The following is a 1,153,433-nucleotide window of genomic DNA, read 5'->3' on the forward strand; positions in this document are numbered from 1 at the left end:
TTCATCTACTTTGTCATCAACTTTCTTTATGCTATTAACAAGGAAGTCTTTCGATTGTGCACAGGATTTTACTTGACCCGTTGCAGCACCACTTTGATTCACAAATCTTTGTCACTCTTTCACTTTTCAGTTGGATACCTTACATAGACTCTCGAATGAGCAAGCACGCGGTGCCGGACCACTCTGTCCAAGGTATTGTATCTTGGCTTCAAAGTTCAATCACTCATCTATTGTTCATTTTTCCTCGTGTTGATTATCACATACGCTTCATACACTGTATGCTTCAGCGTTCACTATACAATGTTGCCGCTTGCAACCTTGGCTTCAACACAGACCGGTCTGGTACAAGTTTCCCCAAATCACTGGCTGTGCTGACTTCACTAGCGCTGCTTTGTTGTAGGAGCCAAGCACAGTACCACGGCGGCAAGAGATTCTCCCTGCCTTGCCTATCGACACGGGAGAGCCCCGAGTACCGCCGACACACAATGTAGGATTCTTCAGCCTTGTTTCCTGGTCTTACATTTTCTATTCTTGAAGATTCATGAAAGTAATGGCTCATCGTTGAAAAGATCAAGGGCATTTCCCTCCTTTAAATCCCCTTCTGTTTTGCCATTTTTCGCCTTGTATTGACCTGCCATCTTGGAACTGCTGCTTCCTCGTGTGCTTTGCCTCACTCAGAGTGTGCTCTCGTGCTCCGCCTTTTATACATGTGGGGAAGTGTAATGGAAGTCAGGTGTGTGTAATGATCAGTAATTGCCTGACCCTGCCTGACCATTGTATTGGGACATGTCAGGTATACAACTCAGGTGTTAGTCTGTTTTCTCTCATAGCGAGCTGTTAGTGAAAAAGTGTTTGTGTTGGGAAAAGGATGGGGGGGGGGTTGAGTTCCTAGGCATCCTAGGAAAGGTGATACAGGGAAGGGGATTCTGCGTCTCACTATCCGGTGTCCCACTTCACTCCCCGAAGACCCCTCATCCAGGTGATCCTCACACACTGGTCTACCCCCAGCAACTGGATCCAAATGCGATGTCCATGTCCTGAACACCTGGATGACAGATCCCTGGGGACTAGTGGGTGAAACTCCTTCAGGTTTGTCACACAATCCACAGATTGGAAATCTAATGGCAGGGGTGTATGCTCCTGAAACGTTCCGACTCAGGGACGCCAAAAGCTTCCTTCCATCCCTCAAAAGTGAGTAGGATGCCCAAGCGACGGAACTGTCTCAGGTGTAGAAGGCCACCATTCTGTCATTCTTGAAAATCAGTCCTCTCAAGCCACACAAAAGAGCTAGATTGTCAAAAATAGGGGATAAGGCGCTCAAGCCTATCAGAACCTTCCACAATCTAATCGCTCTCTCCCAGTAAACCAGGGTGTTACATCTGGTTCTCCATCCACTTTTCACCCCTTTCATTCCCCCTTTGTTAGGGAGCGTTCATTTCTATCCAGACGCCTGGCTTCACCTTTTTGGCAACGCTGGAGGTTGCCTAGGAGACGCTTGCTTACACCGACGTCCATTGTACAGGAGTGTTGGGCATGTCATGTGAGGAGCCAGCTGACCGTGGCGTGGATCCATAGGCTCAGCCCCTCGCCACATTTATAAAAGTTTGTTGTTCCTTCACAATGCTGCTTCTAATTGTAGCGTTATCACCATTTTGAAATTTGTCTCGCATTTCAAGACCCGGTTTGCTACTCGACTTGCCTCGTTCTGTTCCCTTGGATTTAATTGCTACAAACGTTGACGACCCGGAAAGTGTACGGACTTCTTTTTCCTAAACGTTTTATAACTTGCCCTGAAGCTACTGATCCCGGTATCCTCCAGCGGGGCTCTTTGTGCATTTCCTTGCACACGCTCTAACCACAGTGCTCGATTGGATTCTGGTTACTTGTAGATGTCCCCCGCAACCATTGCAGTATAATTTGAGTCTGGCTCTTGGTATCCGTGTATCCCGCTACACTGCGTGCTTTGCCTGGCACTATATTACACGCACAAGAACATCCTCACCCGGTAAACCAGACATTTAATTTTGAACTGTACTCTTGAACAGCCATAACAATTCTTCTGCTGCTGAATCTTGCTGCCTGCATTATCATATATATTTACCTGAGACTGTTGTTTACCTATGAAAACACAAATTCAACTTGGATAACATTGGAATAACTCACGTGCATCCCTGAACACTTTCCTGCCCGCTGCACCACCCCGAGCCTAGTAGCGACCCTCATTCCGGCAGGGGAGAATTCCTCTACTAACCTACCTGTTTGTTATTTTTTCTTGCCATTGTTTGATGAGTTTTGACATTCTAAAGCATTCCATATTCATTGTGGGGTAAGTTGTTCTGGTTAGTCAATACTCACTTCGCTATTACTACCAGTGTAGGACTAGAGAGTTAATACTAGTTTCCTTGATTTCCATAGGCTCAAATATCCTATGCCCAAGCTATCCTAAAAACAGGTATATAGCGTATATTTAGGGTTATACTGCCTTTTCTGTCTCTGTATTAACCTGTTGTCTTTTTATTACAGCATTGGTTTGGGGGTGTGGGTGTTCCCCGCTCTTTTGGGTAATCAACACCTCTGTCTGTAGAATTATTCAAACAGCAGAGGGGTGTATTACAAAGAAGAAGTTCCTCAGGTTGAGGAGGCCTGGATCTGGGTAAATCCCTCATGAGATTTTATACCAGCTTTGGCTGAATAGCTGTATTCCTGAGTGGGTCCCTCCTGTCATTCGACTTGAGGTATTCTGAGCAATGCCCTGGCCTGTTCTGCTTGGTGGTGAGTAACACAGGGAGACCATAGTGGACAAAAGGAATGACCCTCACGCACCTCTGTGCACGCCACCATGATGCGGCAAGGCCAACAAGTGGAACTGAATAACTGATTGTTCAACTTCCATCCATAGAACCCTACTGGCCCCAGTGTGCCAAGATATCAGGTGTGAGATGATAGCCGCAATAACATAGTACTGCAAGATTGGGAGAACCGAGCCCCCAACATATTTGTTAGTGTGCATGGTTTGCTTCACAACCTGGGGCCAGATAAACTTCATAATGCTCCCATGTAATGACTGAAGGGAGGAACATGGAACCAACACCGGGAGAGCAAGAGCGTGATACAAAAGCCTAGGAAGAATGTTTTCACTGCCGCAGTGAGGCCAAGCCAGAAGATGTCCCGTCCCATCCAACTCATGCGGTCTGAGCAAAGGTTCTTGAAGAGAGGCTGAAAGTAGACCCGGTTTAGGTCGCCTTGACGTGGTGTCAACTTGAATCCCAGATAATCCAGAGAGCTATCAATCCAATGAAAAGGGAATCACTGCCAAACCTCAGACAGAGTTTGAACAGATTCTGAGCATGTCAGTCCCACAGATTTATCATAATTAATAAGGTAGCCCGAAACTTGTTCAAACAGAGAAAGTGTGGCCATAAGGGCTGGGAGCAAAAAGAGAGAGCAAGACATAGTAAATAAGACCGCATCAGCATAGAGAGTCACCTTGTATTCAGCCACATCTATAGTTACGCCACCAATATTCGGATTGGACCGAACACGGTCGGCCAGAGTCTCCCTGACCAAGGCGAATATCAAAGGAGACAGCCCTGTCGCATGCTCCTAGTGATCGATATGGGTCATGAATAGTTACCATTAAGACAGATCATAGTTTTCAAAGAGTTGTAGCAGGCCATGACCAGCCCCATAAAATTAGGGACACATCCAAATGCATTTAGGGTCCCGAGGATGAACCCCCAGTCCACCCTAACAAATGCCTTATTGGCGCCCAGTGCCAGCATTGATGTCAGGGTCACATTCCGCTGAGCAACCTCCAATACATTAATAACGCATCGAATATTGTCATGTGTACTTCTGCCGACTATAAACCCCATCTGGTCTGGGTGGACAAAAGAGGGGAGTGCTTCCATCAATCTAGAAGCCCATATTTTGGAGTAAATCTTTGCATCCGTATTGCGAGGGGACAGTAGGAGCCGCAATGAGTAGCATCCTTGCCAGGCTTCCGAATGAGTGTCAACGGAGATTCTACCATGGACCTGGACATTGTGCTGGAATCAGGGTGTCATGCCTGCGCCATGGGCGCATACATTGGCGATCAATATGGACAAATTGTTATTCATTTATCTACAGAAAACTCTTGGATCAACCGCTATTCACTATTTGGACTTTATTTCCCATTTGCAAGACTTTGGTGCTTTTTTATTTTTCCCAGAAAACTACACTTACCATAATGCACTTGGCTATAACCATCTATTCCTGGCTATTCCTATTTTTCTTCATCAGAACTACAATCCCCAGAAGCCCTAGGGATTTGCTCTGCTTCCACCAGCTCAGGAACAGAGAGGGAGGTGGCCGATTGTCTGCAGGTGTGCTGAGCCAGGTGCAACCAATTAGCCTACCTCTGTGCTGGGCTGGGCAGTATAAAGGCTGCTGCATGCGAGAGCTCACTCTCTTGCATTGAGAGTCCTTCCGGCACTTTTTTGCTTCGAGCTACAAACTTTGTATGCTGTTTCCTGATTTCACCAGCTCTTTGTTCCAGTGCCCTGGTGGGCTCCTGCCTTGCAGTCTGCTACATCCTGCTGCCTACAGCCCTAGCCTTTTGGGCTCCCTGCCTCAGCCCTGCTCCTCTGGGCGTCCTGCCTTGCAGTCTGCTACTCCCTGCTGCCTACAGCCCTAGCCTTTTGGGATCCCTGCCTCAGCCCTGCTCTTCCAGGCTCCTGCCTTGCAGCTGATCACGCTCTGCTGCCTTCCAGCCTCCGCCCTTGCCCTGCCGGGCTCTCTACATTGCAGCCGATCACGCTCTGCTGCCTTCCAGCCTCCGCCCTTGCCTTGCCGGGCTCTCTACATTGCAGCTGATCACGTTCTGCTGCTTTCCAGCCTCAGCCCTTGTCCTCTGGGCTCCCTGCTCTGCAGCCTGCCTCACTCCGGCTGCCTACAGCCCTTGTCCTCTGGGCTCCCTGCTCTGCAGCCTGCCTCACTCCGGCTGCCTACAGCCCTTGTCCTCTGGGCTCCCTGCCCTGCAGCCTGCCTCACTCCGGCTGCCTACAGCCCTTTTCCTCTGGGCTCCCTGCTCTGCAGCCTGCCTCACTCCGGCTGCCTACAGCCCTTGTCCTCTGGGCTCCCTACTTTGCAGCTTATCACGCTCCGCTGCCTACTACCTACCTTTTTCCGCTGGGTTCTCGGCCTAGCAGCCCTCTACAGTCCTCTGCAACCTTCTACGGTCAGCGGCCCTGCCCCTCAGGGCTCACTCCTTGCTGCTCGGCCCTTCTGGGTTCCTTGCCGTGCAGCTTGCTTTACTCTGCTGCCCTAAGCCCTTTCCCTGTGGGCTCTCTACCTTACAGCCCTGCTCCTGTGGGCTTGCTCATTGCTTTCCTGCTCCTCTGAGCTCTCAACCTTGTTCCTTACTGTCCTCTGCTATCCAATCCTGTTACACGACTTTCCCTTCATTTCCTTCTGCTAGTTTGCTATCAACCTCCTTTTCCTGGATTTGTCTGTAAGTATCTTCTCTTGTACTGTTTGTAGACCCTTTTGTACAGAGCTTGTCTGTTGGTTCCCATCAGTCAACCTCTGCCCCTTCCCTTGTCTCGTTTCTACATTACAGACACTCATAGCTGCTGTTCCAAGCCATGAGCAAACAGCGTGGGCCTCTGTTATAGCAAACTGTGCAGAAGGCTAGAGTATTTCTTAAGGTTCGTGGAATACTCTTTTCCTATATCTGCATACACCCCAAGAGGGAATTCATTCTGTGCCTTTTTCCTTGCTACTCTTGCCTACTCTTCGTTCTCTTTCCTTTCTGCTGTGTGTGTACTTATCTGTCCACTTTATTTTGGCACAACCACCCAAACCCTTTCTGGGTGTCCTGTGCCATTCTTAATAGAGTGCCATCCCTGACACAGGGAAAGAATTAAAAAGGGTCGTCAAGGGGCACCGGAGCCGAGATTTACAAGTTTTATAAAATGCTGGAGTAAAACCATCGCTAATAGCACCATGGTCCATGCCGATAACTTACGACTCCAACATGGCAGAATGGGGAATTACCGCCCATTCCGAGGTTGGCGGGCGGTAATTCCCCATGCAGCCATGGCCCTTCCCCATTCCCATTTTTGCCCCATAGGGCTCAATGGAAATAGGGAAGGCGCTAAGTACGGTGCCGCAAATTGCGGCACCTTACTTAGCACCAAGGTACCTTTGCGGGTTGGTTTTTAACGCCTGCAAAAAGCAGGCGTTAAAGTCTCCAACCCGCAAAGCGACCTCGAAATCAGGCGTTAAGGGTTTAACGGCACCGCCACCTTTTACGGCGCCGTTAAACCCTTAACGCCAGGGTCGTAATGAGGGCCAATGTCAGAGAAGCAGTGCATGGAAGGGGGTAAGTGAACTGGAGCGAGCCAGTGGGCTGCTGGAAGTGCCAGTGCATTGCAGTAGTTGTTAGAGCATAGCAGAGAATGCGAGTGCACTAGGGTGTACTAGGGCCAGTGTGGTGAATCCAGAGTGAGTACTTTCCTATGAGTGTAATTACGGAATCCGTGTTTTGCAGCGAGGGTCAGTCTAGTGCAGTGTGCGCGTCAGAGTCCTGCAAAGAAAGATAAGATGGTGCCAGTGTTGTAACGAGTCCGCCATGGTGAAATGGGGAAATACCGCCCCATTCCAAGATTGGCGGGGCGGTATTTCCCCATTTCACCATGGCTCTTCCCCATTCCCATTTTCGCCCCATAGGGCTCAATGGCACTGGGGAAGGCGCTAAGTATGGTACGGCAAATTGCGGTACCGTAATTAGCACCGGGGTCGCTTTGCGCCACCCTACTTTAACGGCTTGTAAAACCAGCCGTTAAGGTCCGGTCCAGCAAAGGGACCTCGTAATCAGGCGTTAAGGGTTTAACGGCGCCGACACCTTTTACGGCGCCGTTAAACCCTTAACGCCAGGGTCGTAATGAGGCCCATTGTGCTGGAGTAAATGTCAGTGAATTGTTGTGAAGGTTAGCAGTAATTGCCAATACATTGTAGGGAGTGTGAGTGTATTCCTCCAAATGGCAGTGCGCTGTGGCAAGCACGTTGTGGCACTGCAGAAAGTGCTACCACATTCTCTGTTAGCCTATCACACTGATTTGTTTTTATTGCATCGTGTGTCTGGGCGCCGCAGTGATTGTCGGTGTGTTGCTGGGAATGTTGTATTGCTATGAACGTCAGCAGCATTTGCCACTACATTGCAGTGATTACCGGTAAATTGCAGTGAATTTCAGCACTGCTTAAATGCACATTGTAGGGCTGCCAGTGTTTTGAAGTGAGGGGGCTGGTGTAGTACAGGGGTGCTCATGTTCGTCCAGTTCGTAAATTGTACGGAAGGGATCTTTTGTCTGCACTTAGGTGCAAACAGGGCCCCTCTGTGTAATGTTGGTCATTAGCACTACAAAGTGCAAAAGGTAGGTGTAAAAAGCTGGCAAAATCTCCTTTAGGCCACCCCTTTGACCATCGCAGTGCAAAGCGAGTAAATAGGCAGCATTTGTACTGAAATCCTATGGGATCCATAGGAATCCATTGGTGTTACCCCAATATGAAAATACTATGCTGGTGTTGGTGTAAAACCAAGTGGTTTGTGGAGGGGGACAGGGAGGCGGATTATTATTTTCAGGTGTCATTTACATCTTTTATAAAAACGGGGAGTTAAAGTAAAGAGTAAAGGCGTTTTGCCCGTTTTTAAAAGTAGACCATTGAACACAGGGCACCCAAGTGCTAACGTTGGGGGTCCCCTGCGAAAGTAAGCTTTTTGTAGGACGAGTCTGTGGGTCTGATTCTAAGCTTCATGTAAAAGAAGAAACATGTCATTTTGTGTTGGAACATCCCTTTTCTGATTTGTTTAACGTTATGTGCCTATATTTAAATAGATACAGAATATGCAGCAAATTAGATCCATCACGGACACTTTTCTTATTTTACATGGCGCTCACAATCAGGCCCTGATAGCATTTCTGTGAATATTGATGTACTTCCGTGAGTTCATGGTTTCAGAGTAAATGGAAAGTATTATTGTGGATGTTGTTGTAATGTAATGAATGCTGGCAGCGGTTGTCAGTACACTGCAGGGAGCTTTAGTGTTTTACAGTGGCTGCCACTGTACTAAAGCGATTGTACTTTGCAGTGCATCGCAGAGCACAACATTGAGTATCAGTATAGGACAGTGAGGGTCGAGGATGTATTGCAGCGAGTGAGTGACTGCTGTCAGTGCATTCATTTGAGTGTTAGGGTATTGGAAGGAAAGCCAGTATAAAGGACTGCAGCGACTACCAGTGGATTTCAGATAGTGTCAGTGGGGGTCATTACGACCTTGGAGGTACCCATGCCACAATTTGCGCCATGGTTACCCCCTTACCGGGTACCGGGTCCAGGTTCCTCGAATGAGGAATTACTGGGCCATTCCAACCTTGGATGAGCCGGTAATTTCTCATTCAAGGATCCCGGACCCGGTACATCACCATTCCCATTTGCGCCCCCATAGGGCTCAATGGGAATGGGGAGGGAGCTAACAACGGGCCCATTAATAACGGGCCCGTTGTTAGCTCCCTGGTCTGCTACCGGGACCCGCTTTACCAGGCGTCCTTTGCATGTCCCGCAAGAAGACTCGTAATGGGGCGGTAAGGGGTTGACGGCTCCGGCGCCGTTAGCCCCTTACCGCCAAGGTCGTAATGGCTCCCAGTGTCTTGCAGTGGGAGCTAGTGAAATGCAACAGGGGATATCAGTGTATTGCACTAATCGTTAGTGTTTCAGTGACGATCAGTGGGCTGAATGAGTCCAAGAGTGTTTCTGAATCCAGGGCCATTTTAAGCATTTTTGGGGCCCTCGGCACAGACATCTTTGGGGAACCCCTCTACCAAACGGAAGGAATGAAGTGATCACGAATAAGTGGTGACCTCAACCCCTGGTCGCGATCACAAACCATATGATCATATGCTGCCCGCAGCATTCAAAATAAGCAAGTTTAAGACCCTTATCTTCTGCATTCCTGCTCTAATCAGAATGATAAACAAGTAGCATTTGAAGGCCAACATTAGCAGTCTACATAGAGGTTACTTCTGTTCTCATATATACAGGATATTTTTTTATCAATAGCATCCAGGAAGGTGTGCAGCCTGTAGCATTAATGCAGGACTGCATCTAAAAGGTGCATGTAACGCAGAATAGACAGATAACTCACATTACCTGCCTCACAGAATGCAAAAGTGCTCAAGCATGGATAGAGGAGACCAATTGGAAAGAAGGGCAAAGCTACACACACCATAGAATGGTTAGTGGATGCAGATTAGAAGCTACCAGGAAGGTATCCAGACAGACTGAGATTTGAAGTAGGCCTGTGGTGTGCAATATATGGATGCTCACTATTATAGTGGAAGCAACACTCTAGCCAGTGAGACCATGAATGAGGCTTTTTTGAGGAGCATATCCTGAGAAGGAAATCACTCTGAAGGGCTGACAATTCTGAAAGGTTTAGGGACTGGCAATTTTGAGAGACTAGCCAATACAAGATTAAATGAGATGCCCAGGATCACACAATGCTAAAGGGGTGAAGCTGGGATTTTTGCCAACTCTGCAATTTCTGCATTTGAACACTTTCTTTTCCAGTTCTAACCATGAACTAAAATAATCTCATTTTATAAAACAGACTTGGAAAGTACACAAATCACATTACCAAACAGGACCATTTTTAAAAACAAAATATTACAGAAGGGTGTTACGCAAAACAGGAATGATCCTAGCTTCATTCTCTACATCATCAAGGGAAGTATATACGTACCAGCATACCAATCGGTGTGATTTAACAGATGTAATTTGAGTTTGTCTTTTGTATTTTAAAGCTTTAAATACTTCCAAAACACTGGCTTGTGAAATTGTCATATATAAACGTGCAGAAAAACCTTTGACTTTTACAAAAAAGCAAACCGGTTTCCATTTCAAAGGAGCAGACCCTAAAATATGCTTGCCAGAGGCCTGCAACGTCTGGTCCGTACTCTTCTGTCTACCACCCCTTCCACTCAAATGGCCTACATAAGAAGAAAGATCAAGTAAAGGCGGTGGTCGAAGTTGGCAGGAGCTGTTGGAAGCACTGCTCCTTTAATATGTTTAATTAAGATTTACGGTTCCTATACTTTTATATTAAAAAGAAACCATTCCGGTTTAGTTTTAAAATAAAAGTGTAGGAAGAAGTTGAAACTTGCCGTGCAGTGCAGTGAACGTTCCCTTAAATAGCAGGTCCTTTTGTCAGGGGGTTTGTATTGTGCAGGGACTTGGTGATGGGGTTTGTGGGGTGTGGGGACAGGCCAACAGGGAACATAGTTCCATTACTTATTTTCATACACTTCGGCCACTGGTAATGGTCTAAACGATGCCACCAGCATGCGAGAAGGGAAACCTCACAGAAGACAGCACAGCAATGTAAGAGATATTATATGATTTGACCAGGATAACTGTATTGTCTGCTGGCAAAGCCAGGATACAATCATGAACCCTTTGGTTCCGCAGTCTTGAATTTGGATACTTAGTCACCTCTGGACTAACACTTTATGCTCATCATTGGAGGTGCCTGCCTAGGGTTTACAACCCAGATCTGAAAAAAACAATTTCTAGACCTTCCCCGTACAGCTATGTTAGTTTTTATAGCAACCCCTATCTGGTGCAGGTACGTTGCTGATAATATCACCTGTTGTGTTACAAAACCAAGTACGTTTGCAGGCAGGTTGATAAACCTCAGAAATAGTGAAGGGCCAGCCAGCCTTGCTGGAATGTGCTATTCTAATCTTGCATATGAACTCATATCTCCACACTGAGTGCTAAACACACTGGGATAACATCTGAACCATTTGTGTCACTCAATGTATCAATATGCATTTCAACTTTGGCTATTGCACATGGTCAATATAATTCCCACAGGAAGGAAAGAATGCTAAAGGAGTTTTGCTGTAAGGAGCACACAAACTATGTATACCACAGTGAACACAGAAAGCATTACATGATGAATTGATCAAGGCAGAATGTACCTGTCAAAACAGACAGGAAAAAGGTTAAGAGCCTCAGCACCACGCCATAAAATATCCCGAATTGTGGTATTTAAGTCTGGTCAACAATGGAATCTCACTTCTTTAGATCATGCCGCCTTTTAGGCCCCCCCCCTTCAACGTGGGGGCCAGGGCAAGTGCCCTTTTTGCACTCCCATAAAAACGTCTCTGGGCCCGATTCATGGAAACATGCGCAGAAATCCCACAAGGTCTGCGTGCCGAGAAGGACACTGCACGAGCCGGCGCGCAGAATAAAAAATGCGCGCCCTGCATATCATGGAATTGATTGCGCAATGTAACCGTATTCTCAAGTCGTGGCCAGAACGCCCCGGCACGCCCACTCACAAAGCATAAAGAGCCAGATCAGCTACCTTTGCGCGCTCCCCTGGACGCGAATACACGCACCCTTAAAACTGTACGGGGGTTCCCCCGCAAGCAGACCTGCATCTCGGGGTCCCTGCGCAGGGTCCTCAGTACTTTTTCCCGGCACCCCGACAACCTGTGTATGAAAAATCATAACTCGGTCTAAACTCGGTAAATCTGCGTGCAAACCCCCGTAAACCGTTCCTGCACCCCGCTCTACTGCTTACGCGCACCCTAAGTTACATCGGAACCCCAGTTGAGTACACGCACCCGAAATCCGACATGTAACCCCACCTCCATTCTGCAAATCATACGCACAAGTGTACTTAAGCCTGCCTTCGGGTGGCGGATCGTATGAAGTACTTGCATGGCCATTTACCGGCCGAGAGGTTGCGCGATCGAATCCATATGTCTCGTGTTGTGCAATTGTAGGTGTGCGAGGGACTGCCTGCAGGATGTCCCTCGGAAACGCCCACTTTTTCACAAGTTATTCCACATTTTTGGTGTTCTGACCCTTCCCAGCCCTATGCACAAGCCATACCCATGCTCTGTGTGGAGTCTCGCACAAGGCCCTCGACGGCTCGTACAGATGTGCCGAGCCAGCACGAACTCCATGCAAGTCCAGGAAAAGTTCTGCGCATTCGATTCCATGAATCGACTAAAGCGGATTTGCGCGCAGTTGCACGCGCAAGTACCCTATTTTCCGGGCAAATAATTCAATGAATTGGGCCCCCTGTCTGTATCAGTACATTGCAGCGAAGGTCAGTAGATTTCAGGGAGGGCCAGAGTACTGAATAGAGGACCACTGCGGTGAAGACTTGGAGAGCGCGCAGTGGCGGCATTAGCAGGACAGGCTTACAAATCGAACAGGCACTGCCGCACCATGGACTTGCTAACTACTTAGAACTTTGATTACGCATTTTCTGCAAGTAAGTGTGAAACACATTCGCTAACATTTCCCCTTGAAGGAAGTGGGCTGGCGATAGCGCAGAAAATACACAGGCGGGGAAGTGCAGGTCAAACAGGGGAGAGCTCAACGTTTGGAAGAAGGCAGCTGTGGCTTGAGAGCATTGCACACAGAGTGCACGCACTGCAGCATGGCTACCTGGCAGCTCATATGTCATGGACTCCTGGTACTGACCTTGGTTTCGGGTAAGTGCTCAAAGCCTATTAGGGCCGTGTTTCTATGGACAGCAGAGAGGTGGAGGTTGGAGGGTGAGGTTGTGTAACCCATTACAGCGCCAAGAGACCACGCAAAAGGGAAGATGTGTGCCCTATAAATGCCCTGTAAAATGTAATAACGGAACTTGACTTTATGCATTTCTGTTTCGCATGGCCTGGGAGGCAAACAAGGTTATCATAGAAAGCTACTACACTTCAAAAGGGTCATAGGACCACACTTTCCATGACAATTCTTTTGGAATGACTAAGAAAAAAAGTACCATGATTACCTGCATGAAGGCCCTTAAAAAGTCATTCCAATCCTTATTTATATGAACATAAATTAGGGGTTCCGCAGTGACAGAGGTACCACAGGGATTGCCAGCGTTACCATTTGTTAGCATACTCTTCGGTACCCCTGGCACTGCTTGGGCAATCGCTACTCCTAGCGGCAGTGCCCACTGACCCATATGCTTCTTGAGTGTCAAAAGGTGTTTTTTTCAAGCCAGCGTGTTTTGCTTTGTGAAACACATGTTGCCCTACATAACTCATTCTGATTTGACACTCAGTGACTGCATTCCTTATTTTCAAATCGATAAATATGGATCCACAAGACTAAGGAATTTATTCTGGAGTGCCAACTGCATCTATTGGGCTTTTGGCATAATTAATCTGAAATGTCACCACTAAACCACCTAACTTAGCACCTATGAAATGATTAGTTTACAGGAACCTGTGTGCGTGTGTGTGCGAGATGTCTATATTTGAAGTTTGGTTGCATGCAGGGCTCCAGATAAGATTTAGAAGTGGGAGTATTTTACTCCCAATTTTTTAAAGTTGGGAGTAAAATGATTTTTTTAGAGAGTACACCTGTAAGTCCAATTCCCAATAGGAGTATTTTACGAGCGCGTAAAAATATATTTTAAAGGTAAAACGCAAATGTTTTTGTAATAACTATTTCTTTGCATCTAGTTATTCATACACAGTAATAGATACGTATTTGCTTCTTCCGATCAGGCCCTAATAATAGTCGTTTCTTTCTGAGCTGCAACGTGCACTACTAGTCCAAACATATCCATGGAGCTGTGAGGGTCACAGAAGAGGCACAAGGTCTTACGTGTTTGTTTCCCATTTTTCATTGGCAGTATATTTACTTCCTATTTTTAGGGAGTATTTGCCTATTTTTAGCCAGTAAAAGTGGCCGATATGCCCCTTATCTGTCAGGCTGGTTACATGGAACTTTACAAAAGTCATGTGTGATATTTACTTGGGAATGCTCTACACTGAGAGCGTGTTACACTGTCCATCAGTGTCAGGCTCGCCCATCGGCGCACACTTTTCACGCCACACACTGCCTACCAGTACACATCCAACCTATTGAGGAGAGGGAGTGCTGACTTGATGCTCATTCAAGCCGGCCCTTCTCTGCAAGAACTGCCATGAAAGAGACCATTTTTGCAGTTGATTTTCGTAGAAACTAGGTTTGGCATTGCTATTAAGGCCAGTTCGAGCCATCAAGGTTCTCCCCAAACTAATATATGCAGAAATGGTATCCAGCAGGCCCACTCAACAAGTAAAATGCACGTATTCGTTTTATGTCAAAACATCGCACATTTAAATAAAGAGCAACACAATATCGGCGGGAAAAATAGAGATCCAACTGAAAATACATGTTAAATGTGGACCTTGGAATGTTGCCTGCAAACATTTCTGAAAGAGCAGTTATAGTAGCATCATCATCCCATTTCTTAAGAACAAGCTGAACATGAATTGTGGTAAGAAAACATTCAGTTATGATTTTTCCTTTGCACCCATTCATTTGGTGTTTTATAACGCACTACTTGTAATATGCTGGCTAGTTTGCAGCACAAAGGCAGGCAATAGGGTGGTCAGAGAAGATGAGTGTGGCGGAACAGCAACACACAGGGTAGATACATACATAGAGAGAAAAAACAAACAATCACTGCATAAATGCTGAGCAGGGAAACTAATGCCAGGTCATCATCAGCATGTTATTAGCAAATAGACCTGAAGGAATATAAAGCAAGCATTGGCCATGCCAACAGTTTGGGCTTTTGTGTATGCATAGAAAAGGCACTTGCCAGGCACTGCTATAGTGGTATTGATCGAAAAAAGTGTATTTCGGTGGGACATAGCATACCACAAAAACACAACCATTAACATCACAATAGCCATAAAAACAGTAAACAAATAAAATCATCACATACACTTTAAAACAGAATCAGGGACAATCAAGTCTTAATAAAGGTTCTCTTAATGATGAGGCACGCTTTAGAAATGTTAGAACAGCCCACCCCACCTGAACAGAGTCAACCAGTCACAAATAAGGTAGTGTGGGCTTGTAGCGATGCAGGCCACGGCCCTGCACAACGGGTTTTAAGGTGTGTTCCCTGATTATAGAAAAGTTCAGGCAGGACTGGTCTGTTCTCCCTTTGGGCCAGACTGACATCACAGCTCTCAGGTGTATGCAGTTAAAACGGGCCCTTGAAACAGGAAAGCGTTGAGACGGGTGGTCGGCCCAGCTCAGATATTTTTGAAGCCCCAGAGATGTAATCAGTGAGTGTGATCTGTTGGCAGGCTTCTGGCCAGAAGATGCTGCAGCACACCTGCTCTCACAGAGTTTGCAGCCTTGGATGATAACAGAGCTGATGTATAAAAACAACGGCCTTCCCCTGCATCCGCCAGCAGCGTCCTTACATGCCTGAGCCAGGGAATTTTTGAACAAGGGTCTCTGGGCACCAGATATCTAATTAGTTCTTGAGTCAGGGTAGCTCTGGCGTTTCTCCAGATTCTGAGCCAGTGAATTACCGGTAGGGCCACAACCGAGTCTGCCAAGAACCGACAGCCAAGCTCTTGATGGACTGCAAAATTTGGAGCAGACCCCGGTTGCCCCAGAATGGTCTTGAAAAAGTAATTCTCAGCCACCTGGATGAGCTGCAGCCTGCCAAAACCCCACAACTCCATACCATATCTAGCCACAGACATGGGTTTATCATGGTAGACGTTTTGTAGTGTAATTAACTGACCACTGATGGTAGCAGGTGCAAAATGGTGCAAGTACTTGGGAATCTAATAGCAGTGCCTGGAAAATGCCAAATACTTATACACAAGCTAAAATTGTTTGTTACATGTCTTTATACCTAAACAGACCCTCCAGGATTTTGCGGCATGAAATGGCAAATTTTGCAGCACAAACTTTTATTTATAGCAGCAATTTTGCAGCACAATTTGCATTGACTGGCGGGGGCAAGATTGGTAAATTGCAGGAAAGAGGCTGTGTGCAAGGCTACAAGAGAGCCAGGGTGTCAATATATGTATCTTTTGTACCAAATAAGAAGAGTCATGGATGTCTCTGGGTTGGCAGAACAGTGTTTGTTTTGCCTACATTTTTTGGTTTAATGTGCATCCCTATTTAATAGTTATTAATCATTATCAGTTGTAATGCTGAAAATATTCCCCTTCTAAGTTCCCCAATCCCACAAACACCCACACACCTCTCTCACCCAACACACCTCACACGTCTCACCAATTCCCCATCACAACTTGTATTTTTGAACGTCACGCTCAGTCTTAAGTCACAATTTGCACTCTCTAGTCCCTGCCAAACTCCAAATCATACACCCAACTCAAACCGTAAGCTCCCCAATTCCTCTCACAGTATACAGTCCTTCATTCTTGTGTGCTACTTCTGCACCTTTCATCCTTTCTCCTATTCTATCACACTCTTCCCTCATCATTTCTCCCGATCTGCAGCTTACCTCGCCTTTCCAGCCAACCTCTCTTTGCTTTTGGCCCACTACTACCCCTCAGCCCACGTTCCTTCCACTTTCTGTACCTCCACTCTCTCTCCAATTTCTGGGCCACCTCCCCGTTGCATCCACTCTGCTCTCTTGCCCACTGCTTCCCCCTCTGACCCACTGCTCTCCCTCTGATCTCCCTTTACTTTCTTGCCTACCACGCCACAGCTCACCCTCTCACTCCTTTCTCTCACATATTGTGACCATTGTTCAATTTTTGAAGAAAACTGTAGATTTTGGCCTAAAAATATGGGGCATCTAAAAATAGAGCAGAGGTTGTGCTGTTTTTAGATAACCCATTTTTGGAAATGAGCAGGGCACCTTAATCTCGAAGGTTACATGCGCATTTCCAAGGGGCTGAGCTGAAGCGCAAATGAAGCGCTGGCCAGCCACCTTGAATATGTGTGTGTTGGAAGCGCTCTCCCGACAATTGTCTACAGGCTCACTGTGCATTTCACTGTGACTGGCCCTTAAGGGTCCTGCCACTGTAAAATGCAACCCATAAAAACACATATCTATCCCATTTGGGGAACAGAAATGCTAGTGAGACAGCAGATTTTTTATTTATTTTTTTAAAGTATTGCATGAGTCAGTAGGGTCAGTTAAGACCCGGTAAATCAGTGGCACCCCTCGTGTACATATTTAAAGTGGCCGCATAGGGTGGCATACAATTTCTGCACATTTAAAAGTGCATCTTGCTTGTCAATTTGGGATGAGCTTTTAAATGCGCAGAAACGCCCCCTGATTTAAGCAAAGGGGTGAAAAAGGACATCTGAATGGGTGCATACAAGAAGCGTCCATTCAAATGTCCTTTGTGGATCGGACTGCTCCTTTTTTTTGCTCAAGTGATGAGATGTGCTTGCACATTTCATTTCTTGAGTCCAAAAAAAAAGAGTTGAGAAAAAGGCCCCTTGAGTATATATATATATATATTTTTTTTTGTTGCAAAACGCCAATTTTTGTGGGTGTTTTTGCAAAAATGGCTATTTTTGCGCTTTTTTACAAAAAACGCCATTTTTTGCTGCTTTTTGCTGGATCGTAAAATCGCTATAAAATGGAGGGTCTGCCTAAAACCTTTATATTGAATGACCATACATTGAATATTTTATAACGAAAACTTTGATAGTGAATACACTTTTATATTGGAGGGGTCCCCCGTTAAACCCTTTTTTCCATCCCTAAAAACCACACTGACTGTTTCCCAAAAATATTTAATCCTTTACCCCACCGCCAAATGCATTCAACATAAATGTTTTTGTTCTAAAATATTAGATATATGGGCATTCTATATAAAGGATTTGATATAAACACTGTATACCAAAATTATTGTATTTGCCAATGCTTCTTTTCAACAGGACTTCAGTGAACAACACGCATATTGGTTATAAATAGAGTGGCTGAAGCCAGGCATGGTTAAGACATGTTTATTACACCAGTAGCGTGTTTACAGTTCCAATTAAGTCACTAACTCTCGGAAGACTGCTTTGAAAAAACACTGGTAGGCACTTTGAGTGCAAAGTTTGACAGTAAGTCTTAATTAAAGGGAGCTCAAAGAGTTCCCATGAGGATGTGTTTTGGGCGGCAAGGGGCAGGAACCGGGTGAGAATGGCCATAGGGATTAGTATGACTATGGGCAGGTGATGGGTGGGCAAATACCCAAACAACACCTACAAGCTTTGTGTCACTCCTCATATACCATTTCTCCCTGTATGTACTGTAATGCAATAGGTTCGGCTTATAGGTGGTGATAGGCGCTACCTAATGTCCTGAACTAAAAATCATTAGTGATATCGAGAAGCAAGGTATTAGACTGTCAGAAGTTATAGGAGGCCTTTTCACATTTGTCACAGACTTCAAAGCACAACGTTTGAAGTATATCATGCGTGCATATCATGGGAAAAGGTTTAGTCAGTGGGATTATATGATATGGGCATTTTGGGTCGTGACAACGTCCTCAAGCTGCAGCTGGCACACACCACATCTAACAGGCGAGTACTAGATCTCCCTGCCTGGGCCCCAGCATTTGCGTTGCATAGTGAGTTGGGTCTAACAAGGAGGTTAATAGAGTGTTCGGATTGTAGAATGCCGGTTAACAGAACAAGAAGTCCAGGAAGCTGTGCTGTCAGTTACCTCTGTAAACTGGCTTTCTGCCACCCAGATTACCGACATTTTCTTCTCCAGCATCATTGGGCTCCCAATGGTGCCAGATATCAAAGCATTCAATGCAGTTGTATTTGCATTTAAAAGCGCAAGAAAGGTTTGTGCAATGCAACCCTCAGGATCACGGTTGGACTCGGGGTGTCATTTCATAAAAAGGCCCGGAGTAGCGAAGTGACATCACACGACCCTTGACCTCTGATGACATCACAGTAAGTGATGGAACACGACCTTTCACACCTTGACAAAACAGGAAGTGGCATCACAGTTCCTAAGTACACTACAAAAGCCATGGTCACAATATCACTGTAATGTGATATACATTTCATACAAGAAGGGATCGCCATATGTATCGTTGATATCAGTTTGTATAGGCTCATATTACCAAATTAATGTGAATGAAAGCAGACATCCAGGGCCAAACGATAATGATGCGTTATTATATAGCACTTATGCTTTTCATGCTTCAGAGGTTGGCAAAATACATACCATTGGGAAGGTTGAAACTGTGTATTAACGAATTTGGAGTAGTGTAGAGAAAGCAGCGCACTCACAGGGCATCCCGTACTCTGGTCGCTCGTTACCTCACACATGCAAGCAAACATCCTGAACAGCATGCCATGGAGATAGGAAAGAAAGACAAATCACAACAAAGCATTCATTGTGGCACAATGAAACGAAGGGCTACTTTGTGTGCTATGGTCAAACATTTCTATACTGTACACAAGCTTTTAGGCACAAGGATTTTGTCAAGTGACTGATGACACTGAGATGGAATGTATTGTGGTGATCGTAACAGAGACAACGGCAGAAAAAACATGCTATAACTGCAACTTGCGAAAAGTAAAATACATAGTCTGAAACGGATGCCTATTCTACTCTTAATGCTTTTTATTAGTTTGTGACAGCATTGTGAATTTGAGGTGTTTAAGAACAGACTAAATCAGTGACTCACCCCCTGAAGTGTGCCTGAAATAAACCTTTAATGAGTCTAGCAATTATTGTATAGAATTCCAGGATTACAAAATATTGTTTATTCCTATTCTTTATTATTTAGGGTCACCGCTCAAAGTGTTACACTTGTGGAACCCCCTGTTTTTTTAAGAGGCCTCAACAAGAAAGCCAGCCACGCCAGAAACACAGAGCCCCATGGTGCTGGCCAAAGCTCAGGAACTACCATTAAAAAAAAAAGTAACACTTCTTTTTTAGGGGTAGCAAGGGAGACCACAGGGGTAGCAACGGAGACCACAGGCGTCACAGGTGCGACCCCTGACGACCCCCAAATGACTTGGACAGGGGCATACAATTTGCTTGGGCGCCAATGAAAAAGTGGCTACAAGTCACAAATGGCAAGTCAACCCTTTTGTGGCAGACTGTTTGAATAGTACCCAAATCCCAAGTAGGAGGTTTTTGGTCAAATGCATTTCAAATTGCTTACTTTAAAGAATATTTAGTAACGCTGATCAATGCTGCTAGCTGGGCAGTGAAGTAACTCGTTGAACTGGCCCACTTTGGCCAAAATAAAAATGGTGCAATTTGACCCAAAAACTGCTCCATACGAGTATTTTGGGACTGCACTTTGGGCATTGCCCTGTTGCCCTATAGGCCAGTCTGAGCCTGCCTTGGATAGATGGGAATAAACACAGGTGAGTAATTACATAGTTAGAAGATGTCGTATTGATAATCCTTCTTTACACTGAACCCATAACAGTGCTGAAGAACATTACACTTGTAATGGCATCTTATGTTCCCCTCTCATGCCTGTTTTTCACCTGTTTTCTGCCTCGTGCGATATTTCTTTTTATATAATCCTTTTAGTATTAGCTCGTTTTGCTACTGTCTGCTAAAGCTGATGCTGTTCTGACACACCTTGGTTGCTATGTTCACACCTAACAAAAACTGCAATTAAAGAAGTGCATGCACCACACCGGCGCAGGCGCATTTATGGTTAACAACTTTTGTGCAAATTTACCATTTTTCACACATGTACAAATAGGTCTGCGGCTTGGTAGGTGGTGCGTGCAGCCGTATGTTGGAGCATGCTTGCTCCTTGCCAGGAGGCTGGCCAAGGAGCTGTAGACCATGTTTCCGCTGAACTTCTGATTGTATCGATGGCCTTCTTCAGGGCTCGCACATTTTTAATGTATAAGTGTTTTTGCTGGCGGCTGCCTCTTCCAGCCTGGGGCTATGAGCCTTTCGGAATGAGTGCATGTAACGGCCAATAAGTTCCACTTTCAACGAATAATAAAGGGAGTGTTTCAGCATGCCTTGTTCCTCAGGCAACCGTGACTAGACGAAGGCGCTGGCAAAGTTTGATTCATGAAGCCCCTCAAGTTGGCAACACCGTCTTTATTAATTTATTTTGCTGGCCTCCTTTAGTCTTGGATTTGTGGCCTATGCTTCATTAGTATCTTTGGTGCCCCTGTAATTGGTCAGCAGAGAGTAACTATTTTCAAATACTCCGCTGATGATTCGCAAGCTCTTCAGGGGTTTTCAGGCAATATTTCACGTTTTGACGACATACTTCAATTGCATATACGAAAAAACAAGCGATTTTTGCAGGGAAACTGCATGTTTCGGCCAGCATTTCCTTTGCTCTGCAGGTAGCTTATACTTACTGATCCATGGGGTGGGGGCAACAGCAGAGTCATAACCAGACAAAATGGAGCTGACTTCTCTCTCTCTCTCTCTCTCTCTCTCTCTCTCTCTCTCTCTCACACACACACACGCGAAAACAAGTCTTTTTTTTAGCTTATTTGTGAGCTTTCGTTGAATTCCTCCACTTCCTGACTCAGGGATGCAATATATATGTGCAATGAAGTAATAATTCTACATATTTTTGCAGCATCCCTTCCTTATCTATGTCTTAGCTCGCGCACTATCACCACCAGAGTGGTCCCCTGGTGCTCTGGCGTCTTTGAAAGAGGAGGGCAGGTTGGTTAGTGGGAGGAAGCAGGAAAAGTGCAAGAGAGCAGTGATGTGCTGTTGGCGGCCTCAGCCCGGTGGGTCCGTTGGCTGGGCCTGGGGTGTTTGCGGCCGGTAGTCATCATGTACTGTTGTGCAAGGCCATGTGTGTTTTTGTGTGATTTTGCTTTGTTGTTGCGATGTAGTGAAGTTTGTGCGGTTTGTTGTGCTGTAGGTTTTGGTTGTGTTTGGTTTGGAGTTTGAGAGGTGTATGCAGAAAGGGAAATTGTTAGTAGGGTTGGTTAGTTTGCGTCTCTATCCTGAATTGATGCGCTCAGCTTGCGTAGTCTCCCCTGATGCGGTTCTGTCCTGATCTGGGTCCGACTGGCATACAGGTTCCTTACTCCTCTGGCCCCCACCTCTAACATGCTCTCTCATAGCTCCCCTTATCCTCCCTTCATACTCCTATGGCCAGTGCACCTGCCAATGACAACCTCTCAGGTAGTGGGGTGATTGCCAATATGTCGATAATACCACACCACTGTGGTACATTGCAGTAATTAAGGGGTGGGCTAAAGTGTTGGTGGGATTGTTTGGGGTAGCTGAATCAGTCTCCGTGTGTGCCGTTATAACTGCCAGATATAGTGACTTCCCTTAATAGGTCAATAATATCTGCTATGCATTTATTTATTTATTTACTTGGAGTTTTCTAAAGTCATTTAACACATACAGTCGATATTTACAATAAAACAGGGCTCAAGTCGAGGCTGGACAGTCCACCCACATTTTTTTCAGAGGGCACCCTGATATGCTAATTTCTGGTGATGCCACATTCAATTGGTATGTTAATGAGTCCCCCCACTTTTTAGGACTTGACCCCTGACAATAAAAATATGTATTTTTCTCTCCTCCTTTCTCAGCCGCCTTCAGGAGTCATTCTAACAATGAACACCTATCCCTGTCTCTACCTGTTTGTTTTGGTGTTTTGTAGAGCGCCAGCATGCTGCATTCCAGACAATACTGATAAAAGTAAAAGATCAAACAGCTATAGTAAAAAGTATGTGCATCAACGCACTACACGGTCTGTAGAACCACAGACTTTGGACCCATCTGAGGGTCATTAAGAAGGATTTAAGTCCCCCAATTGCCTTACATTGCCCCTTTCTTTTTTTATTGTGCACATTGTTTTTAATTTAAAACCTTACACAAACAGTACATCCTTGATTAAATATAAGAACCATAAAATCCAACCCCAACACTTCTTAATAATTATAGATTAGCGGAGTGGTGTGAGAGTGTGCAGTCGGTGGCAGTCCCTCTCAGACTTTCTACAGTGTCAGTTTCTGGAGCCTTCTCTAGAAATACTGCAGTCAGCAAGCAGAGCGGAGCGGTGTGAGAGTGGGCAGTCTGTGGCAGTCCCTCTCAGTCTTTCTACAGTGTCAATTTCTCGTACCTTCTCTACACATACTGCAGTCAGCAAGTGGAGCGGAGTGGAGTGGTGTGAGTGTGGGCAGTCTGTGGCAGTCTAATGGCGGCTGGGGCGGATGGTGGTGAACCCCTGGTCTCTCGGCTAAACATGCCTCATCCTGAGACGCCTCATCATGATGAGGAGCGGCGTAGATTGCGCAGCTCTCGCACAGACTATACTGAAGCTTCTTCTACATCAAACATAGTACGTTTGCAGCTCCCCAATCTGGCCCTTCATCTTCTCTAAAACGGCCGGGTGGCATGCTGCAAAATCTACCTACTAAACGGGCGCTGGTTTCTAAACCAGACAAACATAAACAAAAATTAAAACAATTGCTGAGTAGCTGGCCACAAGATACACTCGGACTTACCAAGTTCGCAGTTACGGACTCCTTACTGGTCCCGTCGACCATCTGGTCGCAGACATGCCCCGGAGATGTTGTCCAGGAGCCAAATGAGAGCGGGTCCGCTGAGCTGGTGCCGGCGGCCCCTTCCCCGCTCGCCTATGGCATAGAGAGGCCATCCCTCGGAGGGGGGTGGGCCGCCCTTGCTGGTGGACGGCTGGTGGACGGGGGGAGCCGTGGATAATTCAGCAGACGAAGCGACCAGAGCAGCGCAGCAGGCGTCTGAAGCCCAGCAAAGTTCCCTTATCGTAGATCCCACAACACCGGAAGCCCAAGATCAAGTCGACTCCCCTGATGCCGACAGGCAAACCAGTGAGATCGGGAAGGCATCGGATATGAAGACTTTTGCGGCGTTATCTCAACAGCGCCACACGGCGGACCAAATCGTACATACTCAGATCCATGAGCAACCCTTGCCACTACATGCCGCATTGCCTGCATCCACCTTATGCACTGGCATTGACTGCTCGGGACTGGCTCTAAATGACTTTAATTTAGACACTCATGTCTCACGGCCTCGCCAAAGTGTGTTTGGAAGCAGCCCTCAGCCCATGTCAGAACTGGAAAGAGGGAGCCAAGCGAGGTGTACCAACTTGCAACTTGCATGATATTCCTTCTTGCCTTTCTTCTTCAAGGAAAGATCTGCTAATCCATACTAAAAGAGCGTACATAAAAAAGTCTCAGAAGAAGGGCCCCTTGTCAAAACCTTCAACAAGTGTGATCTTAGAGAATTCTCTTAAACATTGCTTCCAAAGACAATCTAAACAGAAGCAAAATGGGCCAAATGAGATTTCGGACGCTGATTTACTGGAGGCACTCCTCGAGCCTCTGGTAGCATCTTCAACCACCTAGTGACCCACCTAATTCTGGTCGGGATTCATCAAGCAATTTAAGAGGGCACATAGGCGACCCTCCAGAGCCCCTACTATCGGTTCAAAAGCCTATGCCCAAGGAGCCGAGGGCCTTGGACCAACCAATGACTCTAAACCCTAAGCCGGCTCAACGAAACCAGACTTCCTCTGCTAATTCACCTACACAAGTTAGAGGTCCCAATAGCCCTTCATCTTTCTCAAGCCCACTATCTGTGTCAAAAGTTCAATCAGAACCCAAGGCAGACTCTTCAACAGACACAGGACCAGCTCATACAAGCCATCCCCGGCTCTTGGATAGGACAGTTTTACTATCTTTAAACCCGGGTCGCCCGGAGATCCTTGATGCACATACCATTAACCCTGCTCCTCCGGACTGCGTTATACAATCGCTTCCTAAAAGGAAGGAGCAGGGCCTTGAAGAGCCTTTGGATACGGCTCCTCCACTTATCCAATCACAGTATAACTTCTCACAACCCCCACAACCTGGATTGCCATCTTCGCCTTTGCGATCCTCTAACAACAGAAGATCGAGTGACGTATCTTACACCAACTGTAAGAGCTTGCCGCTCTTTTGCCTACTTAAGGAGTCCTCCAGCCTCTTTTCCTTTGCAGCTGGGGAGCAGGTGTAAGTGGATCTAGATCACCTGGCCTAAGCCCCGCCCATCTGGTGCCTTCCTGGCTGCCGCTCTTTTTCACCACTCAGCAAGCCTCGCCCACCTGGTGCCTTCCTGCTTGCGGCTCTTTTCCCTACTTAAGGAGTCCTCCAGCCTCTTTTCCTTTACAGCTGGTGAGCAGGTGTAAGTGGATCTAGGTCACCTGGCCTAAGCCCCGGCCACCTGGTGCCTTCCTGCTTGCTGCTCTTTTCCCTACTTAAGGAGTCGTCCAGCCTCTTTTCCTTTGTAGCTGGGGAGCAGACGTAAGTGGATCTAGGTCACCTGGTCTAAGCCCTGTCCATCTGGTGCCTTCCTGGTTGTCGCTCTTTTTCACCACTTAGCAAGCCCCGCCCACCTGGTGCCTTCCTGCTTGCCGCTCCTTTCCCTACTTAAGGAGTCCTCCAGCCTCTTTTCCTTTGCAGCTGGGGAGCAGGTTTAAGTGAATCTAGGTCACCTGGCCTAAGCCGCACCCATCTGGTGCCTTCCTGGTTGCCACTCTTTTTCACCACTTAGTAAGCCCTGCCCACCTGGTGCCTTCCTGCTTGCGGCTCTTTTCCCTACTTAAGGAGTCCTCCAGCCTCTTTTCCTTTACAGCTGGGGAGCAGGTGTAAGTGGATCTAGGTCACCTGGCCTAAGCCCCGGCCACCTGGTGCCTTCCTGCTTGCTGCTCTTTTCCCTACTTAAGGAGTCGTCCAGCCTCTTTTCCTTTGTAGCTGGGGAGCAGGCGTAAGTGGATCTAGGTCACCTGGTCTAAGCCCTGTCCATCTGGTGCCTTCCTGGTTGCCGCTCTTTTTCACCACTTAGCAAGCCCCGCCCACCTGGTGCCTTCCTGCTTGCCGCTCTTTTCCCTACTTAAGGAGTCCTCCAGCCTCTTTTCCTTTGCAGCTGGGGAGCAGGTGTAATTGGATCTAGGTCACCTGGCCTAAGCCGCACCCATCTGGTGCCTTCCTGGTTGCCGCTCTTTTTCACCACTTAGCAAGCCCTGCCCACCTGGTGCCTTCCTGCTTGCTGCTCTTTTCCCTACTTAAGGAGTCCTCCAGCCTCTTTTCCTTTGCAGCTAGGGAGCAGGTGTAAGTGGATCTAGGTCACCTGGCCTAAGCACCACCCACCTTCTTAGCCCTGCCTCTCCCTTCCTGTTCTTAACTCTTCGATCAAGGGTGTCTCTCACCGGGGTGTCCAAAGTGAAAGGCTGTCAAAGAAAAGAGCGATTCTTGTTTGGACCTGTTCGGACAAGGAGGATCCAGGGTCCGACCCCCTGCTTAGACAGCAGGTAAGCATGCACCAACACGTGTTTACACCCTCTGTCCCCACAGGCCATCTCCACCCTCTCTGCCCCCCCCCATGTTGTTCCCTTGTGCCCCCCCTTCCCGCACACAGGAGTCTGTCCTGATACATTCTGGTTTCACTATCACCGTCTTGTGGCCAATGCTGGATTTTACTTTTTTGTTTTTTTGGACTTCATTGATTCGTGGTGCGTCACCCTTTCCCAACTCTCATGCTGTACTTCCTTTGCATCTTGTACTCATGGTGGCCCTGAATCATGCTGTTTCCATCTTTATCTTGTATCCTGGCTTGCAACATTATGTGTTACTACTGACTTCTGCAATTGTATTCGCTCTCCCCTCTTGCTTCTCCTTTTTCCTATCTCCTCCCCTCAACCCTTACTTTCTTCTTCTTTCTTTCTTGATAGCAACCTCGTCTGTCGCTCCCCCATCCCCTTACTGCCCCCCCCCTCCCTCCAGCACTATCTGAAACGTTGTCAGGCCTAGTACGATAGTCACTTGTTTTGTTCCTCCCCTCCCTTTCTGCACCCCTCTCCCTCACCTTTTGTTTTTCTCCAGCTCTACCAGAAATGTTGTCAGGCTTAGTACGGTAGTCTCCTGGCTGTTTCCATTTCCTTCCCACTCTCCACCGCCCTTCCTTATCTATGTCTTAGCTCTTGCACTATCTGAAATGTCGTCAGGCTGAGTACGATAGTTAATTTCACATCCCTACTGTTCATGGCTTGTAAGAATGTCGTTGTATTTTCCCTTGTTCCCTCCCTTGCCTTGAAGTGCTTTGAAACACATTGTGTATAGGCACTATATAAATAAACTATCATATCATATCATATCATAACTCTAAAGATACTCCAACTAAGAAAATCGACATTTTATCTATCATGTCCTCAGTTACTATAGCGTTAGCACCTTTTTGCAAGCTGTACGAAGCGATTAATGACTCTCTTAAAGATCACACTTCTATCTTGGCAATGATGAACTCTAAACTCATCTACTTGGAAGGCTATATCAACGCCTTGGAACGCTGCAATAATAATCCATGCACCTTGCCTCATGTAATCCAACCGAACATCCTTGGAGTCACCGGCAACAATACATCATCCTTAGGTCATCGGACATCTACAGACCTAAGTACGCAAACAGAGCCACAAGACTCAACCGTGTCTGCCAACCCTCATAACCATTGCGGAACAAAGCCCAAAGCTTTCTTACCTCGCCCCTCGGGGCCAGTAAGTTCCTTGGTGAATAAATCTAAACTAGCAAAGCCTACACTCCTGGACAACGATGTGTTGTGGTTGGACGACATGCCTACTAGCAAAGAGAATAAGGTGGCAAGACAGGCAACTGAGAAAAAAATCAATGCTAGCTACCCTCCCTGTTGGCAGTAGTGCTAGTCTTACAATGGCAAGCAACAACCAGGCCACTATTCCCCAGGTGTGCCTAAAACTTGCCTCTATGCTCAAACCAGCCCCACTGGTGCCAAAGAAGGCCCTGACGACATCTCCTGAGATCACACAAAACAAAGGCGCACTTGGTGGTGCGGAAGGTGTGTAGCTGAAGGAACCTCTAATTTCTCAGGAAGCTAATCCCAATAATTTACATTCTCCTAAAACAATGAATGACTTTCTTGGCCATAAGGAGTCGATGGACTTAAGCCAACATCTCGAAACTACCAATGATCGCCAGCTAAGTGCCGCTACACACCTTCTTAGTAGCGTCCCGACGACTCTACAAACTATTACAGTAGATCTTTCCAGTTTTCGCTCTCTGAGTGACCATTTTAAAAACCTCCCAGATACTATCGTGACCCGGCCTAATCCACACAGACAAGAATTGCCACAGCGAGCGCCTGTGTCAGAAGCAACTACTCATCATACAGTGACTAAATACACCTTGAGGGTTCACACGCCTAGAACGATGGAGGACACTGGTCACGTTGCTCCTAGTTCGGATAAACATCACAGGAGACCTCATTATGCCACACATGTGCAAAGGCGATCTTCTAAAAATACACAACAAGAGAAACCTCATCATCACGAGCGCTCCAGGAACAGGGTGAGTCCCACCTTTAAATTGCGCCAATGATCAGGCAACCAAAAATATATAGTCCTGAATAGACGCACGGTGATGAACTTCATGTACAGTATTTCACCTCTAAGATCTATCAAATCTGACGATTTCAGGACAGTTGAACCATCCCATGAGGGCCAAAAAGCATCTTGCTTTCTTTATACAACATCCAATGAGGTGGATGCCGTTTTAGCTAAGGCTGCAGATTCGCTTTAAAAATAAGGATTTGAGCTAACATGTCTAAAAATGAACGAACACGCATTGCCAGACCACACTGATGAGCGGAGTCATGCGCTAGAGCATAGAACGAGACCCTATTCGGAGGACAATTCACGTTCTGGTTCCCAAAAAAGGGGGGCAGATCGCTGACTCACAACTACACAAGTAGCCTCGTCTTCACCAAGGAAAGGCCTCCGACCAAGGTTGCCTTCAGGCTATACACCAGATACAGCGCGTATGCATTTACAAAGGGAAGATTCACTCCATCGGCCAGATGGTCTGGCCAAAAGCCATAAGGATCCGGTGGCGTTAGTGCAGGACTTAACAGTCAGAAGAATGCTGACTCCCTTAAACCAGATTTACAGAATCAAACATGGTCGTTGCTTCCGAAAGCATTGTCATCAAGACTACATAAATAGCCACCATCACGGACCCCTATCCCTCTTTCGATTTATTCTCTCTCCTTAGCTTGCTGGTACACTAGGGGCTTTCTACATCTAACGGCCCCAGGAGAGATCAACCTAGGTGGATATGACATTCTGTGTCTACAGGAGTTGTGGTTGAAAGAAAAACAAACCTAGATGGTTTTGAAATAGCCTTTCCAGCGGCACTGTCAGGAGAAAAAGGCCGTCCATCTTTGGGCTTGATGATTGAAATCCACCTGGGAAGTGGTCTACAGCTTGTAAAAGTCATTTCGGAGTCACAGTTTGTCCTAGCGTTCTACTTTCATGGTTGCACAGAGACATTGGAACAGGATCTTTAGCCTCTACGCCTCTCCTTATCATAAACATCTATTGGAACCCAAAGGGAATCCAAAGAGGCTCACTGTTTGGTTTGGTAACATCTATATTGGACTCTCCTCACTCAGAGCTGAAGTTTTTCGATATAATCATTTGTGGAGACCTCAATATCAATTGCTCCCTGAACAAGCCAGAGTCAGCCAAATTTACAGCCTCCTGGGCCTTTCAACATGGGAAGGAGTGGTCTAAGCTAATGGCATTGAGAAATATATTCAACACGGCCACTCTTCTTGCTCAAAATTGCAAAATACCAACATGGAAGCGCGGCTTGGCAAATTTCACCATTGACTATATCTTCGCCTCACAGTCATTCCTTGCCAACCTGTTAGAAACACATGTTCAACAAAGAGCTCAAAGCGACCATAATTTGCTCTATATTAAATGGGCATCTGCAAAGCCAGCCAACTTTTACTATTTGGATGACGTCGAACCAGTAGGCAAGGGAAACAGTTTACGGGTTCCTCCAAATAACATCCGAGCCATATCAGATTCCTACGCGAACTTGGAAAACCGCTCTGAAGTGGATTATAGACCGATCTTAGAACCATTTAGAATCACCAACTTAGGTTCTAAGCACACCACTCCTGAGGAGACCTGTTACATTCATACTTTTGACGCTCTCCTGTCGGCAAACCGCAACACAGTCCAAAGGGCCAAAAGAACAGCTGCATGTCAAAAAACAGAACTAAATAGAACTGGTGTCCAGTTAAAGGATCGAATGCCAAAGGATCAAATGTCATAGGATCGACTCCAAAGAATCGAATACAAAAGGGTTGACATTTTTTTAAAAAATATATATATTTTTTGGTTTCCGTTTTGGAAAAAAGTGTTTTTTACCACAAAAAAGGGGGTTTGGGTGGGGGACCACCCCCCCCCAAAAAAAATAAAATGAAAAAAAAAAAAATTCGGCCCTTTTGTATTACATCCTTTTGAGTCAATCCTTTTGTCATTCGACCCTTTTTTTTCGATCCTTTAACCTATAACCAATAGAACTCAAGCAAAAGAGGTGGTAAGGAGCTATAAGGCTTGGCTAAGATCATATCCACTTGTCCTCTACCAACAGGGCTCAGAGGCTATGTTAAAGCAAATTTACAATAGCAATTCCAGAGACTTTTGGAAACTGATCAATCCACGGGGCAAAGCGACAGAAACAATCTTGTCGAATGGCATTGCGGAATCTACTTGGACACAATTTCATGCAACATTCTTTAAAACTCCAGAGTCGACCTTACCATCTCCACTGGCCCAATCAACTGCCCCCTGGGTGGATCTTCACGATACAACCGACATACTGTCAACTATAACAAAGTTGAAAAACTTCAGGGTTCCAGGGCCCGACGGCTTGTCTAATGAGAACTTAAAATCTGCTCCAGTGGATTGGGCAAATCTACTGGGCTTAATCTTCAAAAGATGCAGCATTCAAAGGAAGATCCCGCCCTCCTGGACTTCAGCAGTGATTATACCTATCTTTAAAAAAGGACGCAAGGATGATCCTAGGAATTTTCAACCTGTGGCATTATTGGACGTTATTGGGAAGGTCTATGGCAGTTTGCTTTTGAAACAATTCCATCTCTGGGCGAAAAAAGCTCCTTGTGGAGACCCCTTGCAATCAGGGTTCAAAAAGGGAATGGGAACTAGCATTAATATTCTGCTACTCAGTATACTAAAAGCAAAAGTCTGGAAAGGAGATCAGAAAATCTACCTAGCGTTCATAGACCTTACCCAGGCCTTCGACTTAGTCAGCAGATCGAAACTCTGGAAGAAACTAGTCGACTGGAACTGTCCGGCGGAGATCTTGGGACCTTTACAAGCTTTACACACAAATACCAGTGTGCAAGTTCGGCTGAGCTCAAGGGGACTGTTATCGTCTATGATCCCAACCTCTAGAGGAGTCAAACAGGGTTGTCCCCTTGCTCCGGCTCTCTTTCTCGCATACTTTGTTGACTGTAAGGAAGCAAATGCTGAGACAAGATCTTTTCCTCCAGCAATTGGACAAGCGAAAGTCCCACGAATCCTTTACGCAGATGATCTAATACAACTGGATCAAACGCCAATAGGTCTACAACGCCAGCTCGTTTTATTAACCAAGTACACTGCAGACAACGATCTAGAAGTCAACAAGCTTAAAATAAAGATAATGGTTTTTGAAAAAAAGAGCCGAAAAAGAGGCAATCCGATCTGGTTTTTGGAAGGAGAGAAAGTGGAACAGGTTCTGGACTTTAAATACCTTGGGGTCCTGATCGACTCCTCAAAAAAAAGACACAGCAATGCAACTACATTTGCATGCGATGATGAGAAATCTCATTTCGCAAGCTAACATTTTGGACAGGAAATATGGTCGTTTTTCACATATTCCACTACTTAAATTCTATCGGGGGAAAGTGATTCCGACAATCGCATACGGAGCTGACGCTATGCCATCTCTCCCACATTCAATATGGCCTAGACTGAAAAGCCTGTTTTGGCGCTCAGTACTTAACCTTCTGAAATCCACGCCGATAGTGTTAATCAGACGAGAACTGTCATTATCATCTTTGGAGGCAATTGTAACTAGAGCCACCATAATGTTGTATCGGAAAATTAAGGATCCATCTAGTCCAGCGATCTTCGCCCTAGTACTATAAGAGCTGAGCCTAGGCCAGTGCAAAATGCTGGCCATTTGGGAGACCAAATGTAACCTAAATCTAGTGGACTGTGGCAGCTCAATTGAAGAACTAGTTTTAAATCCAACTAAAACAAAAAAACGGCTTAATGAAACAGACTGGATCGCCACTCTGGAGAAAGCCTCCACCTATAAACTGACCCAGCACTTGCCTCCAACGGTCAGAAAACTTAACAAGGTTCAACCATTTCTAAAGAAGCACCCAAATAGGAAAACAAGATCAATCCTTCTTCGAGCTAGACTGAACCTTTTGCCTTCAAATGAGATCCTAAATATAAGAGGAGTCTCTGAGACTAACAGTTGTCGTTTTTGCAACTCACAGTCAACTATAGAAACGCTTCGGCACCTCTTACTATCTTGCCCGGGTACTAGCCACTACAGAACCCCATACTTGTCCCACCATTTGCAGAAAGCTTATTTGGCAGAAGAATTGTGGTTGGAGTGGTTAATAGGGTGCCTCAGACCATCACGGCCGATAGCTGTGGCAGAAATCTTGGACTTAATTTTCAACGATAAACTAATGGAGCTCTTGCCCGAGACCTAGAGCTCAGGAAAAACACATGGGACTGTGATCTAGGGGGCGCAAGACTCTGTAAAACATAAGTCTTTGTGTTTTAAATCTGTGTCCATTTTTACTTCATTCTTGTCCTTCTTCTGCTGTTTCATCTACATTTTTCCATCTTTTTTTTCTTTAAGTGTCAAGATTGCTGGTCTCTTGTAAAAATCACTATGGTGATTAAACCTCGTAAATAAAAAAAAAATACAAAATAAAAAAAAATATATACATTACAATTTCACTAAAATCCTAAAAAATGAAGGGCACTCTCCTAAAACAAATAAACATGAAAATTGGAAACTATTAAAATTCTGTTTACTTTCATGATAACACGAATTATATTAAATGTACTCTCATAACGAAAATGATAATGTGCATTTCTAAGTGCAGTAGATATAGGGCCTCATTACACGGTAGGCGGTAGCCATGGCGCTATTAGCGCCATGGCTACCCCCTACCGCTGTCGGAGTCCGGGTTCCCGGAATAGGGACTTACCGGTCTATTCCGACCTTTGCGGGACCGGTAAGTACCCATTCCGGGAACCATTCCCCATTCCCATTTGAGCCCCCATACGGCTCAATGGGAATGGGGAAGGAGCTAATAATGGTACCGCAATTTGCAGTACCGTTATTAGCTCTGAGGTCCCTCAGCGGGAACCGTCCATAACGCCTGGGCAGACCACACGTTAAGGACGGGACCCGCTGAGGGACCTCGGGCGGTAGGGGATTTCCGGCACCGGTGCCCTTACCGGTGCCGGTAATCCCTTACCGTGTAATGAGGCCCATAGACATCATTAAGCCATGCCATAAGAATTCATAAGGGAGAGTACCAAATTTTTCACAAACCGATCTAAACTAAGGTTACGATGACAAAGCAGGAATTCACAATACAATACTAGGTGGTTTAAGGTTTCAGTATCTTTGCCACAAAGGCGGCATAACAAGCTCTGAAGGTCACTCCTCCCCCAGAGATCTTCAACCTCCTGTGCAGGTAACATATTAATGTGTAATATTGTCCTACACTATTTCCAATTAGGGAATGTTTTAAGGTACAGATCCACTTCCCCTAATTTTCTATGGGTACCTGAAAGCTCAGAAAACCTCTTATAATTCCCCACATCGTCACAGGTGTTGCACATGTCCAATCGCCATAATTGTTTCCTTTATACTTAGCAATATCATGTATGACCACATTAAGATCCAGACCCCTATGGCTCAATTACGCTATACAGTCATTTAGAAAATTATTTATTGTTGCCACACTCCCGATATTAAATATTTAATATAATAAATCTTCATAAGGTCCAAGCCTTTTTTTTACATCTCAAAAGCTTTTTCCATAAAATTCTCACATTCATAGACACAATTCCCAATTCATGCCTTATTACTACCATAGGTGTTGATTTGGGCAAAGATAAAATTGCCCTCCAGAACATACCTTCAATTCCTGTAAAATCAAATGTGGATAACTGATTTCTAAACCAAAAACAATTGAAGGAATAATTTTCCCATCATGAAATTTTAAAACCGGAAGTAGGCAAGATTGGCCAAATCGAGAATTAAAATGCCTCACCTGAAGGAGTAACAAGCGAGCCGTCGCCTTCACGTACTAGATTCATGCAATTGTGTTGGGCTTTGAGTAAATTGTCATCCCTAAATATTTAATCTCTTTCACAATAACCGCTTTATGACCCATAAGCCACCAACAATGTGAGTCAAAGCGTTTGCTAGCTGTAATTTATAACACCTTGGTCTTCTGTAAATAAAAAAAAGGTCATTTGACTTGGTGTATTTTTCAAAAGCTATCAGAAGATGTTGTAGACGCACACTTGTGCAATCAAAAAGGACAATATCGTCCGCAGAAGTCATCCAGAACAGTGAGGTTCCATTTATTTTTGGAGGAACAAAGGAAACTTTCTGCAGGGCCTCTCTTAAATCTGCTAGATACAGATTGAATAGATAGGGAAGCAAAACACTTCCGTCTATATGTGGGAATTGCTCGGGAAAGTTCTCCTGATATATTTAATCTTACCCTCAGCACATTATCTGTGTGGAAAAATATCAGGGAATTTAGTAATCTATTCGGCATGCCCCAATTTAACAATTTCTGCCAAAGAGTACCACAGTTGACTGTGTCAAAGGCATGTGCTAGATCTAGACATGCTAAGAAAAGTTGGAAGAGACTTGGTTTTTAAGATTGTTTTTGAAGATGATCGATCACCAGAACTGCCAGAGGGGTGCCACACCCACATGAAAACCAAAATGGTTTGACTTCAGATCGTGTTGAACAAGGCCCATTGCTTCAATTCCTTTAAAACCAATGATGCAAATATTTTGGAATCCGCCTCAAGAAGTGCTATGGGTTTATAGTTAAAAGGTTCACACCGGTACCCCTTCTTGAATATTGTACAATAATAGCTTCTTTCAAAGAGTGGGGAAATCTTTGTTTAAACAACATAGATTGGAATAAGGAGAATAGTATGTAGGCCCACAAATGGGGCTCTCCCGGATAAACAAAGTTGTACAAACCATTGAGGCCAGGGGCTTGAGATCTACTAACGTTTTTACTCAAGATGTCATTGCCTTACAAGGCCTCTTTCTACCAGTGGGATAACTACATGGCCCTGAGGACATTTAAATGAGGATCAGCTTCATTCTATTAGCTCATACCTGAGTTGACTGCCCCGTGCCTGCTTTCCCAACATCCAGTGATAGCTGATTCATAATGGACATTGGGGCAGAATAATCACAAATTACCTGCAAGGACAGAGGCCCCTTAAGCCCTCATTTGTTAATGATGGAGGGCTTCTGTCCCTGCAGGAAGTAGGGGGGAACAAGGAGCTCAATCCATAGGATGCCATGAGATTATCCATTTAGACGCTTTCCTCGTGTCCTCCTATGGACCGTGTGGAGGCGGGACTTTGCTTAAACAAGGAGGCTCCCTTAAATCGCTAAAGAACCTACGAATTGCATGTAACAAACTTGAGGTCCACTTAGCTGGCCATACGACACATGCGATTATTAGCCCCAAGCAAATTTACTATTCCAAAGGTAACAACGGAAATAAATTCCTGGTCCATAAATTGAAAACCTTAAATACAAGGTTTTGTATTTGGCACTGAGGGTAAAATCCATTACACTGAAGATGCGAAGCCAGGTCTTGTTGAACGATACTTCTCCGAAGTAACGGACTTCGACCCCCTTCTAACCCCAGGCACATAACACATACATCCAGACCATGGATATCACCCAGCTTTCTCCTACAGACCATGAAATGTTAGACAGCTCCATAAGGATAGAAGAAGCTGAGGGCGGAAATTGCCTCTCTAAAAAACCGTGCTGCCTGACCCGATGGGTTTTGCATTTCCTTTTACAAAATGTTTAGGCCACAGCAAATCAAGCCTGTAACTAAACTGTTCAATTCTTTTAGATCGGCTAGGAAAATCACGCAATCAATGAAGGAATCCTCTACTATCTTGATTTTAAAACCTGGTAAGTCCCCACATGAATGCCCCTCGTACAGAACAATTACCCTGTTAAATATCAACGCAAACTGTACTCCAAGGTCTTGGCAAAGGTTATATCCTTACTAGTGAACCCAGATCCGACAGGGCTAATCCAAGAGAGAAGCACACATGATAACATTAGACGCACTCCTAATTTAGTAGAGATCGCCAGAAGGAACAACCTGATCCTGGGGGTCCTTGCCCTGTACGCTGAAAAAGCATTTACAAAGATGACTAGTCCTTTATGTGGGAATTGTGAAGTCCTAGCTAACTACCACACACCAGTGTCTAAAGTACAGGTCAACCAGGGGTGCACCAGCCCATTCACAATCCCTTGTGGCACCAGACAAGGATGCCCGCTATCGCCCCTGTTCTTTGCGCTCATCATTGAGCCATTTTCCCAAAAATAAGGAACAACCTTCAGATCTGTGAGAGAGAAGATGTGGGAGTGCCGTATAAAATCTCCCTTTAAAACGACAATGTCAGGTTGATGCTGACAAATCGCCCAGCCTCACTCTTAGCCACCATGACAGAATTGAAGCTGCATGAAGCAGTTTCAGGATTCTAGATTAACTATCAGAAATCTAATGGTCTCAGGGTTTTTGATTCCCGTGACACAACTAATTTAAAAGCACCATGTCCTCCAAATTGGGCATTTTAATTAATTGAATACCTAGGGGTACGTATTCCCACTTTCCCTCAGGAGGCTTACCGCATTAACTTTCAGAAGCTGTTCAAAGAATTTGCAAAGGACCTGGTGCAATGTGGCAAACAAGAGATTTCCTGGATCGGTCATATAACGGACGTCAAAATGAATTTCTTGCCCAGATTCCTGTACTTCTGCATCGCCCTCACAGTAAAAATCCCAATCCCAGCTCTTTTGTCAATGCAACCCAAGATTCAAAACATTATTTGGGCAGGTAAGATACCCATGATTCCCAGGTTGGTGGTTCTGGGGTACCCCCAACAAGGGGGCTTGGGAGCTGCAGACCTTATGAGATACAGTCTGCACAATTATCCGATGCCTTTGCGTGGAGGAAGCTAACCCAAACTCCTGAATGGGTCCAAATTGAACAAGCCATGTCCGATATGGAGTTCTCTCAGATCCCCTCATAGAAGAGGCGCACTACCCCCATACCACCATTCTTTTGTCATTCATATACAGGTCACTTCTCTATTGGCGAAGCGCACTAAAAAGGGAAGGGTGAAATCAGGCCTGGGATCTTCACCCCCAATTCTGGGTAATCCAGATTTCTCACTGGGATTCATAGGAAATGCCTTTACACACTGGGCTATCAGAGGGTTCACACACTTGTCTCAGATTTACCATGATGGAACCCCCCCTATCATTTATTGACTGCAAGATTAAATGTACCTTACATGAGAGGGAATGATTCAGATGTGTCCAACTCCGTCTTTGGGTTTGCCACCCCACTGTTAGAGACAGCAGCACACATAACCTGATAGGCCTGGACCCCCTGCTGATGGATGGAACTGCACAGGGTAAAATCTCTGCACTCTACACGCGGCAGAGTGCAGGGATAGACTTGTTGTCACTTAAGCCGCAATACATGGCGAGTTGGGAAAGCGATGTAAGCCGCCCGATGTGTCACAGAGAGGGTATATGTCTTGACTTGACGCGTCGTGAAGAATATTTGGGCCTCTGTCCCCAAGTTCCACACAGAGAGAAAGAAAACTACTCCCTATGCGAGCCTTGAGGCCACAGGTGGTTGTTGTTTCGCAGGATCAGACGCCGCCGAGGACCCCAGAGCTGTGGAATGAATTCAGGTATTAGCACAAACAAGCACAGTACTGCCAACAATGTAACTGTTATTGAAAAAGGGCTTACCCAAGGGTGATTGACAGATGCCAGGAACTCTGAGGCTGTGGTGCAGGGAAGCGTCAGCAATCCTTAAAGCCAGGCGCCAGAAACTCAGCGCTGGCTACACACCTGATGATTCTTGGATGTATTTGTAACACTGTGGTACTCGTGCTTAAGGCACTGTAGCAGTTCAAGGAACCTTTTAGACCGTAGAACACTTGACAAAGCAAAGAAGGGTAATCCAAACAATCCATTAAACGTTAGCCAAAAATCCAAAAGTCTGTAAATCCGAGCAGAAACCAAAACCACAAATCCAAGGAGCAAGAATAACCAGTCCGTAATCCGTAGGCTTGAGGTATGTTTCCAAATGAATCCAAAACGTGAATCGAAAACGCCAAACAATGTCGTGGAACAGCTGTGAAGCGGCGAGTGGTTCAAAGTGTGCCGCTTTTATCTCTGCCGACTCCTGATCACGTGAGCGGAGCTCAAGGCACGTGACCGGGAAGTCGGCCCGGAACCAGGAAGTGGTTGCTGCCAACTGCTCCTGCTCCAGCCCGCTCGCAATCTCCATGGTAGTTGCCACTGGAAACGAGGGAACAAATAATATCGCCCTCTGACAGAGCCTTAGAGCTGGTTGACACTTCCCTCGCCCCACAGGTAGCGTGACCATGTGAAGGGCTGACTGTGACTTGGGGAGTCTAGCTGTGTTATGTGTCAGGGAGTCCCCGGGGGTATCAGTATTATGTAAAGCGGTGTGCCTGACCTTCACTCTGCGCATGACAGTATATATACATTGTGTTACAGATGGTACTTGTCCCCCCTGAAGTTACATAAAATGAGGTCTACACTGGATCCTTCCTGCTGGTATTAGTGTGGCCTCTAAGTAAACTATTCCCATATATGGTGGGCCTGTCCCACCATTCAAAAATATCGGGTGGCCATCCTGGCCCTGATCAAAGCAATAACAGATGTGCAGTAACCACTGGACCCACTTATTCTTCTATTCGGGTGCTCTGTGGAAGATACCCAAAATCTGGCTACACTGCAAAACCGTATTGCTCATCTCTTATTAATGGCCAAAAAGCATCATCATGAGGGGATTGATAAGCCCAAATGGCCCTGTGCTTGCATTATGGTGGGCAAAGGTTTGGGACATTCTCGTAGCAGAAAAGGTCACTGCCTGCATGAACGACCACGTGTCTTTCCATCTGAATGTGTGGCTCCCGTTCCTAGAACATTGTCAGAAATATCCATCTCGAACCTATAAACCCAATCTTCTCAAGAACAGCTCATTGTGGTGAACGCACATCATTAGCAACAATGATAGTTGTGTATGTAGTCTCCTTGTCTGGGGGGTGGGGTATGGCCTTCTTCAAGGCGCGAGGGAATATTGTTTTTCCAATCTGCTGTGATTTTGTGCCTGCTATTGCTGATCATCCTTTACTGTCCTGCATCCTACTTTTAAATAAAAGGTTTAAAAAAACAAAAGAAGTGTTGCCTCAAGCAATTCCTTCCATCACATTTTGGTTTTCTCAGTGGGTCTGCCTAAGAGGGAAGGGAATGATTGTGCAAGAGTCCCAAATTCGCTTCTTTATGGAAATCAAGAGAGTCTCACCGATGAGGCTTTGCCAGGTTGAATCATTTTTGGGGCTGCCAGGGTGATATATGGTATAATAGCAGTTCATGCTCGACTCCTTACATTGGGAACGGGACCAAGATTTAGTTGCATATTCTCGGTTATGTTAGGCTGTTTTCACACCACGCCAGATTCTCTTAGGCGTGTCCGAAAAGTGGTGCATATTGCACTTGCTTAGGATTGTCAGGCCATGTTGCCCTCCTGTAATGACACAGACACGATAAATAGAATGGAATGCTGCACAACATGATTCTCTGAGGGATTGAAACATTGGCTAAGATCACTTCCACCTGTCACTGTTTGGCCCTGTTAGTGAGTCTTTCTAAGGGGGATGTGCAGAGATGGGTGCCACACTCTCTGTTACCGGGGATTCAAGGTGCACTTGATTAGGCTTACCACTTCAAGCTGGACTTCCCGTTTGTGGGCGGGTTCAAGCCTGGTTTGCATACGGCTGGTTCCTTTCTTTGATGGAACAGATGAGCTTCTAGAAGAATTCCCAGTGGTTACGCTGTGGTGGCTCAACCAGTTCCATCCTTCACCTTTTGGTTTTCTCTTATGTCCGGCAGCACCTGCTTAAAGACCAGGGACGCATCAAAGGTCATAGGATTAGTGATGTTGCAGCTATGTGGCAAGAACATTTTGGGTGGAGAATAAGCTTATAATCGTGTGAAGAACGCCAAAATGTTAGTTGGATGTGTAGGGAGAAGCGCTTGTGGCCCAAGGAGGGATCAAGGCCGAGGACAAAAGAAAGAAGTTGTATGACTTTGCAGGAGGTGTGCTGTTCCACGGCTGGAAAAAGATAAGAGAAGCAATGAGAGCACTGCAAAGAGACTTTGTGTGTGCTGCATGATGTAGCATCACTCGCAGGTTCAAAAGAGGATTGTCTACAGGCTAAATCTCAGAAAGCCTGATTCATCAAACCCATATTTACATTATTAAAGGGTTTAAATGGAAGAAAGGGAGTGCAGCTGCTCACCAATCTAGACTTTAACTTGGCTGGGGCTGAGTCTGGGAGGTTGTTAAAATTGCACTCACGCTGGAGCCCGGTCAAGGCTCATTGACCCCTTGCAATTAATCTCACACTGCATGTCTTTCTGCAACACCATTTTTCTAGTTCTCCATTTCTCTCACTTTCTTTGTGTGTCGCGCTCTTTCTGTCCTCACTCTCTATTTGTGTCCTTTTCTAGATGTGGCACTCTGCCCACTCACACTTCAGTTATGGTCTCACACCCCCACGAACTCTTTGTAGAGTCTGGCCTTGGGTGCATCCTCTGTTGAAACATGTCCGAATTTCAACCATGAGTGTTATTTCTTCATCCGGAGGTCCTCTCACAGTCTGTTTTTACTCTTCATCAATTCGAGGAGGATTTTCTTCAAATGCACAGCGCCTGCGCAGAGCGCGGTGTGGTGTGCAAACAGTGAGTTTTGTGACGAGGTGACTGCAGGAGTGTTATTTCTTCATCCGGTGGTCTTCTCACAGTCTGCTTTTACTCTTCATCAATTCGAAGAGGATTTTCCTCAAATACACTGCACCTACGCGGAGCGCAGCGCAGCCTGCAAACAGTGTTTTTTGTGTTTGGGGCTGGAGCAATGAGTAAATGAGGCGTGATTTCAACAATATCCCATGAGGTGAGACTCTAAGTTTACCAAACACTCTCTTGTTTACTTAAAACCTACTTGTCTCCAGATTTACAAAGCCACCGAACACTTGTGCATGCCTTTTTGGACCTGTACTCACGGTTGGGAATTCTAACACTTGAGACTGTCTTTGTGGTACTACATATTGGCCTCATCATAGCAGGCCAAGGAGTGTGAGCGCTATAAGTCAGCCCATATTCAACTTTTCCTATTCACGCTGCCTCAAAAACATGCTGTATAGGAGTCTAAGTGCTGAACTTTGCACATTGCCCCTCCTCCTGTTGCATGCATTTTTGTCAAAATATAGTGTGGGCGTGGATTCCTTGCTCATAGCCCTTCCATCTTTCATATACAGATTTCTCAAAACATAGGTGGCTTGGGACTGTGAGCGCTGGCGGTTTCTAATGCTTTTTTTATTTTTCACAGGTGGCTTGGGAGTGTGAGTGTGGGAGCTCAGCTCATAGCCCTATCACCTTTTCTATTTCATCATTCGAGTGAATCTACAGAAAGTTTTATTTCATATTTTAGTCTTCCCTTTCATCAAAATTCATTACTGCACCACGTCTGCTGAGAAAGGAGTACGAATACCATAATGTGTGAACTACGAAGCGGACAAACATTGATGCATCGGAAAGACAAACTTGCCTCTCGCCCATTCTCCAGAGGGGGATCACAACATTTTAACTGCATCACCAAACAGCAAACTTCTACTGGAATCAATACAGACAATTTGATAGCTTTTCCCATTGAGGGGAAAAAGAAGTTAAGTCTGGACATAACTTGCCGCCCTTGCTGACATGTCAGGAAAACTCACAAATCCCAATGGGGAAACTCCCAGATATGGGTGACAATGTGGACTCTGGGGAAGTTAGCTTTGTGGACACTCCTCCAGACTATATAACTAAATCCATGTCGGTACTGACTCCTTTTTTGATTCCCCCCCAGCGTCAGTCCATCCAAGACGTCTCTCCACAGCAACTCCAGGAACCAATTTCGGATGGAATATTCCATCTTCTCAAACCCTACTTATGCATACTTCTCTCTCTTTATGAAGCCCTACAAACAGAAGTTAAAGGCAACTCTGTGGCCTTGGAATCACTATTGTTCAAATTTGATCAAATACAATTGCATATTGCGGCCAAGGTATTTCTTTTCCAAGAGAAATCTTGTCCTTAAACAGCAGAGGTTGAGCAAAAGTCCAATACGGGTAATTTAAGGAGGGGAGATGTGGTCAAGGATGCTAGATTTTCGGATACATGTTCAAACGGGGGAAATCTCGAGTGAATGGTTCAGCTTTGGAAAAAACCTCCTGTGCAATCTCCTAGAGAAAAGATACATGCCATTCAGGCCTTGAGTAAAGAACCTCTTTGCAAGGTAATATCTAACACATCCACAGACTCCAATTCTGGCGAAGAGGTAATTTGCACAACATCAACGCATTCTCCTATCATTATCAACATCAACTCTCACACTGAGGTTTCCCGTTCTTTTGTGCATGTTTCTACTTTTCCCATTATAGCCACCAACATACATGTGGAAAAATCTAATGCAAAAATAAATCGGCAGCGGCGGAAAACCAAGAACATACCAACTAAAAAAAAAAACACTACTCGCTCATCAAGACATTACATTTCCTCTTTTCTCGATCAGCCTGTGGTAAAAGCAGCTTTGCCAAAATCCGATGCTTCCACAATGAAACCAAAATCCACGCACATCAAGATACCTAAAATCATTGCAGCATGTCAGTCCACCAATGGGTTCACCCATGTTGGATCGGAAAAACCTTTTCCTTGAGCAATAGCCTTACTGACAATAGCAACACAATTACTGTATACAGCATAGCTAAAGCCTGTTCCGCTTCATGTTAGCCAACTACGGGGCATGTATCTCAAGTTATGAGCATGGCATTGGGTACAATATCTGTTTGTTCACTACCCACTCTAGAGGTTGGTGACAATAAAACAGTATCTAAAACCAAATCTGAACAAACTTATGTGGTTACTCATTATGAACTTTCTTCCTTAATACGAGGCCAGACTGTCCCTCATTGTTCTTCCCTAGTACGGCTGGGAGCATTGACCAAGCCTGTCACCCTGGTGTGACCTGTGGTTCATCTGAAACTGGGATCAAATCGTGCGCATATCAGAAGACTACTAAAGAGTCCTAGCCATACCACAACGCTTACATTGCTTAAGCAGCCACACATAGCTTCTACTCACAATTCAATGAGTGGGTCATTGGGCACATTCCAGATAGAGAATGGTGTGTCCGTCAATCTAAGTAAGAATCAATCCACTCAAGCTCCATTAGGTCCAGATGCTCTGGGAAGGAGTGAGCCTCTTTTTGATTCAACACAAAGAGAGGACTTACCTAATGTGAAATGCACCTTGGAGGAACATCCGTTTGCAATATTATTTAAAGGTTTATTACCAGAAAATCAGTCGGTAATACTTAGATGAAAAACTGTTTTACAATTACTCGCTGTAATACTGAGTGTCTCTGAAATTACATTGCATGATCTCCAAAGGGTAGACTTCATAAATTGTAGCAGAGCAAGTTCCTCTATTGTTTTTCTCAAACCAATATTTGTGTTTGAACACATAATGAAAGAAAGGGAACAATTTAGAGTATTCCAATTCGATATTTCTCAATATAAACGGTCATGTTAGCACAATTCTCAGTCTTGCGACTTGGCAATGGATTCGATTCCAAGGGCTGAAATAGAATGTCTAAAAGACATGATGCATATCTCTGAGCAGACCGATAATTGGTCATGGTTATAAATAATAATAATTTGGCATTTATATAGCGCTTCTGAGTGCTGCTCATTATTACCCGCGGTGTGTGGTGCTCATTTATCGATCTCAGAAGGATGAAAGGCTGGGATTCGAACCTGCGTTAGCAGGATCTGCACGATGTCAAAGTAAACGCTCTACTCCTGTGCCACTTGACCGGCACTTAAAAGCTTCACAGCAAAAAGGAATTTCTTGTGTTCCTGACAAACCCTCTACTTCAATATTCAACTTAATTTCATGGAACACAAGAGATCATGGCCACTTACTAACCAACGTCGAACTTGGATGGAAATTACAAACCTTTTCAGCGATTGCTCTCCAGAAGACCTGGTTGCTGGAACCACTTGTCACTTTGCCCGGCAAGGAGCACTTGGTCGTCCCTTTGGTGGCCTAATTATAGGTGTTCGTTCTTCCCCATTCATATCAATAACTGGGTCAACTGAGCTGTGTTTTGGAATTTTGGCAACCCATGTTCAGTATGACTACAGGGGATTAATGAATATTCCAATCCTAACTGTCTATTGGCATGACAAAAAGGAGGAATTGGACTCGATACTGAGCCGTCTCACTTGCTCTCTGTTGGATTGGTCCACCAAATTCCTGGGAGGACACATAATATTGGTTGGGGATCTAAAGTCTGATCACATCAACCCAGAATTGCTGGAAGAGGTTGGTGGGAAAGGTGTTTGGACCTCCAATAAAAGGGGAAATGGTAGGCAGCGGTTGACAGTCTTGGTGGCTTGGGCTTAGACATGTTGAATAACTGTTTTTCCTCCCCAGTTGATGTTGCGCCTGCATGGAATGATGGCAAAGATCCTCTATTTTAGACTATATTTTTGTCAATATGTGGATGTATGAACAATGCACACAGTTTATAGTTACATCCACTGATTATAGTGATCATGCCATGCTGGACACTGTGTTTGATATCAAAAGGGAACATGTACTTGAATCCTTGTGGAAACCTTGAGATCTAGTGGTTAATGGGGCAGGTAACAGGTTTATTGGAATGCAAGCCTTGCAGCCAGGATGAATTATCATCTATCACACTTCCTTCGTCTTTCCATAGAAAAAGAGTAGTCCACTACCTTTGTCTCTGACAAATTTGACCCCTTTGTTACTTCATTGATTACAACTTCACGTGCCATAAGTAAAGGTGGAAAAATGAAGAAACCAACAAAATCAGGTAGTAGCAAACAAAATACACACGCCTGCAATGAGGAAGTGGTATTGAGAAGAAGGGATATGAGGAAAAATATAAGACATCTCGGAACTAAATTTGGCCCTTCATTTGGTGAGACTCAATTGCTTTTTAAAAGATTTGCCAGTCCTATAAAAACTGGTCATGAGCAGTATGTAACATTCCTGGCCACCAAGGCATTCAGCAGTCTCTTCACATATTATATTACCAGGCAGAACGGCCCCACGAATTATGCTGCACAATTTTTGGGCAATACCTTGGTCTGGGAGTACCTAAAGGTTAAAATTAACTCTGTCAAAACCTTGGAGAGGACGGGCGCCTGAACTAACATCCATAGACCTTTGCGCAAGTGCCGCCACTGTGGCACTGCTTCCATTGAATCTGCCAAACACTTGTTAGCCCAATGTGCGATGTTGGATACACTCTGACTCTCTGCTCTGATGGCAGCAGGCCTGAAGCCTTCACTCCCTGCTCCAGTAATATGGGAGTTGTATATGGGGGGATAGGGAACCTTGTATTGTGTTTTTACTATTTTCTGGGAAAAAGGTTGTATGCTGGAGAACTCTTTCACTGTCGCCTGTTATTAACTGTTTTATCTGTGATATTGTTGGTCTTTTTGGATGATCATTTTACTGACTGTTTTAATGAACTAATTGTGTTTTTCATTGCGTTAAAAAGCTTTTTTTCGCTGCTGCAACACTTGTATATAAAAAAATAAAATAATAATAATTGGACACAAAATTCACGGGCAACCAGATTTCAGATTGACTCCGAAAGTGATGCTCAACTGCTTAAAAAATAAGGACTCCAGAGCATTCTGGAGATTGGTCAACAACAATAATCTGTCACAATTTGCCATGCAGACTAATGCAGTGACGGGATCAGTATGTGTTGCTCATTTCACAACTGTTTAATCTGTTAGAGATGACCATGAGTCAGGCTTCACGCCAATGGGAGATAACAATTATAACTGCCTGAATCTGGAAGACTCTGGGCCCAACATAGTATATCGGGACATTCTACATCTTAGCTTATCTCATGCCCCGGCTACAAGTGGTCTCTCAAATTTATTTTTTAGGAGTGACCCAACTTTATGGGCTGATGGCTTGTCATGTTTATTTCAAAGCATAGCAAATACTGGTGAGATGCCTTCCTCATGGTCTTCTGCCAGGTTGTCCTATCTACAAAAGAGGTGAGACAACATCTCTCCTGAAATAAAGACCAATTGCTATTCAAGATGCAGAGAGTAAGGTCTTTGCTTTGATATTACTAAATCATCTTGAGGCGTGGATCACTGACTTTTAGGTACTGGGCAAATGGCAGATGGGGTTTAGGCGCTGCTTAGAGACATCCGTAAATGGTCTAATGGTGAACTGCTTACAACACTTAGTGCCTCATCACGATTCTAAGTGATCCGGCCGCAGCTGATTTTGCCGCGCCCGGAATGTTCGCTTGAGAAAGGTGCGAACTACCAAAAGTTTGCACCTTTCTCATACGAACACACTTACATACTACGGGGGCTGCAGGGGTATCCCCTGCAACCCTCGCTCACTATACTGTGGTAGAATTTTTCAGTCGTATTGTACGGTTAGACCTTTTTTTCCGGTCCGATCGTACAAAACCCTTGATCACAAGTTGGGCGTTAGCCCTGAAATGTGGTGGTAATGGTCAGTATTACTGCCGCATTTAAGGGCTGGCCCAATCACGAAATTGGCTTAGTTAACCTCAGCTCTGAGCTGGTGTAAATTCGCCAGAAAAATGCCCATTTTCGGCACAAATACTGCCAGCGGTATTACCGCACAGTAATTGCACCAAAAATTCCCAGGACCCAATGGGGAATTTGGATTAACAGTTAGCGCCCAACCCGTGATCCAGCGGTATTACCACCGGACCAGTGGGTGTTAACACTAATATAGTTGGGTGGTATCCCAGGCGAGATACCGCCCAACTCATGATCAGGACCTTAGCCTGAGGAGGGAGGTATAATTCAATTGTTGTTGCCTCTCTCAATCTTAGCTCTGTGTTTGACGCAGTTAATCACCATAAACTTTGGCTCAAGCTTCAGACTTCGGTTATTCCCCCTTGTCTCCTCAGTCTTATTGTAGGACTTTACACTGACACCAACATGCAAGTTGGCCTTAATCACACTGGTGGTCTTTCTAGAACCATCCCCACTTCTTGTGGGGTTAGGCAGGGGTGCGTTTTGGCCTCCTGCTTATTTAATCTGTATCTAGCCGACACTGATAACTGTTTAAAATCAGCTACATTTGTATCTCCCAACCCGTATCATCTTAGACTGAATCCCTAGCTTATGCTGATGATTTCTTATTATTTTATTTTACCGCAGTTGGCCTCCAACGTCTTATAACCTCTTCTGTTAGTTGCATTGAAGCACATTCCTTTAAGGTCGATCCTGAAAAGGTAAAGGTGATACAGTTCACCAAACGTAAGAACAAGAGCACATATTGTTGGAAGATCCGAGATGCAAAAATTAGTTCCGTAACCTCAATAATCTATCTAGGTTTTGTAATCAATTCAAAGCCATGCGTAGGAAACTTAAAACAATGGTATAAGGGTTGTGTTCATGCTCTTTCTTCCCAATTAATAAGGGTTGAACACAAATATTGTAAATTCTCCCTGAAACCTATGATCGCATTCTATGAGGGCAAAATTGTGCCTAAATTACTCTATGCCATTGAAGTTTATCCAACCAGTGTGATGAATTGCTTGTCAACTGTTGACACACTTATTTGGGAAAAACATTAAGACTCCTGAACGCTCTGCCAATAGATGCCATAAGTTTTGAATTTGGCATTGTTTCATTGCAAGCAATAACTGAATGGAGAGTGTTAACGTTATTCCGGAAGATTTTATGTCCAACTGATGGCTCCTTGCTTGTAGATTTAAACAAAATCCTACAGTTTCAAGGTTGTGAATGATCTGCACTATTTCGGAACGATGTGTTAACTTACATGCCATCAATTGTTCCTTTGAAGATTTGGTGCACAATCCACAGAAGGTAAAAGAATCCTTGTATCGTCATGACTGGATGAAAACAATGGACTCTATGCACTCTTATTCTTCATTGAATCACCTGTGCAGTGATTATAAGAGGGTGGCATCTTAGCACCCTTTCTTAGTATCTATCCGGACACACTAACAAGGGCCATTTTTACAATTCCGATGTAACTTGCTGCTCACTAAACAAATTCTTGCCAAACATGGAAAGTTGTAGTATCTTTCTATTTGAGCTATTATGGAAAGAAATACTGTTCATGTTTTGTAATTATGTTTTAAATAATTTTGGGCTGAGTAATTGAAATGTAATTTTACTATGAATTTCATTTTAGAAGATGAAGTATAGGAATGTAATTAATGATTTGAAGAAATTGTAAAATGATTTGTCGAAAGAATAATGTGTAAAAAGTAAATTTTTCGGACTAAATGCACAATAAATAAAGACATTTAAAAAAACATGGCATCTTATCTTTTGGACAAGTTACATGTCGCTTTTGTAATTAATTAGATTCAAGAGAATCTCTCAGGCATTGGGTAACTGAATGCACACCATTGGTGAGTGCTCGACTGCTCTGGTTCGAGAGATTTTTGCCCACAAGTACCCCTGTTGACATAGAGCGATTTTGCCATTCCTGTTTGGCTGGGAGGACCACCTCAATTATAATTGTTGTAGTCCATACATCTTGGTGCTTTCTTTACGGTTCGCTTCAGTAGGTACCAGTCTGGCTCTTGGCTCTGATATCATGGTGGCATGCAACGTATATCAAGCTCCCCAGAGTATGTACAAGTAAAATACGGTTTTTAAACTCATTTTCTCTCCTACCTATGTTGACATTTTGGCTGAATTTCTCTTATGGTACAATTTGTCCTATGAGCTCTCTAAATAGTTGTATATAAAATGTTTCTATCTAAAGCGCTTTGAATAAAAGCACTGTATAAATGACAAGTTATTATATGCACCAGTTTTCATTTAAAGGACTCTATGGGCACCAGATAATTGTGTATACCCCCCAAGTCCTAATGGGCCTCATTCCGAGTATGGCGGTAAGGGATACCGGTCACCGTTAACGAGACCGGTGCCGGTAATCCCTTACCGCCACATTCCGAGTTCCCTTTGCACCCTCGTCCTTAGCAGGCATTAGGAACGAGGGCGCAAAGGGGCTTTTAATCCGTAAAGTACGGTCACCGTTATTTGCAATTTCCCCATTCCCATTGAGCCCTATGGGGGCTCATTTGGGAATGGGGAAGAGCCCTGGGGAATGGGAAATTACCGCCGTGGTCAACTCGGAATAGGGCGTTAATTTCCCATTCCACCAGGGCGGTGCCGGTACGGGTCCGGCGCCGACCAAGACGCTAATAGCGCCATTGGTTAGCGCCAGACTCGGAATGAGGCCCAAGGAATGGCATTTTGATGTTTGATAATCTCAAATAAAATATACAGAGTTAAGGTTCGGTGTGCACATTTTTCCTCCATGTCTGAGGGAGTGTTGAGACTATGTTAGTAACTATTGTGACTGTTATTCTAATCCCTTAAAATTCTCTTTCTGGTTAACTCTTCTGTAGGATGATTTTTCCGCGGTACGAAGGCCCTCATTGTAATTTCCTTGGGACCCACTCTTGCTTACATTGCTGCAGGCTATTTCCAATGGACAACACCGTTTGACTACCAGCCTTTCAGTGCATTTCATCCTGCCCTTTACAGTTCCTCACTGCAGATTGGCAGTTTTTGCACATTTGTTTGACGGTGCATTTGCTAACCACAGAGCCCACTGTTGGCCTCAAACCATCTGAGTTATACTGTGGTGGTTGTGTCCTCCAGCCTGCGGATTAAAGCTGCAGTCCTGCCGTATGCTTGGCATGATGCTGCCATAAGGTTTCAACTGCAGCGGATGTGTGTGGTGCGTGCATGCGTGCGTGCGGGTCAGTGCGCGCGTCTCAGGCTGTGTGGCATCGCATGCGCTGATGCACGCCGGAATCGCACTTGCTCTGAGCTTGCACTAGCCTCAGCTGCTTCCTTTTGCTCTGGGAGGATTAGAACATTTACCCGAGTGCCAGAGCAATTGTACTTTGCACAAGGAAATACAATTTAGCTTGACCGAAGAAATATCTGACAATTACATATCGTTCTCAAGGTGCTGGGCTGTCAATATGTAATGTATTCAATCCCTCCACTTTTTTACTTTCGACACAGTCAACTCTTGACTAGGCCTCTCACAGCCCTCAGACATGGCAGTGGCGGAATTAATTTTCTGGAACTCGTTGGCGGGAACATTTAAATGTATATCTGGGTATTTAAGCTACCCAATATCCTAGAATTGCCCAGCACATTCGCAAGCCTCTCTTGCCTCCAATTGTGTACTAACTTACTTCTCTACAATTATGCCTTGAGAACACAATCCATTTCTCACAACACTTAGGACATGTCTTTCCTTTTTCACCTTACACCGATGGTCCACCTAATAGGGCTGATACACACCCATGCTACCACAAAACATGCTTCTCCGGTGCTTCACCTTCTCTTTTTCCTTGTAACATTAATTTCCCCATCTCCGCTCATCTTCCCCCAGGTAATTTTTCCTTCCGTACACTCAGGACTGGATACCTCTGACAGAGGCACAATGCGCCGCTGCACCGACAAGCCTAAGTGCTCTGAAACTACTACAGTGATGATTTGGTGCAGTACTAAAGCAAAGTAACATACATTAAAACATTTAAAGGGGAGTCCTGGGTTTTACACCAGAGGCCCCGCACAGGCACTATGGTGTAGTGATGATCACATTGCTTACTCTGATCGTCTGAAGCTTGCCCTTTTCTGGCATTTGGACATGCTGCAAAGTCTCAAAGTGCCGAGAAACAGCAGGAGGTTAGCGTGCAAGTGTAGCCCCAATGTTTTCTGGCCCTAGCCTGGGCTAGGAAGTCCACCTTCCTTACCTCAGACCAGGGACGAGGCACATGGGAGCCAAGCAACTCCATCCCACAGACCGGCTGGACAGGAAGGGTCGCTGCACCACCTGCAATTTAAAAGATATAAAGACAGGAGATAGGCTACTCCCTGAGTCCTTACCTATCTCTTTCAAATCTGACACCAGTGATCCCAACAGGGAACAAAACACAACACTATAAACACTAACCAATGTAAAAAAAAAGTCTTTTCTGTTTCCCTGGCGTATTTTCTGTCTACGGGATCTGCCCCATTAGCCCACCCTGCCTTAGAGGTCAAAAGTAGACCCTCAGGGTGGAACAGATAACAAATAGACCCCTACTATCTGCTTGTCACCACTCAGTGCCAGGAGATGGGCACAGTGGGTGGTCCCAACCCTAGACAGCATTTGGCAGGCCGCCACTTCTTCCCTGCTCACGCCGGGGTACTTATTACCCCTTCTTATTCAGCCCCAAGCCTTACCTAAACCCCTACCCAAATATATATATATGTACAACCCTCAACTTAATGAATAATATACACAGTCATCTTAATAACTATAAATAACGATAATCCTACATGTACACACTTAAATACACAGATTTCAAACAATACTAAACAAACATTTACATTATATTACATGAGGTGGCTGCTGCTGTCAGACACCCCTTTTCAGTACCTGCGATGTTGTCCTTGAGATGGTAGATAGGCTCTGCCCCAGTCACTGTCCTCTCTGTCCTCCAATTTTGGGCACCACCTCACCGTGTGTGGCTTGCATCAAATCACTGTCTCTTCAGGTGGTCCAATCTGTCACTTGGGGCCTCCCAAGGACAGCTGTGCCCCAGGGCAACCAAGAACTTCCTTTGGTGGCCCATGTCCTTAGGGGCCGCCAGTGACACCTGCACACCATTGGTACACCTCTTGTTCTTTGTGGCTGCCCCATGCTCTGAGTGGCTGCCACATTCCCCACCATGCCACTTGGCACACTGGCTGTTCTTCCGGGGGGAGGAGGGGCGTCATTCTCTGTAGTGTCCCATAGTGCACTAAATGTTCTGTCATTCACTGCATCAGCTAAGCATTGTCAACACAGCACAGGAGGCGGGCCACACATTCCTCTTAGCTCTGGCCATTGCTCCGGAGCTCCCCTCTTCACCCAGGCAGCAAGGACACAGTGGTCCAGGAATTTTCATCATGGCCCGGGTATAATCAGGTGGGGCGGACTTCCATTACTGGCTGCATTCTTCTTCACCTCTCAAGCCACATCTGGTGGACCCGGAGGACTTATCTTCTGGGCCCGCCCCGTCATGGGGCACAGCTGCGCCGCTTGTTCCGCGCCTCCCCACACATGGCTCGGTCCGAGCGGCTCTGTTCTTCTCCCCGTGACCGCCCACACTTTGTCCCAGAATCACTGATGTGGGGCCTTCCGGTCTAGCCTCCGGGTAGGCTGACAGCTTGCACGTTCCCATGGGGCCTAGGCTGCTCTGGGCATGCAGCCTTGGCCCATGGCAAGTACTGGGACACACCTGATATATGCGGCCCAGTTTTAAAACGTTGGTAGGCCACGAGGGTGGGCCGCTCAAGGCCAAAACCCCAGGGAGCCACTATCAGTTGCCTCCTCCTTTCTCCTTTCCCCTTTCCCCTTTTCCAACAGTCAGTCCCAATGGTTATCCCTTCCAACATTCCCTCCTCATACCCAGACCACGCAAGGGCAGGGGAGGTTTTGTCCATTGTTCCCTTTTTTTCTATTTCTTCTACATTCTATCGAGCCCCATGGTGGGCTGGATGGAGCAGCCCAGGTCAGTCTGTTCATGAACCAAAAAACACGCAACATTACATACACCCTGGTGTCTGTGTCTTTATTTCTTTAATTCCCTCAGGGCACAAGCATGAAGTCCTACCTAGCTCTGCCCAATTTGGCCAGGGACTACTCAACCATTTTGTAAAACACCAAAACAAACAAATAAATAAAAGCGCATGGCGTGAACAATAGTGTGCTGGCTTTCAACCTCATGCAAACACTCACACAGAGTGTGTGTCATTCTTTCTACTTTTTGGTTGGATCTATGCCAGCATGTGGAACACACATACATATGCACACACAAACGCTTCTTTTGACTGAAAGGGAGCGTCCCCAGCCAGCACGATCCTCCCCGCAATGAGAGACAATGATGGACTCTCCCAGATAGGGAATAAAGCCAAGACAGAGTGCGGGTGAGCTTAATGGGAGTTTATCAATCAGAATAGGGCATGCAAAGAACTCTGCAAAACTCTGAGAGCGCTCTGTCTGACAATCGCAAAGACAGGCGTATATAATTACAAAAAACGTCATCAAAAACCTACATACTATAGGGGGCACAAGTTAAATGGGATTGGGTGGCGATGACTAACTATAGGTGCTGCTGCGAGGTGGTTGGTCGTGGCAGAAGAACGTCACTGGTCAGCCTCGTGGGTAGGGCTGGGCCTGACAAGTTGGCAGAGGTCATCCGGGCGGTGTCGGTGTGGCTCCGTGGCCAGTGTCAGAGATGAATGTCTTTTCCTGACTTCTTTGCCCTAAGCCATGCACACCGCAATCATTCAGTCATTGTGTTATTATCTTTTTTCAGTAAATCTTCCAATAGGTTATTCTACAGGTCAATGCAACACAGGAGGAATGCACCTTGTAAGAGGCCTGATGGTCATCCATCAGGGCATGGTTACCAGCGTCCTGTTGACCGGTATCATAGGTTGAGGGGCTAAACTTCGGGGCATGGGACGGATGGTACAAGTCTCCCTGTCTTGTTAGATGTGTTTATAAATGTGTCTCTGTGTGTTGCCACAGTGTTGGGTGTCCTCATTGCACAGGGCCATAAGTCTAGGGTGATCTGGTGGGTTGTGGGGTTTATGAGGGGGCGCCTGTGGATGGGTGGGTTCAGACCGAGGTTTACTGCTAGGCTGTAAATAGTTAAGGTGACGGCCCATGGCCTTCGGTGCTGCTAAGGGGGGCTGCGCATCTGTGGAGCGGTTCCAGTCTGGTAGGGGGAGGTGGGGCAGCGCGGCGCGGCCCTCTGTTCTCATGCTTTTGGCAGTCTTCGCGGGGTGGGAGGGGAATGGCCTTGCATATTTCTTCAAAGGTATCTTCCTCCCGTGTTGCTGGTCCTTTGGAGGTGCAACCATTTACAATCGTTAAAACACTGTATAATATTTGTATAGATTACTTGAGAATGCACATTTTAACTTTACAGAACGTGTTCCAGTAATATTCAGTCGGAGTGCCTTATTAGTACCCTATATTTCAGTAATCACAACATTTAACTATATGCATAAACATCTTGCAATAAATGAGGTAGCATTACGGTTGGTGCAGCACACAAAGAATGGGCCGCCGCCGTATTGTGACGGTGGCGGTTATGCAAGGGGCATTTGAACAAACACACGTGGTGAGTACATTCTTGCACACCTCTCACAGGTGCCCCCTGCATGGTTACGCTCGTCTTCTTGTGTACTGTAGCAGCATTAGTTCAGGCATGGCGCAGGACCGCGGGGTGTGCGGGTCCCTGATGGCTGGTGTTATGTACACTAACTACACAATTCTACAGGTATCTTTGGCATGCATGGTGTGTATGGGGAGAATACAACAAGTAGTTTCTTTTACATGTATATCTGGTTATTTTTCCTCTTCCACCCGAGACCCGTTCTGCAGACCTTCCCTTCACCCAAACCCTGCCAACCGGGTCATCCTGGGAGCAGTGATGTCCTGCGGACGGTGAAATGTTACAATGTCAGTATATTGTGTTAGCTCATGTCCGCCCTTCTCGTGGGAACATGCTTGCAGCGGATCTGCCAGGGAGCTGCGGCAACAGGGATAGTTGAAATCCTCCGAGGGCGGGGGCCGCGCTACAGTGCGCTGAGCTCTCCTCATCCTTGGTGGGCGAAATTGGTTTCTAGGCCTAACTAATTTCAATACATATGTGGGTAATCGATACGTGTGAGCCATGTCGTCAGCAGGTGGACCCTCCACCACCTGGGCCCGGGTGGTATGAGGGGACGCCCAGTGAGCCAGGGCCCTCACCTGGGGAGGAGACGCGGGTGAGGAGGGTCTTTTGGACCAGTCCTCCCCTACATTTCCCCCCTTTCGTTACTAAAGTAACAAATTCTTCAACTCATTCAGTCTTCTGCACTCTTCTGCGTTCATAACTGCCTCATCCCATGCTGGGGTGCCTTTTATGGGCATCCAGGCTCTGCACACCCCCCTTAAGCTCTCACCCCTCCTGGCGTACTCATCTGGGGTACAGGTCAGGTATATACACCCGCTGTCCCCTTCCAAGTCTACCCATACTTCCTCATACCATTCTAGTATGCGTGGTTCTCTGATGGTGGTGTGCCATAGTTTGTCTATGATGTCCTTATCGTGGTACCTAGGCACTAGTTGATACCTAGGTGCGTCATCATTTCCTGTTTGTACCTGTACTTCTTGTGTGGCTTGCATGGTACCCCTGGTGTTGCCCATTGTCACCATCATCATTGCTCCATTAGGCACTGCGTTAGCACAACATCGAAGACCCACCTGACACAGGCAAAAAATGAAGAGGAGGAACACCACCGCTGGCATCAAAAATTTCATAGTTACTCCAAGCCATGAGGGGACCCAGGAAAAAAGATCATTGAACCATTTACTGTCTTCTGCTCCTCCTTCCATCTTCATTTTTTCTCCTAGGTTATGCACTGCTTCGATCACATGGGACAGGGAGCCGTTTTCCGCATCTTCGGAAGGTACGAAAGTGCAGCAGGCACTTCCGATTTTTCGGCAAACACCACCGTCCATCGCCGTCAACAGGTCCAAGACATACCGGTTCTGCATTGTCATCAGCCGTAAAGCCCTTAGTTCCACCTTGATAACATTAAATCCTTCTTCAGTGTCATTGGCCAGTTGTATCAGTTCCCATCGCGTTATCTGGAGCCATTTTGCGTTTGCTCTTGCTTGGACACTTGAGACGAGTGAAGCAAAGAATGTTTCTGCTGAGCTGAATAATCGGTATCTGTCTGGGATTTGAGCCAACAGTTCGGATGATGCCTTTGATATGTAATTCGATGCTCTTTTGTTACGGGTCAGCACCCCTTCCTGGTTTCCGGAAGACAAGACATACATGTGTTCTTCTGTAGTCGGCTGGGCTGCACTTGGTTGTATGCGTTCCTGTGCCCTTTTGCTTCCATCAATGTGGCTTTCTGGTATTACCATTAGGGCTGAGTGCAGAGTGGCCATTGAGCAGCTGCCACTCCAAGACGGGGGGAGATGCAGGTACGCCTGGTTGCCGCAGACCAGTACATATCCATCAGGGCCGCTGTTCCTTTTCTTAGATCTGGGATAGTGAGGGTCTTGTTGCAGTTCTTATTTGTTCCCATTGCAGTTTTCCCCTCTCCTTTGAAACATAGTTCATAGTCTATTTCGCTTTGGAGTTTGAAGGGTTTTTCGATGGCAGTTACCCAGGTTAGTTTTGAAATGTGTTCCTTCCATACTGGTGTGCACGTTTCTTCTATCCACTGTAGTTTTTCTGGCGCCACACCTCTCAATGCTTCAACTTTACACATCACTTCTTCATCCTTCCATTTGTTGTCTGAAAAAAGTGTCCCTTGTATCACAAAAAATGGTTCCTCCAGGCATACCACCCCTGCGGGTTTGGAGTAGCAGGTTTTTTCGTTCTGTAACATTTTAAAAATAACTTCATGTGCCTGGAAGGTGTTCTTAATTCTGCATAACGTTAGATGAAGGAGACATTGGGCGTTCACCATTGGCAATTCTTTGGGCAATAGTACTTTGGGTGTACCTGAAGCATGGGGAATGAGGGAGCACACATAACAACTTTCATTTGTTGATTGTTTTGCGGTGGTACTCATATCTGCATACCACTTATTTGTCTGGTGGGGGTGTCGTGGGTCTTCCATTTTGTCTAATCCTAACCCATGATACTCATCATATCTCCCCCTCCCGGTGTCCCTTCTCCGTCTGTTGTTCTTATTCCTCATGTACTTCCCAGTTTCTTGGGCGAGGGAAAGAATAGACCCCCCTTTCTCATTCCCGCCCCCCTTGGCCCAATCCTCGTATAATATTTCGTGTGCTGCTAGCATTTTTTTATTTTCGTCTTTTACTTTATCTTGCAGGTTGTTTTTTGAAACGGGGGCTGGTTGACTGGTAGGCGTATTGTACAGCCATGATATAGCAGATGGGTTTCTGTCATTTAAACTGTCAGCATTATACTTTGGCATCCCAGGTGGGGACATCGTGTTGTTTTGCACTTCACCCTGTGGCCCCTTCTTCTCAGATATGACAGTATTGGATGGTGTGGTGTAGTAGCCCCATACGAGTTTAGTACCATCCCATACCAGAAAATCACCTTCCCTTATACTGGCACTTGCAGTTACATTGGTCCCAGTGGTGCTGTTAATCCCTCCCCCCTCGTTCATCTCGATAGAGATGAACGCTACAAACCAATATGTGACCAGACCAAACAGTATCATAAAAAACGTAATAATACACACAGATAATCCGCACTCATACGAATACATACATTTCTCAGTCATAAATTCTCTCATTCTACTAATTCTATCCGTTGCAGGCTGCCTGTTAGATGCCATGGTAGTTCCTGTTTGAGATATAAAAGTGCATTAAGTGCATTTGTGTAAACAATTTGTGTAAACATTGTGGTTGGCACCGTTGGTACCAGAAAACACGTTGACGGGGAAGGGAGGCGGGGAGGGTTGCAGGCGAGGGCTTTGACAGATAAAGGTATCAACATCTCATATTTTGATCTCTTCATTAATTACTTTTAAACAAAGACCCCCCCCTTATTATCATTCCATTATATATTTTTTTTTATATTTTTTTTTTATCTATATATATAAATAAAGAAAAACAAAACAAAAAGAAAACCCACAGGTATATTTTATCAATCACTTTTCCCATTTACGTCCATTGCTGACGCACATACACATAGGGTAAAAAATCATTCATTTCATTCAGTTGCAGTTGTTGCAGTTGTTTGTGCCTACTCATCTACCTCCTCTCGCACATTGCTATATGCTCTTCGCACATCTGTCAAGTGGATCCAGTACCGCAACCCCTTAACTTTTACAGCGGTGGGCGTGCAGAACACTACTTCGTATGGGCCGTGGAATCGTGGAGCATTCCATCGACGCACAAAACTCCTGACATATATTAATTCTCCCGGCATTAGCTGTAGCTGTTGCTCGGGTTCTGTTGCAGACCCTGTTATGCTTTCCTCCTCTCTAGTAATGGGTGGGGAGAGCTGCTTTGATATTGCGCGCGCTGCCCTTGTCAATTTTTTCAAATAGTCTGTGAATTCTTTTCCCAATATCGCTGCACTCCTTTGTGCATCTGAGTGTTCGCGCAGTGGAGAGTGTGCTGTGTGCATTCGTCTCCCAGTCATGATTTCGTGCGGGGACAAATGGTGATCTTTACTTGGTTGATTTCTCAGTTCAAATAGTGCAAGGGGCAGACAGTATATCCAATTTTTCTTTAATGAGAAGCATAGTTTTGACAGCCTGCCCTTCAACAGTCCGTTCATCTTTTCCACAACGCCATTACTTTGGGGATGATAAATCGAACACAATTTATGCTTTATTCCCAATAATGTTGTCACCTCCTTGAATAGTTCATTCACAAAATGTGTGCCGTTGTCCGAGCGTATTACGTCACAAATTCCCCAGCGAGGGAAAACTTCCCTCACTAAAAATGTTGCTGCGCTCTTGGCATCCGGTCGTGCGCACGGGCCTGCTTCCACCCACCTTGAAAATGGGCACACAACCACGATCATGTACCGCGCACCGTTACACCTTTCCCCCATGTCTGCATAATCAATATGCAGCTCTCTGAATGGGCCAATGGGTTTTGGGATAGTTCCTCGCAGTGTGCGTAATGTCATTCCTGAATTGTAAATCTGACATGTTGTGCATTCCATGGCTAATCGAGACACGTGTTCCTGGAGACAGGGTACGTACCATTCTTCTTGTATTTCAGCTGCAATGTGCTGTTTTGTATTGTGCGCAGGGAAGTGTAGTTGCTGGAACGCAATTTCTAGTAGTTTCATTGGCATTACTACCTTTCCTGAGTTATTTTGCCGCCACAATAAGTCTGTTCCCGACTTGCTGCACCCTCGTTTTGTCCACATCAACTTTTCGTCCTCACTAGCCCCGTCCTGCAATTCTAGTATTTGGGATATGGGCATCATATTGTACCCTTCTGGGGGCTCTTCGTTTGTTTTGTGCTGCATCATGTACTCACCTGCTTCATATTTCTGAAAATAGGAAGCCTCCTTGGCGGCAGCGTCCGCTGCCGCGTTCCCCAAAGACACAACGTCTGTGTTGAATGTATGTGCTTGGCACTTAACTATGGCTACTGCAGTAGGATTTTGTAGGGCCTCAATTAATTCTTTCAACAAATCTGCATGCTGTACTGGTGTTCCGTCTGCCCGCCGAAATCCCCTCCGCCCCCACCTTGCTAGACCTCCATGCACTGTTGTTGTCATGTAAGCTGAGTCCGTGTATATGGTTACTGCGCAACCTTTTGCTGCATGCAATGCTTCTATGAGCGCGATCAATTCAGCGGCTTGTGCGGAGTAATGTGATGGGAGGCGGTACTGCACTAGTGTTTCATACTCACCGTCTTCTAATCTTACCACCGCCATCCCAACATGCTTTTCTCCTGTATCTACATCAATTGATGCAGACCCATCCACGAAGTACACTTCCCCCTCGCTCGGAGCGTTCTCACATACCACTGTGTCCCCCTCTCTTTCTCCTGTGTAGGTTGCGCAATCGTGGTCTTGCATGTCTTCTAATGTGCAGGTCTCTGAAATGAATGTCGCGGGGTTTACTGTTTTGCATCGGACCACATGGATGTTGGTACTGGACAATATTATTTCATATGCTGTTGCCCGCTGTGTTGTTAGTGTGCTTTTTGACCTCTCAAGTATTGCGAACAATGAATGTTCCACAAACAGTGTTACTGGGCAACCCATTACTATTGTGGCGCTTTTTTCAATCGCGAATGCGGCTCCAGCGAGCGATTGCTCGCACGCGAAATGGCCTTGCATTAACGCATCCAAAGTGCCACTATAGTAAGCCAAAGGCTTGTGTCCTAAGGATGTCATTTGTGTCAGAACAGCTGTCATTAGTGTTCCCTTGCAGTGTGAAAATAGGTAAACTTCGCGTCCATAATCAGGGTTGGCTAGCACTGGAGCGCTTGAAATTAACTCTTTTAATGACTGAAATGACGTACTTATTTCTCCTGACCATTCGATTTTTTTATTGTCCTGTTGTGCTTCTTTAAGTGCTTGCAGTAGGGGTCTGGTGTATGCTGCATAATCTAATATCCATGCTCGGCAATAGTTGCACATTCCCAAAAATTTCTGCATCTCTTTTACTGTTGTGGGTTCCGCTACTGACCTTATTGCTTCTGCCCTGTCGGGAATTATTCTTTTTCCATCTTTGGATATCAGCTGACCCAGGTATAAGACCTCTGTCAGGCAATATTGTAGTTTCTCCTGATCTACCTTGTACCCCTTATTGGCCAATAGTGTCAGGAGCGTTGTTGAATCCTTCCTACATGCCTCTTCATCTTGTGCACATACTAACAAATCGTCTACGTATTGAATGACTGTACTCGCAACTGATAGGTTTCCCAAGTCTTCATGCAATATGCGGTTGAATATGCTCGGGCTCTCACAGTATCCCTGTGGCAGTCTACAGTGTTCATACCTCTTCCCCCCTAGTGTGAATGCTGTAAGGTATCTACTCTCTTCAGCAAGGGGTATTGAGAAAAAGGCATTTTTCAAATCCACTACTGTGAAATGTGATGCTGTCTTTGGAATGCTGCATAATATGGATGCAGGGTTCGGGACCAAAGGGAACTCTTTCTGAATTACATCGTTTAGGGGGCGTAAGTCCTGTATCATTCTCCAAGACCCTCCTTTTGCTTTTTTAATTGGATAAATGCATGCATGTGTTACATGGGGAGGTCGAGGGCACTATGATTCCTTGTGCTAATAGTGCATTGATGGTCTCTTTTATCCCTTCTTCAGCCTCACGGGACAATGGATACTGTTTGACTCGGGGTAAAATTGCTCCCTGCTTTAGTTTTATCACCACAGGTTGTACTCCATGCAACAGCCCTACATCATGGGGGCCTGTTGTCCACAAATTATTTGGTACGAGCCTCATGTCATCGTCAAAGAATGACGGTGGTGCTCCTACCACTGCCATCAGTTGGACGGGGGTTTCCCTGGCTTGAATCAAAATGTCACAGGGCATCGCTATTTCCATTACTATTTCACCATCCCCTTCTGCATCGGAGAAGAGATCCTCATCTGTTACCTCTCGTAGGGCGATGTTGGCATTTGTACATAGTACTGTGCGCCATTCACATCCTTCCTTATCCATTCCAATCACAGCAATTCTTTTTGCTGACACCTGTACAGCGTTCAGGTCTAACGGTACCACTGTTCCGGGTGCGGTATCAGGGTACACTATGGGGCGGAAGAGGAATTCCGCTGGAATCCTCCAGTTCATTCTTCGTAGCTCTGGAATTATGAGGGCTAATGTCTTTAGTCCTTCAATAAACATTTCTTTATTTTCTGGTATTCCTCGTACTTCCAGTGTGGTCGTGTAGGCTTGCACTACCAGCATCGCCCGCAAGGGGCATATCCCGGGTGTAGAGCACACTATCCCTCTCTCAGTGAACGATATGGTCATATTGAGTTTACTTAGGAGATCCCTCCCTAATAAATTTATGGGTGAATGCTCATAATACAGTAAGGGTGCCTTTACAGTTTTACCCCCCACTGTTACATCCAAAGCTTCTGTGTAAGGAACTTCAATTACAGCCCCAGAGAACCCCTGCGTCTCTAACTTCCTGTTAGATAACGGGAACCGGCCCTCCCTAATACATGATTTTTCCGCTCCCGAATCAACCATGAATATGAATTGCTTGTCTCCTATCTGCGCCCCAACCAATGGTTCCTCTGCGGCATTGTAGGTTGTAGATAGAACTGGACACGCAAGTGTTCTCTGTGGGCTGTCCTATGCGGGATGTCTCATCGTCCCCCCCTGGTTGAAGACACTCCCTGAAACCACTGACATGCTGTTGTAGGGTGCTGGGGCAGGGGCTCCGTTTGCTGTTATTGCGAAAGGGTTGCCTGGCGTATATTCCATATTGTCATTATTTTGTGGGTGGGCCTGTGTTCTGTACTGGGGACCCTGCTGCTGTTCAGTGTTACCTTGTCCTGGGTTTCTCGGCTGTTGCTGTCCCATAGGGAGACCGTATGGGCTCCCCGGATGGGGTTGGCCATACTGTTCTCCTTCTTGGAACCCATTGTTGGGCCTCGATCTGCACTCCCTAGAATAGTGCCCCCATCTTCCGCAGTTCCAGCAACTTCCCTGCGCACCTCTAGGGCCCTGCCATCCATTTCCTCCCATTCCTCCATATCCTGCTCCACCTCCCCTTCGGCCCCTGTACCCACCTCGTCCCCCTCGAGGGGTCCACTCTTGCCACTGCGGACCTCCACCTTGTTCCTGCTCGTTCCACTGCCGCTGTCCTGCTCCTGCCCAATTAGCTGCTACTCTCCCTTGTATTGCTGTCAGCCCCTCCTCTTCCTCATCTCCCTCCCTGCAGTGGGGGAGTGCGGCTACAGCCGCTGCGACCTTCACCAACTTTGTCTGCACTAGTTTTGCTTCATCTGCCAATCTCTTCTGTGCCACTTCCTTCTCCCGTTCCTTTATTCTTTTACAATGGTGTACTATTATGCTTTGAATCTCAGGCCACCCCTTTGCTTCAATACTAGCTATTTTATCAAGCGCCTTTTGCCCTTCTTTGGGGAGCCCTCTTTTTATAATAAAATAGAATAAGGATGTTGATTGGTACCAGGGCGTACCCGTTTCAGCTCTCCACATCTCTTGGACCCGAAAAATGTAATCCATAGCCTCCTCTCCATCATTCATTGTGCACTGCATTACTGACTGTAAGTCTGGCGTGTCCGGGAATGTTTCCCGCAAGGCATCCCACACCCTTGCCCGTACTGTGTTAAAGGAGGCTCTGTCATGGCGGTCGCAGTCTAGTGTTACTCCCGGGAAACCAGCCTTAACCCATACTCTCTCAGCCTGATCCCCCACCGCTGATACGAGCAAGCTCTTCACGTCTCCTATTGCTAGGGGTACCCCGGCAGTGTGCTTCTCAAAGGCGTATATCCACTTGCTTGCCCCTCCTGACAGCGGGGGCAATAACTTTAGTAGATTGGCTTTATCCATCTGAGCCCATGGGATATAGTTGGGTCTCCCTCCTCCCCTATGTATCAATGGGAGCTGCAGCCTTCCTCTTGTTGTTCCAGCTGGACCTGGTTTGACCACTGATGTACCCAGTGATGCCATTTTCCCCACCCTGTTCCTCAATCGCCCCGTCCACTCATCGTCTAATGTTCTCATCGAACATGTCCCTTCCTCTCCTTCGCTTCCCCCTCCCATCGCCATGCTCAACCTGTCACTTTCTTCTAACTCGTCCCTTATGTCACATAGTAATTCCTCCCTAATCCCCCCAACCCTCTCTCCACTATCAACATCTCCTTCTCGTGCCCCTATTTCTATTATTCGTGTCGGTTCTTCCTCAATTCTGAACAGGATCTCGCCCTTTTTCCACCCCTCTTCGGGCTTTCTATTTTCACCCGGCGCTCTAGACGTACGCCCTGCCCTAGTTGCATCTAATGCTGTTCGTTCGCATATGTCTTTTATCCTTGAGAGCTCATCTTTGGCTACCGAAAGTCTTGATTGTAAATCATCTGTAAGCTTCTCTATGTCTACCCTTTGTGTGCCTGCCTGGGCTCGCTCCCTGGTGCTTTCATATGGCGGGGGTGCCGTTGGCCGGTGGGGTGTATCATTTGTGGGGGGAGGTATGTAAGTGGGGTCGCTGTATCCTTCTGCGGGTACAGGCTTGTTTAATATCGGGTACAAACTTATGACCTCTATTGGTGGTACTACACTTGACGCTTCGTTGACATCTTTCTGTATCATCAATGGATTGTCGGTGGTGGACGGGAGGTCAGGATTTAACGCTGGCGCTTTAGGAGGAGGTATCTCCTCAAATAACCTCCAGAAATCTAATACTTCTCTCCTATTCTGCAACTGCTTTCCCTTGTACTTCATGAAAATGCATGTGGCCACCATGTCCAGAACGCTTTTATCAAAAGACCCTCCCTCGGGCCAAATCTGAGGTAACCCCTCCCCCTTTAACTCGGTCACCCATTGGTCATGATATTTCTTAATCCGCTCCGGTTGGCCTGGTAAAATCTTACAAATGTGCGACAAGGGTGTCTCGGCCCCCATCTTATGTGTTTCCCTAACGCTTGTTTCTATCTGTGTGTCTATAATTACAATGTAAACCTCTTACCAATATTGCTTCCGTTTTTTACCTCCTAGTCAAAAATGGGCTTTTCTGTGCTCTATGCCCTCCCTACGCACGGCACAACTGGCTGTGTACAGTAGCTATTCTCTTCTCTTTTTTCGGGGGGGGGCACATACAAGAGCAAAATATCAGTTATTTGTCAACATTTACCCGGAAACCAAAATAGGCACACACTCACTCCCCCTTGTCGTTTTGTCTCTACACAGAACTCTTATCCGGTCACACTTACCCTGACTATTCCATTTCTGTAGCCAGTTTACACACTTACAACATCAACTTGTCATCTGACCCACACGAGGTGCACACACCTCCCAGTAGCATTCCGTTCACAATTCACGCTGCCCTCCCTTTCCTCCCTAGCCGGCTGTCCCTAACCTTTTTATTCCGATATCTGTTGATGCGCATAGGTATATGTATTGGTCTCCTCTTCCCTCTTGTAGTAGGATTCTCCCCCTCTTACTTTCCCCCTAACTCTAAAGAAAAAGAAAAGAAGTAATAGCAGTCTCTAATATATTCTCAGTGCCCCCTTTTGCTTGACACTTTTTCGTAAGTTTCACTTATTTATATATTCCCAGTACTAGTCAAGATAGCACTATGCGGCGCCGCCTTCCACCCCCTTTCGGAGCTAAGTTCCCGTCACGTTTACCTCTTCTTCACCTCTTAATCCTAATGGCCATATGCAAAGAAAAGGCAAGAAAATTTTAGAGTGATCCTTAGTGGATCTGCGTACCCCCTCTTCGTTCCCTGTCCTACACTTCTTTCCCCACTCCCTTTGCAGTCGCTCGCACTCGGTACTCACGTGCCCGTCTTGAACCGATAGACTCCAAAACTGGGTCCGTCCAGGCAGTGTCGCCGTCAGCTCAACAGTCAGCCCCGGCTCCGGCGAGCGGTACTCAAAGGGGATTTTGCAACTGGGATCCCGTACCCCCTCTCTTTTGAGTGCGCACTTCTTATTGTACCGGTCGCCGTTGGCGGCCAGCCTTCCGGAGCCGGCTCACCGTGCGTATCCCTTTTCGACCGGAGATTCTCGTGCCAAAAGGGGACGGTAGCGTTAGATCGGGAAGAAATAATAGAAAAGAATCACGCTTTCGGGGTCACCACTGAAAGGGAGCGTCCCCAGCCAGCACGATCCTCCCCGCAATGAGAGACAATGATGGACTCTCCCAGATAGGGAATAAAGCCAAGACAGAGTGCGGGTGAGCTTAATGGGAGTTTATCAATCAGAATAGGGCATGCAAAGAACTCTGCAAAACTCCGAGAGCGCTCTGTCTGACAATCGCAAAGACAGGCGTATATAATTACAAAAAACGTCATCAAAAACCTACATACTATAGGGGGCACAAGTTAAATGGGATTGGGTGGCGATGACTAACTATAGGTGCTGCTGCGAGGTGGTTGGTCGTGGCAGAAGAACGTCACTGGTCAGCCTCGTGGGTAGGGCTGGGCCTGACAAGTTGGCAGAGGTCATCCGGGCGGTGTCGGTGTGCCTCCGTGGCCAGTTTCAGAGATGAATGTCTTTTCCTGACTTCTTTGCCCTAAGCCATGCACACCGCAATCATTCAGTCATTGTGTTATTATCTTTTTTCAGTAAATCTTCCAATAGGTTATTCTACAGGTCAATGCAACACAGGAGGAATGCACCTTGTAAGAGGCCTGATGGTCATCCATCAGGGCATGGTTACCAGCGTCCTGTTGACCGGTATCATAGGTTAAGGGGCTAAGCTTCGGGGCATGGGACGGATGGTACAAGTCTCCCTGTCTTGTTAGATGTGTTTATAAATGTGTCTCTGTGTGTTGCCACAGTGTTGGCTGTCCTCATTGCACAGGGCCATAAGTCTAGGGTGATCTGGTGGGTTGTGGGGTTTATGAGGGGGCGCCTGTGGATGGGTGGGTTCAGACCGAGGTTTACTGCTAGGCTGTAAATAGTTAAGGTGACGGCCCATGGCCTTCGGTGCTGCTAAGGGGGGCTGCGCATCTGTGGAGCGGTTCCAGTCTGGTAGGGGGAGGTGGGGCAGCGCGGCGCGGCCCTCTGTTCTCATGCTTTTGGCAGTCTTCGCGGGGTGGGAGGGGAATGGCCTTGCATATTTCTTCAAAGGTATCTTCCTCCCGTGTTGCTGGTCCTTTGGAGGTGCAACCATTTACAATCGTTAAAACACTGTATAATATTTGTATAGATTACTTGAGAATGCACATTTTAACTTTACAGAACGTGTTCCAGTAATATTCAGTCGGAGTGCCTTATTAGTACCCTATATTTCAGTAATCACAACATTTAACTATATGCATAAACATCTTGCAATAAATGAGGTAGCATTACGGTTGGTGCAGCACACAAAGAATGGGCCGTCGCCGTATTGTGACGGTGGCGGTTATGCAAGGGGCATTTGAACAAACACACGTGGTGAGTACATTCTTGCACACCTCTCACAGGTGCCCCCTGCATGGTTACGCTCGTCTTCTTGTGTACTGTAGCAGCATTAGTTCAGGCATGGCGCAGGACCGCGGGGTGTGCGGGTCCCTGATGGCTGGTGTTATGTACACTAACTACACAATTCTACAGGTATCTTTGGCATGCATGGTGTGTATGGGGAGAATACAACAAGTAGTTTCTTTTACATGTATATCTGGGTATTTTTCCTCTTCCACCCGAGACCCGTTCTGCAGACCTTCCCTTCACCCAAACCCTGCCAACCGGGTCATCCTGGGAGCAGTGATGTCCTGCGGACGGTGAAATGTTACAATGTCAGTATATTGTGTTAGCTCATGTCCGCCCTTCTCGTGGGAACATGCTTGCAGCGGATCTGCCAGGGAGCTGCGGCAACAGGGATAGTTGAAATCCTCCGAGGGCGGGGGCCGCGCTACAGTGCGCTGAGCTCTCCTCATCCTTGGTGGGCGAAATTGGTTTCTAGGCCTAACTAATTTCAATACATATGTGGGTAATCGATACGTGTGAGCCATGTCGTCAGCAGGTGGACCCTCCACCACCTGGGCCCGGGTGGTATGAGGGGACGCCCAGTGAGCCAGGGCCCTCACCTGGGGAGGAGACGCGGGTGAGGAGGGTCTTTTGGACCGGTCCTCCCCTACATGACCCACCAAATTTAAGATATATCTTTTAATTGTTGATGTTGTTTTTTATGTGAGGGGGAAGTGATCTGTTTGTTGGACAGGGGGAAACACACAGATAAACACACATCTGAACATCACCAAAGTAAGCACACGTTTGGCAAAGAATGCCATAATATGTAAAAGGTATAATGGCCAGGTTATTGTATTTGCAGTAAGACGGAAAAAATGAAACATTCTATACACTGTAAAGAGATAAGAATGGTGTAAATGGCACTTGCCTTGTGTTTTTGTACCTGCCATTAAACTGGACCTCATTACAACCCTGGCGTTCCGGACATAAGGGTGCCGGTAGCACCGGCAGTTTACTGCCAAACTCGCAATGAGGCCCAAGATATTGAGAGGAAATAACAAAATGCATTTTCACTGGGTGAACAAGGTTTTTCTGTGTCGTGTTTATTTTTCTTCACGCACTATGACCATCTCGAGTAGGATGTTCCACGTATTCCTGAGTGTGAGCTACCAACCTAGGTGTGGGTGGGGGCACTGAGATAGTAGCTAAGCTAGGTTAAGTTTAGCATATTTCTGGATTATCTAGGAGCCACTTTCTAAATCTACCTGCCTCTACTCTCCGCCCTCTGCAATTAATCCAGAACAGGACTGCGAGACTTGTCCTTGGCCTCAAGCCCTGGGATCATATCTCTCCAGCTCTGAAATCCCTCCATTGGCTACCAGTGGATGCAAGGATTAAATTAAAAATCCTCTGCATTGTCCACAAGTCCTTCTGGGGCCTGGGTCCAAAATACCTTCAGCTATCTGCCGCAAATACCTCCCCTCAAGCTCTTCGCTCCTCTTCCTCTAACTCCCTCAGGGTCAGTCGTTTTTCAAAGAAACGAGCTGGGGGTAGATCTCTGTCTTCGGCTGGGGCCTCCCTCTGGAACAGCCTTCCTGCCACTCTAAAACTTGAGGAGAACCATCTCCGGTTCCGGAAGCACCTCAAGACCTTCCTCTTTGCTTCTGCCTTCGCTCCCCCTCTCCCCTGCGTATCTGTTCTCTCTTGGCACCATGCACCTGGCCACCCTCTGTCCTCTGGGCCCAGGTACCTGCTCACCCTGCAACCCTCCTGCACTGCCTCCGAGCCCCCCTTGCACTACGGTCTGTATCTGTACCCATACAGCCCCCCCTTTTTCTTCCTGCACTTATCAGACCTACCCTGTCTGCTGCCTTAAACCCAGCACTTGCCACTTGCTGGCTGCACTACCACTGTTTGTTGCCTTTATTATGTTTTTGTTTATGATGATTTATCTGTTTCTCCTCTGCTTTGCACTTTCCACTTCTCCCCCCTTCCATGCACTTTTCTCCTCTCCTTCGCACTTGCGCATTCTCAATGTCACTGGGCCTAGTAAGATCGTTGTTTTGTTTGTTCTCCCCTGTTCCCCTCCCTTGCCTTGTCGTGCTCTGAAACACTGTGTACGAGCGCGATAGAAATAGAAGATCAATATCAATATCAATATCAATAGTCCTCATTACTTTAAAAATTCTCCTGGAACAAGAGGCAAGATGGTCGACAGAACACTACCTGAAAACTAGGTGGGAAAACTAGAAGAAGTGGGCCAGCAGGGTGACCTCAGGCCCGTGCGTTAAAATAGCACAGACTGAGAATTACTGAAAGCAAGGGGGCGGGTATACTCACTTGGACTGAGAAATCAAGAAGCAAGCTTGGCGAAATAACCATGAGACTGTGCGTTTTGAAATAAGAAGACAGCTGGGCACCATAACCCGAAGCTGAGAAGAAGGAGGCCAACTGGGTACTATAAGCTGAGGCTGTTAGTTTTGAAGGTAACGGGCGCTATATCCCAAAGACTCTGTATTGGACCGGGGTACCCTAATAGACCAGTGATCTCTAGTTTGGTTTTATTTACATCCTTTGCGCCTATTTGTAGATCTGGTCTGCTTTGTTTTCAATGCCTCCAATGCACAATAAAGTCATGAATTCAAAAAAGTGGGATGAAAAACTGAATCCCCCTCTCTTCGCCCATGTAACTCGCAACTGGAGACACTTATGTTAAAAAAGCCTTATCTTAAACTTGATTTATCAAATTATCTCTGCCACGAGATAACAAGGTCTGTTATCTGGTTGTATTTGAAAAGAATTTTATTTTACACTTTTACTCACATATATAAAAACGCAACATCAATCTTAATGAAATTAACAAGGGTAAACATCCAATTAGAACACAATGGGGTTGCCGAGTGTCTATGATATTATTATACTGCAGTTCATTATTAGTACAATGTAATTGTGCAAAACAAGTTACTGTTACATCTATGCTGTCAAGTTTTTTTTCCTGCAGGTGTTACAAAGTTATAGACATTATCTCTCAGTCACATCTGAGAGATCATTTCTATAGCTTTGAACTGCAGTATACTAATATCATGGTCACTGGGCAACCCCATTGTGTTCTAATTGGATGTTTTACCCTTGTCAATTTCTTTATTTATTTTATTTATTTATTTATTTTATTTATTTATTTAAGATTGAGGTTGCGTTTTTATATATGTGAGTAAAAGTGTAAAATAAATTATTTTCAAATGCAACCAGATAAGAGACCTTGTTATCTCGTGGCAGAGATAATTTGATAAATTAAGTTTAAGATAAGGCTTTTTTAACATAAGAGTCTCCAGTTGCGAGTTACATGGGCGAAGAGAGGGGTAATCAGTTTTCCATCCCCCTTTTTTGAATTCTTAATTCCTTCCCAATTGAAAACTGATGCCCCAATAACAAAAAAGACGGGAAGTACTCGAATGTAACTGAACAATATGGTCATGGACACATGGTGCAGCCTCACATGCTTTGGCACTACCATTGTATGCAAGAGCAGCCGCAACTCTCCAGCAATGCCATCTAATGCCAGTGAAAACTTCGCATACCTGCCCTCCATTAACCCATTAATGCCACGTAATATGAACTGCAGGATACTGTAAAGTGCTCCATGCCGGCCCTCCTGCTTTCAAGGACTGCAATAGTAACTGTTATTATTATAATGCAATGTAATGGCACTGAATGTGTCACCCTCGGTAAAAGAAGGACGACTGAGTTGGCCTTGCGGAGTTTCGAACTTGTGAAGTGCAGGCTGACCTATGTCAGAGGTAAGTGCTTACCTTGTGCCAGACATCCTTATAACATGCCTTGCAGTCAACTGGATTACGGCGCAGCCTCCCACGTGCAGCAACTACCACCACCTGCTAAGCACAGCCACAATTCGGCATATTGATGTATCAGCAAAAAGGCACATCCAGCGCATAGGAACTCATACATTTCATCAGAAAATGCATAATGTCTGTTGCAGGCTATTGTGAACTGTTTTTACTACAATGAAATGGAGTGGCTTAAACATTGACCCTGAGATGAGCTGGTCCCTAGCACAATAAAGACATGAAAACAAATCATAATGCTATACATGGCGGCCGGATAGCACAGCGAGTAGAGCTCGCGCTGCTGCCTGCTGACGCAGGTTCGAATCCCGGCAGGGCAAAACTCCGTCCTTCTGAAGTCAATAAATAAGCACCACACACCGTGGATAAAAATGAGCAGCACCCAGATACCTGAGGGTTCGTAGTGCTATATAAATGCTAAATTATTATTATTATTACATTTTCCTCACTTATGTAAAAGCAGAAGTAGTGGGACACCAGTGCCATTGCAGGCAGACTGATCAGGTGACAAGGAGGTCTGGCCAGCAGTAAGAGAAGGCCTGCTGCAGTGAACAGACAGGAAGTGCAAGTGTCTCAGCTATTAGTTACTCTTCAGAAGTCTGCAAGCCCTGCATCGATGTGTATTCGGTGATTTGGGTGGAAACTGAACCCAGGGGCGCATGCTTCCGAGGCAATCCATTACTTCTTGAGAGCTATAGCTGCCGTCTGTCCCTTGCACTCCGAGTGGTCGCAAATGCTGTGCCAGGGTTACCAAAGGAGAATCCAGGGGTAGCTTCGGCTATCCTGGCTAACCCCAAATGGTAGCCAGTCATTTTACCAACAACATATCAGAGTGGTAAGTTTCACCGAAAGACAAAATACCGAAAAAAATGCGTAAAATCTTAATTAAATATATATATATATATATGGTAGCACGGTAATGGGTTAACATGAGTGGGGATGGGGTTAGGGTGGGGTAAAAAGGATAGACAAATGAGGGGCTTGGGGGACACCCCCCAAATTAAAATAAAAACAACACGTCAGTATTTTTTCGTCATTTTGACCACTACCCCCCCAAATGACATCCCAGACGGGATGCCTCCCTTTTCCTTGGTGTGTGGGAGGTGTAAGGGAGGCAGACACTGGTTCAAACAGACCCCAATAGGCAGGTCGGTGGGTTTGGCACCCTCTTGCCGCATCCTGAGCAGGTCCAGCTGTCTCAACTCTCTGATGATGCGCCCTGTTCACAGATTGTGGCCTACTTGTCCAGCAGCCAAGCAATCCTCCAGCGTTGCTGCTTATTGAATGTAGAAGAGGAATGCACACCACACCTATATGCTATGGCCCCCTCCCCTTCCTGCCCCACCTACCACGCAGCACCCTTTGAAAATACACCCTTGGCTCAGCCTAATGGACCAACATGCCTGGCCAGGGAAGAGGGATCCCTGGAGCCCTCCCTGCTCCAAAGGCATCCCTTTAAAAGAAATATGGACCTGGTTGAGGCTGAAACATGCAGTAGCTTCCATCTGTGTCGTCGGGAAGAATGCTTTTGTGGTGTGAACAGTTACAATTGCACAGGCTGCATGCCGATCCATCCTTACAGCCGCACACAATACATTTGAGTTGAGTGATTTCTTTTTGCCAAAGCGTGCCATTGGTGGGTGTCATGTTTTATAGAAGAATTCATCTATCTTTCATCTTAAAAATTAAAGGGACAACAATGAATTTAGATTCGCATGAAGGAAGGGCCCTAGATTAAGTCAATACATTCGATTTCAGGAACCTTTGTTTGTTGATCATTCCAGGGAAAATGAGAGGAGAGCGTGAGAAAGCTGTGCAGCAGAGCCATTCCTTACACACAGCCCTCAGCCAGGAAGGCGGCAGGTGACCAACACATGTCATGTTCGGAAGCTGTTCCGTGTAAGGGTGGACTGAGGACCCAAATAAGCCCTGGAAATCATGTTCAAAGTCTCCCCATATTACATATTTTGAGCAAGCCCAACCCTTTTCCTATGAGAATCTTTGGAAACAAAGTAGGTGACCAGACAAAAGAGACCCAGGAGGTAGAGGCCCACCAGGAAATCTACAGAGTTCCCTGTAGGCCAGTCCAGCCCTGGTTCCATGCATTCACAATCACTATGCATCATGTGCAGGAACAGAAAAAAAGTAGGGGTAACAGAATTACTGCCACTTTTACTATGACACCATGCAACGGGTTTGGAGGGGAAGTGAACTAAATACCTTTGGCGCTAGGCACGAGGTATTTCCTGCACTTAACCACCAAATATTGGATACGTTTCCATAGGCAGAGTTACCAGCCAAAATAAAGGCTCCAAATTCCACACCAAATCCTATAATCTCTATGAAAGGAGATTAACACTGTCATTCCACCCTTCGGAATCTGACGGGGACAAGACAGGGTGGCGGAAATGGCAAAGGGGAATACTGCCAAAATTATAATGAATGCCAATGTGTTTTAAAGTTAGACCTTCTCTTTCTTTGCTCTTCAGCCTCAGCCTCTTGTTTGATGCTTACTCCTCTAAACACATCCTTTGCTTTCAGCTGGAGATAAATGTGCCAACCCAGAGGACACCGATGGGACATGGAAAAAGATTGAAGCTACTCTTGGCTCCAGAGTCCTCCTGCCCTGTGCCTTTGGTAAAAGGCATTTCACAAAAGCTACCTCTAATACGTCAGTCGTATGGAAAAAAGACAGTGAATACCTGGTACAGGTGAATGTATTAGCCCCAGAAACACGTTTTTGGGGCAGTTGGGGTAGCCACAGTGAGGTGGGATCCAAGAACGGAAGTTTCTCCTTTGTCCTCAAGGAACTCCGCCGGGAAGATGTTGGAAACTTCAGCTGTGTCCTGTACGAAGGTGTGCAATGTGTGTTGGCAACTCAATGGGTCAGGCTGACACTAGCACCTCCAAGTGGTGAGTAAATAAGGAACTGTATTTACATGATTAGTTCACCAAGGAACTAATGATGATCTGTTAGGGTCATGGTTTTTCTACTTTCCACGTGCCACTGTGCACTGCAGTGAGGAGAGATGTCCCATCTCTTGTGTAGAATTCTCATTTAGTGTTCGAGAAATGTGGGCATTGTTAGTAGCTTGAGTGTCGCTGTAAAGAAATCCTGATAACAGAATTACCACCATTTTTACCACTCCACCAAACTATGGGCTTGAAGTAAAGGTGAAGGAAATGCGTCCAGCACTTGGTTCTAAGTATTTCCTCTAGACAAATGGAGGAATTATCGGCAGTGGTAATTCCTCCAGTACTCAATGGTGTCCTGTGGGACAGCATTCCCTGTCGTGGCCACCAAACTATGAACAATGACTTGAGAAAGGAGCCTTCATATTGGACATTCAGAAAAAACCTAAAGGCCTGGCTGTTCATTTAAAGCACCACGCTCCTAGACTCAATGATCCACCAGCTTCGTCTCTTAGTGCGCTAAAACTATTATACCTGACCTTCCATGTACCCCCCTAACATCTCTCCCAAATATCTCTCCCATCCCCTCTTCTTCTGCTATTCCTTTCTCCTGATCTATCAATGTAACGAGCGCCCAGATACCCAAGGGTTCAGCGTGCTGTCACAAAAGCAAAATAAAGAAATGATGGGATATAGCAAAAACTGTTGACATTTACAAAGGCGGTAACAGTAAACACGTTTTCCAGATGTTTGTAACAAGTACTGGTGTTCAGACTGTGATAGAAATACCCTTAGCTGCTTGAGCTTCTCTACCTTAGTAACCCCTCCCCCATCCCCACCAGGTAGTATGGGTTCGGCTGAAAAGACAATTAATCAGGAAGGGTGAGGGCGGAGGGAGTGGGACTAAACCGTTCCCATCACAGCCAACGATTGAAATAAATAAACACACACAAATAACTCAATATAAGTGAGGGTAAAGTTAGATTTGTTTTAAAAGGAAAATCTAGTAAAGGAAGTGGCACTAGGAACCATCTGAGACTAATAAAGGGGGGAGAGGAAGGCAGCACAGGGCATCAGCAAAGGAAAACTGAAACGTCTTTGATGAAGTGTTATAGTTATTAGAAATTACTTTCTTGATCTTTGCCCTACTACTAGCATAGATTATTTAAGGATCTTTTTTTTTAAAGAGAATTTATAAGAAAAAAAATGCAGTCAAATAAATCCACAGGAAACTGTTTAAATCAACACGAAAAGTAATTTAGCAGGTGAGTCTGTGGCACTGGCCATGTCAAAGGCTTTGGCAGAGGGCCGGTATCACCTGCCAAAAACGACATTCTTGCTCAATTGCTATTCTTGTCGAATTTGAGGGTTTTAAATGTTAAATGATGGCATTGTGTGCTGTGATTGGCTAAACAATTCCCCATCAGCAGCACAGCCAATCTAGAGGGGCTGGGTGTTTCGTAGAGCTGTAGAACATATATAAGCAATGACACCTTCCCTTTACCAGGGCAATGATGTATGCCGCCTCAAAGGATATTTTGAACCCATGGGGGAGTCCAGGACGACTCACAGTATCAGTAAGGAGGTGTACCCTCGACCTGCAACACTTATATGCACAAAAAACCCAACAATTGTAAGCTCAACAGTTTACTTGATAGATTAAACCATGATATATTTTTTCACTTAATATCTAACCATCCAATGTATAGAATTCTCTGAGGATGTTGTACATTGGGGACACACATATGTCTTACCTTGAGACCTAGAGTCCCCTGTCAGCGCTTCCTCTTTAAAAATTGTGGGAAGAAATGAGACACATCAGACCCCAATGGAGTGACTGATGTCCAGGGGAGTTGCTAGGTCTGGAAAAGACCCGGGGCTAAACTGATGTCGGAACTGTTGGGACTGGGGGCTAGCTAGTCTTTTGGCTGTAGCTCCTGAGATTCTATCCGGGGCTACAACCAAAAGATCAGGGGCTATAGCCCCTATAGCTCCCCCTAGCAACGCCCCTGATGATGTCACCGACATGTTATCTTTCTAACACACCAGGTAAACATCTTACAATTACACCTGATTGCCAACCCCAACCCGTGATGCCTGTTAGGGACGGGGTGATTCGTTTCCCCGTCACCGAGGGGATACCTCAGGGCAATTGCGAAGAAGGTGGGTCTGAGAGCCATAATACATGCAAAGACCCAAATCTCTCTGCCTGTGATGGAGACAAAGAGCCCCTAGCTGAACCAATTTGCATAGGTTCTTCAGAAGGACTGACTTCAGCTGGTGCGGAACATGGGGTTGGCAAACTGGGAATAGTTCTCGTCTCCTATATTCTCACTGTGTTGTCCTTCAGGAAGAACAAACCATCCCCTGGGTAGGCCAAACACTGGCCCTAGAACACAATGGTGGGCCACCTATCTAAAAGAGAAAGATGGAGAAATGACCCTATTACTTATTAATAAAAGGAGACAAGTGTCCTTCTAGTAACTCAGGTTGTTCTTATTTCCCAAGTGAAAAATATTGTCTGTACTCCTTGTCAAGAAGAGTTGATCTCTACTCCCAACAAGACGCACAGGAGTGAAAAGAGCTTACAATCTAAAACAGCTTCAAGCACTGAAAGCCACATAATGTGTGCATTCTTTCATCTATATTGAACATTAAGTTACATTCGAGCAGGGGATTTTAAACATTTGTTATTCCACCCTCCCTCGAGTATGTATCACAAGAATATAGTAAAATACAAGTCATTCAGTACTCCCCCTTAAATCAGTTTCAATGTATGATTTTTGAAGTATATTTAAAATAGGTATCCAACACCCAAAGTAAAGAATATCCATGAGTTAGTCGACCGGTTTCAGTGACTCTACCGCAGTTATGTCACCTTCATCAGGACCGAGATGTTGCCATAATCACTTCAGGGAAGTGTATGTAGCATAGATGTGGAGAATCCTTTTAGTGATTGTTTATTCTCCCTGTATAGGGGACAAAAGATATGAAGATAGAACGAAAATTCTTCTCATATACTTGTAGTGATTTGTAATAATTATTATTAAAAGGTCGAGACACAACAATTAGCTCATACAGTAACCCTAGCCTCTATCCAATGAAAATCCTCCCTATGCCGGGACAGGATGATGCACAGTTTCATGGAGGACACTCATTTAGGTAGTATGCGCCCAAGAAAACACCTGAGGTGAGAATAAATATCTAATTAAATATTGGTAAAAATGTTAAACCTCAAGCAATGATCTCATCGGTACTGATGCCTATATATGTACAAATTGAACACAGTATGCCAAATATTGGTTCTAATAACATTGCAAAGAGCCAAACATCCTCGCCTCTTGTTCAGGACACGACTTGTGATGAAGAATTAAAGAGCCTTGTAAAAGTAAAATCTGAGGTATTTGTTGGTTAAGATGTAGGAAAGGAAGTCATGGATACATACCTAGTTCCTAGGTCTTGTGACCTAACTGGGAACCATATGGTTTCGTAAAATAGAACAGTAGTCTTGCAAAGTCTCAAGTTTGGCCTTGGACTCTTTAATATCCTCACCTGCTGAATCCGATGAGGTGTCAAGACTTGATGGTCGTGTAGACGATGATACCTCCGTCCCCAAGTACCACTCGAGCAAACAATAAGTTACTGCCCGAGCGATCCTTGAAGCCACAGGTGGTGAATGTCGTCAGCTGGAACCAGGAATGCCGGAAGATGCCCCCCGACCACTGTAAGGCAAACAAGTGGGTTAGATAATAAACACAAACCCAGACCCGAATACTTAATGACTCTACAAGGGGGCTTACCCTGAGTAGTTGGTCGGAACCCAATGTTGGTGTAGGGAACGTTGTCTGAGGCAGCCGGCAGAGGTTGACGACAGGATGGTAGCCTGGCAGGGCACTTCAGAAGGAGTAGACACCACCTGATGCAGGAAACTTGAAACTATGAGCCACTCAGGTAGAGGAGTCCTGAATAGTACGTGATCCAAAGAACAAAGTCAAAAGCTGTAACAAAGGGGAAATCCAACAACAGTCCGATGGGTAAACCGAGGTCGTGTCCGGAGAAAGCAAGTTCCAGCAAAGGCACCAAAAAGGAAATCCAAACCAATCCGAGAGAGGAGCCAAGGTCGTATCCAGAAGGTAGCAAGTTCCAGGCAAAAGTACAATGAGGGGAAGAACCAAATCAGTATCCAAAATTCAATCCGAGGTTGAGGTAGCAAGGTTAGTCCGTAGTCCGTAGAAACGCCAAACAGGAATCAGCTGTGAAGCACTGAATGGCAGTCAGCGCGTCGCTTTTGAACGCTGAACCGCGATCACGTGACCGTGACGCCGTCACCCGTCACGTGATCGAACGTGCTGAGAAGGCCTCCCCAGGCGTCGGAAACGGAGACATTGCAGGACACCTGTGGCACGTCTCCACGGCAACTGCCAACGCCGAACCGGGAAATGAGGCAGAAGTCGGCGTTGACGTTCCTGGCCAACCCCTTGCCGGCAGGCCTGCAGGTGAGAGCGTGTCCTGACACGTGTGGGGACCTGGTGTGCTTTATGTGCCTGCCGTGTTTTCGTGGTGGTGGGGGTCGGGTTTCGGGGTTTGTCTGAGGGGCGCGTGGATGGGGGCGTGACAGAGCCCCCCCTCAAGGGCCCACGACCCCGTGGGCTGGAAGGGTGTTCCCTGTGGAACTGAGCCACCAATAACGAGCATGAACATCAGAAGATGGAACCCAGGACCGTTCCTCAGGACCATAATCCAGCCAGTCCACCAGATATTGCAATCGCCCCCTAACAACCCGGGAACCCAGTACAGCGCTAACCTCGTATTCCTCTTGGGAAACCACAGAGACAGGACCGGGAGTGGAAACAATGCGTGTGGTATCAGGACAAGGCTTGAGGAGAGATGTATGGAAAACAGGGTGCAGCCTCCATGAAGCAGGGACATTGAGGCGATAGGCCACCGGATTCAGGACCTTGGAGACCCTATATGGGCCGACAAAGCGGGGCAGCAGTTTACGACAACCAGGTATATGTAGATGACGTGTAGACAACCATACCCGATCACCCTGTTTGTATGCTGGGGCATCTTTCCTTCTTTTATTAGCAGCAGTCCTCATCAACACCTGAGCCTCCCGGAGATGGACAAGGGTTTGGCATGTACGGATGCGAGATCTCGGACACAATCGTTTGCCACAGGGGTACCGGTACGTACTGCAGGGGCACTGGTAAGGTCAGAATCAGAAAAGGGCAGGGTACGTGGATGTTGGCCATAGAGCGAGTAAAATGGAGAAAAACCAGTGGACGAATGCAAGGCATTGTTATAAGCAAATTCCGCTAAATGCAGTGAATCAAGCCAGGTATATTGGAATTGCAAAGCCAAACAACGTAAGTACTGTTCCAAGGCCTGGTTTACTCTTTCGGTCTGACCATCGCTCTCTGGATAGTAGGCCGAAGAGAAACGGGCATCTATGCCTAGTAGTTTGGTAAGGGCTACCCAGAAACGTGACGTGAACTTAGACCCCCGGTCTGACACAATGACACATGGCAAACCGAACAGACAAAAAACAGATTTAAAGAACATCCTAGCCAATGAGGGAGCAGTAGGAATGCCTTTGCATGGTACAAAACGGGCCATTTTCATATACGAGTCTCCCACTACCCAAATCGTATCGTAGCCTTGTATACGAGGTAAGTCCATTATTAGATCCATTGACACCGTATGCCAGGGTTTCGGGGGTATGGGTAACGGTTGTAGTAGTCCCAGTGGACAGCCCCTCCGAGTCTTGCATTGTGCGCATGTGGAGCAGGTGTTAACATACCTCTAAACGTCTCGCCGCATCGATGGCCACCAGCACCAGCGTTTTAACAATTCTAGGGTACGTCGCTGACCTGGATGGCCATTGATAAGAGCATTGTGGGACCATTCTAAATCTTGGTTGCGAATGTCACTGGTGGGCAGGAACAGTTTTCCTTGAACAAAAGGTAACCCAGCCTGCATGACGGGATCCCAATCAGTCAATACCTGGGGATGATGTGTAACCCATTGGCGTATAGCCGTTAACATAGGAGGGGGTGGAGTGCAAGCACACACAACATGGCCTTTACCCAAGAGCTTTTCAGGATATGACGGAAGAGGAACCCCCCCAGGTGAACGGGACAGGGCGTCAGCTTTACCATGGATCATCCCAGGTCTATGCTTGACAAGAAAGTCGTAGGCGGCAAAAAATAGGTGCCAACGGACCTGTCTACTATTGACACACTTCAGTGATGCTAGGTCCTGTAGGTTTTTGTGGTCCGTGTAGACTGTAGTTTGGTGTTTTGCCCCCAGAAGATGGTGTCTCCAGACTAGAAACGCGTCTCTGATAGCTAGAAGTTCCTTTTCAGTGACCGTATAGTGTGTTTCGGTCGGTGTGAATTTCCTGGAATGGTAAGCCACCGGGTGTAGTGCCCCGGTGGTGGGACATGTTTGGGACAAGACGGCACCTAACGCAAATGAAGAAGCATCCGCTTCAACGACATATGGGAGCTCCGGATCCGTATGTTGCAGGACTGGAGCTGTGGTGAACGAGGTTTTGAGGGTATCGAAAGCTGCTTGATGTGTAGTGGTCCAATCAAACAATGCTGCGGGACTGGTCAATGCGGTTAAGGGGGCCACAATGGAGGAGAAGTTTGCGATGAATCTTCTGTAAAAATTAGCAAACCCTAAAAAGGATTGCAGTTGCTTCAATGTGACAGGGACCGGCCAATTTGTGATGGCTTGGACTTTGGACCGATTCATTGTTAGCCCCCCAGTTGAGATGTGGAAACCCAAGAACTCGACTTCGGCTGTGTGAAACAGACATTTCTCGGGTTTAGCATATAACAAGTTCTTTCTGAGTCTGGTGAGAACTTCTCTGACGTGAAGGACGTGTTCAGCAAGTGTTTGGGAGAATATCAATATGTCGTCCAGATACACTACGACATAAATGTCCAGAATATCACTGAATATATCATTTACAAATCGTTGAAAGGTGGCTGGGGCATTGCAGAGGCCAAAAGGCATCACCATGTACTCATATAAGCCCTGGTGAGAGCAGAAAGCTGTTTTCCACTCGTCGCCAGCGTGCATACGAACTAGATTGTATGCTCCCCGGAGGTCCAACTTAGTATATATTGACGCATTGGTCAGTTTGTCTAGCAGGGTAGAAATGAGCGGGATGGGGTAGCGGTTTTTTATGGTGATCACATTCAGACGCCTGTAATCAACACAAGGGCGGAGATCTCCCTCCTTTTTCGGGACAAAGAAAATTGGACTGGCCACGGGTGAAGAAGAAGGTCTGAAATGACCTAAGTGTAGAGCGTGGTGAATGTATTCCTTCAAGGCCGTTTCTTCTGATGGTGATAATGAATAAATGCGTCCCTTGGGAAGCGATGCCCCGTCGATCAAATCAATGGGACAATCATATGGTCTGTGAGGGGGCAGCACCTCGGCAGATGCTTTATCAAAAACTGAATGAAAATCATGGTACTCTGAGGGTACTCCCCACATAGTGGCTCCAACCGTATGCGTTATTTCGGTAGGACCACCCTCCACTACAGGGACCAAGTGTAGCCCCCCAAGTGCCCTTGCCGGGTTGTTAATGTTTTCGTCTTCCAATAAACAAAAGTGTTGGCAAACTTCTGATTCAAAGGACACCTGACCCGTACCCCAGTCGATGAGTGGGTTATGTCTTTTCAACCAGGGAAGGCCAAGGATTATTCCGAACTGTGGTGTTGATATCAGGTCGAAGGACAGCTGTTCTTTATGATTGCCCTGGATGATCACGTCCATCTGAGCGGTCTGTTGTTTGATCAGACCGGAAATGAGGGAGGACCCGTCCACAGTCTGGACAGGCTCAGGATGTGTCTTGGTCACCAGTGGAAGGTTCATTGCTTTGGCCAAAGAAATATCAATGAAGCAACCAGTAGCCCCTGAATCAATGACAATATGGACTGTGTGTGAACATTCTCTAGCAGGGTGAAGCACTGGCTGAACGACTACCGGTCTTACTGGGCCGAAGGAAGGAACCCCAGGGTTGTGAACCGAGCTCGTCTTGTCCCCCGTACTCAAGGACGAGCTTTCTGAAAACCCGAAGTCTTATTCTTCGAATGCCGTGGACACTCTTTGACAAAATGACCATTGAGGCCACAATAGAAGCATGCATTGTCGGTTCTCCGACGTTCTCTTTCGGTCTTGGTGATGGGACTTTGTAGACCCCCTATTTGCATGGGTTCACCTGTGCCACTTGGTGAAGAGGGCAATGGTTTTGCTAAAAAAAACAGACTCCGCCCGACGTTCGGACTTCCGAGCGTCTACTTGGAGGGCTAGGTCTACTAGGTCAGAATATGCATCTGGAAGGGAAGGGACGACAGAAAGAGCGTCCTTCATAGTGTTACACAGACCCGTGTAGAACACCACGGCTTTCTTGTTTTCAGGCCATGAAGTCTCGGCTGACAATTGGTTGAACCGTGTGATGTATTCTATTAAGGTCTGTCTACCTTGGGATAATTCCAGTAACTCTAGATCTCGGGACTGGGCTTTATATCTGGTGTCAAATACCTTGGCCAACTCGCTTACCAGGAGATCAAAATCGTAAAGGGCCGGGTGATCGTTCTCAAGAAAGGGGTTAGCCCAAGTAGCAGCAACACCGGCCAGGTGGGAGAGTAGGAAGGCGGCTTTTGTGGTGGAGTCATGGAACACCAATGGTCGACAAAGGAAATGTAGCTTACTCTGATTGATAAATTCTCAGGTGGTGCCAAAGGAAACTGGGTAGGCAATACCACAGAAGCCGGTGGTATGGGAGGTACGGAAGGACCCGGGGTTGGGGGTGCCTGGTCACCAAATTCGGCATCAGCCGGTAACGGGTTGCGGGTGATTTGGATATTGTCTAAGCGATGATGTATCGCAGTGGTAGCAGCCGCTACTTCGGTTCTAAGGGATGCAACAGCTTGCATTAAAGCGGCCACGGGATCCCCGGCAGCGGTTTCCATCGTCTGGACGACCAAAAGGGCTTCACAGTCTGTCAAGACTTGATGGTCGTGTAGACGATGATACCTCCGTCCCCAAGTACCACTCGAGCAAACAATAAGTTACTGCCCGAGCGATCCTTGAAGCCACAGGTGGTGAATGTCGTCAGCTGGAACCAGGAATGCCGGAAGATGCCCCCCCGACCACTGTAAGGCAAACAAGTGGGTTTGATAATAAACACAAACCCAGACCCGAATACTTAATGACTCTACAAGGGGGCTTACCCTGAGTAGTTGGTCAGAACCCAATGTTGGTGTAGGGAATGTTGTCTGAGGCAGCCGGCAGAGGTTGACGACAGGATGGTAGCCTGGCAAGGCACTTGAGAAGGAGTAGACACCACCTGATGCAGGAAACTTGAAACTATGAGCCACTCAGGTAGAGGAGTCCTGAATAGTACGTGATCCAAAGAACAAAGTCAAAAGCAGTAACAAAGGGGAAATCCAACAACAGTCCGATGGGTAAACCGAGGTTGTGTCCGGAGAAAGCAAGTTTCAGCAAAGGTACCAAAAAGGAAATCCAAACCAATCCGAGAGAGGAGCCGAGGTCGTATCCATAAGGTAGCAAGTTCAAGGCAAAAGTACAATGAGGGGAAGAACCAAATCAGTATCCAAAATTCAATCCGAGGTCGAGGTAGCAAGGATAGTCCGTAGTCCGTAGAAACGCCAAACAGGAATCAGCTGTGAAGCACTGAATGGCAGTCAGTGCATCGCTTTTGAACGCTGAACCGCAATCACGTGACCGTGACGCCGTCACCCGTCACGTGATCGAACGTGCTGAGAAGGGCTCCCCAGGCGTCGGAAAAGGAGATATTGCAGGACGCCTGTGGCGCGTCTCCACGGCAACTGCCAACGCCGAAACGGGAAATGAGGCAGAAGTCGGCGTTGACGTTCCTGGCCAACCCTTGCCGGCAGGCCTGCAGGTGAGAGCGTGTCCTGACACGTGTGGGGACCTGGTGTGCTTTATGTGCCTGCTGTGTTTTCGTGGTGGTGGGGGTCGGGTTTTGGGGTTTGTCCGAGGGGAGCGTGGATGGGGGCGTGACATGAGGCTTCTGTCATCTTCTTCATCTTTTTCTTTTTCTCCTTCACAGTCTGTCTGCTGGAGTGGAGATAAGGTTTATCCCCGTTGGAGGCCACCGTGCTTGATTCAATAAACAAACCAACAACGGTGCCACACTGGGGGATAACTCAAACGGGGAAAAGCCTTCAGGCAGAAAAAACCCTGGAGATTGAGATGTATTTTGTCTACATAGATTGCTGGTGTCAACGTAAGTAAATAATGCAGTTTCTTCATGGTAGCAAGTATTATGACCGTAGAGAGTCAAAGAGTGATATGGAAGTAGGTAGCGAGCAAGTAGAATCTCCAGAAGTGAGAAAGCAGGCTGCATGGAAGCCAGGAGAAAGGCAAGAGGGAAGCAAGAACTAGCGTCTTACCCGCAGGAGAGAGGAAGGTTTGCAACGGGAGGCGCTGCCGGTCCAGAGCCATGATAAACAGTGGGCGGCCATTTTGGAATAACGACTGATCCAGAAGCTCCAGTGGTCTCGGGAGGATAACTCAGCGGCAACGTGCTCATATTGTAAACAAGACGACACGGAGCAACACAGGTTCGAACCCTGGGTCCGCGCTTAGAAACCTATTAAGCGCGTTATAAATAACCTATCATATCATATCATACGACATGTTATTCTTCTTAGCCTGGGGTTACTAGGTTTCCAGGGATGTCTACGGTGGTACTGCTGCATCAAAAAAGGGGCATGAATGTTACGTTCTGGTTCCCAAGTTCTTTCTGCTTCTGTGTATCCTTTCCAATGGACAAGATACTGGAGTGTTCCCCGGAAATATCTGGAGTCTATGATGCAGGAAACGTCATACTCTTGAAGATCTGGTTGTTTTACATCCAGTTTCAGTTCCTTCTTTCGTTGGTATTGATCTGGATGATAGGATTTTAGTAAAGAGGAATGAAACACAGGATGCAATCGGCTAAGGCTTGGGCACTTGAAGTCTAAATGCCACAGATTGACCTTTGAGAGAACCTGGAAGGGCCTGATATACGTGGAGTCAGTTTGGACAGTCGAAGCCATCTAGGTAACATAACATGGATCCTCTTTACCAGTCCGGACATTGTCTTCGTCCCCTGTCTGCATAGTATTTGTTTCTCCTCTTGCTTTGTCAGAGGTTGACCAAAGCATCTCTATGGGCCTGGTTAAGTTCTTCTAGCAAGGTGTCCACGGAATGGACTTTAGAAGGTGCAAATGCAGAAGTAGGCATGTGTTTGGGATGAAATCCATAAGTGCAAAAGAGGGGACTCATTTGGATGGTGGTATGGATTGTGTTATTGTATGTGAATTCTTCCATGGGTAATAGATCGTGCCAATTGTCCTGTTCCTTATTGGTGAAGCATCTCAGATATTGTTTCAGGGTGTGGTTCAATTTTTCCGTTTGCCTGTTACTCTGGGGTTGATAAGGAGCTCTAAGGACCCCCAGGAGGTTGCACAGGGTAGACCAGAATACTGAGGTGAATTGAGGTCCTCGATCCGATATCACTGTCTGTGGTAAACCATGTAACCTGAAGATGTTGCAGAGGAATACCGAAGCCCTCTGAGGTGCAGTCGGAGTTCCTGGCAAGGTAGAGAAGTGAGCCATCTTGGTAAAAGAATCTATTGTGACCATAATAGCTGTGTAACCCCTAGTCCTTCTGGAGTGGATTCTTGTTGGAGAAGGCCCATGGGTTGAGCTGTAGAATTCTTACTTTGGGCACAAACGGGACAAGAAAGAACGTAGTTCTGTACATCCTTCCTAATGGAAGGCTACCAAAAGGAACGGGAAGTCAGTTCAAGTGTAGCAGCTACTCCTTTGTGACCCGCTGTCTTGAGATCATGTCACCAGGCCATAACCAACGTCTGCAGATTTGTAGTAGGCATACACAGTCTTTTGTCTAGGAAATAAAAACCCTGTTCTTTTTTTCAAAAGATACAGTGGTTCCAAATACATTAAAAGTATTCTGTCTCTGGAGGTGTCTTTAATATCCTTCAGAAAGGTGTTGACCTCGAACAAACAAACTTCTTGCCAGGCAGTAGAATTTCCTGAGTTTTGGACTGTTCAGGTGCATTCCAGATACTCCTAGAGAGACCGTTTGCTAAAATGTTCTTATTTCACGGTATGTATGTGATGTAAAACTCGAATTGAGAGAAGTAATATGCCCATCCCACGTGTCTGAGTTCTGACAGTTCATCTGTTGAAGTACTCTTAGGTTGCCATGATCCGCCCGGACCTCAAAAGGGTGAGTTGCTCCTTGAAGGAGATGTCGCCACTCAGGACAGGCCTGTCTGAAGGCTAGGAGTTCTTTCTCCAAAACCAAGTGGTTTATTTCACTGGTGGTAAGCGTGCAGGAGTAGTAAACTACTGGATGCTCCTCCATGTCGGTACCAGTTTGTAAAAATACAGCTCCAATGGCACCAGCTGGAGCATCCGTCTCCACTACAAACAGAATGGTTAGATTGAGTTGATGAAGGACGGGAGAGGAACAGAAGTGGGACTTCAATTTTTGGAAGGCTAGGTCTGCCTTATAATCCCATTGGAAGCAAACATCCTTCTTCAGCAAGGCCGTTATATGGTAAGACGGTTGTAGGTCAAATGGTCGAAAACCAAATGGTCGACTGACCATTTGATCAAAGTAAAATGGTCGAAAACAAAAGGTCGAATTTTTTATTTTTATTTTTTTTTATTTTATGGGGGGGTTCCCACCCAACCACCCTTTTTCTTTATTAAAAATATTTTTTAAGCAACCAAAACTAAAAAAATATATATATAAATAAATAAATAAATAAATTCGACCTTTTTTTTCCGACCATTTTGATTCGATCAAATGGTCATTCGATCTTTTATTTTCGACCATTTGACCGGATACCGGGTAAGACAATGTTGGAAAGGTTTTTTAATGAATTTTTCGATAGAAGTTTGCTAATCCAAGGAAGATTTGTATCTCCTTAACTGTTTGAGGCGTGGGCCATTGCATGATGGCTCAGATCTTTTGGGGATCCATCTGGACTCCGTCTTTGGAAATGATAAATTCCAAATAGGGTACGGATGATGTCTCAAAGACACATTTCTCTGGTTTGGCAAGTAGTTTGTGTAGTCGTAGGCGGTGAGGAACTTCGTAACATGCTGAACATGTGCCGAGATGGAGGAAGAGAAACCCAAAATATCGTCCAAGTAGACAATAACCATGCAGAGGAATATGTCGGCAAAAACCTTATCCATGAAACGTTGGAACACTCCAGGAGCATTAACCAGGCCAAATGACATCACTTAATATTCAAAGTGTCCCAAAGGTGTTCTGAAGGTGGTCTTCCATTCATCTCCCTCACGGATACGTAGCAGATGGTAGGCGCCTCGCAAATCCAACTTGGTGAAGATGGTTGCTCCTTGACGGTTCAAGGCTCAAGAATATCCTTGATAAGTGGCATGGGATACTGATCCTTGACAGTGATGGCATTTAGATGTAGATAATCAATACATGGTCTTAGTTCTTTAGTTCCTTTCTTCGGAATGTCGGAGAGGGAGGCCCCAGCCGCAGATCGTGACTCCCTTATGAGACAATTTTTTAGATTGTCCGTGAGATATTCCTGAAGGGCTTCCTTCTCAGGAAGAGACAAGGAAAACATTCTACCAAAAGGAACCGACATATCGGATACTAGGTCTATGGCACAATCTTCCACTAGATGAGGTGGCAATTCCTTCGGTAATTTGTCCTCGAATAAATCCCTAAACGAGTCATACTTGGCTGAAACACAAAGGTTCACTGAGGTAGGCAGATTCAAAGACAACCTCGTCTCAAGAGTAGTCTTCTCTAGAGGTTTGTATTCTTGCTTGCAGTTGGAAAAGCAATATTCCGACTGGAATCGTACGGTCTTAACAGGCCTATCAATCAAGGGATTATGTCTACGCAAACATGGTATACCTAAAATAATGGGAAAATGTGCGGTGCATATCAGATCGATAGTGAGCATCTCTTGATGGTTGAACATATCCATTTGTATGGCTTTGGTGTGCTGTAATATAGGGCCGGATATCAACGGCACACCATCCACACCTTCAATGGGCACCGGTTCTGTCTTATCCACCCTTGGAATGTTTCATTCTGTAGGCAAAGTGAAATCCATGAAGTTACCGGCTGCCCCACAGCCCGCAAAGGCTATATCCTCAATGGCAGCTGTCTTATGTTTATAAAGAAGGACGCTGAAAACCATTAATCTACTTGATCCTGAGCCCTTGTTCTGGTATAACAGGGACCTGATTGCCAACCCCAACCCGTGATCTCTGTTAGGGACGGGGTGATTCGTTTCCCTGTCACCGAGGGGATACCTCAGGGCAATTGCGAAGAAGGTGGGTCTGAGAGCCATAATACATGCAAAGACCCACATTTTTCTGCCTGTGATGGAGACAAAGAGCCCCTAGCTGAACCAATTTGCATAGGTTCTTCAGAAGGACTGACTTCAGCTGGTGCGGAACATGGGGTTGGCAAACTGGGAATAGTTCTCGTCTTCCGTCATTCCATCTTCTTTTCTGTCATCCGGAACTCTACTTGTAAGGAGAGGGAGGCCAAATCCTGGAAAGAGGCAGGTCGAGCCACCCTAGATAACTCGTCCTTTATCTCCTTGTTGAGTCCTCTCTGGAAGATGGTCAATAAGGCAGATTCAGGCCAACCTGCTTCAATGGCCATACGTTGGAATGTAGTAACGTACGACTGTACATCCAAAGATCCTTGATCAACATCTAAGAGGGATTTGTAGGTAGAAAAAAGGACTTCTGGTTGCTCGAATCTCTCTTTGAACATCAAAACAAAGGCAGGGTAACCCATAAGAACTGGATTAGCAATTGTAACCAAGAGAGTTGCCCAGGCCCAGGCCAAAACTAGGTTGGAAACCAGGAATCCTACCTTAGTCTGATCCGAATCATAGGCCCTTGGCCTAAAGGTAAAGTAAACCGAACATGCATCCAAGAATTCGGTGAGTGTGCGTGGGGATCTGTCAAATTATCCCCAAAGGGAAAGGTTAGAGGAGGAAGGTCTCCTCGCAGGTCTTCCCTGGTAGTGATTATCTGTCGTAAAGTAGCGTTTTTGGTCCGCAGGTTTTGCATTTCATGAGTGAGTCCTTGCACCGCAGCTACCAGTTCTTGGTACTGCTGCAAGCTAGCCATTTTATGGCATTGCAATCTCTCAAGTTTGGCCTGGGATTCTTTAATGTCCTCACCTGCTGAATCCGATGAGGCTTCTGTTATCTTCTTTTTTTTCTCGTTCTCCTTGACAGTCTGTCTGCTGGAGTGGAGATAAGGTATATCCCCCCCGTTGGAGGCCACCATGCTTCATTCAATAAACAAACCAAGGACAGTGACACGCTGGGGGATAACCCGAACGGGGAAAAAGCCTTCAGGCAGAATAAATCCAGCGACTGAGATCTATTTCGTCTCTGTAGATTGCCGGTGTCAACGTAAGTAAATAATGCAGTTTCTTTGTGGTAGCAAGTATTATGACCGTAGAGAATCACAGAGTGCTTTGGAAGTAGGCAGCGAGTAAGTAGAATCTCCAGAAGCGAGGAAAGCAGTTTGCATGGAAGCCAGGAGAAAGGCAAGCGAAAGCGGGAGGAAAGCAATGAGGGATGCAAGAGCTAGCGTCTTAAATGGAGAAGAGAGAAAGGGTTGCAAGGCGAGGCGCTGCTGGTCCGTAGTGTGATAAACAGTGGGCGGCCAGCCATGTTGGAATAACGACTAGACTGCTGACAGCGCTTCCTAGCATAACATCGTGGAACAGCTACCCTAGTACCCTTCACCTCCAGATGCTCCAGCGCTGAAGTATGACACAGGGCAAGAGTTGTAGTACTGCAAAGGAAACTTCTATGGAATCTGGTACTATAAAATTGGCCCTCCTAAATGCAAGGTCACTGTCAAACATGCCATTGATATACATGACTATATCATGGACAATGGGATTGATGTAATGTGTATTACATAGACATGGCTAAAGGACTCAAATGGTACTCAAATTGATATTGTAACTCCTGCATGTTATGATTTTTTTTGTAACTATCACCAACAAGGAAATGGGGAGGGCTAGATTTTATAGCAAAAAAGAACTCCAAAAAGAATGTGTTTGAAGCAAATATAGTTTGTGAAAACTGCAAGATTATTCTTATAAAGCTACCCCTAATGAAAATAGAGTGAATTTTGCCATGAATTATCATCCCCCAGAGGAAATGCCATCTTTTAACGAAGAACTTGTCTCCCACCTGACCCCCTTGAATAAACCCAACAGTGCTACTGTAGTATTTGGAGATTGTAAATCGGTGGTATGGAGACACCTCAGATACGGAAGCTTAAAGTTTAGAACATTATCTAAATATCTTATAGATTAAAATCCAAAACAAAGAACCCACACATGTGAAGGGAAACATCTTACATTCAGTGGCCTGACATAACATTGTCATAGAGAGAGTGGGGAAAAAGCCATGTATTTGATGCAACCATTCCATTATATAATGTTCTTTAGTGCTACCGGAGAAGCCGCGACATATAAGTAATGTTCCTAAGAAATTCTCCAGCCAAAATCTGAACAAGATTAATATTGATGACTTAGAAAGCTGTCTTAAATCAATCATGGAGACAACCACTGATCAGGATCTTCCTAGAAGATTAGTAGATGTATATGGGTTACAGCTAAATACACTATTAGACAGAGTGGCCCCAATAAAATCTAAAACGATAATAGATAAGCCATATCATCAGAATTGGTTCACCCCAGCCCTGACGTATCTTAAGACACATAAAAGACATGTTGAACGGGTTTGGGTAAGAAATAAATCTGATGCTAATAAGAGGGTATGTAAGCTACAGGGAAAAATATATAAATCTAACAATTCATTAAACTAAAGAACACTTTTATTACAAACAAATTGAAAAGAATGACACAAAAAAACCTTTTGAGTGTTTTAGAAATCTGCAGAGACCGAAAGTACAATCACACTCGTTTGTTCCAGGAAGAGAGGATTATACTAGAGTTCAACAAGCCTTTTTAGATGAGGTTAATCTTGCCTGTAGCAAGATTATTACTAACCTAAATACAGAAGGGGTTCCCGATCAACTTAGGCCAGATGAGAATAAAGAATTTCAATTTCAATTTAAACCTACCAACATTGTGGAGATGAAAAGAATTCTTCAAAAGATGCACCCCAGTACGTGTCCAGGTAGCGTTCTCCCTTCCAAAATAATCTTAGGAATTATCAAGTTTATTTATCCTTTTCTCACAAGATTTGTAAACGCATCATTTGTCCACAAATCTGTATATGGTGTTATTAAGGAAGTCGTGTTCACCCTATCAGTAAAAAAACCTGGCCTAAATCCCAAAGAGGCATCTAATCTAAGGCTGATCACTAATACCCTATTTTTGTTAAGAATTGTGTATAAAATCGCAGCTACACAACTTCAAGAACATCTTGAAGATGTTGACATTCTCCACTCTAGACAGTCACAATTCCGGAGTAATTATTCAACTGAAATTGCCCTTTTAGACTTACAGACACAAATGTCAAATACTATCAACAAAAGCAAGACATTGATATTACTGGACCTGTCTGCTGCATTTGATTTGTTAGATCATGAATAGCTGTTGAAGACATTGGCACTTACAGGCAATTGTTCTAGAGACACTATTAAATGGATCAACTCTTTTTTTTAGTAATAGAAGGTCAAGGGTTTGTTGGGGGAGGCCTCTTCAGAACCAGCCGAAATATTTTCTGGGGTCCCGCACAGAGAATGCTTATCCACTGCGCTATTTAACATCTATATTACGCCCCTTTGCGACTAATTGGAATACATGGGGATCAAATTAATGAATTATGCAGATGATATCCACCTATTGATGGAACTAATTCGGGACTACGAGAAAGACTCCGGAAGATTGACAGAGATTTACAGAACTAGGACAACAAACTGGCTATGCCTAAATAGTACATAAACAGAACATTTGATCTATGGAACAAGGTAAGCTATGGCGAAACTAGGTCCTGAGTATGCAGCTTTTGAGGTGGAAGATTATCGCATTCTGGTGTCAGACAAAGTAAAAAAACGTTAGGTGTTTTTTTGGAAGGCTCCCTTAGTGCTCAAGCTCATGTGAATTTTGTGGTAAAAATGTCTCTCTACCATCTAAAGGTTCTGAGACAGGTTAAACCCTTGGTAACATGCACAAACTGTGAAACTCTTGTTAGAGCCATCATTATGCAAAGATTAGACTACTGCAATGTCTTGCTTAGTGTTGCTAGCACGGAATGTAAACAGAAACTCCAGGTAATACAAAATAAGGCAATTAGGATTCTCAGGAATGTTGCAAGAAGAGAGCACATAACCAGTAATAGCAAAGATCTACACTGGTTATCAGTAGCCACTGGGACACGCTTCAAAGTGATCTCACTAACCCATAAATGCCTCTACAGGAAAGCCCCACCGTATTTTAATAAAATTTGAAGTTGTATGAACCAAACCTACCTTTATGTTCCAGTTATACACACTGCCTGACCACTCCTCGTGTTAATAGAGAAAGAGGCAATGATCGGTCCTTCCCAGTCTTGGTAGCACAGGCTTGGAATACCTTACCGGTGGACCTACAACAGGAAAAAAAGGTCACTGTTTTTTAAAAAAAAGCTTGACAACTTTTTTATTTGAATAAATAGGGTTGAATTGTAGTATATTTTATGCCTTGCGTTTGACTCTGTTTGTCTGTGTGTGATTGTGCGCCCTGATGCCTGCAGGCTTTTGGCTCATTATAAACAGATAATACATAAATAAACATGTTGGACATGCACTAATGTTGCCTCGGCCTTTTAACACTAGCGGATGCCTTTTCATTATGTTCCCAATTGTATCTATATGGTGATTTGGGAGAGAACATGAATAATGCGAATGTGCTTTAGCGTACAATTCATTACGTTACAGTTGTGTGGTTATGATCTGTAACTGTAACTACTACCACGAGTTTGCAGTGAACGCGACTAGTTGATCTGGTCAAGGTTACCTTACCTCATCCTTGGTATACTGCGCTGCGATTTTCGCATCCAGGGTCTGCCGTTTATGTACTTCCAATAGTAAACCAAACAGTCTCTGGCAACGCTAAGTATGTCGCTAATCACATGAGCGTGATCTGTATCAGTACGCTTGGATTCCCAAGCTTGACATATCAATGGAATCCACCATCATGCAATGGACTCAGTCAGCTACATAGGCCTAGATGCTAGATGAGTAGGTGATTGAATGCCTTCTAGCATACCGCATTGAAGTAAAGCTACAGTCTCTGTCATTAAATATCCTTTTATAGAAAGGGAAATCAGTGTGCGTGCCTATACTGGGCACATTTAAAAAACAACTCCATTGGTCTTGAAGTCTGTATATCCGCCCACTAGTGTCAGTTATATAGTAATACGTATACAAAATCCAAGGTGGCTTTTATTTCTCCGGGGCATTGCCTGCTATCTGGGAGTTATTCAGTGTATATTTTAAGTTTACTGTCCATCTAAGGTAAAAACCCTTCTCTTTTTTGGAATTTCATAGGGACAGCTAATGTATTTGTCTGATCACTGGTTAAAATGCAATCCTTTCTGTGCACTAGCTAAAAGGTTTTATCTAGACATTTTATCCCCACAAACAGTCCTTGAGACTGTACAAATCGAGTATATATGATTCATAATTGCAACTCTTTAATGTTAGGATGTGTGTTGTGAAAAATAGTATGAGCATCAAACCCAGTACACATTATATACTCAGTAATTCAAGCATTCAATCCTTTTATCACAGACACATTTGTTCAATATAAAGATCTGTAGTCATTCTTATGCTACCAAAATGCTCTTTGATTTTATGCAAAGCATCTCGGAACCTCCATTCTTGCTATTTGCCACCTTCTCTTTCCTTCTAGAGGTACTGTGACAGAGTACAATGGGTATGCACTAGGCTGTCCATTTCGGGATGATAGCCTAGCAGAGAATTATGCATATGCTTATGGCTACAATATATAGCAGCAGTGAGCATTAGAAATGTTGTCTCAGAAAACATGCTTCTTACTTGGAAAAGTTCAATCTCAGATTAAGACCAATTACCTGTTTCTTCTGTGAGCACCAATGTAATGATTCATTTTCTGTGATGTCCAATGATTGGATTGTAGTGCTGCTGAACCAGTCTGCCGTTCCTCTGGTCCCTTGAAAGGTTTATCTGAACCCTAACATCCCCTGCAGAGCTTATTCACATCCTCCTCGCTTCTATGTACAGATAATGTACACATAGTGTGATGGTGACATTCCTGCAGGACACACACAATGACAACGTATGTGCCTAAAATAAAAGCCTGGTCCCACCTCAGGGGATCCCTCTGCCATTTCTGCTCTCTTTCTACTTTTAAACATAAAACCACAGGCCCTCCTCAAGTTATCTGTGTTTTTCCTCTGGTGGCGTTGCTGGAGTTGCACAAGCAAGGACACACCTGACAACAATGACTCTTGCTCAAGTTGAGAGAGACAGACATAGGATGAGAGAGGTGTAATTATCCTGGTTCAGCTATTTTATTTGATCATTATTGTTTATGATATATATATATATTTTTTTTTTTTGTTTTTTTTTTTTTTTTCACACACAAGGGAAAAAAAGGAAAAAAAAGGGAAAAAGAACAAAAGGAAGACAAATAGAGAGCCGATGAGAGAGAAAATTGAATACCAATCAATACTGAATCAGAATTATGAGAAACATGACAAGGAATCTCCCCTGAGGAACCGTGGCTAAAGTCATGGGGAAACACGTGTTGGGAGACAATTTGGGAGACAAAGTTTGTTTATTGAAACTTTAAGTGTATGGAGTATCCAGAACCTATACTGAATAAACAAATTGGAATTAACATAACCAAGTGATTGAGTAATTCTTCCCAAGGAGCGCACTAAAGGGTACCAACTTTATTTCTCGGAATTGTTTATGATATATACATGTTTTTTTAAAAACAAAAATGGACAACTTTTTTTGATTTCTCAATACACCCATTGAACTGTTCTATTGTCTGGCATGGTGCAGTCCCCATTTGTGCTGTTGGTCAGTGCAATAACAGTAAAGTTCATCTTCTTGTATAAAAGGAATTGTGTGTTTGAGGCCTGCTTTTTGACCTGTGTTTGTGCACCATGAGCTGAGACCAAACCCTAAGGAAAGTATTTGAATAACATACGACAAGGTTAACGTCTAGATATATAGCACCTTTTGAATATTCTGACTGTCAGTGAGCAAAAACAAGTGTCCTAGATATGTGATTTAATCATCGATGTCATCAATGACATTTGGGATATCATCTTTGATGTCCTGGGTGTTCGTCTTAGCAGTGCCCTATGGTGGCGTGAGCTATGGTTGCTTAGCTTACCAAAACTGGCGGATTTCTGGGGGTGTTCGGTTTTACTTGTAGCTTAACGGTCTTTCATAAAGTTTTTCACTGAATTTCATAGGTTTTTATTAGTGCAACTTAACCATAACGTCCATTCAACATTTATTCTGTGAATTTCATAGGTTTCTATGAGTGAACATATTTCATGTTACATCACTGTACACAAGTTATTAATAATTCCTCTTTCAACATATAGGAAATAACTGTAAACCTCCTTTAAGAAACATATTTTTTGCAACTCATAGTGATGTGTGTCGTTATCAGAAGCGCATTCTGGGGATGCAAGTCATGGTTGAATTGCCTAGGCCATGAGTCTCGACCATTACCCCAGCACCACCAAACCACCCCCGTTATCCACTGCACCTCCCCTGTATCTTAGTTCAATTTCCACTACACATGGGGCATGGGTTTAGGCCATGCCACATTCCCCAATGGGCAAATCAGAGTGACATTTGTCCTTGCCGAAGGCCAGGCCCACTTCCCAGGCAGCAAAGTTATATCACTATTTTTTGCAAAATATGCTTTCAGGTCCTCGCTGATGCTCCTCATGCAAGTTTTCTGCAATAACCTCCAGCACATCGGGCTGCAGCCGCAAGCAGATTTTTTTTTTTCCTCCCATTTAAACCTAGGGCTTTGGCCATGCCACATACCCCAATGACTAAATCAGACTGGGCATTCATCCTTACATTTTGACCCTTTCGAAAAATAAAACACAAGACAGATTTGCAAAAGCATGCTTTCAGGTTCTTGCTGATGCTCCTCATGCAGGTTTGTTGTGATCCAGACCAGAACGTCAGCCTGTAGCTGTATGCAGAATATTTTTTCCCAATCAAGCCTAGAGCTTCGGCCATGCCGCACGCCACAATAAGCAAACCAGAGTACACATTTGTCCCTGCTCAGGACCATGCCCATTTTAATCCCTTTGCCGGCCCCTGGTGGTCATGACCAGTAGCCAGATTGCCCAGGTCATGGCCTTTGGCCAGGACCCGGACAATCTTGCCACTGTCCAGGGACAAGGGCTACACCTCAGTCCCCAAAGGTATATCACTATTTTTTGTACCTACATTATGACACTTTTTAAAAAATAAAAAACTGGGCCTCATTACAAGGTTGCCAGTCCGGAAACAACAGTGCCGGTAAGCTTTTCGGTACCGTTGTTTCCAGACCGGCAAACTACGAGTTCTGCGAGCGGGTGTCATTCCGCCCGCCAGGTCTGAACTAGCGGGCAGAAAGGCACCCGCTCGCAGACCTTAACGGATGCACCGGCACCATTTGTGAATGGTGCCGGTGCATCCGTCCTCCCCATTCCCATAGAGTCCAATGGGACTCGAATGGGAATGGGGAGTAATATTTTCCGGTGCCAGGTAATGGGCAATTACCGTGACCGCCGGGGCCGTAATGCACCGACAAGTCCTCATTGACTGGCGCCGAAAAAAAACGACTGCGATGGCAGTCTGCCGTTTTTACCGCCACGGCTGCCGCCAGACTCATAATGAGGCCCGCTGACACATTTGCAAAACCATGCTTTCTGGTCCTTGCTAATGCGGCAGGCCTAGTAATACATATACGCATGTGCACCGATGTGGATGGCACATTGATCTACAGTGCTGCACCGGTGCGCCTCAGGTATTCAAGTCCTTCTCAGGTGCGCTGTTTGCTTCGCACCTGACTTCATCCCGTCTGGCGATTCCTCGTTGGTGGTGCTAACATGTGTACCTGGCCATGCCCCGTCCCCCGCCCTCCTGAAGAGAAGGCAGAAGAGAAGAAGAGCTAAAGTGTGTCTTTTCTGTTTATATGATGTGTATGGATGCTTGCATGTGTGATTGAATGTAATGCATTATTGGTGTATGTGTAGGTGACTAGTTGAGTGAGTCTTTAGCTGGGCTTGTATATGTATGTTAGCATCCGATTGTGCCTGCATCTGTCTGGGCATGAGTGTGTGTGTATGGTTGGTCCCTGTAAATCCCTTGCAGAGGCTGCTGGCATAGATAGGTTGAGTAAGCAGCTTCATGCATGTGATTAACAGTGACATTACTGGCATAGATACGCTGTGGATGTAGCTTTCTGAATGGTATTTACAGTGATCAGTACTGGCAAAGATATGTTGTGGCGCAGCAACATGATCATTGAATAAAGTGCTCCTGTGTAACGTACCATTGTTGACATGGCATTTACTGGATTTGTTCATGAGTTACCATACTATAATTGTATGGCTTTTTATCTAATTTTTCTCAATAATTGGGCTGCAAAATGCATAATTCCAGCACAATATTTGAAAATATTTTCTCGGGGAATACCATACTCAATTATTTTAGGATACCTCGCTATGCTCACTCGCTCCCGCTAATTTGAAGACATATTTTGGACCCTCCACCTAAAAATATTCACCAGACATGACTGCCTGAGAATCATAACATTCACTGGATATATTTCATGTTTCCGTAGAAAAACAATTATAAGTTACATTTTCAAATTAAACAAGAGTGTGGGAGCCCCTCTACTGAGGACGAACATGGTTCAAATAACCTGCTCAATGAAATTCTTTACAGCAGTCAGGAGGGTCTACAACCAGGTTTTAGCTCACTGCATCCTTCACTGAGGAAAACTACCCATTTGCATATCCGTCTGGTCCCACCCACAAGGGCAGTCCATCACCAAAATGATAGGCAATTCTCCTCTGAACAAAGCCAAAAAATGTATCTGGGGTTGCTGATGGTACTTTTGGTCACCCCTCACAGAGAAAAAAAAAAAAAAATCATATCTGTAGCCCCTGTACTGACCCTGGTCCAAGCAAGGGAGAGAGCCTCTCAGCCCCAACTAGGGACATTCCCCATGGGAACCGCCACCCCCGCCGCCAGGCGCGCTGGGTAGGGAGGGGTATGCTGCACCTCAATTATAGGGATTCCAACATGGACCACTTTTTTCCCTCTAGGATTCCCTTGGCATGAGCACTATCTAAATGGGGACCTGCTACTTCAGCTCACCATTCCATGGAGGGGTCTCAGGGACCTTTTGGGCGAGTCTGACACAACAGACCCCTTACCGAACACTCAGGTACCACCCACATGGAGTGTGAGGCTAGAGGATGGCCTGTGTGGGTGGTGCCATCTGATTAGACGGCCTCAAGCAGGCCACCACCTTATCCCACTACCTTGCATGAAGGTACCTCCCCTCTACCGCTGTTATCTACTTAAGGTGCTTATAAATAACTTATATTCTATCCCTACTTAACTCTTAACCCTACTTAACATTCTTCCTAACACTTACCCCAAACTCTACGCTTCCCCCTTCTTAACATGCTACTTAACACTTAATGAAAACATACATAACACAGTGCATACAAATATATATATATATATATATATATATGTTTATATACAACATTCAACACACATAAAACACTATGTCACAATGGTGTGACGGCTGCAGTCAGTCACTCCCTTCACAGGACCTTAATGGGTCTGATGTTGGTGCTGCTGGCTCTGTGCTGGCTGGTGCAGGGCTGAAGTGTAGGGCTGGTTTCAGGCTTACTGGTTCTGTCTGATCTTGGTGGCAATGATGGCCTGGCCCCTCTTCTTTCTTCGGGGTGGCCCCCCGTTGATCACATAGGGCCACCTGCACTCACACGCAGCCCTTCCTGGGTGGCCCCCTGCACTAGTCGGGGTCCATCCATTGTCACCGCGGCCCTGCAGCCTTTGCCATCTTCGGGGTGGGCTCCGTTGGCTGGGGGCCCACCCACGCTCACCACCACACCTGCTACCCTTTATGATCTTCTGTGTTGGCCCCCGTTGCCTGGGGGCTCACCCATGCTCCACAATGCACCCACAGCATTCTTTAAATTCTTTGGGGTGGGGGGCCTGCAGCCTTCTTGTGCTTCTGGTCCGCCCACTCTGCAAGGTGTTGCGTGACGCAGGGGGCAGGCTGCGATCCTTCTCCCGGGCTGCTCCGCTGGACGACCCAGGGCTTTCATTCACCCAGGCCGCTCAATGAAGTGGTCCAGGACTTCCTTCTCTTAAACACTTGCTGGCCGGTGAGGCGAGCCCAGGACTTGTCTTCATCGTGCTCTTCACCTCCTGGGACAGACCTGGAATATGCAGCCCGGAAGGGCCGTCAGCGGCACAGCTGGGCAGCCCCCCACACGTGGGCTGGACCATTCTTTATTGTCCCAGACAACACCTGGCATGCTGCCTGGGCCATGAATACCACTGGGTAGGGCTGGTCTCACCCCTGGCGAACCGACAGGTGCCACAGCCCTGAGGCTTAGCCCTGGCTTAGACTCTTGGTGGGTGCTCCCCATGCACCTAGCGGTGCCTTTTTAGGAATTAGGCCCTGGGTGACCAACCGGGTAATTCTTTTTCTTTCTCTGCCCCCTTCTCTCCCTCTTCCAAATATCCTTTTCCAACGTTTTTTTTTATTTTTAAATCCTCTTTGGATTCTTTTATCCCCTGCCCAGCCCATTGAGGGGAGTTCTGTTCTATTGTCCTTTTCTTGTTACTTTCTTTTAAACATTCCACTCAGCCCCAAAAACACATACATACAAAGAGATAGAGAAATAAAAAACACACTACTCTAAAAGACTCAGTGGGCTTCATTACGACCCTGGCGGAACGGGTTAAACGGCGCCGTAAAAGGTGACGGTGCCGTTCAACCCGTTCCGCCACATTACGAGGTCCCCTCGCGGGACACGTTAAGCACGCCTGGGAAAACCAGGCATGCTTACCGGGTCCCGCGAGGGGAAGAGGGAGCAAACAACGGGTCATCTCGTTGTGGCCCGTTGTTTGCTCCCTCTCCCATTCCCATTCAGCCCTATGGGGGCTGAAATGGGAATGGGGAAGGACCGTGTCCGGGTCCTTGAGGAGAGTCGGGCCCTGTGGGGCCACAGGCTATGTATCAGTCTGGTCCCAGCCACAACAGCAGTCCAGCACCAAAATGATAGGTCCTGGTTCCCCTTCAGGAGCTTTCTGCTACCCATGCCCCCCATGGCACCAAAAGCTGCCTCTGCCACTGCTCCTGCCCACCAAATGCCCCTGAATGGAATCCATTAAAATATACATTTTCGTGGTTGAGCTTAATGTGTCACTTTGAAAATTCCATTGGAAATTTTGATCATTTGCCATTTCTGAGTCAGTATGGAAACTTTTAGGCCATGTGTTTGTCTTGGAAGGCAAGATGGCAGGAAGCGCAATTCTTTTTGGAGGCTATTACACTGATGAGGTGGTTCTTTGGCCACTGCGGCAACATAGCGAGCGTTCTTCTTTCCTTTCATGTTGATGACTTCATGAACCCAGTTCGGCAATTATTTGAGATTGCTTTGCTTTGACAAAGTCAGAGAAAGAGTTACATATGGTCTTGCTATAAGGCTAGTTGATTACCGCTGTAAAAAAAAACATGGTCTCACTAATCTCATGTTGGCAGCGATGTCCCTGATTTTCTCCATCTACCATGAGTTGTTTTGTTGAATCACTGTGGTAAAACTGTAGTTGTTTTCTGCATCAATTTCTATTTTAAGAACACATGATGTCAGTGATGAAAGATTATCTTGAGTCATGACTTTAGGTTCCTCTTCTAAAGCCAACACCTTGCTGATCAGGCTATCTTAGTTATCTCCAATTTCCCGTCAAATATCAAATAATATTTCAGCTTATCACATTTAGTTCTCCATCCAGGTCCTCTATCTTCCTATCCTCTGTGAAGAATCCAGGATATGTCTCCTGTCTCCCCAAGGGGATGCCGTCTCCTTTGGAACTAGGGAGGGGAGCCCCCTATACTCAACAGTGCCTAGTGGGCAGTGCAAGTTGGATCCCACTGGGGGTGACTCCCCCTTAGGTGACAGGAAATCCCCAGAAAGAGATACAAGTTATCCTCCCTTCCATCCAAACCCTAATACCTCTGTTGGTTATGTTTGAGTTGAAACATATAAACTAAACCTTCCTGTTACAATGGCTGGTTTGGTTTCTGTCCCCAAGTACCAATAGTCTATGCCTGAAAAAAAAGAACAGTGGATAGCCGAGGCCCCTAGGGGTGCACCAGACAAAGAGCCAATCAGAAGTGGCTAAAGGGAGTGTAGCCATTGTGTGCCATTGTGGCTCGAAAGAGCCAGGATCCTTGTGGGAGGTGTGGCAAGACCACACAAGAGTATGGCAGGCGTAGTGTTCGGGGAGGCGGTCGGCTCCACAAAGAAGTCATAGCATCCACCTTGTGATGAGCCGGAAAGGGCCCAGTCCTGAGGGGTGGGGGAGAATGAAAGATCAGCGGGAAGAGAGAGAGAGAGCAAGCCACACCAGACACAGAACCTAGTTGATATGTGGAGTAAGAGGCTCTGCATCAGATGAACTCACTGACCCACCTGAAGAGCACCACCAAGATGTTGAAGGTACGCAGTGGCTCTGGGGAACCGGGTGTAGAGCGGCAAAGCCAGAGCAAGATAAATATTAATGTTGGAGAGAGCCCATGAAGACCCCCAAGGTGGGAAGAGCATAGGACAGTCCCAGAGTGGGAAGAACTTCAAAAAGCCCCAAGGAGGGTTTAGCCCAAAGAGACCCCAAGGTGGTATGAGAACCAGTAAACTGCAGGTAGGGAGAATACCAGGAAATGCCAGGGCGGGTGAGAATCAAGAAGCCCCACGACAGGGAGAACACCAAGAGAGCACAAGGTGGGATGTGAACCAGGAAGCCCCAAGGCGTGAAGAATACCAAGAGACCCAATGGTGGGGAGTGGAAGGAAAACCCCCAGAGTAGAGGACAAGAAGGAGACGAGCCCTAGAGTGGGGATATGTTCCAGAAGTCTCTGAGTGGAAAAAGAGCAAACCCATTTGTGGGGAATTCTCATTGGAGACAAACTAAAATGTGGAAGAGGAAAATACCCTGGCTGCGAAAAGAGCCAGGCGAGAAAGAAAGACTGAAAGATTCACCGGACTAGAAGGGAGTAAGTCCATTTGATAAACCTGAGTTGAGAAAAAAAAGAGACTGCAAAGACACTCAGTGCGTGGTCGAGACTTTGCATCCCAGCAAGAAACCTTTGGTACAGTGATACCAGGGTAGATGTTGGGGGGTCAGAAACCAGCCACTGTTCCTTAGTTGGGGCAATATCCCAAAGAATGTGTTTGTTTGATTTATGTTTTTTTGTGGTGTTATTTATTTTTTGGGTATTTGTAAGGCGCCTATACAACAAATGGTGTTTCAAGGCACCACAAGACAAAAAAGGGTCGGGGGGGGCAGAGAGAAAATACAATAACGGTCCTACTAGGCCTTGTGACATTCGGAGCGCGCAGATGTAGAACAAGAAGTGAGAGGGAGGGGGTAAGTGCCGGCCTGCGCAAAACAAGTGCTAAGGTGGGAGGGAGAGAACTCGGGATAGAATATGATTCTATTCCACCCTATTTTCCACCTTTTCCATCACCAATTCCTTATCTGCCTTCTTTTTGCTTGTAGAGATCTGGCTCTCGAAATGTACACCAGTCCACCATATTCGAAGGATTGCTCTTGATAACAACTCAGGTTTTTTTAATCTTAGAAAACTAAATATGATCTGATACAATAATATCCTGAAAATAACAGCCATTATCCAAGGTTCCACCATCCCGACACTTCCTCTCTGCACCTCCACTTAGCTCCTCTTTGAATTGTGATCTCATTAATGGCGTCCATCTGCAACGCGCTAGCCATTTCTGACCTTATTCAGGAACTTAAACTTGACTTTTTATTTATTACTGGAACCTGGCTAAACGAAGACAATACTACAACTTCTCAAATTATGTTTCCCGATAACATCTCTATTAAGTGGAATAATAGAGAAAGCCGTTGTGGTGGGGGTATTGCTATTATCTTTAAGCTGCCCCTCTCCATGTCTAATTTCGAGCCTCTCAAACTGGAGGATTCTGCACAGTTCTGCTTCTTCTTACATAAACTATCTGACTCAGATAATTACTATTAGAGTAATTTTTGGGTATAGAACTCCTGGTCCCACTAGTAGCTTTCTCTCAAGCCTTGAGGACCATCTCACCTTCCCAATTTCTTCCAATCACAAATTCCTGCTCCTTGGGAATTTAAATATCTGGCTAGATTGTCCTAGCAGCAGAGATCGGTCCAGATTACTGGATATAGTTGGTTGCCACTCGCTGCATGCCTGTGTCACCTCTAGTTCACATTCTGGAGGACACTGCCTTGATGTAATCTTTGCTCGGAATCTTGACTTGCTATGCAACTGTACTTTTCCCCTATCGTGGAGCAAAAACCTTGCTAGGTATTTTATGTTAAAAACCACTCCTTGTCCTAATGTTAGAAGCCCTACCTTTCAAGACACTACATGATCACAAAAAGGCCTCTGAGCCTCAGAAGATTGCCTCTTCTCTTCCTTGATGCTCACTAAAATGGCAAACGGATTCCTTTTTTGATGAAGGCTTAGCCTTCGTTTGCACTATAATCGACAGAATTCCCCTTTCATCCCAATTCCCAATAAAATCCTCTAACCCCTGCTACTGGAACTTAAGATACTTAAACAATCCTATGGGAAAATGGTGCAAAACCAGAGACCCGTCTCATTTAAGGGATGCTCTTTTGAAGGCAAAAAGTGATTTCCAACACACTTGTATGAATTCTACTCTCAACATACCCACCAAACCTTTCGCTACAGTTCGTAATTTCACTAACCACCCCTTCTACTAGGCAGCAATTACTATCTTTTGCTGACCTGGCTAACAAATGTAATACATTTTTCCTCAACAAGATCCACATATTTCATAATGATCCACAAAAGGAAGTCATTTCAGACAGATTACTGATTAACCCGTCACTCACCACCCGGCTTCCTCTTTTGCATTTAAAGAGGTTTTCAATAAGACATCCTCTCACTGGTCTCCAAACTTAAACCCACTTGCTCTCATAATGACACATTGCTGGCACTGGTGGCTCAAGCTAAGGCTTTGGTGCTTGTCAACTGTATTACCACACTTACAAACCTGTCTCTGCAGCAGGGGATCGTCCCGCATAGCCTTAAAGCGCCCCCTACAGACTCTTTCTGAAAAAATACCAACTTAATCCCACTGTTCTTAACTTAGAGGGCCTGCCATGGATGGCAAAAGTCATTGAGACTGTTGTAACTCAGCAATTAGCAAATTTTATAAATTGATTCTCTCCAATCTGGCTTTCGCCCCAGACATAGCACCAAAACCACTTTTAATTAATTAATTTAATAATGTGTTACAGTTTGTATTTAAACTTTTCACATGATTATATAAAATCAGAACAGAAGAAAAAAGGAAAAATAAAATTAAAATGAATAGCATAATTCTAGGAAAAGGAAAAATTAGGAACACATAAAAGTAAATACCATAAATTATCGTGTTTTAAATAAAGAAATAGGAATGTAATGTAATTGGCTAGTGTGGTATTACGCCAAAAATGTATAAAACAATGATCTAGGAAATGGTAAACTGGCAAGTGGTTATTAAAATGAAAGCAAGAGTACAGATGAATCGCTGTGGGCAGTTACTTAGATCTTAAATAGATATGTCCAACAGTATTTCAATCCTGAGCCATATCTCGATATATTATACATTGCCATATGTATTTTTAGGCTGTTAGAGTTCACACAGTAATACCAAAACATAGGTTCCTTGATGGATTCCAGATCGTGAACATGATTACCATAGTGCAAACTGTACACTTTTAGCATGGATTGGCATGCCGACAATAAGTGTTTAGCTGTTTTGATGATTTGAATGTTTTTACACACCCGACAGAATCTATCTCCTGGGGTCAATTGGTTATAACATCCTTTGTTGGAGAGGACCGTGTCACACTCACCTGTGTCTCTGCAGGAGCGATGGATGAGCCTCCTTTGACCCCGAGTTCTCACTTCCCCTGTTTCACCCGACGGAAAACCTGTCAAATACAAGATGTACACTTAGAGCTGAATTCACCTGATTCCCCTGCACCCTTCCCTTCTCTTTCTGTGTGTAGTTTAGTTTAGTTTAGTTTATTCATTTGTATTGCGCACCAGACCCGAGGATATGAGGGCGCAGGAGCAACAAGGTTATTCGAAGCTTAGTTACAGGTTACAATGCATTACGGTGATTACAATGACTACAATAGAAGGCAAGAAGTTTTTACAAATGTGTAGAGTAAACATATTTACATGGTATACATTGGTACAGCGGGCTGGCTGGGTTTAGTGGTCATTCTGTTTTAACCACTGTATATAGTTGCGTCTGAAGTGTGTGTACGTTTGGGGTGTCCTTAGAGAGGGTGGTAGGGAGTTCCAGTGTTGAGCTGCTTTCACCTGGAAGCTGTTGCCATCCATTTTGGAACGTTTGAACCTGGGAACTGTGAGTAGGTTTGCATTGGAGGTTCTGGTAGGTCTATTAGAAGTGAATTTGCTTATTCTATCAACTAAATAGTGGGGAGCGGCGTTGTTGAGGCACTTGTGTGTTAGTGAGGCTACTTTGAGCAGGATGTTATCTTTAGTGTTGAGCCAGTTGTGAGTTCTCCTAATGTTAGAGATGTGTTCTCTCTTGGGGATGCTAAGCGCCGCTCTGAGAGCGTTGTTTTGTAGCGTCTGTATTTTGTTGGTGACCTGCTTACTAGCTCCTACATAAAGGGCATTGCAGTAGTCCAGTTTTGATAACACAAGGGCTCTAGCTAATGTAATGCAGCTCTGGGTGGATAAGAAGGGTCTGGCTGCTCTTATAAGCTTACATGTGTAGACCGTGGAAGATGCCATGGAGCTAACCTGTTTGTGGAAGGAAAGGGAGGAGTCGATGTATATTCCTTAAGTTTTCACGTCTTTGGCTACCTTCATCGGGGTCCCGTCTATAATGAAGCTGGAGTAGTTTTGGTCCAGTTTGGTAGGTTTGAGGTGGAGCCAAGGATGATGAGTTCAGTCTTGTCATCATTCAGGCATAGACTGTGAGAGGCCATCCATGCCTGGATGATGAGGTACACCCTGTTCACCCACCAAGGCCAAATCATGGTTGTAATCTCCCGTCAACGGGATGAGCATCTGTGTATCATCGGCATAATTAGTGTAGGTGATACCCAGACCATCTAGATCATCAAACAGGGGCTTTGTGAACACGTTGTACAGTGTAGGGGAGACGCATGAGCCTTGGGGAACTCCACATGTGATGGGGAAGGGGTTGGTGGCAGCAGAGGTAGAGAAGACACGCATGGATCTGTTGCTAAGGAATGACTTGATCCAGCCGATGGCTTCTTGGGAGAAGTGGGCAGCTGAGTCCAGGCGATTGCATAGGATTTTGTGATCAACTAGATCGAATGCCGCGGAGAGGTCCAGGAGAAGTAATAGAGCAGTTTTCCCATTGTCGCTAAGGGTGTCAATTTGGGCCTTCAGGTCGATAAGGGCCGTTTCTGTCCCGTGTTGGGGCCTGAAGCCTGATGGCCGAATACCTAGGAGATGGTTTATTTCAAGGTATTTTTGGATTTGTAGGTAGGCGGTCTTGTCTAATATCTTGAGGAGAAATGGGACAGTGGTAATGGGTCTATAGTTAGTGGGGATGGAAGGGTCAAGAGAGGGCTTTTTGCGAAGGGGGAGGACCCAGGATTCTTTAATGTTACTGGGGACGGTACCTGAGGAGAAGGAGGCGTTAATGAGTTTGGTGATGAATGGCGAGAAGTCTCTTGCCACATCTTTAATGATTTGTGGGGGGCAAAGGTCGCCCTGACAGTTAGAAGGTTTAAGGCTGAGAGTGATTTTTTCCACTTGAAGAGTGGAGACTTTGGAAAAGCTGAAGCGAGTGGGGTTAGGTCGGGGGTGTTGGGGTGTGGGGACCGAGGCAGTATTAGTGGGGTTGGTTGGTTTAGCTATGGATTCTTTCTTATTTTTAATTTTAGTTTGTAGGCCTGTGACTTTATTGTTTAGGGCATTTGGACACTCGTGCACCATTGTTTGTTCTTCACACAGGTGTCTGGAGTTGGCACCAGTGTTTCCAATTCTTTAATGATCGTAAACAGCTCTTTGGTGCTGGAATTGGATTGTGCAATTCTCTTGTTTGGCAGCTATGATTTCTTTTTTGTAGTTGGACGTTATTTTATTAAGCACTGACTTGTTATGGTCTGTGGGAGACTGTCTCCAGGCTTGTTCCACTGTGCGTTTTTCTAGCCTGAGAGCTTTACGGTGGCTGAAGAACTATTGGTTGAGGTATTTTTTCGGTTGACTTTTTCTTAGTTTTAAAGGTGCAATGGAGTCTAAGGCTGTGCGCATGGTTTTGTTGTAGCCTTCTACTAGGTTGTTGGGGTTGGAAGTGGCAGGGAGTTGGTTAAGCGTTGGGAGGATAAGAGGGATCAATGTTTCCACTGTGATGTTTTTCTTACTTCTCGTGGGGATGGCTGAGGCTAGCACATTATTGGTGATGGAGCTCAAGGCTCTGAGGGTAAAGGAGAGGAGATGTGGTCAGACCAAGGTTTTTTTTTTTTTAATAACATATTTTATTTATTTTATAAACGTAAACATATACATACAAGTTAATAACAAGTCATCGCTCGGGCATACAGGCAATCACTAAGCATAGCTCTTCATGCACATTGCAAGTTTCAGAGTTTTAGGTCCTTCATGAAATGGGTTACTAGGCGTCCAAATTATACATTGTGCAGATGAGTCTTCGCAGGACTCCAAACGTTTATCAAGTCTATTCATGGGTTCGCAGATCCCTACGTGTCTTCCCATTTTTGCCAGATCTTGCGTGCTTTCCCTGTCAAGTCTATTCATGAGTTCGCAGAGCCCTACGTGTCTTCCCATTTTTGCCAGATCTTGCGTGCTTTCCCTGGGCACCCTCTGGTAGTGTATATTCTCATTTCCATTTGCACACAGATATCCACGTCTGTTATCCATTGGTCACATTGAGGGGATAAGGGTGAGCCCCACAATTGGGCCAGATTCCTCTTTATGAGTCCCGTGGTTGTTGCCAGCATGAGTTTCTCATATCGGAGGATGTCTAGGTCGTCATCCATCCCTAGTAATAGCAATTTGGGGTCCATGGGTATTCGTCGGCCGATGACTGCCGATAACCTGTCACAACATTTCTGCCAGAAAATTTGGATTCGTGGGCATTCCCACAAGATGTGAAAAAAGGTCCCCCTCGCCTGTTGGCACCTTAGACAGTTGGGATCAGTTGCTCTCCCCCATTGATGTAAAGCTTCTCTCGGATAGTATACCCTGTGTAGAATTTTGAGTTGGATCAATCTGATTCTAGCCGAGATGGCAATTTCCCTCGGATACATGAGTGCTTTGATCCATTCTTCCGGTTGTATTGGTCCCACATCTCTTTCCCATTTTGCTTTCAGATCTGTAAGTTCCGTTGTGGCGAAAGAGGCTATTGCATTGTACATTGTGGAGGTTATTTTATTATCGATACGATCTACCACGATGTTTCTTTCAATTGGTGTGCAATCTGGAATGTTCGGTGGGTCGATCTCACATGTGATAAGTGCGTGATGTATTTGTCTGTAATGGAAGTGTTCTGTGGGGGGTAGGTTGAATTTGTCCTGCAGGGTCTGGAATGGTATTATTGCTCCATCTTGTATTATGTCTGCTAGCCTTGTTATCCCAGCTGATTCCCAGGTCGCCCATTTTGGGATTTTACTTAGCTCCGGCAGACGTTTGTTACGCCATAGGGGCTGTGCCAGCGTGAGTTTCCCATCCCATCCCAGGTGCTTGTGTGCATCTAGCCATATTTGCGTTCTATGTGCTCTAATCGTGTTGGGGATCATGCGTACCCTACTATTGTAGAGGGTCTCTAATGGGGTGAGCCCGGCACTCATCTGGCTATCCGCTTTAATATGTGGTAGTTCAGGGTTGTTATGCAGGATATCATTTATCACCGGCATCTGGGCTGCCCAATAATATGTTTGTAGGTGGGGCAGTCCTATACCTCCTTCCCATGCGGAACGTTGTAGGGTTTTGAGTGCGATCCGTGGATGCCCTCCACCCCAGAGGAGCTTTCTGAGAGTCTCATCTATTTTTAGGAATTCTATCTTGGGTACATACAGTGGGGCGTTTTGGAGGATGTACACGAATCGTGGCAGAGTGAGCATTTTAAACATTGCCGCCCTTCCTAGCAGGGTGAGGGGTAGGGTCATCCAGTGTTTCACATCATTCGCGAATCTATCTCTGATTGGATGGAGATTTTGGGGAACATATTGCGTGAGGTCCGTCGCAACCTGTACCCCAAGATATCTGAAATGCTCGGTTTCTACTCTATATGGGCAATTGTGTAGAGCTGTCGTATCAGTTCCTTGGATCGGAAAAAGGATGGATTTGTTATAGTTTACCCGTAGACCACTAAATGCTCCGTATCTATTTAGTATTTGGGTGACGATGGGGTATGATACTAGTGGATCACTCATGTAGATCAGTAAATCGTCGGCATAGAGGGAAACCCTATCCTCCCAATCTCGGGCCCACCGGAACCCCTTCCACAACTGTGATTCTCTCAGCATTATTGCCAGGGGCTCGATTGCCAGTGCAAATAGCATTGCCGAAAGGGGACAGCCCTGCCTGGTCCCTTTACCCAGGTTAATACTACGTGATGTCCACCCGTTTACCCTTATCTCAGCTGTCGGTGTGTTGTAGAGCAGCTTGACCCAGCCTATGAATTGCTCACCCAACCCCATTTTACCCATAATGCTCCACAAGGCCTCCCAGTGGACTGAATCGAAGGCTTTTTCGAAATCAATCGCGAGGAGTGCTAGTGCATCCCGCAGCGATGGAGACTTCTCAATGGCGGCATGTAGCCTGTGGATATTCATTCGTGTGGATCTCCGTGGCATAAAGCCACATTGGTCTGGATGGATAAGGGTGTGTATGACTGTCTGGAGCCTGTTAGCCAGTGTCTTGGCCAGTATCTTAGCTTCTATGTTTATAAGTGAGATCGGCCTGTAGGAGCTGCATATGTTTGCTGGTTTGCCTTCCTTATGTATCACCACTATAGTGGCCTTTCTCAGATCCGGGGGCAGAATTCCTTTACCTTTGGCATATAGGAACATTTTATGCATCTGTGGTACTATGTGCTCATTGCCGATCTTTTTCCAAGCTTCCACTGGGAAGCCGTTAGGCCCTGGGGTTTTCCCATTTTGGAGTTGGGATAGGGCTGTCGACAGTTCTTCCTCTGTAATCTCTGTTTCCAAACTCGCTCTTTGCGTATCGCTTAGGTGTGGAATGGTGAGTGTGTCCAGGATGCTGGGATCCAGTGCAGTCGTCGGGGGAGCGTACAATGCCTCATAGTACTCTGCAAAGGTTTCAGCAATGCTTGAGTCGGTATAGGTCTGTTCTGCATTCCTGGTAGTGATACATCTTATCTGGTGTTGACCCTCCTCTCTTTTTTCCAGCCACGCCAGCATTTTGCCGGCCTTGTCTCCAGTCTCGTATAGCCTGGTACGCATTGTCCTGTGTGCCTGTTTCGCACAGGTAAGTGTGACATCATGCAGCTTCTTTTGTGTCGCTTGTAGGGCTCTGTTGTCATCTGATGCGCCTGTGTTTATATATCGCACTTCAGCGTTTCTGACCTCTGTTTCAGCGTCTTCAACCTCCTTCCTGTGCGCTTTTTTGTGTGCAGCAGTCCAGCTCAGTACTACCCCTCTCAGGGTTGCTTTGTACGCCTCCCATATGGTTCCTAGGTCCTCTATCGAGTCCTGGTTTGTTTCGAAATATGAGACAGTGGCTTCCTGCATCTTTTCTACTAACTCTTTGAACCCTAAATAATACGAGTTCAGGCGCCAAGTCAGTGGAGGCCTGGGTCGTTCTGTTTCGAGTAGGATCTTCAGCGGTGAGTGGTCCGAGATCCCCCTGGGCTGGAGTGTTGCCTCCGTTACTTTATGTATGTCTACACCAGGGAGGAAGAAGTAGTCTAGTCTAGACAACGATGCATGCGCGCCTGAATGGAAAGAGTATTGTTTCTCCATCTGGTGCAGATCCCTCCATGCATCCTTCAGTCCCAATGCTGTGGCAAAGATGGCTAATTTCGTCGGTATCATCGGATTTCTCCCCCTGATATGTGTACGATCTAGATTAATGTCCATTACATCATTGAAGTCTCCACCTACAACTAGTATATCCGCGGTGTTGTTGGCTATGATCGGTGTGATGTCGTCGAGTAAGGTATTTGTGAGCGCCGGGGGAGCATAGACCGCCAGTATGGCAATGGTTTGATTCCATAGCGTTCCATTTATGTGGACAAATCTCCCTCCGGTGTCCTGGGTTATGTTGGATATCTCTATAGGGATTCTTTTGTGTATTAATATAAGCACACCTCTCGAGCCCATCGAGAAACCTGCATGTATTGCTGTACGGTATTTGGTTCTTTTGAAAAATTGGCATCTTGTGCCGGCCAAATGTGTCTCAGTAAGCAGTATTAGGTCCGGGTTATTTCGATTCAGGTATTGTGTTACTAGTCTTCTCTTGATACTGCTTCCCAGGCCATTGACATTCCATGTCATGATGTTAAGTTTTTTGGTGTCTGTCCCTTTCGCACTCATTTCTTATCTTGTTCGTATGTCTGTGCCATTGGTAGCAGTTTAGACGAGAGGAGTCCTGCTCTATCGGTGTTTGGACTGCCCTGTTGTCTTCCCATTTCAGCGTGCTTGTCTAAGCCGTGCTTTCCTTGTTGCCAGCATAGAACGTGAACAAATCCCAACTTACCCCCCTCCCTATACTCCTTCCCCAACTGAAGCATCTGTCGCCCACACAACCAAACTTAATCAAACCGTTGAACTTGGGGTATCTCTTGTCACTGTGGCGGTGGAGGTGCCGTAGTGAAGAGTCCGTAACTTGCTTAGGCCGCCGTGGGTTGGTGGTACCACGGCGGGTGATTGCAGGGTCTGTTCTATACCGATTGCAATCGGGGGGGTGGCTTGCGTGATGTGTCTTAACGCAGCCGCCAGCCGTTCTGAGTAGTGTTCTTTCCTGCTCGTGCCTCCGTATGTTTGTCGGTTGTGTTTAGGCGTCGGCATTCTGTGCTATTTCTTCCATCGGTTGCTGTGGCGGCTCATTTGGTGGCCTGTTTGGTCGGGGTCTATTTCTACGGTTTTCCTGTCTTCTCCATGGGCCCCATTCACCTTCTAGGTTGCGTTCTGCCCAGCTCCATGCCTCTCTTGGATCAGTGAAATGCACAGTAGTGCCCTTATGAAAGATTTTTAGCTGGGCTGGGAATAGCAGACCATATTTCACATTCAGCCCTTGTAATCTCTTTTTGAGAGTGTCAAAGGATTGCCTTGCTCTTTGTACCTCTTTGGTGAAGTCGGGGAAGAAGGCTATCCTGGAGCCGTTATAGGTCATGGCTCCATTCGTCCTTGCCATGTGGAGTATCGCGTCGCGATCTCTGTAATTTAGGATCTTGGCTATTATCGCTCGTGGCGGTGCTCCGGGAGTTGGTCTGCCAGTTGGTATCCGGTGTGCCCGTTCAATTGAGAAGAAGTTTGAGAGAGATTTAGGAGCGAATAAATCGGCGAGCCATTGTTCGAGGAACAGCTCCATGCTGGGTCCTTCTTCTTTCTCTGGCAGGCCGAGGATGCGGATATTATTTCTTCTCGATCGGCCCTCTCCCTCTTCCACCCTCTCCTCCAGTAGTTTAATGCGACCTAGTGCTGCATTCATTTGCTGGCCCATGCCTCTCACATTGTCTTCTGCCACTGATATGCGCGCCTCCGCCTCCCCTGTACGAGATGATAATTTCTGCAGGTCATGGCGCAGCAGAGAGACCTCCGTACAGATGCTATCCATTTTGACTTCCATGGCAGATCGAGAATTGGAGATAGCATTCATCACGTCCCTAAGGGATATGTCGGCCTCAGGGTCTGGTGATTCATCGGTTCTATTCTGGGCCGTGGAAGATGTCGGGGCAGGCGTTGTGTATTGTTCCATTGTGTTCTGGGTTCCAGTTCTTCTAAGCCTATCTTTGCCCATGTCCGGTGTGTGGGGGGGTGCTGCTCTTGTGTTTCCCCCCGTTATTCTTGGCAGAGGTCGGGGAAGCGTAGGCGGGCTGGCGGACGGTAAGCCCGGGGTGCCGTTTGCTAAGTTTCGGTGTCTCAGGATCGCGTCTCCCCTCCTCCCCTTCCTCCTTACCGGCTCCGCCGTATACCGCTCACCAGGCTTCGTTCGGCACCGCAGCGGCCGTTGCTGCTGTCGAAGGATCGGAGCGCCCGCTCTGCTTGGTCTGTCGTGCTGGTCCCGCAAAGTCCGTTGTTGTTGCAGGCCCCGGCGAAGCCGGGGGTCATTCCGATAGATGGGCGTCCCAGCAAGGACCGCGGGGAGTGGGGGGGGTCAGCACTGATAGCTTGGGCGGCTGAGTCCCCCAGCGATGGTTGGCGTCGAATCTGCTGGATGGGCCCCTCCCAATTTCAGACGAGTTTCTTTCGATTTCCACGAGAGGCAGCGCCTGTGGGTCTAGATTGTGTCTCTGTCGGCCATTTTGATTTCCGTTTGGCGCCGATTGCTTCTCCTTCTAAATGCCGATATCTCGGGATTGGCGCTTCGGAATCAGCTCCAGTTGCAGATATCGTTCCTACTAGGGTTCCGCCACCCTGTAGGAACCTTTTTTGGGGCTGGATTAGCCCAAATTCGCAGGATATTGCAGGATGTAGCTGGCGGCTTCGGGAGCTCTACGGGCTCACGTCTTCATCGGTCGCCAGTTGGCCACGCCCCCGGTCAGACCAAGGTTGAGGGGAGTTATTAGTGATGGAGGCCACACAGTTATAGTCTGCTACCCAGTCAAGGGTTCTCCCTTTGTTATGGGTGGGGCCAGATACTTTTTGTGTAAAGCCTAGTTCAGACAGTGTGTTGATGATGAGGGTGGCCTGGTGATCTTTGGGGTCTTTAAAGCCTAGGTTGAAGTCTCCTAAAAGTAGGCACTGGGAGGAGTTCTTTAGGTTATTGGTGAGGATGGTGCTGATGTCTTCTCGAAGGATCCTAAGGGTCCAGGAGGTCTATAGAGTAAGTGAATGGATATCGCTTGGGAATTGGCAGTGGGCAGCTTAGCTGTGAGTGATTCACATGATGGGAGGTGGGTAGAGGAGTCAAGTCTAATGTTGAGGTGTGTTTTGGCAATTACAGCCAGGCCACCGCCTCTGGAATTTGTTCTATCCGCTCGGAGGATGGTGTAGTCGTCAGGGATGGCTAGAGAGAGGGCTGGACCTGCGGCTGCGTGAAGCCAGGACTCAGTTATGGCTAAAAAGTCTAAATCTTCTGCTAGGATGAGGTCTGCTAGATCTGTAGCATGGGCTGTTATGGAGCGTGCATTAATGAGGGCATCTTTTATGGGTGGGGCGGTAGTCTTAGTGGGGGTAGAGGTGGTCGCTATGTTGTAGGATTTGTGTTTGGTCGTAATGTTGAGTGGATTGGACTTGCGTCTTTTCACCGTGAGGTTGGCGCAGGTGCTGATGGTAGAGGAGCGGTTGGTCAGTTTGGACTGGATAGAGTCCCTGGCTCGGGGCTCGTATAGTTTAGGTAGTCTGGACCGTAGTTTAGGGTTTCTTTCAGAGATGCTGCATGGTAGAGAGAGTTGGGGCAGCATGGTTATGGTGTACGGTTCTATGGGGGTGTGTGGAGTGGTGCCTATGGTGGTCGATCTAAGGGTAAGACTGGGAGAGCATGAAAAGTTAATAAGGTGGAGAATAGTTCTCAGCAGTATTGAGTAGATACCTGGTAGGAACATTTTGTTAGCAGTGGGTGGTGGGTGTGGGTCAAGAGGAGAGGGCAACCTAGTTGGTGGTTGGGTGTGTGGTGATCAGCCGGAGGGTAGGGGATTGACACATACTGCATGTGTAAGTAAGCTAGAAGCAGAAGTCGGATAGTGTGGTGGTCAGATGGCAGAGCAAGTAGCTACTAGGTACATCTTAGATGGTCGGGGCGAAATTCAGCTAAGGGGCAGCTGGGTATCGGAATACAATAATCCAGTGTAGCAGTTAGGTAGGGGGTCAGCTGTGGCAGCCTGCCTAGATTTGAGAATCACGAAATTAGGCAAAATGCAGTGTGCAGACAGATATTAACAACAGTGGCAGCCTGCCTAGATTTGAAAATCACGAAGTTAGGCAAAATGCAGTGTGCAGACAGATATTAACAACAGTGGCAGACTGCCTAGATTTGAAAATTACGAAATTAGGCAAAATGCAGTGTGCAGACAGATATTAACAACAGTGGCAGCCTGCCTAGATTTGAAAATTACGAAATTAGGCAAAATGCAGTGTGCAGACAGATATTAACAACAGTGGCAGCCTGCCTAGATTTGAAAATCACGAAATTAGGCAAAATGCAATGTGCAGGCAGATAATAACAACTGTGTTGGTAGGGTCACACTGTTGGGGGAGCCTGTATAGACTGGTGGTGGATTGCAGTAGCGCAGAGGCTAGGATTAGCAAATATGAAGCCTGAATGCAGTTTTCTGACGTGTGCTAAGTAGTGATAAGCAGTTAACGGATGGGCAGCGCATTAAGATACACGGAAAATGGGGTCGTATTTAGACCTAGGCCAGGGGGCAGGGAGCATAATATTGTTATAGTCTGGCTAAGGACATCTATGTGGAATAGTTGCAATGACTATGTAGGACGAAAGACAGTTTGAGAAGCAATGGTGATAATGAGGCATAATAGCAGTAAGCAATGGTTGAATAACAAAGGCATCATCCCTTGTGATGTTGTGATGTCCCCTAAGGGCTTACCTTGATTTTTAGTAGGGTGTGCACTCCATCCTGCATTCGCAGGGGCGCGATTCACTTGTAGGGATGATGCCAATGTCTGTTGGCTGAGTTCTGATGCCACACGCTGTTATTTGCCTTCACAGCGAGGCAGAGTGTTCTATGTGCCAGCTTCTTCACTAGCTAGGAAGTCCTTTCCACAAAGTGAACGTTGCGCGGTGGTTGTTGATTGTCTGGAATTGTCCGTATTGTCTTAATTTTGCCAAGGTATTTTTGGGTGAATAGCGCTGCGTGTAGAAGTCAGCCGCTGGTAGGTATGCGCTGCGTCATAGGTTTGAGCGCACCTGGTAATGTCTCTCCTTTCCCTTGCAAGAGTGGATTATGGAGTGCTAGTGCCTCGAGTCTGGGTTCAGCGCTTCTGAAGACTCAGTGGTCTGGTAAGTATGCACAGAAGCTTTGGTAAGTATGCACCGCGTTATTGGGGAGAGCACAGTGAAAAATGTCTCCGCGTTATTGGAGCGAGCGCAATGAATAATGTCTCTTCTTTCTTTTGCAGGACTTTGAGCGCTGACCTGTTTTCCAGCGTAGAGGGAAGATTCAGTGAGTGTGCGCAGCGTTATTGAAGTGCGCATGCTAACGCAGTTCTTCTTTGTGCTTACAGGTGCCGGTGTAGGAATCCCCTCTTGGCCGGAGAAAGCTGCGGTGTGGAGAAAGCACGTGGGTTGATCCGGAGCAGTTAAGCAGAAGCAGGATGATCCGGAGCAGGTAAGCAGAAGCAGGTTGATCTGGAGCACAGCGAGTGTGTTGCTGATGCAGCTCACAGTAAGCAACATGAAGCACTGGAAAAATCGTGGGTGTGCCTTATATAGCCAGCCACACCCGAACACTAGAGAGCACATGAATTGTCATGCACTTCGTGTTTGGCAACAGGAAGTGGTAACCAGGAAGTTACTACAAACACCAGGAAGAAATTAAAGGAAGGTATCTGCTATGGGTTTTTTGTGTGTCTATGCCAGGCCTGCCAAGCCTCCACCCAGCTCACCCCGACTACCTGCCTGGTACCCATGACAGACCGGTAGATTATCTATTCTCAATAGAAGAAGAAAATGTCTGAGTCTACTGGAAGGGCACAGATTCAGATAATTCTGGGTGTTCTTGAATGGATATAACATATAATGTACAAACTGGTATTTTTTGAGTGTGTTCAAGTGCTCATAGTTTTCCAGCCAGTCCCAGGGATCAACCACTTTGGACAAGGCAATTTGCATGGAGTCGCTGATTCCACTCAATCTGGGAATCCAACATTTAGCCTTATAGAAGGATTCCATATTCGCTTTTAAGGGGTAATTACATGACTCCTTGGATGGTTCTTGATAGATGGAGGCCATCATAGAATTCACTAGGTTTTTGCACATCTTGTGATACATCTCAGCCCTTCTTTTCATCACTTCGATTTTAGAGATGCAAGACCTAATTCGAGCCTGATTATGGCCATGGGTATGCATTGTAGGAGGCCCAGTATTCTCCTCCAGAATTTTCCCTCCACCAATTGGAGCCATTTCAAATAAATGGATAGCAACGCTTCTAAGCCATAGACCACCATGGGAGCAAGGACCTGCGTATATAGTTGACAAACACCTCTTATTGTGTAGCCCCAGTTCATGGTTGAGAATCGATGGATCAAGGCTGTTACTTGCGCAGCTTTAGTTGTGGTGATTTAATACAGGAGATCTAATCGCTGGTAGCATCGATTTCTACTCCCAGATATTTATAAATTGGAGTGTATTTTATTTTGTGATCTTGGATGATTAATTTCGGTCGGGCAAGCCTTCCTCCTGAGAATACCATCAGTTGTTTCTTTTTTTTTAACCATTTTATTTATTATTTTAAATAAACATACAAAAACAGAACAACAACCTCATCTCAATTACATTACATCCAGTTGTGTCTTTTCTTGATTGATGATAAGGCCATTAGACTCTGCGTAGCCCCACAATGCGATTGCCGACCTTTGTAACCCACTAAATGTATGATCCATTATAATGAGATCGTCGGCATAGGAAAGTACAGGGCAGTGCGTGGATCCAATTTTAGGGGGGCAGTTATGCGCTGCTGAAACCGCTGCTGGAATATCAGGAGTAAATAGATTATACAGGAATGGAGCCGTTATGCAGTCCTGCTTGACTCCTCTGTTCTGGGCTATTAGGTCAGTCATTGTGCCCTGGGAATCCAATTTAAGTCTGGCAGTGGTATTATGATGTAGAAGCCTCAGGTAGTAGTGGAGTTCCTCAGGGCAGCCCAGTAGTTCCAGTTTCCGCCATAGTAGAAAATGGGGTACTAGGTCAAAGGCGGTTCGGATGTCGATAAACAGGGCATACAGTGGGGGATTGACGTTCTTCTTGGCCCTGGTACGCAGGAGATCTAGGATTGTCAAATTTTGGGTGGTTGTATAGCCTTTTCTAAAACCACTTTGGTTGCCATGTGGGGTGATCTGCTGCATCATGCTGATCAAGCTCATCTCTCCTGAATAGTCGTGATGGACCTGTCCGCCGCCTTCGATACAGTGGACCACTCCATCCTTCTATCCAGACAGTTGGCATTCAGGGAGCTGTACTACAGTGGTTACACAGCTTCTCATTGGGAGAATACAAACTGTTAAATTTGTATCATTAGTTTCCTCCTCATCCTCTATTACTTGCCGTGTCCCCCGGAATTCCCCCCTTTACTTTCTTCTTTTTACTGTCTACCCCTTCAATTAAGGCCCATCGTTCGAAGTTTTAACATCCACATTTATTCCTATGCAGATGACATTCAACTTTATATTAAAGTCTCAGGACACAAGGACACCTTTAGTCAACTTCAGCAGTGCCTTACTCAAATTAAGTCTTGGCCTGGCAGTAACAACCTCCAGCCCAATCCATCAAAAACAGAGCGGATGTATTTGGGCCCCAAGCACCTTCTACAAGATCTAGAATAACAACCACTGAGACCATTGTTGTTTGTCCTTCCGATTACCTTAACAAACACAGTAAAAAATCTTGGGGTCCTTTCGGACTCCGCGATATCACTCTCCGAACAAGTCAACAAAAGTGTTCGGTGTGCCATCCTAAGTGTTCGTCTCCATAGCCGGGTTCTTCCTTACCTCCCACACACTAACTGTGCACCAGTGGTTGGGGCACTGGTTAATTCCAAGTTCCACTCTGTAAATGCCCTTTATGCGGGCCTACCCAAATACATGGCTGCCATTTACAGATTACCCAAAATGCAGTGATTCGTTTAATTTTCAAACTGCCAAAGAGACTCTCCCATCTCCCCTGCTAGGCATAGCCTTCATTGGCTCCCTATAGAATCCCGAAACCTTTTCAAGACTTGTATTTAAGCCCAATGCAGCCAATTGTATCACCCGCTACATTCCCTTCGCTCCTCAAACGCCCATCTACTTATCATACCCAAAAGTTGCTGTTCTACCAGAGGCAACAGACACGTCTCAATGATTGGGGCAAAGATGTGGCGCAACCTTCCTCCTTTTCTCCGCACATTGGATTCTCTAGCCCCCTTCCGAAAACATTTTAAAACTTTTTTGTTTACTTAAATTGAACTCTCCAGCAGGACAATCAGTAAATGAGAAAGTACTATTATTCCACCTGCACCCAGATGCAGTTAACTCTGTCTGGCACATTTCTATGTGATACACAATTACAAATTAATGAAAAAGAATTACCACGTAAAATAATTCTGGACCATTGACTTCATTTATTTAAGACATCCTGAGAAGCACCCTTTTGAAGTCTTTTCTTTTGTAGAGTAGGGCAAATAATCAAAGAATCCTAGTCTTAGGGATAGCTTAGGCTTTGTTGTCATTAAAGAATAAATGAAACCATTCAGACAAAATGCCCGCATGATCGTCTACTGATTCTGGTCTTTCACACCTCTAATGATAAGCATTCTGATAGAGACTGGAACATGTTGCCATGGATTTCCTCAGGTGTTTGCTTTATGTGTCTTAAAGCAGTATTTACTATGGTCTGTTCCCCTACTATTGTGTAGTTGGGAGAGAGGGTGTCAGTTTCTTGAGTTGACATTGAAGTGTGTAAGGTCATCTTTGTAATTGAGTGAAAAATGAGTTCTATTTGATTTTGCTGTGTTGTTTGCATCGTAGAAGATTTCACTGAATTTGTTTTTACGGATGATTTTGCCACAAATATATGCGGGTGGAGGGTACAGCAGCCCGCCCCACCATTAGTCCGCCTACATTATTAACCTAAACCCACCCACCACATATATTTTTGTCAAAATGCGTTCAAAGAAACTCGATAAAATCTGCTGCGACAAACTCTGCCAAGGCAAAACCTCCCATTCCCTGAGAAGTGTGCCATATAGATGCCACTTCTGCTGGCAGCTGTAGTCCGAAGCTCTCTATCGCTTAGAAGACCTTCATGCAGGTTTGTGTTAGAAGAGGGCAGTTAGACCAATATCTGGTCATTCATCCAGTACAGAATTGGTCCTCTGCAGGGAAGGCTCATGTGAATGAATACTTGGTGCTGATGTAGAGAGGGAAAGATCAGAGTCAAAAGTCACCCTTATGTTCTTGGTATTACCCAAATTGTTCGAACACAATTGTTCGAATGCCCGAATTGACCGAATGTCAAGGGTCCTCATGACCTTTGAACAATTGACCACACACACATATATATATATATATATATATATATATGGTTATATATATCTATATATATATATATATATAATGGGGGTTACGAGGGATTTCCCCTGCATATATGTAACAATTGACCTTCACAATTCGGTCAATTGTAATTCGAACAATGTGTATACAACCATATTCTTTGCTTCAGCTACTGGAATTTGGTATGTGGGGCCCTAGCTGGTGGCCAGAAGAAAAGAACTGTCTGAGGGTTAATCAGTCCGAAATTTGTTTCAGTCTGGGTATTATTCAAACTCAAGATTATTGTCTTTCTTCCAATCATGTATATGTGTTAAGCACTCTGTGGCGTGGAGATTGTCAGTGATGGAAGTTACTGTCTAGCTTAAAAATGAATCCCTTATCATCAGCATAGAGTTGGTATGAAGCTGTGGAGGGCTCAATGATGCATGCTAGTGGTACCAAATAGGTATTAAACCGACAACGCAACAACACTGACTCTTTGGCATTAATGTGTGGTTTTGCGCAGAAATGTTCACTTTTGACCTGAAGGGTTCTTCTCTTCAAGAAAGACTATAGCCAATTGAGCAATTTTCCTTCCTGGCCTCCTGGAGCGATGAAGGTACTGAGACATAATGATATGAGCCGCCCTGTCATAAGAAGTTCAGCTGTCCAATAAACTCATGGCGATGGGTTATTCCCATCCAATCGATGGAGGCTTTCCTCTCTTATTTGGAGAATAGGGGACTCAGGGCTTGTAAATAGCCTGACATTAAATTGTTAAGCATGAAATAGGTTGCTCATCCTGTTCAAGTCTTTCAATGTTTTTCTTGGTCTTCATTGTCTCTAACAGTTTCCCAATAAGCGTCACAGTGATGTTAGAAATTACCCTCCACTTAGAAGGAACAAGGAGGGATGCATTTGATTTCCTGAGGATGGGTGAGGTTTTCCGAAAAACTGTCAGGATCCTTGTCCTTAGCCACATAACCGCTTCAGGTATTTCCGTGCAGTGCAATTATTGATAAATGCATCAAGAACCTATATATGTCACATTCTTAGCATTGCGGGCGTAATGCCATGAATGTGACTTGCATGTTTTCAGCAGTTGCTGAATTGAAGATGCGTTACAGATTTCAACTACCATTCATACGAGGATATAGTGCTTTCTTTAATAATGCTTGCAGGGCCTGGATGCCAGCGTTCTCTTGAGGCTTTCAGTGACTTTTCTGTTTATCACTTTGCACTTCTCAAATTACATGTGTTCTTCCTACTTGCGTTTTGAGTCCTATCCAGGAAGGCAGACTTTTTAGTTTTGGCTATAATGTGGCTTGGAAAGCACTGCCCAAAAGCCGACATTATTGTCATGGATTTGAATATAAGAGAAAGATGACTTGTGAGAAGGGACATACATAGCCTGTAGGTGTTGCTTCATTATTTAACCACCCATATACTGCCCCTGGCCATGCTAGTTCCCTGCCATTCCTCACCCAAAACATATCCACCTAGGATCACTTTCAGCTACCTCTATCAAGCAGTAACATCACATGTTGTTATCTGAAGGGCCTGCCATTGGTATTTCAATGCAGTCGCCTCAAAGATAATGGCTTCACTCATTGCATCTGTAAATGCACTACTGGTATAATACATGTGTCTTAGGTGAGTTTCCCTTCAGGTGCATCCTTTCAACTGAAGTCCTGTTAAAAAGAAGCACTGGTAAAGCCAACAGTTTTGGCTTTTCTATAGGCATTTGCTAGCCAATGCTGCCATATGCCCTTGTACGCTGTCAAAGATGCCACAGAAAATACTCCTAATCTTTGAGAAAGTACATGTACTTTTATTTTAGATACTGCACACAGTTCTTTGAGCAATGATTCACTTGTTCAGGACAGAGACACATCAGTAGTTCGGTCAGAGTCAGTTTCGAGAGGGGAATTTGGGGGGTTTGACGCTAGGGCTGTCCCACTTTGTCTGGTCTTCCAACGGAGAACCTCCTCCCTAACCCAGGCATCCGAAACCCTGGTTAGTGCTATTAATTGTTGACCCTTATTGTCGAATTTCTTGCTTATTCTAATGTTTTCCCTGAAAGCAGGCTCACTGGCTTTCTAACTTTCCCTACTCTTGCCACATGTTAGTGCTCTAATTGTGAATGGGGTTGTGCCTGGCACCTGCTACGTCAGATTTACCTGGTTCCATTCACAACCGTTGTTACCTTGCCCTTCTCCTCTACTTTGCTCCTCTCCTCGACTCCTTCCCACGGGCCTTCTCTCCCTGTGATGTTTCACTCCACCTTTTTCCTTCCTCCACCCATTGATGTTACCTCTTATCCTCCTACCACTCTACTACTACCAAGCCTCTTCCTACACTACTGCTCCTCCCACTACTACCACTACTGCCCTCCTCCTACTACTTCCATCGCTAACACTACACTCCTCTACACAAACATCCTCCTTTCATCCAGTACCATTCAATTCCAATTCACTTCTTACAATAATTTCTATTCACCTGCCTCACAAACATGCAATCTCACTGCAGTACCTTTGCACTCACTAAGCCAGTACCTTACCTGTCACCAAATAAATGTCCACACATTCTGCCAATCGTTCCTTCCGCCTGCTGGTCTCTTGGTCCACCACTTACACAGCTGACCATACCTGAAAAACACATAGGGCATCATTACGAGGAGGGCGGTAAGGGGTTAACGGCGCCGGTAAAGGTGCCGGAGCCATTAACCCTTTACCGCCCTATTACGAGGTCTGCTCGCGGGAACCGCTCAGGACGCCTGGTTTTACCAAATGTCCTTAGCGGGTCCCGCGAGTGGCCCAGCATGCTAACAACGGGCCCGTTGTTAGCATGCTCCCCATTCGCATTGAGCCCTATCGGGGCTCAAATAGGAATGTGGATGGACCGGGTCGGGGTTCCCTGAATGGGGAAATACCGGGCCCTCCAAGGTCGGAATGGCCCGGTATTTCTCCATTCAGGGAACGCGGACCCGAGTTTGGAGGCAGCCATGCCCTTATTAAGGGCATGGCTGCCTCCAAACTCGTAAAGAGGCCCATAGTTCTTGTTTCCTGTGTCCTTATAGCCAACTCCTCTGGTGATTGGTTCACTTACCCCAGCCAACCTTTCTGCGCGTTCCTCTCCCTGAAAGTGTTAGAATAAAAAAAAAGCATTAAATAGGGACCTAAGCCCATCCCACTTTCTGCACGCGGGCTCACCACGTAGAAAAGAAAATGGTGGTGCGATAAGGGCAATGTTCAAGTTCGTGTTTCGATATGGGCAATGTTCAAGTTCATGGGCCTCATTATGACTCATGCGGAATGGGTTAAGGGTTCCGCTAATGGATGCAGACCCGTTAACACCATTCCGCACGATTACGAGGTCCCCTCGCGGGACCCGGTAAGGACACCTGGTAATCGGCCCGTTGTTAGCTCCCTCTCCCATTCCCATTGAGCCCTATGGGGGCTCAAATGGGAATGAGGAAGGTCCGGGCCCGGGTTCCCTGAGGGAGGAATTGCTGGGCCCTCCGAACTCAGAATGGCCCGGTAATTCCCCATTCAAGGAACCCGGTAAAGGACCCTGGCATGGCTACTGGCAAAACTCGTAATGAGTCCCTGTGTGTCGGAGTTCCTGTGGTGGCCCGGGTCAGTTGTAACATTCCTTGGTGGTCTAGGGGATTAGCTGATTAGCTTGCGTGTGTGGGTATCCACTGGTGCTTCGGGATGGGCCACACTGTTTCCCTGAACACTTTGTAGGCTTCTCTCTCTCTCTCTCTCTCTCTCTCTCTCTCTTTCTCTCTCTCTCTCTTTCTCTCTCTCTCTCTTTGGGCAGCTCATGTGCTCGTGTCCCTGCTGCACAGCCCTCTTTCTTCTCCATCCTGGCAATATCTGCAGATGAAAGAAAACACTGACGAGCATTTTTTCAACGAGGCATGAGACAAAAGTGTACTGCTGTACAACATGCAGGCACAAGGAAAAGGGTTAGGAACGTGGGTCCTTTTTTCTGCCATCACCCACTTTAGGGCCAGGAAGACTTCTGAAATCCTCCCTTCTCCTCCAATTCCCTGTAAAGAGGGGTTCTTAGCCTCCCTTAACAAGGAGAAGGTACTGGCCTTGTCACAACTCACACGATTGTTCAGCTGTTGCCATTTTATGGCCAGGTATACCATTACGGCAGTGCCTGGCAAACGCTTATCCTATGTCTACACAAATGCATAAACTGTTAGCTTTGCCAGTGATTGTTCTTTGTTAGTTTGAGCTATTTCTCTACCAGGGGGAAGTGAAAGTCCCATAGCTACCTTTTGAGTAACTTCTGTCTGTCGTCTTGATGCTTTCGACAAAAGGATCAGATATTGTATATATTTTCTGCATAGTACTCCTCACTGTAAAGAAAAAACTATTGCTCTGCAGGAGTAAAGGAATAGGCAGTGGTTTCGGAACTCATACTCAGTCGCACAGTTCAACCAGCAGTGATCTCAATCCCACTGCTCACACTCTCAGGGAGTGGCAACGTATATCCACCGCTCATTGGAGTTCAGGCATACTCTTTCTAGTCTAGCGTACATGGTAGCTCCTCTAGAATAGATTATATGATGATGACTGCGCCCATTTCCAGGAATATTAATGAGGCTAAGATACTCCCTCTGACATTTTCGAACCATTCTGCAGTGTTTATCCATCTCTCAGGGCTGACTAGACCCCCAAAACAACTGTGGTGGTGCTTTAGGGTTATAAGGCAATACATAGGTCCATGTCTACATTAGAGATGAAAATCAAAGATCTGGAAACACAACAAGGATCTCACGACTCCCCAGCTGTACGTATTAAGTTAAATGTTAAGAGAGACGAGATGGTTCATTGGAGATCCCATAGCTACAAGGGCGTATGGCGAGGGCGACCCAGCTGGACACTCGCCTGGGCCATTAAACAGGAGTGCCAACTAGACGCTATCCTAGAAATAGAGGATTCTGGGGAACTCTTATATAGGAGATAAACGGTGTCTTCAGCGTCTTCTATGAACGCTTGTACGCCTCACGGGGGAATACTAGGCATGACTCCATTGCCCAATACTTAGACAGAATAGCTATGGATTGGCTGGACCCAACCCAGGGCGAGAGCCTGAATGCCCCCCCCCACCCCAATGACGAGGAAATCCGCAACGCAATCCTCTCCCTTCCCAACAGCAAGGCCCATGGCCTGATCGGGGTAACTGTTGAATTCTAGAAGGCTTATGCGGTTTCCTTGTTGCCGCACCCACGGGATATGCACTAGGTGGCCAGATCCTCGGGCGTCCTCCCTGAGTCCACCAGAACTGCCCTGGTGACAGTACTGCTCAAACCAGATAAAGGCCTTGTATAGGCCACTATCCATAATCAACACGGATTATAAAATCGTAGCTAAAATACTTGCAGACCGACTTCTACCGTACATGCAGTCGCTGGTCTTTTCGGACCAGGCGTGCTTCATCCCAGGGAGGTCCACCCAAAACAATCTGAGGAGGTTGTTTATGCTTATGCACAACGTAAACCCCAGATCCTGATTGTGGTAGCCGCTCTGGTCACGGAGAAGGCTTTCGACTACGTGGATTGGTCGTTTCTGTTTGAGGTCCTCCGCCGTTCAGGAATGGGGCTAACTTCCATGTACACTGCACCAAGAGCGGTGGTGTACACCAACAGAATAACCTCTAACCTTTTTTATCCAACATAGGGAATGCAGCAGGGCTGCCCGCTTTCGCCAATTCTATTTGCCCTAGCTGTGGAACCACTGCTGTGCTGCATACGAGAGGTCTACTCCCACCGGGGCGTCAGAATCCATTTGCATCTCTCTATTATCTCCCTGTATGCGGACGATATAATGCTGTAAGTGAAACACCCTGGGCTGAATCTATGACCGCTGGTGTAGGAAATAAGCAGGTTTGGGGATCTTTCAGGGTTGTGAATAAATTGGGCCAAATCAGAGGTACTTCTACTGAGCCCAGTAGTACGGCAATCTGACATAGGGGAGAGATTCAGATGGTGCACACAGGGCGTACAGTAATTGGGCATGCTTGTGACCCCACCCCCAGGTGACCTATATAGGGAAAATAACATGAAGACGCTCGAGATACTAGGACAGAGTGGGATCATGGACTCTGCTACCCATTTCCCAAGCCGCCCCGGATATCCCTGGCTAAGATGGTGATTCTTCCCAAATTGATATACATATATATATTCAATAACGCGCCCTAATGGCACCCTGTGAGCTTCTGGTCTCGTTTAAAGACCCTGATGGTTCAACTCGCCTAGGCGGGTAAACAAGCTAGGGTGTCCTACGACACACTTGCTCTTCCCTATGAACAGGGCGGGATACAGTATGCAGATTTATATACCTATTTTCTTGCGGCTCAAATATAATATTCTGTCTGGTGGTGGTCCTCCACTGTGGAAATCCCGCACACTCACCTAGAAAGAGCAATAACCTACCCGAACTACTTGAAGGGGCTGCTGTGGGGAAATCTGGAGTAAGCAGTATGATTGGAGATCCAACCAGTAGGAGTCACATGCAGAGCCTGGCACCAGGTGTGCAGGGTGGTGGGGTAGGGTGCCTGCTATTCCCCCAAACTGCCCATATTTCAAATCTGTGGTGTCCCTATAACCCACGAAAAAATATTCCAAACCCATATTGACCGACTGGGGGTGCAAACCCAGGGGGATCTTGTACAGAACGGGGAGTTCATCACATGGGATGCCCTGAAAAGTAGGGGAGAGTGGACAGCGGTGACAATACTGTTGTATTTTTGACTAAGGGAGGTCCTAAAATACAAATGGACAGATTTTCCCTGAGCCTCTGCCCCCTCCCCGATATTGAAATATGTCACCCCCCGCCCCCACTGACAACCAAGAAACTGGTCTCCTCTCTATATAAGCTGATCAGAACACAGAAAGAAAGTAAAGGGAAAAACTATAGAGTTAAGTGGGAACTGGTACTGGAAAGGTCACTAACCGAAGAACAATGGAAGGCCAAACTTGCTACCTGTCCCAGAATAACCGATTCTGATTAATCCATTTTACATGTCTGCATCAGGTATACTACTCTCCTGCCCGACTACACCGGATCTTCCCTGAAAGACCCTCTCTCTGTATAACGTGTGGCACAGACCAGGCTGATTTCTTACACGTTGCTTCGACCAGCCTACATATCAGACCATTCTGGGAAAAGGTGAGAAATGCTATGTCTCAAATGTTGGCAACCCCAAGAAACTATTCCCCAGAGTTCTGGATGCTGGCAATGATTGAGGGTGGCACCCATGCGGAAAGGAACTGCTAGGGATGGCATCAGTTACAGCTAGATCCCTGATTGCCAGGACCTAGGGGAAACCAAGCACCATGTTTTCAGAGATGGCTGAACTCCATGAATCTGTGCGAGAAGAGAGAATCACACTATTCAGCGCTACTGCCGTGCACTAGCAGGCAAAAGGAATACTGGGGGTCCTTCACAGACTACATGGCCGAAAGGTTGCAGAACTCACCCGCCCCGACTGGGAACCCCAAAACCGGGTACCGCCTCTCCCTGTGAGTCTGCAAAAAACTACGAATTGACAGACACACGCTGGTGACAACGGGGCTACGGTCCTGACAATGCCCTACGAACAGCAAGATAAGCTGACAAGGACAAAGTGGAGATGAACTCATTACCGCCGTTAACACTGGTGCCATACATGAGAGACTCAGACTGAATGCCTCAGAGCCAATGGTTCACCTTGGTATGGTTTAAAATACACTGCGCTGTGCTCTGGAATGTTTAGGGGGTAGAGGGTGGAGGGGTTCAACAATCACCCTGTTGGTGGTGGTGTTATTGTTTACTGCTCTGTAAAACCGATAAAGAAAGTAAAAAAAAACAAAAAAATCATGACAGAGTCAGAATTTACCCTGTCATGATTCGTGCCTCCCCCTATGCCTGGTTTAAAAGTCCCAGGGGGGGTAACCCTTCTTTCTGGGCATTTTGAAAGCATCTCCCATTTGTGAATTTGGGATGTGCTTTTAAATGCCCAGACACGCCCCCTGATATACGCAAAGGGGTGGAAAAGCGTATTTGAATGAGAGCATCTAGGATGTGCTCATTCAGATGCCCTTTGAGAATGCGCCTCGTTATTTTTTGGCACAAGTGACAAAATGCGCTAGTGCACCTCATCACTTGCACCAAAAAATGTTTTGAGAATCTGACCTGTTGTGTAGGCTTTTGGTGAAAAGGGCACTCTAGATATTGATAAACAGGGTATGCAGGCAACTAGTCTTTGTGGAAGGTTCAAGAATATGGGCCTTATTATGAGTGAAGGGTGTGACGGGTTTGCCTGTCGGAGCCGCTGTGCCCGACAGGTCTGACCCTGCCAGACACAGTGGTCACGGTAGGCAAAGCCGCCACGGAAGCACCGGCACCGTTAACAAGAGTGCCGGTGTTTCCGTGGTCCCCATTCCCATAGACTCCGATAGGACTCTGTGGGAATGGGGACTTACAATTTACTGGCGCCTGACTTCCCCTGGCCGCCGGAGTTGTAATCCCCAATGTTACCGGGAAGTCAGGCGCTGGTAAATCATTACTGGTTCGGCGGCAACCTGCCGGTAGCACCAGCACAGTTACTGCCGGACCCGTAATGAGGCCCTATGTCTTTTAAGGTAAAGAGCAAGTTCTTAAATATCAGTAGGGTCCATACGACGAGGCCAGAGGTACAGAACCACTGCACATACCTTAATGTCTCCTTCCAGGAGATGGACAGCATCTTCTGGGCACTTCTTGCTTGATTAGTCAAATTCTGATCAAATCAGTTGAGCTTCTTTGATATGATACTGCAATGTGGTGCAATTTAACAAGCACAATGACTTGAGGCTCGGACAAGGTTGGGACAAGTGTTGATATGCAAATCTACATGATTCAAAGGCTCAACAGTGGCCTAGTGTGGCGATTCAACTACAGCAGAGACCTGGCTCGATTGAATTCAACAGAGTACGGTTCAGTAGGTTCAGTCCTCCTTCCAGCCATATCGGGACTGGAAAGTAACAACCCTGACGCTGTCATGATGCCTACTCCCGGGAAGCCAGTTCAGGCCCAGCGTCCTCGAAAGCAGACATCATGTCCCCAGGGAGGGACCCAGCAACCCCTTATAGGGGCTCTTTGGACATTGTCCTGGCGCCTTTGGCGCCAGGCTCATAGAAGGCATCAGTCCTGGCACCATAGGCGCCAGGCTCATTATGGGAGTGCTTGGATGGACTTACCTGATGCAGACCATGCTTCTGGATCCAGACCTCCTTGAGGTCTGAAAGGGACTATTTTACCTATGGGACTATTTTACCACTCGGGCGTGGCTGAGGAAGAATACCTACCTGGAACTACTTTGGGGGCTATTTAAACCACGCCCCGAGACAGCAGCTCACGCTTCGCGTTGTTCTGCATCTAGCAGCTGGACTCTCACCGTGTCTGCTCCTGCATTCTGGCTCCAGCCACGCCCGCCTGGAACACCTGAAAAGGAAGGAAAGGAGAGAAAGGTGAATAATTGAACTTTACCTACCTCCATCCGGAGTCCGGAACCATCACTCCGACGATCCTGAGAAAAGACATTATTTTTAGAAGCGCATCGCATCGCTCGCTGCAGCGCCACGTTCCACTCACCTTCACGAGGCGCCCTCGGGTTCTTCAGCGACCATTGGCACCATCCGTCGCCTTTCAGCGCCTAAGGAGAAAAAGAGACAAAACAAAGGTGAGCGAAGGAACAGATTGAGGAAGGCCTGATTCTTCCACCTTAAGACTTACCTGATTTTTGTTGGGACAATCTTTCCACACCTCGGGTCGGCACTGCTTCTTTGGCACTGCCGTACCCCGGCCCTTAAGGGGAAAAAAGAGACAAAACAAAGGTGAGCGAAGGAACAGATCGAGGAAGGCCTGATTCTTCCACCTTAAGACTTACCTGATTATTATTGGGACAATCTTTCCTCACCTCGGGTCGGCGCCGCTTCTTTGGCACTTCCGTACCCCGGCCCCTAAGTGGAAAAAGACACACGCATTAGTGGGTGAAAGCAAGATAACTAAGGAACCATCCATCAAAAAGACTCACCAGAGTTTACCTTCGGCGAATCCATTCCTCTACGCGGATTCTTCATCCTACATCTGAAATAGAGAAAACGACAATGGACAATTAAGGCTTGAACTTTTGCAACTGAATACTTACGGCCTCATATCGGAAAAGTCAAGCGGAGTTGAATACTCACCAAACCCGAGATCCAGTGAAGTAACTGGAAATCAACGCGCCCCTGCATCGGAAGCAGGATGGAGAGCTCGTCCTTTCAGACTCTAAGGTGAGACTCTACGGGGAATCGCGGAGGGGGTTCGAGGAGTGTGAGAGGGGGAAGGGGGGGAATCCGACACATTATCCAGCAGACAGTTAATCCCCTTTTCCATCTACAGAAGGATTCTTCTACGGGCCAGACAGGCGAGGTTTGGGGGTCCGGTCCAGTCCGTCTTCCGAGTCCTGAGCATCACCTTAGAAGAGGTCATAGCAGTCTAGAACAGGTCGGCGCCTCCGTGGGAATCAGCTGAGCGTTACAGAACGCGAAGCCAACCTACAATTTCCCACCCGGGCGCTATGGAGACTTCCGAGACAGACCAGCTGGCCCAGCTATTCGGGGAATTACGGGCTGAAGTTCATTCCGCTCGCCAGGAGACGAATGCCCTCACGAGAGAGTTAATTGTATCTAAAGAACGAACTGATGATCTTGCCAGACAGATATTACAAGGTCAGGCTGGTCAAACTCCTTTACCAGGTTCTGGGGGTAACTCCGCCCCAGTGGTTTCAAATAACCCTGTGCAAATTAATCTACCTGGAAATATGCCACTGGCCCCACCGGAACGTTTTGCCGGGGACCCCAAAAGGTTTGCCGTATTCATGAATCAATGCCGATTGCACTTCCTCTGCAGACCTGGGGCCTTCCCTAACGACCAAACCAAGGGTGCTTTTGTACTATCATACCTCAGCGGTTGTGCTGCGGATTGGTCAGTTCCACTGGTTACTCAAGATGACCCAATTCTTCGGAACTTTCAAGCCTTCCAGACAAGCATGGAAAGACTTTTTGCTCGGCATTCTCAGGGACAGGCCCTGGACAACGAGCTTCTATCCCTACGACAGGGTAACCAGGACCTCTTAGCCTATATCGCGACCTTCAATAGGTTAATTGTGGAGACTGGATGGCCGGAGGATAAAAGAATCACGTTGTTCCATCGAGGTCTACGTGGAGAACTTAAGGATGTCCTGGCCCAGGTCGTAAATCCACCCCAAGACTGCTATGAATATATAGACTTGGTGGTCCAGTTAGATCACAGGCTTCGAAACAGAAAGGCAGATCGGTCCAAGTTTGAGACCCGGGTTTTGGTCAAAACCCATGTTAACCCCAAGGGTGCCGATGTTACTGAACCTATGCAAATTGGAGGGGTTAAAGGACCTTTAACTCAAAAAGAGCGTGAACGAAGACGGCAAATGCAATTATGCCTTTATTGTGGGGCTTCTGGACACTTTTTACGAGATTGCCCTATAAAACCGTCTAAGAAGGCGGTAGGAGTCGCTGATAAGAACCTGATGGAATCTGAGTCGGGAAACGACCACGCCCGACAAGCTTAGGGGTCTGCTTGCCGAGCTTAAAAACTAACTCTCTGACCTCGCATTTCATCATGCCAATGGTCCTCGTAAATCCGAAGCAGCCTGGGCGGTTACATGCCATTAAGGCATACATCGATAGTGGGGCTATAGGAAACTATGTGGACCGTGAATTGGCTTCCAGTATCAACCTCCCTCTTTGCCCTAAAACCAGTAAGGATGTCATCACCACAGTGGATGGAACCGAAATTGCCTCTGGGCCGGTAACACACTCCACTACTGAAGTGACATTGTTGGGTCAAGACGGACATCGGGAGGCAATTGTGTTTGATGTAATCAAGGCTCCGCAATTTCAAGTAATTCTAGGTATCCCTTGGTTGGAAACACATAATCCTCAAATTGACTGGCGAGCAAAGAGGATAACCTTTCCAGATTGTGCACAAACCTGTTATCCAAGAAATCCAAATATTGGCCTAGCTACAGTAACCCTTGTCATTTTGCAAATACCGCCAGAATACCAAGAATTTCAAGACGTCTTCCAAAAGGAACAGGCCAACACTCTACCGCCTCACAGGTCGTACGATTGCCAGATCGATCTATTGCCCGGTGCACAACCCCCTTGCAGCAGGATCTATGCCCTTACCGAACACGAGAATCTTCATTTACGACAATATCTAGATCAGTACCTAGCCAATGGTTTTATTCGCCCGTCTAAGTCTCCTGCATCCTCGGCTTTATTCATCGTGCCTAAAAAAGAAGGCGACCTCAGAACTTGTATTGACTACCGCGCATTGAACCAGATAACTGTTAAAAACCGATACCCTTTGCCTCTGATCCCTGAACTCCTTGACCAGGTGAAGGATGCCTGCATATACACCAAGTTAGATCTCCGGGGGGCCTACCATCTGGTGCGAATAAAGGAAGGCAATGAATGGAAAACTGCCTTCCGCACCAAATATGGGCTATTCGAGTACCAGGTGATGCCTTTCGGATTGTGCAATGCACCGGCTGCCTTCCAATACTTCATGAACGATGTCTTTCGGGAACTCATCGACGTTTGTGTTGTCGTATATATCGATGACACTCTTGTGTACTCCTCTTCGGAATCTGATCATAGAAAACATGTCAGGGCAGTTCTCGAGAAATTGCGCCAACACAAACTATTTGCTAAACTTGAAAAATGTGTTTTCCATGCCACGGAAGTTGAGTTTCTTGGTTTCATCCTGACACCTAAAGGAGTCCGTATGGACTCACGAAAAGTGGATGCTATCCTCAAATGGCCATCGCCTAGCTCCGTGAAAGGTGTTCAAAGCATGCTTGGCTTTGCCAATTTTTATCGCAGGTTTATCCCGGAATTTTCTCGTGTGGTTCAACCCATCACTGCGCTCTTAAGGAAAAATAAACGTTTTGAATGGTCTGAAGAAGCCGAGCAGGCGTTTCAGGAACTAAAAGCTAAATTTACCTCTGCACCTGTATTGAAGCACCCGCGCCCAGATCTCCCTTATGTCGTCGAAACTGATGCATCCAGCCTAGCCATGGGAGCTGTCCTGTCTGAAAGAGATCCCGAAATTAACCAACTGCATCCCGTTGCATTTTGGTCCAGAAAATTCTCGGCACCCGAGGTTAACTACGCAATCACTGACAAAGAACTGTTAGCCATTAAATCCGCCTTTAAAGCCTGGCGGCATTATCTACTTGGCGCTAGACATACCATCACAGTGATCACCGACCACCGGGACTTACAGTATTTAAAGACCGCCAAGGCTCAGTCATCTCGACAGCTCCGTTGGGCTTCGTTTTTTGCGGAATTCGATTTTGTAATCACCTACCGTCCTGGCTGTAAGAATGGCAAAGCGGACGCTCTATCCCGAATAGGAATGGGAGAAACTGATACTAACTCAGAACCTGTACCGATAATTCCCGAACAGAGAATTTTGGGCATGACTTCTTTACAAACGCTTGAAGACATTCAAGCTAGAGTTAAACAACTCCTGGACCCTCAGACTTACAGGATTGGGTACAAAAGGGATCTGACTTTACTATAAATAATGATTTACCTTATTTCCAAGGGCGCTTATTTCTGCCACACAAGGAATTACAAGAGCTTGTTATTTCTCGTTATCATGATACACTAATAGAGGGGCACCCCGGTATTGCCAAGACGGAAGAAAAGGTGAAACGACAATTCTGGTGGCCTTCTTGGCGAAAAGATGTTAAATCATTTGTGATGTCCTGTGGTGTTTGCGCCCAAAATAAAGGCCAAAAGAAAAGACCAGTCGGTCTCCTTCAACCTTTAGACATTCCGCCAGCACCTTGGCACACCCCGTCATTGGATTTTATTACGGACTTACCTCCTTGTTCAGGATATAACACTATTCTTGTTATTGTGGATTTATTTTCCAAAATGGCCCACTTCATTCCATTGAAAGGTTTACCTTCAGCTTCAGTTCTAGCCAAAGAATTCCTTAAAAATATTGTTCGTTTACATGGATTCCCGTCTGTACTAATCTCAGACCGGGGAAGCCAATTCATTTCCCACTTTTGGCGTAGATGTTGCCAATTGGCACAAATCGATGTAAGATTATCGACTAGTCACCACCCTCAGACCGATGGTCAAACAGAGAGAACGAATCAAACGCTTGAGCAATATTTACGGTGTATGTTGCAGCAATATGAAAGTAACTGGAAAGACATTCTTTGGATAGCCGAATATGCATATAATAATTCGGTACACTCTGGAACTGGGCAAAGTCCTTTTTATACTTTATATGGGCATCACCCTCGAACCTCAGACCTCGACTCGCCTCAAGGCCTCGGAATGCCCGTAGTGGACCATCTGCATTCTACAATTACTCAAGCCTTCAAAGAAGCAACTACACATTTACAACAAGCCAAGAGAAAATACAAGAAGAATGCTGACCTGCATACCAGATTGGGGACCAAGTATGGCTGGCTACCAGGCACTTATCGCTCAAGGGACCTCGAACTTTTAATCCAAAATATCTGGGGCCTTACTCCATAACGGCCATAATCAATCCAGCGGCCGTTAAACTTGATTTACCAGCTAACATGCAAATTCACCCTGTTTTTCATGTGTCACTTTTGAAACCAGTGCAACCTGGAACCAGACTAATCAAACCTCCAGAACCCATTAAAATAGATGGAGAACCTGAATTCGAGGTGAAGAACATTTTAGATTCAAAGATGTTAAGGTCAAAACTTTTCTATCTAATCGATTGGAAGGGATACGGGCCTCAGGAGAGGTTGTGGGAACCCAGTGACCATGTACATGCACCTCGATTAATTAAGAAATTCCACCGGATCTTCCCAAACAAACCAAAACCCCCGGAGGGAACAATCTTGGGAGGGGCCTTGGGGGAGAGTGCTGTCATGATGCCTACTCCCGGGAAGCCAGTTCAGGCCCAGCGTCCCCGAAAGCAGACATCATGTCCCCATGGAGGGACCCAGCAACCCCTTATAGGGGCTCTTTGGACATTGTCCTGGCGCCTTTGGCGCCAGGCTCATAGAAGGCATCAGTCCTGGCACCATAGGCGCCAGGCTCATTATGGGAGTGCTTGGATGGACTTACCTGATGCAGACCATGCTGCCGGATCCAGACCTCCTTGAGGTCTGAAAGGGACTATTTTACCTATGGGACTATTTTACCACTCGGGCGTGGCTGAGGAAGAATACTTACCTGGAACTACTTTGGGGGCTATTTAAACCACGCCCAGACAGCAGCTCACGCTTCGCGTTGTTCTACATCTAGCAGCTGGACGCTCACCGTGTCTGCTCCTGCATCCTGGCTCCAGCCACGCCTGCCAGCAACCTGGAACACCTGAAAAGGAAGGAAAGGAGAGAAAGGTGAATAATTGAACTTTACCTACCTCCATACGGAGTCCGGAACCATCACTCCGACAATCCTGAGAAAAGACATTATTTTTAGAAGCGCATCGCATCGCTCGCTGCAGCACCGCGTTCCACTCACCTTCACGAGGCGCCCTCGGGCTCTTCAGCGACCATTGGCACCATCCATCGCCTTTCAGCGCCTAAGGAGAAAAAGAGACAAAACAAAGGTGAGCGAAGGAACAGATTGAGGAAGGCCTGATTCTTCCATCTTAAGACTTACCTGATTTTTGTTGGGACAATCTTTCCACACCTCGGGTCGGCGCCGCTTCTTTGGCACTGCCGTACCCCGGCCCCTAAGGGGAAAAAAGAGACAAAACAAAGGTGAGCGAAGGAACAGATCGAGGAAGGCCTGATTCTTCCACCTTAAGACATACCTGATTATTGTTGGGACAATCTTTCCTCACCTCGGGTCGGCGCCGCTTCTTTGGCACTTCCGTACCCCGGCCCCTAAGGGGAAAAAGACACACGCATTAGTGGGTGAAAGCAAGATCACTAAGGAACCATCCATCAAAAAGACTCACCAGAGTTTACCTTCGGCGAATCCATTCCTCTACGCGGATTCTTCATCCTACATCTGAAATAGAGAAAAGGACAACGGACAATTAAGGCTTGAACTTTTGCAACTGAATACTTACGGCCTCATATCGGAAAAGTCAAGCGGAGTTGAATACTCACCAAACCCGAGATCCAGTGAAGTAACTGGAAAACAACGCGCCCCTGCATCGGAAGCAGGATGGAGAGCTCGTCCTTTCAGACTCTAAGGTGAGACTCTACGGGGAATCGCGGAGGGGGTTCGAGGAGTGTGAGAGGGGGAAGGGGGGGAATCCGACACATTATCCAGCAGACAGTTAATCCCCTTTTCCATCTACAGAAGGATTCTTCTACGGGCCAGACAGGCGAGGTTTGGGGGTCTGGTCCAGTCCGTCTTCCGAGTCCTGTGCATCACCTTAGAAGAGGTCATAGCAGTCCAGAACAGGTCGGCGCCTCCGTGGGAATCAGGTGAGCGTTACAGACGACTTAGTAAATACTTTCAATGATGCTATGATTAAAGCCCTAGACGCTACTGTCCCACTCAAACTGCGCAAAGCAAAACAGGAAGCCCACCTAAATGCCTGGTTTACGCCCCACCTCAAATATCTAAGACTACAAAAAAGAAAAATCCAATCTATCTGGCGCCACTCACCCACTGAAAGTAACAAAAATACTCTAACTGAATTTGCCAAAGCCTATAAAAAAGAAATAATCAAAATCAAGAAGAACACCTTCAACGATAGGATTGAGAAAGTTAACTCTAATACTAAAGAGCTATTCGCCATCCTCCGCGAATTGGAATCCCCCATTCAACCCACAGACAATGCCCCCAAAAACAAAATCTGGTGTACCAACATCCAAACTGCCCTCTCTAACAAAATGTCCTTGCTCCAAAGCAAAATTGCAAAAAAAAGGCCACACTGTTACCCTCTGACCAACAAATACCCCAACCTCAGGAGAAGAAGTCTACCGCACCCTTCAGATTCAAGACTATCTCCATAATTGACACAGAAAAAATAATATTGTCCCTCAAACCATCCAACTGCAAGGGTGACTCCTGCCCTGCACAAATAATAAAGGACGCAGCTAGGGACTTAGCCCCCTTCATTACCAAGCTCATAAACTCCTCCTTTAAATCCAACACGGTACCTACCAACCTCAAAGAATCATGGGTCCTCCCAGTACTGAAAAAACAAACCTTAGACCCCACTATCCCTACCAACTACAGACCTATCACCACTGTGCCGTTTCTACTTGAGATCTTAGACAGAGCCGCTTACATACAAATCCAGGACTACCTGGAAGCCAACCACCTGCTTGGCTCACGGCAATCTGGCTTCCGCCCACTCCATGGGACGGAAACAGCTCTATTAGACCTCAAGACACAAATTGAGGAACTAAAGGATATTGGAAAAACAGCCCTGCTCCTCTTACTGGACTTGTCGGCAGCGTTTGACTTGGTAGACCATGCAGTCCTATGCAACCACCTCGAATCTGCCGCCAACTTCACTGGAGATGCCATTGCTTGGGTCCAATCCTTCTTAGATAATCGCACTATGCGAGTCTTCTCCACTTCCGACTCGGCTGACCCTATCAAAATAACTTGTGGTGTCCCACAAGGATCTTGTGTCTCCCCCACCATGTATAACATCTTCACCAAGCCTTTGTTTGACAAGTTGGACAGACTGGGTGTCACCTACACGAACTACGCAGATGACACCCAGATCCTCATACCCCTTTCGGGCGACCACGAGACAGACTCAGCCTTGGTGAACAAGATATACACCCTCATTCAGGCATGGATGGCCTCACATGGCCGTTGCCTGAATGACGATAAAACCGAGATACTAATCCTAGGCTTCGAAGTTAATATCCAAAAACTAGGCCCAAACTACACATCCTTCAGCATTGATAACAACCCTATCAAAGTGATGCCTGTGGTTAAAACCCTTGGATTCTATCTGGACTCCTCCCTCACTCTCAAGAAGCAGGTCAACTCCCTCGCCTCCTCTACCACCTACACCTGCAAACTCATTCGCGCAGCCAGACCGTACCTCTCCAGCTCTAGCTGCATCACTCTAGCTAATGCTCTCATCATGTCTAGGTTAGACTACTGTAATGCCCTGTACTCAGGAGCTAACAAATACATCACAGACAAAATTCAAAGACTGCAGAACAATGCCTTGAGAGCAGCACTGAACATCCCCCACAGAGAACACGTCACCAAATTCAGGAAAGAGGTTGATTGGCTAAAAATAACGGACAGAATCTTACTCAAAACAGCTTCCATCACCTCTAAATGTCTGAACAACCTAGCCCCCCCGTATCTTATGGAAAAAATTACGAGGAAAACCTCCACGTGACCCATGAGATCTGCCAACACCTTTAAACTAGAACCTCCCCGGTTTAAGCGATCGACCGCGGGAGGAACTAGCTTCCCAGTCAAAGCTGCTCACTGTTGGAACAAGTTACCTCTCGACCTTAGAACTGAACAACCGTACCCTAAATTTAGACACAAAATAATTAACTGGTTGCGGGCCAATGACACATAACCTGACTAACACCCACCTACAAGTATATGATACCTAGCTTTATAGTTTGACCTATAAACTTAATCATATATTCAGCTACTAGACAGTCTTGCTAGAATGCTTCGTACTCCTTTAAGCTATGTCTTGTACTTGCACACATGTTTATATACTTTACTGTATATAGTTCTTTTTACCTTGTGTTCGGTATACTCATGCCAAATATTGTATTACTGTATATATTTCTTTTTGTCTTGTGTTCGCCATATTTGTGCCAAAAATTGTAACAAGCTTAAGTCTTCATGTACCCAAGGGTTTGGTGCGCATTACCAAATAAACAAACAAACAAACAAACAAACATTTTGAACTTTTAGAAGCTGGGAAACAGGTGGGCGATGTTGAGTCGGCAGGTTCCGAGGTGCTCAAAGTGGTCTGGTCTGAAGCTTCACTTCAGCAGGCAGAGTCCTGAGTACCAGTGGTCCCGCTTCAGTCAGACTTTCTAACTGCAGGTCACTTCAAACATTTCCCCTGGAGAGATTAGAGGAAGGAAGGTCTGTACCCCCCTTGGAAATCCTATTATTCACCCCAATTGCTAAGGAATTTGAACAGTCTTTACCTTAACAAGACAACAGTAAAATCGTGTAAGAAACCCTCAAGAAGATGGTTCCATGAAAATGATTCAAAGAAGATTCAATTAAATGAGGGGGGTGTCGCCCCTAAATAATAATTTTTCCACAGTGGATTAGTCCATTCAAAGCCTTCTATAAGGGACCTATCCTTGTTGCTGTAAAAAGAGTGCTTCCCAAATCAGGTGGCTAGGAACTCGGGCAGCATTTGCCAGTGATAGGCCATGTTTTCCCACCTACCCAAGTGTCTCCCCCCTGGGTGCCACAATTTAGCAATACATTTCTCTTGGTGCCGCTCTAGGAGCTCCCCCACCCTTCCCTGTAGCCATCTACATCCCCCACACCCATAGCATACTTGGCCCTCTAACCCCACCCCAAAGACTTACCTGCTGGTGCGGGTCCTTTTCTCCTGGTCACCATGCTTCGCTCAGGCCTACTTTAGGCTTGGGTGGTGAGCTATCCTGGGGCCGTACACCCCTGAATCTGCGGGTTTTCGCGACAGTAATCTTCAATAGAACATTGGAATGCTGGTAGTTCCGTAGAAGACAATGCAGTGGCAGAGGGCTACTGGCTGTTGTAGGCCTCTGGCCCAACGTTCAGTGCTTTCTCCTTTGTCTGTCCCTGTTTTTAATAGAACTGTCTATCCTCAATATGTAAAATATTCTAATGAAGGCTTATCTTCCAGGTATTAGGCACTGATCCAACTTAAGTCAAGTCAGTTATAAGTCCAACATCTTTATCAATTCCACTAATCAATGATCCATCTAGAATTTTAACCAGTCTGAAAAGAAATACATTTTAGAGTAAATAAATATTCCTCAGAATCCTGATTCATAATCTTGTGTCAATTTATTTGTATACACAATCTATGAACTTTCCTTAAACCCTGAGTTGCTTGTCAATCATGAGTTGCTTGCCAACAAGTGTTTCTCTAAACCAGACTTTTTCAAGGCTGCAATTAATGAAACATTTAATTTGCTAATTCAAAATGATTTGGTGTGAACCCCTGTGAATAATCCATTTTAGAGTTAGTTACCAAGGTCATAGGACAGATTTGTAGCCACAGAACCAGTAAACCTTCGATTAAGTTTACGGAAACAACTCCTAGTTATGTTGATGCCTCCTAGGGGGTGTCCGACTCCAAGCCTCCGGGACCATAAACATGTCGGGTTTTCAGAACATTCCTTATTACTATTAATAAGATAAATTAACATACAACGGGCCTCATTCCCATTCTGAGTCCGGCGGTAACCCTGCCGAAGCTGCCGGCAGGTTGCTGCCGGACTCGGAATAATTTACCAGCGCCTGACCTCCCGGTGCCACCGGTCTTTTCCAAGTCCGGTGGCCGAGAAGTCAGGCGCCGGTAAAATGTTGTTCCCCATTCCCATAGAGGGTCAGACCTGTCAGGCACAGCGGCTCTGGCAGGCAGACCCGTAGTATGCCGGTCTAGAAACAACGTGCCGGTAAGCTTACCGGCACCGTTGTTTCCGGAGCGGCATACTTATAATGAGGCCCAATGATTTCAAATGCAAGCAAATTTAGCTCATGCCTATTAATGAGCCATTTCGTGAACCCAGGACATGTTTGTGGGCCTAAAGCTTGGAGTTGGAGAACCATTGCACACAGTTGGGACTGTAAAGCTGAGCAAATACAACAGGTGGCTAGTGCTGTTCCCCTAGAATTAGAATCCTGATAACAATTATGTTTCCTGTCTGCCTTTCTCCCCATTATGCAAACAAAGACTGATCACCGTTTCTGTCTGTTCACCTTAGGCACCTCCAAGCATTTTGTAGGTCGTGTCCTAGTTGGGGTCTACATTGGCATCCTTCTGCTGATACCTACTGTGGCTGCTGTTGTCTATCACGGAATCCGAGGTAGGAAGCATTTTCAATTGATTGTGGGTGCGTATGGTAATGTGTTTCCTTATTTGACCATCTGAGTGTTGATTCTGTCTGTTCTCAATTTTGTTTGCCTGCCCTCCTGCATGCACCCTTGTCTGTTTGTCAGTTGGTCCTATCATAGGGCCACCTTGACATCTGAACATTCCATTTCCCATGCTTTCATCTATTTGCCCACATGTTAGAATTATCCAGCAGGAGGACTTCAACTTCCCTTTCTTTAGACAATTAGAAGATGGAGCTGGTGGCCATTGTGCTACAGCAGTCTGAATCTACAGCTAGTATAACTGGTCGTTAAAATGCTGTACATTTCTACAAGGGCATCACTTTCAAGCACACCAATACAATCTGTTGTGCAATGTTGAGGTGTGGAATGTTGAGTCTTGGATGGGTATGTTTGCAGGGTTATGGGGAAATTGGGCTGATGCTGTTGTTTGGACCAACATGACGACTGAGCGTTCTTAGGTGTCTTACAGAAAACTTAACTGTGACCCATCTATGGCTCCTACAGTTCATCCAATTCCTCCTCTTCATCACATTAGCATCAAGGAATCCAGGACTGGTTACAGCAACTTGCCTGCCACCAACCGATGCAGCATCCTGGTGATACGGAGGGACTGACTCCTGTTAAGGGCCCGGGCCGGGTGCATAATGAAGAGCCAAAAGAACAAATAGCTGTGGGAAGGACTCTGGGATGTAAACAGCAACAATAGCCGCCCCCACCACGCATCAACTGCCCCAGAAAGTGAAATGCCCATAGGAAGGCCACAACGCCTGGAGGACAATATAACAACACTCTAATATCGCCTGGATACCTTTATACAGTGCATTTGGCACAAAACACTTGTGGCTTGCTATCAGAGGATGTAGACAGACTGGATGCCTCCTAAATTAGCCAAACTGAAGGCAAATCAAACAACACTCAACAGTTATACCAGAACCCTGCAGCAGGGACATGGCATTGTCGCAGGTAAAGGAAGGGGACGCCATGGAAATGCATAATGAAGTGATGCTAGCTATGGCAGACTTAAAAGCCTCACTAGGGACACAAACAGAAGCAGTAAATATAGATGTTGTACTGTTACAACAGGACTTTAGAAACCTAGCTCAGAGCACCACGAGCTTGGAAAGTCAAATGAAAGCGAACACTGCAGTGCTCCAGGAAATGCACACCAATGTTCAGGTACTAGAATAGAAGGACAGCCTATTGGAAAACAGGGTGGAAGACGTGGAAGGTAGGGCCCGCAGAAACAATATCCGCATTGTTGGCCTGCCTGGAGGTGAAGAAGGCACAGACTCCACGACATACATAGAAAACATGTACAAGAAATTGTGCCGGGAAACCTTACACAGGGATTCGCAATCGAGAGAGCCTCCAAGAGCGCCCCCTAGATCGATAATTGTGAAGGTCCTGAACTATAAGGATAGAGAAAAAATCCTATCCTATTCCAGACAGAGTGGTGTACTGCAGAGAGCTTCGACAAACTCGGCGGTCAACCCCGACTCCACCTTCTAGGTGCAGAGGACCCGAGCACAATTCTCCGATGCCAAAGCGAGGCTTAGGACAGATGGCTTGAAATATATGCTGGTCTACCTGGCACCTCTAAAGGCCCTGCACAAAAATTGGGCCTTGTTCTTTGATCTTTGGAGAAGGCACAGGCATGGATGGACAGTGAGAAGATACGCCCCTGCGCGGAGGACGAAGCAGACGATTAAGCGAAGTACAAGTAAATTACTGTATAAATAGAGGACAAGCATAACTGAGGCTCTTCTTACAATGATACCAGTATTGCTTAAGTAGGACCAGAGCGCCATATGGGAACCTCAGGACAAGCAGGTCCTTACTAGGCGGACAGCTCTTCTTAAAAGAGGTCCTCCTTGCTTTTACATTTTCCATATGGTGGGACTCACCACATGTTTAGATCATAACCCTCATGAGAGGAGACTTGACTCACTGCTGCGGCTGCCACGCCTTCCAAGTTCTACTTTTGGGGGTACTTGTTTTTGGGCCCATCCACTGTGCACTAGCCTCAAGTACATATACTGGGGGCGAATGAGAGAAGTGGACACGCTCGAGCATGAGTAACGATGCTGGGCGATTGTTTTTAGTTTGGGGAGTTGGGGAAGTTAAACAGGGTTGTGTTTCGCTTGCACAAGTGACTGTGAGGAACTATGGCAATGTATTCTTGGTTGGATCATTGTCTTGGGAGAGGGGGAGCCATCTGATGGGCCAAAGGCGAATAGCCTCTTCACGCTAGACAAAAGGTCACGGCTAGTGCCATAAATGTACTTACCTAGAATGTGAGGGGTTTAAACAATTATGTAAAGAGAAACAGAGTTTATTCAAACCTGTGAAGATATAAAGTATATATTTTGCTTTGCTGGAAGAAACACACTTAACGGCGGAAAAACAAATACTGCTGGCAAGCAGATGGAGAGGGCGGGCGAGTGTTCGGCTCCCCATACTCTGCCTCTGCCCGAGGGGTCCTGATATGGATAGCGCCCACGGTACCTTTTAATGTCACCCATATTAAAACTGATAATGAGGGCAGGATGGAGCTTGTACAGGGTCTTTTAGAACAAGTAGACACATGTCTTGTCAACACGTATGCTCCCAACCATAATACTCCCACGTTCTTCCACTCATTATACCAACGGTTCAGTCTCTATAGAAAGAGCATCATCATATGGGGGGGTGACTTTAATTGTACACTGAATCCAATTTTGGATAAATCAGACATCAAATTCCTTAAACCAGTCCCACCTGCTAGAGCTTTGCAGACGCTCTTGTCAATATTTGACCGATAGATATCTGGAGGGTGCTCCACCCGGACTCCAGACACTTCTCGCACTTCTCAGCACCACATGCAGTACACACTAGATAGATTATATTTTTGGTGGGCCAGGAATTGCCACATCATATCACACTTGCACAGTACAAAGGAAGGGTCCTATCAGATCATGCGCTGCTTTGTCTGCAGTGGTAGTATGTGTCCCCTAGAGGTCTGATACCTACGTGGAGGCTTAGGAGTGAATCCTTGAACGAATTCCCAGTCCGGGACCACATCAAAGATAGTATAATTGACTATGTTACACATAACACAGGCAGTGTACCCAGTGCAGGAACTTTTTGGGAGGCTCGGAAGGTGGTTATTAGGGGAGCCGCTATCACCAGATCTGGCATTGTTCAAGCAACAATTAATAGAGAACCATCCACTGACAGGAACAGCTAAGGAAATTGGAGCAGACCCAAGCAAGGCAAAGTGACAGGGACAAAAAGGTGGCAGAGCTAAGACAGAAATGTGTGGAATGCTGGGAGCGGCTGGGCAAGCATAATTATTCTAAGTATGTTGAGAGGCAACATAATGCGGGAGATAAACCCAGGTCCTGTGCTGGCATGGCTATATAAAAAAGAAGAAAGGCGGGGCCCTATGCACTCAATACACACTCGGCAGGGTGACTTATGCCATACCCAAGTGGGAATCAATTAGGCCTTCCAGGAATTTTATCAGTCTCTCTATCAGGAGGAGCTCCCAACATCTCGGGCACACATAAAGGAAGTGCTAGAAGAGATAAAACTCCCTAGTCTATGCCAAGAGGTGTATGTCAGCCTTGAAGCACCCATTACCCTAGAAGAAATACATTGTACGATCAGAGCACTGCCGACAGGAAAGATCCCAGGTTCGGGCGACCTGCCTGGCAAGTTTTATAAAGAGTATGTGCTGGTGCTGGCAACGCATTTACTTAATGACTTCACTGACTCTTATGAAGCAGGTGTCCTCCCTCACAGCTTGAGGGAATCTATTATTGTACCCCTTGTCAAGCCCCACAAACCACTGATGGAGTGTAGTTCATATAGGCTGCTGTCAATGCTTAATCAGGACAATAAGATACTGATGATTATATTAGCAAACAGGTTCAAGAGGGTGATCCATACTCTGGTACATTCCGATCAAACGGGCTATGTGCCAGGTAGAAGCATGGATTGGAACTTGCAGCGGCTACACCATGTGACAGACAGCACCGCATTCCTGGGAGACCCTGTGCGCCATAGCCACGTTAGACGCTGTGAAGGCATTTGATTCAGTGCGATGGGACTTGCTTTATGCAATACAGTGCAGGTTTGGCTTCAGGCAGGCATATATAAAATGGATATGGCTGGTTTACACTAGATCTGTCGCAAGAGTTAAAACAGGTAGACACATCTCAGAAGCATGGGAGCTAGAGAAAGGTACCAGACAGGGCTGCCCATTATCCCTACTACTTTACATCATAGCTATGGAACCAATCGCGCAGTACCTAAGAACAGAAGACATGGCAGCAGACATAGAAATTCATGGGGTAAGTCACCCGATATCGATGTACGCCGCTGATATGTTGTTATATATCCAGACCCTAGAAGACAATTTAGAGTTGTTACTGGAAGCCCTGGTGCTATTTGCTAAGTTATCGGGAATCACAATCAGTACAGATAAATCGGCCCTGTTTCCAATAGCAGGACTGAGTAAGAAAAGGGAAAAAGGGCTGCCAGTCCTTGCATTACAGTGGAAAGAGCCAATGTTTAGATATTTAGGGGTCAATGTATACCGCGAGCCGGTGGTAGAACACATTTACAATACGCTGAACCCCCTGGAGGGCATCAAGTGTTCCATGAGGTTCTGGGCTAAGTTACCCCTCTCGTTGATGGGGAGAGCAGCTCTTTTGAAAATGGTGGTCCTGCCTAGGTTACTGCATTTCTTCGTAAGTGTCCCGTTTTACATACCCAAAACCTTTTTCAAGACTCTAGATAGCATCTATAGGTTTGTTTTGTAGCAAAATGGCAGGAATAGGATAGCGCTGTCCTCTCTACATAGACCGTACAAGGAAGGAGGAATTAGGGTCCCACTTCAGGGCAATCACAATTTGTGGTGGACTGGCTTGCAGACGACCCTACTCCGGACACGCAAATGCTTCAACCCGCTGGGGCACACTATTATCTGAAGGATTTGTTATGGAGAAAGAGGCCCTGAGGCGGCCAAAGGTTGCACCTGGTGTCTTTGGAGGTGAGAGTATGGGACAGGGCGCTCATAGTGATAGGGCTCACAGATCTGTTCTCAGTACAGATCCCCTTGATCTCGGTAGTAGCTCCCACTGCACAGGCGAAATTGGAGATATGTGCAAATTGGGAACCACACAGGGTTGCTACTATAGGAGATCTACTGCATGTAACCTCCTTTATACCGTTTCTAGAGTTGGTCGAACACACGGGATTCAATAGCGGATATCTGCTACACTGCACTATCAAGAGTGAGATAATACGCACATGGCCCGCGTACAGTGAAATAATGAAAAAGCATTCAATTCTGGACACCCTGTATGACATTTCGGAGAGAGGACACTCCATTTCTAGGATATATGACTTTCTGCTGACTAGTGGGCCCCCATCTGCCCTGGCGGTAAGAAGCAAATGGGAAGAAGATCTGGGTGCCCCTTTTACAGATACTTGCTGGACGGAGATACTGGGATATCATAAGAGAGTGTCACGGAATGCTAGCTTGCAACTGGTACAGCTGTTAGTAACACACAGGGCATACATGACACACCTGAGAATTTCACGGTTCCCAGGCGCTTTGGCACAAGATTGTTCTAGGTGTAAAGCCACAGATGCTGGCATGTTAGATATGTTCTGGGCATGCCTCGTGGTGGGGAAATACTGACAAGAGGTGGCGGTCTGAATGAACAGTGGGGGGACTGGAGTTGGACATACTCTCCGCTGGGGCATGCTTGCTATGCCGCTTTTCACGTCCCGAACGCACAAAACACATTCATAAGATAAAGGATTTGGCGTATATACTGGCCAAACGCAGAATTACTATGGCATGGAAATTCCCCAGGGGTCCTGATGTGGAAGAATGGTGGCGGGATCTGAAAAAGTGAGCGTCAGCCAAAACAGCGGCTTGGAGGGGGGCGGTGCGGTTGGGCCATGTGCAGGCCACTGAGTAAATCATGGCATGGGATGTCCTGATACAGACTTTGTTTACAACGGTAGCCACGGTAACAGATGAGGTGGATATGCCCCAATAATGGTTAGAAGTCATCCAAACTAAGCAAGACGATGTACACGGATGGTGCACTGATGCTTTAGGCAACACAGGGCGGACGGAATTGTGAGGGAGGAGTTGGGGGACAGTTGCGGGGAGAGCTCACGTTGAGTTATAATGGGACTATTGTAGTCACTGTTTATAGGTGTGTTGAGGAATGTTCCATCTCAAGTATAAGCAAAAACCAACACATGAACCACCAAAAAAACAAAAAAAACAACATATCAAGTTTTAGAACATTGACACTCTATGGCTGCGTATGTTTTTTCCAAACATGAACTAACCCAGTATGAATGAATTTGCTCTTGCGTTCTGTACATTGATTTGTGTTGAAATGTAAAGTACATGATGATCTTTTGATTTTTTGATTAAAATGTGTTTAAATTACTTGGTTTACTGGAGTGAAATAGAGTTATTTACTCCAATAGGATAATGTGGAGATTTGACTGTTAAAAGGTCTTAGTAACACAGGAGCAGGAGGTAGCTGGTGGTTCATGTGTTTGTACTAAAGATGTATCTCTTATACCACCTTCCCCTCGTATTAAAAAATGAATAGGTACGACCTGCTGTTTACATAAGCAAAAACCAATAAAAAACCTGTTTAAAAAAAGAAAGTCTGGGGAAGAGCATGCCGTACACCTATGACCCGAGTTCATGGGGAACCATTCCTCAAAGTATAGTGAGTTTATATCTGTGAATAACTTTAGTCCTACATAGGCTGATAGGACTTGAAAATAGAATTCTGTTTCTAATAATCTGTATTCCTTCACAGTGTTTCTTCTAAAAAGGACATCTAAGCTGCAATTATTTGATTTAGCCAGTTCGTTTTTTTTTCTTCTTCCCTATCTTATTGTTTTGTGTGATGTATTGTGTGTTTATGCGTAAAGTGTTGTATTTTGAATGTTCTGTTTTTTTCCACATAGGATTTGTAAAGTGTTGATAATTTACATTGGCCCTCATTACGACCCAGGCGGTAAGGGGTTTACGCCGGCGTAAACATCGCCGACCCTTACCGCCTGAGTACGAGTTCCCTTTGCGCCATGGTGAGTTTAACGCCTGCTTTTTGCAGGCGTTAAAATCCATGGCGCTAAGGGACCTTGTTGTTAATTACGCCACCGTAATTTACGGTGGCGTAATTAACGCCTTCCCCACTCCCATTATGCCCTATGGGGCAAAAATGGGAATGGGGAAGGGTAAAATGGGGATTGGGGACTTACCGCCCCGCCAAAGTCGGAATGGGGCGGTAAGTCCGCCAACCACCATGGCGGAGTTGGCAACTTAGCGCCATGGACCATGGTGCTAATAGCGCCATGGTCCTCCGCCAAGGTCCTAATGAGGGCCATTGTAATGTTTAGTAGGATTATAGACTTGGATACATGTTATTATAGATGTAGTGACATGGATTTTTTTTTTATTGCAATTGTTCATAGTTGGTTTCTTCTACTGAAACCTAAGTGATGGATATGTTTTTTTAATGAAAATCTAATACATTTTTATTTAAAAAAGAAAAAAAAGAAATTAATTGAGTGATACCACTGTTTTGGGTAATCACTAAATGCTGGACTCATGACACTTATAGAATACACTGGGGTTACTAATGACCATTGGTGATCTTCGATCTATACTAGGGGTGTCCTAGTTCATTACATATGAGGTCCAACCAGACCGAAACAAGTGTCTGGGGATGTTGTTGGTACTCTTGTTCAGAGGAGAATTGCCTAGCATTTCGGTGCTGGACTGCCCCAGGGCAGGACAAAGACTGATATGTGTGGGATATTTCTTCTCTGTGAAAGATAGTGAGCTAAAGACTCTGGGTAAGTCTCTCCTAACCAGGACTAATGTCTGTCGGAGGGAGTCCCAGAACCCCACTTGTTAATTTGCATATATAAGTAACTTTTGGTCTCACCCTAAATTACTAAGGGAATCCAGACGTGGACCCCTTGCTCACTATTCTTAGCGAGGCACAGCTCCTCCCTACTGATGAGGTCCAACCAGACCGAAACACGTGTCTGGGGATGCAGTTGGTACTCTTGTTCAGAGGAGAATTGCCTAGCATTTCGGTGCTGGACTGCCCCAGGACAGGACAAAGACTGATATGTGTGGGATATTTCTTCTCTGTGAAAGATAGTGAGCTAAAGACTCTGGATAAGTCTCTCGTAACCAGGACTAATGTCTGGCAAAGGGACTCTCAGGACCCCACTTGTTAATTTGCTAGTTCATCACATATATCAGGGATACTAATGAATGATCACAGAATTCAACGTTTAAAATCTAATGGAGTGGGGACTGGGTGCCTCTATATGTAACACAGTTTAGTGTGTGAACCTAATGGCATGCTGATCAGGTGTGCTGGTGGTAGGTTTCGTACATTGTATATAAGTGAGAAATTTGGATAATTAAGAAATTAGGCCTTGTGTATGTTTTTGTCTGCAGAAATCAGCTCCTGAAGAAAGGGAGCATTTCCCCGAAATGCGTAGAGCATGAATGGCTTACATTTGAATATGTTAAAGAACACTGAATAACGAATATGGGAAGACTGCAATGGAATTCATAGTATATGATTGTTTGCCTTGAACCATCTTTGTATTGAACTTTTGAATTTTATGCAAGAATAAACTCATTATTTGGCTGAGTTTTCAGCATTAAAGTGTTCAGGGGATGGGGGTGTCCATAGTGTGGACACTCTATATTGCATGACTAACAAAAACTAATCAGGAGTCGATTCCAGTAGCTAATACTGCCAAACGAAATTCACAATAAGTCCCTTGGCATTTTCTGGAAAAGCAAAATCCAATTTGCATTGAAAGTCCTATTTAATGCACTGCTGTTCCAAATCAGGCCTTTTGGACAATCCGAAAAATCAGTTGTGCACTGCCCTTTCTTGAGACTTCAGTAGTCCTTGTTGGAAATGTTTGCTTTTAAATTTTTTAGAGGTTAATAGAGATGTGCATAGGTGCTGTTTAAAATGTACTTAATGGAAATGGTTGTCTTTGTTTTTTGTCTTCCCAGCACGACGTGCAAAGACACCATCCCATCAATCCGAATATCACAATATGGCATACCATTGCCCAAAAGGTAAGCAGTTTCCAGCTCCACAAGACAGAGAAACAATTACATAATAACACTGGTATGATATATGATAGTTTATTCATATCGCGCTCGTACACAGGTGTTTCAGAGCGCGACCAGGCAAAGGGAGGGGAACAGGGGAGAAACAAACACACCAATCTTACTAGGCCCAGTGACATTGAGAATGCGTAAGTGCATGGGGAAGGGAAAAGGGGGAAGTGCATGGATGGGGAGAAATTGGAAAGTGCAGAGCATAGGAGAAAAAATAATAATAAGTAAATAAATAAATAAGATGATAAAACAGTGGTGGTGCAGCCTGTAAGTGGCAAAGTGCTCGATTAGTCAGATAGGGTGCATCTGATAAGTGCAGAAGAAGAGTTGGTGGAGGACTGTATGGGTACAGATACAGGCCCCAGTGCAAGTGGTGGCCCGGAGGCAGTGCAGGAGGGTGGCAGGGTCAGCAGGTACCTGGGCTCGAAGGACAGAGAGTGGCCAGGTGCACAGTGCCAAGAGAGAAAGCAGATCAGCAGGGGAGATGCGGGGCAAAGGCAGAAGCGAAGGTGAAGGTCTCGAGGAGCTTCTGGAACTGTAGATGGTTCTCCTCAAGTTTCAAGGTGGCTGGTAACAGCAGCTGATGAATTTGCTGTGGCATTCTATGTGGATTTGTGGCTACGTTCCTAGAGTTAATCACATTTTATCATCATGAACAAATCACGTCATCTCCCTGTGCCATGACTCACTGCACTTCCGAAATTCCAAGAACCTACAACTGGACAAAACCACAGTACTAGTCCCTGAATGAAAGTGCAAATGCATAATATTGGTTTCTATACAGCAAACCAAATCACTTTCTTTTAACTGGGATATCAATTTACTTCACCAACGCAGTTGCATAATGAGCCACATTCCAGTTGCTCACCAATCCAATGACATCATTGCTGGTGATATGCTGTTAGTTAATGCAACTTAGCTTTACTACCCAAACCAAACAGATGACTTCTCTGTCTTAATAAATCACTTTTACACCTCATGACTTAGCTGATGATATCATACATTTTGAAGAAAAATTCCCAATCCTCTATATATCACCACTCACCTGAGGACTTTTAGTAAATAGGTGTATTACAAGGAACTTGATGCATGGAACCTATAAGACACTTTCTTATTTTTTTTATTTTTGACACCCATTACTTTTGGAATGTATTTAACTAGTTAGCACTGCTACTTATAGTCTTGTGTATCGTTAAAGTTGATAGAGATGGAAATAAAGACTTGTAGTCGAACACAGAATTACGTGACTAACCATATGGCTTAAAACTAAATACACGCCCCCTCCAGCAACCACCCAACTGATGGCACTGCAACTTATTTTTACAGCCAGGGATCGAAAGATAACTCAAAGCCAAGGTTGCAAAGCTCAAAGTTCGTTAAAAAATAACAATGATAAGGGATTCGGGTGAACTGTTTTTTTAGACAGCTTGATTTTGGGATAAACATCCCATAAAAGCATAAACATCAATAAAGGGGACAGCTGTACAGGGTGGCGGAGAGTAGAGAGGCAGACGGCGTCTTGCGAGTTAGGTGGCGCGGGCCACGGAGGGTGACGTGATGGCCTAGGTGTTGTCAATGTTTGTCAAACCAACCTTTCTTCTCATCTTTCTAAGTACCGCTTACACCTTTAGCTATGAACACTTCACGGATATCAGCTGTAAGTTTCATATATGTTTGGACAATCACCACAAAGTTCTCTCCATCATTTAACAGGGTCTGAAGACTAAGTTGGTTCTGCCCCATGGTTTGAACTTGTACATCTGTTTTATCAATTTTCTCCCATCTCAACCGCTTAGTTGATTGACCCCTACATGTAATCTCAGACAAGTGTTGGATATGGATTGCTCTTATTCCTCCCCTATTCCATCTAAGAGTTAGAACAAGGGTGAAATGGTCACAAAAAAGCCTGGATGAATTCAGAATTTCTCAATCTTACCCCACAGATTAGTCGTCACTAAAATATAATTGATAGTAGAACTGCCCCTAGTCCTTCTAAACATCAAGGTCCCTGGCAAACCATCAGGAAATCTACCATTCATTGATCTTATTCCCGTTTTCATAAACCAGTGCCAACATTTTAAGTCTTCTCCACAAGCTCTCGGATCTAGCATTTGGGGGGGGGTAGGAATATCCAACATGGCATCTTCCTCCGGATCAAAAAGTAAAATGCAAATGTTAAACAGCGGCATAGATAAATACTAAATCGTTAAAACATTCATGACCTTATATGTTCGGTCATTTAGGATTAAGAATCTGGAGAATAAACATTTTGACAATTCAATCTATGTTTTTTTAAATGCATCTGCCAAGCCTTCATTAATACAGTGAAAACCACAGCAATAAAAGAAGATTGCTTACACACAGCAATCACATCTTTCAAATATCAAACATAAACCAGCCCCTCCTAATCAGATCCTCCAGGATATTGTGGCAGGAAATATTTTGTGGCAGAAAAAATGCATGTTTTGCAGCACAACATTGCATGTATTGTGGCATTTTGGTGGGGCCTCTTAATCATGCAAAAATGCTGCATTATCTTGCAATTTTTATGCCACACAATATTTCATTGTGCAATATCCTGGAGGGTCTACCTAGTAACATTGTATGTAGAGCACAAAAAGGAGAAAGTGTAGTAAAGATTCAGTAAGTCCGGGACAAAACGGGAAGGTGTTCTTAGTGTCTATTAACTATCCGGTTGTAAATTCAGCAAGTGTGAAAACATTAAAGCAAAACTTAATACAAAATGAAGATATGGTTCAGCAAAAGGAGAGTCTTTATGCACCATATACGCCATAAATTGTTTCTAATGCATTGAGTTAACAATCTATTGTTCCTTTTGGCATAATACCAGAGCTGCCGTTAACATTAACCAACAATTTACTGGAGGTCTCTAAATTTCCACTCGTAAGCTTTTAACATTCTTAAACCATATTAGTGTTTGATCTCCCGAGTGACAGGTAATGCACCAAACAGCCTCACTGTACAGATGAAGCTCCTCTTCTTTATGCAGTTTAACCTACTACAATACTGGCATGATGATCTCATCTACAGCAATATTTATGAGGTGCATGTTGCATTCTTCACAGTACTCGTGGGAGACCAAGGGTCTGTTTAATAAACCTGTTCTTTGTTGATTTTGATAGATTTAGCTGGCCGTAGAGCCATATTTCACTTCTGACAGACAAAAAACAATTAGTGGAGCCTTCTTACCAAAACGGTTAAACTAAGAGTAACTGATAACCAGATTACTCTTCTCCACATGTGGGGCCCAATTCCCAGATCTACTGAACCTGATTTCCAAATAATAGAAGGAATCAACTTATTTAAGACCTTACCATTGAAGAGTAATTTTAATTTGAGGCGGTGTGTCTGTTGGCAGGCTATTACTACAGATTTTCCTTACAAAAATGAGATGCCAGATACTAGAACTGTTTTTTAAAGTCAATAGGCATTTTCAAGATCTGCATCACTTAATTTGGCCAATAGAAGGTGCGCCAGGATTTGAGTTCAAAGTTCTCATAGCCAATTCATTTATATAAAGAAGAAATAATAATGGGTCTAAGACGCATGACTGCCTAAAGTTGACATTGATTGGAAATTATCTAGTCACTCCCCTTTTGTGTCAATATCTGACAGCACCCGTGTTTCAGCTATATACTCCTTTGATTGATGCTAAAAGCTCAGAGGGTACACTCAACTGTAATAGACCATCCCAAAATATATTGCGGTCCACACTATCAAATGATGTTCTAAAAATCGATAAAAGCAGTATTTAAAGTTCAGGATTCCTGTAGGATCTAAAACAGGTTTTATTAGTGTTTTGTGTATGTTCTAAATTGCTGTATATTCTACTTTTTAACCTTTGTATGCCTAATGATTTTATATTGATTAAAGGGTAATAAATGAAAAAAGTGCACTGTGCCTAAGAAATACAAACCTGCATCAAATCAGATAAAAGTGAAGCCCTGGGCAGTTGTCTCCATGTTTTTCCCAAAGCCTGATTGCACATTCGAAAGAACATGGTTTTCTTCTGCCCCATCCTCTAGGTGACCTAAAGGATCTTGCAATATATTGCTGATAGTCCATCAATGAGCTAGGTCTATAGTTCGAGACAAATAGCCCATCCCCTTTCTACAATTTGGTACAATTTCTGCACAGTTCTAGCTAGCAGGGGTGGACCGGAGTTTATTAACCATAGTAAAAAAACTAATATAAAAAGGGCACCTACATCTGGGGTACATTTTTAAATAATTCAATGGGTGAGGGGGAAGTTTAATAACGTGGTGGGAAATCAAAAGAACACCAATAAATCAGGCTTAATTGAGTCCCTCTGTTCTTCAGTCTCTCCCAAAGACAATGCCGACTGGCAGTCAAAGAAGGTCACTCACAGTCTTTTGGCATTTCAGTACCCCAATACTACTTTCTTGGCTCTTGAAGTTGAATGCTTTGCTTTCACAGACATCTTTAAGATGCCCTTCCTCTTTAGTTGTAGATCTGGCACTACCAATCTTGGTGCTGTGGCTTATCTGACCCCAGTCCAAGCGTCAGACTATTGAGGATATTAGCCAAGATCTTGGAGGGCCATGGGGTTGTCAGGTGGAACTGTGCCGATCGTAGACCATTCCTTGTCTCTCCAAGCGCTTGGGTGGGACTCAACCACCTCTTTAGCTTATTGCGGGCACCTTGTGGTCCACACATTCCTTTTTCCTCTATGCCACAACACGTTCTGCTCTTCTCGCTCTCCTCACTATATTTTCCTAGATTCAACTGCTCAACTCTCCGAAACACCACTTCTGGTCCTTCTCCTTAGAACTGAAGATTGATTCTGTATTGAAGAGAAATGTTGCATTGAAATATTATAGAATCCAGTGTTTAATCAGCTTATACTGCACAGTCACCTGTGGAGCATTTTCTGGCTCTTATTTTAAGCCTATGAGTCATTTGAAGAGTGTCCTGACCTTCTAATTGCAGTGGTTTGCAGACATGTTTTTATTTGATGGTATATTTGATGGATTGTTGAGTTTTGTGGTTACAGCCCTAGAGAGACAAGATTCATTGATGTGAGAAGATATTACTTAAAGCTGGTCTCACACAAAATTCACAGAATCCACAGCACCTCTTCCAGGAATACCTTACCGGATAACGTCACCTACGCCATTCTAGGTCTTTCTCCATCAGAAGCACATATGTTTTAGAGACTGTCTTAGTGTGTGTATTTTCCCCTATTATATACACTAAAATCTTGGTGTATATCCTACATACCTTTCATAGACCATACCATATTAGGCACACCAAGCCTGAGCGTATTTGATATTGGGAAAGAGAATACGCACTTACTATTTTCTCTTCTTGTTTTCTCAGATAGTTCCCCCTCTCTCCCGTTTCACTACTCTCCTCCACTGTTTTATTCTGCACACATTTTTAGCTCTTCTACACTTAAGGGAAAACACATTTTACCATGTTGTCTAACCTTCAGACTCTACTGGCATATTTGATAAATCAGAGACTACTATCTGCCCTATAATGGGATTATCCTCAACTCATGGCATCTAATGCTGGGGTATACATAACAATCTAGCAATGCTAGTATGTGGTTCATACGCATATAAACAGAAAGATTCAATGCCCAGCCTCCCTTGTGACCTTCATCTGTTCACTGACCATTCTCCACACTTTATGATGTAGAGACCAGTTTTCTAATTTCATGGCTGCATCTAATATGTAACCACGTGATAATAACCCTTTCTCCAATGAAATACACTTTGTATACTAGCATCATGCTCAAGGTAAATCCTTCACTTTGTGGATAAAATTGGCAGAATTACCACAGTGGAATAGTGCTACCTATTGAAGGGAATCGCTTTTATTAAAACGAATGTTCTGCACCAGTGCAACCGGCATTGCGAGCTGTCCAGGAGCTCTTGCCGGCATCCGCTCACTTCCTGGAGGAGGCGGAGCTGCCATCGGACACATGACCTATCACGTGATTTCCCTCGACCTTAAAGCACTGAGGCTTCCGCTCTAGTGGCGAGTGCTGCCTATTGAAGGGAATCGCTTTTATTAAAACAAACGTTCTGCACCAGTGAAACCGGCATTGCGAGATGTCCAGGGGCTCTTGCCGGCATCCGCTCGCTTCCTGGAGGAGGCAGAGGTGGCATCGGACACGTGACCTATCACAGGATTTCCTTCGACCTTAAAGCACTGAGGATTCCGCCCGAGTGGCGAGTGCTGCCTATTGAAGGGAATCGCTTTTATTAAAACGAACGTTCTGCACCAGTGAAAACGGCATTGTGAGCTGTCCAGGGGCTCTTACCGGCATCCGCTCGCTTCCTGGAGGAGGCGAAGCTGCCATCGGATCACGGAATGTCCCTCGACCTTAAAGCACTGAGGCTTCCGCCCGAGTGGCGAGTGCTGCCTATTGAAGGGAATCGCTTTTATTAAAACGAACGTTCTGCACCAGTGACACCGGCATTGCGAGCTGTCCAGGGGCTATTGCCGGCATCCGCTCGCTTCCTGGAGGAGGCAGAGCTGCCATCGGTTACCTGACCTATCACGGGATTTCCCTCGACCTTAAAGCACTGAGGCTTCCGCCCGAGTGGCGAGTGCTGCCTTTGAAGGGATTCGCTTTTATTAAAACAAACGTTCTGCACCAGTGAAACCGGCATTGCGAGCTGTCCAGGGGCTCTTGCCGGCATCCGCTCGCTTCCTGGAGGAGGCGGAGCTGCCATCGGACACGTGACCTAGCACTTGATTTCCCTCGACCTTAAAGCACTGAGGCTACCACCCTTGCAGCGTTAAACCCGACAGGGGTAAAGGGCACCGACTGTTGTGCGGCTGTTTGGTGCTGTGGTGCCCCACAGCAATAAAGTAACTTTGGAGCTGATCATTCCCTAGTGCATCAACGCTGCCTAAAATTTAAATCACTTCAACTATAAACTATTTCATCTAATTGGTCAATTTATATTCTCTGGATCAGGCCTTGAATGAGACTGCGGAGCTCTCCCCTTATGGAAGACATGGCAGATCAGGACGGTTCATATTTGGGCGGTGGAGGTGAGGGAGGGTTATTAGCAGCCAATACTTCTGCCCTAGTTCCATCTCAGCCAGTCCCGTTGATCACTCATGCCCTCATCCATACAGATAAGCAGCAAATAACGGAGGGAATTGCTCCCTCACTTCTTATCCAAAAAGGATGGAAAAGAGGGCTGCAATACACAATAACGACAAAAAAGATCCAGAGCAGAATTAATGACCATTTCCTTAGAAAAAGGAACAAGAGCGTAAATGACTTAGCTGATTTAACTGACATTACTTGGCAGCTTTCTGATCACAATCAAGAGGATGTCGAAAGAACCCCTCATACAGAATTTCCCCAGGTTAATCTTTTGCCTTCGGACATTATCTTAGTCAACAGTGCAAGATTGCCCATTTCTCAGGAACAACAAGAAGGGCTCATAACTAACCCCTCAGACGGTCCCTCTTCAGCCAATGAAAGTACATTGGCAGCTTTGAGTTTTGTTCTAAACTCCCTGGTCTCAGTGTTTGAACTTCTAAAAACAGAAGTACAAACCGAAGCAGGCCTTTTGTTAGAACTTAAGAATGAAGTTTCTAAAAATGAATCAGCAATGACAGCGCTGAATAACATCATGGACACTATTCTGATTCATTCCGACTCTAAAAGAAACACAAATAGAGGGAGTTAAACAAGGGCTGGACATTGCCCAAATCCACATTCTATTAAAGGAGGAGGCTAAGAGCAATGTCGCAACACAAGAGCTCTTAAAAAATCTCCTGTTGGAAATCCAAAACTCTAAACTCCAGAGCCAGATTTCATGTGAAGAGAGGCCGATCGATTGTTTTGACGACACCCCGTTGTCAAACTCAATCCTAGAGGAATTCAGAAGACTGGCAAATGTAGACATTGAAGAAATAGAAGAGATCTCTGAGAGCCCACTAAAGACAAATGCTGAAAACTCTCATAACTGCTCGATTAGTGAAGTAAACCAGAACTCAGGGGTTTCTCAGAACCCCAGGAGAAAAAAGCGGCAAAAGCAGTAAAAAGGGGCCAGTAAGGATACCACCTCACATACGCAGTTGGAAAAAACTCTGAAAAAATCAAAGAACCAGAAAAACATAGCCTCAAAAAAGACAGGAATAAACCTGTTCCTGAAAAACTTGGCAATGCCAGCTGGAGAGAAATTACCCGAAATCTCTGCTTCTGCACCTCCGGTTATAGAATCCTCTCAGAGCTTAAACCCCACTGAATCTATTGCCAGCAAATGTGCTTCTGGGAAAAAAGGGGAAAAAAAAGCATCTGTAAAATGCAACGAAGGCCCTCTTGGTCCTAAGCTGCAAACTTTAAATACTGGTATGCAAACCGAACCCATCATTTCCCTGATTGCAACCTTAAATAATCAAAATCAAACATTAGGCCAAGCAAACATCAAAATAGCCCCAATATTCTTAAAAAATAAGGTACAAAAAGGAAAAACAGACAACATCAGCCTGGAGTCTCCACAAGAAACTTTAAACATCAAAGTCAAATTGGCTCCAATCTTTTTAAAATCAATGGCAAAACCAGTACTCTCAATACGTACCACTATCCCGCTCTCTCCACCATATACACAAGATGAGACACCACTAAGGCCTACACTTAGTGAAGTGGACTGTCGGAATGGCTCGGGGAAATTCAGAAATCTCAAGCCATTCCCTCAGGGCGGAGAAAGTGAGGAGTTAGATGGAACTCATCACAATACAGTGGCAAGAAAAGTGGAACCTGAAATGGACAGCTTTACAATTCCGAAGGCTTGGTTCAGACTTGAGAGACAAAATACCATAAATCACTCTGTAGATCAGTCCTACTATCAGAATTTAGGAAAAATCATAATCTGTTTCTCTTTGCCTCTGAAGGCATAGAGTACGTGAAATTTCCTATACATTTTATATGGAGATAGGTCTAAACTCAAGAAGAGCTCAACAGGCTCTGTTCAACAAAAAAAAGGAGTTGGAAAAAGCTGGCCTGCTGGTTTTTGAATCAGAAGAGGAAGGCAGGCTGGGAAACTATCCCAGTATAAAACGGATGGGCTCGGAGGATGCAATTAATATTGAGGGAGCTACCGGGACATCAAGAGAGGTATCAAGGAGTATGGCATCAGGGCTCAAGCCAAATGAGAACCTCATAACAAAACTCCCCGAGATTATTTCACAAATCATTCTGAAACTTGGCGAGGATCAAAATAGACTTTAGACAAAACGGCCTAAGATTAGTCTCCTGGAACACGAGAGGGCCTAGCTTCTTGAAAAAAAAAAACTAAAAAAGGACCCATTGGAACACAATGACATTCTGCTATTCCAGGAGACTTGGCTCGTCAACCCTATTGAAATTGAGGGTTTCACAGTTTTAAATCTCGGGGCCTTGCAAAAGCTAAAAGGGAGACTAGCGGGAGGATTACTAATAGCACTCAAAAACTCCAGTATTAAAGAAAGTGCACCTTTGTGCAATAACGGGGCGGGCATAGAAGCCTGCAAAGTAGAGATAGAACTGGATGTCCGTTATGCCACTTTGGTGCTTATCAATATCTACTGGAACCCAGCCAGCATGAACCTTGGAGAGTTCTTAGAAATCCTCTATTCTATACTCACGGAGGTGAAGATCGTCTATGAGGGAGCCCACATTATTCTAGCAGGGGACTTTAACACAGATCAAATCACCCCAGGGAGTGCGAGGAATGGACAACCTAAGTTGAGGACACTGCAGAAGGGCAAACAGTGGCGGGACTTTCTATCATCCTGGGATTTTGAAATGATATATGAGAAAAATGGGGGTGCGGAAAAAATAGGACCAACTTGGCGTCAAGGGTCTCTTCAATCCACCCTAGATTATATTTTTGTTTCTTCGGGCCTAACAGTCCATTGCCCTAGCCTCACCTTAAACTGGGAGGGGGGCAGTGACCACGCATGTTTGGAACTCTTGTTCTCTGAAATACAGAAACCCTGCAATCAATATACCTCCCAGGAACTTGAAGGCCTAAAGGGCAAATTGAAAGTCGTTAAATATAAACACGGAGGGGATAAACTGAATGAACTTCTCGAAGCGGTTCCTTCCACAACGTGGTCAGAGGAATTCCACCCGAAGAAATTTGGGAACTTTGTGTGGTCCATTTGTCATCCAAGTGAGGTAAAGGTAGCAGGTAAACAATCACATTTCCATCATTTTGACGAAGAAACATACAATAAAGAGAACCCTGGGACAAACACTCCGCTACATAAGAAAAAATAGAGCTGAGGACCCCAATGGTTCTATGCAAACACTTAAGAAGGTTAAGCAAACCTACAGGAATTGGTCAAAGAACCATAAACATCAAAAATTGCAGGAATACGGGGAGAGAATGCTCTATCTCCTCAATGCAAACAACTGTAGAAACTTCTGGGCGGCGCTAAACCAACTTGAGACTGGCCATAACAGTTCCCTCTGTAACTTGGTCCCAGAGCACAAATGGGTGGACTATCTGACTAAAAACTTTGAACTAACGGAGTCCAGAGATTTTACCTCGCCCAATACTAGTTGGTCCTTGACATTTAATGAACTAGACATCGAGGATCTCATTGCATCTTCCTCTACGTCGAAGGCAGCTGGTCCCAATGGACTCACCTATCAGGTGTTAAAAAATCAACCAAAATTATGGGCGAAGCTGCTATATCATCTCTTTCAAGAAATCCTTAAGAACAGGGTTTTCCCTCAGTCATAGAAGAACGCACTAGTCATCCCGTTTTTTAAGGGTGGCGATAGGTTGAGCCCAGCAAGCTATCGACCTATCGCCCTCCTGGATATAGATAGTAAACTCTTCATGCGACTCTTGTTGAAAGAACTCATGTTGTGGGTGGACTCCAGGCAGATCCTCTCCCAGCACCAAACAGGCTTTAGAAAAGGACTCTCCACCAGCTTAAACTGACTTTTTTTTAACCTAATTAGCGAAAGATCTAATGAGAAAGAGGGTACTCCGATATATGGGGCCTGGGTTGATCTGTCCAAAGCATTCGACCTAGTGGACAGATCCCTACTTTGGCAGAGGTTCTATAGCTGGGGGATTCCATCTCCCCTTTTGGCTATGCTAATAGAGTTACATAAGAACACTACCATCAGGGTGAGGCTGGACGATCTTGGCAATCTCTCAGAGGTAATACAGGTTCTTAAGGGAGTACGGCAAGGGTGTTTGGGCGCACCTTTATTATTCAACTTATTTTTGTCAGATCTTGGAGATTTTCTTGCATCTGCATCGTTGGTCTGTCCTAGGATTAACGGCAGAAGACTACACTGGCTGGCCTATGCGGACGATCTTGTTCTGTTGGATGGCTCAGCGATTGGGTTGCAGCAACTATTGTCCAAATTAAGTGAATATGCTAAATTAAATGGACTCTTAATCAACCCATTGAAGTCCAAGATCCTCATATTCAAACATCCTAAAAAAAATCTTTCCTCCAGGAACTGGATATTGGATGGTAAAATAATTCCTCGCGTGGCGGAGCTTTCCTATTTGGGCTACGAAATCCTAGCCTCCCCAGCCTTGAACAAGGTGATACCGGTCCTCCTTGAAAAGACTTCCAAGATTATTGCACAGATGAAGAACCTGAATGGAAAATTTTGCAAATTTTCAATACTCCCACTTATCAAATTCTTCATAGGTAAAGCCGCCCCGGTTCTCCTTTATGGCCTCGAAGCAAAGCCTTTGCGTTGGAATTGTTACTGGAATAAAATTGAGGGCCTCTTGTGGAAAACATCCCTACATCTTCCAATGTGTACTCCATCCTTTAGTCTGCGATTCGAATTGGGTTTGACTTCCTTGGGTTGTCGAGCGGACTGGAAACTCCTGTCTCTTTATCGCAATATAATAACAGCAAATGCAACCACCCTCTATTTCGACGCAAATGAACACCTTAAAAAAGCAAAGTCGAAACAACTCTGTGGTTTGGAGGAAAAAGTGGGAGGTATCTTGTTCAGGCTGGACCTTACAACAAAAACGCTCATTCAAAACCTTATGAAAGTCAAAAAACATCTAGAAATGAATGATTGGATCCATACAATTGATGGAGTCAGGCACCTCAACCCTTCAAATCACTCCCTGAAGGTAGATAGAAAGCTTGGTACCATCCCACGCTATCTTCAAAAATGGATAAGAAACAACTTCCTCAGACTCAGACTGAATATAGCACAGACGGGGGAAATTTAGGCCCGAAGAAACCAGGGTGATGAAGCAAAAAAAACTTTGCAGGAACTGTGACTCTCCGAATATACAATCTCTCAAACATCTGTTACTAGAGTGCGAAGGCACCTGGGACACAAGACTGTTGTTGCTGGGGAGATTTGTAACTAGAGAGGAGAGTTTAGCACAGGACTCATTTTGGGATAGACTGATCACTGGTCAAGAAATTATGCTCACAGCTGCAATAGTCCAAGTCTTAGAAAAATTCTCCATACTTGTGAATTATTAACTCATAGGACTTTTAAGTGAGCTTAATAGACGAGTGTGATCTGTCTTCCCTTTCACCCCTGGTGCTCCGGCTCATTTTCTGTATGCCTATCATGTTTTAACTTGGTGTAACTATTTTTCCTGTGTATCAGATAATTTTAGACAATGATCCTGTTTTGTAAAGGTTTTTTCTGTAAAACCAAAAACAAATAACAAAAAAAAAATTAATTAACAAAATCCCCATGGGGTCCTATAGGCTCCAAAAATGTGGATTATTGTTGTCCTTCCACATCTATTAACCCCATGGTAAATCTACTTGCCTGAGCGGCGGTAACGGTAAATGAGTTTGGCAGTACTTCTGCGGATTTACTGCTGAATTACCACCACATTTGTAATGAGGCCCAAATGCATTTGTGATGTGCAATATATGAACAGTTACTGTGGTTATATATGGAGCCACACTACTGTCTATTCAACCATGATTGAGATTTTTTAATAGTGTACACTATGAAAATGATTCACTTTTAGCGTCTCCCTATTTTGGTAGATTAGGTATAGTAAGATAGAATGAGTTGCCCTTGATAACACGCTTTGCTTAAATGGTGAAGTCAGAGTCTAATCCCTGTCTGCGATTTTGTCACTTCACCACATATCTTCTCATCTCTGGTTGGTAGATGTATGCATTAACATTTACCTTTAAAGTACTAATACAATTCTACTGTTTAGAGGCGACTTGAAAAGCACGCAAAGCATCTACGAAACCAAACAGACAAATGCACAAATATGTATAGAAGCACATAAGCAAAGGGAATAATTGTAGATTTTTTGTCTAGTCAGGATGGGAAAATGTATGTGAGCCTTAAAATCTCCCAAGTTTTACAACTGTGCGTCTAAGGCTTAAAGACGGCCCAAAGAACAAGCAGTGTTATATCATTGACAGCCTGTAACCACATTTTTGCAATGAATGTTACTTTGCAAAATTGAAATGTTTATAAAAATAACTTATTGTGTATGCCAACAAGCATACACCATTGAAATCAAGTAAGTGGTTAAAAAGCAGAGTACATTTTGTGAAGACTCAGTATAACTGTGTGGATAAATGTCACATGTTTCAGTAGCGAATTGGAGCTCTGTGAGCTTTCAAATGCAAATGGTTTCAATGCTGCTCTTATCACACTTTACATGGGGGATAACCTACTCCGCTAGCCACCATAAGCAGGCTCGGCCTGACCTATAGAGCAATAGGCCAATGTCCAAACCAAAAACGCAAAATGCTTGTGTGGGCCAATTTTTGTGTCAATGTGTCCCACTTTTTTGGCCAACGTGGGCCAGATTGATGAGTTACTTCACCATGCGGCTAGTAGTTTTGACCATTGTTGCTGAATAAATATTCTTTAAATTGCACAACTTGTATTGCGTTTTATCTAAAAACTCCCCCTTGTGTACTACTCAAACAGTCCGTCGCAAAAGGAATGAATTGCCTTTTGCAACTGTGGGCCACTTTTTAATTGGTGCCAGAGACAATTTTATGAACCAGTCCAACACTGACCACAAGCCACTTCAGTGTTGCAACCTTTGTTTTCAGAAAGGCATTAAGATCAGGCTCGGACAGGCCCATAGTGCAATGCCAAACTAAAAATGCTAGCGTGGGCCCGTTTTTTGGGTCAAAAGCAGCTACCTGTTTCGCCCTTGTGGGCCAGTTTCATAAATTACTTCATCAAGCGTTTAGTAGTTTTGACCAGTGTTACTGAATGAATGTTCTTTAAAATGCACAATTTGCATCACATTTTATCAAAAGCCTTTCCCTTTGGTACTATTAAAGCAGTCTGTCAAAAAGGGAATGATTGGCCATTTGCAAGGATGGGCCACTTTTTCACTGGTGCCCAAGACAATGTTATGCCCATTCTGACTCTAATTAAGATATCAGATATTCCTCCATGGCTGGTGCTGATAGAGAGTCGCCAGGGTTTGCAGGATGTCCGAAGAAAGGAGCAGGAAGCAGCCCCTCCATGGTCTGCTCTTCAGGCCAGCAAAAATAGGTATCCAGCAACAGCTGCTTCCTGCAGGGCCCCATGGCTCAGGTCTCCGTAGGAATGCTGCTCAGCAAGGAAGGTCTCCATAAAGACGTAGGTGTTGCACATGCACGGCCTACACTTACATATTCATTGACTTTCAGCATGCATGTATGCATGTGGTTAGTTGGGCCTGTTGACATTTATAACAAATCCCAGCCATGCTCTGCTGTGAGTGCAATTCCTCTTGACAGACGTTAAAGGGCTCACGATAAAGACTTGTACAAATAAAAGAAATTAATTTCGAACACTCAGAAATAATTAGACATTTTTGAATAGCAGCAGCTCATGACGAGATTTTCATGAGCATAAATGATAGGGGCGCCTCGATGAAGCATCGGGGTTGCATCTGTGATCCCTATTTCCTTTTGTACAATAATTAAGGGTCTACGAATGGTCAGTACTTGACTTGGACTATGATACTATGATGTTAAGAGTGTTCTTTGTGGAGGATTCCCTCTGCTGCAGGTCTTTCTTCAAGCCCTACTGAAAGGGGAGGCATTTCGCTCCAGTGAACATTCCTACATATACTGCTTGCATAGCAATGCGTGCAGAGTGTTAAGAGTGTTCCATGTGGAGGATTCACTTTGCTGCAAGTCTTTCTTCAAGCCCTACGGAAAGGGGAGGCATTTCGCCCCAGTGAACATTCCTACATATACTGCTTGCCAGGGGAGTTGCTAGGTCTGGAAAAGAGCCGGTGCTAAGCTGATGTCGGAACTGTTGGGACTGGGGGCTAGCTAGTCTTTTGGCTGTAGCTCCTGAGATTCTATCAGGGGGTACAACCAAAAGATCAGGGGCTATAGCCCCCTTATCCCCCCCTAGCAACGCCCCTGCTGCTTGCATAGCAATGCGTAGGGAGTGTTAAGAGTGTTCTGTGTGGAGGATTCACTCTGCTGCAAGTCTTTCTTCAAGCCCTTCTGAAAGGGGAGGCGTTTCGCCCCAGTGAACAGTGAACATTCCTACATATACTGCTTACATAGTGGAGCGTGCAGAGTGTTGAGGGTGTTCCGTGTTCCCGGGGCTCCCACGGCTCGAGTGGCTGACTGCTTGATGGAACCATGGAGAGAGCATTACGCAGTAAGTCTTGTGGGGGGTACACTATTTGTTTTCATCCTGTAATGCCCTTAGACTGTGTCACTGTTAATGCTGCACTGCTGCCTCAGACGCCAGGGACTATGACACACAAGGATAGCCTGGGAGAACCTGAGGGGCGATTGTTATGTACGCCTTACGTCCCGCTACACGGTGACGTAAGGCACTGTTAATAAAAGCCCCGCCCCGCTACGCAAAGGCAGTTCCGGGCACATCGCAGCACAGGCCTGTCCATGTCTCTATTCAGCTAGCGCTGCGCATCGGCCCGGGAGGAGAACGTAAAACTGGCGACGAGAGAACGGGATCGCACGACACACGCGACGCCCAGTTAATCAAGCCCTCGGCACTGGCAACATTTTTGGGAAAACAGTGGCCCATCCCCCACCAAGAATTTTTTTTTTCCTACCTCTCCCTTATCCGCCATTATCAACCATCAGGGGCCACCACAAACCAGTTGGCATCCTGAACCACCAACAGCCTGCCACAGGAAGACACAACAGAAGTCTCATGTTTTTTTCTTCACCTGCCACATAACGCTGGAGCCAAGCAAGGCCATCTACTGTCTACTGAGGTGAGGGGGACGCAGTACACGCCTGCCCAGACAGGCCCCAGATCTACATACAATGGCAACAGGCCTATCTACTCCTAGGCCCGGCACGCAGCCACCCTTTCACCATCTACGCCACACACGCGATCGCAGGGAGGGACAACGATGGCGCTCAGCCCTTTTGACCCATACACCGATCCCGCAATGTCGGTGACAAGGTCCTGCGCATATTCAACTCACTTGCAATAGCAGATGGCTCGGACGTCTACCAACTAACCAAAGACGCTCTCACAGCCCATTTCATGCCCCAACTAAACCCTGACTATGAAACATTCATTTTTTGCACCACCATCCAATTAGAAGATGAGACACTTGACGCCTACCACACCAAGCTCAGGAAACTCGCGATCTCATGCGAGTTTGACAACGTTGAAAAAGAAATCTGACGGCAAATCATCAATGGAATACACTCGGAAAAATTACGAAGGATGGTGTTAAGCGAGAAGGGCATCTCCCTAGCCAGGATCCTAGAATCTGGACGACAGAGGGAGCTATCGCATGCCAGAGCGGCACAGCGCATATGGGCACGACCCTGCAGAAACTTCAACCGGCGTTAACAACGGCGACAGTGCCACAAATCACGAACTGCCAACAACTGAGAGACAAGGCCAGCAGCACAAACACCCCTCCCCGGTGGCAGCTGAGAATTCCAGGACCCACTGAATGTGGTTGGGGTGGAGGATCACGCCACGTAAGACGGAATTGCCCAACCTCGAGGCACTACGTGCGGGGAATTTGGCCAGAAAGATCACTATGCAAGGGTCTGCAGATCGTCAGGACCACCCCAACACCCTCAAACAATTCAAGACAAAAGCACTGTGAAGAAAAAGAAACAAGCCAGTGCCAGCCGAGTTGAAGCAACCAACTCGTCGACCGATGAGGAAGGTGACAACGAGGGAGACTCACAAAAGGAAGCAGTAAACTGTCAATGGAAAAAGGGAAAAAAGGTATACTTAGTTTCAGCACTCGACTACAGAGGCACAGCGCCCACGAAAAGACAGAGAAGGCGGAAATGCCAAGTGGCCATTCAAGGCCAAGAAACACAGATGACGATAGAAACTGGGAGTCAGTTAACGTCATGCCAATGACAGTGTTCCGGAAACTACGCCCCCCCACCGGTACTTGAAAAAGACTGACACACTGCTATTCGCCCATGGTTGCGAGACTCCCCTACCCATAATAGGACGATTTCGAACAACACTCAGCAGAGGTGACAAAACACTGCAGTCCAAGATATATGTCGTGAACGCAGACATTGAATGTTTACTGAGCGGAGACGCGGCAGAAGACCTGGGACTCATATGTTTTATCTGTGATGTGACAGATACATCAGACATCACCAGCATCCTTGACAAATACCCGAATCTCCTCAAGGGTATTGGATGCCTAAAAGGGAAACCCATCAAACTACACATTGATGAATCCGTACAACCTTGAGCAGTGCGCCACCGAAGAACACCATTCCACATAAGAAACCGGGTCGAGAAGGAACTGCATGCACTCGAAAAAGCGGGCATCATTGAAGAAGTAACCGGACCAACAGCGGGGGTGTCACCCATGGTCGTGACCAAGAAACCCAAACAACCTGGAAAGGTGAGAATCTGTATTGACATGTGGCTCCCCAATGCAGCAATCAAGCAGGAGTGACACATCACCCCCACCCTTGATGAAATTATAACAGACCTCACCAGATCAAAATTCTTCTCCAAAGTTGACCTCAACGCTGGATACCACCAACTGAAACTTCACCGGGACTCCAGGTACATCACAACATTTTCCACGCACCTAGGCCTACGCAGATACAAATGGCTCCGTTTTGGCATTTCCTCGGCGGCCGAAGTATTTCAGCAGACCATCCAGGAGGTGATACGTGGCATCCCGGGGGTACTCAATGTCAGCGATGACATTCTCATACATGCCAGCGACAAGGAAGAGCACGTACATCGCCTCGACATGCTACTCAGCAGGCTAGAGCGTGCAGGCCTAACAATTCACAAGGACAAGTCGAATTCTTGAAGGAGGAGTTCTCTTTTTTTGGGTATGTGTTCAACAGCACAGGAGTCTCAGTTGACCCTCAAAAAGTGGCGGACATCCGTGCTGCCTCTCCCCTGACCACACCCACAGATAAAGGAAGTTTCTTGGGGGTGGCAACATACTGTGGGAGATTCATCCCCAACCTCGCGACCATGTCCGAGCCACTGAGGGAACTCACAAAGGCCAGCACAAAATGTGTCTGGAGCCCCACCTGCCAGAATGCATTCGAACTAATCAAAGTGTCACTCTCGGCCGACACCACCATGGCATACTACGATCCCACACTGTCGACCAAACTATATGTGGACACCAGCCCTGTTGGCCTGGGAGCAATCTTAATCCAAGTAGCTCACACTGGGGAATCGATGCCAATCGCATATGCCTCCCGCGCCTTGACACCTACGGAGCAATGGTACTCACACATAGAAAAGGAAGCAATCGCAGTACTGTAGGGCTGTCGCCACTTTCACCTGTACCTGTACGGCCGTAAATTCAAGGCCTACACGGACCACAAACCCCTCATCCCCACATTCACAGGCTCTTCATCGCACCCTCCAGCCAGAATAGGGAAGTGGCCGCTACCCCTACAGCGGTATGAATTTGAGTTGGCATACCAACCTGGCAGTGGCAACCCAGCAGATTTCCTGTCCAGCCATCCAAGAGCGGCCACACAAGGGGAGGTACACGTGGCTGAGGAAACCGAGGAACACATCTGCCAAGTCGTTCACACAATGAAACCAAAAGCTATTGGCATCAAAGACATTGTGGAGGCCACGCAAGCTGACCCATGCTGATCTGGTTAAAGACGCTGTCATCTATGGTGAATGGAAATCCTTCCTTCGGAACGTACATAATCACACAGCCGAGGCCAAAGAGTTCCTCGCCGGCATGTTCGCAGTAAGGCAAGACCTGTCGATCACCAAGGAAGGACTCATACTAAGAGGGACTCGAATAGTCATCCCGGCAAGCCTACAGGACACAATCGTAGCGCTGGCGCACGGAGGCCACCAGGGCATAGTAAGGACCAAGGCCAGAATCAGACACCATGTATGGTTCACACACATCGACGAAAAAAATTGGAACAACTCATCACAACATGCCTCCCATGTCAAATCAGAAGCGCACCACCAAATCCTGAGCCAAAACTAGCGGCAGAGCGAGGCTCCTCCAGATGGGACGCCATCAGCACTGACTTCTGCAAGATCCAGGAGGGCACGTACCTGTTAGTGGCCGTTGGTGACCACTCAAGATACCCAGAGGTTGAAATCGTGTCATCCACAGCAGCAGAGATGGTAATACCGGCTCTGGAAAAGATATTCGCCACCCATGGCCTTCCGCGACGCACCCAGAATGACAATTGGCCACCGTTCCAAGGCGAAGAATTCAGAAAATACCTAGCCAACCTCAACATTCACTACCACCACATAACGCTGAGATGGCCACAGGCTAACGGAGATGTGGAGAGGTTCATGCGCACCCTCAATAAAGTGCTACACCTATCGCGAGCCAACTCGAGCCCCTGGAGGGTGGACCTATACAGGTTCCTAAGAAACTACAGGGTGATACCCCACAGCACCACAGGATTATCACCAGCAGACATCATGTATGGCACAATAATCAATTTACCCATTCCACACCACCCAAGCACGGGTGTGGACACATACGACAGTGCACGCACTCAGCAAAGAAGGACCGTGGCGAACGAATGTATGAGCATCAAGAGACACGCTAGGAAGTCCAAACACTGAGTCGGCCATCAGGTAATAATGGTAAGAAACCCGCCCAAGTCGAAGCTGGACACCCAGTATGACTCTGTCCCATGGACCATAATACAAAGACGGGGGACCATGATAACAGCCACAAGGGGACAAAGACAGGTCACCAGGAACGCCTCATGCTTCAAGACGGTACCGTGACAACTGTGGACGGATGGAGAGCAGCAACCTTTGGAAGAGACAGATCCGCTAAGTGAGAATGAACACCACTATCATGAGGGGGAAGCAACCATGGACTGCGGAATGAACGAGCTGCCGAGTGAACCAGAGGAGGCAGGTTCGGTCAACGAAGGTGAGCAACCAAATGAGAGTCAGGGGGCAGCCCCCAGGGGTGGGAGTTATGCTCTAAGAACTGCACCCAAATCTCGAGAAAGACTAAAAGACTATGGGCCTCATTACGAGAATGGAGGTAATGAAAAAAGGAAGGTGGAATGGTAATACCGGCATCGTTAACGGGTCCGGGCCATTACGACCTGACAACCCACCAATACCGCCACCGCCTGTACCGTGCCCCCTCATACCGGCATGCACGCGTACACGCGCCCCTTCGTGGTGTAAATACCAGGATGCCAGTAATAGGTGCACATCACAACCCACGCAGGCATGCAATTACCGGCATCCCGAAGGCGGTAATTAGGGCCTGCACGATGGCGGCCATGCAGGCATCGTGGACCACCCGTAAACAGCAATCTGCAATCAAGCCAACTGCCATAGGTGCACACAATCACCACAGGTGGCGTCAATGGAGCCTGGCCCAGTATAAAAGGAGTACACCCACACACCACACCGATTCCTACACCAAAATGATACCACTAGCTGTTGCAATCATGGGGCTGGAGGACATGCCTATACTGCTACAAATACAGCAACAACAGCAACTACAATAACAACTACAGCAGCAACAACAGGCAGCACAGAGGAGACGCAGGAGGAGAAGGAGGGTGAGACAGGCCCAGCAATTACCACCAGTGCAGCCAGTAGTACCTCGTAGGCAGCCACCAAACCCTCGCATCAGACCCAGTCCATTCAATCTAACCTCTGAGCAGATCCACACCCTGTACCGGTTGGACCGGGACACCAACACCACCATAGTGGACATGATACACAACGACATTGTCAGCCTCATAGAAATACGCACTGCCATCCCCCCGCTACTAAAGGTGGTGTCTGTGCTCCACTTCCTGGCCACAGGCAGGCACTTACCAGCACACAGTGGGGCAGCTGCATGGCATTTCACAACCACTATTTTCACGCATGCTGAACCAAGTACTGGATGCCCTCCTGAAGCATGCTAGCACCCACATAACCCTACCATGGACTGCCCAGGAGATAGCCGACACCAAAGTAGGCTTCCGTGCACTGGTACGCATGCCCAATTGTGTTGGTGCCCTGGACTGCACCAATGTAGAATTGGTAGTCCCCCATGCCGTAGAGGCAGTGTTCCGCAATCACAAGCAATACCACTCCATCAATGTGCAGATGGTATGTGACTCCAGCAAGATCATCACACATTGCTGCGCCCGATATCCCGGATCGACACATGATGCCATGGTGCTGCGTAACTCCACGCTACCCCGTCACATGGAGCGACATGCTGGACGACGTGCCTGGCTGCTTGGTGAGTTGCCTGACTGGCCCATGGCAGTGCATCAGGGTAGTGATGTGTTGGGATGCATACTCCACCTGGGTGGGAATGGGGGGGGTGCATACTCCACCTGGGTGGGAATGGGAGGGATGCATACTCCACCTGGGTGGGAATGGGAGGGATGCATACTCCACCTGGGTGGGAATGGGGGGGGATGCATACTCCACCTGGGTGGGAATGGGGGCAGGATGCATACTCCACCTGGGTGGGAATGGGGGGGGGTGCATACTCCACCTGGGTGGGAATGGACAGTGAGTGGAGAATGCACGTAGAGCTAAACACTACTGACCTGAACCTCCCAACCCCAACATGACACATCACTGGCACACATTGGGCCAATTACGTATATCAATGACAAAACGTAAGACGCACAACCTGGCCACCATGAGTATGTCAAGCAATGCATGACTAAACATGATTGCAACTGTGCCAATGTGGCTAGTGTGACCATGCACAGAGTAGTATACACAGCAAAAATGGGAGGCAAAACATCATCCTGCAACCACAGTACATCCGCATCAGCATGCAAGAATTCACCCTGCATCATCTGTACAACACCATCCAGACTACCACACCATACTGCAGTATAGAATGCATCTAAACAATATTGGTGCATACGTACAGGGACATGTGCATGTCGACAGCAAATAGCTGCGGCCATGACTGTGAATCCTGAAGGTGGCAGCTCAGTGTGACTCACATAGACCTATTTGTATTCGCTTGCAGGTGATGGAGGATATCCCTTGAAGCCGTGGCTACTTACCCCTGTGCAGAACCCGCAGAACAGCCATGAAGAGGAGTACAGTCGGGTACATACCCGTACCCGTGTTGTGATTGATCAGACCTTTGGCCTGTTGAAGGCGCGGTTCCGCTGCCTAAGCAGGTCTGGTGGATCACTCCTTTATACGCCGGAGAAGGTGGCAAAGATCACCATTGCCTGTGTCATGCTGCACAACATGTGCGTCCGGAGAAATGTACCACTGCCACCTGACATTGACATGCATGCACCGGGTAAGGATGATGAAGATGAAGACGGAGGGAAACAGCACCCCTGTCACTACGTGATGCACATGATGGCTGTGCAGTACGCAAATCACTGATTGACGACTACTTCTGCCCCAAGAGACGTTGATAGATATGTGTCAGTGAGACATGCACACAGGGAATATGGGGAGTTGGGCACTGTGCACCGTCATAAATTAAATGGATACACACGAAATGAACAATGTCCAGGCATTGAATGATTTTTAACACAACGGGTGTATTGATATCAACTGCAGAAAGTACACTCCCCCAACCCCCCCGTGAACTCCCAAAACCCCCAATGAACTCCCAAAACCCCCAATGAACTCCCAAAACCCCCCAGTGAACTCCCCCTAATACACCCATACGCCGCCGACACCAACCGACCCACTCCCATATAATTGTCCCACACTATTTCCTGGACTTCTTGATGTCCGGGGGCAGCATTTCTGAGTGCCTGGCCCTCCGTCTTGTTAGACGCACAGGGCTGAAGGTTGCAGAGGAAGTGGGTGCAAAGGAAGCGGGTGTGGTGGATGGTGTGGAAGCCGTGGTGATTTGCACGGCTGGTGCGGGTTGTGGCTGCTGCATGTGCAGCAGGATGGAGGAGAGGACCCACGTGACGGCCCCCAGACTGTCTCGCATCATCTATGCAGAGGCATTGACGACGACTGTGTTCGCCGCTATGGCGGCTGTGGTCACCGCTATGGCCTGGCCAATCTCACGCCTCGGGTCCTCCCCATCTGTGACATATTGTCAGAGAAGGCCCAACATAGAGTCCTGTCTAGCCTCCACCCTCGCTAGCCGTGCCTCAAGGTTGGTGGTGGGAGCAGAAGTGTTCGAGGGTGCTGCGACTGGGCCTTCATTGGCAGTGCTGTCCTCGGGGAGGCTGCTGAGGTCCGAATCGTGCAGCAAAGGATTGGCACTGCTGCAGGTGGGTGAGGGCTGAGTGTGGGGTTGGTGGGTGGACACGGGGCTTGGGGAGTGTGGCTATGGCACATGGGTCAGTCCATCCTGGTCCACGAACTCCTCCACTGCAGTATCTATGTTGCTCAGTGAGGCAACGGTCTCGCCTTCCACTGGGTAGCCAGCTCTGTGTCCACGGTGTCAGCCGTTGTCTTTGGCCGGGATGTGGATGCCCTTGTGGTTGGTTCCTCACTGGCATCTTCTCCATTGGTGCCTGGGGGGGTAGAAGAGTTGCAGGGCATCAGTGATGGTGTTACATGCAAGATGCATCATATGCTGCTGTGGAGTATTTCATTTATCATGCATTCATATCTTACAGGTGTGTCACACAGGGTAGTGTGAAGGGAGCATTTTGTCATTTACTGCATGGCAGGTGGCATGCCGTTGTATTGGGGTTTGTGTGATGTATTACATGGGCATGGTCTGTGTGTGTTGGCTGTGTGTTGGTAATGGGATTGGCACTCGGCATGCATTTCAGTGTGGCAGGGTTTGGGCCTCCATCTGAACAAGGATATGTTTATGTGTGTGTTGGGACATGCATTGCCTTGCTAAGACTCTCTTCGGCATCACTTGTGCTACGTCATGTTTTCCCCTACTGGGATCTGCAGGGTCACTCACCTCCATCTCAGATGTTGCAGCACCCGTCTACATCTCCCCGAAGCCCTCGATCAACTCCATCTGTATAAACGGGCTGCAAGCCTCCTCCCAGCGTGACAGTTTGGCAGGTGAGTGGGGACCCCCGCCTGTGGCCATGGCCTCCCTCCTATTGCTGGTCAGGATATTCCGTACCCTGAGGCAGCGGTCATCCCACCTCTTTTTACAGTCTTTCACTGTCCGTGGGGTGGTGCCGACTGCCGAGACCTTGCGGGCTGCCTCCTCCCAGATCTCCTTTTTGCGCTGATGCACCTCCCTTTTCAGGTTCTGCAGGTTGATCTCCTCTGCATGGGCGGCAAGGGTGTCCGCCAGCATTTTCAGTTCATCGTCTGAAAATCACTTTTTGCGCAGGCGCAGGGTTGTTTTCCTTGTAGCCTTTGACATGGTGAAGGGATTGGCACTGGTCTCTCCTGAACACAACTGGTGGTTTGGGAGGATTGCAATGGATTGTGTTTTTAAAGATGGCTGCCGGCGCATTTCCCGTTCCGACACAATGACGTTACTTCCGTGTCCGGTATTACGAGCCCGGTATTAGCATGATGTTGTTACTGGGTCGGTATTAAGGGGTGCCTCCTAGGCGGATGCGGTATCGGCGGGTCTCGTGATGGCACTATGAGTGGGTTGGAGGGCCTTTAGCGCCAATGGCGGTATGGCCATTACCGGCATGGGGGTTCGTGCGTGCTCGCGCACTCGTAATCACCCGCTATTAGCAGCATCATACGAGCACGGACCCGCTAGTTCCTCCATGCTGGTAATGACCCCGTTTTTACCGCGCTTCTCGTATTGAGGCCCTATGAGTGGTAGAAGCCCAGCCCTGAGTGGCATGAGAACACCCAGTTTGGATTAATGTTTGGCACAGACCATGTTTGTTAATGTTTTGTTGGAAAAGAGGAGAAATGTTATGTATGCCTTACGTCCCGCTACGCGGTGACGTAAGGCGCTGTTAATAAAAGCCCTGCCCCTGCTATGCGTAAGCAGTTCCGTGCACACCGCAGCACAGGCGTGTCCGCATCTCTATTCAGCTGCCGCTGCGCAGCGGGGCCTTAGCCCCCAGGGCCCTGCATTCTCTTCTTCCCGGCGACGCATCGGCCGGGGAGGAGAATGTAACAACGTTCTTATTCAGTGCATAACGCTGAAGTAATTACATACGCACAAGGTCTGGCATCAGTGTCTTTTCCAACAACTAATGACCTGTTGGCCCGCATGTCCGTACCGCCTTTGAGTACGGGTAAAACAAACTCTGACCAGGTACAGCTTGTACTCTTTGACCTCATTTGACCTGGAATTAAGGACAAGTCCCCCATCCTTGATGAATCTTTTCAGCGACTATGGAATGGCATGGAGGTCTCTAACCTCCTGCATGAGGAATGTAATCTTAGAAACCAGGCAATGCCAAAGGCCTCAGGCTTATCCGAAGCTGTCACATCCCAGGAGGGTTTCTTTACTCAGAAATGCACCAATCTCAATCAATTCATGGCAAAAAACATTGAGATGCGAAGACAATCTAACATTCTGCCAAATGTTGATATGTTGGGTCCCACATCTATCTTGGCACTTCATCTCATTTTGGAATCACTGCTCAGATTATTCGACAATATTAAGGATATTGTAACCACGAACGCGGCAAAACTTTCTGCAGTGAAGTCACATATTCTCAAACCAAACAAATTGACCAATAAAGACAGTTATGGCCAACAAGTTGTTATGGACAGTGAAGATAACCTGCCACTTGTTGGAGTGGATGCTTCCCCTGCTGTTAGTACTGTCCGCAATACACAAACACTGACCCCCCCCCCTCTGTTCTGGTTGAGCTAGCATCTAAACTAAGTGTTTACCAGTCCTCTTTGATTCCCCTCTGCCCGTATCAATGATTGATCCGGTGACGATCAAGAGCATTTCAAGAACTGAGGCTCAGGGTTGTCCTATTCAAGAGGGTTATTCCAACAAACCACCTAATAAAAAAACAACAATAAAAAGAGGAAAAAAACTAAAATATGCCAGCTGCCAAGAACCGACATTCCTCTTTAAAATTATTACACCAATTACCTGCCAGTGATAGTATAATTGATTTGGGATCACAGAGCCCCGTGTATAGAGAATTGATTGTCACGGTGGGTTGTTCGGATAAAACAAAGGAAGGTACTGGCATGATCCATGGAGTCCACCACAGTGTAACCAACATGGTGGAGATCGGTATTGACCCTTGTTTTCGAACTGTAATGGGGTCATGCAGTGATCTGATCATACCTACCAGTCTTCCTAATCTCGACACCCAGTCAATCTTGAAATTCTCAAGGGGGCAAGCGAAAATGACATCATTCCTGCAACTCCCAAATAACTTCAATAAGGTGCCGAATACTAGTACTCAAGCAAACAGGCCTCATATGGAGGTTCACTCAGTCACCATGTTGCCATCTAAGGCCCAGATTAGGGTCCATTAAACTGTTCAACAATCGTCCACCTGAATAAAGGGATTGTTATTGAAGAACCTAAATTGAACTGGTTATGCACCAAATAGACCCAGTAAACCTTACTTCAAAAACATTGGGATGAGAGAACATCATTGAACATAACAACCAGATACAGATAAATCGCACCAAGATTCTGGGTATTTTCCAACAGATTCCACTCTTGTGATCTTTACACTCGGACAATATTGATTTCATTTCTCTACCTTTGACAATCAATAATCAAATGGTTTGCCTCTTTCATTCTTAAATTGTGTCCACTATGTTATGGGAACAAAGAAATAATTTGCTTTCCCTAGGGTACAAAATCTTTGTGATCAAATCTAAAGAGGACGCTAAGTCTTTTTGTCCCTACCTCTTCAGGGCAGCAATCCTAATTCAGTTGATACAACGATAGGTTATTCTGCACTTTGTACTGTGATCCCCAAGGAAATCCAACAAGAATGGTCCTGGGTGTAGTTGGCACTGTAGTGGAAACATCCATCATTTACTTCTCCATATGTATGTGTATATATATATATATATATATATATATATATATATATATATATATATATATATATATATATATATTACATGGCCACGGTAGTGGCCATGTAGTTATGGTTAAGTTGCTGTTTCCATAGGAAGAGCACTTTTTGGGCGGTCTATAACTTCGCTCCACCTGGACGAATCCTCACCAAACTTTGCAAAAAAAAGTATATGGGCCACTCAGAATTTTTTTGCAAAGTTTGGTGATGTTTGGTCCAGTGGGGGGAGGAGTTATAGGGGGGTCCCAAAACGTCTTTTTTTCCCATAGACTGAATGGGGGAAAAGCTTTGCGCACGCCTACAGGCCAAACCGCTGGACAGATTTTCACCAAATTTGCGGCAGGGGCTTGGTCCCAAAAGCATGCTTTTGTAGCTTTCGTTAAAACGACTAAAAAGTAGGTCTAAAAAAATTAGTGATATCTATGTCCGCTCTGCGGTCACACTTCCCTGTTCGCTCCGCGGACAAGATACCAATTGGCTAAGGGGGCGGGCGTCATGACCGCGGACACGCGATGTCTCCGCCGATTGGCTGCAGTGAGCCGTGATGTGAGTCAGATTGTTTGGATGCGCCCGACATCTTGGATCTGCCGACAGCGCGGCGGCGACCCGAGGCAAAATGCTGTTTCGGAAACTGTTTTGGTGTGTCAGAGTGCTTGGGGAGGTTCAGAGAGTAAGAGATGGGTGAAATACTGTATTTGTTTAGGCGGCAGGTGTTAATGATGTATTCCATATGCCCGCCTTGTCTGGGATGTTTGTAAGTACTGAAAGTGAGGGGTATCTTAAGGATAGTGCTTCAGTACGTGGTGTGCGCAGGCAACTTGAAACTGCTCTAAGGACACTCGTGGTCTTAGTGAATATTAAAATTGAGGACATGCCGTAGTTACATTTTTTGTTTCTATGGGTGTGCTATTGATTTATACAGCGCCATGGGTGTGATATGCTGCTGTGGTTGTGGCCGGGGCCTAGAGTCTTGGTGCATGGCCGTAGGCCGCAGGTCGTAGGCCGTAGGCCATACTCCCAAGACGCTAGGCCCTGGCCACAACCACAACAGCATATCAAAGCTATAGATACACCAGTAGTATCGCATATTGATCAGGTGGTTGTGGGGAGGGTCTAGAGCCTTGATTGCATGGCCGGAGGCCATGCACCCAAGACCAAAGTTGTAAGCACTGCAGTTATAAGGCACCATGGGTTTTATATAGTGCAGTGGTTGTGGCCAGGACGTAGAGTTTTGGGTGCATGGCTGCAGGCCGTAGGCCATACACCCAAGAGTGTAGAGCCTGCCCACAACCACTGCAGCATATCACATTCATACATCACACCCATACAATCGATTATGTATCTGGTAGGTGTGGGCAGGGCCTAGAGTCCTGGGTGCAAATTGAGTACATGCTACAGTTAAAATGTTTCATTCTATGGGTGTGCTAATGATTTATAAGCCACCATGGGTGTAATATGCTGCGGTGGTTGTGGCCAGGGCCTAGAGTCTTGGGTGCATGACCGTAGGCCATACTCCCAAGACTCTAGGCCCTGGCCACAACCACCGGAGCATATCACAGCAATAGATACACCAGTAGTATTGCATATCGATCAGGTGGTTGTGGGGAGGGCCTAGAGTCTTGGTCCATGGCCGAATGCCATGCACCCAAGACCAAATTTATATGTGGTGAAGTTTTAAGCCACAATGGGTGTGATATGATCCAGTGGTTGTGGGCACGAACTGAAGTTATAAGCACTGAGGTTATAGGTCAGCATGGGTGTGCTGTGGTGCGGTGGTTGTGTGCACGACCTAGTGTCTTAGATGCATGGCCGCAGACCATGCACCCAAGACCAAAGTTATAAGCAGTGAAGTTATAAGCCACCATGGTTTTGATATGCTGCGATGGTTGTGGGTAGGACCTACAGTCTTGGTTGCTTGGCCGCAGGGTGTAGGTGGTAGGTTATACATCGAAGACTCTAGCCCTGCCTACAGCCACTGCACCATATTACTGCCATAGATCAGACGTATAGATTTGAATATGCATGACATGTGCGAAATTATACTTACTGTGTACTTTGTTGAGATTCCAATTATTTGTTACATGACTTTAGTACTTTGCAGAAATATCCTTTTTTAATTTCTGTGATAAAAGAAAAGAGCATGTTAGTGTTTGTATTTTATAAAGACTTTTTACATTGTACAATAGATATTTTAGCTTTTTTTTTACCCTCATATTTACTTCACACACCAGTGTACTGTGCGTTTTTCTCAGTTTCTGTATTTGTTTTTCAAATCCTTGAGTATGGGGGCAAAAAAATCCTTGTTGGATTAAAAAAAACCCTTTCTTTGCTATGTTACAAACTATTTCTTTGTTTCCTTTGAGTGTTTACTTGTTGTTTATGATTAATGTTATGTATGTTGGCTTGTTGCAGATTTTTTCAAACAGTTAGATACCTGTTGGCGTATTCTAACTGTTTATTTTTTGTTACGGATCTGTGCTATACATCTATCTGTGTGCTTGTTATACACTCTTGGGCAGTTAGATACCTGTTGGCATATTCTAACTGCTTATAGTCTTTCACTTGAACTTTTTGTTAATGGTGAAGTACACATTACTTATAAAATTTTGGCTTTAAGAAGATTAAATACGCATTTGTAAGATTAGCTAGCAATCTCGGCTTTAGAGTAATGGTACTATTATTACATTCGAACCATCCACATTTCTTTTTAATATATGCAGTGTAGTGACCTGCATTGGTTGTGGCTCCTGCCTGGTAGATTATAACTATTGTTGTAAAAGTTTTCTTACCAAGTGACACTTGACCGTGTGTGAATCCAGTCAGCTTGCAGTTGTTTCTGGTACCATCTGCATTGTATTATGTAGTTACTATATGTTTGTATCAGTAAGGTGGAGCGATTATCTGAATTGCACATAGTACATAATCTGCCATGGTTTGCATTCTGTAGAAGTTGCTGAAATGGAATGGATTCACAATTAGGTATGGATAGATACACAAACCGCTCATTTGGGATTTGTTCCTGTGTCACATTGTTACAGAGAGTGCATGTATGTTTCCACATGTATGAAATCTGGAAGATTTCATTTATAGGTATGTTTTTGTTTTCCAGTACTTGTAGTAAGTACACTAGAAATTCTTGTGGATATTCTTGTGAGTTTATAGTGAATCTCACCATTCCAGCACAGTAGTCCAATTCTTGTCTTATTCCGTGAACACTATACGGGTTGTCAGGATTGTGTGTTGCGTTTCTATGAAGGACTAACATTTGCAAACACAATTGGTCTGTACTGTGTACGTAAATATTGTTAACAATTGGTGGCAATTGAAATAGAATATTCATTGCTACATTTGCATAGCAACTTACACCAGTTTCATTTGAAAATGTGAATGGACCAGCTAGTTCTGTCTCTGAGTGATTTTTTTCGGAGTTTCTGTTCCTTCTTTGCAGAGGTACCTGATTTTCTTTCCCTAATAGATTCTTCTTTGCTTGTGGTAATTGATGAAGTTTTAGTTTCTTTTGTTTTCTTTGAAGGATTTGTCGTCAGATTCTGTTGCATTTCTGTTTGAATTAGTTTTCTTTTACCACGTTTTCCTTTTTCTGGAACAGGATATGTTTCCAGATGGGGGGGTGTACAGTGAACGCAGTCTATTGTATTCTAAAATGCAAGGAATATCAGCGTTCAGTTTACTTGCATCAAAGTTGATTAGAAATAGACCGTCAAGTGTACGTAAGCGTGATAGTGCTACGTAGCTCATGCCTTCTTTAAAGACTGTGTTTCCTATATTTATCAATGCTTTGTCTAGGGTAAGACCTTGGGATTTATGAATGGTGACTGCATATGCAAGAGTTAGAGAAAATTGTTCTCTATGTACATACATGTCTTTGAAGAGAAGGAATCGAGCAGTAGAGCACCCTATCCTTTTCACTTCTGAAAGTTTGTCAAAGCGAATATTGACAAACTAAATGTTGTTGTCACGTGTATGTTTCAAAACCAACAACTGTACCCAGTGCCCCATTAACTAGCCCATGCTCCACTTCAAGGTTACGTTTAAGCATTACTCTACAAATTAAGGATAATTTTAATATTTTTTCCAACCCAGCTGTTTTGGAGATTGAATTTTCTAAGGTATTTAGTCTTGTTGTGGCTTGCTCACACATGGGTAGTGTCATACCATGTACGTCTAGTTTGTCTGTGGAGCAAATTTCCATTATTGGTTGCATTTCTTTTTTTAACATTGTTTCATTGAATTTGAAACAGCTTGCAAGAGTTGGCATTAAGGCCATACAATTGACATTTTTGTGCGCTAATTGTTCCATAACATCAGTAGCACATGCGTTATGGCCATAAAGTGCATGAATGTGCCGGTTTTTCAATATTGCTTGTGCTTCTTGAGATAGTACACCAACTCTAATACTTTTAAAATGTTGGCGTAAGTGAGATCTGCAGATTGACGCATATATTGTGTTCATTCTCTGTATTGGAAATATTACCAAAGGTTCACATTTCCTATGCTGCCAACCGTTTTAGGGCAGAGTTTGTGTCCTAAGGTTTTAAAAATAGGTTCGCCTTTCACTGGTGTCAATTGTAGAAGATCTCTGAAAACGATAATGTGTTTCCCTGCAAAGAGTTCTTCGTAGTTTGTTTTAAGTACTTCTTGCAATCTGAGGTGAATCAAAGCCAACATTAGGTTGGAGACCATGCTCACTTCATCTATTAGTAGCATTTTCATTTGTCTTAATACTCTGCGGAGCTCCATTGCAGCTTCTGCAGAAAGTTTGTAATACTCTAATTTGTTTTGGTGTTCTACTGGAAGGAGTAGTAATCGGTGTAAAGTGGCACCGCCTATGTTGTAGGCAGCTAAACCTGTGGGGGCAGTTACAACAGCTGACAGTTTGTTGTTTGTCAATTGTTGAAGGAACTTGCTGATGATTTTGATTAAGAATGTTTTTCCTGACCCAGCTTCATCACTGACGTACAGCAGTATAGGTTTGTAATTTTGGCAGGTACATTCTTTATGTTCGTGTTGTACACCATGTGCAATTTCTTTTGTTACTTCTTCAAAAATGGTGCACTGATCTTTGTTAAGTTTTGCTTGTCGTACAGTTAAGACTTCTGTAGCTTCTTCATACTAGCACATGGTGTTTTCCACTTCTGTATTAGCTAATTCTGCCTCATTTGCTATTAGTGGCTGTGCTAGTGGTTCTTGACTTCCTGTTACAGAAGGTTGACTACTGTCGGAAGTGTCCTTATCTAGTTGGGCCTGAAGTTCTTTTTTGTGTTGCTGTTCATTGTGCAACATTGTTTTGTACTGTGTAAAGCTCACATTGGTGATAGTGCTTTCATTTGCTTTGAAAGCATCTTCATAGCAGTCATAGTTATCTAGTATCTCTTCCTCTTTTCTCCATGGGTTAAAAAGTTGTAGCAGGGACATGTAATATAGTTGAGGAGTTTTTAATGACAATTTGATATGATTAATTAAGCTTTGTTTCGTAAGTTTCACTAAGCTGCCTTCACAATCTGTCACTCTATATCTACCTTTGCTTTCATCCGGTTTTATGTTATTTTTGTATGCAAAGTTTTGAGCTATGTGGTATAGACACATGGTTTCCAAAGTGGTACTCCTGTTCAGATAGTATGTGTCCAGTAAATTGTTTTGTTTAAATGTCTTGGCTGTTGGGATCATTTCTGGCAATTGTTTCTATGTCCTCATATGATTTCAGAACTCTTTTTCTAGATTTAGCAGGACCAAGACTTAGCCATACTATGTTTTCTGATTTTCCATACAAAGCAGTACTGGTTAAACGATCTGCCACTTCATAGGCACCACATTCTCTATGAGAGAGCATTTTTGTGTCTAGGCTGTACGATTTCTGAGATAGGGTTTTGTCTGATGATAGGTCATTCCAGAGGTCTTGAAGCTCTGTTTTTTCTGCTTTTGTTAAGTAGGCTGTAACATATCGTGATACTGCAGTGGAATGGTCTGCAATGTACTACATATCTATGTTTGCATTCCATAAGAGGGCAATGATTGCATTGTAATCATTGATATATTTTGATTCTTCTGTTCTTTGTATCTAATATGTGTTCTTAGGTGATTTACCTTTAACACTATGTCGAACTGAAGACATGAAGTTGTTCACTTCACCTGTTTCTGTAACTGGTCTAGGGAAACCAAAGCAGCATTTGGTGTAGTATTTCCCTTTGCTTTTGTATTTGCGATGACACTATTTGCCACATGTATGTCTTTGAAATTGTAAAATCTGTCCATGAAGGTCACTACGTGTCTGTTGTGAAGGGATTGCACAAGTGACATATTTTTGGATGAACTGCAAAACAGTGGCATGACTGTCCTGACCAAAATTAGGTGCACCTTTGATCCATAAAAGCATGTGAATATGTGGTGCTCCTCTGGCTTGGTATTCTTTTCTCCAAAAGAAGTGTTGCACTTCTCCGAGGGGAGGAACAGTTTTATCACAAATAAAGTGTAGCATAGCAATGAAAGGTTGATGGAAATATCTTGACACATTAACAGGATCTAGAGAGCAAGTCCTCCAGGTGTTAGTATATCTATGTTGGTTTTGTTGTTGTTTGATATGCGTAGGAACTCATGTAAATCTTCCCATGCATACTCTGCACAACTTAATGTAACAAACCAAGTGGGTGATCCAAGGTCATACAACGTACATACAACGTACATCTCCGTGCTGTCGGAACCAGTATTCTTTTGTATCACGCATGTTTGCAAACAAATTTGTTATACTTCATTGTAAAACCTCATCTTTTTCTTGCACTTTTTGTATTAATTGTGTAGCTGACATATTTTGAAAGTGGGTTCCAGATTTCAATATGTGTGCATCTCCATAACATAGGGTTGCTAGTTCACTTTGAAAGAGTAGGTGGAATATGTAATAACAGATTTAGACAAAATGTGGATCTTCAGAATACATTTGTAATGAGCGGTATTCTGATGCCGTAATCTGAAGTGGGTCTATCACCGTATCTTCCACCTTTGCCAGTAGGAAATAGCAATGGAAAAGCACGTGCTTCTATACTTTTTTCCCACATGCTCATTGGTGACCCTTTAGTTTGTCGCATTTGGTAAGTTTCTAGTGCGTCATCTATGCTCTCATTAGAATGCAATGGATGAATTTTGTAATGGTCCAAAAGAGTGGATACTGCAGCAGGATCCAGAAGTTCAAATTGACCAGTTTCTGATGTCTCTTGAATTATTTCAGTTGTTTCCCTTAGGCTTTCTTCAATATTTATTTCTTTGTAGAATTCATTATTGTCTTTTAGATATTGCAAGGCTTGTCTAACTTTATGTAAGTCCACCAGTTGTTGCCAATTTTTTTTTGTCGGTACTCCATTTACTAAGACAATTAAAGAATGCTATATTGGACGTTGCACTCCTAGAGTGTGCACATTTTCTGTCAGATCTAATGGCAAATGAACTACTTTGCCTACAAATGCCTTTCACCAATTCAGAGGGAGGTAATGTTGCTGTTTTTGGTTGAAGGCGTATTATTGCTTGAAATGGGTGAACTGTTTGAATTATGATGCTCTCATAAAAATTGAGTTGTTGCAGGGGTTTTGGTAGTGGGAATAATTCCAAATTATTTGTGATAGCACGTGAAGGAGTTTGGTTGTTGTCCAGTTTTGTAGTGCAGTAACTGCACCATATTAGGGGTTCACTTATTTGGTATTTGTTTTCTGCTGAAAGGTAGAGAGCTAATTCAAACCATTTGGAATCTTCTTTGTCTTCTATTTTGTATGTTACGTCTATAGTTTTTGTGTTCCTTTTGTATAACGTTCTGTGGCAACACACACACACATGGTTTGGTACTTCAGCCGATGTACTTTTAGATTTTAGTATTTCTTTTTTGTATGTGTGTAATATAAGGTTGCTATGTGCAGAATTGTTGCTAGTCTGTTCTGAAACTATTGCTTTTTGTAAGTTGCTTTCACTTCCAAAATATTTTCTCTGGATACGGTCGATTTCTTCTTGTAGGTATTTGGGTGTACCATGTAGAAGAGTGTTATTTAAATTGGCGATTTCTAAAGCTGGACTTTTAGCATAGTACAGTTTACACACTCGATTTCTTACACTTGAATGATGTATTGATATTCTTTTGATATCATGGAAGGTGATTTTGCAAATAGGCCCTGAAATGCAGGCTAATGAATGTCCTTGTAGTCCAGTGTATTTGCGCACTGGACAGATATCCATATTTTGCAGCACTTTCATTTTGATTTTGTCTTTACCTTTCACATACTGATTAAGGAACTGACATAAAGATTTGAAAGATTTGTTAGGAATGTTACACGTTGATGTGCACGGCCATTTGTATACTGGACGGTCTGGTTCAGTCGAATGGAGAGGTAATTCTGAATTTTCAGGGGATACTTTTGTAGGCAGTGTTTCTTGTTCCATGATGGTATTATTGATTTTTTCATACCCTCGTCCACTGCTATGGATGGCAATTGTGTTGGTTTGATTTTGTTTGTATGCTTCTTTATTAAAATATGGTTCTGTGGTTGTTGTATGACTCCATTCACCACCACAAATATTTTAAGAAGTTATTTTTGTTGACATTCCATTTATTGAGAAGTTTATTTTGTAGTTTAGTACTTAGTTTTGTTAGTGGTTTCATCCTGTTTAACACTAAAATAAATAACTTCCTTTTGAGAAGGATTGCACTGTCTACGAGAGCTTGTAGGATTACGGTTCTACGGTAGGTTTTAAGGGCTGAGGATGATTTTGCTCCTCTTCTTATTGCATTCTGAAGGACTCTGTGGTGAAACATTTTTGCTAAAATACTTTTTTTACTATGGGTTCTTGTTACTATATCAGGATTCATAGGAGCATTGTTAGCAGTACTGGTAGCCGATTTTTTGCAAAGCGTTTTCTGTTTCGTGCCACATTTTGATAGAGGAGCCAAAGTTTCGGTAGTTGAAGCTTCCTTTGTTTCGCTAAATGACTGTATTAGCTGTTTTGTTCTAACGTTCTCTACAAACTCTGCTAGAGATGGATGCTTACTTTGGACACTATTACTTTATTTTGCTCTATTTCTGTGTTCCTTTCTACAGACTTGCTTTTTGGTAGGCTTTCTTTGGGGTCTGTTGCAAAGAAAAGAAGGCATGGGGCCTCATTACACGGTAGGCGGAGGACCAAGGTGCTATTAGCACCTTGGTCCATGCCGGTAAAATACCGGCACCGCCTTGGTGTAAAGGGGAATTACCACCCTATTCCAAGGTTGGCGGGTCGGTAATTGCCCCTTCCCCCATTGCCCTTCCCCATTCCCATTTTTGCCCCATAGGGCTCTATGGGAATGGGGAAGGCGCTAATTACTGTGCCGCAAATTGCGGTACCGTAATTAGCACCCTGGTCCCTTTGCGGGTTGGTTTTTAACGCCTGCTAAACAGCAGGCGTTAAAGTACCTTCTCGCAAAGGGACCTCGTAGTAAGGCGGTAAGGGTCTACCGGTACCGGTGCCCTTACCGATACTGGTTATCCCTTACCTGCCGTTCGTGTAATGAGGCCCATGGTTTTGTCTGTTGTGCAATGTATGTGTGCTGTGTGCATGCATGCATGAGTTTGATGGGGAAGCTCTTTGTGGTGGTGTGTGAATGTGCACTGGCCAATTACAATGACTTGGGAAGGCTATTTTTCTGTTTGTACATTACTACACTGTGCTTTAGATGAGAGTAGAAAGTGAGTTAGAGGTGAGGAGAAGCATTAATAGTAAACATAATGGTATACAATTAAAACAGCTATTTGTTTTGTAGTACTAACATTCTAAGGCTTCTGTATGTTATTTGTGTTCCAAAAACACAGGGATTTGTGTGCCATCCTGCCTGTTATTTTTTGTTTAATAAATGGGGATTTGTGGGTAGAATGGTTCAGAAATCAATGTTTTTGTTGGTGTGCAAATTACATAAATACCCCCAGAATCTCTTTGAGGAACAGTAAGAATACAAAGGTAGTACAGTACTTACTTTTTTTGCGGAATGAACAGGTTTCTTCGGATATGTTGTTTGCAGTGTAGATGCTGTTGATTTTCAGGAGAGTAGTCTTCACTGCAATTGTAAAAGGAAGAAGTTAGTAACTTTGTGTGTTTAAAGCCGTGATGTTAATGTACACGTTCATTTTGCATCTTTCGTCGGAGTATTCACTTTTGATATCTCAACAAAGTGCATGTGTGCATTTCATTTCACTATGTGCAGCCTTTATATGTTATTTGCAGTATGTTAGTTGAATCTGCTTCGCAAATGAGAACAATTTTCAGGTCATGAAAATCGCTTGGTTTTTTTAAGCTGTGTTGTCCATAGCAGAGAGGTTTGTAAGTGATAGGTCATTATAGTAGATGGGAAAAATTTGACTACTTTCATATTATAAGTACGAATGCGAAAAATTGGGAGAACCTCAGAGGGAGATGTCACCACAGCAATCGGGAACATTTATTTTTCTCATACGATCACATTGGAAGTAGCATTGATTTAGGCGGTAGACAGTAAAAAATTGTGACATTTTCTAATGGAAAATCGAGTTTCGCGCCTATATCGGGAGGGTTGTTACGTATGTATAGGTTATGCGGGAAACAGTAAGAAGTAGTGCGGTTTGTCAATGAAAAATCGGAAGTCTTGCACTTAAAGGGGGAGAGTTGGTATGTATTGGCTATGCAGATTTAGTGGCATTAATTTGTTTAAATGAAATCATAAAGGTTGCACATGTTCTCTGAATAAAATATGCATACCTCTACTTTGTACTCATGCATGTGCATATGCATGGAGCTGTAAGTAGAAATCCGCGACACTTGCACACTAATTTTTGAAGTTGGTGCTTTGCAATGATATGAGACTTGCATTCAGAATGATCAACAGTACATTTGAAGTGCGGAACTCTGATGACGGACTTAGATGTAGAGATCTTGAATGTGATTGGTGGATGGTTGCGTGACTGCTTAGCTGTGTCCAATGAGGGAATGGATTCGCGAGTGATGTGGAAAGGGTAGAAGGACTGGCTAAGAGTTACGTGTCGCACGTAAACCGCGCTTGTCCGCGAGTAGGGCATGACACATACCGGGTTCTACAGTAAAAATCTAGCATGCAAAGGGGACTGTAGGCATCAGCCAATCAGATGTTCACATTGTTCATTTGTGTCGAAAGACGGTGCGTGTAGTGAAGATGGCAGAGGTGGAGACAGTCAGGGTGTTGGTGCTCGGAGATATTTTTGTCCATGGTTTACAGCACTATTCCGAAAGTAGGCATGTGGCACGCAATTTAAATGTCAGAGGAGTGGAGGTGGTGTGGAGCGCTTCGATTGATTGCAATGTTAAGGCAATTCTCCAAGTTTGCAGAGATATGTGTAGGGTGACCAGTCCCCATGTGGTAGTTTTGCACTACGGTGCTTGCCATTTGGGCTACGTGACTTCACCTACTTTGTTGGAAGATTTGGAACAGTTGGTGCAAGCAGTCATTAATATCTTTCCAACTGCGAAAGTATTTTTTTTCTGGCTTACTCCCTAGAGGAAAATGGCATACCAGTTCTGTTTCTTGTCCCGATCAAAGTATTGGGAGGTGTACCATCAATCGTGGCATGCGTGCTTTCATGTTACGCGCTGGTATGTTTTTCTGCAGCCACGAGAACATTGTTTCCAGTAATGCGGCTTATTTTGAAGCAAATGGTGTTTCGATATCTTTTTTGGGAAATGCCATGTTCTTTTGGAATGTAAGGCTTGCTTTGGAGAAGGTTCTGTAATGATTGTAGGAGTAAAGTAAGAAGAAAAGAAATAAAAAAATACAAAATAACAGGTGTCTGTCAGGCATCTGCCCAAAAAACAAAAAATGACTCTTTTCAGAGCCCACCTTAAAGGGGAAAAGGGGAATAGTATTTAAATGTACAGTCGTCACGCTCAGATCCTGTACGTGTCCACGGACATGGTGGTAGTCTGCAAGCAGCACGTATTACCAATGGGGTTTCTGGGGTGGAGAAGCATGCCAATGAGAATGTGCGTAGCTAGGGATTGGTCAGTAAAGTTCAGTGGGTGTGTTCTGAAGAGAACGTCTTTTTCTTGGCAGGAGACCAGACAGCTATGGCTCTGTGTGCTCAAAAACAGATTATCTGGATTTTGGGAGACTCATAGATACATTGGTTGAAGGTGCATGCAGAAAGTTGCGGTATATCTGCAGATCTTGGATTTTCTCATTGGAAGTGCACTGGCATGGAGTGCGTGGAATGAAGTGGCTGGACTTGCTACCTCTCTGTGCTACTTTACAGACAGAGCGTCATCCTGATATAATTATCATTCATTGTGGAGGAAACAGTTTAGGGCATGTCTCTGGAATTTCTTTGCAATTTGCAATGAAGGAAGGACTTGCGAAAGTCATGGACATGTTTCCAAATTGCCAAGTAGTTTTTTCCTGTATTGCACAAAGACAAATGTGGCTGCGTTCTTCTGCATTTGGTCCACAAATGGAGAAGGCGAGGCGCAATGTCAATAAGGCTGTTTGTGCCTTTTTAAGAGATGTTGGCACGTCCTCATTCCACAATGAAAACATTTTGTTTTTCGCAGAGATGGAGTCCATCTCACATATGCTAGCAATCATATTTGTCTTTGAAATGTTCAAAATGTATTGCAACCTTTTTTGGATTCATAGTCACCTATTTGGCAATCTGTTTTTTCAAATGCACAGTGTAACGCTCACCTGATTCCCGTAGAGGCGCCGGTCTTGACTGGGCGTATACCGTATCTTCAAAGGTGATGTGTAACACATGGCTGGCTCTTTGGGCTGGACCTCTGTGCACTGTATGTCTGACTCGAAGGGTAAGATGTCTGCAGATAGAAAATATGGGATTAATGAACTGGGTTATTGAATGTCTCTCTCTTCTTCCCTTTCTCTTCTCCTGTAGAACCCCAAAGGTTAACGCTCTCACCTTAGGTAAGTGAACGCCATGCTCTCCATCTGCCTCGGGGCAGGGTGCTGTAACCAGTTTCTTCACTGGATAAGGGGAGCAGGCCTCTTGACTTCAGAGGACTGCTGTCCGTCGTTTACTGCACGAACGGTAAGTTTCGAGTAATTCTAATGTCTTTAAAAGTCTTTAGTAATGATGTCTCTTGTTTTGCAGGGTTCCGGCGATGGCGGATGACGGGCTGAAGTGAGTTGAAGATGGAGCCCGTGTGATGAATAGAAGCGCCTGGAAGCACGTAAGTAAGCGCTTGTTGCCTGCTTCACGATGCGCTCTAACTGTCTTTTTATTTTGCAGGTACAAGTTCGGAGCGGCTGCAGGGTGCCGGAATACCCACTGGGTTAGATGTGGAAAGGAGTAATGGCACGTGAGTATTAAAGTTCCCCAATGTCTTTAAACGCACCTTGTTTTGTCTTTCAGATGCGGGATGCAGCGCCAAAGAGTTGGTAAGCTTTTGTCTTTCAGATGCCGGAATGCAGTGCGAAGACCTCCGGAGCGCACGAAGAGTAGGTAAGCCTTTGTCTTTCAGATGCCGGAATGCAGTGCGAAGACCTCCGGAGCGCACGAAGAGTAGGTAAGCCTTTGTCTTTCAGATGCCGGAATGCAGCGCGAGGCGTTGGTGACAGCCGATGGACCAGGTAAGTGAAGCGCTGTCACTGAAGACCGTAATGCTAACCTGTTCTTTCTTGTCTTTATAGGTGTTGCTGAAGACTGGATTCAGGATGGTAAGCCTTTTTCCTTAGGCCCAGGATCAGATGCAGAAGACACGATGAGCGTTCTGCTGCAGAGGATGCAGAATAACGCAAAGCAAGATTCATCCATCGGGTGTGGTTTAAATAGCCTCCTGTAGTGCTTAGGTGTCTCCTTCCACAGCCACGCCTAGGTAAGAAAAGAGTTCCTGCTTTCCAGAAGAGTTCCAGTGTTCTAAACCTAGGGAGTGGCTCCTGCCCCACCCAACAGGAAAAGTAGTTCCAAACAGAAGAGGATCAGAGGCTCAACTGGCAGGCAAGTAAGCAGCATGGTCTGCTGCAGGTAAGTCCACCCAAGCATTATGAGCCCAGCGCTTCCAGCGCTGGGACTGGGCATATTTATGAGCCTGGTGCCACTGGCGCCAGGACTGGGTCCAAAAGGTCCCAATTGGGACTGGTTGGCACTCGGAACCTGGGTTATGGATCTGCTTCCAAGGGAGTTGGGAAAACCCTGACCTTTTGGAAGCAGAGATCATGACAGTACCCCCCCTCAAGGCCCCTCCCAAACCGGGCTTCTCCGGGGGTTTTGGCTTGTCAGGAAATGTTCTGTGAAATCTTTTGATTAGGCGAGGAGCGTGGACATATTCAGCAGGTTCCCAGGATCTCTCTTGGGGGCCGTAGCCTTTCCAGTCAATTAGGTAAAATAGTTTAGATTTGGAGATCTTGGAGTCCAGAATGCTTTTGACTTCAAACTCGAGTTCTCCATCAACTAGGATGGGTTTTGGAGATTTAGTTAGTCGGGTTTGAGGTTGCACAGGTTTTAATAGAGAGACGTGGAAGACCGGATGTATCTTCATGTGCGGGGGCAAGTCCAACTTGACCGCTACTGGGTTTACTATGGTAGTGATGGAATAGGGACCAAGGTATCTTGGGTTGAATGTGCGTGGCCCTTTTAGAGGTAGATATTTGGTGGATAACCAGACTTGATCCCCTACTTGATATTGAGGGGCTTCCTTCCGATGTTGATCTGCTCCTTTCTTGTATTGTTCTTTAGCCCTTTGAAGGTGAGAAACAGCTTCCTTAAAGGCTTGGGTGATTGTAGAATGCAGGTAGTCTACTGCTGGTGTTTCAAGATCTTGGAGGGGATCCAACTCCGAGGTTCGAGGGTGACTGCCGTATAAAAGAAAAAACGGGGTTTTCCCAGTTCCCGAATGGACAGAGTTATTGTAGGCATATTCAGCTATCCAAAGGATGTCTTTCCAAGTTTTTTCAGTTTGTTGCAGCATGCAGTGTAAATACTGTTCCAGAGTTTGATTGGTCCTCTCGGTTTGTCCGTCGGTCTGAGGGTGGTGACTGGTCGATAGTCTCACATCAATTTGAGCCGACCGACAGCAACTTCGCCAAAAATGAGAAATAAATTGACTACCTCGATCCGAAATTAGAACCGAAGGAAAACCGTGCAGTCAGACGATGTTTTCGAGAAAATCTCGGGCCAGAGTTGCTGCTGTTGGCAAGCCTTTGAGCGGAATGAAATGCGCCATCTTGGAGAATAAGTCCACGATTACTAGAATCGTATTGTATCCGGAGCATGGAGGTAGATCGGTGATGAAGTCCATAGAAAGCGTATGCCAAGGGCGAGGTGGGATGTCAATAGGGCGTAAGAGGCCTGCTGGTCTTTCCTTTTGACTCTTGTTTTGGGCGCATACTCCACAGGACATTATAAAGTCTCTGATATCTTTTTTCCAAGACGGCCACCAGAAGTAGCGCTTGATCTTTTCTGAGGTCTTGGCCATACCGGGATGTCCTTCCATTAAAGAATCGTGATAACAAGAGATTACCTTTTTCTGTAAATCTGTGCTGGGCAGGTATAATCTTTCTTGGAAATACAATAAGTTGTCCTTAACTGCAAAGTCCTTTCCCTGCAGATGCCAATTCTGTATGTCTGCTGGAGTTACAAGTTGCCTGGCTTTATCCTTAACTTCCTCTATGGATTGTGTGGCGATTACACCCAGAATTCTTTGTTCAGGAATGATTGGTACAGGTTTAGGGTTGATCAAGTGTTCTTCCACTCCCATCCGAGAAAGGGCATCAGCTTTACCGTTTTTTGTACCAGGTCGATAGGTAATTATGAAGTCAAACACGGCAAAGAATAATGCCCAACGGAGTTGTCTAGAGGATTGGGCTTTTGCGGTTTTCAAATATTGCAGGTTTCGGTGATCCGTAATCACAGTAACGGTGTGTCGGGCCCCCTGCAGATAATGCCGCCAAGCCTTAAAGGCAGACTTGATAGCCAGAAGTTCCTTGTCAGTAATCGTGTAATTGTTTTCAGGAGGCGAGAATTTGCGGGACCAAAATGCCACGGGATGCAACTGATTGGTTACCGGGTCCTTTTGTGATAGAACTGCCCCCATGGCAAGGCTTGAAGCATCAGTTTCCACGATGTAGGGGAGTTCGGGGCGAGGGTGTTTTAAGATTGGTGCAGAGATTAATTTAGTCTTCAAATCCTGGAAAGCTTGTTCCGCCTCGGTAGACCATTCAAAACGTTTGTTTTTCTTTAACAAGGCAGTGATGGGCTGGACTATTCGAGAAAATTCGGGGATAAACCTGCGGTAAAAGTTAGCGAAGCCTAACATGCTTTGCACACCTTTTACGGAGGATGGTGATGGCCATTTGAGAACTGCATCGACCTTCTTTAAATCCATACGCACTCCGCTAGGTGATAATATGAATCCCAAGAATTCAACTTCAGTCACGTTGAAAACACATTTTTCCAATTTAGCGAAAAGTTTGTGTTGACGCAATCTTTCGAGGACCATTTTCACGTGTTTCCGATGTTCAGATTCCGATGAAGAATAAACGAGGATGTCGTCAATGTAAACAACAACACACACATCTATGAGCTCTCTGAGGACATCGTTCATAAAATATTGAAAGGCGGCCGGGGCATTGCAAAGTCCGAAGGGCATGACCTGATATTCAAATAGCCCATATTTGGTGCGGAAGGCCGTCTTCCATTCATCGCCCTCTTTTACTCGTACCAAGTGGTAGGCTCCTCTAAGATCCAGCTTTGTATATATGCATGCTTTTCTGACTTGGTCCAGGAGTTCAGGGATCAAAGGTAACGGATATCTATTCTTGACGGTGATCTGGTTCAGGGAGCGATAATCTATACAAGTTCTAAGGTCTCCTTCCTTTTTTGGAACGAAGAACAAAGCTGAAGAAGCAGGGGACTTGGAAGGACGAATAAACCCATTTGCCAGGTATTGATCCAAGTATTGTCGAAGGTGAAGGTTCTCAGGCTCGGTGAGGGCATAAATTCTACTACAAGGAGGAGTAGATCCAGGTATCAGGTCTATCTGGCAGTCATAAGACCTATGAGGAGGTAGAGAGTTAGCCTGATCCTTCCGGAAAACATCTTGGTATTCTAGGTATTCGGGAGGTAACTGGGGAGTCTCTGAAGAAATTGCTGCCAGTGCAACACCAGGTGGAGGGTGACAAGTAGAGACACATTCTGGAAACTGGACCGTTCTTGCTCGCCAATCGATCAGAGGATTGTGTTTCTCTAACCAAGGTATTCCTAGAATAATCTGAAACTGAGGAGCGTTGATCACATCGAACACGATCTTCTCATGGTGTCCATCTTGACTTACTAGCGTCACTTCTTGAGTGGTATGCGTTACTGGTCCGGAGGCTATCTCCGTTCTATCCACCGTAGTAATGACGTCCTTTACAGCCTTGGGACAAAGAGTTAGATTCATCCTCAAAACCATTTCATGATCCACATAATTGCCGATGGCACCGCTGTCGACGTAAGCTTCAATTGCATGTAATCGATCCGGATTATCAGGGCTAATGAGGACCATAGGTATCACGAAATGCGAGGTCACGGAACTGGTTTTCACGCTCGGCAAGAGGACCTCTATTCTTGTCGGGCGAGGTCGTTTCCCTGCTCAGAGTTTGTAACTTTGGTAACTGCAGCTCCTACTGCCTTCTTGGCAGGTTTCACCGGCTAGGTGATAATATGAATCCCAAGAATTCAACTTCAGTCACGTTGAAAACACATTTTTCCAACTTAGCGAAAAGTTTGTGTTGACGCAATCTTTCGAGGACCATTTTCACGTGTTTCCGATGTTCAGATTCCGATGAAGAATAAACGAGGATGTCGTCAATGTAAACAACAACACACACATCTATGAGCTCTCTGAGGACATCGTTCATAAAATATTGAAAGGCGGCCGGGGCATTGCAAAGTCCGAAGGGCATGACCTGATATTCAAATAGCCCATATTTGGTGCGGAAGGCTGTCTTCCATTCATCGCCCTCTTTTACTCGTACCAAGTGGTAGGCTCCTCTAAGATCCAGCTTTGTATATATGCATGCTTTTCTGACTTGGTCCAGGAGTTCAGGGATCAAAGGTAACGGATATCTATTCTTGACGGTGATCTGGTTCAGGGAGCGATAATCTATACAAGTTCTAAGGTCTCCTTCCTTTTTTGGAACGAAGAACAAAGCTGAAGAAGCAGGGGACTTGGAAGGACGAATAAACCCATTTGCCAGGTATTGATCCAGGTATTGTCGAAGGTGAAGGTTCTCAGGCTCGGTGAGGGCATAAATTCTACTACAAGGAGGAGTAGATCCAGGTATCAGGTCTATCTGGCAGTCATAAGACCTATGAGGAGGTAGAGAGTTAGCCTGATCCTTCCGGAAAACATCTTGGTATTCTAGGTATTCGGGAGGTAACTGGGGAGTCTCTGAAGAAATTGCTGCCAGTGCAACACCAGGTGGAGGGTGACAAGTAGAGACACATTCTGGAAACTGGACCGTTCTTGCTCGCCAATCGATCAGAGGATTGTGTTTCTCTAACCAAGGTATTCCTAGAATAATCTGAAACTGAGGAGCGTTGATCACATCGAACACGATCTTCTCATGGTGTCCATCTTGACTTACTAGCGTCACTTCTTGAGTGGTATGCGTTACTGGTCCGGAGGCTATCTCCGTTCCATCCACCGTAGTAATGACGTCCTTTACAGCCTTGGGACAAAGAGTTAGATTCATCCTCAAAACCATTTCATGATCCACATAATTGCCGATGGCACCGCTGTCGATGTAAGCTTCAATTGCATGTAATCGATCCGGATTATCAGGGCTAATGAGGACCATAGGTATCACGAAATGCGAGGTCACGGAACTGGTTTTCACGCTCGGCAAGAGGACCTCTATTCTTGTCGGGCGAGGTCGTTTCCCTGCTCAGAGTTTGTAACTTTGGTAACTGCAGCTCCTACTGCCTTCTTGGCAGGTTTCACCGGACAGTCTCGAAGAAAGTGCCCTGAGTTTCCGCAATAGAGGCATAATTGCAACTGTTTTCTCCTTTCCCGCTCCTTTTGTGTTAGAGGACCTTTCAGGCCCCCTATTTGCATGGGTTCCCCGGAGTCTACTCCTTTGGAAGGAGTCGGCGGTTTGGAAAATACTCGAGCATCAAACTTGGAACGATCGGCCTTCCTGTTCTGCAGTCTGTGATCTATTTGAACGACTAAGTCTATATAGTCCGAACAATCTTGTGGGGGATTCACAACTTGGGCTAACACATCTTTGAGCTCTCCACGTAGACCTCTATAAAACAGCGTAATCCTTTTGTCCTCAGGCCATTGAGTTTCCACTATCAGTCTGTTGAAAGACGCAATATAAGCCAAAAGGTCTTGATTACCTTGTCGCAACGAAAGAAGCTCATTGTCCAAGGCCTGCCCCTGTGAATGTCTTGCGAACAGTTTTTCCATACTGAGCTGAAAATCTTGAAAATCATGGAGGACCGGATCATCTTGATTTACTAGAGGGATCGACCAGTCTGCCGCATTGCCACTAAGGTACGAAAGCACGAAAGCTACTTTAGCTTGATCAGTTGGAAAGGCTGCTGGCCGGCATAAGAAATGCAACCGGCACTGATTGATAAATACTGCAAACCTCTTTGGGTCACCAGAAAATCGTTCGGGCGGAACCAGAGGTACATTCCCAGGTAGGTTGATCTGCACTGGATTCATAGAGGATGTAGAAGGAAGATTTCCCCCAGATGCGGGTAACGGGGTCTGTCCGGCTTGTGACTGTAGCAATTGTCTAGCGAGATCATCTGTTCGCTCCTTGGAAATAATCAGTTCCCTTCTTAGAGCGTTCGTTTCCTGACGGGCTGCATGCACTTCTGCCCTTAGTTCCCCAAGTAACTGGGCTAGCTGGTCGGTATCCGAGGTTTCCATAGCGCCTGGACGGGAGTTTTGCGGTAGGCTTTGCGTTCTGTAACGCTCACCTGATTCCCGTAGAGGCGCCGGTCTTGACTGCGCGTATACCGTATCTTCAAAGGTGATGTGTAACACATGGCTGGCTCTTTGGGCTGGACCTCTGTGCACTGTATGTCTGACTCGAAGGGTAAGATGTCTGCAGATAGAAAATATGGGATTAATGAACTGGGTTATTGAATGTCTCTCTCTTCTTCCCTTTCTCTTCTCCTGTAGAACCCCAAAGGTTAACGCTCTCACCTTAGGTAAGTGAACGCCGTGCTCTCCATCTGCCTCGGGGCAGGGTGCTGTAACCAGTTTCTTCACTGGATAAGGGGAGCAGGCCTCTTGACTTCAGAGGACTGCTGTCCGTCGTTTACTGCACGAACGGTAAGTTTCGAGTAATTCTAATGTCTTTAAAAGTCTTTAGTAATGATGTCTCTTGTTTTGCAGGGTTCCGGCGATGGCGGATGACGGGCTGAAGTGAGTTGAAGATGGAGCCCATGTGATGAATAGAAGCGCCTGGAAGCACGTAAGTAAGCGCTTGTTGCCTGCTTCACGATGCGCTCTAACTGTCTTTTTATTTTGCAGGTACAAGTTCGGAGCGGCTGCAGGGTGCCGGAATACCCACTGGATTAGATGTGGAAAGGAGTAATGGCACGTGAGTATTAAAGTTCCCCAATGTCTTTAAACGCACCTTGTCTTGTCTTTCAGATGCGGGATGCAGCGCCGAAGAGTTGGTAAGCTTTTGTCTTTCAGATGCCGGAATGCAGTGCGAAGACCTCCGGAGCGCACGAAGAGTAGGTAAGCCTTTGTCTTTCAGATGCCGGAATGCAGTGCGAAGACCTCCGGAGCGCACGAAGAGTAGGTAAGCCTTTGTCTTTCAGATGCCGGAATGCAGCGCGAGGCGTTGGTGACAGCCGATGGACCAGGTAAGTGAAGCGCTGTCACTGAAGACCGTAATGCTAACCTGTTCTTTCTTGTCTTTATAGGTGTTGCTGAAGACTGGATTCAGGATGGTAAGCCTTTTTCCTTAGGCCCAGGATCAGATGCAGAAGACACGATGAGCGTTCTGCTGCAGAGGATGCAGAATAACGCAAAGCAAGATTCATCCATCGGGTGTGGTTTAAATAGCCTCCTGTAGTGCTTAGGTGTCTCCTTCCACAGCCACGCCTAGGTAAGAAAAGAGTTCCTGCTTCCCAGAAGAGTTCCAGTGTTCTAAACCTAGGGAGTGGCTCCTGCCCCACCCAACAGGAAAAGTAGTTCCAAACAGAAGAGGATCAGAGGCTCAACTGGCAGGCAAGTAAGCAGCATGGTCTGCTGCAGGTAAGTCCACCCAAGCCTTATGAGCCCGGCGCTTCCAGCGCTGGGACTGGGCATATTTATGAGCCTGGTGCCACTGGCGCCAGGACTGGGTCCAAAAGGTCCCAATTGGGACTGGTTGGCACTCGGAACCTGGGATATGGATCTGCTTCCAAGGGAGTTGGGAAAACCCTGACCTTTTGGAAGCAGAGATCATGACACACAGTTTTTGAAACACACAAAACACCACCAAAAGGCTCTTTTCAAAGCCACCACTTACTCCCAGCGAAAAGTGCATTGGTTTTGCTCTGCTTGCACCCTCCATTTTTGTGCGTCCTATGACTGTCCGCAGACTTTTTGAAAAATGTGTGGGGGCCTACACCAGTCACTTGATAGTTCCATTGTTAAAATGAGAAAGGTGGCTCTGAAAAGAGCCTTTTTTGTAATTTTAGTTGTTTTCCATTTATTTATTTTTAACACATGACACACTAGGAGAGGAGGGTGAAGGAGGGTAAGAAGGGACACCAACCACGTGGATAAGAAACGGCAGGTGGAGAGAGAAAGATGTACAGTGGACTTTACTTAGGTAGGGAGCAGTTCTTTTGGTGCTCCGTGACCGTAGTCTCAAAAGCACTTCGAAGACTCTCCCCCCTGCAGAGTACTGCGTCGCAGTACATACACAATATTGTGACCCTCGCAAGGTAAGGGTCAACAGCATCGCAAATGGCCTGTGAGGCAGCTGGAGGGGTGCGCTCTTCCACAGGAGTGTCTCTTGTGGTGAGAGGATCAGACACAGAGGATGCTGCTGAGGAACTCGCCCTACTACGTTCTTCACATGGTACCACCATGCGAATGTCCGCACTGTGGAACGAGGTTAGGTGTCGCTTCATGGTTGTCGTACCAAAGCTGTACGCCCAAGGTCTCCCGCGACTCAGCACCAACTTGCACTGGTTACACCTGACCTGGTTCGAACATGCTTTTGGTACGCTTCCACAAACGGTAAACAACCGCCACACCCACTACTCCCGGCGAGTGCTTGTAGTGCGGAGTTCCTCCACCTCATTCTCTTCTTCCTCTTCTTCCTCGCTCTCTACATCCTCACACCTATTTCCCTCTGCAGGCCCTTGCAGAGGTGTTGGTGGTGGAGGGTTTGGGGGTGGTGCTGAGGCTAATGAAGCAACAGCAGCCATGGATGCCATTAGGATTGGTCACCTAATCTTCGCTACAGCAGTAAAGGCAGCACAACTCAATCTGCTATAGCAAGAAGTACAATGAAGATGAACCTTTTATAGGGGAGGGCTGGTGCGCCTTGTGACCATATCGAACACTCAAAAGAATTGCAAAAATTCTAAACAATACGTTGAAAGGTAGGGCCATTGTATGGGACATGTGAAATTGTGATTTTATACTGTAAAATAATTTCCCATGTCTGTACAAGTTCTTTTGAAATGTTGCAGAAGCACACAAACTGCGCAAATTAGGCCACACGCTCAGCGTGGGTGCGGTCACATGATGACGTCATGAACACATCCGCGTAGGAAATGGGTGCCCGCTGGACACCAAATGCAGAGTAACGGACGTGCGCATGCGTGCGGGTGTTCTACAGACAGTGTTTGGGTCCTGAAACTAATTCAAAGTGCGACACAAGTGAGACGGACAGTTACAGACAGGCGCGATGTTCATAGTACTTATGGGTGTGGTGCGCATGTGCGTAGATGTTCTGCTGACTGTACGGCTAGGTACAGTGTCCTTAGGACACCTCCATTTTGTTTGACTATGGACATGCCGGCCACTGCGCCTGTTCTACGGACAGTTCCATTTTGGCTGCTGACGGTACTGACAGGTATAGTGTCCTTAGGACACTCCCATTTTGTTCATTTACAGACATCCCGGACACCTGGTGTGTTCCAAGAACATGTTTTATCTTGGTTGTGACCAGTACGGAGAGGTATAATGTCCTTAGGACGCCCCCATTTTGTTCATTTACGGACAACTTGGACACCTGGTGCGTTGTAAGATTAGTTCCATGTTGTTTGCGAATGGTACGGGTAGGTGTATTGCCCTTAGAACATCCATATTATATCGATTACGGGCAGCCCGAACAGGCGCGCTGTCTGCGGACATTGTAACTCTTTTCAAAGAAAATTTTTGGGATCCAAATAATTTCACTACAACTAACATAAAAAAATGTTCAATACACACACATACATCAATCAAGAGAAATAATGGTGAAAGCAGATACTGAAACGAATATAGGGGAATTAGGGTTTAACACAGGCTGCTTCTGAGGCTATGAAGGGATGGATGTTTCGTCAAAACGTTTGTTCCTCTTGAGAGTTTGGGGATTGTTCACTAGGAAATGGAGAAGGGGGACAGGTAAATCTGGGGCAGTGATATCTTATTTTTCCTCTCACATATTCCTCCACAAATTGCCTTAACCTGTTAAAATTCTCATTTAGTATGTCCATTTTTTCTTCTATCCGTTTCATGCTGTCTTGCTCTGTGTCCTTTGGTGGACTCTTCTTTTTTTACCTGGTCTGTTAAAAATAAATATATATATGTTAAATGCCCATAAAATACTGACTATCAATTTGCTTATGCAGAGAAGGTGTACCATTATTATCGCTATCTTCCGACATTTCCCCATGTGGAAAATTGTCCTCCAGCCACTCCAAAGTACTTGTCAAAACAACAGAAATACATAATTTTTTCTGCACCTCACACAGAAAAGTACATACACATATACACATACACATATGAGAGAAATGAAGCACACTTACTATTTTCTTGTAATTTGTCTTCGTTGTACTGTGTGATGTCATCAATGACATTTGTGATGTCATCTCTGATGTCCTGGGTGTTAGTGTTAGCAGTGCACAGTGGTGTGGGCAGTTATGGCTGCTTAGCCTACCATAACTGGCGAATTTCATGGGTTTTTCGGTTTTACTTTGAACCATAATGTCACGTTTAGAAAGTTGTTTTTGGTGAAGTTCACAGGTTTTTAGTAGCGCAACGTAACCATAACGTCCCCTTAACACATTTTTTTTAGTATATATATATATATATATATATATATATATATATATATATATATATATTTCCGAGAAATAAAGTTGGTACCCTTTAGTGCGCTCCTTGGGAAGAATTACTCAATCACTTGGTTATGTTAATTCCAATTTGTTTATTCAGTATAGGTTCTGGATACTCCATACACTTGAAGTTTCATTAAACAAACTTTGTCTCCCAAATTGTCTCCCAACACGTGTTTCCCCATGACTTTAGCCACGGTTCCTCAGGGGAGATTCCTTGTCATGTTTCTCATAATTCTGATTCAGAATTGATTGGTATTCAATTTTCTCTCTCATCGGCTCTCTATTTGTCTTCCTTTTGTTCTTTTTCCCCTTTTTTTCCCTTTTTTTTCCTTTTTTTTCTTTTTTTTCTTTTTTTCTTTTTTTCCCCTTGTGTGTAGATTCTTGTGGATTCAAAGATGTTCCTTTCTCTCGGTACGATTGCCTCTGGGCATAAAAAAAGAAAAAAAGGAAAAAAAAGGGAAAAAAAGGGGAAAAAGAACAAAAGGAAGACAAATAGAGAGCCGATGAGAGAGAAAATTGAATACCAATCAATACTGAATCAGAATTATGAGAAACATGACAAGGAATCTCCCCTGAGGAACCGTGGCTAAAGTCATGGGGAAACACGTGTTGGGAAACAATTTGGGAGACAAAGTTTGTTTAATGAAACTTCAAGTGTATGGAGTATCCAGAACCTATACTGAATAAACAAATTGGAATTAACATAACCAAGTGATTGAGTAATTCTTCCCAAGGAGCGCACTAAAGGGTACCAACTTTATTTCTCGGAATTGTACATATATTGCTGCAGCCACAATACAGGCACCCCTGGTGCAGACTCTTGGCAATCTGAGAAAGGAACCAGAGAGGCACAAAGGCTTCGCTCTAGATAGGAACTCAAGCCGACATTGGCTGCAACATCTGTTTTTTTCAAAAAAAAAAAAAAAAAAAAAAATATATATATATATATATATATATATATATATATATACTAAAAAAAACTTTGTTTAGTATAGGCGCTTGCCGCAATCTATTCACTATACAGCCAGCCTTAAGATTACTTTGTCTGCTTGCGTTTCTTTTGCATCTGTACACATGTAAAATAACTTGATGTCTTCATCTGTTTCTGTGGCATAAGTTTCTTCACCTTGATCCCAAGCTGTCACTTATCCTTGATACTTTCTTGATACCTTACAGAATATCTGCATTCTCTGGCCTCTGCATCTCTTCTAGGCACGTCAGCTCAGCACTGTGTGACATTTACTTGGCGATGGTCGTCACCATTCGTCTTGACCCTTCATTTGCTCTGCTTCTTCAGGAATCTCATTTAAACAACCATCATATTTCCTTGTATGCAAGTATGGTTTCCTCAATGGGAATCTTGCCTCTAGTATTCCTTTTTTGCCTTTGCCGTTTCAAATGCTCCGTGTATGTCACATACTCTGGTATCCAACATACAGGCAATAGGGGCGGAACGGTTGAGGTAGGGGTACTTTGCTCCTCTGCTACACTCCCCCCTCTGGGTGATTAATCGACCACTCTCTTATCATCCAGGCATTTAGGTCTGAAGAAAAGCTTCCTTGGGATCCATATCTTTATGACACCCTTCAGGCATGCTGCTGATTTCACATGCTCATCTTTGTTCCATGTCATAAGACTGCATTGTCCATTTGGACTGCAACAGATCCATCTTCCCACATACTTCTTATGATTCTTTGGATACAGGATCTTCGGTCCCTCAGGTGCATGAATACTGGCCTTCACAAAGTCTCTGATTTCTTCATCCGTCAGATCTTTGGCTTTGCATCCTGGTTCGACATCGATCATGATCTTCATCCCTATGGCTTTCATTGCTGTCTTCTTGCATTGTGAGATTATTAACTTCATTACACAGAATCCAAGCATTAGCATCACTATTACGGCTCCAAAGTACTTGAAAATGTTTGCCATCCATTGTGGAACCCAAGAATAGAGTGATCCAAACCAGCTGTCATCAGCAACATCTTCCACTTTGTCTATCATCGGACCATGAAGCTCCTTCAAAATGTCTATGGCCTCCATCAAGGTTCTATTCTCACCATCATGAGAAGGTAAAAATGTGCACCATGATTCTCCAATTTTTGCACAAACACTTCCATTCATAGCTGTAATCATATCCAAGACATATCTCTTCTGAAGAGTCATCAGTCGTATGGCTCTCATCTCCTCTCTGATTGCATGAACCCCTTTATGGTAGTGTTGATCATTTGTAGCAATTCCCATCTCATAATCTGCAGCCATTTGGTATTTGCGCCAACCTGGATCCTCGGCATGAAAATTGTCGTGGACACTGAGGAGGTCTGGCTGAACAGCTTGTGCTCATATGGAGTAGCATCAAAAGCTTCTATGGACTTTGCTGAAAAATAGTTCTCCCTCTTTATTCTTCTCATCAGCTCCACAGATTGTTTCTTCCTCAGGTGAGCATCTACTTTTGGAAAGCTGTCAAGGTGTAAGTCACTTTTTGGAATCACCAATGCTGGAACATGGACATTTACTATGGAACAAATTCCTCGCCAGTCTGCAGGCAATCTTGTGTAAACTCTGGCTCCATATGCCCAATAGTGATCCATGATCACTGAAGTACCAATGCTCATTCTTGGTGCATCCAAAATTCTATCACAGTTCTGATTCTCTCCAACCTTTCTTGTACCATTGTTTCTGAAGCACAGCTTTGTTTTCACCAACGGTACTATCTGCAAGGGTCCGCCTCTGTCTTCAACCCAGGTTAGTAACTTGGCAATTCTCTTCCCTGGGCTTGCATAGCACCTGTGCATTCAAAACAGTCGATTCAGGATGAGCATACACCATTCATGCTCTGCAGATAACCACTCCTTCTTCCCATCCATCTGGTGATAACATTGATCCCTAGATCTGCATTTGGCCTCCGTTCTTCCATCTATGAATTTATTCTGCAGATTTTCCTGGACTCTCCAGTCTTTTGTTTACCTCCCATCTAATTCCAACTCCTTTCACTCCAGGATTCTCGTATCTGAACACTTGATTCTTTGCATGAGCTCTGTTTCTTTGTCTTTGTGTCTTGAGTGTAGTCCTCTTCGTCTGGATCTGTCCATTCATTTGCCCATTTGAGGTAGGCATCTCGGCCCATGAACTGGCCTCCTGTTTTGCAAAGTGCTATGTGCGAAAGACAATGAGCTGTCAGGAAATCTGTTTCGATAGCTATGAAGATCTTGGATTTTATCATACTGTAAGGCAGTAGTGCACACATAAAGCATTCCTCCATCGAAGTTCCTCTTCCAACTTCCTTCAAATGTTGGTACCATATGTTATTTCCCAGGTGAGCTGTACTGTCCAGGTAATCATTTAGTTCAAAATCATCCCTTTTGGTGCTTCTTTGAAGCCTCACTCTTCTCATGTGACCTTCCATAATCATTTCATGAAGTGTGTTAGCATAATTCCTTCTAACTGGATCAATAATAGGAACACCTATCAGTGCTCCCTTAGTAGGAGAATGTTCAGAGAGTTTCATCCTTTCAACATACCATTTAGGCAAGAAAAAGTCTTGCAACATCTCCATGTGTGATTGTCTTTAAGGAATCATCCTTCGGTCATTTATCACAGGATCAGGTGTAATTGCATGCGTCACTTTCTATCAGCCCCTTTTCCTGCCTGTCTTTCCAAGCCTGTCTCTTTCATCCAAAGAGAGTCTTTAATACATTTCTTGTATGTGAATGATCATTAGTGATACTTATCTCAATTTCAGGCAATTTGTCATTTTTCTTTTGAACAGGAATAACTGCATAGGGTCTTGGCTGCCTAGAAGTTGCCACGATTGTACCTTGCTTCTGCTCAGGAAGATTCACAGGAGTCTTAGCTCCATGTACATCAATGTAGTACGATGTGCATACTGTGAGTGAAAGCAGTATGATTATGAACAAAATACAAGCGTAAATGATACACATAGGATCATTTACAGCATCTACTTTGCGGCCAACATGGACGTCTCTCTATATCTGGCATAATTATGTTACTACTAATACTTCCCATCTTTATTGCCCAAGGAAGGAAAAAGTAACTTTAATACATCAGCATTATGTACTGCTTCTGGAAGCTGCTGTCTTGACTCAGCAACTTATCCTCGATTAGCTGTCTGCTTACTGGATACCAAGAATCAAACTCCTCAATGTTTCCCTGCAACCAGTCTTTAACCAGACAAAGCGTGGCTGCCTCTCCAGCAAGAAGAAAACCGACTTCAGTTAGTCTAGATAAGTTCAACAACATACACCAATTCCTAGTCGATTCATCGAATCTGCCTTAGAGAGATGACATGAGGAATTACTTTCAGCATGAAACAAAATTTCTGTCTGAGCAGCAACCTTTCGATCTGTCCCTCAAAGTTCTCTCAGAATAAGCATTTACTTGCAGTATGACGCCTCTCAAGATTTCATTTAGAGCTGCATTGTTTCTCGGATCCCTTAGGAATGTATGCACATTTGTGTGTCTTCAACAAGATGCAGATATTCTTTAATCAGATGATAGAAAACCACAATGACCAGTCCGTGTGCTTCATCAGCCGATAGGGGCATTTGTCCTTCCCCTGATATACTCTGGTAGCTGCAGAATTTGCTCGATAATTGCTGTGAGCAACCTCCTTACGATGGGACCATTTTTAGCATCTTGCAGAAAAACATTTATGCTAGTAGTTCTCCCCACGATAGCCGGATAACTTTGCAAAATGAAGAGAAAAACTTCAAATATGATCCTTGAAACATTGTGATTGGGAATCACCATGGGCAAATCCAAACAAGAACTAAGTGAAAAATGAATCGGGGTACTGTACCCTCTTCCAATTGTCAAAAATTAACTCCGAATTTGGCATATTTCTCTTCTTATCAAGGCTTCAAACATGCCTCAGTCAAAAGTCAACATACTCCTGTGGCTTTAAGAACAAAAGATCTTCCCTTAACCCTGAAATGACTGGAAAGAGTGTTCGAATCAGCTTCCCTTAACTCTTTCAAAAATTACTAAAAGAGTGTTCCGAAATAAGCCACAGTCTGATGAAATCTTTTCTTTTACTCGACAGCCTCTGTGTCCTTCTTCCTCATCACAGATCTTGTCTGCAATTGCTGAGGTTCTTCCCCAATGCTTGCTACCGAAGAGGGTGGGGGTACAGGGGTTTCTCCAGTGTAAACTTTGATGTCGCCTAAAAAAGTCCAAGCACGTTTGCCTGCACTCTGAAGTCAGACAGTGTGACGTCTGCCACAATGAAAGGGGCGTTAAATCTGGGCTTGTGCCACTTCCTTGTGACATTGCAGATCAGGACTGCATCTCCAGGGCATAAATTAGGAAGAGAAAGTTCTTGAACACCACTTGTTGAAGCATCTCCTTCTGTGTTCTGTACTGCCCCACACCCTTTTAGCCGTAGCTGACCTGAAATGACAGAAATACTTTGAGTCGTACACGTAAGATAATCACATAGCTCCATCCCTAACAGTTCTGCTGTTGGCTGAGCATCAATTCTAACTCTGGATGGAGGCGTGAAGGGTGTCCTTATTCATCTCCCAGTCACTATCTCATGGGGGGTGAGATGGTGGTCCAAACCTGGTTGGTTCCTCAATGCATATAAAGCCAGTGGTAGGCGATGCAACCAATGTTTCTTCAAGGTAAGCTTCAACTTGGCTATCCTTTCTTTAAGCAAGCCATTGAGCCGTTCACAGATCCCATTTCCTTGTGGATGATAGGGCGAAGAAAACTTGTGCTTTATACCAAGCAACAAGCTGATCCGCTAAAATGTATTTTTTTTTAAACTCTTTTTATTTATGGTCAACACAGATTCAACTTATTGCACATTGCATTTCACAGTACACACATTACTCACATTGTTAGATACATATTTCATCAATTACATTTCCATTACATGGAGGTTTCCTCATCCAAGGCCATTTCGCATAAGCATATCCGGAACGGGCCCCATATGTCTTTTGGGCGATTACTTGATGCTACAATCAATGTATATTGTACCTCGCATTCATTTACATAGGTTAGATCACAGAGAAAATGCTCAATTTTAGGTGGTAGAGGGTTTGTCCAACATTTCAATATACATCTTTTAGTTATTGCACAGGAGACATTGAACAATCTCTTGGTGTTTCGGCCTATTTACCAATGTTCCTGAATAGGTATTTTTGCTGAGATCTGTGTTATCTCTTCTAATGTTTCTGCCACCTCTTTCCAAAATGTAGCCACTAGAGGACATTCCCAATAAATGTGATAGGACCCTGTCTGGGCTGTTTTGCATTTAGGGCATTCCCCCGAGTGTCCCGTTGAGAATTTAGCCATCTTGGCTGGGGTATAGTGGAGCCTATTTAGGACCTTGAATTGAATCAGCCGAAGGCCTGCGTTTAATGACACCGATTTTGTAAGCATGCAGTATTTGGTACATTTTTCCTCTGTAATGCTTGTATTCAGGTCCTCCTCCCATTTTGCTTTGACGTTGTTTATTGTAGCAATGTGTGTTTGTACTGATGAGTATAGTTTAGAGATTTCCAGTCCTGTACCTGACGTTGCTGCCTGTATGCACGGGTGTGAGGGTGGTTCATCCGGAAAGAGCGGTCAGCGTGCTTCAAATGCCGATTTCATTCTCTGATACTGAAGTGTTTTAAGTGGTCCCCAACCAACTGCATCACCAAATTCTTCTCTGGTCACAAATTTCCCATCCGGGAACATGTCACGCATTCGAATTTCTTTATTTGGGTCCCAGTGCATCTGTATTGTTTTATCCAACGTGGGCGGTATACCGGGATATTTCCACAGTGGGACATCTGGGTCATATGGTGTTTCTATCTTTAACTTTTTGTATAATGTTATCCATGCGCGAACCGTGGTTCCCACTGGGTCATAGTGCAGGAATCTTTGTATTGAAGGTTGAATATAGTGGAACGGAGGTCTATGGGAGACGCAGAAAATTTCTCAAGCCATATATGGGGTGAGCGGTCTTCCAGGTCATACCAGTGTTTTGCAAATTGCGCTTGCCCCACCAAGTAGTATAATTCGAAATCTGGTGCCGCCACCCCCCCCTGTGCTATAAGGTTCAATCAACTTTTCCCATTTCATTCGAGGTGTCTTCCCGTCCCACACAAACGCCACTGCCATTGCTCTTATTTTTTTTTAAAAAGGTCCTACCCGGCCATATTGGTATGTTTACAAACGGGTAGAGCAATTTGGGGAGAACCACCATCTTGAGAATGGCGACCCGGTCATTCAGGGATATAGGCAGCTTAGCCCATGTTTGGAACTTTATATTGAGCACCTGTATAATTTGTTCATAGTTATCCTTATTTTCTGCGCCCTGATGCCCCTGCGCCTGGTGCGCATTATAAATAAAATAAACAAACAAAATAAACAAATAGTGTCTGCCTATCTCGGGATATCATTATACTTAGGTATGGTATATGTCTGGTCGCCCATTTGAGATTCTCCGTTGTCGTCGGGCATATGGTGCAGCGTCAACAGGAGGATTTCTGATTTTTCATTATCAATTTTGTATCCTGAGTATTCGGCAAATATATGTATGTCTTGCATGAGGGGTGCTAAATTGGTTTCAGGATCCCGGACATAAAATAAAGTATCATCCGCATATAGAGAAATCGACTGGGGTGGGCCTGACATTCGTATCCCCCTATCTCCATGCTTTAGTCTGACCATTATAGCCATGGGTTCAATGGTTAGTGGGAACAATATTGTCGAGAATGGGCAGCCTTGTCTGGTACCCCTGCCCAGCGCAAATAGGTCAGAGATTGTGTTGTTCGTGAGCACTCTCGCACCCGTTTTTGTGTAAAGGAATTTAACATATTTGACAAAGTTGGGGCCCATTACAAACTTACTTTCTGAGTACCTCCAGGAGATACACCCAAGACACAGAGTCAAATGCCTACTCGGCGTCTAGGAATACCACTACTGCCTGTGCTTCTGGGTTTATTTGCACCATTATTGCAAACAGCCTGCGTAAATTCAAAGCTGTGGATCTTGTGGAGATGAATCCATTCTGATCGGGATGGATCAGTGTCGGCATGTTTGGTAATTATCTGTTCGCCAATACCTTGGCGAACACCTTGGCGTCTACATTTATGAGTGACAGTGGCCTATACGATGACATGTCCTGTGGAGGGCGGCAGGGTTTTGGTAAAACTGTTTTTATCGCTTCTCTCATTGAGTCAGGCAGTTCATTTAGTTCCAGTGCCTCCTCCCATACCTTCAACATGATTGGGACTTTAATCTCTCTGCGATTTCTTCCTTAGTAATCGGCTTTTCAAGGGCCATTTTAGCTTCTGACGGGAGTGTTGGGAAGTCCAGGCCATTTAGCTATGTTTGTATTTCTGGTATTGATTTCTTATCATTATTTTAATATAGTTTCTGATAGAACTTCGAGAATTCGTGGTTTATGGCCCGTCCTGCCGTTACCACCTCGCCCTCCCCGTCTTGGATGCTTGTGATTGGGGTATGTTGGCGATCAGCTCTGATGAGGTTGGCCAAGGACCTTCCCGCCTTATTACCTTCCACATACCTACGCGCTCGGGTTTGGGCTGCTATGTACTGTACTTTCCTCATGGCCAGCCTGTCAAAGTCCTTGAGGAGTTTGTTTATCTCCGCTATGGTGTCTGTATTTCGGGTTTCACTATAGGATTTTTCCAGATTCCGGAGTTGTGTCTCCGTCTCGGTTAGCTCGTGTCTCACTGACCTCAGCAGTCCCGTGGTTTTCGAAATCAATGCCCCCCACACCCAGGCCTTAAACGTCTCCCAGAGTGTCGAGTATTTATCTACCGTCCCCACATTGTTATTAAAGAATTCTTCCATTTCTATATGTAGGGATTCAGCCACATTAGGATCTTTAAGTATGTTTGCAGGCATTCTCTATTTCTTTTGTGGATTTGGGGCATTCCTGAACATTCACTCTAGGGATACCGGGTGAATGGTCTGACAGTGTTTGCGGATGTATCTCGCAGTTCTCAAGTGCGCCGAGTACATCCTCAGACAGGAGCCAGTAATCGATCTGCGACTCCGAATCGTGTACACTCGAGTAGTATGTATATTCTTTCGTGCATGGATGGAATGCCCTCCATGCATCTCGCAATGTCAATTGTGGCATGATCTGACCCAGTGCAATGGATGCCTTGGTTTGCGTCCTTCTGACTTTAGAGGATCTATCTAATTCTAAGTCTAGGACCAGATTGAAGTCCCCGCCCCATATGATGCTAGAGGTATCCAGTGTTGCCAGTGCTTCCAATATGTTGAGGTAAAAGTCTGGATCATCTATATTTGGACCGTATGTGTTGACTAGTGCAACTGATTTTTCTGCCATCTCTCCCCATACTATTACATATCTACCCTGGGGGTCGATTCTGGGCCCTTTGGTCTGGAATCCCAGTGACGGGTATAGGAGCGTTATGACTCCTCTAACTTGGGTGGAGTATTCTGTGTGGTATCTCTGCTTGCCCCAAGAGGCAAGTATATTCGCGTTGTTAGGCCCTTGTGTATGCATTTCTTGTAGCATCACTACATGAGGGGAGTGTCTGTTCACATATGGCCCCACTTTTCTGGTCTTTGAAGGATTGTTTAGGCCTCTAACATTCCATGACAGGAGTTTAATCTTCAATCCATTCCCTCTGCTGGCGTTACTCATCTTTGTATCTATTCAGTTTTATGTTCTTGTGAAGGTACCGTTTAGTATGTATAGCGCAATTATCTGCAAGACCATTATTGGGAAAACTTTTGCAACTTTTTAACAGTTCAACGAACAGTCCTCCCCTTCCCCACCCATCCCGCCCGCCACCCCCATTATCTGACCTAACTTGATGATTGTGCCTTACAAACTCTTGGAGATCTCCTGAGGTTGCCATGTTGTCGCCACATGGCTGCGGGCTCCAGGCTCACAGCCCGGCTTTCTTGTTCAAGTGCGGTGCTCCCCGCATATGTCTATTTCGTTCAATTCAATCATTGTGAAGAGTATTTGCGTAGTTCATTCAAGTTTCTGGACCGTGTCAGTCTGCCACAGGGGGGGTCTGCCGTTTTTATCAGGTTTGCGGCCTTCAGGGGGTAGGGCTATGTGAGCCTCCACATAGGCCATGGCTGCTGATGGAGTTTCAAAGAAGTGTGCTCTCCCCCCGTGTTGGATTCTCATTTTAGCTGGAAATATCAATGCATATTGGATCTGTCGTGCTCTTAGCAGCCTCTTCACTGGTTCGTACGATCTCCGGTTGGCCTGAACTCCTGCTGCAAAGTCTGGGTATATGTGGATGTTGTTCTCCTTGTATTGCGGCGTGGCTTGTTCCCTAGCCTTGCTGAGTATCGCATCTCTGTCCCTGTAATTGAGGAGGCGTGCTATGATTGTGCGGGGTGGTGTCCCGGGTTTCGGCATTGGGGCCAGTGTGCAGTGTGCACTTTCCACAAGGAAGTGTTCGGAGAAGGCCTCGGTTCCAAAGAGAGTCTGTAGGAGGGATTCAACTTGTTGTTCCATTGCTCCTTTACCACATTTTTCAGAAACACTGACAATCCTTATGTTGTTTCTCCTAGATTGTGATTCAAGGTCCTCGCACTTTATTTGTATTTTAGTGAAATAATTTTTCAGTTGTGTAATATCTCGATCATGGTTAGCAATGGTGTCTTCGTTGGTGTTGATTCTGCCTTCCGCTTCCGTAATTCTTGAGCTCTCTTTGTCTACCCTTGCTTTAGTGACCCAAAAGTGGAAACTATATCATCTAGCTTGACGTTTATTGCAAGGAATCCATTTTGAACTATGGTGGTCAGTCTGTCGACTCTGTCTTCGCTTTCCGCCTCATTCCGGATGTTGGATGTAGTCGGTGTTCCCGACCCCAGGTCTGCTGTTTGGCTATTGGTGAATGAGTCCATTGGACCTTTCTTCCTGGCACCTGCTCCTTTTGACATCTTTTCGGGTGTTTGTGTACCACTTATACGATTCATCTCAATTTGCGGGTCCAGATTCTGTAGTGAGTTTAGGGTATTTTCCCACCAATCGTGCTTTGAAGTATGGTGTCTGTTTATTGAGTTTCTGGACATTGATTCATAGGGTGAGCGCTCCTCTCATGGCTATTTTGGGATTGTTCAGTGGCCACCCTTAGGTTGTGAGGGGGTGTCTCGCTTCAGAAAGAATTGTGCTGTGCACTTCCTCAGCGTGTCTTGTGTCCGTAGAAGGTTTGTCTCCTCGCAGCCGGCAAGTGTATTATCACCGATCTCCGTAGCAGTCTATCCCTTTATCATCTCCACCTTTGCAGGATCAATTTCTCTGGCTTGTAAGTGTGGGTTTGCCAGCTTTCTGTGCTGCAGTATTATAAAGGTGTTTTCCGTAGTTCAATCAGTTGTTTTGGGCAGTTTAGGTTCTTACTTCCTCTGTCACATCACCTCGTTTGTTCTGTTTTTTCCCAGTTAGTCCAACTCCCAAGTTTGCGCTAGCTTCTTCTGTTTGTGAACGTTTGGGTTGTGCTCTCCCACATAATGCAGTGTTTATTTGCGCTGTGTTCGAATTTCACGTGCCTTGTGCGATCGTGTTGGTTCCCTTGGGGTGGGATCCTTATTGTCGCTGTTTTTTTTCCCACTTGCCTTCTGTACTTGCCAAGAGCATTTAGAGTCGGAGTTAGTGTTTGCTCCTGCCGCTTGTCTACAAGTGGGTTGTGTTCTCCCACATATTATGTTGTTTTATTGCACCGTTTATAGTTTTCACCAGTTTTCAAATATCTTAGCGTTCCCTTCAAGATAAAGTTCACCAACGTGGTTTCCATTAGTCCTTTCACTGTAATTCAGTGTTTATTTGTGCTGCGTATGGTGCAATCGTGTTGGCTCCCCAGGGGTGGGATCCTTGTTGCCGCTGTCTTTTCCACTCGTCTTAAGTACTTTGCCCAGGGGATTCAGGACCGGAGTTAGTGTTTGCTCATGCCGCTTGTTTACGAGTGGGTTGTTCTCTCCCACATACTATAGTGATTGTTCGCACAGTTTCTAGTTTTTACATGCTTTCAAGTATCTGAACTATCCCTTCGAGATAAAGTTCACAAACACTGCTCCAGTTAGCCTTTTTCGCTATACTGCCTGCCCAGTTTGTTGTGTGTCATGTGGCGGTACTCCACCAGGCCGCCGCTGGGCTGCTGCGCAGTGCCACCGATACGTAGCTTCTTCTAAACCCACCACTGCGTGGGCATCTGCTCCGGTGATGTGTTCACTTATTTTGCACTTGCTGCCCAAGCCCGATGCAGCCGAGTTGGTCGGGGCGCGCGGTGCCCCCCGTGCGGTCCGCTGCCTCGTCAGGCCCCAGCCAAAGGAGGGCAGTCAGCCTAGTGCCAGGTGCATACTTACAGTCCCTGCCGCATCGGTGACGTCACCCTGGCTCCTACTGCTGGTCGTAGCACAGCAAGGATCGGTTGGTGCTGTCTCCGGTGTGGCTACGGGCCCTTCCTCAGCCACCCACGTGGCGTAATCAGTCCGGGAAGCACAGGTGCCATCTAGATGTATATCAGGTCTTTTCTCCAGCGCCTCCTCTCTCACCCGACTCCCGTTGTCGCCTCGTCCGTTGCAGGATTAGCACGGCGTGTAATTGCTCTCAGGTGGCCTTCTCTGCATCCGAGGAGTAGTGTCCGGGACTCAGTGACTCGCTACGTTAGGATTCCCATTCTCTATGGTCAGCCAGTTTGAGTGTCAGCGGCGTAGCCCTAATGTCTTATGGTACTGGGACGCGGTGCGCACCTCCTCCTTCTCCCGTCCAGTTTTCTCCCAGCCGTAACTTCACACAGACTTAACCGTTTTGCTCAGGATCTCCTCTGTGTATTGTCAAGGTCTTTAGCTGTGCTTTCTACCCCTTTTTGTGTTTAGTGGGGTGCTCTGAATAAGGATAATTTTGATACAGATGACAGCCGGGTCGGAGCTCTAGATTCAGGCGGCCATTTTCGTTGCCCGCAACAGTACCCCCCTGATCTGCTCAAATGTTTGATTCACAAAATGTGGGCCATTGTCTGATCTCATTACTTCACACACTCCCCATCTAGGAAATACTTCTCGCACTAAGAATTTGGCTGCACATGTAGAATCTGGGTGTGTACACGGACCAGCCTCAATCCATTGTAAAAAAGGGACAAACCACTACAATCATGTATCTATATTCATTACATACCTGCAGCATGTCGACATAGTCGATATGCAAGTGCTGAAAGTGGCCATTGGGTCTCAGAATAACTCCCCTAACTGTGCGCAGTGTAGGCCCAGCCATGAATTTTTGACACACAATGCAGTACACAACATAGAACGCAACATGCTCTAACAAATTTGGTATGAACCAATCCTCTGCAATAGTTGCAGCAAGGTTCTCTCTAGTTGTGTGTGCAGGGTAGTGTAGCTGTTCCAGCGCCACCCTTAATAAGGCTACAGGCATCACCAGTTTACCAGTGCTGTCTTGTCACCACAATGCTTCAGAGGGGTTCAAAGAACACCCTCTTCGCGTCCACAAATCCTTCTCATCTTGAGGTTCTTCCCCCTGGACCGCCATTAATTGTGTCTTTGACAAATCACTATATCTTTCAGACACGTTCATCATCACAACCATTTTCTCATTTACATCAGGCCTATCAAATGTCATTACATTTTCTTAACATGCAGCGAGTTTCGACTCATCGTCTGCTGCTTGGTTTCCGCATGAAATAAAGTCTGCCCTTTTAGTATGTGCTGCGCATTTAACGACTGCAATGGCTACTGGGAGTTTCAGGGCCTTAATAAGCCTGTCCAATAAGGAGGCGTGCTGCACTGGCATGCCATCTGCTCAGAGGCAGCCCCTCCTTTTCCAACGTGCTAACCCTGCGTGCACCGTTGACGTCACATAGGCGGAGTCGCTGTACACTGATACTTCCTGGTCTGCATGATTCTCAAGTGTGACAATCAGCGCCACTAACTCTGCAGCCTGTGCTGAATAATGATACGGTAGTCGAGCACTAATCATCTTCTGAAACTCCCCATTGGCTGTGTGCTTTACTACAGCTGCACCTGTGTATCTCTGCCCATCATTCTGATCGATTCTCGAAGAACCATCAATAAAAACAATTTCTCCTCCTGCTAAAGCATTTTCTTTTATCCTAGGGATTTCATCATAGAACTCTTCATAGTTTGCACAGTCATGCGCATGCTCGTCCTCTGCCAGTGGTTCAGCTACAAACATGGCAGGATTCACTATTCCGCATTGAACAGAAGCCTTTTGAAAAGTCAACGTGCCTTTTGATTTCTCTAAAATGGCAAACAGTGCATGTTCAACAAATAACGTCACAGAGCATTCCATTACTATGCTTGCAGCTATCTCTTTGGCGAATGCGGCGGCTGCCAGCGATTGTTCGCATGGAAAATGACCCCTCATCACTGGGTCTAAAATCCCACTGTAATATGCAACGGATTTGTACCCCAATGGGATTCTCTGTGTAAGGACTCTGTGTAAGGACTGCTGTCATAACAGTGCCATCTGTGCGCAAAAAACAAAAAGAATTCCTCAGCATAATTAGGAATCCCTAAAACTGGAGCTGTGCAAATTGCTTTTTTCAACTCATCAAATCTTTCTTCCATTTCCTCAGTCCACACAATTCTTTCCTGCGTAACCTGTGCGTTGTTTAAAGCCTGAATTAAGGGCCTTATATATGATCTGTAGTCAAAGACCCATGCTCTGACATATTTACATAATCCTAGAAATCTCTGCATGTGCTTTATCGTGTGTGGATTTGTGGTTTTCAAAATAGCCTCAGCTCTCTCAGGAGTAACCTTCTTTCCTTCATGTGAAATCAATTGGCCAATGTACAACACTTCTTGTTGACAATATTGTAACTTCTCTTTGTCAACCTTGTATCCTTTGTCAGCAAGTGTAACCATCAGCTGAACAGAATCACATCTGCACTCTTCCTCTGAAGTGCTGCAAACTAAAATGTTGTCTACGTATTGCAACACAACACTTTCTAAATCAATATTGCTTGAGTCCTGGGGGACTCTATTAAAAATCGAAGGAGACTTTCAGGAATGGTACTCTGTCAAGAGTGGCACAGGACACCCCGGTAGGTTTTGGGTGGCTGTGCTGAAGTGAGGTAGCAGATAAGCACACACAGCAGGAAGTTCAACAAGAAAGAAGAGTAGGAAACTGTAGCTGTGAGCCAAAAGGGGCAAAAGATACAAAGGTACAAACAAACTGGATTCCCTCTTGCGGTGTATGCTGAAATGGGAAAGAGTGTTCCATGAACCTTAGGAAACTCCAGCCTTCTGCACAGATTGCTATAACAGAGGCCCACGCTGTATGCTAATGGCTGGGAACAACAGCAGTGTGTGTCTGTAACACTGAAAACGCGACAAAGGAAGGGCCAGAGGTTGCCTGCCGGAAACCAACGGGCAAACTCTGTACAAAGGTATTACATAAGACACATGAGAAGACAAGAACAGAAATATTCAGCGAAAAGGAAGTCAATGAGCAATCTAGCAGGAGGAAATGAAGGAAAGGCAGTTAGACTGAAGTAGATAACCTAAGGTGCAGTACAGAGGACTCAAGGAAGAGAACAAGGGAGCAGCAGTCAGGAAAACAGAAGGGCTGCAAAGTAGGAAGCAGGTCTGCAGTCAAGAGTGGCACTAGGTGCAGGCAAACAGTAGTGGACTGCGGAGGACTGTAGTAGGCTGCAAGGCAGGGAGTCCAGAAGAACAGGACAGACAGAGATTAGTAATAGGCGACAGACAGAGAGCCCAAAAGAATAGGGCTGCGAGGTAGGGAGCCCAGAGGAGCAGGGCTGTAGGCAGCTAAGTGTAAAACAGGCTGTAAGGCAGAGGAGTGTAGCAAGCCGCAAGGCAGGGAGCCCAGAGGACAAGGGCTGTAGGCAGCGGAGGGAAATAGGCTGCAAGGAAGGAGCCCAGAGGACACGGGCTGTAGGCAGCAGAGAGAGCAGGCTGCAAGGAAGTAGCCCAGAGGTCAAGGGCTGTATGCAGTGAAGAGGTGCAGGCTGCAAGGTAGGGAGCCCAGAAGACAAGGACTGTAGGCAGCCGGAGTGAGGCAGGCTACAGGGCAGGGAGCCCAGAGGACAAGGACTGTAGGCAGCCGGAGTGAAGCAGGCTGCAGGGCAGGGAGCCCAGACGACAAGGACTGTAGGCAGCCGGAGTGAGGCAGGCTGCAAGGCAAGGAGCCCAGAGGAGCAGGGCCGCTGACTGTAGAGGGCTGCAGAGGACTGTAGTAGGCTGCAAGGCAGGAAGCTCAGAGGACAAGGGCTGTAGGTAGAAGGCAGCAGAGCGTGATAGGCTGCAATGCAGGGAGCCCGGAAGGGCACTGGATCAAAAACAGGATAATGCAGCAACAGGAACAGCATACAAAGTAGAGGGTCAAGGCAAACAGGAGCAGGGAGATCTCAAGATGCAAGACACTGTGCTCCTGCAGGCAGCTGCTTATATACAGCCCTGCCCTGTTCTGAGGCAGGCTAATTGACAGCACCTGGAGCAGCACACCTGAAGACAATCTGCCTCCTCCCTCTCTGGTCCTGAGCAGGTGGAAGCAGCATGGGACGCTAGGACTTCTGGGGATTGTGGTCCCAATAACGATGAATGAGTATAGCCAGGAATTGAGGACTGTAGCAAGGTGCATTATGGTAAATGTAGTTAGTTGAATAAAATAAGAAAGAACCAAAGTTGAGCAAATGGAAATTAAAGACCAAGGCGTGAATAGGAGTTGTTCAAAGAGTATTAGGAGGATAAATGAGTACCAAGTAGTCCATGATGGTTGCCAATGCGTGCACCAGCGGCACGGGGATGACAGTATGCCCCTCTCCATGCCCCTCTCCAGGCCCCCTGAAGACTGACCAACAAGAAGAGCACGTCCAAGGCCTGTCACACCGCGAGAGAGTCTTATACCAAAAAGGCATATCATGAAGCACCAAAACTGTTTAATGCTGCAAGGTGAGAGTCTTGAAGGGAGGAGACATTACCAATGTTTCGAACCTTTGAGGTAGAATTCAGAAAAGACAACTTCTTAGGGACCCAAAACCCAACAGTGCGTTAATGAACTGAGGAACTGTGGAGATGTGCTGCAGGCTCCATGGCATATATTGCTTTGAAAGAAGTGGTCTTCCTTAGGACTGGCAACGGTACAGTGCTGAAAGGTGGAACCAGAGATTCAGCTGAATTGGTTGCTCTAGGATGGTCGTCCAAATAGTCAGAAGCAGCAATAGCAAATTCAAGATATGCAGCAGAGACTTCAGGAGTCACCGCGGTAGGTTCTATAGAAGCAGAAATGGCAACATTAAGATTTGTGACAGAGACTTCAGGAGTAACAAATGTTGCAGGAACTCCTTGAGTTGCAGGGAGATCAGGAATGGCAGTAGGAAGTTCAGATGCGGTAACAGCTGGAAGTATAGGTGTCACAGGAGCACCAACGGATAGGGACGCAACTGAGACTGATGGCGTTGTGACTGGTAGTTTAGGTGCTGCCGAGGCACCAACAGGTTCTACCGGAGCTGTAGCCCTAATAGGAGAACTTTTAACTGGCTTTGCAGCAGATACTGTCATTGCAGGCAGAGAGGAAGGGGGTGCTTCAACTGCAGTAGGAGTGATTTGAGATGCGGCATCAGTAGCAGATTCAGGAGTACTAGCAGGAGGAACAGCAGAGATTGGGCTTGCAGATCTTGTAACAAGTAGCATGGTGGATGTAGGACCAGGAAAGGGTAAGCTTTCCGAAGGCTGGCCTGCAAGGTCTTGTGTGCCCAAGTTGATACATGGATCTGGGGTATTGACAGTAGGCAAAGTTGGATTCCAGACAGGTACTGGGTATGGTTCAGGATCTGACTCATGGTCAGGAGTACCAATGTTCATAGAAGCAGAGTACATCTCTGATCTGGTCACTTCAGTATAGGCTGTAAATGGGAGTAAAGGACCGACATCAAGGGCAAGAAAAAAACAATACTTTGACTCAGCGGAATCTCCAGTCAGATGATTACACTTGATTTTTGGTGTAATGGCCGTGTGAGCGATCTGGCCCACTGGAGGAGTCAATTCTTCACTATCTGAACAACAGCCTGAGTTACTGTGGCTAGTAAGTGAATGAGCGGTGTCAAGCTTTAACTGGTTTGTATATGCCAAGTTCAGGTCTTCCATCTGCTCTGTATAAGTCTGTATCCTTTTCTGTGTTACCAGTACAGGCCTTAATCTGTTAAACTCTAAAGACAGAAGGTCGGGTGTTGGACATAGTGTCAGATGGTCTGGTAAATTGTGTCCCTTTGCTAGATTCTTATAATACAGATAGACAAATTCATCATAGAGGTCTTGGGTTTGTCTTTTAAGGCGCAAGAGATGTTCTTGAAACTTGTATGTTCCATTAGCCAGTTCTACAACTTCGGAATCTGGTGTATCAGAAAAGCCAGGTGTTACAATCTGAAGACTGACCTTAGAGTTATTGTGGTTAGTAGTTACAGAGGAAGCATTAGGACAACTGATGGTCAGTATTGGTCTTTTGTACCCAGGACTAGCTGCTCTAACTTCAGGATACTGAATGTCTTGTCCTGTTAAATGAGTGGTATCGGTAGTCTGGGGAGGTTGTGTAGCTTGCCAAGCTGATCTTGAGGATGTCACTTTGGCAATAACGTACTCTGGTTGAGAGTTTGCCAAAATGAGTGCAACATCTTTGGTTGAAGCAGTGGCAAAAGTAATGCCAGAAAGCGCATGAGTGTTTTCCACTGGTTGGGCTAACAAAATCTGCAAGAATTCGTTATCTTGCTGTAGTTCTTCTACAGATAGAGACTGTGGATCATAGTTGCAAATCTCATAGTAGTTATACATAGAAGCATCAGAGAGCCAGTGAGTTTAGTACTGTGCTTGTAAACCTTTGTTTATTAGCACAAGTCTGTCTTTTAAACTAGGGTTTTTGTTTGCTGTCCTTAGGAAAACTAGATTTTTGTAGAGGTTTCTTGAATCGAAAAGAAAGCATCTTTGGTCTGTGTGTGCCTTTCCTGCCAATGGAACAAGAATCTTTTGGGTCTTGCATTCTGTCAGGAATGGCACTCTGTCAAGAGTGGCGCAGGGCACCCCGGTAGGTTTTGGGTGGCTGTGCGGAAGTGAGGTAGCAGATAAGCACACACAGCAGGAAGTTCAACAAGAAAGAAGAGTAGGAAACTGTAGCTGTGAGCCAAAAGGGGCAAAAGATACAAAGGTACAAACAAACTGGATTCCCTCTTGGGGTGTATGCTGAAATGGGAAAGAGTGTTCCACAAACCTTAGGAAACTCCAGCCTTCTGCACAGATTGCTATAACAGAGGCCCACGCTGTATGCTCATGGCTGGGAACAACGGCAGTGGGTGTCTGTAACACTGAAAACGCGACAAGGGAAGGGGCAGAGGTTGCCTGCCGGAAACCAACGGGCAAGCTCTGTACAAAGGGATTACATAAGACACATGAGAAGACAAGAACAGAAATATCCAGCGAAAAGGAAGTCAATGAGCAATCTAGCAGAAGGAAATGAAGGAAAGGCAGTTAGACTGAAGTAGATAACCTAAGGTGGAGTACAGAGGACTCAAGGAAGAGAACAAGGGAGCAGCAGTCAGGAAAACAGAAGGGCTGCAAAGTAGGAAGCAGGTCTGCAGTCAAGAGTGGCACTAGGTGCAGGCAAACTGTAGTGGACTGCGGAGGACGGTAGTAGGCTGCAAGGCAGGGAGTCCAGAAGAACAGGACAGAGAGAGATTAGTAATAGGTGACAGACAGAGAGCCCAAAAGAATAGGGCTGCGAGGTAGGGAGCCCAGAGGAGCACTGCTGTAGGCAGCTAAGTGTAAAACAGGCTGTAAGGCAGAGGAGTGTAGCAAGCTGCAAGGCAGGGAGCCCAGAGGACAAGGGCTGTAGGCAGCGGAGGGAGACAGGCTGCAATGAAGGAGCCCAGAGGACACGGCTGTAGGCAGCAGAGGGAGTAGGTTGCAAGGAAGGAGCACAGAGGTCAAGGGCTGTAGGCAGCGAACAGGTGCAGGCTGCAAGGTAGGGAGCCCAGAGGACAAGGGCTGTAGGCAGCCGGAGTGAGGCAGGCTGCAGGGCAGGGAGCCCAGAGGACAAGGACTGTAGGCAGCCGGAGTGAGGCAGGCTGCAGGGCAGGGAGCCCAGAGGACAAGGACTGTAGGCAGCCGGAGTGAGGCAGGCTGCAGGGCAGGGAGCCCAGAGGACAAGGACTGTAGGCAGCCGGAGTGAGGCAGGCTGCAGGGCAGGGAGCCCAGAGGACAAGGACTGTAGGCAGCCGGAGTGAGGCAGGCTGCAGGGCAGGGAGCCCAGAGGACAAGGACTGTAGGCAGCCGGAGTGAGGCAGGCTGCAAGGCAAGGAGCCCAGAGGAGCAGGGCCGCTGACTGTAGAGGGCTGCAGAGGACTGTTGTAGGCTGCAAGGCAGGAAGCTCAGAGGACAAGGGCTGTAGGTAGAAGGCAGCAGAGCGTGATAGGCTGCAATGCAGGGAGCCCGGAAGGGCACTGGATCAAAATTAGGATAATGCAGCAACAGGAACAGCATACAAAGTAGAGGGTCAAGGCAAACAGGAGCGGGGAGATCTCAAGATGCAAGACACTGTGCTCCTGCAGGCAGCTGCTTATATACAGCTCTGCCCTGTTCTGAGGCAGGCTAATTGACAGCACCAGGAGCAGCACACCTGAAGACAATCTGCCTCCTCCCTCTCTGGTCCTGAGCAGGTGGAAGCAGCACGGGCCGCTAGGACTTCTGGGGATTGTGGTCCCAATAACGATAAATGAGTATAGCCAGGAATTGAGGACTGTAGCAAGGTGCATTATGGTAAATGTAGTTAGTTGAATAAAATAAGAAAGAACCAAAGTTGAGCAAACGGAAATTAAAGACCAAGGCGTGAATAGGAGTTGTTCAAAGAGTATTAGGAGGATAAATGAGTACCAAGTAGTCCATGATGGTTGCCAATGCTTGCGCCAGCGGCGCGGGCATGACAGAGACACACAATACCGCTGAGGTAATCTCATGCTTTTTAACTTAGTCTGTCTGAACGTAAATGACGTCAGATCCTGCAAGTCTTTGTGCAATTGGATTGAGAAAAACGCATTTTTCAAATCAATAACCGTGAAATATCGTGCTTCAACAGGTATATTACATAAGATTGTAGCCGGATTACGGAACTAGAGGGAACATGGCCTCTACAATCTGGTTTATCGAGCATAAATCTTTCATTAGTCTCCATGACCCCCCCTTAGATTTCCTGATAGTGTACACTGCAGTATTACATGGTGACTCTGACGTCACTAAGATACCCTGATCCATCATGGCGGAAATTGTTTTAAAAATACCTTCATCTGCTTCTCGAGACATAGTATACTGTCGTGTTCAAGGTAAAATTGCTCCTGGTTTCAATTGAATCTTTACTTCTACAACCCCCTTCAACAGGCCTATGTCATAGGGGCCTCTGGGTCATAAGGAAACTGGCACTTTGTCTTCATCAAAATACTCAGGACTTTTTTGTGCTAACATCATTTTCTGAGGAACATCTTGTTTGATTGCTCTCACCCTATAATTAATGCTCATGTCAAATATCACTTCGTCATCAGATGGATGATCTCCAAATAGATCGTCATCAGTGACGTCAGTCAGTTTGTAGCCTTCCCCGATGGCAATTACTGCACACCATCGTCTGCCCACATCCTCATTACCATCAAGCAAAGCCATTCAGCTCGCACTATGGCTGCTTGTAGCTCTAAGGAAAAAACTTGTCCCTCTTCTTCACGCATAGGTATTTTTGGTCTAAACAAAAATTCATCAGGCATTCTCATAGTTCTGCCTACTAGGTCTGGTAGACATGTTAACAAAATGCATACTCCATAATGGAAAACCTCTGGTTCTAAAGGTGTTGCCCGCATGGCCATTTGTCCTGCAAATGCCATAATACATTTGCTCACGTTTAAATAATGCATTCCTGGTGTTGAAAACATTATGCCTTCATCAGTAAACAAAATTGTCCTATTCAACTTTGTCATTAAATCTCGACCAAATATATTGACAGGTGTCTGCCTCGAATATTGCAATGTCACCGACATGTCACATTCTCCTATAGAAACTGGTCATTCTTCAGTAAAAGGAACTCTACTTGTAGCTCCTGTAAAACCTTGAGTATTCATGGCATTGCGAGACATCAAAAATGTTCCCTCTCGTTTACATCAGCGTGTTGCAGCCGTGTCTACTAAAAACGAAAAAGATTTATCTCCTATATTGACGTCTACCCTCGGTTCCTCGTGAGGATTCGGCATCACAGATAGTATTGAACACCACTTGGCTCCCATTGAGCATGCATTATTGTGGGTACATCCTCATTCCGTTACCTGTAAAAGGATGCCCTCCATCGACAGTGATATACCCTACTCTAGGAGTCATTACCTGTCCTGTGCTTGTACTCTGCTTAATCTGCATGGGCGAATGCTGCGACTGCCCTTGTGGCGGATTAACCTCTACCTACTGTGTTTGCAAGTCTTGCTGCATTCTCTGCGCTTGCTGCTGCTGCATCGTTTGATTCTGAGAAAACCCATCTCCACTCTACTGTGAATACGCAGGTGGGTCTGAAGTCCCCCCTCTTAAAAATTGCCCGTTTTACACAAGCCCTTGACTTCTAAACATACGAGCAAAGTGCCCTGTCATACTTTGAAACCCACCTTGATTATTCTGGAAGCTTCCCTGATTATTCTGCCAATTCCCTTGATTATTCTGAAAGCCTCTTCCTCGAAATCCTCCCCTTCCTTGCGGAGCAACTCCATTATTGCCCTGATCAAACTGCCTTTGATTATTCACCTGCTGCATATTCGTGGTCTGCTGTGAATTTGATCCGTTTACACTAGTCAACATTGCCCCTTCAATGGCATACTTGGACAACTTTTTCTGTACTAACTTTGCCTTTTCGCTTTTCCTAGCATCATCTTTCTTGCAATTCTTTTCCTGTTAGAATCTGCAATAATGCACAATGGTCAGCTGAATCACCGACCACTGTTTGGCTTTCATACCCACTAACTACTTGAGCTGCTTCTATACAGAGTCTGGCAGACCTTGGCACAATATATGATAGAACACAGGTATAGATTTTCCCCAAGATTTGCGCGTCTCCAAGGCCCACTGCTCTTGGAAATTCTGAATGTAAACAAGTGGATTATCTCTGTCTTGCATCTTTTTTAGTCATTGTAGCTCCCATATCGGACGTGTCCGGTACAGTACTCTAAGCGCTTTCCAGACGGCTGCTCTACAGTTGTTGAACGGTGCTCCATCATGAGCAGCGTTAGCTGTAGTAACACCAGCATATACTGCCCTTGTCCACACGTCATCAGCTCTCTCATCAAGTATGGTGATCAGGGGACACTTAATGTCCCCTATAGCCAATGTATTTCCTCCCGTCATTTTCTCTAACTCATGTATCCATTTCCCAGCACTAGAAACTAAACTCTGGAGTTTACATCTTAAATTATCCTTGTCCATCTGGGGCCACGGTATATACTGTGGTCTGGCCCCCCCTTTCTCTAGCAAGGGAAACTGCGAAGCCCCAAACTCATTCTCATTTCTCATCATTTGTCTGTCCACTGCAGGGACAATATTCCCACATTGCCTTCTTCCTGGTAGCAATCTTAATCTGCTCACATATGGTGGCGACTCCCCCTTACTGCCATGGAGTGGCCCTTTAGGTTGATCTGAAGGCGTCAATGATTTTGACGACCGAAGTATAGGTGCGTCCAAATCTGACCAATGTACTTCCTTATCCACTGAAAAACATCCCTCCGGACCACATACATTTCCTCTCTCTTCCCCACGGAAGGTGTCTCTGTCTTCGTCTGACATTTCCTGTGCCCAAATCGTGCAACTTCTCTCCTCTTAATCTCTGTTCAGAGTCAGTCTATCTAAAGATAACTCCTTCTGCCTCGTACTACATGAGGCTCCCTCTGTGTCATACAACTGTGTAGTCTCGAGTCGATCATATTTTCCCTTCCCCTTTGATTCTTTCTGGGCTTTAATTTCATGATATACTTTATCGATCGCTTCTCCAATGCTCCTAGAGTCAAACGCGTCTTCTAGATTTACTCTAGATGGGCCTGGTAATGACTCGTACTCTGGGAAGAATTCCTCTATGTCCTCCCGTGCTACTTCTGGTTCGGGATCCCTTATCTCCTTTTCCAGAAGATCGAGATCATGGGCTCCCTGCCTTCTTTTTCGTTCTATATCATCATCAAGCTCTCTTCGCTTTCTTGCTTCCTCTCTTACCCCGTCTTCCTCTTTTTTCTTCATATCCCTTCTCTAGTTTTCCCTGCGTATCTCCTCATTCTTTCATCTTTGTAATCTCTTATCCCTTAACTTCTGTTCCTCTTCTTCTATTCTTTTTCTTTCTAACCTTTCCTGCTCATCAAGTGCTCTTTGCCTGTTATCACGTTTTCTTTGTGCTTCTGCTCTCTCTTGTTTTCTCAATTGCTCCTCTTGATATAACTGCTCTCGTCTTTGTCTAGCCTTCCTTTTCACTCCCTCATCTTTCAATCGTTCCTCTCTTTCTTTATCCTTTTTATCTTGCTCATTTTGATCTTCCCTCTGCCTTACATCTTCGATGCCTTTACCATCGAGTTTAAGCAAAATCTGACCACCCATCCATTTCTTCTGTAGAAGTGCTAACTCATCAGCTTTATCTCTTTCTCCCTTGCATCTCTTTATTACTCTTCCTATATCTATTGCTTCCTCGATCACTTCAGTCTTTATTGCATCTCTCTTTGTCCCTCGGCACCTTAGAGATTACATCTCTCTCAGTATTTTTCTCTGGGCCCTCGTCACTGTTTTGCGTAGGCGATCATATGCCGGGTTGCTATACCCTGTCGCTGCCTTAAGCTCCCTCAATGGGTATAACCCATCGTCTTTCTTATTTTTGTCTTCTATTCCAGCGGGGCAGGGGGGAGCAGAGGGCTCCTCACCCCCCTCTTTGCAAACATTAAGTATCCAATCTACAGGAGGCGGCTCATCTCGCTCCTCTTGGAACATCTTCCAAAGCTGTAAGATAGCTAGTCGCTTGTCTAGCTTTTTCCCGTATATGCTGCATGCAAATATGTCATCATATGCTGCAGGACAGCCTTTGACAGTGACCCTCCTTGTGGTCACGGCATAAACATTTTGGGCCTCATTCCGACTCAGGCGTTAAGGGGTTTACGGCGCCCTAAACGGCGCCGACCCTTAACGTCTGATTACAAGGTTCCCTTTGCGCGATGGCTGTTTAACGCCTGCTTTTTGCAGGCGTTAAAAGCCATGCCGCAAAGTGACCTTGGCGATAAGTACGGCACCGTAATTTACGGTGCCGTAATTATCGCCTTTCCCCATTCCCATTATGCCCTATGGGGCAAAAATGGGAATGGGGAAGGGGCCATTGGTGAATGGGGAATTACCGCCCCACTCACCTTGGAATGGGGCGGTAATTCCGCCATCCACCATGGCGGAATTGCAACCTTAGCGGCATGGACCATGGTTGTAATGAGGGCCTTTATCTGCGGTTCCTTTAACCCATTCCGCACTGTACTGTCTAGGCATAGGTGCATGTTTCAGCAATTGCTTGCAGAGGTGCACAAGTGGAGTAATATACTCCATTCTCAACTCGTTTTACTCTTAACCTGTTTGGCACTTGCTTGCTTTAGTCATAGATTTAAAAAGTATGTTTCAGAAAAATAACATAATATGAGCGTGCACCAATCGTCGCAGGCTCCAATCCCTTTAATCACACTTTTTACTTTAATCTTGCTAAAAAAACAACCACCAAGTTCAATTTAAAACAACCAATTCGCTTTTCTACTTATGACATCATCATTTTCATAATCACATAAAACAAACAGACAAACTCGACCAGTCACATATATTCTTCTCAACAGTCTTCTCTAAGATCTGTCTTGCCCTCTAAAATACTCCATACTGAGTGTAAATTAACCTCTTAAATTTGCCTTTAATCGAATCCGTCTTCTACGTCGTCCACTACGGGACTCTGGGTTCAAATTTCTTCTGATACGTTCTTTAAAACGCAGGCCAGAGTGTATTCTCTTATCGTGGCCTCTCTCATGATAACTCTATTGCTTGGCCACACTCAAGTCAATATCTACTCACTATATATATAATACTCTTATTCTCACGTTATGTTTATTCCGCCTCCCTCCGTTACTCACGTTTTTCCCTTCACTCATCACCCATACGTTTTGCCAACACTGTCAATTTTTACTCACCACTCGCATTTTCTGACTCTCTGGATCATATGCCTCTTTTACCGCCTCTTCATCCTTCTGTCCAATCAGCTTCTCGTAGACATGGGAAGGGATTCTGTCTGAAACCAGGGGACCTGTCACACCGCGTTTGCAAGCTTTTTCAAATTACACTAACCACTATCTACGGGGAGTGTCACGTCCTTTCAGGCAAATGGCAAAGGTCGTTCGATATTGCAGGGACTCTAAAGTTTACTTATGTAGATGGCTCTGAACCATTTTCTCCGCTACCAAGTGAACTGGATAACCCAGCCCTTTAAGATGAGTAGCAATTACCCTGGAGATGGACGAGGATGCAGATTTTTATTCATACATCAATAATCAAAACGACTCAGGTAGTTGGCAAAAGGAAGACTGTTTTAATATCAATTATCTAAAACAGGGAGCATAACGAACATCAACAAATTCACTCGATCCTCTTACTCAATGCATTCTAGAAAAAACAGAGAATTTATACACAAAACTCATCATCAGTGACGTTGACCTGCGTCACTACCAACGTCATCCTACGTGGCAAACTACAAAAACCTGCGAGTATATGTGATTGGCTCTGAGTGAACATCTAAGTATACAATCCATACTAGTCTAAAAAAGTGCTACTATGTGATTGGTTACTTAAAATAAGGTCGGGCAACTAAGCCCTCCCTAAAAATGACCACTATGAACGTCACTAAATACACAACATCTCATTGGTTCACACAACTATAGGACCCCTAATTATGCGGTCCCTTACAATTAGTTGGCACTGTAACCTCCGTCAGTACTTTGCCATCTACATCCTTTTTCATGCAGGCTGGCCATCCAGGTGTCATGGCCACTTGCCCAGGATCACAGGAGCTGTACTATCAGGTTGTGGGAACAAGGGGTAGCATGGTCCACGCACGTCCCTTTGGGACGTTTATACACAGGGGGCTCACTTGGGGCTCATGAAGAAACCTAAGCAAGACTCTTTATTATGGGCAGGAGTGCTTTTCAGGAACTTTCCACGTGTGTGCAGTCAGTCCAGGTGTGGCTTTCCATCTTGAGCTGCACGTGCAACTTTCCATCTATAAGCTGCACGTGCAACTTCAAGGAGTGGCAGGGTGTGGCAAGCAGAACAGAACTAGCGGGCATGGCCTTAAGAGCTCAGCTATAAAAGCCAACCCAACCCCAAGGCGCACGCTTTGCGTTAATCTGCATTTGCATGCAGTGTAACGCTCACCGCTGCCTGGGATAAAGCAGCACTTACCTTTGGGAATCCAGTCTCCTGCCCATACGCTTACCTCCTGGAATCAGCATTCACCTGCATTCTTCACCGCTGAGCCTGGTGTCCATTCTTCATCCTCCGGAATGTAGGACTTCAGCTCTGGGCACCGCAGCACGACATCTTCTTCATCCTCCAGCACGCAGGATTTCAGCTCTGGGCACCGCAGCAAGACATCTTCTTCATCCTCCGGCACGCAGGACTTCAGCTCTGGGCACCGCAGCACGACATCTTCTTCATCCACAAAGGCGGACCCTGTAAAAGGACAAAAGGCAAGGTTAGACATTACGAACTTTCAGTTTGAGGTTGCGCTCGCAAAATTCTTTGCGCTTATCCTTAAAAGCTCACTTACCTACTGCCAGACCGCCGCGGGATCCTCCGCTCCTCATCTGGAGCAACCTCGTGCTCTGTAGCTCTGCTGGGCCACAATCACACCTATTTGGCAGAAAGATGGACATTATTACAGAGCTGACAACAGGCTGTGAGAAAGACAATACAAATACTTCAAGACAAAGAGGAAACTGACAGACACTTACCAGAAAGGCATGGAATAGTTGCAGCTGGACTGGACACCACGTGTGAAGAACCGGTGAATGAACTCAGTCCTCATCCTAAAAGCGCCCCTGCCAGAAGTAGCAGGACGCAGAGCTCACCATTAATAATCTACAGGTGAGCCTTAATAGGTCGATGCATGCTCACGGAAACCACGCTTTGGGAAGAAGGGTTGGAGAGGGAATTCACCCACAGGCCAGCAAACTTGCGTCCTCTCATATCCACGCAGGAGCAGTGTTCCAATTAATTGCAGCAGCCCACAGCCTATTTGCAGCGGGAGAAAGCAGACAGGGGGGGGTCTACTGCCAGGGAGGGCTGCAACCGTGCCCCATCATCCCCGCAGAGACCAGGTGAGCGTAACACCAGGTGCTGGTGAGCTCGCTTTAACTATTGCTTCCCACCAATTAGAATATCAATCATACCATCATCACCTCATTGGTCTACTGTCAATTAGGCCTTGATGCTCGGCCTTGAGAGTGTTCTTAGCTCTGAGAAATGCAGGGAGTGAAGGCACGCTCTGCCCTTGTGCAAAGGTGTGACCATCTTGTTCTTCCAACTTCATCCTTCCATGTGACTAGAGACCATGGAATCAAGCTTCCAGTGCTTTTTAATACAATGTTTTAATCGACCTCTGGCGTCTTCCTTGTTTTGTTCATGCCTTCTGAACAGGAGTTCTGTTCTTTCATATGATTTGTATCCAATGTCATTTTACTCCAATTTGATAAGACCTTGCTTTCTTTGGCTCATCCAGCCTTGTCTGCTGATATTCATTTTATAATTCAATTTGTTTTTTAACTGCGACACACTGAAAATTAGGCTTTCTTGGTCCTTCTTGCTAAAGTCCAGAACTGCTATAAGTCCAGAACTGCTATAATGCATAGTGGAAATATCCATCCTTTACTTGTCCATATGTGTATGTGTATATATATATATATATATATATTGGCGCTCGCCGCAATCGATTCACTATAAAGCCAGCCTTAACATGACTTTGTCTGCTTGTGTTTCTTTTGCATCTGTATACGTGTAAAGTAACTTGATGTCTTCATCTGTTTCTGTGGCATAATTTTCTTAACCTTGAGCCCAAGATGTCACTTATCCTTGATACTTTCTTCATACCTTATAGAATATCTGCATTCTCTGGTCTCTGCATCTCTTCTAGGCACGTCAGCTGAGCTCTGTGTGACATTTACTTGGCGTTGGTTAGTGACGTCACCATTGGTCTTGACCATCATATTTCCTTGTATGCAAGTATGGTTTCCTCAATGGGAATCTTGCCTCTAGTATTCCTTTTTGCCTTTGTCATTTCAACCGGTCCATGTATGTCACATACTCGGGTTTCCAACATACAGGCAATAGGGGCGGAATGGTTGAGGTGGGGGTACTTGGCTCCTCCTCTACAAGAGAGAGAGTGTCCAATTGCAAAGGATAGATGGGTTGACTTTTGCACAGACAAGTTCTCCCATCCAGATTTTCATGATCCTACTATGGGCCCGATCACAGCTGGTCTGTGCTTGTGGAATATGGAAGACATCGAATGGGCACTTACTAGACTAAAACCGTCTAGAGCCCCAGGCCTGACTGTATTCCACATTGTGTCCTCAAAGAATCCTCCCAACTTTGGGTACCTTACCTTAAGGCCCTCTTTGACCATATCTCTGTAATCCATACAATTCCTCTATCTTCGACTCAATCCATAGTTATTCCGGTATATAAAAAAGGTGAACCTACATCACCAGAAAACTTAACACCAATTGCACTCATGGACTCTGCTAGTAAGGTTTTCTCTATTCTTCTTCTTAGAGATCTGAATTCGGTTCTTGCTCAGACCCCTATCTTGTCAAAGTTCCAAGTAGGGTTTAGGCAAAGTATGGGTACCACACTTAATGCTATGGTTATGGCGCATCTGTTGCATAATGTGAAAAATCACGGCAGGGGGCCTGTCTATATGGCATCTCTGGACATGTCCGCTGCCGTTGACTGTGCATTGTGAGAATGACTTTGGGCTAAACTGATCAAATTTGGAGTCCCTCCTAAATTAGTTCAGCCCATTGCCTTCCTACACAGAAACACTACAATTAGAATGTATTTAACGAGAGATGGTGCCATCTCTAGACTCATTCCAACTCAAGTGGGTGTCAAATAGGGGTGCACCTTTGCCCCCACTCTTTTCAATCTCTAGCTGAGTGGCACTGGGAGCCTGTGGTGTAGGAACATCTATCCGGTTAGGCTTGGTAATCTTAGATGCCATTAACTTGCATTTGCCGGTGATCTTATTCTCTTTCATCGTACACTGGTTGAACTGCAATGCAAATTGGATATTTTCCTGCAATTTGCGCACAAACACAATCTCAAGGCCAGCGGCTCAAAATCAAAGATCATACTTTTTTCCAAACAAAAGCACCCTAAACGGTGAGGTGGATTTTGGGAGGGGAACTCATTGAACAAGTATCTTCACGTAAATACCTCGTTATAACCTCAACAACTCATCTTCCATTACTAGGTGGCAACACTCTTTGAGGGATAAGATTGCACCTTTAGTCTCTCATATGAAAGGGTTACTCCACAAAGTCTGTAGTTTTTCGTACCTGCCTTCATTATTATATACTGAAAATTGAACCAGTGCTCTTGTATGGCTTGGATCTCTTGCTCCTGGATTTGGGGGACTTTTCTGAAAATGTTACAGGCCCACCTCTGGAAAGAGGTGCTGTCCCTTGCAATGTCTATTCCCATCTCTCACTTCACTTCATGCCAGATACCAATGGAGACAACTGCTTAACTATTCAAAATGTCTCCGTCCAGCAGATAACTCACTTTTTAGAAGAGTTAAACAGTCTTATGAAGGATAAACAGATCCCCTCTATTAATAACTATGTGGGAAGGATGTCAGATCTGATTAATATGATTGGGTCTACTGATGAAGAACTACTAAATCGACCGGGGGAAGAGAAATTAAAACTCTTTGGATACGATTGGTCATGTACTCTTGAATCTATTCAATCTTATTGTTCATACACAGAGTATGCTAAATTTCGGAGCAAAACTGAATGTTTCTCAATATATCTATCTCGATTCCCTTGCCCGAAAATGCGCTCTATTTATATGCGTTTCAAACTTAACCAACTTCCTACTAAGGAACAGACTATACATTGGGGAGGGAATTCTAAATCTCCTGTAATAACGTCAGAATGTCGGTTTTGTTTTGGCTCTGATCCCATTGAAACCCTGAAACATTGGGTAATCGAATGTCCAGCTCTTGCTATGAAGATAGCTAAGTACTTTAAACATTGGGAATGCTCTGACTGTGTAGTCTCGAGGGAATGATTTTGGTCCAGGCTTATGTGGGAGGAAAATGTTTCTTTGATGCTTTCTTTATGTCAATTTTTAACTGATGTCCTGGATCACCTGGACTGTAGGTATACTGTATGAAATTATGAATACTTTATTTATTTGTAATGCGCATCCATAAACCTGTGGGTGTGAGGGCGCAAAGAAAGACAAACAAATAACAAAAGCAGTCCAGGTTAGAGCGGGGGGGGGGCGCAGTCGAGCCGCAAAGAGATAAGAGAAGTGAACTAATTATCGGAACAACCAGGTCTTGAGCTCTTTCTTAAACAAAGTCAAAGAGGCAGAGGCATAGCCTATCAGTAAAGAGGGTAGAGAGTTCCATAATACGGGAGCAGCGCAGGAGAAGGCTCCTCCCTGGACCTTCTTGGTTTTAAATTTTGGTATAAAAAGGTAGTTTTGGTCATGTCATGCCGCAGCGGGTATGGCGTGTGTGGAATCGCTGGCGTTTCTGTCCGCCGTAGCATTTCACTCCTCGTCTTTTCCCCGCACCGCTCTAGTCGTTGCACGCGAGCGTGACCCGGGAGTATAAAGCACTCCACTTCCGGGTCGCATACACGTTGCAACGTTTCCGGGTTCCCTCCTGTGTTGTTGCCGCTCCCGTTACTGGTGATATCCTGCTTTTCTGCTTTTCGTTTTCGCTGTTCCCACACAGCAGTGTTCCACCCTTTTGTTACCCTGCCTTGCGCAGTGACTTGTCCTTGATTTTCCTTACTTTCGCCTTTTTCCCTGTGACTTTGCTTACTTCGTTTCTTTTCCTCCCCTTTTCCTCCCTTCCCGGTTTTCTTCCGCCTCCTTTCTCTATCCCTTATACCTATTTGGAACCTCTGCCTACCAGACCCGTGCCTAACTACCGTACTGCCTGTACCTACCCCTTGTACCTATTTGAAACCTCTGCCTACCAGACCCGTGCCTGCTTACCGGACTGCCTGTGCCTATCCCTTGTACCTATTTGGAACTTCTGCCTACCAGACCCGTGCCTGCTTACCGGACTGCCTGTGCCTATCCCTTGTACCTATTTGGAACCTCTGCCTGCCAGACCCGTGCCTGCTTACCAGATTGTTCTTCCATCAGCGCACTTGCCTTCTTCGATCATCCACCTGAAATACTACTTCTAGGGGTTTTTGTGCCTTCTGGCTTTTTCCCCCTGTGAGGCGCTCTCGGTGGGATAACCCCCGTTGCCCCTATCTTAGTGGCACGGTGGCATCCTATCGAGGGGGTCCTTATCTTCACAAGAAAAAAGAGAAGCCTCCAAGACGTCAGGAAGGGAAAATCAAGAAGAAAGTGGAAGGTGAGGAGTTGGGGGAAGGGGAAGAATCTGCTATTTCATCCAAAGAAGAAGATATAACCGACATTAGTGACAGTTTGCAACGCCTACAAGAAACTGAGATGGCAACCCCCCAGCAAGTACAGGAACTTGTAGCCGCCGTCCACAACCTTAACTTGGAGGTCCAGAACCTTAAGACAGCCAACGCAGCATTGCAGTTAAGAATGACTGAACGGGAGCGGCCCTCTGCAGACCTACCTTCGCTCCCTTTGGTCTCAGGCAAATTTGATGGATCGCCAAAGCGAGTCAAGGAGTTCTTGGATGCCTGCAATCTCCACTTTTCCTTCCGCCCGCAGACGTTCGCATCAGATCATGCCAAGGTCGGATTCATGATCACCCACATGACGGGTAATGCTCTGGCGTGGGCCACCCCTTTGGTAAATCAACCAGATCCTGTGCTGCAGAACTATGAGGATTTTAAGACCCTGCTGCAGCAAACGTTTCTACGGACAGAAAGCTCTTTTCTGGCCTCTGAGGACCTCTAAGACATCCGCCAGGGAAGCACAGACCTTCTCTCCTACATCACTACATTCAAACAGATAGCCGCCGAAGCTGGCTGGCAGGAACAGGCTCAATACGCCATTTTCCGTCGAGGGTTGAGAGAGGATCTCAAGGACGAACTGGCACGTATCGCCCATCCGTCATCCTTTTCGGATCTCATCACGGCCACCCTTCGGATTGATTTCCGGCTCTCGGATCGACGGTCAGAACGAAAGAAGAACAAACTCTACAGTCTCCCTCCCCTAGAAGCCCAGTCGCCTTCTTGTCTACCACCTTCACGCCAAAGCAAAGAGGAACCGATGCAGATTGGTACTGCTCGTGCACCACTCACCCCAGAAGAACGAAAGAGACGAAGGGATGGCAATATCTGAATGTACTGTGGAGCCTCTAGCCATCTGTTACGGGACTGTCCAGACGTCCCTCCGAGGCGTTCGGGAAACGAGCGCCCTCGGTGAGTGTTGGGACGCACTCCCGAGGGGTCATTCCTAGTCCTTACGCAACTCTGTCTGTGTCGTCTTCTGGGATACCGGAGGATTCTAGGTTGATGGTTCTGTCAGTCGCTCTTACTGTGGGCAAGAGCGTGGTCCGAACTCAGGCTTTACTCGACTGTGGTGCAGCCGGCAACTTCATAGATACCTTGTGGACTAAACAAAAGGACATCAATCGTCTGGCCAAACAGGAAGATCAGAAGGTCGAAGGAGTGGATGGTGAGCCTTTGATTTCCGGCCTGATCACCCACACTAGTGATGTGAGCGTCTGGCCTCTGTTACATGAATCCAGTGTATATATTCTTGTTATGAGATACTATTTGTATACTGAACAATTATCATTGTATATTTTTTCTTGCATTTGTTGTATTCGTTTTGTGTAAGGTTTAATCCAAACCAATTCACAATAAAAAAATAAAAAAACTATGATACTACTATAGTGGAGTGACTTCATGTCCTCTGTTTGGGACGCTAGCAGAATTAGAGCAGATGTGCCTTTTTGCAATATCTACCATCCGTATAGCAATCATTTAATTTTAACAAAACCTTTGGAATCACTGAATTCAGATGCTATCAACAAGAAGGAGCAAGTTCTTTGTTAACCAGATACGATCTGAAGTTCATAGACAGTAACCATGAGCAACATTTCCTGCTGCAAGCAACTGGATCCCATGTGAAAGGTGCACCAACCCTTGTCTGTTCCTAGCAGAGTGTCGCCTTGCAGTAATTGCAGAAAGCTGTGCTCTGGGGCATGAGGCAGCTGTTGCTTCAAAAGACAAGATGAGCATGGGGCTGTGCAGCTCTATGTGATCAAACTATAGCATTTGCGGAATAGGACAGCATACCTGAAATCATCAGAGCATACCCTAGCATCATGAAGAGGAGTTCTTGTCACTACACTCTCCAGAGGTTTTGGACTACGGCTCCCACCAGACAAAGCCAGCATGGTCAATGGTGAGGGATCATGGGAGTTGTAGTTCAGAACATCCAGAGAGTCGCAAGTTCATGACCCCTACAATTAAGGCTATGCTATGTGCTTACTGAAATATATGTGCATTAGGTACATGGCTTGCATCCCTGGTGTTGTTAATAGGAAATCAAGTTGGGTATTCCAGAGATGAGACCTGCAAAATACAAAATACATCGTTTTTGCACAAATGTAAAATCTTTAAAAAAGGAAATTGGGTCACTGTATATTAAAAATTGTTTTAGGTCTCAGCCCATGCTAGCTGCAAACTCATATCATCACAGATATTGTACATTAGGTGTACTGAAAGTGCACCTATCCTTCTTAAGGCGAGAAGGCCGTGGTGCAATGCAATGCCTCCTCTCTCTCACAATGGACAACAGAATAGACAGTCACGGTCTGCACTTGCCCCAGCACAGACAAATTTGCAACCAACCCAAGAAAATATCAGTGTTCCAACAATCTCTTATTAAGCTGACTGTATTCTGCATACTGCATAGATCTCACGTATCATAAAGTTCACTCGATTCAGGACACATATAAACAAAATAAAAAATACTGCACAAGCATTCCTCCCTTCAGCCCAACCCCCACCCCATGTCATCTGCTTGAACCTCACGTTCAGCTTTGCCTGCTTGTGGGGAATGCCACAGTTAGAAAGCAACTGTCTCTGTGGCCTGAACAATGGCCCATTTGTGCTTAAAGGTACCCGCAATATTTCAATGTACTCCCGGTACTCTTGGTATTGGCCTACTCTCTAACCATTGAAGCTAGGAACTTCTAAAAGACCCACGCCCTTCCATAGAAGCTCTGCTTTGATTGCCCAGACAAAAGGGACCTCGTGTCAAAGCTCTCTGAAAAGCCACCCACCAGACCTGCAAAGGTGGCACATAAAAACAGGGTGCTCATGATTGAACTGAGTTGGTAATGTACTATTCAACCAGCAAACTCTCTCCCTTTCCTCTTTAACTTACTGCAGTGTATTCTGTGTACTGTATATTCTGTGTTAATTAAGTTCTATTAATGGGATTTACATCATGCACCGTTCCCCATCTTTCTTCCTCTCACTCTCTCTTTCATAGCATACTGCAATGTGTTCTGATATGGGTGATGTTCTACAATATCATAACATAATATTATAATATCATTTTTGTTAAGAGAAGCCATAGGCATGCAGAAGCATACCATCATATGCACCATTCCGCTTAGAGGATTTGCACAGGACATTATTGTTCCGTTATACTGTGTCAAGATCTGAGCTCCACGAAGTTAGGTATACCTCCGTTCCCAAGTACCAGTCAGAGAGATAGGTAATAACTCGCTGACCGATTATTGAGACCACAGGTGGTGGGGACAGGAACAGGGATCCCAGGTGGCTGCAAGAAAGGGATAGGGTTAGACAAGACAAAGCAACCAGTACAGAAACTGTAACACTAGAAGGACTGTTGACTCCTACCTGTGGGAAGACCGATGTGAGTTCTAATACCTAGATGCCCCTCCCTGGGAATTGAAGAGGTGGAAAGATTCAACCAGGGCCCACCTGGGGATTCTTGACTCTGGCGGGCAAAAGTGGAGTACAGGATAGTTATGGCAGATACTGTGGTTCATGAAAGTCCAAAATCCAAACAGTGTCCTAAATCACCAAATCCAAGGGATTAGCAGAAGCAGTCCAATAACCAAGTCCCGAGTTCCAAAAACCGTGAAGAAAACAAGACCAGGATTCCAAATGCAGAAGGATAATCCAAATCAGTCCAAAATCCGAAACTGGGTCCAAAATACAAGGTAGCCGGATCGTAGCTCAGGAGCAGTAATGGGCAACACGCCGTGAGAACAGCTGAGAAGCGTATGCCTAAAAGTGGGTGTTGCTTTTATGTTGTGTTTCCTGGTCACGTGATTGTGTGTAAACTGCCCCCGACTCACATCACGTGACCCGCACGTAAGTGTAGTTTGTAATACTATGCACGTGGTCACGTGAGCGGCCAGGTCGTTGGAAGGTCCACCGGGACCACAAGCGCCATGGCTGCCCCCATCTGTTTCGTTGCCCCAAGTGCTGTGATGTCGGAGCTGCTGTGCAGCACTGAGCCACAGATGACAACAGCGTCCCTGGGCCCCCGCGGTCTGGCGCCGCAACCCCTGAAGGCAACCCGCACCTCTGCCGACGATGGGCCAGGCCACCTATGTAGCATCGCCTCAAGGTAGGTGTGGGCGGGAGTGAAGGTTGTTGCTTTGCATGACATACTTTCTATGGCTCAAGGTTTGATTCGTGACCTCCATATTGCTTTTTTTATTAGAATAAAACTTAAAAAAATAAAATGTAAAAAAACAATAAAATCGAAAAAAATAAAAAACAGTATTGTATGGTAAGGTGTTTTAAATGTGCCAAAGAAAATGGAGAGTGAACTCAGCCCTCACTCAGGTTTTCCCCATCCAAGCAGCGAGATTATTTGCAGCTGATTAATGTGATGTACTAAGCAAGCGTATTGTGGGCCCAATTCATGGTGCAAGGAATAGCAAATAGTGCCAGTAACGCCCCGAACAGGCCCCCACGCGCAGTAAAAAGCAAGTGAAATGTCTAACATGGCGCAAGCCTCTGCGCCTTCCCTGGGCCAGCATACAGCCCCCCACCCCTAGCCAAATCACGCAAAAACACCTCGCAATCCCTGTACGCACCCCTGACAAATTGTGTGAAAACTCTGCGCGATCCCCAGCCGCACCCCAGCGTAACTGCATGAAAACACCTTGCAATCTCCGGCTGCACTCCTGCCAAATTGCATCAATACTCAGCGCAATCCCCGGCCGCACCCCAGCGTAACCGCGTGAAAACACCTCGCAAACCTGGCCGCACGCCTGCCAAATCACGTGAAAACTCTGCTGCATCCCCGGCCGCACCCCAGCGTATTCGCATGAAAACTCTGCGCAATCCCTGGCCGCACCCCAGCATAATTGCGTGAAAACACCTCGCAATCACCGGCCGCACCCCTGCCAAAACGCATGAAAACTCTGCACAATCCCCATCTGCACTCCAGAGAAAACACGTGCCCCCCAACGCAAGGCCTGTCCCACCACCAGACAAATGGCTCCCCAACACCTCGCAATCTGCGGCATTGAGGCTCCTCCAGGCGGGACACTGCATTCCTCGTCACCCTGCAGGCAGCCCCCTCTAGATGGGACACCCCAGCCCTCATCACCCCTCACCCTGCAGGCAGCCCCCCTCACCCTGCAGGCTGCCTCCTCCAGACGGGACACCCCAGCCCCCATCACCCGTCACCCTGTAGGCAGCCCCCTTGGACGGGGCACCCCAGCCCCCATCACCCGTCACCCTGCAGGCAGCCCCCTCCAGATGGGACACCCCAGCCCCCATCACCCGTCACCCTGCAGACAGCCCCCTCCAGGCAGCACACCCCAACCCCCAGCCCCCATCACCCGTCACCCTGCAGGCAGCCCTCTCCAGACAGGACACCCAAGCCCCCATCACCCTGCAGGCAGCCCTCTCCAGACGGGCCAACTCAGCCCCCATCACCCGTCACCCTGCAGGCAGCCCTTTCTAGACGGGCCAACCCTGCCCCCATCACCCGTCACCCTACAGGTAGCCCCCTCCAGACGGGACTCCCCAGCCCCCATCACCCGTCACCCGGCAGGCAGTCCCCTCCAGACGGGACACCCCAGCCCCCATCACCCTGCAGACAGCCCCCTCCAGATGGGACACCCCGGCCCCCATCATCCCTCACCCTGCAGGCAGCCCCCACCAGAGGGGACACCCCAGACCCCATCACCCTGCAGGCAGCCCCCTCCAGACGGGACATCCCAGCCCCCTCACCTGTCACCCTGCAGGCAGCCCCCTCCAGACGGGACACCCCAGCCCCCATCACCCGTCACCCTGTAGGCAGCCCCCTCGGACAGGACACCCCAGCCCCCATCACCCGTCACCCTACAGGCAGCCCCTCTAGACGGGACACCCCATCACCCATCACGCTGCAGGCAGCCCCGTCCAGACGGGTGTCATGATGCCTACCTCCAAGGAGCCAGGTCCGACCCAGCAACCCCAGAGGCAGGCATCATTTCCCCCAGGGGAGTGCCAGCGGGCCCAAGCTGGGGCCCTTTGGACGCAGTCCTGGCGCCTTAGGCGCCAGGCTCATGTTGGACCTCTGTCCTGGCGCCTTAGGCGCCAGGCTCATAAAGCTAGACATGTGTTCAAGTGTTTTAATGTGCACTTACCTGATGCAGACCATGCTGCCACATCCAGGCCCTCTTGAGGCCTGAATGGAACTACTTTACCTGTGGGACTACTTTCCACCCGGGTGTGGTCGGGGAAGGATACATACCTGATCGGAGGAAGGATACACACTTGGAACTTCTTCCAAAGCTATTTAAACCACACCCGATCAGCAACTCACGCTTCGCGTTGTTCTGCTCCTCGCAGCTGGACGCTCAGCGTGTCAGCTCCTGCATCTGGACTTCAGCCACGCCTGTCAGCATCCTGGGTCACCTGCAAAGGGAGACAAGAGACCTTACCAGCTAAATCTGCACCACGGAGACATCACACCGACGATCCTGAAAAGGAAGACATCATTTTTAAAAGCATTTCGTTACGATCGCTGCAGCGCTGCATTTCACTCACCTTTCCTGGGTGCCTCCATCTTCAGCAGCGATCATCCGGATACACAGCCACTTCCCAGAGCCTAGAGAAAAAGACAAGAATAAGAGGTGAGAGAAGGAAGGGAATAAGACTTACCTGTTGGGTCATTCCCATTTCATTTCGGGTCTTGCCGCTTCCAGGCATTTTCAGGACCCCGGCCCCTATGGGGAAAAAAGACAAAGACATTGAATGAGCTTATGCAAAGACAGTTCCCGAGCGCTCATCCAGAACTAACCTGCCATTTACTGGAACTGGAACTGCACGTTTCACTTCGGGTCGGCGCCATATCTCCGGCATTCCGAACCCCGGCCCCTAAGGGGAAAAAAGACATAAGCATTAGCGCTTGCTGCAATAAGACAATGAACATTATTATTAAGCTTGGACTTTTGAACTTGCAACAGAACTTTTACAGAGCCTTACCTGAATAGTCAAGCTTACCTGAACTCCCATCAATCCTCAATCCAGTGAAGTAACTGGGTTTCAACGCGCCCCTGCATCTGAAGCAGGATGGAGAGCTCATCCTTCCTGACCCTAAGGTGAGACTTCACGGGGAATCGTGGAAGGGTATCGTGGAGGGTTGAAAGAGAGTGGGAGGCTTGAGCATAACTCAGTCAGTAGGTAATACTCCCTTTTCACGCACAGGGGAATATTCCTGCGAGCCGGAGAAGCCAGAGTAGAGGGCCCTTCCTGTCCATCTTCAGAGTCCTGCGCTTCACCATTGAAGAAGCATCAGCACTCGAAGCCAGACCTGCGCCTTTGTGGGAATCAGGTGAGCATTACAGAACGCAAAGCCTACCCACAATTTCCCACCCAGGCGCTATGGAGACTTCCGAGATTGACCAGCTGGCCCAGCTTTTGGGGGAATTACGGGCAGAGGTGCACTCAGCCCGCCAGGAGACTAACGCTCTCAAAAGAGAACTGATCTTATCCAAGGAAAGAACAGATGACCTAGCCAAAAGGTTATTACAGGCCCAGGAAGGGCACACTCCTTTACCTAATTCCGGAGACATTTCCACATCAATGGGTTTGAGTAACCCGGTACAAATCAATCTACCTGGACACATGCCTTTGGCCCCGCCTGAACGTTTTGCGGGGGATCCCAAGAAATATGCCATTTTTATGAACCAATGTCGTTTACACTTTCTATGCAGACCCGGAGCCTTCCCTAACGACCAGACCAAGGTAGCCTTTATACTATCTTACCTCAGTGGCAGTGCTGCCGATTGGTCTATTCCATTGGTAAATCAGGATGATCCCATTCTCCAGAATTTTCAGGGCTTCCAGGCCAGCATGGAAAGATTGTTCGCTCGACACTCCCAAGGACAGGCCCTTGATAACGAACTGCTATCCTTACGACAAGGTAATCAGGATCTTCTGTCCTACATTGCCACCTTTAACAGACTGGTTGTGGAAACTGGATGGCCAGAAAGCAAAAGGATCACATTGTTTCATCGAGGCCTGCACGGAGAGCTTAAGGATGTTCTAGCTCAGATAGTAAACCTACCCCAGGTCTGCGCAGACTATATTGACTTGGTGGTTCAACTTGATCACAGACTTCAAAATAGAAAAGCAGATCGGTTCAAGTATGAAAACCGAATACCGATCAAAACCCATGCTAACTCCAAGAGTACCGACGTATCTGAACCTATGCAAATCGGTGGTGTTAAAGGACCATTAACGCAGAAAGAACGAGAGAGAAGGCGGCAAATGCAACTTTGTCTGTATTGCGGGACTTCCGGTCACTTTCTTCGAAATTGTCCAGTTAAACCACTTAAGAAGGTGGTTGGAGCTACTGATAACGAATTAGTGACACCTGATTCGGGAAACAACCTAGCCTGACAAGCGTAGGGGTCCGCTTGCCGAGCTTGAAAACTAACTCTTTGACCTTGTATTTTGTCATGCCAATGGCGCTCGTGGACCCAAAACAGCCTCAGCAGTTGCATGCTATAAAAGCATACATCGACAGTGGAGCTATTGGAAATTACATAGACCGTGAATTGGCTTCCAGGATTAAGCTTCCTCTCCACCCGAAAGTAACCCAAGATGTCATTACTACAGTAGATGGAACCGAAATAGCCTCAGGGCCTGTAACGCATTCCACTGTTGAAGTGACAGTGGTGGGTCAGGATGGACATCGGGAAGCAATCGTGTTTGATGTGATCAAGGCCCCACAATTTCAAGTAATTCTTGGAATTCCTTGGTTAGAATCACATAATCCCAGAATTGACTGGCGAGCAAAGAAGATAAGTTTTCCTGATTGTGAACCAACTTGTTACCCAAGAAATCCAGCTATGGGTCTAGCCTCAGCAACTTCCACCCCTGTACAGCTACCGTCAGAATACCAAGAATTCCAAGACGTTTTTCAGAAAGAACAGGCTAACACGTTACCTCCCCATCGGTCTTATGATTGCCAAATCGATCTGGTACCCAATGCTCAACTACCTTGTAGTAGGATTTATGCTCTTACGGAACCTGAGAACCTGCATTTGCGTCAGTATTTAGATCAGTACCTAGCCAATGGTTTTATTCGCCCGTCCAAGTCTCCTGTCTCTTCAGCTCTGTTCTTCGTGCCGAAAAAAGAAGGCGACCTTAGAACGTGTATAGACTATCGCGCCCTAAATCAAATAACGATTAAGAATCGTTATCCTCTGCCCTTGATCCCTGAGCTTATCGACCAGGTGAAAGACACTTGTGTGTACACCAAGTTAGATCTCCGAGGAGCTTATCACCTGGTGCGCATAAAAGAAGGCGACGAATGGAAGACTGCATTCCGCACCAAATTTGGGCTCTTCGAATATCAGGTGATGCCCTTCGGTTTGTGCAATGCACCTGCCGCCTTTCAGTACTTTATGAATGATGTTCTTCGGGAACTTATCGATGTCTGTTTCATTGTTTACATTGACGACATCCTGGTGTACTCTTCTTCAGAATCTGATCACAGAAAACATGTTAGGGCAGTTCTTGAGAACTGCGCCAGCACAGACTATTTGCAAAACTCGAAAAATGCGTTTTTCATACCACAGAAGTTGAGTTTCTCGGATTCATCCTGACACCTCAAGGAGTCCGAATGGACTCGCGAAAGGTGGACGACATCCTCAAATGGCCATCTCCAAGCTCGGTGAAGGGAGTTCAGAGCATGCTCGGCTTTGCCAATTTCTATCGAAGATTCATCCCGGAATTTTCCCGAACAGTCCAACCCATCACCGCTCTCCTAAAGAAAAACAAACGCTTCGAATGGACTCTTGAGGCCGAACAAGCCTTCCAGGACCTGAAAACCAAATTCACCTCTGCACCTGTATTGAAGCACCCGCACCCAGATCTCCCGTACATAGTGGAAACCAATGCATCCAGTTCGGCCATCGGAGCTGTCCTGTCGCAAAGAGACCCAAAAACTAACCAACTACACCCAGTGGCCTTTTGGTCCAGAAAATGTTCTCCTCCTGAAATCAACTACGCAATTACCGATAAAGAGTTACTGGCCATCAAATCTGCTTTCAAGGCTTGGCGTCACTACCTTCTCGGGGCAAGACACACCATCACCGTAATTACGGACCACAGAAACTTACAGTATTTAAAGACGGCCAAAACTCAATCTTCACGACAACTCTGATGGGCTCTATTCTTTGCGGAATTTGATTTTGTAATTACCTATCGCCCTGGCTGCAAGAATGGAAAAGCGGACGCCTTATCCCGGATTGGCATGGAAGAACCTAATTCGAGCTTAGAACCTGTGCCCATCATACCTGAGCAAAGAATCTTAGGCTTAACTTCATTGCAAACTATTGAGGATATCCAAACGCAAGTAAAACAACTTCTAGACTCTTCAACCTTACTGGAATGGAGTCAAAAGGGTCCTCATTACACCGTTAAGGATGACTTACCCTACTTCCAGGAGCGGTTGTTTCTGCCAAGTAAAGAATTGCAAGAACTTGTTATTGCCCATCATCATGAATCTTTAATGGAAGGACACCCTGGTATCGCTAAAACGGAGGAAAAAATCAAACGCCACTTCTGGTGGCCTTCTTGGAGAAAAGACATAAAGTCTTTTGTACTGTCTTGTGGAATTTGCGCCCAAAACAAGGCTCAAAAGAAAAGACCAGCCGGCCTACTTCAACCCTTGGATATTCCACCGGCACCATGGCACACCCTGTCAATGGACCTTATAACAGACCTGCCTCCTTGTGCTGGTTACAACACAATCCTTGTAATTGTGGACCTATTCTCCAAAATGGCCCACTTTATCCCTTTAAAGGGTTTGCCTTCAGCTTCCACCTTGGCCAAGTATTTCCTGGAGAATATAGTTCGCATACATGGTCTCCCTTCCATATTAGTCTCGGATCGTGGAAGTCAATTTATCTCACATTTTTGGAAGAAGTGTTGCCAACTAGCACAAATAGATGTGCGGTTATCCACCAGCCACCACCCCCAGACCGACGGACAAACCGAGAGAACCAATCAGACTCTCGAGCAATATCTTCGGTGCATGTTACACCAATCCGAGTTAAATTGGAAAGACATCCTTTGGATCGCAGAATATGCATACAACAATTCAGTGCATTCTGGAACCGGACAAACCCCCTTTTATACTTTGTATGGTCACCATCCTCGGACCTCTGACCTAGATCCACCTCTGACCCTGGAAATGCCCGCAGTAAATCATCTGCATTCCACAATAACCCGAGCCTTCAAAGAAGCTGCAACTCATTTACAGCAAGCCAAGAAAAAGTATAAAGAAAAAGCTGATTTGCACCGAAGTAAAACTCCTCCTTACCAAGTAGGAGACCAGGTATGGCTAGCAACTAAACATTTACCCCTCAAGGGTCCGCGAACCTTCAATCCCAGATTCATAGGACCTTATCCCATCAAAGCTATAATCAACCCAGTGGCCTTTAAACTGGATCTACCGCCCAACATGCGTATTCATCCAGTTTTTCATGCATCACTTTTGAAGCCAGTACAACCAGGAACCCTATTGTCCAAGCCTCCAGATCCAGTTCAAATTGAAGGGGAATTAGAATTCGAAGTTAAAGACATTTTAGACTCCAAGGTGGTAAAGTCGAAACTCTTCTATCTTGTTGACTGGAAGGGATATGGACCTCAGGAGAGATCGTGGGAGCCTAGTAACCATGTCCACACACCTCGATTAGTACAAAGGTTTCACCGGAGATTTCCGAACAAGCCCAAACCCCCGGAGGGAAGAACCTTGGGAGGGGCCTTGAGGGGGGTACTGTCATGATGCCTACCTCCAAGAAGCCAGGTCCGACCCAGCAACCCCAGAGGCAGGCATCATTTCCCCCAGGGGAGTGCCAGCGGGCCCAAGCTGGGGCCCTTTGGACGCAGTCCTGGTGCCTTAGGCGCCAGGCTCATGTTGGACCTCTGTCCTGGCACCTTAGGCGCCAGGCTCATAAAGCTAGACATGTGTTCAAGTGTTTTAATGTGCACTTACCTGATGCCTGAATGGCCTCCTGAGGCCTGAATGGAACTACTTTACCTGTGGGACTACTTTCCACCCGGGTGTGGTCGGGGAAGGATACATACCTGATCGGTGGAAGGATACACACTTGGAACTTCTTCCAAAGCTATTTAAACCACACCCGATCAGCAACTCACGCTTCGCGTTGTTCTGCTCCTCGCAGCTGGACGCTCACCGTGTCAGCTCCTGCATCTGCACTTCAGCCACGCCTGTCAGCATCCTGGGTCACCTGCAAAGGGAGACAAGAGACCTTACCAGCTAAATCTGCACCACAGAGACATCACACCGACGATCCTGAAAAGGAAGACATAATTTTTAAAAGCATTTTGTTACGATCGCTGCAGCGCTGCATTTCACTCACCTTTCCTGGGTGCCTCCATCTTCAGCAGCGATCATCCGGATACACAGCCACTTCCCAGAGCCTAGAGAAAAAGACAAGAATAAGAGGTGAGAATAAGACTTACCTGTTGGGTCATTCCCATTTCATTTCGGGTCTTACCGCTTCCAGGCATTTTCCGGACCCCAGCCCCTATGGGGAAAAAAGACAAAGATGTTGAATGAGCGTGTGCAAAGACAGTTCCCGAGCGCTCATCCAGAACTAACCTGCCATTTACTGGAACTGGAACTGCACATTTCACTTCGGGTCGGCGCCATATCTCTGGCATTCCGAACCCCGGCCCCTAAGGGGAAAAAAGACATAAGCATTAGCGCTTGCTGCAATAAGACAATGAACATTATTATTAAGCTTGGACTTTTGAACTTGCAACAGAACTTTTACAGAGCCTTACCTGAATAGTCAAGCTTACCTGAACTCCCATCAATCCTCAATCCAGTGAAGTAACTGGGTTTCAACGCGTCCCTGCATCTGATGCAGGATGGAGAGCTCATCCTTCCTGACCCTAAGGTGAGACTTCACGGGGAATCGTGGAAGGGTATCGTGGAGGGTTGAAAGAGAGTGGGAGGCTTGAGCATAACTCAGTCAGTAGGTAATACTCCCTTTTCACGCACAGGGGAATATTCCTGCGAGCCGGAGAAGCCAGAGTAGAGGGCCCTTCCTGTCCATCTTCAGAGTCCTGCGCTTCACCATTGAAGAAGCATCAGCACTCGAAGCCAGACCTGCGCCTCCGTGGGAATCAGGTGAGTGTTACAACAGGACACCCCAGCCCCCATCACCCGTTACCCTGCAGGCAGCCCCCTCCAGATGGGACACCTCACCCCCCATCACCCGACACCCTGCAGTCAGCCCCATCCAGATGGACATCCCCTGCATGTTGAAGCGTGACACAGTGACACATCATCACTCAATCGATTGCGTGTCGTGCACCTTGACTGACATGTAGTGACACCAGCCAGAATATCCACTGCAACATGTATCCTGCAAGCAAAAATTAATGCATCCACCCGGGCCACATCCATGAGTGTGGCAGCTGGGCAAACAGATTAGCTGTCCTCAAGGATCTCCGAACATACACATGAAACAAGTTAATGTAAAAGTGAGTGCCTGCTGGCCATGTGACAATGTCATGGCATCAATGCCCATGGACACATTGGGCCTCATTACACGGAAGGCGGTAATGGTTAACGGTCACCGTTAATGCTAACGGTGACCGTTAACCATTAACGCCTTACTACGAGGTCCCTTAGCAGGTTGGTGCTTTAACGCCTGCTTTTTGCAGGCGTTAAAAACCAACCCGCTAAGGGACCTTGGTGCTAATTACGGCACCGCAAAATTGCGGTGCCGTAATTAGCACCTTCCCCATTCCCATTATGCCCTATGGGGCAAAAATGGGGATGGGGAAGGGCAGTGGTGGAAGGGGGAATTACCGCCCCGCCAACCTTGGAATGGGGCGGTAATTCCCCTTTCCACCAAGGCGGTGCCGGTATTTTACCGGCATGGACCAAGGTGCTAATAGCACCTTGGTCCTCCGCCTTCCGTGTAATGAGGCCCATTGTTCACCAATGACAGAATCCCAAACGCCCTCAATGTGTGCCACATGAACAAATACTGGCTGTGTTCCCCACAGGCTGAGCTTCATGAAGCCGCTTTTCTTAGAAGAGAATCCCTAATAAACACTTCACGGTATGCCCATGTGTGAAGGAAATGGCAATCAGACAGTGCAGCACGCACCGAGTTAGCTGCTATGGGCAGCCAATGTGTAAATACCATGAAATGGCAGAAGTGTATCCCAGTGCAAGAGGTCGACCAACACCAGAGATGATGATAAGTGTAAAAACACATGCTGCTGAATTGAGAAAGCACCACCTTTGTGTCAGAGAACATCAAGCAAATCATGTGCAAATTTCCTGAACATGCAAAACACCCACAGTCACCCCACCAACCTAACTCACAAAAACAGTCAGGGCAAATACACAGAGGTGCTGCACATGTGAAAGGAAATGACATTTGCCTGTGCACACACAAAATCCCCCTCCACACACCACCCACGGTCCGCCCCATGTGTATACTCACCCTGCAAAGAAACCCAGAACGTAACACATGCAAGTGAGCAAACACACACATGACTATCAATGCTCAGGATCCAGGCTACTAAATGGACTACCAAACAGGCTCGCTGCAAAAATAATTGAACGACAATGAGTGTGAGATATAAACAGTTGTATTTCCAGCATCAATACTGCAAATAAAATATTAAATCATAATATGAAAATATGAAAGAACATAGTGATGTATAACATCAGTCATAACCCATTGGTAAGTGAAAACAGCCGACGCGTGTTTCGACCGAAGTCTTTTTCAGGGCTGTGAGTTTGTGAATAGTGGTTGAGTGCAGGGATAAGTATAGTGACATACGGGTCGATCACACATGGTCATTGGTAATGTAACATGATAGAGAAATTCAATTGTACACATGTGGTTGCCAATGAGATGATTGTCCATTGGATGATGATGCATCAGAAATTAAATGCAATCATGGTATGGCAGTTAAGTTGCCCCAAAATTTGGTGAAAGTGAGTGAAAGTGGGGAGGTGGGTGACATCGTTATATTGGTAACACATTTAACCCGCGTTTTAAAATCATGACAGATAGTTACATTAGTTACATTTGTTAAGAAAACACATGAGCAAAGTACCAAGGAAGAGAAGAGAGAGAATGTTCGTTAGTTCAAAGTTGGAGCCAATAGATTCAAGGCAATGTGTTGAGATGGTTAGATCAGCTTACCAAGTTCGGTAGTAGGATGAGACCGAAGGTTGGTCGGCATGTGGTCTGCCAGGCCGGAAAAGGTGGCTTCCAAGGTCATGCTAGAGGCATCATGGCCATTAGTGGTTGGTGGAGAGCCTGGTGGGCTCCTAAGAACAGTTGGGAGGGAGGCTAGGGCCTGTCAGTTATGTGGTCAGCACAGGTGGGAAGTGGGCAGGGGATAGGTCTTAACAGTCCCTGGTTACAGGGTCCTGGGCATGTCACGTTGTGTCTCACGGTTGGTGCAGTGGGGTGCCCTGGGTGAGGGGCGAGTTGGTTCCCAGAATGGGGGGTCTGCGGTGACCGTGTGGGGTGGTGTCCGGAGGAGCCTGGTAGCTGGTGCATGAGCCGGACCGGTCCAGTCCAAGGGGGGAACCGTTGGGCGGCTGCGTGAGGGCGCATGTGAACTGCGGTAAGGGATGAGGCCTCAATGGCGTGGCGGCTGTGTGCTCCCCGATGAGGGGAGCGGACAGCTAGGGTTTGGTGTTGGAACGGGAGCCCAGTGGCGTGCGGCTACGAAGGTGCCGGGAGGTCAGAGGAGTGGCGGAAATGATAGTTGCACCCGTGGCGTAGGTGCAACCATCTAGGGGTTTAAGCGGTCCCGACTGGGTTGAAGCGCGACCTTAGTATCATGGTCGAGGTGCCGGGTCAGGGGGGGGCCCATGGCAAGTGTGCCCCACTCTTACCTGAAGCCGTATCCAGCTAGGAAGTGCGTGTGTCCTGACGAGCGGATTCTTGTGAGTGCAGGAAAGAGGACTTCCTGGATGGGTGATATATTAAGCGCGATTGGACGAAAGGGAGCGCTCTGATTGGGTACACTAAGAGTGGCCCTGATTGGCTAATATATGTGTCCCGAACCAGAGAACTCCAACCAATTGCCACTTTTCATAATATGAAAAGATGTCGATGTAAAAATCAAAATCCAAAGAATGTCCATGTGTAATAAAATATGTCCTCCCAAAAATCTCACAAATTATTAATAAAACTCAAACACACAAAAAACTATATACAATAAAAAATGGAGGAAAGTCCACAGTCCACTCCAAAAAAAAGAAAAAGAAAAGAAAAAAATAATGGAGTAATGTCTGCAATGCTAGCTTCAAATCATAATGAAAAATGAAAGGAATTTATGATTATCCTGGGGGACGAGAAGAAAGCAAGAAGGACCTCCCAGCGGGTGCCACCACTGATGCGTGAGGACGAGTAGGGAGAGAGCAGAGCGACCATATGTAGAGTCCATAGGTCGGGAGAAGGAACGACAAAGAGGATGTCGGTGAGAGTCTCTATGGCGGATGCACTAACGTAGGGGTCAGCGATAGGAAGGCCTGGGCTGGAAACAAGTGTGTCCTTCTTAAGTTTCTTCCTACCAGACTTAGTGAGTGGTGAAGGATAGGAGATAGAGAAGCAGTTAGATAAGATAGGAGGGATAGAGAGTGCCATTGTGAGGAGGCACATAGTGTGGTACGCTTAACCAGGCTGAGCAGCTGAGGCACAGGGTAGGGAGTTGACAGGGGGGGCGGAAGCACACAAAAGAAGCACACAATAGGAATGGGAAAAGCAGTGGGAGCTAAGGGGGGTAACAAGTGAACAAAAAACTGAACAGTACAGAGGGAAAGGGAGTAAGTTGTATTTTTAGCTAGTAGAACAAAACAAATGCCGGATGTGAGCACCCCTAAATTCGATTTCTCACTAGCAGAACAAAACAAATGCACGATATGAGCACACCTAAATTCGATTTCTAACTAGAAGAACATAACAATGCAGGATGTCATAGACAGTGGAAGTGAGAACTCTGGAAGGTATGAGAAAGTTAGAGTTTAAGACCATGTGGTGCAAGGGAGAAATGCCATCTGTGAAAGACTAGTGAGAATGGCAGGAGTGGCACAAGACCAGAATGCGGCAGGCAAACAGGGCAATGGTCAGCACTCACTTAATTGTAGCGCTCACCTGGTATCCACGGGGACGTCACTCAGCCTGTTCTGACCTCTTACGACCTTCAACCTTTCCCTGGAGTCTACTCGACTGGAGACTGGTCCTGAAACACAGGATTGGTAAAGTTTAACTCCCTATTGTCTCTGTGTGCTTGAACCCCTTCTTCCCCGGGGTCCAACCCTTCCCTTTGATCCACAGCTCACCTTGTATTCTTGGAAAGTGTGCTCTCTGTCCTGCTTTTGATTGATGCGGGCTTGTTGCTGCCTTGTTACTTCACTGGCAAGAGTCCGACAGGTAAGTATAATGAGTCTTTTGAACAGTTCTCTAACTTCATTCCTTTCCTTCCTTAGATGATGGCCGGCGTCCGGGGATGGCGGCATGCTGCTGAGATGAGAAGCGCTGAAGGTGAGTGAGAGCGCGATGCGACCCTTTCATATTTGTATTGAACTGAATTATTATTCTGTGTCTTTTAGGTGCTGTGATGTTTTCAGCGTGGATGCTGGTTATGAAGAAGAAATGCGGTGAGTAAGCGGGGTATGTGGCGCCTCTAGATGTTTCCATGCTAACCGGGAATGTCTTTTCCCTCTTGCAGATGGATGAGAAGTTCTAGAGACAGAGTTCCCCCAGAGCGGCTGGGATTCAGGTAAGCGTTTAAAGCTCGTACAGTCTTTAAAAATAAGCGAAGATTTGCTGAATGCTTACTAATGCCTTTTTTCTGTTCTTTTGCCTTTTCCTTAGGAAGCGGCGTGCCGGGATGGGAATGACACCGCCGAAGATGCCCGCAGAACAGAAGAAGCGATGAATGATGGGCAGAAGTGCCGCAAGGTAAGGCTGTTCCTAACAGTGTTCTTGTTCTTGCAGGAGCAGAGCGCAGAAGAAAGATGCAGGCCTACTGGAGACCGATCCGAACACGGTGAGTGTCACGCTGCAGATGCAGAAAACACAAAGCATGTTTCTCAGCCTGGGCGTGGCTTAAATAGTCTCTGGGTATCCCAGGTGTCCATGGGCTGAACCACACCCAAAAGACTAGACCGCACATGCAGTTCTGGGAACCGAAATATGTGGGGGCATCCATCTTGTCCCCATCAATGCACTACAAGTCAAATCTCCAATGTTATCCTATGGGAGTGAGTGAGTCTGGTGCCACAAGCGCCAAGTCTGACTCCAAGTGGGTCTTTGGAAGGATGGAGAGGCCATTGAGGGCCATGTAGGTGATCGTGGCCTGGCTCCAGCCTGACATCTTGGAGGGCTGGGGACATGAGGGGCAGGAATCATGGCATTAATAGCAGATGAGGGGATCCCATAGCCCAGGGGCGTGTGGATGAGGCACCCAGGCTCATGGCACATATCGTTGATTGTAGAATATTACGGGGCACTCCATCCTCGGCCAGTCATGCACATGCACAGACAGGGCCTTTTAGGTGGGCCTTCGAAGGAGAGGCCGGCTCCTGCCTCCCGGTGGCTATGATTGGCTGATAGGCAAAGAGGCAGCCAATGATATGGGGGGCAGGCTAACAGGACGAGGAGGGCTTGTGCGAGTTGAGCAGTGTATCACATGAACTATGATTGCTGCTCCAAGTGCACTAAGATGTCAGAGCAATCCCCAAAAGTATCCACCCTGCCATAGAGCGTCTGAAAGTCCTAAGTAGATTTCTTAACTGAATGACAGGATGGCACCAAAGAAGGCTATTTTCAGAGCTGCATCCACCTTCTGAATGGTTGGGCTTTGAGGAATCTACATGAATGGTATCCGACGGCTGGCCTATTGCACCATAGGCAATATTTTAGCAAGAATCCTGGGATCACCTCCCACAATCCTTTCATTCTCTGCCTAATATGTTTTCCATGGTCTTTAGGACTGGTGTCATGTACATTGAAAGTATCATACTTTCTGAAACAGTCCTTTCTGTGTCTTTTGTGTATCTTCCACAATGTCAGGTTACTTCAGATTTTCCCAAACATATTCGAAGATGTCAGGGAGCTATCCCTTAATAATGTTGCATCCCTTGGATGGTCTCTCCTTCTTCTCCTCCTCAGTAGGCTTGTCTTGCATTTGAGGTCCTCAGTGAGGTCCTGGGCAGTTGCCTGCTGCACCAGGTCTTCAGGCTTCCTCTAGGTTTGGTAATGGCGAGTGTGGTAGGTCAGACAGAGGTGTTGGACAGAGAGACATTGTTCAACACTGCTTAACTAAGTAAAGAAAAATCGGTTCTAATGCCTACTTATAAGATGAGTTCTCTATGCTATAACACAACAAAAAGGTGCTTTTGGATGACTCACAAACTAAAGTTGGCCTAATGCTACTTTGTTCTATAGAAAAGAAGATAGAAAGATCCTAGGCTATGGCTCAATTAAAGTTTACTACACCCCGGGAAATAGTGGTCGTTGGTTTCTGATAGAATCTTGTGTGTCAAAATCAAAGAATGTAAAAGATGAATGTCTCTCAAAGTTCTGTTGTGCTCAAAACAATGTCCTCATCAAACCATTCAAGTCGAAGAATATCTTTTCTTGGGATGTCCTGGGCTCTCACGGCTGATGTCCTTGGATAGCCACTTGGCTTCCTTGGTCTGGTTCAATGACATTTACCTTCAAGTGGTTTGATGTTTTTCTTAGACCTGGGTGGGCTCTCTGCAGTTGTGGCCTAGTTTATTGTTCGGTTTCGTTTAACCCTTCCTGTGGTATACTTGTTACTGGCCCCTCATGGGCTACCGGCTTCTCTGGCCCTTTTGCTTGTTCGCTTTTGTTCACCCCGTTCTGGGGTATGTTCTCAGTCTGTCCCTCACAAGCTGTGGGCTTCTCTTGCCCCTTAGTTTGTTCTGTTTCTGCTCTGAGCAATGACATCTGTACTCCAGGACGCTGGTACCTCTCGCTTTCAGTGGTGGTGATGCTTCCTGTCACCGAGGCCCCTTTCTGACTCAATGTCTGCATTCGTCAATGCTACAATGTTCTCCACGCTGTCTCTGGTCGCCACCCACCACTGAGTCTGCTTCATAATTGGCTCCTCTTCTGCGCGACTCTGCAAGCCTACATTTATTGCTCTACGGCAGATGTTTTCTCCCTTACTGCATGTTAATCCTTCTTTAAATTCCTCCCTGGAAGGGAAAAAGAAACTTGGTGCTGGCTTCCACAAGAAGGTGATGACAAATACATGTCAGAAACAATGAGGCTTCCACCTTAATGGGGCCCTGCACATAATTGCCCAGCTCACTTCCCAAGCAACCAATAATCATGTCACACTTATGGGAAAGGAAGGTGGGGTGTTATCCTTCTTTGGGCATTCCTTGTCCCTAGAAGGGGGAACCACACTGAGTGGGATCCCGCTTGCCCTGTCCCCTACGGTGGGTTACATAGCGGCCTCACTCCCTAGTGCCAAAGGGGCTTGCTCCCCCTAAGGGAGAAGGGAAGAATCCCCTTGATTCATCACAGGAGGTAGAGTGCATGTCCCACCATCTTGTGGAGGACCTCTCATGGTGCGTATGGTGCTTCAGAGACAGAGAGAGGGTTGAAGAACGGAGCCTCCTCCCCCATTCTGGCATGCATGTGCACTTTCAGTAGTCTTGTCTTCTGTTATGCTGTGACGAGGAACGCAGTGGCAGAAGTTCCCCTATACATCTCTCCATCTTTTAAGTCCCCAGGGCAGGTGAAATGAGGAGATGTTTGCGGGTGGGAGTCCATTGAAATGTATGAGAAGGTAAGGCGATTAGCGGGTGAATTACCTTATTCCATGGGGAGTGTTACCTGCCAAAGGCGTGTGAGTTGGGAGCTATGCGATAGAGTAGCAGGCACGACAGTCCAGCAGTAAACTGGCAACAACAAGTTTCACTTGTTCGCTTCTGTAACTGCTACAATCTCCACAAGTCCCTCCTTTTTTTGGTGAGGTGTTAGGAAAGATTTCTTAATTGTGGGTAATTGTCCTTCCATGTGGAAACCCCTAAACTTTTTGCTGTTGTTTTCACCATGATCTAGACTTTTCCAGAGACGTGCAGCCTTCTGACGCACTCCTCTGGACTTTCGCTCCATTCTTACGGGGTAACTGACATGCCCTTAAAACAGTCAGTACCAGGAAACGTTGTTTTCCGTAGTTCTTTTATCATGGTGCAGCTTTCACGCAACATGGCACAAGAGGGCACTGTAAGCTAAGTTACTGCTCTCTTGGGTCTCTAGTCTTCTACAGGCCATAGACACTCTCTTTGGATTTTTAACGAACGGTGCAAGTGAATCACGGACGGGACTGGTGGCAGCGATCGTTTCTTTGTGTTTTGAGCTCCTTTTGGCTGTTTAAGCGCGTTTCTCACGCTTAGCCCAAAATGGTGGCCTGGCTTCCAAAATGGCCAAACCACGAGGCTCTTTGTCCTGCCCGATGAATGTCTTGCCCCCTTCATCTTCCCCAGGTCGAGCAGACCCGGGGCCTTCCTTATTTGGGCATGTACTTTCCCGCGAAACACAGATGCTTTTGCGGGCTTCTACAGGCCTTGTGTGTGCCTCCAGGATGTGGGCTGGGATGTCTGGTCCCAATACACATCCTGGGTGCCAGAGAGTCCAGTGTGTCGTGAATGCCTGGGACCACCATGGTCCGTGATAGGTCCACGTATGGTGTGAGTGTTTTGTGAGCAGATCTCCCATTGGGTCCCCTCCGTTTTGGCGCAAAGGGAACCGTGGATAAGAGGAGGCTGGAAACAGCACTACCATGTCGATCTTCTGAGTTCTCACAAACAAAGGAATACAGGAGCCAAGTATCCTGTAACTACAAGGCTGAACCCAGGAATCCCTGGTGACCCGCTGAAGGACTGCTCCTCTGCACTGCTGTCGCTTTTTGAAACCCTTTCTACCTCTGATCGAACGAGAAGGCCTGTACTGGTACTTCGACCCTTTGGAATAGTGGGAACAACTATTCTCGGCATCTTCACCATCTCCTGCACGTAAGCCTTCAGAAGTGTCTCTGGGCCATCCAGTGGACTGACCAGCCTACCCAGGAGTCTTGCTCTGTAACCGCCGTCGGGTTGCTGCTGTATTGCGAGTCCTTGCCACTCTCACACGATTCGTACACTTGTCATTCCCAGGTCTGAAGTGAGAAGTGTACATTGGGCTAAAATACACACGGCCCCTCCGTTTCCCTGCTGTTGTAACAAACTGTGCGGGTTTACTGCGTTTGGGACATCCTCAACTCTAACTTCTGCTGCTGCGGAATCTACACGACGCGGAGATGTCCCCTGCTCGTATCCGAACCTGCCAGCACTGAAACTGACGCGGAGAAGCCTGGGTCTGCCTGCATCGGGGACCGGTGGGTAGCATTGCTAGGAACTGGTCGCCCTCCTGCAGTAGCCCGTAGCTTTTCCCCGCTGTGTCAAACAGCACGCCTTTCCGTACTCACCCTCTGCTTCTGCCCAAAGTGGAGGCTGCGCTTGAGTCACGGAGCTCTGTTCATCTTCATTTGTTCACCGAACTGAACTGCCTGATCCCCTCGAGGAGACTCCCCTTTGCCTGTTGGCACCCGCGGGTGCAGGTACTTTTGAGCACAAGGCTCCACTCTTCGTAGGGCTCCTTCTAGTTAGGTGCCTCTGAAGGCGGACTGGGTCTAACTATTATTCGCACTGTCTGTTTTCCTCCCCATCTAGGTGGTCTGCACATTTCGTGCGTCTAACTCGTTAGACTCGTTGGTAATTGTATATATATTGTATTTGATTGTGATGTGTTGATTTACTTGAGTTTTATTGTGATTTCTCGCTACAGTCAATGTTACAAAGGCCTTGTAATAAATGTGTCTATATTTTTAATATAACACCTGCTTGGAGTAATTTGTAAGTGTCCTTGGTTTGTGTGCTCATTGCGGGCTTTCAGTAACCCTCACCCCTCTTGAGACCTAGTCTTGACTGCCGCGATCGCTACCTAGACTGGCCTTCTGAACCTCTGCCCCTCCAGGACAGAGTTCAGAAATCCATCTTAACATGAGGTAACCTGAGGAGAACAAGACCCTGGCTCTACTGCATCGGGAGCCTGCATTAATCCTCCAAAGTACTCGGCCCAGCACAGTACCACGGGGATCCTCTCTGCATACTTACAACTTGCCCTCTGTTTTTCTGCCTTCCGCTACACTGAAAATCTTCAACAATGACATGCGCCCTGCCCTGACATTGTGCAATTTGTGCAGCACCAGTAAAAAAAGAACAGGGACAAAGCCTTGGCACAAAGGTCATGTGACCCGAGGGTAACAATAGGAAAATACTTTGTATGTTTCTGGGACCAGTCATAGAACCTCCAAAGTAAGGAATATGATGGGTTATCCAGGTAAGGCGGTAATGCAAATTGTGCTACATTGCAAACACATGCATTTTAAAAGGCATGCTGCTATTTCCTGTATTGACTAGGCAAGGAGGAAATAACAATGTTTTGTCAAACTATGTAATATGGGTCTGCAACCTGTGGCTCTTCAGATGTTTGTGACTACAACTGCCATGAACACCATTGACAGTACTGGCTAGGAGTGGTGGGAGTCCAAAACATCTGGGGAGGGAAAGGTTACAGACTTCTGATTGGGTAGGTTAATTGTTAAATTACTGTGGGTGCATGGGGGTGGGTATAGTATTGTGATGCAATTGCAGCACTACAACTATAAACCCAGTATGTCTTCTTTCCCCTTTGTCTTCCCAGCACAACACACTGAGATGCTCTTACACAGCCCTGAATATGATCCCACTTACCCATATCACAAACCTTTCCCCACAAGGGCTGTGTAGCCCCTGGTTTTCTGGTCCTGGCACAGGTGAGCACACACTTTAAACATCCCCATGCCGAGAAATGAACCACAATGGAACAACCCCACTATCCCAGACCATCTGGTGGCATGATGTGCTGAGCAACCTGCAATTTAAGATGTAAATACAGGAAATGGACCATAGACCTGGGTTCCGGATAGTAAATAAGGTGCAATACACCGAAGGGAAGGTTTTAGTTCTTGTGTGTGCTTATATTACAATACATAAACTACTTAAACATTCTCCAGACCACGTTTTGCCCCGCTTTGATTACCAAATCACTGTTTTTTTATCTAATTCCTGAGGTAAAGGATACTCAACTAAAACAAACCCCACATCAGATAAAAACATTGAGCAGATTCTCTAAACACTCCTTCCTTCTCTAGCCAATAGTTTTCCCCTTTCTCCCACTACACTATCTGTTTGATTACTTTTAATGACATTGGCAGTGGCAGTATGCCCGTAACTACAGAGGTGTTGGTTGGAGCCCCAGATAGAAGCTAAGGGGCTACAACCAAAAGGCTAGCTCCCCCAATTCCCGACAGTCCTGACATTAGCGTAGCCCGTATCTTTTCCAGACCTAGCAAAACCCCTGCTTAACTGGTTGCATACGTCCTGCCCTTAACTACAGATTTAAATTTCAGTACCTTTAATGTCCTGCACAATAGCCAACAGCTTCACAACTTATTTGCAAAAACGCCCTCTCTGCCACCAGAGGTTGCCACTGGTACACTTAGTTTCCTTCCAGGTCAGTGCATGCTGTAAATGCCCACGCCGATATCCTCTATACCTGCTTGATGGCTGAGTATAAACCTAATGCAGAGTTAGGTAGTCAGGGCTTTGGAAGCTCAACTTTCCACTGATTTAAGAACCAAGGAAACAGGTGAGCATTTGCATCTGGTGCCCCTAAAACCTTGTGATCCCCCTGCGTGGTCCGCTTATGCCTCACGGCCCCCCCGGCACCTTCCTGAACCCTAATTCCACCTCCCCAGCCATCCCCCAGGTCCTGATTGGGTAATAGCCATTGATGTGTTTGTGGGCCTAATCCATTGCACCAAAGCTCCCTGCGCCATTTAGAACCAAGGCAACAGGTGAGCGTTTGCATCTGGTGCCCCTAAAACTTTGTGATCCCCCTGCGTGGTCAACTTATCCCTCGTGGCATCCCCGGCTCCTTCATGAACCCTATTCCCGCCTCCCCCAGGCCCTGATGGGTCTTCTTCACCTTATCCTGAACCCCACCTTAGCAGCCCCCTGCCCAGCCGACCCTGCGGCTAAGGGCCCTGAGGCAAAGGGCGGCTCCAACAGAGACGGCTCCAGATTGTGGCTGCAGGTGTCGGTAGGGGATGCCAGCAGCCAGCCATCAACCAGCAGCAACCATCAAGGTAGGTGTGGCCTGTGTGGGGAGTAGAGCAATCGCTCTACTCCAGAAGCCCTGACACTCTACCTACCCTCAGAAGACAGAAGACCAAGATATCAATACTAACCAGCTTAACAACTTTATAGAATTGTGAATATTAGCTCACTTCACATCTACACAGCATTGTAAATGTTTGCTTGCGTCGCTTCTAGACAGAATTTTGAATGCTCGCCAATGCCACATCTAGACAGGATTGTGAATACTAGTTTGCATCACATCTAAACAGGATTGTAAAAGTTTGCTTGCGTCGCTTTTAGACAGGATTTTGAATGGTAGCCAATGCCGCATCTAGACAGGATTGTGATTACTAGCCTGCATCACATCTAAACAGGATTGTGAATAGTAGCTAGAGTCATATGTTATGATTGGTTATTTATAATGGCCTTAATACCCAGAGGTTTCTAAGCGCAGACCCAGGGATCGAACCTGTGTTGCACCGTGTTGTCTTGCTTGCAAGGCGAACACGTTGCCCCTGAGCTATCCTCCCAAGACTTAGACAGGATTGTGAATAGCAGTCCAAGTCACATCTAGACAGGATTGTGAATATTAGCCATTGCCACATTTGAGCGAATTGTGAATATTAACTTGCGTCACATCTAGACAGCATTGTAAATGTTTGCTTGCGTCAATTCTAGACAGGATTGTGAATGCTAACCAGTGCCACATTTAGATAGAGCTGTGGATATTGGCCTGTGTCTCTTCCAGACAGGATATAAATGCTACCCAGTGAGGCTAAATTCATTTAGATAGAATTTTTAATATTATCTTGCGTCACATCTAGACAGGATTGTGAATATTAGCTCACATCACATGATTATGATAGGTTATTTATAACAAGCTTAGTACCCAGAGGTTTGTAAACGCGGTCTCAGGGATCAAACCTGTGTTGCTCTGCGTCATCTTGCTTCCAAGGCGAGCGTGTTGCCCCTGAGCTATCCTCCCGAGACCAACATCTAGACAGGATTGTGAATATTAGCCATTGCCACATTTTGAGAGAATTGTGAATATTAGCTTGCGTCATATCTAGACAGCATTGTAAATGATTGCTTGCGTCAATTCTAGACAGGAGTGTGAATGCTAACCAGTGCCAAATGTAGATAGAGCTGTGGATATTGGCCTGTGTCTCTTCCAGACAGGATATAAATGTTAGCCAGTGCCACATTTAGATATAATTGTGAATATTAGCTTGCATCACATCTAGACAGGACTGTGAATATTAGCCACTGCAACATCTAGATAGAAATATGGAGATATTCACGCGCCACATCCAGAAAGAACTTGGAAATTAGCATGCAACATCACATCTAGGGTGTCCAGTCAACTGGTCGACTGCAATTTGGTCGACTGCAATTTGGTCGACACCATTTGGTCGAATGCCAAATGGTCGAATTTTTTTTTTTTATATATATATATGTGTTTTGTGGGTTTTCGTGTGGGGAAAAAAAATAAAAAAGAAAAAAAAGGGGGTTGGGGGGGGACCCCCAAAAAAAAAAAAAGAAATGGGTAAAAAAAAAAAAAAAAAAAAAATTCGACCATTTGGCATTCGACCAAATGGTGTCGACCAAATTGTCTGTCGACCAAATGTTTTCGACCATTTGACTGGTAACCCACATCTAGAGAGCAAGGACATTTAACCCACTAACCTAATGCTCAAATCTCTGCATACTTAACTCACACAAAAATCCACACAACCATCTTCTCACTCAGCAAACCGCACGCACTTTGCCACACCGAAACAACAAACAAACAACACATAAATCGCACCAACAGCACACAAGGTCTTGCATCGATCCGATATTCACACCAAAGCTCAGCGCACTGTGAAAACTGAACTGAAGCTGCCAGCAGCACACCACGTTTCTCACTTTCCTATTCCCTCTTCACCCGACTAACCCACCCCGCCTTCTTGTTTGCAGATCCGCCTGAGTGCCAATTCCGTTTGTGACGGTGCGCGGTACAAATACCTTTAACATTGTGGTGGCGCTTCATTCATGTTTCAGGGTGGCAGGGGTTTCCCAAATGGACCAGTCCTCCACTTGGCTCTGCCGAGGACCCGCCCACCGGCGTGGTGCCTGCAACAAACCACACACTCCAGCAGAGAGTCACAGCTGCATAGGAGGCACAGCCAGGCTCCAGTTAGCTGTCCTCCCCGCCTAGCCCTGGGAAGGGTGTGAGCCTTGCAGGCCCCTCAGCGTTGCAGGTGGCCTCCTCCACACACTCTCGGACACTGAGATCATAGAACTTCACTGCCTGGCTCATTTGGCCCTGGGGTGGGCAGACTGCTCCACAGGCCATCATCACCATTCACCCGTGCCTCCGCTGACCACGCAGCCTGGGGCTTGTTTTCTGCCATGCCTGGCTGGACTGGGCCGGGTGGGCCATTGCATGGCAAGGTTTGCCCCAGCGACGCTGCCCCGGGCAGCAGTGTTGCTTCACCTGGGCCATACACCTCACGCAGCCCGGGGCTTAAATCTTCAGCGTCTCATCTGGTCTGGCATCTGGATAACCCGTATGGGCATCAGGTCGAGCCTCAGTTCTGGAGCCACGCTCCATGCCAGCCGACCCCAGGCTGGGACTCTTACTTCACCCAGGCTGCGCCGGCACAGAGCCCAGGACTTTGTAGGATGGTAGGCTGCAACTGACAGATGTAGCCTGGACAGAAAAATCCCAGAGGCTGTAATGCTTGTGTGAAAATGCAAGCCAGTATAACATGGCATCGCGGCGCAGCCATTTTTGAACACTCATCTCCCCTTACAGTAATAAAGTCTGTGGTTCCGCAGGCCTCACAGAATAGGCAAGTAGCAGCGAAAGCAGAACAAGGTCACATAAATATTATTCGAGTGGACTTACTGCGGAGAATAGTTAATGCATTGTCCATTGAAGGACGAATACAGAAAGGGATTTGGAGCACACTGCAGGTGCATGATAAGGGGTCAGGTAATGAATGCAAGAGAGAGGGGCGCTGGGTTTTTCCACTTGTAACTGGATTTTTCCACCCTTTGTCCCTTCGAGCATTGTATGGCCAAAGTTAGTTAGAATCTGGACCCCCCAGGTGATGCAGTCTCGCTGAAAGGGAGGATGCTCCGCTTCAGACCCCGTTAGACGCAGTGATCTCTTTGCCTAACTGCTGAGGGACAAAGCAGTGTCGTAGTGGCCAAGATTAAGTTTTCTTCTGCCTCACGTTTAACAGTGATGTAATTTATATTCAAATTCTTCTATTATATCCCAGTGTTTGTTTGTTTATTTTCATATATATATATAAATATATATATATATATATATATATACACATATATTGTGTGAAGAAAGGGCCTATAACGAGCCATTTGTTTTATGATGTTATATGGTTTATGTGTTTTATTTTTGCTCTTCTGAGTCCAATCACTTGTTTTTGCTAAGGGGTCCGCGGAGACACAAGTGTTAGTGCTTTTCCCATAGGGCCAAAACAGATGCAAAACAGAGGCCAAGGGGGACAGCTCGAGGCCACTGCCTACCCCATGGAGCACAGTAGTTCTTCTCTCTCTTTTTTGCTGCCTCTTTCCCTTTTCTTCCAACTTACACTTTCCAACAGTCCTCTCCTGGCTTGGAATCTTCATTCTAAGTTCAGTCTGGTTGCCCATTCTCCCAAGGCTCTGTGCTCCCCCGAGCCCCCATGGTGGGAAAACATAGTACAGTCAGGTAAGTAAGTTAGTCACCTACTGGCATGGGCGGGTATCACGTACCCCTCGTCGCCAATTGTGAGGTTTTACTCGGGGCCCTCAAATCGAGTAGGTGGAACGTAAAACGCGGGAGCCAGGATTGCACGCAACTTCTCTTTATTGATACAAGGCAGGAACTGCCGAACTCCCCGTAGCCCCCTCCCTAACCCAACGTCACTTCCCCTTACTGAGGAGAATGAGACTGCAACGGCGGTCTGCCCACACAACGATGTGGGCTGCATGCCATGTGATACGACCTGACAGTTATTTTCCTTCCTTCCATTCTCTACCTCCCCTGCGTATATCTTTCAATAAGCCCCTGTCTTAAAGGCCTCATTAGGGCTGGGGTTACATCTGGAATGCATTTCTCAGATCATTTTATAATATCAGCAAGTGTTCCATTTTAAAGACTTTCTTAAATGATGATGGTTGCCTAAAACATTCTTCATTTTACATCAAACATCATTCTTCGATCACCATGGTTCCACAACCTGAGCAAATGTGTAATGAAAACACTCCCCATTAGTTAGGCAAACCATAATGTATGTTTATGTTAGATAATTATTTTCCTCTTTCATAGCGATTTCCCTCACTTCCTGGATGGAACCCTTAGAGGGTTTGTTTAACATCAGGAACAGTGCCACAAAATGCATGGTCATCAGTTGCTTTCTGCTTCCTCCATGACAGGGTGCTGCAAAATGTGCCAATATCTCTGCTCCCATGGGTGCAAGAGGCCTCATGTGAAAGGTGTCACGGAACATGTGGGGTTCTAGAGAAGCCATAGGGCTTTTACATGCCAACCCTGGCATCCCCTAATTGGTATCCATATGTCTGTCAGTATTATGTACATTTCTTTTGTGAACAGGTATTCTGAGTAATTGGCTCTAGGACAGGGCAAGAACATTGACTTGCATTTTGCAGACCTGAATTCCAAATGGCATTCTACTAGTTTCTGTGTTTAGCTGAAAGATGCAAAATAACCTGTGTTTAGTCAAATATGTTTTAATTTACATGATAGATAAAGGATCCTGTCTGCGTATTATAGACCTTGTTCTTATCACAGCGCTAGAACTACATCTCCAGGAACATTATCATTGACTTTTGTCTTTTCCAGCCGAAACCACACAACTGCCACCATATAACCCAGACTGTGACTATCTTAGAAGACCTGCACAACAAGGTATGCATTTACTAATTCTCTTGATTAAGGAATGACATAATAATGCAAGTTATTTGTTGTTGGTAAGCCAGAATGAATTTTTGCTCAACTAGATATTTATTTATTTTTTCTTGTGATATGGTTTTACAATAAACCTTTCACAATGGTCACCATTACAAAACATTATATTGGCATACAATTGAAAAGCAAGTAGGTAAAAAATGTCATAAAAGTAAAAGAAATTCAACCTTTACAAAAGTAAAAGAAATTCGACATTTACACACAAAAAAGAAACAAAGGAGAAAGGTCCAACATCATGTAGCCCAAGCCTCTCTTTTCGACTTATCAACGGAATTGTTTTAATAGTTCTTATCACATTACTTTTTAGGATGGTTTATGAGCCTACAAGCAACCTCAACAAAAATGCTCGATTCATAGAAACATTGGATAATGAACACATTTTTTCAAGTAATGTATCCTTATTTGAATGGTACCTTCTCAATCCCTTAGAAGGTGGCGTCATAATTCCGGCTGACCAATTTGGTTACAAAAACTGCCTGATCTTAGTTTCCAGCGGATTCCTGAATGAATAGTCCTATCTCTCCATTTTGCAATAGGTTTAAGGCAAAATCCTAAAAAAGATCTCGCAAAACATTTGGCAGGGGTACTGTTCCAAATAAGCTGGAAGTGACCCTACTTTTCTTGAAATCATGGATGATTGATTATACATCTTATATTTGGAAAGAGAATCAATTGTAAATACCCAGTCTGCCTTCCACAACGTATCCTTTGCAAAATATCTATTGTTTTTAAATTCATCTAGGGGTACTCCAAGATCACGCTGACTAGCATTGCACTTAGACATTAGTTCATTTAAGTGATCACAAGATTTAACAGACAGACATGTGGACAAAAAATCAAACATGGAGCTCTGAGGACAACACAATCTCTTGTGATTAAGAATAAGCATATTCCAATTCACTCAAGCTTTTAGGGAGGTTAGACATAGCTCAAATTTTGACAAGGGTATCAATATACATTTGGGTAGAGATAATACCCTCCTCCATAGGAATCCTTCCAGATAGGTAACACAGTCCCAATCATTAAGGGGCCAACATTCCGGACCATAGAGCACTGCCAGAATGACCTTTGCCTTGTAAAATCGCACCACTGATGCTAGAGAAAAACAACAGTATTCTACTTTATTCGCTTCAGTTTGGCTGCCAGTAGAACAATCTTCTTTTTGGGAATAGAGCTAATGTCGTGGAATTGGGTTCTGATGTATATCTGGAATCCAAGATAACAAATAATAGCTGTGGTTTGTAATTTAAAACCATCTACATTCCAATTAAACGTATGTATTGTTTTCACAACCCTTGAGATGCAATTCAACTTTGTCTTGCCTCCAATGAGTGTCAGCTTGTGTTCTTTAAGATATGCATTAAGAGCAGAAAGTCCCCTTTGTAAAACTATGGATGTGTGGTCAAATATAAGAATATCATCGAAACAGGCTAAATACTGTATGTTTGATAAGCCAATGATATGATATGATTTGATATTTTATTTATAGCGAGCCTATAAACAAGTGTTTCAAGGCGCGACGAGGCAATGGGGGGACAAGGGAGGACAAGACTACGATCTTACTAAGCCAAGTGACATTGACATCGTGCAAATGCAGGGAGAGGGAAGGGGAAAAGTGGCGGGGGGAGGTGAGGAGGAGATGTGCCTGACATAGGATCAAGACATATGAAAAAAGTGCGGCCAACAGGTGGCGTTGCAGGTGTAAGTGCAGACAACAGGTGTTCGATAAGTGCAAGTAGGGAGGACTGTAGGGATGCACAATACAGCCCCTGAGTGCAGGGTTGCCAGGAGGCAGTGCAAGTGTGCAACTGGGAGGTCAGGGACCTTGGTTCATGATTCAGAAGATAGCCAGGTAACCAGTGCATTTACAGGCATGAGATCAGCAGGGCAGTGGAAGAAGGAAGGCAGAAGCAAAGACCGGAGATGGTTCTGCTCAAGTTTCAGAGAGGCAGGGAGGCTGTTCCAAAGGAAGGCACCGGGCGAAGAGAGAGAGATCTGCCCCAACTCGTTGCTTAGAGAAGTTACTGACCCTCAGGGATTTGGAGGACGAAGAGCTCGAGAAGGAAGATACTTCTGAAGAGAAAGCTGGATGTATTTAGGCCCCAGGCCCCAATACGGGCAGGGCATTATCATCCCATCTAGCATAGCAAAGTCCCCAGCAGCAGTGGCACCATACAAACTCCTGACTCTGTAGTAGGACTTGCTGACGCAGCATCACTCCAAGCGTTGGTGTGTCAACCTAACCACCTGTGTCCCAGCAAGAAAAATCCAGTGAAGCACTTGACCCAGTCACTCAGTACGGATGGGATGATTACAGCATTGAGCTCTCGTACAAGATATACATTAGAGTTTCAAGAGTATTGAGGATAACTGAGATTACCTTTTTGCTCGACCCAGCATACTATTTATAATTTGCACAGGGCCATGAACTACATCCGCGAGTGATCACGTAACAGCAACCCACGCCTAGAATTGGGTTCCATATTCATTACGAACTATCCATCTTGATCTATAGTGTCAGTGATGATTTTCAGTATCTACTGTGGCTTGGATGACATCACTCCAGTTGTAAGAAGAAATGTATTTTTCTTCTTGTCCACCCAGAAAGACTAATGATTGTCTACATGGTGACATCCAAGGTACATCACAATAGTGTACAGAATTTGTCAAGAACTGCTATCACTTGAAGACTTTTTATGTCACCCAACCCTTGATGAATTTCCACATAATTGAAGATTATGGCAGGGATGGAAAGAAACATGTTGGGTTTTTATTTGATTTTAGGAATCACAACCTATTAATAACAGTTACCGACTAGATTTACCTAGTCAGTTAACAATTGTATTTAACTGCGTTTTGCTTTTCTGGAATATTATATTTGATTTTTGACATTAGTTGACTTTGTATATGAATTCTAGTTTTGATTGATTTTTCAATTGCCATTTAATTTGTTTAAATTTGATTTGGGTGATTGTTTGGTATGGATATGCCATGTGAATGATGGGCGTATGAGAGTTTTTTGAGGTATATGCAGGTTCTTTTTTTTGGATTTATTTGCACACTTGTGATATTTTCTTTAGTACACATTTATTGTTTACAATAGAAGTGTATTGATGAATTATTATTGTATTTGCTAGATTACATTTGTATTATGAACTTTTACGATTCCATCAACGGATTCTTTTAAGAAGAAACAGTACATTTATAGGATATGAATTGAATTTGTTCATGTTCTACCATGTTGGTGTACAGTTTCCTGATAAGATATGTGACTATGTGCTTTCAGTAGCTAGTCTGATTACCTTGTTTTTCACCTCACAGAAGCATTACAACTCCGGCCTCTTGTACCCCTATATATATTGGTGCTGACCAGGTACGACTGGAGTTTTGACACACCTGGTGTCCCCGTTCATTTGTTTTTTGTGGCCTTGTGGACCATGCAAAGGGTCTTGAATTTTATCCTTGCAGCCACTGGGAGCCAATGGAGAGATTTCAGTGCTGGAGAGATATGATCCCTGGGCTTAAGGCCAAGGACAAGTCTCGCAGTCCTGTTCTGGATGAGTTGAAGAGGACGGAGAGTAGAGGAGGGTAGATTTAAAAAGAGGCTGTTACAGTAGTCAAGCCTAGAGAGAACCAGAGCTCTAGAGACAGCGAGCTTCCGGGGGAAGGACAGGAAATGAAGAATACCTCTGAGGAAGTGCAGTTGGTAGTTTGACTTCTTAGAGACGTCCGAAATTTGAGGGAAGAAGGAGACGGTGGAATCAAAGAGAACTCTGAGTTTCTTAGCCTCACAGGTGGGAGCAGGGAGAGGGCCAAGAGAGGCTGGCCAGAGAATGGCGGGGAAGGTGGGTGCAGGTGTGCCGATGAGGAGGATCTCTGTCTTACTGGCATTCAGGCAGAGATCATTGACAGCGTACCTCTCCCGGATTGCGGACAGTCAGAGATGAGAGAAGGAGAAGAGGCGGCAGAGGGGAGCCTGAAGGCTAGCTGGGTGTCATCCGCATAGCAGTGAAAGTTGGAGCAGAGAGCAGCAATGCGGTGGGCGAGAGGTGCCAGATATTGGTTGAACAACCAGGGAGAGAGGTTAGACCCGTGGGGAACACCACAGGTGGAGAGAGAGATAGAGGAGAGGAAGGATCCAAGTTGGGCCTGGGAGGGTCAGTCAGAGAGGAAAGAAGTCAACCAGGCCCGCACCTGATCAGAAGTCAACCAGGCCCGCACCTGATCAGCTCTGTGATAACCCAGATTATCACAGAGACGGTTGAGCAGGATGGTATGGTTGACCGTGTCAAAGGCAGAAGAGAGATCCAGTAGGATGAGGACAGAGGGGAGGTTAGAATCAAGGTTGGAGAGCAGGTCTTCACGGATGTTCAGGAGAACAGTTTCCGTGCTTCTGGCTGCTCTGAAGCCAGACTGATGGTCATGAAGACAACCAACTGATTCAGTGTGAAGATTAAGCTGGGAGATGGCTAGCTTTTCCATGAGTTTGTCCACGAAAGGAGTGATAGAGATCGGGCGATAGTTGGCCGGGAGGGAGGGGTCGGCTGAGGGTTTCTTAAGGAGAGGGTGCAAAAGAGAGTGCTTAAGGGGGGAGGGAAAGGTGCCAGGTGCGAAGGAGTGGTTGCAGAAGTCCAAGAAGGCTGGACAGGGATGTCAATGTGGTCCTTGATGGTTTTGGAAAAACAGGGAAGAATCTGCTTAGAAGAGGTTTTAATACCATCAGACTTGTCTAGAAACCTCATCAGGGGAGAAGAGAGGAAAAGCAGAGTTGGGTGGGGGTGGCTGAAACGGGGCCAGAGGAAGAGGAGAGAGTGGAGGGAGAAACAGGAGAAGCAGAGAGGGTGGACAGGATGTCCTGGGTTTTAGAGATGAAGTGAGAAGCCAGGGCCATACAGAGGGCCTGGGAAGGGACAGGAGAGGTAGAGACTGCAGAAGGACTGCCCAATTCCGTGCAGATTTTAAAGAGTTTAGCCGAGTTGTTAGATGCCGCAGAGATACTGGCTTGGATGTGAGCTCTCTTCTTGGTAAGGACAGAGAGTCGGTATTGCATTTGAAGCAGGCGGCAGGCCAGTGTGTCAGAGGATGTACATGATGCCAACCCTTTCCTCTCAGCCACCCTCCACTTGCGTTTATGGCTGATGAGGTCAGAAACGTACCAGGAGTTACATTTGATTTTTGGCTTCATGCGGATCCTCATGACAGGGGCGAGTACATCAAGAGTATCAGAGATTGCGGAGTGGAGAATGGAGAGGGCTATGTCAGAGTGTGTGTCAGCCAGAGGTACAGGAGGGGGATAGAAAGATGTGGTGAAAGCCTTGACTGTCACACACTTCATAGTGACTGAGAAGGTAGGTGGCAGTTTGGGGGTAGGATTGGCCTGGGGGTTAGTGAGAGAGAGAGATGAGAGGAGAAAGTGATCACTCCAGGAGAGATGAGTGGTAAGAGAGTTAGAGAGGGGAGGAGTTGAGTGGTCAAGGCCAGGAGGGAGGAAGAGAAGTCCAATCACTCGGAGAGGAAGGAGGAGATCTAACCAGGTGGCTGGTAGATAGTGGCAACTGTGAGAGAGACGCCAGGAGAGAGAGAAAGCCGACCGATGAGACATTCAAAGAAGGAATAGGCCTGCATAGAATAGGCCTGCATAGGAATGATGGAGGCAGGGATCCACTCTGGAAAGATCAAGGCAACACCGCCACCGGGAAGGTTGGATCAGGGCACAGAGGATCCTGTAGCCATCATGGAGGAGAGTGTCAAAGCTTGTGACAGAGCTCGCCGAGAACCATGTCTTCGTGAGACCAAGGATATCAAGGTCCAGTTCTTCCAGGAGACGGCAGATGTCAGAGGAGTGTTTGACAGCTGAACTAGAGTTTAGAGTGGCGAGATGGAGAAGATTTCCACCCTTGAAAGACTTCCAGGGAGAGGTACAAATTAGAGGTACTCCCTGTGGAAGTGAAGAAGGAGCCGGAGGGAGGGCGGAGGAGGTAGGAGGAGAGGGCAAGGTAGCCAAAGGGGAGGAATAGGCGCCAGAGAGGTGGCAGAGGGTGGAGGCAAGGAAGCAGAAGTAGGGATAGAGGGCACTGCAGGAGCGGAAAGGAAATTTATAAGTCACGGAAAAAGTCTGTCATAGAGGAAGAGGTTGGCCTGAGGGCCTTGGACCAAGACGGTGCCATTAAGGTAAACAGTATTGATGGCCTTAGAGGAGTGGAAGGAAGCCAGAAGGGCCTCCCAGCGGGTGCCACCATTAATGGGAGAAAAGGAGAAAGGAGAGAGCACAGAGACCATATGAACAGTCCATAGGCCTGGCAAAGGAACGACAAAGAGGAAAATCGGTGAGGGTCTGTCTGGAGGAAGCGCTGGTGTAGGTGTCAGCAATAGGGAGGCCAGGGTTGGAGACCAGGATATCCTTTTTTAATTTCTTCCTACCAGACTTAGTGAGAAGGGTGGGATAGTCGATGGTGAAACAGTTGAGTGATGTGGCGGAGGGTGAAGAGGAGAGATGAGGGTGGGTGGGGAATGATAGAATGCGAGGGGGGATTCAAGTTGTGGTCTACCAATGCAGTGCCCAGGTCAGTTGGATAGAAAATAAAGAGGGAGGGAACCAACACACATCCCTGCCTCAATCCACTCTAAGTCATAATTGGGCTAGAGACTTCTCCACATTTTGATAGTGTACCTCGGACACTAGTAGAAGTGTGCAGTATAATAATTATACTGAAAATGGAGGGATCCAATCCCTAAAAAGTCAACTTTACCCAAAGGCGAGACCTGTTCACATAGTCAAAGGCGGTACTCAAGAATACTGGTAGCTCTCGCGTTCAGTGGTGTTGGTGCTTCCTGTCTTAGAAGCCCCTCTCTGGCTCAAGGTCTGCCTTGGTCAATACTACATTGTTCTCCATGCTGTCTCTGGAATCCACCCACCACTGGGCCTGCTTCGCACTTGGCACCTTATCTGCATGGCTCAGTGAGCACGCATGAATCCTTCTACGGCAGATGTTCTCTCCCATACTGCTTGTTAGTCAGTCTTTAAGTTCCGCCCTGGAACGGAAGAAGAAACGTAGTGCTGGCTTCCACAAGAAAGTGACAACGAATACAGGTCAGAAACCGAGCTTTCCTCATTAATGTGTAACAGGCCTTATTTGCCCTGCTCACTTCCCATGCAACCACTCGTATGGAAAAAGGAAGGTGGGGTGTTATCCTTTTTTGGCATTCATTGTACCTAGAGGGCGGTCAACCCCTGTGGGATCCAGCATGCCCTGTCCCCTACGGAAGATTTTGCGTAGCGTGCTCACCTCCCTAGTTCCAAAGGGGCTGCTTCACCCTCGGGGAGAAGGGAAGAATCCCTTGGATTCGTCACACGAAGTAGTGTGTGTCTCACCTCCTTGTGCAGGACCTCTCATGGTGCTTATGGTGCTGCAGGGATAGAGTGCGGGTTGAAGAACAGGAGCCTCCTCCCTCATTCTGACATATGTGTGCACTTTCAGTGGTCCTTTCTTCCATTCTGCTGTGACAAACGCAGTGGCAGAAGACACCAAATACATCTCTCAATCTTTTAAGTCCCCTTGGCGGGTGAAAGAAGAAGATTTTGTTTTTCCAGGTGAGAGCTGTAATGAATCCTGTGGAGTCATCACTAAATCCCAGCCTAAAGTGTCTTCCCATGTGGCCAGGGGAAGGCAGCCGCTATCTGATCCTAACCCTGGGGGTTGTATCAGGGGGAGGATCACATGGGAGGAGACGGCTGTCAAGGGGAAGTGGTGACTCTGCTAGGAGGGACGTAGTATTCATCTTCCTCTGAGGATGACATTCAAATCCTTCCTAAATACATAATGGCATATTATAAATGTACATCCCATACAATTACTCAAATAACCTATTCTGGGAAATTGTCTTGATAGAATAATGTTGGTGCCTCAGGGGTTCAAGAACTAAAAGTGAAAAACTTGAATTGTCCTAATTTCACCCTAAATAGAAATCCTCACTTCAATGAGGAATCACAAACTCTTGTCACAATCTCTCCTGTCTCTAATAATTCTCAGTACCTAAAACAGTCTAAATTAATTAAAGGTAAAACTGAACCAACCAATGTTGCACCATCTCATATGTACTTCATTGACCATAATGCTTATGATACTGGGACGAGGAAGAAGGGCCTAGAGGCAATGAGGATTCAACGTGCTGTTTGTAAAAGGTTCCAGTCTAGTTGTTGTGGACCAAGGCATCTGAGTGGGACATTTAAATCCCAAAAGGAGGCCCTGCTGTAGAGAGGCCAGGAAGAAGATGAAGGCAACGTTGAAAGCCATGCAGGAGTCATAGCTGCTGAAGCAGAAGTCATACGTGGTGCGGAAGCAGCAATGGAAAGAACGCCAGTGGATGCCTTCACGAAGGGTGAAGGTGAAAAGAAGTCCAGAGAATGCACAGCGGGAAGCGGTGTGCCAAGAAGAGGGCCAGCTGTGGAAGAGACGTCCTCCCTGCTCAGCATACTGCGGGTCAGTGAGAAAGAAGTAGCGGAAGATCAATAGAGCTGCTGGAGCTCCCGGGGACCAACGCGCAACTCACTGAAGGTACGCAGAAGCAGGAGAGGGGGCAGACGGGAGACCGAAGACCTGCTGCAACACCTTACCGCGAGACAGAGCCGCAAAAGAAAACTTACCCCAGGGAGCTCTGCATAAGAAAATCATTTAAGTTTGATGTTTTTGAATACCGAACAGTTAATGAAAGAAAGAAGAAACCACAGAAATTTTAATACCAAATAATTAATGAAAGAAAGCTGAATTCACATAATTTTGAGTACCAAACAATTGATAAAAGAAAGCAGAAACTTCATAATTGTAAACACCAAACAATTAAAGAAGCAGAACAAAAGTGTCAAGAACGTATGTTCTCTCTGGAGATTAAAAAAGTGGAAAGCTTACAACCAGCATTGCCAACAGCCAAAAGGCTGTGAGAAAACTACAATAAACCAACAAAGGCATAAATCCCGTTTTAGGAGACACACATTGGGGAAATCGTATATCCCACATTGCCAACAGCCAAGATACTGTATAACCATACAGAGGCGACAAGGGCACAACTATCCCTTTTTAGGCTATCAACTGGGGAAAACTTGTATCCCAAACTGTCAACAGTCAAACAGTTGTCAAGAAGCATTTAAGAGACACTTTAGGAAAATGCCTCTTCTATTTTAAGTCATCATTTTGGGGAAAACTGGAAAACAGATTACCAAGAGTCAAGAAATCCTAAGAAAAGGATGTTCTTGTGCAGCCCTCCTTCCAAGTGAGATTGGTGTGGAAATTCTTGGAATCAATATTGCCATAAAAGTTGAGTAGTAGTAGGAGTTTTCTTCCTGGCAGGCGAGTATACCAGGAAAGGGATTATATTAGTTAGTCCTGGCAGGCGAGTATACTAGGAAACAAGAAGATGGTTTAATGAAATATATCTGTGTTTAAAAGGTGTGGTGGAAAGACCTTTTGTTGAAAGCAAAGGACTATCAACCTTATCATTTGTTTTATAAACTGTGCTATCCTAACAAATGTTGTTTATTTGGAGGTGTGCCAAAAGTGGTTCATTTGAATTGTGTTATTCTAACAAAAGTGATTCCTTTGATTGTTGAACAGTTTGAAAAACAATTGCTTTGGTTTGATTCTGTGTTATGGAAGAAAGACCTTGCAGAGAAGACCCTCAATGCTCACGCCAGAAAAAATACAACTCACTAGGGAAAAAGGCCCATCACACCTCTTGCAAGGAAAACAAGTTTTATTCTCAGAAAAGACAAATACACGCCAGCAAAGGACTGTGCTACCACTGAGCGCTCTGATGACAACTGATGTACATAACATAGGTTACAAATCCACATGGCTGGCTGGTGCTACCCTATACATAGGTGGCCTGCTTCATATGGGATGCCAGGTCATTGGTCCCAGCTTCTTCTGTCCATCTTCTTCCATGTGGGGGTTTTCATTGTACTTCATCCAGCGCCAAGCTCCTAATTGCCAATTACTAACACAATTCAGCACATCTCCTTTCTGTGGCCTAATGAGCACCTGGTACTGCAGACATGGGCACAGAGACTACTTTCAAGGTCACAATAACTCTAAACCCCAGCTGGATCCGAGGCGTTTCAGCACTGTTGTAGTTCTTCCCACCCCAGGCCTATGTTTCTTCCTTTCCCTTCCTGGCACCTCACGGAACAAATCACAGTGGTCCAGGATATTCTGCTGTGATCTTCTTGATAAATTGGCTATCTAACAGTTTTATGGTCAGTGGTCTGGGGCTGACTGATTCAGAGGCACCACCAAGGGGTGGCCAAGGGAGGCCACGTCCACCCTTATAAAAATGCTGCCCCCTACTGTCCCGCCTGCCTCTTAAGAATGCAACTGTGTGTGCCACCCAAGATTTCCAGTGACTTCCTCAAGCCACCCTTATGAAAAATGTCTGGGGGCACCCTGGAATTCTGGGGACAGGGGCATCTGGGCACTATAATTTAGGGTTTCGACCAGTGAAGGTCAGAGGATTGTGCCCACCTTCTCATGTGATAAGCTCTTGCAGGGAGCTCTCCGCCCCCTTATTGCCTTGCAGGGCGCATTCCTTTAGCTGATTGCTAATAAAATGAAACAATGAAAGGTTTATGACTGTTTGCGAGGTTGGTCTTTCTCACCACTTTTTTTTTTATTTATGGTTTAACAAAACCTTTACAAAATGTTTTCTTTATATAAAGCAAAATAAAAATACATATCTTAATTCAATCTATTTCAATTCATATAGTTCTAAAATCACATTATAAAATCAACAATTTAAAAAGAAAAGAAAAGGACATTTATATTCCTTTCCAAGCATCATCTCAAATTTGTCTCAGACCGAAGCTGATATTCTTACACTAGATGGAAGAGATTACCAATACATATAACACAACTGTATTCTAGTCTGCAGTACTTAAACTTCTGTATTCTAATCACATAACACCTTAGACACGGCAATAACGCTCAGCTATTTAAGATTCAAATTCATTAGACAGTGTAAGAATATAAGTATCAGATAACAAAAGGATAGTTCATCATCGATTTCACTTTTGTGTTACAAAATCCATAATTACTGAAGGTCAGGCCTTGAGATAGCAGTTCTCCTCCCCAATGTTAGGGCGATTAAATCTCATCCATGTCCCCCTTTGTTTTACTGATCAAAGCTTCATCAATGATGACCAAGAGTTGGATTAACCTTAACAGAAGCCCTTGGCTAGTCCCCCATATACATGGCTCCCACAAGGACTGTTTCCATGTGGTGGAATCTGTATACAAAAATGAGCCAAATATCACCACCCGCTGTAATGCAAAAAATGGCCAGTTCATTGTCAGATGTTTAAGAGTTTCCAGCTCACTAGGTTAGGTACAGAAATGACATCTGCCAGTTACGATATCAGCCTCTTTGTCACCCCAATATTGGAGTCTTTCATTGGTCATCAGTTGGTTTAGTTTGAAACGTAGGTAGACCTTTCTGGCTACACTGCATGGAAAGATCTCTAGATGACGTGCACATACACCCAATTTCCTGGTAAATTTTGCATACTCGTAAAAGGCCTTGCTCTTACCTATTTTATCCAGCATGAGACACCAATAAAAGGTTTGGAATTTCCTTTTACAGGCTGGTATACCAAGCACTAGTTCATCTTTTGCAATCATAGTACCATCCAAAAGAAATTCCATTTTAGATTTAAATCTCATGATGGAGGGCAAACGCCCCTCTTTTAGTAGCTCAGCCAAATCTACATATAGAGACTGTTTGGGTGGCATCAACATTTTAACATAGCCATTCTTCAAACGCCAATGCCATTTAACCGTCAACGGCAGGATACCTAATTCGTGACAGATCACAATATTGGGGATAGACATCGCTACCCCAAGGACCTTTTTCCACATTATGCCCTGTACACAATCCAGAAACTCCTCTATATCAAATGTGCAGATGTCAAGAGCGTACAAGATGATGGGTTCTACCTTTAATAGGTAGAACTGTATACAAAGCAGCAGTGAGAATTTACTTTAGCGAATGGATATTATCTTCATTTGAGATGTCAGGTGTTTCACTTTTGTGTTAATAACCTCCTTCCACATGGCCGCATAGTAATTGGATGCAAGCTGATATCCCAAGTATCTTACTGATTGCACCTTAGGTATTACAACCTCATTAAGTGACCATGTGAATTTAGATGTTAATTTCTTACCGTCTGTAATAATGAAGCACTTCGCTGGATTGACCTGAAGATTGTTCTTAAGGGCATAACGCTGGAATGATAAAAGTTTCACCTGCAGGCCAAAGGGTGTGTGATCCATGAACAGCAGATCATCTGCAAAACCCAACCAATTTATTGCCAACCGACCCATCTTAACCGGAAATAGTACTGCATCACCCCAGGCTGCCTAGAGGTCAGCTAAGTAAAGATTAAAAAGAATAACGGCCAGGTTACATCCCTGCTTGAGGCCTATTTTAGTTGGTATCGAGTCGGTCATGGCCCTCTCCTTTGTCAACCTAATCCTATAATTTGTATTTTCATGGAGAAGAGCAATCATGGCCACTAAATAACTCGGTATGCCCAAAGCTGTCCTCTTCTCCCATAGGAACGAACGTATGCCCGTATCAAATGCGGATGTAAGATCCAATGCAGCCATATAGGTTGGACCAGTGCATGAAGTTTTGGTTTGTGCATACACATGGGCCACAATGGTTGCATTTAACGGACATCCCTTATATTTGCGAAAACCTATTTGGGATTGTGGTAGCATATCTATATATATTTTTTGCACCATCACCTCATACTCTCCATCCGCTAGGCGGACGACTGCCGCACCAGTATGCCTCAGGCCTGTCCCCTGGTCATTAGTAGCTGACCTGTCAACAAAGAGGTCTCCCCCGCTTAAGCGAACTGTCCTTTGCTTTTGGTATATCTTCTTCCTCTCCTTCAAAAGTTACACAGACATGTTTTGCAAGGTCTTCTTCAGTACATAGCTCTGTCAAGAACATAGCAGGGTTCACTGTCATGCATCGCACTATGTGAACGTTTGGGCTGGACAAAATAACCTTATATGTGGATGCCCGCTGTGTAGTTAGAGTTTATTTGGATCGCTCAAGGATGGCAAATACTGCATGCTCCACGTACATTGTAACAGAACACCCCATGACAATTGTGGTGCTTTTCTCAATGGCAAACGCAGCGGAAGCAAGTGCAGGTCTGCAAGGGAACTGGCACTGCATGACTGAATCTAGCACTCCACCGTAATAGGCCAATGGCTTGTGGCCCATAGTGCTTTTCTGAGTGAGTACCGCAGTCATCATTTGACCATTAGAATGGGAAAACAGATGGACTCTTGAGTTTAATCAGGGGTTGTTAGCACTCGAGTAGTAGAAATGACCCCTTTCAGTTCATTAAAGCTGGTGGGCATGTCTTCTGTCCAGAGAGTTTGTTGTCATTCTTTTGTGCTTCCTTAAGGCCTTGCAACAGTGGCCTGGTATGGGCTGCATAGTCCAGGATCCACGCTCTGCAGTAATTACCCAACCCTAGGAATTTCTGCATTTCCTTGACAGTTTTTGGCTGGGGGGCACTGCGCACTGATGCGCCGTGTTCTGGTATTATTTTCTTCCCGTGGACAGATATCAATTGTCCCAAGTAGAGAACTTCTTTAATGCATTATTGTAACTTTGCTTTGTCTACTTTGTACCCTTTATATGCTAACAGCTGCAGCAGAATGAGTCCTTTCAGTACTGTTGTTCATTGTCACTGCATACTAGCAGATCGTCCACATATCGAATGATACTACTGGATACCAGGATGTTTCCCAAATCAGCATGTAATATTCACTCAAAGATACTAGGGGATTCACAGTGCCCTTGTGGCAGTCTTGTGTGTTCGAACTGCATTCCGCCATGCATAAATGTGGTGAGATATTGAGTCTGGATGCAAAGGTATGGAAAGGAAGGCATTCTTCAAATCCACCAGAGTGAAATGTGTTGTTTGTTTAGGGATGCTGCACATAATGGTCGCTAGGTTAGGAACTACAGGAAATTCTGCCTGTACGATGTCATTCATGGGGCGGAGATCCTGGATCATTCTCCAACATCTGCTTTTCACCTTTTTTATAGGGTATATAATATAGCATTGTTGCATGTTGCGGTGGAGGGTATAATAATCCTTTGGTTTAGGAGTGCGGAAATGGTGTCTTGTATACCCTCCTCTGCCTCTTTGGACAATAGATATTGTTTTGCTCGGAGCAATACTGCACCTGGCTTGAGTATGATTCATAGGGGTGCCACTCCCTGGAAGAGCTATATATCGTGGGAATGGGGTGGGCACAATCTCTCAGGGGCCTGCTCTAGATCTTTCTCAGTGAAAGAGGGCAGAGTGGCAAGTACCATCAAAGAACATTGCACCTTACGATGCTGCACCATGATCTCACAGGGGATGCAAATAGCCAACACTTTCTCCATCATCGACCCGATCCTCAAACAATTCTGCATCTGTTACTTCTTTCAGAGGCACGGTTGGCTCAATACACAATACAGTGCTCCATTCACACCCATTTGAATCAATTTCCACTACAACAATCCTTTTTGCAGACACCACCAACCCTTGCAGATCCAATGATAATATCATCCCTGCCACAAGCTCTGGAGTCACAATGAACCTAAAGATGAGCCAACACGCCTTTCCAATCTGGGATGCTGCATCAAGCAAAACTATGATCCCGTACACAAAAATGTCAGGGTCGACGGTGATGCCACAAACCACCACTTCTCCTCCCATCACATGTATTATCACCAACACCCTCATGGCACACATCCCTCGGGTAGCACATACTATTCCCTGATCTGTGAAGGAAATGGTCATGTTCAATTTGCTAAGTAGGTTGCACCCTAGCCAATTCACTTGGGAGGTTTCTGAATATAATAGGGGTGCACGCACCCCTTTTCCTCTTATCTTGATAGCTACCTCTTCTGTAAACTGAACCGTTTCGACAGCCCCAGCGAATCACTGCATGTGGAAAGTTTCACCCGATAATGGAAAATTTCCTTCACTTGTGCATGATTTAGTAGAACATTTGTCAATCATAAAGATGAACTGTTTATTTCCTATCTCAGACACGCAAGAGTTCTCTGTGGGCTGTCCTAGTCAGGATTTGTATTTTGTATTTGTTTATTATTTGTATCGTGCACCGAACCCTCAGGTAACTGGGCACTGGAAACTTAAATGTAGCAGACATAAATAAACGATGACAGAGTTGAGAAGACCAATGGTTACAGATAGGTTTGATGACAAAATTTCGAGTGAGAACAACAGTTGGGGAGACCCGTGGTTACAGATAGGTCTGGGGACAAAAATTACAAGTGAAAACATGCAAATTTAGTAGATCCTAGGAGGGACAACCTAGGGAGCAAAAGCATAGCGTTGGAGGATGCTGGTTTCATTGGATAGACTTGTCATTAAGCCAGGATTTTACACCAGTTTTGAAGGCAAGGAAAGCTGGTTCTATTCTGTAGGAGAGAGGCAGGGAATTCCAGCATTTGGCTGCTTGGACTGGGAAACTGGCTCCTCCCACAGTTTTTAGGTTGAACCTAGGTACTGAGAGGCAATGGGCATGGGCAGATCTGGTGGTGCGAGAAGGTTGGTATCTGCTGAATTTATCAGACAGATATTTGGGCGCTGTGTTAGACAGGCATTTGTGTGTAATTCCCAAAGTGCGAAGAGTAATTCTATCCCAAACTGACAGCCAGTTGGCTTCCTGTCTGAGACTTGAGATATGGCTGGATCTGGGAAGGTTAAGTGCTGCTCTCAAGCAGTTATTTTGTAAAACCTGAAGCCTATTTAGGTTCTGTTCAGTGGTTCCTAGGAAAAGTGTGTTGCACTAGTCAATCTTTGACAACACTAGGGCTCTGGCTAGCGTTCTGCAACTACTAGTGGAAAGATAAGGTTTACACCTGTACATAAACTTATTGGTATAGGCTGTAGAGGAAGCCACAGAGCTGACTTGTTTATTAGTGACAGAGTTGAGTCAAGATAGACTCTCAAGGTTTTTATTTTCTTGGCGACTTTGATAGTATTGCCATCAATATTAAAGGCTGTGTACCTCTGATCTAATTTATTTAGGCGTGCCTGGGTGCCGACAATAAGGAGCTCTGTCTTTTTCTTTTCATCATTGAGACAGCCTGGATTTCTAGGTAGATTGCATTAATTAATTTGAAATCCTCATTGTAACAGCCAGTGAGCGGGATGAGGACCTGGGTGTCATCTGCGTAGTTGGTATAGATGACACCCAAGTTATCCAAGTGATCGAAGTGGAGCTTTGTGAATATATTGTATAGCCTTGGTGACATGCAAGATCCCTGGAAGACCCCACAGAGTATCAGGATTGGGTTTGCTGAGGCCGAGGGTGACGAAACTCTAGTGGTTCAGTTAGATAAGAAGGATTTGATCCAGTTAGAGGCGTTGGTGGAGAAGGCTGCTGCTGTGGTCAGATGTCCAGTTAGGATTTGATGGTCAACTAAATCAAATGCTGCGGACAAGTCTAACAACAGCAGGATCACTAGGTTGCCTTTGTCCTTCGCCTCATCCATCTGGATTTTCAAGTCCAGAAGTGCTGTCTCAGTTCCATGTCTGTGCCTAAAACCAGATTGTCTAAGGCCTAGTAAGTTGTTTTCCTCCAGGTGCTTCTGGATTTGCAAATATGCAACTCTGTCCAAGATTTTCAAGAGGAACGGTACGGTGGTGATAGGCCTATAGTTCATTGGAATATTAGGATCTAAATTTGTTTTTTTTAGGAGAGGCATGACCCAAGCCTCCTTAAGATTGTTAGGTACATAAGTCTCAAATTAAGATTTTATCAGTGTGGCAATGAACGGTGATAGTTCTTTAGCTCCTTCCTTAATGATGGATGCCAGACAAGTATCGCCTTGACAGCGTGAAGGTTTCAGGCTCTTAATAATGTCTTCCACTTCTTTAGGTGTCACTTGGGAGAAAGCAAAAGGTGGACATTGAGGGAATCTTTGTTCAGGCGCCAGTTTGGTAGGGTGGGTATTTCGAGAGGCTACTCTTTTTGGATTCTATTTTGTTTTGTAATAGCGCTATTTTATCCGCTAGGGCTTGCTGGATTTTAGAGCACCAGGCAGCATCCTTCGTGCAGTCCTCAATGGGAGGAGCTGGAGATTCTGGTTCCTTTAAGATGCTGAAGAGCTCCTTGGAACTTGATTTGGCATTCTGGATTCTGGTGTTGTAAGCTTCTTTTTTTGTGGATAGGATAGCAGATTTGTAGAATGTAGCTGCTGTGGTGAACAAGGCTTTGTTCTGCGTGGTGGGTGATTTTCGCCATGTGGTTTCAGCCATCCTTTTGGTGTTCCTTGGGATTTTTAGTTCAGTCGTGAACCAATTGTTGAGGTGAGCAGTAGGTTTGGCTTTTTTTAGCTTGAGTGGTGCAGAAGTGTTTAAGGTTGATTCTACTGTGTCATTGTACAGGTCAACTAGCTTGTTTGTGTCCAGATTCTTATAATTGGTTGCATCCAGGATATTATTGATGAGCAGCCAGAGACTGGAGATTGTGACGTTTCGACAGTTTTGGGAGAGAGTGGGGGGTGCAAAGGTTGGGCATGGAGTGTTATCCCCTGGATATTGACGTAAATTAAGTGGTGGTCGGACCAGGCAACAGGTTCATTCTGGAGTATTGTTATGGAACAATTGAGGTCTAACACTCAGTCTAGGATTCGGCCCTTGATGTGTGTGGGTTCTGTGACTCTATGTTGGAAGCCAAGTTGGGAGATGGAGTTTTTCCAAGGCTAGGGCGTGCGTATCATTAGGGTCCTGTAAACCTAAGTTAAGGTCTCCCAGAAAGATAATTTGGGAGCCAAATTTAGTTTTAGCAGAGAGGAGGCCTGTGATGTCTTCATCAAAGGAGGAGATCGGGCCTCAAGGGCGGTAAATGAGATGCATAAGAATAGTTTGAGTAGGTGAGAGTGCGACTTTGACTGATAGCAGTTCTGCAGAAGGAAGGCTAGTATGGGAACTGACTCTGAGTCCCAAGTGTGTTTTAGTTATGAAGGCCACTCCCCCTACTTTGCCACAGTTTCTGTCTGCCCTGATAACAGTATATTCCTCTGGGAGGGCAAGTGAGATTGCTAGGCCTGCTGCTTGGTGTTACCAGGTTTCAGTAATGGCTAGGAAGTAGTCCAAACAATTAGCCGAGATAATGTCAGCAATATTGAGGGCATGGGCAACTAGTGAGCGAGCATTGATGAGAGCTCCTTGATGGTAGGCGGCAGAGGGGTGGCTAGAGGTTCTCCCAATTTCGGGTTTAGCGAGGATGATTGTGCCAAGGTTGGGGAGGGTGTCGTAGTGGTAGTGGTGGGGGTCGATGAGTTAGGCGACTCTAAGGTTGATGCTAAGCTTATAGTTGGGAGGCGCTTTTTAGGTTTAGACAATGAGTGATGAGTGAGCATCCTTATGGTCATCTTGTGGTTGGGGAAACGTGAACCTAGTCTCTTGTTTCTGATGTCAAAAGGACAAGGGATAAGAGGGGTCGGAGGAGTGCAAATTGCTGGATCCATTCAATAGGGCTGAGTAAGGGTTTGGCTGTGCCCCTGGTGAGGGTACCAACTGCGGGTCTGAGGTTTTTAACAAGTTGGAGAGGTGGGAGGTAGTTGGTAGGGGTGATGGTATGGAACAAAGGAAGGAAGGAGGCCATTGCAAAGGTAACTCTGTGGAATGAGGCCATGGTGGGGAAAAATCAAGGATGCAATAAAGGCTCGTTCACAGTAGGCAAGTTCACCCAGGATACAGTAGTTCACTTAGGTGATAGTGGCTAAACCAGGCAGTGCAGACACAAAAGATAGTAGCTGGGCAGTGTTTTCCTCAGTTAAAGCAGAGTTAGGTCAGGCCTCATGAGAAGTTGTGAACAGAGGCAGGCAAGGTGGCGTTTGTAATGGTTAGGCCACTAGGTCATCTGGGGCAGGCAAGATACAATTGGCAAACAGTGGTTAGCTAGAGCAGGGACAATATAATTGGCTTAGCTAAAGCAGGCACAATATAAATGGTAAACAGTGGCAAGGTACGATTGGCAGGCAATGGGCCTCTCAGGTAGGCAAGGTGTAATTGTTAAGCAGTAGACCTCACGGCAGGCAAAATTACAATTTTCTATTACAATTTGCACACAGTGACACGGTCGATTGGCAGGAAATGGGCTTCTCAGGCAGGCAAGTTGTAATTGGTAAGCAGTAGACCACACGGCAGGCAAAATTACAATTTGCACACAGTGGCAAGATATGATTGGCGAAGAGTGGGCCACTAGAGCAGATAACATACACTGGTCCAATCGTGGCAGCTAGGATATGTGTTGGTTCCTGGGAATGTGAATGGGTTTCCTCCTAACACACTATGTAAGGCATATATGGTATCACAAGAAGGACGAGGCAAGGCATAACATAAAAAGTATTACATAGCAATTTGCTATGCAATTATGTAGGTTTGCTAATTAAATTGACACTTGTGTAGCAAAGCTAGCTATTTAAATTACTCTGTTCAATGAAAGCACAGCTCATCCTGCATTCCTCCCTTGCCCTCAGGGCTCTTTCCACCCTATTTTTTCTGCTCACTGCAAGTTCCAAGGGGCTAATGGAGAAAGAGTACAGCAGTTATCATCTCCTCTTCTCTTAAAAGCACCAACGACCTGTGTGGGAGTGTTAGGCAAGACAAGTTATTTCTCTTTCAAATAATTGCAAGTAAGTGTCCATTTATGCAGCAAACCTTTACATTTTAAAGTCTCTGTCACTAATGTCTTATTTCAGTGGTACACATGAATGTTGCTTATTTTATTTCTTGGATACAAATAACCTCTGGTGACATCAAAAATATGAGTACAACATTGCTAATCAAATAGGTTTGTTTGCTAATCAAACATATTTTAGCTAGCAAACTCTACTAATCATTTCATTAAAACTAAATGATGCCTTGCGAGGACACAAAAGATACAAATCACCAGTTTTCTTTCATCATAACTTTATACGGCTGTTGGCCATCAAAGTACATCCTTTCACAAAGTGTGCTAAATAAACATAATCACTGTGCAACACAATATACTACAACAATTAGGGGAAAAAAGTACAGCAGTATAGCAAGGCAACCCTCTTGAAAATACCAATAACTCCATAATCCTCCCCACATTGAACACCGGTTGAAGATGTCCCAAAGGTGTGACGTTCGCGCCAGTTAGATGACTATTGGATATTGCAATTCCAGGTGTGCCATCAGGTTCTGGATATGGGTGCGGGCTGATTGAGATCCTGCTCGTGGCCAACCGACCAACCCACCCACTACCTCCTATGACCCCATTGACCACTCTACGATCCCAAAAAGCCAACTTGATGATATCATAGGTCATCTTGCATTTACATGGAATTCTGCTCCATTCCGCCATAGTTTCCCTCGAAATAAAGGCACAACCTCAGATGGTCCTTGGCTCTAGCTTATTTGGTGCCAGTTTGGGTATGCCCTCCTTTGGCAGGGTGCTTTGGCGTACTCCCTCTCTTGCGTGGGCTATATGCTCTATTCACCTCCCTTCTGGAGCCCTTTATGCCCACGGTACTTAGAACCTAATCCACTGGTGAGAAGGTCATTGTCCTGATATTGGGGCACCTACTATTCTCCTTGGACTCAACACTAGATTCACAAGAGGGATTGGTGGTATGTGGTCTCCCGGGAGCCAGATTTTGGCAAACAGGGTTCTCTTCAACAATTACTGGGCACGAGGGAAGCTGTTCGATGGAGCATTCCGGGGGTGGAATCTTAAACCCCTTATTCTCACACCCCTTATCAACAGTTACAGTGGGCAGGGACTCCCCCTCTCGTCCTTCTCCATCCCTCCCCTGAGCCTGGGCCTCTATCAATTCTAGAATCAATGTTCTAATGTCCGCCAGCTCAACAAGCACTTGGTTACACCTACACCCCCTGGCTGTGTAGGCATCTTTAATAAGTGGGTCGATGGACATATCATTGCACTGGTTGATTACATGATTTGGGGGAATAGGGGCTTAAAGATCCAGTGGAGTTAGACAAAGGGAAGAGCTAAACCCAGAGCTCACAGATGACGGGTGCTCTCCTCAAGAGCTGCAATGAGAACTGGAGCAAGGTTTAGCGCTAGTTGCATCATGTATCGCAGTGTCCCCTATTACCAAGGGGGGTGAAACAGGGGTGGGCAGAATGAGGCCAGTAAGAGAACCGGTAATGGATGTGAACCAAACTGGAAGCCATAGCAGGGCTTGAGGACAGAATGGGGCCAGCAACAATGGCAGAGGAGACCACTTCCCTTGCCAGTGGTGACATCTTTGTTACCCCAGAGGGCGTTAGATCACGTTGTAATTGCCAGGTAGACACAGTGGGGACCAGGGTGAGGTCTGAGGGATCGCAGTACAGGGTGGTACCAGCAGAAGTAAGAGGTGTAAAGACGTTCAATCCCACAGGTCCCTTGGCCGTCATTCACAATGTCATTGGCACTGTCCATACACATGGAGTTCCCTTCGATGGAGAACCCACATCCGATGGTGGTAGGGTGTTCCTTATCCTCTGAATGCGATAAGCCCACACTATTGAGGCCCCTCTCAAAGCCTCTTGACTCCTCCTCTCCAGAGAAGGACTGACCTCTTCCTTTTCTACGGTGCTCACCCGCACCGGATCAATGGGCTTGTTAACAAATGTCCCAGTTGCCACCCGATCAGCTTCATCTCTCCCCCCTCCTCTTCGGATGGCCTTGGACCCCTACTGCGCCGAACACCCCCACTGCGCCACACACCTGTTTTGCTTTTTGAACACGTGTAATGACCTCAGAACTACTCACCCTATTACACTGACCAAAGCTTCTTGGACTCAGGAAGGCAATAATACACACCTAAACCAACAATTGGAATATAATTGGCTCTTCACAGGCCCTTTATTCACACAAATTATAAGCATACAAATAACTTTTGTTGGAATAAATGCAATTGGTTATACATAAAAACCCGAACCAGGATAGTTACAAAGGGTCTACATCACCATTAGTGCAGTTGTAGGAGAAAACTTGATTTCAGCCACGACGACACTACCCAGTCACAAGGCAGGTAGGCAGAGCGATCACACGTACTAACGGGGTCTGGAGTGCAGCGTCCTCCCTCTCAGCGAAACTTCATCACCCGGGGTTCCAATTCTCTGTCTCCTCATCAGGATACCTCTCTTCTTATGGTGGACAAATCCCGACCTCTCATAGCTTGCAAACAGCCCCCAGCCGAAAGACAGACAGCAAGCATGGGAGGCAAAGAGCAGAAAAATCCAGACAGTAGTGGAAAAACCCAGCTTGTCTCCAGCGCGTTCGTTCCCAACACCGCTTATCAATGCACCTGCACATCTCTGACTCCCATCTCGGCTCATCCTTGAGCGAACAATACAACAACTATCCTTCATAGTGAGCTCCTCTGTTTCATAATATAATATTGCAACCATTGCAGAATTCATGTCTGCCTCCTAACTGAGCTCACAGAAACTTAGACTTTCTTTGTGGTTTGAAAGTGAATATCCAAAATGGACGCACACTGGTGCCATGTTTTAGCTAATTTTCGCATACGCATTACACTCCACCCTTTGGACAATCAACTGCCATATCCCAATGAAACAAAAGACAGTTTCTGAAATTGACGAAACATTCTCACCAAATTGCGAACACAAGACATACAACAACAAACAAACAAAACAAAAAACACAGCAACAACACAAATAAAAGTATAACGCAATGCCTCCGGAATCCATGAAAACAATCAATCCCACAAGTTCCCGCCCTGATCCTGAGTGACTTGGGAAATTAGGTCCCTCAAACTGCCAATGTGCTTTTCAACAGAACAGGAATGATCATCCAGATCAAAACAGCACATCCCTTCCACGGCATTGCAACCCAAATTGTGTTTTAAAAACAAATGATGAATAGCAGCCCTGTTCTGCAAAATATCTTTCCTAAAATTTCTATTGTCGAACAATAGCTCAGTCAAAGCTTGAGAGGTCTCATTAAGCCCCTTAACTACCACACAGGCCAATCTAATCAAGGATTTATAGCATCCAGCAGCCAAACCCTGAACACCCACTAAGCAAAATGCAAGCACCAAAACCTCAGGTTCAGACAATAAATGCACAATCATGTGACAGGCCAATATGATGAACAGAAAGTGTACAGCGACGAATAGCAGGCTGTAAGGGAAACATCATCAAACTAAGACGTGTCAAAGCACAAGAGCCACCAGAAATGTTAGAAGGAATATAAGAGTAAGTAAACTTACCAGAGGAAAATAGCCAACCAGTTGGAAGTTTGACATGTTGAAAATGACTGGCAGCCAAAACAGTAAAATTACCCAACATATCATTAGACACATCAGTACAAACAGACATAGATCGAGTACATAAACTATTTTAAAAATCAGTGCCACTCCGCTCATCAGTCAAGTCCAATTGCTGACATTTGCCAATGCGCTAAGCATCACAAGTCATGAAGTAACAAACATCAGCAGGAGTAATATCGTAGGTGACAATACAGGTCATATTCCTCCATTTGCGATCAGTGTCCGCACAAAATTTGTACTACTCATACACAGAAAAAGAGCCTCTGATATCCAAATCCTCCACGAGAGAATCATTATGCGGTACTCCGAAAACATGCCGCAACACAGGGGCTGGGGTGGTATGGCCACAAGGCACGTAGAAATTAAGTTTGCAGCATCATGACATTAGCCAAGCAGAAGTGCGAGATGTTCAACACATGATGGGCCAGGAAGACCCATACATTTTCAGGCTGCTCGACAATAGCAGCATAGCCATGCCGCACAAAAGACATAGAAGTCACGGAAGGGGACAAAACATCACGCCCATGTCCACAATGTTTCCTCAAGAAGCCACGATACAACGCAGTTGATCCGGCATCAGGCATCGTGGTAATAGCAAAGCCGTTAGTCGTCATCCACATCATCTAATTCAGTCGCAAGATGGAGATATTTGCCACATCTTCTTGCATGTCCCCGGACCCTCCTGAATGGACGCCACACATATGCACAAGTGCAAACATCACACACAGGGTCTGGAAAATATTGTTTTCACAAAAAATAAGATATCAGTGAAGTACATCACTCACGTAAATAACATTTGTCAGCGGGAACATGACTCCATTTTCTCTTCCGTGGTTCCATTACAAGAACAACTTGGTCCTCCCCTGCTGCAATTACATCTGCCGGAACCGGCGGACCACTAGGTTTCTCAAACCAAACTTTCGCTCCTGTAACCATTCTGTCTGATGAGCCAAAACCTTTATTCCCATGTGTAGTTATCACAGTGGGTGGCTCACCCTTTTTTACCATAGACAGCTTTACAGGTACAATAATGAACTGCACCACCATATCGCCCTTATGGATAGGTAGCATGTCCTCTCCACTACTGATTAGGATCACTTTTATCTCTCCTTGATAGTTGGCATCAACAATCCCCCCAATACCTAGATTCCTCTCAATGCTAATCCAGATCTAGGGGCAATTAATCTCAAATTTTCTGATGGAATTTTACTCCAATTTCTGTGTCAATAACACTGATTCCTCTGGGTTCACGTCTAATCTCCTCCCTTGCATGTAAATCCACCCCTTCAGACTCTGGTGTTACACGATAAGGAGTTGGAGCTCCAGGCGACATTTCCAAGTACATCAATGTTTCAAATGCTATGCTCGGCTTCATTTGTAAGGCTGGCGTTAACATAAGCATCAATGGGGTCTCATCATTGGTGATTGGTCTGTTATTCAACACGTGCAACGCATCCAAAACGCTCACACCACCCTTTCAGATTACCCTCACCAGTTTTCTGCAACTGTTCTTTCAACAAACCATTATTTCTCTCAATAAATCCCAAAGCCTTGGGGTGATAAGGGATGTGATGAATCCCTTTGACGCCCTTTTCCTGACAATAGTCTTGAATCAATTTACCCTTAAAATGTGACCCATTGTCACTCTGAAGTTGTAAAGGTATTCCATAATATACTGCCACTTGATCTAACAATTTGATAGTATTCAAATGCGTGACTCTCTTGCATGGTAGAACCATCAAATATCCTGAATGTGTGTCCACAAACGTGCATGCATACTGACATCCTCTGCTAATTGGCATCGGACCAATATAATCAATCTGCCAAATTTGTCCAGGTAAAGTACCTTATTTCAGTTACCACGAATTACATGTGGAATAGATCTCTGTTTCTGATGCTGACACACTGGACATTGTAAAATTACCGTTTTCACTATTTCTAAAGGAATGCTAATTACTTGGTCTTTGTGCCCACTAGTACCCTTTTCTCCAAGATGCACACTTTTCTGGTGTGCCCATTTAGCAATCCCTTCCAGATCATTTTTCTCAGACCTCACGTCCATAGCTGAAGTTTTGGCATGTTCATCTGCAACAGAATTGAACCAACGTTCTAATGAGTCTGTCATGCAGTGTGCATCTACATGATATACGGTCACTGTTCTGTGCATCAACATGTCTGCGATATCTTGCTACAGTTCTTTTCACCATAATTCTTTTGCATGAATCTTCCATCCATTCTTCTGCCATGTTGGCAGCCAAACAGCAAGCCCATTCGCGCCAGACCACGAGTCAGTGTATACATAACAACATCCAGGCGCTTCTTGCTTCAGTGCCTGGTAAACTGCATACAATTCTGCGAATTGACTACTCTTCCCTTTCCCCGATGTTGTCAATATTTTCTTCATTTTGGGATTATACGCCACTGCCTTCCAGTGTCGCCCTGTCCCTACATATTTAGCTGTACCATCGGTGACCAGGTGTGTTCAGTTTGTTCACTCGTCAAATTCCCATAAGGGACTCCCCATTTTACAGGAGACTCACAGACTTGGGTCCTTTCTGAGGGTTCCAAATCGACCAACAGAATACCAGCCACTTGCTCATCTAATTTCGCAATTCCACCCTTCCTTGTTTTGGCACGATCTTGAATGTACCACTTCTACTTAATGATGCTAGCCTCTTGAGAATGTCCTATTCAATGTGTTTTGGGAGAGCTCAGTACCAATTGCATGATCAGAATTTCCGGTCGGATCAATACATCATGACCCACCGTCATCTGCTCTGTATCCACAAGAGCCCAATAGCATGCCAACAATTGCTTTTCAAAGGGAGTATATCGGTTACCAGCTTCGGGCAACTTACGATTCTAAAATCCCAAAGGAACGCGCCACCTGTCCTGTTTTTGCCACAAACTCCAATTGGCATCATTTTCATGTACCGACACATTCAATTCCACTTCCCCTGCCCTTAAAGCCCATAAATCAAGTACTCTCTGAATCGTATCTTTTGCTAGCTAAAATGCTTTCTCTTGCTCCTCGCCCCACTCAAAATCGGATTTCTTCCGTGTTACTTTGTGGAGAAGTGCTAAAATCTGCCCCAATAGTGGTATATGTTGTCTCCAGAACCCAAACAACCCTATGGATTGTTGGGCTTGTTTCTTATTCACAGGTGTAATAAACTTAAGGATCTTTTGCTTAGCCTTCAGCACCATCTCATGATGCCCATTATGCCAATGAATTCCCAGAAAAATCACAATCTCCGCTGGACCTTGGGTTTTCGTCTCATTAATTTCCTATGCTTCTTTTCTCAAACCGTCAATAATGGTGTCTAGGTGCATCCGTACACTCTGCTTATCCTTTCCCTGTAGCAGAATGTCATCAATTGTAGTGCGAAATCTGTATACCAGGTTTGCACAGGATCTTATCCAATTGTTCCACCACCAGCCGGTGACAAATGGTCAGACTATGCAAGTACCCCATGGGTAAGCGTTGAAATGTATACTGCCTCCCATTCCAGGAAAATGTAAACCGCTACTGACACTCTTCTGCAATCGGCACAGTAAAGAATGCATTTGCCAAATCTATCACCGCATACCAAGTTCCCTCAAACCTTTGCACATTTTCGAGCATCTGGAACTGTGGGTATTACCGGAGGATTGTACTTATTCGACTCATGATAATCGACAGTCATCCTATAGCTTCCGTCTGGCTCCTTAACCGGCCAGACCGGATTGTTCCAAGCTGTGGTTACAGGACATAGCACCCTTGCTTCAACACATCACTTAATGGTGTCTGAAATCTCCTTCTGCCCCCCATGAATACAATATTGTTTCATAGATACCTTTTTGTTGCAAAGGGAACCTGCACGGGTGGCATTTTCAATTTTCCCACAACGACGGGGGTACATGTCAAGGTACTCACTGCAAACTAATACGTTTGACCCCCTAGTCCTAAAGGCAATCCTTCCAGAATATCAAAACCAATAATAGGTATGGGAACAATTAACACTTGGTATTAATTCCTTTTTAAATTACCAATTTTCATGTCAATTCTCGTTTGGACTGCGGGGGTCTCTTTCCCTCCCAGTGCTGTAGCGGTAAAATGGCTGCCATTAAATCTTGAAGGATTTGCATTAATTAATGAGGCTTCTGCCCCGTTATCAATCAACTCTCGCACCTCTTGTGTATTTCCTGATTGCCAGAATAATTTCACATTCACATGAGGTCGTCTGTCTACCTTAATCCGGGCAGACGCTACCGGAGTTGGACCACAATCCTATTCGTATTTCAAATGCATATATTTTGACTCTGTCTCCAACATCAAACTCACAATTTCTCGTAAACCAGCATAGGCCGGCTGATATGGTGAAGGCATCCCCATGGAGCCGTCATCCATCTCCTCTTCAGGCGGCACAGAAGTGGACTTATCCCCACTTTGGTTGTTCACATCCTGCCTCTTCACTTGTTTATACCGCTCTTTCCCTTCAACCCCTCGCTTTTTATACAACTGATACATTTTGCAAGTTTCAATTCCATTAATATCTTCGCGCAGCGCTCCCTCTTTTAGCAGTTCCAAAACCATGTCAAAAACATGTCTTTTCGGGATACACGTGAATCTCTACTATCGAATCTCTTTACAGGGGTCCGTTTATCACTTCGCCCCGCTTTCTCTCTCCTCTGGGCCTTTCTTCCATCTTGTCCCATCTCCCTAGGTCTGCTAACTGTCTGATAGCATCCACCACCTCATCTGTTTACCAGGCACCCCCACCCACAGGGTCATAATGACATTTTTGTGTGCCGGTGGAGCAGTCTCAATGATTTTGTTTTGTGCTCAGATCGATAATGCCACTACCCACATATGTTCTGGATCCTCAATATGGATGGCTTCTTTTATGGCATGCTCCCTAAGTCTTTGAATTGCATCTCTTATCGTGTACCATTTCTTCTCATCGCTAGGCCAGTCTGACATAATCGGATGCTTGCGATTACACCCTTGAGCAGCAAGCTGTAACAAAGACACTTGCAAATCTCCCCTTGAACATCTGGAGGCGGCCCTGCACGTAATACTTCTTGAATATGGGTTTCATGGGACAATGGCAGGAACCTTGGAGAATCGGTCGAATCTACAAGAAGACCAGCTGCACCTCTGTCAAATAATCTGACCATCCATGTTAACAGAGGCTCACCAGCCCTCTGTTTCAATCCATTAATTATTTCCCCAACCTCTTGTTGAGAATAATCCTCCAACGTGTCAAATCCACTAAACCACCTCCAGGATTATTCGGATGTGGCCCGCTCGTCTACATGTGACTGGTTTAGCGGTCACCTCTTTCCTGTCAGACTCTGGTTTGGACGGTACTTCCCTAACTGAACCACTCTCTGAACTAGTGCTGTCGAAAACATCCTCGTCCCATTGGTCGGGGTCCCAATCAACCCCTGCAGAGGAAATCACTGTTTCCACCTTGCGGCTATTAACTCTCCCTCTTCTCTTTCGATATTTGTATCGGGCAACTCCCACAGCAGCTCATTCAGCTACTGCTTGATATGTGTCGGCCTTATCATGATATAATTTCATCTGAAGCTGCTGCATTAACGCAATCTGTTTCTCGGCAGCCAGCTCCTTTTCCAATTTGAAGACACTTGCCTGCAATTCTACATTCTGCTGATGCACCTTTCTGAACACATGCAACACAATCCAACCTTGTCTGCCCAAAGCTGAGCACTCCTTTCCCTTTTCTACAAGTACCTGTTGCAAGCAAGCTGCCACTTCGGTCAGACTCGCCTCTCCTATACCCGTATACCAGGTCTCAATCAAACCTGCACCACATGCCCAAGTCTGTTCCAGTTTATCATACAGACTCTTTGTCCACCTTGGGATCATTACTTCAGGACAATCTCCGTCTGCGGTCCTTCCTTTTTTCCTAAATAGGGAACTCATGGTATCAATTAATGTTTCGCCCCCCAATCAAAAATACTTCACACACACTTGCACACTTCACAAACGTAAAGAAATTGCCTTTCTGTGTCCAAGCTTCAGATTTGTTTGATCTGTGGCATCAATTGCAGCGCAAAGACTCTGCTCACAGCGCCATTAGGTTTTGCTTTTCGGACACGTGTAATGACCTCAGAACTACTCACCCTATTACACGGCCCAAAAGTTCTTGGCCTCAGGAAGGCAATAATATACACCTAAATCAACAATTGCAATACAATTTGCTCTTTACAGGCCCTTTATTCACACAAACTATAAGCATACAAATAACTATTGGAATAAATGCAATTGGTTATACATAAAAACACAAACAAGGATAGTTACAAAGGGTCTGTATCACCGTTAGTGCAGTTGTAGGAGAAAACGTCATCTCAGCCATGACGACACTACCCAGTCCCAAGGCAGGTAGGCGGAAAGATCACACACACTAACGGGGTCTGGAGTGGAGCGTCTTCCCTCTCAATGAGACTTCATCACCCAGGGTTGCAATTCTCTGTCTTTTCATCAGGATACCTCTCTTCTTATGGGGGACAAATCCCTGCCCCTCATAGTTTGCAAACTGCCCCCGGCCGTAGAACAGACAGCAAGCATGGGAGGCAAAGAGCGGAAAAATTCAGACAGAAGTGGAAAAACCCAGCTCGTCTCCTGCGCGCTCGTTGGCAGCACCCCTTATCAATGCACCTGCACATCTCTGACTCCCTTCTCTGCCCGTCCTTGAGCGAACAATACAACAACTATCCTTCATAGTGAGCTCCTCTGTTTCATAATACAATATTGCAATTTTTGCAGAATTCATATCTGCCATCTAACTGAGCTCACAGAAACTTAGACTTTCATTGCAGTTTGGAAATAATGTCCAAAATAACTGTGCAGTGGAGCAATGTTTTAGCTCATTTTCGCACACGCATTACAACACTGTGCCCTTGTCCCACTGCAGACTTTTATTGACTTCAAAGGGTGGTTGACGAATTCCTGTCTTGCCCTAACATTAAAGATGGGAGCACACTCTACCATCTAAATAAAAAGAAAATAGTCCTAGTCTGTCGTTAGTCCAAAAGAATAACAATTAAACTAGAATACCTATTGCCTGTCCTCACTCTAATACTATGCAAGTGAATTAGGGAAATGTAATGCAAACAGAAAATCAGTGGGAAACAAAAGGTTGACAGAATGGCATCAAAATATTCTTGCCTACGTTGTATAACACGTGGGTGGGGTGGAGCACTTCACGTATGGGCACACTCTGCTATGTGAGTACACCTGGGGTAGCTGGCTCGGGCCTCCAGAACCTGCTTGGCATTCACATACTCCATTCAAAGTTCAGGGTTTTGACCTCTCAGGCCTCCCTTTTCCCAAATTCCAGGTCAATCCCCTGCCTATTGCAGCACCAACACAAAAGTTCCAAGCTCTTCGGCACAAACACAAAAGTTCCAAAGGAAAAGGTGTTTGAAGTCTCTATAGACCCCCTCAACTGGGCCCAGACTCTCACTTTCAATCTCTTTCTTTGGTCCCCCTCTTTCAGGCTCAAACCGTTTCACTTTACTTTCTCGGGCTCCCCTTCCCCTAGCTTTATTCTTTAGCATTTGCTATGCCTTATGGTACTTGTAGGCTTTTACTCAGTTCAAATATTTGACAAGATTCAACAGTTCACACAATGTTCTCAGGCTCTCTTCAGCCTTGGCTTTAACAAAAAAATGTCTCTCTTTAAACACAATTTCTGGTTCTCCCTCGTTCGGGCTTGGACCTGTTTCAAACACAATTTCTGGGTCTCCCACGTTCGGGCTCGGACCCCTTACCCAAACGATTTCTGGGTCGCCCTTGTTCGAGCTAGGACCCCTTTCAAGTAGCATTTCAATGCTTTTTTTTTGGTAACGTTGAAACGTTAGATGGAGCTTTCCAGTGCTGTAATTTCAGCACTGGAGAGCTCCATGTAACGTTTCAAAGTTTTTGTGCATATTGGCATTTAAATGCTTTTTTTAACTTTGAAACCTTACATGGAGCTGTCCAGTGCTGTCATTTCAGCACTGGACAGCTCCATGTAACGTTTCAAGGTTTTAGTGTATATTGGAGGGGTTCCCCCTAGCCCCCCAACCCCCATGCCACTCTCCCACCCCCAACCCTAAATCAAGCCCCCACTCTAACCCTAACACAAGTTTCGAAAGGCAAACTTTCACATTTTTTTCAAAGAAATTGATCGAAAGTTTGCCTTTCGAAACTTTTGTATTCGAAAAAACGACTGGACACCGTTTTGAAAGAAGGCAATGGGGAGGAAGTATGGGAGTTGTAGTTTTCCCTAATGATGGAGAGAAACTTCTGTAAGTGTTTGTCAGGGTGAAGGGAGTAGATGTGTGGTTGTAGGTGAATGGGTTTTAGATGATAATGTGCTAATGGTGCACTATCAGGCAGCACCTAGCTACAGATCGTGTGCTTTTTGCATCTTCTAAGTTTGAATCATTTGAAATCCCTCGAGGCAACCCGCCCCAAGATGGCCGCCGCCCCGATCCTACCCTTCGCCTGACCCAGTCCTGCCGTGTGCCTGGCCTCCAGTAGCCTGGATTGGCTATTCCACTGCTTTTTGCTGCCCTCCAATAGCCTGCAGGCTATTCAGCCGGCCTATGAAGTAAGGCTTTGAAGGAAGGCTTCTGCTTTGACCGAGCTGACAGAGCGCAACAGGCGCTAGCCGCCTGCATGCTGCCCAAAAATCAGTCCGTTCTCAGAATATCCAAGGTGAGTCCTCCTTCAGACTGCCAACCCTTCCAGAAAGCTCCCTCGAAACATTGCCACTACCTGTTACCTGCCCGGTCTTTGCTCCTTGCTAGTGCCCTATCTGCGCGCTAAACTAGCATAAACATACTTGCTTACAACTGTTGCACCGTACTATTACTACATGCCCTGTATGTACACACCTATGTTTACAATCCTACTGTCCTGAATAGGTATCGTACATTTGTATAACTACCCTCGCCTGAGTATCTCGATTCCACCTTGCTTTGGCCCGATACCTCGCCAGGAACCCTGGGGCAATTTACCTGCCGAGCACATGTGCCCTGCATATACTGCTCTACCTGTGATATTTATATCTCGTATTATAATTCATACATCCCTCGTGTTGTTGAGCACCCTCATCCAGCTCTGTGCCTGGTTGCTGGTTTAGTACAGTCATACCACTGGCCACACCCTCTGTCCAGGTGATTAGCTAAAAATGTATCCTTTGCATGAATAGTATACCCTTGCTGCTTATATTGTCTTCTAGCCCATGCGCCTACCAACATAGCATTACTGATGTATATTGATGGATAACTCTGACTGGACCTAATCGTCACATTTTAATCTGGACACATAACCTATGTACCTCATTACAGCCCGTTGTACTAATCCACACTGCCTATTTTGCCCTCACTTAGGCCCTAGTGCCCACTCGGCCCTAGGAACTGTACCTTGTTCCCTACACTGCCTAATACTGTGCCACCTAGCTGTGACCTAGCATGCCCAGTGCCGTGCCATCTTGTGACTTAGGAATTGTAAAAATGCTCAATCTAGCAATACTACTTTGCACCATGGCTGTTTCCATGTATGCTAACTCTAGAAGCCAAGAACACTGTACTCACTCTTGGCCTGTACCGTTCTCAGACCTTAGCCTGCCCACCCGTACAAACACTGTTACCACTAGTCAATCCTCTTACAACAGGGCCCTAGAGACAGTATCCTACACCTCCCTACCCTGTGCCACGATAAACAGAAATGATAGACTTCGCGCTAGATTAACTAAGCTATATGAACCACCGAGAAGAACCCTTCCGGCCACTAACCTCAAAACCAACCATAAACTTAGCTTAATACCTAGCCACTTGAAGTTGACACCACCACTGACCACCTCAAATAAGTCAGCCTATCAAATTTACAACGATATGCTCAAGACCTGTTTCAATAATTCTGACAAACTTACCCCAGCCCATAAAGTAACTGAGGCTCCCCCCTTCAAAGGAGCGCTGCTTAATGCTAGATCGATTGTCGCACATGCCACGGACATTGCAGATCTAATCATTGAAGGTAATTTGGATTTCCTTGCAGTCACAGAAACATGGCTCCATGATGCAGCAGGACCTGCACTTATGCTAGCTATCCCCGATGGCTATACGATAGCTAGACAAGACCGAGACAGTACCTGAGGAGGCGGCATTGCCATTATTTTGAAATCATGTCTCGGCCTTAGGCTAGCCCCTACCCAGTTATCACAATCATGTGAAACTCTCTCTGCCAAACTCCAAATAAATAATTCACAAAAACGTACCTTTCACCTAATATATAGACCGCCTGGTCCCCTTGGTACCTTTGAGGAGGATCTGCTTAACATAATCTCGAATAACCTTAAACCCACCTGGCAACTACTCCTATTAGGAGACTTTAACTTAGGTTTTAATGACCAAATGGATAAAAATGGCACAGATATAGCAAATATAATAAACACACTAGGTCTATCCCAAAAAGTTAATAAACCCACCCACCTAAAAGGGAGAATACTAGATTGGATAGCGGACTATAACTGTTCAGTAACTATCTTATCCATCCTGCCACTTTCATGGACAGACCACTTCTTGTTGTCCTTCCACCTAGCTACTACAAGACCCACCCCATTGGCCCAGCCATTAGTGCCACCATGCGCTACTAGAAGCAAAAAAAGCATCACAGTAGAGAAGGTTATCCCCATGATCTTGCCTACCTTGAATGCTCTGCCAGGAAATCTTGATCCTAGCATCCTAGTTCAGGAATTCAACAATATCATGCTCACTACCCTGGACAAAATCGCCCCTGTTAAACTTAGACCCAGTAAACCAACAGCCCACTTAAACAAATGGTTCACACCACAACTTAAAGACCTTTGTATCTTAAAAAGCAAAAGTGAAACCAACTGGAGACTTTGCCCATCTGGTGGGAATAAAGCTAAACTAACCTCACTTTCCTCACAATACAAGAAGGAAATCTGTCGGGCAAAACAAAACTCCTACGATGAGCGCATCGCTAATTCCAACTCTAGTATGAAAGAACTTTTCTCCATACTCAAAGAACTAGAGTCACCAATAGCTATACCCGATGTTTGTACCAAAGACAAATCTTGGTGCAAAGACATCCAACAAGCTCTAGGAAACAAAATTAACACGCTCCAAAACAAAATTCAGCAAAAAAAAGATGTACTGAACCTACAGCATGCGCCCAATACCCTCTTGCCCAGTGCCTCACCACTGGCACATAATACTACTTTGTACTTCTCCAAAATGTCTACCTTGGAAGTATAAAAAATTATCCTGTCACTAAAGCCATCGAACTGCAAAGGCGATATCTGCCCTGCTCAATTAATAAAAGATGCTGCCAGAGAACTATCTCCTTTTATTACCAAATTGATAAATGCCTCCTTTGCCACAGGCACTATCCCTGCCAACCTCAAACAGTCATGGGTGCTCCCCTGCTCAAGAAACAGACTCTTGATCCTCTTATCCCTACTAATTACCGACCTATCACCACGGTCCCATTTCTACTTAAAATATTGGATAAAGCTGCCTATATCCAAATTCAGAAACACCTTGAACTGCACAAACTTTTAGGTAATAGACAATCTGGTTTCCGTCTACAACACGGAACAGAGACAGCATTAATCGACCTCAAGTCCCAAATAGACGAGCAGAGAGACAAAGGTAAGACAGTACTCCGGCTCCTACTCGATCTCTCCACCGCATTTGATCTGGTCAACCATAAGGTCTTATGCCGACACCTTGATTCCGCTGCCCACTTCTCCCCGGGAGCCATCAAATGGATTGAGTCGTTCTTGAGCGAGAGAACCATGAGAGTCTTCTCTCCCTCAGCAGCTGCAGACCCGACACCTATCCTGTGCGGTGTTCCTCAAGGTTCCTGCGCCTCGCCAACCCTTTACAATATCTTCACCAAACCTTTGTTCGATGATCTGGACCATCTGGGTATCACCTACACTAACTATGCAGATGATACTCAGATTCTCCTCCCGCTTTCTGGGGATCATAGTAAGGACACGGGCTTGGTGAACAAAGTCTATCTTATCATTCAAGCATGGATGGCCACTCACGGCCTCTGCTTGAACGACGATAAGACTGAGTTGATACTTTTAGGATCACAGGCCAACATTAAAAAACTTGGCCAAGAATTTTCCTCATTTAATATTGATGGAAACATTATTAAAGTTTCCAAGGAGGTGAAAAACCTTGGATTCTACTTGGATTCTACATTGTCTTTTGACAAACAGGTCAAATCCCTTACCTCCTCCACGGCTTACACCTGTAAGCTACTCAGAGCTGTTAATCCAATGATAGTTGCTTGATTCTAGCCAGAGCCTTAATACTCTCTAGAAATGATTATTGCAATGGCTTATACATTGGATCTAATAAATCCACTATTCAAAAGCTCCAAATACTACAGAATAATGCCCTAAGAGCAGCCTTAGGCATAAATAAAAAACAACATATTTCCTCCCTTGGACGCCACCAAAATTGGTTATCCACGTCTAATAAAATACAATTAAAACGCTCTCTTTGACTCACAAAGCCCTCAACAACGCAGCCCCTAGCTATCTTACAGACAAACTCCATAGAAGAGCTTCCCTTAGACCCACCAGAAGTGGGAATGGTAACTGTCTTACCATACCGAAGTATAAGCTCACCACTATCGGTGGTAATTGCTTCCCTGTAAAGGCAGCTAAATCCTGGAACTCACTGCCACCAGATCTGAGAGCCGACCAACCCTACTTACACTTTAGAAAAAATTTAATAAAACACATCATCGCCACCGACCCCTAGTCCCCCATCTGGCTATGCCTGCTACTGAAGTGACCTACCCACGCTGCTTTAATAGTGTAATAGTGTGTCAATATCTGAAGAACTTGTGCAACATAGTGCAAGCCTGAGCGATACATGGTGGGCTTCACTCTTGCAACCTATATTTCTTGTATATGGCTTACTATTTATAATAGGCCATCAGTAGTCTTATCTCTTATCTGGTATACTGTGTATTGTGCATATTTTGTTTATATTTTGTGTATATTTTGCATATTTTGTAAGCATAGTAGCATCCTAGACATTCTAGACACTGCAGACAAGGCCATTCCCAGCTTTGGCTTTTATCTGGTATATTGTGTATTGTGCATATCTTGGATATATTTGTGTATATTTTGTATATGTTTAAGCATGTAAGCATTGTATTTGGTGTACATTTCGCAACTTTGTAAGCTTCGCATTTTCATACTGCAGCGCCCTTCTACTTACGAGTCTGGTGCGCTTAACAAATGAATAAACAAACAAACAAACAATGTCCCATAGCGACTGTGGCGATGTTGGATAGGGATATATTTCTTCTCCTACGCCTCCCTTTAATGTTAGTACCTGATGGAATTGGGGAGGGTGTAACAGGACAGGATTCATAACAACCTATAAAGGTGGAGGAAGTGTTGGGTAGGGTTTTATCAGAAAGAGGGGAATACTGCGTCGATCTCCCGAGGGCATTCTTCCAACTGTCCCCAAGTATCCCCAGCCCAGGTGATTCTCCCAAACTTGTCCACCCCTAGGGTCTGTTCCAAAGGCGATGGGGATGCCCTGGTCACCTGAATAAAGAATCTGCAGTGCCATAAGTGAGAAAGCCCTCAGTTTTCTCACAACTCACCCCCCCCCCCCTTAAGGGGCCACTGTCCCATTTGGGACCACATTGCTTCCTGGCATAGGAGCGCTGTATGATTGGTTCGGTGGTACAGCGTGGTTTGGGGTGCCGGACAGAGTCAGCAGTTGCGCCTGTGGGGGTCCTGGTGGTAACTGCATGTGTGCCTGGTGTATTTCATATGATATGGACATGGCTATCGGGAGCGCAGGCAGGTGTTGCTGCTATTCTACTGCGCCAGCAGGAGTGTATGGATTATATCACGCTCCCATTCTGCTTCTGCATTCCCTTGTAAAATGACCCCACTTCCCGAATCCCCAACATTGAACTGGTCCTGCTCCCCCTCCCGACCCCATCCCTCCAAATCTGCATCTGCCCCCTTGAAACACCACTCTTCCACGCTGCTGTCCTACTTGATACCACTCAGAATACTGTGGCTGAGGTCTACTGTTCCATGGCCCGTGTCCTCCGACCTGGCCAGAATGCTGCTATTCTCTCATGCATTAGCGCTGCTACCTGCTCTGCGGATTCTGTTTGAGTGATTGTTGTTACCACCCCTTCAACTGCTATTTTTGCCAATTGTTTCCTGTACCAGTTTTGCTTCCTAAACCTGCAACCTTTGGGCCATTTCCTTTTCTCTTTCTTTGATCCGCTAACAGGGCTGTATTATTATAGTTTGCATTTCGGCCCACCTTTTTGCTTCCATGCCCATTATTTATTTCTCCCACAGCTAAAGGGAGGCCAGTGGTTTGTTTTTCAAACGCAAATATCCATTTCCCAGCTCCCGCAGTGAGGGGTGGGAGCACTTTAATCAAGTTGTTCTTATCCATCTGAGCCCAGGGTACATACTGCGCCCTCCTTGGCCTTTATTCAATCATGGCAACTGCATGCCCAGTCCCCGCCTTGTCTTCCGGCTGTTGCTTCCCTTTTTCATAGCCACTGCTAGCCACCCAAATCTGTTCCTCAACTGTGTACCGCACAAGCTCTCCACCATTCGGGTAACTTCGGTGCCTCCTATGCCTCCTCTTCTTCCTCCAATTCATCCATGGTGTCCCAGTTTCCTGCCCACAAGTCTCTGTTTGTATCTCTGTCCAACCTCACTGTCTCATAAGCTACACTCTCCGCTCCTTGCTCGTTACTCTTTCCCTTCTCAATATGCACGTCCTTGATTACAGTGCTGTCCAATCTAAACAAAATATTTCTGGCCCTCCACTCGTCTAGGCCACACCCCAATTTACCCCCTTCTTCCAAGAGGGACCTCAATCTCGCCAACTACGCTTACGCTGCCTGGAAAGCTTCTTCTAGATCCTCCCTTGGCCTCAGCCTGCTGCACAATAAAAATGAAATACACTAAAACAACAAACTAAAATAACAACCACTACATCATCTTATTCCCCCACCTGCAATATATTGGGCACATGAATCCCGGCTATCAAATTATACACACGCCCCTACCTTTCATGTCCTCTTATCACAGTTAAAAATATGGCTCCACCTTCTTCCCTAGCTCGGAAAGGATCCCACTTCTCTGTTTCTCTTCTCATATACTTATAAGAACAATAATAATAAAAAACCACTAAGTGTGTAACGCTCACCTGATTCTCGCAGAGGCGCCGGTCTTGACTGGGCGACTACCGTATCTTCAAAGGTGATGTGTAGCACCCGGTTGGCTCTTTGGGCTGGACCTCTGTGCACTGTATGCCGGACGTGTAGAGTAAGATGTCTGCAGATAGAAAATATGGGGTTAATGAACTGGGGTTATTGGGGTGTCCCTATCTCTTTCCTCTTCTCCTCTCCTGTAGACCCCCAAAGGTTAACGCTCTCACCTTAGGTAAGTGAATGCCGAGCTCTCCATCTGCCTCGGGGCAGGGTGCTGTAACCAGTTTCTTCACTGGATAGGTAGCGCAGGCCTCTTGACTTTAGAGGACTGCTGTCCGTCGTTTACTGCACGAACGGTAAGTTTCGAGTCATTCAAATGTCTTTAAAGTCTTTAGTAATGATGTCTCTTGTTTTGCAGGGTTCCGGCGATGGCGGATGACGGGCTGAAGTGAGTTGAAGATGGAGCCCGTGTGATGAATAGAAGCGCCTGGAAGCACGTAAGTAAGCGCTTGTTGCCTGCTTCACTATGCGCTCTAACTGTCTTTTTATTTTGCAGGTACGAGTTCGGAGCGGCTGCAGGGTGCCGGAATACCCACTGGATTAGATGTGGAAAGGAGTAATGGCACGTGAGTATTAAAGTTCCCCAATGTCTTTAAACGCACCTTGTTTTGTCTTTCAGATGCGGGATGCAGCGCCGAAGGCCTCCGGAGCGTGCGAAGAGTTGGTAAACTTTTGTCTTTCAGATGCCGGAATGCAGTGTGAAGACCTCCGGAGCGCACGAAGAGTAGGTAAGCCTTTGCCTTTCAGATGCCGGAATGCTAACCTGTTCTTTCTTGTCTTTATAGGTGTTGCTGAAGACTGGATTCAGGATGGTTAGCCTTTGCCTTTCAGATGCCGGAATGCTAACCTGTTCTTTCTTGTCTTTATAGGTGTTGCTGAAGACTGGATTCAGGATGGTAAGCCTTTTTCCTTAAGCCCAGGACCGGATGCAGAAGAAACGATGAGCGTTCTGCTGCAGAGGTTGCAGAATAACGCAAAGCAAGATTCATCCACCGGGTGTGGTTTAAATAGCCTCCTGTAGTGCTTAGGTGTCTCCTTCCACAGCCACGCCTAAGTAAGAAAAGAGTTCCTGGTAAGAAAAGAGTTCCTGCCTTCCAGAAGAGTTCCAGTGTTCTGAATCTAGGGAGTGGCTCCAGCCCCACCCAACAGGAAAAGTAGTTCCAAACAGAAGAGGATCAGAGGCTCAACTGGCAGGCAAGTAAGCAGCATGGTCTGCTGAAGGTAAGTCCACCCAAGCATTATGAGCCCGGCGCTTCCAGCGCTGGGACTGGGCATATTTATGAGCCTGATGCCACTGGCGCCAGGACTGGGTCCAAAAGGTCCCAATTGGGACTGGTTGGCACTCGGAACCTGGGTTATGGATCTGCTTCCAAGGGAGTTGGGAAAACCCTGACCTTTTGGAAGCAGAGATCATGACAGTACCCCCCTCAAGGCCCCTCCCAAACCGGGCTTCTCCGGGGGTTTTGGCTTGTCAGGAAATGTTCGGTAAAATCTTTTGATTAGGCGAGGAGCGTGGACATATTCAGCAGGTTCCCAGGATCTCTCTTGGGGGCCGTAGCCTTTCCAGTCAATTAGGTAGAATAGTTTAGATTTGGAGATCTTGGAGTCCAGAATGCTTTTGACTTCAAACTCGAGTTCTCCATCCACTAGGATAGGTTTTGGAGATTTGGTTAGTCGGGTTTGAGGTTGCACGGGTTTTAATAGAGAGACGTGGAAGACCGGATGTATCTTCATGTGCGGGGGCAAGTCCAACTTGACCGCTACTGGGTTTACTATGGTAGTGATGGAATAGGGACCAAGGTATCTTGGGTTGAATGTGCGTGGCCCTTTTAGAGATAGATATTTGGTGGATAACCAGACTTGATCCCCTACTTGATAGTGAGGGGCTTCCTTCCGATGTTGATCTGCTCCTTTCTTGTATTGTTCTTTAGCCCTTTGAAGGTGAGAAACAGCTTCCTTAAAGGCTTGGGTGATTGTAGAATGCAGGTAGTCTACTGCTGGTGTTTCAAGATCTTGGAGGGGATCCAACTCCGAGGTTCGAGGGTGACTGCCGCACAAAAGAAAAAACGGGGTTTTCCCAGTTCCCGAATGGACAGAGTTATTGTAGGCATACTCGGCTATCCAAAGGATATCTTTCCAAGTTTTTTCAGTTTGTTGCAGCATGCAGCGTAAATACTGTTCCAGAGTTTGATTGGTCCTCTCGGTTTGTCCGTCGGTCTGAGGGTGGTGACTGGTCGATAGTCTCACATCAATTTGAGCCGACCGACAGCAACTTCGCCAAAAATGAGAAATAAATTGACTACCTCGATCCGAAATTAGAACCGAAGGAAAACCGTGCAGTCGGACGATGTTTTAGAGAAATTCTCGGGCCAGAGTTGCTGCTGTTGGCAAGCCTTTGAGCGGAATGAAATGCGCCATCTTGGAGAATAAGTCCACGATTACTAGAATCGTATTGTATCCGGAGCATGGAGGTAGATCGGTGATGAAGTCCATAGAAAGCGTATGCCAAGGGCGAGGTGGGATGTCAATAGGGCGTAAGAGGCCTGCTGGTCTTTCCTTTTGACTCTTGTTTTGGGCGCATACTCCACAGGACATTATAAAGTCTCTGATATCTTTTTTCCAAGACGGCCACCAGAAGTAGCGCTTGATCTTTTCTGAGGTCTTGGCTATACCGGGATGACCTTCCATTAAAGAGTCGTGATAACAAGAGATTACTTTTTTCTGTAAATCTGTGCTGGGTAGGTATAATCGTTCTTGGAAATACAATAAGTTGTCCTTTACTGCAAAGTCCTTTCCCTGCAGATGCCAATTCTGTATGTCTGCTGGAGTTACAAGTTGCCTGGCTTTATCCTTAACTTCCTCTATGGATTCTGTGGCGATTACACCCAGAATTCTTTGTTCGGGAATGATTGGTACAGGTTTAGGGTTGACCAAGTGTTCTTCCACTCCCATCCGAGAAAGGGCATCGGCTTTACCGTTCTTTGTACCAGGTCGATAGGTAATTATGAAGTCAAACTCGGCAAAGAATAATGCCCAACGGAGTTGTCTAGAGGATTGGGCTTTTGCGGTCTTCAAATATTGCAGGTTTCGGTGATCCGTAATCACAGTAACGGTGTGTCGGGCCCCCAGCAGATAATGCCGCCAAGCCTTAAAGGCAGACTTGATAGCCAGAAGTTCCTTGTCAGTAATCGTGTAATTGATTTCAGGAGGCGAGAATTTGCGGGACCAAAATGCCACGGGATGCAACTGATTGGTTACCGGGTCCTTTTGTGATAGGACTGCCCCCATGGCAAGGCTTGAAGCATCAGTTTCCACGATGTAGGGGAGTTCGGGGCAAGGGTGTTTTAAGATTGGTGCAGAGATAAATTTAGTCTTCAAATCCTGGAAAGCTTGTTCCGCCTCGGTAGACCATTCAAAACGTTTGTTTTTCTTTAACAAGGCAGTGATGGGCTGGACTATTCGAGAGAATTCGGGGATAAACCTGCGGTAAAAGTTAGCGAAGCCTAACATGCTTTGCACACCTTTTACGGAGGATGGTGATGGCCATTTGAGAACTGCATCGACCTTCTTTGAATCCATACGCACTCCGCCAGGTGATAATATGAATCCCAAGAATTCAACTTCAGTCACGTTGAAAACACATTTTTCCAACTTAGCGAAAAGTTTGTGTTGACGCAATCTTTCGAGGACCATTTTCACGTGTTTCCGATGTTCAGATTCCGATGAAGAATAAACGAGGATGTCGTCAATGTAAACAACAACACATACATCTATGAGCTCTCTGAGGACATCGTTCATAAAATATTGAAAGGCGGCCGGGGCATTGCAAAGTCCGAAGGGCATGACCTGATATTCAAATAGCCCATACTTGGTGCGGAAGGCCGTCTTCCATTCATCGCCCTCTTTTACTCGTACCAAGTGGTAAGCTCCTCTAAGATCCAGCTTTGTATATATGCATGCTTTTCTGACTTGGTCCAGGAGTTCAGGGATCAAAGGTAACGGATATCTATTCTTAATGGTGATCTGGTTCAGGGAGCGATAATCGATACAAGTTCTAAGGTCTCCTTCCTTTTTTGGAACGAAGAACAAAGCTGAAGAAGCAGGGGACTTGGAAGGACGAATAAACCCATTTGCCAGGTATTGATCCAGGTATTGTCGAAGGTGAAGGTTCTCAGGCTCGGTGAGGGCATAAATTCTACTACAAGGAGGAGTAGATCCAGGTATCAGGTCTATCTGGCAGTCATAAGACCTATGAGGAGGTAGAGAGTTAGCCTGATCCTTCCGGAAAACATCTTGGTATTCTAGGTATTCGGGAGGTAACTGGGGAGTCTCTGAAGAAATTGCGGCCAGTGCAACACCAGGTGGAGGGTGACAAGTAGAGACACATTCTGGAAACTGGACCGTTCTTGCTCGCCAATCGATCAGAGGATTGTGTTTCTCTAACCAAGGTATTCCTAGAATAATCTGAAACTGAGGGGCCTTGATCACATCGAACACGATCTTCTCATGGTGTCCATCTTGACTTACTAGCGTCACCTCTTGAGTGGTATGCGTTACTGGCCCGGAGGCTATCTCCGTACCATCCACCGTAGTAATGACGTCCTTTACAGCCTTGGGACAAAGAGTTAGATTCATCCTCAAAACCATTTCATGATCCACATAATTGCCGATGGCACCGCTGTCGACGTAAGCTTCAATTGCATGTAATCGATCCGGATTACCAGGGCTAATGAGGACCATAGGTATCACGAAATGCGAGGTCACGGAACTGGTTTTCACGCTCGGCAAGAGGACCTCTATTCTTGTCGGGCGAGGTCGTTTCCCTGCTCAGAGTTTGTAACTTTGGTAACTGCAGCTCCTACTGCCTTCTTGGCAGGTTTCACCGGACAGTCTCGAAGAAAGTGCCCAGAGTTTCCGCAATATAGGCATAATTGCAACTGTTTCCTCCTTTCCCGCTCCCTTTGTGTTAGAGGACCTTTCAGACCCCCTATTTGCATGGGTTCCCCGGAGTCTACTCCTTTGGAAGGAGTTGGCGGTTTGGAAAATACTCGAGCATCAAACTTGGAACGATCGGCCTTCCTGTTCTGCAGCCTGTGATCTATTTGAACGACCAAGTCTATATAATCCGAACAGTCTTGTGGGGGATTCACTACTTGGGCTAAAACGTCTTTGAGCTCTCCACGTAGACCTCTATAAAACAGCGTAATCCTTTTGTCCTCAGGCCATTGAGTTTCCACTATTAGTCTATTGAAAGATGCAATATAAGCCAAAAGGTCTTGATTACCCTGTCGCAAAGAAAGAAGCTCATTGTCCAAGGCCTGCCCCTGTGAATGTCTTGCGAACAGTTTTTCCATACTAAGCTGAAAGGCTTGAAAATCATGGAGAACCGGATCATCTTGATTAACTAGAGGGATCGACCAGTCTGCCGCATTGCCACTAAGGTACGAAAGTACAAAAGCTACTTTTGCTTGATCAGTTGGAAAGGCTGCTGGCCGGCATAAGAAGTGCGACCGGCACTGATTGATAAATACTGCAAACCTCTTTGGGTCACCAGAAAATCGTTCGGGCGGAGCCAGAGGTACATTCCCAGGTAGGTTGATCTGCACTGGATTCATAGAGGATGTTGAAGGAAGATTTGCCCCTGATGCGGGTAACGGGGTCTGTCCGGCTTGTGACTGTAGCACTTGTCTAGCAAGATTGTCTGTTCTCTCCTTGGAAATAATTAGTTCCCTTCTTAGAGCATTCGTTTCCTGACGAGCTGCATGCACTTCTGCCCTTAGTTCCCCAAGTAACCGGGCTAGGGGGTCAGTATCCGAGGTTTCCATAGCGCCTGGGCGAGAGTTTTGCGGTAGGCTTTGCGTTCTGTAACGCTCACCTGATTCTCGCAGAGGCGCCGGTCTTGACTGGGCGACTACCGTATCTTCAAAGGTGATGTGTAGCACCCGGTTGGCTCTTTGGGCTGGACCTCTGTGCACTGTATGCCTGACGTGTAGAGTAAGATGTCTGCAGATAGAAAATATGGGGTTAATGAACTGGGGTTATTGGGGTGTCCCTATCTCTTTCCTCTTCTCCTCTCCTGTAGACCCCCAAAGGTTAACGCTCTCACCTTAGGTAAGTGAATGCCGAGCTCTCCATCTGCCTCGGGGCAGGGTGCTGTAACCAGTTTCTTCACTGGATAGGTAGCGCAGGCCTCTTGACTTTAGAGGACTGCTGTCCGTCGTTTACTGCACGAACGGTAAGTTTCGAGTCATTCAAATGTCTTTAAAGTCTTTAGTAATGATGTCTCTTGTTTTGCAGGGTTCCGGCGATGGCGGATGACGGGCTGAAGTGAGTTGAAGATGGAGCCCGTGTGATGAATAGAAGCGCCTGGAAGCACGTAAGTAAGCGCTTGTTGCCTGCTTCACTATGCGCTCTAACTGTCTTTTTATTTTGCAGGTACGAGTTCGGAGCGGCTGCAGGGTGCCGGAATACCCACTGAATTAGATGTGGAAAGGAGTAATGGCACGTGAGTATTAAAGTTCCCCAATGTCTTTAAACGCACCTTGTTTTGTCTTTCAGATGCGGGATGCAGCGCCGAAGGCCTCCGGAGCGTGCGAAGAGTTGGTAAACTTTTGTCTTTTAGATGCCGGAATGCAGTGTGAAGACCTCCGGAGCGCACGAAGAGTAGGTAAGCCTTTGCCTTTCAGATGCCGGAATGCTAACCTGTTCTTTCTTGTCTTTATAGGTGTTGCTGAAGACTGGATTCAGGATGGTTAGCCTTTGCCTTTCAGATGCCGGAATGCTAACCTGTTCTTTCTTGTCTTTATAGGTGTTGCTGAAGACTGGATTCAGGATGGTAAGCCTTTTTCCTTAAGCCCAGGACCGGATGCAGAAGAAACGATGAGCGTTCTGCTGCAGAGGTTGCAGAATAACGCAAAGCAAGATTCATCCACCGGGTGTGGTTTAAATAGCCTCCTGTAGTGCTTAGGTGTCTCCTTCCACAGCCACGCCTAAGTAAGAAAAGAGTTCCTGGTAAGAAAAGAGTTCCTGCCTTCCAGAAGAGTTCCAGTGTTCTGAATCTAGGGAGTGGCTCCAGCCCCACCCAACAGGAAAAGTAGTTCCAAACAGAAGAGGATCAGAGGCTCAACTGGCAGGCAAGTAAGCAGCATGGTCTGCTGAAGGTAAGTCCACCCAAGCATTATGAGCCCGGCGCTTCCAGCGCTGGGACTGGGCATATTTATGAGCCTGGTGCCACTGGCGCCAGGACTGGGTCCAAAAGGTCCCAATTGGGACTGGTTGGCACTCGGAACCTGGGTTATGGATCTGCTTCCAAGGGAGTTGGGAAAACCCTGACCTTTTGGAAGCAGAGATCATGACAAAGTGGCCTTCACACAATATTAAATTTGAATATACAGCAATCTACCATACATCCCCACTCATCCTTCTTCACACACACAAACCCACATACGTCGTCCCTATTCCTCCTCTGCTCACTTAGCGTCAACCCGTTCTTGTCGCCTGCAAGAGGTGTACATACATCTGCGTCTTCCTGCGTGTTCACCTGAGCTCCTATGTCACGGGGTCCCAATAACAAGGCTGCAGCTTCTTAGGAGCAGCGCCTCGCTCCAAAGAGCTGACAGGAATTCTGTGAAAACGGCTCCTGTACCCCACTATGGGTTGCACAATTCGGACTGATTACTGCAGGTGGGCGTGGCCCCTCTAGATGTGCGACCTGGAAACCTGTCTTCGTGGAAAATCTGGAATCACGTCGGAGTCACCAAAAACGGCAAGAAGCCCCACAATGCTCACGCCAGAAAATACACACCTCACTAGGGAAAAAGGCCCAGCACACCTCTTCCAAGGAAAACAAGGTTTATTCTCATAGAAGACAAATGAACGCCAGCAAAGGACTCTGCTGCCACGAAGCGCCCTGACAACATCAGCATGGACAATAGTTTATTAAGGTAAAAGTATCACAACTGACGTAAATCACATAGGTTACAAATCCACATAGCTGGTTGGTGCGACCTATACATAGCTGGCCTCCTCCATATGGGATTTCAGGTCATTGGTCCCAGCTTCTTCTGTCCATCTTCTTCCATGTGGGGTTCTCGGTTTTACGTCATCCAGCCTAAAGCTCCTGATTGCCAATTAATAACACAATTCATCACATCTCCTAACTGTGGCCTAATGTGCACCAGGTACTGCAGACAAGGGCGCAGAGGCTACTTTCGAGGTCACAATAACTATAAACCCCTGCTCGATCCCAGATGTGTCAGTGCCATTCCAGATCATCCACCCCAGGCTTAAATTGGTTACTTTCCCTCCCTGGCACCTTGCATTAGAATTCACAGGAGTCTGGGATATTCTGCTGTGATCTTCCTGATAAATTGGCAGTCTAACAATTTTAAGGTCAGTGGTCTGAGGCTGACTGGTACCCTGGAATGCTGGGTTCTTGGGACGGGGGCATCTGGGCACTATAACCTAGGTGTTGGACTGGTGAAGGTCAGAGGCTTGTGTCCTCCTTCTCGTGGGATAACTTGTTGCAGGGAGCTCTCAGCACGGCGTTGCAGGGCACATTCCTTCTGGGATACGAATGCTAATAGTATGAAACAATTAAAGGTTTATGACTGTTTGCGAGTTTGATCTTTCTCACTACTGCGTATGCTGCAACCCAACCATGCATGCATTCACCTATCTCTATGTTCTGAGCCTGGGCATACTGCCTTGGCTTCAACGCAACACTAGGCCTCGTTTTCAAAATGGCAGCTATTTTCTATGATGACGTTTCACTTCCAGCACAATCAATATTTAACAAATAATATCTACCCATAAGGCTGCTTCTATGAACATTCCCCTCCCCCTATAACCTTCCCAGATACCTACAAAACACTCACAGGTCTCAGCCTCATCCGGAACACCTTGGGGTCCTGGGACGATCACCCCCACTTCCCAACAACATTTACGTTTTAAAGAAGGATATTGTGGGAAATATCAGTTGATTTGAATTCTGAGCAGACATTTGTGGAAGAGACATTTGCTGTGTCCCAGGGAAAGACAAATTGGTTGGAACAGACTTTTGTGTTACTTTGAACAGAACTTTGTTCAAACGGAACTGTGCTCAAAGTATTCCTTAATTGATCCAGGGAAGGGAATCCAACTCTGGTCACAAGGAGTGCTTTCAGGAACCTTTAAGTTTGAATTGATCAATTGTTTTTTTGAACTAAAGTTAGACATACTTCCCTTCTATAATTGATATGAGGGTCAGAGAGTTTTTGGACACTAGGTCGGTCATTATTATTTAGTCTTTGTTTGCCAGGTAGGGCCATCATTGTTAGGTTAGGGAAAGATAGGCGTTCACCTCACCCCTTTTAATTTAATAAAAATGGCAACCTTTGAGAAAAGTATACCTTTGTGTCTGTCTCGCATTTCTGACCCCGCACATATGGTGTCAGGATTGGGACTGGATTCAGTTGAAACAAACTGGGGATCCCACGTGAGTATGGTAGATACTAACCCCACCTATGTTAGATCAGAGAAAAATTGGCATGGACATACTCCCTCCCCTGATAGGTCATATGTGCAACCCCCCAAACCTGGCTCTATTACATCCGTAGCTGGGGAAGAGATGACCTCAGACCCTTTTGCCACTAGGGGAGTAAGGAACATTGAGAAAAAATCAATACAACTATTGTTTTTTCTGCATTAATGTAGGCGTGACTTTTCAGATATTGTCTAATCAAGCAATTTCTCTTGTTAGGAAATCTGTAGAGGGTCATTTATATCATCTTTTTTGTCCTCAATATTATGTAGTCCCAGAAAAGGACAAAACGTTAGTCTCACTGCAGTTAAAGGGAGAATACCCTAGTTGAGCATCCGCCTACATTATACCATCTGAAGAAAGGGGATTGAAAATATTTCCCCTTATTTCTTGTGGAAAGGAATACAACTTCATGTTCCTAAACACTTCCCAAGACCCTTGTAAGATTCAGAGGCATCATAGGGTCAGAAAATTAGTATATTTTAAGAAAGCTATATCTTTGTGTCTGTCTCGCATTTCTGACCCCGCAGAGAGCCCATTGAAACATATGAGCAGGTAAGGCACTTGATGGGTGAATTAACTTAATCCATGGAGAGTGACACATGGCAAAGGTATGTGAGTTGAGAGCTAAGATATAGAGTAGCAAGCAGGACAGTCTAACAGCAGACCAGCATCAAAGTTTCACTTGTTTGCTTCTGCAACTGCTACAATCTCCACAAGTCTCTCCTTTCTTTCAGTGAAGTAACACGAGGAGAACAGCAAGGCCCTGGCTCTACTGCATCTGGAGCCCACATTCGTCTTCCAAAGTACAGGTCCCGGCCCAGTACCAGAGGGATCCTCAGCGCATACATGCAACTTGCCCTCAATTTTTCTGCCTTCCACTGCACTGAAAATCTTGAGCAATTAGATGTGCCCTGCCCTGACATTGCGCATTTGTGCAGCACCAGTAAATAAAACAGGGGCAAAGTCTTGGGACAAGGGTCATGTGACCCAGGGGTAACTATAGGAAAATACTTTGTATGTTCTGGGATCAGTCATAGAAACTCCAAAGTCAGGAATATGATGGGTTATCCAGGCAAAGCAGCAATGCTAATTGTGCTACATTGCCAAGACGTGCATTTTAAAAGGTGTGCTGCTATTTCCTGTATTGACTAGGCAAGGAGAAAATAACAAAGTGGTGTCAAACCATGTAATAGGGGTCTGCAACCTGTGGCTCTTCAGATGTTTTGGACTACAACTCCCATTATCACTCACCATTGACTGTACTGGCTAGGACTGATGGGAGTCCAAAGCATCTGGGGATCCAAAGGTTACAGACTTCTGATTGGGTAGGCTCATTGTTAAGTTCCTGTGTGTGCCTGGGGATGGATATAGCAGTGTGATGTAATTGCAGCACTACAACTATAAACCCAGTATGCATTCTTTCCCTTTTGTCTTCCCAGCACAACACGCTGAGATGCTGATACATAGCCCTGCCTATGATCCTGCTTACCTGAATCGCAAACCTTTTCCCACAAAGTCTGTGTAGCCCTTAGTTATCTGATCCTGGCGCCGATGAGCACACACTTTAAACTTCCCCGGGGCGAGCAATGGACCACACTAGAGCCACCCCACTACCCCAGACCAGCTAGTGTGGTGAGGCGCTGAGCAACCTGCAATTTAAGATGTTAACACAGGAGATGGGCCAAAAACCTGGGTTCCGGATAGTAAATAAGGCACAGTACACCGGACGGGAGGTTTTAACTCTTAGTGTGCTTAAATTACAATACGTAAAAATATGTAAACAGTCTCCACGTCCCATTTGCCCCCTTTGATTTCTCAATCACTGCATTTTATATTATCCCTGAGGTAAAGGACACCCAACTAAAACAAACTCCACATCAGATAAACCTTGAACAGATTCTTTAAACACACCTTCCGATGGGCTTCCGTCTCTATCCAATATTTCCCTCTTTCTCCCACTACACTATCTGTGTGATTACCATTAGTGACTTGGCTGTATACGTCCCATCACGCCAGTTAGTATGTTTGTACCGCACAATTTAAATTTCAGTACTTTTAGTGTGTTACACAATAACCAACAGATTCACACCTTAGTTGCAAAAACACCCGCTCCTCCTCTTGGCTCTTCTCAGGGTGGATCCTACACTCCAGCAAGGAGCCACTGCCGCATAGGACGTACAGCCAGCCAGGCTCCAGGTAAGTCTCTCGCTGTCCTCCCCATCACAGATCTTCAGTGCCCGCCTCATCTGGCCCTTGGGTGGAGAAACTGCTTCACAGGCCATCGATGTTGTGTGGTGGTCTAGTGTTTTGCTCTGACGTGAGCGTCATGACTGTGTCATGACGCTCACTTAATAAAAGGGGCTCTGCTGGCGCTGCGAGGGCAGAGCAGCAGAGCCCCAGGAAGTTGCAACTCGTGTCTGTGTCCTTGTGCCTGGGGTGATTGCCACGTGGTCGTGGCCTTGTGTGCAGCGCGGCCCGAGTGCCCTCAGAGCCGCGGCTGCTGGTAACCGGGGGTGAACCCCCCACACTATTAAGACCGCGCCCGGTGATCCGGGCGTCGTAGGGTGTACCCCTACCTTCGATTCGCCGGTTGCCCACCGGCGTATTTGTCTTGTCGGGTGATCCCGACGGCATCTGTGGGCTGCCCCGGGAACCGGAGGCAGCCCACAACATTGGCGACGAGGATTCCGGCCTGGGTGTGCATAGCACATGGGCTTGGCTCCGTGAAGCCTGGAGCTGACTGCAGCGGCATCAAGCCGCGTGCGTGGAGGAGAAGAGGCCGCAGCCATGTGACAGCTGGGCTGCTGGTGCCCCAGGGCCCTCCTGCGGTGCATCGGCACGGGTCGCCTGGTGTCAGCTGGAGTGGCTGACTTTTCGTTTGCGGCGTCGGCCGTGCGGGTCACCCGGCGGGCGGTGGTGACTGCGTGGTCCGACTGGGGGGAGGAGTCTGGTCTGTCCCTGGACAAAGGAGGGGGCGGAGCCAACCCTCTGTCTGGCCCGCGACTACCAGGAGGTCCTTGGTCACCCGAGTCGGAGGGAGAGGAAGAAGAGGGACGCAAGCATCTTTGTTTTTCTTTTCCTCGGCTTGCTTTGAGGAAGTGGATCGCATGGCCGCCGGAGCAGCCCGAAGAGGAGGAGCGGCCTCCAGAGGTCCGTGTCCCGCCGCCCCCAGGCACCAACAGGGAAGAGCAAGAAGGGGCGTGGCCTACTCACGAGCCCTGCAGACAAATGAAGGGGGCAGAGCCAATCCTCCACTTCACCCACGGAGAGGGCGAGAAACATTACCTTACCCGGGTTGCGGTGAGCAGGCCCGGGCCACAGTGACAGAAGGCCTGTCAACACCTGGGCCTGGAAGGAAACAATATGAGTTTTCTTCCAAAAGTGCATCTCGAGGCCGGCAGAACAGCCAGAAAGTGGCCTGGCCTGGACATCGGTAGCCCAGATAAAGAAAGAGGGGTGTCATCTAACCCCGCAGTTGCACCTGACCGGGCCCTAGGGGTTGCAGCTCCACCTGGAGTGCTTGTGCGCCCCTGGGCAGGAGGAACTGGGCGACCCCGTTGAAGTCAACCAGGGGGCGCAAAAGGGCGTGGCCATCAGGGTTAAGAAATTGGGTGCCCAGATTGGTGTATAGTGCAGCGGGGACTCCCCGGTCTACCACCAGCAACGCCCCCCGAGAGGGAAATGACTACCCCTGGAGCGTTTGGGTGCTGCCAAGAGACCTCCCCACAAGGTGGTCAAGCTACCTGAGGCCCAGCAACTGCAGGCACCCCTCAACACCGGTGACTGCGGCTGGCATCCCCAACAATATTCAGCATGTCGGACGACGAGGGGATATGTAGGCGTCAGCTGGCACCAATGCCCCATTTCGATGTCCTGGGTGCGCCTGCAAGTCTGGGGGCCCAGTGGATGGGCTGGGTGGAGAACCTGGAATTGTATTTCGCTGCAATGGAGATCAAAGATGCAGCCAAACGCCCAACACTCCTGTACTCTGCCGGACTGGCCGTTCAGAGGCTGTTCAAGACATTAAGGCCCCAAGATCAGTCGTACGATGCAGCCATCACAGCCCTGAACGAGTATTTCAGGCTAATGGTCAACAGGGACTATGAACGGTTCAGGATGAGGTGTGCGAGGCAAGAGGAAGGGGAAAGCCTCGATGCCTTCCATGGGAAGCTGCGCGGAATTGCACTGTCATGGGGAATTTCGAGGACGACGAGATCCGGGCGCAGATCATCTACAGCTGCAGCTCCACCAAACTGCGCAAGCAGGCTCTGAGGGACCCAGCGCTGACCCTCGATCGAATATTAGAGCTGGGCTGGGCCCAGGAACTGGCAGAGGTGCGGGCCTCGGTCATGGACTCCTCTAGACACCACCTCAAGATGGAGGTCGCCATGCAGCGAGTGAAGGTTGAGGAGATGGCCGCTGTCGGCAGGTGGCCAGGAGGAAGAGTGATGAGGAAGGGAGACTGGCCGAGGAGAGACCCCAATGCCACAATATGCAATCAGTGTGGGCGGGATCTTCCACACCCGCAGGACTGCCCGGCGATAGGACAGATCGGTGGAAGTTGCGGGAAAGGAGACCACTTTGCACGGGTGTGCCTAGCCCCAGCCCCAGCCAGCATTGTGGGGACATCGGGGGGGGGGGAACGTGGAAAAGGGGAGAAGGACCCCCAAGGTGGCAGCGATCCAGGTGGCGGAAGGGACCCGAGAAGTGCCGTATGATATGGGGGAGGAGGAATATGAAGAGAATATATTCTTCTTGTCCTGCAGCGGCGCCGGTGGCCAGTTTGATCCCGGGATCTTCTGAGTTGGAGGAGCCCGTCGTCGGGCCCCGTGGTGTGGGGACTGGAACACACCTGTTTGTTTTGCAGTGTTAAAATGTTTGAGTTTTCAATAGCTCTTAGGTGGTGCGCGGATTGGAATGCACCCAATGTTTGCTGTGATGATGTAGGGGCACAGTTGGTGCGTGGACTAGAAGGCACCAAGTGGAACCCAGTAGAGTGGTTGATGTTTGCGGTGGGTTTTTGATTTTGTTTGTTTATAATAAAGGAGGGATGTTGTGTGGTTGTCTAGTGTTTTGCTCTGACGTGAACGTCATGACTGTGTCATGACGCTCACTTAATAAAAGGGTCTCTGCTGGCGCTGCGAGGGCAGAGCAGCAGAGCCCCAGGAAGTGGCAACTCGTGTCTGTGTCCTTGTGTCTGGGGTGATTGCCACGTGGTTGTGGCCTTGTGTGCAGCGCGGCCCGAGTGCCCCTGGAGCAGCGGCTGCTGGTAACCGGGGTGAACCCCCCACACTATTAAGATCGCGCCTGGTGATCCGGGCGCCGTAGGGTGTACCCCTACCTTCGATTCGCCGGTTGCCCACCGGCGTAGCTGTGTTGTCGGGTGATCCCGACGGCATCTGTGGGCTGCCCCGGGGACCGGAGGCAGCCCACAACAATCATTACGCTTCACCTGGGTCGCGGAAGCCCCATACAGCCTGGGGCTTGTTTTTCCCCACCTGACCGGACTGGCCCGGGGGAGGGGGTCCATTGCCTGCCAGGTTGCGCTGCTTGCCTGGGGTCGCCCCACTGATGCTGCCCTGTTGCTTCACCCGGGCTATACACCTCACGCGGCGCTGGGCTTAAATCTTCAGCGCCTCACCCGGTCTATCCTCTGGATAAGCCATATGGGTATCAGGCAGAGCCGCAGTTCTGGGGCTCCATGTCTGCCGACCCCAAGCTGGGGCTCTTAAGTCACCCGGTCTGCTCCGGCACTGCGCACAGGACTTTGTAGTATGCTGGGCTGCAACTGGCAGATGCAGTCCAGATAGAAAAATCCCAGGGCCCAGCGGGACCGCTCGAGTCGAGGCCACTTCCTCCTTGGAAGCACAGTAGTCCTGCTCTCTCTTTTTTGCTGTCTCTTTCCTTTTTCTCTTTTCTTCCAACGTACACTTTCCAACAGCCCTCTCCTTGCTTGGAATCTTCATTCTAAGTTCAGTCTGGTTGGCGGGGAAGTCTAGCCCATTCTCCTAAGGCTCTGGTCCCCCGCCTCCCACCCCAATGGTGGGGAAACATAGTACAGTCAGGTAAGGAAATTAGTCAAAACCATACACATTTAATATAAATGTTTAAAACCCCTTCGCTGTGTCTGTAGTTAGTTTCTTTTCTACCATTCTCTAGCTCCCACTACATATATCTATCAATAAGCCCCTGTCTTAAGGGCCCCATTTGGGCTGGGGTTACATCTGGTATGCATTTATCAGGTCATTTTATAATATCAGCAAGTGTTCCATTTTAAGGACTTTCTTAAAAGATGATGGTTGCCAAAAACCTTCTCTTCAATGAAGGAATACGTTAATTTTACATCAAACAACATTCTTTGATCGCCATGGTTCCACAGCCTAGGTAAATGTTTAATGAAAACACTCCCCATTAGTTAGGCAAGCCATAATGTATGTTCATGTTACATAATTATTTTCTTCTTTCATAGCGATTTCCCTCTCTTTCCTGGATGGAGCCCTTAAAGGATGAACAGTGCCACAAAATGCATAGGGCCTCATTAGGACCCAGGCGGTAAGGGGTTTACGCCGGCGTAAACCATGCCGCCCCTTACCGCCTGAGTACGAGTTCCCTTAGCGCCATGGTGATTTTAACGCCTGCTTTTGGCAGGCGTTAAAATCCATGGCGCTAAGGGACCTTGTTGTTAATTACGCCACCGTAATTTACGGTGGCGTAATTAACGCCTTCCCCTCTCCCATTATGCCCTATGGGGCCAAAAATGGGAATGGGGAAGGGTAAATGGGGATTGGGGACTTACCGCCCCGCCAAGGTCGGAATGGGGCGGTAAGTCCGCCAACCACCATGGCGGAGTTGGCAGCTTAGCGCCATGGACCATGGTGCTAATAGCGCTATGGTCCTCCGCCAAGGTCCTAATGAGGGCCATAGTCATCAGTCGCTTTCTGCTTCCTCCATGACAGGGTGCTTGTTAGGAAGCATTCTCATCTATGGCCGATTTCCCTAACCTAGTGAGTCCCCCATCAGCTTTGCTGGACTTCTGGAGTTTATTTTTTTTCCACTTGGTAAGAGTGGGAGCTTTTCCCCCACTCTTACATGTGTTTTACTATGTGTTTCTACCTGTTTTTGTGATTGTGGACTCTGAAGTACACCACTTCAGTAGCCCCCTTCTTTTTGTGTGTCACACAGCACCTTCAGTTCCGTGGCACAGGGTTGTCTTTGAGACTTCCCTCGACTCCATTTCTGAGGCGACCACTGTCCCCCAGAAAAGGGTAAAGTTACCATTAACTTTACTTAGTCAATCTACCACAGATCCAGTACACCCCATCTTCCATGGAGTACTGGAAAGGGTTAACTCGTATCCCTTTGTATTGGTACTTCCTAGAGCATTGTTTCGCTCTTTTAACATTTAGACTTGGCTGGTGGCAGTGGTATCTACCCTAACTTTTCTAGCGCGATTATATTAGATAAACGTGGTACTGTTCTTGGCTATTATATTAGCATCGAACATAAACCCGCTTGACCAAATCGTCTTTCTCTTGGCTCCGGTTGGGTCTATTCGCCATTTCTTTTTGTTACAGTCCTTCTTGTGTTTTACTTTGCGCGGCAAACTAGGTTCACCTTCTTTGTTCACTGTCTTTTGGCGGGCTTCTGCCCAGAAGCCCTCCTCAAGGCGCCTGGGTGTCTAGGTGGGCTGAATGTGAGGGAGGGGTGTAGTCACCCCCTGCACAGGGTATCCTAGGAAACCCAAGTCGCACTTTGTCATGATTGGTCAAGGTGGTTGTCCGGGCTGGACAAGCCCCCTGCTGAGTGATCGACAGCCAGGCTGTGTGAATGGGGGATTTTGCGCATAAAAGGAAGGTCTCTTGGGCTAGAAGTCAGAGAGTCACCACTGGAACTACAAGGAACCGACGAGAAGCGGAGAGAACGACGGCTGCTGCCAATTCTCCGTCCCGGTGAAGCCCTGCTGCAGTCCTGAGCTATCGCCCTTCAACAACTCAGAGAAGATCCAGTCCGGAGTCTTCTTCCATTGAGTGTAGTGGGGATAACCAGCTCATCTTCCACAGCTAGAGGATCCTCTTGCTTGGTCGAAATCGCTGCACATAGCTGTAGTGGTCCGTATAGCCATTTGATGAGCTTCTCCTGTTTTTAAGGAGCGCACCTTTAATTCTATGTCGCTGCTGCCGGCCTCATCCCTGTGCGCTGCAGACCCACTTCTGACCTCCCCCTTTACAACAAAGCTCCAGGAATCGTGGGTCTGCGGGAAACCACTAGGAACAACGGCCAGGGCACCAGCTGCACCGTTGGAACAAGGTACTGTGTTCTGCTTGAGGAAACTGGGTGAATCCCTTTTCTTCATTTCCAAGGCTTGCCTTTGACTTCCCTCCTTCTTATAACTTTTGCTTCCGAACATTGACAATATCGAAGTACTTTTGGCTACTTTGAATCTCGAACTATCTGACTGTGTGATCCTCGGCAACAGGCCCCGGTGTCTCTCAACTCTGGCTCCGGCCCTTTGACTTTTGAACTCCTGCCTTTGAGTGTTTCTTGATTCTGCCTCCCTAACCAAAACATTGCCTGTGATTTTGTCCTCCAACTCCCTCTGGGTATCTCAAGTGCTAAGTGTGTTTTTACCCTGGTAGCATTTCATGTCACGGATACGCGTTTAGTTAGTAGACCGAACTGTCAAAAAGTGATCGCAAGTGTATTCACGGTAACATGTTTTGTTCGTAACACCGGTGCATTCAACACAGGGTACTTACCTTGAGACTTACTGTACAAAGTGAATTGGTTAGTTGTAGTACATTTAACATGTGGTTTTTATTTAAGTTGAATAGAAGTGTTGTGTTTATAACGAATGGTTTAAAAATAAATGTACGTATATTTTTTACCTGAAACCATGAGTCAGTGGGCCTCATTACACGGAAGGCGGTAAGGGTTAACGGTCACCGGTAAGGGTACCGGTGACCGTTAACCCTTACTGCCTTACTACGAGGTCCCTTTGCGGGACCCGACCTTAACGGCTGGTTTAGACCAGCCGTTAAAGTTGGGACCCGCAAAGGGACCTTGGTGCTAATTACGGTACCGCAATTTGCGGTACCGTAATTAGCTCCTTCCCCATTCCCATTATGCCCTATGGGGCAAAAATGGGAATGGGGAAGGGCCATGGAGAAAGGGGGAATTACCGCCCCGCCAACCTTGGAATGGGGTGGTAATTCCCCTTTCCTCCATGGTGGTACCGGTATTGTGTCCGGCGGCAACCATGGTGCTAATAGCACCATGGTTTACCGCCTTCCGTGTAATGAGGCCCAGTGTTTGCTTGAGTCACAGTAATTGTGGTCCCTTGGTGTAATCTCTGCTACTGCTCATATACTCTTGAGATAAGCCTGGCTGCTCTGCTACTGCTACCACTATAACTTAGTAGTACAGGCTTGTACCAAAGGTAAAACTTGTATTGCCACCTGTGGTCTTAATCGTGTGTAGTGGTTCCTAAGGGCACTGCACGGGATTCTGCCTAACACTGGTGTACAGCGGTGAGGATTTGGAACTGGAGTGATTACACTTAGAGTGCTGCTATTGCTTGGGTTCAACTAACCACAAGGCTAACACCACAAATTATATTTAACTAAGAAATCATGTCAAATATGGGAAACTGCACTGAAGATAGTCTTTTACTCTATACTGCTGAGGTTCTGAGAACCATGTGTAGGGATTAGAATATCTCTGGTAAAGGAAAGAAATCTGAACTGATTGCAAAGTTAATGGGAAAAAATATGGAGAGTGGGTCAGAAGGACCTACCACTCCAGTAAATGTGGATTTTGATGTTTCTGATTCTGAGAGTGTTAATTGTGAAGAAGTAGATGAGTCCTTGCTAGGAAACCCTGCAACTCCCTTGCCTGGTCAGAAGGCACAACCTATGTCCACACCGACCCCCACAGGTCCTACACTTACTCCTGACTTTATTGCACTTGAGAAAATGAGACTTGAATTAGAAGTGAAACGTATTGATGCACAAACTGCCATGAAACATCAAGAGTTAAGGCTCAGAGAAATGGAGCTGAACCATGAACTAGAAATGAAGAAACTGTCCCTAGAAAATGCTTCTCTCCCCGAGTCTTCTAGTTCTTCCAGCCCTAAGAGACCCTGTATGCCAAAGGAAATGATTGGTATGTATGAGACTAAACTTGATGTTTTTGACTGGTTAGCAATGTTTGAGTGCAATCATGGGATTCAAGGTAACTCAGGGAATCAGTTGATTCCTTGGCTTTTCTCTAGGCTCCCCCCTGTTGCAAGTGATGTTGTAATGGAATTGGGGGAGGAGGATAAACAGGATTATGAGTGTGTGAAACTAGCATTAATAGCTAGGTTTGGGAAGACCCCTTCCCAGTATTTTAAGAGGTTTAGAACCCTCAAAAAGCACAATGGTACTCCTTGGGCTACCTGGGTGTGTGAATGTTTGAAAAACTTAGATGGTTGGGTTAAGGGTTACAAAGTGAACACTTATGAAGGTTTGAGGAATCTTGTAATGTTGGAGTCTATTTTTGATGTCTGCTCTCCTGAGCTTAGACAACACTTGGCCGATTCAAAGGAGATAGATCCTAAGAAGTTAGCTAAGGCTGCTGATTTGTGGGTTACCAACAGGGCCACTCACAAGGATTCTGGGGCTATTCAGAAAAAGGAGTAGAGAAAACAGCCAAAGAAAGACAACAAAGAGAATTCCAATCATTTCAATCCAAAAGAGGGCCCCAAACATAACCAGGGTAAGCCACAAGGTAAACCGAAATCAGGCTAGTGCACCACCTGGTTCCACACCAGATAGAGGCCAGGGCAAACCCCCATTCCAGAGAGCATTTGGAAAATGCTTTGTTTGTGGGCTGCCTGGCCATGTGAAAGGAGATCCCAAGTGTAAGGGTAAACCTTCAGGGATCAACACTGTCTCCGTAGCCTTCTCCCAGGTGGATGAAGTACCTATGACAAGTGGAAACTTTCAGCTACTAGCTGATGGGCCCATGAGAGTCTCAGCCAGTGTTTCTTTAGTATCCTTGGGTCTTTGGGAATGACAGAATTTAGGGGCCTCATTACACGGAAAGTGGTAACCATGGCGCTGTTAGCGCCATGGTTGCCGCCGGTAATTTACCGATTCTGCCATGGCGAATGGCGGAATTACCGCCCCATTCCAAGGTTGGCGGGGCGGTAATTCCCCATTCACCATTTCCCTTCCCCATTCCCATTTGAGCCCCCATAGGGCTCAATGGGAATGGGGAAGGCAGTAATTATGGTACCGCAAATTGCAGTACTGTAATTACCTCCAAGGTCCCTTTGCGGGTGCCATCCTTAACGGCTGGTAAAACCAGCCGTTAAGGTAGGGACCTGCGAAGGGACCTCGTAGTAAGGCGGTAAGGGATTACGGGTACCGGTACCATTACCGGTGCCGGTAATCCCTTACCGCCATCCGTGTAATGAGGCCCTGATGTCTATAACTCAATCCCAGATAATACTAAAGAGTATTATAAAGATAGTGTTCTTGTGAATGGACAGGAAACCCCAGCCCTCAGAGACACTTGAGTCAGCATAACTGTGGTTGATTAATGTTTTTTCAAAGTGGAGGATGTTGCTAAGGCACCCAAACACTTAACCAAGTTAGCTGGAGGTCCTGTGCAAATGGTTCCCCAGTTACCAGCTCTCATCCAGTGTAATGACATGACTGTCAGAATACCTGTAAGTGTGCAGAATAACGTACCTGGGAGGGTCCTGTTGGGTAATGACCTTAAAACTCCTGGAGTTGTGTCCAGCACCCCCAGGCCCCCCAGCAGAAGGAAGCAGGAGCTCACAAGGTCTGCAAGGGAGTGAACTTTAAGACGCTCTCCTGGGGACATGATAGAGGAAGCTATCACCCCAAGTCCACAGGACTTAATTACTGCCATTGCAGGGCAAGAAAAGACAAAGGGGAAACCTAAGTCTGCCAGCAAGAAAACAGCAAGCACTCCTGTGCCCAGAAGGACATCTCAGAGACTGCCCAAAGTCACACCTGTGACTCCCACACCAGCTGAGGCTGAGTGCGAGGTTCAACCTTGTATGGTCAAACTAGATACTGAGGAATCAGATCTAGAAGAGGAACTTACCTTGGTAGGAGATCTTGACCCTGTTGACCATCCTGAGCTGCAGTCTTTACTGGCAGAAGGTGGACCCAACAGGGAGGATTTCAGTAAGGGACAAAGAGAGTGTCCTACCTTGGAAGGTCTTCACCAACAGGCAGCTTCTCAGCTCAATGGGACTGAGCCTGGGAAGTATAGGTTGCACTGGGAAGATGGCCTCTTCTACAGTGAACCAACTGAGTCAACCCCTGGAGACTACAAAAGACTTGTAGTACCTCTAGTGAACCGACTCCAGTTTCTGCAGTTAGCCCATGAGGTACCTTTGGCTGGTCACTTAAGTTTTAAGAAGACCAAAGAAAGGTTATCTCTACATTTCTACTGGCCTAAGATGGGTACAGAAGTAGATAAATTCTGCAGACGCTGCCACACTTGCCAAAGCTCTGGCAAGAGTGGAACCAAGAATGTGGCACCCTTAGTGCCTCTCCCAGTAGTGGAAATTCCTTTTGAGAGGGTCGGGATTGACATTGTTGGTCCTCTTGATCCTCCCACAACTTCAGGCAACAGGTTTATCCTGGTTGTAGTGGACCATGCCACTAGATTTCCTGAAGCCATACCTATGAGGACTGTTACGGCTCCAGCTGTAGCTAAGGCCCTACTTGATATTTTTACCAGAGTAGGTTTTCCTAAGGAGGTGATATCTGACAGGGGATCACATTTTATGTCCCACTACATGGAGACCATTTGGAAAACCTGTGGAGTCACCTACAAGTTCTCAACTGCCTACCACCCCCAAACCAATGGATTGGTAGAGAGGTTTAACAGAACTATGAAGAGCATGATAGGTGCTTTAGATGAACCCCTTAGAAGAAAGTGGGACCTTCTACTGCCATGCCTTCTCTTTGCATATAGAGAAGTCCCTCAGGAGGGAGTAGGATTTAGTCCCTTTGAAGTTCTCTATGGCCATCCAGTCAGAGGTCCATTGGCCCTGATTAAGGAGGGGTTGGATAGTGCTCCTTCCCCCAAGCCAGTCAGAGTGACTGACTATGTGATAGGTCTCCGGAGGAGAATGTCACACACGATGGCAGAGGCAAGTGATAACTTGAGGGCTGATCAAGCTCTGGTCAAACACTGGCATGACCAGAAGGCTAACATGGTTGAGTTTACTGAAGACCAGCTTGTTTTTGTTATGGTTCCCACTGTCACGCTCACCTGATTCCCACGGAGGCGCAGATCTGGCTTCGAGTGCTGATGCTTCTTCAATGGTGAAGCGCAGGACTCTGAAGATGGACAGGAAGGGCCCCTCTACTCTGGCTTTTCTGGCTCGCAGGAATATTCCCCTGTGCGTGAAAAGGGAGTATTACCTACTGACGGAATAATGCTCAAGCCTCCCACTCCCTTCCAACCCTCCACGATACCCTTCCACGATTCCTCGTGAAGTCTCACCTTAGGGTCTGGAAGGATGAGTTCTCCATCCTGCTTCTGATGCAGGGGCGCGTTGAAACCCAGTTACTTCACTGGATTGAGGTTTGATGGGAGTTCAAAATAAGCTTGACTATTCAGGTGAGGCGCTGTAAGAGTTCTGTTGCAAGTTCAAAAGTTCAAGCTTAATAATAATGTTCATTGTCTTATTGCAGCAAGCGCTAATGCTTATGTCTTTTTCCCCTTAGGGGCCGGGGTTCGGAACGCCGGAGATATGGCGCCGACCCGAAGTGAAACGTGCAGTTCCAGTAAATGACAGGTAAGTTCTGGATGAGCGTTCAGGTAATGTCTTTCCTTTCGCTCATTCAATGTCTTTGTCTTTTTTCCCCATAGGGGCCGGGGTCCGGAATGCCAGGAAGCGGCAGGACCCGAAATGAAATGGGAATGACCCAACAGGTAAGTCTTAGAAGGAAACTGAGCTTTTCCTATTTCCCTTCCTTCTCTCACCTTGTTTTCCTGTCTTTCTCTCTAGGCTCTGGGAAGTGGGTGCAGATCCGAATGATCGCTGCTGAAGATGGAGGCGCCCAGGAAAGGTGAGTGAAATGCAGCGCTGCAGCGATCGAAGCGAAATGCTTTTAAAATGATGTCTTCCCTTTCAGGATCGTCGGTGTGATGTCTCTGTGATGCAGCTTTAGCAGGTAAGGTCTTCTTTCTCTGCAATTCTCTCTTATCTCCCTTTGCAGGCGACCCAGGATGCTGACAGGCGTGGCTGAAGTCCAGATGCAGGAGCTGACACGGTGAGCGTCCAGCTGCGAGGAGCAGAACAACGCGAAGCGTGAGTTGCTGATCGGGCGTGGTTTAAATAGCTTTGGAAGAAGTTCCAGGTATGTATCCTTCCACCGATCAGGTATGTATCCTTCCCCGACCACACCCAGCTGGAAAGTAGTCCCACAGGTAAAGTAGTTCCATTCAGGCCTCAAGAGGGCCTGGATGTAGCAGCATGGTCTGCATCAGGTAAGTGCACATTAAAACACTTGAACACATGTCTAGCTTTATAAGCCTGGCGCCTAAGGCGCCAGGACAGGGGTCCAACATGAGCCTGGCGCCTAAGGCGCCAGCACTGTGTACAAAGGGCCCCAGCTTGGGCCCGCTGGCACTTCCCTGGGGGGAATGATGCCTGCCTCTGGGGTTGCTGGGTCGGACCTGGCTCCTTGGAGGTAGGCATCATGACACCCACAAGGCAGAGGGCCTTGCAGGATAAATGGATAGGACCCTTCAAGGTTGTGGGTAAACTTGGAGAGGTGAACTATCTGGTGGACTTAGGCAATCCTAAGGAGGCTACCAAAGTCTTTCACACCAACTGTTTAAAAGTTTATGTCTCCAGACCTGACAAAGGAGCTTTGCTTCTAGCTTCAGCTCAGGAGGAGAAGAGTGAACCTCTACCTGACCTCCTCAGAGGCTTACCTTTAGATGAGCAAGTGGAAGGAGTTAATCTCTCTTCCAGTCTCACATCTGACCAAAAGGATGAGTACAAGTTACTGTTGAATTAGTTTGCCTCCCTGTTCTCACTTTCACCGGGCTTGACCCCTTGGGGCCAGCATGACATACTCAGTGGTGACTGTTTGCTTGTCGAAAGCAGGGGGTACAGAATGTCAGATAATGTCAGATCCCACATAAGGAATGAGGTCAACAAGATGCTTGAACTCGGGGTAATAGAACCCTCTACTAGCCCATGGTCCAGCCCAGTTGTGCTTGTACCAAAGGCAGGATCCAAGGAGTTGAGATTCTGCGTGGACTGTAGAGCTCTAAATGCAGTCACCACGACTGATGCCCATCCTTTACCTAGGACAGATGAGCTGGTGGACAAACTTGGTGCAGCCAAGTACCTCAGCACATTTGACCTAACGACAGGCTATTGGCAAATAGCCCTGAGAGACCATGCCAAGGAGAAAACTGCATTATCCACCCCAGCTGGCCTCTACCAATTCAAGGTAATGCCTTTTGGATTAAAGAATGCACCTGCTACATTTCAGAGGATGGTCAATCAAGTTCTGAATGGGATGCAGGACTTCTGTATGGCATACGTGGATGACATTGCAGTGTTCAGCCCTACTTGGAAAGAACATGTTGAACACTTAGGTTATGTATTGCTGGTTCTTGGACAGGCCCATCTGACCATAAAGGCGAGCAAATGTCAAATTGGTCAGAGTTCAGTGACCTACCTTGGGCATGAGGTAGGAGGAGGTGAAATAAGGCCATTGCCTAGCAAAGTACAAGCTGTACAAAACTGGGCCACCCCTACTACTCAAACCAAAGTGAGAGCCTTCCTAGGTCTCACTGGGTATTATAGGAACTTCATAGAGAACTATGGGACCATAGCTTCTCCCTTGAATGTCATCTCCTCCCCCAAATTTCCTAAAAAGGTCAGGTGGAATGAGGAGTGCAATCAAGCCTTTGAAGGACTAAAGAAAGCCCTTTGTCAAGCTCCAGTCCTAAGAGCTCCTGACTATCACCAACGCTTCATTGTACAAACGGATGCATCTAATGTAGGTATAGGTGCAGTCCTTAGTCAACTGGATGAGAAAGGTAGGGAACACCCTATTTGTTTCATCAGCAGGAAGTTAAAGGATCCTGAAACAAGGTGGGCAACAATAGAAAGAGAATGCTTTGCTATTGTGTGGGAGCTGAAGAGGTTTAGACCATACTTGTATGGATCTACCTTCACTATTCAGACTGACCACCAACTCTTGAGATGGCTGATTCAAATGAAAGGGGAAAACCCAAAGTTACTCAGATGGTCAATTTGCCTACAAGGATTTGATTTTTCCATTGAGAACAGAGCAGGAAGTCACCACCAAAATGCTGATGGTCTCTCTAGGATGTTTGTAACCGACTAGAGGTCCATCAAGGAGTAGATTAAATTCTCCTGTCCCTTAGTCTGGGGGGGGGGGGGGAGTGTTAGGGAGAATTCTCATCTATGGCTGATTTCCCTCACCTAGTGAGTCCCCCAGCAGCTTTGCTGGACTTCTGGAGTTTATTTTTTTCCACTTGGTAAGAGTGAGAACTTTTCCCCTACTCTTACATGTGTTTTACTATGTGTTCCTACCTGTGTTTGTGATTGTGGACTCTGAAGTACACCACTTCAGTAGCCCCCTTCTTTTTGTGTGTCACACAGTGCCGTGACACACACAGCACCTTCAGTGCCGTGACACATCGTTGTCTTTGAGACTTCCCTCGACTCCATTTCTGAGGCGACTACTGTCCCCCAGAAAAGGATAAAGTTACCATTAACTTTACTTAGTCAATCTACCACAGATCCAGTACACCCCATCTTCCATGGAGTACTGGAAAGGGTTAACTCGTATCCCCTTGTATCGGTACCTCCTAGAGCATTGTTTTGCTCTTTTAACATTTTAGACTTGGCTGGTGGCAGTGGTATCTACCCTAACTTTTCTAACGCGATTATATTAGATAAACGTGGTACTGTTCTTGGCTATTATATTAGCCTTGAACATAAACCCGCTTGACCAAATCGTCTTTCTATTGGCTCCGGTTGGGTTTATTCATCATTTTTTAAAGTCCTTCTTGTGTTTGACTTTGCGCGGCAAACTAGGTTCGCCTTCTTTGTTCACTGTCTTTTGGCAGGCTTCTGCTCAGAAACCCTTCTAGGTGGGCTGAATGTGAGGGGAGGGGGGAGTCACCTCCTGTACAGGATATCCTAGGAAACCCAAGTCGCACTTTGTCACGATTGGTCAAAGTGGTTGTCCGGGTTGGACAACCCCCCTGCTGAGTGATGGACAGCTAGGCTGTGTGAATGGGGGTTTTGCGCATAAAAGGCAGGTCTCTTGGGCTAGAAGTCAGAGAGTCGCCACTGGATCTACAAGGAACCGACGAGAAGCGGAGAGAAAGACGGCTGCTGCCACTACCCCGTCCCGGTGAAGCCCTGCTGCAGTCCTGAGCTATCTACCTTCAAGGACTCAGAGAAGATCTGGTGTAGACCAGCCGTTAAAGTTGGGACCCGCAAAGGGACCTTGGTGCTAATTACGGTACCGCAATTTGCGGTACCGTAATTAGCTCCTTGCCCATTCCCATTATGCCCTATGGGGCACAAATGGGAATGGGGAAGGGCCATGGAGAAAGGGGGAATTACCGCCCCGCCAACCTTGGAATGGGGTGGTAATTCCCCTTTCCTCCATGGTGGTACCGGTATGGTACCGGCGGCAACCATGGTGCTAATAGCACTGTGTTCCTTGATTCTGCCTGCCTAACCAAAATATTGCCTGTGATTTTTGCCTCCAACTCCCTCTGAGTATCTCAAGTGCTAAGTGTGTTTTTACCCCGGTAGCATTTCATGTCACGGATACGCGTTTAGTTAGTAAACCGAACTGTCAAAAAGTGATCGCAATTGTATTCACGGTAACGTGTTTTGTTCGTAACACCGGTGCATTCAACACAGGGTACTTACCTTGAGACTTACTGTACAAAGTGAATTGGTTAGTTGTAGTATATTTAACGTGTGGTTTTTATTTAAGTTGAATAAAATTGTTGTGTTTATAAAAAATGGTTTAAAAATAAATGTACTTATATTTTTTACCTGAAACCTTGAGTCAGTGTTTGCTTGAGTCACAGTAATTGTGGTCCCTTGGTGTAATCTCTGCTACTGCTCATATACTCTTGAGATAAGCTTGGCTGCTCCGCTACTGCTACCACTATAACTTAGTAGTACAGGCTTGTACCAAAGGTAAAACTTGTATTGCCACCTGTGGTCTTAATCGTGTGTAGTGGTCCCTACGGGCACTGCATGGGATTCTGCCTAACAGTGCTGCACAAAGGTGCCAATATCTCTGCTCCCATGGGTGTAAGAGGCCTCATGTGAAAGGTGTCATGTAACATGTGGGGTTCGAAATAAGCCATAGGGCTTTTAAATGGCAACCATGGCATTTCTAAATTGATATGCATATGTCAGTAGTATGTAACTTGCTTTTGTGAGCAGGTATTCTGAGTTATTGGCTGTAGGCCAGGGTAAGCACATTGAAAAGACTTGCATTTTGCAGACTTGAAAAATACCCTGAGTTTAGTCAAACATGTTTTTAATGTACATGATAGCTAAAGGATCCTGTCTGCGCATTATAGACCTTGTTCTTATCACAGCACAAGAACTACATCTCCAGGAACATTATCTTTGACTATTGTCTTTTCCAGAGGAAAACACACAACTGCCACCATATAACCCTGCCTATGACTACCTTGGAAGCCCTGCAGCACAAGGTTTGCATTTACTAATTCTCTTGATTAAGGAATGACATTTTAACGCAAGTTATTTGTTGTTGGTAAACCGAAATGAATTTTTGCTCAACTAGTTATTTATTTTTATTTTTTTGTGATATGGTTTTACAATAAAACTTTAACAATGCTTACCATTACAAAAGATTACATTTGCATGCAATTGAAAAGCAATTAGGTAAAACATGACATAAAAGTTTTAAAATATTCAGAGAGAAAGCAGAAAAGTCCAACACCATGAACCCCAAGCCGCTCTTTTTTTTTTAAACAACTTTATTTATTATTAGTATCCGGCGAGGACGCAATCAGAATGAAAGAGCCATTCTGATTGGCCCTCGCCGAGGCGTTACAGCCCCTCAGCCAATGAGGAGGCTCGAAGCAGGGCCATCCCCGCTGCCAGCCTCCCCATGGCTGAGAGGCTACCTTCGCCCCCTGCCGGGGACAGAGGTAAGGCTTTATTTTTTTCCTTCTCTCCCTTCTCCCACCTCCTGCCCTCCCCACCCCACTTACCTTCTATGCCTTGGTCCCCGGAGGGGGATGATGAAAGCCTCCAGCCATGTGAAGACTCGGAGCAGGGCCATTCCCGCTCCGAGCCTCCACACGGCTGGAGACTTCCATCGTCCCCCGCCGGGGACCCAGGTATGTTTTTTTTTTCTTTTTTTTTTCCCTTTCCCCTCCCTACTGCCCTCCCAACCCCACTTACCTTCTTTTTTTTCGGGAGCGGACGCGCTGGAAACGGTTCTGTTTCCAGCGCGTCCGCTCCCGATGGCAGCCATGGAAAGGAAAAACGGACTCTGTTTTCTCTTTCCATGGCGGCCATTTTCTTTGACGTTCTTTTGTTTATCTTCCCGAAACGCCATAGCGTTTCGGGAAAAAAAGAAAGCTTTTAGTGCCCCGGTCACGCAGTTTTTGCGGGCCTGGGTACTAATAGCTATATGCCCCGCGCTGCGGGGCCTTACCGACTCTGGTAATGCTCCGGGGCCTTCGTTAAGGCCCTCGCTTCGCTTTGGGCCTATAACTATGGGCCCCAGGGCCTTACTTGAGTCGGTAATGCCCCCGCCGCTCGGGGCACATTGCTTAAATCAAAGGCATACAAAATCAATGCAATGGTACATTACCCAGTGATGGGTCCTTATTGTCTGGTAGGATATTGTGCGTCACCTGCATTCTTGCTCTTCAGGGTGACATTCGTCTGCAAGCCTTCGAGTGTTTTCTGGTTTACCCCCCCTTCCTTCCCTCCCTCCTCCACCCTCTATACCTTCTATTCATCCAACGTTCAAACACAAACTTTTGGAATGTAGAGATCAAACTGATTAAAGTTTTTCGTAGGCGATTGAGTCTTGGTTGTTACAAAGTAGAGGTTCATATAACGTGCATGTTCCTGAGTAGGAGTGGCTTGAAATAATGGGCTTCTCTGTCCTTCAATAGGTTATGGAAGGGCGACCATATAGTTAGGAACCTTAGGTATTTTCCGGAGTTGAGGGCGCATATCTTCTCCATGGCCATTACATTCCATATCTTGACCCACCACCAGGCTGTCTGTGGTCCTGACTCGTTCTTCCAGTTCTGTGCTAGGGACATTCTCGCTGCCGATAGCAGATGAGTGATTAAGGAGGCTCTGGGCCCTGACATTGCGTATATCCCTTCTATGGGCACTCCCAGCAGTATAGTTTTTGGGGACACTGGCAGTTCCACCCCTTTAATGTCTTTGATGTGGCCTAATATTTCTTTCCAGAACGTATTCGCTTTGGGGCACGTCCACCACATGTGGAATAGGTCGCCTCGCTCCCCGCATTTCCTCCAACAATTGGGTGAATAGGACTTGCTAATTTTGTGTATCCGGCGTGGGGTCAAGTACCACCTGAGGCATAGTTTATATGCCGATTCTTTAATCATGGTGCATCTGGAGGTACCATGTGCTCTTGCCCAGATTTGGTTCCATTCTTGCTCGGTTATGGGTTCGTCTAAGTCTTTGTCCCAGCTCTCTTTATATGAGAGTACGTCTTCCGATTATGCGTTGGAGAGTAATCTGTAAAGTCTGGTCACTCCCTTCGACGTCTGACCCTCCTGTAGGGTCAGTTCCAGGCCTGATGGTGTCCTTGTGCCCGCCTGCTTCACTGTTGGGTGAGTTATCCAATGCCTAACCTATGTGTATCTATATCGTTCTTTTTCTTCTAGGCCAAATTTCTGCTGGCATTCTGTGAAAAGTAGTGGGGTGTCATTATTGTATAAGTTTTGCAGGGTCAGTTTATCGGCTCCTGCCCATCATCCCAGAACTTCTTTTGGAGGCCCGGTGAGAAGTCTGGATTGTGCATTAGTGAAGTGTTGGGGCCTAGCCCTCATGAGATTTCCTTCTTTTTCCGGGCTTTGTCCCAGTTGAGCAGGGACCATTTGGTCGCTTCTAGTAGGGGGCCCCCTTTCTCTCGGTCCCCAGTTTTCAGGTTTATTAAAGCTTTTAGGGAGGTTGACGTGGCTGCTTGCTCAATTTGACACCAGCCTTTGTGATTTTCGGGGTTTGCCCACCGTAACATAGGGGCTAGCTGAGCTGATAGTATATATCCATTCATGTCCGGTACTCCTAGGCTCCGAGAGGTGGTGTGCGCAACATAATGCGTTTCTGGATACTTGGTTTCTTCCCTTGCCAAATGAATTTGAATATCGTGTTTTGCAGCTCTTTGATCTTGGCCGGGGTACTAGTCAATCGGATGGCTCCCACCACGTAGAGGAGTCAGGGGAGGATAGTCATTTTTACCACTGTGATTCGGGCGAACCACAACAGTTTCTGGGTTTCCCATCTGAGCATATCCGCCTGCAAATGTTTCCAAAGGGAGGTTATGTTCATTTTGTATAGTTTGTTTGGATCGCACGTTAGGTGGATCCCCAGATACTCCAGTGAGTCTTTCACCCAGGGCACTGGGAAGTTCTTCTCCAGTTTCTTAATCACTTCCCTTTTCTCCGTGATATTCATTGCCTTGGATTTTGAGAAGTTAATGGCGAACCCGGAGACCTCTCGAAATTCCTGTAGTTGTGACATTGCTCGGGGCATCGTTACTTCTGGGTCTCTCATAAAGAGCATAATGTCATCGGCAAATAGTGCGATTTTATGTGTCGCCTGTCCGAATTTCAGTACCCTGATTTCCGCATCCTGCCTGAACCGTATAGCACATAGCTCCATTGCCATTGTGAATATCAGTGGAGAGAGTGGGCATCCTTGTCATGTACCTCTGCGAACTTTGACATACTCCGTGCTTTGACCATTTATCGTAAAGCTAGTCGACGGGATTTGGTAGTTTACTAGCACCATTTTTGTCCACAGCCGAAGCACTCCAACACCATTTTCAGATAACGCCAATCCATACATTCGAATGCTCATCTTGCATCCAAGGCGGCCACCGCGATCGCTTGTTGTGTTGTTCCCCTTGCATCTATTACATCTATTGCTCTTCTTACATTGTCCTGAGTGTGTCGGCCTGTGATAAAACTGGCTTGATCGTTGTGGATTATGCTCAGGAGGACCTTCATCAGTCTTGTTTCCAAGATTTTTGTGTATATTTTCGCGTCAGTGTTTAGCAATGCGATAGGCCAATAGCTGGAGCACTCGTGGAGGGCTTTCCCTGGTTTTAGAGGAAGTATGGTCGTGGAGCACCCCATGTCTGGTGTCACTCGCCCCTCTTCTCTGATTTTGTTAAAGAGCTTCGTCAGCGGGGCCAAAAGTTGCGTACGAAAAGTTTTATAGTAGCCGTTGCTGAATCCGTCCGGACCGGGAGATTTCCTTGTCGGTAGTGCTGAAATTGCGTCGCTGATCTCCTGTGCTATGATCGGGCTTCCTAGATTTAGCCTTTCTTGTTCCGTGATCTGTGGTAGGGGAGTTGAACGGATATAGGAAAGTTGTTGCTCCCGATCCAGGTTCTCTCCACACAGGAGGTCTTCATGGAATTCCAACATGATTTCCATCTTTTTTTGTTCCGTTGTGTGGGGATTGCCGTGCTTGTCGTGCAGTTGCGTGATGTAGTTTTGGACCTTCCGTTTTCTCAGTTTAGCAGCCAGGAATCTATTTGCCTTGCCCCCGTGTGTGTAATGGGACTGTTTTGCGTTTAATAGTATCAGGCCCACTTGCCCAGCCATGTGGTTCTCGAGCTGGGCTCGGATCTTCCTGAGTTCGCGAAGACACTTCCTTGTTTGCTGGGCCTTATGCTGGGCTTCAGCTTGTTTCACTTCTTTTTCTAGCTGTTGTGTTGCAAGGGCTCTGTTCCTGTAATATGTTGCTGCTTGAGATATAAACTCCCCTCTAATCACCGCCTTCCCTGCATCCCATATTCCCCCCAGCTCACTTCCCCGTTATCATTTTCTTTGAAAAAATTATTGATGGTACTTTCCATATGGGCCCTTAAAGCTATATCTTTCAGGAGGAGTTCATTTAGTTTCCAGAGTGGCTTTTGCTTCCGCGCTCCAGCGCCCCAATCCACCCCACCTTAACTGGGGCGTGGTCCGAACAGTATTACACCCCAATTTCTACCAGCCTTATCTGGGGGATTAGCGTTGCCGATACCAGGATCATATCTATCCTGGAATAGCCTAGGTGAACCGCCAAGTAATGAGTGTACGCTCTGATTCCCTCATGGAAGAATCGCCCGGTCTCTATGACCCCCAACTCTCTAAAGAGGCATCCTAGTGCCTGCCTATTCTTTTGGTCCGCTGCTGTGGGGGGAAGAGTTTTATCTAACGCTGGGTCCATGACGCAATTAAAGTCCCCGCCTATTATCAATTGGCCCTCACGCCAGCTGCCCAGTTGGTTTAGTGGGTCCGAGAGGAATACATCTGTCAACTTCCCTCTCTTGTTGGGGTTGTGTCTCCCGGTTCCCCTCCTCCACCTCCTCACCTAAGTCCTCTTCCTCCGTGCTAAAGGATCTGTGGGATCTGTAGTCCTTTTCTTTTTTGTGGTGTAGCGGGGGTCTCGTACGGGAGGAAGCCACAGTGAGGGCTGCTAGGACGCACCTCTCTGGGGCCCCCTTCCCGGAAGGGACCAATACGGGGAAAAAGCCAATTGTGGCAAAAAACCCCTTTGAAGTGGTGTACTGCAGGCTTGTTTGAAGATGTAGACACAAGCGACAGTGATGGGATACTTCCGGCAAGGAACCGGTAGCACTCGAAATCGTGGAGCAGAGTGCGGAAAGAGAAACCCCCGCAGGCAGTATCAAAACAATAGGTAGAGCACTAAGAAAAAGAAAAAAGAAAGCAGGGAGAGAGAGAGAGAGAGACGGAGGAACTGAAGGGTGCCGTGGACCGAGCTCAGACCACGCCCGGGGGAGGCAGCTCAAAGGCAAGTAGAGCAACGGAGCGGTGAAAGTACCGAAAGGTAAGAAAAGAGACCGGAATAATTCAGGAAGATAACACTGCGAAGCGCAACAACGGCAGCGAAAGCAAAAACACAGCTGACCGAAAGGTTGCAATGCGCATGTGTCAAAAAGGGGTGTGCCTAAATAGTTATACGTGCATGATGTGAAAAGAAACTAGACCGCTGCATGCACGTAGATTAATGCGTGATGGAATCAGGAAGTACGGTGGAGAATCAAACAGGGCCACAGACGCCAGTGTCCAAAGCGTCGCATGACAACATCCTGCTGTTCGTTGGGGGGCATAGATGGCTAGGATTTTGTACACACAGTTCTTTATCGTCCCTTTGACCCTGAGGTATCTTCCCCTGCTGTCCCTATAGAGTTGTCGTTTCTTCAAAACTAGGTCTCGCCCTATCAGGATAGCCACTCCCCTCTTTTTCCCCCCACTAGAAGCATAAAATTGCTGAGGGAAGGCTCAGTGGGCCATCCTCTTCTCATCTTTCGGGAGGAGGTGGGTCTCCTGTAGGATCCCAACTGATGCCTTCATAGCCCTTAACCTTTCCAGTATGACTCTACGCTTTGTCTGAGAGTTCAGCCCCTGTGCATTCAGGGAAATTACGTTAGATTCCGCCATCCTTTATCTGTGAAGGGTTCCCCCCCATGTGGTCCACGCCTGTGTTACCTTAATGTCACCCTCACCTACTTTGTGCTGTTTTATTCTACTCTGATTCTTTCGGCCGCAGTTTGCCCCGCCTTTCGCTTCTCTACTCCCTCTGTCCCCCTCCCTTCTTCCACTCCCCTCCCTCCCCCCACCCGCTCCATCTTTGTGGCCCCTGTGACCGGGATATCCCAGATTCCCCCCTCTGGTAAACTGGGGCTTAGGGTCACTCTATAGGGCATTACTTCCGAGAGGTCACGGAGAACCTTTACTCGGGTTGGGTCCAAGATTTGGTACCTCCCGGCTCCGCCTCTGCAGGCCTGTACATGTGAACGTTTTCTTTTTAGGATGTTGTTGTAGGCTTCTTCAGCAGGAGTCTCGAGAATGTCCTGGGCAATCATCATTGAGCTTCCTGTCGTGGTGAAGTATTTGTTGACCCTTTAAGGTGTGGTTCTCTCCTGGGTCTGCTCCTACGTGTTGTGGACCATTCCCATGGGTTGGCCCCAGTGGGCTGTTTGTTATGAACCTGGCCATTTTCTTCTCGATTTTGGTTCTCCTCCACTCCCAACAGCGCGAGGCCCTCATCACGCGTGCTGATTTTCCTCTGTCTTCCATCCCAACTAAATGTAAGGCCAAACGGGTACGACCAGCCGTAGGGGATTTGTTTGTCACGCAGAATTCTCGTCACTGGGCGCATTAAGCGCCGTTTGTCTAGGGTAGAGAGTGCCAGATCCTGGAACAGCTGGATCAGGCTCCCGTTAATTGTCAGATTGGTGGTAGATCTGGCTGCTTTCGGAATCTTTTCCTTTATGGCATAGGGTGTTAGTGCCACCAGCACATCTCTGGGGTGGGCCCCTGGTTCTGTTCTTTGGGGCCCAACGCGGTGGATCCTGTCAAATCCTATTGTTTCCGGCATGGTGTCTAGTAGCAAGTTGCTGAAGGTCTGTTGCAGTGTGTCACGTAGATCCCCATCTGGGACCGATTCGGATAGGCCCTTAATACTAATGTTGGAGTGACGTGATCTATTTTCAAGGTCCACTGCTTGGAGATCGAGGTTATTCGTGGCTACTGCTAATTGGTCCAGCAGCTGGCTGGCTTGTTTGGAGTCTTCTGATAAGTTGGAGAGGCCACTTTCCATTGTATCCATCTCTCTCCAAACTCATTGATCTCTTTCCGGACTTCTTGTAGTGAGGTTTTTAGGTCATCCCGTAGCTGACCAATTTGGGTCTGGAATGCCTTTGTGGGGATTGGCAGGTTCTAGAACCAGGGGCCGTCCGCTCGCCCTCAGGGATCTGGCAGTTCTTTCCTGCTAGTGGGATTGAAGGGGAGGCGGGGTGTTCACCTGTGTTTAGTTGTTGTCCCCCCCCCCACTTTTATTTTTAGAGTTTACTGCTTTGGTATATTGCCGCTGAGAGGTTGTCCCCTATTCCACCGGGGCTCGACTGGCTCTGAGGGAGTGTCTGCAGAGCTTCTGACCCACTCCTCTTCACCTTCCCAGGGGCAGTTCCAGCTGACAGCCTGGTGTTGGTGCTCCCAACACTGGTTGGGTATTTTGAGAGGAGGTAGGGGTGAGACTCCTACCTTACAGCCCTGGTGTCCGTAGCTGCTGCTCTGTACTCTGCACTGTACTCCACGACTGGGCTAGTGTTCACCGCTTCATCTATAAGGCCCCTCCGTGCCTGCTCCACTCCTTCTCTCATGTTGTTGTGGGGCTGCCCCCGCACCTGCTGTGTAATTTCCCCAATGTGATGTGCCTTCTATCGGTAGACTTCTCCCCTCCGCACGGGGGAGGGGGGTGGAGGGGCAGGGATCGCTTGGTCCGTGCTGGCCGCTCGGGCCATCACCCGCCGGCTCTTGGGCAGCCCCGCTGGGCCCCTCCATTTATCCGGTAGAGGGTCTGCAGGGCCCACAGCCCGTCCTCAACCTCTTCACCCGCTTCTGCGTGGCAGCTTCAGGTCCGCTCAGACAGAGGATTTCCTCTGCTCCTCCTCTGCCTCGATAGTCCACCTGTTTCACGTGCTCCGACTGACTTGTCGTTATGGGGGGGCCCCGCTCCTGTTGTTTTGCCTTCCCGTTGTGGATGGCCCTCTGTTCGCTGTCTTCCTGTACTCCGCCCGAGGGCGGGGGGCAAGGGGGCGAGGATCACCTGGTCCACTTGGGCTGCACGGGTCCTCCTCCGCTGGGTCCTGGGCTCCTCGACTGGGATCTCGGCTTATCCGGCTGAAGGTCCGCCGCCCCGCTGTCAATCTCCAGATTCTCTATCCGCTTCTGCGGGGCCACTTCAGGCTTGCCCCGTCCGAGGGGGTATTCTGCCTCTCTCCTGCCACGGCTGTTCACCTGCCCCCCCGGTAAAGCGGGTTCTTCCTCTGGTCATGCGGGGCTCCCCGGGGCTCCTCGATCTTTGCGGGCACTGCGCCAACCTCCGAGCTGCTGTCACCTCTGGTGTCTTCGTCGATCTGCCCAACTGGGGGGGTGCTCCAGCAGCCCCCGGATCGCCAGAGGGGTTCCGGGGGGGTGGGGGTTATTTTGTGCCTCAAATGTCCGGGGGAGAGTCCCTTGCTCTTCGTTGGGGAGGCCTCCACAGCGGGGCTCTTCACTTGCCAATCCCCCTCTGGGCCTTCCATGTCAGGGCTCCCGCCCGATTTGCACCGTTGGTGGAATACGGTCTTTCGGAGCTCTTCCATTTCTATATTGTGGACACTCGTCGGTCCGCAGCTGTAGTCACTGTAAATTCATTTCCCCACTGCGTTTTCAGCACTTTTTCGCATGCTTTAGACTCCTTTCAAATCTTGCTGATGCGGAGCCCGGAGATGTACGTCTTCACTTGTGGGCGGCCATCTTGGAATCACCCCAAGTCGCTCTTTTTTGACTTATCAACAGAATTTGATATTATCCTACCACGATCAGACAGGACATCCTTAATCATTGTATGAAAGGTTTCCACACAATCACAGTATTAATAAAGTAATAAACCCCATTTACTTGAGGGGAGCACACTACGGATGACAATAGCCAGGCTACTCATAAATCATAATAATGTATAAATTACATCAAGGAAGCACTATGACATGGAGATCTATAGTAGTTGAGCTTGGAGCTCTGCTGTACATGAATTTTGGAAAGTGTTGAATTCTCTGTGCCAAATATCAGCATTGAGAAAGAGCAAGAAGGTTTAAACACATGTTGGCTAGACTCCGGCATAGTGTAACTTGTAACATTCAGGATCAATTCTAATATAATTTAAGGATATCATTTATGTTATTGTCTCCACATTTTAAGTGAATCAGTGAGAACAATTATTGTGGTTAACACATGTGTACTGCATTAAAATGATATGGAAGAAGATTATCAGCTATATCCAACGAAGTGAACTCCTGAAGTTCCTCTTCAATTTTTGTATTTGAATTGGCTATTGATATGGGGTTTAATCAAATGCGGTTACCTCCTGATTTTTAGGAAGACCTTCCTCCAGCCAAGAAGACAATATTTCTACCAAGGCATCCATGAAGTTTTCCGGATCCAATGAAATTGGGTTCCAATAAATGATAATTACTAGCACAGTCATGGGGACAAATAAGAACTTAAGTATTGTGATGATTCTAGGGAGGTGAGGCCACTACCAATTAGTCCGCTACGGGTGGTTTAATGTGGGAGGACTTCATGGGTAGGGTCCTTGGGAACAAGAACGACCATCTTCAATAATAAGACCTCTCCACATTCTCTAGCCCATACTTCCATCCCCACCCTTCTTGTTGAAAGCAGAAACATATACTGTTGTGATGTAACAGAAACAAATAGCCTCGAAAACACCAAGGAAAAACATAGAAAACACAAAGACTGCTCCCAATAAATGTACTAAGACGAGGTGGCCATGAAGAGGAATAGAGATTTACCTGTCATAAGTAAAAAGGGACTTTGACAACCCGCCCTTCAAGAACGGGCTACATTGCATAAAAACTGACAATGGACTAGTAAAGTTGTCAACCCCAGCACAGAGTACGGCTGCAGCGCTTGCTGGGATAAGCAACAGGCGCAGAGAGCGTTCAGCGAGGGAAAGCTAAAATCCGGGTGCAGACCCGAGAAGAAGAGGAACCAAGGATGCAGTTGGCCACGTGAGTCCTCCCAGGGTTCAAGTAGAGCGGACCCGTGCACGACACCAAGCAAAAGAGTGAGGCGGACCAGCAGCTGGCGATGCTGCAGTGCCACAGAAGTGGACTGGGAAAGCGGAGCCAGACGAGAAGACGGACCGCTATCCCTGACAGCCCCGGTGACATACCAAAGCCCGAAAGCAGGTAGAGGGGTGGTAGTAGAAACCCAAAGGGGACGCATGGCAGGAGACAAGAGGCACACAGGCAAACCATACCAGGCTTCATACAAAACATATCACTGGCAAAATCCTGAAGGGTCGAGAGTGCATCCAACCACCTCCTCCTCCTTATACCAGAGGGTCCACTGGTCACAACAGAAGGGTCTGGGATGCTGTCCATCATATCAGTGGGGAAGAGGAGTCACCTGGCCTCCAGGGAAGGGTCTGGGACCCTGTCCACCATAACAGTGGGGACGAGGAGACCACTGGACATACAAGAAGGGCCTGGGACCCCAACAGAAGTAAACCAAAACATAGAGGATGTCTTCCTCATTTTAGTAGCAGATATAAGTCTGCCAGTTACAAGAGAAGTGTCTGGGACCCCGATGTGAATGAGCAAAACTCCCACAGAAACTCATCCTTGTCACGGTGGTCAAGAGGAAATCACTAGAATTCAGAGAAGGGCATGTGGTCCTAACAAGATTTGGGACATTGTTGAAAACAAGTTACGGAGGCAAGTGATTAGTGAACCAGAAGCAGTAAGAAGGAACTGTATCGAGCTATACCAGGAGAAGGGAGTAATTCTCCTGGATTTGTGTTGAACTGTGTCAAAGGTGACCAAGAGAAGGGCGGCATTCTCTTGGTCCTGAATCAAGAGTTGAGCTGGAGACACCAGTGGAAGGGAGTCATTCCGCCTGGCCTTGTTGTAAATTGTGTCAAGCCATACCAGGGTAAGGGAGTCGTTCCCCCTGGTGCTATTGAAAATTGTATAGAGTCACACCAGGAGAAGGAGTCATTCTCCTAGAGCAGTGGTCTTCCAACTTTTTTGGCCTGGGCCCCCCCTGAGCAAAGTTTGGGCAGGCCGGGCCCCCCCAAAAGTGCCAGATGGACGGTATGTAGAAATCGCTATGAACTTTGCGTGCCGTCACCGCACCCTATTCCCAGTACAGACCCTGGGCTCTCTCCACCCTACTCCCACCACCATCCCAGTGCTTCCGCCCATCCTGCTCCCACCACAGTCCCATAACACAAGCATACACACATCCATACACATTTAAATAAAACATAAATCGCCATAAACCTACCTTCTGCGGGGGCTTGCGTGTGGTTGCTAAAATGCCCCGCTCCAGGTTGCTCTGCCCGTATGTGCGAGGAGGCGCAGGAGCACCCCCTCGCACATACATACATGCAGTGCCCCAGTCAGCATTTCCAATGAGCTTGCAAGGCTGGCGAAGCAAAACTCCCCCAGCGTTGCATGGCTCAGTGATCATGTGCGGCTGGGGAACTGAACTGTCAAAGGCAAACAGTCGGCCTCATTACGAGGTGGGCAGTAAGGGATTATCGGCACCGGTAAGGGCACCGGTGCCGGTAATCCCTTACCGCCCTACTACGAGTTCCCTTTGCGGGTCCTTCCTTAACGCCTGGTTTTTGCAGGCATTAAGGACGGGACCCGCAAAGGGATACCGGGGTCAATAACAGTACCGCAATTTGTGGTACCGTTTTGCCGCCTTCCACTTTCCCCCTGAACCCTATGGGGGCTCAAATAGGAATGGCGAATGGCCCTGGTGAATAGGGAATTACCGGTCCCTCCAACCTCGGAATGGACCGGTAATTGCTCCATTCACCAGCCCGGAGTTGGAACGAGTTTGGAGGCAGCCATGCCGCAAATAGCGGCATGGTTAACTCCAAACTCGTTATGAGGCCCAGTGTTTCCCTTTGACAGTTCAGCCAGCCTAGGAGCACTCCCTCAGCTGGAAAAAGCAGCTGAGGGAGTGCTCAGTGTTTCACTGGGCTGGCTCCTCGGCTCCTCCATAATGGGTGAGGGGGCCAGTGGGTGGACGCCCCCTCACCCATTATGGATGAGCCGGCAGGCTTGGACTGGCCTATAGGGCAATAGGGCGATGACCGTACCAAAAATGCAAAATGCTAGTGTAGGCCAGTCAAAATGGGCCACTTTTCTGGACAATGTGGGCCAGTTTGAGGAATTACTTCACTATGCAGCTAGTAGTTTTGACCACTGTTGCTGAATAAATATTCTTTAAATTTCACAATTTGTTTACATTTCAACAAAAAACAACCCCTTGGGTACTATTCAAACAGTCTGTGACTAAAGGCCTGAATATCCATTTGCAACTGCTGGCCATTTTTTCATCGGTGCCCAAGACCGTTTTGTGGTCCAGTCTGACCATGTGAGCTGCCCCCTCCCATTTCCTCCAATCTAAAAAAAAAAAAAAATGTAAAAAAAATGTTTTCTTTTTTTTTACATTTCATACTTGGCTCTGGCGCCCCCTAGGAGGTGGCCGCACCCCCCTGGGGGGGGGGGGGCACGCCCCACAGTTTGAAGACCTCTGTCCTAGAGGGAAAATTGTGTAAAGAATATCTGAATCCTGCAGTACCCGTGGTATGTTGGTTTTGAAGGAACTTTTTTGTTAAACTCCATCCAAGAAACAGGAGAAGGGTGCCATTATCCATAAAGAAGGAACTTCAAGTTAATTACCTTTTTAGTTTTAGTGTGAGGGACAGAAGTTAGGTTTGACCCAGGTCAGTGGAATTTACATAACAGACATTTTGACAGAGACTTTTAGAATTTGTTTTGAGGCAGGGAATCCCTTCTTAGAAGTTAGGGATAGTAAGGATCCTTTTCACTTAAAAAAAAGTCCATAACCACAATCATGCCACCTTTGTCTGAGAGTCCTTCTTCGACACTCTTACAGTACCAACTTCACAGCAAACAATCCCAAGTGAGTATCTGACCATATCTTAGCGCTAGCAACAATTTTATTGTCAACTGCTATCAGAAGGACTCCTATGGGCTTTCCTTTATCGAGACGAGATGCATTTTGCATTAATGTTCTGTAATCATCGAGGCACAGAATGTCATATAACCACACCTCCTCCAATAGTATGATACCATTTGATTTGAAGTCTGGCCCACCTGTTGAGATGGGAAACAACAACTTATGGCTGCGCAAATTCCAGGATAGAATTTTGAGTTGTGATACATTAAAGGTGTTGCACCTGCAATCCCTGGTAATGATCTTCAGTTTGAAGAGCAGATTGCAGCCAAGACCAATCAAATCATTCATTAACTATTTCCACAGAGTCCTCCAGAAAGTGAACTGACCGTTTTTCAACTCTGGATCACAATACATTTGCATGGAACCAAGACAATCGTTTGGGCAATGTGCATTGGATTTTATATTGAAGGAATCATTTAGCTTTTTGCTGGCAATACTGTATAAATCATAACCCAGCAAAAGTAGATTTTGAACTTCTTCCAACATCACAGTGACTACACGTGCTGCTTTAAAGTGAACATAAACAAAATTGCTTCTGGAGTCGTCCGTAAATTCAACTCAATCTATGTCTCTTGATACTAGGTTTCATAGCCTGGGTACTTCATGGAAAAGGGCCAAAGTGGCCGTCCTGTTCAATATCATATTTGTTGATTGCTGAAAGATTGGTTGGAGTCCCAGGGCCAATGATGTCTTAAGGTTCTTCTAGGTACCAGGAGGGGAGATGTTAATAGTGTCCTTGCTTCTGGACCTATGTGTTTGGTTTGAGGACAACATAGAGAATGTCCTGGTCTTTACTGAAGTAATGGATGGTTGGTCCTTCTCATCGCACATCACATTGTCTCCCTCGCAGATCTCTAAAGGATCTTCCGTACAGAAGTCCTTCGCCTGATTCAAGCTACTCTGTCCTTTTGTGAAGTAATCTTTGATGCACTTTTTTTTTGCACATTTAAGTAGATTTGTCAACAGAGCCCTTCTCTCCTCTTTATCGTTGGCAGCGGATCAGGTGAGTGAACATCCTGGATAAAGGAGGGAGCCGGGGTGGGTCATACTCCTCCTTGTTAGGTTCTGCAATGAGCGAGTTTAGACTGCATGAGTCTCAGACATTTCCTCAAGGATTTTCTTCCTGCAGCAGGTCATGATTGTTTGTTTGTTTTTTTTACTTTATGTGTTTGGTTAGAGTTCTCACAATCCTGCACTGCAAGAACCACTATCAAACCTGAGAATGGACTTTCATCCAAGAAAACCTCGAGGGGGTATTTAGCAGTGACAGGTAGCAACTCCATGGCTTCATGCCTACTAGATGCATTGAGATGAGTGCCTGCTATGGCTAGGGCATCACATTGCTCCTTTGGAGAATCAGGGGCAACTCCAGTTTATCTCATTCGGGCAGAGACTTATGGCACATGTGCGCTGGCAAAGTTGTTGTTTACATAAACTTAGTGAAATGTGATGGTTTATGTTGGCTAGCAACTAAGTTGTCAAGTGTCGAACTTGGAACCAATGGACTGGAATTCTAATTCTACCTACCCCACTTCATCGGTTATAGTAGTCCTGGGAAAATCACCTTGTCCCCTTCATCTCCATTCTCCTCCCAAATTGGAACACCCAGCAACAGGCTAACTGCTAGAATGAAATGCTGCTCCCATTCTTTTGGTTCAGAGATCCGTGCACCCTTCTTCAAGTAGCTGTGTAAGCACATCAGGAAAAGGCACAGACTGCTGGTACTTTGAAACAGTGGTCAAGGAGAGTGAAGGACCTGCGTTTAACCCGCTTACCTTTTCAATTAGGGCAATTATGTCCTCTCGTTCTCCTTTCACTCCCTGCACAATGCACAATCTTATCTTTTATGATGTGTAAGGAAGGCATGGTATCAACAGCAAGAGAGACACAAGTGACCACAGTTCAAAGGTGTTTATTGAACTTAAAAAAAGGTTCGAAAAATGCCTATTTAATCCTAAATCTACAAATGGGAGTAAGCTACAACCATCAAATAATATGAACCCAGTGTTAGTAGTGGCTTATCAAAATAAAAGGACCTATACAAATAAGATTATTGCCAATCCTTACCTCTAAATACAAATAGTATGGGAAACAATGTTACGAAAAAGAAAGAAGTGTTCACAAAATGATTTGTCAAGGTGTTCAGGCCTTTGGCCTTCCTTCCCCACGTTTTCGGCACGGGACAAGTGTGTACACTCGAGCTTACCACAGTCTCTGGCTTTTCTAGCACAAGGATACAGTTCAATCATTAGCACCAGAGCCTTCCTTGCCCAAGTCTATTTGCCTTTCAAAGTCTCTTCATTCAGAAGGCCTGATGCGACAAAAAAGTTATTTTCCTCTTTCAGATTTTCAGAAGTACTCCATTTCTTAGGCGATTCACTATTCACCTCGGATTATCCTCAGCCGGGCTCAGATCCTCTCAACACAATGTTCATAAATTATTTATGCATTCAATTTCTATTCTCGTAGGATATTCTTTCTCGGGTGGCTCACGGTTCACCCCAAATCCCTCTCAGTCAGGCTCAGATCTCGGATCCCCCTCAGTCGGGCACAGATGTTCAATTAGTCTCCCTCTGCCGGGCTCGGACTAATTCCAATTTCCAATATAACTTTACACAAACTTGCTTTAACCAAAAGCTTTTAGCTAATCTCCCTCCACCGGGCTCGGACCATCTTCAATTCAACTCATATCAACTATCGAAGACTTTTGAAGACTTTTGAATTTGCACAGGGTTTTACAGGACCCATTGCAGGACCACTTCAAGGTCACAATTCTTTATCACTCTTCATATTTGCCACTTTTCAGCTGGATACCTAACAGAGACTTTCAAATGAGCACCTACATGGTGCCGGACCACTCTGTCTACAGTATTGTATCTTGAATACAAAGTTCAATCACTCATGTGCTGTTTAATTGTGTTCGCTTTGCTTAACACATACGCTTCATACATTGTTCTCTTCAGTTTTCACTACACAATGTTGCCGCTTGCAACCTTGTCTTCAACACAAACCGGTCGGGTATCAGTCTCCACAACTCACCAGCTGTGCTGACTTCACTGGCGTTGCTTTGTTGTAGGAGCCAAGCACAGTACCACGGCAGCAAACAATTCTCCCCGAATTGACTATCGGCGCAGGGGAGCCCTGGGCACCTCTGACACACAATGCAGGATTCTTCTGCCTTGATTTCCTATTCTCGAAGGTTCATGGAAGTAACAGTCTTTTGTTGAAAAGGTCAAGGCCACTTCCCATCTTACAATCCTTTTTGTTTTTTCCATCTTTCGCCTTGTATTAAAATACCATCTTGGAACTGCTGCTTCCTCGTGTGCTTTGCCTTGCTCAGAGTTTGCTTTCATGTTCTGCCTTTTATCTGTATGGGGAAGTGTAATGTAAGTCAGGTGTGTGTAATGGTCAGCAGTAATTTCCTGACCCTGCCTGACCATTGTGTTGGGACATGTCGGGTATATGGCTCAGACGTTAGTTGGCTGTCTCTTATGGTGAGCTTTCCGTGAGGAAATGTTCGTGTTGGGAAAGGGGGGGCTTTGAGTTCCTAAGCATCCCACTTGGTAGGATGGGGTACAGATGCCACATGGAAGAGGACACTGCCTCTCACCATCCGGTGTCCCACTTCCACTTTCCGAAGACCCCTCACGCAGGTAATCCTCCCGCACTGGTCCACCCCCAGAAACCGGACCCAAAAGCAATGGCTGAGTCCTGGCCACTTGGGTGACAGATCCCTGGGGACTAGCTGGTGAGACACCTTCAGGTTTCTCACAGATGCCATTGGGCTAGGGGAAGGATGGGGCCGGTCCCTTGCTGCCTGTCCTCCTAAAACACACTGCAGGGGAACCCAGTAGCCTACCTTCCTCAAATATATTTAACTAGTCTGCCTTATTTCAAAGGGACACTGTCCTCTTCTCTGGTTGGACAAAATGGGCCTAATATTACAAAAAGTGTTAATTGCAACATTACCCCTTACATTTTTCTTAATTAGCTGTGAAATCGCTGTTACGTCTTGCGCTTTGCTAAAAATGTAAATAATGTTTGTCAATTACGTGTGGCAGTCAGCATTCACAATGGATGCCCATGGAATCTGCCAGCTCTTAGCAAGTGCTAAATGGTGACAAATTCCATCGGGATCCATTTGTTTTATGTCTGCAGGAAAATCTCATGCAGGCAAAAACAAAGTGCACTTTGAAGATGGAAGAAAAAAGCATGAGGGAAATTGTAGTTCCATTTAGTGCCTGTACCTCTCCTTCCAAAGGAAGGAAGGAAAATGTCACATAGCAGTAAACCGCTTTATGCCTTGGTTTTACGCCTTGATGTACCACTCTGGGACATGGAAAATGAGGCCCATTCAGATTCTTCAGCTCTTTTCCAACCTTATCCCTTCCAGAAATATCCCCTTCCTCACCGATTCTGTTACACGAGGCTGCCCCTTTAAGGCAGCTTTCCCAAAGGAGAACCTCATTGACGGAAGTGACGTTGGAGAAAGGGAACAGGGGGAGGAAAAGGGAAGTGAATTCAGTATTACGTTGCATGTTAATAAAGGAAGAAGTTAACCTCCACACTGGTGTCCGAGTAGTGATTAGAGCGGCTTTGCCGCTAACATTTGGCGACAAGGATCGTCCTCACCAGCGGTCCTCCTTGCAGTACGGCGGTAATCCCACCGCGCGTCTGCCAACGTGTGTCAGTGATCCCACCGGCCTGCGGTCCTCCTTTCTCCAGCCGCCAGCGTGCCCGGGTGCCAGCGCCCCGCTGCGGTGCCTACGGAACTCCTCCACCAGCTGACATGTGCGATCCCGCCATGTCACAGCTGTCAACACAGTCCATCCTGCCGCACCTACCTCCAGGGGCCCATACACGCGATCCCGCCGGGCCCGCCTGCAACATACTGAGAAAAAAATAATAATATTTTTTTTTCCTTTCCTTTTCTCCACAAAATAAAACTGTGGTGACCCCACCATTAGTGTCTACCACACAGCGGCTCCACATGCCCAGGCCCCCCCCAGCTACTCTTTCACACGCCGGCGAGACCAGTGTGGCAATGCAAGTGCAAACCACTCCATCTTGCACGGAGTGACTGAATCGACACAGGTGGGGGGGCCACAAGAATCAGGTATCACATGCCCACCTGCAAGTTCCGCAGCAAATAATTACAAGTGTTTACCGGGCCTCACTTACAACAGCGAGGTTGAGGGCGCAACGCACCGCCCGAGTGCAATACAACACAGTGCCACGCCAGGCACCAGCCCAGAAGCAATATGAGCACATCGGCTGACCAAGCAGGCCAAAGCTCGCAACCAGTCACAACAGTCACGAGGTCTACAGCAACAGCATGGCGCATGCCTTCTCCTTTCTCCATGAGGCCGCTAGCTGACAAAGGAGCGCGGTGGGTAGAGTGGCTTGAGGATTTCAACAACTTTATAGATGCCGCAGGTGAAGAAACCTCTCCACGACTGCGCAGCATGTTCATTAACACGGCAGGCACCAAAATAAAGATGCTAATCAAAACGATTCCACCAGCAGAACTCACTGACTTTGCAAGTCTAATAACAGCTCTAAACAAACGACTTGTCATTGCCCCCAACAGGGACTATGAAAGATACACCTTTAACCAGTGCACACAGCACAGCGATGAAACAGCGGATGAGTTCATCACAAGGCTCCGAATCAAAGGCGCGCACTGCCAATTGGATGCATTTTTGCTGGAAGAAGCCATCCGCTTAAGAGTAATTGAAGGGTGTGTCTCACCGGCGCTACAAAAACAACTTCTCAAAAAACCTGTCACCATTGAAGAAGTGAGTGAGATGGCCCGGATGCTAGAGAGGGTTGAGAAACAAGCCACCCACATGACAAGCACTGCTGGCAACAAGCAGGATAGAAGCGATATCATAGCAGCAGTCCACACGAGCAACATCAAGGGACATGAAAGAATAAGCAGCCCGAGCAGCACATTGACCCCACGCAGGCAAAGACAATGCTACAGATGTGGGATGTCATTTCCCCATGCAGGGTCATGCCCCGCTCTCTCCCAAAAGTGCGCTAATTGCAGCAGAGAAGGACATTTTCAGTCTGTAAGCAGAGAGGGGAAACCGTTTCCCACACCACGCCTGAGTGCATCTCCACAATTCAGGACATTCCAAAGGCCATTTCCAAATCAGCCTTACCAGTCACGCCCATACCAACAAGGGCCGAGGAGATATGTACGAGTTGTGGGAGAAATATATCCAGAGGATGACAGCCAAGAATATGAGACACAAGAACCAAGTGCACAACTACGCGATAAGTATAATTGCCCACCGCCGCTGTGACAAAGACTCCACTCCGGAGCGCAAGGAAACCCTGATTACAAAGGGGACCACTATGACCTGTCTGCCCAAGATGAGTTTGTAAACAGGAGGCACCCCGAATACAGGTAGACATCTGCAACAAACAGTTCTGTTTTTTGATCGACTCTGGGGCGACAGTAAACATCATGGGTGAGAAAGAATTCCAACTGCTCCAAAGCAAACACGTATTAACCCAACAACTTCCAATATATATCAATGGGGCACAGACGCCCCCCTACACAGTGTAGGATCATTCAGAAGACGACTCACGTTTGGTGACAAGTCTGCCACCACCATCATTCATGTCATCAGGAGCCCCACCAAAGGGCGATGTCTACTGAGTTACAAAACTGCCTCCTGTCTAGACTTAATCAACATACCCGTGCAGGACAGCAACATCATCAGTTCGTCAGCTCCCCAAACCACGAAGCATGGACATGTATACAACATGGACCAGGAATCCCCTGTCACATCTACCATCGTGAAGGAAGACATTTTGAGAGAATTTCCATGACTATGTCAAGGCCTAGACAGAATGAAGGGCCCACCAATCAAATTGCACATTGACCCAGCAATCCACCCGGTCCCACAACACCCGCACATAGTCGGGTTCCACCTACAAGAAGCAGTCTCAAAGGAATTGAACCAACTTCTACGAGATTACATCATTGAACCAGCCACTGGTCCAACGCCATGGTTCTCCCCACTAGTAATCGTCCCAAAAGAAGGTGGCCGTCTACGACTGTGCGTAGACATGAGAGTAGCCAACACCGCAATACAACGAGAACATCACCCAGGGCCATAAATTAAGGACATGATCGTCCAACTGAATAAAGCTGTACTCTTTTCTAAGTTGGATCTAAATCAAGGGTACCACCAGCTTGTACTCCACCCCGACTCACGACGCATCACTACATTTGCATCACATGATGGACTGTTCCATTATAAACGGCTAAACTTTGGGATTTCCTCAGCCACCGAAATTTTTACGAAACCATCCGGAAGATAATACGACCCTTAAAAGGGACCCTAAATTATAGCGATGACATTCTTGTGTTCGGAAGGTCACGGAGGGAACATGCTGAGGCTCTTAGAGCCGCATGCCACGGCAGTACAGGAAGCTGGGCTAACCCTTAACATTGAGAAGTGTCATTTTAGTAAGGCTAAACTCAAGTTCTTTGGCCACATCTTTTCGGCTGACGGGATGACCCCTGATCCTGACAAAGTCTCAATCTTTCATCTTGGCAACCTCAGTTAAGCAACTGATGTCAGATCATTCCTAGGCATGGCTGGATACTGCGCCCGATACATACCACATTTCACAACCATTCATGACCCCCTCAGACACCTGCTACAAAAAGATGTCCCATTTAACTGGACCAGCGAGTGCCAATCTGCTTTTGACACCATCAAACAATCCCTCGCTGAAGCCAGTAAACTTGCATATTTTGACCCTGAATGGCACACTGCAATTGTCATAGATGCCAGCCCGGAGGGCCTGGGGGCCATCCTTGCCCAAACCAGTGGACAGGACACTCATCCGAGACATGTGGTTGCCTATGCCAGTAAGGACTTGGTGCCCCCAGAATCAGCATATTCCCAGGCAGAGAAAGAAAGCCTGGCAGCTGTCTGGGCATGCAAACATTTTCATAATTTCATCATTGGAAAGAAATTCACCTTGATCACAAATCATCAGGCCTTATTATCTCTCTTTGGAAAGCCACGAACAAAGATGCCCCCCAGAATTGAACGGTGGGGAATCTGCTTGCAAGAATACGACTTTGACATCATCCACAGACCGGGAGGTGAGAACAATCCTGCAGATTACCTCTCAAGGAACCCATTTGGCAGTCCAATTCCAAGGCCAGGCGACTCTGAATATATCAACTATGTCACTGCCAACGCACTACCCCCTGCCGTCTCCATTGAAGCCATTGCTGCTGCTTCAGCAAGAGATCCCTCCATGGCCTTAGCCATCAGCCTGACAGAGATAACAAATGGAAAGACTTCCGCAGAGCAGTCCAAAGACACCCGGGCGTGTGCAGAGATGAACTCAAGAGACTTGCCAGAGTACATACTGAACTAGCAGTTCAGGACAAGTCTGTTCTGTTAAGAGGATGCAAACTGATCATTGTCATGACCCTTGCCCCTGGCCCTACCTGGCAAGTCAGCCTTCCAGTTAGGGCCAGGTCAAAGGCCTTAAAACCTCATCCAAGACTCTCTTGGAGTCAGTCCTGGCGCCTTTGGTGCCAGGCTCATAAGCATCATGAAGACCAACATTAAAATGGGACTATTTACTTGGGATTATTTAACTTGGGGGGAGGGTTCAGCCAACATGGAGGCACACACATAGCTCAGTTACAAGGAACTGAGCTATGCGGTCTAGTCATTTGGGTGTGGCAGGCCTGAGACTACTTTACCTCGACTACTTTGGGTGTGGCAGGCCTGGAACTATTTTACCTGGACTAATTTACCTGAGACTATTTAAACCGCACCCAAAAAGCAGAACATGCTTTGCGTTATTCTGCTCTGGGCAGCGTAACGCTCACCGTGTCCAGTTCTTTGATGCCAGCTTACCTGAAACCAAGGACCTGCAGAGAGAGAAAGAACACTACGAAACTTACCTGGAAAAGTATCCTGTCTTCAGTTCCACTCACCTGAAGGTACAAACTCCATCATCCGGCACCGCATGCATCCTGGAATACCATAACCTGGAAAGAGGAAAAAGAAAGACAGCACTAGTAAGCGTTTACTCACGTTTCCTCCTGAATGAAGAAAGCCACACAATTCTTACCTGGTTACTCATCTCCTCGTCAGTATCATTGCTGGAACATTACGGCGCTCGGCGAGGAGCATCGCAACCTGGAAGGAGAGAAAAGACACAGGTTGGCAATATAAAAGGATAAACAGCGCATCGCGCATTACTCACCGGACAGCATCGCGCACACCGCGCTTTCCCCTGCCGGCCCATGCTCGTCTTCAAACTGCATGACAAGACCAAAATACCTTTCCATATCTAAGAGGAAAGAAGCAAGACACTATTATTCGAACTAAGAGGAACATAAGAACTTCATATAAAGACTGTAAAGCAGCAACCCTACAGAGTCGCAGCAGGCCTGGATTCCCACAGGGGGGCTTGCACCAGTGAAGTAAATTGGTCGCTGCTCGCCCCCCCACATCTACGCTCCTCTGCCACGAGGAGCAGAACGGAGAATCCACCTTTTACAATATTAAGGTGAGGAAAGGGCCCAAGGGGGAGGAAGGAATTGAGGCCAAGGGAGGTGGGAAAACATAAAGACAATCTGGTATTGAATCCAGCTCTCCTATATTGCAGATCCATCTTTAAACAGAGGCCTTACCAAGGGACCGGGAGAGGGTTCAAGAGTGCAAATCATCCAACCAGGGCTGGGTGGCGTCCCCGTGGATACCAGGTGAGCGTAACAGTCATTCCCACTACATTGAGTTCGGAGGTCATCAAAACCACCCATGAGGGCCACAGAGGGGCGGAAAACACGAAAAGACAATTAAAGTGCAACGTCTGGTTCCCCTTCATGGACGATATGGTCGACCGGTGGGTCAAGAATTGCACAGTATGCCATTGCACTGCGAAACCAGAACCCTCAGTGCCACTCAGAGTGACCACAATTCCAGACCACCCGTGGAAAAGAGTAGCGGTTGATTTCTACGGCCCACTTGAGTCGGGAGATTACCTACTATTATTCATCAATGAACATTCCAGGTTCCCCCTTGTAAAAAAGTCAAATCTACAGCGTTGGTGCACGTAGCTGCCACGTTCGACGAAGTCATCAGTGAGTGGGGGATACCGGACACGATAAAATCAGACAACGGTCTGCCCTTCAGTGGACATGAATTTGGGGTGTTTGCAAAACATATGGGATTTCGCCACCAAAGAGTCACACCAAGATGTCCCCAAGCCAATGGTATAGTAGAAAGATTCATGGCATCCATCAAAAAGACCATGCAAAGGGCACGCATAGAAGGTGCTGACCCGCATCAAGCACTATGCAGATGTTGAGAGACTATCGAAATACAATTCATGAGGCCACCAACACAACAAAACCCCGGCCGAACTCATGATGAAATACCAAGTCAGAACCAGACTGGTCAACAACCCAGCATCGCGACCCGAGCTAGACCAGGAAATCATCCGAAGAGACGATGAAAGAAAAGAAAAAGCACGGGAACAGCCAGACAAAAGGAGGAGGGCGCAAACCAAGGAGTGCCAAATAGGAGATGAAGTGTGGGTACAACAAGTCGTAACGAAAAAGACAGACTCCCAGTTCTCGCCTGAGCCACTACAGGTCGTTGCTGTAAAAGGGACCATGATAACGGCCGCAAACGGGGAAAAGGAAGTGACCCGAAACAGTTCACAGTTCAAACTTGTCACGAGAGGAGCAGAAGAGAGGCCACCTATGTTGACATCCACGATGAAGAGTGGGTTCCCCTCGGACCACGTGTTCAACGTCAGCCAGACCCCAATGGAGACGCTGACGGCGGCCCACATCAGGAGTCACAAGGACGACCACAGAGGATCATCAAGATACCTCCAAGATTAGTGATGAGAACACGTTAAACAGTTACGTTGAAGATGTTGTAAGGACATTTTGTCCGGGGGTGTTGTTACAGGAGGCTGCCCCTTTAAGGCAGCCTTCCCAAAGGAGAACGTTGTTGACAGAAGTGACGTTGGAGAAAGGGAATAGGGGGAGGAAAAGGGAAGTGAATTCAGTATTACGTTGCATGTTAATAAAGAAAGAAGTTAACCCCCACGCTGGTGTCCGTGTAGTGATTAGAGCGGCCTTGCCCGCTAACAGATTCCTCTGTCATTCTGGATCGCTTTCCTATTCTCTCGTCTCTGTTCAGCCTTATGGAGAGCAAGGCAGCAACAGATAATATTCAGACTCAGCTAAGTTCTCATAAAGTAGCGCGAGCAAAAAACAACTAAATGTATGTGCTTTTTTTACTTGCACTACAAAGGTGACCTGCGTTTCGTATTTCTTGGGGCTGTGCATCAGCGCAAAAAATGTACTGACGCATCCCCATTGCATGCGTTATTGTATGACAGGCTCCTTGGAACCACGCGGGTGCTGGGAGAACATTTCACAGTGAGAGCCCTTAAAATATGGGTCATAGATTGCACAAAAAAAATTAATAGCATTTATATCCCTGTTTGGGGGTTGAAATGCAACTGCGAGTGCAACATTTCGTAACACTGATGTCACAGATGAAAATAAGACATGACATGGTTAGGAATTGTACTCCCATCTGCTTTGCAACTCTCTGTGCCTGTAAGTGCAGGGGAATGTGTAGTATATGCCCTAACTCAGCCGCGAGATGCCACGAGATGCAATGCACGCGGAGCGGTTCCTGGAATACAGGAGACGCGCTCGTGACCGATGCAGCGAGCTGATTTGTATGTCAACATAAGTCACCTGATAGTTGGTGGGGCTCAATATGAGTGCTGCTTCTCCCCTGTAACCGTATAGAGTATAATAATATTAATAAATACGTTGCCCCATAAACTCACCGCACATGTGTGATGATTACACACATACTTCAGAATGTGTTCGTTTTCTGTGCATTTCAGTGCTCATTTTGTTTGTGAATTCAGGATGCGCACTGGCATTTGCCAAAAAGCCTCCATATTTGTGCAAAGGTGGTGAACAAGGTAATTTGAAGGTGCAGAGCTGTGATACTCTGCTGGATCCCACATTTAATGCCTCAAGGGTCCGCATGGCAACGTAGACATCTGTACACAGCCACTGTGCTTCCATCCCTGGGATGGTGGGTGGCCGGTCGTTCAGTGTATTCACTTTCAACACTGCAAAGTTGCCTAGAGCAACCTCAATACGGCAAGCTCATGTGTCAATAAACATATGTGTGGATTCCTAAATGACTGCCAGATTGAGAGCACTGTAACAGGAGCACTCTCACGTCCCGGCGCCCAAACACAACTTGACGAAACTGTAATAAAGCTTTCCCCAGGTGGGATTCACAGCAGGTGGCAGTGGGGAGTCGGAGTGCTAAGAATGACTCACAGGCAGACAGGTTGAGATTAGGTGGGTTTATTGGAGAGTGAGGGACCGCGGCAGCAGTACAGAGATGGACGTCTCTCCTTGTTGATCGCCAACCGCCACAATTGCCTGTCAAGTTCCTGAGCCTTCATGCAGGGGAGCTCTAGAACTACATACAAAACATCCCCCCCCCATAAACAATAAAAATAATGAGAGCCAAGGAAAAGAGTGAGAATTGGGGAAAAGGAAAGGAGAAGGGAGGAACAACACAGTAAGGCAAAACATATAAGGCAAAACAATTCAGTAATAAATATAGTCTTTGCTGAAAAACATTTCAGTAATAAATATAGTCTTTGCTCCGACAAGGAACTACTCTTCTAACTCTTCTGGATGAACCTTTATCACTGTTAGATAGATTAGAAATGTTGTCACTCAAGCCTGAAGTAAGGGGGTTACCACTTGAACCACTCTCCCACCAACTTCCAGGAGCAGTTGGAGCGGTTGACTCAGCATCCTGCTAAGACTGGGTATTTGGTGTGTCCCTTAAAGCGGAGACAAGATTGTCAGTTGACCATTTAGTACCATCCACAAGCCGAACGATTTCTGTCCAACCTCTTTTACCAGCTAGCGTTCACAGCATTTTGACAAACCTTTTAATACTCTTTGTGAGTTCTTGACATGCACCCAATCACCCTCTTGAAATTATGGATTGCAGGTAGCCTTCACTTTGTCATAATATTCCTTACATTTGTGTTGATTTTCTTGAACCCTCTTGGGTATCTCTTCTATGAATGTTTTAGTATGGTTACTTTCCGCCAAAAATTGATTTAGTCTATTGCATGGTGCTCTACCTCTCATCAATACAAACGGTTCGACACCTGTGGAGGAGTGAGTAGTCATCCTGTAAGCATTTGTGTTTCTTTCAATGTTTCTTTCCATGGCAAGGCATTTGCCACAGCTAACTGAATGGTGTTTCTGATTACACCGTTCATACGTTCGACCAGGACATTCTCTATGGGGTGATAAAGTAACGTACACCTGTGGCTGATGCACTTGTCCTTCAAAAACACCTGCATTTCGCCAGAGATAAACTGTACTCCGTTATCTGTCACTATTTTATCTGGATATCCTTCTCTATTGAATATTTCCTCCAGAAATTTGATAACTTTCGCAGTGGTGATGGTGTCCTCCACAACACCCCATTCTACCCACTTGGACGTGTAGTCTACTAGACAAATGATTGAAAATCTTGTAATTTCTTAACGTCATAAATGGGCCGGTGATGTCCATCACTAGTTGTCACCAGATTCTGTCAGGTATTCTTACTGGAATTAATTATGCACTGTGTGGTTTCTTAGACTTGTCACTATTGGCACAAGGTTGACATTTTATCACCAGTTCTTCTGCCTCTGTCAAGACCCGAGGTCCACGTAGATTAGAATACCTCCATCCCCAAGCCCAGTCAGGGAGATAGCAGTAGGTACTCGCTGACCGGTTATTGGGGCCACAGGTGGCAGGAACAGGAAACACGAGGTCCCAGTTAGCTGTAAAGGGAAACAGGCGTATTAAAGCAAAACACTATGACTGAACCCTAACAGCATAAATGACATGGAATATGCATGGATACCTACCAGCTGGGAAGACTGGAGAAGGAAGGAGGGGCAAGTTGGGATCCCCTGTCTGTTCCTCCTACTGGAGTGTCGTGGAGCATCTGATGAGAAGGGCCAGAATTGGTGGTCCTAGGTAGACACTTGCAGAGTTGCCACCTTAGTCCAGGTATGTCCAGAAATGGTGCCTACCTAATGGTAAAGACCCGTGGTGCAACAAAACAATCCAGGGGCTGAGCAAATGGTCAGGAGTCCAGGTATCAAAACGTGAGAAGCGCCAAAGCCAAAAGCAGGGTGAAAAGGCAGTCTGTGAAACTGTTGCCGAGGTATGAGCAGTTCAGGTTTATCAATCCAAGAAAAAATTGCCGTAGTCGGATGGTAAACGAGAGGTAGCCCATAAGCAGAAAATGAGTTCAAAGTCCAAGAAGCAAAAAACCAAGTTGAAACACGAACACACGCTGTAGAACACAGCTGAGAAGCACTGAGCAGCGTGAACAGTGTTCCATTATTTTGCTGACAGCGGGTCAAATGAGCGGAATCCCAGCGTAGTGTGAGTATCACGTGAGCGGGTCATCTGTGTCGGGAACTCTGTTTGCAGAAGGCGTGTATGCAAGCGCCATGGCAACTGCCAGTTGTGCAGCTGATTGCTGTTGGGTGGATGAGTGCCAGGGTATATTCCTGACAGAATTCATGTCAGAACCCCCCTCCAAAGGCCCACGACCCGTGGGCTAGAAGGGTTATCCCTATGAAAACGGGATACTAGGAACGGGGCACGGACCTCACTGGCAGGTTCCCAGGACCTCTCCTCAGGGCCATAACCCACCCAATTCACCAGGTAATACAGACACCCCATGTGAATATGAGAACCAAGGATGCCACTAACCTCATATTTGTCAGAGGACCCCCGCAGGACAGGGTAAGGGGGCAGTACTATCCGCGTACCCGGAGGGCAGGGTGTCAGAAGGGAAGTATGGAACACAGGGTGGACCCACCATGAGATCAGCAGGGAAATGCGATATGTCACAGAGTTGACAACCCTAGTGATTCTATGAGGGCCAAGAAAATGTGGAAGTAATTTACGGCAGCCGGGGATGTGAAGATGCCTGGTGGAGAGCCATACTCTATCCCCAACCCCACAGGCAGGAGGTCGGGCGCGCCATCTGTCTGCAGCTCGGCGCATCGACTCCTGTGATTCTTTAAGATGGATTAGTGTCTGGTTGTGGATGTGTGCCAAGTCCCGGAAACAAGAAGTGGCCGTGGGTTTGTGGGTAGGGGACAGATCGGGGAAGGGCAGGACATAGGGGTGTTGACCAAAGAGGGAGTAGAAAGGCGAGACACCAGTGGAAGAATGAGGGGCGTCGTTCTATACAAACTCAGCTATGTGTAATACCTGATACCATGAGTGTTGGTGTTGCAGAGACAGACAGCGTAGATATTGTTCCAATGTCTGGTTGACGAGTTTGGTTTGCGCGTCCTTCTTGGGGTGGTATGAAGACGAAAATCGAGTATCAATACCAAGAAGCTTAGTAAGAACCTGCCAGATCCGAGGGGTGAACTGGGCGCCTGTCTGACACAAGGACAGAAGGCAACCCAAAGAGGCAGAAAACGTGGCGAAAGAACAGACTGGCCAAGGTGGGTGCTGTGGGTATACCGGTGCAGGGAATGAACCGTGCCATTTTCGTGAACGAATCCAAGACCACCCAGATTGTGTCGAACCCCTTCACCCTGGGCATATCAGTGACAAAGTCCATGGTAATGGTGTGCCAGGGTCTGAGTGGAAGGGGCAAAGGCTGGAGCAAGCCGAGGGGCGCCCTTTACAGTTTTTCACTGGGCACAGATTGACGTAATTGTAGACGTCCTTACGCATAGAGGGCCACCAAAACCAGCGTTGGAGCAGGGCCAGGGTGCATTTTTGTCCTGGGTGTCCGTTGAGGATGGCATCATTGGACCACTCTAGTTCTTGAGTGCATGTGTCTGGTGTAGGCAGATATAACTTGTTCTGTAAGAAAGGTAATCCATTGTGTGTTACCGAATCCCATTCACTTGCTTGCTCAGGGTGATAGGTGGTCCATTGACAAACAGAGGTCAGCAGATCCGTGGGTGGTGTACAAAGGCAGAACACATGTTTAGTATCAAGCACCGATTCAGGGAATATTGGAAGGGAAACACCCGCCTGTATCCGTGACAGGCCATCCGCCTTACCATGTGCGACACCAGGTCGGTGCCGTATAACGAAATCGTAGGTAGAAAAGAATAAATGTCAGCATACTTGGTGGCTGTTAGTGCATTTGAAAGTGGCAAGATATTGTAGGATGCGATGATCAGTGTAGACTGTGACTTGGTGTTTAGCCCCTAGAAGGTGATGTCTCCACACCTGAAAAGCATCCTTCACGGCTAGTAGTTCTTTCTCTGTGACAATGTAATGGTTTTCTGTAGGGGAGAACTTGCGTAAATGGTAGGCCACCGGATGTAGTAGTCCAGTAGCTGGAAAAGTCTGTGAAAGGACTGCTCATAGGGCATAAGATGAGGTATCAGCCTCGATAACAAAGGGGAGCGCCATATTGGGGTGTTGTAATATGGGAGCAGAGGTGAACGCTGTTTTCAAAGCAAGACAGGCCTCCTGTTGTACAGGAGTCCAGACGAACGGAGTGTGTGGACTGTTAGCTTGGTCAGAGGGGCAGGGATAGTGGAGAACCCAGTAATGAACCGCCTGAGAGAAATTGGCAAACCCAAGGAACGACTGGAGAGCCTTGACAGTCGTCGGGACGGGCCAATCGAGGACAGCACAGACTTTCGAGGTGTTCATGGACAGGCCTCCTGGAGTGATATGGAACAAGCACTTTTCTGGTTTTGCATATAGAGCATGAGACCTAAGCCAGGTGATTACTTCTCGGACATGTGCCACGTGTTCCTGGAGGGAGGGGCAAAAGATCAATATGTCGTCTACAAATGTGTTGATAACATTGTGGAAGATGTCATCCATAAACCTTTGGAAGGTTGCGGGTGCGTTGAAAAGTCCAAAAAGGCATGACCGTGTATTCAAACAGGCCAGGCCAGGTGCAAAAGGCGGTCTTTCACTCATCTCCCTTCCTAACACGAATCAGGTTGTAAGCGCCCCTTAGGTCTAACTTCGTGAAAATCGTGGCATGAGCCAACTGATCGCGTAGAGGGCTGATGAGTGCAATGGGATAGCGGTTCTTAATGGTGACGTGGTTGAGTCGTCTGTAGTCTATACAGAGATGGGGGTCACCCTCCCTCTTGGGTACGAAGAAGCTCGGACTGGCAGCAGGAGAATGAGATGGTCGTGTGTGTCCTAACTGGAGGGAGTGATGCAGATAGTCTTTCAGGGCTTGGTCTTTGGAATGGGACAACGAATATATACAACCACAGGGCACAACCGCTTCAGGGACAAGATCAATGGGGCAATCGTAAGGCCGATGCAAGGGATGTTCAGCACAGCCCTTATCGAAAACGTCTGCAAAGTCCTGATACTCCACAGGTATACTAGTGGCAACGACATTCAGAACGTGTCCTGGGGAATCGAGATCCATAGCCTGTGGTTCTTCTAGTGTCAAATGGGCTCCTCTCAATAAATAGATTCAAGGGAAACATGGCCCCGGGACCAGTCGATGGCAGGATTGTGAACCCGCAACCAGGAAATACCTAGAATAAGGCCAAACTGTGGTGCAGTGATTAGATCGAAAGAAATGGTTTCCCTGTGAGTGTCCTAAATGAGCAAGGTCAGGGGTGCGGTTTGTTGTTTAATAGGGCCCTGAGACCAAGGATATGCCATCAACTGCCTGTACTGGTTCGGGGTGTTTTTTGTTCTGCAACGGCAGGTTAAGGGATGCAGCCCGGAAATGTCGACATAGATACCCGTGGCGCCAGAATCTATGACCAGCTGTATTTGATGCCTGACGTTGTCTGTGGGAAATAGCAAGGCGTGAATCAACAAAGGTCTTGTGGAACCCGGTAAAGGGAGCGACACGCAGGGGGTCGTATACAGGCTCATCCGTGCCCACTTTTCTAGGGACAGGCCTTCTGAAAACCTGGTGGCTTGGGTTTGGGGTGCCTTGGGCATTCCTTAACGTAGTGTCCGTTCAAACCACAGAAAAAGCATGCATTGGCCGACCTCCGGCATTCCCTTTCTGTGGCGGTGATTGGACTATGGATACCTCCCATCTACATGGGTTCTCCGGAAGACTCAGAGGCGGGAAGGGCAGGAGAAAATGATAGGGAGGGACTTTTCCCGGTTTCAGTTTCCCGTTCTGATCGGCAAGCGTCTACTTGCACGGCTAGGTCAACCAGGTCGGGGTATTGAGTGGTAACATGGTTACCATGGCCAGGGCATCCTTAATATGGTCACTTAACCCTCTATAGAAGACAACAGCCTTTTTGTTTTTGGGCCAGGCCGTTTCCGCTGATAGTTGATTGAACCGTGTGATGTACTCAATCAGAGTGGTTTTCCCTTGGGTTAGATCGAGTAATTTCAGATCTCGAGTTTGTGCCTTATGACTTGTGCCAAACACTCTAGTCATTTCGGCCACCAATAAATTGAAATCATACAAAACAGGGCTATTACCCTCTAATAGAGGATTGGCCCAGGTAGCCGCTATGCCACTCAGTTGGGACAGGGTGAAAGCTGCCTTTGTGGTGGAGTCTGGGAAAACCTGGGGGCAACACAGAAAGTGCAGTTTGCACTGATTTAGGAATGTTCGGAACTTCCGGGGGTCACCTTGGAACTTTTCAGGGGCAGCCAAAGGGAACGGGGTGGGCATGTAAACGGGGGCTGGTGGTGCTACCCCTCCAGAGGGGCCAGGTTGGGCAGGGAGGTCCCCAAACTCGGCGTCTGCAGGTAGGGCATGACGTACAGTCTGTATAGTATCCAGGTGCTGATGTATGGCCGTCAAGGCGGCCGTCATATCAACGCTCAATACGGTAATGGCCTGGACCAATGCAGCCACTGGGTCCCCAGCGGAGGCATCCATAATCTGGTGGAATGGCTTCTCAGTCTGTCAAGACCCGCGGTCCACGTAGATTAAAATACCTCCGTCCCCAAGCACCAATCAGGGAGATAGTAGTAGGTACTCGCTGACTGGTTATTGGGGCCACAGGTGGCAGAAACAGGAAACACCAGGTCCCAGGTAGCTGTAAAGGGAAACAGGCATATTAAAGCAAAACACTATGGGCCTCATTCCGAGTATGGCGGTAAGGGATAGCGGCCACCGGAGACCGGTGGCGGTGATCCCTTACTGCCATACTCCGAGTTCCCTTTGCGCCCTCGCCCTTAACGCCTGCTTTGAGCAGGTGTTAAAGTCGAGGGCGCAAAGGGGCCTCCAAGCCAATAACGGTGACCGTAATGAACGGTCACCGTTATTTGCATCTTCCCCATTCCCATTGAGCCCTATGGGGGCTCATTTGGGAATGGGGAAGAGCCTTGGTGAATGGGGAATTACCGCCCCGCCAACCTTGGAATGGGGCGGTAATTCCGCCATCCACCAAGGCGCTGCCGGTCCGGGTACGGCGTCAACCAAGGCGTTAATAGCGCCATTGGTTAGCGCCGTACTCGGAATGAGGCCCTATGACTTATCCGCAGCAGCATAAATGACATGGAATATGCACGGACACCTACCAGCTGGGAAGACTGAAGAAGGAAGGAGGTCGTGGAGCAGCTGATAAGAAGGGCCAGAAGTGGTAGCCCTAGGTAGACACTTGCAAAGTTGCCAAGTTAGTTCAGGTATGTCCAGAGTTGGTCCCTACCTTATGGTAAGGACCCATGGTGCAAGCAAAACAATCCAGGGGCTGAGCAAATGGTCAGGAGTCCAGGTATCAAAACATGATAAGCGCCAAAGTCAAAAGCTGAGTGAAAAGGCAGTCCATGAAACTGTTGTTGAGGTATGAGCAGTTCAGTTTTATCAATACAAGAAAAAATCCCCGTAGTCAGAGGGTAAACGAGAGGCAATCTGTTGTACCCCGCTCATACGCACGCACTCAGGCCTACAAATGACGCAGAGCCAAATCTATGGTGAACCAACTTTATTCACTGCCAAACTCCAACTGCCGTCTCCTCCCTCCAGCCCCTCCCTTTCCGTCTTTCCTCCCGCTCTTTCTCCTTGGCTGCCCTTAAAGGGACAGTGTCTTTTTATTCATGTATAACACCTCCCCCGTACTTATCATGACAGTCCAGCTACATCTGTTCGATGAGCCTCACCGGTTTCTTTATTGTCCTAGGGGGTCCCCCGGGTGATTCTCGGCTCTCGCTGCTTGACTCTATTGGGGGTTCCGTTTCCTCTTCCTCATTGAGGCTCTCGTCGAGTATCTCTGGTGGTTCAGGTTCTTCCAGATATAGCTTCTTGAAGAATGAGGAGTTGCGGGTAATGTCCCCTAGTTCTCCGGTTGCCGTGACCATGGGCCCCTTGATGGCTGTGATGATTCTTGGTTCTGGATGGTATCGAGTGTCCGTTTTCTTGCGCTGTGTTTGTCGGACCAGTACTGTTTGTCCAACTTCCAGCTGTTGTTCCTTTGCTCTCCTCCTTGCGTCAGCCCACTGCTTGGCTTTCCTTCGTTTCTCCGCGTCGCGTTCCCTGATGGCTAGGTCTTCTTCCGGTGTATAGTCCTCCCATCGTGGGATACGCGTCCTGGGTTGGTATCTCACCATAAGTTCAGCGGGTGGTTTTGCAGTTGCGTCATGTTGAGTGTTCCGGTAGCTTCGGAGCATGCTGCAGATGGCTTTCGGATGGGGTGTCTGTTCCGCTACTGCCTTTTGTCGGGTCAATTTGATTGTGGCCATAAACCGTTCGACCATCCCATTGGCTTGGGGCCAGAGTGGTGTGATTTTTTGATGGGAGAAGCCTAGGTGCTTTGCAAAGTTTGCGAATTCCCGTCCCTGGAAAGGGGACCCGTTGTCAGTCTTCACGACATTGGGGATGCCCCATTCGCTGAAAAGTTCATCCACTATGGGTGCATTGTCAGTGAAGGATGTCGAGGGTGTTTGCTTAACAAACGGGAATCTTGAGTACTCATCTATTATTACTAATAGATACCCTCCCTCTTCTACGGGTCCATAAAAGTCCATTGCGACCTTTTGCCAGGGTCTTGTTGGGAGCGTGATGAGTTGGAGGGGGTTTGGGTTTGGTCCTTGGGCTGCCAGTTGGCAGGGTCTGCAGTGTTTGAGCATGTCCTCCACTATCATGTCCATATATGGGAACCAGACATAGTTCCTGAGGAACCTTTTTGTGTTGTCGATTCCCCTGTGTCCTTCGTGTGCCAGCGTTGCTAGTGATTTTCTTAGGTCTTTTGGTGCTACTAGCCTCTTTCCTCGTAGTAGCAGCCCTTGGTCAGTTGCTATAAGCTCATCTTTTACTTTGGCTAGCCGGTCCAATTCCTTCTGGTCTACATCTCCTTCTTCAGTTCTGCTTGAGTGGTGTTCTCTCCATTTGTTGGAGCGGGTAAGTGTGATAGCGGCCCTGATCGTTGGGTCGGTTTTGCTCCTTTCCTCGAACGTCGTGGTCGAGATGGTGGGCGGCATGGCATTTGACGATAGGTACAGGACATATTCAGTGGCCTCATGTGCCAAAGTGTCATCTTTGTCTTGTAGGGGGTGTCTGGATAAATAGTCCGCTGGGTTTGCGTCTCCTCCTGGTTTATGGATAATGGTGTAATCGTATTCCTGTAGTCTTATCCCCCATCGCTCTATGCGGGGTGGCATCTTCGTCCTGGGGTTCCCAAAGATAGATAAGAGGGCTTGGTGGTCTGTTACTAGGGTAAATTTCCGACCAATGATGAAGTGATGGTACTTTTCACACGCCCATACCGCGGCCAGGCTTTCTCTCTCTGCTTGAGAGTAGGCTTTTTCCGTGTGTGACAGGGCTCGGCTGGCGTAGGCAACTATCGCATGGTGGCCGTTGTCTGCAGAGTCAGTTTGTGCTAGGATGGCTCCCAGCCCCACCGGGCTCGCATCAACTGTGATGATGGTGTGCCAGTTAGGATCAAAATATGCCAGTTGTTTGTTGTTGGTAAGTCCCTCTTTTATCGCTATGAATGCCTCCTGGCAGGGTGCATCCCATATGAACGGTTGGTTCTTCTTCAGGAGGTTGCGGAGCGGGTCAGTCGTTGTGGCGTAGTTCGGAAGGTATCGCGCACAATATCCTGCCATTCCCAATAGCGAGCGTAATTCTGCTGTGTTCGTCGGCGCTTGAAGCTCAGTGATGGCCTTTATTTTGTCCGGGTCTGCGGATATTCCCTTGTTTGAGAATGTGTGTCCGAAAAATTTGAGACTTGTTCTGTTAATGACGCACTTGCACTCATTCAGTGTTAGCCCTGCATCTTGTAGGATGGAGCAGATGTTTTTGAGAGCCCTATCGTGCTGGTCTTGATCTTTCCCAAATATCAGGATGTCATCACTGTAGTTTAATGCATTCGTCTCTGATGCTATGAGACACCTGATGGTCTCTTGGAATATTTCCGCGGCAGATGAGATGCCGAAATTTAATCTTTTATATCGGAACAGGCCGTCATGTGTCGCAAATGTGGTTATGGGCCGTGATTCTGGATCCAGGACGAGTTGATGGTAGCCCTGGTTGAGGTCGAGTTTTGAGAAGAATCTCGCCTGGTTTAACCTGATTAGCATGTCCTCCAGTCCTGGTCCCGGATGCCTTTCTCTCTGGATGGCAGTATTTGGGATGCGCATGTCTACGCAGATACGAAGACGACCATTGTCCTTGGGGACAATTACTATTGGTGACACCCAGGGTGTTGGCCCCTCTGCTTTCTCTATGATGTCATTCTGGAGGAGAAGTTGTATTTCCTTTGATACCTGCTCCTGGAGGTGGAAACCCACTTTCCGTGGGTGTTGTGGAACTGGCCTGACATTTTTGTCTGTGTGTAGTTTGATGCATGGTCCTTTTAACATTCCTACTCCTTCGAACAGTTTGGGGAAAGTGTTCTTGAGTTCCCTTTTTTCCAATGGTCTGTCTATCATTGCCCTGACGGATTCGCGTGGTAGTGGTAGTCCTTCAATGACCTCCGACTGGTCATAATGTAGGTCAATCAGGGCAAGTGCGTTAGCTGTCCTGTAACTGAGAAGGCAGCGGCCAATAGCTGGGCTTCTTATCACATGTATCGTGGCGGTTGTTGTGATGTCTGTGTGCCGTAGATCGCATTGAAATTTCCCTTTAGATGTCATGGGTTGGGCTGCTCCCCATTGGAAGATGTGTGTCTTAGACTCTTGGATGGGGTATGCCGAGGCTATTTCACGATAAATGTCTTCATTCATGACGTTTACCGTTGCTCCTGTGTCAACGATAAATCTGTTTTGGGCTCTTCCCATTTGAATTGTTACTCTGGGAGCCGCAGTGTCTTCTTCCTCCACACTGAGAAGGCATACATACTCTCGGTCGTAGCCGTCTTGCAGGTATTGAGGTTGTTCATTTCCTCCTGGTGGATAATGTGGTGGGGCATAGGGGTATGGCTCCCTGTCGCGCTCCCGGTTGTCTGGTGCTTCCGCTTTGCGGTTGTCTTCGCGTTCTAGTTCCCGCATGAAGTCATCTTGATAGGCATCATATAGTTCGTGGTCTTTCCTGTCCGGTTCAATCTGAAGTCCCTCCAGGGCTCTCACTGTGTTTGGGCGTTGGTATGATGGCGCGAGAGGTACGTTCCTGTCCACTTGGTGGTGCTGTTCTTTATGCGCGTCCATCACGCGAGGGGCAGGTCGTGGGCGTGTTGATCCCCCTTCTGGTAGTGGCTCCTTGCACATCACTTGGAAGTGGTTCTCCATTCCGCATCTCATGCACCGTTGCCCGATGGCGGGGCACGGTCCTCTGTGTGGATATTCAAATCCACAGCGATAGCATTGGCGGTCACCCTGTGCTCGTTGTGTCGGGTACCTCTGGTTGGTCCTTGGTTGGGGGTTTGGCTGGCGGGCATAGGGATGTATTGCGGCTATAGTTTCTCCCTTTTTTGGATTCTCAATGGCTGCTGCCTGAATGTCCACTCTTTCGTAGACCCTGGCTAGGTCTAGCACTTCTTTTAGAGATAAGGGTTTCTTGAGGAGGTGCTTCCGGAACATCGAGGATACACACCCCTCTATGATGCGTAATCTAATGGCCTCTTCATCATTAAAATTAGCAAAGTCACATTTGGATATTTTCCTTTGGAGACGTATTACAAACTCCCCTATTGATTCGTGAGGTAGCTGGCCACATTGGTTGAAAGTGTATCTTTCATAGTCCCGGTTAGGTGTGATGACCAGCTTTTCGTTAATGGCTTGCAGGAGTCTTGCATACGTGGTGCGATCTTGTGGAGGGATTGTGCGTATGATGTTTTTTATTTCTCTCCCTGCGACATTTGCAAATATGCTCAGTATGTTGGGAGGTTCTTGCGTGCCAATGGCACCTACAAAGTCGTCAAATTCCTCCATCCATTCTTCCCATCTTTGCCCCTGGTCATGGTGTGGGTTTAGCGTGAACGGGGCAGGTCTCCTCATGAGGCTTGCGTGAGAGGAGGGAGCTCCTGGTGGTGGTGGTGCATTAGGGTTTGGCGCGTCTGCAGATGACATGGTGGTGTCGCTTGGTGGTCCTACGTCCACTGGGGTGGTGTGCGTATGTTATCACCTGGTTGTGAGTTTTCTTGATGTGCAGCGTGGAGTGCTGCGTCGCAGGTGCTCAGGGTGCCCTAGTAGGCTGTGCACAATGGCTCTTTTGTTCTGCTGCGGTGTAAGTTCGCGTGTTGGGGGCACGCTGTTCACCTTCTGCTTCTTGTGTGCAGACCGGCGCTCTGGCTTTACTGTTTTCTGATGTGGTAAATGCCCCCTTTAGGTGTGTTTTACTGATGTGTCACGTGGTGGGAGACTCGGGGTTCCTCTTTGCAAATGTCACCTTTAGATGTGGTTACTGATGTGTCACGTGGGTGGGAGACTCGGGGTTCCCCTTTTGCTACCCCTTTCCGACACCTTACTTGAGGGGTGGATGCCGCGAGCCTGCGGGTCTCCTCTTCCGTGACGTGTGGGCCTGCTGCATTCCCTCGTAGTCTCCTTCTTCTTGTGGGCCTCTTCCGGCTCGCGGGCTCTTCTCGTTGTTGGCGTCCGCGGTCCTCTTCTTGCCGAGGGGGGCGCGGGACCTCTTCTGCTGGGCGCTGCGGTCCTGGGCTCACGGGCCCTCCGATCTCCTGGTCGGCTGGGCTGCTGTCGCGGGACCTCCTCTGCTGGGCGCTGCGGTCCTGGGCTCACGGGCCTTCCGATCTCCCGGTCGGCTGGGCTGCTGTCGGCGGGCTTCTGCCGTCGGGCACTTCGGTCTCGGGCGCACGGGCCCTTCGATCACCTGGTCGGCTGGTCAGCTGCTGGTAGGCCTCCGCTGCTGGGCTCTACTCTGCTGGGCTCTTCAGTGTCTTGGGCGCACGGGCCCTCCGATCTTCTGGTCGGCTGGTCTTCACTGCCGGGCTCTCCAGTCTTGGGCGCACGGGCCCCTCCAATCTTCTGGTCGGCTGGTCTGCTGCTGGCAGGCCACCACTGCTGAGCACCACTCTGCTGGGCTCTCCGGTCCTGATACGCTTCAGGGCACACGGGCCCACCGGGTCTGCTGGGCTCACGAGTCCTCCTTACTGCTGGGCACGCAGGCCCTCCTTGAACGCTGCTGGGCGCGCGGGCCCTCCTCACACTGCTGGGCTCACAGGCCCTCCAAACTGCTGCCGGCACGCAAAGGGTCGTATCGGCTTCGTCGCCAGTGTTGTACCCCGCTCATACGCACGCACTCAGGCCTACAAATGACGCGGAGCCAAATCTATGGTGAACCAACTTTATTCACCGCCAAACTCCAACTGCCGTCTCCTCCCTCCAGCCCCTCCCTTTCCGTCTTTCCTCCCGCTCTTTCTCCTTGGCTGCCCTTAAAGGGACAGTGTCTTTTTATTCATGTATAACACAATCCATAAGCAGAAAACGAGGTCAAAGTCCAAGAAGCAAAAAACCAAGTTGAAACACGAACACACGCTACACACCGTAGAACACAGCTGAGAAACCCCGAGCAGCATGAACAGTGTTCCTTTATTTTACCGACACCGTGTCACGGGAGCGGAATCCCCGCCTAGCGTGGGTATCACGTGAGCGGATCGTCTGTGTCGGGAACGCTGTTTGCAGAAGGTGTGTCTGCAAGCGTCATGGCAACTGCCACGGATGAGGCGGCCAGCGCCGCCATGGCAAACAGACTGTGCTGGATGCTACAAGGCGGCGACGTGTCAGTTGTGCAGCTGATTGCTGTTGGGGGGTGAGTGCTTGGGTGTATTCCTGACAGAATTTATAACAGCCTTACTCATCATATCTGGCCACCAGTACTTTTCTCTTAGGCGTCTCTTGGTAAGATTCTTCCTTAAATGGCCTTCATGTCTTCACACCCTGTGATGTAGGATCCACTTTTTGCCACATACAACTTGCAATATGTGCACATATCTGTATACCTCAGGTGAATCCACTTGTAGCCGACAATGCAGATTGGACATTTGCCATAGCCAGCTGCTCTATTATTTGTAGGTCTTAGTTGATTTAAATTTCCACCTAGGGTATTGGTGTACACATCGTACTCTGTCATGGTGTAGGGGGATCCAGTGTCAATAATCATCTCTAAGAGATGGGCGTTTACCACTAAGCGCTCCAATGGCCCTTTCTTTGTGTTGTTGTTGTCAAAACAAATGTGGGCTTCTCCTCTTCATGCACGATGTGAGAAGGCTGCTCGGTCCTCCGATCTCTTCTAGGGTTTTGGCGATTTTTATTTTGCATTTCTTCCACGTGAGTTTCTACAAACTCTCTCATAATGCCCTAATAGGCCACATTTGAAACATTCTACCATGCTGGCAGGGCATTCTTTCACTCATTCAGCATGTCTGAAGCGACCACAACAATAGCATCCCGAATTTGGGCTGCTATTTGCTCTGTCTGTTGGGGTTTGTAGGCCAATTCCCTTTTGCTTTCATGGGATTTGGACCTTTTCTGATCATCGCTACGTTGGAAGTCTCATTTTCTTGGGTTTCTGTCGGCTCCTAGTTGCACTTTCTCTGCAGAAGGATGATGTTCATTCTATTGGATAGTTCTGATGAACTTATTCCCTGGCTCTATCATCCTGGCAATCTCTATCGCTTGTTCGAGAGTGGGATCCTTTGCCTGTCATAAACACTGCTGAGTATCTGGGTCTGCTGCGTGTAGTACTAATTGATCCCTATTTATTCATCTACCACTCTAGTAAATTTGCTAGTTGCTATTAAAGCCCTCAGAGCCGCTATATAATTGTCTATCGATTCTCCTCTGTTTTGTTTTCTCGTGAAGAAATAATAGCGCTCAAGAACAACATTAGTTTTATTGCCAAAATGTCGCTCTAGCTTCGCTAAGGCTAAATCGTATCTCTTGGATGATGAGGCGGCTGCATCACCGGCACCCTCCTGTGGCGTTATGTCTGACAAAGTGAAAAATATGCGTAATCCTTCACTCCCCAAGCAGTTCAAGAGGGAGGCTTCCTTGAGGTCACTATTACATTTTGCCCCACCAAGGGCTCGAGGTGATAGCGGAGCAGGCCCTCTGCTTGTCGCCTAGGCAACCATGCTGCGTCGTCCGTTAAACAAAAACAAAGCGCGCACAGCCACGCACATGCGTAGTAGAATGAGGTCCCGATATCTCCAGCGAAAACCAATTTTCTTCTGCGGACGTTGCCGCCAGGGACGCAGTGGCACACTGTAGCAGGCGTGCTCCTACTGTTGCTCGCATTTCGACGCACCCACCATCAAGGGCTCCATGCACAGCATACCTCTGTGTACATGGAAGGCTGCTGCTTCGGTCCCCAGGAACCACCTCGTCGCCAATGTTAAGAATGACTCACAGACATAAAGGGTGAGATTCTGTGGGTTTATTGGAATGAGGGACTGCGGCAGCAGTGCAGAGATGGACGTCTTTCCTTGTTGATTGCCAACCGCCACAAACGCCTGTCAAGTTCCAGAGCCTACACACAGGGGAGCTCTAGAACCCAGATACACAATACAGAGGCAGCACTCAGCAAGAGTAATTGTCAGTGGCAAGTTTGCTGCTGCAAGCAGAGAGGCTCGTCGACCACCGAGCATCGAAGGCAGGGCGACTGAGTAGAGATTGGGCTGGCCCCTTATGGAGTTCTGAGCGGGCAGTGGAGAAGCTGCTGCAGGGGCGGTTGGCTACGGGCGACAGGCTCTGCGACAATGAGGGAGCGGCTCCTGGAGAGGTGTGTGGGCGGTGATCCGGCAAGCTCATAATTTCACTGCCAGGAGGGGACCCGGAGAGGCCTGCGGCGGCAGGGGGGAGCGGAGCGGCAAGAAATATAGCGCTCAACTGAGACGGCAGGGCAAGTGGAGGCCCGGACCCACCGGCTGCACGGCGAGTGTGTGTGGGCTTAAATCTGTGCTTTTTGTTTTTACTAACGAGTAGTAGCTGAAAAACCAGAGTGGATCGGCTTCCCCCTACTCACCTCCAAACGTGTGCTGTACAGGTTTGAGGGGGCCCAGGAGGTCTGGCTCAAGACATAGACCTGAAGTGGGGCATTAACACCGCCAGGAGTATGCACAACAACTGGAGGACTGGTGAGTCAGGGACCCGCATTGACCCCCAGAGGGCAGAGGGAGAACCTGGAACGAGTCAACTGAGACCCTGAGACAGTGGAGCCCACCAGGCAGGGTCCTACGCTGCTAGAAGTAGCTCTCACCCCAGAGGGACCGGGAGCATGGGGCCATACTGGACTGAGAAGACACTGTGGCGGAGGCCCGCAAGTAAGGAGCGAAAGAGCACTAAGAAGGGAGTCACAGTTGCCCAACATTGCACTGGGAAGGAGGAGGTGAAAGGGGTCCTGCAGTCAAGGCAATCCCTGATGTCGAGCAATAAGAGTAAGGATATGCAGTCCACCCCTAGGTCTGCAAAAAAGAAAAGAATCAAGAAGAAAACCTACAGAGACTCTGTCGTAAAGAAGGGGAGGCGAGTGCAGCCAATGAACAGAGGTCCTAGAGGGAAGGCAAATCTGTGGGTTCCGCCATCCCCAGCGGTGGAGCAGGCTGTAAACAAGGAGGTCTTTCAACAGTTCTTCCAGGTGTTTATTGAAAAAATCACAGAGACACTCCAAACACAGCTGAGCATTATACGGTTGGAAAGTGTCTCAGTCGCTGCAGGAGGTGAAAACTGATATAGCAAACTTGAAAGAAAGGACCAATGCAGGGGAAAACGCCTTACAAGAAATATCTGAGGTTACTCGAAAAATTGACATCTTGGTGGAACAGTTAGTTAGGGTCAAGCAGAACCTAGAAATTCAGAGTCAAGACTTGGTGAACCACTCGAGAAGATCTAACATACGAATAACTGTCAGAGGGAGTGACAGATAAGGACTTTGCAGATCTTTTGGAGCTGGGGAATTGGTCAGAATACATATATCTCACTGGATCAATCAAGTGAGACCCAAGAGGGGGGAACCGGGAACCAGGCCAAGGGGCGTGGTAGTGGCACTGCGGCAGTATGGCCAGAAGAAGTGGATATTAGCAGTAGCTCGTAAGGCAGGCCCCATAAAGATGAATGGGTTGGAGATCTAGTTATACCAGGACTTGGTGCAGTCCACATTGGTTAAAAGAAGAATGAGGGGGCCGGTGACCAGGGCCTTGACATGAGCATCAGTGAAATAAAAATGGACCTTTCCCTTTGGCTTGTTATTCTCCTAAGAAAGGGGGCAACATTGCATCACCACCTGCGAGTAAAAATTGAAGTTCTTGAAAATGGAGGAAGAGGAGGCCTTGCAACAGGAGCGGAGAACAACGAGGGAATCCATCAAGTGTAAGTTAAGGGAATGGACAATGGTTCCAGCAAAGGGCCAAAAGAAAAAGTGGCCCAAAACGACTGGCTGAAAGAGGAAGCGTCCCAGAGGGGATACCTGGGTACCCCGATGGAGGTTACCCGTGACCAGAGATATGAGGAGGGGCTGAAGCATGGGGTGCGGGCACCCGCCCGATTTGGGGAGGAGAGGAGCCAGGAGGGAAGTGGTGGAGGTTATTGGACTTTTGGAATTGTTCTTACAGTCTTAGAGGATCTGCGCAGTTTACCTATGGTTTGTTACTGAGGCTCAATCCGCAGGGCCTGTTGCTCGGAAGATCGGTTGAGCCTGACCGATGGTTGTTGGGGAGGTGGGAGGAGGGAGGGTGGGAAGGAAGAGTGGGGGGAGTTGAGGGGGTGGGAGTTGACAGTTGGCTCATGGGGGGATTCAAACCAGGAGGGACACAGGTAATAGCAACACAGTCATAATAACTACACTCAATGTTCAGGGGCTAAATTCCTTGATTAAAAGGAGAAAGGTGAGCAGTTCCTGGTGAGGGATAGGCCATAAATTGTGGCTTTACATATCCAAAAAAGGGATGAATATAAATTGGGGATAAAGGGTTACTGACATATAATACAGTCAATGCCCAGGGAAAGATGGGAGGAGCTCTTATAACTGTCTGGGAAATGCTGGGCTTGCACATCATTGCTTTCGAGAGAGACACAGACAGCAGGTATATTTTTACAAAATTCAGATAAGAAGGGGGGCTATATAAAGTGACATTGATATATGCGCCTAATAAAGGGCAGGATGGTTTCTTGTGCTCTGTGCTTGTAAAAATTGAAAAGTGCGCCTTGTTAAGTTTAATTCTGGTGGGGGATTTTAATTTAGCATGGAACCCACACACCGACAGGAGCACAAAAATCTTTCACACACAATCGGCCCCATCCGCGAAACTGAGGGAGTGCATGGCACGACTGGCTCTAGTGGACTGTTGGAAGAGGACACGGGGGGAGGGGAAAGGATACACATTCTACTCTCACGTCCATAGGTCCTTCGCAAGGATCAATTACATCTAGTTCTCCAGCACTCTACTGGGGCTAGTAAAGGCGGTGGACTTGGGGGCAATACCATATCAGACCATGCGTCCATTACACTTACTATACACCATGAGTGGTGCGGATCGGGGTTATGAAATTGGACATTTCCCGACCATCTACTTAAGGACAGGGTGATTTGTGAAGAATTGCGGGGCAAAATTGGGGAATTCTTTAAATAAATAGGTCACTGGACACATCAGAGCTCACAGTTTGGGATGCTTTTAAGGCAACAATGAGGGGGGAGTTGATTGCTACAAAGGTACATAGGGATAAACAACTAAACCAGATTCAAACTGTGTTGGAATCTAAACTGCAGAGCATAATGGCCAAAATGGAAACTGATACTGGAACCGTGCTTACAGACAGATGAAGGGCCAATTGGAGGTTCTCCAAACTAGGCGAGAGGAGAAATCGCTGCTTTATCTACGGCAATGGTTTTATATCAAGGCCAACAAGGCAGATCACCTACTAGCGGGGCAGTTGAGGAAGAAAGAGGCGTATAGGACGATCCTTAAAATTAAAACAGGGCAAGGGAGGGGGGAGAACTCTGCCTCAAGTGACATTATGAAGGCCTTTGTGGAATTCTATTCTGCCTTATACTCGGACTCTCCAGTTGCAGAAGATCACTAGTCGTATCTTTCCCAATGTTCACTGCAGAAGATCTCACCAGGTAAAAGGGAGGAGCTGGAGGTGGATATCTTGCCTGAAGCAGTAAGGGCAGCAATCTGCCTGTTAATAAAGGCCCAGGGCCAAACGCTTCCCAGCGTTTTTTTTATAAGGCATTCAAGGAAGTGTTGATCCCAGTGTTGGTGTCTAGGCTGGATAAAATACTGCCCAAATTGATTGACCTGGACCAGTCAGGTTTTATAAGGCACCAGACATTCGATAATATGGAAAGGGTCTGTCACCTAATAGAGAAAGTCAACAAAACCAATACTCCTGCGATGATGTTTGCCTTGAACGCTGAAAAGGAATTTAATTGTGTAGAGTGGTCTTTTCTATTCCGCACAATAGGGCTTAGGGGTTTTGCGTCCAAATGTTTCCGGATGGTCCGGCCCAATTATCCGATGCCCACCCTGCGGTTGGTGATTAATGGTCATTTATCTCAAGCGATAAAGGTTTCCCAGGGCACTAAAAAAGGGTGCCCGCTATCCCTATTTTATGTGCAATTCATTTGGAGCTACTGTTAACACGTCTCAGATCTGGGCAGGACATCAGGGGAATCGCGTTTGGCGGCGAAGAGCATAAAGTGATGGCCTTCGCAGGTGATATGCTCCCCATGATCTCAGATACTGACCCAATGCTCCCGGCGATTTCCAAAGAGCGCAGGGAGATTGGTTCAGTTGTAGGCCTGAAAATGAATACCCACGAATCTGAACTGCTAAACCTGTCCATGAAGAATGTTTATACAGAAGGGGTGTGAGAATTGCTCCGTTACATGTTGGCAGATCAGAGTATCCGATACTTGGGGGTACAAAACACCAAATCCCTAGACTCCCTTGATCACTACATTTACGCTCCTCTACTGGAGAAGGCCAGGCAACTGCTGACCGAGTGGGGGCCTTTGTCTATATCATGGCTGGGGAGGATCAATGTCCTTAAAATGGTGATCCTTCCTAAGTTTTTATATGTTTTCCAAGCCCTTCCAGTATTGGTCCTGCAAACATTCTTTAAGGTACTTCATAAATTGATGGGGTTGTTCAGTTGGAGCAAGAAGAAACAGAGGGTAGCATTCACAACGTTAATGGCACCCTTACACATGGTAGGATTGGGGGTACCTAATTTCCGCCTGTACTATTTAGCAGCCTAAGTGCGAGTGGTCGGGAGTGGTTCACAGGAAACCAAAGTAAGTTATGGCGGAGGATGGATAGAGCTGTAGTGAGTAGGACCTTAGAGGAAGTTCTCTGGTGTCCCAGGCGGACATACCTGGGAATATGTACCTTAGTAAGCACACAGCCCTGGTTGGAGAGGTATGAGACTGCCTGATGCACCAAGTGGAATTGACGACCTTCCCCTCACCACTGACACCACTATTTTGAATTCCCCAATTTAAACCAGGAGAGGAACAATTGGCTTTTACAAGATAGGAGGCGGTGGGGTGTTGAAAAATGAGACATATGGTGGCGGGCCTGGACATTAAAACATTTATACAATGTAAGCAGCAGTTCGAGCTAGGGGAGGGGGAGAGATTTCGGTTCTCGTAGCTAAAACACTGGTTAATGGATCCAACGAACAAGAAGGCTGTGACTAGGGCACTCACTCCTTATGAAGCATACATGAAACAGTGGGAGGCTGTCTTGGAGCAACCAATAGAGGGGGAGCAATGGACCCGGTTGTGGCAGAGTATACTCAAGCTCAAATGGCCACTACAGATCTGGGAAATGTGCATCAAAGCAATGGTGCAGTGGCATCTGACCTCAGAGAAATTACATAGATGCTACCCGGCAATATCCATTGTATGCTGGCGGGGTTGTGGAGAGGTTGGGACCTTGGACCACATTTGGTGTGGGTGCTCTGATATACAGCTATTCTGGGAGAAGGTTAAAGCGGCTATGAGGGAAATCTTTGGGTCTCAGATACATAGGAATCTTGAGGAGGCTATGCTGGGGATGGGGTATGTCCTAGTTATTCTACCGTTGAAAGCACCAAAAAAGACATATGTCATCCTTAGCATTACAGCCCTGCAATTGGTGGCACACAAATGGAAAAAAGCAGGGCCCATAAAGAATATGAATGACTTGCCAAGATTTGAAACTGTATGTCCCTACAATGGGGGACGTATGCGATTCAGTGAGATCAGCACAAATTTAAGGCAGATTAAGACTTGGTTTTACTGTTCCTTCAAAATTACTATCAGGAGAACTTGTGTCCAAAGAGACTACAGGTGTTGTGGCTGGTTTGAAGCAGAAGCATTGCTAGGGTGTGTGAGGGGGGCTGAGGGGTCTATAGCCCCAGGTCTTTAGAAGCTCAGGGGCTACAACCAAAAGGCTAGTTAGCCCGAGTCCAGACAGTCCTGATGTTAGAGTAGCCCCATTCTTTTCCAGACCTAGCAACACCCCTGGTTTGAAGTAGTTACTGGATTGGAAAGGGAGGAGCCACTAAGATGTCCACTTGTTTACATTTGTTCTTGGGGATGGGGTGAGGTGGGGAGGGTTGGGGAGGGGGGAATATGTTCTATTTTTTAAAATGGCAGTAAAATACATTAAAATAATGGCAAAAAAATAATGTATGTACCCTGCGCACCCTGGCACCACAAAATCAGTTTTTGCAATTGCAATGCACAAACTTCATCATCTTCATCCAAGGGACATGTGTTCTCCCATTACCGAGAGGCAAGCATGCTAGGAATCAACCTATTCATGAGGGGGGGGGGGGTGCTGTTGCGCTCGTAGCTGTATGCACGTCTCCGTGTGAGCTCCGTCAGCGGGCTAGGTTACCGGGCCGAAATCCTGCCAGAAGTAATGTCCGGTTTTAGCCTTACTGACCAAAAAGAGGTGTTAAGTGGATGCGCACACCCTGGTAAAAATCGGGGAGATAGCACCTACGAATCCGAAGATACGACCCTCCTTCCAGCTGGGCCTGCGCCGGCCCCTAGTGCGATCGATGACCCGAAGCGGCCGAAAAGGCTACCACCAAGGACAGTCCACCTGAACCTCTCCCGATCCTGCGGCTGCACCAGCAATTGGTGACACAAAAGCGGGGGCAGCGGACACCGCCCCCACCCTGCTGTGCGTGGAGAAAGCAGCAGATCAGAGCTGCTGATCCGTCAAGATCTACTCCACTGTGGCGTGCCGGAAGAGGCTTGCAGGGCTTTCCCTGCAATACGCATACAGCCAATATGTTAGAGGTACAGAGGAACCACAGAATCAGGCGACATTGCACTACTAAGAGGGCTACAGCTGGGTAACAGCCCGGTGCCCTCAGGATTTCACCACCATTACCCTGCATTTGGTGCAGGGGACAGCTGACGGCTGCCATGGTGCAGGCGGGTGAAGAGGCGGTGCAGTCCCTGCCCACGGACCATGGGCACAGACACCACGAGGCATATACACCCGCCCGGGGACACACAGGAAAGTCAAGTATATCACTCCATGCACGGGCAGCGTGGGCTCTCCTGGGCGCTCCGATGCACAACTAAACCTAAGACATCCACACTCTGAGAGTGCCAGCTCACAGTAGCGCTACGCGGATGCCGCGGCTGGAAGGCAGAATGCACCGATGATTGGGAAAGCAGGCATGAAGCAAAGATAACGCAGTGAAGGAACAAACTTACCGATCCCCGCAACCCGACCCATAGCGAGCCCCCAACGGGCAGGCACTGCAACACGAGCCCCCACATGCCCTCTCCAGAGTTCACAATCCCGTAGGCCTCAACCCACGAGTGCAGGACATGGCCCTTCCCCCCCCCCCACGACAGACTACATAGCACGATCACTTCCTACTGCATGAGGACTCCGGCAGTTAGTCTGGGCCACACAAAACTGGCTACTGGGGAAGGTAGGCACACTCAGGCCCGGAGAAGCATAGGAGGGCCAGGACCATGACAGCCATTGCGCCGGTGTGATTTTAGTTGCATTTCAAGGGCAAGTCACAGGAAGAGACTGAGGATTGGTGACCACACTCAGTCCTTCAACGAGAGGGAAGGGTTGGACATGGACATATTTCATGGTTCGTAATTCAGAGGATCTGAATGCAACGATGTGCTAGGGTATGTCGAGGCGTGGACCAAAGAGAAGAGACACAAGGCGCAGAAAATACTTGTGCTGAGCATGCCTGGCTAGTCCTCCTGACCATTATTAAAATGACCACACCCTGAACTGGAACTTGCGGGATAGTGTCCAGATTGGCCGGCCCCAAAGAGCAAGCGCAGCTGGAACTGTGCAAGCGCCCAGTGCCGCACTATAATGCCTAAAGGTGCGTCCTCCAAGAAGAGTGGCACTATGGACAGATTCACCAAACCAGCCACCAAACCGACCAGCATTAACAAGGAAGGGACTGATGGTCCAGAAATTATAGCATCGACACTGCCGCCGGCCCCCATGGATTAACAAAGCGTCTTCACCACTATGCAGCAAGGGTTTGCTTCCATAAACGACTAGCTAGATGGCATCACCATTAATGTCACAACAATCCGAGCCCAGCTGGAAAAAGCGACACAGCGCATCACAGACGCAGAAACGTGGATTGGTACAGCAGAAGACGCAATAGAGGTGCTACAGAACATGGTGACAAGCATGGCAAAAGATCTAGGCACTGTCAAAATGAATTGTGAGGATCTGGAAGCGAGATCAAGTCAAAATAATATACGCATCATAGAGATGCCCGAGGACGCCCTGAAGGGACCCATGGAATTGCCAGTCGCAGAGCTACTGAAAGATCTGCTAGGAGACACAGGCTGGTCTCCTATGTTTCTTGTCGAGCGGGCACACAGATCCTTAGCAGCTAGGCCCAAACTGGGCACCTTCCCCTGGCGGATAATAGAATGGCTCATGAACTACAGAGACAGGGATATGGTTTTAAGGGCAGCAAGGGAGAAACAAGACCTGAAGATGGGTTTCAGTGTGATCTGTATTTTCCCTGATTACACCTAGCAAGTCCAGCAGACGAGGCGTTCGGTCATCGGAGTGAAGAAACTACTGAGACAACGCAAGATACCCTATACAATGCTATACCCGGCCAGGCTGCGCGTGCAGTTCAAGAATAAAACGTACCTCTTCACATTTCCTGAGGAAGCAGCCACTTTTGTAGAAGCTAACATCTCTCTACCCGACAAGCAGCCACCTGAGGAAGAAGAAGATTGAATATAATGTAATGGCCTATAATACCTGTGAGTACATTGAACATGCTGCATAGGTAGGTCATCATTACTGTAAATGACTGCAACAACTGTGGTCACGAGGAGGACTGGTCGAGGCTGCACCGTGCCCTGGAACTGCCCATTGAGCACACAGTAAGTGCAGGAGGTAGGTGCTCACTCAGGTTGATGCAGGGTGTGTGGGTATCAATGTTCCTCGTAATAGTCTGAATTAGCCTACAGGGTGCACCGGGTAAGTGGGATTTTGGGAATTTATTGGCCTGCCGGAACGTTATGAAAAGGAGGCGGCGTATGTATACGTACGAACACTAACTACGCTATGAACTTTCGGCCCACGGCATCTATTTGATATTCACATTTATGTCACGGCACTGTCTGCTCCACACAGAAGTAGAGACTGGGCCCAGGCCTGTGGACACACACTGTGGCTAGCGGGCAGTGCTACATGTATATAGGGATGCCTGGTGAGGACTGAAATGTGCCCTGTATGCTATAGCAACTCATAATGTGTGTTGGTAACGTCATTATGTGGTTTAAGTTAGACTCAGACGGGACAAAGCTCCGATACTGTAACCGGGACCATGGCCGCCAAGGCGGAGGTCGCCCGAATGCGAAGGTACAATTTAGTTAAAGGAGAGAGGGATGGAGAGAGGGTGTGGGAATTGGGGCAAAGCATAGTCGGAGTTTGGGGTACTATGAGGGAGCAGATGAGGGAAGTTGGGGTGAAAAAGTTAGAAAAATGCACAGATTGATTGCAACATGTTATTGCCATGCTGGAAGACTGTACAGGATTGTGAAGGGGGTACAAGAACGTTTGAGAGATGATGGCTGATAGGTGGCTGACTGGGGTCAAGTTGCTCAGCTGGAATGTGAGGGACCTAGGCATACCTGTGAAAATGAGAAAGGTGATGGCGTATGTCAACAGGCAAAGCGTCCAGATATTATTTTTGCAAGAAACACACTTGTTGGACTATCAAGCTCGCAGGTTTACCCCCGGATGGAGAGAACACCGTTTCTACACCTCCTACTCTACACGGGCCCGTGGGGTCATGATTCTGGTTCATAGGTCGCTCCCGGTCACCCATTACGCAACAGAGAGTGACCCCTGCGATAGATATGTGATTGTACATGGGAAGCTAGGCAGTGCTGAAATATTACTGTTTAATAACTATGGCCCCAACATTGATGATTCAGAGTTCTATGTTGTGGCTTTTCGGAAATGTGCCAGGTACCCCACTGCCCAAGCAATATGCAACGGCGACTTTAATGCTGTATTAGACGGAGACCTAGATCGAACATCAACCACACCCAGAACTCTGATGAATGCAGCATGCATGATACACACTCATATTGCAGACCTGGGTTTGAGAGACGCCTGTGGCTTACTACACGGGACTCAAAGGGCCTACACATTTTACTCATCAGTTCATGACATGCATTCCATGATAGACCTTTGATTAATTTCTCAGAGGGTTCTGGGTTGGGTGACAAAGACCAAGATATTACCCAGAATTCTGTCGGATCACTCCCCTGAATCTCTCCTGTTAGATATCCCAGAGGGAACCCCCCAGAGAACACCATCGCAGTTTAAGGCAGCGGCCCTGCTTGACCCCGTGTTTAGAACGAGTTTGTCACAGCATGTCACTGATTTCTTCGAGAACAATGAAGGTTCGGTGGCCCAGCAGGCTGTCCTATGGCAGGCGTTCAAAGTTTATATACGGCGTATCGCTATGTCCACAGAACTTGGGGTACTTCGAGACATTAGATGGGAACTCAAGAGGAGGGAAGAATCATTGGCAAAGCTACAAACGGAATATGCGAGTGGCCCAACAGCACAGATTAGCCTGGATATTAAAACACAGCTAGATGAATACCGAGTGGCAGGGAACTCCACTATTTTGACAGACTCGAAGCCGCACGCAGGTACGGGGAACAGGATAGACCGGGTAGGCTCTTGGCACACATGGTACGTAACAAGAGGGGCAATAAGAACATCCTGTGCGTCACCAGGCGTGACGGGGTGATGGTTACTAAGCTGGAAGAGGTCACCGGGGTGTTCTATGATTTTTATGCTAATATATACTCCCCCCCCCCAAAACCATAGCTACGGACCACGAAATTGATGGATATTTAGTTTAAATACCCACAATGCTGCTATCAGCAGAAGCCCATAATGCACTAGAAACACCAATAACACTGAGCGAGATAAAATAAGCCATTAAGAGCCCACCGGGTGGTAAGGCTCTGGGCTCGGATGGGCTGGGTGCAGAGTTTTACAGGGAATTCATGGATGCACTAGCTCCCCGTCTTTTATTAATGTGGACTGAGGTACTGGATACAACACAGGAGGCAGTCATCACCCTGTTACTGAAGCCTGGAAAACCGCCAGAGGACTTTGGGTCATATGTCCGCTGTCCCTTATTAACAGTGATGCGAAAATATTTGCAAATATATTGGCTTCCCGATTAAACCCACTAATGCAGTACATTGTGCATGAGGACCAATCAGGATTCGTGCAGGGCTTATCAACAGCAACCAACATACAAAGGTGCTACAATATACTAGCAAGGATCTTGCAGGACTCCATAGGAGTCGCAATATCCTTAGATATGCAAAAAGCAATTGATACTGTATACTGGCAATTTTTATTCAGGTTTTTCATAACTATAGGTTTGGCCCGAACTTTAGTCAGTGGGTGCGCATCCTTTATACGCAGTCATACGTGCGGGTGTGTGTGAACTGGAATTAGCAGGGGTACTAGGCAGGGATGCCCGCTCTCCCCATTACTGTTCGCATTGATGATAGAACCACTGGCAGACCCGCTGAGAGCGCAGCACGCCCGGGCCTCGATAACCATAGCTGGGAGAGTGGAGTTGATAACTCTTTATGCAAACGACATCATGCTCTATCTAAGGGAACCCGGGAAACACCTTCAGAGGGTGCTAACGGCAGTTTAAGATTTCTGAGAATATTCAGGTCTGAGACTGAATACTAATAAATCAGATATATTCCCGTTGACAGACAAGACTGGTTAACCCAGCGATCGGTACGGATTGAGGTGGGCACCCCAACAGGTGAAATATTTAGGCGTCGACATAGCACGTACAACTCAATTGGTGCGCTCCCTTAATTATGATAACCTGGCCAATGTACTTTGTGCCAAGATTGAACGCTGGAATCATCTCCCTATTTCACTTATGGGCTGGGTAGCACTAGTGGAGATGTGTCATGATCCATGCCCCTGACCCCCTAAAGCCCGTCACACTGGCCCCAAGGGCCTTAAAACTCCATCAGAAACATACATGGAGTCAGTCCTGGCGCCTTTGGCACCAGGCTCATTATCAGGAATAAAGTAATACCAATTTTGGACCTTAATCCAACATGGAGGCCTATTACACAGCTTAGTTCTTTAGAACAAAGCCATGCGGTGTAGTGTTTTGGGTGTAGCTGGGCCTGCAACTACTTGGCCTGGAACTATTTACCTGGGCTATTTAAACCACACCCAAACAGCAGAACATGCTTTGTGTTATTCTGCACGCCTGTAGCGTAACGCTCACCGTGTCCAGCTCCTGCTCATCTGCTCCTCCGGCGGCCCAATCCTGAAGCCCTAGATCTGGATTCCATTAATAACCTGGAGGGACAAGAACAGCATTAGCGAGCAAGAACACTTACCTGTGAAGTAACCGGCCTTGAATCCACCCTGTGCTTCGCTTACCTCGTCCATCTCCGGAGTTCGCCGCAACCTGCAAAGGTAAAGAAACAAGGACAGCATTAATAACAATTCTTACCTGGGCAAGCAGCGAGTCCTGGCAGCACCGTGCGCTTCTCTTACCTCGCCCATCTCCGGGTTTTACTGCAACCTGCAAGGGAGAAGGAACAAGGTCAGCATTAACAAAGCACTTACCTGGGCAAGCAGCGCTTCGATCGCTCATCACTCCGGAACATCACTGCAACCTGTACAAAGAAGAGAAGAGAACACAGGTTAGCAATTAACACCAATAAACAGCGCAGCGCTTCGCGCATCAATAACTCACTGTGGTCTTCGCCATCGGCGCGGCAACTCTGAGATCGCACCCATCCCTGTGAAAACAAAAGAGACATTGTTAGAGACATAATCCTCATGTCAAGGTCACCAGCAGAAACTTTAAAAATCTGACACTAGAACACATCCAGCCCTGTTTAGTTAATATGCTCCCCCTCCTTTCAGGAGCAGGATAGTTGTGACGCAATGCTTAAAAAATATACTACACACATACAAAAATTAGTTGATGAAAAAGCCCAAATCAAATCTAAGTTAGCCAGGAAAATCAGCAATCAAAAGAAATGGTATAATTCTGACATAGAAACCACGAAAATCGAAAAAAGAGCTCTTGAAAGGAAGTGGCACACAGACAGGACCACCGAAAATAAAGAGAGATGGAAAATATCTAACAAGAAATATAAAGATAAAATAAGATTAGCCAAGGCCAACTATTTCAACAAGGAAATTGAATTAGCAGATAATAAAACCAGCAAACTCTTTGAAATACTTAAAAGGGTAGAGAAACCGCAAAATCTTACCCCGCCTTTGTCACCTTCGAAAGAAGGTTCCGACATAGTGCAAAAGGCGTTTTCTGCCAAAATAGCTAAAGCTAGGCAGAACATTATTAACCCCAGGAATAAACTAAAACAGAACATCAGCTCCACAGTGACTGATAGAAACCAGGGACAGGAGACTTTTACATTCACTCCCATAACTGAAACAGAGTTATTGGAGGTGCTTGGTCATATGAAGCCCACATCCTGTGTGTCATACCACTCACCCGACGGTCTGGCCCTTCCGCTCCCGTCCGATCGGCTCCCTCTTGGCGGATTTATTCTCGCTTCCGCACTTGGGGTTCGGCTCCCCGGGGAATTCCGGGAATCCGGAGTTATGTTCCACTGCGCATGCGCGGTCGCTCGTGTCCTCGCGCCCGCGCATGCGCAGTATATTGGGCACTCGGAGCGACGAGAGCTTGCTTCTCAAGCCTCGTTCTGGGCTCGCCAGCACCTGGGAACGAGGCGGCTTGCGGTCCAAGCCTCTCAGGTGCTGGCGGCCCTATAAGATGAGCCAAGACTAAATTCAATCGCGTCTCAACGCGGTTTTGTTTTTTGACCGTGTCTTCGCTCCGTTCATCTGCCCGTTGGTTCCCTGTTCAGTATTGGGCTCCCTGGCCTTCCTGCTCCTCCTTGTCCTTCTGTCTGTTGCCACTTACCAGTCTGCTCCCCCCTGGTTCCCTTCAGTTCCCCTGGCCATTACCATTACCTGCCAGTACCTTTCAGGTCCCTACCTGTCCTTTTGACCACTATCTACTTGATTCTCTCTGGGTCCTTCTGCGCTCCTGTTTGCCTGCCTGGGAATTCATCAGCCTCCTTGCCGGCCTGGAAATTCAGCATCCGCTTGCCTGCCTGGTAATTCATCCGCCGTGGACAAGATCCACCAGCTACCTGATATATCATCTACTGCTGCGGAAGGACAGACCACTCTCTGCTCCCCCTGCCAGTGCTTGCACTGTCCTGACGTCACGAAAATCAGGGGTGAGCACACCGTGACGTTGGGAGTCGGTTCACCCTCCGCCCAGTTGTTAAGTTTGGGTTGAGGTCTGGACTGGCTACCCGCGTTACACTTGCTTCGGAGAAGAACAGACAGTCTGGCTGCCAACCCAAGACCTTCGGCAAGACAAACAGGTACTCATCGATCTCGTGATATCCACTTTAACACTGTGCGGAAAATGTTATACCACCTAACATTATTCTTCAAAATAAAGAGCAATTTGATCCTATTCTGCTAAGAATCATCAATGCCTCCTTTAAAGAGGGAACAGTTCCTGATGAAATCAAAAAGGTCACCATCACACCCTTAGTGAAGAAAGTTGGGCTGGATCCCAAGGACCCAGGGAACCTACGGCCCATCACCAACTCTAATTTTATACTTAAAATTTTAGACAAAATAGCTACCCAGCAGCTGCAGGACCATGTAGAAACCCATGCATCCCTACACCACCAACAGTCCGGTTTTAGAACGGCACACAGCACGGAGACGGCTATGCTGGATCTCCAGAACCCTATGCAAGGACTCATGGACAAAGGTAAAATTGGGATTCTAATGCTTCTAGATCTTAGTGCGGCATTTAATCTGGTCGATCATGATTTACTGGTTAAAGCCCTGCGAGATATTGTGGGCTGCTCGGATATGGCTCAGAAGTGGTTAGTTTCATTTCTCTCAAACCGCCAAGCTAGAGTTCACTGGGGAGACAATTTTTCAGATCCCACTTTAATACTCTTTGGAGTGCCCCAGGGCGCAAGTCTTTCACCTATGCTCTTTAATCTGTATATGCGTGCACTGTTTGATATTCTGATGGAATCCAGAGTTTTTTTCACCAACTACACAGATGACACGCAGCTAATAATAGAGCTAGAAGGGTCCCACAGTGCAGACAGTGATAAGATAGGAATAATATACAGCAAAATCGATGACTGGATGCAAGCCAACTGGATGTGCTTCAACGATACTAAGACCGAACTCATGATGTTTGGATCCAGCCACCTTCTAGACAAACTGGGGGGAGAGTACAAATCATTTCAGATCAAGGAGGCCATCATAACAGTATCTAGCCAGGTCAAAACCCTGGGTATGATGATGAACTCCTCTGTTAACTCAGAAGCCCTGGCCAATTTCTTGCAAAAGAACACAGCCTACAATCTGCGGCTCATGAGGTCTATCAGACCCTTCTTGAGTGAAAACAACATGGCCGCCCTTGCCAGGGCTGTGGTGTTGTCCAGGCTAGATTATGGCAATGCTCTTCTCATGGGTGCTCGCGCTAAAGACCTGCACATCTGTCAAGTCATTCAAAATGATGCTGTAAAACTAGTAAAGCACCTTATGAGAAGAGACCACATTAATACGGCTAGAAAAGCACTACACTGGCTCGGAGTAGAAGAGAGGATCAAGTTTAAATCCCTCACTCTTGTGCACAAATGGCTCTTCGGGAAAGCACCCAATTATTTGAAGAAGAGCATTGTACCCTACACGCAGAAGAGACAGTTGCGCTCAGCCGGAAAAAATCTGTTTGCAGTACCCAAACATAACCTCAAATCAGCAATGGGCAGATCATTTGTGGGGCAGGCAGCACAGCTGTGGAACTCTCTTCCACTGATCCTGAGACTACAGGAGAACTACTTACAATTTCGAAAACTCCTGAAGACTCACCTCTTTAAGTAATCCCATTCCTTAGTTTTTGCTACTCTGCCTGTTCCCATAAGATCCTCAGATAGTTTGTGTCCTGTTTTGTTAATGCGCCCTGATGCCTGCGGGCTACCGGCGCTATAGAAGTCTACATTACATAGGGAACAGCATAGTGGAGCAAGACGCAGAGAAGACAGAGAAAACGGAGGGAAAGAAAGAGACAGAATAAAGACGGAAAAGACATAACTCACCTGGAAGACAGCAAGCAGAGTCAAAGTCACATCCAGTCTGGACCCGACATACGGGCACACGGACCAGTGAAGCAACTAGGTCCACGGAACGCCTGCACCAACCACGCGCCCCTGCACAGAGAGGCAGGACGGAGAGTTCAACGCACAAAAACCTAAGGCGCTACCCAACGTCTGGCACATAACCAAGCAGAGAGGGGTCCGGGATAGCGCTTAGACCTTCTTCCAGTATCGTGTGGCGCCCCCCGTGGATACTAGGTGAGCGTAACAAGATGATTATACTCCCTAAACTATTTTATCTCTTCAGCAGGACACCACTGTGGCTGGAAAGATCCTTCCTTTTTGAGAATACAAAGGGCATTCTCTGCGTTTGTGTGGAAGGGCCAGGTGCAAGCTAGTTGGAAGCGTCTTACAATGCCATATGAACAGGGTGGGTTGGCGGCTCCTGCTTTAGAAATGTGCTTCCTAGCAGCACAAGCTTATTATGCGGTATACTGGATGGAGGGTGGACCTGGCGCGTCTCATGTGGCACTGAGAAAACAAGGGAAAGAGGCGGCCCTCCTGTTACATGGGTTGGCTGAAGGCAAGTCAAGGAGCGACAACCAAATTGTCCCTGTTCTAGTCACGCAACAAGCATGGGCCAGACTGGTCTGTCACCCCAGGGAGACCATAATGTCTAACCCGGACATGCCTGTCTGGGACGTGCCACACCTGCCCCATCACGGAATGCAGGGCTGGCTGCACACTGGCGGGACAGGGGAATACTTCATTTTAGGGATCTGTTCTACGATGGCCACTTCATAACCTGGGATGATATTAAGACAAGCATTGGTGACACCCCACTATAAAAATTGCAGTATCTTAGACTCCGCTCCGCACTGGCGATACTGTGGGATGGATTCCCTCGAGAACCGTCCTCACACCCGAGTCTGAGGTATGCACTCACTCCCGGCACAACGAAAAAGACAGTCTAAGCGTTATACAAACTGACACAGTCGGCCAGGAAGGTGCAAGTGCCAGATATTAAAGGGGAGTGGGAAAGAGATCTAGGGATCACTCTCACAGAGACGCAATGGATGCAGCTATGCAGGTTAACAAAGTCCAATTCCAGGAACAGGTTAATCCACTTTAAAATATTGAACAGGGTGCACCTCAGCCCAGCCCGCCTTAAGAAAATGTATGTTACGGCTGAAGGAAAGTATCCAAGATGTGGGAACGAGGTTGCGGATATATTGCACATGCTGTGGTGCTGTGGGGCAATCACTGAGTACTGAGCGAATGTGTGTAATGCGTTGGAAGAAATGGTGGACCAACCTAAAAGATGGGAACAAGGGTCATGTCTGCTGGGCTTTGTATGTAAAATGAACCCTGTGCAGCGCAAACTCCTCAATCTAGGTCAGTTGTTGGATAAGCATGCAATACTGATGTAGTGGAAAAGCAGGATACCCCCCTCGATGGAAGACTGGGTGAATGATATGTCCTGGGCGAATTACAAGTATATTCGAGCCTACTGCCCTTAACGAATCGCCCGAAGGACATATGGGGAGGATTTAGGTAATACCTGATTAATAAAAGTGAAGAGGGTGACAGTAAGGATGAAGTATCATAATGCCCGTATAAATGATCACCTGAACATGTAAGCTACAGTAAATCCAGTGCAAGATGTAATTCAATTGTATGGAAGGTAATGTTGTAACTCTGTGCAAAAGTTAATAAAAGTTTTTTTTTTTTAACTCTTCATCAGAAGCTTGGCACAAACAATTATTTTCAAATTCAATGTTTACTCTAGGGCAATAATATTGTGAAAGAGAACCTATCACCACCTTGTATGCTGGATCCACTACCTGCAGCAACTAAATATGTGGGGCACAGCTTTACTGGCATAGAATAACAGATATTACGTTTTGGCATCATCACTTGCTTCTCTGGGAGCCTTAAAGTACAGCCCCATCCATTACTTCCATAAAGATCATTTGGGCCCCAGCACAGACTGTCCACCATGCGCATCAAACTCTGAGAGATGAGATAAATCCATGATTTTTTTAATCATATCTTTGTTTTATTTTATAGATTGAGCAAACAAAACACGAACAGTGAAAACAAAAACAAAACAACAAGCAGGGCAAAAAACATGGCAAAAGGGGTATCAATAAGTCAGTTTATTGACATCACATGTAAAGGTGGTCAAAAGAATAAGCAGAAGGTCACCAGATCCAATGCAGTAAACCTAAACAGTAAAACAGAAACAACAAGCAGGGCAAATGAAAGGGTGAAAAAAGCACCAGTAAGTCCACAGCTTAACTTCAGGTGCAAAGGAAATCAAAATAACTAAAGGGGGGCATACGGCCTAGTGCAATAACATATATGCAGGTAGTGCAGCCTTCTCATGGGGGGTTTTCATTGGAGTACAGGAGCATAGTATGCAGTGGGGCCTTCCAACACTCCAACCTAATCGTGGGTTCAATCATACCCCTTCTCAAGGCTCTGCACCATTCAGGCATCTCAGCAACAGACCATTGCAACTGATCTCTCCACCAAGCCGCATAATATGGGCCAGAGCTATTTTTCCATGACATGACAATTCTATGTTTCGCAAGGACACAAGCCAGGTCCATTGCTTTAATTATATACTTGAATTTATCTAGTTGGGGTAGATGCCAAGCAAGCATTCCGCTAAGGTCCAGTCGTATCTCAGCACCCCGCCTTCTTTGGTAGTGCCAGCTGGATTTGGAGCCAAAACGAACAGACAATAGGGCTCAGCCAAAACATGTGCCCATAATCCGCTGGTACACCCCTGCACCATGGGCCTCCAGGAGATGTCTGTTTATTAAAGGTTGCCACTTTCTTAGGTGTCATATATGTTCTATAAAATACATTCAACTGTATCATACATAATCTTGCATTCCTTGAGACCTTTTTTATGAATAACAACGCTGTTTCCCACTGCCTATCTTCTATCTCACATTCCAAGTCCCTTTCCCATTATCTTTCAGTCTCATCCCTCTAGTAATAGCTCCAACAATCGAAGACTGATAGAGACGCGTCACTGTTACCAAAGTTGGTGAGCCACATATATCCTAGGAAATGCCTCTTCTGGATTTCATATTAATTCACCACATCATTAAAGTCTCTGAAAACGCCATGCTTGAAAACATCCCCCCAGCTAGCGAGACCCAACTCCGAAATAAGGGCAATTTACTTCTGCTTAGCCATAGCATAGCCGCCAGTGGTATGTTTGCTGAGTATTCCAGCCCCACCTTCAATAGCGTCTCTATCCTGCCCCATATTTTCCTCCCTAAATCACAAATATGTGGTGTAACTATCAGACAACCTTCTGCCGTCGGGCTCTGCTGGGCGTGGACGTCTGCTGGATGCCGAGTTTGGCCGATCTGGAGGTCGATTTGGCTGGAGGGACTCTGCACCTTGTCTGTGTTTGGTAGACTCTCGGTCCTGCTTGTTCTGTGCAGGGGCGCTGTTGCAGGGTGCAGGCTTTTGTGGGACCAAGTTGCATCACTGGTATTTAGAGTTTGTTGAGTCGAGCCCAGACCTGCTGTGGCTGAGACTTGCCATACCCTGTCTTGCTGTTTCAGTCCTCCCGTTTGACTGGGACTGTCTTCTGTACCTCCTTGTTTATCCTGCCTTCTCTCTCTCTCATGTCTTCCTTATGTATGTCTTTTGCTTTGTTCTGCTTTCTCTTTCGTGCTTCCTAAATGTCTTTAAGGTTGTATGCCATCTAACTTGTTGTTTTCCCCGGTTGCTCTTTATCTCTGCAGGTGCTAGGATGGATGTTTGAGCTGCCCAGACAACCCGCGAGTGCTGGCTCCAATTGGGTGCAGAACGGCGGTGTGCGGAAGAGCGAGGCGCGGAGCCCAGCTGGGATGACAGGTAGGAAGTGGATGCATGAGGCGCTAGCGCTGATGCTTTCGTTTTTTAACCTGTTGCTTCCTTTTCAGGTTTTGCAGGGTAGCGGCTCCGTGGATCAGTGATGAGTAGCCAGGTCCCAACTCAAGCGTCCGGAGAAGCAGAGCAACGCGAAGCACATTTCTGAGCCGGGGTGTGGCTTAGATAGCCAGCCACACCTGAGTGTCCAACCACACCCAAAACACTAGTCTGCATAGTTCCACACGGGATAGGGTTGTGGTTAGTGCCCTCAATGTTTGATTTTCCAAGGTTCTTGCTCTCAATGCTTGTTGCCATTTACTGATGATGAGCCTTGTGCACAAGGCGCCAGGACAGGGACCATGTGGTCTTCTTCCATTTTTTAAAGGCAGCTACGGCAGCTCTCTGATGTAGTGATCCCACTGTAGCTGGGGGGCAGCATTGCAAGTTCTTGCCATGCCAATTGATCGTGACACTATCCATAGAGACTCTTTCAGGAATACTGGTCGTATTGCACCCTGAATAAGCCAGGAGTCCAACGAGTCTTCATCCCCCAACCATTTTGCCACATGCTGCACCTGTGCCGGCAGACAATACAACTCATACCAGGGCAGCTGGATCCTGCCATCTTCGTGTCAAAGTCGCAATGTGGAAAGAACTATTCTATGGCGTTTCTTGCCCCAAAGAAAACCCTTCACAAGACAATCCAGTGCCCGGAAGAAGGAACGCAGAATCATGTATGCAGCATTAGTGAAGAAATAAAGCAATCGTGGAAGTACCACCATCTTGACCAAGGCAGCCTTTGCCATTAGTGAGTATGGCTACCAATCCAAAAGCGCATGGACACCTCAATCCCTTACATAGCTCGGAGTGTGTTATCAGCATGCATCTGGCCTGCCTGATGCCATATGTTGACCCCCAGGTATCGGAAGGACCGAGTTTTCCATCTGAGTCCCAACTGCGGTAGGTCTCCCAGTCCTATCGCACAAAACCCAGCAAGCGGGAAGATACAAGAATTCTCCCTACTGAAGGTGATACCATTGAGCTTTGCGAAGTTGTCTAATACCTCCAGTATCGTGGGGAGGTTCTCCGCAGGGTTATTTACATATAGGAGGCAATCATCTGCATGGAGTGACACCAAATGACGTTCTTCCATTTTTTAAGGGCAGCTACGGTGGCTCTCTGATGTAGTGATCCCACTGTAGCTCGGGGGCAGCATTGCAAGTTCTTGCCATGCCAATTGATCGTGACACTATCCATAGAGACTCTTTCAGGAATGCTGGTCGTATTGCACCCTGAATAAGCGAGGAGTCCAACGAGTCTTCATCCCCCAGCCATTTTGCCACATGCTGCACCTGTGCCGGCAGATAATACAACTCATACCAGGGCAGCTGGATCCTGCCATCTTCGTGTCGAAGTCGCAATGTGGAAAGCACTATTCTATGGCATTTCTTGCCCCAAAGAAAACCCTTCACAAGACAATCCAGTGCCCGGAAGAAGGAACGCAGAATCATGTATGCAGCATTAGTGAAGAAATAAAGCAATCGTGGAAGTACCACCATCTTGACCAAGGCAGCCTTTGCCATTAGTGAGTGTGGCAACCAATCCAAAAGCGCATGGACACCTCAATCCCCTACATAGCTCGGAGTGTGTTATCAGCATGCATCTGGCCTGCCTGATGCCATATGTTGACCCCCAGGTATCGGAAGGACCGAGTTTCCCATCTGAGTCCCAACTGCGGTAGGTCTCCCAGTCCCATCGCACAAAACCCAGCAAGCGGGAAGATACAAGAATTCTCCCTACTGAAGGTGATACCATTGAGCTTTGCGAAGTTGTCTAATACCTCCAGTATCGTGGGGAGGTTCTCCGCAGGGTTATTTACATATAGGAGGCAATCATCTGCATGGAGTGACACCAAATGACGTTTCCGATCTATCAATATGCCAGCTTCCGGGAACTCAGAGCGTAAATATAACGCCAGTGGTTCTAATGCGAGTACATAAAGCATCGGCGATAGGGGGCAACCCTGCTTTTTGCCTCTTCTGATTTACCAGCCAGCCGATACATATTTACCAGTGTGCACTCTGGCCACAGGCTTATTATAGATCAATTTGATCCACTGGGAGAATCCAGGGCCAAGACAAAAGCCTTCCAAAGCAGCAAGCTTCCACTGCCAATAAACTGAATCAAACGCCTTGATTGGGTCTAATGAGATCACTGCATAGGGGGCATCATGATATTGAGATCTGTCTATACCGTATGGGAATCTGCGCAAATTGGATGACGTGCTCCTACCCGGGACAAGTCCTGCTTGGTCACTGTGAATTATAGATCCTATCACCTGCATGAGCCTCTGGGCGAGCAAAGCAGTCAATATATTCATGTCGTGGTTTAGCATTGACAGTGGTCTGTGCGAGTCACACAAATAATGTAGCTTCTGTGAGAAACCTGAAGGTGTCTTGCCTGTCTAGTCCCTGGGGATCTGTCATCCAGGTTGCCAAGACACGGCCATTGCTATTGGATCCAGTTCCTGGGGGTGGACCAGTGCGGCAGGATCAACTGGATGAGGGGTCCTCTGGGAGTGGAAATGGGACACTGATGGGTGAGACGCGGTACTCCCGTTCTTATAACACTTTTTCCCCATCTTACCCCGTAGAATATTCAGAAGTTCTACCTTCCCCCCTTTTCCAACACAAACACTTTGGGCCTCATTACGAATCAGGCGTTAAGGGGTTAACGGTGCCGTAAACGGCGCCGATCCTTAACGCCTGATTCCGAGGACCCTTAGCGCCATGGTGAGTTTAACGCCTGCTTTTTGCAGGCGTTAAAATCCGTGGAGCTAAGGGACCATGGTGCTAATTACGCCACCGTAAATTACGGTGGCGTAATTAGCGCCTTCCCCACTCCCATTATGCCCTATGGGGCAAAAATGGGAATGGGGAAGGGTAAAGTGGGAAATGGGGATTTACCGCCCCACTCACCTTGGAATGGGGCGGTAAATCCGCCATCCACCATGGTGTAAACGTAGTTTACACCATAGTGGTAAGGGTACGACCCAGGCTCTAACTTACCGCCTGGGTCGTAATGAGGCCCTTTACTACATTGAGACAGACAACGGACCAGCACTAGGGCCGTTTACCTGACATGTCCCAACGCAAGGGTCAGGCAGAGTCAAGCAATTAACTATAACTATGCACACTTGCCGGCCCTTTCCTTTCACCACAGGGATAAAAGGCGAAGCACGAAAGCACACTTCGAGCAACGAACGAGGAAGCAGCGATTCCGGACCGGCAGTTCAAGAGGAGGAGAAAGGCAGAGAGATCTAAAAGGGTGACCACGAGGAAATTGCCCTTGCCCTTTTCAACCTAGACCTGCAAAGCCTCTGTGAAAACAAACGTAAGACTGGGTGTCGCAGCTGGCGAGTGGCGTATCAGATGCCCGAGGTATGTGGAACCCTCCTGCACTAATTGCCAGGGCAGGGAGAAACGGTTCTCATTGTGGTACCGTCCTTGACTCCAGCGACAAAAGGAAACACCAACGAGTTCACCCCAGCCGGTGAGTCGGAAGCAAGTGATAGCAAACTGGACTGTGTTGAGCCCAAGGTTGCAGTAGCAACATTTTATATACAGAAAGAAGATAATAGGCGGAGGTCTTTTGTGAGTGAGGTTGGATCAATACATAGAGTTGTCCTGCGCCATGTGGGTGCTCATTCGAAGGACTCTATATTGCTAACGAAACTACAAAGACTAAGGGGCCTTAAGGGAGGCCGTATGTAGAGTCAAAGTGGTCATACGAGGGTCAAATAAAATCCCTTGTACAGTCGAAAGTCTTTGACACATGGTGAACATCAAGTGAGTTGTGAGAATTGGCTAACGGGAACTGAGTGATGCCTATGAAATAGGGTGACCAATAATACCAGAGAACATCGTGTGATGTGAAGCCTGACTTGGAGCTGAGACCCAGACTTGGGAAAGAGAACCTGAGGGGTCTAGTGAAACTGTGGCAATTGTGAACCCGACTGAGGGATGCCTGTGAATTGAGAGTAACTAGTGAAGAGACATTGTGATGGCAAGTGTGAACCCGGCTGAGGGATGTCACAATGGATAGTTAGTGAAAAGATTGATAAAGGAACCTTTGGTTTGTTTATTGTTTTGATACAGCCGGCCTTCTAAGGCAAGAGACTTTTGCAAGAAAGAGACTTGGTCCCGGAAGGTCCTGGCATAGTTGAAAGGAACTGTAACCTTGTGGCCCAGGAGTGTGCTGCGCTCAAAGGTCCCGTCTTGTCCCGTGCTAAAAACGTGGGGAAGGGAGACAAAGCCATACCATCCTGACTTATCATTTGGTGAACACTTCTTTATTTTCTGGAGAACATTATCCCACACTATTTCGTAACTTAGTTGTAAGGATTGGCAATTGTTTATTTTTAATATAGGCTCTTTTTATTTGACAAGGCGCAACTAGGACTGCTTTATTATTATTTGATGGTCGTAGCTTGCTCCCATCTTAGATTTAGGTTTAGATTAGGGGTTTTTCCAACCCATTTATACAGTTTAATAAACACCTTTGAACTGTGATCACTTGTGTCTGTCTTTACTGTTTCCACCATGAGTTCCTTACACTTCCCAGCCTTCAAGATTGCGACTATCGGTAGGATAGCAGTCCTTAAAATGATAGTCCTGACCAAGCTATTATACCTATTCGTGAACATCCCAATATGGCCTGGAAGACCCTTCTTTAATAAATTTAGGTCAATGGCGACGACCTTTCTTTGGAATGGGAAGACTCCAAGAATAGGGTGGGAAAAACGGACTGAACCATACTCCTCAGGCGGCTTAGCAGAACCTAACTTTGAACTATATTATTATGTTTCCCAGGCCCAATTCTCAAAATATTCCAAAGACGAGGGTCCCCCCATGTAGAGGTAGAGGAGCTCACCACTTCCCCCACGAACATACAGTCCGTAATCTTTGATGCACACTACAGGGACACATGCGACTTCAACCTGGTGAGCTGTACGATTGGTGCATGGAAAGCTATATTTAAAAGACTGGGAGTACAGGCCCCCTATAATCCCGAGGTTTCCCTTTGGAATTACCCTGACATGCCACCAACACATGACGCCAGCCTACGTGAGGCCTGGGATCCCAATGGAGAGATGAGACTGGGAGATATGTTTGTTGATGGGAAGTTTGCGACCCTTCAGCTGATCATGGGGGCGTTTGGCAGGGGCCCACCTAGGACACTGCAATACTATCGTATGAGATCAGCCTTCCAGAAGTGCTGGGCGTCTTTCCCCGATGAACCCCCTACGCACCCCTGCGTGCAGATGATAACGGCTGGCGACCGTTTGGGGGTGTCCAGTCTGTACACTGTAATACAAGCACACTCACCCTCGACTAACCTGATCAAAGATAAATGGGGAAATGATCTCTGAATCCCTATAGACAACAAGACCTGGGACAGGTACTGTTCCCTTACCAAGAGGGTTTCCCTGAACGCTGGACTACGTCTAATACAGTTTAAAATTATAAACAGATTGCACTACACCCCGGCAAAAATAGCCATGTTTGTTCCAGATAGTCCAGGCAAATGTCCCAAATGCAAGGCGGATCAGGTTGGTTCGTTCCACATGTACTGGAGCTGTCTGATGATGGCTGGCTTCTGGAGGGAGGTGGCCGATATCCTTGAAGAAATTACACAAATCCCCCTGACGTTAACCCCACAGAAATATTTATTCAGAGATATAGGCAAGTGCTCCGAAAAAATCAGAAGGCTGTTTAATGTCTCGTGCGCAGTTGCCAAAAAATGTATTCTACAACAATGGAAGAATGCTGCACCACCCACTGTAAAGCAGTTCCTTCGGGAATTGACATATGTAAATGAGGCTGAAGAGCAGTTTGTCCTCACCCGCCCATCGGCGAGCAGACCTAAAGATATTTGGGGGCCCTTCAGAATGTTTTTGTGTGATATGATCTCAGACGAAGATGAAGCTGTGTAAACTTACCACCTCGATGAGATGCATGATATGTGTACCGATCTTCTATTTTGTCATGTTTATTTCTAGCTGTAAGGTAAAGTTGTAACTGTGTTATATATCTTCTGGACCACTAATAAAAAAAAGTGTTAAAAAAAAAAGATTGGGACTATCACAGATTCGGTCATATAAGGGGGCAGGGAACCCAGCTCATATGACTCCTCATGTACTTGTAGCAGTACCGGCAACAAGGCGTCCACATAGGTCGTATAGAATTCAGCTGGTAATCCATCCCCACCCGGCGTTTTGCCAGACTGCAGGGATAGTATACCGCTTTGCAGCTCCATCTCAGAAATGGGTGCACCCAGAACCGCTGCTTGTTCCATTGTAACATTAGGCAGGGTAATATGCGTTAAAGTATATCGGATTTTCACAGCCTTTGTATTGTAGAAAGTTCGATAGAATACACTGAACACATCATTGATAGCCGATTGGGATCTCCAGGTTGCTCCAAAGTCATCTCTGATCTCAGTGATCGCATGCCTGGGCTGTTCACCTTTAGACAGCCATGCCAGCATCCTGCCAGTCTTATCCCCCTCCCTCTCTGGAAATCTCTGGAGTCTGGAAATATACACCCTATGATCAGATTTCCTGAGGCGCTGCCACGCTTTGATACATCTAGTGCGCCTAGGCACCAGGACCTCCTCAAGAGATTCTCCCTCCCCATTCTCCCCTTCCAGCCTCTGTATGTCAGCGTCTAATTATTCCTAAGTCAGAGGCTAAGGTTTTCCTAATGCCGCCTACCTAAGCTATCACTTCACCTTGCACTAGCACCTTAAGGGCCTCATGAGATAAATTAGTGATATGGGGAACTCAAGGCAATGATAAACATCACTCAAAGGCATGCAGTTTAACACTGATTTATTTCAATGGTATGTTATGTTGATTTATAACATTCACTGCTACCATTTGCATGGACTCCAGGTGCTCATATGGCTCTGTAAGAAAGTGAGTGGGGTAGGTTAATGAGGGAAGAGGGATAGGATAGAGGTTGTGCTCTTCTGTTGGTGCTGGTAGGACAAGGAGAATCTGGCATCTGTACATTTTGGCTTTCTGAGTGTGCTTTGATTGCGTGCACTGGTGTTATTGTATCCACAGGGGCAACATCCGGTGTCTGGGTTGTTTCTTATTTGCGGCAGTTTGTTCTTTTGGCAGATGTGTGGCTTGTGTGTTTGTGCCAGAATGGTCATGGTGAGGGTTCAATAATCACCTAAAAATACTTGGGGAATCTTTACAACTAAAAAGAGACGTCTGAATAAAACTGTGCCTGGATGGGTTCAACAAAATGGTGACCCCTTAGTACTCCAGGTGGTCCACTCATGAGAAAGCTTGGGCCATTAAATATCTTAATCAATGGCATTCACACATGACCCATTGTTGGAGGAAACATTTGTATTGAGGCTGCAGTTCCTGGCTGTTGGAGCTCTCTTTTCTCTAACATGTGTGAAGAACTTAAAGGCAGGTGGAGTGGAAACCTTGCTCAAAAACTGCCCTGAAGTCAGTGGGCCTCATTACGAGTTTGGAGGTATCCATGCCGTTTTAGCAGCATGGCTACCCCCAAACCGGGTACAGGTCCCGAAAATAGGGAATTACCGGGCCATGCAGACTTTGGCGGGCCCGGTATTTCCCATTCTTGGGACCGGGACCCGGTACATCCCCATTTGAGCCCCAATAGGGCTCAGTGGGAATGGTTAATAATGGGCCTGTTGTTAGCCTCCTGGTCTGCTCACAGGTGCCGCTAAGGACGTGTGATCTGACCAGACGTCCTTAGCGGCACCTGCAAAGAGACCTTGTAATGAGGCAGTAGAGTGATAACGGCACCGACATCTCTACCGGCGCCGTTATCACTTTACTGCCTTCCTCGTAATGAGGCCCAGTGAGATGAAAAACATAGTGAACTTAGCCACAGTAGGAGGAAATATACTGCTAGCATTATATAACACTGTTTCAGAAAGTCTGTCCAAAAGAATTCTTTCATTACTTTAGCAACTATAAAGGCTTTCTGAATCCAAATTGGCAGACCTGCAGTACTTCCCTGAATTGTGGAGTTGTAGTCAAGAGTGGCATATCTTCCTCATCAAGGCCAATCTTCATCATTTGTCGGATCTCCATCTCCTCTTCTTCTTCAGACGACTCACCTGGAAGAGGATGATTGTATGGAAACATTGCGGTAACCATCTGGAGCGGGTTTCAGGTGATCCACAGAAACTTGCCTGGTACCTCTCTTGGGTGGCATTGAGGGCAGGACAGCGGTTCTGGAACCTGTCACTCTGATAACTTGCACTGCTGGTCTGTAAGACAGGCCAAATAGAGTCTTATCATGGATCTTCTCCAATGCCCAATCTCCTGCTTTGAGAGTGGTCTCTGGACTGGCCTCAGCAGCTTCCACTTGAAGGGATTCCCTCAGCGGCGTTGTCGCCAGCAGTTGCTCTTGCCTAGATAACGGGCTGGGGAGAGTATGCAGATCAGGCATAAACTTCTTTCTCCCAAACAAGAGTTCAAATGGAGTTGCATAGACTGGCATGGTAAATTATTTAAACTTCTGATCACTAGAGGCACATGGTTCACCCAGTTACCCCCCTCCCCCATTGAAAGCATGCATTTAGTCAGACACACTTTTATGGAATGGTTTGACTGTTCGATAATCTTGTTCGTCTCAGGACAGAAAGGATGGGCCTAGTGCAGCTCTGTTCCCCACACCGCTAAGGCCTTTCTCAGGGCTTGCCCTGCGAAAGCTGGACCATTATAAGCATGGAATGTTTGAGTTGCTGTCATGGCCACTACACACTATAGTGCCTGTATGACTGATTTGCAGTCTTTTCTCTTTTGAGGAATCATCCAGGTGAACCTAGTGCAAGAATCCACTCTTACTAGAATATACTTGTACTTATTTATTGCTGGTAGTGGGCTATATGATCCAGATATTGAATCTCAAAAGGCGAGGTTGCCTTTCTTAAAGGACCCTCTTTAGGTTTTTTGCTGTGCTCCACAGTTGTCTTCAGACTTGTCATAGTTCGCTATGTATACTTAAACTTGTTGCCTTAATCATGGCCACCAATACCGGTCAAGGAGTAGGTGTGCAATTGCACTAACCCCAAAATGGGTAGATGCAAGTCCAGCATGTGTGAGCATTTCCCTGTCTGCTCTATTAGGGATTAATCTTTTAATAGGATCCCCTTTTTTCATAGGAATTGTCTACTGTTTTATTATTCTCAATGTCATAAATGTAATTGCTTGGGAAACCTTTCGGCCTAGGTACATTACCTAAACAAGCTTCTTTTATTTCCTCATCCATTGCAGTTGCTGAAGAAGTTATGGCTGCTATCGTTTTTCTCACTGTGTGTATATTTATCTGCCAATGCATTGCCAGTGCTATGAATGTGCACTTTAGTATGTGCTCTTGTGTGCATCACCCGTAGCAAAGGGTAAGTCTGTTTAAGGTCCCAAACTTGTTTCGAGAGTTGCCTGGAAGCAATAGTTTTATGCCTAATGTCTCTGAAGTCATTTTGAATCCATTAATACAAATCATGGTTATAAGCCCGGACAATGTAATCTGAATCTAAGACTACTAGTGTGGGCTTCTCCGAGTCTGCTTGGCGCAATGCAAGCAGCAATCATGCAATTCAGCAGTCTGGGCAGACAAGTCTCCCAGATGCTTTGTTGCAATACAAGTGTGTATAAATGCTTCTTGATGTGTAAAATGTCCTACCGGTGCTGCACAGGCAGCAGCATATTTGGAACGTGTCCCAATAGCTGGTATGGCAGACCCATCACAGTAAATTATTTGGAAATAATCAAACAATGGCATGTCAGGTGAGGTATCTGGCTCTGTATCCATTGTCCAAGTCAATCCACTCATTCTTTGCAATTCTGCCTTATAATGATACTTTACATCTGGAGCATGTTGAGATGCTGCACATTGAATCCATCTGGTATGTAAAGCCTTTGCATTGGGCACGCTAGCTTTTGTGGCAGCCTCAAGTTGAGCTAAAGGTGTATTTATGTGTATAGTTCTTTTTGCCGCCAATGGCTATTCCTTCTGAATGATCATCTGAACTGAAGCCAGAATGTTCTCCTCAGTTGTAAATCTTAATTCAGGTGTGGAATATACATGTGACTGTAATGCAATTGGTTTAGTCTCCCCTGGATTGCAAACTGTGTATGTTAAAGCATTATCTCCCACCAACAGGTTTATCTCTAAGTCTTTGTCTGCATCTCCTTCTTGCAAAGGACCAGTTTGAGTCATTAATGAATTCACATGGTGCAGAATTTGAGTGTGCTCTGGCAACCAACTGGGGTTGCTTTGAAATTCGGGTTTATCAAAGCATACAGTGGTTTCACTAGCTCAGCAAAGTTAGACACATAAGATCTGCCAAAATTCAAAAGCCCTAAAATTGCCTGCAATTGCCTAAGTGTGTTTGGCGGCTGTATGCTTGCACACTTCTCAAGAAAATCTGCTGACAATCCTCTGCCCTCATCTGAAAGAGTGAATCCTCAGACGGTAACCTCACAATGAGCTATTCTTGATTTTTTTAAGTTAATCAGGTACCTTTTTTGCAGCCAATGTGTGAATTACTACGACTACTTGTTGCAAGTGTTCATCGAGAGTCTCATGGGTGATGTAAATATCATCTACATATTACAAACAGTAAGGAATGTCTGCGAGCAAACTCTGTATTCTACTTGAGAATGTGCTGGGTGAATTCTTATACCCCTGCATTATTCTAGTGAATTGGAAATGCGTTCCCTTGGAAGTGAAGGCAGTGTATTTCTGGCTTTCTACACTTAAAGATTGTGAGAAATACCCCTTGCCTAGACCAAGGTTTGTTTTATATTTGCACCTGTGTAAATTGGCTAGAAGTCCAAAACTGTGTTGTTTCCGACTGCCTCTCTCTTACAATGTGCATTCAAAATTCTAAAATCCACAATAAAACGATAAAAAACCATCAGGTTTTAAAACAGGGAGCACCAGACTTTTATGTGGACTTGCTTGCTTTATAATGAACCCCTGGTCCATTAGTTTGTCAACTATGGTTTGCATGTGGGCAACTGCTTGAGGCTTGACTGGATACTGCCTCTGTGGTGGGGCGGTTTCAGTACTGGAATCACATGCGCTGGACATTCCAAATCATGCCCTGCATGATTTCTAAATAGCTGCACTGCTGCCAGCGCTGCCCAGTCTTGTGCACATTTTTGCACTAGTTCCCCACTCACTTCTTTTTGAAAAGGCAGGCGTCACTGCCTCTTCACCTCTTGGTTCCTGTCTCACATACAATGGTGGCCAATCTTGAATTGCTAAAAGTCCTTTATATTGGATATGTCACTGTGGCCAAAAAAGTGCTTCAATCTCTTTTGGGATGTTCGCCTTCCAGCTGAATGGTTACAAAATACACTTAATTATTTGCTAATGTCTGCCCAGTGGGTGTAGTTATTTGTGCATTTCTGTGTGCCTTTGTATGCTCCAACAGTGCCTTGTGGCTGCATTCACATATGGAAATATCAGACCCAGAGTCTAATAGAGCCTCTATCCAATCAGTGTGTCGCTTAGTCTTGGGAATGATTCAATGAGTGTGTGGACTTTGCATTCTGTGAAACTTGGAAGGCTGCCCTGTGTTTTTTCTCAACTTTCACGTATTTTCCCTCAGTTTTAGAACAGTCTGGCGTCCTTGCCTTTGACGAAGGAGATGAACCCTCATCAGTGCCATACTTTTCTGGACTTTCCATGTGTTTTCTGTCTCTGAAATCATAGTCAGTTGGTCTAAAATGGGACTGCCGCCTAGGTTTACCCCAAGATCGTCCACCCCTGTGGGTGCCTTGCCACTGCGGGGCATCCCTATCTCCTGTAGCTTTCCCATTCTTTGGCTCATGCGCTGAGTATTTTTCTTCCTCTATTGGTGAAAGCTGTCTATGTGGTTTACCACTTTTTACCTTGAATCGATCCCTGTCCTTTCCAGGGTTTCCCTTTGTGGCATGTGTCCTTGTCTGGCTCAACATCTTTGTTAGCCTTTTTCTGTGCCTATGCAGGTCTCCTGCACAGGTGATCCCTGCCTAGCGATTGATAAGTGGATGTCACTATGTCCCCAAATGGCTCCCTGTTTTCTTGCTCATTTAATTGGGACAATTTTCTATGAACCTCTAACCTTGTAGGCTCTCCTTTCAATAAGGGTAGAATTATGCTCTCAACCATTTGATACTAGTCGGATGCTATGGACAGGCCTAAGTTCATGGCCGAAGCAGCGCCTTGTGTTCCCATAATGTCTGTCAATATTAATGCTAGTGTTGTGATAGATGGTGTGCCTATCAGCTGTAAATAAAGCCAGCTATGAATTGAGATCCAGCTGTCACAGCTCGCTAAAGGCGGTGTGCTGCCTGAGGGAAGGAACATGGCTAGTGCCCTATGCCTATGCTGTGGTGTAACCTGGAGATAGGCGGCTAGCCGCTGTCCTAGTTTCTCTGAATACCACTTGGGTATGTCCTCATTTCTGGAAGGGCAAGATCCTGATATAATTTTCAATGTATGTAGCTGCACTCCTCCTGCGTCTATTTGTCCTTGTGGTTGCTGAGCAGGTGCTAAGCCTTGCTGAGCAGCATATTGCAATGCAAGGTTACGCATAGTGTCAAAATGTGTAGCTAGTATGATATGATATTTTATTTCTATCGCGCTCGTACACAGTAGTTGATAATCTGTTTGTAAAAAGGGGCTTCTGCGGTTTGGATGAAACCGGGCTAAAAATTCTAGTCACAGGTTGGGTGTGGCTAACGGTCCATGGGCCTCATTACACGGTATGCGGTAACCATGGCGCTATTAGCGCCATGGTTGCCGCCGGTATTTTTCCGTGTCCGCCTTGGTGGATGGCGGAATTACCGCCCTACGCCAAGGTGAGCGGGGCGGTAATTCCCCATTCACCAAGGCACTTCCCCATTCCCATTTTTGCCCCCATAGGGCTCAATGGGAATGGGGAAGGAGCTAATTACGGTACCGAAAAAAAATTGCGGTACCGTAATTAGCACCAAGGTCCCTTTGCGGGCCCGTTCCTTAACGGCGGGTAAAACCAGCCATTGAGGTCAGGTCCCGCAAAGGGACCTCGTAGTAAGGCGGTAAGGGTTTACCGGTAACGGTGCCCTTACCGGTACCGGTAAACCCTTACTGCATTCCGTGTAATGAGGCCCCATGTCTGGCATTTGTCTGCGGATAAACTAAATTACCTCCAAACCAGTGAACATGATTTCTATGTGTCAAAGCCAATTCAGGAAACTGGTATGTGCGATATTGGATGGTGTTTAAATCTCTCCTTATCAGGAGAGGTGCATAAACATTATTTGTCTTGTTAGCTGGGGTTTTTAAGTAAGTAAAGAGTGATTCAGCCGGTAACCCACCAAGCTGGGCTTTCGCTGATGTGAAGTTGGTATTATTGTATTGCGCGCCAAACTCATAGGTATCTGGGTACATTACACAGAAATGCAAGTGTTACAGTTCCATTTGTCGATAAATACAGTTCAAATACAGTATTGCACAGAGATTCAAATGTTACAGTTCAACATAGAGGTAAATACAATCCAGTAAAGTACTTACATATTAAGCCGACAAGGAGACAATGCAAGGCAGAATCAATGCTCGCAGAGCGACACAGGAGGTAAAGTAAAAGAAGAGGTGGTCAAATGTCATTTGAGATTAACCACTTTCTGGTGTTTTTGCTGACAATTTGGAACGTTTGATCCATTCACAAATGAATCGGGAGAGAATTCCAATAATGGGCGGCCTGGACAGGAAAGCTTGTGCCCCCAGCTTCTTTTAGGTTGAATCTGGGCAATGCAATATTGATCTCCTGATGGGCCATCTTCTGTACCCACCTAACCTCTTTTGCTTAAAAAGCTTTTTAGAAACAATATCTGTGCCTGGTTCATTTATCGTGACTGGGGCATGAGGTTATTTTACTATTAGTAATGCTGCGGTCATCTCTAGGATGTGCTATCTGTTGCAGGTGCCACTTGACTTAATTGCCTATGCTTAGGCTTGACCATGAGCCTCTTATCTCCACCTCGTTTGAGGCTGTGAAAATAGACACGTGGTCATTAGTTATTGCATGCCGACATTCATGCTAGGCTGTGTCTCAGCACTAAAAGACAGGCCTGTCTAGGTTTGTGTGTTTACCAACATGATTAACCATATATAGCCAGGAATTGTAAAGTTCTTAGATTCAAAGAGATACCACTCTGACACATTACTCTGAATTATACACTTAACACAGGAGTTATCATGTTAATATATCACACAAGCTAAAGCAAAAGCAAATATAACACAACATCACACCAAAGAACAAGATTGCCATGTGGGCAAAGAGCATGTTTGAATAGGCAAATAATAGAACAGGTAGTAGTTTCAGTTTAACAGCATGTATAATCTTCATGCCTCAAGGAGATATGCTATACTACACTACGCTATACTACACGCCTTTAGTCTCAATGCACCCAGCAAGTCCCAACCCTTCAATCACGTTTAGAGCAGAATTTGCTTCAAATGAAACAGCGCCTTCTGGGGTTTTACGAGTTCTGCTTAGCTGGGCCCGGCTGTCTCCTCCCTGCTCCTGCTCTGCTAAGGACTTAACTGCTCAGGACTCTTCCCCAGTCCTGCTGACCTTGATGGATCTGCGAGTCTGCTTCTTTTCTTCCCCCTCTTTCTGCTCGGGCTTTATATGTAAGAAGGAACATGGTTTTCCTGCCCGTGTTTGTGCATTGTTTCCGCTATCTGGGCGGGTTAAGGCCTACAGCTCAAAGTGTCACTGAGCACCTTCAATATGGTCTCCTATGTACAACTCCATTAAGTGGGTCACCTCTTGGTGAGCTTCGTACTCGTTCATTCACTGCTGTCACTGCATTCTATGGGCCTTGGCTTTAGCGAAGAGCTAGGTATGTCACTTGTTTCTTAGTAGTCTTGCAGACCGCAGAAGTGCATCATGCGTCTGCCTACTTCCTGTCCTTGACCCCTTATCAGATGTACCACTCAATGGTGTGAAGTCGACGCTCGAACACAGGAAGCTAACATTCCTGGTTTTGCTCATCTACTAGAAGAGGAAAGCATTATTTCCAGGACTTTGGTTAAGTTAAAATATTCGTCCAGCAAGCATGTGCACTAGCTTTCTGTCTAAAGCATGTGCTGTAAGTTCGCTGACCATTATATATGATGAACATTTAGCAGCTGTCATTAACATTTGCGAATGTTTCACTGGCTACAGTACACATGGGCTATGAAGAATTGTCTTCAACTTGTTATAAGTCCATAGCCTCCTGGTTGCCCTAGGCTAATAACTTAAAGATCCAAACCTGCTCTTCAAATCCCATTCCTATTCTAAAGTAAGAAAACAGAACTATTCATCTGGGAGGAAGTTTCTTACAGCGGTTACTCAGTCTAGTTTCTGTCTGGACTCTCTGCTTTTGCCTTGCATATCCAGACCTTTCACAGGATTCAGGCATTAGACAACTCTCTCATTTAGGCATGTACCAATGTTATCACAATCCCTTGTGAGGCCAAGTCTATCTCTTCTTTTTCTCGGTTCTCTGTAGCTTTCTTGAAGGCCTTGTATGACCGGGGTTTGGCTGTTGTGGTACTTCTGTTTTTTGGTCTTTTTCAGAGTTTGTCAAGTTCACAACAGATCCTTTTTGTTAGGAAAGGTGTTCTTTTTGATGCTTTCCTCCCATACACTTCTATGGGACACCCTTTCTGTTTGCTTCGTTTTGACTCCTGTCCTGACTTTTTGGAGGGAAGTCAAGCCTTCTGCTAAATGTCATAACCCCCATCCCCTCCAAAAGTCAAAACAGCTTTGAACCAATAATCCCCCTCCCCAAACAAGTAACTACAACATGAAGAACAAATCAGTAGGGAAGAAAGGTAATGAAGAAAGAGAGAGAGAAAAAAATAAAGCCTTTCCAAAAACACCCTTCTCAGACCATCCAGGATAGATTGTATATCAGTTTAATATTCTGCAAACATCAACAGATATACAATTTTAAAATCACATGACCGTAACATTCGGATATGAAATAAAAGAAGTGTTTTGCTTATTTTAGCAGCCAGTCAATCACAGAAAAAACATGCTCAGAAATGTCCCCCAACTTTTTTGAAATAATGAATCCTTCTTTTGCATCAAGGAAACCACTCTTTCAATATTGAAAATGTGATACATTTGCTCTAACCAATTGTTACATTTCAGAATGTTTTTCAATGTCCAGTACCGTAAAATTAGTCTTTTTGCCACAGAGGCCCACCTCAAAGCCAAGTTAATTGATGCTGATCCAAATCCTCTAATAGAGTGGTTTCCTCTAGGATCAGCATCTCAAAATCGTAGTTCAGGTTTTCATTTAACACTCTGTTCATCACTACGGCAATACCGCACCAGAAGTCTTTCATTTTAAGGCACTCGTAGAATAAGTGTACTCTCATACCATGATCAGAACCACATCTCCAAAAGATGTCTGTGTCAGGTAGGCCTTGCTTAAACAGGCAAACTTGTGTCCAGAATACTTGGTTGAGGATCTTTACCTGTCGTGCCCTTTCCCCTATGTTCAGGGACATCCTTTTTATCTTACTGCAAAGAAATATCCATCTTCCTTCAGTCATTTCTTCTTTTAGAGTCGTTGACCAGGAAACTAAGACCTTCATATTCCCTTCCGAGAACCCATTTAAGAAATTAGCCATATAATCACTGTTGCTTATGTTCTTAAGGTTGATCAATAAGTTAGATCTATCTAAAGTAGGCAAGTTCACTGCTCTCTTCAGTCTCCTGTGATCACCATTGAGCCATCAAACAAGTTATATTCAATCTTCAAATCTCAAAAAGTTTTCCATCTCGGCCTATCAAATAAATCTCTAATTCTCTTGATACCAGCAGTGAACCAGCTACACCAGAATAAGACTTTGGTGTCTATCTTAATCATTAGATTCAACCAAATTGCCAAAGTGAAGAAGTGTCAGACCTTCCAGGATTCAATTCTGTTGCTATCTCTTAAGCTCTCCAGATGGATCTTAGGAACTCTGTCAAATCAGAACTGGCTGCCCGATCTCTGTTTATTGTGGAGAGGATACCCCAAGTTTCCAAAGGCCCTGGCCCATTCCCTTCCGCTGTAGCCCACTCATCCTCTTCTCCAAATATGAAATGCCTGATATGTCAGAGTGTGAACGCCTGGTGATATCTCTCATAGTTTGGGATGTTCAAGCCCCCCCTATCAGACTGTAGCTGCAGTGTCCATAGCTTTAGTCTTGGAATCTTCTTATTCCATAGGAAAGCCTGTGATAGGCTGTCCAACCTCTTCCATGTAGATGTCCTCCCTGTGAGGGGAATCATGCTTGGAATATAGGCGATTTTGGGTGTCAGCAACATCTTTATGGTATTGACTTTGCCATCTATTGACAGGTTAAGTGCAACCCAGTGATCAATTTCAGATTTTACTTTTTGTATAATCAAGTCCAGGTAAGTACTCATCGTTTCCTTCAAGTTATTGGTGATTCAGATGCCCAGGTATTTCATCTTTGATGGACACCATCTTAAGCCAAAAGTCTTAACTGGTATATTATTTGTAGAATTTGTACAGGGCAAAACCTCAGATTTGGACCAGTTGATCTTATAGTTTGATATTAGACCAAAATCCACAATTACCTTCATCAGTTCCCTGATCGATGTTGCAGGTTCCTTTACCACCACTAACAGGTCATCAGCATATAGCCAGAGTTTTTGACGAACCCTGTTGTAATTGACTCCCACAATCTTAGCATCAGATCTTATTGCTTCGGACAGAGGTTCCAAAGAGATCACGAAAAGTAAAGGGGATAGAGGACACCCCTGATGTGTCCCACGCTGCAGCTCAAATTTCTCAGATATTTGCCCATTAGTATTAATCTCTGCAGCAGGACCATTGTATATTACCCTGGTCCATTTCAGAAATTCCCATCCAAAATTCATTCTCTCCATCGTGTGCAATATAAAATTCCACTCTACTCTATCAAATGCTTTCTCAGCATCGAGTGACAAGGTCACTGAGTCTAGTTTCAGTTTCTGGTACTCCTCCGGGGTAAGTAGTAACCTTCTCATGTTCGTTCCCGAGGCTCTTCCTTTAATAAAACCAGCTTGGTTCTGATGTACCAACCTCAGTAGGATCTTCTCCAACCTGTTGGCAAAGATCTTAGATAATATTTTATTGTCTGAATTTATTAAGCTGATAGGCCTTTAGCTTCCCGGGTCTAATTCTGTACGATCCGGTTTATGGAAAAGGGATATTGTTGCATGACGAAGCGAGGGCGGTAGAAAACCCCTTGATATACTCTTGATAAACATGTCCTTCATCAGATTTTGAACATCATCTGGCATTGCACGATAGAATTCCGATGGTAATCCATCCTGACATGGGCATTCCGCCAGATTCAGACTCCAAACAGCCTTTTTGACTTCATCTAAAGATATTCCTGAGACCAGGAACTCTTTTTCTGTCTCTGTCATTCGACAGATTTTAAGTGTTTCAAAGAACCTGTCCATAAGCCCCGTGTCACTAGCTGTATTTTTAGATTCGCATAGTATTGCTTGAAAACTTTGTTTATCTCATTTGGATATCTGGTCACACCACTATCAGTTTTGTTTGCACCTATTGTTCTGTCAGAATCTCTTACCCTCACCTGTGAGCTAGAAGTCTCCCACATTTCTCTCCCCCTTCAAAGTACCTACATTTTGATCTGAAGAGATCAAATTCCGCCTTTCCACTGAGAATTTTGCTGAAATCATATTTAAATCTCAATAACTTCCTGGACTTCTCCACATTAGGGGACTTCATTATGTCTTTTTCTAAAGCCTTTATTGAGACTTGAAGCTGTTTCACCCCTCATCAGTTTTTTTCCTCCTTATCCCCGACACTTTCATGGCTACCCCATGCATCATACTCTTAAAAGTCTCCCATACCGTTTCAATCACCACCTCTCCAGTTAAATTAGTCCTAATGTACTCCCCTGCCTCATCAACAAGGATTTTCTTCAAATCATCATCTCTTAAAATTATGGCATTTAACCTCCACATTTGTGCCTTGTTCGATGAGTAGACACGTGTTTCGGCGAATCACTCGCTTCCAGACGCCGACGCTTGTGAAGGAGACCACCTCTTGCGAGGCGGGATTTATCCCATGAACCTCACCATTTAACTTGAAAATTGACCCTTAGCTTTCACCTATTTGCCCTGATTGAAAAAGGCGAGTGATTCGCCGAAACACGTGTCTCATATAGGACAACCTTCTTTGAATACACTTTATAAATTCTAACAACTTTGAGTGTGTACTCATTTTTCATCTTTGTGGCGCTTGATCTTAAGTGGAGTGGGGTTCTTATTGAGCCCCAAATACATTTTTACTTTTTTGCTCTATTTCACAGGCCCTGGTATTCTGAGTCATTTGACCCGATGTAAGAACATTATCAATATGGGAATAGATATCATGGGCAGCCGATTGGAAAGTATACTCCCTTCCCGTGGAATGTTCTAGTCGCCAAACATCTGATAAACTAAAGTCTCTCATCAACAATTGCAATGCCTCTCTGTCTTTTTTCCTGCCGTCCCTAACCATCTGACTGCTTCTATCTAAAAGCGGGTCAACCACCAGATTAAAGTCACCACCAACCACCAAATTCCTTCCACCACTATTCATTCTTAAGGGGAAACTGATCAGTATATAAGACTATCAGTACCGAGAGTACGTTTCTTGTATTTTTACAAATGCACACATCACCTTAAAGTGAAGTGCTGTTAGGATACTTTCTATCCTTATACCATTTGATGTACTGGCTTTTTGGTTACATTTACTATGTGCCTAGTATGGGCTGGTGGCAGCGAATATTTTTCTACTGTGTTTTATACTTTTACTTGTGCATTTTTGAACTTAGTGCAAATGGCTACTAAAGGTGGTGTAAGAAACCTGAAGGTGTCTCACTGCTAGGACACGGCCATCGCTTTTGGATCCAGTTCCTGGGGGTAGACCAGTGCGGGAGGATCACCTGGATGAGGGGTCTTTGGGGAGTCGGACACGGGATGGTGAGACGTGGTATCCCCTTCCCTGTAACACCTTTTCCCCATCCTACCAGGTAGGATACTGGGGAACTAAACCCCTCCCCCCCACCTTTTCCAACACAAACACTTTCTCACAGGCAACTCACTGTGAGAGAAAACGGACTAATATCCGAGCCGTATACCTGAAATGTCCCAACAAAATGGTCAGGCAGAGTCAGGTAATTACTGATCATTACATACACACACCTGATTTCCTTACCCACACGGATAAAAGGTGGAGCACAAAAGCACACTCTCAGCAAGGCAAAGCACATGAGGAAGCAGCAGTTCCAAGATGGCAGTTTAATACGAGGAGAAAGACGGCAAGACCACAGAGGGTTGCAAGGAGGGAAGTGCCCTTGACCTTTTCATAGAAAAACGGTTACTTTCACAAGCCTTCGAGGAAAAGAAAGAAAGATAAGACCTGGAATTAAAGCTGAAGAAATCTGAATTGTGTGTCAGAGGTACCCGGGACCCTCCGGTGTCGATAGCCAAGGCGGGAAGGAGCGCTTGCTGCCGTGGTACTGTCCTTGGCACCTACAACAAAGCAGCGCCAGTAAAGTCAGTGCAGCCGGTGAGTCTGGGAGACTGATAGCAGACCGGTCTGTGTTAGAACCAAGGTTGCAAGCAGCAACATTGTATGGAGAAATCTGAGGAGAACAGTGTGTGAAGAGCATATGACTGATGTAAGGAACTCATGGTGGCAACAGTAAAGACAGACACAAGTGATCACAGTTCAAGGGTGTTTATTAAACTCTATGCAGGTTGGTGGAAAAACGCCTAATCTAAACCTAAATCTAAGATGGGAGCAAGCGTCGACCATCAAATGAAAATAAGTCAGTCCTAGTGGCGTCATTTCAAATAAAAAGGCCCTATACTAAGAAACCTATTGCCAAACCTTACAACTAATACATAAAGGGTGTGGTATCATTTTCACAAAGAAAGGAGAAAGTGTTCACGAATAATATGTCAGGATGCAGTAGCTTGTGTCTCCCTTCCCCACGTTTTGAGCACGGCGTAAGGTAGGATATTGGAGCACAGTACACCCTTGAGCTTCCCCAGCACAAGATGACAGTTCCGCTTGCAGCTGTCAAAGTCGTCGATGACCAAGTCTCGTTTCTCTTGAAAGTCCCTTGCCTTCGAGGGCCTGATGTATTCAACTAATAAAACAAAAGTTCCTTCAACAAACAAATGCAGTTCAGTTTCCAATGTTCTCTGTGTGATGGGTTCACCCCTGCGTCCCCCTCTTGCAGGCGCGGATCCCTCTTTAATTTCAGCCTGCCTCCTCCGGATTCACCATGGCTTTTCCTTCTTTCATAAATCTTATTGGGCCTCATTACGGGTCCGGCGGTAACTGTGCCGGTGATACCGGCAGGTAGCCGCCGGACCCGTAAGGATTTACCAGCACCTAATTTACAGGAAACACCAGGGCATTACAACCCCGGCAGTCCGAAAAGTCAGACGCTGGTAAAATGTTGTTCGCCATTCCCATAGAGTCCCATAGAACTCTATGGGAGTGGGGACCACGGTGCTTCCGTGAAACTCTGCGGGTGGGTGCCGTTCCACCCGGCAAGTCAGAACTGCCGGGCGGGAGTTCAACCGCCCGGCAGACTTGTACTTTGCCAGTCTGGAAACAACGGAGCCGGTAAGCTTACCGGCACTGTTGTTTCCGGACTGGAAACAATGAGGCCCGTGGTCTTTTTAAACAGTTCCTGTGGACATCCCTCGGCCGGGTTCACCTTTGTCAGCACACTGTTTCTTGGGACTTTAGACTTTGACCCTTCATTATCGGCATCCCTCGGTCAGGTTCACTCTTGCCAACTTCACATTCACTTTGCTTTCAATGATTACGGGATTCACTTCCCTTACTTTGTCTACAGTTCTTAGGTCAAAGGCTTTCGACAGTAGGGGGATTTTGCTTGACCTCCTGTATGACTCCTACGGCCTTTTGGTATCTTTTGTTTTACTCAGACAGGGATCGCCCAGAGTCTCTCGAGTTAGCACCCATGTGGTGCCAGTTCCCTCTGCAGCTGTTCTCCCCTTAACACTTTTACAGTTCTTTGAACTTGGTTCAATTTACCACTTTGCGACTTTCATTCACCACAGCTCGGCTCTTATCGGCTCGCCCCTCGGCTCACTGGCTGCGATGAACCGCTTGGCTTTCCTCTTAACTGGAGTCAAGGCCGGTCCCACGGTAACAAGAGTTTCCCTCGCTCCCGCTTATCAGCGTCGACACGCTCTGTTGACATCTCTTGCAGCAAACTTGGGCTATTGTCCTCGGTCTTACGATTCCCTCTGCAGCGGTTTTTCCAGTCTGCAGAGGTTTCTCTGATCTGCGTCGAAAAGGGCGAGGTCGTGTCTCTCCTTGTCAGCCTCTCGATATTTGCTGCCTTTCTCCTCCTCCTGAACTGCCGGGCATGAATAGCTGTCTCATCCTGCGGTCTGCCTTGCTCGTACTGTACTCTCTTGCTCCACCTTTTATCCCTGTGGGGAAGGGAAAAGGCTGCCAGGTGTGTGTGATTCTGATCAATTGCCTGACTTTGCCTGACTCTTGTATTGGGGCATGTGAGGTAAATGGCTGGTTTTAATCCGTTTTATTGCATGTTGTGCGAAAGTGTTCATGTCAGAAAAGGAGGCAGGGGGTCAGTGTTTTTAAATGTCCTACGTGCTAGGATGGGGAAGAGGTGTTGAAGAAAGGGGGATACTGTGTCTCACCCATCAGTGTCCCACTCCCTGAGGATCCCCCATCCAGGTGATCCTCCCTCACTGGTACATCCCCAGGAACTGGATCCAATAGTGATGGCCTTGTCCTGGCCACCTGGATGACAGATACCAGGGACTAGCCAGGGAGACACCTTCAGGTTTCTCACATGAGCGACACAAATATAATTGAACAGCAAAGGAGTGACTGAACTTTTGAAGCCAAGATAGATACTGTACACAGAGTGGTAGAGAGCCACGTGGGTGCTCATTCGAAGGTCTCTGTTAGGTATCCAACTGAGAGGTGCTAAACATAAAAAAGAATTGGGAAATCGAAGTGGTCCTGCTATGGGTCAAGCTCAACCCTGTGCACATTTGAAAGTCTTTGATAGTTAATACGAACTGAAATTGGTCCAAGCCTAGGTAAGGGCGACTAATTGCGTAAGAGGAAGGATCTGAGCCTGGCTGAGGGGGATCCGAGGTTACCCGTGAGTCACCCGAGAAAGAATATTCTCTGAAAATTGGAAAAGGGGATCTGAGCCTGGAAGGGGGGGATCCGAAATAACGATCATTGTATAAAAGGGATCTGAGCCCAGCTGAGGGCGATCCAGGGTGAAGAGTGAATCACCTGAATTGAGTACTTGTAAGAGGAAAGGAACTTTTAGTTTTTTTTGTTACATCAGGCCCTCTGAATCAAGAGGCTTCAATAAGTAAAGACACTTGGGCACAGAAGGCCCTGATGCTGGTAACTGAACTCTATCTTCATGCCGAAGAAGCCAGAGAGTGTGCTATGCTCGAGTGAACCGCCTTGTCCAGTGCTGAAAATGTGGGGAAGGGAGACCAACGGCCTGAACATCATGACTAAACCTTTTTTTGAAGACTTCTTTCTTTTTCATAAATACTACCCCACACTATTTGTTTTAGAGGTAAGGAATGACAATCGTTTTTTTTAGTATAGCCCCTTTTATTTTGACGCAACTCCAAAAGGACTGCATTATTATTATTTTATGGTCATAGATTGCTCCCATCTGTAGATTTTGGATTAGATAGGTGTTTATCACACTCTTGTTGAAGTTCAATAAACACCCATGAACTGTGGTCACTTGTGTCTGTCTTACTGTTGATTACATGCCTTTCTAACAGTGCTAGCACCCTAAGATGGTCGTGCTAGACATGTTTTTACATGTCCTTTGTCCATATTGTTCTTTGGCCTTCTTGTGACAAATCAAACACACCCCTGTCTCCTTTAGCAAACATTTTATAGCAAAGGACCCGACAACATTTCCAGACAATTGTAAATTCCTCTCTGCACTAGACTAGTTTCATGCTATCTAAATTGAGTACCTTCTGGTTCCCCAACCTGGATTTGACTCCAAAACAAAAGCGTAGGAACTCCCAGAAATAGCTCTGCTGTTCCAAGGTTCCATGTCCTGCAACAACCACTGAAGGTTTTCTTTCACCTCCATATTCAACCAGATCCTGTCTCCATACCATTTGCCTTTGAATTAACTATAAGGTTTCAACCTCTGGAGAGCTCTGTAATTTAAGGGGCTCGGGGATCCTGCCTCATACAAGCCAAGAGAAGCGTTGATATTCTTGACTGACCTCCCAGAAGGCAATAATCCATTGTCAAAAAACTCCTTATTTCCCTCTGTATTCTATCTACCTACTCCTGAGACAACTGGAAGGCAAATAATTCCGAATATCTTACCCCAAAAAAAAATCCTCATTCAAGGATAAAAGAACACTTAATTCTGTTCTCTACAAAGACTAAACTGCTCAGAGTTTGAACAGTCAAATACAGATGAATCATACATCTGTCTATCATCTGTGCCATCATCAGAACATCATCCAGATAAATGATCAATCCTTGTTCTCTTACTCTTAAGAAGGCCATCATTGGAAGAAAGTTTGGTAAAGCGTCCTGGCACTGACAACAACCCAAACACAATATAAGAAAACTGCCATTTCTTTCCATGGCAGAAAAAATGAAAAATCATTTGGTGTGGTTCGCAGATTGCATTTTTTTTCCAAACTTTGTTTATTCAGCTTTCAAGTAAATAGCATGAAATCAACAACAAACATCACTCATAACATTCCCCCTTGTTTTTATGACAAGGACCAATATGTATGACAGAGTCCAAAGTCAGTGCCCCAGCAGGGAGTCCATTACATTCTATTTTCAACCAGTTTGAGAGTTGATGTATGGGCCTCACCTACACCCCCCGCCCCGGACGCTCCCACCCGTGCCCCTTTTAGTTCCATTTTCCCCCTGACTGTTCCGTTCGTACTGTCCCCAGAGCCACATTAGTCCCTCCCCCCTCTGCCCTAGGTCCCTCCTGGTGCTCACCCCACATCAAGGAACATCGATGGGTCGATCGCGAGAGCGCTTCTCATGGTTTGAGCCGGGTCGGAGGGGTCATATGTATGTCTCCAGTAATTCTCCGAAGCGGTGGCCTCTGGTGGGGTTGGAGAGCATTTGTCTCTTGTGGGCTGCTCGCTCTAATCGACACATTTTGGAGAGTGACTTGGACCATTCGGCGCCCGTTGGTGGTCGGGCTGATTTCCAGTGCATAATCAGGAGCTTCCTCGCTGAAAACATGATGAGGGAGATCATTCTGCTAGTCAGTGGGTCTTGGTGCCAATCTGTGCCATCGTCTCCCAGCATCAGCGCCAGGGGAGAAAAGGGGATGTCCACACCTCTTATGCTGTTTAGTGTCTGATAGACCTGTTTCCAATATGTGGCTACGCCGGGACATGACCAGAGTATGTGGCCCATGGTCCCAATATCGTGGCAGCCCCTCCAGCACTGGTTATTGGATCAGATTCCCATTCTGTGCATCTTGTCAGGGGTGTAGTACAGATGCTGTATGATTCTGAATTGGGTTTCTCTATTTCTGAGATTGAGGGAGACTTTTGGGACTGCTGCAAAGCTTCTTTGGATGTCGGGTGCACTCACTGGGTTGTCTAAGTCCTCTGTCCAGGCTGCTGCCAAAACGTTTAGTCTGTGGAGGTTGTTAGGGATGGCCATCAAATAGAAGGTGCAAATGCGTGGAAAGGTCCTGGTGTTGTGATCCATTTCTTTCTCACACGGCATGGGTGGTTGTACTCTGGATTCACGTGTGGTATGTTGCAGTATTGACCTTTGGATGGAGCGATAGAGTAGCCAGTCGCCGGGCCCCCAACCCCAGTTTAGGACGGGCCTCCAGGAATCTCACCAGCACTCCCTCCTCTAGGATGTCCATTAGTCAAACATTGGCCCATGTGTCTGCCTGCCGATGATGTGGTGTCTGCACCGCTCCCCAGGACAGAATCGACCTTATACTGGCCCATGCCAGTGGGTACTTGACCTGTGCCCCCTGCGCCTCTCAGAGCCTATGCCATTGTTGGAGAGTTGGTCTTAGTATGGGGTGCGTCTTGATACTGTTCGGGAGCTTGTGCAGTGGGGTCGCCATGATTTCGATAGGGCACAGTGGGGCCATAATGGATGTCTCCATGTTGTGCCAGGTGGTGTCTTCATTTTTATTGAGCCATCGTTTTGTCCATGCTAATTGAGCTGCTTGACAGTGTGCCCTGAGGGAGGGAACCGCCAGTCCCCCCGAGTATTTGTGAGCTTGTAGGATTATGAGTCGGACCTGGGCTTTCTTGCCCCTCCAGATGAACTTACTGATGGCTTTATTTGACTCTTTGAGCATGCGTGTTGTCGGTGCGATTGGTACCATTGTTGCAATGTAAATGAGCTTGGGGAAAGAGTTCATTTTCAGGGCATTTATCTTTCCTGACTGCGAGAGTATTAGTGTATCCCACCTCTCAAGGTCTTTGCGGATGCTATCTAAGACCTGGGGGTAGTTAAGATCTCTGAGTTCCATTATATAGGTGCTTATTCGGATCCCTAGGCATTTCAAAGAATGTGGCTGGAGCGTGAAAGGTGCGATACCTCCGGGGTCCCAGGGTATGTCGCGTCAGAGGAGCAGAACTTCAGTCTTGCTCCAGTTCACTTTGTAACCCACCATTGGGCCTATCTCTTGCAGTAGGGAAGTTGCTGACGTAGAGTAAGAGGTCATCCGTGTATAGTGAGACTTTGGGCCTCATTACACGGACGGCGGTGGACCAAGGTGCTATTAGCACCTTGGTCCATGCCGGTAAAATACTGGCACCGACTTGGTGGAAAGGGGAATTACCACCCTATTCCAAGGTTGGTGGGGCGGTAATTCCCCCTTCCCCCATTGCCCTTCCCCATTCCCATTTTTGCCCCATAGGGCATAATGGGAATGGGGAAGGTGCTAATTACGGCACCGCAAATTGCGGTACCGTAATTAGCTCCCTGGTCCCTTTGCGGGTTGGTTTTTAACGCCTGCAAAAAGCAGGCGTTAAATTCTCCAACCTGCAAAGGGACCTCGTAGTAAGGCGGAAAGGGTTTACCGGTACCAGTAAAATACCGGTACCGGCAACCCTTACCGCCTACCATGTAATGAGGCCCATTGTGTTCTTCGGGTCCCTGATGGATTCCCGCCCATGCCGGGTCTGTGCACATCTTTATTGCGAAAGGTTCAATGGACAGAGCGTATAGGAGTGGCGATAATGGGCAGTCTTGGCACGTGCCCGATTGTAGCGTGAATTCTTCCGATGCCACGCCGTTTGTGATCACTGTTGCTGTAGGTTCAGTGTAGAGGAGTTTGATTAGTTGGATCAATCTGGAGGGAAAGACATATTTCCAAAGAGCTCTGAACATGAACCCCCATTGCACCTTGTTGAATGCTTTCTCAGCATCTACCGCTATTATAATGTCATGGGGATCCCTCTTTCCAGCGATTATGTGTAGTTGCCTGCGGATGTTATCACCGGAATGTCGTCCCTTGATGAAGCCTGTCTGATCTTTGTGAACAAGTAGCGCATGAGATTCTCAATTCTTTTGGCCAGGCACTTTGCCCGAATTTTGGGGTCCGAATTTATTCACGAAATTGGTCTGTAGGACCCACATAGCTCTGGGTCCTTTCCTTTTTTGTGGAATACTATAATATTAGCACCCAGCATAGATTTGGGCAGGCGTTTGCGGGTTAATGCTTCTTCGAAGACCTCGGCCAAGTTCGGGACGATTTCATCTGTTAGGTGTTTCTAGAGGTCAATCGGAATGCCGTCCGGGCCCAATGCCTTCCCCCCAGATAGAGATCGTATAGCTCGAATGATTTCTTCTGGTGCAATAGGTGCATCCAGGGTTGCTGCTTGATCTGCTGTGATACAGGGTAGGGGCACCGATTCTAGAAACGCATGTTTTTGATGGGGTGTGCATGAATCTGTGTCAGTGTATAGTTTGCGATAGAATTTAGCGAACCTGCATTTATATGGTCATCCCCTTCGATAAGCGTGTTGGTGTCATCCCTGATTGCTATGATTAGTTGGGTGGCTTGGCGTTGCTTGAGGGCCAGTGCCATTTTACGTAAGTGTCTGTCACCCTCCAGGTAGTAGCTTTGTGCCCAGCTGGTGTATGCCTTCTGTGCTTTGTCAGTGATGATTTGCTTAATCTCGCTCCTAATTTTCGCTATCTGGGGTCGGGTAGTGAGTCCTGTGTTGCTTTGTGTCTTCCCTCTAGCACTTTGAGCTCTCTCGTCAGAGCGATCTCCCTCTCGCCGTCCCTTTATTTTGTGTGCCCAGCGTGAGATGCACTGCCCCTGATGTAAGATTTAAAGGCGTCCCTGCATCTATGTGGTGTATATTGTGGGGTTAGGTTGTCTGCCCAAAAGCTATCTGTGTCCTCTGACAGGCGTCCCACTAAATCAGGGTATTGTAGCATTCTGAGTTTTAAATGCCAAGAAGGGAGCTTTCGGGGCGTTTCTGGGAGTGTGAGGCGAAGCAAGATCGGGGCATGATCTGAGTGTTACGCTCACCTGGTATCTGCGGGGGCGTTGGGGCACGGTTGCAGCCCTCACAGGGATGTGGGTGGTCTTGGATTCTCCCTCTGTGCCTCTAGCGATGCTGAGAAGGTGCTTCTTAAGGGGCCGCACCTGCGTGGAATATGGAACGTGAGTATGCTAGCTTAGGATGCTTGCTCCCACCTTCCATTCTTCCCGTGGTGTGGATTCCATTGCCCTGCTGCGAGGAGCTCACCTGGTGTATTGGATGTGTGGGCTCTCCGTCCTGCTACTTCGAGCAGGGGCGCTTGGTGGAGGAGAACGGAGTTCCTGCACTGGTCCTGCGTGATAGGAGATGTTGTCTGCAAAGGGCCAAATTATTCACTGGTCCTTGGGTGAGTAGCAATAGTTTAATTTAGTTTTGATATTCTGTATTGTCCTTCTACTGATTAGCTTTCTTGTAGCAATGTTCCTTCTGTTTTATGTTGCTCGCTCTTATTTTAACCCGTTCTTGCTCTCTTTCTTGCAGGGGAGCGATGCAGATCCGTGGAGCGGCTAAGGTCGAGGAGACTGCCGGAGCGGTGAAGAAGAACGGGACTCATAGCCGCTGGCGGATGGTAAGTTGTCTCGCTGGGCAGCACGCATGCTGAAAATGCAGCACGGTCTGCTCAGAAATGTTCTAACCTTGTCTTGTTCTTCTCTTGCAGCGGTCGGAGATGCCAGGAAAAGGATCACTGTGGAGCGATGCCAGAAATGAGTGATGCGGATTCCGAAGGGGAGTAGCGGCTAGAGGACCACAGCGGAAATGAGTCAGGTGCAAGCAGGATCGCCGGACCAAAGGTGAGTATCAGAAGGTTCACGCGGCGGTGAGCGTCTCGTTGCACAGAGTGCAAAGTAATGTGAAGCACGAGCCTCGTGAACAGAACAGCTTATATAGCTGGGCCCCGCCCATCAGCCTGGCCTACTTGCCACACCCAGCCACGCCTAATAGCCTGCACGTGGGGCTGGCCCATGGATAACCGGCCCTAAATGGGAAATAAAATGGTTCCTCTTACTTCTGCAAATGAGCCTATGAGTCCAGCTGGGCCGCCTGTGCATATTTGCCCCTAAAGAGCTTACTTGACCCAATTTAGGGTAGTAACTCATGGCTCCCACTACCTGTGGGTGCGGTACCTGTGTTCTTGGTCCAGTGGTCGTGACACTGAGAGGTTGGTCGGCTGTACTTGGCAGCTCACGACCATATGGATGATGTTAGCGGGCAATAACCAACAGTCCGGACGGGAGTAACTGTTGTGGCGGTGGGAATAGTAGGTGAAGTCGTGATCGTTGGGGTGGGTGTGCTTCCAAACATCTAACAGATGTGGATCGCCCATTAGGGTGTTTAGGGCTAGCCTCTTTTTCACATTTATGTTTCTCATTATTTCTGGACCTCTGCGATCTCTCTCTGGGTCCAGGGTCAGGTTGAAATCGCCCCCTATGATCGTGAGATTGCCTATATGCTTGGCGCATTCTGCGAATGCATCTACGAAAAATGCTGGGGAGTCTGTGGTGGGGCAAATAGGTTCAGTAGTGTGATTGCGTGTTGGGATAATTGACATATCGGGCTGCTGTTTTGCTAACCGTGTGTTGGATCTGCAGCGGGATCCGCTTATGGATCAAGATTGATACCCCACATTTCCTGTGGTGTGGTGAGTGTGCAGCCGCCCCCATCGCCCGTGCTAGTTTCTCTGCTTCTGTCCCATTGAGGTGCTTCTCTTGAAGAAAGACAATGGGCATTACCGGCATCGTTAACGGGTCCGGGCCATTACGAGCCGACAACCTGCCAATACCGTCACCGCCCATACCGTGCCCCTTCTTACCGGCATGCGTGCGTATACGCACCCCTTCGCGGTGCCAATACCGGGATGCCGCTGACAGGAGGACATCACAAGTTACGTGGGCATGCACTTACAGGCATCCCAAAGGTGGTAATTAGGGCCTGCACGATGGCGGCAATACAGGCATCGCGGACCACCCGCAAATAGCAACCTGCAGTGCAGGCAACTGCCACAGGTGCACACAATCCCCACAGGTGGAGTCAATGGAGCCTGTCCCAGTACAAAAGGAGTACACCCACACACCACACCCCTTCCTACAGCAAAATGATACCACTAGCTGTTGCAATCATGGGGCTGGAGGACATGCCTGTACTGCTACAACAACAGCAACAACAGCAACAACAGCAACAACAGCAACAACGACAGCTACAACAACAGGCTGCACAGAGGAGACGCAGGAGGAGAAGCAGGGTGAGCCAGGTCCAGCAAGTTCCACCAGTGCAGCCAGTGGTACCACGTTGGCAGCCACCAATCCCTCACATCAGACCTAGTCCATTCAATCTAGCCCCTGAGCAGATCCACACCCTGTACTGGTTGGACCGGGACACCATCACCACCATAGTGGACATGATACACGACAACATCGGCAGCCTCATAGAAATCCGCACTGCCACCCCCCCGCTACTAAAGGTGGTGTCTGTGCTCTACTTCCTGACCACAGGCACCTACCAGCACACAGTGGGGCAGCTGCATGGCATATCACAACCACTCTTTTCCCGCATGCTGACCCAAGTACTTGATGCCCTCCTGAAACACGCGAGCATCCACATTTCCCTACCACGGATTGGCCAGGAGCTTGCTGATACCAAAGTAGGCTTCCATGCACTGGCAGGCATGCCCTATTGCGTCAGTGCCCTCGACTGAACCCACATAGAATTGGTGGTCCATCATGCAATGGAGGCGATGTACCGCAATCGCAAGCAATACCACTCCATCAATGTGCAGATGGTATGTGACTCCAGCAAGATCATCACACATTGCTGCGCCCGATATCCCGGATCTACACATGATGCCATGGTGCTGCGTAACTCCACGCTACCCCACTACATGGAGCGACATGCTGGATGACGTGCCTGGCTGCTCGGTAAATTGCCTGACTGGGCCATGGCAGTGCATTGGGGTTGTGAGCTGGGGGGGATGCATACTCCACTGGGTGGGATTGGGGGGATGCATACTCCACCTGGGGGGGTTTGGGGGGGTGCATACTCCAGCTGGGTGGGATTGGGCGGTGAGTGGACAATGCACTCAGAGCTAAACACTGTTGTCCTGAACATCCAAACCTGAACATGACACATCAATGCCCTACATAAGACCTATGCCGCACATCAATGACAACATCCAGACGCACAAGCAGGCCACCATGGGTATGTCAAGCGATGCATGACTAATCATGATTACCACTGTGGCAATGCCGCTAGTGTGGTTAGGTACAGAGTAGCATCCACTGCAATAATGGGTGGCAAGACATTGTTCCGCATCGACAGTACATCCGCATCAGCATGCAAGTGAACACTCTGCATCATCTGTACAATGCAATCCACACTAGTAGACCATTGTGCAGTACACAATGCATCAAATGAACCCGTGTGCATACACACAGGGACATGTGCATGTCAACACCAAATAGCTGCAGACATGGCTGTTAATCCTAAAGGTGTCAGCTCAGTTTCACTCACACATAACCTCTTTGTGCTCCCATGCAAGTGATGGAGGCTATCCCTTGAAGCCGTGGCTACTTACCCCTGTGCGGAACCCGCGGAACAGGCACGAAGAGGAGTACAATCGGGTTCATACCCGTACCTGTGTTGTGATTGAGCAGACCTTTGGCCTATTGAAGGCACGGTTCCGCTGCCTAAGCAGGTCTGGTGGAGCACTCCTTTATGGCCCTGAGAAGGTGCCAAAGATCACCATGGTCTGTGTCATGCTGCACAACATGTGCATCCGGAGAAACGTACCACTGCCACCTGACATTGACATGCATGCACCGGGTGAGGATGATGAGGATGATGGAGGAGAAGCAGCACCCCTGGCAGCACGTGATGCACAAGATAGCCGTGCTGTACGCAATCACTGATTGACAATTACTTCTGAACCACAGGGACGTTGATGGTTATGTGTCAGTACTACACTGATCACTGGGACCGTGTGGACATGGACACAGGGTGTGTGGGGAGTTGGGCACTGTGCACTGTAATGAATAGAATGAACACACACAAAATGAACAATGTCCAGGCATTAAATGATTTTTGACACAACGGGTGTATTAAGAAAAATTACAACATAGTGATTCCTCCCTCCACCACTCAGATGCCCTCCCTCCCTCCCCCCGAAACACCCAAACACCCAAACACCCCATACCCCCAAACACCCCATACCCCCAAACAACCCTACCCCCATAAACACCCCTTTAATCCCCTCAACACCACCAACACCACCTCCCCCCTCACCAATTGTCATCTCACACACAATGTGTTTTGACCGTCAATTTCCAGACTTTTTTTGAGTCAGGGGGCAGAATTTCAGTCTGCCTTACATTGTGCCTCGTCATCCGCACAGGGATCGAGGGAGTAGAGCTTGCAGGTGTGGACGATGGGGTGGATGCAGATGGGTTTTGCAATGCCGGTGCCAGTTGTTGGTGCTGCAGGTGTTCGAGCATCCTGTTTAGGACCTGTGTGACGGCACCCAAACTGTCATGTATCATAATGGCACTTGCATTGATGGTCGCAATGGTTCCTGCATTCGCCTCCCAGATCTGACGGTGTGTTTCCTCGCCCTCGGCCACATACTGGCACACCAGCTCGATCATTGAGTCCTGGCGGGCCTCTACCCTTGACAGCTATGCCCCCATGTCAGTGGGGGCAGTTGAGGTTGAGGGTGCTGTGGCTGGGTGGGCCATTGCAGGGCTGGCCTCTGGGGTGCTTGTAAGTTGCGGACTGTGCAGTTGGACCGCTGGGTCCTGCATGGGGCTGGACAGTGTGCCCTGAGTGGTGTACTGGGGGGCGGACGGGGAGATTGGGGTCTGGGGACATTCGACATGTATTGTGCCGTCTAAGTCCTCGTACTCCCCTGCTTGAACATCCACATCACTGAGTGGGGCTGTGGCTGCTGCCTCACCCACTGAACTGGTGGCAGCGGACTGCGTGCCATCAGCCTTGCCTTCAGCTGTTGATGCCAGCACAGTATTTGCAGTCTCGTCTGCTGCTGTTGTCTCCTCAGCAGCCTGTGTGGCCTGTACAGGTGGCCTGGGTTGTACTCTTGGCTGCGGTGCTGCCCCAGAGGGGGAATGCTCAGTGCCCTGTGGTCTGGCCCTGGATGTTGATGGCCTTGGGGCAGGGTCCTGCCCTTCACCTTCTGCATCAGCGCCTGTGGGGGAACAAGAGATGCAGGGCCTCAGTGATGGTGTTACATGCAAGATGCATGAGTTGGTGCTGTACAGTATTTCATTTTGCATGCATTGCATTCTTATAGGTGTGTCACACAGGGTACTTTCAAGGAAGGGTCACATTGGCATAAGCCGTGGCATCTCCATTCGGCACTGATGCGTACCAGGTGGCATGCCATTGTATTGAGGTTTGTGTGATGTATGACAGGCAAATGGTCACTGTGTGTTGGGTGTCTGTTGGGAATGTGATTGGGACGCAGCATGCATTTCATTGTGCCAGGGTTTGGGCCTCCATCTGGACATGGATCTGTATATGTGTGTATGATGGGCCATGCATTGGCTTGGCTCACTTTCGCATCAGTTGTACTATATCATGGTTTGGCCTACTGGGGTTTGCAAGGTCATTCACCTCCATCTCCCGATGTCGGGGCACCCGTCTCCATTTCGCCAAAGCCCTCTATGGACTCCATTTGGATGGTCGTGCTACAGGTCTCTTCCTAGCGCATCAGTTTGACTAGTGAGTGGGCACCCCCACCCTTGGCCATGTCCTCCCTGCTATTGGAGGCCAGGATGTTCCGGACCCGGAGACGTAGGTCGTCCCACGTTTTTTACAGTCTTTGACTGTGCGGGGGGTGGTGCCAACCGCTGACACCTTGCGCACAACTTCCTCCCAGATTTCTTTCTTTCTTAACTGAACTTCCCTTTTGAGGTTGTTTTCAAAAACCTCATCTGCATGGGCTGCAAGGGTATCAGCCAGCATGTTTAGCTCCTCATCGTAGAAGCACTTCTTGCGCAGGCGGGGGGTTGTCTTACGGGTAGCCTTCGACATGCTGGGTGGTATGGCCCTGTTCTCTCCTCTGTATCACTGCTGGCTTGAGAGGATTGCAATGGATTGTGTTTTTAGTGATGGCCGCCGGCACATTTCCCGTTCTGACACAATTACGTTACTTCCGGGTCCGGTATTACGAGCCCGGTATGAGCATGATGTTATCACCGGATCGTTATTAAGGGGTTGCTCCTTGGCGGAGGCGGTATCGGCGGGTCCCGTGATGGCGCTATCGGGGGGGTTGGAGAACCTTTTGCGGCATGGCGGTGCAGCCATTACCGGCATGGGGGTTTGCCTTGTGCTCGCGCACTCGTAATCAGCCGCTATTAGCGGCGTCAAGGGAGCACGGATGCGCTACTACCTCCATGCCGGTAATGATTCCGTTTTTAGCGGGATTCTCGTAATGAGGCCCAATGTCACCCTGCATGTCCCTCATCAGGTTCAGCATACGTCTTTGTTTCATGGGGTGGCCCAGACCCTGAATGTTTAGGGTGACACAAGAGATTTTAGCCATTAGGCCGGTGGGGGGTGTGCTCTTTGGGGCTAGCCCTATGATCGACTGCGTTCTTGGTCACTGTTGGTTGCCATTGGAGTGGATGCAGTACGCTTACTCGACTCGAAGGGGTAAACCTGTAGGGGAGTGTTCCCCGAACAACAAATATGAGTTCTGAGCCATGGTCTCTGTTTAACCTTAAACAAGAACATTGGGTGTGCCAACAGTTTAGCACACACCCAATACTGGGTTGTAATACCCACATATGGACTTGGCATGTGAGAGCTATCGTCTCACTAACGTTACCCATATGTCCTAACTAGCCTGTGCGGGGAGGTGGCATGGGACGCAAGCTCGGTTTGTGCAAGGGCTCGAGGCCTGCTCGTGGTCGCTCCGCCCTCTTCCCAACAGGTTGGTTTGAGGGTTGCTTTGGGGTCAGGCTACTTAATTCCCAGACTGTGGGGTCCTGCCTTGTGCCCGTCATGTGTTGTTGGTGTAGTTCCTATGGTCCGGATTCCAACCTTTATGTCCTCTGCCTGCCCTCTGCCAGCGCCCTTTGGGTCCTTGGCGGTCTGCTTGGGGCGGCATTGCGCGTGACGGCCTGACTTCCTCTGGCACTGATGGGTTGAATTCCGCCATCACTATGTTATGCTGCTGGAGAAATCGCCATGCTACCTCTGGGTCTGTGAACGAGTGCCATTGCCTTTCCAAATGTATGCACCATGTGGCGGGGAATTTTAAATGATGTTTGTGATCCATAGTTTGGAGTGCCTCAAAGATGCAGTTAAAGCTCTTCCTCCGTCTAGAAACCTCAATAGAGTAGTCTTTGAATATCTTAATGTCTGAGCCATTTTTATGCAGCGGGGGTGCCGATCAATAGGCGTTTAGAATGAGGACTTTGTGCTGAAAGTTCAAGAGTCTCATGGTGATGACTCGGGGGCGCTCGTTAGGGGCTGGTTTTGGGATCGGCGCCTGATGAACCCTTTCGATGGCGAGATCTTTGGCATTGGGATGTGGAAATCATTTAGTAGGAGACCGTAAATGTAGCCTTCCAAATCCAGGCCTTCAGCATTTTCTGGAAGCCCGGCCACCCTTAAGTTGTTCCTGCGGGAGCGATTTTCCTGGTCTTCCAGTTTTTACCCCAGCCGCTGTACCTCTTGCATGACCCCATCGCGGTCGGTTTCCACTGTAGTTTGGTTGTCTTCCAGAACGCTTATGCGCTGTTCGTTGTAAGTGGTTCTTTCGGCTTGAGTGGCTAGCTGGCTTTGTACGTCTTGGAGGTCTTTTCTGATCTCTTGGACCATACAGTTTGTTTCTTGAGTCCTTTGGCCGATTAATTTAATTTCGGCCAGAATAGCCTTCAGTTGCGCCTGGACTTCCATGTCTCTTTTGTTGCGCATCAGCGCCTTGGCAGGTTACCTGGTTTATCTTTGTCGGCGTGATCCTTCTGCTCTGCAATATGTGCAGCCTGTTGCGTGCCCTTCTGCACCTTTTCTCCTAAGTGGCCAGTTCATGGGGGTGATCTTGGCGACACCTTCGGGTGTTTGAGGTGCTGCTTGTACGCGCCTGATTTTGGGAGGTTCCCAGGGGGCCTTGTCATGGTTCGTGCTCAAAACCCCCTGGATCTGATGGGCCCAGTCACTGACTCCCATAAGGACTTATCAAGCCCCAAAGGAGTGTCACAGAACCTCCTGGACTCAGTCCTGGTGCCGTTGGCGCCAAGCTCATAAAATGGGTTAAACTGCACGGGACTACTTACTCAGTCTAGTGAGGCTGAGTCTTTCTGCTTACCCAGGGTATGGCTGAGGGACTACTTTACCTGAAAGTCAGGGTGTGGTAAAGGGACTACTTTACCTAGAACTACTTGCAAGGCTATTTAAGCCACACCCTGCAGGCAGAACACGCTTTGCATTATTCTGCACTCCTGCAGCGTAACGCTCACCGTGTCTGTCCTGTCCTCGAACTGCTACAGCCACGGTCATCCAGAATTCCATCCATCGGTACCTGGAAGAAAAAAGACAAGAGAACCGAAGTCAGTACAGCAGCAAAGGCCTTACCTGCAGCATTCCATCCATCGGTTGCTCCTTCAGCCGTTCCCCGGACCATTGCACCTGCTGAAGGGAAGGTATCCGCTCAGGCATCTAATACTCACCCGGGGTCAGCATTATTCCAGAATACCTCAGAGCAGTTCTTCCATTCTTCATTCCGGAGCCGTGCCGCTTCTGCAAAGAAGGAAAAAAAACAGCAGGTTAGTCGCGCACGGAAGGGAAAACAGTTATTCAGCCATTCAGCGCCACACTCTTGCGCTACTACTCGCCTGAAGGAAATCTGCTCAGCATCTTAGGAAGAGTCGATCCTCCATTCAAAAATCCGCTCGAGGACGCGCCTAAAAGAAAAGACAAAACACAGATCAAAAAAAGGACTTGGGGAATAAAGACTTCAAGCACCTATACCAAGCAACCATTGGTATAGAGACTTACCTGTTTGACCCAGCTCTCCAAGACTCGGCAACCGCTCACCGGATCAGTGAATAAACTAGATCCAGGGAAAGACTGTGTTTATTGCGCCCCTGCTAGAGATTGCAGGACGGAGAGCCTACCTTACAAAACTCTACGGTGAGATTAAAGAGGAGTAGGGCATCAGGTGGTTGAGGAGGTGGGTCCATTCCAGCCCCACTCAGTAGCTAATATCTTATTCGGATCTTGCAGACAAACGCCTTGTGGGGGTCATAACAAGGGAGAAGTTGCAGCAAGCTTCATCATCTGCGCAGTGCCACGCCAGTGCAGACATCATTCATGCAGCCACGTGCTACGCCCCCGTGGAGACCAGGTGAGCGTGACAGAACGCAAAGCCTTATACAAAATTCTGTACCTGGGCGTCATGGAAACCTCTGTGACAGATCAGCTAGCCCAGCTTTTGGGGGAACTCAGGGCCGAGGTACATTCAGCTCGGCAGGAAACCAATGCTTTGAGGAGAGAACTGATTGTGGCCAAGGATCGTACTTATAACCTCGCTAGACAACTGCTTCAGTCACAGGCTGGGCAAACACTGTTACCAGGATTGGGGTCAACGGTTCCAACAACACCAAGCAATCCAGTTCAAGTGGTCCTTCCAGGGGCCGTACCTTTGGCACCTCCAGAACGCTTTGCAGGAGACCCAAAAAGGTATGCAGTCTTTATAAATCAGTGCCGGCTACATTTCCTGTGTGGACCAGGAGCCTTTCCAAACGACAAATCTATGGTGGCCTTTGTGCTTTCATACCTCAGTGGCAGTGCGGCGGACTGGTCAGTACCACTAGTCAATCGGGACGATCCCATATTGAGGGACTTCCAGAGGTTCCAGTTGAGCATGGAGAAGCTTTTTGCCCGCCACTCCCAGAGGCAGCCATTGGATAATGAGCTCTTGTCTCTGCGTCAAGGCAATCAAGATCTGTTAACTTACATCGCAACCTTTAATAGGCTGGTAGTGGAAACCGACTGGCCAGACGACAAAAGAACAACGTTGTTTTACCGAGGTTTGAGAGGGGAGTTAAAGGATGGTTTAGCTCAAGTGGTCAACCCTCCCAGATACTGTGCTGAATATATAGACTTGGTGGTTCAGCTTGATCATAGACTACTGAACCGTAAGACAGACCAAGCTAGAATGGACACGCGGGTATTTGTGCGTCCAAAAGAAAATTCATCTAAGACCACCGACTTGGCCGAACCCATGCAGATTGGAGGGGTGCGCGGGCCATTGTCCAAGGCTGAAAGAGATCAGAGAAGACAACAACAATTGTGTTTGTATTGTGGGTCAGCCGGCCATTTCCTCTGAGAGTGCCCCGTAAAACCACCCAAGAAAGCAGTTGGGGTTGCCGGCAAAGCTGAAACAGAGCCAGAGTCGGAAAACTACCCCGCCCAACAAGCATAGAGGTCCGCTTGTTGAGCGAAAAGGACTTCCAGACCTTGCACCTAGCCTTGCCAATGATCCTCATAAGTCACCAACAGCCGTCTCGAATGCATGCAGTCAAAGCATATATCGACAGCGGAGCCATTGGAAATTATATGGATCAAGAATTGGCTACAAGGATGAATCTTCCCCTCTGTGAAAAGGCAACAACAGATTTAGTCACCACTGTCGACGGGACTGAAATCGCTTCGGCCCTGTAATGCACTCAAGGACAGAGATGACACTTCTGTGCCAAGACGGACATCGGGAAGCCATTGTGTTCAATATAATCAAGGCTCCACAATTCCAAATCATTGTCGGGATGCCATGGCTAGAATCACACAATCCTTGCATCGACTGGGGTGCTAAGAGGCTGACCTTCTCAGGTGAATGTGCTCGTACCTGTTATCAAGTAAAAGAACCCTTGATCAAGTAAGTGACAACGATCATGAGTCTGACTAACCCGCTGCCTCCGGTATATCAAGATTATCAGGATGTTTTCCAGAAGGATCAAGCCAACACTCTCCCTCCCCATAGATCGTACAACTGTCAAATCGATCTATTACCTGGCGCACAGATTCCATGCAGTCGAATCTATGCACTCACTGAACCTGAAAATCTGCATTTAAAGAAATATCTAGACCAGTACCAGGCTAACGGTTTTATCCGTCCGTCCAAGTCCCCGGCAGCTTCACCCTTATTCTTCTTGCCTAAGAAGGAAGGAGACCTTAGGACTTGCATCGATTACCGCGCATTGAACCAGGTCACTGTTAAAAACCGTTATCCCTTGCCCCTAATTCCTGAACTTTTGGATCAATTTAAAGACACCCACATTTATACCAAGTTAGATCTCCGTGGGGCATACCACCTGGTACGAATCAAGAAAGGGGACGAATGGGAGACCGCCTTCCGCACCAAATATGGGCTATTCGAATACCAGGTGATGCCCTTTGGCCTTTGTAACGCCCCAGCAGCGTTCCAGTATCTCATGAATGACGTCCTGCAAGAATTGATTGATGTGTGTGTCGTAGTATACATCGACGACATTTTGGTATACTCCCCGTCTGAACAAGAACATGTGAAACACGTCCGTGCTGTTCTCGACAAACTTCGACAACACAGAATATTTGCAAAACTTGAAAAATGCTTCTTCCATGTCACAGAGGTCGAGTTCCTTGGATTTGTCCTAACCCCTCAAGGTGTATGCATGGATTCGCGGAAGACTTCAAGCACCTATACCAAGCAACCATTGGCATAGAGACTTACCTGTTCGACCCAGCTCTCCAAGACTCGGCAACCGCTCACCGGATCAGTGAAGTAACTAGATCCAGGGAAAGACTGTGTTTATTGCGCCCCTGCTACAGATTGCAAGACGGAGAGCCTACCTTACAAAACTTGAAGGTGAGATTAAAGAGGAGTAGGGCATCAGGTGGTCGAGGAGGTGGGTCCATTCCAGCCCCACTCAGTAGCTAATATCTTATTCCGATCTTGCTGTCAAGTTTAAGAACTTCCTCCCCCTCCTCCTCACCTGGCTCCTCAGAGGTATACTCTATTGGGATGGTCTCGGTCTTCTTTCGTTCCTTCCGTGTAGTGGGAGTCTCTTTCTTGGGTGTCCTGATCTTCTTTTCGTGCAAGTAGGTTCTGGCCCCTCCGGAGCCACCTTGGCAGAGAAAGAACCCTAACCGCGGGGAACACCGGGGGGCCAGCCCTAAATCCAGGGAAAAAGCACAAAGGCGGAAAAAACCCTGTAAGTTCAGATGGGTTCAATTGGCTGTAATTCTCTTCCTTGATGACCGGAAGGCAGCTGGCGTAGGTAGAATTCAAGGGAATGTTTGATTGTGGCAATATAAATCCTTAGAGTTAGGACTGGAGTTTGATGAATTACTGGAAATGGAGGCTCCAAAAAATAGAAAGGAGCCAAAGAAAAATCCGATAGAGAAGGTGACAAGGAAGTGGTATAGAGAGAGACAATCAGAGCTTGTAGTAAGTACAGAACTAGAAGCAATAAGATAAGACGACAGGAAGATGCTTACGGAGCGGAAGGCTGCTCAGTAAACGAAAATGAGGTGCTGGGACCTGCTGCAGAAATAGCAAGGGCGTTGTAAAACAAAGTAACCCTTAGCAAAATATAAGGCAAGAAGACAGAAAACCTGGAAGAGTGTCCAAACAAACGTAGGAATAGAACCGGACAGAAAAGGAGGATGCGAGGAAGTAGAAAAGTAGGAAGTAAGAAACAATCACAAGGCAGGAAAGTCAGGAGGCGGCAAGGATAGCAACGGAAGAGGACCAGGGAGAAGCAGGGAAAATAGAGGCTACAAAAGGCAGCGGAAAGTAGACGTTCCAACGAAGGAGGAACAGGAGGGCTGAAAAGGCAAAAGAAGGGAAGAGGCAAGAGAAAATCACGGATGAAGTTTCCTCACGAACCGTAGCGTTGGTAAACAGATACAACGCGTCGGTTGGTGGGAGGAGTCAGCATATAAGGACTCGTCCGCCATCTTGGGTGAGGACTGAAACGCGCGTACGGCGATCAATGCCTCCAGCGTTTCCAGACCCTCCAATCCGAGTTCCTGACAGTATGCCCCCTTCTTCTCGGAGATCCCCCGGGCTTACCCGGATGAAGTCGGTGGAATCGTTCTACTAACTGTGGGGCATGGACATGGCTCACTGGTTCCCAAGTTCGCTCTTCTACTGGATAACCCTTCCAGTGCACCAGATAGTACAGTCGTCCCTTGTGGTATCTGGAATCCACTAGATGAGATACTTCATATTTGTCGGGAATAGGAGACACTTGAGTACGCCCTCTGAATACAGGTCTTTTTAAAGGGTCCTCCCTATGTTCTTTCAGAAGGGAGGCGTGGAAGACTGGGTGCACCCGTTCGGTAGCCTGAGCTTGAGCTTGAATGCCACAGGGTTTATCTGTTGTAAAATTGGAAACGGCCCAAGGAAGCGCGGGGAGAATTTGCCTTTATGAACCCATCTCGGCAGGAACCTGGTGGATAACCAGACCAACTGCCCTATCTTCCATGCAGGATTGCCACTACGTCCCTTGTCTGCCCACTTCTTTTGCGAATGTTGACTTGCTTGATGAGCTTCTTTGGCCAATCTGTGTACCTCCAGTAGGTCCTGTAGAACTCCATCAAGAGCTGGGATCTTGGTAGAAGGAGGACTGAGCCAGGGTAAGTGTTGGGGATGGAACCCATATGTACAATAGAAGGGACTCATCTGGATAGAGGTATGCAGGGCGTTATTATAGGCAAATTCTGTCTGAGGGAGAAAGCGATACCATTCTTCTTGTTGAGGACTGCAGAAGCATCGGAGATATTGTTCTAGGCTGGCGTTTAACCTTTCTGTTTGTCCATTGCTCTGCGGGTGATACCCTGAAGAGAGAGCCTTGTGAATACCCAGAATTTGGCAGAGAGAGGTCCAAAATTTGGATGTGAATTGGGGGCCTCTGTCCGACACGATGGTTCTGGGTAAACCATGTAAACGGACAATGTCCTGGAGAAAGGTTGCTGCCATCTCAGAGGCAGTCGGTATCTGTTTGAATGCTGAAAAATGGGCCAACTTGCTGAATGAGTCTATGGTCACCATGATTAAAATCGGTGGATATGTGCTCCCAGGGACGGTTCGGTAAGGAATGCTGCTGCAACAATCCTAGGGGTCTTCCAGTTCGGTATTTGTTAGAGGCACAGACTGAACAAGTAGAAACGTACTGGTTTACATCCCTTCTTAAGGTTGGCCACCAGAAACCTCTCTGTAGGAGGTCATATGTTTTCCTAATACCTGAGTGCCCGGTTAAGGGCGTATCATGACACCAAGACAATATCTGTTCCTGTAGCTTCTTGGTCGGAATATAGAGTGCACCTTCATAGTACTACAATCCGTCCTTGTCTTGGTTCACCTTAGATGGAAACTCAGTGCACATCTGATACTGTGGTACCAGATCTTGTAGAAAGGAAACTGTAGATGCCAACACAGTAAGGTTTGGGAAAATAAGCTCATGTCCCTTGTAGGAACCAGATTCTTCTCCCAGGCTGCTTGACAAGGCATCGGCCTTATTATTCTCTGTTCCTGGTATGTATGTAATAACAAAATCATACTGTAAAAAGAAATATGCCCATCTGGCATGTCTGGCGTTAGAACATTCCATCTGTTGCAAAACCCGAAGGTTGCGATGATCCGTTCGAATGGTAAATTGATGGTTAGCTCCCTGTAGTAGATGTCTGCACTCTTGACAGGCCAATTTAATCGCCAAAAGCTCCTTCTCGATAACAGAATAGTTGCGTTCGCTACAGGTAAGTGTCTTAGAGTAATATGCTACAGGGTGTTCATATCCATCTTCCTGCTCTTGAAGTAGGACTGCCCCTACTGCTCCTGAAGAGGCGTCCGTCTCCAGAATGTACGGTCTGGTCTGATCTGGTTGGACTAGGATCGGTGCGGTAGAAAAGCATTTCTTTAGAAATTGGAGCGCCCTTTGGGGTTCATCGCCAAAGATGAACTTAACACCCTTCGTCAATAAAGAGGTCAGAGGTAACACCTAGTTGGAGAAGTTGGGGATGAACCTCCGATAAAAATTGGCCAATCCTAAGAAGCTCTGCAGCTCCTTGATGTTAACTGGATTCTTCCACTCAGTGATGGCCCTAACCTTGTTAGCATCCATTTCGATACCTTCCTTGGACAAAATGAATCCCAGGTAGGACACGGAAGTAGATTCAAAAATGCATTTTTCCGGTTTAACCAGCAACTGATGGGATTGAAGACGTCGTAGGACCTGTCTGACCAGTGATCTGTGCTCTGAAAGAGTCTTGGAGAAGATAAGAATATCATCTAGATACACTACCACAGATACAAATAGCATATACGAAAAAAACCTTGTCCATGTATCTTTGGAAGACTGCTGGAGCATTTACTAGGCCAAACGGCATCACTCTATACTCGAAGAGTCCGAAAGGGGTACGGAACGCCGTTTTCCATTCGTCACCCTGTCTTATTCTCAGAAGGTGATAAGCTCCTCTTAAGTCAAGCTTTGTAAAGTATTCCACTCCTTGAACCGCCTCCAGGATATCTCGAATCAAGGGCATGGGGTATCTATCCCGGATGGTGACCTTGTTCAAACCCCTGTAATCAATGCAAGGACATAGTTCTGCCGAGTCTTTCCTAGGAATGAAGAACAAGGAAGCTCCACAAGCAGACTTGGACTCTTGGATGAGTCCGTTCTGTATGTTTGCGTCAAGGTAATCCCTTAATGCCTTCCTCTCCGGTAATGACAGTGGATACATCCTCCCAAAGGGAACCACGCCATCTGGTGTTAGATCAATTTTTTTTTTTTTTTTTTTTGCATTTGTTAAGCGCACTTGCAGCCCATGAGGCATCGAGGCGCTGTTACAGAGGAAACACAGATTAAGATTAGGTTTTTTCTTTGTCTTAGTTACGTATTTATAACGCGCTTAAACACTCGGAGGTTTCTAAGCGCGGACCCGGGGATCGAACCAGTTGTTGCTTTGTGTCGTCTTGCTTCCAAGACGCGCACGCTGCCGCTGTGCTATCCTCCCGGGACAATGCAGCAGTCCTCAGCTCTATGCGGCGGGAGTTGTCGGGGTATCGTATCCAGGAATACCTCTGAGAATTCCTGATAGTGGAGAGGAACAGAAGCAACTGTGATCCGTTCTGGGATTCTGCTTAAAGAAGACTCGGGGTTCTTTGAGACCAAAGGTAATTCAAAACAGTGTGATTTACAGAACTTGGAATCGAAGTGTACCTTGTGGCGGTCCAATCAATGTGAGGGTTGTGCCTCCTTAACCATGGAATACCGATAACCAAAGGAAAATGGGCTGCCCGGATCTGATCGAAGACCAGAAACTCCTCGTGGTGGCTTAACCTCATTCTCAAGGGGATTGTCTCCTTGGTTATCGGCCCAGACGACAAGGGTCTACCATCAACCCCTTCCACTGGGATAGGTGTGGCCTTGGTTCTAGTGGAGACAAGATGTTCCGCTGCCCACTTGGAGTCTATAAAGTTCCCTGCTGCTCCACAGTCAAGCATAGCTAATACTTCAGTGGGACCGGCCTCTGTAAGCCAAAGGTGGACTCGGAACACCATCAAACTGTTATCCTCAGGAGTGTTTACTGCTCTTGTATGGTTGCAAGGGTGTTTGAGACTTCCCCCGAAACGTCCCTTGCTGTAGATCGGGGGTTGAAGTTTCCCTGTCTTCTTGGAGGTACTTCAGGACAATTTCTTAATAAGTGCTTTGAAGAGCCGCAATACATACACAACCCAGAGTCTCTTCTTCTCTTTCTCTCTTCCTGCGTCAAAGGTCCTCGGGTTGTTCCAATCTGCATAGGTTCATCCGGGGGATGAGAAGACCTGGTGGGAGGAATAGAAGAGGGTAGAGGGGTTGGTCAAGAAATGCCTCGGCTTCTTCTGCTTTCAGATCGTCTTTCCTTCAAACGAAACTCTATCTGAAGAGACAATGGGCCTCATTACACGGTAGGCGCTAAAAAATGTGATTTACCGTCATGGCGCCATTAGCGTGTCCGCCATCGTAGGAGACCGCTAATAGCGTCACATCACGAGTCAGCGGACACGCGCATAGGGCCATGACGGTAAATGACCCCACCGCCATGGCGGAAAAGCACCTTACCGGCTCCGACCAAAGTGCTGATAGCACCTCCGCCCTCATGCTGCACGCTATTAGCGGCCACCGCTGTTAGCGGTCACTGCTATTAGCGGTCACTGCTATTAGCGGTCACCGTAAAACACCGGAACCGGAAATAGCGTCATCGCACCGGAACGGGAAAGAGCCCGGCGGCCATCTTTAAAAACACAATCCATTGCCATCCCCTGCACTCAGGACCTGCAGCAACACCACGACTGGCAAAACCACATCCCAGAAGAACAAACAATGCCCAAGGCCCTAAAGAAAGCCGATGCGCGCCAGCGCAAAGAACGCTTCTCAAATGAGGAATTGAAAATGCTGGCAGACACCCTGGCTGCAAATGCAGAGGTAGTGTTCGCTAGCGACATGCGGCGCCCGGCACTCCTGAGAAAAAAGGAAATCTGGGCTGAGGTGGCGCAGAAAGTCAGTGCGGTGGGCTCCACCCCCCGCACCGTAAAGGACGTGCGCAAGCGGTGGGATGATCTGCGCCTCCGTGTACGCAGCATTTTATCGGCCAACAGGAATCTGGCCATGGGCACAGGAGGCGGAGGTGGATCCCCGATGAAGATGCAGGAGTGGGAGGAGACATGTGCCAGCACCATTGGCATAGAATCCATCGAGGGAGTGGGCCGAATGGAGTGTGGTGTGGCAACAACGTCAGACGGAGGTGAGTGACCACGCAAGACACAGCAATGCCAAGCATGAGTCCCTCCCCTAAATGTGAATTGGGAATCAGCTAATGGATGGGGTCATCACACACACATGTACACAACCCTGCATATATGCCCTGCACATCCCCACACAACCACATGCATGCAGCACCTCACACACGTGTCACCCTGACACATGTCCGGATGACCCACCCATCTGGCCAACAACCTGCAGGCCCAAAGTAGATGTCCAAATGCAAAGAACTGCAGCAACAACAACATATGCATGATGCACGTTGACCCATCACTGATGTTATCCCTGTCTTGCTCCCCCACAGGGTCACAATCTGACAGTGAGGAGCTGGACGCTGCAACGCAGGCCCCACCACCCAAAAAGCAGGCCAAGGGAAAGGATGCAGGCACCAGGCCCAGTACATCGAGGGGCACTGGGATATCTGGAGTGGCCCAGCGCACAAAAGCCACCCACGCAACGACCACACCAAGGGTCGAAATGCCATCCGACACTGTGGCAGCACCCCCACCACCCACCCCCACCACTCAGGAGCCAGTGCCAGAAGGCACGCCGTCCGCAGCCAATAGCTCCGTTGGGGAAGCAGCAGCCACGGCACCTATGAGTGATGTGGACGACCCATGTCCGACACCGGAAGGGCAGCGTACACCCAGCCCCCAGCTGTCCCCACTCCACAGCCCATGCAACACATCCAATGGCAACATCCATGAGGTGCATGCCGGAGATGCAATGGATGGGTCATTCAGTCCCGTGGCGAGCTCACCTGATGTCGGCCACATGCAGCAAGCTGCGCCGAGGAGTAACAGGGGCAGGGCCGCAGACGACACCATGAGCCTGATACGCCAGCGCCAGGAGGAGCTCAATGCCCTGGTTGCCCGGCAAGTGAGCGAGGCTGCCTCGACCAGGGAGGAGATCCGGGGGTTGTCAAGGGACATGAAAGCTGCCATGGACAGCAACACGACGCGCCTATGTGAGGAGATGGCCGCTGTGAGGCAGGTCCTAACGCGCATTGCTGAGGCGATGGAGAGCATGCGTCACTCACAGGGAGCAGATCAACCAGCCACGCCCTCGTCTACTAGCTCCGACCAGACAACCATCCTGCGCAGGTCCAGCCGGTCCTTGCGGCGGTCAGACTCACAACCCCCCAATGGTGGTAGTGGAGGAGGGAAGTAGGGCCAGCCTGTCCCTGTTGACACTTGGGAACTAATGCAGCACTGATGTGCACACCATGTTCGGTGGAGTTGTGGGGGAAGGGGGGTGAGGGTGTTTGGGGGAGTTGTGGGGGGAGGGGGGTGAGGGTGTTTGGGGGAGTTGTGGGGGGAGGGGGGTGAGGGTGTTTGGGGGAGTTGTGGGGGGAGGGGGGTGAGGGTGTTTGGGGGAGTTGTGGGGGGAGGGGGGTGAGGGTGTTTTGGGTGGAGGGTACATGCACGTTTGAATGTCATAATGCTCAATACAGACGTAATGGCATGGATAATCACATGACTGGACATTGATAATTGTGTATGTGTGTATTATTGTTGAAGGGTGCACTGTGATTATGTCCTCCATACACCCCGTGCCCTGAGCTGAACACCAATTGCACCCTCCTAATCCATGTGCATCAGAAACAATGGTCTATCATGTGCTGCCGCACAGCACGTCCCTCATGGGCATCGCCACCTGCATGACCTGCAGCCCCCTCTCCTCCATCCTCATCCCCGTCATCATCCTCAGACGGTGGTCGCAGTTCTATGTCAGGGGGCATTGGCACATTCCGTCTGATACACATATTGTGAAGCATGACACATGCCATGGTGATCTTGGCCACCTTCTCATGCCCGTACAGGAGTGCCCCGCCCGACCTGCTGAGGCACCGGAAGCGTTCCTTCAATAGGCCGAATGTCTGCTCGATCACCACGCGGGTACGGGTGTGTGCATGATTGTAGTCCTCTTCGTGCCTGTTCTGTGGGTTCCGCACAGGGGTAAGGAGCCACCTCTTCAGGGGATAACCTGCATCACCTGCATGGGTGCAACAATGGGTATGTGTAAGTGTCTACATAATGTGGAGCGTGCACATGTCACACAAACAAACATTGCATATTCAACGACATCCACTGATCCAAGCACGCATGGCAATCAGGGTAACTGCAATGTGGGAAGGTGAGGTGGTCCTTGCAAGTGGACATGCACCATGCATGCATACAGCAGGGATTGCCATGTCCCGCCAGAGTTTAAGTGATTTGTGTTTCCTGGCCCTGGCAACGTTAGTGCCACACTGCTAGTACACTGCCATTCCTTAGTTGATGTCCCCATGCTGTTTGATGGCAATTCTGTGGTGGGGTACGGGTGTGCCTCACCACAATGGCTACAGGGGATCCATTTGTATGCACTCATGTGCGCGGACCATTTCTGATGTAGTTTAGCGTACATTTCAGTTGTGATTTTGATATGCATGTTGCTGATTTGTGTAATGGGGGAATGGTGTGTTGTGCGGTGTGCATGTTGTTTGGAATGGCCTGTTTGGCGTAATGGATTGATATGTTTGCCGTGGCACTCACTTCCGGCATGTGGTTTTGTCTCTGGTCCATTGTGGGCTGCCTCACTGTACAGTGATGCAAATATGTATGTCCATTCTTCTCATGACACAAGTTCACGCACAGTTGGAGTATGCATCTCCCCCCCCCCATTCACGCCCAGTTGGAGTATGCATCTCCCCCCCCCACTCACAATCCACATCACACTGACATGTGGTCAGCCTGCTACTCACCAAGTAGCCACGAACGTTGTCCAGCATGTCGCTCCATGTATCGTGGTATTGTCGAGTTCCGCAGGACCATTGCATCATGGGTTGAACCGGGATATCGGGCACAGCAATGTGTGATGATCTTATTGGAGTCACATACCATTTGGACGTTGATGGAGTGGTATTGCTTTCTGTTACGGTACACTACCTCATTGGCATGTGGGACCACCAGTTCTACATGGGTACAGTCGATGGCCCCAATGCAACTTGGGATGCCTGCCAGTGTATGGAAGCCTACTTTGGTGTTGGAGATCTCCTGGGCAGTCCGTGGCATGTATATGTGTTGACTTGTGTGCTGCAGGAGGGCATCGAGCACCTGGTTCAGTGTGCGTGAGAATACTGGTTGTGATATGCCATGCATCTGACCTACCGTATGCTGGTAGGTGCCTGTGGCCAAGAAGTGGAGCACTGTTACTACCTTCAGTAGAGGGGGGATGGCAGTACGGATGTCAATGAGACTCACAATGTCGTTGTATATCATGTCTACTATGGTGGTGATGGTATCCCAGTCCAGACGGTACAGGGTGTGTATCTGCTCAGGGGTTAGGTTGACTGGACTGGCTCTGATCCTGGGAATTGGTGGCTGCCTCTGTGGTATCACTAGGTGCACTGGTGGTGCTTGCTGCGCCTGTCTTGCCCTCCTCCTCCTCCTCCTGCGTCTCCTCTGTGCTGCCTGTTGTTGTAGCTGCTGCACAGCAATCATGTCCTCTAGCCCATGTAATGCTGCTAGTATTGCATCCATCTTGGTGTGGGAATGGGTGTGGGGAGGGGTGTGGTGTGCTCTTTTGTGCTGCCAGTCTCCATTGCCTCCACCTGTGCTGATTTTGTCCACCTGTGGCAGGTTGGAACTCTGCTGTGCTCTTTTAACGTGTGGTTCGCGATGCCGGTATTAGCGCCTTGCCGGTAAGGGTTCTTTGGGTCTAGTACATGCCGGTATTGCCATGTACGCATGGCTCGCGATGCCGTGATATTAGCGCTATGCCGCTATTTCCGGTCTGAGGGGCCGCGCGCTCACGGACTTGCCGCTAATAGTGCCACCGTACTTTGCGGTGCCGCTAATAGCGGTATGTCCGGGTCGTGATTGGGGAGGGGATTTACCGATATCGGTAATCCCTTACCGGTAACGGTATGTCCCTACCGCCTACCGTGTAATGAGGCCCAATGTCACCAGGTCCTGAAAAGACGCAGGTCGGGCTACTCGAGCTAGCTCATCCTTTTTTATAAAACATTTTTTTATTTTCATGTATTCATAACATAGACATAATAGGCCAAAGCCAAAAGGGAGGCGTAAAAGAAAGAAAAGAGAAAGGAGAAAGAAGAAAGAAGAAAGAAAAGAGGCAGCTACATCAGATGAGGGCAACATGACCCGTTCAGCAGTAGTAATGTATCTTTACCATTCACATAGGACACATCTGCAGTTAACAGTGTAAGTATTCAAAAGGGCATCTCTCAAGACCTCATGCCTCAAGGCCCTCCCTCCTCCCATGGCGCCCATATTTTAGAGGCTTTGTTGGGACAGCCTCTTGCCTTATAGACCCGTCTTTCAAACATAGCACATGTGTCCATGTCTAGCGCCCATTGCTCCATCGTCGGAGATTCGGGGACTCCCCATTTTTGTGCAATATTCCGCTTTATCAGGGCTGTCGCCGTATGCAATAAGAGTTCTCCCCATTTATTCAGTTCATACTCCCCTGGTGTTCCCAGGATTAAGACCTTCGGGTCAAGTTCTATTGAAGTAGAGAGTATCCGGGTCAGTTCACGACAACAGGCCCCCCAGAAAGTTCGGATGCGGGGACAGGACCACAGAATGTGAAAGAAGGTCCCTTCCTCGTTACCACATCGAAGACAGTTCGGGTTCGTTGCCCTCTTCCACCCAAACAGTGCAGTTCTAGGATAATACACTCTATGTAATATTTTAAGTTGCACTAGCCTGAGTCTCGAGGAGATGGCAATTTCCTTGGGGTGCATTAGTACCCGTATCCAGTCCTCCGGATCAATGTTCCCTACATCTGTTTCCCACTTGGCCTTTAGGCTGATCAATTCAGGAGTCGCAAAGGATGTAATGGCATTATAAAGGATGGATGTGCATTTGGAGGGGATGTATTCAGGTAGAATGTTGCGTTCTATAGGTGAGTACTCCGGTATGCTGTCGTCCAACGGTATGTGGACTCTTAGAGCATGGGACATTTGCATATGGTGGTATCTTTCGGTGTCAGGGAGTCGAAACCTGTGTTGCAGGTCCGCAAACGGGGCAAGATTCTTACCGCTAAGAACATCTCCCACTTTCTGTATCCCAGCTCTCACCCAGCACGGCCAGGGTCCGAGCCTCGCCATTTCCTTCAAATTAGCATTTCTCCATAGGGGTTGCGCCGCTGATATCTTGTTCCCCCATCCCACAAAGTTATGCACTTGCCTCCAAGTGGTAGTGATCTGTGCCCTCATCGTTAGTGGGGAGGATCTAGGGGGGGTGTCATACAGCAGCTGTAGTGGATCAGTGTCGTGCATGGTTGCCACATCGGCCTTAATGTGGGGTAGTTCCTGGTCCCCATGCAGTAGGTCATTGACCACCACCAATTGTGAGGCCCAATAATAGGTCTGGAGGCGGGGCACTCCGATCCCACCCTCCCAGATCGACCTCTGAAGTGTAGCCAGAGCTATGCGCGCTTGTCCACCACCCCACAAGAGCTCCCTAAGGAGAGTCTCCACCCGGCCAAATTCAGCCCCCGAGATCTGCAAAGGGGCGTTCTGAAGGACGTAAGGAAATCGCGGAAGAGCCAGCATTTTAAAGAGAGCGGCTCTACCCATGAGGGTCAGGGGGAGAAGCTTCCAGTGCTGTACATCATTAGAGAATCGATCCAGGATTGGCCTGAGGTTATGCCTGCAGTAGCCAGTTAGGTCCAATGCGATCCAAATCCCAAGGTATCGGAAACCAAGCTGTTCTATTTGATAAGGGCATTCCTGTGGGTCGGGCTGTTCCCCTCCCTTCACTGGGAAGAAAACAGATTTCTTCCAGTTGATTATTAGACCGCTAAATCTCCCATATCGGACAAGGATCTGGGTCACTATGGGGCAAGCTCCGGCAGGGTCTCCCAGGTATAGCAGGAGGTCGTCCGCATATAAAGATATCCGGTCCTCATGTCCCTCTGGCCATCTGAATCCCGTCCAGGATGTGCTCTGACGAAGCCATATAGCTAAAGGTTCTATCGCCAGGGCGAAGAGAAGGGGGGAGAGGGGACACCCCTGCCGTGTACCACGACCCAGTCGAAAGGAGCGAGAGGTCCACCCATTCACCTTGACCTCCGCCCATATGTTTGTATACAGTAATTTCACCCATCCCATGAACTCCTCCCCAAAGCCCATACGTGCCATGATCTCCCAGAGGCCGTCCCATCGGACCGAGTCGAAAGCCTTCTCAAAGTCGATCGCCAGAAGGGCGAGCGGAGTGTCAATGGCGGGAGCCCTCTCTAGCGCTAAATGGAGTCGACGCAGATTCATTCGGGTCGATTTGTGTGGCATGAAGCCACATTGGTCCGGGTGTATTAGGGTATCAGCCACTGATTGTAACCTATTGGCCAGGAGCTTGGCAAGGACCTTAGCCTCACCATTGATTAACGAGATCGGCCTATAGGAGGCACAGTGTTCCTGGGGCTTGCTCGGTTTGGGTATGACCACGATGGTGGCCTTACACAGATCCTGCGGGAGAGCGCCTTGTTCCCGGGCTGACAATAACATTTTATGGAGAGATGACGCTATGTTGACCCCTCCCAGTTTCTGCCATGTCTCCACCGGAAACCCGTTCGGGCCCGGCGTCTTCCCGGTCTGCAGCTGGGCTAGTGCGTCAGCCACCTCGGTCTCTGAGAGATCGGACTCCAGCCTCGCCCTTTGTTGTACTGAGAGAGCCGGGAATGGTATGTCATTTAGGAGGGACGGGTCCAGCCGCAAAGTCGGAGCCCGATAAAGTGTTTCATAAAATTGGGCGAAAGCCTCAGCTATCTCTGCATCCGACCGAAACCTTTCACCCCGAGAATTGACAATCTCACGAACACATCGTTGTCCCTCATCCCTCCTCTCCAACCAGGCCAGCATTCGGCCAGCTTTGTCTCCGTGCTCATAAATTCTGGCTCTGGAGTCCCAATGGGCTTGTTTAGCATTATCTAATAGGAGGTTTCGGAGCCGCTCGGTGGCTCGTTTAAGGGAGAGCTGGGTCTGCGGGGATGGGTCAAGGGTGTGTTTATTCTCACATTGGGCCAGTTCACCCTCCGCCTCTGTTACCTCCCGGAGCCTCTCTCGCCTTTTATTTGCCACCCAGGAGATCAAGGCACCCCGCAAAACGGTCTTATAGGCCTCCCAAATCACTACTGGATCTTGTTCTCCGTTGTCATTAACTTCAAAGTACTCGGTAGAGACTTCAGTAAGGTGGTCAACAAGTTCAGGGGAACCCAGATAATAGGTATTCAGCCTCCATGTCCTAGGGGGGGAAACGCCCCGCGTGCGGATCTCCACTAGCAGAGGCGAGTGGTCTGAGATGCCCCGGGGAAGGAATTCCGCTGCCATTGCCTTATAGAGATCTGTCTGCGGAACAAAGAGATAATCAATTCTGGAGAGGGAACCGTGGGCACCAGAGTGGAAGGAGTATCCCCTGATGTCCGGGTGTAGTTCCCGCCATACATCACCCAGGCCCAAGGCAGAAGCAAAGTTAGAGAGCCTTGTGGGGGTGTCCGGGTTGCGATGTCTAAGATGTGTACGATCAGTAGAATTGCACATGACATCGTTAAAGTCTCCACCCAGAAACAGCTCATCAGGTTGATGTTTACCTATGAGGGCAGTCAATTCGTCCAGTAGCTCCTGCCCCAGTCCGGGCGGGGAGTACACCGAGACGAAGGCGACCCTTACGTTCCCAAGCGTACCAAGGATCATCACATAGCGGCCCCGTGGGTCTTGCTCTAAGCTCTGGAGGGCAAAAGGGACACGTTTATGTATGAGGATGAGAGTGCCCCTGGATCCCATTGTATATCCCGCATGGAAGGCAGCCCTGTAGTTTGTGCGTTGGAAATGCAAACATTTAGAGCCCGCCAAGTGGGTTTCGGATAGTAGGGCCACGTCTGGGGAGTGTCTACTGAGAAGTTGCTTAATCAAGCGCCTCTTAATCGCCGAGCCCATCCCATTTACGTTCCAGGTGAGCACCTTGAGAGACTTGGGACGTTCAGTCGGAGTCAACTGGGGTTGCAAGGGTGCCATCTAAGGACCCACACAAGAGATTGACCAGGTGTATTCCGAGGAGGGCATCCCCGTCAGCTGTGGTGTATCGCAGTATGTGCCGTGAATGTCGAGTGATGTGCTGCCTGAACCATTTGTAGCCTCGTGTTACCATGAATTTCAACTTCAACAAACCTCGGAGCTTGCGATGACGCGTTGCTCCCGGGGTAACAATTAACCCATTGAAACTTTCCTTTCCCGCCCCCACCCCATACTCCTCCCCAACACGAAGTACCTGTCGCCCCAACATCGCTGACCCTCAACAACTGTAAGGTGACAGCCTTACAAACCCTTGTACAAATTAACACTAGAAGAAGTTAACGAATGGGGGGGGGGGCCCCCGTTGCTTTCCCACTTGCAGCGGAAGAAGTGCCCCCGCAGGCCGCATTTTTAATGACCTAGACAACTTATAGCAGTGCTGTGGTATGGTACTCTCCCACACTTTCTCCAACCTCAATTTGGGCGTGCTCCCGCTTTTGGGGGCAGGCCCTTCCGTAAGGAGCAATCATGTTCATTCTCCGGCCTCTGCCGGTTGGTTCGGTGAGGGTGGATGACCCGGGTCCGGAGGATGTGCCGGTGGTGGTCTAGGATTTCTGTCCCTGCTGGGCCGGGGCGCCGACCAGTCCCCTTCTATATGCTGTTCTGCCCAGCGCCAGGCCTCCCTTGGGTCGTTGAAATGGACTGTTGTACCCCTGTGATATATTTTCAGCTGGGCCGGGAAGAGCAGGCCGTACTTGACTCCCATCGCTTGCAGCTGTCGTTTCAGCTTCTCAAAGGATTGCCTCGCCTTCTGGACCTCTCGGGTATAGTCCGGAAAGAAGGCTATCTTGGACCCATTGAATGTGGTCGTGCCTTTGGTTCGTGCGAGGTGTAGCAGCGCGTCTCGGTCTCGGTAGTTCAATAATTTTGCTATCACCGTTCGCGGTGGAGCACCAGGCACCGGTCTGCCAGTGGGTATTCGGTGTGCCCTCTCTACGGAGAAGAATTTGGAAAAGGATCATTGGTCGAACAGGTCCATCAGCCATTGCTCCAAGAAAAGCTCCATACAGGGGCCTTCAGCTTTCTCGGGAATACCGAGAATACGAATGTTATTGCGCCTGGATCTGCCCTCCCCTTCTTCGACTTTGGCTTCCAGAGTTTTAAGTTTGGCGGTGACTCCTTGGAGCTGTTGTTGTACTGCTTGCAACCCGTCCTCCGTGTTGGAGATGCGCTGCTCCGCCTCCCCAGTGCGTGCCGATAGCTTCTGCAGGTCATGTCGGAGGAGGGACACGTCAAGACTGATTCCGTCCATCTTTTGCTCCATCGATGAGCGGGAGTCCGCTATAGCTGCCATGACATCCCTTAGGGAGAGCCCAGATGTAGAGTCCTCTTCAACCGACGGCAGCAGTGGAGTATCAGGAGATTGCGATGGGGGAACCGTATATTGGTCGATTCTGTTTTGCGTGGCCGGTCTTCTAATCTTGTCTTTCCCCATTGTCACTGCCTCAAGGCCGCCCTTTTACACACTGGCGCAGCCCCACAGGACAGTCGCACTGGGTTATAAGCGCTGCCCGCACCTCGGTCGGGGGGAGAGGAAGGGCGCAGAGAGCCGGGTGGCGAATACGTGTTGGTGGATGTGTTGGCTTGACCACCGGCGCTAGGGGGTTGTCGTATCACGCTGGGATGGAGGCCGCGTATCGGCGTATCCCCACCTTCCGTTATTGGATCCTCGGTGCTTGTATTTCCGGGGGGGGCAGAAGAGATCCGAATGGCCCCCTCGGCTGCAGCAGATTCCCCCAGCCGTCTCTCCAGGCGCCTCCCCCCTCAACGCCGACACCCAGTATCTCCTAGGAGAGCAGAGCGTGGGCCTTGCCGGATGGTTCAGCCCGCCGAGCGAGCAAGCGGGCCAGCAGGTCCCAGGGTGTCGTGCCGGCCTCTCAGGATGAGGTCGGGTTCGGGATTCCCAGATTCCCAGCGAGTCTCGCGCAGGGACCCCCCAGCAACAGCGACAGGCACTCACCGGCGGGGCCGCCTCGGCAGTGCACGGGACTCCCTCGCAGCGTTCAGTTGTCCGCGCCTTTCCTCGACCGGGCGGGCGGGCGGCTCCCCTAGCAGCTTTCCTCGGCAGTGGATGGGATTCCCTCGCTGCGTTCCGCTGTCCGCGCCCTACCCGGCCGGGCGGGCGGCTCCCCTCACAGGTTCCCTCGGGGGAGGCTTCTCCTGCGCTTCCAGCTCGCACCGGCAGTCTGGTTCCTCGTCCCCGTCGGCTACGGAGATGCAGAGACGAGCCGCTCCTCACCCAGAGCGCACCCCGGCGGCCATCTTGTTTCCCTCGCAGGGCCGCACCGGTGTTCCCCACATTCGCCGCTGTCCCCGCGGTTCCTGAGCGTTTCGGGCTGGAATTTGCCCCAGATGCGCTCCAGGGTGTCGGGCACCGGGGGGGTTATCTTGGGGGTCTTCCAAGCACTGCAAATGGTCGAATGTAGCAGGATGTTGGGCCGCGGTTACGGGAGCTCACGTCTACTGCATCGCGCAGTTGGCCACGCCCCCGAGCTAGCTCATCCTTAATCTCTTCATGAAGGCCGCGTCGGTAAATGGTTTGCTGGGCGGAATCCGGCCAATCCGCCTTGGCTGCCAGTCTCTGGAAACGGGAGAGATAGGTCTGGACATCAGTGTTTCCTTGTTCGACATATAATATTGCTTCTAAAGAAGAGTAAAATACCTCAGGTCTGTCGAATCGTTCCTTAAACACCTCCGTAAAACGATCATAGTCATCCAATATTGGTTCATTTCTGGTGACATATGGTGTAGCCCATGAAAGTGCATTTCCCATTAGATTGGCTATGATAAACCCAACCTTAGATTGAGCAGTCTCGTAGGCGTGGCTACGAAAGGCAAAATATACCTTGCACGCATCGAGGAATTCCTTCATTCCTCCGGGGTGACCATCATACTTGCCAAAGGATAAAGGCATCGTAGGCAAGTCTCCGCGGTCGTCTCGATGCATTACAACCTGTTGTCGGAGGGCGATATTTTCGGTTCTCATGGCCTGGACCTCCATAGTTAGATTCTGCATGGCTGCCACCAGTTCTTGATACTGTTCCAATGACGCCATGGTGGGTTCTGGGCGTTGTATGCTGTCAAGTTTAAGAACTTCCTCCCCCTCCTCCTCACCTGGCTCCTCAGAGGTTACTCTATTGGGATGGTCTCGGTCTTCTTTCGTTCCTTCCGTGTAGTGGGAGTCTCTTTCTTGGGTGTCCTGATCTTCTTTTCGTGCAAGTAGGGTCTGGCCCCTCCGGAGGCCACCTTGGCAGAGAAAGAACCCTAACCGCGGGGAACCCCGGGGGGTCAGCCCTAAATCCAGGGAAAAAGCACAAAGGCGGAAAAAACCCTGTACGTTCAGATGGGTTCAATTGGCTGTAATTCTCTTCCTTGATGACCGGAAGGCAGCTGGCGTAGGTAGAATTCAAGGGAATGTTTGATTGTGGCAATATAAATCCTTAGAGTTAGGACAGGAGTTTGATGAATTACTGGAAATGGAGGCTCCAAAAAATAGAAAGGAGCCAAAGAAAAATCCGATAGAGAAGGTGACAAGGAAGTGGTATAGAGAGAGACAATCAGAGCTTGTAGTAAGTACAGAACTAGAAGCAATAAGATAAGACGACAGGAAGATGCTTACGGAGCGGAAGACTGCTCAGTAAACGAAAATGAGGTGCCGGGACCGGCTGCAGAAATAGCAAGGGCGTTGTAAAACAAAGTAACCCTTAGCAAAATATAAGGCAAGAAGACAGAAAACCTGGAAGAGTGTCCAAACAAATGTAGGAATAGAACCGGACAGAAAAGGAGGATGCGAGGAAGTAGAAAAGTAGGAAGTAAGAAACAATCACAAGGCAGAAAAGTCAGGAGGCGGCGGGGATAGCAACAGAAGAAACCAGGGAGAAGCAGGGAAAATAGAGGCTACAAAAGGCAGCGGGAAGTAGACGTTCCAACGAAGGAGGAACAGGAGGGCTGAAAAGGCAAAAGAAGGGAAGAGGCAAGAGAAAAATCATGGACGAAGTTTCCTCACGAACCGTAGCGTTGGTAAACAGATACAAAGTGTCGGTTGGTGGGAGGAGTCAGCATATAAGGACTCGTCCGCCATCTTGGGTGAGGACTGAAACGCGCATACGGCGATCAATGCCTCCAGCGTTTCCAGACCCGCAGTCCGAGTTCCTGACACTTGCAGACAAACGCCTCGTGGGGGTGATAACAAGGGAGAAGTCGCAGCAAGCATCATCATCTGCGCAGTGCCACGCCAGTGCAGACATCATTCATGCAGCCACGTGCTATGCCCGCGTGGAGACCAGGTGAGCGTGACAGGCCTCCCCTGGTTGATCCCTGGTCTTTCCCTTTGTGTGCCTTCCTTGATGCTTCGTCTGCCTTTGAATTCTCGCCCTTTCGGATGCATTGTGCTGATTGGCGATCTTGCTTGCCTGATCCTTGTAGATTGTGCCAACCCACTTCTCTGAAAGTGGTCTGTGTATTAGTTGGGAGGAGGCCGGGGGATGCCGACGTGCTGGATCCGTTTTGTCTTTATCTGGTTCCGCCCGTAGGTAGTTAAGGTTATGTCACCCCTTGGTGTTGTGTCCCCCATGGGGTATGAGGGCGACTCTTCAGATGGTGTTAGGGGTCGCACTGCTGGGCCCCATAGGGTGTGGTCCGTCTTTATTTGGGTCTGGTGGTGGCGGCGTGGTCCTCGCTGCCGCCCATGCATCTGTTTGGCTGCCCCAGTCCGGTGCCTGCGGCGGTTGCTGGGGGGTTGCAAGTTGTGAGTCCCCCTGGTGTCGCGACCACTACTTTTCGCCTGTATGCCCTGTCTGTAGTCCGGATGAGGGGCTGAGGCTTGGTCGGTTCTTTCTCGTGGGTTGCTGAAGGGGCTGTGTTCCCTGGTGGTTGGCCGTTGGTACCAGGTGTCAGGGGTTGGGTCCTCCTTGCTTTCTCCTCCTGGGGGCTGCAAGCAAGCAGGGCAGGTCCCCACTGGTGGAGTGCAGTTACTGTTCTTATGCGTTGATATTCTTCCGGCGCTGGGTGCAGGCTCAAGTAGCGGGCGTGTGTGAGCAGCTGTTAGTATAGAGGCTGCTGCTCAGTGCGCTTCCGCTTGTGAGGGCCTTGGGGCTGGGTATTTGGATATGAGCAGGGGCGGGCCGTGTTGGGATCTTCTATTGGTTCCTCCTCCCCCCGTGCTGTGGACTTCCTTTGTGTTGGATGCCGGAGACGGCCTCAGGCTGCTGGGTGGGTGTTGCAGCCTGTGTTTGTCCGCGGTCAGCTTTGGTCCCTGGGGGGACGCGGAGCGTCGGATCAGTCTTTGCAATGCGGTCCTCACGTATGGCATAGGCGGGATCACTAGCCGCTGGCGTGCAGCCAATTACGCTGTCCCTCCACTCCGGGGGCTGTTGCTGTTGCCTGGTCGCTCCGATCTGGGGCAGAGGCGCCTCCGGCTCGGTGTAGCGAGCAGCAACACGGCTATGGCGGGTGTTTCTAATCGCCCGGTGGCAGGGCGAATGCGCTTCAGGTATCGGGCTCTATGGTTGTAGTGTTCGTTGCTTTTTTCCCACTGAGGCCGGACCCAGTGTCGTGGCGGTCTGGAGATCAGCAGCTTATTCCTCCATCACCGCTGCACCAATCAGCTACGGATTTTCTGTGTTTGCGGTCATGCTGTTCTGCGAGACATTTCCCTCTCCATAGTGCAGATATAATCGTTTTTATAGGGCAGAGAGCCGCAGTGTGTGTCTCCACCCGCGGGAGCTCTCTCAAGTTGCTGACATCTTGTTCGGGCTCTCTAGAACCCCCCCCAACCCCTGCAGATTGGATTTGTGAAATAAAGAATCAGTAAGATATTACTGAGCAACCAATCATTTTGCATTAGCATGTCCCTGAGAACATAGATACTCTCCATCTTGAAGTTCCATTAGGAATCCAGGAATGTAACTTCTGCCTTGGATGTATTACTGAATGGATACCTTTTCTTTTTTTTTTCTCCTTAAGAAAATAATAATCACAAAACCTGAAATGGCAAGAGGAACCTCTATTCCACCTTTTTCCTCCAGATTTTCACAGGATTACAAGTGATGGTATGGCGCTGTTAATCCCCATTTTCAGTTCATAGGACTGCATGGGGATTTCAGTGGAATTACTGCCGGCTGTAATTCTGCTGTGGTAATTCCACCGATGTTCAGCTTTTTGCTGAAGGTAAATCTTCTGCAACGCTGCCAAACTCGTAGTACAGTGGTGCAGTAATCTAACGATAACAGAATTACTGCTGCATTAATGCCACTTTAAACGGCACTGCGGTACTTGTAATGTTTTCCTTTCCTCCACCTGCTACCTTTAGATGGGATGAAGGGAACATATACTGACCAGATACCAGCGTTTTGGCTCTCCTTACCATAAGCTCTTCATCAGCCAAGTCTGGATCTGGAGCCCCTTCCTCTCTGAGGATAGAATCCTGTTGCCATTTGGATGCCTCCAAAAGAATCCTTTCTCTCTGTTCATAGGGGCGTTGGAAGCCATGACTCCCCCAATCCTGCCGAAAACACCTTTCCCAAAAACTCTCCACATAGAATTCTGCACCTTATCGACATAAGTGAAGCCACTCCCAACCTGACAGAGATCGGTGACCAAAAAGTAGGCCATAGGATGACATAGCTTTCTTGCATCAATCTACGCAACTTAAGGCTTGTTTTAATGAAGATCCTGTTTTGAAGCTCCCCAATAAAGGCAGAGTTCACATTACCCTAAAAAAGATAATGCTTTTTGCACCCAGCCTACAAGCATGCCAACATCCACAGAGGCCGCTTTATCAGTTGCTTCCTCAGTAATGTTGGATATTGTGGCCAAAGGGCCGTAAATGTCCAGTAATTTTTCCAGATAGGATTTCAACAGTCGATCCAAATGGTTTTTGAGTCGTTGTTTAACTTAGCGAGGAAACTTAGCATATTTTAACCAATGTCCACCCAGCATGACACAAACCTTCCAAGAAATATCAGGGCATAGGCATTCGGACCTCATAACGTTCCTAGTATCTCTGACAAAAAGTGAGGGCAAACACAAGGCTATATAAAATGACGCATGCTCCATTGTGCTGTCAATTCTTTGTACAGGAAGTTCAACAAGAAAGAAGAGTAGGAAACTGTAGCTGTGAGCCAAAAGGGGCAAAAGATACAAAGGTACAAACAAGCTGGATTCCCTCTTGGGGTGTATGCTGAAATGGGAAAGAGTGTTCCACGAACCTTAGGAAACTCCAGCCTTCTGCACAGATTGCTATAACAGAGGCCCACGCTGTATGCTCATGGCTGGGAACAACAGCAGTGGGTGTCTGTAACACTGAAAACGCGACAAGGGAAGGGGCAGAGGTTGCCTGACGGAAACCAACAGGCAAGCTCTGTACAAAGGGATTAAATAAGACACATGAGAAGACAAGAACAGAAATATCCAGCGAAAAGGAAGTCAATGAGCAATCTAGCAGAAGGAAAGGAAGGAAAGGCAGTTAGACTGAAATAGATAACCTAAGGTGGAGTACAGAGGACTCAAGGAAGAGAACAAGGGAGCAGCAGTCAGGAGAACAGAAGGGCTGCAAAGTAGGAAGCAGGTCTGCAGTCAAGAGTGGCACTAGGTGCAGGCAAACTGTAGTGGACTGCGGAGGACTGTAGTAGGCTGCAAGGCAGGGAGTCCAGAAGAACAGGACAGAGAGAGATTAGTAGTAGGCGACAGACAGAGAGCCCAAAAGAATAGGGCCGCGAGGTAGGGAGCCCAGAGGAGCAGGGCTGTAGGCAGCTAAGTGTAAAACAGGCTGTAAGGCAGAGGAGTGTAGCAAGCCGCAAGGCAGGGAGCCCAGAGAACAAGGCTTGTAGGCAGCGGAGGGGAACAGGCTGCAAGGAAGGAGCCCAGAGGACACAGGCTGAAGGCAGCGGAGGGAGCAGGCTGCAAGGAAGGAGACCAGAGGACAAGGGCTGTAGGCAGCGAAGAGGTGCAGGCTGCAAGCTAGGGAGCCCAGGGGACAAGGGCTTGGAGACAGCAGAGGGTTGCAAGCTGCAAGGTAGGGAGCCCAGAGGACAAAGGCTGTAGGCAGCCGAAGTGAGGCAGGCTGCAGGGCAGGGAGCCCAGAGGACAAGGACTGTAGGCAGCTGGAGAGAGGCAGGCTGCAGGGCAGGGAGCCCAGAGGACAAGGACTGTAGGCAGCCGGAGTGAGGCAGGCTGCAGGGCAAGGAGCCCACAAGAGCAGGGCAGCAAGAAGGGAGCCCAGAGGAGCAGGGCCGCTGACTGTAGAGGGCTGCAGAGGACTGTAGTAGGCTGCAAGGCAGGAAGCCCAGAGGACAAGGGCTGTAGGTAGAAGGCAGCGGAGCGTGATCGGCTGCAAGGCAGGGAGCCCGGAAAGGGCACTGGATCAAAACAGGATAATGCAGCAACAGGAACAGCATACAAAGTAGAGGGTCAAGGCAAACAGGAGCGGGGAGATCTCAAGATGCAAGACACTGTGCTCCTGCAGGCAGCTGCTTATATATAGCCCTGCCCTGTTCTGAGGCAGGCTAATTGACAGCACCTGGAGCAGCACACCTGAAGACAATCTGCCTCCTCCCTCTCTGGTCCTGAGCAGGTGGACGCAGCACTGGCCGCTAGGGCTTCTGGGGATTGTGGTCCCAATAACGATGAATGAGAATAGCCAGGAATTGAGGACTGTAGCAAGGTGCATTGTGGTAAATGTAGTTAGTTGAATAAAATAACAAAGAACCAAAGTCGAGCAAATGGAAATTAAAGACCAAGGCGTGAATAGGAGTTGTTCAAAGAGTATTAGGAGGATAAATGAGTACCAAGTAGTCCATGATGTTTGCCAATGTTTGTGCCAGCGGCGCGGGCATGACAATAAGTCTCATCTTCATCTGCATCAAAATAAAGGTCTTCATCAGAAGAAGTATAATGTTCTGAGGTATCATACAGCCCCTTCTTTTTCTTTTCCTTGGTTTGCTCTTCCCCTGAACTCCAAAGGGTCCCTGAGTACCTTTGTAGCTACTGCTCCTAGCAACATACACCTTTTTGCAACTGTGACCACTAGCACTATTAAGCTTAAACATTTTCCTGACCTCAGCCTTTATCTTAGAATTTCTTTTTATTTTCATAGAAATGTTTTACCCTCATTCCTACTGACAGAATGAACCATTGGCAGCAATAGAAAAAATCAGATTCTGAAAACCACCACAAATCTTTTGTATCTGTAAAAGCCACAGCCTTGTACATGAGTACACTCTGCTGTATGATGTTCGTTAGTCATAGCCTCCAAAGCCTTCTGCACAGAATTATCAAAACAGTCTGAAATCAAACTTAGAAATCTTCTCTGGAGATGCATGAAACGTCAAGAGAAAATGATATGTCTAAAATGAGAATGTTCCATAATGAAAGGCTACCTACATCTGTACCACCCAGTTATCAAGACAGCTTCTGCTTAATCGTACTGAAATTGGCAAGATTTGGCTGAAAAACATGCAGCCCATAGGATTCATTTCCAAGAACCCTCAACGAAAATGGAGGCCAAAATCACACGAGAGATCTCAATCTAAAGTCTTGCTTTGATGCCTCAAAAAAGGTATGCCAATCTAAACTATGCATTAGGGAGATGAGGAAACACGTTGCTTAAAAAACAGACATGGTGCTCATGCTCCAAGAATAATGTGAGCTTAGAATCAGCCTCCCCTCTCACCCCTCCTCCCCCGACCCCCAGTGATAAAAGTGGACTGCTGCGTATCAGCTCTTGGACTGCAAAATAGAGAGGAAACAAGCCACATTCACCAACACCAACACAGCGCAGCTCGCAAATTACTAACGTGCCCACTACAATAAGGAACAAAACCCGCAAATTAATGTAAATGAACTCTACGGATCTAATAGTCTACACCACCAAAAACCGGGTAAAGCATACACAATCAAATGCATTTGACATCAACCAATATAAAAATGTGAATAAATGCGAATAAATCTTATAAAGCAGTATGAGAAAACCCAGAGCAACAAGGCAGAGTAGATGTCTGAGGAGAAGCAAAACAGACACTGTATATTGATTATTGGGGTTCATTTGAATGAAGATGCTTTTCCAGCGCTTTCTTTGTTGTTGCTTTGACATGAAGCCTGCCAGCTTGAAGTGTGGAAAATAAAATAATGCAACTAATATAAGACTCTAGTCTTCCCCTAAAAGGGCAGAGAGTATAATGCATTAACGATGTGGAATGCGCACTGTTTGGCAGTCCTTGATAAGCATGATATCAAACTAACAATGCTGATAGAAAATCCAGAATTGGCTAAAAAGAAACTATGGAGCTCAGATTGGCACAGTACTTGTGAACAAAGGCAGAGATCTAGACTTTTGTCTGAGGTACCAGGCGAGGCAAGAACCATAGGGAAATTACAACCCTATTTACTGAAATTCCCTGACCAAAAAGCAAGATCTGTGTACATTCTGTTTAGACTCAATTTAATGAATACTAAAGAATTTGAGTTCTTCAAGAGCAGAAGGACCAGACGGGTTGTCAAACCATATGTTTAAAAATCATCCAGACAATTGGTCTAAGATCTTATTCACAATCTTTAGTGACATATTACGCACCCGTTTGATTCCTACATCATGGAAGTCCTCAATCATAATTCCAATCTTTAAAAAAGGCGACCGATCACTACCTGCAAACTATCGACCGATTGCGTTACTAGATGTCCCAGGGAAAATCTTTACTAAATTGGTACTAGCAGAATTCAATACTTGGACAGGAAATAATAAACTCAGGGATTCCAACCAAACTGGCTTCGTGGCAGGAATGGGAACCAACATCAATCTCATGACCTTGAATGCAATCAAAGCTCAGTGCCAAGAGACAAAGCAACAGTTGTTCTTGGCTTTTATTGATCTAAATGCAGCCTTTGACTCTGTGAGTCGTCCTTTATTATTAAAAAAACTCTTAAGAGACGATTGCCCAGCGACCCTGTACGATATTATACATTCGTTGCACCATGACACGTCCATACGAATACGCATTACACTAGATGGTCTTTTAACAGACAATATATCGACCTATCGTGGTCTAAAACAGGGCTGCTCTTTAGCCTCAGCGGTGTTCAATTATTACATCCACGATGTTAAATTTGCCTTTTCAAAGATCATCTCCGATTCTCCCAGACTGCTGACTCAGGATGTTCAATCGCTTATGTACGCAGACGATCTAGTGCTTATCTCTAGAACTCAGGTGGGGCTACAACGGCTTCTAGATACGTTCTATCAGTACGTACAATCTAATGAACTAGCTGTCAACACGTCTAAAACTCAGATCATTCAATATTCGCCCAGGCGCTCAGGCCCAGTCTCATTTGTGTGGTCTATAGGCTGCACCCCACTCGGCGTAACTCCAAGTTATTGCTACCTAGGCATGATCTTTGAGGGTCAGTTGAAACCCCATGGGCAGCTGGAGTGGATTGAGTCCAAGCTACTTTCATCCATTTCACAAGCCCGTGTCATCATGTATAAATATGGCAAATTTTCCATCCTCCCAGCATGGCATTATTGGACCAAGAAAGTCATTCCCATGCTATTATATGGCTTGGAGACTCTTCCCGCAGATACTGCATTCAAGTTCGAGCAGTGGGAAGCAAAATATTGGCGCACAATTCTTTATTTACCGCAATGCGTCCCTACCTCATGGATGAGATATGAGCTTGGCCTAACCTCTCTAGAAGCCCATTACAACTGGCGTTTATGTTCACTTTTCGGGAAATGCCTGCGGTCGACCACCGCAAATGTATTGCTTAAAACACTTTCTTGTTACATCTTCTCAGCAAAGAAATCTAGTTACATCAAAGACTGGCTAAATCGTGTGTATTTGATAATGGCTAAAGCAGAAGTTACAATTGATCTGTTGTTGTTGAATCCTGATAAAGCCAAATCTAAAATTCATCAAATAGATTGGATCAACACATGTGAATTATGCATAATGTATCGAGACAATGACATTGCACGCTTCCCACCAAAAAAACTTAGAACATTACCACCGTATCTAATACGTTCACCAGCCCTAAAATATAGATCAGGAATAATGCGTTTTCGTTTTAATTTATGGGCAACTTTGGAAGTAAGGGCAAAACGTAGATTGGCAAGCCCAGAACAAAATGTTTGCAGATTCTGTCAAGAATCGCCTAGAGGTGAAACATTAGTTCATCTATGAACAGAATGTGCCCCACTTACCTCCAAAAGACAAATAGCCTTTGCAAGACATTGTCAATATCTCGGAACCATCACACAGGTCGAATGCTGGTCGGTCCTGTTGGTGTCAAATAACATAGCAATCCAGATAGCAACTGTTAATTTTCTCACCAGTCTCAAATTAGATATTTAATAGAAGGGAGCATTTAATTAAATGTTGTATGTGAATTTTCTTCTATTTCTTCCCTTGTTTTACTCATGTCATAATTAATGTAAATAATGCAAATACGTTTTTATTTATTGTGACATGTTTGATGTTTGATGTATGTTAAACTATGTTAAATGCTGTATTTTTATTTGTCTTTTTGAAAGGTTGATTAAATTCAACCAAATCAATAATAAAAAAATTAAAAAAAAGAACGTCTGAGTCAACGCAAACAAAACAACACAGACGTGACCTGCCGGTTCTGCAAAGCATGCAAGGAGACTCTGAAACATCTAACCTTGTTTTGCCCAAGTCTATGAAATTTAATAACTCGAACTCTTGGCCCTATCATCTGGAAACAGTAGACATTTAGTGCTGCGGACTGGTGGCAGCTCATGTTTGATGGACTCAATCGAAAACTAATGTTTGCTTTGGTGATATTTTTTAAAGAACTAAAAAAACGTTTGGACAACACTGAATTGACACCGAAAGTGTTGTAGCTTAAGAACCGCTCCAACGTAACTGTCTTGGGTCCTACTCTAAAGATTTCGCTGATGAGAACTGAGAGGGAAGGCCCCACTGGGGAAGAATGGTTGATGGGACACATGAAGTGACTAGAGTGGAGAGGGTCACCACGTGTTCCTTCTTCATGTGTTTTTTTTTACCCTTTTTTAAGGTTTAAATAAACCGTATAAAAATTAAAAAAATAATAAGATTCTGGAGGGTTCCGCACTGTGACGAAGTGGCCTCGTGGTTATAGTTAGATGGACTTAGCAACCAATACCTGGCATCTCTTGCCCACCGCATCGCTGCTCTCTGCTCCAACTTTCAGTGTTATGCAGATGACACCCAGCTCTCTTTCAGGCTCCCCTCAACCACTTCTACTCCTTCTCTCATTCCAGACTGTCTGTCGCAATTCAGGAGTGGTGTGGCAACAATGATCTCTGCCTTAATGCCACAAAGACAGAGATCCTCCTCATCGGAACACTAGCTCCCTCCTTTCCTCTCTCCTCTCCTTTCCTCTCTCTCGCTGGCTGCCCACTCTGGGCTCTCTTCCTGCTCCTACCTGTGAGGCTAAGAACCTTGGGGTCATCTTCGACTCCACCCTCTCCTTCTCTCCTCGCATCTCTGACGTCTCTAAGAAGTCAAACTATCAGCTGCACCTCCTCAGAGGTATTCTTCCTTTCTCACTTTACCAGAGTGGAGCACTTACTTGATGTCACTGCTGCAGGGCCTAGAGTCAGGCTGGCGCTCTCCTCGATGCCTCTCCGGATTGGGGCACTGTGCTTCCAGTTCACCACCTGTCGGCCCGGGGTCATGGCAGATCTGTCCTTTTGCACCTCTTGGCCCTCACCGTCAGGCCCAGGAACATGCTGAGGGCCCTTTTGCCATCTGACTTGGGGCTCCTCGGTAATTCACCCATTGGGCTAAGGATATGTAGAGGGACATCTTCATCCTATTACATGTGCCAACAGTCACCGCCTCCTGGCCCGGGTGCATAGTAAGAGTGCCTGCATGGAGCGCTATTGTAACACTCTGCTCTGACTTGGAGCCCTTCACCATTCACCGCCTCCGTGGCCAAGGATCACTGGTGGGGCTGCCTGCACTGAGTGGTTGCAGACATCTGGGCTGTCACAATGATGATTTTCTTTGCTCCGACCTGGAGCATATTACTATTCACCGCCACTGGCCTGGGAATTACACAGGGGCCTCTCCCCCTCACCAGTTCGACACTGGAGCACTTTTAATTTTCACCACCGCGGGCCCGGGATCTCACACGGCCACTTTCATTTTTTATTTTGCGGCAGACACCGCAGAGGTGTGCAGGTTGGTTCCCTCCCTGGCCGCACAAGCACCCTCATTGCAGAGGCCGCGGCCAGGGAGGACTGCAGACAGGGCTCCTCTGCCCCCTGTCTTTGGCTGCGCAGGGGCATCTCCCCCTTCCTTCGGTCGCAGCAGCGGCCATTTCACTTCTTTGCGGGGGAAGGGCGCGGGGCCAGCCGGCTTCTCTCTTTGCGGCGGATGCCTCTCGTTACTTCTTTACTGGGGGTGCACACTTCCATAACTCACGGCGGGGTACCGACAGGGACAGCAGGATGGCTCACCCGGGAGGGGGCGTCACTGCTGCAATCATGGCTGCACCTCAGCCGCCTCCTCTTCTTGCTTGCTCCTGATTGGAGCAGTCTCCACTGTCCCTGTGGCCAGGATGACCATGGGGGCCCCGGCATGTCCCCTCCGCAGTGGCAGATGTGCCGGGGCCTCAGGCGCGACACGGCGGCCCTGCACAGCGGATGCCGCAGGGGATCTCCGTCCGCCCCCTCCCATCACCGCGGATGCTACAGGGGGCAGGATGGCTCCCTCCCCGGCCGCAACTCGCCACCAGGCTCCTCCTGGAGAGCAGTGCTGCATGCCCTCTCTGGCGGCGGCCGCCGCCTGTCTTCTTCTTTGCGGCTGGGTGCCGCAGCACACACCTCACCGCAGGATGGCCCGGGCATCCACCATGATGCAGGCGGTGGGGCGTCAGCCACCCCTGGCCTACGGTGGGGTCTGGTGCTCGACTCATCGTCATCCTCTCTCAACACACGCGAGAGATGGATGGGGCCCGTCGACATCTTCTCTCCCCTCTTTTTTTCTGCCAAAAAAGGGTCCTACTTCCTCATCGCCAATGTTGGGGGTTGCCTGCCATGGACATCCGGCAGGCCCCCTTGGTGCTATGGGGCATCAGCACCATCGGGGGTGGGGCACAGCTTGCAAGGCCCCTGACCATGCGGACCTCTGTGTCACGACCCGTGACCCAAAACCCCACTGGCATGGTCACATGCCAGGTAGGGTTAAGACTCAGGGTTCACTTAGGGCCCCAAGGGCCTTGCACTAACCTCATGGACTCTCCTGGAGTCAGTCCTGGCGTCTTTGGCGCCAGGCTCATGTTCAGATTGGGACACAGTCTTGAAGGGACTACTTTTCATTGGAGGCCTGCTGCCAACATGGAGGCACCCACAGAGCCTAGTTCCTAGAACCAGACTGTGCAGTGCAGTGTTTTGGGTGTGGTAGCCCGAACTACTTTACTTGGACTACTTTACTAGAGGGCTATATAAACCACACCCAAGTTACAGAACGTGCTTCGCGTCATACTGCAGCCAGCAGCGTGATGCTCATCGTGTCCAGAGACCAAAATACGGCGATCCTTGAACAGTGGACCTGCAGAGGAGACAAAAGAACATCATTAGCAGTCTCTGCTTACCTGCAGCTTCCAATCCGTCGAGTATCCATCTTCCTGCAGCTTGCAGTCTTTCATCCAGTCGGCAGCATCACCGGGACATCACGCACGCACCAGAATGAAGCACCTGGAGGGCGAGAGAAAGAAGGACAACGTTAAAACAGGTTACTCACGGCATTTACAGCAGTAATCACGAGAACCTCACCTGGCTGGGCATTTCTTGGCCGGCTCCGCTCCAGAAATCTTCACACACCCAGAAAGACCCTCGCGACCTGAGAAGGAATAAAGGACACAGGTTAGCAAAAAAAGACATTACGACGCCATACTTCGCGCTTAACCTACTATTCATCACCCGCTCCTGCGTCCATCATCCGGGTAGGAGCCCGTCCCAAGCTGCGCGTCCACCGAACCTCCGTGCACCTAAGGGGGAATAACTAAGGAAAAGACATTAATAGCAAGAAAGGAAAGCAAGGACATTATAAGATTGCTTTAACCAGACTTACCTCTGTAAAGACACTTGAATGGGTTAGCACCAGTGAAGTTAACTCGGTCGCTCAAACCCGCAGAAAACTACGCGCCCCTGCACAGAAGGCAGGACGGAGGGCACGCCAGTCATCACAACAAGGTGAGGAGTGGGCCATCAGATCGAATCCAGGGAGTGGGGGGAAGAAAATAAAATCTGTTCCTAAGTCCAGTCCTCCTGTGTTTTCAGGCCCGACCTCCACAGAAGGCACCATCCGGAATCGGGAAGGGTCCAGGGTGAATCCGGCAAACAGGGAATAAGGGCGTCCCCGTGGACGCAAGGTAAGTGTAACAGAACGCGAAGCCTCTATAACATTATCCACCTGGGCGCCATGGAGACTTCTGAAATGGACCAACTGCCCCAGTTATTAGGACAATTACGTGCCGAAGTGCATAATCCACCGGCGCAGGCCACCACGTCACCTGCCACTCTAGTATAAATCACCTTACCCGGAGCAATACTGTTAGCACCGCCAGAACGGTTTTCAGGTAACCCAAGAAAGTATGCTGCGTTTATGAATCAATGTCGTCTTCATTTCCTCTGCAGACGGGGCGCATTCCCTAACGATCAGGCACGAGTAGCATTTATTTTGTCTTATCTGAGCGGTAGTGCAGCAGACTGGTCAGTGCCGCTTGTGAGCTATGATGATCCGTTACTACGTGACTTTGGGGGTTTTCAGAGGGAAATGGAAAAACTCTTTGCTCAACACACCCATGAACAAGCTGTAGACAATGAACTCTTGTCACTCCAGCAAGGGAATCAAGACTTACTAACATACATAGCAACCTTTAATAGGTTAGTGGCTGAAACCAGGTGGCCTGAAGACAACAGAACCACATTGTTTCACCAAGGCCTTCGAGGGGAATTAAAGGACGTCTTGGCTCAGGTGGTTGATCCACCTAGGGACTGTAGTGAATTTATCAACCTGGCAACTAGATCAACGACTACAGGATCGGAAAGCAGCTCGGTCCAGATCAGATACACGGGCTGTGTATCTTCGAACCAAGGATGCAACTCCACGCACGTCAGAGAATACCACAGAGCCAATGCAAATCAGAGGCATACGACCACCTTTAACAAAAGCTGAAAGAGACAAGAGAAGGCAACAGCAGTTATGTTTGTACTGTGGACAATCAGGGCACTTCCTAAAAGACTGTCCGATAAAACCCCCCAAGCGAATTGTGGGAGCTACAGAAAAGGATGAGAGTAAGGAGTCGGAAATCTGCCTAGCTCGACAAAAGTAGAGGTCAGTTTGTCGAGTGAGAAGAATGAGCCACCGACCTCACATTTTGCAATACCAGTGATCCTAATCAATCGCCAACAACCATCAAGGATGCATACCGTTGAAGCTTACATAGACAGCGGAGCAGTTGGGAATTACATTGATTGAGATCTGGCCGCACAGATGGGGCTTCCCTTATGTTTTAAGCCGAACACAGAAAAGGTAACCACGGTGGATGGGACAGAAATTGCTTCCGGGCCAGTAACCCAATGTACAGCAAGAATAACCCTGCTGTGCCAAGATGGACACCGGGAAACGATTTCCTTTGATCTCATCAAGGCACCTCAGTTTCATCTTATATTAGGGATGACATGGTTAGTTGCTCATAAACCTCGGATAGATTGGCGTGCAAGAAGATTGACTTTTCCTCGTGATTGCGCTTCCACCTGTTATTTCCAAGAAAACAAATCCAGTTTCTATGTTCCTACGAGTCCTAGAATCGGCATATCTACACTTGGCGCAACTAGCACTCTCCCTGAAGAATACCATGATTTCCAGGATGTGTTCCAGAAGGAACAAGCTAATACACTACCGCCACACAGGTCTTATGACTGTCAGATTGACCTAATACCTGGTGCACAGATCCCTTGTGGAAGAATCTATGCGCTCACAGAACCAGAAAACCAGCATCTAAAATCCTATCTGGACCAGTACTTGGAAAATGGATTCATTCGCCCATCTAAATCACCTGCAGCCAGTCCACTATTCTTCGTACCAAAGAAGGAAGGGGACTTGAGAACCTGTATTGACTATCGCGCATTGAATCAGATCACCCTGAAGAACTGTTACCCCCTACCACTTATTCCCGAGATGCTGGATCAAGTCAAAGATGCCCAGATTTATACTAAGTTAGACCTCAGAGGAGCGTAGCACCTGGTCCGAGTTAAAAAAGGAGATGAATGGAAAACGGCCTTCCGTACCAAATATGGGTTGTTTGAGTACCAGGTAATGCCTTTTGCACTTTGTAATGCCCCGGCGGCATTCCAATACTTTATGAACAACGTCCTAAGGGAATTGATCGATGTTTGCGCCGGATCTACATAGACGACATTCTAGTGTATTCAACCTCGAAACAAGGCCATGTCAAGCATGTCCGTGCTGTCCTTGCCAAACTGCGCCAACATCGACTATATGCAAAACTTGAAAAATGTTTCTTCCATGTAACCGAAGTAGAATTTCTGGGTTTCATTCTTACTCCGAAAGGCATCCGAATGGATGTACACAAGGTGGATGCCATTCTTAAATGGCCTTCGCCGACCTCGTTAAAAGCGGTCCAGAGCATGCTGGGCTTTGCAAACTTCTACCGTCGGTTAATTCCTGACTTCTCTCAGATTGTGCATCCGATCACGTTACTTCTATGAAAAAACAATAAAAATTCATGTGGACTGAAGACGCCGAAAAAAGGCCTTCCAAGAACTTAAGGAAAAGTTCACCTCAGCCCCGATTTTACGACATTCTCATCTGGATCTTCGGTACATCGTGGAAACGGATGCCTCCAGCATGGCTATGGGGGCGGTTCTTTCTCAGAGGGACCCTGAAACTGGCCAATTGCACCCCATGGCCTTCTGGTGGCAAAAATTCACACCCTTGAACTCAATTATGCCATCACTGATAAGGAACTGCTCGCTATAAAATCCACCTTCAATGCATGGCGACATTACCTCTTGGGAGCCAGGTATACAGTCACAGTAATCACAGATCATCGGAACCTACAATATTTGAAAACAGCAAAAGCACAATCCTCACGCCAATTACGATGGGCCATTTTCTTCGCCGAATATGACTATGTGATCACTTATCGACCAGGCGTAAGAAACGGAAAAGCAGACGCACTATCCCGCATGGGCATCGACGAGGTAATATATGCAACCCCAAACTCCTAGGCCTCACCACAACGTGAAATAACACCTAACGAACTACTGGAATGGCATACCAAAGGAAAACAATACACCGTTAAAAATCAACTGCTATATTTTGATGAACGTCTGTATCTATCTAAAACAGAGCTACAGCAACTAATCATTTCGGACTATCACGATTCTCTGATAGAAGGTCATCCCGGAATTGCTAAAACCTTAGCCAAAGTGAAGTGCAATTATTGGTGGCCTACTTGGCGGCGAGATGTCATCCAAATGTTCAATCTTGTGGAGTGTGTGCACAAAACAAGTTACTAAAACAAAAACAAGCTGGTCTCCTGCAGCCATTAGAAATTCCTCCTGCACCATGGCACACACTTTCTCTCGACTTTATTACCGATTTGCCTCCCAGCCAAGGATTCAACACCATTTTAGTAGTAGTAGACTTATTTTCGAAAATGGCACACTTTATCCCTTTCAAAGGACTCCCGATGCATCCCATCTAGCAAAAGTGTTCTTGGAAAACATTATCAAACTGCATGGATTCCCTTCAGTCCTGGTCTCTGATCGAGGCAGCCAATTCGTATCTACCTTCTGGAAAAAATGCTGCTCTATGGCTCAAATCGACATCCGACTATCCACCAGCCATCACCCTCAAACGGATGGTCAAACAGAGAGGACCAACCAGACTCTCGAACAATACCTACGGTGCATGCTGCACCAAGTCAAAGGAACCTGGAATGATCTATTATGGATAGCGGAATATGCTTACAACAATTCATTGCATTCCAGTACTGGTCAAACACCTTTCTACACCCTCTACGGCAGACATCCACGTACTTCTGAACTAGATAGCCCTACCAGTCTAGAAATGCCAGCAGTAAAGACTCTTCATGCAAACATCACTCAGGCCTTTAAAAGGGCAACAGAACAGTTAATCCAAGCCAAAAACAAGCAAAAAAGGTTTGCTGACCAACATCGGAAAAAAGCCCCTGGTTATCAGGTAGGAGACAGGGTTTGGCTAGCTGCAAAATATATACCTCTAAAAGGAACCCAGACTTTTCATCCTCGCTATTTGGGACCTTATTCTGTTCAAGCCATCATAAACCCAGCAGCTGTTAAACTAGCATTGCCAGCCAACATGCAAATTCACCCAGTATTCCACGTTTCACTTCTAAAACCAGTGCAACCCGGTACACGAGTTAAGCCACCACCTGAACCCATTATGGTCGATGGAGAACCCAAATTCATAGTGAAAGAAATCCTGGATTCCAAATATACCAGATTCCAAACTATAATATCTAGTCGATTGGAAGGGTGACGGTCCTCAGGACAGATCTTGGGAACCTAGTGAGAACATTCGTGTACCGCTTTTGATTAGACTATTTCATCAAAACTTTTCAGCCAAACCTGGACCAGGCAGGAGAACCACCTTAGGAGGTACCTTGGGGGGGAATGCTGTCACGACCTGTGACCCAAAACCCCACTGGCATGGTCACATGCCAGGTAGGGTTAAGACTCAGGGTTCACTTAGGGCCCCAAGGGCCTTGCACTATCCTCATGGACTCTCCTGGAGTCAGTCCTGGCGCCTTTGGCGCCAGGCTCATGTTCAGATTGGGACACAGTCTTGAAGGGACTACTTTTCATTGGAGGCCTGCAGACAACATGGAGGCACCCACACAGCCTAGTTCCTAGAACCAGACTGTGCGGTGCAGTGTTTTGGGTGTGGTAGCCCGGACTACTTTACTTGGACTACTTTACTAGAGGGCTATATAAACCACACCCAAGTTACAGAACGTGCTTCGCGTTATTCTGCAGCCAGCAGCGTGACGCTCATCGTGTCCAGAAACCAGAATCCGGCGATCCTTGAACAGCGGACCTGCAGAGGAGACAAAACAACATCATTAGCAGTCTCTGCTTACCTACAGCTTCCAGTCCATCGAGTATCTGTCTTCCTGCAGCTCGCGGTCTTTCATCCAGTCGGCAGCATCACCGGGACATCATGCACGCACCAGAATGAAGCACCTGGAGGGCGAGAGAAAGATGGACAACGTTAAAACGGGTTACTCACGGCATTTATGGCAGTAATCATGAGAACCTCACCTGGCTGGGCATTTCTTGGCCGGCTCCGCTCCGGAAATCTTCACACGCCCAGAAAGACCCTCGCAACCTGAAAAGGAATAAAGAACACAGGTTAGCAACAGAAGACATTACCGCTCCGCACTTTGCGCTTAACCTACCATCCATCACACGCTCCTGCGTCCATCATCTGGGTAGGAGCCCGATCCAAGCTGCGCGTCCACCGAACCTCCGTGCACCTAAGGGGAATAAATAAGGAAAAGACATTAATAGCAAGAAAGGAAAGCAAGGACATTGTAAGATTGCTTTAACCAGACTTACCTCCGTAAAGACACTTGAATGGGTTAGCACCAGTGAAGTTAACTCGGTCGCTCAAACCCGCAGGAAACTACGTGCCCCTGCACAGAAGGCAGGACGGAGGGCATGCCAGTCATCACAACAAGGTGAGGAGTTGGCCATCAGATCGAATCCAGGGAGCGGGGGAAAGAAAACTAAATCTGTTCCTAAGTCCAGTCCTCCTGTGTTTTCAGGCCCGGCCTCCATAGAAAGCACCATCCGGAATCGGGAAGGGTCCAGGGTGAATCCGGCAACCAGGGCATAAGACTGTCCCCGTGGATACCAGGTGAGCGTAACACTCTGCTACTGTCCTGGCACGAGGGTCCCACGGCATCAGGGCCTGCAGGCCTGGGCCACCACGTGTAGGCCTGCAGCCTACATCATGAAATGATACACGGACTCAGAACCTCCTCTTCTGGAGTCTGCAGCCGTTCTGTTTCACGTGCCTGTAGGGGTGCCCTTTATTAACTTGGGTCATGACACAGTCATGGCCCATCTTAAAGGGGTAATACACGTGGGAGGGACACATCCCCTTAAAGGGGCAATACACCTAACACTGCCTACAGAGGATGGCAAACTCAAACCCTAGAGGGGAGGAGCCCTTCAGCAAACAGGCAAGGGAGGGAAAGCAACTGCAACCCATCCACGACGGAGCATATTCCATAAAGAGATCAAAGTTGACAGCTGGCCTATTAGAAGATTTCCTCTAAAAAATTTGAATAGCAAAGCAGCCACGTCAATGAGCATGCTCAGAGAGGTCACATGTATCCTTTTGGCGCCCAGAGAGAAGTTAGTCTGCACCAGCTCTATATGAGGGTCCCTTCCCGGAACAAGAGTGAAAGGGGGTTTTGGAATGCAGAGCTGACAAATTGCAGTATTAAGGAGCTGGGGTGCTGGTGTAGAGGGAGGTGGGAGAGCAACCAGAAGATGGTGAACTAAAGGAGGGTGGACCCAAGAGGAGTGAGATACACCCAAGTGTCTCAGGTACGAGGCTGTTACAAGACATTGATATGGTACCAGAAGAAGATGTAGGGCTATTTGAGGGTGTAGAGGGAGCAGTACAGAAAGAACCTTTGAGACAAAGGAAAGCAATGTAAAGAAAGGAAAGGGCTGATAGGGAGATGATAGAATCCCCAGAGAAGCAGAGCAAGAGGAGAGGGAAGGGAAACATGCTCACCAAAGATAAAATGATGGTGCAGATCTTAAGGTTGCTTAGAATTTTCCATTGTAGATTTCTAGGTACAGAAATAAATACAGACCCAAGGTCCACAAAAAAGCAGAAAGTGGTTGGTCTATAATACCTACCCCATTTTGGAAACAAGCCTGGCAATAAGGAAGCACAAGGCCCAGGTGGAAAGCCTATTTGCACAGGACCTTTGAATACATCTTAACAGTGTCATCTATCAGGGAAATGGGTCAATAGTTGTAGGAGCATTCCCGGTTCCCCTTTTTAAAGATTTCAGCACGAGACCATGTGCAGGGATGGCCGTAGTGTAGACTTATGTTTAAAAAAAAACATTAAGAATAGCACCCATTTTCTCCTCTGCGCCGCGCTTTCCACTTCTCCCCCCTTCCTTGCACTTTTCCTGTTTCCCTTTCCCATGCACTTGTGCCTTCTCAATGTCACTGGGCCTAGTAGGATCGCTGTTTTTGTTCTCCCCTGTTCCCCTCCTTTGCCTTGTCGCGTTCTGAAACACTTGTGCGAGCGCGATTTATAAATAAAATATCATATCATACAATACCCCCTTAAAGAAGTCCACTGGGGGTTTGTTTGGACCCGGGGACCTGCCCCACTTTTGAGAGTCGATCACAGGCCTGACCTGCTCTTCATTGAAAATCATGGTATCATTATGTACATAACAGGTTCACATTTAGTACGCTTTCCCTGGGAAGAACAGCCCTATAGAATGAGCTGAAATTATAGTACCAGCGATCTTCAATGATGTCATGAATAGTTACTCCTTTTATTAGCATATCTTGATTAACTAGCAGCCAAAATTCTTGCTGGTCTTTCTTAGCGGCAGCCACCTCAAAGTTCTTTCAAGCCTGTGCTTGTAGCTCTCTTTATTTATTATGAAGTAATGTGTATGCATATTCCTTCTTTAAAGCAGTTACTCTATCTGGATTATGTTTTTCATTTCTGTGCTAATTTCCTTCCACCTTAGAGACCCCTAATCTCTTTTGCTGGAATTAGGACTTTTTAATTTTAATTCCTGAGTGAGTGGGACCTTTTTCTCACTCCCTCTTGTGTTTTTACCAGGCATCACACATGCTTCAACAGAAATGATGCCTTCCTCCATCCCTAGCGTTATGGTGGCCTTAAGATATACCTCACAATCTCGTGTTCACACTCTGTATGTGAAGGATTTAATAGGGGAACAAAACACTGCCCTTACAGCCGTCTATCTACTGCCCAAGACTAGCAGAGCCCTGGTAGGTGATCGCCCTATATGTTGTTGGACATTTATATTATTAATGGCGTCTTCTTGGGCCATCATTTCTACTGTAGGATTGTCATCATCTTCACCACCACCTCTGGATACTCCCACCTTAGGGGTGAATTCTTGGTCTGGATTGTCACCTGGCTACATATAGCTGGTATCCATGGGCTTGTCTAGATGAAGATATGGACTGGCACATGCAATATGACCTGCCTTACTGCAGGAGTAACACTTTGGGGGAGCTTGCTTGTTGATGGTAAGGATAGGATGTGTCATGGATGGGGGATAACTAGACAACTTGCAAACTGATATAAGGTTCAAGAATCTTAATCACAAAAGCAGAAAGGGATTTGGCTTAACTGAGGTCAGCAACGAGAATTCTACACAAAGGAATAAAATAGGCTTCCGTAGAGTTCTGTGGTTATCAGACCTTACCTCTCCATCATAGGCAATGCCTTCCTGCTGGAAAACAAAGTCTCTCAAACTGTGTGAGATTTGAAGTGACAGTGCACATTTTTCTTGGTTTTCGTAGATATCAGGATGTCTCACGATGCCCACAACATCCGTGCTGTGATGTGTCGCCTTGGCACAGAGCAAGTTGTGAAACTCTGAGATCCTTAGCAAGATCACAGTGGACCCTCGGGTTTTTGATAGTAACCTCTGGTCAGGCTGTTGGAAGCCTTGTTTGTTATCCCACCATGCCAAGAATCTCCCAAGTCGATTAGTTCTGGACCCGCTCTTATGTTATCTTTCTCTCTGGGCACCTCCACCTTTGGGTAACAGTCGTTATTTTCCTCTGTTACCTTCAGCACCATCTCCTGGGTCATTCCTCTCCTTCTTCCTCTCCTCCTCGATGTTTTGCAATGCTTCGTTCTTTTGTTCTATCAGTGGTAGGTGGTACCTAGGTGCTCAGTCATCAGCGTTTGCTGGATATCAGCCTTCCCTCAATTGAAAGACGCCTTGCAGGTAATGTGAGGTGTCGGTAATGCAAGGCGAACAGCTACTTGTAGTTTCCTCACGATCAGACATTTTATTAAAGTAAAAATGTGATAATCAAGACTTGCTTGCCCTACTCTTATCAGTGTGTTCCCTGTCTAGTCTTAAGACTAAGGGAACCACTTCTAACATAGGTAAACTGGCCCTCAAACTAAACAACAAAACATTCAAGATAATCATAAAACATGAAAGAATAAACAATAATTAAACAATATTTGGATGACCTTCACCTGTCCTGGGTAAATCATTTCCCCAGAATTTTCCAAAGTCAACTTCCCAGTTCTTCAAAATGTTCAAAAGAAAGAAAAGTCTTAAACCAGTTCTTGTAATTTCCATGTCAAAACAAAAGTTAATCAAACAAAAATCCACTGGTAAGAATTCTTCAGCTTTCAGTTGAATATATTCCCTTCCAATTTCAGCCAAGAAAATAGCACCAATGGTACTCCTGGATATCTTCTTTCCAAGATTACTTGCCACAGTTCAAAGAATAGGTTAATAACGTCTTCTTCTACAACTCTACAATTGGTTAGGACCTCTGCAGTACATTTGGTGTTATTGTCAGTATGCTTTCTTTGGGTTTTGCTTTCCTCTTGACAACCACTCTTCTACTACTGTTGCATGAGAACAGTCTCCTTTGCTCCACAGTATGACACCACTTCAAACTACTTCAATGTGACATCCACTGGCAGTCTTATACACCACCACAGTTCAGGAACTTCTGCTTCACCTTTATACTTCAGAATTATTAGGCAAATAAAGGCAAGACATTTCAACCTCTACAGGTATGCAAGGCACTCTTCTTTCCTATGCTACAAGAAAAGGGCAACCTCTTTGCCTGTCTGCCTTACCGCCACAAGTATAGCCTGCCTTTGCGCCAAGACTGACATTCTCTCAACTTCAGCAGTCTTCAGCATTATAGATTATTTTCTTAATCTTCTTTACAAGCACCCAGCTCCCTTCCCCAGCTTTGCTCACACCTTCTTGGTGTAACTATCCTTAAGCTGTATTGCCACTACTCCAACTTCAGGTAACAATGCCATACTTGTATCAGTGGACAAAGAACCTTTAACAACCTCGCAGATCAGGTGGATAGATCTAAATAGAACTTTTTTCACTATGGAAAGGGTTTGCCTCTTGGCTTGGGTAATGCGTGTTCTCCTCGTCAGTACAACAACTTCAGGACTACTCGATTTCTATACAGGTCAGTCTTCAAAGGAAAAACAGATTTAGGCACACGCGACCACTCTTTAAGATAGATCTTTAACCTTAAAGGATGCAAGTGATTGTATTCCCATGTAATATCACAGAGATGCTTTCAAACTCCTTTCGGAATACACAATTGGCCACATGCAACCTTCTTTTGATGCTGTATTCACTTGTAACTCTTGTGAAAGTCAACGTTAGGTTTTGCGGAATGTTTTAGCAGGCGTTCCCTTTTGAATTATGATATGATATTATATGATATTTTATTTATATCGTGCTCGTACACAAGTGTTTCAGAGCACGACCAAGCAAAGGGAGGGGAACAAGGGAGAGCAAAAAATAAAAACAACAATCTTACTAGGCGCAGTGACATTAAGAACGCGCAAGTGCATGGAGAAGGGGGAAAGTGCATCGAAGGGGGAGAAGTGGAAAGGGCAGAACAGAGGAGAGAAAAGAATAAAGAATAAGTTAAATAAATCTATAAAAACAGGCAATGAAAAGGTGGTAGTGCAGCCAGCAAGTGGCAAGTGCAGGAGGGATGCAGGGTGAGCAGGTACCTGGGCCCGAAAGACAGAGGGTGTCCAGGTGCAGAGTGCCAAGAGAGAAAACAGGTCAGCAGGAGAGAAGAGGGGCAAAGGCGGAAGCGAAGAGGAAGGTCTTGAAGTGCTTCTGGAACCGAAGATGGTTCTCAAGTTTCAAGGTCCCAATTAGGGACACGCGACCGCTTCAGCAACAGTAAATTGTTCAACAATGAAAATAAGGTGCTTTTATTCGTACACAAACACTATGTTCAGCAACAGTAAATTGTTCAACAATGAAAATAAGGTGCTTTTATTCGTACACAAACACTATGTTCAGCAACAGTAAATTGTTCAACAATGAAAATAAGGTGCTTTTATTCGTACACAAACACTATGGCTTTCACTATTAATGTGTGTGCTACATTTCCATTGTTAGAAATGCTTTTCACAATGATGAACAGTTTATACTTGCTTTTGCACTTACGCAAGTTACTTTATAGCTGGTAACAGTTACTGGCAAGGCTTGCTGAGTGAACCTGAACGCTAAGCTTCACTCACCTACTCCAGGAACACTGCGGTTGCGGGCTGCTTCGCTTTCCTGACTTCAACTTCTACCACTGCTTTGGGCACACTAGGGATCCACACCCTTCTGCAGCATGAGTGTCTCCAGTCTGGCCATGCCGGTTGGGAGTCTCCTTCACTCCTCAGTCGCTCAGCTTGCCGTCTGCTACAGGTCTTGGGCTTCAGCATGGTCACGGCTCTGCAATCACAACCACTCAGGCCACATGGGGAACACTCCACTCCCACAACTTCTTCTGTGCAGCCACCGCAATGCAGGTTTTGAGAACATAGGACCCACTCAGAACTTGCAGGTGAAATCTGCAGTCTCCACATTCTGCCGTCCCTTCTGTGATCACACTTCCTCGTGAATTGCCAGCCTCGTGCTCTGCTACTACTACTGCCAGCCTTCCAACTCCTGCTCCAGTTCCCACCTTCTCTCCTGCTGAAACCTTTTATGCCTCCCAGGTTTGGCAATTGGCTTCAGGTGTGAGACAATGGTTTCAATTGCCTGGCCCTTGCAAAGGCTGTTGGGCCTAATTGCCTGACTACTACATCTGTATGCCTCTTCATCCCTCTTCTGTGTCTGTCCCTAAAGGATTCTGGGGCGTGTTGTTTACTACATCAAAATTTGTTTTTTCTACTTTCCGAGTAATTTGAAGGGTAGATTTAATTTCCTTAGTAATTTTAACAGAGGGGCTGTAGGTTTTAACTTTTCTAGAGGAAAATGGTTCAGAGAAGACATTTCCGCCATTCCTTGTAGTGTACCGTTGGTATTGATGAGGACATTTGATTTTAGGAACCAAAAAGATTATTTCTTTTGGTATAATATGCTCTGGTGTTACGACCTTAGATTTGACCACATTAGATTTAAAAGGAGGTTGAGAGAATAAGCCATGACCTCCTCTGGCACAGTGGTAAGAATCTCCCTGTTAGAGGAAAAATATTGTTTCTCACCCCCAGGAATCTCCTCACTACCCTGGGCACTGTCTACACCCAGATGGTCCTCCCACAATACACCACCCCAAGGGCTGGGATCAGGAAGCGTTTGCCTTCCGATGGTCACCTGGGAGGAGACTGTAGGCAGGGTTTTGGTGAGGGATCCGCAGGATTATTCACAGTATGTAGTTCAAGACTACACCACAGATTACCTCAAAGAGGATGTCAGAGCCCAGCATGGAAATCCCCAAAACAGGGGAAAAAAACTGTGGTACTGAGTAGGGCAATAGGAGGATGTTGAAGGTCAGCACTGCAGTACTTCAGCAAGAGGATCAAGAAATGGAAGGAGCCCGACGTCGAAGAAACTCCGGACAGCAAGAAAAAAAACAGCGAACGGGCAGGAGAAGGCTATGGAACAGAACTGAGAGACAGGTAAGAAAACAGCAAACGCACAGTGGGGAAACAAGCGATACTGGGGCACATTAAGGCCCAATGGTCTGAACAGCGCTCTGATCTAAATGGGTGCATTCCTCGGCACTCAAACCTGCTATGTGATACAAAGAATCCAAAGGATCTGCCCTGATAGATTGGGAAATGAGCCAGCAACGAGAGCCGTAAACAATCTGGCACATAGTCATCATAGGCTGACTGTCCTATGAACATCCCAGAGGGTCCAGCAGCGTGAGAGATGAAGGTGGCCCAGGTGAGTCCTGACAACCTCCTCCTCCGCTATCACTCTTTCTCTGGTCTGCTTCTCCTCCCCCTCTTCTACTTCTAAATTACTCGGCCTACAAGTCTCAATGATTTCTAAAATGGTGACCTGCAAAATACAATCTTATATGCTCTCAGGTAATTCTCCATGCATTGCAAATCCTGACGCAGGTTCCATGGCCTCACCTGTGGCAATTTAAATCATACGCACTGCTGGGCCTGGTGTTCAGGGATTCAACAGCAGAGGGAAGTTCACATCTTTCAACCTAATTATAATCCTGTTCATAATCCTCAGATAATATGGGAAAACCTCAAGGTCGTATATCCAGGTTATCTGTATAACAAAAGCTCCAGGTAGCCTTATATCCATCCATAAGGAGATGGCCTTTGTTGCACTCACCCATAGGCAATTGGAAATCAGATGTTACTCAACTGGGTACTGCTCCAGTACAAGAGTTCCACCAACTGATGGAGAGAGTTGCAGTAGATGTATTTCTTGGCCGGTCATGGCAAGGAAATACAGGTAAGCAGAGAGACCAGGAAAAATCTTATCATTGCTTCTCAAACATGAAAATAGCAATAACCAGTTTATGAGACAATGCCAGGGCTCTATGATTTATAATACAGGCATTAATGATCAATTTACAGAGTCGAGTATTACACATGGCTTTAAAACCTCATATTTAGATGCCCTGCTTTAGCAACAAAAAAAACAGATATTTAGAGGATGTGCCACTGGCAAGGGTAGAGGCAGAACAGAGAGACCGGTTTGACAGAGACATCAGAGGTCAAAGTTAAAGAAGCCATAGCTGATTTTGCCACTGGAAAAGCTTGTTGCTCCAGACTGGATTCTACAAAAATACTTTGAGATTAGCCCCTAGATTGGAAATGCTATATCGCACTTTGCTTGCTGACAGGGCACTACTTAAATCTACGATGGAGGCACATATTGTTGTTCTAACTAAACCAGGTAAGGTTGTAGAGGTTTGCTCATCGTTCAAACCCTCTCTGTTCAACCTAGAAGATATGATCCTCAGTAAGGTCCTCTTTACAAGGCCAACTCCACCTGATGCCAGACCTAGTCCTACCTGATAAATCATCTTTCATTCTGATTCTACAATCTTTATCGAGAGATAACACTGTATGTACACCTTCCTACATTGTCCTTCTCAATGCAGAGAAAGACTTTGATTCATTGGAATGTTCTTTTTTATTCAGTGTGTTGGTAAAAATGGGGCTAGGGGACCAATTTCTGAACCTGGACAAGCTCCATTACACAGACCCCACGACACATCTTTTTGGAATATTGGGACTGATTTGGAGCCTGCACTCTGTACAATATCTTGCGGTGATAATAAATAACATTGTTGATTTGATCTGCATCGATTATGGTACACTAGTGGAGCAGTATTTTACAAAATGGGCTCTGTTACCAACATCTATATGGGCAGGTGAAGATATGCACCGAGCCCAGTTGAGAGATAAGTCTCTTTATTAGAGTTTATTTTATTTTTTATTGTGCTTATTTTTAGAGCCTGCAGAGTACAGTAGAAAACGAGTCTAAATTTTATTTTATGTACCAGATCCCCTATCAGCAACTTTCTTCTTTAGGTTCTGTAATACGATTTGTGGGTTAGTGTGGGGCAAAACTACACAAGTTGTCAAATGGGACATTCTAAAAAAGCTGCTGGGCTACGGTGGGCTTGGAATTCCAGACTTAGAGCTATACAATCTAGCTGGACAGACATGTTTTTTCTCCCACCCACCCTAACACATTGGCTTCAAGAAAGCTCAGAAGCCCCCAGAATCACCAATGAACAGTAGAATTGACCCACATAGTTGCTCGACTGGAGAAGTCGACACTGTTGAAATAGGTGGCTATGGCTGTAAATTCATACTCAACAATCCTGGTCTCCCCAATCTATACAGCTCTCAGTTGTAACAGAATAGTTTTGAGGATTTAACACTGGCATTTTAATCAGGGGTAATGTGGGTAATGGCAACGTTGGCGATAACTAAGTTTGAGGACCTATTTCGAAATGGGACATTTCTGGTACTATCAGACTTTAAGGTTAAGGGGGCGGGGGCATCACCCCTCCTTCCCAATGTACCCCCCCCCCACACCCACAGACACGTTCAGGCATATTTCCCCCAACTTTGTGTTTGAACACTGAAAGTGGGAAACTTCAATCTATCAGAAACATGAACGGATATGCTTGGCCCTTGTCCATCTTCTATACATTGGGCCATATTACCAGTTTGGAGGTAGCCATGGAGCTATTAGCTCCATGGCTGGAGCTATTAGCTCCATGGCTGCCTCCAAACCGGGCTCCATTACCGGGTTCCTGCAATGAGGAATAACCGGGTCATTCCGACATAGGAGGACCCGGTAATTCCTCCTTGCAGGGACCATTCCCAATTTGAGCCCCCATAGGGCTCAATGGGAATGGGGATGGAGGTAACAACTGGCATGATACAAGTGTCCCGTTGTTACCTCTGTCATCCGCAATCACTACCGCGGGTGGCGGCTCCTTCCACGTTGGAGGCTAACCGGCAGGTAGATAGGGTTTTAGTCCCTTTTTTGTGTCTGGTAACAAGTCACGGCCAATCACAGCACTGCCGGGTGCTTATCTGCCCTTCTAGCCCGGCAGTCGCTGCGTTTCAACCCTTTGCTGGTTCTCGCACCAGCGGCTCTGGTTTTTGCGCTCCCAGCGTTTGCCCTCTGCTCGCCTCGGCGTGTGGCGGGTTTTCTCTGCTTGCTTTGCCCTTCTCCTAGGGATAAGTTCCTTCTACTTACCTTACGGCCGTTTAAGTTTCAGCGGTGGCCTTCTTTTCTGCAGCCTCTTCCTTGCCGATCCCTCGGCACTACTTCGCTTTTTCCTTCTAGTCTCGCCGCTTCGGCGGCAGGCGTGTTTTTTCTCTCCTCTTTGCCGCTCTTTTCACTCGCGGCTCTCCAGTTTTCCCTTGTTTTCTCTGTCCGTTGTTTTCTCTCCTGTATTTTCTCTCTTTTCTACCGCGCCTGGTAGGTCCTTGGGCCGGTAGTGGATTCGGCTCCCTTCACCTCTCATTGGGGTCGCCTTGGACTTCTCTCCTGTGTTCGACCCTGTGGACATCGCATCTGCTTCCAGTCCTACTGGATACACGCTTGGATCTTCACCTACCTCATTGCCAGTATCCTAAGGGTTTTTCCCACGTGTGGGTTTTTTCCCTTTATTCCGGCCTGTTCCCGGTAACGGGGCCCCAGGACGGCTGTCTATTCAGTTGTCACTGTGGCTTCTCACCGAGACAGGCAAGTGCTACCTAAAAAAGAACGGGACTACCTGAGTCGGCGGAATCTACAGAACGCAGACGAATCTGAAGACTCAGGTGAGGAGAGTGTGGAGGGACGGGAAGAAGAAGGGGTTCTGCAGCTTACACAGTCACAACCTCCCTCTTCCCTTCGCGGGACCCGGAAAAGACGTCTTGTTTTACCAGACATCTGGTCCGGGTCCCGCAAAGGGAACCTCGTAATCGGCCCTGACGGAATGAAGGGGGCCGGTCCCGTACCGGCCCCCTTCATTCCGTCAGCGCCAGGGCCGTAATGAGGCCCATTATGTTTATACCTCAAAGCAGTTGATAAGCCCGCCAAGTGAGATGGGAAAAGAAACCAGGGCCAAATATCGCTGATGAAAGTTGAACCCTAAACTTAACAACATATTAGGACAGTGTCATTGAGCTATCATCATAAACTCTTGCAATATAAATGTATAGTTCAATTCTATTATATTCTCAGTAAAATAGCACCCTTTGCTCAGGAAGCCCCAGGCGGCCGTCCAAAATTGGGAGGTTAATAAGGCAGGTTTTTTACATGGATCCTAGGAATGTCCCCAAGTTTCAACTTTCCAGGAAGAGGTATGGGCTACCCTGCAGAAAATTATGAAACTCTTGCCACCCAACTCCACGCAGGTGTGTTTATTGGGGTACTTGACTTAATAGATAAATGGGTTACAAGATTTGTGAAAATGGCCTGTCTTATTGTGAATATGGGTAGTTGCAAATGATAGATGAAAGGGCTGATTACTACAGTGAAGAAATGGCTGAAATAACTAATTTGGTGTAATGAAAATTAGGTATTGTGTAGGGACATGAATCCCACAAAATCAAGCCCCAAAGACTGTTGGACTTCCATTTGTATGCATTTGAACACACAACCCACTGCCTCCACACATTTGGATAACCTACCAGAGACAGTGCATGAGAAAGGTAGTTCTTTTGCTGAATCCTGTGTGCAGGTGAAATGAGGTTATTACTAATATTGTTGCTATCCAGGATGCAGCCTATGTATACTGTAATTCTGAACCCAGAATTTCCCGTAATATGAGTTTGTGCTATGGTAAAGGCTTTTCCTAAATTGAATGTGATCGCAATGTGGTACTAATAAACAATGTTCTTGAATAAAAGTATAGTGCCAGTGGGCTAGTAAATTGCTATTAGTATTGTTTTAACCTCTTCAATGTCTAATCCGCTTGTTGATTATATCCTGAATTCTATAGGGCAGTTGAGGAGGAGTTTCATTAGGTAAAAGTTGAATACCCATCAAGTTTTTGTCTGTAGAATTTTGGATCGTAGCTCATATGCTGAGGAACCCTTCTTGATGTCATCATAAGCAGTTGTAACATTCACATTTTAGAACTGCTATGCTACCTGCACATTCATGGTTAGTATACATGTAATGTGTGTTCCGCATCGATCTTGGGTCTACCCAGTAGTCCCTACGATCCTCTTGAAATTTGTAAAAAAATCTTCAGGGTCCAGCACAGCCAAATTATCTTGTATTATAACTGGGGGCATTTGGGTGGTTTGGACAGGGTTGGTGACTGCAGTCTTCAACTCCTACAAAGCCTTATCATGCTCTTTCTCAGCCTAATGTGGTCTCCTACAAGCTGTTTGGAGGACTTATCTGGGCATTCGTGTTCTAGATCAGTCTGAATCAGTGAGGTGGATCCTCTCTGCCTTCCCCCACTGCACCTACCTCCGAAAAATCACTACTTCATGAACCACTGGGAAATCTATGGGCATCTCACAGGTCTCCCAGAGGGCTCTGGCAAAGGATGGCTTTATCCCAGAGATCTTACTTATTTGGGAAGGAGGCTTGCTCTGGGCATTAGACTTCTTTTTCCTACCCCATGACTTAGAGGTTCTCTCATCATCTGTAGAGCTGGATTCCTTGGGTTCTGTTGTCTCCTCCTCTTTGCACGATTCAAAGAAGGACAGTGAGGTAGTTCTATAGGCTTCTCTAATATTAGTTGGTGAAGTGCTAACAACACAGAGATGACATGGTGGATCAACACTGGTGGGATCCATAGAGGGAGTGGTGTGGAGTCACTTACAGATAACTCAAGCAATCCATGGGCAATCCGATTGGGCGTTTTCAGGGTAGTCTGGCCCTCATAGTTGTTCTGATAGGTTTCTCCCTCAGGAAATCGTCTGTGCTGTGGGTCGACATGTCTAGCAAAGGTCCTGTCTATTCTCACTTCTGACACTAGGTGTAATGAGAAGGGAAGACCAGAAGAATTGTACTCGGAGGGAGAGGGTTAACTCAGGTTTACTTTTAGACAATGAAAGGGGATATGGAACAGTAGTTATCAAACATAACTGCCCAACGTGGCAATGAGATATTGAAGGAAAACAATATAGCCTTTCTTACCCCCCAAGATGTCTCCCTCATTTAACCTCCAGGCTAATGTTCAGCACAAACAATCCCTGCAATCAAAAGGACAAGTCTCAATTTCTTTCATGACCCTGTCTTAAGTTAGCCGAATGTTCCTCGTATGAAGAGCTCAACATATGGATTTCCTCACCACAATTTGGCCTTGAAGGTTAGGGTGAGATAAACTCCCACTGGATCTACAGGGCGTATTAAGCAACATAACATAGATTTTCTAGACTACAATGTGTCTGAACAAAGTGCATAACCTATTGGAAGGACCTAGTTGCTTTAGTCCGAATTCCCTGATCTCATTCTAAAATTCCTGGGGCATTCGCAAGTCACGCACTCTGTCAGGGTGGTTTACAGTGCCCCAGCACACTACAATGTGCTTGCCATTGTCTTAATCCACAAGCCCATTGTGGATCTTTGTCTGGATATGTCTCAAGAATAAGTTACTGAACTATCTAATGGTCTTGAACCTGCTACCTGGGCAAGACCTCTGCCATAACCCTCTTGCCCTGTTGGTTTTCTGCAATTTTTCACGGTGGGTATCCATCCTCCCGCACCAGGGTACTTCAGGGTAGGACCTCCTCCCCTCCTTCTTGGGCTCTCAAGATTTAGCAAGATTATTTAGCTTGGGCTAGCGACCCTGCATCTTCCACTAGAATCTGGGTGAGAGCCCCCAGATAGCTTCTCCTTGTATACTTCTCTTAAGTACTGGCCCACGTCAGCCTCTGAGTGTAGGTTCTCAGCAGGCCTCCCAAGCTAACCTGACTCTCTAACCTGGGCTCCGTTAGGCTGTGAGTTATCTAGCACAGTCACCTCCTTCTGTCTCTATTGATATCTAACTGGCCCTCTTGGCCTTGCCAATATTAGCTGTGGCTTACTAATACTTCTTTGCTCCTCTCAGGAGGATAGCTCAGGGGCAACGTGCTCCCCTTGTAAGCAAGATGACACGGAGCAACACAGGTTCGATCGCCGGGTCTGCGCTTAGAAACCTCTGGGTATTAAGCGCGTTATAAATAACCTATCATATCATATCGTATCACTGTCTCACTACTCTCTCTGGGACGCCACTAACACTGATCCAGCTATGAGATTTTTGCCTGCATTTATTGTGGATTTGATGGGTGGGCCTTCTTTCCCATTAGTATCTTGAGATTGGCGCTTGCTAATGGTTTCACCTCCTCCCCATGTGTATGTGCCTTTCTGTCAATCTGAAAGGCTTTGTGTAATTGAATGAGATGGATCAGCTAATATTGCATTTCCTGTGGTTCAAGGTTAGAAAATCCTTGTCTTCGGACCTCCTCTGCGTGAAGAGGAGTCTGGCAAGTGTGGTGTTCTCTACACTGGCACAGCCCTACGATCGGCGAGGGGTTAGGGGGGCTTGGTCCTACCAGATTTGGAGCACTGTTACTGGCTCACTTTTTGGCACACTGGCATGCCACTGACTTTATTCGGCCACATGTGCAGGTGGAGAGGGCGCTGGCTGCCCTCCGTCTGCTACGCTTGGTGATCTTCAGAACCCTGAGAGCTGCGCCGGGCTTCCTGAACATTGTAAGGGTCACCTGCGAGATTTGGAGGAGGCTAGAATGTAGGATGGGTGTTGACACATTGTATTCACCCCTCTTGCCTGCCAGGCATGTGGCTGGTTAGGGGATCACGCAGGAGAGGGCATACCTCAACAGTGTGGAAAAACTGGGTGTCCTCACCTTCGGAGACTTTTTTGTATCAGGTAAATTCCTGTCACTACAGCAGGGGAAGGAAGAGGGAGGGGGAGGGGAGTACCCGATTGGATATATTCATGCATTTCCGATGTGAAATGTCCTGAAAGTGGAGTTCCCATCATTTCCCACACAGCCTCACACCTGGAAACTGCTACATGGGGCAATTCAATAGCAGGGGAGGGTTGCCTGGTCTCGTGGCTTTATAGGAGGCTGGTCTCCCATGGAAGGGGGGAAGTGTCAAGACAGCGGTGGGAGCGAGCCCTCGGTAGGACCATTACGGACGAGGACTGGCTGTATGTGTTGCGCCAGACCCAAAAAGTATCCCTCAACTCCAGGTTCAAGCTTATTAATTTCAATTTCATGCATCAGGTCTATCACACCCCGGTCCGCATGCTTAGGCATTTCCAAGCTACTCCGGATTCATGTGGTAGATGTGGGGCTGGTCCGGCCGGGTTTCTGCATTTGGTCTTGGAGTGTGTAGGGGTGGCTCAGTTTTGGGAGGATGTCATTACCAGGGTCTCTGAGATTATTAGGGAGTGGTTAGAGCCTGATCCTTTGGTATAGTCGTGGGATGCACTGCTCCTTGTGGCGGTTTGCAGGAGGGTGGCAATGTCATGCGCAATGGGGCGCCCGCCTAGTGTTCAAATGTGGCTGTGGGATGTTGCATATTTTCACGATGTGGAGACAGCATTAATTCAGGACTTTATCACTGCATGCCCGCCCGCCGAATGTATGGGTATGATGTCCTTTCGTCGTGGGATGTTTTTTCGAGGGGGGTTTTTACTTCGAAATTTTTTGAAAAAACGGGTGCCGCTAATGGTGGCAGACCCGTTAAACCCATTCCGCAATATTACGAGGTTCCCTCACGGCATCCGAAGTGGACGTGAGGGGACCACGGAGCTAACAACGGGCTGGTCGTAATCGGCCCGTTGTTAGCTCCCACCCCCATTCCCATTGAGCCCTATGGGGGCTCAAATGGGAGTAGGGAAGGTCCAGGCCCGGGTTCCCTGAGGGAGGAATTACTGGGCCCTCCAAACTCGGAATGGCCCGGTAATTCCCCATTCAGGGAACCCGGACACAGTTTTGGAGGCAGCCATGTCCTTATTAAGGGCATGGCTGCCTCCAAATTCGTAATGAGGCCCATAGAATTGTGAACAGGGCTTAAAGCATTCAGGAAATGGTTTCCTCCTTTCCTGAAGTATTAACCTTTTAGCATCAATTTGATTTTCTTTTCGTTTCTTTTTTTAAGACAGCAATGGAAGCTATTGAAATTGTCTGCTGAATTCTCTTCCGGGACTTAGTGGGAGTTAATGTAAACACTTCTCGTGAGGAAATATGAGGGTTCTTCCATTGACTATCTAACAAAAGTTTGGGAGTTCCCATGTAACAGTGGAAGTTGGGCTAAAGTCTATCAATAGAACACCAGGGAATCCCTCCTGGAAAAATGTTATATAATTTTGTTGTGAAATCAGAATATAATGACCATATAAAAGTAATTCCTGCTTAGTATGTGCTGACACAGAATAATCAGTTATAACACAATTTATTTATAAGAAATATAAAAGAAAAAACATGTGCACATAAATTACATATTATACAAAATATACAAAGCCTGGAATATGAAATGAGTCATTCCGGCAGATAAAACTTTCTATTAATTAGAACAATATGTAGAGGAGGAGCCAAATGCCTCTACCAGAAGTCCTGTCCTATATTGCCTACATGTTGGAAGCCGGAAGTTGCAACGTGTACAAGGCCAGTAATGAACCCCTACCCGCGAGGAATCTTTGAGACAAGGTATCCATTGAGAAGACCCTATAAGATGTAGATATGAAGGGATGACAATCTCTTAGGGGATGTCCCTGAAGAAGTGTAAAGATGAATAAAAGAGAGGATGGGTGGCATCACATGAGGTGAAGACGAGGCACCAAGAAGAAATGCCAAACAAGAGAATGTATGGACTTTATAGAAGCTGATGACAAAGTAAAGAATCGAGTAACCTTTAATGTGCGGAATAAAGATTGCACCTTGTGAAAAGCACTAAAGAAAAAGTAAGCCGTTTAATAATTGTACAGACGCAGCAACGCAAGTAGACCAAGTAATCATGAAGGCTGGCTATACGTAGTGAATAGACTGCAGGAGGTACCACCAATATATATATCTGTATAGAATCTGGGTATTCGATGTCGCAACTTTAGTAAGACAGGACCCTTGAAGAGAAGGGCTGGGAGTGTGGCACATTAAGAAAAACAGCTGCAGATTGAGGAAGCATCGAGAAGGCTGTCTTGGCCAGTGTCAAGGGTTGAGGCAGCCAAAAATTGGTTATCTGTCTATGAAGATACAAATAACATGAGAAGCGAGACAAGACCATGTTAAGGTGCGAAGGAAAGACATAATGAGTGCCAAGTTTAAATTCATTTAATAGTATTAAATGCGAAGAAGGAGTTAAAACACAGTCTCCTGTCACATGGGATAAATGGAAATAGAACTTAGGCAAGCTGCACTGAGACGTGAAGATAAGAACGAGCTCACACTCCCTTCTATTCTCAGGCGCAGTGATATTTTGCAAGGCCAAGGTCAAAGAAAATTCAAATGGCAGAAGGCATGAGTGATGATGGATGATGGGCTAATTGGGTGGGGAGGCATGATCAAGTCCACCCACTAGCACCTTGGTTACCAGTTTAGGTGCTGCTAGCGAGTCAAATATTCCAGAAGGGTACAAGCGTGCCAACCAATTATAGAGGGCAACTTAGCAAAGAGCCTTATAGTTTGAGAGTCAATGAGACGTTGTTTATTTGATGACCATGAAGATACCTTGCACTAGGAGTGGGCATAATTGTCCACCTGACTTCAGAAATTCAATCACAATCAAATCCCCTACAGAAAGTATACCTAGATGTTCCCCATAGACCTATAACAATCCCAAGTAAGTTTTCTTAGTTTGCCACGTAGTATGACGTCATGTATGACACGTTTCTGTTATAAAAGAAGTGTTTTTTATGAAATTCACTGAGATTATGCTGTTAGATGTCCATTGCACTCCCTGTTTTAGACAACTGAGATTAAAACAGATTACGTTTGCCAACTTCCTGAGTCTGTTTTATTATGGGTGTGTGAGTTATTCTGCATCCCCGTCCATCTAATGATGCGCTACCTCATTTGAAAGGGCCTAACGGTCTAAATATATGGAGCAAAAACAAATTCAAGAGATAAGTAAAGGTAGGTTGACAGGGATAGTAACCCGGAGTCTACCCTGAAAGTGTGTAGGGTAGTGGAAAAGGGGGAAAAAACAGTAAGTGATAATAGTTGTACCGAGGATAGTTGTTAAAAGTCGAAGGAATGTGCAATTAACACATTTCTTTCATGATACATCATGTTACGATCCATAGATTCCCAATAATCTGTACTTATTACTGAAAATATATGAGTAAGAGAGACAAATGATTGTTCCATTGACTAAATATCTACTGCCCTTTTATATCACCCAAGGGAGGACTGGAGGAGCTGTGCTGGATCCTACAACAACCATCTCCAGGGGTCGCATTGTGGCCCCAGGCCAACAGAATTTCTAGTCCCCCTCTTTAGGCATTGCACCAGTGATATTATCACGTAAAAAATGTTTTATCCGCAGTGCATCAGAACACATAATGGTGCCGGACTTTAACTCAAATCCCTGCTGACACTCTGTCTTCATTTATATGAATCCTTTTTAATTTTGGCTCATTTAGGTGGTGCCCTTGCACCACCTAAATATGAGCCAAACTGCATTCTCTATATCTGTAGAGATAAGGTTTGGCATATTGAAGGCAGGTATTGATCCTGGTTCTTGTTTGACTACTGGGATCTGCATCTCGGTCAGCAGCCATATTAGAATCAGACGTCAGAACATATTAGCGCAGGCTTTTTTACAGTCAAGCGGTGGACATGCGATTTGGAAGACTTTGTCGATAATCATAGTCAACAATTGCCAAATCTTGCTTCCTATTAGCAAACATCAACAGTTGCCAACCATAGTCGATCATCGCTAACAATGGCCATTTCCCCATAACTGTACCCAATTTAAGCTCAATATATGTATTGTGAAGTAACCCTGCACAGCGCTCACATACGATCCCACAGGGGCCTATAACACAGAAATGCACGACACAGAGACTGCTTCCGAGAGCAATCTTATGGCCCGTGACCCCAACCCCTCACCCCCTCTTCCACTGGCTGCTCATTGTGTGCAAAGGAACCATTTGTGCTCTTCCGTGGATAAAGGCAGTTCTTCACCCCTGCACGCATGTGGCCATTTGTCCTAAAGAAACGAAAAATGCTTACACGCCCTACCAATTAACAACCCCCCATCCCTATTAAGAACTAAAACTCCTTCATCATATATTCACCTCCTGTACTTTGACCACGACACAACGCTCCTTCCTTGCTGGAAACTGAAACCCCCCTTCACTCGAACACTGAAACCTGAGGACACCGGAAACCTTCCAGCTCTCTTAACACCTGATTATTAAAGAGGAATTACGTCCATTGCCACAATAGGCGATACCATCCTACTACTTGTAGACCCATCGCCCTTGGCTCACCCACTGTGCTCCTTCCATTAATTTCTGTTATTATACTGCACATATAATTGTTAACTGGCAGCCCCCCAGCACGACCATACCCATTCCATTCAATTCAGGCCCCCCCAACCACTTGTCCTCTGCAAAATGCAGTGCGCTCCTCTCCCTTGAGCTCAAACTCCAACTCCCATAATGCACCTGAACACATGCCCACTCCCTTCTCCACGTACACCCCATGTAATCCTTTCATTGTAATATGTTGATTGTTCTACCCGTTAGGTGACCTGTGGCAAAACCCAATGCTACATTGCATTTGGCTAAAACCACTTTGCGTGTCTTACCGAATCACCTTGTCCTTCAAGTGCTTCTTCCGGTCTAGGAACGAGGCAGGCATACACATTACCCGCAACTATTTGAAACTTGCCCAATCATGCTAAACTCCCCCCCCCACCACAGCTGTATCAAAAGCAAGGGCATGTTCCTCCAAATCCACTTGTCCTATGTGGCAGCCAGCAAGCCTGGGGCAGTTCAGTAGTGGAGTGGCAGCATTTTGCCAGCCCATCCAGGTTGTTTCTTTCGTTGAAAGGCAGAATCAAAATGTATTCAGCTTCAACGGAAGTAAAAACCAGTTCCTGTTGAGAGGTTCAACGAGTAAAACCTAGCTCCGAAACAAACATACATTCTCAAAATGCTTTGAAAATGTCATCATTCTTCCTCTAAACGCAAGGCAGGATCAAAATGTATTGAAAGATTCAGTGGGGGAAAAAACAGCTCCAGAGCAAGACCTAGTGCTCAAAATGCATTCAAAGAGTCATCGGTGAAAAACTAGCCTTTAGACGCATAGGAGGAGAGAGGGACAAACTAGCTCCAAAAAACACATACACGCTCAAAATGCATTGAAAATGTCATCTTTCAAAATCCAGTCTAAAAAATACAAGGGAGTATGCACACGTGTTGAATGGATTAACGGATGGTAAATACAAGCTCCAAAACACTCAGAAAAGCTTAAAATGCATTGAAGATTTCACCAGTGAAAAAGCCTGTAAACAGCAGTACATTTTGATCCTACCGTTTGGGAGAAGAGTTGTTAAATATATCAGGATTCGAAGTAACAAAGCATGGAAACCCAATACAAGATGGGAATCCACCAGAATTCAACAACTCTTTGTTGTCAACAACTCTTTCTCGTGGTCCTGCGTCGTTCTCCTCTCCCTCCCACTCCCCCACTGTTGTTGTGAATGTAATGGATAGAATCCACGTGGCCGGGCCCATGCCTGCTGCGTGCAAACTTCAGAGTTACTTCAGAGTCTGAAGTTTGCACGCATCAGTGCACATGGCACATGCTGCTGTAGAGCAGCACAAACTGGGGGGGGATAATTGCTATTGTATCCCCCACACTTAAGATTGTGGGGGGGATTTGTCGCCCCGTTCATCCCATGTCCTATACCCATGTACACCAACTCCAAATATTGTAAACCATATTGTAAACCACAGCCAACTATGGATGACTGTTGCCAACCATGGTTGACTGTTGCCATGGAGGCCGCCGCCCATGTCTCTGCCTGGGACCTATATTTAGTCATGTGTTTTGTATAGAACAAACATGTTGCCTTTCAGCTACTTAAGAAAATGTTGTATCACTGTCAACACACACAACTATGATATTCATTGCCAAAACCAACAGTTTTGGCTTTGCTAATGGGGTTATACTGTGGTTGCGCTAGCCTACTCCTACAACTAAGACATGAAAAAAGTAAAAACATTAAAAATTAAAAGAAGACTGACCATTTGGCTGGCTGTTCATTATGCCTGCATGTTGTTATATCAGAAACGAATAACATTGCTACCAATGCATTTTGATCAACATGATTTTTTAATGGCACAAAATATAGCAATATGAATCACAGAGTTTCTCTCATTTTCTTTCTTTTTTTTGTTTCCCAGTTGAGCCCATTGAAATAATGGAGAACCCGATATACATATGAAGACTCGCATAAAGACGACTTCGTCCTGGCCTCGCTCACCTACAAAGCAGCCATTATAGAGGCGAAAAAAGAATCCCTTAATAATCGCATTCTGCATGCTGACTCCAACTCCAAGGAACTATTTAAGATTCTAAAAGAGCTCGAAACCCCCGTTATCCCCCCTGACACCTGCATTAAAGACAGCAAATGGTGCGCCAATATTCAGGCAGCGTTACTGAATAAAATCACCATGCTTCAATCTAAAATCACAGCCAAACAAATTAGCCTGAAACTGGACAATCGCCCTCCCACCTCCACAGGGGCCCTCTCCCCTGACGTCCCAAACTGCAAACGATTTGCCTTCTCACCGCTCACCATTGTGGAGGTAGAAAACATTATCCTGAGGATCAAACCCTCCAACTGCCAGGGCGACCCCTGCCCTGCCCCAATTATTATGGAATCCGCCCACGATCTGGCCCCATTTATCACATCCTTCATCAACGCATCCTTTAAAACGGGAATCGTCCCCGACAACCTTAAGGATGCTTGGGTGATCCCCTTGCTTAAAAAACCTATCCTCGACCGTAGCATACCTACCAACTACCGACCCATCACTATGGTCCAGTTCCTGTTAAGAATTGTAGACCGTGCAGCATACCTGCAAATCCAAGAGCACTTGGAAGCCAATAATCTCCTAGGCCTTAGACAATCTGGCTTCCGCCCCAGCACGGAACAGAGACAGCTCTACTAGACTTAAAAACCCAGATCGAAGTGTTAAAGGACAACGGCAAACTTTCCTTGTTACTTCTACTTGACCTCTCTGCGGCCTTCGATTTGGTCAATCACCAAATCCTATGCAAGCATCTTCACTCGGCCGCTCATTTCTCACCATCAGCTATGGCCTGGATCAAATCATTCTTGAGTAATAGATCTATGCAGGTCTTCTCTCAATCTGCAGCTGCAGATCCTTCCCCGATTCACTGCGGCGTCCCCAAGGGCTCTTGTGTGTCGCCAACGCTCTATAACGTTTTTACAAAACCACTCTTTGATGTACTTGACTATCTGGGTGTCTCCTATACGAACTACGCTGACGACACCCAGATACTCATTCCCATCACTTGTGACTTCGTGGCTGACACTAAAGCCATGAATGAGGTCTACCTGGTCATCCAAACCTGGATGGCACAACACCAGTTATGCCTTAACGATGACAAGACTGAGCTCCTCATCTTAGGCACTACGCAACATCTTAGTAAACTTGAGCCATCCTACCGATCATTTATCATCAATGGCAACACCATCCAAGTTTCGAAAGACACCAAAACCCTAGGCATCTATCTTGACGCCACTCTATCACTATCCCTACAAATAAATGCAGTCAGATCTTCCACAGCGTACACCTGCAAACTCATTACAGCTTGCAGGCCATTTCTGACTACCGCCTACACGGTCACTTTGGCCAGAACTCTCATCATGGCCAAAATTGACTATCGGAGCGCCCTCTACCTTGGAACGAGCCAAGAGAACTTGAACAAACTGCAAATTACCCAAAATAACGCATTCAGAGCAGCCCTAAACATCCCACAAAACCACCACATCTCAGAATCCAGATCCAACCTACACTGGCTACCGGTCAAACAGAGAATTTCACTGAAAGTCTTAGGCCTCACCCACAAATGCCTAGCTAACCAAGCCCCACCATACCTCTGTAGCCAGCTATCCCGTCACGCACCTACCCGCCTGCAAAGAACAGCTCAGACCCACTGCCTAACCATTCCTAGGTTCAAACTACAAAAGGCGGGTGGATCTAGCTTCCCTGACCTAGCCTCCAAGCTTTGGAATGCCCTCCCCCTCACCATCCGATCTGAAGAATGCTTTAGCGCCTTCAAATCTAAAACCAAATCCTGGCTCTTCAACCAGCCATGATGCCCGGACCAACCCTGGGAAACGCCTGCCCTAATTTTAGGTCTGTAAATATGTATATTGCTGTTGCCTCGAATACTTTGTACTGTTAATGTGTTGAATATATGTAATTGTATGCTTATGTAACCATGTCTAAAGTTGCGCCCTGATGCCTCCAGGCCTGATGGTGCGCGTTACAAATAAAACAAATACAAAATACAAAATACAAGGAAAGATCTGAAGCTTGATGATTGGATGGATTTGGAGGGCGACGGTCTTGCTTGGAGATGGATAATTGAGCTATCAATTGTTTGTACCATGAATATTAACAGGCAACTTTCCTATAGTTGGAAAATGTAAAAAGCTTTCACTTGCGTGTGGCTTGTATAAGCACTACCTTTTAATTACTGTTTCAAAGAGTCTGTAGTTGAAGTCCACACAACAGGAATAATGTATCAAGATATGAAACCAAAAATGATGATTGTTTCTTTGGTATGGATTCCTGTACAGTGTTTGTGGTGCTCCAACAAAACACACAACGCATGATATAAGATTAAAAAACTCTGATATTATGATCCTCCAAGAGACATGGATTATTGGGAACCTGGTAATTAACAACTTTTGTTCTTATCAATTTTTGGCACAAATAAACATGCAAAAGAGATGTTTTGGCGGTATGGCAATTCTAACCAAGACAAAATATGCATGTCAGTCTATAATTTTAGAACCCTAAATTACTTTTTATTACAGATTCTGAAAACTCACTATGGCTGGGCAAAACGAAATTTGGTTATTTCATGTCTATAATAGTCCCCATAAACACCATATGAATTAGTGTCACTCAGTATTCAATAGATACTTTGTTAATTATGATGGAATCAACTAATGAGTTACTGATCAGTGGTGGAGATTTTAATTTAAGAATTTGTAACAGCCCCACACAAATCTCTTACATGACACAGAAGATCGGATTGCGGGCATTCTTGAGCCAACAATGTCAGACTCGCAATTTTGTTCAGAAGGGCTGCTCTTATGGTCATGGTTGTATGTCTGGGGTGTATGCTCCATTAATAAGCGCGTATCAAATGATAGACCGGGGTAATTCACATTCAGGGCAACACAGGGGCAGTCTTATATCGATAATTTTTTTCGTCTGCTCATGTTTTTGGGATTACTGAGGGATTTTTGCATGGATGAAACTTTCCTCAGTGGCCATAAACCACTTGTGAGAAAGCTTGGCAGTTGTAAAACACTGAATGATATGACTAACACTGTGATAACTGGGACGACACTTTCAAATGTGAAAAGAGTTTTAAGATGTTGGATGGTGGACCAGGCGGTGGTGTAGAAAAATATAGTTTCCGAAAATTACGACTTAATTATTGTACTGTTAGATGGTCCTGAAACATCTAAGAGAGTGTTACTCACCACTCCGAAATAGACCCAAGATGTGGAGGAGTGCCCTTGGAGATGATGGTGGTACAAGAATCGATATTCAGCCTTCCATCCCAGCTCCCCTGAGTACAAGACTCAGGCTTCCTCAAAGAGGGGCTCTTTTCTACAATGTACCTCTCTGCTGTTTCAGTTGGGACAGACAGAGGTGTCAATTGAATAAAAGAGCGGGGAGAAAGCACACCGCCAATACCAATGCTGCAAAGGAATACAAAGATATTAGACAGTGTTGAAATTAACCAAGTAATCAGAACAGTTGTATTCTACGGGAAACTACGTAGGTGTGTATTGGAGTGGAGCTTCCCCGGGGTGGATCTACAAAATATATGAATAAACACAATGAGTGGGATAATCTAAAGAGCCTTCCTAAAGTATCAATCCACCTAAATATCGAACCAATAATAACTAACCTGAATAAGGAGATCTTGAGGAAAGTAGTCCAAGAAACAACGTAAGGAGAAAATAACAAACAGGAATGTTAGTATAGGGAAATAGCCCCGAACGGCACGACGGTCGCACTAGTGCCGGGTTGGTGCAGTTTCAGCAGAGCGTTCATATGCACTTGAAGACAAGTTCACAATATAGTCACTCAATGTCCCAGAATCCAACAAAAGACAAATATCCAAACAGGGTCGTGAAGAGAGATAATAGCAGAGACGGGATTTGTCAACGATAAATATGTACCTGAGCACACACGCATCCAGAGTAATCGTAGAAAGTTCCAAATTGCTGACAACAAGTCCTCTGCGAGGAAGACTTTGTGGTTCCGCGCTGAGAAGCGGCTAACTGGAATGTAGTACCGCAAGAGACAGCAGGAAGCCGAATCCAATAACGTTCCAAGTCAAAAGCAGACGAGCACGACAGGAATAAAGGAGGAGGCAAACCAATCCAGAAGTCAGGCAAGGGTCAAAACCAGGAAAGCAGATAAGGAATTCGTGTGGAGGAGACACGAAGTAGTAACGGACGTAACCGCTGTAGCTTGTAACGCTAATTAGCAGCAACAAGCCCCTTGAAAGACGGTGGTTTTAAAGCCGTATGGGGGCGTGTCTTGCCATACATCTTCCACGTACAGGACGTGTCAGCTGACACAGAGTCCGTCGTAGTTTGTACAGGCGCCATGGCAACCTGTATCTGGTCCACAGAGGAGCTTGAAAAGAAGTTGTATTATGCAGGGAAGACCGCAGGGAAGCCCAAAGTGTAACAGAGCCGTCGTCGTTTTTAATGCCTTATAACTGAGCTTGTCAGAAAAGTTTCCGAGGCAAGCTAAAATTAAAGGGAACTAACTGTTCACCTATTTGGTGGTTCAACAGCGAATGCACTACGCCGTGCTGCTCTCTTTCTTAAAAAATCCTCTAAGCCTGAGAACCCTGAGAACAGCAATAATCGCACCCAGAGCAAATTACAAAAAATAGCTAGCTAATAGGAAAAGGGAACTGGACCAAAATGCCTGGCTGGAGTTTATGAACGCAGCTGGTAGGGAGACTCAAAAAAATGTGGGAATTTGTAACTTTGGGCCCACATTATAAACAAACTTGGACTGGTCTTCAAATGATGGTTCCTAACTAAATCTGGGTTGACCATTTTCGCAATCGTTATGAGGAAATCTCTAATATTGGGGTGCCAGATTTTGTTTTTCCTGTACTTACCCCATTCTTATTAAATAGGTTTGGGGGGCTTTAAGAAAACAAAAGACTAATCGCTGTTTAGGACCAGACGGCAGATTGATCTCTGGGGCCCTGTTTTGTTAATTGCATTTAATGCCATAGCCCTTTCTGGACTTATTCCAAAGAAGTTGGACTCGCAATTATTCAATCGATCTATTAAAAAGGCCCAATTGAGTCCCCAATGTCTTACCGTCCTATTTCACTTTTAGATGCTTTTTTAAAAAATATGTGGGCATGCACTGCTAATTAAAATGGAGTAGTGGGTGGTACAGAATAATGTACTTGCTGCAATACAGTTGGGTTGCCGTGAAGGCTTGGATGTATGTGAACAGTCCTTGAATCTTTACCTGGCAATAGCTAATTTACTGTATATAAAAAATGAACCAATCTATCTGAACTTCATTGAACTGCAACAGCCTTTGATAAAGTTAATCACCATAAATTGTGGCAGTGCTCAGGTCCATGAACTGTCCAGTTGAAATATTGTCCCTATTGGAAGCCATTCACCAGAACATAAATGCATGTGTAAGAAGTGGCATACATGGCCACCGTAGTGACTCTTTTGTGATAAGAATGGCGGTTAGCCTTTACATCAATGGTCTGTATTCAACCCTTGTCTCAATAGGTGCTGATATACCAAAACTGAAGGCCGTAGCAATGCCAATTTTGGCGTATACAGAAGGTACGATGTTGATGGCCCGTACACCTTGCTCACTTCAACGACTGATCAGAGTACACTCAGTTTATGAACCGCTTAGACTTATGTGTCAAGATATTCACCCACATTTCTGACAATGTTTAGTAATAACTGTAGAATTCCATTGGTAACGTATTTTGATTATCTGGGAGTTCAGTTCTCTTCACCCTTTTATGCTACCCGCTACATTATCAAACAATGCAGTCGCTTCAAGCAAGCAATGGGGGGGTTGTCGATTTATGAGTTAAACCTACAGACTTAATAAACAAAGTATATCTGCGGAAGGCAATAGCTGTTGCCAAGTGCAGTATTGAACTATGGGGCTTTGGGAAGGCAGGTGAGATTCAAATATGTGAAAATGGCTTTTTTAAGAAAATTCTTGGCTCACCCCAGTCGTCAGCAAATTATGGGGTCCATTTGGAACTTGGACTCCCTTATATAGATGGCATCCTAACAATCTTACTGGCTCTTTCTTGGAATTGTTTGTGGAGCAGTGAAAAAGCAATGCTTACACAATTTTTTATATACATTAAATAATTATAATTATAAATTATATATTAGGTAATGGTGAACCCCCGGTTTAGTCATTTAAAAATGTGTTTACAAAAACAAATGCACTAAATCACTTTTATGCACCAGACACTTTATCATATGCTATGGCAGAGCATCTAAATAGGAGCATGACTGCCTACATACAGATTAGTAGAGAAGCTATTGAGCTCTTAAAACCGTTAAAAAGGAGCCGTATTGTCATTACTACTGGTGCTCTACAAAAATATCTGCTATTGGCTAGTAACCCAAGCTAGCGTATTCTGGTCACTAGGGCCAGATTTAATCCACATGGACAAACAATGTAATTGACAAATCGTGTACCCTCTGCATAGGACCTAATGAAGATTCATTAAATTTTATATTACTGTGTCCAGTCTATAAAAGTATCAGGAACTGTACGTTAAAACAAATTTTAAGAGAGGTGGGCTTGAGACAATCTTGTCCTGCGTTATTACATTTGCTGTCGGCAGATTTGCCCAAGGTTGGCTGGGCTTTACTATCTTATCTGCAGATGGGACTGTGTAAAAGGAAACAGTTATTGGAGTTAACAGGGGTGCATGTTAATTTTTAAATTAATACTTTAATATAAGTTTTGATATGTGTACAAAATAAGTGAATTGGGCTTTTTTAACATCTATTCCAGCTGTTGACATAAATAATGAAAGTTTTTTAAGATTGTTGTATACATTGTGAAGTTGTATTGTCTTGTATGTAACTTGTTTTTATGGAAATATTTTTACTTTTCCAGAATAAACATTAAAATAAACTTTTCGTTTTCTGTGTGGTGCAAATAACTATAGGTTTTAGGGGTTTCGCTATAAAGAAATAGGTATTTTTGTTCTCTGAAATATCTAAAGAAAAACTATAGGAAAGGTATCCTCTATAATGTGTCAGTTTCCTATTTAGGAGGGACACAGTTCTCCCTCCAGTTCTGTATCTAATCTCCCAGTCCTGTCCCAGAGTTTTAGCATCCCGCATGCTACATGACAATCCCAGAGCTACAGTACCCAGCACACTCCTTGACGCCACAATGCAGTCTCGGGGAGCTAGCGCCCACCACGCTTCGAGGGATAAAGATTCCAGCTCACTCTGCTTGACAGTCTCACCCCATCATGCTCTGCTCACTATGCTTGAATGTCTCTGGGAGAAAGTGGCATTCTCGTCTATGCATGAATGCCTCATATTCAGTACACTGCTCACTGTGCTCTTCAATTGCAGGGCTTTAGCCCTCGTCCAGCACTGCGACCAGCTCAGGAATACAGTGCCCTGCCGCATAAGTACTTGGGGATATAGCAACAATCTCACTCCTGCAGCCAGTGCCAGATATTCTTACCCTTTGTTTGATTTGCCCTCTTGGGTAAGGTTTCGTCCCCATGGGCCTCTTTGTCATTTCTCTCAAGCTTCTCATGCCTCAGTTCTCTGAGGATTCTCTGCTCGTTTGGGCTTCTCTAGCCTGGTTCCCGTCTCCAAAATCCCAAATTTCTCGGTTCAATCTAGGGTACACAAAACTTAGGTTTTTCTGTTTGTTTAGTCCTCTTTCAAAGGTTTCCACCTAGGACCAAGAAGGAGACCAAGACAATATGTCAGTATTACTCTTTGTTCAGGGACTGTTGCAACATTAACAATTTTAACGGGATCTTCCTAAATAAACAAAGGTTAGGGTGATTCCTTTTTCAGCAGGGTTGGGGTCCCTGCCTTCAGAACCCCCACCTAATATCTCTTTCACATATGTGTGTTTTACAGGCATCAGAATAGGGTGCCCAGTTTGTGCAGTCCAAGAGGGATTACCTTACCCCTTATCTCTTTGTGGGTTCTAGGGTCACCCAAACTATTTTCTTGGTATGAACTAGTTGCAGGCTTTCAGTGGTCCAACACACAATGATTAACTCAATTATAGAGTCTTATGAGCAGGCAGGTCAGTGAGATTAGCTAACAGAGAGGGCTAGGAGGGGGTATTTGGGCTTGGCCTAGGATTTCTCTTGATTTCCCCTTTCCCACCTCCCTAAACTTACAGTAATCTTCCTAACTACAGCTGGTACATCCTCGTCGGAACCTGCCTATTCTTGTATTTGTATTTTGTTTATTTGTATTGCGTGCCTTGCCCCAGGGCATCTGGGCGCATGTTTAAGAAAGCAGTTACAATATACAGAAAATAGGTGAAGAATACAATTTACATATATTTACAAAAAGTTAGATCATAGACTATACAGAAAGGACCGAATCTGAGTATACAGTAAAAAAAACAGTCAATGTAGAATGAGCAAGCAGACAGGGGTTAGCAGAAGTAAGGATTACAAAGAGGCGTCTAAGGCATCCAGTTCATGCAGCTAAAGTTTGGTTTTAGCTTTGAAGATATGGATGTGAGGCACGTTTCTGAGAGCATTAGCTAGGGTGTTCCAGAGCTTGGCTGCAAGGACTGGGAAGCTCGTACCACCTGCTGTCTGTAGCTTGAAACTAGGAATTGTCAAAGTGTGAGCCTGAGGCGATCTAAGTGGTCTAGTTGCAGTATGTTGTATAAAGCGCGTGGATAGGTAAGCCGGGGCTGCGTTGTTCTGGGCCTTATGTGTTAGCATAAGTGCTTTGAGGGATATGCAGTGAGTGATGGGTAGCCAGCGCAAGCTGCGTCTGGTGTTAGAGATGTGGGAGCGCCTGGGAATGTTGAGGGCTGCCCTTATGGCGTTGTTCTGCAAGACCTGAAGTTTCTCAATGTTCATTTGAATAGTCCCTAGATAAAGGGCGTTGCAATAACCGACTTTGGACATGATGAGAGTCCTGGCTAGAATCAGACAGTTCTCTGTAGTCAAAAATGGGCGACAAGCAGTGATCAATTTACAGGTATAGGAGGATGCTGAGACAACTGCGTTGGTCTGTCGGTTGAGGGATAGAGTGGAGTCAAGATATATTCCAAATGTTTTTGTGTCGTTGGATACTTTGATATTGTTTCAGTCAATGATGAAGGACTTGCATTTGGGGTCAAGCTTAGTGAGTTTGTATTGGGAGCCAAGAATGACCAGGTCCGTCTTTTCATTATTGAGGCAAAGCCCATGATGCGTCATCCAAGCCTGGATGACAGTGTAGACTGCATTGAGGGCTTTTGCATCTGTTACATAATCGCCAGTGCTAGGGATGAGTATCTGGGTGTCATCCGCATAATTAGTGTAGGAGACACCCAGATAGTCAAGTATATCAAAGAGCGGTTTAGTAAACACGTTATATAGAGTGTGGGAGATACACACGATCCTTGTGGGACTCCGCACGGGACATGGGCTGGTTCAGCTGCGGCAATGTGAGAGAAGACCCTCATCGTTCTGTTAGCCAGAAAAGAGCAGATCCAAGATGCGACTGTATCAGAAAAGTGGGACGCAATTTTGAGGTGATGGCAGAGGATTTGGTGATCAACCAAATCAAAGGCTGCTGAAAGGTCAAGGAGTAGCAGGAGCGCCAGTATGCCCTTGTCTTTCAGTTCCTCCATTTGGGTTTTTAAGTCGATCAAAGCTGTCTCTGTACCGTGACTGGGACGGAAGCCAGATTGTCTAAGTCCAAGTAGATTGTTGGTTTCGAGATAAGCCTGGATTTGGAGATAAGCAGCCCGATCCAGGATTTTGAGAAGGTAAGGCACCGTAGTAATGGGCCTGTAATTAGAAGGGTTACTCGGATCAAGGTTTGGTTTTTTGATTAGAGTGATGACCCAGGCATCCTTAAGGTTGTCAGGTACAGTGCCCGATTTGAAGGAGGCATTGATGAAAGATGTAATAAATGGGGCGAGGTCAAGTGCAGCTTCCTTTATGATTGGTGCAGGGCAGGCGTCACCTTGGCAATTGGAAGGCTTGAGCTTCGTTATGATATTTTCGACATCATTGATAGAGAGGGGTGAGAAGCTGAATGGTTTGAAGGAGTGTTTAGGAGTCGGTATATTGTGGGACGGCGGCTTGCCCGTTGAATCAGAGAGGTGGGGTTTTTTTGTGTTAATTTTTTCTTGGAGCATGGTAATTTTGTCGAGCAATGCTTTTTGAATATTAGAGCACCATTCAGTGTCTGGGGTACATGTATCAAGAGGGGCGACAGGAGACTCCAGTACCTTAAGAATCTTGAAGAATTCCTTGGTATTAGATTGGGCTTGAATGATCCTTTTGTTGTAAACTTCCTTTTTTGCTTCAAGAATGGCTTCTTTGTAGGTGAGGGAAGCTACTATAGGGATGTTTTTATTGACTAGAGAAGGTGAGCTTTTCCAGTGAGCCTCAGCTCTCCTTTTTTCTTTGCGCATATTATGTAAGTGCGGGGTAAACCAGGAATTAAGGTGGAGCCGCGGTTTTTGTTTGCGCAATTTGAGGGGGGCAATGGTGTTGAGGGCTTTTAGCATGGTTCGGTTATAGGTGTCTACTAGCACTGTGGGGTCTGAGCAAGTTGTAGACACAGAGTTTAGAAGACGAAGGATAAGTGGGAGTAGTTTCTCAACTGTAACATCCTTTTTGTTGCGTGTGGCAGTGGGAGGGGCAAGGTTTGGTTTATCTAAGGGTGGACTGGAATTGATGGAGAATGATATTATGTGGTGATCGGACCATGCACAAGGCGACACGCAGGTGACATTGAGCGCACAGTTCATGACAGCGACCCAGTCAAGAGTGCGGCCCTTGATGTGGGTGGGTTCAGTGACATGTTGGGTGAGACCGAAGTCAGCTAGTATTCTTTCTAGGTCAGTGGCTTTGGTGTCATTCATGTCTTGGTAGCCTAGATTGAAGTCGCCCAATATAATGATTTGCGAATTAGGCTTAGTGCTGGTAGCTAAGATTGATGAGATGTCCTCCGCGAATGAAGAGGTAAGGCCCGGAGGCCTGTAGATGAGATGTACTGTGGCTGTGTGATTGGGTGAGATGGGCAATTTGATAGTCAGTAATTCTGCTGATGGCAGCCGCAGACTGTTGGCAGCTCTGAGGTTAAGCAAGCTCTTAAATATGAGGGCTAGGCTGCCCCCCTTGGTTTGATTGGTGTCCCTGTCACCTCTGATGATGGAATAATTGTCAGGAATGGCCAGGGTCAGGGAAGGGCCGGATGCTGCATGCAGCCACATTTCGGTGACTGCGAGAAAGTCGAGGTTTTCAGTGACAATGATATCTGCAATATCTAAAGCATGTGCTGGGACGGAGTGTGCGTTGATGAGTGCACCTTTGAGTTTAGGGGCAATGATGACCTTGTGAGTATGAAGAGGAAGGTCAATTATAGGAGCCGAGTGGGCCTTCGTTTTGTTAGGGTGAGAGTTGGAGGTTTTGTCGAGTGTAGGGTTATTCAAGTGGTAGGACCAGTGATGACATCTGGAGGCTAATCTTTGGTTTCTAGCTGGTAAGGCACATGGTTGACTGGAGTGCTTACGTGAGCTCGAAGAGGCGTGGTGGGGCAGAGGTCGACAGTAGGCAGCGGGGTGTACCTGGGATAGGGAGGAACTCACAACCGTGTTCAATGTGCCTATGTTGTTATTGATAATAGTGGGTTGGTGGAAGAGATGGTGGCGCAAACGTGATCCGAGCCTGGAGTTTCTGATGATAGTGGGGCAAGGTTTGTTAGGGGTAGCTTTGGTGGCGAAATGTAGGAGCAAAGGGCTGGTACTTTAAGATAAGGATTAGGGCTTGTCATGATACTAGTGAAAGGTACTTAGGGAGAGGATGTAGTAATAGATGAGGGCGTAGGCAAGCTATGGAGCTGTGAAGAGAAGGTGGGGAGTGGCAACCAGGTTAGGAACTGAAAGGTGTACAAAAGGTAAGTGACTAGATGTCCCGTGGACAGGGGTGCAAACTTGGGTGCACTAATAAACGAGGATGAATGTGTCATGATCTCTGCTTCCAAAAGGTCAGAGTTTTCCCATCTCCCTTGGAAGCAGATCCATAACCCAGGTTCCGAGTGCCAACCAGTCCCAATTGGGACCTTTTGGACCCAGTCCTGGCGCCAGTGGCACCAGGCTCATAAATATGCCCAGTCCCAGCGCTGGAAGCGCCGGGCTCATAATGCTTGGGTGGACTTACCTGCAGCAGACCATGCTGCTTACTTGCCTGCCAGTTGAGCCTCTGATCCTCTTCTGTTTGGAACTACTTTTCCTGTTGGGTGGGGCAGGAGCCACTCCCTAGATTCAGAACACTGGAACTCTTCTGGAAAGCAGGAACTCTTTTCTTACCTAGGCGTGGCTGTGGAAGGAGACACCTAAGCACTACAGGAGGCTATTTAAACCACACCCGATGGATGAATCTTGCTTTGCGTTATTCTGCATCCTCTGCAGCAGAACGCTCATCGTGTCTTCTGCATCTGATCCTGGGCCTAAGGAAAAAGGCTTACCATCCTGAATCCAGTCTTCAGCAACACCTATAAAGACAAGAAAGAACAGGTTAGCATTACGGTCTTCAGTGACAGCTCTTCACTTACCTGGTCCATCGGCTGTCACCAACGCCTCGCGCTGCATTCCGGCATCTGAAGGACAAAGGCTTACCTACTCTTCGTGCGCTCCGGAGGTCTTCACACTGCATTCCGGCATCTGAAAGACAAAACAAGGTGCGTTTAAAGACATTGGGGAACTTTAATACTCACGTGCCATTACTCCTTTCAGCATCTAACCCAGTGGGTATTCCGGCACCCTGCAGCCGCTCCGAACTTGTACCTGCAAAATAAAAAGACAGTTAGAGCGCATCGTGAAGCAGGCAACAAGCGCTTACTTACGTGCTTCCAGGCGCTTCTATTCATCACACGGGCTCCATCTTCAACTCACTTCAGCCCGTTATCCGCCATCGCTGGAACCCTGCAAAACAAGAAACATCATTACTAAAGACTTTAAAGACATTAGAATTACTCGAAACTTACCGTTCGTGCAGTAAACGACGGACAGCAGTCCTCTGAAGTCAAGAGGCCTGCTCCCCTTATCCAGTGAAGAAACTGGTTACAGCACCCTGCCCCGAGGCAGATGGAGAGCACGGCGTTCACTTACCTAAGGTGAGAGCGTTAACCTTTGGGGTTCTACAGGAGAAGAGAAAGGGAAGAAGAGAGAGACATTCAATAACCCAGTTCCTTAATCCCATATTTTCTTTCTGCAGACATCTTACCCTTCAAGTCAGACATACAGTGCACAGAGGTCCAGCCCAAAGAGCCAGCCGTGTGTTACACATCACCTTTGCAGATACGGTATACGCCCAGTCAAGACCGGCGCCTCTACGGGAATCAGGTGAGCGTTACAGAATGGTGAGAATGAGTATTGGGGGTGCAAAGCATTTTAGCGTAAGGTAAGAGGTTGTATATCTAACCTAGTTGGGCCGGAGAGTGCAGTGCTACGTAAGAAGGCTAGCAAACAAGTACAGGTGCTTGCGTGATGAGGCAGTCAGTAGATACGCTATGAGAATGCCCTACAGTGCCATGCGCTGTAGGAGTCAAGTAATCGTCTGCCAAAACGTCGCAAAGATATCGTTAGGTTTGGCAGGCAGGGCACAAATGCAGCAGGCAGAGTACAATTAAATACTAGTAGGTCACAATACACAAAACACAATGGGTACAGTTGGGTTAGGTTTAGCAAGGCACAAAGCCGATCAGTAATCACGATGACAGGCTAAACAGTAGTAAATTCAGGTTAACTAACCAGGGCATGCGGAGGAAGTTGGCCAACACAATCATGGGGTAGGCAAGCTTGCACACACACAGGAGAAGCTATTGAAGAGGGCACATAGTCATAGGTAATGCTTGCCATTTGCATATGCTGGGAACAAGTGCGAGGCATTGCGTATAGAGGTGGTTGAAGGCACAGATCGGCAAGGCAAGGTAGACAGGCTTAAGTGACAGGCATTATGAATGCAGTAATTATGCAAGTGTCCATGCGCCGGGGTCAGTAATGCTGTTCATGGCAATTTAGTAGAGAATGTCAGTAGCGGCGGTTGTGTGCAGCCCAATGAATGATACCTGGTGTGCCGCAAGGCAGTGTTAGGAGGCTTGATCAGGAAAGAGTCAGCTGTATCAGCGTATGGATGCGGGTGTCAGGAATATCCGCGACGCATGACCGCTGTGACCCGGGGCGAACAGGGGAGGAACAGGGCCTTTTCCCTCGGGCCTTCTCCCGAATGCCAGCTCCCGCCTACCGGTGCCGGGGATTGGGCAAAAGGAAATCAGGTTGCTTAGCGACGGTATGCAGCCTCGTTTTCGGGCCGCGATGCACCCACCATTTTAGGGTCAAGCCGCGTGGTCGAGACAAGATGGTGGATCACCACCGCAGATGAATGCAAGTGCATCGGTGGGGCTCTGGTGGCCAGCTAGGCCAGGATATTGGCCCAGATGGAAGTGAAAGTGGCCTGTTTGGGCAAATGATCAGCTCACCAGTGCTGAGGATTCCGTTGTTGCTGCATCAGGAAGGTCAGGCAGCACAAGTGAATTCAGCGCTTGGTGCTTCTGGAATGGGCTGCTCGTAGGGACAGGGGGGGGCTCCAGCCCTCTCACCCTTTCAGTGAGCAGATACCACAGAATGAGGCTCACTGGGGAGGAACAGGGCCTTTTCCTCGGGCCTTCTCCCGAATGCCGGCTCCCACCTACCGGTGCCGGGGATTGGGCAAAAGAAAATCAGGTTGTTTAGCGACAGTATGCAGCCTCGTTTTCGGGCCGCGATGCGCCCACAATTTTAGGGTCAGGCCGCGTGGTCGAGACAAAAAGGTGGATCAGTGAGCAGATACCACAGAAATTATCAGCTAGGCTTCATTTCTCTCTTTTTCTTCCTGTTCTCTTCATTGCCACCTTATGCTCCTAGTTCAGCTTCCTCTTGTCCTCTTAATGTTACCCTTTTCCGCTCATTGCCAGACTCTGATATTGCCACCTCAACCTTGGACTACTCCTGGGGATTAACTATTTCATTCTAATACCTCCTTTAAATTTTCGCTTCCCTGTCTTTATGTTATCTCCCCCCCTGCCATTTTCCTGATGTATCACCTCGTCTTGTATTCCCTTAATGCTCGCCTCCTCCTCCTCTCTGTCTCCCTCTTTTATTGCCATCTCCGGTATGTTTACCACCTCCTCCTGTCCACTCTCCTCTCTGTTATCACTAAGCATTGAAGGGGAAGCTTCCTTTCCCGTTGTATACATTTGGTTCTGCTTAAGGAGAGCTTCTGGCTCTCTCAGTTGGGTAGGGTGCAGCCAAAGGTTATTCTGCCAGGGCCTCATTAGGGATTTGTGTAGGGATGGATTTGTCTGGGCTGGGTTGCACTGCCATAGATAGGTATAGGTACAGCTCCAGTCCATAGGCTTGCCTGAAATGCAGCACTGCAATTGTGTTCTGCAACAGGACAGGGACCAAGTTAGGGTAAGCAGGGGATCTGCTGTACCTCAGGCCCAACATTCACTTGCTCAGGGTGGTGCCTGGTCCTTTGAGTACCCACTTTGCCAGTCCCCATAACCAGGTAGGGTAGCTTGTCACAGTTCCTAGTCCGTTCAGCTATTTCAGGCTGTTCAACTGTTTCTGCTGGATCCTCACAACTGCCACCACCATTCCTGCTCCCAGATGGATTTCCTTCAGGTTTTTATGTGCCCCCTGCAGTGATCAATCTGAGTGGGAACGGTCAGGAGCGGTGTTGAACTACTTTTATTTTTTTCTGTTTACTATTGCTCTACTTTTTACGACCCTATTCACCATTCTATATAGAGGATTTGTCCATTCATGTCCCTGTGCAATTGTAAAGTTGTAATAGGAGACTTAGTTCCTAGTACCCCAGACCATTGCAATGCCCTGGCTGCAACACCACATGTTGCACTATGCTTCTGCCTACCCTCTTCCCTGCCGAGACCACAGTTCCACTACTTTTTTGGTACGCTTTGTGTTGGTTATTCCCTATGCTAATTGATCTGCCTCACCTGAATATCCAGCATGAAGCTTTAAGACTTTAATGGCTCTTTGGCTATTTAGGGATCATCTGGAAGTCCTGTCCTTGCAACGCTGCTCTGCGTTTGTCTGCGGTCAGGTCGCTGGTCTTCGAGGGGGTTCTCTTGCAGACCTCTAGGCACATGATGGCGAATTAGTGCAATCTCTATGCAGTAAGTGTGAATCAGCTACTGATCTTTTCTCAGTGTTTGGGCGATGTTATCCCTTGATGGGGCTCTTATGGCAGTGAATGATTTGTCCAATTATTTTTATCTGAGTCTTCAGCAGCTCACGTTTCCTTCAACACTGAGTTTCCCATTCTCCTTAGCAGTCAGTGTCAAACTTCTTATCTCCTTTTAAAAGCGGTAGAGCAGGTTGTGGAGATGGCCAGCAGATAGCAAATGGGTCCTATTTTGTCCAGGAAGAGGGCTTCTTCCATGACTATGCATCGATATACTCCCCTGGCCATGGTTGGTTGGACTCTACACTCTAAAAAGATATGGAGAGGTGGGCTACCCTGACTATAGGGAGGTGGACTCTGCTTAGTATGGGGTAGCGGGCTCTCCTGCTTTCTGGAAAAGGGAGTTCCCAGGACTGATGGAGATAGACTCCTCTGACCTAGGGCAGAGGGACTCTGGTGATCCAACCCAGTACCGCCTCCAGGGACCTTATGGCACTGGCCTGAGGGCACATTTAGGCTGCCTTTCATGGAACATAAAGTCCTCCTTATATCTTGGGGCAAGGTCAGGACACAGACTTCTTCAAAAGATACATGGTTAGAATACCTGCAATTGTCGTGGCAAATCTCTGAAAAATTGTTGTCCTTGTTACTTACTGTTAATAGCAGTAAATGTTCCTCATCGCAGTACTACTCTATGAGATAAGCCCTCACTCGGGAGACAGGTGTAACCCCTGTTAGGCACGATTTTATTTTTGCAACTTTCCCTCCATAGTTTCCTTTGTTTGCTCTGTTTCTATCATGTCCTAACTTTTTGTTTTGGGAGGGAAGTAAAGCCTTCAGCTTTACTTCTCTTGCCTTTTGCTCACTTGTTATGGGGAAACTGATCAGTCCTTCAGACTATCAGTACTGGGAAACTTTGTTTCCCTTTTGGAATTCTCGTATTTGTATTTTATTCTTGTATTGTTTAAGACTTTATATTTTTCATATTCGAAAGGACTCTATATTTTTGTGTTTTACCTTTTTAAATATGCACCTGCTAGTAGTAATTTAGGTTGTATATAGTGTCTTCTGTTTGCCCCTTTTATAAAAAAAAGTCTCAAAACCCTGCTGCTGTACCGGAGAAGTATATAAGTGAGCTTTTAAAAACTAAAAAGAACCATACACCAGCATTCCTTTGTCCGCCTTTCCTTTCGTGCGACAATCACTCTAACCTTATGTTTTTACCTTAGGGGTATTTAAAGATCCTACCCTAACTACCTGATCTTCCCTACCCTCACCACCTTCATAGCGAGGTACATTAGGTTGAGCTTGAACCCAGGAGAGCGTGGTTTAGAGACAAGCAAAAGGTAGGTCAAGTTAAAAAGTGAAGGTCTATTGTGTGGCCACCTACATCTGTCTCTCAATACGGTGCGTTAGACGATCACCTCGCTACACTTAGAAGAGATGTGGGTGCCATGAGAAAGCTTAGCAGAAGCCACTATGCAGCTGTAAGCGAGGAGTATGCAGGCTGCATGTTATGCTGCTGGCAATAATCAAGGTCCAGGTGAAGAAGTGTTTACATAAGGAATGAGTTTCTGCACGCTGCAAAATGCGTCTGGTCATATGAAGGGAGCCTTGCTAGCATTGCAGGGACCAGCGCAGGGCAGATCAGTGGGAGAAGTGGCCATGTTATTGGGGCAGCTGGAAGTAATAGATGGTAAGAAATCTACCAGGGCAGTGAGGTCAGGAGAATCAGGAGAAAGAGAATAGGGGAAAACTGTGAAGAGGATCTGTAGACAGATACAGGTAGAGTGGCTGAAGGCAGGGGTTCCGAAAGAAAGAGATAGATGTGAATCCTACCCCTGCTTTGTTGTGTAAATGGAAAGAATTTCAAAAGGGAAAGAGAAAGGCATTCAAGCCTTCAGCTCCCCATGAACCAACTTCAGAGGCAGGCGAGGAAAAAAAGCCTGAAAATAAAATGTACCCTACTTTTCCTGAGCATTGAGTGGCCCCTGAGCCATTTCACTGATGGGGTGGCACGCTCTTCAGGGTACCGCTAATAAAGGGAGCCAGCCCTGGAGACTGGAAACCCTATGTTCCAATAATTATTTACCAGGGGAAAGGCACACTCCATGTTTTAGCGCTGCTGTACACAGGGGCAGAAGTAACATTGCTAAGTGGTAAAACTGACAGACTACCAGGACCCTTGAGTTATCATTAATGGGTATGGAGGTGCAGAGACCCTAGCTGAACCATCCAAAATCAAAATGTCATTTGGGAAAGGTCCTCCGTTTACTGAAACAGTGTTGATTGCCCAGGTACCTGAATACATCATTGGTATGGATTTGCTTTTGGGGCGAACACTTGAAACAGATTGGGAAATGTTGTGTTTGGAATGCAAAATAATCATGTGAAAAAGGTTTCTCGCTTGTTGGTGGAAAGAGATGGGGAAAAAATTGAGACCAGCAACTAGCCCTTTTAATTTGCCGCTATGGAATGTCGGCAAACCTGATGGTTCCTGGAGAGCAGTTGTAGACTTTAGAAGGTTGAATAAGGTGATGTCCCCTCTTGCTGTAGCAGTGCCTGATATTGTGACACTTGTGGAAACATTGAGTCGAGAAGTAGGTGTAAGGTACTCATGGTGGCAACAGTAAAGCCAGAAACAAGTGATCACAGTTCAAGGGTGTTTATTGAACTTTATAATGGGCAAGATAAACGCCTAATCTAAACCTAAATCTAAGATGGGAGCAAGCTACGACCATCAAATAATATTAAGGCAGTCCTAGTGGCGTCTTGTTTTGGCAAGATGCCACTAAAAGGGCCTATACTAAAAAACCTATTGCTAATCCTTACCACTAAGTTACAAAGAGAGTGTGGGATAATGTTCACCAGAAAAGAAATAAGTGTTCACAAAATGATTAGTCAGGATGGCATGGCTGGGTCTCCCTTCCCCACATTTTTCACACGGGACAAGGCAGAACTTCTGCGAACAGCACACTCCTGGGCCTCTCCAGCACGAGGCTCGCAATTCCAGTTCAACTATATCGGAACCTTCAGGGGCCAAGTCTCTTTTCTACAAAGTCTCTTGCCTTAGAAGGCCTGATGGATCAAAAACATCAAATAAACAAAAGTTCCTTCAGTAATCTTGCACATTGGCTGATTGCTCTTCGCCCTTTGAATCTCCCTCTGCCGGGCTCAGATCCTCCTTGCAACTAGGGCCTCCCTCCATCTGGTTCACTACAGCCTTTCAAATGCAGCTTGCAATATTTAAGAGCTTTAATGTTTTTTCAAACAACTTCCTACTGCGGACAGCCCTCGGCTAGGTTTACTCTTGTCACACAATGTTCACGGTGTCTTACTCTTCACCCCAACTCGCAGGCATCCCTCTGTCGGGTTCACATATGCCAATCTCCCAATTCACTTTGCTCTATCGCGATACGGGATTTACTGGTCTTATTTTTTCCCTTGGAAAAGACTTTCGAGTGTACAAGGGATTTGACGTGACCCATGTAGGACCACTCTGACACCTCACACTGCCCTTTCATAGGGCCTTCTGGTACTTGTAGTTTCAAAACAGGTCTCGGTCAGAGTCTTTCAAATGAGGGCCCACGTGCCATTGGACCCCTCTGCACCTGGATCTTAACTGGGCTTTCTTCAAGATTCATAAACACAAGTTCTTTGTTCAAATGTTGCTGCTTGCAACCTTAGGCTCAAACACAGTTCCGTTTCCTATCAGCTCCCTTCGACTCACCGATTGTGTTGAGTCTGCTTGGCTTGGCTTGCTGCTGGAGTCAAGGATGGTACCACGGTAGCCAGCATGCCTCCCCGCCTGCGTTATCAATGCGGGAGGCCCCCATGCACCATTGACATCTGTTTCGCCACACGTCAGCTATGTTTTCCGGTCTTGTAATTCCTTTTTCTGAGGCTTTGCAGGTCTGAGTTGAAAAGGGCAAGGGTAGGTCCCGCTATTGTTGTCCTTCCTGGTCTTGCCGCCTTTCTCCTCCGTTTGAACTGCCGGTTTGGTGTAGCTGTTTCCTTGTGCGTTCGGGCTTGCTCATAGTGTGCTCTCATGTTCCGCCTTTTATCCCTGTGGGGAAGGTCAAGGGCCATAGGTGTGCGTGGGTATTGTCAATTGCCTGACTCTGCCTGACCTCTGTGTTGGGACATGTCAGGTAAATGGCTCTGGTGCTAGTCCGTTGTCTGTTACGGTGTAAGAAAGTGTTTGTGTCAGAAAAAGGGAGGGGGGGAGTTTCTAAGTATCCTACACGGTAGGATGGGGAAAAGGTTTTACAAGGAAGGGGGTGCTGTGTCTCAAACTTCAGTGTCCCACTTCCACTGCCCGAAGACCCCTCATCCAGGTGATGCTCCCCCTCTAGTCCACCCCCAAGAACTGGATCCAATAGCGATGGCCGTGTCCTGGCCAACTGGATGACAGATCTCCTGGGACTAGCGGGTGAGACACCTTCAGGTTTCTCAAATAGGGGAGTGGCATGCAGTAGTAGACCTTGCAAATGCTTTGTTCTCTAATGACATTGATGAAGCAAGTCAGGATCTGTTTGCATTTTCATGGGGCGACAGGCAGTGAACATTCCGAAAATTGCCCCAGGTGTATTTGCATAGTCCCACTCTGACATGGAATTGTTGCTCGTGATTTAGCCATGTTGAAATTGCAGAATGTGTGGATGTCAAACTACATTGATGATTTAATGATCACAGGAGAGTGGGGTATGTCAGAAGAAGGAGGCAGACTAGTTTTTGTCATTTTCAGAAAGTATTTATTTAAACAATAAGGAATAATGGGCCTCGTTATGACTCTGGTGGTAGTCGTGCTGGTAAATACCACATGGCTGCCGCCGAAGTCATGAATTTTACGGGACCCAGCAATGGGGACTTACCGGGGCATTAAAGCCCCGCAGTCCCGGTAATTCCCCATTGCCGGGTGCAGGAAAATATTACTCCCCATTCCCATTTGTGTCCCATTGGACTCAATGGGAATGGGGAGGACCGATGCACTGGCACCATTAATGAATGGTGCCGGTGCATCCGTCGAGGGCTGCAAGCGGGTGCAGTTCCGCCCGCCAGTTCAGACCTGGCGGGCTGAAAGGCACTCACTCGCAGAACTCGTAGTTTGCCTGCCTGGAAACAACAATACCAGCAAGCTTACCGGTACCGTTGATTCTGGACCGTCAAACTTGTAATGAGGCCCAATGTCCATCTATCCCTATTCTAAGTGTTTCCCTGCCTAATTCTTTTATTTTGTTTATTTTTTATAGGCTTTATTTGGTTTCAAATATATTCAAACCTTTAACCACAATTTTCAACAGATACATAAACTTTGCTTAAACATAACAGAGGACAAAAGCCCCTAAATAGCTGGATTCACATTTCTGACTCAATTAGTTTCATTTAATTTTTTTAAAGATTATTAGCAGAAGTTTCACCAAAGCTAAAGATAGCAAGATACGATTTCCTCTCAAGTGTTCTAACCACCAGTCCTCAATTGTTCTCTAATTATTGTTCTTTGTAAAATCTTCCGTGAGGTTCTTTCTCTCATCGTCTATCGCACTGCATCCTAAAACTAGGTGCTTTAACGATTCGACCAAATGTTGATCCTTACACAGTCTGCAATAGTTCAGTATCAAGTTGTTTTTCCTCCTTTTGAGTAGTTCACCTGTCGGGAACAGGTTGAGTCTGAATCTCATCATGTTATCCCTAAAATACCAATTTGGGAATTGTGCAAGGTACTTAGGTAGTGTGTTGAGCTTTCTTGCTTCAGGAAACGGTTTCCCATATGCCATCAGGGATTGTCTCTCATCTTGTGTCGCTATCCAATCTTGGATGTATCATTTTAGTTTGATTTTATCTGGATTTTTTAATGGGGAGTTTTTGTCTTCCCCCAATTCCTCCAGGATAGCCTGACATAATTCTTTCCATTCCGTTAAAGTGACTTCACTGTTTAGTGTTATAGCACTTTAAAGAAAGGCAAAACTGCCTTTATCAGATGCTGCTAAGAATTTGCGGTAAAGTGCCAGTGATTTCCAGACTACAACTGTTTTCATAGCTGTCAAGCCCAGCTCCATTCTCAGCGCTTGCATGGGAGTGCTTTTTGGTGTTCTTAGCACACTTTTCCAGAATAGTCCCTCAATTACGGTCCAGTTTTTCGGCGCGAAAGGAGAATACACATTCGGCCCCATAGGTCAAGATTGGTATGATTTGCGATGTGTAGAACGCAATGAGGGGTCTTAGTGAGTATCCAAAGTATTTTATGAGCAACAGTCTACCTTGACTTGCCAGGTTTCTGGCCTTTGATTTCAGGAGGACTAACCTGGGGGCATCTACTCTACTCGTATTGAGACCTACCCCCAAATATATAAACAATGACACTTGTGGGATATTCTGTTCTCTCAATTGCTAGCAGTTCGATGTTTTCCCTTTACCTCCTACTTGCTCTCCAAAGGTCATAATCCTGCATTTCAGCAGATTAATCTTTAGGCCGTTCTCATCTACATACTTCTGCAGAGCCACCAATTTACATTGAGGTGCTACTGGAGTTTGATGCAGCAGGACCACGTCATCCGCATAGAGTGGATGACTTATTTTTTCCCTCCAATATTTGGTGGGAAGCATCTGATGTTACTGAATTAATCTGCAACGTATCACTTGAATAGGATCTGGTGCTAACGGGCAGCCTTGTTTTAGCCCTTTGTTTGTTCTTATTTTTTTTGAAAGAACGCCAGATCTATCAAGCCTTATCCTGATAGAGGTGTCCGAGTATAGATCTTGTATAATTTTCTGAGCAGCCTCGGGCACCCCCATTTTTCCATTGTAGACCACAATTAAACCCTGTTCACTATATCGAAAGCTTCACTTAAGTCAATAATCACCATGTACACTTTCTTTCCTTTCGATCGCTCCACCTGTGCCTTGATGATGTTTATTAAAAAGATATTTAAAGTAGTTCCTACGCCCTTAATGAAGCCGCTTTGCCATTCGTCTCGGTGATTGGTCTCAATGCTCCATTTACCTAGTGTTCTCAAGGCAAAAGTGGCAAATACCATCCCCACTACATCCAGTAGGGCTATGTGGCGATAGCTACTAGGATTTAATCTCAGCCTCTTTTTGATAATTGGGATGATCACTGTGGTCTTCCAGGATTCTGTAACTTTTTGTTATCAATTGTGTGCTCAAATAGGATTTCTATGATTTTAGCGCATTCAGTGGGGTTTCCTTTAACATGAGGTTTGTCAGCCCATCGGGGCCTGGAGCTCTTGATTTATTAAGTTTGTTTATTACATCTTCAATTGCTTCTGTTGTTATTTTTAGCTGGTTCCATGTGCCTTGGCTATGTCTCTCGACACAGGATTCATGGGTTTCTGGATCAAACATTTTTGAAAAGTGTGAGGTCCAGCAAGCGGCTGTGATAGAATTTGCCACTAGTGCCCTTTGTGGAGCGTCCATGTTGTTAATCATAGCCCAGATTTCGGCAGTATTTTTCAATCTAATGCTGTGTAACATATGCTCTATGTCCTGGCATATAATAGTTTTCTTTTGAAGCTTTTGCCAGTTTCTGTATCTCATTTTTATTTTCTTTATTTTAATAGCTCTTTGTGCTGCCGGGTCGTTCTTTAATAGCCAGATTTGTAGTCTCATAAGCTTCTACTGTTCCCTTGTGGGCAGATCGAAAGTGTGATAGTGGGTGAAACCGGGTTTATTGTTCCACCCGTCTTTGTCTCAAAGACACTTAGATTGAACTACACTGGTCACATTTGTATCTAGGCTTATGTCTACTGCAGACTTTAAGCTGTTCTCAAGTAGAGTTAATGCGGCTGGTCTAATTCTTAATTTGTTATGTCCGTGCATCACCTCCAAATACATAGAGTGTCTCTTAGTTGTTTGTGGTGGATCACAGTTCCACATCATACTTAACAGATTGTGGTCACTCTGCAATTTTACTTCAACTGACATGGTGGCTAAATCATTTAAAATGTTCTGAGACACGCTAATATAGTCTAAAATGAAGTTGCCTTTTTTTCCTCTCCAAGTGGAATCCTCTGGGATATTCTCTCCATTACCGCTTCTCAAGATGTGGAGATTTCTGGATGCAATGGCACTTCTCCATAGTTTTCCTCAAATTTTTGGTTTTGTTGTTTTAATGGGATCTTCGTCCGTGCCATATCCATTGTTGTTCTCACAATGAGCATTCAGAATTAAATATGACAAGAACAAAGTCATGGCAGAAAAAGTCACGGGTCCACAGCGCTTATACTGTGATTAAGAAAATAAACATCAAGGCTGCGGGTATCTGGGCGGTGTGGGTGTACTGCCAATACACATCCACAGGAATAGTTGAAGAAAAACAAAGATGTTCCCAGTCTCACTGCGCCAAGAAATTATAATTAGTTGTTTGTGCAAAGAGAAGCCTTTATTGTTTGTGCGAAGAGAAGCCCGACACGTGTTCCAAGCTGTGTACAGCTTTTCATCAGAGGCTTAGGTTGCAGCAATACGAACTCCACATTTAAAGTAGGACAATGCCAGATACAGTTCTCAAAATGCCTCGCAGTTGCGGAAAGCTCAATGACTGTGTGTTTCAGTCTACTCGTGTTACCATTGCATTGGGAACATCTTTGTTTTTCAGAATTAAATATGGGTCATCCCATTTCATTCTCTGCTCATCCACCCATGCCATAAACCGGTCAGGTAAGTTGTTCATTAGCTTAACTGCCGGGTTCCAATATAAGTTAATAATGGTGGCTGTTTTTGGCTCTTTATTAGGTCCCACTAAGGTCTTGCCTACCACTGCTTGCATAAAGTGGTTCTGATTAGCAGATTCTAGAGTTTCAAAGTCCAAACTGTTGCAATTAGTAAACATGACATTGGTCTTCCTTTTACACCTTTAAATGCCGGGTTCAAATGGACGTTGAAACCTTCAATAATTGGTGGGCTCTTCAACCAGGTCTCCTGAAGGCAGATGATATCATGCTTCCTGATTGATAAGTATTCGTCAAACAGAATATGGGAGAACCCCTGTGTGTTCCAACTAGCTAACAGTAATGCAGAGCTGTTTCTCGACGTTTGAGTCTATGATTGATTTAATTTTGTTGCTAATAACCCAACCAGCCACTTCCAATGCTCATCAGATCCCTTTCCACTCATGTTTACAGGTCACAATCAGTTGTTGGGACTGCTATATCTTTACCTCCTTTTCGTGAGTACTCCTTATTTGGCCTCAGACGAGACTGGTCGGTATTCTTGACATTGATCCCTCTTGTTTGGGTTGATGGTTCTGGCCTGGGTTTATCCCCTTCTCGTAATCTTACCGTGATCTTACCTCCACTTTTTTCAAGTTCCTGATGTTGAATCCCATATGTCTCAAGTGTTGAGCTTTGTCTAGTATTAGATGTTTGATGAGTCGGCTCGACAAATGCAAGATCACCCTATTTGTTTTCTCATCATCCGGAAATTCTACAGTGACCAAATCTTCCGTTGTCAGTAATCTTTGGGCCGGTAGATGATGGAACAATCTGATTACATTCGCCCCGTTAAGGATCAGACCATCCTCTGACACAACTACTCTTTCCAGCATAATTAATAAAGTCTGGTTGTGCTGATCAACCGTGTCACCGTTGTGAGTGTGGTCATTATTGCCCCTCACTAAACTCTCGTCTGGTTCTTTGTTAGGCTTTGTCTGATCTTTACGTCTGATGTTTCTTAATGGTGATATTACATATTCATCATTCTTTGATGAAGTAGTTTCACTTCTCGTTTTTTGACAATTGGCTGGTAACCTGTTGATAGATCGATTATGGGATATCGTGCTACCCATGCTCTTGTTCTCCCATGTTTTCACCCTTAACCCTTTTTTTGGGTCTCATTCTTGCATCTTCTTGGACTGTTGTCTCTGCTATTAATGTCTGGCAATTCAGCCGGGACCTTCACAAATTCCTGTACTACCATCCTTAGCTTCAATGTTGGTGGAGCTTCTGGTTGACCCTTCCCTTCCTCAGTCCAAGTTGATTCTTGAGCATTTTTCAGGGGATTAACCACAATCACCCCTTCTGTTCCCATAAGGGTGGCTGGGAGGTCCTTTTGCTTTTCCTTTAATGCTCTTAGGACAACTGGCCTTTTTGACTACTTCAAGGTCTCTACTTCGTGTGTCTTGTCTTCACTCTCTGATGATGATGGATCACAAGTGGTCTTTTCATCCCTAGCACTGCTTTCCTTGTTTTCAGAATATGAAATTGTATAGGTGGTATATGTTGACAGGTTCATTAAATCAGCGATTTGGCTGTCATCACTTCCCTTATCTTGCGTTTTGTTACCAGCTTGTATCATCATCCCAGCCTTCTCTTGTTCCATGTTCACAGTTTTTGTTTCAATTGTTGTTGTTTTTGTCTGGATTGGTTGTAGGCAATTTGCCTTTGGTAAAGTAATGTTTCTGATTAAATTCTTGCTGCTGTTTGATTTTGTGGTCATCAATTGGGGTTGTTTTTTATTCTTTTTAGTTAGGATTAACTTAGCTACCGTCTCATTGTATTTGCTAACTGTTTTCCTACCCTTTGTTCGTTCAGGTAAGTCAGTTGCCTTGTAACACATACTTCTGTTTGTTTTTTTGGAATATCTCACATATCTTTTTAGAAGGTTCTTTTTGTGTTTGCAACTCAGGGGAATCGGAAAGACCATATCCGGCCTGCTGATCCCCTTCCATTCTCTCTGCAGTATGTGTTTGTGTTTGAGTTAGTCCATCCTTTTTAGCGCATTGCACTGATCTTCCTTCCTTTCCAGCCATCGGAGGAGGTGGGCGTGGGTTAAGAGGGACTTGAGGCTTAGTCAATTCAGGTTGGTCCTCATGCACTTGCCGCCCACCTTCCCCATCATCCTTTCGTTCCTCTGTATTCTCGACGATTATAGTCGACTCTTGTGAATCCATTTGTAGTGCCACTATTCTTGTTGATTTAAGGAGTGATAAGTTGGCTTGCTTTAGTTCACTCACATCAAACGTTCTAGAGAGCCTACAGGCCTCTTTTTCTTTGATCACAGGATCTAGAATAGATTGAAGCAGAAATCTACTTTAGACATGCTAGTGCCTAGGTCGTTTTGAATGCCTGACACAAAGCCTTCCACAAAGATAGTCTTGGCATGTAGCATGGCCAAGACCGTAGTCTGATATTTTAACTGATCACAATCTGCTCGATTAGTTTCATGAATGGTTTCATTATCATCGTCAGGGTGGAAACTACTAGGAAATCTGCATCTTTGGTTTGTTCTCCCAAGCAGTTGTTATTTTGGTTAGCATCTACGGTTCCTTTCGTCTGTGTAGCGTTAGAGATGTTTGCGCTATTGATGTATTTTTATTGGTGTCTTATACCAAGAGCATTTTCTGTTGTATTGGACCCCATGTTTTCGAGGTTTATTGACTGTTGGGCTATGTCAGGTGCTATCTGAACTCTTTGTTTCTGCTGTCTTCCCAATGATGCCTGATTCTCTTGCTGCTTCTCGGTTATCGGATGTTCTGCGGTCGTGTGTTGTGATATTATTGTTTCGTTAGTCGAGCCTTCTCTCACGCACCTTTTCCCTATCTCAGTTTTTTTCCAATTCAACTGTTAGTAAGGTTTCCAGCAAGAGATGATCAGGAACTTTGCTGTCAAAAACCTCATCTGGCTCTAATAATTGCTGGGGCATTGCGGTGTCATTTGGCATCTTCAGTCTTTCTTGTGTCATCATTTGATAAGAGAACGGCTTCCCCATATCGTAGCCATACAGTGTTATGCCCATGGGTTTCCATATATTTGTTTTTGAAAATTGCAATTATTATGGTTACCTCTTCTGCAGCCATTACTGCGTGATTGGTTCCCCCAAGTTCTTGTTTCAGTCACCGGGGCCGTAAATACTGCAAAGTTGATTGGGAAGTATGTCACGCCGTTGTGGCTGTGTTTCCTGTCCCTCCCAAAATGCCACAAGTTAGACAATGGCTTCTGAAGGTTCGCTTTTATTTTGTTTGCTCTTCTTTTAATTATCTCAGCCGATACATCTAGCATTTGTGCCACTTCATCCATCCCACTTCCACATTTTTCTATGCCCTCTTCAGCTCACTGTCTCTGTCTCTGCCGTGTCTTTCCGTTTGTTTGTTGTCCTTAAACTCTGATCCTCCTGCTCCTTGCAGTTCCCTACTGATTAAGAAGCCACCTCCTTCTCTTTCCAAATCCCCACGTCTTTTTTCTTCCATTACTAATGGTGTTTGTCTCTGTGGAAAAATCCTGTGTTCCCATTGGTAAAGTGTTTATAAATGACTGCGTGCGAGTCGCCACATCCACAACTACATCCACAGGTGGAGGGAGCAGATATTTAGACAGCGGCCATTCATCATTTTCGTCAGAAGGCTGGCGGGGACACTTCAAATCCATATTAATTCTTTCAGGTGGGGCTAATATGATCTTAGTTATTTCGAAGTCTGTTTCAATTTCGACTTCGACTTCAATTGCGTCTTCAAGTTCTGCTTCCCGCATGCCCCCTCCGGACATGTCCTGCGCCCCGCTCACCTTAGAACTTGCATCTTGGTCGGCGCAGGTATCTGTTTCTTGCAGTTGCTCACAAGAAACTTCATCCATGTTTCCAGTCCTTGCCTTCTCATTTGCGGAGCCGTTATCCACCATCACAGCTCCGGCTCTGGCTCGCTGGACCAGCTGCTAGATGGTAGGTGGCAGAAACAGCCTTCCGTCCACTTCATCTCCTTTGACTGGACTGCACTACTCTACTGCTCCACTCCGTGGCCCGCTCTGCGGCTGTACATAGTTAATATAATTCACTGCTCCTTCCAAAGTGATGAACACGGTAAAAAGACTGCTCACACACATTGAGTGGACTCCTTGGACTGCACCACTCAATTGCTCCACTCCCCTGCCTAATAAAAACTAACTAGGGTGCTCGTCGTCAGCATCCAAGTCAAAACAAAATGATCCGTCCTCCTAAATGAAACTATTCTTGACCCTTCCACTTAATGGATAACAACACAAAAACCAGGAGAATGACTCCCTTCTCCTGGATAGGCTTTCTCAGCCCTAATATAGGATTTTTAGATAGCTGTGACCTATCTTGCGAATTAATGTCTTCAGTTCCCATAGGGTAGATTCCTTGTCTACCGGTTCCCCTTTTCCTCTTGGGCTATACTTCGTCTTCTCACAGTCTCTGGGTTTTGAACCCTCTTCATAAAGGTTTCATGTCCGTTAAACCTTTCTCTCTCCCATACCTTGGGGGGATGGGACAGGGCTGTCACAAGGTGTGGTGAGGCCCGAGGCAAAACATTTGGTGAGGCCCCCTTATGATTTTTTGTACTGGCCCAGCGGCGGCGCAGCCGCAAACAGGAGACGCGAAAAATCTCCCCTTTTTTGTGTTGAGGAACCCAAATATGGTTCATTATTATGACGCCAAATTAACTACAGCGAAGTTATGTTTCTCTACTGAAGACAAGTTCACTCCAGACTAACATTTTGCCATATGCATAAATGTATATAGGATGGCATGACGACGGGTGGTGCCTGACGCCAGCTTTAGGGAGGACCGCCCTGCCCCTTTGTGCACATTAAAACACACATCATACACAGTTACAGGTAGATGATTTTCAGTGGCGGCTGATTAATTTTTGAACTGGAGAAGCTTATATGTTTTGCACAAATTATGTGGGACTGACAGAGCACAGTGAGGGAGCCCAAACCAAACAAGGGATGCAAATGAAACAGATTAAAATGGTGCATTTTACAGCACTTTCTTTATAAATTAGGGTAAAAAGCCCTAGAGTTTGCAATTGGTTTTGTATAGTAGCATATGGACAAACCCAATAGATGTAAGTCACAAACCGTGCACAGGAGCATTTTCCATTGCATTTCATGCCGCCTTTGCCCACAACATATGCCAGTATGAAAACATGTTCATGCTGGCTGTTCCCATACATGTCCAGGCAGACTGCATCAATATATTTTATTTATTTATTTGTCATTTGTAAAGCACGCCGAACCCAAAGGCATCTGGGCCAGTATTACCACATAAGGACTCACAGCCAGTAAAAAAAACATTGCCACGGAATGTATATCCAGAACCGCTGTACACCTTAAGTGTTATTGCTGGCTAGAGTGGCCAATATTCAATGTAGGCCAATCTAGCCACCTGATAACACTTATGTTTTCTTTACTTAGGCCTGGCTAAAGATGAGTTGGGCCCATTTCATCATGACGGTTGTGGGCCCCCCATTGCTTATAGCAGAAAACAGTCTGAGGTACTCGTTGGGTGCATACATTATAATGGAGACAAAGAAATACAGCCAGGAGTTAATAGCCGCTGCTTATCACAAGATGGCCAGCCATCAGGGAGCTGAAACACGAAATGCCCACTGAAAATCTTTAAATCCCCTTTTGTCAGAAGTTGACTGATGTGGCGGAACCCGTGTTAAAAGGCAACGAGGTGGTAACACTTCTGGATGCCCCAGGGAAGTGACTGCTGAAAGGGCTCCAGCAAACGCAGCTGTAAAGCGTGCATTTCAAAGCACTCATTTTAAACCCCAGAACGAAAGGAGTATAGAAAGGAATAAATTGCTGTGTTACAAAACTGCTGACTGGCAACATGGGGGCATTTGCTGGGGTCCCCCGAAGTCACTTTCAACTGATAGAGCTGAAAGGCCCAGGCGAGCCAGCCAGCTAGCAGGGAGCTGAAACACTAAATGCCCACTATTTAAATCCTCCTTTGTTAGCAAGTGGGTGATGTGGAGGAACTGGTGTCAAAAGGCAGTTAAGGCAAGCATTTCAAAGCACTAATGTCAAGCCCCAGAATGAAAGGAATATTTTTTCATGTTACAAGACTAATGACTGGCAACATGGGGGCATTTGCTGTGGTCCCTCGAGGCCCATTTGAACTGAAAAGTCTGAAAGGCCCTGCCGCTGCATTTTCTTTTGACAGCTGAGTTAGTAGCCTGAACGTAACACAACATGGACTGATTGAAGAACAAAGACGTTTGGTATGCTCATAACACATTTGTGTAAATATTCATGGAGACATTAATCAAGGGTAGCAGTACATGTCCTATGGATAAAAGTAACAATTGCCTCAGGTGCCACAAGGCTTTTGGAGAAAAATGTCCAAGCACAACTAGATATGCTGTTTGTTTCATTTCCACCATAGGAATGCCTAAAAGGGACCCTTCTAGGCTCCGAGTGGTGGTTTTCAGCTGGCATCGGAGCATCTGTGTACGTGGCGGATCCACGCAATTGTACATATTGTGAGAAAAGTGAATCTAACGCTCTTACAGTCAAACTGACATCGAGGTGTTAAACACGAGCAGAATCTAGTACATACCAACCCAATGTATTTAAAAAACAGAAGGCAGCATTGGCCTTAACATAGCTCTCAACTCGCACTCTTTTGCTGGGTGTCACCCTCCTTACAATCAGCTGCCTCACCTGCCAAGCCCCCTATATGCCCATTCACTCCATTGGGCACTTACTCCGCCCAAAAAAAGAAATCTGGTATTTTCACCCGCCTTGGTAAGGTTGAGAGCTATGTACCTACCAGCTGAAAGTTTGGGACAACGAATATGCATTCCTATCTTTGTGTTGCATTCTGGGGCTTATAGTTTCCAAGCTGACAGTGCTGACCACACACACACACGGGTTGCCATTGATTCACCAAATTCAGGGGTGGGGGGACTTTACCTGCTGCTGCAACACATCTTGTCTATAGGCCCTTGCAGGCGCTGCCATGATCATCCAAGGACCATGGACCAGGCCACAATGAGCGCTAGAGTCCAGGCGCTGAAGTAATTTCACTTGACTACTTCATCTCCGGTGTCATTTGCAAATGCAAGGTTTGCCCACTATATCCCCCGTGGGCCATGGCCCGCCCCCCCCCATGCTGTGTGTTGCATGTATTTTTTTTAAATCTTTTTTTTTATCTGCAAATGACACCTCGCAGCTCGCATAACGAAATCTCATCCAGGCGGCCGTGAGGCCCCCCTTAGTGCGAGGCATGAGGAAGTTTGCCCCCCCTGCACCCTCCTCATGATGGCCCTGGGGTGGTAACCCCTCTGTTTGATCAGTTACTCACAACTAGGTTTCCTTCATCAACTTTCTCTTCATCTCTTATTCTTAGTTCCTTTTTGGGCTGCGTATCATATTCCCAATGTATATTCTTGTCTACTTTTCCAGATCTGGTGTCCTTGAAACTAGTAATAACTGATCCTCTGTTCTTTCCACTCTTTTGGTTTCCTTTCAAGTTATTAGGAGTTAGAATATCAACCTTGTTTATGTTAATCCATTGACAGGGACAAGTAGATGGAGTCTTTAAGTGATTCTCACTCCTTCGGGTACTTAGGCCTTCACTGGGACCAGTATGTTGTCTTCTGAGATCATTCTCTCTCTTGTATCTTTATCCATTCTCTGGGACGAGTATACTGTCAGGGTAATTCATAGAATTTCGCAGAAAAGTGTCGCAAGCGGCTGGCGCAGAGTGTCCGCGTGCGATTGTCTGCGCCAGGCACGTGCGCTAAAACCGATTTCCGCACACAGCGTATTCATGGATTTTAGGCTCCCAAACCAGCCGTGGCGCAGAGTATCGCAGCGACCCTGCAGCAGCGCCAGTAACGCCCCCAAGAACGCCCTCGCGCAAGGAAAAGCCATCAAAATCGCTAAATCATCGCAAAGGGCTGCGCTAACCCTGGACCAGTTTACAGGGCTGCCAAACAAGGAACGCAAAGCGGGTAACGTGCATATCAGGGGTACGCGTGAAGTTATACACGCGATTAGCCAGGGTGCCAGGGTACGTGTATTTCAGGGGTGCACGGGAAGTTCAACACGCGATAGTCCAGGGAACGTGTATTACAGGGGTACGCGGGAAGTTCAACACGCGATTGTCCAGGGAACGTGTATTACAGGGGTACGCGGGAAGTTCAACATGCGATTGTCCAGGGAACGTGTATTACAGGGGTACGCGGGAAGTCTTACATGCGATTAGCCAGGGCACGTGTAATACAGGGGTACGCGTGAAGTTATACACGCGATTAGCCAGGGTACGTGTATTACAGGGGTACGTGGGAATTATCACACGCGATTTGGCTGGGTACGTGTATTACAGGGGTACACGGGAAGTTCTACACGCGAATCGGCTGGGTACGTGTATTACAGGGGTGCGCGGGAATTCTCACATGCGATTTGGCCAGGTACGTTTATTACAGGGGTGCACGGGAATTATCAGACGCGATTTGGCTTGGTACGTGTATTACAGGGGTGCGTGGGAAGTTCTACACGCGATTGGCCAGGGTACGTGTATTACAGGGGTACGTGGGAATTATCACACGCGATTTGGCTGGGTACGTGTATTACAGGGGTGCGCGGGAATTCTCACATGCGATTTGGCCAGGTACGTGTATTACAGGGGTGCGCGGGAATGATCACACGCGATTTGGCTTGGTACGTATATTACAGGGGTGCGTGGTAATGATCAGATGCAATTTGGCTTGGTACGTGTATTACAGGGGTGCATGGGAAGTTCTACACGCGATTGGCCAGGGTACGTGTATTACAGGGGTACGTGGGAATTATCACACGCGATTTGGCTGGGTACGTGTATTACAGGGGTACACGGGAAGTTCTACACGCGATTCGGCTGGGTACGTGTATTACAGGGGTGCGCGGGAATTCTCACATGCGATTTGGCCAGGTACGTGTATTACAGGGGTGTGCGGGAATTATCACACGCAATTAGGCTGGGTGGGTCCTCACAGGTGTTCCCTGTACACCCTCCATGGCCCCTGCAGGCAGCCCACAAAACAGGGGACTACCCTGCACACCTGCTCATGTCCCCCTGCACCCCCACCCCCCAGCAGTGCAGGGTCACCCTCCACCAGGCCCCCACTCATGTCTCCCACCACCCCCACCCCCCAGCAGTGCAGGGGCACCCTCCACCAGGCCCCCACTCATGTCTCCCACCACCCCCACCCCCCTGCCACCATGGGCAGCCCCCACCAGGCCCCCACTCATGTCTCCCACCACCCCCACCCCCCAGCAGTGCAGGGTCAACCTCCACCAGGCCCCCACTCATGTCCCCCTGCACCCCCACCCCCCCAGCAGTGCAGGGTCAGCCTCCACCAGGCCCCCACTCATGTCTCCCACCACCCCCACCCCCCAGCAGTGCAGGGTCACCCTCCACCAGGCCCCCACTCATGTCTCCCACCACCCCCACCCCCCAGCAGTGCAGGGGCACCCTCCACCAGGCCCCCACTCATGTCTCCCACCCCCCCACCCCCCTGCCACCATGGGCAGCCCCCACCAGGCCCCCACTCATGTCTCCCACCACCCCCACCCCCCAGCAGTGCAGGGTCACCCTCCACCAGGCCCCCACTCATGTCTCCCACCACCCCCACCCCCCAGCAGTGCAGGGGCACCCTCCACCAGGCACCCACCCATGTCTCCCACCACCCCCACCCCCCAGCAGTGCAGGGGCACCCTCCACCAGGCCCCCACTCATGTCTCCCACCACCCCCACCCCCCTGCCACCATGGGCAGCCCCCACCAGGCCCCCACTCATGTCTCCCACCACCCCCACCCCCCAGCAGTGCAGGGTCAACCTCCACCAGGCCCCCACTCATGTCCCCCTGCACCCCCACCCCCCAGCAGTGCAGGGGCACCCTCCACCAGGCACCCACCCATGTCTCCCACCACCCCCACCCCCCAGCAGTGCAGGGGCACCCTCCACCAGGCCCCCACTCATGTCTCCCACCACCCCCACCCCCCTGCCACCATGGGCAGCCCCCACCAGGCCCCCACTCATGTCTCCCACCACCCCCACCCCCCAGCAGTGCAGGGTCAACCTCCACCAGGCCCCCACTCATGTCCCCCTGCACCCCCACCCCCCAGCAGTGCAGGGGCACCCTCCACCAGGCACCCACCCATGTCTCCCACCACCCCCACCCCCCAGCAGTGCAGGGGCACCCTCCACCAGGCCCCCACTCATGTCTCCCATCACCCCCAGCCCCCTGCCACCATGGGCAGCCCCCACCAGGCCCCCACTCATGTCTCCCACCACCCCCACCCCCCAGCAGTGCAGGGTCAACCTCCACCAGGCCCCCACTCATGTCCCCCTGCACCCCCACCCCCCAGCAGTGCAGGGGCACCCTCCACCAGGCCCCCACTCATGTCTCCCACCACCCCCACCCCCCAGCAGTGCAGGGTCACCCTCCACCAGGCACCCACCCATGTCTCCCACCACCCCCACCCCCCAGCAGTGCAGGGGCACCCTCCACCAGGCCCCCACTCATGTCTCCCACCACCCCCACCCCCCTGCCACCATGGGCAGCCCCCACCAGGCCCCCACTCATGTCTCCCACCACCCCCACCCCCCAGCAGTGCAGGGTCAACCTCCACCAGGCCCCCACTCATGTCCCCCTGTACCCCCACCCCCCAGCAGTGCAGGGTCACCCTCCACCAGGCCCCCACTCATGTCTCCCACCACCCCCACCCCCCAGCAGTGCAGGGGCACCCTCCACCAGGCCCCCACTCATGTCTCCCACCACCCCCACCCCCCTGCCACCATGGGCAGCCCCCACCAGGCCCCCACTCATGTCTCCCACCACCCCACCCCCCAGCAGTGCAGGGTCAACCTCCACCAGGCCCCCACTCATGTCCCCCTGCACCCCCACCCCCCAGCAGTGCAGGGGCACCCTCCACCAGGCCCCCACTCATGTCTCCCACCACCCCCACCCCCCTGCCACCATGGGCAGCCCCCACCAGGCCCCCACTCATGTCTCCCACCACCCCCACCCCCCAGCAGTGCAGGGGCACCCTCCACCAGGCCCCCACTCATGTCTCCCACCACCCCCACCCCCCTGCCACCATGGGCAGCCCCCACCAGGCCCCCACTCATGTCTCCCACCACCCCCACCCCCCAGCAGTGCAGGATCAACCTCCACCAGGCCCCCACTCATGTCCCCCTGCACCCCCACCCCCCAGCAGTGCAGGGTCACCCTCCACCAGGCCCCCACTCATGTCTCCCACCACCCCCACCCCCCAGCAGTGCAGGGTCACCCTCCACCAGGCCCCCACTCATGTCTCCCACCACCCCCACCCCCCAGCAGTGCAGGGGCACCCTCCACCAGGCCCCCACTCATGTCTCCCACCACCCCCACCCCCCTGCCACCATGGGCAGCCCCCACCAGGCCCCCACTCATGTCTCCCACCACCCCCACCCCCCAGCAGTGCAGGGTCGCCCTCCACCAGGCCCCCACTCATGTCTCCTACCACCCCCACCCCCCAGCAGTGCAGGGGCACCCTCCACCAGGCCCCCACTCATGTCTCCCACCACCCCCACCCCCCTGCCACCATGGGCAGCCCCCACCAGGCCCCCACTCATGTCTCCCACCACCCCCACCCCCCAGCAGTGCAGGGTCAACCTCCACCAGGCCCCCACTCATGTCCCCCTGCACCCCACCCCCCAGCAGTGCAGGGTCACCCTCCACCAGGCCCCCACTCATGTCTCCCACCACCCCCACCCCCCAGCAGTGCAGGGGCACCCTCCACCAGGCCCCCACTCATGTCTCCCACCACCCCCACCCCCCTGCCACCATGGGCAGCCCCCACCAGGCCCCCACTCATGTCTCCCACCACCCCCACCCCCCTGCCACCATGTGCAGCCCCCACCAGGTCCTCACAATCCCCAATCATGTGCGTAATGGTCAGCCTCCACAGCCAAAAAGCCCTACCAAGTAACCCATTCACCCACATGGAAATGAAAACACATGTTACACCCCCAATGTTCATGAAGCAAATGAACCCATGTCCGTCACACACATATTTTCAAATTGAATGGGAAAACACACAACATGACATGCATGAAACCAATGAGATGAAACCACACAGTGAACAATGGAAAAAAAAATGTATTGGACAAAAATACGAATGGTAAAGAAAGAAAAATAACTACAATGTAAATGTGAAAAAATAAGCTGCATGTCCGCATAAAAACACAAAAGTAGAAAATCAAATCCAAAAAATTTTGTCCAAAGTGAAATGTAAAAACTCTCCATGCAACAAAGAACTATGTACAAAAATAACAAGGGTCCATCATCACAACTGAACTAAGGAAACCTCCTAAAAAACCTACCTAAATATCAACTATATACAAAAAGTGGAGCAGTGTCCGTCGACTCCAAATCATAAGAAAAAACAAAGGAAACCTAAAACTAAAGAACTATATACAAAGGCGGCGGGCAAGTCCAGCGGCTCACTCCGTGGTGTTCCGGGCCAGGGCATCATCGAACTCCTGTTCGATGTCCCGGAGGCGGTCCAGTTCCATGGCCCGAGGGTCCGCAGGGACGATGCAGTGTCCTCCTCCAACCCCCTGCGGATTGCCTCGAGGCACTCGGCCCGCCTCAGGGCCCTCCGCATGGAGTTCTCCGCCCTGACCATTGTGAGCCGCGCCTCTTCCGCCCGCCGCCGCTCCGCACCTATGGCGTGGCCCAACCGCTGCCACACGGAAGACACTCTCTGTCCTGGGTCCTCCTGCCCTCCGGCCGATGCCTGCCCCTCCGATGTCGAAGGCCCCGAGCCTTCATGGCTCCCACCATGTTGCTGCTGCTGCTCTGCCTCTGCCCGTGCACTGCCTCCTGCTGCCTGCACATCCTCCGCCGGCTGGGGTGCAGTTGTTGATGTGGCCACCCCTGCTGGACGTCCGACTCCTGACTGTGGCAGGGATGCCTCCTCCACCAGCCTGGCCGCACTGTCAGAGGCAGCTCCACAGGGCACCCAGGTGACTGATGGGTGGGAAGATGGCACAGAGGACGACTGGCGCGTAGGGGGTCCAGTTGAGGAGGGGGTCGGAACAAGCCCCATCAGACGGAGGAATCCGGTCTGGGTGACCTGTCCCAGCAGGCTGACGTGGTCAACGAGCCATTCGAGATGACGTGCAGTCTCTCCATGAAAAGACTGCAGGTCACCTCGCATGGCCCGTTGACGCAACGCCACACCAGCCAGGACAGGCTCAACCCGGACCTGGATAGCCACGTCCGCAGGCAGAGGAAGGCCAGTTGACGTCAGCTCATCCCCTGCCTGGAAACAGGTCTGGACGTAGGCATCCCTGCTGGTGCAAGATGATGCAGGGACAGGATCGGGGACAGGATTGCACACAGGCACCTCCGCGGCGGCCTGTGCTGCCTCCTGTCCCTGGTCCTGGACTGCACCACTAGCACCAGTGGGATCCCCACCTCCAGACCCCGTCTCTGGTGCTTGCACGGCCTCCTCCTCCACCAGACCCCCCACCAACCTGGATGACTCCGTGCCATCTTCCCCTGTTGGGCCCTGTGGGGTCCCAGCTGCCCCTTCTGCTGCCGAGGAGTCCAACTCCAACCTCCGCCTCTTGGACCTCCCCCCGGCAGCTGCGGCCTGGGACGCGGCACCAGACTCCTCACTCCCCGACGAGATGACAACACGGGAGGGGAGCCGGGCCTTGCGTCTCCGGCTGGCGGTCGGATCCCCGCCGCTGTGCTCCACAGCACCTTCTCCGCCCTCTTCATCAGTTGACGCTGCAGACAGGGAGAAACAAAACACAGGCATCAGGGCACTGTACAATGGACACATACACACATGACAGTTGCACATGAGTGGCATTGGCAAACCTCAGACATGTCATCACAATCCCCAACACACATGTCATTGCAACTCGCACACATGAGCCATACCACAGCCATATCGCAACTGCCACCACCATCCATACACATACAACAGCATGAGCAGCCAAAGGTGACCCAGACATCACATGCAACACAGGAAGTGCACCACACATGTACACACACCACCACACTTGCATGCATGTGTACACCTCTGCCAAGTGTTGCACTGTTCAGACGGGCATCCATGTCACATCTGCCAATCAGGCTTACACATACCGCAGTCACATGCATCCATGTTGCATCACTGTTGCACCCTTGTCAAATACACACACATGCACATGTACACAGTGCTCATACATGCAGCCCAAAACAACATACATGCGTGACATCACGGACATGTCTACTTACATACACCAACATACAAACATGTGTGCACGCACAACTGCATTTGCCATGCAAGCCTACACACACAAGCACCATCCATGTCTCACACATTACAGCCCTCGCATGTGTCAGCCCCACGGCCATGTACACCCCCACCCATACTCGACCCCATACAAACAGATGTGCAACCTGCACAATACCGAATAATCACCACACACACTGCTCACAATCAGGATGCATGTACACTCACCGCTCGACTCCAGACGGGTCTGCTTCTCCAGGACCTGGACGTGGAGCGCTGGGGATATGCGTTCCAGGACCCCCATCTGTTCTTCCGACAAGTGGCCCCGGCGCCCCTTGGCATCTGCTGCCTTCAAGAGGCGCCGGGCCTTGTTCAGGGTCCTGGACCTGAAGTCCTCCCAGCGCTTCCTGACATGTTGTAAGTCCCGGACTGCCACCCCCTCCGCGTTGATGGCAGTCACGATGTCAGTCCAGATCCGAGTCCGTCCTTCCTTGTCAGCGCGGGAACTTCTGAAGAGGGCATCATACTGCCCCAGGACTTGCTCCACCAGGACACCAACTTCGGTGGCACTGAAGCTGGTGCCCCTCTGCCTCTCTGGCCGGGGGTTGTCAGTGGTCACAGATGGTGTTTGCCCCGACATGACAACCCCAGAGGCAGGAGTGGGTGGGCAACTGGGTCCTGGGGCTGGGCTGTGGAGCGATGGAATTCCAGTCGGGAGTCTTCGGTTCCAGCAGGGGTGGTCACAGCAACAGCACCCCTGGCTGATGTGCAGGCAGCAAATGGCAGTGCACGTGGGCAGCAGGCAGTCAGGCAGCAGCAGATGGTAGGTGGGAGCGTGCTCGGGGCTCTGGGGGGCAGTAGTTCGGCCTTCTGGGCAGGAGCGTGGTCTTCCGTGTGCTTACGCGTGGCCAGCTTGGTACGGAGTGATTTGGCACGTGAAAATCCTGCACGTCAGCGTGAAAATCGAGGAAAGGCCCTTAGCGCGTAAGCGCGTCAGCACGCATACGCGATTCTATTGGACCAAAGGCCCTCAGCGCGTAAGCGCGTCTGTGACGTGACCCGCACGGGTGTTTCCCACACAGCACGTGATGACAGAGCACACGTGGAAAGACTGCACGTCAGAGTCTCATCGCGTGTGATTGGTGGAAATGGCCCTACACGCAGAAGTGACAAAGCGTGTAATTGGTGGAAATGGCCCTACACGCAGAAGTGACAAAGCGTGTAATTGGAGGAAATGTCCCTACACGCAGAAGTGACAAAGCGTGTAATTGGTGGAAATGGCCCTAGCGCGTACACGCCGCGTAAGTGACGCTGGACGTGTGGGCCTGTATAAAAGGTACGCGTAGAACACCACTTCCTTGTACGTGCTTTTCGTGGAGAGCGAGTGGGTGAATTCTGTACTTCTTGTCGTTTCACACGCGATTTACTTCACGGCGTTTCAAGTTCGTATTCCCTGTTACCTCTGACAGTTTTTTCTCTTCTTTTGCTTTTACTGGTTTACCTGGGCCTGTTCCCTCAAACAGTGTTCCCTTCTACTGTTGTCCTGTCTCCTCAGACAGCGTACAAATCTTCTTTTGGCGGGGGTGTTGCCAACCAAACGTGCTCCTTTTACATGCTCGTTTACCAGGCAGACGGTGAGTCACGCACGTATCTAACATCTGTGCTTGCCCCGTGTGTAGCCTACCCCTTCAGAGGTCATTCTAGGCTGCGTGTGACACGCATACGTTCATTCTTGTGTTACTGGGTGCCACAGCGTAGTGCAGGTTTTTCTTTCTGCACACGTGATCTAGGAGGGGTTGCGTGCACGTCATCTCCCTTTTTTGGGGCTCCTGTGCGTAGCGTGACCCGTCATCTTTCCCCAGAGGTTACAATCAGCCTTGCAAGAGCACTAGGGTACAATTACCATCTGGTACCCAACCCCTTTGACCCCCTATTGCCCAGGACAATAGTTTCCAGCCACTCCCATACGCACATTTACATCAGTGCCATGGCTGGGAGGCGAGGATTCCGTAAGGGTGGCAAAGGTGGAAGAGCCACAAGTGGTGGCCGTGGTGGATCCGGTAGGGGACGTGGTCGTTACTTGCAGGGTGAGCCTGTCCCCCCATGTGTGGAGGACCAGTCAAGGGCACCCATAATCCCCTCCCCCCTCCCGTTGAGGCTGATGTGGCTGACACCATCCATGCTCAGCCCTTGTTGGACCAGCCCATTGTGGCACCAGATCTGGCTGACTCCATGGCTGACTTCCAGGTCAGCAGGCCTATGACACGTGCGCTGGTGCACGTTGATGTCACCATGCCACGTGCATCTGGGCCAGCAAGGTCATCTGCTGCACCAAGGAGGCAGGGCGGAGAGGCTGCAGGGGCAGCTGCGGCTCCATCCACCCCAGCCCTCACACACCCAGCCAGGACAGTGTCGGTCCTAGTCCATGCTGCTGACATTCCCCCTGACACCATCACACTAGAGCCAATGCCTGCACCAACTTCCATGCTGAGTGTTCAATCCCACACTCCTGATACAGAGTCCACCAGGGCTCCTGCCCCTAGTGTCCAGAGCGGCGCAGGACACTCAGGATCACCACCACCTTCCAAGCGGAAGAGGAAGAGTGCTCGTCCGGCACTGGCTGATGCCCCAGACACGGCTACACAGTCCGGCCCATCCAGGAAGCCCAGCTTCACGGATGACGAACTGAATGCACTTGTCGAGTATGTGTCCGGACATGACAACGAGATGGTCATTGTTGCAGGATCCAAGACCACACCTGCACAACGCCAGGCACACTGGCAGACCGTTGCGGACATCGTAAGTGCCCTTGAAATCGTGAGGCGCACAGCCAATGATTGCTATAAGCGCTGGAATGACCTAAAACGCAGGGCAAAGAGTAAGCTGGCCTCAAGTCATGCTGCAACTCTAGTGACTGGAGGTGGGTCTCCAGTAGTAGACATGGAACTCACTCCACATGAGTCAGTCGCTGGGACCTACGTCACGGAGGAACAGATCCAAGGCGTGGGAGATCTGGCTGATTACGAGGCATTGTCCGGTGAGTGCACATGCATGTGTGTGTCATCCATGTGCATGGTGTGTGTGTGAGGGCTTCTGTTTGTGTGCCAGGTGAGAGTGTGTGCGCCTGAGTCGTATGGGTCAGCCATGTGCTTCATGCAATCCTTCCTGCGCAGCTGCATTTGGCCATAGCAGTATCCCTTCTGCCAACAGTAGACATCTAGCCCAACTGCACGCCAGTTGCCCTTGAAGTGTCACCTTGCCACAACATATTTGCTTATTTTTCACTGTTCATTCAGTCAGATTGTTTGCATTCCACCACTTTCACTAGGCATGTCGCTGTCCACTAGTCACATGTCTGACATGGGTATGGTAAAGTGGAGTGACTTTGTTACCTGGATATCATTTGTACACACATGTCCCTGTGCAATTGGACCATTTCAGACTGGCAGCTCCAGGTGAAAAATCTGACCTGTTAGAATTAGAAAAGCGATTACATGCGGGAACTGGACTGAATGAATAGGTGCTGCCCTCCTCTCCATCTTCACTCAATAGCAATGGTACATGCCATCTGTGTGATGGCATGTGTGTTTCACCTGGCAATCACAGGCCAATGTGTGATGCCACTGCCAGGCAGCATGCAGAAAATGTGTTCATCTTCCATCTTGGTGTCATCAGTGTGTGCCATTTGCCTGCACTTCATACGCAGTGAGGGTGCATGCATGGGAGGGTTTTAGTCATGTGGGACATGTGTCAATCAAGTACTGGTTCTCTTGCTTCTCAGCCCTCATTGTGTGCCATGGTGCTAATGCCTGTTTCCATTTCTTTGTTTTCATGTCTTTGCAGGGGAAGACGCACCTGATACTGCTGGGGTTGTGGAGATGGTGCAGACCCAGGAGGGGTCCGAGGGCCGACCAACCACCAGTGAGGGACGTGGTGTGGTGGTGGGGGAGAACCCACAAGTGCTGCAGGTCATGCTCTCAAGGGGTGTCTCTGGCTGCACCTCCCCCGAGCTGTACTCAGGTGTTGATTCGGATGAGACCTACGTGCCGTCGCAGGTGAGTGTTCCAGGGAGGGATTCTGTTCTGTCTCACCCACCTGCACCAGGGTCAGAACCCTCCATGGGGATGTCAGTGTTGGCAGCTACGCCTTCGGTGGTTACGGATGCAGGGTCACACTCCGCGACATCTGATCCTGTTCCTGGGCCAGCAGATCAGAGGGGGAATGCAGTCCTGCAGCCTCAGGCAGTGCCGGCACAGCAAGGCGCAGTTCGCCTTGCCCCAGACAGGTGTGGTGCCCGCCGACGTGGTGGCCGTACGCCACCCGGCAATACCGCATGGGAGCAATCCATTTACGGTATGGCAACCCAACAGGCTGCATCATCCGAGATGATGGCTCAGGCCATGGATAGGGTGGCCACTTCCATTGTCCCCCCAGAAAGGCTGATGGAGCGACTAGAGCAGGCAACCGACTCCATCTGCCAGTCACACAGGGAGGACATGTTGGGGTCCAACAGGGACAGGCGGGCGGCACTGGCGACTCTGCAGGAGGCCATCTCCATTGAGTCCCAGGGCCACAGGGAAGCCCTGAGGCAGGAGCTCCTTCACCTCAGGACGACTCTTGTTGAGCTTGAGGCTTCAACACACCAAAGGACAGAACAGCAGCTGGAGCGTCTCACCCGTACGCTCTCAGCTGAGATGCAGGCAACGAGGGCGGAGGTCCGGGCATCCCGTGAGTTGTTGCATGGGGACCTCCGCACACTCATCCTCCAGAACCAGACCTACCACACCCGCATGCTTGCAGCAATGGAGGAGCAGACTAGGGCCTTGCGTGGGCTGCCTCCCATAGTGCAACCACCTCCGGATGCAGCTGCACAGGGTGATAATAGCGACAGCAGTGATACTCCCACAATAGGGTAGCCGTGTGGGCCATGAGCCCATGGAGGTGTTTTATCTTCCCAGGATCCACGCAGGTGGGTTCTGGTGTGCATCCTGTCCTCGGACCTCCTGGGTGGCCTCCCCAACCCCCCCGGGCCCATCAATGGCCATTTTTGATTGTTTCTTATTTTTATTTTTATTTTGATTTCTTTTATTCCCAATTTTTTTGGGACGATTTGTTGGCTTCCGTGGTTCCTGTGGGCATACGCTGCATTGTGGCTGGGCACATGCAGGCTTGTAATGTATTTGGTTCAGATGCTTGGGTTTGAGTCACACACACCCCTCCTGCTTCCCGTTTCCATGGGCTTGCAAAGGGTGTGCCCAAGTGACAGTGAATTACACAGTGACGTTGGACTCCCATGAGCTGTGTGGGCAGTCTGTAGTCAATACTGTGTATACATTCCTAGTGCATATTGCTGTTGTGTTGTACACTGCATGTTGCATTGATGTGTAACTCTTCTTCTGTGTCTACCTCCCAATTTGCAGGTCCCTTCCTCATGTCTACACAAGGACCTCTAGTCTGGAGATGGGGTCCATGTTGGCAGCAGTGCACCTACAACTCTACATGGCGCCAACACTGCACAGTTGGTAGTGGTGGGAGTGCAGGCATTTCCAGGTGGTGAGACTACTAATATGTAACATTTGTGATGTCATGTTAATGGTAGTACGTGCTCAAGTATGTTGTTGGTCCGGCATTGCTGTGAGCATTTCAGGTGTTGCAGGTTTCTAATAGGGACACTGTACATAGTGAGACCGATGTCATGTTGTGGGGATTACTTTGTTTACCTGCAATTAGCATGACATGGCACGGTGTGTCGTGTGGCGGTGCTGGGGTTGGGTTGGCTGACATGGCACTGTCCTCTTGTTGCATTTTGCAAGTGGGTATTCATTTTAGCTGCTTCAATGTGTAACTTCACAAAACTGCATTGGTGGTGTCTGTGTGGGTAGGGATGCACACATTGTGACACTTCCAGGTGAACAATCTCAGGCTGATATGGTATTCACGGTTCATTCTCCAGACATTCAGGATCAGTGTCAGGTTGAGTCATCATTGATTGTCAGATGGAATGTGCCAGGGCAGTGTGCACTCCACAGGGGTGTGATTTCTATGTGAAGTAATTAGCCACTAGCTGTGTACGGGCTGCCTCCCCCCGTGCCCTTTCCCCTCCCATGCGCAGCGGCTGTGCATGTGGTTGGGTATGTGGGGCCACCACCATGTCCACGGCCAGGCCCCGGCGTGTTGCAACGTTGTGCAGGACACATGCTGCCACTATGATCCTGCACACTACTGGGGGAGCGTATAACAGCTTCCCGCCAGAACGGTCAAGGGAGCGAAAGCGTGACTTTAGCACTCCGAATGTGCGCTCCACTATGCCCCTGGTTGTAATGTGGGCTGTGTTATATCTTACCTGGGGTGGCGTGGTGGGGTTCCGAATTGGCGTCATCATGTGGGGGCTGAGAGGGTAGGCACTGTCCCCTGTGGAGGTGGTGATTGGTATCATTGGTGGGGTTGTGACCTTGCTCAGTATCCAACATGCATGCATGTGCAGTGGCATACATACTCACCAAGCAGCCATGTATCGCCATGCCGCCCAGCTTCTAGGTCCCGGCTTAGGGTGGACATTCGGTAAATGAAGCTGTCGTGGGTGGAGCCGGGATAGTTGGCATATACTGAGGTGATGATTCCCTTGGCATTACATGCTACCTGCACGTTGATGGAATGCCAGTGCTTGCGGTTCCTATAGATGTGCTCAGATGCCCTGGGGGGACGTAGAGCCACATGGGTGCAGTCGATGGCACCTAGCACTTTGGGGAATCGTGCCACAGCGTAAAAATCCAGGGCGGCAGCATGCCTTTCTGCAGGTGTTCTGGGCAGGTATATGTGCCTGCGGACTGATGGGCGTGCAGTGATGATGTTCAAGACCTGGTGTAGGCAGCGTGACTGGGTGGCCTGTGACACCCCACCCACTATGGCACTTGTCCGCTGAAATGATCCAGTGGCTAAGAAGTGCAGTACATTGAGGACCTTCTCCAGGGGGCTGAGTGCTTGGGAGCACAGGGTGGGTGATGTGAGGTCATCCTCCCACTCACTCACCAGGTCCAGTATAATGTGTGGTGGAAACCTGTACCTCCCATACACCTGGTCATCAGGCATCCCGAAAAGGCTGGTTCTGGGTGTGAATATTCTGGCTCTGACTATCCTCCTCCTCCTCCTTTGGTAGCCCACTGCCACTGCTGCTAGGAACGGTATGTTCATCCTGGCGTCTGAGCTTGTTATTGTTAAAGTCCGCAAATTTATGCTTTGCGCGTGTTCTAGGCGAGCGTGTGACCCGCGCACCCCTGGAATCCAGTTCCCAGTCCAATAGCGTGTGGAAATTCACACGCACCACGGGATACAGCGTGTGACCGTGCACCCCTGGAATCCAGTTCCCAGTCCAATAGCGTGTGGAAATTCACACGCACCACGGGATACAGCGTGTGACCCGCGCACCCCTGGAATCCAGTTCCCAGTCCAATAGCGTGTGGAAATTCACACGCACCACGGGATACAGGTTCGCTGACGTACTTGCGTGTGTAAGTGCCCGCGCACCCATTAAATACACGTACATAGGCCAATCGCGTGTACGCGCACTTTTGTCCAATTACACGCGATGACACTCTGACGTGCAGTATTTCCACGTGTGCCCCGTCATCACGTGCTGAGTGGGGAACACCCGTGCGGGTCACGTCACAGACGCGCTTACGCGCTGAGGGACTCTGGTCCAATAGAATCGCGTATGTGTGCTGACGCGCTTACGCGCTAAGGGCCTTTCCTCGGATTTCACGCTGACGTGCAGGATTTTCACGTGCCAAATCACTCCGTATCAAGCTGGCCACGCGAAAACACACGGAAGACCACGCTCCTGCCCAGAAGGCCGAGTTACTGCCCCCCAGTGCCCCGAGCAGCCTCCCACGTGCCATCTGCTGCTGCCTGCCTGCCTGCCTGCTGCCACCGTGCCCTGCCATTTGGTGCCTGCACATCAGCCATCTGCAGGGGTCCAGTTGCTGTGTCCACCCCTGCTGGAACTGAAGACTCCCGACTGGGATTACATCGCTCCACAGCCCAGCCCCAGGACCCAGTTGCCCACCCACACCTGCCTCTGGGGTTGCCATGTCGGGCACTTCCACATCTGGCACCAGTGGCAACCCCAGGCCAGAGGGGCAGAGGGGCACCAGCTTCACTGCCACCGAAGTTGGTGTCCTGGTGGAGCATGTCCTGGGGCAGTATGATGCCCTCTTTGGATCGTCCTGCGCCAGCAAGGAAGGACGGCAGAGGATCTGGGCCGACTGTGTGGTTGCCATCAACGCGGAGGGGGTGGCAACCCGCGACGTCCTGAAGATCAAGAAGCGCTGGGAGGACTTGAGGTCCAAGACCCTTGTGAAGGCCCGGCGCCTCGTGGAGGGGGGCCGGGGCCGCATGAGTTCCATCCAGATGAGGGTCCTGGAACGCGTACGCCCAGCGCTCCACGCCCAGATCCTTGAGAGGGAGGCCCGTCTGGAGTTGAGCGGTAAGTGTCCAAGCATTACTGTGTGAGACAGGGCATGTTGCGGTGTGCTGGTTCTATGATACTTGCCTGTATGTGTGCCATAGGCCATGTATGCATGTATGTGTGCAGGGACATCATGGTAATGCATGTGCGACCAGTGATGTGTGACCCACATGGTTGTTGCATGTGTTCAAATGCCGCATGGGGAGCCCTATGCAGATTTTGAACATGAGAGCATGCCAGTCTCTGTACCTGGACATGGGTGGGGGTGAGGGATGGGTGCTGATGCCAGGTACATATATGGTAGCCATGTCTGTGTGCCTGACCTGCGTGTCTGTGACTTGTGCATGCCATGGATGCATGACACATGTGTGTGACAATGCACAGATTCAGTGAAGCAGCCAAATTACCCTTGTATCCGCTGTGTTTGGTGTGTTTGGGGCCAGATGGATGTGACTGAGGTGAAGTGTGTGCATGTGATAGGCATGAGCCATGATGCATGTGAGTTACATATCATTGAATGTTTCAAGAGTCCATTGGACATGCATGGAAATGTCCATGGCATGCACCATGCCTGTTACTGTGTGTGTTTTGCCTGGACTGACCCATGTGTTGTGGAGGGACATGATGGAAGTGTACTTTGACAGTGGTGCTCATCTGCTATTGCTTCCTGTCTAGGGGACCATTGTACAGTGCCCTGATGCTTGTGTTCTTTGTCTCCCTCTACGCAGCGGCTAGTGAAGAAGAGGGCGGAGACGGCGCTGTGGAGCAAGGCGGCGGGGATGCCCCCACGGCTGCAGCGGAAGGGGTGGGTGAGCCCCCACAGGGGCCTGCTACGGTGGGAGACGGTGAGGAGCCATCCAGGTTGGTGGTTTGCACAGAGGAGGAGGAGGCCGCCACTGGGGCACACATGGGGCCTGGTGGGGGCATCCCTGCTGGTGCAAGTGGTGCAGTCCAGGGACAGGGGCAGGAGGCAGCACAGGTCACCGTGGAGGGGCCTGTGCATGTCGCTGTCCCTGACCCTGTGAGTGCACCACCATGCACCAGCAGGGATGCCCCGTCCCAGGCCCGTCCGCAGGTAGAGGGGATGTCCATGTCACCTGACTCCCCTCCACCTGCGGACGTGGGAACCCCTGGCCGTGCGGAGAAGGTCCTGATTGGGGTCGCGATGCGCACGGCTGTGATTCGTGATGCCGTGCGTGCTTCCCGGGAGGAGCACGCACGTCATCACGAAGTGCACCGTGCCGACGTGGCCCAATTGGGATCGGCCATGTTCGGGGGTTTCCTGCATGTGTTGGCCAATGTGGCGGCCCTCTCCTCCTCTGTGCAGGCTATCCACCAGTCGTTCTCCTTGCCGTCTTCCAGCCCAGATGCCACCAGGGCCCCCTGTGGACCTGCCCCAACCAATGCAGCCAGCTCGGTGGGGATCCCATCCCTGCCACAGTTGGGAGTCGGAGGTCCAGCAGGGGTGGACAACACAGCAACTGGACCCCAGCAGATGGAAGATGTGACAGCATCATCAGGCAGGGCACGTGCACGACGGCGTCGGTGGTTTCCATCAGCCTGGATGCCGTCGTGCTGGCAGAGGCAGTGGCGTCGGAGGCAGCAGCGGGCTCGACGTGGGAGGCATCATGGCTCGGGGCCATCAAGATCAGAGGGGCAGGCATCGGCCGGAGGGCAGGGCAACCCTGGGATGGTGGTGTCTTCCGTGTGGGAGCAGTTGGTCCAGCGGATAGGTGCGGAGCGGCAGCGGGCGGAAGAGGAGCGGCTCGCCATGGTCAGGGCGGAGTTCTCCATGCGTCGGGCGTTGAGGCGGGCTGAGTGCCTCGAGGAAGCTCGCAGGGAGTTTGAGCTGAACATGGGGTTATCCCTGCGAGACCTCGGGGCCAGGACACAGTCCCGCCTCCAGGACATCGACATGCAGTTCGATGATGCCCTGGCCAGCAACATCAACAAGTGAGCCGCAGGACTTGCCCGCTGCCTTTGTATATAGTTATATAGTTAGTTAGTGTTAGGTTTCCTTTATTTGTTTTTATTATTTTGGACCGCTCGGACAATGGCCACTTTTTTGTATATATTTTTTTCATTAGGTAGTAGTAGGTTTCCTTTATGGTGTTGGGCTCAGGGACCCTGGTACATTCCTGTATTTAGTTTGTTTTTTGAAGGAACATTTTCTTTTTTTCATTATTGTGTTCACCATGTGGAAATGGTTTTTCATTCTTTTGCTTCTACTTGATATTGCTTTGGTCAACATTTGTTTTTGTATTCCTTTTTCGTTTTTTGATTTTTACTTTGGTTCTCCAACATGGACCATTTATTTTGTTATCCACATAGTTGTATGTTTGATTTGTTTACTTATTTTTAATCTTTAATACATTTTTTATTTTTACTTCCACTTGTGTTATTTTGTCTTTGGTTTCATACATGTCATGATATGGGTTTTGACATTCACTTGCAGCCATTGTGTATGTGTGTGTGATGGACATGTGTTCATTTACATACTTGCCATTAGGGTTGTGTCATGTAATTGCATTCACTATGTGGGTGGATGCAATCCTTGCCTGGGTGTTTGTGCTGGGTATGCTGCCCATTACTGCCATGATTGTGTATCGTCAGGACCTGGGGGCAGGGGGACATGGGTGGGGGCCTGGTGGAGGCTGCCCCTGGTGACTGGGGGGGTGGGGGTGGTGGGAGACATGGGTGGGGGCCTGGTGGAGGGTGCCCCTGCACTGCTGGGGGGTGGGGTGGTGGGAGACATGAGTGGGGGCCTGGTGGAGGGTGCCCCTGGTGACTGGGGGGGTGGGGGTGATAGGGGACATGAGTGGGGGCCTGGTGGAGGGTGCCCCTGCACTGCTGGGGGGTGGGGGTGGTGGGAGACATGAGTGGGGGCCTGGTGGAGGGTGCCCCTGGTGACTGGGGGGGTGGGGGTGGTGGGAGACATGAGTGGGGGCCTGGTGGAGGGTGCCCCTGGTGACTGGGGGGGTGGGGGTGGTGGGAGACATGAGTGGGGGCCTGGTGGAGGGTGCCCCTGGTGACTGGGGGGGTGGGGGTGGTGGGAGACATGAGTGGGGGCCTGGTGGAGGGTGTCCCTGGTGACTGGGGGGGTGGGGGTGATAGGGGACATGAGTGGGGGCCTGGTGGAGGGTGCCCCTGGTGACTGGGGGGGTGGGGGTGGTGGGAGACATGGGTGGGGGCCTGGTGGAGGGCGCCCCTGGTGACTGGGGGGGTGGGGGTGATAGGGGACATGAGTGGGGGCCTGGTGGAGGGTGCCCCTGCACTGCTGCGGGGTGGGGGTGGTGGGAGACATGAGTGGGGGCCTGGTGGAGGGTGCCCCTGGTGGCGGGGGGGTGGGGGTGATAGGGGACATGAGTGGGTGCCTGGTGGAGGCTGCCCCTGCACTGCTGGGGGGTGGGGGTGGTGGGAGACATGAGTGGGGGCCTGGTGGAGGGTGCCCCTGGTGACTGGGGGGTGGGGGTGGTGGGAGACATGAGTGGGGGCCTGGTGGAGGGTGCCCCTGGTGACTGGGGGGGTGGGGGTGGTGGGAGACATGGGTGGGGGCCTGGTGGAGGGTGCCCCTGGTGACTGGGGGGGTGGGGGTGATAGGGGACATGAGTGGGGGCCTGGTGGAGCTGCCCCTGCACTGTTGGGGGGTGGGGGTGGTGGGAGACATGGGTGGGGGCCTGGTGGAGGCTGCCCCTGCACTGCTGGGGGGTGGGGGTGGTGGGAGACATGAGTGGGGGCCTGGTGGAGGCTGCCCCTGGTGACTGGGGGGGTGGGGGTGGTGGGAGACATGAGTGGGGGCCTGGTGGAGGGTGCCCCTGGTGACTGGGGGGGTGGGGGTGGTGGGAGACATGGGTGGGGGCCTGGTGGAGGGTGCCCCTGGTGACTGGGGAGGTGGGGGTGGTGGGAGACATGAGTGGGGGCCTGGTGGAGGGTGCCCCTGGTGACTGGGGGGGTGGGGGTGGTGGGAGACATGGGTGGGGGCCTGGTGGAGGGTGCCCCTGGTGACTGGGGGGGTGGGGGTGATAGGGGACATGAGTGGGTGCCTGGTGGAGGGTGCCCCTGCACTGCTGGGGGGTGGGGGTGGTGGGAGACATGAGTGGGGGCCTGGTGGAGGGTGCCCCTGGTGACTGGGGGGGTGGGGGTGGTGGGAGACATGGGTGGGGGCCTGGTGGAGGGTGCCCCTGGTGACTGGGGGGGTGGGGGTGATAGGGGACATGAGTGGGGGCCTGGTGGAGGGTGCCCCTGGTGACTGGGGGGGTGGGGGTGGTGGGAGACATGGGTGGGGGCCTGGTGGAGGGTGCCCCTGGTGACTGGGGGGGGTGGGGGTGATAGGGGACATGAGTGGGGGCCTGGTGGAGGGTGCCCCTGCCACTGCTGCTAGGAACGGTATGTTCATCCTGGCGTCTGAGCTTGTTATTGTTAAAGTCCGCAAATTTATGCTTTGCGCGTGTTCTAGGCGAGCGTGTGACCCGCGCACCCCTGGAATCCAGTTCCCAGTCCAATAGCGTGTGGAAATTCACACGCACCACGGGATACAGCGTGTGACTGTGCACCCCTGGAATCCAGTTCCCAGTCCAATAGCGTGTGGAAATTCACACGCACCACGGGATACAGCGTGTGACCCGCGCACCCCTGGAATCCAGTTCCCAGTCCAATAGCGTGTGGAAATTCACACGCACCACGGGATACAGGTTCGCAGGCATCGGCCGGAGGGCAGGGCAACCCTGGGATGGTGGTGTCTTCCGTGTGGGAGCAGTTGGTCCAGCGGATAGGTGCGGAGCGGCAGCGGGCGGAAGAGGAGCGGCTCGCCATGGTCAGGGCGGAGTTCTCCATGCGTCGGGCGTTGAGGCGGGCTGAGTGCCTCGAGGAAGCTCGCAGGGAGTTTGAGCTGAACATGGGGTTATCCCTGCGAGACCTCGGGGCCAGGACACAGTCCCGCCTCCAGGACATCGACATGGAGTTCGATGATGCCCTGGCCAGCAACATCAACAAGTGAGCCGCAGGACTTGCCCGCTGCCTTTGTATATAGTTATATAGTTAGTTAGTGTTAGGTTTCCTTTATTTGTTTTTATTATTTTGGACCGCTCGGACAATGGCCACTTTTTTGTATATATTTTTTTCATTGGGTAGTAGTAGGTTTCCTTTATGGTGTTGGGCTCAGGGACCCTGGTACATTCCTGTATTTAGTTTGTTTTTTGAAGGAACATTTTCTTTTTTTCATTATTGTGTTCACCATGTGGAAATGGTTTTTCATTCTTTTGCTTCTACTTGATATTGCTTTGGTCAACATTTGTTTTTGTATTCCTTTTTCGTTTTTTGATTTTTACTTTGGTTCTCCAACATGGACCATTTATTTTGTTATCCACATAGTTGTATGTTTGATTTGTTTACTTATTTTTAATCTTTAATACATTTTTTATTTTTACTTCCACTTGTGTTATTTTGTCTTTGGTTTCATACATGTCATGATATGGGTTTTGACATTCACTTGCAGCCATTGTGTATGTGTGTGTGATGGACATGTGTTCATTTACATACTTGCCATTAGGGTTGTGTCATGTAATTGCATTCACTATGTGGGTGGATGCAATCCTTGCCTGGGTGTTTGTGCTGGGTATGCTGCCCATTACTGCCATGATTGTGTATCGTCAGGACCTGGGGGCAGGGGGACATGGGTGGGGGCCTGGTGGAGGCTGCCCCTGGTGACTGGGGGGGTGGGGGTGGTGGGAGACATGGGTGGGGGCCTGGTGGAGGGTGCCCCTGCACTGCTGGGGGGTGGGGTGGTGGGAGACATGAGTGGGGGCCTGGTGGAGGGTGCCCCTGGTGACTGGGGGGGTGGGGGTGATAGGGGACATGAGTGGGGGCCTGGTGGAGGGTGCCCCTGCACTGCTGGGGGGTGGGGGGGGTGGGAGACATGAGTGGGGGCCTGGTGGAGGGTGCCCCTGGTGACTGGGGGGGTGGGGGTGGTGGGAGACATGAGTGGGGGCCTGGTGGAGGGTGCCCCTGGTGACTGGGGGGGGTGGGGGTGGTGGGAGACATGAGTGGGGGCCTGGTGGAGGGTGCCCCTGGTGACTGGGGGGGTGGGGGTGGTGGGAGACATGAGTGGGGGCCTGGTGGAGGGTGTCCCTGGTGACTGGGGGGGTGGGGGTGATAGGGGACATGAGTGGGGGCCTGGTGGAGGGTGCCCCTGGTGACTGGGGGGGTGGGGGTGGTGGGAGACATGGGTGGGGGCCTGGTGGAGGGTGCCCCTGGTGACTGGGGGGGTGGGGGTGATAGGGGACATGAGTGGGGGCCTGGTGGAGGGTGCCCCTGCACTGCTGCGGGGTGGGGGTGGTGGGAGACATGAGTGGGGGCCTGGTGGAGGGTGCCCCTGGTGGCGGGGGGGTGGGGGTGATAGGGGACATGAGTGGGTGCCTGGTGGAGGCTGCCCCTGCACTGCTGGGGGGTGGGGGTGGTGGGAGACATGAGTGGGGGCCTGGTGGAGGGTGCCCCTGGTGACTGGGGGGTGGGGGTGGTGGGAGACATGAGTGGGGGCCTGGTGGAGGGTGCCCCTGGTGACTGGGGGGGTGGGGGTGGTGGGAGACATGGGTGGGGGCCTGGTGGAGGGTGCCCCTGGTGACTGGGGGGGTGGGGGTGATAGGGGACATGAGTGGGGGCCTGGTGGAGGCTGCCCCTGCACTGCTGGGGGGTGGGGGTGGTGGGAGACATGGGTGGGGGCCTGGTGGAGGCTGCCCCTGCACTGCTGGGGGGTGGGGGTGGTGGGAGACATGAGTGGGGGCCTGGTGGAGGCTGCCCCTGGTGACTGGGGGGGTGGGGGTAGTGGGAGACATGAGTGGGGGCCTGGTGGAGGGTGCCCCTGGTGACTGGGGGGGTGGGGGTGGTGGGAGACATGAGTGGGGGCCTGGTGGAGGGTGCCCCTGGTGACTGGGGAGGTGGGGGTGGTGGGAGACATGAGTGGGGGCCTGGTGGAGGGTGCCCCTGGTGACTGGGGGGGTGGGGGTGGTGGGAGACATGGGTGGGGGCCTGGTGGAGGGTGCCCCTGGTGACTGGGGGGGTGGGGGTGATAGGGGACATGAGTGGGTGCCTGGTGGAGGGTGCCCCTGCACTGCTGGGGGGTGGGGGTGGTGGGAGACATGAGTGGGGGCCTGGTGGAGGGTGCCCCTGGTGACTGGGGGGGTGGGGGTGGTGGGAGACATGGGTGGGGGCCTGGTGGAGGGTGCCCCTGGTGACTGGGGGGGTGGGGGTGATAGGGGACATGAGTGGGGGCCTGGTGGAGGGTGCCCCTGGTGACTGGGGGGGTGGGGGTGGTGGGAGACATGGGTGGGGGCCTGGTGGAGGGTGCCCCTGGTGACTGGGGGGGGTGGGGGTGATAGGGGACATGAGTGGGGGCCTGGTGGAGGGTGCCCCTGCACTGCTGGGGGGTGGGGGTGGTGGGAGACATGAGTGGGGGCCTGGTGGAGGGTGCCCCTGGTGGCGGGGGGGTGGGGGTGATAGGGGACATGAGTGGGTGCCTGGTGGAGGCTGCCCCTGCACTGCTGGGGGGTGGGGGTGGTGGGAGACATGGATGGGGGCCTGGTGGAGGGTGCCCCTGGTGACTGGGGGAGTGGGGGGTGGTGGGAGACATGGGTGGGGGCCTGGTGGAGGGTGCCCCTGGTGACTGGGGGGGTGGGGGTGGTGGGAGACATGAGTGGGGGCCTGGTGGAGGGTGCCCCTGGTGACTGGGGGGGTGGGGGTGGTGGGAGACATGGGTGGGGGCCTGGTGGAGGGTGCCCCTGGTGACTGGGGGGGTGGGGGTGATAGGGGACATGAGTGGGGGCCTGGTGGAGGGTGCCCCTGCACTGCTGGGGGGTGGGGGTGGTGGGAGACATGAGTGGGGGCCTGGTGGAGGGTGCCCCTGGTGGCGGGGGGGTGGGGGTGATAGGGGACATGAGTGGGTGCCTGGTGGAGGCTGCCCCTGCACTGCTGAGGGGGTGGGGGTGGTGGGAGACATGAGTGGGGGCCTGGTGGAGGGTGCCCCTGGTGACTGGGGGGTGGGGGTGGTGGGAGACATGGGTGGGGGCCTGGTGGAGGGTGCCCCTGGTGACTAGGGGGGTGGGGGTGGTGGGAGACATGAGTGGGGGCCTGGTGGAGGGTGCCCCTGGTGACTGGGGGGGGTGGGGGTGGTGGGAGACATGGGTGGGGGCCTGGTGGAGGGTGCCCCTGGTGACTGGGGGGGTGGGGGTGGTGGGAGACATGAGTGGGGGCCTGGTGGAGGCTGCCCCTGGTGACTGGGGGGGTGGGGTGATAGGGGACATGAGTGGGGGCCTGGTGGAGGGTGCCCCTGGATGGTGGGGGGTGGGGGTGGTGGGAGACATGAGCAGGTGTGCAGGGTAGTCCCCTGTTTTGTGGGCTGCCTGCAGGGGCCGTGGAGGGTGTACAGGGAACACCTGTGAGGACCCACCCAGCCTAATCGCATGTGTAACTTCCCACGCACCCCTGTAATACACGTACCAAGCCAAATCGCGGGTGATAATTCCCGCGCACCCCTGAAATACACGCGCCCAGGCTATTCGCGTGTGGAAATTCCCGCGCACCCCTGAAATACACGTACCCTGCTGTAATCGCGTGTGGGACTTCCCGCGCACCCCTGAAATACACGCGCACAGGCTATTCGCGTGTGGAAATTCCCGCGCACCCCTGAAATACACGCGCCCAGGCTATTCGCGTGTGGAACTTCCCGCGCACCCCTGAAATACACGCGCCCAGGCTATTCGCGTGTGGAACTTCCCGCGCACCCCTGAAATACACGCGCCCAGGCTATTCGCGTGTGGAACTTCCCGCGCACCCCTGAAATACACGCGCCCAGGCTATTCGCGTGTGGAAATTCCCGCGCACCCCTGAAATACACGTACCCTGCTGTAATCGCGTGTGGGACTTCCCGCGCACCCCTGAAATACACGCGCCCAGGCTATTCGCGTGTGGAACTTCCCGCGCACCCCTGAAATACACGCGCCCAGGCTATTCGCGTGTGGAACTTCACACGCACCCCTGAAATACACGCGCCCAGTATATTCGCGTGTGGAACTTCCCGCGCACCCCTGAAATACACGTACCCTGATGGAATCGCGTGTGGAACTTCCCGCGCACCCCTGAAATACACCTACCCTGATGGAATCGCGTGTGGAACTTCACGCGCACCCCTGAAATACACGCGCCCAGTATATTCGCGTGTGGAACTTCCCCCGCACCCCTGAAATACACGTACCCTGGCTAATCGCGTGAAAAACTTCACGCGAACCCCTGAAATACACGTAGCCCGCTCCCCCACGCCCGATCGCGTGAAAAACTTCACGCGAACCCCTGTAATACACGTAGCCCGCTCCCCCAGGCCCGATCGCGTGAGAAACTTCACGCGAACCCCTGTAATACACGTAGCCCGCTCCCCCAGGCCCGATCGCGTGAAAACCTTCACACGAACCCCTGTAATACACATAGCCCGCTCCCCCAGGCCCGATCGCGTGAGAAACTTCACGCGAACCCCTGTAATACACGTAGCCCGCTCCCCCAGGCCCGATCGCATGAAGTTGTACCCTGCTGAAATCGCGTCTGAGACTTCCCGCGCACCCCGGTATACACGCACACGTATTTTTTGTCAGCGGGTGTCCGTGTTTGTGGGTACCCCTTTGCACGTCATTTGTCCTGGAGGGCCACAGTATAGGACATTCATCATGGCAGTATATAGGTGCTATTTGTTGGCGCACCTTTTGGCGCACATTTCTTACAGCCGCAGAGACGCTACCGCCTGCTTTCTTGTGGCGGTCGTGTTTGTGCCTGTGCGCTGGTTTGAGCGTGCGCTTTTTTGCCCTATTCTATTCCATGAATACGTGTTGTAGGCGAGCGTGTGGGCGTTCCGCGCACTTGTGCCCTCTACTTCCCCCGTGACGCCCACGTTTTTGCAAGTTGTTCCCCATTCTGAGTGTTACGCCTGTGTTCCGCCTACTTTTGTTGCGTGCGCCGCGCTATGTGCGAATTTCGCTGTGGCCTGTGCGATTTTCGCTGTGACCTGGCGCACGCTGTTAGATGGCCTGTGTGCCAACGTGCGCGGCGCACTTTTTTATCGCACATCCGCTGGTTTTCTCGCGCACGGCCTTCCATGAATCGACGTGCGCTGCTTTTCGTGCGATTTTCGCACTTGCACTGCGATTTTCGCTATTCCACTGCGATTCGCACGTTTTTGCCCACTTGCGCCGCGCTAATTATTCCATGAATCGGCCTCTGTGTCCCTAAATGACTCTCACTCTTCTGGACCTTTGTCCATTCACTGGACTAGTATTCTGAGTCACTGAGCGAATCTCACTCTGTCGAATATTCAAGCCTTCACTGGGACGAGTAGGCTGAGTGCAGTCTTCATTCCTGTGCTCCTGCCCTGGTCTCCTGCCGTCCCTGTTACCATGTCTCACTGGGTTTTCTCCAGGAGTCAGTGTGGCGCTGACTCCTACTTCTTCCACACGGCTCCGTGACTTCGGCATTGCAGCAGTCTCAGCTTTGTTCTCAGACTTCACAGTCCACCTCTCCTGGGTCACACCATTGCTTACCCTTCACGTCTTCACTTGGGGTTCTCTTCCTCTGCCTGCACAGCTCTCTGTTCTCTCTGGACTTCCAGCGCACTCCAGCTGGAGGGTTCCTCTCGACTGACAAACTCCTGGGCTCTCTCAGGTTCTCTTACCTTGCTTTTTCAAAACTCCTGGGGTTCCATCCCTCTGAACATTAGTCCTTACTTCCTTTTAATGATGCATTGCTGGGTGCTCCCCAACAGAGGATCATAATCCTTTCTCTCTCTCACCCGAGCATTCTCCACTGCTCAGTTGTTCTTCCTTGTGACAGTATGGTGTGAGCTGTATTGTTTGCTTATTCTTGGTTTGTAGTGATGAAGTTTTCCGGAGGTCTTGATGTTATCATTGGTCCACAAGACGGGTCTTTAGTGAGTTCCTTGACAGACAGAACGTGAGTCCTTGTCCCTAAGAGGGGAGTCTCTCCCTGTGAGATCCTGCTTACTGCCACCCATATGGGGCATGTTGTGTAGAGGGCTCACCTCCCAAGCCTCACGTGTAGAGGGCTCACCTGCCTAGCCTCACAAGGAAACGCTCCCTCCTGGGGACAAATGATGGGAGGCCGCGATTCATCACAAAGGACAAAAGAGATTGTGGAGCAGGTTCTTGAGAAACAGCTTGCACACATGCAGGACAAGGGCTGGGCTATTAATCCAAAGGAAAAACAGGGACCATCCAAAGAATTGACATTTCTGGGTGGTAAGGACGCATAAGGAGAATTCCCCAAGACTGTGATCAATATGGTACCTCAGCTGGCTCCACCTAGTAACAAAACAAATGCCCAGAAGTGTATAAGGCTAAAGGGGTTCTGGCGCAATCACATCCCCCATTTCAGTCTCATCTTGAAGCCTATTTACAAGGTGACCAGGAAAAAGAGTGAATTTCATTGGGCACTTGAAGAGCAAAAAGCATTTCTGCAAGCAAAAGAGGCTTTGGCGAACTATTTTGTACTTGGGCCCTTACCCCCTGATGATCAATTTGAGCTGGAGGTGATGTTGGATGATGACATGGCAGTGTGGAGTTTGTGGCAGTGTTATGACAGAAAAAGAGCGCCAGAAGGTTCGTGGTCTCAAAAGCTGACTGAATCAATGAAACCAACTTCACTCAACTTGAGAAACAACTCATTGCAGAATACTTGGCTCTGGTGGAGACCGAACGAATCATGGAGTGCAACTTGTCACACTCAGAACTCAGATACACCTCATGAGCTGGGTTTGAGAGGGGGGTGCTGGGGCCAGAGTCAGGCGGGTGCATGAGGCCAAATCATGAAATGGAAGTGGTACATGCAACAGAGCAAATGCAGGTCCAAACGGGGTGTCCTGTCTGCAAGCAAACATGCTGAGAGAAGTGAAGAAACACCCTAGACCAGTGAGGAAGAATCTCCATTTAAACCTGCACAACCATATGACACCTTGCCTGAAACTGAGAGACTGAAAGCTTGGTTAACTGATGGAATAGCCAAGTTTGCCAAAGGGCAAAGGTGGTGGCAGGCTGTCGGGGTTCAGCCTCATCAAAAAGTCTTGTTACTAAGAGAAGGCACCTCTGGCTCCAGTCTGTATGCAGAGCTGCAAGCGGTAGCCGCTGTCATTGAACAAGTTGCAAAAGGCGACGCAGTGTACATCTACACCAAAGCTGGGCTGTATACTGTAATTAATCCGATGGAGCGAACTCCATCATCCTGACGAAACGACGTTACTCATGAAGAAGAAATGTGATATGATAAAAAGTGATTTGCCTTCAAAGTGGAAAATGATTACATTGGCTTTTGGTTTGACATACGAAGAGAGGATCCTTTTTGGTTTACCAAGTAAAGATTGCAGAAGTTGTAATAATTGTCATCAAGATAATAAAACCTTTTTGGAACTGAATTAGTAAACTTAGCCAAGAACAAAAAACATTTTGGAACTGTGCATTCTACTTGGCTAATAAAAGAAACTTCTGAAATTGAATTTTGGTTTAAGACATCCTGTATTGATCTATGGGAAGGGGATCCACCCGGATCACAAGGATCCTTGTTTATAATTGTGTTTATGAATGTATATGTTATCTCGGGAAGCCCACATTGCCAGACATTTCCTGTATGTTTTGTTGTGTGTATATTAGTGTGAGGGACAGATACGTTTGTACATTAGGTAATTTTGAAGGCAAATCACTTTTTATCATATCACATTTCTTCTTCATGAGTAACGTCGTTTCGTCAGGATGGTTTATACAACAGTTCATCAAAACATATTAGTGGAATTGTAACTTCCTTTCCACCACAGCATTCTACCACTTTGCAGTATTCAAATAATCTTCTTCCTTGGTGTACTTGCCTGCCAGGATAAAAACTCCCACCACTACTAGCTGTAGTCTGTGGGGAGGCTTATGCCAATCTTTCCACACTTAAATCCTCAATGGGGAAAGAGAAATCAACAACTGCTTCTTGATTCAATCTCTTGACTTTCAACACAATTGATTCACAACTTCTAACTACTTCTTGATTCAATCTCTTAACTTTAGACACAGTTGGTTCACAACTTTTACATGTAAATTGTACAAAAGGGACAATGCTTCTCATATGGATCTGTTTGCCTTTGGCAATGCAGGTTATACTTCTCTCCCCCATTGATCCTTTTTATATAAGGAGGGCCTTTATCCTGCAATTTCTGATTTCTTTTTATATAACCTATTGACTGTTACAATTTAGGTTATAATGTCCCTTTATTGGAAATCTCTCTAGGCACATGATACCCATTTGATCTTTTATTGTGTCAATTTGGCTTTGGAAATGTGGGTTATAGTTATTATCTTATTCGACATCTTGGAAGATTACATTTGCTTTTTCTAGTTATTGCCCCCTCTTGGGTTTGGCAATGCTGGTTACAATTTTCTCTCATTCAATACCTCCCTTTTGGAAGATTATATTCACTTGGCTTAATTATTGCCTGCTCCTGGCTTGGGCAATACAGGTTATTATATTCTCCTGCTCGCTCATCTTTAAATGTTTGGTATTCAAAAGATACCATTGTGCCTAGCGGTCTACTTTGGAGCATGCTGGGTTTACCTCTAACAGGCCAACTCACCGTTATGTCCTGTTGGCTCGTACAGACTCTCTGCTTCTGCTTCTTCACACGTCAGGCCCTCGCTGATGTTTGACAGCTTTGCGTTGCCTTCAACTGCTCAAGCAGACTGTCACTGGAACACCTGTTGCTCCGTACGCGCTTCAATGAAAACTTCTCACCGGACAAAGATGCAGGACCCAGAGTGCCTCTCTCTCCTTTGGGACCTTTGGCCTCCACACCACTTCCCGCTGTGCATCCTCTGCATCTGCCTTGGTCTCCGACCTTTGCCACTTTCTCTGCATGGCTTCCCGCTAATGTTAATGCGTCGGTCTCAGCCTCTACGTCCTCCTGCTGCAGCTTCTGCTGCTCACACTGCCCCCCTGCACTCTACTAACCTGCACCTGAAGGGCCTTTAAATGTTAAGAGGTCTCGCTCAGGTGTGGGTTTTTACAACAACTAGACCTCTCACTACGGTTTAGCAACTCTGCATTCATCTTCTTCGTCCCAGTATTAAAAGCATTATGGGACAGGAAATCCATAATGTTTTAGTTGTTTTGAGATCATTTAACCTAATGTTTTTCTCTTAGGTTTATCCAAACCTAATATATAATCATAAATATTAAAAGTAGCTACATTATCTCCATGTTCACTATAGACATTATTTTCCTGTACACAACAAGGTACACAACAATGAATCTCGTACTTTGTACCTGTGAGCAGTATGTGTTAATATTGTAGGTGCTTTTAAAAATGTATAACATAGGTTCTCTAATGAGATAGGTGCGCACATGATTTAAAAGGACCTTAGCTTGCAGAAACAGAATGCCCTTGTTTGGATTGACTGCTCACGTGTGTTTGTGAAGAAGGCCAGTGGGTAAAATTAGCCAAACAACAGCTGTATGGGGTAAACTGAGATGTTGGTCTGTCTCTGTCCACTTTTAGCCCATGAGTAAATAACCTGTCGTAAAGCTATTTGTGCTGAAGTGTATAAAGCTGTTTGTTCTTGTCAGACCGAGATAGCATAGGAGACTCAGATGGTCACATGTAAACCATGCTGGGCACCCCTAAAGTGGAATAAACCGGTCTCTCTCAAACTTTGAACAATCTCCTGTGCTGGTGCTTTATTTATTTTAAGTTATTTGTGAACACAGGTAGGCATGCCGAAAAGTAGTTTCCTACAAATTGGCACCCTAGATGGGAGCTCATTGCAGTTAAAATCCAGTTGGACTATTGTGCAACCGTCGTAGAGCAGGCAAAGGTTGGGAGTAGGGCGTGGGGTGCACTGCGGTTATTTGGACACAAGTTTTCCACCAGCTACAGCTTCACTTACCTGCTGACCTCTTCAACATATTGATCTCTGCAACTGAGGATCCCCCGTCAGTGTAAGGAGAGAAGATTTACACTCCTGGTGAAGCACTGGCACAGAAGACTGCAGCAAAAAAGGGGTGAGACCATTTCATGCACAAAGTGTGATGATTTATTGATGCTTTACGGTCTGATGTTATGAAAATATAATGTTGTATTTTCTATGACAACATACTGTTAATGAACCATAGAGAAATAAACTTGAAAATATGTGTTTTCTATAGGGAGCATACTGTTAATGAACCATGGGGAAATACACTTGGTGTACACAAGCTGAAACCATGGTAGGGATGAATCATGAAATAAGCATGTAGATTGCATTGATTCTGGTCGCACTGCACTTGAGTGGGACATTATCAAAGCAGCTTTGTGATCGCAAACAAAAAAAAAGAAGGAAAGAAATGGGATTGCAATGTTGTAAGAGTTGACCGGAATTAGGAAAACATGTATCTGTTCCGCTGGAAGGTACGCCAGAATGGGAATTAATAATCAGGAGAGGCTTGGGGTAGTGTTGTCTTTGCAAACATGGCATGAATACGTTGCCAACAACCCTGATTTACAATTCCCAGTGCATGGGTCTTTGAACTAGAAAAAATAAGATGTTTAAGGGAAATATTAGCCATTAAACGTTTAAACAATGGGAACATTATGCTCGACAAAAATCTGTAAGGGAAGCACAGATTAAAAAACATAAACCACAATCTGAGAAAGAGTATGTGCTCGCATATGATCAGAAAGAGATGAAAAAAGATTGAGATCAGGGAGACCCCAAAGATATAATGAGGATTAAGATGTGTGTATGTAGCCAAGGCTTACCCCTGAGTCCCCACACCCAAATCAAAAGTGACTTAAGAGGATGAGACAGATCCGTTGTAAGAATGTTTAATGGTTAAAAGGGCTGCCCCATGCCCCTATCGGGTACCTAGTGATAAGGTGGTCTCCTTGCCACCTCGTGTCCACAGGATTACAGCTCACGACACGGAAACTGTGGAAAAGGTAGTGTTGCATTGGAACAAAAAAGGGGTAGAAGGAGTAGAACAGGCTAAAGTGTACATGCCCTAGCAACGAGATATGCTTATATTAGCAATAGTACAAAGGCTATGCAAACACATGTGGCTGTTACTTAAAAATGTGAATGAGAACAATGAAATCTATCCCCTGCCAGATGACTATGAGGACATATACCAAGCAATCCAAGAGCTTGATTCAAACTTAATCATAAATGCATAATCCGACGCACCAGGTTCATGTTTCCTGGAATAGGATAGAATTACTGTGTTTTACTAAAGATTATCCAGATATTAGACAAAATCCAGAAGTGGTATACCCAGACAGACCGGTATTTAAAACAGGTCCGCTTACATTGGGAGATATAGATCAGTTGTTTTTATGCATTCTGCCAGCAGATATATGCGCCAATGCAGAATGCAAGATAGTCTAGATCCTCTCTTAAAGTGGGAGGAGCTAATAGAGGCAGCAAATAAAAGGAGGAAGACTGTAGAATAGTCCAAAGAAATAATAGCTCTTCCAGCACTACTGATAACACGTATCCAGCAAGTGTTTCCCCGCAAGCAAATGACTTGGAATAAATTGAGTGCTTGCGGGCAGGAAGAAGGGGAATCAGCAAAAAAATATTTTGCACGAAAGGAAGACGCTTTTACCTCATTTAGTGGAATGGACATGGCTGTGCCAGAGGGACAGAAAGCCTTTTGTTCACATTTTGTAGAGGGATTGTTGCCTCACCTAAAGAATGATATACAAACTTATGAGTCTACATGGCCGACTCAAACTGCTGCCTAGATTTTGACTTTGGCTAAGTATTATGCCTATCGCCATGACAAAGATAAAGGCGAGAAGGAAAAGAAAATGAAGGAATTAAAAACCAGAGCACTAATGCAACAGGCTTTTGCAGAAAAGAGGCAGAGGTAATATGTATCGAAAAAGACGAATGTATAGAGAAATAAGTGGTAGAGCCCCACCAATTAATGGAGCAGGTATGATAGACACTGGGTGTAATTTTTGGAAGGCAGAAGACCATAGGATAAGGGAGTGTCATTTGCGCCGGAAAGGGCGAGGACATTCTTATGAGCAAGGAATGACAAGGGGATTTTGTTTTTTAAGAAGTGAGGCTGGGAACAGTATAGTAACACATTCTGGGACATCCGAAGAAAATAATGAGCAACAGCATAATTATTTTGACTCTAGTCAAGGCCAGTAATATTCAGCTAGGAAGCATTATGAAGGTGACTATAGCATAATAGACTGCACAGCATAGGGCCGGTCCAAAGTCCAATATCTGATCCTGTACACTTCAGTATAGGTCCTATATCTTGCATTGCTCAGCTTGTTGTCACTGATAAATGTGTGTTAACCCTGTTGAAAATGGATTTGCTGAAACCTTTGCAAGCTAACATATATTGTTCGCCTGATGGGGTGACCTAACGTGTAATGCTGAGTCCTTTTCAAAATGTTTTGTCACCATTACTAATGAGTTGCCACCTGAACTTAAGGAAATTGACCCTGTGATATGGGCTACAGGATCCAATGATGTAGGATGTATGGTAGTTGATCCAGTGAAAATAAGAGTTAAGCTCTGTGCCATATTACTGCAGATTCCTCAGTATAAAATACCTAAGGAAGGGTTAGAAGGAATTAAGCCCGTAATACAAGATTTTTTAGGTAAAGGGATTCTAAATGAAATTGTGGCGAGTCCCTACAACAGCCTAATTCTTCATGTGCAAAAACGAATTGATGGGAAGCCTTGTGTTCCAGGACAATGGAGATTAATTATTGATCTCTACGCAAAAAATAAAATTGTAGAACCACAGTATCCAGTGGTACCAGACATGACTTCCCTGTTCACCATGATACCGCCATCAGCCACATATTTCACTGTTATGGGCCTGAGAGAAACCTGAAGGTGTCTCACTTACTAGTCCCCGGGGATATGTCATCCAGGTGGCCAGGACACGACCATCGCTATTGATCCAGTACCTGGGGGAGGACGAGTGGGGGAGGATCACCTGGATGAGAGGTCCTGGGGGAGTGGAAGTGAGACACTGAAGGTTGAGATGTGGTACCCCCTTCCTTATGAGAATCATAAGACCCGGAAGCCCAGCTGGCGTGTTGTGTGACAGGTTTCAACGGTGCATGGGGCCCTCCTGCACTGATAGCCAAAGCAGGAAGCAGGGCTTGCCACTGTGATGCCCTCCTTGACTCCCGAGGCAAGAGAGTCCAATGGGTTTAGCACAGCCGGTGAGTCGGGGAGAGCTGATTGAAAAACCGGATTGTGTTGGACCCAAGGTTGCAAGCAGCAACATCTGAACAAAGAACTTGTGGTTATGAACTTTTAAGAAAACCTGTTAAGGTCCAGGTGCAGAGGGGTCTGTCGCCACATGGGCACTCTTTCGAAAGACTCTGACCGGGACCTGATTTGAAACCACAAGAACCAAGAGCCCTTGGGGAAGGCCGACGTGAAGTGTCAAAGGGGTCATATGAGGGTCAAGCAAAACCCCTCATACAATCAAAAGTCTTTGACACTTTGAGAAGCAAAAGTGAATTGTATATTAACAAGAACTGTGTGTAGCCTGACTAGGGCTGAGACCCGGACTTCGGAAAAGGGAAGAACCTAAGGGATCTAAACAGAAAGCTAAGGGATGGGAACCCCCCCCCCGCTTTCTGAAGAGAACGTTTTATGAACTGTAGCAAGTGTGAACCCAACAGAGGGATGCAGAGAAAAAGCTAGGGGAAAGGAACCCCCGCTTTCTGATAAGATTGTGAACATTGTGAATAAGGTAAATGTGAACCCGATAGAGGGATGCCGGAAGAAAGCTAGGAGAAGGAAACCCCTGCTTTCTGATGAGAATGAGAAATCATGAACAGTGTTACAGAGGCTATATTAACCCGACGGAGGAATGTCAAGGGGAGACTAATGAGAGTGAATCCCGAACTCTGATAAAACAAGTTGAACGGTGTATCTGACAGGAGTGAACCCGGCCGAAAGTTGTCCACAGTGAGAAGTTGTTCAAAAGGACATTAAGACTCTAGAAAATTGCAAGCTACATTTGAAAGGCCGTAGTGAACCCGACAGAAAGAGTTGCACTTTTGGTTGTTTTCGGTCCAGCAGGCCTTCTAAGGCAAGAGACTTTGTAGAAAAGAGACTTGGCCCCTGAAGGTCATGGTATCGTTGAATGGAACTGTAACCTTGTGCTAGCAAGGCCCAGGAGTGGGCTGTGCTCTGAAGTCCTGCCTTGTCCTGCCTTGTCCCGTGCTAAAAACGTGGGGAAGGGTGACCGAGCCATACCATCCGAACTTATCATTATGTGAACACTTCTTTCTTTTCTGGTGAACATTATCCCACACTCTTTTTGTAACATTAGTATAAGCCCTTTTTATTTGACACAACGCCACTAGGACTGCCTTATTATTATTTGATGATCGTAGCTTGCTCCCATCTTAGATTTAGGTTTAGATTAGGCGTTTTCCTCACCCATTTATACAGTTTAATAAACACCCTTGAACTGTGATCACTTGTGTCTGTCTTTACTGTTGCCACCATGAATTCCTTGCAGACCTCATAAATGCTTTCTTTAGCATTCCGATTCATGAAGACAGTCAGTACCTATTTGCCTTTAATGTGGAAGGGCGGTCGTACACCTTCCATAGGCCTGCCAAGGTTACACTGAAAGCCCAACTATTTACAGCAAAGCACTGAAAACACAGCTAGACACGTTCACACCCACTGCAAATACCACACTGCTTCAATATGTTGATAATTTTCTGATAGCTGCAGACACTCAAAAACAATGCCTGGATTGCACTGTGCGGTTATTACAGTTTTTAGTGCCACTAGGAACATAAAGAAAATGCAGTTTTACAAAACTCAGGTCACCTATTTAGGACACCTATTGCCAAAGGGAGAGCGTAGACTACACCCTCAGCGTATATAAGCTATAATGAAAATACCTGTCCCTATCACACAGAAAGATTTCAGAGGTTATTTGGGCATGATTTCATTTTGCAGGCAATGGAATCCCAATTTTTCACCTTTAGCAAAGCCACTGTTAGGACCAACACTGCACAGCACCCCAGTTCCCTTGCCACGAAATGCTGCTCTGCAAGAGTTTTGATGTTTTAAAATCTGCTTTATGTAATTCACCTGCTTTTAGGCATGTCTGATTTATGTTGTTTGTGCATGAAAAGCAAGGCTGTGCGTTATCTATACTAAATCAACAACAAGGGGGGGGGCAGACAGAGTGCATATTTTTCTTCCACATTGGACCCAGGGAAAGAAAAGAAAAACGTCCAAATTGTTTAAGGGGTGTAGCGGCTGAAGCCATTTCTATGAAGCAAGCCAATGCCATAATATTGGGACACCAAGTCACATTGTCTGTGCCACATGTAATTGATATTTTATTGAATAATAAAGCAGCACCTGACAAATCCCACGTTGAGTAGATATGAGCTGACATTATTGGCTCCAAATATTGTCATACAATGTTGAAAACCATTGTTGAGGCTTGTAGGATATCTCAACATTCTGGCCAAGCAGCTAAACGTATTGCCCTTACCAGAGTTTGTGAGTAAAGCTCTGGTCTTGTAGTTAATATTTTACTGACAGACAATACGCGTTTGGAGTAGCTCACAACTTTGGCCGCTTATGGGCTGAGAGGATTTTTATCTTCACATGGGATAAAAATGCAGCATGGTACCATGATTTTTAAAGTATTGTATGCACTGACCCTGTAAAAAACTGTCCGTCATCAAATACAGCGCACGCAATGCCATTGTAAATGACATGGGCAAGGTAATGCTTTTGCTGACCAAATCGCAAAGACAACTGCGCAGTCCTTTTTATCACCTATTTATATCACACACATGAAGCAGTCCGAGAATATCATATTTGTTCATACCCTTGAAACAGTGCAAACTATTTGGACTGAGGCCACTGAGTAAGAGTTTCTGTAATAGAAACAGACTGGGAAATATGTAGGTGGCTATTGGCTAGATATGCAAGATGAGGGAAAATGGAAATGACCACATATGCATTTACATTTTAATGTTGTCCTATGCTTATGGCCCGTCTCATATAGGTGCAGAAGGAATGTGTAAAATTGCTCGCTACAGTGTGGAGTAACACTAAACTAAAGACCAGCCACAATTGCCTTTCATAAACTGTTTAGTACGTGGGAAGAGTCAGGTAACCAGAAATTATTTTGTCAGCCACCTCAGTTTGTTTTAAAGCATTACAGCTAGAGTTAATTAAAGTTGTCTCCCTGTCAAGAAATAATTATGTGTTAGTGATAAGAATGTATGTTTAGCAAATGGGTAGATGTATTTCCCCCGGGGAAGACAGTATTGCATTGAGAATTGTAAAAAATAAAATACTTGTAAAAGAGTATTTACCCTGATGTGGATTTCCTTACACTGTTTGGAGCAACAGGAATGTGCTTTTTTGGGTAGCTGCACCAAAAAGTTGGATTGCTCTGACCCTGGATCTTAGAAGTTGTGAGTCTATTGACATTTTTAAGAAGAAACGTAAAACTCACTTATTTAGGTAGAGTGCTTCTCTGTTAAATAGACACCCATGGGGCTGACTGTCTTTGTCTTTACCATCTGTGTGCGGGACTCAAGTTCCTGGCGCCCTATGCCCCGGGCCCCTTTTGGCTGCACCCAAATAAATGAACTAAAGTAAAATAATATATCTTTTGTTGGGGGCGTGGCTTGGCGCCGATGGCGAGCGGTAGCTGATCTGCCGAGCTCCGGCCGAGACGCCGTTTCCTGATCCTTTTTCTCCGGCCCATGTGAGGCCCCAGCCCTCGCAGAAGAACGTGCTGTTGGGGGAAGCGGTCCTGCATCTGAACCACCATCGGGCCCACCGAATTGGACCTCCTAGACGCCACCGTGGCCCTAAAACGGCTCTCTCCCCCCCCCCGCTCTGATCGAATCCAAGATGGCGCCTCGCATCGCATAGCGGAGCCTCTGAGGGGAACCCCTCCCCCAACGGACTCCCAGGCCTGGTGGGGTGAAGCGGAAGCACGACAAGGAGAACGACCCCCCCCGGGTGCCGCCCAAGACTGGCCTGGCTCGGGTCACTCCACTGATCCAGCCCCACAAGACAAGGTGCGTGAGATCTCGCATCACCTGAGAAAGGGGCCTCCCGCCTACCCCTACTCTTCTGATATCCGCCTCCAGGGGCCGCACACCCAGACACGGGGGCTGGCAAAATACAGCCCACGGCCCAAAGTCCAGCTTAAGAAGAGGGCCTCGTTAGCAACCCCGCAAGCTACCTAACTTTTTGAGGCCCAGGACATCCACAACCATCACCTCAAGATGGCCGCCAAGAACAAGACCAGAGCCGCCACCATGGACTCCTTTGTTTCCACCAAGGTGAAGACCCCCACTCAAGCCCCCTCTGAAGTCACCCAGGCGGGCGAAGGGGTGGCCGCCGATAACCACTCTCAGATACTTGATGCCATAGCTTCACTAAAAACGCATATAGACTCTAAGATCGACGAATTCAAAATAGACATTCAACTACTTCGCCAGGACGCTCGCAACTTAGCTGAGAGGGTCACAACCGTCGAACAGTCAACAGAGGATACATCCACGGCCACCACAGCTATGAAGTCAGAAGTCGCCCTCCTGAGGAGGAAAGTCGCCTTCCTGGAGGAAAGGGCGGAAGAGGCCGAAGGCCGGGCCAGACGGGGCAACATTAGGATCCTGGGTGTCCCGGAGGGGAACGAGGGGGCAAACACCACATCCTTCGTCGAAACCCTTCTGCTGCAAGAAATTGGGGCCGGCAAACTGACCCAGGGATTCTCGGTCGAAAGGGCCCACAGATCCCTCCAGAGGCGCCCTCCCCCTGGATCGCACCCCAGACCTATAATTGCTAAGATACTGAACTTTCAGGACAGAGAAACTATCTTAAGGGGATCCAGGGAGGGTGGCCCCATCGAAAGAGGGGACTCTGAAATCTCCATCTACCCGGACTATACGCAGAAGGTGCAAAGAGAGAGGAATTCATTTGTCCCGATAAAAGCTAGGCTCCGCCAACTGAACCTAAAATACAGACTACTATACCCGTCACGCCTCAGGGTCATCTATAAGGAGAGAGTGGTATTCCTCGATAACCCAGAAGCAGCCAACATGTGGCTAGAGGATAATAACCTGGCCGATGGCAAGGACGACTCACGGACTGAGGCCTAACCCCCTCGGATCCCACAAGCGACCCCCAAGCAACAGTAAGAACCACCACATACGACGCCGGAACACAGAAGGTAATCCAACTTCAGTTTATCATTTGGAAACGGCCTCGCTCGGCTCCGCCGCCAGGCCCTTGCCCCACCCCCAGCGTAGAATTCACTCGGTCCAGGCACCCGCCTGACCCAGCTCGCGCCCGACTCCCGGATGGGCTCCGACGGCTCGAAAGCGCCTGAGCACCGCGACGATGTTGTAGGCGCTGGGTGCACCAGTTTGAGTTTTGTTATTATTTTCACTAGTTGTACAGTCTCATGCTTCTTTCGCCAACCAAGACCGAGATGGGTCCAGGACTTGACCCGGTAGATCGGAAACCAGTGGTATCCCCCTCGCAGCCTACTTACTGCGGATTACAGCAGAGCCGGACTCCGGGGACGGAGTCCCGCATCAGATCCGAAACTCAGACCCGATGGCGGCACAGCTCACCTTGATGACATGGAACGTGAGGGGTATGGGCTCATACCTCAGATGTAATCGTATACAGTCCTACCTTAAAAGGAAGAAAGTCTCGATTGCACTCCTTCAAGAAACCCACCTCACGACAGAGGCCATGTCCAAGATTGCAGACCGATGGGCCGGGACTGTGAGAGGGTCCCCCTACTCCAAATACGCGAGAGGGGTGCTAATATGGATAAGCCCGGATGTGCCCTTCCAGATGGAGGGGTGTGAACAAGACGAAGAAGGGAGATACGTAGTGATTTGGGGTGCAATGGAACAGACCCCGGTCTGCCTGGTCAACTCATACTTCCCACATCACGGGATACCGGCGTACCTCACCACAATGATCACAAAGCTGACTCAGCACCGGGACCGCACCTTTATATGGGGAGGCGACTTCAACTGCGTTGTTGACGCAAGCATGGACAGATCGCTGCCTCCCCCCCACCCGAGCAACCCCACACCCCTGGCCCTGAAGGAAACTCTGGAGCAGCTCAATCTGGTGGATATCTGGAGGGAACACCACCCGGCCGATAGGACTTACTCCCACTACTCAGCTCCACACGGAGTCCATACAAGAATTGACTACCTGTTTATCAACAAGGAGCTTGCCCCACGCGCCGCAGCCACAGAGTACCTGGGGCGAACGATCTCCGACCATTCCCCACTGACCATGCTGTGGCAGCTGAGGGGCCCCAGACCCCCGATCCCTATGTGGAGGATGCCGACTGCGGCACTTGAAGACCCCGAGTTCAGGGAAAACCTGGCCGAAAAATTGGAAGATTACCTGGAAATCAACATGGGGTCGGTATCCTCCTGGAGCACATTATGGGAAGCTATGAAGGTGGTGACCAGAGGAGAAATTATATCGAGAGCCGGCGGAATTCGCAGGCAATTGAAGATAACGCTTGAAGCACAAGAAGCAGAGATCTCCCGACTAGAGTCTACCCATGACAACTCCACAGAGGCCGAGAACAAATTGAAGGATGCCCGGGCAGAATGTCAACAAGCTTGGGAAAGACTGGAGAAATTCGATTTCACCACACACACCATCAGATCCCACAAGGAATCGGACAAACCAGGGAGGTTACTGGCCTGGCTCTGCAAGCAGGAACACCCCAAACACCTCCCAATGGAGATACGGGACGCTGATGGGACATCCCACACGACTCAGCTGGGGATCAATGACGCCTTTCCCAGATTCTACACCAAACTGTATGCCCACGAGGCACAAATTCCTACTGAAGACATTATAGACACACTTGAGGAGATAGAACTCCCCCGTATTTCACCCGAGCAGAGAGATGAACTGGAGATGGAGATCACTCTTGAGGACGTGCAAGGGGCAATCAGGTCCCTCTCTAACAGCAAAGCCCCTGGCAGCGACGGCCTCCCACCTGAGTTTTACAAAACGTACGAGCCCATCCTCACCCCAGTTCTGCACGAGGTCTACCAGGAGGCATACACAAACGGGGTTCTCCCCAACACCATGAAAGAGACCATAATCGTTCCCATGCTCAAGCCACACAAATCACCCACCGACTGTGAGTCCTACCGCCCTCTGGCCATGCTAAACTGTGATGCCAAGATTCTCACATCCATATTAGCCCGCAAACTGGCCAGAGTGGTGGGATCTATCGTCCATGAGGACCAGAACGGATTTGTGCCTGGGCGCAACACCACAGCTAACCTTAGGAGGCTACAACATGTAATGGCCGAAACATACGAGAGAGATGAAGACCTGGCGGTGTTGTCGCTCGACGCTATCAAGGCCTTCGACTCCATATATTGGGAATGGATCAGGGAGGTCTTGAGAAGATTCGGCTTCGGAGGGGGCTTCATCAGGTGGATCGAGGTCCTCTATAATTCCCCAATGGCAAGAGTGAAAACGGGAAGAATGGTATCAGCAGCCTGGGAAATACAAAGGGGAACGAGACAGGGGTGCCCGCTATCGCCCATGCTGTACATACTGGGCCTGGAGCCGATCGCACTATACTTCAGGCAGCAGCTCTTCGACGCTGGCATCATGGTGGGCAATGTACACCACATAATATCTCTATACGTAGACAACGTTCTCCTATACCTAAGAAACCCCGAAGTTAACGCACCGACAACACTGGAGGTGCTAGACAATTACGCGAAGTACTCGGGGATCCGATTCAGCAGAAGCAAGTCCTCTGCATTCCCCCTGGCAGGCCTACGCAACACATCAGAAAGCGATCTCCCAGTGATAGGAATAGGTTGGCAACTGGTCAAGTTCCGGTACCTGGGGATCAACGTGAGCCACACCCCGCTACTCACGCACGAACATAACACTGTGGTCGCCATCACGAGTCTTCGACGCTCTATAAAATTCTGGTCCAAGCTCCCATTGGCCATGGTGGGCAGAGCAGCGATAGTCAAGATGATCGTACTTCCCCGTTTCCTATACTTCTTCGTGAATATTTGCCATTATGTCCGACCGCCCTTCTTCAAGAAACTGGAGGCTATCATCAAGGACTTCCTATGGGGCCCTCACAGGCATAAACTGTCGCTATCCGTTCTTTCCCTGCCACCTAAAGAGGGTGGAATAAAGCTACCGGATCTCCAGCTATACTACCTGGCCGCCCAGTTAAGTCACATAACGAAATGGCTCTCGGACGAACCTTCGGCTGAGACGGAACTACTGAGGCAATCCTCGAACAACGTGATCCCCAAGGAAACCCTATGGCACCCCACACGGCAATCCCCGATGACCTTACAAGTGATTGACCTGGGTAGGAGGATATGGGCCAGGTCCTGCTACATCAGGCGAGTGCAACACCCATACTCTCCGGATAACCCCATCTTAGCAGATACCTGCCGAACGGATGCAGACCTCTCCACAGCAAAGAGGTGGGAAGAAGCCGGCATATACACATGGGATGACATGTTCCAGGAAGGGGAATTCAGGGACTTTGAATCTCTTAAGGCCACCGAAGGAATACCCCCGGGCCAGTTCCTCTGGTACCACCGCCTCAAGCAGACTGCCAAGAAACAATGGAACGGCTGGCCGGAGGAACCCTCCCCTGACCCTCTACTTCAAGAAATGCATGACCTCTCGGATGGCTGGAGACCAGTCTCCAGGCTCTATAGCAGACTATGTGACAAACCCAACCCTAAAGGCGAAGCTCTGAGGGCGAAATGGGAAGCGGACCTCGAGACCCCGATTACGGATAAAGAATGGGAAAGAGTGTTAATATTTCCCAAAAAATTGTCTAGGAATGCTAGATCCGGCCAGATTCAGTTGAACGTCCTGTATAGGACATACATGACCCCACATAGGGTCGCCTCCTTCAACAAGACATCCTCCCCTGCATGCCCATGGTGTGGGAACGATAAAGCGGACATGATCCACATGTTTTGGACTTGCACTAGGGCGATGACACTATGGTCCAAAGCCAAACAGACTTGCATGGACGCCGGAATGACGAGGTACGAATGGACTCCCGGCGAGTGCCTTCTGGGAAAGTACCCCAGACCTAGCAAGTTCAAGCATGCTGTCAGGTTAATGGATATCTCATGCATCCTGGCTAAGAGAACAATTGCAATGGCTTGGAAGACGCCGTCGGGCCCCAGGCACGAATGATGGCTCAAAGAACTCGAGAGATGGACGGTAGCCGAAACCAGGGCCTGGCAAGAAGGAATCACGTCAAGCGGCGAAACTGAGAGCGGCACCTTAGAATCATGGAAGGCCCTCCTCAGAGACATACGCTTCAGTGCCGACCACAAGCCCCCCTGAAATCTCGTAGCATCACACTGGCACTAATCCCCTGCTCCCAGCCCGAAAGGACAGCCCCTGTATGCGACCCCTCCTGCTTCCTGAAACTCTGGGTCGCTGGCCTTGACCCATCCATCCACTGAAAAGTTTGCTACAACATGAAGACTGTTGTTTTTTTGTTTGTTCCTTCCCTCTTCCCTGTTCCCCCTTCACCATTCCCTCCCTTGTTTGAATCACTGCTTAATTTCTCGTTGTATTGCACGTTTTTTTTTTCACCAAAAATCAATAAAATACGTTTAAAAAAAAAATAATATATCTTTTGTTAATGCTGCACCAGAATAAGTGCACTGAGGTTTTGGATTGTCTCCTTACAAAGTAGTTATGGGCCACCTAGCAAATGAATGCGCTGTGTCAATTTTTCAAAATATCTGTTATATCCTCTGTTAATCACCTATTATAAGAGTTAGCTAAACACCTGTCTATTCTCTGCAAATAGGTTGCTGATTGGAGTATTTTTGTAAACACCATTGGAGAGGCCAGGACACGGCATCCCGGCAGATGACTGGATATTTGTCGAGCATTAGGACTGCACCCCAGGTGAAAGTGGGCAATGCAGGCATTGCTCACCACTCAGACGGCAGCACAAATATTGTGGCTGCTAGTTTTGGGTCGCATAAAAGTAAGCATAATTTTCTTTTGATTACCCACACCATTGTCTGCCGTGTTTGGCACTAAAAGCACCCCTTCTCCTGAGACATTAGACAATGCATCATTGACATTCGTCCAAAGACATTGATGGAGCAACAGAGTGAGCGATATAACTTGAGACCCAGGAAACTGCGATTCGACGGCAACTGGACTAAAAACTGAAAAAAGGAATCCCTTGCTGTAAGGAACAGCTACCAGGTGGGCAAACCCACCATCTCTAAAGGACTACCTGAAGTCTGAAGTAATAAGAGACACTCCAAAGGCGATTGAGCTCTGTGAAACATGTCCTGATGGAATTTCTTTTTGGCTTATTTCTTTGCTCCATACACAAGTTTTGCCAAATCACATGTAGGGCTACTTCATCCCAAAGAGGATTCATGCATCTTTATGCTCCTAACAGACAAAAAGAAAAAAAAAGAGCAAAGGGGTTTATGCAGTACTGTCAGGAGTAAATGTTTATGTGTTAGGTAGGTTATTATCACTTGAATGTTATGTAGGGCTATTCTTGATTAGTATAGTAAAAAGTGTCCCCAATGCAACCATGTCACAGAACAAAGGCAATTTCAAAATCCACCACAAATGTTTTTTTATGCAGAATAATGTTATCAAAGAAATGCTGACCATAGATGTAGTAGATTAATGTATTTACTGAGTTAGGTATAATTAGAGATCTATGTTTAAAAAAAAGATTGATTGTGAACAATATGTGTTAATATTGTAGGTGCTTTGAAAAATGTATAACATAGGTTCTCTACCTTGGGGAAGTCTGGGAGAGGAAGCCTTACTGTAACAACATGGCATCAGATATTCAGGCATTAGGGAAACCTGATCCTCAGAAGAGGATGAATACTGCGTCCCTCCTGGGGGAGTCCTCACATTCCGTTGATGGCCTTCTCCTCCCATGTGACCCGTCCACATAATACCACCCCCAGGGTTAGGATCAGGTAGTTGCTACCTTCCCCTAGCCACATGGGAGGAGACTTTAGAATGGGATTCTGTGAGCATTATGCAGGATTCATCACATGGATCTGTTTCATCTTCCCCTTGGCGGGCTTAAGGAAATGATACAGACACCGGCCCAAAGCAACATCAGAGGTAGTTTATAAGCCCAACAAGTTTCATTCCAAAAAGGCATTCTAGGAACTTCATCAATTTTCGAATGATTTGTACATTATACAGGAACTGTTGGAAACAAATTCTGGGACCTATTTAATTTGTGAATTCCCACACTGTATGAATCAGGGGGTTGGTAAGTGCTCCTGTAACACACCAAAGAAGTATTTGTTGAGGTAATACCTCTAGTTGTTAAAGTATTTAGGATTCGAATGAACTGCGTTCTTGAAAATTGTTCTTTGTTCCTTATGTCTCTTCCACCTCAGAATACGCAGGAGTTGGACTTGTCGGTGGAGCAAGTCTGACTCAGGTGGATTCCGAGGTGGAAGAGACACAAATTAATAAAGTACGGGCAGATGGGAGGAGGAGAAAATGTTCCTTCTCATGGTGTACCTGTAAGGGAATAAAGATATCATTAACACTTAAACTCTGCTTAGTGTCCATGTGTTATTGTGTACAGCTCTACCAAAGGGTGATGAGGAGAATCGCACATCTTCCAGCATGCATCTCACAGGCCACCACAGGACCTGAACTTGCCTCCACGCCATACAGAATATGTCAAGAGGACCCATCTTTCCACCGGGTGCTGTGGGACACACTCAGATAGCTCATCTGAAGCTGCTGCTCTCTGGCGTGGAGCCAAACCAGCCACTTTGTTCGTCACCACAGGAATCCCCCATGAACTCACCCTGGTGCCGCTGCTGATCTGACCAATGATCAAAGCGCCGCAACTGAACAGATCTGCACTGGCCCCTCTGCTCACTGTAAGGGTGCGGAAAGAGGAGACTGACACAAAGGTGGCATATTAATTGCTAAAGACTTTTATTTAAAATCAAAATAAAGAGAAAACCTATCTTTGCCCTATATCTATTAGGGGTTTCCCTGCCTCAACTAAAGTGCTAATAGGCTCTGGCAGGATGTCTTTTCAACTAAAAAGAGTCCACCTTCCTCTGTCAAATGTCCCGATCTCTGTCCTTTACACTTATAACTAAACTAAATGTAAGGGTGCACAGGTAAGGCTCGGACACAATGGTGGCATGGTTTTGGTTAAAGACTTTTATTAAATAAAAAAGGGGTGGAAAAGGGCCTCTCTATCCCTAATGCTAAGCCGGTTTCCCTGCCGCAATGGAAACTAGCGAAATTGTCAGGAAGTCCGAAATTAAAGAGTATGTAACTGTTGTGTCCCAAAAACCTACTTCTGTCCCTAACACTAATGATCTAAGATTCTAAGATTCTGTGCAAGCATAGTCTCTTCTCAAAGTAAGAGTGTTCTTGGTGTTTTCAATCAACAGAAAAGTTCCCATTTTCGCTGGTAAAAAAGTGATGCAAAATAATGCTCATTAATGCAGGATTCCAACACTAGGGTTGTGCTAATTTCCCCTAGACCTCTTGTTATCCTAGGTCACTGGATAATCCACAAAGAAACTGCCTCTTGATTTCACAGTTCTTATACCATAACAGCTTGACACACTCTGCTACTAAGTGTAGGATTACTTTTATCATTTCCGGGTCCTTGACTCTTTTGGTCTCAGTCTTTCATATGGGTGTGAGTCCCATTCTTCTAAAAGTGTCTTTGCTCTCTCTCCTGCCAAACCAGTGGGTTCTCATAAATCGCCTCTCTCTTTTCTTTCACTGGGTCCCAGACTCTCTTGGCTTTAAACTTCTTGTTCTCTTGGTTGGGTGCGGGTCCCAGACTCAAAGAAACATGATGTAGCCCCTTGGTTCACTCTCCTGCCGAGTATACAACTCACTTGGGGTCCCAGACCCTCTACTTCTCACTCTCTTGTTTGTGTGTAGATCCCAGACTCGCACAACTTAACTGTATCCCCTTGGTTTACTCTCCTGCCTAGTATATAACTCACTTGAGGTCCCAGACCCTCTACTTTTCGTTTTATTGTTTGGGTGTGGGTCCTAGACTTGCATGGCTTCATTGTATCCCCTTGGTTCACTCTGCTGCCAAGTATACAATTCATTCAGGGTCCCACACCCTCTGTTCCAAGTTCATATTCCTCCCTTTGCTTCCCCGGACCTCCTGCCCCTCCCGGACACCCTGCATACATGTCTCCTTCCTTCATACAGGTTACCACAGTTCCCGGGCAGCTGTATCCCTCTGCGAGGCTCTGGTAGTTTTCAGGCTGCGACTCCACTTGGCTGCGCGTTCCTTCTTTCGCGCCCTACACCGGGCAGCAACCTGAATAGTGCCCTGCTGGCGGACCACGTTCGGGTTCTCCTGTTCCTCCCAACGCAGTTTCCCTTGCGGTTCGAGTGTGACAAATCAACTTCCGGGGCACCACTGGTCCAGGGATGAATATTGGTTTCTAAACCATCAATCAGCCCCACACCTCTATTACACCAGAAGGGATCCGAACAGATTGAAAGCACAAGTCAATTATAAACCTCCTTGTCCAATTTTGGTAACTTGGACGGAACAACAGTCTTATCTCTGAAAGGTCATGGATCGTTGGTTAGATGCAACACAGCAAAAATACAATTATTACCTAATGATAGAAGGTACTGTCCAGTCAAGGTTCTATAAAAATATCTACATTATTATTATCACAACAGACAGTTCTAGCACACTACAAAATACAACCCACCCTGTAAGGGAATGCAGAGCAGAGACAGTTTCAAAGAAGGAAAAGGGATGCACTCTGGATACTGACAGGAGGGTAGTTGGTATAGTAATTAATTGCAATGGTTCAAGGATATTTGGTTTCAACACAAAGGGAGCAATGGTTCGTAAAATGTCACTAGAGGCCTTCGGCGAAGGACCAGGGGGACAGAACCACAATATACCCTGTGCTGTAGAAGTTCTTGGTGCTCGACAGTGTAGAGTCAGCTGCAGACTGCTGACGGCTGCAGACTGCTGACAGCTGCAGACTGGTCTACACAGCGGCTATGGGTCAGGAATCGTTGTCTCAGTGCTGGTCGGCAGTTCTGAGGTACAGGTCAATGCGCCTCAGACGGCTTAAGCTGTGCCATAACAACAGTCAGCGGTGCAGTCGGTGCAGCTTGATGGGCTCGACTGGCTTGAAAATGACCTTTAAAGCAGACGTCGGTAGATGCTTGTTGATGCACTCCTCCCAGCTTGTTCACGTGGCTCGTGTCATCCTTTAAGGCGGGTGGCCCAAAGCTGAGGAGAACATTGCAGGCAGCTGCATTGTCCTTGGTTTGGTTCAGAGAGCTGGCACTTCCCACTTAGGAAGCTTGCTGCAGAGCCTAGGAGGGCATGCTGTGTGCTGGCTGGGTACCGGTTCTGGAGCTGCTGGAGGGTCTTCTGGATATAGGATCTCCCTCTGTTCCCTGGGAGATGTTTAGGGGAGGGATCCTGCTTCCCTCTTGGATGTCATGGCCTTCCTAATCTGGCAGAAGATGTAAGGCAGACTGTACTTTCAGCCAGGGTCCAATGCTGAGTTCTTCTTGTTACTCCTTGCAAAGAATTCAGATGATCTGCCCAAAAGAGGGGCTCAGCCCTCTTTTAAAGCCAAATGGGCTACAGTGATTGGTGTAGGCTAAGCCTACCTTAATGAGCCAATCCTGGGTTGCCACCAACAATCTCCTGTATGCATGAGGTCATAACCAGAGTGCTTTGCAACAAAAAAGGTAAAGGGATGAAAACATGTAATACTAAGTCCCACCCTTCTTCCTGTCTTTTGTGGTTCAAAGGTTCTCTCTGGTCAATGGAGCTCTCTGTGGAACCTGATTAAAGTGGCAGGTGCCTCTTGAAGCTACATACTTGTACCTTCTGAAAGGGGTCCCCCTAGGGGTATGACTACTGTAATACACTCAGTCCCAAATATGACATTTCACTGTCCATTGATACTAAGGGCGGGAGCTGGCTACAGGTTGACACAGTGCATATCAAAGGTTGATGGGGTTTCCTGTCTCCTTTGTTAACCTCTGCAGCCAGGCCCCATGTGGGCCTGTTTGAAGTACACTCAATTCGTATGTTGATTATGTTAATTGCTGCCACCACATGTAGGGCTAAACAAAAGGACAGGGTGGATCCATCGAGCCTTTGTTAGTTAATTAGGCTGGACATGGCAAGAGGAAGGATTGGCCCTCCCCCCTTCGGAGATAACATGGTGTACTCCTGGCTGTTGTATCCCAACTAAATATGGCAGGGGATACTGCACCTGTAGGCTGTGTCCACCCAGAGTACACAGGTCTATGTGTATGTCATGCAATGCGCATAGGAAAATGTTTGCGGATTAGCCCCACACATTTTCCGGAGGTTGATCTACCATCATTCAATTTAATTTAAAATTTCAAAAAGAATTGCAGGTGAGCGCACACCCACCGTGCTTGAAACTCCTGTGTGGTATTGATGTATTGCTCCGGGCCAATCACTGGCATCAAGAAGCTAGACCGCTCGTTCAGCTTCTCACAAGTGATCTCTGGGCTTGTCGCCAAGTACCAGCTTTAAAGTTGTATACCAGATATTTTGTATTTTCTAGCTTTTCAATGTTGTCATGAAAATGAGGTGAACTGGATTGACAGTAAAACATATCAGTTCTATCCAAAAGGGGGAAGGATGTTTTCGAGTTGAAGATGGGGTTGGGTAGTACCACGTTCTCTGGTGATGGTCATCCCCAACCCCATAAGGGAATTCCTTCCTCGTGTGATCCACCCTCGGTGCACCATCCCCAGGGGCACTATTGTACTGTGGAAGCATCGCCCTGGCCCCATGGGAAAGGCCTCCCCCTGGGGAAGAAAGGACGACATCCTCAGATTCATCACATAAAGTTATCCCAATGTTCTTGGTGCAGGAGAATGACTCCCTCCTCCTGGACTGGATGGCATGGTGCTGTTTGCAAGTCCAGGGGAATGACTCCCTGCCCCTGGCTTCAATACTTCAATACAGAGGATTACTGGCTTTGCATCAAACGTTCATTATTTCTTCTCTACAAGGTGAAGGAGTTCCATTCCGCTGGACCACTGGTTTGATCCTCCTTGTAAACTCAATCTCCAGGAGAATGATTCCCTTCTCCTGATGTCCGTCTCTCAGAATGTTCTCCCCACACAAAGCCAGGGGGAATGACTCCCTTACCCTGGACTCTCTTTTCACTTGGTTTCACAATTTCACAATTCCTTGGGAATTCCTCCCTTCCCCAGGCCCTCACTGGCTTTGTTCGCACACTCTTTTGGCTTTACTTTCCCAGTTCACAACACCAGGGGGAATGTCTCAATCACCTGGCCTGTCTTAGGATTTTTATTACAGTTCACAACACCAGCGGGAATGCCTCCCTTCTCCTGGCCTTTCTTAGGCTCTTTATTACAGCTCACAACACCAGAGGGAATGACTCCCCTCCCCTGGTCTTTTCATATACTATGGGTGATGTGGATCCCAGGCCTGTATCACAGTTCCTTTTGTGATTTGTTTTGGCAGACCTGGTTCACTACCCTGCCAGGTACTGCCACAAAGAAGATGACTATTGATGCTCTCCTCAGGGTGTGGGTCCCAGACCCTGCACTCTTCTCTGTATCTTACTCCTGGTTTACTCCCCTGCCAGGTACTATTGTTTAGAGTATTCCTCTGTGTTATATATATTTTTTTTATTGAATTGGTTATTTATAACGCGCTTAATACCGAGAGGTTTCTAAGCGCAGACCGGGGGATCAAACCTGTGTTGCACCATGTCGTCTTGCTTTCAAGGTGAGCATGTTGCCCCTGAGTTATCCACCCGAGAGAACCCTCGGTCCCCAAACCTTAGTTTGAGCTTTCTCGTGTCCCCTTTTCTGACCCCGAAAGCCCATGTACCTTCTGAGCCTCGGTTATTCCTCATTCGGTGGTCTTGGGCACTTCCGGCGTCCTTGTTAGATTCTCTCACTCTCCTACTGCTTCCGCTGCGGCTTTGCAGATTTTTGTTCTGGGCGGGCTGCGCGTCTCTCCACTAATGCGTTGTTGCCTGCTTCCTGCGTTAGGACTCTCATTTCCCCAGCTCTCCAGTCGGCCTGCGCACGGCTGACCAGGTTGGGACACCTTGGTTCCCCTTCTCGTGTACCGGACAGCAACCTCTCATTCTTTCCACACTGGACGTCCTCCAGACTTGCCGTTCCTCTTGGCAGGGTCTGACAAAGAGGTAAGTCCTCCCTCAGTCTTTATTTGGAGTGGGCGATGGTGTCTAGACCGCTCATTCGACCGCTCATTCAGGTTCCAATGGGAATTCGCTATAGCTCTGCACCTCACCCCCGTCACAGAAGCTCTTATTGAAGTCATGGTCCAGTCAACCCTATTCTTCCTCGTCTCAGTGACTGCTGCCTCATCAACCTCGCAGACATCCATGGAAGAGTGTATCATAGAGGTGTGTGGCATGGGACAAAGAGGTGTGAGGGGTTGGGTGGAGGTCTGAAATATAAGGGACATAAGGATGTTTGGGAGGTAATTATGGGTTTGGAATACTGCATTCTCCCTGATCCCCAGAGGCGCAGTCTCTCCCCATGAGATCCTGCCGCTGAGTACCACCCCATGGGGACTATCGGGCAGCAGCCTCACCTTCCTGGCCTCATGGGAAGGGGTTCCTCCTTGGGGAGAGGCGACGACATCTCAGGATTCATCACATACCCTTGCCCTAATGCTGGTGGCTTCCCCATCTGAGTTTTCCTGCCACTGCCAAACTGGGTTGTTATCGGAAACCCTCTTCCGTCCAGAAATCTATGGGAGGATAGGCATTGGCGTTATTAGTTATTAGTATCTCATATTAACTCTCCTAACCCTGGAAAGTCTGTGCCTATTATAGTTTCTTCGGGTAAGCCCGGTATTATGGCTGAATTCATAGTTTCTTTTCTTCACCGTACGTGGATAGTTTCTGGGGCTCTGGGTAGACTTCTTGATCCCCATGAACACACGTAATTCTGTCGGGTCTACACTGTTGAATCTGATTGGTATAAACAAGGTCGGCACTTACCGCAGTCTGTTTACTTCCTGAATCTATTGGGCAGAAACTGGGGTCCCATTAACCCTAATAGATTTGATTTTGAATCATTTATATAGCGTACCTAACAAACCAAATCGTATCTTGGCGCAGATTGAATTTAACACTGAAACGATCAAAGCAAAAACATTTATTACCAGATGAGTTAGATTAACCCCAGGGGAGTGACCAGTCTCCAAAATTAAATTCTCCCTTGTCCAAATTACTTGAACAAATGGGTCTTTAAAACCTTACGAAAAAGACAAAGAGATTTAGTGGCTTGAATTTCCAGTGGCAGGTTGTTCCATAACTTTGGCCCATATACACCAAACCTGCGGTCACCCCTATACACACAATTCGAGGGGGGAATTTGTAGCAACAATTTATCACTTGACTGCAACTGGCATGTTGGTTGGTGCCTGAGAATTGTTTCTGATAAATAAATTGGGGCCATCTTATTTACACATTTAAAAACTAAGCAGAGAACTTTAAAATCAATGTAATCTTTTACCATGAGCCCATGTAAGGATCGACGCAAGCTTGAAATCGGGGAGGATTTCTTTACTCGAAAAATCAATCTAACCGCAGCATTTTGTGCTTTCTGCAGGCGCTGAACTTGTGTGAGTGGGATGCCCGCAAGCAAACCATTACAATAATCGAGATGCGAGTTTACCAAAGCCCCCACCACACTGTATGATCCATGGTCAGAATAAACGGGAGAGCCTGTCTCAATAGACGCAAGGTGCCTCACACTGCCTGCACCTTAGCACTCACCTGAGCTTCGCTCCCCAGATTTACCTGCCAGATGCATCCTAGATGTTTTATTTTAGGAGCAAGTTATACGTCTGAGCCCAGGAAACAAGGTGAACCAGGGCGTCTTCTGCCCTCAAGGAGGTGGTTAGGCCCAAACAATACTACTTCCGTTTTACTGGCATTACAAGGAGCAGTTAGAGGACATCCACCGCTTGACTTCTTCCAAGCATCGTTGGAGCATCTGGAATGTCACCTCTACATTTCCTTTTTTGATGAACACCTGGGTATCATCCGCATAGGAATGAAAATGTACTTTGTGCTTCCTCAGTATGCCCATCAGCGGGTGTAGGTACAAATTAAAAAGAAGGGGAGAGAGTGAGGATTACTGGGGGACTCCACACTCCTGTGGGAGGGAGTTCGAGAGAAACCTACCCATGCAGACCAGTTGCTGCCGGTCTGAAAGGAAGGAGTCAAACCATTTGATGGCTTGGTCAGAGATGTTTTTGATCTCCCTGAGGCTTCCAAGTAGGATACAGTGGTCCACTGTATCGAAAGCCGCATAAAGATCCAACATAACCAGTATGGATAGTTCTCCAACCCAAGTAGATCATCCCACACACCCATCAATGCGGTCTCAGTCCCGAAACCTGGTCGGAACCCAGACTGAAGGGGATCCAATAAGGATTCCCTCTCTACATATTCCTGTAGCTGAGACGTTACAATCCTCTCTAGTATTTTATTTTTCCAAGAGAGGTGTAGCCACGGACATTTTGTGGATCTAAAAGGGAGTCGACAGGCAGAGGTAATTACTAGTTCATTCTGGATTGGTCTCTTCAGAGGTTTTTGGTTCCTCACAATCTTCTCCTCCCATCTAGCATACCTCCATGGGTTCCTCCTTCTGGTTTTTGGGGCAGGTCCTGGCTATATGTCCCAGTGTGCCACAGGAGAAACATATGGGAGTTAGGGTTGTGGCTCCTTTTCTTTCTTCAATGTTAGTGTGGGATGTTTCTCTAGGGGGTATAGATCTTACATCATCCCTCCTCTCAGGTTCTTGAAATATACATTTTAAGGGTATCGCAGTTTTTTTGAAAGGGGGTTTGTACTCTTTTTGAGACAATACATTGCAATAAAATATTGGAACTTTTATTGTAACATCCACCCTCTGCATAGACCTTATTGCTTGGATGCGTCTGCATAGGTCTGCGTGGTCCCAATATCGCTATTCAGTGTGGGTTCAGTGAGTTGGAAACCGCATGTTGTAAAAAGGGTGGTAGTCCATTGACTAGTTGTTCCAAGGCTAGGGCTTCCATCATTTCGGCTAAGGTTTTCTTACCTAGCCATTGTGACAAGGTGTTCTGCACCTGAGCTCTTAATTCGAGTGGTGTTTCATTTGGGCGCAATTTCATTTCCCTACATTTTTATGAATAAAAACGATCAGTTTGACCCACCCTGTGTAATAAACCCTGTTTAATGTAATCAAAAGAATTAGTCCCAACAGGGTTGAGGGTGTGGTAGGAGGCTTGTAACTCTCCACGTAATAAAGGTGCAAGGTAACAGGTTTTGATGTCCTCATTTCAATGAAACTGCTTGGCTAATCTTTCAAAAAACCTTAATAAAATTGAGCTCCTCTGCCTCTTGGTAAGGCTGTTAGATACCATGTGGAAGTATTGGTCTCTGTTGGCCAAACAACATTTTTTTAGACCCTCTTGATGTCTTAGGTCTGCTTCTATTTGGTGATTTACAAGGCGTTGTAACAGGGCCTCTATATGATGGATATTTTCCCTTTGGGTTCTTGTATCAGATGTGTAGGCGATACCCTCTCCTCTTTCGGACTCAGAGTACCTAGAGGTTTCGGTGTTAGTCTCTTCCCAATCCCCCGAGCTTCCTTCGTCTTCACAATCACTCTCTGACCTGTCCAAAGTTTCACTGGGAGACTTGGGGCAATGACAAGGGGGTCACAACTTTTCTTCCGGGATCGGTTCTCCTTCTCCCTCTTGTTGGAAGGGTTCAGACACAGTGGGAGATGTTTAAGGGTGTTTGGGCCTCATTATTATTTTGTGGTATCCTGCCGGTCAATCTGGTGGGATACCACTAAACAGAATTACCGTTACCGGCACTCGGTCTTGTGGGGTACATTTACCCACCCAGCAGAATTCCCCTCCATCACCAATCTGCACTGCAGCAGTTACCAGCAGAATGGCTCTGCTGGCTCTGCTTCCCTTGCATCAAAACTGTGTGTTGCAGCTACACAATGATGGCTGCACTGTCTTGCCAAGCACCTATTGGGCAAGATGGAACAAGGAACACACCAAGAAAGTTTCCCAGTGTGTTTCCTTATGTGCACCAAAGAAAGGAATTGAAAAGCACCGCTGCTTTGCTGCTAGCTTGAAATTTCCCATTGGAAAAGGAAATATTTTGTATTTAAAGTGACTGCGCCTAATGCTGTTTTTCATCTGTTCAACAGTACACAGTTCTGATCCAGTGAGACCCAGCTATGTACAGCCATATTCAGGTTGTGCTCCAGCAAAAGAAAACATTTCTCACTGAATGATAGGCTGTGTCAGGCAAGATCTGTGAAATCACAAAGAACGTTAATCCCAGCCGTACAGAAAAATGTTTTACTTTGCTAAATATCACAGCTGAACTCTTCACAAGAAGCCGTATTTTATTGTGCTTATGTTAGTGCCAGTGGACCTTTGCCTTGAACAGTTGTCTGTGTATGAGAAATTGACTAAGGCTGCAAACAATGTTAGAATCTAGATGTAAGAGAAAACCGCATTTGAAAGTGACAACCCAGCTGAATTAACCCACGTGTAAAATGGTGCTTTTACCAACAAGAAAAATATCTGCTTAAAAGTAAATGGTTGAGTTAAGGCCCTGTCCTTGCCTAGAAATGTAAGGGAGGTTTTGTTTGAAAACATATATAGGATGTTTTATTTCAACAGACTTGCTTCTGATTCAGAAAAAAAAATAAGTAAATAAATAAGTGCATTTACCGTGGAGCCACAGAACAGGTTTTCCTGGCCTGGCTTCAAAGGACACTTGTTTCCGGGAAACAAGACCTGTCTTCCCACAAGGGGACCAGCTGTCAGGCTGAGCCCGTTCCTACCCCTGCTCCTCACCTGTGGCTTCCGTTTCGCTGTCCTTGGAAAATGAAGACTGCTTTCGTAAGGGCTTCGAAGGTTCCTTAATTATCTTCTCCTTGGATTTCCTGTCGTGTAAATAAGGCCTGGCTCCCTCGGAGGCCACCTTGACAGGAAGTGATACCTGTCTCAAGGGGCCCCGAGGAGCCAAACCCCAGTTGACAGGGAAAAAGCCGATCGGCGTCAAAAAACCCTGTAGTTGTCCTTGAAGCTGGTATTTGTACAGATGAAACAAAGAAGAAATGCTGAGATAGGTGGTACTTCAGGTAAGCAGGATAAACTTCTTAGAACTGTAGAAATGAGTGTGACTCAGGGATGAAGTAGACTAGGAAAACCAGGCTGACTTGGTAAACAGGAATACTCCGGCCTGCAGGGAGACTCCGGTACGACGGGAGACTCCGAGTAGCCCAGCACTGCAAGTACCGCGAAGAAGGAGTGGGAGGAGTAAGTCACGCTCCACAATGCTAGGTAGAGAAGGAAGATATCAAGTACGAGGCTGTACTGACCAGAGGTAAAGAAGGAAATAGTATAGGAAGAAAAAGGAAAAGGCAAAGCCCCCACTACCCAGGAAAAGTGGGTATAATGAGCGAATAGGGAGGAAGCAAAGAGCCGCGAGGGAGGCGGAGTAAGGAGCCGCTAGAATGAAAGGCGAGACTGCCGAGGGTAAAGTAAACAGCATGAATCGGGAGCGGCAGTGTGCCAAGAGAGAGAGAAAGTATATTGTAGTTAGAAGGTTTAGAAGGTGGAGGACAAGGTGGAAGTAGAGCGAACCGGGAGGGAAACAGAACTGTAGAAGGCTGATAAACGGGGTTTATCGGAGGAGCGCAAGTATCGGCAGGAATGAACACAGATACAACGCGCCGGGAGGTGGGCGTGGCCTGTATTTATAATGGCGGCGGCCATATTGGTTGAGAACTAGAGCACAACTCAAGGTTCTACGCTGCGTTAAACTTCCGGGAATGCCACAGCTTCCATCTACGGGTCCTGACACCAGCCCCTTGGAAACTATGAATGGACCAAGAGGAGGCTTCTCACACGCTCATCAGACTTTGTGACTGAGCTTGAGCCTGGTAAAATAGATTTCCAGGACACCTAGCTGTGAAATTGCAAGTAACATCTCCCCTCCACTTCAACTGGGGGGCTTCAAAGCCAACCACAAAGCAACCTTGGAAATGATGCCCTTATTTGGGAGACAATGCTGGCCATCTAGCTCAAAAGACTATTTTAATTAATAAACTTTAAGACTGTTATTTCTGCAACTGGGCAACACAGTAATGCGAAAGTTTTACAGTTTAAATGAAATTTGTGTGGCTTTAAATTAAGACGTGGTAGCCTTCACTAGCATGTTGGGGATGGAAATGGCAGAACATTGTATATTCTGAGGAAAGTGTATATGGTGCCACTTTGAAATTCAATACTAACATGACTTATGATAATATATACATATGTATAAAGTTATAAAATTGGAAGTGAAATATTTCCCACCAAAAAGTGTGAAAGATTATTAGAAGGATGAAACAATGTTGTACAAACTTGGGAGTTGGATTGCCATGCTCTGTGTGGAATATGTCATTTGCCTATGTGATTTGCAAAAGTGCCACAACTGTAAAAATGTGCAATTTATGGCATAACTGATTTTTGGCAAAAATGACTGGGGGATGGCTCTGTACCTTATAAAAACACACCCCATGAAACTCAATCCCTACTACAGCCCAATCTGCTTCCATCGAGGAGGCGACATGACATAGGCTGACCTATCCGATTCTTAGGGGTAGGTCTAGCTTAGTTCTGCCCCCCCAGTAAATCCTGTCATGTCACCCGCCTTATAAAAGGGGGAAGCTCACAGAGACAAAAGACACAGGGCCTCATTACACGGACGGCGGTGGACCAAGGTGCCATTAGCAAATACCGGTAAAATACCGGCACCGCCTTGGTGGAAAGGGGAATTACCGCCCTATTCCAAGGTTGGTGGGGCAGTAATTCCCCCGTCCCCCATTGCCCTTCCCCATTCCCATTTTTGCCCCATAGGGCATAATGGGAATGGGGAAGGTGCTAATTACGGCACCGCAAATTGCGGTACCGTAATTAGCTCCCTGGTCCCTTTGCGGGTTGGTTTTTAACGCCTGCAAAAAGCAGGCGTTAAATTCTCCAACCCGCAAAGGGACCTCGTAGTAAGGCGGTAAGGGTTAACGGTCACCGGTACCATTAATGGTGACCGTTAACCCTTACCGCCGTCCGTGTAATGAGGCCAACACTCTTCTGAATATTGCAGCTGCTGCATATCCAGACATTTCATATTCATCCTGCAGATTCCAGATCCACTGCTAGGCCAGAGCATAGCTGACCCTATCCAGGCAGAACCACCCTTCAGAACTAAACCCCATACCAAAATCCTACTAACTCAGGGAAAAAGAGGGAAAAGCTGTGGTATCCTTTTGGAGAGTATCCTGTGACCAGACCAGCTTTTTGCCCCACTACCTGCATGCCGCTGTGCCATGACCAGACAGGCCCAGCTGTTTTCTGCTGGGAGAGCCCTGCTGTGGTGCCATGACCAGATCCTTTGAGTCAAGAAACCCGTTTGGCAGTCCCAAATCCAAAACTCAAGCGCAGATTGTGAGTATCTCCCCATCCCATAACAACACATAGCCTACCCTATCTTGATACCTTGTCTTGGTTTCACCTTCTCATTAATCCCATCCATACCCTGATAACTTGTTTAAGATAGACTGAATCCTCTGTGTATTCTGTTTCTTAATTTCATGTGTTGGCACCATACTTTCCCATCCCTTTAGTCCATTGCATAAGTCCTTAGTCATATTTGGAGTAAATTAATGAATTTCCACATAAAGAGACATGCAGCGTTAAGGGGGTTAAGATGGCCGCTTAACCTGTTTCATGGGCAGCGTTATCTTCTTCATAATCTAGTTACAAAGATATAGTTGTAGTAGCACTTGTCACTTTCCCTTTGAAACCGATTCTCTCTGTCAAACTGCTTTTATTTTTAAAACCGAATTTACTTTACCTTTGAAAATCTCATCAAGTCATTCCTCTAGAGTCACTTTTCCACTTCTATATCCCTGTGATGTGCATCTATCGCCCAGCCTAAAAACCGCTTTCCATTTGTGTATATTTCACCCGTTTTTCCAACCGTTTTTGACATTTAAACCTGTAAAAAGAGGCAACTGCAATTTTCCAACGTGTGATTTGGATGTAATGTGTTCTTACTTTCAAACTGATTTTTGAACTGTATGCCCTTTGTTGATACCTTGCCTGGTAGTTGCTCGTGTTCTTACATCGCTGATACTCTTAGAAATCATATTTACCTCATTCATTCAACCACACATGTAAATTAATTATTTACCAATTCTGAGTGTTATTTATGGAATTGCGAAGGTTTTCAATTTTGCCTCCCATTTCGTGAGGGAAGGTCAGATTGTAATTCTGTTTGCTGCCTGATATCTCTGACTCTTTGCTGCTCCTTCCTATCCACTCAGAATTCGATTAATAGGGGTTTGAGGGAGCATTGCACAGGGAAATCTTAACTCAGGTGCTATCTACCCGAACAGTAAAATTACTCCTATTCATCTGTGTTTTCGATATGTTATAGTAGAAGGTCAACCAAGTGTATTTCATCATTTTACATTGTGATTATCACCCAATTGGTGATTGCTGCCCAATATTAAAATGGTGTGATTTTCTTTGAATTTAAAATAAATAAATATTGTATTCCCACCAACCGGCCTGGTTCATGGTCCATTGTGAACTAGGGTATTTGTAAAAGGGGGTGTGAGATGGGTTGGCAGCTCAATCCGATTCTAGGAAAGAAAAGGTATTTTAATTGAGCGCTACATCCTGGGCTAAGGACAAGAGTCCTGGTCTGGTGTGTGACGCACAATTGAAATCCTTAACAGTCTGCCAGAATAACTGGCAGATTCCGGGGATAGTAAGAATAGGTTAATCCCCATTCCATGGAGTCCATTAGGACTAATTCTGGCCACCCCACCGGCAAAAGAAGTAGTTTGCCGATCCGGAAACGTGCCAGTAAACGTTATTTCCAGCACGTTTATTCCAGACCGACAAACCTGTAAAGAGGCCCTTTGTCTATTGGTTTGTCTGAGTTTCCCCCGGGACCGATTTTTCTGTGTCTTCCCCAGCTTCCAAAAAGTCTAACAGATGGGAGATGTGCTTTTCAGTTGTGGAATCTCGAGAGGTTACTGATGTGGTCTCTCACCCTTCTGGGTCGTCAGACTCTCGCTCGTATCATGCCTCCAGGTATTCAAAGGTGTCTGATTCAACAGAAGAAGAGTAGGTACCCTCTAAGGAAAAAGATTCTGGGTGGGTTTTTGAACCTCTTCTGATCCCTCGTCATTCCCGGATCTATCTGGTAAGTTAAAATATGTTTTATCAGCCAAGGGATCAAAAGGTAAGGTCAAGTTATTTTTGGCCAATACTGAGTTAGGAAATGCTTCCTTTGAGGAAGTGCTCATAACACGGGGTCCCTTAGTCTATGTCAACCAAGTCAGATCCTGAAACCACATGTAAGGGTGCAGAAGGAGGAGACTGACACACAGGTGGCATAGTGATTCCTAAAAACCTTTATTTAAGATCAAAATAAAGAGAAAACCTATCCGTCCCTATATCCATGAGGGTTTTCCCGTCAGGATGTCTTTTCAACAAAAAATAGTCCACCGTCCTGTGTCCCTATTTCTGCACCTTACACTTATAACTAAACTAAAGTTGGACCAATGTTCTTGGTGCAGGAGAATTAACTCCCTCCTCCTGGACCGGAACAATTCTGTTTGCAAGTCTCTCAACAGAGGAAATGCCCCCTCACCCCCCGGCTTCAGTACTTCAGAAAAAGGATTGTTGGCTCTGCATCAAAAGTTAATTATTTCTTCCTTCCAGAGGGAATGACTCCCTTCTCCTGGATCACTTGTTTGATCCTCCTTGTAAACTCAATCACCAGGAGAATGACTCCCTGCGCCAGATGTCCGGCTCTCAGTGTTCTTTCCCCACACAAAGGCAGTGGGAATTACTCCCTTCCCCTAAACTCTCTTTTCACTTGGTTCCACAATTTCACAATGCAAAGGGAATGACTCCCTTCCCCTGGCCCTCCTTGGTTTTGTTCTCACACTCTTTTGGCTTTACTTTCACAGTTCACAACACCAGGGGGAATGTCTCCCTTACCCTGACCTTTCCCAGACTCTTTATCACAGTTTTCAACACCAGGGCCCTCATTACAAGTCAGGCGTTAAGGGTTTAACGGCGCCGTCGGCGCCGTTAACCCTTAACACCCGATTCACACTTTAACGCCTGCTTTTTGCAGGCGTTAAAGTCCAAGGCGCTATGCGACCTTGGTGCTAATTACGGCACCGTAATTTACGGTGCCGTAATTAGCGCCTTCCCCATCCCCATTATGCCCTATGGGGCAAAAATGGGAATGGGGAAGGGCAAATGGTGAATGGGAATTACCGCCCCACTCACCTTGGAATGGGGCGGTAATTCCGCCATCCACCATGGCGGAATCCGGCATGGACCATGGTACTAAGAGCACCATGGTCCACCGCCTGACTTGTAATGAGGGCCTTTATCACAATTCACACCAGGGGGAATGACTCCCTTCCCCTGGTCTTTCTTAGGCTCAGCTCTTTATTAAAGTTCACAATATAAGGGGGAATGTTTCCCTTCCTATGGCCTTTCTCAGGCTCTTTATCACCGTTCACAACAACACAGGGAATGACTCCCTTCCCCTGGCCTTTTCATTCAATGTGGATCCCAGGCACATATCACAGTTCCTTTAGTGATTTGTTTTGTCAGACCTAGTTCACTACCCTGCCAGGTATTGCCACGAAGAAGGTGACTAGTGATGCTCTCCTTCACCTTCACAAGTTGTGGGTCCCAGACCCTGCTCCCTTCTCTGTTCCTTACTTCTGATAGACCTGGTTTACTCTCCTGCCAGGTACTATTGTTTAGAGTATTCCTCTTTGTTATATATGAGTCCCCAATCTTGGTTTGAGGTTTCTTTTGTCCCCTTTTCTGACCCCGACAGCCCATGTACCTTCTGGTTTTCTGTCGTTCCTCATTCGTCAGTCGGGCACTTCTGATGTCCTCATTAGCTTCTCTCACTCTCCTGCTGCTTCTGTGGCACCTGCGACAGCTTTGCAGCATTTTGTTCTGTGTGGGCTGAGCATCTCCCCACGACTGCGTCATCCGGCTGCTTCCTGTGTTAGGACTCCTGTTTCCCCAGCTCACCAGTCGACCTGCGCATGGAGCAGTGGGAAGGGATACCTTGGTTTCCCTTCTCGCGTTCCGGACCACAACCTCTCCTTATTTCCACGCTGGACATCCTCCAGGCTTGCAGTTCCTCCTGGGAGGGTCTGACAACAAGGTTAGTCCTTGCTCAGTCTTTATTTGTAATGGCCATTGGCGTCTAGACCGCTCATTTAGGTTCCAGTGGGAATTCGTTATGGCTCTGTACCTAATCCTTGTTGCAGTACCTCTTACTGAAGTCATGGCCAAGTCATCCCTATTTTTTCTCGCCTCAGTGACTGCTGCCTCATCAACCTCGCAGACATACATGGAAGAGTGTAACATAGAGGTGTGTGGCATGGGACAAGGGAGTTTGTCAGAATCGTCATATTGTTGACCCCGTAGTGTAGCCAATGGATTCTTTTTAGCAATAGCACCCCCGTCTGGACTTTCACAGACTCGGATAATGTATTCCTCAAAAGAATGGAAGCAGCAGACACCGCCAACCTAAGAATACAAAAGAACACAATTAAATGTCTTTGAAAAACTGAACAAGAACATCTCGACTTCCCAAGGGAGTTAACCAACCTTCTAATGTAAAGATCACTCCAAAACATAATCCTAGGAACCCAATAATCAGCACATTCTCAGACCTATGGAACAAACAATGGAATTATCATTAATGTGCTGAAAGAATGGATGAATGCTGGTATATGTGGGGATATGTGTAAGCACTCACCAATGGAGGTAATAGGTGAAAGCCATATTCTGAAATCCACAGGAAAAGTTCAGCAGATGGAGTAACCCAGGGACCTAATCCGACGAAACGAGGACGCCTAATGCGAGAAGACAGTCTCAAGTCCCAGCGACTGACACTGACGGCACGGGACGCATAGAAAGATACCAAGCACACACATGGGAATCCAGTCCGTGTGCCGAGGTAAGTCAATTGGGTAACTCCACTTAGATGATTACTGTTTCAGTGATGTAGCTCGAAGAAAAGATAAAGGGCCTCATCATGACTTCGGCGGTAACCCTTAAATCCGGCGGTATCGCTATTACCGCCGGATTTAAGGGTCCGCCGAATCAGGGCTTCGGTGGATTTCAACCAAGCTCTGAGCTGGTGTGAAATCCGCCGAAAATTCGCGCTCATACCGCCGGCGGGAAATCCTCCGGCGGTATGAGCGCGAATTTTCCCCATTGAGCCCAATGGGGAATGGGGCATTCCCGAATGGGCTCAATGGGGAATGGGGACTTCCAAGTCCGCCGAACTCGTGATCCCGCGCTATTAGCGCAGGGGTCTATGGCGGTCGCGCTAATAGCCCCCGCGCTAATAGCGCCGGCCCTACCGCCGAAGTCGTGATGAGGCCCAAACTCTTGTAGTTAGTACTGCGGCTGGGTTCCTTTATAGCAAAGAATGCCTGGATGGCAGAAGGTTTCTTAGGTGATACGATGAGCTGTTAGAAGTCTTCTATAAACCTTGCAAGTTCCAAAACGTGGTACAGTAGGACCAAGATTAGCAATTCCGTATGACAGACCAGGAGTCAGAGAATACTGGTGATATCCAAGATGTAGTACATGAGGAGGAGGCAAGGCAAGCGCGAGGGCCGGACGGACCTGGGTAAGGCAGGAAGCAATCCATCAGGAAAATAAACAAAAGTCTTTACCAAGGCAACACAACCAGAGGGGCAGAGACAAATCGATCCGTAGAAACGTAAGCCAGAATATCTGTAACCAGAGCAACAAGGTAGCAGGCAAAACTTGAAATAACTTCAGCAATCAGAAGCGCCGAACCATTGTGGTTACAATGTTTAAATTAGTTAATCCAAACCACGTGATGCACGCGTACGTCGCAAGCATCTGGCTTCCGTACACGGCCGTAGTTGCCATGGCAGCCTCCAATCCCAGCCATAGCAACCCTGGTAGCAGAATCGCTGGGGCTTATGGGTCCTGTAGTATGGATTGAAGATCTTGTTAGTGCGCTTTACAAGAGGAACTGACGCGTCATGTGTGGTAATGTGCCTGGGGTTAGCTGTGAACTGTGTGCAATGTTTGCCAGATCGTGTAGTGGGGCGTGCTTGAAACCTGGATAATGCCATAGGCATGATAGCATCCCCCCCCCTCAAAGCATGCATAAACTTCCGTGAGGCCCAAAAATTGGACAACAAAGCGGGAGCATGGATGTGACCAACCGGTTCCCATGTCCTATCCACGGGACCATAACCCTTCCAATCCAGTAGATACATCCGGACACCCCGTCCAACCCTAGTGTCAAGGATCTGTTGAACCTCAAACTCCCCCGTACCCTGAATGGCTGGAGGACGGCCAGGACTAACTAACCGAACCCCAGGTGCAACTGGTTTTAACAAAGATACATGAAATACCGGATGTATCCGCCAGGACTTAGGCAATGACAGTTTGAGAGCAACCGGTTAATAACATCGATAACAGAGAAAGGACAAACAAAACGTGGTAACAATTAACATTTACCCGGCAGCTGTAAATGTTTGGTAGAAAGCCACACCTTCATGCCAACAAGATAGGGTGGTGCGTCAGAGCGATGAACAACAGCACAGCGCTTGACGCGATCTTGAGCTTGCAATAAATGCTCCTTGACGACAGGATGCAGGGACGAGATGTCCTTGGCACAAGAATGAGCAGCAGGATTACATGGAAACACTTCTGTAGGCAAGGGCAGAGAACAGGGATGCCGACCAAACATTGCAAAGAAAGGTGAAACCCCTGTCACAGAGTGGAGTGAATTGTTATATGCAAACTCCGCCATGACCAGGGCTTATAGCCATGTGTCTTGATACTGTAAAGTAATACAACACAGATATTGCTCCATGTGGCGTTAACACGTTCCGTCTGCCCATTGGTTTGTGGGTGGTAAACACTCGAATACATGTCTTCAATGCCGAAAGAACCTGTGAGAGATTTCCAAAAACAGGAAGTGAATTGCGTACCTCGGTCTGTAATAATCACACTGGGCAAAACAAAAGGCCCGGAACACCTGTCTCAAAAACAGATCTGCCAAGATAGGAGCCGTAGGAAGGTCTTCACAAGGAACAAACAATGTCAACTTAGAAAAATAATTGACTACCACCCATATGGTATCATAACCCCGTACTACTGGGAGTTCCACAACAAAGTCCATAGAGATCATAGACCAGGGATGATCGGGTACAGGAAGAGGCTGCAATAACCCTACAGGTTTTGTTGGACTCTGCTTCCCTTGTGCGCATATACCACAAGATTCAACATAACTAGATATATTCTTTATCATACTGGGTCACCAACACCAACGTTGCATAAGTTCCACCATTTTCTTGATTCCAGGATGGTCGGATATCTTGCTATCATGAGACCATGGCATGGCGGTACGTTGTGATGCAGCATCAGGAAGACATATCTTGTCATCTTTATATGGGAGTTCTTGGATTATATCTAGTTGCATATTGTAACGCTCACCTGATTCCCGTAGAGGCGCCGGTCTTGACTGGGCGTATACCGTATCTTCAAAGGTGATGTGTAACACACGGCTGGCTCTTTGGGCTGGACCTCTGTGCACTGTATGTCTGACTCGAAGGGTAAGGTGTCTGCAGATAGAAAATATGGGATTAATGAACTGGGTTATTGAATGTCTCTCTCTTCTTCCCTTTCTCTTCTCCTGTAGAACCGCAAAGGTTAACGCGCTCACCTTAGGTAAGTGAACGCCGTGCTCTCCATCTGCTTCGGGGCAGGGTGCTGTAACAAGTTTCTTCACTGGATAAGGGGAGCAGGCCTCTTGACTTCAGAGGACTGCTGTCCGTCGTTTACTACACGAACGGTAAGTTTTCGAGTAATTCTAATGTCTTTAAAAGTCTTTAGTAATGATGTCTCTTGTTTTGCAGGGTTCCGGCGATGGCGGATGACGGGCTGAAGTGAGTTGAAGATGGAGCCCGTGTGATGAATAGAAGCGCCTGGAAGCACGTAAGTAAGCGCTTGTTGCCTGCTTCACGATGCGCTCTAACTGTCTTTTATTTTGCAGGTACAAGTTTGGAGCGGCTGCAGGGTGCCGGAATACCCACTGGGTTAGATGTGGAAAGGAGTAATGGCACGTGAGTATTAAAGTTCCCCAATGTCTTTAAACGCACCTTGTTTTGTCTTTCAGATGCGGGATGCAGCGCCGAAGGCCTCCGGAGCGTGCGAAGAGTTGGTAAGCTTTTGTCTTTCAGATGCCGGAATGCAGTGCGAAGACCTCCGGAGCGCACGAAGAGTAGGTAAGCCTTTGTCTTTCAGATGCCGGAATGCAGCGCGAGGCGTTGGTGACAGCCGATGGACCAGGTAAGTGAAGCGCTGTCACTGAAGACCGTAATGCTAACCTGTTCTTTCTTGTCTTTATAGGTGTTGCTGAAGACTGGATTCAGGATGGTAAGCCTTTTTCCTTAGGCCCAGGATCAGATGCAGAAGACACGATGAGCGTTCTGCTGCAGAGGATGCAGAATAACGCAAAGCAAGATTCATCCATCGGGTGTGGTTTAAATAGCCTCCTGTAGTGCTTAGGTGTCTCCTTCCACAGCCAAGGCCTGGGTAAGAAAAGAGTTCCTGCTTTCCAGAAGAGTTCCAGTGTTCTGAACCTAGGGAGTGACTCCTGCCCCACCCAACAGGAAAAGTAGTTCCAAACAGAAGAGGATCAGAGGCTCAACTGGCAGGCAAATAAGCAGCATAGTCTGCTGCAGGTAAGTCCACCCAAGCATTATGAGCCCGGCGCTTCCAGCGCTGGGACTGGGCATATTTATGAGCCTGGTGCCACTGGCGCCAGGACTGGGTCCAAAAGGTCCCAATTGGGACTGGTTGGCACTTGGAACCTGGGTTATGGATCTGCTTCCAAGGGAGTTGGGAAAACCCTGACCTTTTGGAAGCAGAGATCATGACAGTACCCCCCCTCAAGGCCCCTCCCAAACCGGGCTTCTCCGGGGGTTTTGGCTTGTCAGGAAATGTTCGGTGAAATCTTTTGATTAGGCGAGGAGCGTGGACATATTCAGCAGGTTCCCAGGATCTCTCTTGGGGGCCGTAGCCTTTCCAGTCAATTAGGTAAAATAGTTTAGATTTGGAGATCTTGGAGTCCAGAATGCTTTTGACTTCAAACTCGAGTTCTCCATCAACTAGGATAGGTTTTGGAGATTTAGTTAGTCGGGTTTGAGGTTGCACAGTTTTTAATAGAGAGACGTGGAAGACCGGATGTATCTTCATGTGCGGGGGCAAGTCCAACTTGACCGCTACTGGGTTTACTATGGTAGTGATGGAATAGGGACCAAGGTATCTTGGGTTGAATGTGCGTGGCCCTTTTAGAGGTAGATATTTGGTGGATAACCAGACTTGATCCCCTACTTGATATTGAGGGGCTTCCTTCCAATGTTGATCTGCTCCTTTCTTGTATTGTTCTTTAGCCTTTTGAAGGTGAGAAACAGCTTCCTTAAAGGCTTGGGTGATTGTAGAATGCAGGTAGTCTACTGCTGGTGTTTCAAGATCTTGGAGGGGATCCAACTCCGAGGTTCGAGGGTGACTGCCGTATAAAAGAAAAAACGGGGTTTTCCCAGTTCCCGAATGGACAGAGTTATTGTAGGCATATTCGGCTATCCAAAGGATGTCTTTCCAAGTTTTTTCAGTTTGTTGCAGCATGCAGCGTAAATACTGTTCCAGAGTTTGATTGGTCCTCTCGGTTTGTCCGTCGGTCTGAGGGTGGTGACTGGTCGATAGTCTCACATCAATTTGAGCCGACCGACAGCAACTTCGCCAAAAATGAGAAATAAATTGACTACCTCGATCCGATATTAGAACCGAAGGAAAACCGTGCAGTCGGACGATGTTTTCGAGAAATTCTCGGGCCAGAGTTGCTGCTGTTGGCAAGCCTTTGAGCGGAATGAAATGCGCCATCTTGGAGAATAAGTCCACGATTACTAGAATCGTATTGTATCCGGAGCATGGAGGTAGATCGGTGATGAAGTCCATAGAAAGCGTATGCCAAGGGCGAGGTGGGATGTCAATAGGGCGTAAGAGGCCTGCTGGTCTTTCCTTTTGACTCTTGTTTTGGGCGCATACTCCACAGGACATTATAAAGTCTAAGATATCTTTTTTCCAAGACGGCCACCAGAAGTAGCGCTTGATCTTTTCTGCGGTCTTGGCTATACCGGGATGTCCTTCCATTAAAGAATCGTGATAACAAGAGATTACTTTTTTCTGTAAATCTGTGCTGGGCAGGTATAATCGTTCTTGGAAATACAATAAGTTGTCCTTTACTGCAAAGTCCTTTCCCTGCAGATGCCAATTCTGTATGTCTGCTGGAGTTACAAGTTGCCTGGCTTTATCCTTAACTTCCTCTATGGATTGTGTGGCGATTACACCCAGAATTCTTTGTTCGGGAATGATTGGTACAGGTTTAGGGTTGATCAAGTGTTCTTCCACTCCCATCCGAGAAAGGGCATCAGCTTTACCGTTTTTTGTACCAGGTCGATAGGTAATTATGAAGTCAAACTCGGCAAAGAATAATGCCCAACGGAGTTGTCTAGAGGATTGGGCTTTTGCGGTTTTCAAATATTGCAGATTTCGGTGATCCGTAATCACAGTAACGGTGTGTCGGGCCCCCAGCAGATAATGCCGCCAAGCCTTAAAGGCAGACTTGATAGCCAGAAGTTCCTTGTCAGTAATCGTGTAATTGATTTCAGGAGGCGAGAATTTGCGGGACCAAAATGCCACGGGATGCAACTGATTGGTTACCGGGTCCTTTTGTGAAAGAACTGCCCCCATGGCAAGGCTTGAAGCATCAGTTTCCACGATGTAGGGGAGTTCGGGGCGAGGGTGTTTTAAGATTGGTGCAGAGATAAATTTAGTCTTCAAATCCTGGAAAGCTTGTTCCGCCTCGGTAGACCATTCAAAACGTTTGTTTTTCTTTAACAAGGCAGTGATGGGCTGGACTATTCGAGAAAATTCGGGGATAAACCTGCGGTAAAAGTTAGCGAAGCCTAACATGCTTTGCACACCTTTTACGGAGGATGGTGATGGCCATTTGAGAACTGCATCGACCTTCTTTGAATCCATACGCACTCCGCTAGGTGATAATATGAATCCCAAGAATTCAACTTCAGTCACGTTGAAAACACATTTTTCCAACTTAGCGAAAAGTTTGTGTTGACGCAATCTTTCGAGGACCATTTTCACGTGTTTCCGATGTTCAGATTCCGATGAAGAATAAACGAGGATGTCGTCAATGTAAACAACAACACACACATCTATGAGCTCTCTGAGGACATCGTTCATAAAATATTGAAAGGCGGCCGGGGCATTGCAAAGTCCGAAGGGCATGACCTGATATTCAAATAGCCCATATTTGGTGCGGAAGGCCGTCTTCCATTCATCGCCCTCTTTTATTCGTACCAAGTGGTAGGCTCCTCTAAGATCCAGCTTTGTATATATGCATGCTTTTCTGACTTGGTCCAGGAGTTCAGGGATCAAAGGTAACGGATATCTATTCTTGACGGTGATCTGGTTCAGGGAGCGATAATCTATACAAGTTCTAAGGTCTCCTTCTTTTTTTGGAACGAAGAACAAAGCTGAAGAAGCAGGGGACTTGGAAGGACGAATAAACCCATTTGCCAGGTATTGATCCAGGTATTGTCGAAGGTGAAGGTTCTCAGGCTCGGTGAGGGCATAAATTCTACTACAAGGAGGAGTAGATCCAGGTATCAGGTCTATCTGGCAGTCATAAGGCCTATGAGGAGGTAGAGGGTTAGCCTGATCCTTCCGGAAAACATCTTGGTATTCTAGGTATTCGGGAGGTAACTGGGGAGTCTCTGAAGAAATTGCTGCCAGTGCAACACCAGGTGGAGGGTGACAAGTAGAGACACATTCTGGAAACTGGACCGTTCTTGCTCGCCAATCGATCAGAGGATTGTGTTTCTCTAACCAAGGTATTCCTAGAATAATCTGAAACTGAGGGGCCTTGATCACATCGAACACGATCTTCTCATGGTGTCCATCTTGACTTACTAGCGTCACTTCTTGAGTGGTATGCGTTACTGGTCCGGAGGCTATCTCCGTCCCATCCACCGTAGTAATGACGTCCTTTACAGCCTTGGGACAAAGAGTTAGATTCATCCTCAAAACCATTTCATGATCCACATAATTGCCGATGGCACCGCTGTCGACGTAAGCTTCAATTGCATGTAATCGATCCGGATTATCAGGGCTAATGAGGACCATAGGTAGCACGAAATGCGAGGTCACGGAACTAGTTTTCACGCTCGGCAAGAGGACCTCTATTCTTGTCGGGCGAGGTCGTTTCCCTGCTCAGAGTTTGTAACTTTGGTAACTGCAGCTCCTACTGCCTTCTTGGCAGGTTTCACCGGACAGTCTCGAAGAAAGTGCCCTGAGTTTCCGCAATAGAGGCATAATTGCAACTGTTTTCTCCTTTCCCGCTCCTTTTGTGTTAGAGGACCTTTCAGGCCCCCTATTTGCATGGGTTCCCCGGAGTCTACTCCTTTGGAAGGAGTTGGCGGTTTGGAAAATACTCGAGCATCAAACTTGGAACGATCGGCCTTCCTGTTCTGCAGTCTGTGATCTATTTGAACGACTAAGTCTATATAGTCCAAACAATCTTGTGGGGGATTCACTACTTGGGCTAACACATCTTTGAGCTCTCCACGTAGACCTCTATAAAACAGCGTAATCCTTTTGTCCTCAGGCCATTGAGTTTCCACTATCAGTCTGTTGAAAGACGCAATATAAGCCAAAAGGTCTTGATTACCTTGTCGCAACGAAAGAAGCTCATTGTCCAAGGCCTGCCCCTGTGAATGTCTTGCGAACAGTTTTTCCATACTGAGCTGAAAAGCTTTAAAATCATGGAGGACCGGATCATCTTGATTTACTAGAGGGATCGACCAGTCTGCCGCATTGCCACTAAGGTACGAAAGCACGAAAGCTACTTTAGCTTGTTCAGTTGGAAAGGCTGCTGGCCGGCATAAGAAATGCAACCGGCACTGATTGATAAATACTGCAAACCTCTTTGGGTCACCAGAAAATCGTTCGGGCGGAGCCAGAGGTACATTCCCAGGTAGGTTGATCTGCACTGGATTCATAGAGGATGTAGAAGGAAGATTTCCCCCAGATGCGGGTAACGGGGTCTGTCCTGCTTGTGACTGTAGCAATTGTCTAGCGAGATCATCTGTTCGCTCCTTGGAAATAATCAGTTCCCTTCTTAGAGCGTTCGTTTCCTGACGGGCTGCATGCACTTCTGCCCTTAGTTCCCCAAGTAACTGGGCTAGCTGGTCGGTATCCGAGGTTTCCATAGCGCCTGGACGGGAGTTTTGCGGTAGGCTTTGCGTTCTGTAACGCTCACCTGATTCCCGTAGAGGCGCCGGTCTTGACTGGGCGTATACCGTATCTTCAAAGGTGATGTGTAACACACGGCTGGCTCTTTGGGCTGGACCTCTGTGCACTGTATGTCTGACTCGAAGGGTAAGGTGTCTGCAGATAGAAAATATGGGATTAATGAACTGGGTTATTGAATGTCTCTCTCTTCTTCCCTTTCTCTTCTCCTGTAGAACCCCAAAGGTTAACGCGCTCACCTTAGGTAAGTGAACGCCGTGCTCTCCATCTGCTTCGGGGCAGGGTGCTGTAACCAGTTTCTTCACTGGATAAGGGGAGCAGGCCTCTTGACTTCAGAGGACTGCTGTCCATCGTTTACTACACGAACGGTAAGTTTCGAGTAATTCTAATGTCTTTAAAAGTCTTTAGTAATGATGTCTCTTGTTTTGCAGGGTTCCGGCGATGGCGGATGACGGGCTGAAGTGAGTTGAAGATGGAGCCCGTGTGATGAATAGAAGCGCCTGGAAGCACGTAAGTAAGCGCTTGTTGCCTGCTTCACGATGCGCTCTAACTGTCTTTTATTTTGCAGGTACAAGTTCGGAGCGGCTGAAGGGTGCCGGAATACCCACTGGGTTAGATGTGGAAAGGAGTAATGGCACGTGAGTATTAAAGTTCCCCAATGTCTTTAAACGCACCTTGTTTTGTCTTTCAGGTGCGGGATGCAGCGCCGAAGGCCTCCGGAGCGTGCGAAGAGTTGGTAAGCTTTTGTCTTTCAGATGCCGGAATGCAGTGCGAAGACCTCCGGAGCGCACGAAGAGTAGGTAAGCCTTTGTCTTTCAGATGCCGGAATGCAGCGCGAGGCGTTGGTGACAGCCGATGGACCAGGTAAGTGAAGCGCTGTCACTGAAGACCGTAATGCTAACCTGTTCTTTCTTGTCTTTATAGGTGTTGCTGAAGACTGGATTCAGGATGGTAAGCCTTTTTCCTTAGGCCCAGGATCAGATGCAGAAGACACGATGAGCGTTCTGCTGCAGAGGATGCAGAATAACGCAAAGCAAGATTCATCCATCGGGTGTGGTTTAAATAGCCTCCTGTAGTGCTTAGGTGTCTCCTTCCACAGCCACGCCTAGGTAAGAAAAGAGTTCCTGCTTTCCAGAAGAGTTCCAGTGTTCTGAACCTAGGGAGTGACTCCTGCCCCACCCAACAGGAAAAGTAGTTCCAAACAGAAGAGGATCAGAGGCTCAACTGGCAGGCAAATAAGCAGCATGGTCTGCTGCAGGTAAGTCCACCCAAGCATTATGAGCCCGGCGCTTCCAGCGCTGGGACTGGGCATATTTATGAGCCTGGTGCCACTGGCGCCAGGACTGGGTCCAAAAGGTCCCAATTGGGACTGGTTGGCACTCGGAACCTGGGTTATGGATCTGCTTCCAAGGGAGTTGGGAAAACCCTGACCTTTTGGAAGCAGAGATCATGACACATATCCTGAATGTTTGAGGGTTTTGGTTCACCCAAGACTTTAGCATAGTTCTCAAAGGTGTTTGCAAGGTACAAGCGCAAACCACCTGACTAGGAAGCAGTAAGGGTTCGGTACTAGTCTTTTCATTAGTTTTCTCCCCAAGACGGGACAAAGCATCAGCCTTGGAATGTAGGGAACCAGAATGATAAGTAATCAGAAAATGGAATTGTGAAAATAATTAATTCCATCTAATATGATGTGCTGTATGGCACTTGACCGACTGCAGGGACAAAAGATTTCAATGATCCGTATAAACTAAAACAGGAACTGAAGTACCCAATAAATGGTGCCTCCATACCTGGAACGCATCACAAACAGCTAAGAGTTCCTTTTCGGTGACTGTGTAATTCCACTGATAGGATGTTAATTTCCTTGAGTGGTAGGCCACAGGATGTAACACCTGAGTAACTCTACATTTTTGAGACAGTATAGCCACAAGAGCCAGATCGGAGGCATCTGCTTCAACTATGAACTGGAGTGAGGAATCGGGGTGCTGTAGCACAGGAGCCGACTTAAACGCTGCTTTTAATGCCTGAAATGCTTGATCGGCCTCTGGGGTCCATGCAAAGGTGAGTTTAGAACTCGTGAGTTTAGTAAGTGGCGCGGCTATCTCAGAGAAGGACCTCACAAAACGCCTATTAAAATTTGCAAAACCCAGAAAGGATTGCAGGGTTTTCTTATAAACAGGGATCGGCCAATCTAAGACTGTCTGGACCTTGGTAGCACTCATCTGTACTCCCATGTTGGTAATCTCATAACCCAGGAACTTGACCTTTTGTACATGAAAAACGCACTTCTCCAACTTGGCGTACAAAGAGTTGTCACGTAAGCATTGCAACACCTGTTTTACATGTTGTATATGTTGTTCATAGGACATAGAATGTATCTAGACATTGGGCCTCATTACACGTAGTGCGGTAATGGTTTACCGGTACCGGTAAGGGCACCGGTACCGGTAAACCCTTACCGCCTTACTACGAGGTCCCTTTGCGGGTTGGTACTTTAATGCCTGCTGTTTAGCAGGCGTTAAAAACCAACCCGCAAAGGGACCAGGGTGCTAATTACGGTACCGCAATTTGCAGCACCGTAATTAGCGCCTTCCCCATTCCCATAGAGCCCTATGAGGCAAAAATGGGAATGGGGAAGGGCAATGGGGGAAGGAGGAATTACCGCCCCACCAACCTTGGAATAGGGCGGTAATTCCCCTTTCCTCCAAGGCGGTGCCGGTATTTTACCGGCATGGACCAAGGTGCTAATGGCACCTTGGTCCACCGCCTACCGTGTAATGAGGCCCATTGTCTAGGTAGACTACCAAGAACCAGTCTGTCATATCCCTAAAGACATCATTGATAAAGTGTTGGAAAGTTGCAGGGGCAATACATAAACCAAACGGCATAACACAATATTCGTATAGGCCATACTTAGTTTTGAAAGCCGTTTCCCACTCATCCCCCTGCCTCATTCTGACCAAATTATATGCTCCTCTAAGATCTAGTTTAGTATAAATCGCTGAAGAACCCAACTGATCCAAAAGAACTGAAATCAAGGGAATAGGGTACTGATTTCTTATCGTAATGGCATTGAGTGCACGGTAATCAATGCACTGCCGAAGATCACCCTCCTTCTTCGGTACAAAAAATAACGGAGCAGCAGTAGGGGAGCTTGAAGGTCGTATGAAACCCAGTTCTAATGCCTTGGTAATGTAGTCTTTCAACACCAGGTCCTCTTTCACCGTTAATGAATAAATCCTACCCGTTGGTAACTTGGAACCATGAATGATATCTATAGAGCAGTCATAGGATCTATGGGGCGGGAGCGAATCCGCTCCCTTGACATCAAAAAAGTCTTGGAAAGAAACATACTCCTCCGGTAACGTCACGGCCGGTACTGCTCCAATCAATGGAGAAGTAAGCAATAACGGCTGATATGGGTTACGTAACTGGTTGTGGTGTTCAAACAATCTTCTTCACAATGTCCAGAAACAAAAAGTACTTCCCCTGTACTCCGAGACCCCCAGTCCGCCCAGAGAGCCGAGGCTTGCTCAGAAGTACTTTAAGACGAGATAGCTGCACCCTTGAGATGGATGGGGTGCAGATTCATTACTCCAACACCAATCAATAAGGACAACTCAATGGTTTGGCAAAGGGAGTCTGTTTAATGACAAGTACAGAAAACGGGGAGTCATGGATATCAGCAGTCATGCGATCCTTCCTTCTCCCTTCAAACTCCAACGAACTTCATACAAGTTGTAACATTTATACTCAAAACTCGTCATCACTGATGTGTAACACTCAAAAGTTAACATGCAATTCTATTGGTTAGGAAAAGGTAACTTTACTATAGGTACTATATCTGTATATGGTAACGGAGTAAGGAGATTGGGTAAACTCTGTCAGTGGGCATCTAAGCCCTTCCTTCGGAAATGACTACTGTAGACATCACTAAAAGTACAACGTCTCATTGGTTCTACTAATATAGGACCCTAGACTATTTGGTCCACTGTGATTGAGTTGGCACCAACCCCATGCATACTTTTCTACTTTGCTTAGCAGCACACAGAATGGTCGGCCAGGTGCGGGGTGCCCCTTAGCTACCCGGCCTTCCTCCGATTAAGGTTACAATCAATCATCACTTTAGTGTCCATGTGTCAATTAGTTCACTGTGGTTGGCCTCGAGACTGCATCTTCTGTCTGGAAAGGTTCTGATATCTCCTCCTGGTCTGGTGCCAAGCGTAGGTGTGAACCCTCGCTTCTTCTTGCTCGGCTGGTCACGTGATTCCCACACCTCTCTTTTCACTCAATTTGTGTATTTGATTCTTATTTAGCCCGCTAACTGCCTACGTCTTCTTATCTCGACCTTTCAGAGGCAGGATATTCTGTTCTCATTTTCAATTAGATGTAGCTACTGTTCGCTTCTTTTATTTGTATGACATTGGCTTTCCTGGCACGAGTCACCTCTGCCGAGTTTAGATTCAGCCATCTCTTCTCATTTTGCTAAATATGAATCTGTTCTTGTTTGGCCTTTAGTAACCTGAGTTGATTCTGCTTCTTGTGCAAAGTAGAAATACACTTATAATACTGTGCTTTATTTTGAGGTAGATTCTCTATGTGGCACTTGACACACTATTCTTCTACTGAGCATAGCAAGCCGCACTGTTTTCTTAGCTTTATTGCGGTTCCAAGCATATTTACAGGTGTAAACTGGTCACTATCTTCATCTTGCTTACAGCTTAAACTTCTTTGCATTTCGACATTGTCTTTTCACTTTAGGTTCACAATATCCTTTTTCATGACATTTCGTCTCTTTTGTGTCATTCTCTGGTTGTCATTTCTTCTATCTGTGAGTCAGCACGGGTTATTTTGACGTCACCATTCATCTTCCATTCAGACCTTTTTGGTTTCTTCCGGGACTGTAATCTTCATTTCGTCTCATTTGTTGGTAGGGTTTCCTCAATGGATACCTTACTGTCCATGGTTTTCTTGGCATTGGTACTTCACTAGGTGCTGTTCTTCCGATAGGCACGGGGCAGAGCCCTACTGCAACTCTCTGCTGGTTTATTTGCTCATCATACATTACATATCTCGGTGTGAATGTTCCTGGTACTTCAAAATGGACGATTGGAGTGCAGGCTTTATTTGGGACCTACTCTACACTCCCCACTCTAGGCGATTCATCGACCACTTTCACTTCCATCTTTGGATTCATCTTACTCGGTTCTTCTATATTCATCTTCACTCCATTGCCTAGGTTCATTCCTTCTTCATCTTCTGGATCTATACCTGATGGTTTGAAGATGTGTCTCTTTGGAGTTCATATCCTAATTACTCCTTTCAGGCTTCCTGCGGTCCTTACATATTCGTCTTTATTCCATGTCATTAGTTGACATTGTCCATTTGGGCTACAGTAAACCCATCTTCCCACATAGTTTCGATGCTTCCTGGGGTAGAGAAACTTTGTTCCCTCTGGTGCGTGAATGCTAGCCTTCACAAAGTCTCTTACTTCCTCATCAGTCAGGTCATTGGGCTTCCATCCTGGCTTGACATCAATCATGATCTTCATCCCTATGGCTTTTTTCGCAGTTTTCTGGCATTGGGAAATTATTATCTTAATGACACAGAGGCCTAGTAATATCATTACTAGCAGGGCTTCCTGGAACTTGAATGCATCTGCCTTCCATTGTGGGACCCATGAGAATAGTGATTCAAACCAGCTGGCATCATCCACTTCGTCAGTTTTGTCAATCATCTGGTTCTGCAGTTTTGTCAACATACCTATGGCTTCTGTTAATGTTCCATTTTCCTCATTGTGAAAAGGTTTAAATGTGCAACATGATTCTCCGATTTTTGCACAAACTCCTCCATCCATAGCTGTGATCATGTCAAGCACATATCTGCTCTGGAGAGTCATCAGTCGGATGGCTCTTAACTCTTCCTTAATCGCATTGAATCCTTTTATTGTCGTGTTGATGGGCTGCAGTAACTCCCATCTGGTTATCTGCAACCATTTAGTATTTGCTCCAACTTGAAATCTTAGCATGAAAATCGTTGTGAACATTGATGAAGTAAGGCTAAACAGCCTATGTTCATATGGGATTGCATGAAAGGCTTCTTCTGATTCGGCGGAGAAGTAATTCTCTCTCTTCATCCGAGTTAGCAGTTCCACAGATCTCCTTTTCCTCAGGTGAGCATCTGCTTTCGGGAAACTGTCAATGTTCAGGTCACTTTTCGGGATCACTAATGCTAGAAAGTGGACGTTCACTATTGTGCATATACCGCCCCAGTTTTTCGGCAGTCTGATGTAGGCTCTGGATCCACATGCCCAATAATGATCCATAATTACTGCAGTTCCGTGCACCATTCCTGGAGCATCAAAAACTCATCCACAGTTCTGGTTCTCTCCCATTTTTCTTGTGCCATTATTCCTGAAGCAGAATTTTGGGCTTTCCAATGGTACTGTCTGCAAGGGTCCTCCTCTGTCCTCGACCCATGTTAGCAGTTTTGCAAGCTTCGGCCACAATGGCTTGCAGCCATTTCGTACTATGTTGATGGTAGGCTTTTAGTGACCGAAGACCATCCATGCTCTGCATATCACCACTCCTTTCTCCCATCCATCTGGTGAAAGCACTATTCCCCAAATTTGCATTTGGCCTCTGTTCTTCCACTTTCGAGCCTCTTCTGGCGTCTTCCCTTGAACATTTAGTTTGTGATTTGCTTCTCTTCTTATTTCTGCTCCTTTAACTCCAGGTTTCTCATATCTGATCACAATGTGTTTCGTCTTTCCATTGTTTCTTGTCTTTATGTCCTGGACATAATCGTCTTCATTTGGATCGGTTACTTCAGTTGCCCATTGCCCATGAACTGGCCTCTGGTCTTGCACATTGCTACATGCGAAAGACAGTGTGATGTCTGGATATCAATTTCTACAGCTACAAAGAACTTGGACTTCCCCATGCTGTATGGTAGGAATACACAAACAAAGCATTCTCCTTCTGAATTTCGTCTTCCAACTTCTTTCCTTTGCTGGTACCAAATGTTGTTTCCCAAATGTCCTGTGCTGTCCAGGTAATCATTTAGTTTGTTGTCCTCTCCGTTCATTCTCCTCTTGATTCTTAAGGTGTTCATGTAGTTTGCTATTACTACATCCCTGAATGCATCTGTATGGCTCTTTCTTGTTGGAGGTTCCTCAGGTATCCCGGTCCATGGTGCAGGCCTCCTCATTTGTGCCATTTGAGTTGAAGAAAGTCTGGCAATTCTTTCTATTACCTCTTGCCTTTTCCTGGCTATGACTAATGATGGCCAGATGGATTCTGCTATCAGCTGTGCTCGTGAGATTTTCTTTGAGTTTGTCTTCGTCTCCATCAGTGTCGTCGCAGGGATGTTTATTACTATTATTTCTGTTGGTTTTTTCTCCAACTCCTCTTGTCTTTCCACAATGTCTGTTGTGGAGTTTCTCATAGTATGCAGTCTTTTCTTCTCCCATGCCTTGGATTGTGGTCTGCAGTCATTGACACGAGGCCTGGTGTATGTGCATTTTGTGTTTGCATGCATGTGGTTGCCTGTAATCTTGTCACATTCATGCTTTGCCAACCCTGTCTCCGGCTTTCTTTTTTGTTTGTATCACAAGTGTGGGTGTGTCATTGCTAATCACATCCATTTCAAGTTCATTCATTCCACCATCAGATCTTCTAGGGACGGGAATGATTATGTAAGGTCTGGGTGCCTTTGTAGGCTTCATGTGTTCATCATTAGGTGGGTGCACTGGAATTGAAATGCTTTGTACACCAATATAAAATGCAGCTCTGATTGCTAATGATAGTAAAACAATGATGAATATAATACACAAATACATTATGCCCCTGTATGTCAGGCGGCAGCATTTACTTCAAGTGGAATAGGGACGTTGTCCCTCCTGCGGGAGGAAGAGGTTGTTGCTCTGGATTCCCATCTCGATCATTCGCCAAAATGTTAATTCTTACGATACTCCTGTAAACAATATTGTCTTTTCGGATTCTTTGTGGTGAGTTTCAGGTGTAACACAATTATCCCCCCTCTTGTGACTATCGAATTGTCTTTTATCTCAGGATACAGTTCCTTTACCAAAATATGGGAAGTGTCAAAATTAAGTGATAATCCAGCAAGTCTCTTTACTGTGCATGTTCAAAGTATGTCAGCTCCCAGTCCATGCCCCTGATCTGCTTTAGTCCTGAAGACATGTTGTCTTTGTCAATGAACAATAAGAAGGGAAATCTCTGGCAAGGCTCTCTCGATCTGTCCCTCGGCGGAAAAGCTTTTAGAATCTCCTCAGATAGTTCTGCTGATGGTTAGAAGTTTCATTTGTAGTACTGTTCCATGCAAGAGCATGCCCATTTGTGCAATATGGGCTGGGTCTCTGATGAATGTGAGGACGTCAACATCGATCGGTCTCCCCACTAGCTCTGGAAAATCAGTGACTAAATGAAAGAGAACATTGTGTGCCAATCTAATGTCTTCTGGGGACAGGGACATCTGTCCCGTTTTGCTGGCGTTCAGGACTGTATGCTTTCACTTCAATGTAGACAATGGGCCTCATTCTCTCGCTATTTGCGCCATGACTTCCACCAATAACGGGTCCGGCACCGGTCTAGTTCAATGAGGACTTACCGGTGTAGTCCGACCTTTGCGGGACCGGTAAGTTCCCATTGAAAATGCCATTCCCCATTCCCACTTGAGCCCCCATAGGGCTCAATGGGAATGGGGAGGGTGCAAATAACGGGCTCACGTATGTCAAGCCCATTATTTGCACCCCGGTCCCTTAACGGGTCCCGTCCATAATGCCAGGTCAGACCAGGCGTTAAAGGAGGGTCCCGCTAAGGGACCTTGTAGTAGGGTGGTAAGGGATTACTGGCACCAGTCTCCTTACCGGTGCCCTGTATCCCTTACCGCCCAGCTTGGAATGAGGGCCTATGTCTGCACTGTCCGTTTGTGTGGAATGCAACTAAGATCACAATTTTATTTAGGAGTTGTCTTAAATGTTCTGTATTTGCTGGGTCTCGGAGAAACGTGAGTGTGTCTGTCGTTTTTCCGACAAGATTGGGACAGTCTTTGATTATTCGAAAGAATAATGTATTGACAAGCTCATTTACTTCATTCTCTGCTTGGGACATTTGGCTTCTCCTCGCTGTACTCAGGAAGTTGAAGAAATTGTTCAGCAATTACAGTGAGCAATCTTCTTATTGCCTTTTCATTTGCAGGATCTTGAAGAAAGTCAGTGGCACTGGTGATTCTCCCCACCAACGATGGGCATGATCTTAGCACTAGATTGAAGTATTTCACCACTTCCTTGGTGATGCTGCTACTGCGGGATACCATAAGAGATTCCAAATATATGGTGTCGGTGTGAAATGCGTCTGGATACTGTATTTTCTTCCAATTTATGTGTCCTTGATCAAAATTTGGCATGTCCTTTCCTCGTCACAGTTGTATTGTGCCTCTATTTGAAGTTCAAGTTCAACAGACCAAGTTGTGGCTTATATGTGCAATTCTCTTCTTCACCCTGCAACTAGGATGCACAGAGTGTCCTTCGTTTATGTCCTTATCCCATTTTTTGCTCAGAGGAAGTGTCCAATTTTAAGCCACAATTTGCAAAACGTTCCTTGTGTTTGTCTGGCTAGTCATGCGTCCTTTTTCTTCATCATAGATCTCGTCTGCAGGTGCTGTGGTTCTTCCCCCGTCGCTCATAGTCTTCTCGCGTTGGGGTGCAGGCAGGGGGCCTTCTCAGATGTAGGGTTTGATATCACCCAGGAAAATCCAAGCTCTCCTGCCTTGTAGTTTCACTGTGGAAGGAGTGCAGTCCTCCACTGTAAAGGGACCGTTAAATCTTGGCTCGTCCCACTTTTTGCTCATATGGTTCCTTACAAGGATGGTATCTCCAGGAAATCAAAATCCTTGAGCTGTGTCTGCAGTAGTATCTCCTTCTGTGTTCCGTGCTGCCCTGTACCCTTTTCGTCTTCACTGCAGCTGGTCTGAAATTACAGTAAGGCAAGATGTCATGCAATTCAAGTAATTTTGAATTTCAGACCCTAAGATCTCTCCTGTGGACTGGGCATCATATCTAGCTCTATCTCGGGGTGTCAGGGGAGTACACATTCTTCTTCCTGTGGCTATCTTGTGTGGCGTAAGATGATGGTCAGAACCGGGTTGGTTCCTGAGTGCATACAGTGCCAAAGGAAGGCAGTGCAACCATCCCTTTCTTAGAGTAAGCTTCAACTTGGCTATCCTTTCCTTTAATAAGCCGTTGAGCTTCTCACAGAGCCCGTTACCTTGCGGATGATACGCCGATGAGAACTTGTGCTTTATGCCAAGCAGCAAGCTAATCTGGTTGAATGTCTCATTTACAAAGTGAGGACCATTATCTGATCTCATGACTTAACACACCCCCCACCTTGGGAACACTTCTCTTACTTAAAATGTGGCCGCACAGGTAGATTCGGGGTGTGTACATGGACCTGCATTTATCCATCTAGTGAATGCACACACCACAACAATTAAGTATCTGTACCCGTTACATACGAATCATGTCGACGTAATCGATGTGCAAGTGCTGAAAAGGCCCATTTGGCCTGGGGATGACTCCTCTCACTACCTTTAATGTATGCCCATCTGTGAATTGTTTGCAGATTATACAGTTCACCATAAAAAATGCAATGTGCTTGGTTAAATTAGGTATGAACCAGTCTTCTGCGAGCGTTGCTGCAAGATTCTCTTTTGTCATATGTGCTGGGTAATGTAGCTGCTCCAGCACTACTTTTAACGGGGCTATAGGCATCACCGGTTTACCAGTGCTGTCTTGTCACCACAAACTGTCAGAGGGGTTTAAAGAACACCCTCGCCATTTCCAAAGATTCTTCTCTTCCTGTGGTGCCTCCCCTTGGAGTTCCATCAACTGTGTTTGCCCTAGATTGTTATAGTTTTCAGGTGCAGTTTGTGCAACCAACATTCTCTCATTGGCATGGGTGACTTCTGCTTCCATGATCGTCTCACTTTTGGATGCCATCCATTTGGCTTCTGTGTCTGCTGCCTGATTTCCGTGTGAGATAAAATCTGTCCCTTTTGTGTGGGTGGCGCATTTCATGACTGCTATGCCCTCTGGGAGCTGTAGTGCCTTGATCAGCCTGTCCAATAAGGCTGCGTGCTGCACTGGTGTGCCGTCTGCTCAGAGGTAGCCCCTCCTTTTCCAGCGTGCTAAACCTGCGGGCACTGTTGACGTCACATAGGCTGAGTCACTGTACACTGTTACTTCCTGGTCTGCGTGATTCTCAATGGCGAGTATCAACGCCAATAGTTCTGCAGCCTGTGCTGAATAGTGAGATGGTATTCGTGCACTAAGGAGTACTCGAAATTCTCCATTTGCGGTGTGTTTCATTACGGCGACACCTGTATATCTCTGCCCATCATTTTGATTGATTCTTGAAGAACCGTCAATAAAGACACTTTCTCCTTCTGCCAAAGCGTTTTCTTTCATTCTGGGGATCTCACCATAGAATTCTTCATAGTTTACAGTCATGGATCGGTTCTCCTTCAGTGACTGGCTCTGCTATAAACATAGCTGGGTTCACTATTTTACATCGGACTATTTTAATCGATGGATTCGATATGATCACTTCATAAGCAGAAGCTCTCTGAGATGTCAATGTACCCTTCGGTTTCTCTAGGATAGCAAATAGTGAGTGCTCGACGTACAATGTCATTGAGCATCCCATTACAATGGTTGCAAGCTTCTCTGTGGCGAATGCTGTGGCAGCTAAACTTTGCTCGCACGGGAAATGGCCTTTCATCACTGGGTCCAAATTCCCACAGTAATATGCCTGGGGCTTGTACCCCAATGTGGTTCTCTGTGTGAGCACTGCTGTCATAACGCTGCAATTCGTGTGTGAAAACAGGTAAAATTCCTCTGCATAATTGGGAATCCCTAAAACTGGTGCTGTGCAAATAGCTTTTTTAAGTTCAGCAAATCCTTCCCCCATGGTCTCAGACCATTCAGTCTTTTCTTTCGTCACTTGGCCCTTCTTTAGGGCCTGAAGTAAAGGCTTAGTGTATGAGCTATAGTCAAAGACCCATGCTCTAACATAGTTGCACAGGCCTAATAAGCTCTGCATCTGTTTTATTGTGTGTGCTTAGCCGTGTTCAGTATGACTTCAGCCCTTTCTGGGGTCATTTTTTTTCCCTCATGTGAGATCAACTGGCCTATGTACAGCACTTCTCGTTGACAATATTGTAGCTTTTCCTTGTCAACCTTATATCCTTTCTCAGCCAGTATAGTCAATAGCTGAACAGAATCTTGTCTGCATTGCTCCTCTGTCGTGCTGCAAATTAAGATGTCATCCACATATTGCAGGACAACGCTTTCTAATGCAATATTGCTGAGGTCAAAAATAGAAAGAGGCTCACACTACCCTTGGGGGTAGCCTCATGCTTTTCAGACGCATCTGTCTGATTGTGAATGATGCCAGATCCTGAGTCATGGTGCAATGGGATTGAGAAAAATGCATTTTTCAAGTCAATCACCATGAAATATTTTTCCTCAACAGGTATATTACATAGAATTGTAGCCGGGTTCGGGACTAGAGGGAACTCGGCCTCGACAATATCATTTTTTGGGCGTAAATCCTGAATTAGCCTCCAAGACCGTCCCTTTGGTTTTTTGATCGGATAAACCGCAGTATTGCATGATGACTCTGATGTCACTAAGATGCCTTGCTCCATCATAGCCGAAATTGTCTTAAAAATTCCTTCGTCTGCCTCTCTGGACATGGGATATTGTCGGGCTCTTGGTAGAATTGCTCCTGGTTTCAGTTTGATTTTCACTTCTCCAACCCCTTTCAATAGGCCTAAGTCATAGGGTCCTGTGGTCCACCATGAGACAGGCACCTGGGCCATGTCGTCATAAAAATATTCAGGATGGTTTCGTGCCAACATCATTCTCTGAGGCACTTCTCTTTTGATCATTCTCACCCAAAACGTGAGACTCACTTCCACCATTGTCTCTCCCCTATCTGCTTGCTCTTCAAACAGATCGTCATCAGTGACATCAGTTAATCGATATCCTTCTACGATGGCGATTACTGCGCACCATTGTCGGCCTTCGTCGTCATAACCATCTATCAAGACTATTCTTCCTCGTACTGCAGCTGTGTGTATCATCAAGGGAAATACTTGTCCCTTCTCCTTATGCATTGGTATTCTTGGTCTAAATAGAAACTCATCCAGGGTTCTCATGATTTTGTCTGCAAGACCTGGCAGTCCTGCCATTAGCACGCACATTCTGTATGTGAATATTTCTGGCTCTAATGGTATAGCCCTCATGGCTGTGTGTCCTGTGAATGGCCTAATCATTTCGCATACGTTTGAATAGTGCAATCCTGGAGTTGAATATACTATGCCCTCTTCCGTGAAAGAGATTGTCATGTTTAACTTTGTCATTAAATCTGGACCCAAAATGTTTACTGGGGTCTGTCGTGAATATAATAAAGGCACATTCATTTCACATTCTCCTATAGAGACTGGAAGTGCATTCGTGAAGGGAACACGACTCGTAGCTACTGTAAAAACTCTGAGTATTTATGGCCTTGCCGGACAAGGAAAACTTGCCTTCACGTATCCACAAGCGTGTTGCATCTGTGTCAACTAAGATGGAATATTCTTTATCCCCTATAAAGCCATCCACCCTAGGTTCCCAGTGAGGGTCTGGTGTCACTGATAGGACAGAACACATCAGGGTTCCCAGTGAGCTTTCCTAATCCATATATAGCTTGGGCCCACTGTGCTGATGGCTTTCCCCCCATTGGCAGAGTTATTTCCCATTCCAGGGTTCATGGTCTGCCCTGAGCTCATCGTTTGTGACAATTGCAGAGGTGACTGTAGGGACTGCCCTTGTGGAAAACTCACTGTATTCTGAGGTTGCAACCCGTGTTGCGCTCTTGGCGCTTGTTGCTGCACTGTGTGATTCTGTGCAACTCCCTGCTGTAAAGGTGCAGGTGGATTCACCATGCCTGCTCCTGTCCCTTGGTCGTTCTGCACCATGCCTTGGTTTCTGCATGTGCTCGCTAAATTCCCTGTCATTCCACACAACCAACATACTGGTGGTGGTCAGAGCATTTGCCCATTTGACATATCTTGATTACCATGTTGTATATTTTGAAAACCTCCTTGATTGTTTTGGAAACCTCCCTGATTGCTCTGCCATCCTCTTCCTCTAAATCCTCTTCCCCTGGGGTAAAACCCTGTATTGCCCTGATTATTCTGTTGTGGAGTATTGACCTGCTGCATGCTTGATTCAGCTGCGCTAGTTATCATGGCTCCCTCAAGAGTGTATTTTGACAATTTCTTCTGCACCAATTTCGCTTCCTCACCCTTTCGTATAGCTTCCTTTTTGCAATTCTTCTCTTGCAGTAGCCTGCAATAGTGTGCGATGGTCAGCTGTATTTCTGACCAAGGTTTAGCCTCCATTCCTATCAATTTCTTGAGTTGTTTCTGTACTGGCAGCCCTTGACACAATATATGGTAGAACACAGGTATAGATTTCCCCCAAGATTCATGAGTCTCGAGTACCCACGCGTCTTGAAAATTCTGTATGTAAATGAATGGATCCTCAGACTCCGTCATTTTACCTGTCATTATAGCTCCCATAACAAAAGTGTCTGGGTAAAGCACCCGTAACGCCTTCCATACTACGGCTCTGCAATTGTTAAATGGAGCTCCGTCATGCGTGGTATTGATTGTGGTTACTCTGGGTTAACCCGCTCGTGTCCACACATCGTCTGCTCTCTCACCAAGGATGGCGATTAGGAGACACTTGATATCCCCTATAGCTAACGTGTTTCCTCCTGTCATTTTTTCTAAATCAAGTATCCATTTTCCAGATCCCGATGTCAGCATTGGAAGCTTATTTTTCAGATTTTCTCGATCCATGTGTGGCCATGGAAAATATTGTGGTCTCACCCCCCCTTTCTCGAGTAACGGAAATTGGGATGAATAGCTCTCTCTCTCTTCTCTCATTGTTCTCCTATCTATTGCAGGGGTAATATTCCTGAATCGCCGCCTGCCTGGCAACGTCCTAAGCCTGCTCACATCGGGCTGTGGAGACACCCCCCTCTGACCGTGAGATACTCCTTCGTGTCGGTCTGACTGTGTGGCTGACTCCAATGCCCTCGGTGCGGACTCGCTAGTGTCTGACCATTGTATCCCTTTCTCCCTTGGGAGTCGTCTTTCGCTCCTCCTCCCTTCCTCCTTTTCCTCGTGCTCCTCTCTTTCTGAGTCAGACATTGTCTCTGCCCAACTCGTGCCACTTCTTGTGTCTTTTTTTATTCTTACTTATTTCTAGTCTATCCAGAGATAGTTCTTTATTCCCACTACTTTGGGAAACCTCCTCAGTGTCGCAAAGTTGAGTGCTCTCTAGGCGCTCGTCTTCCCCCTCTCCTTGGGGTATTTGTTCTAGCCCCATTTCATCATATATCCTATCGATCGTTTCTCTGATGCTTCTGGTGTCGAAGTCGTCTTCAATATTTGCCCTAGACGTGCTTGGTACTGAATCGTATTCAGGAAAGAATTCTTAGATGTCTGCCCCATCTACCACTGGATCAGGTTTTTTAACCTCTCTTCCCAGATATTCAGAATCGCATGCTCTCTGTCTTTGTTCTCGTTCTACATAATCGTCAAATTCTTTGTGCTTCCTCGCCTCTTCTCTGACCCTGTCTTCTTCCTTTTTCTTTTCATTTCTACATTCATCTGCCCTTTGGATTTCCTCATCCCTTCGTCTCTTTATTCTCTTCTCTCGTATTCTTTGCTCTTCTTCTGAACTTTGCTGCTGCTGTCTATCTTGATCATTGGCTGCTCTCTGTTTGCGATCGAGCTGTCTTTCTTGCTCTTCGCGATATAGCTGTTCTTGCCTTTGTCTGTCTTTCTTTCTTACTATTACTTCTTTCTCTTTCTCTTTTCTCTGTACATCATCTAGCCTCTCTCTTTGCTTTGTATCATCAATGCCTTTGCCATCAAATTTCAATAGAATTTGCCCTCCCATCCATTTGTTTTTTGCGAATGCTATCTCATCAGTTCTATCTTCATTTCCTTTCCATCTTTTGCGTTCTCTCTCCTTATCGAGAGATGCACTTGTCTGTGTCTGGTCCCTTCTTTCATCATCACGTCTCTCCCTGTCCCTTGGGACTGTGGAGGTGATATCCTTAAACTTTTCTTTTCTTTGATTTTCGTCACAACTTTGCGTAGGTGACTCCTATGCCGGGATGCTATACCCTGTAGCTGCTTTAAGTTCTCTCAGCGGATATAACCCCTCATCTTTATTTTCTTCAATCTTTGTTTCGGCTGGTGCGGGTGGCGCAGTAGGCGTCTCACCCCCCTATGAACATACTTTAAGTATCCACCTTTCCCTGTTCATACATTTTCCAAAGCTCTAGAACAGCTAGGCGTTTGTCTAACTTTTTGCCTGTGTATGTGGCATGTAAGTATGTCGTCATGTGTTGCAAAACAGCTTTAGATAAGGACCCACCCTGTGGCCATGGCATAAACATTTTGTGGGCTGTCCCCTTCACCCACTCTGTACTGTATTTTTTCAGTTTAGGTGCATGTTTCGGCAATTGTTTGCATAGGTGTGCCAATGGAGTTATGTCTTCCATGCTTAAATCTGTTCCCTTTTTTCTTATATAACACTTGTCAAAGCTTCACGTGACTTTAAACAATTCCCACAATATGAGCGAGCACCAATCACTGCAAGCTCCAATCCAGATATTCTTCCAAAATGTTATATCTTCTATTTTACTCAAAAAACATCAATTCGTATACTATAATATCTCAGTTATTCAATCGCATAAAATTTAAATCAGTTTTTCTCAAGAAAATGTTCAATTTATGACATCACAACAAACAACATGTAAGACAGATGTTTAACAGACTAGACGAACACCAGCTGGCCACATGTATCTCTGCCTCTAAATTTTACCCCGACATGGAGTTTAAACGTATCTCTTTTGCGGCGTCTTTAATCGCTGTGGTAGCCTATTCGGTCCCCTTTTATTTGGGACCCTAGATACACGTTTCTTCTAGCTGCTATATTAAAGCGTAGGACTAAGGCAAATCCTCTCTTTTCTCGGATGTCCTCCCCAGAATCCTCTCTTTTCTCTCAGGTGTCCTCCCTGGTATCCTTTCTAGTTATTTCTCAGTTACTCTTGAGTCATTATTCCCTTCCCCTTAGTTATATGCATTCTTTTCTTCTCTACTTCTAGCCAGGGGAGTTGCTAGGTCTGGAAAAGACCCGGGGCTACGCTGATGTCGGAACTGTTGGGACTGGGGGCTAGCTAATCTTTTGGCTGTAGCTCCTGAGATTCTATCCGGGGCTACAACCAAAAGATCAGGGGCTATAGCCCCCTTAGCCCCCCCTAGCAACGCCCCTGCTTCTAGCTATATTTTGTTTTTCTCCGCCTCCCTCCGTTACCTTTCCCCTTTACTTGTTCTAAAGCATGCACTTATGCTAAAACACTCAGTCTTTTTCAATCACTGTTCGCATGGTTCCTCTCTGGAACCTCAGGAACTCTGCCTTCGTTACTGCCTCCTTTGGCTTTTCTCCCGTTCAGCTGCCCGTAGGAATGGGAAGGGGCTACGTGGGGAAACACAGGTCCCATCAGACCTTGTCCTGCAGGTTTATTTCTTACACTACCACTGTCTACGGGGAGCTTCACGGTCTACTCAGCCGAATGGCAAAGGACTTGTGATATTGCCGAAGACCTAGAGTTACTTTATGTCGATGGTTAATAGGTGTCTTATTCTAATCGATAATCGATAACCATCAATCTCTGCTACCAAGTGTACTCCGAGACCCCCGGCCGGCCCATATCCCCAGAGGCTTGCTCAGAAGTACTTTAAGACGAGATAGCTGCACCCTTGAGATGGATGGGGGTGCAGATTCATTACTCCAACACCAATCAATAAGGACAACTCAATGGTTTGGCAAAGGGAGTCAGTTTAATGACAAGTACAGAAAACGGGGAGCCGTTTGGATATCAGCAGTGATGCGATCGTCCTTCTCGCTTCAACTGCAACGAACTTCATACAAGTTGTAACATTTATACTCAAAACTCGTCATAATTGACGTGTAACACTCAAAAGTTAACATGCAATTCTATTGGTTAGGAAAAGGTAACTTTACTATAGGTACTATATCTGTATATGGTAACGGAGTAAGGAGATTGGGTAAACTCTGTCAGGTGGACATCTAAGCCCTTCCTTCGAAAATTACTACTGTAGACATCAGTACGATGTCTCATTGGTTCTACTAACTATAGGACCCTAGATTATTTGGTCCACAGTGATTGCGTTGAAACCAACCCCAGGAATACTTTTCCACTTTGCTTAGCAGCAAACAGACTGGTCGGCCAGGTGCGGGGTGCCCCTTAGCTACCCGGCCTTCCTCCGATTAAGGTTACAATCAATCATCATTTTAGTGTCCATGTGTAAATTAGTTCACTGTGGTTGGCCTCGAGACTACATCTTCTTTCTGGAAAAGTTCTGATATCTCCTCCTGGTCTGGTGCCAAGCATAGTTGTGAACCCTCGCTTCTTCTTGCTCGGCTGCTCACGTGATTCCCACACCGTGAATTTGTCTCTTTTCTCTCAATTTGTGTATTTGATTCTTATTTAGCCCGCCACTTGCCTACGTCTTCTTATCTTGACCTTTCAGAGGCAGGATATTCTGTTCTCAGTTTCAATTAGATGTAGCTACTGTTCGCTTCTTTCATTCGTATGACATTGGCTTTCCTGGCACGAGTCGCCTCTGCCAAGTTTCGATTCAGCCATCTTTTCGCGTTTTGCTAAATATGAATCTGTTCTTGTTTGGCCTTTAGTAACCTGGGTTGATTCTGCTTCTTGTGCAAAGTAGAAATACACATATAATACTATGCTTTATTTTGAGGTAGATTATGTATAATGGCACTTGCCGCACTATTCTTCTAATAAGCATAGCAAGCCGCACTGTTTTCTTAGCTTTCTTGTGGTTCCAAGCATATTTACAGGTGTAAACTGGTCACTATCTTCATCTTGCTTACAGCTTAAACTTATTTTCATTTCGACATTGTCCTTTCACTTTAGGTTCACGATATCCTTTTTCATGGTGTTTCGTCTCTTTTGTGTCATTCTATGGTCGTCATTTCGTCTATCTGTGAGTCAGTCCGGGTTCTTGTGACGTCACCATTCGTTTTCCATTAAGACCTTTTTGGTTTCTTCCGGGACTGTACTTAGGCAATCTTCATTTTGTCTCATTTGTTGGTAGGGTTTCCTCAATGGATACCTTACTGTCCATGGTTTTCTTGGTATTGGTACTTCACTAGGTGCTGTTCTTCCGATAGGCATGGGGCAGAGCCAAACGGCGGCTCTCTGCTGGTTTATTTGCTCATCTTACGTCACATATCTCGGTGTGAGCGTTCCTGGTACTTCAGAATGGACGATTGGAGTGCAGGCTTTATTTGGGACCTCCTCTACACCCCGTTTTCCAATCGACAACTGGATTATGTAACAATAACCAAGGAAGACCCAAAATGATACGATACTGAGGGTCTGCGATTAGATCAAAGCATATAGTTTCCACATGGTCCTGCCCTATAGTCAGAATAAGAACCACTGTTCGTTCCGTGACTAACCCAGAACTAAGCGTAGTACCATCAACTGCGTTAACAGCTTCAGGATGTTCCTTGGATGTGATGGGTATACCGTTCTTCTTAGCGTATACTTCATCTATATAGTTTCCCGTAGATCCGGAGTCTAGTACCGCCTGAAATTCCCATGCTTGCCCCTCTGGGAGAGAAGCTTGAGCAAGAATCGTGAAAGGAACAGTACTGAGGGGTTCCAAAGGAAATGCGCTCAGTGGTTGAACCCCATCTACTGCTGAGCTCTGGCGTTTCCCGACTTCCTTGGTTTCTCAGTACAACTAAGCAAATGGTCAGCCGAGCCACAATAGAAGCAGAGATTATTCTTCCATTGTGATTCCCTTTCTTGACTAGTTAAGGGACCTCTAATAGCACCTATCTGCATAGGTTCTGGACTGGTAGAGGCTGGGCTAGGAGGAATAAGTGTAAGAGGTACCTGAGGGCAGAATGCTCCCTTTCGTTCTGCCTTTCTGGCATCTTTCTGGAGTACCATATCCAATCATTCTGGAAAAGTAGTGGGTACTATGGGGACTGTAGCCAAGACATCCTTCAAGGAATTGGATAAACCCTTGTAAAATAAAGAGGCTTTCTTATCTTCCGGCCAACCTGTTTCGGCGACCAACTGGTTAAACTTGGCAACATACGCGAGAAGAGTGGAATCCCCCTGTTTTAGGGCTAATAATTCCAAATCAGTAGCTTGCGTCTTATATCTGGTATCAAATACCCTTCCCATTGCTTCAATCAGGGCATCACAATCAAACAACAAATCACTGCCGGATTCCAATAACGGATTAGCCCAAGCGGCTGTGGTACCGCCCATGTGAGATAATACAAAGACGGCCTTGGTAGCAAAATAGTATTATTTTCTTGTTGAGGCAATTGTAGGCCAGAACTAGATGCCTCCACCTGAGGCATCACTTGGGGTGTCGGAGGTTGCAAACCAGCTCGAATCTCATGGATTTGCTGTTGCGTGGTTGCATGAGCCGTGACCATGTCATTGTGTAGTTCCGTGACCATCTGCAGAAGTTGGGCCATAGTGTCACTGCCTTCCATTCTGCTATATACTGCTTCTGATTATGTCAGAATCTGTTGTATTGTTGACCCCGTAGTGTAGCCGATGGATTTTTTTTAGCAATAGAACTCCTGTCTGGACTTTCAAAGACTCGGAGGATGTATTCCTCAAAAGAATGGACGCAGCAGACACCGTCCACCTAAGAATACAAAAGAACACCATTAAATGTCTTTGAAAAACTGAACAAGAAAATCTCCACTTCCTAAGGGAGTTAACCAACCTTCTAATTTAAAGATCACTCCAAAAAATAATCCTAGGAACCCAATAATCAGCACATTCTCAGACCTATGGAACAAACAATGGAATTCTAATTAATGTGCTGAAAGGATGGATGAATACTGGTATATGTGGGGATATGTGTAAGCACTCACCAATGGAGGTAATAGTTGAAAGCCAAATTCTGAAATCCACAGGAAAATTTCAGCAGATGGAGTAACCCAGGGACCCAACCCGACGAAATGAGGACGCCTAATGCGAGAAGACAGTCTCAAGTCCCAGCGACTGACACCGACGGCACAAGGACACCTAGAAAGATACCAAGCACACACGTGGGAATCCAGTCTGTGTGCCGAGGTAAGCCAATTGGGTAACTCCACTTAGCTGATTACTGTTTCAGTGATGTAGCTCGAAGAAAAGACCAACTCCTGTAGTTAGTACTGCGGCTGGGTTCCTTTGCAGCAAAGAATGCCTGGATGGCAGAAGGTTTCCTAGGTGATACGATGAGCTGTTAGAAGTCTTCTATAAACCTTGCAAGTTCCAAAACATGGTACAGCAGGAGCAAGATTAGCAATTCCGTATGACAGACTGGGAGTCAGAGAATACTGGTGATATCCAAGACATAGTACATGAGGAGGAGGCAAGGCAAGTACAAGGGACAGACCGGGGTAAGGAAGGACGCAATCCATCAGGAAAATAAACAAAAGTCTTTACCGAGGCAACACGACCAGAGGGGCAGAGACAAATCGATCCGTAGAAACGCAAGCCAGAATATCCGTAACCAGAGCAACAAGGTAGCAGGCAAAACTTTAAATGACTTCAGCAATCAGAAGCGCCGAATCATTGTGGTTACAATGTTTAAATGAGTTAATCCAAACCACGTGATGCATGCGTATGTCGCAAGCTTCTGGCTTCCGTACGCGACCATAGTTGCCATAGCAGCCTCCAATCCTGGCCATAGCGACCCTGGTAGCAGAATAGCTGGGGTTTATGGGTCCTGTAGTATGGATTGAAGATCTTATTAGTGCGCTTTACAAGAGGAACTGAAGCGTCATGTGTGGTAATGTGCCTGCGTTTAGCTGTGAACTGTGTGCAATGTTTGCCAGATCGTGCAGTGGGGCGTGCTTGAAACCTGGATAATGCCATAGGCAAGACAGAGTTTGAGGGGTTTGGGTGGAGGTTGGGAATTTAAGGGACATGAGGATGTATGGGAGGTGATTATGGGTTTGGAATACTGCATTCTCCCGAAATGTTCTCCCTGATCCCATCTCTCCCCGTGAGAACCTCCCGGTCAATACCACCCCCTGGGGGACGATGGGGTAGTGCCCTCACCTCCCTGGCCTCATGGGAAGGCACTCCCCCCATCGGAAGAAGTGACAACATCTCAAGATTTGTCACAACACCAACACACCTACACATATGGAGGTATCTGCCTGGCTGCCCTGCCCTTGGCTGACTGCAACAGCGGTGCTGGCCAGAGCTCTGACAGAGGCTGTATCGGACTGTACTAACTGACCACTGCCACAGCGGTTGCCTTTGTTTATCCTGTACAGCCTATGACAGCTCAGGTAAGCCATAACATGGCTTTTCTCCAGTATGGAGCTACATAGGGAGACACCCTGCACCATGGTAAGCTGTAGAAGAGAACCCCACACTGGCCCAGAGTCAAGTGGCAGGTGCTACGCTTGCACTGCCAGGGCCCACACCCACTACTCTGAGCATTTATGTCAGTTCGGCTCACAGGTCTCACTGGCTTTTGCCCATCACTGCTATCGGACCAAAGCGCCCACTAACATCGCCGGAGGTGTCACACTGCCTAATTAGTCTGTGTGGGCGCCAACTGAGAGAAGACACTGGTTGTTCAAGGGTTACACCATCACCAACCACGGGTAATAAGAGACATTGTCAAGGACCGGACAAAGACTTAGCTGCTAAAGCGAGTCAGGGGCATTACACGCCCAACAGGCCACCATGTCCATGGCCGTTTATTCCGTGGGAGTAGTGGATGAAGCATACCAGTGGGAGCCCAGATCACTCCGGTCACTCTGCAGCAACAGAGAGCATCCTTCCTATGAAAGGCCCAAGTGCTTCAGTTATCGTTGTCACAGAACCGGGGCATTTGCTGGGCCGAATAGGTCAATGAATTTGAGGACTTCACCAAAGATGGACATCATCAACCTGTTAGGGCATTGCCTGATGGAGCGAGCCAGTCCTACAGAACACTGCTAGCCACTCTCAACAAAAAGTTCATTGCACAGAAGAATGTCGATTTTTTATTTTTTTAACTTTAATTTTATTAGGCATTTGTCATTGAACAGTACTTTGTAATGCAACATAAAGCCATCAACAATGTCAACGGATTTACCCCTCTCTCTCCTCCTTCCCCTTCCCCCGCACTATAACTACCAGGCCCGGCCATCCGGCAGGGGCTAACGCAAAGGCAGCATCAAGACCCCACTTTCGTGGGATGACTGGCAAAATGTGATCAACGTACTTAATTAACACATTTATTCGGGGAGCCTAAGACTTCTTAAGGTTCCTTCAGGGTTGTGAGCGATGTCAGATCAGTTATGAGATCAGGTCACGGGTCAAAAGCATAGTTGAAAGATTGGAGAATCGGGTCCTCATTCCGAGTACGGTGGTAGCCATGGAGCAATTAGCTCCATGGCTACCTCCCATACCGGTACCGCCTCTAGGCTTGGTGCAATGGGGACTTACCAGTCCATTCCGAGCTTGGAGGGACCGGTAAGTCCCCATTGACATAACCATTCCCCATTCCCATTTGAGCCCCCATAGGGCTCAATGGGAATGGGGAAGGTGCTAACAATGGTACTGCAAATTGCAGTACCGTTATTAGCTCCAAAGTCCCTTAACGGGTCCCGTCCACAACACCTGGTCAGACCAGGCGTTAAAGGAGGGACCCGCTAAGGGACCTTGGAATAGGGCACAAAGGGATTACCGGCACCGGTGTCCTTACCGGTGCCGGTAATCCCTTTGCGCCCAACTCGGAATGAGGCCCTCAGAGTTTGAGGGAGTCACAATCTTCCCTTAGCAACAGAGTACCCCAATCCAACAAGAATGTATCCATCCTATCAGAGACTATTACTGAGATCTTTTTATACGTGAAGATACCCCACAATTTTGTAAGCCACTCGTTCTTAGACAGGGTGGCTTTAATTTTCCACTTTTGAGCCAGGGCTACCCTCCCAGCCCGTAGCATGGCTTTAACTACTCTGGGAAAGGAGTATGTTTCATCGCCAGGAGAGGGGACACCAAGCAAGAGTTCAATGGGATGCATTTTCAGGCAGAGGCCAACCATGTCTCCAATCCAACTCAACACTTCAGCCCAGTAAACTTGTACAGATGGACAGGACCACCACATATGGTACCATGTTCCCTGTTGGCCAAAGTCCCTAGCGTGTGAGATTTTGAAATTGTGTTCCATCGCCGACGTGTAGAGGGACCCAACCAACATCAGTTTACATATTGTACCCCTAGTTAACTCTTCAATCTCCTCACCCACCCTTTCGACCCATTAGCACTTAAAATGTTGCCTTCCATCAAGGTCTGCCGTAATCAGGGATCTATAGATCCTGGAGAGTGCTCCCCTCCTATTGACGGATTCTGCAATAGTCCCCTCAAGGGGGGTAAGGTGACAGGAGAGCTTACTACACCACTTAGGGTCAGTCATGATACCCTTGACATGCAGGTATTCAAATATTGAGAGCGGGGTCGGGTGCATGGTTTCTACTAGTGTCTCGTAGTCAATGAAGCTATTGTTTCTGATGAGCTGCGCCGCTCTCTCAAGGCCCATATCCAACCATTGCTGTGTGTTGCAGAGTCCTGCCTTACCCAAGTCCAGTGGGGGGCCCCATAGGGAGCTCAGGCGGGAGGTCCAGCTAGAGAGGAGTAAGTTAGCCCTGTTATGTTTCCAAAGTACCCATAGGACTGCTAACATGGGATGAGATCTGAGATGGGAGGGGATGTCCTGTGTTGGGGACCACAGGAGGTCTCTCACTTTCCTGGGGTGTGTGGCCCCTTATCGTGGCCTTGAAGGCTTCCCATACCCCCATCAAGCTTACTCCCCGTTGTCATTGAGTTCGAAGTATTCCTTTATCGCAGCGAATAGGTCTTGGGACAGCACTTTATCACGCAGGAGGAGGTTGTTGCATGACCAACTCAATTTGCCAATGAGAGCTGTGGGACCCCTAACCTTACTCTCACCAGGTCGTGGTCTGACCATGAGATCGACTCAACCGAGAACTCAGCTACTCTCACTTGCAATGAGGAATCCACTAGGATGTGGTCTATTCTAGAAAATGAAGCATGCACTTTAGAGAAATATGTAAATAGTGGTACGTGTCCCTGGATCTTTCTGTGTGTCTCTGCAAGCCCCAGATCGCTGTTGACCTTCTGTAAATGGGTGGCTAACCGTTGTTGCTGAGGGGTGTCCGAGTGGGGCCCTCCACTTTGTCTTCCTCTGGATGCAGGACCATATTGAAGTCTCCCCCTACGATCAGGGCCCCCTCGGCAAATGACATTAGCCTGGGTACAACTCCTTCCCACTAATGATCATGGGCTTCGTTGGGACAGTAAATAGAGATTATCATGACTTTGGCACCCTGATTTCTCCTTTGACCATCAAATAATGGCCTTCTGGGTCCTTACGAGTCGCTTGGTGTTTAAAGTATGCCTCTCTGAATGGCGACACCCTTTTTTTTACAGCCTGAGGCATGGAATACCTCCTGTATTGATCTTGCCCTAAGGGATGGTTCCCTCCTCTAACCCAGTGGGTTTCCTGTAGGAACATAACATGCACCTTTAAGCGATTGAATTCCCTTATCACTAGGGAGCGCTTGTGGGGAGAGTTTAGTCCCCGTACGTTCAGAGAGCCGAGTGCCAGTGTTTGCTGTGGGCCAGCAATGCAACATAGTGTGAGTCTTCCCCCACCAAGGGTTAGGACAGACAGGCATATCACACCCCTGTCCGGCTCACCTTGGGTCAGTGTTGAGCCTGGTAGCTTGTCAAGAATTAACAACAATGGAAGTAAAAACAAACCCCAAACAATATTCCCCCGTCCACCCGAGCGTCTGGTTTACCCGCGACCTAGGAATAGTCGCTGGGCCAGGCCACCAGTCTCTACCCCACCAGGATTCCAAGTATGGTCACACAAGTCGTCCGAGCCCACCCCTATATTGATTTAACAAGAAAAACATGAACTCAGTAATCCCCCCCACTGCACCCAGCAAAGCGCCAATGTGGCATCTCTGTCAGTGAGCTTGACCCGATCCATAGCCGTGGACCTCGTTTAGTTTATAGACAGCTCTTGCAGCCAGGAGAACACGCCTCTAAGAATGGCCACAAAGCAATGTTCCTTCGGGCCATTCTGTGGCCTCCGGGCCAGTCCGGGATCCAAGTCAAGCCATGTTGTCTGTCAGCTCGCAGATGATTTGCAGTGGCCTACGAGATTGAACGCAACAGCGGTAAAAGATCTATCCATTGAGGCCAGGGTCACTCTTCTGAATTTTCTGTTGCCTCTGACCCGTCGCCTCACAGTTAGGACCTCAGCCTTTTGAGATTCGTTCAACTCTGTGTCATGCCTTTCTAGACCGTTGGATCCTCGGGTGGGATCTCCCAGAAGCTCCTGTGGGACACAGTGGATGTCATCTTCTGTGACTAAGGAGTATTTGTATCCCTCATATTTGAAAAAGAGTGAGAATGGGAAGAGCCACCTGTAGCAGGCTCCTTTGGATTGCAGCCATTTTGTATGGGGAGCACACAGTCGTCTTCTGGCTAAGGTGAAAGCTGAGAGATCCTGGTAGATGGTAATATGGGCGTCACCCCACTCAATCAGGACCTTCCTTCTTGCAAGTTCTATGATCTTTGACTTCTCTGCAAAGTAGTGGAATCGTGAAAGGTCTGATCTTGGCCCTCTGGAGCTTGCACCCGCTCTGTGTGCTCTGTCAATCGTGGGTTCGCTTGTATTTCCATTATCGAATAATTTGCTGACCACTGCGTTGATGGATTTCAGAAAGTGAGCTTGGGTTTCACTGTCGGGTTCCGGGAAGCCAAGGAATCTCAAGTTATTGCGCCTTTCTTGGTTTTCCAAGTCATCGATCTTGAGGGTGCACTTTTCTTCTCGCCTTTCTACCTCAGAGAGCCTCATGTCGAATTGGGTCACTAGAATGTCCACAGATGATTGGTTAGCTTCCAGACCTTGGATGCATTTGTCCATGCTATCAACTTTCTTGTCCAGACCATCCAGTCTTTCACCAATGCCTGCCCTGAAACCCCTGATTTCCTCCAGTAGGGCTGCCATACCCCGACTCACTGACTGTGGTTCATCCGGTTCTGGAGTTGACAATGTTGTCGTTGTTGCTTCCGGTGCTGGGGGGGAGGAGGTTGGTCACGCCGAAATTGCTGTAGCGCGTCAGCCCAACTCATGGGTGAATGCCGCTCGGGGTTCCCACGTCTCGATGTAGAGTTTGAACGTGTGATCAGGGGGGACCTCTTGACTCTCTCGGGGGGCGGCCTGTAGGTTTACTCACAGGGAGGGGCAGAGGGGTCAGTGGGAGAGTCCGCCGTCGATTTGGCGGTGTTAGACAGCCAAAAGTCTGGGGTAGCTCCTGGGGTGGGGGGAGGAGGAAAGCTCTTGGTGATCAGGAAGCATCAGGATGGCCTGGGTATTACTGGGGTGATCCGTGGCCTGGTATTTGTGGGGAGCTGTGAGTGTGACCATTCACCTTGGCCTGGGTCTTGCTTTTGGAGCGTGGTCTCCTAGCAGTTTTACCAACCGTGGTGTAGAGAGAAGCAGAGAAGGGACCAGAGGGCCCGATGAAGATAGGAAGCAAGGGGCCTGGGATGCCTCTTAGAGTTCCAAGCAGGGGCAAAAACACAGACAGTCAGAGGCGTCAGGCGGCCCTCTATCCTGTGCCTGGCGAGGCCCCCTGTCACCAGCCGCGGGGTATCAAACTCTCATATTTCAGGTGGGGTGCCTCCCCTAGCTGCCGGGTTGTGCCAGTTCTGGAGAATAGGAGGGGGTAAGGTCTGACGGCGTGGCTTGTCTTGGGGGTGGCTCTGCCCCGACGAGAGTGGACGGTTTTTGTTCTTTAGGGTGGAACTGTGAGTTTATACTCCCCTCTCCTGAGGCTGGTATCGCTGGCGATTGCCCTCCTAGGCCTGCGTGGGCTCTCTGAGTGTCTGTGGGGTTGCCATGGAGGTGGGGGGGCCCGAGCGGGGCAATGCAGGCCGGGGCCTTCAGCGGTCGCACCCTGGGAGATGTAAGTCTTGTTGCTGTTTAGAGGGTGAGGTGGGCCCGAGGGTGGGAAGAGCAGACAGAGCAGGGTGTGGGCGAGGGAGGAACCCCTAAGGGGAGGTCTGCAGGGGGGGGTCCCTCGTTCCACTCCCCCCATCTCACCTCATGGGTCCCTTGCGAGTGATCGTTGGGTCTCTCCTCTTCTGGGGATCTGCTTGGCTACCAACATGAGTTGGGGCGGGCCCAGCGTGGCATCACCAGATCTGGTGTGGCCCTGAGTGGGCCGGGAAGATCAAAGCACTGTTGATTGAGAGACCGGGGGGGGCTTGGTGGTCCGCTCTTCACCCCCAGGGCTCCTGCGCCAAGGGTGTACACTTCTCTCGCTGTTCAAGAGTGGCGGGTTGCTGGGTGCTTGGTTCCCTTCCCGTGATGAGGTGCCGTCTCAGCGGGGTGGCGTGGCCCCTTCCCGGGGGGATCAGTAGCTGGAGGGGGCAGGTGAAAGCCCCTAGTTGGTCTGGAGTGCGGGGGGGCAGCCTCTCCGCCAGCCGCACCCCCAAGGTGGGTGCTCAGCTCGGCTGCGGCCATGCAGTGTCCACTTCCTGGCTTCTCCTTGGCCCACGTATTACAATCTCGCCACAAACCTTGGGTTGCTGAGGGCCTCAGCTCTCCAAATTACTGCTGCGGATGCAGTGGGGGCTCCCCTAGCAGGATCTGCTATGTTCTCGTGGGGGGGCAATAAAGAGGGGCTCAGGTCCCCTAAAGCTCTGGTGAGCGCGAGGGCCCTTTCGATCAGGCTGCCATTGCCTGTGCGCCCCCTGGTGGCTCCTCAAGAATTCAGATTTTGAAAGATACTCTTGAACAAGTTAGTCACGTGCCTTCAAGGGATGGTACAGTATTGCAACTTCCACCTTCCACTGATTCTCCAATGAGGAGGCTATCTGACTCCCGGGTCATAGAGGGGTATTTGTTCTCAAAGGGAGGAAAGGTAAGGAGGAACAAGATCATGATAGGATTTGAAGACAACGCAAAGACAGTGGAAATGAAGGCAAGAGTCAAAGGGAAGAAGGAAGAGTGAGAGAAGAGAGTGCTTAAGAGAGGAGCAAGGAGACAATAGAAAGAGAAGACGAATAGCGGAATTGAAGATGGAACAAAGGGGTTGCGAGATGTGTGGAAGGTGGGTTTACTAACAGGGCTGAGCACTAGTCTAGATGTTACAAGATGGAAGAGAACATAATGAGCTTAGTAGCGTGAAAGGAGAGAAATGATGGACCTTACGTTAGTTTAAGAGGTGGAAACGACAGATACGAGCAGTAAAGGAAATGTGATGAGAGAAGGTGAGTGCAGAAACGAAGATGACATTGAATCTTTGAGCAGTAGGGGACAGTGGGATAGAAGAGGGAGGAATTTGAAGAGAGGGAGACATTGGGGGGAAATAGAAGACTTCCGCTTTATAAGGCAGGAAGATATCCAGGATTGAATTACCTGGATTCAAGAAGCCAGGCCTTTGAGTGGGCTGGGGCTAGCCAGGGATGAGCCCTGTTGCCCGAAACTTTGATTGAGCTGGGGCTTTCTTGGCTCCCACCACCCCACCAGTGAGGAAAGACCCTATTTTTTTGGTCCGATACTGGGGATTTGAACCCCATCCCTGCAGTGACAGGCCAGTGTCACATCACATTGTGCTATTGAGAAGATGCTGGATTTATTTTGTTTCATTCAATAGGCTCCTTGACACATAAAGCCGGTTATGGCTTCATGTGTCAAGCAGTCTGTTGAATGAAACAAAAGCAATTGAGTACCTGTGAAATAGCACAGTGCAAGCCTGAATCCCCAGCAGAGGACAATTTTAAAAAAAGCATCCCGACAGCGAGGAAAGACACTTTTTTCAATTGTCCCATGCTGGGGACACTTCAGGCCACGCCCATCATTTAGACCAGACCCCTATGTTTCAGCCCCCCTTGATTTCCCGTCCCTACTTAAAGCACTGCAAGAAGCAATATGATAGTGGCGGAGTCAGAGAAAGAAGAGAATGAACCTTGAAGGACACCATAAAGTAAAGGGTGAGGGGAAGAAGTCATACCTGACTAGGAGACGGAATTGGTCCGACCGGAAAGAGTTGAATCAATGAAGTACTGAACAAGCAAAGACAAGGGAGGAAAGGAAAGAGAGAAGAGGAGGGTGATCAACAGTGTTGAAATCCACAAAGAGATCTAGAAGAACAAAAATAGAAGAAAGTGTATTATGTCAGGCAGAAAGAAGAAAGTTGGACACATGAAAAAGAGCAGTCTCAGTAGAATGTGCAGATCGAAAGCCAGATTGAGTAGAGGGTAGAAGAGCTATTGCTTAAGATATGAAGAGATTTGGGAATAAATGATTCTTTCCACGAGTTTAGAGAGGAAACAAATAGAGCTGGGGTGAAATTTAGAAGGGGTGGAGGAGTCCAAGGAAGGTTTCTTAAGTATGGGAATGATAGTAGCATGTTCAAATAGCATGGGAAAGGTCGAGGTACAGAAGGAAGTGTTGATAATCGCAGTTGTTATGAACCACTCACAACGGTGGTCTTTTCTGCGCCGGTGGCGCTTTATGCCGTCTGTTCACGCCGTTTCTCCCAAGATGGCATCGCGGGATTGAATGGAAGTCTAGATCCCTTTCCATCCATTGAGGAAACTCCGCCCGGTGCTTTGATCACGTTACTTAAACCGCCGGAAGGGAAGACTCAGCGATTTGCTACTGTTGTCGGTGGTCACGCTCCGTAAGTCTTCGCTTAGGGGAATTTCTGGTATTCGTATCCGAATTGGTTCTAAGCTTCCACCTCCTTACCTTATTGAAAACTGTCTATCTATCCTCCTCTTCCTCTCATAGACTGGCCGCTGCCCATCACCGTCACTCCATTAGGTTCAAGAGCTCGTTACCGTGGAAGTCGCCTTCAGACCTGCTTACAGTTCGTAGGTTACATCGCCTTTCCATTAAATTCGCATTTCTATACACAGGAATCCCCACGCTACACTTACCACTTATTGTTTCTCTCTCGTGCTTATTCATTAGGAATTCCCGAACTACATCTCCCATCACTCATCAAGGGAAAACATCTTTAACATCCATTTTCGTAGACTGGGTAGGTGGAATCAACCCCCCTTACATTTTTCCTACAACCTGTCCTCTCTTTGTACATCACTGACCCTGTTTTTCTTCCTCTGCCAAAGTCACCTCCAGTCCCGAACCTTTCAAAAATCCCACTTCCGAGAAACGTCATCGCCATTGGCGAACTGCAGGATAGCTTCTTGGAGAGACCCGCTTGCTGATTTGTTTCCACATTGAGGCTGCGGCAGAAGTCTTGTCAATCTTCATTTAATTCAGCGCTCTCAAGCCACCCAGGGTTTTTTCCCCTTAACAAAGGGTTTCCCTGAAGCATCCTCCATTTGCCGAGTCGGAGGCAACTGGAGGGTGTAACAGGTGAATTCTTGCTAGCCACATCTCTCTTCTGAAGACAAGGTAGGAAATCTCCAGTTGTCATGTTGTGGTGAAGAGAGCCATTGAGTTACTACAGTTACAATTAGCACGAAAGTTAACAGTTAGCAACGCCTGTGGACAGTAACTGAGCAGCATTTTGGCTCTCTCGGTGCTCCCTCCATCACCACATTGCAAATCATTATGGAACTGCAGGTCCAACAGTTGATGGCGGCTGTACAAGCCCTCTCAGGAGAGGTTCAACAACTTAAACAAGAAAACCAATTATTGCGGCAACAGGTGGGTCGCTCAGCTCATAGCTCTGAAGTTCCCCCGGGTCCACTCCCTTTCGGAAAATTCGATGGAAACCCACATGCTGTCAAGGAATACCTAGAAGCATGCACGGTTCAGTTCGCCTTTAAGGCAGCCTTTTTTCACACGGATCGTGACAAAGTAGGTCATATAATCGCCCAAATGACAGGCGCAGCATTAGCATGGGCTACCCCCCTTGTAACCAGTAATAACCCGATTCTGGACTCCTACCCCGCATTCTGCAACAGTGTCAAAAGCATGTTTGGCAGGCAAGAAATCACAATAGCCTCACAAGAGAGGTTGTTGGACCTTAAACAGGTAAATCAGGACCTTCTGACATACATTACCAGATTTAAACAAATGTCGGCAGATACCTCCTGGGCGGATGACGCTCTCGTTACCATATTTAGGCGAGGGCTTTCAGAAGACTTAAAGGACGAGGTCTCACGAGTTCCCCGTCCTCACAATTTGACGGAATTCATTGCATTAACAATGCGACTAGACTACCGCCTCCAGGAGAGACAGCGTGAACCGCGTAAGAGCCGTTCGCAAAAATCCTTTTCTGAAGGAACAGTCCCTCAACCCAAAACTTCATCGACCGAAGAACCAATGCAATTAGGTTCCACTAGAGGTCCTCTTTCACCAGAAGAAAGGTCCAGACGTAAGGCATTAAGCTTGTGCATGTATTGTGGGGCTAGTACACATACGGTAAAGGAGTGTCCCCTTACTACCAAAATGAAATCGGGAAACGCCAGCGCCCAGCCGTGAAGGGAACAACGGTCCAGGGCTCTTTGACAGTTACCGGTTCTCTATTCGCAACACACTCTGATCCTGACCCCATCCCAGAAAGCGCCATGATTGTACTAGAGGTTACCCTTACCTGGAACAACATCCAGCTCCAAAGAGTGCCTGCTCTCATAGATAGTGGAGCTGCAGGGAATTTTATTGACGATACCTGGGCTGCACAACATGGCATCCCGAGAAGAGCAAAACCCATAGCAATTCCAGTTGAAAGCGTGGATGGCAGCCCCTTAATCTCAGGACCCATTACCAATCATACTTGCCCCTTAAATTTGAGCATTTCTAATCACCAGGAGCCGCTGGTATTGGACATTATCAAAACAGCCCATTACCCGGTAATCTTAGGATTACCTTGGTTGAGGAAACACAACCCTTATATAAATTGGGCCGCGGGCACTTTATTCCTGGCCTCGGAACACTGTGTTCAACAATGCCTAGGATCAAACAACCCGTCCCTAAAGCAATCCATAACTAGCCAGGGGGTCCACCAGGTGACGGTTCTTCCCCCTCTCTACCAACAATACCATGCGCTATTGAATTTATCTCTGACAGTCCTCTCCCTTTCGGGAGAATGTATATACTATCAGCCAAGGAAAAGGAAGTACTGAAGAATTACTTGCACACACATTTACAGAATGGGTTGATTACCGAATCCAATTCTCCGGCAGCAGCTTCCTTGTTTTTCATCCCGAAAAAAGACTCTTCCGAACTTCGCCATGTATTGATTACCGAGGGTTGAACAAAATGACCGTCCCAGACAGGTACCTTATGCCCTTAATACCTGACATTTTAGAGGCGGTCAGAGGTGCACAGATATACACCAAACTCGATCTCAGGGGAGCCTACCACTTGATCCGCATAAGATCCGGGGATGAGTGGAAAACAGCTTTCCGCACCCCTTTTGGTCATTACCAGTACCAAGTCATGCCCTTTGGTCTTACCAACGCTCCCGCAGTGTTCCAAAGGTTCATGGACCACTTATTTGTGGACATTTTGCTACATTATGTCATCATCTATCTGGACGATATCTTGGTCTTTTCTCCCAATGAAACTACACACGTTCAACATGTCAAAAATGTCCTTTCCTGTCTGCAAGACAACCATCTGTTTTGTAAAATAGAAAAGTGCGAATTTCATCAACTTCTGTCACTTACTTGGGGTATGTCCTTTCACCGCAAGGAATTTCTATGGACCCGACAAAGATCTCAGTCATTAGTGACTTGCCATCCCCCAAGTCCATCAAAGACATACAAAGGTTTTTGGGGTTCGCCAACTTTTATAGGCGGTTCATTCCACATTTCTCATCTCTTTCCCAACCACTTACACATTTGCTCAAAAAAGGGGTCCCATTTGTTTGGACCACCGAAACCCAGACCTCCTTTAATGCTTTGAAATCCGTATTCCTTTGAGCACCCATTTTGGCTGTTCCAGACCAAAATCGACCATTTATTGTGGAATCGGATGCTTCCCATTCTGCACTCAGAGCGGTCCTATTACAGCTGGATGCACAGAATATGGAAAGACCAGTAGCATATTTGTCAAAAACCCTAACACAGGCTGAGCTCAACTACACAGTCCTGGAGAAGGAGCTCCTTGCTATAAAAAGAGCTTTTGAGGAGTGGCGACATCTGCTTTTGGGGGCTCAACACCCCATAGAAGTGAGGACAGATCACCAAAACCTACAAACCCTTCAGTATGCACAGACATGCAATAGTCGCCAAGCTCGATGGGCACATTTTTTTTCACCGTTCCGAATTACTTTTACCTTCATTCCAGGTAGAGTGAATCTGAAGGCCGATGCTCTGTCTCGACAGGACGGCAAGGACCGTAAGAGATTTAAACTGGAACCTTTGTTCCCCACAGCTAAGTTTGTTCCAGTCATTCATCATTTTCTACAGAAGATACGAATGCATACTCAGAAGACGTTGACTACCAATCCAGACATCACAACTCAGCAAGAGTTAACGGTTAACAACGGGCTCCTTTTTAAAGGAGATAGGTTATTCATCCCTAATGAATCCCTTCAACTGGAAGTACTGCGACTGTGCCATGATTCACGAATTGCTGGGCATAGAGGAATCTCCAATACCGTAGAGCTGATCCTCAGACATTTTTGGTGGGCCACGGTGAAGGAGGATGTACGGGAATACATAGCTTCCTGTACGGTTTGTCTACAGACTAAAACTCTGCGCAGACCACCGGTGGGGAAACCAGTACAAATGCCATTACGCAATAGACCCTGGCAAATTATATCCACTGACTTTATTGTGGACCTTCCCTCCTCGGACCATTGCTCCACCATTATGGTCACGGTGGATTCGCTAACCAAAATGGCACATTTCATCCCCCTTCCAGCAGTACCTAATGCAGTATGCATGGCCCAAGTCTTTTTAGATCGTATCTTCTCTTTACATGGTCTCCCAAACACGATTATTTCTGATCGTTGTCCACAATTCACCTCCCGGTTCTGGAAACATTTGTGTAACACTTTAGGAATCTCACATGCTCTGAGTTCGGGCTTCCACCCTCAATCTAACGGACAAACGGAAAGCCTGAATCAGACGCTAGAAGGATACCTCTGATGTTATATCTCTGCGGCGCAAGACAATTGGAAATACTTACTACCTCTTGCAGAATTCGCGTATAATAATGCTGTGCATTCTGCCACAAAAGTCAGCCCTTTCTACTGTACTTATGGTTTTCATCCTTCCGTATTTTCTTCAGCCCTCCCCTCTTCCTCAGTCTTCCCTAGCTTGGAGAAGCTTTCGGACTCCATTCAACAGGGACACCAAAAGGCATTGGAAGCCTTAAAAATGGCACAGGATAGAAGCAAGGCGCAAGTGGACAAACACAGATCGGCAGATTCTCCTCTTACCGTAGGGGATCGAGTATGGTTGGCCAGTAAGTTTCTACCCAGGAGACTTATCCCTTCTAAGTTGTCCCCTAAGTACTATGGACCTTTTAAGGTGCTTGAACGGAAGGGGATAGCGGCCTTCAAGTTGGAATTACCTAGATCATGGAACAGGATCCATCCTACTTTCCATATCTCTCAGCTAAAACCAGATGTTCGGAGCCGTTTTCATCGTGTTCCTACAGGTACACCCCCTCCGATACTTCGAAGTTCTGGCCCCGAATACGAAGTGGCGGATATTTGTGATGTATGTTTTCACAGGGGAACTCTGCAGTTCTTGATTGATTGGAAAGGCTATTCACCTTCTGAGAGGTCCTGAGAGCCCGCCTCTGCGGTACATGCTCCGCACTTGATTCGCACCTTCTACCACCGGCATCCGGGTAAGTCGGGTGCCGCCTCCTTTGGCAGGGGGCATACTGTTACGAACTGTTCACAACAGTGGTCTTTTCTGCGCCGGTGGCGCTTTATGCCGTCTGTTCACGCCGTTTCTCCCAAGATGGCGTTGCGGGATCGAATGGAAGTTCTAGATCCCTTTCCATCCATTGAGGAAACTCCGCCCGGTGCTTAGATCACGTTACTTAAACCGCAGGAAGGGAAGACTCAGCGGGTTGCTACTGTTGTCGGTGGTCACGCTCCGTAAATCTTCGCTTAGGGGAATTTCTGGTATTCGTATCCGAATTGGTTCTAAGCTTCCACCTCCTTACCTTATTGAAAACCATCTATCTATCCTCTTCTTTCTCTCATAGACTGGCCGCTGCCCATCACCGTCACTCCATTAGGTTCAAGAGCTTGTTACCGTGGAAGTTGCCTTCAGACCTGCTTACAGTCCGTAGGTTACATCGCCTCTCCATTAAATTCGCATTTCTATACACAGGAATCCCCACGCAACACTTACCTCTTATTGTTTCTCTCTCGTGCCTATTCATTAGGAATTCCCGAACTACATCTCCCATCATTCATCACGGGAAAACATCTTTAACATCCATTTTTGTAGACTTGGTAGGTGGAATCAAACCCCCTTACATTTTTCCTACAACCTGTCCTCTCTTTGTACATCACTGACCCTGTTTTTCTTCCTCTCCCAAAGTCACCTCCAGTCCCTAACCTCTCAACAATCCCACTTCCGAGAAACGTCATCGCCATCGGCGAACTGCAGGATAGCTTCCTGGAGAGACCAGCTCGCTGATTTGTTTCCACATCGAGCCTGCGGCAGAAGTCTTGTCAAGCTTCATTTAATTCAGCGCTCTTAAGCCACCCAGGGTTTTTTCCCCTTAACAAAGGGTTTCCCTGAAGCATCCTCCATTTGCCGAGTCGGAGGCGACTGGAGGGTGTAACAGGTGAATTCTTACTAGCCACATCTCTCTACTGAAGACAAGGTAGGAAATCTCCAGTTGTCATGTTGTGGTGAAGAAAGCCATTGAGTTACCACAGTTACAATTAGCACGAAAGTTAACAGTAGTAAGGTATGGTAATAGTAAAGGATAGACTTGAGGAACAAGGAAGTCTGGGATAGGGTCCAAGGAGAGGACCAAAAGAAAGATCACGGTCTAGGAGGGATTAATGGAGAGCAAACCTTCTTGGTGGGAGTGGGCAGACAGGATGGGAAAAGATTCCTTCTCATGGTGTACCTGAAAGTTAGGGTGACCAGACGTCCCAGTTTTGCCGGGACTGACCCGGTATTTGGTGCTCTTCCCCACTTTCTCAAGATTATGTTCCCATTGGAAACTGCAGTGGTCCCTTTTTTTATAGTAGGTCTTCATAACTGTCAGGCAGGAATGCACAATCTTGCACAGAAGAAATGCTGCATTTTACAACTTAAGATCGTGTTAGTTTGTGATAAATTATTATAATATGTTTCTTTGAACAGTAACACTTAAACCCCCTTCTCCTCCAAACGCTACTGGAGTGTAGTTGTCAGATACCCCTTGTAGCTTCCAATAGGGGGTGTAACTATTGACAGTTCAACTCATTGTGTAGCAGACATATTCTTCTTGGCAATGTAACTCTCAGTTGTACAAAAGGACAAGCTGAGGGGTCTATTAACTGAAAGATTGGACGAACGCCCGAGGACACGGATTGGCTGAAAAAGAAATAAACACAATGAATATCAATACAGCAAAACGTGATAGTAATGCTAAATATTGATTAGAATTCTCACTTGTGTGTCTAACAGGAGTATTATGCATTAGAATCTTTACTCCTGAACCACAGCAGCAAGGAAAAACTTTTGTAACAAAAATGTTTCAAATATATAAACTCATAACACGTTTCCAAACAGTGTAAGGGAATCACCCCAGTCCAACATGGAGGGCAGGTCATGCCCTGGAGGTAACCACTGGGCTGAGAGCCAACCCCATAATGGTCCATCACTCTAGCACGTACTCCTCTTTCTGCAGCTGTCTTGCATCAGACGCCCACTGCCCAATCCAACTGCCTAGCGCGAAGAGCAAGAATACAACAAAAACTGGCAGAATCTGAGCTTCTCCGCAACTTGAAACTGTAACGAAGCTCCCCTTTGAGCAGGACCTCTAATCCAAAATCTGAAAGAAGAACAAAACAGATAAGGGTGGGCGGGAGGGATAATACTCACCTCCTTGTCTTTAATAGAATCTAAACCCCCTTCTCACGCTAATGAGGGGGATAAGTCATCATTCTATAGCAAGACAGGAGGCTCATATTATGCACGTTCAAAGCCCTTGCATTACATCAATTGCAACATGAGCAATACGCTTATGATAAAATGTTTTGAAAGTTGATTCTCTTGACCAATCAGCTGCTTTCAGTATTTGCTCTAAACTACCCCCAAGGAAAGCGGCTTTAGAGGCCATAACACCCCAGACCGAATGGGGACCAAAGGAGGATGTCAACTCTCGCCTCCCGCATAACCCATCTTATCCATCTGGCCAAAGTGGAAGGAGATACCGGTTTATGGGGCTTCCTGTAGGAAATCAGCAGCTGAGAGGTATTTGGAGGCCTAGGACCTTCTGACTTTAACTTCAAATATTTAACAGCACATAATTTACCATCTTCAGGAAAGCCTGGATAAGATATTGAGGAAATCAAGCATTTAGTTCTCCGTGAAATAAAGAAGGTAACCCCTTGAGAGGTAAACATCTTATTGTCTACATCCAACGCTCGGATATCAGACACTCTTTTAATAGACACCAGACATAACAACATTGCCAGCTTGTAAAACAACTACTGCAAAAACTGGTTTTCATTAGGAGGCCAGGCTCGGAAGAGATCCAACACCATTGTAACATCTCCCAGAGGACCGAATACCTCGGCTTCGGTGGGACCTTAATGCGAATGGATTTTAGGGCCCTACATACCAAAAAGTGTCTACCAACAGGCTCCCCCTTAACCAAAAGGTGTCCCGCTGAAATAGCAGACCTGAAACCATTTATAGTCCTGTAAGCCTTCCCTTCCTTTAACAATTCCACCAGAAAATTAACCACTTCTACTAGAGGGGCAGAAACGGGATCGAGGTGTCTAGCCACACACCAGCTAACCCAGCAGTACCACGCTGAAGAGTATCCTGATTTGGTAGAGGCCGCCTAGGAGTCCCTGATGACCAACACAGAGTCCTTCAAAAGTCCTTGGAAGCACCAGAAAGAGCTGAAATCTTCCAAGCCATAAGGGAGAGGTGCCCCTGAAGGACCAGCTCGTGAGGGAGACCCCCTGGATCTGACAACAACTGGGGATAGAGAGGAAGAAGACGAGGAACGTCTACCACCAACTCCAGAAGGGCTGGGAACAACACCTGGGAAGGCCAAAAGGGAGCAATAAGCACCAGAGTCGCTGCTTGCCTGCGTACTTGAACCAGCACCCTGGCTATGATGGCAAAGGGAGAAAGGGCAAGCCTTGAGGCAAACAGATACACTGCAAACGGAACCCAGAGAGTGTCTATCCTGGCAAAGAGTGCCCTGTCTAACATCCAGTCGCTTCTGTCCTGCAGGTGCCTGGAGTTCCAATCCGCAACCTCATTGCTGACCCCTGGAAGATACCCTGCTTTCAGCACAATATCCTGGTCTAGGCAAAAATGCCAAAACCTCCTCGCTAGATCCGCTAGGGCTTTGGACCTGGTGCCCGCCAGGTGATTGATGTATCGGACCGCAGAGACATTGTCCATGCAGAGGAGGACAAAGCAATTCCCCTGATCCTTGAGAAGACTTCTGACTGCAAAAGAACCCACCAACAACTCCAGACAGTTGATATGCAGTTCTTTCTCTGAATCGGACCATTTCCCTCATCTGGAGACCTGACCCAACCTGGCTCCCCAGCCCGCTCTGCTGGCATCTGACTCCAGAATGATATCCGGAGAGGGACCAAAAATTGCTCTGCCATTCCAGGCATCCATGTGCCTGAGCCACCAAAGGAGCTCTAAACTGGCCTTGGGGGACAACACCACTAACTGCGAGTAAGACAGACTCTTGCGCAGATGCTTGACTTTTAGACGTTGTAACGCTCTGTAATGTAGGGGGCTGGATGGATGCTGAAAACATCCCCACTACCCTGGCTAACTGCCTGAGGGAGATCCTCTCCTTCCTGAGAAGTAGGCAAATCTCCTTCCTTGTCTTGGATAGCCTTCTCCGGGAGAAGGAGGATGCAGAGCTGTGAATCTATATTGAAGCCCAGAAACTGGATACATTGCGTAGGCTTCAATATGGACTTTTTGACATTTATGACAAAACCTAACCCCCGTAGAAGGGACACTGTAAACTCCAGATGAGCATGAAGAGTCTGAGAGTTCTGGGCTAAAATGAGCATATCTTCCAAGTATATTATGATCCGAATCGTCTTGGACCGGAGTAGAGCCATTACTGGTTTCATTAACTTGGTGAAACACCACGGGGCTGATGACAGGTCAAACGGAAGGGCGGCAAACTGCCAAATGCAACCCCCCACTGGAACTGAAGAAACTCTTGGTGAGGAGGGAACACAGGGACCACTAGGTACCCGTCCTTGAGGTCCAATTTGACCATACAGTCTGCCGGAAGAAGGGTGCCCCTGAGTAGATGGATCACCTCCATTTTGAAGTGGTGGTATACTACAAAAGAGTTAAGGGCCCTCAGATTTATGACCGGGTGAAAACCCTCTTCGGGCTTTGGAACCAGGAAAATCGTACTCAGAAATTGAGAGGCTGTGTAGGAGGCCGGGACTACCGCCCCTTGGAAATGAGGTCTCTGACCTCCACATCTATCAGAGTCTGTTTGACCTCATCGAACACCAAGGGAAGGGGATAGGAGAACTGGCAAGTGGGTGTGGGGGGAGTAAAACTCTATTTGAAAGCCCTGAACTGTCTGCAACACCAAAGGGTCTGAGGTGAGGGCCTCCCACTGCGGAAGAAACCTGGCCAGCCTGCCTCCTAGATTTCTGTGGGAAGAAACTTTTAACACATGAGACAGTACCTGAAGCTCCTCTTGATCTCCCGGCAGATCCTCTCCAAGTCGAATTTTGTTGAGGGCAAAACTGGGTAGTCACTCCCCGAACAGAGGAGGAATTGTGCGCGCCTCTAGATGCGTACTGGCGGGGACAGGAGGAGCCCTGGGAAAACCGGCCGGAGGAGCTGGCTCTACCTCGTCCAGCCTTCTGGAAAACCTTAGGGGCAAACACTTTCTTGATGTTAGCTTGGGCCTTTTCCAGAGCAGTGAGAGATCCTTCAAAAATCGATCTCCAAACAAATTTCCCTTGGCCGAAGGGCCCCCTTCCCTCTCTGACATTTCAGCCAGTTTAGGATCCAAGCTCATGAGCAGGGACTTACGCCTCTCCCTGGAGATGGGGGCATTTGCATTGCCGAGCAGGTAAACTGTGCGTTGAATCCACCCCCTCAAGACATGAACGTCCACAGGAGTGCTAGAGGACGCTGCCTCTTCGGCCAATTCAAAAATTTGCGTGACTGGACCCAAGACGTCCAATAGTTTGTCTTGGCAGCTACACCAAGCCTTGTCCACCCCTTTCTTGGGGTCCTTTCCTTTTTGGGAGAGAAAAGCAGCCATGGACTGGTCGATTTCAGGCGTAAGGGCCACCTTGACAGGAAGCACCGGCCTAGGGCACTCTGAGCGCAATTTATTTCTGTCCTCTTTAGGCAAGGGATGCCTCACCCAATACTCCAGAAAAGAGGAAACCTCCTCTGAAGGATGCCTCTTGGCAGACCTGGGTTGTTGGATGAGGGCAGGATCGAAAAATGGGACCCCATTAACATCTAGGACCGGACCTTTTTCCGGATGGACAGGGGCCACCTTCCTCTTGCGCCTTTTTGGAGGCGAACCAGAATCCTCCGAGTTATCTGAGGTAGAAACAGGAATTGAGGGTGCAGCAGCAGGAAGTTGTGAGAGGGCTGGCCAAGGTGTAGAAGAGAGGAGCTGTTGGGATTCCTCCAACCTGCGTGTCTGCCTCCTCCTTGGGGAAGAAACCGGAGACGGGGACTGACTGAGTTGTCCTTTAATGTGCTTGGTCTTACTCGTACATTTTTTAGGGGCTTGAGCATTGACAGAGGGACCAGCTTCCTGGGAAGGGTGAAAATCAGCAATCCTATTAAGAAGCCTGTCAAAGGCCGAAGCAAGGGTGCTATTGAGGTCAGATAAGGCCGTATCCAATGATGACTGAATTGCCTGGGCCACCAGAGGCTGGTTATGAAGGGATTGGTCCCCCACACCCTCCCCCAATCTTTCACTTTTTTTTTAAGGGTGCACCTGAGTGCTGGCATCTGCAGAAGAGGGGGCCTGCAAACCTTTATGCTCCATGACAGCACCCCCAATTATTAGTGAAAACCAAAATTTATAATGAACAACAGTGTAACAGTATTAACAATGTAACATTAACTAAAAAGGGCAGCTTTGAAATGCTTTACTATAGGGCAAACAAAGCCGAGCAGGCTTATCTTATAGCTGCACACCCCAGCAGAGTGGGAAAAGGCAGCAATACGAGGGTGAAAACCTCGTTCCCACTAACAGACAGTGCCTGACACCGAGCAGGTTAGATACGCGAGCAGCGTATATAAAGTATGAAAGGAATGTGAGGAAAAACCAGAGGTGACGCGCGGCAGGCCTGAAGCGAGCAGATTCCCTCCCCGGGCCACGCGCGTCACACAACAGCAGGGAGCAGAAGGGAAATCACGCCGGGCCCAGCCTGGGGCTTGTGCGTGAAGAGGTGTGCGCTTGCCAGAAGACCGGGCTTTAACGGCATGCGCATAAAATTGAGAGTGGCCCGTCAATATAAGGAGGCAAGAATAAATAAATTAAACACACGACGGACCGCGTTACAGGGAAACAGAAAACAGAACCCCAATAAAAAATATCATTAAAGTGAGAACACGGTGCAAAGCGACCGCAGCACTGTTTAACAGAAATATCAAATGCAGCACGTGCAACAAAGTAACACACTATCACTGACTAACATTCCTAAGGAAACAACTAGAAGGTGTGACTTAGCTGTGGCGTCAGCAGCAAAGAAAGAGGAGTTGGTGCTAGAGTAATGGACCTTTATGGGGTTGGCTCTCCACCCATTGGTTACCTCCAGGGCATGACCTGCCCTCCATGTTGGACTGGGGTGATTCCCTTACACTGTTTGGAACCGTGTTATGAGTTTAAATATTTGAAACTTTTTTGTTACAAAAGTTTTTCTTTGCTGCTGTGGTTCAGGAGTAAAGATTGTAATGCATAATATGAACCTCCTGTCTTGCCATAGAATATATCTGCATCATTAATTCCCTATTCTTTTTTTTTAAAACACTTTATTTTTTAATCAAAGTCATACAGACATAACCAACAAATCAGAAATGATAAATTAACAAACTTGTTCAAACTCCCCCTCTTTCTGATATTGTCCGACAGAAAACAAAATCTCTTAGCCTTTGAGTGTTTTCATTTTTCACTTAACAATCCCCATCCCTCTTCCCCCCTATCACACCCTCCCCTTTCCCACCCCCCACCCTGCGTTGACTGACACTTCGGAGTGATATAATACAGTACAGAGTTCAACCTGTGTGAGGGCTCTGGGTAGGTTTTGTCCGGTGCTCCTTCCCTCCTGCCGTTGGTAGCAGTTATATGACATGTATGCTTCTGAGAAGACGAGGTTTAAAGAAGTGGGCCTCTCTGTCTCTCACGCACTCATGAAATGGAGTCCAGGTCCTCAGGAATTTTTGGTATTTCCCCACCGTAAGTGCGCATATTTTCTCCATGGCCATCACTCCCCAGACCTTGATCCACCACCAAGCCACTATAGGGCCCTCTTCATTTTTCCAGTTTTGCGCTAAGGTCATCCTGGCCGCCGATAGCAGGTGTGCGATGAGAGTGGCTGTCGCTCCTGACATTGCATATATGCCCTCTATCGGAGCACCTAATAGAATAGTCTTCGGGGACATCGGAAGTTCAACACCAGTGATGTCTTTATTGTGGCCCAAAATCTCCTTCCAATACACCACTGCTTTGGGACATGTCCACCACATATGAATTAAGTCCCCTCTCTCTCCACACTTTCTCCAGCAGAGTGGCGAATAGGTCTTGGTGATCTTATGCAGACGGTGAGGGGGCATATACCACCGTAGACACATTTTATAGGCAGATTCTTTAATCGTGGTGCATCTGGAGGCCCCATGCGCACGTGCCCATATTTTACACCATTCGTCTTCCGTTAAGGGTTCTTGCAGGTCCCGTTCCCAATTCCCTTGATATGGGAGGCGGTCTGATGCTTTGGAATTTGAGAGAAGTTTGTAAAGTCTAGTGATACCTTTTGGAATCTGACCCTCCTGTAAGGTTAGTTCTAAGCCCGACAGTGGTCGAGTACCCTCTCTTTTCACCAACGGATGGGTTATCCAGTGTCTTATTTGCGCTTACCTATACCGCTCTCTTTCCCCTATGCCAAACTTCTGCTGACAGTCTGTGAAAAGTAATGGGGAACCATCTTTGTACATCTCAGCCAGAGTCAGGGTCTCCACTCCGCTCCATCCCTCCCAGTCTTTGCCTTGAAGGCCCGGGGCAAAATCTGGGTTACGCAGTACAGGTGAGTAGGGGCCCAGCCCTTGTGGGATACGTTTCTGCTTCCTGGCTATATCCCAACTCTGCAGTGAACCCTTTGTGGATTCCAAGAGGGCACCCCTACCACCTCTGTGCTCAGCTTTCAAACCCAAGAGGGAGATCAGAGGGATCGACGTAACAGATTGTTCTATTCTACACCATCCTTTGTGGTTCTCGACTCTGGCCCAGCGTAACATAGGGGCTAGTCGTGCCGCTGATATGTACCTCTCCACGTCTGGCACTCCAAGTCCTCCCAGGAGTGAGGGTCACATTAAGATACCCTTCTGGACCATAGGACTCTTACCTTGCCAAATGAATTTAAGAATGGCATTTTGCAGCTCTCTGATCTTGATTGCCGGGATAGGTACCGGGATCGAGCTAACCACATAAAGAAGACGTGGAAGGATGGTCATTTTGACTGCCGTGATGCGGGCAAACCACGATAATTCTTGGGACTCCCATTTGAGCATATCGTCTTGTAATTGCTTCCATAGGGGAGTGATGTTCGCCCGGAATAGTTTGCTTGGTTCCTTAGTGAGTCTTATTCCCAAGTATTCGAGGGAGTCTTTCACCCATGTTAATGGGTATAGTTGCTCTAGCCTTTCAATCGTTACCCTCTTCGCCGTGATGTTCATTGCCTTTGATTTGGGGAAATTTATGGCGAAACCTGAGACCTGCCTGAATTCTTCTAGCCTCGCCATTGCTCTGGGCATTGTGTTCTCAGGATCTCCCATGTAAAGAATGATGTCATCCGCATATAATGCGATTTTGTGAGTCTCAGAACCTAGGTCACGCCTTTGATGTCGGCATCTAGTCTGAACAGCGTGGCGCATGGCTCCATCGCCATTGCGAATATTAACGGGGAGAGAGGGCACCCCTGTCTCGTGCCTTTTCTGATCTCCACCGGGTCCGTTTTCTGACCATTGATTATGAGGGTTGTCAATGGGGTTTGATAGTTAGCAAGTACCATCTTTATGAAGACTGGGCCACAGCCAAAGCGCTCCAGGATTAGAGACAGATAGTTCCAGTCCATACTGTCAAATGCCCGGGTAGCATCCAGGGCCGCGACTGCAAACTCTTGCCGTGTCCTTTGCCCTGCGTCTACAACATCTATTGACCTTCTGATGTTGTCCTGTGTGTGGCGGTCCGTGATGAAACCCGCTTGATCTTCATGTATTATGTGTGGGAGTACTTTCATCAGTCGGTTAGCCAGTATCTTCGCATAAATATTTGCATCAGTGTTCAATAGTGCAATAGGGCGGTAGCTTGAACAATTGCGGGGATCTCTTCCAGGCTTCAAGAGCATTATAGTCGTGGACTTTTCCATGTCAGGCATTACTCTCCCCTCTTCTCTGATAGGGTTGTACAACTTTGTCAATGAGCTGAGTAGTTGGGTAAGAAAGGTTTTATAATAACCGTTGCTGAGGCCATCAGGGCCCGGAGTTTTGTTTGCTGGCAAGGCCGAGATGGCGTCGCTGACCTCTTGTGCCAAGATCGGGCTCCCAAGGCTGATTCTGTCCTGTTCTGTTATTTGGGGCAAGGGTAGAGAGTTTATGTACTTGAGTTGCTGCTTGGGGTCAAGTCTTCCACTGCCTACGAATGACTCATGGAAACGTTTCATTATCTTTATTTTATCTGGCTCCGCTGTGTGTGGTTTCCCAAGCTCATCATTCAGTTGAACTATGTAGTTGCGAGCTTTACGTTTCCTCAGTTTTACCGCTAGGAGACGGTTAGCCTTACCCCCTTGGATGTAGTAGGACTGTTCCGTGCGAAGCATTGACAGAGCCACCTGATCCGCTGTATGGTGCTCAAGCTGGGCTCTGATCTTCCGAAGTGTCCGCAGGGATTTCTTTGAGCGGCAAGCCTTGTGTTGTATCTCTGCATTTTTCACCTCAGTTTCCAAGCGGTGGGTCATTCTTGATCTTTCTTTATAGTATGCAGTTGCTTGTGACATGAATTCTCCTCTAATCACTGCCTTTCCTGCATCCCATATTGTCCCCCAACTGGTTTCCCCATTATCGTTTTCCTTAAAATAATTATTTATGGAGGTCTCGATCTGCGCTCTGAGTGCTATGTCTCTAAGTAGAATTTCATTTAGCCTCCAGGGTGGTCTACTTTTGAGTTCTCCCTCCCTCCAGGCTATTCCCATAATCACAGGTGCATGGTCCGAGTGATATTCCACCCCAATTTCCACCCCGGTTATTTGCGGAATTAGCGTAGTAGAGACGAGGATCATATCTATTCTAGAGTAACCCAGGTGAACCGCCGAGTAGTGGGTATACTCCCTACTGTCCCCTTGAAAAAACCGCCAGGTCTCAATGACCCCCATTTCCCTGTAGAACCGGCCCAGTGCCTGTCTATTTCTCTGGTCTACACTCGTGGGGGGAAGCGTTTTATCCAGGACTGGATCCATAACACAGTTGAAGTCTCCTCCAACGATCAGTTGGCCCTCACACCAGCCACCCAGTTTGCCCAGTAAATTTGTTATAATCACATCCTGGCGTTCATTAGGAGCATATATTGCCAGAATTGTATACACCCTGCCTTTGATCAGCCCCTTCAGACCCAGATATCGACCTTCCCTGTCTATACAGAGTTGAGTTTTACAGAACGCTAGGGACCTACCTATTAGAATGGCCACCCCTCTCTTTTTCCCCCCGCTGGATGCAAAATATTGTTGCGGAAAAGCTCGATGTGCCATACGCTTTTCGTCATTAGGGAGAAGATGTGTCTCTTGTAAGATCCCTATTTCTGCCTGTAGCTTTAGCAGCCTCTCGAGAATAACCCGACGCTTGATTGGAGAGTTCAATCCCTGGACGTTCAGGGAAACTATATTTGATTCAGCCATACACATTTAGAAGGAGGGGATTTGCACTTTTGCATCGTTAGGTTGCGCTGGCATCGCTCTTCCTCCATCCCTTAAGGCCTCCCAAGAGCCCGTAGTTTCGCCTCCTCGTGTCAATCCCTGATAACTGTCCCCCCTCCTTGTCGCTCCCACCTCCCCCTTCCCCACCCTCCCCCCCACTCCCTCCCTTGCGTTCCCCACAACCCGGATTCCGTAGAATCCTCCCCATTAACTACTTGGGGTGTCCGACCGGTCAACACTTCACAAGGGACGAGAATCCCGAAATTGTCGGGTCTCTGAATGGATTCCATAAATCGGCATTACCTGCATCCGCACCGACTGCCTATAGAAGCTTATGTGTGTCAAGTCTGCGGCCAGAACATGCATACGATTATAGTATGGTACCACCAGATCCTCTGATGGTCTCAATTAATTTGCGGAGCTCTTGGTCTTGAATCTCTCCTCAGTCTGTTCCTGCGCGCCTTGGACCACTCCCACGAGTTGAGCCCCGTGCCCTGGGGCTTTCGTGACTTGTCTTTGTCCGGACAGTTCGGGACCTCCTCCAAATTTAGTAGGGCTTGACCCTCCTCACATGTAGTTATTCGCCTTTGTTTGCCTTCCCAGTTGAACATCAGGCAAAAGGGGTGTGCCCATCTGTAGGGAACTTGTTTCTCCTGAAGGGCTTTGGTCACCGGGCGCATGAGTATGCGCCTGTGGAGTGTTGATAGAGCAAGGTCCTGAAACAATTTAACCTCATGGCCGTTGATTGTCAGGCTAGTGCTAGATCTGGCGGCCTTCAGGATGCATTCTTTCGTCGTAAATGAGGTGAGAGCCACTAGCACATCCCGTGGGCGAACGCCGGGATCATTCCTCCTAGGCCCGACTCTGTGTATCCTGACAAATCCTATAGATTCTGGCGCTGGGTCCCTTAGTATATTACTGAAGGCCGATTGAAGTGTCACATGTAGGTCGCTGTCCGGGATCGATTCCGGTAGGCCTTTGACCCGTATGTTAGAACGTCTCGACCTATTTTCAAGGTCCTCTGCCTGTAGTTCAAGATGTTTGTAGCAGCGGCTATTTGGTCCAGCAGAAGGCTAGATTGCTTGGACTCCTCAGATAAGTTAGAGAGGCCGCTTTCAACTGTGTCGACACGGTCTCCCAATTCGTTCACTTCTTTTCGGATTTCCTGCAGGGAGGTTTTAATCTCCTCCCTCAGTTGACCTATTTGGGCCTGAAAAGCTGTTGTCATTCTAGCCTCCATACCTTTCAGGCAAGCCAACAGTTCGTCTTTATCCGTATCCATAGCTCTCTGTTGTGTTTCGGAGGCCAGCCCAGATGATTCTGGTTGTGCTTGTTGGGGAGAGTCTGATCTCGCTGCTTTGCCTGTCCCCAGTACTTGGCCAGTTGTTGTTCTTGTCTCTTCGGCGAACCTTTCGACCTCGACAGGGCGCCTCTGGTTCTGGTGCCTAGCATCTGAACTGGGGACCTGTTTCGGGTGAGGCGCTTTACTCTTCTAGGCGTACTCTACTGGACAAGATCCCGATAACATACCCTTTTGAGGTGTCAGGCTGGAGGGAAGTAGGTTCAGAATGGTCCCAGGTCTGTGTTCCCGTACTCACATCAACCCCCTGTTCTCAAAGTCAGATGGGAGGGTGTGCGGGGGGCAGTCTCAATGCGTCTGTTCTGCAAGGTACCCAGTTCGTGTAGACCTCGTCTGGGTGCCTATATTGGGACCAGCTATCGATGGCTCGAGATGCACAGTGCAGGTTATGCCTTGTGTGCTGTGCCCGTTGATCCAGCCGCTCACTCCGGTCCCCCAATATCAAGGAACTCTGCGGCGTGCGTGGGGCTAGCTTGATGTCTCAGCCTTATGGTACTTTATGAGCCGACCTCCCCACTACCGGCGATTGAGCTAACGGCTGCCCTGACTGATTCTCCTCCACATGAGGGCATATATGGACCAGGTGCTTTCCCAAAGTCTGCGGTCCAGCCGATGGGGGCCCCCGTGAAAGTGAGTGGGGAGGGGACAGGAGGAACACCCCTCACCTTAGGAGATGAGATGGCTTCAGCATATGGGCTTCCAGTGACAGCAGGCTTCTCCTCCTGTGCTCGCTCCCCACGCCGCCTTCAGCCCCGTCGCCTCTTCCAAGTCGCGCAGAGATCCTGCCGGAACGACGCTGTCGGGTGCCGCTCCAGGAGGACCCGCTCCAGGTCAAGCCCGTGGGCACCCTCGGCCCCCATGTCAGAGACCCAAGCCTCCAGGGTCCAAAGGCGGAGGAAGGAGCGCTCCTTGGCGTTGCAGCAACCCCTATTTCAGGTTGCCCGGGAGGGGAACGGGGGGAGCAGTGTGCGGGCTTCTCCTCCGTAGTACGCTGATGCGGCTCTGCGACTTCGGGCCCCGCCAAAGCTGCTGTGCGCAGATGGCGGCAGTTAACAGAGCTGCGCAGCTCCTCAGACCTCTCGACTGCTGCACTCAGTGTCGGGTGTATTTGCGGCTTCCCCTCGAGCGTACAGGGGGTACACCGACCGACTCTTATCTCTCTGCTGTGAGAGGCAGGGGGCCCCGTCTGGATCCTCAGCGACTACCGGGCCCCGTCTGGATTCTCAGCGACTACCGAGGCCCGCCATGGAGTCCGCCGGGGAGGGGTGGCCGCTCTCCGCAGGTTTCCACGATCCAGCTCCGATGCGGGTCTCCCAGCACCTTTAGATCACCCACCAGCTGTCGCACGCCATCCCGGTCGCCGTTGCTTGGGGCTACTGCAGTTTAATTACCCCTTCGTAGACTTTCGTTTGGTCAGCCGGTGCGGAGCGCAAGGGACGCGCCTCCACTTCAGCAGGTGGCCATCTTGGAATCTCCAGTAATTCCCTATTCTAGGTTATAGGAGAAAGAGTCAAAACCAAAGACCAAGAAAGGAAAAACCTTACCAAGGAACACAGTACTTTGGGTATTGGACATGATGTTCCTGAATGTAGCAGAGTCTTGATGAGAGGTCCCCTGAACCGACGGCACGAGGGCGCCTAATTTCACAATAGTGCTCAATGCGGTAGTCTCTAGTCGAGCACCTTCAAAGTACAAAGTTATCAAAGCATGAGAGAAAAAGGAATCCAACAATAGTCCGAGTCGTAATCCTAGTGGTGACAAAGCAATCCATAAAACGAAGCAATCCAAGAGGGCAGACCAGGTCGGAAACTCACAAGCAGCGCCAAAGACAAAATGTGAGGCAGTAGCAATCCGATGGACGTTCCGGAATTCAATAAGCAAGAGTTCCACAAACTAGACAAGGGGCAAGACAAAGCAAGTCTGGAAAAGCAGGCAAAGGACAGAGAATCAATAATCCAAAAGTCAATAAGTTGTACAAAGAAGCGTCAAAGAATCAAATTCAGAAGCGCTCCTTCGTAGTTGAGGTGGCGCTTATAAAGTGTCACCTGATCCCTTGAAAACTATATTACCGTAGCCGTGTGCGTGCAGAGCAATAGACCGTCACCAGCGTCTCCATGTCAACCCCCAACGCGCACGAAAAGACTGCTGCACGTGGGAGGTTTGTTGGAGCCCTTATTCGTATACCTTCGTAACTCTATACCCTTGCCTGATTTAACTGCGTGCGTGAACAGGGCCGGCCTTAAGGGCAGCAGCGCCCTGGGCGAATTGGCACCCCCCCTCACCCACCGCGCCCCTCTGTTTAACAGGGGGGCGGGTTGAAAGGGGGCAGGGCCAGGAGGGGCTGCTTTTTTTTTTAACCTCCTTGCTTCAGCGAAGAGGTTAAATAGGGCGCGTTAGCACCCCATTGCCATTGAATGAGCTTGCCGCCGCGGGTTCATTCAATGGCAATGAGGCGCCTGCCACGCCTTCTGCCACCACGCCAGCTTGAGGGACCCCTTGAAAGACTCCCCCGAGCTGGCGTGGTGTGGGGCTAATGGTGCCTTTTCTTGTGAAAAGTGCCCGCGGCGGAGGGGCGCATTTAAATGCACCGGCCTCCGCGGACACATTTTACAGTAAAAGGCGGCCTGCTGCGCCTTCTCCCACAACGCCAGCTCGGGGGAGCCCTTCAAAGACTCCTCCGAGCTGGCGTGGTGGGGGCAAAAGGTGCCCTGGGGGGCGTGGCGCCCCGGGCGGTCACCCCGCTCGCCCCCCCTAAGGCCAGCTCTGGGCGTGAAGGAGACAAGGTATGAACCTGTATGGACTTACGGTGTGCTTTTCTTGTGAATACTGACTGTTTCCTGACAGTAGTGCCTTGACAGCCACTTTCAAGAGTTAGTCTAATTATATGTTAGTTGCCCTGTCCAGGTTTTTTACTTTTTAAATCTGGTCACCCTACTGAAAGGGAATAAAGATATGGCTAACTCTCAAACACTGCCAGATGTCTGTGTTTTACAATGTGCAGCTCTAACAGGTGATGATGAGCTAAGTAATGTGACTCACCAGTATTAGATGCACATAAATGCAAACACTCCCGATTTCGGCAGGAGACTCGATTTTTCCATGAAAAATATTGTTATTTTTCACGTTCTCCCGCCGAAAATACATCTTTGCCCAATGCATTCCTATGGCACAAATGTTGTCTCCCGATTTTTCGGAGGAAATCTCCCTCCCAGGTGGGTCGGATGTTGGCATGTATGAATGCATGACAGCAACCTTGGCCCTAATATTTTGCAAATCCCACATAATGGTCCTCTTCATGCAAAAGTTGGCACAAACTATTTCACTGTCTTAATCATAATGCTTGTGTCAGCGGTGAAGTGTGTGACGGATAGTGAGGATAGCTCAGGGACAACGTGCTCACCTTGAAAACATTTCCATGAGGAGCAACACTGGGTCGCACTTAGAAACCACTGCGCATTATAAATAACCATTAACAATAGCAGACATTAGCAGAGAGCCAAAATATGGTCTAGTTGTATAGCTATCCGACACGCATTTTGCAGGTACTGGAATCACATGTCCAGCTACTCGCACCATTTTCCAGCTTTTGACATATTATGGGCACGAAGTACAGTTATCCTGGAAAATGCACATCCAAAAGCTGTGGATTGCAGAGATGCATATTTTAGCAGATATGGAAAGAGTTCTGTATCAAAGGGAAAAGAAAATTGAACTATTCAGCAAGGTCTGGGGTAAATTTCTTTTTGTATTAGGTCTGATTTTATATAGGATGTGACTTTTTGGGGTGGGATGTTTTTATATATAGTTTGATGTTTTTTAATTTTTTTTGGTATTGCTTATTGTGTGTTGTTCTGTTATTCATGTATCACTATAATGAAAAATTTGAAAATAAAATGTAAAACAAAAAAATAAACATTTAAAAAAAATAAAAAAAAGCTCAAACTGATGTCAATGCTTTCTCTGTTTTGTACTCGCTCTAAACTTTTCACTTGCAAAGAACTTTGCTGTGCACTGCACACGTGCGTCAGGAAAGGAGGGACTTTGGCAAGCAGGGGGCGGTGTACTAGCAGGGTTAATGTGAGTAGCGTCCAGGATTCAATACACGGTAGGTCGCCCCTCCTTCCTTACCCGTGCTCCTTTGTGGTTTTGAGTGGGGAATGGGGTAGACTGTCGGTATTGGACTCGAGTTCGAAGCGCCTGCGTGGGTCCGCCCACGCTTTCGATAATTTAGAAAAAGGAATCGAGTTTGTATACGCCACACCACACTGCTCCTGTTGTAGGTTTTGTTTTTTTGGCGCGTGCTCTTTAGTTAGCGATGTATCGGGAAGGGGCGGGGCATAACCCCTGAATAGAGTATCGCGTGCCTTATAAAGTACGTGTTCTTTGGACGCCTTCTTCCGTGTAGGAATTAAAGGTAGGAAGTGCCGTTTTCGCTCTAATACGTGAGAACGGCTGTCCCTCCCCTCCATTTATGCATTTTATGTTTTTTATGATAGGCGTAAATCGGGTGTTTACACCAGCCATGAGGTGAGAAAACGTTGAGAGCTATGGGTTCAAGTTGAGGTAGACGCTAACTAGTTCGACGTCATCTGGCGTTTTCATGCTTTCACTCAATAAATAACGTTTGTGGGTGCTAAAGGTGTTATTGCTATTTCAAGTATGAGCCCTGATATTTTAATTGATCTGTTTTTGAGACTTAATGACACTAAATTTAAGCGTACCAAGTTTATAGGTGGGTCTCTTAATTAGCCTTAATTGCTTGTGAGGAGACCCCCACACTAAGGTTCTAAAATCAAGTGCTGCAACGTACCACCTAGTATAGTGGGGCTGGCACAGGGCCATCTTAAGCTTTTTTGGGGCACTGGGCATGGACATCTTTGGGGCCCACCTCAATCAAACCAAAGGAATTAAGAGATGAAGTGTATCTGGTGGCACCTCCCCTCCCCCACCGTGAGTAAATCCCTGCCTTGCAGTATTCAAAATAAGCATGCTTCCTCCCCTTACCCTCTTCATTCTTGCTCTAATCAGATTGATAAACAAGTAGCATTTGAAGGCCAACATTAGCAATCTACAAGAGGTTACTTCTGTTCTAGTATAGAAACATGATGCTTTTTATCAATAGCATCCGGGAAGGTATGCAGCCTGTAGTATTAATGCAGGACTGTATTTTAAACAGTACATGTAATCCAGAATAGGCAGAGAACTCAATTTAGCTGCCTCAGAGAATGCAAAAGTGTTCAAGCATAGATAGAGTAGACCAATTGTAAGGAAGGAGAAAGCTACACATACCATAGCATGGATAGTGGATGCAGATTAGAAGCTACCAGGAAGGTGCCTCTATCCAGTTAGACTGAGATTAGAAGTGGGACATGGTTTTCAAATAGCGTTGCCATTAGAGATCAAGGGAACAAGTGCCTGTGGTGTGCAGTATATCCATGCTCACTATTATAGTAGAAGCAACCCTATAGCCAGTGAAACCATGAGTGAGGCTTCTATGAAGATCATACACTGAGAAGGAAATCACACTGGGGGGCTGACAATTTTGAAAGGTTTAGGGACTGGCAACACTGAGAGGTTAGGCAATACAAGATTAAATGAGATGCCCAGGATCACATATTGCTTAAGGGGTGAAGCTGGGATTTGTGCCAACTCTGCAATTTCTGCATTTGAACACTTTCTTTTCCAGCTCTTACCATGTACTAAAACAATCTCATTTTATAAAACTGACTTGCAAAGTACACAAATCACATTTCCAAACCTGCCAATTTTTAAAATCAAAATATTACAGAAGGGTATTATGGAAAATGGCAATGATTCTAGTTACATTCTATCCATCATCAAGGGAAGTATATAAGTACTAGCATACCACTCGATGTGATTTAACAGATTTAATCTAGGTATGTCTTTTGTGCTTTTAAGCTTTAAATACTTCCAAAACAATGGCTTGTGAAATTGTCATTCATAAACGTGCAGAAAAACCTTTGACTTTTATACAAAAAGCAAACCAGTTGTGTGTGTCAAACAGACCTTAAAAATGCTTGCCCAATTCCTACACCATCTGGTCTGCTATCTCCTGTCTACCACCCCTTCCACTCAAATGGCCTACATAAAATGAAAGATCAAGTAATGAGCTAAACGGTGCCACCAGCATGCAAGAAGGCAAACCTCACAGAAGACAGCACAGTAATGCAAGATATATATGATTTGACCAGGATCACTATCGTCTGCTGGCAAAGCCGGGATACAAGCATGAACACTTTGGTTCCAGTCTTTTATTCACCTTTTGGACTAATCGTTTATGCTCAACTTTGGAGGGGATTGCCTAGGTTTTAGAACGCCCCATCTGAACAAACCAATTTCTAGACCTTTACCATACAAATGACATGTTAGTTTTTATAGCAACCCCTATCTAGTGCAGGAACATTGCTGATAATAGCACCTCTTATGCAAAATCAAGTACATATGCAGGTAGGTTTATAAACTTCAGACATAAGAAAGGTTCAGCCAGCCTTGCTGCAATGTGCTCTTCTAAACTTTCATATGAACACGCATCTCTGCGATGCGTGCTTAACACACTGAGCTAACTTCTGACCCATAGTGGCTCTCAATTTATCAATATGGATTCCAATTTGGCTATTGAACATGATCAACATAATTCCCACAAGAAGGAAAGAATGCTACAGAAGTTGTACAGTACGGAACACACAAACTATGTATTCCACAGTGAACACAGAAAGCATTACATGATTAATTGATCAAGGCAGAATGTACTTGTAAAACTTGTGTGTGTCAAACAGACCTTAAAAATGCTTGCCCAATGCCTACACCATATGGTCTGCTATCTCCTGTCTACCATCCCTTCCACTCAAATGGCCTACATAAAGTGAAAGATCAAGTAATGAGCTAAACAATGCCACCAGCATGCAAGAAGGCAAACCTCACAGAAGACAGCACAGTAATGCAAGATATATATGATTTGACCAGGATCACTGTATCGTCTGCTGATCACTTCCTCGAGTGGCCGTGATCATACTATGATTTGCAGCACTGACTGTCCAAGGCTGGTATTCAAAATTAAGAGACATCTTCTTGGGGGTGGCTCGGTTCTTAACAATGACTGTATTTCCAGGTCTTAGTTCCCGGTGATTAGCTTGTCGAGAAATGCTCTTGTTCGTTTAGTTTCATCTGGTTCAGGCGCTACCCACCAAGGGTGTATTGGAAGTTCTGCTTGTATGGCTACCCCAAACATGAGCGCTGCAGGGCTGATTCCTGTCGAGGAGAGTGGAGTCTGTCTATGGGTTCTCAGGAGTCGATACACTGCTTTCAGCCACAAGTGTCCTTTTTCCTTGGCAATACAGATAACTTTGTTGAGTGACCCCATAAATCGTTTAGCGTCACCATTCGCTTGTGGCCATCCTGGGGTGATACGTTTGTGCCGTACGTTGAGATCTTCAAAGAACTGGCGTGGTTCTTGGCTTGTGAAAGGTGGCCCACTGTCACTTTTGATCTGTGATGGGATCCCGTGTATTGCAAATATTTTCTCTAATGCAACAGTCATGTTCTCGGCATCAGTGGACGCCACATGTTCGACTTCAGGGTATCTGCTGAATTCATCAATTAAGACAAGAAGGTAGCCTTCTCCAGCAGTGGTGCAAAAATCGATACTGATAGTGTTATGCACCAACCATGGAAGATATGGTATGAATGGAAATGCACCTAACATGGATGCCATTAGTTCATGGTAACGGTCTAGTCTTCTACCAAGATGGCGTCCGAAACGTATATACATCATACGCACCGTAACATTGATGCGTTGTATCATCGTTTACTCAGAACTTTGGCCGCTGCTCTTGTTGCTTGTGTTTCTCTGTGTTACAGAAGCCTTTTTCTTCAACCTTACCCTTCGCATTTCTATCTGCAGTCACTCGCAGTGCCGTTTTTCTTACAGGTTTTTCTTTGTTTAGCAGTGTCTATCTGGTAAGATCACAGAGGTGTAAGCTCATCTTCTTCGGTACCTTTCCTCCCTCTTTATCTCCTATTAGCTTCTTTCCCTGTCTTTCGGGTCTATGCCCCTCATTCTTTTTCTCGCTATCTTATTTCTAACTGACCTACTCCTACCTTTCTTACGTTTCTTTTCTTTCTTCCGTGTGTCTGAGGCAGGATCCTTCTTTCTGTCAAGGCTCTCCGACCAGTATTCCTTTTGGTCAACCTCCTGCTGAGCCCTCGGTGCCGCCAGTCTTCGGTGCCGCTATCCTTCAGTGCCGCCAGTCCTACGGTGTTGCAGAACTTACAGTGCTGCCAGTCCTGCGGTGCATGCTGGATCCTGCAGTTCCCATCTATACCACTAAGACTGTTCTTGTCTTCCTATTCACATTGTAACTCTTCCAGCAGATCCAGCCAGCTGACTACAGCTCCCAGACTCCTTTTCTTCACAAGCTGGAACCACTTGTTCACAAACAGAGCTACATTTATTAGACTGAATCTTACTGGCACTTTCTCTCAAAGTCCCATCCGGCAGATCCAAGGACTACAACTGCTACACAAGGTTTTTTCAGCCAACGGCTTTTTCCCTGGAGTTTGGGACTGGCTCCTGGGAGGCCCCCGGATTTGGTACCCATCCGGTCACGGTGGGCTCCGGGGAGTTACGTCCTTATTTACATCAAAAGAAATCCAAAAAGTCAAAGAAATACCAAAGGAGATAAGATTGGGTGACTTCTACAAGCTCAACAGGAGATTCAGGTGAGGAGGAGTTGGGTGAATCAAAAGGGAAAGTTGTGAGTTTTGACAGTATACAACGCCAAAAAAAGATTCCGATGGCTACTCCAGAACAGATACCAGAGATGTGTAATGCCATCCAAGGCCTACAAGTTGATATGCAAGCACTCTAGGCGGAAAACCAAGCTTTACGTCACCAGATCTCTGTTAAAGACGAAGGAAGAGGTGATTTACCTGCAATGGCATTTTCCATGCCCAAGTACGACGGGAACCCCAAGGGTATAAAGGAGTTTCTTGACGCATGCTCAGTATATTTCTCTTTTAGAAGGAAGTCTTTTGAGTCTGGAAGAGCACGTGTAGGATTCCTAATATCCAACTTGACAGGTAATGCCTTGAGATGGGCAACACCCTTGGTAACGGCTGAATATCCGTCAGTGAATGACTATGGGCCTCATTACACGGTAGGTGCTAAACCATGGTGCTATTAGCACCATGGTTCATGCCGGTAATTTACTGATTCCGCCATGGCGGAATGGGGAATTACCACCCCATTCCGAGGTTGGCGGGGCGGTAATTCCCCATGCCGCCATGGCCCTTCCCCATTCCCATTTTTTCCCCATAGGGCATAATGGGAATGGGGAAGGCGCTAATTACGGTACCGCAATTAGCACCAAGGTCGCTTTTCGGGTCCCTACTTTAACGGCTGGTCTACACCAGCCGTTAAGGTCGGGTCCTGCAAAGGGTCCTCGTAGTAAGGCGGTAAGGGTTAACGGTCACCGGTAGCATTACCGGTGACTGTTAACCCTTACCGCCTTCCGTGTAATGAGGCCCTATGCCTTGTTTATTCGCAATCTGCAGATACGGTTCGAGAGGCCAGAGGTGCAGTACTCTACATATGAGGCACTATTGGATGTCAGACATGGGAACCAAGATGTGCAATCCTATGTATCTCAATTCCAGGGGTTGGCTACATTGGCCGGATGGCCAGAAACAGCCCAACAGACCCTATTTCGTAGAGGACTCCAGGAGGAGATAAAAGACGAATTAGCATGAGTAGCCAGACCAGACACTTTTGCTGAACTAGTAACTTTGGTTCTACGAATCGAATTCAGACTAAATGAGAGACGCTATGAGAAGAAAAGAGTTTGAGGAGGTCAGTCGAGCTACAACCCTCCTTCAATTCCTAAGGATCGATCCTCTACTGAAGAACCGATGCAGATCGGCGCTACCCGTGGACCTTTGACATCAGAAGAAAGGAGGCGCAGGCCTGAGCTGAACTTGTGTATTTGTATTTGTATTTATTTTATTTGTATAGCGCAGACCAGGCCCGGAGGCTACCGGGCGCATTTCTTAAGGCAATGGTTACATACGTTGCATACAGTGATGATATATCAACAATAAGTAAGGCATAGAAATAGACATGTGTAGGTGGTACATGGAATGTCAAGCAATGCATCCTTACTGATGTTGTTGCAGCACGTTTTAGCAAGAATCTTAGGCATTGGAGGAGGCGAGCCAGCATTTGGCTTTGTGTTTGAAGAGGTTGAAGGAGGGGAGGTTTCTAATAGTCAAGGGGACAGTATTCCACAGTTTGGCTGCCAGGACTGGGAAGCTAGAACCACCGGCTGTTTGGAGCTTGTATCTAGGTATCGATAGGCTCTGATTCAGGGTAGATCTAAGTGATCGAACTGGAGTGTACATCGTGAATCGTGAGGAGAGATACGTGGGGGCCAGATTGTTCAGGCATTTGTAAGTAAGGGCAAGCGATTTTAGTGAGATCCTTTGGGTGACTGACAACCAGTGAAGGTTCTTCCTAGTATCCGAGATGTGTGCTGATCTGGGTATATTGAGGGCTGCCCTGATGGCGTTATTTTGTATAATTTGGAGCTTGTCTAGGTTGCACTGATTAGTGCCCTGGTACAATGCATTGCAATAGTCAAGTTTAGACATGACCAGGGTCCTAGCTAGGGTAGTGCTGTGGGTCTTCCAAACACCAATTGAAGGATTGTACAGAGATTCCTTCCCAGCGTTCGGGAAACGCTCAACCTCGTGCCTCTGCAAGGGAGGTAACGGGGAGAGTGGCACAAGTCCTTGCACCACCAGATCAGGAGAAGGAGTAGAGGATAACAGATTCATGGTTTTTCAGGTTTCATTAGCCACTACAACAGGTCTTAAGATCCCAGTACTAGCCATGTTGGACTGCGGAGCAGCCGGCAACTTTTGAAATCTCCTGGACTGAAGACAATTGGATCCTTCTTCAACCCAAGAAGAGGATAATACCAGTAGAAGGAGTCGATGAACGTCATTTATCCTCTGGACCTATCACAATGGAGACATTTCCCATGCAGATATCAATGGGTAACCACAACAAAGAGATTATTTTTGATGTGCTTAGAGTGGCACACTTTCCCCTCATACTTGGGATATCTTGGTTGAGACTCCACAATCAGTGTATCAATTGGAATGCCAACCGATTGAGTTTTGATTCAGAATTCTGCAGAAGCAATTTTATTAAGGTACAACAACCCGAGGTACTATCTGCCTGCTTGGTAGCTCAACCTCATTTGACTATTTCAGCAATTCCGGTGCAGTACAAGGAATTTGAGGACGTATTCGAAGATGTTCTGCCCAAACGCCTTCCACCTCATTGCCCTGAAGACTGCAGCATAGAACTTAAGGAAGACATACCCTTACCTTTTGGGCGGATGTATTCATTATCTCAGCTAGAACGGACTGCGCTTAAAGAATACCTCGACTCCAACCTCAGCAACGGACTAATCAGAAGGTCAGTCTGCAGGTGGTGCATCTTTGTTTTTTGTAGCAAAGAAGGGTACCAAAGAACTTCACCCCTGTATCGACTACCGCAGGTTGAACAATATTACAGTTTGAGACAGATACCCCATCCCCCTCATCAGGGATATCCTAGAAGCAGCTAAAGACTCACAAATCTTCACTAAGATTGACCTACGTGGCGCATATCATTTGCTAAGAATACAACATGGCGATGAATGGAAGACCGCCTTTCGAACACCGTTGGGGCTATTCAAGTATTGTGTAATGCCTTGGTTTAGTAAATGCCACAGCGGTGTTCCAGAGATTCATGGACCGGGTGTTTGCCGATATGCTCAATGTTTCTGTTGTAGTATATCTGGATGATATTTTGATATTTTCCAATTCTCTCCATGAACATCGTACTCAGGTTAAGGTGGTTCTTCAGAGGCTAAGAGAGAACGATCTGTCTGCCAAACCTGAGAAGTGTTCATTCGAAGTTACAGAAATACCCTATCTTGGGTTCATAATTTCATCCACTGGAATACGGATGGATCCAGACAAGGTTAAGGCCATTCTCAGACTGCCGGTACTCTTTTCTGTCAAGGAGGTACAACGCTTTCTCGGACTGGCAAATTTCTACCGCTGCTTCGTTCCCCATTTTTCAGAGATTGTGTTACCTCTAACCTCTCTCCTTAAGAATGGAGTCTCCTTTACCTGGAACCCAGCGGTTCAGAAGGCCTTTTCCACAATAAAGGAGTTATTCACCACAGCTCCTGTTCTTATCCAACCAGACCAGTCAAAGCCTTTCATAGTTGAGACTGACACCTTGGGCGGCACTCTGGGAGCAGTATTATTGCAGGAGGACAGAGAAGGCCAGGAACACCCTATAGCCTATTACAAACCCTTACCATCTGTGAACGGAATTACTCTGTACTCGAGTGAGAATTGCTGGCCATGAGGATGGCGTGTGAGGAGTGGAGACACCTCTTACAAGGAGCAACCAATCCATTTCTCATACGTACAAACCATAGGAACCTAAGAGTACTCCAGCAGATGGAGTGTCGTAATTCCCTGTTCTCAAAACGGTTATAAGTCACAGGTAGGGATCTATCAGACTTCTTGCTCTGTGAGCATACACTTTTATCTACAAAAAGAAAGTCCGGAATTCAACAGGTGTCACTAAACACTCTTCCCACATAAAAAGTGGAAACTCAATATCACAAAATGTTATTAAGAATCTATATATTCCATCATAAAAATGATCATAGTACTTAAAACATACATTATGTTAAAAACCACACAAGTAGAATACACCGTAAGTGAGTGCTATTGTGATAACTCCCTTCGGATCATACACTGTGTGTGTATATCACACTCTGATTCCTATGCCACACTACTCATGGCCTCTTTCTTATAGGTGCAATACCAACAACCCGACTTGTACAAGTTTCTGTCCTTGATGTACAATAATGTAGGACATTCTTCAGGGGAAAATTGTCTTGTGCTGTGCTTAAAAATTCTTCTTTAGGGGGGAGCCCTGTTAAACAAAGAAATGGACACCCTATTAGTATCTGATAACCAAGTTTCAATCTTCATTTACATAAAATTAGCCCTTATCCCTAAAAGGGCAGGAAAAAACTGTATGTCATAATTACATACCTCTCTTCCCATTAATGAATCGTGAGCCTGTTCTGGTTGCAGATTCCCAATTTCTTCAGGAATTCTTGTGTTTCCTATTCCTCTCTTCTCTATAGTGTGTACAAAAAGGCACAAAATACATAAGGTAAATTTCCAAAAAATCCCATTTCTATTCATGACACGAAAGTTCACCGGTCAGAAAATAGTAATAGGTCTTACCTATCATAAAGAAGGATGTAGTCTGACTAAAACATCTCTCTGTCCCATATTCAATGTTCCACAGGGAACTTCTCTTGTGCAGATAGGCATCTACTCCACTATCCTGTATGGGTCGCAGTCTGTAATGACATACATCCCCAATAGTTGTATAAATCTCTGTACTGTTTGAAAGATGGAAACCCCCATCCCAAGTTAAACAAAAGGAAAATGGTGGCATTCCAAAACTCACTTTTAGGTATTTCTATTTGCTGCCCCTCACAAGTTCACCGCTGTATGGTCGCTAGTCGGATCCACTGACCCGCGAAAGAAATCGCGGTTAAAAAACGTCCCTAACGTGACGTCGTGACGTCATCACGCCCCCACGGCGCGTCGTGACGTCACGACGCCACGAGCGCCACCAATGGCATGCCCTGGGCCACCCCGGTGATTCTGGACCTAGTAGGCGCCCAAAGAAAAACACGCAGCCACAACAGTGCCGCTCATGTCTGGAACAGACACATTATCCAAAGTTGCATCCCTTCCTATTCAAGGTAATAGTGCCCCTAAACACGGCTCAGCTAGTACACACGTTCCACTTGAATATAAAAAAACACTGTTCCTTGATCTGGAAGGTGTCTTGTCCTACAGATAATGCATGGTACCCCTTCAGTGGCAACCGTTGCAGAGAATATTTACCAACAACACATCATCTCGCAGTCCAAAACACATATTGAACTTTACAAAAGTGTTCTATAGTAGCAGTGTCTCGTATCATTGCATACAAAAACATATTGTCATTGTTGGCATTTCATTCCACCCTCTAGGGCATAGTCTCCCTTCATGTCTAACAGTTGCAAACAACATACTTGTAAAACGTTACTTAACATAAAGCAGACACCATATTATGCAATTGCAAGGTATTCTATCTTGGCAGTACTTCTAATCATTGCATTATCACAACAGAGGCTCAAACAGATAAGCATCAACAAAAGTTCTAATGTACACATATCTCCATGATGCACTTTATCATTAGATTGTTATACCCAGGGAAAACTCTTATTCATTCTACCCACACATGGGAGAAAACGTAGTAATGGCTCTCGGATTCCCTCATTAGGCATTATGCCATTCAACTCCTTCATTTAAACCTTTGGTGTGGCTCGTGGACAAAAAAATCAATTTCTGCTCTAGATGTAATAATTTCCTGTTGATAACCGTCTGAGATTGCCCCTTAATCTGTTTCAAAATGTACCACTCAAAATCATTACATGAATGTTGCATTTCTGTGAAATGTTTGACCAAAGGTGCTTGCTCCACCTTATTCCTAATGCAACTCTTATGCTCAATCATTCTGATTCTGCATTTCCTATTTGTCTTGCCAATATACATCCGTTTACATGGGCATACAATCAAATAGATCACATTGTTCGTATGGCAATTGGTGTGTTCATTGATGTTCCACATCCTCTCCAATCCTAAATCGACAATGACAGTTTTTTTCGTTTGAGCGCACATAGAGCAGTTGCCACAGGGAAAATGACCGACCACTGGGGGGAGACCCCATAAATTGGTTTGTTGCAAGGGTTTCTTTCTATTGCTAACATCGTTTTTCATTACCAAATTTCGTACAGTGGTGCTTTTTTTAAAGGCTACAATGGGCCTACCCACTTCCTTGGTCATGATTTTGTTCCAATTTCGTGTTATAATACTCTTGATTTTGTATGATAAATTACTGAACGTATTTACGAACACCAACGGTGTCTCCTTTGTCCTGCTTTCTCTCTGGATTTGCTGATCCAGGAGAGCTTCTCGATTATTGTTAAAAGCCCTCTTGGCTGCTCTTTTAACCAAAGGAGTAGGATAGCCTCGATGTACCAACTTGGTAATCAAAACGTTGGCTCCATTCTCATATGATTCATTAGTGCTGCTGTTCTTTTTTAACCTCAAAAATTGCCCAAACGGCAAATTGTTCTTCACATGTTGGGCATGATGACTCCCAAATGGAGCAAAGCATTCTTATCAGTGACTTTGGTATATGGTCGGACAAGCAGAGTACCGTTCTGATGGTATATACAAATATCTAGGTAATTCACTTCCTTATTACTAACATTACTAGTAAATTTCAGATATCTATTCTCTTGATTGAGCCATTGCACAAAAAAGCCTGCTTCCTCTTCATTCCCCTTCCAGATAATGAAAACGTCGTCTATATAACGCAGTCAACAGAGGATATTATTCTGAAAAGGGTTGCGTTCATTATAGACTACCGTTTCCTCAAACATATTGACATACAAATTGGCAACATTAGGGGCCATGGCTGAACCCATAGCTGTTCCTTCAATTTGCTTGTAGAATTGCCCCATAAATTGAAAGAAGTTTTTTGTGAGGGCCATCTCTGTGCACCATTTGATAAATGAGTTAGCTACCGGACTTTCATCATCCCTTTTCAATAGAGTCTCCTCTAATACCTCCAAAGTGGCCAACTGAGGTATGTTAGTATATAGTGCTTGAATATCTAAGCACATGAGTAAATTATCCTCGGGGTCAAAAATGTTCCCCTCTATTCTGTTTATCGCGTCCGTGGTGTCTTTAATATAGCTTTTCATGCTAGGAATAAAGGGTCTCAAGTAAAAATGCACACATTTTGAAAGTGGTTCCAACACGGAACTCACTCCCGAGACGATAGGTCTCCCCGGCGGGTTCTCTAAACTTTTGTGGATTTTGGGCAAAGTGTAAAATATGGGTACACGACCATTCTCTCTAATGAGATATTCCCCCTCTTGTTTGCTAATCATGTGCTCATCAACAGCTTTCTGTACCTTATCTCGAATAATGTTCAGAAGGTCATTACTGGGATCTTTATCTATTTTCAAGTAATGGTTCTCATCTGCTAGTAGTCTTTCACACTCCTTGATATAATCGCTTCTATTTAATATAACAATCGCACCTCCCTTGTCGGCTTGGCGGATAATGATGTTGTCATTAGTACCCAGATTTCTCAAAATCTTCTGGTCTGTTGCACTCAAGTTAGAATGATGGGGGATGCCCTTAGTTTCCAACTTAATAACCTCCTCCAAAACCTTCTTTTCAAAAACCTTGGATTCTGCTGAGTGTGCAATGATAGGTACACAAAAAGTGGAAGGATTTCTTAAGCCACTCCAATTGTCCCCTTTGTCAAAGGTATTATTCAAAAAGAACTCTTTAAGGTGAACTTTCCTCATGAACTGGTTAAATTCGATCCTAAACTCAAAAGGATTGTGGGATTTGGTAAGTACAAAGTTCAGACCCCTATTAAGCACTTCTTCTTCTTTTCTTCAGGATTGGAGAGGATGTGGAACAGCAATGAACACACCAATTGCAATACGAACAATGTGATCTATTTGATTGTATGCCCATGTAAACGGATGTATATTGGCAAGACAGATAGGAAATGCAGAATCAGAATGATTGAGCATAAGAGTTGCATTAGGAATAAGGTGGAGCAAGCACCTTTGGTCAAACATTTCACAGAAATGCAACATTCATGTAATGATTTTGAGTGGTACATTTTGAAACAGAGTAAGGGGAAATCTCAGACGGTTATCAACAGAAAATTATTACATCTAGAGCAGAAATTGATTTTTTTTGTCCAAGAGCCACACCAAAGGTTTAAATGAAGGAGTTGAATGGCATAATGCCTAATGAGGGAATCAGAGAGCCATTACTACGTTTTCTCCCATGTGTGGGTAGAATGAATAAGAGTTTTCCCTGGGTATAACAATCTAATGATAAAGTGCTTCATGGAGATATGTGTACATTAGAACTTTTGTTGATGCTTATCTGTTTGAGCCTCTGTTGTGATAATGCAATGATTAGAAGTACTGCCAAGATAGAATGCCTTGCAATTGCATAATATGGTGTCTGCTTTATGTTAAGTAACGTTTTACAAGTATGTTGTTTGCAACTGTTAGACATGAAGGGAGACTATGCCCTAGAGGGTGGAATGAAATGCCAACAATGACGATATGTTTTTGTATGCAATGATACGACACTGCTACTATAGAACACTTTTGTAAAGTTCAATATGTGTTTTGGACTGCGAGATGATGTGTTGCTGGTAAATATTCTCTGCAACGGTTGCCACTGAAGGGGTACCATGCATTATCTGTAGGACAAGACACCTTCCAGATCAAGGAACAGTATTTTTTTATATTCAAGTGGAACGTGTGTACTAGCTGAGCCGTGTTTAGGGGCACTATTACCTTGAATAGGAAGGGATGCAACTTTGGATAATGTGTCTGTTCCAGACATGAGCGGCACTGTTGTGGCTGCGTGTTTTTCTTTGGGCGCCTACTAGGTCCAGAATGACCGGGGTGGCCCAGGGCATGCCATTGGTGGCGCTCGCGGCGTCGTGACGTCATGACGCGGCATGATGACGTCACGACGTCACGTTAGGGACGTTTTTTACCCGCGATTTTTTTCGCGGGTCAGTGGATCCGACTAGCGACCATACAGCGGTGAACTTGTGAGGGGCAGCAAATAGAAATACCTAAAAGTGAGTTTTGGAATGCCACCATTTTCCTTTTGTTTAACTTGGGATGGGGGTTTCCATCTTTCAAACAGTACAGAGATTTATACAACTATTGGGGATGTATGTCATTACAGACTGCGACCCATACAGGATAGTGGAGTAGATGCCTATCTGCACTTAAGAGAAGTTCCCTGTGGAACATTGAATATGGGACAGAGATGTTTTAGTCCGACTACATCCTTCTTTATGATAGGTAAGACCTATTACTATTTTTTGACCGGTGAACTTTCGTGTCATGAATAGAAATGGGATTTTTTGGAAATTTCCCTTATGTATTTTGTGCCTTTTTGTACACACTATAGAGAAGAGAGGAATAGGAAACACAAGAATTCCTGAAGAAATTGGGAATCTGCAGCCAGAACAGGCTCACGATTCATTAATGGGAAGAGAGGTATGTAATTATGACATACGGTTTTTTCCTGCCCTTTTAGGGATAAGGGCTAATTTTATGTAAATGAAGATTGAAACTTGGTTATCAGATACTAATAGGGTGTCCATTTCTTTGTTTAACAGGGCTCCCCCCTAAAGAAGAATTTTTAAGCACAGCACAAGACAATTTTCCCCTGAAGAATGTCCTACATTATTGTACATCAAGGACAGAAACTTGTACAAGTCGGGTTGTTGGTATTGCACCTATAAGAAAGAGGCCATGAGTAGTGTGGCATAGGAATCAGAGTGTGATATACACACACAGTGTATGATCCGAAGGGAGTTATCACAATAGCACTCACTTACGGTGTATTCTACTTGTGTGGTTTTTAACATAATGTATGTTTTATGTACTATGATCATTTTTATGATGGAATATATAGATTCTTAATAACATTTTGTGATATTGAGTTTCCACTTTTTATGTGGGAAGAGTGTTTAGTGACACCTGTTGAATTCCGGACTTTCTTTTTGTAGATAAGTGTCGTAATTCCCGCCATGCCTGATGGGTCTGTTATTTTTCCAACTTCGATTTCCAGATTACCTACATTCGGGGATCGCTGAATGGGGTAGCGGATGCTCTTTCCAGAAGTTGGCCTGAGGTCGGACAAGAGAAGGCGGCCTCGATCAATGAAGAAAGGATATTACCCAAACAAAGATTTATAGCCATGATCAATCGGTATCTCCAGAAGGTACAGGAGGGGTACAAGTTGTGCACGAAAAAGACTCCTGGGACTAAGGATCTGCAAGAGAGAGAAGGGTTATGGTTTTACAAGTCATCTCTTTTTCTACCCACTAAAGAACTCCAAGAACAAGCTCTCAGCTTTTGCCATGATCTTCCATTGGCTGGACATAGAGGTCAGAAGGCCACATATGAACTACTAACCCGAAGCTTTTGGTGGCCTTTCGATACGTACTGACGTTAATTCATATGTCAGATCTTGTTCGGTTTGTGCCGGAGCTAAGGTATCTAGACAGAAGCCTATTGGTTTATTACAACAACCTGACCTACCCACTCGCCCTTGGGAAAACATTTCTATGGATTTTATTGTGGACCTTCCTCCCTCTCAGGGAAGAACAGCCATAATGGTAACGGTTGATTCATTTTCCAAACAAGCCCATTTTTCTTCTTTAAAGGGAGTACCTTCGGCAGCAGAGACAGCCACAGTGTTTCTCAGAGACATAGTAAGACTACATGGACTGCCTCGAGTAATCATTTCTGATAGGGGCGTTCAGTTCACTTCAAAGTTCTGGTCCATACTTTGTAATGAGCTAGGAATCCATAGAGCATTGTCATCGTGTTAACACCCGCAGTCCAATGGACAGACGGAGAGACTCAACGCTACTCTTGAAGAGTACCTCCGTTGTTTCTGTAATAAGGAACAAGACCATTGAGAATCCTTGATCCCCATGGCAGAGTTTGTATATAACAATTGTCATGATGCCTACCCTCGGGCAGCTGGACCAAGTCCATTCGCCCCAGAAGCAGGCATCCGGACATCTGTTTAAACCTCAGAAGCCCCGGCTAGGGGCGATCTGAGTTCAGTCCTGGCGCCTTAGGCGCCGGGCTCATAGTAGAATCAGTCCTGGTGCCTAAGGCGCCAGGCTCATAGTCCTCACTTACCTCAGGCAGACCATGCTGCACATGCATCCAGGCCAACGTGAGACCTGGAGAGACTATTTTTCCACAAGGACTACTTTTCACTCGGGTGTGGTTCTAGGAACTTCTTACCTGGGACTACTTTCAAAGCTATTTAAACCACGCCCGATCTTCAACACACGCTTCACGTTAGTCTGCATTTAGCAGCGTAACGCTCACTGTGTCAGCAAACCTGCATCCAGCCTTCTGCCACGCCCGCCTTGAACACGGAGCCCCTAGCAGAGAAAGGAAAATAGAAGAAGAGGTTAGATTACAGACTTTAATCTGATAACTCACCTGATTTCGAATCCTGCATCACTCCGAGCCTGAAGGGACATTCTTCCGGCACGCATCGCATCCCAGCTACAGCGCCGCTCCATTTTCACCAGCCCACAGCATCTACGACTCGGCGCTGCCTCTGTCACTTTTTCAGTGATTTTCAACACCTGGGTAAAAGACAAGAAAAAGCAAGGTGAGCCTAAGGAGACTAAAAAGACACTCACTTTTATTACAAGACTTACCTGATTATCCCCGGAGGCTTTATCCTTCAATAAGCTGCATCTAGGAAAAAAGGAAAAGACAGTGAGCAATTCTCACGCACCTTTACAGGACAGTTTGGGTAATACAGACTGTTACCTGAACACCGCCAGCAACCTCCAGACAGAATTTGCCGCCGCAAATCAACAGGGGAGTGCAAGAGTGAACTTTGGACATTTTGAACTCTTTAAAAACTTGACAAACTCAGGACTCAATAATCGTCCAGAACCCCAACACCTAAAACCAGTGAAGTAACTGGTATCTACGCGCACCTGCATGCCACGCAGGAGGGAGAGCTCACCAATGAAAAATATAAGGTGAGAACACTGACTAGGAATATCGGAGGTGGCAAGTGGGGAGAACGGGAGCAGGAAGGGGGGCCTGCATTCACACCCACGGGGCTAAATACCTTTCTCCATCTACAGGAGATTATTTCTACGAGTCAAGCTTACAAGACTGAGGGGGTCCGTCCAGACGGTCATCTTTGCCCTACGCTTCACGCTGGTGGAGGCCGCAGCTGTCCGGGTTCGATGTACGCCCCTGTGGGAGCCAGGTGAGCGTAACAGAACGCGAAGCCTACCTAAATAAAAAACCCCCACCCGGGCGTTATGGAAACTTCTGAAACCGACCAACTAGCCCAACTGTTAGGGGAACTTAGGGCAGAGGTGCACTCTGCACGTCAAGAGACTAATGCCCTCAGGAGAGAACTTATTTTGTCAAAGGAACGCACTGATGATCTTGCTAGACAACTGCTGCAAAGCCAAGCTGGCCAAACACCACTACCTGGACTCGGAGGGAATCCAACTCCTGTCTCTTCGAGCAATCCTGTGCAAGTGGTTCTCCCAGGGAGCATCCCTCTAGCTCCACCCAAACGTTTTGCCGGGGACCTGAAAAGGTTTGCCGTGTTCATGAACCAGTGCCGCTTGCACTTCCTATGCAGACCAGGAGCCTTCCCAAACGACCAAGCCAAAGTAGCCTTTGTACTGTCGTACCTTAGTGGCAGCGCAGCAGATTGGTCAATCCCGCTGGTCAACCAGGATGACCCTCTTCTTCGGGATTTTCAAGGTTTTCAATTGAGTATGGAAAAGCTATTTGCCAGGCATTCGCAGGGTCAGGCCCTGGGTAACGAACTTTTATCCCTACGACAAAGCACTCAGGATCTGTTAACCTATATCGCAACCTTCAACAGGTTAGTGGTAGAAACCGGCTGGCCAGAGTTTATTTCATTGTGGGCTTCGGGTTGAACTCAAAGATGTTTTGGCCAAAGTGGTGAACCCACCCCAGGATTGCATAGAATATATAGACTTAGTAGTCCAGTTAGACCACCGACTCCAGAATCGAAAGGCTGATCGAGCTAAATTTGAGAATCGAGTTCTGGTCAAACCACATGTTACCTCCAAAGGAACTGACACATCAGAATCCATGCAGATCGGGGGGGTTAAGGGACCCTTAACGCAAAAAGAAAGACAAAGAAGACGACAAATGCAATTGTGCCTTTATTGTGGGGCTTCAGGACATTTTCTAAGATATTGCCCAATTAAACCATCCAAGAAGGTAGCCGGAGTAGCTGTTAGAAATCAAACAAAGCCTGAATCGGGAAACGACCACGCCCGACAAGCGTAGAGGTCCGCTTACCGAGCTTGAAGAAGGACACTCAGACCTCGCATCTAATCATACCAATGGTCCTCATTTATCCTAGACTCCCATCATGTATGCACGCAGCAAGGGCATATATCGATAGCGGGGCCGTAGGAAACTATATGGACCATAAATTGGCTTCTAAGATGAATCTATCTCTCTGCAAAAAGACCGCTCCGGATGTCGTCACCACAGTCGATGGAACTGAAATTGCCTCAGGGCCTGTAACTCATTCCACTACAGAGATGACATTGCTGGGTCAGGATGGGCATTGAGAGACTATTGTGTTTGACTTAATCAAAGCCCCACAGTTCCAAATAATACTGGGGATACCTTGGTTAGAAACACATAATCCTTGAATTGATTGGCGAGAGAAGAGAATAACCTTCCCGTATTGTGCACACACCTGCTACCCGGAAAAACACTTGAACAAAGGCCTTGCCACAGTCACTACTCCAGTCGTGCAGTTACCTCAGGAATACCAAGAATTCCAGGATGTTTTCCAAAAAGAACGGGCAAATACCTTACCGCCACACAGATCATATGATTGTCAAATCGACCTCATCCCCGGTGCACAACCCCCATGCAGCAGAATCTACGCCCTCACGGAACCCGAAAATCTGCACCTACGACAATATCTAGACCAATACCTAGCTAATGGTTTCAAAACATTCGTCCATCCAAGTCCCCTGTTTCCTCAGCTTTGTTCTTCGTACCGAAGAAGGAAGGTGACCTTAGAACATGTATAGACTACCACGCATTAAACCAGATTACTGTAAAGAACCGATACCTATGACCTTTGATCCCCGAGTTACTAGACCAGGTAAAGGATGCTTGCATTTACACTAAATTAGATCTCAGAGGGGCATATCATTTGGTACGTGTAAAGAAGGGCGACAAATGGAAAACTGCCTTCCGCACCAAATACGGATTGTTCGAATATCAGGTGATGCCCTTTGGGTTGTGCAATGCACCAGCAGCCTTCCAGTATTTTATGAACGATGTCCTTTGTGAACTCATCGACGTTTGTGTTGTTTACATTGATGACATTCTAGTGTACTCTTCCTCAGAATCAGATCATGTTGAGCACGTTTGAGCAGTCCTTCAGAAAGTACGTCAGCACAAGTTATTTGCAAAACTGGAAAATTGCGTTTTTCATACCATGGAAGTAGTTCCTGGGATTTATCTTGACTCCAAAAGGAGTCCGAATGGACTCTCGAAAAGTGGATGCAATCCTCAAATGGCCATCACCCAATTCAGTTAAAGGAGTACAAAGCATGCTCGGATTTGCTAATTTCTACCGCAGATTTATTCCAGACTTCTCACAGATTGTACACCCCATCACAGCACTTTTGCGAAAAAACAAACGCTTCTTGTGGACCGAAGAGGCTGAAAGAGCCTTCCAGGAGTTGAAGTCGAAATTCACATCAGCACCTGTCTTGAAGCATCCACGTCCCGAACTTCCATACATAGTCGAAACAGATGCGTCCAGTTTAGCCATGGGGGCTGTCCTGTCCCAGAAGGATCCTGAAACCGGTCAACTTCATCCTGTAGCCTTTTGGTCCAGAAAGGTTTCGGCCCCCGAATTAAACTATGCAGTTACCGATAAAGAATTGTTAGCCATCAAATCCGCTTTCAAAGCTTGGAGATGTTACCTTCTCGGTGCTAGGCACACCATCACAGTAATCACTGACCACAGGAACCTGCAGTATTTAAAAACAGCCAAGCCCCAATAATCCCGTCAACTCCGATGGGTGCTATTCTTCGCCAAATTCAATTTCGTGATTACTTATCGACCTGGTTGCAAGAATGGTAAGGCAGATGCCTTAACCCGAATAGGAATGGGAGAAGCATTTTCGAACCCAGAACCAGTACCCATAATTCCAGGACAAAGAATCCTCGGCGTAACTACTTTACAGACTTTGGAAGATATTCATTTAAAGATTCAACAACTTTTCGATTCAACAGCCCTGCAGGACTGGAACAAAAGAGGCCCAGATTATTCAGTCATTAATGAGTTACCCTACTATCAAGGGCGTCTGTTTTTACCACACAAGGAACTGCAAGAACTGGTAATCTCCAATTACCATGATGCTTTGATGGAAGGACACCCAGGTATTGCCAAGACTGAAGCTAAAATTAAAAGACAATTCTGGCGGCCCACCTGGCGAAAGGACATAAAGTCATTTGTGTTGTCTTGTGGGATCTGCGCCCAAAACAAAACCCAGAAGAAGAAACAAGCCGGTCTTTTACAGCCTTTGGATATTCCGCCTACACCTTGGCACACTTTGACCCTAGACTTTTACAGATCTACCTCCATGTAATGGGTTTAACACAATTCTAGTAGTTGTTGACCATTTTTCCAAGATGTCTCACTTTATTCCTTTAAAGGGATTACCTTCCGCTTCAGTTTTGGCCAAGGAATTCCTTGAAAACATCGTTCGAGTTCATGGATTTCCTTCTGTATTGGTGTCAGATCGAGGTAGTCAATTCATTTCGCAATTCTGGAAGAAATGTTGCCAACTAGCACAAATCGACGTGAGGTTATCTACTAGTCACCATTCCCAGACCGATGGTCAGACGGAAAGGACCAACCAGACTCTGGAACAATACCTACGTTGCATGTTACATCAGACCGAGGGCAATTGGAACGATATATTATGGATTGCCGAATACGCATACAATAACTCAGTACATTCTGGAACCGGACAAAGCCCCTTTTATACCATTTATGGTCATCATCCTCGAACCTCAGAACTTGATTCACCCCAACACTTGGAAATGCCAGCAGTGACCCATCTGCATTCTACTATTACTCACGCCTTTAAGGAAGCAACTGAACATATGAAAAAAGCAAAGGAGAAATACAAGAAGAATGCCGATCAGCATAGGAGTGACATTCCCCATTATCAGATTGGAGATCAAGTTTGGCTGGCAACCAGACACATACCCCTAAAAGGGACTCGAACTTTTAATCCTAGATATTTGGGGCCTTACACCATTAAAAAAATTATCTACCCGGTAGCAGTTAAATTAGAATTGCCCTCTAGTATGCGGATCCATCCCGTCTTCCATGTTTCACTTCTAAAACCAGTTCAACCCGGAACAAGATTAGCCAAGCCACCTGACCCCATCCTAATAGACGGAGAACCTGAATTCGAGGAAAGGTCATGGGAACCCTGTGACCACGTCCATGCACCTCGATTAGTGAAGAAATTCCATCTGAACTTCCCAGGCAAACCAGGGGCCAGAGGAAGAACAACCTTAGGGGGGGCCTTGAGGGGGAGTGCTGTCATAATGCCTACCCCGGGCAGCTGGACCAAGCCCATTCGCCCCGGAAGCAGGCATCCGGACATCTGTTTAAACCTCAGAAGCCCCGGCTAGGGGCTATCTGGGTTCAGTCCTGGCGCCTTAGGCGCCAGGCTCATAGTCATCACTTACCTCAGGCAGACCATGCTGCACATGCATCCAGGCCAACGTGAGACCTGGAGGGACTATTTTTCCACAAGGACTACTTTTCACTCGGGTGTGGTTCTAGGGACTTGTTACCTGGGACTACTTTCAAAGCTATTTAAACCACGCCCGATCTTCAACACACGCTTCACGTTATTCTGCATTTAGCAGCATAACGCTCATCGTGTCAGCAAACTTGCATCCAGCCTTCTGCCTCGAACACGGAGCTCCTAGGAGAGAAAGGAAAATAGAAGAAGAGTTTACATTACAGACTTTAATCTGATACCTCACCTGATTTCGGATCCTGCATCACTCCGAGCCTGAAGGGACATTCTTCCGGCACGCGTTGCATCCCAGCTACAGCGCCACTCCATTTTCACCAGCCCACAGCATCTCCGACTCGGCGCTGCCTCCGTCACTTTTTCGGTGATTTTTTTTCAACACCTGGGGAAAAGACAAGAAAAAGCAAGGTGAGCCTAAAGAGACTAAAAAAACAATCACTTATATTACAAGACTTACCTGATTATCACCGGAGTCTTTATCCTTCAATACGCTGCATCTAGGAAAAAAGGAAAAGACAGTGGGCAATTCTCACGCACCTTTACAGGACAGTTTGGGTAATACAGACTCTTACCTGAACACCGCCAGCAACCTCCAGACAGAATTTGCCGCCGCAAATCAACAGGGGAGTGCAAGAGTGAACTTTGGACATTTTGAACTCTTTAAAAACTTGGCAAACTCAGGACTCAATCGTCCAGAACCCCAACACCTAAAACCAGTGAAGTAACTGGTATCTACGCGCCCCTGCATGCCACGCAGGATGGAGAGCTCACCAATCAAAAATATAAGGTGAGAACACGGACTAGGAATATTGGAGGTGGCAAGTGGGGAGAACGGGAGCAGGGAGGGGGGTCTGCATTCACACCCACGAGGCTAAATACCTTTCTCCATCTACAGGAGAATATTTCTACGAGTCAAGCTTACAAGACTGAGGGGGTCCGTCCAGACGGTCATCTTTGCCCTACGCTTCACGCTGGTCGAGGCCGCAGCTGTCTGGGTTCGATCTACGCCCCTTTGGGAGCCAGGTGAGCGTAACGACAATACCTGCCACACAGCGATTAGTATGAGTCCTTTTCAGTGCACTTACGGCTATCACCCCCACTTTTTGCCTGAGATCGGTTTCAGTAATACCAAGGCGCCATCCGTGGGCAAGATATTGGCTGAGCTTCAGCAAATACATACTTCTGCTCTACACACTTTGGAGGAGAGTAGAAAGAACTACAAGAAATACGCTGACACAAAGAGAAGACCAGTTCCACAATGGGGTCCAGGGTCACAAGTCTGGTTATCCACCAGATACTTACCCAGGTGGGCACGATTAGGCAAATTTACCCTGAGATACCTTGGTCCTTTTCGGATAGAGGCTCAGATCAATCCTGTAGCGTACAAGCTAAAACTACCTGCTCGATTCAGTAGAATACACCCTGTATTCCATACCTCCTTGCTGAAGAATCATATTGAGGACCCATTCCTCAGAAGGACCAGGAATAAGGATATCAAGACTTCTGCGGTTCCAGAAGAGTATGAGGTAGCCAGATTGATAGATTCACGATACAGACATGGGACACTGCAATATCTGGTTCATTGGAAGGGTGTGCATAAAGAAACACAACTGCCCGTTATGGTACTCGGACCCCAACTGACTCTATGACACCAGTTTCGGTGGTCATATTTATTATTTTTTTTCTCTTCCTGGTTTCCCCGTGTCACATCACCGGCCACTCTCTGGCACGTGACACCACAACTGGCATGCCTTTCCGGCGGCATGGCTGATTACCTGCAAGCTACTGCTCCTTCCGTTGCTCTTCACCCTGTGCGCAGCACCTTCTTCCACGCTGCCTGCCCGAGATCATGTAAGGGCTTTGGCGGGGCAGCAGCGTGTGGGATTTTGTTGCTGCTTGCAGAGCGGGCCCTCGCCTTCTTCTTTGTAATTTGAGGAGCTCTGGTCGCAGAGGTAGCTGCCTTTGCCCGGTGGCGGGAGCAAGCAAACTGCTGGATGGGCGATGCCACAGGGCTGCGGGCTGCACCTCACCATGGCAGCATGAGCACCCTCTTCTCGGAGGGCTGCACCCAAGGAGAATATGCCGGCCGTGCGCTGGGTATCTACTCTCTCCTTCTTGCGCCACTGCATGCTGCTGCCTCTTCTTTCGGGGAACACCATGGTGGCCGAGCCCCCCTTTCCCTTTTTTCTTTTTTTATGGGAAAGACTGGGCGTATCACAGGGGTTTTCCTCGTCACCATTATTGTGGGGCTGGCGGTGGGCACACAGCAAGCCTCACAGTTGCTGGGGGGCCCAGCACCCTGTTGGGTTGCAGTGTTCACCCGGACTTAGTCGTTGCAGGGCAGGACCCTGATAGGCCATGGGGACACGGCATGGATCCCGGGAGCATCCGAGATGGAGGGTGCCTTTGGTGGACCCAGGGTACCAGGCTGATCTCGGGGGCCCAGACTAGGAGGGACCTGCAGGATTGTGATCACACAGTGTGGGCCTGCAGGACAAGGCAGCAGGACCGTGGTCACACGGTGTGGGCCTGCAGGCCAAAATGAAAGATGGACACATGACTTCCATTGTTGGAGTCTTCAGCCGTTCTGAGGCACGTGCTTGTAGGAACTTCATTTATTAGGTCGAGCCATGACAGTCGCAGCCCATCTTGAAAGGGCAATACACTCGGAAGTGTCGCACATAACACTCCTCCTTAAAATGGCAATACACTTGTCAGGGTCACACATAACACCACCCAACAATATAAAACTGCGTGTAGCAGGCAAATCTAAACCACTTAATTTGTCCTCCAAGCTGGCCTTTGTGACAAAATTCAGACACTTTTCCAAACGATCATGTTATAAACCAGCAGTGTTGCACTTGTACATCTTCTTATTGAATGGAAGGTCCATTTTGGTTACTGCAAGGCACAACTGTCTGTGCCTGCGTCCCTTGGGAGGCAATGCTTGGCTTACTTAATGATAATCTTCATTACTTCTACTCTTCCTCGTTACACTGCTTATTCATGAGTTAACAATCACCATGTCAGGAACGCTATCTTATTTCTGCTATTTTTACACACCCTGCCCCTGCCACCAGGTGTATAACACCCCAACTTCGCATCCTACTTTAGTTAGTTGTCACTCTTTTGGACCATTACATTTTTGCTGTGTGGGTCGAGATTATATATGTACTGTAAAGAGGAAGAGTGGGATTAGGAGTAATGAAGATTACCAGTAAGTATTGTGGGTATTCTCAGTACTTATTCATGATGCATACCTACTCTATGGTATTTTAGCTGTACCCTTACCCTGGTTGTAGAATTCATGCCCATTCACTTTGCTGCTGATTAACCTGTACGTTAACCCTCTTACTATGGATTTATTAATCTTAATGAATCACCTGAATTCTCCCTTAGTGAATTGCGCTGAAGTTGGGGATATAGAAGTCATCATAACTGTTGATTGGGACTGTGATTGTACCGATTACTTTGAAAACACTGAACTAGGGTTAATGTGCCATCCTAATATCACTTGTAATAATTCCTGATACCATAGTACTAGTACGACTTCATGGAAAGTTGGGCCATGTACATGGTTAACGGGAATCTGCATGATGATATTCAGTGATCTTCAACCTGGCACAATGGTAGTACTTACTCAGTAATGTATTATCTACTTGTGGGTGAGGATATATGTACTAGTTCTCATTACTTCGAAAAACATAGAACAGCTTTGAGTGATCATTCTTTTCTAATCTTAAATCTCAATTTTATTGGAAATAAACTTGGTAGGATTGGTCCAATAGAGCTTGAGCTGAATTCCGCTGGTAACAACATGGTGTGGTCTGAGTTCAAGTATATCTACATTTAATATCTGGTTATTTTACCTATGGAATTTGGAAGGTAATTACTGATACAGCAGTTTATTGCGTCCTAAAATCTTACACGTTTTGTTGATGGATATACCCAAATCTAATACGCATGTTAATTTTGCCAGGGGTTCCTGTTCATATGGGCATCATAACCATATACTTGACATAGTAGTTAAATGCAAAATAAAACAAAATTGCGAAGACATTTAAGAGCATTGACTAATGACACGTATACCTTTTTAAAAACAAGATTATTACAAAGTAATTTAAGCGTAATTATAAAGATTGGATAACACAATCTAGATAAACTATGGTAACGCAAGATGGTAAACTTGTTTAAAAGTTATGGCAACGAAAAAGTCTAGAAATTGATGAGTAGAGTTGGCACACACTCAGTTGGTAAAGTAATCAATCTAACACCTGCCTCTATTTTGGAACACTATTCAAAGATTTATACTTGGATAGTGGCCATTGTGGCCATTGTAAATTCGCCTTAAAAGAAATAATCTTGATTGGCATTTATCCTTTTCTAAAGACGACATTGTTGACTTAATTTTAAAAAACGAAAAAGTCAAGAGCTCTAGGCCCTAATGGTGTATCTAATTGTATGCTTAAGGGAGACCTCAGCTTATGGGGTGGAATATTGGAGGTCATGCATTAAAACTCTTATGACATATCAGATTATACCTTACAGCTAGCATTTTCCCATATTATCCCCATGTATAAAAAAGGGGACAGAACAGATCCATTCAACGTTTGCCCAATTGCACTGCTAGATGTCACTTGCAAGGTCTTTGTCTCTGTGATATTGCAGAATCTTGAACAATGGGTCTCAGCTACTAATCGTCTTTCAAAATATCAAATGGGTTTCTGCCGCTTTTAAGGAACCAATACTAACGGTTTGATTATGAACCTATTGCGTATGGAGGCGATCGTGAAGAAGTGATAAAATACACATCTCGCTAGGTAAGACTATTTTGGGGCCTTTGACACAGTTAACCTTGAATTATTATGGCAAAAGCTGCATGGCTAGTGTATGCCAGATAGTCTTCTTAAATTGATTATTTTCTTTCATAATGATACTTTTCTCCAGCCAGATTAAATTCAAAAGGTAGTCTCACCAATTCAATAGAGATCTTTTAGAGGCTTAAGGTAAGGGCGTATCCTTATCCCGTGCCTTTTTAACCTGCATTTATCTGATCTGGGTGAGGTGCTGATCAAAGCACCTCCATTCCCAACAAGACTGGGGACTTTACCCTTCCAATGTTTGGCATATACCGACATCCTTATATTATTGGATCAGATCCCAACCGGACTACAGCGGTCAGTAAAGGCCCTTCAAGAATATGTACACAATAACTACTTGGACATTAATACTAAGAAAACAATGTCCTACTTTTCAAAGTCAATTATAAATCAGAATTTAAATTGGTATATTAATAATTGCATACTAGTTGTTCTGAAGGAATTCACTTATGTGGGCTATCGTATTAGGAATATACAAATCAATTTGTATATTTATGAATGAAAATCTTTCCACTCATCGCTCAGATGAAGAAGATTGTACAAATATTGTAAATTGTCACTTATTCCGTTAATTAATTTTTAAAAGAAAAACGTTGTGCCAAAGATTGTTGATGGGTGATAATTTAAACTAAAATAATGAATGGTATTCCTAGGGAAAGATATACATTTTGATTTGGTGAGCTGTATTGCTACTGCCATCTTGTGTTCCGGTAACCATTATAAGACAGGAGTTGGGGCTGCTATCACTCCAAGTGTTAGTACCCTGGATAGTGCTCCAGATAAGATTTTGAAGTGGGAGTAATTTACTCCCATTATTTTTTGGGGAGTAAAAATGTAAGTCCATTTCCCAATAGATGTATTTTATAAGCGAGTAAAAAGAAATTCTTTGGAAAACTGGAAAAAACAGAATATTTATTTTTAATAATTCATTGTACTTAGTTATTCATGCACATTAAAATATACATGTTTACTACTTCCAAACAAGCAGTAATAATAGTAGTTTCCCCCTTTGGTTCTTCAGGTCCAAACATATCCATGGAGCTGTTTAGGGGAAAGCAGGGTCACAAGGTCCTACGTGTCTGTTTCCTATTTTTTGTTGGTAGAATTTCTACTCCCTAGTTTTATGTTTTGGGAGCTTTTACCTATTTTTAGGGGATAAAAGCGGTAGACATACTGCCTATCAGTAGGGCTGACCCTGGAGATCATTGGGGCTTTATGGTAAACTTTTAGAACCCTTGAAGAACACAATCTATGAAGAATTATACCTGCTGAAGTCTAAAGCAAATTGAATTATGTTTCTATTAGGGACATTTAAGTCCTACTGCGACACTACTGGATCAGCTAAACGTTTCAACTTCCAGTTTTTTGGGAGAATCTGTATGTATTGAAAATAATTGGGGACATTTGATTGGAAATGCACACGTACCAAATTTTCAAAATACAGGCTCTTCGCCAACTGTCTTGGGGAGAAAGGAATATGGTACTGTTCCAAACTATATTGTAAAATGTCCTTGTCCAAAAGCATGATCCGACTTTTAGATTTAGACTTATTTACTTCCTTCCTCTTGACAACCTGATTTGTAAGCTGTTTATCCATAAGTGCACCTGAAACTTTGAAACATCTAGTTTTGCACTGTCGTGCCTTGCAACAACGTAGGCTTGAATGCTTTCGCCAATTTGTACACTGTTCAACTTTTTTATCTTTGGAAACCTTTTGGCATCACTTTAGAAAGAGGATCTCGGGTGTCTGTGATTGTAGCTGTACTTAGATTTTTTAAATAAACATTTAAAATGATGGTGCCTTTTGATATATTGCCTTGAGCTTTTAAATAACTGGTAAGAAATGTTTTTTTTTAAATCTTTCTTATATTAGATTTATAGGTTTATTTTACAGATTGAAATCCCCAGTGAATCTTTGGAATGCAAATAAGTTAATGTTGGTGCTTATTGCCAATCTTGAACACTTAATAGAAGCTGCAACAGGTGACAGAATAGGGCCTTCCCCACAACTATTCAATACTAATTGAGGTGTCTACCACAACCCCATTTTACAAAAGAAGCGCTTAACTCGAATGTGTGTGAGTGAGAAAAAATTGTAATTTCTCTCAGCATGAGGTGTGATGAATGCTGCAGAACAGACTTTGGGCACCTGACTACTGTACCCTGGGCTTTCTGGGAACATTGTTTCAATTGAATGGCCTTAAATGGCTGCATCTGTAGAAGTAAGAAGAAAGAGGTTGGACCTACAGGACAGGGAATAGCCTCTTAGTACATTTATTTCTTCATAAATACCAATAAATGTTCAATTTTCAATTTTTAAAAACTTTTATTTGCATAATAAATTCATATACAATGCTAAAACATTTCAATAAACAAATAATTGTAAGTTCCACTCATATTGATTCACTCCTACCATTCATACTACTTTTTGCTTTTTGTAACAAACTAATAACATGTATATATTTTTTGGGCTCATATATAAAAGGCCTGTAGCTCTATTTAAACATTTCCACAAAAGTCCTCCATCCACTGTTCTGATGGTTCAGTCTGTGTGTTTTTATCACACCGACATTCGTCTACACGTGTTTCAGTTGTCTATTTTCGGGACGTCACTATTCATCGACCCTTAATTCATACAACCATTTTTGACACATTTAATGTGAGAACATGATTCTAAAAAGTAATCATTGATTCAATGTCCATGAGTGATGAGTTTTTTTACATTCACTTACATTGTAACCTGGATGAATCCTATTTGCATTTCAAACTAGTGGCCACCTCCATCTGCCCTCCAACCCAGATACAAACAAACATGTTCTATTATAGTTCTTATAACATGGTACTTACTTAGAATAGAATCCCATTGATTCTCTCTATATGTACAATCTTTTTGCCCTTTCTCTTCAAGAGGGGTTCTTCGCAACTCAAACCATTGATTGGATCCTGGAAGGAAATGGGACATTTTTGTAAGGGAGTGTATACTGGAATGTGTCTACTGGAATAAAGATGCGAAATAGAAATGATCCTCTAGGCTCCAGTCTGTGTCGTTTAATAATAATAACAACAACAAAAATACCCAGTGTCGAAGAAATATGAAGAACTAGAAAGGTGGGCAGTCTTCTCTATAGGGGTTAGCAACATTAGATAAAATGTAGTTCTTTCCTACATCGGTGGTTAAGGAATGCGCAACCTTTCACCAGTCCCCTTTCTATCGCGATCGTTACGCGAGTATAAATAAATACGCGCCGCGGATAAACAAACGGCGCCGGAAGACGTAGCGCAAGACGGAAGACTGTGGGGCTCCAGAGACGAACAGCAAGGTAAGCGCAAGAGTTGGGATAGCTGATTTTTAAGCTAACACAAGCAATTAAATGGTGAATAAGTGCGGAAAGTGGCCCGGAAGAAAATGGGGGCGGGGGAAAGTGAAGGGACAAGGTGTGCTTTTTAGATAATGTGGACATACGAAAGGGCACAGACTGGAAGGGGGATTCTTTAAGAATAACCTCACAGGCATAAGGGCTATAAGTAAATCAGTAGAATGTACAGGTAGCCTAATGAAAGTTACCGTTATTTTGAGTTTGATGCTTAATGATTTGAGCCTAGAGGATCATTTCTATTTTGCATCTTTATTTACTTACAGAACTATCCTAAGTATTGACATCATGGTCGCTACTGTTGGCGGCCCTCTGTGAACGAAGAAACCTTCGGATTCAGAACTTGACTGGAGCTATTTGTAAGTCTAAGCCAATTTGTCCATCTAGAGACACATTCCAGTATACACTCCCTTACAAAAATGTCCCTTTTCCTTCCAGGATCCAATCAATGGTTTGAGTTGCGAAGAACCCCTCTTGAAGAGAAATGGCGAAAAGATTGTACACATAGAGAGAATCAATGGGATCCTATTCTAAGTAAGTACCATGTTCTAAGAACTATAGTAGAACATGTTTGTTTGCATCTGGGTTGGTGGGCAGATGGAGGTGGCCACTAGTTTGAAATGAAAATAGGATTCATCCAGGTTACAATGTAAGTGAGTGTAAAAAACTCATCACTCATGGACATTGAATCAATGATTACTTTTTAGAATCATGTTCTCACATTAAATGTGTCAAAAATGAGAGGGAATAGCCAATAGAGAATGAATTTGTATCAAATTTGTTTTATAAGTTTTTGAGTGTGTTCTGATATTTTATATTGCATTTTAGGTGGTGATACTCACCCTACTTGATGCTTGTGGGAATAAAGAAATTCCCATTAATCTTGTCCTGAAGAAGGTTGTATGAATTAAGGGTCGATGAATATTGACGTCACGAAAATAGACAACTGAAACACGTGTAGACGAATGTCTGTATGATTAAAAACACACAAACGGAACCATCAGAACAGTGGATGGAGGACTTTTGTGGAAATGTTTAAATAGAGCTAGAGGCCTTTTATATATGAGGCCAAAAAATATATACATGTTATTAGTTTGTTGCAAAAAGTAGTATGAATGGTAGGAGTGAATCAGTATGAGTGGAACTTACAATTATTTGTTTATTGAAATGTTTTAGCATTGTATATGAATTTATTATGCAAGTAAGTTTTTAGAAATTGAAAATTGAACATTTATTGGTATTTATGAAGAAATAAATGTACTAAGAGGCTATTCCCTGTCCTGTAGGTCCAACTTCTTTCTTCTTAGTACATGACGCCTGAAGGACCTGGGACTGTAATCAGGCACCCCTTTGTTTTATAAATGCATCTGTAGAAGGACATAAGAAAAAGGAAAATGTGCTATTCTGAAGCAATGACTCAGCCTCAGCGAGATAAAGGCTGTGCACTGCATTCTAGTCACTCAGCAGGCTCCAAGTTAAAATGGCGACACAGGTAAGGTGTTTTTTGTATGGGGGTTGCGGGCGACAAATCTTTCACTGCGTGCATGTCATTTTTCTTGGTAAAGCTTAGCTTTTTTTATTTACCAGCATGCACGCTCTGGGCTGGTTCATGGTTTAGGCAGACACTGGGGTCAAGCTGGAGTCTGTCCCTGGACCTCCGTCATCGTTTGCTTCTTGTTGTTCCCCGAGCTACACAGCTTAGAAACTGCTGTACTCTTTCATGTGCGTTGCCATTTGAGAGAATTGTGTTCTTCCACAGCTTTTGAGGAACAGTCATCCACGTCTTACTACTGGTGTCTGGATGTATTCTCACTATATTGTGTGTGACGGGGTGTCAATGCTCACATTCTCACCTAATCCACAGTCTTGAACACATGCCCAACATGCCTGCTGTCAGTCAAGGGAGGCCCATGTCTGGTGTGTAGATTTACGGCCTGAACCTTTAGGTCAGTATGCATATTACAGGTTTTGGTTATTAGGCGCCTCTTGAGAGCCACCTATATGCTGAAACTATTGTATTGATGTACAGATTGGAGGGAGATGGGATGGGGGCACTGCTTGTGGGTGTCTGTCGGCTTTTTACCCACCCAATGACAACCTCTCCCCATTCCCACACACTATCTGCCCTTGGCCACACAAAACACATACCCCTGTGATCTCTTTGAGTCAATTCTATCATGCACAAACATCAAACATTGTTTTATGTAGGTGCCTTGCTTTTGCTCGGCCACGTAAGGAAAACCTTAGACTTACGTTTCCCCTGACCCTCGCAAAACAAGTTATTGGACTCAGACAGGCGAGAAATCACACTTAGACTAATAGTTATAATATAGATGAAAATGGCTCGTTATAGGCCCTTTTTTCACTCAACATATATGAACTCAGCATACATAAACAAATATATGGTCAGTTATATAGAAACATATAACAAATACAAGGTCATCACCGTTAGTAAAGTAGCAGAAGCTACCTTCATCTAGGCCACTACGACACTGCTTAGTCCCAAAACAGGTAGGCAAAGAGATCTCTCGTACTAACAGGGTCTGGAGTGGAGCGTCCTCCATCTCAGCAAGACTGCATCACCCGGTGGTCTAAATTCTAACTGTTGCCATAGAAGAATACCCTTTTCTCTTTCTGGGGGTATGTCCCCGCCCTTCTCAGTTATGACTGCCCTCGGCTGAAGAGCAAATCATAAGTGAAAGGGGCAGAGAGTGGAAAAAAAACAGCCAAAAGTGGAAAAACCCAGCGTCCCTCTCCTTGCATTCATTCCCAGAACCCCTTATCATTGCACTTGCAGGGCGCTCCGACTCCCTCTCAAATTCGTCCTTCAGTAGACATTACAATAACTATTCTCCACAGTAAGTCCACTCAGCAACAATATTTATGTAGTTATGTGACCTTGCTCGGCTTTCGCTACTGAAATGCTCATTTACTCTACAAAGCACGCTGAGACACCGGCTTTTATTACGGTGATGGGAGATGAGTCCAAGATGGCTGCGCACTGACGCCATGTTGTTTTAGCTCGCACTTCGCATAAGCATTACTATAGGGCCTGCCAGTGTTACTTCTAAGCAGCCTTGTTGAGGGTTAATGGCTTGATTTGAGTTGTAAATGAGCACTGTAGTTGATGAAAATCTCTTAACCAAGTATCCCTTCCGGCAATTTATTTATAAGCAATATGCATCTTCTTGCCACTGTTGCTTGTGCTGAAGGATTCTTAAAAACAAGCACTGACAAAGTTGAAAATCTTGGCTTGTTTGTATGTATTAATTAGATGGGCATATGGTGGCAGTGCACGGCAAATGTCTAATTACCCACACCATTTGCCTGCTCTTGACATCTAGTGGCCCAGTAGTACTCTTGTGTCAAAAGCCTATCCCGTGCCTGCACAAAAGCCAAATCTGTTGGCTTTGCAAATCCTTGTTGAATAACCTGAGCTTGATTCGTGAGAGGTTTCTGCACAGTTTCTCATCCTTCAAAATGATGTATAAATCTTTTACACTGTATTCCTAAGAAGTGGGGGGGGGGTGTATGGCACTGGTGGATCCAGGATTTAAAAAAAAGGTCCTATAACATTTCAAGGTCTGGAGCTCGGGCAGGGGTTGAGTGCTACAGAAACCCGTAGATGGTGGTCCGAGGGCAAAGATATTTTTTAACATAATGGTTAATGTTGCTTTGTTTTAACAGCACCCTGCAGTAAAATAAGAGTTTGAAAGTATTTATTTGGCATGAGTGCTTGAGGTCCAACATATCTTTGAATAAGCACAAAAAATGTGCGGTTAATAAGCTGCACTTAATGCCTCATTTTACCGTTGGGCAAGTTAATCCGATCAGCCTATGGCTTTCCTGACTCCAATCCAACATGACCACCTGCCTTATAGATGTCTGAAAGAAAACTGGAACCACTGCTGCAGCAATACCAGTGGGCCTACGTATAATTTTCAGCACAAAGACAGGCGCAGCAGTAGCTGCCAACCGGTTAAGATCTTTTATCTGTCTTCTCTCCCAACAGTCGTCTTCTCAACAAATCAGAAAATCTCACCGGAGCACTGAAACACAGGCTGGTGCTTCTGAAAAGACAGTGTGCTGAGGTTTGGCCAATCACCTGCCATGATGACCCTGACATTCCAATGAGCCCATCCCCATCAAACCAGCCTTTCAGAAGCACTGCTCATTAGTAATTCATCCGTGCTCCCTGTTGACATTTCACTCGAACTTCCAGTCGGCATGCGTTCACTACCTGGTGAATCAGGCCAAAGTACCAGTCTGAAAGCATCTATAATCGGAGTCTCATTGGAAACAAATTGTAACTGGAATACGTTGGGGACGGGGCAGGTGTAGAAAATGCAGCCTTGCGATTTGACAGCCTGTGCGTGATCTCGCGCGACTACAGTGCTCATGTGCGTGGCTTGGCGTGAAAAAGCGAGTACAAGTGTGGACCGAGGGCTCAAACTCGGGCTCCGACCTCACCATACTGCCCATTCAGATGTACAAGGACATGGTGGGACGTCAGGAAGTGGAAATCAGAAGAACCAGGCACAGACCCTCAGTGTTTGGGGGAACATCAGTGGACCTGTTGTTATATCAGTGCAAGCATTGAATTCAACGGCAGACAGACGACGACCAGGGTATACTTCTGAGAAGAAGGCCGGCAGCATTTGGTGTTGCAGTGGGATGACCAGCACAAACTGAACATAAGGCTGGATCCCAGTACTGATGATCAAGTGCGATCGGTCAGGACAGGAGGAGCGTCAGCGTTGAGAGATGAATTCCCAATACTGTTCTTGGAAGCCCCATGGAAATTAAAAAATGATGTCCACAAAATCGGAGTTAAAGCCCAACATTCTACTGGTCAAGCATAAGGCCTGTGCCTGTAACTGCAAGAGGCGCTTTGCAAACCCAACTAACGAAGATGGTCAAAGAAGGTACCATTGAGACCGTAGAATCCTCTGATTGAATGAGCCCAGTGTTACTTATTAAGAAAGAACACTCCAACAACATCAGAGTGTGCATCGATCTGCGCAGCTTAAACATGCAGGTAGTAACAGACCGTTAAACCCTGCTCAGTATCAACAAATTGATCCTTATGATGAAGCAGGTCAGATATTTCACCAAATTGAACATGCGTGATGCTTACCACCAGATAAACCTTCATAAAGGGTCCTGACAAATAATTGCATTCATCACCCTGTTTGGCACCTATAAGTACACCCGCACGCCATTTGGATTGTTGTCGGCCGCGTCAGCATTTCAGAGGATGGATTCTCCGCTAAGAAATGTGGGAAACATGTCATACTTCCAGGATGACATCCTCATCTATGCTGGGGACCGGGAGACACATGACAGAACCCAGAGGAAAGTATTACAGAAAGTGCAGAAACTTCAAAAAGATGGAAGGAAATGGATGAATGAATCGAAGTCGCTATGTTCCGAAGGCGGACTCTTGAACCGAGAGAATCGTCCTTGGCGGAACTCACTCCAGTGCTTCCAGAAGCACATTGAGAACAAGAGACAGAGATAAGAGAATCCAAAGGTGGGAACCATCACCTAGAAAGCCCAAAGGTGGATAGAAAAATGCAAGAGGAAGAAGCCGTCACACCACAGGCCAGGGGCAGAGTTGACAGTACAGTACAGATACCATGTCCTCCAGAACATCACCTGATGAGTCACCCCCGACTCGAGAGGAGAAGACCCACAAAGTAATAGAACTTTGTGATGGAGTAGCACCAGGATGCTCAGCAAAGCGAGGTATTTAGAAACGCAGCCTTGCAAGATCACGTCCTGTGCCTGATCTTGCGAGACTACAGTGCACATGTGGCGGCTCTGTGCGAAAAGGGAGTGCAAGACTGGAACAAGGGACTGACCGGACACTCCGTGGCACTCCTTCCGTTTAAGACGTGGCCCTCAGTTCAATGGAATAATTCAGGCACACGCTGCACTGGTTTAAGACCGGGGCTGCTGGCAGTGAATTAACTGCAGGTCCTCACAAGAGACTTTATTTGGCAAAGTTTTGATTGTACTATCCACTCTGTTTTTAGTCAGTACGAATAAAGCCTCCCTTCAATCATCAACGTGTACAGTGTTTTATGTAAGGCCATTACAGCAGGGTTAATTACCACAATCCTTCAAATGTTAAACAGGTCAGTGCAAGGGGGAGTTGATTTGCATATGAACTCATAAGTAAGGACATTTGAACGCCAAGTAAAGCCTAGAACACTGACGAGCTACCATGGAAATTATATACGTTTAAAAAGTAGTAAGAAAATGGTTGAGTATAATTGTTTTTTTTTTTTTTGTTTTTACCAAGGTTTATTTATTCTGCAGACTCATATCATGAACAAAGTTTCAGCTAATGCATAAATCATTATCTTATCTTTACAAACATTACAACTTTATATTCCCGTAATGAACTCTGCAAGGTCCACGGGTTTTAACTTTTCAAACAAACCCCCTACCCTCCCCATCCCCAACTCATCCGACTCCCATCTTGCTTGTTAGTGAAAGGGGTCCGGTGTTTCATTTCAAGTTCTCTACTCTTATTCCTTCTTTAATAAGAGTCTGGATTTCTGAGTATCCTGGGTCTAAAATAGTGCGGTTCTTTGTCCTTTACCAGTTCCCGAAATGGTTCCCAGATTGACAGGAATTTGAGATAAGTACCAGATTGTAATGCACAGATCTTCTCCATTGCCAGAACCCCCATATTTTAATCCACCACCACGCTATTATTGGACCTAGCTCAGATTTCACCCTTGGTCTAGGGTCAGTCTTGCAGCCGCGAGCAGATGTGTAATTAATGTGGCTTTGTGTCCTTTTGCTGCATATCGGTTTTCTGCTGTCACCCCCAATAAGACAACTTTTGGGTCTTCCGGCAGAGCAATTCCTGTCATTTCTTTGATATGCCCCAGGACTTCCTTCCAAAATACCTGCGCCTTTGGACAGGCCCACCACATGTGAAAGAAGTCTATTTCCCCACATTTCCTCCAGCAGAGCGGTGAGTATCTAGGGTTCATTTTATGCAACCTGGCCGGGGACATATACCAGCGATAGACAATCTTATATGCCGATTCTTTAATAACTACATCTAGAGCTTTTATGGGCTCTCTCCCATATCCTTACCCAATCTTCCACCGGAATGGTGGCCCGATGTCTTTTTCCCAACTAGCCTTATATTGCAGTATGTTTTCTGGGAGGGCCCTGTCCAATAGTTTATAAATCCTAGAAATTCCCCTTTTTGTTTCACCCCCCTGTATGAATAGTTCCAGGCTTGTTTAGGGGTCTATTGGCCGCTATTTGGATCATTTGGTGAGTGATCCAATGTCTTATTTGGGTATACCTGTATCTCTGACCCTCCCCCACATGAAATTTTGCTTACATTCTTAAAGGTGAGCGGTTCCCCATCTTGAAACATATCCGACAGAACCAGAGACCCAGGTGCTGGCCAGCCCTCCCAAAACTTAGTCTGGAGGCCCGGGGTAAACTCCGGATTGAACACCAAAGGGGATTGTGGGCTCAGACCTCGAGGGATTTTCCTCCTTCTTAGTCCCTCGTCCCAACTGCTGAGCGCCACTTTAGTGGTTTCTAACAAATTGCCTCCTACGCATCGATGATGCATTGGAAGGGTGTGCAAAACCTTTAGTGGAGTCCTAGTAGCTTCCTGTTCTAGCTGTGTCCAACCCAGGTGCGAATTCGCATCCTCCCAGAGCAACATGGGTGCTATGTGTGCCGCCCGGACATATCTCTGGATATCCGGCAATACCAAGCCTCCGAGTAGTGTGGGGGTGCGTCATGAGCTTGCGTTGTACCTTGGGTTTCTTACCTTTCCATACAAATGGCTGTTTGCAAGTCTTTCAAGACCCGCGGAGGAATCTTTATTGGAAGGGAACTAACATACTGGGTAGAAGGGTCATTTTCACAGCCATTATTCGGGCAAACCAAGACAGTTCCTGTTTGTCCCAGCACCGAAGGTCATCCTGCAGTTGCTTCCACAACGGCTTTATATTCGTGTCATATAGGTCATTGACCTTTCGGGTTAATCGGACCCCCAAATATTCCAAGGAATATTTTTCCCAGGATAATGGGGATGATTTCTCTACCTCTACCATTTCTCCCTGAGATTCAGTAACGTTTAGGACTTTAGATTTCTCATAGTTTATGTGAAACCCGGATACCCCTGCAAATTCCCCTAACCCTTAACCTCGGCAGGGTGTCTCTGGTATTAGAAACGAACAACATCAGATCGTCTGCGTATAACGCAAGGTTATGTTGTATGTCGCCACATCTAACGCCCCCAATACTGCTATCTTGCCTAATTTGTGCTGCAAATGGTTACATTGCCATGGCAAATATTATTGGGGACAGAGGGCAAACCTGCTGAGTGCCTCTTTCTATCCTAATTTGCTCCGATGTTTGACCATTGACCGATACATTTGTCGAGGGAACCTGAAAATTTGTCATTATCATGGTAATAAACTGACCCCCACATCCGAACTTCTCCAATACTAGTCTCAGGTAGTTCCAGTCTACACTGTCAAAAGCTCTCCTGGCGACTAAAGCTGCCACTGAGAAACGCTGGGCTGTTCGAGTTCCCAGCTCGATAATGTCTATAGCACGGCGTACATTATCTTGGGTACTTCTGCCTATTATAAAACCAGTCTGATCCGGATGTGTAATTCGTGGGAGGACCTTCCCTAGTCTAGTTGCTACAATTTTGGCATAAAGCTTAGCATCCGAGTTCAGTAATGCTATGGGGCGATAATTGGGGCATTCTAATGGGTCCTTCCCTGGTTTTGGGATTAGTAAGGTTAAGGATCCACCCATATCTGGGGTGACTGTACCTTTTACCCTAATTAGATTGAATAATTTTACCAGAGGGGCCAGAAGTTGTGCACGGAACGTTTTATAGAATCCCCCTCCTAGCCCATCTGGACCTGGGGTTTTATTCGAATGAAGTGTCGCTATCGCATCACTAATCTCTTGTGCAGTTATCTCAGCCCCCAGTAACTGATTTTCTTCTATTGTAATTTGGGGGAGGGCCACCTTGGCCATCGTTCCTGAGTTTGAGGAATAAGTTCTTCTCGTTTTACCAGCCTTTGATGATAGTTTGTCATTATCTGCATTTTCCCCTTTTCCCCAGAACATAGTTCTCCCCGCTCTCCCCTCAATTGTGGTATATAGTTACGGGACTTTAGTTTTTGGAGCTTAGCCACTAAGAATTTATTTGCTTTTCCCCCATGGACATAATGGGACTGTCTGGTACGTAGGAGGGACTGCGCCTCTCGATCTGCTGTATGGGCCTCTAGTTGTGCTCTAATTTTTTTAAGCGCTCTCAGCGATTTTTGTGATTGTTTATGTTTATGTTGGGTTTCCGCTTCGTGGAGTTCAGTTTCTAACCTTTGTGTTATTACTGCCCATTCCCTCTTATATAGCGCTGCCTGTGATATGAATTCCCCTCTAATGACTGCCTTTCCTGCATCCCACACCGTACCAAAATCTGTTTCCTCCGTGTCATTCTCCCAAAAATAATTGAGGATCGACTCCTCAATATGGGCTCTAAGGGCAATGTCTTTCAAGATGAGTTCATTTAGGTACCAGCGCTTTGTCTTCTGCGATTTACCCTCCCTCATATCCATGTGGATTAGTACTGGCGCATGATCTGTCAGATACTGTACTCCTATCTCCACTTTCGTTATTTGCGGGATCAGTGTGGAAGATACCACGATCATATCAATCCTAGAATATCCCCGATGCACTGCTGAGAAGTGAGTGTACTCTCTGTCCTTTTCGTGGAAGAATCTCCAGGTCTCAATCACATCTAGTTCTCGGAAAAATGTGCCTAATGCCTGCCTATTCTTCCTATCTGCTAAGGTTGGTGGTAGAGTTTTATCTAACAAGGGGTCCATCACACAGTTGAAGTCCCCTCCAATTATTATTTGTCCTTCACACCAGCCACCAAACTTTTCCAGCAGCCCCTGGATGTATTTATCCTGATTGTCATTAGGCAGGTATGATGCTATAATTGTATATTTCCGTTCCTTGATCCACCCCTTAACCGCAACAAACCTGCCTTCCGGGTCTGCAAGCATGTGATCCTTCTGGAACCCCAATTCCCTGCTCAGTAGAATCGCCACTCCTTTTGATTTCTTTCCCGCTGAAGCAAAAAATGTTTGTGAAAACAGTCTATGGGATATCCTCCTTTGGTCTGACGAAAGGAGATGTGTCTCCTGCAGGATCACCACTGATACCCTCCGCTGTTCCAACCTTCCCAGGAAAGCACGACGCTTCGCTGGAGAGTTTAGTCCCTGCACATTGAGGGATAAGACTACCATGTCATTCATTGATCCTGCCCTGTAAAGTTTGTCGCTCGGGCATAACTTTCATATCCCCTGGATCTTCACTTTTGCTTGTGAGAACACCTGTCTCCACAATCCTGCATCGCAATCAGAGCCAAAATTAGTTTTTATCCCCTTTAAGATTCCCCATTCTCCACAGCCCCTCCCCCCTGTCCCCTACCCTCTCCCCCCCCCCCTGTTTGGGTAGAATCCCACCAGCCTGTTCCTGATTCTAGATCAGGTTCCCAGGCTTTCCTCAATCCAAACATTCTTTTTTGCCTGGACTCCGATTTGTCCAGCATAGAGATCCAAGACTGTCTCTCCATCGCTCCTCATCCTTGCTTATGGCTATATCTTACGCTGCGTTCCTGTCGCTTATCCTCACATAGTTCCAAAAGATATGAGTTCATCTGCCGTCAGATTCATCAAATCCAGTGGTTCAGACTGCATTCGGACGGGACCACCACCAGGGCTCCACCCCCATGGGTCCTTCTTGCCGACTTCTCAGTCGACCATTCCCATTGGTTATTTAAGGTTTTGCGGAGGGAGTGTCGCAAAGTCGTCACTGGCTGTTCCATATTCTCTTCCATTCGCAATATTGACCTTCCCTCCTCGCATGTGGTGATCCGATGGGTTCTTCCTTCCCAAAATGTAAGGCCAAAGGGATACTCCCATTGATATCTTATGTGTCTGGCCGTCAGTTCTTTCGTCACCGGTCTCACCAATCTTCTCTTATGCAGGCTCGAGAGGGCCAGATCTTGATAGAGTTGTATCCTACCGCCATTGATTGTGAGCTCCGTTTGTGTTCTGGCATTTTTCAGAATTTCTTCTTTCTGGGCATAGGAGGTATAGGTGACTAGTACATCTCTAGCACTCTGTCCCGGCTCATTTCTTCGCGGGCCAAGTCGGTGTATTCTATCAAAACGGATCTCTTACGCAGGGATATCTTTCATGAGACAGCTGAAGCATTGTTGTAGCGTGGAGAGGAGGTCCACCTTCAAGAACTGTCTCGACCAGACCTTTGACCCTAATGTTCGACCTGCGAGATCTATTTTCTAAGTCCTCAGCCTGTATTTCCAGGTTGGTTGTGGCTCTGGCCAGTTGTTCCAGCAAGATGCTATTCTGCTTAGTATCTGCCACACAGGAGAGGCCATTTTCCACTGTGTCTACTCTTTCCCTGAGCTCATTCATGTCTTTCTTGATGTCTTGTAGTGCCATCTTCAGCTCATCCTTCAATTGACTCAATTGGTTTTGAAATGAGCTTGTCATACTTGATTCCATTCACTGTCAGGTTTCGTGGGATTTGGTTGAATGTGGTGGAATGAGGATATGATTAACATAAAGTATGGTTTGGGCCTTAACTTTCTGTGCAGAGTGTGGAGAGCTTCCCAAGTCAAAATGGAGACTTCCAAAAGGATCAGTGATTGGTCAGAAGTAAAAGAAAGGCATTGTTGGAACATTCTAAACCGCCTTTCATTGTCAGAAGCCCAGCTGGAAGGTCTTATGTTTGAAGCTCTTAAGATTTAGAAAACTTTAGTTAGGCCCTTGTGCCTAAAATTAGTTATTTGGACCAGGAAAGTGTTGGAGAATTAGGATGAAACTTAGAAAACGTTCCGGTGAAAGAAAGAAGCAAGCTAAGTGAATTTATTATCTTTTATGGAACTTTGTGATTTTCAAGCAGGAGTTAAATATCAATACCATTAATTAACTTGTTCCTGTTTTTCTTAGTTTTTGTTTAAATAGTAGTTCATTTCGTTCTTTCAAGAATTTATTTTTGAACTTCTAGAACTGTATTTAAATTTATTGAACTGCGTCACATTTTTTGCACCTGGCAAGTTGGAGTGTGGAGGTCTGTTTATCATTTTAGCGTCGTGTGTTTTTTCGGCCGTATAAAAGATTATTGAGTATTGTACCATTTGACGGTAACAGTGCTTTTCTTCGCGTCGGACTAGCGTTAGAAATCTTACACTGTCTGCGCAAGTGACAGTGTGGTAGCCACGGGACTCCGAGGCGTTATGTTTAATTTACTAACATTGTAACCTGGCGCGTGATCATCACTGGGCTGCCTCTTCAAGGATTAGTGTCCGGAACTGAGGAATTTCTCCTTTCCTGTTTGAACAATTCATATTAAGAAGAGTGGAATACTATTCCTTTACGCATGCGCCCATGCCAGTTTCATTTTTGAACTCCATTCCTTGTTCATGTGCGCATCCATTTTAGAAGGAGTAAACAATATCTTCACGCATGCGCATATTCTGGTTAAAAGAACGCTTCTTTTATGAGCGATCTTCTTTGCAAGCAAAAGATCCAATTAATGAACACTTTTATATATTCAGGAAACAAACAATTTTAAATTGAATAGCCAGAGTGTCATTCTTGGAATTTGTGTTGAAGCTAGAAATCAATACAAACTACATGTATAATATTTCCAGCGGGTTGTTTGGGTAAATGACATTTGAACTGCTTGAAGATTAACTCATTAAACTGAGAGAGATTAGCAGTTTTTCAAAACCGAATTGAAGAAATTAGTAAGAGCATCTGAGACTCTATTTTTCTGTTTTCTTCAGTAGAATTCACACACGTCCTCTACGTTATTCACAGAGGATAATCAGGTATGGTGGGGTGTTTATTTACTTAAATTTATAAAGAGAAGTCAGAGCCAAGGAATTCAAAGGTTAGTGACTAAAGTGAATTTGTTGTTATTTTCACCAACAGGTTGACAGATAAAGAAGCTGAGCAAAACCTGAAGTTTATTATTTTGTCCCATTTTCCCCCTTTCCCTTGGGGGTGCTCTCAACTGAACTGTTTGATACCAGTTAAGAGGTTAGCATCCAAAGGGGACTGCAGGGGCTCAGCAGCTTCCGGGGACAACATCAGATTTGAGAAAGCCTGACAGTCATACTTGATTCCATTCCCTTCAGGCATGATAGCAGTTCCTCCTTATCCAAAGCCATTCCCGCTGGCGCCCTTATGTTTTCGGTATCATTTTCCTGCTGGCGCATTGTTGGCACAAGGTCTCTTTCCGCTTGTTTAGTTTTCCAGCACCTCTCGATCTGAGATTCCTCTTGAACTTTTACCCCTTTAGACTTCCTTGGGGCTCCTTTAGTTTTGGTACCTTGCATCAGCCTCTTCCGGACTGTGCCCTTCCAATACTCGTTCAGGGCACCAGCCGTGGGGCTTGGTTTAACCTTAGGTACTTCCTGGGGGTAGACACCCTCCCTCCGCCCCACTTGCAGAATTCTGATTGGGAATGTCCGGCCCAACCTCCTTGTTTGGCGTGCCCAGTGTACTCTCCTTTTCCTTGTTCTGTTTACCAGATGGCACTTGGACTTAAACTTCAGTTCAGCCTATAATATCGCCAGAGCCAAGCTAGACCAATGACCGATGTCCCTAATTGGGACAGTGTATTCCAGGCACATTCAGATGTTAATTCTGTGGCATGATGTTAAGAGTGCTGCTTCAAGCGCTTCAGTCCTCTCTCCCTGGCGGTCTTCACTCATACTTTGAGTGCCTCAATAGGAAGGGCAGGGGGGGACCGGGCAGAGTGCCACATGCCACCACCAGCTCTTAGGTGTCCAATATGCCCCCTTGTTGTTTGACGCCGCCACCCTTAGCATTCAGCAAATGGGGTCCCCTAGGCTCCGCAGGCCCCCCTCTCTGCTCCAGACGCACCGGACCCGCCTCCACCCCAGGGGCTGCCCCCACCCCCGCGGAGATCCGTACCTTGCTCTCGCTTCGTTGGGTCTGGAGGTAAGCGGGCGCAGAAGGAGCCGTCCACCCTGTCTCCCCAAGGCCTCTCAGTGACGTTGTTCGCCCTCCGCTTACGGCACGTCGGGCCGCTCTCCCCGTAGCCGTGCTCAGAGCCGGCTATCTTCCAGCTCAGGGAGGGGTGCGGGGAGGTCCAAGAGGGGGTGCCGCCACCGGCCGTGCCGCCTCCAGTCAATCCGCCACACCGCACATGTCTGATGCGGGCCGATGAGATGCTATGCGGCCCGGACCACGGCCATCAGATCGCCAGCACCCCAGTCACAGACTGGTGGCTCCTCGCTCTTCGCAGCTCTCCAGGTGCTTGGCAGTCTTTTTATGCACTCCAATCTCCCCTAGAGAGGGCCGGAGCCTCCGCAGCTATTTTTAAAGCTTTATAATGCCGTCATTCCAGACGGAGCGACGGAGAGTACGTCTCTCCTACACGGCGGCCATCTTGGATCCCCCTAATCCCCTAATTGTTCATTTTTTAATGCTAGCAGTTCGACAGATTACCTGAAGGGGCTGTTTTTTTTGGCTGCGGTCTGCTCTCCTAACATTCATCAATCACTGCTGCTGTCTTTGGCTAATTATTGTGTGCTCCAAACACATCATGTGTCGGGCTTCCAGTCCACGCCCTGCTGTACTACCAATCCCCCCTATCACAATTCTGAAGCTTCCCAAGGGGCTTGACATCCAGTACCCCTGCCATCTCCCCCTGCTTTCACAGTCTCAGGGCTGACATGTAATCTAGGATGAAAATTAAGTTTGGCGGCAAAAAGCCAGCATCGCTCCCATGTCTTGATTGATAGCATTACCTGAGAAGGGTCATGTGGTAGCAGGCCCCTCCGGGTCCCTAAATCTTCCACTGGTGTACGTGTAATGGAAGTGAGCTAAAATCTGTCCAGACGGTGGCGAGGACACCGGTGGATGTCTCCTTGGTGAGCTCTGGAACTCCTTCCCCGTCCCGATGCCCTAAAACACCCTAAAAAGCAATAAAAACCCTGGAATGCTACCTTGCGTGTGCCCGAGATAGTGGGGAATGCTCTGTGTAATGGATAGCCTTAGTGATCCTGTCGCCAGGGATAGAGCCGCGGACGACTCGGGAGCCCAGAAGTTTTGGCCAAGATGGCGGGCGCAATGTGCGGAGAAGCTCGGGGGCCTGTCAACCTGCCCCCGGCGCAGCGATGGGCTGGGCTCGGCCCTCCATGATCTTGTAGGCGGAAGAAGCGGAGTGCCCGCTGGGGGTCAATCCGACCCGCAGTCTGGTGCTGGTGTGTGGCGCTCATTTGCCCATCCCCTTTCTTTGCCGGGGCCTCCGCGATGGAGGTAGCAAGGAGGCGTGGGAGCCCACCATCCGGACTGCACTGGGGAGGCGGGCAGCTCGGCCCGCTGTGTGCCTGCTGGAGGAAGAAGCGGCGTGCCTGCCGGGGGTGCGGTCAGCGTGGGGGCTAGACGGTCCCAGAGACTGGTGCGGGAGTGCCGCTCTCCAAACTGCTCCAGGGAGATGGACTGTGCTGCTGGCAAGGCCCAGGGAGGCGAGAGGTGAAGAGGCGGGCCGCAGTGGAGAGGGGCCTGGCCTCACGGATGCAGTGGAGCCTGGATACCCGCTCAGCCGGGTGCTGGAGTCGCAGTAACAGGCTTGGAGGGAGGAGGGGTCTGATGCACTTGGGAGTACCCCCATGGACAAGTTCTGTTAAAGTGAAGAGGCTGGGGGGGCAACCTAGGGTGAGTGTGCTGGCTTGCCCTGGGCAACGGGAAAGAGCTTCTCCATGCATGCAATCTCCCCCTGGGGCACTGATAGTGGGCATCGGCCCCTCAGTGGAGCAACATATATGAACTCCTTATAGCTGGCCACCACACAGCAGGCTTACAAAGCCTAGGAAGGGGAGAAGAGCGGAGGTGCCCGGTGAGGAGGGGAATTGAGGGGCCTGATACCGGTGAGGAGTGCTCAATTGAATGGGGGTGGAGGAAGCATCGGAGAGCGCCCCGCGAGCAGAATGGTCGGAGAGCAGCCCAAAGGCACCATGGAACTGATGCTATAGTTGATGTCTGGACATAGGTGGCCGGTTCTGCGACAGCGGAGTGCTTTGCTCGCAACTGGACAGTAGGGACCTTGGGGGGGCCCTGTTCATCGCCGACAGGAAGCAAGCAGGAAGGGGTTGCTCTGAAAAGTGGTGCAGAGAGCAGTGGCAAAATGTCCAAGCAGGCGGGGAAATCTAAAAGTTCTGGGTCGGGAGATATCAAGTCCCTGATGCAGTCCACGGAGACCCAGAAACGCAGCTAATTGAAAGCGCAAGTCCAGATCCATTTTCCTCCCTCAGGGGGTCTTGGGGGGATTGCGACGACCCGCCAATTCGCAGGTCAGACTTATTAGCAATGTTACAGGAGCTGAAGAAGGACATTAAAGATAGTGCCACCGACCTAGCCAAGTCCATTGCTGACCTTAACAGAGGAATAGTGGCAGTTGAAAGAAGGGTCGATGAGATGGAGACCACAGTAGCCGAACAAAGCCATGAACAGGAAGAGTTAACCAAAAGGGTCCAGATTCTCGAACAACAAATGGAGCGGGTTCAAGACAGACAGGAGGATCTGGCGGAATAATGTACGCATCCGGGGGGTCCCGACATCTGTCACGGACGTAGACCTGCAACAATACGTGACAGAGCTGTTCCGGCACATCCTGAGCCCGGAGGTCGAGGGGGATATCGTCCTTTATCGGACGCATAGGGTCTAGTCAGCGTTCCAGCTAAAGAAAAACATGGTCCCAGATGTGTTGACCCGGGTACATCTATTCCAACTGAAAGAGCTTATCATGTGAGCCGCACGGGAGAAAGAACCCATAAGCTTTCAATCTACACCCATTCTCCTGTTTCAAGATCTGTCTCAAGCTACCCTGAACAAGAGGAAACGGCTGAGGGTCGTCACGGACTGGCTGAGATCAAGGAAGGTGCGTTACCGTTGGGTGTTCCCGACCGGGCTGCGCTTTGAGTGGAAGGGTCAGAGGTACATGATTACAAGAGAGGAAGATATGGACGAGCTCATGGGAGAGGGGGAAGGCAGTGAAGGCAAGGACCAAGCGAGGTCCCCACGTGGGAGGGAGGAAAGAGAAGACACTTTGGTGAGGAACAATGGAAGCCAGTGCGTCATAAAAAGGATCCTAAAGCGGGGGACCCAGTGTGAGCCACCTAGCGTATTCAAACTCAGGTTCTGGAAGGGCCTTACCTTGTCCCTAATCTGCAGGCCACATGAGCATGAATAACGGGGGGAGGGGTGGGATGGAGGGCAACCAGACCCTAAATTTCCCAGGGGTTAATACGCCCGGTGACTCTCCGTGGTGTTGCCATGGGGATTGTATTTGTTGAAGTTTATGGGGTTGAAGCAAGTTTGGGAGTTTGGGGGGGCAGTAAAATATCCTATTGGGGTGGAGACCACATACAATGGGTTTGAGACGCCTAGGGGGGCGACCCAGTTGGAGAAAATGGTTTTGGGCATAATGTTATGGCATATTAATGGCTGAATTAACCTTTATCACATTAAATGTCCAGGGGCTTCACTCCCCAGTTAAAAGGAAATCTATTATGAGCAGGCTCAGGAACATGCAGGCCTCGTTGTTTGTTTACAGAAGACGCAACTGCTCCCAGAGGATGAACACAGGCTAAGGAACAGGGCCTTCCCCGTGCAATATTTTGCTTCTAGTGGGACGAAAATAAGGGGAGTGGGCATCCTCTTGGCTAAAGGGATCCAATTCGAGAGGCCGTTACCTGATGTTAGGAGGGTCTTTGATGGGCCAGCAGGTCACGCTGGTGGAAATGTATGCCCCCAATGAGAAGCAAGATCGTTTTCTGCTAGAGGTGCTGCCCAAAATTGCAGAGGTGGAGTGGGGCAGATCCTGATTGGGGGCGATTTTAATGGGGTGATGGACGCGGTAATGGATAAAACCCTCCCTGCCACGGTAATGGATAAAACCCTCCCTGCCACCTCCAATGATTCCATGTTCAGACAGGTCCTGGCAAGATTCCTCAGGGAATTGCATTTAATAGAAACATAGGGGTTCTTCCATCCGCTAGAGAAAGCATACACTCGCTACTCTGCAGTACATAGGGGCCACTCCCGAATTTATATGGTACTCATTTCAGACACTCTGGTCCCGCAAGCCACGGGGCTGGAAATAGGGGTGTGGTGCCTGTCAGACCACGGCCCGGTCTCCCTAAAGCTGGAGCCACTTAGCACGCGGCCGCAGACTCGTAGGCCCTGGTGTTTAAGTTAGGTGATTAGGTGAGCCCTAAGAGCAGATATAGAGCGAGTCCTGAGGGATTACTTCCAAGAAAATGTCACACAGGAAGTAGACTGGGCTACAGTGTGGGATGCAAGTAAAGCAGTGGTACGGGGTGAGTTCATAACACATACAGCAGGATATGTTAAGAGAAAGGAGAGGGTGAGGCGGGAGCTGGAGGCCAAGTTAAAGAAAGCAGAGACGGAATGCAAGGATAGGGGCTCACAAAGAACTTGACGGGACTTGAAAAAAGTCAGAGCAGCCCTAGAGACGCACCTGGCTGACGAGTCTGCACAACTCCTTTTACGGACCAAACAGTCCTATTACATACATGGGGACAAGGCCAACCGTTTCTTGGCGGCTAAACTGAGACAGCAGAAAACCCGAAATCAGATTGTACAGTTTAGGGATCGGAGAGGGAACCTGGTGAGAGGGGAAAAGGAACTAGAGGAGGTCATGCACTCATATTACACTAATATCCTAAAGGGGGAGGACTTGGAGAGAGAAGCACAGGTAGCATTCTTGGATCAGGTGACCCTACCGCAAATTAGCGAGCCGGACAGATTGGTGTTGGAAGCACCCATATCCGAAGAAGAAGTGGGGGAGGTGATGGGGGCACTGAAAGGACATAAATCCCCAAGCCCGGATGGTTTAAGCAATGCGTACTACAAAACATTCCGGCCGATCCTGGTAGGTCCTCTAACAAAACAAACTATATCAGGGATACAGGGCGAGCCTCAGGGGATATGGGCTCGGCTACTACGGTTCTTCTGCTAAAATCGGACATGGACCCCCTAGACTGTGCTAGTTACCGCCCCATCTCGCTCTTGAATGGGGATGCAAAAATGTACTCCACGGTTCTGGCTCGAAGACTGCCGAGGGTTCTCCCAAAGATAATCCACCCAGACCAGGCAGGTTTTGTAAAAGGGCGGCATACATATGACAATATACGCAGGGCCATAGACACGATGAAATGGGGGCGGAGGACAGGGCAGAGGTTCTCGGTGCTGGCATTGGATGCCTCTAAAGCTTTTGATAGCCTGCACTGGGGATTCTTGCGTCTTACCTTCGGGAGATTCGGGGGCGAGACGGTATTTACACGTATGGTGATGGCTAACTTTGTGAATCCGTCAACGTTGTTGAGGGCCTCTTGTGGAAAACATCTTTACATCTTCCAATGTGTACCCCACTCGTTAGTTTGAGATTTGAATTGGGTTTGATTTCCTTGGGCTGTCGAGCGGATTGGAAACTCCTGTCTCTATATCGTAATATTATAACAGCAAGTCAGTCTACCCTCTATTTCGACATAAACGAACATCTTAAAAAAGCAAAGTCGAAACAACTCCTTGGGCTGGAGAAAAAAGTGGGAGGTATCTTGCTCAGGTTGGATTTAACAACAGAAAGTCTCACTCAAAACCCTATGAAAGTTAAAAAAACCACTAGAAATGAGAGATTGGATCCAAACAATCGACGGAGTAAGGAATCTTAATCCACCAAATCTTTTCCTGAAGGTAGATAGAAAGCTTGGTACTCTTCCACGCTTTCTTCAAAAATTCCCTGAACAAAGTATAAGAAATAGCTTTCTTAGGCTTAGATTGAATATAGCTCATACAGGGGAAATTTTGGTCCGAAGAAGCCAGGGTGATAAAGCAAAAAAACTTTGCAGGATCTGTGATTCTCCAAAATTACAATCACTCAAACACTTGTTATTGGAGTGCGAAGGCACCTGGGACACAAGACTGTTGTTATTGGGGAGATTTGTAACCAGAGAGGAGAGTTTATCACAGGATTCTTTTTGGGATAGACTGAACTGGTCAAGAAACTATGCTCACGGCTGCAATAGTAAAAGTTTTGGAAAAATTTACCATACTTGTAAACTATTAATCCATTTGACATCTAAATGAGCATAATAGACGAGTCAGACCGGTCTTCCTTTTTTCGCCTTTGGCGTTTCAGACCACCTTCTGTAAGCTTACTCATGTTGTAATCTGTTTGTACTAAATGTTTCTGTTTTATCTGATAGTTTTAAACAATGATTCTGTTTGTAAAGGTTTTCATGTAAAACCAAAAACAAATTAAAAAAAAAAAAAATCCGTCAACACGATTGATCAACGGCCAGCTCACAGACAGTGTTCTTATCCGGAAGGGCACGAGGCAGGGCTGCCCGTTGCCTCTGCTGATTTTTGCCATGGCCATGGAGTCGGAAGCGCAGCGAGACCGGGATGACCAGGGTATCCAAGGCATGGAAGTGGGTGCTGATGGGCCCCAGAAGGTAGCTCTCTAAGCGGACAACATCCTCATGTTCTTGAAAGATACGACAAACTCCCTCCCCAGAGCCATAGAACTGCTGGATGAGTTCGCAAAAGTCTCGGGGTTTCACATTAACTACCACAAAGGCACTTAACATCACGGAGGCCACAGAGCATATGTCAGAATGGGAGAGCCGGTATCCTTTGAAGTGGAACAGAAAGCTATAAAATACTTGGGTGTTTACCTGAGCCCACTTATGAAAGGCTATATGGGGCTAATATCCCCGGCCTCTTGAATTCATTGACACAAGATCTTAAACAATGGGATTTACAGGAATTATCATGGCTGGCACGCATAACAGCAGTCAAGATGAACCTGCTTCCCAGCTTCCTTTATGTGACCGGTGCCCTGCCGATACGTATACCAAACCCGGCAATTAAAAAACTACAGGGAGAGGTGTCTTTTATCTGGAGAGGAAAGAAACCAAGAGTTCCCAAAAAAGTGCTATTTAGACCACAAGCTCTGGGGGGGTTGGGGATGCCGGAATTATGCAAATATTATGGGCAGTGCAGGTGGCGCCCATGTTGCAATGGACACCCAGGGACATCCAGAACCGTTGGGTGATCCTATAAAGGGAGGCATCTAAGATAGCCTAGGTTTTCTTGCAGCTCGGCCTAGAGGCAAAGAGGGCACGCCACTGGAAGCTTCCAAGGCCACCCTATGGTATTGGGACAAAGCACTAAGGGGGAATAACGTGGGGGTGGGGGGAGTCCCACTCGCGCCGGTGGCCCATAATCCGGACTTTACGCCAAGATTGCAGCCTAGTTTCTGGGCACATTGGGGAGGGGGGGAACAGGCCCTGGTTTTGGGTGATCTCTATGCGGGAGTGACGCCATTAACCTTTGAAAACTGCAAAGCCAAATTCCAGGTCCCAGAGAGGGAACGCTTCTACTATACACAACTCAGACATTGGATCACTAACACAAAGGTTCGGGAGGGAACAACTCGGGCCCCTACTGGGCTGGAACTTACGGTACAAGACGGACGGGTCGAGAAAGGGGTATCAAGATTGTTCCGGTTGATGGGGGAGGCGGACCCGGAGGAAATTCTCCCATACATGCAAAAATGGGCAACAGATGTGGGAAGACCCATCTCAGGGGAGTCATGGGGTTGCATATGGCACCGCACCTCTAGGGGCTCTAAATGCACTTCATTTAAAGAGGGGGAGTACAAGCTTTGCCTACACTGGTACATGACACCACGACGGATGCACTCGATCAACCCGGACTATCCCATGTTATGCTGGAGGGGTTGTGGACAACCCGGGGACTTAATTCGTATGTGGTGGACATGTCCAGTGGTGGAGATTTATTGGAAGGAGGTCCTAAGCCATATAAAAGAGATAACGGGGACACAACTGCCGTTTGACCCGTTAGTGGTGTTGCTGGGCGAGGCGGTGGAAGGGAGCTATACCAATTCCGGATGCAGAGCTGGCCTCATCACCCACATGCTGAGCGTGGCAAGAATCACTCTGGTGCAGGCATGGAAGAACAAATAGGGGCTGGTAGTGGCCTTGTGGTGGGTGAGACTCTGGGGAGTGATGGCCAAGGAGAAGGTGACAGCAATGGCTTGTGGCTCCTACTCGAAATATATTAACACTTGGACACCGCTCCATGAGTTCATGGACGATGGGGAACATATGTATTTCAAACCTAAGTTACTGCGCAATGTCTCTATCATATGACTGGGGGGGACTTGAGTTGCAAGAAGGACTGAGCCTAAGGGACCCCCTGGGAGGTCGGAAGAAGAGGCTATACTCCACCCAAATGTTGAGATGTTATTTTGGCAAGGGGGATTAGGGGGGGGAGTTGAAACAGTTAAAATTCAGCAGCAGATGGCACCTCTGATGTGGGTAGATAGCGGGAAGGATACTGATGATACTACTGTTTGTTGTTCCTTGAAGCATGAATGTTTGCAATTTATGCTGCTGAGAAATAAATAAAGTTGATAAAAAAGTTGAGTCCTCGGAGGTTTTCAATCTGGTAGGTTGTATCAAAAAATCAAGTGTGCAAATAAGGATAGTTTCACCAAATTTTGTAACACATTATTTCCAAGGAATAAATGCTGACAAGGTACTATCTAGCATGAATGAACCATGAAGCAAGACAGACAAAAGTCTTAAAGTTCAAACAGAAGACTTAAATGTCAGGATGGTTGAAGGCCTAACTTGCCCTATGCTAAGGTGGGATTTCACTACCTGAGCAGAACTAAGGAAAGTCTGAGTCAAAGAGTTCAACTTAATCGTCCGTCTGTGTCCAAAATCTATTCTTGCCCTCACAACTAGACACAACTAGAAAAACAAATGTGTAGGGATGTCAAAGTCAAAAGAAACAGTGTTTGACTCAAAGTTCTGAGCTTTTTCCAGCTCACTGCTTTCTCTCAGCTCCCCTTCCCCAAGCATAATGAAAAGTTCCATGAAAAAAAGAGTCTTGAGCTTTACCTTTCTCCAGTTCAAAGCAATATAGTTCAAAATCCCTCCTGGGGTTGCCTCACCCCAAGTTTGAAATAACGCAATCCAAACAAAGGGGTCTTGAGACTCCAGTTCCAAGACAACACATACATAAACCTGCTAAGTCTCAGGGTTTCCTTGCACAAGACTTCAATGTCTCACGTAAGTTCCTTGGTGCTTGTTCTGGTGCACCAAGTTACCCTTACTTGATTCCCTTTATTGGTTTCTGGCCTTAGGATGCGCTCTTGGGCTCCTCTGGTTTCTCCTTAACTGCCTCGTGGCTCTGTCACCATGTGTCACACACTCCTTTTTAAATGCTAGCCTTGTCACATTGTATTCACTCATTGAGGTTTCCTGTTTGGGCTTTCTTCATTTTAAACAATCAGTCAATATTATTCAGTTGCAGTTCAGGGTTTAATGCAGTCTTATGTTGCTTAATTATATTCAGCTTCAAGATTTGCGTTCATTCGTCGAGCAACATACTTTCAGTATTCAACGTTTTACTGGTTTGCTTTAATGTTACATTTCCCTTTTAGTTTGGTATTCAATATGTATTCACTTCTGAGTTCATTCGTTGTTCAACATTCATTCAGCGTTCAACGTTTTACTGGTTTGCTGCAATGTTTAATTTCCCTTTTAGTTTGGTATTCAATATTTATTGGTTCTCAGTGCTTTCATTCCCTGTTTGAAAACTTTCAAAAAAGTTCTGTTTTAAGGTCTGTGACCACTTTAACAACACGTTAATTAGTTGAGAAGAAAGTAAAAAATGCATTGAGAAACAACGGGAGCTTTTTCTTTTTTTAAAAAAAATTCTTTTCATTGGTTTTAGAACACAGAAAGTAAAAGAACATTTCCAAACTGCCCCCCATCCCCACCCCCTCCAGAGGCAACTTCGTTTTGTCCGTTGGCTGAGAATATCATAGTTCAGATACCTCTGAGTGCCTCGTGTTAACAATCCCAACAATACTCCCCCCTCCCCCCGTCCCCTGCAGCGGGTTCCACCTTATCCATGGTTCGATACTTCCGTGAGACCTTCAAAAGCGCTCATCCCAAGTCCAACAGACGTAAGCGCTGTGGACGCCTTCCGATTGGAAAATCGTCTTTTAGAAAGAGCAGGGTTTCCTCCTAGTCTGCTGCAAAGGACTGTAGCTTGTTGTCTTTTACGTATGAGGCCCATTCCAGAGACACAATGTCCCAGACTTTTTGTAACCAGTCTTGAAAAAGAGGAATCTCCCCACTTCTCCATCTCTGTGTTATTACTGTCATAGCAGCCAGAACAAGAATTACTCTCGCCTTTTCCCAAGATTTAGGCTCCACTACTCCGGCGGGCTTCCCCACTCCCAGTAAGGTCTCTTCTGGAGTCCTGCTACTTCCTGGCCCATATGCTTGCTCCTGAGCCCTCTGAACCTCCACCCAAAAGGGTGTAATGCGTGGGCACGCCTACCAGATATGCTGTGCCGTACCCTCCATCCCGCATCCTCTCCAGCAGTTACCAGAGGTATTAGGGAATATCTCCCTAAGTCTGACTGGTGTATAATGCCACCCAAACAGAATCTTATACTACATTTCCTGGATCTGAGAAGCTTTCGCCACCTTGGGAATTGTCCGCCAAAGTCTTTGCCACTCCTCCCGCTCAATTGTCCTACCCAAGATCTGATCCCACTTTTGCATGTACCTCCAAGGGCCCCTGTTCGGAGTCTCATCTAATATCCTATATAAGTTAGATATAAGGCCCTTGGATCCATCGTTTGAGAGAAGAAATCTCTCAAACCGCGTTTTCCCCCTTGTAGCAGCCATCTTATTTACGGGATTCATGAGCCAGTGGCGCAATTGCGCATAGCGAAGTCTCTCCCCCTCCCCCACCCCATACTCTTTTTTACAATCCTCAAAAGAGAGTATCTCCCCTCCTCGAAACATATCGCCCAACCATCTGCAGCCTCCCTCTTCCCATTGCTGAAAGGCCCCACCTTGTATTCCTGGGGTAAACTCTCCATTGCGAAACAGGGGTGTAAAGGGCGAGGGGAAGGTCGTAATCCCTTGTTCCTAACCAGTTTGTTCCAGTTCCGCACCATCAAGCTTATAATGGTGCTCTCGTATATATGGCCAGGTCTTAGCTGCCTATGGAGCCAGAGATCCTCTGCAAGGCTGCAATGCGCCACAGCCCTATCCATTGCCACCCACTGCTTGTTTTGTGTGACTTTGCCCTCCCGCAGCCAGTCCCTGACCACCCTTAATTGCGTCACCTCATAATACAGTTGGAAATTCGGCATTGCTAGACCCCCCCTCCCGCTTGGGAGCCAACAATATTTGTTTACTAACCCGTGGCTTTTTCCCAACCCACAGAAAGTCTTTAGTTAGCAATCCCAATTTCTTGAAGAAATCCTGTGGGACCGCCTGGGGAATTGCCTGGAATAGGTATAAAAGGCGAGGTAGAGTAGAGTCACCATTTTAACCGTCGCCACCCTGCCCAACCATGAAATCGGGAGATACCTCCACCTGGGAAAATCCCATTCAATGTTCTTTAACAAGGGAGGGTAGTTAGCCCGATACCAGCCTGCCAGCCTCTGGGTGATTCGCACACCAAGATATCTAATTCCTTTTGGGCTCCAAATAAACGGGGTAGATTCCTGCAAGGCTTCCCGCTCCTCCCTCTAGGGTCAGATTCAATAGCTCCGATTTGCCAAAATGATTCCTGAGACCTGAAGCCTCCCCAAAAGTTTCTAAGAGAATCCTACTTAGCCAGATAGATTCTGCTGGGGTCGTTAAGGCTAACAATAGGTCGTCCGCAAATGCCGCCACTTTTTGTTCAACCCCCCCAAATGGAATGCCGTTTATCCCCTCCGCTTCCCTAATTGCCTGCAAGAGAGGCTCCAGATATATGGCATAAAGCATGGGGGACAGAGGACAACCCTACTTGGTACCTCTACTCACTCCAAAAGGCCTGGACATAGCCCCATTTACTGCTATTCTCAAGCTAGGCGTCTGGTAATTGGCCTGCACCATATGCAGAAAATGTTCCCCGATACCCATCTTCCGCATCACCTTAAACAAAAAAGACCACTCCATGCGGTCAAAAGCTTTTTCTGCGTCCAGGGATAGGAGGACCGCGGGAGTGTCCATTCTGTGTGACTTTTCTACCAAGTGAACAATCCTTCGTATGTTGTCTGCAGTTTGCCGACCCTTAACGAACCCCGCCTGATCAGGGTGAACCAAACCCGGGAGGAGATCCTCCAGCCTATTTGCCAACACCTTCGTAAAAATGTTAGCGTCGACGTTAATCAGTGTGATAGGTCTATAGGATGTCCGCTCCTCAGGGTTCTTATTGGGCTTCAAAACAAGGGTCAACCTTTCTCCCTGATTCCCCAAAGGTATTAAAAAAGTAGGTCAACTGTGGGGCCAGAATATTAACAAAGGTTTTATAGAAATCTGCGGTATAGCAGTCGGGCCCTGGTGCCTTGTTCAGTGGTAAACCCCCAATTAACCTTTGCACCTCCTCCTCCCTGATCTCCCCATTGAGTATCCTGTTTCCGTCCCGATCCTTTCCAACTCAACCTTGTCTAAGAATTCCTCCTGCTGGGAATCTCGGGGATTCTGCGATGCATAAAGAGTTTCATAGAAAGATGCCAACGCTTCTGTAATCTCCCCTGCTTCGGTAACTCTGTCCCCCGAGTCTGTTTTTAGAGCCGTGATCGCATTTTTAGCCTTCGCCCCTCTTAGTAATCGCGTGAGAAGGGCATCCGCTTTATTTGCTCTCGTGTAGTAATGCTGGCGTACCCTCAGGAGAGCCCCCTCTGCTTTTTTGGGCCTAAGAACCTCCAGTTGTCCTAGCGCCCTACGGTATTCCCTCATAGCGGGCCTTGTCGGGGTCGCCCCAACCTTCCGTCTCGCTGTTTCCACTTCCTCCTCCAACTGCACTTCCAGCCAACGGGAGCTTTTTCAAAGGACACCAAATTGTTTTATGTGTAATGCAATTGTCGAACCGAAGGAAGAACACTATGCACACCTAATATTGTGTTAAGAGTAAGAGAATATGTTAGATTGTGTTAATAAATAATCTGTCAATATAGATCTCAATGTAGTTAAAGGTGCAGGGGAGATAGTCTCAACCTTGGCATCTAGGTTGGAAATATTCTAGAAACCAGAAAAGTGTTCCCAAACGGGAACTCCCGTTCCCTGCACATTATCGAATGTCTGAATCAATCAAACCAATAATTTATGTGTGGTATACATTAGGTGTGGTCGTGCCCATATGAAGAAGGCAGCTACCACTAGCCTGTGCCACAATGTTTGAGCGAGAATTTAACAATTTATGTCTATGATTTAAATGTACCATTAAATGATACATAAAGAAATTACAAATGGCCATTTTTTTCTCAAAATAAATCCCAAGAAATGTTATTGTATTGTTGGCCCAACGCGTTTCGAGTAAGCACCTCCTTCTTCAGGGGCATAATTACATCATTGAAACATTTCTGGAAAAAATACAAAAGAAACCCAATTAGGGTATATTGCACTTAATTCCTGCGATACATTGATTATACATTTTTGATATTTCAGCCATACAACATTTTTATCCATTGTCCTCAAGTCAAGAAAGAACAATCGAGCAATGTCATGGTCATTTCAAAGGGAATACCATACCTACATATAGACTAAACATGCCTATATATTGTTTAGAGAGGATTTTTGTTTAGAAATGGAATACTTTATCATCCCAATACATATGATAATCATCAACACCATTGCAAATAATAACTTGAAAGATTGTACTCTTAATATATCATCATTGAAAAGTGGGTTAGAAAGGATGAAAGCTGATCTTGTGGTCATTAAAACATCTGATGTATTCCTGTTGATCAAAAATGTTCTGGGAATCAAATTAAAGGACGGAAATCTGGTGAATCCCTGAAAGAAATGTGTGCATATGTATATTACCATAATTGATAATAACTATAATCCAATTAAAAATGATGGTGCAAATGTAATAAAAGTCGCTCATGAGTTGTGGACAGCAGTTCACATCCGACTATGGTAGTCGAACCTTAGATTCATGTGCCATCCTGGATAAAATCCATAATCACTAAACATAGAAGCCCGGAACAACTCTAAGAATCTGTTAACAATCAATGTTGATACAGTCAAGGTATCAAGGAGCAAAACAAATGGTCATGATGAATAACTTACTTGAAACGCAGTTCAAGTCTTGAAGACCATTTGGATATATTAGATTCCTACAGTGGTATGTGATATTCTTGCTTGTCAAGTAACAAGATTTTCGGAAACTGTGAAAAATAAGGTTTCAACATTAACAGACTGATATTTTAGTACGATAGAGATGTATATACAAGAAGCAAATATTTTTAACTTACTTCACGTTGTAGTAGCCCCGACCTTATAGGGGTAAGACTTCTAACTTTTCGTGCCAATTATATGTAATGATGATAATACAGAGTTGGACTGGAAATGCTCTTAGGGATGAGACTTCCAAGTGGATGCACAAATCGTCACCTCTCCAATAGTCTCAACGTGACGGCCAAAATGATCAATAGACCCTAGAGAGAATCTTAATAATACTTACATCTTGGTAAGAGTATCATGGATGACTCATGTGGATCTCACAATGTGGAAGCCCATCAGGGTCAAAGTCGAATAAATGCCAAAGGCGTGATCTCTCTGTAAGAGTGGAAATAGTATACGCGTGACAGTCCAAAGGGGCAAGGGAGCCCAAACAATTGCTCCAAATAGTACTTACATCTCCTTAAATTATGGCTCAAGGGCTTCTCTGTACCTCGTAGCATGGGCGACCGGGAAGACTGCTGTTTGGAAATCAAGGCAGTCATGAAATAAATACATCCCGAGTGCATGACGTCATAGCATGCATGCGTGTGTGACGAAAACAGTAATTTTATGTTCGATCTAATTTTCCCAGCAAAGGTATCTCTACTCAAGCTATGATGTATATTTACGAGCGAAGTGTTGTCAAAAACAACCTGCATTAAAGGTGTTAGATTGTATATGTTAGTCATTTGAACTGTCCTAAAACCGACTACCTACGTGAAGCATTCTTACTACCGCTACTCCACGACACCCCTCTTAGAGAAGAACACATTTGGTGGTGTAGACTGATAGCCGGCGAAAAAAACAAAATGGGTTATAGTGGCAGTTAAGATCTTCGATGCTGCCCTAAAAAAGGCCACTGACTCTGATTCTGATACCAAACTTATCCAAGATGGAAAACTGCGAAATCACATCAACAGACTTTGAAAACTGGTATGCAACCAAAGAAGCAGGGACTCTTAAACTTTTATACCTTGTAAAAATCAATTTCTTTTGGTTAAAATCAAGTAATAAAAAATAAAAAATGTTAGTCATTTGTTTACAATCTGAAGAGTGACATCATAATGCACATGCGTGAGGCACGAGTGTTAAAAATTATCCATATGTAAGTGCTTATGATAAGGTAATATCAGTCTCAATAGTGGTGACTATTAATTGGACAAATATCCTACCTGTGACTCTAGTTCTAAAGACTCAGAGGAATGTAAAAAAATAAACTCACAGCCGTCATAACATGCATCAATTGATAGGATTAATGGACATGTGAAAATAATGTTGGTAGACAGTTCACAGTACTGTCTGAATGAGAATACTTATCCGTCCTCTGGATAAGCAAAACAATGACAGTTAACTGGACTGTGTAGATGAAAAGACTTTCTAAATCTCATAGATCATCTATTCCACGCTATAAGAAGATGGTGACTAGTCAGTAAGGAAATCCCTGATGGAGATTTAAGATGTCGTTAAGACATTAAGAGGTTGTGTCTTCACAATTGTGGTACATGTTAGGAGAGGGTGTTAACAAGTTAACTCCATCCTCACATAGGGGGTCATAGTCTGTTTTTAGGACCCCTGAATTTGCATCTCACTATTGTTGTATAACAGTCCATATTATTACAATACATACTAAAAAATGCAACCAAGAGGGTGAGCCAATTCCAGCTATACTGTCCCTCAGAGGGGATCTCAGTCTAATTTTCGAGCAACTTATTTTTATACAAATATTGTAACAGTCCAAAGCCTACTAAGAATACAACATTTATGCATCGATCAGTGCAGCCTTCGCCTCTGCGGCCCCCATGCTCTGGAATGCTCTTACCAGCCATTTCAGATGCTCATCAGTTCTGAGCAATTTCAAGAAGGGACTAAAAACCTTCCTTTTTAATTAGTACTCCCCTCTTGCTTCTCTCTCTGTCTCCTCAGTGTTCTTGGGATAGCTTCTGCTTGTTTTTTGTCATGTTCCGTCTATGTCCGCGCCCTCACACCCATGGGTCTATGGCTGCGCAGTACAAATGTAATAAAGTAAAGTAAAGGTAAACTATTTCCATATACACTTAGTTGTGAAGCATTACAAGTAAGTCTCTCCACTTGGCTGCGATATTCTAAAAAATGCCTATGGGACCCTTGTGTTGTGTAGATGTAGAGACTAAGAAATTGTGCAAATGCTGTTTCATCAGTACTCTATAAAAAAAGGTCCCAGGTAGTAGTCCTCGTTAATGCCTAGAGGGTTTTTAATGCCTCGAATTTTGGGTAAATCACTGCCTCTTGGGAGAGGGTATACTACTTCAAGTATCACCACTCTCATTTGTGAGATGTTGTGGTGATGATCGCAGAAATGTCTATAGACTGGTGACTTGATGTTCTTAGTTCTGATGTTTGATTTATGCTCAGTCCATCTTTCTTTAGCTCTTCTCGCTGTTTTACCCACAAAGTATTTTCCGCATAGGCAGCACAGAGAATCCAAATAATCTTATTCAGAGATTGGAAAGATTAATACAAAGAGAAATTGCTCAAAAACTCCATGCAACAACATTATCTTGACTGTATCAACATTGATTGTTTACAGATTCTTAGAGTTGTTACGGGCTTCTATGTTTAGTGATTATGGAGTTTGTCCAGGTTGGAACATGAATCTAAGGTTTGACTACCATAGTCAGATGTGAACTGCTGTTCACATCGCATGAGCTACTTTTATTACATTTGCACCATCATTTTTGGTTGAATTATAGTTATGATCAATTATGGTAAAATACGCATGTACACATTTCTTTCAGCATGAATCACAGGTATTTACCATATTTCCGTCCTTTAATTTAAGATGATTCCCAGAACATTTTTGATCAACAGGAATACATCAGATATTTTAATAACCACAAGGTCAGCTTTCATCCTTTCTAATCCACTTTCTCAATGATGATATATTAAGAGTACATTCTTTCAAGCTATTAATAGCAATGGTGATGATGATTATCATATCTATTGTGATGATACAGTATTCCATTTCCAAACACTACACAAATCCTCTCTAGACAATATATGGGCATGTTTATTCTATATGTTTGTATGGTATTCCCTTTGAAATGTCCATGACATTGCTTGATTGTTCTTTCTTGACTTGAGGACTATGGATAAAAATGTTGTATGGCTGAAATATCAAAAATGTATAATCAATGTATCGCAGGAATTAAGTGGAATATACCCCAATTGGGGTACTTTTGTATTTTTTCCAGAAATGTTTCAATGATATGATTATGCCCCTGAAGAAGAGTGCTTACTCGAAACACGTTGGGCCAACAATACAATAACATTTCTTGTGATTTATTTTGAAAAAATTGTCATATGTAATTTCTTTATGTATCATTTTATGGTACACTTAAATCATAGACATAAATCGTTAAATTCTCGCTTAAACATTGTGGAACAGGGTAGTGGTAACTGCCCTCTTCATATGGGCACGACCACAGCTACTGTATACCACACATAAATGATTGGTTTGATTCAGACATTCGATAGTGTGCAGGGGACGGGAGTTCCTGTTCGGGAATACTTTTCTGTTTTCTAATGCAATTGTCAGTCAGTCCAAGTGCCATCTCCTTGGACAAGTAGTCCTTGGACCACCAGCCCCCCATCGTTGTAGGACAATTTCCTTACTGGACATTGTCAGCAAGATATTCTCCAAATGTTTGTTGCTCGGACTGAAGGAGTGAGCTCAAAGTAACAATATCTTAAAGCCCTCCCAAGCGGGTGTCAGGGGAGGGCTTCTACAGTGGACCACTGCTTCACTCTGAGCACCTTCATGGAGAAATATGGTAAGGTTAAGGGGATGGAGATTATTTGTGGCTTTTTTTGCAGATTTGGAAAAAGCATTTTATTTGATTGAAAGAAACATATTGTGGTGTAATTAACATTTTATTGGTGTCCCTAAGGGTTTATTAAATCTTTTTTTATTTATTTTTATTTTTTTTTAAATACATTTTTAACAGTTTTAATCAAAGTACAGAAAACCAACAAGGCCCCCCCCCCCCCCCCGAGTCCCATCCTAGAGCTGCCCAGATTACAACTTTATGCATGAAACCAGCAGAATCTAATGCAAGTTAAGTCTATTACACAGGACCGAGTGGTGGCTCCTCTAGACCTCTCCTTCACAAGTCTGATTCGTCCTGTGGGGCAATAATGCCGAGGAGCTTCAAAGCCTTGGGACACCACACCCGGCGGGCCCCCGCTTTTAGGTAGGACAATAACTTAGACCACTCCGAGACAAATCGTAGGTGGTCTCCCTGAATGGAATACGTAGCTACAAGCAACCAAAGTTTAACCAACCATTCATGTTCCTGTGGTGAGTCTTTGGATTTCCATTTCCGAGCCAATACCAGAGCTGCCGCCATCATCATCATCACGTAAAGCTTGCAATCTGCCTTCACTGTGAGAGTTGCAAAGACCCCGTTTAGCCCCAACAAGTCCAACCCTCTGTTCTGGCCCACCTTGACTCCCAAGACCTGGGTAACCGCCCTTTGAACCTGGATCCAGAAATCGTCGACTTTTGGACACTCCCAGACGTAGGCCCAGGAGCCCTCCGCCGCGCACCCCCTCCAGCACAACCCCGACGTATCCGGGAATATTTTATTTAACCTGACCGGGGTCAGGTGCCATTGGAACATCAATTTCAGCCACATTTCCCGAATTTGAATAGATCTTGTGAGTTTAGGGATCTGAGACCAGAGACTCACCCAAGCCGGCTCTGGAATCACCATACCAGTATCACCCTCCCATTTCCTGACATAACTCCTACCCGACAGGGCTTCACCCAGCTTGCCTAATCAACGGGTGAGATAGCCAGTGTCTCAGCTGGAGGTAAGAGAATCTCTGCCTTTCCCCTATGCCAAAGTCAATTTTACACTGCTCAAAGTGTTTAACCTCCTTTCCGACAAATAGGCTGTGTCGTGAGCATATGCTGGCGTAAACTGCGGGTTGCCCTGTAGGGGCGTGTAGGGGGAAGGGAAAGAGGTGATACGCGCTCTCCTTATCGCTTGTTCCCAAGCCCGTCCAGTTTTCGCGGTTATAACACTACAGTACATTTGAATACGTCTATCAGGCTTCGGGAGCCAGAGTATTCCCTCGAGAAGTCCCACTGCCCTGTCCATCGGCCTCCACACCTTCTCCCTGTCATCTCTCTGCCAATCCCTAATAACGTGGAGTTGAGCTGCCATGTAATAGGCCTTAAAATCTGGTTCGCCCACACCCCCCCCTTACTGGGAGAGCGCACATTAACGAAGCGGATACCCTCTGCCTTTTATGGGACCAAATGAACCCCTTGGTCAATTTCTGGAGTGCCTTAAAGAAGGATACTGGAACGGGTGCGGGAAGAGCCGAAAAACAATAAAGCAGACTGGGCAATATCGCTATTTTTAAAACGTTAACCGGACCCAACCAGGATATTGCCAGGGGACCCCAGTCAACTAACTTTGATTTGAGCATCCGAAGAAGAGGGGGATAATTTGCCTTGTAAAGGTCCTCTACCTTATTGGTCAGATATATACCCAGATACTTTATGGAGCTACCAACCCATCTGAAGTGATACTTTTGACTAAGGGTGTGGATCATTGCGTCCGAATGCGAGAGGGGAATGATTTCAGATTTGTGGGAATTTTTAACCCTGCCACCTGGCCAAACCTTCTTAGCTCCCTAGACACGGCCTGTAGGGACGTGTCAGGGTGAGTGAATGCTAGAATCAAGTCGTCCGCAAAGGCTGCCACCTTATGAACCGTGCCACCAAACGGAATTCCCTTTATATCCTCCGCACCCCGCACCACAGCCAGAAAAGGTTCCAAATGAAGCACATATAGAAGAGGTGACAATGGACACCCTTGTTTGGTGCCCCTCCCTATCGAAATAGGGGAAGAAATTTGGCCATTGATTGCTAATCTGATTACAGGATGTTGATAGCTGGCCCTAACACGTCTGAGAAAACCCGGTCCGAAGCCCATCTTGGCCATAGCAGCAAAAAGGAATCCCCACTCAACCCTATCAAATGCCTTTTCGGCGTCGATTGCGAGCAAGAGAACCGGAATGTCCCTCCTCTGGGTCTTTTCAATAAGATGGGTCAGACGCCTTACATTATCAGATGTTTGCCTGCCACTGACAAACCCGGACTGATCTGTATGGATCAGTTTAGGGAGGATGTTAACCAGGCGGTTCGCCAGGACATTGGCGTGAATTTTAGCATCCGTATTCATTAAAGCGATAGGGCGATAGGATCCAGAATCTGTTGGGTCTTTGCCTTTCTTGTGAATTAAAATCACTTTGGATTCATTCATCGATTCGGGGAGGGCCCCGACGCAACCCATATAATTAAACAATTTAGTAAGAAGGGGAACTAAGGCCTCTTTGTGTGCCTTATAGAACTCTGACAGGAACACGTCCAGGCCCGGAGCCTTGTTGGGCGGCAGGGCGATAATGACCCTTCTAACTTCATCTGAGGTTATCTCAGCGTCCAGAAGATCCCTATCTATTGATGAAATCTGAGGTAGGTCGATCATATTTAGGTACGCCACCTGCTCGGGGAGAGACGGGCCGTCGGAGGAATACAAGTCTGCATAGAAACTGCTGAATTCGCTAACTATATCTAGATTTTTGGTGTATACTTGCCCTCCCACCCCCCTGATCTTCAATATGGTTTTGTCGCCCGAGTCTTTTCGTAGTGGCCTGGCCAGAAGACTGTCGGATTTATTTGCTTTGACGTACTATCTTTGGCGCAGCTTAAGAAGGCTGCGCTCAGCCGCTCTTGTTTGTATAAGATTTAACTGCCCTCGGACTGCTCTATATTCCCTTTTTATCGCTGCCGATTGCAAGGAACCCATACGTGCCATAATTTCTTTGGGTTTGGCTTCCAATTGCTGTTCCTCTAGTTTTAGTTCCCGCTCTCTTCTGGCTTTGATGGCAATAATTCTCCCTCTGATGGTTGCCTTAAAGGCATCCCACCACACCAGCGGGGACGGGTCATTCCAACAGTTGTGGTTAGCGAACTCGGCTATTTCCTCCTCGACTTCCCGTACTAGAACAGGATCCTTGAAGAGCGTGATCGGGTACCTCCACCTCCATATCCCCGGAGTCCCCCTCGTTCTAGTTAATGTTAACACCAGCGGCGCATGATCGGCCAGAGAGATAGCCCCTAACTCTAAGTCTGTGACTCTCCCCAGAATCGTTTTGGACACCCATATGTAATCAATACGTGAATGAACCCTATGTGCGTGTGAATAAAAGGTATACCCTTCCCTATCTCCATGTAGCTCCCGCCAGGTGTCAACCAAGGCCAAGTCCTGCATCTTCTTGACCAGGTCGCCGGAGGGTCTCCCCTGCGTACCCCAAGAAGTTGAGCTCCTATCTTCCGAGGGGTTCCATGCCATATTGAAATCTCCTGTTAGAAGAATGCTAGCCCGGGCAAATTTCCCCAACTGGGAGAGGGTTTTCTGAATAAAGGGGTCCTGAGCTTGATTTGGTGCATAAAGGGTCGCCAGCGTGAAGGACTCTCCCCTTCCCTCCAGAATCACCGCTAGATATCTCCCTTGGTCATCTTTTTGCTTCCCCACGATGACTAAGTCCAATCCATCCTGCAAAGCAATCAAAACCCCCCCTTTTTTGCTTGACTGGGTGGCTTGAACCATTCTTGAATAACCCCAGAATGTTATCCTCTGCATATCTTTTGAGCAAACATGACTCTCTTGTAACGTAACTATATGAGGCCGCTTCCTCCTCAAAAACCTCTCCACCTTTTTCCTTTTAGTTTGCGAATTGAGACCGTTTACATTTAGAGAGAGCAGTCTCAGGGAATCAGCACTAGACATTCAGGTGGTTAAAATTATCCGTATAGTCGCACCGCAAGGTGGGCCCCGTGTTCCCTCGGCCCTGGAAGGGTGCCGCCTCTGGTCTCACAACATCTGATAATACCCTGGTTGGGGGCTCTTGTGACCTCCCAACCACTTGTCAGGGCTCCCAACTGAATAATTAACAGTTTTCCTGGATGCAGAGGTTTTTTGGCTTTTCTTCGCCCTCCTAGACCTGACTGAGGACCATTCCCAAGGTTTGCGCCCAGCCTGGTGGGCCGTCATCCTCTCAGGAGGAGCCGATGGTTGCTCTTCTAGACCCAACAGGGCCATTCCTTGATCGCAGGTAGTAATCTTGTGCTGGGTGCCCTGCCAGGTGAAGGCCAGCCCAAACGGATGGGACCATCTATAGCGGACTTGATGTGAGCGTAAATAACTCAGGACCGGACCCATACGCCGCCTTTTAATCAGAGTTATTTGTGCCAGATCTCGATAAAAAAAATCTCGTGGCCATTATGAGCAATGCGGGCAGCCTTCCTCGCCTTTTCCAGAACTTTTTCTTTCAGAGTATAAATATGGAAGGCCACCAAGACATCTCTCGGCCTCGCCCCTGGATCCGATCTGTGCGGGCCCACCCTGTGGATTCTATCAAATTGCAGCTCCAGATCCGGGCCAGACTCGAGGAGGTCCGCAAAAATTGACCTAAGGGTCGAGGTTAGCTCCTGATCTGGAATGTCCTCAGGTAGGGCCTTAACTCTGATATTCGCTCTCCCCGACCTATTTTCCAGATCTTCGACTTGTAACTCTAGATTCTGCGTGGCAGCGGCCAAGGTTTCCAGGAGGTTGTCAACTTTCCTGGCATCTTCGGTGAGTTCTTGGATGGCCTTCTCGTTAGTATCAACTCTCTCCTCCACTTTGTTGATATCACGTTTAATCTCTCTTAAACCTTCTCCTAAATCCTCCCGTAGCTTGTCCATCTGCGCCTGCCCCACAGCCGTGATCTTATCAACCAGCTCACCCATAAATTTGGTGAGGATAGCCTGGGAAACAGGCTTGTCCGGCTCATCTGGACCAGAGGAAACAGGGTGTTTGCGAGACCAGTCCCCCCGACTCCTGAGCCTCAGTTGCTTCGAGATCTTTCGCCCACATCTTCGAGAGGGGGCCATCCATTGCCTTCTTTGGGCCCTTCAGGGGAGGGAGCTGCCCTTCCCTTCCCCTGTTCCTGAACATCCCCAGTCCCCCTGCCCTATGTGTGTAATCAGATTAACTGCCCAGCCGTTTTGAAAGAGCGAAGGGTGCCTAGGCTCTTAACTAACTAAGCAGATTGTACTCAGTGGGCTCCCTCCCACCCCAAGAATGCCAAACGGCTGATGCTCCGAAAGCAAAGAGTGTCCCAGGGGGTGTCAGTCACTCCAAGGTGCTCCAGGGGGGCGTGCAGCAAACCCCCCCCAGAATCTGCCTGCCTGTGTCGCCTTTTGTCGCCCGCCCAAGGCGCGCAACGCGACACGAGAGCCGAGCGCTCCCACCGCCTCGTAAACAGTTCGTTCAAGGTGGCGCCGTTTCTGACACCCCAGAGCTCCTTTATCCCCATAAAGTCCACCCGCTCTGCGGGCGGGCCCCCCACCAAGGCGGGGGAAGGTGGGGGCAAAGCCCCGACTCGAACACTCTACCCCACCCCACACTCCGTACCTTCAGCCCCCCGGGGGGCCAGCTAGCCGTCACGATTCCCCGGGGGTGAGGGGAAAGAATGGTGCCCCCAGGCGCCTGTCCGCGCCCGGCTCGTTGAAAAGCTGGCAGGCGTATGATGAGGCCGACTCCCGCGTCCGGTAATCTGCTCCACTGGCCGCTGGATGACGCGAGCAGGCCGACGCGGGAAGCGGCATACCAAGGGCGAAGCGCTGAGGCCGGAACAACAGAACTCCCCAGACGAGATCAGGAGCCGCTCCACTCGCCCCTGGTTGTCCGCTACACTCCCGTGGCGTTTCCCGGCAGCTGCAGGTGCCGGGGAGAGCAGCTACCGCTCGATGAGTGGGTTTAGCCGTTACAGGACGGGAGCATGGGCAACATGAACCTTAGGGCAGCGCGGCCATCTTGGAACTGCTCGGGTTTATTAAATCTTATCCAACTGTGATACACAGACATCTCAGCGTCTGTCCGATATACAAGATCTGGGAAATACATTGTTTTTCCCCACCAATAAAGGTGAAAAACAGGGATGTCAGTTGGCCCCAATGTATTCATCTCAGATTTTGGCTCTAGTACGTCTCCTAGGAAAGTTAACATACCCTCTCTCATGGGTACTTCTTATAGCATGCATCTTTATGCCGATGACATAGCTATTTTGGACTTATCCCTGGCAGGTCACCAACTGGGCCTGCTATACACAAATGACTAGTTTGAAATTAAATATGCTAAAACATAAAAATGATGGTGTTCGAGAAAATGGTGAACCGTGTAGCTATTTTTTAAATGAATGTAGATATGAGGAGATGGTCTCAATTTTATTTGAGCCTACTCTTCTCAGATAACGGTGCCTGGATCAATCATTTTAAGAAGACAGCTGAAAGGGCATCTTTAAGGGTTTAAAAGCTTTTTACATTTTTATTTAATGTGGCATAAATTTGTTTATCTGCCTGTTATCCACGTGCCAAAGGGGTAGAGTACCAAACGATGACAATTATTCCACTAGGACACTAATAATATAGGTGACACTAAAAGTCATATTTCCGATAAATGTAATGCATGGTGGCATCAAACGTATACCTTACTTGTACAAACAGTACGGCATGCAAATTATTTAATAAAGGAAAGATGGGTACATATGCCACTTATTTGTCTATTATGCTCCTATTAGCTGTAATGTAATGTAAAAAGAATGTATAAAGCGCACCTACACCAGCTAGGGCATCATGGCGCTACAAGATCAAAGAGACTAGACAGAAAGAAGGGAGAAAGCTGGGAAGTAAAGATGGGTCTTCAAGGCTCTGCAAAAGGAGAGATGATCCTCTGTGGCACGCAAGGACAGAGGAATGGCGTTCCACAGCAGGGCTGCAGCAACTGAGATGGAACGGCCACCCGATCGAGCAAGCTTGAAGCAGGGTGAATGTGTTCCTCCGGAAAGAAGCAGAGCGCAGGGACCCAGCAGTAGAGTAAGGTCGAAATTTAGCGTGCACAAATTCCGGCCCTCTCCCGCAGAACGCTTGGTGGACCACACAGCGGGCCTTGACTTTAATATGCTTGACCACTGGGAGCCAGTGCAATTTGTTATGTGCATGTATAAGATTTACCATATTTTGTCTTTCCCCTTTTGAGGTTTGACACGACTTACACGGAAGTACCTTCACCAGGGGTAAAGTAGGCGTTCTATATGTGTTTGATGTTTCACTAACTCGAGGAATGCTAATTGATCTCACTGTTGCCATGGTGAGACCAATACAATTGTGGAGGTAGGCGTGGTAATCACCATGCATATGTTGATTTGAGGCACCATACCAGACGACCAGATTTAATGTATAATTTTTTACTTCCATTTACTTACAATAATATTAATGTTGCAGCCGCGTGTTTGTGCTCGTCCTTCACTTGCTTGTTGCTACCTTTGGCTGCAGCAGGTAAGCAGCCTCCAGGAAAGTCGCGAAGGAAATTTAGCTTGGATACACAATAAATTTGTTTTATATACACGGTAGCACTAAATGGCCTATGATTTATTTACAGAACTTGGGATTGAGTGTGATTGCACCCACTGGTTTCTCGTTTGAGAAACTTGGATTTTGATCGCTTTTTGAGACACTTATTAAGGTATTGTTTAAAATTCTTTCACGCATAATTTTGGAGTATTACACTCAGATTACACTGGATTACACTGGATACTAACACTGCATTTTGTTTTTGCTTTTTACCTTTACTGTGATCTGCGCCAAAATTAAAACCTGGTATGTACCTTGCATTTACCATATGATTTATGTACTGTGATGATACTAATATATTTATCAAATTGTGTGGTACCTTGTTTGTGTTATGTTATATTGTGGAGGGCTCTGCCCTGATGAAGGAGTTTTGACTCCAAAATGCATTGGCATTAGAGCTCTTACTTTGATGAGGCACGCACTGGCCTCACTCTCTGTTGAAAATTAAATCTTTACCTTTTTTGCACTAAAAGATTCTAAGATTGTTCATTTGAAATGCAACTTTCACTTTAAAGACTGGATTTCAAGGATCACAAAGAGAAAATATTAACCATATACAATTACCTTATTAACCTATAGTAACTCCATTAGGGGTTCACACTGAGAGCGACTGGCTAACTGTGTTTTTTTTCACACAGTTCTTTCCTGGTTTGCAGTTTATATGGATCCAGGTGCCTCTGGATTCCTTTAACCAGTCAGCTCCTTGGAAGAGAAGTTAATTGATATATCAGTGATATCTGCAAAACTCAACACAGAACAATTTATTTGTGCCCGCCTTTGTTTTTTTTTTCATTTCTACCCCTTCGAGACACGCTCAGGTGGAGGCATAGGAGATTACATTCAGTGGTAATATTAGCCAGAAAATGTCATTTGAAGATATAGAAACCCTAACCACAAAACCTGCAGAGACACTTGGATTTACAACGGAAGAGGCAGATGCCATTTTGGGCCTCATTAGTGATACAACATTCAACAAATCCAATACTACTAACTTAGATCCGCCTAAACGCGTTAAACAATTGGAATACTTGTTATGGAAGGAGATCAACCGCAAGTTACACGCCATCACCTTGGGTAGATATCATGAAAATCAGTGCATACCTAGAAGCCTAAGGATTCAGGTACGTCCTACCTTGTGGAAGGAAAGCAAGGAATTTGTGAGGAAATGGGAAGCCATTTTAAATAAGTTCTCTCTTGATTTGATTCTCCTGACCATCAAGGAATTATCGGCTAATTTAACGCTTAAAACAGAGATTGAAGAAATAGAAAAAGAACTATCATAGATACTAGAGAAAGAAGACTTTAAAGGGATCTTAGCAGGAATCCATGACAAACTAGACAGCTATAAGAGCGAACTGGAGTGGAAGAAGTTGAGAAAATTTAAGCGGGACACACATGATTTCCTCAATGATGAGTTCTATACGTGGATGGACAGATATGGACCAACTCTGAATAAACCAGGTCGAGACAATTCTAGCAACACCTCCAGTTCGGATTCGGATTCAGAATCAACACGCAACATAACCAACCAGCAAAGCACTGTCCCTAGCAGTCGGGATACTGGGAGTATACCAGTAGATACAGCAACTACCTCCACTGGTTTTTCTTTTAGGAGCAAGGAAAAAAGAACCAGAAGAGGCAAGAGGAAGTGAAAAAGAGGGACCAATCACAAGACGACAACAAAAGAGAACTTGGTGATTAATATATCTAACAGATTACTGACTAGGGCTGAAGAAGAAACTTTCCAAAAAGGTTTAAGTTTTGTGCCTACTTATTGCACTTCGTTTTTTGACACAAAGGTGAAACTGTTCAGGTTCATAAGGAAACTTAAGCTTAAGGTATTTTTTGATGAGTTAGAGACTCAGTGGCCAAACTTCACACACCATTGATGAGCCTGAATTTAAGGAGTTTAGGGTCAAGAGCAGTTTTATGCCTCGTATAACGATACCATCGGTTGAAATCTTCCATAGAAGAGTTATGGAAGACCTTGAACGGATTAGCTACAAACGACCGCAACATTTCAACCTCAAACCTCATAAAATGAGCCTGATCAAGAATCTCTATGGTAGCAAGGAAATCACAATCCGCTCAGCGGGCAAAGGAGGGACCCTAGTTATCTTAGATTCAAACGACTATGATGCTGAGTGCATGAGGCAACTAAGTGACTCCCACACTTATGCTCCCCTTGAGGAGGATCCCACTGTCAACATCAAACAGAACCTAGAAGAATTACTCACCAAAGCAGAGGAACTAGGATGGATGAACCATCTCACGCACAGGTTTCTTATGAATACTCATCCGAGATTTCCAAATTTGTATACCCTGCCTAAAATCCACAAAGACCCTCTTCAACCACCAGGTAGACCTATTGTGGCAGGTATAAACAGTAAACTTCAACCGCTAGGGAAATATGCAGACTTTTTCCTGCAACCCCTCATACTGTGAACCAATACATACATAAGGGACACCACTCACTTTCTGCAATCGCTACAATCCACCTAATTTGACCCAAACAACATCTTACAGTGGATGTCAAAAGCCTTTATGTCAATTCCACACAATCTGGGATTAGAAGCAATTGAGGGGATGCTTCTTAAAGAATCAGACATTAAAGCACAGAAAGAATGTAACCTTGTCCTGTTACAATTCATTGTGAAAATTCATATTTTCAATAGAAGGACAATTTTTATTTACAGGTTTCCAGGGCGTCCATGGAGGCATCCATGGCCCCTTCTTATGCTAATTGTTTTATGTTTAAATTTGAGACAGACCATGTATTATCTAACATCACTTGGAAGAAAAATATCCATCTATGGATCAGGTACATAGATGATATTTTTGGTATCTGGGCAGGCACAGAAACAGAACTGAGAGTTTTTCTTCTACCTCAATGGTATAGATCAAAGAATACAGTTTACTCATGAATTCTCCAACACAGAGATACATTTTCCAGATGTCAACATCAAAAGAAATATAGATGGATATAGTACTTGCTTATACCGGAAGGACACCGACAGGAACAATCTCCTTCACAGTTTAAGCTTTCACCAACCCAGCTTGATGCACAATCTACCCTTCAGCCAAATGTTACGCATCGAAAGGATAGTGAGTGACCCAGAAGACTATATTAGAGAACACTTAGAAATAGGCAAGAAATGTATTGCACGTGGATATAATAGCAGACATTGAGCAGCTACAACCAGGATTGAGACCATTGGTCGCAACACCTTGTTGACCCAGAAGAAAGAAAGCAAGAATGAGCCTCCATTAGTGTATGTGTCTAGGTTTTCTATACAAAGTAATTGCATCAAGAACATTATCAAGGGAGATTCTGACACGTGATACAAGAGTGCAAAACTTGTTTAAGCCACCATCAGTGTTTGCTTATCAGAGGAGCAGAAACCTCAGGGACGAATTAGTTTCTACCAAACTACCTACCAAAGAACCAATGACAAAAAAGATTGGGACCTTCCCTTGCCATAACTGCTTCAACTGTGCGTTCATCATCAAGGGCAACACCATAAACCATCCATGCACAGGTGAAAAAATCCATCTGAAGAGTTTCGGGACATGTGATAGTAGCAACATCATTTATGCAATCAAATGCCCATTTGGCCAATATTACATTGGAAAGTTCAAACGTACATCGAAGACAAGGTGGAATGAGCACAGGTCGTGCATCAGGAAATCTAACCCAAATTCAGCAGTGGCCAGACATTGGAAAGAAAAAAGACACATCTTCCAGATTGTAGAGGTTGTACAGAAAACAAACCCTCAAGTAGACATGAACATTACATTAGATAGAAGAGAGACGTATTGGATAGATCGGATTGGTTCTCTCACTCCCAAACGGATGAACCAAGAAATCAATTATATATGTTACATTTGTCTCTCCTAATGCCTTTAATATGAACTTTTCATATTGTACACATGGATCAGATTAAGATGTTTTTTGCCATTATTTCCTTGTTACCTTTATTTTTAACACTCAGTGAGTGTTGGGTTTTACTCCATTAGCCTCAAAACTCGACCATGGCATATATACAATTTTTGACTTTGTAGCTATATAGCTTCACTAGCTGACTAGGATAGTTTTTATCCCTACCGGGTCTCACTTCAAACATTGTGTGTACTGCAATTTATACTTTTGATCTAGAGTTGTTCCTTTCTACACCGTGTGCACTGCATATTACATTTTTGATGTATAGCTGTCCCTCCCCCCTTTGCGCTATGTAACAATGTGACCAGATCTTCTCTAGCAGGAATATTAGTAATTCAAAAAACACTGCAACAGCAGTGTGCAGGCTTCTTTGCAGCATGTGTTATGTGCACGTATAAGATTGAGCATATTTTGTCTTTCACCTTTTGAGGTTTGATACGACTTACATGGAAGTACATTCATAAGGGGGGTAAAGTAAGCGTTCTATATGTGTTTGACGTTTCACTAACTTGAGGAATGCTAATTGATCTCACTGTTGCCATGGTGAGACCAATATAATTGTCAAGGTAGGCATGGTACTCACCATGCGTATGTTGATTTGAGGCACCATACCAGACGACCTGATTTAATGTATAATTTTTAACTTCCATTTACTTAAAATTTGTTTTTAAACAAGCTCTTTCTTAAACACTCTGACTATGGTCACAGTGCGACAGGCACATCCCGATTTCTCCAATCTTAGTGATCGGGAAGTGAGGCGCCGCAGGCATGGCCACACCCATGGGTTGGCTGTGCTGCGGCATACTAGCTGTCGCCATAGCAACATATTAATGTTGCAGACGCGCGTTTGCGCACGTCCTTCACATGCTTGTTGCTACCATCGGCTGCAGCAGGTAAGCAGGCTCCAGGAAAGTCGCGAAGGAAATTTTACTTACCGATTCACAATACATTTATTTATATACACGGTGGCACTAAATGGCCTATGATTTATTTACAGAACGTGGGATTGAGTGTGATTGCACCCACTGGTTTCTCGTTTGAGGAACTTGGATTTTGATCGCTTTTTGAGACACCGAAAAGGTGTCTCAAAAAGCGTATTGGTATTGTTTAACATTCTTTCACACATAGTTTTGGAGTATTACACTCAGATTACCCTGGATATTAACACTGCATTTTGTTTTTGCTTTTTACCTGTACTGTGATCTGCACCACAATTAAAACCTGGTATGTACCTTGCATTTACCATATGATTTATGTGCTGTGATGATACTAATATATTTATCAAATTGTATGCTACCTTGTTTATGTTATGTTATATTGTGGAGGGCTACTCCCCGATGAAGGAGTTACGACTCCGAAATGCATTGGCATTAGAGCTCTTACTTTGATGAGGCACGCACTGGCCTCACTCTCTGTTGAAAATGTTATCTTTACCTCTTTTGCACTAAAAGATTCTAAGATTGTTCATTTAAAATGACACTTTAACTTTAAAGACTGGATTTCAAGGATCACCCAGAGAAAATATTAACCAGATACACTTAGCTTATTAACCTATAGTAACTCCATTAGGAGTACACACTGAGAGCGACTGGCTAACTGTGGTTTTTTCACACAGTTTTTTTCCTGGTTTGCCAGTGCAATTTATCCAGAATCAGAGTAGTCGAGCAAAACCGAGGGGCCCCAACTGCTAATCGGGCTGCAGAATTTTGCAGCACCAAAGCTGTACAAAAGAACAGAATGACAATTTTCTCCAGGACACAAACATGGTTCAATTATTTTGCTCTTTAATACATTTGTGAGCTGGACAAAGTATCTGAAGATGACAGGGTTTGGACAATGACACTGCTATAATAAGAAAGAACATTTACCGAAAAATAATTTGAACCAGAGCAGGCTTATTGGCCAACATTCTTACACAGTCTGGACTCTTTCCTGCCTATACTGCCACTGAGGTCTAACCCCTTCAGTATCTCCTTCTAGGCCTCCACACCATGACCCAGAGCAACTGGCAAGCAACAATTTAGTGTGCCGCAAGCAACGTCTTGCCCCCGAGCTACATGTTGGGGATCACTAGCATAGAGGTATTTGTGTCCAGTTGGGAGCCTCCTGCACCCGCGGTGCTAGAGTGTATTGGCTGGGGCAGAGGTATGCAAGTTGGTAGTAGATTCTGTTTTATGTCTGTAGGGAGGGATTTTAAGTTTCTCTGTGCTTCACTCACCGGTCATCTGTGCTTCTTCTCCAGTAATTCCTACGACTTCCCTTCTGCTTCTGAAGTCTGGAAACCTTAGAGGCACGAGCTATATTGCCTGCAGTGGACCTCACTCCACACAAATGCAGCTTGAATGCATCTGTCGGCACGTGGGCAGCGTCCTCTCTGCTCCGGCTCCTCAGCAGCTCCTGCTGCTTGATCTGGGGTATGGAGGCTCACAGGCTTGGGGGAATTACACGGTCTATTTACATCAGGTCTCCCAAGTCCTCTGGGATAGTTGCTGGCGTCCTGGCCTGGTCTTCGGTCCCACCACGGCTGCTTCCTCAAACAGGTCTTCTGTTGCTCCCCTTGTTTTGCTCCTTCTCTTCCTCTCTGTCTGGCTGATCTCCATTTATACCCCTGGAGCCCCTTGATAGGCTTCAGGTGTGGATGTCCAGTCGGTCCTGCCTGACCATAATTAAAGGGACATGCCTGACCCTCACAGCTCTTAGTAGGCATTGTCTTCATCCCAGTTCTAAAGTGGTGAAAAGGTGTATTCTCCATTGCTTTTAGTGGCCTTTTCTGCGTCCAAGTACTGTCAAGTGTCAATGGAAAAATGAAGGGAACTGGCTTACAATGTCATGATGCCTACCTCCAAGGAGCCAGGCCGGGCCCAGCAACCCCAGAGGCAGACATCATTTTCCCCAGGGAAGTCTCAGCGGGCCCAAGTCGGGGCCCTTTGGACTCAGTCCTGGCGCCTTAGGCGCCAGGCTCATAGCGGACCCCAGTCCTGGCGCCTTAGGCGCCAGGCTCATAGAAGAGGATATGTGTTTAAGTGCTTGGGTGCACACTTACCTGATGCAGACCTTGCTGCTTCATCCAGGCCCTCTTGAGGCCTGAATGGGACTACTTTACCTGTAGGACTACTTCACCACCCGGGTGTGGTCGGGGAAGGATACATACCTGATTGGTGGAAGGATACATACCAGGAACTTCTTCCAAGGCTATTTAAACCCCACCCGAACAGCCACACGTGCTTCGCGTTGTTCTGCACCTAGCAGCTGGACGCTCACCGTGTCAGCTCCTGCATCCTGACTTCAGCCACGCCTGCCAGCACCCTGGAACACCTGCAAGGGGAGAAAGGAAGAGAATAGGAGAAGAAAAGCCCTTACCTGCTAAATCTGCATCCCGGAGTCATTTCTCCAACGGCCCTGAAAAGGAAGACATCATTTTAGAGGCATTTTGTTTCGATCGCTGCAGCGCTGCATTTTACTCACCTTTGCAAGGCGCTTCCATCTTCAGCAGCGATCTTCCGGATTCAGCTATGGCGCCTAGAGGAAAAAAGACAAGAACAAAGGTGAGAGGGAGAAAAGGAATAAGGAAAGCTCAGTTTCCTTTTAAGTCTTACCTGTTGGATTATTCCCACTGCATTTCGGGTCCTGCCGCTTCCTGGCATCTCCGGACCCCGGCCCCTATGGGGAAAAAAGACAAAGACATTGAATGAGCGAATGCAAAGACATTACCTGAGCGCTCATCCAGAACTGTTTCACTTCGGGTCGGCGCCATATCTCCGGCACTCCGAACCCCGGCCCCTAAGGGGAAAAAGACATAAGCATTAGCGCTTGCTGCAATTAGACAACGAACATTATTAAGCTTGAACTTTTGAACAGAACTTTTACAGCGCCTTATCTGAACAGTCAAGCTTACCTGAACTCCCATCAATCCTCAATCCAGTGAAGTAACTTGGTTTCAACGCGCCCCTGCATCAGAAGCAGGATGGAGAGCTCATCCTTCCAAACCCTAAGGTGAGGCTTCACGGGGAATCGTGGAGGAGGTATCGTGGAGGGTTGGAAGGGAGTGGGAGGCTTGAGCATTGTTCCACAGTTGGTAATACTCCCTTTTCACGCACAGGAGGGTATCCAACGAGCCAGGGAAGCCAGAATAGAGGGGCCCTTCCTGTCCATCTTCAGAGTTCTGCGCCTTCGGCGCCGCGCCTCCGTGGGAACCAGGTGAGCGTTACAGAACGCGAAGCCTTACCACAATTTCCCACCTGGGCGCTATGGAGACTTCCGAGACAGATCAGCTGGCCCATCTTTTAGGGGAATTACGGGCAGAAGTGCACTCAGCCCGCCAGGAGACTAATGCTCTCAGAAGGGAACTAATCCTATCCAAGGAAAGAACTGATGATCTGGCCAAAAGGTTATTGCAGGGCCAGGCAGAGCACACTCCTTTACCTGTTTCCGGAGATATTTCTACAACAATGGGTTCGAATAACCCGGTACAAATCAATCTACCTGGACACATGCCTTTGGCCCCGCCGGAACGTTTTGCGGGGGATCCCAAGAAATATGCCGTTTTTATGATTCAATGCCGTTTACACTTTTTATGCAGTCCCGGGGCCTTCCCCAACGACCAGACCAAAGTAGCCTTTGTACTATCTTACCTCAGTGGCTGTGCTGCCGATTGGTCTATTCCATTGGTAAATCAGGATGATCCCATTCTCCGGGATTTCCAGGGCTTCCAGGCCAGCATGTAAAGATTGTTCGCTCGACACTCGCAGGGACAGGCCCTTGACAACGAACTGCTATCCTTACGACAAGGTAATCAGGATCTTTTGTCCTATATCGCCACCTTTAATAGACTAGTTGTGGAAACCGGATGGCCTGAAAATAAAAGGATCACATTGTTTCATCGAGGCCTGCGCGGAGAGCTTAAAGATGTTATAGCTCAGATAATAGATCCACCCCAGGCCTGCGCAGACTACATAGACTTAGTGGTTCAACTTGATCATAGACTTTAAAATAGAAAAGCAGATCGGCTCAAGTATGAAACCAGAGTACCTATCAAGACCCACGTTAACTCCAAGAGTACTGACGTTTCCGAACCTATGCAAATTGGCAGTGTTAAAGGACCATTAACGCAGAAGGAACGAGAGAGAAGGCGACAAATGCAACTTTGTCTGTATTGCGGAACTTCCGGTCACTTTCTTCAAAGTTGTCCAGTTAAACCACCCAAGAAGGTGGTTGGAGCCACTGATAACGAGTTATTGACACCTGGTTCGGGAAACGACCTAGCCCGACAAGCGTAGGGGTCCGCTTGCCGAGCTTGAAAACAAACTCTTTGACCTCGCATTTTGTCATGCCAATGGTGCTTGTGAACCCAAAACAGCCTCAGCAGTTGCATGCTATAAAAGCATACATAGACAGTGGAGCTATTGGAAATTACATAGACCGTGAATTGGCTTCCAGGATTAAGCTTCCTCTCCGCCCGAAAGTAACCCAAGATGTAATTACTACAGTTGATGGAACCGAAATAGCCTCAGGGCCTGTAACGCATTCCACAGTTGAAATCACTCTGGTGGGTCAGGACGGACATCGGGAAGCAATCGTGTTTGATGTGATCAAGGCCCCACAATTTCAAGTACTTCTTGGTATCCCTTGGTTAGAAACACATAATCCGAGAATAGACTGGCGAGCAAAGAAGATAACTTTTCCTGATTGTGAACCAACCTGTTACCCAAGGAATCCAGCTATGGGTCTAGCCTCTGTAACTTCCACCCCTGTACAGCTACCATCTGAATACCAAGAATTCCAAGACGTTTTTCAGAAAGAGCAGGCTAACACCTTACCTCCGCATCGATCTTATGATTGCCAAATCGACTTGGTACCCAATGCACAACTACCTTGTAGTAGGATTTATGCTCTTACTGAACCTGAGAACCTGCATTTGCGCCAGTATTTGGATCAATACCTGGCCAATGGCTTCATTCGCCCATCAAAGTCACCAGTCTCTTCCGCTTTGTTCTTCGTACCTAAAAAGGAAGGAGACCTTAGGGCCTGTATTGACTACCGCGCCCTAAATCAGATAACGATTAAGAATCGTTACCCTTTGCCCCTGATACCTGAGCTTATCGACCAAGTAAAAGATGCTTGTGTGTACACCAAGCTAGATCTCCGAGGAGCTTACCACCTGGTACGTATAAAAGAGGGTGACGAGTGGAAGACTGCATTCCGCACCAAATTTGGGCTCTTCGAATATCAAGTAATGCCCTTCGGTTTGTGCAACGCACCTGCCGCCTTTCAGTACTTCATGAATGATGTTCTTCGGGAACTTATCGATGTTTGTGTCATCGTTTATATTGACGACATCCTGGTGTATTCCTCCTCAGAATCTGATCACAGAAACCATGTTAGGGCAGTTCTTGAGAAATTGCGCCAGCACAAATTATTTGCCAAGCTCGAAAAATGCGTTTTTCATACCACAGAAGTGGAGTTTCTCGGATTCATCCTGACACCTCAAGGAATCCGAATGGACTCGCGGAAAGTGGACGCCATTCTCAAATGGCCATCTCCTAGCTCTGTGAAGGGAGTGCAAAGCATGCTTGGCTTTGCCAATTTCTATCGAAGGTTCATCCCGGAATTTTCTCGAACTGTTCAACCCATCACAGCTCTCCTAAAGAAAAATAAACGCTTTGAATGGACTCTTGAGGATGAACAAGCCTTTCAGGACCTGAAAACCAAATTCACCTCTGCACCTGTATTGAAGCACCCGCGCCCAGATCTCCCTTACATCGTGGAAACCGATGCATCCAGTTCGGCCATGGGAGCTGTCCTGTCACAAAGAGACCCAGAAACTAACCAACTACACCCTGTAGCCTTTTGGTCCAGAAAATTCTCTCCACCTGAACTCAATTACGCAATTACCGACAAAGAACTACTGGCTATTAAATCAGCTTTCAAGGCTTGGCGTCACTATCTTCTCGGTGCAAGACACACCATCACCGTAATTACGGACCACAGAAATTTGCAGTATTTAAAGACGGCCAAAGCTCAATCTTCGCGACAACTCCGATGGGCTTTATTCTTTGCGGAATTTGATTTTGTAATTACCTATCGCCCTGGCTGCAAGAATGGTAAGGCAGATGCCTTATCCCGGATAGGCATGGAAGAACCCAATTCGAGTTTAGAACCTGTGCCAATCATACCGGAACAAAGAATTCTGGGCTTGACTTCATTGCAAACCATTGAGGACATCCAAGCTCAAGTAAAACAGCTTTTTGACTCTTCTGCCTTACTGGAATGGAGTCAAAAGGGTCCTCACTACACCGTTAAGGATGATTTACCCTACTTCCAAGAGCGGTTATTTCTGCCAAGTAAAGAATTGCAGGAACTTGTCATTACCCGTCATCATGAATCATTAATGGAAGGACACCCAGGTATCGCGAAAACAGAAGAAAAGATCAAACGCCACTTCTGGTGGCCTTCTTGGAGAAAAGACATAAAGTCATTTGTGTTGTCTTGCGGAATCTGTGCCCAAAATAAGAGTCAAAAGAAAAGGCCAGCCGGCCTACTTCAACCTTTGGACATTCCACCAACACCTTGGCACACCTTGTCAATGGACTTTATAACTGACCTGCCTCCTTGTGGTGGTTACAACACGATTCTCGTAATAGTGGATCTATTCTCCAAAATGGCCTATTTTATCCCTTTAAAAGGATTGCCGTCAGCTTCCACCTTGGCCAAGCAATTTATGGAAAATATAGTGCGGTTACATGGTTTCCCTTCCATATTAGTCTCAGACCGTGGAAGTCAATTTATCTCCCACTTTTGGAAGAAATGTTGCCAACTAGCACAAATAGACGTGCGGTTATCCACCAGCCACCACCCCCAGACCGACGGACAAACCGAGAGAACCAATCAGACTCTCGAGCAATATCTGCGGTGCATGTTACACCAATCCAAGTTAAATTGGAAAGACATCCTTTGGATTGCAGAATATGCATACAACAATTCAGTGCATTCTGGAACCGGACAGACTCCTTTTTATACCCTGTATGGTCACCATCCTCGGACTTCTGACCTAGATCCACCTCTGACTCTGGAGATGCCTGCAGTAAATCACCTTCATTCCACAATAACCCAAGCCTTCAAAGAAGCTACAACCCACTTACAGCAAGCCAAGAAAAAGTATAAAGAAAACGCTGATTTGCACCGAAGTAAAACTCCTCCTTACCAAGTAGATCATCAGGTATGGCTAGCAACTAAACATCTACCCCTCAAGGGTCAGCGAACTTTTAATCCCAGATTCATTGGGCCTTACCCCATCAAAGCTATTATCAACCCAGTGGCCTTTAAACTCGATTTACCATCCAACATGCGGATTCATCCCGTTTTTCACGCATCTCTTCTAAAACCAGTACAACCTGGACCCAGACTGTCTGAGCCCCCAGGCCCTGTCCAAATTGATGGAGAATTAAAATTCGAAGTGAAAGACATTTTAGATTCCAAGATAGTTAAGTCGAAACTCTTCTATCTTGTTGATTGGAAAGGATATGGACCTCAGGAAAGATCTTGGGAACCCAGTAACTATGTTCACGCACCACGATTAATTCAACGATTCCATCGAAGATTCCCGCACAAACCAAAACCCCCGGAAGAAAAGACCTTGGGAGGGGCCTTGAGGGGGGGTACTGTCATGATGCCTACCTCCAAGGAGCCAGGCCGGGCCCAGCAACCTCAGAGGCAGACATCATTTTCCCCAGGGAATTCTCAGCGGGCCCAAGTCGGGGCCCTTTGGACTCAGTCCTGGCCCTTTGGCGCCAGGCTCATAGCGGACCCCAGTCCTGGAGCCTTAGGCGCCTGGCTCATAGAAGAGGATATGTGTTTAAGTGCTTGGGTGCACACTTACCTGATGCAGACCTTGCTGCTTCATCCAGGCCCTCTTGAGGCCTGAATGGGACTACTTTACCTGTAGGACTACTTCACCACCCGGGTGTGGTCGGGGAAGGATACATACCTGATTGGTGGAAGGATACATACCAGGAACTTCTTCCAAGGCTATTTAAACCCCACCCGAACAGCCACACGTGCTTCGCGTTGTTCTGCACCTAGCAGCTGGACGCTCACCGTGTCAGCTCCTGCATCCTGACTTCAGCCACGCCTGCCAGCACCCTGGAACACCTGCAAGGGGAGAAAGGAAGAGAATAGGAGAAGAAAAGCCCTTACCTGCTAAATCTGCATCCCGGAGTCATTTCTCCAACGGCCCTGAAAAGGAAGACATCATTTTAGAGGCATTTTGTTTCGATCGCTGCAGCGCTGCATTTTACTCACCTTTGCAAGGCGCTTCCATCTTCAGCAGCGATCTTCCGGATTCAGCTACGCCCCGGCGCCTAGAGGAAAAAAGACAAGAACAAAGGTGAGAGGGAGAAAAGGAATAAGGAAAGCTCAGTTTCCTTTTAAGTCTTACCTGTTGGATTATTCCCACTGCATTTCGGATCCTGCCGCTTCCTGGCATCTCCGGACCCCGGCCCCTATGGGGAAAAAAGACAAAGACATTGAATGAGCGAATGCAAAGACATTACCTGAGCGCTCATCCAGAACTGTTTCACTTCGGGTTGGCGCCATATCTCCGGCACTCCGAACCCCGGCCCCTAAGGGGAAAAAGACATAAGCATTAGCGCTTGCTGCAATTAGACAACGAACATTATTATTAAGCTTGAACTTTTGAACAGAACTTTTACAGCGCCTTACCTGAACAGTCAAGCTTATCTGAACTCCCATCAATCCTCAATCCAGTGAAGTAACTGGGTTTCAACGCGCCCCTGCATCAGAAGCAGGATGGAGAGCTCATCCTTCCAAACCCTAAGGTGAGGCTTCACGGGGAATGGTGGAGGAGGTATCGTGGAGGGTTGGAAGGGAGTGGGAGGCTTGAGCATTGTTCCACAGTTGGTAATACTCCCTTTTCACGCACAGGAGGGTATCCAACGAGCCAGGGAAGCCAGAATAGAGGGGCCCTTCCTGTCCATCTTCAGAGTTCTGCGCCTTCGACGCCGCGCCTCCCTGGGAACCAGGTGAGCGTTACATACAACAGCACATTGAGGTTGGGGAAGGGTTGGCTTGGTCGTCAATGGGGAAAGGGGGATACCCTCACCCAAGGGCACCCCACTTCTGATCCTCAAGGACCCTCCACCCAGGTGATCCTCCCTCACTTCTCTACAACCAGGGTCGGTCCAAGAGCGATGGCCTTTCCCTGGCCACCTGTGCAGAGGATCCAAGGGGAGCAGGAGTGAGAATACCCTCAGGTTTCTCACACTTTACGTATATATATTGCCTTGTATCTCAAGTCTTCTCCTAGGGCTTCAGCCTTCTGATTCTATTCTCTTCTCAGCTTTTTGGGTTTCACATAATTGACAACAGCTCTTAAATACAGACCTTGCATTCTATCAGGATTCACAACAGGTCCCTCCTGGCCCTCAGAATTCAGAAGTGTAGGCTTTGCAGTTGTAGAAATTGGTATTTCCCCACCCTTCCCCTCTTTAGGGTCCTTGTCATATGCTTCAAGTTCGCACACTCACAGTTACGTTGTCAGGCAGTTGCTGCATTCCTTAGTAGCAAGGACCTTCAATAGAGCCCACTGGCAACTGTAGTTCTCCTTACTCATGCCTTTGTTAAAGGATCTGGTTTCTGAGTGTTATGGACACTCAGTAAGCGTTCCTGGGAACTGTAGTGTTAACTTATGATCCCTTATGTTGGCTCCTGGGATCTCCTACTACTGCATCTCTTGTGGCATAGCAAGCCAGCGAGATCCCTTCTCAACCACCCTCTGGGAGGCAAATTGTGTAGCCACAATTGTTGTAGCCACCATGGTCTGGGCCAGACCAGCCCGGCCCCCGTGGCTTGCTTTCACCATGGTGCAGAAGGAGGACTTCTGACAACTCAAAACATCTTGTAGGATGGATTATTTTACAAGTCTGGAGGAAATCCGCCCATAGATGAAGTCACTACGGTGAATACAATTTTCTGAATTGTCCAACAGCAAATGCATTGAAATTGCGTCCTTGTGAACTGGGAGTTTACTGGAATTATCAAGATGTACATAGCTATAGTTCCAAGCCATTCTCTTAAACATTAGGACCATGTACATGACCATATAGACTCTGCGTAGAAGCGCAGATGTGCAGCTTAAGGCCCAAGACTCCTTTCTTGCCAGTATGATTTTCTGGGTGTGGAAAAGAGTACCGGTACTTACAGCATCCTCCAACCAACCTATTGTGGTACCTGTTAGTCCTTCATTAGCCCTCATTTAACTAGTTAGTCTCCTTGTTTTGATGTTCAGACTACAAATAATTACTGATTAATGATCCAGGATGCCCCACTGCATACAAGAATTCAAGTAATCACATAGGACTGGGCTACAAAGTGCACCACCACCGCCCCCACTCCCCCAACGCCAAACTCCTGTGCACTGACAAGCCCTAAGTTGTAAAGGCGTCCCGATTGTTGGATCCAGGTGATGCATGGAAGCTCTGACCAGCTATTCAGAACATCTGCACATATCCTGAGATCAGCAATAGCGTTATTAGCCAAGTGGCTACTGAAGTACCCTAGCTACTAATCTGCCCTTGTCCCTACTTTTTGGACATTGAGACTTAAGCGAGCCAACCCCCTGCAATGCCTAGCTCTATAGGCCCTCCAAACCCAATAGACCTAGACCATATCAGTGTTTTGACCCCTAGACTGCCAGACACCCTACCAGAATCCCCATCCCACACTTGGGCTCACCCATCTAGTTTGTATCAATTGGAGCGTGACTTTTCTTCTAGTTCTCATGCTGAAACTTATGTATATTTAAACTTCAAATCCTGAAAAAGTTTCTAATGGACTTCACAGGACCACCCATACCTTAGAAAAACCGCTGACATCCGGTCTCCTCTTTTTTGGCTGAATCTTTCCTATGTTTGGATTTGGGTTCTGGAACAAATCTGCTTTGGCTCATATTGTCTTCCATTCTTTCCTTTTCTAAGGTAAGGTTAACGCCCCCCCCCCATGGCAAACCTATGTGTCCATACTGCTTGCACCTCTAAGTTATTTAAACACACTAGTATTGCTTTATTTCTAAAGTTGTAATCTCTGTCTTTGATCATACATTTTAGTATTCTTGTTGGTGTCCTGTCAGAAGTCTCATTATTGTCCTCCCCATATGCCTCTGGTGCCATTGAAGTATCAACTAGAATCAGTGTTCTTTATTGTGTTTTTTAACTTTGAACATCTGTAACTTGTTAACCCTTAGTTCGAGAGCCATTGTGCTTGGCCTGTCATATTTTTTGTAAGCTTATTCTTGGTCCAGTTATCAGTCCCTACCAAATGATCAGGCAACTTGAGGTTGAACTATGACTTCCCATGACACTCTGGGTCTCATTCTCGACTTTATTTGGTGCATGTGATGGAATGTTCTAGTAGTGCATTGTCTTCATTAGCGCCCAAAAAAGTTGTATCCTATTCACAAAGGGCTTCTGCATGTGTTTCTGCACATTTTTAAAAAGTCTCTTGAATTCACAAAAGGGATATGCTTTAAAAGGTACAGAAAAGAAAGCCTGGTTTTATTATTATTATGTTTTTGCTTTTTCGATGAATCCACAGGGCTAGGAAATGCTTGTTTTGTTTTATGACATTTCAAAATGATGGCCCTTTAGGGGCTGTACCTATGAAATGTGCCCCTACCACCTTCATCGGTGCTGGGAGCCACATCATACAGGGGTCTGGAACGTACACCTAGACCAATGTATGCAAGGGCAGGGGCATCATTTGTGCTGACGCATCGCTCTCTGGAAATGTGAAGATCAGTATTGTGAATAAGGTGATGTGTGCATTTCCAAAAATCTGGCATTTGAAAAAATAGATGGCCAACTTCAGTGTATTCTTTTGTTTGTGTGAATTGGGCCAAATGATTTTTGGAAGAGCCACCTCTTCCCAGGATGCAAGCTGAGAATCTAGGAAGTGTCATTGGTTGTTTAGTGAAAGTGATACTAATGTATGGTATTTGATGAAAACCGCAAGTGTTCCCTTATGTGGATTTTGGTTATCCCTACTGCCTTGTTTCTTACAATATGTGAATGCTTGCTGCGCCTTAATACCAGGATTTTCTTTAAAGTGCTTCAGTTACTGACATTCAATGCACTTCTTCTTTCAGGGACACAGATCCTTTACAAGATGAATGCTCTCTTGCCTGCTGTGGCAGAGGAGCTCTTGAAGGAGGTAAAAAAGGCTTTCCATGAGACCTCAAAAAGTAAGTAAAGGACGTTTTAGCATTAGTTTCTCTCAAAACACTTGAAATTTGTGTTGGAGTTTTTAAAATATTTTATGAATACCAAGTCACAAGGTTGGATGCTGTAAGTAAGAAGTTTCATATTCACTTGGAGGAATACATTAATGGCTTGAGCAAAACTCAACTTTTTGTGGATTTCTTTGCAATCTAATTAGAGTCAAGCAAGTCAAAAAGGGCACAAAGCTCGAGACGGTCCATCACAAACCACCTTCCTCTTTTGTAGACATGCTGAAACATGCTAGTGAGGAATTTGAGGGTTCCAGTGAGTTCTCATGGGTCATAGAGGGTTAAAAAAATTATGATCATTTCTAGATTGTGATTATCGTGCATAGTAAAGCTTGCATTGCCAGTGATCCAGATCACAAAATGTCACCTGAGAAACAAGAAGCAGCAGCAAACAAGATTAACAGTTTTGATAATGGTACATCTTCTTTAATCTAAAATGATTTTATTTGTGGCAGACTTGGATTTTTTATATTCACACTTCTATCTGTAGATAGTTCTCGCCTTCTTAAGGGTAACGCTTCCATCTGCATAACACTAAGTATTCTAAGAGAATACTCAGTAAGATATTGATGTCTGATGAGGACCTCCACTTCAAACTAGTCTCCTGATTTCCCTGTTCACTTCATGTCAATCTTTTAGTAAAGCAAAAGCTTCTTGTATTTCTGTGGGACAATTGGATAGTGGTCACATCTGCCACCATAAGTCAATTTTGAAAAGGAGTTACATGAATTGGCTCTGGTAAGAGACTGGTGAGGCGATTGTCTGAGGCTGATCTCCAGATCCAGTAAACAACTTGGGGGAGGAGGGGGAGCTGCCTAGGAGGGTTTTTCCTGATACAATGACCCAAGTAAGGTCTGATGTAAGCAAGGGTTAATCGCAGAAAGTGACCCACATAATCCATAAGGAAAGTGAATCATGTACACCTATCTTGTTGATGTATTTTGTGAGACATTGAGGGGTAATGCTTGTGTAGTGAAGATTACATTTTTTTGATAGCTGCAACAGAAAGGTTGTGATAGAAAGTTTACACTGATCATCAATCTTCTCCTTCTTACAGGAATTTATCTGGAAAGGGCTGGGCTCTGACTGCATAGTCATTGCTAATTAGGGGCCTGCATGCAATGCAGGGTTCATTTGAGCACTTTAAGTTACAACTCTCTGTTATGGTAACTCGGCCGCACTTAGGTTCACTGACCAAAGGACTTCCAAAAACGAACACCTTGTAAAATAGAGCCTGAGTGGCACATTTGGTGAGACCGCAAGATTAGGGTCCAAACTAGTTTAATATCTCGCACCGAATCCAAATAAAGTTCTGACGTTAGGGTCCAACATGAAAGAGGAGTAACCACAGCACAAACAAGATCATTTGGTATCTTTTCTGTTAAGACAGGAAACCAATTGGAGCCACCAAAGCCACCCCATCTGTGTGTTTGTGTATTTATTGTTTAGGGAATGGTTAAGATCAGGAGTGGAGAGGCTTCTAGTATACATGCATAATATGTGGGAAAGATTGGTTTCTATTGCCCAGTTGTAGAGAAACTGAAGAACACACATCAATCATCTAGCAAAGACTGATCATTGGCTATGTTTCTGAACCTGATCCCTGCTTCTGCTGCAAAAGTATAATTACTTCGTAGATTTTATTAAAGAGCTTAACGCTGCTATCCCGCCAGCGGTGCCACTACCTACCTTATCAGGGGCGTGTCATATGTATGTTTCCTAAGTGCACTTTACTCTTGCCTCAAAGTACTCTTGACTGCAGCAGTACGGATGGAGTGCAGCATAGGCCATAGTGGTGAGGAGGCGGAAATGAAGCCAATTTATTACTGCCTGAGAGTATGAGGTATGAGAAACCTGAAGGTGTCTCACCCGCTAGTCCCCGGGGATCTGTCATCCAGGTGGCTAGGATATGGCCATCGCTTTTGGATCCAGTTCCTGGGGATGGACCTGTGTGGGAGGATCACCTGGATGAGTGGTCTTGTGGGAGTGGGACACCGGATGGTGAGATGCGGCATCCCCATCCCTGTAACACCTTTTCCCCATCCTACCAGGATACTTAGGAACTCAACCCTTCCACCCTTTCCCGACCAAAACACTTTCTCACAGACAGCTCACCATGAGCAAAAACAGACTAACAACAGAGCCTGATGCCTGACATGTCCCAATACAATGGTCAGGCAAGGTCAGGCAATTACTGATCATTACGCACACATGACTTCCATCACACTTCCCCACACGGATAAAAGGCGAAGCACGAAAACACACTCTGAGCAAGGCAAAGCACACGAGGAAGCAGCAGTTCCAAGATGGCAGTTTAATACAAGGAGAAAGACGGCGATACCAGAGAGGGTTGCAAGTTTCCTTGACCTTTTCAGATGTTATTTTCGTGAACCTTGGAAAATAAGAAACCTAAGAACAGGGACTACAGCTGAAGAAACCTGCATTGTGTGTCAGAGGTACCCAGGGCTCTCTCACGTCGATGACCAAAGCAGGGAGGAACGGTTGCCGCCGTGGTACTGTCCTTGGCTCCTACAACAAAGCAGTGCCAGTAAAGACAGCACAGCCGGTGAGTTGGAGAAACTGATACCAGACCAGCCTGTGTTGGAACCAAGGTTGCAAGCAGCACCATTGTATGATGAAAGCTGAAGAGAACTGTGTGTGAAAAGTATGTAACGAGCGACACAGATATACTTGAAAACCAGAGAAGTGACTGAACCTTTGGAATCCAGGAAAGATACCGTAGACAGTGGTCCAGCGCGACGTGGGTGCTCATTTGAAGGTCTCTGTTAGGTATCCAACGAGTTGGCAACTGTAAAAAGGGAAATTGTAGATCAAAGTGGTCCAGCAACTGGTCAAGCTAAACCCTGCGCACAATAACATTTTTCGATAGTTTAATGCAAACTGAAATTGATCCGTGCCCATCTGAGGGAGACTAATTGTGTAAGAGGAAGGATCTGAGCCCGGATGAGGGGGTTCCGGGTTTAAACGTGAGTCACCGGAGAAAGAATATTCTCTGAACATTGTGAAAAGGGGCATCTGAGCCCGGAAGAGGGGGATCCACAATAATGATTGTGATGTTTTTTTTGGGGGGGTTTTTTGTCGCTTGTATAGTGTGCCAAGCCCAAAGGCATCTATGCGCTTGCTTACATAGAAATATCACAATTGTTACTCAGGTTGCAGTTATACAGTCTTATACACAATTTTACACTTTTTACAATTTTTTACATTTTTAGCAGTATTTTACATTTGCAATATGTATTTCTCACATTTCTCATGATAGTCGCAGTCTCGAAGGTGCAATTAGAACAGTGATCATGGACTTAATGGGGCACCATGGAGGTGAGGTGTGTTGGTTGTACTTTTTGTGCTTGAAGAGGTGTGTTTTAAGCTGTTTGCGGAAGATCCAAAAGGAGTCTTAGGCTCTGAGATGAATGGGCAAGGCGTTCCACAGTTTGCTGGCCATTAACGGAAAGCTGCTACCACCCGTTTTTTGGAGCTTGTATTTGCGGGTTTTGAGGAGGTGCTACAGGCTGCTCTGGTAGGTCTGGCTGATTGAGTTCTGGATATTTTGTCTTCCAGGTAGATGGGGGGGGGCTGCCCTGTGGAGGCATTTGTGGGTCAGCATGAGCATTTTTGAACCAGATCCGTTCTTGAATGGGTAGCCAATGACGTTTCTGTCTGTTTTCTGAGATGTGATCTGGTAATGTTGAGCGCAGCTCTGATGGCATTGTTTTGAAGGACCTGCAGTTTGTGGAGGTTGTAGGACGAGGTGCCGGAGTAGAGTGCGTTACAGTAATGAAGTCTTGTTAGCACTAGTGCCCTCGCCAGGGTGATGCAGCTGTCAGGCGAGAGGAAGGCTCTGGAAGAGTTGATCAACTTGCAAGTGTAGGAGGTGGTGGCGTTCACTTGTTTAGCTAGAGCGAGGGAGGAGTCTAGCTAGAAACCAAAAGTTTTGACCTGGTTGGAGACTGAGATGGAGTTGCTGTCAATGTTCAATGATTGGAATGCTGTTCTAAGTTTAGCAAGCCTGAGTTGAGAGCCTATGAGGAGCAACTCAGTCTTGTCATCATTGAGGCATAGACTGTAATGAGCCATCCAAGCCTGGATTTAAAAGTAAATGGCGTTGAGAGTGATGGAGTCAGAAGCGTGGTGACCCGTGATGGTGTACGAGACACCCAAGCCATCAAGTCGTCCAAACAGGGGCTTTGTAAAGATGTTGTACAAAGTGGGGGCCACACATGATCCTTGCGGTACTCTGCAGGTGACTAAGGTGGGTGGTGCTTCTGCCTTGGGCAAGAAAACCTTCATAGTTCTCTCTGAAAGGAATGATTTGATCCATAGGGTGGCCTTGGATGAGAATTGTGTGGCTGTGGTAAGGTGGTTGCATAGAATGTTGTGGTCAACCAAATCGAAGGCGGCCGAGAAGTCAAGTAGGAGGAGCAGCGCGAGTTTCCGATTGTCCTTCAGGTCATCCATTTGGACTTTTAATTCTAGGAGAGCCGTTTCGGTCCCATGTCTGGGTCGAAAGCCGAATTGCCTGAGTCCCAAGATGTTGTATTTCTGAATTTGGAGGTAAACTACTCGGTCCAATATTTTTAATGAAAAAGGGACGCTGGTGATGGCCTGGTAGTTTGTGGGGATTTTGGGGTCGAGGGAGTTTTCTTTTAGTAGAGGTAACACCCATGTATTTTCTAGCCATTAGGGACGCAGTTGTTGTTAAAAAAAAGGCGTTGATGAGGTTAGGGATGAAGGGGGCAAGCTGTGGTGTGCAGTCCTTGATGACTGGGGGAGGGCAGGGATCCCCTTGGCATATGGATGGTTTTAAGCTTGAGATGATATGGACCACTTCAGAGTTGGTGACCTGGGTGAATTCGAATGGAGGCTTTTCTGATTTGTTTGTAGCTATAGGTTGGGAATTGACTGTGGTAGGGGGGTGCGCAAACATTTTCTTTTATGCTAATATTTTAGTCTGGAGTTGAGATATTTGACCCAGGAGGGCGTTCTGGATGTTCAGACACCAGCTAGTGTTTTTGTTGTATTTTTCCACCGGGGGGGATGGGAGTCTCTAGCTCTCTGAGGATGGAGAATAGTTCCTTCGATTTAGAGTTAGCCATGGCTATTCTTTCATTGTAGAGTGCATTTTTGGTTTGGAGTACTTGTGTTTTAAATTCTCGAGCAAGAAGGAGGAATGCTGTTTTGTTTAATTCTGTTAGCGTTTTCTTACATATGGCTTCAGCCTTTCTTTTTTCTATTCTTAAGATCTTTAAAATGGGGGTGAACCACCCGTTAAGGTGAGCAGGTTGTTTGGCTTTGCGGGTGGTTGGAGGGGCAAAATGATCAATGGCAGCCAGCATGGTGTTATTGTAGGGTTTGGTCATCATGGTTGGGTCTGGGTTGTCCTTGAATTGGGTTACAAGGAGTGGTTGCAGTAGAGGAAGTAGGTTGTCGGCCATTATGTTTCTCTTGTTTCTGGTAGGGGCGGCTGGAGCTAGTTTGGGGGCATTGGTCTTGTTAGTTAAAGTCTCGATGGAAAAGGTTATAAGATGGTGGTCAGACTATGGGCAAGGAGAATTGGACGAGATGGTGGATTTCCAGTTGATGTCTGCTAGCCAGTCGAGGGTGCGACCTTTGGCATGTGTGGGATTGTGGATCCTGTGTGTTAGCCTGAGGGCTGTCATGGTGTTGGCTAATGCTAGGGCGTATTTGTTTGATGGGTCACGAAACCTTAGATTGAAATCTACCAGAATGATGGTGTGGGATTTGGGTTTGGAGTTTGAAGAAAGAATTTGGGTAATGTAATTTATAAATGTGAGTGCGGGCCCTGGAGATCTGTAAATCAGATGGATATTTAGAGTGGCAGTTGCGTTCAGCGATATTTTTACGGAGAGGAGTTCTCCCGATGTGAAGGTGGTGGTGGGATTCTCTCTCATGCCCAGTGAGGTCTTGGCGATGATGGCAACGCCTCCACCTTTAGCTGTGGGTCTGTCCCTTCTGCATTTAGAGTAGCTATCTGGAACGGCAATGGATAGAGCGGGGCCGGCAGCTGCGTGCAGCCGAGATTCGGTTATGGCGAGCAAGTGAAGTTTGTGAATGGTGATAATGTCTGCAATGTCAAGTGCATGTGCAGGGAGAGATCTGGCATTGATGAGAGCACCTAGAATATTGTGGATGGGTGCAGGTGACTTTGTCAGGGAGCCGATGAGAGGTGGGGCATTGAGGTGTGTGGGTCTTTGTGTGGTTCTCAGGGTGAGTAGAGAATTCCTGCGTATGATGGTCGGAGTGTTAGGTGTGTTTTCTCGGGAGCACTTGGTTCTTGATGACAGGCTTGAATTTCTTAAAGCAGTTAGTTTGGTTAGGATGTTGGTATAGTGGTTGAAGGCATGGAATGTGATTAGTGTCGTGGGGGGCGAGTGTGGGTGTAAGGAGCATGCTGATCAAAGGCCCTGTAGTTTTGAGGGCTTGCTGAGTAGATTAAGAATTGGGTTAGCTGAGGTAAGGTACTGGAGTAACTGTGCTGGAAGGTCACACCTGTGGCAGGGTGATAATTGTCCCTGAACGAAGGTGTGGACGGGTTAGGTTGGAGCTTTATAGTTGAAGTGTCAGAGGTGATCTGCGTTCACAGAGCAGTAGGATCCGTCAGATAACGGGGTAGTGGCCTGGTCTGATAGGGTAGTGAGGTCTATGGGTTTGTAATCGTAGGTGCAGGGTGGGCCATTCAGGGGGGACAATGGCAGCAAGTGAGGAGTTGGGATATCTAAAGGCAGTGAGTGGAAAGTGCAATATATCTATATCCACAATATACAGTGCAGCAAATCAATGGCAGTAGATATACAGTTCTGTATAGCAGAGGCAATAGGCCGTTACGGATATCAGTTGCAGCAAGTAAACAGTGCTATATGTCAAATGGGAAGCACGTATATAGTACGGTATAACTAAGGTGGCAGTTATGGATATCAATTGCTGCAAGTAAACGGTGCTATATATCAAGTGGAGGCATGTATATTGTACGGTATGACTAAGGCAGACAGAAATCAAAACATCGGTGGCGGTAGGCAAGTGATTGATGTTCTTAACAGGGTCGTGGCTGAGGCTAGGTCTACCACAAATGATATAAAAGGCATCTGAGCTCGGCTGAGGGGGATCCAGGGTGAATCACAAGAATAGAGTACGTATAAGAGGAAAGGAACTTTTGTGTTTTGTTTTGGTACATCAGGCCCTCTGAATCAAGAGACTTTGAAGTAAAGAGACAGGTACAGAAGGCCCTGATGCTGGTAATGGAACTGTATCCTCGTGCCGATGAAGCAAGAGTGTGTTCTTTGCTCGAGTGAACTGCCTTGTCCCGTGCTGAAAACATAGGGAAGGGAGGCCAAAGTCCTGAACATCCTGACTTATCATTTTGTGAACACTTCTTTCTTTTTTCATGAAAACTACCCGCACTATTTGTATTTAGCGGTAAGGATTGGCAATGTTTTTTTTAGTATATGCCTTTTTACTTTGACGAGACTCCACTAGGACTGCATTATTATTATTTGATGGTCATAGCTTGCTCCCATCTGTAGATTTAGGGTTAGATAGGCGTTTATCACACCATTGTTGAAGTTCAATAACCACCCTGGAACTGTGGTCACTTGTGTCTGTCTTACTGTTGATACCATGCCTTCCTTACAGAGGCAACCACAGTTTCTTTCAGTATCAGGATGCTCTCCTCCATGTGATGTCCATGGGGGAGAGGGGGTGCTCATAAGATCCACTGGTTGCTGCACATGAAGAAACGGCTTCTAATACTAGGATTAAGTATGTACTGAAAAAAACCTTCATCCATGCCATCGGTCGCCAAGCTAACTGTAAGAAGGCTTACCTAATGTATAGGAGGAACAAAATGAGTGTGATGGGCTCTGCACTGTCTAGTGGGCCTGAATATTTGAGCTATAAAACATTGCCGGGCTACGAGGAATACCTTGATGTAATAAGACCTGCTTATTCTCAAGCACTATACATAGATTTCGATTGGGCACTTTACCTTTGAGGTCCATTACTGCCAGCTGGGACAGCACCCAAAATAAAAGTTGCCCAATCTGTGATGCTGTGTCAGAGAGCCCAATCCATTTCATTTTTTTATGCAAAGGTTATAAAGATTTAAGGAGAAATTACCTGATACTGTTGTTTACATTATTTAAAACTTTGACAGCAGGGGAAGCCATGCACCTCTGCAGGTCAACAGCGAATTTGATTGTAGTACACTTTGTTTCTATGCATATTCGTTGTGCATGGTGTAAGAGGATTACGTTCCCAATTGATAGAGGTTGAACTCTGAAATTTCCTTTGCACTTGCACTTTATGAATCAATTCTGTACTTACTTATGATTAATGTATTCTGCCTAGAATTCTGCTGGATTTATAATGTTTTGCCGCACTGGGTTTTATGGATTTTATCTGCAACCTTTTGGTTTATGTGCGTTGTATGATGTATGTATTTTGTACCTGATGGCTCACGCAGATGAAAGGTTTAATAAATATATATATACACCAGGTGGGCCCTCCCCCCGGCGACTTCTGCGCGTTGAACTCAGTGGCTTGGTCACCTTGTACGACTACTCCAGCAAGGGCTTGCATCCCTAGCCACTCGGTGTTGGCTTTGTTCGCACCCACCCCTTTGGTTACTTGTTTACTGGGTTTATTTGTTAAGTAACAGAACTTGGAAAAAAAGAAAACACCGGATCTACTTGGGAACATATTTATTATTATTAATTGTTTCAGAACTTTAAATTTGTATACCTGTTTTTGAGCGACGTCTGGACAATGCAACATGTAATTGGCCATTGCTGAATAAGGGTCTATCGACGTATATTCCAATACAGTAAAAATTCTGCCCTTGAGACTTATTAATAGTTGTAGCAAATGCTAAAACTATAGGAAATTGTCATCTGTGTAACACAAATGGTAACCTGCTTGCATTAGTATTGCCTGTAATATGTGGGAGGAACACAACTTCATTAGTTCATAATTTTGAAACTCAATAAGAATTTGAAATTGGAACAGTATTCCGTTACAGTTGGATACTTGTAGAAAGGAAGGGCAGCAAACCCATGTGTTTAGGATATAGAATGACCTCAATTTAAAGCGTTACAAAAATCATTACATAAAATTGTTACACAAAACTGTCACTTATGATGATTTTATATTATAGGGTTGAAAGGGCACCTTAGATAGTTCTTTCCAACCTCCAGTATCAGTGAGCACTCTTCCCATAGTAGGTCCGGCTCTCTTTTTGGCACTTTACCTCCACTTAAACAATCTTCTTGGGCACCTTTGTCATACAGCATCCCCGGGTGCATGATGACCATCAGGGGCAAAGTATTTTGAACTCCAAACAAGGGCAGGATGATCAGGAGAAGGGAATGGACTGTGGAATTCAACAGACTACCAGCACTAGATTCTGCCCCTTCGGAGGGAGGATTCTGATATCATTTCTGTTAAGAACCAATTTAAGGACTTGTGTCCCAATAAAAAATGTACTTAAAGAGGCACAAAAAATAAGGGAGGGGCTCTCTGTTCAAGCAGAGAACAAACAAATTGACCTACAACACAGACCTTTACCAACAGAAGAGTTGTCATTGCCATGACAACCACAAGCTCAATCTTTGGTCCTGATCACATGTAAGTTGTGAGGCAAAGCTTTAACCTCCTTTGCTTCCCTATCTTGGATCTCTTACTGAAGAGGGCAAATCACAAGACGTAAGGTGGATCAGAACTCAGCCTTCTACCACAGTCAGACAAATTTGAATCCTCTCCTTGCTGCTTACAATTAGAAGTTTTGTGGAAAGAGCACAGATCTTGAGAAAGCCATTCCTATTGAAAAAGCATCTGGTTTTGGGCAGTTATTTTGAAGCCAATCAAATATTGAGACACTTCCCTTAATCATCTGTCTACCATACAGATTAAAGCCACATGTGCATTGGCTCAGATATGAGAGGTCAGGATGAGACCTTCTAAATGCACCTTTGACTTCAAGGTAACATCCTTGATTTCCCCTTTGATGGGATACGTTTTGTTCATCCCATAATGGATGACATATTGACAAAAAAAAAAAAAAAGAAAAGCAACATGTTTTTTCTCCCAGAAGTATACCACCTAACCATTTCATTGGTTGACGCAACAAATAGGAGACCCAGACCATGGAATCAACAAAAACGGGCATAATGCTAGATAAGCTATACTGCGGGTTTATTGTACACGAAATCTGGATGGGTTTAAGGCCTTCAAACAGGACTGAGTCTCGAACAATAGTGTAGAAGGAAAACAGTCAAGTAAGTGATCACGCGGTTCCGGTGTGCCCGGATAAGGACCATAGTCCGGAGTCCAAATGTTCTACTTCATTACAGTTCGTAATCCAGGTTAGATTTTCCTGAAAGTCACCTGTAGTTACTTAAGGGTCTCTCGTTCCTTGGATCCTCTGTGGTAGTTTCTGGTGAACGCTACCTATCCTGGTCTTTGCTTGCATGGCTTTCAGACAAAAGTTTATTTCTTCCTCATTTGTCCTAGATAGAAGGTTGCCATCATTACTAAACTTCCATAGCCAAGGGTGATTCGCTCAATAGCGTTAGCGAGCCTGGCAGGCTCGGTACCTTCGCAAACCTCAATGGCAACGGATCACGTGACAGCCCACGCATTGCCACGGACGCTCTCTGGGAGTCCAACAGACGCCAGGGCAACCGCCAATAGGACCGCAGCTAGGACTGCAATGGATACTGTCTCCGGCGCGGTAAACCAAGCCCGTCTTGATGCGAGGTCCGGACACGGGGCGTGGTACGATCAGCAAGCAGACTGAATCGTTGGAGAGCCGAACCCTGGGGGTAAGTCCGAGTCTGTGTGTGTGTCGGAAGCAGCGGCAATACAAATGCCCTAGGTGAGACGCACTATTATGCAGAGTAAGGAGAGACGTATAAGATCTTTTATAGGTTACACTACATTTGCCTCACCACATCTGCCTCACCTCCTTCCAGTAAATCTCTCCTACCTAAACCCACTAAACCCTCCAGGCAGAACCGATCCCCTAGGATCTCAAACCCTGTTAGGTTCAGAAACGGTCTCTCCCAAAAACCCTGTCATCCGGTTCACTATCCTGATACTCCCAAGCATTCTTCTTCTTATCCCTCTGATTATTATTTCCTGCACTTCCCTTCTGCTCAGGTAACACACTACAGTTCCCCTTGTTTATTTCACAATCCCTTCTGTTTTACATCCTGGTCACTCTCACTCATTGCACCAACCTTCAATATCCCATCCCTTAGGACAATCTGGTACACCATACCCCCCTTTCTGTTACACAAATACTGTTTCAAAGCTAAGGCAGTAGACTAATGTTAAACCTGTGTACCTGACATGTCCCAACCCGAGGGTCAGGCAAAGTCAGGCAATTGACTCAAATCACATACACCTCACAGCCTTTCCCTTTCCCCACAGGAATAAAAGGTGGAGCCAAAGAACACAGTACGAGCAAGACGGATACGACAGGCAGCACAATGAGATGGTTAATAGAAGACCGCAGTTCAAGAGAAGGAAAAAGGCGGTGGGAGGCGGGAGCGTGGCAAGGAGAGAAACGACCTTGCCCTTTTCACCCCAGGCCGGCGGAACCTTCGTGGAGAGGAATCTGGGGCTTTGTACAATAGAGCAAGTGCTCTGCTGCAGATGTCAACGGTACATGGGGGAAGCCTATGCTGATAAGGCGGAGCAGAGGAGACTCTCGCGCCCGTGGTACTGCCTTTGACTCCAGAGAAGCCAAAAGCCAAGCGGTTGAACACAGCTAGTGAGTGAGAGGAGAATCGATAAGCGCCGGGCTGTGTTGAATGAGAATCGCAAAGTGGCACATTTTTAACCAAAATGAACTTTAAAGAAAATGTTGAAAGTGTGAGGGGGAGGCCAGCTGCAGAGGGAAGGTGGCGCTGCGTGGGTGCTAACTCGAAAGACTCTGTCGAGCCCCATATTGAGAACCTACAGAAACCAGAAGGCCATAGAAAGGCTGCCAAAGGAATGCAAAGTGGTCGTACGTGAAGGTCGAGTAAAAGCCCCATACATTCAAAAGACTTTGAGAATTGGCGTAACTGTGTAAAAGTAAATAAAGAGAACATTGAAAGTAAAGAGGAGTCGGCCCAGAAGAGGGGGACCAGGGGTGAGACACTATCACGCTGCTCGAGAGCCATAGTAAACCCGCTGGAGGAAGGCTGAGAATCGAGAGGGATCAGAGCCTGGTGGAGGGGGACCCAAGGGTGAAGAGTAGTCACCCCAAAGTAGAGAGAGTTGAAAAGGCAATAGTGAACCAGGAGGAGGAAAGCCGAAGGAGAGGGACAAAGTCTAAAAGTCCTGCAAAAGCAGAATGTTAAAGTGACGCCAGAAAAGAGAGGTACGCTGAACTGTTTCACAAAGACATTAAGAAACTAAGAACCGCCCGAGCCGGGATGAGGGAGATCCAGGGTGAAGCTAAACCTCCCAAACACTGGCAGCCGAGAGAGGTCGGAGCCCGAAGGAGGGAGATCCAAGGAGTGAAGCTATCACCCAAAGGTGAAGAGAAAGGAACAAGAGATGCAAAGAAATGCGAATGAGAAAGGGTCAGCCCAAAAGAGGGGGACCCAGGGGTGAAATCATCACCCTCTCTGAACTTTTGGAAGTTGTATTACAATGGACAAGGCCCAGAAGAGGGGGATCCAGAGGTGAACCTGTCACCCAGTGAATATTTTGGAAACAAGCTTCCATTTGTTAAAGGAACTTTTGTTTTGTTGTTTAAGCACACCAGGCTCAAAGGCAAGAGACTTTTCAAGGAAACACCAGAATGTCGACAGTCCTGAGACTGTCTGCCTTGGAACCGTCGTCTCGTGCTACAGAAGCCCGAGACTGTACCGTGCTCCACCAGCTCCCATCCTACCCTGTGCTAATGTGGGGAAGGGAGACCCAAGCCACTGCATCCTGACTTATTGTTTGAGAACACTTCTTTCTTTTCTTGAGAACTATCTCACACCCTTTTCTGTATTAATTGTAAGGTTTGGCAATAGGTTTCTTAGTATAGGCCCTTATATTTTGCCACTTGGACTGCCTTATTTTTCATTTGCTGGTCGACATCTGTCCCCATCCTAGATAAAGGATTAGATTAGGTGTTTTACCAACCCACTTACCATTTTTTCATTGTTCAATAAACACCTTTGATCTGTGATCATTTGTGTCTCTTACTTGTGTCACCATGAGTTTCTCACAGTCCACTTCTACCACCTTAGTAAGTCTTTAACTTTCCTCTGCCTCTAGTGACCTCTTCCCACCTGTCTCTCTTGATCTCCTTGAATTTCTTTGTCCCTCGTCCAACTCTCCCCCCCTTTTCCTCTCATACCTTCTTCTTCCAACACCACACTTTTCTTTCTCCTACTTCTTTCCTCATAATCTTGCCCACATCCAAATGCATCCTTTCTCTCCTTTCTCTTCTCCTTAATCTTTCCTTCTCTCCCCTCACTTTGTACACACACCTTTGCACTTTTCTTCCATCTGTAAGCTCCCTCAGGCTAGGCTAGTCCCTGCCCTCCTCCATACCCATACTCTGCTAGAAACTGGGCCTTTAGTGAAGACACCTGGGATTGCTTGTTGGCCATACCTGCATGGGAGGGTGATCATATGTCTCTCCCCATGTATGGCCACTGCTTCTCTTATTACTGGTAGCTAGCTTTCTTCTCTGCAGCAGGGCAGAGTTCACAAGAACGGGTGATGAGGCTTGTTTGGTCCAGCTTGTCGGTCACTCTCTCTCCTCACTCTGATACGTTTCAGCACAGAATGTGCTCAAACATATGCCACCTCCCATTGCTTTTTACAATTCCAATTAGGGCTTGTGGATCGCAATTGTGGAGAGCAACCTTCAGTCTCCAAGTCCTTCTTTCTTATAATGTATTGTAGAAATCAAGTGACCGCAGTGATGAGCTTGGAAATGGGAGAGGCCTTGAGGGATCCTCCATGTACCTCCTCTGGGATCGGTTTCACAGAACGGGTGGTTCCCCCAGATCCCAAGATCCCTTTCAACCTCTTTCCCAACCTCCCCCCATGTCCTGTTTTTCTGGTTTGTTACATGATAGAAAACATCAGTTTAAGGAACGATTTCCTAGTTTAGCGAACAATACCGCAAAGATCTTGCCCAAGGGTTTCCTTCTGTAATAGTCTTGAGGTTTCAGGAGGCAACAATATGCAGTGACCTTTTTAATACAAAACCATCTTTCCATAGTTATAGTCCAGTAGATCTGGATACAGATCTCTGAGCATTCTAATTGTGGACAGAAAGTTTAATGTATCTTTACAACACTCACCCCATCCCATCCCCACCCCTCTTTATCAGACTTGCTCTAGCCTTCTGTTTGTAGAAGTGAAAAAAACACTGGAAAAAAATGCCATAAAGACCCATTTCCTCCTCCAATCAGGGGCGTTTTTCTTTCACCAGCCGTTTCATGGTACTGAAAAATAGCATTGCAGGTCTGCGGACCATTCTGGACCTTTTACCCACATCTAGACCGGGTACACTCCTCGCGAATGGGGAATGGATTTGTGCAGTAGATATGAAGGATGCGTAACTTCCTGTGCTGATATGGTGTCCGCAATTCGTTCTACTCCTCCTCTACTTCAGAGAACTCATGATGCAGTCTCACACCTGAGACTTCAGTAGGTACATATCTACCCTAATTTCAAAGCTAGGCTACTGCCAGATTCCAGCCTCCTACTCCTCTGCCTACCTTTACTGAGTCCACTGGAACATCTTATTGACAGGATTGTCCAGGGAGCAGTGTTTTATGGCTCCAGCTCAGAGGTTGACTTGCAATGTCTTTGTCTGGGACACATATGTCCATGTAGTATTTTCACCATATTGTGAGAGATTCAGTCCACATCCTGCCTTTTGCTTGCCAAAAATGCCATTTTAGGCTGGTGGTTCCACTGTCTCTAGGGCCCGATGGCATCCTGCTCTCTGGCAGATCTGTGTGCAAGGCCCCAGATGTGTAGGGTCCAATTACACCTGGCCTCCCTATGGGCTCAGAACTGCCAGCCCCAGATAATGTTTCTCCGAGTTATTAAATCATCATTAGGGGTATTCAGTGGTTGTCCCATTCCTGACCTCAAGGCTTTGTTCCTAACATTCAAGGATGTTCATTTTATATGGGGTAAGGGAGAGACAGTGTTAATTTGCACTGCAGTGTTTCACAATTTTTCCATGTTCTTTTGGCTATAGTTCCCAGTAGGAAGAGTTGTCGCCACTCGTTTCGAATTTTATAAAATTTAATTCAGGGTCTTTCAATGGGTCAGAAAAGAAGCTTCCCCAAAGACTTGGCATATCCTTTCCTCCATTTACCCTTTTGATCATCCACTACTGTATATCCTATGAAAACAGCAGGGCAGCACAAGATCTCTGCAGCTGTGCAACCTCGCAATTGGTGATGCATCAGGGGATTTTTCTATCTGCATCCCATCTTGGGGCGTTGGGGGGGGGGGGTGTCAAATACTGAAGTGACTCCATGATCTGCAGACCCCACCAATAACATGAGTGGGAACTGCATTCACTGAGATACAGTGAAGCAGCATATTTAAAAATATTCCAAAAATATATCTTTTTGCTACTGGCTGAAACCCAAAGAGCCCATTCAAAGCTTCCAAGCCAGACTTAGCCCGGCATTCTCGGGGTGATGCATTGAACAATTTTATTTATTTAATTAAATGTGTTAGTTTTAAAAATAAAACTTTGCACATATACATTCATCATTTAAATACCATGATATAAAATTACAGATCTACAATTCTACAATTCATAGATATATGCATACATACATACTTATCCTTGTGCAAATAATATTACAATGTTGAGTATAAAGATATATACAAATCTACAGATCTTATCATATAATTGATCGTCAAGACAGGCAGGCAGTGCCATACCGAATGCACAAACTCATTGACACAGACACACATAGACATTGCATTTCATACATCTTACATAGATACAAAGAAACCCAAGTGGACAAACAAACAGGGACATCCCCTATTTGATCCTATTGCTGTGGCTAAATCGTGTGGTTGACATCCTCACTTTCATGTTCAAGTTTAGCTAGTGACAATGATCTAACTAGTACATCTGTCCCATTGGACCCCTATTTGAGGGATTCTCATTTTGTCGCACATATTAGACATATTCGGGTATAGAGCCAGTGTAATCAGTATATTAGTCCATCATACTAATTACTACTCTGAGCCTTATTCAGTTGCGGCTCCACCACCTTCCAATTCCTAAAAAGAGCAATAAACTTGCCCCTACTTTGTGACTTTGTGAGTTTATACAACTCTTCCAAAACATGGAGCTTTTATTGAGTGTTGATTGTGGATAAATTTATCGAGGTATTTCAGGTACACCGTCTTCAAGTTACTACACCTAGCAAGAACGTGTCTGATCGTCTCCTGTTCAGTGCTCTTTCCACAAATCCGGCATGAGCGTTCTGTTACTGATAGAGCATGGCAGGACCCACTACGCTCAATACCAGCAACCTGTTGATTTGCAGGAGGAATATAAATCTCCTCAGTTCCTTAGATGGACAAAGTGTGAGGTAGGGTTGCATCTTTTCATAGGTGTATAACCTGTCCGACACAAAGTTGTAACTTTTGAGGGATCCCAGATGCTTAAAATTCTCACCCCAGTCCCATAGGTCAAGGTGTTTACTAAGGCGCTGACGGAGATTGGGACTATCTTTCTCCCTCTCTGAAGTCCACCCATTTTCCTTGAGGACTGAGGCTATTCCTCTGCTGAGGCCCGATTGTGTTTCTGCGCTCCAGCTCATAGTGCCCATGGTGCTTAATAACAGGTTGGAAGGACCATTTATCAGTTTTATGATGAGAATGGCTCTCTTCTTCATCACTATAGATTTAAGTGAATGTAGGCCAAGTTCTAGCCTCAGGATGGCCATAGGGATGCACCCGGGTAAGCCCAATAGCCTTTTCCAAAATCTGGCCTCTATAGATTGAAGCCAGTCAAGGTTGATTTCCATAATGCTCTCCAGCCCATAGATGACTGACGGAATCATGCATTGCATATACAGTTGTCCAATGCCCAGTAAGGAATATCCAGCCCTTTTTCTGGCAAACTGGTTAATCAGTGCAGTAAGTTGTGCCGCCTTTCTTATCCTGTTCTCAATACCGATTTTGTATCCCCTTTTGGCCTCAAACTCTATCCCCAGGTATTTATACGTTAGAGTATAAGTAATCTCAACGCTTTGTATATACAGTCTTGGTCCTGCCATATGCTTAGCTGAAAATAGCATAATTTGAGTTCTAGCTCCCTTTATGATTACACCATTTTTCTCTGCATAGTCCCACAAGCCTCTGGCAGTGCGCTGAATACCATTGAATGTGTGGTCTAACAAGACCAGGTCGTCAGTGTATGCCAGGACCCGGCAGTGGGAGTCGCACATTTTCGGTGGACAGGCTTTAATTGAAGCTAGATAGTCCAAATGGTCAGGGACAAAGATTATACAGAATAGGCGCCGTAATGCAACCTTGTTTAACTCCCACGTTTTGCATAACTGGGGTGTCATTGTGCCACTATTATGTAGTCTGAGGAAAACCGTGTTATTACTGTGTAGCAATTTAAAGAAGTATAAAAGGCCCGGGGGCAGCCCAAAAGATCTAATTTCCTCCAAAGCAGTTCTCTCCTAACAATTGCATAAAGGGGAGGTCTATTTCCCTCTTGTTCCTGGTCACCCAAATGGTCCAGAAGGAGAAGGTTGTGGATAGTTGAATACCCAGCCCGAAAACCACTTTGGAATGTATAGAATGTTTTTGTGCTCCTCCCAGTGCTGCAATTCTTTAAGCAAAAATGAGGCAACTTCCCAGAGGTATCCAAAATCGATAGTAGCCAGTAATGACCAGGTTCTAAAGGAGAACCTTTCTTCAGTATTGGTACCAAGTGGGCAGTTTGCCAGGAAATGGGAATTTTACCCTCACCGAGCACCTTATCAAAGAAGATTTTAAATAAGGAGGACCAGAAAAAGGAATTATGGCGCAGCAAAGCATTCACCAATTCATTTGGGCTCTGGGCGTGGGAGGATTTCAAGCCCTTAATTTTCCTGTAAATGTCCTCCTCAGTGATTTTTATAGCTGTCTCTGACGGCATTTGTTCCGCCCTAGCGGATGCCGATGGCTGGGTGCCTATATTACGTTCACCCAAAACCTTTACCCATTTACTACATTCAATTGGATTCATCATATTTAGGCTCTCATTCCCCTTGGCTTCACCAAGGATGGTCCAGATACTGCGTGTGTTCCTACTAGCGAGAATCATAGCCATATTTTGGCAGGAAAGATTGTTACAGCTCCAGCGCCACCTTTTCGACCAATTACGATGGGCGTTGAACAATTGCTGGGACAGCATGATAGTTGTATGCCTTTTCTTCAGTACCATTTAATTCCTAGGTAGAGAAGTAATTCACAAGGAACAGAAACTGCTGCCGGGTGCTCATAGTCTCGCATTGTACATTGAGGTTCCTCGACATTATGAACCTGCACTCTTGCGCTCCTATTCTTTATCCTGATATGATATGTTAATCCAGTAAAAAGGATGGGGGGCGTTCCTTCCTTTCCCTCAATCGTTGAACTCAGTAGCCTGGTCCTTGATGAGTTAGTCATGTGTCATTTCAGACTGTGGGAGACCACATGTTCCTATTGTCCTACAATTCTTAACATCTGCTTTCTATGGTTCAAAAATCCCTAAAAATAAGTAGACCATTTCTCTTCCTCATTGTAACTGGGCTTCCATCATTTGTCTGAAAACCACAAGCTATCTTCTTTCCAAAATCTCACGCCTTCCCTTGCAAGAAACTGTAAGATGTTTTAATTGGGTAACATCTAGGTCAGGGGAATTTTCCACCCACCACAAATCTGGCATACAGACGTTTTATTTATTTATCAAAGTTTTTTTGTGGACCTGCATGCATAAATTAGTTTTCAAATACTGATTATCACAGTTTGCTAATTAAAATTGTCTAGATTAGCAAACCAACCCATTCAATTAGCAAAGTTGTAATAACATTTTTATAAATTCACCAGAAGTCACTTTCATTTTCACGTGTAGACTCGTTACTAGTATGAAGCTTCCTCAGCAAAATGAAATATAGTTGACACTATGAGATTTAGATATACTAACCTAAACCTTACTGTAAAGCATGGAGACAATGCAATGTTTTACAGTAGCAAGACTGTAATTATGCATTATGTATCAACTTACATTTTTAGGAAGAATTGCATGACTGTCTTTTTTAAAAATAAAGTTAACACATATTGGTCTTCGCCCGACAGGATATAGTTAGCTTAATTAAAGCATTATCCCATTTATGTCTGGCTTGAAATTATTTGAAAAAGAAAATACAAATCTTGCCTAGTACTCCCACACAGGCCTTTGGCAGTTAAGAGTGGATAAAATGATTACTGTTGCACTCTCTCCATTAGCCTAGGTCATTAGGATCTCAAATTCAGCGACTGACACCCTAGATACTCTGGTACCTAGGAATGAAGTAATCCAATTACTCCTACGTCCTGTTCCCTTTCCTCCATACTTTAAAAAAAAAAACTCTTTATTAATTTTTTTGAGAAACATTCCAAAAACAAACAAAACATATAACATATAACAAAAAAAAACATAACCGGCTGTTTGGCACTCTGCGTGGGTATCTCTTATTTTTCATCTCAGAGTGATCCGGTGATCGTGCTGTTGTGGGCTAACTCTGTGCCCGTGGCAGTCTTACAAGTTTTCCCCATTTATGTCCACCTATTCTTGGGGACTTCTCAAGTGTCTTTTCGTCATTGTTCCTCTCCCCCTCCAGGGTTGTCCCCTTCACTTTCCTCTCTGTGTTCAAACAGGTCCTGCATCAGGGAGTTCCATGCTGTTATTTTTTGTCCTGTTTCCCCTTCTCCTTTCTGCACCGCTCGTATCCACACCGTCGTTTCTGCCATTGCCCATTTCCTGAGGTCTGCCCACCATGAGTCTATTGTCGGCCCCTCCTTTGTATTCCACGCCATTGCTATCTGTCGTTAAGCTAATATGCATATTAGATCTTTCATTTTTGCTAAATGCATCCTGTGTCTGCCTCCTCTTGGGAATAGGCTCAGCAGGTACAGCTCTGGATTTTCTGCTTGTATTTGAAGTCCACTTCTGGCCACTTTATGTCTGATTCCATCCCAGAAGACCCGTATCACTGGGCAGGTCCAGAGCATGTGTATCATGTCTGCTTCTTCGTCGGAGCAGCAGGGGCATGTGCGGGAGTCTCCCAGGTTCATTCTGTTCATCCTTTTTTGGCGTGAGGTATACCCTGTGTGTGGTGTATAATTGTGCTTGTCTGAACCTTGCGTTCCTCAATACTTTTTTGGGATATTTCAGTGCTCTGGTCCATTCCTGATCGCTAAGGGGTCTCCCTAGTTCTTCTTCCCAGCATCCTCTTATATTTAGCTCTTGCGAGTTATTGGATCGTAGCAATTGGTCGTACAGGCTGGAGGTTGTATGTCCCCCTTCCAATACATCATACCAGGCATCCAATTCTCCTTCTGTATCTCCCTGTTCTGGCCATTCCGGCCACCTCTTCTTAATTGCTAGTATTATTCTGTTGTGTAGGAGGAATTGACCTTTGTGTATGTCGTATTCTTCCACCAAGTCTCGGAACTCCATCCATTGTTCATCCACCCTCAGATCACCTATTTGCGCTACTCCTTTGGTTTCCCAATGGGATCTGTATGTCGCGAGTGTACTTGCGTCTGTGCCTAGTAATCCCGCTAATGGGATCTGTGTTGAGCAGGGATCTTTTGCCCTCTGGAGTTTCCACGCTCTCGCCCACAGATCCATTGCAAGCTTAAGCATGCTTGGCAGGGTCCTGAGCAGGGATTTGTCGACCCATTTTAATTCTCATAGGTAGTATGATTTTAGTGCTGGCTGGAAGATTGTTTTGTCTATTGACTCGTCCCCGCCCAGCCATTTGACCACAAATTGCAGTTGCCCTGCTAAATAGTATATTTCGAAATCCGGCAGTCTGATGCCCCCTTCTTCATAGTCCCTCTGTAAGGTTGCCATTGCGATCCTGCACCTCCCTCCTCCCCACAGGAACCCTCGTATTATTGTGTTCAGCTTCTTGACCACAAGTCCTTTATGGTTTCCGCATTGGCTCCCGGGCTCCCTTTCCTGGACCGCTTCTGTCCATCTTCGGTCAGCCGCGGGTTTTTGTGGCTGGTTAACTTAACCCGCCTTGGCTTGTTGGTCTTGCAGGCGGGGTGGCTCCAGGGGAAAATGAGGCCCACTTGCGCTCGCAACTGTATCTGAGTGGAGTTCGGGTGCATTCTGTAGACTGGGCTTTCCGGCACCGTGCCTTTGTAGTGCCCGTATCGGCAACCGGGCCCCGTTCTTGGACCGCATGTGTTAGTCTTCGGTTGCCTCTCCAGGAGGGCTCCTACTGTGCAGGGTGTTGTCTGTCCCCCGCCGGCCACTCCTCGCCCGCGGTTATGAAGCGCTGACTTTCCCTCCAGCGGTACAGCTGCTCGCGACCGCCGTTTTGTTTCCCGCGGGTGCCGTCTTCTTTCGTCGTTTTCTCCTCGATTCCTGCTCCGATTTCCATCGGGAGACTCAGCTAGTGATCTACGGATGTTGTGATGTCTGTTTCTGTTAGATTTTAGGTGCTTTTTAGTGGTTTTGCGCCAGTTTTGGCTGGATTTGCTTCGGGATCTTGAAGGAGCTTCTCGATCGTGCCTCCTACTGCATGGCCGCCAAGCCACACCCCTCCCTTTCCTCCATACTTATGGGACATTCTTCCGTCCTGTGGGACCGGACCGGAGCACTTTGTAAAAGCATCCAAAATTTTGCAAAAATGTTAGTCCTTCCTCTCTTTCTACGTGGGGCACGGCACGCGGCCATAGCCCTGCCCATCTCGGCTCCGCCCCGCGCATCGCCCATCAGTCCTTTTCTCCGCTCGTTCGGGATTGAACGCACTTGCATCCGCAGAAGATTTTCTTCCTTTTTTCCTCCTCTCTGGCTCTCGCTAGCGATCGTGTACTAATCTGTCTATGTCGTTCAAACTAGACATTCCAGATTGTTCATCGTGTCATCGACGCTTCGCGAGGGCGGATCCCCATCCTCTTTGCTTAGAGTGTTTGGGTCCGGACCACCGTTGGGACTCTTGTTTTTATTGCGATTCCCTTTCGGTCTGGGCACTTCAACGTCGATTAGAGCGGTTGGAGGATGTGTTTCGATGTACCCCTCCTACGCATTTTCAATCTTTAATCGACGAGAAGAAGAAACGCCCGGTGAGTCCTTTCTTTTCAGAGCACCCCAGCCGGGAGACGCCTTTCCGGGCTCTTCCCGGACCAGGAGGAGCGTCGACCGCTCTGTCACCGGGGATTGGCCCGAGGTGCCTTCTGGGCCTAATAATTCTACCAGAGTTTTCTCCGAGGGTCTCTGTTAGGGGCCTGTGGATACCAGAGTACGCTCCGAGGCCCCTACTGTGGGGGCTGCTTGTAGACCTAGTTCAACTGAGTCGTGGCATGCTGGAGCTTGCTCTGAGGCCTTTTTATCGGCTTCCCTCAAAAGTACCGGGGTGCGCTCCGAGCCTTGGTTGGGCTTGGTGTTACAGAACGCATGTTCGAGGCCCGCGCTAGTAGGGCTGTGACCGGACCTCGGTCCGAGGTCCCTCGTACAGAGGCTAAGGCAACCAACATTTCTGAGAGGCCTGACAAGGCCTTATCGGTGAAAGCTGTTTCTCACCGTTCCTGCTCTTGTGGCGACACCAGAACTGTTGAGGGGGCAAGGAGTGAAAGTTCCTCCTTTACCGGCAGTGCCGAGGTCCTTCCCGTGAAGGCTAGTTCGATAGCACAGCGAGTAGAACGCCCGCTTTGACATCCGTCCAGAGCCTGCTGACACAGGTTCGAATCCCGGCAGGGCCAAACTCAGCCTTTCATCCTTCCGAGGTCGATAAATGAGCACCACACACCGTGGGTAATAATAAGCAGCGCTCAGATACCTGAGGGTTCGTAGCGCTATATAAATGCCAAATTATTATTATTAGTTCGGCTATTGGTATGTCGCAGAAACATTCCAGGCCACATAGTACCGGCTCGGCCGAGGTTCCTTGTGTAAAGGCTAAAATTAAGACTCCTGATCCACCGACGGGGACTCCTGCCTCACTTCCACACGTGCTGCAGTTCCCCTCAGGTGCTGGCAAAATGGCGGCCGTTCCCGCCACGACCACGGCGGCCATTTTGGACGCTTTCTCTTACAACTACCATCGGCCTCAGGTGTAGGAGTTGCTTCTGCAGGTGAACATAAGGTTCCTTGTGCACATCCGTTTCGTCCAGTTTACGACTGGAATGCTTGGATGCCCCTTCCGCACAATATCTCGTTGCCTGTGGGTTCGGCACCCTTAATTTTTGTGGACACTTCGGGGGATGGGCCTGTTTGGCAACCCTCCCCTCTGCGTCCCTGGAATTATCCTCCTCATGCGAGGCCTCCTCCGGCAGCTCCAAAACCGTCTCCGGAGGACGCCTTTTTCAGCAAATTTCAGACGCTCATGCGTACCGACCCCATGAGAGATATGCCTGCCTGCGCCTCCGGCTGCACCTGCTCCTCCGGTGGTTCCGCCGGCGCCGCCTTTGCCTACGGTGCCTCCCCCGACCCTTCCGCCCTTGCCTCCATTGTCCCCCGTGGACAAAGCGGTGCCCGACATGGTTCAGCAAGATCCTGACCTGTCGAATGATGCGCAGGGCGATCAGGACAACGAAGACCAGCCCCGCTCTATTAGAGCTTTTCATGACCGGGTACTGGACATGATGTGACTGCTGGATGTTCCAGTGCCCAAGGCATCCACTCCGCAGGAGGGTGTGCTTTCGGGGGCCTTCACCCTGTCTCCTTCAGAGACTACCGGCCTGTTCTTGCATAAGGACGTTTTGGCCGCGGTCCTTAGGGTCTGGGAAAAGCCACACTCTGGACTTTTCGTCAATAAGAAAATTGACGCGAGATATAGGCTGCATTCTTCGGCAGAGGTGGCCCTATCATCTTGTCCGCCCCCCTCCTCCACAGTGGTGGTTGTGGCCACTTTACAGTCCAGGCCTGCAGCATCCTCTTCTACGACGGATACTCAGGTCCTGGGGAAAGAGGACAAGCTCCTCGACTCCCTTGGGAGGAAGATTTTTGCTAACTCGGCCCTGCAGCTCCTACAGGCCAATGCGGAACTGGTGTTAGCGGGGGCAAATATGAAGATGTGGAAAGGTCTGTCGGAGTTTGAGGAGAAGCTGGAAGACTTTAAGGCAGGATTGTCCGATGCCAGGGTCTTGGCCCGGGATCTGTTGGAGGCCGCGGCTCATCACGTCGACACTTCGGCTCGGGGCCTTATGCTGGGAGTTGATACCTCTCGACAGGCATGGTTGCATGCCACCAAGTTCTCAAAGGAGGTGCAGGACAAGGTGTTGGACCTGCCATTTGAAGGTAAGGAGCTTTTCCATTCCACGATGGATGTGGAGCTGACCAAAACGAAGGCCAGCACCCAGACAGCTAAGTCCTTGTCAGTCCTGTTTAAAACCCCCTTTACAACCCAGAGACCGTTGCCGCAAAGCTGGCCTTCCTCTGGTTTCAGGGGTTTTCTAGACCGGAAATCCCACAGAGTGGATACCCCTTCGGGTAGTTCCCACCGGAGGCAGCAACAGACTCGGTTTTTCTCCCGCTCCTCAGCCTCCTCCTCAGGTTCAGGTGGTAACACCACTGAAAAGCCTGCCAAATGAGGGTTCTCCGCGCTCGCACGAGACCCCGGTGGGAGGACATATTGCGTCTCATTGGGATGCGTGGCAGACCCATCACCGAGGACAGGTGGGTCTTGTCAGTCGCTTGGGCAGCTTCCGCTTACCCTTACCCCCTACCCCACCCTTCAACCCTCCTTTCCAGCAGTCGGGGTTGTCCTCCCTAAAAGCCAAGGTTCAGAAACTGCTGGACCTCAGAGCTGTGGAACCCGTTCCCCTTGGGGAACAAGGGGAGGGCTTTTACTCCCAGCTGTTTACAGTGTCCAAACCCAACCAGGCTGGCCTGCGCACCATCCTAGACCTTTCCCAGTTCAATCTTTTCCTACCCCAAGAGAAATTCAAGATGATCACACCCGGCCAAATACGGTCCTCCTTGCAGATGGGCGATTGGCTCAGCGTGGTGGATCTTCAGGATGCGTACATGCATATTCTGATCTGTAATCCACACAGGAGATATCTCTGTTTCTCTGTGGGAGAGGAGCACTTCCAGTTCCAAGGGCTTCCTTTTGGCCTCAGCTCGGCGCCGCGTGTCTTCACGAAGATGATGTTGGTGATCACGGCCTATCTTCGTCTGCAGGGTATCCATGTGTATCCGTTTTTGGACGACTGGCTCTTATGCAGCCCTTGCGTGTTGAAAGCCGCGTGCAATCTTCAGTCTCTCCTTCAGCTCCTGATCCATCTTGGGCTGTTGGTGAACTGGCGGAAATCTTCCATGACGGTCTCGCAGGACTTGACTTTCCTGGGTTTTCGCTGGAACACGATCGACTGCAGAGTGTACCTAACCGGGGACAGAATGGCGGATCTGTTGGCCACATGTCAGATGTTTATGCAGTCGGAGAGCATGTCGGCCTGGTGGTTCCAGAGGCTTCTGGGCCTCATGGCCACGTGTGTATTGGCTCTTCCTCTTTCTCGTCTCAAGATTAGGCAGACTCAGATGGCTCTTCGGGGTTCTTGGCTTCAGGCTGTGGATCCGGACTCCAAGTTGATAATGATTCCGGCTTCCATGAGAGCGGACCTGGAGTGGTGGTCGTCTCTCAGCAACCTGTCGGTGGGGGCGGGTTTTCTGGACCCAGCCCCTATGGTGACGGTCACAACGGACTCCTCCCTTCTAGGGTGAGGTGCGACGTTGGATCTTCTTCAGGTCTCGGATCTTTGGTCGCCTCAGGACAAGCTCCTCCACATAAATCATCTGGAGCTTCTGGCGATCTTCCTAGCGCTCAAGATGTTCAGACCGATCATTGCCAACAAAGTGGTCCGTGTCCGCACGGACAATGTGGTGTCAATGTATTACATCAACCAGCAAGGGGGCACCAAGTCTCCCCCTCTCGTGGAGCTGTCCATCCAGATTTGGGAGTGGGCGGTTTGTCATGGTGTCTGGCTAGTTGCAGTACACATTCTGGACCATCTGAATGTCATGGCAGATGCCCTCAGTCGGCGGGCGATGGTCAGCTATGAGTGGGAATTGAAGGCGGAGATCCTCTCATGGATTTTTCTGTGTTGGGGTACTCCGGAAGTGGACCTCTTTGCGACAGCGGCAAACAAGAAACTTCCTCTGTATGCCTCCAGAAACTGGCTGGGAGCCTCCTCTCTGGGGGATGCTCTTGAGATTCCATGGCACAACATGAGGGCTTATGCTTTCCCGCCTCTGCCCCTGGTTCATCGGACGATTTGCAAGCTGAAGAACACAGTGAACTGTTCCCTTCTACTCATAGCCCCGTGGTGGCCGGCAAGGGTTTGGTTCTCAGAACTTCAACACCTGTCGGTGTATCCACCGATCAGGTTACCGGTGACACCCCTCCCCACAATCGTTCAGCTTGGTGGAATGGTGCCTGAGTTCAGATCTTTAGAACATCTTAACCTGTCTGCGGATGACATGCGTATTATTCAAGCAGCCAGCAAACCCTTGACTAGGTCCCAGTACAGAAGCAAATGGCTCAGGTTCTGTCATTGGTGTTTATACAAACAACTGGACCCAAGGGCGGCTACGATTCACACTGTGCTGTCCTTTGTATCCCACCTAGCAGAGTCGGGAATTCACGTTCTGGCATGCAGAACTTATCTTTCAGTGGTATCTGTCTACCTGTCTACGGACCAATGCTCTTACTCTCTTTTTAATCCAGTGGTTAAGAGACATTTCACAGGTTTGACACGCCTTTATCCCCGTTTCATAATCCGCACCCACTGTGGGATCTAAATGTGGTCCCTACGGCGTTGTGCCATAAACCCTTCGAACCAATGGCCACGGTGGACCTCAAGCACCTGTCGTAGAAGGTGTCCTTTTTGGTGGCCGTTACCTCAGAAAGGCGTGTGAATGAGCTCCAGGCTCTGTCAGTGGAGCATCCCTTCTTGGTTTTTCACAAGGATAAGGTGGTCCTATGGACAAACCCTTCCTTCCTGCCGAAGGTTGTCTCTGATTTCCATCTAAATCAGTCAATCTCCCTGCCGGTCTTCTCCCCGAACCCTGCTTCAGAAGCAGAAAGGGTTCTGCACTGCTTAGATGTTAGAAGGGCTCTTAAGTTCTATCTGGACAGGACTTCTGAATTTAGGAGCTCTTCTCAACTGTTGGTGACCTTTGGTAATCCACAAGGTAAGCAGGGCTCTAAGATGACCATCTCCAGATAGATCGCTGCCTGTATTACGCTGTCCAAGGACTGAAGCCTCCTAAAGGTATTCATGCACACCTGGTGCGGGGCAAGGCAGCCTCAGTTGCCTTTCAGAAATATGTCCCCTGGGAGACCATCGCAAAGGCGGCTAGTTGGGCCCCATCGGGTTTTTGTAAGCATTATTGTCTAGACCTGAGCTCCAGGTCTGATGCTCAGTTTGGTCAGGCTGTGCTGAAAAATCTTTTTCAGTAAGGGTTTTTTTCCATCCACCCGTAGTTCCTGTAAGGAGTGCTTGGGAATATCCCATAAGTATGGAGGAAAGGGGATGGGACTTAGGAGTATAACCAGGTTACTCACTGTAGTGACCACCTTACTCCTAGTCCATAGTCCCCTTTCCCCCATACGCCCGCCCTTCGACCCCTCTAATGAGATTCCTCTATTATTGCTTAAAGGTCTCTGACCTGGCGATAGAAAAGATTGATGGGAGATGCGCGGGGTGCAGCCGAGATGGGTGGGGCTACGGCCACGTGCTGTGCCCCATGTAGAACGAGAGGAAGGACTAACATTTTTGCAACATTTTGGATGCTTTTATTAAGTGCTCCGGTCCTGTCCAACAGGACGGAGGAATATCGCATAAGTATGGAGGAAAGGGGACTATGGACTAGGAGTAAGGTGGTCACTACGGTGAGTAACCTGGTTATTACTGCCCTCTCTGAACAGTTAATGATGGTAAAAAGTGTTTCACCTAACAAATCATAGCTGATCAAATTGAAAGCTGCAGATAGGTCCAATAACATGAGTAATGCTGGATGGCCTCCCTCCACTATTGCAGAGATATTAGACTTAAGGTTTAGCAGGGCAGTCTCGGTCCCATGTCGAGTCCTAAAACCAGACTGATGAGTGCCCAGGAGCTTGTTATCTTCTACACATTTTTGTAATTGCAAAGATGCAGCTCTATCAAGAACTTTGGTCAGGAAGGGAACATTCGTAATGGGCCGATAGTTTTTAGCATTGGTGGTATCTAATGTAGACTTCTTCAATAGAGTAGTAATCCAAGCATTCTTTATTGAAGCCGGCACCAAACTCTCTAGGAAGGACATGTTAATCACTCTGGTGATCCACTGAGTGATAATATCTGATGCATCTCACAAGATGTTAGTGGGGCTGGGGCCCCCTGCACAAGTAGTAGTAGGCTTGAGGTCCCTAATAATGTCACAGACCTCTGCTTCTGAACAACCTTGGAAATCCAATGTCGGGATTAAGGGCGGCATAGAAGATTTTGCGTAGGCACTTATAGTGGATGATTTTACGCTATTAGATAGAGCACGACGTTGGTTGTAGATATTATCCTGATGACTAGATGCTTTTGTCAAAAATTCCACTTGAAAATTTTGACACCAAGTGGTGTCTTTAATAGTTGGAGGAAAGGGCGAGGTGTGATTTTTTTTTTTTCGAATTTCTTCAGTAGTTTGAACAATTCACTGGGAGAAGATTTAGCTTTATCAATACACAGATTGTAGTTGTCTCTCTTAGCTTTAATAAAAGCTTTCTATATGAAACCCCAATGTCGATGGTTACTAAATTGAAGAATGAGCACTGCTGCATTTAAATTAAATGCAGACTTTTAAAAGCACACATATCACTCTATGTGCATACCAGCTGAGCGCACATTCTAATGCTTTGAAAAGGGAATGAAGATTCAGAACAAAAACTCAAAAAGTCCATGCCCATATAAGTCTCTATTTTTCGTTTATTGATAATAAACACCCCCTTCTTACTCAATAGACATGTCAATATTTGAAACAGCATTAGAGAAAAGTCAAATTAAAGACAAAGGGCCTCATCACGAGTTGGGCGGTAACGCCAGCGCTAATAGCGCTGGCGCTATCTGCCCTACCGCCAAACTCACCGGCGCTGTTGGCGCCGGATCACGGGTTTGGCGGATTTGGAATTCCCCATTCCCCATTGAGCCCATTCGGGAATGCCCCATTCCCCACTGGGCTCAACAGGGAAATTTCGCGCTCATACCACCGGCGTATTTCCAGCCGGCGGTATGAGCGCAAATTTTCGGCAGATTTCCCCCCAGCTTAGAGCTGGGGAGAAATCCGCCGAAGCCCTGATTTGGCGGACCCTTAAATCCGGCGGTAACAGCGCTATCGCCGGATTTAAGGGTTACAGCCAAACTCGTGATGAGGCCCAAACTACTTAACATTGCGGCATGCAAATCGCTTGCAAAAAGAAAGCCATATATCTAACGTGTGTTTGCTAGGTTCCCTTCTATGGTGTTTCGATTGCATTATTGTGTACAAATTTTACATTTGTCATTTTTTCAATAGGCAATTCAAAGTGGGGAAAAGGGATGGTATTTAAAAATCCTCTCCCTTTTTCGGTGTGTGGTTCAGAGCTAGAGAAAGGATCCTGTTCTGTGCTATAACCAAAGAATGGCTTCAATTACATTTGCACCCAAGGAAGTGTGAGTAGCCACTCAGGTGGCTGGAACAGTGGGTGAGAATACACATTCTCCAGCCGCTCTTCCAGCCATCGAGGCGCTTCACTGGGGGATGCCATTTTTATTTATTTTATTTTATGTGGGGGAGGCAACAGGGAGCCTCTCATGTAAGGGTGCAGAAGGATGAGACTGACACACAGGTGGCATAGTGATTGTTAGAGCCTTTTATTAGCCAAGAAAATAAAGAGAAAACCTAACTTTGCCTGTCTCAACTAAATACTAACAGGGTTGTCAGAATGTCCTTATAACAGTCCACAGTCCTGTGTCAAAAGTCCCTATCACAGTCCCTTACACATATAACTAAACTAAAGGTTGCACCAATGTTCTAGGTCCAGGACAATGACCCCCTTCTCCTGGACTCGGTATCACAGTTACTGTTTGTGATTTGCCTTGCAAGTTCTTTACCAGGGTGAATGCCTCCCTGCCCCTGTTCCCATTACTTCACAAATGAAGGACAGCCAATCCTATAATACTCTGTGTCAAAAAGTTCTCAGTTTCTTCACTCCAGGGGAAATGACTCTGTTCCCCTGGATCAAATGTTTCCAGCACAATACTTGTCCTGCCAGGGGGAATGAATCCCTCCCCCTGGCCTTTTGGTTTGGTATCTGGCTTTCATTGTTTCACACACAACACCCGGGGGAATGACTCCCTTCCCCTGGCTGTACGGTTCAATGGTCCGTTTTCTCAATATTCAAGAGAATGACTCCCTTCTCTTGACTGTTACTTTTCTTTAACCTGGGCGAATGACTGCCTTCCACAGGCCTCTCCGCAATTTTCTGCAGGTGTAGTACTTCCCAGAGGATGACAAACTTCTCCTGGTATATTGTTTTTCATAGTTAATTTCACACTCCACTGTACCAAGGGGGAATCGTATTCAGTGATAATGTCGCAGTGAAAATGGCCGCCAGCCAATCAAACACTTTACCCAAATATTCTAGGATTGGAGGTAATACATTATAATTATACCCCTCCTAGAATATTTGGGGAAAGAATGTTAAGGGTCAGGGAAAAAGTCACCTACCTGGCGACTTTTTTAGTGCAACATCACATGGAACCGGGGGAATTACTCCCTTCCCCTGATTGCCTTGGTTTCACCCTTGGGTTTCTCAGAAATACAGTTTATGTACCAGTAGGGTCCTCGACCTAGGCTTCCCCACTACGGCCCACTTGGTTCTCTGGCTGGCTTGCCAAATGCTGCCATGAGGAAGTGGACTCTGCTTTCTCTCTTGCTTTCTTTTGTTATGGGCCACAGACTTGTATTTCTCTATTCAGCTCACTGGACAGACCTGGTTCACTAGCCTCCCATGTAGTGTCACAAAGAAGATGATTTGAAGTTTTCTTGATGACTGTCCTTATGGTTGGGGGGTCGTATGTGTGTACCCCTATTGGGGAACCACTTCTTCTTATGGCTCTTAAGGCTTCTTTCTCGGTTAAGTGTTATATCCCAGTCCCCAAATTGTGGACAGGTTCTTCTGGCATGGTTATGCAATAGCCAAGACCCTCTTGTACCCCCACCGGCCAGCCATTCACTCCCATACCTTCTGGGACTTCTCTGGCGGGCTCCGGTCTGCCTCAGGGACTGCCTTCGCTCTGCTTGGGTCTCTCGTGACTTCCGCAAGCTTCTCCTGTACTGCAGCAGCTCACCAGCCTCTGTCTCCCTGACGTATGCATACCTGTTACAGACCGAGTGGTCCACCTCCCCTGCGAGGTCGGGTTACTGCTTCGTCAGGGGTCCTCCGGCATCAGACCCGGTCGGGATGCATGGGTGCTGTAACTAGGTTATTGGGATCTCTTGAGTATGGAGGTGTGTAGGTGTTAAAGTGAGTGGTATTATACTGGATTCTTCCCAGATGGTCGTCCTTGTTCCCAGAGGGGGAGTCTCTCCCCATGAGATCCTCCTACTGTGCACCACCCCCATGGGGACTATCTGGTAGTGGCCTCACCATCCTTGCCTCATGGCAAGGGGTTCCTTCTCGGGGAGAAGTGACAACATCTGGGAATTTGTCCCCACTTACCTGCTGGTCTAGAGCTTTGTTCTCCGGTCCCAGCACTCCTCCCGTTCCTGGCTGCCACCATAAAAATTGAAGATGGACTTAGTCCCTTTTCTCTATGTTGACGGGCATCTCTGTTTCTGTTTTTATTTATATTTTCCTCCAGAGATTGGCATAGCTTGAGCACCAATCTGTAGAGTAAATAAAGAGTAAATAAACCATTTGCACCCTGTTTAAGCCCCCAAGGTGCGAATGGCTTTCACCCTCACTGTGGGGGACATGGCCTTTAAAGGCCCCCAGCCCTCACTGAGGCTTTCGCTTCGCTCGAGCCTACCTGTGCTTGTGCTGGGGGGCGTTAAAGGCCATGTCCGCCCCCACAGCGGGGGTGAAAGCCATATTATGTTTCTAGTCATGTGCAAAGTCAGACCATATAGCTCCCACTCTGTACTTGGCCATTACACAGAAAGTCAGTCGGGGATCTCCCAATATACACACCATTTGCATCTATTTGATCAAATACAAAGGTTACAGAAGCACACTTAATATACTCCCACCACTCAGTTTGTTCACAAATAAAAGGGGCTGGAATTGACTCTATCCCCCTTTACAGAATTTCTCCCCATGGAATTATATTTCCCCTTGGCATTATACTTGCATAGGAATTTCTTTTTGGCTGTCTCAGGCAGGTACGTAACCTCTCAAGGACTGGTTCAATTCTCCCCCTCTAGTAGCAGGTGGGCATCAGTCAGGCAGGTGGGCATCAGTCAGGCAGGTGGGCCATATTCCCTCCACAGTCTGGTTTCTCTCCTTTGCATTGGGCCTGACTGCTGCCTTTTTCCACTGAGGAAGGCCTGGGGTTGAACTACATATAAGCCTGTAACAGTGGCCTGCTAGCAATCCAAGATGTATCAAAAGGAAAGCAAGCTATTCTATTCTCCCTCCTATGGTTGTCATTTCTTCTTTCTCCTTCTTCCAGTCACTCTGTTAGTAAGTCCATCTGTGATTTCCCTTTCAATCCTATGAGTTTGGACATTTATAGATTAGAAACCACTACCTTTATAGGTGTGTATCATTTTTCTATTTTAATTGGTCAGTCTGTGTGATTGAACAGTGCTCCAAAAGGGACCTCAGAATAAACCATCCCCTTTGTACTCATTGGGCATTTTAATGTTGATGGTAGTCTAATGGGAGTAATGTATGAGCCCAGTTTCACTCCCATTTGATGTGTTGTCATTTTGGAGATTTTAACATTAAACAAATGTGATTTTCTGAAACGGAATGTTCCACACATGTGATTAAGTTACTAATTTGTTTTCCAGATTGCTCTCACTCAAGTGAATCAAGTCATGCATATCCCAGCATGACAAATGATGTGTGTGTGACAGATTTTTGTTTATTTATTCTTGATACTTTGGCATAAATATCCTATTCCCATCTCAGTGTATCGGCCTATCTGGTAAGGATGCTAGGATATATGACTGACGTGTGACGTTGCTGCACAAAAAAGTCTACATTCGTCTAATTTGCATGGTAAAACAAATATCAAAAGAATATCATTTTACATTTAGCTGATACTTTTTTAATTGTTCAAGATGAAAAACAAAGTTGCTACGACATTCCTATCAAAAGATATTCAGGAAAATCTGAACCCATATGTAAACATTTAAGGATGCATTTTTTTTCTTATTTAAAACAAATATTAAATAGTAGTTCCCTTTTCCTGCTGTAGCAGCAGGCCATATGGGGTTGGTCATTTAAGGCTCAGAACTGGGCCATTTATGACCCCTGAGAGGGCAGGTTATCTTAACACCATTGTCAGAAGGTTCTTTAAAGTTCACTTGCTCAGTGATGCCGGCTGCCACAAATGCCAGACTTCATGTCTGAGTAAGCGTTCATTGCATCCTTCATGGAAGGCCTGTTTGATGAGAATTTCTGATTATTTGGGGAAGTCTACTGCAAACCGGGGTTTGAGAAGATATTCCTTTTGTTTTTAGGGAATTGTTGGATAGACCCAGTGACCCGGGGTTGTCAATAAGTAGCATTTGTTTTCCTCACAAGGCCTGTTTGAGAACACACAGAATATCGTGTCCTTTGGTGAAACCAGGCAGTGTCATAACGTTTATAGCCCATCCTCAAAGCCTGTGGCTGGAGTCAGATATACAATTTTGCTTTCTAGCCCAAAGTTGCTGTATTATTCACAAATGTTGGATTTCAAGTGACTTTCCTTTCCATATTTCCATATTTTAATTGGTTCTTTAAACAGGGGCAACATTATAACAGTCAAGCTACTGTCAAAGATTTACACTTCAAGTCTCTGTAGGTTTTTATTTATAATGCTGAGTCTCACTGTAAAGACTGGAGGGGGTATCTGTACTCTTGCTCTCTATATGGCAGAGTAAAAGCACAGGGCACCCCAGCCAAGGTTCTCTATTTGGTAACGTGGGCGAGCAACCAAGGCTTAAGCTCTCAGGAGGTGATGCAGGCTGGTTCCTAAGTACAGTGTAGTGCCCAAGCACCCACAAAGGAATGTCCACATACTGTATTAGTGAAAACACAGTGCTTTATATAAATAGGATTCAGGTCATGTACACAATCACAATAACACACTTTGTGTTCAGTTAATCTAAAATGGCAAATATATACACAGTTCTACGTTGTACCACAATTACTATTAGATTTCATTGAAGTGCATCAACTGTACTTAGTTTAAATGTCACACAAATCAGGTAATAGTGAACCAACAATAGACATAGGAGGAAAAGCAGTTGGTTAGAACAATAGGCAGAGTACTGGCCCCTACCACTAGACACAGATATGTGTGGAGATCCCCCACACCTGGGCAACCTGTAAATAAAGATATCATACAAGCCCAGTCCATATATTGTTCACAAGAGTCTTATTTCCTTCTAAATAGTTGTGCAACCCCAATGTACCTGGAATAGCAGAGTTCAACGTTGGTTGTCGACAGATCCTTCTTGAGCGGCTCCCTTTAAGGCAGGAGCCACAGACCGTCGAGATCCCTCGAAGAAGTGGTGAACAACGGCATCGAGGCAGCAGCTTCGGTCCTGGCGGTGCTCGTCGACAATCGGTCATGGACTTCCTGCGAAGATGAGGTGTGCGGTGCATCTCGGCATCGATAGTTCGTTGCCGCAAAGAGTCTATGAAGAACCTTGGCCCGCAAGGGCGTTGAGTCGTCTGGCGTCACTGCGGTCTTTGGGTGGCGGGAAACCCACCGGCGGATGCTACTCGGCACGTCAGCGGCCTCGACTTTCTCTGGTGGGACAAAGCGGTCGACGGGGCAGGTGAGAGCGTCCTTGGATTCACAGTGTTTTAGTCAATGGAGTGTTGCGGCTCCGGTCGTCGGCGGCTCAGCGTCAAGCGATTCCTGCTTCTGGGCAACAAGGCTATGACGGGCCTCCAGCGGTTATAGCAAACCTCCGAACCCTGGTCGAAGACGGTGGACGAAATGTCTGATGCTTCTCTTCGTTCTCCTTGGAGGTCCCCATCTCCAGTCGGCAGCCTGTCGAGGGTCTGACTTCCAGGGAACTTCGGCAAAGTTGCGCAATGGTCCCTCGTAGCTCGGGAAGAGGTCTCCTAGCCAGGTCCTCTCTCGGATCAGTCTTGGCGTCACAGCGGCTTTCAGATTGCAGTGATGGTAACAACAGTCAACCTTCTTTTTCGGGCTTGGTGGTCGAGATCAAGCATCAAGTTTCGACTTTAGCTTCTGAACAAATTCTAGCAGTGAGAGACCCCCAGATATACTGTTTGGACTCTCATTCATTCTGCTGGGTGACACTCAGGCAACCAATCACTCAGAAGGGCATTCAAGAGGCAGGCAGGCAGCCAATCAGGGTCACAGTGCATTCAGGCCATTCTCCTCCCTTTCAGACACTCACAACAAGGAATGTGTATTGGGATAAGTACCCAGCCATTCAGCTCTCCACACTGCATTCATACCAGTTTCGGGCAGGGCTGTCTCAGTCTTTGTATCACATACCAGAAACCAGACACCCATAACAAGAAGTGCATATTGGTCACACACTCCATTCACCCAAGTCCCACCCAAAGGGTGTACCCACAACATACAGTCACTGGCAAGGCTCCAGCCAGTCTGACCTGGACTTCCCCACAATACCATATATGGCACTTTCACCCAACAGCCAGTCAGGGGGAAGGGACAGAGTCAGGGCTTCCCAGGACTTTGGGAAAAACAAGGTAACAGGCAATAGAAAGCAAAAGGCCACAGGGGCCATCTTGTCTCCTATGAGGAATCAACTGATTCTAATGGCAGAGGCCTACAAAGGACCCACCCAGGCCCCGAACACACTACGCACCAGCATGTTGCCATTAGGAGCAGGGAGGAGAGAGCAATACAGGCACAGGTGCAAAGAATGCACACAAGAGGCCTACAAAAGACCCACCCAGGCCCCAAACACACTTCCCGACCCCATCTTGCCATTTGGAGCCGGAAGCATTGACATGGTGCGCCTGGTGCTACAGAGGCCTGACAACCAGCATAGGGAGCACGGGGTGGGGGTGGGGATGAGGCATGGCCTGAAAGATGATGGATGTATACCAATCAGCCAATCACATTGCATGTCCGTGTTGCACACAAACAGGACCATAGTGTATTTATTCTTAGACCTTGCACACCCATTGAAGTGACTTAGGTCTCATGTACCCATTTCATCCCATGCAGGTGATTCAGGATATCTGCAGCTCACTTGGCTGATGACCACTGTGCGCAATTCACAAACTCTGGCACAACAGGCATAGAACAATGCCCACAGTAGGACACCCATATGTGTAGAAAGGGCATTTGGATTGTTGAAGGCATGGTTAAGGTGCCTGGACAGTACTGCAGGGGCACATGTGTATGGGCCAGAAAAAGTTGGCAAGATTGTACTCGCCTATGCCATGCTGCACAATATCTACTGCCGTAGGAATGTGCAACACCCCCTGACGCAGACGGGCAACACCCAGGGGATGGGAGTGACAATTACCATTTGCCAGTTGCTGGGGCTATTGCACACAGGGATGGGGAGACGGAGGGGAGGTTGGCCAGACAGGCGTTGATTGACAATTTTTTCTAAAATGGTGAATGGGCACATGTCACGAACAGCACTTGCAAAATAAATAACACTTGTACACAATCATGAATGTCCTTGCTTTATGTCATGTTTGAACAGGCTTTAATGAAAGTAGAACTAACCCCCTACCCCTCACCAACTCCCCAGCGCCCATACTCCCATACCCCCACCAACTGCCCAGCAGCCATACCCACTCCCCCCCACCAACCCCCTAGCACCCCTCCCCCCACAACTCCCCAGCACCCATACCCCCATCCCCCAACACAGTGCATATGGGTCCATGGACGTTGATGCTTCCCACGTGCACCGCCTTCAGGTGAGCGGCGTTGCAAATGACAGTGACCTACGCCTGGGTGACCCCTGTAGGGAGCCCTCAGTGGGGGTGGTTGAGGCGGATGGCACCGATGCAGCCAACTGCAGCTGCTGGCGGAGGTGATTGTTTGCCTCACGCATCTGTTCTGCATGTGCAGAATGCCCCTTGCATAGTTTGCGTACTCGCTGGCCAAACCCTGTGAGGGCTGCAGTGCATGACTCTACGACCTTACTTGTGCGGGCATTATCACACCTCATGGTCTTGGCCGCCCCCCAATTGCACTGCTGATGGCCTTGATGTGGCAGTTGTGTACGCTGGCCATGCCCTCTATCCTCATCTGGCATGCCTCCATCACATCCAGGCGTGCCATTACAGCATTGGTGGGACCTGTTCCTGTGTCCCGTGTGGGGCTGCTGTGCCGGACAGGTCTATGCGGTGTTGTAGAGCTGGTGTGCCAGGCAGGTCTATGCAGTGTTGTAGGGCTGGTGTGCCGGCAGGTCTACAGGGTGTTGTAGGACTGATGTGCCGGGCAGGGCTGCGCAGTGTTGTTGGGCTGCTGTTGCTGGAGGTGCTGGACTGTCTGGTGGGGCTGCCGTGGAAGGTGGGGCTGCCAGCAGATGACCCATATGAGGGGGTTTTCTCATCCGCCACTGGTGTGTGTGCATGGCGTCGGCGTGCACAGAGATGTGGACTGTGGCTCTGAGTCTCCACATGCTCAGGGGTCCCTTTGGGTGTGTCCATTTGCTGCAGTGGACTGTGGATTGATGTTATGACAGGTTCAGCATGCTGATCTTCGCCGGATGAGGCACTCTCCTCTGGGGTGGTTGCACTTGTGGCAGCTTCCACATCCTGTGAGCCGCCAGTGTCTTGACACGGGCTTGCTGAGGCAGTCCTAGTGGCTTGTGTGCACCAAGGCGGTGAGCCCCCTGGTGACTTGTGTGCGCCAAGGTGGTGTGCCCCTGGTGGCTTGTGTGCGCTGAGGTGGTGTGACACTGCTGCAGTGGGGTGGGTCCTCCGCCTTTGCGTGTCCTGCCGGGTCCTTCACGGGGTGGTGGTGCTGGTGGAGGCACATCTGGGCACAGGTTGGGATGGGCCTGCCTCCTCGTCATCCACGTTGCCCTCGGATGATGCCTGCCTGCCTGCCTGCCTGTAGGGCATAGAGTATGGCATGAGGACAGAGCACCTCAAAATATTTTCATGCATTTCAGTGCTTACAGGGACAGAGGTTGTACAGGACAGTTTCAATCATGCTTGGGCCTGACCTGTTTTGTATTTACTGTGTTGGTATTACTGGGGCATACTACGTGAGGTGGGGCACAGTTTGGATTTGTTGGCATAGACATTTCATGTATATCATGCACATGCACAGCTGGCATGCCACAGTCAGTGAGGGGGGGTTAGTACTACACACGGCCACCTGACAATGCTGTGCCCCCGCCATGAATGTGTGTGGCATGGTGCTTGCATGTGTCCATTGGCTGCCCTACTGACAACTCTGGATCACAGGGGTCGCCTAGGTGCACTGGTACAGGGGTGCTGTCTTCGGTGGCTGTGGCCGCTCTCATGAACTGCACCCACTTACAGTGCCGGCTGTCGGGCAGTCACACTGGGGATGGAGTGCTAGCTTATTCACAATGCAATTTGCAAGGGGGGTGACTCACCTCCAGCGTCCTGGGTGCCGGGGCCTGCCTCTGCTCCTCCCACTCCCTCAATGGATGCCATGTCGATGAGGGTGGTGCACTGCTCCTCCCATGGTGCCCGCTCCGGTGGTAGTGGCCCTCCACCGTTCGCCATGCGCCACGTGCTGTGCCAGGAGGCCCCGGGCACAGACCTGCAGGTCGTTAAATCGATTGCGGCAGTCCTCCATTCGTGGGAACACGGCCTGCTCCAGTGACCTTCTGGCTGATGTCTGCCCAGATGTGGTTACGCCGCTGTGAGCCCGTCTTTTTCTGTTGGGGTCCATAGAGTTAATCCTGGTGGGAAATAACCAACTCCACCGGTATTGTGAGTTCTGAGTCTGAGAACTTAGGTTTGCGCACCCTGCCCAGGGCGGACTTGCCCCTCGCACCCTTCTGGGACATTTACTGAGGTTTGTTGGAGTGGATGGCTTCCAGGGGCTCTTAGGTGGATTGTGATTTCCAAAATGACCGCTGCTTTGTTTCCCATTCCGGCAGTGACGCATTTCTCATGGCGCTAATAGCGCGAGCCGCCAGCACTAATCCACTGTATACTGAGTTTTCGGGTTTTCAGCCACTATTACCGCCAAATGGTATTTGCTTTAACGCCCGGCCCGTGTGCGTTTGCCCACTAACTCGTGACTCGTTTGCACCACAAATCACAGAGTTAACGCAAATAACGCTGTGCAGTATATGCGCCAGGATACTGCCCAACTTGTGATGAGGCCCTGTGTCATTTACTGTGAACATTTACACTTTTGTTATAGCTGGTCTGCTGACATCACAACATTTCCTCACATGTGTTTAAAATGATTTGTGCAGGATACAGTCCATATATTTTATTTTTAAATGTAGACTTTTTCTTTGCATCCTTTCCTTTTGTTTAACCCCCAGCCTTTTACTATTGCTCAATGGGGGAGATAAAGAGAAAAGAAATAACATGGTCTCTTTCTGGACAGCTATGATGTGCCTTTCTTCCACCATCTTGTCTTCCTTTTTAGGGAGCGATTTTCTTTTATCTATCATCTCCCCTAAGTTTTCTTGGGGAGAATTGTTCCCCATCTGTCAGGCCGTGAGAAGAATTTGCCGGTTAATCACTATAGAGGGCGGTAGAAAAGCTGGTTTGGAATATACATAGACAGATTTTTAAAAAATGTACATCGTATCATGAAATAATTTTTTAGACATTTAATTAGCAATTTTTAAAATGCTGATAGTATCATCCAATCATTGTCTTGTGCTCAAATTTTGTTTGCTTACCAGTTAGTTTCCCTTTTTGCTCCTTTACTTTTTTGTTCTCCAGAATTCATACTTTAGGAGGATATTTGTCAACCCTAACTTCGGATGACTACGCCATCTTTCTTTAAAACTGGTTGATGGTAACAGCTGTTCAATTGATTGATATGGATCTATCTTCCTTCAATCAGATCTTTTTTTGGGATGCAGATCTTCTATGCGGCTGGCAAGATTTTAACTATCTCTAAGTCGTCTCGCCAAGAGGCTTAAAAACCTTTTCTCCTTGGATTGGTTCCTCTGAAAGTTGTATCCTGTCACCTACCTCATACCCCCCTTTTTTCTTTTCAGGTCATAATATGTCTTCATCCCTTCAGAAGACGTCTCCAGATTGTGTTGGGCATATGCAAAAGCATGCTGTAGATGTCTTCTCTTCTGAGATTCTCTATGTATTCATGAGTAGTTGAGGCATTTATCAACATCTGCTCCTGAGTTCGGTAAAACAGGTTTTGAGGTAATACCATTTTTCGTCCTGTAATTAATTCAAATGGAGGCATCTTGGTGGTATAAGAAGGTATAAGAAGGTGTAGATCTGAGGATCATCGGGACAAGCAGCAATTTGATGTCCCATTATGGCCAGAATCAACCGCAAACGTCTTCAAGATACAATTGTTTTGTTATATATTTCCACCCACCCCGCTCTATGCTGAGCGGTAGGCAATGTGGAGTTTTCTTTTCACCCCTAATATTTCCCACATCTTTGTCATCACCACACTGGCAAAATGACTACCTCTATCTGACTCAATCCTTTGAGGAATACCGAACCTAGAACATATTTGGTTGATCTTCAAAGTGGGGGCTGTCTCTGCCCTACAATTTGGGTCAGGAAGGCACTCAAACCACTTTGTGAAGAAGCATGTCACCATCAACAGGTATTTGTTTCCTCTGGAAGAACTAGTTACTGATCCAATGACGTCTGCTTGCAAATGAGACCACACTAACAACATTCCTCTTTTCTGTAGAAGAGTGTTGTGCGTGTGAGAGAACTTGGTTGGAAATTAGCACACACGAGACAGCCCTTTAAATATGTATTGCGATCATGGCCCATATGTGGCCAGTAAGCGATTTTATCGCAGTATCTCCAGAGTCTTTTGGAATACCCTATGACCAGTGGTATCCGCATCATGGGCATGGTTTAACATCAGATTTTGGTATGAGGTAGGCACCACCCACTGGCCATACCCAGGTTGGAGATTCCTCATCAACAGTCTGTCTTATATCTCAAACATTTCTTGAAAGAAATTCCGACTTCTGCGGTTTTCTTTTCCTTTATAATCTGGTTCTGTCAGGGAAAAGCTGATTGGGTTTTCAAAATAATGATAACATTTACCAATAATGGGATCCTCCTTTTGAGCAGTGGTCAGGTCAGCATCAGGACCATCTCTACTCCACTGACCAGCTGAAAGTTCACTTTCAGTGCAAGTTTGTGATCTGGTCTCTGCCGTAACCTGGATTTCTTCTAGGTGTTCCATATCTATGAAGCCCCCATATATAGAGCTCTTCTTTTGTCCAAGTTATCAGCCAAATTATTTCCAGTTTTATCAGGACCCCTCTACCTTTTGACTTTTTTCCAATAGATGGTAATTTCATTAGTCACCAGATCCTCAATAGTATGGATTAATGTACCACGTTTTAAGTGTTTATTATTTGGACAAAGCATGCTTCTGATTTTCAAATGAATTGGGTGTTCCACAAACCCATTTTGCACAGAATCAGAATCCGTGATAATCATCAGTTCTGTGAGTTGGTAGTTTACGACAGTTTGATATGTTGCCCTGGCAACCTGACTACTTAAGGGACCTATTCTGTAGCCAGCAGATGGTTCACGAGCATCATTCACCTACGTGTTCCCAATGCCAGCAACTCGTTTTTTCTCCCCATCTTTAGTAATATGGTAGGATCATCCATCCACATAAACTGTGGGTATGCCCTGACAAGTGTTTTCTTCATATGCCTTGTGCAGGTATGCCTTCATATTATTAGTGGTTATTAGACTTTCGCCCTTGAGATAGTTTTCATCGGCACATTCATGTATGTCTGCCAATCCTTTGGCTATAGAGCTCTTCTTATTTTGGCCTTACCAGACCTCACAGGAAAGCCCTGCATTGACAGAATCCAAGAAGTAATTCTTGAATTGGAGACATTTCCAGCCCGTAATGTATCAGATATTGTAACGGTTGGTGGGAGGTCTCGGCTATGATGTGCTCTCCTGAATAAACGGGCAGTATTTTTTCAATGCATACACTGTTGCCAGCAGTGCTTTCTCACAACCATTTAATTTTTCATCTATGGAAGATAATGTTTTACTCGCATAGGAGATTACCTTATTGACTTTGTCATGTTTTTGGTGTAACACCTCCATCAAGCAGGTTTCTGAGAAACAAGTCTCTAAGATAAACAACCTATTCTTAATGGCATAAGCCAAACAAGGAGTTTGTGACAGGCTTCTCTTCAATCGCTCTACTTCCTCGGATTGTGCTTCATCCTACACCCACTTTACCCCCGGCCTTCAATAAGTGGACCAAAGGTTGTGTGATCTCTTCATAATCCACAATGAATTTTCAAATATAATTTAGTCAATCCAAGGAGGTTTTGCAACTCACACACAGAGTTGTGGGATTCTTTAATTTAAGTAGTGCCTCAACCTTCTTTGTCTAGGGATTGAGACCCTCGGCAGTGATTCCATTTCCCAGAAAGTTTGCTCTGGTTTTGCAGCATTGCGTGTATTGGAAAGCAATATAACACCAGCCTTTTTCAACTGGGCAAGAACATTTCAGATTTCTGTCTGATGTTTTTCCACAGTTGAGCTTTTGCTCAGCAAATAATCCACATATGTAAAGTTTCCCCTTTCGCCCGGATCAGGCATGGCCTTGTGAAGGAAAATGTTGATCTAGTTTCCTGAATTGGTGTATTTGAAGGGCATACCAAGTGCAAGTATATTGTTGTTCCCCGAAGGTAAAAACAAGCTTACACTGATCTTCCCTATTCAAGGGTACTGTCCAGTAACAGTTTGCCAGGTCAAGTGCTGTCCTTGGATCTAGTTTGCCAAGTCAAGTCCTTGGATCTAGCCCAGTCCTTGGTCAAAATAGGGACAAGGCTACCTTGACATGTGGACACATTTATTCACTTCCTTGTGTCGGCAAAAAGTCCATTGGGTTTTAGGATCCCTAGTACCAGATTATTAAAGTACTGTGGAGAGGACAAATTATCCCATTGGATTCCGATTTCTGATAATCTTCGTGAGTAATTCCATGGACACAAGAGTGAACCGATATGGTCTTACAACCACACGAGTCATTTCAGGGTCCGTAGGTATTGGTGATGAATAAATAGTTGTATACCCGCAATCATAGGAGTCAACTGAGAAGATACTCAGGAAATCTAGGAGTGCCTTTCTCCATTGTGCATCAGTCTCACAGGGATCAGCCAGACTGATCTGTTCTTTGACCATCTGCCGGAAATTTGGAAATACTTATGTTATAGATATTTCATAAATGTCTTCTAGTTGTGTGAAGAGATTTTACCCGGATAGAGGGTTCCTGAATTGAAGTTATTAACTTGAAATACTTCCTTAGCTTCCAAGATGTCACAGGTAACATCTTCTACCCCATAAGGGCATGAAGAATACACTAATAAATCTCCCCTCTGTAGGGTATTAATCTTCAGGAATTGGACCTTCAAATTTAATTTCCTAAATAGTATTAGGAGTCGACTGCCATTGCATTAGAGGTGTCTGTGCCCTCTGCACCCATAGTAACAATTTGGTATTATTATTATTATCATTATTATGGTATTTATTCAGCGCAGACCTAGCTTTGAGAAGCACTAGAGTGCTTTACAGAGGTATACAACAATACAGATACACAACAGAGCGTTTACAGAGGTATGCAACAGTAAAGATGCATAACGGAGCGCTTTTCAGAGGTAACAGCATAGCTATACAGCAGGGGCAGGATACAGAGGGGCACAGAGGAGGCGCACAGCTGTACCGGGTGGCAGGGAGGAGAAGGGTTGGCGACGTCTAGCGAGTCAGATGGCACGAGGTGGCGACGTGATGGCCTAGGTGTTGAGGAGGAGAGACTCCTAGAAGAGGTGGGTCTTCACTACTTTTCTGAATTTTAGGCACGTGGGGGTGGGTCTGATGCTGACGGGAGAGGAGGTTCCATAGTCTTGGGGCGTAGGCAGACAAGGCTCGTTTTCTGGTCCTTTCCTTTTTGCAATGGCAGATTTCAAGTCTGCATGTGCGCTGTCCGCCGGAGATGCTGAGTTTCTCTGCGAGGTAGCTGGGTGACTTGAAGGCCTTATAGATGATGCAGCAAGACCTGAAGGTGATTTGTGCGTCTATTGGGAACCCTTGAAGGGCAATTAGGGGCAGGGTGATTTGGTCATATCTGCGTAGACACTTGATGAGGTGTGCAGTGGTGTGTAGGACACTTCTCTGGGGCACAATGGAGGATGACGTGAGGCCTTCGAGGAGTGCATTGCCCCATCCAGGTGGGATAGGACCAGTGCTTGAACAGTGGATCTAAAGCTGTCAGGAGGGAGGAAGGGCTTCACTTTTTGCAGGAGGGAGAGCTGACTGTTTGTTGATGTGGAACCCGAGGGACTTGGTGCAGGAGATGAGCTTAGGTGTGAAGGGCTCAAAGTTCATGGTTGATAGCTAGGTCTGTATGTCTGGGTGTTCTGTGTTGTTGGTGAGGAGTAGGAATTCGATCTTGGAGGGGTTGAGCTTCAAGTATGTACTTGACATCCACTCGATCAGCGAGAGGCAGGTTTTGAGCATATGGATGTCCTTGGTGGAGTCGATCTTGAGGTATAGCTGTGTGTCATCGGCGTATTGGTGGATGTGGATGCTGTGTGTGGCTAGTAGGCACAGAGGCTCCATGTATAAATTGAAGAACACTAGGAAGAGGATGGAACCCGGCAGGGCTCCACAGGTGATGGGTAGCACTGGCAATCTAGAGGAGTCAATCTAAACAAACTGCTGGAAGTTGGCGAGGTAGGACTTGAACTAGCATAGGACAAGGTTGCTGATCCCCATGCGCCGATGTAGGGTGTGCGTAAGCGCCTGGTGGTCTACTGTGTCGAAAATGGCTGAGAGGTTGAGAAGAACCAGAAGGCAAGGGTGGCTGTCGTCGAGGATGTTGAGGGCGTCATCGACAACCTGTATGGTTGCTGTTTCCATGCTGCATCTGGATCTGAACCCGGATTGGTAGGTTTGGATGAGATTGTTGCTGTCTATGTTTTGCTGCAGTTGTGCGGCTACCGGGTTCTTGATGATCTTACTTAGGAAGGGAAGATCGGTGATGGGGCGATAGTTTCCTAGGTTGTCGGGATCCACAGTGGGTTTATTTAGTAGAGGGAGTATTTGTCCTATTTTTAGGGTCGATGGGAAAGTGCCTTGAGTTAGGGAGCTGTTGATAATCTCTATGTAGGGAAGGAGAGCTTCTGCAGGGAGGGTCTTCACGATGGATGCTGGGAGGATGTCGTCTGAATACGATGTGGCTTTGAGGGCGGCCAGGATTTCTATAAGGTCCTCTGTCGAGAGTGTCTTGAACGTTGTCCACGGTGTGGAGAATTCGCAAGGAGGGACGTGAGGTGGGTCTGTGGATGCAGAGCTGGTGTCTATGTGCTGGAGAATCTTGTTGACTTTGTCGATGAAGTTGTTGATAGACATGGATTTATTTGATGGGGTGTAGGTCGGGTAGTGGGTTGACGGAGTGCTTGACAGCTTTGAAGAGGGCTCTGTTAGGGTATTCTGATAGTAGGAGGCCTTGGCATTGTTAATTAGCTATCAGCGGGTTGCTCAGAGTTCCTTGAGGAGCGCCAGGTCGGATGCGGTCCTGGAGTGACACCAGGTTTTCTCTTGTTTCCTGATTACTCTTTTGCTAAGGTTGAGTTCTTGCGTGTGCCAGGGTGCTGGTTATTTCGGTTTGCAGATGCATTGTTTCAGAGGCGCATGTGGGTTGATGGAGGCTAAGAGGGTGGCGTTGAGTGCTTCCAGTAGAGATTTACAGTTCAGTTGGGGGTGTTCGGCCCATGTAAGGTGGAGGTTGGCGAGGTCTTCCCTGAGGTCTTCCCCCGGGAAGTTCTTGAAGGACCTGAAGGTTTGTCTGATGGGTTTCTGCTGAGAGTGCTTGACTGGGGATGTGTACAGGATGTTGAAAGGCACGGCTAGGTGGTCAGACCAGTCAAGCAGGAGAGGAGATCTGTAGTGGAGGGAAAACCGTTTGGTGATGATTAGGTCGAGGATGTTCCCTTTGTTGTTTGTTGGGTCTTTCGTGTGCTTTGTGAGGCTGAGGGTGTTGAAAAGGCTTCTGTCATCGTTTGGTGGCCTTGTTGCCTGGGAGTTTGAAGTCGCCTAGGAAGATGTTGGTGGTGTGTGTGTGTGTGTGTGTGTGAGGGAGATAGTGGTGACTAGATCGGTGAAGTCTCAGATGAAGGCAGTGCTGTGTTTGGGTGGGCTGTAGATGAGATGGAAGGTGACTGTGTCTGTCGGGGGGGGGAAGCGTGAAGTGGCAGGAGAGGACTTCGAAGGAGCCAATGTTGTCGACGTCAAGTCTGGTGCACGGCCTCAAGGTTTTGTGGATGACTGCAAGCTATCAGTCTGTCTTGTTCGGCCAGTCTCTGTGTTGAATGCTGTAGCCATCGGGGACAATGACGTCTAGGATGTGGGTGGAGGTGGGTGTTGGCCAGGTTTTGATAATCAAGATGGCATCAAGGTTGTGTGTAGTGATGATGTCGGTGATGTCTGCTGCATGGGTGGTAGGTGACTGGACATTGGTGAGCATCAACTTCTGTTTTGTGGACAGTGAGGGGGTGCTGATGGGCTTGGGGCTGATGTGGGTGAAGTTGCTGCATTGCAGAGTCCATGCCTTAGAGGACGTTGGGGTGTCTGGTGATGGTGGAGATGGCCTGTGGGGACGGAGGGAGAAAACGCATGTCATCACATGCTTACCTGTTGTCTGAGAAGGAATTCGGACCCTGGATCCTCTTGGTCCAAGCAAGTCCAAACAGGAGTTGCCCTTTTCTTCGTCTGCCCTTCACTTTGGATGCATGGGCGAGAGACACTCTTAATCGAAGAGTTAAGAGCAGAAAGGAAGAGGTAGGGCTAAGAAGGTGGGTGGGGCATAGGCCGCGTGACCTAGATGCACTTGCACCTGCTCACCAACTGCGAAGGTAAAGAGGCTGGAGGGCTGCTTAACTAGGGGAAAAGGCCAGCAAAACAGGAAGGCACCAGCAGTTTAAAAGTGATTGACAGGTGGGCCGGGCTTACACCACGTGACCTAGATCCACTTGCAGCTGCTCACCAACCATTTGAGGATAAATGTTCTCCACCAACATTCGAATAGTGTTGTCATTAAGATCGACTAGTGTTGTTGGATGTAGGAGCAATTTCTGTTGTTGGACGGTATGATTCAAATGTATAAACGCTTCCTGACTTATCAGGGTTATCTTTATTTTGATTGGTATTGTACATTTTAGCACCTGTCCTGGGATAGTAACCTCTTTTGCTTGGATCTGAACAGCATAAGGCAACAATTGAGCGGACTGAAATGCTTTATCAACATTTTCAAAGCCCATTGGGTTAGCCCCCTGTCTTGACCAAATCTCGGGATTTGCATACCAAGTCTCGGGAGGATAGCTCAGCGGCAACGTGCTCGCCTTGGAAGGTGACGCGGAGCACCACGGGTTCGATCCCCGAGTCAGCGTTTAGAAACCTCTGGGTATTAAGCGCGTTATAAATAACCAATCATATCATATATCAAATGTTTTGTCAATAATATACAAATTAATTGCAAAATGATTGTGGATGTACAAGAAAATGTTATTATTTATTTATGGCCAAAAACACACTATGAAAAATGACTAATAATGGGTAGTAGAATCACACAATACTAAATAACAGATACATATATACAATCACAGTGAGTTTGTCTAAAACATTCAGTTTAATCCCCTCTCTCCCATACCTGAAAGGGAAGGGAGGTAAATTATTATTACATTAACAGTCCCCAGGAATCACAATCCTCACTTAGAAAGTCCAGTTGTATGGGGGCTTGTGCCAAAAAGTTCACAAAGTGTCCAGTAGATTTGGGAGCTGGGTAAAAAATGAGGGAGAGGGTCTTGTGAATGTGAGGAAGAGTCTGAAAGTCAGAAGATACGTATACTTGTGAGTAAGAATGTCTAAGCTTTTAGAGGTCTTTCGGCAACAAGTACTGCCGAAGCCAAACAGTTGTAAAACTATTTAAAAGTTAGCAAACGTTTAAAGGGTGGACATAGGGGTGCAGATAAGTACCACTGTAACCCCCCCTCCACCATGCCCGTACCCTGAATTTTCTCCAGACTTGGTATGGCTGATGGGGGGGGGGGAGAGATCACCAGAGGTTGTGTTTCCAGTTGTTGGTTGCAGTTGAAGAAGCCCAGGAGCTGCGGGTGGAAGAAGAGTTCTGGTTGGGTACAGGAGCTTCGTGCAACCTCTTCTTGATGAACAATGCAGCAAGCACCGGTGCAGGACTCATCAGGGCAATCGACCAGATGGGGGAAAGCCAGTTACAGCGACGGTCCCCGATGCACGGCGACAGCAGGGGACACAGATTTTGCGTTCGAAGTCTGTCCTCTGTCTCTGGCCCTGTCGATGCTAGGATGTCGAAATGCACAGGCAGAACTCTTGCAGGACAAGCGGACGACCCCCTGAGTTCCGAGCCGAAACACTGAACGACTCTTCCACTTCAGTAGCCCAAACTAGAGCTGGTCAGTCCACAGGAGGGTCCAGGAACACTTCCGAAGACTCCATCTTCTCTAGTTACCAGAAGAATTCGCTAATGGTTGTTCCCACCACTGCCACGGGTCGAAGCACTGTTGAAGGTCTTCTAAGAGCTCCAGCCCGACAGGGCTCAACCGGGACTGCAGCAAAAGTTGGTCGCCAGGCCTTCTCAGGATCAGTCCAGGGGTCTTCCTAAGTCTTCACGGCTATGCAGGATACTTGACTCCTCACAGGATCTCTGGGGAATGGCTGCAGGACTCCTCTTTCTATGGAAAAATTCAGGTGAGCACAGAAACTCAGCCCAACCCATGAAGATCTGCCTCTCACACACACCCCAGCCCTGGAGCAAACAGGATCACTGTTGCTGAAACTCATGCATACACTCCAGACATATTTGTCATGCTCTTGCGGCGGTGGCGAGTATGGGATAGATGGAAACGATCTGCCATTGCTTGTCTCTTCACGCTTCTCACGCCTTTCTTCGCGCGGTCTAGTTGTTTTGTGCTGTGCAGCCAGAACTATATCATCCAGGCAGTTCCGGCGGCGGATGCTTTGCAACGTTCCTGTATTTCTCCTGTGTTGTTATGCTCCTCCTAGTATTCCCTTAGCGATGCTCCGCTCGCTTTTCTAACTTCTGAGCTTGTCTGTTCTCCGCTGCTCTTTCGCTTCCTTACTTTCTCTCCCTGCTTTTGTTTTCATCCGCGCGTGCTTCTGCACGTCTTTCTGCTTGCTGCCAGCTCAGGTCTCCCTTGTTCGCTCCAGCTTTTTGTAGCCTGCCTCTCCTGCACTTACCTTCTGGTACCTCTCTCCTGTTTCCCCTTCGCGGTCTTCGTCAGCCTTCTCCTTGATCTTGTTTCTCGTTGCTTAACTGCCTCTGTGTCCAGCACCCTCCTTGGATTTTGGTACTGGCTTCCCAGCCCGGTATTATCCTCCACGCTTTGGTTCTCCCACTCGAGCCATCGTATCCTCAAGGGTCCGCCCATTCTGATCCCGCTCCTCGCTTCGATCATCTTATACCTGCTGTTTTTTTTTACGCCAAGTGGCTTTTTCCCCCTTCACAGGTGGTCTCGGGAGAGGAGTCACCGATCCACTTATTATAATGATCACAGTGGCTGCCTTCCGCGGGAGACCATTTTTTCGTAAAAGAAAGGAACTACCAGTGCGGAAAAGGACAAACAAGCCGGTCTCACGCGTGATATCTTTCCCATTCTCTGATGACTGCAGCTGATTACTATGCCCCATTGAAACTGACCCAGGGTCCCAGGCTACCCTCTCAACCCTAGTTCACGGACCAGCTCAGAATGGCCCGCCTCCAACTCAGACAAGCTGAACGTAAATGGCGTTCATGCTATAGCCCCACGCTTAGAGACCTATATAAACTTAACCTGTCCACTTATCTGGCCAGTGTAAAACTGGCGAAATCCACCTTTATTGCCCAGAAAATTGAACACGCGCTGTGCAAACCTAAAACTTTTTTTCCATTGTGCACTCGTTAGCTTCCTCAGAGACTCTTACCTCCATGGTTAAACCCTCCCAGGAATTGTGCAATGAACTGGCCTCCTTCACTACAAAAATTGATGTTATTCGGGCTAACATCACAAAATCTCTTGCTTTATTGCCTCCTGATACCACTTATTTTGTGCCTCCCCTCCCCACTGACACTCCTGCTAGTTGGTCCTCTTTCCCCCTGTTCACCAAAGCAGAAGTTCTGGCTGCTATTTCAAATCCTCTTCTCCTGAGGATGCTATTCCTGCTGCTATGATGAAGATCATTGCCCCTGACATCTTAACTGATATCACAATGGCAATAAATAACTCATGCCAGACTGGACTGGTTCTATCGGAGTTGAAATCAGCGAGGGTAATTCCCCTCCTTAAAAAGCCTTCCCTGGACCCTACTATCCCGGCTAACTTCCGCCCTATCTCTCTCCTTCCTTTCCTATCTAAACTTTTGGAATCCTTGGTCACTCCTTTGTCTTCTTTTCTGGAATCCTCTAAAATCTACAATCATGCTCAGGCTGGTTTCAGACCAGGCAGAGGTACTGAAAGTGTCCTTGTCTCTGTACAGGATGACATGTCCAGACTCGTCGATGCTGGCAGAGCTGGGGCTTTGAACCCATTAGATCTCTCTGCCACATTTGACACAGTGGACCATTCCATCCGCCTCTCACAGATTGGGATATCTGGTCCTGTTCTTGCCTGGCTTACTTCTTTTCTTTTTGATCGCCCACAGACCCTCGCTATGCCACCTTTTCTATCTGCTTCCTGTCCCCTCACCTGTGGGGTCCCTCAGGGATCCTCTCTTATCACCCATTTTGTTCAACATATATATCTGGGCCCTGATCTGCCTCATCCGTTCTTATGGGCTTAATTGTTACTCATATGCAGATGACACACAAATCCTGATTCGTAGGGATCAGGATCAGTCTGAGGTTTCAGCCTGCCTCCATGATTGTCTAAAGGCAGTCGGGATGTGGATGGATCAGAATTGGTTAAAGTTAAATGGGGACAAGACGGAGGTACTGTTGGTAGGATGCCCTCCCAACCCCCTACTGTGGACCCCTGCTTTTAGGCCTCTCTCCCATGGCCCCCTACCTGGCCCAGTCAGTAAAGTAAAGAACCTAGGGGTTATCCTCTCTGCTTCTCTGTCTATGGCTAACCAGGTTACGGCCGTTTCAGTCCACTCATCAGATCCGGGTCCTTAAGAGGGTCATGCCTACGATCCCCTCCGCCCTCCTGTGGTGGCTGCGCTAGTCCTCTCACGGCTGGACTATTGTAATTTGCTGTACTTGTCACAACCGATTGGTCTTATCCATCGCCTTCAGCGTATGCAGAACCCTGCAGCCAGGTTAGCCACTGGCTCTCCCTATGGGGCTCACATCACGCCAGTGTTACGCCAACTTCACTGGCTGCCAGTGAAGCAGCGAATTCATTTCAAGTCTTTGTGCATCGTCCACTGGGCTATTCACACCCAGGGTGCCAAATTTTTACAGTCTAAATTTGTTAGATACATACCGGATCGGCATCTCTGCTCCGCAACCTCTAACCGTCTTACTGTTCTAGAGCTAATCGGGAAAGGCTTGGCGGCAGAGCGTTTTCAATTGCCACTCCCAAACTTTGGAACAGCCTCCCCCCGCTACTTAAAGCCACTGCGGACCACCTTGGTTTTAGAAGAGCTTTGAAAACATACCTGTTTTAATTTCCGGCCTCTCCATTGGTTTTTCCTCGACCGAGCAGCTTCCTTTCTAGCGCCATGATGCCTTTGGGCGACCGTGCGCTTTATAAGTTGTAATAACATAACATAACGTCTTCAGGTGAGGAGGAAGGGGTGGAAGGGAAGACAGATAGGTCAGAAGTAAAGGAAGATATTTCCGACCCTGCTGACAGTTTGCAACACCCAGAAATCACGATGGCTACCGCTCAACAGATACAAGAATTAGTAGCAGTCGTTCAGAATTTGAAACTAGAAGTACAAAACTTAAAGAACGAAAATGCTGCCCCTCAACAAAGAGTAGCAGCAAGAGAGTAGCAATCTACAGATCTCCCTCCCCTGGCTTTGGTATCCAGGAAGTTCGATGGCTCACCCAAGAAAATAAAGTTTTTTTGAAGCCTGTAACATCCACTTTGCCTTTCGAGCGAGTACTTTTGCATGGGATCACGCTAAGGTGGGTTTCATGATAACCCACATGACGAGCAATGCCCTGGGTTGGGGCACTCCTCTGGTGTTTCAGTATGACCCAGTGCTACAAGATTACAGCGCATTCAAAACCCTTCTTCAACAGACATTCTTGAGAACCGAAAGTTCCTTCCTCGCATCTGAAGACCTACTAGATGTCCGCCAAGGAATCTCGGATTTGCTGTCTTACGTCACTTATTCCAAACGATTGGCAGCAGAAGCAGGATGGGGAGAGCAAGCTCAGTATGCTATCTTTCGTAGAGGGTTAAGAGAGGACTTGAAAGATGAACTGGCTCGCATCTCTAGACCTTCGACTTTGGCGGATCGCTTGACTGCTGTGCTCCGCATCGATTTCCGCATGGCGGAACGACAAAATGAAAAGACGAAGACTCGAGGTCTCTTAGTCTCCTCTGATTCCACTCTCCAACCTTCCTCACCTCATACAAGACCATCTAAGGAGGAACTGATGCAGATAGGAACCACCAGAGCTCCACTTACGCCTGACGAAAGGAAGAGATGAAGGGAAGGTAGTCTCTGTATGTATTGCGGGGCAGCCACACACTTACTGAGGGACTGCCCGGATGTTCCTCCAAGAAGACCGGGAAACGAGCGCCCTCGGTAAGTTGCAGGACTGACTACCGAGGGGCTTATCTAAGTCCGTATACCACCCTTTCTGTAACCTCCTCTCAGGGAACAGAGGATTCCCGGCTCATGGTAATCTCAGTGAAAATAAAGGTGGGCAAGAATGAGGTTACCTCTTAGGCCTTACTGGATTGTGGGGCGGCTGGGAATTTTATCGACACCTATTGGGCCGACAAGATAGAGCTACAGAGGGTGGCCAAAAAGGAAGATCAGAAGGTGGAAGGGGTGGATGGTGAACCTTTGAGCTCAGGACTCATTACTCACTCCACTGAGGAACTCACCGTGGTGATCCAACAACACTCTGAGAGACTGCCATTTGACAAAATCAGGGCAGCCCATTTTCCCTTGATTCTTGGCATTTGTTGGCTCCACAAACACAATCCTACCATCAACTGGTCTGAAAATCTGTTAAGTTTCCACTCTCTATATTGCAAATCGAATTGCCTTCCAGCACCTCTATTCAAGACTGTTAAAACAGAGAGCAGTACGGAAACCTGTGCCATACATTGTTTACCAAACTATTTGGCCAAGTTCTCGAAGGTAGTGGAAGAAAAGAAACCTTCAAAACTCCCTCCTCAAGCTGAAGATTGTAACATCGATCTCACGCCAGGGTCATTGGTTCCGTTTGGGAGAATGTTTTCTTTGGGGGGGAAAAGAAGGTGCTCAGAGAATACTTGGATTATAATCTTACCAACGGGTTAATACGGCATTCCAAATCCCCTGCAGGAGCATCCCTGTTCTTCATACCCAAAAGGAACTCTAAAGATTTGAGACCATGCATTGATTACTGTGGTCTCAATAAAGTTAACATCCGCGGCAGATACCGAATGCCACTCATTTCGGAGATAATGCTGGCGGTGCAAGGATCCAAAGTTTTCACCAAATTAGATCTACGGAATGCGTATCATCTGCTGCGAGTGAAGGCAGGAGACGAGTGGAAAACGGCATTCTGCACCCTTTTGGCCTATTTGAATATCAAGTGATGCCGTTTGGACTCGTCAATGCCCCTTCCATCTTTCAGAGATTTATGGACAGATTGTTTTCTGACCTACTTGGGCAAACCACCATCGTCTACCTAGACGACATCTTGATCTTTTCTCGCAACCCAGAAGAACACGAGAATCACGTCCAAGAAGTATTCTACAGGCTACAAAAGAACAGCTTATTCGTCAAATTAGAAAAATGTGTGTTTTCCGTGACTTCTATCTCCTACTTGGGCTTTATCCTTTTAGATCAAGGTATTACGATGGATCCTCAGAAGGTAGCCGCCATTCTGGAATGGCCTTCTCCTTCCACAGTTAAAGAAGTGCAAAAGTTCCTTGGTTTCGCCAATTTTTACTGTAAATTCTTACCTGGATTCTCTCAGAAGGTATTATCCATCACCTCTTTACTCAAGAAGTCATCCGCTCCGTTTCACTGGACTCAGGCAGCAGAAGACAGTTTCACACATCTTAAACATTCATTCTGCTCTGAACCTGTTTTGCGCCAACCTGATCAATCCCAACCTTTCATTTAGAAACAAATGCCTCCTCAGCTGCGGTAGGGGCTGCACTTCTACAACTGTTTGGTGACGAAGAACATCCTATTGCATATTGTTCCAAGACCCTCAATCCCAGTCAAAAGAATTACTCAGTGATTGAAAGGGAATTATTGGCAATAAAACTGGCTTGTTTGGAGTGGAGACATCTTCTCCAAGGAGGAGAACACCCCTTTACCATCCATACTGACCACAAGAATTTGCAGGTTCTAAGACAATTTGAGTGCTATAACACCCGCCAGGCTAGGTGGGCCCATTTTTTTGCCCAGTTTGATTTCAACATCACCTATATACCAGGATCTCAAAATCTGTTGGCTGATGCCTTATCTCGGCACAGTGACTACTGTTTCGAAGAAGATTCTGTCAAAGAACTCATGTTTCCTCAGACCAAGATCATCTCTATTCTCTCTTCCTTCTTGCAACAAGTAAAGAAGGCTTCCATAAAGTCCAGGGATATCAAGGACTTACTCAAGAACCACGACTATGAGGTAAAGGACTCTACTTCGTTCAAGGTAAATTGTTCTTACCCTCCCTTGAGCTAAGAAAGGATGCTTTCTCTTGGTGTCAGGACTCTAAGATGGCCGGGCATCGGGGGTTGAAGGGCACTATGGATCTATTACAGAGATCTTTCTTTTGGCCGGAGATGAAGGAAGATACCTCTCAATATCTGTTGTCTTGTTCTACATGTCTCTGAAGCAAATACCCGACACAGAAACCCTTGGGGCTGCTGGAACCCAGTACTCAACCGCCGGGCCCATGGAGCCATATTTCCACAAACTTTATTGTGGATCTACCTGTGTCACAGGGGTGTACCTGTATAATGATTACCATAGGCACCTTTTCTAAGTTGCCACACTTTTCCCCATTACCTGGAGTCCCTACCGCCACCAAGATGGCTGAAGTTTTCCTGAAAGACATTTTTCGACTCCACAGTCTTCCCAAGAAGATAATCTCTGATCGAGGCAGCCAGTATACTTTTCATTTCTGGAGGGCGATGTGTGAAGGTCTAGGCATTGAAAGGGCCTTGTCATCGGGTTTCCATCCTCAGACCAATGGGCAAACCGAGAGACTCAATGGCACCCTGGAGCAATACCCCCGCTGTTACATCAACCAACAGCAAGACAACTGGGTGTTTCTCTTGCCCACAGTGGAGTTTGCTTACAATAATTCCAGTCATACAGCATTGGGGATGAGTCCGTTCTATTGTACCTACGGCTTTCACCCATATTCCATCATTCCTTCTGTCAGAGTCAGATCCAATGTACCGTCCATAGAAGAATCCCTCACGCTCATCCAGGAAGCTCATGCTTTAGCCAAGACCAGTCTACAGGAGGCGAGTCGCTGGTACAAGACGCAGGCAGAAAACATCGCAGACCAGTGCCGGAATGGAGAATAGGGTCTAAGGTTATTCTCTCCACAAAGTATTTGCCTCGCTGGGTACGGCCATCCAAGTTATCTCCCAGATTCATAGGACCCTACGAGATTACATGCAAAGTTAATCCAGTAACCTTTCATCTCAAGCTTCCCAACAATCTACGAAGGATACACCCGGTGTTCCACTCCTCTCAGTTACGCTCCTTTCAACCGGATCTGTGGGGACACACTCCTCATAAGTTGCAGTCACCCCCTAACCCCTTAAGTGAGGAATATGAGGTCGCCCAGATCTGTGATTCAAGATATCATCGAGGTAGACTGGAATACTTGGTACATTGGAAAGTATACCCTTGGTCTGAGAATTCATGGGAACCCAAGTCCAATCTCCGTGCCCCACTATTGGTTAGAAGATTCCACAGCAATCACCCCGGCAAGCCAGGGGGGGTGGATCTTCGGAGGGGGCATACTGTCATGCCCTTGCGGCGGTGGCGAGTATGGGATAGATGGAAACGAGTCCGCCATTGCTTGTCCCTTCACGCTTCTCACACCATTCTTCGCGCTGTCTAGTTGTTTTGTGCTGCGCAGCCGCTGCCGGAACTATATCATCCAGGCAGTTCCGGCGGCTGATGCTTACAACGTTCCTGTATTTCTCCTGTGTTACGCTCCTCCTAGTATTCCCTTAGCGGTGCTCCGCTCGCTTTTATAACTTTTGAGCTTGTCTGTTCTCCGCTGCTCTTTCGCTTTCTTACTTTCCCTCCCTGCTTTTGTTTTCTTCTGCGCGAGCTTCTGCACGTCTTTCTGCTTGCTGCCAGCTCAGGTCTCCCTTGTTCGCTCTGGCTTTTCGTAGCCTGCCTCTCCTGCACTTGCCTTCTGTTTCCTCTCTCCTGTTTGCCCTTCGTGGTCTTAGTCAGCCTTTTCCTTGATCTTGTTTCTCGTTGCTTACCTGCCTCTGTGTCCAGCACCCTCCTTGGATTTTGGTACTGGCTTCCCAGCCCGGTATTATCCCCCATGCTTTGGTTCTCCCACTCGAGCCATCGTATCCTCAAGGATCCCCCTCATTCTGATCCCACTCCTCGCTTCGATCAACTTATACCTGCTGGGGTTTTTTACGCCAAGTGTCTTTTTCCCCATTCACAGGCGGTCTCGGGAGAGGAGTCACCGATTCACTTATTATAGTGATCACGGTGGCTTCCTTCCGCGACAGGCCATTCCTTCGTAAAAAAAAGGAACTACCAGTGCGGAAAAGGACAAAGAAGCTGGTCTAACGCGTGATAAATTCAGGTGAGGAGGAAGGGAAGACGGATACGTCAGAAGTAGAGGAAGATATTTCCGACCCTGCTGACAATACTGAAACCAGTTTGTGTATTGGGGCCTCCATTCCCATCCCACGCTCTGGCTTTTAAACACACACAGCATGCACTAGCCCGTGAAAAGCAATGCTTATATGGGCAAATGCATGATTTTCCTGACTTTAGAAGGCAAAAAGACAAAATGGCCAAAGAACAAGCGAAAAACCTTGTGGCATCGCCATGTTAGGACATGAGCCACTGTTAAAAGCCAAACGTGGTAAAGCTAAAATAAAATACAGTAAAAATAGTGAAAAAGTAACTGCTGCTACCAGCTTGTCTTTAGGCACGTTTAAAAGTAACAAAAATCCCTTTGAGTGTAATCTAAGGTCATAAAAAGAAACCCTATTGCACTGTATTGGAAGATGCATTGTGCAATATTAAAAAGTTGCCCAAAATAGATAACAAGTAAAAGAAAAGGGAAACATAGTTTCCCAGTACTGACAGTGTTCAGGACTAGTCAGTTTCCTCATAACATATGAGCAAAAGGTCAGTGGAGATCTTCGCTTCAAAAAGTCAGGACGAAGTGCAAAAACACGAGCAAAAGGTTTGGGGGTCCATAAAATATGTAGGAAACGTTGCTCCAAGATAAAACTTTTCTGTCGTCGAAAACAGTGCTTTGCTTATGAAGCCTTTTCCATTGTTTGGGCAGACTCTGGCAAGCACAGGATCTTTCCCTCCATTTTTCTGAATGGGAAGGAAAGTGTGGTCACACTTTTTCTGAATTTCGATCAAATTGTGAATATTTTTTTCTGGACTCTTTTCTGTAGAACTTTGGATTTCTTTGGGGTCCTCCTGAGTGTAGACCTTTAAAGTATGTAAACACAACAAACAGGGACTAGGTTTCGAAAAAACTTAGTGGGTCAGCAAATTCATTCCTCCGTCAAAACCCATTGTCTCATAACACACAAGACCGGATATGGAACACTCAAGTGTAAGACAGCTCAAAGCAGAATTCAATTAAAAAAGCCACTGCCACTGTCCCCAAACGGAAGCACACCCTGACCGAGAATTCTGTCCTGGGGAGGGCGGTGATGCAGCGCCTATCTAAAAGAAAAGAGGGAGAAAGCTGTACCTACTTAACAAAGCAACCACACAATGGGGCGTCAAAGTTCGTTATCTAAAAACCACACAAAAGCTCACCCTTGACAGGAGAAACCAAGTCCCTGTCTCTGTGCCGCATCAGATGAACATTGCTACACGGAATTTCCTATGATTTATTAACCAACATTGCAGTGTTATCAGTGTGTATCTGTTAGGTACCTAAGTGGGTATTTAAAAAGAGTCCTGAAGGTGTGCAGGGCAAATTCAAGGTCTGCTGAGGTTAAGATCCCTGTTATCAAGAACAGGTCTTAGTTATTGAACAATGTATGTATCCTGTAAACTTGAGATGGATATCACAGACGAAATAGAAAAAGGTCGACCGGTTTCGATGACTCTGGCAGCTGATGTCGTCATCTTCAGGACCAAATCAGAAAAACTTGGTTTTTACTCCCTTGGATCCGTATTATAGTATAAAGCCATCATCCCATCTCCTCCAATCAATGTTGGTGGGAAGGTATCAGTGGTAGAGAGAGGCGTGAGGACTGGCTATGTCACGTCCTAGCCCGAGTATCAAATCATGGGCTTGAATGTCTTGGCTGTAGCAGGTCAAGTCAACTCTGAGAAAAAGGGTCCGGCAGCTTCGTGCATCGTTCAGTCTGCACGTGCCAGACCCTTTTTCGCAGAGACGCCTTGACCTGCTACAGACAAGACATACAAGCCCATGAATTGCCGCATGGGCACAAAGTGATTTGAAACGATTAACAAAGCGCTGGAAATTCTCGATTAAGAACACACAATGGCAAATCGCCCTCCTACGGACAGCATTCCCTGCCAGGGTCAGGGTGTGCTTCCGTTTAGGAACAGTGGTAGTGGCTTTTTGTATTGAATTCTGCTCTGAGCTGTTTTACACTTGAGAGTGCTCCATATCCGACCTTTAAAGTAGCCCATTCCAATGGGGAGTGAGGCAGTGTTCTGTGGACGACAAACGTTGTGTTAAATTGTTTCTTGGCGGCAAGTCCTTCTACAGTGTTTTTGGTAGAACAAAGGTATACCCTATAAACACTTCTGCCTCAGTGAAGCGAAACGGAGTGAGGCAAAGTGTTCTGTGTTCTCGTGGGAGAACGACATCCATGCATGTAGTTTGCGACTCTGCAGAGGTGACATTTTGAGTGATTTGCCTCTCCTGGGATCTTTGGTCTAACATCGGGTCTTGAGTGCTCTATTGACTGTCCGCACTAGTGGGAGCAATTTGTGCAGCCAACTGATAGATTGCTTCTGTGGTGTGCACTGCCGGTTGGGCCGCCCGATAAATCATGACAGCCTCTTTACGTAGTAAAATAAGGGCAGATACTGCTGAATGTGATTGTGCTAATTTGACATCTGCTTTCTCCTGTGACAATGACAGTATCCACGCTGCATCACCTGCAGCACAATGTGTACATAGATCCAAGCCGGCTAAGCAAGCAAAGATTACTTTTTGTCATATGTCTGAGGCTGTGATCGCTACAAGTTCTACATGTGCTGGTTTATATGAAGTGTGCAACAATGCTGACTTACTTGGTGAAGGTCAAGTGAGTGTCAACTCGGCCACCACAGTAGCATCTGTAATTGGTTCACATCAGTCAGGCCCTGGAAGTACGAGCAGCGCTAATATGATAGAGGGTGTTGGGGAACCTATGGCCGGGACACCAGGTGTTGGGGAACCTATGGCCGGGACACCAAAGACTAATGTTTACGTAAGTCGGCTCAACAATTCCACTGTTCTAGATGCCTATTTTTTAAGGCTCTGTAGGAACATTGGGAAACCTTTCCGGTTATGCTAAGTTACCTCTTCTTCAGAAGAACCCTGTCCTATGTTCAGAGCCTATATTACCAAGAGCACTTTTGTTCCATCACTAATCATATTCAGGTGCCCGACAATACAGGTTTCTTTACCCCTAAGAATATTGACGCATAGAGATCGTCCCAGATTTTATCCAAAGTTGGCCCCCTGGGGCCTACCTCTATTTCAGCTCTGCACCTGGTCCTGGAGTCCTTATTATGACTTTGACAACATTAAGGATCTACTCCATGAAAATGCTACAACAGTGGACTGGAAAACTCAACAGATCCTTTATTTCCATAGGAAAGGGCACGATAAGCGAGTTGCCTTTTAGGAGTCACTTAATGGATCCGTTGGATCGGTAGAACATATTAATTATACATCTCTGTTGGTTATAGTGGCAGAAACTCCTCACCCTATTGTTAGTCAGACCCTGGACAGTCCGACTCCACTGGTGGAATACAGAGAAAGACTGAGCGTCTCTCCAATACTTTTTGAATCTCTAGGTGCAACCATGGTTGAAGATGAGCCTACAGAAACTATACCAACGACATCTCATAACGTCACTTTGTCTTATAACAATTCAAGGAGGGGGAAAAGAAACAGGTCGTGAAGCCAAAAGAAAGCCTAAAAATGTACCAGCTCCAAATTTGAGCAAATGTAAATCATCATTAAAATATGTGTGTTCTTTGCCCTCAGTGGGGGACATTATTGACCTCAATACACAGGGTTCTGGCTCAAGCAGGCTACTGACGGCAAATTCTAAAGACAACACAGAAGTAGCTCATTCATCCAATCTGGATCCCAGGGTTTCAAAGTCTAATCAAACTAAGATAACAGCATACTTATGTTCTATCAAAGATTCAGCTTGTGACCCACCATCAGCGGCTGACCTTCATGGGTCATCTAAATCCTGTGGGGGGGCAGACAACAGCCTTGACCATTACAATCACAGATACTGTGCAACCAACGGCTCTAACACCAACAAAGACAGATACTTCGCAGGTAAGGAGTTTGGCCCCTACGTCTGATGACATGTTGCACGCAATGCCAATTATACCAGCAATTGCTGACGTCCTGCAGACCAACTTATGTCCAGTGGTTAAACAGCCTGACGAGCACCCAACTTTGCAAGAGTTCCTCTGCTGATACCACTTTAACAGCACTTAATCACAACTTAATGGACGTTCCTTTTGTTATTCTTCTGTTATTGTTGGTCTGGAAAACATCAGCTATGTTAATGGCTCTTTGTAATTGAATCATGGGAAGTTATTGGACATTTTTCAACAAATGCCTACACTACGAGCCATATACTCAGGTGATATTGACCGGGTGGCTTTTCCTAAATTTAAAAATGATTGTATGGTATGTTACTTTCCTTCTCATCTCATAGCTCGTATGGTATGGGAGGAGAAGCTCATTTTGACTTTCTTGGGTATCGATCTCTATGAGCTTAAAAATCAGGACGACGCCTTGACTTTCCTGTCTGTTTCATCACTGGACAATAAAGGTGACAGGGAGGTCTTTGGACCAAATGTTAATTTGCCATCTAAACAAGCTACTTCGGCAAGTGAATCTCCAGCACAAGACTGGTCTTGGCTTGAGGCGGCTATAAAGATGTTTGCCAATAGCCGCCAGGCCTCGAAAGGGTTGCCCCAGTGGAGGAATGGCTATACAAAATTGATTTAAGTTTAGTAACTAACTCGCAGAGCATTGACTCCCTACATGAAGGCTGTTTGGCAGTTGAGTTGTCTTTTGGGACAACTACGCGGGAAGTACATATAGTCAACTTGTATTGGAATCCCTCCAGGTCAACTTTGGATTCGATTCAATCAGCAATTTCAGTTTTACTGGAAGATTGGCTGGAACATGCCTCATCACACGCTATAGTTCTAGGGGGGCCTTCAATTCAAACTGTATGGCAGGTGCTGAGTTAAATGAATCCCGAATGGCTCTTCCTATGATTATTCCACAGCACTTGTCTAGGGTGCAAGCCTGTGACTCCTTTTTGACAGGCTATGACTTATCCCTTGTGTCGCTGTATGTTGATAATGATCTACTGACTACTTTCACATGGCACCGAAGGAAGGCCCAGTCGTGGATCAACCACATTTATGTTTCTACCGAGTTGCGAAATTTGTGTAGTCCTGTTTCCTTTTATGATCCTCGTCCTAGTGATCATATTATTCTGTCCCTCACTGTCCAGTATGGCTCCAACTGCATGAAAATCGACTGTTTAGAGCAATGTTATCTTCTGTCTGGAATGGTTTAACTGTGAAATGGAACGATCGGAATTGTTCCTTATTCACCGATTTCCTTATGAAGGAAGTAAACCACTTCTTGGCTGACAAGGAAGCACAATCTCTGTTGTTGGATGACAGATTTTCCATGACAATTTCCTCATGTGTAAATCTAATAACTTACAAGGGCAGGATATTTGAGACAAGCCCTTCCTACACACAAACTATCTAAGAATTGTGGAATCTAAAAAATTGAAACGATCAAGAGTGAGGGCTATGACTTTTCTTAACCTTTGCAATGAAGATCACTTGAAGGCTAAGAAATCAATCAGGCACACAGGAACTATGTCAAGTCACTCAAGGTGGAAATGTCCATTAAAGACAACCAGACTGTCTTAAAACAGCTATGGACACACAACATAGCCAGTTTTTGGGCTACAATCAATAATAAACTTTGAGAGGAAAGTGTTTGTTCTGACTGTCCAATATTAGAACAGGTCTGGTTTGACTACTACAAACAGAAATATTCTATGCCTACTGGTTTTGCAATTGATGGGCTAGAAACTGTAAGTCTGGAGCCCTTTACAACATGTCCTTGGACAGTAGATGACATCCAGTGGGCAATTGCCAAGGCTAAGGCCTCGCAAGCTCGTGGACCTGATGATCTGTCTCCTATAGTTATTAAACGTGCTCCAGACATCTGGTCTTTAATTCTAAAAGCACTTTTTGATTCTATGTATAAAACCTACACTATCCCATCGACTTGGAGACAGTCCATAATAATTTGAATCTTTAAAAAAGGTGATTAATCCAATCCTGATAATTATAGGCCTATAGCCTCGTTATATGCGGCCAGTAAAATCGTTGCCTTATTATTGTTGAGAGATCTTAATGCCAGTCTCAATGGATTGGGTGTAATATCTAAACATCAGGTAGGCTTTGGGCCACTAATCGGGACTGCTCTGAATGCCACAGTGATGGCTCATTTACAGGCGTCAGTTAAAAGAGGCACAGTTGGGACTATTTCCATGACTTCACTTGACATGGCCAGTGCTTTTGCCTGAGTAATAAGAACAAACTTGTGGTCAAAACGACTGGCTTACAAGGTTGATTTGAAACTAGTCCAGTTGATGGCTTTGTTACACACCAAGACAAGTGTGAAGGTTAGACTTAATAGGTAGGGTTATATGTCCAGGTCTATTGAAACATCATTGGGACTTAAACAAGGTTGTGTACTAGCTCCAGTCTTGTTTAACACATATCAGTGACATTGATCAACTCTGGAACAATGTCAATTCCATTCGAGTTAAATTGGGACACCTTAAACTGCATTGGATTGCCTTTGATGATGATATTGTCTCCTTTGATAAAGACAGCACTGGGACTCCAGAGGAAATTGTACTTGTTCTTCCAATACGCCACCGCTAATAACCTGGTGGTAAGTGGATAAAAATGAAAAATTGTGATCGTCAACTCCAAAACTAAGCCTAAGATCATGTATTGGACTATCAGTGGCTGCAGACGAGATAGTGCTTTCGCTAAGCTATCTAGGGTACAATTTTTCAAACAGCAGTTCACAAGAGGTCTAGAAGGCTTCTTTGAAGGACAAGACACCACCTTTGGTTTCCCAATTAAAACGGATCTATCATCAGCTCTGTCATTTCTCAATTACACCAATGCTGAGATACTATTTGGCACACATTTAACCAGTTCTGCTCTATGGTTTTGACATAACCAATGTTGACTTGGGGCGTTACCTGGACTCTATTCAGGGCCAGATATGGAAGGAAACTTAGCGTCTTGCCATGCCTTTGCCGAATACAATTGTGAGACATGAGTTCAGGCTCCTTTCTCTTCGAACTAGATATCAGTGGAGACAGTTAACAACCTATTCCAAAATTATCTCACCTCCACCTCATTCCCTGTATGCGATTTTGAAGGTTATGGTTGTAGGTGGTTCTGTTGATTTTATCGCTATTTTCAAAGGCAAGATGATGAACATCTTAGAAAATGTTTGTCCTTTAGAGGAAGAGCTTATCGCTCGACCACTCTCTAACACAACCAACCTATTTAGGTACGATTGGGCTTGTACCTGCGAAAATGTTACATCATATGTCGGGTACAAGGAGTACGCCAAATTTATAAGGGGAAAAGGTGATATACCAAGATACCTATGTATATTTCCTTGTAATAAGGTGTGTAACATGCATATGCGTTTTCGGCTGAATAAGCTACCCACACTGCACCGAATTAGCAGTTAGAAACCAAGCAGGGCTGATTCGACCGATTGTCGCATTTGCAAACAGTCTGGTACTGTCGAGTCTCTTAAACACTTGGTAACAGTGTGTTTGAGTTTGATTGAACAAAGGAAGTGTGATTTTAAAGGGAAGATTTCTACTCGTGCTGATTGTATTCATGTTTTTTTTACTCTAATAATGTGGGTGAGTGTTTCGCTGCTAATAGCGTTTTCTCTTGGAGATTTGTGTGCTACTTAGTAACGAGTACATTTCTTTTTTATTATTTTTTCTCTTAAGAATTTACCATATTATTTTTTTTCTTTTCTTTTGGATGTAATTGTAAGTTTTATGATTTTGTAATTTTTGACATGGTTTTGATAAACCAAACACAATAAAAAAACAAGAAAATGTGGAAGACCACTTGTTGCGAGGGAGATTCATTTCTAGGAGTTTAGATGAAGTCCCCTCACTACTCTGTGCTCTTGGGAACCTGGTTGGTCTGAAAATTTAATTCAATTTGGTTAGGGGTTCAGTCAGGCTGACACAATTGTCATTCCCCTCCTAGCTTGATTAGATGGTTTGTTTGGGTCCGTAGAATCTTGTTTATTCAATCAATCATAGGGGACAGCTTCTGAAGGAAATCGTTCCCCAGTAAACGGGTTGTGGCCTCTGCAGTCACGGCGATCACTGGATGTTTCAAACGTGTCATCCAATTTTGATCTCCATATCTACAATCCCAGAAATATCCTTTCCATCAGAACCTTGGAGTTCTTCTAGAAGAGGTTTAGGATGGATTTTATTACTCCTTTTAACCCCTTCCCCCTCGTTCCTAGATTGAGTTGTTCAAAAGTTTGTTTTGAAATTCGTCACCTGTGATCTTGTGTCTACCAAAGCTGATAAATTACAATGACCTTGTATCTGGACAAGAGCATACAATCTACCTTCTTTAGACTCCAGTATACAAAGAAATAGTGAGCCATTGGAGAGCTCGGCATTCATTTTCTTGATGTCATTTAATTCCTGAACTTGATCTTGGGTCGCCACCATGTATGGATTTCCTTCTTTTGGATCAAGTTCACATGAGTTGGCTTGGGAAAATGTTGGAATAAAAACTTACTTTGAAATTAAATATGGAGTTGGTATACCCCCCCTTTCCACAGACTCTTTGCTGCCTTCTCTCTTCAGAGGACAATCTTCTGAATCCTTTAGGAGGGAAGGTACCTCTATTGTTTCTGGACTTTCTTGGTTTATAGTGTCTCTTTTTATCAGATTGACTTTTGTGTCCAGGAGTTTCTTCGTCCTTCTCGGTCTCTGTTTCTATACTATATTATTCAAGGTATTTTTCTTTTCTTCTCTCTCAATGGTGACTATTTTAATTTTCCTTTCTTGAAATGTCACAATTTTTCTCTGTTCTTTTAGTTCCATTTCCCAGTAGGAAGAGTTGTTGCTACTAGTTTCTAACATTTCTTTATTTCATTCAGGAGTATTTTATGGGTCAGAAAGGAAATTTCCTCAAATGCTTTGCATGTCTTTTCTTCCATTTCCCATTTTCTGCTTCCACTAGGACACTGTTATAGTGATTGTTTGCCTCTTGTTATTGACGGGCCTCCCCCCTCCCCCCAAGGTACCTGACCCGGGCATTGGGGCATTTTGGGGAACGCTGTACAGTCTGAGGGGTCTGTTGGGCCCTCAACGGCTGTACAATGTTCTCTGTCAATTGCTTGACCTGTTCATCAAGTTGTGAGATATTTTCTCCTCCCTCAGAACTGTAGGGAGGTCTTTGGTTAGTTATTACTTTGTTGCTCTCTGGAAGTGTAACTATCCCTCTAGCAAGGTAACTTGTGTATTGTTGAAAATTACTGCTGTTACCCTAATTCCGGGTCCCCGCTCCCTTTGATTCTGTGCTCTTTTCTTCTAGAATCTGGGAGGAGGAGCAGGAAAGTTGTTTTGGAAATTTAGATGAAGGGGTGTAAGTATTTTTGAAAATTTGATTGGGATTTGTAGAGGGAACTGTTCCTTGATTTTGATCCTCCCCTCAGCCCCCTCTGTTGGGGTCGAGTGTATCGGTAGCCCACGATTGGCCTACAACCTGTACTGGAGTCAGATGCCTCTGTGTTTTGGAGCACTGCTCGTTTGGGACTGGGCAGAGAGCTTCCTCTGTCATTCATTGTGTCTGGTAGTAAGAATAGCATGTTTTGACTCCTGCATTCAGTTATAAAGAAGTGTTCTTTACCTCTGCCACATATGCCTTAGTAGGGTGGTTTAGGAGTTTGGGGATTGTTTTTACTTTCTGTAGACTTTTGAACCTCATAAATCCTTGTAGTTTGAGAAATCGCCCATCCAAGACTTTGCAAATGATCAAAGTTCTTTACTAATTGGGTCACCATATATTTTGGAAGGTCTTGAAAAAATGTGGTAATTAACTCCCTAATGTTGGCCTTTAGCAGCTGAGAGGTCTGTGCAAATGCGTGCTTCAACTCTTGGGCAAAGTCTGATGGAGATTGGTCCTAGCTGCAAACCATATTGTATGCATCATTACGTGCATCTTTGGGGTTTCTGTTTGTGGAAAAGTGTTTTAAAAACGTCTGCCTTATAATTAGACCATTTGTGGTGGTTTTAGTCCTCCAGCCTTGCAAAGAAGCTGAAAAACACAGGAGATAACAGCCATTTTGCATAATCCATGTTATTGACAAAATTGCTTATGCCAAATGAGTGCATAATTTGTTCAACAGAATATGTCATGTTTTTGTGATATGGGGTCATGAATCTTTGATGGCTTTTATTTATTTTATGGTATGTTTGATGAAACTCGTTTGTTCGCTTAAGTTTATTCCGAAATAAAAACATCCATGAAAGCAATTCATAAATACAATACAAAATCCACCGTGTGACGAACCGTGGGAATTTGTTCTTTCTCCCCAAGGGGGAACCCCCCAACCACGTCTGGCTACGGTAGTGAGCCCGCTTCGTAACACCTTCCCTGGGGGTAGAGGCAGAGACTCCCCCTCTGGGGACAAGGACTCCCAATTCTAAAATATATTCTGAAATAACCTGTTTAGGAATAGCCTACGTAGAATTATATGAAGAGAGAAAGACCATATGTTACTGTTACGAAGAAACAGTGCCTGTCACTTTAAATGGAAAGCTCCATTTAACTGAGACAAGGAGGATGGAGAAAGGAGAGACGCCACAACAAGCACAGAGAGAGCAACATGAACACCCGCCAGTGCAGCTCCAAGTCGTACCACCGGAAAGGGGAGGAGACTGTGAGAATGAGAAAGCCTGCGAGTTACAAAACTGCTTGCGTACTGAAAGCAGAGAGCTGGACGTGCAGCTTCCTGGGAAGTGGAGTGAGTGAGAACCAGATGGTGGGGGTGTGGGCACAGAGAGCTTGCAGTGGCCCGGCGGTCCCTAGAACTGTGGCGCGACCACTATGCGGTTAAGACAGCATAACATCCCGATATCTGGAAAGTCAGACGTCTGTCCAAAAGCAGACCGCGAAGTACGGGACATTGAAGGAGTCAGAGAATCCATGGAGGTAAAGAACAGAACAAACCCAGAGTGAAGAGAGGCCCCGGTGACGTTATCCCTGAGAATATCAGGTAACGGGGAAAACGGGAGTCCCGGGATGCAGCGATGGGATCATTATGGGACAACTCCTACTCATCCCAGTCAAGTTAATACAAGTATAATACTGAAAGCAAAAGAACTGGATGATGGAAATGAGAAAAACCTAGAAAGCATAACTTAGGAGAGAAAATAAATCTACAAGAGTAACAGGGGAGAAATGTGAAGTGGCATGCATGGCCAAAGACAAATGTTATGAAATAAGCAGAAGAGAATCTCAAGAAAGAGAACTACAGAGGTTGGCTATCACTATCCTGGGAAAAGGGAAACATACCCCTTTATTATAAAAGGAAAGCAGACCTAATTACATTACAGGAAACACATGTACGGACACGGAAGAGGGACCGCCTGAGGGTGCAGGGATTCCCCACTATTGTCCAGTCTACGGACAAGAATAAGAGGGTGGGGGTGTTGATAGCCCTGCAGCCCAATTTGGATCTTGTTGTCAGACACAGACAGGGATACCCTATGGAGGTGTATAGCAGTAAACCTGAAAGGGAGGGGGGAGGGATTCACTTTGGCAACTATCTATGTCCCAAATAAGGGTCAGGATAACTTTCTCCAAAGTTCCTTGATTAGGCTTGAGAAATTCGCAAAGGGCCCCATAATACTAACAGGGGACAGCAATATGGCTTGGGACCCAGGAAAAGACAGATCCACAAAATCCAAAGGGACCCAGGGGAAACCCTCGAAGGAACTAGTAGAAAAGGTTGAGAGATTAACCTTAGTAGATGTGTGGATGGAGAAAGAAGATAGGGAGAGGTTTACGTTTTATTCACACGTTCATCACTCCTCATCAAGGATTGACTATGTATGGACCTCCAGGAAACTCCTGAGTATTGTAGGGGCCATCGAGGTGGGGGCGATTCTTTTATTCGACCACACCCCCATAAAGTACAGGTAGCTAGAAGGTCGGTGTCCCCAGGGCTATGGAAGTGGAGGTGCTGGTCAAAGATGAGACGTTGAGAAGGGAGCTGGACGGGGAGATAAACTATTTCAGAGACAACAAGGAGAAGGAGACTTTGGGGTACACGAGATGGGACGCCTTTAAGGCTACTATCAGGGGAAGGATTATAGCGATAGAGGCACAGAGGGACAGGGAGCTAAGAATAGAGGAGAGAAACCTAGAAGAGAAGTTAAAGGGAGTAATGGCCGGGATCGGTATGGGTGCCAGTGGGGCCATGAGAAAGGAATATAGAGCAATAAATGCGCAGCTGGAGTTATTCAGGCAAGGACAGCGGAGAGGGCACTGGCGTTCTTGAAACAAATATTACATAAAGGTGAACAAAGCGGACAGATTGCTGGCTAGGATGCTGAGAAGGGAGGAGAAAGTTAAGGTAAAGGTGGAAGGGGGGGGGAAACCAGCACAGACACCAAGGACATCGTTCGGGAGTTCTTGAGGTTCTACACAGAGCTGTACAGCCCCTTAGAACAAAGTAAAACCGATTACTTGAAGGCAAAGCGAGTGACCCAAATTCTAACCCAAGAAAAAGAAGCAGTAGAGCTAGATATCACGGCGGAGGAAGTACGGAAGGTCATTATGACCCTCCCCTTAAATAAGTCTCCGGGACCGGACGGTTTCAACACAGAATTTTATAAAAATGTACAGGGAATCTCTGATTCTGTATTTGGTCCCATTATTTAATGAAATGGGGCAGGAGGGAAGGATAACAAATACCATGATGGAAGCAAAAGTGATTATCTTCCCTAAAGAAGGTAAGGACCCGAGCGTATGTGGCTTGTACAGACAAATAGCCCTAATCAACACGGATGCCAAGATCTACACAAGGGTCCTGGCCAACTGCCTGGACCAATGACTCCACAGTATAATTTGCCCCGACCAGTCAAGGTTTATTAAAGGTAGAGAGCCTAATGACAACACTAGGAGAATTTCCCACATGATAGAAAAGGTTAACAAAAAAAGACCCCGGCAATCTTAGTAGCGTTGGACGCAGAGAAGGCGTTTGACAGGGTGAAGTGGCGGTTCCTGTTCATCACAATGCAGCAAATGGGCTTTGGGGAGAAATGTCTTATTATGATTAGGGCCAATTATCAGAACCCAAAGCTAAAACTATCCATTAACGGCCAATTGTCGGAGCTCATAAAAGTACAAAGGGGCACGAAACAGGGATGCCCTCTTTCCCCCCTGCTCTACGCGATCTATCTGGAGCCACTTTTGGCCGCAAAATGAGCGCACAGGGAAATAAATGGCATACCATTCGGCGGGAGGGTTCACAAGATAGTCGCCTTCGCGAATGACATGCTACTGCAGCTAGGGGACCCGGAGGGCTCCCTGAGAGCGATGCAAGGGGAGATGGGAGGGTAGCAGGGCTAAAAATCAACCCCCAGAAAACTGACTGAGATATTGAATTTGACAACTCCAAGGGAGATTGAGGAGGAGCTAAAGAGGATCCTACCTTATAAATGGGTTGGACAATATTTAATCTACTTGGGTTAAAATTTACTAGAACAATGGAGGAACTATTTGCGGTCAACTACATGCCCCTAATAGAAACAATTAGTAATAAATTGGTGAATGGGGGCGCTGTTGTGCACCAACAAAGAGGGACACTTGAAGTGGTAGCGCCGTAACCACTAAGATCCTGACATCAAAATCCTGTGGATTGGAACGTGTGCCACGTTCCGGAAAGTAAACCAGATAAGTGTGAGGCACTTATCAAGAAATCACCAAATGAATTACAAGGAGAAACTGCTCTCTAGGAAGCCTGTGGTGAGCGTTGGGGCAGGGAAGGACTGTTGGCCCAGCCCATGAGGTGTGCGCCAAAACCACTGCGCTGAAGGCGACACAGCGACCCCTCGGAGGAAGGCAGAGGGGGCCCCGAGGGTGCCGCATACCCGCCAGTGCGAGGTTCTGCGTGGAGCGACTCAGCCGACTGCGGCCGCGAGGGATGAGTGGCGGAGCCAAGAGAGGCGGTTGTCGGCTCCCCCACCCGCGAGACAACTGACTCCAAGCCGAACATCCAGAGGCTGGCCACCTCACCAGCAACCTGCACATCAGGGGTTGAGAGGAGTGGTGGCAGAGTAGAAGCGGGCAACGGGCACTAGGCAAAGCTGTCAAAGCCATAACCTGCCCGCTCCTCGGAGCCCGCCCCTGCCCCCGGCAGTCCACGGCGACGGAGAGGCTCGGCAGCTAAACCTGCAAGTGCAAGGTACGTGCCATAGTTCAAAACCACGAGACCCCCACATATCCGAAACGGCAGCGACCCGATACAGGAGACAACTAGTGCCCCAGGGTCCTAATCCACCTGTGTGGGTTCCTCCAGGGAAAGCATCCTCCCCCACATTGCTGCCCCGAGGCTACATTTGCCCCAAAAACTCCCGGGAAGACCCGGCTCCCAGTGCCAGTTCTGAACACCGAATTGCCCAACAGGGAGAGCCGTGCTGCCCTGTACAACTAACCACCTTGGAGACCAAATCGCTGCAACAGGCCCATCAAGGCACTGCACTGGAACGAGTTCACCCCAAATCCGTGTGGAGGAATGCAAACAGGGCCATTTGATTGCAGTACCCCAGACTGCAATAGGGGAAGGGACGCACACCACAATATCCAACGGCCCCAGGTGAGCCCACTGGGCCCTCAGGCCGACATCCCAACCAGCCGAAGCAACCACGCAGGGGCGGGCCCCGCCCAGTCCAATCCACACCCTGCACAGTTGGCCCTAACAAAATAAATAACATCTACAACAGCCCTCATGCTAACATAAGAAAACAAACATCCCGGAGCCGGAATAGTGGGACCTGACTGCACAGAAAGGCGCAGTTCATGCGGTGGGACTACAACTACTTACACACGAGCAAACCTACAAGGAACTCTTTGGAAATAACACCCAGGCTGGATCGATCCTAACTCAGTACGACCCCAGCCACAATCCTCTCACCAAACATACCATAAGAGCCAGAACGGACGGCAGCAGAGTGTAGCAACTATGCCTCAACCGCACAGAGGGCACTGCCTACCCGACGGGGTCATGCCATGGGGAACCAAGGGTAATAAGAAAGGACCCATGGACGCCTTCACCAATACAAACGGTACAGTAATATCCCAGGGCTCCACGCAGACGGCTATTTGCAGCCCCCAGCCACACGTCGAGCCAAACATGGACCGGTATATGAGTGCCCTACAAGCCGGGTTCACAGCAGTCAACTGAAGACTGGACGATATAGGCAGTACCATCGTCACTATTAGATTGGACATACAAAAAGTGAATGCCAGGGTGTCGGAGGCAGAGGAGAGAGTGAGCACCCTGGAAGACACATCGGCCACACAAGGTAAAGCAATCGAAGAGATCCAAAAGAGCCTCAAATCTATCCGGGATGAATGTGAAGATCTTCAATTTAAGTCCCGACGCAATAATATCAGAGTGGTCGGGGTGGCGGAGAAATCCATGAACGCGCCAATGGAGAAATACATGGAGGAAGTTCTTTGTTCACTGTTCTCACAGCACTTCTTGATAGAAAGAGCCCACAGATCCCTGGCCCCTCCACCCAAACCAGGCGCTTCTCGACGCACGATAATAGCTCGCCTCCTCAACTACAGGGACTGCAACCTAATCCGTCACCTATCACGGGAGAAAGGCACCTTGTTTCATGACTCCAACAGGATACACATCTATCCGGACTTTTCCAACGGAGTCCAAGCAGCTAGACGCTCATTTGACCAGGTGAAAAAAGCACTGCGTGAAAGGAAAATCCTGTATGCGATGCTGTTCCCCGCCAAACTACGACTTCAACATGCTGGAAGAGCCCACTTTTTTAAAACGCCAGGGGAAGCAATGTCCTACATCGCGCAACACATCCCGAAGCCCAGAACAATGGATGACAGCGAGAACCCGTAACACAACCCCAAGGGCACATCCTCAAATGTAAGCACAAGCATTGCAAATGAGAGCGGCACATCCAACCCACTGCAAACCAAGGTTACGAGGCACACGCAGGCGGCAAGCCCCGAAGTTGTAAGTTGTGACCGCACATAGCCACCTACTGAATCAGACAGTTAAACTAAGTTGGGGGTATACACTATCCAGTTGGATGGTTGGTGAGGGAGGGCGGGGTGGGGATATAAGGGCGGACAAAAAGAAGAAAATGCTGACACAAGAAACAAGCATGGTCCGAACAACATCGGTAACAGATGCAACACGCAGCCTACTACGGCCCCAACAGTCCCAATGCATAACGCGAATCTCCGATCGTGGAACGTACGTGGCCTTTCGAACCCCATAAAGGCCAGAAAAATACTAGCGCTTGCCAGGCGCCACAGGGGTGACATATTATTTCTGCAGGAGACGCATGCAAAAGCAAATGTAGTGGACTCTCTTGCCCAAGACTGGTGCCCTATGAGAATCGGAACAAGCTACTCTACACAGGCCTGGGGCATATGCACCATCATTCATCGCCGCACTGGCTTCCAGCTTACCAAGTCAAATGTTGACACTGAAGGGAGATGCATGATAATCTGAGGAACACTTCACAACCGCAAAGTAATCATGGTGAACACATATGGCCCGAACATCGACTCCCCAGAGTTCCATCTCCAAATTATGACACAGGTGTCGCCCTGTGGGGACGCCGTGATCATGTGGGGAGGAGACTTCAATACGATTCTCGATCTTGATATGGACAGATCGTCTGCCACCCAAAGGCCCCCCTCCAGAGCAGCTAGAACTATAATACAAGGAATGTCCGAAATCCCTCTGGTCGATGTATGGCGGGAAATGCACCCAGCACTGAAAGAATTCACATTTTACTCATCGGTACACTCCACCAGCTCAAGAATAGACTACTGGCTACTCTCTCCGGAACTTATTCCATGTGTAAATGATTGCTCTATCCTTCCACTGACAATGTCGGGCCATTCACTGGTACTGATAGTAGTAAACCTGGAGACCACCGAAAAGACCCATCTCTCGTGGCGAATGCCGCCGTCCCTGTTGAGGGATGAGTCAATCATAGAGCCCCTGAGAACTGAGATTGAAGAATTCTTCAGCATTAATGAGGGCACAGTGGCCTTGACCGCCACGCTTTAGGAAACATTTGAGATATGGACCAGGGGACACCCTTTCCAAAGCTGGAGGCATACTGGAATCCATCAGAACAGACCTAAACCAATTGGAAGTCAACCTTCGGGAGCTGGAAAATGCACATGCACGAGCGCTGGGCTTGGAGTCCCTCAAACCATTGCAGGAAAAGCTGGATAGATTCAAAACCCTGGCTGATAGGGAAATAAAATACACCACTCAACCAGCAAGAGTAAGATGGTATGGGGAGGGCAACAAAGCCGGGAAGATGCCGGCAAACCTGATTAAATCAGAACAGGGGTTCAGGCCGATCACATCCATCAACAGCACGGACTTTACAGTTGACACAAATGCAGACAAGATTAGCCAAATCTTTCTGAACTTCTACTCAGACCTATACAAGAACACTGACCAGGGAACAACACACAAACTCGAGTGCTATATGTCGACCATTACCCTGCCTAGGATGGAGCACAGAGCCAGGGAAAGTTTGGAAAACCCGTTTACCCATGAGCAAATAGTCCAAGCCATTAAAGACCTGGCGGCTGGCAAGGCCCCGGGCCCGGACGGCCTCCCAGCGGATTTTTACAAATGTTATGTAGATGAACTAGCCCCAAGGCTACTAGCACTTTGGGAAGAAGCCCTAGGATCCGACACGCTCTCAGAGTCCCTGAGGGAAGCCACCATAAACGTCCTACTAAAGCCAAACAAGCCCCCACAGGAACCAGAATCATACTGCCCCCTCTCATTATTTAATACAGACACCAAAATGTATGCCAAGGTCATAGCTAACAGACTACTCCCCCATATGAACAAGCTGATACACCCGGACCAATCAGGTTTTGTACCTACTAGGTCCACATCCTTAAACCTGCGGAGACTCTTTGCGATTATAGCACAACTGGACCCACGCTCTGCAGCGGTAGCAATAACACTCAACGCTGAAAAAGCATTTGACTCAGTGTCCTGGCGCTACATGTATGCAATACTACACCGCATGGGATTTGGCCCACATTTCCAAAGCTTCATCTGGCTGCTATACAAAAACCCTAGCGCCAAAATTCATACTAACCAAACGGTCTCCCCTGCCTTTATCTTACAGCGAGGCACACGTCCAGGCTGCCCGCTATCCCCCCTCATATTCGCCCTCACAATTGAGGGAATGGCTGCTCTCCTACGCCACAAGCGCTCGTGCCAGGGTATTCCGACAGGTGGTTCCCTCCAGATCATCTCACTCTATGCAGACACCCTCCAATATCTATTGAACCCAGACACCAACCTACCGCTGGTCATGCAGGACATCACTGAATTTGCTAAATTCTCGGGGTACAAAATTGACCAGTCCAAATTGGAGATAATTCCCTTAACACCAAAAGCTACCAGATCAGAGGCCATGGCAAAGTTTCGCTGGTCACCAAACTCCGCTCGATATCTAGGTATAATAGCAGCCACTGACAGAAACCCGCTGTATAACGTTAACTACGCACCCTACATTGAACAACTAGAAATCAAATTAACGTCATGGAACAAACTCCCTATTTCAGTCTATGTCCGCATTGCTCTCCTGAAAATGATAGTGGTCCCAAAGCTACTATTTACTAACATTCCCATCTGGCCGGGTAAACCTTTTTTAGAAAAATTGCAACAAATGGCCTCTGGCTTTGTGTAGGGAGGGGGAAAAGTCAGACAGAGCTGGCCCAAACTATGCGAAAATGTGGACAAGGGAGGGCTGTCACTGCCAGACTTCACCCTATATTACTACGCAGCGCAGGCCCACTACGCTAAATATTGGTTCCACGACACGGAGTCATACCCCCACATATAAGTGGAAAAACGAGCAGTTGCCCTGGCGGATATACGTTCTTGTATATTTACGGAGAAACACAGTGGCTTGACTGCCATGGACCCAGTGTCCTGCACGACACAAGCTTGGTCAGCACTCTTCCGTACAGTCGGGTGCACACATCCATACTGGGCCTGTGGCACCACCCCGACATCACCCCCTCACACGACACCATGATGCAGGGGAAATGGGACTGAGAGAAAGCTATGAAACTAGGGGACTTGTTCCCAAAAGGGGAATTCCTAACACTGACAGAAGTCCAAAGCATAGCAGGATTGGGGCTTACAACAACCCTTCAATACCATTGCCTGAAAGCAGCCCTAAAACACAAAGGGCCTTCGTTCCCAACGGAGCCACCTCCACCTCCATTCATTTTAGAAATAATAGAACAAGACAGGGTCAATGGCAATAAGATTTACAGCGCACTCCAGACCCAGTCCCTCTCCCAGAACAACATGAACATCAAATGGGAGAGAGACCATGGGATGATAATTGAGGACGCCAATGGTCCAGATATTGTGAATATACCAAATCCATATCATTAAATACCAACCTGAGGCTGATCCAATACAAAATTCTAAACCACTTACATATCACCCCGGGGAAATTGCCAGGTTTGACCGGTCCAACACACACAAGTTGCTTCCAGAATTAGCGATATCCTTGAGATTCAAATCCCAGCCACACCATTGAAATACCTCCTGGGGGACATAAGCAAGTCCCCTACTAAGACCCAAAGAATATTTTCGGTGCCGACAGCAGTGGCCAAACGCAACATCCTCCGTCACTGGAAAGCGAAAACTGCCCCCACAATTCAAATGTGGCTCTGAGACCTGATGAGACACAGGACTGTCCAGTAAGAAGTCTTAGTGCACCAGTCAATCGCCCCAAGGACATTTGGGCTCCCTCCGGAGATACCTGAACTCTATCAACCAGCCCTCTGCCACACTATGGTAACGCATTGAGACAAGGAAGTAAAAGTATGTATGCAAACTCATCTGTATCACATAACACCATGCAATGTATGTTGTATTATCCAATGCTTATGTCAGCCTGTAAATAAAGTTATAAATGTTCTTTTAAATAAATTGGTGGACTGGGGCCCTTGGCCATTTCTTGGACAGGTAAGATTAATGTGTTAAAAATGGTGGTACTTCCACAGGTATTGTACTATTTTATGACTCTTCCCATCCAAGTCCCGACTTACTTCTTTTGAGCATTACAAAAGCACACAGGCAGATTTATTTGGAATAATAAAAAACCAAGGATAGCCAGGATGGTGATGCAGCTTCTGAGGAATAGTTGGGGCCTGGTGGAACTAGATCTGACAGCGTACTTTAAAGCAGCCCAGATTAGGATAATGGGGGACTGATGGAAAGACGATCGGGGGAAAATCTGGAGGGCAATGGCTAAGGCCTTAACTGGGGAAAACATTGAAGAGGTATTGTGGCTACCAAAGGGAGTCAGACCCAAGACTATGTATCATAGCAAAATATTATCGCTGGGATGGGACTCCTGGGACGAGGCGATAAAATTGGCCCAAATCACCACATTCCCGTCACCGTTTCTCCCAATTTTTGACAATCCAGGGTTTACCCCAGGGCACGGGGACAAGGGTTTCAGTGCATGGAGAGAGAGGGGTTGCCTTAAAGTGCGGGATATGTTCAGGGGATCTGAAATGAAAACGTTCCCCCAGTGCAAGGAGGACTTAGGGCTGGACGAGACCGAGCGGTTCCGTTACCTTCAGATAAGACACTGGGTTCTGCACCCCACAATAAGAAGGGCCAGCCACGTGAGTGTTAACCCCCTTCGAGAAGTACCTAATATCAGATTCTGGAGACAAACTTATGGTGGGGGTGGTTTACACTTTAATCAAACAGGGGGAGACGCCAGAAGAAAGAAAATGTGACCCTTTGGGGGCAGGGGGCAGTTGATCAGGGCATAGAAATGGGGGACTGCGAGCAGCTGTGGGCCAACATATCAAGGCTGGCAAGACCCCTACAAATACAAGAAATATGGACAAAGTTTATGTTCCAGTGGCATCAAACCCCGGAGAAACTGCACACATTATATCCCCGGGTGTCAGATCTTTGCTGGAGACAATGTGGAAAGGTAGGCACCTGGGATCATATCTGGTGGGAATGCCCCCACATTGAACAATATTGGGGGGTAATAGGGAAGGCGCTGGTGGCGACCATGAACTTGAAGGCAGTTGCAAGAGTTATTATCCAAAAAGGAGCGGAAAATCTTTGTGATCTTGATGATGGTGGGGGCTTTGGGGGAAGTGCAAAAATGGAAGGCAAAGGACCCTCCAACCGAAAGTGAATGGGTGTGAAAGGTGTGGAACCTAACCCTAGAAGAAATGGACTATGTACTCGCTGCAAGGAGACCAACAGGGCTTTCGTTAGGATTGGTCTCAGGTCATGGGGTTTCTCCAAGATGTGGTAAGGGGGACCTGGTGTCCAAGGAGAATGAGACTGCTAGGCCTGGTGGAGTGAACCAGGGAGACTTTGGTCAAGACGTTACGTCTCAGTTGGTTTCAAGGAGAGCACGCACTTCAGAGGTCAGACTACTGGGTTGGGGGGCGGGGGGTTATATTGTGTGTAAAAGTTGTGCAAATGTTAATAAAAAGTTATATAGAAAAAAAAGGAAAGCAAGAGGCAAACAAAAATCATTAATACAGCACAAGATACAAGTACATAGGCCTAAGGTTGAGAAGAAACAAAGGTACAATAAAATCCTGAAAGAGTTAACACAAACTGATCAAGGAAGACACAAAAGACTATTTAACAATCAGCTACTAAGAAGAACCAGGAAGAAGTTGTTTGCAAGACGCAAAGCCCAGGAGAAGCGAGTCCTTCTCCTGTCTTTAGTTTCTACAGTAGTGGTGGGGTCAGTTAAGGTTAGCTTTAACTGTGGACAGATTCTTTTTTACATTCTTTTGGAGATTCAAAGATGACTGATGAGCTCCTTAGTTTGTTTGTCAGGTAGGGAATACCCCATAGGAATAGGGAACGTTAGACCCTTTTCTTATTCTTTTATAAAAACAGCTTTGGAATGTTCTCTAAGACGCTGCGTCGTCCTTCTGACCCGCCACAAACCATAACAACTAATTTCATAAATAAATCAATTGTGCCAAAGAATGCGTTTAGATAGTCATATAAAAATGCAGCAAAATAATCATTTTGTTGATAGCCTGGGGTAAAATATACTGGGCCTCATTCCGAGGCTGGCGCTATCCATGGAGTAAATAGCACCATGGTAAGCAACCATGGAGCTATTTACTCCATGGAAATCCGGCATGGTGAATGGAGTAATTACCGGTCCATTCCAAGGTTGGAGGGACCGGTAATTCCCCATTCCCCATTCACCATACCGGTTCCCCATCCCCATTCCTGCCCCCATAGGGCTCAATGGGAATGGGGAAGGAGTAAATTACGGCACCGTAAATTACGGTGCCGTAATTTACTCCAAGGTCCCTTTGCGGGTTGGATTTTTAACGCCTGCTAAAAGCAGGCGTTAAATGCCAACCTGCAAAAGGGAACTCGGAATATGGTGGTAAGTGTTAACGGTCACCGTTGCCATTAACGGTGACCGTTAACCCTTACCGCCAGCCTCGGAATGAGGCCCACTGTCTGTTGTAAATGTATATTTTGTATAAGCAGCAATATCCTTTCCATGGAAAGAGCAGTAGCGCTCAGCTTATTCTCTGTGTTTCTGTTCTCAACAGATGCAATAAAGCTGGCTGACATTGAGCAACGCCGTAGGATTGGCTTTAGGGTTCGAACGCTAATGTCTTAAAAAACTGGGCAGAAAAACATAAAGTGCATTAAATCCTCCTCTTCAGCCTAGCATAATAAGCAACATTTATAATGTCTTTGGCCTGTCCACTGCAGTAACAGATCTCAATGGTAAACAGTTGAATCTCGCTCTAGTCGCAAGTCACAATTAAACTCTTTTGGGATCTACCCTCCTTGCATCTTTGAACCGGAGCCCAATTTCCCTCACAGTCGGAACTACTGCTGGAAGCCCGCTCCCTGTTGTCATCAGAGCCCACCCTACTATGCTGATTTTGCGAATGCTTTCTGGATTCACAGGACCCTGGGTCTTTTTTTCTCTGGGACTTTGTAGGGTTATTTTCCCAGAAACCCTTTTTAGAGTTGGGATATCAATGAGTTTCTTTCTCCTAGGGTTGAAAATAAACCTCTTGGCCTAGATAACCTAGAAGAATCTTTACAGTCTCCCTGATGGAAGATACTTTTAAAATTCCCTTCTTGGGCTCAAGATTTGTTCTTTCTATCTTGGCCAAGTGGGCTAGATGATTTCTCTGCAGAATCATTTTATGCAGTTCTAGGTCTCTTGATATTTTCTTTTAGGTCCAGATCTATTTTAATTTCCACTTCTGTCCCCTCCTGGCATGCTGAATGGGGCACCCTCCCCACTTTTCCCTGGTAAGGGCGAGAAGTCATCTATGTCTGATAAGGAATGCTCTCCTTCTTGATCAGAAATATTTGGGAGTGGGGATGTTGGGTACATTGCAGTTCCTTGCTCTCTAAAGGGGTCAGGCACATTAGGCCCCTCAGCATGCATATTGTCAGGGTGGGAATATTTTCTACATTAATACAATAGTAATACTGCAAAGCACATCCAAATCATTTTAGGTCATATACCCCTTGACCCAACGGGGTGTAAGCTTAGGCTCTACTTCTGGAGTCCATTTTCCAAGTGTTATCATATATTGTGTTCTTGGTAATTGCGATAGGGTCAGACGCCCAACTCCATCACACAGGGTATGGAGGTGACTCAGCAGCTCAGGAAAGCTGACCTATCGGGGGGCAATTTCGCTAGAGCCCTGAGATCCTTGAAGGCAGTTCAGGGAGGGAGTTGCAGAGTCCCCCTCCTCGTCTATGCCCTCTCCTCGTCTATGCCCTCTAATCAGCCCAAAAGATTAGGACATGAAGACAAAGGACTTTGATTTTAATAAACTGTAAGCAATGAAGATGCAGCCACCCACTCCCCAAGACCCTGGTTCCCTTATATCTATGGAGCCGGAGGGAAAGTTTGGGATCCAAAGAATACATACTGGCACTGTGAAACACTCACCATCCGATTACGTGTTTTGCCAAGGATCACTGCGAAGAAATACACCCTTAACGAATCACCCCAAATCCAAGATCGAAATGGAAAATGCCTGGAGCACCAGAAGTGTTCCGTAAATCTACCAGGACTCCTGCAGGTGCTCACCAAACTCAAATACTGAAAGCCCCAGCGAATGCAGCCTGGCAGAGGACAGCACTGGTGCCACCGAGGAGCTGTGCTAAAATGGTGGGCAGGACTTCCACATGATCCTAAAATGGCTGCCAGGATTTTTTAAAGGTGAGGACGCAACAGACCGACACCTTGGGCATTTTGTTATGTGGAGCCAAACAAACCTACCAGAACACTCCTTACATTGACAATCGTTAAGCACCTAAAGGGGTAAGAAGAAAAATAGGTCTGGGGGTATGAAGACCTTTAAAGCGGGGAAATAAAAGATGCATAAAAGGTTGTGTTTGATTAGATGGCAGATCACAGAGTGATCCATACATAGAGACTGAAGGAGAGAAGCACTGACCTATACCAATTATGCAGAGTAGCAGAGGAAGTACGTGGGTGTTTAGGCAATTCTGGCAGTTTGATCAAGCTGTTGAGTCTGACACTGCAGATGAGTCAAGGTGCAAAGTGTGAGGCTCATAAAGAGACAGTGGAGCTGTTTGAGAGTAAAATAAGCATTATATCCCTTTATTGAGGACTGGATTCCATTGAAACAGGAGGAATTGGGTCAGGCACTTTTCCTGGATTGGATTACAAATATAGAGCCTGGATATTGTATCCACATGACGGTCAACTGGACAAAGAAACAAGCTGGGTGCTGTATTTGGCAGATTGTGAATTGAGCAAAGAAGAAGTTAGGCACTTTGTCCTTGTGACTGTGTTTTGTGACTTAATAAGCAAATGACATAATGTCTGTGTGACAGTGAAACTGAAGAAGCAGCAGCTAGATGCTATAAACGTGTGTCTGAGTATTTGTGAATCTGAGAAAGAAGCATACTGTCCGCTATATGTCTGCGACTGTGTTAAGAGTGGGAATCTTGAGGGAGACCAGTATCGGTACTATAACTGTAACCCTGACACTGTATAGTTTGACCAAACCCAGCACCTTTTGTTTAGCTTGTTCTAGGAATAGAACTTCCCATTGTGATAATGAATAAGATCCTAGTCTCAATAGGTGTTTATCCTGATTTCCTCCTAGTTAAGATAAGGCAGTTGATTAAACCTGTTCAGAGACTATTCTTAGGGAGAGATTAACTCTTCCTTGAGAGATTTGAAACCTTTAATCATTTAGCCAATCCAGATACCTTTTATTCAGATGCATCTGAGATAGTAGCACCCTACTTAGATGTATTAAAGACCCTTGGCCTTCTAGGCATGTATCACAGCGAGTTCTTGAATTCACTAAAACCTATTAACAACACATCACTTGTCACGTGTAGTGTTGGTTCACCACTGCCCTCAGTTTATTTTCCTTTAATTTCTCAGTAAGATATATTTGCAGAAATGTGTCAGTAAATGAAGCTTTACATCTTGATTCTGTCAAAGAAGAAAGCACTGCTCTGTTTTCCTGGGGTTGATCTTTAAGGAAGGTAGGAGTGGGAAAAGCCCCTCTATAGGTAAGCACACCTTGTTTAAGCATTTCAAGACAATGGGGGTCATTCTGAGGTTGGAGGTAAGTAACTGTCCTTACTGGCATGGCGCAAATAGCGTGCCTGTGTAGTCAAGAGCCCGCTAATAGAGGGCTATTACGACTTTGCGGGCACAAGCTTTGCGCCATGCCAGTAAGGGCATTACTGCCATGCCGTAAAAGGCACGAAAAAGGCCCTTAGCGGCATCATGCATAGCGCAGATTGCACTACCGGCATGAACCAATGCGGCATTAACAGCCACCGCTATTAGCGGTGACTAAGCGGAACCGGAAGTAGCGTCATCGCACAGGAACTGGAAGGAGCACGGCGGCCATCTTTAAAAACACAATCCATTGCCATACTCAGCACACAGGACCTGTGGGACACTGGTGTTCGTGGAAACTCATCCTCTAACACACCACAATGCCAAAGGCTATTAAGAAGGGCGCCTCCCACCAGCGCAAGCAGCGCTTCAATGAAGATGAGCTGGCATGCTAGTTGGGACCCTGCAGGAACATGCTGACCTCGTGTTCGCCCAGAGCATGAAGAGGGAGGCCATCATTCGCAAGAAAGAGATCTGGGCACTTGTGGCGCAGAAAGTAAGCGCAGTCGGGAACACTCCACGCACTGTAAAAGACTGCAGGAAGTGGTGGGACGACTTGCGGCTGCGAGTACGGAACATACTCTCTGCCAACAGGAGCCAGGCAATGGCAACAGGCAGAGGAGCCAGCTCCCACATCAAGCTGTCTCGATGGGTGGACATCTGTGCTAGCCTGATTGGCATTGAGGGCATAGAAGGTGTCAGAGACGTGGAGCGTGGTGCCACAACATCGGCAGATGGAGGTGAGTGTCCTAAGAAAACACTGTAATGCAGAGTCTGATGAAAGTCCACCAATATGTCTGTCCAAAGAGACAAGCCATGGCCCAACACACACACATTCCCAGCAAAGTTGTCGGACGCATCACAGACACATGCAGTTTCCTGCAGCAAGGCAATGCTGTACCTGACACATACCACGCAAAGATGTAAATGGCATAAGCCCCAATGCATGCAGGCCCCAACAAATTTGCATGTCCCATACCATACGTCTTCCCCAACATGAGTGACCCCGATTTATGCCTGCATCACCCACCCATGTAGATCATCCAAACTCAAATGCCTATTACCCTCGATGGTGTGGATGATCAATTGTACAAATGAATGTGTGATACCCATCAAAACATCACTCATGCCGTCCCTCTCTTCGACCCCCACAGGCTCAGACCATAACAGCGATGCCCAGGACTTACCCCCGCAGCAAACCACACCCCGGAAGAGGGCCCGGGATGAGGCCAACCGGCCTTCCACCTCGAAGGGCCAACCCAAGGCCCACTGTGCACCACCATTGAAAACACCTCACGTTGCCAGGGCACTGGTGCTGCCAAAGGACGTTGAGGCGGAAGCACCAGCACCTGTTGCACAGCCACAGGAAACAGCTGAGGCTGCACACTCGGCAGAGTCCAGTTTGGCTGGGGAGGTGGCAGCCACAGCACCCCAGGCACAGGAAGAGGTATGTGTGCCCGTGGAGGACGATTCCTCAGAACTGCCCCGCACGCCCAGTCCACTGCCATCCCCCCCAATGACATCTCTTGAGTCAGACTACGGCACCACCCCAGAGCAGTCTGGGGGCCGGGGGGAGTTAATTCAAGGGGCCATTAGTCCCATAGTGGAGAGCAGTGAGGCGGAACATGAGACCCAGGCACCGTCCACCTCCACAGGTGCACCCGTAGGGCCGCAGCTTTATGAGCAGCTGACTGCCATTGTGTGGCAGTTCGTGGAGGACAACGCCCAGGCAAGGCAGGAGTGGCGGGAGAACATCGCCTCTCTAGGCAAGACAATCACTGACAACACTGCCTCCATAAGCAAGATATTTGCAGAGAATACTAGCCGCCTGTGCGAGGAGGTATCCGCCCTGCAGCAGGTACTCAGCCGCATAGCCGATGCCATGGAGTCGGAACGTCCGGCAACCCAATTTGAGCAGGTGGCCACACCATCCTCATCTAGCTCTACCCAGACCAGCCCACTCTGCAGGTCGTCGCGCACCCTGCGCCAGCCGGACATGCCGCCACCAGGTCCAGGGAGTGCAAAAAAATAGTCTGGCCAGCCTCATGAAGGCATTAGAGACTTGTTGGGACATGTATGGGGGAGTTGGTGGGAGGAGGGGGTTGAGGGTGTGTGGGGGAGTTGTGGGGGGTGAGGGTGTGTGGGGGAGTTTGTTTGTTTGTTTGTTTGTTTATTTGGTATAGCGCAGAAACCAAACCCGAAGGGGTAGCTGGGCGCAAACAGTACAAGGTTGCTTAAGAACTTAGTTACAGGAGAAATACACGTTATACATTCGCAGTTAAATCATGAAAGTGCAGTTTATACAGTTCACCTTAGATCAACGGTAGGTATAGTGAGAAAGCAACGGGAAAAGAAGAAAAAAAAAGAAAAAGGGGAAAAGTGCGGAGCTAGGGTTAAGTCTAGTTGATCGGATGTCATTCAGCTGGTTGCAGATATCTAGTGTCTATGTGGGGGATGTTGTGGGGGGGAGGGCGAGGGGAGTGAGGGTGTGTCGGGGAGTTGTGTGGGTGATGGAGGATTATTGCACTGTTATTTTCAATACACCCGTTGTGTCAAAATCAAGACCTGAGTGGTCATTCATCATTGCGCATGTGTCATTTATTCATATACCGTGCATTATGTGCATGTATCCCCACACCCAGTGCCCTCTGTCAAACTATCATGTCACCCTCTGCAGCCATGTGTGTCAGTAATATTATGCAATCACTGACTGACCCACAGCACATCCCTCCTGTGCATCGGCACCGCAAGGATGTGCAGCCACTTCTTCTTCATCCCCTTCATCATCACCAGGTGGTTGCAGTTCAATGTCCGGGGGCAGGGGCACGTTGCGTCAGATACACATGTCGTGCAGCATGACACATGCCATGATCATTTTGGCCACCTTCTCATGCCTCCAGAGGAGTGCCCCACCCGAGGGGCTAAGGCAGCGAAACCATGCACTCAACAGGCCGAAGATCTGCTCAATGACCACATGGGTTCGGGCGTGGGATCGATAAGTCCTTCTTGTGCCTGTTCTGTGGGTTATCGGGCAGGGATGAGGAGCCACGCCATCAAGGGATAGCCACTGTCATCTGCATGGGAGGCAAACAAAGAAGGTATATGTCCGTCGATTCATGATGGACAGCTGTACTAGTCACACATGCCGGCAGATTATCGTTGGCCACATGCACATGTCCCTGGTTGTATGCACACCATTTTCTATGCCCTCAATGTGTCCTGTGCCATGGAATAATGGTGTGGGTTGCATCTTCAAGATGATACACGGCGTGCTGTGCCGTCTTGTTGCTCATGCATTGTGTACGCATACAGCTGTGTCCGTGTCCATTTAGTGATGTGTAGCTTTCTGTAGGATTTTCTGATGGGGAGCGTTGGCAGTAGGCTCTGCAATGTTAAGCATCCGGCGCTGATTTTTCCCATGGTGACATGCAGCATTCCTGTGGTTGATCCGGGATATCGGGCACAACAATGTGTGATCTTGCTGGCATCGCATACCATCTGCACCTTGTTGGAGTGATATTGCTTGCGATTGCGGTACACCACCTCCATGGCATGCGGGGCCACCAACTCCACGTGGGTGCAGTCAAGGGCACCTATACAATTTGGCTGCCTGCCAGTGCATAGAGGCCACCTTTTGTTTCAAGAATCTCCTGGGTAGTCCGTGGTAGGGATATGTATTCTGTTGTGTGCTTGAGGAGGGCATCCAGCACTTGCTTCAGGATGCGAGTGAATAAGGGTTGTGATATGCCATGCATGTGTCCCACGGTGTGCTGGTAGGTGGCTGTGGAAAGGAAGTGGAGCACAGACACTACCTTGAGTAGAGGGGGGATGGTGGTGCGTATTTCAATGAGGCTGACAATGTTGTTGTGTATCATGTCCACAATGGTGTTGATGGTGTCCCGGTCCAGACGGTACAGGGTGTGGTTCTGCTCTGGAGCTGGGTTGAAAGGACTTACTCTGATGTTTGGGATTGGGGGCTGCCTGCGTGGTTACACTTGCTGCACTGGTGGGTGGGGCATGCTGGGCCTGTCTCACCCTCATTCTCCTGCTGCGTCTCCTCTGTAGTGCCTGCTGTTGGTGTTGTTGCTGGTGTTGCAATGTAAGCATGTCCTCCAGCTGAAGTATTTAGCTACTATTGGATTAATCTTGGTGTGGAAAGGGGTGTGGTGTGTGGGTGTGCTCCTTTTGTACAGGCCCAGACTCCATTTCCTCCACCTGTGCTGATGGTGTGCAATTGTGGCAGTTGGGAACACTGCACTTAGCATTTTACAGTTGGTCCGCGATGCCGGTATTTACGGCATGCCGGTATCCACTTTTAGCGCCTTCATGATGCCGGTATTTGTAAGTCCGCCTGACTTGTGATGTCCTCCAGTTTACGGCATGCCGGCATGAAGGGTCACGTGCCCGCGCTCATGCCGCTATTAGAGGCACCGTTATTTACAGTGCCGCTAATAGCGGGTTGGCAGGTCGGAATCGCCCGCAGCGGTAAACGATGCCGGTAATCCTTTACCGGCATTGTTTTTCCCTTACCTCCAATCTCGGAATGACCCCCAATGTTTTGACCGAGTGTCTTACTGGAGGGTCCCATCAAGCAGTGTATAGAATCCCTCCACCCTAATCATGTGCTTGAGCAGTGCACCATTTTCCAAAGTTTCCCTCACAGGTCTCTTAAGACATTCTTTACCGAGAATGTACTCATCTTCTTTCTCCTTCTGCCCATCAGAATCGTCGGTCCTCTCTGCTACAATCTTTGCTACTTATTTTAGCACAAAAGTGTCTAACCTTAGTTGTTCTCTGGATCTTTTACGGCCTCCTAGTGATCCCAATCAATCGCTCGGCCCAGCTTTCTCTTCTTTTGCCCATGTGATGGGGTGACACGCCACAAAGAACCACGCTGACTCCAATGAAAAATCCAAGGGTGTTTATTTTGCAATACAGTCTGAGTATATGGTCAATTAGAGAGTTCTCTGTGGTTCTCATGACTTGGGTTTTGGCGCTAGGGCTGTCCCTCTCTTTCTCTCTGACCTTTCCCCAGGCTTTTCCCTCCTCCCTAGCCCAGGCGTTCTTATCAGGGAAGTTGGTGCGAGCCAAAGGTAACACCTACTTGTTGACTTTCTAGGTCTGGTGGTGGTATCACTAATATGTTGGCTAACTGACTTGTTAAGGATCTTCAGTAGTCTCAAGGGTAAGAAATCGTGCTTTCTTTTGCCCAGCGTCACGCTCGCTCCTTTCACACCTGCCCCTTTCCATACTGGTCCCTCAGGCTGTTCTCCCCCCACTCTGTCACTGTCCCTCCAATCTCTCACTCTGCCTTTCCACCTCCACCCTTTGATCTTACTTCTTCTCTTACTCCTGTATTACAGTCGCTCGTACCTCCACTACCCTTCTATCTCTGGTACAGTCACTTCCTTCCTCTCCCTCTATGACAATATCTACTCCTATTCCCCACTCACTGTCACTCCCACCACTCTAGCTGGACTACTGTGCCTATTCTACTACTACCAATCCCACCTTACCACTGTCTTCCTCTCTCTGGGCCTCCAGGGATATTGTGCCCTTCTCACCACCTCTTGCTAGCCCCTGGTCAAACCCCCAGGGACACACAGGGATATGGTGCCCTGCACACCCCTCTACTACCCACTATGACCTATCTCCTTCACTCGCTATTCCCACTGCCTGTTTGCTTAGTTCCAACTACCACCACCTCTACCACTACCACTGCTCTACCTCTAACACTCATACTTTCGCTCTCTCCCACAAACACTCCACAGAGCCCCCCTCCTTAACAATAGCCTCTGCTCTCCTTTTGCTCTTGCCTTCACTGGTGCCTCGGACGTCCTCCCCCACCGCCAGTCCTCCCCAACTAACCCACACTTGCCACACGCACACTTTAATACCCCAGCTCTGAGGCTCTGAGAGGGCTGATTAGCCCTTCCCCTTTTCCTTCTTCACTATGGGACGTGATGAAGTACATCCATGGTGGTTTAGGGTTTTCAAAATAACTTTTCAGAGGCCTTTATTTAATATAAACACTTCCCTAGTGGCCCAGTGGGGCCTTTATTATGAATACCAAAGTAATCCCTAGTGGAGTTGGTACTGACGCTGCAAGGTATGCCGCTTCCCGTGGCATCTCCTCCTCCGCCTCTCCTGCCGCGATGCTGCTCTGTCGGCATCCTACGGCACAACAGGAGCTGCAGAAACCCGGCTGCTACGTCCTGTCGCCCTCCTCTTCACCCGTGGCGTGGCTCCAGCGACGCTCTCCATGCCGATGTTTCAGTTAAGCAGGGGAAGAGGTCCCCCATCACACACACACTAGCACCGCGTTCGGGAGGGGGACTCTCTTCCTCCCTTGACAGGGCGGTGTGCTGGCCCTATCACACCAAGCTTACTGATACAAAACTACTTTGTTACCCGTAGCCACCTTACTGCAGCACCATCTGACCTTGTCCCTTCCTCTCTTATTCCACAATTATTTCCATCTCTCATTCCTTATCTTACACACCTCTTTAATTCTTCCTTATCCTCAGCAGCCTTTCCTCTTACCTTCAAACACGCTACTATACCAATTCTAAAGAAACCCTCACTTAATCCCTTGGTCTTATCTAATTCTTGCGAGAATGGTCTGGTCTCTTCCTTTGATTATGATTGGTAATTTATAACATGCTTAATACCCGGAGGTTTCTAAGCACGGACCTGGGGATGGAACCTGTGTTGTTCTGCGCCGTCTTGCTTCCAAGGCGAGCGCGTTGCCCCGAGCTATCCTCCCGAGACAACATTGATTATGATTAAGAAAGTGTTGATTTCTGAATGAACACTCATCTTCCTCTTCTCCGGTCCAGCTTCCATCCCTTTCACTCGCCGGAGATGGCCTTGCTCTCTGTTACTGATGATCTCCTGTCTGCTCGCTACTACTATTCTTTCCTCTCGCATTTCATCTTTAGGCCTTACTGGTTCTTTTCACGATTTCTTTCTTTTATACCACTCAAGTGTTCCTATTATGTCTCCTGGGCTGGTAACACCTATGCTTCTCAGCCACTTTGTTGTGGTGTCCCTGAGGGATGTGTTCTGGGGCCTCTTCTCTTCACACTACACTATTCCTTTGTCGGCTATGATGTCCTCATTTCATTTCTCGTTTCATTTTTATGCAGATGATTCTCAAATTTTCCTTTCATTTTCTTTGTATTTCGGAACCTCTGCACTTAAATATTTCTGCTAGTCTATCTGCCATCAAATCCTGAATGACAGCCTACTTCTTACATTTAAATACATCCAAAATAGAGATTTTGATTTTTCTTCTCCTTTCGTTTCCACTGCCTATTCCTCCTTCCTCTATTTTCTTACCTCTTACCATTGCCCGCAACTTTGGCGTCCTCTTCGATCCTGCTCTTTCATTCTCTTTCCACATTTCTGCGGTAGCACGGTCCTGTTGTTTTCATTTGTTTGATATTTGTAAGGCTAGGTTTTTATTTTATTTTTTACTTTAGGTTTTATTGAAATGTATTAAGAGAAAAAGACATGACAATGCTGTTTTTAATTCTTGATAACCCAACCACCCCTCTCGCCCCCTACAACCCTGCCAATGACGCACCACAACACCCTATCCCCTGAGGTCATATTAAAACTCAATTACCCAACCCCCCTCCCAAACCCTTCTCTAAAACTTGTCCAATAGTGTAGTTACCATTTTACCTATGTTTCGGAGGTTCTGTCCCTATTGTTTGTTTGTTTGTTTATTTATTTGTATGGCGCACCTTATCCAGGGGCAACAGGGCGCAGGCAAAAGATAATTCGAAGCTTACAATGTTGCAGAAATATACACTTTGAAGAAGTAATAAAAATAATCAGAATTACAGGAATAAAATATACAAATCTTCATACATACAAAGTCAATATCTATGCAGGGGTGAATATACAGATAAGTACAGGGCTGTTAGAGGCGGGTAAACCTAAAAGAATATTCAGGATTACAGGAATAAGAGGTATACAAGTCTTCAAACATTAAAAGTCAATATCTATACAGGAGGTAAGTGTACAGAAGTGTGCAGGGCTGTTAGAGGCGAAGGCAGAATCACGAACAAGAGTATCACTATCTATACATAGGTGTAGAAAGTGCAGCTAAATACAAGGGTTATTGGAGTTAAGGTGACTGATGAGGTGTCTTCTAAAGTGCAAGTATGGTTGGTCAGCTCTTACGTTGTGAGGCAGAGAGTTCCAGAGCGTGGCAGCTTTCACCGGGAAACTGTTCCCACCAATGGTGGAGAGTTTGAATCTGGGAATTATCAGACGGTTGGAATTGATAGTTCTTGTTTGTCGGATGGAGGACTTTCTCTTTACCTTGTCCATCAGATAACTGGGGGCGGCATTGTTGAGGGCTTTATGGGTTAGGGAGGCCAACTTTAGTTTGATTTTGTTGTCTGTAGAGAGCCATTTCTGTTGGCGTCTAGTGGTTGAGATATGATCTCTCTTATTAATGCCGAGGGCCGCTCTCAAGGCATTGTTTTGTAGGATTTGGAGCCTGTGGATAATGGCTTTGTTGGCACCGCTATAGAGGGCATTACAATAATCAAGCCTAGATAGTATGAGTGCTCTTGCCAGGATCAGGCAGCTGTCATTGGATAGGAATGGTCTGCCTGCCCTTATTAATTTGCAAGTGTACGCAGTGGTAGATGCTAGTGAGTTAACCTGTTTAGTGAATGACATAGTGGCATCCAGATAAAAGCCAAGGGTTTTTACTTCCCTGGATACTCTGATGAGATTACCATCTATGTTGAATTCGGCATATTCAAGGCCTAGTTTGTTGATATTAGCAGGGGTACCTAAGATGATGAGCTCTGTCTTGTCATCATTCAAGCATAGACCATGAGATGCCATCCATGCCTGAATGATGAGATATACCCTATTCACCAACTCGCTGTCCTTACTGGGATCCCCTGAAAGTGGGAGGAGAATCTGAGTGTCATCAGCATAATTAGTGTAGGTGACACCCAGATGGTCCAGATCGTCGAACAGGGGTTTGGTGAAGATGTTATATAGTGTGGGGGAGACGCATGAGCCCTGCGGGACTCCGCAAGTGATAGGAGAGGGGTCTGCTGCTGCTGAAGGGGAGAAGACTCTCATAGTTCTCTCACTCAGAAAGGATTCAATCCATTTGATAGCTTCTGGGGAGAAATGAGCAGCTGAGTCAAGGTGTCTGCAGAGGACCTTGTGGTCGACGAGGTCGAAAGCCGCGGAGAGGTCGAGTAAGAGGAGGAGTGCTGTCTTGCCCTTGTCCCTCAGATCATCAATTTGGGTTTTCAGATCGATGAGGGCTGTTTCCGTGCCGTGTAATGGGCGGAAACCTGATTGTCTGGCGCCTAGTAGCTTGTGTAGTTCTAGGTATTTTTGAATCTGGACATAGGCAACTTTGTCCAAGATTTTCAGTAGGAAGGGTACCGTTGTGATGGGTCGGTAGTTGGTGGGGATGAGGGGATCGAGCGTCTGTTTTTTGAGGAGGGGGAGTACCCAAGATTGTTTTAAGTTGGAAGGGATACTGCCTGAGGAGAAGGAGGCGTTTATAAGTTTAGAGATAAAGGGTGACAGGTCTCTGGCTGCGTCCTTTATTATGTGTGCAGGGCAGATATCGCCTTTACAGTTTGATGGTTTAAGAGAGAGGATGATTTTCTCAACCTCAAGGGTGGTAGTTTTAGAGAAGGTGAATGAGTTAGTGTGTGTACTTGGTGAGGCTTTGGGCGGAGATGTGGGAGGGTTAGTAAGGTTTAGGGAATCTTTTTTTAGATGAATTTTATTTTGTAGGGTGTTTATTTTATTTGCTAGTGCTTGTTGGATGTCTGTGCACCAGGTCTGGTTCTTAGTGCAGGTGTCGGGTGTGGCTATGGGTGACTCAAGTTCCTTCAGTATGGAGAAGAGCTCCTTCATACTTGAGTTGGAGTTGGCAATGCGGATGTTATAGGAATTCCGTTTAGCTAAGCAGATTTCAGCTTTGTAATGACGAGAAATCGTGTCCAGGATGGCTTTCTTTTCACTGGAGGGGCATAATTTCCAATCAGCTTCACATTTGCGCTTTTTTAGGCGGAGGACTTTGAGTTCGGGTGTGTACCATTTGTTTAAATGGGTTTTAGGCTTACTGGTGCGAAGTTTGAGTGGGGCAATTTTGTCCATGGTAGTTAACATGATTTTATTATATTCGTGAACTAGTGTGTTGGGATCTAGATTGTCTGGCAATGCGTTTAGGGTTGGAAGGATAGCTGGGATGATTTTTTCTATTGAGATATTTTTCTTGTGAGGCAGGGTGGTGCCAGTGACACAGTTGTGGTAGGTGATCTAGAGGTCAATAGGTTAAATGAGACCAGCGAATGGTCGGTCCAAGGTAGTGGTGTGGTGGCGGAGATGACCGCTGAGCAATTGGCATCAGCAACCCAGTCTAGGGTTCTACCCTTCAGGGGGGTGGGTAGGTTGACTTTTTGTGAGAGTCCGAGTGATGAGATCGTATTGGCTATGGTAGAGGCATGTATGTCTGCTGGGTCGTTGAACCCTAAGTTAAGGTCCCCTAGTAGCAGTAGTTGTGAAGTGGTTTTCGCATTGTTAGAAATTAGGTTGTGTAGATCTTCCTCGAAGGTTCCGAGTGGACCTGGTGGTCTGTAGATCAGGTGGATAGTGAGGGATTGGGTATTGTTTATGGGGAGTTTGGCGGTGAGGGATTCACACGATTGCAGAGTTTTGGTCGGGGCTAGTCTGAGAGCTAAACTTACTTTCGATATGATGGCGATGTGTCTTTAGTGTCTTGCATCGGCTCCCTCCGAGGCCTCCACCCCCCCCCCCGACACTGTCATAGCTCATGTGGCTGTATGGCCTGCTGGGTTCCCCCCTTTCAGCCCCCATTTCAACAGTAGTATTCCCCACTCCGCATAAAAGTCACTCAACCCATCGTGCACTATAGCTGTCAGTTTCTTCATTATGATCAGGCTATGTACTTCCCCTCCCAGACTTCTTCCAACGGAAGCGTTTCACTTTTCCAACTCTGAGCTATGGCCATTCACCACACTCTCAGCATTGTTTCCCACATCCTGGGGAGCCTGTATTCCTCCCTGTCCTTTTCCGGGACCCCAAGGCGCATCTGCAAGGGGTCCAGACCTAACCGAACTCCCGTGATGTCTTCCATCCAACTCAGCACTTCCGTCCAGAACACCTGCACCCTAGGGCACCGCCACCACATGTGGGTCAGAGACCCCCGCTGCCCACATCCCCTGGGACACATGGGAGAGGCTCCCGCAAACATCCTGGATAGCCTCGGGTGATCCCTATGCCAGCCCATCAACATTTTGAAATTATGCTCTACTGTGGAGGTAAACAAACCGCCCTGGAAAGTCACTTTATACATATGCGCCGAGAGCTCCTCCGAGATCACCTCCCCCAAGTCCACCCAATACCGCTGAAATGTTTGCCTCCCCACCCTACCTTGGGTCCGTCAATATGCCCTTGATGCAGAGGTATTCAAACGCTGAAACCGAGTCCCTCTCCAATACCTCCCAAACGGCTTCCAGGTCCAGAAAAACCCCATCCTTAAACAGTTGTCCCACCCATTCCAGACCCCTATCTGCCCATTCCTGCGAGAAAGCCAGCCCCTGGCACCCAAAGTGAAATGGGGGGGGGCCCAGAGTGAGGACATCGAGGAGGGCCATGTTGAGAATTTGTGGTTACCCTCGGTGTCGCGCCAGATGGACCATAACACCCCCAAAGTGGGGTGGGACCTGACACGTTCCGAAATAGACCGAAGTGGGGACCAAAAGTAGTCCCTCACCTTCAATGGATGAGCCACCAAATCTTCCAAATAGGTCCAATAGGTCCCCCAGTCATCCCTCATGTGCTCAAGCATCACCCTCAGCTGAGCCGCCTTATAATACAGTCGCACATCGGGGAACCCAAAACCCCCTTATCCCTCAGGAGTGTCAGAGTCACCATTTTCACCCTAAGCGTCTTATTTCTCCAGATAAATCTGCAGCGTTCTCCTGTTACTTCTAGAAAGAACCTCTCTGGGAGCAGTCTCAGGTTAGCTGCAAATAAATATAACAATCGGGGGAGTACATACATCTTTATAGTTGTCATCCATCCGTACCAGGTTAGTATAAGGGGGTCCCAACTTTTAAGATCAGCTGTCAGTCATGCACGAAAGGGATCATAATTAGCTGGCACCAACTCCTCTAGGTCCCTAGTCACCTGAATACCCTGGTACTGTATGCCCTTATCGTCAATTCTCATGCCCTGGTGTTGCCTCTTCGAGTCGAGGAGGGGACTATGCTTAAGTACCGGCATAATGCATGATTTCCCTACATTAATATTAAGCCCTGAGAGGCTGCCATATTCCGAGATCTGTGTCATGAGCGCCGGGAGTGAGTGCTGAATATCAGTAAGGTATCCCAGTATGTCGTCCCCAAAGAGCGAGAGCTTACACTCAATCTCCAAAACCGACAATGACCTTCATCTGCCCATTTAAACGAATCGCAATCGCTAGCGGTTATATCGTTAAGGCATAAAGTAATGGAGAGAGGGCACACACCTGTCTTGTTCCTCTGGTTAGCGTGAAAGCCTCACAGTCCCCCATTGACGCTGACTCTAGCCCTGGGCTTATTGTGAAGCTCTGCTACCCATCTCACAAAGTTTGACCCGAACCATATCCTCTTCAGGACCTTCATCATGAAGGGCCATTCGACCCTGTTGAAGTCCTTCTCCGAGTCCGGAGATGCCAAGCAGGCATCTAGGCCCCCCTCCTGAGCACAATTAATCAAATTAATGGTGTTCCGTATATTATCAGATCCCTGTCTCCCTCTTATGAAGCCCGCCTGGTCTCCATGTACCAATTTCCACAGTCTCCCCTCTAATCTCGTTCCTAGGACTTTTACCAGATTATTTACATCGCTGTTTAGGAGGGAGATGGGTCTAGACGAAGCACTCACTGCCGGATCTTTCTCCTCCTTTGGGATCGCCACTATAGTCGCCAGCAACATCGTAGAGGGCAGAGCCTCCCCCTGCAGAAATGCGTTGAACACCTTCACTGAGCTTGGGGCCAACAGTGACCTAAATAGCTTATAAAACTTAATCGTGAAGCCATCTTCCCAGGGGCTGTCTCAGACTTCATACCCTTGGTGGCCTCAACACTTATAAGGGTGCTCAAGATTCTCCACTATATCCTGGGGAAGCCCCAGAAGGGGTAGTCCCCTCAAGAAGTAGTCTATTTTTGCCTCCTCCCCCCTCCATTCTGACGCATAGAGGTTGCTATAGTACTTTGCGAATTCCTTTCCAATGCCCCGGAGATCAAAACCTCATTCACTTGTTTAAAACTTTCCGATTTTCCCACCCTTGCCCTCACAGCCGGCCCCACCCCCATTCTCTTACGGTTCATAACTGGGTCTAGCACTATATTGAAATCCCCTCCAACCACCAGCTGTCCGTCCACAAACTCAATCAGTTTGTCCCTAACCCCCTCCCAAAAGTCTCACCGAGCCACATTTGGAGCATAGATAGAACCCAGTGTGAGTCGAGTAACAGGTCATAGTCCCTTGACAAACGCATATTTCCCATTAGGATTGGCAAGAACTGATTCCACAACAAATCCTAGTTGGGTTGAGATCAAAATCGTCACCGTCCGCCTTTTCCCCACATCAGAAGCGATGATCACTTCCCCCAACTCCCAGAATCGCAGCCGGGCTCTTTGGCCCTCGGCTAGGGTGTTTCCTGAAGGCACATCCAATTTAGTTACGCCCTCTTAAATTCACCATCAATCTCTTACTTGGCGAGTTGAGGCCTCGCGCATTCAGGGAGCCAATACTCATTTCACCCGATCCAGACATTACTCTGCTGTCAGCACCACATGCCGCCCCCTCCCTTGAGACATTTGTCATGATCCAGGAGCCAGGCCGGGCCCAGCAACCCCAGAGGCAGACATCATTTTCCCCAGGGAAGTCTCAGCGGGCCCAAGTCGGGGCCCTTTGGACTCAGTCCTGGCGCTTTAGGCGCCAGGCTCATAGCGGACCCCAGTCCTGGCGCCTTAGGCGCCAGGCTCATAGAAGAGGATATGTGTTTAAGTGCTTGGGTGCACACTTACCTGATGCAGACCTTGCTGCTTCATCCAGGCCCTCTTGAGGCCTAATGGGACTACTTTACCTGTAGGACTACTTCACCACCCGGGTGTGGTCGGGGAAGGATACATACCTGATTGGTGGAAGGATACATACCAGGAACTTCTTCCAAGGCTATTTAAACCCCACCCGAACAGCCACACGTGCTTCGCGTTGTTCTGCACCTAGCAGCTGGACGCTCACCGTGTCAGCTCCTGCATCCTGACTTCAGCCACGCCTGCCAGCACCCTGGAACACCTGCAAGGGGAGAAAGGAAGAGAATAGGAGAAGAAAAGCCCTTACCTGCTAAATCTGCATCCCAGAGTCATTTCTCCAACGGCCCTGAAAAGGAAGACATCATTTTAAAGGCATTTTGTTTCGATCGCTGCAGCGCTGCATTTTACTCACCTTTGCAAGGCGCTTCCATCTTCAGCAGCGATCTTCCGGATTCAGCTACGCCCCGGCGCCTAGAGGAAAAAAAGACAAGAACAAAGGTGAGAGGGAGAAAAGGAATAAGGAAAGCTCAGTTTCCTTTTAAGTCTTACCTGTTGGATTATTCCCACTGCATTTCGGGTCCTGCCGCTTCCTGGCATCTCCGGACCCCGGCCCCTATGGGGAAAAAAGACAAAGACATTGAATGAGCGAATGCAAAGACATTACCTGAGCGCTCATCCAGAACTGTTTCACTTCGGGTCGGCGCCATATCTCCGGCACTCCGAACCCCCGCCCCCTAAGGGGAAAAAGACATAAGCATTAGCGCTTGCTGCAATTAGACAACAAACATTATTATTAAGCTTGAACTTTTGAACAGAACTTTTACAGCGCCTTACCTGAACAGTCAAGCTTACCTGAACTCCCATCAATCCTCAATCCAGTGAAGTAACTGGGTTTCAATGCGCCCCTGCATCAGAAGCAGGATGGAGAGCTCATCCTTCCAAACCCTAAGGTGAGGCTTCACGGGGAATCGTGGAGGAGGTATCGTGGAGGGCTGGAAGGGAGTGGGAGGCTTGAGCATTGTTCCACAGTTGGTAATACTCCCTTTTCACGCACAGGAGGGTATCCAACGAGCCAGGGAAGCCAGAATAGAGGGGCCCTTCCTGTCCATCTTCAGAGTTCTGCGCCTTCGACGCCGCGCCTCCGTGGGAACCAGGTGAGCGTTACAACATTTCCCTCGATGAGCATCCGTCCCTGGAACCCATGGAACATTTAACAAGCTTTGAAACCAAGCACTCTGAACTATGCATAAAAACCCTAACTCCCCTTGTCCCATATAGCATCCAACCCACCCAGATTTGTCTCCTTAGACGGGATCAAATCAGCAGTGGTCCTCCTAAACCCAGAACCAGCTTGCACAAAGCACTTTTCCCTGAGCCCCCACCACTAAATACCTCCAATATTTTCACTCCCTCCTCTCCCCCCACACCTATCCACTACTCCATCGTCCTGCCCCAGCTACAATGACGATGACCCCAGCATTACCATTCCCAGTGGTATTCATTGATTCCCATTCCCTCCGGAGGGTTGTTAAGTGTTTTAAACTTCTGTGTTTTGGGGATCTTCTGTCTTTCAACTGGCCACTGCTGCATGCTCCTTCCGGCACTTCGCCAGAGCCACACACCAGGGGCCGGTAGTCCCCCATAAGTTCGGCGATCACCCTTTGAATGTCATCTTCCCTTGTTAGTCTGTAGGAATAGCCCGCATGCTCAAAAGATATTGAGAAGGGGAAGCGCCATCGGTACCTCACTCCCTTGTCAGTGAGCCATTTCAACAGGAGACCACATTGCTTCCTCCTAGCCAACGTAAAGGCCAACAGATCTTGTTAGATTGCTATCTTGGTGAGGCCATAGGCCACTGGACCCACTTTACTCACGATCCCCAGTATCATCACCTTTTCAGGGAAGTAGTGGAACCTCGCCAACACTGTTCTGTGTCCCCCCTGCTCATCCCCCTGCTCGGTGTGCTCGGTTGATCGCGGGCTCATCAATCGCGTCCGAGCCAAACAGGAGTCTCAATACTTCCATGATTGACCTCTTGATATCTCCCTCAATTTCTACCTCCCTTTGCGGGAACCCGAAAAAACAGAGGTTGTTCCTTTGTTCCCTATTCTCAAAGTCATCCTTTTTTAACTTAACTTTCGGACTCCCTCCTTTGCAGTTCGGAGAGCCTCATATCCATTTGCGTCTCCAATGTCTCAAGCGAAGTTTGATTGCTCTCCAGATATTGAACTCTTTCATCAATTGAGTCCATTCTCTGGTCCATTTTATCTAACCTGAGGCCCAATGCTGAGCGCTTCCCCTGATTTCATCCATCAGTGGCACAATGTCCTTCTTGGTGGACACCGGGTCCTCCTTCATTTCTCCGGCCTGGGTGGGCATGGTCGCGGGTGCACTGAGTAGGGGGGCTTGGAACTGGAATCTCTCTAGGGCAGATCTCCAGCTCATTTATGTCCGGGCTTCCAGTACTCCCCACACCCTCTTCAATGGCCTTCCTGGCTTGTTCTTCCCTGGTGGGTTGTTTGGTCTTGGTACTGCAGAGCTCTGTCCACGGCCCACCCACTTCCCACTCCAGTTGGGCAGACGGGCTGGGTCCAAGGAAGTCAGGACAGGCCCCCCCTCTTCTGTTTTTGCTGGCCACCCCTCGCCTCTGTGACTCCCACTCGGGAGTCCTCATTGTAACTCCTCCACTGCCCCACTTCCAGCCAAAGGGCGTTTGTGGTGAGGCGGGCCCACGCCCCTCTTCCAGCTGAGGGGGCCCTCACTTCACCACCTGCGCCCAACACTGGTCCCATTTGTCCAAGGCATCACCTCCCATTCCAGGGGGCAAAGGGCCAGGCTGACCCCAGTAAGCTCCTTTCTCCAGGCTGTTTTTCAAGGGAGCCTCGCTAGCTCCACTGGGTGATTAAACCCCCTTTGGCCGCTCCACAGGGAACACCATTGGTCACCCCCCGGGGGAGTCTCTAATGCCCTGCTCCTCCACTTGCTCGTCTCCTCTTCCCCTGCCCGCAGCACCCTAGTCACGTGGGATACGGCGTTACAGGGAAGCCACCAGTCCTACCTCACCCCAGGCCTCGCAGAGGGGCTCGCCTGCATTCCAGGGCTCCCAGACAGGCCCTCCTGCCTTCCGCAGCGTCGTCCTTCCCAGCGGGGCCTCAGTAGTGCTCTGCAGGGCTGCCAGATCACTGCATTGCTCTGGCATTCTCTACGTCCCTAGGGCGGGACACACTGCTTCCCCCTCCAGGTCTCTTTGATTGCGGCAGCCTCCCGCGCCACACTGCTATTCCAGCGGGGGCACGCTCCACTTCCTCGGGGGGGGGGGGGGCCTATGTTGCAGCCCTGGTGGGGCTCACCACTCTGCCACCGAGGACCTCAGTTAAGGCCCTCCTCATAAGGGGCCGGCCCAGCCTTTCGAAAAAAAGTTTGAGTCCCTCGCTCTGCTGCGATTTATAAAAAATGGTTATGCTCCCAAGTTATTATACTTATTTCTTAATGTCCCGGTGTGGCCTGGCGCCCAATTTTCTGCAGCGCTGATGTCGCTAATGATTAAACTGGTGTGGAGCCCGAAGGGACCCAGAGTCAAATGGGAAACGCTTACTGGGATGTGGGAGCAAGGGGGTTATGTTAATGTTAAAGGATATTTGTACCACGCGCTATCACCACCACAGTGGTCCCCTGGTGCTCTGGCGGATCTGAAAAGGAAAGTGGGTGGGGGTTAGTTAGTGGGAACGGGATAAGTGCAAGAGAGTAGTGATGTGCTTTTGGCAGCTTCAGTTCGGTTAAGACCGTTCGCTGAGCTTGGGGGCGCTTTCCAGTCGGCAGCCGTCGTGTGCTGTTGTGCAAAGCTGTGTGTGGTTTGTTTTGTTGTTTCGGTGTAGTGAAGTTTGTGCGGTTTGTTGTCACTTAGGGTTGTGGTTGTGTTTGGTTAGATTTTGAGAGGTGTATGCAGAGGGATGAAATTGTTAGTGGGTTGGTTATTGGCCTCGCTATCTATAAGTGATACGTGCTAAATTTCCATGTTCTTTCTACATGTGGTGCGTGAATATCTCAGCATTTCTATCTAGATCCGGCACTGGCTAATATTCACAATCCTGTCTATATATGATGCACGCCAGTATTCACAATTATTTGCAAATGTGGCACTGGCCCACCTTCAAAAACCTGTCTAGATGCAAAGCAAGCTAGCATTAACAATTCTACCTAAATGTGGCATTGGTAATAGTCCCAATGCAGTCTAGATGTGGCAATGGCTAATATTTGCAATTCTATCTAGATGTGGCACTGGGCGACATTCACAATCCTGTCTAGATGTGACGCAGGCTAATGTTCTCAATTCTAACTAAATGTGGCACTTGGTATCATTCACAATTCTGTCTGGATCCGACGCAGGCTAATGTTCACCATTCTATTTAAATGTGGTACTTGCTAAGATTCACAATTCTATCTAAGTGTGGTACTTCCTAACATTTACAATTCGAGGGGATTGGGTCCTCCGACGTATTCCATATCTGTGACAGGTAATGTCCACAGCTGTGCTGCTTCGGAAAATCTTTGGCGTCTGCCTCCTGCGTCGATGACGTTGATGCGCCGTCCCCGAGGACCTCCTCCGATGGCCGACGTCACCCGATGTGATAAGTAGGACGCACGACGCCCATAGCCTCAGTTCCGTTTTTTCCGCGAACGTGTTCGCTTCGTGAATCTCGGTACGCCTCGACTCGTTGGCGTTGCTGTTTTCTATTCTCGGTTCGTTGAACCTGTTCGGTTTGTTGTGAAGACCTGTTCGTGGCGATGTATTTCTCGTCTTCAACCCCGCGTCCGGGCTTCAAGAACTGCAGGGACTGTGGGTCCAAGATGTCGGTCACGGACTCGCACGACGCCTGCCTCTGGTGCCTCGGGGAGGCCCACGATACAGACGACTGTGTCGACTGCCAGTCGCTCACTGCGAAGGCCTTGCGGGAACGCAAGAAGTAGCTGTCGGTAGGCCGGGTGTCTAAGCCCCGGAAGTTGAGGTCTGCGGGGCTTTCGACCGATGACTCGAGGGGTGACACTCCACGTCATCGTAGGAAGTCCGGTGGGTCTCCTTCCAGGAGTCGGTCTCGCCACTCCTCTGCCTCTTCTAGGCATTCCAGGAAGCGCCGGCATAGGTCGCCTTCCGGGTCCTCTTCCGAGGACTCCGCCCGTCGGCGGGTCTCTTATCCCTCCATGCAAGCGACACCGGAAGAATGGGCTTCCTTCGGGAAGCAGATGCTAGCGATTCTGGAATCGCAGGGCACTGGTGTGTCTGCGCCTCCGAGTGGGGTCGGTCGGCACCGGTCGAGAGACACCGCCCGTACGCATTCGGGCTCGGGTGGTCGGCATGGCTCGCGGGAGTGGTCCTGCTCGGACAAGGGTAGCCGTTCTCGCCATGCCCGTTCCAGGTCCCGGTCCTCGACGCGCTCGAGACCGCGTGATCCTGTTCCGTCTTCGAAGAAGACGTCGACGCCTTCTCTCGAGGTTCCGTCTTCGAGGGGGTCGTCGGCGCCCATGTTGTCGAGAGACACGCTCGGAGCTCCGGCTTCGAGGACTGTGTCGACGCCGCAGATGCTGGAGGCGTTGCAGCTGACGTCGATGCCGATTCGCTCGACGCCTTTTCTGTCGACGCCGGCGCCGACTCATTCGGCGCCCTCGACGCCTTTTCTGTCGACGCCGGCGCCGACTCGTTCGGCGCCCTCGACGCCTTTCGAGGCGATGGTGTCGGAGGGGCGCCGTGGCTCGGGGTTTGCCCCTAAAAAGGCTATGGCTAAGGTCCGACACTGCTTTGGTCTGCAGAGGTCTTCCTCTCCCTGCCTGGAGTACATTTCAGAGGGTGATGAAGGCTCTGATGGCGGCCTGGTTCCGGTTACGGTGCCAGATGAGCTTATCTCGGGCCATAGTCAGTTTGATGACCTGAGGCAGTCACTGCATGATGCCAGTGGACTGGACACCTCTCCGGAGGTGGAGTTTTGTTGGCCGGAGCCTGGCACTCATGCTGATTCGTCATATCGGCGCCTTATGTCTCGGGTTACCGAGTACTTGGGTTGGTCAGCTCCCCCACGGGAGTTCGTTCAGGATGATCTCACGGACATCCTTGATCTCGGTCCACCCACTGACCCAGTTTTGCCTTTTCATATGGCTCTGCAGAGAAGGGTGGCGGCGACTTGGACTGCTCCGGAGAGTCTCCCGGCAGTGGGCAAGTCTTTGTCGCGAAAAAACCGTCCAGCCAGTAGCAACCCCTGCTACTTGTCTAGACACCCCACCCCGGAGAGTTTGGTGGTGCAGGCGGCTACGGCCCCGGCAAAGCAGGCGTCGTATCCTACCATCCCTCCGGATAGGGACGACAAACATTTTGACGGCTGGGCGAAGAAAGTGTTTTCTTCGGGGGGTATGGCGCTTCAGGCAGCCAACTACATATGTGCCTTGTCTCGTTTCACACACACTCTGTGGAACTGTGTTGCATTAGCGGCTGATCATATTCCCGAAGGGGACGAACGAGATGGTTTCCTTGCTATGGTTCAGGATGGCAAGGATGCTATGTGTGAGCCGTTCAGTCGGGTTTGGACTTGGCGGATTGTGTGAGCCGGTCCATGGCGGCGAGCACCGTAATGCGCAGGTTTGCGTGGTTGCGGAAGTCTGGGTTTGCTCCTGATGTGCAGTCCCGGCTCCTCAACATGCCTTTTGACGGTGAACACCTTTTTGGCAGCAAGGCTGACGAGAGCCTTGAGAGGTTGCAGACCTCCAAAGCTGCAGCGAAATCGTTGGGTGCTGCAGTTCGCCAACCTCCACCTTTTCGTCCTAGGGGACAGCAATGAAGGGGAGGTTCCTTTCGCTATTACTCGTCCATCAGTAAAGCGAGAGGAGCTAGCAGTCAAAGAGGCCATTGTAAGAGTGCCAGAGGTGGAAACAGAGGTACTCGAGGTGCCAAGGCCGCTCGGGCAGTTGCCTCTTTGCCCTCAGGCAACGCCGCAGCCGCTACCACTCAGTTATCAGGCCAGGTCCCATGGTTCGCCGGTTGGGGGAAGGCTGGCGCAGCATCTTGTAGAGTGGCAAGCCATTACTTCGGATGTGTGGGTTCTGGAGATCATAACCCACGGCTACTGTCTTCCTTTTCGGCAGAGGCCTCACGACAATCCACAAGGGAACCTTTCTTTGAAGAGTCCGGATCCGCTCCTTGCGCAGGAAATTCAAGCCCTGCTGGAGAAAGGCGCCATAGAACTGGCTGTAGCGGAGAGGAACAAGGGATCGTATTCCCCTTATTTTTTTATTTCAAAGAAAGACGGGGGATTGAGACCCATCATGGACTTGCGCGGTTTGAACAAACTCCTCAGGAAGGACAAGTTCAAGATGGTGACTCTTTCTCAAGTCCTCCAGGCCCTTCAACTTCAGGACTGGTTGGTGTCTCTCGACCTCAAGGATGCTTACTTCCAGTGCCGATCCATCCCAAGCACAAGAAGTACCTGAGGTTCGCGGTTGGCGACTCGCACTTTCAGTTTCGGGTCCTGCCGTTCGGATTAACCTCCGCCCCGAGGGTTTTCACCAAGCTCATGGTGGTGGTGGCAGCGCATCTCAGGAAAGTGGGGGATTCACGTCTACCCCTACTTGGACGATTGGTTGATCAGGGGGAGCTCTCCCGAGCAAGTCCTGGATCAATTTAAAGTAGTCCCATTTGACACCAACGCAGCGGCTCCAGTACATCGGAGCAGTGCTGACACGTCCCTGGGGCAGTGTTTTCCTCCTCAGGAGAGGGCTCTTCACATTCAGCAGATGGTGCACAAGTTTCAGTTTGCCCAGAATCTCCCAGCGTCCGAGTTCTTGAGACTGCTCGGCCTCATGGCATCCTGCATTCTTCTGGTGCCAGAGGCTCGTCTGCGGATGAGATCTTTGCAGTGGGCACTCAAGCTCCAGTGGTCTCAGTCCTCCGGCAGGCTGTTGGACCCTGTTCAGGTGCCGCCCTCGGTAGCCCGGGACCTTCTGTGGTGGGCCGTCGAGGGCAATCTGATGAAGGGGGCCCCATTTTGGCTGCCCTGGCCGGAGGTGACGATCGTGACAGATGCATCCCTCACGGGATGGGGAGCTCATGCCAACGAGCTGACAATCAGTGGTCGTTGGTCTCTGTCGGAGTCCAGACTCCATATCAATCTTTTGGAGCTGAGGGCCGTCAGGCTATCCCTGAAGGCTTTTCTGCCGACTGTGCGTGGGAAGAGTGTCCCGATTCTGACGGACAACACGGTGGCCATGCACTACCTCAACAAAAAGGGGGGGCAGGGTCACTTCCGCTGTGCAGGGAGGCGATGCAGCTCGAGTTCTGGGCCATCCAGCAGGAAGTTTCGATCTCGGCAGTTCATCTGGCTGGAGACGGCAACGAGACGGTGGACGCTCTGAGCAGGCAGAGCACGATCTCTCACGAGTGGGAGCTGGCTCAGGAGATTCTCCTGGAGATCTTCGCCCTTTGGGGGACCCCTCAAGTGGATCTCTTCGCCTCCAGTGTCAACTGGAAGTGCGAAAGGTTTTGCTCGCGGGAATTTCCTCCAAAAGGAGCCTTAGGAGACTCGTTCGTGGTGGAGTGGTCATTCCCACTGCTGTACACGTTTCCTCCAGTCCCCGTCATCCCGCAAGTGTTGCGGAGGTTACGGAGGTTCGGTTACCGGATGATCCTCATTGCTCCGGCGTGGGCCCGGAGGACGTGGTACCCGGACCTTCTAGACTTGTCCATCTGCCCTCCACGTCGTCTTCCCTACCGAGACGATCTGCTCTCACGGGAGGGGGGTCAGGTTCTCCATCCAGAGGTCAGATCCCTCAATCTTCACGCTTGGCTTCTGAAAGGTTGAGGTATAAGGATTGGGACCTCCCTGAAGACGTAATGGAGGTGTTGCTCTCGGCCAGGCGGCCGGCAACAAAGTCTCTGTACCGTTGCCGTTGGAGAAAGTTCTGCGACTGGTGCAGAGTTCAGAATGTGGATCCTTTTGAATGCGACATTCCCAGGGTTTTGTCTTTTTTGCTTTCTTTGACCCACAGGGGCTTGCAAGTGGGGACCATTAAAGGTTACCTGGCGGCGCTGTCCATATTTAAGCGCTCGTCTGAAGAATGTTCCTATTTTAAGATTCCTTTAATTTTTCAGTTTTTGAAAGGGCTCACTAATGTGTTCCCTCCGTCACCTTTTTTGGTGCCAGGTTGGGATCTGAACCTTGTTCTTAAGTTTCTTATGGGTGCTCCGTTTGAGCCTTTACATTCTTGCCCTTTGAGGCTGTTGACTCTGAAAACTGTGTTTTTGGTTGCGGTTACTTCTGCTCGCAGAGTGAGTGAGTTACAGGCACTTCCAGTTAAGCCACCCTTCACTGTGTTTCATAAGGACAGGGTTGTCCTTAGAGTTCGTCCTTCTTTTCTTCTGAAGGTGGTTTCGGAATTTCATTTGGCCCAGAAGGTTGTTCTTCCGGCATTCTATCCTCCTCCACATCCTGGTAAGGAAGAGGAGAGGCTCCATAGGCTTGATCCTAGGAGAGCGTTGAGCTTTTATATCTCACGCATGTCCCGGGTCAGAGTGGACGATCAACTTTTCATTGGTTACGCTGGATAGCGTTTAGGACAAGCTGTGACGAAACAGACTTTGTCTCGCTGGATTATTTTAGCTATCTCCGAGTGTTACCGCTTGGTGGGTAAGGACCCTCCGGCTGGCTTGCGGGCCCATTCTACCAGAGGAGTGGCTGCGTCTACTGCCCTGCAGAGGGGAGTTCCTATTCGTCACATCTGTGATGCAGCCACCTGGGCTTCAGTACATACTTTTGTACGTCACTATTCCCTTGATTCCATCAGAGGGCAAGATCTGGCCTTTGGCAAGGCAGTTCTCTATTCTGCAATTTGATTGGGCATGCTAAATTTGTATTCTAAATTCTTTCCCACCTCCTTGCTAGGTACTGCTTTGGGAGTCTGTCATTGATATGGAATACGTCGGAGGACCCAATCCCCTCGAAGAACAAGTTGCTTTCTTACCTGGTAACGTTCTTTCGATGGGATGGTCCGACGATGTATTCCATATCGCTCCCTCCCTGCCTTCCCCGCTGCAGAATTTCTTTTGCGATTGCAGCTTGCGTTCTGCAAGGCCTTGTGTGTCTGACTGGCAGAAAACTGGTGGCACACGTTCTGGGAAAAAACATTAACTGAGGCTATGGGTGTCGTGCGTCCTACTTATCACATCGGGTGACGTCGGCCGTCGGAGGAGGTCCTCGGGGGACGGCGCATCGACGTCATCGACGCAGGACGCAGATGCCAAAGATTTTCCGAAGCAGCACAGCTGTGGAGATTACCTGTCATAGATATGGAATACGTCGTCGGACCATCCCATCGAAAGAACGTTACCAGGTAAGAAAGTAGCTTGTTCTTCTATCTCAATGCGACGTAGGCTAGTGTTCACAATTTTATCTAGTTGTTAAGTAGATTACTATTAATATCCTGGTCTTCTATGGTCTGAGGGCAGGTAAAGTGGCAGGGCTTCTGGAGTAGAGTGATGGCTCTACTCCCCACCCAGGCCACACCTACCTTGATGGTTGCTGCTGGTTGACGGCTGGCCGCCCCTGCTGACACCTGCAGACACAATCTGGAGCTGCCCCTGTGGGAGCCATCCTTTGCCTTGGGACTGCCCTGCAAAGGTCAGTTATGATCAGTTGGATGTACCAATCAAGGGAGGTGGGCGGACTGGGAGAAAGCCAGACACAAACAAAGGACTACAGCCCAGGGACTGCAGAATGTACATGCAGACTAGCACAGAAAAACAGGGTCAGAAGCTACAAAAACACAAAAGAAACCATCACAATAGCACAAGTTGGGCAAAAACACTCAAACCCCTCCACTACAGTACATGAAACAGGCCAAAAACAGATTACAATCAATGTACAACTACTCACTGAGCATCGACCAGCCCCTAAAGCTGCTTCCCAAGTGGTTTCCCTACCAGACCATTTGAGATTGCAGTCCAGAAGGCAAGGGCATTTGGAACTGTATTACCTGGCAGTGCATGTGTCATTCGTATCATAATGGATGGCAGGTTCCCAACCGTTCCCGCATGTCAGGATTACAAGGAGGTTGGTTTATCTGTATTCATTGCAGATCACCCTGAGTTCCAGACAGATCAATGATAGGTGCCCTTTTGACCCGGCGGCGTGCACAGTAGAGGTGTCACGGTATTCGTTTTATGACGGTACGATAACCTTCTTGCCAAATGACGGTATATCATGGTTATCGCGGTATAGCAGGTGGAGTTAACTGATCTTAATAAATATTTTCTAAAAGGTCATAAATTGACAGATTTATCATCACAAACAAAACCAGGCACCCAGGGCCAGAATTGGGCTTTTCAACATACTTTCCACTGAAATGCCTTGCTTCCACCAAACACAAACACACGTGTGGAGAGGAGGGGGTGGGGTGGAGGCCTGCTGCAACTGGCAAAGCAAACTGAAAAGCTTTTCTTAAGTGGTCATTTAGGCTTTTTGCTTCCCCACTGGCTACTGGTGAAGATGAACATGTTGCCATCTTGATAACCTGCATGCCACAGATCAATGGAGGCTGATGGTAGTATACGCTTGTGCGCACACATACACACACACACGCACACGCACTTTCTTTTTACGTTACAGCCTTTAGTTTACTAGCGGGCCAATAGGTGTTCAGTAATCACTGACATCTTACCCTTTGGTATGGCAGCAGGGAATACCCACAGAGATGAGTGAATTTTGCAGTGTGACTTATTATATGTAAATTCAATGATAGAACCAGGGAAATCCCCCATTGCCATATGTTTAGAGAACATTATCCATTATAAATATATAAACCCCAAAGCCGCCACCCCAAAGTAAACCCTTTTCCTTCTTGGCACTGTATCTATTCTTCCTATTGCTAACATATTGATTTTGTGTAAGGCATGTGTGGTTTATGGAATGGCATTAAAAACTGCTCCAACTGAAACTACTTGGCAGACGGCACATCCAACAGTACAAAAACAAGACTGTGCAGCAATTGCTTACTGCAGCCTTTCCAAATCAGATTGAAAAGCACACTTAACGGTATGAACGGTATAAACAATGTGACGGTTATTATTGTTCAATTAAGTGGTTCACGGTATCTTTAACGGTATACCGTTATACCGTTACATCCCTAGTGCACAGTCCATGCATGGCAGAGGTTGTGCCAAAGAATTCAGGTATCTTTTCCCTATACACCTAAACTTGGGGTCTGGGATAGTCCGTGTCTGGCCCCAACGTGTGACGGTAGTATTAAGAGGTAGTAGTCTCATTTTGGGGTCAATAATATGTTTGATTTTTATCCAGATGGGCAGTTTGTTTCCGGGGAGCAAGTCAAGGCCAAGTTAGGTGATGCATTTGAACTGGCATTTCAATTTGTTAGAATCTGTGAGGCATTTCGGATGTGGTCAGTATCTTTTCCCATGGAGGCACAGACATTTCCCCTTTTGAAGTTCCTGCTAATGCTGCTAATGCTGAGAGAGTAGTTTCAACAATTTATTGGTTGGTGTTAAGCTCAGCTCACAGAGAGGCACCGGCTAGCAGGTCACTGCGGGCAGCTGTTATTGGCTTCAATTTAGGGGATGTGAGATGGAAATATGTGTTTATATAATAGGAAGATGGCGATCAACTCCCGGTTTAAGCTCATACAATTTAAATGTCTTCACTGGACTTATGTCACCTCCGGTGCAGAAGAAATGTGACCGCTCCAGTGACGGTCTGTGCCACAGGTTATACATGTCCTGTGGAGATGCCCCCTCCTGGCAACCTTTTGCCATCAGGTGATTGAAATGTGTGGGGATAAGATCAATCCCGCTTGATATGCTTTGTTGTTTGTTTGGATGGCTACCAGGTATTCCAAGGGGGGGGGGAGAGAAGCTTCTGTCCATTTGTATGTCGCTTGCGAAGCGTTGCATTTTAATGCTCTGGTCAAGCCCAGTGGCTCCAACAGCGACAAAGTAGCTGAAGGAACTGGTGTGGTGATGCAATATTAAACAGGACTATTGTAGGATGCAGCCCGTTAGCTCTAGGCCTGGTGATATATGGGACCAGTGCGTGCTCTGTTTCTGTCAAAAAGTGCGGCCAGGAATGGTGCAGTAGCTGGGGGAGGGGAGATACTTCATGCTACTGCTCTATAGGAAGCCGGAGGTTTGGGGCTTGTTGACTTTGACAGTTTGTTTTTTCAGTTTCACAAGGCCGAGGGGGTATGCTGTCTTCATATGGCCTCCTTGAATAACTGTGCTATTTGCTGTTTATGTAATAATTTTTATTTGGGCCGCTGTGTACTCTGTTTACTGAACTGTACATGAACATTTCATAAATAAAGTTTAAAAAAGAAAAAAGAAGCAGATGTGCGCTTGCAGTATCCCCAAAATGGGTAGACTCAAGTCCAGCATGAGTGGTAGCTATTAGCTTCTGTCTGCTTCATTAAGGTGTACTTGTTGAATAGGATCTCCCTTTCTTTTTTTTAAAAACTTCTGTTTATTGAAAGATTTTCTTCACATATCATGTCAAATAGCTTTTAAATGATTTAACAATACAAAAGAAAAGGACAGGACAATCTGCATGCCAAAACAATCTTGGTCCAGGGATGTTCCCCCTTCCCTCTCCCGAGTGTGGATTGGGTGGGGATCTCTAGCCTCATCTTCCGTTGCCAATTGTGACGAGCATGAGTGCATTATTATTGTTCAGAGTCCTTGTCCCCTCAAAACAATACCCGTAAACCCTTGTATAACCCTCCCCCTGCCTTCCCCACCTGTTAACTACTACTACTATTATTTTTTTTTCAACTTGGTTTTTATTAGCATTTCTTATAACAAAACATTCAACTGATGAAAACTCCCCCACTCCCCCCAACGTTCCCCACACTCTCCCTCCCCCTTCTTGATCCAGAAGAAGCGGCACAACCTGTCTCTCTCTCGGAGGTGATCGAAATGTCTTAATGAGTCCCTTGCTCTCGGCCGCATAGTCGAGGGCCATTCCAAGCAGTCCTCTTTTCGCCCGTCTTACAGATCTGATTCTTCCTGCGGGTCTACAATTCTAACAGCGTCATAGACTTCGGACACCATGATCTGCATGCTCACTCCTTTAAATTTGGACCAGTCCGCCCTAAACTTCATATACTCTCCTTGTATTGAGTAAGTGGGCCACTCCATAGCTAGCACCAACCATATTTTGGAGACCCACTCATGCTTTTGTGGAGGTTCTTTGGATTTCCAACTGCGTGCCAGCACTAGAGCGGCCGACATCATCATGATAACATAAACCTTCTGGCGGGACCTGGTGGGAATGTCTCCCAAGACTCTACCCAAGCATATCATGTCCAACCCTCTATTCTTGTCCCCTACGTTTCCCAGGGTGTGCAGCACTGCCTGACGTATTTGTCCCCAGAACGTGTCTAATTTTGGGCATTCCCACCATACGTGGGCCCATGTGCCAATTCCCCCACAGGCTCACCAGTATCCCCGGGATGAAAGCGGATAAATCTTGTTCAGTCTGATCGGGGTTAGATGCCATTGGACCAATAGCGTTAACCAGATCTCCCGAATCTGGAGGGACCTAGTTAATTTCTGTATTTGTGTCCACAGTTGTTGCCAATCCTGCTCCCCGATAACCGCCCTGTGTCCACCTCCCATTTCCTCATGTATTTCCTCGGTGGGGGGTTTCCCCCCTCCTTTATGTGTTTGTATATGGACGCCATTAACCCCCTTTCCCTTGAGTGTGTGTCCAGATATTTCTCAAAGGGAGTTAACAATCGTGTGCCTGCCTGTCGCAGTTCAGGGTGGGACAGCCAATGTCGCAGTTGTATGTACTCATATCTGTGACTCTCGTCTAGATTAAAATCTGACTTGCACTTCTCAAAGTCCTTCACTGTGCCCTCCTGATACATGTCACGTATCATCCGACAGCCTCCCCGATACCATGTATCAAATCTCATGTTCTTGCAGCCCACAGTGAATTGTTGATTCTCGAATATAGGAGTATATGGGGAGGGGAATGTAGTGATGTGGGACCCTTTCACTGCAGAGTCCCACACTTCTCCCATAGTTGATATGATTTTGCTTGCATACATTTGAAGGGTTCTATCTGCCCTTGGCTTCCATAGCATTCCCTCTACCACCGCTCTATCCACTGGCCACCATGCTTGTTACGATCATCCTTCTGCCTGTCCCTAATGATTCTAATCTGGGCAGCGAGATAGTACGCTCTAAAGTCTGGCTCACCCATTCCCCCCGGGTTGTAGGGGTCCTCATGAGAGATGCTGCCAACCTCGGTTTCTTTTGATTCTATATGAACCGACTCGTGATCTTGTGAAGAGCTCTGAAGAAACTACGTGGAACTACGATTGGGAGGGCAGGAAAATAATAAAAGAGCTGCAGTAAAACCACAATTTTTAGTACATTGATGCGTCCCAGCCAGGAAATGCTTAGGGGCCCCCAGTCAACCAATTTTGATTACATTTTCTCTATCAGGGGCAGGTAGTTTTCCCTAAAGAGTTCCCCTACAGTCCTAGTAGCGTGCACCCCTAAGTATTAAATATGCTTAGCTGCCCATCTGAAGGCATAGGCACTTCTGATATGTCGCTCGGTAGAGGGTGATAGTCTGAGGCTGAGAATTTCTGATTTGCTTGGGTTCATTTTCAACCCAGCCACTTGTCCAAAATGGTCCTCACAGAGCGCTGGGAGAGATGACTTCGGTTCTATCAGCGTGAGGAGCAAGTCATCCGCAAAGGCGGCTACTTTATGCTCTTGCCCCGGAACGGTATGCCTTTTATGTTTTCTGCTGCCCTGGTTGCTGCTAGGAAAGGTTCCAAATGGAGGGCCTACAGCAGCGGGGAGAGTGGGCAACCCTGTTTTGTACACAGCTCAACCGCCACCGGGCCTGATATTCGACCATTGATCGCCAGCCTAATGGTCGGTTTTTGATAGTCAGCCATAACCTGGTCCATACATTTAGGGCCAAACTCCATCCTATTCATCGTGGCCAAGTGGAAGCGCCACTCCAACCGATCGAATGCCTTTTCGGCGTCTATTGCCAGGAGGAGAGCTGGAACCCCCTCCTGTGCGCTTTTTCTGTCAGGTGAGCTATCCTCCTTACGTTATCGGCCATCTGGCGGCCCCTTATCAAACCTGCTAATATCCAAAGATTGGATCAGTAGAATGGGATGACACTCTTTTAGTACATATTCAAATTTTATTCAATACATTTATCACATGAAAAAATCATCTAAATATCATAAAAATTGTTTAAAAAAACCATTTCATACCAGCATTCGTAGCCACATACAGGACTCATTCAAACATTCGCACGGAAAAGAAACACCCATGGTATTGCATTCATCAATGGGTATTGGGAATATGTTTCTCTTCATTTAATATGTTGAACAGTGACCCAGTCCCTAATATTAGGTGTCGTGGTATATCCGATACCAAATTTTGGGTCAGATATCTATCACAAAAAAAGTCAACACGTGTTTCGGTCGGAGACCTTCCTCAGGACGTAGGGCAAAGAAAGGATTCTTCGCCCAGTTCTTAACAAGTGTGGGCCCGTAACAAATCTAAAAACAATAATAAAAAACAGAATCTCATCCCTATTTCTTCAAAAAAGTGACTAATAATGTCACAGTGTGTCCAAGATCTCTTAACACACTTAGCCCCTACTCACCCCCAGGTTCCAGTTCGAGGAAAAGTAAGCGGGATACAGGACATTAATCCTCCACTGGAATCAGTGCAAGTACTGAACCTGTGGAACCAACACAAACACACATTTCAGTGTCTATGGCCATCTCAGTATTCTATACAGTGATAGTTAAGACACTAGACTAAAAAGACTACAAAAACACTTACAAGCGTCCATGGTACAACTCGGGAAACTTCGCCGAAGTATCGCAACTGCAAAACGGCATGGGAATAGCACGCTCGATACACCATTCACACGGTTCTACGGAAAACATATAGAATCCCCATGAATGTAAACCGGATACATAATTCTTCGTGTACATCAAATGGTGCCCGTGGAACTACTTATTCCATAGCTAATATCACCAAGTGCATATCTCCCTATGAGTATCCCCATGCGTGCACATCCATGCGGTAAGCTAAGTCTGACCAAATATAAAAGTGAGGGTTCCCCTTGCCAGTGCCCATAGCACAAGTCCAGCAAAGCTCGTAATACATACTGTGTGCCGCATGTCCTGTCATTAACAAAGCTTCTTTCAATGTGAACAAAAAGTGAAAACAAAAACGATACGCTGTGGAACCACGGTGCTAGTTTCATTCAACCAGTGTCAGAAATCAAACCCACACTACAGCGGGATCAACGACCGCTCGCAAAGTGCACAAGCCCGTGTTTGAAAGCAGGCTCACATCGATCCGCACGCGTGTTTACCTTTAGTACGCAGATGGGGAACTTTCGAATACGGCCGCGTTCACTCGTTCGGCTCCAGCTACTCCAGGTCAACAGAGAGCTAGACATAGGAGAAGGACTACCTCTTTTAAAGGGTACTCCCAACACTAAAAAAGGACTAAAAAAGGACCAAACCGCCATGTAGGTGACCTCGGGTGCTCAGTAGTATTCCCAACACTAAAAAAGGACTACAGAAGAACCAAACCGCCATGTAGGTGACCTCGGGTGCTCAGTAGTATTCATACTAGTATGTCTCAACCAAATCTGTTACTGAATCCAATCGCACATAACACATGGTCGCGCCTCATATGAATGACCTATATAAAAATCAACAACAGGTTTTTTTCAGAGGGGGGCAGCGAGGCAGACCCAGGCAGCAACAACCCCAGTACAGACAGAGACAGGGAATGAGGACCAGATAGTGGTACTCCAATCAATGACCCAAGGTACCACCAATCAGATGCCCATTTTCAACCTATCCCAGCACCACCTCAGTAAATCTGATCTAGATCTCCTATCCAAAGGGCTCTCTTATGTTCCAACCATGAGAGCCGATGTCTTCAATATGGAATTGGAATTACACAGGTTCTTTAGGAACATCAGGCTGAAACACTTTTTTGAGGTGTACCTTCCAGCACACCCGTATGAAAAGGGATCCACTACCGACAAAGTACCTAACATTAGTGGTCTTAAAATGAAATCGAGCTTCACTCCACCGCCCCATACGTGCCCACCTGAAATCATGGCTTTTGAGAACACTGTCACACGAGAAATACTCGAGGTCATTAAGTCAAAGAACTATAAACCTGATAATCTGACCAGAGTGGAGAGGCTTAGTCTTACTAAACTATGTAACAACGAATCTATCACTATAAAACCTGCTGATAAGGGGGGGCGGGATTGTTATACAAGACACACTTACTTATGAAGCAGAATGTAGACGCCTGTTAGATGATAAGAAATCTTACAAAAAACTTGAGAGGGATCCCACAGTACGATTACAAGAGGAAATAAAGAGTCTGACTGACCATGCTATGAATGAAAAGTGGATTAGCGATGAGGAAGGCAGTTTTCTGAACAAAACTAGACCTAAGAGGGCAGCATTTTACACACTCCCGAAAATCCATAAAAATTCCACTCAGCCCCTGGGGAGACCTATTGTTTCAGCCATTGACTCACTGTTAGAACCATTGTCTGTATATGCTGAATTTTTTCTAAAACCATTTGTACGGGAGATGCCATCATATGTGAAAGATTCAACCCGTATGATCAACATCATTAGTGGCATCGTAACAGAAGAAGGGGATATCCTTGTGACAATGGATGTTGAATCATTGTATACTGCGATCCCACAGATGGAATGTTTGCATATTCTGGGTCTTTACCTAGACAGGAGGATCGGACCACATTTGCCCCCCACTGAGTTTATTCAAGAGTGCATTAGGTTAGCGATGACCGAAAATGTCTTTCTTTTCAAAAAACAATTCTACAAACAGGAGAAAGGGGTCAGTATGGAGGCCACATTTGCCCCTGACAACGCTAATTTATATATGGCGGACTATGAAGATAAGTTCATACTTGGCCACAAACTCTGCTTAAGGGTCACCCCATTTGAAGACACATTTAAAAATGTGGCATTGTTATATCGATGACGTTTTTCTAGTTTGGAGGGGCTCTATTGCATCCCTCATTGAGTTCCATGAATGGTTGAATCAATGTGACGTAAACATAAAATTCACAATTGAATACAACCACCGTCAGGTTAGTTTCCTCGATCTTTTGATCAAAAAGACTGGGAACCAACTGATCACTACCCTTTTTAAGAAACCAACCGATAAAAACACCTTGTTACATTTTAACAGCTTTCATCCTGCAAGTTTGCGCCAAAACATGCCCTACGGGAAGTTTCTACATATCAAGAGAAACTGTTCGGAGAAGGAAGAGTTTAAATTGCATGCAGAACAACTGAAGGAAAGGTTGATGAATAGGGGCTACCCAAGTCGGCTAATAAAAGATCAAATGAAGAGGGCCGAAAACACCAACCGGGAAATCTGTCTCACTAAACAAGAAAAAAACAAGAATGAACGTCTGGTGTGTGTCACAACATTTAATCCAGTCAGTGGGGATGTCAAAAGAATTATTCGAAAACATTGGAACCTGGTCAAACAACCTGGGCCTTTGATGAAAAAACCTATGTTTGCGTTCAAACGCAATCAAAATCTCAGACAAAAACTGGTCCACACATATAGAGAGCCAACAAGGGAACTCACTATTAATGATCAATGGGGACTGCCACCCATTGTGACATTTTAAGTGCGGAGGATGTGTCGCGTGCCCTCTGACTGAGACGAAACGTGAGTTCCAATACGGTCAGAGAATTTGGAAGATGAACTACCACACCAACTGCTTGACTAAAAATGTAGTATATATTATCAGTTGTCCATGCCAATTGCTATATGTGGGTAAAACCACACGAGAAATTAGACAGCGTATATCCGAACACAGGAGTTGCATACGAAACAAAGTAGTAGACAAACCGTTGGTTGAACACTTTGTTAAAATGCAGCACAAAGACACAGATATGAGGTGGTTTGTATTACAACACATTAAGTCTAACATGAGAGGAGATGACATTGGGATAACCCTGCATCGTATTGAACAAAAATGGATCCATACCCTAAATACAGTCCATAAGGGGGTGAATGTTTCTGTCATGATGCCTAGCCCCGGAGTACCAGGCCAGGCCCAGCACCCCCGGGAGCAGGCATCACGCCCCCGGGTAAAAGCCCAGCGGCCCTTTATAGGGGCTCTTTGGACTCTGTCCTGGCGCCGTTGGCGCCAGGCTCATGTTGGACATCAGTCCTGGCGCCATAGGCGCCAGGCTCATAAGGGGAAGTGTTTGGTGCACTTACCTGAAGCAGACCATGCTGCACACTCACCTGATGCAGACCATGCTGCATGAAGAACCAAGCCAAATGAGGCTTAGGAGGGACTATTTTTCTGAAGGAACTATTTTGTTACTTGGGTGGGGCTGTGGAAGAATACTCACCTGGAACTTCTTCCAAGGCTATTTAAGCCACGCCCGGACAGCCACACGTGCTTCGCGTTGTTCTGCATCCCAGCAGCTGAACGCTCACCGTGTCAGCTCCTGCACCTGGACTCCAGCCACGCCCGCCTCGAACCTGGAACACCTGTAAGGAAAGAAGAGAAGAGAAAGGTGAAAACCAAGAACTTATTCAACCTTCTTACCTGCATCCGGAATCTTCACGCCAGCATTCCTGAAGGAAGACTTCCATTTAAAAGCACCGCGTTGCCCGCTGCAGCGCCGCGCTTCACTCACCTGTTCCCGAGACGCCGCCCGGCTCCATCGCGGCTCTCAGCACCAGTCGCCACATCTCTGCACCTAGGGGAGAGAAGAAGAGACAAAAGGTGAGCAAGGGAACACGAGAGGAAAGCCGAATTTTCAGCCATATTACTTACCGGCTTTTCTTGGTGAACCATTCCACATCTCGGGTCGGCGCCGCATCTTTGGCAGGTACCGCACCCCGGCCCCTATGGGGAAAGGACAAAAGACATTACTGGGGAATTATAAAGACATTTAGAGGGGTCGTCCTCATCACTAACTCACCTGATTTTACCACCGGCAATTTAACCCCTCAACGCATCGCCTTGGTTCTGCACCTGAAATAAAGGACAGATCACAGGTTAGGAGAAACAACATAAAAGGAGGCTCACACTTGAACTTTTGTATCTTCATACTTACGGTGTATCGCTCAGAAAAGTTAAGTGGATTTGCCAGCGCCATTCCGAAAACCAGTGAAGTAACTGGACGAACGCGCGCCCCTGCACCAGAAGCAGGATGGAGAGTTCATCCTTCCAAACCATAAGGTGAGCTTAAACCGGGTGGTTTTGGAGGAAGTCTGAGGAGAACGAAGGGGGAAAGGGGGGAGCAAGCACACTATTCAACAGACAGTTAATCCCCTTTCTCATCTGCAGAAGGATATTCCTACGGGCCAGACAAGCAAGATTTGGGGGTCTTGTTCAATCGGTGGTCCGAATTCTGCGCATCACGCTTGAAGAGGCCACAGCAACCCAGACCAGCGCCTCCGTGGGAGCCAGGTGAGCGTTACAGTTTCGGTGGAGTGGAATAATTTGATCTTAAACAACTGACACGAATATGAGGGGTCCTTATGTCCAACGGATTGGGGTACGATATAGTCAAATACTGTTGTGAACTGTACACACTTAGTATGTAACATAAAATGTGGGTCTAGAATCTAATGTTTCTGAATTGATTGATCGATGTTTATTATGTACACAAGAAGAAGTGTGTAAACATTCTGCAACTTGTAGTATTCCAGTCTGGTAGGAACCAATAAGGTACTGTAAATGTAACGGGCCATTCCACTGGCACCTTAAGGCTCATAGGGATCCAGCACTGTATGGAATATGTAATACATAAGAGTCCTTATTGATATGTCACAGATCTTCTCTCTATAAAAACAACCGTTGGCCTTAATTACCCACATGTCTATAGTGATGTTCACTTGCAAAAATTTGGTCAATTGAAAGCAAAGGGTTATTACTATTCCTCTGTATCCTAAATGTCATGTTTATCAAATGTTGCATAGAAGTTACAAAGTGGTTCTGGATGAAATGTATCAAAAAAACCGTCTGGTGTAATCATATACATGTGATTATGGAGAAATGGACCCAATTCCCTAAATTAGGGAGCCAGGTAATAATTTGATCTACCTTTTATATAGGTCATTCATATGAGGCGCGACCATGTGTTATGTGCGATTGGATTCAGTAAAATTTGGTTGGGACATACTAGTATGAATACTACTGAGAACCAGAGGTCACTTACATGGCGGTTTGGTTCTTCTGTAGTCCTTTTTTAGTGTTGGGAATACTACTGAGCACCCGAGGTCACCTACATGGCGGTTTGGTCCTTTTTTAGTCCTTTTTTAGTGTTGGGAGTACCCTTTAAAAGAGGTAGTCCTTCTCCTATGTCTAGCTCTCTGTTGACCTGGAGTAGCTGGAGCCGAATGAGTGAACGCAGCCGTTTTCGAAAGTTCCCCCATCTGCGTACTAAAGGTAAACACGCGTGCGGATCGATGTGAGCCTGCTTTCAAACACGGGCTTGTGCACTTTGCGAGCGGTCGTTGATCCCGCTGTACTGTGGGTTTGATTTCTGACACTGGTTAAAAGAAACGAGCACCGTGGTTCCACAGCGTTTCGTTTTCACTTTTTGTTCATATTGAAAGAAGCTTTGTTAATGACAGGACAGGCGGCATACAGTATGTATTACGAGCTTTGCTGGACTTGTGCTATGGGCACTGGCAAGGGGCCCCCTCACTTTTATATTTGGTCAGACTTAGCTTTCCGCATGGATGTGCACGCATGGGGATACTCATAGGGAGATATGCACTTGGTGATATTGGCTATAGAATAAGTAGTTCCACGGGCACCATTTGATGTACACGAAGAATTATGTATCCAGTTTACATTCATGGGGATTCTATATGTTTTCCGTAGAACCGTGTGAATGGCATATCGAGTGTGCTATTCCCACGCCATTTTGCAGTTGCGATACTTCGTCAAAGTTTCCCGAGTTGTACCATGGGCGCTTGTAAGTGTTTTTAAGTGTTTTTGTTGTCTTTTTAGTCTAGTGTCTTAAATATCACTGTATAGAATACTGAGATGGCCATAGACACTGAAATGTGTGTTTGTGTTGGTTCCACAGGTTCAGTACTTGCACTGATTCCAGTGGAGGATTAATGTCCTGTATCCCGCTTACTTTTCCTCGAATTGGAACCTGCGGGTGAGTAGGGACTAAGTGTGTTAAGAGATCTTGGAACTTAGTCACTTTTTTGAAGAAATAGGGATGACATTCTGTTTTTTATTATTGTTTTTAGATTGGTTACGGGCCCACACTTGTTACGAATTGGGCGAAGAATCCTTTCTTTGCCCTACGTCCTGAGGAAGGTCTCCGACCAAAACACGTGTCGACGTTTTTTTGTGATAGATATCTGACCCAAAATTTGGTATCGGATATACCACGACACCTAATATTAGGGACTGGGTCACTGTTCAACATATTAAATGAAGAGAAACATTATATTCCCAATAACCAATGATGAATGTAATACCATGGGTGTTTATTTTCCGTGCGAATGGTTGAATGAGTCCTGTATGTGGCTACGAATGCTGGTATGAAATGGTTTATCAATTTTTATGCTATTTTAGATGATTTTTTCATGTGATAAATTTATTGAATAACATTTGAATATGTACTAAAAGAGTGTCACCCCATTCTACTGATCCAATCTTTGGATATTAGCATACTACACCTGAAGGATCAGGGATATAAGTGCAGGATTACCCCTCTATTTTCCCCTTTTCAAACCTGCCTGGTCGGCCTGGACTATTGTGGGCATGATGTCCAGTCTGGATGCCAAAACCTTAGTGTGTAACTTGGCATCCACATTTATTAAGACTATCGGTCGGTATGCCCCGCACGTCTCCGGATCCTTGCCTTTCTTATGTATAAGAATCACTTTTGCCTCCTCCATTGACCTTGGCAGCACTCTAGTAAGACCCTATGTGATTAAATAATCTAATGAGGTGGGGGATCAGGAATTCATTATGTAGCTTGTAGAATTCAGCTACAAACTCATCTGGGCCAGGGGCTTTATTGGTTGCCAGGGTAGACACTGCCTTTCTGACCTCATCTACAGTTATTTCCCCTTCCAACCGTTTCCTGTCTCCTTTCGTTATAGACCTGAGATTCACTCTTTCCAGGTACCTCTCGTGTGCTCTATGGTCCGGGTTGCTTGAGGAATAGAGGTTTGTGTAGAAGTTGCGGAACTCCCTCTCTATCTCACTGTTGGAGGTGTATGTCTGAGCCCCCTCTACCCTGATTTTCAAAATCGTTTTGTCGCTCTCCTCCCTACAGAGCACCCTAGCTAGTAGGCGGTCTGTTCTGTTCGCCTTAACGTAATATTTTTGGCGCAAGCGTACCCAGTTCCTTTCCGCTTCTCTAGAGTGGATGAGATTCAGCTGGGCTCTAAGTGTGCAGACCTCTCTCTCATTGGCCCTTGTTTGTTTCTCGGCCATCTGTGCCACTGCGTCCTTGAGCCTATTACCCAGCCGCTCCTCCTCCAGTCTCATCTCCCTTTCCCTTCTCGCTTTGATCGCTATAATTTTACCCCTTATCGTGGCTTTGAGGGTGTCCCACCATGTCTGTGGCGAGGTCTCCTCCCAGCTATTGTGTTACAAACTCTTCTAGTTCCTGCTCAACTTCCTTAACCAGGATAGCGTTTTTAAAGAATGTCGTAGGATACCTCCATTTCCACAGACCCAGAGCCCCTCGCGGCCTGGTGATCGCCAATAGGATGGGAGCGTGGTCAGAGACCGCGATGGGAGCTAGTGGGATGTCTATTACATTTCCTAGGAGAGAGCTAGACACCCAGGCGTAGTCGATACGTGAGTGGGTCTTGTTTCCCTCCACGCGTCCACCATCGTCAGGTCTCTCATTTTCACTTTTAGGTCCCTTGAGGGCCCTCCTTGCGAGCCTCATAGCATCTTGCTCCTATCCCTGTGGGGCTCCCAGGCCATATTAAAATCCCCAGTTAATATGATGCGGTCTGCACCAAAATTGCCCAATCTGGTGAGGGCTTTTATCATTAATGGATCCTGACCATTGTTGGGTGCATAGATTGTCGCAACTGTGTAGACCTCTCCTCTGCCCTCTAGCATCACTGCCAGATACCTACCCTGGGAGTCCCGCTGCAAGGCCTTAACTGCCAGGTCTACTCCATCTCGCATAGCAATGACCACTCCCCCCCCCCTTTTTTAGTAGGCTGTGTGGCCTGTAGCAGCCTAGTATACCCCCACGGTCTGATTCTATGGGAGTCTTGGGTTCGAATATAGGTTTCCTGTAGCGTAACTTCGTGGGGCTTTTCTTTACGTATAAACCTCTCCACTTTCTGTCTTTTGAGTGGGGAGTTTAATCCATTGACGTTTAAGGACAGTATCGTCAATTGTCCTATTCTAGAAGATAGTGGGATATTGGGAGTGCGCCCACCATGTCCCGCAGCCTGGGCCTCAGGTGATTGCTGTTGTGGGAAGCTCATTGTAAGATTTAATGTGCCTCTCGAAGATTGGAGCCTCCTGGATCGGTGATGTGCCCTCCCTCCTCACCAGTCCCCCACTCCACCCCTCTGATTTCCCCTTGGGCGAGCTCAACTGGCTAACTGCCCCCCCTTGTGTCATATCTACGAGAGCTGAGCTCTAGCATTTTCCCATTCTTGAACAAAGCGGGATCTCCCCATCCCATTCCAAGATTCTCCCCCCCCTTCCCTGCCAAAGCCTCATTGTGAAGCTGGTGCTTGCCTGTAGCGGTGCCCCTTTCTTATATCCCAAGTGCCCTCCCCGGACTTGCTACATTACACACCGTTCTCCTTCGAAAGGGCGGACCCGATGGGGCTCTCCAGCTGGCCAATTTGAGCCCCAGGGGTAGCTTTTTTTGGACGTTGTGTCGAGCTGATGGTTGGTCATGTTTCGCTGGGCGCTTAGAGCTTACTGTGGTCCGTTTCCATGATTTGGGTGTTTTGCGACGGGGTGGTACCTCGGCAGCGCCTGGCAATTTCTGCTCCTCTATTCCCAGTAGATCTAAGCCTTGCTCGCATGTCGTAATCTTGTGTTGCCTGCCCTGCCAGGTGAAAGACAAGCCAAACGCGTGAGACCATCTATACTTTACTTGTGCCCTCAGATGCTTCAGAACCGGACTCATTCGTCTCCTTTTAGCCAAACTCACCTGCGCTAGGTCCTGATACAGAAAGATCTCCGAACCATTATAGGTGATGCTACCTGCCTTACTTGCCTTTTCCAGAATCTTGTCCTTCCTGACAAAGCTGTGAAAAGCCACTAGGACGTCTCTTGGCCTAGCACGGTGTTTGGCCCGGGGAATCCCCACTCTGTGGATTCTATCAAATTGAAGATCCAAGCCCGATTCTTCCTTCAGGAGGTACATGAATATGGTGGTTAGAGTTTGCGTGAGATCTTGGGTCTTAATGGCCTCAGGGAGGGCTTTAACCCGGATGTTGATCCGTCTGGAGCGATTCTCCAACTCCTCTGCCTGCAGCTCCAGGTGCCGAGTAGCTACGGCTAGGGTCTCCATCAGATTTTCCATCTTCTGCGCATCTTCTGTCATCTCTTGTATGGCCCATTCATTAATGTCAACTCTCTCCTCCACTTTATTCATGTCCCGTTTGATTTCCCCGAGTCCTTCCGCCAAATCCTCCCTCAGGGTATCCATCTGTCTTTGGCCTGCTGCTGTAATCTTATCTACCATCTCTCCCAAGAATTGTTTAAGCATTCCGTGCATAACAAATGCATCTTGGAGGGCCTGAATGGAGTCCTGGGTTGTATCCCCCGTTCCTTCCTCTCTGAGCTGGCCCCCTTCCACCTCATTCTGGTAAGTGTCCCATCTTGGGTCTTTTTCATGTTCTTCATGGCTGAGGACGGATCTTTGGTTCTGTACCTGGACATTGTGAGGGAAGCTAATTTCCGATCCGGGCACCCCCAGCTATACAGGTCTCTGGGGCGGAGGTAGAGCGTTACTCAGGCCTCACTGGGGCCTCATGTCACCCTCCGTCAGTGAGGCCTATCCTGGCTTTTGGCGGCAGTCCTCGCGCCCTTCAGTGAGCCTGCTGGCGTTGGTGGAGTAGAGAGGGTATTGGCCTGGGGTGGTAGATGACCCAATATGCTTGGTGCACACTTGCCGCTGGTTCGGAAACTTCCGGATCAGAGCCCTTTAGCTATGTCAGGCTGAGAGATATCCTGTGTCCGCGGAAGCTGCTGAACCCCCGACAATCCCCCTGAAATGTAATCCTCAGAACCAGTTAATACTCGACTCTGTTAACTACACCCCAAAGGGAAAGGGTGAAGTGGATAACATAAACACCAGGCTGGCGCCGTCTAGGCTAGCTGATGCGGAACCTGCAGTGAATACATAAGAACACACAAAATACTCAAATTACTTAACTACCTTTTGATTTTGAAAACTCTATATCCTTAACTAAAATGTAAAGAATCATACCTGGTTCTTCTCTTTAAGGATCTTAGAGAAGATAGGAGTAATTGCTGATAAAATCTTTCTACCTTCTTTCTTGCTTTGAAAATCTTGAAAATAACAGCAACTCCTTTCGAGTAATGTAGCCTTAAGAACCTTGACTGATGCCTTTTTAAAACTGTATAATGTTCCAATTATGATGGGTTTAAAAGGAATCCAGTTCTTCTTTCTTAATAAAGTACATAGTCTCTTTAAGAACTTGCAAACTTGTCCACAAGCGCAAAGAATTACACGCGCTGAAGAAAATATGCGCTGGAGAAAAACACGCACTGAGAAACACACGCGCTATGAAAACACGCGCTGAAGAAATCACGTAGCAGTCTTTTCTTGCGCTCGCGGAAACGCGCAATAAACACCCGTGCTATGAACACACGCGCTGTAGAAATCACGTAGAAGTCTATTCACTTGTTTGCGTACACGCGCTATAAACACCCGCGCTTTGAACACCCGCACTGTAGAAATCACGTAGCAGTCTTTTCACGTGCTCGCGTACACACGCTATGAATACACGCGCTATAGAAATCACGTAGCAGTCTTTTCTCGCACTCGCGTACACGCGATATGAATACACGCGCAATGAACACACGCGCTATGAAAACACGTGCTATAGAATTCACGTAACAGACTTCCGTTGCTTGTGCGCTTTTAAGAATTAAACGTGGAACTATTACAGTGTAACATCACAGTTCTACTATTGAATTTACATTTACTTTCTCTAAAAGTCACTAATGAATCTGAGCAACAGATTTACATATCCAAATAGAGTCACTTAGCTTAAGAATGTTTCTTTTCCAAAAGAACTTCCGAAAACTCTCCTGTGAACCTGAATACTTCTCTTGAACAACCCTGAATAAGTAGCCGCTCGACTGCCAAGATTTGACAGTTCAAATCCACTAGGCCCAAGACTTCAGCAGGAGCAGCTACAAACACGTCCTCTCAGCTGGGGTTACGACGATGAAAGGCAGAGAGTGACAGTTTAGAACGTTCATTGTTGTCCTGCAGTTCTCTCTTGCCAATCTAAGCTTCTATTGTAAAACTCCATCTTGCCTTGGGCCAGAGCCAGGAATCTGTATAGAAAAGTCAAGGCCAAACCAACTGCAGTAGAAAACTTCTAACCCACACAGAAATTAAAGGGAATAATGGAATAATTAAAGGAAACCTGACAAGCTAGCTCCCTCTTCTGTAGGCTTTGGTAGGGCCCCAGGGGGCCTGAGCGTCTCTAGGGACCCGGCCTGATCTGTGCCCCCGAGCTGGGCAAAATGGTCTTGATGTATGCCTTTCTGGAGTCGGCTAGGTGCGGGTGGTCTTCCCGTCTCCTCCGAGGTTTACCTGCAGACAGTGCCGTGACTGGTCAACCACCCGACAGCCGACCTGGGAGCTCTGGTTGAAGCTAACTCCCCCGCTGATATGCCCTGGCTCAGCCCGCATCCACGGGCCGCTCTCCGGAGGCCCCCCTTCCCTTGCTTCTTACTTGGTGGTGGGCCTGCTCGCTGGTGAGAGATCACTTGGGGGGGGGGGCCCTGTCTGAACGCCTCTTGCCTTCCCCCGGTCCAGGGGTCTGTCTCTTGTCCGCCCGCTGCCACCCCCTCCATCTGTCGGTCTCCATTGGGGGCTGCACCTCGCAGGTCTCGGGCCGCTTCATGGGCCGAGATGCCGGCCCTGCTCCTCCACTGTAGCACGCGAATAGTGTTCTTGGGTGGCCTGCGGCACCCCACCTCCCCGCTCTCTCCCAGGCGCGCCACAGGCACTCCCCCACTTGGCGGCTGGATCACCCGCAGGGCCGGCCTCCCTGCTGCTGAAGACGTTCCTGTTGCGCACGGCCCAGCCCCTCCGATGGTCAGCGCTGCTGGGGATCCCCTGGGGAGGGCTGCTTGCTGTTGCTGCCTCCCTGCTGGCACCGTCAGGCCCGGAGCGGTTCTGGGAGCTCGGGCGTCGCGATGTTCACCAGTCGGCAGTCATCTTGGAACCCCCAACTTCTACTACTACTGTTGCTACTGCTGGGGTCGGATTTCTAGTTATTGGGAGAATATCGTGTCAATATTGGTGCATGATTGCACTAGCTAGATGTGGGTTATGCAACGTATCAGGCGTAGGGTATCAGGTGTGGGATGGGACTGTGATGATCTGCGGGGTGTGAGTAGGCGAGTCTATGGCTATGTGCCGCTGGGACGGGATCGTATCGTGGAAATGGCACCTGTCCGTGTGTGAAGGGGGCACTATGGGGGGGGACGAACCGATCCCAGAGTTTGCGTGTCATGTCTGCCCTGGTCGGGTTTAATCTTTTTAAAACGCTTCTCTCTTGGGAGCACCTCTTGGCCAGCATTCCGGACAGTAGTGAGTCAGTGGGTGGATTAGGCGCTTTCCTGTTAACCACTAGTAGTTTGCGGGCAGCAAACACTATAGTGTTCATGACTTTGCAAGTCAGAAGATCCAAGTGCCAGTCTTTATAGTTGGCCCCGAATAGCATGTCTTCTGGGACTAAAGCTATGTCAGCCTCCGGGAATTGGGTGGTTAGCAGTCCATTTACCATTTGCCAGCATTGTTTAATCTCTGGGCACGACCACAGTATGTGTCCCATAGTGCCCATCTCCGCGCATCCGCGCCACTATAGTGGGGAGAGTGTCTGTCCCATTTTGTGCATTTTGGATGGGGTATAGTAAAGGCGCTGGATTTTTTTTATACTGGATTTCCCTATTTTTTATATTCACTGATCTCCCTGGGACAGCTGCAAAGTAATGGTATATGTCCCCGTCTCAATGGGGGTACCAATGTCTTGTGTCCAAGCCGCTGCTATGAGAGTTCCTCCCCACGTTATTTGGAATGGCCATGGAGTAGAACGTGTAGAGGCGTGGGTAGGACCCTATCTGCCGCTCAAGTTCCGGTTCGCAGGGGGTTGGGAAGGGGAGGGTTTGCCTGGAAGCCTCTGTGGTGTAGCGTGTTATTTCGGCGCAAACTGTACCGTATTACAACCACTGTCCTGCATGTAGGATCAGTGCTCTGCCGCCCTCTGCAAATAACTGTAATTTAGGGCCGTCGCATAGGTCAAGTATTTTGACCTGAGCCCAGCGGATGTCTTGTTGCGGGTGGAGTTTTATGTCATGGTCGAGTGAGAGAAGGGTTTTGACCGACATCCAGGTAGGAGACAATTTTGTGTTGATACCCTGTTGGGACCGGAACTTGTGCCACTGGATTATGGTTGGGCCAATAATTAGATGTGTTTTGAGGAGTCCTGAACTCTTCATTGGAGGGACGGACAGAACGTCGAGGGGAATTAGGGGAGACATCAACCCCAGCTCGAGGTCTCGTCTGGGTTCAGCCATTGTTTGGCCCAACAGATTTGTGCGGCCTGATAGTAGCCCCTCCAAGACGGTAGCATCAGGCCGCCATCCGGTTTGGATGCTGTGAGATTCTTCATGTGTATATGCGCTCTTTTACCCCACCAGATACATTTCGAGAATGCGGCTTCTAGTGTCTTGTACATCCCTGGACTAGGTACGCATGGAAGCATCATCGCCAAATAGATGAGTTTGGGCATTGAGTTCATTTTAATGGCATTTATTCTGCCGATCAGGGATGGTGGTAGGGTGTTCCATTTGTTGAGGTCCGAGCGGATCTGCTCTATTGTATGTGGATAGTTAAGGTCCCGAAGGTCCTCGATGTGTGCGCTGATGTATACCCCCAGATATTTAATAGATGCCGTTTGCAACCGAAATGGGGCTACCCCTCCCGGATCCCAGGGGATATCCGCCTCAGCAGGAGTATCTCCGATTTGGCCTAATTAACCCGGTAGCCGGCCATTGGCCCATATGTCTGTAAGAGATATCGTACTCTGGGGAGAGAAGTGGAGGTATCGCCTATATATGAGGAGGTTGTCCGCATATAATGAGACAGTGTTTCAACCCTCCCCTCCAGAGCCCCTGCCACTGGGGGTCTGATCGTAATATCACTGCCACTGGTTCTGTGGATAGGGCATATAATGGGGGAGATAGCGGGCAGCCCTGACGTGTACCTGAAAACAGGGGGAAAAGGGCTGAGGTTAGACCATTGGTGGTGACAGTCGCTGCCGGGGTCTGTGTTTAGAAGGTGAATTAGTCTAATCGGGGATGGGGGGAGGCCATATTCAGTGAGCACGAGGAACATGTAGTCCCACTGGACCTTGTCGAAGGCCTTGTCCACGTCTATCGTGAGGATAGAGTCCTTGCAGTCTGTTTCCCCAGCGATAACGTGTAATAGTCGGCAGACATTGTCCCCAGAGTGCTGCTAGCATATGAAGACTGTTTGGTCGTCATGTACCAAGTGAGGCAGTACTGATTCAATTTTCTGCGCCAGCCATTTCGCGAGGATCTTGGCGTTGATTAGCGAGATAGGCCGATATGATCCACATTCGTCTTCCGGTTTTCCCTTTTCATGGAAAACCGCTATGTTGGTGGTCAACATGGTACTGGGTAGCCAGCCTGTAATGAGCGATTCGAGGGGATTGGGTCCTCCGACGTATTCCATATCTATGACATGTAATCACCACAGCTGTGCTGCTTCGGAAACTTTTTTCGGCGCCTGCGTCCTGCGTCGATGACGTCGATGCGCCGTCGTCGAGGACCTCCTCCGACGTCATCCGATGTGATAAGTAGGGCGCACGACGCCCGTAGCCTCATTTCTGTTTTTTCTGTGAACGTGTTGCTTCGTGAATCTCGGTTAACGCCTCGACTCTTTGGAGTTCTGTTCTTCTCGGTTCTTCGAACCTGTTCGTTTTTGTGAAAATCCTTCGTGTGAAGATGTCTTCTACTTCGTCTTCGACCCCGCGTCCGGGTTAAAGGAAGTGCGGGGAGTGTGGGTCCAAGATGTCGGTGACGGACTCGCACGACACCTGCCTCTGGTGCCTCGGGGAGGCCCACGACACGGATGACTGTATCGACTGCCAGTCGCTCACGTCCAAAGCCTTACGCGAACGTAAGAAGAAGTTGTCGGTAGGTCGGGTGTCCAAGCCCCGGAAGTCGAAGTCTGCGGGGCTTTCGACGGATGATTCGAGGGGTGACTCTCCGCGTCATCGTCGGAAGTCTCGTGGGTCTCCTTCTAGGAGTCGGTCTCGCCACTCCTCAGCCTCTTCGAGGCATTCTCGGAAGCGCCAACACCGGTCGTCTTCCAGGTCCTCTTTGGAGGACTCTGCCCGGCACGTCGCTTACCCCACCAGCCGTGCGACGCCGGAGGAATGGGCTTCCTTCGGGAAGAAAATGCTGGCGATTCTTGAGTCGCAGGGTACTAAGCCGTCCGCGCCCCCGAGTGGGGTCGGTCGTGAGAGGTCGAGAGACACCGCTCGCAAGAGTGGTCGGCACGAGTCACGGGAGAGGTCCCGTTCGGACAAGGAGACTCGTTCTCGACGTACCCGTTCCAGGTCCCGGTCCTCGACGCGTTCGAGACCGTGTGCACCTGTGAGGTCTTCGTGGAAGACATCGACGTCTGAGGCGTCGAGGGCGTCGACAGGCTTTCTCGAGGCTCCGAGGAAGTCGTCGAAGCCGTCGACGCTCAGGTCGTCGAAGGACACGCTCGGGGCTCCGGCTTCAAGGGCTGTGTCGACGCCGCCGATGCTGGCGGCGCTGCATCTGACGTCGACGCCAATCCTCTCGGCGCCGATGCCTGTTCTCTCGACGCCGGCGCCTATTCGCTCGACGCCATCGACACCTTTCGTGTCGGAGGTACCCCGTGGCACGGGAGAACCCCCTAGGAAGGCTCTGGTTAAGAGCAAGCACTCTCTGTGCCTTCTTTTCGCCACCTGGAATATATTTCAGAGGCGGATGAGGATTCTGATGGCCTGGTTCCTAGTCAGGTTCCAGATGAAATTGTCTCGGGCCATAGTCAGTTTGACGATTTGAGGCAGTCACTGCATGATGCCAGTGGACTGGACACCTCTCCGGAGGTGGAGTTTTGTAGGCCTGAGCCTGGCTCTCATGCCGATTCCTCGTACCGGCGCCTTACGGCTAGGGTTTCTGAGTACTTGGGATGGTCTGCTCCCCCAGGGGAGTTTGTGCAGGATGATCTAACGGACATCCTTGATGTTGGTCCCCCAACTGACCCGGTACTGCCGTTCCATATGGCTTTACAGAGAAGGGTGGCGGCGGCTTGGACTGCTCCGGAGAGTCTCCCGGCGGTGGGCAGATCCTTGTCGCGAAAATACCATCCAGCCAGTAGCGACCCCTGCTACTTGACCAGGCACCCCACTCCGGAGAGTTTGGTGGTGCAGGCGGCCACGGCCCCGGCAAAGCAGGCGTCGTACCCTACCATCCCTCCTGATAGGGACGACAAACGTTTTGATGGCTGGGCGAAGAAAGTGTTTTCTTCTGGTTGTATGGCGCTTCAGGCGGCCAACTCCATTTGTGCCTTGTCTCGTTTCACACACACTCTGTGGAACTGTGTTGCGTTAGCGGCTGATCATATTCCCGAAGGCGAACGGGATGGTTTCCTTGCTATGGTCCAGGATGGTAAGGATGCCATGTGTGATTCCTTTCAGTCGGGTTTGGACTTAGCTGAATGCGTCAGTAGGTCCATGGCGGCGAGCACCGTGATACGCAGGTTTGCGTGGTTGCGGAAGTCGGGGTTTGCCCCTGATGTGCAGTCCCGGCTCCTCAACATGCCCTTTGACGGTGAACACCTTTTTGGCAGCAAGGCTGACGAGAGCCTTGAGAGGTTGCAGACCTCCAAAGCTGCAGCGAAGTCGTTGGGCGCTGCAGTTCGCCAACCTCCGCCTTTTGTCCTAGGGGACAGCAGTGGAGGGGTGGTTCCTTTCGCTATTACTCATCCTTCAGTAAAGCGAGAGGAGCTGGCAGTCAAAGAGGCCAACGCAGGGGTACCAGAGGTGGACGACAGGGTACCCGTGGTGCCAAGGCCGCTCGGGCAGTTGCCTCTTTGCCCTCAGGTAACGCCGCAGCCACTCCCACTCAGTCATGAGGCCATGTCCCATGGTTCGCCGGTTGGGGGAAGGCTGGCGCAGCATCTTGTAGAGTGGCAAGCCATTACTTCAGATGTGTGGGTTCTGGAGATCATAACCCACGGCTACTTTCTTCCCTTTCGGCACAGGCCTCGCGACAATCCACCGGGGAACCTCTCTTTGCAGAGTCCGGATCCGCTCCTTGCGCAGGAAATTCAAGCCCTGCTGGAGAAAGGCGCGATAGAACTGGTGCCTGTAGCGGAGAGGAACAAGGGATGGTATGCCCCTTATTTTTTGATTTCAAAGAAAGACGGGGGATTGAGACCCATCATGGACTTGCGCGGTTTGAACAAGCTCCTCAGGAAGGACAAGTTCAAGATGGTTACTCTCTCTCAAGTCCTTCAGGCCCTTCAGCTTCAGGACTGGTTGGTGTCACTCGACCTCAAGGATGCTTACTTCCATGTGCCGATCCATCCCAAGCACAAGAAGTACCTGAGGTTCGCGGTTGGCGACTCGCACTTTCAGTTTCGGGTCCTGCCGTTCGGTTTGACCTCCGCCCCGAGGGTTTTCACCAAGCTCATGGTGGTGGTGGCAGCGCATCTCAGGCAAGGGGGGATTCACGTCTACCCCTACCTGGACGATTGGTTGATCAGGGGGAGCTCTCCCGAGCAAGTCCTGGATCATCTGTCCGTCTCCTGCCACTCCCTTCCCAGGCTGGGCTTCTCCCTCAATTTAAAGAAGTCCCATTTGACGCCAACACAGCGGCTCCAGTACATCAGAGCAGTGCTCGACACTTCCCTGGGGCAGTGTTTTCCTCCCCAGGTGAGGGCTCTTCACATTCAGCAGATGGTGCACAAGTTTCAGCATGCCCAGACGCTCCCAGCGTTCGTGTTCTTGAGGTTGCTCGGCCTCATCGCATCCTGCATTCTTCTGGTGCCAGAGGCTCGCCTGCGGATGAGATCTTTGCAGTGGGCACTCAAGACGCAATGGTCGCAGTCCTCCGGCAGGATGTCGGACCCGGTTCAGGTGCCGCCCTCGGTCGCCCGGGACCTTCTGTGGTGGGCCGTCGAAGGCAACTTGATGAAGGGGGCTCCATTTTGGCTTCCCTGGCCGGAGGTGACGATCGTGACGGATGCATCCGTCGGAGTCCAGACTCCATATCAATCTGTTGGAGCTGAGGGCCATCAGGCTAGCCCTGAATGCTTTTCTGCCGACTGTGCGAGGAAAGAGTGTCCTGATCCTGACGGACAACACAGTGGCCATGCACTACCTCAACAAAAAGGGGGGGGGGGCAGGGTCACTTCCTCTGTGCAGAGAGGCGATGCAGCTCGAGTTCTGGGCCATCCAGCAGGAAGTTTCGATCTCGGCAGTTCATCTGGCCGGAGACGAAAACGTGACGGCGGACGCTCTGAGCAGGCAGAGCGCGATCTCTCACGAGTGGGAGTTGGCTCAGGAGATTCTTCTGGAGATCTTCGCCCTTTGGGGGACCCCTCAAGTGGATCTCTTCGCCTCCAGTGTCAACCGGAAGTGCGAAAGGTTTTGCTTGCGGGAATTTCCTCCAAAAGGTGCCTTAGGAGACGCGTTTTTGGTGGAGTGGTCATTCCCGCTGCTGTACGCGTTTCCTCCAGTCCCCGTCATCCCGCAAGTGCTGCGGAGGTTACGGAAGTTCGGTTCCCAGATGATCCTCATTGCTCCGGCGTGGGCTCGGAGGACGTGGTACCCGGACCTTCTCGACTTGTCCATCTGCCCTCCGCGTCGTCTTCCCTACCGAGACGATCTGCTCTCACGCGAGGGGGGTCAGGTTCTCCATCCAGAGGTCAGATCCCTCAACCTTCACGCTTGGCTTCTGAAAGGTTGAGGTATAAGGATTGGGACCTCCCTGAAGACGTGATGGAGGTGTTGCTTTCAGCCCGAATGCCAGCAACGAAGTCTCTGTACCGTTGGCGTAAGTTCTGCGACTGGTGCAGAGTTCAGAATGTGGATCCTTTTGCATGTGACATCCCCATGGTTCTGTCCTTTTTACTTTCTTTGGCCCACAGGGGCTTGCAAGTGGGTACCATTAAAGGTTACCTGGCGGCGCTTTCCATCTTTAAGCGCTCGTCTGAAGAGTGTTCTTACTTTAAAATCCCTTTAATTTCACAGTTTCTGAAAGGGCTCACTAATGTGTTCCCTCCGTCACCTTTCCTGGTGCCCGGTTGGGATTTAAACCTTGTTCTTAAGTTTCTTATGGGTGCTCCGTTCGAGCCTTTGCATTCTTGCCCTTTGAGGCTGTTAACTCTGAAAACTGTGTTTTTAGTTGCGGTTACTTCCGCTCGCAGAGTGAGTGAGTTGCAGGCACTTTCAGTTAAGCCACCCTTCACTGTATTTCACAAGGACAGGGTTGTCCTTAGAGTTCGTCCTTCTTTTCTTCCGAAGGTAGTGACGGAATTTCATTTGGCCCAGAAGGTTGTTCTTCCGGCATTCTATCCTCCTCCGCATCCTGGTAAGGAAGAGGAGAGGCTCCATAGGCTTGATCCTAGGAGAGCTTTAAGCTTTTATGTTTCACGCATGTCCCGGGTCAGAGTGGACGATCAACTCTTTATTGGTTACGCTGGAAAGCGTTTGGGGCAAGCTGTGACGAAACAGACTTTGTCTTGCTGGATTATTTTGGCCATCTCGGAGTGTTACCGCTTGGCGGGTAAGGACCCACCGGCTGGCTTGCGGGCCCATTCTACCAGGGGTATGGCTGCCTCTACTGCCCTGCAGTGTTCCTATTCGCAACATCTGTGATGCAGCCACCTGGGCTTCAGTACATACATTTGTACGTCACTATTCCCTCGATTCCATCCGAGGACAGGATCTGGCCTTTGGCAAGGCGGTCCTTTGCTCTATTTGATTGGCTATTGTAAATTTTGATTCTAAATTCTTTCCCTCCTCCTTGCTCTGGTACTGCTTTGGGAGTCTGTCATAGATATGGAATACGTCGGAGGACCCAATCCCCTCGAAGAACAAGTTACTTTCTTACCTGGTAACGTTCTTTCGATGGGATGGTCCGACGACTTATTCCATATCGCTCCCGCCCTGCCTTCCCCGCTGCAGAATTTCTTTTGCGATTGCAGCTTACGTTCCGCAAGGCTTTGTGTCTGACTGGCAGTTGACTAATGTCACACGTTCTGGGGGAAAAAACTACAACTGAGGCTACGGGCGTCGTGCGTCCTACTTATCACATCGGATGCAGACGCCGAAAAAAGTTTCCGAAGCAGCACAGCTGTGGTGATTACATGTCATAGATATGGAAACCGTCGTCGGACCATCCCATTGAAAGAACGTTACCAGGTAAGAAAGTAACTTGTTCTTCTGTGAATACCTCCTGGAGTTTTTGGCCAACATCATCGGCCATGAGTTTATAGAGATCGATCGGGATCCCGTCGGGGCCCGCCGCTTTACCTGAATTGAGGGCGTGAATCGCCCTTCCGATGTCGGCCTGTGTAATAGGGATGTCCAGTGCTGCGTATTGGGCCTGGGTGATTGATTGAGTTCAGGAACCCTTGCATCGCCTGTGGGGGGAGTGTCTCTGGTTGAGCGTTTAGGTTTGCGTAGAACGCTGCAAATCTGGCATTAATGCACACATCCCCAACTACCAAGTTCCTTTCCCCGTCTCGAATTTGGGGTGATTGCCATGGTCGCCTGCCGTTGTTTCAAAGCGAGCAAATGAGATGTAGGGGCCTATCGTTTTCCAGGTAATACCTTTGGGACCAACTCGAAGGATTTCTGGACTCTATTGGTCCTGACATCTTTAACTTCTGCTCTTATTTTGCGTATCTGTATGAGTGTTTGGTGTTCTGGTGCTTTTTTATGTTGTTTCGCTAGGACCCAAGAGTGAGTGTTAGTTGGCCTTCCTGGTCCTGCCATCTTTTGAACTTGTGCGCCCATCTGGAGATACATTGGCCCAGCACAAAGGCCTTAAACGTGTCCCAGCAGGAGAGAGCATTGTACGAGGGGTTGATGTTTGTCTCCCAGAACATGGCCATGTCCCCCCTGATGTGTTCTACAAAGTTTGGATAGGCCAGGGCCCTCAGATTCATGCGTCAGCTTTAGAAGCGGGAGGGTGTATCTGGGAGTGTTATTCCAGTCCTGACGGGTGCATGGTCAGAGACGATGGTGGGCAGTATGGAGCAGTCGTCGAGCAAGTGCAGTGCAGTTTTCGGGGCCAACCAGTAATTTATCCTCGAGTAGCTCTGGTGACTGTGAGAGTGGAATGTATAATCTCTGATGGTTACATGTTTAATTCTCCATATGTCTTTTAGCCCAAAGTCTGTGAGAAGGGAAGTGAGTGTGCTTAACTTTTTTGGTCTACCCAAGCCCGGGTAGCGCATACTCTGCCTATCCATATCCGGGTCTAATGCGATATTCAGGGGTCCCCCCCCATGTTATTCCGGCCCCCCCACCAGTGTAAGTTGTCCCATGAAGGGTGCACATGTTGCAAAGGCGTGGGTGAAGAAGGCTGGGGTATCAGACGTTGGGGCATACATGTTGATTAATGTAATCAAGTGTTGGTGAATCGTGCCATGAGCCAGGATGTATCTCCCTGTTTGCCCCGAAATGGGGCGTGGGCGGCGGTCCCAAACCACCCTCTCACAAGTTTCTTGGATTCCACATAGTGTTTCTCCAGGAAACCCATTTCAACTATGTCCCCTTGGATATCCCTGAGATGATTTAGGACTTGTCTGCGCTTTATTGGATGCCCTAACCCCTGCACTTTCAAGGTTATCAGTGTGAGTTTAGTCATTGGCATAGACATGTGGGCCACTTACGTCGGGTCTATGAAGTGTGATGTAGCTGCACCGTGTGGTTCCCCGATTTCTGTATCTGGCATCCAACCCCAAGGTGTATACTAACTCTTGAACCTGAACTAAAACCATAGGGAGCAACATCTCCCTCGCAACATTGGGCGTGGAAGAACCAAGCCCAGTACATGGCCATACATCCCATGCATGGTGTCTCTGAGCGCGGATCCACTCAGTTGCACTCATTCCCATGCATAGTAGTAATCCCTCATTATAGGGACTGGAAGCATACAAGTCTGTCAGGGTGCAAGGCCCATGTGGTGATGACAGCAGTGACAGTATTTGGGCCAAAGGTTGGGCCTGGACCATGCCCCGGTCTTGAGCGACGGTGATGTAGAGGTTTTGATTGTCGGCTGAACAATGTTTGTGGGGGTTTGAATGCAAGCAGGTCGCTACAGCCGTGCAGGCCTGTTGTCCATCTTGCAACAGACAATTTGCAGTTCTCTCCCTTCCCCTCCACCTCCCGGAAGTGGATATTGGTAGCAACAGTTCTGAGGTAATCCGTGAAGCGTCTGTTGTCCTCCGGGTGCCCTTGTGGATGTACAGGATTGCACTCAGACTAGCAGTCGCTGTGAGTCGTTTTGGATGCAGCAGTCCATGCGATGTCTCGCATATGGCATGTGATGGAGCTCACGTCGTGGGATCCTTTTGTCCATGATCTGGACCCCTAATGCCTCTTCCGGATCTCTGTCTTCTGTTCCTGTTACGTGGCAACCAAAATTCTGATGAGGATGACGGCTGCAATGTCGATGGCCTTTGGTCGGCTTCCCGTGGATAGTCTGTTGTGACCAGGTTTTGGCGTTGCAAGAAGCGCCAAGCGTCCTCCGGGTCGTTGAAAGAGTGCCATTGGAGATCCACTTGGACACACCACATTGCCGGAAATTTCAAGTAGTGTCGCAATTCCTGGCCTCTTAGTGCCTCAAAGAGGGGGTTGAAACCTTTTCTGCAGCGAGTGACCTCTGCTGAGTAGTCGTTGAAAAGCCTGATAGGCCCCCCCTCGATGTTCACCTGCTCCACCTCTCTGTATGCTATCAGGATCAGCATCTTGTGTTGGAGGGTTAAGCGTCTGAGCGTGATCGGCCTCGGGCGCTCTCTGCTGCTGGTTTTGTGACTGGGGCACAGTGAATCCTTTCTATCGTGAGATCTCTGGGGTTTTCTGTGTGAAGTACGTCTTGTAGAAAATTGTACATGAATGATTCTGGGTCGGGACCTTCTGCGTTCTTAGGGAGTTTGATCATCCCAAGATTGTTTTGTCTGGACCTGTTTTCCTGGTCCTCCATCTTGGCGCCCAGTTGCTGGACCTCTCTGATGACTTCATTTAGTTTGGACGCTGTCGAGTCTTGATCATCCTCAAGTGAACTGATGCGTTGCTAATTGTTAGTCGTTTTCTCTGCCTGGACGTTGAGTCTCGCCTGGACATCCTGGAGGTCTTGTTTTATATCATGAACAGTAGTATTGGTCTCTTGGGTGCGTTGACCAATGAGCTTCATTTCTGCCCAGATGGCTTGGAGCTGCGTGGGGATATCCATTGTCGCCTTGCGTCTTGTGGAGTGCCTTGGAGTGGGTTCATTGGTGTCTAGGATGATTATCGGTGCTGGCTGCACGTCGGTATGCTCTTTGAACATATCTCTCTATGCGGCGCCTGTTGTCAGTTTTATGTGTACCCCAATTCCAATGTGAGTTCAGATCTGGTGGTTTCGCAAGGCCAGAGGTAGGAGAGTGGGAGGACTCCCTGTTTCCACTGCTCAGACCCTGGGTTAGGAGCACAGATCTCCCCCTAGGTTTGGGGCCACGGGCCGGGTCCCATGCGTACTTATGTGTTATAGATCCACGTGGAAGGGCGGTGTGGTCGTCCGGTTGCACCTGCTGGTGTCACCAGTAATTCTGCTTATTCCGTATATGCTCGCGAACAGTTGAGTTAGTTGCCCTCGACTCCACTTCATTGAGCTCTTAGTCTGGTGCCGTTGTGGTTGAGGTGAGATTTATGGCTTTTCCGCCGCTGGGCTGGAGGTCCTGGTTGTGTGTTGATGGTGGGGAGTGTTGGTAGCGCGCTTTATGGATCTGGCAGCCTGTTCTAGGCAGGGGGTGTCCCCTATGTTAGGACAGGTGCAGTGGTCATAATTGGAGGGTCTTATGTGCTGTACTGCGGTGGGGGATAGGCACACCTTGCACCAAAAATGGTTTACCATCGTAGTCTGTGGGGCGTCGTGGCGCAGGGCGCACCCAGAGACTGGGGGTTCGCCGGGGTTGGTTCCAGTGCCGGCGCCCTTTGTTAGTCCAGAAGGTCCCCTCAGGATGGACCAGAGGTGCGTTGAGTGGGCAGGTTGCCCCCGTGTCGTAGGTCCTGATCACGAATTGGAGATGATTTATGATGGTATTGCAAGTCTTGAACCTGGCGGTCTGGGTGGGGCAGGGGCCAACCCCGCCACCCCCTCTGGAACGATGTTTGTGGTGGATGTGACCTGTGCCCCGCATAGCGCTGTCAAGGGAAGGGCACCTTGTCCGCGGTCAGGCCTACGTCTGGGCCCGCAGCGCGTCTCCTCTCCGGCTCCCACAAGGTCTGGAGGTCTGTGTGGCTGAATTCAGTGCCGGTGTCCTATGGGGGCAGAGAGTGGGTCCAGTGGAGCAGATCCAGAGGACTTGTTATGGGGGGGACTTTAAACTGTTATCAGTGCTCTTTCACGCTGATGATCGTATGGAGCAGGCTCCCCAGAAATTGGTTCCCGCCGGTGTGATGTCGTTTCCAGGCACCCTGCCCCACGAGGCGGTCAAAGGCGCAAAAGAGTCACGGGTGAAGGCTTCTCCCCAGGGCAGGTGTTAATTAGTCTGGGCTGAGGTAAGGGCAGGGCCCACCAGGCTCTGGCCATGTCGCAGGGACACTCCTCCCGCCCAGGGAGGCTGGTGCAGTGAGGGCAGCTCAGTACGACTAGGTCAGTGCGGGCCCAGCCGGAAGTCGGGGCGCAATGGAAGAGGCCACTCAGGTGATGGGGGGCGTCTCACACTCTCGCCAGTGCCAGCTCGGCAGCCCGACTGAACAGCGCCCACCCCCTGGTCCGCTCCTCAGCTTTGGCGTCCATGAATCGGCTCCCTCCAGGTCAGCAAAGGGCGTGGGTTCAGTGCTTGGGGCCGCACTCTGGGCTATCACCCCCCGGTGCGGGATGTCGTCCCACCGGTATATATATAAAGAAGGAGCCGGATGATTTTATTTTACACAATCACCATATTACCCAGAACCATCACGCTGGTGATCTGGCATACAAAGTCCTGAAAAAATGGACTGGATGCAAATATTCAAAAAATATATTTTTCATCAAATATATTTATTCAAAACAAACCAGTTCAATTCTCTAAAACATATATAGACCCTAAACATCACACACAGTGGACTAACAACAATAAAACTAAATCTAAAACCGCCTAACCATGAATATACAAGACACAAATTATATTACATCAAACATTCTAAATGTGTCATAAAAACATCATCATTCCCAACATGTTTTTGTTCATCAAGCCCTGTATTGGGAGAACATTCTTCCGGGGAATATTCATAAAACTTGTAGATTTCTTCAACACCGTGTTGAGAGGGTCTTTTCTAACATCAACAGTGGGGACCACTGTACCTAAAATACAAAAGCAGATACTAAGTGATTCTGGGGTGGGGTTCACAACAAACACATTTTTTTTTAGATCCATTACACTGGAGATAAATATCAGTGTAACGGGAGACAAGGTGACCCACCTCTACCAGTTCCTAAAATGAACTCAAAGATTACCTTCAATGGTATTTCTTTAATTGGTGTCTTGAAATCAGTAATCGCCACGTGTTCCAAGTATGGGACACATATAATTTCCAAAAGGCACGCCAAATTGCCTTGGTTTTCTTGATGTCCTATAGCAAAACACAACAGACAAAGCCACCGGGCTCTGTTTAAGTACCATAATCAACCATTCTAAAACCACCTATGGTCACAACGTCTACATGTCTTGGATACAGACCTACAGTAGATTATATCAAAATTACCTCCAACTTGATTGTATAAGGCCACCGGATCCCTATGATCACGGTTAACACGTGCAGGCAAAAGCTGTAAGAGTCTCCTGGTCCAAAATTCCAGAGAACCAGCGCACGCACCTAGGGACAAAGCCACTTGTCACCATACATCAGGTAATACAGTGCAAGGTCAATGTTAAACCCTACTGCCACCAACATATTGTGGGCTAACTCGCACCATGGCATGAAACACAGATCACCGAACTTCAAAAGTACAATGAATTGCCAAAAAATAACCACACCTAGTCAGCTGCTCATTAAAATGGGCTCGCTCACCCTGTGATATTAAAGTTAACATGCAGTGCCACCAATTTTGGAACACCACTTCCGGAGCCCTAATTCCTGTGCGTGTCTCTAAGTAGAAAAGAAACAACTTGTTGTTGACCTCAACCGTTACATCGCCACTGGGTGCCAATCACCAGGTCTGTAACACTAGCAACACTAAGCCTGAAACACACAGGCTCACTTGTGAATGGAATAACTGCTATTCACAACCGTTAAACCCCAAACCTCCTGGAAGTAATTGCAGTAAGCGCGGTCACCGCACTCTGTATTGAACCGAGGCCGCCGGGTCGTCGACGTAAAAGAAGGCCCAAAAACAAAGCCCTGTAAACACTGAAGAGGTCACACCGGTGTCTCCAGCTCGGGGTTGGGTGTAGATTGGGACGCAGGACAGCAGGGCGGAGCGGGGGCCCCAGACCTGGGGCGCCAACCAGTCCGGCTCCCACGACGGCAGGAACTCCGTGAGGGTGGCGGCACAGGAGCGGATTACATCGTTCCCAAGTCGGATTCGGGCCCTGAACAGGGTCGGCGTGGACGTTGTCGCCTTGGGCTCAGATCATTTCCTCAACGACTGGTTTGTAGGCGTATGCCGGAGACTTATATGGATATGTTCCATGTGGGTCACGGCACTCGATTTATGGCGGTTGAAGGGCCGTTCTGTGATCGCCCCGAAATACCTCGAGTCATCTGCCTATGCGGCTGAAATGTTCTCACTGTGTGCTGGAGGATCTCCGCTACTCTCCTGGATATAATCTGCCACTTCTCTGGGTTTGGAGTGGACGGAATTCATGGTGCGATGGCGGGCTCGCTCAGAGCTTCAGGGACCTGCGGCCATCTTCGTTCAGGCTCTTGAGCGCCCCCAGGATCTCCCTTTCTCATGAGAATTGTGACTACTGCTTTGTTATTCTCTATTTCATAAATATAATTACATGGGAACCATTTTGGCCTGGGTATGATACCCAAACGTGCTTCTTTAACTGCCTCATCAATTGCAGTAGCTGAGCAAGTTATGGCTGCTACTGTTTTTCTCACTTTGTGCTCTTAGGCATATTTGTCTACCAAGCATTGCTAATGCTATGAACATGCTCTTGTGTATGTGCTCTTATGTGCGTTACCCATAATAAAGGGTGAGTCTGTTTAAGGTCCCAAACTTGTTTCCAGAGCTGCCTGGAAGAGACAGTGTTATGCCTGTCGTCTCTAAAATCATTCTGAATCCACCAGTGTAAATCGGTGTTATAATCCCTGATAATGTAATCTGAATCTGAGACTACTAATGTGGGCTTCCGTGGGTCTGCTTGGTATAGCGCAAGCAACAACCCATATAATTCAACAGTCAGAACTTGTATGTCCCCTAGGTGTTTTGTTGCAATGTCAGAATGTATAACTTTTGTATCATGTGTAAAATGCGCTGTGATGCCGGCACATGCAGCTGCATATTTGGAACATGTTCCAACAGCTGGAATTGCTGATCCATCATAATATATTTATGGATGAAAAACAAATAATGGGATATCAGGTAACCTGCTGTATGGCTCTGTAGCCATTGCCTACGTAAAATCACTCATCCTTTTTAATTCTTCTTTATAATGACATTTTACATCTGGGCATGCTGAATCGCTCCCCACTGTACCGATCTAGTGTGTAATGCTTTTGCACTGGGCACACTAGCTTGTGTGGCAGCCTCAAGTTAAGTTGAACTAAAGATGTGTTTACATGCGTTGTTCTATTGGCTGCTAGGGGCAGCTCTTTCTGAATAATGATCGGTACTGCTGTGAGGACGTTTTCCTCAGGTTTAAATCTCAATTCAGGAGTGGAATATACATGTGATTTATAAGCAATTTATTTAGTTTCCTCTAAATTACAAACAGTACATGTAAATGCATTATCGCCTGCCATCAAATGTATATCTAGAGGCAGAAAGGGAATGGCACAGGCTTCCAGTATGCCCCCTGCCAAGAAATAAAGCACTTCTGCCTGGTTCCTGTCTGATACCAATGGTACTAGTAGGTGGTGCCCTTTTTACGGTGCTTACTCTCACCTCACTCCTTCCTCTGCCCTTCATCTTGGGGGCTGCCCAAGTGATCTCTGCACCTGTAAGTAGCTGTCACAATGTGACCAAACTGGAGTTTCCTTTCTTGATCACTGGGCAATACTGCTAGGCATCTGAAGACTTCTAGTTTCACTGATTCACCTTTTATGAGGGGCATGAGCACACCCTATATCATGGAATAATTGCCTGCAGCTATTGCCAGTCCTAGTCCCAATTAAATGAAGGTATAACCAACTATTCTGTGAAACCCAACTATCACAGTGTCCCATAGGTGGTTTACAACTTGTTGGCATTATAATTGCTAATGCCCTCTGCCTCTGTTGAGGAGTGACCTGAGGGTAGGCTGCCTCAAGCTGGCTCATTTTAGTGGAATATCATCTAGGGATTTCCTCCTGCCTTGTGGGGCAGGTGCCCAACAATGCTTTGAGTGTCTGAATTGAACGTGTTCCTTCTTCCCTTGCTATTGCTGGTCTAGGTCCTGCTGGTGCAGTTCCCAAGACACTCTGTTCTACATCTTGAGAATGAACAGTGTCAAAATGTCTCAACAGAATGTCATAGTGTTCCCTGTTATATGGGTCATCCCCCCCCCATTTTGGTGGAATCAAAGGATGTGTTCTAAGATTAACCCTTCCACAGATAAAGGACCATGTCTATCCCTTGTAATGGGATATGTCAAGCCCCCTTGAAACCAGTTCTGGTGGTCGACCTGCTGCAAAGCTAACTCAGGATACCTAAAGGGTGTGTACTGTATTTGATCTAGATTCCTCCTTATGTGTAGGGTTTCAAACATGAGGAAGTAAGAGGATCCAGATTGGGAGCCCTCCCGTACCCTGCACACTGTATAATATTGTCAACAAAGACATTCAATAAATTACGTACAATTTTGCATATGCAGTATGATCAGTAATAATCAGAAGAAATCTCAATATGAAAAAGGTAGAGAAATTTAATTTTGACAAGAACAATGTACAATAGTTATTATTGACTGTCGGTCAATAGGCATCAAAAATGCAAAACATAGCAAAGAAAAGTATCCATAAATTAGACTGTGCTTGGCTGACGCGTTTCGAGGTGAAATCCTCTTCTTCTTGAGCCTATTAGCACTATGACACAAGTGAACTGTTCAACAGAAAGTGGAGAAAAGAAAAGGATTTTTTTTAAAAAAAAGAGAAATGGATATTTTCCATAATTCTGTATAATGAGCATCACATAACACATGTTAGAAGAGAAATAAACCAGTGCCGCTAATTAAAAATCGATGCTTTAAAGAGTTGGTCAAGTGATAATTCTCTACCTAACTGTACATTCAATGCATAGTTCCTAAATCACATATTTCTACTAGCCACTGTTATGGAGAAGGAGGACCCGGTGAGCACCAACTCGATAGAACACTAATTAGGTGGACAATCCTGTTGAACTAAGGGTAATGAGGAATAGACTTTCTAAAACTCGTTTGACCAAAGTAGTGAAAATAGAGACTTACTCATGCAAATGTCCCAACGGGCATTCAAATGCAGGGAAGTATGAGTGACCACAGATCTATGGGACGTCAATATGTGGAGCTTCTATATTTTCATTTTAGTGAAAAGCGGCATGCGCTCCTTAGTGAAAATGTGATATAAATGTGCATTACATTTTCGTAGAAACTAAATGGTTAGAAAAAGCACAAAACATGAGTGTTTACATTCATAACCTGGTGTGGACTGAAGGAGACTAGTCAAGGGTAATAGGCTAGAACATGCTTGTCGCTTCAACATTGGTCGCAGGAAGCGTTAGTAGCTAAATATAGAATGGAGCGTTGTTCCATACAGTGGCCTGTGTGAGTTATCTGCTGACAAGTGGACACATAACGTCATTGGCGAATTCGCTCAAAAAGTAATTCTGGATGCTCCGTGAGGGTGGAAAAATTTCCTGTCTCAAACATGCCTCCTGGCTTGACGCCAGGTGTCTTCATGTATGTAAACAGGTTTTCCCTGGAAATCCTCTAAGTGCTACCACTTCCAGAGTAAAGTTGGTGTTGACATCTCTAACACTTCCTTCCTGTAACCAGGTATAGGGACATCAACATGTGGGTTAGCCATTCTAATATCTCTTAGCTAAATAGCTGGTAAGAGTACTTGCTTGAAAAGACACCCTGCTCTTCACTAGAATGTGCTTTAAGCTATTTATACTGCACCATGCTCTTTACTAGAGTGTATATTATTCTGTCTAACACCAGGCCTGTAGCAACCCCCTAACCCCTCTTGAATAGCTAAGTAGAGAGAATATTTGTATGGTGTTGAGAGGATAAGCAATGCCCTGCCGCGGTCACCAAAAGTGACAGGATTCTTATCACCCCTAACTCCAGATCTCCCCTCTCCCCCAAGTGAGTGTCCATGACCCCTCCCCACCCCCCCAGCAGGGTCTCCGGTAGGAATAGAGATGCGGAAGAGCATATACCTGTCACTGTGCATCAGCAAATAAAGGCAAACGCCCAAATTGGTCAAAAATAAATGGTTGTATGGATCATTTGGCCGAATTCGGCCTGCACTTAAAAAATTGAAGCCCAAAAATACTGAACATAAGGAGCAGAAGTTGCAGGGGTGTCCCCCGCTTCCCATGTTCAGTATTATGGGTTTGGAGGGGTGCAAGGGATGTTCCCTACTTCCTTGACATTGGAAGCGGGGGACCCAGAAAAAAAAAAGAAAGAAAACAGGACCCTGCAGCTTCAGATCTGACCCACGTTAGAGGGACAGAACTGACGCTGCAGGGGCACAGGAGAAGCAGCGGCTGCCAGCAAAATGTAAGGAGGGGGTTTGGGTCTACTGCCAAATTTGGGTTGTTTTGCAAAGTGAAAACCAATTTGCAGCGAAATTGACTGTTTAATTCTGCCGCAATCATTTATACTTCGGTAAAACTACCCAGGTCCAAATAAAGTAAGCAACAACTCTCCGCAGTGAGCAACTAATCTCATCAGCACAGGGGAGGTTTACTAATGTAACATTGTTTTTTTATTGATAGTCCACTGCTCACACCTTCCAGTAACCCTTTGTGTGTGCATTAAAGACATGCACCACATTTAACATATCAATACAGAGTACATTTAAATAGATGCCCCACTCTTACAGTTCATGTTAAAATGCTTCTTGACAAAACACTCAATAATGAACAATCAAAGAATGCTTCTTACGCTCTCATGTATAATGTAAATCTTTTAATAATGAGAAATAAGTAATAAACATTACTACCATTATGGCCACTACACATAACACTTAAAATGCAAAAGGTCATTAATGAATAAGCAACAATCATTGTCATTGCCTCCACGTCTACTCAAGACCTAGGACTAATCAACCTTCTCAAGGACATAGCCACATTAAAAAAAAAAAAAAACTGCCTCACCATGTGAGATCGTGCTGCAAATCAGACAAATATACCATTGGCCTAGCCCCTAGTGGGCGACCATGTATCAGTCCTAGACAACCTCCTAGAGGGTTGTGGATCACTATGCTCCCCCTGCTCTTGTATCTCAGGGCCTTTGTGCACTGTGTTACTCCTAGAGTATTCCTATAATAATAATAATAATAATAATAATAATTAGGCATTTATATAGCGCTACGAACCCTCAGGTATCTGAGCGCTGCTTATGTGTGTGGTGCTCATTTATCGACCTTGGAAGGATGAAAGGCTGAGTTTGGCCCCGCCGGGATTCAAACCTGCGTTAACAGGCTCTGCACAGATGTCAAAGCGAGCGCTCTACTCGCTGTGCCACTTGAGCGGCTATCTTACTCCTATGGACACATTAACATAAGACACAAAGACAACACATGAATCAATTCAACAATAGAAAGACATTTATTCATGCATAGCAATTCATGATGCAAACACTACTAGAATGCGAATCTCAAATTTGCACCTTTTATGCTTTTGGTGCAAATCTACCATGCAATGCAATAACTATAAGCCTTACAGGCTTCTAATGCAACTCCATTCCACACCATATTTCACATTCTCTAAGACAAACCCTGTCTGATTACCCCATCTTTAGCTCTGTGTGAGTATTCTAATTCCCCATGCACGTGTCTTATTTAACGATACTCCCCTTTTTCTCTTGTGTTGCTCTGTGTCTCCTCTCCCGCTAACTCTGCAACCAGCCAGTCAGTCAGGGCCAGGCCTCTCCGCTCCATGCCAGATCTCTGCCAGATCTCTGCCAGATCTCATCAGCTCTGCTGCACCCAAAACCGCTTCTCGAAGTACATCCAATCTCTCCTCTCAGAGTGTCAGTGTGTCATCTCCAACTCCAACTAGCATCTCAAACTACCAACTCCCTCTCTCCTCAGAGAGCAGCCACTCAAATCTCAGCAAACAGCTCCATGCAAAACTCCATCTCCAACAACTAGAAACTCCCTAAAGCCTCACCTCTCATTATACTGTTCAATGACATATACATATCCATGGTTACACTCGTTCTCTCTAAGCTAAAATGCCTCTCTCTCTGTCAGCAATTCTAAATTTGAGCAGTGCCTAAATGTCTGTGATGCATGTACTGTACTTTTTCAATCACTGCGTGTTCTGGTCATGATTTCATTTTCTACATATCTATACCATATCTCTCTTCTGTCTGCCTTACCAAACACCATCTCCTCATATTTCTCCATTCAGATCCCACTCTCCTCCCTTCTGCATGTCTCTGCCTTCGCAAGCTCTCCCTCTCTCTGCCTACCCCCACCTTCTCTCTCTGCGAAGCACCAGCTAGGCCCTGATAAGGCCAGCATCCCTCTCCTCTCGGACAAAGCTCCATGTTATCTGTGTCTGCCAAACAAATGTTTACGAATACTTGTACACTGTAACTCATAACAATCTCTCCGCACTCCGCGGCTCTTCTGTGTGTCTCAATGGAATGGCTTCATAATGCCAGCTATATCTCTGTCTAGCGTTTACTCTTTCACTCGCAAACCCAAGCACTATCTATAGTGCATCAATGCATATTCTAAGTGCACACTCAATGCGTGTCTCTCTACAATGCATACATAATACATAACAACATATCTCTACATGGCACTTCAAATATAACAGGCCTCATTCTATCGAATGCAAACGGCTACATATATGTATAATGGATAACTAATCACTACTAATTAGTACTAATCAGAATGTATGATGGATAACTAAACAGGATGCAGCGATGGATAACTAGATCCCTAATTGGGTAATGATTCCATAACAATGGGTAATGATTATGTAATGATAACAAACCAGGCTTCTCCATACTATCAGGTTTCACAACCAGGTCTTGCTAGGCATTCTTCATAGTAGCACCTGCCCCCTTTCAATAGCGTTCTCAATGTGATCTCAATGAAGGGTAAAAACCTCTCATACTCACTATCTGTAGAAGGTAGGGAGAGGGCTGTAGAAGACTGGATGCCTGGGACAGTCTATAATCCAGGAAAAATGTGAAAATATTGTCAAAAGTCACCCATTAAAGCACCATGATCTTTTTTATCAAAAAAGCAAAAAAATAGGACAAAATGCTTAAAAACAGTTAATATCAATTGGGAGTAACCATGATGCCAGCATGTAGCCAATTAAGAATACGATCTGTTCATAGGTGGTGAGCTGATTTGCGATTTGCCTTGGGAGGTTTGGGGGGGGGGGTAAGAGATGTCAAAATATTCCCAATACAGCTCATTAAAAATGTATAATTCTTCTCAAAAGCCAATGGACTCAAATGCCTCAAAACAGCCAAAAACCAGCCTGGAAATAAAGAGGGACTTCAACCCCTCCCCTCTGCCCAGAGAATAATGAGCTCAGTACTTCTCCTTCTCGCTTTGTCCTTCCAGCCATCCATCTGCCTCTGATCTTCGCCCGCTGACCGCAATCTCCTGCCCTTCCTCCCAAAGCCTCGTTTTTATTCTATCTGGGCTTACAACTGTCAATTCCCCGTATTAGCATATGTATCTAACGGAAGCAAATAGCGGTAGTCCAAAAAAGCTGTTGAGCTCACGGGTCTAGTATCAGTGTAAAGCATCTTTTTAGTGAAGTTAAAAGCTTGTTTATGTTGAGAGCAAGGCGTATGCACCTTTCACCAATTTATACAAGCTTCTAGGCAGCTTCAAGCTCCGCAGGACTTTCTGTTCTCTAGTTCTCGATAGTTCTTTCAATATCAGTTTTATTTACTATTACTGAGGCACTTTGGCACACGTCCCAGAAACGTTGTGACTATAGTCTGACTTGGTTTACGCAATGTATCTGCAAAAACCATAACTAAGATAATGGTCTGGCGTGGAGCCCGAAAATCCAAACCAACGCTATGCTCTGCTGCTTTCAACTATGAATCCTTTTGCATGAATGTATCAACTGCATTTGCAAACTGTGCTTGTATTTAAGAAACCTAACTATGTACTCGCATTAAAACATTCATGTCTTGAAATATTGCTCGAAATATCCATGGCAGTAATGACACATCAGTTGCATGCGACTCTCTGGGAAACTTAGTTCCCAACCCTGTCGTGTTGCAGACGCCACGGCAACCGCCACTGTGCTAAAAAGGTGAGTTTGGGGAGAAGGGACAAATTCCCTGGAATTCCCCCCTCACCCCCCACTGTAAAGGTGATTTCTTCACACTAGATAAAACTATCCAAAACGCTATAATGTAAACATCAACATGGTGAAAAGCAGACAATGGCCCACATTACGACTTCGTCAGTATCTTGGCAGAAATTCTGCCAGGATACTGGCAAATGGTAATACTGTTTACGGCACTTGGTCGCCGGATCACATGTGCCCGGTTGATGGAGTAAGTCCCCATTCATAGAGTCCCGCAGGACTCCATGGGGGATTTGCCGGTATTACCGGCACTGGTAATAGTAGATATTTTTTGCCAGTTGGGTGGAGGAATTACCTCCAGCTCCTAGCTGGAGGTCATTCTCCCATCCCACTGGCAAACTTGTACTTGGCTGGTGCGGAAACGTGTCGGTATACGGTAATATATCGCTTTGTCCATGGCTCGCCCACGGGCTCGGACTCCCCTGCACTTACCCCCTCTTCCCTCTTCCTTTCTGTACTTGCACGTTCTGAATACTCACAAGGCATATTAGGTTTGTCCCCCCTCCCTCTTCCCTCTCTGCTCTTAAATATTGTGTTGTAATGTATTTCCCACACTCCCTCCCTGCCCTGTGGGCGTTTTGAAACCGTATATTATTGCATAAGCGCCTAACAAGCAAAAAATAACTAAATAACTAATACTGGCACGTTAATTACACACTGGCCAAGTTGTAATGAGGCCCAATACCCACAGCTGGACCCAACTAAAAACAAGGATTTTGTCACAATAGGACCAAAACAATGTTCAGTTGTCAGACATCCTTTTGTATGACCTGAGTGTAACAATAAAGATTTTCCATAATAATTTACTAGAAAGTCTTAATTCTATTAAAGACACAGAGGCGAACATTATGCTTCTCTTTCTTTATATATTTAAAGAAAGTGCTCAGCAGCAAAATATGTAACAGAAAATATTCATATAGCTTAACAATAAAATAGTAGGAAAAAAGGTTTCCAAGTAGTAAACAAACTACATTTCCCAGAGTCTAGGAAAATTCCAGTGTAGTGTTAATAACATGTGACTAATGTCCACCAATCAGCTAATAGTTCCTCCCATAAACAGGCTTGAATATGATGCACTTCCTCTTTCGAAGCTGCGAACTTGACAAATAGGCAGTCATAACTGAGGATAACTCGTAGTGGGAGGCAGAAGCAAGCCGCTCCAGATTAGGTAGCTTTATCCATAGGAGCTGTCAAGAAAAAGGAAAGATAACCGTAATCAGATTGCGTATATTACAACCCTAGGTCCCAAAGAGGGAAGGAGAGAAATATGATATGTTATTCCAAAGACAAGACATGCAGTGAATAACAGTTCTCAATTATGAGTGTAGATAATGCTGAAACACTCAGTATAACTCAATTTCTCGGCGGGTGGGATAATGTTCGCCTCCATGTCTTTAATAGAATTAAGACTTTCTAGTAAGTTATTATGGAAAATCTTTATTCTATCTCAAGACCTGAGGCTCCCATTATGCTGGTTTAAAGCTTACTTTCCACAGTAGATGCTGGCTGTGCTACCGGTTTCAGGTAGAATTTTTTAAAGATCGATTCGCTCGACCAATCAGCCATTCTCATAATATTTTCCAGTCTGATCCCGACTTGAAATGCTTTAGAAGCCATAGCTCCTCTCATGGAATGAGCACCGAAGTGTGAGGTATTTATACCTGCCTGAGACAATGTCCACCGCACCCAGCGTGCTAAGGTCGGAGCGGAAACTGGTCTATGAGGCTTACGTAAGGCTATTAGCAGCTGACCGTCAGGGGAGGCCCTGAAAGGAGCTGTGACTTCCTCATAGGCTTTGAGGCATCTGACTAAGCAGAGCTTAGGCTGATCTCTAAAGGCAGGGTAAGAAATCACTCTAGAGTTACACTTCGTCCTTCTATGTATGTGGAATACTATGCCGTCAGGAGAAAAGGTCCTGCCCGCTAGATCGAGGGCTCTGACGTCGGACACTCTCCTACAAGAGACAAGGCAAAGAAGCGTAGTGAGCTTGCCGGATAAAGCTGTGCGAGATAACTCTTGATTATCTGGCCAGGATAGAAAAAGGTTCAACACTGTACCGAGACTGAGGTGGAGCCGTTAGCTTGTTACCTTTAAGGAGTCTGCGGACTAAATGATGTTCCCCGGCTGGAACTCCTTCGATGGCGTCATGGCCTGCTGAAATAGCAGAACGGTACGCGTTGACGGTTCTGTAGGCCAGACCTTTTTCCACCAAGGATGCCAGAAATTGAGAATATCTTCTAGAGGTGCCGAAACCGGATGCAAGCCTTTGTCGTGACACCAGTCTCTCCAGGCGTTCCAAGAGTTGGAGTATCTTTTGAGAGTGTTAGGGGCCCAACTCTCCTCAATGAGACTGATTGCCAAGCGAGACATGCCTGGAACTTTACACCTAGCCCTGAAATCCTCCAGGCTGCTAGTACCAGAGACCCTTGGAGGAGGAGAGGGTGATGCTGGCCCGCAGGATTCAGTAGGAGATCTGGGAATTGGGGTAGAAGGATTTTAAAATCCGTAGAAAGTTCCAGAAGAACTGGATACCAGATCTGAGAGGTCCAGACCGGGGCTATGAGAACTAGCTCTGATTGCTCCTGACGGGCCTTCGCCAGAGTCCGTGTAATCATGTTGAAGGGAGGAAAGGCGTAATGTACTCCTTCGCTCGACTTCTGGAGAAAGGCGTCCGTAACCGCTGCCGCTGAGTCTGGATTCCAGCTGTAAAATATCCGTAGTTGAGTGTTCAGGCGTGAGGCAAAGAGATCTTTGGACATGGGACCCCAAATCTGTTGAAGCCGAAGAAAGACTTCGCTGTGAAGTCTCCAGTCGCTGTAATCGACTGTGTTCCGGGAGTACCAGTCCGCCACCGTGTTCGTCAGGCCTGGCAGATATTCCGCTGTGACAGAAATACGGTGCTCTAGGCAGTAATGCCAAAAATCCTTGGCTAGTTCCACTAGAAGGCGAGACTTGGTGCCCCCCAGATGGTTGATGTATCTCACCGCTGTAATGTTGTCCATTTTGAGCAAGATGCAACAACTTACTTTGTCTTTGGTAAAGGAGCGTACCGCGAAAGAGCCCGCTAGTAGCTCGAGGCAGTTTATATGCATAGCGAGTTCCTGGGGTGACCATGTTTCCCCCATGGCCACAGAGCCGCATCGCGCTCCCCAGCCGGAACGACTGGCATCTGATTCTATTACTATGTCTGGAGCGGAACCGAAGATCGTCTGGCCGTTCCAGGCTTCCATGTGAACGAGCCACCAATCGAGCTCTGTTCTTGCCTCTACTGATAGGGTCAGCTGTTGTGAGTAAGAAAGACTGCGTCTTAAATGCTGACCCTTGAGCCTCTGTAACTCTCGATAGTGCAGCGGTCCTGGAAAGATGGCCTGAATAGATGAAGAAAGGAGGCCTATCACCCTCGCTAAGTCGCGAAGTAATGTCTCTTCGAGGGGATTGGGTCCTCCGACGTATTCCATATCTATGACATGTAATCACCACAGCTGTGCTGATTACATGTCATAGATATGGAATACGTCGTCGGACCATCCCATCGAAAGAACGTTACCAGGTAAGAAAGTAACTTGTTCTTCTCTCTGAAGAAGCCTGCGGATCTCCCGCTTGGTAGAGTGAATTGTAGTGATGTCAGTGTGAGTGGAGTGTTGGTGTGTTGTTATCTGAAGGGGGATTCTATGCTTGGCAGTTGGAGGTATGCTGACTTGGAAAGGACATGCCAATGTTTTGTTCCTGGCATTGAACTACAATAAATCTATTTAATAACTTACCTGCTGGCTCGGGTGCTCATCAGCTTCCAGTTATTACACTGGCGACGAGGATGGGATCCTGTCGAGGAGGGGACAGTCCAGAAACGGGAAAACATTGCCCTCCTATGAATTCATGTTCATTTGCCAAGTTGACAGCAAGTTGGAGCCCAAGGTGTTTTTATTGGGCTGTCTAAGATTCTTCAGCAGGCCGGGCGGTGCTGAAGGTGGAGCTGGGTCGGCACTCAGGTCGGGGTGCAGTGTTGTTTTACCCTGTTGCTCCAGAAGCTGCCTTGCCCAGTGACCGGGTGGTGCTGGTAGGTGTTGTGGGCAGCTGTACGGCACACTTTTCGGTGTGCGGGTGCAGGTCGGCACACATATCGGTGTGCATTGCTGGGTTTGTGAACCCGGTTTCAAGGACCGCTTGGCCCCTGCGAATGGGTGGTGCTGAGGGGTGTTTAGCGGCACGCTTCCGGTGTGCCACGCTGCAAGTAGTGGGTGCGTGCGCTTCGGTGGTGAGCTCCGTTGCCCAGCGGATCAAGATCCGTTTTGTTGCGCTCCGCGAGTTTGAGCAGGTGTGTGTAACTGGTGTCTTGGAGGACACGGGGTTGGAGTGCCCCACCATGTCAGCCGCATCTGCCGTTTTCAGAGCCCCAGGAGGATGTCCCCACCAGCCATGCGTCCGGGAGCGAGACATTGTGTATGCTCGGCCATGGAGGAGGGCGTCGGAAGGGGAGTGCCCCGGCGCCGTGGACTCCGCGGGGCCGGAGGGAGTCAAGGCGCAGGAGACATGTGACCGTGGGCGCGACTCAGGCCGAATGATGACGTTGCCTCTTGTCGAGCCTGCGTTCCAGCGAGGCAAGCTGGAACGCAGAAGTGTTCCAAGAGGAGGGGCCGAACGTGCAGAGTTGATCACGTTGCCCTCACCAGGGTGTGCATTCCAGTGCGTGCAGCTGGAACGCAAGGAACACTTGTTTTGTTGCGAAGCACTCGATGTTCGGGCCGCGGCACACACGCACAAGAGGACAGGTAGCTTACAGGAAAGCGGCCGCGGACCGTTGTCAAGAACAGCTGTGCAGTCTTGTGTTAAGGAGAAGGCGCAGGCAGACATCTGTGTTCGTATATTCTGGTCCAAGTTTCCCAGGACTAAGGCTGTCAAGGATTATGTTTCGCCTGGGGTGGAATTCGTGTCAAGAACACTCCGGTGTTGTGCAGCATTTTTGGGACCCAGGAAGATTGGGGGTCCTACGCTTGCTGTTCGGAGGGACATGGAAGACCAGTGGCGTCCAGAATATCAGTGAGGAGCTTTGTGTGTTTGAGGTCGTGTGTGTGTTGATAGGTAGTATGTGGCATGGGGCCGTGTGAGTGAAGTGGATGCGCATGCGCGCTGGTTGTTTGTATGAGTGTGAGTGGCTGTCTCTTAGGGTTGTGGTTGTCGTATGCTACAAGTGAGTGAGAATTATTGATATGTTGTTGTGTTAATGTACTGAAAATTGGTATGTATTTTTTTTTTTTTGTGAATAACAAATTTCTTCCAGGTGGACTGAACATTGAACTTTTCGGGTTTGGACTTGTGGGTGGGGGCACTCACATGTTATTATCACAGTAATGTCTGCATTAATCTGCCAAAGGCCTAACATTTTTTTACAGGTGGGGTGCCATTTGGTTTTGGATGGACTCGTGGGTGGGGGTGCCCACGGGTTATTATGGTTCATCGGGCAGTCATTTCAGTCCAAAAGTGCTTTACGACATGTCTCATCCCAATGGTTCAGTTCTCCAGCATGGGGTCTGGCATGGATTCACATGCTCATTCCCCGTCGTCAGGCTGGGAATCCTCGGTAAAGAAAAAACCAGTATCAGTTTCGTTTCTGATCTGTCTTTCGTAGCAATAACCAATCACTGGTCTCTGCGTCATACTGACCACAGCCAATGACTGCCCTCTACCTAAGCACCGCCTCTGGCAGCCATCTTCAGATTTTTACCGCACGTTCATGTGTTGGTATCCTCGTGCTATTGCTCTCGAGCGTTAGTGCTATTTTTTCGCGCTTTTTTCACAAAAACTTCGATTCTTCGGTCAAAGGGCCTCAAGCTCCACCGATACTACATCCGATCTACGGGGACCCGTGTCGGATTCATCTGTGCCCCTCAAGGGTGAAGATTTCGTCGAGCTACGCTTCGGAGGACTCCAGAAGCTTCTCAGGCCCGGTCTCGGAGATGGCCCAGGAGAAGGGAAGCTCGACGCCCGGAAAGCTGTTCAGGGTCTGCCCTGGATGCCAGCTGCAGAACGTCTTTAAGGAGGACGAACACTCTTTCTGCCTTTACTGCCTTCATGAGGACAAAACGCACGTGGAGAAGGACTGTGCGTTTTGCGGCGACATGTCGGAACGGACCATGAAGGACCGTCATCAACGTCTCGCCAACTGGCTGCAGGGTAAGAGCCCGTCTGGCGAGAAGAAGAAGAAATCCGAGCGGTCTTCTAAGACCTTTGAGGGCGCCCCGGCGACGGGGGCCCAACATAAGGCCAAGCACCGCGAGTCCGCTGGCACCGGGAGCGCCGAACGGTCGGGCTCTACGGGCGCCAGGCAGGGCGCACCCTCCCCGGCACCATCAACCACGAGCCAACGCTCTGGGTCGGGCAAGAGGAAGGCCGAGCACCCGGCGAAGCTCCTGGAGAGGCCCCGGTCGAGCTCGAAGGCGGAGGAGGAGCGTGGCAGTGCCCCCTCCCTCAAGGACAAGGCGGTGAGCGCACCTAGGGTGGTGAAGGCCTTGATCCATCCGACCAAGCCCTCTATCGAAACGGTCGCGGCGGCCCTGGCCCAGCCTGTGGAGGCTACTCCAGTGGTGGCGACCTCAGGGCCCAGAATCTCCCTGCCTCCTCGGAGGGAGTCTTCTTTTATGCCCATCGATAGGACCCCCGTGAAAACCTCCGTGGAGAAGAAGGGGGGGCAGGGCGTCGTCGTAGATTCGGCCTCAACCTCAGAAGAAGAGCTGGTCGAGGTCTTAAGCCACGGCCTAGGCGTGGAACAAGACCAGCCCGTCGGAATGGGTGCCGACGCAGGCGACGACGACGACATCGTCGAGGATGCCGACGGGGCCCCTGCTCGCCCGTCGGATTCCCCTCTGCCAGCGCCGCGAGACAACTCGGCGGCCATTTTGTTGGCCATACAGTCCTTATGCACTGAGATAAGGACGAGGCTACCGTTACCGACGGAGGAACCTCTCCCGTCGGGGGATCCAGAACCGGGACCTTCTGGTGTTCCCCCTGCCAAGAAAAGAAGGATCCATCCTCCACCTCCGTTTCAACCGTCGCGCCCCGTCCAGCCCTCCTCCCCGTCCACCCGAGGGGATGATACGGGGACTGACACGGCAGCGACGGGTACGGACGACGAGGTATACGACGAGGATCTACCGTCGTCACCTCCCACCAGGGCTTCTCCGCCCGACGAGATCGGATCCTTCCATTCCATGATCTCCAGGGCTTCCGAGCTTTTTCAACTCTGCCCCGAGGAGAAGAAAAAGGAAGGCTTCCTTTATCAGCGGCGCGAGGCCAAGAGGAAGACGGTCCTCGCAGTGCCTCTGTTGGACGACATTTGGGATGAGGGTCTTTCCCTCCTCAAGAACCCTTCCACGACGCCAGCTAGAAGAGACCGGTACGAGAAGAAGTACCGGGTCCCGGACACGGCCCCCCTATGCCTCCGGGCGCAGCCTACCCCGGACTCCGTCGTCTCCGCGGCGGCCAGGAAGAAAGCGGGGGGGGGTGCGGCCTCCACATCGACTTCCCCGCCGGACGGCGAGGGAAAGAAATTGGATGCTATGGGACGTAGAGTCATCTCGTCGGCAGCGACGACGATTAAAGCGGCCAACGCCTTGGCTATCGTGGCCCGCTACGACAGGGAGCTCTGGTACAAGATGGCTCCCCTGCTGGATTTTCTGCCGGACGACAAGAGGGCTGAGGCCCTTGAGATCCTCCAGGAAGGTGAAGTGGCTTCGGACCACGCCATCACCGTGGCGACGGACATCGCCGACGCGGGGTTCCGCCAGCTAGGCAACGGCGTTTGCCTGCGACGTCGTGGATGGCGCAAAGCTACGGATTTTCGGCAGGACGTCCAGACCAGAGTCCTGGACATGCCCTTCGACGGGAACAACCTGTTTGGGAAGACGGTGGACGATTCCCTCCAGGCCATCAAGGCGGATACTGAGACGGCCCGGGCCCTGGGAGTCCTGCAGCAACGACGGACGCCCTTTCGGAGCGGCGGAGGCAAGGGCGCCTCCAAAGGTTCCGGTGGCGGTTTCGCTTCCTACCGTCAAGCGGCCCGCTCGTCGTCGCAAGAGGCCTACAGAGGACGAGGCAAGTCTAGCGGACCCCGCCGTCGTCGCCAAGGAGGTCAAGGCGGCAAGGCCGCGTCCAAGCAGGATTGAACCGGCCGTGGGGTCGGGCCCCCACCGAAGCACCCCGGTGGGAGGCCGGCTGGCGGGCTTCGTCAGCGTGTGGGAGTCCATCTCCACCGACCGTTGGGTGCTGGATGCCCTGGCCCGGGGCCACGCGCTCGAGTTTCAAAGAAGGTGCCCGCGCGTCCCCCCCGTGGCCAGGAGAGAACTTCACGTCCCTCAACTTCTCCTGGAGGTAAAGGCGATGCTCAGAAAGGGCGCCATCGAACTCGTCCCAAAGAGGCTTCGGGGCTCCGGAGTCTACTCGCGATACTTCCTCGTGAAGAAGAAGACGGGAGGATGGCGCCCCATCCTAGACCTGCGACGGCTGAACAAGTTCATCAAGGCGCAGAAGTTCCGGATGGTCACCCTCCAGCACGTCCTGGGTCAGCTGGAGGAAGGAGACTTCCTATCGTCGTTGGATTTGGAGGATGCCTACTTCCACATTCCAATCCTAAAGGGGCACCGAAAATTCCTCAGGTTCGTGGTCCAAGGGCGGCATTACCAGTTCAAAGCCCTTCCCTTCGGACTGCGGTCGGCACCCAGGGTATTCACCAAGTGCCTCGCACCGGTGGCGGCGCAGCTGCGCCGCGAGGGGATTCACGTCTACCCCTACCTGGACGACTGGCTCATCCGCGCCAAGACGAAGGAGCTCGCCGTGGTCCACACGGCAAGGACCGTCCAACTCCTCACGGACCTGGGATTCTCCGTGAACTACACCAAATCCCACCTGGTGCCCGCGCAAGTCGCACTGTTTCTGGGAGCGAGGCTCGACACAGTGTCCCTTCTGGCCTCCCCGTCGGAGGAGAGGACCAGGACCATCTTGGGCAAGGTGCAACGGATGCTGGTGGCCGACGCGGCCAAAGTGAGATCCATCAAGTCCCTCCTCGGGATGATGTCTTCCTGCATCTACCTCATTCCCATGTGCAGGCTCCGGATGCGCCCGTTGCAAGAGTTCCTGGATGCGCGCTGGATCCAGACGACGGGCAGCTTCGAGGAAAGGATCAAGCTCGACGAGAGTTTCCGGCGAGCGATACGGTGGTGGGGCACCCGCGCGCATCTGACGGCGGGCATGGACTTCCAGACCCCAGCCCACCAGGAGACTGTGACCACGGATGCCTCCCTGGAAGGGTGGGGAGCGCACACCGAAAATCTGCACGCGAGGGGACTCTGGCTCCCGACGGAGAAGTCCCTGCATATCAACGTCCTGGAGCTCCGTGCAGTGTTTTGGGCCCTCAGGTCCTTCCTTCCGTCCCTGAAGGGCAAGGTGGTGAGGATCTTCACCGACAACACCACCACCATGTTTTACATCAGGAAACAGGGCGGAACCAGGTCCCCAGCGCTGTCCAAGGAGGCGCAGGACCTGTGGCATTGGGCCGTCGCCCAAGGGATTTTTCTGGTGCCGTTTCATCTGGCAGGGATAAAAAACACCATCGCCGACTCACTCAGCAGGGAGCTGCGCTCGTGCCACGAGTGGGAACTACGGCAGGATCTAGTGGATCGCCTCTTCCGACGGTGGGGCACACCCCAGATCGACCTGTTCGCGACGGCGACGAACACCAAGTGCCGGAGGTTCGCCAGCAGGTTTCCCCAGACGAGGAGCATGGGCGATGCTTTCTCGTTCCCCTGGGAGGGCCTGTTCCTCTACGCGTTCCCTCCCTTGCCTCTGCTAATCCGGCTCGTCAACCAGCTCAAGAGGTCACGGTGCAGGATGATCCTCGTCGCACCTGCGTGGCCGAGGCAGATATGGTTCCCGGACCTTCTGGACTTGTCAGCGTCCCCGCCGATCAAGCTGCCGGCGGACGCAGACCTACTCTCCAGGGAAGGAGGCGCCATCCTCCACCACGACCCGAAGTCGCTGAACTTGCAGGCCTGGCTCCTGCAGCGCTAGAGTTTGGAGGATACGACATACCGGCCGATTGCAGAGAGGTTCTTGCAAAGGCCAGGGCGTCCTCGACTCTTAAATGCTACGGACACAAATGGAAGAGGTTCTCTGTCTGGTGCCACGCACAGAAGATTAACCCTCTACGGATTACGGCTCCCCAAGTACTGCCGTACCTGCTGACGCTGGCCAAAGCTGGACTGGCACACGCGTCCATCAAGATTCATCTTGCTGCGATCTCCCGATACACCAGAACCACGGGGCGGACGTCCTTGTGGTCTCATCGTCTGGTGAAAGAGTTCATGAAGGGACTATTCAGATCGTTCCCGCCGGTGAAGGCTCCGGCCCCGGCGTGGGAGCTCAACGTGGTGCTGACCAAGCTCATGGGACCTCCGTTCGAGCCTCTGCACTCGGCACCGTTGAAGTTTCTATCGTGGAAAACAGCTTTTCTTGTGGCCATCACCTCCGCACGACGAGTGGGAGAGATCCAGGCCCTTTCCTGCAAGGCCCCGTACTTGACTTTCCACGACACGAGGGTAGTGCTCAGGACGCACCCCTCCTTCATGCCCAAGGTACCGTCGGACTTCCATCTCAACGAACCCTTGGTGTTACCTGTGTTCTTCCCGTCGCCTTCGTCGCCGGCTGAGAGGACTTTGCACTCGCTGGATGTAGCTAGAGCGCTGAAGTTCTACGTGGACCGCACGAAGGGTTTTCGGAAGACGTCACAACTCTTTGTGAACTTTGGACCTGTCAATCAGGGGAAGGCTCTCTCGAAGGCTTCCATCTCCAGATGGCTCTCCGGCTGTATCATGTACTGTCACCGGTTGGCAAACCGACCGCTGCCTGGCCGTCCGAGAGCCCATTCCACCAGAGCGATCGCAGCTACCACGGCGTTCCTATCTGGTGTGCCCCTGCTGGACATATGCAGGGCTGCTACGTGGAGGTCAACGCACACCTTCACGAAATTCTACTGCGTCGACCGGGATTCCAGGGAGGAGTCCAGGGTCGGCCAAGCAGTGCTGCGCAACCTGTTCGCCTGAGGTGGGCCTGGTGAGGAGGTAAGATGCTTAATGTTGAGTTGATGTGATGCTTAATGTTGAGCCTTTGCCACCTCCCGTGGTTGTGCATGTGTGTACTGCTATGTATTCTTTATTCATGAGCATGTGAATCCATGCCAGACCCCATGCTGGAGAAGGAACAAGTTACTTACCTGTAACTGTTGTTCTCCAGCATGGGTCTGGCATGGATTCACATGCGAACCCTCCCGCCTACCCCTCTGCGGCTCTTCACTTGGTCATACTGCCACTTCACGTGCTTCCAAATCTGAAGATGGCTGCCAGAGGCGGTGCTTAGGTAGAGGGCAGTCATTGGCTGTGGTCAGTATGACGCAGAGACCAGTGATTGGTTATTGCTACGAAAGACAGATCAGAAACGAAACTGATACTGGTTTTTTCTTTACCGAGGATTCCCAGCCTGACGACGGGGAATGAGCATGTGAATCCATGCCAGACCCATGCTGGAGAACAACAGTTACAGGTAAGTAACTTGTTCCTTATGTTATCTGTAATCTTTTGTAGCACTGAAATGCGTATGCAGGACAATGTTATCTTTTTGCAGTTATGCATATGGTGTGAAGGTGCATATGGAGTTGGAGGTGACTCGATCCTTATCGTGAGTGTATGTGAGGAGTGCTACTGTTACAGTGTGCCTCTGTTTTGGCAGCATGCAGGGGGGGGGCATTGTGTGGGGTCCCATGTTGGAGTGGTCCTGCTGTTTTGCAGGTGGTTGGACCAGGGGTCCAAGGTTAGTTGTGTGGTGTCCTGCGTTCGCGCAGTTGGCTGGACCTGGCGTCCTAGGTATGTGCTGCGGATGGCAGCAGGATGGACCGGGGGTCCATGGTATGTGGTAGGTGTGCTGCGGGTGGCAGTAGGCTGGACTTGGGATCCAAGGTTTGTAGTAGGTGTGCTGCGGGTGGCAGCAGGCTGGGCCTGGGGTCCAAGGTATGGAGTGGTGTGCTGCGGGTGACAGTAGGCTGGACCTAGGGTCCTAGGTGAGTGGTAAGTGTACTGCGCCGTGCAGTAGGCTGGACCAGGGGTCCGTGGTGGTTGTTGTGTGTGTGTCTGGTTTAGGTGGTTGGTCCTGGTTGTGTTTCGCGCTCTGCGGTTTGTGTTCTCTATGGTTCAGGGTTTGGTAGTGTTGTGGTACCTTAGGGGTGCTGTGGTGAACTGTTTCGTTGTTGTGCTTGTTGTTGCTCCGTTAAGCTGTATGGTTCGTGCCCGGGGGTGGCAGCCCTTGTGTCCTAGGGGGCAGACTAGGACGGGAGGATGTTTGTGCACTGAAGGTTTAGGAGTGTTAGGTAGTTATCTGGAGGACGCTAGGTCGTGGCAGGACCTAGGTTCCAAGGGGCAGCTTGGAACAGATGGAGGTGCGTAGTTTTTTATTTTTGTGTCTCGAAGGTTGTTCGGTTCTGTTCATGGAAGGAGTGAGCCCTTTGTACACTGCGTTGGGTTCCTCTCTGTTTTGTTATAAATGGAGGAGTGGAAGTGGTTTGAGTTGGGTGTAGGACTTGGTGTAAGGGTTTGGTTGACACGGGGTGTCATGTTGCCTAACATGTTGGCACAGTTGTTAGTATTCTGGGGGTGCCATGTAGGCTTTATTGGGTTCATTTTCCTTTGGTGGAGCACTTTCCTGTTTCCTTGATCTTCCTTGGAGTGTCTGGGGGTTTGGTGTTCTCTGGGGCAGTTTCTTGTCGCCAGTGGTGTTACTAGTTGGTGCATTGCGTGCTGGCCACACGTACATGTAGGGGTTTTTGTCTGGTGGTGGTTTTGGTGTGATCTTTCTCTGTTTCCAACAAAGTAAAGGAGGGAGAAGTGTTGTAATGTGTCTTGCTAGCTGAGTGGATGACATCACTGCTAAATGGAATGTAGTGATGTGAGTGGAGTGTTGGTGTGTTGTTATCTGAAGGGGGATTCTATGCTTGGCAGTTGGAGGTATGCTGACTTGGAAAGGACATGCCAATGTTTTGTTCCTGGCATTGAACTACAATAAATCTACTTAATAACTTACCTGCTGGCTCGGGTGCTCATCAGCTTCCAGTTATTACATGAATCTTGGACACCGGAAGGCAGGGTTGGGCTGCCTGAGTGTCTATGACGAATCCTAAGAACTCTAAGGTTTTGGATGCTTGAAGGCAAGATTCCTCCCAATTTATGAGAAATCCGAGACTGTGCAGAAGATCTATAGCCAGTCTGGTCTGATCCTCTACCAGTGCTTGTGACTGTGTCATGAAGATATTGTCTAAGTATATTATTAACCTGATGCCCTGCTCGCTTAAATGAGCTACGACTGGCCTCAGCAGTTTGGAAAAGGCCCACGGAGCCGAGGAGAGACCGAACAGGAGACTCGTGAATTCCCAGTTTCGGTCTCCCCAGGAGAATCTGAGATAGCTTGTGTGATCCTGATGTATGGGTACTGCGAGGTATGCATCTTTCAGGTCTAAGCGCATGAGCCAGTCGTTGGGTCTGAGTAGGTCCCTGAGCTTTTGAATGCCCTCCATCTTGAAGTGAACTTGTTGAGAGCTTTGAGATTTATCACAGGTCGTACTTTCTGCTTTCTGCGCACCAGGAATATGGGGCTGTAAAAACCGCCTGTACTTGGGCATGGCCGAATTGCTTGCTTTAGCGCTAAACTGCAAATCACCTTGTCCAAATCTATCTCGTCCTGCTTGGACATAGTAATAGGAATCGGACGAGTTACCTGAAAAGGTTCCGTAAAGAATTCTAGACGCATGCCGCGCACTGTGTCCCTGACCCAAGCGTCCCCGGATAAGTAATCCCATGCATGCGCAAAAAGAGCCAACCTCCCTCCTATAGGCGCTAAAGGCGCGGGCGCTGCAGTGAGCAGACTGACCTGAGGTCTGTTGTTGTGCGGGAAACCGAGCGGCTCTCCTCCAGCCGCGACCTCTTCCTCGGCCTCTCGATGGAAAGAAGGTGTCCGCACGATCTTGCCAGACTTGATGTTCCCTGGACTGTTGAGGTCTGCGGTCGAAGAAGTACCGGCTGGACGAGCGACCTCTGCCTCGACCGGCCCTGGCAAAACATTTTGACGAGAAGACTCGTTTGATAGAGGCTTGAGCCTTGTCCAGTGCAGTAAAAGTGCCTACGAATTTTGCCATCTCCTTGACAAAGGAATCACCGAACAGTAGGCCCTGGGCGGAGGCTCCGGATTCGGTGTCTTCCCGCTCAACCAATTTCGCGTCGATCTTGTGGAGAATGCCTTTACGGCGCTCGGCCGAGATGGCACAGCTGGCACTGCCTAGGAGGCAGATAGCTCGTTGGGCCCACCCTGACAGAATGACCGGATCGATGGAGTCCCCTGTGGCTATGGCTGCCTCGGCCAAATCCATCATCTTTGCTAATGGACCTAATACGTCCAGCACTCTGTCTTGGCAAGATTTCCAGGCCTGCTCTATGCCTTTCCTTGGGTCTTTGGCTTTCTTGCCGGGGAAAGTTATCATTTTGGAATCCAATTCTGGTGTGTGCGCAATCTTGTCCGGTATTACCGGGCGTGGGCACTCAGCTTTAAGTCTCGCTCAGACTTCTTTATCTATAGGCTTATGAAGCCTGTCTTTGATGTATTCCAGAGTCCTCAGTGATGGTTTCCAATCCGAAGATCTAGGATGGACAAGATCCTCTGGGTAAAACATCCCTTCCGAGGAATACTGTTCTTTACGAGATCTTTTAGGGATGGGGGCTGCTACAATCCCTGTAGTAGAGGGTCTCGACCCTACGGATTGAAGCTCTTCATCAGCAGAAAGGGGAGACAAACTATTCTCGTTGTCACCGACTTGTTCTATGCCCTGTTGGTCTTCCTCTGGGCTCGAGGGTCTTAAGTCCCTGTTTACTTCCTCGGGACAGGAGGGTCCATCTGCGGAAGGGGTCTCCTTCCTATCCAAGAAGGCTTTCTTCAGCCTTGAGAAGGCGTCTGAGATTACGGTAGTGGCAGACTCTGGCTGGCTCGGGGGGGTCATAGAGTCTCTACTCAGGCGAGCCAGAATACATCCTCCTGAGAGGTGTTTTCTTTTTTGTGTTCTTTTCTTTGGTAGGGAGTCATCGTGCAGCCATTCCTCTACGTCATCCAGCCGTTGCTGTATAGGTAGGAGCATATCAGAGATAGCTTTCTTAATGCTAGCCTCCACCGAGGAGCTTAGCACCTTCTCCAAGCTACTTGGCATTGCCACTTCATCAAACCCGTAGGTTTCATCTTCATATTCGGGCCATTCCTGGTCCTCTTGATCAAAGTATTGGGCTGCCATGTTTCAAATTGCACTTCTCTACTCCCTGATTCACCTCTTTTTTTTGTTTTTTTTTGTCTGGAGTCTCAGACTGCTTCTCCTCCAAGCCCACAGTATGGGTATTCAAAATATATATAATATATATGTAGCCCTGAACAGGGTTCAGTTGTTTGAAAATGTCCCCTTTCCTGCTGTTCTATCTCCGTTTTCCTTTTACTTTTTTTTATTTTTATTTTTTATGCTAATTTCTAGCAGGACGTTGTCGGGTCTGTTCCTGGCGCTCGCGGTCGCAATTTCGTTCTAAACGGAACGGAAAATCCATTCGCGAGCGCCGGGAACAAAGGAAGGCACCCGGGAGAGAGGGAGCACCCTCTAGTGCCTGCAGGGGGTCACCGTAGTTTTGCGGACGCTGGATCCGCCGCTCCCCCGACTCGGGAAGCTTAACCCGAGTCGAAAACGCGGCTAAAGAGCATCTGGGGACAAAAAGCGAAACCTCGCTGTCGGATCACGCGGCAGTAAAGCCGCTGAACAAGAATTGTAGTCGGAGTACGAATTCCGACGCCAGCTGGAAGTAGCTGGTGTCGGATGAGATATTCTGAGGGGCCAGCGCGTAGCGCGTCGGTAATTTCAAAATTAACCCTTCAGGGAAAGGAAAAAGTCACGGCGCACCTAGCGCTCGAGCATAAGAACACGTTGCAGTCCTAAGGTATCACGAAAAAGCGTATCAGACAATAACAAATAGCAATTAATAAACAGATTGAATATAATGCAGTTATCTCATGCTGTGAGCAGCAAAGAAAGAGGAAGTGCATCATATTCAACCCAGTTTATGGGAGGAACTGTTAGCTGATTGGTGGACATTAGTCACATGTTATTAACACTACACTGGACTTTCCCTAGACTCTGGGAAATGTATTTTGTTTACTATTTGGAAACCTTTTTTCCTACTATTTTATTGTTAAGCTATATGAATATTTTCTGTTACATAAATATTTTGCTGCTGAGCACTTTCTTTTCTTAAATCTTTAAATATATAAATAAAGAAAGAGAAGCATAATGGGAGCCTCCGGTCTTGACATACAATTGACTGCAATTCTTCAAATGCAGTCTCTAGTCCAAGTTCCAACCAAATTTCAAATCCTTGTACCAGATACAGATCCAAAGAGAAACAACTCTCCAAGAACAGTACCAGCATTCAACCTATCATAAACTGCAATGCCAACATGTAATTCCAAAAGAAAAGTAAATCCTTTAGTAAGGCTCCAGGAATCCCATATGTTAAATTTTGAAGTAAGAGCAAAAACAACCCACCCAGCAAAATCAGTAAGTCAAGGCTTATCAGTCAGACTTGGGACAGATGCAAGGATATGATTTGACCAAAAACTAATTCTGACAACCACAAATTAATTTTAGGATGCTTCTCAGCTCTCAGATTGTAAGAGCCTTTGTTTACTCTATTTTTCCTTAGTATTAGTGTGCAACTTTCTATCTGTGGGACTTGCATGGGTTGCGCAAGGATGAATCGCAACAAGGAGTGCTTCCTTCGCCATCAGTGCCGATGAGGAGAATGTATTCCTTCGCTCATCAGTAACTTTGAAATTTTGTAGCAATGCTCCCTTAAATGGAGAGACTTAATTTCATATGCTGAATGTTAGGCTTTGGCTAGGGAGCTTGATTGGCTCTCCAAGAGTATCAGCCTTTAAAGCCTGTGTCTCTTTGAGAGTTTTAAACACCCCCTTCTCTCTATGGTGGTCACTGGTGTTGGTCCAGGGGCTGGGTTGTGAGTGCTTCTGTGACTGCCCCTTGTCTTAGTGTGGGGACCCAATGAGGGTCATCTGTCGATTTCCCGCATATACCGCCTCCATGGACAGTATCTTCTAGATCACAGCGGTACCCGGCCTCTTGGAACACCCCACTGTTGGTCGTAACACCAAACACAACCAATCAGCAGGGTGGAGCTCTCTCATGTTGCTGGTTATGTGCTACCAATTACAAGCTAATGGGGTAGACACATTTCACGTAGTTGACCCTATAATACTTATCCGAGTAAATGTTAAACATGTGAAAGACTTTCTACCAAAATAAAAAAGCATGATGTGCAGCTAGGATTGATTTGGTAACGGATATGGCCGTGAGTAGAACCCCTCTCCTCCATCAGCGCTCCTAGAGTGGCTGAAAGTGGTTGATACCTTCATGACAGATGGTATGCGGAAAGGGATTTGTAGGCCTATTATAATTGCTAAGACACAAATATTAAAAGTTTAGAGGAGCAGGGGAAAAAGCTCTCTTTAGATATCTGGCTATAAGTGCTATGTAGACCTTGCTGTTGGATGATGAGTTGCCACAGAAGGGACTCCGTGTTAGCGGTTCTATGTGAAAAGACCGCATTATTAAGGTCTCACGAGAAAAAGACCTATTTATTGCCCATTTTTCTTTTGATCGTAGATCCCGAAACCTTAATAGTGAGGTTTTTTCACACAGAACACCCTTTTTTAAAAATAATTAGGGGTATTAAGTTGTGAACCCTAAGACACAACTGGGCATTTCGAATGGGTGGAGGGAAAAGCATGTGGCATGGTGTCCAGGAGGGTCACTGTCACTAGAAAGAGGCTCAGGACTAAGAGAGGAAGGTACAGTGCATGATCCTGTAGAAGCAAAACATGAGGTGAGTTGCTGAGGGGTTATGGAGGGCACAGGAGCAAGTGGGGAACCAGGACCCTGGAGAGAGGGTGGTAACAAGAGGCAAAACAAGACTTTAGGGATGGCTTTCTCTGCCATCAATCCTTGCTGGAAGGCCTGACACCCATGTGTCTATCTAAAGTCATTCAAACAGGCTTCATTTCGGAGCTTCAGATCATGAGGAAGCTCCCACCCCATGTGAAAGCTAGAAGAAAGGCACGGAAACCCTTTATACTGAAAACAAAGAAGAGAGAATAACAACGCTTACTGGTTATTGTGTTAGTCTGCCAGGAGAGACCTAGACTTACTGAGAACCAGGAGAACTTTTTACTTCCCTCAGAGACATTCTTTTGTTAAGTTGTCCTAAGACACTTACCACATCCTTGCGAGTAGCCAACCTGCCAACTCGGAACACTTTTTTTGGCCGCAGCAGTACATGTTACCTAAAAGACCTTTTTTAAGCATATCCTTTTGTCTGGGCTTTTATCTGTTCAGCAATGTCAACAATGTGACAACTAAGCAAGTATTAACAATTAATGTATAAAAGGAAAAATATGAAAGATCTGTGCTTTGCAATATGGTAATTTAAAAAGCTTTACGCGCAATAGTTAATATGGATGTGTTGGAGATGTGGCTATGATGCTCCTTTGGGAACATTCTTTGTTATTTGTCTTGTCTTTCTGTATTCTTTGTGTCTATACATTTCTTTGTATGTTTGTGGCAGCTGATCTGTCAAGCCCCTCCCTACAATTTGCCTAAGGTTCAAGAGAGAAAGCATGTCTGAGTCTTTTAACTACACACTAAGCACTGAACAATTTGTGAAGACGAGATTACAAATTACTTGGATGATTAAAATAATCTAAATAAGTTATGGACAACACGTTGCATACCCCATAAATGTTATACATTTCAATGCCCATGTTTATTACACATTCCAACATGGTTCGCTCTTCAGAGCTTCTCTGGGATTAATATGGCAGTGATAGCATTGCAGTCAATAATGTAGTACCAGAATGAATGATTATGCAATCCTGTCAAAAGAAACATCCATCAGGAGGATCACATTTAAGACTGTGGCCCTCATTACAAGTTAGTCTGGAATTAACGGTACCAGAAAAACTGTACCGGCGCAGTTTTCCGGACTGGCTCATTCTGACCTGCGATGGCGGAAACACCATCACTGCAAATTGACCCCCACGGCGGCAACGTACCCTGTAGCTCCGTGCACGTAAACAGCAGGACGACTCGGTGGCGCACCCCCAATCAGCGGCAATGCGCAATACTGGGCACATTACGAGTAGCCCGGACACGGAAACACAGCGTAAAAACCATGAACACAGCGCGGTACCACCGGCACCGCGGATATGGCGTTAAACAGTGGCAGGTGAGCTGCAACAAGCCCCAGGTGTGCACAATCAGGCCAGCTGCACATCATAGGCCACTGGGAGCCTACAAAAGGGCCACACCCAAGCAACCTCCCAACACAACCATGCTGTCAGCTGCCCTAGCAGCAATTGGGATAGGGAACCTGCAAGCAGCAGTGGAGATTGAAGCAGCACTGAGGGAGAGGAGGAGGTGGCGTAAGCTCAGGAGGCAAATCAGGAACCCGGTGGCCATCCCAAACATCAATGTGCAGCAGGTACCAACTACAGGCAGCCACCAATACCCTGCATCAGGGCCTCACCCTGGAACCTGACCCCAAATCAAAGTCATACATTATACCGGCTTGACAGGGCCTCAATCATATCAATCGCCACCCTCATTGAAGAAGACATCAGCAGCTGCATCGGCATCCGGACTGCAATATCCCCCCCCCTTGCTGAAGGTAGTCTCTGTACTGCATTTCCTCGCCAATGGAAACTATCAGTACACTGTTGGGGAGCTGCACGGGCTGTCACAACCCTGTTTTTCCAGGATACTGTTCCAGGTACTGGATGCGCTGCTGCGCCATTCATCAGAGCACATTTCCCTACCCCGTACCCCTGCCCAGGTCAATGCCACCAAAGTCGCCTTCCGTGCCATTGCCGGCATGCCCAATTGCATAGGCGAATTAGATTGCACGCACATGGAGTTGACTGTCAGACATACAATTGGGGCGGTGTATCGCAATCGGAAGCAATTCAACTCACTTAATGTCCAGATGGTCTGTGATGCCCAACAACTCATCACACATTACTGTGCACGTTTCCCCGGGTCCACACACGACTCAATGGTATTGTGGAATTCAACACTTCCACGGTACATGGAACGTTATGCGGGACAAAGCACATGGCTGTTGGCTGAGTACAACTGCCAATGCATGACCCCTGTGTATTTGGGGGGATGGAGGGGAATAGTCAAGGCCCACAGTGTCCCAGGCTGTTGGGTGAGTACAACTGCCAATGCATGACCCCTGTGTATGTGGGGGGGGGGGGAATAGACAAGCACCAGATTCCACACAGCTTACTGCAGCAACTGTGAAATGGCACCATGCCATGTGACGCCAAAACATGCCCTGCCTATCTTCATCTATACCCTAGCCATAGGGTGGCACTACATGCAATGGCACCATGAGGAGGTGAGTACCTCCCCCGCCCAATGTACATTTGCTACTCCCATGCACATGATGGATGCATCTCGTGCTGTGCGCAGTGGTCACATCTTTGCTGTGTTCTGTGTCTGCCTGATGCAGATCTGCCTATCACCTTACAATGCATGAGTCACCCACTACATCTGAACACATGTACATTGCAATGATTGGAACATGTTCTTGCCTAACATTACTCCACGAATGTAAGCATCACAGAACTCAGCATGGAAAACTGATCTAAGTGTGCACAATAGATGAGTCAAACATCTGAATACCAGAAAGGGCATCTGTGGACTGTATCTGATACAGACAGTAATACCACAAACAGTAACGTGCCCTTACTATCACTCCCATGCAGGTGATGACGGATATGCATTCACGCCATGGCTGTTGACGCCTATACAACGGCCACTGAACAGGCATGAGGAGGCCTACAACCGGGCACACATACGGACACGCGGCGTGATAGAGCGGACCTTTGGACTGCTGAAGGCCAGGTTCCGCTGCCTGAGCAGATCAGTTGGCGCATTGCAGTACAGCCCCGTGAAGGCAGGGAAAATAGTGCTTGCATGTGCTATGCTGCACAATCTGTGCATACGCAGGAACATTCCAATGCCCCGGACATCAAGCCAGCAGATGATGATGATGGGATGGGTGCACTACCAGGCCGGTATGCCATTGATGGACAACGTGCACGTGGAGCACTGATACACAATTTATTCTTATATACCTCATACGCACATTCAGCACTTCATGTCGTAGCACTAGAGTAAATGATTTCTACACACACAAAACAAGATTGTCCACTCGTCATTTCATTTGCATTTGCACACCAGTTTATTGTGAAATTAACAGGCGAAACAGGTTTACAATTGGAATTAAGACCACACGCGCCACCCCACCTCCCCAACGTACCCACCCACTGACCAGGCCCCAACTAACAAACCCCACTAAGGACCACCCCCACCTCCCCAATGTACCCACCCACCGACCAGGCCCCAACTAACAAACCCCAATAAGGACCACCCCCACCTCCCCAACGTACCCACCCACCAACCCAGACCCCATCACGACTTGTGTGACTCCAGTTCCATGATGCATGGCCTATTTTTTTGCCACGCTTGGGCCCATGGTCGTCCTTCCCAGTCGCTCCAGCCAGTCGTGATGACCTCCTCTGGGGGCTGCTGGCCACAGAGCTTGTGGGAGTGCTGCTGGCAGAGGGCGAAGCAGGGTTTGGTGGTGGCACACGGCCCATGAAGGCCTGCTGGGCAACCAACATTGTCTCTGCAATGTTTGACATTATGTTGTTGCCCTCCCTGACCCTTCGTGACAACACCGTGTTTGTGGTTGCGAAATGCACCTGAAAGGCGAGGCATGGAGGTGGCACTGCTCACACGCTGCAGACGGGCCTCCTCCCGTTGGAGCCTTGCCTCCTGAAGCTGTTGCTCCACAAGTTGCGTCAGAGTGTCCTGGCGCTGTTCGATGCGCTGTAGCAGGGCGGTGAGTTCCTGGAGGGAAGGTGTGGGGGAGCGCATCGGACTGTGCAGTCCAATGAGGTTGAATGTGTCCAGCTGTTTAGGTGTGGTGATTCCCCCCTCATCACCATTTCCGGGGGCGTCAGCGGCCTGATGTACTTGTGCACTTTCAACGTTCTCAGTCTCATCGTTGTTTGTTGGGGCACAGGCATTTGTAGGTGCACTGGAAGTGGCTGCAGGGGGATTTGATGGTGGCGCATGCTGGTCTGCAGGTGCAGAAGGGATTGTGGTGTCCGTGGTGTGGTGCACCGGCACCGTAGCAGATGCATGGCTGCCGCAGGTGCTGGCATTGGCTTGCTGGTGTTGTCTCATCAGACGGCCTCGTGCAGTCCCCCTTGGCGTCGGCTGTTCTGCAGTGTCACTGTCAGTTGATGTACCTGTGGGGGTTTGTAGGGTATGCCGATAGTGGTGTGACAGGATGCGTAAGGGGCAGTCACATGTAACACTCTCCTCATGCTTCATCCACTTGCAAGTACACTCGTTGATGGGTGCTACACTCAGGTGTGTGAATCAGGGCTTGCACTCAGTTGCATGCCGTCTGGCTGTTTGGGTGGTGTTTTCACATAGGGGTGCTGGGTGTGGTGGGGTTAATGGGGGATGTGTTGTGTGCCTATGTGGCCCTGGCTGGGCGGGGTGCGCTGGGTGTGGTGGGGTTAATGGGGGAGGTGTTGTGTGCCTGTGTGGCCCTGGCTGGGTGTGGGGGGTGCTGGGTGTGGTCGGGTTGATGGGGGATGTGTTGTGTGCCCATGTGGCCCTGGCTGGGGGTGCGGGGAAGGGGGTGCTGGGTGTGGTGGAGTTAATGGGGGTGTGCCTATGTGGCCCTGGCTGGGGGGGGTGGTTGTGCTGGCCTTCCTTCATTCACACTCATGGCTTTGCACTCTGTGTACTTACCAGCCCTGCCAGGTGTGTCTGCTCCGGTCTCAGCATCACTGACACCTAAATTCCTTCCAGGTGCATGTTGCTGCTGCATCCTCCCACGATTTTCAGCTTCAGTGCGGAATGTGGTCCCCCTCCTGTGGCACGGCTCTATCTGTGTGCTGCCAGCAGGTTCCTGACCCGCAGCCGCAGGTCGTCACACTGCTTGTGGCAGTCCTTCACTGTCTGCACTGTCACACCCACAGCTGTGCACTTCTGGGCAGCCTCAGGCCATATCCCCTTTCACCTCTGCTGCATGGTGCACCTCTGTTCTGCACTGAATAGTACCGCCGCATTCTCCACGAGCATGGTCAGTTCCACCTCGCTGAAGCTGGGTTTCTGCTGCCGGATGGCTGGTACACTTGATGTTTTGTTTGTTGTCATCTCCAATAATGTCATCTCCAATAATGATTTTCATCAGTCACAGGAGCTGTAGGCCTTGTGGTTCCAGAGGATTGCAGTGCATTGTGCTTTTTGTAATGGCTGCCCCTCTCTTTCCGGTTTTCGTGATCGCTATATTTCCGCATCCGCTGACACCGGCATGGTCGTGGCGGATACGGATGTACCGCTGCCATATGGCCCGATGCATCCGTCTCCGTGGGTGTTACTGTGATGGCAGTGGCACCAGTTCCGCACTGTTCTGAGGCGCGCGACCACCAACCCGTAATTATACCTTATTTCTGCATACTTGCGGTCGTGGAAACGGTGTCACCGCATCACGGTAAAACCGGATTCCGGACCGGCTAACTTGTAATGCGGGCCAGTATGTCTGAATATAGTATATATAATTCCATCAATAATAGTGCCGATTCCTTCAGGTTAATTGGACAATCGTGGCCTAGAATTTCTCTGTGTGTCATGATACAATAAATTGCAGATTCCTCAATGGTGGTGGCCTGCATTAAACTTAAAATTGATCAAGTCATCTGTCTGTAACTTGTTGGCGGTCCGCCAGTACATTTTGACAAACTGCACACCACATGCTAAAGTGTTTCAGCTGACGAGCTTTATGCAGTCTGCCCCCCTTCCAAGGCTGCTTCTATATTTCTGCTTCATGGGCCATGGACACAACTATAAACAAGGCTTCAGTCACCGTAGATCCAACATTGTTTGATTAGTTTTCTCATATGTGCCGTCATACAGCCCGAGTTTAAGGATTATCTGCAATTCCACAAGTCCAGTCTCCAGTCAAATTACAAGCCCTAGTTCCAAATACAGATACAAAAAGAAGAATAAAGAAAAAGCACCAGAATGCAACCTGTAAAAACGTGGAAACTATACAAAAAAAATCCAAAGCCGTAATGCCAAAAGAAAAGTTAATTCTTTAATGCTTCAAGAATGCCAGACATTTCGGATTAGCAGGAACACATGTAAACCATCTAGCAAATAAATAGATCAAGCCCTATCAACCAAACTGTTTCCCTTTTATATGTTCCGAGAACATGCTCCAGGGATCAGGCCAGGTACAAGGTATCAGTAAAGTGGAGCATTGGGGTGAGTCATGTGCTACCAATCAGGAGCCAGAGTGGTGGAGACATCCCAAGTGTCTAACCATGTGCTACCAATCAGGGTAAAGCTTAAACTTGTTTAAGACTTTCAGCTATTTAGGAAAGTTTAACAAGTAATTTGAGCCAAGTCTCACACCACAGCGCCACCCAGTAGCAGTCACTGTAAGTTCACCACCAGTTCAGAGCCACATGAGCAAATATGTCTCTGAGCTGGAAGTGAGCGTTCAGAGATGCTACTGGATGGCTTTGTGGTGTGAGTGACTTGCCTCAAATGACTAATTGTACTTTCACATTTCAGGTGGATGGGGGTTTTCCAAGTCTTTTTAAACCCCCCATTACTTTCCTGGTGTTGGCTAATCGGGAACAAAACGGAGATCTAATGATAATGCATGTTTTACTTTAGGCCACAAGGTGTCAGCCTTGCATTACTAGAACCGATAGTGCACACTAGTTTTGAAATGTTAAACGGATGAAATGTACAAGCAGTCTGTAGACCAATATTTTTGGCAACCGAGCCGTTCAAGGGATGGATGCTGGGTGGGTCGCGAAACACACACATGGAAGAAGGAACACATGCATGCTCGCTGTTCGCAGACACTTTCATTAGCACAATCCCTTATCTAGTACATACACATTTCCCGCGGGATGTTTTAGGGCTTGATACATTGTATTTGTAGAGGAGTTATTAAGGATGGTCATTGGTGTTACCAGTATCATGAGGGCCAACGCCCAGTATATTTTTTTTATTTTATTTTTTTATTATTGAATTAGTTGAATTCAATCAACCTTACAATAGTAAATTTATACATAAAAGACAAGGAGTAAGTAAACTCATTCCAAAGAAAAAGAACATTAATAACATAACAATCGATCTTGCAAGTATTAAACAATATCTAAAAGGAAAACAGCAGTGAATTAATATCTACATATTTCCACTTCCATGACTATGCATCTGAACATATGTACACATTCGCAGTTCATTTCCGCAATATGTTTTCCCAATTCATGGCTTGTTAATAACAATTTTCTCCAATTTCTTCACATATATATATTTACATCATGAATACACAGTTGGATACAATTAGCCCTCCACTCACTATTTGCCCCTCTTATGAGTAGTATTATTTTCAAGTTCTGGTGTTAAGTTCTGACTCCTTTGGAAATTTATCGTAGCATACTGTATCTTTGGCTTGTTACAGCTGAGAATAATTGTCCAACATATTTCTTCACTAAGGTTTGAAAAGAGTTGACAATATTTACCAAAGTATGTCTGTCTCTGAGTAATCAGGCTAGGACATTGGGTTACGAGATGCTGCAAGGTTTCAGAAACGTTTTTTACAGCACAAATCCAACAGATATTGTCATCTACAGAGAGTAGATCTTATTAGATAAGGGGGCAGAGTTTTTAGTTTTTTAGGCGGAAACGTATCACCAAACGATTCGCCGGCGGCGGCCAGCACTAAGGCCACACAAAGGCCTGTTCCTGCGCCCCAGATCCCCCATTCCATCTTCCTCGTCGAGGGGTGAGGGCAGGAGCCCCCCCAGCCCAGCAGAGGATCCAGGCTCCAGCGCAACACGGACAGGGCCTGCCTGACCCTGTCCCCCTACAGCGCCTGACTTGCCCATGCCGGGCGCGAAGCGGCGCGAAACCGAGGCTGAGCCTCGATCACATCAGCTGGTTCCGCCGGCAGGCGGATTCGCCGGCGGCCAGCACTAAGGCCACACAAAGGCCTGTTCCTGCGCCTGTTACGCGCATGGGAGCGCGGCGTGGCCACCCCCCCTGCACAAATTTTCTACACTCCAACCGATACACTTCCACCCGGACAATGAAGAACGTACTGTAAGTACTTGCCAGCACCGGAGACACCACTGTATGTTTAAACCCTAACTGACTCTATTGAAATCTGCTATATTGTTCCTATATTGTGCCTTTTGGTCGCCTACAGACCATCTAGTCTGCTATATTGTGCCTTTTGGTCGCCTACAGACCATCTAGTCTGCTATATTGTGCCTCTTGGTCGCCTACAGACCATCTAGCCTGCTATATTGTGCCTTTTGGTCGCCTACAGACCATCTAGTCTGCTATATTGTGCCTTTTGGTCGCCTACAGACCATCTAGTCTGCTATATTGTGCCTCTTGGTCGCCTACAGACCATCTAGCCTGCTATATTGTGCCTTTTGGTCGCCTACAGACCATCTAGCCTGCTATATTGTGCCTTTTGGTCGCCTACAGACCATCTAGTCTGCTATATTGTGCCCTGGTGCATACATTTAACATGTACTTTTCCTATACGCCTCAGTTTAGAATGTGCCTATCTGCTAGCCTCTGTGCCTAGTCCATTGACCACCGTGCCCTCTGTACCGACTCTGACCTGACTACCTGCCCTCCTGCCTATCCCGACCCAGTCGGCTCCCACCTCACCTCAAACTACTCTATTACTACCACCTAGTCAACCTCGGCCAACTACACCCGGGTCTTACTCTGACCACCCATGGCAAACTTCTACTTAGCCGCGCTCACCCTAACAGCTACACTCGCCCTGCTCCACCTCAACAACACTACCCACCACAAACCCCTTCCGCAATCACTCCCAACCCAACTTACTATGGGCTTTTTGGAGGCCCAACATACTGACAAGCCCGACGCCCTCAGTCCTATAGAATGGATCCGCCGATTTGCTGCTCCACCCACTCCTTGGAACCCATGCACATTAAAAGACAGAAACCTGAGACTCGGCTCTCGGTTCATAACCCCCAAAACACTCGCCAAAAAACACTCCTTTCATCCCGCACACATTCAAGCAAACTCCGCTCAAACCTTGAACATCACCCAATCAGCCCTCTTGAGTACATCTGAACAACCACTAATCAAGGGCGCCCTTGTCAATGCCCGCTCCCTGGTCGCCCATGCGCTAGATATCACAGACTTCATCTCTGTCAACAATCTACACTTCCTGGCTATCACGGAAACTTGGCTGCACCAAGCAGCAGGCCCAGCCTTATCCCTCGCCATCCCAGAAGGTTATTCAATACTAAGGAAAGACCGGGACACAGGCAAAGGAGGAGGAGTAGCCTTCATCGCTAAAACATCCCTTGGACTTAGATTAATCCCGCCGCCTAGCTTCCGATCTGCAGAACTTCTGTCAGCTAAGCTCCAACTCTCTGCCACACAAACCATACTATTACACCTCCTTTACAGACCTCCAGGCCCCATCACCACATTTGAGGAAGAGATATCTGACCTCTTGACCACCAACACCAAAACAGGATCTCAAATTATCCTTCTTGGCGACCTCAACCTCGGTCTCGGCGACCCAAACGATACCAATGCACTCTCCCTGGAAAGCACCATCTCCCAACTAGGGTTCAAGCTTAGAATCACAGACCCTACCCACAACAAAGGCAGGACCCTGGACTGGCTAGCGGATCTCAACTGCTCTACGACCATTACAAAAAACGAGCAAACTGCTTGGTCTGACCACCACGCCATCTCCTTCTCCATACAAGGGAATCCACAACCAAACTCTCCAACCCCTACCATCCCCCAAACCCTCACCAGAAACAACCGCAACATTACTTTACAAAACCTCTGCCCACTTATAGACAATATCTGTACCCCTACAAACTACGCCAACCTAGATGCAGAGAAACTCGCTGACCTCTACAACAAAACGTTAGAATCAGCAATAGACACCATCGCCCCACTCAAACTCACCAAAGCCAAACCGGCAGCTCATATGAACAAATGGTTCACACCAGAGCTAAAAATCCTCCGAAACTCCAAACGAGCCGCAGAAGCCACCTGGAGAAAAATGCCCAACCTTTCCAACAAAACTCAACTCTCGATAGCAGCCACCACCTACAAAACTGCTATCCTTAAGGCCAAAAAAGAGACATATGATAACAGAATTGAGAACGCCAAATCCAAAACAAAAGAGCTCTTCAATATCCTTAGGGAACTCGAATCCCCCCCCACTCTGGCTGAAACCTGCGTGAAAGATGCAGACTGGTGTGAGAGGATTCAAAAAGCCCTTGCAGACAAAATCACCATGTTACAATCCAAAATCGAACTGAAAAAGCTCAGCCTATCCAAAAAAACAAACCACCCTCCGCCCACCACCCCCAAAACACCTACTTGCCCCCCCTTCTCCTTCTCACCAGTTTCCACTAAAGAAGTGGAAAGCATCATTAAGGGCCTCAAGCCCTCTAGATGCCAAGGGGACTCATGCCCAGCTCCCATCATCCAAGAAGGCGCCAACACTCTGGCCCCCTTCATAACAGCCCTCATCAATGCATCCTTCAAATCAAGCTCAGTGCCCAGTAGCCTCAAGGAGGCCTGGGTCATGCCACTTCTAAAAAAACCTAATCTAGACCCCAATAACCCAACTAATTACAGGCCAATCACCACCGTTCCCTACATCCTAAAGATCCTAGACAGAGTGGCCTACCTGCAAATACAGAAGCACCTGGAAGACAACAACCTCCTGGGTCTCAGACAATCCGGCTTCAGGCCAAGGCATGGAACAGAGTCAGCCCTACTGGACCTAAAAATCCAGATGGACGAGGCAAAGGACAAGGGTAATCTAGCCATTCTCCTACTGCTAGATCTATCAGCTGCCTTCGACCTCGTCGACCATCAGATCCTCACAGAACATCTGATGACCTCAGCGGCCTTCTCTAACCAGGCGACTGCCTGGATCCAGTCCTTCCTAACCAACCGAACCACCCGAGTCTTCTCCCCAGGGGCATCAGCACTCCCTGTCCCCATCACCTGCGGCGTTCCTCAAGGCTCGTGCGTCTCGCCGACCCTATACAATATCTTCACAAAGCTATTGTTTGACCGCCTAGATAATCTAGGTGTCACTTACACAAACTATGCTGACGATACCCAGGTTCTCATCACCCTATCAGGGTGCTACGACGAGGACTCCACCAAAATCAACAACCTTTATTTAGAGATCCAAGCCTGGATGGCAGAGCACGGCCTATGCCTCAACGATGAGAAAACTGAGCTCCTCATTGTCGGCTCCCAACCCCGGCTAAACAAACTAGACCCCCGTTACGCGTCCTTCAACATAGACGGTAACCTAATCACAGTAGCCAAAGAAATTAAAACCCTTGGGGTTTATCTAGACTCTACTCTCTCGCTCAAAAGACAGGTGAACGCAACTGCCTCTTCAACCGCTTACACCAATAAGCTCATCAACGCCTGCAAACCTTTCCTATCACCTTCTAGCTGCATTACACTAGCCAGAGCGTTAGTGCTCTCAAAAATTGACTACTGCAACACCCTCTTACTTGGCTCATCAGAACACAACCTGAACAAACTACAGGTACTTCAAAATAATGCCATCAGAGCAGCCCTCAGTATCCCACGAAACGCCCACATCTCCAGCTTCAGACAAGATGCTCACTGGCTCCCAGTACGAGACAGAATCTCCCTCAGATCCCTCGTCATCGTCCATAAATGCCGCTCTAACGACGCACCCAAATACCTGGCAGACAAGTTCCACAATCACACCTCAACTAGACCAACTAGAACTCCATACGCACACTGCCTCTCTGTTCCCAAATTCTCCCTAAAAAAAGCAGGCGGCGCCAGCTTCCCGGTCCTAGCTGCCAAACTATGGAATGCTTTGCCACCATACCTTAGAGCAGAACCCTCATTTTGGACTTTTAGAGCCAAAACAAAAACATGGCTTTCCAACAAAAATGCCGTTTAATGCACTTTCTCTCTGCTTGCCTTTGTTGACCACCTGTAACCCGGTCTACTAAGCCGTTGTTGTTTTTTCACAATCTGTACTGTATATTTTTGCCATGCTGTAACTGTTTTTAAGTCTCCGGCGCCCAGCTACCCCAGGGTTCGGTGCGCGGTACAAATAAATAAACTAAACTAAACCTCCCTTATACTGTAAGCATTTGTCGAGCGTAGTGATCCAATCCGCTTGATACAGCTTCGTTTTAGCTTGAATGGAGTGGTGACTAAGAGTTCAAGTGTGATATCAGCATGACACAGAATGCAATTAACTTCCCTCAACCAGGATATAATAGATCTATCTTTCGTTGATAACATGTAAATGGTAAAAGATTGTAGGGTAGATTCTGCCGAGGTTGAGATAAAGCATTTCCTGAAAAACGCACAAAGTCTCCAGTTGTAAGTGGCTTGAAGAGAGACTAGGCCCAGCTCATACCTAATCCAGGCAATTGGCACACAACCTGGTAAATTCAGATTTTTTTTCCAGAATGTGGCTTCCCATTTGTCAAATCCAAAGTTTGTGGTACTAGGTAGGGTTTCTAGACCATATAATAAAACTGGAACTGTCTTTTGGGTCCAAAATATCCAAGCAGGCTTGATAGAAAATTTCCCAAATTTTGCCATGATCAATTTGGCTTGTGCTATTGCCGTGTCCAGTTTTCTCTCAAGACACTCCAGCTGACTGTTGACATTGTTCATGCCCTCGAAGCACATGCCCAAGTATGTATAATATGGGACTATTGTTAGTGCCACTTGATCGATTGTCCATGTAAACCGTCTCATCCCTATTCTTGTAGGACAACAGGTAACAATTTGTTTTTTTTTTAGTATTCACTCTCAGCTGGTTCAGATCGAAATTAAAAATGGACGAAGCCAACAAGCATCCCTGTTTGAGGCCTCTTGCTGTTTTCATTGCTGAGGATACCACTCCAACCAGCGAGAGTCTGACCTGAATAGATGTGTCTGAGTGTAAAGCATAGATCAGGTCATAGAGTACCTTGGGGCAACTGTCTCTAAGTAGTTTCCTAAACATTAGAACCCTTGAAATTGAGTCGAATGCTGAATGTAAGTCTACAAACGCAAAGAATACCGGTTGTTTCAAGACATGAGATTTGGCCTTGATTGCGTTTAAACAAACCAGGTTAATGTTGGTTCTCATACCCGCTACAAACCCAGACTGACAGGGATCTCGTAGGTGATTTTTCGTAGTCCAGCTATTAAATTCTTGAAGCAGAATTTTGCTGAATATTTTCCCAGGGGCATCTAATAGGGCAAAGGGCCTGTAGTTTACTGGCAGGGTACGATCTCCTTTTTTGAAGATCGGAATGATGATGGAAGTTTTCCATGAATTAGGTATCCTGCCAGATTGTAGTACATGTTTAAAGATTGATTCTAATATCACAGACCACTCATAGGGATTTGTTTTCAGTGTCATATTATATATGCCATCAGGACCAGCTGCGCACGAGGAGCTTGCCTGGTGAATCATGGCTTCAATAGACATGCGAGAAAAATCTAAATACAGATCTTTATGATCTGATGAAATGTGGTCGTATTCAGCAAATTCAGAATCGGCATAGAGACCCGAAAAGTGATCAACCCATGCATTTTCCTTAACAGCCGAGAGTTGGGCATCTGCTTGTGCAAAGCCGTTATGATTATTCAAAAGGGACCATATTTGTGCCGAGTTCTTATTATACATGGCAAGAGCCATGTGTTCGCTATCATGTTGGTATATAAGATGTTTCCTTGATTTTATCCAGTTTTTGTAAATGCACTTGGCATGTCTCAGATCATTCCTGCACACCGGCGATCCCACCGCAATGATGGATCGTCTTTGTTTTCGGTAGGCAGTGCGGGCAGCCTGAATTTCATGGTCAAAGGCATGCCTACATTTGCCATGTGATTTGGGATTTTTATTAAAAGTATTAGTAAAAGGAAGAAGCAATTCAGTATATTGGAGAGGATATTCTAAACTAGCATTCTCCAATATTGACATACCATAGGCTGTTACTGTTTTATAGGACCAGATGATACAATTTTTGGCACTATTAATCAGGACTGGTTGCAATTTGCTAGATCTTGTTTGAAGCGCACAATCACCCTTGATACTTAGCGACAACAGTTTGTGATCACTATTTGGGGAAACAAACATGGTTAAACTCGTCACCGACTGAAATAATGCAGAATCAACATCGGTGTAATCAATTGTGCTGTGACTGTTGTTTCTAAACCAGGTTGTAATTGCTGGTATATCACCAGAAATAGCCCCATTGACCATCACAAACTGCCTTTCCTCCATATAGGCTGTCCATCTACGTACTTCTTTCAAGTAACGAGTTGGAGCCCAACAATCAAGTTTTAGCTCACCCAAGATGACTGTGTGGGTTGTGTCGTTGTTAAGGTTGATGAGGTGTAAAATTTTGGTTACAGTGCTATAGAATGCTTCATCAGATAGACCCATTGGGTTACGATATAAATTCACCAAAGCCAGACACCATTTTCCAACATTTATTTTCACTAATTGCAAAAAAGCATTTTCCGTAAACCAGTCATCAATTTTAACACCCTTCTTTAGATTCCCAGCCACCAAGAGGCCTGATGATGGGCGACCCCCTGTTGATGTGGCTGGCAGCAGAGCAACCTCGTACCCATCCCATATTGGCATAGATGTCAGCCATGTTTCCTGCAATGCGATGATATGGAAATTAATATCAAGGTCTCTAAAAAACTAATGTAAGTGGGAATGTCCTCGGGTATTCCAACTTGCAAGATTTAGAATGGGAGGGATAGAAGATGTTAGTGGTTAGTGTGACTCTTTCGCTGTCTGAGCTTCATCTCTGATTGCAGGATTACCTGCACTTATATAGATGTTTTGTATGAGAGACAGATTATAGCTTTTTGGAGCCGCTTGTTCCGGTTCCACAGCCAACAAAAAGCCCATGTTAAAAAGGCTCATTTTCTCTCTCCAGATGACTTTGACAACCACACCAGAGTGCAACCATAATCTGATACTAGAGTTGGTAAACTCAGATATGAACTCAACCTGGGCGATGTCCTTACAAGTTACATCGCGCAGGTTTCGGATATCACCAAAAATGTTCAGCACACTTCTACGGTTAAGTACATACGATGGAAAATTACCATCCCTACACTTCAGAATAAATGTTCGGTGAATCTTTCTGTTGGATATCTGGTTGGGACGATCGCTCTTCTATCCGATTGGATGGAATTTTATGTGTATGGTGATTGCATAGGTGCTGAGCCTGCATTATTCTGGTTCCCAGAAATTAAGTCACCCTCATTTCCCTGTGCAACAGGGTACATGCCATGTTCTCTCACCACTATTCTCTCATGATTCTCCCGTTCTATTTTCTCAGCATTTGCATTAGTTAAACCCCCGTTTTCAGACAAGTATGCATCGACCATTTGTTTGATCGACGCCTTAATATTAATATTCTGCGTGTCTTCTCGTTTGTGTGGGATTGTATTCAAATTCACAGAAGCCCGCGGTATGATGTTTACTACCGGGATGCTTGGAAGCAGCTGCATAGGCTCTTTTGCTGATGTCATATTATCAATCAGTTGATTCAGTGGTGAGTGTGACGGGGCAATATTGCTGATAATTTGTTTCTATCAGAATTGGGTGCATTACTGTTTGTGACTAAGTCCATTAACTCAGATGTCGGCTTCAGATCAGTGTTATGAGACTTGGTGTTTATGCAAACAGCTGATGGTTGGGGCGGTGGAATTGTACCACCAATTGCCTTAAAGAAGGCATTCAAAGTTTTTTTGGGCCCTTTAATATTGGCCATGTTTTTCGTTTTTTTTGTCAGTGGTCTCAAGACTTTGAGTTTAGGATGTGTGGAACCAATCTTCATGCGAGGGGGCTTTTTTGAACATTGGTTCCTGATTGTAGGATGGCCTCAATATTAGGTCTCAAAGTCACGGGTTCACCCACATGTGAAGATAAATCAATATATGATGAATCTTCAATGACTTGGCGAGAAGCTTCAGCTGTGGGACTTTGTACTGAACGGATAATTTCCTTAATCAGCGGTAGAGATGTCACCAGAACTGCATTGCAATTACCGCGCTCACTCTCTGAACCTTCAATGGCCATTCCATTTCCTCTTGACAACTTATTTAAGGAAACGTTAGCATGCTGTAAATTGAAGCACTTAGTGCTTAGGGCCTGAAGAAGCTTACGATTGGCAATCAGGCCATTAGCAAGATCCTCCAAAATCGCAGTTTGCTTGTTAACTTTGTGATCTATTGTATCAAAGAGTCTAAATAGTCTCTGGAGTGATGAATTTATTGCAGCAAATGCGAGTTCTAGCATGGCAGTATTAATTGCCGGAGAGATCTGTGGTTCTTTGGCATAGGGAGGTTTATGGCAAGCTTGCAGAGTGGGATGAACAAAAGAACGTGAGGCAGTGCATGATAGTGATATTGAAGAAGAAACAGATTCAATCATGCTCTTACAGGCTTCTATTTCTTGCATAATGGAGATGGGAGATTCACATTGCGATGCATATATTGATATGGCAGAGTCATCACAAGAGCCTAGGCAAAAAGGAATAGGAGTTGAAGCTATTGGAGTCGAATTATTAATTGGTGCTCGAACAGCTTTAACTGAGTTCAGTATAGTTTGATCCGACACCTGGTTAGGTGTAGGTACTCGGTCACCTGGAGTTTTCGACTCCTTTACTCGGGTAAGAGGTGTCAAAGATGGACACTTATTTATTTCCAAGTTTTGAAAGCAGAGGCACTCGGCAAAGGGATTATTCAGGCTAATGCCTGGTCTCCGTAGCTTAGTGGGAGTGCACATAATTACAGCCTGAGTTGGACAGATAGGCTGTAGTTGAGGAGCCAGTGGAGGTCCACTTAAGGTTTGAATGGACAGTGGCATATCAGTTTTCAATGTGTACATGTTTGAACTTAATGGGCAATAGACACAATATACACACGTAATAATGCAAAAATTTGATTTTAGATCTTCGTGACAAGATAAATTATAAAAAGTAGAGCAAAACTCTAATTTGGAACAGAAACGGAGTACACACAATAATACCTACACACAGTACCAAGAAAACAAAGTACCAACGCACGATGTCAACAATGGTACTTAGGGTACCTATTCTAGAACCAGCATTGTTCTTTACGTTTTACAAAACCAAAATAATATTGCTAACCCCACACCTCGCCCCTCACGCCGCGAACAGCAAACAGTACTTAAAGTACTTGCACGGTGCGCAGCGTGGGTGCGCAGGCTCCAAGGGAGATAAAGGATATGGTATCTTTATTTAAATTTTGTAAAATAAAAGACGAACACATTAACAAAACCTTGATCGAGAAGTAAGTTCATAAGCATACAACATTGCATCAATCTCTTTATCAATTAATCTTGACCTAGCATCGGCTCAGCCAATTCCAGCAAAGACCTTTCGCTTTGCAGTTCGCATAAATCTGAGGTGAGGTTTAAGCATGATTTCACAATCACCAAACAAGATTCTTTCAATGCAAGTGCAACATTTGTTATATGATATGATGTGGCATTTGTAACGCGCCTATACACAAGTGTTTCAAGGCGCGACGAGGCATGGAGGGGGGAACAAGGGGAAGACAGACAACGATCCTAATAGGCCAGGTGTCATTCAGATCGTGCAAGTGCAGGGGTAGGGAGAAGGGAGAAAGTGCATGGGGAAGAGGAGGGGGGAAGTGCAGTACAAGGTAAGAAGAATAAAATAAATAAAGAGGGCCAGCTGGTGGCAAGTGCAAGGTAAGTGCAGATAAGTGCTGGGAAAGGGGGGCTGTAGGGATACAGAGACAGTCCCGCAGTGCAGGGGTTGCCAGGGAGGCAGTGCAAGTGGAGAGGGGCTGGGCCCAGGACCGGGGTCGGTGAGAGTGGCCCAGTTGCAGATTCAGTGCAGTTTCAGCGAAGAATTAGCAGGGGAGAGGGAGAGAGAAAGCAGAAGCAAAGAGGAAGGTTTTGAGGTGCTTCCGGAACCGGAGATGGTTCTCCTCAAGTTTCAGGGAGGCAGGAAGGCTGTTCCAGAGGGAGGCCCCTGCCGCAGAGAGAGCTACCCCCAGCTCGTAGCTTCGAGAAGCGGCTGACCCTGAGGGAGTTGGAGACGGATGAGCGAAGGGCTCGGGAAGGAAGATATTTAGGAAGAGAGAGTTGAAGGTATTTAGGCCCCAGGCCCCAGAAGGCCTTGTGGACAATGCAGAGGGTTTTGAACTTTATCCTCGCAGCCACTGGGAGCCAGTGTAGAGATTTCAGTCCTGGAGAGATACGGTCCCTGGGCTTGAGGCCAAGGACTAGTCTCGCAGTTCTGTTCTGGATGAGTTGCAGAGGGCGGAGAGTGGAGGCAGGCAGATTAAGATAAAGGCTGTTACAATAGTCCAGCTTTGAGAGAACCAGGGCTCGGGAGACAGTGAGCTTCTGGGGGAAGGAGAGGAAGGGAAGAATACCTCTGAGGAGGTGCAGCTGGTAGTGTGACTTCTTAGAGACGTCAGATATGAGGAGAGAAGGAGAGTGTGGAGTCGAAGATAACCCAGAGGTTTTTTGCCTTGCAGGTAGGAGCAGGAAGAGGGCCAAGAGAGGCCGGCCAGAGAGCTGCAGGGAAAGAGGGGGTGGGTGTGCCGATGAGTAGAATCTCAGTTTTACTGGCATTAAGGCAGAGGTCATTGGCGGCACACCATTCCTGGATAGCAGACAGACAGTCAGAGATGAGGGAAGGAGAGGAGGAGGCCGAGGGTAGCCTGAAAATGAGCTGGGTATCGTCCGCATAGCACTGAAAGTTGGGGCAGAGAGCAGCGATGCGGTGGGCAAGGAGTGCCAGATACTGGTTGAACAGCCAGGGGGAAAGATTAGATCCCTGGGGGACACCACAGGTGGAGAAAAAGATGTCAGAGAGGAAGGACCCCAGTTGGACTTGGGAGGGTCGATTGGAGAGGAAAGAGGTCAGCCACGCCAGAGCCTGACCAGTGATACCCAGGTTAGCACGGAGACGGTTGAGCAGGATGGCATGGTTGACAGTGTCAAAGGCAGAAGAGAGATCGAGCAGGATGAGAACACACACAGTGTTGGAGTCGAGATTCAAGAGCAGGTCCTCACGGATGTTCACGAGAGCAGTTTCCGTGCTTCTGGCGGCTCTGAAGCCAGATTGATGGTCATGAAGACTTCCAACAGATTCAACATGGAGGTTAAGCTGGGAGATGGCCGGTTTCTCCAGGAGCTTGCCCAGGAAGGGAGTGATGGAGATTGGGCGATAGTTAGCCGGGCAGGAGGGGTCAGAAGAGGGTTTCTTAAGAAGAGGGTGCACAAGGGAGTGCTTAAGGGGGGATGGGAAGACTCCAGAGACGAAGGAGTGGTTGCAAAAGTCAGCCAGGGCCGGAGCAAGGGAGTCGATGTGGTCCTTGATAGTTTTGGAGGAACAGGGGTGAACCTGTTTAGACGAGACTTTCATAGATCGGACTTGTTTGGAAACCTCGTCAGCAGAAAAAAGGGGAAAGGCAGAGAAGGAGGGAGGAGGGGTGGCTGCAGAAGGGCCAGAGGAAGAGCCGGGAAGAGAGGGAGGGAGGTGATAGGAGGAGAGTGAGGACAGGATGTCCTGAGTTTTAGAGATGAAGTGAGAGGCCAGTGCAGTGCAGAGGGCCTGAGAGGCGACAGGAGAGGTAGAGACAGCAGCAGGGTTGGCAAGCTCCTTGCAGATTTTAAAGAGTTTGACCGAGTTGTTAGATGCCGCAGAGATGCGGGCTTGGATAAGGACTCTCTTCTTGGTGAGAACGGAGAGACGGTATTGCCTTTGGAGCAGGCGGCAGGCCAGTTTGTCAGAGGATGAACATGAGGCACGCCATTTCCTCTCTGCCACCCTGCACTTGCGCTTAAGGGTGACGAGATCCGAGTCATACCAGGAGTTACATTTGGCTTTGGGCTTCAGCCGGATTCTCATGACGGGGGCAAGAGTATCAGATATAGCAGAGTGGAGCATGGAGAGGGCCGTCTCAGAGTGGGAGTCGGCCGAAGGGGGACGTGGGGGCGAGAAGGTGGCAGCGAAAGCCTCAACTGACACGCGCTTCATGGGTCGGATGACCGAGAAGGTGGGTGGCAGTGATGAGGGTGGCTTTGCCTGTGGGGTAGGGAGGGTGAGGTGGGAGGATAGGAGAAAGTGATCACTCCAGGAGAGAGGAGTGGAGAGTGTGTTCCTGTTACTCTTCTGTGTGACTGTAGTGTGCTCATAACGGGGATGATCTGTGCAGGCTCGGCTGACGATGTGTGGGGGCCCATTTCAACATGATGGTTGGGAGCACCCTACTTGGAGCGGAAACAGTCTGAGGCACCTGTGAGGTGCAGACATTACAATGGCGACAAAGATAGGTTAATAGCCGCTGATTAGCACGAGACCGCCAGCCAGCAGGGAGCTTAAACACTAAATGCCCACTGAATAATCTCTTAACCCTTATTTGTCAGCAAGTGGCTGATGTGGAGAGACCAGCGCTGGAAGGCAATGGGGTGTGAGGTGATAACACTTCTGTGCATCCCGTGGGAAATAAAAACAAAGCTTCTAATGTGAGCGCTGCAAAGCGCACATTTTAAGCCCCAGAACGAAAATAGAGAAATGTATATGTTGCCATGTAACAAGACTGCTGACTGGCTACATGCAGGCCATTGCTGGAGGTCCTCCTGAGGCCCCTTTTCTTTTGAAAGTGTTGAAAGCCCCTACACAGTCTATGGGTGTTAAACAATGTGGACGAACAAAGTTGCAAACGGGTACCATGAATTCTGAAATGTTGATAAATTCCCATGCATTATTGTAAACATCCTCTTCATTGCCCAAGTGTTTCACAGTTTGGTTCACCATAGGCCCAATGAAGGGCCCACCAGGCTATTCAAGCAGTGGGCCATCGCAAGTCTGGCTGCATTCAGGGCATGGGTAATGAGTCGTGGGTGGGTGAGGGGAGTGTGCACTCCTTTTATGTTTCGAGTGCTCCCTAAGATGAATATTGGGGGATCCAGTGGTAGATTGTTTGCCTTTAGGCCCTTCATCGATAGAGAGGCTACCTTAGATAGTAGTGGTCATATGCCGAAATCTAGTGGTAGTGCAGAGTATTGCATGACTTGTTTTCGAAGTTCGAAAAGGGATGTGTGACTGGGCATGTTTGTAATACTATCCCTATTGTGACGTGTACTGTACGCATGGTCCCTGATGCGTTGAGGTACCTCAGATAGTTTTTTCCCGCCATTGTGGTCGGTCACTCTATGCAGAGTTCCTTGGCTAATGCTATTATTAAAGTGTTAAACTTAATTTATAGTTTTGTTTGCTACCGTTACTTCACTGTCGCTCGACGATCATCTGTTCAGCGGTTTTCAGCGCACATCATCAAATTCCAGAGCTAATTGGCAACCGTTCTCTTCACCTCGATGATTTGCTGACTACAAGGCTCCAGCCTGTTACAGTTGGGAAGAGTGGGTGGGTTTCTCATATTTCAATCTTTTCTGAGAATGTCTTTTTCTGTCTTCACCCTTTACACTCTGTGTCGTGCTGCCTTTTTAAAAAAACATGAAAAATACTCCTTTTAAATTCTGTCCTTCCGGTCAGCCCTACAGTTAAGGGGTGCATCAGCCACTTTTACTCGCTAAAAATAAGCAAATACTCCCAAAAAATAAAAATACTCACAATAAAAAATGTGAAATTGACACATAGGAGCTTGTGCCCCTGCTTTCACCCACACAGATACATGGAAGTGTTTGGACCAGTAGTTCACGTAGTACCACAGGAAGGAACGACTAGAATTATGGAAGAGGTCAAATTATCTTTTAATGTGCATGAATAACTTTGTACAAAGAAGTACTTCTGACAAAAATATTTCTATTTTGCAGTTGAACTAATCTTTTACTCGTTTATAAAATACTCCTATTGGGAATTGGACTCATGTATTGACTCCCTAAAGAATCGTTTTACTCCCAACTTTCAAAAATAGGGAGTAAAATACTCCCTCTTAAATCTTATCTGGAACACTGCTTCCTGTAATAGGAGGTATCTGTGGAAGGACACACATTACGTGCGCAATCACTGCCTTCGAAGGACTCATTCCGATAAGCAAAGTCTGTCCTGTAAATGGTTTCCTCCCAAAACCTTAAAAGACAGACATACCAAATGTTGGGCCGCCTACGCCATGCAGGCTGAAGCTAACACAGATAACCCGACAGTTGCCGAAGATTCTGAGGAAGATCAAGGCAGCTACGGCGCACAAAGTGATGCCAAAGACATTATGGGTTCCGCCGAGTCCGACGTGCCAGTTTCCACCTCCGATAAACAGGCCAGCGGTCCTGTGATGGAGACCACACTTGGCGACAAAGGCACACATATATACTCCCACACTAAAGACACAACACTAAAATGTCGAAATATGGCCATGTGGTATCATAAAAAATCATTACTGCCAATTCTGGTTCGAAGCGTCTCTTGTCCTCTGCGCCCTAGTCTTCACATTCACAACAGACATTGAGCAAAACTATTTCCAGTACCGTACATGAAGACCCCCTTCTCTTGTGTACCGAAAAGCAAGCGTCAAAACATAAATCTTCAATGCTCTCTGACAGTACGTCAAAAACTGCACTTCACAAAAAAGTTTCCACGTCTGGAAGGTGCATCGAAACGCATACTATATACATCTTCCTCGTCACCTCTTTCGGATGCTTTACATTCACACCCCACTTTTAAAGCTGTAGATGATTCTATAGCTTTCAATTTCCAAGAGGCTCGTACTTCAGTGTATTGGACTAAAGGCAGATTTGAAAAACTATGGATAAAATGTCATGTTTTGTAAACTTTTTAGAAAAGAACCCTTTAATACAAAAATATTTTGATTTAGGTGAGGTAGAGCGTCCTGCTAAATCTCAAAGGTTACAATCAACTGTCCAACCCATAACAGTCTTCTCTATAAAAGACGATGAACGTGACCAACTTCAAGGTGATCAAAGTCTAGGGGATGATCTTTACACTGATAATGATCAAGGTCAGTTCGATGATCAGTATACCCAAGATCAAGATGACGATGATGATCCTGACATTTATGTGTTGCCATCACCTGAAGATCAGCCGATTGCAGATTCCCCAATACACAACCAGATTCAATACAATAATATGCTCATCAAAGCAGCTGATCACTTTAAAATCCAAACTCAGGAAGGCCTACAGGACACATATTTAGTTGATGACATCATAGGAGAAAAGAAGTCTGTTTCTGGTTTATTCCTTTACTTCAGTCAGTTGCTAAATGCTGTGACGGGTCAAAAATGTGAGGTGGACAACTTTGTAAAGAGTTTTCAACGTTAGCCATTTTATTAAATAAACAGTTTGGATAAACGCCTCACTATCCCTACCCTGACAAGGATTTCCCTACCTAAAATAAATTAAAGGAAACACTCTAACAGGATATCTGACCCTCACACTTGTACAACAAATAAAGCAAAAAAGGAAAATATTTCAATTCAATAGCAATGTATAACATGTGATCTGATTCACATGTAAGGAAGGCATGGTATCAACAGTAAGACACACACAATTGACAACATTTCAAGGATGTTTATTGAACGTCAACAAGGTTATGATAAACGCCTATCTAATCCTAAATCTACATATGGAAGCAAGCTACAACCTTCAAATAATAATGCAGTCCTAGTGGTATCTTGTCAAAATAAAAGGACCTATACTAAAAAGAAAATATTGCCAATCCTTACCTCCTAAATACAAATAGTGTTGGGGTAGTGTTTATGAAAAAGAAAGATGTGTTCACAAAAATGATATGTCAGGATGTTCAGGCCGTTGGCCTCTTTCCCACATTTTCAGCACAGGAAAAGACGGTTCTCTCAAGCGTAGCACAATCTCTGGCTTCTTTGGGACGATAATACAGTTCAATCACTAGCATCAGGGCCTTCTGTTGCCAAGTCTCTTTACTTATCAAAGTCTCTTGATTCAGAGGACCTGATGCACCAAAACAAACGAAAAGTAATTTTCCTCTTACAAGTACTCAATTCCGTTTGATTCGCTCTTCACCCTGGATCCCCCCTCAGCCGATCTCAGATCCCTTTAATCCACATCCCTTTAATACAGCGATCGTTACTTTGGATCCCCCTCTTCGGTGCTCAGATCCCCTTTTATAATGTTCATCGAATATTCTTCCTCAGGTGACTCATGGCTCACCCTGGATCCCCCTCAGCCGGGCTCAGACCCTCTTACACAATTAGACTCCCTCAGCTGGGTTCGGGCCAATTTCAGTTAGTATCAACTATTGAACTTTCAAATGTGCACTGGGTTTAGCTTGACCTGTTGAGGAACACTTCTGTTTCACAATTCCTTTTTACCTTTGCCACCTCTCAGTTGGAGACCTAACGGAGATCTTTGAATGAGCACCCACGTGGCGCTGGGCCACTCTTGTTTACGGTATCATTCTCAGCTTCAAATGTTCAGTCACTTATCTGCTGTTTAATTATTCATGTTGCTTGCCACATACGCTTCACACACACACTGTTCTCTTCAGATATCTCTATACAATGTTGCTGCTTGCAACCTTGGCTCTAACACAGACCGGTCCGGTATCAATCTACCCCACTCACCGGCTGTGCTGACTTTACTGCTGCTGCTTTGTTTTAGGAGCCAAGGACAGTTCCACAGTGTCAAATGCTCCTCCCGCCATGGTTATCGATGCGGGAGAGCCTCAGGTACCTCTGACACACAATGCAGGTTTCTTCAACTTTAGTTCCAGGTCTTATATTTCTTATTCGCGAAGGTTCATGAAAGTAACAGTCTTTCTCTGGAAAGGTCAAGGGCACTTCCCTTCTTGCAACCCTCTCTGGTCTTGCCGTCTTTCTCCTCGTATTAAACTGCCATCTTGGAACGGCTGCTTCCTCATGTGCTTTACCTTGCTCAGAGTGTGCTTTCATGCTCCGCCTTTTATCCATGTGGGGAAGTGTGATGGAAGTCAGGTGTATCTAATGATCAGTAATTGCCTGACTCTGCCTGACTATTGTGTTGGGACATGTCATGTATACGGCTCGGGTGTTAGTCTGTTTTCTCTCATAGTGAGCTGTCTGTGAGAAAGTGTTTGTGTCGCGAAAGTGGGGGTGACTTCGTAAGTATCCTACATGGTAGGATGGGGAAAAGGTGTTACAGGGAAGGGGATACTGCATCTCGCCGTCCAGTGTCCCACTTCCTTTTCCCCGAAGAGCCCTCATTCATTTGATCCTGCCACACTGGTCCACCCACAGGAACTGTATCTAAAAGCAATTGCTGTGTCCTGGCCACCTGGATGACAGATCCCCGGGTACTAGTGAATAAGAAACCTTAAGGTTTCTCACACACACAGTAGGATTAATGTATCTTCTCATAACCTGGGTGAGTTTCCCTTCCCCTGATCGGAACAAGGGTTGTTCTCCACAGTCCAAAAGAAACAAGAACATCCGGTTTAGCACAAATTTCCAATGAAGTTTTTAAAGTTTGATGCTCAATCACACAAAGTTTAGGTTGCTTCATTAAAGTGTCTCAAGCAATCACAAGTTCCCACTCCTGGAATAAGAACTGTCTAACGTTTGTCTTCTCCAAGTAAGCAACAATACTTGTGTTTGTCAGGATAATTGTCAAAATCCTCTGGCTTCAGAAAGAAATACACTATTCCCACTCTTCCTAGAGTATGAACAGGTTTCACCTTGGTAGAAACAACAAATGTCTTTGTCAGGATGGTTTACTAAATTTGGGCTTCAAAAGAAACTATAGTACTCCTACGTCCCGTCCCCTTTCCTCCATACTTGTGGGACATCTCTCCGTCCTGTGGGACGGTACCGGAGCACTTTGTAAAAAGCATCCAAATTTTTCCAAAAATGTGTCCTTCCTATCTTTCCTGCACGTGGCCGGCACGTGGCCGTACCCCCGCCCACCTTGGCTCCGCCCCGCGCATCGCCCCTCAGTCCTTTTCTCCGCTCGATCGAGGCCGGACGCACTTGCATCCTCTGAGGATTTTCTTCCCTGTTTTCCTCTCTGGCTCTCGCTAGCGTTCGTCTTATAGTCTGTCTATGTCTTTTAAATTAGACTTTCCAGACTGCTCTGTGTGTCATCGTCGCTTCGCGAGGGCGGGTCCCCATCCTCTTTGTTTAGAGTGTTTGGGTCCGGAATACCGCTGGGACTCCTGTTTTTACTGTGACTCCCTTTCGGTCCGGGCTCTTCAACGTCGGTTGGAACGGTGGGAGGAGGTGTTCCGATGCGCTCCTCCATCTCATTTTCAGGCGTTGATCAACGAGAAGAAGAAACGCCTGGTAAGTTCTTTAGTTTTCAGAGCACCCCGGCCGGGGGATACCTTCCCGGGTTCCTCTCGAGCCAGGAGGGGCGTTGATCGCTCTGTCACCGGGGTTCGCCCTGAGGTGCCTGTCGGGCCTAATAATTCTACCGGAGTTTTCTCCAAGGGTCTCCGTAAGGGGCCTGTGTACACCGGAGTAACTTCCGAGGCCCCTCCTGTGGGGGCTGTGTGTAGACCCAGTACTGCTGAGTCACAGGGTACCGGAGCTTGCTCTGAGGCCTCTCTTTCGGCTTCCCTTAAAAACAAGACCGGGGTGCGCCCCGAGGCCTTGGCTGGGCTTGTGTTTACCGAACGGATGTTCGAGGCCCGTTCCGATAAGGCTATTACTGGGCCTAGGCCCGAGGTCCCTCGTACAGAGGCTAAGGCTACCAGTATTTCTGAGGGGCTGGGCAGGGCCCTGTCGGTGAAAGCGGTTTCTCACCGTTCCCGCTCTTGTGGTGATACCAGATCTGTTGAGGGGGCAAAGAAGCAAGGTTCTTCTTTTACCGGCAGTGCCGAGGTCCTACCTTCGAACGCTCAGTTGTTGGTTGGTATGTCGCAGACACATTCCAGGCCTCATAGTACCGGCTCTGCCGAGGTTCCTTATGTTAAGGCTAAAATTAAGACCCCTGATCCATCGACGGGGACCCCTGCCTCACCTCCTCACGTGCCGCAGTTCCCCTCAGATGAAGACAAAATGGCGGCTGTTCCCGCCACGACCACGGCGGCCATTTTAGGTACTACCCCTACAACCACGCCATCGCCTCTGGTGTAGGGTTCGGTCCCTTGAGTGAACATAAGGTCACTTGTGCGTATCCTTACCGGCCCGTTTATGATTGGAACGCCCGGATGCCTCTTCCACACAATGTTTTGTTGCCTGCAGGGGCGGCCCCTTTGATTTATGTGGATACATCAGCGGAGGGCCCGGCGTGGCACCCTTCTCCGTTACGTCCCTTGATTTGTCCACCTCATGAGAGGCCTCCTCAGGTTCCGAAGCAATCTGCTGAGGACGCTTTTTTCGGTAAATTTCAAGCGCTTATGTGCACAGACCCCATGAGGGAGTATTTCAAAAGGCTTTTTAAGGAAATTTGTCCACCAGCGCCTCCGGCTCCACCCGTTCCTCTGGTGGTTCCGCCAACGCCTCCTTTGCCCGTGGTGCCTGCCCCTGCTCTTCCGCCTTTGCCACCATTGTCCCCAGTGGACAAGGCAGTGCCTGACACGGTTCAGCAGGATCCTGACCTGTCAGATGACCCTCAAGGTGAGCACGACAACGAGGACCTTCCCCGCTCTGTTAGAGCTTTTCATGACCGGGTACTGGACATGATGAATTTCTTAGATGTCCCGGTTCCCGAGGCACCTGCTACACAGGAGGGCGTGCTTTCTGGGGCGTTCACCCTGTCTCCTTTGGAGCGTACCGGCCTTTTCCTGCAGAAGGATGTTTTGGCTGAGGTCCGAAGAGTCTGGGAGAAGCCACACTCAGGACTTTTCGTCAATAAAAAGATTGACGCGAGGTACAGGATGCACTCTAAGGAGGAAGTGGCCTTGTCGTCTTGTCTGCCTCCCTCCTCCACAGTGGTGGCTGCGGCCACGTTGCAGTCCAGACCTGCAGCATCCTCTTCCGCGACGGCTACTCAGGTCTTGGGAAAGGAGGACAAGCTCCTGGACTCCCTAGGGAGGAAAATCTTGGCCAATTCGGCCTTGCAGCTCAGGCAGGCCAATGCCGAATTGATTTTGGCGGGAGCTAACATGTGGATGTGGAAAGGTCTGTCGGAGTTTGAGGAGCATATTCCGGTCGAGAAGTTGCAATATTTCAGAGGTGGCCTTTCCGATGCCAGGGTCTTGGCCCAGGATCTCCTGGAGGCTGCGGCTCATCACGTAGACACCTCGGCTCGGGGCATGATGCTCGGGGTTGATACCTCGAGGCAAGCGTGGTTGCATGCCACCAAGTTTTCGAAGGACGTGCAAGACAAGGTTTTGGACCTTCCATTCGATGGTAAGGAGCTTTTTCATTCTTCTACTGATGTAGAGCTCACCAAAACCAAGGATAGCACTCGGACGGCTAAATCATTGTCTGTTCTGGTTAAAGCTCCTTTAAAACCTCAGAGACCGTTATCACAGAGTCGACCTTCTTCTGACTTCAGGGGCTTCCTCGACCGCAAATCGCGCAGAGTGGACACTCCTGCGGGAAATAACCGCCGTAGACAACAGTGTACGCGGTATTTCTCCCGCTCCTCAGCCTCCTCATCAGGTTCAGGTGGCACCGCCACTGATAAACCTGCCAAATGAGGTTTTTCCATGCTCGCATGAGACCCCGGTGGGAGGACGCATCACATCTCATTGGGAGTCGCTCGGGCGGGCTTCCGCTTACCTTTACCCCCTACCCCACCCCTCAACCCTCCTTTTCAGCTGTTGGGCTCACCCTCCCTCAAGGCCGAGGTTCAGAAACTTCTGCTCCTCAGAGCTGTGGAACCCGTTCCCCTTGGGGAGCGAGGGGAGGGCTTCTACTCCCGGCTGTTTACAGTGCCCAAACCCAACCAGGCTGGCCTGCGCACCACCCTAGACCTTTCCCAGCTCAATCTTTCCTTACCCCCAAGAGAAATTGAAGATGATCAAGCCTGGCCAGATTCGCTCCTCGTTGCAGGCGGGCGATTGGCTCAGCGTGGTGGACCTTCAGGATGCGTACATGCATATCCTGATTTGGGCTCCACACAGGAGGTACCTCCGTTTCTCTTTGGGAGAGGAGCACTTCCAGTTTCGGGTGCTTCCTTTTGGCCTCAGCTCGGCGCCGCGTGTCTTCACGAAGATGATGTCGGTGATTGCCGCCTATCTTCGTCTTCAGGGTATCCATGTGTATACTTATTTGGACGATTGGCTTCTACACAGCCCTTGTCCGCTGGCGGTAGCGGGCAACCTAAAGTCTCTCCTTCAGCTCCTGTTCCATCTTGGGCTGTCGGTGAACTGGCGGAACTCCTCCATGACGGTCTCTCAGGACCTGATTTTTCTGGGTTTTCGTTGGAACATGATCGACTGCAGAGTATACCTGACCGGGGACAGAATGGCGGATCTGTTGGCCACGTGTCAGATGTTTGCGCAGTCGGAGAGTATGTCGGCCTGGTGTTTCCAGAGGCTTCTGGGCCTCATGGCCTCGTGTGTGCTGGCTCTTCCTCTTGCTCGTCTCAAAATGAGACGGACCCAGATGGCCCTTCGGAATTCATGGCGTCAGGCAGTGGACCCAGACTCCATGCGGATAATGATTCCGGATTCCATGAGAGTAGACCTGGACTGGTGGTCATCCCTCAGCAATCTGTCTGGGGGCGCAGGGTTTCAGGACCCGGTCCCTATGGTGACGATCACGACGGACTCCTCCCTCCTAGGGTTAGATCTCCTTCAGGTCTCGGACCTCTGGTCGCCTCAGGACAAACTCCTGCACATAAACCATTTTGAGCTTCTGGCGATTTTCTTGGCGCTCAAGGCGTTCAGACTGGTCATTGTCAACAAAGTGGTCCCCATAAGAACGGACAATGTGGTGTCAATGTATTACATCAACAAGCAGGGGGGAACAAAGTCTCCCCCCCTCGTGGACCTGTCCATCCAGATTTGGGAGTGGGCCGTGCTTCATGGTGTCTGGCTGCTTGCGGTGCACATCCCGGGCCAGCTGAATGTCACAGCAGATGCCCTCAGCCGGCGGACAGTGGTCAGCTACGAGTGGGAGTTGAAGGCGGAGGTCCTCTCAGGGATTTTCTCGCGCTGGGGCACACCGCAGGTGGACCTCTTCGCGGCGGCGAACAAGAAGCTTCCTCTGTATGCCTCCAGAGGGGGGCTGGGAGCCTCCTCTCTAGAGATTCCATGGCACAACATGAGAGCGTTCGCCTTCCCGCCTCTGCCTCTAGTTCACCGGGCAATTTGGAAGTTGAAGAACTCGGTGAACTGTTCTCTTCTACTGATAGCCCCGTGGTGGCCGGCCAGGTTTTGGTTCTCAGAACTCCAACACCTCTCGGTTTATCCGCCGATCAGGTTACCGGTAACTCCCGATCTTCTCCACCAGGGGGAGAAGCAGCTGTGGCACCCCTCCCCACAATCGCTCAGCTTGGCGGCTTGGTGCCTGAGTTCAGATCTTTAGAGCATCTGAATTTGTCTGCGGATAACATGCGTATTATCCAGGCAGCCAGAAAACCTTCGACCAGATCTCAGTACAAGAGTAAATGGCTCAGGTTCTGTCATTGGTGTCTAGAGAAGAAATTGAATCCAAGGTGGGCCACGGTTGACGCGGTGTTGTCCTTTGTGTCCTCCCTAGCAGAGTCAGGGGTTCATGTTCTGTCATGCAGGACTTACCTGTCAGCGGTCTCTGCTTATCTCTCTACGGATCAGTGTTCGTACTCTCTCGCTAACCCACTGGTAAAGAGGCATTTTGCTGGTTTAACACCCCTTTACGCTCCAGTTCGTAATCCGCACCCGCCATGCGACCTGAATGTTGTCCTGACGGCACTGTGCCATAAACCCTTTGAGCCGATGGCTACTGTGGACCTCAAGTACTTGTCTTGGAAAGTGTCCTTTTTGGTTGCCGTCACATCGGCAAGGAGAGTGAGTGAGCTCCAGGCATTGTCGGTGGAGCATCCTTTCTTGGTCTTTCACAAGGACAAGGTAGTCCTTCGAACTAATCCGGCTTTTCTGCCGAAGATGGTGACCGAATTCCATTTGAATCAATCGATCTCCCTACCGGTCTTTTTTCCGAACCCCGCCTCTGAGGCGGAGAGGGTTCTACACTGTCTTGATGTCCGAAGAGCTCTCAAGTTCTACCTGGATAGGACTTCCGAGCTTAGACGTTCTTCTCAACTTTTTGTGACTTTCGGCAACCGTCAAGGCAAACCGGCGTCTAAGGCAACTATTTCTAGGTGGATTGCCGCCTGTATCACGGAGTCTTTCACTGTCCAAAAGCTGAAACCTCCTAAAGGTATTCATGCACACCTGGTGCGGGGCAAGGCAGCTGCGGTTGCTTTTCAGAAGTATGTTCCCTGGGAGTCCATCGCTAGGGCAGCTACTTGGGCCTCTCCAACTGCTTTCTGTAAGCATTACTGCCTCGATATGAGTTCTAGAGCTGATGCTCAGTTTGGTCAGGCTGTGCTGAAGAACCTTTTTCAGTAAGGGGTATTTCCATCCACCCGTAGTTCCTGTAAGGAGTGCTTGGGAATCTCCCACAAGTATGGAGGAAAGGGGACGGGACGTAGGAGTATTACCAGGTTACTCACCGTAGTGACCACCTTACTGCTAGTCCATAGTGAAGTAACTGGCATCAACGCGCCCCTGCAATCCACGCAGGATGGAGAGCTCATCTTTTAAAAACATAAGGTGAGGTTCCTAAAAAGGGATATCGTAGGTGACAAGAAGGGAGAACGAGAACAGTGGGAGGGGGCTATCACTCATATCCACGGGTGGCTAAATCCCTTTCTCCGCTTGCAGGAGAATACTTCTACGGATCAAGCAGACGAGATTAGGCGGGCCAGTCCAGACAGTAATCTCAGCACTACGCATCACGTTGGTGGAGACCGCAGCTGTCCGGGTCCGATCGACGCCCCTGTGGGAACCAGGTGAGCGTAACAGAACGCAAAGCCTATCTACAAATCCCCACCCGGGCATCATGGAAACCTCATAGACCGACCAACTAGCCCTATTGTTAGGGGAATTTAGGGCAGAAGTGCACTCTGCGCGCCAAGAAACTAATGTCCTCAGGAGAGAACTGATTGTGTCAAAGGAGCGCACTGATGATCTTGCTAGACAATTGCTGCAAAACCAAGCTGGGCAAACACCATTACCTGGACTCGGGGGGGGGGGGGGGTGGGGGGGGGGGGGAATTCAACTACTGTTTCATCGAGCAATCCTGTGCAAGTGGTTCTATCAGGGAGCATTCCTTTAGCTCCACCGAACGTTTTGCTGGGGACCCGAAAAAGTTTGCCGTGTTTATGAACCAATGCCGCTTGCACTTTTTATGCAGACCTGGAGCTTTTCCGAACAACCAAGCCAAAGTAGCCTTTGTACTATCATACCTTAGTGGCAACGCAGCGGATTGGTCAATTCCACTAGTCAACCAGGATGACCCTCTTCTTTGGGATTTCCAAGGGTTTCAATTGAGCATGGAGAGACTATTTGCCAGACATTCACAGGGACATGCCATGGATAACGAACTCTTATCCTTACGACAAGGTAACCAGGATCTACTAACCTATATCGCAACCTTTAATAGGTTGGTGGTGGAAACCGGATGGCCAGAGGTAAAACGAATTACATTATTTCATCGTGGACTTCGGGGTGAACTCAAAGATGTTATGGCCCAAGTTGTGAACCCACCTCAGGATTGCGCAGAATATATAGAGTTCGTGGTACAGTTAGACCACCGACTTCAGAATAGAAAGGCTGATCGAGCTAAGTTCGAGAATCGGGTATTGGTTAAACCCAATGTTACCCACAAAGGAACAGATGCACCAGAACCGATGCAGATAGGGGGGGGGTCAAGGGACCCTTAACTCAAAAGGAAAGAGAAAGGAGACGGCAGATGCAATTATGTCTGTACTGTGGGGCCTCAGGACATTTTCTACGGGATTGCCCTACAAAACCATCCAAAAAAATAGTCGGAGTTGCTGATAAAAATCAAACGGAGCCTGATTCGGGAAACGACCACGCCCGACAAGCGTAGAGGTCCGCTTGCCGAGCTTGAAGAAGGATACTCCGACCTCGCACTTCATCATACCAATGGCCCTTGTGGATCCAAGGCAGCCATCAGGTATGCCCGCAGTAAGGGCATACATTGATAGCGGGGCCATAGGAAACTATGTGGACCACAAATTGGCTACTAGGATGAATCTACCTCTCTGCAAAAAGACCACTTCGGATGTCATCACCACAGTCGATGGAACTGAAATTGCCTCTGGGCCTGTATCTCATTCCACCGCAGAGATGACATTATTGGGTCAAGATGGGCATCGAGAGACTATTGTGTTTGATTTAATCAAAGCCCTGCAGTTCCAAATAATACTGGGGATACCTTGGTTGGAAACACATAATCCTTGTATTGATTGGCGAGAGAAGAGAATAACCTTCCCGGATTGTGCACATACTTGTTACCCGGAAAAACCCTTGAACCAAGGCCTGGCCACAGTTGCTACTCCAGTTGTGCAGTTACCTCAGGAATATCAAGAATACTCCTACGTCCCGTCCCCTTTCCTCCATACTTATGGGACATCTCTCCGTCCTGTGGGACGGGACTGGAGCACTTTTGTAAAAAGCATCCACATTTTTTTCAAAAATGTGTCCCTCCTCTCTTCACTGCGCGGGGCCCGGCACGCGGCCGTAACCCCGCCCTCCCTGGCTCTGCCCCGCGCATCGCCCATCAGTCCTTTTCTCTGCACGATCGGGGCCAGACTCACTTGCATCCTCGGAAGATTTTCTTCTGTTTTTCTCTCTCTGGCTCTCGCTAGCGTTCGTTTACTAGTCTGTCTATGTCTTTTAAACTAGATTTTCCAGGCTGTTCATCGTGTCACCGTCGCTTCGCGAGGGCGGATCCCCATCCTCTTTGTTTAGAGTGTTTGGGTCCGGAACACCATTGGGACTCCTGTTTTTACTGTGACTCCCTTTCGGTCAGGGCTCTTCAACGTCGGTTGGAGCGGTGGGAGGAGGTGTTTGGACGGACTCCTCCTTCGCATTTTCAGGCGTTCATCGACGAGAAGAAAAAAACGCCCGGTAAGTTCTTTGATTTTCAGAGCACCCCGGCCGGGGGATACCTTCCTGTGTTCCTCTCGAGCCGGGAGGGGCGTTGATCGCTCTGCTACCGGGGTTCGCCCTGAGGTGCCTATTGGGCCTAATAATTCTACCAGAGTTTTCTCAGAGGGTCTCCGTAAGGGGCCTGTGATCACCGGAGTACACTCCGAGGCCCCTCCTGTGGGGGGGCTGTGTGTAGACCCAGTTGTACTGAGTCGTGGGGTACCGGAGCTTGCTCTGAGGCCGTTCTTTCGGCTTCCCTCAAAAACAAAACCAGGGTACGCCCCGAGGTCTTGGCTGGGCTTGAGGTTACCAAACGCATGTTCGAGGCCCGTGCCGATAAGGCTTCTACCGGGCCTAGGTCTGAGGTCCCTCGTACAGAGGCTAAGGCTACCAACAGTTCTGAGGGGCCGGGCAAGGCCCTGTCGGTGACAGCACACCGTTCCCGCTCTTGTGGTGACACCAGATCTGTTGAGGGGGCAAAGAAGAAAGTTTCTTCTTTTACCGGCAGTGCCGAGGCTCTTCCTTCGAAGGCTCAGTTGGCGGTTGGTATGTCGCAGAAACATTCCAGGCCTCATAGTACCGGCTCTGCCGAGCTTCCTTACGTTAAGGCTAAAATTAAGACCCCTGATCCATCGACGGGGACCCCTGCCTCACTTCCTCACCTGCCGCAGTTCCCCTCAAAATGGCACCAGTTCCCGCCACGACCACGGCGGCCATTTTAGGTACTACCCCTACAACTATGCCATCGGCCCCTGGTGTAGGGTTCGGTCCTTCAGGTGAACCTAAGGTCCCTTGTGCGCATCCTTACCGGCCAGTTTATGATTGGAACGCCCGGATGCCTCTTCCGCACAATGTTTCGTTGCCCGCGGGGGCGGCTCCCTTGATTTATGTGAATACGTCGGCGGAGTGGCCTGTGTGGCACCCTTCCCTGTTGCGTCCCTGGATTTGTCCACCTCATGAGAGGCCTCCTCAGGTTCCGAAACAATCTCCTGAGGACGCCTTTTTCTGTAAATTTCAAGCGCTTATGCGCTCCGACCCCATGAGGGAATATTTCAAGGGGCTTTTCAAGGAGATATGTCCACCCGCGCCTCCGGCTCCACCGGTTCCGTCGGTGGTTCCGCCGGCGTCTCCCTTGCCTGTGGTGCCTCCCCCTGCGCTTCCGCCTGTGCCGCCATTGTCCCCAGTGGACAAGGCAGTGCCTGACTCGGCTCAGCAGGAGCCGGACCTGTTAGATGACCCTCAAGGCGATCAGGACAACGAGGACCTGCACCGCTCTACCAGAGCTTTCCATGACCGGGTACTGGACATGATGAGCTTCTTAGATGTTCCGGTGCCCGAGGCACCTGCTCCGCAGCAGGGCGTGCTTTCTGGGGCGTTCACCTTGTCTCCTTTGGAGCGTACCGGCCTGTTCTTGCAGAAGGACGTTCTGGCCGAGGTCTGAAGAGTTTGGGAAAAGCCACACTCGGGACTTTTTGTAAATTAAAAGATTGACACGAGGTACAGGCTACATTCCTCGGAAGAAGTGGCCTTGTCGTCTTGTCCGCCTCCCTCCTCCACAGTGGTGGCTGCGGCCACGTTGCAATCCAGACCTGCAGCTTCCTCCTCTGCGACTGCGACTCAGGTCTTGGGAAAGGAGGACAAGCTCCTGGACTCCCTAGGGAGGAAAATCTTTGCCAATTCGGCCTTGCAGCTCAGGCAGGCCAATGCAGAATTGATTTTGGCGGGAGCTAATATGCGGATGTGGAGAGGTCTGTCGGAGTTTGAGGAGCATATCCCGGTCGAGAAGCTGGAGGATTTCAGAGGAGGCCTTTCCGATGCCAAGGTCTTGGCCAAGGATCTCCTGGAGGCTGCGGCTCATCACGTAGACACCTCGGCTCGGCGTCGGATGTTGGGGGTTGATACCTCGCGGCAAGCATTGCTGCATGCCACTAAGTTCTCGAAGGAGGTGCAAGACAAGGTTCTGGACCTTCCATTTGATGGTAAGGAGCTTTTTCACTCTTCTACTGATGTAGAGCTCACCAATACCAAAGACAGCACTCAGACGGCCAAATCTTTGTCTGTTCTGGTTAAACCTCCCTTCAAGACTCAAAGGCCGTTGTCGCAAGGTCGACCTTCCTCTGGTTTTAGGGGCTTCCTCGACCGCAAAAATCGCAGAGTGGATTTCCCTGCGGGGAATAACCGCCGTAGACAACAGCGTACACGGTATTTCTCCCTCTCCTCAGCCTCCGATAAACCACCGCCACCGGTAAACCTGCCAAATGAGGGTTTTCCGCCCTCGCACGAGACCCCGGTGGGAGGACGCATTGCGTCTCATTGGGAGGCGTGGCAGACCATCACAGAAGACAGATGGGTCTTGTCAGTCGCTCGAGCGGACTTCCGCTTACCTTTACCCCCTACGCCACCCCTCAACCCTCCTTTTCAGCTGTCGGGCTCACCCTCCCTCAAGGCCGAGGATCAGAAACTTCTGCTCCTCAGAGCTGTGGAACCCGTTCCCCTTGGGGAGCGAGGGGAGGGCTTCTACTCCCAGCTGTTTACGGTGCCCAAACCCAACCAGGCTGGCCTGCGCACCATTCTAGACCTTTCCCAGTTCAATCTTTCCCTACCCCAAGAGAAATTCAAGATGATTACGCCCGGCCAAATTCGCTCCTCTTTGCAGGCGGGCGATTGGCTCAGCGTGGTGGATCTTCAGGATGCGTACATGCATATCCTGATTTGGAACCCACACAGGAGATACCTCTGTTTCTCTCTGGGAGAGGAGCACTTCTAGTTTCGGGTGCTTCCTTTTGGCCTCAGTTCGGTGCCGCGTGTCTTCACGAAGATGATGTCTGTGATCGCGGCTCATCTTCGTCTCCAGGGTATCAATGTTTATCCCTATTTGGACGACTGGCTCCTACGCATCCCTTGCCCGTTGGCAGCAGCGGGCAACCTCCAGTCTCTCCTTCAGCTCCTGTTCCATCTTGGGCTGTCGGTGAACTGGCGGAAATCCTCCATGACGGTCTCACAGGACCTGACTTTCCTGAGTTTTCGTTGGAACACGATAGACTGCCGTGTATATCTGACCAGGGACAGAATGGCGGATCTGTTGGCCACGTGTCAGATGTTTACGCAGTCGGAGAGCATGTCGGCCTGGTGGTTCCAGAGGCTTCTGGGCCTCATGGCCTCGTGTGTGCTGGCTCTTCCTCTTGCTCGTCTCAAAATGAGGAGGACCCAGATGGCTCTTCGGAGTTCCTGGCGTCAGGCTGTGGACCCGGATTCCAAACGGATAATGATTCCGGATTCCATTAGAGTGGACCTGGACTGGTGGTCTTCTCTCGGCAACCTGTCAGTGGATGTCGGGTTCCAGGACCCAAGCCCCATGGTGACGATCACGACAGACTCCTCCCTTTTCGGGTGGGGTGCGACGTTGGATCTTCTTCAGGTCTCGGACCTCTGGTCACCTCAGGACAAGCTCCTGCACATTAATCATTTGGAGCTTCTGGCGATTTTTCTGGCGCTCAAGGCGTTCAGACCTCTCATTGTCAACAAGGTGGTCCGCATAAGAACGGACAATGCAGTGGCAATGTACTACATAAACAAGCAAGGGGGAACAAAGTCTCCCCCTCTCGTGGATCTGGCCATTCAGATTTGGGAGTGGGCCGTGCTTCATGGGGTCTGGCTGCTTGCAGTGCACATCCCGGGCCAGCTGAATGTCACCGCGGATGCCCTCAGCCGGCGGACAGTGGTCAGCTACGAGTGGGAGTTGAAGGCGGAGATCCGTTCATGGATTTTCTCGCGTTGGGGCACACCGGAGGTGGACCTCTTCGCCACGGCGGTAAACAAGAAGCTTCCTCAGTACGCCTCCAGAGGGGGGCTGGGAGCCTCCTCTCTGGGGGACGCACTCGAGATCCCATGGCACAACATGAGAGCTTACGCCTTCCCGCCTCTTCCTCTGGTTCATCGAGCAATTTGGAAGTTGAAGAGTTCTGTCAACTGTTCTCTTCTACTGATAGCTCTGTGGTGGCTGGCCAGGTTTTGGTTCTCAGAACTTCAACACCTGTTGGTGTGTCCGGCGATCAGGTTACCAGTAACTTCCGATCTCCTTCACCAACGGGAACAGCTGATGTGGCACCCCTCCCCACAATCGCTCAACTTGGCGGCCTGGTGCCTGAGGTCACCGCTCTAGAGCCTTTGGGTTTGTCTGCGGATAACATGCGCATTATCCAGGCAGCCAGGAAACCCTCGACCAGATCCCAATACAAGAGTAAATGGCCCAGGTTCTGTCATTGGTGTTTGAAGAAAGAATTGGACCCGAGGGTGGCGACGATTGACACGGTGCTGTCCTTTGTCTCCTCCCTAGCAGAGTCAGGGGTTCATGTCTTGTCCTGCAGGACTTATCTCTCGGCGATTTCTGCCTACCTCTCTACAGACCGGTGTTCTTATTCGTTAACTAACCCGGTGGGGAAGAGACATTTTGCTGGTTTGATACGCATCTACCGTCCGGTTCGTAGTCTGCACCCGCCCTTGGACTTAAACGTAGTCCTGACGGCGCTGTGCCATAAACCTTTCGAGCCAATGGCTTCGGTTGTCCTCAAGTACGTGTCCTGGAAAGTGTCCTTTCTGGTTGCCGTTACATCAGCAAGGAGAGTGAGTGAGCTCCAGGCATTGTCGTTGGAGCATCCTTTCTTGGTCTTTCACAAGGACAAGGTAGTCCTTCGGACGAACCCAGCTTTCCTACCAAAGGTAGTGACCGAATTCCATCTGAATCAGTCGATTTCCCTTCCGGTCTTTGTTCCGAACCCTGCCTCGGAGGCGGAAAGGATTCTACACTGCCTGGATGTCCGAAGAGCTCTTAAGTTCTACCTGGACAGGACTGCCGAGCTTCGGAGCTCTTCCCAACTGTTTGTGACCTTCGGTAAACCCCAGGGCAGGCCGGCGTCTAAGGCATCCATTTCCAGATGGATTGCTGCCTGTATCACGGAATCTTTCACCGTCCAAAAGCTGAAACCACCTAAGGGTATCCATGCACATCAGGTGCGAGGCAAGGCAGCTGCGGTTGCTTTTCAGAAATGTTCCCTGGGAGTCCATCGCTGGAGCCGGTACCTGGGCCTCCTCATCTGCTTTCTGTAAGCATTACTGCCTCGATATGAGCTCTAGGGCCGACGCTCAGTTCGGCCAGGCTGTGCTGAAGAACCTGTTTCAGTAAGGGGTATTTCCATCCACCCATAGTTCCTGTAAGGAGTGCTTGGGAATCTCCCATAAGTATGGAGGAAAGGGGAGGGGATGTAGGAGTATTACCAGGTTACTCACCGTAGTGACCACCTTACTCCTAGTCCATAGTCCCCTTTCGTCCATACGCCTGCCCGCCGTCCCCTCTAATAAGTTTCCTCTGTTATTGCTAATGGGTCTTGGACCCTGCGATAGAAAAGGACTGATGGGCGATGCGCGGGGCGGAGCTAAGGTGGGCGGGGTTACGGCCGCGTTCCGGGCCCCACGCAGGAAAGAGAGGAGGGACACATTTTTGAAAAAAATGTGGATGCTTTTTACAAAAATGCTCCGGTCCCGTCCCACAGGACGGAGAGATGTCCCATAAGTATGGAGGAAAGGGGACTATGGACTAGGAGTAAGGTGGTCACTACGGTGAGTAACCTGGTAATTCCAGGATGTTTTCCAAAAAGAACAGGCCAACACCTTACCACCTCACAGATCTTACGATTGTCAAATCGATCTCATACCCGGTGCACAACCTCCATGTAGTAGGATCTACGCCCTTACGGAACCCGAAAACCTTCACCTGCGACAATACTTCGACCAATAACTTGCTAATGGCTTCATTCGTCCATCCAAGTCCCCTGCATCTTCAGCTTTGTTCTTCGTGTCTAAAAAGGAAGGTGACTTCAGAACGTGCATAGACTACCGTGCATTAAATCAGATCACGGTTAAGAACCGATACCCATTGCCTCTGACGCCCGAATTACTAGACCAAGTAAAGGACGCTTGCATCTACACTAAATTATATCTCCGAGGGGCATATCATCTGGTACGTGTAAAGAAAGGCGACAAATGGAAGACTGCCTTTTGCACTAAGTACGGGTTATTCGAATACCAGGTGATGCCCTTCGGGTTGTGCAATGCACCAGCAGCCTTACAGTATTTTATGAACGATGTCCTTCGTGAACTCATTGACGTCTGTGTTGTCGTATACATAGACGATATTCTAGTGTACTCCTCCTCAGAATCAGACCATGTGAAGCACGTTCGTGCAGTCCTTGAGAAACTACACCAGCACAAGTTATATGCAAAATTGGAAAAATGTGTTTTTCATGGTACGGAAGTTGAATTCCTTGGATTTATCCTGACTCCATAAGGAGTCCGAATGGACTCTCGAAAGGTGGACGCAATTCTCAGGTGGCCCTCACCCAGTTCAGTTAAAGGGGTACAAAGCATGTTCGGATTTGCTCATTTCTACCGCAGATTCATTCCGGATTTCTCACATGTTGTACACCCTATTACAGCACTTTTGCGAAAAAACAAACGCTTCTTGTGGACCGAAGAAGCTGAAAAGGCCTTCCAAGAGCTGAAAGCGAAATTCACGTCTGCACCTGTCTTAAAGCATCCACGCCCTGAGCTTCCATACATAGTTGAAACTGATGCATCCAGTTTAGCCATGGGAGATGTCCTGTCCCAGAAGGATCCTGAAACCGGTCAACTTCACCCAGTAGCATTTTGGTCCAGAAAGTTCTTGGCACCCGAATTAAACTATGCGGTTACCGATAAAGAGTTATTAGCCATCAAATCCGCCTTCAAGGCTTGGCGGCATTATCTTCTCGGTGCCAGGCATACCATTACTGTAATCACTGATCACTGAAACCTGCAGTATTTAAAAACAGCCAAGGCCCAATCGTCACGCCAACTTCGATGGGCATTGTTCTTTGCCGAGTTCGATTTCGTGATCACTTATCGACCAGGCTGTAGAAATGGCAAGGCAGGTGCCTTATCCCGAATAGGGATGGGAGAAGCATATGCGAACCCGGAACCGGTGCCTATAATTTCAGAACAAAAAATTCTTGGCATAACTACTTTACAGACACTAGAGGATATTCAGGTAAAGATCCAACAACTCTTCGATCCAAGAGCCCTGCAGGACTGGGTAAAGAAAGGCCCGGACTACTCAGTCATCAATGACCTACCTTATTATCAAGGGCGACTATTTCTACCACACAAGGAACTACAAGAACTAGTCATCTCCAATTATCATGACACACTGATAGGACACCCAGGTATCACAAAAACTGAAGCTAAAATTAAGAGACAATTCTGGTGGCCTACCTGGCGAAAAGACGTAAAGTCATTTGTGATGTCTTTTGGCATTTGCGCCCAAAACAAATGAAAAAACAAGCTGGCCTTTTACAACCTTTGGATATTCCACCTACACCATGGCACACCTTATCTTTAGACTTTGTTACAGATCTACCTCCATGTAATGGATTTAACACCATTCTAGTTATTGTGGATCTTTTTTCCAAGATGGCCCACTTTATTCCTTTAAAGGGATTACCTTCTGCTTCAATTCTGGCCAAGGAGTTCCTTGAAAACATTGTTCGAATAAACGGATTTCCTTCCGTATTGGTCTCTGACCGAGGTAGTCATTTCATTTCACATTTTTGGAAAAAATGTTGTCAATTGGCGCAAATCGACGTGAGGTTATCAACCAGTCACCATCCCCAGACCGATGGTCAGACGGAGAGGACCAACCAGACCCTTGAACAGTACCTACGTTGCATGCTAAACCAGGCCGAAGGTAACTGGAAAGATATTTTATGGATTTCCGAGTATGCATACAATAACTCTGTACATTCAGGAACCGGACAAAGCCCCTTTTATACCATATATGGACATCACCCTCGAACCTCAGAAATAGATTCGCCTCAGCATTTAGAAATGCCCGCAGTTAGTCATTTGCACTCAACTATTACACAAGCCGTTAAAGAGGCAACAGAACATTTGAAACAAACAAAAGAGAAATATAAGAAAAATGCTGATCAACATAGAAGTGAAACTCCACAATACCAGATTGGGGATCAAGTTTGGCTGGCTACAAAACACATCTGAAGGGAACTCAGACTTTTAACCCTAGATATTTGGGACCTTACACCATTAAGGCCATTATCAACCCGGTGGCCGTCAAATTGGAATTACCCTCTAATATGCAAATTCATCCTCTCTTTCATGTTTCACTTTTAAAACCAGTTCAACCAGGAACAAGATTAACCAAACCACCTGACCCCATCTTGATAGATGGAGAACCTGAATTTGAGGTAAAAAAATATCCTGGACTCCAAGATGGTTAAATCAAAACTTTTTTATTTAATCAATTGGAAGGGCTACGGACCACAAGAAAGGTCATGGGAGCCTAGTGACCACGTTCATGCACCTCGGTTAGTGAAGAAATTCCATCGGGACTTCCCAGACAAACCAGGGCCAAGGGGAAGAACAACTTTAGGAGGGGCCTTGGAGGGGGGGGGGGGGGGAGTGCTGTCATGATGCCTACCCCCGGGCATCAGGACCAAGCCCATCAGCTCCGGGAGCAGGCATCCAGATACTTAATAAAACCCCAACAGCCCCGGCTGGGGGCTGTTTGGGTTCAGTCCTGGTGCCTTAGGCGCCAGGCTCATCATGGAAATCAGTCCTGGCCCATAGGCGCCAGGCTCATAGACTTTACGTACCTGATGCAGACCATGCTGCTAGTGAGTCCAAGCCAACGTGAGGCCTGGATGGGACTATTTTTCTACAGGGACTATTTTTTACTCGGGCGTGGTTCTAGTGAACTTCTTACCTGGAACTACTTTGGAGGCTATTTAAACCACGCCCGAACAACAGCACACGCTTTGCGTTATTCTGCATCCAGCAGAGTAACGCTCACCGTGCCTGCAGTCTGCATCCAGTTTTCTGCCACGCCCGCCTCGAATCTGGAGCTCCTAAAACTCAAGAGGAAAGAAAAGGACAAGATTAGAAAACAAACTATTTCGAATTCCTCACCTGATTTCGGATCCATCTCGCTTCCGGACCTGGAAAGAACATCATTTCTGTACGCGTCGCATCTCCAGCTGCAGCGCCGTGCCATACTCACCAGTCCTCGCAGCATCTTTTGATTCGGGGCTGCTTCCATCATTTCTTCGCCGAACTCCGGGACCTGAGGGACAAAAGAAGACAACAAGGTGAGCCGAGAAAAGCAACAAATAAAACACTATCATAGACTTACCTGATTACCCACGGAGGCATTATTCTATAACTCTCCCCATCTTCATGTGCCGCACCTGCAAAGGGAGAGAAAACAACACGTTAAACACCGGCAACATTTACCGGACGGCATCGGGTAATACAGACTCTTACCTGAGCGCCACCAACTGCCACGAGGGGTATCTTCTCACGATCTTAGTTGCAAGACAAGGAAGGAAGGGGGGACAAGAGTGAATCATCGGACATATTGAACGCTATGAACTTGATACTTACCGAACCTTGCGAGGAACCTCAGAGTCAATACTCTCCGGAACTCTCCCACGCCTTCAAACCAGTGAAGTAACTGGCATCAACGCGCCCCTGCAATCCACGCAGGATGGAGAGCTCATCATTTAAAAACATAAGGTGAGGTTCCTAAAAAGGGATATCGGAGGTGACAAGAAGGGAGAACGAGAACAGTGGGAGGGGGCTATCACTCATATCCACGGGTGGCTAAATCCCTTTCTCCACTTGCAGGAGAATACTTCTACGGATCAAGCAGACGAGATTAGGCGGGCCAGTCCAGACAGTCATCTCGGCACTACGCATCACGTTGGTGGAGACTGCAGCTGTCCGGGTCCGATCGACGCCCCTGTGGCAACCAGGTGAGCGTAACAATAACCTTCTCCTGAAGGGCAGCCTGTTTGCCACCTTTCATTTCCCTCTGTACCATCAACCAAATAATGACCAACAGGTAGTCTCACTTTTGCTCTAACATGGCTTTGGCAATGTAGATTTCTATCACCTGAAGATCTGTATGTCATAGCACATAACCAGTACGTCTCACAATCATTGAGCCTCTCAATCTGCCCCTCTTGCCTTGAATACTGTTTGTTATATTGGTATTGCTGGTTGGTAATATACTCTTGGGTTGGGTGTTCCTCGTTAGCTTTCAAACTGTTTACAGCTTTCCCCTGGGGTCTTGGGCTTTCCAAACTCTCATGTGCGTATTTATACGGTCACTTCGTTTTAACAAGTACCACTTTTGCTGGTTTCGTACAGTTTGGTAGGCAACATTATTGCTATGTTACTGTTGTTTTGACTCACTCACAAGTGATGCAGGCTGCCGTGTATACGCGGATAGCATTGAAGTGCTCCTGAGTCAATTACAAGCTGTAAACTCACTGGGTAAGTTGCTCCATTACGCTCTGCTCAGTGTTCGCAGGTCTTTGTTACTTGTGGCTCCTTGTGGCCAGGTAGAACGCTTCCTCTGTTCCTCCTCCGCTCACATCACTGGAGATTGGAGCCTCCTTTGCTCCTAAGAGGGCCAGGTGCAACCCTTCCACTTGGAATCTCCAAAGAGGGAACACTTCCCTTGCTACTGCTGCTTCGCGCTGCGCGAACTCTGCACAACAACATTCATTTGGGCAAGTGTCTCCTTCATGCCTCCCGCTGCGCGACCTCTGCAACAGGGAGAATCACAGGCCAAGAGTCTCTCAGTCCCTCAGGACTTCTGGTGTTTTTCCGTGGTCACAGCCTCTTCTCTCACCACAGACTTCCAGCTCAACTGCAATCTCGCTCTGCGCTGCTGCTGCTTCTTCTTCCACTGCTCTGCTTCCTCTCTCTCCTTATGTAATGCCTGCAACTGAGGGGGCTTTTTAAACCTCTCAGTCCCCTTCAGTTGTAAGTCATTTACACTAATTAGGATATCGCTCCCACAGTAGTGTTCCTCTGCATCCCTTTTCCTTGTCCCGGTACAGAGGGAATTATGAGACTTGGGGCCTCATTACACGGATGGCGGTAAGGATTTACCGGTACCGGTAAATCCTTACCGCCTTACTACGAGGTCCCTTTGCGGGTTGGGGGATTTAACGCCTGCTTTTTGCAGGCGTTAAAAACCAACCCGCAAAGGGTCCCAGGGAGCTAATTACGGTACCGCAATTTGCGGTACCGTAATTAGCGCCTTCCCTATTCCCATTGAGCCCTATGGGGCAAAAATGGGAATGGGGAAGGGCAATGGTGGAAGGGGGAATTACCGCCCCGCCAACCTTGGAATGGGGCGGTAATTCCCCTTTCCGCCAAGGCGGTGCCGGTATTTTACCGGCATGTACCATGGCGCTAAAAGCGCCATGGTTCTCCGCCATCCGTGTAATGAGGCCCTTGAAGTCCCTGGCAACAAAGTTAGGTTTTCTAACTGTTTCTATTTGCAACAAGCCATCAAAAGATTAGGGTTACGGGGAAAGCTAAACAGGAGAGTGTCGTTTTCCTCCTGACCTGTTTCCTCCCCCATGTGATCCTCCCGCAGACCACCGCCCCCAGGGTCGGGGATCAGGAAGCGTCTGCCTTCCCCTGGCACGTGAGGAAGGGCCTTGGTCGAGGTCTTGGGGGGAATCCTTACTGATTCATCAAAACACATTCAGCCTTCTTTATCTACTCCTTCCCTAACCAGGGCGGTGAATCCCAGTGTTGAAAAAACATTTAAACCTGCGCCTACCAACCCCCTCTAAATTAGGGGACAGCTTAAACCATATTCCCTTGTGGTCACAACCACAAGAAAAAGGGCGGGCACTCCATTGGTGTCTGCAGAGGCACCACCTGAAAAAGAGTGCAAAAATTATATGCTTTAGGTAAAAAAGTATCAACATCAGCAGCTTACCAAGTAAGCATTGCTAACAATACAACTTTATTAGCTAGCTACAATAGTTCCCTTTGGTACAGTGGCCACGACAAACTTGATGCTGCTCCTAAACTGTTGCGCTCACAAATTCGCAAGACAGTGGACCTCGTCACGAGTTGGGCGGTAACGCTGGCGCTAATAGCGCTGGCGCTATCTGCCCTACCGCCAAACAGATCACGGGTTTGGCAGTAATGGAAGTCCCCATTCCCCACTGAGCCCATTCGGGAATGCCCCATTCCCCATTGGGCTCAATGGATTTCCCGCCGGCGGTATGAGCGCGAATTTTTGGCGGATTTCCCCCCAGCTCAGAGCTGGGGAGAAATCCGCTGAAGCCCTGATTTGGCGGACCCTTAAATCCGGCGGTAATAGCGCTACCGCCGGATTTAAGGGTTACCGCCAAACTCGTGATGAGGCCCAGTGTCTAGGGCAAACAGGTTGCCAACTGCATTATTAAAAATTATTTGGATGCAGCAGACACCGCTGGTCGAATCCTAGCTGAGGGTACTCTCTTATAACGTCATTCTTGGTTACGCCAGTCAGACTTTAAACTTGAGACAGAAGCAACACTGCTAAATATGTCAACTGAATCTAATGTCTTATTTGGTAAGGCAGTAGATGATGCTCTTAAAAACGCTAAAGGAGAGCATGACACCTTTAAAACTCTCAGGCAAATCTCTTAATAGACCATATATCCAATGAGGCGTTATCAATACACGCCGCTCCTTCGAGAACAAGGATACCCACGTACGACACAAGATAGGTTATAGTCAGGGACCTTCCACTCCATGGTATACCTTTCTGACCCAATCATCCCTTATCAGTCCACATTTTAAAGGTGCTACAAGGGGTGGGAAGAGGTAAAGGAGAGGTAGGGCTGCAGCCGCTAGAGGGTCTGCACCCCCTAAGCAATGTCACACCCATTCAAGTTCCCTCCCATGTCTCCCCAGTAGGGATCGCATTTCTCCCACGCATGGGAGGGGTTCACATCAGACCAGTGGGTGCTGTCGACGGTGTCCAAGGGTTACTCCATTGAGTTTCTCGAAAAACCCTAACATCATCCACCAAGACACAGGAAATGTCACAAGAACATCATCAAATTCTACAAGCAGAAATCAAGTATCTACTGCAGAAAGGTGCAGTAGAGCTGGTGCCACCTCACAAGGTAAACAAAGATATCTATTCAGTGTACTTCCTAGTTCCAAATAAAGACTTAACTATGCGCCCTATGTCAGACCTGCGTCCACACATGTCAAACCACAAAAGTTTCAAATGACAACTCTTCAAGAAGTAATCCATCTCCTAAAAGAGGGAGATTACATGGCAACGTTGGCAATGAAAGATGCATACTTTCATATTTCAGTGTTGCCAGCACACAGAAAATACTTGCGCTTCCAGATAAGAAACACACACTACCAGTTAAAAGTCCTCCCCTTCTGCATTTCTTCAGTGCCAAGGGTGTTCAGCAAGGTACTGGCAGTAGTGGCGGCACATTTAAGACATCAATCAGTCCCAGTGTACCTTTATCTGGACGACTAGCTCATAACAGGCGACACACCACAAATGTGTCAATAGCACACACAAGCCACAATCAAACTTTTGTTCCAATTAGGGTTCTCAAGCAACGAGAAATAATAAAGTCTCGTCCCCAGCCAAGTAAAACCAATTCCTGGGCACATCGATTCGAACCCAAGAAGGCTTAGTCTTCCCCTCTTAGAGAGTACAAAACATGCTGTTTCACATACCCCATTATGTTTCTGTTAGTCGGATAAGCGTGCGAAAAGCAATGCACCTTCTCGGGATGATGGCTTCATGCATATACCTTGTCCCAAACGCATGTCTGCACATGCGTCCAGTGCAAGAGCGGTTAGCAAAACATTGGTCTGAAGCAAGCGGTCAGTGGGACGATCTAGTGGTCATTTCACAATCACTAGTAGGAGCACTGCAGTGGTAATCAAAAGAAAATATGTTGAAGGGAAAGCCCTTTTGCAACCCAGCAGTTCAGGCCTCTATTACAACAGACGCCTCACTCTCAAGGTGAGGAGCACATTATCTCCACGGGACCGCACACAGCGTGTGGACGTAGTCAATGTCAGAAAACCACATCAACCTACTAGAGTTGTTGTCAGTCTTCAAAGCACTTCAAGTATTTCAACATCACGTTGCAGGGAAGACAGTTCTAGTCCTCAAAGACAGCACTACTGCCATGTTATATCTAAACAAGCAGGGCGGAACACACTCTCCAAGTCTGTCCAAGTTAGCTCAGAGAATTTGGAACTGGTTGCTCCGCCACAACATATTCCATCCTGGGGAAAACCACTCTTTGGCAGACAGCTTAAGCCGAAGTTTACAGCTACCCGCAGAACGCGAGTGGAAAATACACACAGATATTTTACACAAAATGTTCACAGAATGGGGCAACCAGATATAGATCTCTTTGCAACACAAGAGAATGCACAATACCAAGACTACGCATCCAGGTATCCCCAGACAGGGTCGAAGGCGAACCCTCTATGGATGAATTGGTCAGGTGTCATGGTCATGAAGTCAGGGGCACAGGCATGCAGGGGTCGCATGCACCGGAGACCTGGGTGGACACTGTCCTGGCGCCTTTGGCGCCAAGCTCATGAACAAAAGTAAACAAGAACATCCATTTAACACCAAAAAGCTTTTATTATGGACATAGCACTTCAGATGCATTAACCTTGAACATTCCATCCAGTAAGCAGGAGGCATTCTCCAGCATGGGGTCTGGCATGGATTCACATGCTCATGAATATTCCCCGTCGTCAGGCTGGGAATCCTCGGTAAAGAAAAAACCAGTATCAGTTTCGTTTCTGATCTGTCTTTCGTAGTAATAACCAATCACTGGTCTCTGCGTCATACTGACCACAGCCAATGACTGCCCTCTACCTAAGCACCGCCTCTGGCAGCCATCTTCAGATTTTTACCGCACGTTCATGTGTTGGGATCCTCGTGCTATTGCTCTCGAGCGTTAGTGCTATTTTTTCGCGCTTTTTACAAAAAACTTCGATTCTTTCGGTCAAAAGAGCCTCAAGCTCCACCGATCCTACATCCGATCAACGGGGACCCGTGTCGGATTCATCTGTGCCCCTCAAGGGTGAAGATTTCGTCGAGCTACACTTCGGAGGACTCCAGAAGCTTCTCAGGCCCTGTCTCGGAGATGGCCCAGGAGAAGGGAAGCTCGACGCCCGGAAAGCTGTTCAGGGTCTGCCCTGGATGCCAGCTGCAGAACGTCTTCAAGGAGGACGAACACTCTTATTGCCTTTACTGCCTTCATGAGGACAAGACGCACGTGGAGAAGGACTGTGCGTTTTGCGGCAACATGTCGGAACGGACCATGAAGGACCGCCATCAACGTCTCGCCAACTGGCTGGAGGGTAAGAGCCCGTCTGGCGAGAAGAAGAAGAAATCCGAGCGGTCTTCTAAGACCTTTGAGGGCGCCCCGGCGACGGGGGCCCAACATAAGGCCAAGCACCGCGAGTCCGCTGGCACCGGGAGCGCCGAACGGTCGGGCTCTGCGGGCGCCAGGCAGGGCGCACCCTCCCCGGCACCATCAACCACGAGCCAACGCTCTGGGTCGGGTAAGAGGAAGGCCGAGCACCCGGCGAAGCTCCTGGAGAGGCCCCGGTCGAGCTCTAAGGCAGAGGAGGAGCGTGGCAGTGCCCCCTCCCTCAAGGATAAGGCGGTGAGCGCACCTAAGGTGGTGAAGGCCTTGATCCATCCGACCAAGCCCTCTATCGAAACGGTCGCGGCGGCCCTGGCTCAGCCTGCGGTGGCTGCACCAGTGGTGGCGACCTCAGGGCCCAGAATCTCCCTGCCTCCTCGGAGGGAGTCTTCCTTTGTGCCCATCGATAGGACCCCCGTGAAACCCTCCGTGGGGAAGAAGAAGGGGGGGCAGGGCGTCGTCGTAGAGTCGGCCTCAACCTCAGAAGAGGAACTGATCGAGGTCTTAAGCCACGGCCTAGGCGTGGAAGAAGGCCAGCCCGTCGGAATGGACCCCGACGCAGGTGACGACGACGACAGGGGCCCTCTGCCAGCGCCGCAAGACAACTCGGCGGCCATTTTGTTGGCCATACAGTCCTTATGCTCCGAGATAAGGACGAGGCTACCGTTACCGACGGAGGAACCTCTCCCGTCGGGGGATCCAGAACCGGGACCTTCTGGTGTTCCCCCTACCAAGAAAAGAAGGATCCATCCACCACCTCCTTTTCAACCGTCGCGCCCCTTCCAGCCCTCCTCCCCGTCCACCAGAGGGGATGATACGGGGACTGACACGGCAGCGACGGGTACGGACGACGAGGCATACGACGAGGATTTTCCGTCGTCGCCTCCCACCAGGGCCTCTCCGCCCGACGAGATCGGATCTTTCCACTCCATGATCTCCAGGGCTTCCGAGCTTTTCCAACTCTGCCCTGAGGAGAAGAAAAAGGAAGGCTTCCTTTATCAGCGGCGCGAGGCCAAGAGGAAGACGGTCCTCGCAGTGCCTCTGTTGGACGACATTTGGGATGAGGGCCTTTCCCTCCTCAAGAACCCTTCCACGACGCCAGCTAGAAGAGACCGGTACGAGAAAAAGTACCGGGTCCCGGACACGGCCCCCCTATGCCTCCGGGCGCAGCCTACCCCGGACTCCGTCGTCTCCGCGGCAGCCAGGAAGAAAGCGGGGGGGGGGGTGCGGCCTCCACATCGACTTCCCCGCCGGACGGCGAGGGAAAGAAATTGGATACTATGGGGCGTAGAGTCATCTCGTCGGCAGCGACGACGATTAAAGCGGCCAACGCCTTGGCTATCGTGGCCCGCTACGACAGGGAGCTCTGGTACAAGATGGCTCCTCTGCTGGATTTTCTGCCGGACGACAAGAGGGCGGAGGCCCTTGAGATCCTGCAGGAAGGTGAGGTGGCCTCGGACCACGCCATCACCGTGGCGAAGGACATCGCCGACACTGGATTCCGCCAGCTGGGCAACGGTGTTTGCCTTCGACGTCGTGGATGGCTCAAAGCTACGGACTTCCGGCAGGACGTCCAGACCAGAGTCCTGGACATGCCCTTCGACGGGAACAACCTGTTTGGGAAGACAGTGGACGATTCCCTTCAGGCCATCAAGGCGGATACTGAGACGGCCCGGGCCCTTGGAGTCCTGCAACGACGGACGCCCTTTCGGAGCGGCGGAGGCAAGGGCGCCTCCAAAGGTTCCGGCGGCGGTTTCGCTTCCTACCGTCAAGCGGCCCGCTCGTCGTCGCAAGAGGCCTACAGAGGACGAGGCAAGTCTAGCGGACCCCGCCGTCGTCGCCAAGGAGGTCAAGGCGGCAAGGCCGCGTCCAAGCAGGATTGAACCGGCCTTGGGGTCGGGCCCCCACCGAAGCACCCCGGTGGGAGGCCGGCTGGCGGGCTTCGTCAGCGTGTGGGAGTCCATCTCCACCGACCGTTGGGTGCTGGACGCCCTGGCCCGGGGCCACGCGCTCGAGTTTCAAAGAAGGTGCCCGCGCGTCCCCCCCGTGGCCAGAAAAGAACTTCACGTCCCTCAACTTCTCCTGGAGGTAAAGGCGATGCTCAGAAAGGGCGCCATCGAACTCGTCCCAAAGAGGCTTCGGGGCTCCGGAGTCTACTCGAGATACTTCCTCGTGAAGAAGAAGACGGGAGGATGGCGCCCCATCCTGGACCTGCGACGTCTGAACAAGTTCATCAAGGCGCAGAAGTTCCGGATGGTCACCCTCCAGCACGTCCTGGGTCAGCTGGAGGAAGGAGACTTCCTATCGTCATTGGATTTGGAGGATGCCTACTTCCACATTCCCATCCTAAAGGGGCACCGAAAATTCCTCAGATTCGTGGTCCAAGGGCGTCATTACCAGTTCAAAGCCCTTCCCTTCGGACTACGGTCGGCACCCAGGGTATTCACCAAGTGCCTCGCACCGGTGGCGGCGCAGCTGCGCCGCGAGGGGATTCACGTCTACCCCTACCTGGACGACTGGCTCATCCGCGCCAAGACGAGGGAGCTCGCCGTGGTCCACACGGCAAGGACCGTCCAACTCCTCACGGACCTGGGATTCTCCGTGAACTACGCCAAATCCCACCTGGTGCCCGCGCAAGTCGCACTGTTTCTGGGAGCGAGGCTCGACACAGTGTCTCTTCTGGCCTCCCCGTCGGAGGAGAGGACCAGGACCATCTTGGGCAAGGTGCAACGGATGTTGGTGGCCGACGCGGCCAAAGTGAGGTCCATCAAGTCCCTCCTCGGGATGATGTCTTCCTGCATCTACCTCATTCCCATGTGCAGGCTCCGGATGCGCCCGTTGCAAGAATTCCTGGATGCGCGCTGGATCCAGACGACGGGCAGCTTCGAGGAAAGGATCAAGCTCGACGAGAGTTTCCGACGAGCGATACGGTGGTGGGGCACCCGCGCGCATCTGACGGCGGGCATGGACTTCCAGACCCCAGCCCACCAGGAGACTGTGACCACGGATGCCTCCCTGGAAGGGTGGGGAGCGCACACCGAAAATTTGCACGCAAGGGGACTATGGCTCCCGACGGAGAAGTCCCTGCATATCAACGTCCTGGAGCTCCGTGCAGTGTTTTGGGCCCTCAGGTCCTTCCTTCCGTCCCTCAAGGGCAAGGTGGTGAGGATCTTCACCGACAACACCACCACCATGTTTTACATCAGGAAACAGGGCGGAACCAGGTCCCCAGCGCTGTCCAAGGAGGCTCAGGACCTGTGGCATTGGGCCGTCGCCCAAGGGATTTTTCTGGTGCCGTTTCATCTGGCAGGGATAAAAAACACCATCGCCGACTCACTCAGCAGGGAGCTACGCTCGTGCCACGAGTGGGAACTACGGCAGGATCTGGTGGATCGCCTCTTCCGACGGTGGGGCACACCCCAGATCGACCTGTTCGCGACGGCGACGAACACCAAGTGCCGGAGGTTCGCCAGCAGGTTTCCCCAGACGAGGAGCATGGGCGATGCTTTCTCGTTCCCCTGGGAGGGCCTGTTCCTCTACGCGTTCCCTCCATTGCCTCTGCTAATCCGGCTCGTCAACCAGCTCAAGAGGTCACGGTGCAGGATGATCCTCGTCGCACCTGCGTGGCCGAGGCAGATATGGTTCCCGGACCTTCTGGACTTGTCAGCGTCCCCGCCGATCAAGCTGCCGGCGGACGCGGATCTACTCTCCAGGGTAGGAGGCGCCATCCTCCACCACGACCCGAAGTCGCTGAACTTGCAGGCCTGGCTCCTGCAGCGCTAGAGTTTGGAGGATACGACATACCGGCCGATTGCAGAGAGGTTCTTGCAAAGGCCAGGGCGTCCTCGACTCTTAAATGCTACGGACACAAATGGAAGAGGTTCTCTGTCTGGTGCCACGCACAGAAGATTAACCCTCTACGGATTACGGCTCCCCAAGTACTGCCGTACCTGCTGACGCTGGCCAAGGCTGGTCTGGCACACGCGTCCATCAAGATTCATCTTGCTGCGATCTCCCGATACACCAGAACCACGGGGCGGACGTCCTTGTGGTCTCATCGTCTGGTGAAAGAGTTCATGAAGGGACTGTTCAGATCGTTCCCGCCGGTGAAGGCTCCGGCCCCGGCGTGGGAGCTCAACGTGGTGCTGACCAAGCTCATGGGACCTCCGTTCGAGGCTCTGCACTCGGCCCCGTTGAAGTTTCTATCGTGGAAAACAGCTTTTCTTGTGGCCATCACCTCCGCACGACGAGTGGGAGAGATCCAGGCCCTTTCCTGCAAGGCCCCGTACTTGACTTTCCACGACACGAGGGTAGTGCTCAGGACGCACCCCTCCTTCATGCCCAAGGTACCGTCGGACTTCCATCTCAACGAACCCTTGGTGTTACCTGTGTTCTTCCCGTCGCCTTCGTCGCCGGCTGAGAGGACTTTGCACTCGCTGGATGTAGCTAGAGCGCTGAAGTTCTACGTGGACCGCACGAAGGGTTTTCGGAAGACGTCACAACTCTTTGTGAACTTTGGACCTGTCAATCAGGGGAAGGCTCTCTCGAAGGCTTCCATCTCCAGATGGCTCTCCGGCTGTATCATGTACTGTCACCGGTTGGCAAACCGACCGCTGCCTGGCCGTCCGAGAGCCCATTCCACCAGAGCGATCGCAGCTACCACGGCGTTCCTATCTGGTGTGCCCCTGCTGGACATATGCAGGGCTGCTACGTGGAGGTCGACGCACACCTTCACAAAATTCTACTGCGTCGACCGGGATTCCAGGGAGGAGTCCAGGGTCGGCCAAGCAGTGCTGCGCAACCTGTTCGCCTGAGGTGAGCCTGGTGAGGAGGTAAGATGCTTAATGTTGAGTTGATGTGATGCTTAATGTTGAGCCTTTGCCACCTCCCGTGGTTGTGCATGTGTGTACTGCTATGTATTCTTTATTCATGAGCATGTGAATCCATGCCAGACCCCATGCTGGAGAAGGAACAAGTTACTTACCTGTAACTGTTGTTCTCCAGCATGGGTCTGGCATGGATTCACATGCGAACCCTCCCGCCTACCCCTCTGCGGCTCTTCACTTGGTCATACTGCCACTTCACGTGCTTCCAAATCTGAAGATGGCTGCCAGAGGCGGTGCTTAGGTAGAGGGCAGTCATTGGCTGTGGTCAGTATGACGCAGAGACCAGTGATTGGTTATTACTACGAAAGACAGATCAGAAACGAAACTGATACTGGTTTTTTCTTTACCGAGGATTCCCAGCCTGACGACGGGGAATATTCATGAGCATGTGAATCCATGCCAGACCCATGCTGGAGAACAACAGTTACAGGTAAGTAACTTGTTCCTTATCCTTGAACATTCCATCCATTAAGCAGGAGGCATTATCCTTAAACATTCCATCCATTAAGCAGCCCAAGTGTATTCTTGGGGGTGGCTGCTAATGGATTGCCTTTGCACGTGCTCACTCTCTAGGAGTGGCAGGGTGTGGCTGGTAAGCCGGCCCTAATGGGTGTGCCACGATCTCAGCTATATAAGCTGCCCCAATCCTCAAGACAGACGCTTCGCGTTATTCTGCACTTGTAAGCAGCGTAACGCTCCCTGTCGCCTGAGGTCAGACTTACCTTTGAAGATCCTGCTTCCTGGACATCCTACTTACCAACTGAGGGAAGCTGTTCTTACCCGTACATCTCTTCTGCAAACCAAGTATTCATCTTTACACTTTCTGGAACGCCGAAATCTTAATCTTGGCACCTCAGCACGACCCGCTCCATCGTCGACAGGTGCGCCTGCAAGGAAAAACAGAAGACAAGGTTAGGCATAAAAAAAACAGTCAGTTTAAGGATGCGCTTTGCCATACTTTGCGCTTTTCCTTAAACCATCACTTACCTGCTGTCGAACATTGCGGTGGGATCCATCTTCCATCCGACCGTGTCTCGCGTCTCACAGCTGCATTGAGGCCGCATTTCCATCTAAGGGAAGAAAACAGAAGAGAGACATTATTGCAGGCATAAATAGGAGCAACATATAAAGACATTAAACAGAACGAACAGCGTCACAAGAGCTCAAGAAATACCTACCGATCATAAGGAGAAGCATAGTCACAGCTGGACTGGACTAATCCTTATCAGGGATCAGTGAAGGAACTAGATCCCATTCGACGCACCCCTGCCAGAAGTAGCAGGACGGAGAGCTTATCTTCCATAATTCACAGGTGAGCTTTATGGGCCGGCGTATGCTCACAGAAACCGTACTTTGGGATGAAGGGTTTGAGAGGTACAACAATCACAGATTGGCGCACTCACACATTCTTATCTCCACGCAGGAGCAGTATCACCACGTACCACCGCTCACAGCTTTTCTACTGAGGCATAGGCCTGAAGGGTGTGATTCAAGTTCAGGGAGGGCTGCAACCGTGCCCCAACACCTCCACAGAGACCAGGTGAGCGTAACATCAGGGAGATATGCATACGATTTTCCCCCAACACCACTTCTGGACAAAATAATCTACAAGATGCCCCAGGAATAAGTTGTCTGGATAGCACCAATGTGGGCACGACAGCCATAGTTATCACACCTGCTCAAAATGTCTCTTTACAAACCAGTCAAACTACCCTGCCCTTACAACATGCTATCCCAACATAAGGGAAAATCACTCCATCCATGTCTTAAAATATTTTACCTGGCAGCTTGGCTCCTGAAGTCATAGGGTTTGGACATTTAAACTTGCCATAAAGATGTATGAACATCTTGAAGGAGGCACGTAAACCCAACACAAGACACTGCAATTTCAACAAGCGGAAACACTTTGTAATTTGCTGTAGAACATGCAGAATCACTGCCATTGACTACTTACCTTCTGATATAGTACACTATCTGCTTTACCTTTTAGACTCAGTACTAGTCTTTAATTCCCGTAAAGTCCATCTAGCAGCCCTTTCATCATACACCACCTCTCAGAGTGAGGTGTCATGGTGGAAAGTACCAGTGGCTAAAGCATTCATGGAAGGGGTTAAAAGATTACACCCCCCCCCCCCCTCCAATTTCAAATCCAACTCCCGGATGGGTCTTCAATGTTGTACTTACTAAACCCATGGGTCCCCCTTTTGAGCCTATGCATAAAGCCACTCTTAAACATCTCACCTGCAAGACTGTGGTTCTTGTAGCCATTACATCAATAAGAGGGGTCAGTTAGCTACAAGCCTTCCCAGTTCAAGATCCATTTGTGGTTATTCATAAAGACATGGTGGTTCTAAAAACACACCCACGTTTTTTTCTCAAAAATGAATCTCAAAGTTCCATGTCAACCATTCCATAGAGCTTCCAGCTTTCTTCCAAAACCCAAATAATTCAGCAGAGAAAAGCCTCCATACATTAGACTTAGGAGAGCTGTAATGTACTGTCTAAATTTAACAAAGCCACTGAGAAAAACAGATCAGTTCTTTGTCTCCATATCCACAGGAAGGGATGGGAATCCTGTCTCTAAGTCATCTATTTCAAGATGGATTGTCAAATGTATCAGAAAATGCTATTTCCAAGAGAACTTCAACTTTCTCGCCCAGAGCACACACAACTCGAGGCACAGGGGCTACTCTAGCATTCATAGCAAATGTACCATTAGATGCCATTTGTAAGGCAGCTGCTTGGAGTGCCATGCACACCTTCACGCAGCACTACTGTTTACGGGTGTACCAAAATTCCACTTTGAGTAAGTATTCGAAAGAAATTCGGCTGAAAACAAGCCATTCAGTTTCGGCCAAATACTTACTTGAATACTGACTCAAAGCCGAAGTCCGGTACACAAGTGACTGGCAGGTGGATGATCTTATCTGATGCGTTCCATTAGAACAGCAGTTGACAATCAATAACATCAAGGCACTTTGATGTGAAGCCTGAACAGAAGAAGCTGTGAGAATCGGACAGTATATGGCGCTGCTTGTTTTTTTTTTAAACTTTATTTTTATTGACAACATACATATAAGGTTGGGTGAGAAAGCCAACCCAGCTAGCAAAAACATCAAAATGAACCAGGTTGTCAGTATTTTTAGTGTTAACTCCCTTCCCCCATTAGCCCCTCCTGCTCCACCCCCACAATAATTCAACATACCAAGTTTTGAGGAATTGCAAACTATAATAACTTTGGGGAGAACACTTGCTTACCACATGATTATTAAGCGTACCACTTGAGACAGTGGGGTCTGTCAGAGAGTCAACTGATTAGGAAACAGACCGGGTCTCTACGGGACGTGAAGATGGGCACAATATTGAAGGAGTTTAGTATACATTCTACAAACGCATAGAAATACAATCCTCATGGAGAAGAACTGCGGTCCATTCTTGTACAAAGTCTGACATAGTTCGTTATTTCAGTGAGCTTTTCATATATAAAAATCGACCTAAGTTTACAGAGCCATTCCTCCTTGGACGGAGCCGAGGCGCTTTTCCATGTTTGGGCGAGTGCTAGTCTCCCCGCTCTCAGCATGGCCCCGATGACCTTGGGAAATGCATTCAATTCTGTCTCCGGCATGGGAATGCCCAGTAGGATTTCCAACGGTAGTAGGGACGGGCAAAACCCCTCGACATCCTTAATCCAACTGAGTAATTCCGACCAGTAAACTTGTATAACCGCGCATCCCCACCACATGTGAAACCAAGTGCCCCGTTGATGACAACCCCTAGGGCAAGAGGGGGACACATCCCTGAACATCTTGGACAACGTGGCCGGGGGGCGGTGCCATGAATGGAGAATTTTGAAGCTGTGTTCCTTGGCAGCGGTATATAGAGATCCCGTAAAGATACATTTAAAGATTGCCCTCCAAGTATGGTCGTCCAGTGGCATGCCCAGCCTTTCTTCCCATACGTTTTTGAAGGGTTGTCTGCCCTCTAGGTCTGCCGTTATCAAAACGCTATAGAACATAGATAGAGAGCCCTTCCGGGATGTACTTTTGGCCAAGATGTTTTCAAAGGGAGTGAGGGGGCGTTTAAATTGGTCGGCCCACCGAGGATGGGTCAAAATCCCCTTTAAGCGTAAGTATTCGAAGACCGAGGGAGGGCTATCTTCCAATGCTTCGATCAATTTGTCCTATTCTATGAAGCCCTCTTCACGAAAAAGCTGAGAGACCCTCTCCAAGCCCATATCTGACCAGGACTGGGTGTCTCGGAAGCCCCTGGAGCCCAGGTCGATGGGGGGGCCCCAAAGCGAAGTCAAGGGGGACGGCCAAGAAGACAACTGTTTATTAACTTTGTTGGGCTTCCAAGCTGCCCACAGGGCCGCCTGGCTAGGGTGTGTTCTGAGCTGAGAGGGGAGAGCTTTAGGGGGAGCCCACAGAAGGTCTCTGACTTTTTTTCGGGTGGGTGAGAATGTCCTCAATATAGGTCCAATATGTTCCCATGTCGTCCCTCACATGCTCTAGCATCATCCGGAGCTGAGCTGCTTTATAGTAAAGCCTAAAGTTGGGGAGACCGAATCCGCCATGAAGCTTTGGGAGGGTCAGGGTGGAAGTTTTGACTCTCGTCCTTTTACCGTTCCAAATGAATTGCAAGACCCAGGACTGAAGTGCCTCGAAAAAGGCCTCGGGAATCACCACGGGGAGCGCTGCAAAAAGGTAAAGGAGGCGGGGCAAGATATTCATCTTCACCGTGACCATGCGCCCAAGCCAGGAAAGTGTAAGGGGTGCCCACCGTCTGAGGTCGCTGCTAACCTGGGCCAGGATCCCCGGGAAATTGCATTGGTAAAGTTGGGATAAATCTCTGGGGATGGTGGTGCCCAAATACCTAGTGGACTCCCGCTCTATTCTCACCCCCAGTATGTCGGTGTCACCCCCGATGTCTCGATCCCCCGGATCCATGGGCATGATGCTTGATTTGGACGTGTATACCTTCTGCCCTGAGAAGGAGCCGAAGTAGTGTACGAGATCGAATAACCGGGGAAGGGAGTCTTGAAGATTTGTTAGGTAACCCAGAATATCGTCTGCAAATAGGAAGAGTTTAAAGTCACAGTCGCCACACCTTATTCCCATGATTTCCGGATCATTCCTAACCGCTATGGCCAGGGGCTCCATTGCCAAAGCATACAGAAGGGGTGGCAGGGGACATCCCTGTCGGGTGCCCCTAGAAAGGGAGAAAGGTTCCGAAGTGCCTCCGTTGACCAGTACTCTCGCCGAGGGGCCATTATATAATGCTGCAACCCACCCACAAAAGTTATCTCCCAAACCCATCTTTCGGAGAACCCTGCCCATGTAAGGCCACTCAACGCGGTCGAAGGCCTTTTCTGAGTCTAGTGAGAGAAGGTAACCCTCCACCCCCTGTCTGGATGCCTAATGCATGAGATCAAGAGTTTTTCTTATGTTATCTGATCGCTGGCGACCCGGGATGAAGCCCACTTGATCTCCATGCACTAGGGTAGGGAGGATTTTCGCCAGTCTATTTGCTAGGAGTTTGGCCAATATTTTAACATCGGTGTTGAGGAGGGATATGGGGCGATATGATTGGCAGAAGGAGGGATCCTTTCCCTCTTTGGGAGGAGTACGATCAAAGCAGACATCATCGTGGGTGGGTGGGAGCCCTGGTCCAGCGCAGCATTGAACATCTTGGCCATAAACGGGGCTAGCGTGGACCGATAGGTCTTATAAAACTTATCTGTATAACCATCATCCCCCGGGGCAGTGCCGCTCTTTAATGAAGATATGGTGTCTATTATTTCTTGCGGGGATATGGGATGCTCCAGAGAATCAGCCTTGTCGGGAAGAAGGCCCGGGATCGGGAGGGAGTCTAGGAAGCTGTCAACTTCATTCCCATCACCCATATATTCCGAGCAATACAGTTTTTCATAATATCGCCTAAATTGTTCCGCTATCTTGCTATCCCTCACGGTCGAGTCCCCATCCGGAGTGTGGATGGAGTTCACCCTCCTGCTATTCCTGAGCTCACGAAGCCTCCAGGCCAGTATCTTATCCGCCTTTTCCCCCTTTTCCATATATTTCTGTTTCAGAAAAGAGAGCTTCCTCTCCGTTTGTCCCACCAGGAGGTCCGCCAACTTAGATCGCAACCTCTGTAATTCCTCCAATTTCCCGGGAAACATCTGTGTTTTTAACTTCCCCCCCGGTTGAATAGCCTCTATCTTTTCCCTTAACAATTTCTCCTCGCGGCCTCTCTCCCTTTTTTTCCCAGACCCTATACCAATAAGGGTGCCTCTAATAGTTGCCTTGAATGCCTCCCATACTCCCATAGTACCAACCTCCCCGTTATCATTGAGGGAGAAATAGTCCTCTATGGCTACTAGGAGGGATTGGCGTACCTCCTTGTCTTGCAGGAGGAGGTCGTTGCACCTCCAGCGGAATACAGATGCCGGGGCAGGGGGGAAGACCCAACCTAATCTTTACCATATCGTGATCCGTCCAAGGGACAATCTCCACTCCCGAACTCGAGACCTCTCCCTGCAGCGAGGAGTCAACCAAAATGTAATCTATACGAGAGAAAGCAGCATGTGGCCTTGAGTAGAAAGTGTAATCGAGATTCCGGCCCCGCTCGGAGGTACACGTGTCACACAAGCCCAGTTCCCCGTTCACTTCCTGGAAGGCCGCCGCCAGTTTCTTGTGGAGACGAATGTTAGGGCAGGGATTAGCAGACTTCCTATCCCTCTCGGGGCAGAGAACCATATTGAAATCCCCACCCACCAGTAGGGTGCCCTCAGAAAATGACATTATCATCTCTTTCATTCCCACCCAGAAGGTGTCCTGCGCTTCGTTCGGAGCGTATATGCAAACCAAAGTAAACAACAAGCGCCGCACTTCCCCTTTAACCATGAGATATCGTCCATCCGGATCTGATTTCAAAGCTTTAAACGCAAAATGGGCCCCGGGGGAAACCAATAAAGCTACACCTCGCTTCTTTGCCTGGGAAGACGCCGTGAACATCTGGTCAATGGTTTTGGCCTTGAGCTTAGGTACCCCGAACCCAATGAGTTTCTTGTACAAAGAGGAAGTGAAGCCGGAGCTTTGCAAATTCCCTCACCACATCTTTGTAGGCGAGTTGAGCCCGCGTACATTTAATGACCCCACTGTCAAGAATTGGAGCAAATCATCCATTAAAACACAGGTAAAGGCTCATAGCTCCCCTCTTAGAACAGCAAGGGTTGTTACTCCCACAGTGCTTTCGCACCCCGTTAATGGCTCGAGACAGCCCCAGGAATGCGAAAAAGACCAGAAAACTTGGCGCGCTTTAACTGTAACCCCAGAAAACCAACTCCCACGCTTTAACCCCCCTCCTCCCCTCTCCCCCCCCCCCCGATCGCCTGGCAGTTCCATGGCTTCATCCTATCACCAGGCCAGGCCACCATTGTCTCCCTCCTCCGGGCTCATTAATTCTTCATAAACAACAACTTGAGCCCCCCCCCACCCCCAAGAGCCATGCAGAATACGAACAGTTACATCCCCCCTCCATTCACAGAGTCAAGTACAGGCTTATTCATTGAACACCAGGAGCCCCCTCAAGTATTCAGAAGTTCCGGGGATGCTGGGGCCACTCTCCTAAATTTCCTTTGGCCTCGAACTCTGCGGCTTTCCCTTGGAGCCTTGTTGCCTTTCGGGCCTGTCGGGGCTCGCTCACAATCCTGTTCTCCCATCTCCATATTTGGATTGTCCAAAAGTTCGCCTGACACCCTGTGACTATCGTCCTCCGTGACCAGGGCATACTTATAGCCCTCAAACTCAAAAGAAAGTGAGAATGGGTACCCCCACCTGTATCGGACCCCCCTGGTCTGGAGCTTCTTTGTCAGCAGGGAGCAAAGGCGACGTCTTGCAAGGGTGAAGGCTGACAGATCCCGATACACAAGATCTGGGCCCCCTCCCACTCCACTGGGCCTTTCTTGCGAGCCAGTTCGAGAATCTTGCTTTTCTTGGCAAAGTAATGAAAGCGAACGAGAACGGACCTTTGGAGGATGCGCCCGCTCTATGGGCCCTGTCAATGGTTGGTTCGTTAGTGTTGGCCCCTTCGAAGAGCGATCCTATTACTGCGTTGACAGCTTTAATAATGTCCGCTTGTGTTTCACCTTCGTGCTCCGGGAAACCTAGGAAACGCAGGTTACAGCAGCGTTCCCTATTCTCCAAGTCATCTAGTTTTAGGGAGCATTTCTCTTCCCTCCTTTCGAGCTCCGCCAGGCGCATGTCAAATTGTGTCTCAAAGATGTCGTTTGAAGCTGTATTGTTCTCTAGCGCCTGAACCCTGTCATCAATATTGTCAACTTTCTTATTCAAGGAGTCTAGTCGCAGAGCAATATCCGCCTTAAAGCCTCTAATTTCCTTCAGGAGGGCCGCCATGCCCTTCGTAACTGTGCTGGTGTCAGTAGATTCCTGCAGCGTCTGGGCCGCCATCTCAGGGGGTGTCAGGGGGCCAGGGGGCGGGCGGCGGAATTTCTGTAGGGACTCCTTCCAGTTCATAGACCCCCCTCGAGCATCCCTGCCCCGTGGGGGCCGCCCCTGAAAGCTTGTGCCCAAAGAGTCCCGCTATCAAGATCCCAGTCGGCACCACAAGGAGCAGGGGCCAATCTCACAGAAGGGGCAAGGGTCGGAGACCCAGCGAGGGCGGTCCGAATCTCCGACAAGCTCACCCTTGTAGGTGTAGGTCTCTCCCCCACAGGGCTCCCGCCTCGCCCTTCAACCTCCAATCCGCGCGTCTTCACTCCTGCTGGAGCGATGGGCAAGGCCTCTCGGGGCACTTATGGGGACTCGTCACGTCACTCCTCTTGGGTGGCCCCCGCCAATTTGACGCAGTACTGCCGGCGGGTCCGGCCCCCGGAGGCGTCCCCTCCCGCCAAATGCTTGTTAGCCCAGTGGCTGAGTGCCGGATGGCTAGTAACGGGGCCCCTGTGCCTGCACCTCAATACGGCCCGCCGGTGCAGGCCTCTCTCAATGGGGCCCCGTACGTTCGCTTTGTCTGCCTGGGTCCCGCGGGCCTTGGGGGACACCCTGTTGTCAAAAGCCCCTCCGGGGCGTCAATACCTGCAGGGGGCTCTCTCCAACTGCACTCCCGCCTCCTCCTGTGACTCCAGCAACCCCCGGGGAGCCGTCCAGGCCTCGCCGGCACCTCCTTACCTCGCCGGCACCGAGTTGTCACACAGCCGGAGGGAGTCCGTGTGCTGCGTGTGCGGGCCGATGAGAGGCCCCGCCTTCCTCCCGTGCGTTCCCGACTCCGACACCTGGTACACCCGTTCTCGCCGCGCGACCACACAGGGTGCTGCATACTCCAGCGGGGGCTCCCCCTCTCAGCCCTCCTCTGCGTTCTTCGGGCCTCGGGAAGGCCTCCAACTGTGCAGTGACACTACGGCGCCTCCTCAGGTCTCCAATCTCAGCAGTCCGGAGATCCGCTGCGGCTCCCCAAAGGGTGCCGGGGAGCCTTAGCCGCCCCCCGGATGCACGCTGCCACTACCGCCGTGTTCGAGGGAGGAGGGGGGAGCCGCCAGCGGTGGCAGCCCAGCCGATCCACAGGCCACACTCAAGCCCAAGGCCCGCAGTAGTTTCGCGCTGAGCCGAGGCGCCGCAGGTAGGAAGGGCCTCTATCCCTCTGATCTCAAAGGCCCGTAGCTCCAAGATGGCTCCACATCGGGGGTTCAAATTTGGGCATAAGGTGCCCAGCTCTCTCAGAAGGGTGGGGATGATGTTGGCTCCTCACTCCGGGGGTGTCGGGGGGGGGGGGGCTCAGGTGCCACAAACGATGCCCTTCGGAGGAGACGAGCTGAGATGCCTTAGCACATCTCTGCACCCCCTGGTGGATCGGCGCTGCTTGTTTGCGTATAATTTTCATGAAATGGAAGCCTTTTACAGTATGTCAGGATAAGTCTGCCTAATGCCACTTTAAAATCTTGTTTTGGCCGAATCACCATTAGTCAAGGGATATCGATTAGTATAATGGAATTAGTTAAAACCCCAACCAGAGGTTTTATTGCCTACATCTCATGCTTATAACATATGAATGTTAGAGAGCTACTAGATATCTAGTCCCAATGCCTCGGTCGACTTTTTATCTACATTGCCAACTAAATGTAGCCTTGGTCTGTCTTGCCTTCAGAATAAAGAGCAGAGGCCCAACCTTCTATGAGAAAGGTCTGGTCATACCCATCACCACCAAGCAGGCGCCATGGCTCGGCAAATGTGCTTTGAAGGAAAGGCTGCAACAAAATAATAAATAACACCAAGCTTCCCCACCCAGCACTCTCAAGAGGAAGGAACGACTATTAAAAGTCATTTCAGTAGGAATTAGTCAGTTAAAAACTATTAGCAGGCATAGATAAGTGGTGAACACATCAAGCGCATTGCGTGCCGTGTACTTATGGGGACATATATGCAATGAAGGGCTCCTTAATTCCCCATTTCCCCCAGAGCTCCAAATAATATTGCACTAATTTCCAGCAGGGCACCGCCCAGACAGGCATCACAGCAGAGGAGAGAAGATGAGAGATTAAATGCAAGAGCTTAAAACGGTGGGTTACATGAAAGGTCACAGCAACATAATAGGAAAGAGAACCGTTGAATGAAGAGGGGGGAGGAAGAGGCACAACATCTGCCCCAAGGATAGTTGGAAGCACAGGATGGAGCGTTAAAGAGCTATAGGCCAAACTACTGAGCTCGGTGTGAGAACACGGAGAGAGAGGCACCAAGAAGTAACCAAGAATGCAAATAACTTTTCAGGTGCCTGACCAGGAGGGCGAGTGTGTGGGGGAATGTGGGGGTGGTAGGCAACCTCTAGGCAGAAACGACACACCAAGGACGAATAGCAAAACAAAGCAGATCCTTCACCCCTGGGGTGGGCATAACAAGCAACCATCAGCAACCAAACCACCAGTCCCCCCCCCCCCCCCTTGTCTAAGAGGGGCATTTCCACAGCCTGGACTTCAAACATATTATAAACCCCCAACATCAGCAGAAACATGAATCCTTTAGGAGGCTCTCAGCATTTCCTTGGCCAGCCACAGGGCCTTGATGAGCAAGGAACGGTCACATTTGCATGTCCATAGGACCCTCTGTTACCTACCAAAGTAACCCTGGCATGCCCACTGCCTTCTGAACATCTCCAAAGACTTAAGCTGATGATAGTAACCATGGGGAGCGAGGCGGGAACTCTGGGGCAGATTTACAAAAGCGGTCACAGAGCCAACCTGTCTCATGCCTGGGCATGTGACAGTGAACCCGTGCAACAGTAGATCTGTGTGTTTTAATCTGATGTTATGTTAATGGGATTCAGAAATGGCTACATTTAAAAAACCTAAAACCATGGGATTTCTGCTGCCACAGTGTAGGTCTGCCTTACTCCACCATAAGCACTCTAAACTCTGCCCTTGACCCACCCCACGTTAAAAAAGAGATAATATATTTACATATATGTAGACATAAACACCAATGCCAAATTAACATTTCCAAGTATTGCAGAATCTTAGTATCGGCATCTTTATTAACATCTGGGCAAACCTATGCCTGTTTTTTTAATAATTAAAAACATGTGCACACATACTTACTGTTTAATTTGTATATCGTCATCTATTCGCACAAAAACAGGACTTCAGTAGTTTCCATTAAAACTCTTTTTGATTATGGACAGTGAGATAAAATGGGTTGCACAAGATCACATACTTTAGTTAAGTGGTAAAGCCTGGATTGGAAACTATATTGACACATTTCTGGTAGTAAACCACTGTGCTGCTCACTAGTCCGCTGCGCCCAACTATTCGGTATTCGACCGTATAGTAAATTTACTTTTCGGTACACCCCTACTACTGTTTAGATGCACATTCAAGAGGAGACTCCCAAATGAGGGAGCAGTGTTAAAAAATCTTTTTTACGATGTACCTTATAACAACCCACCACCTTCTCCAGGTACTGCTCGCTAGTCTATGCAAAGAATGTGATTTTGAACAGATCCACAAGCCTCAGAAGTCATACTTTACTTAACATAATCACATTTCTGATGCTTGTATCTGCTTAGATTAACATGCACCCACCCTTCCTGCCCTCTTGTAGTGGAAGGTACATAGACATCTTACACCTTTCTTATTTTCCTGTACTCATGCATACATGTTATGCTCCCTCATATCAGAAACAAAACAATCTGAGGGACTTTGACGCGTGAGGGACCTTAGGGTACAGTACACTTCAAACTAGGGACAGTTTTACAAACACGCCCAGTAGACGTCCCTTTTTGAACTTCGAAAACAAGTCATGCAATACTCTGCACCAACCACTAGATGTCGGCCTATGCAAAGCATGTGAATCTAAGCAAGCATCAGAAATACGATTACAGTAAATAATGTATGTTATATATATAGAATGAGCATTAATGAATTGATTTGTAATTTATCTTATGCTAGCAGGTTACTTCAGGGCACAAACAGAGGGAGAGGAGGCAAATACATTTGGCAAGGTTAACTTGAATCCAATTCACTGCATGCCCGCCACTCGCTTTTACATGTACTAAGTGGGATTTAGTGAAATTCATTACAATTGATCTAAGGAAGTATCACTCTGTAAATTATAGTTTATTCCATACTAGCAGGTGTACCGTGCTTTGCATGGTAACTCCTACTTCAGTCCTAGTTTGAAGTTAATTTAATTAACTAAACCAATGCTTCTGTGTATTGCTAGCACTAGTGTGAACACATTGTCTTTGTTTCCAACTCTGGAGCAAGCCACACAAAGCTGACCATGAGAAAAGCATGAATCCCGTAAATCGATTCCAGCTACTTTGAGTTGGAGTGTTGAGATTGCACAGTAACATTATTGGAGTCCCGATCTCCAGCCGAGGCCGAAGCAACCTCAACATAAGTGCCATACGTGTAGGGCTCAAGAGTGTAAGCTTGAAGTGCCATACCTGTACGTGTACGGCTGGAGCATGTAAGCTTTGTGCTGTTGAGATGGCATACATTCATCAAGCTCTGTGGGAAATGAAGTTCCTGTAAATTGTCATGAGAGATTTGCCACAATGTGACGGACAACGTCATTGCGGACACTATTGAAGAGACATGAAACGGTTCCTGTCACCCGCATTTCTACAAAAGCACCGTTCTGTGTCACCCGCATGACTTCAAAAGTGAGTGCCGGTAATGTCAGCAAGAATGCTGATAGTGTGGAAAGTTTGGAAAAATGACCTGCTGAAGTTTTCTTGAACTGCTGAACTTTAGGAGCAATGCACGTAGAACTATGGCAGAACTAGGGCGCAGAGAGCCATATGCCGGGGATAAGTATTGCAGACCGCTTAAAAAAGAAAATCTGAAAAATATATTTTATACTTGTTACATTGTCTACACCATGAAACCTACCCACAAGCCAAACTGCAGGTTTGTAGCATGTTGGGAACTATGCTGAACATTTCAAACAATACACACACACAAATATCCAATCATTGCAGACTGCTTAAAAAATGCTTAAATAAAAAAAACATTGAAAAATGTAGATGTTATACTTGTTACATTGTCTACACCATAGAACCTACCCACATGCCAAATTTCAGGTTTGTAGCATGTTGGGGAGTATGCTGAATATTTCGAATAGACACACACACACACGCACATACCCACAAATGTCCCTTTTATATATATATATATAAAATGTAGATATGTAGTCCCCCATTCGAAAAGTACATTTTCTTCTATGTGCTTCTTGTTGGCAGTGATGAGGTTTCAAATGTGCAGAAAACTGTTTACATTCATGGTGGGGAACAACCTAGAACGACAAAACAGAATCACAAAATGTCTCAAGTGAATCTACTTCTGGATGAACAACTACCACCTCTGTTTGAACGGCTTCAAAACAGATGTCCTTGGAAAAACAACAATGAGCAACTTTCCCTTTCCCCTGGCCTGTAGAGTTGGGAACAAGGTAGTCATTTGAAAATGTTTTTATTTTTTTTATTATAGATGGTTTATGCCAAACCTTATACATCACATAGTTTAACAAAGGTAGCGGGCGCCCCTCTCTCGCAAGAACAGACATGATAACCTGTTCGGTGGTTATTAACCACTTGAGAGTTCGCAGCCACTGCTTTTACTCACTGTGCCTTAAGGAACCTGGGATTGGTAACCCTAGGTCTCCTGGGGGCAACCAGACGTGGTCTCCCTCTCACTGTGCTTAGAGAGGCATCAGCTTCACCTCACTGATGATCCCCAACAAGGGTGAAACACGTGTATGGGGTTGCTGGTGGTACTCTCGTTCAGATTGGAATTGCCATTGTATTTCGGTGCTGGACTGCCCCTGGGCAGGACAAAGACTGATATGCAAATGGATATTTCCCATCTGTGAAAGGCACAGTGAGTAAAAGCAGTGGCTGCGAACTCTCAAGTGGTTAATAACCACTGAACAGGTTATCATGTCTGTTCTTGCGAGAGAGGGGCGCCCGCTACCTTTGTAAAACTATTTGTTAAGGAACCTGGGATTGGTAACCCTAGGTCTCCTGGGGGCAACCAGACGTGGTCTCCCTCTCACTGTGCTTAGAGAGGCATCAGCTTCACCTCACTGATGATCCCCAACAAGGGTGAAACACGTGTATGGGGTTGCTGGTGGTACTCTCGTTCAGATTGGAATTGCCATTGTATTTCGGTGCTGGACTGCCCCTGGGCAGGACAAAGACTGATATGCAAATGGATATTTCCCATCTGTGAAAGGCACAGTGAGTAAAAGCAGTGGCTGCGAACTCTCAAGTGGTTAATAACCACTGAACAGGTTATCATGTCTGTTCTTGCGAGAGAGGGGCGCCCGCTACCTTTGTAAAACTATTTGTTAAGGAACCTGGGATTGGTAACCCTAGGTCTCCTGGGGGCAACCAGACGTGGTCTCCCTCTCACTGTGCTTAGAGAGGCATCAGCTTCACCTCACTGATGATCCCCAACAAGGGTGAAACACGTGTATGGGGTTGCTGGTGGTACTCTCGTTCAGATTGGAATTGCCATTGTATTTCGGTGCTGAACTGCCCCTGGGCAGGACAAAGACTGATATGCAAATGGATATTTCCCATCTGTGAAAGGCACAGTGAGTAAAAGCAGTGGCTGCGAACTCTCAAGTGGTTAATAACCACTGAACAGGTTATCATGTCTGTTCTTGCGAGAGAGGGGCGCCCGCTACCTTTGTAAAACTATTTGTTAAGGAACCAGGGATTGGTAACCCTAGGTCTCCTGGGGGCAACCAGACGTGGTCTCCCTCTCACTGTGCTTAGAGAGGCATCAGCTTCACCTCACTGATGATCCCCAACAAGGGTGAAACACGTGTATGGGGTTGCTGGTGGTACTCTCGTTCAGATTGGAATTGCCATTGTATTTCGGTGCTGGACTGCCCCTGGGCAGGACAAAGACTGATATGCAAATGGATATTTCCCATCTGTGAAAGGCACAGTGAGTAAAAGCAGTGGCTGCGAACTCTCAAGTGGTTAATAACCACTGAACAGGTTATCATGTCTGTTCTTGCGAGAGAGGGGCGCCCGCTACCTTTGTAAAACTACTTATACATCACATATATTAAAACGATGAAAAAAATGGGGTCCATCGTTTCAACATCAATAAAAGGCATTAAAATACATAATTACAAAATCAATAAAAAACATTGAAATACATTTCATCATAATCTACGTTCCTAAAACCTATCAACCCCAAAGGTGAAGAGATGGAGAAGTTAGTAGGACCTTATTTTGTTAGCCCCGCTTTTTTTAAAAATTGAATAACTCTGATTAAAGATGAAGTGGAACTACCTGATGTGACACATGATGCCAGAAAGTGTCCTCATTCAATGACGTTATGTCATGTACGAAGGGACTAAAAAACTCTTCCCTGGACTACTGCAACTTCGGGCACATGATCATTAGGTGTTTTAAGGTATCAGTAGTTGCTCCACAAAAGCGACATGCTACAGAATCTCCCAGGCCTCTAGTGAATAAAAAGTCCCAAAGCAAAATCTCATGACATTTTCTCTGTACCGGCTATCAGGACAGCGCCTCAGGTATTTCGCCAAAGAGACCCTTTTTTTGGCCTGAAGGATTATTTTCCCATAAGACTTGTATTTCCTCCTCTCTTCAAAAGTATTAACCCAGTCGTGTTCTAGCACCTTTTTTTCACCCTCTCTGGATTTTCCAACAAGGCATCAGGGGTAATCTGGTATAGAGCCAACGCCCCCCGCACCGCTGGGGATTCCGTCTGTTTCATCATTAGTGCATATAATATTTTCTAATTACCTCTGAGTAGTTTCCGATATAACAATAGCTTACTCAGGTGAACAAGACTGATCATCGAGCTCAAGCCCAGTTCAAAGCGCAAAATAACTACACAATTCGGGAGGGCCAAGTCCCTGATCCAAATTTGACCCTCCAACTTGCTCAGTTCCATTTTCCCTTTTACTCCCCCAGTTTCCAAACCGTATAGCACAGCTGGGACTACCTTACACTGAAGAATTGCAGAAGCGGTTCTAGAGTGAAACGGCAGTACTTTGTCTTAATGTATGTCATTTGGGATGCATGCTGTTTCCACTTGGCCCATGCTGCATCTTTCCTATTCGCATGATCTGACGGCCTGGCAAGCGTTAGCCCTAGGTACTGTGTACTGTTTTGAGAACAGTAAATGTCTCGAACCCATTCCACATTTGAAGTTTGATGGTTTTTTTCTTCTTACCATTTTATAGCAAAGTATGTAAGATTTGGAAGGGTTTGCCACAAGGCTATTTACCTTCACTTAGTCCTCAAACTTATTGAGGAGTCTCTGCAGAACCAACAGGGTTTTATCCAGTAACAACACCTCATACGCATATGCACCCCAAAAACAATGTTCCCCTCGTCCTTTGGGGGCGCGAACAATGCGTCGTACAATAATTCCCCCAGGTCTGATAAGTACAGGTCTCAAGCGACGGGCAGTTTTTATCGGCCTAGAAGTTTCTCCCTCTGAGCTCAGCCTCACTTGGACCGCCATGGTGTTACTGTGTATCAAAACCAGGATGTCCAAGATGTACCTTGGGAGGCCCCATTTAAGTAATTTGGACCAAAGCCTTGTCCTATCTACCATGTCAAATGCTAAACTCAGGTCAACACTTGCCACATACAAAGGGTCCTTTCCCTTTATGCTTGTCTGGCCAATTAAGGACTGATAAACAGACCATTTGCGTCTGTACTAATGGCCCTCCTGAACCCTGTCTGGAATTTAGAAATTCTCCCAGTCGAGGAGATCCATCTTCAATACTGCCTAAGACACATTTAGCAAACACCTTACTTTAAATGTCCAGAAGGGCAATTGGTTCACTGGGTCCAGGCAATTCCCTTTCCTGTAAATTGGTACAATGATTGAGGTATTCCATGAGGCTGCTAGTGACTTGGCCTCCAAAATACTTTGGAATAAGGTGTGTAGGATCACCATCTATAGTTCGAGATCTCATTTCAATTTTTTAAATTTATTTTAATTTATTGATTTGTGTCTATGGTTCATATAAACATTTGCACACTTGATAAAATACAGATAATGCTTACAATCATAATGGATATATACAAAAATGAAAAATAGAATTCAGATAGTTAAATGGAGAAAAATACATTGTGCAAAGAGAAAAAAAAAGACAGTTTAAAATCATTAGATTAAAACATATATTCCACCCACCAGATCAATATATCAAGTAAGTACCCCCACCAGGACTATAGAGGGAATATGACTGCAGTCAAAACGAGAGATACGAGAATTTACACTCTTCCATACATAGTAGGCAGCTCCTGAGATCACAATGGATTCTGCCGAAATAATGGTAGCCCAGAATTAATTGTCTTTAATATGTGAAATATTAGACAAAATGTTGCCATAGCTATTGATATATTCCCTTGCCAGCTCACTGCATTGGGTAAGGACATGCTGAGAGGTTTCAGTTTCAGTCCCACACAGGTGATAAAAAGCCTTTCTTCCCTATGCTCATATGTCGGTAATATATTATATCGACGATAGATAATGAACCTTCTAACTTCCTCAGAGCACGTTTTTGTAAGATGGGAACAGGGGGCCCACTGCCTATAAGCTTGTGTACTATATTCCATATACATTTTTCAGTTGGACAGATAATCAATATTAGTGCAGCGAACATGATCTCTAGCTTTTTTTTTAGGAGGATCTTTCTGTTAGGATTAAGCAATACCTCATCCAAATTCAGATTTAGGTGCTCCATATATCCACTGACAGCTTCTTTCAGATTCAATTGGAAAGAGTTATTACTATTTTTACTATATTGTCCTGCCAAGAGGCCATTGTTTTCATCCAACGGGGTCAATATGACCGTAAAATACAAAGTGCATTTTTGTATCATGCGCATGGATCTGATCGATGGAATACCAAGCTCCATTCGGAGTGTCGCCACTGGAACGGTTTTTGGAAGCCCCAGTATTGTACGCAAGATTTTTGCTTCAAGATTTTCAATGCCCTCTAGCTTGATTTCTGATGCAGTGCCCAAACCATATAAAATGCTTGGAATTATATTGTTGGTATAAAGTTTTGTGAGTCCCTCAATATTATTACCTCCTCTCTTATGCATGATATTTCTGAGAAGTAGCCATTTTTTCAAAACCTTTGACCGTAAATGTGTACAGTAGAAGTCTTTACAAGGGGCATTATTCATCGGTACACTCAGGTAATTGTAAGTGCTGATCACTTACTATTTGGTGCCATTAATGTGCCAAGAGGGTACAACAGTTTTACTTTTATGCCCAAAGATTATTACTTTAGTTTTCATACCATTTATTTTGAGATGGTTTTTTTGGGCATACCCAGCAAGCGCATTTAGAGATCTTTGTAACCCTATTGGGGTGCAGTCCATAATGATTGTCTCGTCAGCATAACTGATCCATGGGACCGCAATTGCCCGAATCACTGGGAGAAGTTGCAGACTGCTTTTATGTGGTGGTCTATGTCTGATACATAAAGATTATATAGTGTAGGGTCCAGAACGCATCCCTGCTTTATACCCATATTGGTATGGATGTCTGGTGTAAGGGCACCTTCTCCATTGACTTTAACCCTAACTATTGTGCTGGTATATAAAGTGATGATGAAATGTAATAGGCTAGTGTCAATCCCTCCCCCACTTCCTAGGTTTGTCCCATAAGCATGTCCGTGACACCGTGTCAAAGGCTTTGCTAAAGTCAATGAAACATACATATAGTCGGTCTTGTTTCTTTTGCTTACAAGCAGCCATGAAATAGTTTAGCAAGATAATGTTAGGAACGCCGCCCATACCCCTACGGAAACCTGTTTGGAAGGGAGGTAGTATTGCTTTTTCCCTAATCCATTTATTTAATTTATTGAGAAGTAAAGCAGCAAATACCTCTTGGCTGGCATCAATCATTGCCAATAATCTATAATTGGAAGTTTTAGTGTGATCACCACCTTTGAAGACAGAGACCATGATGGATTTCTGCAAACTATGTGGAATGGTTCCTTCTCTTAATATTTCTGCAAATAGTTTTTCCAGTATTGATGCCCAAAAGGGGGGATTGTCCTTAAATATTTGTAGGTATCATATGTGGACCAGGAGCTCGAGAGCTATTGCTAGAGTTTATCACTACCATAGTATCATCAGCATCAAATCCTTCTAGAAAACTATTTGGCTGGTAACTGTTATTTTTATTTGCAGTGGCGCCATGCATATAATATAGTTCGCTCACTGCGTAGGTCCGATCCTCCACACTAATTAAATTAGTCTCAATTTTAGTCAGAGAATGGCTATTCATTCTGATCATGGTCCAGAATTGCCTTTTGTCCCGCTTATTAAGTAGATTAAATATATGTATATATATCCAATTAGCATTATTGGCTGATGATTTATGCATTTTTAGCCAGTTCTTGTATCGCGTGGTTGCCATGGTTTTGCGCTGTTGCTTCACTTCTTGAGTCGGAAAAGGATTCTTATTGATGCATCTGCATTGCTGTTGGTAGGAGTTCTTTAATATCTTTATCGAAGCAACCGTTGTGTATGTTTTTCCCCTTTCCTTGCAGTGTATTTAATTTGAGTTGGCTCTTCAATATCATCATCACCTTGCTTAAATTCCAATGGTTATCCTGTAACTGAGTGTAAAGCCATGTACTGTTTTCATGTATAAACAAATGTAGCTTTTCCACATTTTTGTTACTCCATGTAATAGAGTTCCTTGCAGAATTGACATGTATTGGCTCATTATAGTATGCTATCCCATATAGTTGAGGTGTTACAAGCGGCCATGTCAGTACTGCATGGTCACTTAGAGTGTTGAATGAAATCCCTACAGGATCCCATCTATTCCATAAATCATTGTCAACATATACATAGTCCAAGGTTGATTCACTTATACCATTTGACCATTCCTACCTTATTATTGCGCCACAAAATGTCCCATACATTACATAATTGAGGCCATTTCGTCCCATGATCTTTGGCCATTATTACTAATAACGAAGGTTTCACAAACTCTGCACAACATATAATTTCTCTAATTTGGGGGCGTTCAAATCACCTGCAATTGTATATTCCCTCATGGGTGGTCAGAAGACCAAGCATTGTTTTATGTTACGCATAGAATGCAAGATTTAATTTACCTTACCACCACCCGGTAGGGAATATACATTGCTGACCAATATATCTTTTTGCAGTGCAAGGCAATGTAGGAGAACAGATAGTACATATGGCAAGTTTACTTCTACGCAATAGGGGGTGATAGACAGAAAAGGTTGGGCTCCTATGGCCAATCCCCCCCTAGATCTGCCTAGAAGTCCTCTAGTTGCATGTGGCATACAACAGTATAAGCATCAACAATTAAAATGTTCACCCCCCAAGTTTCTTGTAATAAAAAGATATGACTCTATTCAATAAGGGCCTGCCCTTCCAAATGAATACGGAATTAATTATATCCTCTTGTATTACAACATAGCCACTTAATTGAGGCTATATTGTTACAAGGTCAGTTGATACAAGAAGTGGGCCTGCTCCTGTTAGCATGATTATTGGAAAGTGCCATAAGGTGATGTTAATAGCTAATTTCCCTCTGTTTTACACTGCTTGGCTCTAAATTATATACCGTTTGATTTTGCTTTTTAACTGGCTCTTAATATTTTGTTATAAAGTTATAGCCAAGGTTTAATAACGGATCAGAGCTGGAACATAATAAGGCGGTGACTGCTGGGGAGGAAAATTCCATAAGTACCCAGTTAGTAGTACTTCCCACATTTTGGTAATTCTAGTCTCAGCCTAACATTATTCCTGATTGTTGAAAGGCAAGGAAAATAGGAATTCATAGGGTTAATAATCAAGTTCTGTTTAATAATGGGCTATCATTAGTGGGGTTAAGTTCCTCAAGTTTGGCAAACAAACTCAACTTGTTCCACAAAATGACATCCCTCGCAATGTTAACCTCCGATTTACCCACAGATCCAGATTTCGCTGCGCTCTTAATATTTAGAGAGGTCGTTTCCATGGAAACAGTGGTAATGTTTAGATCATCATTAGTTTGTGATGGTATTAAGGTAATATTGTCTGTCTCTTCCAAAGGCTGTGCAGTTCTTCCTGAAATTGTGGTTTGTTATCCATCTATCTAGGGGACCTCTAAGGTCAACCTGTTTAATTTTCCCATTTCCATTAATCCGTGTGATGATCACATTAGATGTCACCAATGGAGTGAGTGGTTCAGCTGCATTGTTAAAGTCACCTATAGCTGTTTTCTTTTTTTTAGTGTGCTCCACTCTTTGTAGAGCTGATGTAGGTGTTCGCATCAAGGGTGATGTAGACTTTTTCCTAGTGTGGTTCCTGCATTTTTGTGCTGCAGAATGTTCCATCATCGAAATATCTTGGCAAAGAATGTCAATGGCGTCTGGTTCATTGGCGGCATAAACTACCACCTGATCCTGGGCAGTTCCTGACATTCTGATTGGAGGTTTCGATTTCATATCATCAACCGCTGTTTGATTGTGAAGTCTGTGGGATTGGGAATTCTTCAATTATGGCAGAGACCTTATTGTGGGGATTAATGGGACTGCTGGGGTTAGCCGTTAAGGGCACATAAGCACCAATAGACCCCGTAATATCCACCACTCTAATTAGTAGTGATTCTATGGGCCTCATTATGAGTCCGGCGGTAGCCGTGCTGGGAAAACCGGCAGGCTGCCGCCGGACCCGTGGGGAATTACCGGAACCGGACTTGCCAGAATTACCGGGGTACTACAGCCCCGGTGGTCCGTAATTCCAGCACCAACATTTCCGTGCGGTAATGGTGCCGGTGTTTCGGCGTCTGTCTGCAGCCGGGTGGCGTTACTCCCGCCAGGTCAGACCTGGCGGGTGTAACATCACACGGCCGCAGAACTCGTAGTTAGCCGGTCCGGAAAACCGTGCTGGTACGGTTTTACCGGCCCCGTTAAATTCGGACCGGCTAACTTGTAATGAGGCCCTATGTCTTGTTGGTCTTCCGCCAACCTAGTGCAGAGTTGAAATAAAGCTTCAATTTTGGCAGCCATAGTCAGCATAGTTGAATATAGATTAGCTAATCTATCTTTATCGTTCAAACCAGGCTCTTTCAGAATTTGTTCATTTCGTTCTTTGTCCATTTCGTAGTCAGTTCCCTCTGAGTCTGATATCGGGCCCATCAAATTGGGGCTTGCAAACAAATGTGTTTCCTTATGTGGCCAGAATCAATATAGAGCGGACCCAATAAATTCCTTTTTAAATTGTTGCAGAGTTTGAGAACTGAATCATCTATGGTAAAAGAGTGTAATGTGTCACTCATGGTCACTTTACTGGGGGTGATGTTCTGAAAATGAATTCCTGTCTGCTCAGATACGATGACTCCTAACGAGGCTTTAGGGCTGAAGAAACCAGTGATAGGACATAATAGGTTATTAATGCCTTTTCCCGGGTCCCTCACATCCAGTCTGCCCTTTTTAAGTCTTGGGGCAGTTTTCAGCCTATCGAGGGGTTTAGAAGGGCTCTGCAACCTCTTACCTGGTCGTGCAGTCTCGCTCCTCAGACCCGGTCGTCTTTGCGTTCTTTGCAGCATCCTCCCAGTACTCCTGCTGCGTAATAGGTGTTGTTGATGGTTAAGTACGGAGCATCCAACAGCTGGTCCTGGAGAAATAAGTGCAATTTTGGAGCACTAGCAGCAGTGCGCAGTTGGCTCACCCCTCCACCCAAACACAAAAACACTCCGCTGCACTCCGCTGAGGCTCTGCCGGTACTGGTGCTTTTAAACCACCTCCAAGGGTAAGAGCAGCACGAGTGAAAAGACTGCAGTCGCGGACAGCAAAGCTCTCTACAGCCTCTCCAAAACACTCCGCTGCACTCCACTGGTACTGGTCTGGTGCTTTTAAACCCTACTCCAAGAGTAAGAGCAGCAAGGGTGAAGAGAGTGCAGTCACGGACAGCAAAGCTCTCTCCAGGCTGTCCAAAACACTCAGCTGCACTCCGCCGGTACTGGTGCTTTTAAGCCCGCCTCCAAGATTAAGAGCAGCAAACTCTTTTCAGTACTAGGTTACACAAACCATTCGGGCCCGGGGCACGAGAGTTAGAACCAGACTTTACGATAACGCGCAGATTATCCAGGGATATATCAACTTCCCATTTCTCATTACAAGTAAAGGCAAAACGTTCTGAGCTCGCCCTTTTGTATAGTTCTTTGAAATGGCTGCTCCATATTTCTTCAGGAACAGGGTTGACCATTTCAAGAAAACCTTTCTCTTGGGTCTTATTCACAAGACCTCTGAAGTTCCTGTTGGAGTTCTAACTTCAGCATCAATTCCCCACCTCTTTGTAGTAATAGATGTCTATGGGCTATAACCCAATTTTTATAGGACTGCTTCTCTTTTTTGATAAACCTTTTTTGTTCCATTTCAGATAATATCCCTGATTTCAAGGACCTATTTTTCCTACGCATATGGGCTTTCCTCAACTCCACCTCCTTCCTGTGGGAAGTGAGACATAGAGAAAGCAATATTATTTGCTGTACAAGCAGACACCCCCTTATCTACAAATAATGGGAAACTGTCCACAGATAGAGTCCTGAGTTCATCGAGGAGTGATGTGGAGTGCCAGAAATCTCGTGTGAAATTACCAATTGCATCGAGACTTTTTGGATTCCAGCTAATTCAGTTCTTCTGGGAATTCACCACAAGATTTCTGCAGACCGGTTCCCCAAGGGATTTAATTGCCAAGGTGTAAGGAAATTAAAATGTATGAGACCAAAATTGATTGTGAGGGATGCGACATCCTACACACCAAAATTATCCCCAACCACAATTGTAATGTGAACTTTGTGGTCCTCGATAGGTCACTAGGAGACCCCAATAATTTTAATGAGGATCTTATAAATGCTCTCCATTCGATGCAGAAGACAAATTCTGCTGTAATATTATTGGGAGATCTAAATCTTTGGAAAGGCAACTCCAAGGATAGAAAAAGCTGTGGAACTGAAGAAATTGCTCAAAAATAACATTCTTGTGCATAACAATGACCCAACCCACATAAAAGGGAACATTCTCGACTGGATGGCCAGCAGTAATATCGTATTAACAGTGATCACGACTACAGCTTGTATATGGTCTGAATACTCTGTCATTCCAGGTCAAATACAGTTGCCTCACCTACCAACGCAACAACATGAACCATCGCATAAAAATACAAATAGGAATTACCGGGCTATTACAGCGGATGATTTGTCGGAGTGTAGACGCTCTTATTACCAAAACTAGGACCTCGAACCATCCTGACTTACTCATAGAGCAATACAGTAGGGAGATGACAATACCGTTAGACAGAATTGCACCTATGAAACCTAGAAGCACCAGGAAAGCCTCTAATCATCAAAAATGGTTCACGCCCAAACTGGCCAAATTAAAAGCCAGTAAGAGACATGCAGAATGCATTTGGCTCGAGATAAAAACACAGAAAATAAAGTGGCCTCGAAGCTTCTAGAAAAAACATACAAAGATAAAATCACTGAAACCAAATTCAATTACTATAACGACCAGATAGAAAGGGCTGGGGATAAAACTAAGGAACTTTTTCGTCTCTTTAGATCTTGGGAAAAACCCAGAGTGCTAAATCAGATTATAAACCCCACTCAGGGCGATAAAAAGAGAATCCAGAAGGGCTTCTCGGATAAATTGCAGTGCGCTCAGAATAAAATCAGAAACGAGTTGGAGAGTCTGAAATCCAATATTGACATCACCATTGCAGGGAATGCACGTGCCAGCAATGTGGCAGACTGCCTGTCCCTAAATGGAGAAGATTCAGGTCAGGAGACATCTTCTCCGGATTTCCATTTTTCTGAGATATTAGGCGCAGAAACATAAACATTATGAAAGCAATTAATCCTACTAGTTGTCCAGGGGATCTTCTCCCCTCCAAGATAATTTTGAGCCATCAAGATATTTTTGCACCCTGCCTATGCAGATTCATTAATGCGTCTTTTAGCCATTGCACAATCCTGCAAGCTATTAAAGCCGTGGCAGTGACTCCGTTACTAAAGAACCAGGTTTGGATCCAAAAGATGCTGCAAACTTCCAACCCATCACAAACACTTTGTTCTTCCTGAAATTGATCGACAAAGTGGCCACGACTAAGTTACAACTCTATGTGGAAAACTCGAGCTTGCTGCATGGAAAACAGTCAGGCTTGCAGATCTAGGGGGTCTCACTGACGAGGCGATAAACTAGATGAAGTAATTCCTGGAAGATAGAAGATCGAGGGTGTACTGGGGAGACTTTTTCTCTGAGGTGGAGACCACATTCTGTGGTGTCACCCAGGGGGCTTGTTTATACACTTTACTTTTTAATATCTACTTAGTATCCCTCTGTAGAGAGTTGGAAAGATTGGGTTTATTCTTAACGAATTATGCGGATGACTTCCAGCTGTCCCTGGAGTTAACTGGAAACTATCAGGTGGATCAGGACAAGCTTACTCAGGTCTATCCGTCTATAATAAATTGGATGACCACTAATTGGTTATGCCTCAATGCCGGGAAGACCAAACTAATGTTATATGGGTCAAAATAGTCAAGGGAGAATCTAGATCTGTCTTTTTCTAGTTTTCTGTTTGAGGGCATCCAGATAGCAGTGGCTGTCAAAGTGAAAACCTTAGGCACATACATGGAAGCCACTTTGAATACAAGTGTGCAAGAAGACGCAATTGTAAAAAGCACAAACTACCATCTGAGAGTTTTAAGACAAGTGGCTCCGATGATTTTCAAAAACATCTGGGCCAAGTTGGTTAGGGCTGTTATACTCCCCCGTCTGGACTATTGTAATGCTCTTCTGGGTGGTGCCAGCAAGGAAGATATCCTCAAGCTGCAGAAAATCCAGAATTCTGCTTTTCTTATTGTCTACGGTATGACATGAAACCAACATACTACCACCTCCAGGCAGGAACTGCACTGGTTACCAATATCAGCCAGGATTTCGTTTAAATTGTTGACCCTTTGTCACAAGTGCATTTACGGATCCGCTCCTAGCTGCCTTAAGAAAAAGGGTTTTATATACAAGCCAACCAGAGATCTTCGATCCACAGCCGCCCATCTCCTTAGAGTGGATCGTGCCAACAGAGCGCGTGGAAATGGACACTCTTTTCCAGTCCTGGTGGCATATGCATTGAATGAGCTGCCCCAAACATTAAGAAAGGAAGAAAAGCACCTGGCTTTCAGAAAATGCTTAAAAACCATATTGTTCATGTAAAGTGTCTGCTTCACAAGTCTGTGCTTCTGTTCCTGTAAGTTAGCGCCTGGATGCCATAGGGCTTTGGCGCTATATAAGTCCAATAACATAACATAACAAACAAAGAACCAGAATATCATGATCGCTTTGCACATTGCTAATCACCCTGAAGCAGTCAAGTTCACAAAACAGGCTTTCTGACACAGCCATATAATCAATCTAAGATGATGAATCTTTTCTGTGCCAGGTAGGCTTTGGTGAAACATCACTCAGTATCTGGCTGTTTGCAATTTGCAACCCACCGCCCTCCCAAAACTCTCTCCACTTTGAACCCTGATGGGATTGTTGCACATCATAATCATTTTGGAGGCCCAAAATGCCACCTAAAGATGTTGTAGGCAAAAGGCAATAGGAGTTGAGGTCCCCCACCAATATGACTTCCGATTCCACGTGTTACGTTTTGAAGTGTTTGAGAATGTCATCCAAAACCTCCCAAAAATGGGCCAGTTCTTTATGAGTAGGGTGCTCTTATATGTTAGTCAGTAGTATATGCTTTCGTATGGGGTTACACTCTACCTCTATGTCTACAACTATTACCCCCTGAAGTCGTTATAAATAAGCCTGCCCTTCAAACAAACCACATGCTTAATAGCTGTACAGAGACCCCAGACGGTCTATCCACATTTGCTCTTGTCGCTCCCTGGGAGAAAGTGTGGTGATCATCCCAGATCAAACTCTACATCGCACATCTTTTATGAAGACATACTATGGAGTATTTTTTTAAAGTTTCTAGTAATGCCAGTTTTGTCTTAACTTTCCGAAACCCCTGACATTCCAGGATGCCAAAAGGTTTTGCACCATGGGGTTCCTTGCCAATACCTCAGGAAATCAGGGTGCAAACTAAAAGTCACGCTTACTCGCCGCGAGGGCTCCCCAATAGCCCCCTCCCCAATAGCCGTGTCCCCTAGAGGGAGGGGTGGCCCTCCCCAATAGTCGTGCCCCCTAGAGGCTTCCACCTTGGGATTGTAAAATGTAACAGGTTTGAGGTTACGCCCCGCCCCCCATCCCTCAATTTGTCTAATAAAGCTGTGTTCCCAAGTCCTCTGTGATCTTCTACATGAGGAATTGGCCAGGGTCTAATGTCAAAGCCCATGGTTTTAAATGATTCAACCTCCCCTAATAACATTGACTGCACAACTTTTGAAGGTACGATTATCGTGGCTGAGTCAAATTTTGTTTTATCATGGAATTTGACTGTATGTCCTTGGTAGAAATCCAGCACAGAGTAGGAATTTCATGAAATACTGCAAGTATGTTACCGCAGTTCAGGACCAAACCCGGACACAATCTAGGATCAAGAACATATTCCAAGATCATGTACGAGGAACAGAGTCCCGGGGTCCGAACCTCTCTAGAGTTGGTTGGCTCCATGGGTTGATGTTCATGGGGATTTCGGTACCAGTAATTAACATTATCTCTTTGGTTCCTAATCCCTTCCTTAGTTTTTGACAGTCAGTGGACATTCACTTTTCCTCCTCCTGACAGGTTTAAGATTGTAATCAACGTTTTTCAATTTGCATGATTGACGTTTATCTGTACATGGGGGATTCTGGGAGGCTATCCCTTCTGAATTTACATGGGATATATGCTCACTCACCAATATGCCACCCCCCCCGCCCGACCCCTGCAACCCAGGGGCCCCCTAACCTCTACATGAAGCCAACTTGAGATTCCTCCACTTTTGCTGAAACAACTGTTTCTCTATCCATCCCATGTACACACTGGGGAGCAATATCAACATGTGCACAAGGGCAGCTGTGGATAGCTCTCTCCAATGCTCTTGTAGCTGACTCCCAACCTGCAATACCATGTTCTACACTTGGAGAAAGTGCACTCTCAGTGTAGTATCATCGTGTTTTGCAGGCCTGGGGTTAGATATCCCTGTTGTTTTTTCAGCCGCTTCCCCCCACCCATTACCATGTTGGCAACAACATTCCTCCCGGTTGGGATCTTTTTCCACTTTGGGTGCAGATGTCCCAGGGGTGTTTACTCGGTGGGGGTGTTCAAACGGGACTAAGGTTTCCAAAGTAGGACTTTTATCCATTGGAACCACTTCCCGACCAAGACCTGACCCTTCAGGTTCTGAGACCATTTGGGTACTTTTGTTTCAGCTGGACCACGCCCTGTTCCAGTCGGAGGATGGGAGGATAGCGCTGTGGCAACGCAAAGGTCTTGGAAGCAAGACCACGTTGAGCAAACACAGGTTCGTATCCCAGATCCGCGCTTGAAGAAAAAAAAGTGTGTGCTATAAATAATCTGCACTTCCACAAAAATTCAATTAAACTAGCGCCTAGATACCTATGGGTGATGTGCGCTGCAAAATAAATAAAAAGATGTAGATTTTGATGATTTAAGTGGTTCCCAAAGGCCCTTGGCCATTACATCGACCAGCCTCAAAGATCCAGAGTTATCAACCATCCAGCGCTTATGTCCTCTCCTGGGGGGGAGGCTTGGTTTGAGTACCAGTATCCCTTTTGATCAACCTACAATCCTCCTCTAAATCTATGACCAATTCTGTGCTCTTTGCCGATATTTGTATATGTTTTAAGGTCTTTTTAAATCCACAAGAACATGCGGTTGATTTCTCTTTCTGTGCCACTTTTTCTGTGAGGTGCACAGAGTTCAGGAATTTACGGTAACCTGATTGAATGTAGTTTTTCTTTTTTTATCAGTTCCCAACCTTTTCTCAACTCTTATTTTTGCCAACTTCAGCTTAGCTGTTCACGAAGGAACCTGTAGCTTGTTCACATCTGGCATTATGGTTTGGGCTTCTAGCTGTCTATTTTGTTCCAGGAGTGGATTTCAGTGGCTTCTCCCTTGGGCCCAAGGATCCTCGGAGAACCATGTTTTGAGGCGTAGTTACGCTCGGTCATAGTAGGCTGTTTGGTGGAATCCTTATTTACCAAGACATTTAGCCGGACTTGAAAGGAAGTAGTCTGTAACCCCATTTGCTACAGTTTCAACTTTATTTCACTCAGGCAAATAGTGTGAGCTCTGACCTCCTCTCAAACTTTATCATATAGTTCCACAAATGAACTCATAACTACATTCAGTGCCGAAACTGTGGGTGAGGTCAGGCATATCCTTTCGTCCACCTCCCTTAGAGTATGGTGAAGTCTGGAGTCTAACTCTGGCAAGGAAGCACAACAGGAGGCCCATGACTGAGGTGTCCCACGTCTGTTGCACCAGGCTCTCACTGACAGTCTGAAGAGCTGGTTCGAGTCGAGGTCAACCACTGGCATCAAAGTAGTGTTAACATTGTGAAAGAACTCAATCATACTGATGTCATCTATGTGAGAGCAATCTACAGTGGCCGTGGCACGAGTTACCTCTAATGCTCTTATTTTGGTGCTTACCCCTGCTATAAGAAAAAAGTCAGTAATTCTACGTCTCGCTCTGGGGGTGCACGTAAACAGTCAGTTAGGCCCTTCCCAGAGTGCACTGGCAATTGTGGTAGTTTTTATTTTTTGTCTGTCGTCTACTGCAGCCTTTTGGGGGTTTTCCAGGCATTTTATTTGTAGGTTTTACTAAACAACAATTGAGATCAAGTACACTGTTTTTTTGAAAAAAATGTATTTCAAATATTCAGTTATTCCGAGCTCCTAAGGTTCCCTGGTAATTAATGAGAATCAAGGGTGCTGGGGAGAGTGAACTGACTCTGGTATCAAAAGTCAAGGAAATAATGAGAAGAATTAAGTGCCCATAGTCCATGGGCACACCCATCCCCTGCACACCTATAAATACTGGTGATGACTTCCAGTCAAGATTAATTCAAATGTTAACTTGTTAATTCAGTACTTCATATGCATTACCACAAATCAATGCAACACATTTCTTTTTTTTTCAACTTCAATTCAAAAATAATAATTTATTATGATTTGTTCCAGAATGTCTGTATTGTTGTCATTCGCATTCCTGATTCCATACTACTCATACATTGATGGGAGTTAAGGTTCAAATTATTATTTTCACAATCAAATCCAAAATAAAAGTTGAGAGCTCAACGCTTTTCGAGAGGAAATCTCTCTTCTTCAAGAGCAAAAACATTATACACAATTTTGAATAATCTTCAATTGTATCATAGTACATAGTTATTGTTCATTAATCTTTCTTTTGTAATAATAGTTCCATATTCCAATTTCATTCTGTCTGTTATCTCAATCTCAGGTACCAATGTGGAGTAATGGGGGGTAATGCTTGAGTTTGGTAATGGATTGAATGGAGTATCACCTGAAATGTATAATAATGCTATGTTACTATATTATAATGATATCGAATCATGTAATGTATAGATATATATATATATATATATATATGTGTTTTCATTTGATTACCTGAGCCGGATGTTATGATGTTCTACGTAGGTATGGAGTTTTCCACTTTCATACACTAACGGCCATGTCATCCAAAGTAGGTGGTTTGTCCTGAAATGCGGGTATACATGTTTTCAGTGCCTCATTATTTCTAATGCACTTTCAATATGATTTTTTCAAAACTAGTAATAAACCCGCTGGGTTACCCACTGTAAAATCGTCAAATTGTAACGGGAAAATTTTTTGTAAATCACCCATTTTAAAAGGGGTTGTGTACTAAAAATCAACCCTATTTCCTTGTTGGTAATAGTTGCCACTGCCCACCTACATGGTGCTTTTGGGTAAAGTGCAATATCCGTTTTTGATTCTGAATGCTTCAATTTACCCTTGGATTATGAAGTATTTAATGACTTCTTATGCATCTCCATAACTAGGGGAAGCAGGGAGATCTCACTGCACTCAGTGACTCCATGTTCGTGGAACTTAAATCAATAATATGTTGATGCGCATTTGAGTGGCAGTATATTATATTTAAGACTAGCTTATTTAATCTAATACCATTGCTCAATCATGTCAACAACGATGTCTAATTGTACAAAAATTATCCTGATTGTCATCAGGTAAAAAGGAGAAACTAATGATTGTGTGGTTCTTCTAGTGTGTGATAAAGTAATATTATCATGTTAGATATAGTGTAAGTAATGAAGTCATGTTCATGTAAAGAAAGTAGCTGGTAGTCTAATTCTGTTACTTCCGGTAAGCTAATCATTTACTTCAATATAATTCTTGAAACATGATCATAAATGGGTCGGCATGCACCCATTATTCCACAGAGATATTACAATTCAAGCATATCCTTCTATCCAAAGGCCAGTTAAAACAACATTATGACAATTTACAGTACTCAGATATTGTAAGGTAAACATTATGCCAAATTGCAATAATCGGATCTCATGATTATGCAATCTTGCATAATCTCCTGGGGTTCACATCATACTTGTGACTATCTTGTCATTACTGTCTGGAGGAATCGTTCAAGTTAGAGTCTGCCTTTGATCTCTAATTAATGGATTTCAGTACTTCATAAGAATGCATTGAGGGAGAATTCTTCATTCGTGCCTTGTGGTTCAAGCGACTAACTTGTGAATCCAGAACATCTCTCTACGGGACAGAATCTGTTGTATATTCCCCCCCCCCCAGCCCTCCTTGATGGTCTTGTAACTGTCTCTAGAATTACAAATCTTAACTGGGAGATTGTGTGATGTTTGTTCCAAAAGTGTCTGGATACTGGAGACTTCTCATTTCTTGTACGTATGTTCGATTTATGTTCTGTGATTCTCTCTTTGACTATACTGGTAGGTTTCTCTACCTAGAATTGTCCACATGGGCAAATCAGTGCATAAATTGCGAGTTTACTTTCACACGCATAGTCCTGAAATTCTATTTTTTATCCTGTATATGGATGTCTAATATTTTTACCCTTTTGTACATTGTTGCAGTGGCAACAGTTCAAACATGGAAATGTCCCTTTCTTAGGTCTTGCAGGAAATAGTTGTGTGGACTTCTCTGTTCTGTCTGCTTTTACCAGGGAATCTCTCAAATTTCTTCCCCGTTTGTATGCCATTAGGGGTGGATTTGGGAACAATGAACTCAATTGCTGATCCAGTCTTGTAATTTTCCCATTTTTTGCCAATAGTCTTCTGATTTGGGGATTCTGTTGTGAATATTTAGATACATAAATTAAAGGATACTCCTCTTTATCCCCTTTCTGTTGTGGTCTAAGTAAATCTGCTCTGTTCTTTAATCGGCATCTTGTCACTGCTTCAAATAGAAGTTGATCTGGAAAACCTCTGTCTTGGAATCGTCTGATTTGCTCCACTTCTGCAGTTCTGTATGTTTCGTCTTCTGAGACTATCTGTCTTATTCTTAGCAATTGACTGAAGGGAAAGTTATTTTTGAGACGTTGAAGAAGGTCACTATAAGCTTATGTTAACATTGGTTGGTTTTCTGAAGATTGTGGTATGTAGTTGATTATTATTGGGAATTATCTTGACATCTAGGAAATAGACATCAGGTGTGCCTATCTCTAGAGTAAATTTGATCTTTGGGTTGCAACTGTTCAGATAGTTGAGAAAAGTCTCAATTTCAGTGGCTGGTCCTTTCCAAATACCAGAAATATTATCAATGTACCTTCTCCACATGGCCAGTTTTGATGACCATGTGTGATTTTCCAAAATGTAAAGGGATTCAAAGTAGAACCTAAAAGGTATTGGCGTATGCTGGAGCCATAATTGAAGGCATTTTATTTGTAGGTTCTGCCAGGTTCTCCATTATTTCGGTAGCCATTTGATCCTCAAATATAAAACCCTCCCATTCCTCAAGTGGCAAGGCATTTCAGGCTCAGTAGGGACGTTAATCTCCCCACGATTATCCCTGGTCATGTCCATGTTTGCCAACAATCTTTGGCTTCTCAGTCCTGGGTGAGTCCTTGTCGACAAAATGGGACCTTAAGGTATGGAAGTTTGGAGGGTGGCATACGGGAGGGTGCTCACGTTTTCCCACGGGGAGAAAGTAGCAAATACCCTGAGTTTTGTCGTTGGTCAGGTGGGTGTTCTAAGAAGTTGTTAGGGGGCCCAGAGAGGCTATCACCACTACCAAGGCAGACCTCCCTCTTCTGCTCTGGCCACTTACCACTTGTGACTTTCCAATTCCGCTCAGTTCCGCTCCCAAAATCCCATCACGCGGTAGAGGGAGATACAGTGCCTTTTCACTTCTCCCTACCGTGTGTCATTCGACACTGCTGGTAATCGCAACCAGGAGCCAAAAGAGCAGAGCACTTACACTGTTTGCTGTGAGGTGGGGGGTTCAAAGGCACTAGGCCCGCAGTCACCCCTCGTTAAACGCAAACACCAGCAGTGTTAGTGTAATGTCAGTAAATGTCAATCCAATGTCAATAAATATAAGGAAGTCCGTAACAGCACAGGCAGATACACAAACAGGTAGCACGTTTCGGTTATTTTTCCGATAATGTTTTGACTTGAGGGTTTAAGACTTTTGTGGGGGCAAGTAATTAAAGCAAGGCATCTAGCATTTTAAATGATACTTGCAGTCGATGAGGTAGACTGAGCCAAGCTTGCCCAAGCGATGCACGGAAAACTCTCTGCAGGAATGCGGCCTGTCTACAGGGCATCTGCTGAAGGCTGCTCAGACTGCAACTCTGCTCCGAACTCCACGAACGCTCTGCGTTCAGGATGTGTTTTTGAGTAAAAGCTCTGCCCGCTAAGAAAATGAAGAAAACACTGCAGATACTGCTAAGACTGCAACTCTGCCACCAACTGCGCGAATGCTGCGTGTTCAGGATGCACTTCCGAGTAAAAGCTCCGCCCGCAAAGAAAATGAAGAAAACACTGCAGATACTGCTCCCACTGCTCAGACTTTAACTCTGCTTCCAACTCCGCGAACGCTCTGCGTTCAGGATGCACTCCCGAGCAAAATCTCTGCCTGCAAAGAAAATTAAGAAAACACTGCAGATACTGCCCCGACTGCTTAGATTGCAACTCTGCTTTCAACTTCCAAAATGTGAAGGCCTGTGGTTGTGGTTTGAATCTTTCCTTTTGACTTCAGATTTCCACAGTCTCAAAGAGCACCAGATTTCAGAACATATTACTGGGAAAGATCCTTCTGCTGCTTAAGACCAAGCACATGATTCATTGAAGCCCGCAGCTGTAAAGGGTGCTTCTGTTTTGGGCTGCACCTGCTTTGCTTTCTATCTCCTGGCAACAGCCGTAGGAGTTCAGTGGCTGGCGGCCCCACCCTTGGAAGGAGGAAGCTCTTAGAACGCAACATGCTGCCCTCCTGGCAAAGCCGACCATGAGAGGAGCCGCTGTTTTGGACTGTTTGGGGCTGAGCGTGATTAAGGTTTTCATCTACATCACTGTCACTCTTACAATAGAGCCATTCTCAAGAATTCTTTTAAGCGATTGTGCTGTGCTGGAGCGGGTAAGACTGAAAGCACAGCCCAATATTATCCCGGGCTGGGTGTGGAGTATTTGGGCTTATGGAAGTGTCTACCCCTTTCCAGTGAAGTAGGGAATTCAGTGTGACCCTCAAATGAATGATGGGGACAAAACCCCCACCTTTTGCTGATCCTTGGTTGGTATATCCTTGGCTGGTATCTAGCCTTCTATCTAGTTTTTTTGTATAAATCCATGTATGTTAATAGCCCCACACCATTCCTTTTAGGCTGGGCAACAGGAATTGGCTATTAACAGTGAAAGTATATCGTCAGTCACTGGGACTTCTGGAGTACGGAAGTGGATCCCTTGGGAGCCACTGATGTTAATGCACTCAAGGTAACTACCTGACAGAACACCTCTCTAAGGGCAGGAGTGCTACTGGACACACACCCTTCCTGATGGTATGCAATAAGGACACAGTTCACTGATGCTGTAAAGGGCGGCAAGCAAATGGAGGGAGTAACACTAGTCAGGTACAATATGGGAATGTGTACAGTTGCTATCTCACTTGGTTAACAAGGCTTACCTGGGCTTTGAATGGGTCCAGCCTTGAGCCTGGAGTCTGCAAACATGAACAAAGTGAACCATTATGGATAACTAACTCTAACTACCTAATTACTTAAATAAATAATAAAGGAGCGTGATGACATGGAAAAAGGTTCAGCTTGGAGTCAAAATCTTGCTCCGTATTCACATTTGTAGCGCAAACGATGTGTCTTGCTGTTTGGGGGTGTTATATACAAGACCTCTGCCTTGAGCTTCTGGCCCGGGTGTGGTACGCAGGCCTACGGTTCGAGTAAATCACCCAACAGATTGGGTACGCCAGGGGCCGGAAAGGATGGAGGACGCAACTATTGAGTCGGATTCACTGCACTATGGGAATGCATAGTTGTTTCTTTTCTTACTAGACAAATATAGCAGTCTTTTCGAAGAATTTGTAAACTGCAAAGAATCTAAAAGGATGCAGCCAGACTGTCCGAATGTAACATTTTGCAACCCCACTACATAACCGTATGTGGCATCTGTTGGCTCCCAGTGGAGCAAGGAATCAAATGTTCAATTCTGTGTCGTATCTGCAATTTGTCAAGTTATTGTTTACAAAGTACCTGAGGATACTGGTCACCCACTGTATGCCTCACGGCAATGTCCAGTTTGATGGCCCCAGCCTAGTTTACAGACCAGATTCAACTGCAAGCAACAAATAGGAAAAATATGAGGTGCTGGGCTTCTAACTCTGAACATGCTGAACACACAGCTACGGGTTAACCCACCCTGCTGTCCCTCAAGCGAGCCCTAAAGACATCCTTTTTCCAGAAACCCTTTGACATTCAGCCGGACATTGTTGCAGCCCTGCGATTCTCCACCTGCTTCAAAAGGACGGCCTCCTCCAATCTGTGGTTAGGGAGTAGCAAAACCACCCCCTCTCCCACAGACCAGACAGTCTCCTGAAACTCTGAAAGGCTATCCCTACTATGTCTGCTGGATCGCCTTCCGATCTGCAAATGTGCAGACTTTCCAGGCTGTGAAGTGGCCTTTAATGTAACATGTCCATGTACTACAAAACTCTCAAATAAATCCATAGTTGTACAATTGGAGTTGTGTGATCTATCTGACGATTGAAAGACTTCTTTGAGTTACATATTCCCTGGACATCTGCATACAAATCTGCAGTTAGTGCTCAGATCAGCCTTGTGTCCAGGACTCTGCAGAGTAAAACATCTTGGAAAAAACAGATGCAACCAGATAATTTGCCCAGATCTAATAAAACAGCCACCAGCTACCTTGTCTCTGAGTGTTGAAATAAAACCTCTTTTCTCATCAGCCCTTTCATACAGAATGTGCTGCATGGATGGCTTTTTCTATTAGTGATTCTAATTTTATACTGCGGCGGTAGATAACCTTATTGGAAAATAAATGACTAAATGAGCATCTGGCTGATCCAACTCTCATGGGCATCTAACATGAATTCATAAAGGCCAGACTTGTAAACACATCTCTCGCTATTAATTCACGATGAGAAGGGTTGTACTTTAGTCATTGCACTTGGAGTTGGGAGTTAGCTAGTTTGAACCCTGGTTCTTTACCTGTCTTGGAGTAGGTAGTTGTAAAGCCCAAATTCTCGCTACCCACATGATGTCTGGTCTAGGGTAAGTCACTGTATCTTGCTAAAGTGTTATTTTGTGTGCATAGTCCCAACATGCTTCCTTTTAAACACCTTACGGCTCATAGAAAATGTAAATTCACAGGATTATAAAAAGGAGTTAATGCATAAAATTGCATCATGCCTCAGTGGCGTTTAAGAAGGCAGTAATCTAAGTCCAAGCAGTACTGTGTACTCTGATACATTGCCCAGAAAATTGTCATAATTGACTGAATTCCCTCTCTTCTTAGTCCACTCCTCTTCGGCACACACTGGATACAATTTGTACATAGATATACACTTGGACTACAACTGAGCATGATAGGCACAGATAACATGCACTGAATATACATGCAGTATGAGTGTTCCCACACACTTCAGCTCTCCCACACATAGATATCCCTCATACAAGTATCCCTACCACTATGCTTATGTGCACCAATTATGCCCGATTACACCTAAGCACAATGCATGCATACAATACACACAATATGCACACACACTCACAGGTGACACAGAAATACACTGAGCCTTGCAGACAGTACAAAAGGTGTTATTCATAATAAAACCAGAGAATTGGATTGTTTGTTGTATCAATGAGGACCAGACAATTTTGGTGGATCAGAGGTACCTGTTGGAAAATGGGTTGGGAAATATTGGCGCTAGGGCCGCCCTCTCTCTCGACTCTGGGATCCCCACTTTAGCCCAGGCTTCTGCAACCCGTGGTGACTGCTGCTGACAAGTAACCCCTACAGTCTGTGATCTTCTTTCTCTGTTGATGGTCTTCCTAAGTGCAGGCTATCTTACCCCCCTAGCCCCGCTTAATGTCCTATAGGAAATGGGGACTAGTGCCTTGCACTTACTCGTTTGGAATCGTCCAGGGCCAACCATGCTCACTCTCACCTCCCTCTTCAACTCTACATCCTTAGTCTGGTCGTCTTCTCACCAACCTCCTGTCACTACGCTGTTTCACTCTACCTTCTTCCTGCCTCCACCCTTTGATGTAACGTTTCTCCTCCTGCTCTTCTCTACTCACACCACCACCACTACTATTACCCTCTTTCCACTTCTAACACTACTCTTCCCACTACCTATAACACATCCTTCTTTCAACCAGTATCGTTCATCTCATGTTTACTCCCTACACTACCTTCTATCCACCTGCAACACAAAACGCTCTCACTCTGCAGTACACTGACACTCACATAAGCCCATATCTCAACTTTCTTCAATAAACGTCTCCACACTCCACCACACCTTCCTTTGTCCTGCTTGTCTCTTGGTCCACCACCACTTCACTGCAGACATCACCCAGAAAACCCACACTTCTGTTTCTCCCTTATATCCTCCTGGAATTGCTGACTCTCCCTAGCCAATCTTATTCTACTTTCTTTTTCCCAAGACATGCACGTATACAGTAAAGTTTAAATAGGGGCCTACACCGCACACCCTTTTCAGCTTGTGATAACTGCAGATCTGCTATGGCGGCCCGGGGAGGGCCAGTGTTCACATTTGTATGTTTTTCCTGACTTCCTCGACCCATGCAAGTAGTCCTTGGGGTATGAGTGTCCCAACTCCCTGCCATTGTCCCTGATGGTCTATAATTTCATTGGCATAAGCACCAGTACTCCCACTGGTGTGCTGCAGTGAACTGCTTCCTTTGCGCTGGCCGCACGATTCCTGTGCTTGTCTGTTCCCTGGAGATTGATCTTGTCTTTGCCAGTGCAGAACACTTGCTGCACTGCTTACCGGGGGTTTACTGCTGTCTCGTGGGGTCATGATGTCCGCTAATCAACTGAAACGATTGTAGGGTGGCAGCTAGAACTACCACAATGCAGGAATGCACATTTTAACAAAGCCAAGCGAAATTGGTGTGAGTCGGACACAAAACATTGGGGTTACTTAGCAAATACAGAATGTAATAGTGTTGTTACAAAATATTTCAAACCTAATTTAATGCAGCAAAAGAAAACGATGGCTTCTCCTTAAAGTATCAACCACTAAAGTATCTGGGTTAAACCTAAAACTCACTGGCCTTTATTTTCCTCACTCTAGGGTCCTGTCCCGAGATTTAGCAACAAATCTCAGTGACTCACTTGCCAGGGTTTTTTTGTGTCCTTGCACTTCTTTCTTGACTCTTGGTTCTGCTGATTCAAGTCTACTACTTCTCATCCAAGATACCTTTGGAGACGAAGTTGCCTGGATCTCAGGACTCTGTATGTTAGGCTGGGGGAGCTGAAGAATATAGGGCTGGGTAACACCAAGCAGAGCCCAAGAGGTTCCACAGGAATATGCTCACCTGTGTTGTTCTTGAGGTTGACCTCAGTTGTCTTCTCCTGCTTTTAGGCTGGGTCTAGTGCCCTGCCACCCAATCCCTCTCTGCCTCTTCTGTGGTTTACAATGGTTGCCTGCTTAAGATGACCTCTCATACTCTTTGCTCCTCTCCACTGTACTACTCCTGATGTTATTTTTGCACCTACTCTGTGCTCCACCACATGCTTGTGCCACTAACACTCCTCAAGTCTCTCTTGTCAGGCTAGTAAGGTGCCTTCTGCTTCGCCTCATTTCTTCCCGCCTCTTTATTTAGAATTTCCACTCTCATCCCTTGATGTTTCTATGCATCCTTCCCAATGCATAGCATTCTCCTCTCTCCTTGCTGTTATCTCCAACTCCCCCATCCCATATACTCTCCTCTTTACTTCTTTACTCTCTTGGGGGTTGTCGTCCTTCTCTTGCTCACCCTTTATTTCAGCTTATGCTCTGCCATGTCCTTATTTCCTACCCTCGTTCTTTCATTCGTCCCCTCCTCTTCCTCCTTCCCATCTTCCTATTTATTCACCACCTCCTTCCCTTTCACCTCCTCTCTCCGGCCTCCTGGTTCAACTGTCTTCCCCTGCTGCTCTCGCCCTCAACCTGCTTCAACAACATTCCTCCTCTGACTGCAAACGCCCACTTCCTGCCTACACGTTGGCAGATTATATAGAGGGCTAGCCCCAGCTCCTTGGTAACTCCCACAATCTAGCACATTCAGGTTTGTCTGGTTATTACTTTTGTCAAGGGATTGGTTCACTTGTCCATGTTGTTGGTGCTAGGGCAGTCCCTACCTTGCCGCCCATGCAGGTTACAATGCGCTCTTCAGGTGTTAATCTAGGTTGACCGCCATCATGGAATGCCATTGTAACCAGATGCAAAGCAAACCAATCTGCAAAGAGATTTGGTCACTGCGGCTCCACTCTGTTATCTCTAATCGTATATTGTGAGGGTGTAGTAAGAGTTCGACACAATAGTGGCATAGTTGTTAATATAGGCAGAAATGCCTTCCTGATCCTAATACTAAGAGTGGTTTCCCTGCCTCAGAATCATAATATAAGGAGTCTTTAAGGATGTCCAAAGAAATCAAGCCTACCGTTGTGTCCAAAACCGATTTCCAGCCCTCGCACTAAAACTCAACTTGAAGTGAATGGGGAAATCTTCTTTAGAGCATGAAACTCAATGTTCGGTTATAGATCACAAAATAAAGTTCCAAGGAGTGCACAAAAGAATAAACTTCCAAAGGATCTTTAACCTTGTTTTACAAGATTGTGTGCTCTTCACAGTTTTCAAAGAGTTTCTCCTTTTTCTCCGATTGTCCACAAATAACAACTGAGGTTGGTTTCCCTTTCCCTTATTTGTTTTCCTTCTCTTCAAGGTATCAAGAGAAAGATCTCTATCTTTTGACTGGGTTTCGTGCTCCTCAAAGACACCAGAAGGAATACCTCTCTTCCCCTGATTTCTTTCCACCTTCTCTCACAGCCAACTTGGTGCACTTCTTTCCCAGGTAGTGTGACTAGTGTAGGGAAGGCATGGCATCTCAAGTATTGACACTGACACAATGGATACAATTTGTAAAACTTTTATTGAAAATGTTGGGGTTTGGAGATACTCCTATTGTGACCTATAACTAAGATGGGAGTAGTCTCGACCATCACACAATAACAGTCCTAGTGGAGTCTGTCAAATCAAAATGGCCTATGCTTACAAAAACATATAGCCTGCCTGCCCTCTCTTGTACAAAAAGTGTAAAAAGAAGAAAATGGATACAAGAGGAAATGTCAGTGTTCAAATGATAATGTGGCTGAACCAGCTCTCCTGCCCTCGTTCGGCCTCACAGGGTAGGGCGATCCTTGTAGGCAGGATGACACACTCTGGCTCGGCTTCCAACACAGTTCAAAACCGTGGATCGAGGCCCGCCGGGCCTTCCTCGTTTAAAGTTCCTTTCTTTGACTTCCAAACTCATGTTTCAACCAAAACGTTCACAAAGGTCCCCCTCTGCCGGGCTCAGACCTTTCACCACACAGTTCTTGTAGGCCCCCCTATGCCGGGCTCAGGCCTCTACCTACCCGAAGCATCTGTCTGGAGGATAAATGTGTGTCTTAAAGTCCGGGTTTATGTCGTTGGACAGATGGCAGAGTGAGTTCCTCAATTGTTTAAAGGCCCCCATCATTGTGTTAGTCTATATCATTTGGTCTCATATAGCCAGTCCTTTTACGTAGATTGATGAGCCAGCCAGCCATGGTTGAAAAGTGCACGTGGCTCCACAATAACTGACTCGACCCAAAAATACTCTATGTTCTCTCTTTAATTTAGAAAGTGGCACTTTATGGATTGCTTTAACCTTGGCCCCTTCTGGGTTGTAGAATTTTTTTTAAAAACCTTTATTTATAGTTGCACACAGATAGGGCTCATACACATTATGTATTGATTACGAAACATTTACATTACAATAAGTTGCATTCCATATTATTCTGGGTCGTCGGCTTCAGTTTTGTCAGACAAGTATTGTTTGCATCTGGCCCATATGTTTCTGGGTCTAGAGGTGGCCAGGACTGAGTCTATGCATAGTTCCTCTGTGTCGTTTGTCCATATCATATTTCTATCCCAGTCTGCCTTTGTTGGCGGGCTGTTGCTTTTCCATTTCAGCAGTATCGCCCTCTTAGCTATCAGCAAGCTCAAGTTCAGTAGCTTCCGCCAAGTTGAGTTCATCTTCCCTGTAGCACCCAACAAACATAGCATTGGTGACCATTCGATAGGCTGATCAGCCATCTCGTCTAGCGCTGTACAAATCTCCACCAAGTACTCGCATGTCCACAGCATGTAGAAGATGTCTGCATCTTCGGATTGACATCTCAGACATATACTTACTACTGTAGGGTATATGCATTTCAGTTTGGCAGGAGTGTAACAATTTTATAATGAATTAGTTTGTATCTGGCGTTACATGATATGTGTTTGGTCAAAGTGCATATCTGTTGCCATTGGTAGTCCTCTATTTGGTGCCCCAGGTATTGTTCCCACTTGATTTTGGTGTTATGTTTCTGGTGGGCGAGTTGGTCTTGTACAGTGTGGATGCCAAAATGTTCCCTTTCCCCGCAGTAAATATGTACCCTAGACCCAGATTTATCACTGGCTCTGCTGGAAAGGCGGGCCATAGGTTTGCAATGGATGATTTTATGCTCATATAGTGCAGTTTGTGTTTGGCCACGTCTCCTACTATGTCTTTAAGGCTTTCCCAGGCCACAAAGCGTTTGTCTGTGAACAATTGACCCCACTGGACGATACCTTTGGCGCCCCAATGTGTAGCTGCCTCCTTGTCTAAAGTAGGTGGTATATGGGGGTTGCCCCAGATTGGCATGCTCGGGTGGTATAACTTATCTGTGCCAAATATATCGGTTATTCTGGCCAAAGCTGTAGCTGAGATGTGTTAGGTCAATGGAGTTGTGGCGTTTGGGACGCAACATCGTCATATTGCGGAGTAGTGTGGGGGATTTTGGTGGGCGGTGTTCATTTATTGTGCCCTTGGGATTGAGGAAGTCTGTAGCCCATTGGGCGGCATAGTGTGCTTGTGTGGCTAAATAATAGAGTTCAAAGTCAGCCGCCGCTAGGCCTCCCTGTGGATATGGGTCAGTTAGTACCCTCCAACTCAATCTCGAATGTCCTCCCACTGCCCCCCAAGTGAATGCGGTGCATGCACTTTTTATTTTTGCGAACAGTGCTCGACCAGACCATACCGGGACTGTGTTAAATAGGTAGAAGAGTTTTGGAAGAATTATAATTTTTATAAGGGCAATTCTCCCCATCATTGAGATAGGTAGGGTGCTCCAGCGTGCCATTTTTGCGCACAGGGCGTCGCCCAGGATGCTGTAGTTCAGAGCGTGGGATAATTGAGCAGTCCTAGCCACATATGCCCCTAGATATTGAATGTGTATCGGGCTCCAAATGAGTCCGTGAAGGCCAGGCGGTGCAACCGTTGCTTTTGTGAGTAGAAGAATTTCGGATTTGTTAGCGTTGAGTCTTAGGCTGGAGAACTTGCCGAAAATCTTGACCTCTGATAGGACCATCCCGAGCACGCCGTCTGGATTTTTTAGATATAATAAATGTCATCAGCATATAATGTGATGATTTCCAATTTGCCCTCGAGCCACAGCCCACGCGCGCTGTCGCGGGCCCTAAGTATGCCCGCTAGGGGATCTATCACCAATGCGAATAGGAGAGGTGATAATCGCCAGCCTTGACGGGTGCCTCCTAGGAGTTCCAGTATGTCAGATAAGGAGCCATTGATACTTATCCTGGCGTAGGGGTGTGTGTATAATATTTTGATCCATTTAATGAAATTAGGGCCAAACCCGTAGTTCTGTAATACCCTGAATAAAAAGGGTCATTATACTGTGTCAAATGCTTTTGGCATGTCCAGAAAGACCACCACCCCCTGTGTGTCTTCTGCTATTGCCGTCAAAATCTTGTGCCAACATCTAATATTTGTTGCGGTGGACCTGCCCGTGACAAATCCTGCTTGGTCTTCATGGCCCATATACGGCATTAGCGGGGTTAGCCGGATAGCCAGTATTTTCGCAAAGACTTTAGCGTCAGTGTTAATGATAGCGGTCTGTAGGAGCCGCATTCTTCCAGCGGTTTTCCCGGCTTAAGCAGTAAGGTGATGACCACTTTTCTGGTGGTTTTGGGCAATTCCCCTTTTTCTAAGGCCTCTGTCCATACTGCATATAGCCTGGGTACGAGGAGCTGGCTGAATTCCTTATAGAATTCAGCCCCAAGGCCATCAGTGCCTGGGGCTTTCCTGTTGGGCAGTGTTTTTATGGCTTCAGATATCTCGGCCTCTGTGATTGGGTTTTTAAAGGTCTCTCTGGTGGCATCTGCTAGTAGTCTGCTAGTAGTGTCGTGGATCTGCAGGAGAGATATTGGTCTATTTCCTTGTCAGTAGCGTTGCTCTGAGGGGAATATAGCTGCTTATAGAAATCATAAAATGCCCCCATAACCTTTTGACTGTCCCTGGTCAAAGTGCCGTCTGTTTGTTTTATGTATGGGGTGGTAGTCAGACTCTGCTCGCCTTGCACCATTCTGGCCAGCAGTCTCCCAGGGCCCTCGCGCTCCGTATCGTCGTGCTGCTGCGGGCCTATCGAAGTAGCGGATCTCATGATCGGCCGCTTCTTTAAATTCGTCTAGTTGAGTTTTAATCTCCAGTCCTAGTTGTGGGGACGGTGATTGTGAATACTGGGTTTGTCATATTGGCAATGTCTGTTTTTCGTCGCGCTAGGTCTCTGCGGATGTCTATGAGGACTCTGAATTCAATGGACATTGCAGTGCCTCTGATACAGACTTTAAATGCTTGCCATAATACCGCTTGACTGGAAACAGAGCCCTCATTAATGTTGAAGTATTCCCGTATATGCTGGGCTAATGTCGTTTTATAGACCAGATCTTGAAGGGCAGCTGGTTTAAACCTCCAGGGCGGTCTGTTTATTTTTATGTCGGGGATTCATATTGTTAGCTGTGAAGGTGAGTGGTTGGAGTATGTCCTAGGGCTGTACTTCCCCACATTTTAACATTGCCAAAAGGAAAGCCTGATGGCCCAGTGGCTTTCATGTCCCCTTTTCTAGACTCTGGGTCACTAAGTATAAATGTTGCATGTCACTGAACAGGTTTTTCTGAGTACCATAGTGTCATCCAGATTTGCCATATGTTGAGGTTTCAAGATCGATGCATCTTGTGTTGTTGGTTGGGGCTCTGTGACGTCGAAATAGCAGCACTGTGAAATAAAACATTCCTGTGGCAGTCAGATGTGTTTTTTTAATCAATTGTCGGGCCAGTGGTAACTACTAGTAGTCTGGTCAGGTTAAGTGTGGTGTGACAACCATGCTGCCAGTCATTGCTGCAAACATGGAGCTGGAGGTGCTGCATGCCAATCTTCAGCTACAGGGCTGGAGTACCAGCACAGGCAACAGAAGACCAGGAAGATAAGGAGGAGGATGAGGGTGATGGGGATGCAGGTGGCAAGGCAGAGGTGTGCAGTGATCCCTCACTGCAGTTAGATGAGGCACCCAAACACACCCCCATACAAAGGATGATAGACTGCCAAACAACTACTGAGGGACACTACCCTGCCATCAGACCTGGCATGCACGCCGTCCACAAGTAATGACAAACACCATCATGGATCCCTCACAGGCCATCTGCACATGCAATACAGACTCCTGTCAGGTACCATGCTTGTGGCAATGCACAGACCCAGACCCCCCCCCCCCATGGCATGCCACCATCACAGTCCGATCCCAAATTCCCAAATTGCAATGAGCGTGGGACGTGTGCAGATGTTACCTCATCAGACTGCACCCCCCTGAGCAGTGCAATGCGCATGCAAGGACTGGAACATGAAACATTGTGACACAATGAGACATGAATGCACAGACTGACCATTGAGATGCCGCCATCACAGGCAACACCACTGCCGAGCATCAGTACTCACACCTGTATCCTTGCCCCTTGTAAGGGACTCTGGATACCCTCTGCTTCTGTGGCTGATGACCCTTCTGAGGAATCCCAGATGAGAATGAAGTGACATACAACTGGGCCCATGTGAGGACCAGGGTGACAGTTGAGCGGGCCCTCCGGCTCCTGAAGTCATATTTCAGATGCCTACAACGGTCTGGGGGTGTGCTCATGTACAGGCCAGAGAATGTGGGGAAGCTAGTCCTGCTCTGTGGAATGTTGCACAACATCTGCGTCAGGTGCAGTACATTGCTGCTCCCAGATCTGGATATTCCTCCACCAGAGGATGATGCGGCGCCAGCCGGGCCTATGCACGTGTGCATGGAGGCCAGGACTGGGCGCATGGCCCGCCAAGAACTGTTTGACAACTTTTTGTGATTTTCCCCTCCATTCTACACACCACTTGCACATTCATAGTTCTAATGCAGCATCACAGTAAATAAAGGAATGTCCTGTCAATGCTTCAAGTGAAAGCTTTGAATGTATTACTAATGTGAATGCACACAAGCCAAATATTACAGTTTTATAATATACAATGATTATTATTACGACGACAGAATGAGCTGACAAGGAGTATGGAGGATATTTGAAAATCGAGAGGGCTAAGGAAGCTTTGAAATGTGAAATAGATCAAAAGACGGAGAAGGGATTGTTCTTTATGAAACTGAAATATTGGGAGCCAGGAGATTGGGGTTGACGACTCTTGGCTAATAGATTGAAATGTATGGCAGAGAGGTCATATGTTCCAAAAGTTGAAAACTATCTGGGGTTAATAGTAGAGAACAAAGCAGATATTTGTGAATGTTTAAGGTCTTTCTATGCATCTTTATATACAGAAGACTTATTTCCGTCAAGATCTGATCTTGAAAGTTTCTTTGGAAAAATTGAGATACCAAAATTGTCAGTGGACAGTAGGGTTGATTTATATGCTCATGTTAGTATGGCGGAAGGACTGATGGCAATAGACCAGCTTAACTTTGGTAAATCTCGGGGATTAGATGGCTTGCCTGTAGAATTTTATAGATCATTTAGCTCTCAATTGGCACTGTTTTTGTATGAGTTGTATAACTGTTTCTTATCGAATGGGGTACTTTGCCCATCTATGAGGGAAGCACTTGTTACCCTGATTCCTAAACTGGGAAGGGATCATACCAAATGCAGCAATAACCGACCAATTTAGTTTATTCATGTAGATGTTACATTATTTACTAAGATCATAACTAACTGGTTGAATAAATATATGGGAGACTTGATTGATCAATCGCAGCCTGGGTTTATGAGACAGCGATACAGTTATGATAATATCAGGATAATTATAGATATTTTGGGCCTCCCTGAGACTGCGATGGAAAACATGTTAATCTTTATGGATGCTGAAAAAGCTTTCGACTATGTCAATTGGAAATTCTTGGATTATACCTTGCTCAAGATGGTGCTTGGAAACACTTTTTTGAGGGCCCTTGATGCCTTATATTTGGCTATTATAGCACGAATATGGGTGAATGGTGAACTTGCGCTCTCCCTTCCTTATTTCTAGGGGCACTAGGCATTGTCGCCCTTTCTTTTCAATTTGGCTCTCAAACCTTTAGCAGCATCCATTAGGAAGGAGCTGGGAGTACAGGGCTTGCGCGTAGGGGATAGAGAGATCAAGGCTTTGTCCTACGCAGACTACTTGACTATAATCCTGACCAACTCCAAATGGAGGCGGGAAATTGCTGAAAAGCATGTTTGAATAGGTGGGCCGGTTGTCAGGCCATAAAATCAACTGGGAGAAATCAGTAATTTTTCCAGGTAAAGCGTCCTTCCCACGAGAGAGCTTGGCATTGTGGAACTGTCAGTGGGCGGGCTCAAGTGTAAAATACTTGGGGATTCATCTTGTCCGAGATCTGAAGATTGTGGAATGTAATACTAATAAACTAATAGAAGCACTCCAGCGAGAAGTACTCAAATGGGATGATTGATGCTGACTATTTGGGCAACGGTTACTGCCATTAAGATGCTGCTTTTACCTAAAGTACTCCATTTAATTAAATCTCACCCTTTAACATTCCCAAAGAAGATGGTTAAATGCATAGACGATGTTTTTCGGGGGTTTCTGTGGGGAGATGGAAAGAGACCTAGAATACCACAATATATCCTGGTGTGCAGTGTACGAGAGGGTGGGTTTGGATAACCTATCCTTGAAAATTATCATATGGGATTTCTTTTGAAGAAATCTGCTCATTATTTTGGGGAATTGGGTTTTTTCGGTGCCATTATGGATGTCTATAGAGTGAGAGATAGGTTCTCACTGTATTCTCTGAATTGCTTGTATTCCATGGGGAAGATGCCCAATTTAGCTACGAAGTTGCAATCTATTAAGGCTACCAGGATTGTGCTTGTATCATGGATAATTAGTAATGGTCAGAGTTTATGGATACACTATGGGGCTTCACTCTTGCACAATCAGGGTTTGCAAATTGGGAATAGGACAGTGTGTTGGCGTAGCTGATTAAAAGAGCGATTCTGAAGGTTTGGGACATTTGGCATGAAGGTCAGATGGTATCCCTCAACTCTCTTAGTTACAATTGTGGCTTGGGTAGAAGGGAATTCAAGAGGTATACCGATTTAGAGGCTCTTTTGTCAGGAAGACAGGGGATGTCAAATGCTCCAATGAAGACTAAACCAGAGGTTTGTGAGTTGTTTGCTCCTTCACGCATAGTTTCAACCTACCTTAAAACAATGCCTATGGAGGATGCGTATGTGGATTCTTGGGAAAAGGGAAAAATTGAGGCAGGACCGTATTGAAGAGCTACGGAGAGATATTTCTGCCACGGAATGGGACGGCATATTGAGGGTGGGGGCAATGTCCAAGATGGATTTGAACTTGAGTTATACACATCAAAGAATATTAGGTTGTCTGTACTGGGCTCTAGTGCGGATGCATGGGCTAGGTATGTTGGATGATGAGTTCTGCTCGGGTTGTGATCGTAGGAGAGGTACATTATTACACATGCTTTGGGACTGCTCGAGGGTTACTGAATTTTGGGAAGAAGTGTTAGATAGGCAGGATACATTTCTGGGTGTGGCATTCCCAAGGGAACCTCTCCCTGGGGTCTTGCTTTCGGTAAATTGGATCGTAGCTTCGGGTGTTGAATAGATAAAGCATTGTTGTTTGCAACCAAACAAATCTTGAAACTATGGAAAACGAGGAAAAAACGATGGTAGAGAGCTAGTTGTCAGACCTACAGATGTTGTCTATCTACGAGAGGTGCATGATGCAAAAGCAAGATTGAGAGGTATCTGAGAGGAAATGTGGGGGCCATTTAATGAATGATATGGCTGAGGTTAGATTTTTTAGATACTTGTGGGGGAGGGAAACAAGGTGCGTTTGTTATGCCTTAGTGTGAGTATGGTGGTTAGTATGCTAGGTGGGTGGATGTGTGTGCGTTTGAAGTGTGTCTTATTGTCTTTCTGTATGTGTATGTGTGTTGTGCTCTTACTTGGCCCTCGTTGAGGAACACCTCAGACTTACCAGTTCCCAGCCGTTACCGCACAATAAACAGTTGGACTCAGATAGGCAAAAAATAAGACTCATAACAACCAATGAAGATAATTATAAGGCTCGTTATAGGCCGTTTATTATACCAGACACAAGTTTAAATATCTCTATACTTTGCTTAGATACTCATGAATAAGTATATAAAACAAGTCAACATGTAGTTAGTTATATTGGGAAATAGGAATGTACGTCACCGTCAGCGCTCTTACTGAAGACACCTTCATCATGGCCACTTCAACACTGCTTAGTCCCACAGCATGTAGGCAAAGAGATTACGTGCAATAACGGGGTCTGGAGCGGAGCGTCCTCCCTTCCAGCGAGACTACTTCACCCGGGGATCCAAGTTCTGACTGCCCTCCTGCTTACCAGCCCCTTTATTCTTATGGGGTTTTTTCCCCGCCTCCCTCCGTTATGGCTGCCCTCGGCCGAAGAGCAGATCATAAGTGACGGATGCAAAGGGTGGAAAAACCCAGCTCTCTTCGCCTCGCATTCATTCCCAGTGCTCCTTATCACTGCAACCGCAATGTGCTCCGACCTCCTTCCAGTTCGTCATTTAGTGGAAAATACCATAACTATTCCCTGCAGTGAGCTCCTTCAATAATAATATTTGTGTGACCTTGCTTTGTCTTCACTACAAAGTTGTCAGCGTGTTCTGCTGAGCTCTCAAAACCTGCCAAAAGCCCTATGCTTTATTAGTCACCAGCTGCCAACCCTACTGCGTGTAACACGGGCTGCCAATTCTTACAGTGTCTTGATATGCTTTTCAATAGGCCGCAAATGGTCTTCTAAATCAAAACAACACATGCCGTCCATTGCCTCACAACCCAGATTATGCTTCAAAAACGAATAATCTATTTCCACCCTGTTTTGTAAAAAAGCTTTAAAAAAGTTTCTATTATCTATTTCAGTCAAAGCTTGCGACGTCTCATTAAGACCCTTAACTACAAGGCACACTAATTTAATGATAGTTTTATAACCCCCGCTGCCAAGCCTCAAATCCCGATTATAGAGATTGCTAATGCCAATAATTCAGCTTCAGAAAGTAAGTGCACCTCTGGGTTACAGTCTGGTGAAAGAGCAGTATAGGAGGTGGCACATATAGAGCGCTGAACTGCAGCCTGCAAATGGAACATCATTAGACCGAGGCGAGTTAGAGCGCAAGGACCACCTGTAATGTTAGCAGGAATATATGAATAAGTAAAATTACCACAAGAAAATAACCAACCCGGAAGAAGTTTTTACATGATTCAAGTGACAAGCCGCTAAAATAGCAAAATTACAAAACATGTTATTAGAAACATCCATACAAACACTTGTTGGTCTCGCACATAAACGTTGCACAAATATTGACATCTTTTCATCCTTCGCCAGCTTTCGTTGCTGGCATTTCCCAACAAACATCGGGTCACAAGTAATTTGTTAGCAAACGTCCGCAGGGGCAATATCATGAGTCAAAATGCGAGTCATATTTTTCCATTTGTTTGAGCTTTCCACACAAGATTTGCAATATTCTTATGCAGGAAAAAGACTCTGAATATCAGAATGCTCCACCAAAGAATTGTTATGTAATACGCCAAATAATATTTGTAAAACTGAAGCAGGTGTTGGAATGGCTATCAGGCAAGTCGTAATCAAGTTAGCAGAATTATGCACGTCTGCTAAACAGAAATGTGAGATGTTCAAAACTGTTTCGCCAAATATACCCAAAGTTTTTTGGTTGCATGACAAAAGCCGAATAACCATGATGTGAAAAGGATGTTGAATTCCTCGAAGGAAGTGAGAGCAGGGTCTTCTGTCGCCGCTTTCATCTGTTCCTCAAGATGCTGTGATAAGTTGCCACAGAGGCATCGTCTGGCACGATACTCGTGGCAAGAATTTCAGTTCTTCCCCATATCCCCCCATTCAGTGGGAGAATAGAGACATCTGCCACATCCTTTGATATTTCCCGGGCCCTCCCGAAAGGACTCCACCGGGCTGCACACAGGCACTCGGCATACTCGGGATCTAGAATAACATTATTAAAAAAACAGAGTATCAGCAGGGTATTTTACTCATCCAAATAACATTTGTCAGCAGGAATATGAGACCATTTCCTTTTCCAACGGTTCCATTACGAGGACTATTTTATTCTCTCCAGCTGCAATTACATCCGCTGGAGCAGGTGGCCCATCCGGTTTTTCAACCCATACTTTTGCACCAGGGATCATTAAACCTCTGTCCCCACGAATAGTTAACATTGTAGGTGGCTCTCCTTTCTGTACTGTGGGTAATGTTACAGGTACCAATATTAGTTGGGCCATTCAATCACCTTTATGTACGGGCAGCATGTTTTCACTGCTGTTGATCAGAATAACTTTAATTACGCCCTGGTAGTCGGCATCCACAATCCCTCCTAATACTTGAATGCCTTTCAAAGCCAATCCCGATCTGGGGGCAATTAATCCCATATGTTCAGAAGGAATTTGTACCCCGATGCCTGTATCAATCACATCAATGCTTCTTAGTTCAAGACAAATCTCCTCCCTTGCATGCAAATCCACCCCAGCAGACTCAGGAGTGGCCCGATAAGGGGCCAGTGTACCTGGTGAAGCTTCCCAGTATTTCAATGTTTCTATTGCTCTATCGGGTTTTATTTGAAGGGCTGGAGTCAACATGCGCATTAGCGGAATTTCACTGTTCACAATGGTGCGATTATTCAAAATCTGCACCACTTCCAGTACAGGTTCCCGCCATCCCTTCAAAGTGCCTTCACCAGTTTTTCGTAATTGTGTTTTCAACAATCCATTCATTCTCTTAATCAACCCAGATGTTTCAGGGTGGTATGGGACGTGAAAAATCCATTCAATACCTTTTTCTTGACAATAATCCTGCACCACCTTCCCTTTGAAATGGGATCCATTATCACTTTGTATTTGCAAGGCTACATTGTACAAGGCTATCTGATCCAACAATTTAATTGTATTCACTTGCGTGGCTCTTTTACACGGTAATGCCATCAAGTAACCTGACTAGGTATCTACAATGGTACACGCATATTGACAACCTCGCTAATGGGCATAGAACCAGTGTAATCAATCTTCCAAATTCGTCCAGGTATTTTTCCTCGCTTTAAGGTGCCATGGATAATGTGGGGAATAACTTGCTGGTCTGGTGTTGACACGTAGGACATTGCAGGATAACCGTCTTTACAATGTCGACTTTTCTGGTGATCCATTTTGTTATCCCCTCCAAATCATCTTCCTCACCCCTCATGTCCATGTTTGCAATTTTTGCATGTTCATTTGCAACAGACTTGAACTACTCTTCTAACGAATCTATTGCACAATGTGCATCTACATGATATACAGTTGTCGTAGTATGTAGTGATATTTCAGCAATGTCCTGCAACAATTCTTTTCCCCACACCTCTTTTGCAGGAATTTTCTATCCATTCTTCTGCCAAGAAGGTAACCATACCACCAACCCATTTGCCACGGACCATGAATCAGTGTAAAGAGAACATGCATCAGGTGTTTCCTGTTTCAGAGCTTGATAAACAGCATAGAGCTCTGCAAACTGACTATTCTTTCCGTTGCCCGACGTTGTTAACACTTTCCTCAATTTGGGATTGTACGCAACTGCCTTCCTATATTGTTCTGTCCCTACATATTTATTCGAGCCATCTGTGAACCATGCATGCTCTATTTCATCATTGGTTAATTCACCGTAGGGAATTAGCCATGTAACTGAAGATTCAGCAACTCTTGATTCACTTTCTGATTCAAAATCCACTAACAGCACTCCAGCCACCTGCTCATGTAGTTTACCCACGCGGTCCTTCCCACTTTTTGCATTATCTTGTATGTACCATTTCCATTTAATGACACTTGACTCTTGGGCATGACCTATTCGATGTGTTTTAGGGGATCTTAATACCCACTGCATAACTGGTATTTCAGGTGTAACTAATATCATCATGACCCATCGTCATCTGTTCTGTATCAATCAATGCCCAATAGCATGCTAACAATTGTTTTTCAAATGGAGCGTATCGGTCACCAGCATCAAGTAACTTCCTACTCCAGAATCCTAAGGGCACGTGTCGTCCATCCTGTTTTTGCCATAAGCTCCAATTGGCGTATGCATTCTGCACAGACACATTTAATTCCACCTCTCCGTCTCTTAATGGCCGTAGATAAATTGTCTGAATAGTATTTTTGGCCAGTATAAAAAGCTTTCTCTTGTTCCTCACCCAATTCAAAATGGAACTTTTTACGTGTCACTCTGTAAAGGGGCGCTAAAATTGACATGTCTCCAAAATCCAAACAGTTCTATGAACCGCTGAGCTTGTTTTTTCGTTCTCAGAGTTGGGATCTCGAGAATCTTCTGTTTGGCCTTTGGCACCATTTCGCGATGTCCATTATGCCATTGTATTTCCAAAAAGATCACGGTCTCCGCCGGACCTTGTGTCTTCGCATCATTGATTTCCCACCCCTACTTCCATAAACAATCCATGATCAATTCCAGATGCTCTCCCAGTCTCTTCATCTTTGCTTCGAATTTAAATGTCTTCAATATAATGCACAATTTGTACAACCGGTTTACAAGGAATTTTATCTAAATGTTTTGCCACTAGCTGGTGACGGATCGTGGGCTATGCATATAGCCCATTGGCAGGCGGTTAAAAGTATACTGCCTCCCATTTCAAGAACATGCTAACTGTTCTTGTCATTCCTCTGCGATAGGGACCGTGAAGAAAGCGTTAGCTAAATCTAACACCGCATACGATGTGGCCTCAAATGTCTGTATATTTCTCACCAAAGTGACTGCATCGGGTACTGCTGGTACTAATGGAGGAGTATGTTTGTTCAATTTGTGATAATCAACTGTCATCTGGTAGCTACAATCTGTTTTTTTGATAGGCCAGATCGGATTGTTCCAAGCCGTGGTTACTGAACGTAATACCCCGGGTTCGATATATTCCTTAATTGTTTCAGAAATTTCTTTTTGGCCGCTTGTGATTCGATACTGCTTCATAGATACTGTTTTGGTCGCAACTGAGATCTGTACCGGGCGCATATGCAGCTGTCCAACCATGAAGGGTGTACAAGTAAACACACTTACCCCAAACTGGTATAATTTACCTCCAAATCCTAGGGTTAATCCTTCTAAAATATCAAATCCAATAATGTATTCGGGAAGGGGAACAATCAATACTTAATAAGTGTCTTTTTTTCAAAATACCTATTTTCATATCAACTTTAGTTTGGACGGCAGGAGTCTCTTTGCCACCTAATCCTGTCATCATAAAGGGTCTTCTCTTGAATTTAGTGGGATACCTATGTATCAAGGAGGCCTCTGCCCCGGTATCAATTAAGGCTCGGACCTCTTGGATATTCCCTGATTGACAAAATAGTTTCACTTTCACATGAGGCTGTCTATCCACCTTAATAGGGGCTGTTATTACCAGGGTTTGGCCCTCATCATATTCGTACTTGGAGTGCATACATTTGGACTCTGTACCATTGCACTTACCATCTTCCTCCAATCTACATAAATTGGTAGAGAGGTGGTAGATTCAACTGTACTCCCCTCATTTTCCCTTCAAGAAGGGGGTCCAAACGGATCGTCCTCCTTCTTTGGTTTCACTACTTCCTTCCGTTTTACCTGTTTGTAACGCTCCTTTCCGTCCAAGCCGCTTTTTTTTATACAATTGATACATTTCACTTCGTGGAACCCCATCTTTCAAAAGGGGTAAAAACATATCTTTCCTGGATATGCGAGAGTCACGACTATCAAATCGTTAACCCGGAGAACGCCTTTCACTCCGCCTCGCACTTTCTCACCTCCTTTGGCTGTTCTTCCGACCTTTCTCATTCACCTAAATCTGATAATTGCCTAATCGCATCCACCACTTCATTCCCACCAACAAAGTCATCGTAATATCTTCATATGCTAGAGGGGCAGTTCGAATGTTTCTGGCTGAAACTGATAGATTCACCATTCCCATAAATTCAGGAGTTTCCACATGAACAGCATGTTTCATTGCATGTTCCCTTACCCTCTGAATGGCCTCTTTCAATGTATACCATTTTTCTCTTCAGTCGGCCAATCTGTTGTAATTGGGTATTTACGATTGCATCCCTGAGACGGCAATTGTAGGAGAGACGTTTGTCCCTCATCTCCATTAGCATCACAGGGCGGACCAACACACAGGACTTCTTGTATTTGTATTTCCTGAGTTAAGGGTAAAAATCTAGGGGAATTTTGTCGCATCGACTAGCATACCCACCGCCCCTCCGTCAAACAATTGAACCATCCATGTCAATAGAGATTCACCCGCTTTCTGTTTTAACCGTGTAATCTCCCCAGCTTCTTGCTGTGAATCAGGGGTGTTGCTAGGTCTGGAAAAGATCAGGGGCTAGACTAATGTCGGGACTGATGAGATTTAGGGCTAGCTATAGCCTTTTGGTTGTAGTCTCTGAGCTTCTATCCGGGGCTACAACCAAAAGACCCGGGGCTATAGCTCCCTTAGCCCCCCTCCCAAAACCGTAGCAACGGCTCTGCTGTGAATAATCTTCCAGTGCGGTCATATTCACCATGCCCCCTCCTGGAAGCAATGGGTGACAACCCATCTTTCTGCGCACTAAAGGTTTGACCGTTCTGTCTTTCTGAGCAGGACTCGGTATAGGACTACCTTCAGGTTCTGAACTATCGTCGGTACTGGTCGTATCAAATACATCCCCGTCCCATTTGTCTGGGTCCCAATCCATTCCTGCGGAGGCAAGCACTGTTGCCACCTTCTTTGAATTCACTCTATCCCGTCTTTTCCTATATTTATAGCGAGTCACTCTAACTGCCGCTCGCTCAGCTACTGCTTGATATTTATCTGCTTTATCATGATACAATTTAATTTGAAGTTGTTGCATTAAAGCAATCTGCTTTTCAGCTGCAACCTCCTTTTCTAATCTATCCACTTCCGCTTGTAACTGCACATTTCGCTCATGCATTTTATGGAAGGCATGCAGCAAAATCCAACCCCTTCTTCCTAGGGCTGAACACTCTTTCCCTCTCTGCACTGGCACTTGCAATAGGCACTTCACCACCTCTTCGAGGCTGGCCTCTCCTATGCTTATATCCCAGGTTTTAATCGCTTCTCGGCCTGTTGGTTAAGATCAGGTGTAGTATCTGTTCTATGATTTAGAAACTTCATCACATGGGCTTTTAGTCCATCCTGGGATAGTTACCACGGTACAGTTTCCGCCTGCGGAACTCCCCTTTCTCACTAAACAGGGAACTCATAATCCTGAATGGATATTTTACATCCCTCCTGAACACCTTTAACACAGACACGTACTTTAGGACATTTAAATAAACTCCAACCAGCACAAGAACCCTGCTCACAGCGCCAAAATGTTGTGCTCTTACCTGGCCCTCGTTGGGGAACACCTCAGACATACCAGTTCCCGGCCATCACCGCGCAATAAACAGTTGGACTCAGATAGGCAAAAAATAAGACACATAACAACCAATGACGATAATTATAAAAGGCTTGTTGTAAGCCCTTTATCATACCAGACACAGGTTTAGATATCGCTATACTTCGGTATGCTTAGATACTTAAGAATAAGAATATAAAACAATTCAACATGTGGTTAGTTATATTGGGATATAGATAGGAATGTAAGTCACCATCAGCGCTGTTACTGAAGATGCCTTTATCTTGGCCACTGCAACACTGCTTAGTCCCACAGCAGGTAGGCAAAGAGATCACGCGCAATAACGGGGTCCGGAGCAGTGTTTCCTCCCTTCCAGCGAGACTAATTCACCCGGGGATCCAAGTTCTGACTGCTCTCCTGCTTACCAGCCGCATTATTCTTATGGGGTCTTTTCCCCGCCTCCCTCCGTTATGGCTGCCCTCGGCCAAAGAACAGATCATAAGTGAAGGATGCAAAGAGTGGAAAAAGCCAGTTAGAACCATAACTATTCGCTGCAGTGAGCTCCTTCGATAATAATATTTGTGTGACCTTGTTCTGTCTTCGCTACCAAGTTGTCTGCGTGTTCTGCCGAGCTCGCAAAGCCTGCCAAAACCCCTATGTATTTTTAGTCCGATTAAAAGTGAGTGTCCAAAATGGCCACGGACCGACGCCATGTTATTTTGGCTCATAAGCATCACAATGTGTTATCAATATTTGTTTGCTCATCCACATGGGGTAAATTGTATATAGATCTTTTTATTTTAAGGAATATTACGTTGTTATTGTCTCTGTTTTCAGCTACTCCTGTCGAAGTTATTGTTTAAATTGTAAGAGCAATTTATGGTGATAGTGTTCTCATGTTTGCAACTTACATTTTTGGAAAATAGAAATAAAGAGTAAAAAAATGAATATAAAATTATACCCTTCTTAGAATATTTAGGGAAAGTATTTTTGGGGACAGGAAAAAAGGTTGCCTACCTGGTGACTTTTTCCAGGCAACATTGTTACATGGAACTCCTCCCGCTCCTTCCCCAAATGCCCTATTCCCTTTCCCCTCTCACCCCTTTCCGAAACACGCCCCTCCCCAAACACACCCAGTGAAGCATCCAGGCAGTGTTCATTGTCACTTGCAGACCCTCTTCGGCAGGGCTCTTAGCAGACTCCATTCGGGACCTGAGTCGCTGTGAGCGGGGTCTTGGGCTGCCATGCTAGGAGCTCTTGGTGGTCAGACCCCTGCACCTGCATGTGTTCCAGGGTAAATTGGATTGAATGGCTCATGGCCTCCCTCAGCTGTGGCAGAGGCAATCTTGTTGCCCCCGCTCACTCTTTGGGCAAGGGTGAGGAGGGTGGCAGTTGAAGGGCCTCAAGACCTGGTACTCCTGCAGCCGAAGGCCTGCATGCATTCCTGCATGAGTCTCATCTCCTCCACCTGCTGGCGTGCTATTCCCGTGAGTTCTGTGTGGTGATCCTCAATCGCACGCACGTGTGCATTAAGGGAACGGGTGCTGGGCAGTGGCTTTGGAGGGGGGGCTGTGTGGTGTCGGGGGCTGAAACATGTTGTCGGGTAGGGTGTGTCGTCCGCCTCCTTCTCCACGTTAGTGGTGACTCTGCCATGGTGGCCTGATGGCTTCTGGGCTTGTGGTGTGTGGAGGGCACAGGAGGAACAGTGGGGCCAGTGAACACAAGCGTGGTGAGGGCGGCAACCACATGCACTGCTGTTGATGTGCCACTTCCTGCAGCCGGTGGCGATGAGGATGATGGCGGTGGGGTGATGGTGATGGGGATGTTGGTGTGGCTGATGCAGCTGGAGGTGGTGGGGCTGATGCAGCTGGAGGTGGTGGGGGTGATGGTGGCTGGGACGGATGAGTAGCTCTACCCTTCTGCCTGGGCCTGCTGCTGAGCAGGTCTGCCTGCAGCTGCTGGGCCTGATGATGGTCCAGGCGCGTTGCTGTCAGAGGAATGTGTGCTTTTTGGGGAGAGATAATCATGCTGTTAGTCTTCTGGGAGTCTTGTCTGCGTGCTTGCATTACACTAACGCTACATTGTGTGCCCTGCTCTTGTCATGCAGCTTCTTTGGTCTGTTGGCTCCGATATGTGCTTCTACATGTGGGTGGTGGGAGTGGACATTGACTGTTGGTCTGCCATGGTGGCTTCTTGTGTGTGCGGTGGGCCTATGATTCATGTCCTGTTTTCCCTTGGCACACATGGGCTACATCTTCCTGCATCCTGTGTCTGACTCATGGTGGACCTGTTTCCTTGCCCATTAGGTGTTTTTCTGCCTCGGGATGCAGGTATTTGGACTCCACATTTGCATTTACATTGGGTTTGTTGTAGTTACCACCATAACCTTGGGTTCCTGCATCTGCTCGCCCAACTCCCTCTTTTCCATCCAAGTGCAGGCTGGGGCTGCAACTCTCCCCCCAGGGCATGAGGTTGAGGGGTGCCACTGTTCCTTCTCCTGTGGCAGCAGATTCCCTCCTAGTGTTTAGATGAGGTTGCGGACCCTCAGGCCATACCACCGCTTACGGCAGGCTGTCTGCGTGCGGGGACAGTCCCCAAGGCCATGACCTTTTCTGTCACTTCCTTCCAGATGGTTGTCTTCCTCTTCTGGCTGGTCCTTTTGTGGCCAGCCCCAAAGAGTGTCTCGGCATGCTGCACCACATGGTCAACCAGTGCAGTCTGCTCCGCCTCAGAGAACTTTGGTTTCTGCTGGCGGACATCAGGTACTCATGCCTTTTTGCTCCCAGACAGTTTCCAGGCTTCAGTCACGGTGGATGGCAACTGGAAATGGAGGATTCATAGTGGATTGAGTTTTAAAAATGGCTGCCGGCGAGCTTTCCTGTGCTGGTGGTGTTGCTAATTCCAGCGCCAGTAATCCCAGCAGTTTGAGTGCCGGTAACACAGTCACACCATTATTACAGTGTTGGCAGGGGGTGTGCGCATGCGCAAGGGCAGGTTTTTCCAGCGGGTGCCCTGCCGGAGACGGTAAAAATACTTTTTTGAACACACTCCTATTTTGCATGTATTTACTTACAATACTAAAGGTTGGCGCAACTTGTATGACCAGAAGCAGCAATCAAACAGAACCGGGGAAGCACTGCAGTCAATGGAACAGGGAGTGGTAGACAGAACCAGCAGGATCATAGTATAAAAAGAGGCCGAAGGAACAGCAGAGTTTAGGTTGTTCAGGTGAGGTGAAGTGGAGGGAAGTGAATGGAAAAGTAGAGTGCTGGAGAGCTGATGGCAGAATTGTTACACACTGAGGAGAGTGGTACCAGTGTGTGGGTAGTGTAGGAAATGGGGGAGTGGGCTGTATAAAAGGTGAGTGAGAGAAAGAAAGTGAGATAGCATGGAAGATATGAGTAGGGGAATGAGAGCAGTAGTTGGAACAAGAGGGAGTGGGTGTTAGGAAACAGTAGGGATAGTAGAGAGGGTGTAGGAGTGGGGTACGAGGAGAGGGAACCAGAAGAGAAAGTGGGTGCAAATAGTGAGAGTCAGTGTAGTGGGATAGTGTACAGTGCACTATATCCCTTTAAGGGGGAGTAAGGCACCACTGCCCTGAGTTCGGGGTGAGGTGAGGGTGTAAATAGATTAGTAACATGCACTAGTACTAGTGCAGCAAGAGTAGTAGTGCAGAGGAGGGAGTAGCATTGAGGAGGAGGGAGTGGTACTGTGAGAGTAATGGCACCGAAGGGTGGCGGTAGGTGTTAAAAGGGGTTGAGAGACTCTGGGGAGAGAAGGTGGGTGGAGTTGGAAAGAGGCGATAGCAGGAGGAGGATAGTAGTAAGAGACAGGGAAAGGAATATCCAGGCATAAGATTAAGGACACAGAGTGGGGCTTGAGGGTCTAACGGCACATCCATACAACACACTTTAGAACTAACATCATAGATAGTGAAGGGCCAGTCTAACGATTCCCTGAGGCACCTTAAATGGATAAGGGAATGTTCCTTTAGGTTAACATCTTAGTCTGTATAGTCTTAAGCATGCTGAGGGAAAAAAAGCGGTTTATACTAACCCAGGATTAGGGACGGCTGAGTTAGGGAGAGAGTTCTTCTAGATGAGATAGAGAGGAACAGCCCTTAGCGAGCCTCTCAACCCGGTGCATTTCATTAATCCATCTCTCTGTTCTAAATCTGAACAAACTCCTTGTATTAGTACCAAGCAGTTTTCCAGATTGTGAACATTCTGCATACCTCCACTACTTTAAGAAAAAAATAAATCCTTGAACTGTCTCCGAGCTCACATGAAATGTTCAGGCCATCTGTGACAGTGGAGACATGTCTGGCCAGTCCTGTCCTGTCCTTGGGAGGCACCTGATGTGCATTGAACCTTGAGATTTCATTGACTATTAAAATCTTTGCGAACGTCCATGATCCGTCGGTCTTGTTGACCAGGACTATAGCTTACCAGTTACTTTGTGATGGTTGGATAACCCCGAACTTCACAATACCCGATTGCTTGGATGTATCGAGTCCCCACTTTAGACAAGCTTATGGGTTCCATGATTTTCATCCCGAACTAGGAGAATGGAACATCAAGGATAAGACTGGTGTGATGAATCTGATGTCATCACTCTTGCCCCTCCTCATGTGGCCAGGGGACGGCAGCCGTTAACTGATCCTGGGAGGCGACTTTCAGGGGGAAGGACAGGCATCATCAGATGAGACATGGTATCCCCCTTTCCCGTTTAGGCATATCCCCTCCATTCCCCATGCCTTGATGGCAGACTGTGATAATCCCCTTCAACAATCCGCAAAGCCGGCTGACAATATCCTCCAGTATTCTGTTGCAAACCGAATAAAGACAGAGACGAGGAGAGGACTGCCCAAATGAAAATTACTAGACTGAACCAAAAGGATCAGTTTAGTATTTGGGGAAAGCTGATTGGCTCCGAGCTTCTCATTCCTGCATGGGGTCTGGTATGGATTCACATATTCCCTGTTAGGATGGAAATCCTTGGTAAAAGAAAAAACAGTTGCACTTTCACTTTAAAACTGTATTTCTTCTCTAAACCAATCACTGTCCTCTGGGTCATACTGCCCCCATCCAATGACAGGCAATGGCACCCCTCTCACTAGGCTCCGCCCGTGGTGGCCATCTTCAGATTTTTACTGCACGCTTCAGTTTGGGAGTCCTCTTAATGCTCTCCAATGTTTTTTCCTAATATTTCGTGTTTTGACCGATTTCTTTTAAATCATTGCTTGACCGGAGGTCGACTACCGGCAGCAGGGACCCGTTGTCGGCAAAGATCAAGTTTCATCGAGGATCTTCATCCGAAGGCCCACGCTTGGGCCTACTTTGTGTCTTTTTTCACCATGACCGAGGAGAACAGATGCCTCTTCAAACTCTGTGAGAATTGTGGACTAAAACATTTTTGTGGAGGATCTACGCCACAAATGTCTTTACTGCCTGCATCCAGACCATGATGAGGTGGGATGCAAGGTCTTAAATGGGTTTTTGAAAATCGGGTGAGGCCTCTGACCCTAGGAGGGGTACGGAGCGGGGAGCAGAGCCAAGTGTGCCGGGGCACATTTATACTAGCTCTGATGAGAGTGACGACCTGCCCGAGGGATACTATTCAGACCACGAAGGTGGTCAGGGAGGTGGTTCACCTCAGGGTGAACCCTATCATCCACCAGTTCAGAAGAGGCATACCAATCCGGAGCCTCCACCTCTCATTCCTGCTACACCTCAACCCAGGGATGTTTCGTTGGACATTCTGACCACGCTGCTAACAAATTCAGCAGAGGCTGCCACCCACCCCGGGCCCTCCTCCATCTGCAAGTCCTCCAAGACCAGGCAAACACTGGTCCAAGGCACAAGCCAACACCGCCTACACCTTGGGATTTGACCCCAACGAGGGATCCTGCCACAGACACGGGCACGGATATGGCGTCTACGGCAACGGGCATTGACTGGGCTGATGACTTTGTTCCTGCAGATGGAGAACCAGCAGGCGTTGATGACCTGCACAGGGCCTCTCCCCCAGATGTGGTTGGCTCTTTCCATTCGATGATGTACAGGGCCTCTGAGCTCTTTAGCTAGTGCCTGAGGAGACGAGAAAGGAAGGGTTCCTTTATCAAATGTGCAAGTCCAGGAGGAGGACCATTATGTCTGTTTCTTTGCTGAATGATATCTGGGAGGAAGGCATAAGCACTGTTGAAGAACCTAAGCACCGCCCGCCAAGTGAGACAGGCTCGAGAAGAAGTGCAAAGCTCCGGACTCGCCCCCCAATTGCCTGAGGTCCCAGCCTTCATCGGACTCTGCGGTCTCAGCCGCGGGAAGGAAATGCTCTACGAATCCATCCTCGTCCGTGGTTCCCACCGGACCAAGGGGAAAGAAACTGGCCTCTATGGGGAAGAGAATCATTTATACGGCTGCCAGCATCATTAAAGCTGCGATTGCACTGCCCATTTTGTCACGCTACGACCGGCAGCTTTGGTACAAGCTGGGCCCGGTTCTGGACTTCCTACCTGACTACAAGAAGGCAGAAGCTCTTGAGCTGTTCCAGGAGGTGGAGGTGGCCTCGGACCACGTAATCACAGTGGCAGTGGACATCGCTGACACTGAATTCCGTCAGATGGGAAACTGTGTCTCTTAGTTGGCAGGGATGGCTGAAAGGCACCAACTTCAAGCCAGACGTTCAGTCAGAGGTGTTGGACATGCCATTTGATGGGGAGAACCTGTTTGTCAAGGCAGTTGACGAGTCTATTCAACTCATCAAGATGGACACGAAGAGGGCGTGTTCGCTGGGTACCCTGCCGCAACGTCGGTCGTCGTCCTTTCGCTCCTCAAGGGGCAAACCTGGTAGGTCCTCCAAAAGCTCTGCTGCCCCTTGCCAGCAGCCTTCCCATTCCTTGACGCAGGAGGCATACAGAGGCCGCTCGCAAGCATACAGCAGTGGAGGATAGCTTTGGTGCTGCATGCAGGGCAGAACCCTGGCGCCTAAGCAGGCCTGAACTGGCCGTGGAATCGGGCTGCCACTCGTGCACTCCAGCGGGAGGCTGGCTGACGAGGCTCGTCAGCATGTGGAAGACATCACCACCAACAGATGGGTGCTGCTCGCTCTCGGACATGGGCACACCTTGGAGTTCCGGCGAAGGTGTCCCCGTATTTCCCCTGTAGCGCGTCAAGAACAACATGCAGCAAAGCTGCTGCAGGAGGTCTAAACCATGTCAGAAAAGGGGGTTATAGAACCCGTTTCACAGCACCTTCAGGGCTCCAGGGTGTACTCCAGATACTTTCTGGTTCGAAAGAAGACAGGAGTATGGGGGCCGATCCTGTACTTACGATGCCTCAACAAGTACCTGAAGACCCAGCAGTTCAGGCTGGTTACATTGCAGCACATGCTCGGCCAACTGGAGGCAGGCAACTTCCTGGCATCTCTGGACCTGAAGGACTCTTTCTTCCACATCCCCAAACATTGGAAACCCCACATGTTCCTGCAGGTCATGGTCCAGGGATGGCACTATCGGTTCAAGGCACTTCCCTTTGGCCTGAAATCGGCCCGAGGGTCTTCTGAAATGCCTGGCTCCGGTGGGGGCAACTCTGCGCCTCGAGGGCATCAACGTTTATCCTTACCTGGACAACTTGCTGATTCGATCCCACTCCCATGTTCTGGCGAGCCAGCATAGGGCAAGGATTGTCTGTCTCCTGACGAATCTGTGATTCTCCATAAATTATCCAACCTCCTGCTTGGAGCCATCACATAACGCTCTGTTTCTGGGGGCACGGCTCACCACAGTAGCTTGTCTAGTGACCCCCTCGGAGGAGAGGGTGGTAGCCATCCTGGGGACGGTGCAACGCCTGTCTTTGGCAAAGTCGGCTACGGTGTGAGCCGTCAAGTCGCTGTTGGGCATGATGTCTTCCTTGTCCCCCTTTGCAGACTGCAGATGAGGCCTCTCCAGGAGTTTCTGGATGGGAGATGGCTGCAAGTTGCAGGATCCGACGAGCAATAATGTGGTGGCGCATACGCTATCATGGGGGCCCCATTCCTAGTCCCCGCCTATCAGGAGACAGTCACCACAGATTCTTCCCTGGAAGGTTGGGGAGCTCATACCGAGTAGTTGCATGCGAGAGGCCTCTGGCTGCCAGAAGAAAAGACCCTTCATATCATCATCCTGGCGCTTTGGGCCGTTTCTGGGCCCTCAGGTCTTTCCTGCCGTCGGTGAAGGGCAAGGTGGTGAGGATCTTCGTGGACACCACCACAACCATGTTCTACATCCGGAAGCAGGGCAGGGACACACTCTTCGGTTGTCTCCAAAGAGGCCTAGGATCTGTGGCACTGGGCCATTTGTCGGGATCTTTGTCGTCCCTTTTCACCTGGTCGGCATCAAGAACACCATTGCAGACTCGCTCGGTATGGAACTACATTCTCGCCACGAGTGGGAGCTTCGCCAGGACCAGGTGGATCTTTAATTCCACGAATGGGGTCAACCCCAGATCGATCTCTCTGTGACGACTGCAAATTCCAAGTGTCAGAAGTTTGCAGCAGGTTCCCACAACCGAGGAGCATGGGGGATGCGTTCTCATTCCCTTGGGAGGGAGTGTTCCTATATGCTTTTTCTTCATTAACGCTCCTGCTATGAGCGATCAGCACACTCAGACAGTGTCACTGCAAGATGATACTCGTCGCTCTGGCGTGTCTGTGCCAAATCTGGTATCCAGACCTGCTAAGTCTGTTAGCGGCTCCGTCCATCAAGATGCCATGACTGCTAGTCCTTCTGTTCAGAGAGAGAAGAGCAAGTCTGCACCGCAATTCGGCGTCGATGAACCTCAGGGATTCGTTCTTGCAGCCCTAGAGTTTGGACATTATGCTTTACCTGCAGAGTGTAAGGACATCCTCGGCAAGGCCAGCGCCTCTTCAACATTGACTTGCTATTGCCATAAGTGTAAGTATTTCTCTGTGTGGTGCCGGGTTCAGAAGATCACCCTTCTGCGTGTCACAGCCCCACAGCTACTACCATATCTGATTTCCTTGGCTCAGGTGCACCTGGCAGCAATATCACGCTACACCAGAGCTCAGCGTAAGCCTTCTCTGTGGTCTCACAGAGTGGTCAAAGAGTTCCTCAAAGGGCTCTTCAGGACTTTTCCACCGGTGAAGGCTCCTACCCCAGCTAGGGAACTGAATGTGGTTTTGGCTGAGTTTATGGGAGCGCCTTTTGAGCCGATGCACCAGGCCCCCCTCAAGTTCCTATCATGGAAGATGGCGTTCCTCGTGGCGATCACCTTGGCCAGGGGGTGAGGGGAGATCAAGGCACTTTCCTGCATCTGTATCTGTCCTTCCACGCTTCATGGGTGGTACATCGTACGCTCCCCACTTTTATGCCGAGGTGCCGTCAGAGTTCCACCTCAACAAGCCTTTAGCATTACCTGTCTTCTTCCAGAAGCCATTGTCTCTGGCTGAAATGGCATTACATTCGCTGGACGTTGCTCGTGCCTTGAAGTTTTACGTGGCATGCACAAAGGGCTTTCGGAAGACTTCTGAACTGTTCATCAATTTTGTTCCCGTGAATCATGGAAAGGCCTTGTCAAAGGGTTCCATCTCCAGGAGTTTCTCCGGCTGCATCATGCACTCTCATCGACTGGCAAAGAGACCTCTTCCAGGCTGGCTGAGAGCCCATTCCACCAGAGCCATCACAGCAACGAAAGCATTTCTCTCTGGTGTGCCCCTCCTCAACATCTGCAGTGCTGCTCTGTGGAGTTCCATGGACACCTTCACAAGGTCCTACTTCGTCGGCAGGGATTCCAGGGAGGGGTCCCAAGTCGGACAAGCAGTGCTACGCAACCTGTTCATTTGAGGGGACTCTGTTCCAGAGGTGAGTTTTATTGCTTCTGTTGAGCCTTGCCACCTTCCGTGGTTGTGTATAAGCACTGCTGTGTAATCGTTATTCATGAGCATATGAATACATGCCAGACCCCATGCCAGAGAAGGTTTAAGTTACTTACCTGTAACTATTGTTCTCCATCATGGATCTGGCATGGATTCACATGTGAACCCTCCCTCATTCCCCTCTGTGGCTCTTCTTGGTTCATACTGCCACTTTACATGCTTACCAAATCTGAAGATGGCCACCTGGGGAGGAGCTTAGGGAGAGGGCAGCCATTGAATGGGGGCAGTATGACCCAGAGGACAGTGATTAATTTAGAGAAGAAATATAGTTTTAAAGTAAAGTGAAACTGTTTTTTCTTTTAGTGAGGATTTCCCTGCCTGAGGATGGGGAATATTCATGAGCATGTGAATCCATGCTAGAGATCAATAGTTACAGGTAAGTAACTTAAACCATCTCCCTTCCTTGAAGCAGGAGTTTAAAAATGGACCAGCTGAAAGCGAGAAGCCATATCTTCAAGGTACCAACTCGAAAGCTGGGGGCAGGCGTGATGAGCAGTCTGACAATGGCAAAACAGAAGAAGACGGCATCCCAACTCGAGAAAGTATTCTGAGAGCTTTGGAGTGGTGGTGGCGAGAGAGGAAGCCGATCAGTACACTCCAAGCAAGCCGGGTGAGCCAGGGAGCAGAAGGGACTCAAGTCCATGACCAGAGAAGTCCACCAGCAAGGAGTTGAGAAGCCGACAAGCAGGCTCCATACCAGTCGCTCAGGAGAGCATTGCCGTTAGCCAGTGGAGCTTCCAGAGAAAGAGTCGTGCAGCGGGAATCGAAAGCCGAATCGGCTTTGTTACGGCTTGGAGAGCAAAAATGGTCAGTGCTGCTGTTGCGGGTAAAGCCTCCCGAGCTCAGCAGAAGCAGCAAGGAGAACCCGAACGGGAGCGGCAGCGAGAAGAGGAAGAAAACAATACAGGTGAGCCCATGACGGAGGGATGGGAAGCCGGGGCTGAAATAGAGAGACTGAAAAGTGTGAACTAAGTGACCAGAGTGGGGAGCCAGGGGCTCCTAGTTGAATTAGTGGTCATCTCCACAGTCAAAGTACTTGAGGAAAGTTGAAAGCAAGTACCATTGTAAAGTCTGAGAAAGAAAGGAACTTGGAGAAGCCACATGCCCACTTGTCCTTAACATGATGAACAGTGAAATACAAAGTCCTGGCATGAGAGTATAGCAGGTGTTTTGCAAGTCTGGGACCCACACCAATGTTGGGTGAAAGAACTGTAACAAGAATATGGCAGGGAAGTATACGAGGTGTTTTTGCGAGTTTGGGACCTGCACTCAAGTTGCGAAGTTTTGAAAGAAAATTCCCAAGGAAGACTCATGGCCTTAGTATTTTGAATTGCTTTTGTGTTGTTTTGAAAGAAAAATTAGAAGGAAGAATCATGCCCTTGGGATTTTGAATTGTATTGAATGTGGAAAAGACCTGGAGAAAGGATTCATTTCCCCTGGGGTGGATTGCAATACCAAGAGGAGGGGGTTATTCTCTCGAGCTATAAAGACCTTGGATACATGTTTGAACTTGTTGTGTGGTCGAGAGAAACCTGGGGAAGGGAGTCATTCCCTGGAACTGTGAACAATATCCATTTGGAACCTTTGCTGAATTTGTACCTTTTTCTTGAACTTTAACATTGGTGCCCCTTCAGAGCCGAATACACTAGCCGTAGCACTTTAGAGTTACTTTTAGAATGTGAGGGCTAGGATAGGATTTTGGACACAGGACATTTTTGCTTTGGACATCTTGACACAGGACAGACACTTAGTTTTGGTTGAGGTAGGGAAATACCTCCTGGCTTAGGAACAGTGAGGCATATTCCAAACCATTTTTTTATCATTTAATACAAGTCTAGCCTCCGATCCATCAGTAGCTACAGAAAAATCTATTGGATTTGACTGATGTAGTAGCAGGGGAGAATTGGTGCAACCCGTAGACAGAATGGTAAAACCCACTGAGCTGGTTCTTATACCCCCCGCATCCCAGGCTCTTACATTAGGTTAGCCTCAAAGTCTGGCCTAGCTCGACGATATGAACTAGACGACCTAGCAGGCGTCATAGACTCTGACTATAGAGGCAATGTGAAGATCTTAATTCAAAACAGTGGGAAAGAGGCATAGCAAATAAAAGCAGGAGAGAAAATAGCTCATCTTGTTTCCCAAAATGGAGGAAACCGTGAGAACGGATAAAAATGAGAGTGGGGGAAAAGCCTTTGGTGGGGCAAATGAAGATACCCCAATAACATCTGAGGCCGTACAATAAAAACCATGGGCGAGGAAGATGAAATCACTCCTGATTCAACATTTGCTCAACGTAATGATCTCTTTTTAGCAGAGGCTTTTTTACATGTGGTGTCTGAAGAAGAGGAAAGACTGAAATGGGGACCATTCTTCTTTCTAAAGCATTGGCTACCTTTACAGAGGTGACCTTAGCCCCAATGGTACTCCTCAAACTCAGATAATAGTAACTAAAAGTCACAAGAGGATGGTGCTGGAGATTGGCCACTCCCACTTAACAGGTGGCCACTTAGGAACAGCCAAGACACAGGCACAGGTAATAAGCTGATTCTGTTGGCCTAGAACCTATGCTAATGTGAAAAACCTCATACTTATCTGTGCCCTGCGTCTAAAGACTAGTTCCCAAATACCTCTTCCAGCTCCACTCCAACCTTTGCCAATCATTGATGTGCCATTTTTCCCTCATAGGTACAGACATTGTTGGGCCACTTAAGCCATCTAAGTTGGGGAATCAATATATCTTGGTAATTGTCAATAATGCTACTCGATACCCATAGGCGTTCCCATTACGCAAATATAACGTCCTATCAAATCTTGACACACCTCATCCCATTTCTTTCTCGAGTTGGTTTCTCGAAGGAAATCCTAATGGATCAAGGGACTACCTGCATGAGTCGGTTAATGGCAGAGGTAAAGGATTTACTACACATTAAAACTCTTACCACCTCTGTCTATCGCCGGCAAACTGACGGATTAGTGGAACATATCAACAAAACCCTTAAAAATGGAATCCGGAAATTGGTTGAGGCTGATGGCAGAAATTGGGATATTTTGATAAACTGGGCCCTTTTTGCTATCCGAAAAAACGCCACAATCCTCCACAGGGTTTTCACCATTTGACTTACTATATGATAGGGAGACATGGGATGTCCTTGACATACTAAGGGAAACCTGGGAGGAGAGGGAGGAAGCCCTTTTTACCACTCTCACAAACGGCCCAACGTTTAAAAGAACACTTGGGCACAGTGAGAGCGATAGTTCAAGCCCACCTGGCTAAGGCCCAAGAAAATCAAAAGAGCTCTCATGATAAAAAGGCTTTACTTAGGTTTTTTTCTATTTGACAGAAAGTTGTTGTTCTCCTACCGACATCCGAGAACAAGATGTTGTCTAAATGCCATGGACCCTATGAGGTGATTGAACAAACAGGGCCATAATACTATCGGACTTTCCAACTATATAGGCGAGTTAAGACCCATATGTATCATATAGACCTCCTTAAGGAATGGGGAGAGGATCCTGTAGAAACCCTAACAGTGGTGCTGACTAGTCTCTTAACAGAGGAGTTACATGAAAAATACTTTGATCCCTTCCCATCTACCACAGACCCAGAAACAAGATCTAAAAGACTTATTGGAATAGTTTCAGATATCTTTAAAAATGAACCAGAAAGAGTAAAGCAGGTTATTCATTACAACCGTACACCCCCAGGGAAAGTTGTCCATTTAAAACCATAATGGATCCCTGACTACAGAAGAGGGGTATCCATACAGGAAATAGAGAAGATGTTGAGCCAGGATGTTATTGAACCATCCCAGAGTCCTTGGTCCTCTCTGATAGTACTCTTTGCCAAGCCAGATCAATCGTGGAGGTTCTATATTGATTTCTGGAAGGTGAACGTGGTGTCCCAATTCGACAGTTTGTCCTATGCCAAGGATAGACGATCTGATTGATCGACTGGGAGCTTCTGTTTTCTTCTCCATGATTGATCTGACAAAATGTTACTGGAAAGTACTCGTTAACCCGAAGGACAGGGAGAATAAAACCTTCTCCACTCTTATTGGGCTATTCCATTTCAAGGTGTTAACCTTTGAACTTCACAGTCCTATGGTTGACCATCCCGACGAGGGGTAATGAGGACGGATTGAGGGAGTGAATGATCACTCTTTAGAGAGGGTGGGGGTGAAGTTGGGGGTTGTGGGTTGTGGGGGTTTGTGGTCCTGGTAAGAGTGGGCGGAGGAGATGGGGGGATGAAGGGGGAGGGGAAGGGATGGGAGTTATATAACTGTTGGAGTGTTCGTTTATAGGTCATTGTGCTGGCATAGATGTGGCAATATTACAAGAGACACATTTCCAAAACGAAAGATCTGGATACCCTATGATTAAAGTGGGGTAGTATGTGTTATGGTTCCTCATACTCATCCTTTGCGAGAGGGGTTCTTATCTGGATAGCCCTGAGGGTGCCAATAACAATAGATACAACGGTGAGGGACATGGAAGGACGAACCATAATGGTGGTGGGTGTATTGCTGAAAATGCTTTTGGAAGGACAGGGCATCCTTATCCTTGTCCTACCACTTCTCTGTTAGTGTTGTCTGTGTGTTGGCTGCACAGGAGTCCAGTCTGGACCCCAGGCAGTACATCTCTTCATTTTATTCTTGGTGGACAAAGTCCCAGAGGATACCCTTACAGCACTCATCGGTAGGAGTACGCCCTTGTACTTCTAGTGTATGTTGTTGGGCACAGGCTGACTTGGCAGTAGCTATGGGCATCCTTCATTTTGGGATACCCATGCCCTGCTATAGAAATCAATGGATTCCTACACAAAGACAAGATGCCACTGGTGTCCTCCTGATTTCCTTTGCCATGCCCCTTTGTTTCTCAAAGTCCTGAAAAGCCCTGGCTTTGTCCCTTCCCCTGAATGGCTGTTGGGTGGAAGGGCCCTATATGGCTCTGGGCTGCCTCCTGCTAGACTGGCTGGAGCCTTCCCAGGGGCTGCTTGTTGTGGGTACACCGTTGGGGTGGAGCCTGCATGACTGCAACTGGAATGAATGCAGTGTGGTGCATTGAAAGGCTGGTGAGTAGCCCCCAATCCATCCTGTGTTGTGGGTGTCTGGTTTCTGGTGAATGGCCTGAATGCCTGTAAGCCTGATTGGGTGCTGCCTGCATGAATGCACGTGTGTGTGATTGGCTGGCTGAGCCTGGCTCAGCCTGAGTGACTGGGGACCATTTTGTATATAGGGGGCTTCACACTCACCTCATTTCCAGAAGCTGATACAAGAAACCTGAAGCAGAAGCTGAAGTTATATTAAGCTTGTGTCCTGGAATCCAGCTGGAGGAAGAAGTCTGCCACTGCATATCTTTATCTAATCCGAAAGCTGCTGTGCTGATTCAATGACTGAACCAGAGAGGACCTGGAAAGGCGACCTTTTCCCGTAGGTACGAGGGAACATTGTGCTTCTGCTGCTCTTCACCTGAAGTATCCTGGAAGCCAGTCCTGTGGACCTGCGCTCCGGAGAAGGCATCTTCGTGGGTCCAGAAGAGGAGTACCTGAACGTCTTGAAGCCAAGAACTTCATTTTGTCACCCAGGGTTCGGAGGAGTGTTTGTGACCTCTGGCAGCCAAGCTGCTGAGTATCGCTCATAAGAGGCGTTACCCTGGCATAGTGCTGTCAGACACCTGGAGCTGCGAAAGTTCCAACCATCAAATAAATCTTCAAGGGGCACCTCTGCCACGACATCAATCCACTTTTCCACGCCAGTGAAGATCCAGGGTTGTTGCATGCAGAGGAGTGTCCGCCGGTGGGTTTCCCGCCACCAAAATCTGAAGTAGATATCCAGACTTGGTGAGGATACACAGTCCAATTGTGTGATTGTGTACAGGTCGCCAGAAGCCATCCTTGGGTCCGTCCGGCGTTTGTAGCACCAAACAACCAAAAGGCGGTAAGTTGCGAAATCCCGACATCGACAGCCGGCATAGCAACCCGACATCAGAGACCACTATAAAGGTCATGCATTACTACCTTTCCGACACTGTTTGGTTCCCTCCTTCTTCTCAACATCCCAGCGACTTCTTCTTCCAATGGTGGGTCCATCCTCGAGGGGTCACGTCGAATAAAGCCAAGAAAGTCCACCACTTCACCTGTCAAGGCTCCAAAGGTACTGTGAATGAGGAACATCATCTTCCATCCTCAGGGTTCATCCAGAGGTCCCAGATTTATCTTGGATCCTGTTCTCTTGTGGCCTCCCAGTTATATATGGGTAGTGGGGTCTGTAGAAAGAGAAACAGACTATCAAAGAACATATTTGGACAGGGCTGTAATATTGTACACCTTAACTTTTCCTTACAGGTGGACCAGGCGGTGGGGATCCTCACACAGTATTGCATTCCTATCCTAAGGAAAGCATCCTGCCTATGTTCTAATGATTACCTGCCTTTTCTACAGTAATGTTTTATGAGTTAAACCTTGCCTACTCATGTAAATGCTTTTAAATAACTGTCAGCAGTTGGTGCATTACAATTGGATTTAAAGCGAACAGTGTTACCACATAGAACTGTATATATATCTTAAGTTAAGTTACCTGTTTAGATTTCTAGTACAAAGTGAGTCTTATTTATTTGTGTATATCTACCAGACTTTTATCCTTTAATAATGGACTCTTCATCACCCAATAAAAGAGTGTGGACATTCCATTGTGGGGAGCTTGGGGATTCATTGTACCTAAGAACCAGCCTGCATCACCTCCCTTGAGTCTCAGCCTTGGTTGCTTTGTCCATAGCTACCATTAGAGAACTTTGACTGGGGAGCTGTACCCCAACTATAAAGTGGGCAGAAGTACAGATAAATCCAGTCTTTACAGTGGGTAGTATAGAGGAAAGGAAATGCTATAGAATTAATTTATACACTCCGAATGTGGACAACAAAGATTATTTTCCCTCTGTATTGAAGATGGTGGGAGGAAACAGGTCCGGCATCTTTATATTAGGGCATTTGAATTTCTTTGTGGATCTAGAGTTAGTTAGAACTGGGAGAATGTGCCCATCCAAACAGCAAACATCGACCTTGTTGCACAAGATAGTGGCTGAACTAGATTTGGTTGACCTGTGGAGGGAACAACATGGACCAGTTTGAGGCTATTCTTACTACTTGCGGGTTCACACCTCTTTCCGTTTAGATTGCATCCTTGGAGGGATGGAACAATTTCCTTGGTTCGCTGATTCTGAATAAATGGGGAGGATTCTATCAGATCACTCTTTGCTGGTGACAACTATCTGCAGACCACATTTAAGACCAGCCATTTCATCATAGAGATTGAAAGCGGAAGCCTTGACGGATGGTGTTCCGTAGGACGGATGGTGTTCCGTAGGACATTACAGGAAGAGCCATGTTCCTTTTTTGAATTGAATGAGGGTTCAGTGGACGATGCAAGGGTACAATGGGAAGCATTCAAAGAATTCATGAGGGGTTTCTATATGGCGAGACAGATTGGGGGGGGGGAAACACTACATGACTCTTTGTGGGGGACTGACGTGGAGGTCACATCATGAACTCGCGCAGGCATTGAACATGCACCAGAAAGCTCAAGACTCTCTCTCTAGGTTCGAGTTGAGTCAGTACAATGTAAGAATTCATGCCGAAATGGAAAAGGCGAGTCACCTCTTGGCGTGGTTAGTGAGGCAGGAACAACCCAGCTCAATGATAATCAGTGATAACCCGGATCAATAACTCGATAGGGGACATGGTGATAACACAACAAGGCATAAACGAGGTGTTCCACAATTACTATGAACTATTATACCCTAGTGGGGGCAGATATTTGTAGGAAGAAGCTTTGGAATTGTTAGAATTAATAGGATTGCCTAAGTTAGCAGGGGAACTCTGAAAGGAATTGGAAGCGCATATAGAAGTAGAGACCCTCCATGCCATCAAATTGATGCAAAGGAATAGAACACCAGCAGGTGATGGTTCTCTGATTCAATTTTACCTCATGTTCTCTGAATTGCTGGTGCTGCAATTAAAGAGCGTGTATGACCATACGTTTGAAGTAAGGGAATTTTCCCGGAAAGGATGCAGGAATCATTGGCAATAGTATTCCTAAAAAAAAAGTAATGAACCACTTCATTGTGAGTCTATTTCATTGTTGAATGTGCATACAAAAAATGTGGGGAAGATCTTGGCGCTGAGGCTGTTGAAAGTAGCACAAGCTTGATATACACGACCAATGTGGATATGTGGGAGGACGGAATACTACAATGAATTTACGGCATTTACACCATGTGATGGATCAGGTGAAGCAGTCCAAGGAGGACCTAGCGTTGGCCTCACTGGACGCGGCCAAAGCGTTTGATTAACTAGAATGGTGTGACTGTTTATGGTACTGGAAGCATTTGGTGTGGAGAACGGGATAATGAGATGGTTGTGGCTACTATATAATAGCATGATTGCCCAGGTGAAGACAGGACCGCGGGTATCTGATCAGCGGTCCTTTGGGAGAGGCTCGTAACAGGGTTGTCCGGATTCACCAATACTATTCGGTTGGGCACTGGAACCTCAGGCCTGCTACTTTAGGAAGTATATGCGAGAGACAGGGATGATAGCGAGAGGCATGGTACATAATATATGCTGATGATATTTTACTATATATCGGTAATCCGTTGATTAACTTACCTATCATATGGGAGGAGTTGGGTAATTTTGGTGAAGAGATGGTCCCAACACCCTCTCTGGGCTTCTGGCACCCCTGGATCATGGAAGGCATGCTGGAGACCAAGCAGGAAGGCAGGCAGAGACTCAGGCTAAATTTCAAAGACATCTCTTTAATTATTCTCATGATACTGCATACAGCAGAAAAACCAGCAACTTCCTCCCCTCTCTTGACTTCAGCTACTTACATGCTGTTTCAAAGATCATGTAATTTAATAATTACAATCTAATTAATTGGCAACTAAAGACAACCCTTTCTCCAGTCCTGGGTTCGTTGCCTTAACTGCCACTCAACAAGTCCCTATGTCATACCTACGCATGCAAACTAATTAGTTTTATCCTGACCTTTATCCTATCCTTTGATGCTTTGAGAATGGCCAATCTTGGCAGGCTTTTCGGGGTCTTTTTGGCAGACAGCACCATGTCTTCCTGTCAAAGGAGTCCAAATATGGGCTATGGGCATCAGCTGTGTGCACTACCCATGAACCCAACAACTGTTGCTAGCTGACCAGCTGTCTGTACTAATTGCTACCTTCGCTTGAACACTACATGGCAGCCCCCGGCTCATCAAATGTCAAAATATACTGCCAAGAAGTCCAGACAGTATGTTCTCTCCTACTGAACTTTCAATGAACTGTTTCATTATTTCAGTACGACTTGCAGAATTCCACCATTTTGTGTTTTCAGTATCCATCTTAGAGTTTGCCTATCGTTGTCTCAACCAAAACAGCTGACAAATCTATTTTTAATCAGAATGAGTTCCCTGTTCAGTGTTAAGCCTAGAATTTTGGTAATGATGATAAATGTATGCTACCCAACGTGCCCTTTGCTGCACAAGGCATGCTGACCCCAAAAATATGTCGGCCTACAATGTGCATGTTTGGCCTTTTAAGCATTAAACTTCTGATTTTCGCACTACTGGAACTATTGATCAACCCAACAAGTTATCTGCATTCAGTTTGAGGGGGGAGGGGTCTAGCATCTTTAGCACCACCTCTACAAGTTCTGTGATCAACCAAGAAAAGTCAGTGTTATTTCTGTTAGAGGGGGCGAGGAGAGTCGGATTTGGAAGCTATGGGACTGGGAGAAGAGATTTCTGCCAGACTGGGGTGTGAAATGGGAGACAGAATCCTTAATGTACCTGGGAATTCATATATTCCACGAGATGGAGGAAACATTTGTGAATAACACAGGAAAAGCACTATTGCGCATAGGAGATGTCCTGGACTTCTGGAAAGGGTCCTTGATGGGTAGGGTGGCCCTGCTTAAGATGATAGCCCTCCTGAGGCTACTGTATTTTTTCACAAATATCCCTTTTGGGATTAAAAAGATCTTTTTCAAGATGTTGAATGTAAAAATTGAGGAACTACTGTGGAACACCGGGCGGAGCAGAGTAGCCATGTAGCCGTTAAGGTGTATACATCTGGAATGAGGGCTTAACCTACCAGATAGTGAGCTTTACTTCATAGCAGCCCGGCTACAGGCGACAGGTACTTGGGGAGACTCGGAGGGTGAGATCCCTAGATTGGTAGGCAGTATGCCGAGGCATAGGCAAGGGACTGACCTGTCATGGGCTCCTGTGGGGGGGTAAAGGATCTACGAATGTCTTCCATGTTATATGAGAGGTATTGAGAAAATTCCTCATTACACTAAAACCAAAGGGTTTGACAGTGCAGAGCTAACGCTGGGATTTCACACAACCATACTATCAGTAATGAAACAGGTAGAACTAGCCAGATTGCAGGAACGAGGGTGCACTAGTCTGGGTGATTTCTTCACTGAAGGAGACCCTGATGACATTTGAACAATGGAGTATGACCTGCGACATTCCAAGAGGGCACTTCCTGTCCTATGGGAGATTGGTCAGAAGATTAGTGGTTCTGGGAGGGTAGACTGGAGGAGCCGGAGGAAAACCCGTTCATGCACTACTATCAGGAAAGCGAAGGGTATCAGAGTTATATAAAGCTCTATATACAGAACCGCCTAAAGCAGGTCTTGCGGCCAAGAATAAGTCAAGAAGAATGTAGGCTTCTGCTCATTACATCCCATGATGTCCTGGCCACAGGGCCCAGAACACAAAACCACACCATCTACGGGTGGGTGCAATCGGTCACTTGACTCACTTATGGCCCTTTGGGACCCGTAAACACAGGGGCCCTGGCTGGACCCAGTCCTGGCGCCTTTGGCACCAGGCTCATATAGAGATGTGAGCAGGAACACTTTATTTCAGTGCAGGAGTGCTTTTACTTTATTTCAGTGCAGGAGTGCTTTTATTTTACAAGAACTTTCCAGGAGTTGAAAGCCTTTATTCCAGAGAACATCTTCGTGTGCTGACTCATCGGGTGGGGCTCCCTAGGCCTGGTCTTTATGTGCTGACTCATCGGGTGTGGCAGGCTGAACCTGGTGGGCGTGGCTTCAGAAGCTTCGCTATATAAGCTGCTCCATCCTTAAGGCCGGTGCTTCGCGTAACTGTTCACTCGCGTGCAACATGACGCTCACCGCCGCTTGGACCAGTTTACTTACCTTTGAAACCAGCCGTTCTCCTGCATACTCACCTCCAGGAAACGGGTGCTTCATCGCTTCATCTGTAGACTCATCTCCTGACATCCATTGATCTTGAGCCTGATGCCGCAGCACCGCATTCCGCATCCACGAACTCGGACCCTGTGAAGAAGACGAAAGACAAGGTTAGAACATCCGTCCTAGGGCCGCGCCGCATTTGAACCCTGCGTGCCCCCTAGTTAAAAACTTACCAGCTACTGTACCGCTGCAGCTTCGTTCCTCATTCCCTCCAGCTGCCGCCTCGAGCTCCGCAGCTCCTGCCGGGCCGGCAACATCACCTGCAAGGGAAGAAAGCAAAAGAGCAAACATCAAAAGTGGAACGGACAGTAATACAAGACAACAAATTTTACAATACAACAAAAACAGACGAGGAAAGACAAAGGCAAACAGGAACACTTACCTGAAGTATAGTGGCTTAGTCGCAGCAGGACTGGACTACCACGTTCAAGGGACCAGTGAAGGAACCCGGTCCAGATCATACAAGCGCCGCTGCCAGAAGCAGCAGTACGGAGGGCCTGCCAAAACTAATCAACAGGTGAACTTTTCAGGGACAGCGCATCCCACGGGTAGCACGGTTTGGGAAAAGGGGTCTGGAAGGGGATCAGGCGCACAAGCTGGCATACTCACACCCTCTATTCTCCACGCAGGAGCAGTCCCGAGCAGCATCACCTATTACCACTAGTCACTACATAAGCGCAGAGGGCGAAGTTGGACCCGAGGGACCTCACCCCCGGGAGGGCTGCAACCTAGCCCCAATACCTCTGCAGAGACCAGGTGAGCGTAACACATGATACATGATGTGGAAAAGCGACTGCAGCTGCTTTTGCTCTTACCAAATGTGCCCAATACTTTCAGGTGGTGTCTTGCCCTGTGCTTTGTATGCTTCTACTATACATGACACCATTCATCTAACAATCAATGCCTTGGAGGCTTTCTTGGCTGGTGATGCCCCGCCGAAGGTTACAAAGACTTCCTCAAAGCTTCTGAATGACTTGGGCCTGCTTAAATAGAATTTTAAAGCTTGTCTGACATATAGGGCCTCATTACGACCCAGGCGGTAAGTTACCGCCTGGGCCGTGACTTTACCACCATGGCGTAAACTACGTTTCTCCAGCATGGGGTCTGGCATGGATTCACATGCTCATGAATATTCCCCGTCGTCAGGCTGGGAATCCTCGGTAAAGAAAAAACCAGTATCAGTTTCGTTTCTGATCTGTCTTTCGTAGTAATAACCAATCACTGGTCTCTGCGTCATACTGACCACAGCCAATGACTGCCCTCTACCTAAGCACCGCCTCTGGCAGCCATCTTCAGATTTTTACCGCACGTTCATGTGTTGGGATCCTCGTGCTATTGCTCTCGAGCGTTAGTGCTATTTTTCGCGCTTTTTCACAAAAAACTTCGATTCTTTCGGTCAAAAGAGCCTCAAGCTCCACCGATCCTACATCCGATCAACGGGGACCCGTGTCGGATTCATCTGTGCCCCTCAAGGGTGAAGATTTCGTCGAGCTACACTTCGGAGGACTCCAGAAGCTTCTCAGGCCCGGTCTCGGAGATGGCCCAGGAGAAGGGAAGCTCGACGCCCGGAAAGCTGTTCAGGGTCTGCCCTGGATGCCAGCTGCAGAACGTCTTTAAGGAGGACGAACACTCTTTCTGCCTTTACTGCCTTCATGAGGACAAGACGCACGTGGAGAAGGACTGTGCGTTTTGCGGCAACATGTCGGAACGGACCATGAAGGACCGCCATCAGCGTCTCGCCAACTGGCTGGAGGGTAAGAGCCCGTCTGGCGAGAAGAAGAAGAAATCCGAGCGGTCTTCTAAGACCTTTGAGGGCGCCCCGGCGACGGGGGCCCAACATAAGGCCAAGCACCGCGAGTCCGCTGGCACCGGGAGCGCCGAACGGTCGGGCTCTACGGGCGCCAGGCAGGGCGCACCCTCCCCGGCACCATCAACCACGAGCCAACGCTCTGGGTCGGGTAAGAGGAAGGCCGAGCACCCGGCGAAGCTCCTGGAGAGGCCCCGGTCGAGCTCTAAGGCAGAGGAGGAGCGTGGCAGTGCCCCCTCCCTCAAGGATAAGGCGGTGAGCGCACCTAAGGTGGTGAAGGCCTTGATCCATCCGACCAAGCCCTCTATCGAAACGGTCGCGGCGGCCCTGGCTCAGCCTGTGGTGGCTGCACCAGTGGTGGCGACCTCAGGGCCCAGAATCTCCCTGCCTCCTCGGAGGGAGTCTTCTTTTGTGCCCATCGATAGGACCCCTGTGAAACCCTCCGTGGGGAAGAAGGGGGGGCAGGGCGTCGTCGTAGATTCGGCCTCAACCTCAGAAGAGGAGCTGATCGAGGTCTTAAGCCACGGCCTAGGCGTGGAAGAAGGCCAGCCCGTCGGAATGAACCCCGACGCAGGTGACGACGACGACATCGTCGAGGATACCGACGGGGCCCCTGCTCGCCCGTCGGATTCCCCTCTGCCAGCGCCGCGAGACAACTCGGCGGCCATTTTGTTGGCCATACAGTCCTTATGCTCCGAGATAAGGACGAGGCTACCGTTACCGACGGAGGAACCTCTCCCGTCGGGGGATCCAGAACCGGGACCTTCTGGTGTTCCCCCTACCAAGAAAAGTAGGATCCATCCACCACCTCCTTTTCAACCGTCGCGCCCCGTCCAGCCCTCCTCCCCGTCCACACGGCAGCGACGGGTACGGACGATGAGGCATACGACGAGGATTTTCCGTCGTCGCCTCCCACCAGGGCTTCTCCGCCCGACGAGATCGGATCTTTCCACTCCATGATCTCCAGGGCTTCCGAGCTTTTCCAACTCTGCCCTGAGGAGAAGAAAAAGGAAGGCTTCCTTTATCAGCGGCGCGAGGCCAAGAGGAAGACGGTCCTCGCAGTGCCTCTGTTGGACGACATTTGGGATGAGGGCCTTTCCCTCCTCAAGAACCCTTCCACAACGCCAGCTAGAAGAGACCGGTACGAGAAAAAGTACCGGGTCCCGGACACGGCCCCCCTATGCCTCCGGGCGCAGCCTACCCCGGATTCCGTCGTCTCCGCGGCAGCCAGGAAGAAAGCGGGGGGGGGTGCGGCCTCCACATCGACTTCCCCGCCGGACGGCGAGGGAAAGAAATTGGATGCTATGGGACGTAGAGTCATCTCGTCGGCAGCGACGACGATTAAAGCGGCCAACGCCTTGGCTATCGTGGCCCGCTACGACAGGGAGCTCTGGTACAAGATAGCTCCCCTGCTGGATTTTCTGCCGGACGACAAGAGGGCGGAGGCCCTGGAGATCCTGCAGGAAGGTGAGGTGGCCTCGGACCACGCCATCACCGTGGCGACGGACATCGCCGACACTGGGTTCCGCCAGCTGGGCAACGGCGTTTGCCTTCGACGTCGTGGATGGCTCAAAGCTACGGACTTCCGGCAGGACGTCCAGACCAGAGTCCTGGACATGCCCTTCGACGGGAACAACCTGTTTGGGAAGACAGTGGACGATTCCCTTCAGGCCATCAAGGCGGATACTGAGACGGCCCGGGCCCTTGGAGTCCTGCAGCAACCACGGACGCCCTTTCGGAGCGGCGGAGGCAAGGGCGCCTCCAAAGGTTCCGGCGGCGGTTTCGCTTCCTACCGTCAAGCGGCCCACTCGTCGTCGCAAGAGGCCTACAGAGGACGAGGCAAGTCTAGCGGACCCCGCCGTCGTCGCCAAGGAGGTCAAGGCGGCAAGGCCGCGTCCAAGCAGGATTGAACCGGCCGTGGGGTCGGGCCCCCACCGAAGCACCCCGGTGGGAGGCCGGCTGGCGGGCTTCGTCAGCGTGTGGGAGTCCATCTCCACCGACCGTTGGGTGCTGGACGCCCTGGCCCGGGGCCACGCGCTCGAGTTTCAAAGAAGGTGCCCGCGCGTCCCCCCCGTGGCCAGGAAAGAACTTCACGTCCCTCAACTTCTCCTGGAGGTAAAGGCGATGCTCAGAAAGGGCGCCATCGAACTCGTCCCAAAGAGGCTTCGGGGCTCCGGAGTCTACTCGAGATACTTCCTCGTGAAGAAGAAGACGGGAGGATGGCGCCCCATCCTAGACCTGCGACGTCTGAACAAGTTCATCAAGGCGCAGAAGTTCCGGATGGTCACCCTCCAGCACGTCCTGGGTCAGCTGGAGGAAGGAGACTTCCTGTCGTCGTTGGATTTGGAGGATGCCTACTTCCACATTCCCATCCTAAAGGGGCACCGAAAATTCCTCAGATTCGTGGTCCAAGGGCGTCATTACCAGTTCAAAGCCCTTCCCTTCGGACTACGGTCGGCACCCAGGGTATTCACCAAGTGCCTCGCACCGGTGGCGGCGCAGCTGCGCCGCGAGGGGATTCACGTCTACCCCTACCTGGACGACTGGCTCATCCGCGCCAAGACGAGGGAGCTCGCCGTGGTCCACACGGCAAGGACCGTCCAACTCCTCACGGACCTGGGATTCTCCGTGAACTACGCCAAATCCCACCTGGTGCCCGCGCAAGTCGCACTGTTTCTGGGAGCGAGGCTCGACACAGTGTCCCTTCTGGCCTCCCCGTCGGAGGAGAGGACCAGGACCATCTTGGGCAAGGTGCAACGGATGTTGGTGGCCGACGCGGCCAAAGTGAGGTCCATCAAGTCCCTCCTCGGGATGATGTCTTCCTGCATCTACCTCATTCCCATGTGCAGGCTCCGGATGCGCCCGTTGCAAGAATTCCTGGATGCGCGCTGGATCCAGACGACGGGCAGCTTCGAGGAAAGGATCAAGCTCGACGAGAGTTTCCGACGAGCGATACGGTGGTGGGGCACCCGCGCGCATCTGACGGCGGGCATGGACTTCCAGACCCCAGCCCACCAGGAGACTGTGACCACGGATGCCTCCCTGGAAGGGTGGGGAGCGCACACCGAAAATCTGCACGCAAGGGGACTCTGGCTCCCGACGGAGAAGTCCCTGCATATCAACGTCCTGGAGCTCCGTGCAGTGTTTTGGGCCCTCAGGACCTTCCTTCCGTCCCTCAAGGGCAAGGTGGTGAGGATCTTCACCGACAACACCACCACCATGTTTTACATCAGGAAACAGGGCGGAACCAGGTCCCCAGCGCTGTCCAAGGAGGCGCAGGACCTGTGGCATTGGGCCGTCGCCCAAGGGATTTTTCTGGTGCCGTTTCATCTGGCAGGGATAAAAAACACCATCGCCGACTCACTCAGCAGGGAGCTGCGCTCGTGCCACGAGTGGGAACTACGGCAGGATCTGGTGGATCGCCTCTTCCGACGGTGGGGCACACCCCAGATCGACCTGTTCGCGACGGCGACGAACACCAAGAGCCGGAGGTTCGCCAGCAGGTTTCCCCAGACGAGGAGCATGGCAATGCTTTCTCGTTCCCCTGGGAGGGCCTGTTCCTCTACGCGTTCCCTCCCTTGCCTCTGCTAATCCGGCTCGTCATCCAGCTCAAGAGGTCACGGTGCAGGATGATCCTCGTCGCACCTGCGTGGCCGAGGCAGATATGGTTCCCGGACCTTCTGGACTTGTCAGCGTCCCCGCCGATCAAGCTGCCGGCGGACGCGGATCTACTCTCCAGGGAAGGAGGCTCCATCCTCCACCACGACCCGAAGTCGCTGAACTTGCAGGCCTGGCTCCTGCAGCGCTAGAGTTTGGAGGATACGACATACCGGCCGATTGCAGAGAGGTTCTTGCAAAGGCCAGGGCGTCCTCGACTCTTAAATGCTACGGACACAAATGGAAGAGGTTCTCTGTCTGGTGCCACGCACAGAAGATTAACCCTCTACGGATTACGGCTCCCCAAGTACTGCCGTACCTGCTGACGCTGGCCAAAGCTGGTCTGGCACACGCGTCCATCAAGATTCATCTTGCTGTGATCTCCCGATACACCAGAACCACGGGGCGGGCGTCCTTGTGGTCTCATCGTCTGGTGAAAGAGTTCATGAAGGGACTGTTCAGATCGTTCCCGCCGGTGAAGGCTCCGGCCCCGGCGTGGGAGCTCAACGTGGTGCTGACCAAGCTCATGGGACCTCCGTTCGAGCCTCTGCACTCGGCCCCGTTGAAGTTTCTATCGTGGAAAACAGCTTTTCTTGTGGCCATCACCTCCGCACGACGAGTGGGAGAGATCCAGGCCCTTTCCTGCAAGGCCCCGTACTTGATTTTCCACGACACGAGGGTAGTGCTCAGGACGCACCCCTCCTTCATGCCCAAGGTACCGTCGGACTTCCATCTCAACGAACCCTTGGTGTTACCTGTGTTCTTCCCGTCGCCTTTGTCGCCGGCTGAGAGGACTTTGCACTCGCTGGATGTAGCTAGAGCGCTGAAGTTCTACGTGGACCGCACGAAGGGTTTTAGGAAGACGTCACAACTCTTTGTGAACTTTGGACCTGTCAATCAGGGGAAGGCTCTCTCGAAGGCTTCCATCTCCAGATGGCTCTCCGGCTGTATCATGTGCTGTCACCGGTTGGCAAACCGACCGCTGCCTGGCCGTCCGAGAGCCCATTCCACCAGAGCGATCGCAGCTACCACGGCGTTCCTATCTGGTGTGCCCCTGCTGGACATATGCAGGGCTGCTACGTGGAGGTCGACGCACACCTTCACGAAATTCTACTGCGTCGACCGGGATTCCAGGGAGGAGTCCAGGGTCGGCCAAGCAGTGCTGCGCAACCTGTTCGCCTGAGGTGAGCCTGGTGAGGAGGTAAGATGCTTAATGTTGAGTTGATGTGATGCTTAATGTTGAGCCTTTGCCACCTCCCGTGGTTGTGCATGTGTGTACTGCTATGTATTCTTATTCATGAGCATGTGAATCCATGCCAGACCCCATGCTGGAGAAGGAACAAGTTACTTACCTGTAACTGTTGTTCTCCAGCATGGGTCTGGCATGGATTCACATGCGAACCCTCCCGCCTACCCCTCTGCGGCTCTTCACTTGGTCATACTGCCACTTCACGTGCTTCCAAATCTGAAGATGGCTGCCAGAGGCGGTGCTTAGGTAGAGGGCAGTCATTGGCTGTGGTCAGTATGACGCAGAGACCAGTGATTGGTTATTACTACGAAAGACAGATCAGAAACGAAACTGATACTGGTTTTTTCTTTACCGAGGATTCCCAGCCTGACGACGGGGAATATTCATGAGCATGTGAATCCATGCCAGACCCATGCTGGAGAACAACAGTTACAGGTAAGTAACTTGTTCCTTACGCCATGGTGGTTGGCGGACTTACCGCCCCATTCCGACCTAGGCGGGGCGGTAAGTCCCCAATCCCCATTTACCCTTCCCCATTCCCATTTTTGCCCCATAGGGCATAATGGGAGTGGGGAAGGCGTTAATTACGCCACCGTAAATTACGGTGGCGTAATTAACTCCATGGTCCCTTAGCGCCATGGATTTTAACACCTGCTAAAAGCAGGTGTTAAAAGCACCATGGCGCTAGGGGACCTCGTAATTGGCGGTAAGGGGTCGGCGCAGCTAACGCTGGCGTTAACCCCTTACCGCCAGGGTCGTAATGAGGCCCATAGACAGTGCAAGGCCTTGTCAGCTTGCGACTGCAGATTAGTAAAGAATATGGGTAATACAATCTCTTGGTTTATGTGGAATTCAGATACTACTTTAGGTAAAAAGGTTAGGTGTATGTGTAAAATCACTTTGCCATTGTGAAATGTTGTATGCAGCACAGATGTTACTAGCGCTTGAATTTCACTAACCCTTCTTGCTGATGTTAATGCCACTAACAGAACTGACTTCAGAGTCACAATTGTAATTAACAATGATGCCATAGGCTCAAATCGTTTGAGTTAGAGCTGCTAAGACAACATTGAGATCCCAGGAGGGGCAAAGCCTTCTGACTGGGGGAAATAATCTTGTTAACCCTTTCAGGTGCCTTTTGACGACAGGATTAGTGGAAGAATAAATAATGTGATCTGAATTCCTATATGCTCCTATCGCAACCAGATATGTCCTGCAAATGTCTATCTGTACTCCTGAATGTGCTAAGTAACCTGAAAGCTGTAAGACATTATCCAGCATACAATTTAGGGGTTCAATAGCATTCTATTGAGACCAGTGACAAAACCTCATTCACTTGCTCTTGTATGGGAACTAGTGTAGTCCTTTCTAGCTCCCTGAATAATGTCCATATTGTCTTCAAAAGCTTTAGATTTGCTAATTCGAGCTTTACAGGCACCAGGCAGCTTGTGGGTTCGGGTGAAGCACTGACCCTCCTTGTTGGGACAACATCCAATCGGATACTTCCAGTCTCAGAGGTCCTAGGTAAGCCATCCTTGTGAGGTCTGAGCACCATGCCATGGAGGTGCAATTAGAATTAATTTACAATTCTTGGGTATTCTGAATTTGCCTGAGAGGGGTTGGTGGGAATGCATAACAGGTAATTTCCAAGCAATCTATCTGAAAAGCATCTCTTTCCAAATTCTCCCCCTGGCCTTGCCAAGATGTGAACCTGTTGCATTTGAAATTTCAGCTCATCGCAAAGAGATCTATTTTACGGTGACTCCACATTAAGAACAGGTCCTGATTAATGACCTCCGCTGTCTTCCATTCGTAGGAGCTCACTCTGTGCCTGCTTCCATATTGATAGCTTGCATAGGGATGGGTATTTGGCCCCACTCTGTTTGCGTAAAACATTGAGTTGGAGCTACCCATGAATATTTTGTACTGTAACATTGGAATGTAGGACTTCAAGGCCAGAAATTTTGCCTTCATCTGCAGATCGTTTATATGCCTCTTTTGTCACTGGAGGGCCATAAACCGTGAGTTGTGTGGGACCCTAATGTTGCACGCCTTCTCTCTATGGAAGAGTCTCTTGTTACTACTGTTGCATGTAGTAGAGGGGGGAAATGAAGCCCCAGTCAACAGGTTGGAGTCTGCTTTCCACCATGGATCCATGCCCCCCAGACATTTACAAATCAATGCTCACACAGGGCACGCTATTGGTATGCTACAGAAACCTCTTTAACCTATCACTCTCAACAGGCAAAGTACTGTGATCATTCAAATCGGCATATATCAAACCACTCCTAAAGGACATTGCATGCAACGTGAAAGAGCTCTCTAGCCATAGGGAGATATTAAACATTCCCGACCCAGCAAAACTGCTAAAAACCTACGTCTACATACAAACATGGGAGCACGTAGTACAACACCAGCTACTAGACCAGGCACAAGTTGGCTTCAGACCTAGATGAGGGACAGAAAAGGCACTTCCGTCTATCTAGGATTACCTACGTGGATCCAACACAAACTCGGCAACGATACTACACAACCTCTCTGCAGCGTTCGACAGTCAGCCATGACATCCTCATCAAGAGACTGGAAGAAATGGGAATCACTGACACAGTCCTGCTTTGAATTACATTTTTCCTAACTGATAGAACAGAAACTGTATGGCGAAAATCATTCAAATCAACCCCATGGGACACCAACTGTGGAGTACCACAATGATCCTCCCTATCCACACTCCTCTTCAACATCTGCCTGACTCCATTAATCAACCTCATCAAGAGGTACAGCCTTACATGCTAACGTATGCAGATGACTCACAAATCATCTATAAAATCAAAAATGCTCAAAAGGAGAACACAACGCTGGTAGATTGTGTTCATCCATTCATAGAGTTCTTGTAGACGTACAGCCTCAAACTCAACCCAGGCAAGACAGAAATCATGGTTGTATACAAAACCCAGGAAAATTACCATTACATCCCATGGCCTTCAGAACTAGGAACAGAGCCCTCAGCATCTAAAATGGTCGAAAACCTTGGAGTACTAATGGACAACGAACTAACACTTGAACGACAATTAACGCAATAATCAAGAAATGCTTCTTCATCCTACACATAATGAAAAGGATTCTACAATTTATCTCCTCCACCCACAAAACACTTACCATCATTTCCCTCATGATGTCCCGAATAGACTACGCCAACAGCCTATACAACAGAATGCCAGAATACCTGCTGAAGAAACTGCAATGTATCCAAAATGCAGCGGCCAGACTTCTCCTCAAACTATCATGAAGGGACAACATCACTCCAGCGCTAACCATGCTACACTAGCTGCCAATCAAACAACAAATCACATTCAAAACTATGTCCACAACACAAAGAGCAATCCATAGCCAAGGATCAGAATTCCTACAAAAAGAAAATCACCATATACTAACCAACAAGAACACTCAGATCCAACAACGACATCCGCTTGGAAACAAAACCTTACACAATAAAAATACTTGGAGTATCTTCATTCTCCCACCTGGCAGTAAAAAATTGGAACTCCCTCCCGAAAGAAATAGCCAACATGAAGGCTTACATACAATTCCGAAAACTACTCAAAACCTGGCTCTTCACTTCAGAACCAGATGGAAAGGAACGAAAAACACTGGAACCTCCCTAATACAATGCACCTCAACATAGTACACACAGGAGGAACATTACCAGGGTGGAATGGAGCACAGGTTGCTCCAACGTCCATGTAAAACCCTATCGAGATTCCTGTGACAGGAAGGGTACCCAGCCGTAGAAGAGGGAGAAATGACCAAACAGGCAACCTCCAGGGCCAAAGGAGCTACCCACACCTAGAATTAGAGGGAGGGGATCTTGCTCTATTGACCAGGAAGTCATTGTAGGCTCACACCAGGATAATCCTAGAACCAACCCTATGTATATTCCCTAGTCTATACCTAGGGTATGGAGGAGGCCCACCAATAACTTGCCCCATAGAGGGAGGGGATCCTGCATCAACGAACCCTGGGAGGTGATGGCAGGTGTGCCCCACGATAATCTGAGACCCATCCCTATGCACACCCCTAGTCCACACCTGGGGGTGGAGGTGGCATCATCAACTTGCCCTACAGACCACTAGACACTTAATGACACGAGCCACAACTATGCATAGACCTTGGAGAGTGACTCACCACGGAACAACTTAATACACAACACGGGCAAGGACGCGTAACACAAATGTCTGAAGCAAGGAGGTACTATTGAATACCCCACTAACGCAGCCGCTAAAATCTCAGCTCTCGCCATGCTCCCCTCAAAAGCTAAACAAACACAACCATATATTTCGCACAGCAATTTGCACGCACTTCACTACACTGCAACAACAAAATAAATCACACCTAAACTCGCATAACAGCACACAATGGACTACCGACCCAGAAACGGCACACATACTCAGCGAACAGTGTTTACCGACCTACGGTTGCCAACAGCACACCGCAACTCTCTACCTTTTCCCGCTCTGCCCTACTAACTCATCCTACCCTCTTGCCTTTCAGATCCCCCAGAGCGCCAGAGGACCACTCTGGTGGTGATAGTACACAGTATAAATGTCCTTTCACATTAACCATAGGAGATCCTCTTTGAGATAGTTATTCTGTCCGATTGGGATCCTGCTTCTTGACCCCAAGACGCTGCTAAGTGAAGTTGTACCCTGCTCATTTTTAGCCTTACTAGTGGTACTGCGGGAATGTAAGTGGCATGGGGAGCCCAACAGGTGTGCACTCCTTTATTAAGAAAGGCCCCATTGCTGCCATGATAGCCTTCCTCCTCTTGTGAGACAGGCATGGTATCAAGAAATGACGCAGACAACAGATTTCAAATTCAACAATAACATCTTTATTGATTTTCAGGATGCTGTAATTCCTAACTTGTCCTGTAACTATGGTTGAATTTTCCCTACCTAAGGAGACTAAGGAAAGTCTATGGGCCTCATTACACGGAAGGCGGTAAGCCATGGCGCTTTTAGCGCCATGGCTGCCGCCGGTACCTTACCGGGTCCGCCTTGGTGGATGGCGGAATTAGCGCCATATTCCAAGGTGTGTGGGGGCGCTAATTCCGCCATCAACCATTGCCCCTTCACCATTGCCAGTCAGCCCCATAGGGCTCCATGTTAATGGTGAAGGTGCTAATTACGGTACTGCAAATTGCGGTACCGTAATTAGCACCAAGGTCCCTTTGCGGGTCCCGTACTCAACGCCTGTAAAAACCAGGCGTTAAGGGAGGACCCGCAAAGGGACCTCGTAGTAAGGCGGCAAAGGTTTACCGGTACCGGTGCCCTTACCGGTACCGGTAAACCCTTACTGCCTTCCGTGTAATGAGGCCCTATGTCCGTAAGTCCAAATCAAAAGTCTGTCTGTGTCCAAACCTATGCTTGCCCTCGCGTCTAACACTATATGTAGTGTAGGGTTGTTCAAAATTAACTCAGTGTACAAAATAAAGTCTGGGTCGACTTCTGTCTCCCTTCCCAACGTTCAGGATACAGTTCTCAAAGTTGTAGGTTTCAAATACTCCAACAGGACTTAGATTTCCCTTTCAAAGCACACTTGGTTTCAGTATACAATGTTCAACTGGGTTCACACTGTCCCAATAGGAGGTAGAGGTTCCCTTCCCCAAGCACAAAACACTGGTCCACAACAACCGTCTCTCAATGTTAATCAGGAGCTTGGATTCCCTTCCCCAAGCTTGAAGTACTGGTTCACAAAACAATCTCAAAATGTTCAGTAGGAGCTTAGGGTTCCTTTCCCCAAGCGTTTGTTTCTCTTAGATTTTGTTGGGGCTTCCTCATCTAGGCACACCTGATATTCCGTACAGTCCACCCATTACAGGTCGGGCAACCAGTGGCCCTTGCCTAAGCTTTGTAGCATCTTGATTTGGGTTGATTCACAATTAATTTACAAAGACTCAAAAGTTAATTTGTTGTTCAGATACCTTCTTTGTCACCTCTTGTAATATCTTGATTAATATCTACTTGGTTGGCTTCCTTTGATAGCCTTTTCCCTTATTTATTCAACTTTAGTTTTGCCAGTTCAACGTTTTGCTCATACTTCACTGCTCCCCTCGGCAGCTCACTCACAGCTTTCATAACCTCTTTTCTTTTTTTTTCCCAAAATATGTTTATTGGTTTTAGTACAAACATTGCATCAGGTGTTAGCGAGTGCATAAAGAGCGCTGCGAGCAGCGACTTTGAGCTTCAAGATACAAGTAGTAAAACAGCAAAACAAAACAACAGTAATAACAGGTCAGGGGACAGGTCCGGGGGAAGGGCAAACGATTAATTTGGCCCTGGTGGGCTGTGATGGGTTACAAGTGGGCGGGAGGGGATCCATGAAAGTATATTAGGCGCTGGGTCATGAGTGGGTGGCAGCGAATGTCAGATTGTCCGGGGCTTGATGTATTATTCCTGGGTTTAATCACCAACGGGGTCTTGGGCCAGTATGGACCTCTGCTACTGCATTGACCCTTCTGTATTTATTAGGTATTGTCCATCCAGCGCAAAGAGGGGGGTTGACGTGCCAACCCTGGGAAATTCTTGGTGTAGTCCAAAAAGGGAGCCCATGTTAGGGAGAATTTGTCTCTGTTTCCGAATCGGAGGGCAGTTATCTTTTCAGCTGCAATTATGTCCCAACATTTTGCCCACCACATCTGTACTGCTGGGCCCTCTGGGTTTTTCCACAGCCTAGCTATGGAGATTTTCGCGGCCGTCAATAGGTGGGAGCATAACTCTGCTCTGTGCCCGGAGAGGGGGAATTGGCCCTCCCCGCTTGATCCCAATAAAGCGATGCCCGGGTCCCATGGGATGGAGAGACCTGTGATTTGCTTGATGTGATCCAGCACTGATTTCCAGAATTGGATAGATTTGGGACATGACCAAAACAGGTGGAAGAGTGTGCCTTTGTCTGGGCATCCTCTCCAGCAAGCCGGGGGGATTGAGGGGTTGCATTTATTTAGTGTCTCTGGGGTTCGATACCACCTGAAGCATACCTTGAATGCTCCCTCCTTGTTGGACACGCACTTCGAGCTTCTGTTTGCTCTTGTCCAGATGTGGTTCCACTCCTCCAGCTCGATTGGCCTCCCGATGTCATTTTCCCATTTCAGCATGTATGGTTCTTTGCGGGATGGGTCTGATCTGTCCAGGAGCTTGTAGAGGGTGGAGATTCTGCCCTTTGGAGGGGAGCCTGTGAGGGTGAGTTCCAGGGCTGTAAGGGCCCTAGTTCCGAGACGCTTCATCTCTCTGTTCGAAAGCCAGTGGTGGAGCTGGGTGTATCTGAATCTTTCGCTCTCCGGCACGTCGAACTTTGCCTTACAGGCCTCGAAGTCTAGAGGGCTTCCTTCCTCGTAAAAATCTTGTATCTTCTCCAGCCCTCCAGCTTTCCATCTCCTGAAGTTACCGGGGATGCAGCCTGGGGTGAATTCTGGGTTTCCCCAGACCGGGGTGAGTGGGCCCGTCGTGCCGCGGACACTCCATAGTCGCGCCGCTCTCCTCCAGCTTTTAACTGTGTTTTCGGTTGCCGACAGAAGACCCATTCCCTTGTTTGCGTTGGGGTCCTTCAGGTGTGGCAATGAGGATATAGGGACTGGGCTCCAGGCCTCCTCCAGCTCCAGCCAGCAGGGCTTGGAGGCGGCGGGGAGCCAGGCGAACGCCGGTGAGAGCTGAGCGGCCAGAGCATATCTTGCAACGTCGGGTGCTCCCAGTCCCCCTGTCTCCCGACCCCGGATCATGATCTTTCGCGGGATGCGCGGCTGTTTCCCTTCCCAGATAAAGCTCATGATGTTCTTTTGTAACTTCTGGATCTCTTGCTTCGGGATTGGAGTGGGTATGGCCGCACACTGGTACAGGAGTCTAGGTATGAGGTTCATCTTTACGGCCGTGGTTCTTCCCAACCAGGAGATCTCCTGTTTTTGCCAGCGTGAGAGATCGGAATTGAGCTCTTTCAGGAGTGCCGGGAAGTTGGCTTTGTATAGTCTGCTTAAAGCGGAGGGAAGCTGGACCCCTAGATACGGGAGGTTCTTTCTGGCCCAGGGGATCTGATATTCTCTCTCCAGGTCCGATAGTAGCTGGCTGGGAAGGTTGATGCTTAAAGCTGTGGACTTGGTGAGGTTGACCTTAAACCCCGAGGCTTCCCCGAAGTCTAGTAGTTCTTTCCACAGGGCTTTCATGGAGTCCTCTGGCTTGGTTAAGGTGAGGAGGACGTCGTCGGCGTACAGGGCGGCTTTATATGTTTGGGACTTGACCGCCAGACCCTGGATCCCTGCATTGTGGCGAACCCTGATCGCGAATGGCTCCATGGAGAGGGCGAAAACCAGGGGGGACAGGGGACATCCCTGCCTAGTGCCTCTTGAGATTTTGATCGGGTCGGACTTGGCTCCATTCATTCTGAGGCTGGTGGATGGGTGTTGGTAGTTTGCTAGTGTCTATTTTATGAAGTTTGGGCCGAAGCCAAAGTGTGTAAGTGAGTTTCGGATATAGCCCCAGTCAAGCATATCGAAGGCTTTATGTGCATCCAATGATAGTACCATCAATGCCTGCCCCCTTCTATTGGCTGATTCGATGACATTGATGGTTCTTCTTATATTATCTTGGGTGCAGCGGCCGGGTATGAATCCCGTCTGATCCGGGTGGATGATTGAGGAAAGCAGGGGAGCTAACCTATTCGCGAGGGATTTGGTGAAGATTTTTGCGTCATAGTTCAGAAGGGTGATAGGTCTGTAGGAGGCACACTGGCTCCGATCCTTTCCAGGCTTCAGCAGGAGCACGGTTATTGATTCTTCCATTGAGGGGGTGGTCGTGCCTGAGAGGAGGAATGAGTTAAATAAGGTAGCCAGTTGGGGCGATAGGATATGTGAGAATTTTTTGTAGAATTGGGCTGTAAGCCCATCTGGGCCAGGGGTCGAGTTTTTCAATTTAGATATGGTTTCACTGACTTCTTCTGCCGAGAAGGCGGCCTCCAGGGCGTCAAGTTGTGGGGATGGGGCGGCGATATGTGCTTCTGCAAGATATTTGGTGTGCGCTGTTTCGGCCGTGGGAGCACCCGACATGATCATTCTGTGGTGGGAGGCCATGATTTCAATTTTCTCCTTGACGGAGTAGCGGAGGGTCCCTTGCGCATCCGCGAGGTTATGGATGAGGTTCCTCGTTCGTAGCTTTTTTAGTTTGTGGACCAGGAGCCGGTTTGCTTTGTTGCTGTGGACATAGTAAAACTGTTTAGTATATGTTAGCGCCCTGGCCGCTTTGTCGGCTAGGTGCATTTCTAAGGAGCGTTTCGCCCTTTGTAGCATGCGACTCGCTTTCCTGTTCGGGCCTCGTTTAAGAATCTTTTCCGCTTCTGACACCTCCGCTTCAAGTGCGTCTTGTTGCAGCTTGCCGAGTCGTCTGAGTCGAGCTGTGCAGTCGTTTGCCGTGCCCCTAATGACAGGTTTCATAGCGTCCCATATCATTGCCAGCGAGGAGTCTTTGGGGGTGTTTTCCCTGAAGTAATTTTTGAGGGCTTCTGCCATTTCTGTTCTGATTGCGATGTCAGCTAGGATGTGGTCTCTCAGTTTCCATTGTCTCTGGGGAGGTTCCGGGAGGCCTGATACCCTCAGGTTCAAAATAACTGGAGCATGATCCGAGAGGGCTCTGAGCCCGATTTGGATGTCTTCGACGCAGGGTATGAGGATGCTTGAAATTAGAAGCAGATCAATCCGTGTGTGACCCAGGTGAACGTGGGAGAAGAAAGTGTAGTCCCTTTCTCTCTCGTTGGCCAGTCTCCATACATCTATAGTGTCAGTCTCCCTTAGGAATTCCGCCATGGCAATAGCTTTGCTGAAATCCTCTTTTGATGGAGGAAGCGATTTGTCTAGGTTTGGGTCGGGGGCCAGGTTGAAGTCGCCCCCTATGAACACGCGACCTTCTGAGAAGGCGGTGAGTATTGGTATGAGATTCCGGAGGAAAGTGCTCTGCCCTGTATTTGGGCAGTATATAGCGGCTATCGTGATGGGAAGTTCCAACAGGAGGCCTTTTAGTAGGAGATAGCGACCCTCGGGGTCTCGCTTGGTGGTGATATTGGATAAGGGCAAGTCCCGGCTTAGCAGAATGGCCACCCCTCTCTTCTTGAGGTCCGCAGAGGCGAAGAATCTTTTGGTATAGCGCTGAAAGGTTATGCGGCGTTCGTCGCTCCTGAGTAGATGAGTCTCTTGCAAGCAAATGATGTCGGGTGCCATTCGGGAGAGCCTGTGCTCCACGGCCTTCCTTTTCCTGGGGGAATTCAGGCCCTGAACGTTCCAGGTCAGGAGTGAGAGTTCTCTATCCGGTTGAGACATCATTGGGTGGGATTGATAGAGGCTATTACCCTGGGTATTTTGGATTGCGGAGCTGGGGACCCTTCAGATCTGGAGGGCCTCTTCGCTACTGCCCTGGAGACGCCAGGCAGAGGGGAGTGCGCATCGTCGGCTTGCATTTTGGCTGTCCTTTCCCTCTCGCCATTTGCTCGAGTTCCAGCCCATTTCCCCCTGACCAAGGAGAACCGAAAACGTAAACTAGAACAGAACTTGAAACAACAAACAAATAAAGGTATCCAGGCCAGCCTTCTACCAACAGGGCTGTCAGCTGGGCCACAGATGCCATTCGTGTCGGAGACCAGGAGGTCTCATGCTGTAGTGGTGAAGGTTTTGCAGAGTGAGAGATCCTGCCGCCGGCCGCCCAGGCCAATAGGCTTGTGTAGTTGGAGGGTAACTCGGTAGCGACATTGCTGGGCTAGGAAGTTGTGAGGCTCTAGGTTTGAAGACTGAGCTTCCAGGGGGCGGTCAGGCGAATGCTGTGTGACTTTGATGAGGGACAGCGTGGAGCTGAGCCATTCGGGGTCTCAGTGAGTACCAGTGATTTTCCCCCTTGCCAGGGGGCCGCGTATCCTGCGCCGACCGACCACCCGGGTCCAGGGGCGGAGAGAACCCCCCACAGCCCCCTCGGGGGAGAGGGCCGGGCCCCTTGGGGCCACTTCCTCCGTGTCTGGGTCCACAAATGCTGCCGCTTCACGTGGAGATGGGATTTGCTGAGGTTTTCCCTCCCAGGTGAAGGAGAGGCCCGAGGGGAAGCTCCAACGATAGGTGATCTTGCGTTCCCGGAGCCAGTCAGTCATGGGTTTCAGAGCTCTTCGTTTGGCTAGGGTGGAGGCGGCTAAGTCTTGAAATAGGGCTATCTCTGAGTCGCGGAAGTGGATTTGACCCATGGCCCTGGCCTCTTGCATAATCTCCTCCTTGAGTTTATAGAAATGGACCCTGACCAGGACATCAGCTGCCCCGTTGGATCTCTGCCTGGGTCTAGCCCTGTGTACTCTGTCCAGCTCCAGGGGGGAGTTATCTGGGAGGGTGATGATGTGGCGGAGGAGATCGGAAACATAAGATGGGAGATCATTCTCCGAGACTGCCGACGGGATTCCCCGGATTCTGATATTGTTCCGCCTCGAGCGGTTTTCGGCGTCCTCTTGTCTAGCTTCCAGCGCCTCGCACCTACACTCCAGGGCCCTTATCCTATCTGCCCCCTCTCCGATCTCAAAGTTCTGCTCACATAGTGTAGTCTCGATCTCCTCGGTTCTTGCCTCCACCTCCCCCACTCTCTTGTCGAGCTGGGCAATTTGGGTCTTGACTTCTTCCGTGCCCTTGTGAAATTCCCTGGTGAGGGCAGATAGAAGGTTCTGGAGATCAGCCTTCGTGACCGCTTGTGAAGCTTGGTCCTCAGGGTGGCCGTTCCTGGCTCCAACCTCACTACGTTCGCCCCTCTTGCTTTTTCCCCCCCCCCGCGGGCATGGTTAAAAGAGTGGAAATGTCAGATTGTTTGGAGGCTTTGCCCGATTTAGACATGCCGCACTGGAGTAGCCCCTGCAGTCAGGACAGAGGCGAGAGGGGGCAACCAGCCAGGCCCGGGGGCAGCGGAGCGTCCAGGTGGGATTGGATGCGGCAGGTGCCGCCTTACCTTATGGCGGTGGTTTAGGTCTGCCTCCCCCCTCCAGAGGTGGGCCAGAAGCGTGTTTACGCGAGAGAAAGTCCAGGAGCTCTGGGGTGCGGGGCGGGCGGTGGTGGGTGCCCCGAAGCGTGGAGTGACCTTCGAGCAGGGAGGCCCCAGGGCCTCGGGCCGAGTCTCCTGACTACGGTTTCGGTGCGTTGAGGGGGGGGGAGCGACGAGGTCGAGGGCCACCACGTCAATCGCGGCAGGCAATGATGGAGGGAGGGCCTTAGATGTGCTGTTGATATAGAGGGGGGGACTTGTCGTGAGAGGATCATCTTAGTTCCAAAGATGGGCTCCCTCCCTGGAGGCTGCGCTGGAAGACTTGGTCACTGCAGGCCCCCGAGACGGGCCGGCTCCATCCACACCAGAGCGGGCGGCCCCAGGCGCCCGCCGCCAGCTGAAGCCGAGGGGCAGCGAGAAGAGGGTGGGAGTCGTAAAGCGGGAGTACCAGGCCCCGGGCCGTCTCCCTCCGATGACAGGAGCAGGAGGGGTGCAACTGGGGGGAGGCAGATGTCAACTTGAGGCCGTCCGGGATCGGGGCTGGAGGCTTCACGGCACGTCCCGCAGGGCTGCTGGCTCGGGGGCCGGGACCACTCCGACTCGCCGCGGCCGGCCCAGCCGAGTACAGGGAGCCGACGGGAGGCGCAGCCGAGAATATCCGGGGGGAGGGAGGGAGGAAGCGGGGAGGCCCACGGTCCCGCAGCGGCACAGCCCAGCGGGGAGGCGACAGATCCGCTCAAGGCCGGCTCAGACCGCGGCCGGCGCGGCCGAGGCCGTTCAGGGCCGAAGGGCCAGCCCCGAAGTCCCCCACGGGCGAGGCCCCGGGCGGGCGGGGCGAGGACTCCCACAGGCCGGCAGCAGCGATGAGGCCAGATGAGGCTCTCCCCCCCCCTCTCGGCGTCGTCCCCGGGGGCACCGCAGCAGGATCCAAGCCAGCAGCAAACTTCTGTTCGGAGCCTGGAGGGGTAGGCGTGCACTCGACGGACGGGCTCCGCTCCCCGGCCCGGCGCTGGAAGAGGCGCGGTGCTCGCGCCGATCAAGGTGTTCCACGCCTGATGGAGCCCAGGAGAGCTGGCGTCACGCTCACGGGTGGGCGGACGAGCCCCAGTCCGAGTGTGCAACCCGGGGCAGCCGCGGGCTGAGCTTGCGCCTCCCTCATCGGCGGCAAGCCTCGGCTGTAGTAGGGACCGCCATTTTGAAACTGCTCCGTGGCGGGCACCCCGTCGCCTCGATCCCAAGAAATCCACCAAATGCAGCGCCGTAGCAGGATCGGAGAGCACCTAGAGCGTGCCCCTGCTTCTGTGCATCGCAGCAGTCGTTTTTTCAGGTGGTAGACTCAGGCTTCACCGGGCATTGTGGATGGCAGCGTGGCACCAGCCGGGAGCTCCTACAGAGCCGTACCGACCGCCATGGCTCCAAGCCACGCCCCCCATAACCTCTTTTCTATAATGTTGGTAGGTCTTGCTGCTTTCTAATTGTCCTTAATTGCTCAGAGTCTTTTGAACACCAAAAATGTCTCATACATGACCACTCTGATACTTAGTTTCTAGACAATCCATTATATTTCACTGCATTCGTTTGTTTCTTCATTCCGCTTTACTCTGAGACCTTCGAGAACGTGCTGATTGCACGCGACTACTCAAATACAATGCAGCTCATCAACTTTCATACGCGCACTGGGCTTTTTGCAGTCTATGAAACTCACCGTCCGCGTTGCTGGTTTCATCAGTTTCCCCGCACATACAGTTTCTTCCACTTGAGGTTATGGTCTCACAGCCTGCTCCTCAGATGCCCCTGGGTTGGTTTCTTCACTCAAGGAAACGAGCACTGTTTTGCCAAAACTAAGGGACTAGCACTCTTCACAGTTCCCTTCTCCCGCTTCCACCAGCTCCTTGGAGACACTACTCCCTTGCCACGCATTTACACTCTGCTTCATCTTGCAGTCTTTCAGTGTCTGCGTTCTGTTCTCCCTTGGTGCATCGCAGGTTGGACTGGCCTTCCTGCCGCTCTCTCCTATTACTCACTTGTGCTCCACCTTTTATACACCTCAACCCTATCAAGGATATGAACAGCAATATTCTATAAAGGCTGAGGGAGGGCAGGGTAGGTCAGAAAAGGGGGGGAATCCCATGTCTTCCGGCAACCTCTCTCCAATCCCCAAGGACTCTCCACCCAGGTGATCCTCCCTCGCTTATCCACCCCCAGGGTTGCGATCCAAAAGCAATGGCCCTTCCCTGGCCACCTGTGCAGAAGATCCCCAGGAAGTAGTTTTGAGAGTGCCTTCAGGTTTCTCACAATCTCCAGAGTGGGAAACATTCGGATTTGCACTGTGTCCCAGTAGAAATCTATAAAGGTAAGCCTCTGAGTGGGCATCGGCTCCAACTTCTTGTTGTTGATTGAGAATCCTAAGTCAAAAAGTATGTTGATCAGGACTTGTAGGGTCTGTGTCGCTTCTTGGGGATATTCTTCCCTGATAAGCCAGTCATCGAGATGGGGGTAGACATGTTGACCCCTGTTCCTCAATAAACTTGCTATTGCACTCATAATCTTTGTGAAGACTCTTGGTGTGGAATTTAGATCATATGGGAGGACTTTGTATTGGAAATGTTTCCCCATGACAGAAAATCTGAGTGATTGTAATTTATTTGTTATATTCTTTATTTAGACTTGACGCAGTCTTGATCAATACTGTAACAGTGATAACTACTGTCATTATGTTACATGTCCATATATAGGCCTTCATTACGAGTTGGGTGATAATAAAGCAATAATTCCACCTCTGCAGAATTACCGTTACTGTCGTGGTGTCGCGCAGAATTACCACTGTATTACAACTTGTCGGGAGTGCACACTAACCATTGGCAGTAACGCTGAAACTGAGCACACAATGTTAAATCCACCCATTTTCGGTGGAATTACCATTACTGCCGTAAATTCAGCATTAATCCCAACGGAGGAATTACTGCCAGTGCAAATAGTGTCATTGTCGGAACAGGGAAGTACGGCATCGGCCGTAGTGAAAAACTCAATCCAATCTGAATCTGCATCTTCCTGTAGCCATTGAAACCAACAGGACAGTGAAATCATGTCTCAGGAGAGAGAGATCCAAATGCAAGATGCCAGAACAGCTCTGAGAAAGCAACATTTCAGTGAGGGAGAGCTGCCAGCCTTCACTGATGAGGTGGTGGGGCATACTGATGAACTATATGACTCCCAGAAAAGCAAATCAACGGGGCAGCGAAAGTTAGCTATCTGGACAGCCATCAGAGAAAAGGTGACAGCTTTGGGCACAGTACAAGGGGATGGGGAGGACTGCAGAAAGCGCTGGAACAACCACAAGGTCAGGTATCCGGGTCCTCCTCTCCAAACACCGGCAGGAGTCATTGGCAACAGTAGTCGGAACGATCAAACCCCTTGTCCTGACCCTGTGGGAGGAGAAGGCCAGCTCCATCCTCCACATGAATGGAATTGAGGGAATTGGTGGTGCTACGGTCTGAGCCAGCAGCCAGTCTGGTGAATTTGGATGCCCCCCCCCCTTCTCCTGACAATGCACTGGGCAAATGACCATCCCAAGTATGTGTCCCTTAGCATAGATGGGCCCAATGGACAGGGTAAGGTGCCACGACATGGCAGTGCTCCCAAAGGAAATGCCACCCAATGCGCATCCAAGCAGAGACTGGTTTAGACATGGGTGATCCAGCCAGGCGCCCCGGGTGCCACATCAGCACCACTGTTATGCCAGCTTGGAGTAGTCCAACAAGGGCATCCCCTTGCTGCCATGTAGAAATCTTCCTACTATTGCAATTGAAAGCGTCTAGCTCCCGTGTTGGAGCAGGGAGCGAACAAAATCAACAGAGCACCGTCGCATAACAGCAAGGGGCGGCTTAGCAGCAGCACTTCGCCCAAACCACTGACTTACTGCTCCAGCATGGAAGCCGGGATGCCCTCCACTGCAACGCAGCACCGCAGCTACACCAGCATGGGTCTGTAAGGCATGCCCCATGTTGGTGTGGCACATGAACCACAAATATTTATTTATTAGCATTTATAGAGCGTGCAGTAGCCCTCGGGCATTGTGGCGCTTGCTACAAAGGAGATACTTGCTGGTTAGATATATACAAGACAGAGGATTTCAAGTTAACAGGTTATGCGTGAAAGACAGGATTTAGTTACATGTGCAGTTCGCAGAGTATGCATAACCATGGCATAGTTACAATACATGAGTGCTGGATGGGGGTGGGCAGTGGGTTGGTGAGGGAGGCATGGGGAGGGGGGGGCACGCGAGGGCTAGTTGAACAGAGGGGTTTTGAGAGTTTTGCGAAAGGTGGAGAGTGAGGGTTCAGCTCTCAGGGCATTGGGTGGGGCTTTCCAAAGTTTGGGAGCAATGTGTGGGAAACTGATGCCTCCTGCATTCATTCTTTTGATGGGTGGAACACAGAGTTGATTGGCGTGGTAACTCCTTTTAGGGCGTGTGGTAGGGTCTCTGGTAATGGTATCTGCCAGGTAAGATGGGGCAGTGAGATTAATGCATTTATGCGTCAGGGTGAGTATCTTGAAGTTGATCCTTTCCTTGACTGGGAGCCTGTGGGCTGCACGTCTGGCCTGAGTAATGTGGTCCCTTTTAGGGATGCTGAGGGGTGCTCAGAGCACGTTGTTTTGGACTATTCGTAGTTTGTGAAGGTTAAGTTTGAGGTGCCTGCAAGGAGGGCGTTACAAAAGTCTAGTTTCGCTCCCATTGTGGTTCGTGCAATGGAAAGGCAGTTTTGGGGTGTCAGAAATGGTTTTATGGCATTTAGGAGTTTGGTGGTGTGGGCAGAGGCTGAGGCAATGGCGTTGACCTGTCGAGTCGATAGAGTCGAGCCAAAATAGACTCGTAGTGTCTTAACAGTGGTAGAGACAGGTATGATTGAGTTGTCAATGGTGAAGTTATCATATTTCCTTGGGGACTAGGAGGATAATCTCGGTTTTATCCCCATTAAAGCAAAGTCCATTGGCTGCCATCCAGGTTTGGATGGTAATGTAGATTTGGAGGGCTGCTGCGTCCTGGTCGTAGGAGCCAGTGAGGGGGAGAAGTACGTGCGTGTTGTCGGCATAGTTCGTGTAGGCTATGCTGAGCGAATCAAGTTTGTCGATGAAAGGCTTCCTAAAATAATTGTAAAGGGTAGGTGCGGTGCATGAATATAGTGCCAGGTGGGTGCGGCAAACATCTTTGTTCCTCATGCGCTGTCAGGGCCAATTACGTCACTGCATGCAGGTGTAAGTGGGCAACTATGCACATAACCATGCACAGAGCATGGATGTGCATTGGAGCATATGCAACTATGTGCAGCACCCATGTGTGCTGAGAAAGGCCAAGTGCCAAAGTGGACCCCTAGGCCAACCGTATGGAAAGGCCACCCCGCCAGCACGAGGGGCAAAGAGCACCTGACAATGGGGTGTAAACCCTCAGCAGACACCACCCTCACCTTTCTGTGCCCCTATGCATTGGCCTGCAATCGACCATACCCTTCAGTCCACATGTGTACGATGTCCCCCCACCATGTAGCATGTGTGACTAGCAAACCCACATGCAAGTATGCATGATGACTTACAGCATGCCATTTGTCACCCAACAGGTTCACTGGTGACTCAGGAGGAGGATAGCCCATCTACATCCCGTGGCCCGGCCTCTGGGACTACCCCATCAGCCACCAACTTCCCTGCGCCGCCCAGTGATGCAAAAGGGAAGTCATGTGATACCACCACACCACACCACACCTGCCAGCGCCAGCAAAGCACCTGTTGGCAGTAACAGAGACACAGCCACAGGGAGTGCACCCCTGGCACCTGCAATTGCCCCCCAACATCCGGCCAATGTGGACGTCACAGGAAACCAGTTGCTGGCAGGTGCGCAGGAGGCACTGCGCACCCATCCACCCAACTGGCCCATCAGACCCCCTTGTTACCTGAGCAGAACAGCCAGCATCATGGCCAGGTGTCGGAGAGTGACTCAGACGTCCGGTCATACAGGTCACCGTGCCCCAGCCGTCCCCATAGCCCTAAACCAATTCCCCAATGCGACACAGGATGAAGCTATGTTAAGGAGGCTGGATGCAATGAAGCAGTGCCAGCTTCGCTTGGAAACACTTGCCAACGGAGCGGTCCTACACCTCCAGGCCATCCGGGACCGTGTCCAAGGTGCCACATGGAGGGTAGTGAGGGCCATGGACCGTGACGACAGGTGGCTGCAACATCTGTCGCCCTGACTGTCGTCAGACAGAGGGTACGGTAATTGACGGAGGGCATCTCAGCCTTTGCCGAGGCTATGCAGAGCAGTATGTTGTTGACCATGCAACACATCCCGGGACAAGAGTCTGAGCAGCCCCGCTCCATCTCCCCCACGGAGAGATCACTGACCAGCACCCCAAGCTGCTGCTCGGCAAGCATACTAGCTCCAAAGATGCTGGAGGATACCAGTAAGGGAAAGAGGCCACGTAAGTGACTGGACATTTGTAGATAGGCACAAGGGCTATGCAGTGATTTTAACAAATTAAATTACAGAGACTGCTGTAATAACGAAAATTATACAATGAAAAAAATAAATAAATGTTGTTTGATATGTATATGGGGGTTGGGTTAAAACGGATGTGGAAGGGGGTGGAGTGGGTTTAAAAGCATAGGGAAATGGGGTGGTTTCGTGGGGAACCCCCCAAAATAAATAAAAATGAAAAATTTGATATTTTCCGTTCTAACATTTCCGTTATTATGGCATTCTCTGTAATTTAATTTGTCAAAATCACATGTAACCTGCACAAGGGTGTGTTGGGGATGGTATTGTGTTAAGCGGGCAGACAGGGGGAAGGTGTGTTGGGAGGGGGAGAATTGGAGGAGTGTGTGTTGGGGATGATGGTGTGAGGAGGGGTGTGTGTGCTGGGGATGAAGGTGTGGGGAGGTGTAGGAGTGTGTGTTGGGGATGGTGTTGTGAGGAGGGGTGTGTGTGTTGGGGATGAAGGTGTGGGGGAGGGTGTGCTGGGGATAGTGTTGTGGGGACAGGGGACATAGGGGATGTTGTTGTGGATGGTGTTGGGAGTGGAGGGGGAAGGTTTGCACATGTCAACATTAAATATCAGTTCACTTGAAGCAATGCTCGGGCATTCCTTTTTGTGCACATGTATTTAATTCTTGACGTGATAATATTTACAGTGGTGCATAGCATGTGGAAATCAATGTGCTAAAAATAAATTGTCCATTAATTCTTGTTGGACTATACGTCCATCCCTGCCCTCTTCCTGCCCACTGTGTGGCAGTGCATCACCCACAGGCAATTTGTCCTCCTCTTCAGGGGTGCAGTGTTGTACCCTGTTGTTCAATGAATAAGGCTGTAAAAGGTTGCATTGTGGTACCTCTAGTTGTGTGTGTGTGTGTGTGTGTTTGTTGGTAGCCTGTTTGGGCAATGTGCATTTCCAAATTCATACAGCATTGTCAATCATGTCCAAGTCTGGTGGGTTTTAGAAAGTCATTTGTGCAGTGAGAGGGCAGTTGCTGCATGTACAGGGCCTTAACAGGGCATGCATTTTTCAGTTGTGACTATGCATCCCCTGCCCTACACATTGCTTTTCTGTAGTGCTACGAGATAAAGGTGACCCGGACGTGCAGGGAGTGATACTACTTCTTGTTGAGGTACACCTCTTCACGTGCCTGAGGGCCCACCAACGGCACATGGGTACAGTCCAGGGTGGCAGTGACATTGGGCTTGTGGTCGACTGCATAAAACGTGACTTCATGGCATACTCCTGTGTCCCGGGGTGATGGATAGGGAGATGTAGTGGGACACATGGCACAGACAGGAGGGCATCCAGCACCTGTACAAGCACTTTGGCAAAAGTGGGCTGTGACATGCCATGCAGCATGGCCACAGAGTGCCGAAAGGTGCCAGTTGCCAGGAATTGCAGGACAGACACAAGCTTCAGTAGCGGTGGTACAACTGTTCTTATGTATTATCGTGCTCTCTGTCATCCTGGATTAAGGTGAGTAGTTCAGCTATGGTCTCTATGTTCAGCCGGTACAGGGTTAGGGCCTGACCTGGGGTTTGGGCGCTCACCTTATATGGCGTCTCCTCCTCCTGTGCACCCTGTGCTGATCTTCCTGTCTCTGTAGGCGAATGCGCAGCATGAGCAGCTGCATGTCCCAGTTTGCAAAGGCTAGTGGCAGCATGGTGTTGGAAAATGTGTTTGGGGAAGGCCATGTGCCTTATGTTGTCTTCTTGAGTGGATTGGGTACACCTGTGGCCTACTTTCTGGCACCTGTCTGCATTTACCTCCAACCTGAAAAGTGGAGGTAACTGTGTTGTGTTTCTGGGGGAGTTGCCGCCCATTTATGGTGTTATTTCTACTTGTAATTCAGTAGAAATACCATTTTTGGTTGGGAGCGGTAATTCCGCTGGCAAAAATAGCCCCAGTGCGAATTCCGCCAGATGTTGGCGCTAATTCAGCCGGTGCCAATTCCTGCGGGGCTAATTCACCCAGTGGAATTAGCCCTGACACCTTATTTGGCAGTATGGTAAATGTGGTGGTAATTCCGTTACCATATACCGCCAAACTCATAATGAGCCCCATTGTATAGTTGCCTTCGTCAATAGCTATCTAGCAATGACTCACAGTAATCTTTGGAAAATAATTCCAGAGGTCTGACCAAATCTAGATGACATTAACATCATAGTAATGGATAATCTTTGCAGTTGTTGGCCCATATTCGATCTTTCAAACATGCATCCCTTCTGGGTACATCTTGCACCTTCCATTTCCTCAAACTACATCTTTTGGCCAATATACATCCCATATTTAAAAACCTCATCTTACGTTTTTTCGTTATATCGAGCCATATTCCGGATAAACAGCCCCTGGGTGTCCCTACTACAGGTTTAGCTCTCAGCTAAGGTTACACAAACCGGATCCCAAAAGCTCTTTAACCAAGGACAGTCCAGAGCATGTGCAGGTATTCAGCCACCTCTTTCCCGCAGTGCGGGCATGTTACCTGTATGTTCTGGGTATGTTTTCCTTAGTTTTGCTGGCATATAATGTAATCTGTTGAGTATCTTTAACTGTATGAGTTTAAATATAGTATTCATTGATATCGCCCTACTGATGGAACACATCTTATGCCATTTTTAATCCGTCATTTCCATGCCCAAGTCCACTGCACATCTCACCAGCATTTTGGGAGTTACTTCTGCGTGTCTATCCACCATCCTTTTGTAAAGAATAGCTACAATTCTACGACAGTCATATGCGTTTGTTAAATTACACTACGCAAGCATTATCAGGAGGTTCTATTGGGTAGCACTTCCATTTTGGCGAATTCTTCCCATAGTCTATACAATTGTAATATTTCTGTAGTGGTATTGTCAGGAATGGGCACTCTGGGAACAGAACTGAATGCACTGAGTATCCAATGCACTCCCAATGTGGTCTAATCTCCACATCCCAGGTGGGTGGGAGGTCTGGAAACTGCAAATTAATAGTACAGGTTACCTCTTTTCTCATCTTGAACATTTTATGCTATGGTATGAGTGTTGACTGTCCTGGGTCAAAGTCGCAGTTATCTTTGTACTCCCCTCCCATCAATAGCATTCTCAGATCAGCCTTGTCCGCAGATGCACGTTCAAGCTTAACCTTGGGTGGAGCCTCGCCAAGTCAAACCAATAGGATACAAGCTCTGTTTGTGCCGCCACCCAATACAATTCAAAATGTACCCCTGCCAGGCCCCCTTTGTGTTATGATCACGCAATTCCCACCCATTTTTTCCTAATTGCACCTGAATGCCAGAGAAATTGGGACATCAGACTGTGATTCTCATCAAAAAATGCCCTCCTGGGCCACATGGGTACATTTATGAAAATATACAGCCGTTTTGGTCAAATATCCCTCTTAATCATTGCCAGCCTACCAGTTAATGATATTGCTATATGTTTCCATTTGTCTGATTTACCTGCCAACTGATGTTTATGCGTCAGATAATTACACTTATACAGCAAGTCCTTATTCCGAGAGACAAAAACCCCCAGATATTTAATCGGTTCTGGTGCCCATTTCAAGTGGTACTTTCCTTGAAGTTCTACTGTGACGTCGGTCAAGGGGAACATCTCGGACTTGATGTAGTTAAGGTTTAAGCCAGAAAATTCTCCAAAGTGCCCAATGTCCTCCATTGTAACGCTCACCTGGTATCCACGGGGACGTAATTCGGCCTGTTCTGACCTCTTACAACCTCGAACCCTTCCCTGGAGTCTACTCGACTGGAGACTGGGCCTGAAACACAGGATTTGTAGGGTTTAACTCCCTATTGTCTTTGTGTGCTTGAACCCCTTCTTCCCCGGGGTCCAACCCCTCCCTTTGATCCACAGCTCACCTTGTTTTCTTGGAAAGTGTGCTCTCCGTCCTGCTTTCAGCACAGGGGCGCGTTGATTGATGCAGGCTCGTTGCTGCCTAATTACTTCACTGGCAAGAGTCTGACAGGTAAGTATAATGAGTCTTTTGAACAGTTCTCTAACTTCGTTCTTTTCCTTCCTTAGATGATGGCCGGCGTCTGGGGATGGCGACGTGCTGCTGAGATGAGTAGCGCTGAAGGTGAGTGAGAGCATGATGTGCGATGCGACCCTCTCGTATTTGTATTGAACCGAGTTCTTTTTCTGTGTCTTTTAGGTGCCGCAACGTTTTCAGCATGGATGCCGGTTATGAAGAAGAAATGCGGTGAGTAAGCGCGGTATGCAGCACCTCTAGATGTTTCCACGCTAACCTGGAGTGTCTTTTCCCTCTTGCAGATGGATGAGAAGTTCCAGAGACAGAGTTCCCCTAGAGGGGCTGGGATTCAGGTAAGCGTTTGAAGCTCGTACAGTCTTTAAAAAAAATAAGCAAAGATTGCTGGATGCTTACTGATGCCTTTTTTTTGTTCTTTTCCCTTTTCCTTAGGAAGCGGCGCGCCGGGATGGGAATGACACCGCCGAAGATGCCTGCAGAACAGAAGGAGCGATGAATGATGGGCAGAAGTGCCGCAAGGAAAGCTGTTCCTAACCGTGTTCTTGTTCTTGCAGGAGCTGAGCGCAGAAGAAAGGTGTAGGCCTACTGGAGACCGATCCGAACACGGTAGGTGTCATGCTGCAGGTGCAGAAAACACAAAGCATGTTTCTCAGCCTGGGCGTGGCTTAAATAGTCTCTGGGTATCCCAGGTGTCTCTGGGCTGAACCACACCCAAAAGACTAGACTGCACATGCAGTTCTGGGAATCAAAATATGTGGGGGCATCCATCTTGTCCCCATCAATGCACTACAAGTCCAATCCCCAATGTTATCCTATGGGAGTGAGTGAGTCTGGTGCCACAAGCGCCAAGTCTGACTCCAAGTGGGTCTTTGGAGGGATGGAGAGGCCCTTGAGGGCCATGTAGGTGATCGTGCTCTGGCTCCAGCCTGACATCTTGGAGGGCTGGGGACATGAGGGGCAGGAATCATGACAGCCATGATCGGGTCCAATACACATTGTCTGCATATAGTGATATTATTTCTAGTGGGCCAGTAATCCAAATTCCCCTTCTCATATGTAGGTCTTAATGGACGACATGAGACATCGGGGTTAATAGTCTATTCGCTATAATTTTGTAGTCCACATTAATAAGTGGTAGTGGTCTATAGGAACCACAATTTTCCCTAGCCTTCCCCACCATTATCGTTGCTTCCCTCAATGTAGCGGTCAGTTGTGAACGCCGAACGGAGTCTTCCCATGCTTTAGGCAAGTACAGGGCAAGGGCAGTGGCATAGTCTTTATAAAAGTCTGCACCTAAGCCAATTGGGCCCCGGTTCTTTGTTTCTCGGGAGTTCAGTTATTACTGTCAAGATTTCCTCTACCGTCAACAGGGCATTACCGCAGTGTCTCGCGGCTTTCAAGATGTATCATATGGGTATCATGTCTAGCAGGGTAAATATATGTGCCTCGCTCTTAGTGGGTGGCCTGCTACAACGATTTTCATAAATTACGTTAACTGTGTTACTTATGTCCCGATCTGTAAACCTTGCGGTCCCCTAGTCATCATGTATGCTTACTACGTGATCTCTTCATTCGTAGCAGTTTTGCAAGTCCCCTCCCTGGTCTGTCCGCCTCGCCATATTTGCAGGCCACTCTAGCCGTTGCAAAATATTTAATCTCTCTGACCCTGTGCTCTCTAAACTGGTCCAACCCTTTTATATCCGTGAATGGGGGTGTACTAGGGTTCATTGCATACTATGGCCCTCATTCCAAGGTTGGTGGTAGTCATGGCGCTATTTGTGCCATGACTACCACCAATAGCGGTACCGTGTCCGAATTAGTGAAATGGGGACTTACCGGTCCAGTCCGACCTTGGCGGGACCGGTAAGTTCCCATTCACCAAACCATTCCCCATTCCCATTTGAGCCCCCCCCCCATACGGCTCAATGGGAATGGGGAGGGCGCAAATAACGGGCTGGCATATGCCAAGCCCGTTATTTGCGCCCAGGTCCGTTAACGGGTCCCGTCCATTACACCAGGTCAGACCTGGCGTTAAAGAAGGGTCACGCTAAGGGACCTCATAGTAGGGCAGTAAGGGATTACCGCCCTACTCGGAATGAGGGCCTATGTCTCTAGTCTTTTAAACCTGCATTCACAGTTCTTGATGTCTCTACGTACTATGTATTGCTTTAAGTACTACCATTTCCTCGGACATGGCCATCCCATATATATATATATATATATATATATATATATATATATATATATATATATATATTTCTGAGGCTTATGGAATCTGCTTAGATTCACATGCTGTGCATAGGCCGACATCTAGTGGAAGCTGCGGAGTATTACAGTTTGTTTTTCGAAACTCGAAAATGGGCGTCGACACAGGCGTGCCAGTAATACTATCCCTAGTGTGACGTCCACTGTACCCAAGATCCCTAACGCGTCTAGGATCCTCAGATTGTTTTTTTCTGCCATACTGGTCGGAAGCATCTTGCGGAGTCCCCTGGCCTTAGCCATACTTTTGCTAATTATTGAAGTTTAAAATTATTTATTGACATCCTTCCCCACCCCAACGTCGACCCTCGACACTCGACGACGGCTGGAGAAGACATCGACCGTCGGCTGCTGCACGACGGATCTGGGCCTCGGAAGGCCGCTGGCCTCGGCCCGGGCCTAGTAGGCCGCTGGCCTCGGCCCTGCAAGTAGGGAGAGTGGGAGGTGGTACAGACTCTTCACTCTTGGTATATAGGTACACCTTATATATTTCCTACACTTACCAGCCCGCTGCCTCAAGGTGCGTATGGAGGGTACCCCTTTCCAATTCTGCCCCAAGTGCAACCGCAAATACCCTTGGGTCGACAGGCACGCCACGTGCAATCTCTGCTTGCCGAGGGACCACCCCGAAGCGAACTGCAGAGCGTGTAGTAGGTTTAAGCCTAAGACACTTAAGGACCGTTCGACAAAGCGTTGAGCCCACCACGCCAGGCAGGCGGCCATGGCAGCGGAGGGCGCCTTCAGCGATGGCAGCGACGCCGTACTTTCGGACGGCGAGGGCATTACGGCGTCGAAAGACTGCCGAGCGCAGGTCCCCGACCTCGGAAGGTTGTCCGGCAGGGCGGCTATGGGGAAGACCCCCGGCGACGCAAGCGCTACACACCCTACACACACTAAGCACACTAAGTCCAACCGAACCTCGACGACGTCGACTTCTCGGAAAGAGGCACAGATAGAACGGTCCGACTCTGTGTCCTCTGGGCGCTCTCGATCGAGATCGCCTCATGACGCAAGGCAATCATCCACTCTTGCCAAGAGTGCCTCGCTCCCTAGATTAACGGAAGTTCGATCGTCGGAAGACGAAGACGACTTCCACCCCCAGGCCGCGCTCCAGGAGACCGAGGCCGCAGTTAACACCAGCGAGGCCCCACGCTCGAAACACACAGATACCTCTCCCGACCCTCGACGCCAGGCGTCGAAAGTCTCTGGGGCCTCCAAGGGGCAGGGAAAACATTTTTCCACGCACGGGGAGGGGGGGAAACAGCGGAAAGCACTGCCTTCCACTCCTGTAAGACCATCCTTCCACCCTAAGCAGACAGACAAACACAAATCTACTGGGACATCAACATCCAGCAAGGGTACCCTTGATAAGTCCTCTAAGTTGCCTACTAAAGTCATACCCTGTTCCAAAGAATGGTCCAGTGAAGACATAGACAGGGTCATGTCAAGGATGTCTTCCTTAGCTGATTTTTATGACAAAAACCCAGAACATTTCCTTTCGTATGACCGTCAAGGGGCCACACCCTCAGGCTCCTCTGATCCTATCCCCCTAAGTAAAAAGGCCCGGTTCGAAAGACCTGAACCCTTCGAGGTGCAGCCTTACTCTACTCCATACTCTACTCCACACCCCAGATACCAAGGACAGCCTTTCCCTGAAGGGGACCAGGAGTTTAAAATTATGGAGGAACAAACCGGAACTGAATACTATGCGGATGATGAGGACCTGGAGGAGGTAGAAGATGAGCAGGAAATTTACAGAGTAGATTCCCCGGTAGAGAGCGAAGCCCCAGTTACCGACTCGCCAGTTGATAACCAGCCCCTCCTTAATGAAGTTCTCGCTCGCGCAGCAGAACATTTTTCACATCGACACCCACGGTGTACAGGAGGAAAGGGACTTCGCAGAAGAGTTGGTGGGAGAGAGGAGGCCGGTCGCTCAGACCATCCCTATCCTTAAATCCATCCAACGTAGAATAGATCCATCCCTGGTGAATCCTAACCTCACCAGAGCCGTCAACCCCAGAGTCGAAAAACCTTTTCGGGCAGCCCAGTCTGACCCTCTTTATATAAGAGGACATCTTAAACCAGACTCCCTAGTGGTTACCAACACTCTGAAGAGGGCTGGGACACCCTTATCGTCGTCAGAAGCTCCTCCCGACAAGGAGAGCAAAAAACTGTACGGGTTTGGCAGGAAGGTAGCCTCAACGTCCGCCTACCAAGCAAGGATTGCAAACTCCACCACCCTGTTGGCAAGTTACAACTGCCAATCAATGGGAAGAGGTTGCGGCGCTCATAGCCTCTGCTCCTGAACCGTTAAAGGGCCAGTTGGCTCGGATCTCGGCAGAAGGGAGAGCCGTGTCTGGTTGCATATTAAAAGCAACTTTCGACGCCGCTGACAACGCAGGAAGATTGATAGCAGAAGGTACTGTTATCAAGAGACATGCGTGGTTACGGCAGTCTGGGTTCAAAACAGAAACCCAGGCTTCATTAATAGACAAGCCGGTGGAACCCGATCTATTGTTTGGGAAAGCGGTCGAAGGCGCACTTAAGAATGCCAAGGACGAATACGAGACTCTCAAATCCCTTGGCCAGCTTACCAACAAACCCCCTAACCAGAGGGGGAACAGTAATTTTCGTCGCCCACGCGGCCAAAATTCACAAAGAGGCAACTATGCCCAAGGACAGGGTACACAATGGAACAACAACCAGCAGTCTACCCAAAGTTACGGCAGGGGTAACAAGAGAGGTCGTGGAAGAGGCAGAGGCAGCCCCAACAAGGGAGGTGGCACGCCTCCACCAAAGCAGTGACGCTCAGTTCAGGGTCCCTTCTCACGCAACCCCAGTAGGGGGACGCATTTCCAACTTCACCCAGGCTTGGGAAGGGATCACCTCAGACAGATGGGTGCTGTCAACAGTGTCCACAGGATATTGTATAGAATTACTGCAGCGTCCCCGGAACCACCCTCCACGACAAAGAATACACTCCTTAGAACATCAGAAGATCCTTCTCGAGGAGATCGCCATTCTGCTAGAAAAGGACGCGATAGAACTCGTCCCAGGACACCAGGTAAACAAGGGTATCTATTCAACTTACTTCCTTGTGCCAAAGAAAGATTTGACAATGCGCCCAGTATTGGACTTACGGCCTGCCAACAAGTATGTCAAGCCCCAAAAATTCCGTATGACCACGCTACAAGAGGTAATCCCCCTACTAAAAAAGGGGGATTACATGGCAACCTTGGATATGAAAGATGCTTATTTTCATATTTCCATGCTCCCAGCGCACAGAAAATACTTGCGCTTCAAGGTGGACAGTCGCCACTACCAATTCAAGGTACTGCCCTTCGGGATAGCTTCAGCACCAAGGGTATTCACCAAGGTACTGGAGGTGGCAGCTGCACACCTACGCAGGGAGGCAATCCCAGTGTACCCTTATCTGGACGACTGGCTCATAACGGGGGAAACCCCAGGAATTTGCAGGTCAAACATTCAGAGGACTATCGACCTCCTCCACGAATTAGGCTTCTCTATCAACGAGAAGAAGTCAAGTCTGGTGCCAAGCACCTCAAAACAGTTCCTAGGAGCAATCCTAGATACTCAGAAAGGGTTGACCTTCCCTTCGGAAGAGAGAATTCGGAATATACTACTGCAAATTCCACATTATCAGTCAGCTCAACAAATAACGGTATGCAAAGCAATGCGGTTACTGGGCATGATGGCGTCATGCATTTACCTGGTCCCCCACGCGCGTCTGCGTCCCATGCAGGAATGGTTGGCGAAACAGTGGTCTCAGGCAAGTGGTCAGTGGGACGATCTAGTGGTCGTTTCGCCAACACTCGTACAGAGCTTACACTGGTGGACAAGAGAGAATCTCGCAAGGGGAAAACCCTTTTACGATCCCGAGGTACAGGCAGTGGTGACTACAGATGCATGCCTGACTGGGTGGGGAGCTCACCATCTCCACCACACAGCTCAGGGTCTCTGGTCTCACTCAGTAGCCAAGAACCACATCAACCTGCTAGAGCTTCTGGCAGTATTCCGAGCGCTTCGGGCGTTCGAGCCCCATCTGCTAAACTTGTCGGTGCAAATCCGGACGGACAGCACGACAGCCATGTTCTATCTGAACAAACAAGGAGGGACTCGTTCGCCAAATCTGTCCAAGCTTGCCCAGAAAATCTGGATATGGGCACTCAGACGGAACATCTTCCTGTCATCACAATATGTTCCAGGGGAGCTCAATTCCCTAGCGGATGCCCTAAGCAGAGATTCCCTCCCAGAAGAACACGAATGGGTCCTTCACAGAGATATCGTAGAAGATCTCTTCTCTCAGTGGGGTTTCCCCACTATAGACCTATTCGCCACAAGCGAAAACAAACAATGCCCAGGATTTGCATCCAGGTTCCCCCAGCCAGACTCCCAAGGGAACGCCCTGTGGATGAACTGGTCAGGGATGTTTGCGTACGCTTTTCCACCAACTCCTCTCATCAGGAAGGTGGTGTACAAGATGAACAAGGAATCGATGACGCTCATCCTAGTTGCTCCCATGTGGGCGAGACAACCATGGTTTCCACACCTACGCAGGATGGCAGTGTGCGAGCCCATCAAACTCCCAGCCTGGTACAACCTACTGTCCCAGCAACAAGGTCAAACAGTGCACCAGGAACCCAACTCAATGAACCTGGCAGCATGGCTCCTGAGGTCAGAGTTTGGGCATCTCAATTTACCACAGAGGTGTATGGACATCCTAAAAGAATCCAGGAAACCAAACACAAGGCACTGTTACTTTGACAAGTGGAAGAGATTCGTTATTTGGTGCCAGAATAAACAAATCAACCCAGTTGATTGCACTCCTTCCAACGTTGTAACATACATGCTCCACCTGCTGGACGCAGGTTTGGTTTTTAACTCTCTGAAGGTACACCTGGCAGCCCTCTCGGCTTACACCACATCCCATAACAAAGTATCGTGGTGGAAAGTACCAGTAGTTAAAGCCTTCATGGAAGGAGTAAAGAGACTTCACCCTCCTATTTCGAACCCACCGCCAGGATGGGACCTCAATGTGGTGCTAGCTAAGCTCATGGGCCCCCCTTTCGAACCCATGCATAAAAGTAGTCTCAAACACCTGACTTATAAAACGGCCTTCTTAGTAGCCATTACCTCTATAAGAAGGGTCAGTGAAATTCAGGCTCTGTCAGTGCAGGATCCTTTCTTTACTATCCACAAGGACAAACTGGTTTTACGCACACACCCTAGGTTCTCACCTAAATTTATATCTAAGTTCCATGTAAACCAGTCCATCGAGCTTCCGGCTTTCTTCCAGAACCCGCAAAGCTCAGCTGAGGTGAAACTACACACCCTTGATGTGCGTAGGGCGGTCCTCTACTATGTAAATAAAACCAGACCGCTAAGGAAAACAGATCAACTGTTTGTCTCCGTAGCTACAGGCAGAGAGGGGGATCGCGTCTCTAAAGGCGCGATCTCGAAGTGGATTATCAACTGTATACAGCTGTGTTACTCTCTTTCTGAAAAAACTCTGCCTTTTACGCCAAGGGCCCATTCTACTAGAGGCATTGGGGCCACTCTGGCTTTCATTGCAAATGTTCCCCTCGACACCATTTGCAAAGCAGCTACTTGGAGCTCTATTCACACTTTTACTCAGCATTACTGCATTGACACTCATTCCAAGACAGATACACAAGTGGGACAAGCGGTTCTAAGACACCTGTTTGCTCATGACCCTTCTCACATCCCACCGCCTTTTTCTGGTACTGCTCGCTAATCTATGCACAGCATGTGATCTAAGCAGATTCCACAAGCCTCAGAAGGGATACATTACTCACCGTAATCGTATTTCTGATGCTTGTATCTGCTTAGATTCAAATGCGACCCACCCTTCCTCCCCTCCGAGAGAAGGCGCATGATTGCTTGTAGTCTTACCTTTCTGTCTATCTGCTTGGATTATCTGTACTCACGCTACTCCTCATGCTTCCTCATGTCAGAAAAAATACAATCTGAGGATCCTAGACGCGTGAGGGATCTTGGGTACAGTGGACGTCACACTAGGGATAGTATTACTGGCACGCCTGTGTCGACGCCCATTTTCGAGTTTCGAAAAACTGTAATACTCCGCAGCTTCCACTAGATGTCGGCCTATGCACAGCATGTGAATCTAAGCAGACACAAGCATCAGAAATACGATTACGGTGAGTAATGTATCCCATATATATATATATATACCTTCCATGCTTGCCATATCACATCACTTGATATCACGCTGTCATCATTAAGTCGAAATATGTGCTAATGTGCTGCCCTATACTGACCTGGAACACTAAGTCTTGTAGTGCCACAGCCTTGAATCTCCACGCCTTTGTCCCACTCTGGCTCTCTCCCAAACTCAATTGTAACTGAATGGGTGAATGATCAGAGTAGGTACGCGGACGGATGAATCTCATCCCCATGCACTTTCTGCATCAGATATTGTGATATTAGTAGAAAATCTATTCTAGAGGCCACATCATGCACTGTAGAGTAATGCGAAAATGTTCCAACCTGTGAGTGAGTCGTTCTTCTAGTGTCACATAACTCAAGGAGTGACAGTGGTTTCAGTGCCAAGCCTGTCCTATCCATCTATAAGGCTAATACAGTGTTCATAGCCCCCCACAGAATCAGCGTCAATGCGTATGTTGTGTGCGACAGGTATGGTATCCAGAAACAGAACTTAAGTTTCAAAGAATACTTTATTAAATGGTGTAAGGCCTAACTTGTCCCATAACTAAGGTAGGGATTTCTCCTGCCCAAAGAACAATATGGGAAGTCTTTGCCTGTAAGTCCAAATTAAAGGTCTCTCTGTGTCGAAACCTATGCTTGCCCTAATATCCAGAAATAAACATGGTGTGGAGTTCTTCTTAATCAAATAAAATAGTTTTCAACAGTAAAGTCTCAGCTGCTGTGAGCATACGTTCTTCTTGAGCTCCCTATCCCAAATGTAACACAATTCCAGTAGTTAATAAATTGGTATGGGTATTAATCCCTGTAGAATGCGCTATGATCACTATCCTGTTAAACGTGGCAGATGGTGTCGCCAATTTTGGTTGTAGGTACACCCATAAGCACCTATAGAGACAGTTCTGCTTACAATGCTGTTTGTAAGCAGTCTGACCTTCAATATGTCAGTTAAACTTCAAATGTTCGTTCGCCATTCAATATAACGTGGTTTTCTCCAGCATGGGGTCTGGCATGGATTCACATGCTCATGAAAAGAGCCTCAAGCTCCACCGTTTCTTCATCCGATCAACGGGGACCCGTGTCGGATTCGTCTACGCCCCTCAAGGGTGAAGATTTCGTCGAGCCACGCTTTTGGAGGACTCCAGAAGTTTCTCAGGCCCATCTCGGAAGGGAAGCTCGACGCCGGGAAAGCTGTTCAGGGTCTGCCCTGGATGCCAGCTTCAGAATGTCTTTAAGGAGGACGAACACTCCTTTTGTCTTTACTGCCTACATGAGGACAAGACACACGTGGAGAAGGACTGTCCGTTTTGCGGCAATATGTCGGAGCGGATCATGAAGGACCGCCATCAACGTCTCGCCAACTGGCTGGAAGGGAAGAGCCCGTCAGGTGAGAAGAAGAAGAAGAAGAAGAAGAAATCCGAGCGGTCTTCTAAGACCTTTGAGGACGCCCCGGCGACGGGGGTCCAACACAAGGCCAAGCACCGCGAGTCCGCTGGCACCGGGAGCGCCGAACGGTCGGGCTCTACGGGCGCCAGGCAGGGCGCATCCTCCCCGGCACCATCAACCACGAGCCAACGCTCTGGTTCGGGTAAGAGGAAGGCCGAGCACCCGGCGAAGCTCCTGGAGAGGCCCCGGTCGAGCTCGAAGGCCCCATCGGAGGGAGAGCGAGGCAGTGTCCCTCCCCCCAAGGAGAAGGCGGTGAGCGCACCTAGGGTGGTGAAAGCCTTAATCCATCCGGCCAAGGCCTCTATCGAGACAGTCGCGGCGGCCCTGGCTCAGCCTGTGGAGGCTACACCAGTGGTGGCGACCTCGGGGCTCAGAGTCTCCCTGCCACCGCGGAGGGAGTCCTCTTTTATGCCCATCGACAGGACCCCCGTGAAACCTCCGACAGAGAAGAAAAAGGGGGGGCAGGAGGTCGTCGTGGATTCGGCCTCAACCTCTGAGGAAGAGCTGATCGAGGTCTTAAGCCACGGCGTTGGCGTGGAAGACCAGCCCATCGGGAGGGATCCCGACGTAGGAGACAACGATAACGTTGAGGGTGCCGACGGGGCCCCTGACCGCTCGTCAGACTCCCCTCAACCAGCGCCGCAAGACAACTCGGCGGCCATTTTGTTGGCTATACAGTCCTTATGCTCCGAGATAAGGACGAGACTGCCGTTACCACCAGCGGAGGAACCGCTCCCGACGGGGGACCCGGAGCCAGGCCCTTCTGGGAGCCCTCCCCCTAAGAGAAGAAGGATTCATCCTCCACCTCCTTTTCAGCCATCGCGCCCTGTTCAGCCCTCCTCCCGTCCACGACTCGTGATGATGATACGGGGACTGACACGGCCGCGACGGTTACGGACGACGAGGTTTACGACGAGGATCTACCGTCGTCGCCTCCCACCCGGGCTTCCCCGCCCGACGAGATTGGATCGTTTCACTCCATGATCGCCAGGGCATCCGAGCTCTTCCAGCTCTGCCCGGAAGAGAAGAAGAAGGAAGGTTTCCTTTATCAACGGCGCGAGGCCAAGAGGAAGACGGTCCTCTTCGTGCCTCTACTGGACGATATTTGGGATGAGGGGCTCGCCCTCCTCAAGAACCCATCCACGACGCCGGCTAGAAGGGATCGGTACGAGACGCGGCCCCCTTGTGCCTCCGGGCACAACCGACCCCGGACTCCGTCGTCTCTGCGGCGGCCAGGAAGAAAGCGGGGGGGGGTACGGCCTCGACGTCAACTTCCCCGCCGGACGGCGAGGGAAAGAAATTGGATACGATGGGACGCAGGGTCATCTCGTCTGCAGCGACGACGATTAAGGCGGCCAACGCCTTGGCTATCGTAGCCCGCTACGACAGGGAGCTGTGGTACAGACTGGCCCCTCTGCTGGACTTCCTAACGGACAAGATCTTGCAGGAAGGAGAGGTGGCGTCGGACCACGCCATTACGATTGCGACGGACATCGCTGACACTGGATTTCGCCAGTTGGGCAACGGCGTGTGCCTTAGGCGGCGTGGATGGCTCAAGGCTACTGACTTCCGTCAAGACGTGCAGACCAGAGTCTTGGACATGCCGTTCGATGGAAACAACCTGTTTGCGAAAACAGTGGACGATTTCCTTCAAGCCATCAAAGCAGACACGGAGACGGCCCGGGCTCTTGGGGTTCTCCAGCAGCGGCGGCCGCCCTTTCGGAGCGGCGGAGGCAAACAGGGTGCCTCCAAAGGTTCCGGCGGCAGATTTTCCACCTACCGTCAAGCGGCCCGTTCGGCGTCGCAGGAAGCTTACAGGGGACAAGGCAAGTCAGGCTGACCCCTCCGTCGTCGCCAAGGAGGTCAAGGCGGCAAAGCCTCGTCGAAGCAGGACTGAACCGGCCGTGGGGTCGGGCCCCCACCGAAGCACCCCGGTGGGAGGCCGGCTGGCGAGCTTCGTCAGCATGTGGGAGTCCATCTCCACCGACCGTTGGGTGCTGGACGCCCTAGCCCAGGGTCACGCGCTCGAGTTTCAAAAAAGGTGCCCGCGCGTCCCCCCTGTGGCCAGGAAAGTACATCACGTCCCTCAACTTCTCTTGGAGGTAAAGGCGATGCTCAGGAAGGGCGCCATCGAGCTCGTCCCAAAGAGGCTTCGGGGCTCCGGAGTTTACTCAAGATACTTCCTCGTGAAGAAGAAGACGGGAGGATGGCGTCCCATCCTGGACCTACGACGACTGAACAAATTCATCAAGGCACAGAAGTTCCGGATGGTCACCCTCCAACATGTCCTGGGTCAGCTGGAGGAGGGCGATTTCCTGTCGTCGTTGGATTTGGAGGATGCCTACTTCCATATTCCCATCCTAAAGGGGCACCGAAAGTTTCTCAGGTTCGTGGTCCAAGGGCGTCATTATCAGTTCAGAGCCCTTCCCTTCGGACTAAGGTCGGCACCCAGGGTGTTCACCAAGTGCCTCGCACCGGTGGCGGCGCAGCTGCGCCGAGAGGGGATCCACGTCTACCCCTACCTGGACGACTGGCTCATCCGAGCCAAGACGAGGGAGCTCGCCGTGGAGCACACGGCAAGGACCGTCCAACTTCTCACGGACCTGGGATTCTCCATAAACTACGCCAAGTCCCACCTGGTGCATGCGCAAGAAGCACTGTTTCTGGGAGCGAAGCTCGACACAGTGTCGCTTCTGGCCTCTCCGTCGGAGGAAAGGACGAGGGCCATTCTGGGTAAGGTGCAGCAGATGCTGGTTGCGGACGCGGCCAGAGTGAGGTCCATCAAGTCCCTCCTCGGAATGATGTCTTCTTGCATTTACCTCATCCCCCTGTGCAGGCTCCGGATGCGCCCGTTGCAGGAGTTCCTGGACGCGCGCTGGATCCAGACGACGGGCAGCTTCGAGGAGAGGATCACACTCGACGAGAGTTTCCGACGAGCGATCCGGTGGTGGGGCACCCGCGCACATCTGACGGCGGGCATGGACTTCCAGACCCCCGGCCACCAGGAGACAGTGACCACGGATGCCTCCCTGGAAGGGTGGGGAGCGCACACCGAAAATCTGTACGCGAGAGGCCTTTGGCTCCCGACGGAGAAGTCCCTCCATATCAACGTCCTGGAGCTCCGTGCAGTGTTTTGGGCCCTCAGGTCCTTCCTTCCGTCCCTCAAAGGCAAGGTGGTGAGGATCTTCACCGACAACACCACCACCATGTTCTACATCAGGAAACAGGGCGGTACCAGGTCCCCAGCCCTGTCCAGGGAGGCGCAGGATCTGTGGCATTGGGCCGTCGCCCAAAGGATGTTTCTGGTGCCGTTTCATCTGGCAGGGATAAAAAACACCATCGCCGACTCACTCAGCAGGGAGCTGCGCTCGTGCCACGGGTGGGAACTACGGCAGGATCTAGTGGGCCGCCTCTTCCGAGGGTGGGGCACACCCCAGATCGATCTGTTCGCGACGGCGACGAACTTCAAGTGCCAGAGGTTCGCCAGCAGGTTTCCCCAGCCGAGGAGCATGGGCGATGCTTTCTCGTTCCCCTGGGAGGGCCTGTTTCTATACGCGTTCCCTCCATTGCCATTGCTGATCCGGCTCATCAACCAGCTCAAGAGGTCACGGTGCAGGATGATCCTCGTCGCACCTGCGTGGCCGAGGCAGATATGGTTCCCGGACCTTCTGGACTTGTCAGCGTCCCCGTCAATCAAGCTGCCAGTGGACGCGGATCTGCTCTCCAGGGAAAGAGGCGCCATCCTCCATCACAACCCGAAGTCGCTGAACTTGCAGGCCTGGCTCCTGCAGCGTTAGAGTTTGGAGGATACGACATACCGGCCGACTGCAGAAAGGTTCTTGCAAAGGCCAGGGCGTCCTCAACTCTTAAATGCTACGGACACAAATGGAAGAGGTTCTCTGTCTGGTGCCACGCACAGAAGATTAACCCTCTGCGGATTACGGCTCCCCAAGTACTGCCGTACCTACTGACGCTGGCCAAAGCTGGACTGGCGCACGCGTCCATCAAGATTCATCTTGCTGCGATCTCCCGATACACCAGAACCACGGGGCGGACATCTTTGTGGTCTCATCGTCTGGTGAAAGAGTTCATGAAGGGACTGTTCAGATCTTTCCCGCCAGTGAAGGCTCCGGCCCCGGCGTGGGAGCTCAACATGGTGCTGACCAAGCTCATGGGACCTCCGTTCGAGCCTCTGCACTCGGCTCCGTTGAAGTTCTTGTCGTGGAAAACAGCGTTTCTTGTGGCCATCACCTCCGCACGATGGGTGGGAGAGATCCAGGCCCTTTCCTGCAAGGCCCCGTACTTGACTTTTCACGACACAAGGGTAGTGCTCAGGACGCACCCCTCCTTCATGCCCAAGGTGCCGTCGGACTTCCACCTCAACAAACCCTTGGTGTTGCCTGTTTTCTTCCCGTCGCCTTCGTCGCCGGCTGAAAGGACTTTGCACTCGCTGGATGTGGCTAGAGCGCTGAAGTTCTACGTGGACCGCACAAAGTGTTTTCGGAAGACATCACAACTCTTTGTGAACTTTGGACCTGTCAATCAGGGGAAGGCTCTTTCGAAGGCTTCCATTTCCAGATGGCTCTCCGGCTGTATCATGTACTGTCATCGGTTGGCAAACCGACCGCTGCCTGGCCGTCCGAGAGCCCATTCCACCAGAGCGATCGCAGCTACCACGGCGTTCCTATCTGGTGTGCCCTTGCTGGACATCTGCCGGGCTGCTACGTGGAGGTCGACGCACACCTTCACGAAATTCTACTGCGTCGATCGGGATTTCAGGGAGGAGTCCAGGGTCGGCCAAGCAGTGCAGCGCAACCTGTTCGCCTAAGGTGAGCCTGGTGAGGAGGTAAGAATTGCTTAATGTTGAGTTTGATGTAATGCTTAATGTTGAGCCTTTGCCACCTCCCGTGGTTGTGCATGTGTGTACTGCTATGTATTCTTTATTCATGTGAATCCATGCCAGACCCCATGCTGGAGAAGGAACAAGTTACTTACCTGTAACTGTTGTTCTCCAGCATGGGTCTGGCATGGATTCACATGTGAACCATCCCGCCTACCCCTCTGCGGCTCTTCACTTGGTCATACTGCCACTTCACGTGCTACCAAATCTGAAGATGGCTGCCAGAGGCGGGGCTTAGGTAGAGGGCAGTCATTGGCTGTGGTCAGTATGACGCAGAGATCAGTGATTGGTTACTACTACGAAAGACAGATCAGAAACGAAACTGATACTGGTTTTTTCTTTACCGAGGATTCCCAGCCTGACGACGGGGAATATTCATGAGCATGTGAATCCATGCCAGACCCATGCTGGAGAACAACAGTTACAGGTAAGTAACTTGTTCCTTATTCAAATATGATATGATAGTTTATTTATATAGCGCCTATACATAATGTGTTTCAAATCGCTTCACGGCAAGGGAGGGAATAAGGGGAAATTAAAATCAGTCTTACAGGCCGTGAAGAACAAGAATGTGAAATTAACTATTGTGCTCTGCCTAGCAACATTTCAGATATTGCAAGTGGTAAAACACAGATTGGAAGGAAATGGGTACAGACAGGCGACTACCGTACTAGGCCTGATGACATTTCAGATGGTGCTGGAGGGTGAGGGGGAGGGATAACAAGTAAGGGGGCAGAGGAGACAAACATTTGTTACTATCATACTAGGTTCAGGGACAAGTCTGATAGAGTAAGTGCACAGAAAAAGGTAGGGGAGGAGGGAGAGAAGGGAGAGGAGAAGAGAATAGAACAAAAACAGTGACAAGAGCAGAGAAGCAGAGGGGAGGGTGAAAAAACTTTCAAACTGCAATGTTCAGACAGTGGGTCTACATCACTGTTCTCATCTGAGGCTGTTCCTGGTATGGGCATTTTGGAAGAAGTGCAAGCCTTTTAATATCTTGAATGACCCTCAAAGCACTAAACCATTAAGTAGCTCCTTCCATAGCAGTTTTCACTCAGTTCTGTATTCAATATAATGTGATTTCATTCAAATAGCAATTTCCATTCAGTTCGGTATTCAATATAGTTTGCATTCACTTATGCTCATGGACCATTATTTGCCTGTGGTCCCCTGGGAGTGCTCACTCGCCAGCTCTTCGCATCTCCCCAACGGCGGTTCCCGCTGCTCCCGCTCACCTTCTCTGTATTTGGGAAGTGGACCGGCAAGTTTGTCAGGCACGTGCCGATATTCCTTTGGCTTCTTGCTTCACAACCGGGTCTCCTCTGCTCCTGGCTGTTTCCGCAGCTCTAGCTGCCTCCGGATTGCAGCACGGACTGCGTCTCTTACACTACACAGTTTGGCAGCTCCAGCTGTCCACTTTCCCATTTGAAGGCTCCCAGTCCTGCACCCACCAACTGTAGCTCCCCTGGATCGATGCCGGCATTCAGATTCCCCTGTGCCGTTCCAACACAGCGATTCTCCTCCTCTCACTTGTTTGTGTTTTCATCCATTATACACCTGAGCCCAATTAAGAGGCCTCAGGTGTGAGTTGTTGGCTTGTCTTGCCTGACTACAATGAGCCCAATCAATGGGACATGCCTGACTTTCAGTCCTGGATGCCTTCATACCCCTCTTGTTCGTCCCAGGACTAGAGTGGTATTTGGAATAGGAAGTGTGGACTACTCCTAGTTGCTTCATCCTCCTCTCAGTACTTGATGGGCCCTTACAGGGAGAAATAGGGCATGAGTGGAAGTAGCCCATGAAAGCTGAGGGAAGAGAGGGCAAGTCAGTGGTATGGATGGAGGGATACCATGTCTCACCGTTCAGCACTCTTCCCAATCCCCAAGGACCCTTCACCAAGGTGATCCTCCCTCGTTTGTTGCTAAACGCGATGGCCCTTACCTTGCCACCTGAGCAGAGTATCCTTGGGCGATGGCTGTGAGAGTGCCTTCTGGTTTCTCACATACCCTTCCCCTATGCGGGTTGGACTGTGCTGTTTCGCAGGGAAACCGGGAGCGGAAGTCCACATTTCCGTGCTCTCATCCTTTCCGAGCAGTATGGTTGGAGGTCCAGAAACCACTGCATAACCCTAGGCTTTGACTTCTTTATCTGGCTAATCCAGACTAATGGAGAGTGGTATGTAATGAGTCTGACCTTGCACCCCAGTAAGTAGTACATAAGATGTAATATCACCTATTTTATGGCCAATGCTTCTAGTTCGATAACTGAGTAGTTCTCCCTGGGGAATGATTTCCGACTGATATAGGGGATCAGATGCTCCAGACCATCAAGATTTTCTGATAAAACGGCCCCTGGTCCTGTCAGGTAAGCATCTATTTGTAAAATGAAGTGTTTGAAAAAATCAGCCACTTTTAAAATGGGGCTTCTGGCACAGGGTTTGTTTTAATGTATTATAGCATATTTCATCTTCCTCATTCCATTTTGCACTTTGGGGCTCTGCACTTTTGAGTTTATCCGTAAGTCTAGAGGTCTTATCATAAAAAGTGGGAGGAACCTACGGCAATACCCTATTAGTCCCAGAAAAGCTCTGAAATCTCATTTAGTTTTTGGTCAAGGGGTTTCAAGGAGAGCGCTTATTTTTTCTTGTTGGGGTTGTACACTATCATTACCTACAAAACAAGATACTTAACGGCAGACTGGGCTAGTTTGCACTTTTTAGGTTTGGCAGTTAATCCGGCTTTCCTTAGAACTCTCATGACTGTCTATAGATGGTATGTTCTACTGTGGATTACGATGTCAACAATATTTCTCAGTTCCTTCGACTCTCAGGGTTCCCTTCCCCAAGATTTCACCATAACACTTATGCGGATGTCAAATGTTCAATACAAGAAAACCATAGGCACACTTCACATTCTGGCTTGCATTACCAATTATTTTAAAGTTCTGCGTGGCTTACTCATAATGTCCTTTGCTTGTCATCATGTAGGGCTACCTTGTCTAGGCACAGTTGTCAGACCACACAGTCCACCCATCACAGGTCACGCAGTCGGGAACCCTATGCTTCTTCTTGGCTTGATTCAGGATATCTGTGATCTTCACAATGGGGAACTCCTTGGTCTAGGTGCTGTTGGCAGACCGTCCACCCATTACAGGTTGCACAACCATAGGTCCCCCATAGATTTGTTGGGGCCTCTCACAGGCTCTGCTTTGGGCTTCTGATTCTTCACACTTGTATTCCTTTTTAGTGGTATAAGACTTTTCTGCATCAGTCTTTGCTTTGCCACAGATTTATGATTCGTTGTCACATTGGCAATTAGAATACTCAAGTAATTGTTCAATTTTCCATATGCTTTATTTAGTTCTGATTACAGTGCTGTTTATTTGCAGTCTGACCTTCAATATGTCAGTTTGACTTCAAATGTTCGTTCGGCATTCAATATAATGTGGTCTCATTCAAATAGCAATTTCCATTCAGTTCGGCATTCAATATAGTTTGCATTCACTTATGCTCATGGACCCTTATTTGCCTGTGGTGCACCTGGGAGCGCTGCAGTCTTTTGACTTTCACCAGCTCTTTGTGTCTGACCAACAGTGTTTCCCGCTGCTCCCGCTCACCTTCTCCGTAGTCGGGACGTGGACCGGCTAGTTCGTCAAACACTTCCCGATATTCTTTCGACGTCTTGCTTCACAATAGACGTGGACCGCGTCTCCTCTGCTCCCGGCTGTTTCCACAGCTCCAGCTGCCTCGGGATTGCAGCAAGGACGGCTTCAAATGGATTGTGTCCTCCCACGTATTCCTCATCTTATGATAATTCGTTATCTCCAGCTTCGCTGCTTCGGAAAAAAAAATTCTCGGCAGAGGGTGCTGTGCTCAAGGTCGTGGCGTTGATTGTCCCTCGACGGTCTCCGTACCGTGTCGACGTCACTGATGGTATAAGTAGCTCGAGCTGCGCCCGTTGCTCCAGTTCCGTTTTTCCGATCGCTTTGCTATCGTGAATGGCGCGCTCCGAGATTTTCTTCGTGAAAATGTCATCTTCTTCAACTCCTTCGACACCCAAGACTGGGTTCAAGAAGTGTATCGATTGTGGATCGAAAATGTCGATCACTGATCCTCACCGAGTTTGTCTCTGGTGTCTCGGTTCTAGTCACCGAACAGACAACTGTGGTTCTTGTCAGTCCATGACCGAGAAGGCCCTTCGTGAGAGGAGAGGTAAACTGTCGGTGGGGAGGGAAGCCTCTAAGAAGGCTGTGTCCAAAAAGCATACGAAAGCGACCGATTCGAAATAATCGGATCGACATAGACACTCCAAGAGATCTCGATCTAGGAGTAGATCGAGACACTCTTCTTCCTCGTCAAAAAAACTGAAGAGGAGACATAGATCTCCCGCATTGTCATCATCTTCTGAGTCGACCAAAGAAATTCGATGTCCGACAAAATCGGATTCCCCCAGAAAATGGGAGGAATTCCGTAAAAAGATGATGGGGGTTTTCGAGAATGCGGCCCGACCCCCTCGAAAGAACCTCGGAAGAGCGATTCGTCTAAGGTTGCTCCATTGGACGACAAAGTGAAGTCGAGAACTACCTTGGTAAAAGCCAGTAGTATCGAAGATACTTGAGTCGACGCCAAGTCGTCGAAGGCTCCTCGTGAGTCGAAGACTCCTCGAGAGTCGAGCACATCTCCGGTGCCTCATAAAAAGCTCAAGTCATTGAAGGCTTCGACTGCTTCAGCGACGCCATCGGCGTCGACTGCTTTAGCATCGAAGCCAAGAGCGTCTTAGACACCTGTAACGAAGTCTTCTTCGAAGTCTTCGAAGTTCCCGTCGACAACCTCGAAGGATTTTTCTATTCCCTCGAAGGAAATTGTTGAGGAAGAAAGGAGATTTACTCTGTTGCCCAGAACAGACTTTTTTAAAGCTATGTCCTCAATTTATGAGGAATCTGGCTTGGAGGAAGACTAAGTCACTCCCTTTGGAGTTTCATATGGCACAAGACAAGTTCCTGAGGAACTCATTGATCAGGAATCTAGAATGAGAGACCTGAGTGATACTCTACACTCTGCTAGTGGAATTGACACCTCCCCAGAGTTAGAATTTTCCAAACCTGACCCTGTAGAACATGCAGACTCAGGGTACAGAGGTCTTATGAACAGGGTAGTAGAATACATGGGTTGGGGTAACACTTCACCCGTGTTTGAACAGGACGACATGAGAGATATAATTGTCAAAGGTCCCCAAAAAGACCCAGTTCTCCCCTATCATAGGGCTCTTCAGAGAACAGTAGAAAAACATTGGGAAAATCCTGATAGCATTGCTGCTACAAATAGTAATTTCCCAAAGAAATACAGACCAGCTGTTACGGAACCTGAATATTTAAACAGACATCCGACTCCAGAAAGTCTGGTTATTCAGGCTGCATCCACAGCAAAACAAACTGCATATCCCACTATCCCTCCGGATAGAGAGGACAAGAAAGTTGATGCCTGGACCCATAAGGTTTTCACTTCAGGTAGCATGGCCCTGAAATCGACAAATGTCACCTGTACCCTGGCCAGGTTTACCCATACCCTGTGGGACTGTATTTCGGCGGCGGCTGAGCATATTCTGGAAGGCGAGGAAAGGGAAGGCTTCCTGAATATAGTCAAAGACGGAAAGGAGGCAATGGGGGAATGTCTCCAGTCTGGACTGGATACTGCTGATAGCATCAGCAGATCCATGGCTACAAGCACTGTGTTGCGCCGATTTGCGTGGTTGAGGAAGTCGGGGTTTGCAAAGGATGTGCAATCCAGACTCCTTAACATGCCCTTTGATGGCTCGAGGCTATTTGGCAGTAAGGCTGACGAAAGCCTAGAAAAACTCCAGACCTTGAAGGCGGCAGCTAAATCTCTTAGTGCCTCCATGCGCCAGCCTCAGAAAACCTATTCAGGATCATCTTCCTGGAGAGGTTGTTCTTATCGCTACTACTCCTCATTTGGTAGAGGAAAAGGACAGGCTTCTCAAAGAGGATAAAAAAAACTTCCCTCGTGGTGGACGAGGAAGAGGTGCGAAATCAGCCTCAGGGGCGGCATCTTTGCCCTCAGCCACTCCTGCAGCCGCCTCCAAATCTATCTGAGACCTTGCTCCACAAGACACCAGTGGGAGGCAGGATCTCTCAACATCTGAAGGAATGGCGAGGCATTACCTCAGATGTTTGGGTACTGGAAACAGTAGCTCAAGGTTACTGTCTCCCCTTTCTAAAAAGGCCTCAGAATCATCCACTGGGAGCCAACTCCGTAAAAATTCCAGACCCGCTCCTGTTGCAGGAAATTTTAACCCTGCTAGAGAAAGGTGCCATAGAACAGGTACCTGTAGCGGAGAGGAACAGGGGTTGGTACTCCCCATACTTTCTCATCCCAAAAAAGGACGGAGGATTGAGACCCATCTTGGACTTAAGAAACTTGAACAAGTTCCTCAGGAAGGACAAGTTCAAGATGGTGACCCTTTCTCAGATCCTTCAGGCTCTACAACTCCAAGACTGGTTGGTATCATTGGACCTTCAGGATGCTTACTTTCATGTGCCAATCCATCCAGGGCACAGAAAGTACCTGAGGTTCGCAATTGGCAATTCTCATTATCAGTTTCGAGTTCTGCCATTCGGGCTGACCTCCGCCCGAGGGTTTTCACCAAACTAATGGCGGTTGTGGCAGCGAGTCTCAGGAGAGGGGGGGATTCACGTCTACCCCTACCTGGACGATTGGTTGATCAGAGCACGTTCTCCAGAACAGACTCAGGAACATCTTTCGATCACCTGCCACTTCCTTCACAAACTGGGCTTCTCCCTCAATTTCAAGAAGTCCCACATGACACCATCCCAAAAGCTCCAGTTTATCGGACCAGTCTTGGACACTTCCTCGGGAAAAGCCTCGCCTCCCGAGGTGAGAGCTCTCCATATTCTGCAGATGGCAACAAAGTTCCAGAATGCCCAATGTCTACCGGCCTTCGATTTTCTCAGGTTGCTCGGCCACATGGCCTCCTGCATTTACCTAGTACCAGAGGCCAGGTTGAGAATGAGATCCCTTCAATGGGCACTCAGAACTCAGTAGTCCCAGTTCTCAGGGAATATGTCGGATCTTCTGCAAGTCCCGAGCGCAGTTGCTCAGGATCTACTATGGTGGGCTTGCAACGACAAATTCTCAAGGGAGAATCCTTTTGGCAACCATGGCCGGAGATAACAGTAGTGACGGACGCCTCACTCACGGGGTGGGGAGCACACACCAACGATCTGACAATCAGCGGTCGTTGGTCTCCATCGGAGTCCAAACTACACATCAACCTATTGGAGCTGAGGGCAATCAAACTAGCGCTGAAGGCCTTTCTGCCCTCTGTACAGGGAAAGAATGTCCTGATAATGACGGACAACACAGTGGCCATGTACTACCTCAACAAGAGAGGCGGAGTAGGGTCACTACCACTGTGCAGAGAGGCAATGCAGCTCTGGTTCTGGGCAATACGAGAAGGAATCTCTCTATCGGCAATTCACCTAGCCGGAGAGCAAAACACGGCGACAGACACTCTGAGCAGGCAGAGCACAGTTTCCCACGAGTGGGAGCTAGCTCAGGTAGTCCTTCAAGAGATCTTCGCCATTTGGGGAACCCCTCAAGTGGATCTGTTGGCCACTGTGATCAATCGAAAGTGCGAGCAGTACTGCTCAAGGGAATTTCCTCAAAGAGGAGCTCTGGGAAACGCATTAATAGTGGAGTGGAAGTTTCCACTGCTGTACGCGTTTCCCCCAGTCCCCATGATTCCTCAAGTAATCAGGAAGTTGAGAAAGTTCAGGAAAACCATGATCCTAATTGCCCCGGATTGGGCCAGGAGGACGTGGTACCCGGACTTTCTAGACATGTCCATCTGCCCTCCAATACGTCTTCTGCAAAGAGAGGATCTTCTCTCGCAAGAGGAAGGTCGGGTTCTCCATCCAGAGGTCAAGACACTCAACCTTCACGCATGGTTTCTGAGAGGTTGAGATACAAGGATTGGGATCTTCCGGATGACGTAATGGAGATCTTGCTTTCGGCCAGAAGGCCAGCAACAAAATCTTTATACCGATGTCGCTGGAACAAGTTCAGTAACTGGTGCAAAGATAAGAATGTGGACCCTTTTCAATGCGGCACCCCAATGGTGCTTTCTTTCCTACTGCATCTAGCCAATCTGGGGCTCCAGATAGGGACAATTAAAGGATACCTTGCTGCGCTGTCCATTTTCAAGCGCACCTCAGAAGAGGTTTCATATTTCGAAATTCCATTGATCATTCAATTCTTAAAGGGGCTTACTAATGTATACCCCCCAGTACCTTTTCATGTCCCAACTTGGGACTTAAATCTAGTACTAAAATTATTGACTTGTATACCTTTTGAGCCTATGCACTCCTGCCCTTTGAGGCTCTTAACATTAAAAACTGTACTTCTTGTGGCCTTGTCATCAGCCCGCAGGGTTAGCAAACTTCAGGCTCTCTCATGCAAACCGCCATTTACTACTTTTTATAAGGGTAGTCCTTAAAGTTAAACCTTCCTTTTTACCAAAGGTAGTTTCAGACTTCCATTTGACGCAAAAGATAATATTACCAACTTTTTATCCTCCTCCTCATCTGAGCAAAGAAGAGGAGAGATTGCACAAACTAGATCCCAAGAGGGCTCTTACTTTCTATATCTCAAGAATGGCTAAATTGAGGCAAGATGACCAACTATTTGTGGGTTATACTGGTCATAAACTAGGATTATCTGTAACAAAACAGACCATATCCCGCTGGATCATCTTAGCCATAACTGAATGCTACAGATTAGCAGGAAAAGAACCACCAGATGGGCTTCGTCCCCATTCTACAAGGGGAATGGCTACTTCTGCGGCTCTAAAGAGGGGAGTCCCGGCAGCAGACATTTGTGCAGCTGCAACCTGGAAAACAATACATACCTTTTGTTAAACATTATTGTTTGGACACTGCCTCCTCTAAAGAGGGTTTATTTGCAAAGGCAGTTCTGCATTCTGTCCACGAAAACTGAAATGGTACTCCCACCTCCAAAATTGCCACTGCTATGGGAGTCTATCATAAGATGAGGAATACGTGGGAGGACACAATCCATTAGAAGAACAAGTTACTTACCAACTGTAACGTTCTTTCGACTGGATGTTCCTCCTACGTATTCCTCATCGACCCTCCCATCCTACCCCGCAGTACAGTTTACGTTTCTTACACTTTCCTCTCACGAAGTGTGCATCAGTCATGAGGCACACCTGGGTGTTCCTCCTATATGTGTTCATCGAAAAAACAGAACTGGAGCAACGGGCGCGAGCTACTTATACCATCAGTGACGTCGACACGGTACGGAGACTGTCGAGGGACAATCAACGCCACGACCTCGAGCACAGCGCCCTCTGCCGAGAATTTTTTTTTCGGAAGCTGGAGATAACGAATTATCATAAGATGAGGAATACGCGGGAGGAACATCCAGTCGAAATAACTTGTTCATCTCTCACACCTTTGCACAGTTTGGCAGCTCTAGCTGCCTGCCTTCCCATTCGAAGGCTCCCGGGCCTGCACCCACCAGCTGTAGGTCCTCTGGGATCGATGTCGGCGTTTGGACTCCCGGTCTCGTTACAGCACATCGGTTCTCCTCCTTTCAATTGCTCCTGTTTCCCTCCTTTATACAGCTGAGCCCTAGTAAGGTGCCTCAGGTGTGAGTCGTAGCCTTGTCTTGCCTGACTACAGTGAGCCAATCAATGGGACATGCCTGACCTTCAGTACTGGATGACTTCATACCCCTCTTCTTTGTCCCAGTACTAGAGAGGAGTTTGGAATAGGAAGTGTGCACTACTCCTAGTTGCTTCTTCCTCTTCTCAGTACTAAGTGGCCCCTTACAGGGAGAAATAGGGTATGAGTGGAAGTAGCCCATGAAGGCTGAGGGAAGGGAGGGTAAGTCAGTGGTAGGGAAGGAGGGGTACTATGCCTCGCCGCCCAACACTCTTCCCAATCCCCAAGCACCCTCCTCCCAGGTGATCCACCCTTGCTTGTAGGACCAAGGGTCGGGATCCAAAAACCGATAACCCTTCACTGGCCACCTGAGCAAGAGATGCCTTGGGAGTGGCTGTGAGAGTCCCTTCTGGTTTCTCACAGTTGCCAATATCTCTATCTGTTCATAAAATTCTGGTTCGTCTAAATTAGGACCATAGGTATTCAGTAGCACTATTTCCACCCCTTGGAGCAAGCAATATATTATCACATATCTCCATTCTGGATCTCTCTAGTGGCATATATGGATGAATTTCAAAGATTTATGAATTATAACAATCACTCCCCTGAATTGAGCAGACTAATTTGTATAGAATCTGTTGCTTCCCAAATTTTTAGCAAAATTGTCATGTATACCCAATTTAGTATGGGGTTTCTGAAGGAGGAACATGTTTATTCTATACCTCTTTACATACAGGATGATCTTGCGCGATTTGGACGGGTTGCCCAGACCGCTAACATTTCAGTTTAAAGCATTAACAGCAATTGCCATAAGTGTAGTACATTTTCATTATTGCAGTATGTTGATGCAACCTTTGTTCTGAAGCATTAATATTAGTAGTGCAGCATTCTGTGTGTGCCAAGCAAACGTTTTAGAACGTTCAACCCAACCTGTCCCCATGCCCCTGCCCTTACCCCCCCAAATTAGGGCGATGTCGACCCTCCCCACCAAACCCCCCCAACATTAAGCAGCATCTTAGCACTGGGTGTGCCACCGCATTTACTACTGCATCTCCTAATACTTCAGACCACTCATTTCACTCTAAGGATCCATGATACAAAATGTACTATGTATGCCCATTAGGCTTCCAAATGGAAGTGTTTGCAGCCTCACGGCTCATTTCGAAATTTACCCACACAGACCCACTCCAAACTTTTCTTTCCGCTTCTCACGGATAGTTCCAACCAGGATGTTAGACAGTCTCATGTTCCATTTAGGCAGGGCCCTCTACACTACTCCATCTGGGATAGGAATGTTGGTCTTGATAAAGTTCAGTGCTTCGTCAGGTATAGTAAAGAATAACACTTTGCCATTATGCTGGATCCACAGCCGGGTCGGGAATAGCATTGAATACTTCACTGCTCTTTCCCTCAGCATTCTTTTCACACTTGCAAATGAAGTCAGGGTAGATGTGGATCCTGCTTGATTCATATTGAAACATCTGAGGAATTGTTGATGGGGATGCCATATTGGTATATGCAGGTAAGCGTCCTTTAGGTCCAAGGCATATAGCCAGACTCCCGTACAAGGGGACTCTACAGTCTGAGCAGGCGGGGGATCACCATTTTGAATTTTGGTAGGCGTTAAAAAATGTTGAGGAAAGATAGGTCTAAAATAGCACGCCTGGTTATTCTTGTGTATAGTGAAGATCCTGGAATAAAATCCTGTGTCCCTGTCTTGCACAAGGACTCTTTCAACCACTTGTGATTCAATCAAGCTTAGCACTTCCTTGAGAAGTGCTGGAGATCCTATCTATATGACCTGGGAGAGGAAAAGAGAAAGGGAGACGAAAAACCTTTACAAATTACTGAAATTACCCTGCGCTATACAAAATGGTGACACGACTTAACCTTGTGCAGAGCCACTCTGCCACTCACAGGAGATTTGTGGACCCAGATGACTATATCATGTTTGTTTTGGCTCTGAGGCTGTTGCTGAGAATGGGGGCGAGTAGAACCCTTTGGGGTTGGTTCTTTGTTGCTTCCGTCTAGGAGTACTAGGTGATCGGTCCAGTTGCTTTAGGCCTTCTTTCCTGGAAGCCTCTAAAAAAACCCAAATGATCTCGATCTGCCTTCAGACTTGGGCTGCGCCTGCAAGAACGACTTTTAAGCTAGCCAATAGCTAATGATTTAGCGCTTTGTGTGCAGTTCTATTTCTTGGCCAATTTGTAATCAGGTGATGAGTGAAAGAGATTATTTCCCTCAAAAGGAAAATCTATAATACTGTCCTGTGTGTAATTGGTGAATTTAGTGGCGTGCATCCACTCTGACCTCACATCAACCCCTAAGCACAAGCCTCTTATGGCCATTTCTATGTGCCATAAAGATTATTCAAGCAGATCTAATGCAACCATATTTGCCTCAATCCTGGGTAAAATCAGAAATGTCCCTCCAAAGCTGCTGATTAGCAGCTGCCACTAATGCATCCGCATTAGCCTGGCGAAGGTGGAATGTCTGTACTGGGCATCTAACTTTTTGCTGACCGACTGGCAAGAGTGTGGCTTTGCCCATATCTTTTTTGCCACTTCCATGACATCCTTCTGCATTGGAATGCCTGAACTTGACAACATATGGAGAGCGAGAACCTCTGCTAAAACTCCTGATTCTGGTTGCTCTTGTGGAGGTATTGGAACCCCTAAAATGTCTGCTAACCCTTCTAGCTCTTTGTTAAAAGCCTTGGCAGAGGAGAGAAAATCAGTTTCTTCCTCATCAGCATCTTGGAACCTGCTTCCCCAACCTGAGGCAGATTGATCCTCTGCTTCCTGGCTCTTGAGGAGGAGCTCTTTAGGGACGTTGTCTGTCCTGTCTGATGGTTGAAGCTCAACATTGAAGTGGACTGTGGTGCTGGAGGCAGCCCCGGTAGCTGTAGAATTTCTTGACTGGGAACTTCCTTAATGAGCCCTGTAAGAATGCCTGATATTTGAGGCGACTTCATCAATTTTAGAAACCTCTCAAAAAATCTGCTTTTTCAATGCCAGTAAACCTTGTACAGAAGAACGAGGAGCCCCACATGACGGCATCCAAGTTGATGTGACTGTAACCCAAGGATCTTACCTAGGCTGCTGCATCCACTGCTCAGAGGACCTAAGAGCACTAGGTGGGGTTGGGTACAAGGTGCACCAGGCAACGTCACCGCTTGACCAATCTACCCTTGCCACTGGCTTCCTTACTGTATTTACTTGTGAACGTGATCCTCCCCATCCCCACTGAACTGCTTTCTTGAGCTCTCCGTAGCTTTCTCTGAAGGAGAGGACTCCACAGAAAGATGGCGCCTTGTCAGAAGAGGCTGTGCGCACAGGAGTGGTTTCCCACCTTGCTGACATTTTTTGGACTTCAGAATGCTGTGGTAAATTTGGAGGACGTGAAGGAGCAGAGCTCGGAGTGACACTCTTAATAGCCGGTCTTACTGGACACTTTAGCTGTACCGGTTCACCTTTGGACCTCAGAGCGAGCTCTGGTAGGCGTCGAGCCCTCAGCCGAAGTGATGGCAGTCCTGTGTAGAGGCTCCCCCTCAGGCCAGGGCCGGTCACAGAGCCAGCTGGCCCATCGGACAAATATCCGGTAATGGAGCTTTTACGCCCCTCAGTACTAAGCCTGGTAGGATCCACGGACCCACCAGTGCATGCACCGATAGCTTCTTGACCCTCGGCCCTGTTACTAGGATATTTCCACCCCTCTCAATGAGAGAACTTCCAGGAAAGGAGTACCCTTCTGGGGGTACCTTTTGAAAATAAAGGCGCATTTGTCACTGAATTTACGGTGTGCAAAGTTCTTCAGGTAGTCCGGTGGTGACTTCAAAAAGATTCCTCTCCACCGCGCCTGTTCTTAAGCGATCTTGGTATCAATTTGTTGCACGTCGCACACAAGTCCCACCAGTCGGGCACCAAACACTCTAAACAGAGTGAATGAGGATCCAAGACCAGGAATAGACTATCGCACGATGCACACCTACCGAATCCAGAGGCACCCGAGATGCACCAGGGGGCCACGGATGCCAAGCGTTGTGGCAAGTAGAGGAAAAAGGGAGTGTGCAGCAAACAAATATGCTGACGTGGTGCAGCGGACCTTTCCCGTTGTGCAGAAAAAGGGACTGGGGTGTGGCACCAGAGGGCTGGGGATTCTGTGCATGGTCACACATTCTCACGCCTACATGTACCTAAATTAAAAGTGTAGTGGACTGGAAGACCATCTCGTTTTATCAAAAATGTTAAGAGAAACCTCTGACGGGTGGCTTCGAGGCTATCAACAAGGCAATGAGCGATAGTTTGTCCAAACGTTGCAAGAATGGCAAAAAAAGTGTGAAGCAATCTTGGAGGACTTAATAGAGACAATCCTAAACAACCCCTCTAAAACAAAAAAGAAACTCTACACAAAAGACTGGATACAGACGCAAGAGGATATCTGGAAGTATAAAAACTATGAAGAGTTCTAGGCGATAGCAAGAAAACTAAATACACCACCTGGTTACTTGAAACTTTTCTCAAATTGGTACTGGCAGTCGAAACTTATGTGGTTCTGCCTGAACATCTTGCCCACAAGGCAAGTAACACACAGAAGACTGAAAACAGGTGGCATAGACAAATGCAGAGTATGTTTAAACCCAAACTCAGTAGAATCGCTGAAACATTTGACACTAGAATGTAAGGGTTTAACTAATGAACGTGATCATTGTTTGGGGGAGATTGCAAAAAACACTGCAACCAGAGAAATCGCAGTATGGTGGCATGTCTTTATTGAAGGGGAAAAATACATATTAACTTGGCTCTGGTTAGACTGTTAATAGCTATCTTCAAAGAAATCGAAACACTACCAGAGACCATAACGGTGAATGAGAACTGATTGAATTTTGATGGAATGAGCGAAAGTAGAAGAAATTCCTCAAAGTGGGAAGGCGGCAGTAGATTAAGTTAATATGTCTGCAAAGAAACCAGTCACTGTGGACTTTATGAATGTAGAAACCATGGAATTTCTTTCATTTGTATGTTTTTAGTTCTGGCTTAAGGTTTTCAATTTTGTAAACCATGTGAAGCCAATAAAAAAAAATAAAAAAACCTAAAAAATGTAAAGGGAAGTGCATATTCTCCAGCATTGGATCTTTCATGGATTCACATACTTAGAATATTCCTCGTCGTCAGGCTGGGAACCCTCGGTATATTTATTAAGACGTTTTCCACAGGAAAAATTTCGACACTTGTGTGTCCTATATATGTTGTTTTGGGCTGCTTATGCATGACCCAATAGTACGTAGGGTATAAATAGCCCCGCCCCGCTGCTCCCTTCAGATTTCAACCGTGTCCAAAGTAGCGGGAGCACCTGGTGTTTTGTTTTACTCTGTACAAGGTTGAATTCTACTCTTACAAGTCTTTCTTTTACAATGTCTGGGAAGGCGTTGTTCCGCCCGTGTGCCACGGGCGGATTGAAGAAAGTCTATGAAGGAGATGGGCAGATGGATTGCCTGTACTGTCTACACCCGCATCACTCTGCGGACAGTTGTGAGATTTGTAAGGGTTTCTCACAGAAGACGCTGAAAGATCAGAATAGGCGTCTGGTGACGTGTCTAAATGAAGGGACCTACCCTTCATCGGAGGTAGGATTGGCACACAGTCTGGTATCGAAGCCTAAATCGTCGGTAGTCCATCGCCGATCAGTGTCTGCAGAGCCTCTGGCGAAGAAGCCATGTTCTATGGAGAAGCGTTCCTCAGAGAAACACCCGGCGAAAGAATCCTCTTCGAAACATGGACAAGATCGCCATCAAGGGACGTAGTCTTCATCATCTTCGTCGAAAAAAGGGAAAGATCCCTCAAAAACCTCCTCCTTAGGAGACCATCACAGGTCTTCCTCGAGTAGAGACTTGACGAAACATAGGCCTAGCTCAAAAAAGGCGGCATCATCTAAGGAGCCTGCGTCACATCCTCCACCATCGTCGACAGGGGTTCCGTCGGTGACGGGATCATTAACACTGGCACAGGCAATACCCACAGGGGCTTCGTCGACTCCAGTGGCGATGATCGAAAGGATGCTCACATTGCAGTCGTCGACGGCGGAACTTCCAAGGGCTTGGCAACTGGAAGTGTATGAAGCAGTTTTGCCAGAGACCCTGTTGCAGCAGGAGGCAGCTTTCTCCATATCGTCAGTGGAGGAAGACCGTGAACAAATTGTTGGTCCAATGGATCTGGGATTGCAGGGCGTTGGCTCGTCGACGATTTCGGGAGGGCAAAGTGTCCCTGTTGCATCGTCTTTGTTAAACCCTCAGTCATTATCCTTACAGGTGTTGACCACGGTACAGTCTCTTTTGACCCAATTGGATGAAAGGCTATCCCCTGCAAGTGCACCTACAGAGGTGCCGGCGATGCTGGCCGACGACGAACCAGGTCCTTTTTCGCGGTTGACGGCGGGGACGCCATCCGCCCATCCGGTTAGCGAGGAGCCTCCTCATCCACACCCGGAAGATGGGGAATTGCAAGATTCAGAGTCAGAACAAGGACCTAGAGACTCTTTTTTGGATTTTTCATCGTCCCCTTCGAGAGATCCTACATGGGAGTCGGAGGCAGAGGTGGAAGCGCCTAGAAGCCCGGCTCAGCCGTCGCCGCCAGATGACATCGGCTATTTTCACGCGATGATGGGCAAAGCCTGTATTGAATTTGGTCTGACTCCTGAAGAAGAAAAGGAGTGCTTCTTGTTCGACTTTATGGGGAAGAGTAGGAAATCAGTCTTTTCTGTTCCCATTCTAGACCACGTCTGGCAGGAAGGCTTACGAACCATGCGCCATCCATTTTCAGAGCCAGCAATCAAGGGCAGGTTAGAAAAGAAGTTCAAGTCCCCGGACTCTACTCCTAAATGCCTGACTGCACAACCCTCTCCGGAGTCGGTAGTGTCGGCTGCAGCTGCTAGAAAAGCCAGATCTCAGCATAAGTGTACAACACCTCTGGACAATGAGGCTAGGCGGCAGGACGCCTTTGGTAAAAAGGTTTTGTCAGTCGGAGCGACAACGGTTAAGGCAGCTAACTCGCTGGCTATCATGGCAAGGTACGACCGGGAGATGTGGCATCGTTTGGCCCCAATCCTAGAACACCTCCCTGAGGAGCACAGAAAATTGGCCATGTTGCCGGTCCGTGAAGGGGAAGAGGCATCAAACCACTCGATCAACATCGCCGTGGACTTGGCGGAATCCGGGTTCAAGCAAATAAACAGAGTGGTTTTGAGAAGACAAGCCTGGCTGAAATGTACTAACTTTAGACCGGAGGTCCAGTATAAGGAGCTCGATATGCCATGTGAAGGTGAATAGTTGTTCGGGGAGAAGGTGGACGAGGCCCTGAAAGGTATGAAAGAGGATACGGACACAGCAAGGTCGCTAGGAGCCTTACAAAGCGGGAGAGCATTTCGATCTTTTTGCCCCTTCCGCAGAGCTTCAGGGAATTCCCGATTTACTGCATCCAGAGACCAGAGTTTCAGCAGGCCATCATACTCCTCCCAAGGCTATTGGCGTGCTGTCCAAGTAACGCGAAGAGGCCGAGACTACCAGGCCTCGAGGAGAAGAGGAGGATACTCGTTGTCCACAAAAAGCAAGCATTCAAAGTCCCAACAATGACGAGCTTCAGGATGTCCTGGGAGGCAGAGTATCCTGTTGCGTCGACGAGTGGGAAAGAATAACATCAGACCGTTGGGTGTTGGACACGGTAAAACTAGACCACTCTTTGCAGTTCAAGAAGACACTGTCTCAAATTCCACCTGTGTACTCGTCGCAACCCCATCTTCACATATTACAACAGGAAGTGGTGCTTATGCTGCAAAAAAGGGGCTATAGAATTCGTTCCGGTGGCCGAGAGTGGTCAGGGAGTTTATTCCCGGTACTTCGTGGTCAAGAAACCCAACGGCAAGTGGCGACCCATTCTGGATCTTCGGGATCTCAACAAGACTCTGAAAAGCCTGAAGTTCAAAATACCTACGCTTCAGGAGGTCATCCGATCCATACAGCCGGGGGATTTTCTGGCGTCGTTAGACCTACAGGACGCATACTTCCACATACCCGTGCGTCGACGACACAGAACATTTCTAAGGTTCGTAGTCGGTCAGAGTCATTACCAATTCAAAGTACTCCCATTCGGACTAAAGTCGTCTCCCAGGACGTTCACAAAATGCTTGGCTCCAGTGGCAGCATGGCTACGAAGAGAAGGTCATCATGTTTACCCTTAACTGGAAGATTGGCTGGTAAGGGGCTCGTCGCCGGGAATAACACAAGAAAGCCTAGAGGCCACCAGGCAACTTATTCAGCGGTTAGGATTTGCAATCAACTTCGAGAAATCCTCCTTGTCTCCCTCAAGAAGTTTGAAAGTAGTAGAAAACTGGCACCAGAGTGTCAGTCAGAAAATACATGTCACTAATAGGGGCCATAGCATCGTGTATCCCATTAGTGAACAACTGTCGCCTCTTCATGAGGCCAATACATGAATTTCTGGCAGACTGGTGGTCCCAAAGTCGCGGCTTGTGGTCCGACAAGTTGAACATCAGCAGCGAGCTGGGATGCCCCTGCAGGAACCGGAATTTCAATCGACGGTGATAATGGATGCATCGCTGAAGGGATGGGAACTCATCTGGGATCCCTGCAAGTTCAAGGTCAATGGTCCTCAGCAGAGTCGACCCTTCACACCAACGAGTTGGAGTCAAGAGCGGTACGTTGGGCTCTGAAATCCTTTTTACCACGCATATGGAGATCAGTCGTAAGAATATTAACGGACAATGCAACAACAATGTTTTAACTCAGGAAGCAAGGGGGCACTTGCTCCAGGACACTCTCGAGCAAAGCTCAGAAAATATGGCGTTGGGCCCTTGAGCAGGATATAAGCATAATGGCTTACCATCTTCCGGGGGTAAACAATGTGCAAGCAGACTCTCATCAGGGAGATGAATCAACTGCATGAGTGGGAGTTAAACGATCAACAACTGGCAAGCATCTTCAAGAAGTGGGGTCATCCGCCCCTGGATCTTTTCGCAACCCGAGAGAACAAGAAGTGCAAACATTACGCGAGCAGATGGCCACAACCTGGCTCTCTAGGGGAGGCATTCTCCTTCCCGCGGACGGGCAGGTTTGCGTATGCGTTCCCTCCGTTTCCACTCATCCGATGGACCCTCCAGTGGATTCACAAATATCCATGTCGTGTAATTGTGGTGGCACCTTACTGGGCGCGACAGTCGTGGTTTTCGGATCTACTGCAGATGTCGATAGCAGAACCAGTGAGGTTCCAGAAGATTCCAAACCTTCTATCTCAAGACAAGGGAGCAGTTTGGCATCGCGACCCGGACGCCCTTAGGCTGTCTTCTCCGCGTTTGGGGCCCTGAACATTTCCTCAGGGTGTCGACGAATTTTACAGGCAGCGCGAGCTCCGTATACAAACACTTCATATGCATGTAAGTGGAAAAGATTGTGTGTGTGGTGCAGGGATCCACCGGTAGTGGATCCCCTAAATATCGCGTCAGAACAGATTCTTCCATATTTTCTACACTTAGCGGAACAAGCGTTATCTTTCTCCTCCATAAAGGTTCATTTGGCAGCCATTTCAAGATTTACTCGTAAAAGACATTCAACTCCGTTGTTCAGCGATTGACTGGCTAAGCATTTCCTGAGAGGCTTATTTTGGACTTTTCCTCCAGCCAAAAAGTTTCCTCCCAACTGGAGTCTCAACCTGGTACTGTCAGCACTAATGAAGGCTCCTTTTGAGCATATGTCGTCGTTGTTGAAGTTTTTGTCGTGGAAAATGGCCTTTTTAGTGGCTTTTACTTCAGCAAGAAGACTTTTGGAACTGCAAGCACTGGTCATTGATCCCCCATACTTGCGGTTTTTCAAGGACAAAGTGGCAACCAATCCTCAACTACATTCCACAAGCATTCTTCAATTGTGCTGCCAACATACTTCGCAACGGCCTCTTTTTTCGCGGAAAAAGCTCTCCACACGTTCACACGTTAGATGTCAAAAGAGCTCTGAAGTTTTACCTCAGTCGTACTCAAGAGTTTAGGCATACGAGACAACTGTTTGTGGCTTATGGGCCTTCGGTGAAGGGAAGACCGATCTCGAAACAAGGACTAGCCTGCTGGGTGTCGTCGACTATTGCCTTCTGCCACTCTAAAGCAGGGAAGCCTCTGGAGAGACGTCCGAAGGCTCATTCAACAAGATCCACCTCGTCATCGGCGGCATTGTGGTCTGGAATAACACTGGTGGACATCTGTCAAGCGGCATCCTGGTCGGTGCCGCATACTTTTACTCAGCATTATTGCCTACAGCAACAGCATGCAGCTGAGGTGCAGATGGGACGAGCAGTCCTGCGACATCTGTTTCAGTAAGGTAAGCTCCACAGAGGGGTGTATTATCTTGTTAATATACCATGATTGGGACTACTGTCAATGGACCATGATTGGGGGTTTTGTATTGCTAACTGCATGTGCGGCTCTGTTAATATTGGTTTGCATTGCACACCTCCAAATTAGGAGTACTGCTATATAATCTATTTTAAGCATGTGAATCCATGAAAGATCCAATGCTGGAGAAGGGAGTAGTTTCTTACCTGTAACTCCATTTCTCCAGCGTTGGTATCTTTCATGGATTCACATGCGCCCGCCGGCCTCCCCTTAATGCAAATTTTATATGCCCCGACTACTTTGGGGGTTAAAATCTGAAGGGAGCCGCAGGGGCAGGCTATTTATACTCTATGTCCTATTGGGTCAGGTGTAAGCAGCCCTAAACGACGTAGATAGGACACACCAGTGTCAATATTTTTCCTATGGAAAACGTCTTAATAAATATACCGAGGGTTCCCAGCCTGACGACGGGGAATATTCTAAGCATGTGAATCCATGAAAGATACCAAGGCTGGAGAAATGGAGTTACAGGTAAGCAACTACTCACTTTTACGGTGCAAAAGGCTGTGGTCACGTCCCATGCGGGGACGCCCATACTGAGGAAAATGGACAGGGACTTAGGAGTATGAAGAGGAACTTATATGTTAGCTGACTGAGCACAAGTTCTCTAGTATTTTGAGGACTAAGTCGCCCTGGCCCCAAGACAGGGGTTTTATTTAATCCTAGACATTATTTTTTCAAAATTCGCAGTACTAATGATGAAATCAAAACTGCTGCCACGTAAGCTTCAATAAGATGTCCCCATTGTAGTGATGCTGAACCATGTAGAAAATAGCCTTGCAATCTGTTAAACATATCTCCTTATATGCAGTAGTGTTTAATGTGGGTGAACGAGTCTTGTCTTTCCACGGGCCAGCCTCCGCATTACTCAAGCAACTCGGCTGTGATTAATGTGTCGGAAAGTCATCAAAATAAATTATTCACTCTGCTAACAATGCACACTCTCTCCCAGGCAGTGCACATGAAATATTCCAGTGACTAATACGTGTGGCATTTCTGTAACATTTTTTTATTTGGTTTATCTGGGGTGACAGATTGCTGCTAACTCTCCTACATAAACGTAGCAGGCCTTTGGTGGAATTGTTAGGTTAATGCACGAGCTGAGGCAAACTGTGTGCAAGCTGTAAGTTTCAGGTTCGAATACTAGAAGGATCTCTGCCTTTTTAGGATGTGTTCGACAGGCTAGTCACATTGAGTTGAGGGAAGTGGCATTTAACTTTGGCGCATCGTGACTTTTATCAACAAAGGCTATTTAAATCTTTTTACTGCCCATAGCAGGTGTATGTATTATAGAAAGTGTGCGTTTTTAGCTCCGGAAAGTTGTGGGGTGGAGTTGTATACGCACAAACATGCCAACACAACCGGGGTGTGAGTTGCCCTGAAAAGCTGCTAACCTACGGCAAAGTACCATGTTTTTATTTGTTTAGGAAATTTCAGTTGTATTCTTCTGGGAAAGTATAATAGAGCTTGAACATCTATGACGGGGCTGACTCTATTTTTGAAAGGGAACATAAGATCTACAAAGCAATCCACTTCAATACTGTTCCGTTCTCCTCTCTTCTAATTTCATTCCACGTTCTGGAAGCTTTTTTTCCTGGTAATTTCCTTTTGGTCGTTTGAATGTGGGTGTGTGTGTAAAACATGGAACGGGCCGTAACGGTACTTTAAAATATAAAAAGGCAGCAAAACTCACATGTAAATGATGGAAACGCACATGAAGAACATTTTGAAATGAAAAGGTTGAACAATGTGCTGTCATTAACCCATTACTGCCCAAAATCTACATTTTATCACGAAAAAGTACTGGAACAGGCGGTAACAGTACTATAACATATAACAAGACAGCAAAACCCACCTGAAAATGCTGCAAATATGCATGAAGAACATTTCGTAAATAAGAAAGGTTGAACAATGTTCTGTCATTATCCCATTACTAACCAAAATCTACATTTTATCACGTACAAGTACCCGGAATGGGCCTGAATAGTACCATAACACATAAAAAGGCAGCAAAGCTCACCTGAAAATGCTGCAAACATGCATGAAGAACTTTTTGGAAATGAGGAAGTTTGAACAATGTGCCGTCATTAACTCATTACTGCACAAAATCTAAATTTTAACGCGAAAAAATATCCGGAATGGTACCCTAATATATGAAAAGTCAGCAAAACTCACCTGAAAATGATGCAGGCACTCATGAAGAACATTTTGAAATGAGGAAGGTTGAACAATAGGGTGTCATTAACCCATTACTGCCCAAAATCTAAATTTTATCACAGAAAAGTACCTGGAACAGGCCTGAATGGTACCCTTAAATATGAAGAGGCAGTGAAATGCAACTGAAAAGGATGAAAACACACATGAAGAACATTTTGGAAATGAGGAAGGTTGAACAATATGTTGTCATTATCACACTACTGCCCAAACTCTACCTTTTATCACAAAAAAAGTTCTCGTAATGGGCCTGAACAGTAGTATGACCTATAAAAAGGTAGCAAAGTCCACCTGAAAATGCTGCAACCATGCATAAGGAATATTTTGAAATCGGGAATTTTGAACAATGTGCTGACATTAACCCATTACTGCCCAAAATCTAAATTTGATCACAAAAAAGTACCAGAACGGTACCATATCATATAAAAAGGCAGACAAACCATCTGAAAATGCTGCAAACATGCATGAAGAACATTTTGAAATGAGGAAGGTTGAACAATATGCTGTCATTAAACCCATTAATGCCCAGAATCTACATTTTATCACAACAAAGTACCAGCACTGTACCATAATGTATAAAAAGGCAGCAAAACCCACCTGAAAATTCTGCAAACATGCATAAAGAACATTTTGAAATGAGGAATGTTGAACAATATGCTGCAGTAACCCATTAATGCCCAAAATCTAAATATTATCACAAAAAAAGTACTTGGAACGGACTTGTACGGTACCCTACTATATGAAAAGAGAGCGAAATGCAACTGAAAATTATGTAAACACAAATAAACAACATTGTGAAATGAGAAAGGGGAAACAGTGTGATGTCATTAACTCATTACTGCCCAAAATCTACTTTTTATCACAAAAAAAGTACCAGAAAGGGCCAGAACAGTACCCTACTATATAAACCAGCAGCACAACTCACCTGAAAAGGATGCAAACACACATGAGGAATATTTTAAAATGAGAACGGTTAAACAATTTAGCATAATTAACCCATACTGGCCAAAAATCTGCATTTTATCACAAAAAAGTACCCAGAATGGGTCTGAACGGTACCATAACATATAAAAAGGCAGCAAAACTCACCTGAAAATGCTGTAGACACACATGAACATTTTGAAATAAGTATGGTGTAGCAGTGCCTGTCATGGAGTAGAACTTGGCAGTTAAAGGTATGAGGGTATGCTGTATGGTAGAAGAGCACAGTCTTATCATGTAAGTGCCTGAGCATATGGTGGAAGAAGCTGGGCATTTGATGCCAAAACTGGCAAATGATGTTAATGTTATGGGGTCTTGTACTGCGCACTCTTGCAGATCTGCAGTGTAAGGAGTGTTGGGGCGGAGGGTTATTAGTGGGATTGTGAGGGAAAAGAACAACAGAACTTTGATGTGCTGTTGGCAGCTTCAGTTTAGAGAAATCGCTCACTGAGCGTTCTTGTATTTTCGGTTGGTAGTCATTATGTGGTGTTGAGGTATGATTGTGCTTGGTTTGGTTTCATGTTGGGTTGGGTGTTGTGAAGTGCATGCGGGTTGCGGTGCTGTAGAGGTATGGTTGCGTCCAGTTCCGAGTTTGCAGGTGAGTATGCAGAATTTGATCATTTTTAGTACGGTTAGTTAGAAGAAACACGTGGCTAACTTAAAAAGTTAGGCTAAATGCGAAATATGGTGAACTTAAACATTTAGGCTAATAGCTGTACTCCCCGCCCACACCCTCTTAACTTGGCAGTTGCTGTAGTTTGTAAGTCCAGTGTCTTTTCTACAGGTATGTAATCGAATGCAAATTCATTATCACCAGGATTAAGTTTCTTGCCAGCATGCCTGTTTGATAATTCCACACAACACTGTCCTCTCAACACTTCCTTTAGATAAAATGTATGCAAAAAGTAGATTGCCAATACCATTTCATCGATGTGAACCTCTCTGTGCTTAACTCCACTGGTTTTCCTATAAATGCCAAATGTTTCCAAGACTCATCTGCCTGCCTTTGTCAAAATGTCTTTGCTCAGTTTTTCTTCAAAATATTTTACCAAAGAAGCACTCCATGTTGCCCTTAGTTTTTCCAACAATTTTAGAAAGTCTCCTTCACTTTTGCTGTCTAAGAGTTGTAGAACATTATTGGTGTACACTTTTCTGTCTGCTTTTCCTCCTTCATGACCTGAAACCCAGAATTCAACGTCTTTCAGTATGTGGTTCCAACAAACCACATTCTTGCATCTTGGAATAATATTCTCTACAGATTTCGCAATAGCAGGTTCTGTCTGTTACTATAGTAATTGAACTCTGGTTAATTTGAAGCATATGCTTTGGCTACAAAAGAAATAAATGTTTCATGAGCAATTGTTGTGCATTTATCATGAATCAGTACAAAGGCAGGTATTGCAGGATTTTCTTCAAAAAACGGAACATTGAAATATTAGTTGAGAAAGGTAGAAATCACGTAATCGCGTAATTAAAATGTTGTATCATGAAATTAGGGTTCTTGAATTCAACTTTATCACTTACTCAAAAATATTGATAATGTCTGGAGTAATGACATAGAAGCCCTTCCAGGGCATACTGAGGCTCATGGATTGATTTATTTATTTTATTGATTAATTTTTTGGTTCATAGTGATAACACCGAATCAAAAAATCTCAAACAAAAATCTCGAATACAAAAGGCCGAAAAAAAAAATATCGAATTTTTTTTTCAATGTGTTTTTTTCCAAAATGGGGGCGTTCCCCCCCCAGCCCCCCCTTTTTTCATTTTTTTTATTTTACCCCTTTTTTTTTACTTACCTGACCCCAAAAACATATATAAATAAATAAATAAAAAATTCGATATTTTTTTATTGCGATTTTTGTTTCGGGCTTTTTGGCATTCAAGATTTTGTTTTCGAGATTTTGACTGACCACCTAATTTTTTACGTTTATAAAGCGCTTCAAAGCGGCCCTGGGGCATCATAGATGTTATATAAATCATCATGACTGATACTACATTTCTGTTTCCCATACTTAAGTTTCTTTTAGATTTACTTTGTATTTTTCGGCACTGTAACCCTCATGTGGGTAGGGGAAGCATTACATCCGGCTATTTTTTCTGGTAAATTTAAGTTGGACCTAAATCTTTGTACTCCTACGTCCCGTACCCTTTCCTCCATACTTGTGGGACATCTCTCTGTCCTGTGGGACGGGACCGGAGCACTTTGTAAAAAGCATCCAAATTTTTCCCAAAATTTGTCCTTCCTCTCTTTCCTGCGCGGGACCCGGCACACGGCCGTAACCCCGCCCACCTTGGCTCCGCCCCACGCATCGCCCCTCAGTCCTTTTCTCCGCTCGATCGGAGCCGGACACACTTGCATCCTCGGAAGACTTTCTTCCCTGTTTTCCTCTCTGGCTCTCGCTGGCGTTCGTCTTCTAGTCTGTCTCTTTCAAATTAGACTTTCCAGACTGTTCTTCGTGTCATCATCGCTTCGCGAGGGCGGATCCCCATCCTCTTTGTTTAGAGTGTTTGGGTCCGGAACACCGTTGGGACTCCTGTTTTTACTGTGACTCCCTTTCGGTCCGGGCTCTTCAACGTCGGTTGGAACGGTGAGAGGAGGTGTTCCGACGCACTCCCCCATCTTATTTTCAGGCGTTCATCGACGAGAAGAAGAAACGCCCAGTAAGTTATTTACTTTTGAGAGCACCCCGGCCGGGGGATACCTTTCCGGGTTCCTCTCGAGCCGGGAGGGGCGTTGATCGCTCTGTCACCGGGGTTCGCCCTGAGGTGCCTGTCGGGCCTAATAATTCTACCGGAGTTTTCTCCGAGGGTCTCCGTAAGTGGCCTGTGTACACCGGAGTAACTTCTGAGGCCCCTCCTGTGGGGGCTGTGTGTAGACCCAGTTCTGCTGAGTCAAAGGGTACGGGAGCTTGCTCTGAGGCCTCTCTTTCGGCTTCCCTTAAAAACAAGACCGGGGTGCGCCCCGAGGCCTTGGCTGGGCTTGTGTTTACCGAATGGATGTTCGAGGCCCGTGCCATGAAGGCTATTACCGGGCCTAGGCTCGAGGTCCCTCGTACCGCGAGGTCCCTCGTACCGAGGCTAAGGCTACCAACAGTTCTGAGGGGGCGGGCAGGGCCCTGTCAGTGAAAGCGATTTCTCACCGTTCCCGCTCTTGTGGTGATACTAGATCTGTTGAGGGGGCAAAGAAGCAAGGTTCTTCTTTTACCGGCAGTGGCGAGGTCCTTCCTTCGAAGGCTCAGTTGGCGGTTGGTATGCCGCAGAAACATTCCAGGCCTCACAGTACCGGCTCTGCCGAGGTTCCTTATGTTAAGGCTAAAATTAAGACCCCTGATCCATCGACGGGGACCCCTGCCTCACTTCCTCACGTGCCGCTGTTCCCCTCAGATGAAGACAAAATGGCGGCCGTTCCCGCCACGACCACAGCGGCCATTTTAGGTACTACCCCTACAACTACGCCATCGGTCCCTGGTGTAGGGTTCGGTCCTTTGGGTGAACCTAAGGTCACTTGTGCGTATCCTTACCGGCCCGTTTATGATTGGAACGCCCGGTTGCCTCTTCCGCACAATGTTTCGTTGCCTGCAGGGGCGGCCCCTTTGATTTATGTGGATACGTCGGCGGAGGGCCCGGCGTGGCACCCTTCTCCGTTACGTCCCTGGGTTTGTCCACCTCATGAGAGGCCTCCTCAGGCTCCGAAGCAATCTCCTGAGGATGCTTTTTTCGGTAAATTTCAAGCGCTTATGCGCACCAACCCCATGAGGGAGTATTTCAAAGGGCTTTTTAAGGAAATCTGTCCACCAGCGTCCCCGGCTCCACGCGCTCCTCTGGTGGTTCCGCCGGTGCCTCCTTTGCCCGTGGTGCCTGCCCCTGTTCTTCCGCCTTTGCCACTGTTGTCCCCAGTGGACAAGGCAGTGCCTGAAACGGTTCAGCAGGATCCTGACCTGTCAGATGACGCTCAAGGCGAGCAGGACAACGAGGACCTTCCCCGCTCTGTTAGAACTTTTCATGACCGGGTACTGGACATGATGAATTTCTTAGATGTTCCAGTTCCCGAGGCACTGGCTCCACAGGAGGGCGTGCTTTCTGGGGCGTTCACCCTGTCTCCTTTGGAGCGTACCGTCTTTTTCCTGCAGAAGGATGTTTGGCCGAGGTCCGAAGAGTCTGGGAGAAGCCACACTCAGGACTTTTTGTAAATAAAAAGATAGACGCGAGGTACAGGCTACACTCTTCAGAGGAAGTGGCCTTGTCGTCTTGTCCACCTGCCTCCTCCACAGTGGTGGCTGCGGCCACGTTGCAGTCCAGACCTGCAGCATCCTCTTCCGCGACGGCTACTCAGGTCTTGGGGAAGGAGGACAAGCTCCTGGACTCCCTAGGGAGGAAGATCTTTGCCAATTCGGCCTTGCAGTTCAGGCAGGCCAATGCCGAATTGATTTTGGCGGGAGCTAACATGCGGATGTGGAAAGGTCTGTCGGAGTTTGAGGAGCACATTCCGGTCGAGAAGTTGGAAGACTTCAGAGGTGGCCTTTCCGATGCCAGGGTCTTGTCCCAGGATCTTCTGGAGGCTGCGGCTCATCACGTAGACACCTCGGCTCGGGGCATGATGCTTGGGGTTGATGCCTCGAGGCAAGCGTGGTTGCATGCCACTAAGTTTTCGAAGGAAGTGCAAGACAAAGTATTGGACCTTCCATTCGATGGTAAGGAGCTTTTTCATTCGTCTACTGATGTAGAGCTCACCAAAACCAAGGATAGCACTCAGACGGCTAAATCATTGTCTGTTCTGGTTAAACCTCCCTTCAAGGCTCAAAGGCCGTTGTCGCAAGGGCGACCTTCCTCTGGTTTTAGGGGATTCCTCGACCGCAAAAATCGCAGAGTGGATACTCCTGCGGGGAATAACCACCGCAGACAACAGCGTACGCAGTATTTTTCCCACTCCTCAGCCTCCTCATCAGGTTCAGGTGGCACCGCCACCGATAAACCTGCCAAATGAGGGTTTTCCGCGCTCGCACGAGACCCCGGTGGGAGGGCGCATTGCGTCTCATTGGCAGGCGTGGCAAACCATCACAGAAGACAGATGGGTCTTGGCGTCGCTCGGGCGGGCTTCCGCTTACCTTTACCCCCTACCGTACCCCTCAACCCTCCCTTTCAGCTGTCGGGCTCACCCTCCCTCAAGGCCGAGGTTCAGAAACTTCTGCTCCTCAGAGCTGTGGAACCCATTCCCCCTGGGGAGCGAGGGGAGGGCTTCTACTCCCGGCTGTTTACGGTGCCCAAATCCAACCAGGCTGGCCTGTGCACCATCCTAGACCTTTCCCAGTTCAATCTTTCCTTACCCCAAGAGAAATTCAAGATGATCACTCGCGGCCAGATACGCTCCTCGTTGCAGGTGGGCGATTGGCTCAGCGTGGTGGACCTTCAGGATGCGTACATGCATATCCTGATTTGGGCTCCACACAGGAGGTACCTCCGTTTCTCTTTGGGAGAGGAGCACTTCCAGTTTCGGGTGCTTCCTTTTGGCCTCAGCTCGGCGCCGCGTGTCTTCACGAAGATGATGTCGGTGATTGCGGCCTATCTTCGTCTTCAGGGTATCCATGTGTATACTTATTTGGACGATTGGCTTCTGCGCAGCCCTTGTCCGCTGGCGGCAGCGGGCAACCTCCAGTCTCTCCTTCAGCTCCTGTTCCATCTTGGGCTGTCGGTAAACTGGCGGAAATCCTCCATGACGGTCTCTCAGGACCTGATTTTTCTGGGTTTTCGTTGGAACACGATCGACTGCAGAGTATACCTGACCGGGGACAGAATGGCGGATCTGTTGGCCACGTGTCAGATGTTTGCGCAGAGAGTATGTCGGCCTGGTGGTTTCAGGGGCTTCTGGGCCTCATGGCCTCATGTGTTTTGGCTCTTCCTCTTGCTCATCTCAAAATGAGACGGACCCAGATGGCCCTTCGGAATTCATGGCGTCAGGCAGTGGACCCAGACTCCATGCGGATAATGATTCCGGATTCCATGAGAGTGGACCTGGACTGGTGGTCATCTCTCAGCAATCTGTCTGGGGGCGCGGGGTTTCAGGATCCGGTCCCTATGGTGACGATCACGACGGACTCCTCCCTCCTCGGGTGGGGTGCGACGTTAGATCTCCTTCAAGTCTCGGACCTTTGGTCGCCTCAGGACAAGCACCTGCACATAAATCATTTGAAGCTTCTGGCAATTGTTCTGGCGCTCAAGGCGTTCAGACCTCTCATTGTCAACAAGGTGGTCCACATAAGAACGGACAATGTGGTTTCAATGTACTACACAAACAAGCAGGGGGGAACAAAGTCTCCCCCTCTCGTGGATCTGGCCATTCAGATTTGGGAGTGGGCCCTGCTTCATGGGGTCTGGCTGCTTGCACTGCACATCCCAGGCCAGCTGAATGTCACCGCGGATGCCCTCTGCCGGCGGACAGTGGTCAGCTACGAGTGGGAGTTGAAGGCGGAGATCCTATCTTGGATTTTCTCGCGTTGGGGTACACCGGAGGGGGACCTCTTCTCCACAGCGATGAACAAGAAGCTTCCTCAGTACGCCTCCAGAGGGGGGCTGGGAGCCTCCTCTGTGCGGGACGCACTCGAGATCCCATGGCACAACATGAGAGCTTACGCCTTCCTGCCTCTTCCTCTGATTCATCGAGCAGTTTGGAAGTTGAAGAGTTCTGTCAACTGTTCTCTTCTACTGATAGCTCTGTGGTGGCCGGCCAGGTTTTGGTTCTCAGAACTTCAACACCTGTCGGTGTGTCCGCCGATCAGGTTACCAGTAACTCCTGATCTTCTTCACCAAAGGGAACAGCAGATGTGGCACCCCTCCCCACAATCGCTCAGCTTGGCGGCAAGGTGCATGAGTTGAGGTCTTTAGAGCATCTGAATTTGTCTGCGGATTACATGCGTATTATCCAGGCAGCCAGGAAACCCTCGACCAGATCTCAGTACAAGAGTAAATGGCTCAGGTTCTGTCATTGGTGTCTAGAGAAGAAATTGGATCCAAGGGGGGCCACGGTTGACACAGTGTTGTCCTTCGTGTCCTCCCTAGCAGAGCCAGGGGTTAATGTTCTGTCATGCAGGACTTACCTTTCAGCGGTCTCCGCTCATCTTTCTACGGATCAGTGTTCGTTTTCTCTGACTAACCCAGTGGTAAAGAGGCATTCGCTGGTTTAACACGCCTTTACCCTCCAGTTCGTAATCCGCACCCGCCATGGGACCTGAATGTTGTCCTGACGGCGCTGTGCCATAAACCCTTTGAGCCAATGGCTACTGTGGACCTCAAGTACTTGTCTTGGAAAGTGTCCTTTTTGGTTGCCGTCACATCGGCAAGGAGAGTGAGTGAGCTCCGGGCATTGTCGGTGGAGCATCCTTTCTTGGTCTTTCACAAGGACAAGATAGTTCTTCGAACTAATCCGGCTTTTCTGCCGAAGGTAGTGACCGAATTCCATTTGAATCAATCTATCTCCCTACCGGTCTTTTTTCCGAACCCCGCCTCTGAGGCGGAGAGGGTTCTACACTGTCTTGATGTCCGAAGAGCTCTCAAGTTCTACCTGGATAGGACTTCCGAGCTTAGAAGTTCTTCTCAACTTTTTGTGACTTTCGGCAACCCTCAAGGCAAGCAGGCGTCTAAGGCAACTATTTCTAGGTGGATTGCCGCCTGCATCACGGAGTCTTTCACTATCCAAAAGCTGAAACCTCCTAAAGGTATTCATGCACACCTGGTGCGGGGCAAGGCAGCTGCGGTTGCGTTTCAGAAGTATGTTCCCTGGGAGTCCATCGCTAGGGCAGCTACTTGGGCCTCTCCATCTGCTTTCTGTAAGCATTACTGCCTCGATATGAGTTCTAGAGCTGATGCTCAGTTTGGCCAGGCTGTGCTGACGAACCTTTTTCAGTAAGGGGTATTTCCATCCACCCGCAGTTCCTGTAAGGAGTGCTTGGGAAGCTCCCACAAGTATGGAGGAAAGGGGACGGGACGTAGGAGTATTACCAGGTTACTCACCGTAGTGACCACCTTACTCCTAGTCCATAGTCCCCATTCCTCCATACGCCCGCCCGCCGTCCCCTCTAATAAGGTTCCTCTGTTATTGGTAATGGGTCTCTGACCTGGCGAAGAAAAGGACTGAGGGGCGATGCGTGGGGCGGAGCCAAGGTGGGCGAGGTTACGGCCGCGTGCCGGGCCCCGCGCAGGAAAGAGAGGAAGGACACATTTTTGGAAAAATGTGGATGCTTTTTACAAAGTGCTCCGGTCCAGTCCCACAGGACGGAGAGATGTCCAACAAATATGGAAGAAAGGGGACTATGGACTAGGAGTAAGGTGGTCACTACGGTGAGTAACCTGGTAATTTTCAGCAATTTCTGTCAGCACAAATGGCATTGTGCGAACATGAGCTCTTAAGGGTTATTTTCTCATATTTCCATGAGGTATGCATAATTCAAGTGTTTAGTTTTCACCTAGCTAGTGCACAATCACTTTTTCAACACTTCCATCAAGAACTTCATAGCCATATGTAAAATGTTACTTCCTCTCTACCAATTAATCTTTCGAAGTATGTCTTTCACACCAGAGAACTGGCCCTCAGCAGAGCATGTCTTCCTTTTTTAATCCATTTGTGTTGATCACATCTCCAATCCTCTTTTCTATGCTTTTGTACTTCATAACTGTATAGGAACACTTGCCCATTTTCTAGATTAGATGCTGGAAGTGTGGATATGTTGCCTTTTACATGATGCCTTAAAATGTTGAATACTTCTTGTGGTGAAAGCGGCACTTATTTTTTCATATAAACTATACTGCACATTCTGGAGGAAACAGTAAAAAGATTAATTAAATTCAAAATTAACAATGTTTCCCTCACACCCTGAGATCATTACAAATACACAAGCAGTGGGTTTGTGGCTCAAGAATGGACAGAGTGATAAGGGATGATGTCGGGCATAGTGATAAAGGAAAGATGTCTGGATGGTTACATGTGACATCTATGCGCTAACAAATTTAAAGCACATCTCTACCTCTATGGAAAAGACATCTTTTTCTACATTTTCTTTTTTATTTTGTATGTGGGGATATGTTATAAATAAAGATGTGTAGTCATGGTTGAGCTCTTAGCATCCGCACACAGACCAGCTGTGGAGCCATTAGGTTTGATCCAGGACATCCTTATTGTACATATATACAAATGTACATCAACCGGTTTATCTTGTATATATACAGTGGCACAGTAGACAGAACATAGATACAGAGCAGACCCACCGGCCATCCTTGCATACCCAGCTCAGGCCCCAACTGACATTCATGGAACATTCACTCATAGACCCACTCAGCCTTCTCCAGAGCTGCTCATCATTCATGCATCAACATTCTAATAGCATGCACTTCTGGCCAGTGACAACACAAGACAACATCTCCCTTCCATACACAAGCACACACCATAACAGGATAACTTAACATCTACATTTCTTTTCTTGTTTTTATATTTAAAAATAAAACAAATAAATAAACCAAGATTGCAACGGAAGTAAACACCTGCTTTGAATTTAAAAAGATATAAAAGCATCTTTCTATTTGGGCATACTAATGAAAGACGAGGTCTGGATGTAGTGATAAATAAAGGATGTCTGGGTGTAGTGATAAAAGATGTTTGGACATAGTGGTGAAGGATGGTGTCTGGATATAGTGATGAAGGGAAGGATCTCTGTATTTAGGGGCCTATTCTGATGGAGGTGTAATTATTATAGCAGTGTAATTCATGGGTGAATTCCCCATTCGGAATGTACATCTGTTTTTTTATACCCGTTTCCTATCTTTATAATGGGGTCTATTCTGCTAGAGGTGTAATATGCCTATGGGGTTGTTCTACCTCTAGCAGAATAGGGCCCATTATAAAGATAGAAAATGAGTGTACACAAGTGTACATTCCAAATGGGGAATTCACCCATGAATTACACCTCTAGCAGAATATGACATAGGGGCTATGGGAGCATTAAACCTCTAGCAGAAAAGGGCCCTAAATTCCACACTATATACTAAAATGGGCCTCTATGTGCTGATAACCAGTAACCTGTGTGTATCAATGGGGTAAACCCCATATCTTCAGCAGCCTCGCTAGAAGCCCTTCACACGGATTCCTCTAACGTCCCCTACTCTCACTGATTATCCAAGAAGCATGGCAGGATGGGGGGTCTTTTGATCAGTAAAAACACGCTGTCCACCCTTCTCCCCAATGAATTAATCTCATTGTCTTTTGACTATGTTTGTATTCAACTCCTTTGCATATTTTTCATCTATTGGCCTCCTTAAGTCTTCAATCTCTATTTTCCAATGACTTAGACCTCTTAATCAAATCTCTGCCACTGAACTCCTGGCAATTCAACCTGCCGAACATGACTACAGTCACTGTCTTCACCTTGAGTCCTCATACTCTGACCATTTTCTGGTCACCCTCCACAATCCGTCCACCCATTATCGCTGAAACTCACTGGACTAAATGACTCCTCATCTGAATAAAGTCAGGCCCTTTGTATAGGTGCTCTTTCCATCTGTTTCAAACTCCACCGAGAAGGCCCTCCAAGATTGTAACCTAGCACTAGTGCTATCGTTGAATACTATTATCCCTCTTGCCCGTGTCCTGAACCGTGGATCTCCCCAACCATCCAACAACTCAGAACCTATTGTGAGAAGGCAGAAATGTGAGGCGGACAACTTTGAAAAGAGTTTTTAAGTTTAGCCATTTTATTAAATAAAAAGGTTGGATACACGCCTCACTATCCCTATACTGACGAGGAATTCCCTGCCGAAAGTAAACTAAAGAAAACACTCTAACAAAAGGATATCTGTCCCTCACACTTGTACATTCAATAAAGTAATAAGGAAATGTTTGGCAGTTCAATCCAACAATTATGTATAACATAAAACCACATTCACAATAAGGCCACTGTCTCTTCTCATAAATTGGCTGAATGCCCCTTCCCCAGGTTTGAGCAATGTGTTGCTCCACAGTGCAAAGGAAATCAGGAAATCTTCTTTTGCCACAAAGTTCTAACACAGTTCTTGCAGATTCAAACTTGATAATAAAAAGTTCAGTTGTATCAGCAATGTACCAAAAGAAGTGATAGGTTGCAACTCTTGGAGTAAGAACAGGTTTTACATTTGTCTCCTTCAAGTAAACAACAACTGTCTTTGTCAGGATGATTTGCCATAACTTTGATTTTAAAAGAAATAGTGTGTTCCAACCCCGCCTGGAGTAAGAATGAATTTAAAGAGTTGTCTTTGTTAGAACTACAGTTCAGCACTCTCATCAACTACCACCTGGTTTTCACTCATGCCAGGCCTACCACTTCAGCAACTTACCACATGGGTTTACTCGCCTGCACGTCTAATACTTCACAAAAGAACAAAGTGTGCTTCAGTGGTAACTTGCAACTTACAACAACAACTTCACAAAGTTTAGTTAGCATCAAACTTTAAACCATTTTCAGGGAAACAAGGAATCACATTGGTGCTTTTTAGAATCCCTTTGCAACTATGCTTCTCTCCCTCTGGATAATCTCCTTCAGAATGGCAGCCTGGTTGCCACCTTTCTTTCCCCTCTACACCAACAACCAAATAGGGAGCAGAAAGTGTTATTACTCTATTTCTCTCTTGGCTATGGCAATGTGTGTTTATATCATCTGATGAGCTGTATTTCACAACACATGAACAGCAAGTCTGATATGGTCTTACTTTGTTTCTGGCTTGGCTTTGGCAATGTGTGTTTTTTATCATGTATTCCCCTCGCACCTTAGGCAATATTTGTTGTATTGGTATTACTGTTTTTTTAATACTCTTGGTTTGGGTAATGCTTGTACGCTTTTGTTTGGACTAAAGTTTCCCCACTGGGTTTTTGGGCCTTCCACCATCTCGCTTGCTTGCACAGTCACGTTTGTTTAATAAGTAAAACATTGTTTTGTTTTGTTTTATTCGTATTTATATAGCGCACAACAGCCCGAGGACATCGTGGCACTTGTTACAGTACAAAGCTTAGTTACTTAGTTACATAGTCATTAGCAATATATAAACAGGTTGCAATATAGTTACATAGTCATTAGCAATATATATATATATACAGGTTACAATATAGTTATATTACATTTGTGTTATATTACAATATATATGGCAGATGTGGTTTCGTACAGTTGAGTATTCACAATTGTTATCGCTGCTTCTCTCTCTCACACACGAGTGAAACTGCCTGCCGTGAACATGCGGATAGCGTTGGAGCGCTTTGTAGTCACTTGCAAGCTGTGAACTCACCGGGTAAGTCGCTTGCTCACGCTCCGCTTGGTGTTCGCAGGTCTTCTGACGTTGTGGCTACTCGCGGTCTGGCAAACAGCCTCCTCTGGTACACCTCTGCACGCTCCACTCAAAATTGGAGCTTACTCCGCTCCGGAGAGGCTCAGGTGCAACCCAGCCACCTGAAGCCTTTAATCAGGGTACACGTCCCTCGCTATGTCTGCTTCCCGCTGTGCGACCTCTGCACACCAAGCCTTCAATGGGCAAGCGTCCTTTTCTTACGCTTCTCGCTGCATGACCTCTGCAACACGAATAACGTGAGGCAAATAACCTCTCGGGACCTGACACCGCTCTTTGCTAGACAGTGATCCCAGCGCCTTCTCGTGCCAGCTTCACTTTCCTCAGCATGTGATCCTCCTGCAGAACACCAACCCCAGGGTCGGGATCAGGAAGCGTCTGCCTTACCCTGGCCACATGAGAAGGGTCCCAGGCCAAGATTCTGGGGGGAAACAATACTGATTCATCACACTATATGCACATCCATCTTTGCTGCTGATGTAAGATCCGTTCCCGCATTCGTCTCGTCTCCTACAAGGAATCACTCCCCATACTCTGTTATATCCTGCACTCTGCCACATCACTGTAGAAACACCAACATCATCTCTTCTCTCCATTTTCACTGCCACAAACTATCCAGGACCCATCCGTAGGTTTATTAGGTTAGTAGCACGAATGAGTACGAGTGATTTCTGATTAGTATTACTTTCCCGCTTTACCACATTCTCATCATTCTGTGCAATGCTCTGTAACCCCTTTGTACTTTCCAGGATGTATACGCTTGGTTTATCAAATCTGTATAATGCCACTTGTATCCCCTTGTGCACTTCAGAATATGTTTGCCTGATTTACAAAGTTTGTATCAAATATAGTACCACTTACATCCGTGTATGCTCTTTGGGATATGCCTGCATGGGGTTTCAGCTGCTCCAGCTCCCTTAATGCCCTCGCTAACACCCCCATCCTTTCCCTACCTTTGGGAAGTGTTTGGGTGGTCTCCGGTCTCGTCGGTTAGCGCAGCGGAGTTTCTCTGCTGTGTTTGGTGTTCTCTTTCCTGCGGTACCGCAGCTTTGGATTCTAACTTGTGTCTTTGGCTGCCCATGTCTTCGTTCTCTGTCTGCTTTCGGTGGTTTGGCTTCCTTTCTCCCTGCCACTGGCCAGGCCCACCTTGCTTGGACCTCTCTCCTTGCTACACACCTCTGCGTCTCAGCTCTCAGCCTTCGGGTCCTCTGGCATAGAACGAGCATCTTGTTCCAGAGTGGATTCCATGGACCATTGAGTCCTTCTTCCCTTTTTATGATTGGGATTGCTTCTTGACAACTGTACCGCGTGTCTTGATTCAACAGTTGGCTTTTGCCTCCTTGTCCTCTCATCTTCGTCTCAGTGATGCTTTGAATTAAGCTAGGGTGAGTCTCCCACTTACTCATTCCATTCTTGTCAATTATACCTTCCACTCCTCTATAACATACAAACGTACGTGGGACCAGAAGGGTCTGAATAGAAGATAAGGAAAGTGGGGACTGAGTGGGGCAAAGGGAAGGAAAGGACAGAAGTGAAGGAGGGGAATACTGCTTTCTCCCAAGTGGATGGTCACTGGTCCCAGGAGGGGGTTTCCCTCTCCATGCGATTCACCCGCTGAGTACCACCCCCAGGGGGACTATTGTGTAGCGGCTTCACCTCCCTGGCCTCATGAGAAGGGGCTTCCCCCATGGAAGCAGAGACAATACCTTGGAATTCGTTACAACGTGCATAGACGACCTCTGCACTGTTACCATTGTTACAGTAGTATTTGATAGAAGAGGTGGAATGTTTCACTTCTTGTGCATCATGTTAAGTGGGTCCTTCAGTGATGACACAGGGAGCCCAGCCAGGGGTAGGTATCTTCTTTACTTAGATACAAGTTTCCAGGATAATAGGTAGCATATAATTACAAAAGGATCTTCAAGTACAGAAAAACACAGGAGACATCCACCGGCACCCACTCAATCCAGCAGCCCACTTCCAACTGCCTCCCAAGGAACACTCACACACAAACACACTCTCAACATTCCACAGGCACGTATTCTGCAAGCATTCCACAGCACCCAGGGTCACAGCACAGGAACAAGGGAGAAAGCAAGACATAACACATCTCCCTCCTTAAAACCAACAAGAGTAAGGGAACGGAACTGAGATACAAAAGAACAAACCCAAAAAGCCAACCATCTCCAAGTGACCCACAGCATGTCCAATATTCAGTCACTCTAAAACTTGCTCAGACCACAGAAACCTGCCACTCAAACCATCCCCTCACTGTCCGAACAATGAAATGCTAGAAAAACATCACAACCCAAAACATGTCACCATCCACATTATTGACGACTGCCCACCTCAACCAAACAAAACCACTTTATCACCTAACCAAACCAAAACTGAGGCTGCTCGGCAGACAAGCAACACTACTCCACTACAGATAGATGGTGCACACAAATGCACCACCAGTGCCTAAACAAGGAGAACACCAACCACAAGAACAGCACATTGGTTGAGACACCACATCGGAGTGACACCCCCACAAAGTGTACCAGGGTCCTCCCAACACACAATGGCAAAGCACACTTGAACAAATGGCAAAAGAAAATGTGAGTGCGGTGTCCAACTCCACAGAAACAAACTAATGAGGTGAACGACACTTAACATCTCTCGACCCGCAACCATGAGCCCAAATGGCACAGGCACAGAACGCCTCCCCAAAGTGCCGGGTGTCCAAAACCCCTAAGGCAGTTAGCAGTTAGGCCGGGGCCTAGGAGGCTGTCACTACCCTCCCACCCAAAACGGAAACAAAACTGTCTAACCCCACCAGGTGGTTTGCTATGCCACCTAGTGAGCACACCACACATGCACACAACAATCCCCCTCCCTCCCAAGTCCATGCCCTATCCTCAAGTCCCTATTCTGACAGACCCGTGGAGGCAAAAGTTAAATCAACATGCAAGAATAAACCAAATTTCAACTTCCTCCAACTAGCAGAGGCCACGTCAGTACCACAATACACTAGACACGTCCCACCACAATCCGCAACGCACCAACGGACAATTTACATCCAAACAGGCCTCACATCACATAACACTGTTGATCAATATTCATGGTTGAGCATGGACAGCTCCCTGAAAAATGACAGTCTTGATCCAGCTCCTGGTAAACTGTCATAAATGGACTTCTTTGATCACCCTGGGCAGCCCCACAACCACGGCAAAAAAAAACTGAGCTCTTCCCAGCGAACGGCCAATTCCTGCTTCCCAGAGATGCAGTCTGGACACAGCACAGTGCCATCCACACCATTCCTGGAACAGCTGTCAAGCTGGTACCTGTGAGCCTGACCCCAACACACGCTGGAACCAACCTCTGTCACTGCCAACTTAACTGGTTGAGGTACCAGCTGTTCACTGAGCTGACTGCATCCACATGGCTCTCCAGACACAGCCCCCAGCTGTTCACTATTCTGACAGCGCACACACGGCTCACCTGAAACAACTCCCAGCTCCGGTTTAGATAGCATTCAATGCTGGGCGCCACCCGCAGTAAATGTTACCTGCCGCTTTTTCTTTTCAGCGGCATTGCCATCAGGACACACCTCCTCCTCTGATGCTCTCTTTAAACCCTTAGAGACGGTCACCGGCAAACAGCAAAAGTGTGTGATGCTCTCTATGCCCCTCAATAGCACATAATCCAATGTTCCCAGCAGTTGGCCATGTCACAACATCCTCTCTGGCAGCTGCAGCCTCGATGCACAGAGCTTGGCCACTACCAACTGTCACCACTGAGGCCCTTTGCCAATAACAGTGTAAGACCACAAGTAAGTATGCAGACTGCACACACACTTCTGTCACAACAGCCCCTTCCTTACCTGCACAAAATCTTTGCCAATGCCTTGCAGGCTTGATAATTCTTTTGGCTTCCCCCTGGAGGCCTATAACTCTTCTGGTCGGGTTATCCCCGGTATTTCTTTGGCTCCATATTGCCTCCACGCTCTCTCGGTGACCCCTTGCCTTCCCGAAAATCCTTCCAGCTGCTCCTTTCAGACCTGATTACCAGCTGGCCGCCTCTTGCATACCTGAAATCCTGGATGGGGGAATGATGGATGCCTCCTCTGCTCCTCTCTGTCTCTGTCCTCCTTGGACAGACGCTTAAGGCCCCCTGGGCAGCAAACCAGCTTGTCGCCAATTTTAAGTGGGAACTTCAATAATGACACAGGGAGGCCAGGCAGGGGTAGGTATCTTCTTTACTTAGATGCAAGTTTCCAGGACAATAGATAGCAGGTAAGTACAAAAGGATCTTCAAGTACAGAAAGACATAGGAGACATCCACCGGCACTTACTCATACCAGCAGCACACTTCCAACTGCCTCCCAAGGAACAATCACAAACACTCTCTCAACATTCCACAAGAAGGCGTTCTACAAGCATTACACGGCACCCAGGGCCACAACAAAGGAAAAGGGGAGAAAGCAAGACATAGCACATTACACAGAGAAAAACAATGAAACTGCTTTCTTCATGATGCACATCTAGCTTTCTTCTAAGGTGAGATGATCTATCTGATTTGTAAGGGCCCCTTCTTATACATTCATGTTTCTTTCTTTGCATGGAATGTGTGTATAAGCTGCTCATCCACCTTGAAGACCTTGTATGATCCTTGCTGTGTCACATACAAGGCTTGGCCCTGTCCACTTAAAATCCTCTTTCTAGGCAAGTAGTGAAAAGGCAGGGGTGTCCTACATTTTCCAAAGTTGCTGCAGCAGAGTTTTTCTCTGGTAAATGTTCTGGTCAGCATGAAGCAATCCGTTGTTGAACTCTTATGCTCAAGGCTTGCAGACAGAAAAAAATGTTAAACCCTAAATCTGACCTGTATCTAAAGTAAATGTGATCAGCACAGAAAAGATAAAGCTGCAATATTTAAGGGAATGGGAAACATGTGAAATGCTACCACATCCTGAAACAAGGATATGGCAGTGATAAAGGAAAACCTGACTATGAACAAAACTAACAGTTAACTGCTCCCTCTAGTGAAGAGTAAGGTTTAGTCACTCTCAAGTCATCTTCATATATATAATTTTCCTTAATTTCACTCAAAGCATATGTGGTACAATTCTACCCTCATGTGACTAGTGTATATTTAGGGAAATGAGGATTTTCTACTACAATATAGTTATCATCGCAAAGTCATTCTTTGAGTTTAGTCATTAGCTGGCTTTTTACTGCAGAACATTTTGGGCAGTGATGGGATATTGACAGCACATTGTTTAACCTTCCTCTTCTCCAAATATTCTTCGTGTCTATGCATCATTTTCAGTTGAGTTTTGCTGCCTTTTTATATAGTAGGGTAGAGTTCTGGCCCGTTCTCGGCACTTTTTTGTGATAAAATGTATATTTGGAGCAGTAGTGGGTTAATGACACCACATTGTTTCACCTTCCTCATTTCAAAATGTTCTCTGTGTGTGTTTGCATAATTTTCCGGTGATTTTTGCTGCCTTTTTATATATTAGGGTAGCGTTCTGGCCCGTTCTCGGCACTTATTTGTGATAGGATGTAGATTTTGGCCAATAATGGGTTAATGACAGAACATTGATCAACCTTCCTCATTTCCAAAATGTTCTTCGTGCATTTTTGCAGCATTTTCAGGTGGGTTTTGCTGCCTTTTTATATGTTATGGTACCGCTCCGGCCATTTTCGGGTACTTTTTTTATGATAAAATGTAGATTTTCGGCAGTAATGGGTCATTTAGAGCACGTTGTTTTGCCTTTCTCATTTCTATTCTTCATGTGTGTTTGCATCATTTTCAGTTGAGTGTCTCTGCCGTTTTATATATCAGGGTACCATTCAGTCACCCGTTATAAAATGTAAATTTGGCCAGTAATGGGTTAATAACAGACCATTGTTCAACCTTCCTCATTTCAGAATGTTCTTCGTGTGTGTCTGCATAATTTTCAGTTGAATTTGACTTCCTTTTCATATATCAGGGTACCGTTCCAGCCCATTCCAGGCACTTTTTTGTGATAAAATGTAGATTTGGGGCAATAATGGGTTAATGACACCACATATTTTCACCTTCCTCCTTTCAAAATGTTCTTCATGTGTGTTTGCATCAGTTTCAGGTTGGGCTTTGCTGCCATTTTATATCTTGGGATACCGTTACGGCCCGTTCCATGCACTTTTTTTGTGATAAAATGTAGATTTGGGGCAGTAATGGGTTAATGACACCAAATTCTTTCATCTTTCTCATTTCAAAAGGTTCTTCATGTGTGTCTTCATCATTTTCAGTCGAGTTTGGCTGCCTTTTCATATATTACGGTACCGTTCTGTCCCGTTCCGTTTACTTTTTCGTGATAAAATGTAGATTTTGGGCAATAATAAAGAATGCCCACACTACAGCTCAGGAAGTCTTAATTCTATTAAAGACAAGGAGGCAAGCATTATGCTTTACTTTCTTTATTGCTGCCATATCAACACTTTAAAACATGAACTTTCAAACTGAACATTCATGGTTTTCATCAATGCCTTTGAGAAAATCAAAATCAAATAAAGTTTAAAGTTCAAAACTATTTCAGACCAAGATCCCAGGGTACTACGAGCCCCAAGATCAGTAGCTCGAGTGGGGTATAAGAGAATACAGCCTTGGGTCCATTCCTCTTTCTTTGCCATCAATGTCCTTGACCCGGCAAGTCGAATGACCATTGAAAAACGAACAATCCCCCTGATCGGAACTGTGAACTGCTCCCCAGAAGCGATGAACTCTTTGGTCCAACGGGACAACTTGCAACCTCATACTTCCATTCTCAATCCCTTAAGTGCCTTCAGGCTGTCTTCTGGTTGTCTCCTGTGAGAAATGGAGAAGAATTTATGAGAGCGGGAATGTGCTAAGGATTAACACAAGTTACTTTACATGTCACGTTAAGATTTTGCCATTCTGGTTGGGATATAATGCTCGCCTCCTTGTCTTTAATAGAATGAAGACTTCCTGAGCTGTAAGCGTGGGCAGTATTTATTCTAGGGCAAGACAGGCGGCTCGCAATATGCTTGTTCAAAGCTTGCTACCACCCCATTCGTTATAGCCGACACAGGCATGAAATAAAATGTCTTAAAGGTTGACTCAGAGGACCAATCTGCTGACTACATTATGTCCTGAAGTGAAAGCCTGCTGCGAAAGCTCTAGGAGCCATAGCTCCCTTAGCAGAATGCACGCCAAATACAGTCAAGTCTGTCCCTGCCCATTGCATTACTTCTCTCGCCCATCTAGCAATCGTTGCTGTTGCCACCACATGATAGGGCTTCCTGCGTGCTATAAGCAGTTGGGTCACTCCTTGCGGTCTAAGATGCGTTGTCGCTTCCTCATAATCTTTAATGAATTGTGCTATGCATAGTTTTCTATTGTCTGTGAAGTAAGGGTAGGAGATATTTCTCGAATCTGTTTTTGTTCTTTTAGCAATGGTAAAAGCTACTCCCCCCGGATAAAAGATTGTTCTATCTATTTCTAGAGCTTTGACATCCGACACTCTTCGACATGCCACCAGACATAACAACATTGCTAGTTTACCCAACAGCTGTGAACAGGAAAGTCACTAGTTTTCAGCCAACGAAGGAAAAGACGGAAAACGTCTCTAACATCCCACAATACTGCGTATTTGGGTTCTGGCGGTCTCTTAAGCTTCATCCCTCTAAGAAGCACCAGGACCGCAGGGTGTTCCCCTACTGGGCTCCCTTGAACTCTGTTGTGACCTGCTGAAACTGGTGATTTGTATATGCCTACCATTCTGAAGGCAGAGCCTTCCTGACATTTAATGGGCAGGAAATAAGTACATGTACTACAGGGGCTGAAATGGGATCCAAGCTATGTTCTGTACACCATTGAGCCCAACCGTTCCTTGCAGCGCCATAGCTCCTAATGGTGGAAGGCGCCCAGGTGTCTCTGATACAGTCTGCATCGAGTTGTGAAATTCCTGGCAACTCCCATCTTCTCCTGAAACCCTGCACGTTATCAAGTGTAGCGTGCCCGCTGCTATCAACGGGTGGGTCTGGCTGGTCGGGCCGAGAAGAAGGTCCGGCTGCTGCAGAACTATCCTCAGAAAATCCGAAGAAAGTTCCATTGCTACTTGAAACCAGGCCTGTGACTTCCAGAAGGGTAGTACCATCACGATCTCTGCTTGTTCTCGCCAGACTTTCGCCAGGACACTGGTGTTCATGCGGAACGGTGGGAAGGCATAATAGACTGCCCCGGTCCACGGGTGCAGTAAGTCGTCTGTACCTGCTGCTCCCGGGACTATCCTCCAACTGTAGTACTTCTGCGTCTGGGCGTTCAGTCTGGACGCAAATAGATCTATGTCCAGGAGACCCCATAGTTCCTGCAATTGCTTGAACACTTGCTGATGTAGCATCCAATCGCTGGATTCTACAAGATATTGTGAGTTCCAGTCTGCTACATCGTTCTGGGTCCCTGGAAAGTATTCTGCAGTCACTGCAATCCTGATCCACAGGCAGTAATGCCAGAAATCCTTGGCCAGTTCTGCTAACATTTGGGACTTGGACCCACCCAGCTTGTTTATGTATCGTATGGCCGAGATGTTGTCCATCTTGCACAGTACACAACACTTGACTTTGTCTTTCGTGCAAGTGCGAAAGACCCTGCTAGCAGTTCGAAACAGTTTTTGTGCAAACTCAATTCCTCCTCTGACCACTTCCCTCCTGTCTCTAAGTGCTCGCACCTGGCCCCCCAGCCTGATCTAGTTGCATCTGACTCTATAACCAGATCTGGGACGTCTCCAAAGATCGCTCGGCCGATCCAGGCCTCCATATTCTGCAACCACCAATGCAGCTATGTAAGGGCTTTGTGCTCTAAATTCACTAGCTGGTGGTAACTTAAGCCTCCCTGCAGGTGTCTGATCTTGAGTCTCTGGAGCGCTCGATAGTGGAGCGGTCCGGGAAATATCGCTTGAATGGAAGCTGCTAGCAGACCCACTACTCTGGCTAGACTCTGATGCGAAATAATTCTCTTTGCTATCACTGATCTGAGCTCCTTCTTGATCGCTCTCATCTTGTGTCCCGAGAGCTCAAGGGTCGCCTTCACGGTGTCTATCTTAAAACCTAGAAACTCTATCCTCTGAACTGGTAGTAGCTGCGACTTAACTTGGTTCACTAGTAAGCCGAGCGAGGATTGGAGTCAGAAAACCCATTGAACGTTCTTGGTGAGGGTTGCTTTGTCTGACCCTAACACACGGATGTCGTCTAGGTAGATGATAATACGGATTCCCATTTCTATTATGGCTTCTGCCCCGGTCATCATCAGCTTGGTGAATGCCTAAGACGCGGATGCTAAGCCGAAAGGCAGACATGTGAGTCGCCATATCTCTCAGTTCCACCGGAAGCGCAGATATTTCCGAAATGCTGTCGCTATCGGAATCGTGAGATAAGCATCCTTGAGATCCAGACGCACCAGCCAGTCTCCCTTACGCAGGAGGTCTCGGAGCAGATGGATACCTTCCATTGTTGTACATTCGTTTAAGCTCTTCAAGTTTATGACTGGTCTTATCTTTTCCCCTCTGTGGACTAGGACCATGTTGCTGAGGAAACCTGCTCCTCCCTGAGTATCGCGCTCTATTGCGTTCTTGTCCACCAGCTTTCTCAGTTTGCTCTGTAAGAGGGCATCTTCTTCCTGCGCCATGCGTATGGGATAAGTTTCTATCCTCTGAACGGGGTCGCCTATGAATTCTGATTGGAGTCCCCCTACTGCTTGGAGCACCCATGCATCTCGCGATAAAGCTTGCCACTCACTCAAAAAATGGAGAGTTCTCTCTCCCACTCAATGCTTGCTATACTCACCGCCTGAGGCACTGGGCTGTCGGTAGGAACCTCTTCCCCTACGACCTCTGGGGAATCTCACGATGGCTGGGAAAAAGGTGTCCTTCTGCCTTCCCTCCCAGTATTGTGCGCGCAGCCTCTGGGGTTTGCGTGGAAGTTGTAGCGACTGGATGAGCGACCCCTTTGACGTCTGGTCCCGGCAAAAACTCGCCCTGGAAATATTTTTCTTATGGAGCTTTGAGCTTTCTCCTATGCGGAATATGTTCTGATGAACTGGGACATCTCCTTCGCAAACGCTTCTCCAAATAGAAGCCCTTTGGCGCCTTCACCTGCCTCATAGGAGGCCAGAGCCCTGAGCTTGCTGTCTATTTTTAATAAGACACCCATCCTCCTATCCGAAGAGAGGGCGCAGTTGGCGTTACTGAGGAGACACACTGCGCGTTGGGCCCAGTTACCTAGTGCGACGGCATCTACTGGTGTCCCTGTATCCTTGGCCTTTTCCGGCAAATCCATAATTTTAGCCAATGGCCCTGCTAGATCAAGAACTTTTTCCTGACATCCCCTCCAGGTGCTGTCGATACCTTTCCTGATCTCCCACGCTGCTTTAGTTACGAAGGTGACCATTTTGGGGTCGAGGTCCAGTGTCTCAGCCAGTTTCCCTGGCAACTCCGGCATTGTACTGTATATCCGTGTAACCTCCCCCAAATTCAAAGAAGGATTTTTCACTCAACAGTTCAATAAGAAAGTTCCTTTTGTATCCAAGTTTGAATTATAAAATGCCCTCTTGCTCCAAACGTTGTCCACTTGAGCTTTAACCAGTATTTCAATTAGACGACAAGTCTTGATCTTCCCACTTATAGCAAACGTTCAAGACCCCTTCTTGATAAATTAAACACTTCTACAATTCTTTCTGCATCAACAACAAAATTTGTAAGGATGATTCCACATCTGTTCATATAACACTTTTACTGAGTTTGCCACTTATTCTTCTTGCCAAAAACCTTCTTCCACAATATAGTACTTCAATGAATTCTTCCTGGCCCCCAACCTGCCAGAACTACTACTAAAAAAGGTCCCCATACTGGTATACAAGGCTGCCAGGACAAAAAAGCTCCTAACACTACTACAAGTACTCTGTGGTAAGGTAAACTTCAAATCATTAAGAAAGTCTTTAACTTTCAACCATATTGGCAATCACATCTTCTTTTAGAAAAACATGCTACATGGTGCTGTTTGTTCCACTCTTGGTTTTGCGACAGGCAATGCAGGTTTGCCTCCTCTCCTCCTGAACACTCTATATCCAGAGGGCCCTTCTCCTGCCACTTCTGTTCTGACTTTCACATCAACAAACTGCTAACAAGGTTTCTTTCTCGCACTTGCCTTTGTTTGGCTTAGACATTGCTTGTTATCTTGCTTAACTGTTGTCTTTTTCTTATTCTGGGGGCAACAGTCACACCCCTTCTGCAAAAATGTTCTCTTGTCATTCAGCCAAGATACTTTATAAGTTCTGGAAGGTATTGCCTCTCTTTACTTTGGCAATGATGGTTTAGGTCAACTTGATTCAGTATTGCCCTTTGGGTATTTTGGTACTGGTGTTGGTTTTATAATAATGCTGATCATCTTTTCCTTCTTGCCTCTTTATAAAGTTCTTATCTCAATAAGATGTCTATCAGTTCGGTATTCAAAATAATTAGTATTGTTCACCAGTCGCATACATAGCATTACCAGGGTTACCTGCTGATGTTAAACTCATTGCTTCTGTCATATGCAACCATGCAATCTGCTGTTCATCCTCGTTCTGCTTCTTATGTGTCTGTCTGTACGGCAGACTGCTTCTTGGCTCCTGTGGCCCACGCCGAACAGGAAAGGAGCTTTCCTCGCTCTGAGTGTCAACTGGTGCTCGCCTGCCACTATGACACAGTACACCGACAGGAGAGCCTCTCTCTCCAGGGGGAAAAAAGGAGCTTTCCTCCCTCCCAAGTGTCAACCGGTGCTCCACTGCCACTGTGGCACAGCAGTTACACCCGAACCGTATATCTGAGGTGCCCCAATACAATGGTCAGACAAGGTCAGGCAATTACTGACCATTACATACACCTGACTTCCATTAAGCTTCCCCATACGGATAAAAGGCGGAGCACGAGAGCACACTCTGAGCGAGGCAAAGCACATGAGGGAACAGCAGTTCCAAGATGGCAGTTTTACAAGAGAAAGTCGGCGAAACAGAAGGGGATTTCGAGGAGGGAAGTTCCCATGACCTTTTCGACAAGGAACCGTTGCTTTCACAAGCTCTTGAGATTGGAAAGCGTAAGACCAGGAGAACAGGCTGAAGAATCCTGCATTGTGTGTAGGAGATACCCGGGGTCCTTCCGCGTTCAGAATCAAGGCTGGAAGAATTCTCAGCCACCGTCGTACTGTCCTTGGCACCAACAACAAAGCAGCATCAGTGAAATCAACAGTGTTTGAAATACGCGTGAGTTTGAAATACGCGTGATAAGAGACGCAAGTAAAGTTGAACTGCTGATGAGTGATTGAACTTTGAAATGAGGAAACAATACCTTTGACAGAGTGGTCTGGCACCACGTGGGTGCTCAATGAAAAGTCTATGTAAGGTATCCAGCTGAAAAGTGGAAGAGTTGTAGAGAATTGTGAATCAGAGTGGTCCTGCGGCGGGTCAAGCAAAACCCTGCACACACTCGAAAGTCTTTGATGTTGATACAGTAAATAACATATGTGGCAAAGTTGATAAAGTTGGTCTGAGTCCGGCAGAGGGAGATCAATTGAAAACTGTGTTAAAGTGGGTCTGTACATTTGGAGGAGCACCCGGGGTTAACAGAAAATCATGAGTGAATTTGTATGTGTGAGACCCTAAGGAGAAATAAACTTTAGGCCCTCTGAAGAAGAGACTTTGAATAGCAAAGAGACTTTTGCACAGAAGGCCATGATGTTGAAGTTTTGAACTGCACCCTTGTGCTAGAGAAGCCAGAGACTGTGCTAAGCTCGAGTGTGCCGCCTTGTCCCGTGCGGAATCCAATGGCTTCATTTAATTGTTTTCCACACTATTTGTATTTAGAAGTAAGGATTGGTAATAGGTTTTTTTAGTATAGGTCCTTTTATTTTGACAAGACACCACTAGGACTGCATTATTATTATTTGATGGTCGTAGCTTGCTCCCATCTCCTATTGGTGAAAAATAATCTTTTAATTGCTCTGCTATGTTTCTCAAAGTTGATGCCAGACTTTACCATTTGAGCTGTCCAATGCCCAATTTCCGTGAATCTCATGCCTAAATAATTATAGAACTTAACTTGCTCCAATTTACAACCATTCACATTGATAACACATTTTTGGGGTTTAGTAAATTTGGGCCTGAACACCAAAACCTTGGTCGTCCCAGTATTCACTTTGAGTTGAAGCTCCTTACATTTATTCAGAAAGACAGCCAAGGATGTTCTCAAACCCATGGGCGAAGCAGCCAAGATTACTGTGTCATCTGCGAAAAATAATGCCGGTATTGAATCTGCCCCTAGTTTCGGTTGGTCAAGACAATTTGCAAGTAATGCCATGATCACCTCATCTATATAAATGGAGAACAGAAGGGGGCAAGGACACATCCTTGCCTCACTCCTCTTTCCACATGGAAGGATTCTGTTAGATTGCCCCCCAGGCTCCATCGTACAGCACCCTTGTTATGAGAATATAGCTGCTGTATTCTGAATAGCAAATTAGCCAGTTTAACAGAACCTGTCACAGAATACCGTGTGAGACCCCATCGAAATCTGTCTTAAGATCGATGAAGACTGCATACAATTTAGATTGTCTCAGTATTGTGTATTTCTGCACTTGAAGAAATAGGCGTAAACTCTGATTGACTGTGCTTTTTCCCATTTGGAAGCTGGCCTGAAGGTGATGAATGATCTCATTCTCTTCTGTCCAATTCTGTTGATGTTTAAGAATTGATTTTGCAAAGGTCTTGTCGGTGCTGTCCAATATGGATATCCACCTATAATTTCCGGGGCTATAGATGGAACTGTATTCGAGCGGATTAGTGCATTAAACAGTCACCACATACCTGGACCACAGATGGACGTTTTATCTTTATAGTGATCTATGAGTATGCTATCGGGCCCATGCGCCTTCCCGCCATGCTGCAGTTTAATAGCTTCCTGCACTTCAGATGGACTCAGCACGAACGGTGCCACTTCGGAGCTCTCTGCTAACATAGGCTCCATCAGCTGAGATGAAGTTCCTTTCAGTACAGGCTCACTCAAATTATCCTCACATAGCTTCACGAAGTGGCTTCTCCAAATTGTAGGAGACACAGTTCTCCCATGAATTCCCTCTACCACTAGCCAATCTCCAAAATTTCTCTTATACTGCCTACTGCAAAATAGCCCATTTTGGCAGTGCAAACGTTTCCCTTTTCCTCTTTAAAGTAGATCTATAGATTGCTCTCTTATCACGCAGGGTTGCCTTGTTCACCTTAGTATTGCCATTGAGGCAGGCCATTAGCTGTGACTTGGCCACTTTGCATCCTTTGTCAAACCATTTTTCTTTCTTAATTGCGTGTCCTAGAGTAGTACACCTAGGGCATGTAATTAAAGGTTGGATACCAGTGGCAAACTCGTTGAAACCGTCCAATATTTCCTGGTCTTCTAGATCCACCGCACACAACCTCTCTAGGTCTGCTAGAAAGCGTTTGATAAATTCTGCATCTATATATTGGCATATTGAGCTTATCCCATTTAAGAGCGTGCCGTGCTTGGCTAACTAACACTATGGATATAGTTCGGGCTCTTTCTACTGTCAAGTCCTTGATCTCAGTAGCTATGCAAAGTGATATTGAAGTAGGCTTGTGATCGCTTTCTTGGCGCTCTAGAACCCAAAACCTCAAACTAACCCCCAATCTTTGGCAAAAATAAGAACACAATCCAACGTAGATGAGAAATTATGCTCAATATATGTATCTCTTGCTGGTTGATCACCATGGAATCGGCCATTAAATGCCCTCAGCTAAAGCCCATACAGGATTCTAACAGTATCTAAAGTATTGGGGTGAGACCTTTTCGGCAGGGCAGAGGCTAACGTTGGGATGTCCCAAGCCTCGTCTTGGTTGTCCCAAAGCCCCTTCAGTTATCTTAGTAGCTCATATTGCAGCTTTAAATCCCCTGCAAGGAGGGTATGAGATTTCTCGCTATCACCTCCTTCCTGATTAATAACCAAGTCCTGGAGCAGCTCTATTGCACTTTGTTTGATCATGCTACCAGGGCAATTATATATATTGAAAAGCAGAAAATAATGACCATCCCCAAGCCGTACTTTTAGATACTGGAGATAGGGGTACCTGACTCATATGCGCCACATTTAGCCAGACTGAGAGGCCACTGAGAGGTCTGCCCCTTTCACCCTTTTGCATTGGTATGACGATGAACTGATACCCCTGGAAATCAAACTGATCCAGTGGCCATGTTTCTTGAAAGAAAATCGGCTTATGTCCACGAATGAAGTAAGACCATCCAGTGTCCACCAGATGTTTCCTCAAGCCTGGGATGTTCCACAAAATCGTCCTAATGGAAGGCAGGGGGATGCTACCCTCCAGCTTGTGGGCTGTACCTCGTCAGTCCACATTTTCGCGATCATCACATACACGATGAACTGGCCTCCTCCAAGTTCCACTGTGTCTGGAATTGGTGAGCAGTGGTGGCAAATTCCCTGTAATCCTGTAACACAATGGTCCTTGGGTATTCAGTTTAGGCTTGTAAGCAGCTGGAAATGGTCTTATAGTAAGTTTAGAACCTCTAGTGGGGTACGTTCTTAGCTCAATAACAAGTAGCCCTTCATCCAGGAAGCTGTTTTTTAAAAGGATCTGTATGGCGTCATCGTCGCTATTGGGCATTTAATGGCATACGAAGCGCACAATGTCGTCTCTTATTATAGATACGCAAACCTTGGCATGACATAGCCAATGTGAGCACTTATTAGTCAGAGATTCCAGGCTTTGTTGGGCACCTCTGGCCATCCTTGGGGCATTATAGAGAGTCACTGAATGCGCCTCCTCCATTGCAACTACCTCACAATCCCTTGCCCCATAGGTTCTATTTATTGGAGGCCTATGTAGCAAGGTATAATTCAAACAACTGTCTTTGACCTTGGTTGGGGCATGGCTTCTTTATGTGGATCTCTCTGGTATCCCTGGCGTACCAGATTCATTAGATAGAACGGGTACTTGAATTTGGGTTGCACCTACATTCCTCCTGAGCTGCACTGTCTGATCTACTTTTGATGTTCAAGTCTCCTCTCCTATTGTCAACGAGGGAAAACCTGTTGTTGGTTAGGTGCTAGCTGTGATTCAATTTTAGATTTCATGGCCATAGTAACACCTTTTGAGCTCTTGAACTCCTCTTGTAGGGCATCAAATCCTTCCTGGATCTAGCAATTTAAAGCCACATCCAGTGCATGTTGTTTGGTTTGTGTTGCCCTGCTAGACCTCGTTGATGGAACTTTCTTCCAGGTACTATCATGATGGATCTCTGACTGAAGCCCCAAAGGGTAACATGGTTATTTCTGCTTGGCCAACTACTTCGTCATTAGACACATCAGACAGTACCTGAAAACTATTTGAGGTCGGAATGTCCATACATACCACCTCTTCGACCAAAATATCAGGGGCAGAAATGTGTAAATTATTATACACGGGCTTACAAAGGGATCCATGCTTTCCCTGCTTCCTTTCCAAGAGCCCTCGGTTCCATTATCATGACAATTATAAAGCCTTACTACATGACCCCCTGAGGGACTCTTAGTACCTATCACAGCAGCGGGTAGGTTATAATTGTTCCCCCATTGACCCACATATTTCCCAATTTCATAGTGATCCAATATGCATTTAACTTCATCCTTTTGTTTTCCTCCCCCCCCCAGGGTTGATCATCTCAATTAGATTTGCCAGATTACTACAGGCATCCTCATTATTTACAGCTGAAATCACTGCGTCACCCTCTTTAACACAATTCAATTTGATACTCTTGTTTGGCAGGTTATACACATTTCTCAGATCGTCAATATCACTAAGAAGGTCCTTTATTTCCGTTATAAAGATATTCACATCTTTTATGGGCTCAAACATTTTATATATTTTTCTGGGTCCCTCCTTATGTGAATTTGAGTGGGGCACTTTCCTTTTAGACATGCTTTAGACAGGCACATTATTATTTTATAATGTATTACTAATTATACTATATTGCTAATTTAACCAACAAGAAAAAACACCACAAGAATATGGCAATCACAAGGCTTCTCAATAAATAAGAGCTAAAATCATAGAACAAAAGCTGAAGAGGCCAGTGACACAGAGCAAGGCATGCCGATGGCTTAGAGTGCTGCCACAGTCTTACTCCCTCCTTGCTACTGTGTATAATTTACGGTTTGGGGCTATAGGGCCTCATTACGAGGTTGGAGGTAGCCATGGCGCTATTAGCGCCATGGCTGCCTCCAAACTCGTTCCGACTCCGCCCTGGTGAATGGAGCAATTACCGGTCCATTCCAAGGTTGGCCGGACCGGTAATTCCCCATTCACCAGGGCCATTCCCCATTCCCATTTGAGCCCCCATAAGGCTCAATGGGAATGGGGAAGGCGCTAAAAACGGTAACGCAAATTGCGGTACCGTTATTAGCTCCAGAGTCCCTTTGCGGATCCGTCCTTAACTCCTGGAAAAACCAGGCGTTAAGGGATGACCCGCAAAGGGAACTCGTAGTAGGGCGGTAAGGGATTAGCGGCACTGGTGCCCTTACTGGTGCCGGTAATCCCTTACTGCCCACCTCGTAATGAGGCCCATAGACCTTCCCATGACGTTACAGCAGCTGCATTGGCAGTTTCACTAGAATTTAGGAATCGGCAAACATCAGCGAACTGCCACGCTGTGCTCCAGAGTCAGCAAGCTCTAATGTTTTGTGTGTCAAAGTTATTAACAAAGGGTAATTGTGTCAAAAGCACATGTGGTAGAATAACTACACCATACGCTCCCCAAATGCAAATACCAAACCCAAGTAGCTGGGGATAAGTTCAGAAATCACAGTCAAAAGACTGTTACAGACTTTTGCGGTACCTCAACTTCTCAGATAGCAGTCAACCTGGATTTCGGTGATAGAAGATTCCGACCGATGGCCATGAACAAACCACGGCCACGAACCACCTGTGACTCCAAACTGCTGTGCACCCTTTGCCAGATTCGAAAAATGTAGGCCTTTAAAAATGCCAACTGGATGTTCAAACTACAGGTTCTCATACTGGACTACGGTCCGAGGCATACATTAGTTTTAAAACATTGATTAGCAGAGTTTGCTAATTAAAATGTTCTTGATTAGCAAACAAACCCATTTGATTAGCAGTGTTGTACTAGTATTTTTAAGGCCACCAGAAGATATTTGTATTTTGGGCATAAAATTATTATCAATACAGCATTTTTGTGTACCGCTGAAGTAATACATTAGTGAGATGAGCCGAGCCTTGCAAATTCTTTAAAATTCTACAAGTCCTGCAGATTGAGTACATTATTTTACCTACTCGACTTAAGAGAAATGCACTTGACCCATGGCAACGGTTGACAAAAATGTGAATGCCCTTTCTGCAAAATGGCACATGTCACCACAAATCCACTTTGTTTGGCACACTGCTGCCACCCAGAGGCCAGCCATTAATAGTGGAACATTTATTGCAAGCAAAGTAAATGTTAAATAAAGGTTTCAAATGTCACATGAAAATAGTAGATTTTGCGAACCCTGTATGTTTTTGTTTTTTTATTGTTTATTGGTTAAAAAAATCTTATTCAATGTTAACAATATAAAACAGGTATGATAAAACACATTCATTTGCAAAAATTGACAATAAATAGATTATTTCGAATAAGAAAACAATACATGTTTGAGATCGTTTTGAGTTCAGCCCTACTCATTTAAAACCGAAATATACAAACATTAAAACACCAAGTTGATAACTTCCAATTAGTGCAACAATTACATAATCAAAGACTTATACAGCTTAGCCTTTCTTGCTTTTAAGCCCCAACATTATTCATTCAATCGCAGACCTTCAGGAATTTCTCCACGGAAACAGTGGCTGCGTGAGACCCAAGGACACACGTTTCCCAAAAAGAGTCAATGTCCACATGAACATGCGGGTCAAAACAAATCTTGAAATGTACATATCTCAATGAGCTCAAAGTGGGACTTGCAACCATCAGATGTTTAAGCGATTCAACCTGATTAGTCTGCTTACAAAATCTACAGACGGCTTCATCCCCCTGGATCAAATTTCATCTAAGCCGAATTTCACCCGTATAGTACAGGTTCCAGCGGAAACGCAAAAAGTCCATCCCCATCTAAGCACATGAAAATGTTTCTAGGTAGTGAGCCATACTACTTCCTTATGCTCACCATGTAAGTGGTTCAGGCTGCAATGAGCATGCAGCCGGTCCAAGTTTAAGCTCCATTCAAGGTCTTGCATGGATTTCTTTACCTTTTCGGGCTCCTTTGTAAGGTCCGAAGCAGACAAACCCACTGACTGCAACAAAACTAGATTACGCCCCACAAAGTCTATCATGGGAGCAACCGTTCCCTTCTCGACTATACCGACCAAATCTCCATATAGAGTATTAGGAGGAGCTGTAAGACTTTTTCTATATAGTGATCGAATTCGCCACTGGCCTTTCACTTTTAGGGAGCTTACAACTAATTCATATCTAATTGCGGAAATAGGCACGGCCCTTCGAACTCCCATTACAGCGCGCCATATTAAACCTTCCAGTACTGTTAAAAAAATCCAAGACCCAATCCTTCCAAAGCTCAACCCCATATAACAACTTAGGGGCTACTTTCCCTTAAACAATATCATTAATGGTACAAAGGAAAATGTGCAGTATCTGCCTTTTATACGTTTCATTTGCAGTATGCTGTTGTCGTCTTTGGCTCTAAAAAAGGTGTTAATATGCAGTTTATCCTGGCATCCTGTTATGGGGAATCCCAAATACACCATTAAGTCTACCCTTGTCAGTACACTATCTTTTAAGGACCAAATGCATTGCAATTCTCCTCCTCCTTTTAGTAAATTATAGTATCTTAGTCTTCCGAGGATTAATCCTAAAACAGTTCAATTTGGCATACGTTTCAAAGGCGGTCAGCAATCTCTGCAACCCTTTTCCTGTGCAGTCAATAAGGATAAAGTTGTCGGCGTACGCCAACCAACTCACTGACGGTTCCCCTATTTTAGGAGAACCAAAAGCTGCTGCTTCCAAGGTAGTACCAACACCAGCCCTGTATAAATTGAATAGGCAGGCGGCCAGTATGCTCCCCTTCATAAAACCATTATAAGTGGCCATTTTTGCAGTGAGTTGCACCTTCATAATTTAACCTGATCCTTACATTGGAACCTTCATCTAGCATATTAATCAGTTTTCGCAAACCAGGCGAAATTCCCCACTTCACCAGCTTTTCCCATAGTTTCATTCTAGACACTGTGTCAAAGGCATATGAAAAATCAATAGTCGCCAGATGAATTATATCGTACTTTCCATTCACTGCGAGATCCTGATAGCAACCTAAAACAAAGCCATTAAGGTTTGTTCTGTGTAATTTACAGAACCCCATTTATAATTTGCTAATCAATTCCTTGCATATGCCCATTTTATTTATTTATTTTGACATTTGTAGGAGCGCACCTAACCCAGAGGCAACTGGGCCCTGGTTACATAAGATTGATGATTACGGTAGTTACCAATTGTACTTGATATAATACAGTTAGTTACATAATAGTGATTCCATGAGTGGCTGACTCCAATATGTCATCAAGTAGTATATTCAGAATTCCGTCCCACCCCATCGGGTCCCCTTAAATAAACTATTTGAGGTCATATTGGGCCCAGGAGCTCTCGAGTTACTAGCTCTCATTATCACTCTATACACATCACTCGTGTCAAAGGTGATTGAACTAGTCACTACTCCTTTCTGCTCCTTCCTTTCCTCTACCACAGAAAGTGGGTTTGCATATAGTTCTTGGAAGTGCTTCACCCAGTCAGATTCTGACACTACATTAACAACCTGGTCCACTTCAACCCTGGACTTGTTCATCATTGCCCAAAATGCTCAGGCATTTCTTTGCTGCAAGTACCGAAGCATTTCCTCTGCATCGGCTTGCAACATCAAAGCTCTGTGGTTTCTCACCCAGTTCTTATATTTCGGCTTTATCTTTTTAAATTTTTTCCACAACCTCCGACGTATTAGGTTTTCTCTCGGTAATAGTTCTAATTTCCACCCTCATTTCCTTTTTCCGACCAGCCAGGGCTTTACTATACTTATGCAATTCTTTTATATGTTGAAGCCTTTGGTTTTGTGTCAGAGTTCTTGCGCCCGGTTGACTATAAATAGAATCAGCCACAAAGCTGTTAAAATGATCATGTGTGAAAGTTACTAATTTCCAATTATGAATGATTGATGACACCACAGCCCCTATTTCATTGATCAGTGATTCAATCGGTCTGGGATTCCACACAATTCTATTTCCGGCTTCATTTGGCGCCACACCTTCTTTGAAGTACACCCGTTCACACAGCGATTCACGGACAAAAATGGCATCTCAAGATCCCATGGCCACAAGAATCATTCAGGACCATCTCAAAATTGTTACACTTTCCCATTAGAAAATCATCGACAAAAACATAGTCCAATATTGGACTCTGTTTACCCCTGGACCATGTCAGGCAACACCCATTATTCCCCTCAGTCAGCCCATTCAGGCAATAAAGACCAATGTTATTCAAGCAACTGCGCCGTTTAGCGACATTGTCCTTTGTGTTTAGAAATCAGTAGTAAGTTCAGTGTTAACCCGTGGCGGCTCTACTAATATCTCCAGAGGAATCCAGGGGGTGAGTACACTCTGAGTTAACAATCACTCGCCCCAAAGAGTGGTCCTCCATGCATTTCATAACTAAATCAGCCAGTGTTACCAAAAATGATTCTAATTGATATATTCCAGAATGCCAGTAAATGTTACAAAGTAAAAACAAACCTCAGAGAATCCCCTTCTCTTATGCACCATTCAGTGGCCAACAATCCTCGTCTGATATCACATTTTTTAACATTGTCAAAGCCACACTCAGATTTTAACATGGCGATAATACCCATTTTGGTCTTCCTGTGGGGCCCTTTGTCGCCAACTGAGTTACTGCTTGATACCCATCCCAAGTGGAGATCTCCGTCAACCACGACTCCTGTACAACGACAACTACAAATGTACGTAATTGGAGAACCACATCAGGGTTTTTGGTGTATGTGGTCTTGCAATTTCCAAGACACTAGGTTGAAATAAGATGTCACATAGACGTCCCCTATGACACGCCCCGAAGAAGCTTCCCAGGACCAATCGTCTGAGGTCAGTGCTCGAGCTTGCACCATATAATCTGGACTGATTATTCTATTGGAGATCCTGTTCTCATTTTCAACAAAATCCAGGGAAAAAGATTTATGCCCACCCCTTTGCTTTACTGGAAAAACTAAACTGGAGTCAAAGGGTGAAAAAAAGAAGCCAATTTTCCTCACTGTTGAGGCTCCCCTCAATATCAGTTCATAAACCACCCTAGATTCCAGACCCAACGCCAAATTATCCGTTTTATGTGGATCTAAGAATTCTACCCTCTCAATATCTCTTGTTGAGATCATACATAGGTTTGCAATTTCAGAAAACAAAGCTAGAACATTTGTTCAATTTAGTAAGAGATTGCAGCCAAATGTAAACAGGCTTTCTAAAAGAATCTTATATTTGAGTTTCCTCTCAAAACATTGATATTTTGTTGGTGGTACTCTTCTTGGTATCATTTTCACATGTGCTCACCTTTGATGGTGGAATCACATCCCTCCCCCTTGCCTCTTTAAGGACCGAAACGGTTTTGACAGGCCAATGCGCTCCTTTAACTCAGGTGTACTTTGTTGAAATTGTCCCACTTGTGGATAGCTTCTCATGGATGTATTTGGCGCCATTTAAAGCTGCCTGGAAGAGTCTAGTTTCTCCATCCGATGGGCGCTTGTACTATCAGGACAGCCCCGTTCACAGAGCTTCCCGTGAATGTATTTCGCTCCCTCTGAGTCAATTGCATGATTGTTGAACGAATCGGGGGAGTGTCTAGAGGGGACAGTACTTTGCTGATCATTTTGTAGGAAAATGACTTTGATTCAGAATATGGCCCATTCAGTCTAACAGCAGCTCTCTTGTCTCATATCTTGTACAGATATTGCCGCGGCTAAAGATCAGGGGCCCTGCATGTCCTGTAGAACCCATTAGCCTGTCTGCTACACAAGAAAAAGTGGACTGTACAGGCAGGGACTTTTCTACACTCCGATTAATGACCACCTTCATCAGCGCGTTAGAAATAACTGCGACGATTGATGGTACCTTATGTTGCATATAGCATGATAACACTTCTTTTAAAGATTGTCCTGCTTTGACGGTTCCTCGATTCACCTCTACCCGGCAACCTGCCGAAACCCCCTCAATAGGAGCCTCTGTGTTGTAAAGTGGATGAACCGTTCAGTGGGTCAGCCACTTGCTCACCATATTGAACTTTCGCTGGTGAACCACCCTCAACATAGTCATCTGCTCCAACTTCCTCCACATCCAATTGATATCCCACTAGGGATGTTGTGGAAGGTGAAGAGCGTATTGAGTCAGCTCAAACACTTTGTGTCTTTTTTGCCTCAAAGATCTCTGGGATAGTCTGATTTCTCATTGGTTTGCCCACACTCTGTTTTGCTACGACTTCCTTGTTTCTTTCTTTGGTTATTTTCTGCACTGTTTGTACGTGGTTTCTTTTTTCAGTGGCCTTCATGTTGGACTTAGCCATGGCTCTTTTGTCTATAACTGCAGACTCCACAATTGCGAAGCCGAGTAATGTCACACAGGCTTCCAAACTAGTTGGACAGTCGTCAATAATTTCCATGGATAAAGCAGCACCTCTTACCTCAGAACATCCTTTTGCCGGGGTAAGGGCTTGATTACCCGCCTTTGTATGTTTGCCTTTTCGATGGCCATCACTGCTTGCAACGGGTCCGATTGCTCAACCCCTTGTGACCGTTGCGTATGGTCTCTTGGGCCTGCTGATTTGCATAGTATATCCAGGTTATTTTGGATAACTCCCAGGACTATTGTATGGAGACCCACCTCCGCTTGATTCCCTCGTAAAGCCCTGCAAATGTTGAAATCACCTAATTGAGGGTTGTCAGGGCAGTTTGAGCCTTTAATTCGGCTTCAATAGACTGGCGGTATCGGGGACAAAATTAGCTGCGTCTAGATTCCATACCAGAGGCAGGACGCAGTGTTGCAGCATAAGAAGTGCTCGATTAATTTTGTCTATCGACCCCCGCATCATCTGTTTCTGAGTAGAAAGAGGGGTAAACCCCCCCGCCGTCGCTTGTTGTTCCCGTCTTTCCACTACAAGTGTGCAGTACCCGTCCACTTGCCGACTTGTGAGTGATTTCCTCCTCCTCCTTGTGTCACACTCATTCTCAAACTTTTCAGTCACACTATTCATCGACTGCGGAAAATCCGTCACGACTCGGACTGCATTGGCAACATTGTCTCTGCTCACCGTGGTGCTTTGGGGCTGTATGCACTGAACCTTTATGACCAATTGATAATCAGTGGATACTTTAATTGCTCATGTTGTGGGAGGCAACGAAGAAGGGAGAGGCAGGTCTTTTACCATCTCAAGCATTTGTTCTCGCACACTCATGTTATAGTGTTTGGAGAGGCTGCGTAGCCCAAAAAACTTGCACACAAATATTGCACCTTTCCAACTCAGTTGGCTATATTTGGCTGAGTAGTACTGAGGCAGCATTCCTCACTGTGAACCACTGTAAACCACTCTTGCTCCACTCGACTCTCTGCGCTGCAAATTATATTTAGTAGTGTTTGGTAAGAGTTCTGCTACAGCAGCTCCTCTTCTTGAAATAAACACTGTAGATAGACTCCAGTCTGCCACCACTGTAAACCATTCTTGCTCCACTCGACTCTCCGCCCTGTATGAGTGTCTGTAAAATGAGAAAGTTTACCTGCATGAATGGACACAAATAAATAGATATGATAAAAAGGGTCTGAAAACAGTTTGTCCAGCTCTCTCCCGCGGGTCCTAATATATAATGCAATCATAATCAGAGCAAAGCGAACTCAGCAGGCTACATTTCATTAGATCTGTAGATGTACAGACTGGATGAAACTATTGATCACTACTTTGTGTAAACCTGTAGTTAGCTTTGTGTATTAATTATGCAAGAGGAAATAAGTTAAGGGACTAATTGTAGTGGATGGCGTGGCAGGCAGAGAATTGGGCAAACTATGTTGAACATTGTAGTTTGCATCCATCTCACTCTGAGTAGCTGCAATAAAGCAGCAGGGTGATAAGATAGAATGTCAAGGAGTATAGAATCAGTTCATGGGTTGGGAACCAGTGGCACAGATTTATGCAACCAACAAGTACCAGAACCGGTTTTGCCATCAAAGCATTCAGTCGCATGATCAGGTACATTTTCCAAAGTTTTCACTCGTCAGTGTGATGCATCTTCCCCAACAAAATGACATGTAGTTGACACTATGAGATTTAGATACACAAACCTAACTGTTACTGTTAAGGATGGAGACAATGCAGTATTTGTTTACATACTGTAGTATGCATTATATAACAACTTACATTTTTAGGAATGGAATTTCAGGACTGTCTTTAAAAAAAAATAAAGTTAACACATACTAGTCTTTGCCAGGCAGGATATAGTTAGCTTAATAAAAGTATCATCCTGATTACTTCTGGTTTGTTTTATTTGAAAAATAAAGGAATCTTGCCTTGCACTCCCACACAGGCATTTGGCACTTATGTGTAAAGGAGATGAGTACTGCTGCACTTTCTCCATTAGCCCCTTTGAACTTGCAGTGAACAGAGAAGAGAAGTTGGAGGGAGCGCTGCAGGCAAGAGAGAAATACAGGGTGAGCTGTGCTTTCATTGAACAGGGTAACTTAAATAGCTAGTTTTACTACACGTGTCAATTTAATTAGCAGACTTACAGAATTGCATAGCAAAATGCTTTGTGACACTGCTTATTTGATGCTTTGCGGGTTGAGGCCTCCGTTGCTCCGCTCACTGGGCAAACATCCAAGCACTCTAAAAGCTTGCGGTAGCAGTACGCCCCACTCATCGGGCTACCACAAAGGGCACTGCGGCCTGTAGGGTGTGCATGACTCAGGCTGAGGTATGGCTGTTGTTCAGTGCCATGGCTCACTGTACCGCACAGCTGTCACAGACTTTGTGTCATATTGTGTCCACTCTCCAGGTGAAGCATTTCCAGCTATATCGGAGCATAGACAAGAGTGAGGCAGACAGGTTTCTTCTTCCGAGTCCACCCACCCCCTTCCCCCAGTGCTTCTGGGCCCCAGCCCTTCTCTTCACGGGTAGAATCGGGGTTCAAAATTGCTGGGAGCTATTTAGCTCCTTGCTTCTAGCCTACCAGATCCTGATTAGCTTGAAACCAACCGCTACCAGGAGCTACATTTGGCTACCCCTGCTAACTAACTGTTGCCTTACAAACGTGCGCATGTGACATTAACTTTCAGTATTTGAGAATATTAATAAAGAAGAATTAGAATGCATCTAGTCAGTACACATTTAAACCTAATGGATCATACATAATGCGTGAAAAAAGTTAAAGCCTGCATCTCATGGAAGTTAGAATTGCAGTGCCCTGGTTACTAGCTCCTTGTTCTCCAGCGGTAGCCCCTGCCTACAGGAGCTAGTTTTAGTTCCTGCTCATCGAATCTTAACTTTGGACACTGTAGAATGGTCACCCATAGTGTGGGGTTACTCCTCGGTTCCTCCTCTCTCTATGCCTACCTGCAATTGACCCCGGAGATCCTCAAAGGGGACTTCCACTCGATAATCCTCAGGGGAAGACAAAGACAGGTTCTTCAACAGGTTCCAAGAGTTAATGCACAATATTTTAAGGCCCTCATAAAGGAAGTACAGGTTCCCACTCCTCAGCCAGTGGACCCTCAAAGCAGCCAAGCTGCTGTCACTCAGATAGTGACAGCACAGGCGCCTCCTCCAGCGGGGGCACAGGCTCTTGGTGACTGTAACATCTCTGATGCCCAAAGGATCATCTTCCTTCTCTACCTCCTGGGCCCCCTTATTACTATAATATCCCATACCCCCACATATATATATGTGGTGTAAGGGGGTGTTTAAAAAAAAAAGTCAGGCATTTCGGCCGTCGCAATTGTGAGGGCGACATTTTGGGCCATTTCCATCATATATGGTTATAAAAATGGAATCACTTCCAAAAGATGACTAAGTATAATTAGACTTAGTGTAGAATCTCTTTATCTGGGCTTACTATGTCATAATCTGTGTAGTCTTCCAAGTTCGATTATATCATGATATGGATTCCAGAGGATTTAGAATTGATTTAGCTACTCATTGCTACTAAGTAGCATTTGTTTTGGTGCGAGTTTGCGTTGGAGACGTGGTCACGCATGGACTATGATGCACATATATCCTCACTTAAGTCTGCACCTTTGCCTCTGCTGTCATGCCTCCAATTTTCCTGCTGCTCCAGGTTGTTCTGCCAACTCTAAGATGTTGCCTCCTCCATGCAAGCCACCACACCACAGGACGCCGCCATCTACAGTCTCCTTTTTCTTGCATCTCCACCAAACACTATTAGCCCCCAAGCAAAATGTTAAGGTGCTAAGAGTGTTAATGACCACACTTGCTGTGCTTGGGCCTGCAAGCTTGCGCTGGTAGGCCATAACCAGCTGAGTCCACTTTCAAAGGCGGTCATTCATTCATCACTTTCCTTTCCTGTCGCTCTCTGGCCGGTCTCTCTTGGCCCTTTTCCTTCTCCCACATGTGAGGCTAAAAACCTCGGGTTCATCTTCGGCTCCACACGCTCCTTCTCTCCTTCTCTTCTCACATCTCTGACGTCTCTAAGAAGTCACAATACCAGCTGCACCTCCTCAGAGGTATTCTTTCTTTCCTCTCCTTCCCTCAGAAGCTCACTGTCTACAGAGCTCTGGTTCTCTCTCGGCTGGCCTACTGTAACATTCTCTTTCTAAATCTGCCTGCTTCTGCTCTTCACCCCTCTGCAACTCATCCAGAAAAGGACTGCAAGACTTGTCCTCGGCCTCAAGCCCAGGGATCGTATCTCTCCAGCACTGAAGTCTCTACACTGGCTCCTAGTGGCTGCTTCAATACCTCCAACTCTCTCTTCCTAAATATCTTCCTTCTCGAGCTCTTCGCTCATCCACCTCCAACTCCCTCAGGGTCAGTCGCTTCTCCAAGCAACGAGTTGGTGGTAGATCCCTTTCTTCGTCTGGGGCCTCCCTGAAACTTGATGAGAATCCTCTCCAGTTCCGGAAGCACCTCAAGACCTTCCTCTTTACTCCTTTTTTCTCTCCTCCTCTCCCCTGCTGAACTCCTGACTGAAACTGCACTGGTCACCTGGCTACCCTCTGATCTCGACACTTGATGTCTGACCAGCTCTTGACACTTGATGCCTGCACTAACTCCTGCACTTGCCACTGGCTGGCGCCACTTTTACCTACTGCTTTATTTATTATTTACTCTTCATCCTATGTATTGCACTGCCTCACCCCCCTTCCCCCCTGAACTTACCCTCTCCCCCGCACATATGCAATCTCAATGTTACCTGGCCTAGTAAGATCGTTGTCTTTGTCTTCCCTCTGTTCCCCCTACCTTGCCTCGTCGCGCCTTGAAACACTTGTGTATAGGCGTGTTATAAATGCCAAAACCTTATCATATCATATAATAGCATTTCTGGAACTCCAGGGCTGTGTGATGTCCCGCAGACAAAGGAATTGATAGCCTTTGAAATAGGCTGACAAGAAATGGTCGCTGGAGGAGAGCTATTCTCCAGGAAGGCATAAACATTTTTTTGCTACAAGGGATGTTACTCTTGTCATTTGCATAGCAGTAAACCCTTTAATTCATGAAGCCTATACTGAAAAGAAAGAAGATGGGCCACAGGCAACAGAAGGGGCAACAGAAGGGGCAGTTAGGCTTGCAAATTTACATTTCACATAAGCCCATTCCAGCAGAAATGCCAACTTTGATCCACTCAACTTTGTGCTCTCATCGTGGTTCAATCATTGCCATAACCAGCTATATACCTTGCTGGACTGTGGACCATGTGTAAGGACAGTGGCAGACCACTACCTGCCGAACCTCCAGCACTGGTGGAGTGAAATGCTGCCCTTTCAAGACCAAAGTCTTTCTACCTCAGGCAAATGAATTACTATAAAGCCAGGCAACAGACGCCCTGCAGCTGCAACCGCAGTCCTTGCTATTAGATGAAAAAGCGAGTGGTTTAAACCTCTGGAATAATCTTTCTGGCAGTGACCAGGTTTTCTAGCAATTTTTCTAATTTTTATGTACAACACCTGGGGTTTCACTCTCTGTGTTGGGGCAGTCCAAAAGAGGACCCCCTGCTCTGTGTAGTCTGGAGAATTAGGTGCCCCTCACTGATGATGCCCAAAAGGCAGAAACATGTGCCTCTGGTTACTGCTTGTTCTCTTGTTTTGAGCAGATTGATAGCATTTCGGTGCAGGACTACTCTTGTGGTTGAGGCCGGACTGATATGCAAAAGGATAGTCTTCTCTGTGAAGGCCTTGCTTTATTAAATGTTTTGTGGTGCGATAAAAGGTCCTGTAATGGAACGAACGCCACCATTACTGCACCCCCAAATTTAGAGTTTCAAAACTGAAACTCTTGAACACCACCTTTTCATATGTGACAGGAAATTCCTCCCCACAAAACCATTATTTCATGCAATATCTCTGCATGTGGTATGCAATCCTCAATGGGGACTCCAAAATAGGGAATAACTGAAAGGCCCCGATGACTTTGAATCATTAAAACCCATTCTATTAATGGAAGTGTGTGAAGATTGACCTGGGTGACGATGTTGGAATGAAGGTGGGTGCTGGTATAAATGTGGTACCAGAGTCCTTATCCGACGCCTTCAATAAAAGTACAAACAAGATAAGTTCAAATAGCATGAATTCTAATGACATGTTTTGGGCCCTGGATAACCTGTTGTCCACCTTAGTTGCAAAATGTGAGCGATTTGACAATAAATTGGATGTCCAATCTGTTCTCTTACATAAAAGCATAAATCGTGGCCATAAAACGGTCAGAGATCAAGGCACATGTACTGATCCCATGGAAAAAGCGGTCCACAAGTCTGTGGCACAGAAAGCCCCCTTAAGTTTAAAGAAACTGTTATCAGAGTTTGGTGAGGGTGGTAGATTAGTTAAAAAAGCTGCAATTGTAAAGCGGAAGGCGATCTTTATTTCCCAGGCCATTATGTACACAAATCGTGTGAAATTAGGTAAGAATACATGTGTTGTCAGCAAGAAATCTAGACCCAGTAATGAGATTGTGAATGATCCGTTGAGCAGTACTGAATCTGGATGGTCTGGATGGCGTTTTTGCATTCGAGGCCGGATCCCTTTATCCACCTGGGTGAATCAGGTCCTAAGGCGAGTGTTAGGCCTACTGGGAGACCTGTTCCACTTAGTGTGGCTGGGGCTTGTATAGTTGGATGCCCTGCTCTGGGTTGTAAATGTACAACCTCTACACGCCGCAGACACAAACCAAGTTATCAGAGATATGGTCAGCTAACATAGCTAATCCAATAATACCTATACCAGCACTATCCGGTTTAGAAAATGCTGGTCTAATTAAGGCCTTCCAACTGCAACCTGTGTCTCCCCAGTAAATCACCCACCATTAAATAGAACAGCTGTTTTTTATATTTTTCATACTGTCGTAGCACTGAGAGTGATATCATCAGAAGACCTTAAGAGTGTAGATCAGGTCGAACACACGCTGGAGTTTATAACTAATGTGTGATTTAATTCAGAGGCCACACTTGACTACATACCTAGATATGAAGACGAACTCTACCGGTTGGGCCATACCTGTAAAATAGTGTTGATATCTACAGCTAAATACCGCTCATCTACGCTTGTCCCAAATTGTAGCACAAACATGTTTGACGCTCTAATAGCAGCAGCTAGCCCGATAGTGGTCCAGAATAGTGCCTATACAGCCTCCAAAAATGAGGGTGGGTACTATCGCAGTGTGTAATGATATAAAAATATCGGGTAGTGGTACGCATATGGCCCAGAATAGAGGTGGTGCTGTTGATAACTCTGGAAATAGCTACTGGCGATGGTTGACGTCCGTTTTTAAACAATATTTTGCATCTCTATCTCGATGTTGAACACGTGTGCTCCTGGAATAGGCGCAGATTTTTTCATTTATTCAGTGAGGATGGATTAGTGGCTCAGATTGATACATTTGTCATCATTGTACTACAGGAAACATGGATGGTGGATACTGTCCATTTTGATGGCCGTAATATAGCCCAGCAGCTTGCAATGAAAGGGCCGAGTGGACACCCCAAGGGATGTCTTCTGATTTCTGTAAGGCAGCCTTGGACAATTGTTGGCCTGAAAGAGTCGACCAATATGATACAGGCAGTTAAACTTTCAAACTGTCAGCTGATCAATATATTGGTAAACATTTACGACCCTCCAAATTATGTGGCGACAGTGGATAATGTGAAGACAGTGATTAAAATCGTGAAACGATATTCCCATCGCTTGTCCCTGTGGTTTATGGGCGATTTTAACACACTAATAGGAGAACGTAACACGAGACCTCGGCCCCGGTTACACCAGCTGCAACTAACCCGGCAGGGTAAACCATGAGCTAAGATGCTGGATGAAAATGGGTTCACTGGGATAAACAGGTTCTGTCCTGGTGATGCACATATAGCATATACACGAGTGGATGGGAGAAGTGCATCAACTGTAGATTATTTGTTTGCAAATTCTCAGGGTCTAACTCTGATCGCAGGTATGGCGATTGTCCCGCGGGATGAGAGCGACCACTTTCCCATATGTGTTCTCCTTCAACCTTTAAATTCCCAACGCGAACTCAATAGATATGATCAAAATGGTGATATCTTCTTAAATGAAGCCCATAATCGTATTCAATAGAACAGCATGAATCTAACTAAAGCAAACCAGGCTGCAGTTACTGTGATCCCTGTATACATATTGCACTGTGAAGTGCCTGGTCATATTGTGGAGTCAGACATAGTTTCTGTTTTTTCACAGCTGATGACTAGAATAAGAGAAATTATTGGTACTAGAAGAATATATAAAACCACCCATGAGCGGTCTAACATGCTCCTCAATAAAAGACACCTCTATGAAAGAAAGATCGCTGAGGTGAAAATACTGCTGCATCATAAAATAGCTGCAGCTACCTAGTCGTCTTTAGGTAGCAAAGTCTCATGCGAGATTAATACATATATAAAAAGCATTAAACAATCCTATTGTAAATGGTTAAAAGAACATAAAATCAATTGTGAAAGAGAGATGTGTATGTAACTTGCAAATCCCGCTAATACGCGCAATAACAAAGCAATATGGAAGGTGATACAAGGTACTAAAGAAAAGAGATTTGCTGACTGTGTCTCTGAACCATTATGGATTAAACACATTGAATCGACGCTAGGCTCATTGGAACACAATGACGTAGCAGTGACACACCATGTTTGTCGAAATTGGTCTCCATGGTAGACTGCCAGACAGGTTTCTGACTTAAATCTAATACTTAGCATAACCTCTTGATATTAACGTCTGCAGTTGAATATGCATGGAAGAGACGCAAAGCAAATGTGTACTGTGCTTAGACAGATTTTAGGACGGCCTTTGATTCTGTTTTTCGGGCTAATCTATGGAAAAGGTTGTTATCTTGGAACATCCCATTAGGCCTACTAAGAATGTTAATGCTACTCTACACTCTGTGTGTGTCCGCCTGGATGGGAGGGGTAAGCTATCGGCACCTATACCGACCCATCGCATTGTAGCGGCTACTTTGTTTAATTTATATCTGGCTGCCTTGAATAAGCATTTCAATAACTTATTTACGTGCCCGGTAAAAGTGGGGTCTGAAACCGTGAGTTGACTTGCCTACGCAGACTTCTGCTTCTCCTAGATCACACCCCCAAGGGTTTGCAAGTTAAGTTAAATGCTCTGGGTGTATACGCAAACATAAATGAGTTGAAGGTAAACATAGAGAAAACAAAGATTATGGTGTTCTCCGGTAAATCTTCGTTTTCTAAGCAGATGGTTTGGACCTATGAGGGAACACAACTTGAACAGTTTAAGGTATACAAATACCTCGGAATCCATGTAGATGACAAACTTATTGGCAACAACACTGGGCAGTAACAAAAGCCAAGTGCATGACATCTGTATATGCTATAAGTGTTTTTATCTGGAAAAATGTGGTTTTCTCAGCGCACACGATCTTGCTGCTTTGCACAGCAAAAATCACTCTGCTGCTACATTATGGCATTGAGATATGAGGCCATAATCATCCTCTGCTACTGAAATGATTTGAAGCATTGATGCTACGTAAGTTGTTTAGGATGCCTCATAATGTAGCGGTGGAATTTCTATACATGGAATTTGACCTTAAGGGCATAGTAGCAGATGTTTATGTGCTATGAAAATCTGAGGTTGTTAGACAATGGCACAATCATTGTCCACTATATATACACATTTTGGAGGATAGATTGTTGCAATAACATGGGCTCTTTAGGCATAATCTTGGACAGTTGGCTTCAACTATAAGCAAGTTCCTGAGTTTAAATGCTGTTTGAAAAGAAAAGTGAGAGATTTTAGCCATGAGTATAACTTGGTGGAGCTCACAACTAAGAGTCATAATGGTTGTTTTCTCTATTAAAGAATGGGACGTACACCCAGGCTGCTATATATCATTTTTTATCCTAGTCCCCAGATTTTTAGGCAATATTTGTTATTAAAGTTCAATATTTGTGATGCATTGGAGATCAAAGGAACAAGCTTGGGTATATTGCACCCTGAAAGAATGTGCCGCTGATGTGGAGAAAGTCAATTAGAAACACTTGAACACCTGTTATTTCATTGTGAACGTTTAACATCCATTAGGTCGTGCTATCTGAAATCCTATGATAATCACTATGATGCCCAGGATGTGTCCATGATATGGATTAATTTTATGAAGGGAGATATGAATTTTATATATTGTATGGTGACATTTTATTGGAAGTGTATAGATGTTTTAAATGTTTTATCTAAAGGTGTGATTATGTAAGGATGTTTTAACTATTTGATTGTCAAGATTTTATGAGATTATTTGGAAATGATTGAGGATTGTATAATTTTGTTCTATGTATGTATGTTTTTATGTTGTATATACAAAGCTGTATGGCTGTAAATATATTAACTATAAATAAATACATTAATGCATGGTATTGGAGGTGATACTGCCAAACCTTTAATGATTCCCCAAGTGTGTTGGGGTAGTCCAGACATTGACACCCTGCACTCTGTATTCAGTTGCATAGAAAATCTCATGAATAATTCTAAGAATGAATTAACAATCAAGTCTTCCTATAATCATGATGCCCGCACACACTTCTTTTTAGTGTGTGGTTTTGATTTTTTCTACCAATATGGCAGCGAGTTAGTCCCACTTTAAAGTACCTTCAATGGTCAAATTGCTCTAATTCGCGTTTGAGCCATGGTGAGGTACAAACAATTGGTGCTGGCAACTAGCGTTCCTGACCTGAATTTCTGCAGCCGTCTTTCTCTAATTCTGCAAACTAAGTAAGCTTTTGTCCCTAGCTTAAATGATCTATGCTAATTTAGAAACAACTGCTGATGATCGTTTGACATTTAGTACGGTCACTAAGTCGACACGTTGTGGGTTTTCTTTCAGCCTACATCCCTTCCAATTCATTGAGGATGTAGATAGCATTCACACTTCTCAGGTGAGTACTTAGCCACATTTTTTTTTTTTATCAAACACTTGCGTTTGAACGATTCCAAGGTATATTGGGACAGGATTTAGTTTTTGTGAACTTGTTTTTTCTACAATTTCTACATAGTATCCTCATTTTCAGCAGTTAGCAAGGAATAATCATTTGTTGTAAGCTTGTACTTGTGCTTTTTTAGGATTAATAAATTAATTATTTCCTTCTGATTCATTATTCCATAGTCCTACACCACCGATTATTGTTTCTGCCCCTCAGGAAGATCCCACACAAATTGGACGGATTGAAACATGTTGGGCTGCATTGAGTCTGTTCTTTTGGACAATACATAAGACACAGAATGACGTCAAACCTTTATGGAACTTTCTGCATCCATTCATGTTTGATTTTTCTCTGGTTTTGTATTTTATGTGGTGTACTTTTGTAGTATGTTCTGTAATTTATTGGAATTCGACAAAACAGTGTTTATGCAAATATGCACAAATGTGTCAATATATTTTTGTTTATGTATGTGTGACATAGCTGCTCCTCTATCAGTCCATCAGAGGTGTGTTTACTAAATATGTTCCTGCTTAGGAAAGTGTGCTGTTGGATTTCCACACACCAAGCACTTCTGGTGAAGTAAGGGTCTATCTTGCGCTACCGTAGCATAGCCAAAGAGTAAATAAAGTATTTGATTTGATTCTCCCTGACCTGTGTGAGTACTAAAGAATATTTATTTAGAAGAGTTAGTTCTGTTATGTTGTATGATGTGTGTTATGTTCTGTCTTATTCCTTAATATGGTGTCTTGCTACCTAAATCTGTTGGGAAAAGCACTATATCATCTGCTGGATACCCTACAGAGTTGTTGTGTAGAGATGTTGCTCTTGTTATCTTTTCTCACAACCTATTATGTGTTAGAGATTACCTTGGTGGAGGGTGACACTGTATCAGTATTGGGGTCTTGCATCCGTTCCAACACCCATGTTTGTGTAACAGTCAAAGAGGTTGGTCAGGCTAGGTGGGTAGCAGTGTGTAAGTGTTTGTGGTGCTGGGGTGGAGAGAGGTAGTTGGGGGAATGTGAACATCAGTGAATATGTCTTTGTAAATGCATGATTATGACATACAGATTGTGTATTTTGTCAAGCCTTGAAATTAAATGGAGTCTGGGGTTTTAGGATTAGTGACAGATGATTGCCATTTCCATTTGTGCACTAGTAATCTCAAAATGCAAGTTGTATTCTGTTTGGTATGACGATTGTTTCAAAGATCGCTGAGCTTTCGTCTCCTACGCTGCGATTACAGAACATGTGCAGGCATTAGGGCAGAGGTTTAAAAGTTTAGTGAAGTGTAAACAGATCTTGTTTCGGACTAATCTTTAATGCGCAGGTGCAGAGTTTCTCCAGCTGTGATTGTAGGGACAAACCCATGTTTGATTTCCGAAATGTGACTTTGTCCAAGCCCAAACAATGGAGCCCAATGAAATGTTTGCTCAACTTGACGCCCCTCCCGCTATTTGTGCCTTTCCGCACACAGATTCAACTAAACAATCATGTGTATTAACAACCAGAAGGTTTATTTATTCTTCTTATTCATTCCTGTCAAACAATACGCTGAAAGCATTTGAAAAAGTGCTTTCAGAACCCCCAGAAAAGGAACATAAGAAATCACTCTGCCTTTCCATAAGTCCCCCATTTTTATGTTGTCAACGCTGTTATGTTGTGTGGTATTTGAATTCAGAAATCTTCTAATTACCTTGAGCCCCAGAAAAAAACACCTGGCCTCTATTATAACTTACCGTTTATCTACGCTCGGGCAATAGGGATTACTTCTAAATCCATAATCTTGCTTCGAGTCAGTGACCACGATGTCCGTGTAAAAAGATTGCAAATAGAATAACTATTCTTGTGCAGTGACATTCTATATTTACCAGCAAACTCGGTGCATTGTTCGTTGTTTACTAGTGACCTTTTTGTCTCTACATGAATATAATTAGTGGTCTGTGATTCTAATAAATGGCATCTGCCACTTGGTTGCTCTCTGTATATAGGGTAACCAGACGTCCCGGTTTTGCCAGAACTGTCTCGGAATCTGGCCCTATGTCCCAAGAGTTTTGTTGATTAAAAAAACACAGCCTAGCTGGGTGACACAACTGTATCGACAACAATTGTATGTCAAGACCCGGAGGCTCGGATTAAGCCTGACTCTCAAGTTTACTTCTCGAGCAGCATCATAAAACAATAACAGTTAAGAATTCACATATGCTGTGTGGTCACAGCCTGGAAACTCGCAAACGCCCGCCCAGACACTTATGAGCCTTACACATAAGGTTATATCCAATAGAATCCCACTAATGCGACACAGCAGTTTGGCCAAAATAAACACACTTTCCAATTATTGGCTACAGCAAAGTGGCCATAAGCTGGGCATGACACTAGGTATTTTTAAAAACCAGCTCAAGGCCACACTGAATGAGAGCAGTTACGAACAGTCTATGGTTAATTTAGCCACAAAGAACAATGTGACTGAATTTCTCCTGTACATGCAAGATCGGACAACATCACCCCCATATATTCAGCAATTCATTGGCAATTCCCTTGTCTGGGATTACATACAATTGAAATTCAATACTGTTAGTACCAGGGTGATAGAGGGTGCAATGTATAGTATTCCGAGGGAAAATAGGGAATGTCGATTGTGTGGGGTAGGTACCCTTGAGATGGTAAAACATCTTTTGTTTGAGTGTGAGGTCTTGTGGATACTGAGACAAACTACACAGCTGGCTGTGGGTATGACAGATGCTGAAAGGATGAACGGAGGATGGGAGCTGTTTCTAAGTAGGAAGACTGAAGCATGCATCATCTATTTCACTATCCTGTGGAGGAAGATTGCCTCTATTTTGGAAATCTATAGATTAATTGTTTGCGGCTTTTGGGTAATATCCATTGTTTATTAACCCTTCTGATGTTCATTTCTGATTCTTTCTTTTAGATAAATTGTATGTTAGGATGGTATTGTATGGATGTATGTTGTAAAAACATTTTTTTCTTTTTTTGATATGTGAAAAGTGTGTATCAAACAATATCACAGTAAAGCAAATAATAAATAGTAAATATCACAACATGTGAATAAACTACCATATCCGTCGGTTTTGAGTCTTTTGTAGTCCTTAATGTTATTGGTCCTTCCAAACATGTGACCTTTCTTAACCAATTGTCTCTGACCATCTCTATAAATCTGGTCCACCATCTTAACTCCTCTTTCTTTGCTGCTTGGGCAGCCAGTTAATTGCTTTACAATGTATTATACGTGTGAAAGTGATCAAATATGTTGATGATTTCTATTGTTAGCAGCACAAGCGTATGAAACACGCAAGCACAGTTTCAGAGATAAGCTGCAGAGTAAATCTGCATGTTTAGGAAAGTAGTTGTATTTTGGTGAGGATTTATAAGGTGGTTTGCGACGGGACATAAAGTTCCGGCGACCGCAACAACATAGTTATTCTGCGAGGGGACACTGCGGTCACGGAAGTGAACACAGCGCCATGGGACTAATTATAGTTCCAGCGCTCATTGTTCATTTTTCCGTGACTGCTAAGAGAGCACCTCAGGACAGCCGACAAGAGAATACTCAGAATTAATTAGAAAGTGAGTTGTGTGTCTTCAGGTAAACACCTGATGAGTAAAGCACACTCGACGGAGCATATTGAGTGCCACCTGGTGACCGAGATAAAGAATTTGGAGTTATTTCCCACAAAAGAAGTTTAGTCATGAGATTACAAGGGCTCAGCTCAGTCCCTGATGAGTTTAAGTGGCTCAGAGTTGCCACTC

General features: G+C 47.3%; 2 protein-coding genes and 1 pseudogene across 2 annotated transcripts in view; all 3 read left to right on the forward strand.

Moving 5' to 3' along the window:
* Window positions 1-12,436: 12,436 nt before the first annotated feature.
* On the forward strand, window positions 12,437-491,085 carry LOC138488333 (uncharacterized). Its single transcript, XM_069615227.1, has 7 exons — window positions 12,437-12,557; window positions 73,225-73,596; window positions 141,352-141,453; window positions 150,567-150,632; window positions 265,215-265,280; window positions 332,267-332,332; window positions 490,961-491,085. Exons 1-7 carry the CDS (start codon window positions 12,503-12,505, stop codon window positions 490,999-491,001), a joined length of 768 nt encoding a protein of 255 aa, XP_069471328.1. The 5' UTR covers window positions 12,437-12,502; the 3' UTR covers window positions 491,002-491,085.
* Window positions 491,086-647,654: 156,569 nt separating this feature from the next.
* The window catches only part of ZSWIM7 (zinc finger SWIM-type containing 7), a 1,030,928-nt gene continuing 525,149 nt past the window's right edge, over window positions 647,655-1,153,433 (forward strand). Inside the window, exons 1-2 of the mRNA XM_069615228.1 lie at window positions 647,655-647,801; window positions 734,339-734,434. Coding sequence (XP_069471329.1) covers window positions 734,359-734,434 — 76 coding nt within the window. The 5' untranslated portion in view covers window positions 647,655-647,801; window positions 734,339-734,358. The remainder of the gene's footprint in view (window positions 647,802-734,338; window positions 734,435-1,153,433) is intronic.
* Window positions 1,013,562-1,013,715, forward strand: LOC138490662 (U2 spliceosomal RNA; annotated as a pseudogene).

Source organism: Ambystoma mexicanum, chromosome 9, assembly GCF_040938575.1.
Source record: "Ambystoma mexicanum isolate Mex_15411 chromosome 9, UKY_AmexF1_1, whole genome shotgun sequence".
Lineage (NCBI taxonomy): Eukaryota > Metazoa > Chordata > Amphibia > Caudata > Ambystomatidae > Ambystoma > Ambystoma mexicanum.

Bases quoted from the DNA above. Each gene is read 5' to 3' on its own strand.
- LOC138488333 (XM_069615227.1), top strand. From the start codon at position 12,503: ATGGCTACCTGGCAGCTCATATGTCATGGACTCCTGGTACTGACCTTG. The intron at 141,454-150,566 runs GTAGGAAGCATT...TTGTCTTCCCAG, and splicing joins TGTCTATCACGGAATCCGAG to CACGACGTGCAAAGACACCA. The intron at 265,281-332,266 runs GTATGCATTTAC...TGTCTTTTCCAG, and splicing joins TAGAAGACCTGCACAACAAG to AGGAAAACACACAACTGCCA.